Below are 1,153,433 nucleotides of genomic sequence, written 5' to 3' on the forward strand. Positions count from 1 at the left end.
ACCATCTGCAGTGATTTTGGGGCCCAAAAAATAAAGTCTGACGTTGCTTCCACTGTTTCCCCATTTATTTCCCATGAAGAGATGGGACCAGATGCCATGACCTTAGTTTTCTGAATGTTGAGCTTTAAGCCAACTTTTTCACTCTCCACTTTCACTTTCATCAAGAGGTTTTTTAGTTCCTCTTCACTTTCTTCAATAAGGATGGTGTCATCTGCATATCTGAGATTATTGATATTTCTCCCAGCAATCTTGATTCCAGCTGTGCTTCTTCCAGCCAAGAGTTTCTCATGATGTTTTCTGCATAAGTTAAATAAGCAGGGTGACAATATACAGCCTTAACGTACTCCTTTTCCTATTTGGAACCAGTCTATTTTTCCATGTCCAGTTCGAACTGTTGCTTCCTGACCTGCATATAGGTTTCTCAAGAGATAGGTCAGGTGGTCTGGTATTCCAATGTCTTTCAGAATTTTCCACAGTTTATTGTGACCCACACAGTCAAAGGCTTTGGCATATTACATATTCATTAATAATATGCATTTACATCTTTCCATCCTCATATAGTCAAAAACTCAATGAGATTCAAGGATGACTCCCTTATTTATTTGTAACTCTAAAACTTCAGGCTTCCTTCTTTTATTTGAGATGTTTCCATTCAGTCATTTCTGACTCTTTGCAACCCCATGGACTGCAACATGCCAGGCTATCCCGTCCTTCACCATCTCATGGGTGTTTGCTCAAACTCATGTCCATTGAGTCGGTGTTGCCATCTAAATATCTCACCCTCCATTGTCCCCTTCTCCCCCTGCCTTCAATCTGTCCCAGCATCAGGGTCTTTTCCAATGAGCCAGCTCTTCATAGCAAGTGGACCAAGTATTGGAGCTTCAGATTTAGCATCAGTTCCTCCAATGAATATTCAGGGTTGGTTTCCTTTATGATTGACTGGCTGATCTCCTTGCAGTCCAAGGAACTCTTAAGAGTCTTCTCCAGCACTGCAGTTCAGAAGCGCCAATTCTTCAGCTTTATGGTCCTGCTCTCACATCCATACATGGCTACTGAAAAAACCATAAATTTGATATGGACCTTTGTTGGCAAAGTAATGTCTCTGCTTTTTTATATGCTGTCTATGTTTGTCACAGCTTTTCTTCTAAAGAGTGAGTGTCTTAATTTCATGGCTGCAATTGCCATCTATAGAGAGCCCGAGAAAATGTCTGTCACTGTTTCCATTATTTCCCCATCTATTTGCCATGAAGTCATGAGATCTGATGCCATGATCTTAGTTTTTTGAGTGTGGAGTACATTACACAAAATTAATATATTTGTAATGAAGTATAGAGGTGATGTTTTGTCACTTAAAAATGATAAAATATTATCAAATATAAGTAAATGATATTTATAAAGTAAATCTTTGAAATGTAACTCCTGGACTGTTCAGCTGAAAGTGATACACAATTATAAATGAAATATTTGCATTTTATAATAATAGTTTTATAAGCATCGTTTTCCTTTCACTTTTAAAACCATTTGATCTAACCCATTACTTTTAATAATATCTTTTAATTTAACTTACAGCATTTATATTGTCCTAGAGAAGGAAATAGCAATCCACTCCATTATTCTTGCTTGGAGAATCCCATGGGCTGATGAGCCCGACGGGTTGAAAAGAGTTTGACATGACTGAGAGACTAACACACACATTTATATTGTACATTTTCCAGTAATTAAAATGATGTTTAATTAACCACATAAAAAAAAAATACATTTGCACTTAGCTTTGAAGAGTGAAGTATTAGTCCCTGATCTCTCTTTTTCTTTTTAACAGTATGATGTTAAAAATGGGACACTTTTGTAAGCAAGCTCTGCTTACTAGCCCATTTGGCAGTTTCATTAAAAAATATAAACAGAATAACCAGAAGTTTTTTTCTGTTGATTGTTTGCCCACCCATGAACTATGGGTATGTATTCTTTTGGATATTCACAAACACTCCATTTTTCTATGAAGTATTTATTTATTACATTGACTTTTCATGTGTTTTATTTTTCCTTGTGTGAGTAGAAAATTGAAACTAAGCTCTTCAATTCTGGAGGAAAAATAGTAGGTACTATGTCTGAGTGATTAACAACAATATCCTTGAACCCTGGATATGGGTCAAAAGTTTATGTATGAAAATGGATTATTCAAGTATTTCAAAGAAGAAATGAGAGATGAAACCTAAGAATTATTTCATATTAAAGTGAGATGCCTCAAAACCATGATTATATAAATATTAAACTAAAGTCTGAGGACCATCCTCTGATAAAGATTTGGTGAATATGGCAACTGAGCACAGACAAATGTGGGAAACTTGAGGATGAAGAAGGATAACAGTGCAGGAGAAAATTCTATATCCCTGTTATTTCTTTGTCTCTCTCAGTTTGTAACTCAGTTTAAGTTAGGCACTAATATTTTATTATGATTACTAAAATAAACCCCAACATATTGCCCAATGACTTCTTAAATTATTTAAACTCTTGTATGAAATAAAAATTCTATTTTGCTTAACTTTGAAACCTCATTAATACTATATTAACCATAGTAAAGTCATTTTAATAATATTACAAATGATAACAAATTTGCAGATATGCAATTTTTTTATATACTGAAATATAAATAGTTTGCTATCCCCATCATTAGTTTGGCTGTTTCTTGTGAAAACTGAAATGAAAGTAATCTACTGCATGAGTTTCTTATGATTACTTCTTTGTATTTTGACAGCCATTGTACATTGATTATAATATTCTCATTAAGTAGAGTTACTGAAACTATTTAAAAACTATCAATGATCTGTCAGGCCACTGGAGTCAGAGATTATGTAATTAAAATAAATATTGGTACTTCTCATCCAAAATAAAGGCAAATATATTTATAAACAATGCTCGACTTGCAGTCTGTCAGATAAACATGCTTCTTCACTATTTTCTATCATCATTCAAGCACAATTTATTTTCATTATTTACTCATTGTTTTTATAGCAAGCATTTTCGAAATGCTTACAAGGAGAGATTTCTAACAAATTCCTACCCTCACCTAATAGGGTTATTAATTCAAAGAAACCCTGTGTAATTTGTTTTCTATTAATATCTGCTGCATCTCCTTCAGTTCATACTAGTTTACATAGTAGACCTTCAAAGAGCACTTTGCTGCCGCTGCTGCTGCTAAGTCGTTTCAGTTATGTCCGACTCTGTGCAACCCCATAGACAGCAGTCCACCAGGCTCCCCTGTCCCTGGGATTCTCAAGGCAAGAACACTGGAGTGGGTATAAATGGACTACCAGTTTAATTTGGAGTGGGTATAAATGGACTACCAGTTTAATCTGCCTTTCATCACAGAGCTTCATAACTGGATTTTCTGTTTCTTGTCCTGGACTTTTCTGAGGAACCCCTTAATATTAAAAAAGTTAATTTTTATAAATGCAAACTAAACAATATTACTTACATGCTTAAATTATTCAAGCATAAACTCCAAAATAAATATTTAGAAGTCCCAAATTCTCACTGTCCTTTGGTTTTCTCACATATCTCCTCTGGCTATAACTCCTGCTAGTTTCATTCGCCTTTGAGCTTTACATATTAACTCTATGTTAATCATTCCCATAAGTAAGCCTGATAATGTAGCATTCTGTCTTCACATGATAAGATTCAGGACAGTATATTGTAATTGCCTACATATTTGTTTGTAACCCTCAGTATGGCAAACTTTGTGGAGCAGAAACTCTGCCATCATTGTTTCAATGAATCTTACTATTTTGATCTTATTCTCAATATAAACTAGGAGCAGTTTTCCTATGGCTTTTGTTCTTGACATATACCTTTCTTTGATACTGCTGAATAAAAGCATCTTTATTTTTCAGTTCAGTTCAGTTCAGTTCAGTTCAGTCACTCAGTCATGTCCGATTCTTTGTGACCCCATGGACTGCAGCACGCCAGGCTCCCCTGTCCATCACTAACTCCCAGAGCTTGCTCAAACTCACATTCATCTGCCATTCAACCATCTCATCCTGTGTCATCCCCTTCTCCTACCTTCAATCTTTACATTTAACAGCCATATATTCTTTAGAACAAAGAGCAACATCTGCTTTTTCCAAGTCCTAAGCCTGTAATGGCATAATTTGTGTTTGTACCATGATCTTCTAAATTCCAATGCTATGTTCTCTGCACTATATGATTTTACTCAGAGGTAAATAATTAAGTTCTTGATGTTGCAACATGCATCTATTTTCAAAAATACAACTATATTGATAAAGCAGGTACTAAAAATTATCAGAGAAATGTCCTTAAAATGACATAGTAATTAATCTGAAGCATCCCTGTAATATATTGATAATTTATTAAGTAAATAGATCTAATTATCTACATAATTAAATAGGTAATTTAAAGTTCATTTTAATCTGGATTAGTAGTCCAGCTCTACAGGTTACTATATACTTTCTTCAACTTTAAATTGAACAGCTGAAAATACATCAAATAATTATCCTTGTTTTATATGTCATGACAGGCAAAACTTTGTTTTATTAATTAATTAGTTTACTAACTAATGATATATTTATTGCACTTAATTATATTTTCATATCATACCATTTTTCCACTTAATGAATGCTTACCAGTAAATTAAGTATATAAATGTTAGTCACTCAGTTGTGTCTGAATTTTTGTGACTCTATGTGAAGCTCCTCTGTCCAAGGAATTCTCCAGGCAAGAATACTGGTGTGGGGTGCCATTCCCCTCTCCAGGGTATCTTCCTGACCCAGGGATCGAACCCAGGTCTCTTGCATTGCAGGCAGATTCTTTACCATCTTAGCCACTAGGGAAGCTCACCATTAAATTAAGTCAACAATATTAATATTTTTAATTGTTAAAATATTTCCAAATACCTGGTAAACTGAATCATACTGTACTGATCTGAACTTAAATGTATGTCTTTAAAGTTATATATTTGGATTCTATAGTTTTATTTCATAGAATGCTTTCTAATGAGTGAGAAAAAATATGAATCTATTTTTGAAAAGTAGTATAAGACTCAGGTGGATTGACATGGTAAGTGACATAGGAGAAGTTTGGGCTGGTAGATGAGAATGAAAATAATATTTTGGTTTGTCTTATTTTGTGTCAAGAGCTGCACTGACTAGAAAAGTCTTAAGAGATCAGTATAGCATGAGGACAATTATAAGGCACGATAGCCTATGGCTCTGACAAGAAAACAAGGACCAAATTGTTCTAATTGATAGAAAAGCTAATGAGAGACAAGGTCCTTAAGTAGATTTGGTCTTCACAGAATAGGTATTAACTATATGATAGCATGAACATGACCAAAACGGCAGCCTTCCCCACAGCTTGACAACTTTTGACTGGCTTCTTGCTCACTCTATGCTCTCAATCTTCCTTTTCTTAAAGGATTTATTTTTTTTTTAATCATGTAATTATAAAATCATTCCTTTGATATGTGTATAAATCATTTTCAAGTACTCTTGCCCATCTGAAAACCAACTAATGTCTTTCTCAAGGATGTGGGAGATACCTCTTTGAAATATCACATGTCAATAGAGATTACATCCCCATCTCAGTCTTTTGTGAAGGTAGGAGCCTAATATTGGTGACTGCCAATTCACAAGCACAGGTGACCTAATCACAAAGAAAAAACATTTGCTTTTGAAAATTCAAGAATAACTCAAAGCATCCAGCACATCTCACTGAAGATCCTCCCATTAACACTTTTCAGTCATTTCCACTAGCTCACTCTAGTACTTAAAAACTCTGTCACCTTCTCTTTCACCCATGTTGAGTTCAGGCTGAGTTCTAGTCTCTCTCTCCTATTGCAGTAGCTAAAATTCTTTCCTGTGTAAAATCATCCAGTGCAACTTTTGCTTTAACGAAACAAAGTTGGAAAAGATTAATATGCATTGTGAAAAATGGTTATGATGCCTGTTGGAGGGAAATTTTCCACTTTTACAGACTAAATATCTATGCTCAATATGAAGGATTTTACTGGTGCTAGAGGTCTCTAAAGATGATCTCAGGGACCAAGTTTGAATGTAGACACAGGGAGCACTACAGAGTAGAATTCTCAGTCACAGAGGGAAATAGCAGTTCTTTAAATACCAATGGTAAGGAATTTGAAAAACAATATATATGTATGTATGACTAAATCACTTTGCTATACACTTGAAACTAACACAGTATTGTAAATCAACTATAATAATATTTTTAAATAATTAAAGAAAAATTGTTTAACAAGAGATGATTTGAATCAAAGTTACATTTTGAGCAAAGTGGTCCCTGGAGCTGAGTTATAAAGAAGTAGACATATAATTATCTTGTGCCCTGACTTTCCCTCTAGGGTGGTGTAACTAATTATCTTTAACATAACACTAATGACAAACTAACTGGTGCCTATAAATAGTGCAGATATTAGTCATTTGTAGTTTTAATTTATGTCCAAAACAAACCTCTGTGCTGTCTGCAGGTTTAAAAAAAAAAAAAAATACATGGCTTTGAAGTAACTATTTGAGTTTCAAATATGTGATGTGGAATTCAGTGTCTTAATTTAAAAATTGAGATAAATTCATACGGATTTAAAGAAATAAATTACAACAATGTTTTCTATTTGATAATTCTCAAAATTTTAATATTATTCACTTAGAGAAGTGTCCACTTACCCAAAATTTACAATATTAATTTTCACAGTTGAGCTATCCCATGAAGCTATTGATGTTTTCCTTAATATTCAGAATGGCATTTCTTGATCAATTCTTAAAGTTTCAATCAAATCTTTCCATTTCCAAAAACAAAAGACTCTTTAAATACACACACACACATACACACACACCTACCTTACAAGAAATATTCAGGTTATACTGTATTGAAGAATATCTAAAAGCCTACTCTCCACTCATAACGCCTGAGAAGTTTTTTGCATAATTAAAATGGTTAGATGTCCTTTTTATCTCAGTCTAGTTTATGCTAGTTGCCCTAACACATGTGCATGCATACTTAGTTGCCTCAGTTTTGTCCAACACTTTGTGATCCTACGGACTGTAGACTGCCAGGATCCTCTTTCCATGAAAATTGTCCAGGCAAGAATACTGGAGTGGTTTGCCATGCTCTCGTCCAGGGGATCTTCCCAATTCAGGGATTGATCCCATGTCTCTTATGTTTCCTGCATTGGCAGGTAGATTCTTTACCATTGAGCCACATGGAAAGCCCTGCCCTAACACATTTAGTGGCAAAGCCCAATTTTGTTTTCCAAAGCATTACAATTTTAACAACAAATTACATCATCATCCCTAATATATTAAGCAGTTTGTTTTCCAGATTTCTATGCACTCTCAATAAGAAAGTATAAGAACACTTTTATTAACAGAACTGATAACAGCAAACATTGTTTCACGTGAAACCAATCTTTCATAAAACCATATTTTATTTAATCATTTAATTTGCCATTGAAGGCACAGAGAAATTTCTCCCATTGTCATTTTATCCTAAGTTTCTGATACAAGTCTGTTTCTTAAGCAATTTAACCAATTCTACCAACACTCTTTCTGTGGCTACACTTCTTTTGAGGGGGTCGTTTTCATCCATTCTAGATTCATGGTTGATCTTTTCAACAACCAGTTGCCCTTCACTCATCTCTGGATTAGCCTCTAAAATAGAAGACACTTTGAAAGGAGTTCCCTCCAAATCAACATAATTCCCCCTTCTTCCCCCTGTGTAGTTTAATCCTGAAAACTTTCAATCAATGCCTCTCTAGAGTCCTCAGTTACAAAGCGTGGCTCATGTTCCTACTGAAAACGTGTTGAGTAATTCATCCACAAGTACAGTGAGCCATCAGCTGTAAAGAATCCATCTGCCAGTGCCGGAGATGTGGAGAAAAATGACAGTTCACTCCAGTATTCTTGCCCAGGAAATCCCATGACAGAGGAGCCTGGTGGGAAACAGTCCATGGGATCCCAAAGAGTTGGACATCATTTAGCAACTAAACAATAACAAATACAGATAGCCAGAATGGACCTCTGTAGATGCTATCAATATCCTCATAAATATTAGGACTCAACTCTTCCTGCATTAAATATCAGACAGAATAGAAATTTCAATATTTCAGGTTTTAAAAACTTTTGGAGTGTTTTCAAATAACTTTAAAGCAAACAAAGAGTCCATTATTTTATAGAAATTTTATCACAATAATAAAAGGGTAAAATAATATATGGAATTTTTTAAAAAAGTTACAACTTATGCAGTTTTACCAAGGGATCCCAAAGAGTCAGGCATAACTGAATAGCTAAACATTTTCACTAGCGTTTGTCTGGTGACTCAGACGGTAAAAAATCTGCATCGAATATGGGTTTGCTCCCTGGGTCGGGAAGATCTGCTGGAAAAGTGAATGGCTACCTACTCTAGTATTCTTGTTTTGGAAATTCCATGGACACAGGAGCCTGGCTGGCTATAGTCCATGGGGTCCCAAAGAGTTGGACATGACTGAGTGACTAACACTTTCATTTCCATCCTTTTTAGAAAGACATAAATCCTTGATACAGGGGAAATTATTTAAGAGTGGGGATATTTGAACATATTGACAACTAAAACATTTGTTAATTCAAAGAGTATGTATTTATATCTTCTTTATTCAAGTCTTGAGATCTATACTCAGCATTAAGGAAATGTTTAAAATACATGAGTCATAAATATGCACTTGTATTCAGGCAAAATGAAAATAGCTTTAATAATAATTCATTTTTGAGAAACACTTTAAACACACCAAAATATAAGTAAGGGAAATATAAAATAAATCAAATAAAATCACAGAAGTGAGTAGAACATGTCAGTAATTATATATGAATTTTCTAAGCTTCTCTTTACAAAGTTAATTTAAACATTTAAAAAAATAAAAAATAAACTTAAAGTATATACTTATTATTACTATTTTTTTTGACTGCACCGCCTGGCATCCCAAACGCACACCCCCTGCAATGGAAGCATAGAATCTTAACCTCCGGACCAGGAGGAAAATCCCTAAAGTATATATTTAAGTAAACTGTAGCTTATTATACAGTTTTCTTTCCTTAGCTTCTTTTCTTTCTAACATTATAATTAGGAGATTATTTTTTCCCCCAGCAATATTGCCTAGATATCATCCTCCTCTAAATGTTGAATTACCTCCTGTTATCATAACTTGGCTCATTTTTATTCTCAATACTTTTTACCTAGGTAGACTCTCAATTTTGCTTTTTGAATACTCTATTTATGCAGTAATTTACCAATTTTCAGATCACACGTCTCCTCTGAAACATAGCCACCTTACCCTGTAAAACTTCCACTTATATATTTCAAATATATTTCAAACCATATGACTAAATTAAAACTTTTTTTAATTTCTCACAATATTTTCCCATCTCCAAGCCAGTTTTTCACATCTCTCTAAATAAGACTACCATCCTTGCCCTTGCTCAACCAATAAATTTAGGAAAGCCATGACCACTCCCCCTTTTATTCACTAACCAGCTTCCAATTCATTAGCATACCCTGCCAATCCTTTCTTCTAAGTAAGTAAGATTCATTTCTATTTTAGTCCTACCCATAGTCAAACTGAGCCTAACTTTATTAGCCATTAACAAACGTTCTCTGTTTTTCTATTTTACCCAAAATAAAATCCTACCTTTATACCACATCCTAGAATGCATGGCATTACCTCTGTTGTCTGCCTTTCTGACCTTGTTTCTACTTGCTATTTGACACATCTTCTTTCTCAAATCTATCAGGATGTTTAATATAGTAGGAACATTTGCATTTGCAACTTGCAATACTCTACATCTCTTCATTCTATTTGTTTGGCTATTTTTTCTTCATTGTGTTTATGAGCTTGAACATCATCTTTTAGAAAAGTCTCTCCTGATAATTCTATTTAAATGCAAGCTCCACTCACCACTCTAATTAAGCACTCAATTTTTTTGCAGGTATTTTGTTTAAAAAAAAATCGCAATTTTTATGTTTCTTTTTAAATCTTCTCGACAATCTTGTAAAAATTCTATGAAGTTAATGTGTATATATGAACTACTATAAAAACAATATTTTGGCCACCTTATGCACAGACCTGACTCATTTGAAAAGATCCTGATGTTGAGAAAGATTGAAGACAGGAGGAGAAGGGAACGACAGAGGATGAGATGGTTAGATGGCATCACCAACTCAATGAACATGAATTTGTATAAACTCATGACTGAGTGACTGAACTGGACTGAATTGAACACTAAAGTATCATCTCTATGGAAAAATGATAAATAATGCAATTTTTGTTTGGCAATATTCCAAGTTTTCTATGTGAATAGCTGTTTCTGATCACCATATATTTTCAAGCTATTTTTAAAATATTACCATTATTTTGTTGCTTCCCTTGTGGCTCACCTTGTAAAGAATCCACCCGCAAAGCAGGAGACCTGGGTTTGATCCCTGGGTTGAGAAGATCCCCTGGAGAAGGGAAAGGCTACCCACTCCAGTATTCTAGCCTAGAGAATTACATGGACTACAGTCCATGGGGTTGCAGAGAGTCAACACGACTGACCTACTTTCATAAGTTCTCTTTCACTTTCACATATCATGAGTTCAGTTCAGTTCAGTCACTCAGTCTTGTCCGACTCTTTGCAACCCCATGAATCACAGCACGCCAAGCCTGCATGTCCATCACCAACTCTCGAAGTTCACTCAAACTCACGTCCATCAAGTCAGTGATGCCTTCCAGCCATCTTATCCTCTGTCGTCCCCTTCTCCTCCTGCCCCCAATCCCTCCAAGCATCAGGGTCTTTTCCAGTGAGTCAACTCTTTGCATGAGATGGCCAAAGTTTTGGAGTTTCAGCTTCAGCATCAGTCCTTCCAAAGAACATCCAGGACTGATCTCATTTAGGATCGACTCCTTGGATCTCCTTGCAGTCCAAGACTCTCAAGAGTCTTCTCCAACACCACAGTTCAAAAGCATCAGTTCTTGGGCACTCAGCCTTCTTCACAGTCCAACTCTCACATCCATACATGACCACAGGAAAAACCATAGCCTTGACTAGACGAACCTTTGTTGGCAATGTAATGTCTCTGCTTTTGAATATGCTATCTAGGTTGGTCATAACTTTTCCTCCAAGGAGTAAGCGTCTTTTAATTTCATGGCTGCAGTCACCAACTGCAGTGATTTTGGAGCCCCCCCAAAACAATGTCTGACCCTGTTTCCACTGTTTCCCCATCTATTTCATATATAGCTTTAATAGTATATAATTCAGGGTGCTTTGGTGCATTTTCTTTCCTAACCATTAAATTATTATTATTATTTTACAAAACAAGTAAACAAAAACATAGGGCTGAAAACAAATAAATGCTTTGACTGACTAGGCACGTATATGGCTAATATGTGATGTTATAATTTATTCAAAATTAAAACTAGGCAACTTTTTAATTTATCATGATCATTAGACTTCAATTCACAATCATAAATATAGCTAGAAACCAATTTGTTTTTAATATTAATGTTTAACCTTAGATTTCATACTGTAGAGATATTTTCTTTGCACAAAATCTATAAATGATCATAATTGATATTTTTACTCCTAATGACATGTGCCATCTATTCTAAGTGCAGTGACATGCAGCCATACAATCAAATACACACCATAGTTTGAAACAGTATATACCACTTTCATCATATGACTATATCCACTGAAAAGAACTTTAAATTCAATAGGATAAATGAAACAAGAAAAAAAAAAAAAACTCACATCTGTGAAGTAATGTTTGAGTGTCATTTTTGGGGAAAACATATAAAAGAACACTCTTACTATATCAAGCCACTGTTACCAATTTTATCTGCAAGTTACATTTGAAAATGTTACATATGTTCTGCTATTATGTTGCACAATACATGTAGATTGGATATTCATTATCAAGATTTACTGTGTCTTTACTGAATTTACTGAAATGAAAATTAAAGCAAAAGTATCCATATCCTTTTTTTTTTCAGAATATGAATTGGCAATAGCAGCAACAGTAAATAAATAATATTTATTATTATATATATTAATATATGGATAAAACAAAGTAATGATTTTCTAACATATTTCAACTATGGTCTTATAATAATATTTAATGTCATTAATTATTCTAAATATACTTTGTTTCATGTGCCATAAATTTTACAATAAAACTACTGGAATATTAAAATAATTTTAAATGGTTTTTTCTAACAATGCCTTCTGAAGTTGTTAGATTTTCCTGACTTTTATTGCTTTAAATACCAGAGAGTTATGTGTTATTCTGTCCCAGATTCTCCATTTCAAATCTGTACTGGCAAGATCATTCAGCCAGAAGGTCAAGCAAAAGGTAGTGGTTAAGATGTGCTTGTATAATATTTGGGGGAGGAGGGGGTACTAAGAAAGTACATTATAGCCACATTGTGAAAGATGAATATGACAAGATACATGATATTTAAGAAGTCATCTGAACACTATTTATGAGCCTTTTTAAAATCTACATCATAATAGCAAATTAAATTTTGCATTCATCATCATTTTTTCACTATCTTTCCAGACGTCTGGATTTTTAGTTTTGGCTTTGACTATTGATGCCAAAATGGCTTTTCAAAAAGCATAATTCATTAAATATTTATTCAAATGGCCACTAATTACAATATACTCTGTGGAATTGCTGAAATAAAAATGCCTGTGACATGGTCACTCTCATCAAGGAACACACAAATGAATTTGGAACTCTAATAATCTCTGATTAACTATCAGATCCTCACAAATAAAAATATCCAAGCAGATGGATTGACCTCTTCAAACATCATCCATCACTTTGGTCTCATGTCCTGCAGAAACTGATGAATTTTATAATTTTATAACAGAATTTAGAGAATCAGAAGGCAATCTTTCTGCCAGATGTGTAGCCATCAACAGTATTCATATTTAAGTCAATATTCTTAAAACAGGTACCATAATCACATGTATATCCAAAGGAAGGGCTGAATGACTTTAGTGTGGAGTGGGAAAAATGAGCCACTGGAATCTGGGTATTTGATTTTACGGTGTTTTTCCATTTGTTTAAACTAATTTTCAGAAATGCCATGTCATGTGGTTTTGTTTTTCTTTCTGTTCTTTGTTGTTGTTTTTTTTTTTTTGAAGGAGTTCCTAAGAAGAAATTAAGAACATATATTTAGTAGAGAATTTTAACTTTGAAATGTGTATGTACTTCTATTCTAAATCATTGTTTAGTCCTCTGAAGTTTCCTTTTTTAAATTTCAGTTTAAGTCAATCTCTTTATGTCACATTCTTTTAGCCATTTGAATCATCTCCTAATTTTACTTTATTCCTATTCAAACAATTTTCCTTTATTTGTATTTCACTCTTTAAATTTCAACTTTAAACATTTTAGCATTTTCGTTAGGCGGCTTTGAAAGTGAAAGTGAAAGTCACTCAGTCGTATCCTACTCTCTGCAACCCCATGGACTATGCAGTTGATGGAATTCTCCAGGCCAGAATACTGGAGTGGGTAGCCTTTCCCTTCTCCAGATGATCCTCCCAACCCAGGGATTGAAGCCAGGTCTGCCATGTTGTGGGCAGATTCTCTACCAGCTGAGCCACAAGGGAAATCCAAGAATAAATTTCTCCAGCAGATCCTCCCTACCCAAGAAACGAACTAGGGTCTTCTGAACTGCAGATGGATTCTTTACCAACTGAGTTATCAGTTATTTCTTTACACAGTCTTTTCTTTTTACTTCTCTAGTGAAACATGCCCCAGATGTGTTTTAGAGAAACTTTATTCAAACTATGTGTTTGTGGAAAGGATTCTTTGTTGTAGGAATTCTTAGAGCCTTGCATAAATAGTATGACTCTCAAAGGGATAAATCCAGTATATAGTACTGCTGATAGTTATTTGACCATCAGAATTACTGTATTCACTAGAATGGTGATACACTCTACGAAATGCACATGATGTCATATGAAATGTCATGCTGAAGATAATTTGGCTATATATGTGAAACTTTATTTCTAGGATTCCTTATTCTCTTCCATTTGTCTATGTTAGTCAATGCCAATACCACATTGGTTTACTGCTTCAAATTTGTTAAAATATTTGGATATAAGGCAGTATGAGGACTCCAGCTATGTTTTTCTTTCACAAGATGGTTTTGGATATTGCAATTTCATATAAATTATAGGATGACTTTTTTTTTTTCTATTTTTGTTTAAAAAATGCCACTGAAAATTTGATAGATATTGTACTGAAACTATAGATCACTTTGGGTGGTATAGACATCTTAACTATATTAAGTCATTCAATCCTTGAAAACAAAATGCCTTCAATTTATTTGTGTTTCTGTTAATTTCTTTCAGCAAAGTTTTATGTTTTTCACTGCATAAGTCTTTCACCTCTTTGGTTAATTTCTAAATATATTTTTAAAAGCTATTTGGGAACTCATGTACACCCGTGACTGATTCATGTCAATGTATGGCAAAACCAATAGAGTCTTGTAAAGCAAAAGTGAAAGTGAGTGAAGTCGCTCAGTTGTGTCCAGCTCTGTGACCCCCGTGGGCTGTAGCCCACCAGGCTCCTCCATCCATGGGATTCTCCAAGCAAGAATACCGGAGTGGGTTGTCATTTCCTTCTCCAGGGGATCTTCCTGACCCAGGGATTGAACCCAGGTCTCCTGCATTGCAGGCAGATGCTTTAACCTCTGAGCCACAGGGAAGCCCCATAAAATAAAAATAAAATTTTGGGATTGCATGTACACCCGTGGTGGATTCATGTTAATGTATGGCAAAACCAATACAGTATTGTAAAGTAAAATAAAGTAAAAATAAAAATTAAAAAAAAATAAAAATAAATAAAATGAACACCCAACAAGAAAAAATAAAATAAAATAAAATAAATACTCAAAAAAATAAAAATAAAAATTTTTGAATTTCCCTCTTGGGAAATTGTTAATATATAGATCATCGCTAATATAAAGAAAACAACAGATTTTTATGTATTGATTTTATTTCCTATTACTTTTGTTGAATTTCTTTATTTGTTCTATATACTTTTTTGTTGAATTGCTATAGATTTATACATACAAGATCATATCATCTATGAAGAGAGATAATTTTTCCACTTCCTTCCCTATTTGAATGGATTTAGTTCTCTTTCATGTCTAATTGCTCTAGCTAAAATGTTCATTACTATGTTGAACAAAAGTTCTGAGATACAGCATTCTAGCTTCATTCCTAATCTGAGAAGGAAAGTTTTCAGGTATTCACTATTGAGTATGATATTAACTATGAGCCTGACATATATGACTTATATCATATTGAGGCAATTTTCTTCTATTCCTAGTTTGTTTAGCACTTTCATCATGGAAAAGTGTTAAATTTTCTTAAATTATTTTTCAAATCAAATGAATTGAGCATATGGTTTCTGTTCTTCATTATGTTAATGTGGTCTAATACGGTTAATGTGACATTTACCAATTTTGTTAATCTTTTCAAAGAACTAAATCCTAGCTCTCTTGATTTTCTTTCCTGTTGTTTCTCAATTTAATTAATTTATCCTCTAATCTTAAACATTTTCTTTCCTCTGTGAAATTTGATTTTAGTTTGCTCTTTTTCTGGTTCCTTGAGGTATAATGTTAGGTTCTTGATTTAAAATTTTTATTCTTTTTTAATGTATAAATTTTCACTATAACTATTAGTACTACTTTTGTTGTATCTCATAAGTTTTGGTGTATTGTGATTCCATTTTGATCTTTCTCAGTGGGGAGACAAAGTATTAGTGACTGTGAGATGCCCACTACGAGTATCCTTCAATTATTTTAATACTTATTGATCAATAAAAGTTTATCATGTCTTGCCTTCCAAAATTGCAGATTATTTTTATATAAATTAAGCTAATTCGTTCAGATTTTTAAATGCATTAACAGAGTCACTGCAGCTGCTGCTAAGTCACTTCAGTTGTGTCCAACTCTGTGACTCCATAGACAGCAGCCCATCAGACTCCCCCATCCCTGAGATTCTCCAGGCAATAACATTGGAGTGGGTTGCCATTTCCTTCTGCAATGCATGGAAGTGAAAAGTGAAAGTGAAGTCGCGCAGTCGTGTCTGACCCTCAGCGATCCCATGGACTGCAGCTTTCCAGGCTCCTCTGTCCATGGGATTTTCCAGGCAAGAGTACTGGAGTGGGGTGCCATCGCCTTCACTGAATGGAGTCACAATTCTCATCTATTAGTTTAGTCACTTTTTTTTTTTTTTTTAATGTTATGGTTTCAACATGACTGAAGATTCTTTGGCCCCCACTCCTTTAATACTGGCTGAATTTAGTAACTCCAAAGAAGATTATAGTGCAATTAAGACTGTGTTCTTAGTGATCCCCTTCATGGATCACTGCCTTGTCATGGCAAAGTGGTTTGTGCAACTCAATGAAGCTGTGAGGGCTAAGTAGGGCCACCCAGGATAGACAGGTCATAGTGGAGAGATCTATAAAATGTGAGCCACTGCAGGAAGGAATGACAAACCACCCTAGTATACTTGTGAGAACCTCATGAACTGTATAAAAGTACAAAAAGATATGACACCAAAAGAGTAGTCTCCCAGGTCTGAAGGTGTCCAATATGTTATTCAAGAAGAGTGGAGGAGAGCTACTAATAGCCCCAGAAAGTATGAAGCAGCTGGGCTAAAGTGAAAATGAACTCAGTTGTGGATGTGTCTGGAGGTGAAAGTAAAATCCAATGCTGCAAAGAACAATATTGCATAGAAATCTGGCATGTTAAGTTCATGAATCAAGGTAAATTGAACATGGTCAAGCAGAAGATGACAAGAAGAAACATTAACATTTTAAGAATGAGTAGTATCTACTACTGTGAGCAAGAATCCTATAGAACAAGTGGAGTAGCCCGTATAATCAACAAAAAAGTCTGAAATGCAGTACTTGGCTGCAGACTCAAAAATGACAGAATTATCTCAGTTCATTTACCAAGGCAAGCCATTCAACATCACAGTAATCCATATATATGCCTTGAGAAATCTGTATGCATGTCAGGAAGTAACACTTAGAATTGGACATGGAACAACAGACTGGTTCCAAATAGGAAAAGGAATCCATCAAGGCTGTATATTGACACCCTGCTTATTTAACTTCTATGCAGAGTACATCATGAGAAACACTGGACTGGAAGAAACACAAGCTGGAATCAAGATTGCTGGGAGAAATATCAATAGCCTCAGATATGCAGATGACACCACCCTTCTGGCAGAAAGTGAAGAGGAACTGAAAAGCCTTTGATGAAAGTGAAAGAGGATAGTGAAAAACTAGGCTTAAAGCTCAACATTCAGAAAATGAAGATCATGGCATCCGGTCCCATCACTTCATGGGAAATAGATGGGGAAATAGTGGAAACAGTGTCAGACTTTATGTTTTTGGGCTCCAAAATCACTGCAGATGGTGACCGCAGCTATGAAATTAAAAGACGCTTACTACCTGGAAGAAAAGTTATGACCAACCTAGAAAGAATATTCAAAAGCAGAGAAGTTACTTTGCTGACTAAGGTCCATCTAGTCAAGGCTATGGTTTTTCCAGTAGTCATGTATGGATGTGAGAATTGGACTGTGAAGAAGGCTGAGCACCAAAGAATTGATGCTTTTGAACTGTGGTGTTGGAGAAGACTCTTGAGAGTCCCTTGGACTGCAAGGAGATCCAACCAGTCCGTTCTGAAGGAGATCAGCCCTGGGATTTCTTTGGAAGGAATGATGCTAAAGCTGAAACTCCAGTACTTTGGCCACCTCCTGCAAAGAGTTGACACATTGGAAAAGACTTTGATGCTGGGAGGGATTGGGGGCAGGAGGAGAAGGGGACGACAGAGGATGAGATGGCTAGATGGCATCACTGACTTTATGGACGTGAATCTGAGTGAACTCTGGGAGCTGGTGATGAACAGGGAGGCCTGGCATGCTGCGATTCATGGGGTCACAAAGAGTTGAACACGACTGAGCGACTGAACCACCAGGCAGAAGAAGCTAAAGTTGATCAGTTTTATGAAGACTTAGAGGACTTCCTAGAACTAGCACCAAAAAAAAAAAAAAAAAAAAAAATGTTCCATTCATCATTTGGGATTAGAATTCAAAAGTAAGAAATCAAGAGCTACCTGGAGTAATAGGCAAGTTTGGCCTTGGAGAATAAAATGAAGCAGGGCAAAGGCTAACTGAATTATTTCAAGAGAATACATTAATAATACTAAATACACATTTTCAAGAGACACATCTACACATGGACACAACCAAATGGCCAATACCAAAATAAATTGACTGTATTCTTTGTAGCTGAAGACAGAGAAGCTGTATACAGTCAGCAAAAACAAGACTGGGAGCTGACTGTGACTCAGATTATCAGCTTCTTATAGCAAAATTCAGGCTTAAACTAAAGAAAGTGGGGAAAACCATTAGGCCGTCCAGGGACAACTTATCTATTATGAATGTGTGGTGAAGGCAATGAATATTTTCAAGAGATTAGAACTTGTAAAATGTATGCCTAAAGAACTATGGAGGGAGGTCCATAATATTGTACAGGAGACAGTGAACAAAATCATCCCAAAGAAAAACAAAAGCAAGAAGGCAACATGGTTATCTGAGGAGGTCTTACAAATAGCTAAAGAAAGACGAGAAGCCAAAAGCAAGGGAGAAAGTGAAAGGAATATCCAACTAATTGCATAATTCCAAAGAACTGCAAGGAGAGACAAGAAGGTCTTTGTCAATGAATGATGTATAAAAATAAATGAGACAGATGCATGAGACAGGGTGCTCAGGGCTGGTGCACTGGGATGACTCAGGAATGGGATGGGGAGGGAGGTGGGAGAGGGGTTCAGGATTGGGAACACATGTACATCCATGGCTGATTCATTTCAATATATGGCAAAAGCCACTACAATAATGTAAAGTAATTAGCCTCCAATTAAAATAAATAAATTAATTTTAAAAAATGAAAGCAAAGAAGGGATAAGACTAGAGACCCATTTGGGCAAATTGGAGGTATCAAGGGAACATTTTGCCCAAAGGTAGGCACAATAAAGGACATAAACAGTAGAGACCTAATAGATACTGAAGAGATCAAAAAGATATGGAAAGAATACATGCAAGAACTGTATAAAAAAGATTGAGATGATCCAGATGACAACAATGGTGTGGTCAGCCACCCAGAGCCAGACATTCTAGAGAGCAAAGTCAAGTGAGTATTAGGAAGCACTGCTCTTAATAAGGCTAGTGGATGTGATGGAATTCCAGTAGAACTATTCAAAAACCCTAAAGGATGATGCCATCAAGGTGTTGCATTCTATATGTCAGCAAATCTGGAAGACCCAGCAGTGGCCACAGGACTGGGAAAGATTGATCTTCATCCCAATTCCCAAGAAGGGTAGTACTAAAGAATGTGCTAACCATTGAACGATTACATTTATCTCCCATGCTAACAAGGTCATGCTTAAAATCTTGCATGCTAAACCTTCAGCATTATGTGAACCCAAAACTTCCAGATGTTCAATTTGTGTTTAGAAAGGGAAAAGGAACAAGAGATCAAATTGTCAATATTTTATGGATCATAGAGAAAGCTAGGGAATTAAAAACAAAAAATCTACCTCTGTTTCACCGACTATGCTGAAGCCTTTGACTGTGTGTATCATTATAAACTGTGGAAAGCTCTTAAAGAGTCAGGAATACCAGACGATCTTATCTGTCTCCTGAGAAGTCTGTGTGGAGGTCAAGAAGCAAGAGTTTGAACTCTAATCCAAGAAAGCAGAGTGCTGCGTTATTTTATCTATTTGGGAATATATACATATGTGACTCAAAATCTCCATGGTTTTCCACATGTTTATGTCAGTGAATGACCATGAAAGCACCACATATGTTGACTTTGGAGTTACAAAAATATTTTACCAAGTAGGTGAATTTGCAAGTTTGGAATCCACGAATAGAGAGGATTGATTATATATCCCAGTGTAATAATAGATTTAGCACTATCTGATTCATTGATATATTCATATATTAGGTACTCTTTTTTAAGTTTATTTGTATGTTTGTACAGTTACTAGTCTACTGCCAAAATTGCTATTACTTTCTAATTCCTTAAATATATCAGGCTTAATTAACTTAAACAAATTAGTGACATTGATATCACCTGATTTCTCTCCATTATCTTTCCTTACTATCTCTTATTTCTCTTGCTTTTATCACAAAATACTATCCCAAGATATATTTGATAACTTTTTACACCTACACTAGATATTGTGAAAATACTAGGGATAATTTGAGACTCTGCATGATATTATCTTTCTCCAAAAGGTATTTCACTGAATTCTGGGAGATTACTAGGCAATGGGCACTAGCAATGCCAGGTTAATTTAATCCACTGAGAGGTTAGGATGAGTTACAATTAGTCTTTATTCCCTGTGAATATTGATTTATATAAATTCACCATATCCAATGTTCCTAAGTACATAAATAACCATAGCTCCAATATATTTAGTTGCATTTAGTCCTTAATTTTTCAACTATGTTTTCATGAATAGACATATCTTCAATACTTCACCTATGTATCCCTCCTCTTCTCACAGATTTCCATTTGTAATTTCTTGATAAATCCTATCTCCTTGATTTCTTCAGACATACTTCAATATATTTTGTGTTGCTTTCATAGTTGTTTCCAGTAGGCATTTGTAGTAAAACGTATTAACTAGGTGCTTGACTATTTCCTTTCTTTTTGGGTAAGAGTTAGTTTGGGAAGCCAAATTTCTATTTTCCTATTTTCATTCCTGACAAGTACCAAGCAACATTACTAAGAGAATATTTCTATTTCTGTTATTTTAGAGAGAGGTTAGCAGGTATATCCAGCTCATAAATAAGGAACACATTATTCTTCAGAATAAAAAGAAATCACAACCTTGATTTTACTTTAGTGGGAACTATAACCTGATCTTTCAATATACAAGCTCTAACAATTTTTGCTATAATATTAAAATATAAGTTCAATATGAATATGCATAACTTAAAACATTAGTGTTTAAGCGTACTGCTAACCCATAGGCAATTCCCAAACAAGAGATTTTGGGTAAATAAATGTTAATTAGAAATTGGAACATCTCAACAAAGTTAACTTCAAAATATTATTCTCAGTACAATTTTTTTTCTTTCAGAATATATAGATTTTACATGTCTTGAGTAGACAATTTCTTAATCTTTTGAGCTTTTACAGGATGATTTTATAAATGAAACCTTATTAATTAAACAACTCAGTCTGTAGTTATTCTAACGCAACTGCTTAAAATTATAAACAGGTCATGCTCAGTCATGTCTGATTCTTTGTGACCCTATGGACTGTAGCTGCCAGGTCTCTCTGTCCATGGGACTTTCCAGGCAAGATTACTGGAGTGGGTTGCCATTTCCTCCTCCAGGGGATCTTCCTGACATAGGGATTGAACTGGAGTCTCTTTTATCCCCTGCATTGGCAGATGGATTCTTTACCACTGAGTCACCTGAGAAACCCTTAAAATTATAATAGACTTCATTAGAATATGCACCATTTCCTTATAATGATAAAGAGCATCAGTTTGGATTTTGAATATTGTGTGACAACAGATGTCATAACTTAATCTCAGTAAGAAAGTAAAGAAAGATCTAGACCCTACTGTCTTTAAAATGTATCCTTCTTTAAAGAAAAAAATAAAATACCCATGGCGGATTCATGTTGATGTATGGTAAAACCAATACAGTATTGTAAAGTAATTAACCTCCAATTAAAATAAATAAATTTATATTTTAAAAAATCAAAGGGTAAAAGAAAAAAATTGTTGTCAACTGGTAATTTTGACTTGGAATAAAAGTTGTAGAATGAACTGTACATATTATATCCAATCTAAGTCTGAAAGGAAAGACAGCCAGTGTGATCATTTTGGTAGCAAAATTCCTTAAAGCTTAGGCACAAGCAGGAAAACAAAAATAACACTTCCTGTTGGTTGCAATACTTGAGAATTACTCAATTTTTAACAAATGGACTTGTGGCTATAATAACATGGTTGTTTTCAGAAAATAACTTTTCCTCTCGAAGACAATTTACATAAAATGTTAATTCCAAGAGAAGTTAATAATATATGATATAAAATTTGAGAACAAGGAGCAAAACTTTGATGTATCATATAAACATCTTTTGTAAATTTTTTAAAGTATCTAGATGGTTCATTAGAGTTAATTCTTATTGCCAAGGATTATGCATATGACAAAAGTATAATTTAAATATGTCAGTGAGAGGAAAAAGGAAGAACATGAAAGCTATATATCATTAAGATTCACTTGAAACATATCATAATATAATATCATACTCATTTTGCTGTATGCTTGAAATGAAAACAATATAGAGCTGAGCTAAGCTGAGGTAGTATTTTGCATTTCCTAGAATCCTGAACAAAATCAGAACAATGAGATTGATTGAAGACTACAGTTTGAATATACAAAGTGCTGAATTTACAATCATCAAATATTTCATATTTTTTCTTATGATTTACAGCTGTGTTTAAATAAATCTATCTAATTATACTGAAGCCAGCCATGTAATCATGGACTAATCCCATTTGCATGCTTAGAAAATGATAACAATGAGCTCCAGTGGGCAATAAAGATTCAGATAAACAAATTGAGAAGTTTCTACAGTAATGCCAGATATAATTTTTATGATTTTTATTTGGCTCCTTGCTTCCAGCAGATCATGTTCTTGACCTTAAACCAAAAGTAAGAGAGACAGATAAGTCAATGCTTGACACTTCCTCACAAAGACTGGACCATCTGGACATATTATATTTGTAACAGGTGCTTCTGGGATTTAGAGCCTAATTCTGGCCCAGATTCTGTTCTGTATGGGTGACTCTGTTGCTATGTGCAATTGTGCATTGCATTAATTGAAGAGAATAGAAAAGGCCAAGTACAGCAATTAGTCAGTTGGTCATGCAGAAAAGAGTCTGGTGGCTTTGAGCCATGAAATGTTCAATGCACAGATGCACTGTACCATCAGTTTTGCTCTCCCTGGTATGCTTCTAGTCTGTGACAGGTAAAATGCCTTTGTGATTTGATCCCAGTTGTCTGTCCTCTGTAAAAACAAACTACATTTTTGTAGCCATAGGGGATAAAAAACGCTATACTGACAAAATGTATCTTGAGTATATAATAAAATAACACACAGTAGGCAGAAAACTAAAGATTTTTAAAATAAATTTACTTCAGTCACAAAATACTTAGATTCATTGTTTATTAGTTGAAGATACTATTTTAATAGTACTTTTTAAAATTGAAGATTTTAGACTCACCAGTGCAAACTTAATTTTGGTTAAACCTTTTAAAGCACACATAATAATTTTGTTACTCAAAACTCCAGTTTCCTCATTTATAAATTAGGAGTATTGTCATAAAGCAAATGATGTAACATGTAACAAGAATGATGCTCATTTAATTATTGTATTTGGGACCAAAAAATAAAGAACCAGACAAACAACTCAAAACACTAAAGCATTGAGACAATTTTAACATTGATGGTTTCTCTACTTATTTTTAGAAGTTGAATTATGATATTTTCACACTATATAATATCACCTTTGTGATGGTGAATTTTATGTGCCAATTTGACTGAGTTCAGGGAAAGTCAAATACCCAATAAAACATTATTTCTGGGTGTTTCTGTGAGGATATTTACAAGAGAGATTAGTATTTGGATCAGTAGAGTGAGTAAAGAAAACCCACCTCACTAATGCAATTGGGAATCATCCGATCCATTCAGTGAAGGCCTGAGTAAACAAAAAGGCAGAGGAAGGGATAATTTGATCTCTCTGTTTGACCTGGGATATGCATCTTCTGCAACCTTCAGACATTGGCTCCCCTGGTTCTCAGGACTTTGGACTCAGAGTGAATTACAAAATTCTGAGTGAACAAATCTGTTTAGGCCACATAAACAAAACTAAATCTTAGTTATTTCATGATCATAAGTGAAACAGATTATTTCCTATAAATGACTCTAATAATTATAAAAGAAAATTAAGTAATATTCCTAAAAATGATATAAGATAATCACTTTTAACCAATCCCTTGCTATCTGGGCTAATCACTCTAAAATTTAAACAATTTCCTCATTTTCACTTCATAAGCTATCCTGTAATGTCACACCCTGCAGCTTCATACTGGCTTTTAATTTGAAAGCCCTCAGTTCATGAATTACTCTTATATGCAAAATAAACTCTTACTAAATATCATTTTACTGATATAGTGGCTTTAATTTTACCATTTCTAGATTTTAGATAATGTGTACTATTATTTTGTAACATAAACAAATATTGTACATATGTTCTCTAAATCGGGAATAGGAACACTTCTAGGTATGGAAATATCCATAATTTATAGAGCTTACAGTGTGTAGTGAGACACATCATATATTTAATAATTACTTTTATGTTCTCATACAATAATAATAAATAATGGTTGGTATAATGTAAGCAAAGAAGTAAGAGGGTAGAAATAATAAAGATGCCATTTTAGTTAGTGAGATCAGGAAAGAACTCTGAAGAGGTGATATCATTACCAAGTCCAAGCCTTAATTCTGCTGGCCACATGACAGGACAATACATCAAGAGATGAGATGTCCAAACAAGGAATAGTGACTTTATTCTGAAAGCCCAGTAGAACAACAAAATGGTGGACTACTGTCACAAAGAAACTCTTACTAAAGTTAAAACTCAGGCTTTATTAATGCTAAAAAGAGAGAACTGTTTCAAATTTTTCAGTGCCCAGCCAGTTTCCAGAAGATGTGTGATAACCCTTTGTTCTTGCAGCTGTCCACCTAGGTCTGGTCACATTATTCCTATAAACCTCTGCTGCTGCTGCTGCTGCTAAGTCACTTCAGTCGTATCCAACTCTGTGCGACCCCATAGATGGCAACTCACCAGGCTCCGCCATCCCTGGGATTCTCCAGGCAAGAACACTGGAGTGGGTTGCCATTTCCTTCTCCAACGTGTGAACGTGAAAAGTGAAAGTGAAGTCACTCAGTTGTGTCCAACTGGTAGCGACCTCATGGACTGCAGCCTACCAGGCTCCTCTGTCCATGGGATTTTCTAGGCAAGAGTACTGGAGTGGCTTGCCATCGCCTTCTCTGAACCTCTGAGACAGGTGTTATTCTCTTCTAAAACATTTCTCTCTACATGAATGGACTCTTGAAGGTCAGAGCCCTGAGAATAGGGTATCATATATATTTCAGGCAATAGGCAAAATTCTTTCACAAAGATGAAGAGACAGCATTACTTAAAAAGTCAACAGAACACAGATATTAGAGATAACAAATGGAATAGTTCAATAAGGGAGTTGGGTTTGTTTTTCTCTGTTATAACATTAATATAGAAACTTAAACGAAATGAAGAAACAAATCTTGAAAACCAATGGGTAATAAGCATTACAGACCAAGGGATAAACAGAAAGATCAGCAAAAACAAGGGACACTATATGGAACAGGATTTTTTGTGATCCAGACCCTTCATTGGCTGCTTGACCTATTTTATTTCTGATATGTAGATAGGCTCCATAGCAGATCAAATAAATACTAAATACCTGGAGGCAGAGGAAGTTATATTCAAATCTAGCTTGTAGTATTTAGTAGATGTTTTCCCATTTATGAAATAGAGATAATATAAGTAGAAATAACATGACACTATAGAACAAAAGCAAGCAAATACTTTCCTTGTAATACTTAGCATATAGTATCTATTGTATAAATATCAGCAATCATCACCATCATTACCATCTTCTATAAAGTATAAATCACTATACTTTAGTCCATTATATAAATGGGAAAATTAAAACCCAGATTTCTTCAGTCTTAGCTGTTTTATTTGTTCTATGATACCTTCAAACAATGTTTGCATTTTAACTAATTTTATCTAAACTTTGCAGTAACTCTTAGATTAGTCTGCTACAAGATATTCCTTTATAACTAGAAGTCTCTTCCAGAAAATAATTTAATGCTTAAAAAGAGCACATTCGACATAAGTTTTAAAATACATTTGAACTAAAATCATCTCTGATATTTGTACTTTTACTACATGTAACACATGGAAACAAACAAACAAACACACACAATTTTTTAATCAGTGTTTCAAAGTTTGAAAAACCTTGTTTCCTTGGACAATGTGGTGCATCAAGATCTCAAACTTCAAGTTTTATGGTTCATGTTTTTAAGCATCAAATATCCTAAGAAAAGGAGCTTTCACTTTTCACAGAATGGTTTTTATTATGTGTGAATAGAATAAAACTAAATAATAATAATAATAAATTAAAAGTAATAATGAAGAACTTGAGTGCTATAGAATTAAAAGAAAACTGTGTGGGCCATCTATTCTAGGAGTTATTCTTTCCTTATTGCCTGAGGGGTAAAGCTTTCTGAGTGATGAAATCTTATTCAAATTGTGACATTTCTGATCTTAGGGGAACACTTATCAGCAGCATTTTCCCCCACTGTGGCTCCTAATAATGACTCCTGATGGTGGCTGCATGAGGAATCACTCAAATTTTATTCCCCACTTTATAACTCCTGGTACTCAGCTAATAGTGGCTGCTCCTTGTAGCCCTCAGACTTTCTTGGTGGAAGCATATTCTGAAAGCTAGTCTTATTTGCTGGATCAGTTTCAAATGATAATGGCTTTTGGTGGCTGTATTTTTTAGGGTCATGGTCTCCTCTAAGCCAATAGCTCCTTTGCAGCTATTGTGTCTTAAGAAATGCATGAAGTTTTACATGAAAGAACTCTGGGGATTCTCTGAGAAATAGAACATATTGTTTTACATTCCTATGCAATCCCTTAATTTTGTTTTGTGCTTAAATGTGGAAGGATAAAGATGATTGAGTTCATTTGGATCACTACAGATCACTTATTCTTACCCACTTTCCCTCACTGACGTTGCAGCTTACCTTGTTCCAGCTTGCACTATCCAAATTCAAAATTGAATGAAAGACTAAAAATCTCAAATACATTTAAACAGGCAATTAGTAGGATTGAAAGGCACTTAGAAAAATCAGATTACAGAAAAATAACACATCTTATAATTGTTTAAACAAAATATTCAAGTAATAAAACTGAGTCATATATTTCTAATTATACACACACACATGTTTACATACTAAGGATTCTTCCTTCAGCACAGTTTTTGTACTTTATGTGCGTGCTCAAGAATTTTTAATTTAAAACAAAAATTCCTTCATTCAATATTATCCTCCAGCACCTTTTTTCCTTCAATGTTTATCTCATCAAAATAATCCTGTAGAACTCTTGCTTCAACTTTCTCATATATAAGCTTGTAAAACTTTTACAATCAAATATAATTATTATTTTCAATACCATTTCATTGAGTATGTTAACAAAATCATGAAAAAAAATCACAATTTCTGAATTCTCACTTTACTTGACCATAATCTTTCCTGACCCTCTCATTCTTTCTTCTGCAGCCTTCCTGCTGCTGCTGCTGCGGCTGCTGCTAAGTCACTTCAGTCATGTTCAACTCTGTGCGGCCCCATAGACGGCAGCCCACCAGCCTCCCCCATTTCTGGGATTCTCCAGGCAAGAACACTGGAGTGGGTTGCTATTTCCTTCTCCAATGTATGAAAGTGAAAAGTGAAAGTGAAGTCGTTGAGTCCTGTTCGACTCTTTGCGACCCCATGGACTGCAGCCTATCAGGCTCCTTCATCTAAGGGATTCTCCAGGCAAGAGTACTGGAGTGGGGTGCCATTGCCTTCTCCAAGCTTTCCTCTTACTTTTCCAAATTCGCTTGTCAATCCTTCTTTGGGGAAAGACTTTTCTGTATTTACCCTTGATATGGTGATTTGCACTAAATTGATCTCCAGGGCCCTGGTTTGAAATCATTCTGGATTTTTATTTACCCCAGTTTATCCTTTTAACATTTTAATAGATACATCTTTTTCTCCAGAGCCTACTTTGTCCTCAGTGTCAACCCCATAGAGCCAAATTACTATAAAAATATTTGTTTCTATATGTTCCATAAGTTCATCAAACTCTAGAACTGAATTCATAGCATTGAATATTCATTGAAATCTGTAACTTTAAGAATTTCCAGTAATTCCTCTGATCAAGATTTATTTTAATTGGTAATTCAATATCTGTATTCTCCATTAGGTTTTAAGTGTCATAAGTGCAAATACTCTATTGGATTTACTTTTCAATATATGCCCAAATACCAGAATACAGTATGATCTCAAAAATATTAGCTGCTGAAATATTGTCTAAATTAAAAAGCTGATTTTGTCTTGCTCCAGGTTAAAAAAAAAAAAAATGATTTGCCGTTTAAAAAAAATGTGTCCACATACTTCAATAAGGCATGCTTGTCCCTGTGCAATTTCACTTTTCCCATATTTCAAGCCAGTCCTTTATACTCAGGTCAAACACTCATGATGACTCTCAATGTAAATTTCCTCATGGCTCCTTTAAATTTTAAACTTTTCTAGACTCACTTAAAATAAGGACTTTTTTTGGTAACAAATTAGTGAACAGAAACCTCAATTCATAAGAGTTGGGGGCCAGAAGAGAGAGCTTTCATACATTATGATGACAGAAGAGCCCAACAGGAAGAAAAAAGTCTCCTTCTTCTTGCTGGCAAGAACTTAGTCAACTAGAGATGGGCACGATTCAACCAATGAAAAGCCACAGACTGTTTATTTTAGCCCTCCCAATTTTCTTTTCCACTCAGTAAAGCAGTTCTCTTCTCCATTTTTACTGGGCTTGCCTGTGGCTCACTGTTGTTGCAGATACTGTATAACAGTTTTCTGCTGATGCAGAATCAGTTTAGTTCAGTTCAGTCGCTCAGTCGTGTCCGACTCTTTGCGACCCCATGAATCGCAGCACACCAGGCTTCCCAGTCTATCACCAACTCCTGGAGTTCACTCACACTCACGTCCATCGAGTCCGTGATGCCATCCAGCCATCTTATCCTCTGTCGTCCCCTTCTCCTCCTGCCCCCAATCCCTCCCAGCATCAGAGCCTTTTCCAATGAGTCAACTCTTCGCATGAGGTGGCCAAAGTACTGGAGTTTCAGCTTTAGCATCAATCCTTCCAAAGAACACCCAGGACTGATCGCCTTCAGAATGGACTGGTTGGATTTGTTTGCAGTCCAAGGGACACTCAAGAGTCTTCTCCAACACCACAGTTCAAAAGCATCAATTCTTTGGCTCTCAGCCTTCTTCACAGTCCAACTCTCACATCCATACATGACCACAGGGAAAACCATAGCCTTGCCTAGACGGACCTTTGTTAGCAAAGTAATGTCTCTGCTTTTGAATATGCTATCTAGGTTGGTCATAACTTTTCTTCCAAGGAGTAAGTGTCTTTTAATTTCATGGCTGCAGTCACCATCTGCAGTGATTTTGGAGCCCCAAAACATAAAATCTGGCAATGTTTCCACTGTTTCCCCATCTATTTCCCATGAAGTGATGGGACCGGATGCCATGATCTTCGTTTTCTGAATGTTGAGCTTTAAGCCAACTTTTTCATTCTCCTCTTTCACCTTCATCAAGAGGCTTTTTTTTTTTTTTTAAGCTCCTCTTCACTTTCTGCCATAAGGGTGGTGTCATCTGCATATCTGAGGTTATTGATATTTCTCCCAGCAATCTTAATTGCAGCTTGTGCTTCTTCCAGACCAGCGTTTCTCATGATGTACTCTGCATATAAGTTAAATAAGCAGGGTGACAATATACAGCCTTGACGTACTCTTTTTCCTATTTGCAACCAGTCTGTTGGTCCATGTCCAGTTCTAACTGTTGCTTCCTGACCTGCATACAGATTTCTGAAGGGGCAGGTCAGGTTGTCTGGTATTCCCATCTCTTTCAGAATTTTCCACCGTTTATTGTGATCTACACAGTCAAAGGCTTTGGCATAGTCAATAAAGCAGAAATAGATGTTTTTCTGGAACTCTCTTGCTTTTTCCATGATCCAGCAGATGTTGGTCATTTGATCTCTGGTTCCTCTGCCTTTTCTAAAACCAGCTTGAACATCAGGGAGTTCACAGTATAGCTGAAGCCTGGCTTGGAGAATTTTGAGCATTACTTTACTAGCCTGTGAGATGAGAGCAATTGTGTGGTAGTTTGAGCATTCTTTGGCATTTCCTTTCTTTGAAATTGGAATGAAAACTGACCTTTTCCAGTCTGACTTTTTCCAGTCCTGTGGCCACTGATGAGTTTTACAAATTTGCTAGCATATTGAGTGCAGCACTTTCACAGCATCATCTTTCAGGATTTGAAATAGCTCAACTGGAATTCTATCACCTCCACTAGCTCTGTTCGTAGTGATGCTTTCGAAGGCCCACTTGACTTCACTTTTCAAGATGTCTGGCTCTAGATTAGTGATCACATCATCGTGATTATCTGGGTCGTGAAGATCTTTTTTGTACCATTCTTCTGTGTATTCTTGCCACCTCTTCTTAATATCTTCTGCTTCTGTTAGGTCCATACCATTTCTGTCCTTTATCGAGCCCATCTTTGCATGAAATGTTCCCTTGGTATCTCTTGAAGAGATCTCTAGCCTTCCCCATCAAAGAGCAGACAGAATGAAAACCACAATCACAGAAAACTAACCAATAGGATCACCAGCACCACAGCCTTGTCTAACTCAATGAAACTCTGAGCCATGCCATGTAGGGCCACCCAAGATAGACAGGTCATGGTGATGAGTTCAGACCAAGCATGGTCAGCTGGAGAAGGGAATAGCAAACCACTTGAGTATTCTTGCCTTGAGAACCCCATGAACAGTATGAAAAGGCAAAAAAAAAAAAAAAAAAAATAGGACAGTATCTTTCATCTGGGGAAAAATTAACACCCTAGGTCGGTAGGTGCCTACTATGCTATTAGAGATCTTGGAGAAATAACTCTAGAAAGAATGAAGAGACGGAGCCAAAGCAAAAACAACACCCAGTTATGGATGTGACCAATGATGGAAGTAAAGCCTATTGCTGTAAACAGCAACAGTGCATAGGAACCTGGAATGTTAGGTCCATGAATCAAGGCAAATTGGATGTGGTCAAACAGGAGATGGCAAAAGTGAACATTAAAACTACTTCCCTTCAAAAAACCATTCAAAAGCATAAAGCCCATCATAGAAGATTATAAAGGTCAAGGACTCATTAGCCCCTCTACTATTCCCTTTAAGACTACCATTTTAGTGGTGAGAAAATCTATGGCTAAGGGTACAGGTTTGTTAGGACTTCAAAGAAATAGACAACATTGTTATCTCTTAATAACATGTTCTTCCTAACCCTTAAAAATTACCAACATCCATTCCTGCTTAAAACAAATTATTTTCTGCAACTTATGCTGCATAATAATTTGTATTTCAATTGATAAAGCTATCCAATACCTTTTTGCTTTCATGTGTGCAAGAAAAAAAATTAATTCACCTGCATAGTAATGTCTCAGGATTTTACTGAATGTCCTTGCTTCTCACAAATTCTGGAATCTGAATTGAATGGAATAATAATGCTTCCTTGAGGTTCTGCTTTGTTGCAATATGCAGATGATTTGCTTCCTTGATCTTTTTCTCAAACCTCACAGGAACACAGCATCTACATGCTGCTGAAGTTTTTAGCTTAAAAAGACATAAAGTCATTTTAAAAATTGCAATTTTCCTAAACCCAGTTTCAGTATTTTTGGCATCTGATATAGAACAAGGGCTTCATCTTGTTCCAGAAAGAATTCATAGTGACTTAAATTTCCTAAAATCCCAAATTAAGCACTAACTGTGAGATATTCTAAGCATAGTTGGTTATTGCAGAAATCAGATTCTAAATTTCCCCCTATGATCAAAGCTCTGTATGTTTTACTCACTAACAACAACAACAAAATACACCAACACAATTTAATGGGAAGAATTAGACAGCATAGCCTTTAAAGCTGGAAAACCACGTTTGAAGAATCCATGTGCCCTTGAGAATCCCAATGAGGAAATTACATTTTTCCTTTTCATACAATTTTCCTTTTCTTTTCTTCCTTATATGAAGAAAGAGAATACCCTTGGGGTGTTCACCCAAAACACAAGGACCACCATTGACCAATAAGGTATTATAACCAGCAACAGTACCATGTGGCTTGGGGATACTCCCTTACTTTACAGCTATTACAGCCTCTGTCCTTTAGGTTCGAGCCACTGAGAAAGAAAGTGATTTTGGGACCCTCTTTAGCCATTTTTGTATCTCATGCACTAGAAGGCCTCCCAGAATCTCATTAGCCTCAACATTTCTTAGCTGCCTCACTTCCTATGAAGTTTTTTTTTAACTGCCCCTTCCAAAGCTTTTTTTGGTGTGTTGTTGTTACCTTAACTCTGCTGCCCGTTTCCCCTTTGTCACTGATAAAGTCCCTCACTAGTACTTACCACTGATGGATCACTTGTGACTCCTTGAAATGATCCACAGGAAATTTCTTAAGGTAACACTGACTTTTCATGGTTCACTAAAGTTTCTTATTTAAAAGATAACAATAGCAAATATAGTGCTGGGTAAGGTGTCACAACTCCTTTTGATATTGTTGAGGCAGCACCTTAGCCTATTGCTATTTTGGTCCAACATGCTGAATTATGTGCTCTTACTCAGGTTTCACTTTAGCAAATGGGAAAAACTTCCAGTATTTATACTGATAATATTTATCCTTTCAGAGTAGGTCATGATTTTGAAATGTTGTGGAAGCAACATGGCTTCCTTACTTGTAGAGGAAATAAAATTTTAAATGAACTATATGTTCAGGAATTACTGGATGCAATACTTATACCTGCCACTTTAGCTATTATTAAGATTTCAGGACATTCTAAACTTAGCTCTCTGGAACCTAAAGGAAATCACCTTGCTGACATTTCTGTAAGAAATATTGTTCTTAAAGGAACCAACAGCAGCTAAACCTCTGTCATAGTCCAAAGTGGTAACTGGCTAGCAGAGCACAATACCTGGCTTTAGAAAAATAGAGAAAACACACAATTATTGATTTAATAAAAAGAGAAAGCTCTAGTTTGGAACAAATAACAACTCAGTTGTACAGCAAACTTTAAAATCTCCACTTTTAATCACTGTGAATGCATTAAACCATTTCTCTATTGCCAAAATGATAGCCTTCATGAATCAAGGCTTCTGAGGAAACCTTAACAAGGCTGAAAAGAAATACATAAACTCGTTTGTCCCATTTGTTCAAAATACAATGCAAGGAAAACTGTATGTAATGCTCCCATATATTTTAAACTGCTGACTGAGGATGAGATGGCTGGATGGCATCACTGACTCCATGGACGCGAGTCTGAGTGAACTTCGGGAGTTTGTGATGGACAGCGAGGCCTGGCGTGCTGCAATTCATGGGGTCGCAAAGAGTCGGACACGACTCAGCAACTGAACTGAATGGACCATTCAAGCTCTAGCAAATTAATTTCACATAACTTCCTCTGTCTAATGAATCTAAACATGTTTTAATCATAGTCTCTATTTTTTCACACAAACTAGACCATAGCCTTCTCTTTTAATCAGGCTACTGCCTATTTCATGGCTAATATCCTTTGGAAAAAAATCATCCATAGCTAAGGATCTCCTTTTGAACTTCATAGTGATCAAGCAGCCTATTTTATTGGTTAGATACTTTGACAAATCTGTGCTGTTTGACCAGTTTTTCAACACTTTCACTATGCTACTGCTGCTACTGCTACTGCTAAATCGCTTTAGTAGTGTCCTACTCTGTGTGACCACAGAGACGGCAGCCCACCAGGGTCCCTCGTCCCTGGGATTCTCCAGGCAAGAGTACTGGAGTGGGTTGCCATTGCCTTCACTACGCTAACCACTCTCAATTCTTTGGTTTAGTCTAATGCACTAATGACATTATTAAGACTCAGAGGCAAAATCTGTAGAGGCCCTCTGAATACTTTGTCCCCAAATAATGCTTTTGGTCCTTCTAAATCTCAGATCCACTCCTTTGGAAATCCTAAAACTTCATCCTTTGAGATAGTCATAGGGCATCTAATGTACTTGGCTTCTGCCTCTTTTGACCAACAATGGACTAAAGGAGAGATGTTCCAAGCAAAGACCTAATTGTTTCTATTAAAAGCAACCATATTTTGGTAATACAGTCTTTCCACAGTGCGATGAGATGAGTACCTTAAGCATCATATCTTGCAGTCTAAAGATCTCATCTACTATAAAAAATCCCTTCTGAAAGCCTTTGATGATGGCATAATATTTCAGATAGTCTTCAATGTTTATGTTCAATGATCTTGGTAACAGAGCCACTTTAGAAGTGTCTGAGAGTTCTCCTTCTTCCTTTCCTTGTTACACAGAGATAACCTCAATAGGATTCCCACTTGTGCAAATTCCTTCTGATGTTGAGGCACTCCACCCAGAAAGTTTCTCCCAGGCATTCAGTGACAAAAAGCCACTGAAACCAGAAAACCTGACTTTAAATAGCAACATTGCCTGGGAAAGATATTAATTAAAAAGAGAGAATGTAAAAAAATTAATAAGAAGAAACTTTAATTAAAAGAGAGTTGAGACGCCAGAAGAAGGTGCTCCTATGCCTTATGATAATAGCAGAGCATAACAGGAAGAAGAAAGACTCTCTCTACTTGCTTGGCAAGAGCTCAGTCAGTGAGAGGCTGTCAGGACTCAGCCAATGAAAAGCATGTTCTCTTTCTTTACTCTAGCCTTCCCAATTTCCTTCGTCCCTGTGTAAAAGAGTTTTCTTCTCCATTTTTGTGTGGGATTTGTACATGGCACACCATAGCTGCAGGCCTCAAATTGCAATTTTTTGCTCATCTGAAGTAACTGGTCTTTCTGAAGTTGGCAGTTTTAGGTCAACACTGTGGAATTTAACTGACCCACACTCAGTTGGATCTCCTGACTCTTGCCACATGGTCCCACTGCATTTTCAACATCACTTACATCATAGCACTGACCTTCCTCAGTATCTCAGTATATACCTGCATATATACCTATGTGTGTGTATTTTTATATATATGTTGTATATGTGTATATATATATATATATATATTTATATATTTATGTTTACATGTATAAACAAATATATGCATAAGGATGTTTTTCCATATAAACATATATAATCAATTTATATCAATCTATAACTTCATTTTGCCTATGTCTATATCTATGCAGAATATCAATGACTTCAGATATGCAGATGATACCACCTTAGTGGCAGAAAGTGAAGAGGAACAAAAGAGCATCTTGAAGATGGGGAAAGAGGAGAGTGAAAAAGCTGGCTTAAAACTCAACATTCAAAAAACAAAGATCATGGCATCTGGTCCCATCACTTCATGACAAATAGAAGGGGAACAAGTGGAAGCAGTGATGGATTTTATTTTCCTGGGCTCCAAAAACACCACTGATGGTGACTGCAGCCAGGAAATTAAACTATACTTGCTCCTTGGAAGAAAAGTTAGACAAACCTAGACAGTATATTTAAAAGCAGAGACATCAGTTTGCTGACAAAGGTCTATATAGTCAAAGCTATGGTTTTTCCAGTAGCTATGTACAAATAGGAGAACTGAACTATGAAGAAGGCTACTTGCTGAAGAACTGATACTTTTGTTTTTTTTTGAGGTCTTTTTATTTTTTATTTTTTTTTAATTTTAAAATCTTTAATTCTTACATGTGTTCCCAAACATGAACCCCCCTCCCATCTCCCTCCCCATAACATCTCTGTGGGTCATCCCCATGCACCAGCCCCAAGCATGCTGTATCCTGCGTCAGACATAGATTAGCGATTCAATTCTTACATGATAGTATACATGATAGAATGCCATTCTCCCATAACATCCCACCCTCTCCCTCTCCCTCTGAGTCCAAAAGTCCGTTATAGACAGCTGAGTCTTTTTTCCTGTCTTGCATACAGGGTCGTCATTGCCATCTTTCTAAATTCCATATATATGTGTTAGTATACTGTATTGGTGTTTTTCTTTCTGGCTTACTTCACTCTGTATAATCGGCTCCAGTTTCATCCATCTCATCAGAACTGATTCAAATGAATTCTTTTTAACGGCTGAGTAATACTCCATTGTGTATATGTACCACAGCTTTCTTGTCCATTCATTTGCTGATGGACATCTAGGTTGTTTCCATGTCCTGGCTATTATAAACAGTGCTGCGATGAATATTGGGGTACATGTGTCTCTTTCAATTCTGGTTTCCTCGGTGTGTATGCCCAGCAGTGGGATTGCTGGGTCATAAGGGAGTTCTATTTGCAATTTTTTAAGGAATCTCCACACTGTTCTCCTTAGTGGCTGTACTAGTTTGCATTCGCACCAACAGTGTAGGAGGGTTCCCTTTTCTCCACACCCTCTCCAGCATTTATTGCTTGCAGATTTTTGGATCGCAGCCATTCTGACTGGTGTGAAGTGGTACCTCATTGTGGTTTTGATTTGCATTTCTCTGATAATGAATGATGTTGAGCATCTTTTCATGTGTTTGTTAGCCATCCATATGTCTTCTTTGGAGAAATGTCTATTTAGTTCTTTGGCCCATTTTTTGATTGGGTCGTTTATTTTTTCTGGAATTGAGCTGCATAAGTTGCTTGTATATTTTTGAGATTAGTTGTTTGTCAGTTGCTTCATTTGCTATTATTTTCTCCCATTCAGAAGACTGTCTTTTCACCTTGCTGATATTTTCCTTTGTTGTGCAGAAGCTTTTAATTTTAATTAGATCCCATTTGTTTATTTTTGCTTTTATTTCCAGAATTCTGGGAGGTGGATCATAGAGGATCCTGCTGTGATTTATGTCTGAGAGTGTTTTGCCTATGTTCTCCTCTAGGAGTTTTATAGTTTCTGGTCTTACATTTAGATCTTTAATCCATTTTGAGTTTATTTTTGTGTGTGGTGTTAGAAAGTGATCTAGTTTCATTCTTTTACAAGTGGTTGACCAGTTTTCCCAGCACCACTTGTTAAAGAGATTGTCTTTACTCCATTGTATATTCTTGCCTCCTTTGTCAAAGATAAGGTGTCCATATGTGTGTGGATTTATCTCTGGGCTTTCTATTTTGTTCCATTGATCTATATGTCTGTCTTTGTGCCAGTACCATACTGTTTTGATGACTGTGGCTTTGTAGTAGAGCCTGAAGTCAGGCAAGTTGATTCCTCCAGTTCCATTCTTCTTTCTCAAGATTGCTTTGGCTATTCGAGGTTTTTTGTATTTCCATACAAATCTTGAAATTATTTGTTCTAGTTCTGTGAAAAATATGGCTGGTAGCTTGATAGGGATTGCATTGAATTTGTAAATTGCTTTGGGTAGTATACTCATTTTCACTATATTGATTCTTCTGATCCATGAACACAAGCACGGAAATTGAAACTGTAATCAGAAATCTTCCAGCAAACAAAAGCCCAGGTCCAGACGGCTTCACAGCTGAATTCTACCAAAAATTTCGAGAAGAGCTAACACCTATCCTACTCAAACTCTTCCAGAAAATTGCAGAGGAAGGTAAACTTCCAAACTCATTCTATGAGGCCACCATCACCCTAATACCAAAACCTGACAAAGATATCACAAAAAAAGAAAACTACAGGCCAATATCACTGATGAACATAGATGCAAAAATCCTCAACAAAATTCTAGCAATCAGAATCCAAAAACACATTAAAAAGATCATACACCATGACCAAGTGGGCTTTATCCCAGGGATGCAAGGATTCTACAATATCCGCTAATCAATCAATGTAATTCACCACATTAACAAATTGAAAAATAAAAACCATATGATTATCTCAATAGATGCAGAGAAGGCCTTTGACAAAATTCAACATCCATTTATGATAAAAACTCTCCAGAAAGCAGGAATAGAAGGAACATACCTCAACATAATAAAAGCTATATATGACAAACCCACAGCAAACATTATCCTCAATGGTGAAAAATTGAAAGCATTTCCCCTAAAGTCAGGAACAAGACAAGGGTGTCCACTTTCACCGCTACTATTCAACATAGTTCTGGAAGTTTTGGCCACAGCAATCAGAGCAGAAAAAGAAATAAAAGGAATCCAAATTGGAAAAGAAGAAGTTAAACTCTCACTGTTTGCAGATGACATGATCCTCTACATGGAAAACCCTAAAGACTCCACCAGAAAATTACTAGAGCTCATCAATGAATATAGTAAAGTTGCAGGATATAAAATCAACACACAGAAATCCCTTGCATTCCTATACACCAATAATGAGAAAGTAGAAAAAGAAATTAAGGAAACAATTCCATTCACCATTGCAATGAAAAGAATAAAATACTTAGGAATATATCTACCCAAAGAAACTAAAGACCTATATATAGAAAACTATAAAACACTGATGAAAGAAATCAAAGAGGACACTAATAGATGTAGAACTGATACTTTTGAATTGTGGGGCCAGAGAAGACTCTTGAAAGGCCCTTGGGCTGCTAGCATATCAAACCAGTCAACTGTAAAGGAAACCAACCCTGAATATTTCATTGGAAGAACTTATGCTGAAACTCCAATAAGTTGGCCACTTTATGTGAAAAGCCAACTCACTGGAAAAGACCCTGCTTGATGCTGGAAAAGATTGAAGGCAAAAGAAGAAGGTCGTGGCAGAGGATGAGATAGATATTATCACCGACTCAATGGCCATGAATTTGAGCAAACTCCAGGAGACAGCAAAGGACAGAGAAGTCTGACACGCTGCAGACCATGGAGTCACCAAGAATCAGATATGACTTAGCAGCTGACCAACAACAACATGCAGAATGGGTAATCTGTACCAGTTTATAAGGAACAGAAAGACAGAAAGGATTAAGTAATGCTTGTGAAGACTTTTTTTTTTTAATTGTGAAAATTCTACAGCTGTTGAGGTCCTTTAATGGACCAGAACCTGGTGGTCCAGAGTCAACGATAAGAAAGTAAAAGAGAGAAAGAGGCTGATATTCCTTGGTTTACACAGAAAGCCAATAAAGCACCCGGGACAAGACTTGCTCTGTTCACGGAGGCCTCAAGCACCCTGTCAATGTGGTGAGGCTCAAAGCGCCTTCTCAAGAGGGTCTTAGAAGCCCGGGCAGGAAAGTGTGAACACAGAGGGCCTCTGCACTCCATAGAAATAGTCTGAGAGAGAGAGAGAAAGAAAGAGAACGAAAGACATGGGGACCAGAGCTCTGATGGAGCAAAGGTGTTTTAATCAACATGGTATGGGCATATATACTGTCTTACAAGGTAGTTATTCTCAGCAAAGATAAAGCTTAAAATTCCAGACTTGCAAAACATAGGCGATCCGTATTAAAGAGAGAGAGAGAGTTGTAAACAATCACTTTTACCATATGGTTCACAAGAAAGAAGAGGGTACTTATCACCATATAGAAACACTAATAAAGGAAATGCCTGGATTCCTCAGTCTTGGGAGAGGCTTGCCTCTCTTAATCCCTGAGTATTCAGGAATCAATAAGGAACAGAGAATCCCTGACAGATCCAAAACAGCACACAGGAAGCCTCTTGTTAAATGCTTCCTGACATAGAAATGTCAAAAAACTCTCTTGTGTCTGCTCAAGAAAAACAATCACTACAAAATTCTGTCATTACTTTAACCAATTTTTTAAAAAAATATCCCTGTCAACAGTTTTAGTGTCAAATAATAAGGTCATATATAACTTTTGAACTCAAGATATTGCTTAAACTTATTAATGATTTAGATCAGTTTCAAAGAATTTAAATTGCACTGAGAGAGTATTAATATAAATTTTGGGGATGGGAGGCTCAAGAGAGAGGGGATATATGTATATTTATAACTGATATGCATTGTTGTATGGCAGAAACCAACACAAAATTGCAAAGCCAATTTACTCCAATTAAAAAGTAAGGTAAAAAAATATATAAACTTTAAAAATACAATTATGTTCTGTTGATGAACTTCACACTTTTTCAGAAATGAGGCTTAGAGACAGAGCAATGTTTGGCAGAAACAGTAACATCTGTTATTAGATTGGGAAGTTTACAGGTTTGTTTTTTGTTTTTTTTTTTTTTCAATTTTTCATAACTGTTCTTCTACTTAAGGCAATCTGCCTTTGATAAAAGAAAGTATTGATTTCTTTGCTTATAATAAGTCTACTATCATTCAGCAGGCTGTCACAAAATAAACATGGAAATTCACAGGTCAAGCTTAGTCTCTAAATTTAAAATAATGTAAGCGTTGGTGACATACATATGATAAGAATAGAAAATGCCAAAAAGGAAAGCAAGAACTATATATAAAGAAAAAACCTTTATTATGTAGTTAGTTCTACATTATCAAAATAAGCACAGTTTTGAAATGAAGGCAATTTACAGAGGAAAAAAAAAACAGATTATAGAATCAGGGCCTATTTATTGCTCATTTTAGGTAGGGGCTGTCACACCTACATTCTTTACATGACTCTTTATGACTAATACAAAAGAACAGATTGTTTCAGAATTATATTTATATTGCTTATTAAAGAGACTACTGCTTTTTTTTCTGCTTTCTTAATTTTCCTAACACTGCTTCCTTCATTCTGTCATTATTTATTCTGTAAAGTTTGATTAACAAAATCCTACCTATTTTTTCAAGCCTTATCAAGAATTCCTCTTTCCTTTGTGTTAGCCTAAAAGCATTATTAGAGTTTTTATCACATTTTAATTTTGTGTCTGTGAATGTCTATTCAGCGCAGATAATTATGTGTCATGTACTCCTTAAGTGTCTTTTCAGCATGCTCTCAGTTAAATATTTACTTCATGTTTTCCTTGATATTCTCAATTAATTGTTCATAACTTAAAGGCAAGGATGATCACATCTGATTCACTTAGGAATAGTCTATGTGCTCTTGATCTAAGTTTGATACATAAACTTGCTAAATAAATCCAAATTATTGAAAGAAATGTTTCATATACCACGAAGAAAAAGTAAACTGTCTCAATTACCCTATTCCCTCATCTAATCTCACTGTCCTTCTCAAGTGTAGGTCTGCTTGAAATTGCTACTTTTGTTTCTTCTCCACTTCCACCATAGAAATATGAGAGTGTGTAAGTCATAGTAAAGAGTCTTTATAGGAATCTTATATAAAAAAAGCAAGTACTTGTGACCCAAGGGCCACTACATCACTAGTGAAATGAATTCACAGATTGCCTAGGTAAATGATGGAAGAATTTTCTTTCTCAGGCTCATGTTAAACTAGAATCAGAAAATATCTCCTTAAATAAATAAATAAAAGCTCTTGAAGTCAAATCTGGTCTCTGGACCCTGACACGGAATTAAACATTAGAGACAGAGCTGTGGGAGAAGTGGAAAAGAATAGTTTTATTTTTCTTTGCTAAGTAAAGTGGGCCACAGCAGGCCAATTTTCTCAAAACTGGGTGTCCCAACCCAGAGGGCCTAAGTGAGGAGTTTATAGTCCAAGCATGGAACTGCTGGTAAGGATCAAGGTGTGTGAAGGGCCTGGAATTCTTCAACCCAGAGATCATCTGGAGTCAGATGATGATGGGCAAACTGTGACCCCTAGAATGCAAAGTACTTCACCAAGTCTTCCATTTGGTGGGAATTTGATTCTGCAGAAGAGCTTGGAGATAATGTTATGTACATCACTTGACAAGGAGCCAATATTCTGCCCTCAAAGCTATAGTATTGTTCCTTGGTGGCTCCTCCCTTTTCTCAGCATCCTCTCCCTTCCTTGGTTAGCAACTATTTGAACCTGGCCTTTGGAACTCAGAAAAGGAGACATAAAAAGGCTTTTGTGTCTAGGAGCTCCATAAGGTACTGCTTGGTTTCCCTCTTTGGATTTTCACTATATAAGGTGAAATAAAACAATTTTATCACTCAGCAGAAAGTCAGCTATGACATTGTGAAAAGTGATCTGGTCTCTGTGTCAAATACCTTGGCTCTGGTGAAGGTTCTGTTGCTAACCAGTTATATGCCCTTAGGCATGAAACTTAGCTTTGCTCCATATCAGCATCTCCATCTAAAGTGAAGATGTTAGATTCAATCATCTCTAAATTCCTTCCAGCAATGGTAGATGCTTCCCTGGTGGCTCAGACGGTAAAGCGTCTGTCTACAATGCGGGAGACCTGGGTTCGATCCCTGGGTAGGGAATATTTCCCTGGAGAAGGAAATGGTAACCCACTCCAGTACTCTTGTCTAGAAAATCCCATGGATGGAGGAACCTGGTGCAGGCTACTGTCCATGGGGTCACAAAGAGTCAGACACGACTGAGTGACTTCACTTACTATGGTAGATGCTATAAAAATGAACTTTCTTATTACTGAGTTATAAACCTTTTTTCTGTCACTGAAATTATATCTCCATTTCTTCAACTCTAAATATCTATGCTGTTTTTATAAATGTGTTAAACTTAGATACTCCCTTTTATACAATATACATTCCAGCATATTTATTGTCAGAAATATGTTAGTTTCTTTGAACTGGTTAACCTGAATGAGTAGTATTCTCAAAAGGTTCAGTTCAGCTCAGTTCAGTTGCTCAGTCGTGTCTGACTCTTTGCAACCCCATGAATCGCAGCATACCAGGCCTCCCTGTCCATCACTGTCTCCCAGAGTTCATTCAGTCTCACGTCCATCGAGTCCATGATGCCATCCAGCCATTTCATCCTTGGTCGTCCTCTTCTCCTCCTGCCCCCAGTCCCTCCCAGCATTAGAGTCTTTTCCAATGAGTCAACTCTTCCCATGAGGTGGCCAAAGTACTGGAGTCTCAGCTTTGGCATCATTTCTTCCAAAGAAATCCCAGGGTTGGTCTCCTTCAGAATGGACTGGTTGGATCACCTTGCAGTCCAAGGGACTCTCAAGAGTCTTCTCCAACACCACAGTTCAAAAGCATCAATTCTTCGGTGCTCAGCCTTCTTCACAGTCCAACTCTCACATCCATGCATGACCACAGGAAAAACCATAGCCTTGACTAGACAGACCTTAGTCGGCAAAGTAATGTCTCTGCTTTTGAATATGCTATCTAGGTTGATCATAACCTTTCTTCTAAGGAGCAAGCGTCTTTTAATTTCATGGCTGCAGTCACCATCTGCAGTGATTTGGAAGCCCAAAAAAAAATAAATTCTGACACTGTTCCCAATGTTTCCCCATCTATTTCCCATGAAGTGATGGGGCGGGATGCCATGATCTTCGTTTTCTGAATGTTGAGCTTTACATCAACTTTTTCACTCTCCTCTTGCACTTTAGTGAAGGAAAAAAAGAAAGATGGCCAACTTTTCTTGTTCTCTGCTGAAACTCATCAAGGCTGAATGGTCAGACTAGCAGGACATTTACATAATTAATTTCCTTTATTATTTAAATCACCCTAACAATTGCTTTAGAATAACAGTCATTTGGCACATCACACTTTTAAGCTACAGTTTCATTGAGATGTAAATATGGAAACTCAATTCTTTAAAAGCACAGTGCAGAATCAATTGGTGCAGTAGCCCATTATGATACAAGAGTGGAGACAGAGGACCCGGACAAGACAGCACAATGAACCTGTCTTTCTGCCTTTTTCATCATATGAATTTGCAGGATGGAAGTTATCTAGAAAAAAACATGTAAAAGTGTTTGAAATATTTTACCTCAAAATTCTTTGTCTTTTTTCTCTTTGATAGAAACTTTGGGATACCCCTTCTATAGTTTCAGATATTTAATTATGTGGGCCATAAAATCTGTGATTTGTGGCTAATAAAGTGATGTGGCTAATTAAATGTTACATTGACAATTTGATTTGCTAGAAATGACTTAGGATCTGTTCTTAATTACATATATTTAGAGAAACTAAATAAATAGTACAGGTTTCCCATAGAGATACTACCTCTGAATATTCAGAAAATTCCCTTAAAAAGTAAATGAGCCATGAATACTTTACTCATCAATATATGCAAAGAAAAAGGAAAACACACATTAACACCCATACTCACAGTTAAGGACCTAGGGGAATCCTGAATTGTAAAATTACCAAATCAACTCCCTCATTAACATCCCTTGGATATTAGTTCATAGCTTTATACTTCCAGATAAAAAACTTATTATCAATATTATTATTAACTAGTGTTTCTTTTCTTTTCTTTTTTTTTACTTTAGTGACTAAGCCACTTGGTTAATGTTGTTTTACTTCTGATTTTATTCCATCTCAAACTCTATATCAGCCCTCTTTTCTGGGACATATTATAAAATAATGTGTATACTCAAATATACAATAATGAACTATATTTGAAGAATCAACTAACTGTACTTAGCAGCCAATCAGAAAGAAAGCATGTTCTACTCAGTGTAGTCTGAAGGGATATGAAAAAATTGGCCGAATTCTAAGATTCTGGTATCCGTTTGATAACTTAGAACTCATAGAATAGAAGAGTTACAATTTGTAGGGAAAATTCTCAAGTTCTGCCTTTTTATAGTAATCAAGTATCTAAAAGCTTTCCTAGCGGTTCAGTGGTAAAGAATCCACCTGCCAATGCAGGAGATGTGGCATCTGCCAATGCCATTCCCTGGAGAAGGGAATGGCAACCTGCTCCAGGGTTCTTGCCTGTGAAATGCCATGGACAGAGGAGCCTGGTGGGTTACAGTCTATGGGATTGCAAAAGAGTCAGACACAGCTCAGCAAGTAAACATCTGAAAAGAAGAAGAATATGCCCCTCAAAAATATATCATTTTAGTGTATTGATTAGTTTGAATTAAATTTATTTATTAAAAAAAAACAGTACTTGCAGGACACTCCGACCTTCCTTTGTCCCTTTGAAAGCTGGGGATTAATCTCCCAGAAGAAAGATAGCTTACAAATATACCAGACTACATCCCCTGTTCCAGGATGGTAGACAGCATCAGTATCACTGGAAATAAGGAAGTAGAGCCAAAAAGCTGTAAACAAACCATGTTACTAATCTTCTCAGCTCTGTCTTGTCTTAACCAAAATTTAAAATGAGGGACATTAAAGCCCTCTGTGTGTCACAGCTCTTGAACAGATAGTGTAATAGCTCTTGGTTCTTGAACAGGCCGTGTTATAGCTCTTAAAACAGATCAATGTTATAGCCCCATTTTACAGCTCAGTTTTATTTACAAAATAGCAGGAAAATACATCTCCAAGGTGTGAGGGCATGCCAACCCAAAGACACAAAGAGGAGAGAGAGAGAGAACAAGCGTACGTGTATGCGTGGGAGAGAGGGAGCCTCAGCCCTTTGGCTCCTCTTTTTATATGTTTTTTTCCTCCCCCTGGGCCTGCCCCATGTAAATTGGGCTAGCCAGGAGTGCTGTTTGCTCTACCTGAGGTCCTCACTCCAGTCCTCAGACCTTCCTTTGACCTTTCTTTGTTCTATTTTCACGAGCTTTTCCCTTTCTGGTCTTTTAGCCACTGCCATTTTGAACTCCTGTTTCCTATTCTAACTACCTAATATTACTTTCTCACTAACTTACTATTCCAAGTTCAAATTTCTTTGTCTTGCCAATTCTTCACAGATTTATTGTTCGTTTGTCTGAAAAATATAAAAGCTGCCTGCTTTGGTTACTTCTTTGAATTGCACATATTAGTATGGGGTTCCGATACAAATGAAATTAAGTTGATTTTTTTTTCTACTTTTAATCTATTTTTGAGAGACTAAGCACACAGCACAATGTGTTTTATATCAATTTAGTTGAAAGAACAGTCAAAGAGCCCAGAAAGGATAAAAGGAAACATATTCTGCCCCTATTTGACTTGGAATAATTCATAAAAGTATTGCATTCTTAAATTTTATAAATAAATAGATATTTGCACTTCATTTTAGAATTTTTATATTATTATTGCTTGTGAAGTGGCTGCTGCTGCTGCTGCTGCTGCTAAGTCGCTTCAGTTGTGTCTGACCCCATAGATGGCAGCCCACTAGGCTCCCCCATCCCTGGAATTCTCCAGACAAGAACACTGGAGTGGGTTGCCATTTCCTTCTCCAATGCATGAAGGTGAAAAGAGAAAGTGAAGTCACTCAGTCATGTCTGACTCTTAGCGACCCCAAGGACTGCAGCCTACCAGGCTCCTCCACCCATTGGATTTTCCAGGCAAGAGTACTGGGGTGGGGTGCCATTGCCTTCTCCGGTGAAGTGGCTATAAGAGTCAAATAAACTGACATATGTGAAAACAGGTTTTCAAAGAAATTATTAATACTGTAACATTTAAAATATTTTTACTGTTGCAATTAACACTATCTACTTTTTACTTGAAATTCAAAATATGCATTAATATAATAATTGCAGCTATTTCATTAATCACTAACCAGATATTCTTTAAATTTTACATATATGAATTTGTTTAAACTTCAAAGTAAACCTATGAGGATATATTATTATTACTGTTACCATTTATTGATGAAAAATGATTAATCGAATTTCTCATTCAGTTATTGGCACTTGAGATTTCTTATAGTCTAAAAAATAATATTTCTTTATCATAAATATTTTAAAAAGCATTTATTAGAGGGACAATAATAAGAGTGAAGCACATGAATATCCAGAGTTTTTCCACACAGTAAGTGAATTATTAAAGATAGACATATCTAAAGAACACATGTATACCAATGTTCATAGTAGCACTGTTTATAATAGTCTGAACACGGAAGCCACCTACTTGTCATTGTCAGACTATTGGATAAAGATATTGTGGAGTGTGTATATATATATTCCACTATATATAGTGGAATATTCAGTTCAGTTCAGTTCAATTCAGTCGCTCAGTCATGTCCGACTCTTTGTGACCCCATGAATCGCAGCACGCCAGGCCTCCCTGTCCATCACCAACTATCGGAGTTCACTCAGACTCACGTCCATCAAGTCCATGATGCCATCCAGCCATTTCATTCTCTGTTGTTCCCTTCTCCTCCTGCCCCCAATCCCTCCCAGCATTAGAGTCTTTTCCAGTGAGTCAACTCTTCGCATGAGGTGGCCAAAGTACTGGAGTCTCAGCTTTGGCATCATTTCTTCCAAAGAAATCCCAGGGCTGATCTCCTTTAGAATGATTAGTTGGATCTCCTTGCAGTCCAAGGGAATCTCAAAAGTCTTCTCCAACACCACAGTTCGAAGCATCAATTCTTCGGCGCTCAGCCTTCTTCACAGTCCAACTCTCACATCCATACATGACCACAGGAAAAACCATAGCCTTGACTAGACGGACCTTAGTAGGCAAAGTAATGTCTTTGCTATTGAATATACTATCTAGGTTGGTCATAATTTTTCTTCCAAGGAATAAGCGTCTTTTAATTTCATGGCTGCAATCACCATCTGCAGTGATTTTGGAGCCCAGAAAAATAAAGTCTGACACTGTTTCCCCATCTATTTCCCATGAAGTGATGGGACCGGGTGCCATGATCTTCATTTTCTGAATGTTGAGCTTTAAGCCAACTTTTTCACTCTCCTCTTTCACTTTCATCAAGAGGCTTTTTAGTTCCTCTTCACTTTCTGCCATAAGGGTAGTGTCATCTGCATATCTGAGGTTATTGATATTTCTCCCAGGAATCTTGATTCCAGCCTGTGTTTCTTCCAGTCCAGCGTTTCTCATGATGTACTCTGCATAGAAGTTAAATAAGCAGGGTGACAATATACAGCCTTGACGGACTCCTTTTCCTATTTGGAATCAGTCTGTTGTTCCATGTCCAGTTCTAACTGTTGCTTCCTGATCTGCATAGAGGTTTCTCAAGAGGCAGGTCAGGTGGTCTGGTATCCCCATCTCTTTCAGAATTTTCCACAGTTTCTTGTGATCCACACAGTCAAAGGCTTTGACATAGTCAATAAAGCAGAAATATATGTTTTTCTGGAACTCTCTTGCTTTTTCCATGATCCAGCATATGTTGGCAATTTGATCTCTGGTTCCTCTGCCTTTTCTAAAACCAGTTTGAACATCAGGAAGTTCATGGTTCATGTATTGCTAAAGCTTAGCTTGGAGATTTTTGAGCATTACTTTACTACTCAGCCATAAAAGTGAATGAATTCAAGTCAGTTTTAGTGAGGTGCTTGAATCTGGAGCTTATTATACAGAGTGAAGTAAGTAAGAAAGAAAAATACAAATATCATCTATTAACACATATATATTAAATCTAGAATGTTACTGATGAATATATTTGTAGTGTAGAGATGAGGGCTTCTGTGGTGGCTCAGAGGTTAAAGCCTATGCCTCCAATGCGGGAGACCTGGGTTCGATCCCTGGGTTGGGAAGATCCCCTGGAGAAGGAAATGGTAACCCACTCCAGTATTCTTGCCTGGAGAATCCCATGGACAGAGAAGCCTGATAGCCTACAGTCCACGGGGTTGCAAAGAGTTGGACATGACTGAGCGACTTCACTTCACTTCACTTCAACAGAGATGAAGACATAGAGAACAGACAAGGATAGTGTGCGAGAAGAAGAGGGTGGGATGAATTGAGAGAGTTGCATTGAAGCATATGCATTACCATATACAAAACAGCCAGTGGGAATTTGCTGTATGATACAGGGCACTTAACCCGCTGCTCTTTGACAATCTAGAGGAGTAGGATAGGGTGGGAGGTGGGAGTAAGTAAGTAAGTGAAGTTGCTCAGTCGTGTCCAACTGTTTGCGACCCCATGGACTGTAGCCTACCAGGCTCCTCTGTTCACTGGATTCTCCAGGCAAGGGTACTGGAGTGGGTTGCCATTTCCTTCTCCAGGGGATTTTCCCAACCCAGGGATCAAACCTGGGTCTCCCACATTACAGGCAGATGCTTTACCATCTGAGCCACCAGGGAAGCCAAAGTGAAAATGAAGTCATTCAGTCGTGTCTGACTCTTTGTGACCGCATGGACTGTAGCCTACCATGCTCCTCCGTCCATGGGATTTTCCAGTCAAAGTACTGGAGTGGGTTGTCATTTCCTTTTCCAGAGAATCTTCCCAACTGAGGGATCGAACCCAGATCTCCCTCATTGTAGGCAGATGCTTTACCCTCTGGGCCACAAGGGAAGATCTGGGAGGTAAGAGGAAGGTTCAAGAAGGACGGGACATATGGTTGATTCCTGTTGATGTATGGCAGAAATCAATACAAAATTGCAATTATCCTCCAATTAAAAATAAATATATATATATATATTTTAAATGAAACCTTCTGGTAACAAGCATTTTGGTATTATAATTAAACATCTCTATCTGAAGTTATTGATATTTCTCCCAGCAATCTTGATTCCAGCTTTTGTTTCTTCCAGTCCAGCATTTCTCATGATGTACTCCTGCTTATTTAACTTACATGCGTGAGAAATGAGAAATGCTGGACTGGAAAAAACACAAGCTGGAATCAAGATTGCCAGGAGAAATATCAATAGCCTCAGATATGCAGATGACAGCACCCTTATGGCCGAAAGTGAAGAAGAACTAAAAAGCCTCTTGATGAAAGTGAAAGAGGAGAGTGAAAATATTGGCTTAAAGCTCAACATTCAGAAAACGAAAATCATGGCATCCGGTCCCATCACTTCATGGGAAATAGATGGGGAAACAGTCGAAACAGTGTCAGACTTTATTTTTTTGGGCTGCAAAATCACTGCAGATGGTGATTGCAGTCATGCAATTAAAAAACGCTTACTCCTTGGAAGAAAAGTTATGACCAACCTAGATAGTATATTCAATAGCAGAGACATTACTTTGCCTACTAAGGTCCGTCTAGTCAAGGCTATGGTTTTTCCTGTGGCCATGTATGGATGTGAGAATTGGACTCTGAAGAAGGCTGAGCGCTGAAGAATTGACGCTTTTGAACTGTGGTGTTGGAGAAGACTCTTGAGAGTCCCTTGGACTGCAAGGAGATCCAACCAATCATTCTAAAGGAGATCAGTCCTGGGATTTCTTTGGAAGAAATGATGCCAAAGCTGAGACTCCAGTACTTTGGCCACCTCATGCGAAGAGTTGACTCGTTGGAAAAGACTCAAATGCTGGGAGCGATTGGGGGCAGGAGGAGAAGGGGACGACAGAGGATGAGATGTCTGGATGGCATCACTGACTCAATGGACATGAGTCTATGTGAACTCCAGGAGTTGGTGATGGACAGGAAAGCCTGGTGTGCTGCGATTCATGGGGTCGCAAAAAGTCAGACATGACTGAGCGATGGAATTGAACTGATGCTCACAAATGTTTCACTTAAGTCTCCATTGTTAATTTAAACTAAATGCATACCCATGAAGTATGTCAAAGGGCAACTCTCAATATGCATCTGAAAAGGTGGGAGCCCTAGTGCTGTTTCAAGTGCTGATTGATTTTACCCCAGGATTGTCTTACTCCCAGCTTACCTTTCCACAGGTTTTTTTTTTTTTTTTTTTTAACGTGATATCTGCATTTCTCATAAGATGATCAGCGATAAGCCTCAAAGATCCATTTATATATTTGTTTGGAAAGTTTTAACAGAAGACTTACTTCTGTTTTACGTACTTTAGATGCCACAGATACTTCAGTGAACAGATAAAGGAGATCCCAGGTCCTGGAGAGCTTATATTATGGTGTGATTCTGAACGTGCCAAATGGACAATAGGGCACACCATTCTAAGGTTGGCTGCTCACCTTCAAACTGTTCTGGGTTTATCTGGACTGCATTGTACTTGGGGACCCCCTGGTTCAGATTTATCTCTATAACATGATGTACAAATGTCACTTACCATTATTGTATTTTTATCTTCAGACATAATGCATTCATAGTTAGGCAGAGCAGGCAGCAGAGTATCTGCCCATGCTGTGCTTAAAGCCTTCTGTCAAGAACCTGGTGTCATTCTGATACTCATTCCTTTGTTTTCAATGATTCTTTCTCTATATGCCATGACATACTTGGCATTCTGAAAGTTTGTAATGATGCTCCTGAGTTTGAATCTTTTATCACTCATTGGGCATTTCTAACAAGGAGATGTGTCTGAAGTCACAGAATTACTCTGATATAATTTAGTTAATAAATGCCTCGTTTGTGTGTACATATATATGTGCTGTATGTGTGTATGTTGACTTCTATTATTCCTGACAATCTAATGTTAGGTTTTTTGTTTTTCTGGTTTGATTGTCTAAATTTAAATTATCTTCTCTCATATTTTTTCAATGGTTTTGAATTTATCTTCTAGAAGATTGTCCAGACTTTATATTTCAAGTCTTTCACTAAATTTTTAATTCAATTTAATTTAAAAATAAAGATGGGCATAGAACCACAAAACCTTTTTAAAATGTAATATTTGAAATTATTCACATTCTACTCTCCATGTTGTACTGTGACAAATGTAGAAAAATGACTTTAAAAAATAACTAACATGATAACCAGACACAGTAAGAATAACAGTTGAAAAGGTTAGGTCACCGTAAAATGTTCAAATCATATCATAACTTCACATTTTCACTTTCAAATTATTTTTACCCAGCAGGGTGGAAATAGAGATTCAGGCTGCATAATCTTTTTCACAGCATCATTGATGTGCTAGAGAAAAGGCTTGAGTAACTTAATTTTTGTCACAAAACCTGATGTTGATATTTGGCAGCTTCTAATCTGGCTGGATGCCCTGATGTGAATTGTAGATTTTCTAACTCCTTTTGAGAGGAGTTCGAGGAGGATGAAAGCAGATGCAGACAAATGCAGATGGAGCCCAGAAGCCAAATAGCATGAGGCTCCTTGCTACAACAGGAGTAAATTTGGCAGCCTCATGCTGCTTTAAGGAAGAAAGGTAATTTTCTGTAAAGTAATTAGATAGTCACTTAACTCAAACAAACCATTGCAGTGATTGTATTTTGTTTTTATATTTCGAAACTATTCTTTGAATGCAAGTTAAAATTAAGTGGTTGGTGTTTGTTGTTATTACTTTGATTGCTATTATTGTTTTGTTTTTTAAGAAAACACTGGAAATTTACAGTTGAAAGCAATAGTTAAATTGGAACATATATCTTAACTGATCTGCACAGTTGAGGTCAACATTGACCTTTCCAAACAGATAAAACAAAACTAAAGTCTGTTACCTGGTTAAATCTTATTTCCAAGTTTCCTGATTTTCTGGTTATTGCTCTAAGCATCTTCAGTTCAGTTCAGTTCAGTCGCTTAGTCGTGTAGGACTCTTTGCGACCCCATGAATCGCAGCACGCCAGGCCTCCCTGTCCATCACAGACTCCCGGATTTCACTCAGACTCATGTCCATCGAGTCAGTGATGTCATCCAGCCATCTCATCCTCTTTCGTCCCCTTCTCCTCCTGCCCTCAATCCCTCCCAGCATCAGAGTATTTTCCAATGAGTCTTAGGTTTGCATTAATTATGCTTAACCCCCAACTAGTACAGAACTGGAAACTCATAGTCATCTTATCACACCATATTATTCCATCAACAATTTTCCCCAGTGACAGGCTTCTATTCACTCGTTATTTCTTGGAGGTGGAGAGGGACATTTCCTTTCCACATCAATTGGAAGTTTCTCAGTTCACACACTGTATGACTTCTTTACACCATTTTACTCATTCCTCTTAGGCAGATGAGGTGATCTATCTTAAATCTATACACATAATCACCATCTTATTACCTGCAGAATATACCTATTACTGGGCTTCCCAGTTGGCACTAGTGGTAAAGAACCCACCTGCCAATCGGAGACACAAGAGATGTGGGTTCAGTCCCTGGGTCAGGAAGATCCTCTGGAGAAAGAAATGGCAACCCACTCCAGTACTCTTACCTGCGAAATCCCATGGACAGAGGAGCCTAGCAGGCTATAGTCTATGGGGGTGCAGTGTTGGACATGACTAAAGTGACTTTGCACACATATACCTATTATTAATTGATTTCCTGAAAAGTTCATATTTTCCAAGAACCTGTCTCTTCCTGGGAAATTTGCAGCTTTGAGGCATTACATTTCAGAGACCTTAAAATTTGATACAGTTGTTATATATTCTAAACCATAAAACAGGGTACTTCCCTGGCAGCCCAGTGGTTAAGACTTCATCTTCAAACACAGGGGGCTCAGGTTAGATCCCTGATCAAGAATTAAGATCCCACATGACTCACAGACAAAAAACAAAAACCTAAAACAGAAGCAATATTGTAGTAAATTCAATGAAGACTTTACCAATGGTCCACATCAATAAATAAATAAATAAAACAAACAAAAAAAGTCATTTAAGGAAGTGATTAAGACTATCCATATGTATAGGATGTATGGCACTTTGCTTGGATTTCAGTTTGTGAACAAAGTATTTTAAACCTAAGAGATGCTTATGTCTATCCAGGTGATATTTTTACAGTGGAGCATTTGGTTTTTATTCATAAGGTCTGTGAAAGATGTTCAAGCCAGTTCTGTGGTGACTTCAGGGACTTAAGAAAAAACGCCACCTTAAGGAAAATATCTAGGCTTCAGAAGAAGTGCTGGATTCCCTAGCCTTGGCAAAGTCACTTGGATCTCAGAAAAAAAAAGCTCAAAATACCTCTCCAGATGGCTGCAGTACTCTGCAAGAGAGAACCCTTGGGGCTTAATAGTAGAACCCCATGACTGAGGTCTGATAAGCAATCTGGCTGCTGAGAAGTTAGCAAGTAAAAGGCATAGAGACCTCAAGGGTACCCTCTGTAAAGGCTTGACTACTTGTGATCCTTGCAAGCTAACAACTGCACTTTTAGCTGATGCAGGTGGCTTCATCATGCATGCTTTCAATGCTTATGCCACAAGTTCAGCATTTTCTAAGTAGGCATAAATGAAGCAAAAGTTCAGTTTTAGGCAAACATCACCTTATATATTTAAAATTCTTTTAACAGTTGACTTATAGAATATTTACTGTTTATATATGATTTGTCATCTGAATTTTGTGTATCCTTCACCACCCTAGAGAAGTTCTAGCTTTGGATTGTTAATATGAAGCTTGCATGAGTAAGAATAGATTAGCAGTCACCAATATTTTTTTACATTCTTGGTCAAGAAGAAAACAACAAGCAGGGTACCCTGAGTATTCAAGGTAGTGCAAAAACCATATAAAGCCATTCTGGATCTGAACTGGATAATTTCATATAAGATAGAAACTGAGACAGCAGAGGAGACTATGCAGAAGGAAGTTCTTGAACTCATGTATTTCCACAGATGTACCCAAACTACAACTACATATAAAACAGCTCTTTCTGAGAATAACCTGAAGACCAACAGAACAGATTTTCTACAATTATCGATATAAAGGGCAAACTACTTGAGATGGGTAGGTGTGGTTGAGATGCAATTTTGTTAGACTTCACAATTGTAATGTGGTGACCTAAAAATGGGAAAGAATATCATAAACTAAGAAGCGAGAAGTTCAAGCCTTACACTGGGCACTTCAGCCATGGGATACAGCACCAGAAAATGAGAATCGATAATTTGCTTTGAAAACCAGTGGGGCTTATGTCCAGGAGAGTCTGAGGATTGTTGGAAACCAAGACTCTGCTCATAAAAGATTCACATACAAACTCACTTACTCAAATTCTCAGCACAGAGGGAGCACAGTGCAAAGAACCTGGTACTCTAGCTGGACTCCCAAGACTGCCTCAGTAGCCTCCTGGCCCAAGCCTGTATACAGCCCCAGCTCTTGCAACAGTCACCACCAAAGCCACTGGGTGCAGACTGTCTTCATAGGGATGCTTCAACACAAGCCAAGACTTCAAGACCAGAAGAGCTAACTGTTTTGTCTAATGCACAGAAGCAAATACAGAAGGTCAAACAAAATAAGAAAAGACAAAGGAAATTGCTTCAAATAAAAGAACAAGATAATCTCAACCCCCACCCTAATGCCCAGTGAAATGGTTATAATGAATTTAACTGATAAAGACCTCAAGGAAAAAATTATGAAGGAGCTCACAGAATTTGGTAGAATAATGATGGAATATAGTGAGAATTTTGGCAAAGAGTTAGAAAATATATATTAAAAAAAAAAAGTGAGAAGCAAAGAATACAATAAATAAAATTTGAAAAATCCACTTTTGAGAGTCAAAAGTAGATTAGATGATACAGAATAATGTATACAAAATCTGGGAGATAGAATAGTGTAAATCACCCAATTAGAACAGGAGAAAAAAGAAGAAGAATTTTAAAAGTGAGGATCACTTAAAGGATATCTGGAGTAACATCTGACATATTAACATTTACATTATAGGTGATCCCACAAGGAGAAAAGAGAGAGCAAGTGTCAGAAAATATATTTCAATAAATAATGACTGAATACTTTCCTAACCTGGGGAAGGAAACAAATATTCATGTTCAGGAAGCACAGAAAGTTCCAAACAAGTTTTATTCAAAGAGATCCACTTCAATATATAGTATAATTAAAATGGAAAAATTTAAGATAAAGATACAATTTTAAAGGCAACAAGAAAAAAAGTCACATCCAAAGGAATACCCATAATGTCATCAGGTTATTTTTCAGCAGAAACTTTGCAGGCCAGAAGGAAGTGGCATGATACTTTCAAGTGCCAAAAGAAAACAAATAAATTAAAACAACAAAAAAAAAAAAAAAAAAAAAAAGGAAAAAGAAACCTACAACTAAGTATATTCTACCAGCAAAGCAATTATTCAGAATTGAAGAAAAGGGAAAAGATATCCCAGACAAGAGAAATCTCATAGCTCACTATGACTTAAACAAGCTTAGCATTACAAGAAATGTTAAATAATAATACAAGAAATGTTAAATTGCCTGCTCTAAGTGAAGAAGAAAATGCCAAAACTCATAATTAAAAAAAAAAAATATGAAAGAAAACATTTCACTGGTGAAGGCCATATATAGTAAACACAGTGGACAAACCATTTAAAAAGCCAGTATGAGGCTAAAAGACAAAATATATAAAATCAACTAAAGCAACAATAATTAGTTATGAACTTCAAAAAAGAGATGTAAAATATGACATCAAAAGCCTAAAACATAGGAGAGAGAGTAAAAAGAAAAGGTCCAAACACATAACACTAAAGAAAACCACCAAAGCACAAGGGAATAAACTCAGTGAAGAAGAAAGGAATAGTGAAGAATTACAAAACAACCAGAAAACAATTAACAAAATGACAATAAGTACATACTTCTTAATAATCACTTTAAATGTTAATGGAATGAACTTTCCAATCTAAAGACATACAGTGGCTGAATGTTCAAAAAAAAAAAAAAAAAAAGACCCATCTACAAGCCACCTACAAGGCATTTGCTTCAGAGCTAAAGACACACAAAGACTGAAAGTGAAATGAAATAAAGAAGTCTGGGGTAGGAATACTCATATCAGACAAAATAGATATTAAAACAAAGGTGACAAAAGATAAAGGTATTACATAAAGATAAAGAGGTCAATTGAAGAAAAGAATGTAACTTTTAAAAATAATGATGCACCTAAGAAATGAACACTTAAACATATATGGTGGTTTAGTCACTAAGTTGAGTCTGACTCTTGTCATGGACTGTATCCCTCCAGGCTCCTCTGTTCATGGGATTTTCCAGGCAAGAATATTGGAGTGGATTTCCATTTCCTTATAGAAAACATTAAAAGATACAGTGTTTGGTCTTCCCAAGTGGTGCTAGTTGTAAAGACTCCACCTGCCACTGCAGGAGACATAAGAGACACAGGTTCAATCTCTGGGTTGGGAAGATCCCCTGGAGAAGTGCATGGCAACCCACTCCACTATTCTTGCCTGGAGAATCCCTGTGGACAGAGGAGCCTGGTGGGCTACAGTCCATAGGGTAGCAAAGAGTCAGAGATGACTGAAGCAACTTAGCATGAACAGACATACAGGAAGAAATAGACATTAATTCAATAGCATTTGTTGTTGTTTAGCTGCTAAATTGTGTCCAACTCTTTTTGCAGTCCCAAAGAACTATAGCCAGCCAGGGCCCTCTGTCTATGAGATTTCCCAGGCAAGAATATTGGAGCGGGTTGCTATTTCCTTCTCCAGGAGATCTTCTCAATCCAGGGACTGAACTCATATCTCCTACATTGATAGGCAAATTCTTTACTACTGAGCTACCATAACAGCAGAGGAATTTAAAAGTCCACTTATAGGAAGAAAATCAATAAGGAAATTTTGGTCTTTAATGTTATATTAGAGTAGATATATCTAATAGATTTCTTCAGAAAGTTTCATTGAAAAATAGCAGAATACACATTTTTTTTAAGTATACTTATTACTTTCTGTAGAATTGGTCATATGCTCAACCGCAAATGAAATTTCAATAAATTTAAGAAAAAGGAAATATCAAGCATTTTTTACAACCACAATGCCATGAAACTAGAAAACAATTCCAGAAAGAAAAGTAAAACACACACACACACACACACACACATGCAAAACCTGGAAACTAAACAACATTCTACTAAAGTGAAATTAAAGAAAAAATAAAATACTGAGACAAGCAAAACTGAAAACACAATGTTCCAAAACTAATGGGATGTTGGAAAAACATTTCTAGGTTGTAAGTTTGCAGTGATATAGGCTTACCTCAAGAAACAAGAAAAGTATCAAATAAACAACCTAATTTTACATATAAGAAATTAGAAATGGAAGAACAGTCAAAGTCCAAATTTAACAAATGGAAATAATTAGTATGAGAGAAGAAATAAGTAAAATACAAACTAAAAATACAACAGAAAAAAATCAATGAAACTATGAGCTCATTCTTTGAAAAGATTTTTTTTAAAATTGACTAACTTTTATCTCTATTTATTAAAAAGAGAGGGACTAAATGAAGTTAGAATGAAAGAAGAGATATTACAATCAATAGCAAGCAAACATAAGAGACTGATATGACTAGCTCAGTTCAGTTCAGTTCGGTCGCTCAGTTGTGTCCGATTCTTTTCGACCCCACGAATCGCAGCATGCCAGGCCTCCCTGTCCATCACCAACTCCTGGAGTTCACTCAGACTCACGTCCATCGAGTCAGTGATGCCATCCAGCCATCTCATCCTCTGTTGTCCTGTTTTCCTCCTGCCCCCAATCCCTCCAAGCATCAGAGTCTTTTACAATGAGTCAGCTCTTCGCATGAGGTGGCCAAAGTACTGGACTAGCTATACATATATACACATATAACTAGTGTATATGACTAGCTATTTACCAACAAATTCTACAACCCAGAAAATATGAATAATGTCCTAGAAATATACAAGCTTTCAAGACTGAATTAGAAAAAAAAAAAAGAAAATTTGAACAGACAAGTTACTAGTAATGAAATTGAGTCAGTAATCAGGGGAAAAAAAAAAAAAAATCCCAACAAAGTCCAGGACCAGGGAATTCTGCCAGACATTAAAAAAAAAAGAGAGAGAGAGAGAGTTAATACATATAATTCTTGAGATATTCCCTCCCAAAACAAAACAAAACAAAACAAAAAAAACCTGAAGACATTTCATTCTAGGAGACAAACATTACGCTGATACCAAAACCAGACAAAAACACTACATAAAAAGAAAAATATAGGTTAATAATCCTAAAGAGCATAGAAGCAAACATCTTTAATGAAAATATTAGCAAACCAAATAAAAAAAACTAAGTGGAACTACCATATGACCTAGAAATTCCACTCTTGGGTTGTCCAAAGAAAATAAGATCAAAAACACATATGCACCCTAATGTTCGTAGCATCATTACTTACAATAGCCAAGGAAGTAACCTAAGTGCCCATAAATAGATTAATGGAGTAATAAAATGTGGTATAAATATACAATAAGATACTGCTCAGTCATAATAGAAAGAATAAAATCTTGTCACTTCAATAATGTGGATGGACCTAGAGAGTATTCTGTTAAACTTTATATGTCAGACCAAGAAAGACAAATACTAATTGTTGTCACATACATGTAGAAACTGAATGCAAAACAAACAAATATAACAAAACAGAAACGGATTCCTTAACCCAGAGAACAAATCAGTAGTTGTGAGAGTAGAGGAGAGTAGGGGGATTGGAAAAATATGTGTATGGGTTTTAGAAGTACAATCACAAGTTATGAAATAAATGAGAAACTGGGACATAATGTACCTCACAGGGAAAAATAGGCATAATATTTTGAAAATTTGGATAGTGTCTAATATATAAAAATATGGAATCAATATTTGTACACCTGAAATGAATATAGTCCTGTAAGTCAGCTGTACTTCAATCAAAAGAAAGAAACCTCCTTAAGAGGTAGATTTTTTAAACAGTTTAATTGAAAGGAAGAGAAGAAACAACCACTGTTGTGCATGATTGAAAACACCCACTCACATGGGGATGTAGGTTCTGGGTTCCTAGCTAAAGCCTAAAGTGAATCTAGAACTGGTTGTTAGAAACCAGGGACTCAAAACAAAAATAAAAATAAGGTTATGCAAAATGGTAATGGAGGAGGGTTAAAACCAATCTATTGATAGTCAATTTCTTCCTATGAATTAAACTTCACAAGTCAATTTTTCTTTCTTTCTTTCTTTCTTTTTTTTTTTCTTTTTTTTAGAAATTAAGCAGGGAGAAATGATTTCTTCATTGGTTTGCTATACCTTCCATAACAAATTATCATTAAGTGACTTAAGCAAAAATATATTTTCTCACTGTTCTGGAGACTAGAAGTTTGAGATTAAGATGTCAGCAGGACTAATTCCTTCTGGAACTTGGAGATGGTAGTCTTTTCCTTTTGTATTGTCCTCATATAGTCTTCCTCTGTGACTCTTTGTGACAAAATTTCCTCTTCTTACAAGGACACTAGTCATAGCATATTTAGACCACCATAATGACCTAATTTTATCTAAGTTACTGATGTATAGAATTTATCTCCAAATACACTGACATTCTGAATTACTAGGGTTAGGATAGCAACATGAGTGAGTTTGGGAAGCTACAATTCAGAGGATAATGAAGCTATTGGGAATGTTACCTCAAAAATCTCAGTAATACCACAGTCGTGTGTGTGTTAGTTGTGCAGTCGTGTCTGACTCTCTGTGATCCCATGAACTGTAACCCACCAGGCTCTTCTGTCCATGGGATTCTCCAGGCAAGAATACTAGAGTGTGTAGTAATTAGGTCGGTCCTCCATGGGATCTTCCCAATCCACGGATTGCACCCAGGCCTTCTGAATTGCTGGCAGATTCTTTATCATCCGAGCCACCAAGAAACCCCAATATTACATTCAGTTAAGTTCAGTTCAGTCACTCAGTCATGTCTGACTCTTTGAGATCCCAGGCCTCCCTGTCCATCACCAACTGATGGAGTTTACTCAAACGCATGTCCATCGAGTCAGTGATGCCATCCAGCCATCTCATCCTCTGTCATCCCCTTCTTCTCCTGCCCCCAATCCCTCCCAGCATCAAAGTCTTTTCCAATGAGTCAACTCCACATGAGGTGGCCCAAATATCAGAGTTTCAGCTTCAGCATCAGTCCTTCCAATGAAGACCCAGGACTGATCTCCTTTAGGATGGACTGGTTGGATCTCCTTGCAGTCCAAGGGACTCTCAGGAGTCTTCTCCAACACCACAGTTCAGAAGTGTCAATTCTTCAGTGCTCGACTTTCTTCATGTCGAACTCTCAAATCCTTACATGACCACTGGAAAAATCATAGCCTTGACTAGACGGAACTTTGTTGGAAAAGTAATGTCTCTGCTTTTTAATATGCCATCTAGTTTGGTCATAATTTTTCTTCCAAGGAGTAAGCATCTTTTAATTTCATGGCTGCAATCACCATCTGCAGTGATTTTGGAGCCCAAAAAAATAAAGTCTGACATTGTTTCCACTGTTTCCCCATCTATTTCCCATGAAGTGATGGGACCGGATGCCATGATCTTCGTTTTCTGAATGTTGAGCTTTAAGCCAACTTTTTCACTCTCCACTTTCACTTTCTTCAGGAGGCTTTTTAGTTCCTCTTCACCCTCTGCCATAAGGGTGGTGTCATCTGCATATCTGAGGTTATTGATATTTTCCCCAGCAATCTTGATTCCAGCTTGTGCTTCTTCCAGCCCAGCGTTTCTCATGATGTACTCTGCACAGAAGTTAAATAAGCAGGGTGACAATATACAGCCTTGACGTACTCCCTTTCCTATTTGGAACCAGTCTGTTGTTCCATGTCCAATTCTAACTGCTGCTTCCTGATCTGCATATAGGTTTCTCAAGAGGCAGGTCGAGTGGTCTGATAATCCCATCTCTTTCAGAATTTTCCACATTAGTCATGTTTGATTTCTGCTTGTCTTTTGTTTTCCATGTGTTATTTTGTGCTGTGATATTTAAATTTAAGAACAATTTAAGATTTTAAATTGCTCTCCATCCCCAAGTGTCTCTGGAAAAGGCATGGCAACCCATTCCGGTACTCTTGCCTGGAAAATCCCATGGATGGAGGATCCTGGTAGGCTGCAGTCCATGGTGTTGCTGAGAGTCAGACATGGTGAGCTACTTCACTTTCGCTTTTCACTTTCATGTATTGGAGAAGGAAATGGCACCCAACTCCAGTTTTCTTGCCTTGAGAATCCCAGGGATGGAGGAGCCTGGTGGGCTGCCATCTATGGGGTCGGACAGAGTCAAACATGACTGAGGTGACATAGCAGCAGCAGTAGCCCAGGTGTCTCCGGACTTGTGGTCCTGATATTCCTGTGGCTGTTTATCTTCAAAAGTCTTGATGTTACTTTAAATAAAAGTCATTTAGGCTGAGTTAAAGCAGACAGCTCACTCTCTAAAAGGACTATTAAGGTTATAAAACTGAAAAATGACAAAAGCCAGGGCCAAACAACTCTAGCTTAAATGTTAAGACATTTAGTTCTTGAATACTAATTTTGTTAACACCACAATTTTTCATGTGGAGTTTTATTTTTTATAAAATGTTTTATGCAATCAATATGTGCCAAGCTTTCAACAAAAAAAGGGCACAGAAAATTAAGTTAACTATAAAATGGTGTTAGATGATTCCTGACCTGCTGCAAGAAGTTTCCTGAGGACATGATTTTGAATCTTTACTATATTTGTTCTACCCAATAATCTACAATTATATGGGCACTGTTCTTACATTACTATACAGAATATGGCCCTAGTCAATGTTAATTAAAAATAAATCAGAAAATTCATCTACAAATCAATTAATGGATATTTAGAAAAAGCTTATAAAACTTGAAAACTTTTCTTTCTAAAATGGTTATTAAACATGACATTTGTTTTCCTTTAATGAAGTCTACATCTTCTAATATTAATAATAGTCAAACAGTCATTTTCCTTGTTTTATTTTCTTCAACTTAATATTTAATGATATTAAATTCAAGACCACCTTGAAATTTATGATTTATCTGAAGATATCAGAAATAATATATTTTCCAATGATGGAAACAATAATCTGACCAAGAATTTTTCAAGCAAAGTACTGGAGCAACCATGCCAGTGATTTTTGATACAAATGTAAAGGTATGCTAGAAAGTGCTTTTCAATATAAGTAAAACTTTGAAATAATTATAATAATGACAATGATGATGGTGGTAGTGGTGACTCACACTTGCCATGGGCCAGACAATCTTGCATGTTTCTTATGTGTACGTCTATTCATTGTATGCACATATGAAAATGATCAGGTATTCTTTGTTTTATAGTTGATGAAAAGGAGAGTGAAAAATGTAACTTGACCAAGATAACACTGCTATTAAATGGTAGACTTCTATAAAAATAACCAAACTCAAAGATATTTCCATTTTTGTGTGAATATTTTCTCCTATTGCCTTTTTACATTAATATTTTGAGTAAATCATATATACTATCATTAGCACATCCTTAACTCTAAGAAACTTGCTTTATTCTGACTTGTAATATTATATATTATCACATGATTTTGCACTTTATGTAAATAAAATCATGTGAGGTATATTGTTTGTTTCTCTTGCTTTTGTTGTTGGAGAGATTTCTCAGTTTTGTTCCAAGTAGCAAGTGTCCTTGAATATGTACATCTGCTCTGTTGCAGATATCTATCCATCTTATCTACCTTCAAATTAACACAACACTGTTTAATTTACTATAGCTTTTTAAAAAGCTGATATTTTTTAAGATTGTCATATCTTTTCCTGGCATTTCAATAGAAATACATATGCGTACCTATACAAACTGCAGTGATTATTTTCCAGAGAATTCATTGAATATGTAAATCAATTTGATGAAATTTAACATCTTTCCAATATTGTACCTTCCAATCATAAACATGGTCTATACTTCCTGCTATTTATAGCTCACTAATTTCTCTCTTGAAACCTACTCCACTATTCTTGCCTGGGAAATCCCATGGACAGAAACACCAGGCAAACTATGAGCCATGGTGTTGTTGTAGGAAGGCCTCCCCGCCAAAGAGTGGGCCCTTGTCCTACACTCAGAAAAGAATTGTCTGAGGAGACACGTACTGACAAAGCAAGAGACTTTATTGGAAGAAGGCAACGGGGTGGAAAGCAGCAGGGTAAATGAACCCAGGAGAACTGCTCTGCCATGCGGCTTGCAGTCTCGGGTTTTATGGTTATGGGATTAATTTCTGGGTTGTCTTTGACCAGTCATTCTGACTCAGAGTCCTTCCTGGTGGCATAGGCATCACTCAGCCAAAATGGACATTAGCAAGAGGGATTTTGGGAGGTGGACAGACATGCGGTGTTCCTTTCGACCTTTCCCGAACTCTTTTGGCTGGTGGTGGCTTATTAGTTCCGTATTCCTTACCAGGACCTCCCGTAGTAAAACAAATCATGCGAATGGTTACTAGAAAGCCTGGCCATGTTGGGTGGTGTCAGTCAGTGTGCTTTCCCTAACAGGGTCGCAATTTAGCAAACTAAAAATAAAACAGTTTCTCTCAGTAATGTTTATACTTTTCCATAGAGCAGTCTGGCAAAAATTCATTTCTGTGTGGTTTTACTGCCAATGTATATAATGTATTAATATAATTATAAAATTCATTTTCCAGTCATTAGCTAAATATATGTAAATAAAGATAATTTTAGATTGACCTTATATCAATAATCTTACTATACTCAATTTTAATAAGCTAGTTGTAGATTATTTTATTATAATAATGTAGCTTTTTTTATAAATATTTGAAATATTACATGCAAATCCTAAGAGCCTTATGTTTTTCTAATTCTTAAACACTTTCTTCCTTGCAATAATAAAAACTTCCAGGATAAGGAAGAATAAAAGTGGCTGCGATCCAAAAATCTGCAAGCAATAAATGCTGGAGAGGGTGTGGAGAAAAGGGAACCCTCCTACACTGTTGGTGGGAATGCAAACTAGTACAGCCACTAAGGAGAACAGTGTGGAGATTCCTTAAAAAATTCCAAATAGAACTACCTTATGACCCAGCAATCCCACTGCTGGGCATACACACCGAGGAAACCAGAATTGAAAGAGACACATGTACCCCAATGTTCATCGCAGCACTGTTTATAATAGCCAGGACATGGAAACAACCTAGATGTCCATCAGCAGATGAATGGATAAGAAAGCTGTGGTACATATACACAATGGAGTATTACTCAGCCGTTAAAAAGAATTCATTTGAATCAGTTCTGTTGAGATGGATGAAACTGGAGCCGATTATACAGAGTGAAGTAAGCCAGAAAGAAAAACACCAATACAGTATACTAACACATATAAATGGAATTTAGAAAGATGGCAATGACGACCCTGTATGCAAGACAGGAAAAAAGACACAGATGTGTATAGCGGACTTTTGGACTCAGAGGGAGAGGGAGAGGGTGGGATGATTTGGGAGAATGGCATTCTATCATGTATACTATCATGTAAGAATTGAATCGCCAGTCTATGTCTGACGCAGGATACAGCATGCTTGGGGCTGGTGCATGGGGATGACCCACAGAGATGTTATGGGGAGGGAGGTGGGAGGGGGGTTCATGTTTGGGAACACATGTAAGAATTAAAGATTTTAAAATTAAAAAAAAAATGAAAAAAAAAATAAATAAATAAAAGTGATGATTGTGGGCAGCCTTGTATATTTGTGATCTATTTGTATGTCATCATCTGCTATGTTTCTCTAGGTGTTTTTAGTACTCATAATTGAATTAAAGAAGTTTTTTTGTGCTCTTAGCATGTTAAAACATTGTCAGTGAAGGTTTCTTTAGTGTTGTTTTTGTTTTAATAATAAAACTGTTTTAAAGTATTTTATCGGATATGAGTATTCCCACTCCTGCTTTCTTTTGGTCTCTATTTGCGTGGAATATCTTTTTCCAGCCCTTCACTTTCAGTCTGTATGCGTCCCTTGTTTTGAGGTGGGTCTCTTGTAAGCAGCATATAGAGGGGTCTTGTTTTGGTATCCATTCGGCCAGTCTTTGTCTTTTAGTTGGGGCATTCAACCCATTTACGTTTAAGGTAATTATTGATAAGTATGATCCTGTTACCATTTACTTTATTGTTTTGGGTTCAGGTTTATACACCCTTTTTGTGTTTCCTGTCTAGAGAATATCTTTTAGAATTTGTTGGAGAGCTGGTTTGGTGGTGCTGAATTCTCTCAGCTTTTGCTTGTCTGTAAAGCTTTTGATTTCTCCTTCGTATTTGAATGAGATCCTTGCTGGGTACAGTAATCTGGGCTGTAGGTTATTTTCTTTCATCACTTTAAGTATGTCTTGCCATTCCCTCCTGGCCTGAAGAGTTTCTATTGAAAGATCAGCTGTTATCCTTATGGGAATCCCCTTGTGTGTTATTTGTTGTTTTTCCCTTGCTGCTTTTAATATTTGTTCTTTGTGTTTGATCTTTTTAAATTTGATTAATATGTGTCTTGGGGTGTTTCGCCTTGGGTTTATCCTATTTGGAACTCTCTGTGTTTCTTGGACTTGGGTGATTATTTCCTTCCCCATTTTAGGGAAGTTTTCAACTATTGTCTCCTCAAGGATTTTCTCATGGTCTTTCTTTTTGTCTTCTTCTTCTGGGACTCCTATAATTCGAATGTTGGAGCGTTTCATGGTGTCCTGGAGGTCTCTGAGATTGTCCTCATTTCTTTTAATTCATTTTTCTTTTTTGCTCTCTGATTCATTTATTTCTACCATTCTATCTTCTATTTCACTAATCCTATCTTCTGCCTCCGTTATTCTACTATTTGTTGCCTCCAGAGTGTTTCTGATCTCATTTATTGCATTATTCATTACATATTGACTCTTTTTTATTTCTTCTAGGTCCTCGTTAAACCTTTCTTGCATCTTCTCAATCCTTGTCTCTAGGCTATTTATCTGTGATTCCATTTTGATTTCAAGATTTTAGATCATTTTCACTATCCATATTTGGAATTCTTTCTCAGGTAGATTCCCTATCTCTTCCTCTTTTGTTTGGTTTGGTGGGCATTTCTCCTGTTCCTTAGCCTGCTGAGTATTCCTCTGTCTCTTCATCTTGGTTATATTGCTGTGTTTGGGGTGGCCTTTTAATATTCTGGTAATTTGTGGAGTTCTCTTTATTATGGAGCTTCCTCACTGTGGGTGGGGTTGTATCAGTGGCTTGTCAATGTTTCCTGGTTAGGGAGTCTTGTGTTGGAGTTCTGGTGGGTGGAGCTGGGTTTCTTCTCTCTGGAGTGCAGTGGAGTGACCAGTAATGGGTTATGAGACGTCAAATGTTTTGGAGTAGCTTTGAGCTGTCTGTATATTGAAGCTCAGGGGTGTCTTCCTGTGTTGCTAGAGAATTTGCGTGGTATGTCTTGCTCTGGAACTTGTTGGCCCTTGGGTGGAGCTTGGTTTCAGTGTAGGTATGGAGGCATTTGATGAGCTCCTAATGCTTAATGTTCCCTGAATTCAGGAGTTCTCTGATGTTCTCAGGCTTTGGACTTAAGCCTCCTGCTTCTGGTTTTCAGTTTTATTTTTACAGTAGCCTCTAGATTTCTGGAGACGGTGTGGAGAAAAGGGAACCCTCCTACACTGTTGGTGGGAATGCAAACTAGTGCAACCATTATGGAAAACAGTGTGGAGATTCCTTTAAAAATTGAAAATAGAACTGCCATATGACCCAGCAATCCCACTGCTGGGCATACACACCGAGGAAACCAGAATTGAAAGAGACACATGTACCCCAATGTTCATCGCAGCACTGTTTATAATATCCAGGACATAGAAACAACCTAGATGTCCATCAGCAGATGAATGGATAAGAAAGCTGTGGTACATATACACAATGGAGTATTACTCAGCCATTAAAAAGAATACATTTGAATCAGTTCTGTTGAGATGGATGAAACTGGAGCCGATTATACAGAGTGAAATAAGCCAGAAAGAAAAACATCAATACAGTATACTAACACATATATATGGAATTTAGAAAGATGGCAATGATGACCCTGTATGCAAGACAGCAAAAAAGACACAGATGTGTATAGCGGACTTTTGGACTCAGAGGGAGAGGGAGAGGGTGGGATGATTTGGGAGAATGGCATTGAAACATGTATACTATCATGTAAGAATTGAATCACCAGTCTATGTCTGATGCAGGATTCAGCATGCTTGGGGCTGGTGCATGGGGATGACCTAGAGGGATGTTGTGGGGAGGGAGGTGGGAGGTGGGTTCATGTTTGGGATCGCATGTACACCCATGGTGGATTCATGTCAATGTATGTCGAAACCAATACAGTATTGTAAAGTAAAATAAAGTAAAAATAAAAATTAAAAAAATAAATAAATAAAATACATTAAAATCACACACACACACACACAAAAACTGTGTTGATTTTTGTTTTATAAAATGTTTTCTTTCTGAATATACTGAAACTGTTTTTCTCATCTTGGCAGGAGATGAAAATTTTCTCCTTTGTTCTTAACAGAACAAATTAATGTAGTGAATTGCATTAATTGATTTCCCAATGTTAACTCAATCTTGCATTCATGAATTGAACCCAGTTTGGCAGTGGTGTATTTTAAGTATTGTTATGTATTGTTGGAGTTGGTTTGCTAATCTTTTGTTTAGCTTTTGCATCTATGTTTATGAGACAGTTCAGACTATAGTTTTTCTTTCTTGTAATAGCCTCACTAGGATTTTACGTAAAGTAATGTGGCTTCAAAACAACAAGTTGTTCTTTTTTTCTCTCATCTGAAAGAGTTCCTAGAAATAATATCTTTTATTTCTTAAATATTTAAAAGAATCTTTTTTGAAACTATCTAGGTATGTAGTTTATTTGAGTTAAAGTTTTAGATTATAAATTCAATTTTTTCAATAGATCGAGGACAACAGAGATTTTCTTAATTCCTAGTTTTTCCTTCAATTTCAAGAATACAACATCCCAATGCAGAGTGCCCAGGGTGTTTTATCTTTGAAAAATTTTTTGAATCATCAGCTACCATAGTAGCAGAAGCAAAACTGCTAGACTAAGAACACTGGCATAAAGAGAAACCAGTACATAGTTACACAAAATAGTTTCTCAGTCAATTACAAATGAAATGATCAAAAAGATATTTCACTTTCATAAAGTTAAAAATGAAGAAGTTGAAAATTTTCTCATAAATCTTAATTGTACTTTAACTCTCATTTCATGCTATTAGGTTTTTTACTATATTAACTTAGAGAGTCATGTATGTGTGAAAAAAATACTTTTCCAATTATGTTAGACAGATATAATGTAAATAGCTGGTAAGAAATCTCACATGATGAATAAATTAGCAAATCTTTATGAAGGTGAGTGGTTTTGGTTTGAACATGCTATTATATATCCTATTTTCATGTTTATACCTTAAACCAATTTTAAATTTATAAGTATAGATAACTAAAACATTGTGATATCTATGGAATATGCAAAGATTTCAATATTTAAATATCTCATAAAAGATTTAAATTTTAAAAATTATAAAAATACTCATTTTATATTTCAACAGTGGACATATCTTTTATAAAATAAAAAATTAACTTAGATAACATTACTGGAATTTAAGTGTTGCTAGTTAGTACTAGTTTTTTGGTGTAATTTACAAAGTTATTTAATACTGACATCCAGTGTATTATTGTTTCATCAATATTAAAATCATTTAAAGTATTTTCACCTTTAATTGTACAGTATTTACCAGTATTTGTTAATTCCTAGGTTATGAAGTCATTAGAAGTTGTTTCACTTATAACAAAAATCAATCTTATAAATTCATTTTAATAAATTAGATGAAAGATATTAGTGGTGAAAGATTAAATGAAATTAGATGAAATAAATTTATCTATGAAAGTATGAAAGTATGAAAAATATCAAATATAGCATTACTTTTAAGTTACATTTTTTCTTAAAAAATATATTCAAACAACAAAACAGTATATATAGCACCTGGTATATCACATATGACATCACTATAGATCACTTATGACGTCACTATACATGACACAAAATCTTGCCTAGATATTTTCCAGTACGAAGAGGAATTAGGCTTGCAGGGAATCCAGAGACCACAGAAATATAAGACTGTGAATATTTTTTAAAATATGTAATACTACTACTAAATACATAAGTAAACATATTAAAAATTATAGTGAATAACTTCTTAAAAAATACTTTCTAGTTCTTACAATGAAATAATTGTTTTTGAAGCGTATGGTATTTTTCACATTAATAGCTGGTGATTTAATTTCAAATATTGAATATATTGGGCTTCCTAGATGGCTCAGCAGTGCAGAATCCTCTCCTAAGCTGGAGACATGGGTTCAATCCCTAGTTAGGGAAGATTCCTTGGAAAAGGAAATGACAACCCATGCCAGTATTTTTGCCTGGGAAATCCCTTGGACAGAGGAGCCTTCTGGGTTACAGTCAATGGGGTCACAGAAGCGTCAGACACAAATTAAGGACTAAACAACAATGAATACATTAGTTAAAGGTTAATAGTTGACTTTACATAGTTTAGCTCAGAATTTAGCTTACATTAATACAGACAACTTCAATAGATTAACCTTGATCTAACATCTATTTATAGATTGGATATGTAATTTAGAATTATTAATTTATGATTTTTGTGTTGAAATTTAAATCTTTTCATTTTTTTTATATCAACCTAATAATTTATTGACTTTTGCTCATAATTTCACTGTTTGTTTATTTATCTAATTTTCCTGCAGTGGGCTTGACTGAGCCTTGTTAAATCCCAGCTGGGTTTACTGCTTTTGCAAGTCAACCAAGAGCCAACGCTATACAAACACATTCTCAACAAATCTAGGACACTTGTGCCAAATACCGTTAGTTCACCTTTGGCTAAGCCCAGCCAGTTGGGAATTTACATATTCTGCTCAGATAAAACAGTAAGAAACAATGTTTGTCTTTGAATCAAACAGATGTAAAATATTGCATTTGTTTTCCTCTCTTGCACCCAAGATCCAAACAAGCTCAAACATATCTCACGAGGTGGGAAAAAATCTTCAGACAATAAGGTGTCTAGGAATGAAAACAAGGCTCTCTTAAAAGACAACAAGTCCCTCTGGCAAGAAAATAAAGCCCCTTGGCAAGAAAAAAAAGCCTTCTGAATAGTCAACCATTTAATTTGTGAGGAAAACCAATCCCTGAGACAGCAAAATCAGGTGCTCTGTAAGTTTAACAGCACTATTTCAGAAAGCCAAAAATCACCTGGGGAAGAGATGAATGCCTTGAACACAAAAAAACAGTCTTATTGGCAACAGAATCGAGCTCTGGGGGCTCAGGTCAGGGCTCCCCGGGAAGAGGAGATAGCTTTCCAGAACGATGAAAGCACTTCAAGAAGAAATAAGGTCTCTCCATGAGGAGATTAAGGCCCTTACAGCATCAGAAGCGTGCGATCAAGATGCAGGAAGAGGCCCTGATGAAAGAAGGTCTGGCGCTGGAGCTGGAAAAACAGGCTCTGTGGAAGGAGGAACAGGCCCTCTGTGAGGAGAACAAGGCTCTGAGAGAGGAGAACAGTGCTCTTCAAGAGGAGGAAAAGGCACTTCTGGAAGAGGCAAAGGTCCTGGAGGAGTGGACTCAGATTCTTCAGGGGAAAGACAGCAAATATGCTAGCTGGAAAAATACATAATAATAATAATAAATAAAGCAGAAGTGTGACTTGAAGTTGTAACCAGCAAATCATGAATATCATTGACATTCCAGAAAGAAAGTTAAAACTTTTGAAGGCAAAATAATATTGGCGGGGTTTGAGTCAGAAGCCTAGAAATGAGCAGTGCTCAGTAGCTGGTCTTAGAAACCAAATCAAATCCTGAAAATTGAAAAAAAACAAACAAACAAAAAAAAAAACGGGCAGATTCTTTACGATGTGAGCCACCAGGGAAGCCCAGTGGTTCTTTAGGTTTACTTAAATTGTACAGATCTATTGGTGGTAAATATTATTTTAGAATGGAAAAAAAATGTATTGATGAAAACATGTGACACTGAATGGACTAGATGTTTGCCTCTTACTTTCAGAGTCATTTGGTGAACAGTGTAAGGAATCAACTTTCTCTTAGAATTATAAACAATATAGTGAAATATAAAGCTTTGTATCCATAAACATGAAAATATATGTCTTGTGAAAGAATATTCAGCTTTCTGTTTATTCCTATAATCTAGCTGAGGCCAATAAAATAATAAGAATTTTTCAAATATGTGATAATATAACAATTAATGAATGTTCACCAACTTCCCACTGTCTTTTTTTTTTTTTTTTCCTCTCAATTATTTTCTTCTTCCTTTTGCTTCCTGAGAGGGTGCCATGACCTCTAATAAATGTATTAATGGGAGAAAAGGAAATGAGAAAATAAAAGTCTTTAAACTCATAAAAGAGCTTATGGAGTTTGGAATGTGAATCTGTGCAACAGTCCCTGTTTAATGGAAACTAGGGAAGAAATGGAATTTTCAGGTGGTGTCTAAATGTTGACAAGTGATCTAAGGGAATCACATTTTAAGTGAATTAAAAAATCAATTCTACAGAAACGAAGTCGCTTGGATTTATGGATTTATTGCAGCCATGAAATTAAAAGACGCTTGCTCCTTGGAAGAAAAGCTATGACCAACCTAGATAGTATATTCAAAAGCAGAGACATTACTTTGCAGACTAAGGTCCGTCTAGTCAAGGCTATGGTTTTTCCTGTGGTCATGTATGGATGTGAGAGTTGGACTGTGAAGAAGGCTGAGCGCTGAAGAATTGATGTGTTTGAACTGTGGTGTTGGAGAAGACTCTTGAGAGTCTCTTGGACTGCAAGGAGATCCAACCAGTCCATTCTGAAGGAGATCAGCCCTGGGATTAATTTGGAAGGAATGATGCTGAAGCTGAAACTCCAGTACTTTGGCCACCTCATGTGAAGAGTTGACTCATTGGAAAAGACTCTGATGCTGGGAGGGACTGGGGGCAGGAGGGGAAGGGGACGACAGAGGATGAGATGGCTGGATGGCATCACTGACTCGATGGACGTGAGTCTGAGTGAACTCCAGGAGTTGGTGATGGACAGGGAGGCATTGCGTGCTGCAATTCATGGGGTTGCAAAGAGTCGGAACGACTGAGCAACTGAACTGAACTGAGCTGAATAGATACTTGCAGAACACTAGGTCACAAACTGCTAGGGGGCTGTTGCTATTCCTTAATTTTAATCATTATAGATTTTGAGCACTTAATGCAAGGTAAGCATTTAATAGATTCTTTTTTTGAAGTCATATTTCATTCTGATTCTTGTCCCATGTTGGGTAATAGGAATATAAGAAAAAAAAATATAGGAGGAAAAGACTTTCCTGTCCCTAGATGCTGCCACATCTGCAAAAGAGTCAAGATACATTTGTCAGTTCAGTTCAGTTCAGTCACTCAGTCCTTCCAACTCTTTGTGGCGACCCCACAGACTGCAGCACGCCATTTGTTAAACACCTCTAATTAGCATTCTACTAAGTAAGACAGATATATTTAAGTGTAAAAAGTGAAAAGAGACATGTTCCCTGATTTTAAGATTCCACACCCCCTAAAGTAAGAGAAAGACTATTACTTTATTCCTTAAGAGAGTGTATCTCCCTGATAAACGATTTGGCACTGTTCTTTGGAACTTACACTGCCCCCATTTAAACAAAATAATTCAGCCTTGGAGAACATTAAGAAGCAACATTTGTAGACAGTTTTCAAATGACTTATAGTCAATTGGGACAGGGAAGAAATGCAAAACTTTTATCATTGTTTTTACCTTAAAATATGTGGAAGACACCTGTAAGCAAGAGAATGTCCAGCATGGTGTTCTAGGGATTTATGGTTATGTGACTTTATTGTCTGTACATGAATTCTTATATATAATTGTTCACAGAAAACAGTCTTTATTCCAAAAACTCCCTGCTCTAGTGTTTAGTAAGAATAAACTACTCTTTGGTGGTGAGGTCAGGAAGGGCAGTGCCCATGGAGGGGACACAGTTATCAGTGATTCTTCTCAGTGAGGAAGCTGTCATTATTGCCTCACAGTAAAATCAGCAGGCATTCAGCTTAAATTGAAGACACAGGACACTCTGCTCAAAATTTCAGTCTCTCCCCTTTGAATTCATATGCTAAGCTGAAGATTGGCACTGCTACAAAGATGTTTTGGTTAATATTTATAGCACACTCTGCAAATGAGAAACTATATAAGTAAGAAATGAGTTAAAACAACTTATGTCAATATCCCTCTTCATACATCTATGATCTTTCATCTTCACAGATGAATAAAATATTAGATATATATAAGTGTACTTTTTTAAGTTTTCATATTATTCTTAGACATCAATTGAAATTGTATGTTAAACAGAGGAAATGAAAAAAAAACGGGTGCATTTTGACACTCAAACTTTAGTGTATATGAACTTCATTTCTTTGTTATTCATTTCTAGGTCTTTCCTTATAGTTGTTTCCAGAAAGGGTGGCCACTTAAAGGTCATCTGAAAGCCTAATGCTCCAACCATGATTGCCCTTAATCCAGGCCAGCAGATAGTCATTAACTACAGGATAGATAGTGGCATGGATGTTCCAAATATCTTCTTAGAGATGAGAACCTGTTTATCTTGAAGAGGCTATCAGACCTCAAACCATATGCTAGGCTATATTTAAGGCCACAAATCTCAGGCTTACAGGTCCATCCTTCCTCACTTCCTTACATTGTTATGCTCTACAGATCCTCTAATATATCCTGGCTCTATATCATTCCCTATTATCTTGAACATTTTATCAAACTTTCTGCATTTTTAACCTCTTTTCTGAGAGTTCCTTTTGTCTTAGATAGACCCCAGTGATACTGCCCTCTTTGGTAAATATCTCAGGTTTTTAGGCACCAGCCAAGATGGAGCTAGTGTAGGTTTCCTCATTCTCACTGCACTTCTAAAACTTTTATCTTGTTTCCTCCTATAAAAGATTTAGTTTCAGTGAAGCATATGATATGGAATACCACTTTCTATCCTATGTGGTATTTCATATTCAGACTTTTTATTTGTCCTGGTTCAGATTTTAAGTCTTTTAGAATTCAGATCATAGTTTTCTGCCTCCTTTTACTCTTCTGTATAACCTCAAACTGCACATAAAGGTTAGTCTAAAAATGGACCACACAGTCCCTTGGATCTTTTTATTTCCAAAACCATTTCCCCAAATCACATCAGTCTCCATTCCCATTATCATATCTTAAAATAGTTATGATTTGAAAATATATTGGTTCAGAAATCTTAGCTATCCAAGTCAACACACTCTGTCCACCTGCTACCTTATTTCCCTGTTTACCCACTCATGTAGAAATCTAACTTAGAACTCAGCCAGCATTATTTCACTACTGCTCAGTTCAGTTCAGTCACTCATTACACCTCACATTTTCACTTCTCTTGTTATTCAGCATAGATTCTAGCTCTTTACTCTTTACTCATAGATAATGCTCTTTACTCTTTTGACTCACACTGTGGCAACCCACTCCAGTAGTCTTGCCTGGAAAATCCCATGGACGGAGGAACCTGGGTGGCTGCAGTCCATGGGGTCGCACAGAGTCGGACATGACTGAAGTGATTTAGCAGCAGTTCACTGATCTGAAAATTTCCAACTCTGATTACATGTAACTATGTGTCATTTCCTCATCTATATCTTGTCTATTTCCTTGTGTTCCTGAGCAGTTGAACAAAGAGGTGTTGCTATTGTTAACATAAGAGTAACACTGTATACTTAGAGTATTAAATATTTACATATATTAACTCACTTCAGCTTTGCAAACAACTTATTTTCAGTATCCTAATTTTACAAATGAGGAAAGAGTAGCACAAATAAATCTTCCTGTTTCCAAGATCACATGTATGATTTTTCCAATATAGGATTTAACTATGGTCTGACTCCATACTCCATCCTCTCTGCCTCTACTGGTTATTACAATATAAAATCACCCAAATGCAGATGAAGAACACACTGCCCAGCAATTCCACTTTATTCCTGCTTTCTAATGTAAGCAAATTTTAAAGTCTCCTTTCTCCACTATCTTTGATAAGTCTCACTACCAAATGAAAAGCCTGTTTCTTAGATCCTTGAGAAAATACACATCAAAAACTCTAGCATTATTATTCTACCTCAAGTAGAATTGTACCTATTCTCTCCTATTAAAAGGAAAATAGCTTTACCACAGATTAATCCTTCTGTATCTGCTCAGGATTTCATCTTATGTTTTCCTCTCAGGGAACTTATTCTAATCTGTGTTCTCTAGCATTTAACATTCTTGAAAATGAAAGCCAGCCTTTTGTCTCTTAGTCATTCTAGTAGATACAAGGCTGTTTATCAGTGTAGCTAAATATAATACTGATTAGTATATCCTTTGTGATTAATGATTTTGAGCATATTTTCTTGTGCATACTTGTCATTAACACATTTTTTCTTGTGAAGTAAATTTTTAAACTACATTTATTTTCTCTTGGTGGTTAGTTTTCTTATTGAATTTTAAAAGTTACTTATTTGTTTAAGACACGGGTTCTTTCACAGTCATCATTATTCCAAATATTTTGTCCAATTTATGGCTTGCTTTCTGATTTTTCAACCATGAGACATGATGAGCAGAAAAGTTTGAATATAAAGTCCAGTTTATCTAATTTTCATTTACTGGTGCTTTATATTTATATCTGTTGTCTCATTAACATTTTGTGTTCTCATTTTGAACCATATATTTTTGTCTAGGAATATGGGCTAATGGTAACAAATTCACCCAGACTCTAATGCAAAGTGTTTGCATGTGTATGCATAAACTCTGGCACTATTAATCTCTGGCTCGTGTAGAGTACTAGGGAATACTAAAGTCTATATATGTATTATTTCATATAGGAGCCAGAGCACAAACAACACATTGTTATGGAAATGCCTAGTGGTGGATGTAAAGCCTGATGCTGTAAAGAACAAAATTGTATAGGAAGCTGGAATGTTAGGTCCATGAATCAAGGTAAATAAGAAGTGGTCAAACAGCAGATAACAAGAGTGAATTGACATTTTAGGAATCAGTAAACTAAAATGGATGGGAATGGGTGAATTTAATTAGATGACCAAATTAAATTCATATGACAAATTTAACTCAGACCTTCTACTGTGGGCAAGAATCCAGAGAAGAAATGGAGTAGCCCTCATAGTCAATGAAAGAGTCCAAAATGCAGTACTTGGGGGCAATCTCAAAAATGACAGAATGATCTTGGTTCATTTCCAAGGTAAATCATTCAATAACACAATAATAAAAGTCTATCACAACTACTAATGACAAAGAAGATGAAGTTGGATGGTTCTATGAAGACCTAGAAGACCTTCTAGACTAGCATTTAAAAAAAAATGCCTTTTTCATCATAGGAGACTGGAATGCAAAACTAGGAAGTCAAAAGATGCCTGGAGAATAGACAAGTTTGACCTTGGAGTAGAAGATAAAGCAGGGCAAAGGCTAATAGAGTATTGCCAAGAGAACCCACTGGTCATAGCAAACTCCCTCTTTTAACATCACAAGAGATGACTCTACACATGGACATCACCAAATGGAAAAATGGAAATCATATTGACTATATTCTTTGCAGCCAAAGATGAAGACGCTCTATACTACGACAAAAACAAGACCAAGAGCCAACTATAGCTCAGATCATGAACCCCTTATTGCAAAATTCAGACTTAAATTGAAGAAAGTAGGGAAAATCACTAGGCAATTCAGTTCAGTTAAATCACTCAGTTGTGCCTGACTCCTTGTGACCCCATGAATTGCAGAACGCCAGGCTTCCCTGTTAACCCACTCCAGTGTTCGTGCCTGGAGAACCACAGGGACAGGGGAGCCTGGCAGACTGCAATCTATGGGGTCGCACAGAGTCTGACACAACTGGAGTGACTTAGTAGCAGCAGCAGCAGCACTCCCTGTCCATCACCAACTCCCAGAATTCACTCAAACTCACGTCTATTGAGTCGGGGATGCCATCTAGCCATCTCATCCTCTGCTGTCCCCTTCTCCTCCTACCCCCAACCCCTCCCAACATCAGGGTCTTTTCCAATGAGTCAATGCTTCGCATGAGGTGGCCAAAGTACTGGAGTTTCAGATTTAGTATCAGTCCTTTCAATGAACACGCAAGACTGATCTTTAGAATGGACTGGTTGGATCACCTTGCAGTCCAAGGGACTCTCAAGAGTCTTCTCCAACACCACAGTTCAAAAGCACCAATTCTTTGGCACTCAGCTTTCTTCACAGTCTGGCTCTCGCATCCATACCTGACCACTGGAAAAACCATACCATTGACTAGAGGGAACTTTGTTGGGAAAGTAACGTCTCTGCTTTTCACTATGCTACTTAGATAGGTCATAACTTTCCTTCCAAGGAGTAAGTGTCTTTTAATTTCATGGCTGCAGTCACCATCTGCAGTGATTTTGGAGCCCCAAAAAATAAATTCTGACACTGTTTCCACTGTTTCCCCATCTATTTCCCATGAAGTGATGAAACCAGATGCCATGATCTTCATTTTCTGAGTGCTGAGCTCTAAGCCAACTTTTTCACTCTCCTCTTCCACTTTCATCAAGAGGCTTTTTAGTTCCTCTTCACTTTCTGCCATAAGGGTGGTGTCATCTTCATATCTGAGGTTCTTGATATTTCTCCCAGCAATCTTAATTCCAGCTTGTGCTTCTTCCAGTCCAGTGTTTCTCATGATGTACTCTGAATAGAAGTTAAGTAAGCAGGGTGACAATATACAGCCTTGACGTACTCCCTTTCCTATTTGGAACCAGTCTGTTGTTCCATGTCCAATTCTAACTGCTGCTTCCTTACCTGCATACAGGTTTCTCAAGAGGCAGGTCAGGTGGTCTGGTTCTCCTGTTTCTTTCAGAATTGTCCACAGTTTATTGTGATCCACACAGTCAAAAGCTTTGGCATAGTCAATAAAGCAGAAAGAGATGTTTCCCTGGAACTCTCTTGCTTTTTCCATGATCCAGCGGATGTTGGCAATTTGATCTCTGGTTCCTCTGTCTTTTCTAAAACCAGCTTGAACATCTGGAAGTTCACGGTTCACATATTGCTGAAGCCTGGCTTGGAGAATTTTGAGCCTTACTTTACTAGCATGTGAGATGAGTGCAATTGTGCGGTAGTTTCAGCATTCTTTGGCATCGCCTTTCTTTGGGATTGGAATGATAATTGATCTTTTCCAGTCCTGTGGTCACTGCTGAGTTTTCCAAATTTGCTGGCATATTGAATGCAGCATTTTCACAGCATCATCTTCCAGTATTTGAAATAGCTCAAGTGGAATTCTATTACCTCCACTAGCTTTTTTCATAGTGATGCTTTCTAAGGCCCACTTGACTTCCAATTCAAGGATGTCTGGCTCTAGATGAGTGATCACACCATTGTGATTATCTTGGTTGTGAAGATCTTTTTTGTACAGTTCTTCTGTGTATTCTTGCCACCTCTTCTTAATATCTTCTGCTTCTGCTAGGGCCATACCATTTCTGTCTTTTATCAAGCCCATCTTTGCATGAAATATTCCCTTGGTAGCTCTAATTTTCTTGAAGAAATCGCTAGTCTTTCCCATTCTGTTGTTTAACTCTATTTCTTTCCATTGATCACTGAGGAAGTCTTTCTCATCCTTCTTGCTATTCTTTGGAACTCTGCATTCAGATGCTTATAGTTTTCCTTTTCTCCTTTGCTTTTCACTTTTCTTCTTTCACAGCTATTTTTAAGGCCTCCCCAGACAGCCATTTTGCTTTTTTGCATTTCTTTTCCATAGAGATGGTCTGGATCCCTGTCTCCTGTACAATGTCATGAACCTCCATCCATAGTTCATCAAGCACTCTATCAGATCTAGTCTCTTAAATCTATTTCTCACTTCCACTGTATAATCATAAGGGATTTAATTTAGGTCATACCTGAATGGTCTAGTGGTTTTCCCTACTTTCTTCAATATAAGTCTGAATTTGGCAATAAGGAGTTCATGATCTTAGCCACAGTCAGTTCCAGGTCTTGTTTTTGCTGACTGTATAGAGCTTCTCCATCCTTGGTGCAAAGAATATAATCAATCTGATTTCAGTGTTGACCATCTGGTGATGTTCATGTTTAGAGTCTTATCTGTGTTGTTGGAAGAGGGTGTTTACTATGACCAGTGTATTCTCTTGGCAAGACTCTAATAGCCTTTTCCCTGCTTCATTCCATATTCCAAAGCCAAATTTGCCTTTTATCCCAGGTGTTTCTTGACTTCCTACTTTTGCATTCCAGTCCCCTATAATGAAAAGGACATCTTTTTTTGGGTTAGTTCTAAAAGGTCTTATAGGTTTTCATAGAACCATTCAACTTCAGCTTCTTCAGTCTTACTGGTTGGGGCATAGACTTGGATTACTGTGATATTGAGTGGTTTGCCTTGGAAATGAACAGAAACCATTCTCTTGTTTTTGAGATTGCATCCATGTATGACCAAGTATGACTAGACAATTCAAATATGACCTAAATCAAATCCCTTATGATTATATGGTAATGGTGACAAATAGATGTGAGTGATTAGACCTGACAGAATACCTGGAGAACTATGGACAAAGGTTATATTGTACAGGAGGGGCTGACCAAAATCATTCCCAAGAAACAGAAATGCCCCAAAGGCAAAATTATTGTCTGAGAAGACCTTAAAACAGGTGAGAAAAGAAGAAAAGGGAAAGGCAAAGGAGAAAATGAAAGACATATCATCTGAATGCAAAGTTCTTGAGAATAACAAGGAGAGATGAGGAAGGTTCCTTAAGTGAACACTGCAAAATAATAGAGGAAAACAATAAAATGGGAAAGACTAGATATCTCTTCAGTATTCTTGCCTGGAGAATCCCAGGGGAAGAGGAGACTGGTGGGCTGCCATCTATGGGGTCGCACAGAGTTGGACATGACTGAAGTGACTTAGCAGCAGGAGCAACAGCAGCAGGTAACATTTCATGCAATGATGGGCACAATCAGTTCAGTTCAGTTCAATTCAGTCACTCAGTCGTGTCCAACTCTTTGCGACCCCATGAATCACAGCACTCCAGGCTTCCCTGTCCATCACCAACTCCCAGAGTTCACTCAGACTAACGTCCATTGAGTCCATGATGCCATCCAACCATCTCATCCTCTGTTGTCCCCTTTTCCTCCTGCCCCCAATCCCTCCCAGCATCAGAGTCTTTTCCAATAAGTCAACTCTTCACATGAAGTGGCCAAAGTACTGGAGTTTCAGCTTTAGCATCATTCCTTCCAAAGAAATCCCAGGGCTGATCTCCTTCAGAATGGACTGGTTGGATCTCCTTGCAGGCCAAGGGACACTCAAGAGTCTTCTCCAACACCACAGTTAAAAGGCAGCAGTTCTTCGGCGCTCAGCCTTCTTCACAGTCCAACTAAAGGATAGAAACTGTCTGGTTCTAACAGAAACAGAAAATATTAAGAGGAGATAGCAAGAATACACAGAAGAACTTTGCAGAAAAGATCTTAATGGCTGGGATAATTACCATAATTGCATGTTCAGTCACCTAGAGTCCCACATCCTGGCATGTGAAGTCAAGTGGACCTTAGGAAGCATTGCTACAAATAAAGCTAGTGGACCTGATGGAATTTCTGCTGAGCTATTTCAAATCCTGAAAGATGATGCTGTCAATATGCCATCAAGTTTGGAGAGCTTAGCAATGCCCAAAGGACAGGAAAAGGTCAGTTTTCATTCCAATGCCAAAGGAGAGTAATGCCAAATAATTATCTAAGTACCACACAGTTGTGCTTATTTCACATGCTGGAAAGTTAATGCTCAAAATCCTTCAAACTAGGCTTCAACAATACATGAACCGAGAACTTCAAGATATACAAGTTAGAATTAGAAAAGGCAGAGGTCAAATTGCTGGCATCCATTGGATCATAGAAAAGCAAGGTTATTCCCGAAAGACATCTATTTATGCTTCTTTGACTACACCAAAGCCTTTGACTATGTGGATGACAACAAACTGTGGAGAATTCTTAAAAGGATGGGAATACCCTACCACCTTACTTGCCCCCTGAGAGATCTGTATGCAGGTCAAGAAGCAACAGATAGAACTGGACATAAAACAATGGGCTGGTTCAAAATTGAGAAAGGAGCACCTCAAGTCTATATATTGTCACCTTGCTTATTTGACTTATATGCAGAACACATCATATTATATTCCAGGCTAAATGAAGCTCAAGCTACAATAAAGATTGCATGGAGAAATATCAGTAACCTCAGATATGCAGAAGATGCCACCTTAATGTCAGAAAATGAAGAGGAAGTAAGAGGCTCTTGATGAAGGTGAAAGAAGAGAGTGAAAAACCTGGCTTAAAACTCGGTATTCAAAAAACTAAGATCACGGCATCTTATCCCATCACATCATGGCAAATAGATGGGAAAAACAATGGAAACAATGACATAATTTATTTTCACATCAAAATCTCAAGATACGATGATTGCACCCATTAAATTAAAAGACGCTTGCTCCTTAGAAGAAAACCTATGACAAACCTAGACATTATATTAAAAAGCAGAGACACCTCTTTGCTGACAAGGTTTATGTAGTCAAAGCTATGATTTTTCCAGCAGTCATGTATGGATGTGAAGCGTGGATCATAAAGAGCACCAAAGAAGTGATGCTTATGAATTGTAGTATTGGAGAAGACTCTTGAGAGTCTCTTGGACTGCAAAGAGATTAAACAAGTCAATCCTAAAGGAAATCAGTCCTGAATATTCCTTAGGACTGACGCTGAAGCTGCAGCTCAAATACTTTAATCACCTGATGTGAAGAGCTGACTCATTGGAAAAGACCCTGATGTTGGGAAAGACTGAGGGCAGGAGGAGAAAAAGGCAGCAGAGGATGATGTGGTTAGATGTCATCATCAACTCAATGGGCATGAATTTGAGCATGCTTCAGCAGATGGTGAAGAACAGGGAAGTTTTGTGCACTTTAGTCTGTGGGGGTGCACATAGTAGGACACTATTGAGTGACAACAATGAAAACATATCTTTTTAATGAGAAATACTCAAGAAAAATTATTTCACAGAAAGAGAATCTGGAAATATTTCAGAGATATTCCTCTAGAAACAGGCAATTACTGTGTCATTTAATGAGATGATGTACCCTTCAGTTCACTGAAGTTCCTGTAATATACCTAACTTAGTTCTGACTCATGTTCACATAACTAATCTTTATTATTAATTCCTGTAAGTCTTTTGATTGCCATAAGAACTAATATAATATCTATTTATTTATTGATATTATCATTTAAAGAATATTTAAAGGCTCAGAAGGTGCTGGAGATCTGCCGGGGTCCAGCCCCGGTGGATCCAGGGTGATTCGAAGGTGGGGACGGAGTCGGCATCCTGGAAAAACTTATTTAATTACAGATATAGAGGGAGATTAGAAATAGATAGTGTAGTAGGAAGATTAGTGGAGAAAAAGAGGCTGAATAACTTGGATTACGTGGAATAGCATCCATGCTCCAGATGGGAATTCAGCCAGAAAAACAGGAGCAAGAAAGAAGCGACACGGGGGAATCAGTCTTTCTGGAAACTTATCCGATTTCTTTATTTTTGGGTTTGCTTATATACCTTTTGTTACACATAGGGATGAATACAGAATCACGCGGGAGTCAGCAGTCCTGACCTTTATCAAAATCAGGTGCTTCACATAAATGTATAAAAAAGGTACATCATCTTCTGGCCATGAGTGAGACCTGCTGACATTTTATGACCCTTTCTTTCTGATAACCAAAAAAACTTATTTCTTCCAAGAGTGTTTTTTCTTAAACCAGGCACCACCCTCCAAATAAAGTTACATTCCTATAGGGTGAGGGTGTAGTGAGTTACAATCAAGAAAGGAATTTATTTAACCCAAGGATAACATGATTAGTCTTAAAGGTTAATACTTATTTCTCCAATATGCTTAAAGGTTAATACTTATTTTTTCCTATATGCTAGTTATATTCATCATAAGGGTAGGGAACATGGAGATTTAGCAGCAAACATCAGCCCAACAAATGAAAATCCTTTCACCAATGCTCCCCTTAAGATCTATTTAGTCTTAAGATATGATAAAGTTACATTTTTACATAGCAAGGACACAGTGATTTATAACAAAGTACAGTGATCTATTACAAAAGAGAAAATCCATTAACTCAAAGAGTCTAGTATTGCTAACATCAAAAACTACTATATTTCCTTTTCTATATTCCAAATACATTGATTAATATATTCCCAGATGCCTAAGGATATGGAGGCCTGGCGGTAATCATTGACTCAACAAGAAGAAAAAGCCCTATGCTAATTAAGACTCTCAAAATACTCCAAAACTCTCTGTGTTGTTTATAGTTAAGGGGTAGTAAACAATCATGTGGTAGTGGCAGCAGTATGGATAATCCTGTCACACAAGCTAGTCTGTAAGCAGAGGGGTTTGACCTGAGACATCCTTGTCCCACCCAGAGCAGGGAATTAGCAGCAATTATTGACACAACAAATGAAAAACCCTTCACCAGTATGATTCCTAACCAACCCACTATACTAATAATTTCTAACTCCCCCAAAGAATTTGCCTTTAGTAAGTCTAAAACATCTTCTGCCTCTTAGATTGGGAGGCTGTAAACAATCACATGTGGCCAGACGAACCTGTACAGGTGGGCTAGATAACCTTCAGAGCAGTCCGTAAGCTGAAACACTCTTGTCACGCCCAAGAATTTTTATTGCCTTGGAGCTGCACATTTACTCCTTCTCTGAGAGAAATGGTTATGGGGGAGAGCCCCCCATAAAGTCAGAGGTGTAGGTGAGAGCATAAAACAGACTCTGGTTTTGGGGTTAGATGCTTGGGAACAGGGGGTTTCCTGAGGCTTGATCATGCCATTGTGTATGCCAAGCCTCCTTCCTCATGATCTTTGCCATGGGTGGAGTTCCTCACGCTGGCTCTGGGCAGAGATCACTCAGAGGATGCTGATAATTGGCTCCAAGAACACTCAGTTGGATGATATTTTCTAATTAATTTAAAACTGATATATGATTATAAAACATCTTGATGGACTGTTTTAAATTTCAGGAACTTTGCCTGTGATAGCTAGGTAAATGTTTAACAACCAGTGCAACCAAAAGAAAAGTGGAAAAAAAGCCTTAATTTGGAAAATACAAAGTTCAAGATGTCAATGTGATGCTACGAATGCAGAGTTGGAAAGAGATGTATGCAGTCATGGCGGGACTTCCCTGGTAGTTCAGGTAGTAAAAAATCTGCCTGAAGTATGGGACACATTTCAGGGTTCAATCCCTGGATGGGAAGATCCCTTGAAGGAAATGATTACCCACTCCAGTATTCTTTCCTGAAGAATTCTCAGTGAATCTAGATGCTTGATAATAATTTATATGTATGTTGTAAATAAGTTAGAAAATATTAACTAAGTTCAGATGTTGATAGAATTAGTTATAAATCTTTAAAGAAAATTCATGAGATATTAATAATCTACAATTTGTTGGCTACAATTCACACTTTAAACAGAAATATCATATAATTGAAACAATAAAGGAAGACATTTCCCTCTAAAACAATTTCATTATTATTTTATCTTATTAATATGTACTTAATATACATAATTATTTTAAAATTATTATAGAATATATTAATGTTTCTTGTCGTTAATAGTAGAATTAACATATGATTTTGAAAAACATGAAAGTAACAGAAAAATTACAAATTCAGGAACAAATTTAGAGTAGATAAGCAGTTATTTTATGCTCAGGATACTATAACTTATGTTCAGGGACTGTAATAGACCAGACAGTAATCCCAAGAAAATGGCTCATTAAGGGTTTCCAAAGGGAAATAACAGCAGATTTAGGGATTTTAGGAAGATATTAGAGTTGTCTGAAATTATAGATTTTGTACTGAAGAAGTTGTAATAAACTAAATTGCATTCAGAGTGAAAAGTCAGAAACACATAAAATTGCATCAACAAAGGGAAAAGTATTTTATGGTTGTTTACTTTACTAAATAAAAACAACAGAAAACAATCATGATTCATATCATTTTTATCTTTTCTTTTAATTAGCTAAAGAGATAATAGTTTTGCTCAACAATATTAAAGTAAAATATATGGTGTTATTCTTGATTCTGCTCCAACCTTTAATTTTTAAACTCTACAATCCCCACATATATCTTTGTAGCAGAAGCATTACATCAGTATCTATGTATTTTTCACCTCCCCAGAATATCTAGAACAATTCAGCTTATAGAAAGCATCAATGTTATTATTGCATAATAAATGATATATCTGATGAATTTATTGAAACATTTCTGATTTAGGCTGATTAGAATACTAAGCTAGAGATGAAATTTGCATCTGCAATGTATGATGCCATAACAGTGATAAAGTGAGTGAAAGTCTGTCAGTCGTGTCCGACTCTTTGCAACCCTGTAGATATACAGTCCATGGAATTCTCCAGGCAAGAATACTGGAGTGAGTAGTCTTTCCCTTCTCCAGGGGATCTTCCAGACCAGGAATCGAATGAGGGTCCTGCATTGCAGGCAGATTCTTTACCAACTGAGCTATAATGGAAGCCCATAACAAATGACTCACAAAAAGATGCTGTTGCTGCTGCTGCTGCTGCTAAGTCGCTTCAGTTGTGTCCAACTCTGTGTGACCTCATAGATGGCAGCCCACCAGGCTCCCCCGCCCCTGGGATTCTCCAGGGACAAGGAATTAAATTTCCCAAGTATGGAAGTTTTCAAAAAGATTTACTTTGTCCCTGCTTCTGATGTTACAGCAATTGTTCTACACTGAATCTGGGCTAAACCAAGTGATTGGCATTGTCCAAGGAGATTTGATCAGCTGACTCAAGTGTAACCTCAGGAAAACACTTGCCTATTTCAACTTGTGTCCTACTATTTCTAGTATTCCCCACAAAGCAGTTCTGGGATTATTCACTTTAAAGTAAGAAACATGGTGACCAATTATTTACGAAAGGACAGAATAGGCAGGTGTATGAGTCCATCCTAGATCAAACGAACATTCCAGAACAGCCAAGTCTAATTATGAACCCACAATCTTACCAGCCAAATAAGTTTTATTAATTTAATCACTGACATTGGGCTTGCTATGTAATATGATTGAGGTAATGAAAAGAATAAGCACTGTTGTCGCGTTCAGTTGCTAAGTCATGTCTGACTCTAGGTGACCCCATGGGCTGCAGGTCTCCAGGTTTCCCTGTCCTCCACTATCTCCTGGAGTTTGCTCAAGTTCATGTCCATTGAGTCAGTGATGCTATCCAACCATATCATCCTTTACTTCTTGACCCACATTAAGGTTTCTCAGGAGACAGATAATGTGGTCTTAGATTCCCATCACTTTAAGAACTTTCTGCACTTTGTTGTGATCCACAGAGACAAAGGCTTTCTTATAGTCAATCAGTAGAAATAGATGTTTTTTCTGGAATTACCTTGTTTTCTCTATGATCCAACAAACATTGCACATTTAATTTCTGGTTCCTCTGTCTTTCTGAAATCCACTTGTACATCTGGAAGTTCTCAGTTCATGTACTGCTGAAGCTTAGCTTGAAGGATTTTGAGCATAACCTTCTTGTTATGGGAAATGAGTGCAATTTGTTGAACATTTTTTGGCACTGCCCTTCTTTGGGACAGGAATTAAAACTGACATTTTCCAACCCTGTGGCCACTGCTGAGATTTCCAAATTTGCTGACATACTAAGTGCAGCACTTTAAGAGCATCATCTTTTAGGATTTGAAATAGCTCAAATGGAATTTCATCATCTCCACAAGTTTTTTCATACTAATACTTCCTAAGACCCACTTGACTTCACACTCCAGGATGTCTCTCTCTAGGTGAGTGACCACACTATTGTGCTTATCCCAATCATTAAGATTTTTTTTTTTAAATAGTTCTTCTGTGTATTTTTGTCACCTCTTCTTAAGATCTTCAGCTTCTGTTAGGTTCTTACCATTTCTGTCCTTTATTGTACCTATCCTTATATGAAACACTCCCTTGATATCTCTAATTTTCATGAAGAGATCTCTAGTCTTACCCATTCTATACTTTTCCTCTATTTCTTTGCATTGTTCATTGAAGTAGGCTTTCTTATTTCTCTTTTCTATTCTCTGGAGCTCTGCATTCAGTTGGATATATTTTTCCTTTTCTCCCTTACTTTTCGTTTCTCTTCTTTCCCCAGCTATTTGTAAAGCCACCTCAGACCACCACTTTGCCTTAAATTTCTTTTCCTTTGGGATTATTTTGGTTACTGCCTCCAATACAATGCTACAAACCTCATTCCATAGTATTTAGGCACTATCAGTTCTGATCCCTTGAATCTATTCATGACCTCTACTGCATAATCATGAGGGATTTGATTTAGGTCATGCCTGAATGGTCTAGTGGTTTTCCCTACTTTCTTTAGTTTAAACCTGAATTTTGCAGTAAGGAAGTGATGATCTGAGTCATAGTCTGCTCCTGGTCTTGTTTTTGCTGACCAAAAAGAGGTTCTCTGTCTTCGACTGCTTATAATAGAATCAGTTTGACTTCAGTTTTGTCCATTTGGTGATATCCATTTGTAGAGTCATCTCTTGTGTTGTTGGAAAGGGTGTTTGCTATGATCAGTGTGTTCTCTTGGTAAAATTCTGTTAGCCTTTGCCTTATTTTATTTTGTACTCCAAAGTAAAACTTACTTGTTACTCCAGGTATCTCTTGACTTACTGTTTTTGCATCCCAGTCACCTATGATGAAAAGGACATCTTTTTATTTTTTTCTTTGGTGTTAGTTTTAGAAGGTCTCATTGGTCTTCATAGAACTTCATAGAACATAGTCAATTTCTACTTCTTTAACATCAGTGTTTCAGGTATAGGCTTAGATTACTCTATTGTTGAATGGTTTGCCTTGGAAGCCAACTGAGATCATTCTGTGGTGTTTGAGATTTCACACCAGTACTGCATTTTGGACTCATTTGTTATCTATGAAGGTTACTCCATTTCTTCTAAGGAATTCTTTCCCATGACAGCAGATTTATCTAATTAAATTCCCCCATTCCTGTCCATTTTAATTCAATGATTTCTAAGATGTCAAGGAAAAGGAGGAGAGGGGATAGAACATAAGATGGTTGGATGGCATCACCGACTTGATGAGCATGAGTCTGAACAAGTTCTGGGAGTTGGTGATGGACAGGGAAGCCTGGTGTTCTGCAGTCCATGGGGTCGCAAAGAGTCATACACCTGAGCAACTGAGCTGAACTGAGGATATCTATGCTCAGGCTTGCTCTCTCCATACCCAATTGTTCACTCTTGCTTGATCATGCCTGATTGTCCTTGATTTGTGGACTTAACATTCCACGTTCATATGCAATATTTTTTCTTTAGCATCAGACATTATTTTTACTACCAGACACATCCACAACTGAGCATGGTTTCCACTTTGTTTCAGCAGCTTAATTTTTTATGGAGTTATTAGTAATTGCCCACTGCTCTTTTCCAGTAGCCTTCCAACCTGGGGGACTTATTTCAGTGGCATATCTTTTTGCCTTTTTGGATGGTTCCTGTGGTTCTCAGCAGGAACACTGGAGTGCTTCACCATTCCCTCCTCCAGTAGACTACATTTTGTTAGGACTTTCCATTATGACACATCCATCTTGGGTGCCCCTGCATGGCATGGCTCATAGCTTCATTGAATTATACTAGCCTCTTAGTCACAACAAGGCTGTGACTCATGAAGGGGAAGAATCATCATATGATAAACCAAAGATTTTTTTTTTCTTCTCTGCTATTTTATTATTGTGCTTGAAAATGTAGCTTTAAAAAATATTTTCAGTTAAAAAATAACAATTTTATGTTGTGAACATTTGGACTAGTAATAAAATAAATTTTCTTATAGACAGGAATCACTTTAAATAAATATAATTTATTAAATCATTAGCAAAATATTGAGTTGAACTGATAACTGCAGTGTAACTGTGTGAGCATGTTGTCCAACTCTTTGTGATCTCATGGACTGTAGCCTGCCAGGCTCCTCTACCCATGGAATTTTCCAAGCAAGAACACTGGAGTGGATTGCCATTTCATACTCCAAGGGATCTTTCTGACCCAGGTATGGAAATTACATCTCTTGTGTCTCCTCCTGCATTGGCATGTGGAGTCTTTACCAGTGTTGTATAAAACATTATTGATGTATTGCTAAATTTATATGAATAAAGAATCAGGCTATTAGCAAATAATTAAACTTTTAAAATGTAAATTAATTACTTTAAACAGAAGACAAAATGATACATATTAATAATTATTTACATGCAAAAAGAAAAAATGACAAACATTTCAATGATAGCAAAAGTAAAGAAAAATACATATAAATTATTCTGCTCATCTCTATTCAACCTAAGAAAAATTCTTAGGTAATGTAAAAAATGATCGTCATGTTCATTTAAAAGAAATCATTAAAAGAAATGTGATAAAAAGTACAATTTTATAAAAGTGGATTATTCTAAACTAGCTATATATATATATAATTTTATTAGAAGTAGCCAGTTATTAGCAGATTGATCTATCTTCCTTAAAGTGGCTTCATGCTCTGCCACTTTCTCCAAAAAATATGACAGCATCAGGTCACTATTCCACAGTGACCAATCTTGATCTTGTAGGCAGTACACCACTGATGAGATTTTGGAACTAAGTTAAAAGCCACAGACGTCAGACAGTAGAGCCAATTACATTCACCTTTTCTGAATTCCCTTCATTGATAACGCTACCAGATAGGGAGAACCAAAGAAGACCCTTCGTCATGGGCCTAGGTTCTTTGTAAGGACACAAAGAAGAATCTGAGGTCTTACCCATGGCAAAAACAAGTGTTGAAGAAAGAACAGAAAGAAAACCACCAGGGAGAGGTGGGCCAAACCAAGAAGGTGCTGGAGCCAGAATGATGAGGTCTGGTGATTTTTAAGACAGGCTTTTATATAGTCCACCTAGATGGGCATGGACAGACAATTTTGATTGACAGTTGCAAGTTGCCTAACAAAAAACTCATATGTCTATCCCATAATTCATTCTGTTATAATCAGATGTATGTATGTACAGAATATTTATGAAACCTTAATATGCTCCTGGTTGCCTAAGGTCACTTGAGGATACAGTTGTGCATCAAGAGTGCATGTGCTGGAGTTGGAGAAACCCCTGTGGTTACTTTATATCCATTATGTGATTAGTGCATATTCCCCAGAGTTGGAAGTCTCTGTGGTTACTTTGTAACATATCTGTGAGCTCTTCTGGGAGGCATTGGTGCCTCTCTTGGGTGGAGTTTAGAGATCAGCTTGAATCTTTTCAGCTAGGTCACCCCTTGTTGCTAATGTCTAAACTCTACCTAACAGAAACATGTCAAAATACTTGGTTTTCCAAGAACAAACTTCCTACATAGTGTAGAACATGAGTCTAGGATCTGACTCTGGTGCAACAGGGATTTAATAAGTGGTTATGACCAACCTAGATAGCATATTCAAAAGCAGAGACATTGCTTTGCCAACAAAGGTCCGTCTAGGCAAGGCTATGGTTTTTCCTGTGGTCATGTATAGATGTGAGAGTTGGACTGTGAAGAGAGCTGAGCGCCAAAGAATTGATGCTTTTGAACTGTGGTGTTGGAGAAGACTCTTGAGAGTCCCTTGGACTGCAAGAAGATCCAACAAGTCCATTCTGAAGGAGATCAGCCCTGGTATTTCTTTGGAAGGAATGATGCTAAAGCGGAAACTCCAGTACTTTGGCCACCTCATGAGAAGAGTTGATTCATTGGAAAAGACTCTGATGCTGGGAGGGATTGGGGGCAGGAGGAGAAGGGGACGACAGAGGATGAGATGGCTGGATGGCATCACTGACTCGATGGACGTGAGTCTGAGTGAACTCTGGGAGATTGTTATGGACAGGGAGGCCTGGCGTGCTGCAATTCATGGGGTCGCAAAGAGTCGGACACGACTGAGCGACTGAACTGAACTGAACTGAACTGAAACGTCATTTAGTATATTGGCGAAAAGATGAATTAATCACTTGGTAATCTTTACAACAAGCTATCTGAGTTAGATATATCCTCTAGTTCTTACCGCCACTATCACCAAAACACAATATATTTGTGTATGTCTCTGCTTAATATCCATTTATATCTATAACCATATATGTTGGTTTCCTAGGGTTATCATAATTATCACTGATTGATTGATTGAAATAACTAAAATTTATTTATTTGCAGTTCTGGAGCCTGGAAGTCTAGCATCAAGGTGTTGGCAGGATTGGTTTCTTCTGTGGCCTCTCTCCTTGGCTTTTGGATAAGCACATTCTGTGTGTTTAATGGTCTTCCTCCTGTGTGTGTCTGTATTCTAATATTCTCTTCCTATACAGAGACCAGGCATATTGGATTATGACATTGGTTTACCTCAATTACCTCATTCAAGACCCTCCTTCCAAATACTGGAAGTTGAGACCTTTACCCACGAATTTTGGAGGATACACTTCAGCCCACAATACTATATGCAAGATATAAGTTTACTTCAAGATATATTACATCACAACATAATAAAACTTACATCCTCATAAAGAAGTAAAATGATATAGAATCTATGTAGAAAAAAGGATTATATATTAGAATTTTTTTTAAAAAGTACCAAAGAAAAGGAATAACACTCTATGGAAGTTTTTAGTATTAGCAAAATTTATAAACATACTAAGATTCAGATAAACAGTTATAATACATTTACAGTATAATAGATTATTAGTTATTCCCACAAAAGCTCCAAATATTCATGCAAAGATAATCATCCTTACAGAAGGGATACAATGAGGATGAAATAGAGGAAGAAAAGAAAAGGAAAATAAAAGTATCTAAATATTTCCTGACAAGTTTTGTCTTACTGAGCTTGGTGTATTCCTGAATATTTGTATAATACCATCAAGAGTCTCTAAATCAGGATCAGCTTCTGACCAATCTCTGGTCAGATTTCTCTCAGCCACCACATTCCATTCTGTAGAGAGAACTAGGATACTAACTTCTTCCCTTTTCCATCTGATCATGAAGATTTATTTTTTAGCCTCTCTCTTGACATCCTCAAGATGACAGATAGCCCCATCAGAGGAGGACAGCCCCAGCTGACAGGGAATGGGTTACTAAGGCTCAGTGGGAAATGGGAAACTTGTTACTTGTCACCATTATTTCCTGCTATCTCAGATGGTATCATAGTAGTATCAGTCAGTGTTCTGTAAGAACATATGAAGGGCACAGTGAAAAGGGGTTTCAAGCTCCCAACTTACTCCAGGATACTTGCACACATTCTATGAGAGATCAGCAATACTGTGAAGAGCTTTTCTTTACCAGCTGTGAGAATTGCAAATTTGTTGAGGCATACTTTTAAATATATACTGCAACCACATGGCTGAATTATGAGAATGAGTTACTCTTCTGCTGAGTGAGTCTTTGTATCCTTTACATTAATATCTCTCCATCACTTTTTCCTTCCCAATGAATGTAAATTTTGTTTAATTCTCACAAAGCCCCATGAGCGAGGACAATATTATATTTCAGTTTTGACATATGTAAAATCTCAGATCCTGCTACTTGACACTAGTAAGAACTGAGTTTCTATTCTGTAACATAGAAGTATTCTCCTGTGCAGAAGTTTTCCAAATAGTTCCTTGCCTTACCGTTACTAATAATAGATTATGTTATCCAAGGAGGATTGATAAGCCTTTAGGACTTGAATTTAGAGAAATTTTCACCCTACCCAGAGTGAGTGAATTTACATATTAATACTCAAAATTATCCCTAAAGCTTTGTGTTTTCTTTTATTTTTAAATTATATAATAGTTGGGGAATATCTTTTATAGTTCACCATGAATTGTAGACAGTTTTCTTCATTAAAACTGTTATATTTAATCTTTTCATAATGTTACTTCTGTGATTCTTCTGTATATAGTACAAATGAAACATTAGCAAAGGTAAAACTTTACAAAAATGGCATACATTGTATTTCATTTTCTATTATGAATTACATTTATTTTCCAGTAAGAGAAACAGAATAAAATTATGAAATAATTAAATGAATTTTGTGTAAAGAGCATTTTCTACCTCATTTCTGCATGAGATAGAAAATACACTTTTTGAATGTCATTGCAGGGTTACAACAAAAAAGCTGAAAGTTGAATTCTATTGATAGAATTCCAGTAAGCATGGTTTAATTCCAAATCAGTCACAGTTCTGACTCAGAGAAAGCTTTTTTTATTTCTTTTTTTTTTTAATCCACTCTGTGCAAGTTATTAGTGAACATATTAGTTAATGACCTGAAGGCAAATCCCTGACAATGTGATTTTGTGCTAATTGTGTGGAAAATTTTTTCTAGCTTTTAAAAATGTTACATTCTGAAATGCTATAGGGAATTCATCTTCCCTATTTGAGCTATTCTATTCAACCTTCCTCAAGGGCAGTGAATCATATTGAATGAGTCATCCAGCATTCACATCATATCTAAAATCAAGGAAAATTCCCAAGAGGCAATATTAGGGATTAAACACTCTCATTTCGTTTACATTCAGTTGGCATTAAAATGAAAAATAAGTGAAACAATTGACTATATTAAGACTATAGATATTTTAATATCTCATTTTCATAGTATGTTACAATAAAGTCCAAACTATTAGATACATTATAATAAAAGTATTTTTTAACTTTACTTTTAGAAAAGCTTCTTACCTTAAATTTCCCCTCTTTAAAACATATTTTATTTATTATTATTCAAATAATTTACACTACAAACATATTAAAATAAATGTATGCTTCATGAGTGTGTTTATTAAAGGAAGACCAGTGCTTTAGCAGCCTCAGGTTGAAAAATATTGTTAAGGTATGTTAAGAGGTGAATGTGAAAAATATATGTGTGTACATATATGTATATGTATATATAAATTTTGAGCTTGCTCAAAGGTAAAGAATCCACCTGGCCCACAAGAGATGCAGAAGATTCAAGTTCAGTTCCTGAGCTGTGAAGATCGCCAGTAGGAGGGCATGACAACCCACTCCAGTATCCTTGCTGGGCAAACCCGATGAACAGAGGAATCTGACAGACTAAGGTCCATTGGAGTTGCAAAGAGTTGGATATGACTGAAGCAATTGAGCATATACATAAATTTTAAATATTGCAAGAACATCTGCAATATAGTTGTAAAAGCTTAATTAAAAATATTGAATCTTTCAATTCACTATAGAAAACAGATGAGAATATTTAAATATTAAACAAGCATTATTTAATTTAATTTTATATTTCATTTATATTAACCAAATAAAAATATGAATGCTCTCAGCAAGAACTTCATCCCTTAAGATTTCTTGCATTTTTAACTGCTCTCTTATTTTAACTATATTTTTCATATAAGACTAATTCACATACTCTATCTATGCAACACACACAAACTGCCCTGGCACCTTCCTAGTGTGTGTAATGTATACATTTTCAGTCCATCTAAATTATGTTGAATTGTGTATAAATGTGTCTTCAAATTGTATAGGTTTGTTTGAAATGAGAGTTTTCATTTCCTTTAGCACTACTGTCCTATAAACTGTATTATGTTCTTATGTTTTCCTGTCAACATTAGGTTTTTGAGATATACTGAATTTTAATAATAAGTGTAGCCTATTTCCTTTATTTATTTATCACATGCATACATATATGTGTATCTACACATTATATATATATGTGATATATATCACATATCATATATATATATCACAGATAAAAATGCAACCAACCAGTAATGGAGGGTTTTCCCATTTGGCGCTAGTGGTAAAGAACTCACTTGCCAATGCAGGAGACCCAAGAGATGTGGATTCCATCCCTGGGTCAGGAAGATCTCCTGGAGGAGGACATGGCAACCCAATCCAGTATTGCCTAGAGAATCCCATAGACAGAGAAGCCTGGCTGGTCACAAGGAGTCAGACAAAACTGAAACGAATTAGCACTGGCACACCTGTAATGGATTTGTCATCTGCCTATAGCTCTGTTACCAAAATCTACAACACGATGATGAATGTCTTTATTATTGTCTCTTTACAGTCTATGGAAAGATTTTTGGAATTTATGTACTCTGCTGTGAGGCTAAGTAATGAATGTGCATATTTGCATATAACATTTCACTTTTTTCCATGGAATTTTCCAGGCAAGAATATTGGAGTGAGTTGCCATTTCTTTCTCCAGGGGATCTCCCCAACCTGGGGATCGAACCCGCATCTTCTACATTGCAGGCAGATTCTTTACCAACTGAGCAACATGGGAAGCCCAAGATTTTACCAGATATTACTAAATATCTCCAGAATGCATATGTAAGTTTCCAAACACGAAATATCAGCAATGCTTAAACGTTTCCAATTTTCCCATATTCTTATATTCCTTCTTTTTTTTTTTTTTTTTAACTTTTCAACATTGTATTGGTTTTGCCATACATTGACATGAATCCACCACTGGTGTACATGTGTTCCTCATCCTGAACCCCCCTCCCACCTCCATCCCCATCCCATCCCTCTGGGTCATCCCAGTGCACCAGCCCCGAGCACCCTGTGTCGTTCATTGGATTGACAATTTGTTTCACATATGATGATATACATGTTTCAATGCCATTCTCCCAAATCATCCCACCCTCACCCTCTCCCACAGAGTTCAAAAGACTGTTCTATACATCTGTGTCTCTTTTGCTGTCTCCCATGCAGGATTATCTTATTTCAAAGTGTAATATCATTACAATTTTGCCACTCTACTACCTGCAAAAAGGTATACAACTAAGCCCATGTGCTGTAACTACTGAGCCTGTGTGCCATAAGTAGAGAGGCTGTGTGTTGCAACAAAGATCTTACATGAAGCAAAAAAGATCCTGGGTTTTGCAATTAAGATTCCTCACAATCAAATAAATAAATAAATATTAACAAAAAAAAAAAAACATATTGCACCATTTAAGAGACTCCTGAGACTACATCAAGCACTCTAACATTTGCATTATAGAGATCCAAGGAAAATATAGAGAAAAAATGGTAAAGATGTAATACCTGAAAAATTCCCTTATCTGAGAAGGGAAGCAGATCCAGGAAGCACAGAACATCTCAAATGAGATCAATTCAAAGAGGGCCACATCAAGACCCTTTGTAATTAATATGGCAAAGATTTAACATGGAGAGAAAATACTAAACACAGAAAGAAAAACAATTAGTTGCCTGCAAAGGAACTCCAATAAGACTATCAGCTGAATTTTCAGCAGACACTCTGCAGGCCAGAAAAGAGTGACATGACATATTTAAAATGAGAAAAGGAAAAGGCTACAGTCAAAAACACTTTACCTGCAAGTCTATCATTCAGATCTAAAGGAGAGATGAGATTTACAGACAAGCAAAGCTAAAAGAAGTAAGCACCTCTAAACTAGCTTCTCAAGAAATGTGAAAGGGACTCTCTGAGTAGACAAAAGACAACTCAATATATGAAAATTTTAAAAGGAAAAACTCATTGGTAAAGGCAAATATTGTAATAAAGCCAGTAGATCAACCAAATACAAAGCTAGTAGGAAGGTTATAAGGCAAAGTAGTAAAACCACTTATATTCACAATGAGTTGTTAAGAGATACATACATACACAAAAAAAGAAATACATAAAATATGATGTTAAAAAAATCAAGCTTGGGAGGAAGATAAAAATGCAGCATTGTTAGAGTGTGTTTTAACTAGAGATTATCCAATTAAATATACTGCTTCACATCATATATATATATATATATGTATATATATGTAGGAATATGTTGTTATATATTATTATATAAAAACTTCATCATAACCACAAATCAAAAATATAAAATAGATACACAGACAACCAAAAAAGAGAAAGAAATGCAAACATAATGCTAAAATTTGTAATCAAATTATTAGGGAAGATACTAAAGAAAAGAACAAAAAAGAAGTAAAAAAGACACACAATTGACAAAGTGATAATAAATACAAACAAATTAACATTTACTTTAAATGTTAATGGATTAAATGTGCCAATGAAAAGACATAATGGGATTAAAAAAAAAAAAACGGACACCACAGAAATACAAAAGATCATAATTAGAATAGATGTGTATCCCAATGTTTGTAGCAGCACTATTCACAATAGCCAAAACATGGAAGCAATCTAAAAGTCTATAGATAGATGAATGGCTAAAGAAGATGTGGTATAGGTATATAATGGAATATTATATTTAAAAATTAATGAAATAAAAAATATAGTGAAATCTTCCCATTTGTGACAACACAAATGGAAACTGTATATCATGCTAATGAAATATCAGACAGAGAAAAACAAATATCATATGATTTCACTCCTATGTGGAGTCTAAAAGTCAATGCAAATGAACAAACATAAAATAGAGAGTCATATATACACAGAACAAAGAGGTGGTTGCCAGAGAGAAAGAATTTGAAGGAAGGAAGAAATAGTTTTGTGAATCTAAAAGCTATAAATTTATAAAATAAGTGCATCAGGGCACAAAATATGCAGGTTAATGAACATAGGGAATAATTGTGCAATAATTTTGCATTGCTACAGTGGTAACAGTACTTTTTGTGGTGATCAGTTTGTAATGTTTGGAAATATTGCATCACTATGTCATGCACCATGAACTAACAGAGTTGTAGGTCAATTACACTACAAAAACAAACACACAAATAAACTCGTAGAAAGGGCAATCAAATTTCTGGTTACCAGAGGCAAAGTGTTGAGGGGGAGGGGAAAGATAGTTAAAATGTGCAAACTTTTATTTACAAGATATATAAGTAACAGGAATATGACATACACTATGATATATTTCACTTACTGTTGTATGCTATATATAGGTTCCTAGGAGAGCAAATTTAAGAGTTCTCATCACAAAGAAAAATATATTTTTATTTTTTGTTTTATATCTATATGAGATGATGCATGTTCATTAAACTTACCGTGGTAATCATTTCAAGGCAAATGCAAGTCAATTATTATGCTATATACTTTAAGCTTACACAACACGGTATGTTAGCTATATCTTAATAAAACTAAAAAAAAAAAAAAAAAAGCTTATATGTAGTGGCAAAAAAACCCCCAGAATAACCCACCCAAAATTGCAGGAAAAGAACAATTTTAGAGAAGTAACACCATATAATGTCAAGACTTACTATAAAACTACAGTAGTCAAGAAAGGGTACCACTGACAAAATGACTAGTCAGAAAGATCAATAGGGCAAAACAGAGAGCTTAAAAATACATGACCCAAAATACAATCAAAAGAGGATCAAAGATAATAAAACAGAACAAAAATATTCTTTACAACAAAAGGTATGGGAACATTCAATATCCAAAAAGGAGGGGAAAAAAGAATCCAGATGCATATCCTACATGGGCTTCCCTGGTGGGACAGATGGTAAAGAATCAATCTGTAAGATGGGCGACCAGGGTTCAATCCCTGAGTTGGGAAGATCCTCTGGAGGAGAGTATGGTAACTCACTCCAGTATTCTTGCCTGGAGAATCCCCATGGGCAGAAGAGAGTGGTGGGCTACAGTCCATAGAGACACAAAAAGACAGACATAACTAAGTAACTAAGCAAACACACATAACTCAAAATGGATCACAAACTTCAATGTAAAACAAAAACATAAAACAACTAGGAATTAATATGGCAAAACACCTAAATGACCCTGGGTTTGGCAATAGCTTTTACATATAATACAAAAAACACAGCCCAGAATAAAATAATGAATAGCTAGATTTCAATAAAATTAAAAAAAAAATCTGCTCTTAAGACACTGTCAAGAGAATGAAAAGACAAGTCATAGACTGGGATAAAATCTTTGTCAAAAAAAAAGTACTACAGGACTCTTATCCAAAATAATCAAAGAACTCTTAAAATTCAACAGTAAGAAAACAGTCAATTAAAAGACCTGTGGGCCTCTAACGTCTGTATCTATATTCGTTTTTTTTCTCTTTCTGCATAACAACTTGCCAAATGTTGGCAAGAACTTGGAAGCACAGAACATATTCATTGCTGGTGGGAATGAAAAATGGTATAATCACTTTGAAAAATAGTTTATCAGTAAAGGAAATCAATCCTCAATATTCTTTGAAACAACTGATGCTGAAGCTGAAACTCCAATACTTTGGCCACCTGATGCAAAGGGCTGACTCATTGGAAAAAACCCTGATGCTGGGAAAGATTGAAGGCAGGAGAAGGGGATGACAAATGTTGAGATGGTTGGATGGCATCACCGACTTGATGAACACGAGTTTGAGCAAGCTTCAGGAATTGGTGATGGGCAGGGAAGCCTGCTGTACTGCAGTCCATGAGATCGCAAAGAGTTGGACATGGCTGAGCCACGGAACGGAGAAGGCAATGACACCCCACGCCAGTACTCTTGCCTGGAAAATCCCATGGACGGAGGGCCCTGGTGGGCTGCAGTCCTTGGGGTCGCTAGGAGTCGGACACGACTGAGCGACTTCACTTTCACTTTTTACTTTCATGCATTGGAGAAGGAAATGGCAACCCACTCCAGTGTTCTTGCCTGGAGAATCCCAGGGACAGGGGAGCCTGGTGAGCTGCCCTCTATGGGGTCGCACAGAGTCGGACACGACTGAAGCGACTTAGCAGCAGCAGCAGAGCGACGGAACTGAACTTAACTGAGCAAAGTTGAATATACCTTTCCATACAATCTAGCAATCATGCTCCTTAGAATTTAACCAGAGGAATTAGAAATTTACATTCACACAAAATTCTTCGCAAAGATGTTTTTAGTAGCCATTTCTTTATTACCAAAAACATGGATGCAACCTAAATGTCCTTTGTCAGTTAAATGGAAAAATGTGGGATATCCAGACAATGGAATATTATTTATTGCTAAAAAGAAATGAGTCACCGAATTGTGGAAAGAAATGGAAGAACCTGAAGAATATTCTTAAGTGAAAGAAGCCAAACTGAAAAAGATGCATACTATATAATTCCAACTATATAACATCTTATAAAAGGACCAAATTAAAGAGATGGATGGGTAAAACAGTAGAGCTCAGGGGATTTTTAAGGAAAATAATCACAGTCCAAAGCCTGAAACAATAAATTTTGGTCAATCCTATGGTTTTGACTCCTCCTTCTCAGTTGTGCATTTAAAATCATTATAACCCCAAAATTAAAGTTTTATCTTGAATGGGATATCCAGCCCAATTAGAAACTCTGTGTTCAACTCTAGAATATGGTAGACAAAGAGTGAACATGCAACTGTTCCTATTCTTATTTTAACAAGCTTTCAGTAGCTTTTTAAATAAAATATAAAGCAATAGAATTACTAAATTGTGTTTAAACATGTCCAGGTTCTGTATTATTTGGCTATTTACTTTTATTTGCATAATATTGATTTGTAAGATATACTACACTTTTTGTTGAAATATCTTGATAATAATTTTGCATTTCAAGGATAAATTTCACTTGATCAAAACTAAATAATCTTCATTTTCCATAACATCAAAAGATGTGTTACATATAGATTATTTTTTTTATCTGTGTCAACACATAAAATTAGTCTATAATTCTCTTCACTTGGCTTGCATTTATCTTACTTAGGTAAAGTTTAGTGCAAAGTTTTCTACTCTTTTTTTATGCTGGGCTGGATGAAGTGCAGCTGGAATCAAGATTGCCAGGAGAAATGTCAATAAACTCAGATATGCAGATGACACCACCCTTATGGCAGAAAGTGAAGAGGAACTAAAGAGCTTCTTGATGAAAGTGAAAGAGGAGATTGAAAAAAGTTGGCTTAAAGCTCAACATTCAGAAAACTAAGATTTTTGGGAGCTCCAAAATCACTTCAGATGGTGACTGCAGCCATAAACTTAAAAGATGCTTACTCCTTGGAAGGAAAGTTATGACCAACCTAGACAGCATATTAAAGTACAGAGACATTATGTTGAAAACAAAGGTTCATCTAGTCAAAGCTTTTGTCTTTCCAGTATCATGGTATGGATGTGGGAGTTGGATTGTGAAGAAAGCTGAGAATCAAAGAATTGATGCTTTTGAAATGTGGTGTTGGAGAAGACTCTTGAGAGTCCCTTGGACTGCAAGGAGATCCAGCCATCCATTTTAAAAGAGATCAGTCCTAAGTGTTCATTGGAAGGACTGATGTTACCTGAAACTCCAATACTTTGGCCATCTGATGCAGCGACTGAACTGAACAGAACTGAACAAAACTATGCATTTTAACATTTTCATTTATATAATGATTCAAAATTTCTATTTCTTATACTGTCAATTGGAGCATTTTACAAGTGAAGAAAATTAATCTATGTTAAAAATGCGTCCAAATTTATAGACATTGGTTAAATAGTGATAATGAATAGCTCTTCAAAATTCTCTGTAATTATATGTAGCATAAAATAGTCGAAATCTCCTAGTACTTTGCTATCACCCATCTTTCTTAGAAAGAAAAATTTCGGAGAGAAAAGTTTTTAGGAAAACTTTTTTCAACAGAAAACTCTTATACGGCTGAAAAGAGAGAAGACATTCACTTAATTTTCAAGAATTATAAAAGGAAAGCAAGATGAATTTTGCAGTTTAAGCAATATATGATAATATGTGTTTTGAGCATTGGGATGACTTTACATATAAACTGAAAGAGACTATAACATGTCAATATATATATATATTTGTAGTGGCATCACAGAGGCTGTTGAATTGCACTGACTGTTGAATTTAAAAGTATGTTAACATCTGATACATTTATGAAGTTCATTAAAATAATAGCAACTATACTAAAAGATAAGTAAAGGATATAATTTTCAAACTTAAAGGTAACAGTCTTATATTTTCACATTTGGTAGAAATTAATAGCAAAATAATTCATCATAAAATTCTGCAGCTGTTATAGTCTAGGGGATATTGGAGTGTCAGGATTACAGGAGGGGGTGGAATTCATTGAATGAAACATTTTGTCTCATGAGCCATTATTTCAGGGTATTAACATAAAGATGAAAAGGCAAAAAGATAGGACACTGAAAGAAGAACTCCCCAGATCAGTAGGTGCCCAATATGCTACTGGAGATCAATGGAGAAATAAATCCAGAAAGAATGAAGGGATTGAGCTAAAGCAAAAACAACACCCAGTTGTGAATGGGACTGGTGATGGAAGCAGGGTTTGAGGCTATAAAGACAATATTACATAGGAACCTGGAATGTCAGGTCCATGAATCAAGGCAAATTGGAAGTGGTCAAACAGGAGATGACAAGAGTGAACATCAACATTCTAGGAATCAGTGAACCAAGATGGATTGGAATGGGTGAATTTAACTCAGATGACCATTATATCTACTACTGTGAGCAGGAATCCCTTAGAAGAAATGGAGTAGCCATCAGAGTCAACAAAAGAGTCTGAAATGCAGTACTTGGATGCAATCTCAGAAACGACAGAATGATCTCTGTTTGTTTCCAAGGCAAACCATTCAATATCACAGTAATCAAAGTCTATGCCCCGACCAGTAACGCTGAAGAAGCTGAAGTTGAACAGCTCTATGAAGACCTATAAGACCTTCTAGAACTAACACCCTCAAAAGATGTTCTTTTCATTATAGGGGACTAGAATGCAAAAGTAGGAAGTCAAGAAACACCTGGAGTAACAGGCAAATTTGGCCTTGGAGTACAGAATGAAGCAGAGCAAAGGCTAATAGAGTTCTGCTAAGAGAACACAGTGGTCATAGCAAACACCCTCTTCCAACAATACAAGACAAGACTCTATACATGGACATCACCAGATGGTCAATACCAAAATCAGATTGATTATATTATTTGAAACCAAAGATGGAGAAGCTCTATATAGTCAGCAAAAACAAGACTGGGAGCTGAGTGTGGCTCACATCATTAACTCCTTATTGCCAAATTAAGACTGAAATTGAAGAAAGTGGAGAAAACCACTAAACCATTCTGGTATGACCTAAATTAAATCCCTTATGCCTATACAGTGCAAATGAGAAATATATTTAAGTGACTTGTTCTGATAGAGTGCCTGATGAACTATGGATGAAGGTTCGTGGCATTGTACAAGAGACAGGAATCAAGATTATCCCCAAGAAAAAGAAATGCAAAAAAAGCAAAATGGCTGTTTGAGGAGGCTTTATAAATAGCTATGAAAAGAAGGGAATCGAAAAGCAAAGGAGAAAAGGAAAGATATACCCATTTGAATGCAAAGCTCCAAAGAACAGCAAGGAGAGATAAGAAAGACTTCCTCAGCAATCAATGCAAAGAAATAGAGGAAAACAACAGAATGGGAAAGACTAGAAATCTCTTCAAGAAAATTAGAGATACCAAGGGAACATGTCATGCCAAGATGGGCACAATAAAGGACAGAAAGGGTATGGCCCTAACAGAAGCAGAAGATATTAAGAAGAGGTGGCAAAAATACACAGAGGAACTGTCCAAAAAAGATCTTCATGACACTGATAATCACGATGGTGTAATCACTCACGTAGAGCCAGACATCCTGGAATGTGAAGTCAAGTGGACCTTGGAAGCATCATTATGGATAAAGTTAGTGGAGGTGATGGAATACAGTTGAGCTATTTCAAGTCTGGAAAGATGATGATGTGGAAGTGCTGCATTCAACATGCCAGCAAATTTGGAAAACTCAGCAGTGGCCACAGGACTCTAAGAGTTCAGTTTTTATTCCAATCCCAAAGAAAGGCAATGCCAAAGATTTCTCAAACTACTGCACAATTGCACTCATCTCACATGCTAGTAAGGTAATGCTTAAAATTTTCCAAGTCAGGCTTCAGCAATATGTGAACCATGAACTTCCAGATGTTCAAGCTGGTTTTAGAAAAGGCAGAGGAACCAGAGATCAAATTGTCAACATCCGCTGGATCATGGAAAAAGCAAGAGAGTTCCAGAAAAACATCTATTTCTGAAAACATCTATTTCTTCTTTATTGACTATGCCAAAGCTTTTGACTGTGTGGATCACAATAAACTGGAAAATTCTGAAAGAGGTGGGAATACCAGACCACCTGACCTGCCTCTTGAGAAACCTGTATGCAGGTCAGGAAGCAACAGTTAGAACTGAACATGGAACAACAGACTGGTTCCAAATAGGAAAAGGTGTACATCAAGGCTGCATATTGTCACCCTGCTTTTTTAAGTAAAATGCAGAGTACTTAATGAGAAATGCTGGGCTGTAGGAAGAACAAGCTGGAATCAAATTTGCCGGAGAAATGTCAATAACCTCAGACATGCAGATGATACCACCCTTATGGCAGAAAGTGAAGAAGAACTAAAGAGCCTCTTGATGAAAGTGAAAGAGGAGAGTGAAAATGTTTGCTTGAAGCTCAACATTCAGAAAACTAAGATCATGGTATCCGGACCATCACTTCACGGAAAATAGATGGGGAAACAGTGGAAAGAGTGGCTGACTTTATTTTTCTGGCCTCCAAAATCACTGTAGATGGTGACTGCCATCATGAAATTAAAAGACGCTAACTCCTTGGAAGGGAAGTTATGACCAACCTATACAGCATATGAAAAAACAGAGACTTTTTTTGATAACAAAGGTTTGTCTAGTAAAGACTATCATTTTCCCGGTGGTCATGTATGGATGTTAGCATTGGACTATAAAGAAAGATGAACACTGAAGAATTGATGCTTTTGAACTGTGGTGTTGGAGAAGACTCTTGAGAGTCCCTTGGACTGCGAGGAGATTCTGTCAGTCCATCCTAAAGGAGATCAGTGATGGGTGTTCTTTGGAAGGACCGATGCCAAAGCTGAAACTCCAATACTTTGGCCACCTCATGCGAAGAGCTGACTCATTGGAAAAGACCCTAATGCTGGGAAAGATTGAGGGCAGGAGGAGAAGGGACGATATAGGATGAGATGGCTGAATGGCATCACTGACTCTATGGACATGGGTTTGGGTCATCTCCGGGAGTTGGTGATGAACAGGGAGGCCTGGCATACTGTGGTTCATGGGGTCAGAAAGAGTTGGACACAACTGAGTGACTGAACTGAACTGAACTGAACAGAACATAAAAAAATTTTTTTTGCATAAGGTCAGTAATTCTTCACATAAATTATATAGCTAGTAGTTTTCATATTTGATATAGTTTACCAGGATGAATATACATTGGAAGGACTGAGGCTGAAGCTGAGGCTCTCATACTTCAGCCATCTCATGCCAAGAACTGACTCATTGGAAAAGACCCTGATTTGGGGAAATATTGAAGGTGGGAGGAGAAGGGGAAGACAGAGGATGAGATGGTTGAATAGCATCATCTACTTGATGGAAATGAGTTTGAGCAACCTCCAGGAGTTGGTGACGGACAGGAAAGCCTGGCATGGTGCAGTCCATGGGGTCTCAAAGAGTTGGACACACTGAAGGACTGAACTGACTGAGTAGGCTCTTTGCGATGATGGGAAAGTATTTATTTGTAATCTCTGGAAATATATCATATGGATGTAATTTATGTATAGATAACTAGAAAATTAGAGTGCACACTTTAATAAAAATATCTGGCTTGTTACATGGAAAGAAGTCTATCGTTCCAGAATATGTAAAGATACAGAGTATAAATTGGGTATGTGTTATAACTAAAAGAACTAATGTAAAAAAAAACAACTGATGGACAGGAAAGCTGAAACAAATGAAATCTTGTCATAGATAATGAAAAGAACTGTAGAAAATTACAACAGATTAAAGAAGGTAGAACAATTGAATTGTAGAAATAAAAGTTATTTTGTGCATCAAATACAACAACTCTTTCATTAAAAAAAAAAAAAAAAAATGTTCAGTGTCTTTCCCTGGAAAAAAAATAGAGCTGGGACGGGAGTCTATACACTTGTTTCCTATCTTACACTGCTGCAATTCTAGGCCTCTGTTACAAGAGATTTTTTGTGTGTCTACTTCACATACTAGTTGTGTTATTGATGTTGTATGTTCCATTAACTCTCTTGGATAGAAAAAGTAGAGAAAAAGAAAGCATATCTCTAGGGAGAAACAGCAGACAGTGGGATAGATAAAAATAAGCTACCATAAGTCCAGCTGTAGTCTTTCATCTGGAATCATTGCCAAACCCACTAATCTTCTGTTTCCTTGAGTTATAGCTGCCTGAGGCCTGAAAGTCACTTTTCTGATGTACCATAGCCCACAGTCTAGTAGGAAAAAATAACTGGAATCTTACTCTCCCTGGAAGCTGTGTGGCCTCAAAGTGTCATATGCTAAGTCACTTGTCACAGCTGTCAAATCACTCCTTTGTTGTGCAATGCTACAACTCAACAAAAGTAAGTCTTCATTCCTGCACTTTGGCATGTTTTTGGAATTTGTACTCACATTACTAATTTAAAGTTTTTGAATCACCTGAAAATCCTTGAAGTTGACACATACATTGTAAAAATAGAAACTACATAATGTAACAAGGAGATGGTTAAGTAATACCTTAGTTATTTGGCTTTCTCTTGAGGATATGTTTCAATGACAAGATTAGCTCATGGAATACAGTGGGGTCATACTGAAGACCTCCAACAAATTAGCCTGGGTCCCTACTTCAAATTAATATACTTCTTCATATAAAATAATATTTGTTAGACTGTAACAGTATTTTGCTAATTTTTGAGTTGCTGCATTGAATTTTTCCCACTTAATGTCTAGTTTTTATAACATATTTCCCCCATTTTATATTATCAGTTTGGTTAAACTTTCTCATACTTGATTGTTAGCACAATTTATTAAGTATTTTAAAATTTAAGATGTAATGATAAATTTTCTATTTTGTTTTTTTTATTCAAAAATCAAGGAATTCATATGATAGCTATATAGCTACAAAGAGATTTTTTTTTTCTTTTAAATCACAGTCTCCTGATGATTATGAGGTTTCTTTACAGAAAATAATATAGTTTTAACCTATATCAAGGTGTAGTAGATCGTGTATGTCTATCAAGAAAATTATTCAATTATAATTCTTATATATTAAACTGGTGATTATTTACTGTGAAGAAAGCTGAGTGCTGAAGAATTGATGCTTTTGAACTGTGGTGTTGGAGAAGACTCTTGAGAGTCCCTTGGACTTCGAGGAGATCCAACCAGTCCATCCTAAAGGACGCCAGTCCTAGATGTTCATTGGAAGGACTGATACTGAAGCTGAAACTCCAATAATTTGGCCACCTCATGCGAAGAGTTGACTATCTGGAAAAGACCCTGATGCTGAGAGGGATTGGGGGCAGGAGGAGGAGACGACAGAGAATGAGATGGTTGGATAGTGTCACTGACTGGATGGACATGGGTGAACTCCAGGAGTTGGTGATGGACTGGGAGACCTGGCATGCTGCAATTCATGGGGTCGCAAAGAGTCGAATACAACTGAGCAACTGAACTGAACTGAATTTTGTTTTTGGTCATGAACAAAGATTGAAGAAAGTGAAAGTGAAAGTCGCTCAGTCCTGTCCGACTCTTTGTGACCTCATAGACTTTACAGTCCATGAAATCCTCCAGGCCAGAATACTGGAGTGGGTAGCCTTTCCCTTCTCCAGGGATCTTCCCAACCCAGGGATCGAATCCAGGTCTCCCTCATTGCAGAAGAATTCTTCACCAGCTGAGCCACAAGGGAAGCCAAACAATGATTAGTAATTGAAAATTAACTGTGAAATTCCCAATATATGTCAAATTGACTTATAATGGTGAACCTTTCAATTCACTTCTAAAATGAAACACTTCTAATGAAAAATCGTGTCCGACTCTTTGCAACCCCGTGGACTCCAGCCCACCAGGCTCCTCCATCCATGAGATTCTCCAGGCAATAATACTGGAGTGGGTTGGCATTTCGTTCTCCAGAGGATCTTCCTGACCCAGAGTTCGAACCCAGGTCTCCCACATTAGAGGTAGATGCTTTAACCTCTGAGCCACCAGGGAAGCCAAGTAATTGAAAATTAACTGTGAAATTTCCAATATACGTCAAATTGACTTATAATGGTGAACCTTTCAATTCACTTCTAAAATGAAACATTTCTAATGAAAATAATTAAAACATTTTAAATAAAAGAGTGCATTAATAAAAATTTTAAATATATTCTGGATAATCAGTGTAAATAACACTAGGACATTCTTTTAAACTTTAGGATATTTGAAATTAGAAAGATCATGTTAACACAGTTTAGTTGCCATTGTTTTATATGAATCAGTACTTTATTCTATCACTGAATGTATTTTTACTCTAAAGAAAGGAGGTAGAAAATGAATATGATGATCTCCCTTAAAATAGAAGAGCAGTATCATTGACAATATATATAGATTAGGTGATCATGTTCTTATGCTTTTGTATAATGTGATTAATACAATTATATTTCTCCCACATGTAGGCTTCATGTTGCTGGAGGCAGAAAGGCATCACTTGGGGAGGAAGGAGGATATTCTGTATAAGATGAAATGACCATAACATCCCTTTTCTTTATTTATGTACCTACTTTCAGCACTGGAGAGAGGGAGTGCTAGAAGACAAGGAGGTATAGGTGGCATACACACAGTTAATATGCATACACATCCTGATCATTCTCTCAAAGGTATAACTGAGGACTAAGCCAGAAATATTTACATAACTTAGTCTTATTCCATGTCACAGTATAAGGTTCTCTTCCCAAGAGAAGTTAAGGAACACAACAAAACAAAACTTTGAATAGTATTTCTGACTAAGTTGTAGAAGTTAAGACATGCAAACATATTGATCTTTTCTTCCTCCACTGCCCTATTTGTTTTCCTCCTTTTGGTTCATTCTCCATCATCCTTTTCATCTTTCCTTTCTTCCTTTCTCTAATTGTAACTCCTTGCTACAGTTTTTCTACTTTCTATCTGTCCCTTCATTATGTTTTCAGCTTTGTTTAGAACAATGTGTTCTATAGATGTTGAATAAGGAGGTTCTACAGACTCTGTTTTTAATCTTCCGCTCATCTAATGCAGACACACTTTTTCTCTTCCACCTATGCATAACATTTTTATGCTATCTATCATAGTAGAGGCATAACTTTTATAATGATGTGTAACACAGTATATATATATATATATATATCCCAAAGTTTCTGTTAACTATATCTAAAATAATATAGAATTAAATATCCAAATACTTTGAAATAGGGTAATTATTTGGAGTAGCAAATGGCAACCCACTCCAGTATTCTTGCCTGGAGAACTCTAAGGGCAGAGGAGCCTGGCGGGCTATATTCCATGGGGCTGCAAATAGTTGAACACAACAGAGTAACTAACACACACAGGGTAATTATTTACTCTACTTCTCTCTCAGAGTGGTAGAATTACCTTTAATATATTTTTTATTAAGAAGGAAAATTGCTTTTATGCCTACTTCCTTGCCTACCTGAAACAATGCACAAACAGTCCCATTTTCTTTTGCTTGTTCCTAAAATACTACATAAATATACATACATACCCACTCCTAACAAAGCAGCCAAATGAACTAGGCAACAGATGGGAAACTGAGAGTCCATGTGTTCACGTTTCTACTATGCCAATAACTTGCTGAGTGATCTTAGGCAAGCCACATATCTTCAGATAATTGCCTTCTCTGTAAAAGAACACAGCCATAGGGCCTGAATATTAGCTCTCAGAAGCCAATAATGAATTTGTCCTATCATCCTTCTAAATATGGAAAACATATTTAAATAATAAAGAGCTAGAATTGATCTTATTATTATTGCTTAATCTCACTAAGTCTTCCCTGCTGTTCTGAAGGCTGTAACCAAATGCTTTGAAAAATCCAATTTAAGAAAAATAACTTTCTTCAATACAACTACATTAAGAATTATGGAAAAAAAATGATACATTCTCTTATACTCACACAAGCAACAAAAGAAAAAGAATGCATTTATTTGGCCAGATAATTTATGCAAATGGGTGCATCCATGAAATAATCCTCAAAATTCCACGTGGTGCTAGTGATAAAGTACACACCTGCCAATGCAGGAGATTAAGAGATAAGAGTTTGATCCTTGAGTTGGGAAGATTCCCTGGAGGAGGCCATGATGAACCACTGAAGTATCCTTGTCAGGAGAATCTGATGGACAAAGGTGCCTGGCTGGCTACAGCTCATAGGGTCACAAAGAGTCGGACATGACTGATGTGACTTAGCACAGGACATTAGTCATTAAATAAATTGAAATAAAAACCTCACTGATATTTCATTCACACCCACTTGGATAAATAAAATTTTTAAATGCCAGAAAATAAGAATTGCAAGCATGCAGAAAAATTGGAACCTTGATACATTGATGATAAGATTATTATTCAGCCACTATGAAAAACAATTTCAGATTTCTTCAAAGTTTTAAATATTTAAATAGTTATTAAATATTTCAGTACTAATTGTTTGTCAAAGAGCATTGAAAACATATGTCCACATAAAAATATCTTCACAAATATTCACAGAAGCATTATTTATAATGATCACAAAATGAAAACAGTCCAATATATATTACTGACAAGCAGGTAAACAAAATGTGGTATATTTATTGTTGTTGTTGTTTTTCAGTCATTCAGTTGTGTTTGACTCTTTGTGACCCATGGACTGCACCACACCAGGCTTCCCTGTCCATCACCATCTCCCAGAGCTTGCTCAAACTCATGTGCATTGAGTTGGTGATGCCATCCAACCATCTCATCCTCTGTCATTCCCTTCTCCTTCTGCCTTCAATCTTTCCCATCATCAGGGGCTTTTCTAATGAGTCAGTCTTCCCATCAGGTGACCAAAGTATTGCAGCTGTAGTTTCAGACTCAGCATCAGTCTTGCCAATGAATATTCAGGTGTATTCATAAAATGAAATATTATTCACCCATGAAAAGGAATGAAGTAGTGAAACAGACCACAACATAGATAATCCTTGCAAACATCAAGCTAAGTGAAAGCAGCAATATCATTTTTTTATGTCACACACTACATTATAGCATTTATATGAAACATTCATAATAGGCAAATCCAGAGAGGCAGAAAGTAGATTAGAAGTTGCCAGGGACTGGCTCCAAGATGGTCAATGTTAATTTTAGTTGACCCATGTGGGTCTTAATAACTAAATTTCAGAAACATACTGGAGTGTATATATATATATATATATATATATATATGTATATATATACACACACACACATATACACACACAATTTATTCACCACAATTTATTCATCATTCCCCTGTCAATGAACATTTGTGTTGCTTCCATGTTTTCGCTATTATAAATAGTGCTGCAATGAACTTTGGGGTGCATGTATATTTTCAAATTATTATTTTTTCTTGGTATTTGCCTAGGAGTGGGATTGTTGGATCATATGGATGTTTTATAGGTAGTTTTTTAAGGAACTCCCATGCTGTTCTCCATAATGTTTGTAACAATTTACCTTCTCAATAACAGTACATCAAGGTTCTCTTTCCTTCACATCCTCTTCAGTATTTTATTGTTTGTAGATTTTTGACGATGGTCATCCTGACTGGTGTCATAAAGATAACAAAATAATGCCATTACAGCAAAATGAATGGAACTAGATATTATCATGCTAAGTAAAATTAATCAGACAGAGAAAAACCTATCTCACATGATATCACTTACATGTGGAATCTAACTTTAAAAAAATGATACAAATGAACTTATTTACAAGACAGAAACAGACCCACAGGTCTTGAAGTCAAATTTATGGTTACAAAAAAGGAAACATGGGAGAAGCTGATAAATTAGAAGATTGGGATTAGCATATTCACTCTATTATATATAAAATAGATAACTAATAAGGATCTACTCTACAGCATAGGTTGTGAGTGAATGTGTGGATGCTCAGTCACTCAGTAATGTCCTACTCTTTGTAACCCTATGAATTGTAGTCTACCAAGCTCCTCTGACCATAGGATTCTCCAGGCAAGAACACTGAAGAAGTTTGCCATTTCCACCGCCTGGGGATCTTCCAAACCTAGGGATAGATCTCATGTCTCCTGATTCTTCTTGCATTAGCAGGCAGATCCTTTACCACTGAGCAACTCAGGAAGCCATAGCACAGGGAATACTCAGTATTCTGTAACAATCTATACAGAAAAATAATCTGAAAATGAACGCATTCAGTTCAGTTCTATTCAGTCACTCAGCCATGTCCACCTCTTTGTGAAGCCATGGACTGCAGCATGCCAAGCCTCCCTGTCCATCACCAACTTCCAGAGTTTACCCAAACTCATGTCCATTGAGTCGGTGATGCCATCCAACCATCTCATCCTCTGTCATCCCCTTCTCTTACTGCCTTCAATCTTTCCCAGCAACAGGGTCTTTTCAAATGAGTCAACTCTTCACATCAGGTGGCCAAAGTATTGAAATTTTAGCTTCAACATCAGTACTTCCAATGAAACACCCAGGACTGATCTCCTTTAGGATGGAGTGATTGGATCTCCTTGAAGACCAAAGGGACTCTCAAGAGTCTTCTCCAACACCACAGTTCAAAAGCATCAATTCTTCGGCGCTCAGCTTTCTTTACAGTGCAACTCTCACATTCATACATGACTACTGGAAAACACATAGCCTTGACTAGACGGACTTTTGTTGGCAAAGTAATGTTGCTACTTTTTAATATGCTGTCTAGGTTGAGCATAACTTTCCTTCCAAGGAGCAAAAGTCTTTTAATTTCATGGCGCAGTCACCATCTGCAGTGATTTCGGAGCCCCAAATAATAAAGTCTGACACTGTTTCCACTATTTCCCCATCTATTTGCCATGGGACCAGATGCCATGATCTTAGTCTTCTGAATGCTAAGCTTTAAGCCAACTTTTTCACTCTCCTCTTTCACTTTCATAAAGAGGCTCTTTAGTTCTTCTTCACTTTCTGCCATAAGGGTGGTGCCATCTGCATATTTGAGGTTATTGTAATTTCTCCCAGCAATCTTGATTCCAGCTTGTGCTTCATCCAGCCAAGCATTTCTCATGATGTACTCTGCATATAAGTTAAATATACAGCTTTGACGTACTCCTTTTCTTATTTGGAACCAGTCTGTTGTTCCATGTCTAGTTCTAACTATTGCTTCCTGACCTGCATACAGATTTCTCAAGAGGCAGGTCAGGTGGTCTTGTATTCCCACCTCTTTCAAAATTTTCCACAGTTTATTGTGAACCACACAGTCAAACACTTTGGCATAGTCAATAAAGCAGACATAAATATTTTTCTGGAACTCCCTTGCTTTTTCAATGTTTCAGAGAGTGTTTGCAGTTTGATCTCTGTTTCTTCTGCCTTTTCTAAAATCAGCTTGAGCATCTGGTTTTATGGTTCACATACTGTTGAGGTCTGGCTCAGAGAATTTTGAGCCTTACGAGTGTGTGAGATGAGTGTAATTGTGCTGTAGTCTGAGTAATCATTGGCATTGCCTTTCTTTGGGATTGGAATGAAAACTGACCTTTTCCAGTCCTGTGGCCACTGCTGAGTTTTCCAAATTTTCTGGCCTAGTGAGTGCAGCACTTTCACAGTATTATCTTTTAGGATTTGAAATAGCTCAACTGGAATTCCATCACCTCCAATAGCTTTATTGGTAATGATGCTTCCTATGGCCCCCTTGACTTCATATTCCAGGATGTCTGGCTCTAGGTGAGTCATCACACCATTGTGATTATTTTGGTCGTGAAGATCTTTTTTTGTACAGTTCTTCTGTGTATTCTTGCCACTTCTTGTTAATAGCTTCTGCTTCTGTTAAGTCCATACAATTTCTGTCTTTTATTGAGCCCATCTTTGCATTAAATATACCTTTGGTATCTCAAATTTTCTTGAAGAGATCTCTAGTCTTTCCCATTGTATTATTTTCCTTTATTTATTTGCACTGATCACTGAGGAAGGCTTTCTTATCTCTCCTTGCTATTCTTTGGAACTTTATATTCAAATGGGTATATAGTTCCTTTTCTCCTTTGCTTTTCACTTCTCTTCTTTTGTAAGCTATTTGTAAGGCCTACTCAGACATTTTGCCTTTTTGCATTTCTTATTCTTGGGGATGGTCTTGATCACTGCTTCCTGTACAATGTCACAAACCTCCATCCATAGTTCATCAGGCACCCTGTCTATCAGATCTAGTCCCTCAAATCTATTTCTCACTTCCACTGTATAATCATAAGGGATTTGACTTAAGTCATACCTGAATGGTCAAGTGGTTTTCCCTACTTTCTTAAATATAAGTCTGAGTTTGCAATAGGGAGTTCATGATCTGAGCCACAGTTAGCTTCCAGTCTTGTTTTTGCTGACTATATAGAGCTTCTCCATCTTTGGCTGCAAACAATATAATCAATCTGATTTCGTTATTGAACATCTGGTGATGTCCATGTGTTGGGTCTTCTCTTTTTTTGTTGGAAGAGGGTGTTTGCTATGACCAGTGCGTTCTCTTGGCAAAACTCTATTAACCTTTGCCCTGCTTTATTCCTTATTCCAAGGCTAAATTTGCCTGTTATCCCAGATGTTTCTTGACTTCCTAATTTTGCATTCCATTCTCCTATAATGAAAAGGACATCTTTTTTGGATTTTAGTTCTAGAAGATCTTGTAGGTCTTCATAGAACTGTTCAACTTCAGCTTCTTCAGCATTACTGGTCAGGGCATAGGCTTGGGTTACCATGATACTGAATGGTTTGCCTTGGAAACAAATAGAGATTATTTTGTCATTTTTGAGATTGCATCCACTTCTGAATTTTGGACTCTTTTGTTGACCCTGATGACTACTCCATTTCTTCTAAGGTATTCTTGCCCACAGTAGTAGATATAATGGTCATCTGTTTTAAATTCACCTGTTCCAGTCCATTTTAGTTCACTGATTCCTAGAATGTTGAGGTTAACTCTTGCCATCTCCTGTTTGACCACTTCCAATTTGCCTTGATTCATGGACCTAACATTCCAGGTTCCTACGCAATATTGCTCTTTACAGCATTGGACCTTGCTTCTATCATCAGTCACATCCACAACTGGGTATTGTTTTTGCTTTGGCTCCATCCCTTCATTCTTCCTGGAATTATTTCTCCACTGATCCCCAGTGGCATATAGGGCACATACTGACCTGGAGAGTTCATCTTTCAGTTTCCTATGTTTTTGCCTTTTCATACTCTTCATGGGGTTCTCAAGGTAAGAATACTGAAGTGGTTTGCCATTCTCTTCTCCAATAAACCACATTTTGTCAGAACTCTCCACCATGACCCATCCATCTTGGGTGGCCCCACATGGCATGGCTTAGTTTCACTGAGTTAGACAAGGCTGTGGTCCATGTGATCAGATCGGCTAGCTGTCTGTGATTGTGTTTTCAGTCTGTCTGCCCTCTGATGCCCTCTCTCAGTGCCTACTGTCGTACTGGGGTTTCTCTTAACTTGGATGTGGGATATCTCTTCACGGGCTGCTCCAGCAAAACTCAGCTACTACTCCTTACCTTGTACATGGGGTATCTCCTCTCAGCCACTCACTACTCCAGCACCATGCACCTGCTATATATAAACATATATATGTATGTGTATAAGTACAAAACCGAGTCACTTTGCTATCCTGAAACTAACACAAATTTGTAAATCAAATATATTCCAATAAAATATTTTAAAAATCAAGGTAAAGTACACATGACATATAATTTACCATCTGAACCATCAAAAAAAAAAAAAAAAAAACAGAAAAATAGTGGGATACCTTAGACTGTTATCTTCAGAAAGCAGAGCTTGAGAAACTGTTTTTGTTAATTTGATAAGACTGAACCAGGGATGTAGTTACAACTGAGTTTGCGTTATGGTTTATGTAAACTCTGTTAAGAACTATCACTCAGGCCTAGTAGGACACATGTGTGCTACCCCCATACACATAATGATACATGTAAAATATAATTTTAAATTATTTGCTTGGGAGGAAAGCGGAACATTTGTCTCTTAGTATCTTGCCCATTTGTCACAATTCACCCCCTGTATATCACCACCCTCACAGTTCAGTTCTTGAATACACAAAACCTAGCAGTTTCCCCAGGTTGAGGCCTCAGAAAAGCTCCTGTCCAGAAAGCCAGAGAAAGCCAGCTACTGGCTGCAGCTGAGATCTGGTGCTATCAAGTTGCATTTCGTAGAAATATTGTGGAGCAACTGTTCAAAGTAGATATATCACAACTATCATGCTGAGAAGGAGCATTTGCATGCATGTTTCTTATCCATCATTTTTCCTAGTTTTGCTGACTAGACACTATCCTAGGGAAACCATATACTTCTGATGCCTAGAAATAAACTACCTCTGATTCCCTTCTTTGGTCTTTTTGAAACAAAAGGTCAAGGAATATGCATGGAAGAAGACAATGGAGGTATATATTAATAGCAGTGAATAACATGACACATCTAGAATGTTCTTTTATACATTATGGTTACATTTTCCAACATTGCTATCATGAATTTAAGACATACTGCATTATCTAAATGGCAGAAAGTGGGGAGGGAAAAAAGAGCCTTTTGATAATGGTGGAAAAGGAGAGTGAAAAAACTAGCTTAAAACTCAACATTATAAAACTAAGATAATGTCATCCTGTCCCATCACTTCATGGCAAATAAAAGAAGGAAAATGTGGAAGCTGTAAGAGACTTTATTTTGGGGGGCTCCCAGTGTGGATGATGACTGCAATCATGAAGTTAAAAGATGCTTGTTCCTTGGAAGAAAAGCTATGACAAACTGACAGCATATTAAAAGCAGAGACATCACTCTGTCTAAAGTAGGTTCATATAGTCAAAGTCATGGTTTTCCTAATAGTCATGTATGGATATGAGAGTTGGACCAAAAAGAAGGCTGAGTGCTGAACAATTGATGCTTTTGAATTGTGGTGCTGGAGAAGTCTCTTGAGAGTTCCTTGGAGAACAAGGAGATCAAACCAATCAATTCTAAAGGAAATCAACCCTGAGTATTCACTGGAAAGACTGATGCTGAAGTGAAACTCCAATGATTTAGTTACCTAATGTGAAGAGTCAAACATTGGAAAAGCCCCTGACGATGAGAAAGACTGAAGGCAAAAGGAGAAGGTGGGGCAAAAGGTGAGATGGTTAGATAGCATCATTGACTCAATGGACATGATTTTGAGCAAACTCCAGGAGTTAGTGAAGGACAGGGGAGCTTGGGTACTGCAGTCCCTGGGGTCACAAAGAGTCATACACGAATTAGGGACTGAAGATCAACAAACATTATTTAAAAGGTAATACTGTCCATAGAACACAAAAATACACAAAGCACTATGATAGCTTTCTTACACAAGCTATTTTCATGCTCTCCTCATGATGATCCTATGAGATAGGTAGTATCGTTATTCTTCTTTTGTCAAGAAACTACTAAGATTCAGAAAGATACAGATTTTTTTTTCAAGGTAACAGAGTTGGATGCTTTTTAACTTGAATTTAACTTCAGTTATCTTAGATTGTGAATGTCAGTGATTTTTCTGCTATACTTCAGAAATCACCTTTATAACACTATTATCAAGAATAAAGATAGAATGTTATTAAATGGATTGTTTTTGTGTCTTTTGATAATGATTACATTAGTATTTGCCTCCTTTTTCTTGGTTCCTGATGAATGCCATTGGACAGCTCAGTATTTGGTAATACGCATGAAATAATTTTTCTGTGCAAGAATAAATTTTTTAGGAGAGTAATGTGGTCACTTTTGGTCCCCCATTCTCATAAGGAAGAATAGACATCACTATCCATACTTCTTGCTCTTCTTATTGCCTCCTCATCCAAAAGCATCTATCTACATTGAAAAGATAAGACAGCAGACAGGATTATAGTGGCTTGCAGTCATTAAAACATTCTTCCCCTGTTCTTTAACTTCCTTATTTCTGAATATGCTGACCTAAATAATTGACCTTAGGTTTTTCTTTTCTTTTCTTTTTTTTTTTTTTTTTCCCTGCTATGTCCTACTAATTCCTTGCTATTATCATTTCCTCACATTAACCCTAAGTTTAGCTAGTCTCAAGTTCTGAACTGAGGACACTGGACTCAGGGGTTCAGGGGCTAGGCTACTTAAACTGATGCAATTTCTGAAGAGAAGTGTCTTAGTATGTACTTTATTCCTGGGGATGGATATAAGACTGGCCTTTTCTTTCACTGCAGTGGTATAAATTTAACTTTAGTTTGGGAAGTTACAAATGCAGGGATTCCAAGTGAAAATAAGACTCATCCTATTTGTCAATAGACAAGTGAATCCAGAAAAATGATTGAGGTAGTCACATGTAGTGGTAAAACAGACCAATGTCTTGCAAAGTGAAAGTGAAGTCGCTCAGTCATGTCCGACTCTTTGTGACCCCATGGACTGTAGCCTACCAGGCTCCTCCCTCCATGGGATTCTCCAGGCAAGAGCACTGGAGTGGGTTGCCATTTCCTTCTCCAGAGGATCTCTCCAACCCAGGGGTCGAACCCGGGTCTCCAGCATTCCAGGCAGATGCTTTAACCTCTGAGCCCTTGAAAAACTATAGTTTGTTTTCTTCTTGACATTAAAGAAAAAATTATAAAGATCAGACCATCATATTCTATCTGAACCATTTATACATAGGAGATTGATGTGGGATCATTTGAATATATTTAAAAAGAAATTTATTTTGGAGAAAATTTTTTTGAGAAAAGCCTGAAGACTCTGATGTGGCAAAAGTGATATTATAATAATTTATTGCTGCATTATTGACAAAGCATTTTTATTCTTATTTCAGAAGAGTCAAATACAGGCAGATTCTGTGATAGAGGTTGAGCAGTTTTTTGATAACTCTAGTTTTATTTTTTTTTTTAACCTGGGTATGCAAAACAAGACTTTAAAATGAAAGTAAGCAAAGAACAAAGATAGCAAAGCAGTGTATAAACATGTGAATTTAACAATATATAAAATTTAAAAAATTGATCATCAGCAGCATGGGGGCCTGGCTTGCTCAAGTTTGTTTTCCTTGGTATCTGTAAATAACATTCAAGTCCAAGGAAGACAATGTCATAACAGTAAACTGTGACTCCCTGTGACATCCCCTGAAGCTCCTATAGTCATTTCCACACCATGTTTTCAGATGGGCTCTGACATTCTACAAGATTTCAATTGAGGATTTCAGGAACCCACAGTCTGTGGATAAATCAGCATCACAGTGGGATGAATATGTTCAGTGAACAGATAACGTGGAACGGAAATTTGAAACCATGAGAAATCATACCAATAAGGTAAGATAGAAAAAAAAAAAAAAAAAACAGTGTAACTATTATGAACCCAAGGGCTAATTTAATAATACTGTACTCTTAATACTTTGTCAGTTGGACTTAAGATTGCACAGAGACATAGTGGAGAATAATATGAGTTTAAAAAGCAGTTTATTTTTTTAGTCAGAATTGAAACTGTATTGAAAATGAAAGAAAAGCAGTGGAAGGCATTTGATTCAGCAAAAAAAAGAAAAGAGATTTGCTTAGAAAAAATGTCAAGGTCTCAAACAGAAATTTATTACAAAATAGAGAAAAAAGGTAATCTCTCCATACTTGGCTGCTTTTGAAACAGAAACTAGCAAAGTTGAAGCTACTTTCTTTCTGTATCAGGACTCAATAAGATTTCATGTAAGAAGAAAAAGTCAAGATGTTGGTAACATTAAAAAAGTGGAAATCTTCCATGAGAAGAGTGGGAGGCAGAGAAGTACAAAATTATATCCTCTAACAGTGTTCTTTGTTTATTGGAACAATTGCGCTAGTTTATCAGGTAAGAATTGGACACATTTCAGAAAGAAAGTTTGAAAATACCAGAATGAAATTCAAACATTTGTTGAGTTTCTTGATTTTAAAAATAGAATCCTTAATGAAATTAGAATTCTAAGTTGCAAAGCAGGTTATTTTTGTGCCATAGGGAACACTAGACTACAAGGGGACTTCTTGGATTTGAGATTCTAAAGTTAAGCAAGACATGAAATTATAAACTAAATCTAGCTTTTTGGAATGCTGGACAAGTAGTTGATGGCCTTCCTATGGGAATTTGCCTATTTGGAGAAGTGAGATTTTTTTAAAGAAAGAAGTGTTGTTCTTTTTTTTTTTTTTTTTCACACTAAGAATTCAAAAATTGTATCTTTCACTCCAAGAGACTTAGGAAATAAAATTAAAAGGGCCACTTTAATAAAATAAACATCTGGACCCAAGTAAATAGAAAGCAAAGGAAATAAAGATCCCTCAATTGAAAATAGTATTTTTCCTGCATCAGGAAAAGTACCAGAACTAAAGTTCAGTTCAGTTCAGTTGAGTTTAGTCACTCAGTCGTGTCCTACTCTTTGTGACCCCATGAATCCCAATACGTGAGGCCTCCTTGTCCATCACCAACTCCCAGAGTTCACTCAAACTCACATCCATCTGGTCAGTGATGCCATCCAGCCATCTCATCTTCTGTCGTCCACTTCTCCTCCTGCCCCCAATCCCTCCCAGCATCAGAATCTTTTCCAATGAGTCAACTCTTCACATCAGGTGGCCAAAGTACTGGAGTTCAGTTTTAGCATCATTCCTTCCAAAGAACACCCAGGACTGATTTCCTTTAGAATGGATTGGTTGGATTTCCTTGCAGTCCAAGGGACTCTCAAGAGTCTTCTCCAACACCACAGTTCAAAAGCACCAATTCATGTTTCAATGCCATTTGCCCAAATCATCCCACCCTCTCCCTACTATCATGTAAGAAATGAAGCACCAGTCTATGTTCGATACAGGATACAGAATGCTTGGGGCTGGTGCACGGGGATGATCCAGAGAGATGATATGGGGTGGGAGGTGGGAGGGAGATTCAAGATTGGGAGCTTGTATACACCTGTGGCGGATTCATGTTAATGTATGACAAAACCAATACAGTATTGTAAAGTAAAATAAAGTAAAAATAAAATTAAAAAATAATAAAAATTAAAAATTAAAAAAATAAATAAAATGAAATGAAAAAAAAATCATGAGTGATTTCTCTCTCAAAAAGAAAAAACAAACAAACAAACAAATAAAAGCACCGATTCTTCGGCACTCAGCTTTCTTCACAGTCCAACTCTCACATCCATACATGACTACTGGAAAAACTATAGCCTTCACTAGATGAACCTTTGTTGGCAAAGTAATGTCTCTGCTTTTGAATATGCTATCCAGGTTGGTCACAACTTTCCTTCCAAGGAATAAGCGTCTTTTAAATTCATGGCTGCAGTCACCATCTGCAGTAATTTTGGAGCCCTCAAAAATAAATTCTGACACCATTTCCACTGTTACCCCATCTATTTCCCATGAAGTGATGGGACCAGATGCCATGGTCTTAGTTTTCTGAATGTTGAGCTTTAAGCCAACCTTTTCAGTCTCCTCTTTCACTTTCATCAAGAGGCTTTTTAGTTCCTCTTCACTTTCTGCCATAAGGGTGGAACTAAAGTTAAAAGTATATTAACTTAAAAAAAAAAAAAAAAAAATTACCAGGTCCTGTTGAGAAGTGTAGGAGACTAACAAAAGTAGATGAGACACATAAGACATTTATTCAGAGGTGTAATTTGTTTCCTGTGGCTGCTGAAACAAAAATACCACAAATTCAGTGACTCAAACAATACACATTTATTGTTTTGAGGTTCTGGTAACCACTAAAATTCTGAAATACAGATGTAAGAAGAGTTAGGTTCTTCAGAGAGCTATAGGGGAGAGTCTGCTCCAGGCCTCTCTCTTGCCTCCTGGTATATTAACACACTCCTTGATGTGTGGATGGCATAATCCTTGTATCTTCATATTGTCTTTTGCTATACATGTCCATTTTTGTGTCCAAGTTTCCCCTTAGGACACCAGTCGTATTGGACTAGAATCCATCATAATGATCTCATTTTAATTTCATTTGCAATGATTCTACTTCCAAATAATGCCACATTCACAGGTACTGGGAGTTAAGACTGCAATAGCTTTTGAGGAGATACAATTCAACCCTTAAAACCAGAAAATAGTGCAATAGACAGGGATGCTTCTGGTGTCTTTAAAATAAATAAAATTACCCCAGTCTTGTGAAATTAACAAATAAATTACAAAATAACATACAGAAAAGATTTTTTGTGCATAGTATGGGATAACCTATAGAGAGTCTCAGTAAACATTTGCTCCCTCAAGATCTGAAACCAAGCAATTTGACTGAGAATAGTGTGGTAAGTGATTCACAAACAGAGACATTATAAGATCAGGGAGAAAATATTTTAGGCAACAGGAATCATGGGCCTGGAATTATCCTTTAAAAATATGCAGCAAATTAGTTACTGTGGTGACAAAAGAAAACTAAGGCTGTTCCTAAACCAAACTTGGGTCTACTGGCCAAGCAAGGAATCCAGGCAGTTAATGCTTAAAAGACACAAATTCCCTGATGGCTTTCAGAGAAATATTTTTAAAGATGGTAAGGATGGGTTGGAAAGTCATGTGGTGTGTGATCAGCTCATAGATTTTCTTCTAATTGGTGGTGTGGTGACTGAGTAGCATTTAGGAGTCAGCATCATCCACCTTGTTCCAAGTGGTCTGGGGCATACATACCTTGACTTTGTTTGATGCCTGGACTATTATATTTGTGTCTTGCTTGAATGTTTTCCTTTATTTTCACTCAAAGAAGGTCCAGAAAACTAAAGTTTTTCTAGAAAAAAAAGTCAGGCAGAGAATATGTCAGGGGATGGAGGGAGAGATCTGTCCCAGGCAGGCCCCATAGTGTCCTGCTCTATTTCAATACGTGGTCTTTCTAGAGAAGGGAATACAGAGAAACCTCAACGTAAGAGGCCACTGGAACTTTAGAGTTTCATGTTTCATAGTAGGGCATCTTGGTAGTAGAATTAAGTATGTTTCCATACAGAATTATTATATGAATTTCAACTATACAGTGCCTTAAATTCTAGCTAAACAGGACTATGTAGGAACAGTGTTTTGTAACTATACAAGGGGAAACCAAAGGAATGCAGGAACTTCAGGGAAGCACAGGAGGAAGAATAGTCACCTTGAAAAAAATTTACATGTGGGCAAAACAGAACCATTTCAAATGCTGAGAGAGAAAGTGAATATGGATGCAGACTCCATTTTTTTAAAGCAAGATGCAAGACAAATATTTTGATCAGTGATTTTTTCCCAGATGTCATAAATGTAATAATTACATTTATTACATCCAAATGTAAATTCTAAACAGTTGGTACTAACTGGTATTTTGTGACAGGTGAAGCCTACATTTTTATTGTCTTTTTTTTTTTTTTCATGTTCTTTCATCTATACCCACTTCTGAGTAACACTGAATTGTCACTTTCTTTTATTTTCTTTTCTTTTTTTTTTTTTAATGAATTACAGAGATTGCATTAAGGTTAATTTTAGAGAAATGTATTTTTAGAGATTTTGGAGTGTGAGAGACATGAGGAAAATTGAAGCTGGTTTAATTTAAATTCTGAGATGTTAGTCTTAGATAGTGTATTGCTGATCCTCTTTCACACTGTTTGCATTATTCGCTGAACCCAGGGTAGGCAAGGCTCCAGCTCAGAGGCTGGAAGAAGACTTGAGGAGCCATAGAAACTGCAGACAAGTTTATTCTCTTCTGGTTGGCATGGCAGCCATAACACAGTCTCTTCTGGCTGACACAGCAGCCACAGTAGCAGCCATAACATAACTATAAAGGAACCATAATGTAGGCATAACATAACCTCATATAACATAACCATGATGCTGCGCTAATGTAGCCCTAATTCAACAGCAGCCAAGGCTTTCATGGTGAAGCTCATACAGGTGTACAGCACAAAGTAGCCCATGAGTAAGCAAGTACCTCGATATGCACATGAGACATGCTATAAGTGATGTCAGTTGTAACACAGCCATGCAAAGTTATTGTTTGTAGAACATGGGTGAAGAGGGCATGAGAACATGGGGTGAGAGAACCTGACTGATGCCGTCTTGTTCATTTTCCCACAGATAGCCAAAGAAAAAAAGTATCCAGGAATCTCACAAGCACCCAAATAAGACTTTTGTGGCTGTCCATGAAGCAAAAAGCAAAACAAAACAAGCAAAACCAGAAAGATTTTAAATTTTGAATTGGATTAAATTGAAATTTTGTATTGAATTTGAAAACTAAATTTCAATGGAAATTAGGTATTTAATTTTCTGATAACATAGAAAAAGGCAATTTATATACATTATTAATATTTCAGTCATTTTAATTGCTCTGTTATATTCACTGGATAATTTCAAATGAGCTGTATTGAGAAATCTGTCTAGACATGGGAAATAAAATTGGCTCACCCATGGCAAAAAATTAGCTTAGTGTCCAATATGGAACTATTTCAAAAATTTCTTATGAAAAAATAGATGAAATACTTGCTACCATGGCTTCCCAGGTGGCTAAATGGTAAAAAATCTGCCTGCCAATGCAGGAGATGGAGGTTCCATCCCTGGGCTGGAAATATCCCCTGGAGAAGAAAATGGCAATCCAGTCCAGTATTCTTGCCTGGGAAATGCCATGAACAGAGGAGCCTGAGAGGTACAGTCCACGCAGTTGAAAAGAGTAGGACAAGACTGAGCACTCATGCTCCCTCTCTACTTGTTAGATGGAAGATAGACTTAAAGTGCTGAGGAGAAAAATAGTAGAGCATTATTACAAGGGAGCATTGTTTTATTATACAAATATTGGCTTTTCAGTGTATTTACAAATATATGTGAATATATTACAGTCTACAATCCTGTTCTAACTTGATATTTTGATATCTTTTTTTAATTTTGTAGCTGTCTGATTTTGTGTCTATTAATAAATTATAAATGATAGATTATTATGGTAATTTATTAGAGAAATGCATAGAATTTTGGGGAAATCCCTTACTGTCTTTGTTCTAAATTAAATAAAGTTAGAGCTTGCAGACTGAACTTTAATTAAGCTATTCACCTTGATGGTTTAAGACACAGATCATAGTGTATTAGATGTATTAGTAGACTAGTACTACAACAATGCTTCATGGAAAATCAACTCAGAAATTAGTGGCCTACAATTCACATTTCTTTTTCTTGCTCAAGGGTATGTAAGTCAGCTGAACAGTTCTGTTTTTGACTATATATCAGGTGTCAATATTTGAGTTAGTTCATGTCTGCTCTACATGTCTCCACTTTCTTCTTGGTACAGTCATTATTCAGTATTTTCCTTATGGCAAACCTCATGAGTACTAGAGAACAATATAAACTAAATAAGCTCGCTTTAGCCTCAGCTGTTAGCATAGCTACCTATAATCACCAGCTGGAACAATTTACATCACCAAGTCTAAAGTCAGCAAGGCAGAGACTGATTTACATTATTTCTTTCAATGTCACCAACTGCACATTTTTGTTCGTTGTTCAGTCGCCCAGTCATGTCTGCCTCTTTATGACCCCATGGACAGCAGCACTCCAGGATGCCCTGTCCCTCACCATCTCCCAGAGTTTGCCCAAGTTAATATCTGTTGCACCAGTGATGCCATTCAGCCATCTCATCCTCTGCCACCCTCTTCTCTTCTTGTGTTTAATCTTTCTCAGCATCAGGGACTTTTCCAATGAGCTGGCTATTCACATCAGGTGACCAAAATATTGGAACTTGAGCTTCAGCATCAGTCCTTCCAATGACTATTCAAGGTTGATTTCTTTTAAGATTTACTGGTTTGATCTCAGGAATTTTCAGGAGTCTTCTCCAGCAACACAGTTCAAAGGCATCGATTCTTTGGTGCTCTGCCTTCTTTACGGTGCATCACTCACAACCATAAGTGACTACTGGAAAGACCATAGCATTCACTGTATGGACCTTTGTCGGCAAAGTGATGTCTTTACTTTTCAACATACTATCTAGGTTTGTTATAGCTTTTCTGCCAAGAAGCAACCGTTTCCAATTTCATGGCTGCAGTCACCAATCACAGTGACTTTAGAGCCCAGGAAAAGGAAATCTGTCACTATTTCCACCTTTTCCCCTTCTATTTGCCATAAAGAAATGGGACTAGTTGCCATGATCTTATTATTATTATTTTAATATACAGATTTAAGTTGACTTTTACACTCTCTTCCTTCACTCTCATTAAGAGATTCTTTAGTTCCTCTTCGCTTTCTTCCATTAGAGTGGTTTCATCCATGTACCTGAGGTTGTTGACGTTTCTCCTGCCACTCTTGATTCCAGCTTGTAAGTCATTCAGCCTGGCGTTTCTCAAGGTATGCTCAGCGGATAAGTTAAATAAACAGGATGACAACAAACAGCCTTGTTGTATTCCATTCTCAATCCTGAACCAGTCAGTTGTCTCATACAGGGTTCTAACTGTAGCTTCTTGACCTGCATACAAGTTTCTCAGGAGATGGAAATTCTTGGTTCATGTAGTGCTGAACCTACAACATGAAAGATTTTTAGCATGAAAATATTGCACATTATGAAGCTACAAAATAAAGTTTTATTTGTGCTCAATATAATCTTGTTTATGATTCCCAAAGCTGCAGTCTCAAACCTATTTTCTCAAACCTTAATTGTAATCTCAAACCTTAATTCCAGGTCTATATCTAGAGGTTGTTATTTTCAACCTATACGTGTGTGTGTGTGTGTGTGTGTGTGTGTGTGTGTGTGTGTATAATTTTATAATTAAAGTTTTATTATCCTGGAATCATTTGTCACTAATTTGATTCTGGACTTTTTTAGATACTGCCATTTAATGGTTCACATGGGCCTACATCTCATATCTCTGGTTTTCTACATTCTGTAATCAAAATGTTCTGATTGCAGTTCATTCCAAAAGTTCTCATATTGTTCTCTTTGCTCATCCTACTTCTTCTCATTTTAATATCCTTCCCATCATTCCAGAATTTTTGCTCTTCATAATCCTATTCACCTATCAAAAAGTGCCAGATCAAATTTCCTATTAAAAAAATGGTATATATCTCTTTTGAATTTTCACTTTATGTGTTTTTCTCTTTCTTTTTTTACTTATTAATCAAATTTTTCCCTGAAGTAAGATAGCAATGAATAAGAATTATATATGCAAAATACAAAACTTACCAATTAAAATATTGTTTACCAAATTCTTATTATAAGTTGTACAATATTGAATCAATATATGTACACTATTTCAACCATTATATAGAGATAAAAATTTTCATTCATTCATTTAACAGAGAATTTATATAAAGCATTCCAGATATTGAAGAACAGAAAAGCCAAAAAGGGAGCAATGAAATATAATAAATTACTAACTGCAAGAAACAGCTACCACCTCTGGGGACAGTGAACAGAAGGAAGTTAACATTTAGAGGCCTGAGAGGAGGGTTCTGTAGTGGAAAAATCCATACTTTTGAGAAACTGAAGTTGCTTGACAGTGCTCATAATTCTGAATGAGAAGAGGGCCCCATGGAACTGGATCAAACATTAGAGAAAAGGACACAAATCACATGGTACTGAAGTCTCTGAAGCAACACTATGAGACTAATTCTGAGAGGTGGGAAAACTGTCACGTGCTACAAAATACTGACGTGGGGGTTATGACATTGACAGGACTAGGAAGCACAAACAGGAAGACAATCTCAACAGAAAGGACTCTCTCCCTCTGTCTTCCAACCTTGCAGTCTTCTCAGAACACCGCATTGGAAAAGCCTTCTTGGAAGCAAAGAGACAAAAGAGAAATCAAACCCGAGTTTGATCAAACCTCAAATTACATGCTTTGCACCACAAAATCAATTTAGAAGGGAATATTTGGAATTGTAACATCACAGTTTCTCATTCATAGAAATATTCAAATAACAAGGAAAGTGCTTAAAATTTATATTGTCTGTTTATGGAAACATTTTTCCCAAAGCATATAATCTTCATCACTGCAGATCTTTGAACAAAATTATCAACACATTAATAGTAGCATTATTGACAGTAATCAGTTGTTAATATTGTTATTAAATGATATAATATTTTACTTAAATTCAATGCATAAATAAGCTGTTGAGATGAGTTATTCTTAGTATGGGCTTCTCTGGTGGCTCAGCTGATAAAGAATCCTGCCTGCAATGAGGGAGACCTGGGTTCAATACCTGTGTTGTGAAGATCCCCTGGAGAAGAGAATGGCTACCCACTCCAGTTTTCTGGCATAGAGAATTCCATAGACTGTATAGTCCATCGGGTTGCAAAGAGTTGGACACAACTAAGCAACTCTCATTTTCACTTTTATTCTTAGTATTCTAAGAAGATATAAAAATAAACATATCATACATAATTAAGACAATTAAAACCATATGGAGTATTTTATGTAGCCATAATAAAAAGGAATTTAATTTAAAAAGCAAGAAACATCAAAAGAATGCTATATGTGATCTATTTTGTTTGGTCTTAAAATTGAACAATCAAAGTTTTAGTTGTTCAGTTAGTCCAACTCTTTGCAACCCCATGGGCTGGGGTCCACCAGGCTCCTCTGTCAATGGAATTCTCCAGGCAAGAATACTGGAGTGGGTTACCATTCCCTTCTCCCGAGGATCTTCCTGACCCAGGGATCAAACCCGAGGTGTCCCACACTGTGGGAAAACTCTTTACCATTTGAGCCACCAGTGATTCTGCATTTTTTCTCAGACACCAGTAAATGCCAAATTCTATCAACATGCCTTGAACACAACAATGAGTTTAAACTCACTTTGGAATAAACAAAACTCAGTGAAATAAATAATAAAAAATTTTGGTCTTATTGATAATATATCTGAAGTGGAGAATCTTATAAGTTAACTAAATATAAAGTTTTCATAGATGAAGTTTCATTCAAAAGGATTACAAAGTAAATGATTTAAAAATACTGGGAAAGAATCCACTATGAATGAAAGTCACATGACTTTCACAAAATCAAAAGTAGCACTAGACCATCCAAGACATCATCTCATCTGATTACTGTATAGAAGTTCTAAAAATAATATATGTAAAATTAGGGACATAACAGAATAAACAAAAGCGCAAGAAAAAATTCATTATAAACAATAAAATAATAATTTGAAAAATAAAACAACTGGAATTGTGATGTTGAAAAATATGCTCATGAATTTAGAAACTAATGAAGAGATTAGAAATGTAAGAAAAAGCATATATAAGCAGTACTTTGTATTGCTTAGGTTTTCATTTGTTTTATAGGTTTCAAAGTGGGTGGCAAAATTCATTAAAAATTACTTTTATTTACCATCTTTTATAAGAAGCCTTCTTTTTTTTCACTATTTTTTAAATTTTTTTAATTTTTATTTTTACTTTATTTTACTTTACAGTACTGTATTGGTTTTGCCATACATTGACATGAATCCACCACGGGTGTACATGCGTTGATAGTAGTCCATTCTGACAGGTGTGACATGATACTTATTGCAGTTTGAGTTGCATTTCTAGGATAATTAGTGATGTTAAATATCTTTTCATGTGTCTTTTGACTGTCAGTATATGTATATCTTCTTTGGAATAAATTGTCTATTTAGGAATTCTACCTATGTTCAGTGTAGCTTCATGTTGTTTTTGATATTGAGTTGTAGGTGTTCATTATTTATTTTGAATATCAATCATTTATAAAGTATGAAAAGTGCTAACCACTCAGTTGTGCTTGACTCTTTGTGATCCCATGGACTGTAGCCCACCAGGCAAGTTTGTCCATGAGATTCTCCAGGCAAGAATACTAGAGTAGGTTGCTGTTTCCTTCTCCAGGGGGTGGTCCCAACCCAGGGACTGAAACTTCATCTCTCATGTCTCCTGCATCGCAGGAGGTTTCTTTACCACTGAGCCACCAGGGAAGCCCTGGTATACTATTATAAAGCATACTGTTTGCAAATATCTTCTCCTATTCATTAGATGCTCTTTTCATTTTGCTGATAGTTTCCTTCACTGTACAAAACTTCTTAGTTTGATGTAATCCCTTTTGTTATTTTTAATATTTTTTTCTCTTGTCGGGCAAGTCAAATCTAAGAGCATACTGCCTGTTTTCTTCTAGGAGTTAATTGTTTCAGGTCTGATATTTAAGCATTTGATTCATTTTGAGTTTATTTTTGTATATGTTGTAAGAAAATGATGAGGGTTCATACTTTTACATACAGTTGTCCAGTTTTACCAACATCATTGGGAAAAAGCATTGTATATTCTTTTTCCATTTTCCTGGCCTCCTTTGTTGTACATTATTTGTACATATAAGCATGGGTTTATTTTTTTAGACTCTCTATTCTGCTCATTGACCTGTTTTTGTGCAAGTATCATACTCTGTTGATTTATTCAAGTTATATGAAAAATTACATTGATATTTTGATTGTAATTGCATTGAATATATAGTTTTGGATAATATAGACATTTTAATAAAGTTGATCCTTTCAATCCATGAACACAGTGTATCTTTCCTTTAATTTGCATTGTTTTCAATTTCCTTTTTTAATGTCCTGCAGTTTTCCGAGTAACATGTCTTTCAGTTCCTTGATTAAATTTACTCCCAGGTATTTTATTCTTTTGAGGAATATGTAAAAAGCATTATCTTCTTAATTTCTGTTTCTGACTGCTATCAGTGCATATCAGAGGGAGAGGGAGAGGGTGGGATGATTTGGGAGAATGGCACTGTAACATGTATGCTATCATGTAAGAATCGAATCACCAGTCTATGTCCGACGCAGGATACAGCATGTTTGGGGCTGGTGCACGGTGATGACCCAGAGAGATGTTATGGGGAGGGAGGTGGGAGGGCGGTTCCTGTTTGGGAACGCATGTACACCCGTGGTGGATTCATGTCAATGTATGGCAAAACCAATACAGTATTGTAAAGTAAAATAAAGTTAAAAAAAAATTAAAAAAATAAAAATAAAAATAAAAAATAAATAAATAAAGCTTTCCTTTGAACCAAGGGAAAAAAAATAAATAAAAATAAAAATGCAACAAAGTTCTGTATAGTAATTTTGTATCATGAAAATTTTCTGAATTAAAATTTTAGCTATAAAAGTCTATTGAAAGAGTCTTTGGAGTTATATATATATCAAACCACAGTGAAAGATAGGGAAGCCTGATGTGCTGCAGTCCATGGGATCTCAAAGAATGAGACACAACTAAGTGACTAAAAAAACAATATCTAAAAAAAGTGACTTGTTTTCCAACTTGAATGCCTTTCATTTCTTTTTCTTGCTTACTTAATGTGATTTGATGAGAAAGAAAAGTATTGGTGAGGATGCAAAGGAAATGGAAGGGCCATACATTGTTGGTGGGTTTATAAACTGGTGCAGCTACTATGGAAAACCGTATGGAGATTCCTAAAAAACGAAACGTAGAATTGCCATATGATCCAGCAGTTCTACTTTTGGGTATTTATCTGAAGAAAACAAAAAATAATAATTCAAAAAATACATATACCTTTATGTTAATGGCAACACTGTTTATAATAGTCAAGACATGGAAGCAAACTAGATGTGCATCAGCTGTCAATGTATAAACAAGATGTGGTATATATGTTACATTTTGTGGCAACATGGATGAACCTAGAGGATATTATGCTACATTAAATAAGTCAGACAAAGAAAAATACTGTATGATTTCACTTGTATGTGAAAGTCTAAAACAAAACAAAATAAAACAGAAGCAGACTCATAGATTCAAAGATAAACTGGGTGATTGCCATAGGAAAGGGGTTTGAGGAGATGAGCAAAATATGTGAAGGGGATTAAGAGGAACAAATTTTCAGCTATAAAATAAATAAGCTATAGGGATGTAATTAAAGCACAGCAAATATAGTCTGTAAGCTGTAATAACTGTGCATGGTGATAGATGGTAGCCAGACTTGTGATTGTTTCATAGTTTATGAAAAACTCAATTGCTATATTATACAATTGAAACTAGTATTATACTTTATTACAATTATAATATAACTAATAAATTTCTATTTTAGATATATATATAATTTCACATTCATCCATACAACAGTTTTGCTAGGATTCTTTAAGCTTGTGAAAATAAACCTTAGATTTCAAAGAAAAATTCATTCAATTGCTTATCATTAGGTATCATTTACTAATTAGGGAAAATTAAGGAAAATCACTGCAGATGGTGACTGCAGTCATGAAATTAAAAGACGCTTACTCCTTGGAAGAAAAGTTATGACCAAAAGCAGAGACATTACTTTGCCAACAAAGGTCCGTCTAGTCAAGGCTATGGTTTTTCCAGCCGTCATGAATGGATGTGAAAGTTGGACTGTGAAGAAGGCTGAGTGCTGCAGAATTGATGCTTTTGAGCTGTGGTGTTGGAGAAGACTCTTGAGAGTCCCTTGGACTGCAAGGAGATCTAACCATTCCATTCTGAATGAGATCAGCACATTTCTTTGGAAGGAATGATGGTAAAGTTGAAACTTCAGTACTTTGGCCACCTCATGTGAAGAGTTGACTCATTGGAAAAGACTCTGATGCTGGGAGGGATTGGGGGCAGGAGGAGAAGGAGACAACAGAGGATGAGATGGCTGGATGGCATCACTGACTCGATGGACATGAGTCTGAGTGAACTCTGGGAATTGGTGATGGACAGGGAGTCCTGGCGTGCTGTGATTCACGGGGTTGCAAAGAGTTGGACACGACTGAGTGACTGAACTGAATTGAACTGAAGGAAAATTTAGATTAGAATTATTTTTTTAATTTTTATTTTTACTTTATTTTGCTTTACAATACTGTATTGGTTTTGCCATACATTGACATGAATCAGCCACGGGTGTACATGAGTTCCCAATCCTGAACCCCCCTCCCACCTCCCACCCCATATCATCTCTCTGGATCATCCTCATGCACCCGTCCCAAGCATCCTGTATCCTGTATCGAACATAGACTGGAGATTCATTTCTTACATGATAGTATACATGTTTCAATGCCATTCTCCCAAATAATCCCACCCTCTCCCTCTCCCTTTGAGTCCAAAAGTCCGTTCTATACATCTATGTCTCTTTTGCTTTCTCGTATATAGGGTTATCATTACCATCTTTCTAAATTCCATATATATGTGTTAGTATACTGTATTGGTGTTTTTCTTTCTGGCTTACTTCACTCTGTATAATCGGCTCCAGTTTCATCCACCTCATTAGAACTGATTCACATGTATTCTTTTTAATGGCTGAGTAATACTCCATTGTGTATATGTACCACAGCTTTCTTATCCATTCATCTGCTGATGGACATCTAGGTTGTTTCCATGTCCTGGCTATTATAAACAGTGCTGCGATGAACATTGGGGTACACATGTCTCTTTCAATTCTGGTTTCCTTGGTGTGTATGCCCAGCAGTGGGATTGCTGGGTCATAAGGTAGTTCTATTTGCAATTTTTTAAGGAATCTCCACACTGTTCTCCATAGTGGCTGTACTAGTTTGCATTCCCACCAACAGTGTAAGAGGGTTCCCTTGTCTCCACATCCTCTCCAGCATTTATCGCTTGTAGATTTTTAGATTGCAGCCATTCTGACTGGTGTGAAGTGGTACCTCATTGTGGTTTTGATTTGCATTTATCTAATAATGAGTGATGTTGAGCATCTTTTCATGTGTTTGTTAGCCTTCTTGGAGGCTTCTTTGGAGAAATGTCTATTTAGTTCTTTGGCCCATTTTTTGATTGGGTCGTTTATTTTTCTGGAATTGAGCTGCATAAGTTGCTTGTATATTTTTGAGATTAGTTGTTTAATAGATTATTTTTAGTAGCAAACAAATGTAGAGTTTTGCTGGGAGCCACCATGGGAGCCACCCATGACAAGGTCATGTGGAAGAGAACTGTTAAGCAAGGCTTCAGGACTCAATGAGCTCCCTAGGCTTTCTCAAGCATCTACCCCAAAACCAGAATTTGTCTGTTTTACTATTTCATGACTTTCACCAATTCCTCTGACACTAACAGGGGGCTAACCCTGACCACCTTTCTCTGAAGAAAATTAACTTAGGGCTATAGCTAATAAGTCTCCTGGACATGAGAGGAATATTTCCAATCAAAACCCCTCTGTTAGCATTATAGCTTGCTTGGCAGGTATAACCAGACTCTTGCAGCTACACATATGATTATTTACATCCTCCCAACTGTGAGAGGCATGGAAAGCCTAAAACATAGAGCCTTTTAAAGAGTTAAAAGTTATTAGAGTAGTGCTAGGCATAGGATTTCATTATTGGGCCAATGCTTGTTGCTAAGTTCCCATATCTCTTATCCACTGTGAACCTGGGAGTGTATTAGTTAACATAGTTGGAACGTAAGAAAAACAAGTGTAGCTTTGAAATTAACCACATCAGACTTTTGAGCTAATTGGTTCTTTCTTGTAACTCACTGCACCTTTGCTTTGTGAGAATGTAACTCTGTTTAATACTTTTTGAGGCTGACATAGATTAGCAATATAAGAAAAAACATTTCAAGGGAAAATAAGTTTCCTGGTTGAGAAGCCTTTATCAAAAGAGGGTCATAAAATGTTCACAGGCCTCCAAGGCCAGAAGATAATGTACACAATTATTGTTTATGGGAAAGGTTTGCAGAAAAATCCTGGTTTTGATAAAGACAAAACAGATGTAATGTTTGAGCTGACTGTATGACTTTGCATCTTTTATTTCCCTCTATGTATAAGACAAGATATAAAAGTACCTTTTAAAAATAAAGCTATTGGGCCTCGCTTGAAGAAGCTTGGTCACCCTGTGTTTTTCTTTTTCTCTTTTTTTCTCTCTTACTTTCTTTTTCAGGCTGACCTCTTGGAGCATAGAGGCTCTCTGCGTTCACTTATTTGCCCGGGTTTCTAAGACCTGAACGGGAAGACATTCTGCATCTTCACTCCCTCGGGAGACCGGGAAGGCACCTGTGGCCTCCGTGAACAGGGCGAACATCTTGTCTCAAAGTTTTATTGGCTTTCTATGTAAACCAAGGAATATCAGCCTCTTTCTCTCCTCTATTTTCTTATCTACAATATTCTTTCCTTATCTCTCTCTAAATCATCCGCCGACGCCGTTTTTCCTTCAGGTTCCCCTGGATCCTGTGGGGGCTGGACCCCGGCAGAGTTTCTTGGGTTTATTATTATTTTTCTTCAGAATGATATCACTTTAAGCTTCAAAGGACAATCAAGAATATATTCACAGATTATTTTTGAGCTCATAATTCCTAAATCAACTATAGTCATGTTTATCAATGTTGAGTTATAAGGACAATATGCAGCTACATATCACTGTTAAATGCTTGATGCTATGGAAACCACCATAGTATATTAAATTTCAAGTACTTAATTAAAAACTATAACTTATTTAAATCTGATGTCTAAATACAAAGTATATGAAGGCTAATAAAAGACATAATTTTAGAACACTTCAAGAAATGCAAAAACTATAAAACATATTAACTACTAATGTTGTTAAGAAAAGTTAGACAATGAACTGGTTGGCATCATAAGACATTCAGAGTTAAAAGAACAAATGTAATACTATTTCAAGCTATATACTAAATATTAAACTCTATTCTAATACAAGTATCAATAATGGTTCAAATTATTGAATAAGTTCTCATACTTTTCTCATTACTTCAGGGCTGAGAATTAACACCAGTTTTAAAACGAGAATTTACAAATCTAAAATAGTCTTGAATCCACTAAAACCTCATAAAGGCATTCAAACTCTAAGCCACAAAATATTCATAAGAACATGTACATTGCAACAAGAAGAAAATAAACTTCACATTCAACTGTAGTTCTCTATTACAGATTAAGTCACAATGCTAATTTTGGTCCCATGAAATCATTCTTTCACACTCATAAATTACTGTAATGTTTTTGGACAACTTTTTCAACTCCAGTCCACTTACCAAAATTATTTCTAAATAGTTCAAATAATAATGTAAAATTTTGTTTTCTTTTTAACTTTTCAATTGTGAAAAATTCAACCAAAACTTAAATAAAGTAAAAATCAACATATAAAATGATCTATTTTCTAAGTAATTTTGAGAGTTCTTCGTTTTCTCCCCCTACCCTTTTCTTGGGAGGGGAAAATATTGCCAGGACTTAAGGTGAATATGCACAATTAACAAGAGAAGGAGGTATTTGCAAACTTAGAAAACTTGGGAATGGGACAAAAAAACATAAAGAGCCAGCAAACGGAGTTCTCATTTTCTTACCATAAATTGGAGTATGTAGTTAGGCACTTGGAATTTTTCCTTCAATATCCATTTTCCCACATTGAACTTGGCACACTGTTGAGTTCAGTTCAGTTCAGTCACTCAGTCATGTCCGACGTTTTGCAGTCCCATGGACTGTACCACACCAGTCTTCCCTGCCCAACACCAACTCCTGGAGCTTGCTCAAACTCATGTCTGTCGAGTCAGTGATGCCATGCAACCATTTCATTCTGTCGTCCTCTTCTCCTCCTGTGTTCAATGTTTCCCAGCATCAGGGTCTTTTTAAATGAGTCAGTTTTTCGCATCAAGTGGTCAAAGTATTGGAGTTTTGGCTTCAGAATCAGTACTTCCAATGTATATGCAGGACTGATTTCCTTTAGGATGGACTAGTTGGATCTCCTTACAGTCCAAGGGACTCTAAAGAGTCTTCTCCAACATCACAGTTCAAAAGCATCAGTTTTTCAGGGCTCAGCTTTCTTTATAGTCCAACTTTCATATGCATATATGACTACTGGAAAAAACAAAGTTTTGACTAGATGAACCTTTGTTGACAAAGTAATGTCTCTGCTTTTTAACATGCCTTCTAGTTTTGTCATAGCTTTTCTTCCAAGGAGCAAATGTCTTTTCATTTCATGGCTGCAGTTACCATCTGCAGTGATTTTGGAGCCCCAGAAAATAAAGCCTCTCACTGTTTCCATTATTTCCCCATCTATTTGCCATGAAGTGATGGGACTGGATGCCATGATCTTGATTTTTGGAATGCTGAGTTTTAAGTCAACTTTTTCACTCTCCTCTTTCACTTTCATCAAGAAGCTCTTTAGTTCTTCAATTTCTGCCATAAACATGGTGTCATCTGCATATCTGAGGTTATTGATATTCCACCAAGCAATCTTGATTCCAGCTTGTGCTTCATCCAGCCCAGCATTTCACATGATGTACTCTGAATATAAGTTAAATCAGCAGGATGACAATATACAGCCTTGGCATACTCCTTTCCCAGTTTGGAACCAGCCTGTTATTCCATGTCCAGTTCTAACTGTTGTTTCTTGATCTGCATACAGATTTCTCAGGAGGCAGGTCAATGGCCTTGTATTCCCATCTCTTTTAGAATTTTCCACAGTTTGTTGTAATCTACACAGTCAAAGGCTTTGATGTAGTCAAAAAAGCAGAAGTAGATGTTTTTCTGGAACTCTCTTTTTAGAAGATCCAGCAGATGTTGGCATTTTGATCTCTGGTTCTTCTGCATTTTCTGAATCCAGCTTGAACATTTGAAATTTCACGGTTAATGTACTATTGGAGAATTTTGAGCATTACATTGCTAGCATGTGAGATGAGTGCAATTGTGAAACAGTTTGAACATTCTTTGGCATTGCCTTTCTTTGTATTAGAATGAAATCTGACATTTTCCAGTCCTGCGACCACTACTGTGTTTCCAAATTTGCTGGCATATTGAGTGCAGCACTTTCACAGCATCATCTTTTAGCATCTGAAATAGCTCAACTGGAATTCCATCACCTCCACTAGCTTTGTTCATAGTGATGCTTCCTAAGGCCCACTTGACATCACATTCCAGGATGCCTGGCTCTAGGTGAGTGATCACACCATTGTGGTTATGGGTCATTAAGATCTTTTTTTGTACAGTTCCTCTGTATATTCTTGTCACCTCTTCTTAACATCTGCTTCTGTTAGGTCCATACCATTTTTGCCCTTTATTGAGCCCTTCTTTGCATGAAATGTTCCCTTGGTATATCTAATTTTCTGGAAGAGATCTCTAGCCTTTCCCCTTCTATTGCTTTCCTCTATTTCTTTGCATTGATCACTGAGGAAAAAATATCTCCTTGCTATTCTTTGGAATTCTGCATTCACATGTTTATATCTTTCCTTTTCTCCTTTGCCTTTTGCTTCTCTCCTTTTTTAAGCTTTTTATAAAGCCTCCTCAGACAACCGTTTTGCCTTTTTGCATTTCTTTTTTTGGGGGAAGGTCTTGATCACTGCCTCCTGTATAATGTCATGAACTTCTGTCCATATTTCTTCAGGCACTGTCTATCAGATCTAATCCCTTGAATCTGTTTTTCACTTCCACTGTATAATTGTGAAGGATTTGATTTGGGTTATGGCACTCCAAAACCTGGCTAACTCCTGGCATCATACAATGCCTTTCAGCTAGGTACAGCCATGTACTCCAGTGATCAGCATGAGACACTTGTTTAATGGACAAGGATTCTGTGGGGATTTCCTACGACAGAATACCTCCCATCCCATGTTTTCCACTTGCTTTTTGTCTTTAAAAAAAAAAAAAAAAAACTTTAATCAAAAGACATAGTCAGAAAGACAAAATTGCAGAAGCAAATAAAAGCTGCTAAATAGGACAAAATAATAAAAGATTATTCAGTGAACAATGTCAAGGATCTTTAGCTTATCCCCAAATATAATATTCTAACCATATACTAGATAATATTCTAACCATATACTTTGAGCTGTTTTGTAACTACTAAAACACCTGCCAGTTAGAAGAAGTTAACTGCGTAATGATCAGACTGTAGTCATGACATAGGCAGCTCCATCTGACACAATTCTGAGAATTGGCCTCAAGGAAATAGGAATAAAGTGACTCTGAAAGTGAAGATGAAAATAAAGTATTCAAGGTGACACTGATCAGACCACCACATGATTGGTTTCAAAATGACTGTCCAAATTGATTGTGCTGCTCTGCATGTAACCTACTCTTCCCACCTATAGGCCCCTGAAACTCATCTTTGAAAGCACTTGCCCCGTGGTTGGTAGTGTGGACTTTTGAACAGAAGTCCAGCTTATTCCCGGGTTCCTGGCCTCTGATATAGTAACCTTTCCTTTTCTACTGACTCTTTTGAGTGATGTGCAGCCAAAATCAAATTCAGTAACATTGCTGACATTTGTACCTTTGGAATATCTAACAAAAAGAAAAATGAGAGTGACTTCTCCTCTCTCTCTCTCTCTTTTTTTTTTTTTTCCTTTTTATCCACACCGCCTAGAATATGGATGCAATATCTCACACATGAGGACCTTCTCTGAATATGGGACTTCTCAAGTGGCTCAGTGGTAGAGAATCTGTTTGTCAGTGAAGGAGATGCGGGTTCAATCCCTGAGTTGGGAAGATCTCTTGGAGTAGGAAATAACAATCCACTCCAGTATTCTTGCCTGGAAAATTCCATGAACAGAGGAGTCTGGTGGCTGTTATCCATGGGGTCTCAAAGAGTTGGACATGACAGCATGCATTTTGAACATATGTGATCTTGAGGAAAGAACTTATGCATGTCAGATGAAGAAGAAAGAAGGATCATGAGTCCCAGATATATTGGGGCAGCTTTAACAACCACAATTGCCTAACTACAAATTTCTCTGAGCATTTTTAGTTCATTTATGCTTCTATTTTTAGATCTGTGTTATTTTCAGTAGTTCTAATCCTAAAAGATACTGTATATTTTTGGACAAAACTAAATCAAGAGAGAGGGAGGAAAGAGAATTAGAAATGCAAACAACATGTTCAAAACTAGGGTAATAAAAAAAGAAATAGCATCAAGAAGACAGATGGAGGGGAAAAAAACTATTTTTTCAAAGAAATATTTTAAAATGGAACAAGAAGAAACAGAAATAAAGGCCATTGGTTTAGAATCATCACTACATTGAAAGCTCATTTGGGAAATTGACTGAAAAACTGGGAACCACTGGAATAGTTAATGAAGGGGAAGCAATACAGAGAGGTTGCAGAGGATGCATACATAGACAATGATGAAGCTATGTGGTCTAAATTATTCCTCTTTTGACTCTATTAACTTTGTGGCACTTCAGTTCAGTTCAGTTTCTCAGTCACGTCCGACTCTTTGTGACCCCATGAATCGCAGCATGCCAGGCCTCCCTGTCCATCACCAATTCCCGGACTTCACTCAGACTCACGTCCATCGAGTCAGTGATGCCATCCAGACATCTCATCCTCTGTCGTCCCCTTCTCCTCCTGCCCCCAATCCCTCCCAGCATCAGAGTCTTTTCAATGAGTCAACTCTTCTCATGAAGTGGCCAAAGTACTGGAGTTTCAGCTTTAGCATCATTCCTTCCAAAGAAATCCCAGGGCTGATCTGATTCAGAATGGACTGGTTTTGTTTTTCAAAGTGCTTAAATACTATTCCTATTCAAAATGTTTCTGGTTAAAGCAAAAGATGCGAGCATATTAGTTCCAATAACCAATTGTCCATTACTTTATTTATTACATGTTATTATACCAGACTGCCTTTGAATTTTCATGTCTATCAACTGATTTTTTTTTTTATTTCAATGCTGTGCTGTGCTCATTCAATCATGTCCAACTCTTTGCAATCCTACGGATTGTAGCCCACTAGGTTCTTCTGTCCATGGGATATTTCCAGGCAAGAACACTGGAGTAGGCTGCCATTGCCTCCTTCAAGGAATCTTCCTCACTCAGGGATTGAACCTGCATCTCCTGACTTGGCAAGCAGATTCTTTACCACTTGAGCCACCTGGGAATCTGTTTATGTCAATAGAATGTTTCATTTGTCTCATACAGAAAAAAAAAAATGTATGCATTGTATCATCTTAAAACGATCTAATCTGGAGTCAAATTGACTTTATTTGGAGTAATGGATCAGTCATTTCTAGATCTGTGACTGTAGGTAATTTCCTTAAATAATTGATCCTCAACTTGCTTATCTGTCAAAAGTAGTATACTAATATTCAAATTGAAGTGAATTTTTATGACTACTAAATGAGTCAATTTATGTGAGCCACACAGTCTGTATGTAACATAATAGCTCATAATGTACATTATGTTTTAAAAGTCTGGTGTCTGTGAAACACCTACATAAGAATGATCTGTAACACTCATTAAAAATGAAAGATCCATTATATCTTGGTTGAGTGTAGGAAATCTGGATCTGTAACAGACACTGCTGTAAGATTTTCACTGATTGCATGGCACTGAACATAACAGATCCTCAGTAAATTGTTATCATTTTTTTTAACTTCAAAAATGATGTAGCATGACACTGCTGCTGCTGCTGCTGCTGCTAAGTCACTTCAGTCGTGTCCAACTCTGTGCGACCCCATAGACGGCTGCTACATATTTTTAAAAGTATTTATATTCATATAAATATATATAGATAACTGTACCTATAGATTTCAACGTAAATGTATCAATACTTAGTCTATCAGCAGTAAGCAAAATTAGCATAGCAAGTTAATTTTACATTAAACTATCACCTTGACTATATATATTTTTAATGCTGATTTAAAACCTCTTCTTCTACAGTAGGTAGCAGTTAAATGACATTAATCATGTGCAATGCTGTAATTAAATAACCTTGGCTTACATAGCATTATTCAAAACTAGAAATTTGTCTATGGAGAAGAAAAATAAAAAGATAAATCTTATTGACAATTCTGATACATATTGCTTCTCTTTTAAATGCTTTCCATGGTATACCAGATTTAAAAGAAGACTAGATAGATACTTTTCACAGATAAACAAATAACTTCTGTTAATCTAATACACATATCAAAAAAATGAAAGTAGAAAATAAAACTGTTTCACTAGCAATAAACTTTTATAAACACACACAAAAAGGCAGATGGACGAATTTAAGTAATATTAGGCCAAATGTTTAGCTGCATTGCCATTATCACTGTTATTTGTAAATCTAAAATAAATTATAATGCCAAATATAAAAAAAATTTGAAATCATAATTGAGCAAGCTTTAAAAGTGAGCAAGTCTCTTCACTGAGGAAAAGGGTATAACTGAAGCAGTTCTAACAAAAATTAAGAGTAAGAAAATAAATCACTCAAATAACAACATACAAAAATAAGAGAAAACAGAAGGCAAGAAGTGTATAAAGCAGTAGTGAGCATGAAGAATTTTTACAAATACCATTCTGAGTCAAATGCACTGTGCCATTTTCTTTAACTTCACAAAGACAAAGAATTTTATTCAGTTAATTAGGGATTTAATTGGCTTTCATTTTGTCCTTTCACTCTCTCTTTTCTTCTTAGTTCTAAAAGTGATGATCAATGTACATATCCCTATCTATTCAGTTAGAATCTCCCACATTACAGCCCTAAATGTCATTTATAAAAAAATCATATATTGTTCTATATGATCCAGTGCCTATTTATATAATATTTTTGTTTTAATGTACTTGACTGCATACTTTAATGTTTATTATATAAAAAAAGAAAAAAATGGTCAAGTTAGTTCTAATGATGGACCAGACGTATAAAGATATAAATGGACTCCTTGAAAGTCTAAAGTTTTGTAGGTAGAAAATCAAAGAAAACTAAAGCATAAGTCTTTTCACTCAGGCAATTTTTTCCCTACTGCGAATTAGCAGGAATTTTTTTTTCTTTTTTTTTTAGTGGCACACATAAGGCTGGTGAGGCCACAAACTCTTGAGAAAAAAAAAAAAAATCAAATTGCTAATAGTACTGTTTCAAAAAAAGAATGGTTTTTGGAAATAAATCATTTATAAAGATGAGCTTAAATTGCTTTCTGAATCAATGTGCTATAAACAAAGAGTGAGCAACTAACTATTAAGATATCCCTGGTTCTAAAATTACTGAAGAGAATTTATAAGCAAAATATACTTCTCTATCACTTGATACACATTTGATCTCTTGCTATATCATCTTTGAAAGCTATCCAATTATTATAGATCAATGCCAGAGCTCATACACACACACACACACACACATACACACACACACAGAGTCTGCCAATGAAGTTTTCTCTGAGGAAAAATTCCTAACTTTTCCATTTAGGAAGTACGTCCTATGCTAATCTGAATCTAGCTTAAATTCAAAACTAACCGAGAGGGAAAAGGTAAGGGCCATGTAGAAAGCAGAATTTATTTCAACAAATTAGAAAACTAAGTTGCACACACACACACTCAAGCACACACAGAATGTTGCAAGTCACCAGACTCTGGAACTGACATATCAGAAGAAACTGTGTTAACCTTTGGAATCATAATTGATATGACTAGCAGACATAGAATCTAAAGAATATTTCTTAAGTAGATAGAAAAAATTGTTATCAGGGTTTCCAATGAATCCTGTGAAATTTCCACAATAATATATTTTTAAAACAATAAGATCACAACTTACTATGTTTTTAAGGACAATGGGGTGATTCATTTTATTCTAGTGATGCTATCAATAAACAGAAGCATTGATATAGATTGCTTAGTAAGAATGAGTAATCTTTTTTATTTTTATTTATTTTTTGAGTATTTTTGAATAAATATCTTTAAAGTGCCTACAAAAAGTTCATTTTAAAAAAGTAATTTTGCAACTTTTCTTCCTACATGATATGATAAAGATTCCACTACTCTTTCTTTGTTTTCTTATTTTGCAAAACAACCTGTGTAATTTCCAATATTAAGAAAGTGTGCATTACTTTCTACTACTACCTGTTTAAATGAATCTTCAAAATGTAAAAGGAAATTTTGTATGCAAATTTAGAACACCTACAAGAAACAGATACTGTTTCAAAATTATAGATAAAATCCTAATTATAGTTATTATGTAACATTTAAGACAAACTAGGTATAAAAAACTGAAGACATCTGTATCCACCTGTTAGCTCAAAAAATTAAATGCTACAAGTAAAAGTGAAATTCTCTACTTATGACTTCATGAGGTGACTTCTATGCTGACTGTACGGTTCATCAATCTCATTTATGTCTCTGTGTTTTTTTTTTTTTTTATTACATACGTATCTATGCTTAGTGTATAGTGTTCTTTGCATATGCAACATTGTATTAGTAGCGTCCTATGTCAGACTTTATGGGGGGGGGGGGGGCGCTCCAAAATCTCTGCAGATGATGACTGCAGCCATGAAATTAAGACACTTACTCCTTGGAAGAAAAGTTATGACCAATCTAGACAGCATATTCAAAAGCAGAGATATTACTTTGCTGACTAAAGTCCTTCTAGAGAAGGCTATGGTTTTTCCAGTAGTCATGTATGGATGTGAGAGTTGGACTGTGAAGAAAGCTGAGCGCCGAAGAATTGTTGAGTTTCAACTGTGGTGTTGGAGAAGACTCTTGAGAGTCCCTTGGACTGCAAACAAATCCAACCAATCCATTCTGAATCAGATCAGCCCTGGGATTTCTTTGGAAGGAATGATGCTAAAGCTGAAACTCCAGTACTCTGGCCACCTCATGCGAAGAGCTGACTCATTGGAAAAGATTCTGATGCTGGGAGGGATTGGGGGCAGGAGGAGAAGGGGACGACAGAGGATGAGATGTCTGGATGGCATCACTGACTCGATGGACGTGAGTCTGAGTGAACTCCGGGAGATGGTGATGGACAGGGAGGCCTGGCGTGCTGCGATTCATGGGGTCACAAAGAGTCGGACACAACTGAGCGACTGAACTGAACTGAATTGATTGCATGCTGCTGCAACTTCCCTCTCCTCCCACAAGAGAGAGGAATGGATTTTAGTTAGGTCACCCACTTTTGATAGTAAAAATATTCACTCATATTTTACATTTCTGTCTGTGTGCTGGAGAAGTTTTACTACGGAAATAAATACTTATTGCTTTACCTTGAAAGCTCAACATATGACATTGAAAATAAGGAGAGACCTTCACATTCAGTGATATAGAACGATAGAAAAAATATAAATCATTTTTAGAGGAAGTCTGCAAAATGTTTTTTGATGTCCAGATGTGTCTTTTAGAACTGTTCAATGAAGACTAAGTTGAACTTCATGAAAGAAAGTCTATTGTTACATAGTAGGAGGCCTATGGGGTAGAATTCAATACATTGCACTCTGTAGAGAAGGCAGAGATTTGGTAGGTAGAGAGGAAGGCCACAGAGATTCCAAAACTACAAAGACTCTAATCAGTAATTAATTTATAGATTTGAAAATGGGTTTCTACACTAGGAATTCAGTCCAGTATCTCAGGCAACCAAGTGTCAGTGGCCTTGTCTTATATAAAGCAGTGTAAAAAGTAAAAATGTTTGGTCATGGGCAAAAGTATTCCTGACCTTAATCTGGAGTCTGGGTACTAATTTGAGGTTAAAAAGGATGTAGCATGCTGGTTCTGAAATAAAAAGCCAGTAAGAGCTAATCTAATAATCCAAGTAAAGAAATGCATCATTCAGCTTTGTTAAATTTCTTCATAATCATAGGGCAAATACTGAACATATATGTGTCGATAATATCAATATTATTTTTCATCAGCACCTATAAAAAACAGACATACATTTTAGTAGCAGCTATGGAAATTTACAAGTGTTACCAGTGGTACTTGAAACGAAAGAAATGCCAGTTTCTAAGTTTTATGAATTAATTTTCGGAAAAGATTAATAATGATTAGTGGCAAACTTCTTCTCCTATCATGTTACAGATTTATCAAGTGCAACCCTCCAGGTGGTACAATCAGTGCTCCATCTGTGATTGTTTGCATATATTCTAATACTATCAGCTGGGGCAAAGATAAGTGGTTCAACATCGTAATACAAATATATATGCATATATTTATACACAGACATATGTATATGTGTATGTGCACATGTGTGTGATAGACAGAGACCAAAACAGAAGTAGTATGTGTATACTAGCCCAAACAGATGCCCAAATAACTGTATATATTTGGGCTATCTATCATGTATCAGGTTCTCAGTGATTAATACTAAACATTAAAATTGCTCTTTTTTATAAGCAATTCTGTCAGTTTTAGATATGTTCTTTAAGGAGAATTGATGATACAAAGGACTTAAATTCAAATAAATTGCACATCAAAAAATTTAAAAAAGCAAATTGCTTCAAATAAGACTAAGTATTTATTAATAATACTAAATGTCATATTTGATATTTCAAATTTCTGTTATTAACAACATTTACTATATGAAAGTTAGGATAAGTAGAGTAGGAAAAATTACATTACTCATTTTTCCAAGATACATTTTGCAAAAGGAAATATCTAATTATAGGAAGCATTAACTTTCTGAAAGTTAAATATCTGGAAGCTTAATATATTTTTTTTTTTAACAGACAAGTGCAAATTTCAAAAATTTTAAAAACTTTTCCTATGAATATTTTTACAAGATCTCCCTCTTCTGGACAAACTAGTTATTTCATTTATTTTTATCCAACAGTGGTCAAAATCTGCTGATAAATTTGGGAAAAGCTAATTTATACTAATCTGGCATCAAGGAGATAAATGGACACACTTCAAAAAATGAAAAACAGGAAGCTTTTTTCAGTATCTCTTATATGCATACTGTTCTATTAATGTCTGGTTATCTAATTTCATTTAAGTTTTCTGCCTCACTGATAGTCTGAGGATTCATATGCCAAGCCTGGTAATAAGTTAATAAATGAACTGAATGCTTGAGGTGTTCCAGATGGACTTAAATTACAAATGCTGTCATTCACAAAAGAGACTGAGCTTAGACAGCAGGACTGCAAGTTTCCAAATGCAGACTTACCTATGTCCCTTAAAATAGAGGTGAGATGTAAGCTCCATTAAATGCCCTTTCAGAACTTACTTTTCCTCTCAAGTTTACAAACTGGATTGAAAATAATGCGGGAAAAAAAAAAAAAAAAAAAAGATCTGAGGAATAGAGGTAAACAAAAGGCAATAAATGCTTACCATAAAATTTATATTATAATAATGTATAAAAATATTCTTACTGTATGTATCTGTTTCACTATCACAGATTTATTAGTATACCATAATCAGTTCATTTAATTTTATAAAATTTCAGAAAAAAAACATGTATGGAAGCTTTGGTAGGAGCTATTGTTCTTAAAAGCATATTGAATTAGGGTACCAAAAGTCTTAAAAGCTGCTATTTAATAATTTCTTCAAAATATATTTGCTGTGGAATGGCAATTCAAAACAAATAGAATGCACCCAGTAATTTCAAGAAAACATGGAATAGTGCTAAACTTGGAGTACATTAGCAAGTCTTGATAAATTTGAAATACTTTGAAATTATTCTCCACTTGATTTTGTACACATTGCAATTTTCAGGAAAAAAGTTTGATAGTTTTCATTAAATGTTAAAGGATAGCAATGACCCCTGAATTTTAAGAATAATCAAGTGATATAAGCAAATAATGACAAATTCCATAATATTTAGTATTTTAAAATTCTATTGTAAACACAACTACCTCTAAATAGAACAATCAAAGAAGGTTCTTAAGGAATAATAATATATGCACTGAAGCTTGAGCCTCAAGGAGAAGTGTGTCAGGAAGGGAAGAAAGAGTGTTATCTTCTGAACACTCTAAATATAAAAGCAATGCTTACTGCTAAAATTTTTATTGAAGAAAACTCTCTGGTGGGACTGACTAAACAATACATAGGGTGAGATTTTATTTATTGCATTCATTGTTGCATTTCTCACATTTAATAAAGTACTCGGTACATAGTACAGAGATCTTTAGATGTTTCCTAAAATAAAAATGAGAATAGGTTTAAATAATAGGATAGAAATATATAATGAAAATTCTTGAGAGCCTTACTTATGATTTTGGCCTCTATCCTTTTCCATTATGTAATTAGTAGAGGACCATTTGAGGTTAGTTGGTTTTTTGTTTGTTTCATTTTGTTTTGTTATTGTTGTGCTTTTAGTGAAAAACATTTATCAGATCTGACTATAATGTCAATTTCATACGAGAGAGAAGATATTAGATCCTAGGAAAATGATCATAGAACATCAACTAAAACATCAACAGGGATGGGAGTGCAGTTAAAAGAAAATTAATTTTTCAAGTATCTGGAAAAATAATTAACAATTTAGATAAGAGAATGGAGGAATGGAAAAAGGATAGATTGAGAAAAATAGCTCTTTAGCTTAGATGACTGTAGATGGTAGCTACTATTACTGAAGATTTTCTTAAATAGAAGCAAATTATAAAAATTAAAGTATGTTTGGGGTATTAATAAGGAAGATATAATCAATTTCTGATAGTATTGTTATGAAGCTTAATAAAGGGAAATAAACTGCAAAAATTCACAAACTCACAAAAAATTCTTAGTAAATAGTTGAAGTATGAAGAATATTTGGAAAACTCAGCAGTGGCCAGAGGACTGAAAAGGTCAGTTTTCATTCCAATCCCAAAGAAAGGCAATGCCAAAAAATGCTCAAACTATCACACAATTGCACTCATCCCACATGCTAGCAAAGTAATGCTCAAATTCTCCAAGCCAGGCTTCAGCAGTACATGAACCATGAACTTCCAGATGTTCAAGCTGGAACCAAACATCAAATTGCCAACATAAGTTGGCTCATCGAAAAAGCAAAAGCGTTCCAGAAAAACATCTACTTCTGCTTTATTGACTATACCAAAGCCTTTGACTGTGTGGATCACAACAAACTGTGGAAAATTTTAAAGAAGTGGGAATATCAGAACACCTGACTGGCCTCTTGAGAAATCTCTATGCAAGTCAGGTAGCAACAGTTAGAACTGGACATGTAATGACAGCCTGGTTCCAAATTGGGAAAGGAGTATGTCAAGGCTGTATATTGTCACCTTGTTTATTTAACTTATATACAGAGTACATTATGAGAATCTCTGGGCTGGATGAAGCACAAGCTGGAATTAAGATTGCCAGGAGAAATATCAATAACCGCAGATATGCAGATGACAGCACCCTTATGGCAGAAAGTGAACTAAAGAGCCTCTTATGAAAGTGAAAGAGGAGAGTGAAAAAGTTGGCTTAAAGCTCAACATTCAGAAAACCACCATCATGGCATCTGGTCCCATCAGTTCAATTCAGTTCAGTTTAGTTGCTCAGTCGTGTCCAACTCTTTGCGACCTTATGAAATGCAGCATGCCAGGCCTCCCTGTCCATCACCATCTCCCGGACTTCACTCAAACTCAGGTCACTTCATGACAAATAGATGGGGAAGCAATGGAAACAGTGACAGACTTTTTTTTTTTTTTTTTGGAATTGGGGGGAGCTCCAAAATCACTGCAGATGGTGACTGCTGCAGCCACGAAATTAAAAGACTCTTGCTCCTTGGAAGAAAAGTTATGACCAACCTAGACAGCTTATTAAAAAGCAGAGACATTACTTTGCCAACAAAGGTCCATCTATTCCAAGCTATGGTTTTTCCAGTAGTCATGTATGGATGTGAGAGTTGAACTATAAAGAAAGCTGAATGCTGAAGAATTGATGTTTTTGAACTGTGGTGTTGGAGAATACTCTTGAGAGTCTCTTGGACAGAAAGGAGATCCAACCAGTCCATCCTAAAGGAAATCAGTCCTGAATATTCATTGGAAGGACTGATGCTGAAGCTGAAGTACTAATACTTTAGCCACCTGATGTGAAGAACTGACTCATTTGGAAAAATCATGATGCTGGTAAAGATTGAAGGTGGGAGGAGAAGGGGATGACAGAGGACGAGATGGCTGCATGGCATCTCTGACTAATGGGCATGAGTTTGAGTAAACTGCAGGAGCTGGTGATGGAGAGCAAGGCCTGGCATGCTGTAGTCAATGGGGTTGCAAGGAGTTGGACACAACTGAGCGACTGAAATGACTGAACAATCCTAAAAGGCCAGATTATTAACATGGCACCACAATGATGTTGAATGTTGGTTTGTGAATATAACCAATATTTTCCAGTATTCAGTTCACTTCAGTCGCTCAGTCCTGTCTGACTCTTTGCAATCCCATGAATCCCAGTACGTGAGGCCTCCCCGTCCATCACCAACTCCTGGAGTTCACTCAAACTCACATCCATTGAGTCGGTGATGCCATTCAGCCATCTCATCCTCTGTCATCCCCTTCTTCTTCTTCCCTAAATCCCTCCCAGCATCAGAATCTTTTCCAATGAGTCAACTCTTCGCATGAGGTGGCCAAAGTACTGGAGTTTCAGCTTTAGCATCATTCCTTCCAAAGAAACCCCAGGGCTGATCACCTTCAGAATGGACTGGTTGGATCTCCTTGCAGTCCAAGGGACTCTCAAGAGTCTTATCCAACACCACAGTTCAAAAGCATCAATTCTTTGGCTCTCAGCTTTCTTCACAGTCCAACTCTCACATCCATACATGACTACTGGAAAAACCATAGCCTTGACTAGATGGACTTTTGTTGGGAAAGTAATATCTCTGCTTTTGAATATGCTGTCTAGATTGGTCATAACTTTCCTCCCAATGAGTAAGCATCTTTTAATTTCATGGCTGCAGTCACCATCTGCAGTGATTTTGGAGCCCAAAGAAATAAAGTCAGCCACTGTTTCCTCATCTATTTCTCATGAAGTGATGGGACCAGATGCCATGATCTTCATTTTCTGAATGTTGAGCTTTAAGCCAACTTTCTTGCTCTTCTCTTCACTTTCATCAAGAGGCTTTTTAGTTCCTCTTCACTTTCTGCCATAAGGGTTGTGTCATCTTCATATCTGAGGTTATTGATATTTCTCCCGGAAATCTTGATTTCAGTTTGTGCTTCTTCCAGCCCAGCGTTTCTCATGATGTACTCTGCATATCAGTTAAATAAGCAGGGTGACAATATACAGTCTTGACATACTTCTTTTCCATTTGGAACCAGTCTGTTGTTCCATGTCCAGTTCTAACTGTTGCTTCCTGACCTGCATATAGGTTTCTTAAGCACTAGACATTATTAAAGTAGTTGAACTGAGAGAGTCTTAACCTCATATTATGTACATGAGAAAAGTGACAGGGAAGATCACACAGAGTTCATTCTATTTTCTGTTTTCTGAAGATTTTTTTTCTTAAAATATCTAGAGCCAGTTATGAGATATCAAAAATGTAACCATTAAAGAAATGCTACATTTATTTTCAAATCCTTTGTAAATATGAAGATTGTACTGAGTTATTTCTAATGGGGAAGAATGACATCATTTCAGATGCTTTTTCTCATGTGAGAAATGAAATCATATTGGTGATTCTCAGCCACAAATTCTTCATCTATATCTTTGCCTCCTAATAGTGTTAATGAGAAGATTTAAAGAGAGAAAACAGAATTGCACCTTACCTTCTGGCATCTAATTTTAAGTACCATCTCCCTATATCTTTAATTATATGTTAAAGATAGCTCCCTGTAGCTTTAATTATATATTAACATTCATAATTCAATTTCATATATATAGGTACATTTATTTAGTGAGTTATAAAATATTTTCTCTTTACAAAAAAGCACTTTCAAATGGTTTTTTTTCCCTTGAACCATCTGAATAATTAGTTTGCTGAAAATCATTTTAAAACTTATGTTATACTATCCTCCCCTGACAAATAATAAAAATATTAGCTAAGAACTGAATCTATTGTTTTTTCATTGTAAATACAATTTTAAAATGTTCATTTTGCTTCCTGTACAGAAACTAATAGTTATACATCATGCTAACATAGCCAAATCAGCAAAAATTTGGATTATTAGAATTTGGAGTCATGTTAACAACTTATTTTTTGGCAATTTATCAAATTACACTACATTTCAAAGAGCCAAAAATAACTGAAATTTCGTTCTGTTGATTATGTAGCTTCCACACAAAACAGATCATTCTGCTGAAGCAGCTGGACATGGGAAGGATGACTGAACAGAGTCGAAATGCATTAATCCCTGTAATAACTATTTAGACTTCTCGTGCAAGGATTAATTAGGGGATTAGACAAAGAAAAATAATGTTTCTGAAAGATGTAAAATTTCAATCTACACCAAAATGCAGACACATGCAGAGTATGACATATTAAAACATGCTTAATTGCTATTCCTAGGTGATTCACTAAACCAGTTGGTCACTGACATCAAGCCTAATACATTCTCTAACCCATTTTTTAAGTATAAGAATCTTATTCACCTTGCCACCTTCCCTGAATTTATATCCCTAAAATTAGAGAAATCAAGTGAACATTTCATGCAAGTATGGGTACAATAAAGGACAGAAGCAAACAGTAAGAATCTAACAGAAGCAGAAGAGTAAGAAGATGTGTCAAGAATACAAAAAAGAACTATACAATAAAGATCTTAAAAACCTAGATAACCACCATGGTTTAGTCACTCACCTATAGCTGGACATCCTACAGTGTGAAATCAAGTGAGCCTAAGAAAGCATTATTACAAACAAAGCTGGCGGAGGTTATAGAATTTTAGCTGAGCTATTTCAAATCCTGGAAGATGATGCTGTAAAAAGTGCTGCACTCAATATGCCAGCAAATTTAGAAAACTCAGCAGTGGTCACAGGACTGGAAGAGGCCAGTTTTCATTCCAATCCCAAAGAAGGACAATGCCAAAAGATGTTCCAAGTACTGTACAATTATGCTCATTTCACATGCTAGCAAGGGTATACTCAAAATCCTTCAAGCCACGATTCAGTGTATGTGAAATGAGAACTTCCAGATGTACAAGCTGGATTTAGAAAAGGCAGGGGAGCCAGAGACCAAATTGCCAAATTCAGTGGATCATAGAAAAAGCAAGGGAATTCCAGTAAAACATCTATTTCTGCTTCATTGACTACGCAAAAGCCTTTGATTGTGTGGATCACAACAAACTGTGGAAAATTCTTAAATAAATGCAAATGCCAGACTACATTACCTGTCTTCTGAGAAACCTATATGTGGCTCAAGAAACAGTAGCTAGAACCTTACACAGAACAACGGAATGGTTCAACATTGGGAAAGGAGTACAGCAAGGTTATATAATGTCACTCTGTTTATTTAACTTATATGCAGAGCACACCATGTTAAATGCTAGGCTGTATGAATAACAAGCTGAAATTAAGACTGCTAGGAGAAATATCAACAGCCTCAGATATGCAGATTATACTGCTGTAATGGCAGAAAGTGAAGAGAAAGTAAAGAGCTTCTTGATAAGTATGAAAGAGGAGAGTGAAAAATCTGGCTTAAAATTCAGCATTCAAAAAACTAAGATCAAGGCATACAGTTCCATCAAGTCATGGCAAATAGAAGGGGAAAAATTGGAAGCAGTGACAGATTTTAATTTTCTTTATCTTCAAAATCACTGCATATGGTGACTGAAGCCATGAAATTAAAAGATTATTTCTTCTTGGAGGGAAAGCTATGGCAAATCTAGACAGGGTATTAAAAAACAGAAACATCATTTTACTGACAAAGGTCCTTATAGTCAGACCTATGGCTTTTTCAGTAGTCATGTAGAGATATGAGAGGTGTGCCATAAAGAAGGCTGAGCACTCAAGAATTGATACTTTTGAACTGGTGTTGGAGAAGACTCTTGAGAGTTCCTTGCACAACAAGGAGATCAAAACTGTTAATCCTAAAGGAAATTGATCCTTAATATTTATTGGAAGGACTGATGATAAAGCTGAAGCTCTGATACTTTGGCGATCTGATACAGAGAATCAGCTTATTAGAAAATACTCTGATGTTGGGAAAGACTGAAGGCAAAAGGATGAGATGGTGAGATATCATCACTAACACAATGGACATGAATTTGAGCAAACTCTGGAAAATAGTGGAGGATAGAAGAGCCTGGCATGGTGCAGTCCATGGGGTACAACAGGTTGGACATGACTTAGCAACTGAACAATAACTATTCCACCTTGTTTACAAAACCCTCCTTCTTCAGCATAGAAACAGATATTTTAGCCATTCATTTTGACATCTCTATTGCATTCATTCACTATGATTAATGTTTATACTTCATCTAAAATCTCTATTTACAACCTTATGCAATAACAAGTACAGTGTGATTCTTATCTAGCCTTAAGGGAGAACTCAGATAATCCCACGGCAATGAGGCATTATCAATATCGAAGTAGTCCTTTCCTGTTGTTAAAAACAAGACAGCAGGCCAAAAATGGAGTCAGTTATGCTGTCTCACATTATAAAACTAAGACTTACTTTCAATACAGCTTCAGTTCTCCCAGGAAAGGAATACCAAGCCTGTCAATCAATAATCCCTAATAAATACTAGTTAGATAATTTTTTCACATATCCATGAATCTTGTTTGATACTTAAAGTTAAATGAGTATAATATCACCTACATAGTAAGTATTATTTAATAAAACAATAATTATGAAAGTCTCAATTATGTACTGAATATTTATTAAGTATTAAATCTCTTCTATGCTTACTTGTAGATATACCCTGCATTTCTAGTCACCTTATAAATTTAACAACAGCGTGAATTATTTATTTCCTATTCCAAGCACAAAACTTTCAGGAGCTCTTGATTTTATTAACAGCTTCAGTCTTATACTTAAAGCTCCATGTAAAGTTGTTATTCTGGTAAGTAGAATAAAATCTTATCTACAAGTTTAGGATATCCTTAAGGTGTTTAGTTAATCAGTCATATCTGACTCTTTGTGATCCCATGGACTATAACCTGCCAGACTCCTTCATTTATAGAATTTCCTAGACTAAAATACTGGAGTGGGTAGCCATTTCCTTCTCCAGGACATCTTCCTGAATCAAGATCAAATCTATGCTCCTGTATTGCAGCCAGATTCTTTACTGGCTGAGTCACCAGGGAATGCCCATAGACAACAGGAATATTTTCCAGACTACCATATCAGACCACATGTTTCAAACAACTCTTTCCTCAATGTATATACCAAAGTTTTAAATCCTAACATCAAGATCAATTCATTGGGTTAAGATAGTTTCTATAAAATGTTTCTAAGAAATCATTTTTAAAAATCTGGCAGAGAAACTAACCAAAGAAGAATCTATTCTTTTATATATTTATCATAATAAATCCAAAGTACTCTGGTTGTTACGAATATAACAGTAGACAAAATAATAAAGTCACAGTTTTTATGAAATGTATAGTCTGATAAACTCAGGATGATGCACAAATAAAATGAACTATTTAACATGTATCAGGTATTACTAAAAGAAAGAAGGTGGAAAGAAGTAGAATGTGACCAAGATTGGTAAAGACATTTTTGATAAGGCAAAATTTGAATAAAGGTCAGAAGGAAGTAAAGGAATAAGTCATGCAAATCTAGGAGAATATTCTATGAATAGAAATAGTAAGTCTCTTAAAATTAGAGCAAGGAGATTCGTAAAGCACACAAATAAAGTATAGTTAGGAGCTGGTGGCAATGGCAACCCACTCCAGTACTCTTGCCTGGAAAACCCCACGGAAGGAGGAGCCTGGTAGGCTGCAGTCCATGGGGTCGCTAAGTGTCGGACACAACTGAGCGACTTCACTTTCACTTTTCACTTTCATGCATTGGAGAAGGAAATGGCAACCCACTCCAGTGTTCTTGCCTGGAGAATCTCAGGGACAGAGGAGCCTGCTGTCTATGGGGTCGCACAGAGTCGGACATGACTGACGCGACTTAGCAGCAGCAGCAGCAGCAGGAGCTGGTGGAGAATTTTACGCAGTTAAGTCATATCATCAAATTGACATTTTAAATATCTACATAGTTATAACTACCACCTGGAATGCAACATTGTAACATTGCAAAATTTATACTCATGGAATAGTTAATAATCTCTCTTGCATAGAGCACTATGCTTGTGCCCTGCACATTCCCTCCTCGCAGATTTTTCAGTCTATTAGCAATGGATATGGGTGAAGAAGGGCTGCTGCTGCTGCTCCTAAGCCACTACAATCGTGTCCGACTCTGTGCGACCCCATAGACAGCAGCCTACCAGGCTCCTCCGTCCCTGGGATTCTCCAGGCAAGAACACTGGAGTGGGTTGCCATTTCCTTCTCCAATGCATGAAAGTAAATAGTGAAAGTGAAGTCGTTCAGTCGTGCCCGACTCTCAGCGACCCCATGGACTGCAGCCCACCAGGGCCCTCCGTCCATGGGATTTTCCAGGCAAGAGTACTGGAGTGGGGTGCCATTGCAGACAATATAAATAAAAGCTGATCATAGTGCATGATGGAAAGTTAAAAACAGCAATGAAACACACTACAAGGAGACTGCAGAAAAGTAACTACAGCCAAATGAGGAATATTAATTTAAGCTTACTGGTGGATGTCTTAACTTATGAGCAGGATTGAGGTAAGTGATTTGAAGACACTTGATGACTTTTAAATATGGACATGTGATGCATACCATATGTATACCATATAAAAGCAATTTAACATTATTGGAGTGTAACGTATAATGCATTGGTTTATGAAGTAGTTTATATCCTAAATATATGATTAAGGAGATTGAGATTTATCCAATACAAAAGCAGGAGTCATTAGAGTATTTAGTTAATTACTTAAAATTGCATTTGATGTCACTGATGTGTAAGAAGGGTAAATGTGAGGAGAACAAAGAAAGGGGCAACAGCTATTGGGGTTTTATAATCATGAGAGAATTGGGGCCTGAAGAAGGACTTAGGTAATAAGAAAAGAGGAGATGCATTGGTTGAGAAAAATACATGGAGAGTAAAATCAGCAAAATTGATGGTTAGTCACAGGAGATAAAGGGGGGAAAAGTCAAGAATAACTTCTAGGTCCTTGGCTGTGTTAACAGATCAAACACAGTGCTGCCGGCAGAAAGATAAAATACAGAAGAAATAGGCCCTAGGAGGAAGAATATTTGCTCAGTTCTGACATTTTGAAGCTCCTCTGTGTTGCCTGTGTTTGTACAGCAAGCAAACAGTGTGATAATTAATCTGAGATTACTAAGGAAGGTCTAGGAAGACAAATAAATTTGGGCAAAAGAGGCATATAATGAGTAGTTGAAACACTGAGGGTCAAGGAAATTACCCAAAGGTAGTATATATAGAAAAAGAAAACCAATGTGTTCCAGAAACCAAATTTTAAGATGAATTGAGATCCTTGAGAGAGTTACAAAAAGATAGAAAAAGAAAGAGAGACATTATGTTCAGTTCAGTTCAGTCGCTCAGTCGTGTCCGACTCTTTGTGACCCCATGAACTGCAGTACACCAGGCCTCCCTGTCCATCAACAACTCCCAGAGTCCACCCAAACCCATGTCCATTGAGTCAGTGATGCCATCCAAAGATCTCATCCTCTGTCATCCCCTTCTCCTCCTGCCCTCAATCTTGCCCAGCATCAAAGTCTTTTCCAATGAGTCAGCTCTTCACATCAGGTGGCCAAATTATTGGAGTTTCAGCTTCAACATCAATCCTTCCAGTGAATATCCAGGACTGATTTCCATTAGGATGGACTGGTTAGATCTCCTTGAAGTCCAAGGGACTCTTAAGAGTCTTCTCTAACACCACAGTTCAAAAGGATCAATTCTTCAGCGCTCAGTTTTCTTTATAGTCCAACTCTCGCATCCATACATGATCACTGGAAAAACCATAGCTTTGATTAGACAGGCCTTTTTTGGCAAAGAAATGTCTCAGCTTTTTAATATGCTGTCTAGGTTGGTCATAACATTCCTTCCAAAGAGTAAGCGTCTTTAATTTCATGGCTGCAACCACCACCTGCAGTGATTTTGGAGCCCAGAAAAATAAAGTCAGCCACTGTTTCCACTATTTCCCCATCTATTTGCCATGAAGTGATCGTCCAGATGCCATGATCTTAGTTTTCTGAATGTCGAACTTTAAGCCAACTTTTTCACTCTCTTCTTTCACTTTCATCAAGAGGCTTTTTAGTTTTTTTTCACTTTCTGCCATAAGGGTGGTGTCATCTGCATATCTGAGGTTATTGATACATCTCTCAGTAATCTTGATTCCAGCTTGTGCTTCCTCCAGCCCAGCTCTTCTCATGATGTACTATGAATATAAGTTAAATAAATATAGTGACAATACACAACCTTGACATACTCCTTTTCCTATTTGGAACTAGTCTGTTGTTCCATGTCCAGTTCTAACTGTTGCTTCCTGACCTGTAGGAAGAGGCAGCTCAGGTGGTCTGGTATTCCCATCTCTTTCAGAATTTTCCACAGTTTCTTGTGATCCACACAGTCAAAGGCTTTGGCATAGTCAATAAAGCAGAGAGACATTAGAAACTTCAAAATGAAAAAAAAAAAAAAAAGGAAATAATGAAGAGTTTTCTCTGTCAGGAAAACTGAAGGATTAGAAAATTTCTAGAGAGAGATATTTTCCAAATTTGACTGTGAGGTTTTTAAGTTCAAGTGTTGTTGGTTTTACCCTCTCTTCCGCCAGGTCCGAGAATACAATTTAGCTAATAGTAAACTCAGTACAAAGCTGATATTGATAGAATGAATGAAAAGAAAAGAAGAGACCCCTGGATTCAATGATGAAACAAGATCGCCTAGTATTGCCTCCTAACAGGGAAGCTTAGAAAATTATGAGTTTATCTACGTAATCGTGACTCTGTATGCTTCCCTAACCCTATAAATATATTTTCAGATATGAAAACCAGAAAAAGGAAATATTTTGGGAATAATATCAAAAAGAAAAAGTTTAAAAAGATAAGATCTCATTCAAGTATGTAGTCATTCTCACAGTTATAAATACATTGATTCAGATAATTAAATTTAAAATCAAAGAAACTAAAGAGAGGAGTTCAAATTCATCATCCTTAAAATAGAAATACATCACAAGCCTCACTTTGAATTGTGAATGATGAAAATAATTTTCTGAGGGGCATAAAAAATATTACTTTACAAGTTGGACTACCTAGGAAGGTAAGGTGGAGAAGGGACATGCTGCTGGACAAATAGATTATAAATCTAGTTCTATGGCCAAATTTTCAAAAGACCTTGACATAATTGCTTGAGCATTTTCATATAATTTTTCATAAATTTTTAAAATAGTAGAATTATATAAATTTTATGGTGATTTTCAGTGCTAAAGAAGAGTGTTTTTAAAACTGCTACTATGGCCACTATGTCGGATATCATCTTCCTTAATCTTACTCCATACCATGTATACCAATACTAGAAAATGGAACGAGAAGAAAGAATGCAAAATCAGAGATAGATAGAGATAGGTATGAAAAGTAGAGACAAAGTAAAGAAACAAAACAAACAACAAAAAAATATGATTAAAAAAAGGATAATAAAAATCCTTTAAAAATCCTTAAAAAAAGTTTTAAAAATAAGAGATTGATTTGAACTGACAGTTGGAAAATAGATAATAAGAATATACAAGTTGCAATATTGACTCTACACCTCTTCCAACATAGAACGGAATTGAAGCATAATGTATAGTTCAGTTCAGTTCAGTTCAGTTGCTCAGTTGTGTCCGGCTCTTTGCGACCCCATGAGTCACAGCACGCCAGGCCTCCCTGTCCATCACTAACTCCCGGAGTTCACTCAGATTCACATCCATTGAGTCAGTGATGCCATCCAGCCATCTCATTCTCTGTTGTTCCCTTCTCCTCCTGCCCCCAATCCCTCCCAGCATCAGAGTCTTTTCCAATGAGTCAACTCTTCGCATGAGGTGGCCAAAGTACTGGAGTTTCAGCTTTAGCATCATTCCTTCCAAAGAAATCCCAGGGCTGATCTCCTTCAGAATGGACTGGTTGGATCTCCTTGCAGTCCAAGGGACTCTGAAGAGTCTTCTCCAACACCACAGTTCAGAAGCATCAATTTTTCGGTGCCCAGCCTTCTTCACAGTCCAACTCTCACATCCATATATGACTACTGGAAAAACCACAGCCTTAGTTAGGTCTACATAAATTTTTCTTGAAATCACCTATATTTTCCAGACTAGTAAATCTGGACCTAGTCAATTTAATAAATTTAACACTCAGAATCAGATGTAACAAATCAGGACTTACAATGTTGCAACATACAAGATCAATAAATAAGATAATGTGGATAAACTGGAAAGTGTATGGTCTCAGTATTCCTTGAGAATGGAAATCTTTAAAGTTGCAAAATCTAAAACTGTGTAATATAGAAGGAGTCATTCAACATTTAAGAGTGTGGGTTATTATCATTTAGAGATACAATTAAATTCTGACCTACGATATCAGTCTTGAACCTAATTAACTCTTGCTATGCCACAGGGTAGGAACTGAGTTGCATAACAGTTTTAAGTATATTAGTTTCAGCAGCTACTCTGGCTTTTACCCTACCTGAGGTCTTCAAGCAGCAGGAAAAGCCATCCACAACTGGAGTGCTTTGATTATATAGTCTACTTCTTCAATATTAAAAAAAAAAAAAATCCTTGCTTCTGGGATGTTGACTTGAATAACACTGTGTTGTCCATTTTCACCTCACGTCCCAAGATTTTCCTAACTTAACAAAGCACCACTAAACATGTAGCAGGATTCCCTGGTGTCTCAGCTGGTAAAGAATACAACTTCAATATGAGAGATCCCTGTTCAATTGCTGGGTCAGGAAGATCTCTTTCAAAAGGGACAGACTACCACTCCAGTATTCTTGGGTTTCTCTGGTGTCTAAGATAGTAAAGAATTCACCTGTAATGCAGGAGATCTGGGTTGGGAAGACCCTCTGGAGGAGGGCAAGGCAACACATGCCAGTATTCTTGCCTGGAGAATCCCCATGGACAGAGGAGCCTGACAGGCTATATAGTTCACAGGGTTGCAAAGAGCTGGACACTACTGAGCGACTAAGCACAGCACAAACATGTAGCATCTTCATTTCTTCAATAATTCTTCTACCTGAAGATGTTTTATCCCCAGCAACTATTTTAGCAGTCCTGCAGTATAGAGTACCAGTTATGTAAATAGCATGAATGCAAAGCAATAACAATAGGCAAAACGAGATATTGACAAGAAGATATGATAGGTTATAATTTCCTACACATTGAAAAAATCAATGGATTTACTATAGTACGAGTCTAACAAAAGTGCTTACATTTTTCTTATATTATTTTCCCATGAATATAAAAACAAAATTGATTTTTACTCCTTTTATAAATTTAGCTAGAACTTTTTTCTTATGGTACATTTTATTCACTTTCCATCATGCTGCATTAGAAGTATTAATACAACACTGATTAGCCACCAGATGTCAGTATATGCGCACAAATATTTTACTCTGAAACAAGTGCTAGCAAAAAAAATGTTGAGAAATCTTTTATAAAAGGCACTCATAAGACCCAGAAGGATAATGTGGGGAAGGAGGTGGGTTCAGAATGGGGGTGACACATATATACCTGTGGCTGATTCATGGCAAAATCATCACCATATTGCAAAGTAATTATTCTCCAATTGAAATAAATTAATTTCATAAGAAATACAAAGTGGATGCTTTTTCTTTGAACAATTAAAATAGTTTAAGCATCTACACTTTATTTACTCATATAAGGTTGAAAACCATCTCTGAAGCTTTCATTCTAGCCAAATATCATCTTTTATTTTCTCAATTAGAAATATATTTCTGACACTATGTGAAAGTATTTACTTATGAACATATTACTATTTAGTTGAAATTACTATCCAATTAAAATTCCTTTTCAGTTATTCAACTGAAATTATATAAGTGAATCTAAAACTTTTAGCTAATACAATTATACACATGGAAAACTACAGAGGATAGTTTGAAAATCTGGTTAAATAGTAAGATTATCTCTAAGATGACCAACTACAAAATTATGAGATAATAATGTATTTGTTTTCCCATATGTTACGGGAAAAAAGAAAATGCAAAGAAGACAATATTGCATTACACATTGAAAAAAAAATTTCTGCAAGAGGAAAGAGATTGTATACACCTATCTCATGAATTGGAGAAGGAAATGGCAACCCACTCCGGTATTCTTGCCTGGAGAGTCCCATGGACAGAGGAGCCTGGTGGGCTACAGTCCATGGGGTTGCAAGAGTCAGACGCGACTTAGTGACTAAACCACCACCACAACCATCTCATGAATAACTGAAAAGTTTACTAGAAAATATTAAATGGCACTAAAAAAATAATTCTAAGAAAAAAGTGTCAGAGGGAAAAAATGGAATTAATCTATGTCTTTATTAACATATTAATTAAGATACCAATCAGATATTAGATATGAGCCTTGTTCACAGTTTCACTAAAATTATGTAAAATTCTAATTTAAGAGAGGTTTAATCTTAAGCTTTAAGCTTTAATTTAAATCTTAAACTTTAATCTTTTAACTTCAATGGGGGCTTAGATGGTAAAGAATCTGCCTGCAATGCAGGAAGCCCGGGTTTGATCCCTGGGTCAGGAATATGCCCTGGAGAAGGGAATGGCTACCCACTCCAATATTCTTGCCTGGAGAATCCCATGGACAGAAGAACCTTGTAGGCTATAGTACATGGGGTTGCAAAGAGTCAGACATGGCTGAGTGACTAACACTTAATCTCATAGTTATAAGAATGCATTATAAGGCTACAATTATTTTTAACTAAGTACTGAGAAAGTTTTTAGGAAAGGCAAAAGCTCCTGAACAGAAATAAATAAGTAGAATCCATGAATTCACCCGAAATGAAAAGTTTAATTTAGTATATGATAAAAAGTGGTGTATCAAATAAGTGAAGGAAACATAAAGTGAAACATAAAGTGTATCAAACAAGTGAAGGAAGCCATAAACATAAGTAAATATATTTTCATATTTTATAGGAGTAAATATTTTATAGGAGCAAATATATATATATATGAAGTTATGTTCTAGAAGTATTTTCAGGATAATTACTGCAATATTGACTTTCTAGAGCACATTGCTTTTGCCATTTTCCATTTTTGTGCATATTGCTGTTTTATAAGCTTAGAATTGAATAACATATGCATGTAGTTCTATTAAAAACTGGATTTATCAAAACATGAAGAAGGGAAAAATGCAATCTTAAAATAATAAAATATATAAAAATTATATATTAATAATATATAAGATATATTATTAGTATCAATAATATATAACAGTATATAATGTTGTGAATAAAGACATTAACAAGATGAAATAATGTGAAGAGATCAAGAAATATTCATAACCATGGTGAAATGAGAATATATAATTAAATGAAGTGATAGCCTGTCATCATTAGAGGGAAGAAAAATCAAACAATCATTTCTGGATTTGAGTAGTCATCTTGTGGCTTCAGATGCCATTTCAAAAGCAGGAAGATTTTAAGACATTTTCTAACCAACTCAACCTGCAGTAACAGCTTGAATTCACCTTTTGTTATTCAGTCAGTTTTTCATGTAAATTGAGTTCCCACTTTTTGTCAAGAACTGCCAGAAACTCAGCAAGTATTTGTGCACAAAATAAGCATTTCTGCCTTGGGATTGATGGTATTTATAGAAGATGTATTCAGATGGAGGGAATGGAACAGAGACTCAAAAGCTAACGCTTTCCCATCAGAACTTCAAGTTTTTCAAACCTAAATATTTACCATGTTTAATGAAAATATTTTATTAATTTTTTCCGTAGTTTTCAATCTCTTGACTACTGCAACGTGATGTGTAATGTGTAATGCACATATGGCATACCCTAGATATTTCCTTTGTGTTTTTTAATACCACTTCCTTTCCACACACTCTCTATCTTTATCTATTAATCTCTTCTTTATCCTGCATGTCAGGAAGAATATGCTTTCTTTTTGTTAAAGCAGATATTTTTCACATGTATTACAGATTGTAAATTCTCTCAGCACTTCTAGAAAAGAGTGAAGTCTATTCAATCTCAGTTTTTTCATCTTCTGTATCTCTTGTCATAAGGTACATCTTCTCAGGGGAGAAAAATAAACTAGATTTTCTAATCTAAACACCCACAAACACACACACATACACATATGTGACAACACAAATACATTTTGAAATTATTGTTTTCTTTTTTAGTTTTACAATAACCAGATAGTTTTGGGTTTTTTTTTTTTTGTCACTCACTGTTAATTTCTTAGTTTCTCTTTTCCAGTGTTTATGTGATACACATTTTACATAAACATGAGCCTGTTGTATATCATGATTTTATATGTGTGCATATATTCTACTTTTGCTGATTCACAGATGTCTGCATAGTCATGCAGAAAATTTGTTACCTAAAATATTGAAGATAAAAATATCACTCAGATATTAATTATTAATTAAGCATAGAAAATTGGTTTTAAGAGATAACAAAAATTGAATTCATATTAATGTTCAATTATTATATAACAATCCTTATATTTACCATAGGTTTTTGCAGTAAATTTTCTCCACTATGAAATTACTATTTATTCATTTAAAATTAATAAAGATTTTTTGGAGGTAGGTATTTTGAGACTGAAAATATTCTGTTGCTCCGTATATTTGCCCACCCATTTTAACATCCATTAAGGGACCTCTCATGTGCTAATGGTGACTTTTTGTTTATGTATTCTTTTCATATTTACTGGGCTTCCCTTGTAGCTCAGCTGGTAAAGAATCTGCCTGCAGTGTGGGAGACCTGGGTTTGATCCCTGGTTTGGGAAGATCCTCTGGAGAAGGGAAACCTACCCACTCTAGTTTTCTGAACTGGAGAATTCCATTGGTTCACAACAAGTCAGACACAACTGAATGACTTTCACTTTCCATATTTATTAATCAGAATTATTTTGTATGAGGCTTCACATCTCCCTTATTTACTATTATAATGAGTTATTTATCGATATTGGTATGAAGTCTCAGTTATTTATTTTATTAGTTTATTCTAATTCAATACTATAATTATTCACTTTGTTGCTAAAATTGTTCCTGTTTTGGCCTTTGGGGATCCTTTTAATTTGTCTTCTGAGTCCTTTCGGCATGAACAAAATTTTAGAATTTTTCTTGGCACTACTTTCTATCATCACAAGGTGTTCTAGACTCATCTTGCATATTCTACACCTCTTCCAGGCATCATCTATTTCTCCAAGCAGCTCTGGTTCACTTTTTTGGGAGAATGATATTAGAAGTCAATATCCACATGCTGCTGCTGCTGCTGCTGCTGCTAAGTTTCTTCAGTCGTGTCCGACTCTGTGCGACTCCATAGACAGCAGCTCACAGTAAGTTGCCATTGCCTTCTCCATCCATATGCTACATGTACTCATTGTTAGTGAGGTGACACCGCATTTAGGCTCTTCCAGTGGTAATTCTGAGAAATTTATATGCATCTATACTAATCTCATGTATTCATAGCTATATTTCAGTTCAGTTCAGTCATTCAGTCATGTCTGACTATTTGAGACCCCATGAACTGCAGCATGCCAGGCCTCCCTATCCATCACCAACTCGAGGAATTTACCCAAACTCATGTCCATTGAGTCGGTGATGCCATCCAACCATCTCATCCAATTTTGTCTTCTACTCCTCCTGCCCTCAATCTTTCCCAGCATCAGGGTTTTTTCCCAGTGAGTCAGTGCTTCATATCAGGTGGCCAAAATATTGGAGTTTCAGCTTCAAAATCAGTCTTACCAATGAACACCCAGGACTGATCTCCTTTAGGATGGACTGGTTGGATCTCACTGCAGTCCAAGGGACTCTCAAGAGTCTTCTCCAACACCACAGTTCAAAAGCATCAATTCTTTGGTGCTCAGCTTTCTTTATAGTCCAACTCTCACATTCATACAAGACCACTGGAAAAAACATAGCCTTGACTAGATGGAACTTTGTTGACAAAATAATGTCTCTGCTTTTCAATATGCTGTCTAGCAGATCAGGAAGCAACAGTTCGAACTGGACATGGAACCACAGACTGGTTCCAAATAAGAAAAGGAGTACACCAAGGCTGTATATTGTCCCCTGCTTGTTTAACTTCTATGCAGAGTACATCATGAGAAAGGCTGGGTTGGAAGAAGCACAAGCTGGAATCAAGATTGCTGGGAGAAATATCAAGAACCACAGATATGCAGATGGCCCCACCCTTATGGCAGAAAGTGAAGAAGAACTAAAAAGCCTCTTCATGAATGTGAAAAAGGAGAGTGAAAAAGTTGGCTTAAAGCTCAACATTCAGAAAACGAAGATCATGGCATCTGGTCTCATCACTTCATGGGAAATAGATGTGGAAACAGTGTCAGACTTTATTTTTTGGGGCTCCAAAATCACTGCAGATGGTGATTGCAGCCATGAAATTAAAAGACACTTACTCCTTGGAAGGAAAGTTATAACCAACCTAGATAGCATATTAAAAAGCAGAGACATTACTTTGCCAACAAAGGTCCATCTAGTCAAGGCTATGGTTTTTCCAGTGGTCATGCATAGATGTGAGAGTTGGACTGTGAAGAAAGCTGAGGGCTGAAGAATTGATGCTTTTGAACTGTGGTGTTGGAGAAGACTCTTGAGAGTCCCTTGGACTGCAAGGAGATCCAACCAGTCCATTCTAAAGGAGATCAGTCGTGGGTGTTCTTTGGAAGGACCGAAGCTGAAGCTGAAACTCCAATACTTAGGCCACCTCTTACAAAGTGTTGACTTATTGGAAAACACTGTGATGCTGGGAGGGATTGAGGGCAGAGGTAGGGGGACGACAGAGGATGAGATGGCTGGATGGCATCACCCACTCGATGGACATGAGTTTGTTTGAAATCTGGGAGTTGGTGATGGATAGGGAGGCCTGGTGTGCTGCAATTCCTGGGGTCACAAAGAGTAAGACAAGACTGAGCGACTGAACTGAACTGAACTAGCTTGGTCATAACTTTCCTTCCAAGGAGAAAGTGTCTTTTAATTTCATGGCTGCAATCACCATCTGCAGTGATTTTGGAGTCCAGAAAAATAGAGTCAGCCACTGTTTCCACTGTTTTCCCATCTATTTGCCATGAAATAATGGGACTGGATACCATGATATTAGTTTTCTGAATGTTGAGCTTTAAGCCAACTTTTTCTCTCTCCTTTTTCACTTCATTTTTTTTGGGGAGAATGGTATTAGAAGTCAATATCCAGATGCTACAACTACTCATTGTTACTGAGGTGACACTGCATTTAGGCTCTTTCAGTGGTAATTCTGAGAAATTTGTATGCATCTATACTAATCTCATATATTCACATCTATATTTCAGTTCATATTGATACATCTAATATTATTTTTATTAAAACTGCAACAATATACAAAAGCATGAGTTCATAATCACACCTGTTGACTCCAATCCAGCACCAAAGACTCCAATTCTTTACCCACTCACCCACACCAGTCCCCTCATTCCTTGTTTGTAGCTTGTTTCTCCAACAATGCAAAACCTAATCCCATTTCCTAAATATATTTATTTGTTTGTTTAGCCTTCTACATTTACTGATTTTACAGAAGTAATAAGACAACAAAAAAAGACCTTTCATGGAGATTTACACTGTGTATGTCATTCTTTCCAGTGAGGGGGGTGCAGAATTTAAGCTATTCAAGATTATTTAGAAAACCTTTCAGGTGAGACAAATATTAATTGTATAGCTTTAAGTGAATCTACTTTTGGAGAGAACAATTTAGGTGCTTTCTTAGAAATTATTTTGGTAGTGTTTCAATGTCATCGATGGTTTAGTTTTTTATTAGAAACAGAAATAAAGAACCTTACATGACTGAGGTTCAAGAGTGATTATTTGTTTTCTCATTGCATTACTTGGTTAGATTTTTATGATGCTATAAGACAAAAAGGAGTCCATATATGTTATAGAGGGATTAAAAGCAAATTTTCTAGTACAGTTTAGGAAAACCAGAAAAGCTACAAATAGAGTGTGATTAAGCTTTGCCTCTGGGCTGTAGATTCTTCCAATCAAACATAACCTAATTAGGTCCAAATGAAGTAAACTCTCTAGTCTCTCTTATGTCTTTTCAGTTTTTCCTATAGCAAGTTTTCTTTTTTTGTTGTTGTTGTTTAATCTCAATAAAATTAAATTTAATAGGAAGTTTTGTAGATAGCTTACATTCTCTGTTAGGCTACCTTGGTGATGGACTGCCTCACTTGAAGAGTAAGGATTGATTGGAGCATAGATTTAATTTCATTCTATGTTTTGATTTTTGGTTTTCTTATCTTTAAATATATAACCTACCAGACTTCCCCGTCCATGGGACTTTCCAGGCAAGAGTACTGGCGTGGGTTGCCATTGCCTTCTCCAATAATTATGTATAGATATATTCAGATCAGTATCATTGTAAAAAATAGAATGAACAACATAGAGCACAGAACACAAATGTACCACAGAGTAACTAGTCAATAATTTTAAAAAAAAAATGTTATAATAGTATTTTATAATACAGAGTAATATTAATTTATTTATACATTAGGCAGTTTGTGAAACAACTGTTTACTTTTTTTTTTTAAATGCTTATCTATGAGAGCATATTCACATGTTTTCCATCAAGAAAGTTCTCTATTTAGATTTTCAGATACTTCTTTTCTATCGATTTTTTGTGTGTGTTCTCTCACCTGCAATACCTACTCAAACATCTGTACAAAACATATATGTTCTGGTATAAAAATTATTCATTAGTCTCAACTATATCTTATTTTCTCTAGGTTTATCAATATTTCCATCATAATTTTAATCTCTTTGATGTGTTTTCCTGAAACTGTAGAAGGATATTTTACATTGTTCTTTATCTCTCTGATACAACATTCCACATTGTTGAATTTATTCGTTACAATTCAAATGAGAATGCTCCCTTTATTTCTGCATTTTCATTCCTTTTATTCCGTTTGACTATTTTAACAGTTATTCTTATCCATACTCAATTTTTCTTATAATTTGCTGTTCACTTAACTTTTGCATAAAAATTTTTACCTTATTTTACCCTACAGTGAGTTCAAAGGAATGTTTTCCATGTATAAGTATATATATATATGACTATGTGTCAATGCTTGCATAATTGTATATATAGATACTCACACTATATGCTTATGTATATAGTGTTAAGAGAAAGTCTTTCAAGTATTAAGGAATAATATTATGGCCTTGGTATTAATAAATGCAGCTCTGCTAATCTGAAATGTGAAACTTGTAAATACAATTTTGCACTAATATTCTGAAATAATTTAGTACCTGATGTTAAGTCACTTCAGTCGTGTCCGACTCTGTGTGAACCCATAGACAGCAGCCCACCAGGTTCCCCCTTCCCTGGGATTCTCCAGGCAAGAACACTGCAGTGGAGTGCCATTTCCTTTTCCAGTGCATGAAAGTGAAAAGTGAAAGTGAGGTCACTCAGTCTCAGTTGTGTCCGACCCTCAGCGACCCCATGGACTGCAGCCTTTCAGGCTCCTCCGTCCACAGGATTTTCCAGGCAAGAGTACTGGAGTGGGGTGCCATTGCCTTCTCCGAATGTAGTACCTAAGTGACTACAATTCCTGGTATGCAGCCATGTCTTATCTGCAGTCTTGCCTATACTACTTTGATTAAAATCCTTGTGTACAGGGATGCAGAATGCCTTGTGTACTGTTTTCTATTTCCTACACAATTGCTTTCTGAGCGCAATATTTGCCACTTCAGCATAACGTGTATTTTCAAGTAAAGGCACTCAACTCAAACTCCCCTTTCTTTATAAGGAGGGGAGAAAAAATTCCATGAGAAAGGTGTCTTTTTTATATTAGAAAGAAAGTAACCACTTTATCAAGGATATGTTGAGAACAGAAAATTCTGTACATACATGACTTGTTAAGATAGTACTCACCTTCTTTTATTCTTCCCATTTTACTAGTTACTCTAGGTGTTCTCAATTCTTTGGGTCTTTATTTCCTTATGAGGGCTTCTAGGTCATTTAAAATTTCAATTTGTATTCTTTTCCTTATGTTAACTGTCTTTTGTTATGGAGACCTAAAAGAAGTAGAGGGAGAAATTTTACTCTTCTACATTACTCTTCAAATAGATGGAGAAAGATGCTTATTGTTTGAGAGACACACTCACTATTCCAGTGTTGCAGTGGGCTAAACTATGACTCAGAGATATTCATGTTTCAAGCCACAGAACCTTTTTCCATGTTAAGGAAATATGTTGCTTTAACATGGAAAAGGGGATTTTGCTGATATGATTGTATTAAGGGACTTAAAATGAGCTGATTATTCTGGATTATGTAAGTGGAGTGTAATTACCCGGTGTAATCACTGGTCCTTATAAGGAAAAGAGAGAGGCAAGAGAGTGAGTCAAAGAAGGAAATGTTACCATGAAAGCAGAGTTCTATGTCATGTGTGAACACAGGCCAAGGAATGCTGGCAGTGTCTATAAACTGGGGAAAGCAAATAAATGGACTCTTCCAATGAACTTCTAGAAGGAACACAGCTCTGCCTATCCATTTTTTACTTCTGAGGTCCAGAAGTATAAGATAATATTTTGATGTTACTTTAAGCCATTAAATTAGTTTTCAAAAAAGTTCCAGTAATAATAGGAAATGTAATACAGATGTTTTGAAATACACCCTTCATAAAGAAGTGGAGACTTCTTTCCTGTATAGCTTGGTCTTACACTTCTAAAATATTACATTTTCCAAAACAATGGGAAAATTATGTGATATCTGTGAGTAAATTTTTATGTTTGGAAGATCACCCTACTACTTCTGAGCATGATTAATGCACTTATTATGTTTTGAAAGAACTCCATTAGCCTAAGAGTTAATGAAAATTGTTCTGAATGCTTAGCAATAATTTAACTGTCAGTACTCCAGAGTAGTTTTATTTGTTTTCTTTAGCACAAGTTTCATCTTGGTCTTTATAATACTCATTAACTTTTCTTTGTGTGTTACTAAAGACATATCAAGATTTTCTAGTTTGAAAATATTTTAAATAGTAAATATAGAAATTATTTATCTAATCACATAAGTACCAATTCATCCATTAAACAGCGATTCAATTAAAACAATCATTGTATCTGACCTCAGGAAGGTAAATCTTAATAAGAGAGTCATTAAACAAGTATCTATAATTGATGAGTTTTTCAAAAGCAGGAAATAACTAGTCTAGAAGTATTCAGAGGAGATACTCTTGAAGAAGTCAGATTGCTATGATTTACTGCATGTAATTAGCAGCAAAATATTCCAGCAATAAAAAGAAAAGTATCTGAATGTAAGAGATTAACTTCTAAGAACAATGAGGAGTTACTGAAAATTTTGAACCAGTTAAGTAGTATGATTAATCTTCATCTTTGAAAAGATTATTGTGGTTGCAATTTGAAAAAACTGATGAATCAAGAGTACTCTCAATGCGTTGCTTAAACAACAGGAAATATTTAATGGAATTCAGCTAGTCTGTGCTTCAGGATTGTTATAATTGATGCAACATTTGTGGTTTTCTTTACTACCACTTTGATAGATTTTCAGAGTAAATGTACCTTCTCTGACCGTTCACTTAACACTACTGATGTAACTCACTGACCCAGGTCTTCTTTGCAATTGTTCACTTTCATGCAGAGATGGACCCTGTGATGCAAATGGGAACTAGAAAATCGAACTTATCCAATCATCTCTATAAATAAGGCAGAAGCTGCTAGAAAAAAGGAAACACTGCTTTGTGAAAAGGATATGGGCTTTGTGAGAACTTTTCACTTTCTTTACCATCTGAAACACCAAGTAAGCCTCTGAGCCCTTTTCCACTTTCTACTCTAAGATTATATTATGGTTCTCTGTATCCTGTTTATTTTGAACTTGAAGTTCTGAAATATTCCATTACATATGAAATATTCCAAGTCGAGTACTGTTTATATATACATGTAGGTATTCGAAATCATATGTTTCTCCCCACCTACTTCGAAGGTATAAATTGCTTGCTGATATATCCTGAAATTGTTAATGTGCAGATAAAAATGAAATAATCACATATTATACATTTAGTTGGGAAGACTAGAGATCTCTTCAAGAAAATTAGAGATACACAGGGAACATTTCATGCAAGAATGGGCTCGATAAAGGACAGAAATGGTATGGACCTAACAGAAGTAGAAGATATTAAGAAGAGGTGGCAAGAATACACAGAAGAACTGTACAAAAAAGATCTTCAAGACCCAGATAATCGTGATGGTGTGATCACTCATCTAGAGCCAGACATCCTGGAATGTGAAGTCAAGTGGGCCTTAGAAAGCATCACTATGAACAAAGCTAGTGGAGGTGGTGACATTCCTGTTGAGCTATTTCAAATCCTGAAAGACGATGCTGTGAAAATGCTGCACTCAACATGCCAGCAAATTTGGAAAACTCAGCAGTGGCCACAGGACTGGAAAAAGTCAGTTTTCTTTCCAATCCCAAAGAAAGGCATTGCCAAAGAATATTCAAACTACCTCACAATTGCAGTCATCTCACATTCTAGTAAAGTAATGCTCAAAATTCTCCAAGCCAGGCTTCAGCAATATGTTAACCGTGAACTTCCTGATGTTCAAGGTAGTTTTAGAAAAGGCAGAGGAACCAGAGATCAAATTGCCAACATCCGCTGGGTCATGGAAAAAGCAAGGGAGTTCCAGAAAAACATCTATTTCTGCTTTGTTGACTATGCCAAAGCCTTTGACTGTGTGGATCACAAGAAACTGTGGAAAATTCTGAAAGAGATGGGGATACCAGACCACCTGACCTGCCTCTTGAGAAACCTCTATGCAGGTAAGGAAGCAACAGTTAGAATTGGACATGGAACAACAGACTGGTTCCAAATAGGAAAAGGAGTCCGTCAAGGCTGTATATTGTAACCCTGCTTATTTAACTTCTATGCAGAGCACATCATGAAAAACACTGGACTGGAAGAAACACAAGCTAGAATCAAGGTTGCCCCGAGAAATATCAATCACCTCAGATATGCAGATGACACCACCCTTATGGCAGAAAGTGAAGAAGAACTAAAAAGCCTCTTCATGAAAGTAAAAAAGGACAGTGAAAAAGTTGCTTAAAGCTCAAAATTCAGAAAACTAGGATGATGGCATCTGGTCCCATCACTTCATGGGAAATAAATGGGGAAACAGTGGAAACAGTGTCAGACTTTATTTTTTGGGGCTCCAAAATCACTGCAGATGGTGACCACAGCCATGAAATTAAAAGATGCTTACTCCTTGGAAGAAAAGTTATGATCAACCTAGATAGCATATTCAAAAGCAGAGACATTACTTTGCTGACTAAGGTCCATCTAGTCAAGGCTATGGTTTTTCCTGTGGTCATGTATGGATGTGAGAGTTAGACTGTGAAGAAGGTTGAATGCCGAAGAGTTGATGCTTTTGAACTGTGGTGTTGGAGAAGACTCTTGAGAGTCCCTTGGACTGCAAGGAGATCCAACCAGTCCATTCTGTAGGAGACCAGCCCTGGGATTTCTTTGGAAGGAATGATGCTAAAGCTGAAATTCCAATACTTTGGCCACCTCATGCGAAGAGTTGACTCATTGGAAAAGACTCTGATGCTGGGAGGGATTGGGGGCAGGAGGAGAAGGGGACGACAGAGGGTGAGATGGCTCAGTGGCATCACTGACTCGATGGACTTGAGTCTAAGTGAACTCCGGGAGTTGGTGATGGACAGGGAGGCCTGACATGCTGCAATTCATGGGGTCGCAAAGAGTCGGACATGACTGAGCGACTGAACTGAACTGATAGATTTAGTTTATTGTCAGGAAAATTATATATTAGTTTTGGGAGCTAGCTAAATATGCCTAATATTTAAAATTTCATTATAGAGTGCCAGGTGCCCCCAAATTGTGATATTATAGACTAATGCTGAGAAAATGGGCAAAATGGTGCCCATAAATGGGCAGCAATTGTAGCTTGAATGCATGGAATCTAAAATGGTTCTGAAAATACAGAATATTTTATTTAAAAGTGTATACAATTACAAGATTTTTCTTTCATCCATAATGAAATTCAATACTCTATTTGAATTCCTAAGAAAAGTAAAGAGTTGGACATGACTGAGCGACTAAACTGAACTGAACTGAAGAAAAGTAAATGCAGGAGACCTGAGTTCAATAACTATATCAAGAAGATCCCCTGGAGAAAGGAATGGCAACCCACTCCAGTATACTTTCCTGTAAAATTCCATGGACAGACCATGGGATTGCAAAGAGTTGGACACAACTGGGCAACTAACACAAGAAGAAAAAAATAGATACATTTTCATTTTCTGTTACTATGGAAAATTTCAAATATCCTAAAATTGAAGTGCAAGTAAAGCCACTTTTCTATCTTATGCTGTTTTTCCTTCTGATATAAAGACATGAATTTCTATTCTTCCAGTTGTCCATTCCCTAAAAATATATTTGATGTAAAACATTTCTATATTTCAGAAATATTGTCTTCAGGTTTTTGATTATTTAAATTTTCTGAAGTCTTTGATTCCTACAATATACTTCCAAGAAAATAGTTTTCCATATCAGTCTGTCCAGAAAAATTGTCTTCTAGTTTGTGACTCTATTCAAGTAATCTTACCTTTATTTTAAAGGCCAATCCAGGCACAATATTCTCAAATAGAAATTATTCCTATAATCTTTTCTACTTCTAGTATATCCTATACAGATTGATACCATAGCAAGTATAAAACTGTGCCACATTTGTTTTCATGCCCTCCTCCCTCTATGTTACAATAAGCTTTCTTCAAAACTGTTTCTATATCTCTAATTGCTTTTGTAGTCCTCAAGTGTGTGGAGCATATTTAAGTTCTTAAATAATATTTAGAGCTTTCATCACAGCTCACACTGAAAGTAAATCATACTGATTCCAATCTGGATTGTGCAAATCTTCTATGCATATAAAATATTACAAGGATATTGTTGATGAGCATTAGAACAACATGTACCATATTTCATAGAATAAATAAGCATTGTTTTTATTTGTAGCTTTATAGTTTATCCAGTAACATAAAATATTTGATACATGTTAAAAAATAATTTTAGGTGTCAACCTTCCTAACACACAGGTCCATAATTATATGTGTTTATATGTGCATGTGTATAATTTTGCTATGCATATTCTCACATAATACAGGGAGTGTGATGCTTAAGTTTATGCAATAATGATGTTTTTTAAAATGATTCCAGCAAATTACACTATCATCACCTATAAGATATAAGATTTTTGCTCCATATCTTTAACTACCCAACCCAAAGAAGAGTGTAATCTTTTGTAGAACTGGCTATAAAACGTTTCATCCCATTCAATGGCTCCAAAGGTCTAGGGTAGTGATGAAGGAAGTATTAAAAAGGCTAGTTTGCTGTCAAACACAAGTTCAGTCCCTTATAATAACATAATACAGCATAACATATCATGTATATTTTTATCTCTATCTCATTATACAGTTCCTAATTGTTTTAAAACTTGGATTAAAGGAGTATATGCAAAATTGTCACCTCACACTCTGGCACATGTGGTCTTGGCAAGGAAACTTTCAAAAACTGGCAAAAGAAGTGACATTTAGGGGACCAAAATACCTGCTGGTGAGAACTATCCTCTTGGCAGCTGTTTACACAGGTGTGTGCAGACAAGTGAATGTTTGTAACAGGTGCATGTTTGAGCAATGCAAGCTGCACTGGTTGGGCGAATAGACTTGTTAAGACCTCTGTGTCCAGTGAACCTCAGCACTTGGCCACAGCTGGCTGTATAGGTATGGGGGACACGCAAGGTGGTATTTTGATAATTAGAAAAAGTGTCTCTAATGCAAGACAAGGCTCACTGCAAAAGTGACAATTTCTATGTATCAGAATTTCAGATGTTGGTGGATTGAACAATTTTTACTTATTTTATTTCCTCTCTCAGTCAAGGATGGCATTCTTGAGTTGAAATTACTAAGGTACTAAAGTTGGTACCAGTTACAGTATATTCTTATGTCACATTTTGACTTTTAAATTATTACTGTCAGACATGGGTAAGCAACACTAGACCACTTCCTTCGAATTGTATTTCTTCTCATTGTATTTTTAATGCTTTTCTATGGAACAGTTCATTATACAAATAAAGGATACATATATTATTACATATGATAATAAAATGACCAGCTTTGAAGTCAGCACAGTTAAGAACAAACATTTCCAAGTAAAAGTTTACATGTGTGCACTGCCCTAGCCTTATCTCTTTGCTTGAATTTTACATGTATCACGTTCTTTTCTTTTTTCAATATTTCAGAGTACCCATGTATATATGTATGCATATCTGATTACACATCAAGCATTTCCCTCATTTTAGAGTCATAAAATATAACACCATGCTGAAAGTACCATTTAGTGACTAGTTTTTAATTAAATTTCATTTTTAAAATTAATCCATATCATTCTTCCAAATTCAGTTAATTTATTTCCAATCTTTATAGTGTTCCAATTTGTGAGAATATCACAATTCATTTTTTTATTTTTCTGTTGATGGACAATATTTCCAGATATTTTTACTACTGTAAATAAATTTGATAATAAGCATTCTTGAAGGTTTCTCATGTATATGTATGAAACTGCTTGTAGGTGTTATACCTAAGAATGTAATTGCTTGATTGAAGGGTGAGTGTATTGAAATATATAAGATACACCAAATTATTTTTCAAAGTGTTCATAACAAATTATCCTCCAACAACTATAAGTTTTCTTATTCTGTAATCTCATTAATTTATATTTTTAAACTTCTCTTATTAGGTGTAAAATCTAACATCATTGCTGTCTTAATTTGTATTTTATTACTTCTTAAGGAAGCTGATAATCTTTTTTATATTTTAAATCCAAAACTGGGTTTCCATGGGTGTGAAATATTTATACTCTTTTTAAAAATTATTTATTTTCATATGGAGTCATTACATTCGGCTTATTTTGTTTGCCTAGTTGACTTTGATGTTATTATAGACCCCAGTGGTAAAGAATCCACCTGCTAAGGCAGGAGACATAAGAGACAGAGTACATCCTTGGGTTGGGAAAATCCCCTGGAGGAGGGCATGGCAATCCACTCCAATATTCTTGCCTGAAGAATCCCATGGACAGGGAAGCCTGCTGGGCTCTATGGGGTTACAAAGAGTCAGACACGACTAAAGCGACTCGGCATACATGAATTTTTTAAGTGTGGTGCCACTATGAATATTTTTATTTCTATTTTTTCTCATTTGCTAAACAAAGTTTTAATTTTAATACATTCTAACTTTCAATCTTATCCAACATAATAATATTTCCTTTATTTATGTTTTTAACCTTCTGTCATTCATACTTACTTCTTTAATCTGTTCAGAACTGATTTTTGTGATGATAAGGTAAGTATCCACATTCTTTTTTCCATATGTTTTCCCTTTTATTAATGTAAATTTTGTTTCTTTGGTGATTTTTGATATAATTTCTGCCATATGTGAAGTTTCACTACTTGAGTGTGGTTTTGAAGCTTCTTATTTCAAACTATTAAATTCAACATTTTTTATAAACTCTTTTATTAACCACCATAAAGTATTTATACTTTGTATTTATTTTCCATTCTCTTCTTGGCAAACCCTGTACCTTGCTGGTAATTACAAAGTTAGTTACTGAATGTTTGTGTCCCCTCAAAATTCATATGTTGAAGGTCCAGGCAAGTGTAACTATATTTGAATATAGAGCCTTTAAGAAAGCATTTAAGATTCAATGAAATCATAAAATTTGGGCTCTTACTCATTAGGATGTGTTTTATAAGAGACATCAAATAGAAGTCTATCTCTTTTCCACATACAAATGCCAAGAAAAACTCCTGTGAGGGCAAAGACAGAAGGAAATCATCAGAAAGCCAGGAAGAGATTCCCCACCAGAAACCAAATCTATTGGATCATAATATGGGGATTCTAGCTTTCAGAACTGTGAGAAAATACAATTTTGTTGTTTAAGTAGAAAATCTGTTGAATTCTGCTATGACAGTTCTAAAAGGCTAAATTAAGTAGATTTATTTCTATTATTTATTTAATCATTAATTATTCTAACTTGGGCCAGGACCAACAATTCAATAATGAATATATTCTCACAACTGAACATAATTTTCTTGTTAAAAGTACTCTCAGAATGTCCTCATGATTTTACAAAGCAGAAGCTGTGGGTTGGTATCTAATATACTAATGCTACAACTGATTTATCTGTATTTTCCTTTAAATCAACTTGAGATATTGTGTCAAAATCTCTATTTTAATTAATATCATTATCCTTATTTAATATTATCCTTATAATATCTATCAATATCAGTTATAGATGTAGTGGAATATTTTAATGCCATGGAAGAATTATTTTATCAAGGATTGCTATATATATATATATCTTAGGTCATTAATCTGTTGCTTAAAACTTCCTTTTCGGCAGGGTATTTCCTTGGTTAGTATTGTTGGGTGATGTACAAATTAAAACTAAGATGTTTAATTCACTTATTGAAAATAATGAAATATATGTCCCTCTTCTTTTTCTCAGAGAATTTACTGTAGAAACATTTAATTCTGAGTACTTTTTCCAAGTACTCACTACAGCTTTTAAATGTTTATAAAGCTATTTGAAGACCAGATAGACATTTTGTCACCTGTATGACCCAGGAATACCTTACTTAAAGACCTGGGATCTATCTCTATGAATCATACAGATCAAGGGAATTAGAACCCTCTTCTTTATATCTTCAGGCCATTTTTGGTTTATTTTTGTATATGGTGTGAGAAAATGTTCTAATATCATTATTTCAAAAGTAGCTGTCTATATTGTTTGCAAATATTTTCTCCTATTCAGTAGGTTGTCTTTTTTGTTTTATTAATGATTTCTTTTGCTATGCAAAAGCATTTAAGTTAAATTAGGTTCAATTTGTATATTTTTGCTTTCATTTCCTTTACTTTAGGAGATCTATGGCTCAGAGGTTAAAGCGTCTGCCTCCAATGCGGGAGACACAGATTCGATCCTTGGGTCAGCAAGATCCCCTGGAGAAGGAAATGGTAACCCACTCCAGTATTCTTGCCTGGAGAATCCCACGGATTGGAGAAGCCTGGCAAGCTACAGTCCATGGGGTCACAAAGAGTCAGACACGACTGAGTGACTTCACTCACTCACTCATCTATCTATCTATCTATCTATCTATCTATCTATCTATCCATCTATATATTTATTTTTTTTTTACTGCAGCACTTTATGTCAAGGAGTGTTCTGCTGATGTTTTCCTCTAGAAGTTTTATAGTATCTGATCTTACATTTAGGTTTTTAATATATTTTGAATTTCTTTTTCTACATGGTATTACAGACATATGTAAATAGCTCATGCAAATCAACATAAAAAATACCCAAACAACCCAATTAAAAATGCACAGAAGAACTGAATAGACATTTATCCAAACAGGGAATATAAATGACCAACAGGCACAAAAAATATACTCAGCATCACTAATCATCAAGGAAATGTAAATCAAAACACAATAAAATACCACCTCAGACAAGTCAGAATGACTATCATCAAAATGAACACAAATAAAAAATATGGCAATGATTTTGAGAAAGGGGAACCCCTGTACACTGTCAGCAGAAATGTACACTTGTGCCACCCTTGTGAAAAACAGCATGGAGTTTTTCAAAAATCTAAAAATAAAACTACCATAAAGTGAAGTGAAAGTCACTCAGTCGTGTCTGACTCTTTGCAACTGTATGAACCATATAGTCCATGGAATTCTCCAGGCCAGAATACTGAGTGGGTAGCCTTTCCTTTCTCCAGGGGATCTTCCCAGCTCAGGGATCAAACCCAGGTCTCCCACATTGCAAGCAGATTCTTTACCAATTGAGGCACCAGGGAAACCCAAGAATACTGGAGTGGGTAGCCTATCCCTTCTCCAGCAGATCTTCCTGATCCAGGAATTGAACCGGGTCTCCTGCACTGCAGGCAGATTCTTTACCATCTGAGTTACCATATGACTCAGCAATTGCACTTCTGGGTATAGATCTGGAAAAAAAAAAAAAAAACTAATTTGAATTGATATATGCACTTCAAAGTTCATAGCAACAATATTTACAGTTAGCAAGATATGGAAGTAATCTAATGTCCATCAACAGATGAATAAAGAATATGTGGTATATTCTTATAATGGAATACTATTCGGCCATGAAAAGTAAGAAATGCTGCCACTTGCTGCAACATGGAGGGACATGGAAAGAATTATGTTAATAGACATACATCAGACACAGAAAGAAAAATACTATGTGATACCACTTATGTTTGAAATCTAAATTTAAAAACAATAATAATAACTGACTATCACACAAAAGAAGCAGCACTATAAATATAGAATACAAACTAGTGGTTACCATCAGAGAATGGGAATTACAAAATATTGAGTGTAAGATAACCTACAATGATATATTGTATAACACAGCAAATCTAGCCAATTTTTTTTTAATTTTTATTTTTTACTTTATTTTACTTTACAATACTGTATTGGTTTTGCCATACATTGACATGAATCAGCCATGGGTGTACATGAGTTCCCAATCCTGAACCCCCCTCCCACCTCCCACCCCATATCATCTCTCTGGATCATCCCCGTGCACCAGCCCCAAGCATCCTATATCCTGCATCAAATATAGACTGGCGATTCATTTCTTACATGATAGTATACATGTTTCAATGCCATTCCCCCAAATAATCCCACCCTCTCCCTCTCCCTCAGAGTCCAAAAGTCTGCTCTACACATCTGTGTCTCTTGCTGTCTCGCATACAGGGTCATAATTGCCATCTTTCTAAATTCCACATATATGTGTTATTATACTGTATTGGTGTTTTTCTTTCTGGCTTACTTCACTCTGTATAATCGGCTCCAGTTTCATCCACCTCATTAGAACTGATTCACATGTATTCTTTTTAATGGCTGAGTAATACTCCATTGTGTATATGTACCACAGCTTTCTTATCCATTCATCTGCTGATGGACATCTAGGTTGTTTCCATGTCCTGGCTATTATAAACAGTGCTGCGATGAACATTGGGGTACACATGTCTCTTTCAATTCTGGTTTCCTTGGTGTGTATGCCCAGCAGTGGGATTGCTGGGTCATAAAGCAGTTCTATTTGCAATTTTTTAAGGAATCTCCACACTGTTCTCCATAGTGGCTGTACTAGTTTGCATTCCCACCAACAGTGCAAGAGGGTTCCCTTTTCTCCACACCCTCTCCAGCATTTATTGCTTGTAGTCTTTTGGATCGCAGCCATTCTGACTGGTGTGAAGTGATACCTCACTGTGGTCTCGATTTGCATTTCTCTAATAATGAATGATGTTGAGCATCTTTCCATGTGTTTGTTAGCCTTCTTGGAGGCTTCTTTGGAGAAATGTCTATTTAGTTCTTTGGCCCATTTTTTGATTGGGTCGTTTATTTTTCTGGAATTGAGCTGCATAAGTAGCTTGTATATTTTTGAGATTAGTTTGTCAGTTGCTTCATTTGCTATTATTTTCTCCCATTCAGAAGGCTGTCTTTTCACCTTGCTTATATTTTCCTTTGTTGTGCAGAAGCTTTTAACTTTAATTAGATCATATTTGTTTATTTTTGCTTTTATTTCCAGAATTCTGGGAGGTGGATCATAGAGGATCCTGCTGTGATTTATGTCGGAGAGTGTTTTGCCTATGTTCTCCTCTAGGAGTTTTATAGTTTCTGTTCTTACGTTTAGAACTTTAATCCATTTTGGATTTATTTTTCAATACTTCTAAATAAAATGGAACCTTTAAAAATTGTATTTTTTTTTAAAGTGTAGTTATATTGGCACAACTTATTGAAGACACTGTCTTTTCTCCATTTCACATTCTTATCTTTTTTGTCTTAGATTAATTAATCATAGTTGTGTTGGTTTATTTCCGGGCTCTCCATTCTGTTCCACTGATCCATGTGTCTGTGTTTGTCTCATTACCATTCGTTTTGATGACTTTAACTTTGTTGGATATGCCTGCAGTTAGAAAGCATGATACCTCCAGCTTTGGTTTTTTTCTTTCTTCTCGAAATTGCTGTGGTTATTTGGGATATTTTGTGCTTCCATGTAAATTTTAGAATAATTTATTCCAGTTTTCAGAAAATACTCCTGATATTTTGATAAGAATTGCATTAAATTCGTAGATTGCTCTAGGTAATATGGACATTTTAACAATATTAATTCTAATCCAATTTCTTGTATCATCTTTAATTTCCTTCATCAATGTTTTATAGTTTTCAGAGTATAGGTCAGATATTGTTTACTTCCTTGGTTAAGTTTATTCTTAGGCATATTTAAATAGGATTTTTTTCATTATTTGTCTTTCTCAAAGTTCATTATTAGCAAATATAAAAGCAATAGATATCTGTATATTAGTTCTGTATCCTGCAATTTTACTAAATTCATTCAGTTTAGTTCAGTCGCTCAGTAATGTCCTACTCTTTGTGACCCCATGAATCACAGAACGCCAGGCCTCCCTGTCCATCACAAACTCCCAGAGTTCACCCAAACTCATGTCCATCGAGTCAGTGATGCCATCCAGCCATCTCATCCTCTTTTATCCACTTCTCTTCCAGCCCCCAATTCCTCCCAGCATCAGAGTATTTTCCAATGAGTCAACTCTTCGCATGAGGTGGCCAAAGTATTGGAGTTTCAGCATTGGTATCAGACCTTCCAAAGAGCACACAGGACTGATCTCCTTTAGGAGGGACTGGTTGGATCTCCTGGCAGTCCAAGGGACTCTCAAGAGTCTTCTCCAACACCACAGTTCAAAAGCATCAATTCTTCAGTGCTCAGCCTTCTTCACAGTCCAACTCTCACATCCATACATGACCACTGGAGAAACCATAGCTTTGACTAGACAGACCTTTGTTGGCAAAGTAATGTCTCTGCTTTTCAATATGCTGTCTAGGTTGGTCATAGCTTTCCATCCAAGGAGTAAGCATCTTTTAATTTCATGGCTGCAATCACCATCTGCAGTGATTTTGGAGCCCCAAAACATAAAGTCTGACATTATTTTCAGTTTCCTCATCTATCTTCCAGAAAATGATGGGATCAGATGCCATAATCTTCATTTACTGAATGTTAAGCTTTAAGCCAATTTGTTCACTCTCTCCTTTCAATTTCATCAAGCGGCTTTTTAGTTCCTCTTCCCTATTTGCCATAAGAGTGGTGTCATCTGCATATCTGAGGTTCTTGATATTTCTCCCGGCAATCTTGATTCCAGCTTGTGCTTCTTCCAGCCCAGCATTTCTCATGATGTACTCTGCATATAAGTTACATAAGCAGGGTGACAATATACAGCTTTGATGTACTCCTTTTCCTATTTGGAACCAGTCTGTTGTTCCATGTCCAGTTCTAACTGTTGCTTCCTGATCTGCATATAGGTTTCTCAAGAGGCAGGTCAGGTTGTCTGATATTCCCAACTCTTTCAGAATTTTCACAGTTATTGTGATCCACAGAGTCCAAGGCTTTGGCATAGACAATAAAGCAGAAATGTATGTTTTTCTGGAACTCTCTTGCTTTTTCGATGCCAGTGGATGTTGGCAATTTGATCTTTGATTCCTCTGCCTTTTCAAAAACCAGCTTGAACATCTGGAAGTTCACAGTTCACATACTGCTGAAGTCTGACTTGGAGAATTTTGAGAATTTTACTAGTGTGTGAGATGAATGCAATTGTGCGGTAGTTTAAGCATTCTTTGGCATTGCCTTTCTTTGGGATTGGAATGAAAACTGACCTTTTCCAGTCCTGTGGACACTGCTGAGTTTTCCAATTTTGCTGGCATATTAAGTGTACCACTTTCACAGCATCATCTTTCAGGATTTTAAATAGCTCAAGTGGAATCCCATCACCTCCACTAGCTTTGTTCGTATTGATGCTTTCTAAGGCCCACTTGACTGCTCATTCCAGGATGTCTGACTCTAGGTGAATGATTGCTGGAGTCCAGCTCCAGCAGCCAGGAAATCAGCCTGAAGGAATGGGCGGTGTCAGCGAGTAATGATGCAGCTTCTCAGTTTTCTTGGCCTGCATGTCTATTTCAAGCTTTAGATTCTCATTTATACTTTTACAAAAGCATTAGGTCAGAGGTTTGACATTTTCAATTTCCCCTCACCTAGATTTATTTTCTCCATAAATCATTGTTGTCCTTCAAGCAGAGTTTCTGCTTCAGCTGTTCTTTCAGAATTGTATTTACTTTAACTCATGATTACATTGTAACTCATGCTTATATTTGGGCTGCATACCACAAACCTCAGTGTATTTCTTATCTTTCTAAATCCTGTTTACCTCTAGTATCCTGATCTTACTATCTCTGAAAAAGGCTTCTAGCTATTAATATCTCTAAAATCTCTATAAGATATAGTAAAATATGCTAACATTACAACATTTCTTAAATTTATAACTTCTAATTAGTTTTAATTATTTCTAAGCCCTAAATGGGAAATAGATGGGGAAACAGTGGAAAGGGTGTCAGACTTTATTTTAGAGGGCTCCAAAATCACTGCAGATAGTGACTGGAGCCATGAAATTAAAAGACGCTTACTCCTTGGAAGAAAAGTTATGACCAACCTAGATAGCATATTGAAAATCAGAGACATTACTTTACCGACTAAGGTCCGTCTAGTCAATGCTATGGTTTTTCTAGTGGTCATGTGTGGATGCAAGAGTTGGACTGTGAAGAAAGCTGTGTGTGGAAGAATTGATGCTTTTGAACTGTGGTGTTGGAGAAGACTCTTGAGAGTCCCTTGGACTGCAAGGAGATCCAACCAGTCCATTCTGAAGGAGATCAGTCCTGGGTGTTCTTTGGAAGGAATGATGCTAAAGCTGAAGCTCCAGTACTTTGGCCACCTCATGCAAAGAGTTGACTCATTGGAAAAGACTCTGATGCTGGGAGGGATTGGGGGCAGGAGGAGAAGGGGACGACAGAGGATGAGATGGCTGGATGGCATCACCAACCTGATGGACGTGACTTTGACTGAACTCTGGGAGATGGTGAGGGACAGTGAGGCCTGGCATGCTGTGATTCATGGGGTTGCAAAGAGTCGGACACAACTGAGCGACTGAACTGAACTGAAGGGATAAGTGAGTCATTCCATATGGATCTATAAGGTTCTTAAGAATCAAGTTCAATCTTTGATCCGAACGACAGGGCACCCCCATTCTGTCAGAAAATGTCTGGTGGCAACAATGGATATGGGTAACCTTATGGAATGCAAGCATTCTTTCCAACGAAGAAAGCCAGAAGTTCTGCTTATGCTTTCCCAGGCCTGAAGTCCTTGTTCGTCAGAATCTGGAGAGGGGAGTGCACAGCAGGGAAAGTCCTTTAAATGAGGGACTGCCTTTTTTATGGCATCAAATAGTCTTTCTTGTGCTCCCAGCATCAGCAGCTTTAAAGGCCAAAAGTCTCTTTTGCCATCACTTCTCAGAGAATCAGTAAGCATGCCTTTCATGGAGGTGCTAACACATCCGTTCAGAACCGGAGATGATCTTTGTAAAGATGAAGGTATGACAAAGCATATAGGCGGATAAACGGGCACTCCTGAAAAATTGAAGGGACCACTGACCAGTGTTTTAGCATTATTAGGATAGATGGAAGCCCCACCCAAAAGATGAATATCATTAACAAAAACATGAATGGGCTTATTCATCCAATCAACAGGCTGAAAAGAAGGTGGATTAAGCAAATACGCCCAATGAACCTTTTCTGCACAGGAGGGCCTCGGTTGACAAGCCAACACAGCAAGCATAGCACAGTTCAGTTGAGTTGCTCAGCCGTGTCCGACTCTTTGCGACCACATGAATCGTAGCACGCCAGGCCTCCCTGTCCATCACCATCTCCCAGAGTTCACTCAGACTCACGTTCATTGAATCCGTGATGCCATCCAGCCATCTCATCCTCTGTCATCCCCTTCTCCTCCTGCCCCCAAACCCTCCCAGCATCACAGTCTTTTCCAATGAGTCAACTCTTCACATGAGGTGGCCATGGAGCTTCAGCTTTAGCATCATCACTTCCAAAGAAATTCCAAGGTTGATCTCCTTCAGAATGGACTGGTTGGATCTCCTTGCAGTCCAAGGGACTCTCAAGAGTCTTCTCCAACACCACAGTTCAAAAGCATCAATTCTTCAGCACTCAGCCTTCTTCACAGTCCAACTCTCACATCTATACATGACCACTGGAAAAGCCATAGCCTTGACTAGACGGACCTTAGTTGACAAAGTAATGTCTCTGCTTTTGAATATACTATCTAGGTTGGTCATAACTTTTCTTCCAAGGAATAAACGTCTTTTAAATTCATGGCTGCAGTCACCATCTGCAGTGATTTTGGAGTCCAAAAAAATAAAGTCTGACACTGTTTCCACTGTTTCCCCATCTATTTCCCATGAAGTGATGGGACCGGATGCCATGATCTTCATTTTCTGAATGTTGAGCTTTAAGCCTACATTTTTGCTCTCCTCTTTCACTTTCATCAAGAGGCTTTTTAGCTCCTCTTCACTTTCTGACATAAGGGTGGTGTCATCTGCATATCTGAGGTGATTGGTATTTCTCCCGGCAATCTTGATTCCAGCTTGTGCTTCTTCCTGCCCAGTGTTTCTCATGATGTACTCTGCATATAAGTTACATAAGCAGGGTGACAATATACAGCTTTGATGTACTCCTTTTCCTATTTGGAAGCAGTCTGTTATTCCATGTCCAGTTCTAACTGTTGCTTCCTGACCTACATAGAGGTTTCTCAAGAGGCAGGTCAGGTGGTCTGGTATTCCCATCTCGTTCAGAATTTTCCGCAGTTTCTTGTGATCCACACAGTCAAAGGCTTTGGCATAGTCAATAAAGCAGAAATAGATGTTTATCTGAAACTGTTTTGCTTTTTTGATGATCCAGCGGATGTTTGCAATTTGATCTCAGGTTCCTCTGCCTTTTCTAAAACCAACTTGAACATCAGGGGGTTCACGGTCACCTATTGCTGAAGCCTGACTTGGAGAATTTTGAGTGTTACTTTATTAGCATGTGAGATGAGTGCAATTGTGCGGTAGTTTGAGCATTCTTTGGCATTGCTTTTCTTTGGAATTGGAATGAAAACTGACCTTTTCCAGTCCTGTGGCCACTGCTGAGTTTTCCAAATTTACTGGCATATTGAGTGCATCAGTTTCACAACATCATCTTTCAGGATTTGAAACAGCTCAACTGGAATTCCATCACCTCCTTAGCACAAACATTACCATGGGAGTGGCCTCATGTCTCCCCCTTTCTATTAATTCTTCAGCCTGCTGAGCGAGATGTTTTAGCTGGCCCCAAGTTGGTACCATGCTGGAGGTAGTTGTTTGAGTACAATGACAGTGATGAGATGGAGCACAATACAGTTGGACTTGATCAGCATGTCTCTTCTTGAAGCGCCAGGTGCCTGAAGCGATGTACTAGCAGTGAAGCCTCAGGTGAAGAGTCACTCGCCCTTTCGCTTGTCCTTGGCTCCCTCAGGTCTGGACTCGATTAACTTCTGGTCTCCCCATCTTTCCTTGGTCCCCGACTCCAGGACTCCAGAGATCTCAGTGACCTTGTGGGTCTTTGTGATCCTGGAGGTCTCATGGGACTGGACATGTCAAATCAGTCTGTCAGAAATCCAAACAGGAGAAGTGGAATCCTGTGGAAACACACAAGCATACCCTCTCCTGCAGTTTAACAGCATATATGGCCCTTTTCTCTCTCCGATAAGGATGTCTTTCCACTTAACCAGAGCCTGAGTCATATCCCCTTCAGGAATCCAGTGTCTCATCATTGCAGTCTGCCCCTGTGTGTCCATATTTAAATGATTAGTTACAAATAAAGCATGGTGTAGAACATGACGTGGAGAGGAATACTTAAATTCTCCCTGTGTTAATTTATTGATCTGATTTTTTAAAGTCTGGTGTGCCCTTTCCACTATGGCTTGGCCATGGGGATTATAAGGTATTCCTGCTGAATGTACTATGGAAAATTGTTGACAGAAATCTCTTAAAAACAGCAGAAGTATAAGCTGGGGCATTATCTGTTTTTATCTGTTTGGGGACTCCTATTTGGGAAAAGCTATTGAAACAAGTGCTGAATTACATCTCTTGCTGCTTCACCTGATCTAGCAGAGGCTATAATAACATGAGAAAAGGTATCCATGGTAACATGCAGAAAGGACAGTTTTCCAAAGGCTGGGATATGAGTTATGTCCATTTGCCAGAGAGCATTAGGCCTAAGGCCTTGGGGATTTACTCTTAATGGTAGAGATGGATTAAATATTGGGCAATTTGAACATAATTTAACTCTTTGTCTAGCTGCTTCCCTGGAGGTATGAAATTCATACCTTAAACCAGCTGCATTTTGATGATGAATTTTGAGAGAATTTTTGGCCTTGTCAATCTTTTTATGTAAGTTTAAAGCAATTACTTTAGTTAATGCATCTGCCAAAGCATTTCCTTCACGCAAAAGGCCGGGCAAGCCGAAATGGGCTCCACTATGTCCCACAAAATATTTCTTATCTCTATGTTTAATCTCCTTCTGTAAATCAGATAACAAGGAGAAGATGATAGCTTTATTTTCCAAAATATTAGCAGTCTCAATATGAGGAAATAACTCTACAATATATTGGGAGGCAGTCAAAAGACTGAAGGTACGGTCTCTTAAATGTTGAAAACCCCAAATAACTGCTCGTAACTCAGCCCTCTGGGCAGATGTCTCTTCAGTTACCTGAACATGGGATTTTCCAATAATAATTGTGACTGCTTTACCATTAGAGGAACCATCTGTGAACAGTAAAATTGCCCTTTCCAAAGGTTGAATAGAAAATTTCTTCAGAAAAATCACTGGATGTGTTTCCAAAAAAATGCAAAAGGGGGCTTGAGGGCAAATGAAACAAAATTTGACCCCTGAAATCTATCAGGGCAACTTGCCAATCATCACTATTTTGTAAAAGAAATTGCAGTTGTTCCTTATTGAATGGAATCACTATATTTGCTATTTTTTCCCCAAAAATTTCACACCTCTTTTGCTACCTTTTATAATTAATTGTGCCACCAAGCTGGGATCATACAAAACTATTTTCTTAGGGTCACTTGTACATGGAGCCATTCCAATGGCCCTTCTTGACTCAAGCATCCTGTAGGTGTAATTAATCCTAATTAACTGATCATTTAAAGCCTCATCCACTTTAACAAGAGCTGACTCTGCCTCACTAATCAATTCTCTCTTAGAACTGGGATTAGGATTGCCTTTTAAGCAATCAAACAGAGGCTTTAAATCTGCAGTAGTCAGTCTTAAATGTGGGCATATCTAATCAATATCTCCTAATAATTTCTGGAAATCATTTAAAGTTAGTAAAGGATTTCTCTGCAGCTGCAAAGGAGCATGACTCGCAGTATGGGTATTTAATACCCTCCCTAAATAAGAAAAAGGAGGATTTGCTGGTATCTTATCTGGAGCTATCTTTAAACCCCAGTTTTCCAAGGCCTCAATCAATTCAGATAAGATTTGTTGCAACAAGGCTCTGTCCTTATGAGCAGCCAAAATATCATCCATATAATGTATCAAATACAGATCTTTATACTTTCCTCTAACATTTTGCACAGTTTAGTTGACAAATTTCTGACACAAAGTGGGGCTATTTTTCATTCCCTGAGGCAAAACCTTCCATTGAAACCTTCTATAGGGCTGTTTAAAATTAGCTGAAGGGAGACTGAAAGCACCGTTTACAATCCTGATCAGCCAGGAGGATGGTAACGAAACAATCCTGTAGATCTATAACTATCACATTATATTGAAAGGGCACAGCCACTGGGGAAGGGCGGGCTGGCTGGAGGGCCCCCATATCTTCCGTAGTTGCATTTATAGCTCTCAAATCTTGTAATAATCTCCATTTTCCAGATTTCTTCTTAATAACAAAAATAGAGGTATTCCAGGGGCTATTAGAAGGCTCTATATGGCTGGCTGCCAGTTGTTCCATAACTAAATCCTCAGCTGCCTGCAGCTTTTCAGCTGTTAACAGCCATTGCTCCACGCATACCGAATCATCAGATTTCCAGGTAATAAGGTCGGCAGCAAGAGCAACAGCCTTTAGGATAAATTTGAATATCCCAGACCTTCTCTATTCTTGTTAGGAACTGCTTCTAATGGAGAAACAATTCCCTGCTGATCTTTACCAAGTCCTTTATCAGAATTATACCTCATTTACAGCATTTGATTAGTAACCTTTTCATCTGGGCTATATAAAAGCATTCCCATCTGAGATAATATATCTCTCCCCCATAAGGAAAAAGGTAGTGAAGTAATCACATATGGACAAAAGGTGCCTTGTGCCCCCTTCTCATCTGACCATGTCAAAATTTGTGAGCTCTTAGCAACCTAGGGCACTGACCCTATTCCTACCAAGTTGGCACTGGTCAAGCATGTTGGCCAGGATGAGGGCCAATCTTTTCCAGCAATGCAAGAGACATCTGTTCCAGTATCTAACAGCCCTGACATTTTATTTCCTTGAATTAAAAGATCTTTCAAAGGCCTTGAAGCTGTAATTTCCTGCACCCAAAAGGCTAGATAACTAGATCAAAATACTCTGGGGCCCCTAGCTTGAGAAGCCAAGGTTCTTCCTGTTTGATGATAAGGTAAAAGCAAAGGCTGTGCTATTATTTGACCTTTATTAATTTGCACAGTCTGGGTAGGTGGAGAGATCAAAACTTTAATTTCCCCAGTATAATCAGAATCTGCTACAGCAGGCATCACCAAAATTCCTTGAAGAGAGAGTAAGCTACACCCCAGAGCAAGTCCTACAGTGCCCTCAGGTAAGGGGCCAGACACTCCTGTGGGAATCGGAGTAACCGGTACATCAGGGGTTAATATTGTGGTGGTGGAACTGAGGTCCAGTCCTGCGTTACCTGGGGTTGCTCTTAGGATTTCTGAGACGGGACAAAGGGAATAAAGGGATTCAACGTGGCTGTCCCTATTGTTGTCCAGGATCAGGGCTGCCCCTGCTGCCCATTTCCTTGAAACTGGGAAAAATTACTCTCTGTACTTGGAGGGTGAGCATAGTCCCATCCTTATGGAATTTAGATCTACAGTCTTTTGCCCAATGATACCCTTTGTGGCATGGGGGGGCAATGTGCCTTTGGGGGATTGGTATTAGTCTGTGTTGGCACAGTTTGTTGTCCCTGCTTGGCAGAACATTGCAGGCAAAAATGCCCCATTTGGCCACAAGAGAAGAACCTTTTATTTGTAAAATTGTTTCCATTAGGATTAATCATTTTTCTCATTCCCTGAATAACTTGAGCAGCTGTTTCTTCCCTTAAGGCTGAGGCTAAGGCAACCCCCTGCATAAAGGACGTTCCTAATTCCTGGCAGGTCTGTATGTAAGTCCAAAGACTTTCTTTACTTCTAACAGGTCTAAGCAAAGCCTGACAGGTAGAATTAGCATTCTCATAAGCCAATTGTTTAAGAACTATCTCTGCTGGCTCAGTACTCTTAATAGTTCTTTCTACAGCAGTTTTCAATCTGGCCACAAAATCTTCATATTTCTCATCGGGTCCCTGTTTGATATTACTCAGAGTGGATAATTTTCCATCTGAAGGGGGCAGAGACTTCCATGCCAAGACATCTATGGCCATAATCTGATTAAGTACTTCTTTAGATAACCTTGCTTGGGCTATGTTAGATTGGTATTCTCCATCTCCTTTTAATGCTGCAGATCCCACTGTCCTGAGCTGTGCATCATTAGAGGTTTTGTTTTCTGGTGACTGTAGTCTAGCCAACTGATCATACTCTGTCAACCACAGGAGGTGCTCTCCTCCAGGAAGGCAAGCCTTTGAAACCATTCTCCAATCACATGGTGTCATCCATCTCCCAGCCAAGGCATTTAGCAGAGTAAGTGTGTAAGGGGAGGTAGACCCATAATCATGACAGGCTTGTTTAAGCTCTTTCAGTAGCTTATATGGGATTGATTCCCATTTTCCTTTTTCCTCCTCATCCCCTTCGGTTTTGGTAAAAGCTACTGGAAAGGGCATAGAAAATTCCAAGTTCCCCTGTTGTTCTGCCTCCCTTCTAGGCTGGGTGAGGCCCCCCCTTAGGGGGTTTACTCCAAGGATCACACTCTGCGTATTGTGCATGAGACTGCCTCAATAGCTCTTTTGTTTCAGAAAAGTCTTCATCCTCCTCAGCCTCAGGCAATGCTCTGAGAGGCTTTGGGGGCAAACTGGGGAACTCCTGGGCCCTGGGAGGCACAAACGGAGGTGGTGGCGATTGCCTTAAATCAGAAAGTGGTGGATAAACTTTTAAAGGTTTGCATAGAGGGGGAGGAGGCTCACTAGAGCCCCTGGCCGCAGCGTCCTGCAAGCCCTCTCCTTCCTCAGGATGTTGAGAACAGTTTCCCTCCTTTTCTTCGTCAGTGGCAGAAAACATGATCTGCACAGAAGGTGGAGACCCACCATTCACTGCTCCAGCTTCTCCCATAGGCTGTTTAACAGCCTCATGCCGAGGATCCAGGACATCCCTGATCATATTCCACAGAGCAAAAGCATCTACAGGGACATTTTCTGGGCCATATAAAGTATAAAACAAATGTAACTGATCTCCAACCTTAGTCCATTTCTAGATTTACGGTACCTTCCTCAGGAAACCATGGGCATTGCTCTTGGACAAAGATTAGAAACTTAGTCTTCCCTTGCTTACTTTAACACCTCTATGGGCTAACATGTGAACTAATATTTCAATAAACATTTGTCTATTCTTCGATGAAGAGAGACCTACTTTCCTAGAGATTATTCTTTATTCCTTTTGTACCCTCCTCACCCTGCCTAAACTGCAGAGGGGTGCCGGCCACCCACAGGTACAATCCTAACCACCCTGCACTACAGTCACGAAGTTACTTACCCTTCAAATGTTTGATATTCCTATTCAGGCACCACCTGCCAGAGTCCAGAAGCCAGGGAATCAGCCTGAAAGGATGGGAGGTGTTGGTGAGTAATGCTGCAGCCTCTCAGTTTTCTTGGACTGTATGCTTATTTCAAGCTTTAGTTTCTCTTTTATACTTTTACAAAAGCATTAGGTCAGAGGTTTGACATTTTCAATTTCCCCTCACCCAGATTTATTGTCTCCATAAATCACTGTTGTCCTTCAAGCAGAGTTTCTGCTTCAGCGGTTCTCTCAGAATTGTGTTTACTTTAACTTGTGATTACATTGTAACTCATGCTCATATCTGGGCTGCATAACACAAACCTCAGTGTATTTCTTATCTTTCTAAATCTGTTTGCCCCTAGTATCCTGATCTCACTACCTCTTAAAAAGGCTTCTAGCTATTAATATCTCTAAAATTCTTAATCTCTATAAGCTATAGCAAAATATGCTGACATTACAACATTACTTAAATCTTCAGCTTACAACTATTTTTAATTATTCCTAAACCTTAAATTCAGTAAACTCCTTTGCCATAAACATTTCCCTTACAAATAAGTTTCAGATAACAATCCTTCCCATGGCCTCAAGCTGAGGCCTATGTGCTCATCCTGGGACAATCTTTTGTAAAGATCCTTGAACAAATGTCAATGATTATGAATTATTCTCTGAGCACAACAGCAGAAGGAGGTGCTGTCTCATGCTCCTCTCAAGAACAATAAGCACCTTAATATTCTTTTCAGTCAACTAAGCCGAGGAAAGGAAAAAACAAGTCAGAATCACAAGGCCAAAATCCTTCATCCTGGGTCTTTGCCTGTGGGACAAAAAGAAGGAGTTGAGGTCATGCCTCCATTTTGTCAGTAATGCCTAATGCGGCTCCCCACAAGTGAAGACACTATCGTGATTATCTGGGTCTTGAAGCTCTTTTTTGTACAGATTTTCTGTGTATTCTTGCCACCTCTTCCTAATGTCTTCTGCTTCTGTTCAGTTCAGTTCAGTTGCTCAGTCGTGTCTGACTCTTTGTGACCCCATGAATTGAAGCATGCCAGGACTCCCTGTCCCTCACCAACTCTCAGAGTTCACTCAAACTCACGACCATTGAGTCGGTGATGCATTCAGCTATTTCAACCTCTGTTGTCCCCTTTTCATTTTGCCCCAATCACTCCCAGGATCAGAGTCTTTTCCAATATGTCAACTTCGCATGAGGTGGCCAAAGTATCGGAGTTTCAGCTTTAGCACCACTCCTTCCAAAGAACCCACAGGACTGATCTCTTTTAGAATGGACTGGTTGGATCTACTTGCAGCCCCAGAGACTTGCAAGAGTCTTCTCCAACACCACAGTTCAAAAGCATCAATTCTTCCACACTCAGCTTTCTTCACAGTCTAAATCTCACATCCATACATGACCACTGGAAAAACCATAGCCTTGACTAGACATATGTTTGCTGGCTAAGGAATGTCTCTGCTTTTCAATATGCTATTTAGGTTGGTCATAACATTCCTTCCAAGGAGTAAGTGTCTTTTAATTTCATGGCTGCAATCACCATCTCCAGTGATTTTGCAGCCCCAAAAAATAAAGTCTGACACTGTTTCCACTGTTTCCCCATCTACTTCCCATGAAGTGATGGGACCATATGCCATGATCTTCGTTTTCTGAATGTTGAGCTTTAGCCAGATTTTTCACTCTCCTCTTTCACTTTCATCAAGAGGCTTTTTAGTTCCTCTTCAGTTTCTGCCATAAGGGTGGTGTCATCTGCATATCTGAGGTTATTGATATTTCTCCCTGCAATCTTGATTCCAGCTTGTGCTTCTTCCAGCCCAGTGTTTCTCATGATGTGTTCTGCATATAAGTTAAATAAGCAGGGTGACAATACACAGCCATGAAATACTGCTTTTCCTATTTGGAACCAGTCTTTTGTTCCATGTTCAGTTCTAAGTGTTGCTTCCTGATGCTGCTTCTGTTTGGTCCATACAATTTCTGTCCTTTATTGATCACATTTTTGTGTGAAATATTTCCTTGGTAGCTCCAATTTTCTTGAAGAGATCTCTAGTCTTTCCCATTCTGTTCTTTTCCTCTATTTCTTTTCATTAATCACTGAGGAAGGCTTTCTTATCTCTCCTTGCTAGTCTTTGGAACTCTGCATTCAGATATTTATATCTTTCCTTTTCTCTTTTGGTTTTCACTTCTCTTCTTTTCAGAGCTATTTGTAAGGCCTCCTCAGACAGATATTTTGCTTTTTTTGCATTTCTTTTGCATGGAGATAATCTTGATCCCTGTCTCCTGTACAATGTCACAAACCTTTGCCCATAGTTCACCAGGCACTCCGTCTATCAGATCTAGTGCCTTAAATCTATTTCTCACTTCCACTGTATAATCATCAGGGATTTGATTTAGGTCATACCTGAATGGTCTAGTTTTTGTCCCCACTTTCTTCAATTTACATCTGAATTTGGCAGTAAGGAGCTCATGATCTGAATCACAGTCAGCTCCCGGTCTTGTTTTTGCTGACTCTATAGAGCTTCTCCATCTTTGGCTGTAAAGAATATAATCAATCTGATTTCAGTGTTGACCATCTGGTGATGTCCATGTGTAGAGTCTTGTCTTGTGTTGTTGGAAGAGGGTGATTGCTATGACCAGTGTATTTTCTTGTTAAAACTCTATTAGCCTTTACCCTGCTTTGTTCTGCACTCCAAGGCCAAATTTGCCTTTTATTCCAGGTGTTTCTTACCTTCCTCCTTTTGCATTCCAGTCCCTTATAATGAAAAAGGCATCTTTTTTGGCTGTTAGTTCTAAAAGGTCTTGTAGGTCTTCACAGAACCGTTCAACTTCAGCTTCTTCAGCGTTACTGGTTGGGGCATAGGCTTGGACCACCATGATACTGAATGGTTTGCCTTGAAAATGAACAGAGTTGACAGTGTTGTTTTTGAGATTGCATCCAAGTACTGCATTTTGGATTCTTTTGTTGATCATGATGGCTACTCCATTTCTTCTGAGGGATTCCTGCCCACAGTAGTAGATATAATGGTCATCTGAGTTAAATTCACTCATTCTAGCCCATTTTAGTTCTCTGATTCCTATGTCGACGTTCACTCTTGTCATCTCCTGTTGGACCACTTCCAATTTGCCTTGATTCATGGACCTGACATTCTAGGTTCCTATGCAATATTGCTCTTATAGCATCGGACCTTGCTTCTATCACCAGTCACATCCACAACTGGGTATTGTTTTTGCTTTGGCTCCATCCCTTCATTCTTTCTGGAGTTATTTATTGACTGATCTCCATAGCATCAGTACAGTTCAGTTCAGTTGCTCAGTCGTGCCTGACTCTTTGCAACCCCATGTCCATCACCAACTCCTGGAGTTCACTCAGACTCATGTCCATCGAGTCAGTGATGCCATCGAGCCATCTCATCCTCTGTCATCCCGTTCTCCTCCCACCCCCAACCCCTCCCAGCATCAGAGCCTTTTCCAATGAGTCAACTCTTCGCATGAGGTGGCCAAATTACTGGAGTTTCAGCTTTAGCATCATTCCTTCCAAAGAAATCCTAGGGCTGATCTCCTTCAGAATGGACTGATTGGATCTCCTTGCAGTCCAAGGGACTCTCAAGAGTCTTCTCCAACACCACAGTTCAAAAGCATCAATTCTTGGGTGCTGAGCCTTCTTCACAGTCCAATTCTCACATCCATACATGACCACAGGAAAAACCATAGCCTTGACTAGACGGATCTTAGTCGGCAAGATAATGTCTTTGCTTTTGAATATACTATCTATGTTGGTCATAACTTTTCTCCCAAGGAGTAAGTGTCTTTTAAATTCATGGCTGCAGTCACCATCTGCAGTGATTTTGAAGCCAAAAAAAATAAAGTCTAACACTGTTTCCACTGTTTCCCCATCTATTTTTCATGAAGTGATGGGACCAGATGCCATGATCTTCGTTTTCTGAATGTTGAGCTTTAGCCAAATTTTTCACTCTCCTCTTTCACTTTCATGAAGAGGCTTTTTAGTTCCTCTTCACTTTCTGCCATAAGGGTGGTGTCATCTACATATCTGAGGTTATTGATATTTCTCCCAGCAATCTTGATTCCAGCTTGTGTTTCTTCCAGTCCAGCATTTCTCATGATGTGTTCTGCATATAAGGTAAATAATCAGGGTGACAATATACAGCCTTGATGTACTCCTTTTCCTAGCATATTGGACACCTAACGACCCAGGGAGTTCCCCTTTCAGTATCCTATCATTTTGCCTTTTCATACTGTTCATGGGGTTCTCAAGGCAAGAAAACCGAAGTGGTTTGCCATTCCCTTCTCCAGTGGACCACATTCTGTCAGACCTCTTCACCATGACCCTCCCATCTTGGGTGGCCCCACATGGCATGGATTAGTTTCCTTTAGTTAGACAAGGCTGTGGTCTGTGTGATCAGAATGACTAGTTTTCTGTGATTATGGTTTCAGTGTGTCTGCCCTCTGATGCCCATTCACACCACCTACTGTCTTACTTGGGTTTCTCTTACCTTGTACGTGGGTTATCTCTTCATGGCTGGTCCAGCAAAGCACATCTGCTGCTCCTTCCCTTGGACTTGGGGTATCTCTTCACCCTACCCCTCCTGACTTTGAATGTGGGGCTGCCCCTCTCTTCTGCCTCCCCTGACCTCGGGCTTGTTGTAACTTCTCCTGGTCACCTACCTGACCTTGGGTATGCAGTAGCTTACCTCGGCCACTGCCCCTGACCTCAGATGTGGGGCAGCTCCTGTCGGTCACCACCCCTGACCTCGAGTACTGGGTAGCTCATCTAGGCCACCACCCCTGACATCAGATGTGGGGTAGCTCCTCTTGGTCGCTGCCCCTGACCTTGGACGTGGTGTAGCTCCTCTCGGCCGCTACTGAATTCATTATTTCTGTTTATTTTAATAGAGTTTTGGTGGGGACTTTGGAGTGTTCTCTATATATTACCATATATATGTATGTAGAAATGCAAATAGTGTCATTTTTTAAATCTTCCCTTTCAGTGTGATGCTTTTTATTTCTTTTTCTTGCTTGATTGCTGTGCTTAAGACTTTCAATACTATGTTAAAAAGAAGTGCTCAGCTTGAGCATCCTCATCTTCTTGATTTGAGAATGTTTAGCATAATGTTGGCTGTGTTAGCAGATTTGTCATAAATGGCACACTATTATGTTCAGGTATGTTCCCATGATACCCACTTTAATGAGTTTTGTCATAAATAGATGTTGAATTTTGTCAAATGCTTTTTATGCATCTATTGAAATGATCAACTTGTTTTTATCCTTGTTTTTGTTATTGTGGTATAATACATTGATTGGTTTGAAAATACAGAATCATCCTTGCATTCTTCCAATAAATTCCATTTATTCATGGTATATGATCACTTTTACATATTGTTGGATTTTTTGATAATATTATACTGAGGACTTTTGCATCTTTATCAGAATAAAGATCGGCAATATTTTTTGTAATATCTATCACTGAGAAGTTCTTTAGCTCTCCTTCAATTCTAATTGATAATCTTGTTGAATAGAGCACCCTAATTTGCAGATTTTTCCATTCACCTTTTTCCTTGTATCATGACACTCCTTTCTGGCCAGCAAGATTGCTCCAGAAAAAGTAACTGATAACATTTTGGGAATTCATTTTTATACAACTCTGTTTTCTCTTGCTGCCGTTAGAGTTATCTCTTTATCTTTAACATTTGCCATTTCAACTATATTTCTTAGTTTGAACTTGTTTAGGTTCATCTTTTTTGGGGACCCTCTGTGTTTTCTCTACCTGGATATCTGTTGCCTTTGGCATCTTTGGGAAGTTTTCAGTCATAATTTCATCAAATGCACTTTCAACTCCTTTCTCTCTTATCCTTCTTGGACCTCAAAAATGAAAACATTGCTTGATGTTATCATAGAGATACCTTAATCTATTTTCATTTTATTTGTTTTTCTTTTTACCCTTCTGTGGATGATTCCCATTATTCTATCTTCCAGATCACTTATGTATTCTTCTGCATCACCTAGTCTGTTAATTCTTCCTTTTTTTTTTTTTCTTTTTTCTTTTTATTTATTTATTTATTTTTTTTACTTTACAATGCTGTATTGGTTTTGCCATACATCAACATGAATCTGCCACGGGTGTACATAAGTTCCCACTCCTGAACACCCCCCCCCACCCCCCGCCACGACCCTCCCCATACCGTCCCTCTGGGTTATCCCAGTGCACCAGCCCCAAGAATCCTGTATACTGCATCGAACCTAGACTGGCGATTTGTTTCTTATATGATATTATAAATGTTTCAATGCCATTCTTTCTAAGTTTATTTTAACTTCAGATATCATATTCTTAAGTTTTCTTTTTCTTTTTTAATATTTTCTAGTTTCTTGTTAAAAGTTACTACTTCCTTGTATTCATCTATTATTTTCTCTAATTCAATTGACATGTTCATTACTAATGCTTGGAGCTTTCTTTCTGACAAATTATTTCCATTTTATTAGTTGTTTTTTTCAGGGGTTTTATGTTCTTTGAATTGAAAAAAAAAATTCCTTTGTCTTCTCTTTTTGCTTAACTTTCTCCATCTCTATGAAATCAGGAAAAACAGTTACCTAGTCTTGCCTTGAAAGAGTTTATCATGTCAGAATGAATCCAACAGTCTACAAAACCAGTGGTTTTGGTGGAAGAACTGGATCTGATCTGGTCATGAGTTACATCTTCCCACAGGGTATGCTGGCAGTTATCACCTTGGTAGGACATGGCCTGAAGACTGAGGGACTAGATCCAGAACCAGGGTTTCTCCTCTGCTCAGTGGCCAACACCAACCAGTTGGGGGCAAAAGCAGGTCACAAGCTGCTGAAGCAGAAGTCCTTAAGGTTGAGCTAAGTTGGCTTTGTTCCAGAGTTGGCTTTGTTCCAGAATATATGCTGTTTCCCTCTCCCAGCATGGGCCCCTTCCCCCCAGAAATAAGTGATGCTGTAACAAGAGGGGCTAGAGCAGGTGTTCAGTGTGGGTCAGGGCAAGAGCTGTGGTGGTCTTGGCCCCAGTCACAGTTCTAGACTGTTCTGAATAGACTGTCTCCATAAATGTCAGTAATATCTCCCCCCTCACTGTTCAGATGCCATTCCAGATATGGTCTGAGCTGCTGTATTCCTCACAACTGAGTTCCCCTCATTCCTGATCCCACTCTACTGTGGAGTCACATCACAGAGCAAGCAGGGCTGGAATGGGTGCCCAGCTCAGGCTGAGGCCTACACCTGGGTGATTGCAGGAAAATAACAGCCAGAGTTTCCTGCTGTTTCAATCTGCTTTTCTCCAGCTTTGTGTAGATAGTAAGCAAATGTATTCACACTCTTCATAAGTGAAGTTTAGGTTTTTAGAGTTGTCCTGTCAGTCCACTGGTTTTCAAACCAGTGAAGAGTGCTCCTCTTTCCAGTGTCCAACCCCAGAGCTAGGGTGCCCAATATGTGACTCAAGACACTCATTCCCCACGGAGATCTCTACCCATGTAATGCCCTTTTTCTTCTGTGCCTCCTTCTAGGGACACAGGTCCATACCTGGTCACTTCTCTTCCTAGCAGATTCCCTATAGATCTTTCTTACAACTTTGGTTGTTTAAGTCTTTCTGCAAATGTCTAGTTAGTTTTCAGTTAGAATTTTCCCACATATAAAGCTGTTTTTGATGTGTTCATGGGGAGAAGTGAGCTCCACATCCTTTTACTCAACAAGATTGATCTTCTTCTCTATAGCTGAATTTTTAATCAAAATGAAAAATCTTTAGTTGTATTGATAAGTTTAATCTAACCATATTTGTTTTTACTTCTGATTTAATTTTTATGATCACCTAAATTTATTTTTTCTACTTATCTCAGATATTACACTTCCTTTCAGCATTTTCCCTTTATTGATGAACACTATATTTTCTCTTCTTTTCTCATAACTCTCAAATTTTCTATTTTCTTCTTATAGGCTTTTTTTTTCTTATCAATAATTACCCTTGAAATTTTACTATGTTGACTCGAATCTAATGTTTATTAAATTTACTCCTTTCATTACAAATATAAATACCTTAGAGAACGTTAATATCAATTGACTTCAAGCTGATTTATATGCTGATATCATCCAGTATTTTCTATTCTTTCTAATTAAACATTATAATTATACACTCTTCATTGTGGTGTTCAAGCTTCTCATTGTAGTGGCTTCTTTTGTTGCAGAGCATAGGCCCTAGGTGCACAGGCTTTGGTGGTTGTGGCACATAGGCTCAGTAGTTGCGGTATGAGGAATCAGTAGTTGTGACTCATGGATTCAAGGGGGTGTGCTCAGTAGTTGTTCACAGGCTTTGTTGCTATGAACCATGTGTAATTTTCCTGGACCAGGGATTGAACGAGTGTCCCATGTACTGGCAGGTGGATTCTTATCCATTGTGCCCCCAGGAAATTCCAGGATAATTTTTATATTGCATTGTTTAGTAATGTTAATGCCTACCATCCCTTCTTATATTTATAATTTTTAAACTGTGATATTTCCTTTCTTCTTGTGAAAGTAAAATTCTGCTGCTGATATGCACCAACCATGGTTTTTATGAAGATGTACTCATATTTCCAATGTACTGAAAAGAGTCATATACGGTAGAAAAGCGAAAACTAAAAGGTTAAAATATTCAGTTAAACTAATCTGAATGAAGGAGAACTCAGTTAAGTCTATGAAAGTAAAGAACCTTATCCATTTTGGTCCCTAATGAATCCTAATGAACCCCAATCACATGAAGGATACTTGAATATCATAAAGCATACTTAAATATATCATATGCTCAATAATTTTTCAATGATGTAATGCACGATCATGTAGAATTAGAAACTTTAAATCACGATCATTTTTACAGCAGGAAAATGATGTTTAGAATAGGACACATGTGCTAATATTGTAATAGTAAAGTTGCACAATGACAAAAGAATTCGAAAGCTGGGAAAAGGAATATCTGAAAGAAATTAAACAAAGTTGTTGTCACTACCTAGAATTTGTGAGCCGTGTCTCTGTAAATATAAAAATTTGCTTCACTGTGGAAATCAGTAGTAGATGATTCTCTAATAGGAACAAATATGGGGATATGAAAGAATTTTTTATTTAAGCACATCTAATAGATGGTGATTGCAGCCATGAAATTAAAAGATGCTTACTCTTTGAAAGAAAAGTTATGACCAACCTAGATACCATATTCAAAAGCAGAGACATTACTTTGCCAACTAAGGTCCATCTAGTCAAGGCTATGGTTTTTCCTGTGGTCATGTATGGATGTGAGAGTTGGACTGTGAAGAAGGCTGAGTGCTGAGAATTGATGCTTTTGAGTTGTGGTGTTGGAGAAGACTCTTGAGCGTCCCTTGGACTGCAAGGCAAACAACCAATCCATTCTGAAGAGGATCAGCCCTTGGATAACTTTGGAAGGAATTATGCTAAAGCTGAAGCTCCAGTACTTTGGCCACCTCATGCGAAGAGCTGACTCATTGGAAAAGACTCTGATGCTGGGAGGGATTGGGGTCAGGCAGAGAACGGGACGACAGAGTATGAGATGGCTCCATGGCATCAGTGACTCGATGGATGTGAGTATGAGTGAACTCCGGGATTTGGTGATGGACAGGGAGGCCTGGCGTGCTGTGATTCATGGGGTCACAAAGAGTTGGACATGATTTAGCAACTGAACTGAACTGAACTGAACTGAATAAGTTGAAGTGGTTTGCCTTTTCCTTGTCCAGTGGGCCACATTCTGTCAGACCTCTCCACCATGACCCACCCATCTTGCATGCTTTGAGAGCCCAATGAACAGTATGAAAAGGCAAAATGATAGGATACTGAAAGAGGAACTCCCCAGGTCAGTAGGTGCCTAATATGCTACTAGAGATCAGTGGAGAAATAACTTCAGAAAGAATGAAAGGATGGAGCCAAAACAAAAACAATACCCAGTTGTGGAAGTGACTGGTGATAGAAGCAACATCTGATGCTGTAAGAGCAATATCGAATAGGAACCTGGAATGATAGGTCCATGAATCAAGGCAAATTGGAAGTGGTCAAACAGGAGACGGCAAGAGTGAGCGTCGACATTCTAGGAATCAGCGAACTAAAATGGACTGGAATGGGTGAATTTAACTCAGATGACCATTACATCTACTACTGCAGGCAGAAATCACTCAGAAGAAATGGAGTAGCCTTTATGGTTAACAAAAAATTCCAAAATGCAGTACTTGGATACAATCTCAAAAATGACAGAATGATCTCTTTCGTTTTCAAGGCAAATCATTCACTATCACAGTAATCCAAGTCTATGCCTCAACCAGTAAAACTGAAGAAGCTGAAGTTGAACAGTTCTATAAAGACCAACAAGAACTTTTAGAATTAACACACGAAAAAGATGTGCTTTGCATTACCAGTTCAGTTCAGTTCATTTCAGTCACTCAGTCGTGTCTGACTCTGCGACCCCATGAATCGCAGCATGTCAGGCCTCCCTGTCCATCACCATCTCCTGGAGTTCACTCAGCCTCATGTCCGTCGAGTCCGTGATGCCATCCAGCCATCTCATACTGGGTCGTCTCCTTTTCCTCCTGACCCCAATCTCTCCCAGCATCAGAGTCTTTTCCAATGAGTCAACTCTTCACATGAGGTGGCCAAAGTACTGGAGTTTCAGCTTTAGCATCATTCCTTCCAAAGATATCCCAAGGTTGATCTCCTTCAGAATGGACTGGTTGGATCTCCTTGCAGTCCAAGGGACCCTTAAGAGTCTTCTCCAACACCACAGTTAAAATGCATCAATTCTTCGGCGCTCAGCCTACTTCACAGTCTAACTCTCACATCCATACATTACCACAGGAAAAACCATAGCCTTGACTAGACAGACCTTAGTCAGCAAAGTAATCTCTCTGCTTTTGAATATACTATCTAGATTGATCATTACTTTTCTTCCAAGGAGTAAGCGTTTTTTTAATTTCATGGCTGCAGTCACCATCTGCAGTGATTTTGGAGCCCCAAAAAATAAAGTCTGACACTGTTTCTACTGTTTCCCCTTCTATTTCCCATGAAGTGATGGGACCGGATGGCATGATCTTCGTTGTCTGAATGTTGAGCTTTAAGCCAACTTTTTCGCTCTCCTCTTTCACTTTCAACAAGAGGCTTTTTAGTTTCTCTTCACTTTCTTCCATAAGGGTGGTGTCATCTGCATATCTGAGATTATTGATATTTTTCCCTGCAATTTTTATTCCAGCTTGTGTTCCTTCCACTCCAGCGTTTCTCATGATGTACTCTGCATAGAAATTAAATAAGCAGGGTGACAATATACAGCCTTGACATACTCCTTTTCCTATTTGGAACCAGTCTGTTGTTCCATGTCCAGTTCTAACTGTTGCTTCCTGACCTGCATACAGATTTCTCAAGAGGTAGATTAGGTGGTCTGGTATTCCCATCTCTTTCAGAATTTTCCACAGTTTCTTGTGATCCACACAGTCAAAGGCTTTGGCATAGTCAATAAAGCAGAAATAGATGTTTTTTTTTTTTTTCTGGAACTCTCTTGCTTTTTCCATGATCCAGCGGACGTTGACAATTTGATCTCTGCTTCCTCTGCCTTTTCTAATACAAGCTTGAACATCATGGAGTTCATGGTTCACGTATTGCTGAAGTCTGGCTTGGAGAATTTTGAGCATTACTTTACTAGCATGTGAGATGAGTGCAATTGTGCAATAGTTTGAGCATTCTTTGGCATTGCATTTCTTTGGGATTGGAATGAAAACTGACCTTTTCCAGTCCTGTGGCCACTGCTGAGTTTTCCAAACTTGCTGGCATATTGAGTGCAGCACTTTCACAGCATCATCTTTCAGGATTTGAAATAGCTCAACTGGAATGCCATCACCTCCACTAACTTTATCCATAATGATGCTTCCAAGGTCCACTTGACTTCACATTCCAGGATGTCTGGCTCTAGATTAGTGATCACATCATCATGATTATCTGGGACATGAAGATTTTTTTGTATAGTTCTTCCATGTATTCTTGCCACCTCTTCTTAATATCTTCTGCTTCTGTTAGGTCCATACCATTTCTGTACTTTATCAAGCCCATCTTTGCATGAAATGTTCCCTTGGTATCTCTAATTTTCTTGTAGAGATCTTTAGTCTTTCCCATTCTGTTGTTTTACTCTATTTCTTTGAATTGATTGCTGAAGAAGGCTTTCTTATCTCTTCTTGCTATTCTTTTGAACTCTGCATTCAGATGCTTATATCTTTCTTTTTCTCCTTTGCTTTTCACCTCTCTTTTTTTCATAGCTATTTTAAGGCCTCCCCAGACAGCCATTTTGCTTTTTTGCATTTCTTTTCCATGGGGATGGTCTTGATCCCTGTCTCCTGTACAATGTCACGAACCTCATTCCATAGTTAATCAGATACTCTATCTGTCAGATCTAGACCCTTAAATCTATTTCTCACTTAGATTGTATAATCATAAGGGATTTGATTTAGGTCCTACCTGAATGGTCTAGTGCTTTTCCCTACTTTCTTCAATTATAGGGGATTGGAATGCAAAAGGAGGAAGTCAAGAAACACCTGGAGCAACAGGCAAACTTGGCCTTGGAATATGGAATGAAGCAGAGCAAAGGCTAATAGAGTTTTGCTAAGAGAATGCACAGGTCATAGCAAACAGCAACTTCCAAAAACACAAGAGAAGACTCTACACATGGGCGTCACCAGATGGTCAACACTAAAATCAAATTGATTATATTCTTTACAGTCAAAGATGAAGAAGCTCTATACAGTCAGCAAAAACAAGACTGGGAGCTGACTGTGGTTCAGATCATGAGCTCTTTATTTCCAAATTAAGATTTAAGTTGAAGAAAGTAGGGAAAACCACCAGACTATTCAAGAATGACCTAAATCAAATCTTTTATGATCATTCAGTAGAAGTGAGAAATAAATTTAAGGGACTAGAACTGATAGATAGAGTGCTTGATGAATTATGGACTGAGGATCGTGACATTGTACAGGAGACAGGAATCAAGAATTTCCCCATGGAAAAGAAATGCAAAAAAGCAAAATGGTTGTCTGGGGAGGGCTTACAAATAGCTGTGAAAAGTATAGAAGTGAAAAGCAAAGGAGAAAAGGAAAGATATAAGCTCTGAATGCAGAGTTCCAAAGAATAGCAAGAAGAGATAAGAAAGACTTCCTCAGTGATGAATGCAAAGAAATAGAGGAAAACAATAGAATGTGGAAGACTAGAGATCTCTTCAAGACAATTAGAGATACCAAGGGAATATTTCATGCAAAGATGGGGTCGATAAAGGACAGAAATGGTATGGATCTAACAGAAGTAGACAATATTAAGAAGAGGTGGCAAGAATACACAGAAGAACTGTACAAAAGAGATCTTCATGATCAAGATATCACAATGGTATGATCACTCACCTAGAGCCAGACATCCTGGAATGTGAAGGCAAGTGGGCCTTAGGAAGCATCAACTATGAACAAAGCTAGTGGATGTGATGGAATTCCAGTAGAGCTATTTCAAATCCTGAAAGATGATGCTGTGAAAGTGCTGCACTCAACATACCAGTAAATTTGGAAAACTCAGCAGTGGCCACAGGACTGGAAAAGGTCAGTTTTCATTACAATCTCAAAGAAAGGCATTGCCAAAGAATACTCAAACTATCACACAATTGCAGTCATCTCACATGCTAGTAAAGTAATGCTCAAAATTCTCCAAGCCAGGCTTAGCAATACATGAACCGTGAATTTCCAGATGTTCAAGCTGGTTTTAGAAAAGGCAGAGGAGCCAGAGATCAAATTGCCAACATCCACTAGATCATCGAAAAAGCAAGAGAGTTCCAGAAATAGATCTATTTCTGCTTTATTGACTATGCCAAAGCCTTTAACTGTGTGGATCACAAGAAACTGTGGAAAATTCTGAAAAAGATGGGAGTACCAGACCATCGGACCTGCTTCTTAAGAAACCTATATGCAGCTAGAAAGCAACAGTTAGAACTGGACATGGGACAACAGACTGGTTCCAAATAGGAAAAGGAATACGTCAAGGCTGTATATTGGTACTTTGCTTATTTAAGTAATATGCAGAGTACATCATGAGAAACGCTGGGCTGGAAGAAGCACGAGCTGGGATCAAAATTGCAGGGAAAAATATCAATAACCTCAGATATGCAGATGACACCACCCTTATGGAAGAAAGTGAAGAGGAACTAAAAAGCCTCTTGATGAAAGTGAAAGAGGAGAGTGAAAAAGTTGGCTTAAAATTCAGCATTTAGAAAGTGACGATCATGGCATCCAGTCCCATCACTTCATGGGAAATAGATGGGGAAACAATGGAAACAGTGTCAGACTCTTTTTGGGGGGTGGTGGCGATGCTCCCAAATCACTGTAAATGGTGACTGCAGCCATGAAATTAAAAGCTGCTTACTCCTTAGAAGGAAATTTGTGACCAACATAGATAACATATTGAAAAGCAGCGACATTACTTTGCCAACAAAGGTCCATCTAGTCAAGGCTATGGTTTTTCCAGTGGTTATGTATGGATGTTAGAGTTGGACTGTGAGGAAAGCTGAGCATAGAAGCATTGATGCTTTTGAACTGTGATGTTGGAGAAGACTTCTGAAAGTCCCTTGGACTACAAGGAGATCCAACCAGTCCATTCTGAAGGATATTAGCCCTGGGTGTTCTTTGAAGGCAAAGATGCTAAAGCTGAAACTCTAGTACTTTGGCCACCTTATGCGGAGGGTTCACTCATTGGAAAAGACTTTGATGCTGGGAGGGTTTGGGGGCGGGAGGAGAAGGGGATGACAGAATGAGATTGCTGGATGGCATCACCAACTCAATGGACGTGAGTTTGAGTGAACTCCGGGAATTGGTGATGGACAGTGAGGCCTGGCATGCTGCGATTCATGGGGTCGCAAAGAGTCGGACACGACTGATCGACTGGACTGAACTTAACTGAACTGAACTGAATAAGTTGAAGCAGGGCTTCTCTGATAGCTTAAACAGTAAAGAATATGCCTGCAATGCAAGAGACCTGGGTTTGATCCCTGGGTTGGTAAGAACCCCTGAAGAAGGAAATGGTGGCCCACTCCAGCATTCTTGTCTGGAGAATCCCATGAACAGAGGGGCCTGGCCAGGTTACAGTCCACTGGATTGCAAAGAGTCAAACGTGACTAAGCGATTAACCCTTTCACCCTCTCAATAAGTTGATGCAATTTCAGAGCAATAAGCTCTAACAACAGCCAATGCCACAAGGAACTAAAATGCCTCAGGGACATGTTGAGTATGAGAGTAACACTGTGAAGAATGAATGTTTTGTTGGAGGATAGCTTGTTGCAGATATGTGGTGCTCTGTAAGAGAAAGAAAGTTTTCACCAGATAGAATTCGTAATGAGTTAAAAACATATTGTCAAGGTAGATAAAGCGATAGCGGTAAGTATATGATTTTAAATATGTTGGATGAGGAAGAAAATAGCTTCAAGACCTGATGATTTGGGCCTATCAGAATAAATTTCTAAATAAAGTAAGTAAGACATTCAGTACATGATATGGATAACACCCTTCCTCCTCTTCACAGCACTGTCCCTTAACTGATAGAAGAGAACTTTTAATCAATTTAAGGTCTGAAAGAATTATATCCACTGTGATGGTTAATTTTATGTGCCAACATGACTGAGCCAGAGAACACCAATAACATAGTCATATATTATTATGGATGTTTCTGTGAGGATGCTTTTTTGATGAGATTAATATTGAATCTGTGGTATGGGTGTTTTAAGACTCAGTTATAGTGCCAGTTAGGTGTCAATATCTTGCAGAACTGGGGCTGGGTTCTTGAAGAGGTTCTACGTGCTCTGAGTTAGTGTCCAATATACGGTGCTGTTTATCAGGCAGCCAACATTCACAGATACAGTAGTGAAACCGGACAATGGGAGTTGCACTCCTTACTATAATCTCCAGCCACCCACTAGCAAAATATTTGCTTCCTGTCCCTGTGATCTTATTCTCCACTGGTCTAGAGGTCATGGTTCCAATGGAAAAAGTTCTTCCACTAGCAAGCACAAAAATTATTCTACTGAATTATAGGTTAAGACTACCATCCAGCCATTCTTTACATCTCTGAATCAAAAGGTAACATGGGAGTTATGGTATTGGCTGGGGTAAATCATCCTGAGTATAAGTGAAAAATGGATTGCTGCTCCACAACAGAAATAAGGAAGATTATGCCTGGAATATAGATTTCTTGGTGGGTCTTTCAGTATTTTACCACGTCCTGTGATTAAAGTCATTGTAAAACTACAGTACTCCTGTCCAGACAGGTCTACTACTGTTAAGGAATGAAGGTTTAGGTGGTTACACCAGGTTAAAGACCATACCAGCTTAGGCACTTGCTGAAAGCAATGGAAACACAGGAAGAGTAGCAAAACATAGCTATAAACACCACTTATGATCATGGCACCAGTAACAGGAATAAGGATCATAATAATTATGAATATTTTTTTGTTTATTTCATTATGAACATGTGATGTATATATGCATATATATATACATTTATATACATGTTTGTGTATTTGTGTGATATGCATGTGATATGTATTTTATATATAGTTATACATACAAGTACTAATAGATGCAAATATTTCTGTTTTCTCCCTTTTTTAATCCCCTATGATTGGGGGAAGGAGGAGAAGGGGACGACAGGGGATGAGATGGCTGGATGGCATCACTGACTCTATGGGTGTGTGTCTGAGTGAACTCCAGGAGTTGGGGATGGACAGGGAGGGCTGGCGTGCTGCGATTCATGGGGTCGCAAGGAGTCGGACACGACTGAGCGACTGAACTGAACGGAACATGTAACATAAGATGTATTGATTTTATATCATAGTCTTAACTACTGATTTCCCAGGTGGCTCTAGTGGTAAAGAACGTGCCTGCCAATGCAAGAGACATAGGAGGTTCAGATTCAATCCCTGGGTCTGGAAGATTCCTTGGAGGAGGGCATGGCAACCTATTCCAGTATCCTTGCCTGGAAAAAGCCCATGGAAATAGGAGCCTGGTGAGCTATGGTCCATAGGGTCACAAAGAGTCAAACACAACTGAAGTGACTTACTATTCACACATGCAATTTTACATTATGGCATGTTCATTATGGGATATCAAAAATAATAAACATCATTCAAGGAGTTTTCATCTTCTGGGCAAAGAGTATGGTTTCTGTTATATGCAGAATAGATGTATCATATTAGCTGCAGGTATGACTTGTTATTTTCTTCATTTGGAGATTAAATATGGTTTAAGGAGGAGCATTTGGGTGCCATGTTGACAGGGGTTGCTGGGCCATGGTTTTCAAACAAGTAGTCAAACATTATTCTCGATCTTTCTGTGAAAATTTCATTTTTTTTAATGTGAATATATTTAAATTGGTGGACTTTGAGTGAAGCAGATTATCTCTATACTGTGAGTAGGCCTCATGAAATCTATTTGAAGGTCTCAGCAGAACAAAAGACTGACCTCTCTCAAGCAAGACAAAATTAGGCCAGCATATGGCCTTTGGACTTGAACTGTAACATTAGTTGTTACCTATGTCTTTGGCTTGACTGACTCTGACTCTTTAACTACAGTTGCCCTGCTGTCAAGCCGGCTAGTCTACCTTGCAAAATTTGGACCTGAAAGCCTTCACAGTAGCATCATTCATTGTCTTAAAATAACACTTCTCTCTCTCTCTACGTATATTTGTGCGTGTATATATATGTATGTATGTATACTCATGTAGCCATTGTGGCAGAACCACAGCCTAGCTTGCTTATACTGAATGAAAAACACAATTTTATAACTTTTAGCTTTTTTCTCACAAGTAAATCTTATTATTAATGATTTGAGGAACATTTACAAGCAAGCAACTCCTATGGATGAATAAAGAGGCTGAGTTTAAGGAGGCAAAAGGAACAGAGAGAAAAAGAAACAGAGACAGTGAGATTAAAAAAAGTACAAACATATGAGAATGTGACACTAATAGCTCAGCAATGAGATTAGAGTACAATTCAATAAATGTAACCTCTATTATCATAATCATTATCCACTGCAATTGTAATTGAATACAGAAAAGAAGCATACCAAAGGAGAAAATTAGACACCCTGTGGCTATGTTGACTAAGAAGTGCTCAATCATGAGAGAGCTGAATTGGAGTTGTATCTTTCTCTTTTGCTGTATAATTCATCATAAGAATGTGAAAAAAAAAAAAAAAACAAACACAAAAAAACAAAAGAAAATCTTCTTCTTTTAAAGACCAATTTGATAATATTTCTACTGATTGTTATCTCATATATATAAATAAATCAACACTGAAAATTCATTCTGCTTTGCAAAACAAACAACTCTATAAGTATGCAGCTCAATTTGCAATCAGAACCTTAATGCTATAACTTGACTTAAATTTCATTTTATTTCATGTGAGTTTAATCTTCAGTGACTCTAAGTGAGTCTACTCTTCAGTGCTTCTAATCTTCAGTGACTCTAAAAGATAACTTCAGTCATCTTCAGTAACTCTAAAAAATAATTGAGGAACTCTTATAACATGTTGCTTTTTCTTATAATTCTTATAATTGTTTTATCTATATTGTCTTAGTTGAAATTAAATTATGTAAGCAACAATAACTCCAATAGTATACCAGTTACTATGTAGAAGTCAAAACCAAGGAATCCTAGATAATGACTAGTTAGCCTCACCAAGTCTAAATTAGACACACAAAAAGGTATACTGTTGTTGTTGTTTAGTCCCTAATTTCTGACCAACTCTTTGCTACATCATGTACTGCTGCATGTCATGGTTCTCTGTCCTCCACTATCTCCTGGAGTTTAGTAAAATTCATGTCCACTGAGTCTGTGATGCTATCTAACCAGCTCATCTTCCACCATTTCCACTCATTTTCCCTTCAACATTGCCCAGCACCAAGGTCTTTTCTAATAACTCAGCTCTTCACATTAGGTGGTCAAAGTATTAGAACTGAAGCTCTAGTATCAGTCCTTCCAATGAATATTCAGGACTGATTTCCTTTAGGGTTAACTGGTTTGATCTCCTTGCAGTCCAAGGGACTCTCAAGAGTCTTCTCCTACACCACAATTCAAAAGTATATATACTTCAGCACTCAGTTTTCATTATGGTCCAGTTCTCATCCATACACAACTACTGGATAAAACATAGCTTTGACTATATGGACTTTTGTCAGCAAAGCGATGTCTCTGCTTTTAGTATGCTATTTAGGTTTGTCATAGTTTTCCTTCCAAGGAGGAAGCTTCTTTTAATTTCAAGTCTCAAGTCAGCATCCACAGTGATTTTGGAGCCCAAGAAAATAAAATCTGTCACTCCTTCCTTTTTTTCCCCTTTATTTCCCTGAAGTGATGAGACTGGATACCATTACCTTAGTTGTTTGAATGTTGAGCTTCAAGCCAGTTTTTTCACCCTCCTCTCTCATCCTCATCAAGAAGCTCTTAAGTTCCTCTTTACTTTCTGCCTTTAGAGTGTTATCTGAAGTTGTTGATATTTCTCTTGAGAATCTTGATTCCAGCTTGTGATTCATCCAGCCCAGCATTTCACATGATATCCTCTGCATATAAGTTAAATAAATAGAATGACAATATACAGCCATGTCATAGTCTTTTCCCAGTTTTGGACCAATCAGTTGTTCATGTCTGGATCTAACCATTGCATCTTGACCTGATACAGATTTCACATGAGGGAGGTAAGGTGGTCTGGTGCTCTCATCTCTTTAAGAAATTTCCAATTAGTTGTGCTCCACATAGTCTTTCCTGGTAGCTCAGTAGTAAAGATTCCGCCTGCCAATGCAGGAGATGCAGGAGACATGGGTTCAATCCCTGGGCTGAAAATATCCCCTGAGGAAGGAAATGGCAACCCACTCCAGTATTCTTGCCTGGGGAATCCCATGGACAGAAAAGCCTGGTGAACTATAGTCCATGGGGCTGCAAAACAGTCAGACACAACTTAGTGATAACAACAACACAGCCTTTGACTAAAGGCTTTAGCATGCTCAATGAGACAGAAGTAGATGCTTTTCCTGGAACTATGAAAAGGCAAAGCTTATATAAATATATAAAATGTTATATCTAAATTTCCAATGTTAATCCCACCTTACTAGGAATTACATTGAATATAAAAACACTCAACACAATATCAGAAGCTTATAAAAGAAATTTTATTTAAAAAAAAGGTCAAAACGAAATGTTGTCTACAAGAGATATACATTACTTTCAAAGATACAAATAGGTTAGAAGTGAAAAGGTGAAAAAAATATAACATGCAAAATATAAACCAAAAAGTAGAGTGGCTATACTGACAAAATAGGCTTAAAAACAAACAAATGTTTCGAGAGACAAAAGAGGAGCTTTTTAATGATAATAGGTTCAATAAATTAGGAATATCTAAATCTAGATGTATATATAAATAGAGTTCCAAAATACATGCAGTAAGAACTGAAAGGATTGAAGTGGGAAACAGGCAATATAAAAATGAGAGCTGAAGCTTCCATAACTCACTGTAGTAGTAGGTAGAACAACTAGGCAGAAGTCAGCATGAGAGTAGATGATTTGACAATACTATAAATCACTGGACCTACTGTCTGTTAGAACACTTTCCAAAAATGACAAAATAAAAATCCTTCTCAAGTACACATGGAGAATTAATCAAGATAGACCAGAAAATTCACTAAAAGGCAAGCCTCAATATATTCAAAATGATTAAAATAATATAAAACATATTCTTTCACCGTAATGGAATTAAAGTAGAAATCAAAAGCATACAATCTGGGAAATTCACTAATACGTGCAAATTTTTAAAAATACTTTAAGTAACTAATGTGTCAATGAATTATTCATGAGAGAGAAATAGAAATTACTTTGAGATAATTATTTAAAAAGTAAAATAAAATTTAACATTGTGGAAATTTGAACTTATAGTATGCAGCTCAAACAGTGTTCAGGTGGCAATTTACAAATATCAATTCAGTTCAGTCATTCAGTCATGTCTAACTCTTTGTGACCCCATAAACCACAGCACGCCAGGCCTCCCCATCCATCACCAACTCCTGGAGTCCACCCAAACCCATGCCCATTGAGTTGGAGATGCCATCCAACCATCTCATCCTCTATCATCCCCTCCTCCTCCTGCCCTCAATCTTTCCCAGCATCAGGGTCTTTTCAAATGAGTCAGCTCTTTGCATCAGGTGGCCAAAGTATTGGAATTTCAGCTTCAACATCAGTCCTTCCAATGAATACCCAGGACTAATCTCCTTTAGGATGGACTGGGTGGATCTCCTTGCAGTCCAAGGGACTCTCAAGAGTCTTCTCCAACACCACAGTTCAAAAGCATCAATACTTCAGTGCTCAGCTTTCTTTATAGTCCAACTCTCACATGCATGCATGACCACTGGAAAAACCATAGCCTTGGCTAGATGGACCTTAGTAGGCAAAGTAATGTCTCTGCTTTTTAATATGCTATCTGGTTTGGTCATAACTTTTCTTCCAAGGAATATGCATCTTTTAATTTCATAGCTGCAATCACCATCTGCAGTGATTTTGGAACCAAGAAAAATAAAGTCAGCCACTGTTTCCACTGTTTCCCCATCTATTTACCATGAAATGATCCGACTGGATGCCATGACCTTAGTTTTCTGAATGTTGAGGTTTAAGCCAACTTTTTCACTCTCCTCTTTCGCTTTCATTATTTATAAATATAAATATATACATATATGTTAATGGAAATCAAACACCTCAAATCAATAGCTTAACCTCTACCTTAATAAAGTAGAAAAATAACAGTAAACTAAACCCACAGCAAGTAGAAAAAAGGAAATAATGAATAATATGACTAAAATGAATGAATTAGAGAATAAAAAAAACAATGGATAAAATCAACAAAACCCAAAGTCAGTTCTTTGAAAAGATTAAAAAAGTGAAAAAAAAAATTAGTAGCCTGCAGCTGTTTAAAAAATCTGTATCGATAATTTGACTGTAGCTCAGATCATCAGCTTCTTACTGCAAAATTCAGGCTTGAATTGAAGAAAGTATGGAAAACCACTAGGCCATTCAGGTATGACCTAAATCAAATTCCTTATGATTATACAATAGAGATGAGATATAGATGCAAGAGTTTACATCTGGTAGAGAGAGTGTTTGAAGAAATATGGACAGAAGTCTGTAACATTGTACAAGAGGCAGTGACTAAAACCAACCCAAAGGAAAATAGATGCAAGAAAGCAAAGTTGTTATCTGAGGAGGCTTTACAAATAGCTGAGGAAAGAAGAGAAGCAAAAAGCAAGAGAGATAGGGAAAGTTATATCCAACTGAATGCAGAGTTCCTGAGAATAGCTAGGAAAAATAAGAAGCCCTTCTTAAATGAACAATGTGCAAAGGCAGAGGAAAATATTAGAATGGGAAGGACTAGAGATCTCTTCAGGAAAAACTGCAGAGATGCAGGGAACATTTTAAGACAGTCACAATAAAGGACAGAAAATGTCAAAGATCTAACAGATGCAGAAAAGATTAAGGTTTTTTCTTTTTAATTAATTTAGAACTTTTAAAAATTCTCTTAAGATGCTCTGACTTTCCAGTTATAAATATTCTAAAGTGGAGATGAAGAAATATGTACATAACATGATGTGTATAAATATGTTCAGACTTCCCTGATGGTGCAGTGGATAAGAATTCACCTGCCAATGCAGGGCACATAAGTTCATCCCTTGCTACTAGAAGATTCCATATGCCAAGGAACGTCTAAGCCCATGAATCACAATTACTGAACCTGCATTCTAGAACCCACAAGCTGCAACTCCTGAGCCTGTGTATCTACAGCCTGTCCTCCACAAGAAAAGTCTGCACATAGCAATGAAGACTAGCCCCCACTGACCACAACTAAAGCCCACCCACAGCAATGAAGACCCAGTAGAGGCAAAAATAAAGTTCACTAAAAAAAAAAAAAAATGTTCCTAATAGCTACTTTCATAGCAGGCAGAAACTAGAAGCAACCAAAATATTCACAGAGAACAGATGGGTACACTCTGATGTTTTTATACAGTGGAAAAATACTCAGTAATAATAAAAAAAAAGATCACTGTTAAAAGTGACAAATTGTATAAATAATTGCAGCAATATTTTGATAAATGAGAGATCTTTTAGGCACAAAAAGAGAATCTATTGCATGATTTCATTCACATTAAGTTCAAAAGCAAGATAAACTTTGTCAAGGTAATAGAAATCAGAAGAGGGTTTGAAAATTTTTTTATATATAAAATGCAGTTTTTAAAAATTAATTATTATTTTTTACAGTAAAATATTTTGTTGGTTTTGCCATATGTTGACATGAATCCACCATGGGTGTACATGTGTTCGCTGAATCCTGAATCCTCCTCCTACCTCCCTCCCCATCCCATCCCTCTGGATCATCCCAGTGCACCAGCCCCAAGCACCCTGTGTCATGCATCAAACCTGGACTGGTGATTCGTTTCACATGTGATAATTTACGTATCAATGCCATTCTCCCATATAATCCGGCCCATGCCTTCTCCTAGAGTCCAAAAGACTGTTCTATACATCTGTATCTCTTTTGCTGTTTTGCATACAGTGTTATCATTACCATCTTTCTAAATTCCATATATATGTGTTAGTATACTGTTTTTCTTTCTGGCTTACTTCACTCTGTATAATCGGCTCCAGTTTCATCCACCTCATTAGAACTGATTCAAATGTATTATTTTTAATGGCTGAGTAATACTCCATTGTGTATATGTACCACTGCTTTCTTATCCATTCATCTGCTGATGGACATCTAGGTTGCTTCCATGTCCTGGCTATTATAAACAGTGCTGCGATGAACTTTGGGGTACACGTGTCTCTTTCAATTTTGGTTTCCTTGGTGTGTATGCCCAGTGGTGGGATTGCTGGGTCATATGGAAGAAACTTTTGACTGAAATGTGGCAACAGAAAAGTTTCAGAGTTGATAAAACATTTTTCTAATTGAAGTGATCATTATGGCATACAGATACACACATATACACATATTTCTGCATTATATTTATTTCTGTATATATATAATTAGAAAAAAAATTAGATCAGATGACAAATGAGAAGCAGAGCAAAGAAGATACATACTGAAGCAGTCAAGATTATCCAGAGAAACAAAATGAATAGGATGTATGTGTATATACACATGAAAAGAGAGAGACAGAGACAGAGAGAAGTGAGTGCCAATTTTAAGGAATTGGTTCACACAGTTGTGAGAATTAAGTCTGAAATCTTCAGGACAGGCTGGCAGGCTAGAGACCCAGGGAAGGATTGGTACTGTAGTCTCAAGTCCATAGGCAGTATGGCTGCAGAATTTCTTCTTTACAGGAGCCCTCAAGCCTTTTTCTTAGGGCTGTCAGTCATTAGATTACATGAGGATGACATTTTGGTGGATACTATATTTTGTTCAATGTCTACCGATTAAACTGTTAATTGTATATAAATATACCTTTGTAGAAACATCTGGATTGATATCTGAAAGCTAGGCAAAATGGCCTAGCCCAGTTGAAATAAAATAAAATTAGCCATTGCATATGCCAATGTAATTATTTCTTATGGTAGAGAAGTGGTATTGTAGAGTAATAAAAATATAAAGGTTTCATACTGACATATATACAATATTCAAATTCAACTCAATGGTAGAATATCTATAAATACACATACACACAAAGAAAGAAAAAAAAATAAAACAAGATTTTAGGTTTTTGTATTTTGTATTCTTTTTTACATTCTGTTGGACAGAATTGTCTGTTCTGGCTGACTCATACCCTGATTTCATTAATAACATGTTCTTTATAATTCCAATCTATTGAACATTCTGAAATACGATCCAGGAAACCAAACTACCCCTTCTGTTTGTGCATATGTTATTTTTGCTTAATCATGTCTGACTCTTTGTGACCCCATGGACTACAGAGCCCACCAGGCTCCTTGGTCCATGGGATTTTCCAGGCAAGAATACTGAACTGGCTTATCATTTCTTCTTCCAAGGACATCTTCCATGTGTAAGTTTGGGATATCCCAAACTATTTATCTTTATTTTTAATTCCTAAATTTCATATTCAGGGATGCTTTTGCAGATGCCAAGCAAGTTATATAAAGGATAGAAATGACCTATGTAATAAAGTGTATGTCAGTTTGCAGGGATCTGGACTGCTAGCACCTAAATATTACTATGCAGAAACGTGGAATTAGCATAGCCAGAGCTACTGATTCTGAAAAAGAAAATCAGAAATGCATATTTTTACTTGATGCTTCCAAAAATCAATATGCTGGCTCAATTGTTTACACAGCATAAACCAAATAAAATAAGTGTACGGGCAATGAATGAGTTCTTGGCTGCCAAGGCATGACCAATATTTGACTTTCAAAAACCAAGAAATCTTCACAGTCTGAATGAATGGAATGAATGAAACATTTAAGACATCAAGCTCTCTTAATGTTGCTAGAGACTGAAGAAGGATGTGTATTTCCTCTAACTCCACTACATGAAACGTTCAGATGAAAAACAAGTAATTGAATTTCTCCCTCTAGATACTCTATCACAGGGTCTTAAAACTTAAAGTTTCTTTACTTATCACAACACATTTTTTAAGAAATAACTTTTCATTGCTGCCTTGATAAACTGAGGAATTACTCTCTAACCCTTAGCATTTTCAGGATTTTAGTTCTAGATCAGTACTATGACTGGAATAAGCCATACAGACCTTCTTTTATATGATTTTGTTTGGAAAGCCTTATTTCCAAGTCAGCATGCAACATAAAACTGGATGTATGAGTGCTTCTTATCCACACACATATTGCATATTTTAACGGCATTGCTCTAGAGCACCAAGCACACACTCCCTAAGAAATGTTCAGGCCTTCAAAGGCATTCATCTAATGCAAAGTCCTTTGAAACAAAGTATCGGGTCATCCTAATTCTAGGTTCCCAGAGGATGATAGTGCTTAAAGATGATGTTATAGTTATTTTTATTATTATGGTATCAACATAAAAATAATAAATCACCCCTATTTCTTGTTCACTGTGATCATATTGGCCTTGCTTCCTATGTAATGTAATAACTGCTACACGTGGCATTACAGAATTGGCACCGTTCATTCCTCTCTATGCTTGAACCTATTACATACTCACTTTATGGATAGATGCAGAAAACATAAGCTCATTGACAGAAGAAATAGTCTAGCTGCATTAGGTCATTAGCAAAAGACAGAAGCTGCATTTAGAAGGAGCCAATATTTTAGAGAAATAGCAATGAATGAAGTATTCTTTACATCTTCTTAACAATCATTTATGCTGCCTTTTTCTCTTGCATGGCAGAGAATGCATAGACTGTAAATTAGTTTATCAGCCATCACAAAACCTGCTATTGGTAACTTTTTTCTTAATATATTCTATACTATCTTATCATTTATCCTAATGCTCATTAAAAAAAAAAATTGATTGAACCCAGTGAATATTTAATTGAGAATTGTGATGATACACATTATTCTGGCAACTCTAAAGTGATAGCACTTAAATGTATTTTCATTCAGATAAACCAGTAAATATATAATAAGGAAACTCAGCCATAGGCTTGGAATGAAAAGAGTACAATGGCATTTCAGATGAAAATATGACAGATATGGTAGATTGGTTCACTCAACAGCAATAGGCTTTTTACCTTTGTCTAAAATGGACAGATTTTTTTTAAAATCCCCTACATTTTTAAGGACTTCCCTGGTGGTTTAGGGGTAAAGAATCTGCCTTCCAATGCAGGAGATGTGGGTTCAATGAAGAAAACGGCAACCCACTCCAGTATTCTTGCCTAGGAAATCCCACAGACAGAGAAGCCTAGATAGAGGGTTCATGTGGTCATAAAAGAGTTGGACACGATTGAGCAAGTAAACATTTTTTTTTTCTTTTTCTTCTTCCAGCTTTATAATAGTTCACATGAAGCAATGTATAAGTTTAAGGAGTACATTAGAAGAAGTTGATTTACGTACATCATGAAATGATTCCCACAATAAAGTTTGGTAAACATCAATTATCTCATTTAGATAAAACACTAAAGAAATAGAAAAAAAAATTTCCTTGTAATTGAAACTCTTAAAATTTACTGTTTTAACAATTTTTGTATATAGCTATTGCAGTGTTAGTTATCTTTATCATGCTTTATATCACATCCCTAGGAGTTATTTATCCTATAACTGGAAAGGTATAGGTTTAGGACAGTTTTAAGACACTTTCACCCTAAGAACATTCACACAACTCATTTCTGGCCACTGAAACAAGAGACATCAAATGGTGCTACCTTGCTGACTTTTTCTTCTTTTCTAGAACACTGGTTTTAGCTGGGTGTTAGGGAAATGAAATAAATTGTCTTGTTTAGACTTCAGAGACAAAGCAGAGCTGGCCTCTGACCTTGCTTCTAACCTGCCCTGACTAAGAGTGAGAGTGAATGACTGCCTCCTGTGAGTGCAAGACTTGCAACACCTTATATAAGATGGGGAAGGAATCTTGAGATTGTTGAGCCCCTGAAGGGGATCTAACCTACCAAGCCTTAGGCTTAGCAACATTCCAAGTTTTACAAGACAAAACAAACAGCATTGACATGAAAACAGACTTGCAATTTGGTCACAGATTGATGGTGATATCAGTTGTCCTGGGTTTTTAAGTGGAAATCCCAAACTGCAGTCTTCAAAATCCCACACACTGAGCAGACACACTGCCTGGGACATTTTCCCAAATGGAACTCCAGATGTGCTGTGACACAGGACTTCCTAGCACTGTTTAAGTCTGGATGTTGGTCAAAACTGAATTTGGTGATGTACTCTCTGCACTTTCTATTTCTCTTTTCTTTTAATGTTGGTATGTTGAAAGTAAACTAAAAAATCCCCTAATAATCATCTGTATTATTTATTTGTGTTAGGTAGCTAGAATAGGAAAAAGGAGTGCAAAATGGCAGTGGCTAAAAGACAAAGAAGGGGAAAGCCCTTGAAAATAGAACAAAGGAAGGTCCGAGGACCAGAGTGAGGACCTCAGGTAAAACAAACATCCCTCCTGGGTTGCCCAGTTTACATAGGGTAGGCTCAGGGGGAGGAGACAAAACATAAAAAGAAGAGCCAAAAATTCAGCCTGGGGCTTCTCTTCTCTTTTGGATCCACCCACCCTCACGCCTTGAGGAGGTATTTTCTTTTGCTTCCTAAATATAACTGAGCTGTAACACTCTCCGTCCTTCACTTCAAGTTTTTGCTGCAGCAAGACAGAACGGAGGAAATTACACAGTTTCCTAACATTTGTATATAAAGAGTGGCTTATTTTCTTAAAAAAAAAAAAAAAAATCCTTTGATTGAGATGAAAGTGAAAACTTCTGGCAAAGCACTTGGAGTGCAATAGCCATTGCTAACAAAAATGTAATGAAAGATAGAAGACCATTCCCTGTCACTATTGAGGCATAATTTCAGTCTTAAAGTACCACCTGTACATTTATTTTTACATGGGACAAATAAATCCTTATTATCTTGAGTTATTATATTTGTCTCTTTAGACTAAAAAGATGCACAGCTTGCGAGTTGTGAGTTGAGTTTTATTTGGGGCAAAATGAGGACTACAGCTCGAGAGACAGCACCTCAGATAGCTCTGAGAAACTGCTCCAAAGAGGTAGAAGGGGAAAATCAATACATAAATTTTGGTGAAGGGGGAGTTCAATACCATTAAGCATTCATTTACAAAAAGTTTTCTGCTAGTCAGGAGGATCTGATGTCACCATGACAGGATTTATTGCTTTTCTAGATATGAAGAGATGCAAAGGTTGAGATTATAAAATCTGTTCCTAAAACATCTATCTAAAGACCTGTCCTATCAGATTGCCTGGAGTACAGAGTCCCTTACTACACCCTGAACTCCCTTAGGGCATACTGAAGGTCAACAGCTGCAACAGTGCATGGTTCAGTCTCATCTACAGAGGCAGATGGCAAAAGCCCTTGTTCAGTCATTGGCAACAATCTTGGCAAGTGCCAAGTTGTAGTTAACATCTCCCTTGTGTTCAACAAGCTCTAATTGATATATAGTAAACAAGAGAGATTTAAGTACACTCTAGGCATGAACACCAAGGAAACAGGGTTTATTTTCTCTATTAAGTTATAAACCATGTTAACATTATTAGGAAAATAAATTCATCTGGTAGTTTAACAGGAAATACAGTTGGCAAAATAGGAAAACTGTTATAATATTTATTTTAAATTTTAACACTTTTAGTATTTTGTGATATATCCTATGAAAAATTTCAAATTTTTAAAAATGTCAGATTGAGCTATTTGCATCATTTAAAAATTCCCAGATTATTCTAAATACTCTTTTAGTACTTATTGCCTGTCATAGTGAGTTCTATTTACCCAAGTTGTTGATTAATAACCATTTATGATAATAAACAAACTTGTCAGTTATGACTCTCAGTGGATTCACTGATGTACATACAATTCTTGGAGAGCAAATAGTCTGCTCTGACAATTTTTCATATAGCACTGAAACTCATCACCTAGTACATCTCTGCATATTGTAAAAACGTAAAAGGTCTGAGTATGGCTGTGTTTGTAAACTAGGAATTAAAGAGATTTCACTTCTGTGTATTGAGAATATATCAGAACCTCTATACTGATTCTGAAAGATGAATCCCCTATTACAATATGGCATTTGGTATCCCTTGACCAACAATTTGTGAATCTCTTTGAAGACCTCTTATTCTGTGATAACACTCTTCTAGCAGCAGTACACAGAGAAACAAACATGGACAAAACTTTTCACTTTTTTGCTCCTGAAAGAACTGAAAGGAGGAAATTTTAGAAAAGTTTACTAAAGAAAAATAAAAATACCCATTACCAAGTCAATGATGTAAAACATTTTAAAAGTTTGTTTTTAAAGTGCAGCTTGTACATGACAGCCAAGATATGTTAATCTTACTTAAAAAAAAAAAAATCTTAGCCTGGGTTTATCACTTTTTGCTTCTCATTTTATTTCTGATATCCATCACTCATTGAGAGCTTAAACCTTTAAAGTCTAGCAAAACAATCAGCCTTTATTGTTATCTATGTAGGATACGCTTATTTTATGTAGTACCTAGTAATAACACACATTGTTTTCAATAGAAGAATTATATAATTTCAGCATTCTGGCAACTGGTTTTATGTAATACAAAATTCATATATATATATATATGTTTTCCACTATAGAATGAAATTATTATATCTTAGATTAATGAAACAACTATAGTTCAGTGCAACAAATGAAATATATACAGTAATATGTCTCATATTATTCATGCATACAAAGGGTTAGAAATTAGAAAATATTTACACTTCCAACATTTTATATGACATTCTCTCATTCATTAAGTTTCAATAAAATAATTGATTACTGTGTGAGCCAAGCTGTGTCTAATATGCCTCACATTTCAAAGAAATATAGGCAAATAGCAAATTTTAAGTTTAATGAATTCCCAACGCATCAAAGGGAGGTTACAATATAAATAGATGGATAGATAGATTCAGAAAGAAACAACAAATGCCATATAATATGTTAAATAGATTTTTAAGATGATATGATAAAGTTGTAGATCACTAGAGAAATAAGAAAAATCATTAACAAATTGCATTTTAGGAGTTTCCAACTTCTGAAAAAGGATACAATGTAAGTAAATAAACAAAATGATGAAATATAATATTAGATAGATTTTAAAATTGAAGTCGTTATTGCTGTTTTTCAGTCACTAAGTCCTTTCTGACTTTTTGTGATCCCATTGAAGAAGTATCCCAGGCTGCCCTGTCCTTCACTATTTCCTGGAGTTTGCTCAAACTCATGTTTGTTGAGTTGATGATGCTATTTAAGCATTTTATCCTCTGCTGCTCCCTTCTTCTCCTGCCCTTAATCTTTGCCAGTATCAGAGTTCTTTCCAGTGGGTCAGGTCTTTGTATCAGGTGGCCAAAGTATTGGAGCTTCAGCTTCAGCAACAATCCTTACAAAGGATATTCAGAATTGATTTCCTTTAGGACTGACTAGTTTGATGTCCTTGCTGTCTGAGAGACTCTCAAGAGTCTTCTCCAGCACCACAATTCAAAAGCATCAATTCTTTGGTGATCAGTCTTCTTTATGCCAACTTTCACATTGGTACATGACTACTGGAAAAACCATAGTTTTGACTATATGAATCTTTGTCAGCAAAGTGATACCTGTTTTTTTAATATGCTGTCTAGGTTTGGCATAATTTTCCTTCCAAGGAGGAAATATCATTTAATTTCATGGTGGCAGTCACCATCCAGTGATTTTGGAACCCAAGGAAAGAAAACTGGTCACCTCTTCCATTTTTTTAATATAAATTTATTTATTTTAATTGGAGGCTAACTACTTTACAATATTGTATCCCTTCTATTTGCAGTATAGTGATGGTATCAGATGTCATGATCTTAGGTTTTTGAATGTTGAGTTTTAAGCCAGTTTCTTCACTCCACTCTTTCACCCCCATCGGGAGGCTCTTTCATTCCTCTTTGCTATCTGCCATTGTGGTGGTGTCCTCTGCATATCTCAGGTTATTGATGTCTCTCCTGGCAATTTTGACTTCAGCTTGTGATTCATCCAGTCTGGCATTTTGAATGATGTACTCTGCAGATAAGTTAAATAGATATGATTCCATGTCCAATTCTAGCACTGTGATTTGACCTGTGTACAGGTTTCTCAGGAGACAGGTAAGGTGGTCTGGTATTCTCATCTCTTTAAGAATTTGTTAATTTGTTAATCACCACCAATCCAGTTTGCTGTGACACAGTCAAAGGCTTCTGTGTAGTCAATGAATGAGAGATAGATATTTTTCTGGAATTCTCTTGTCTTCTCCATGATCTTATGAATGTTGGCAATTTGACCTCTAGTTCCTCTGTTTCTTTGAAACCCAGCTTGTACATCAGAAAGTTCTTGGCTCACATATGCTGAAGCCTAGCTTGAAGGATTTTGAGTATAATCTTACTAACATGTGAAATAAGTGCAATTGTATGGTAGGTTGAACATTCTTTGCCATTGCGCTTCTTTGGGATTGGAATGGAAACTGACCTTTTCCAGCGTTGTAGACACTACTGAGCTTTTCAGTTTGCTGACATATTGAGTGCAGCACTTTAACAGCATTATCTTTTAGAATTTTGTTCGTAGTGATGCTTCCGCCCATTTGACTTCACACTCCAGTGTGTCAGCTCTAGGTGATACAGTTAATTTGAAATGTTATATTATTTTCAGGTGTACAGCATAATGATTGAATAGTTTTATAGATTATTCTCCATTTAAAATTATAAGATCATGGCTTTATATCCCTGTGTTCACAATATATCCTTATAGTTAATTTATTTTATATTTAGTAGTTTGTATGTTTTAATCCCGCATTCCTATTCTGTTCCTCCCTTCCTTTTGTTTCCCCATTGGTTAACCATTAGTTTGTTATCTGTTTCTCTGAATTTGTTGAATGAATTTTAAAGGTGATTGGATGGTTATCTTCCTCAAGATGGTCTGGAGATCAAAAGGATGAGAATAAAATTTAGTATTGGATTTCTTTCTTAAAAGTTGAATAAGAATACATTGTGTTATAAAGAAAAGGAAGAGTTGTTGGGAGCCACATTAGGCATTACTGACAAAATGGAGGCAAGGCCCCAATCCCCTCTCCTCATCTCGCAGGCATGGCCCCAGGATGAAGGAGTTAGGCCTTGTGATTCTGACTTGTTCTTTCCTTTCTTTGGTTGAAATAGTGGTTGTACCACTTTAAATTAATGTTTTGGTTGAGTTGGCTGGAAAGAATGTTATGGTGCTTGAGAGAAGCATGAGAAAGCACAAAGCCTTCTACAGTTGTGCCCAGAAAATGATCTATAAAGTAACCATTGACATTTGTTCAAGGATCTTTACAAAGAATGTCCCAGGATGAGCATGTAGGCCCCAGCTTGAGGCCATGGGAAGGATTGTTATGTGAGACCTGCTTGTGAGGGAAATATTTATGTCAAAAGAAGTTTGTTGAGTTTAGGGTTTAGGAATAATTAAGAATAGCTAGAAGCCTTTTTAGAAGATAGTGATCTTAAGATGCTAGGGGCAACCTGGATTTAGAAAGATTAGAAATAAACTGAGGAATGTAGCATGAGTTACAATGTAATCACAAGTTAAGTATAGGACTCATAAGAGAAAGTAGATAATAAATAGTAAAGTCGATTCTAAGAGAATCGCTAAAGCAGGAACTCTGTAGGGCAACAGTGATTTCTGGAGACAGTAAATCTGGGTGTGGGAAACTGAAAATGTCAAACCTCTGACCTAATGCTTTTGTCAAAGTGTAAAAGAGAACCTAAAGCTTAAAATAAACACGTAGTTCCGTACTATGAGTCAGAGACTACATCATCGTCCACCGACACTGCTCACCCCTTCAGGCTGATTCCCTGGCTGCTGGAGCTGGACTCTACCAGAGAGTATTCCAAAATGAAAAGCAACAATGCTTTGCTCTCATTTCCTGAGGTAAAAAAACCATCCATCAAAACTAGTTGAAATAGTGGTTGTACCACTTTAAATTAATGTTTTGGCATGAAGCAAAATATAATTTTTGGTCAAGAATTAATTTCCATGAGAATGATTTTGAATGTGTATTGCTATCCATTTGTCAAAGCAGGTCAGTTTGGGGCATTGTAGTGGATAAAGTCGGCCAAAGGAAGACAAAACTCCATAAATTTACTCTAAGGTGATCATTTCTTTTTGAACAGAAATATCACACTAGTGTTAGATGACAATTTTCTCCAATCATTTAGATCCAAAATATATTACAGTCTTTATGAGAACATCTCAATTTTTATTTCTATATGCTCACTGTTTAGGACAGCACACTGGTCACATGATAGTTGCCCAATAAATGCACTGAATGAAAAAATGAACAACATGATATGCAAGTTTTCAGTCTTCATCCTAGTAATTCACCTGGGGCTGTTATACCTTACTTATAATTGTATTTTTGAAACATATTTTCTGACAGCTATGGAACTGAAAAATTATTACATTTTAGTAAGCTTCCAGTTGATACAAAATTATGATCCAGAGTAAACAAGGAGCCAGTTAATAAGGAGAAATCAACACAAATGCTTCTAGAAGAACTTGGGTTCCAACTGAGGACTGGAACATATGCAAAACACAACTTAATAACTTTTAGTGAAAATTCAGTATGTTTCAAATTAATATGGTTAAGCAAGCTATGGAAATGTGAAGGGTATGGCATATGAAATATTAATATTATATTGAGGTAAAGCTTACAATTTTCCCCAAAATAGTATTTTATCTCCACTGAAAATTCAATGAAATCTAATCTAAAGGGGAATTTGTGACTCTGGTGTTGGTGTAGAAAAGACATTTCGCCTCTTTGAAATATTCCTCTTTTCCCTTGAACTAGAATGATTTCTAATCAAAGGATAAAAGTGTGAAGAGTACATATTATATTTCAATTGTTCTTTTTAATATCTCAATTCTTTCACTTCTGAGACTACCATCTTTTCATTATATTTCTTTAATAAATGAATACAAATCACAGACAGATAATAGATGAAGATTTTATTATTAAGTTGTTTGCACTAAATATACTCTGTAAGCAAATTTATATATGCTCATCTCTTTAATACCAGCCTGAGAAAAATGGAGTTACACAGTTATGCATAAATAATTGTTTTATTTAAAATAGGAGCCTTTCATATAAAGAAATATATAAAGATCAAGATGGAGAACTCAGAAAAAAGTAAAAAATTACTTTCTCTAAAACACTTATAAATGCTAAAGCAATATTTTGGTTATTTTTAAACAATAAATTGCCAAAATGACAGAATTAAACAAGCAAGTGAAAAACTGAGCCAAAAGGTGGTGTGAGAAGTGATCAACATGGCAGATTTAGCTTAGTTCTTACATGTCTCTACAATCACTTGGAACAAAGACTGACCAAGTCCTGGAAACATTATCTTGAGAATATTCCAATGTTACCAATTGGCTGTAGTTTTGTACGCCCAGAGCAATGGGACTTGATGTATTGGGTTTTCAGGATTAATGAGGATGACTTTTGTGGAATCTTCGATGTCAATGATGCACGTGTTTTCACTGTTGGGATCCCAAGCTGCTATTGTCATGACCCATAGTGTAGTAGAATGTGTTTGTGTGATTAATTATCCAATGAAGACTTGCACCCTGAGGTCCTAATGAGTTTCCTTGATCCAAGACAATTTTCATATAGCCTTATAGCTGGTACAAGAAAAAAAGATGTATCCTGTGAGACTTAGTAAGGGAGTGACATGAACACTTGTTCCTGACCCGTCTGCATTCCACTGATGCATTTTTTAAAAATATTGATATCACTTTATATCTTTTGATGTAATAAATCTTAGCTATACTATCACATTGTACTGAGTCTTATGAATCATTTTAGCTAATCAATTAACTTGAGAGTGGTTTTGAAACACCGGATACAAGTGATGCTGTGATAGCTAAGTGAGGAATATGGTGTGGCTGCTATGGGAGACATGTTTGGTACATAAAATTAGGGCTTGAATTGGAATGCCTGTACAGGAACGAAAGATGGATCCACATAAGTATTTCAGAAAGAGGGTTCCTCAAACCAGGTAGTAAAAATCACATAGACCTTCTAAAACACCAGGAAATAAAAATTACAAAATATATAAGTGATCAAGCATAATTTAGAATAAACAGATAAGGCAAAAATAATAAAAACTCTTAAGTCCTTGAGTTCTGCAATCTGAAAGAAAATATTTTAAAAATAGATATATTTAAAACTATTAAGGGTTTTTAAGATTCTAGATATAAAAGAATCAGATAATATGAGAAAGTACAAGCAGATGTGAAAAAGAACCAAAATTTTATTTCTATTAAAGAAAAATATTGACTCAGAAATGTAAAACTTAGGCAACTTTTATTAGAGAGAGACAGAGGGAGAGGGAATTAATAAGGTAGGAGAAAAAATTGAGGATATTACAGAATGCAAAATAAGAAACTGAAAAAAATGGGTGATAATTAACAGAATTCAAGGGATCTTGAATCTATCAGTACATATAAAAAAGGTATTCCAAAAATAATAATACAGAAGATGCAATAAATGCAATATTCAAATTAATATTTTGATAATACATTTCTAGAGTTTATTAAAAATATTAAATCAGAATGAAAATAAGGGAATATTACATATTTTTAAAATGTATGCATGCACGCTAAGTTGAATTGCTTCAGCTGTGTCTGACTCTTTGCTACTCTGTATACTGCAGCCTGCCAGGCTCTTCTGTCCATGAAATTCTCCAGGCAAGAATACTGGAGAGGCTTGCCATGTGCTCCTCCAGGGCATCTTACTGACCCAGGGATGGAACCCTCGCCTCATTGTTTCTTTCATTGTCAGGTGTGTTCTTTATCACTAGGGCCACCTGGGAACAAGACCACTGTCCCTGAGATCAATACTGGTCACACTGGGATTAAGATATATCCTATGCAAAGATAGATGAAAAGTCTGAGATTTTACTGTATTTGGAAGTTAACAAGTTAGCTTTCTAGTTTCCTGGGTAGGAGCAGAAGATACAAGAATTCTGGGTCAGCAACAAAAGACTGTATTACAATAATAGCAACAGCAGCAGCAACAGAGTGTCAGTGTTTATGTAAGTCCCTCCAGCCTCAATTCATGTAGGGTGACAAGAAGACCCCTGGAGTAGGAAATGGCAACCCACTCCCGTATTCTTGCCTGGGGAGTCCATGGACAGAGAAGTCATGTGCTGCAGTCCGTGGGGTGCTACAGTCCATGGGATTGCAAAGTTGGACATGACTGAGCACACACGCATGCACACACCCTTTCAACCAGCATGAACTGACCTCTCCTGCCCTGCCTGCTGCATGGTTCTACGCATAGGCTTGGAGAGCTCATCAAGATAAGACATTTTGACTGTTTCTCATGTGCCTTGAGCTCTGTGACGATGACCCCAGTGCTGTTTTGTTGTGGCCACTGCCCGGGCCTTAGCATATTGAAGCTGCCTGAGTGGCAGTGGTGCTAGGGTGCTTGGGCCACTGCCTGAGGGCAGCCGGTGTGCCTGTGCGTGCGTGTGTGTGTGTGTGTGTGTGTGTGTGTGTGTGTGAAAGAGAGAGAGAGATAAGAAGTCCTTGTAACACCTGCTTATGCAACATGCATGCCATTATGTAGTGAAATTAAAGAGATAAGAAACTCAAAATTAAGACTCCACAGTTACCAGAATTGATCAAATGCAAATGGCTGTTAATATCCAGAAAGCCTGGAAGGAACACTTGAATAATAATGATCTTGCCCATTAGTAGAAGAAATCCAAATTAACAGGTACATGACCTCTAGTTCACCTCTATCTTACAAATCTCCCACAATTGTATTGAATATTGAAAACTAAATTTAATTTAGAGGCTTTCCAAGATCTTTTCCTTCCACCTGCATGGAATGAGAGTGGGGGATTCTACAAAGGGTAAGCCAACCCATCATACCATTTTCAGCCAGCAAGTCAAAATTGATACTGACTGTAAAAGACTGAATTATCACACAAAATTCTGATCTAGATAAGCAAAAATGAAAGCAGTTTCTAGACATACAGTAATGAAACTGCATAATACCAAGATGAAGAGAAAATCTTATAACCTACTAGAAAGAAAGATCTATTTCATAAAAGCGATCACTAGATTAACTCAAAGTAGACATTTTATTAGAAACAGAGAAAAGATAAAAATGGACTAATATTTTCAATGTGATGATATCAAATAAAGTGTTCTAACACATGCTGAATAATTTTATGATTAATAACTAAATATTGATGATTCAATTCAAATATTTTAATCTTCTTTGGAAGAATTATTTTAAAATAAGCTTCCAAAATAAATTAAATCCAAAAGGAAAGATGAGGCTGCAAGGAAAAATTGTCACATTATTTTTCTTTTAAAATGTTTTTGTTAGTTTGAAAAATTTTATAATTAAAACTTAATCTAAAAATCATAGATTGGCCCAATATTAAAAGTAGTATATCTCTAATCCAGGTCAGTTAGTAATAGAGAAATGTGAACTAGTCACAACAATCATACAAGGAATCAAAGTTTAATATTATTTTATTTATACCCTGTATCTCTCTCACTTCATTTCAGTCACTCAGTCATATCTGACACTTTGTGAAAAAGTAGTATATTTCTAATCCAGGTCAGTTAGTAATAAAGAAATATGAACCAGTTACAACAATTATACAAGGAATCAAAATTTAATATTATTTTATTTATACCATGTATCTCTCTCACTTCAGTTCAGTTGCTCAGTCATTTCTGACACTTTGTGACCCCATGGACTGCAGCAGACCAGGCTTCCTGTCCATTGCTGACTCTGAAGTTTACTCAAACTCATGTCCATTGAGTCAGTGATGCCATCCTACCATCTCATTCTCTGTTGTCCCCTTCTCCTCCCACCTTCAATATTTCCAAGCATCAGGGTCTTTTCAAATGAGTCACTTCTTTGAATCAGGTGGCCAAAGTATTGGAGTTTCAGATTCAAAATTGTCCTTCCAATAAATGTTAAGGACTAACTTACTTTAGAATTGGTGGCTTGGATCTCCTTGCAGTCCAAGGGATGCTCAAGAGTCTTCTCCAACACCACAGTTCAAAAGCATCAATTTGTTGGAGCTCAGTTTTCTTTATACTCCAACTCTCACATCCATACATGGCTACTGGAAAAATCATAGGTTTACTAGACAGACGTTATTTGGCAAAGAAATGTCTCTGCTTTTTAATATGCTGTCTAGGATTGTCACAGCTTTTCTTCCAAGGAGCAAGCATCTTTTAATATCATGGCTGTAATCACCATCTGCAGTGATTTTGGAGCCCCCAAAAATAAAGTCTCTCACTGTTTCCATTGCTTCCCTATCTATTTGCCATGAAGTCATGGGACTGGATACCATGATCTTAGTTTTCTGAATGTTGAGTTTTAAGCCAACTCTTTACTCTCCTCTTTCACTTTAATCAAGAGGCTCTTTAGTTTGCATTTGTTTTCTGCCATAAAGGTGATATCATCTGCATATCTGAGATTATTGACGTTTCTCCCAGCAATCTTGATTCCAGCTTGTGATTCATCCAGCCCAGCATTTCGCATGATGTACTGTGCATGCATATTAAATATGCAGGGTAACAATATACAGCCTTGATGTGCACCTTTCCTGATTTGGAACCAGTCTATTTTTCCTGTTCAGTTCTAACTGTTGCTTCTTGACCTGCATACAGATTTCTCAGGGGCAGAGCAGGTGGTCTGGTTTTCCCATCTATTGAAGAATTTTCCACAGTTTGTTGTGACCCACAGAGTGAAAGGCTTTGGTATAGTCAATGAAGCAGAAGTAAATGTTTTTTCTGGAACTCTCTTTCTTTTTCTAAGATCCAACAGATGTTGACATTTTGATCTCTGGTTCCTTACCTTTTCTAAATCCAGTTTGAACATCTTGAAGTTCTCAGTTCACATACTGTTGAAGCCTTGCTTGGAGAATTTTGAGCATTACTTTGCTACTATGTGAGATGAGTGCAATTGTGTGGTAGTGTGAATATTCTTTGGCATTGCCTTTCTTTACAATTGGATTGAAAACTAACCTTTTCCAGCCCTGTGACCCCTGCTGAGTTTTCCAAATTTGCTGGCGTATTGAGTGCAGCACTTTTACCACATCATCTTTTAGGATTTGAAATAGCTTAACAGGAGTTTCATCACCTCCACTAGCTTTATTCATAGTCATGCTTCCTAAGGCCCACTTGACTTCACATTCCAGGATGTCTGGCTGTAGGTGAGTGATGACAACATCGTGGTTATTAGGGTCATGAAGGTCTTTTTTATACAGTTCTTCTGTGTGTTCTGGCCACCTCTTCTTAATATCTTCTGCTTCTGTTAGATCCATTCCATTTATGGCCTTTATTTTGACCATCTTTGCATGAAATGTTCCCTTGGTATCTCGAATTTTTTTGATGAGATTGCTAGTCTTTCCTGTTCTTCTGTTTTCCTCTATCTCTTCTCATTGATCGCTGAGGAAGACTGTCTAATTGCTCCTTGCTCTTCTTTGGAACTCTGCATTCAGATGGGTATATCTTTCCTTTTCTCCTTTGCCTTTTGCATCTCTTCTTTTCTCAGCTATTTGCAAAGCCTCCTCAGATAACCATTTTGCCTTTTTCCGTTTCTTTTACTTGGAGATGATCTTCATCCGTGCCTCCGGTACAATGTCAAGAACTTCCCTACATAGTTAAGGCACTCTGTCCATCATATCTAATCCTTTGAATATGTTTGTCATTTCCACTGTATAGTCATATGGGATTTGATCTAGATCATCCCTGAAAGGTCTAGTGGTTTTCCCTTCTTTCTTCAATTTGAGTGTAAATTTTGCAATAAGAAGTTCATAATCTGAGCCGCAGTCAGCTCCTGGTCTAGATTTTGCTGACTGTATAGAATTCTCCATCTTTCGCTCCAAAGAATATAATCAATCTGATTTTGGTATTGACTGTCTGGTGATGTCCATATGTAGAGTCGTCTCTCGTGGTGTTGGAAGAGAGTGTTTGCTATGACCAGTGTGTTCTCTTTGCAAAACTCTATTAGCTTTTGCCCTGCTTCACTTTGCATTCCAAGGCAAATTTTGCCTGTTACTGCAGGTATCTCTTGACTTCTTACTGTTGCATTCCAGTCCCCTATAATGAAAAGGACATCTTTTTTGGGTGTTAGTTCTAGAAGTTCTTGTAGGTCTTCATTGAACCATTCACCTTCATCTTGTTCAGCATTACCGGTTAGGGTGTAGACTGGGATTACTGTGATACTGAGTGAGTTGCCTTGGAAACGAACAGAGATCATTCTGTCATTTTTGAGATTGCATCCAAGTACTGCATTTCAGACTCTTTTGTGTACTATGATGGCTACTCCATTTCTTCCAAGGGATTCTTGCCCACAATAGTAGATGTAATGGTCATCTGAGTTAAATTCACCCATCCCAGTCCATTTTAGTTTGCTGATTCCTAAAATGTTGATGTTCACTCTTGCCATCTCCTGTTTGACCACTTCCATTTTGCCTTGATTCATAGACCTAACACTTAAGGTTCCTATGCAATATTGTTCTTTACATCATTGGACTTTACTTCCATCACCAGTAACATCCACAACTGGGTGTTGCTTTTGCTTTGACTCCATCTCTTCATTCTTTCTGGAGTTATTTCTCCACTGTTCTCAAATAGCATATTGGGAACCTACTGACCTGGGAAGTTCATCTTTAGTTTCCTATGTTTTTGCCTTTTCATACTGTTCATGGGGTTCTCAAGGCAAGAATAATGAAGTGGTTTGCCATTCCCTTCTCCAGTGGACCACATTTTTTCAGAACTCTCTACCATGACCACTCCCTCTTGAGTGGCTCTACATGGCATGGCTCACAGTTTCTTTGAGCTGGACAAGGCTGTGGTCCATGTGATCAGTTTGATTAGTTTTCTGTGATTGTGGTTTTCATTCTTTCTGAGCTCTGATGGATATGATAATAGGCTTATCTTCACATCAGGTGTCCTAAGTATTGGAGTTTCAGCTTCAAAATCAGTCTTACCAATGAACACCCAGGACTGATCTCCTTTAGGATGGACTGGTTGAATCTTCTAGCTGTCCAAGGGACTCTCAAGAGTCTTCTCCAACACCACTGGTCAAAGGCATCAATTCTTCAGCACTAAGCTTTCTTTATAGTCCATGACTATACATGACTACTAGTGAAACCATATCTTTGACTAGATGGATCTTTGTTGGCAAAGTAATGTCTCTGCTTTCTAATATGCTGTCTAGGCTGGTGATATCTTTTCTTCCAAGGAGCAATGGTCTTTTAATTTCATGGCTGCAGTCACCATCTGCAGTGACTTTGGAGCCCCTCAAAATAAAGCCTCTCACTCTATGTTGGCATTATTGGCGACCTCCTCCAAGAAAGCTTATTCCATACCCAGGTCTGCTGAACCCAGAGCCCCAGCCCCTGTGGCAGGCCACTGCTGACTTGTACCTCCACAGGAGTCACTCAAACACTCAAGGGCAGGTCTGGCTGAGTCTTTGTGGGTTCTCCTGGTGAGCACATTTTCTGTGAGCCCTCTGAGCATCTCTGGCAGGTATGGGGTTTGATTCTAAACACAATTTCGCCTCTCCTACTATCTTGTTTGGGCTTCTTCTTTGCCCTTGGAGGTGGGGCATCTTGTTTTGGTGGGACCCAACATTCTCCTGTTGATGGCTGTTCAGCAGTGAGTTGCAACTTTGGAGTTCTCTCAGCAGAAGATGAGTGTGTTTCCTTCGACTTTGCCATCTTGTTTTTTTTTTTTTTTAATCTCTCTATTTGCAAAGAAAAATATTAAAACAAAAAGATAATTATTGATTTCTGTCAACTCTAATATCAATCACATAACAATTTTTGCATTTTAATCTTCACTTTAAGGAAAAATATTGCTTTTCTTTGTGAAATGAATTTAAAAAATGGTTACAATTAAGTATTTTTAAAAATGCTATTTGACAGAATGTTAGAACAAAATAATAAAACCCATACTTTTTTTTTCATTGTACGTGAAAATACTTTCATGAATGTAAAGTTAAAGAATCAGAACAGCATTTGTACCTAAATAGTTAAACGGATAAAATAGAAAAACTTCAAGCAGGAAATCTTGAGAATAATAAATTGAATCTGTATATTAGAATTTTACTTGTTTTTTTTTTTTTAAATTATTAAGGTACTGGATTTTACACTATTTTGTTCTTGCTATTACATAGAAACATTCAATTTAGCTAAAATAATATAGGATTGCATTAGTATTTTCTAAAGCTTATGAAATTTAGTGACAAATCTACATTCTACAGATGTAGCCTCTTGGTTTTTGGTAAAGGATACTAAGAATGCTCTGTGGCAACTGGGCTGCATGTGAAATCAGTTCACACTAGATGGCATCATTTCCTTGTCAGGAGCCTTATTCCATGCTTCTGTACAGTAGTGCTGTTTATATTATCAGCTAAGTGCTTCTCCTTTCTTCTCCTCTTATCTCTCTCAATGCCCATTTTTACTGTTTGCTGAAATCCTATTGTTCAGTGATTTGGTGGCCAGGCTCTAAATCCATGAATTCCCTGCTGCATGCTTTATTCCTTCATGCTGAGACTCTTTTGTCCTTATCAGGATAAATTGTTAATCTATGGAAGGAGATAAGTCAGGGTATTAGAAAATCAGCTAGTATGATGAGGATAAAGAGTGGTCATGATAGAAATGAGATATGTGTTGGGACATTGACTCAGATATCAAGGATTCAGTAGGCCAGTGTACACAGTAAACTGAAATTTGATTCTTTTGCCTACTGAAGCATAAGTGAGCTGTCTACTCTAAAAAGTCATAGTAGCAGGAAAACAGGCAAAGAGATGTATATAGAGAATGCTGCTGTGATAGATGGTAGCCCATATGCTAAAAATAGGAGTAAACTGAGGATCTAGAGCATAAATATACTTTATTTTTTAATAACTTTCATTAACTGACTACTTACTATTGATCAGACACTGATGATAAATCAGTTTAGTTCAGTTCAGTTCATTCACACAGTCATGTCTGACCCTTTGTGACACCATGGATATTACCACGCCAGTTTTCCCTGTCTATCACCAACTCCAGAAGCTTGCTCAAACTCATGTCCGTGATGCCATCTAACAATTTCATCCTCTGTTGTCCCTTTCTCCTCCTGCCTTCAATCTTTCACACCATTAGGGCCTTATCTAAGGAGTCAGTTCTTTGCATCAGGTGGTCAAAGATTTGGAGCTTCAGCTTTGGTGTCAATCTTTCCAATGAATATTCAGGACTGATTACCTTTAGGATTGACGGGTTTGATCTCCTTGTAGTCCATGTGACTCTGAAGAGTCTTCTCCAGCACCACAGTTCAAAAGCATCACTTCTTTGGCACTCAGCTTTCTTTATAGGCCCACTTTGACATCCATACATGATTACTGGAAAAACCATAGGTTTGATTCAGTTCAGTTTCGTTCAGTCACTGAGTCATGTCTGACACATTGCGACCCCATGAACTGCAGCACTCCAGGCCTCCCTGTCTATCACCAATTGCCGGAGTTCACTCAAACTCATGACCATCGAGTCAGTGATGCCATCCAGCCATCTCATCCTCTATCCTCCTCTTCTCCTCCTGCTCCCAATCCCTCCCAGCATCACAGTCTTTTCCAATGAGTCAACTCTTCACATGAGGTGGCCAAAGTATTGGAGTTTCAGCTTTAGCATCAGTCCTTCCAAAGAATACCCAGGACTGATCTCCTTTAGAATGGACTGGTTGGATCTCCTTGCAGTCCAAGGGACTATCAAGAGTCTTCTCCAACACCACAGTTCAAAAGCATCAATTCTTCGGCGCTCAGCATTTTTCACAGTCCAAATCTCACATCCATACATGACCACAGGAAAAACCATAGCCTTGACTAGACGGACCTTTGTTGGCAAACTAATGTGTCTGCTTTTCAATACTCTATCTAGGTTCATCATAACTTTGCTTCCAAGGAGTAAGCATCTTTTAATTTCATAGCTGCAATCACCATCTGCAATGATTTTGGAGCCCCAAAAAATAAAGTCTGACACTGTTTCCATGGTTTCCCCATGGATCTTTTTCCCATGAAGTAATGGGACCAGATGCCTTGATCCTAGTTTTCTGAATGTTGAGCTTTAAGCCAACTTTTTCACTTCTTCTTTCACTTTCATCAAGAGGCTTTTTAGTTCCTCTTCACTTTCTGCCATAAGGGTGGTGTCATCTGCATATCTGAGGTTATTGATATTTCTCTCGGCAATATTGATTCCAACTTGTGCTTCTTCCAGCCCAGCATTTCTCATGATGTACTTCTGCATAGAAGTTAAATAAGCAGGGTGACAATATACAGCCTTGAAGTACACCTTTTCATATTTGGAACCAGTCTGTTGTTCCATGTCCAGTTCTAACTGTTGCTACCTGACCTGCATATAGGTTTCTCAAGAGGCAGGTCAGGTCGTCTGGTATTCTCATATCTTTCAGAATTTTCCAGTTTCTTGTGATCCACACAGTCAAAGGCTTTGGCATAGTCAATAAAGCAGGAATAGATGTTTTTCTGGAACTCTCTTGTTTTTTCTATGGTCCAGCAGATGTTGGAAATTTGATCTTTGGTTCCTCTGCCTTTTCTAAAACCATCTTGTACATCTGGAAGTTAAATGTTCGTAATTAAAACCAAAATATAGATAGTTTTTTAATGGTACAAAAGTGGGTTACCTTTTTAAGGTTGCACATGTAAACCAGAAAACTACCCTAACATGCAAAGTGAAAGTGTAGAGCTTGATTGTTTTTCTAATTCAAGTTTATGATACTTGATCACTTTTTCATATAACTTATAATAGTATATTGGATTTAACTGAGTATTTTGAATCCTAGGTAAGTATTAAAATGAAAATTACAACTACTCTGATTCTCTTTCTTCCTAAAAACATGTAATTTAACTCTAAAATTTGAGAGTGGTTCTACTACTAGTTTATGCAGATGAGTTTTCATCAATTGCCATCTGTAAATTTAACTCAGAAACTGATCACAATTAAGAAGGAGTTTATCAAAGAAAACCAAATTCAGACTTAGATAAGGGAGGGGAAAAAAAGAAGAAAAGCTAATTCCAGCTAAAAGAAGAAAGAGGGACTATGACAATAGGAATACTCTGAAATTCTGAGATCATTAAGCCTCTCAAATATCAGGCCAAAATGAATTTTACTTATAAGAAGGAATAAGCAATCTTAGAAAGAATCCATTGTGGAGGAATGGGATGAGCCAGTAGTGTGATCAGACAATAGATCAGGAATGTATTTCTTTGAGTTAGTTATTCTCAGGAAGATCCCCTGAAGGAGGGTATGGCAACCCACTCCAGTATTCTTGCCTGGAGAAGCCCATGGACAGAGGAGCCTAGTGGGCTACAGTCTGTAGGGTTGCAAAGAATCAGACACGACTGAAGCAACATAACACATTCTCAGATAGAGCTCAAAAAAGAGGCATCCAAGTTCTTACACTTGGAAAAAAACTGACAAAATTTGGGTGAAGTCAAGGTACAGAAGGTGGCACTAGTGGTAAAGAACTCACCTGCCAATGCTGGACACATAGTGAGACATGGGTTCAGTCCCTAGATCAGGAAGATCTCCTGGAGTAGGGAATGGCCACCCACTCTGATTTTCTTGTCTGGAAACCCCATGGACACAGGTGCTTGGTAAGCTACAGTCCAGCCAATCCAAAGAATTTGACACAACTGGAGCAACTTGCATATAGGCATACACAGGTTACTGAACATTCTGAACATGTAGATCAGTGGGAGAATTTCAGTTCAGTTCAGTCACTCAGTCGTGTCCGACTCTCTGCAACCCCATGAATCGCAGCACGCCAGGCCTCCCTGTCTATCACCAACTCCCTGAGTTCACTCAAACTCATGTCCATCGAGTCAGTGATGCCATCCAGCCATCTCAACCTCTGTCGTCCCCTTCTCCTCTTGTCCCCAAGCACTCCCAGCATCAAAGGCTTTTCCAATGAGTCAACTTTTCACATGAGGTGGCCAAAGTATTGGAGTTTCAGCTTTAGCATCAGTCCTTCCAAAGAACACCTAGGACTTATCTTCTTCAGAATGGACTGGTTGGAACTCCTTGCAGCCCAAGGGAGAAGCCTCAAGTGTCTTCTCCAACACACAGTTCAAAAGCATCAATTCTTCGGCACTCAACTTTCTTCACAGTCCAACTCTCACATCCATACACAACCACTGGAAAAAACCATAGCCTTGACTAGATGGACCGTTGTTGGAAAAGTAACGTCTCTGCTTTTCAATAAACTATCTAGGTTGATCATAACTTTGCTTCCAACGAGTAAGCATCTTTTAATTTCATAGCTGCAATGACCATCTGCAGTGATTTTGGAGCCCAAAAAAATAAAGTCTGACACTTTTTCCACTGTTTCCCCATCTATTTTCCCTGAAGTGATGGGACCAGATGCCATGATCTTAGTTTTCTGAATGTTGAGCTTTAAGCCAACTTTTTCACTCTCCTTTTTCACTTTCATCAAGAGGCTTTTTAGTTCCTCTTCACTTTCTACTATAAGGGTGGTGTCATCTGCATATCTGAGGTTATTGATATTTCTCTAGTCAATCTTGATTGCAGCTTGTGCTTCTTCCATCCCACTGTTTCTCATGATGTACTCTGCATATAAGTCACATAAGCAGGGTGACAATATACAGCCTTGATGTACTCCTTTTTTTTATTTGGAACCAGTCTGCTGTTCCATGTCCAGTTCTAACTGTTGCTTCCTGACGTGCATACAGATTTCTCAAGAGGCAGGTCAGGTGGTCTGGCATTCCCATCTCTTTCAGAATTTTCCACAGTTTATTGTGATCCACACAGTCAAAGGCTTTGGCATAGTCAATAAAGCAGAAATAGATGTTTTTCTGGAACTCTCTTGCTTTTTCGATGATCCAGTGGATGTTGGTCATTTGATCTCGGATTCCTCTGCCTTTTCTAAAACCAGGGTGAAAATCTGATAGTTTATGGTTCAGGTATTGCTGAAGCCTAGCTTGGAGAATTTTGAGCATTACTTTACTAGCGTGTGGGATGAGTGCATTTGTGCAGTACTTTGAACATTCTTTGGCATTGCCTTTCTTTGGGATTGGAATGAAAACTGACCTTTTCCAGTCCTATAGCCAATTCTTAGTTTTCCAAATTTTTTGGCATATTGAGTGCAGCATTTCACAACATCTTCTTCCAGGATTTGAAATAGCTCAACTGAAATTCCATCACATCCACTAGCTTTGTTCATAGTGATGCTTTCTAAGGCCCACTTTACTTCACATTCCAGGATGTCCAGCTCTAGGTGAGTGATCACACCATCATGATTATCTTGGTCATGAAGATCTTTTTTGTACTCATTTATGAACCAAATAATGGGAATTTAAAAAGCATCTGTCTAGTCTTGCCATATGTATATTAGAGAGCCATACATGAACTTTATTTAAGTTATATTGGGATAGTTCTTTGCAGTAGGCCATTTCCTGGAACACGAAATCGGCAGTGGCTGTGGAATAGTGTTTAATTGCTGTTATTTTCCAAGAATGTTTGGCTCAGATAAAATTCAATATTTTCCGGGGAAAGCTAAACCAACAGAAATTTGGGGAGTCAACCAATGCATAGAAAATAATCTGTCTTTGTTTTTGCTGTTCAGTCACTAGGTCATGAATGACTCATGTCCGATCCCATGGACTGTAGTATGTCAAACTCCACTATCTCCTGGAGTTTGTTGAAATTCATGTCCACTATCTAACCATCTCATCCTCTGGTGCCCTTTTTCCTTTTGTCACAGCATCAGATTCTTGCCTAGAGAACCCCATGGATGGGTAGTATGAAAAGTTAAACTCTTAATTGAACCCTTGGACTTTATATAATCAAACTCCATCATCCATTTCAGAAGGTCAACTGCATTGCATGCAATTAACATGCAAGCAATTATTATCTTGTTTTATATTCCATGTGATCAAAATGGACATTTTTTCACTTTAATTTGTTTTTCAGTTTTTGTTCTGCTGACAATTTGCAAAAATATACATCTTGTTACAAAAGTACCATATAAATCAGATGATTAGATATAATGCCTTCCTTAGGAAGAACCAGTGCTTCCCTGGTATTTCAGCTGGTGAAGAATTTGCCTGCAATGCAAGAGGCACTGGTTCAATTCCCGGGTGGGGAAGATCCTCCAGAGAAGGGATAAGCTACCCACTCCAGTATTCTTGGGTTTCCCTGGTATCTCAACTGGTAAAGAATCTGCCAGTAATGTGGGAGACCTGGGTATTCTCCATATTCTCGTCTGGAGAATTCCATGACTGTATAGTCCACAGGGTCACAGAGTTGGACACAACTGAGTGACTTTCACTTCATTCACTAGCAAGCACACCAATCTTAATGGCAAATTCATTAAGTAAAAATTATTTTTTCTGTCTTGAATTCTAGATTCTCTTTCTGTTGGTTAATATAATTTTATGTTCTCTGTGGTTCAACCTGCTTACAGAAAAGCACATAAAAGATAACACATAAATTACTGCAATTTAATAGTCTAATTTCATCTTTTAAATATCAAATTGCTTTTCCCACTATTATTTGCTGAAACTGAGTTATGTATTATGAAAAATTTATATTTAAATGCATTAAAACAAACATTTAATGTCAATTTCCATATTAGATTTAGGAAATGTTATTTTTTTCTAGTCTTATTGTGAGACACATAACAATTTCTTTCTATGCAGTTCATTAGAATTCATAGATCTTAATGCATTACTTAACCATTGAAAAAAGAGATGGTAATTAAGGCTGAAAAATGAAATCAAATTACACTAAAAGCTATGTGCACAGAAATAAGTGGTGGGGTCATGATACTTACTACTACACCTTAGCAAAATTCCTGAAGTTGATATTTCCAGAAACTTTTTTCTATATACTTATAGCTGCAAAAAGAATGTAAGAAACTGTATTTTAGACATAAGATTAATTAAAACAAACATACAGGAGATTATTTCATTAAAACCTTGTGTGTAGAAAAAATGCTCACTAAAGATTTAACAACTATGAGAGAAAGAGGTATTTTGACCCATAAGATTTGAGAAAGTTTATAGAAATAAACTTCCCTCTGGCATGGAATAAAAACCTCTTCACCCTTACACCCTTTGGGCATTGGCAATAACCAGTGTAGAATAGTTGCAGTCATAACTTTGCCAAAAGCACTCTATAAGGGGAAGAAAATATATTATAAGAATCAACAGTTAAACAAAACTCACAAACAAAACAGCTGGAGGGGAGAGTATAAAGAATAATTCAAACTACATTGTCCATCTGGAAAAAGACTTCAAGGCTCTCAGAAGTCTTCCTTAATTTTTCTAGGTACTTTTTGTTTCTTCCTTGCTTGTGAGTTCAATTTATAGAGTGCCTGCTATTTCCGTTTTATTCTCTGAGGGATGAAAAAGAATGAGATGTGATACAAAAAATAGTAACTAAAATCAAGATATGAGAATATATTTTTTGAACCTGGGAAATAAAACTAAATCTGGCCATATTGTTTTCATTTTATATTATTTGATAACACAAAGTTAATAATCAATCTACATTTCTGATATGAATTCTTATTTCTAGTTTAATGTAATTCTTGTCTAGTGTAACCATGACCACCTTCTAACTACATAGTTTACACACTAGCCTTCATGATATGCACTCCTGAAAATCAAGGTGATTTCTGACATTCTTTCTTGTTTTGTGGTGTAAAAAACTGGTTAAATATTGTGATTCTGAAAATGTATTCAAAGCTGAGCATTTTATGCTCAAAGGATAAAACATATGGAAGTATATATCCAGAGCTAAGAATAAATCACGCAAGGCTCTGCCATATCTCTGGGCCATATCTTAGCATATGATCATTCTGGCTACAATTATAAGAGAAGAAAACTTGATTTCAACCAGCTTACAAACAAAAAAAGTCACTTCATCAACTGCCTTTACTTTCTGTATTCTTATTCGGTATCATATAGTAGTCCTTGATCAAGTACTACCTATGTCAATAATTCAAGCTTTGGGAAAATCTGAAATGATTTCAGTTCAGTCAATCAGTTGTGTCTGACTCTTTACGACCCCATGGACTGCAGCACGCCAGGATTCCCTGTCCATCAACAACTCCCCGAGGTTACTCAAACTCATGTCCATTGAGTCAGTGATGACATACAACCATCTTATCCTCATTGACTACAAATAAAATCTTGAATCTGTTTAGATTTCTAAATACCGAAGATTAGAAATTTTCATTAAGTAACTGGAAAAGCAAAAAATTACAGGTAATGTGAAAAAGAAAGCAACTAATATTCTAAATTTTTGGATCAATAAAAAAGAAACCAAGAATCACACATTTCACTTGGGAGCCCTGTGACCTAACTTCAGGTATATCAGGCATTACAGATTCAGTTCATTTTGGGGGAACAAAAAAAAAAAGCAATCCTGATCTTGAAGTGATGCATCACTTGGTTGTTTTCAGAAATCAGGGGGAGAACAATAAAGCATCATCACCCATCAGTGTTTTAGTTATTCAAATATACTTTAAAATATAGTTGAACCATGCACAGTAGTTTTATATATATAGTTTATATATATATAATACATATGATAAAGAAGTAAAATAATATTTTACTTTTAAAGTTTTTTATTATGGGAAAGATATATATTTGAACAAAGCTTTTCTTAAGTTTGATTAAACTTGACTACCCTTAGTTTAGACTACCCTTTCAAAATGTGTGCTTTTTAAAATTTTTGCATCCTCTGGCCAGCAGATGAAAGTATAAACATGTGGTAAAGAGTAATGCCACTTCCAATTAAGAAGTCAAATATTTTGCTTGTGATACAAAAGTAAATATCACCTGGAAATTTGTGAGATGTTTCTGTGTTTAAAAGCTTTTGTCCACACAGAAACAAATCTTTTTGGTTGTTAAGGGGAAAAAAATAGCACTGTCAAGAAGATTTGTCTTTTATATTTTAGTATGAGTTTAAATACATCTGTAGCTACTCTATGTATTCTTCAAAATAGACATGAGTTTGCATTTGTAAAATCATAGCCTTAAAGCACTTTATAGATTTAAATTTCTGTAACTTTTAATTACATAATTAGCCTGTGAAGTTGAAAGAGTTTCCCACTCGACCAGATGTGTGTTTGAAGTTTTATTCATTGCAAAATTCAGACTTAAGAAGAAAAACCACTAGACTATTCAGGTATGACCTAAATTCAATCCCTTACTATACAGTGAAAGGGACAAATAGATTCAGGGGATTGGATTTGAAAGACTGGCTGAAGAACTATGGATGAAGCTTCATGACATTGTACAGGAGGCAGTGATCAAGACAATCCCAAAGAAAAAGAATTGCAAAAAGACAAAATGGTTGTGTGAGGAGCCCTAACAAATAGCTAAGAAAAGAAGAGAACTGAAAGGCAAAGAAGAAAAGGAAAGATTTACCCATCTTAATGCAGAGTTCTGTAGAAGAGCAAGGAGAGATAAGAATGTATTCCTCAGAGATAAATGCAAAGAAATAGAGGAAAACAATAGAATGGGAAAGGCTAGAGGTCTCTTCAAGAAAATTTGAGATACCAAAGGAATATTTCATGTAAAGATGGGCACAGTAAAGGGCAGAAATGGTATAGACCTAAGAAAGGCAGACAATATTAAGAAGAGGTGGCAAGAATACACAGAACAATATGAAAAAATATCTTCATAACCCAGATTACCATGATGGTGTGATCACTCACCTAGAGCCAGACATCCTGGAATGTGAAGTCAAGCAGGCCATTTGAAGCATCACTACAAACAAGCTAGTGGAGGTGATGGAATTCCTGTTGAGCTATTTCAAATCCTGAAAGATAACACTGTGAAAGTGCTGCACTCAATATGCCAGCAAATTTTGAAAACTCAGCAGTGGCCAAAGGACTGGAAAATGTCAGTTTTCATTACAATCCAAGAACTTCCAGATAGCCAAGCTGGATTTAGAAAAAACAGAGGCATAAGAGATCAAATTGCCAACATCTACTGGATCATTAATAAAGCAAGAGAGTTCCAGCAAAACATCATCTTCTGCTCCATTGACTATGCCAAAGCCTTTGACTATGTGGATCACAACAAACTGTGGAAAATTCTTCAAGAGATGGGAATACCAGACCACCTTACGTACCTCCTGAGAAATCTGTATGCCAGTCAAGAGGCAACAGTTAGAAGCGGACATGGAACAATGGACTGGCTTCAAAGTGGGAAAGGAGTATGTCAAGGCTGCGTATTGTCAGCCTGTATATTTAATTTCTATGCAGAGTACATCATGCAAAATACTGGACTGGATGAAGCACAAGCTGGAATCAAGATTGCCAGGGGAAATATCAATAACCTCAGATATGCAGATAACACCACTTTTATGGCAGAAAACAATGAGGAACTAAAGACCTCTTGATGAAAGTGAAAGAGGGGAGAGTGAGAAAACTGACTTAAAACTCAAAATTCAGAATAAGAATATCATGGCTTCCTGTCCCATAACTTCACAGCAAATAGATGGGTAAACAATAGAAACAGTGACACTTTATTTTCTTGGCTTCCAAAATCGCTGGAGATGGTGACTGCAACCATGAAATCAAAAGACACTTGCTTCTTGGAAGAAAAGCTATGACCAACCTAGAAGACATATTAAAAAGCAGAGACATTACTTTGCTAACAAAGGTCTATCTAGTCAAAGCTATGGTTTTGTCAGTAATCATGTATGAATATAAGAGTTAGACTATTAAGAAAGCTGAATGCCAAAGAATCGATGCTTTTGAACTGTGGTGCTGATGAAGATTGTTGAGAGTCCATTGGACTGCAAGGAGACCAACCAGTCAATCCTAAAGATCAGTCCTAAATATTCATTGGAAGGATTGATACTGAAGTTGAAACTCCAATACTTTGGCCACCTGATGGGAAGAACTGACTCATTGAAAAAGACCCTGATGCTGGCAAAGATTGAGGGCAGTAGGAGAAGGGAATGACAGAGGAGGAGATGGTTGGATGACATCACCAATTTGATGCACATGTGTTTGAGCAAGTTTTAGGAGTTGGTGATGGATAGGGAAGTCTGGTTTGTTGTAGTCTATGGATTGCAAAGAGTCAGATACTACTGAATTACTGCAATTAGCTGATTCATATAAAATGATTTGTATAAAATTTATTTAAAATATGGTATTTTTTCTCTCATTTTCTAAGGAAACAGTTCAAATATAAATTCCTCCACAAAAATGTAACCTATTAAAACACTGTGAAGATGCATTGTAATTTTAGAAGAAAACACACTTATTTAGCAACTGCTGGTAGAAAGTTGTTTTCACTTATTTTTTCAATTTATTGTATCTCATTCTTTTTATGAGAAGGTAAAATGCACAAAAAATAATTAGGATGGTTAAATATTTTCACCTCAGTCCCAGAGGTTTAGAGAAACTTATCATTGTTGAGTATATTTATTGAGGTCACAAAAGGGACTGAGTCACAAATAGTTACCATTTTTCACTCATTAGAATGCATAGATTTAAAAATTCTAATAGTGCTGTTGAAGTTGTGAAGGAACTGGAACTTCATACTGCTGGTGAGAGTGGTAAGTGGCACAAACATTTTGGAGAATTGCTTGACATTTTTAATGGTATAACAAATTAGTATATTATTATTACATAAAATATAATTTATGTCTGCATATGGCTCATAAAATACATATATACATATTCATATGTACATAAACATGTATCTTATGAGCCAGAGGTGTATATACATCTTTTAAGCCTAAAATTTCACTTTTACACATTTACCCGAAAAGCAGTGGAAATATATATTTTTAAAAACACTGATAAAAGGATATTTCAATCCAGTTCAGTTGCTCAGTCATGTCTGACTGTTTGCAGCCCCATGGATTGCAGCATGTTAGGCTTCCTTGTCGATGGAGCTTGTTCAAACTCATGGAGCTTGTTCAAACTCATGTTTATAGAGTCAATGATACCATTCAATCATCTCATGCTAGTAGTCCCCTACTCCTCCTACTTTCAGTCTTTCCCAATATCAGGGTCTTTTCCAATGAATCAGCTCTTCTCCTCAGATGGCCATGGTATTGGAGCTTCAGCCTCAGTTTCAGTCCTTCCAGTGAATACTCAGGACTGATTTCCTTTAGGACTGACTGGTTTGGTCTTCTTTCTGCCCAAGGGACTCTCAAGAGTCTTCTCCAACACCACAGTTCAAAAGCACCAATTCTTCAGTGCTCAGCTTTCTTTATGGTCCAACTCTCACATCCATACTAGTACTAAAAGGAATTTTAGACCATCCTTATTCATAATAGTCAAAAACATGAAAAAACATTAATGCTCATTAACAGAGAAATTGACAAATTGGATAATGGCTTGTGAAATTCTCAAAGAATGCTTTACTTTCTGCCCATAAAAAATGAATACACACAGTTCAGTTCAGTTCAGTTGCTCACTCGTGTCCGACTCTTTGCGACCCCATGAATTGCAGCACGCAGTGCCTCCCTGTCCATCACCAACTCTCGGAGTTCACTCAGACTCGCGTCCATCAAGTCAGTGATGCCATCCAGCCATCTCATCCTCTGTCATCCTCTTTTTCTCCTGCCACCAATCCCTCCCAGCATCAGAGTCTTTTCCAATGAGTCAACTCTTCGCATGAGGTGGACGAAGTACTGGAGTTTCAGCTTTAGCATCATTCCTTCCAAAGAAATCCCAGGGCTGATCTCCTTCAGAATGGACTGGTTGGATCTCCTTGCAGTCCAAGGGACTCTCAAGAGTCTTCTCCAACACCACAGTTCAAAAGCACCAATTCTCCAGTGCTCAGCTTTCTTCCCAGTCCAACTCTCACATCCACACATGACTACTGGAAAAACCATAGGCTTGACTAGACAGACCTTAATTGGCAAAGTAATGTCTCTGCTTTTGAATATGCTATCTAGGTTGGTCATAACTTTTCTTCCAAGGAATAAGTGTCTTTTAATTTCATGGCTGCAATCACCACTTGCAGTGATTTTGGAGCCCAAAAGAATGAAGTCTGACACTGTTTCCACTGTTTCCCCATCTATTTCCCATGAAGTGATGGGACCGGATGCCATGAACTTCGTTTTCTGAATGTTGAGCTTTAAGCCCTTTTTCACTCTCCTTTTTCACTTTCATCAAGAGGCTTTTTACTTCCTCTTCACTTTCTGCCATAAGGGTGGTATCATCTGCATATCTGAGGTTATTGATATTTCTCCCAGCAATCTTGATTCCAGCTTGTGTTTCTTCCAGTGCAGTGTTTCTCATGATGTACTCTACATATAAGTTAAGTAAGCAGGGTGACAATATACAGCCTTGACGTACTCCTTTTCCTATTTGGAACCAGTCTGTTGTTCCATGTCTACTGGTACTCAAAATAACATGGACAATTTTCTTTACTAAAAAATCAGTCTAAGATGTCAGACAAAAAAGAATAAATATTATATGCAATTGACCTTTGAACAACATGGGTTTAAACTGCATAGGTCCACTTGTACATGGATTTCTGTCCCCAACAAATATGCACTCCTGAACTACAGGATCCACAGCTGGTTGAACTCACAGATGCAGAAGAGAGGATGGTGGATATGCAGGGCTGACTCTAAAGTTATATGCAGATTTTCACCCCCTGGGATTTTGCCACCCCATCCTCCCCCAGTATGTTCAAGGGTCAAATGTGTGAGCTTTATGGAACTCAAGTAACATATAGTCTTTGGTAATAGGAATAAGATGAGTAGCTGCAAGCAGGGAGGTGTGAAAGGGTAGGATATGGGACACAAAAAGTAATTTTGGAGCATGATAAAAATTTTCTATACCTTGCTGAATATGATACCTACAGGGTTGAGCTACTATGCTCAATACATGTAAAACTGACTGCCTAAGTACAATGCAATTTATTAATATGTTAATTTTACCTCTATAGAAATATGAATCTAAAATATAGCAGCAGCAGTAATCATGATTCCTATTTCTCACAGCACAAGAAATAATAATATTAAATTATTTAAGAAATCAGATGAAAAGAGAGGATATTTAATAATATATGATGTCTTCATTGAATCTTTTAAAATATCTATTTGAAATTATAAAAGTAATATATAATCATAGTAAAAATGTGTTTTTATTTTTTTTTGTTTTTTGTTTTTAGAAGTATAGAGAAGTAAACAGTGAAATAACACCCCTCCTTCATCTTCATTGTTTACTACTAATGCTAAATATATAATGGTAAAGCTTTTTTTTTTTTCCTAGAAAAGGAAATTATGTCAAAATTAATTTGAGTACTTGCATGACTGCCAATTTTTATTGTATTCCCATATTGAAGTCTAAATTTAAAACTATTTTCCATGTGCATAAGAAGACACTAATTCATTTTTTCCTAGAATGTACATTAGTGCTGGATAGAAGGAAGATGACAGTCTGTTTCTCACTCATTTCAAAGCCACCAAACTACTCTCCTCTTTCCCATTTTTTTTGGATAATACTTACTCTTTTCATTCAAAAATAAAAGCACAGCAAGATTGATTAGGTTTGTTTTCTCATTTGTCATCTCTTGAATTGTTTTAAAGAATATTTGAAGTATTCAGGTCAGGGGAAATATACTTAGTTCTTAATTTTACCTGATCCACTCTCTCTGTCATTTTTATGACATGGAAATAGAAATTACTGAAATATTCTGTTTCCATTTTATGTGTATTTTTCTATAACAAAAATAGCTGTAAGATAATTTATTAAGCATTTATCAAAACTTAAATTATTTGGATGGATTATTTCATTTAAACCAACAAGCTATTTTATGAGGTAAATATTTCATTTAAACCAATTTTAGAATATTAGAAAGCAGAGTATTTATAAGCATACACAGTATTGTAAAGCAATTATTCTCCAATAAAAATAAATTTTAGAAAAAAATTATACAAGATGACACGTTCAAAAAATTATAGCACCTTGAAAAGATTAGATGAACTGTACAATCATTAGTCTTTTCCTTTTTTATATATGTAAATTCTCCTAAACTTTATTTTATAATTATCAAATTTGATCATCACTAATTTCTATTATTAATCAGCATTTCCACTGAAATATTTGCTTTATCTTTCTTTATTGAGATATAACTTACACAAACTAAGATGCACAAATGTTAAGTGTACATTTGGTAGCATATGATAAATGTGTATATCCATGAAGCCAAAACCCATTTTAAGATACAGAATATTTCTATCACTACAGACATTGCTATCACTCTCCTTCCAGTCAGTCACTGGAAGGAGTCACTACCACTGCTGCTGCCGCTGCTGCTGAGTCGCGTCAGTGGTGTCTGACTCTGTGCGATCCCATAGACGGAAGCCCACCAGGCTCCCCCGTCCCTGGGATTCTCCAGGCAAGAACACTGAAGTGGGTTGCCATTTCCTTCAGTGCATGAAAGTGAAAAGTGAAAGTGAAGTCGCTCAGTCGTGTCCGACCCTCAGCTACCCCATGGACTGCAGCCGTCCAGGCTCCTCCATCCATGGGATTTTCGAGGCAAGAGTACTGGAGTGGGGTGCCATTACCACTACCACTACAACCTACCAAACACAGCACTAGTTCTAATTTCTCTCATTATAGATTACTTTTTTCCTAGTCTTATTTTTTTTTTCAGTTTTAATCTTTATTTAAAAAAGGTGTGTAAGGCACATGACCTGGTTTCTTTCAATTAGCTTCATTCTGTGAGATTCTTTCTCCATGTTTTATTCATCAGTAACTCATTTCTTTTTAGTATTGTGTAGTATTTGTTGGTATGAGTATAAAACAATTTTTAATATACTCACCTGTTGAGAGAACTCTTTTTATGGCCATAATGAATAATGTTGCTAGGGGACTCTTGAACAATTCTTTTTGTGCACAGCTGCCTTCATTTCTATTTATAAATTTGAAGCAAAATTTCTGGGTCATGTTTTAGTTAAACAAACATTCTATAGTATATCAAATTGTTTCTATAAACTGCAGAAAACTGCCAAATTTTCAAATTCTTCCTTTTTAAATGAGTGGATCCTTTATGTTTGTCCAGCAGATCAATGCAAGAGAAAACTATTGACTGGGTTAACAAACTTAACCCCAGAATCATCCTAGCAAATGTTTAGCAATTGCCTTTTGGGACTGATTCATTAATTATTTCCATTGTAGCTAGTCTTAAGCTATCAACATAATATCAACCAACTCTCAAAATTCCTGGAAATTTCACTATCAGTTCTCCCAGTAGAAGTCACCTTCAGTACCTCATTGGTACTATAACATTATTTTTGGCAACAGGAAAAATAAAACCAAGCAATTTATGAACTACATGCCCTAACACCTCTCCAAATCTCTCTATGGGAAAGGAATAGATAAATAAAAATGCTTATTAAATGCAAACTATATGTCAAGTAATGTTTACTACTTCAATGTAATATCTCTTTAAATTATTTAATACCTACAACAAGATAATGATGAAAGTACATTTTTATGGATAAAGAAACTGAAGTACAAAGAAATGAAATGCTTTCCTGAAGTTCCCACATGTAGTAAGTCATGGGGAAAGTATTTCAACCCAAACAATCTAGTGCCAAATATCACATGATGAACTTTACAGTTTTATATAGCTTCCATTCTTCTAACAATAACACAAGACTTTGTTTTGCCATTAAAATGTTAATTTTTCACAATTTAAAACCTTGATTAACTGTAAAAATAGATACTTGACAGTGTAAATTGTTCAATTATGTATTATACAGGCTTTATAGAATCCACCTGCTATAATTACATATAAAGATAACTTTAAAATATAGAATCAAGCAGTCATTAGCAAAGAATGACTTTGTTTTGGTTTCAAAATCAATTTAAGTTAAATTACCATTATTTTAAGTCAGTTCTAAAAATGGTTTGGAAAACTGGTTAGTAGATATATTTGCTAATTCATAAGATGTCCACATATATTACTGAGGCTACTTTGAATTTTCCCTATATATACTTTATTGCATAACAAAAATTATGTTCCAAATTCTCCAAAGTTCAGCTCACGGACAAAACAGAAATGTCAACTTTGCAGTGAATGCTGATTACTAAATGGGAAAGCCCCAAGCAATTTTTGTGGGTTCCAGATAAAGGCAGGGGAGCAGATACACTTGTCAAAAGACCGTTGGACCCTAAGGTGCTCATAATGAGATACCCTTATGACCGTTCATGATTTTGAGTCTCGTTTCCAGGGCAGGCTGGGCTTCAAGTAAGAGGGAGAAATGAAGATAAGTAAAGTTTAATAAAAGAGGTGGAGATGGCACCTGTGGTCCAAAGAGTGATACACAGAGCTAGAAGCTGAAACAATGTGATTTAAGTTGATGTTCTGGCTTCCCAGTGGCATTAGTGGTAAAGAACTTGCCTGCCAATGAAGGAGATGTAAGAGATGTGGGTTCAGTCCCTGGGTCAGGAAGATCCTCTTGGATGGGCATGGCAACCCACTCCAGTATTCTTGCCTGGAGAATCTTACGGACAGGCCGAGGATAATGTGGCAGTGAAAAATGGTATCTGGCTACATCAGTCAAGCAGCAGAAGAAGATGGTTCAAGAGCTTAGGCAGGTCATTCTGGCTTGCAAGATTAGAATTTGCAGCTTCCAGAAGTGGAGAAACCTTAAGGTCATCTATAAGAAACACTCCAGTCCCTATTCTTTGTCAATGAGGGTCCAGATAATGAACTTGCCATGTGTTGCTGAAACTTGGCCTCAATACATGGACACCAAATTGAATCTAAGACACAGAGGTTTGATTAAGCAGGAAAGAATAGTTTAACTGATTGCAGGAAAAGGGGGTCACAGTGGGCTAATGCTCTTAAGGGTGTGTGTCCAATCCTGAACAATATAGTAAAAACTCATAAAATGGTTCAAGTAGCAGAGTATGACTAGCTCATGGACATTCTTCTAATTAGCTGAAGTGATGGAGAGTCAGTTGGAATCTACTAGTTCCAATCAGTCTAGGGTCTATGTTCTTGAGGTCAGCAGTTTTCATCTGTTGAGAGTCTCCTCCCTGTAAAAATAAATTAGGAACGTGTGTCAGGACTTTATCTATATCTCTCAGGGAAATTCTATGTGACAGATTTATAGTCTAAAGCTGATACTAGTTCCCTAGACCAAAATAAAGAACCTCTTGATGAACGTTGAAAGAGGAGAATTAAAAAGCTGGCTTAAAATTCAGCCTTCAAAAAACTAAAATCATGGCAACTTGTCCCATCACTTCACGGCAGACAGATGGTGAAACAATGGAAACAGTGACAGACTTTATTTTCCTGGGCTCCAAAATCACTGTGGATGGTGACTTCCAAGAACTTCCTCCTTGGAAGAAAAGCTATGACAACCTAGGCAACATATTAAAAAGCAGAGACATCACTTTGCCAACATGTTGGTCTAGTCAAAGCTATGGTTTTTCCAATAGTCATGTATGGATATGAGAGTTGGACCATAAAGAAGGCTGAGCACTGAAGAATTGATGCTTTCAAACTGTGGTGTTGAAGAAGACTCTTGAGAGTCCACTGGACAGAAAGGAGATAAAGCCAGTCAATCCTAGAGGAAATCAACCTTGAATCTTCATTGGAAAACTGATGCTGAAGCTCTAGTATTTTGGCTACCTGATGGGAAGAGCCGATCACTGGAAAAGGCTCTGATGCTTGGAAATATTGAGGACAGGAGGAGAAGGGGGCAACAGAGATGAGATGGTTGGATGGCATCATTGACTCAATGGACATAAGTTTCAGTAAACTCTAGGAGAAGTTTGCACAAACTTCAGAAGGTGGTGAAGGATAGGGAAGCCTGGTGTACTGAAGTTCATGGGGTCACAAATAGTTGGACACAGCTGAATGACTGAACAACAGCCCCAGTCCAACAGGTATTCTTTGTTTCTGCATCTTCACATATCACTGTTATTAACTCTGAAGTCAGCCTTTTACTTCAAAAGACAAGGACAAAGGACCTTGTACATGTCTTCAACTCTGGAACTGATTGACCAGAAAGTAGAGCTTTTGGACAAACACTTGAAGTTGGACATTATCTTCAACTTTGAGAAGGCCTACTTCATCATGGGTGGATTTTCTTTAAATGTATTTATTTTTGATTGTGCTGGGTCTTTGTTGTTGCATGGGCTTTTCTCTAGTTGTTGTGAGTGGAGGCTACTCTCTAGCTGTCATATACAGTCTTCTCATCGCAGTGGCTTCTCTTATTGTGGAACAAAGGCTCTAGGGCTCTCAGGCTTCATTAGTTGTGGCACATGTGCTCAGTAGTTGTGGCTTCCAGGCTCTAGAGCACAGGCTCAATGGTTTTTGTGCACAGGCTTAGTTGCTCCACTGCACGTGGAATCTACTCAGATCACAGATCAAATCCATGTCTCCTATATTGGCAGGAAGACTCTTCTTCAGTGAGCCACCAGGGAAGCCTTTGTATTCAATTTCACTGATGAGTGATGTCCAGGACAGCTCAAAGCTGAAGACTATGGGGGAGGCTGACCAGCTGGCTGGAGGAGGATGAGTGGTCCCAAAGTGCACTGGAGGAAATAGGTTTGAAAGAGCCCATGCCTAGCTAGGTGAAAATGTGGGGAGTGATGGAGAGGCAGAGTATGAGGGAGTGCTTTTCACAAGTCTTTTTCAAGGCCTTTTTCATGGTGGTATCCATCCACCTCATCTCTGCTGCTTCATCTTTTTTTAGAGTGAGCTGTGGGTTTTGGATCTTCAAACAATGCTTCCATCCCTTCACCATCAACTTCCTTTTTACCATTTTCTTGTTTTAAGATTTTAGAAGCTAAGAGTTAGAAAAATGTGACCGTAATAGAAATGTTATTTGACTTCCATCTCCTGCCTTTGAAGGACTAATATTTCCTCAAACTTTCTCTCTTTCCTTATAACTGTAAATGCATATCAGGTTTAAGGAAAAGATTTCAGGGTTCTTCTCCAATCACTGCCACATAACATATTTCCACCTCTCCCAACAGACTCCCAGGGCAGCTTCTGTCCCCGAGAGAAGAGCTTCTGCACCTAAGAAGTCCTTCTTCCTCATCTGCCCCTCCCCTTCCTTCTTGTTTTCAAAGGGGCCTTGATCTTGTGCCTTAAGAAAACAAATGTTCTTTTTTTTTTTTTTTTTAATTAACACTTGCCACTTTGAAAGAAAGAAGGTGTGGGGGAAGGGTGAATCTTATAGGGCACTGGGTCCAGTCTCTCCTTCATTCCATGTTTAAGAGGTGATGTGGGGAAATGTCTGACTTTATTTCCTTTTCTATGATGCAAAGGAAAAAGAATACTTTTCAAATAATGGGTATCAAGTGGGAAAGTCATTAGGATCTTTTTGATTTCTCTGTAGTACTCTAAATCTCAAAATATCATCTGCTATAGTGAAAGTGAAGTCTCTCAGTCGTGTCCGACTCTTAGTGACCCCATGGACTGCAGCCTACCAGGCTCCCCTGCCCATGGGATTTTCCAGGCAAGAGTACTGGAGTGGGTTGCCATTCCTTCTCAGACATCATCTGCTATAGTTCTGTGAAAAAAAAAAAAATATTATTTACATAGGACTTGTGTTGACTCTAAAGATTATTTAGGTTAATAAAGTCATTTAAACAATATTAATTCTTCCAATCAATTAATATGGTATGTCTTTCCATTTGTTTTTGTTGTCTCCAATTACTTTTATCAATGCCTTATAATTTTCTGAGTACAGATATTTTATATCCTTAGGTTTATTCTTGAGTGTTTTATTATTTTGAAGCAGTTGCAAATGGGATTTGTTTTTATTTGCTCTTTATCATTGTTTGTTTTTAGTATATAGAAATGCAATAGATTTCTTTATGTTAACTTTATATCCAGCAACTTTACTGAACTTATTTCTTAGTTCTAATGGTATTTTTGGTGATGTCTTTAGATTTTCTCTGTATAGTTTCATTTAATCTGAAACAGTGACAGTTTTACTTCTTTTACAATTTGGATTATTTTTACTTCTATTTCTTGACTGATTGTCTTGGTGAGGGTTTCTGGTACTATGTTAAGTAAACCTAGTGTAGGTGACATCCTTGTCTTGCTCCTAATCTCAGAGGAAATGCTTTCAGCTTTTCATCACTGAGTGTAATGTTAACTATATATGTTCTTTATTATGTTGAGGTATATTCTTTCTAAATCCACTTTGTTGAGATATTTTATCATAAATGGATGTTGAATTTTGCTAAAGGCATTTTTCTACACCTTTTGAGTTGATCATATGTTTTTTATCCTTAATTTATTATGTAGTATATTACATTGACTGACTTTTGGATACTGAAGTATCTTTGCATCCCTGAAATAATCCCACTTGATCATGCTGTATGAACTTTTTTAATGTATTGTGAAATACAGTTTGTTTAATATTTTTTTGAAAATTTTGTCATCTGTATTCATTAGTGATATTGGTCTGCAATTTGTTTCTTTGTGATATGATTGTCTGATTTAATATCAGGGTTATGCTGACCTTATAGGATGATTTTGGAAGCATAATACATTCTGCAAATTTTTGAAGCAGTTTGAGAAAGATAGGTGTTACGTTTTCAAATGTTTGGTAGAATTCACCTGTGAAGCTGTCTGATCCTGAGCCTCTGTTGGGAGTTCTTTTATTAACAGCTGAATTTCACTTTCAGTAATTGGCCTATACAATTTTACATTTCATCCTGATTAATTTTGGGGAGAATGTACACTTCAAGGAATTTCTTGAGTGATCTATGTTACTGGCATATAATTGTTTGTAATAATTTTTATTATCCTTTGTGGTCGTGGTATGTGTTGTAACTTGTCCTCTTTCATTTCTGATTTTATTTTGGTCCTCTCTCTCTCTCTCTCTTTTTTTTTTTCTTGATATGAGAATTGCTAAAGGCTTATCAGTTTTATTTGCTCTTTTAAAGGAGCAGCTCTTATTATATTGATCTTTTCTATTGACTTTAAGTATCATTTTTCATTATTTCTGCTCTGAACCTTATGGTTACTTTTCTTCTAATAGCTTTGGATTTTGTTTTTGTTTTCCTTCTCTCGTTAATTGAGAGGTAAATTTTGATTATTTTAAACTATTCTCATTTTTTAAAGAAGGCTTGTGTTGCTATTAACCACTCTTTTTTTTTTTTTTTTTTTGCTGTGCCTCACTTTTGATAATTTTATTTTCATTTTTACTTGTCCACAAGGTTTTGTTTTTTTTTTTTAATTTCCCATTTAATTTATTCAGATTTATTGGTTACTTAGTAGCACATAATTTAAGCTCCAAGTGTTTATTTTTTCAAGTTTATTTTTTTGTTGTTATCATTGGTTTGTAGTCTCATAGCATTATGATTAGAAATTGTAAAGTAATTAACCTCCAATTAAAATAAAAAAAATTTAAAAAAAGAAATGATGCTTGATATGATTTCAATTTTAAATTTACTTATACTACTTCTTTATTTTATTTTTGCTAGCTTTTAGTAGAACTCTATAACTTGTGCCAGATGGTTCATCTTCTCCAGTGCTTCTCTCATAATATTCCCTGTCTCCTATTACCTTCTGCGTGCATGTGCATGCCAAGTCACTTCAGTTGTGTTTGACTCTTTGCAACCCTATGGACTGTAGCTTGGCAGGCTCCTCTGTCTATGGGATACTTCGGGCAAGAATACTGAAGTGGGTTGCCATGCCATCCTCCAGGGAATCTTTCTGACCCAGGGATTGAACCTGCAGCTCCTGCAGCTCCTGCATTGCAGGCAGACTTTTTTACCACTGAGCCACCATGGAAATTGTGGCACAAAGCACATTGGTGTGCATCTGCTTGTGCTTTTGTCTCCTCTTATCCAGTAAATACTATGCCCAACACTGATCCCTTGTCTTCTCTTCTTACCATTATAATCACAAGTAATAGTATAAATAGGCAAAATATGCTAAGAAATTACCAAGTGTCAGAAATTATTCTAACCTTTTAATATATATTTATACCTCATTACAACTCTATGTCAGGTACTATAAATGTGGCAATTTAACAGCTCAGGAAATGAAAACACAAAATGTTGAAATTATTTGCTCATGGTCACAAAAACCAAGATAAGAACAGCAGCTTCAGAGCCTGGCCTCTTAATCACTATAAATCCTGGCTGCTCATAGCTGTTCCAAGTAAATGGTTTTCCAACATTGCAAATATAATTGAAAAAATAATCTATATCTTTGAAATCATACTTTAGTTTCATGAAGCATTATTTTGTTTCAAGTTAGTTTCATAATAAATTGTATATAAAAAAAAGTCAAATAGGAATTTGAAGAATTATACAATCAATGTAGTTAATGAAGACAACTAAATTGTATGGTTTTTATTTCCAAGTACTTTAGAATACTAAATAGTGTTAGGAAAATAAGAGAGTTAAATGTAGGCAGGTTGACAGGCAGTCCAAGGCCCCTTGTGGAGGTAACATTCCTTTATACATTTTTTTTTTTTTCCTTAGTCAGAGTAAGACAGGTTTCTTTTACACCCTATTCTGATATTGCAACAATGTATCTCACTTGAGACTTGGCCTTTCCTTAAGTTGGGAGCTGATGGTTACACACCATGTCTTACTTATGAATATCCTTTTCTTAGGCTCTATGTTAATGATTATAATTGTAACAAATCTTACCTGGGAACCTGTTTCTCAGCAACAGAATACCTCGCCCAGAGACTTGTTGCCTGAAACACTTTCCTTCTGGTTAATCTTGTAACAAAGTTATCTCAGCCTGTATGCCTTGGGAAAGGGTTTGGTGGAACTTTTACAACCTGAGGTATAATTTTCATCTTTTCTAGAAGCCAATTGAAAATTATATAATGCCCTATTTAAACTAGTGAGGTGGGTACTCTTTCTATCTCCTTCTGATGTCTATGTCAGAAGCTTTCTCTATCCTTTAATAAAATCTTTGTTGCACAAAGCTCTAAGAGACTGAAACTGTGTCTTTGGTACTGGAGTGGAGTGAAATCTTCTCCTTCAGAGGCCACAAACATGACACCAACCACCATAAGCTATCGAATATGTACTAGACTTTAACAGTAAAGTAGGAAATTATAGCATTTATTCAAGATGGGTTGAATAGGAAGACCTCACAAACATCATATTTAACCTTCATTTCACATGCTAGAAAGATAATGATCAAAATCCTTCAAGTTAGACTTCAGCAGTACATGAACAGAGCTTCCAGATGTACAAGCTTGATTTAGAAAAAGCATAGGACGCAGAGAACAAATTGCTAGCCTCCACTGGATCATAGAAAAAGCAAGATAATTCCAGAAAAAAAACTATTTCTGCTTCATTGACTACAATGAAGCCTTTTACTGTGTGGATCACAACAAGTTGTGGAAAATTCTTGGAGATAGGAATACTTGACCACCATACCTGCCTCCTGAGAAACCTGTATGCAGGTCAAAAAGCTACAGTTATAACCAGACATAGAACAACACACTGGTTCCAAAACTGGGAAAGGAGTACGTCAAGTCTGTATATTGTAACCCTGCTTGTATACATCATGCAAAATCGAGGCTGGAGGAATCACAAGCTAGAATCAAGATTTCCAGGAGAAATATCAACAATCTCAGATACACAAATGATTCCACCCTAATAGTAGAAAGCAAAGAGGAACTAAAAGACCTCTTGATGAACATGAAAGAGGAGAGTGGAAAAGCTGGCTTAAAACTCAACATTCAAAAGACTAAGATCATGGCAACTGGTCTCATCACTTCATAATAAATAGATGGGGGAAAATGGAAACAGCGATAGATTTTATTTTCTTGGGCTCCAAAATCACTGCAGATGATGACTGCAACCATGAAATTAAAAAAATATTTGCTCCTTGCAAGATAAGGTATGATAAATCTAAACAGCATATAAAAAACAGAGACAGCATTTTGCTGACAGAGGTCCATAGACTCAAAGCTATGGTTTTCTAGTAGTCATGTACAGATGTGAGAGTTGGACCATAAAAATGTCTGCGTGTTGAAGAACTGATCCTTTCAATTTGTGTTGCTGGAGAAGACTCTTGAGGTCTGCTATACAGCAAGGAGATCAAAGCAGTCAATCCTAAAGAAAATCAACCTTGAGTATTCATTGAAAGGACTGTTGCTGAAGCTCCAATACTTTGGCTACCTGATGCAAAGAGTCAACTCATTGGAAAAGACCCTGATGCTGAAAAAGATTGAGAGCAGAAGGAGAATAAAGTGGCAGATGTTGAGATGACTGGATGGCATCATCAACTCAATGGACAAGAGTTTGAGCAAACTCTGAGAGATAGTGAAGATAGAGAAGCCTGACATGCTTTAGCCCACGGTTTCACAAAGAGTCAGGCACAAGTTAGTGACTGAACAACAATATATAATAAACATACAAGAAAAGCAAAGCAAACAAAGTAATTCAAATTGACTAAAACACATGAATGGAGAAAAGGAAACTATGAAAACAAACTTCATACATAAGGAAAAGAATCTTGGCAAGTTGGAAACACTAAGGGTGTCAAGAGGAGTGATGGATATAGTTCTAGGGAAGTAGGGGATGTCAGGTTTGGAGATAAATTATGACAAGTATTTTAAGGACTTTTCTAAAGACTGAGTCCGTTATTTTTCAGAAAGAAAAACCAATGAGTTTTCAAGCAGTCTTTACTGACATAGTTTCAATGTCTAGGTCCCTGTAAAAGCTGTCTATACTTTAAAACAAAAAGCATTTAAATATGTATGCTTGGGGGCTGCAAAGGGTCTTTTCTCTTTTTAAAAAATTAAAGTATAGTAGATGTATTATGTTGTGTTAATTTTAGATGTACAGCAAAGTGATTCAGTTATGTATATACATACAGACACATGTATTATTTTTCAGATTATTTGCCCTTATAGGTTATTACAAGATACTCAATACATTTCCCTTTGCTATACATTAGGACATTGATGTTTATTTATTTTATATATAGTAGTGTATATCTGTTAATTCTGATCTTTTAATTTATTTTTTCTCCTTTGATAACCATAAATGTGTTTTCCATGTCCATGAATCTAATTCTTTTTTGTAAATAAATTCATCAGTGGATATTGACAAGGATAGATTTTGACTCTGCTTTGCTTATCTAGTGGTGGATACAAATGGTTACAGCATAATAGAACAACTAGAAGAGAAGATATTACACCAATTTGAATGACTAACTGTTATTTTTTCAAATAAAGGAACATATTTTACAGCCCCTAATTTCCAACAATGGAAAGAGTAATAATCTTCTTGCAGTAATAGTTTTAACAGAAAATTAGAATGAACAAATAAAAATTTGTTGTCTAAAATGGGTAGATAAGACCATGAAGGGCTGGTTATGTGCCTTCATGAATGTTCTTACATTCACCATGAACTTGGGTAGAATTAAGGGATGTCCACACTAGATAGATTTTTCTGTTTTCCTGGAAGATGTGAGGAAGAGGGAGAGGGGAGGATGACAGTGCTCTTCCACATGTCAACATTTTTTTCCCCCTACTCCACACAATGGTCATATGATCAGGGCTGCAATGGCCAAGGCTGGAAGCAGGGATTGCACTTAATCAAGGAACTGTTTTTAACTTTTATGTCACAATATCGAATGTCCTGATAGGGCAGGATATGCCTTCACTCCATCTGCAAAATGAGGCTGATACTGAAGAATGACTGCTAGTGAAACTGTGTATCCATAAAACTGAATTTCTCTGCTAAATTTATGATCAACCACACTATCCAAAGCTTTTCCACTTCTTGTCCCCTGTGCTAAATGAACACAATAATGCACCGGAGTCAGATGACTAAAATTGCTGTAGTTTGTAATATCATTACTGTACTAAAATTGCTGGTTTTGATGATATCATGGATGCACAGACTCAGGTTGTTTTTTCCAGGAAAAGTTGAGCTAACAGACCTCAAGGTAATGGGCCACCAGACAGGAGACTTGTAAAGTGTAGACATCCTGACTTCAAAATCTATAATTAAGAAATACCACAAGCAACTATGTTCTGAGATGGACTGCATTTGGCCCATGGAATGTGTCTCTCTCTAAATAATCCACTTCAACCTAAGAAAAATTCACCTAAGGAAAAATCACTTCACAATGATTAATTTAGCTTCTTTATTCTTCATCTTTAAAAATATCCCCAATTCAAAGACCAAGTTGGAGGAGATCTTAAGTTGTCTTTATTCCACTATTTTGCTTAGTGCCCTGAAACAAATCCTTATTTTACTCTGAATGCTCACTGTCAGAATTTGGCCTTTTGTGCCATAGGAATGCAATTCCTCTTCCAATAATTTAATCAATTGCCCTTTTGTAATGAAGCCTCCATAAAATCCCCAAAACAAAAGGTTAGGGCTTCTATGTTGGTGCATAAGTAGAGATTTGGGAGAGTGGCATTCTCAAGGAGCATGAAAGTTTCCCATGAATGATATTTTAAACATACTTGCCTTATTCATCTCTTCCATCTGGCTGTTGCTGAATTATCTCCCTTTACATTGGGCACATTTGATGCACAGCTATCCATCCATAGTGCAGATAATGACTTGGACTAGTGATTGGCATCTTGAGATGGAGAGGGTCTTAGGGACCTCCAATCTGTAGCTAGTAGGTTAGATGTGAAGATAACCTGGGCTTGTGATTGACATCTGAAGTGGAGGGCAGTCTTTCAGATTGAGCCTTCCACTTATCGAATGTGATCCTATCTCCAGATAGGTGTGAGGGAAATGTCCCACCCTCTCAAATAGGAATTAGAGTCAGAATGAATTAACTACACAGTATATCCCAATTTCCCAATTTTCAGTGGTTCACAATGTATATTATCATATTTAGAGATCTAAGAAATTCTGAATTAGGTCAACCTATTTATTTCTGTTTACCTCACAGTTTCCTAATATTTTTTGCTCCTGAAATACTACCCCCTTCACATTACCAGTAACATCTCACAGAATTCTTAACTATGGACTGTACTTTAGAAGATTGTAATCTTTTCTCCATATGATAGACATTCTTTAGGAATTGTATACCCCTCAAAGTTAATTATATCTTTCAAATGTTTGACTTTCCAATCCAGAATCTGTGTTTGGAGAAGAGCTGGATGACTCCAGTATCATTCTTCATTGCAATGTTTGTAAGCAGCCTTTGACACGAAAAAGTTCTTTGCAGGAAATAATTTTCTGAAAAGGCACTCCTATGTCTTGTCACTAACCTTCAACCAGGCACCTCCATGTTCTACTCATTTCTACTGTTGGCACACCTTTCAAAACTTTTGATCACACAACACTTTGCCTGGCATTTTCTCTCATAGATTGAAGATGTAGAAAGGAAGAATAAGTAATTACTGATGACCAAATCTCTTTCCTAGCTTCCCCTTAAGTAATCTCACAAAGAAACCATATGAACAAGATAGCATCTAAAGGCAAAGGTCCGTATAGTCAAAGCTACGGTTTTTCCACAGTCATGTACAATGTGAGGGTTGGACAATGAAGGCTGAGCACCAAAGAATTGAATCTTTCGAATTGCGGTGCTAAAGGAGACTCTTGAGAATCCCTTGGACAGCAAGGAGACAAAACCTGTCAATCTTAAGGAAATCAAACCTGAATATTCATTGGAAGGACTGATATGGAAGCTAAAGCTCAAATATTTTGATCACCTGATGTGAAGAGTCCACTCACTGGAAAAGACACTGATGCTGGGGAAGAATGAGGGCAGGAGGAGAAGGGGAGAACAGATTATGAGATGAATTAATGGCTTCATTGACTCAATGGACATGAATTTGAGCAAACTCCAGGAGAAAGTGAAGGATAGAGAAGCCTGGTGTACTGCAGTCCATGGTGCTATAAAGAGTTGGACATAATTTAATCACTTTACTTGAACAACAGCAAAGAAATACTACAAAGAGTTGACAAGTCTGCATACAAGTCTACAGACAAAGGGCAATGGTGATGACTCTGACACCATATCTCAATGATTAATTGAATTACTTCTCTGATTCCCTTAAAAAACTTTCATGGCCAGGCAGAATCTTTGGGGGTAGTTTTGTGAGAATTCTGAATATGCAATGTCTCCGCAGATTGCCAACAATCTGATAAAAGCACATTTCTTTTCTACCAACATTTTGAGTATTGATTTTATAAGGGGGAAGTAACGGAACCTGATTTAATAATATGTTTTTGATATGTGCCCCATGTCTGCTTTCACATGGTTGTGTTCAGTAGTTTAATGGGTACTAAGTCTATTCAATAACCTCGAATATGCAGATGGCACCACACTTATAGCAGAAAGTGAAGAAGAACTAAAGAGCCTCTCTATGAAAGTGAAAGAGGAGCATGAAAAAGTTGGCTGAACATTCAGAAAACTAAGATCATGGCATCTGGTCCCATCACTTCATGGTAAATAGATGATCATACAATGGAAACAGTGACAGACTTTATTTTGGGGGGCTCCAACATCACTGCAGATGGTGACTGCAGCCATGAAACTGAAAGATGCTCGCTCCTCAGAAGAAAAGTTATGACCAACCTAAAGAGCATATTAAAAAGCGGAGACATTACTTTGCCAACAAAACTGTCTAGTCAGTTATGGATTTTCCAGTAGTCATGTATGGATGTGAGAGTTGGACTGCAAAGAAACCTGAGCACTTAAGAATTGATGCTTTTTAACAGTGGTGCTGGGGAAAATTCTTGAGAGTCCCTTGGACAGCAAGGAGATCCAACCAGTCCATCCTAAGGGAAATCAGTCCTGAATATTCATTGGAAGGACTGATGCTGAAGCTGAAATTGCAATACTTTGGCCACCTGATATGAAGAACTGACTCACTGGAAAAGACTCTGATGCTGGGAAAGATTGAAGGCAGGAGGAGAAGGGGACAACAGAGAATGAGACGGTTGGATGGCATTGCCAACTCAATGGACATGAGTTTGGGTAAGCTCCGGGAGATGGTGTTGGACAGGGAAGCTTGGCATGCTGCAGTCCATGTGGTTGCAAAGAGTTAGACACGACTGAGGGACTGAACTGAATTAAATTTAAGTCTATTCAGGAGATTAGAGAAAGATATGGGTCATGGAGGTAATATCTTCTTCAAATTTAGTAAAACATTTACGTAACTACCTTCTCAACAAGAGGAAGAATAAGAATTAATTATTGTCTACTTTCATGCTTGCTTTGTAATCTCTGTCACATCAAAGGCAGAGTAAGCACATTTAAATAAGAGAGATCGGTACCATGGGTACTTTTTACTGCTCTAGTTTCTAAATGAAAAACAAGTAACACATTTTTAGGATATATGAAAATTAATGGATTAAGAGAATATCACTACAGAAAAAAATTTTTTATGTGAAATAAAATAATTATCAGTTTTCAAAACTACTTTTAAATTATGTAGGCCAACATATATCAGATACATGGAAAATGAAAAAAGAATATTCAAAGAGAAATGTATACACAAAACAGAAAGACTTGAATTATAAACAGTTTAATCAAATATTTTTCTCCAAATGGACTGTTGATTTGTGCATATTAGGCAAAGGATCCTTTTAAAATATGAGGGAGGTGTTTCACCTTTAAAAAAATTAAATTGCTGTTGATTTAATTTTAATCTATGTTTCTAGATGAATAGTTTCTCAGCTCTCTATACCAAAAACCTGTAAAATAAAAATCTTTAGTGTTCTGCAGCACTAAAACAGCAGATTGGTTCAAAATTGGGAAAGGAGTAAGTCAAGGCTGTATATTGTCACCCTGCTTATTTAACTTATATGCAGAGTACATTATGCAAAATGCTGGGCTGAATGAAACATAAGCTGGAATCAAGGTTTCAGGGAGAAATATCAGTAATCTCAGATATGAAGATGACACCACCCCTATGGAAGAAAGTGAAGAGAAACTAAAGAGCTTCTTGATGAAAGTAAAAGAGGACACTAACGAAGCTAGCTTAAAGCTCAACATTCAAAAAAAGAAGACCATGGCATCTGGTCCCATCACTTCATGGCAAATAGATGGGGAAACAATGGAAACAGTGACAGACTTTATTTTCATGGACTCTAGAAGCCTCTAGAAAAGAATCCTTCTTTGCTTCTTCCTTCTGATAATTGCTAGAAATCCCTGATATCCTTTGTCTCTTAGTTCCATCACTTGAATCTCTGTATGAATCATTCATGGCCTTTTTCCCTGTGTTCTCTTTGTATCTCTATACCCAAATCTCCCTTTCTTTTCTCTATGAAGATATGAGTTAATGAATTGAGGGTTCATTCTGAACCAGTAGGCCCTCATTTTGATTAAATATGGAAAGGCCCAATTTCCAAAGATGAAATTTCTGGTGGACGTGAATTTTGGGGTGGCATAATGGTAACAATGACAGAAAGGTTGATATGACACTCTTGACCTTCAGGATCCCTGGATGGCCAACTATGATTTTCTTAAGGACAAGGTAGTTGAGCAGGCATTGAGTGTATTTATTGGCTCCTATAATAAAGAAACTTAAAATATGGGGAAACAGAAGATTGATGACAATTATCACAGGGCAAATAACAATTCTTAATCCAGTTTCCAGAGCTGAAACATTCCTCATACCTAAGTGCTTTTTATTGAGGAGAGACAAGGGACTTTTTGAAAAATAGGAATTTAATGCTATAATATGTATGTCCTAAGTTGCTTCAGTCATGTCCAACTCTTTGCAGCGATATGGACTGTAGCCTGCCAGGCTTCTCTGTTCATGGGATTTTCCAGGCAATACTGAAGTGGGTAGCCATTTCCTACTCCAGGGGATCTTCCTGATACAGGGATAAAATACACATGTCTTACTTCTCCTGCATTGGCAGGAGAATTCTTTACCACTAGCACCACCATAGTAGTAATTATGCAAGTATATCTCAAAGATATATTTCAGTTCAGTTCAGTTCAGTCACTCAATCATGTCCGACTCTTTGTGACCCCATGGATTGGAGCACACCAGGCTTCCCTGTCCATCATCAACTCCCAGAGTTTACTCAAACTTGTGTCCATTGGGTTGGTGATGACATCCAATCATCTCATCCTCTGTCATCCCCTTCTCCTGTCACCTTCAATCTTTCCCAGCATCAGGGTCTTTTCAAATAAGTCAGCTCTTCACATCAGGTGGCCAAAGTATTGGAGTTTCAGCTTCAATATCAGTCCTTCCAATGCATATTCAGGACTGATTTCCTTTAGGATGGACTAGTTGGATCTCCTTAAAATCTAAGGGACTCTCAGGAGTTTCTCAAACACCACAGTTCAAAAGCATCAATTCTTAAGCGCTCAGCTTTCCTTACAGTCCAACTCTCACATCCATACATGATTACTAGAAACACCATAGCCTTGAGTAGATGGACTGTATCAAAGTTATTCATTGGAAACACTGATGCTAAAGCTGAAGCTCCGATGCTTTGGCCACCTGATGCAATGAGCAGACTCATTAGAAAGATCCTGATGCTGGGAAAGATTGAGGGCGGGAGGAGTAGGAGACAACAGAGGATGAGATGGTTGGATGGCATCACTGACTCAATAGACATGAGTTTGAGCAAATTCTGGGGATACTGAAGGGTAGGGAAGCCTGGCAGGCTTCAGTCCATGGGTTCACAAAGAGCTGGACATAACTTAGTGACTGAACAGCAGTCTCAAAGAAATTTATGTCCATTCAACCAGAGCAATTGTATACTGGAGAAAGAGAAATACATAAATAGTTCAAGGTTTGATCAGTATACTTTGGGCTGGTATTGACTAGGGACACTTATTTAAAGTGAAAGTCTTAAATTCCATATAATAAGTGAAGTACTACTCCAAGTCCATCTCACAGTGTGTAAAATGGCCCTTGATACTGTAGTCTACATAACCAAGAGAACAGCTAATCTTATGGAAATTTGGGATGGACACTTAAAGCCATATTTAAAGGCTCATATGATATCTTTGTCATTTGGGAAATGTTCTTTGAGATGAAAAGTGTACTAGGGCTCAACAAACAGTACAGGCTGATTCATCTCATTTCATAGAATAGACAGATTTGGGAATCCAAGGGGAAGTAGAAGGGACATTTTACAATCATTATCAGAGAATCATATATGGAACATCTATCTTTTCTTTCAATAAATGTATGCTTTGCTTGCTTAAATGTCCTGATCTCTGCAAGTCATTTTTCCTCAAGGGAAAAACGGTAGATTGAAGCTATGGCTACTGCCTGGTCACTTTGAGATTCTTATGCTAGGAAACCAAAGAGTTACTATCCTACCTGAAGGAACTGATTATTCTACTATATAAAGCATAGAGAAAAACAATGTCTAGAACTCATGAGACTGGTGTCCCCAGGCCTCATGATAACTGAAAATGAATGATTTTATTAGTTATGGCTTCACATGGACAGAAGCTTCAATCCTACAATGGTAGTAACTAAGACCAGCAAAACTACTGGGTGTGGATTAGTAGAGTCTAGGAAAGTTGTGGTAGATATTTCTGTATTTGATCCAAGTTAAGCAGTGAGTATTTTGGACATCTTATAAATGTTCTGCTTTGTTTTGTTTTAAGAAAATTGACAAGTCAAAAATTTGAATAATTGTCAGAGACAGTGGTCCTGCCACGACGGTTCAGGTGTAAAAAATCCATCAGCAATACAGGAGACAGAGGAAATATGGGTTTGACCCCAGGGTTGGGAAGATCCCCTGGAGGAGGAAATGGAAACCCCACCAGTATTCTTGCCTGAAAAATTCCATGGACATAGGAACCTAGTGGGCTAAAGTCCAAAGTGTTGCAAAGAGTTGAACACAGCTGAGCATCCAAGCATACACACACAGAAGGAGAGAGTAAAGTTAACTTGCTATACAAGTAGATATGTGTGATACAATTTGTGCATTTTATAAGATAGGAAAATGTGGCCTTGTTATATTACTTCTAAAGTGATATAAAGAGGAAAAACTCACTGTAATGTTGCTATTATCTAACTACCATTTGGCAACAGATGAGATAAATAAATTTATACCAAATATTTGAATATTTCTGAAAGTAGAAGACATGCTAGAAAAGCTCGGAAGCACACAATGAATAGAGGCTGCAGAATCGTATATTCTAGGAAAAGAAGGAACAGAAAAATACTCTCCCAAGTTCCTGTAACTCTCAGAGTCTTCAGAAAAAGATGAAATTCTCTAAGGATAACAGCAGCAATGGACCCTTTATGACGTTAACATTGACTTCCATCTCTTCAGAATACCATTTTGGGGGTAGTGACAAGCAACAAAGACAGCCAGACTAAATCCAACCTATACCCAGACCATTCCACCATTGATATGTGCCTAGTTTTTAAAATCTTTGCCATGCCCTTTTTTCCCTTTCCTGCCCATATCAGAGGAGATGAACCCAGAAGCAGAGGAGAGTAGAACAGAAATACCCACAAAAGACAGAGCTCCAATGCACTCATTTCCCACTGTAAAGATTGAAAGAACTGATCGTACCTCTTTTTTACTCCAAATTTCTGGGTCTCAAATAACCAATCAGTTGTTGGTTGCAAAAAGCTGATATATGACTTAGATTGATTTTTTTTTAATTTTTTATTTTTGCTTTATTTTACTTTACAATACTGTATTGGTTTTGCCATACATTGACATGAATCCACCACGGGTATACATGAGTTCCCAAACATGAACCCCCCTCCCACCTCCCACCCCATTTCATCTCTCTGGATCATCCCCGTGCACCAGCCCCAAGCATCCTGTATCATGCATCAAACATAGACTGGCGATTCGATTCTTACATGATAGTATATATGTGTCAAAAGAAAAATGAATTAAAAGAAATGAGGACAATCTCAGAGACCTCCAGGACAATATGAAACACTCCAATATTCAAATTATAGGAGTCCCAGAAGAAGAAGACAAAAAGAAATTCCATGAGAAAATCCTTGAGGAGATAATAGTTGAAAACGTCCCTAAAATGGAGAAAGAAATAATCACCCAAGTCCAAGAAACACAGAGAGTTCCAAATAGGATAAACCCAAGGTGAAACACCCCAAGACACATATTAATCAAATTAACAAAGATCAAACACAAAGAACAAATATTAAAAGTAGCAAGGGAAAAACAATAAATAACACACAAGGGGATTCCCATAAGGATAACAGCTGATCTTTCAATAGAAACTCTTCAGGCCAGGAGGGAATGGCAAGACATACTTAAAGTGATGAAAGAAAATAACCTGCATCCCAGATTACTGTACCCAGCAAGGATCTTATTCAAATATGAAGGAGAAATCAAAAGCTTTACAGACAAGCAAAAGCTGAGAGAATTCAGCACCACCAAACCAGCTCTCCAACAAATGCTAAAGGATATTCTCTAGACAGGAAACACAAAAAGGGTGTATAAACCTGAACCCAAAACAATGAAGTAAATGACAACAGGATCATACTTATCAATAATTACCTTAAACATAAATGGGTTGAATGCCCCAACCAAAAGGCAAAGACTGGCTGAATGGATACAAAAACAAGACCCCTATATATGCTGCCTACAAGAGACCCCCCTCAAAACTAGACTGAATTTTAACTGGAGATTTAAGTACAGGGCTATCCAGAGATGAATAACAGAAAGTGTATAGAAGATGTCATATGCTCTTATAATTAAGGAATTTATTAATCATTATAAAAGTGAGATTATATGTTATCCACTGGGAATTAAATGAAAAAAAAATTAAGAAACAAAAAATAAAACATGTTTGAACTTACTCATATTTATAAGGGCAATGCCAAAGCTTTTCCAAACTACCACAAAATTTCACTCATTTCACATGCCAGCAAGGCAATGCTCAAAATCCTTCAAGTTAGGCTCCAGTAGTACATGAACTGAGAACTTCCAAATGTACAAGTTGGATTTAGAAAACAGAGAGGAACCAAAGATCAAAATGCCAATATCCATTGGATCATAGAAAAGCAAGGGAATGCCAGAAAAACATCTACTTCTGTTTCATTGACGACGCTAAAGCCTTTGACTGTGTGAATTGCAACCAATTATGGCAAATGCTTAAAGAGTTGGGAATACCAGACTACCTTACCTGCCCCCTGAGAAACCTGTATGGAGATCCAGAAGCAACCATTAGAACAAGACATGGAAAAATGGACTGGTTCAAAACTGGGAAACGAGTACGTCAAGGTATGTATATTGTCACCCTGTTTATTTAACTTATAAGCAGAGTATATTATGTGAAATGCTGGGCTGGATGAAGCTCAAGCTGTAATCAAGATTGCCAAGAGAAATATCAATAACGTCATTTATGCAGATGGCATCACCCTAATGACAGAAAGTGAAAAAGAGTTAAAAAGGCAAAGAACACCTTGATTAAGGTGAAAGGGGAGAGTGAAAAAGTTGGCTTAAAACTCAACATTCAAAAAACTAAGGTCATGGCATTCAGTATCATCATTTCATGACAAACAGATGGGGAAAAAAAGTGGAAATAGTGACAGACTTTATTTTCTTGGGCTCCCAAAATCACTGTAGATGGTGACTGCAGCTATGAAATTAAAAGATGCTTTCTCCTTGGAAGGAAAGCCATGATAAACCAAGACAGCATATCAAAAAGCAGAGACATCATATTGCTGACAAAGGTCAGTTATAATCAAAGCTATGGTTTTTTCAGTATTCATTTATAGATGTGAGAGTTGGTCCATAAAGAAAGCTGAGCACTGAAGAAATGATACTTTCAAACTGTAGTGATGGCGAAGACTCTTGAGAGTCCCCTGGACAGCAAGGAGATCAAACCAGTCAATCCTGTAAGAAATCAATCCTGAATATTCATTGGAAAGACTGATGCTGAAGCTGAAGCTCCAATACTTTGGCCAACTGATGTGAAGAGCTGACTCATTGAAAAAGATCCTGATGCTGGTTAAGTTGAGGGCAGGAAGAGATGGGGGTAACAGAAGATGACATGGTTGGATGGCATAACTGACTCAATGGACATGAGTTTGAGCAAACTCTGGGAGGTAATGGAGGACAAGGAAGCCTGTCATGCTGCAGTCCATGTGGTCACAAAGAGTTGGACACTACTGAGTGACTGAACAACAACACAAACATGCTGAATCTGCATTGTTCAATCAGCCAGTCACACACCTAAAAACGAAAAGGCTGTAAAACAGATATCAGAAGACTCTACATCTATTATGAGTAAAAATAGTGATAAGTAAGGCATAATTACTTGACTAGTACAATGTAACCTACATCACTTGTTAAAGGTTGTCATTGTTAAGATTCTCTCAAGACACTACCCTTGGCCCTTCCCTATCCCAGATTACACATTTGCAGATTCAGGCAAGGACTGATGAAAAACATTTTAAAAAGAAAAATCTCAAAAAAAAAAAAAAAAAAAGAAAAATCTCCAGAAAGCTCCAAAAAGCAAAATTTGCCATAGTTTACATAGCATTTGAATTATACTTACAACTCTTTATTAGTATTGTATTAGGTATTATAAGTGACCTGTAGATGATTTGAAATATATGAGAGAATTTCGATACATTATATGCAAATACCTTTTTATTTGAAAACGTTTTTATTTAAAAACTTCAGCCTTTTCAGATTTTGGTGTTCCTTTAAAGCCTAGAACCTATCCGCTGCAGATACTAAGACAACTGTAGTTTAAATGCGAGTAACTTATTAAGAGTTAATGCTGTGTTACAGGATATGAGCAGTGAGACTTAAAAGGGAAAGAAACCTATTCTCCCACCTTATCCTCCACCCTTTATTTGACACCCAGAGAATTATGGTCAGTTATTTACAACTCTGAAAACTCACTCTGTTCTACATTTTCCCTAGTCCTTAAGAAAAAAAAAAAAAGCAAAGAGGAGTGCTAGATATATGGTAAGGGTAGCAGAGTTAGGCTGCCTCCTAACAAGTTGTTCTAGTTTTCTACTACTGGTATAATACATCCCCCAAATTACTGGTTTATAACAAGAAGAGTCATTTTTTTTGCTTACATATCTGCAATTTGATCAGGGCTTTGTGAGAATTCTATCTCTGTTATATTTCTAATCAACTAGAGTGCCTGGGCTGGGGCTGGAAGATGTACTTTCAAAGAGGCCAATCAACATGACTAGAATGTTGGTGCTGGTCACTAGCTGGGTGCTCAGCTGAAGGACTGGCATGAGTTCCCTGACACAGGAGGGTTTCCATGGAGTTGCCTGGGTTTCACACAGCATGGTAGCTTAGGTTAGCACAACATGACTTCCTTCATATTCCACTGGTCAAAATATTAACACAGTTCTTGGATATTCAGAACTGTAGAAGGAACATAGAACATCCTCTTTTTGTGGAAGGAGAGAGAGAGATTTTGCTACTGCAATAAGCCTAGAGGTAGATGCCCAGTTTTTTTGTGCTCTCTTTTAAATGAAGGATGAGACCTTTATCTACCTTAGTCCTCAGTGGAGTAACACTTCAGAAGCCCTAAGCAACAATAATTTTTCAACCATTTAAATGTATTTGCCCTAGTTTAAAAGGGACAGAGTCATTTCATGAGCTGTGTTAAAAATAATTTCAACTTTATTTGTATATTTTATCCCTTACAAATCCTTTTGGTCCACATTAGATTCATTGTTGTAAGAAACTTATAATCGTCAGAATTCAATAATCGATAGAAAAAAAAATAAAAGAGGTATAAAAGGAAATATCTTTAAGCTCTCAATATACTTCTTCAGCAAATCAAAATTTTGCTTTATGATGCAGCTATCAGCTAAATCAGACCTATCAGTTTGAATTTCTTCATGCCCTGTTCTTTTAACTTGATTGCCCTGTCTTACTGTATTTTCAAATCATGACTGATACGTTCCACCTTTTTGACAGCTTCCTTTGTCACTAGCAAGGCTCGAATCTGATATTGAACATAGATATGACCAAGGGGACATTCATTTGTCAAGAAAATACCCTAAATTGCAGTTTTCTTGTTTGTGTGCTTAAATATGTTTTATCAGATGGCTTTTCCTGTCTTCTTCCTAGGGAGAGAAATAGCCTTTTGTAGACAAGTCTCTGTGTCTGATTAAAAACAGGATTAGTTATAGGGGAAATCATTTGTGTGCTGAAATGAATTCCTCTCTGTAACTTTATTTTGAACTCTATTACCAATATTCCTCACAAATACAAAGTTGGACAGCTGAGTTTCATATCATTTTGATGAAATGGATGAATTCAGTGGGGACTACCACTGGTGCTGAGGATCTCTAAGATAGGAAAGCTTGTGGGTATTTTGAAGAGTTATCAGATAAGAACAAAAGACAAGTCCAAAAGGCAAGCTGATTTCATGTTGGCCTCAGGCATACCAAACATTCACTGTTGATTTACTGTTGAATTTTGAAAGTAAAGGCTATAAAAGAAAAAACAATCTTCGTTCTTTCCTCATTGCCCCCCTCCCTCCCCACATTGTAGTTCCTTGATATCCTAAAGTAAATATTATTTGCTATGGATGATGTGAAGAGCTGGTTAGGCTTACAGTTCTGGAAAATTTCAACCATTTTATTGTTGTGGACATGAGTGTTAAAAAAAAAAATAAACTATCTCTGTGACAAAAGTTGGAAATATTTTTATAAAGACAGGGGAATTGAGTTTCAGTAATCTCTTTCCACTTTAGTGTCATTGTAAAAGCTGTGAAGTTAAGGTAAAACAATAACCCCACAAAATGTTAGCACTGCTATCCTGGCATTTCTTTAGAAGGGCATAGCTTTATGAAACAATAATTGCAATGACCAAAGAGGTAAATAATATTTACATGTTATTTCCTTTCTTCCTGAGAATCAAGATTTTTTTTTCTTTTGAGTGTAATATCCCAATCAATTAACATAAATTGTGAGAAAGTCAAAATTTTAAAGTAGTTTCTCTCTCCAAATTGAGTAAAGATTATAATTGTCCTTTCTTAACTGAAAAAAATGAGAAAAATCATAATATTTTATACTTTATAGCAATCTTACTAAGCTGATATTGCAATTTGTTGTTCAATCAATCATGTCCGACTCTTTACGACTCCATGGACTGTAGAACACCAGGCTTCCCTGTCCTTCAGTATCTCCCAGTTTGCTCAAATTCATGTCCATGGAGTCAGTGATGCCATCCAACTGTCTCATCCTCTGTCACACCCTTCTCCTCCTGCCCTCAATCTTTCCCAGCATCAGGGTCTTATGCAATTGTCTCTTTGCATCAAGTGGCCAAAGTATTGGAACTTCAGCTTCAGCAGCCATCTTTCCAATGAATATTCAGTGTTGGTTTCCTTTAGGATTGACTGGTTTGGTCTCCTCACTGACCAAGGGAATCTCAAGAGTCTTCTCCAGTGCCATGTTGTGAAAATATCAGTTCTTTTGTCCTCAGCCTTCTTTAAGGTCCAATTCTTATATCTGTATATAAATATTAGCGAAACAAAGCTTTGACCTATGCTGCCAAGCTCCTCAGTTCATGGGTTCTCCAGGCAAGAATACTGGAGTGGGTTACTATGCCCTCCTCCAGGGATCTTCCTGACCCAGGGATCAAAACCATGTCCTCTATGTCTCCAGCATAAGCAGACAGGTTCCTTACCACTAGCGCCAAAAAGAACCAAGGTCATCCTTCAGAAGCTGCAGGGCATGGTTCCAAGATCCCCTCTGATATAAAAATCTGAGGCTGTTCCTCTGTTACATAAAACAGTATAGTATTTAAATGAAACCTATGCACATCCTTCTATATATTTTAAATCTCTACCTTTACAATCTAAATGCTATATACATTGTTATAAGTTCAATGTAAATATTTACCATCATGTGGCAAATTCAAGCTTAGCTTTTTGGAACTTTCTGGAATTTTTTAAAAGTATTTTCAATTTGCAATTGTTTAAAACTGTGGATTGAGAATCCTCAGGTATGGAGGCTGACTGTAGCCTAAAAGCAGTGCATGAATTGTGACAAGACATGTAAATTTGAAACCAGGATCATAAAAGCAAACACAAAAATATACATACTCACATAGACATCAATATTCCAACAAGTACCCCCAATATTTCAGCCTATATAGTCTTTCACTTCATTGTTTTTAGCTGATATCTGCTGCATGATTTCTATATTTTTAGGGTTTAATTGTGTCCGCTCAAAAGATATGTGGAAATTTTAATGCCTGATACTTCTGCATGTAACCTGATTTGGAGATCAGATCTCTGCAGACTTAATTAAGATGAGGTTATACTGAAATTGAGTGAGCCTTTAATGTAATACAAACAATATCCTCATAAGTATGGAGAAGAGACACACAAGGAAAGCTCCATGTGAATAATAAACCAGGTTTTGTAGTGATGCATTTGTAAGCAAAAGAATGGCGAGAATTGCCCTCTGTCACCAGATGCTAGAAATAAGTCAGGGGACAGACTTTCCATCAGAGCTCTTAGAGAGAAGCAACACTGCCAATCTCTTGATTTCAGATTTCTATCCTACAGAATAATATTTTTCTGTTGTTTTTAGCCACCAAATTTTTGGTAGCTCTTATAACCGCCCTGAAAACTTATAATATGTGACCCTGGATATATGAAAACTCCAGAGAACTTCATGGTTATAGCTATTTAATCTAATATAATAAAGGATCTGGTTTATTATATTATTTAATTCAAAATGTAGCTATTACATGTAAGATAATGTTAAAGTTATTTAGGATTTCTTCTCTTTACCAACTGGGAGAAATATTTTAAAACTTTTTTTCTTATGATGAGAACATCATGTAAATGACTGATAATTTTAGAAACAGCAGGAGCTATAATGTAGGAAAGAATCATCAGATTTTGAGGTCAGTAATATATGGATCTTAAGCTATCATTGGCCTTTTTCCTTCTCTTCTGCTAATTTAGGTTAATCTTTCTGGGTCTCCAGTTCCTCATGGGACTCATGATATTGTTGATAAGATATATCATTTTTACTGAGTCCAAGCCCTTTCTGCTGGAGGTTGAGCAGCTGGGGCAAGGAATAATGGAGCTGAATCTGGCTTCTGTACCCCAGTTCAGTTCAGTCTCTCAAGTCGTGTCTGACTCTTTCTATCTTTAGGATATGCTTTTGCATTATCAATATGCACGTGTGAAAGTCATTCAGTCATGTCACACTCTTTGTGACCCCGTGGACTGCAGCCTGCCAGGATCCTCTGTCCGTGGAATTCTCCAGGCAAGGATATTGGAGTGGGTTGTCATTTCCATCTCCACGATGACTTAATATTCATTTTTTTCCAATCGCTGACTCTGCTATAACCACACATATTTTCCCTTCCCTTTTGATGTTTTACAAATATTCTTTCTCCAGTTTATAGTTTTAGCACTGGCTATTTGTATCATCAAGGATGTTCTTCACCTATAAAAATGAAAAAAAATTGCTTTTCATATTTTAACTTCTTGATCATGTCTAACTTAACCTCATATCTTAAATTACAATCTACCACGTTCTCTCAAAATTTTTGTTCCTCTCAATCTTGTTTCATTCTCTTTTATTTGATATCATTTATGATGTAAACTATAATTTAGTTGCTTACTATAAGACAGTGAAATATTATTTATTGTCTATTATTAAAATGTAAGCCTCACTTATACAAGAAACTTTCCTCTCTTGTTCACTGAATGTATCCTAATGAAGAGATAAATGTTTGGCATATAATTAGTTGTCAATAAATATTAATTGAAGTAAATATGGCTAAATAAATGAATTCCCTCTACTAAAATTTTCATACATACTTAAAAATTAAAGATACTTTCCTTTTGTCTTTATAATGCAAACCTCATGGATCTAGCACAGTCTTTTTAAACAAGTTTCAGTGAAAAAACACATGCACCCGTATTAGCTTTATTTGCAGTAGAATTAATTTTTCCTCAATATAATATACTCAGAATAGCTTGCATTTCCATGTTATTTTGATAAGAGCTTATATAAATAATAGATATTTTAGTGGCCAGGATATTCTAAAGAAGACTTTATGATGCATATTCTATTTTGTGAAAGATGGTAATTTTGTTTTAAATTTTCTATAGCTGTGAAAATAAAATCAATTTTAATAAATAATTACCTAAGTAGTAATCCAGTTCACTTTGTTAATTTTTATCATAAGATTCTTCTGGGAGATCTTAAATCATCCCCAAATACTAATTATCCTAACCTAAATAGAAATATCTCTAAAGATATTAACAAAGAATTTCATTCAGTCATTCAAAAAATCTTCAACAAATATTTATTGAGCTACTGCAATACTATACTACTTACTAGTCTAACTCATGGAGATATATCATTTAAAAAATATGAGTCAACAGCAAATGTTGGCAAAGATGCATAAAATTAATGTATAATGCATATATTGCTAGTGGGAATATAAAATGATACAGCTGGTGGTTTCTTATAAAACTAAATATGCAGCTATCATGTGACATAGAAATTTCATTCTGGGACAATTATCCCACAGTAATGAAAAATGTAAGCTCACACAAAAACTTGTACATGAATCTTCACAGCAGCTTAATTTGCAATAGCCAAAAACTGAAAGAAAAAAAAAATTATCCCCTTCAAAGGAAAAATGGTTCTATCAACTGTCTTACAGTCAGGACAAGAAATACTAACCAGTAATGAAAAACAATGAACATCTATATACTTAACAACTTGATGAGTCTCCAGAGAGTTATGCTGATTGAAAAAAAAAAAAAAAACTCCAAAGATCTCACACTGTATGATATCATTTATATTACGTTTGTGAAGTGACAAAATTGTAGAAGTGGATAACAGACCAGTTGTTGTCAAGAATGGGGGTGTGGAAATCAGATGTGGCTTTTCAATGGCAACATAAGGGACCCTTGTTCTGATGGAACTATAGTATTTTTCCTATGTCAAAATCCTGGTTGTAATAGTACACTGTTGGTTTGCGAGATGTCTCCATTGGGGAACTCAGTAAAAAGGACATAGGATATTTCTGCTGTATTAACTACAATTGCATGTGAATATACAATTTTTTCAAAGAAAAAGTTGGGTTATTATTATTTTTGTTAATGGGTCCTTTTGGGCAAAGAATTGGATAATGGTGTTAGTGAAGAGTTATATTTTACAGAAGTTCAAAATGATTCGATAGAATGTTGCAGAAGGATGTGGTCCCTCTCTGCTGCTGTAAAACTGTGGAGCTATTCACCAAACAAAAATATGTCAAGGGGGGAAAGTGATTTCTGAGAAATGATAAACTTTGATTTTGGAGTGCTAAGATTGAATCTCCTGGGATACATTTAAGCAGCTGATTTAGAATACAGATGTAGGTTCAGAGCTCAGGCAAGAGATCAGAGACAGAAACATAACCTTAAAGTTATTATCATATCAGGACAATATTCAGGAAGAGATTATCTAGCAGATGTGACCTGAAATCTGGACCTAGGCAGATGGAGGCTCCCCACCTCCTCCCCTATCTTTGGAATGAGTATTCCACACTTGCTTCCCCATTGTCAGAAGCTTCCCCAAGGATATAGTCTTAAGATAGAAACATGGCATTGAGACTATCTAGATGTAATGAGTTCAGTTCAGTTCAGTTCAGTCACTCAGTCGTGTCCAACTCTTTGCAACCTCATGAATCACAGCACACCAGTCTTCCCTGTCCATCACCAACTCCCGGAGTTCACGCAAACTAATGTCTATCGAGTCGGTGGTGCCATCCAGCCATCTCATCCTCTGTGGGCCCCTTCTTCTCTTGCCCCCAATCCCTTCCAGGATCAGGGTCTTTTCCAATGAGTCAACTCTTTGCATGAGGTGGCCAGAGTATTAGAGTTTCAGCTTTACCATCAGTCCTTCCAGTGAACACCCAGGACTGATCTCCTTTAGGATGGAATGATTGAATCTCCTTGCAGTCCAAAGGACTCTTAAGAGTCTTCTCCAACACCACAGTTCAACAGCATCAACACTTTGGGGCTCAGCTTTCTTCACAGTCTAACTCTCACATCCATACATGACCACTGGAAAAACCATAGCCTTGAATATACGGACCTTAGTCGGCAAAGTAATGTCTCTGCTTTTCAATATGCTATCTAGGGTGGTCATAACTTTCCTTCCAAGGAATAAGCATCTTTTAATTTAATGGCTGCAATCACCACCTGCAGTGATTTTGGAGTCCCCAAAAATAAAATCTGACAGTGTTTCCACTGTTTCCCCATCTATCTTCCATGAAGTGATGGGACCAGATGCTATGATGTTCATTTTCTGAAAGTTGAGCTTTAAGCCAACTTTTTCAATCTCTACTTTCACTTTCATCATGAGGCTTTTCAGTTCCTCTTCACTTTCTGCCAGAAGGGTGGTGTCATCTGCATATCTGAGGTTATTGATATTTTTCCTGGCAATCTTGATTCCAGCTTGTGCTTCTTCCAGTCCAGCGTTTCTCATGATGTACTCTGCATAAAAGTTAAATAAGCAAGGTGACAATATATAGCCTTGATATACTCATTTTCCTATTTGGAACCGTCTGTTGTTCCATGTCCAGTACTAACTGTTGCTTCCTGACCTGCATACAGGTTTCTCAAGAGGCAGGTCAAATGGTCTGGTATTCTCATCTATTTCAAAATTTTCCACAGTTTATTGTGATCCACACAGTCAAAGGTTTTGGTATAGTCAATAAAGCAGAAATAGATATTTTTCTGGAACTCTCTTGCTTTTACCATGATACAGCAGGTGTTGGCAATTTGATGTCTTGTTCCCCTGCCTTTTCTAAAACCAGCTTGCACATCTGCAAGTTCATGGTTCACATATTGCTCTTGCCTGGCTTGGAGAATTTTGAGCATTACTTTACTAGCGTGTGAGATGAGTGCAATTGTGTGGTATTTTGAGCATTAAGTGCAATTGTGTGGTATTTTGAGCATTCTTTGGCATTGCCTTTATTTGCGATTGGAATGAAAATTGATCTTTTCCAGCCCTGAGGCCACTGCTGAGTTTTCCAAACTTGCTGGCATATTGAGTGCAGCATTTTCACAGCATTGTCTTTCAAAATTTGAAATAGCTCAACTAGAATGCCATCACCTCCACTAGCTTTGTTCATAGCGATGTTTTCTAAGGCCCACTTGACTTCACATTCCAGGATGTCTGGCTCTAGATGAGTGATCACACCATCGTGATTTTCTGGGCCATGAAGATCTTTTTCATACAGTTCTTCTGTGTATTCTTGCCACCTCTTCTAAATATCTTCTTCTTCTGTTAGGGCCATACAATTTCTGTCCTTTATTGAGCCCATTCTTGCATGAAATGTTCCCTGTGTATCTTTAATTTTCTTGAAGAGATCTCTAGTCTTTCCCATTCTCTTGTTTAGCTCTATTTCTTTCCATTGATCGCTGAAGTAGGCTTTCTTATCTCTCCTTGCTATTCTTTGGAACTCTGCATTCAGATGCTTATATCTTTCCTTTTCTCCTTTGTTTTTCACGTCTCTTCTTTTCATAGCTATTTGTAAGTCCTCCTCAGACAGCCATTTTGCTTTTTTGCATTTCTTTTCCATGGGGATGGTCTTGATCCCTGACTCCTGTACAATGTCACGAACCTCCATCCATCATTCATCAGGCACTCTGTCTATCAGATCTAGTCCCTAAAATCTATTTCTTACTTCCAGTGTATAATCATAATGGTTTTGATTTAGGTCATATCTGAATGGTCTAGTGGTTTCCCCCCCTTTCTTCAATTTAAGTCTGAATTTGGCAATAAGGTGTTCATGATCTGAGCCACAGTCAGCTCCTGGTCTTGTTTTTGCTGACTCTATAGAGCTTCTCCATCTTTGGCTGCAAAGAATATAATCAATCTGATTTCTCAGTTGACCATCTGGTGATGTCCATGTGTAGAGTCTTCTCTTGTGCTGTTGGATGAGAAGATTGCTATGACCAGTGCTTGCTCTTGGCAAAATTCTATTAGCCTTTGCCCTGCTTCATTCTGTACTCCAAGGCTAAATTTGCCTGTTACTCCAGGTGCTTCTTGACTTCCTGCTTTTGCATTCCAGTCCCCTATAATGAAAAGGACATCTTTTTGGATGTTAGTTCTAAAAGTTCTTGTAGGTCTTCTTAGAACTGTTCAACTTCAACTTCTTCAGCGTTACTGGTTGGGGCATAGGCTTGGATTACCATGATGTTGAATGGTTTGGCTTGTAAACAAATAGAAATCATTCTGTCATTTTTGAGATTGCATCCAAGTACTGCATTTTGGACTCTTGTTGATCATGATGGCTACTCCATTTCTTCTAAGGGCTTCCTGTTCACAGTAGTAGATATAATGGCTATCTGAGTTAAATTAACCCATTCCAGTCCAGTTTAGTTTCCTGATTCCTAGAATGTCAATGTTCAGTCTTGCCATCTCCTGTTTGACCACTTCCAATTTGCTTTGATTCATGGACATGATATTCTAGGTTCCTATGCAATATTGCTCTTTACAGCATTGGACCTTACTTCTATCACCAGTCACATCCACAACTGAGTATTGTTTTTGCTTTGACTCCATCCCTTCATTCTTCTTGGAGTTATTTCTCCACTGATCTCCAGTAGCATATTGGGCACTTACCAACCCGGGAACTTCCTCTTTCAGTATCCTATCATTTTGCCTTTTCATACTGTTCATGGGGTTCTCAGGGCAAGAATACTGAAGTAGTTTCCCATTTCCTTCTCTAGTGGACCACATTCTGTCAGACCCCTCCACCATGACCCATTCGTCTTGCGTCAGTGAATGATTCTAGTTAAAACCTCTAGATAACTTTTAAGATTTGAGTGATAAATGTGGAAAACTATTCATTTTGTGGCCACCCAAAACAAGCTTGTAAGTTTCCCTGCTTTTATGAAACCTGCCACCTACCAGTCTGTAGTCGTCTGCCTCTTCTGTCTCTTCCTGCCCTCGGCACAAGGGGGATGATTTCAGATCACACATTGGAAGCTTCTGAGTAGTTTTCCACTTACCAAAGTATGTGTGCAAGAAAGATTCTCTATATGTCACTTTTAGAAAGTAGGAGTAAATGAGGAGATACACACACACCCTTCAGTTCCCTATGATGTGTTTGTCCATCTTTGCAATATGGAGCAGAATAAAAATGAATACAATAAATATTTATTGAATTTGAATATCCCTACTTTATCTGGCATTGTGTTAAGTATTTTTAATAATACTGAACTTTATCAAAATGGATAAATATTGTCTAGTTTTGCGATTATCCCCATGATATACTCTAATAAATAAAATGCCATAGTCAATGGTATAAACACTTTCGAGACTGATATATATTTCCAAATAGATTCTCCCAAATATTTTACCAATTTATATCTCCACTATCCTTTAATATGCAAGAGCTCTACAAATTTCATTATATATATATATATATATATATATATATATATATATATATATATAGCTTTTAATTAAGCTAATTTGAGGGGCATGTCAATTCTTATGGCCTCTCTAGTTATAATTTAAATTACTGGATTTCTAAAGGTGGTGAAACTATTCTTTTTCATAGATGTTACTATCTAAGCATTTTAATTTTTAAAAGATTGTTCATGTCTTTTGATGCAGATTATACTTCTACTGTGAAGAAGATTAAGGAATGCAATATGACTTTCAAATTAAGAAAAAGTTCAGCTACCTATTTAGTTGAATAAATAATTATAGTTGTCTACAGTAAGCACTGACATGGAAATTCACAAAATGTCCTGTGTGAATACTATGAAATTTTAAGAGTAAATTAATAATTTATAACATAGGTGGTGAGAATATATATATGCATATGTTTAGAGTTATTCAATATATTTTTAGTGTGGTATGGTAATGCTATCTCCTTGTTTATCACCCTTTCCAAATGTTAATTACTAATGTATACAGTAAAATTTAAAATGCATCCATAAATTGAGTTGAAACTGTCAGGCGAGTTTGTGCTTCTCAGATCTGTCTCGTCACAACAAAGATTTGGAGTGAAGGACATTAAAGCCCCCTTTGGCATGTCATAGCTCTCGGGACTTGGACAGTCCGTGTTAGAGCTCTCAGGTCTTGAACAGACCACGTTATAGCTCTTAGACAAATCAGTGTTACAGCTCAGTGTTACAGCTCTATTTTTTTTTAGGTAATAGCAGGGAAATCCATCTTCGAGGTGTGAGGGCATGTAGACCCAAAGACGTGGAGAGAAGAGTGCCCCAGAGAATGGGAGAGAGAGAGAAAGAGCAAGAGAGCCCCAGCCTTTTGACTCCTCTTTTTATATGCCCCCCCACCCCTACCCGGGGCCTGCCCTATGTAAATTGAGTTAGCCAGGAGTGTTGTTTGTTCTGCCTGAGGTCCTTACTCAGATCCTTGGACTTTCCTTTGTTCTGTTTTCACGAGGTTTTCTCCTCCTTATCTTTTAGCCACCACCATTCTGGACTCCTTTTCCTTATTTTAACTAACAAAACTAAATCTACTTAATTCTGCCTGAAAGATGAAATAATGTGTGATGGCTTTACATTTTGCCTTAGACTTCTACCACACTGCATCACAGTCGTGTTTTCTGAAGATAGCATGTGTCGTGATTCTCTATGCCACTACCAATTTCACCATAGAATACTGAACCTAATTCACTCACAATTTGTATACAATTCCATTAATTACGGTGTTTTCATGAAGACTTATTCCCATGTCAGTATTATTTATGCAGCTTTTTTTCTTTGATGTGGAATATTCAACAAAGGATTGTCACAACTACTTTTATTTCTCATATTTTCTGATATATCATATAGGTACATTCATAAAATGTACCAAAAGTAAATCACATTTTATTGGTGTTATCGATTCTATTCTTAATACAATTTTTTTTCTCTTTTCTGTTTTTCTGATTTCTTGCCTTGCCAACTCAAATTGGTGTCTACAAGGGGTTTATTCAATGAATCTAAATTCAAGTAGTAGGAAATGCACTATCCAGTCACTTCTGTTTATTTGTTCTGCATTTTCATACATGATTACTGAGAAAAACTGAATTTAAACAAAGAAATTTATTTGTATAACTTGATAAAAGTTTGAGGAATCAGGTTGAAAGTTTCACTAGTACAATATGTATGTATAAATGCAGGTACATGTGTGTGTTTGTGCATGTGTGTGTATGGTGTTTGTGTGTGTGTGTGTGTATGGGTAGGTAGATCAATAGTTAGATTTTCCTTTTTACTGGAAATTTACTATTTGCAGTTACCCAACTCTCTTGATTCATGTTTACACTTTGACCATTTTCTCTGTTATATTTTACATAACTATAGCCAAAATAGTAAAAAAAAAAAAAAAAAGTATGATTTAATTTTCAAGCCTGTAATTACTAAGAACATCTTTGACAATTTACTAATATTTGTCTTTAGTCATTCAAAGGATGGGAAAGTAAAGAAAATAATAGCATATATAACTCATGAGTGATGAAGAATATCAGTTTATATTTTCTTCATCATAATTTTAATGTCCATTGCAATATTAAACACAGTAACCATTTATAAGCAAAATGAATGATTATTCTTTGAATTCATAAAATTTATAATCAAGAAACACTCAAAGACAAGTCTGGCTCAGTCTCTATGGGTCTTCTGGTGCACACAACGTTTCGTTTGAGCCCTCTGATCATCTCTGACAGGTATGGGATTTGATTCTAATTGTGATTTTTCACCTCTGACTGTCATTCTGTGGCTTCTCCTTTGCCCTTGAAGGTTGGTGTCCTTTTTTGGTGAGATCCAACATTCTCCTGTCGATGGTTGTTCAGCAGCGAGTTGTAATTTTGGAGTTCTCATATGAGAAGATCAGCACAAGTCCTTCTACTCTGCCATCTTGTAGTATATCAGTCCATCAGTGGCCTGCTACAGCACAGGGGCTCTGGGTGCAGCAGACTTTGGTATGACATAAGCCCTCTTTGAGTAGGTTGCCATTAACCCCACCATAGATCCAACAGAATTTACACAGAACTGGGGAAACAGACCTTTGGAGGGGACAAACAATACCTTGTATGCACCAGGACCAAGGAGAAGGGAGCAGTGGTTCAACAAGAGACTGATCCAGACTCACCCATGAGTGTCCAGGAGTTTCCAGCAGAGGCGTGGGTCAGTGGTGGCATGGTTCAGGGTCATGGGCACTGAGTACAGCACTGTGTGCATGGGACTGTTTGAAGGAGATCGCCATTATCTTAATTACCTCCACCATAGTTTGGCTTCAGGTCAAAAAACAGAAAGGGAACTCAGCCCCAATTGTCAACAGAAAATTGGATTAAAATGTTACTGAGCATCAGTCCAGTTCAGTTCAGTCGCTCAGTCATGTCTGACTCTTTGCAACCCCATGAATCACAGCACGCCAGGCCTCCCTGTTCATCACCATCTCCTGGAGTTCACTCAGATTCATGTCCATCGAGTCAGTGATGCCATCCAGCCATCTCATTTTCTGTTGTCCCCTTCTCCTGCCCCCAATCCCTCCTAGCATCAAAGTCTTTTCCAATGAGTCAATTCTTCGCATGAGGTGGCCAAAGTACTGGAGTTTCAGCTTTAGCATCATGCCTTGCAAAGAAATCCCAGAGCTGATCTTGTTCAGAATGGACTGGTTGGATCTTCTTGCAGTCCAAGGGACTCTCAAGAGTCTTTTCCAACACCACAGTTCAAAAGCATCAATTCTTCGGCATTCAGCCTTCTTCACAGTCCAACTCTCACATCCATACATGACCACAGGAAAAACCATAGCCTTGACTAGATGGAATTTAGTTGGCAAAGTAATGTCTCTGCTTTTGAATATGCTGTCTATGTTGGTCATAACTTTTCTTCCAAGGAGTAAGCTTCTTTTAATTTCATGGCTGCAGTCACCATCTGCAGTGATTTTGGGGCCCAAAAAATAAAGTCTGACACTGTTTCCACTGTTTCCCCATCTATTTCCCATGAAGTGATGGGACTGGATGCCATGATCTTCATTTTCTGAATGTTGAGCTTTAAGCCAACTTTTTTCTCTCCTCTTTCACTTTCATCAAGAGGCTTTTTAGTTCCTCTTCTCTTTCTGCCATAAGGGTGGTGCCATCTATATATCTGAGGTTATTGACATTTCTCCTGGCAATCTTGATTCCAGCTTGTGTTTCTTCCAGTCCAGCGTTTCTCATGATGTACCCTGCATATAAGTTAAATAAGCAGGTTGACAATATACAGCCTTGACGTACTCTTTTTCCTATTTGGAAGCAGTCTGTTGTTCCATGTCCAGTTCTAACTGTTGCTTCCTGACCTGCACACAGATTTTTCAAGAGGCAGGTCAGGTGGTCTGGTATTCCTATCTCTCTCAGAATTTTCCACAGTTAATTGTGATCCAGAGTCAAATGCTTTGGCATAGTCAATAAAGCAGAAATAGATGTTTTTCTGGAACTCTCTTGCTTTTTCGATCATCCGGTGGATGTTGGCATTTGATCTCTTGATCCTCTGCCTTTTCTAACACCAGCTTGAACACCAGAAAGTTCACAGTTCACGTATTGCTGAAGCCTGGATTGGAGAATTTTGAGCATTACTGAGCATGGCCCCACCCATAAAAAGACCCAATTTCCCCCACAGTCAGTCCCATCAGGAAGCTTCCATAAGCCTCTTATCCTTATCCATCAGAGAGACAGACTGAAAACCACAATCACAGAAAACTAATCAAACTGATCACATGAACCACAGCCTCGTATAACCAAAAGGAACTATGAATCATACCTTGTAGGGCCACCCAAGACAGACGGGTCATTTTGGAGAGTTCTGACAAATATGGTGCACTGGAGAATGGAATGGCAAACCACTTCAGTATTCTTGTCTTGAGAACCCATGAACAGTATGAAAAGACAAAAAAATAGGACACTGAAGAGATGGAAATACCAGACCACCTGACCTGCCTCTTGAGAAATCTGTATGCAGGTCAGGAAGCAATAGTTAGAACTGGACACGGAACAACAGAGTGGTTCCAAATAGGAAAATGAGTGACTCAAGGCTGCTTATTGTCACCCTGCTTATTTAACTTATATGCAGAGTACCTCAGATATGCAGATGACACCACCCTTATGGCAGAAAGTGAAGAGGAGCTAAAAAACCTCTTGATGAAAGTGAAAGAGGAGAGTGAAAAAGTTGGCTTAAAGCTCAACATTCAGAAAATGAAGATCATGGCATCCGGTCCCATCACTTCATGGGGGCTCCAAAATCACTGCAGATGGTGACTGCAGCCATGAAATTAAAAGACGCTTACTCCTTGGAAGAAAAGTTGTGACCAACCTAGATAGCATATTCAAAAGCAGAGACATTACTTTGCCGACTAAGGTCTGTCTAGTCAAGGCTATGGTTTCTCCTGTGGTCATGTATGGATGTGTGAGTGGACTGTGAAGAAGGCTGAGCATCGAAGAATTGATGCTTTTGAACTGGGGTGTTGGAGAAGACTCTTGAGCATCCCTTGGGGTGCAAGGAGATCCAACCAGTCCGTTCTGAAGGAGATCAGCCCTGGGATTTCTTTGGAAGGAAAGATGCTAAAGCTGAAACTCCAGTACTTTGGCCACTTCATGCTAAGAGTTGACTCATTGGAAAAGACTTTGATGCTAGGAGGGATTGGGGGCAGGAGGAGAAGGGGACGACAGAAGATGAGATGGCTGGATGGCCTCACTGACACGATGGACGTGAGTCTGAGTGAACTCCGGGAGTTGGTGATGGACAGGGAGGCCTGACATGGTGTGATTCATGGGGTCACAGAGAATCGGACACGACTGAGCGACTGAACTGAACTGAAAGATGAACTCCCCAGGTCCCAATACTACTGGATTACAGTGGAGAAATAACTCCAGAAAAATGAAGAGAAAGAGCCAAAGTAAACACAACACCCAGTTGTGGATGTGACTGGTGATGGAAGTAAATTCTGATGATGTAAAGAGCGATATTTCATAGGAACCTGGAATGTTAGGTCCATGAATCAAGACAAATTTGAAGTGGTTAAACAGGAAATAACAAGAGTGAATATCAACATTTTAGGAATCAGTGAACTAAGACGGACTAGAATGGGTGAATTTAACTCAGATGACCACTATATCTAATGCTGTGATTAAAAATCCCTTAAAATAAATGGAGTAGCCATCATAGTCAATAAAAGAGTCTGAAATGCAGTGCTTGGATGCAGTCTCAAAAATGGCAATATGATCTGTTTGTTTGCAAGGAAAATCATTCAATATCACAATAATCCAAGTCTATGCCCCAGCTAGTAATGCTGAAGAACCTGAAGTGGAATGGTTCTATGAAGACCTATAAGACCTTCCAGAACTAACACACAAAACAGATGTCCTTTTTATTATAGGGGACTGGAATGCAAAAGTAGGAAGTCAAGAAACACTTGGAGTAACAGGCAAAATTCGCCTTGGATTACAAGAAGAAGCAGGGCAAAGGCTAATAGAGTTTTGCCAAGAAAATGCACTGGAATAGCAAACACCCTCTTCCAACAACATAAGAGAAGACTTTACAGATGGACATCACCAGATGGTCAACACCAAAATCAGATTCATTACATTCTTTACTGTCAAAGATGGAGAAGTTCTATACAGTCAGAAATAAACAAGACTGGCAACTGACTATGGACAAGACCATGAGCCCGTTATTGCAAAATTCAGACAAAAACTGAAGAAAGTAGGGAAAACCACAAGACCATTCAGGTATGACCTAAATCAAGTCCCTTATAATTATACAGTGAAGGTGATAGAGGTGACAAACAAATTCAAGGGATTAGATGTGCTAGACAGAGTGCCTGAGAAAGTATGGACAGAGGTTCATGACTCTATATAGGAGGCAGTAATCAAGACTATCCCCAAGAAAAGGAAATGCAAAAAGGCAAAATGGTTGTCTGAGGAGGCCTGATAAATAGCTGAGAAAAGAAGGGAAGTGAAGGCAAAGGAGAAAAGGAATGAAATATCCATTTAAATGCAGAGTTCCAAAGAATAGCAAGGAAAGAATAGAAAGCCTTCCTCAGTGATTGATGCAAAGAAATAGAGGAAAACAATAGAATGGGGAAGATTAAAGACCTCTTCAAGAAAATTAGAGATATCAAGGGTACATTTCATGGAAAGAAGGGTACAATAAAGGACAGAAATGGTATGGCTCTAACAGAAGCAGAACACATTAAGAATTGGTGGCTAGAATACACAGAAGAACTATAAAATAAAGATCTTCATGTTCCAGATAACCACAATCATGTGATCACTCACCTAGAGCCAGACATCTTGGAATGCAGTCAAGTGGGCCTTAGGAAGCATCACTACGAACAAAGCTAGTGGAAGTGATGGAACTACAGTTGAGCTGTTTCAAACCCTAAAAGATGATGCTGTTAAAGTGCTGCACTCAACATGCCAGCAAATTTGGAAAACTCAGCAGTGGCCACAGGACTGGAAAAGGGAAGTTTTCATTTCAATTCTAAAGAAAGGCAATGCCAAGAAATGTTCAAACTACTGCATAGCTGCACTCATTTCACAATCTAGCAAAGTTATGCTCAAAATTTTCCAAGCCAGGCTTCAATAAGACATGAACTGTGAACTTTCAGATGTTCAAGCTGGATTTAGAAAAGGCAGAAGAACCAGAGATCAAACTGTCAACATCAGTTGGCTCATCAAAAGAGGAGAGTTCCAGAAAAATGTCTATTTCTGCTTTATTGACTATGCCAAAGCCTTTGACTGTATGGATAACAACAAACAGGAAAAAACTCCAAAAGATGGGAATACCAGATCACTATCCCTGCCTCATGAGAAATATCCAGATCAAGATCTCACAGTTAGAACTGGACATGGAACAACAGAGTGGTTGCAAATCAGGAAAGGAGTACATCAAGGGGGTATATTCTCACCCTGCTTATTTACCTTATATGCAGAGTACATAATGGGAAATGCCAGGCTGGATGAAGCACAGGCTGGAAATAAGATTGCTCGTAGAAATATCAGTAACCTCAAATATACAGATAGCACCACCCTATGGCAGAAAGTGAAGAAGAACTAAAGAACTTCTTAATGAAAGTGAAAGAGAGAGTGAAAAATTTGTCTTAAAACTCAACATTCAGAAAACTAAGATCATGGCATCCAGTCTTCACTTCATGGCAAACAGATGGGGATACAATGAAAACAGTGAGAGACTTTATATTCTTAGATTCCACAGTCACTGCTGATGGTGACTGCTGCCATGGAATTAAAAGATGCTTGCTCCTTGGAAGAAAAGCTATGACCAACATAGACAGCATATTAAAAGACAGAGACATTACTTTGCCAACAAAGGTCCATCTAGTCAAAGCTATGGTTTTTCCAGTAGTCATCTATTAATGTGAGAGTTGGACTGTGAAGAAGGCTGAGTGCAGAAAAACTGATGCTTTTGAAGTGTGGTGTTGGAGAAGACTCTTGAGAGTCCCTTGGACTGCACGAATATACAACCTGTCAACTCTACAGGAAATCAGTACTGAATATTCATTGGAAGAACTGATGCTGAAGCTGAAACTCCAATATTTTGGCCACCTGATGCAAAGAGCTGACTCATTTGAAAAGACCCTGATGCTTGGGAAGATTGAAGGCAGGAAGAGAAGGGGACAACAGAAGATGAGATGATTGGATGGCATCATTGACTCGATGTACATGAGTTCGTGTAAGCTCCAGGAATTGGTGATAGACAGGGAAGTCTGACCTGCTGTAGTCCATGAGGACACAAAAATTTGGACATGACTGAGTGACTGAAATCACTGAACTGAGCATCAAGAGAAAGAGAGCAGCTAAAAAAAAGAATGTCTAGTTCTCTAAAACATCACTAATCCCTGAGTCTCTCTATTCTTTCCTCTTTATCCTTTTAGCCTCACCTCTGACTGTTAGAAGATTTTCAAGATGAGAGTAGAAGTGTTATAAGCATTCTGTTCCACAGCCTTAAATTTATTTTGATAGAAGGAAATCACTGCACATAACATTTAATCTCTCTGTTTTCAAGATGATCTTCTTGAAAACCTCATGTTAATGCATGTACATATTACTCTTATTGTAGATCTACTTTATAACCCCTGGAGACTGTTTTCTGCTATCGTAGACATACATTATTTTTTTCTGCAAATTTCTGGTCTATTACACAATTCATTCACAAATCTCATAGGGAAAAATGCCTGACTCAAGCACAGGTAATTCAGGTGCAGAAAAAGAAAGAGAGTTAGATTTCCTTTCTCCAGCATATTTTTCTTCAAGCAGCAAGATTCCTGGTGGATATTTACTTATTTATGTCATTCTCATTGTTGCTTTAGAGCACTTATAAAAACAGAGCAGCTGTAGGATCTATATTATATCAATAATTGATAATGCCATATGGACACTATGAAAGATTTTTGTCTCCAAATGGATGCGCTTGGGGGGGGGGAGGAATCCAGATCTAAGTAGTCTTGTTCAGATCTCCAACCATGTTAACAAAGGAAAGGAACATAAGACACTGGAGAAAAGCTGATTTCAACAAAGCAAAGTTTGCAAAACAAGAGAAGTTCCAATCAAAGATTGTAAATTTCTAAATGATAACTTCAGAATTCCCTGAATACAGAATTACCTGAATATCTGATAAATATAGATAGAAAACTTTTCTAGATAAAAATATATTTTTGAATGTGAAAATGAAAGCCCGTCTTTGCGACCTCATGGACTATTCAGTTCATGGACTTATCCAGGCCAGAATACTAGAGTGGGTAGCTTTACCCTTCTCTAGGACATCTTCCTAAACCAGGGACCAAACCCAGGTTTCCCCCATTGCAGGCAGATCCTTTACCAGCTGAGCCTCAAGGGAAGCCCTAAAAAATATTTTTAGAACTATGTTTGCTTTTTACTGATTTGTCCAATGCTGCAATAAACAATTTAATGTCTACTCATGAATTATTAGGTCTGCTAGTGAAAATTAGCAAGCCCCCCCTCCATGGCATATATCTAAGAGTAAAATTACTGATCAAACCAGTCAATCAGTCCTAAAGGGAATCAACTCTGCTGCTGCTGCTAAGTTGCTTCAATCGTGTCCATATCTAAATATTTATTAGAAGGACTGATGCTGAAGTGCCAACACTTTGGCCACTTGATGTGAAGAGTTGACTCATTGGAAAGGGCCCTGGTGATGAGAAAGATTGAAAGCAAGAAGAGAAGAGGGTGGTAGAGGATGAGATGTTTAGATAGCATCACTGACTCAATGGATATGAATTTGAGCAAATTCTGGGAGAAAGGAACAGGGAAGCCTGCTACATTGAAGTCCATGGGGTCACAAAGAGTGAAACATGACTTTGCAGCTGAACACAAACACAAAAATTACTGGGACATAGATTATATATATATATATATATATATATATATATATATATATATACACACGTGTGTGTGTGTGTGTGTGTGTGTGTGTGTGTACATACATATCTATTCAATTTCACAAAATGTATATGAGAGCTATATGAAACAGCATGGATTACTGGCAGAAATATAATGTTTTGTGAAAAACAAACCTGATTGTAGAATAATACACACAAACTTTAATACAATGTTTTACAAAAACACAATAATGCTAAAACTTTCAATAGTAGTGACCTTTGGGGAGAAGAAAGAAGAAATGGGGAAGTTTGCACAGTAAAGTTATTTTCAGGGTTCTAGTTGTGAGATTAAGTGGTTGGATTAGGAGTATTATTTTATTATGTTTTATAGCAAGTGGATTGTGTGTAATACATTTACTTCTTAAAATTAAATTAATTATTATGGTTTATGAATGATTCCTCTGAAATAACATACAAAGAAAATTCCTTTAAATAGACGACCAGAGAAGTTGTATGAATGAATGTCTAAAATAATATTAATTTAGTAATGCATTTGGGATAGTAAATTAATAAAATCTGAAAAGTGATAAGGATCATAGGAGTAGTTGATAATGATAGAAAGTATCTTGCCATCCATATTTTTTAAGCAATGGATGCTCAGTTGGAAAGAAACAAAGCATAAAGCCCAGGTACAACTGTTTTTTCTGTGGATCCATAGAAAGTAGATGAGAGTGCTCAAAAAGGAAAGATCTATAAAGTTCATTTTCCCTTAAGGATCCACTGCTCCAAACACAGGGCCACCAACAATACTATAGGACCAATTCTATGACTGGCTAGACATCAGTTTACTAGATGAAAGTAGCCGAAAACTAGAAACAGTCAAGCTGAAGAGAGAATACATAGAAAATCTTTGAAGTAGAGTTCCAGCATGTTTGCTTTTTGTAATGGTGATTTCTAAATACTAAAATAATTTATCCAATGTAATCCTTGAATAATATTTTCTATTGAATTCAGATTTCACCATAAAAACCTGAGGCTTTGTCATCTTAATGTTTTGAATACTTCATGTACCAAATAAGTCTAAGAGAGTTAGAGTTTCTTCTATTTTTGAGCTATAAATACAATATTTAACTACATACTAATTCTGTTACCATAGGCTCTTTTATATATATTCAGCAAATCAACCAAGTTATTATTTTGTAGTTATTAATATAATAATTTTTTAATAAAAGAAAGCCAAAACTTTACTGAAAATCTTTGAGGTTTAAGAATTTCTCTTCCTTTTACACACACACACACACACACACACACACTATTTTACCTCTCAGAAGAATATGGTAATTGTAGGTTCAGCTTATCAGTTCAATTCAGTTCAGTCACTCAGTCATGTCCGACTCTTTGCGACCCCATGAACTGTAGCACGCCAGGCCTCCCTGTCCATAACCAACTGCTGGAGTTCACCCAAACTCATGTGCTTCGCGTCGGTGATGCCACTCAGCCATCTCATCCTCTGTCGTCCCCTTTTCCTCCTGCCCTCAATTCCTCCTAGCATCAGAGTCTTTTCCAGTGAGTCAACTCTTCACATGAGGTGGACAATGTATTGGAGTTTCAGTCTCAGCATCAGTCCTTCCAATGAACACCCAGGACTGGTGTCCTTTAGGATGGACTGGTTGGATGTCCTTGCAGTCCAAGGAACTCTCAAGAGTCTTCTCCAACACCACAGTTCTAAAGCATCAATTCTTGGGCACTCAGTTTTCTTCACAGTCCAACTCTAACATCCATACATGACCACAGGAAAAACCATAGCCTTGACTAGATGGACCTCTGTGGGCAAAGTAATGTCTCTGCTTTTGAATATGCTATCTAGGTTGGTCATAACTTTCCTTCCAAGGACTAAGCGTGTTTTAATTTAATGGCTGCAGTCACCACCTGCAGTGATTTTGGAGCCCCCCAAAATAAAATCTGATACTGCTCTTCCATGAAGAGATGGGACCAGATGCCATGATCTTCGTTTTCTGAATGTTGAGCTTCAAGCCAACTTTTTCACTCTCCTCTTTCACTTTCATCAAGAGGCTTTTTAGTTCCTCTTCATATTCTGCCATAAGGGTGGTGTCATCTGCATATCTGAGGTTATTGAGATTTCTCCCAGCAATCTTGATTCCAGCTTGTGCTTCTTCCAGCCCAGCATTTCTCATGATGAACTCTATATATAAGTTAAATAAACAGGGTGACAATATGCAGCTTTGATGTACTCCTTTTCCTATTTGGAACCAGTCTGTTGTTCCATGTTCAGTTCTAACTGTTGCTTCCTGACCTGCATATAGGTTTCTCAAGAGGCAGGTCAGGTGGTCTGGTATTCCCATCTCTTTCAGACATTTCCACAGTTTATTGTGATCCACACAGTCAAAGGCTTTGGCATAGTCAATAAAGCAGAAATAGATGCTTTTCTGGAACTCTCTTGCTTTTTCCATGATACAGGGGATGCTGGCAATTTGATCTCTGGTTCCTCTGCCTTTTCTAAAACCAACTTGAACATCAGGAAGTTCACAGTTCATGTATTGCTGAAGCCTGGGTTAGAGAATTTTAAGCATTACTTTACTACCATGTGAGATGACTACAATTGTGTGGTAGTTTGAGCATTCTTTGGCATTGCATTTCTTTGGGATTGGAATGAAAACTGACTTTGCCAGTCCTGTGGCCACAGCTGAGTTTTCCAAATTTGCTGGCATATTGAGTGCAGCACTTTCACAGTATCATCTTTCAGGATTTGAAATAGCTCCACTGGAAATCCATCACCTCCCCTAGCTTTGTTCATAGTTTTCTAAGGCCCACTTGACTTCACATTCCTGGATAGTTCAGCTTATAGAAAATATAAAAACTCTGTCTTCAGGGCTAGACATTGCATATATCCTATTAAGATTTTTGTGTGTGTGTGTTTATTGCTATTCTCTGATGGGAAAAAAAAAAAAAGGAAGAAGAAGAAGAGAGAGAGAGTTACTTTCAAAAAGCCAAACTTGCCAAGGTTTTATGGACCTCACTGTGTTGCCTGTTGTTTCAATATCCATAAAATTTTGGAATCTATCCACAAAATGTATAAATAGGAAAAAATAAAACAGAACTTCTAAAAGTTGTTCAGTTTCAAATAAACACTATATTAAGAGCTCTATTAAGATGTATCAATGTAAGAGAAAAGCAATTGCTTATAGACTTAGATATTTGACAAAACTATTGAGTGATCATTTTGTTTCCTTTGACTTGGGACTTAAATAATAATTATATCTACACAGGTCATATCTTTTCTCTTTATGACACTTTAAAACGTACTGAAATTAAAGAATGATTGTATCCTACTTTTTAGCATTTGAATTTTTTTCTTTTGCCAATGATTCGAACAACAATTCCAATAATTAACTTCCCAAAGCATATCTTAGTGTACAATTGAGTTTAAAGCAGTTGCTTCATTATCAAGGTATGTAAGACACCTACATGCCTCAGGAGAAAAAAAGGGGATGGAAAACAATCTTTTCAAAAAAATATTTATATATATATTTTTTTAATGTGCCGGACAAGCATTCTTCTAAATTATGTTTTCCAGGTTTATTGAGATAAAATTGATACACAGTATTGTATGAGTTGAGTCTTTCCCAAGTTTTAACTATAATTTTTGGCATAATAGGGCTTTCCTTGTGGCTCAGACAGTAAAGAATCTGCGTGCAATATGGGAGACTGGGTTCAGTCCCTGGACTGAGAAGATGTTCTGGAGAAGGGAATGACTACCTACTTCAGTATTCTTGCTGGAGAACTCCATGGAGAGAGGAGCCCGTTGGGCTATAGTCCATAGTGTTGCAAAGAGTTAAACACGAGTGATCAATTAACACTTTCACTTTCTTTTCACTTTTCATTCACATAATTACAGACTGAAAAGTATATTGTTACAGTGCTTATCTTTTTTTAAGATCCTCATAGATGAGACTAGCAAACTGAAAAATCAGACAAAATGTTCACATTGAAGAGAAGAACTGATGTAGAGAAGAACTGATTTTGTGGGGTTGCTCAAGTTAAAAATATAAGACTCTAACAGTCTCTATGTTACTTCAAAATAGTGGAATATGATAATGTTTTTTGTTACCATCACTTTTCATTTTAAAAGAGAACACAGATATCATAGAAATTATAGGAAAAATTTCCAACATCTACCCTAATTTTCTCCCAGAGCATACCCTAGAATACATCAAAGCAACTGTTATGTGCACTCCTAGTTAAAGCCAGCTGAGGCTTGACAAGAATAATCTACTTGAAGTGATTTTTCTCTTCTAACATTTTGTACTTATCACTGTCAAGTAGGTATTATCATTGACATCTTGTAAGATGTCAGAATTTATTATGTAGTTTAACACCTGCCATGGTTTAGGCATAAGACTCAGAAGTTTATTAGGAATTGCTCAAATTAATTACTGTTTAATGATTTTATAGTAGTCTTAAGAGCACAGACCACATAATCTATTTTAAGAGCCACATATCACCACAATTAAAATATTTTTCTATGAAATAATAATAATCTATACAATATTCACCATTGCCAAATACTAACATATTTGCTTTTCTTATTTCTCTGTAACTAGTTCAGATTTCTGATCTTATTACATTTATTTAATTTCTACTACCAAAAGAAGTAGAGGCACAGTCATTAGGAAAATTGCTCAGACAGAGCAAAAGTCATGTATGTTGTTATCTAGATTTTTTTTTCATTTATTACTCCTTATGTTATAAAATATATTAGCTGAATGAAGAGTGTGACTAAAATAACACATTTTGCAATATGTGTCAATTGTTCTTAATATTTTACCTACATTGTAGCCATTAGTTTTATGTTTGCAATTTTTTATTCTTCACTGAAACTGAGAATTCACAAGCTTCTGGAGTTCAGCTCCAGCAGCCAGGGAATCAGCCTGAAGGGGTGAGCAGTGTCGGTGGACGATGATGTAGCCTCTGACTCATAGTATGGAACTACATCTGCTGAGGATGATGTAGTCTCTGACTCATGGTAGGAAATTACATGTTTATTTCAAGCTTCAGGTTCTCTTTTATACTTTGACAAAAGCATTAGGTCAGAGGTGTTTTGATTTCCCCCACCCAGATTTACTGTACTTAACTTGTGATTACATTGTAACTCATGTTACATTCCTCAGTTTATTTCTTATCTTTCTAAATCCTGTTTGCCCCTAACATCTTAAGATCATTATCTTCTAAAAAGGCTTCTAGCTATTTTTAGTTATTCCTAAACCCTAAACTCAGCAATCTTCTTTTGCCATAAATATTTCCCTCACAAACAAGTCTCAGATAACAGTCCTTGCCATGGCCTCAAGCTGCAGCCTATATGCTCATCCTGGAACATTCTTTGTAAAGACCTTTGAACGAATGTCAACAGTAACTTTATAAATTATTTTCTGGGCACAACTGTAGAAGGCTTTGTGCTTTCTCATGCTTCTCTCAAGCACCATAACATTCTTTCCAACCAACTCAACAAAAGAAAGAAGTCAGAATCACAAGGCCTAACTCCTTCATCCTGGGGCTGTGCCTGCAAGATGAGGAGAGGGGGTTGGGGCCGTGCCTCTATTTTGTCAGTAATGCCTAACACGACTCCCGACAACAAGCTATTCCATTTTCTTCTCCAAATGTAAATTCAACATATATGGAGTAGATACTTGAGGATTAGTGAAAATATACATCTTCCTTAACTTCAGCAATACCAGGGATATTTAAAGATTCTGGCAATCATGACTTTTCTTATATTGAAAATCAAAGTACCCCTGTAGGATCCTGTTATCTATAGTAATCTTTCTATCTCTAGCATTCAGAATGTTTTTAGTTTATTTACTTTAAATTTCATGATTTAATAATTATTCCCTAATGTTTAACTTCATTTGTTAAAATTAAAAAAAATAATAATTAGGATAATGTTGCTTATTTGGAGTCTTTTGTAATTGCATAAAAAAATTAGGATATTTATTTTTTGTGAAAATATGCCATTGGAGGGACTTCCCTGGTGGTCCAGTGATTAAGAATCCACTTTGCAATGTAGGGGATAGGGGTTTCAATTCCTGTTTTGGGAACTAAGATCCCATATGCTATAGGGCAACTAAGCTCTTGCACCACAATTAAAGAAGCCCTTGTGGGCTTCAATAAAGACTCTTATGCTGCAAATAAGACCTGACACAGTCAAATCAGTAAATAAATAAATATTTTTTCAATGTCATTGAAATTTTTCAAAAATGTTACTGGAATTCTGAAAAGGATTGCATTGAACCTATAGATGTTTTATGTAATATGGACATTTTAACAACATTAATTCTTCCAATCTGTGAAAATGGATGTTTTCCCATTTGCTTGTTTTCTCTAACATTTTTCATCAAAAGTTTGTTCCCATTGTATAGATCTTTCACTTCTGTGATTAAAATCATGACTAATATAATGCATTTATATTATATTATCTTTGGTGGAATTTAATGGGATTGTTTTCTTTATTTTTTTTTTCAGATACTTTGTTGTTAACATTTAGAAATAAATTAATTCTATATATTTATATTATATCCTGAATTTTACTAAAATCTTTGATTAGATACAACAGTTGAATGATGGATTCTTTAAGGTTTTCTGTGTATAAGATTATATCAATTGCAAATAGTTACAATTCTACTCCTTCCTTTCCAATTCAGATACCTTTTATTCCTTGGTCTTATCTAATTCTTCTAAATATACTTCTAGTTCTGTGTTGAATAAGAACAGTGAGAGTAGACACCCTTTTCTTTGTTTTGTTCCTGATGTTAGAAGAAAACTTTCAACATTTTACTATTGAGTATGATATTCACTGTTGATTTGTTGTATTGAACCCTGAATAGCAAAGCAATACTGAGAAAGAAGGACAAATCAGAGGCATTACACTTCCTGATTTCAAGCTACATTTCACAGCTATGGTAACTAACAGTATGGTCAGGCATAAAAACACACAAAGAACAATGGAACAGAATAGAGAGTCCTAAAACAACCCACGTGTATATGGTCAACTAATATTGGACAAGGGAGTAAAGAGTACACATGGAGAAAGGATACTTCCTTCAATAAATGGTGTTGGAAAGCTGGATAACCACATGGAGAAAAATGAAATCAAACCATCTTGCACCCCACTCACAAAAGTTAACTTGACATGAAGTAAAAACTTAAACATTAGACATGGTACCTTAAATTTCTGGAGGAAATCATAGTAGAGGAACACTTTGACACTGGTCTTGGTAATGATTTTTTGGATATGACCCCAAAAGGTCAAGGGACAAAAGCAAAAGTCAACAAGTGGAAATACATCAAACTAAAAAGCTTCTGCACAATGAGAGAAACAATCAACTAAATGGAACCTATAGAATGGGAGAAAATATTTATAACCATATGTCAGGTAAAGGGTTAATATCCAAAATATGTAAAGAAGTCCAACAACTCAGTATCAGAAAAATAATCCAATTAAAACATGAGCAAAGAAACTGAATAGACATCTTTTCCAGAGAAGCTATCCAATGGTCAATAGGATCCTGAAAATGGGCTCAATATCAGGAATCATCAGGGTAATGCAAGTTAAAATCATGAGATCGTATCATCTCACAGATGTTAGAATGGCTGTCATGAAAAAGACACAAGATAACAAATGTTGGTGAGGATGCAGAGAAAAGGGAACACTTGTGCACTGTTGGGGGGCATGTATATTGGTTTAGGCACTATGGAAATTAAGATGGAGGTTTCTCAGAAAGTTAAAAATAAAACTACCTTGTGATCTAGCAATTCCATTTCTTGGTATATATCCAAAGGAAATAAAAGCAGGATATTTGTACTTCCATGTTCATTATAGTGTTATTCACCATACCCAAAATGCAATCTAAGGGTCTGTCATCAAATGAACTTAAAGGTGAGCATTATTCACCTATGAGAAGGGAATCCTGCCATTTGCAACCACATGGATGGACCTTAAGGGCATAATGCTAGGTGAAGTAAGTCAGAAAGAAAGCTACAAATATTGCATGATAACAGTTATATGTGGAATCTAAAAAAGGCACGTTTGTAGCAACAGAAAGTAGAATGGTTATTAGTAGAGCCTGCAGAATAGGGATATTATGGAGATATTTAAGGGTACAAACTTGTAACTAGAAAATGAAAATAATCCTGGTAATTTAATTAACAGTCAAGTGATTATAATCAAATACTATATTTTACACACCAAAATTACTGGGAGTAGATCTTAATTATTATCACCACATAAAAGAAAATAAAATTATGTGAGGCGATAAAGATGCCAGCTAAGGTTATTGTAATAACCATATTGCAAAATGTAAATGTATCAAATCAACTTATTTTATACCTTAAACTTACATAATATTATGCCAATTATATCCTTAAAAATTGAGGAAAGCCAAGGCAAGTTCAATGAACATTTTTGAACTCAGAAAATGGGTTGGATTCAGGTAATTGACTGTAATGAGTGAAAGAATCATAACAAGCAGAGACATAAGTGCCACTGATTATGGCACATTCTTTATAAACTCTCTTTGAGGCAACCTTTTGTAAAGTTTTTCACCCAATCGGTGTACAATTTGGCCTGATTGATGAAAATTTCATAAATCTGTGATTTAAGTAACCACAGTTAACAACAGAAAAGGTTTTTGACAGTGGTGCAAATATTTTAAAGCCTTCACGTAGTACTATAGCAATATTTTGATATCCCTGGATATATTTAATCCTGTTTATATTAAATTTAAATATCTTTGGTAAAATAAAACAAAAAGGAAATATAAACACAATACTTTTCATAGCTTTCTGAATTTTTTAAATGAGTTGTCTAAATGTATCCCCCAAACAATCTATGTAAACAATAGATTTGAATAATGCCAAGTTGCTTCAGTTGTGTCCGACTCTATTCGATCCAATAGATGGCAGCCCACTAGGCTCCTCTGTCCCTGGAATTCTCCAGGCAAGAATACTGGAGTGGGTTGCCATTTCCTTCTTCAATGCATAAAAGTGAAAAGTGAAAGTGAAATTACTCAGTCATGCCTGACTCTTAGTGACCCCATGGACTGCAGCCTACCAGGCTCCTCCATCCATTGGAATTTCCAGGCAATAGTACTGGAGTGGGTTGCTATTGTCTTCTCCTATTTGAATAATAGAGAAGTTTAATATGAATTCAGCTATATCATATAAATTAAACACCAAGAAAAAACCAATAAAGTAACATTGTTTTGCATTACAAGAAAAGAAAAATTCTCAAAGTTGTGCTTTTCAAGATAAAGATTCACAGTAGCTTTACTTTAGCACACATGGATCTCTGTATAAGGTCAAAACATATATGTGATATTTTTCAAGCTTTTCTTCTAGATTTCCAGCACTTTATCGTATGTCCACATTGAACCTGCTTCCTTCTTTCTCCCTTTCTCTTACCATTTCTTTCATAATTTAATGTTCTATCTAGTTTTCTATTCACACACAAATAAATAACCATTGTATTTCTATATAGATACATATGCATAACATAGTATTTTTCATATATAACACTATATGTTACATATGTATATGAGACATTTATTGTCTACTTCAGTTAAACTACTGAAAACTGAAAGAAAAATTAAACAGAATTAGACACTTCTACTAAATCCAATCTGTCTACCACAAACTAGGTAGCTTATTCTTTAAGAAAACTCCAATTTTGAATAGAAACATTTTTAAAGGAAAATTCTGTCTGTTGTGTATAAAAATACTGAAAGAATAAATAGCATTATGAAAGTGAAAAATCCAGAATATTAAATTAATAAAAGAATTTAGAAAAGGCAGAGGAACCAGAGATCAAATTGCCAACGAATGCTGGATCATGGAAAAAGGAAGAGAGTTCCAGAAAAACATCTATTTCTGCTTTATTGATTATAACAAAGTGTCTGACTACATGTATCACAATAAACTGTGGAAAATTCTGAAAGAAATGGGAATATCAGACCATCTGACCTGCCTCTTGAGAAACCTATATGCAGGTCAGGAAGCAACAGTTAGAACTGGACATGGAACAACAGACTGGTTCCAAATAGGAAAAGGAGTATGTCAAGGCTGTATATTGTCACCCTGCTAATTTAACTTATATGCAGAGTACATCATAAGAAACACTAGGCTGGAAGAAGCACAAGCTGGAATCAAGATTGCTGAGAGAAATCTCAATAACCTCAGATATGTAGATGACACCACCCTTATGGCAGAAAGTGAAGAGGAACTAAAAAGCCTCTTGATGAAAGTGAAAGAGGAGAGTGGAAAAATTGGCTTAAAACTCAACATTCAGAAAACTAAGATCATGGCATCTGGTCCCATCATTTCATGGGAAATAGATGGAGAAATAGTGGAAACAGTATCAGACTTTATTTTTTGGGGCTCCAAAGTCACTGCAGATGGTGACTGGAGCCATGAAGTTAAAAGACACTCCTTGGAAGGAACGTTATGACCATCCTAGGTAGCATATTGAAAAGCAGAGATATCACTTTGCCAACAAAGTTCCGTCTAGTCAAGGCTATGGTTTTTCCAGTGGTCATGTATGCATGCGAGAGTTGGACTGTGAAAAATCCTGAGCACTGAAAAATTGATGCTTTTGAACTGTGGTGTTGGAGAAGACTCTTGAGAGTTCCTTGGACTGCAAGGAGATCCAACCAGCCCATTCTGAAGGAGATCAGTCCTGGGATTTCTTTGGAAGGAATGAGGCTAAAGCTGAAGCTCCAGTTCTTTGGCTACCTCATGCGAAGAGTTGACTCATTGGAAAAGACTCTGATGCTGGGAGGGATTGGGGGCAGGAGGAGAAGGAGCCGACAGAGGATGAGATGGCTGGATGGCATCACTGACTCAATGGACATGAGTTTGAGTGAACTCCAGGAGTTGGTGATGGACAGGGAGGTCTGGCCTGCTGTGACTCATGGGGTTGCGGAGTCGGACACGACTGAACAACTGAACTGAACTGAATATACTTTAATTTCTGTTTGAAATACTATAGTATTTTAAGTAAGATTAATGTTTCTTTGATTCATGCTTAAAATACTGTGTAGAAAAGAGGATCACCTTTAGAAAAATACAAAATTATATTTGACATGCTCTTTATTAACTCATTAAAATGCTCCTGTACCTGCTAATATGAAGAGATAATTTATTCATATATTCAATTAAAAAGGTGATTATTAGGCATCTGAAATTAAGGTCAAAAGTATAAGTATTCTCATGTTATTTTATTTTCAAATAATCCAAAGAGCACAATAGGCTTTTGAACAAATAGAATATAATTACTAGAAAATAAAGACATATACTCATAGCAATGTGGCAGAATCAAAAGCTTCAACATGGTAATAATGAAAAAGGTTAGAAAAAATAAGTGGGCTCTAGATTGTATTCTGTCACAGCTTATGTATACTATCTGTGAAACAAGAAAGCTGATTTAATTTTCCTAGTGTTCTTCTCAACCATTAAAACATTATGGTGTTAAAAATTATTTTTGTGCATTTTTTTGTGTTCAACCATATAGTAATCACCTTAGAAGAATCAAGAATTATGTTTTATAATAATAATACAAGAACCATCAAAATAATAATAGTTCATTCTCAATGTTTATAAACAATATAAATATACATACATACATGGAAATCGTATTTACTATGGTGACAAAGTTAGGCATTTTCCTTGATCTCATAGAGTTTACAATATTGAGACAAAGTTAATAATAAATACAAAATTAGAATTTAATAAAATAGAAGTGAATGTATATAGTAGAATTCTGAGTCTCTAACTTTAATTTGCAAATGGTGCTATCATTTGTTAAAGTCAGTAAAATAGATTTTTAGCAGGAAAACAGTGATTGCCACATTCTGTTCATTTAGAAATAATGGTGAGTTAACCAATTCATCAAGTAGAAAGTTGGATACATGTGTCTGGTACAAAATATTTACGTTTTTGATGGAGAAACCTGCATTAATTTGTCACCATACATTTGACATTGAAACCCATGTATTCATGGGTTGTTGATGTTATTAACAAAAATAGCAAAAATAGTGCAGATATAGAAAATGAAAAAAAAAAAAAAGATTAGTTGTGAATGTCAAAATGGGAATAAGAGATGTAATCAGAAGAGTGATAGAGAGGCAACATATCAAGCCCACATGTTCCATGTGTCAGAAGCTAGAGAGGAAAAAAGGAGTAAGAAACTTTTTCTTCTATAAGAAAGGAATAGTTAATCCTGTCATGTGAAACTTAGACATTGAGTAGAAATTATTCATTTAGCCAATATTGATTGTGTCCCTTTGCATGCCAGACACAATCTTAGGTCCTAGGACACACCACTGAAGAAATCAGTCCAGATTCCTCCCTTGTGGAGTCCTCTTTCCCTTCCCTAGTTAGGGGAGAGGGGATAATATAAGTAATAAAAGGTAATTATATAAAATCATCAAGTATTTTGGAATTGTAATAAATGCTATAAAAATAAAGTTGACTAGATAAAGTATTTTGTGAGTGTAGCAACCTAGCAAAATATAGTGAAGGATGAGGTTAAAAAAATAATAAATAGTATTTACTATGAGTTTGAGCAGAGGAGTGACATGTTATGAGTTGTATTTAAGAGAATTATTCCTGTAACTCTGCTAAAAACAAGCTGAAAAGGGATGGTGTAGAAGCCACAGTTCTAGTTTAGAGATTGGATTACTACGAGAGAACTTTTGGTGATGCCTTTACCAGAGTGCATAAGGATGGTGAAAGGTGCTTGGCTTTAACAAAGATTTTAGAAGAAGTACCAATAATCTTTTCTCCCCTCCCCACTCTGCTCTCATTCAGTAATGAGAATTCAAGGACAGTACTAAGATTTTTGGCCTGAGTAATTAGAAGCATAAGCTGCCATCAACTGAGGTATGACAATCTGAGGCTACACAAGATTTTGAGCAGTTTCAGAAGTTCAGTTGTAGACTTTTCAAGTTTAAGATCTTGATTAGTCATCCAACTAGAAGCATTGTTGGAGAAAGTTGTCAATATGAGCTGGAGATATAATTATAGTGGACATTTTAAATACTTTGATAGCATTTAAAAATATAAGACTGAATGTAATTATCTAGAGAGTGAGTGTAGATAGAAAAGCTATCCGGGACAATGCAAAATCAATATGTGAGGGAGAAACAAAGGAGGTGTCAAAAGATGATGCTTGACTTGGCTACATGTGAAGGGATGATGATTTGTATGTCAGAGACATGTCCTCAGTCACAAAGTGAAAAGCAGGCATTAAGAATCATAAAGTGAAAACTCAATATATATCACCTCATTAAATTTTCTCAGCATTGCTATTAATGAACTGTATAATTATTTATACTCATTGATTAAGTAACTGTCAAATGTTATAGAGTTTCTAACTGCTGTTGTTGATTATCTGCTAAGTTGTGTCCAATTATTTTGCAACCCCATAGACTGTAGTCCACCAAGCTCCTCTGGCCATGGGATTTCCCAGGCAAGAATACCAGAATGGGTTGCCATTTCCTTCTCCAGGGGATCTTTCTAACCTCAGAATCAAACCTGAGCCTCTTACATTGGCAGGTGTGTTTTTTACCACTGAGCCACCAGGGAAGCTCTTTTAGCCCTGCTGCTGCTGCTAAGTCACTTCAGTCGTATCTGACTCTGTGCGACCCCATAGATGGCAGCCCACCAGGCTCCCCCATCCCTGGGATTCTCCAGGAAAGAACACTGGACTGGGTTGCCATTTCCTTCTCCAATGCATGAAAGTGAAAAGTGAAAGTGAAGTCGCTCGGTCATGTCCAACTCTTCGCGATCTCATGGACTGCAGCCTACCAGGCTCCTCCGCCCATGCTAGGCTATTATATTGCTCTTGGATTGATCTCGTTTTTAAAAAGAAAATGAAGGAAAAGAAAGAGAAAAAAAAATTTCTACTAAATTATACATTGATTGTGCATTTGCAACTTATTTTTTCAATGAATAAGTATATTATTTGTTGATTGAATATGACATGTGATACATTATGGTTGGGAATTTAAAAGGATGGCCTGTAACTCTTTGAATCAAATATTGAAACTTCTAATCAGCATTTAGATCCCATTACTGTAGTTTCTTTTACTCATCTTGCATTACTCTTCATTATGTTTTCATTTGATTATTCTTAACTAAATAGTAACTTCTGATTTCCACCTTAATTTTCTATACATACTCTTCTTCTCTAGATGTCCTCAGATGCTAAGTTGTCTGACTCTTTTGCTACCAGATGAATTGTAGCCCACCAGGCTCCTCTGTCCATGGAACTTTCCAGGCAAGGATACTGGTGTGGGCTGCCATTTTCTTCTTCAGGAGATCTTCCATAGCCAGGGATTGAACCCATGTCTCTTGCATTGGCAGGCAGGTTCTTTACCACTGGTGCAACCCAGGGGCTTCTCCTCTAGAAAAGCCTTTTCTTTATTTGAAGCAATTTCCAATACTCCTTCTGAATTCTCAACTATGTTGTTTATTTATATTCTTTCATCTGATTTGCTACTTTTTAAAAGCATTTTATAGAGTAACAAAATAAATGCTAAGACAGACTAGAGACAAACAAATGAACAAGCAAAACTAGGAAAGTAGCAGTATATGGGTGAGACCAACAGAGAAAGGTAATATAATATGCATTTAATCCTAAATGTGAAACTAATTAGATAAAAAGGAAATATTCAAAAATTCTGCTAGAAAATGAATAAACAGATGGCTACAGAATGTGATGCTTGAGAAAAGCTCTCCTGAATAAATGACAACTCAGAGTGTTTTTGATCATGTGTATCTATAAGTTTAATTCTTTAGAATTATAATTCTGTGGAAAACATGAAAGCAATATGCTATATATTTAATGCTTAATTTTAGTCATAATAATTTTGTTCATGTTTGAACATAGCAGTGTTTTGAACGTCATTTGTTTGTTATTCAAAATGAATGGGTGACCCATTTTTGCCACAAAAATTTACAATCTAATTAATTGAGATAACATTTCTAAATAATTTTTACACTGCAGGAATATAGCAGATGGAAAAATACAAATGGCTTTCCTCCTCATTCTATTCACATCTAATATGTTATGTGGTTTTAAGCAATATTAGTGGGACATAGTGGTATTTTCCATTCTCACTAATTCAATGAAATGAGTAGAGTTTAAATATAAACTTATTCTCTATTAGCTATGTGTTTAAAAGACTTATGGAAACACTGAATAACTCCTTACAGTAATTGAATAACTTCACCTGCTTACGAAGGCTCTTAGTGCAAAATGTGATGTATCAGATCTCCAAATGGACCAGACCACTTTTTTCTTTTTATCAGAAGACAGAGGAAACAGAGAATCCTTTCTTGCTACTGTCTAGTCTGGGGAGGTAAGTTCTTCTACATGCCTCTGGTGAGTGACGATTTCAGCACCTACCTTTCAGGATCCTGAGGATGACCCCAAAACATTCTTTTTAGAATGCTAAACAAAAGTGTAGCCTGCTGACAAGAACAAACTGACAAGCTGCAAAAATTACAACCTTTTAAAGGCTTTATCTTCTAAAATTTCCATCTATATATCCTTGAATCTTATTCCAGATAATCACAACTTGTTTTTATTTAAAGTAACATTAGTTTTACAACAAAAGAAAAAAATATGTTTCCTCTCTTCTAACGTGTTCTATCTAAACTGGACTTAAAATTATTTTTCAAATTTAAGCTCTATTATTGTACATGAATGACTTAACAAACTTACAAATGACCATGTCACAGCCAGTGTCTGAGATTTTGTTCTTGACAACTAAACACTCTTTATTTACACTTAAATTTGACTAACCATTGCAAGAACACCCAACACCTTGAAAAAATGAGAGTCAAAGTGTTAGTCTCTCAGTCATGTCCCTTTCTTTGTGTAGCCATGGACTATAGCCCACCAGACTCTTGTGTTCATGGAATTATCCAAGAAATAATACTGGAGTAGATAGCCATTCATTTCTCCAGGGGATCTTCCCAACCCTGGGATTGAACCCGGGTCTCCTTAATTGTTGGAGAAGGCATTGGCAACCCAGTCCAGTACTCTTGCCTGGAAAATCCCATGGACGGAAGTGCCTGAAGGCTGCAGTCCATGGGGTGGCTAAGAGTCAGACATGACTGACCAGCTTCCGTTTAACTTTTCACTTTCATGTATTGGAGAAGGAAATGACAAACCACTCCAGTGTTCTTGCCTGGAGAACCCCAGGGATGGGGGAGCCAGGTGGGCTTCTGTTTCTGAGTCACACAGAGTTGGACACAACTGAAATTTAACTCAGATGATCATTATATCTACTACTGTGAGCAGGAATCCCTCAGACAAAATGGAGTAGCCATCAGGGTCAACAAAAGAGTCCGAAATGCAGTACTTGGATGCAATCTCAAAAACGACAGACTGATCTCTGTTCATTTCCAAGGCAAACCATTCAATATCACAGTAATCCAAGTCTATGCCCCAACAAGTAACGCTGAAGAAGCTGAAGTTGATGGTTCTATGAAGACCTACAAGACCTTTTAGAACTAACATGCAAAAAAGATGTCCTTTTCATTATAGGGGACTGGAGTGCAAAAGTAGGAAGTCAAGAAACACCTGGAGTAACAGGCAAATTTGGCCCTGGAATGCAGAATGAAGCAGGGCAAGGACTAATAGAGTTTTGCCAAAAAAAAAAAAAAATCAACTGGTCATAGCAAACACCCTCTTCCAACAACGCAAGAGAAGACTCTACACATGGACATCACCAGATGGTCTGTATCGAAATCAGGTTGATTATATTCTTTGCAGCCAAGGATGGAGAAGCTCTATATAGTCAACAAAAACAAAACAAAAAGCAGACTGTGGCTCAGATCATGAACTCCTTATTACCAAATTCACACTTAAATTGAAGAAAGTAGGGAAAACCGGTAGACCATTCAGGTATGACCTAAATCAAATCCCTTATGATTGTACAGTGGAAGTGAGAAATAGATTTAAGGGCCTAGATCTGATAGACAGAGTGCCTGATGAACTATGGAATGAGGTTTATGACATTGTATAGGAATCAGGGATCAAGACCATCCCCATGGAAAAGAAATGCAAAAAAGCAAAATGGCTGTCTGGAGAGGCCCTACAAATAGCTGTGAAAAGAAGAGAAGTGAAAAGCAAAGGAGAAAAGCAAAGATATAAGCATCTGAATGCAGAGTTCCAAAGAATAGCAAGGAGAGATAAGAAAGCCTTCCTCAGCGATCAATGGAAAGAAATAGAGCTAAACAAGAGAATGGGAAAGACTAGAGATCTCTTCAAGAAAATTAGAGATACCAAGGGAACATTTCATGCAAAGATGGGCTCAATAAAGGACAGAAATGGTATGGCCCTAACAGAAGAAGAAGATATTTAGAAGAGGTGGCAAGAATACACAGAAGAACTGTACAAAAAAGATCTTCACGGCCCAGACAATCACGATGGTGTGATCACTCATCTAGAGCCAGACATCTTGGAATGTGAAGTCAAGTGGGCCTTAGAAAACATCGCTATGAACTAAGCTAGTGGAGGTGATGGCATTCCAGTTGAGCTATTTCAAATCCTGAAAGATGATGCTGTGAAAGTGCTGCACTCAATATGCCAGCAAGTTTGGAAAACTCAGCAGTGGCCACAGGACTGGAAAAGGTCAGTTTTCATTCCAATCCCAAAGAAAGGCAATGCCAAAGAATGCTCAAACTCCTGCACAATTGCACTCATCTCACATGCTAGTAAAGTAATGCTCAAAATTCTCAAAGCCAGGCTTCAGTAGTATGTGAACCGTGAAATTTCAGTTGTTCAGGCTGGTTTTAGAAAAGGCAGAGGAACCAGAGATCAAATTGCCAACATCCGCTGGATCATGGAAAAAACAAGAGGGTTCCAGAAAAACATCTATTTCTGCTTTATTGACTATGCCAAAGACTTTGACTGTGTGGATCACAATAAACTGTGGAAAATTCTGAAAGAGATGGGAATACCAGACCATCTGACCTGCCTCTTGAGACACCTATATGCAAGTAAGGAAGCAACAATTAGAAGTGGACATGGAACAACACACTGGCTCCAAATAGGAAAAGGAGTATGTCAAGGCTGTATATTGTCACCCTGCTTATTTAACTTATATGCAGAGTACACCATGAGAAACGCTGGACTGGAAGAAGCACAAGCTGGAATCAAGATTGCTGGGAGAAATATCAATAACCTCAGATATGCAGATGACAGCACCCTTATGGCAGAAAGTGAAGAGGAACTAAAAAGCCTCTTGATGAAAGTAAAAGAGGAGAGTGAAAAAGTTGGCTTAAAACTCAACATTCAGAAAACAAAGATCATGGCATCCGGTCCCATCTCTTCCTGGGAAATAGATGGGGAAACAGTGAAAACAGTGTCAGACTTCAATTTTTTGGCCTCCAAAATCACTGCAAATGGTGACTGCAGCCATAAAATTAAAAAGACGCTTACTCCTTGGAAGAAATTTATGACCAACTTAGACAGCAGATTCAAAAGCAGAGACATTACTTTGCCGACTAAGGTCCCTCTAGTCAAGGCTATGGTTTTTTTCAGTAGTCACATATGGATGTGAGAGCTGGACTGTGAAAAAGGCTGAGTGCCGAAGAATTGATGCTTTTGAACTGTGTTGTTGGAGAAGACTCTTGAGAGTCCCTTGGACTGCCAGGAGATCCAACCAGTCCATTCTGAAGATCAGCCCTGGGATTTCTTTGGAAGGAATGAGTCTAAAGCTGAAGCGTCAGTACTTTGGCCACCTCATGAGAAGAATTGACTCATTGGAAAAGACTCTGATGCTGGGAAGGATTGGGGGCAGGAGGAGAAGAGGAGGATAGAGGATGAGATGGTTGAATGGCATCACTGACTCAATGGACGTGAGTCTGAGTGAACTCACGGAGTTGGTGATGAACAGGGAGGCCTGGCATGCTGCGATTCATGGGGTCGCAAAGAGTTTGACACAACTGAGCGTTTGAACTGAAGCGACTTAGCAGCAGCAGCTCCTGAATTGTAGGCAGATTCTTCACCACCTGATTCACCAAGGAAACCCCAGTGCCTTCCCAGAAATGCATTGCTAAAATCTAAAATTCAAACTCTGAACTTTGCTAGTAGTTTCTCAACATTTATCTCTCTCATCTTCTTAATCGAAACAAACTGGCTTCTTGACAATATTGAGATCTATTTTACATCTGACAAATTTCTTCTTTCTATTCAGTTCTTTTCAGCTGCATCCAACTCTTTGCAATCCCATGGACAGCAGCACACCAGGCCTCCTTGTTCATCACCAACTTCTGTAGTTTACTCAAACTCATGCCCATTGAGTCAGTGATGCCTTCCACCATCTCATCCTCTGTCATCCCTTTCTCCTCCAGCCTTCAATCTTTCCCAGCATCAGGGTCTTTTCCAACCAGTCAGTTCTTTGGATCAGGTGGCCAAGTATTGGAGTTTCAGACTAAGCTTCAGTCCTTCCAATGAATATTCATGAATGATTTCCTTTAGGATGGACTGGTTACATCTCCTTGCAGTCCAAGGGACTCTCTAGTGTCTTCTCCAACACCACAGTTCAAAAGCATCAATTCTTTGGTGTTAAGCTTTCTTTATAGTCCAAGTCCTGCATCCATACATGACTATTGAAAAAAATCATAGTTTTGACTAGATGGACCTTTGTTGGCAAAGTAATGTCTCTGCTTTTTAATAACCTGTCTAGATTGGTCATAACTTTTCTTCCAAGGAGCAAGTGTCTTTTAATTTCATGGCTGCGGTCAACATCTGCAGTCATTTTGGAGCCCAGAAAAATAAAGTCTGTCACTCCTTCCATTTTCCCTACCTATTTGCCATGAAATAATGGAGCCATATGCCATTAACTTAGTTTTCTAAATGTTGAATTTTAAGCCAACTTTTACACTCTCCTCTTTCACTTTCATCAAGAGGCTCTTTAGTTCTTCACTTTCTGTCTTTACTTTCTGAAGACCCCTTGTGGTTCAGATGGTAAAGAGTTCTGCCTGCAATGCAGGAGACCCAGGTTCGATCCCTGGGTTGGGAAGATCACCCAGTGAAGGATATGCCAACCTAGTCCAGTAATCTTGCCTGGAAAATCCCACAAATGGAGGAGCCTGGCAGGTACAGTTGTTGGGGTCACAAAGAGTCAAACATGACTGAGCAACTTCACTTTCACTTTTCTGTCATAAGGGTGGTGTCATCTGCATATCTAAGGTTATTGATATTTCTCCCAGCAATCTTGATTCCAGTTTGTGCTTCATTCAGCCAAGCATTTCACATGATGTACTCTGCATATAAGTTAAATAAGCAGGGTGACAATATACAGCCTTGAAGTACTGCTTTTCTGATTTGGAGCCAGTCTGTTGTTCCATGTCCAGTTCTAAATATGCCAGCAAATTTGCAAAACTCAGCAGTGGCCACAGGACTGGAAAATGTCAGTTTTCATTTAAAGAAAGGCAACGCCAAAGAATGCTCCAACTACTGCACAATTGCACTCATCTCACATGCTAGTAAAGTAATGCTCAAAATTCTCCAAGCCAGGCTTCAGCAATACTTGAATCGTGAAATTCCTGATGTACAAGCTGGTTTTAGAAAATGCAGAGGAACCAGTGATCAAATTGCCACATCCTTTGGATCATTGAAAAAGCAAGAGAGTTCCAGAAAAACATCTACTCTGCTTTATTGACTATGCCAAAGGCTTTGACTGTGTGAATCACAAAAAACTGTGGAAAATTCTTCCATTAGAGCCTTTCTTTCCAATTTAGCTTATAATGCATAATTTTGAAAGTAAAAACGGTTGCCCCATAAATACAATTAATTTTGATGATATCCTTTGCTCTGTAAGTATATTTTAAGCATAAAATAAATGATAGAAGTGAAGAAATAACAAAATGATATTTAAGGGTTAAGTGAGTTGAGAAAGACACAGTTGGTGATCAGAAATGGGTATGATAAGAAATTAGAAGTTTTTAAAGTTACCAAAAATGTAATACCAAGACAAATGTGCTCTGTTTAGACTGTAATTTGTTTAGAAACATGTAAGAAAGCATTGCAGGAGAAGAAGTATGTTGTGGGATAAAAATTAAATTGTAAATCTCTACAGACATGTTAGGTAGAAAGAATCTCCAGATGGAGAGTCAGAATGATTGACAAACTCTAACTTTGCAAGTTCTTTTAGGCCTTGACTAATTAGCTTATATTTATTTTTTTTTAAACTATGATTATGTAGTTTAACAAGTTCATGTGCACTGTGTGCTATAATATTTAGTAAAGTTTATTCTGGCCTGGTGTCTTTGCTAAACCAAACATCTTTTCCAATTTAAAAAAAAAAAAAAAGTTTATCATGTTCAAAGGTGATTTTATTGGAGTTTGTCTTGAGAAAGCTATTTTTTTCATTACTCTTATTGATTATTTCTTCCATTTGAACCTGGTCTTTAATGTTTACTATTCTTTATTATTCTTTAATCCCGTGTGAGGTCAGGGGCGGCCGGGAGGAGCTACCCTGTGTCAGAGGCCAGCAGTGGCAGGGAGGAGACACCCCGCGTTCAATGTCAAGGGTGGCCAGGAGGAGACACCCCACGTCCGAGGTGGGGTCCGAGGGCAGCTGGGAGAAGCCACCTGGCGCCCGAGGCCAGGGGCGGTGACCCTGAGGAGCCATCCCGAGCCTGAGGCTTGGGCCTGCAGCCAGAAGGAGCAATCCAAGGAGAAGTGGCTGCACAGGCGCAGGAGGGCCTAGAGGAGCTATCCCACGTTGAAGGTCAGGAACAATGGTGCTAAGGAGATACCCCTCATCCAAGGTAAGGAGCAGTGGCGTGCTCTGCTGGAACAGCCTTGAAGAGATACCCCCATGTCTAAGGTAAGAGCAACCCAAGTAAGATGGTAGGTGTTGCAAGAGGCCATCAGAGGGCAGACACACTGAAACCATACTCACAGAAAACTAGTAAATCTAATCACACTAGGACCACTGCCTTGTCTAATTCAATGAAACCAAGCCATGCCTGCAGGGCAACCCAAGACAGGCGGGTCATGGTGGAGAGGTCTGACAGAACGTGGTCCACTGGAGACGGGTATGGCAAGCCACTTCAGTATTCTTGCCTTGAGAACCCCATGAACAGTATGAAAAGGCAAAATGATAGGATACTGAAAGAGGAAATCCCCAGGTCATTAGGTGCCCAATACGCTACTGGAGATCAGAGGAGAAATAACTACAAAGAGAACGAAGGGATGGAGCCAAAGCAAAAAGAATATCCAGCTGTGGATAGAAGCAAAGTCCGATGCTGTAAAGAGCAATATTGTATAGGAACCTGGAAAGTCAGGTCCATGAATCGAGGTAAATTGGATGTGGTCAAAAAAGAGATGGCAAGGGTGAACGTTGACATTCTAGGAATCAGCGAACTAAAATGGACTGGAATGGGTGAATTTAACTCAGATGACCATTATATCTACTACTGCGGGCAGGAATCCCTCAGAAGAAATGGAGTAGCCATCATGGTCAACAAAAGAGTTCAAAATGAAGTACTTGGATGAAGTCTCAAAAACGACAGAATGATCTCTGTTCATCTCCAAGGCAAACCATTTAATATCACAGTTATCCAAGTCTATGCCCCAACAAGTAATGCTGAAGAAGCTGAAGTTGATGGTTCTATGAAGACCTACAAGACCTTTTAGAACTAACATGCAAAAAAGATGTCCTTTTCATTATAGGGGACTGGAATGCAAAAGTAGGAAGTCAAGAAACACCTGGAGTAACAGGCAAATTTGGCCCTAAAATGCAGAATGAAGCAGGGCAAAGACTAATAGAGTTTTGCCAAGAAAATGCACTGGTCATAGCAAACACCCTCTTGGAAATCCAACCAGTCCATTCTGAAGGAGATCAATCCTGGGATTTCTTTGCAAGGACTGATGCTAAAGCTGAAGCGCCAGTACTTTGGCCACCTCATGCGAAGAGTTGACTCATTGGAAAAGACTCTGATGCTGGGAGGGATTGGGGTCAGGAGGAGAAGGGGACGACCGAGGATGAGATGGCTGGATGACATCACTGACTCGATGGACGTGAATCTGAGTGAGCTCCGGGAGATGGTGTTGAACAGGGAGGCCTGGTGTGCTGCGATTCATGGGGTCGCAAAGAGTCGGACACGACTGAGCGACTGAATTGAACTGAACTGAATGTTTAGTATTGTTTATTTTGTTCCTTTGATATATCTTTAGTTACTTACAGCTGAACTGTACTGCTATAATATTAATGTCTTAATAAACTGTTTTTTCCCAATCGTAAAGGAAATCAGTCCTGAATATTCATTGGAAGGACTGATGATGAAGCTGAAACTCCAATAGTTTGGCCACTTAATGTGAAGAACTGACTCACTGGAAAAGACCCTGATGCTGGGAAAAATTGAAGGCAGGAGGAAAAGGGGATGACAGAAGATGAGATGCTTGGATGGCATTACTGACTCTATGGACATGAGTTTGAGCAGGCTCTGGGAATTGGTGATGAACAGGGAAGCCTGGTGTGCTTCAGTCCATGGGTTTGTAAAAAGTTCGACATCACTGGGTGACAGAACTGTACTGAATGTGTGCTAAAGGCAGTTTCTGTGTTACCTCTTCATTTCAAATACAATAATGCTTATAAACCATTTTTAAGATTACTTTGAATGTTTTCCAAATTTATGCAACTAAATTGTGATCCTTTTGAGAGAAAAAACAATGTAATTTTTTAATCAATAAATGCCTAACCTTGAATATAATGTTAGTTTTATGTTACCATACTTTGGGCAAGTCTTTCAATGTGTGATGTTATTTTCAGAAACTTTTGCATTTTGTGTTTTCCTTTTTCTCTGGTTCACTTAATCTGATAGTCCAGGAGGGTTGAATGTAGGTTTTTTTTTTTTTTTTTTTTCCCCAACAGTATGCCTATTTTCCATTCTCTGTTTTACAAGACTTGCCATTTGAAGACTCATTCTTATAGCTCTTACGGATGCTCTTCTAATTCCCTGGTTTGTCCATCTTCATCTTCAATAATTCACTCAGTTATTCACTCAGTGAGAAAAACGTTCACAAGACCTTAATTTCAATTCCTGTGTATATTTAATTACAGTATCATTTGCATCTAGTTTTTCCCCATATGTACTTTGATCTGAAGTTGTTTATTTTACATCTTTTCAAGCCTTGTATATTTTTTACTGCTGCTGAGGTTCTATTATTCATAATTTCAGACTATATCACAGTGACTTCCACATAATATCTGCATAACAAAGCTTTATTATAAAATGATTAAATTATTAATTTACATGAAAAAATTCTCACTGAATGGAGACAACCATTAGTCACAGTACTTTAAGATTTTTTTTTTTTTTTTTTACCACATTTGAAGAATGAGCAAATAGACAAGAGAAGAAGGGAGACAAAAAATACAAGGCAGTCTGAAAATAGCATTGTATAGTCAAGGACTTGCCAAAATGACCAAACCCTAGTGTCTTTATTTTGGTACCTGAATGTTAGTAGGTAAATTGTTGCATAGTTACCTCCAAATGTTATCTTTTTGTTTTCTAAAAGTGAACCTTTTTACTCAACATATGATTGCTCAGAAAAAAAGACTATATTTCCCAGTGGTCTTGGAACAAAGTTCTGGTCAATCAGATGAGGTGCAAATTTCACATGGCTTCTGGTAAACTTCTTGTCTAAGACAAATTGTATCAAACAAAGTTCAATAAGCAAGATAGACTTTATTTAAGATTATTGGAATTGTAGAGAGATCTTGGCTGCTATTGTGTTGAAAACAAGGCAGGAAGATGTTTAAACTCTGTGGTGTGTAGTGGAAAATTTGTGGAAGACAGGACAACAGTGGGGGCAAGTTGATAGTGGGGATTTATTGAGCACAGTGAATTATCCCTGAGTTTCCAAATGTTTTTTCTCTGTAATTAGGATCTGTTTTTCCTAATTGACATAAATCAAAGTTAGGCTCCTACACTCCCACAGAAACTGAGAAATAGAAGAACTACCTTTCTCGATGTTTTCATTTGAAAGCGAGGGCTCAAGGTGCTTCAGAAAGACATTCTTGGGTTGTGAAACTGACTAGAGACTGGCAGGATATTTATAACTATTTCAGGGGTTTTGCTAGTGGTCATGTATGGATGTGAGAATTGGACTGTGAAGAAAGCTGAGTGCCAAGGAACTGATGCTTTTGAACTGCGGTGCTGGAGAAGACTCTTGAAAGTCTCCCTTGGACTGCAAGGAGATCCAACCAGTCCATTCTGAAGGAAATCAGCCCTGGTATTTCTTTGGAAGGAATGATGCTAAAGCTGAAACTCCAGTACTTTGACCACCTCATGTGAAGAGTTGACTCATTGGAAAAGACTCTGATGCTGGGAGGGATTGGGGGCAGGAGGATAAGGGGACGAACAGAGGATGAGATGGCTGGATGGCATCACTGACTCGATGGACGTGAGTCTGAGTGAGCTCCAGGAGTTGTTGGTGGACAGGGAGGCCTGGCGTGCTGCGATTCATGGGGTCACAAAGAGTCAGACACGACTGAGCAAGTGAACTGATTTAGGTTATGAAGAAAAGGGAACCATTGTGCACTGCTGGTGGGAATGTAAATCGGTGCAGTTATTATGTAAAACAGTGTTTAGTTTTCTCAAAGAAAGAAAATAGATCTAACATAATGCAGTTAATTCCCTTCTGAATTTTGTCTGAAGAAAATAAAAACACTAGCTTAAAAAGATATGTGCCTGCTCTCCATGTTCATTATGGCACTATTCATCATAATGCATTAAAATGATATAATTTCTAATAAATAATAGAATATTTTTCAGCCATGAAAAGGAATAAATCATTACCATTTTCAATAATATGGACCTCAATGACTGAAGTGAAATAAGTCAGACAAAGATGAATATTGTATGTGATATCTAAACAAAACAAAAATAATGAAAAACAAGATACAGAGAATGATTGCCATAAGTGGGATGGGGAATTAAAAGAAATGGGTGAACGGGGGTCAATGGTGGAAAAACATTACTTTGTTGGAGTTAGCAGATAATAATAATCATTTGTGGTCCTGGATCACACTGACACCATTTTGAGCCTGAGTCCTATCTCTTCCCTTTGCTGCATGACTGAACTCTAATCTAATCACAAGAAATGCATGCAAGTCAAATAAGTTTCCTATAGTCTTTAACCCTTGACTTTTTCTGATATTTAATCCTTTGCTGATGCAGATTGTTAATAGTCCATTAAGAATAATAGTCATGAGATCCCCAGGGAAGGAAAAACTCCTGGCTCTCACTGATGTGGATTTGCTTTTTCCTTTTTGGTCAGATTCTACATTTATCCTTGATTCCTTGATACCTTTAAATTCCCCTATCTCCCTTTCAGGGACAGAGTGTAGCTACAAATGCCTCTGAATCACCATCTAACTGTATACAAGTTACTATAATAAATTTCACAATTAACTTAATGGTGTTGCTTGCTTTGTTTTCTGGTCTCAAAACTCTCAGTTGGAGAGATATTATTCAATATCCCTGCCTCTTAAATAACATTGGCTACCCCCTTCAGTATTCTTGCCTAAAGAATCCCCATGGACACAGTAGCCTGGTGGGCTACAGTCCATGGGATCACAAAGAATAGACTGAGCGACTAAACAACAACTACTTTTGAAATCTAACTTTTTAATTGTTAGAGTAACAGCTGCTGCAACAATTAAGCCACAAAATTCCAGGGGTGGAACACAGCGGGTTTTCCTGGTAGCTGGGCAGATGACCTTCTTCAGTGTGGTAATCCGGGGACCCAGACTCCTCCAAAGTTTTGACTCAATCATCTTTTACGTTCTTAAAGCCCTTTGCATGAAGCCAATGGAAGAAGAGAGATTATACAGAGAAAAGACACTCACTTTTCATTTAAATCATCATAGACAACACTAAGATTTTATGTTATCTTATTAAAACACACACAATCACACAGACACACATCTACACAATAAGGAACATGGATGTGCATATAAGAATTTGAAAGAAGCAAAAACAAAAAGAACCTACAGCCAACATCATATCTCATGATGAAAGTCTAAATATTCTTCCCCTCATGAATGGGCATATGGTGAGGCTTTCTGCTCCTTCTATTCCTATTCTACAAATTACTGGAGATCCTAAGCTGTGCAATCAGGCAAGTAAAAGAAATTAAGGGTGTAAAAATTGGAAAACAAGACGTAAAACTGCTTTTATTTATTGTTGACATGATTGTATATTTGTAGAGAATCTTAAGGAATCTAGAGAAATATTGACGAAAACTAATAAGTGAATTGACAAGGTTGAAAACAACTACTACCTCACAGTAAAAAACGGTCAGAGGCAAAATTTTTAATTACAAGTTAAATGTTCTAACAAAAAAGAGATGAGGGACCTACAGTTAGGAGGAAATTTCTAAAATTTTGGTCAAGCCAAGAAGAACATGTCTTCTTGGTTATTCTTTAACAACAACAAAAAAGGTAAGTAACCTTCTCCCCTTATTCATTTCTTTCTCCATCCAGATATCTGAAGTTGCTTTTTTTTTTTTTTTTTTTTGGACTCTGTGAATATGGGTTATAGCCTAAGGATAGCTTAACCCTGAACTGAAGAGATTCAGAATCTGTGAGGATTTTGTGCAGCAGAGATGCTATATCAGCACACTTCCAGATATTTTGACTGTTGAAATCACTGTGGAAGCTGGATGTCTTTACTCTCAGTTGAACATAATCCTAATTTTATCACTTGGTTGTTGAATTTCAGTAAGTCCAAATGGGTTCCCAAATAGTTTCTCTGAACTCCACCAACACATATGAGTGATTTGAACCTTAAAATCCCTACATTTGTTTACTTTCTGTTTTAATTTATTGTATTTTATATACAAATATTTTACTTTCCCAACTTAATTCAAAGCTATGTCTCATTTTGCACACCCTTTAGAGAATAATATGGTAACTATGAATTTTCGGTCATGTAATATTTCCTGGAATGATTATTTCCTTGTTTTAATATATTTATTTTTAATTGGAGGATATTACTATATAATGTTGTGTTGGCTTCTGCCATATATCAACATGAATTAGCTATAGGTTTATATATGTTCCCTCCCTTTTAAAACTCCCTCCCACTTCCCACCTCATCCTACCCTTCTAGGTTGTCAGAGAGCACTGAGTTGACCTTCCTATGTTATATAGCAACTTCCTATTAGCTATTTCACAGGTGGTAATTCATATGTTTCAATGCTACCCTTTCAATTCATCACTCTCTCCTACCCCTTCTGTGTCCATGAGTCTGCTTTCTATGTCTGAGTCTCTATTCCTGCCCTGCAAATAGAGTCATCAGTACCATTTTTCTAGATTCCATATGTATATATTAATGTATGATATTTGTTTTTCTCTTACTTGTATAACAGGCTCTGGGTTCATCCACCTCACTAGAACTGACTCAAAATCTTTCATTTTCGTGGCTGAGTGATATCACATAGTACATATATATCACAACTTATTTCTCCATTCATTTGTGGGTGGGCATCTAGGTTTCCTCTATGTCCTGGTTATTGTGCTGCAATGAACAGTGGGGTACATGTGTCTCTTTCAATTATGGTTTTCTCACAGTATACACCAAATATTGGGATTGCTGGGTCATATGATAGTTTTGTTCCTAATATTTTAAAGAAATCTCCATACTGTTCTCCACAGTGGCTGTACCAATTTACATTCTGACCAACAGTGCAAGAGTGTTTCCTTTCCTCCACATCCTCTTCAGCATTTATTGTTTTCTTTGATAAAGGAGGCACAAACATACAATAGAGAAAAGATTGACTCTTCAATAAGTGGTGCTGGGAAACTGGACAGCTATATGTTAAAAAAATGTAATTAGAACACATCCTAAACCATACACAAAGATAAACTCAAAATGGATTAAAGACATAAATATAAAACCAGAAACTATAAAACTCTTAGAGAAAAACATAGGCAGAACACTCTTGGTGTGAATCACAGGAAGATCCTCTATGACTCACCTCCTAGAGCAATGGAAATAGAAACAAAATTAAAATGAGAACTAATTAAACTTAAAAGCTTTTTTCATAGAAAAGGAAACTATAAACTATATGAAAAGACAACTCTCAGAATGGGGAAAAAGAATTGCATATGAAACAATTGACAAAGGATTTATCTTCAAAATATACAAACAACTCATACAGCTCAATACAAGAAAAACAACAACCCAATCAAACAATAGGCAGGAGACCTAAACAGATATTTCTCCAAAGATGTTATTATTGTTCAGTCACTAAGTCATGCTCAGGCTTGCCTGTCCTTTACTATCTCCCAGAGTTTGCTGAGTTTCATGTCCATTGAGTCAGTGATGCTATCATCTAATCTTCTGCCACCCCCCTTCCCTTTCAGCCTTCAGTCTTTCCCAGCTGCAGGATATTTTCGTAAGTCAGTTCTTCACATCAAGTAGCCAAGTATTTGGCACTTCAGCTTCAGCATCAGTTATTCCAGTGAAAGTCAGGGTTGATTTCCTTTAGGGTTGATTGGTTTAATCTACTTCCTGTCCAAGGAACTCTCAAGTCTTCTCCAGGACCACAGCTCAAAAGCATCAATTCTTCAGTGCTCAGTCTTCTTTATGGTCCAACTCTCACATCCACACATGTGATGTGACATTTACATGACATGTGACAGCAAGATTTGTTTATAGAACTCCCTCAGAGCTGGAGGAAATAGAGGCTCCTGGAGGGCACAAACAAAATCTTGTGTGTACCAGGACCCAGGGGAACAGAGCAGTGGCCCCATAAAAGACTAAGCCAGACCGAGTGTTTGAGGGTCTCCTGCAGAGGTGTGGCTCAGAAGTGGCCTGCCACAGGGGACAGGGACACTTGTAGTAGCAGTCCTGGGAGGTGCATGCTGGCATAAGTAGCTTTTGGAGGTCACCAGTAGCCTTACCATAGAGCCTGTAGACTTTAGGACTGGGTGGCCTCAGGCCAAGCAACTAACAGGGAGGGAGCATAATCTCACTCATGAACAGACAATTGGATTAAAGATTTACAGTGTGGTCCTGCCCACCAAAGCAAGACCCAGGTTTCTCCACAGCTAGGGCCTACCATCAGGAAGCTTGCACAAGCCCCTTATCCTCATGCATCAGAGGGCAGACAAAAGAAGTAAGATCTATAATCTCAGCCTCCAGAATGAAAATCACAACCACAGAAAGCTAATGAAAGTAATCATGTGAATCACAGTCTTGTGTAACTCAGTGAAGCTATGAGCCAGGCTGTGCAGGGCCACCAAAGATTGACAGGTCATGGTGGAGAGTGCTGATAAAAAGTGGTCCACTGAAAAAGGGAATGGTAAAACACATGAACAGTGTGAAAAGGCAAAAAAAAAAAAAAAAAAAAAAGACATATGAATGGCTGATAAACACATGAAAAAGTGTTCAACATCACCTATTAGATAAATGCAAATCAAAACTATAATGAAGTATCACCTCACACCAGTCAGAATGGCCATTCATCAAAAAATCTACAAACAATAAATACTGGATAGGATATGGAGAAAAGGAAACCCTGTTGCATTGTTGGTGGGACTGTAAACTGATTATGTCCTTTAATAATATCTATATTTCAAAATTGAATGGAATTTCTAATACTTATTAAGCAAGGGAGAATGTGGATATGTTTGAATATGCAATTGTCTTTTCTTTGCAACATATCATCCTGAAAAATGAAACCAAATATGGAACTTTGCATGGGAAAATGGAAGACAATATCTATTGTTAATTCATTCAATTATTCAGTGATTTGGAATAATATCTATGCAAAATGTAAAAAGGATATAAAAGAATTTTTCATGCTTTAGAGATCTTTGAAGTTATTTGGCTCAAGTTTTCTTATTTCCTTTCTTCAAATACAATTTTAAATAATTCAATATACAGAGAACATCAAGTTTAAAAATAATAGCCTTTCAAATTTAATAAATAGAATTTTTTCTCATTTTTGTAAGTAATTTAATGAAACCATTAAAACTAATATAAATGATGTCTAAGCTCAATGAAGAAATGTGGTCTAAATAGATACTAAATAACAAGATAATAATGATAATGATTTTTTCATTGAGGACAGCCTTTGAGTTTTTGATTCACACTAACTGTTAGCTTGAAGCGCTAATAGAGTATTGATTTTATACAAGTGCTCTAAATAACAATAAAGAGCTTATCACAAATGAAAACCATCACATGAGAGACTTTCTAATTAAAGTTATAATTTATTATTATAAAAATAAATGTTATTGCTACAATTTATGATCACTATACCTGAATAACTCTGATTGTGATCAATGCATATTGACTAATTGAACTGAGTTTGGTTGCAATATTTTCCATGTATGCAGACCCAGACACATTTGTAAACATCAAAAATGCCTTTCTTTAATAAATACACCCTGTTAGCAAAAATAAAGTAAATATACAATAGAAAAAAACAATTTGACTACCAGCCTAATTATATATGAAACTTAATTCAGATTGTGATGTATATTTACATACCCGAAAGTCAATTTATATATATCAAATAAACTTAATGAAGTAGAGTGGGAAAATAGCCTTGAAAAATGTTATCTCAAAACAGATGCAACATTTTAAATGTATTTTTGGTTGGTAATGAGAAAAATACAGAAAAACCGGTCACTTCCTATTGCTAGATAATGATCAACTTTATTTTCTTTCTTTTTCTTTTTTTTTAAATTTTACTTTATTTTACTTTACAATACTGTATTGGTTTTGTCATATATCAACATGAATAAGCCACGGGTGTACATGAGTTCCCAATCCTAAACCCCCCTCCCACCTCCCTCCTCATACCATCTCTCCAGGTCATCCCAGTGCACCAGCCCCAAGCATCCTGTATCCTGCATTAAACCTAGACTGGCGGTCAATTCACTTGTAAATCAGAATAAAGACTTAATTACATTCATATTGCTAATTTTATCTACAAATATGTATGTGTATATATATATATATATCACTCTGTGCTGAGCACTGTTCTAACATGGGGAGGACCCTATGTTTATCATTATCTCAAAATATAACTCAAGACTGTGAAAAATAGAGAAAAATAGAACCAGTGCTGTCTTTCAGTTCTCATAGATCAGATGTCACATTTCAGGGCCACTATATGAACTTTGCTATTTAACCTTGGCATGTATCTGCTTCTATTCCTCCAACATTAAAATAATTATAAGAATTTGCTGAGGTGCAATGGCTAAGTGAGGTGACATGAAAAGTATGTTATAGAACCCAACAGACAGCTTAATATAACTAAATAATAATTTAACAATAATTGTAAACCTTTATGAGCACTAACAAAATTTTTTGTTGATCAAAATATGTGAAGATCAAACTTCAGTGTTTCTCATCTCATTTCAGTACTGAACCTGCACCACATACAACATTCCAAAACATGTGTATGTTGTAACTCATATGTTCATGAGATTCCCTATGATAGCATCTAGCCACAACCATTGATATTCCAACATAGACAACTTCATATGCAGGCAACTATCGCTTCCTAAGATAAGTTTAAAGGAGAAGAGATCCCTTTGTTGATACAGTGAGTATCGCTGCCTTAGGTTGATCCAACCACTATTCTTGATGATGCCACAGAGCAATCACTTCACTTTTGATAAATTATTATTTTTTAGCTAATAATACCAACTTCAGAAAAACTTAGGCTGTTGAAAGCTGTGTGGTGGTCTTTGGTGAAACTGAAAGAGAGTATCATGACATGTAGACTGCATTCTATCAGAGAAAAATCAAAATCCTGCCACTTGCATCTTAAATTTTAGAATTTTCAATGAATCAGTTCTTTTAATTTACAACACTTACTATGAAATTGTCACGTGGGCTTTGTATGTTTGCTAAGTGGCTTCAGTCATGTCTGACTCTTTGCGACCCCTTAGACTGTAGCCCACTGGGCTCTTCTGTCCATGGGATTCTCCAGGCAAGAATACTGGAGTGGGTTGCCATTTCCTCCCCCAGGGGTCTTTCCAACCCAGGGATCAAACCCAGGTCTCTTACATCTCTTGCCTTGGTAGTTGGGTTCCTTACCACTAGTGGCACCTAGGAAGCCCAGTAAAGCTAGTGGAGACGATGAGCAGCTGAGTTATTTAAAATACTGAAAGATGATGGTGTTAAAGTGCTTCACTCAATATGTCAGTAAACTTGGAAAACCCAGCAGTGGCCACAGGAATGGAAAAGGTCAGTTTTCACTCCAATTCCAAAGGGCAAGCTAAAGAATGTTCAAACAACTGGAAAACTGAGCTCCCTTCCCATACTAGTAAGGTTATGCTCAAAATCCTTCCAGCTGGGCTTCAGCAGTTCTTGAATTGAGAACTTCCCGATGCACAAACTGGGTTTGGAAAAAGCAGAGGCATCAAAGATTAAATTGCTAACATTCTTTGGCTCATAGAAAAAGCAAGGGAATTCTAGAAAAACATCTACTTCTGTTTCATTGACTACTCGAAAACCTTTGACTGTGTGGATCACAACAAACTGCAAAAAATTATTAAAGAAATAGGAATACCAGAACTTCTTACCTGTCTCCTGAGAAACCTGTATGTGGGTCAGGAAGCAACACTTAGAACCTTACATGGAACAACTGACTGGTCCAAAATTGGGAAAGGAGTAAGTCAAGGCTGTATACTGTCAGCCAGCTTATTTAAATTATGTGCAGAGTACATCATGCAAAATGCTGGGCTGGATGAATTACAAGCTGGAATAAAGATTGCTGGGAGAAATATGAACAACTTCAGATATGCAGACAATACCGCTCTAATGGCAGGAAATGAAGAGGAACTAAAGAATCTCTTGATGAGGATGAAGAACTAGAGTGAAAAAGCTGGCTTAAAACTCAACATTCAAAAAAAGTGATCACAGCATCTGGTATCATCAGTTCATGGCAAAAAAAAAGAGGGGAGAAGTAGGAGCGTTGATAGTTTTTTTTCTCTTCTTGGGCTCCAAAATCACTGTGGATGGTGATTGTAGCCCTGAAATTAGAAGATACTTGCTTCTTGGAAGGAAGGCTATAACAAACCTAGATAGTATATTAAAAAGCAAAGACATCACTTTGCAGACAAAGATCCATATTGTCAAAGCTATGGTCTTTTCAGTAATCATGTATGGATGTGAGATCTGGACCATAAAGAAGACTCAACACCAAGGAACTGATGCTTTTGAATTGTGGTGCTGGAGAAGACTCTTAAAATTCCCTTGGACTGCAAGGAGATCTTAATGGAAATCTTAAGAGAAATCAATCCTGAATACTCATTGGAAGGACTGATGCTGCAGCTGAAGCTCCAATACGTTGGCCACCTGATGTGAAGAGCTGACTCACGGAAAAAGATCTTGTTGCTGGGAAAGATTGAAGCAAAAGGAGAAGAAGGTGGCAGAAGATGAATCACCAATTCAGCGGACATGAACATGGGCAAACTTTGACGATGGTGAGTGACAGGGGAGCCTGGCATGCTGCATTCCATGGGTTATAGAATCAAACAAAATTTAGGGATTGAAAAACAGCAACTATGAAATTGTATGATTTTCTAATCTACTGTTTAATTTATGTGTCTGACTTCTTAAATGATATTTATGATTATTGTTTTTTTTAATCTTCTAATTTCATCAGCTGTGTATGTTGAATGGCATTATTATTGGAATATATATTTTTGAAGTGGTGTCAAATAAATAGTCTCAAGATTTCTGCTAATGAAATATCCAAGACCACAGTACTTTTCCACTTCAGCTAAATGTTGCCTGTTTCCCTATTTAAATTTTGAACAATCTGTGTATATTTTGTCAGTGTTTCTCAAAGACTGATACAGAAAACATTAGAGCCACAAGATTTTCAGCTAGAATGCAAAGTCTTGAAGATAGGCAGTTTTGTCTATTTTGTTCATTGCTATATTCCTAATGCCTAATAAACTGCCTTGTATTTGCAGATATTGAAAAAAAAAATTAAGACTGAGTAAATGAATGAGTAAATGGATGAAAAAATAGAAATTTCTGAGAAAGTACTGAAAACTCTATCCTAACCTTAGAGATTCATGGTACATATTCATGTATTAAAGACTATGAATGATCATTCATCATATAAAACTACCTAAATTTTTATATTCAATTTCCAACAGCAACTTTTCAACACATGTAAAAATCAATTGGAATATATGTTCTAATGTGTATATTTTTGGAAAACCAAATTGTTTACACAATTTCAACTTACATAAGCTCTTCAAATTGACTAAAACTGATTTTTAAAAACACTATTAATATTGTGGGTTTTGCCATTTAGAATGCCAAATTTCACTTTTAATTTAGATAAATTCATAATTTAATCATTATGAGAAAATATCACTATTTTAAATGGATAAAATTATTTGCTTCTCCCTGACTGCTTTCCTGTCGTCTTTACTTTAAACTGATGAGCTAGACTGAATGTCTTCATTTCTGATCCTAACTTACTTATCTAGAGTTAATTTCCTGGTTATTCCCTTTTAAGAAATGTTATTTCCATTTTCACAAAATTCCTTAATGTTCTTTTAATATACATTTGCTAAGGGTTTCTCGCTTAGTATCCCCAGAAGAGCTAGGAACAGGTACCTGACCCTTTTCATGTGAAACATCACCTAAAGAGCAGGACCTGGCTCCTAGTTTCTGCTCTTTTTTCTGATTCCTAGTAACCTAACTGGAAATGTTGCACACAAATTGGCATTGACTGACTACTCAGTTAGGCTTCATAATGAACTGCAAAAGGGAGGCACAGTGTCCAGTTCAACTGTTTTCATCTAGAAAAATTAGGGAATTCATTGATCCCACAGGGACAAAATATAAAGCACTCAGAAAATCCAATTCACTTAAAAAATTAAGGTTGCACTGTTTTTCAGTCAAATTTTCATTTTATTTCTAGAGACACCTTAATATTGGACAAATACTCAATACTTTGCAAGCACTTTACTGTAGTAAAAAGGTTTTTGCATTGACAAATTAAGCAATGCTTCCTTTCTTTATTCTATGCCTTTGTCTTCCTTTCACTTGTTCTCTTATTAAAAATGATAATGAAAAGAATAAGCACAGTTAGAGGTAAATGTTTTACTTCAACAATTCATGTAAAGATTTCAAAGGCAATCATAAATTACTTTTAAATAGAACAATTTCTCAATACATTTTTTATTTGTCAGAAAATTCAAGTGCATTGATTATGTGAACTGCTATATAAGAAGGAGGGTTACAGAGCTAGGTCTTGAATATGAGTAGATTTAGTTGCTTACAGGTTGTATGATCTTTCTCAAAATATCTGCTTTTCATCTACATGTCTGAAATGGGAACATTAAAATCTTTACTGGCTTAACAGATTATGCTAATTTAGCTCATGTATGTGTGTATGTTTAAAACAGGATTTTGTAACAAAATGTTTATAGTTAATGTTCTATATATCTGCAATAAAATAAGATTTTAAATTATAATAATAACACAATTATTTAAAATAATTGAAAAATTATAATAAAATACCAACCAATTTATTTTTCTATCATTAAATTATGTCTGTCAATGATTCTCTTAAACCTTATATTCACAATATGTAAGGTATGGGATACTAGAAGGAAGTTGCACCAACATTTTCTATCAAACAATACATAATTTACAATCTAATCAATTATTGTAAATCAATTTTTGCATTTTACTAAAGAAGCAAATTTATAGTAATGCCGTTAAGATGATGACATTCACTGAAAAATAGTTACAGTTTTAACTCCCTTAGTTCAGTTCAGTTCAGTTTAGTTGCTCAGTTGTGTCCAACTCTTTGCAACCGCATGGACTGCAGCACTTCAGGCCTCCCTGCCCATTATCAACTCCCAGAGTTTACCCAAACTCATGTGCCACTGAGTTTACCCAACTCATTGAGTTGATGATGCCATCCAACTATCTCATCCTCTGTCGGCCCCTGCTCCTCCTGCCCTCAATCACTCCTAGGATCAGGGTCTTTTCTAATGAGTCAACTCTTTGCATGAGGTGGCCAAAGTATTGGAGTTTCGGCTTTAGCATCAGTCCTTCCAGTGAACACTCAGGACTGATCTCCTTTAGAATGGTCTGGTTGGACTCCTAGCAGTCTGAGGGACTCTCAAGAGTCTTCTCAAACATCACAGTTCAAAAGCATCAATTCTTCAGTGCTCAGCTTTTTTTATAGTCCAACTTTCACATCCATACATGACTACTGGGAAAACAATTGCCTTGAAGAGACGGACCTTTGTTAATATGTAATGTCTCTGCTTTTTAATATGCTGTTTAGGTATGTCATGACTTTTCTTCAAAGGAGAAAGCATCTTTTAATTTTCCTGGCTGCAGTCACTGTCTGCAGTGATTTTGGAGCCCCCAGAAATAAAATCAGCCACTGTTTCCACTGTTTCCCCATCTATTTGACATGAAGTGATGGGATCAGAAGTCATAATCTTAGTTTTCTGAATGTTGAATTTTAAGTCAACTTTTTCACTTTCCTCTTTCACTTTCATCAAGAGGCTCTTTAGTTCTTCACCTTCTGCCAGAAGTGTGGTGGCATCTGCATATCTGAGGTTTCTGATTTCTCCCAGCAATCTTGATTCCAGCTTTAACTCCCTTAACTCTAATATCATTCTCATTAAACATTTGAGGTAACTAAACAACTTTTTTAGCAGTCTCTCAGAGCTATCTGAGATGCTGCCTCCTGTGCCGCAGTCCTCATTTAGCCCCCCAAAAAACTTAACTCACAATTCTCAAGTTGTACATCTTTTTTTAGTTGACAGTTATGGCGACTGATGAAGCGTCCCAGGATGGACTTCCTTCCTTCGACTGGACTCCATGAGAGCTTTGGTACCAGCAATGGCCTCTTGCACTTACCAGGCTCCTCAGGGAGTACAGGTGAATTTCAGGATACTGTTAAGGATGATTCACTCTTGGCAGTGACTTCTTCTCTTCTTTGTCCTTTGTGAGAGAGATTGGACAAGAATTATTATTTCCATGTTATGGATTTGGAATCAAAGGCATAGGAATCAGAAGCAGAGATGAGATCATCAGACTGGGTTGCTCCCCAGTCCAAGACCCTGTCTATCTAACATTTCATGCTCACACTGACCACTTCAAGAGGCAGTTATAATAAACTCTGAGTGTAGATACATTCACCCATCAACAGAAAATTGAATTCAAATTGACTGAGTGTGGCCTTGCCAGTCAGAATAAGACCCAGTTTCCCCCTCAGTCTCTCCCATCAGGAAACTTCCATAAGCCTCTTATCTTTCTTCATCAGAGGCAGGCAAAATGAAAACCATAATCACAGGAAACTAACCAATCTGATCACACAGACCACAGCCTTATCTAATTCAATGAAACTATAAGCCAGGCCATGTAGAGTCACCCAAAATAGAAGGGTCATGGTGGAGAGTTCTGATAAAATGTGGTCCACAGGAGAAGGGAATGGCAAACCACTTCAGTATACTTGAAAACCCCATGGATAGCATGAAAAGGCAAAAATATAGGACACTGAAAGATGAACTCCACAGGTCGGTAGGTGACCAATATGCTACTGGAGATCAGTGGAGAAATAACTCCAAAAAGACTGAAGAGACTGAACCAAAGCAAACTAAATATCCAGTTGTGGATTTGACTGGCCATAGAAGCAAAGTCTGATGCTATAAGGAGTAATATTGCATAGGAATCTGGAATGCTAGGTCCTTGAATCAAGGCAAATTGGAAGTGGTCAAAAAAGAGATGGCAAGAGTGAACGTTGACATTTTAGGAATCGGTAAAATAAAATGGACTGAAATGGGTAAATTTAACACAGATGACCATTATATCTACTAGTGTGGCTAAGAATCGATAGAAGAAATACAGTAGCCCTCAGAATCAACAAAAGAGTCCAAAATGCAGTAATGGATGCAATCTCAAAAACGACAGAATGATCTCTGTTTACAAACCAAAGCATTCAATATCATGGTAATTCAGGTCTATGACCCAAACAGTAATGCTGAAAAAGCTGAATTTGAATGGTTCTGTGAAGACCTACAAGACCTTTTAGAACTAACACCCAAAAAAGATGTCCTTTTCATTATAGGGGACTGAAATGCTAAAGAAAGAAGTCAAGAAACACCTGCAGTAACAGGCAAATTTGGCCTTGGAGTACAGAATAAAGCAGGGCAAAGACTAATAGAGTTTTGCCAAAAGAATTCACTGGTCATAGCAAACACCTTCCAGCAACACAAGAGAAGATTCTTCACATGGACATCACCAGATGGTCAACACTGTAATCAGATTGATTATATTCTTTGCAGCCAAAGATGGAGAAGCTCTATACAATCAGCAAAAATAAGACTGGGTGCTGACTGTTGCTCAGACCATGAACTTGTTATTGCCAAATACAGGCTTAAATTAAAGAAAGTAGGGAAAACCACTAGACCATTCTGGTATGACCTAAATCAAATCCCTAATGATTAAACAGTGGAAGTGAGAAATAGATTCAAGGGATTAGCTCTGATAAACAGAGTGCCTGATGAACTATGGAAAGAGGTTTGTGACACTGTACAGGAAACAGGAATCAACATAATCCTTAAGAAAAATAAATGTGATTAAAAAAATGGCTGCTTATCAGGCCATACAAAGAGCTAAGAAAGGATGAGAAGTGAAAAGCAAAGGAGAAAATGATATACCCATTTGAATGCAGAATTCCAAAGAATAGCAAGGAGAGATAAGAAAGCCTTCCTCAGTGATCAGTGCAAAGAAATTGAGGAAAACAATAGAACTACCACACAATTGCACTCATCTCACATGCTAGTAATGTAATGCTCAAAATTCTCCAAGCCAGGCTTCAGCAATACGTGAACCATGAACTGCCTGATGTTCAAGCTGGTTTTAAAAATGGCAGAGGAACCAGAGATCAAATTGCCAACATCTGCTGGATCATTGAAAAAGCAAGAGAGTTCCAGAAAAACATCTATTTCTGCTTTATTGCCTATGCCAAAGCCTTTGACTGTGTGGATCACAATCAACTGTGGAAAACTCTAAAAGAGATGGGAATACCAGACCACCTGACCTGCCTCTTGAGAAATCTGTATGCAGGTCAGGAAGCAACAGTTAGAACTGGACATGAAACAACAGACTGGTTCCAAATAGGAAACGGAGTATGTCAAGGTTGTACGTTGTCACCCTGCTTATTTAACTTATATGCAGAGTACATCATGAGAAACGGTGGGCTGGAAGACGCACAAGCTGGAATCAAGATTGCTGGGAGAAATATCAATAACCTCAGATATGCAGATGACAGCACCCTTATGGCAGAAAGTGAAGAGGAACTAAAAAGCCTCTTGATGAAAGTGAAAAAGGAGAGTGAAAAAGTTGGCTTAAAGCTCCACATTCAGAAAACGAAGATCATGGCATCCGGTCCCATCTCTTCATGGGAAATAGATGGGGAAACAGTGGAAACAGTTTCAGACTTTATTTTGGGGGGCTCCAAAATCACTGCAGATGGTGACTGCAGCCATGAAATTAAAAGATGCTTGCTCCTTGGAAGAAAAGTTTTGACCAACCTAGATAGCATGTTAGAGATAGCAAAAGCAGAGACATTACTTTGCCGACTAAGGTCCGCCTAGTCAAGGCTGTGGTCTTTCCAGTGGTCATGTATGGATGTGAGAGTTGGACTGTGAAGAAAGCTGAGCACCGAAGAATTGATGCTTTTGAACTGTGGTGTTGGAGAAGACTCTTGAGAGTCCCTTGGACTGCAAGGAGATCCAACCAGTCCATTCTGAAGGAGATCAATCCTGGGATTTCTTTGGAAGGAATGATGCTAAAGCTGAAACTCCAGTACTTTGGCCACCTCATGCGAAGAGTTGACTCACTGGAAAAGAGTCTGATGCTGGGAGGGATTGGGGGCAGGAGGAGAAGGGAACGACAGAGGATGAGATTGCTGGATGACATCACTGACTCGATAGACGTGAGTCTGAGTGAATTCCGAGAGTTGATGATGGACAGGGAGGCCTGGTATGCTGCAATTCATGGGGTCGCAAAGAGTCAGACACGACTGAGCTACTGAACTGAACTGAACTGAATAGAATGGGAAAGACTAGAGATCTCTTCAAGAAAATCAGAGATACCAAGGGAACATTTCATACAAAGATGGTCTCAATAAAGTACAGAAATTGCATGTACCTAACAGAAGCAAAAGATATTAAGAAGAGGTGGCAAGGGTACACAGAAGAAGTATACAAAAAAAAAAAAAAAAAAGAAGAAGAAGAAGAAGAATCTTCATGACCCAGAAAATCATGATGGTATGTTCACTCACCTAGAGCCAGACTTCCCTGAATGAGAAGTGAAGTGGGCCTTAGGAAGCATCACTATAAACAAAACTTGTGGAGGTGATGGAATTCCAGTTGAGCTATTTCAAATCCTAAAAGATGATGCTGTGAAAGTGCTGCACTCAATATGCCAGCAAATTTGGAACACTCAGCAGTGGCCACAGGACTGGAAAAGGTCAGTTTTCATTTCAATCCCAAAGAAAGGCAATGCCAATGAATGTTCAAACTACTGCACAAAGTAGCTCAGCTCCTTGGTAACATTCTCAGGTCTATATGTGCCCTCTCCAATGCTTTCTCACATTCAAACCTTCCTGACTTCAAGAGGAGACAGAACTTTTGAATGACATATTTTAGACTCCCATCTCAATGATATTCCTTTTAAATCAATGGACTATAACTAATCAGGGAGTCATATCCCATCACATTCACAAATTATTCCTTACTACAAGAGAAAACACAGTGATATGTGAGCATCATATTCATAAAGTATTCCTTACTACTACAGAGCACTGTAAGGCCATCTCTGAATTCTGTCTACCATAATATGTATGTGATGTTTTAAGTCATGAAATATTAGTTATATATGAAGTCTGCAAGCTGGTTTTTACTTTACTGTGGACTATACTTTGCTTGAATTTATACTGGGAGTCACATTCTTATTGGCAGTCAGGTCTTCTTTGTTTTGATTAACAGCAGGCAGAGTAATACTTTGAAAATATACATTAAATCACCAGCCATTTCCTCCACTAAAAATACCTCTATGGCACTATATTTATTAAAATAAGTAATGCCCATTGACCCTAAGGTTGACAAATCCCTATCACAGCAGAACCTCAGCACCTCAAGTCCCACTTGCTCTTACACTTTGGTTTGCTATAAGCTAGGAACAGGCTATGTGTGCTTCCACCACAGAGCATGGTGCATGCAAGTCTCTCTCCTTAGAGAGTTCTCCTAAGTAAATTACATCCATTCTTCATTAAAAAGCATTAGCGTCTCAGACAATTTTTCTCAGACCTCTGTATCTGTCAGATTCTATTGATAGACCTATACAAATTGCAATTTTCTGTCCATTTGTGCTAGTAAAGTAATGCTCAAAATTCTCCAAGCCAGGCTTCAGCAATAGGTGAACCGTGGATTTCCAGATGTTCAAGTTGGTTTTAGAAAAGGCAGAGGAATCAGAGATCAAATTGACAATATCCGCTGGATCACCAAAAAACCAAGAGAGTTCCAGAAAAATATCTACTTCTGCTTTGCTGACTATGCCAAAGCCTTTGTCTGTGTGGATCACAATAAACTGTGGAAAATTCTAAAAGAGATAATACCAGACCACACGACCTGCCTCTTGAGAAATCTATAGGCAGGTCAAGAATCAAAAGTTAGAACTGGACATGGAACAACAGACTGGTTCCAAATAGGAAAAGGAGTATGTCAAGGCTGTATATTGTCACCCTGCTTATTTAACTTATATGCAGAGAACATCATGAGAAACGCTGGTCTGGAAGAAGCACAAGCTGGAATCAAGATTGCTGGGAGAAATATCAATCACCTCAGATATGCAGATGACACCACCCTTATGGCAGAAAGTGAAGAACTAAAGTGACTCTTGATAAAAGTGAAAGAGGAGAGTGAAAAAGTTGGCTTAAAGTTCAACATTCAGAAAATTAAGGTCATGGCATCTGGTCCCATCGCTTCATGGCAAATAGTTAGGGAAACAGTGGCTGACTTTATTTGGGGGGGGGGCCTCCAAAATCACTGCAGATGGTGATTACAGCCATGAAATTAAAAGATGCTTACTTCTTGCAAGGAAAGTTGTGACCAACCTAGACAGCATATTAAAGCAAAGACTTGACATTGCCAACAAAGGTCCATCTAGTCAAGGCTATGGTTTTTCCAGTAGTCACGTATGGATGTGGGAGTTGGACTATGAAGAAAGCTGAGTGCAGAAGAATTGATGCTTTTGAACTGTGTTGTTGGAGAAGACTCCTGATAGTCGCTTGGACTGCAAGGAGATCCAACCAGTCCATTCTAAAGGTGATCAGTCCTGGGTGTTCATTGGACAGACTGATGTTAAGCTGACGCTCCAATACTTTGGCAACCTGATGAGAAGAGTTGACTCATTAGAAAAGACTCTGATGCTGGGAAAGATGGAGGGCAGGAGGAGAATGGGATGGCGGAGGATGAGATGGTTGGATGGCATCATCAAGTCAATGGGCATGAGTTTGGGTGATCTTGGGAGTTGGTGATGGACAGGTAGGCTTGACAAGCTGCAGTTCATGGGGTCACAAAAAGTCAGACATGACTGAGACTGAGCTGAACTGAACTGTGTTTTTACAGTATGTACTTTGTTTTCGGCACTAGATTGTGTGTTCCATGAGGGAAGTAGCCTTTATGACTATGGTTTTGTTTTATTTTTTACATTATTAAGAGGTAATAATAATTTATATAAATAAAATATTAAAGAAAGTTAAGAAATCAGAGTCTCAAAGATCAAAAATCTTCCCTGGAAAACTTTACATCTTTATTTTAAAATATTTCTTTATTAATTACAGTTTAAAGATAATACCAGGAGATAATTTTCACTGGATTTCTGTTTTCTGCACATTTCATGCCTTCTATAGGAAAAGAAATATAAGGTATATTAAATGTAGAGAACATATCATTCCCTAGACACATTTCAGAATAGTAAAAATTCCCCTCTTCTTGCTGAAGAATATTTGCTTGTGTTCTACAGTAATAATAAACTTACACAATCCATCTTCTGAGAGACAACAATTAAATTTCTGGATAATAATCATGAAGCCCTTCTAATTCTCATATGAGGAGATTCATTGATCTTTCTGATTAAGAACGAAGTCTCTTTCCTTTTCTGGCAGGGAAAATGGGTAGGTACACCAGCTGCCCTATGTAAGCACTGCTGCTGCTGCTGCTAAGTTGCTTCAGTTGTGTCCCACTCTGTGCGACCCTATGAATAGCAGCCCTCCAAGCTCCTCTGTCCACAGGATTCTCCAGGCAAGAATACTGGAGTGGTTTGCCATTTCCTTCTCCCACGTAAGCACTAGGTATTTCAATTTTGGGATACAACTACTGTGATGTAAACCCACTGCATGCCAAATTAATACCAAATACTGTGTGCAATAAACAAAATTTTTGTATTCCTCTTCAAATTCTTGTTAACATATTAACCACAATGTGAATATTAGAAAGTGGAGCCTTTGGAGGTGATTAAATCAAAAAGGTGGACCCTTTTATTAGTGTTCTTATAAAAGAAGGCTTGTAGATCTTCCTTTCTGCTTCCATTGTGTGAAGACATAGCAAAGAGACAGCTGTCTATGAACCAGGAAGTGGGCTCTTACGAGACACCTAGTCTCCTAGTAGCACCTTGATCTTGGATTTCTTGGCCTCCACAAGTGTGAGAAACAAATTTTTATTGTTTATAGGCCACCCAGTCTATAATATTCTGTTATAAGAGCCTGAACAGACTAAGCCATTGCATCACCCAATGAGGATTGGGTGTCAAGGAATGGGGATTAAGATGTTCCGCCAGTGTGTTGGGTCTAATACATGGTTTGTTTCTCAGATCCAGCAATCTACTATTTCTGTCAGAATATACATAAAATTGTATAGACTAACTTAACTTACAAGTAAAACCAAGTATTAGACTTAACGTATACTGCATAAAATATTTTCTTCCAAACTTTCTGATTTAACCTGCAATGTGGCATACCTGGGCTTGATCCCTGGTTGGAAAGATCCCCTGGGGAAGGGAGGGGTCACCCACTCCAGTATTATGGCTTAGAAAATTCCATGGACAGAGGAACCTGGTGGGGCTATAGTCCATGGGGTCACAAAGAGACACAACTGAGTTACTTTCACTTTCACTTTTCTGATTAAACATATATTATATAAAATATTCTACAAAAAAAAAAAAAAGGTATTTGTACTAAAACAGAATTTATAGCATTTGCAAGCTTCAGTGTCCAGAGTTTTTACTGGAGTTTAATTCAGCTCAGTTCGGTCGTTCAGTCGTGTCTGACTCTTTGTAACTCCATGAAACACAGCACTCCAGGCTTCCCTGTCCATCGCCAACTCCCAGAGTCCACCCAAACCCATGTCCATTGAGTCAGTTATGCCATCCAACCATCTCATCCTTTGTCGTCCCCTCCTCCTCTTGCCCTCAATCTTTCCCAACATCAGAGTCTTTTTCAATGAGTCAGCTCTTTGCATCAGGTGGCCAAAGTATTGGAGTTTCAGCTTCAACATCACTTCTACCAATAAACACCCAGGACTGATCTCCTTGAGGATGGACTGGCTGCAGTCCAAGGGACTCTCAAGAGTCTTCTCCAACAACACAGTCAAAAGCATCAATACTTCAGCACTCAGCTTTCTTCACAGTCCAACTCTCCCATCCATACATAACCAGTGGAAATGTCATTCATTTAATGTCAAATGTCAAATGTCATTCATTTAATGTCAAATGTCAAATGTCATTCATTTAATGTCAAATGTCAAATGTCTTTCATTTACCGGAAAAACCATAGCCTTTAGTAGATGGACCTTTGTTGGCAAAGTAATGTCTCTGCTTTTTAATATGCTGTCGTTTGGTCATAACTTTCCTTGCAAGGAGTAAGCATCTTTTAATTTTATGGCTGCAATCACCATCTGCAGTAATTTTGGAGCCCAGAAAAATAAACTCAGCCAATGTTTCCACTGTTTCCCCATATATTTGCCATGAAATGATGGGACCGGATGCCACTTTCTTAGTTTTCTGAATTGTTTCATTAAGTGGGAATAATTAATTGAATCATTGACCAAGAGATTAAATTCAATCTCCAGCCATCTCCCCTCCAAAAAGATCAAACAGACCCTCTAATTACTTGACTGGTCCTTTTGAAATGGCTTGTATCCTGAGTCATCTCAGGTTATCATTAACTGTGTAAGGGCTACCATTAGTCACACATCATTAGTAGGATTGTCTGAAAGGTGTACCATGAGCAGAGATAGGCATATCATGTGGAAATGTCAAGAATTTAGAGGTAAGCTCCCAGGAGCTGGGGGAAAAGGCCAGCTTACTTTATATAAAATAAAGCTTTACTTTATATAAAGTCCAAGTCTTTGTGACTCCATAGACTATACAACCATGGAATTCCCCAGGCCAGAATACTGGAATAGATAGTCTTTCCCTTCTCCAGAGGATCTTCCCAACCCAGGGATGGAACCCATGTCTCCTGTATTGCAAGCAGATTCTTTACCAGCTGAGCTACCAGGGAAGCCAATACCTTATGTACTATGTATATTATTAATAAAATAAACATGGAAATAAATATATTTGATAGTTTATGTTTAATATGTGTTTCATTAAGTAGTGCCAAGATCTTGAAAAGATGCGGCATGTCCTATAGGAATGTACTTACTTCCAAATCTATTATTATCTTCTATAAAGAGTCAGGTGTCATCCTATGTAACAAAATAATAATACCTATTTTAAAAGTATCATTCTGTGTCTATAAATCCAAGAAAATATCAACACTTGAAACATCCAGACAGAAAGAGTATAGCTATTATCAGTTAAGATGTTGGGTTAGATAACTTCTAAAATAGTTTTTTACTCTTAAGAACATATTATTTTGTAATTTAGGAACATAGTAATGCTGTGTATTGCATTCACTCCAAAAATGTGTACAATACTGATTTCAAAATATGACCCTCTTTCAGTTCTTTCTACCTTAAATGAATGACAACCATATGTAGTCAGTTTCACCAGCTTATATACCCAAAGAGAAAATTGAAAGTTAGTAGCTCAGTCACTCTTTAAGATCCCATGGGCTATAGCACACTAGGCTCCTCTGTCCATGGAATTGTCCAGGCAAGAATGCTGGAGTGGGTTGCTATTTCGTTCTCCAGGTGATCTTCCCAATCCAGGGATTGAACTCCAGTCTCTTCATTGCAGGCAGAATCTTTACTGTTAGAGCCATCAGGGAAGCACAAGCATCACTCTTTATTTCTCCCCTATGTATAGAATGTATCACTGAACCCTTTTAATACATGATCAAAAAACAAAACCGATTTGTCCAAACTAACCTTATGCAAGGTACAGTCTTCTCTAGACAACAGAATTACTTCTATCTGAACTCCAAATGTGACGTGACAGTAAGGTTACAACGTTAGAAAATACATATTTTGAGCACTAAAGCCAATCGTAGAAAAATAATCGGTGTATACCACTATGAGTTTTATACCCCAGTGGGGTATAAAATACTTCTTTTAGTATAGGAATTTTATAGCTCCAATGTCTAATCCTTAAAACGGTAATCTAAATCATGGCATCTAATATATCCTAAGCCAAGTTGTGATTCTTTCTTTCTTTTCTTTGTCCTTGATCTGGTTACTGGGGAAGAAAGAGCAGTTTTATGAGAGAAGCAGAAATGACTGTGTGTGACTTCTTAGCAAAAGTCCTTAAAAAGTTAAATCTCTCTTTTTTCAATACTTTAAATTTTCAGATATTTTCAAATTAATGTAATTATTTTCTTTCTCACCGTGGCCCATTTGGATTAGTGAATTCCACTGATAATGATTTTAGGCAACTGTGACCTCATAAATTTTATTAGGAAAAAATATCCTCCAGGCGCGTTTAAGCAATAGCCTTTTAATATTAGTTTTTTGAAAGGCATATATTATCAAAGTCCATCCTGAAATATAAAAAATGACCATGAAAATTGTCATTGGAGTACTTTATCCATCCCAGAAGTCATATGCTTTGTCAAGTTAAAATGATGAGTGTATCCTCTTTCAGTCTCTTCAGTAAATGGCACTATTGAGGAAATGATTGCCCAGTTATGTCATAGTTACTGAGGCAGTGAAGTGAGCTTTATCATTCATATATAATTGAAAGAGTCAGTGAACTGGGTTAAAATTAAATCTACATTTATTTTCTTGAATAGACAAAACAAGAGCAGAAAATCACCTCAGCTAATTCCAATTTTTGGAAAAAAATCATTACTTCTTTACTGTTTCAAAAATTTTCAAGGTCAAATAAAATTTAGATAAAATTTTTAAAGTGATAAATCAAATTCATAATTTCTGGGAACACTTTTAAATACCAAATGGAATCTATATAATAATGTAACAGATATGGCTTGCAATTTTCTTTTTCCTTTTTTTGAATTAATCAAACTTCACAGGATAAAAATTTCATTTTGAAACCTCTCATGCTAAGTGTGGTCATGTATCTAAATTTGGATAATAGGATAAAAACAGAAGTGCCATATTTCAGCTGCTTGGAATTTCTTCAATAGATAGCAAGAATGTTTTCCTACTTTAATTTGGTCTTTCCTGATTTGTTTGTTCTTTTTTTCTGCTTCCTTTATATAAATGTGACGACAAGTGCTGGATTCATTTCCCATACAGAAAACCAGTACAGTTTAAGTACATCAACAAGGAAGATGAAAAAGCCTAGGTATCTAGGGACTCCAAAAAGGAAAATTGCCACACCAGTCCTGACATGCATAGCTTCAGACTTTACATGAAAGAGAAAAAATACTTGTAAGAGCTCTTATTTATGACACTTTGATCTTGGAGCTCCCACAATATCTAATCCCAACAGGTACAGTGGCATATCAGTTCAGTTCAGTTCAGTCACTCAGTCATGTCTGACTCCTTGTGATCCCATGGACTGCAGCATGCACAGCTTCTCTGTCCTTCACCAACACTCAAAGCTTGCTCAAACTCATGTCCATCGAGTTGGTGATGCCATCCAACCATCTCATCCTATGTTGTCCACTTTTCCTCCAGTCTTCAATCTTTCCCAGCATCAGGGTTTTTTCTAATGAGTCAATTCTTCGCATCAAGTGGCCAAAGGGTTAGAGCTTCAGCGTCAGTCCTTTCAATGGATATTCAGGACTGATTTCCTTTAGGATTAACTGGTTTATTTATGAGTAAATGTTTGATAAATTACAGGCTTTATTTTCAGAGAGCTAACGGTGACCTATCCATGGTAAAAAATATATTCAGTTCAATGTAATAGGCTATACATTATTGGTCACAGGTCTTTAACAAAATAAGTACAGAAATGGAAATGAACATTTAGAAATTTTAAGAACAATTAACATTGACATAATGTCTTTATGTATTCATCTGCAATAGATTGAAAAAAATGTAATAAGGATCCTTATTACAGATAATTTGAGACTGCTTATTCAACATATATTATGTATGGGTGTGTGATCATTATTTCCATTTATGAGTGAATATCTGATAAAGTAAAGGTTTTATTTGTAGAGAGAATTAAAATTGTTAAACAGATATGAAATCATTCTGTGTCAGTTCTCAGTATCTAATAGCCTTGAAAGATAATCAGGAACTCACTTTATTTACATGTATTTATTTATTTATTTACATATTTATTTATACATTTATAATTATTGCTTCAAATATGTTCCAAAAACACAGACATGGAAGACTGCTAAGGATCAATGTGAATCTTGAGACTCTAAAAGAGATGCTAAGAATATCTCTAAGTGGAAAGCATGGTCTTAGGATCACCAAAGTTCAGGATATGAGCATATAGTGAGAGAACCAACTGTGGAGAACAATCTACAGTTCTACAATTTCTTGAACTGGCCAAGAAAAAGATGATGCAAATGATGGTTCTGGAATAACCCAAATGTTTGGAGTTAAAGGTAAAACATTTTCCTAAAATAAGTTGAATGGCATTACTGAAGAATAAAGATGAAGATGGGGGAAGAGAAGAATGGAAAGTGGAAGGAAGAAAAAGAAGAGAGTTCAGTTCAGTTCAGTCACTCACTTGTGTCCAAATCTTTACTACACCAAGGACTGCAGCACTCCAGGCTTCCCTGTCCATCACCAACTCCCAGAGTTTACACAAACTCATGTCCATTGAGTTTGTGATGCAATCCAACCGTCTCATCTTCTGTTGTCCCCTTCTCCTCCAGCCTTTAATCTTTCCCAGCATCAGGGTGTTTTCTAATGAGTCAGTTCTTCTCATCAAGTGGCCAAAATCTTGGAGTTTCAGACTCAGCATCAGTCTTTCCAATGAATATTCAGAACTGATTTCCTTTAGGATGGACTGATTGGATCTCCTTGCCATCCAAGGGACTCTCAAAAGTCTTCTCCATCACCACAGTTCAAAAGCATCAATTCTTCAGTGCTCAGCTTTCTTTATGGTTCAACTCTCACATCCATACATGGCCACCAGAAAAACCAATGTGTTGACTAGACGGACCTTTGTTGGCAAAGTAATGTCTCTGTTTTTTAATAGGCTGTTTAGGTTGGTCATAACTTTTCTTCCAAGGAGTAAGTGTCTTTTAATTTCATGGCTGCAGTCATCATTTGCAGTGATTTTGGAGCCAAAAAAAAAAAAAAAAAAGTCTGTCACTGTTTCCATTGTTGCCCTATCTACTTGCCATGAAGTGATGGGACCAGATGCCATGATCTTTGTTATCTGAAGGTTGAGCTTTAAGCCAACTTTTTCACTCTCCCCTTTCAATTTGATCAAGAGGCTCTTTGGTTCTTCACTTTCTGCCATAAGGGAGGTGTCATCTGCATATATGAGGCTATTGATATTTCTCCCAGCAATCTTGATTCCAGCTTCTGTTTCTTCCAGTCCAGTGTTTCTCATGATGTACTCTGCATATAGTTAAATAATCAGGGTGACAATATACAGCCTTGACATATTTCTTTCCCTATTTGGAACCAGTCTGTTGTTCCATGTCCAGTTCTAACTGTTGCTTCTGGACCTGCATACAGATTTCTCAAGAGGTAAGTCAGATGGTCTGGTATTCCCATCTCTTTCAGAATTTTCCACAGTTTATTGTGATCCACACAGTCAAAGGCTTTGGCGTAGTCAATAAAGCAGAAGTAGATGCTTTTTTCTGGAACTCTCTTACTTTTTTGATAATCCAATGGTTGTAGGAAATTTGATCTTTAGTTCCTCTGCCTTTTCAAAATCCAGGTTGAACATCTGGAAGTTCATGGTTCTTATACTGTTGAAGCCTGGCTTGGAAAATTTTGAGCATTACTTTGGTAGCATGTGAGATGAGTGCAATTGTGTGGTAGATTGAGCATTATTTGGTGTTGCCTTAAAAAGAGGGAAATTTGCTGTTTCAGAACTTTACTGTCCCTGGGATGTCACATATGAAGAGGTTTCAGTGGGGATATAGTAAATTTATTAATATTTTGTGTGACACTTTAGCAAAAAGGTGAATAAAACTTGATGATGGTCACTGTTTTTCTACAGAAAATATTTTCCACCAAATAGCCTTTACAATAGAAAAAATAAAAGCAAGTGTTGCATGCTCCAAAAGCAACAGAATTTTCTTCTTCCTTGTCTTCCTGATTTTTCAAGCAATGTGCAATTCATTTCAATTTTGTTACTTTATTTATTGCTCAGTTTTGCTTCTTTCTTATTTGCTATTGAGGGTTGCTTTATAAAGTCTCTCAAGTATACAACTTAATGAGGTCTGCAGCCTCTCTTTTTACTGCTGATCATGAACAACACAGGAAAAAACAGAGAGAGAGAAAGAAACAGCTTTATTATTACCTACGGCCACTTGAAGATGAAATTTGGCTCTGTTATTAGAGGGAACTAGATTTCTTTTCCAATAATATATGGAGAGAATGTAATTCTTGGGGGTAAATAACATTTAACTAAGAAAAAAGTATAAACATAATTAAATTTTGAATTCTCGAACAAAACAGTGATGCTTCTTCTATAAACAAAATAGACATTTAAACAGCAATGATGTGTAGCTGAGATATTTTTAGGATCAAAATTAAATAAAATTTAATTAAAAATTAAACAATATGTTTATTGTGCTGACTGGATTAATGTAATACAGTTAAAGACTATTCTTTATTATGCTCTCTGTTCCAGGTACTATATTAAATTATATGAATGTAGAAACAATATATTAATGAGTAGTAACCCCATTTCACAGATGGGGGTGCTTGAATCTATTTTACATGGCTTTCAAACAAGTAAGCATATGCTAGAAAAAAAAAAGAAAGAAAGAAAGGGAATAGAACAAATTATTTTTTAAAGCAACAACAACAAAAACAAATTTGAAGGATCCAGAAATGAAAATGTAAGGGAGTGAGATATCTTTCAGCTCTTAGGGTCCCTGGCTAGATCTGAAACTTAAACTGACAAAGACATTAACAGGGGAAAAACATACAAATTGATTTAAGTTTTATGTGACACAGGAGCTCTTAGAAAGAAATTAAGACCCAAAGAAACAGACATACATACTTTTAGGCTAGGTTTGATGATGAGCAGACAGTTGTGGAAGAATAAGGTAAGGTAAGGAGTGTAAGGTAATTGTAGTAAACTGGGGGAAACTTAAGAAGGCCTGTGTGTTAAGACTGTTCTGGGCCTTCATTTGTCTTCTGAGATAAGGATGCTCCTTTCTCCTGGGTATGGGAAAAGCACCTCTCACTTGAAGTTTTCCTAACTTGTTTCAAGAAAGATGGATGAGGGGCTGAAAGACAGTAACTTTCCTCTTTCAGCTCTTTTCTCAAACTTCTTCAGCTTAAAATATTAAATATGCCAAGGTTCCATCTCTTAGGAAAATGTAGCTTGAACCCCTTCAAAAACTAACTTTTTTTCCTAGTGTTAGGTAAATATTGAATACTGGGAGGTGTAACAGGGAGGTTTTTTTTTAAACTGAAATGCATCTCTAATGTTGGTAGGCATTGAAGCTTCAGTTTTCTCCCAGGCAACTGCTACTGCTGCTAAGTCACTTTAGTCGTGTCCGACTCTGTGTGACCCCATAGATGGCAGCCCACCAGGCTCCACTGTCCCTGGGATTCTCCAGGCAAGAACACTGGAGTGGGTTGCCATTTCCTTCTCCAATGCATGAAAGTGAAAAGTGAAAGGGAAGTCGTTCAGTTGTGTCCGACTCTTCGTGACCCCATGGACTGCAGCCCACCAGGCTCCTCCATCCATGGGACTTTCCAGGCTACTACTATACCTTAAAAAAAAAAAAAAAAAGTTCAGGGATCTGAAAGGATTACCAGAGTTCCAAGTAAACATTATACCACTAACTGGCTTCCCTGATGGCTTAGACAGTAATGAATCTCCCTGCAATGCAGGATACCCAGGTTTGACCCTTGGATCAGGAAGATCCCCTGGAGAAAGGCATGTCAATCCACTCTAGTAGTCTTGCCTGGAGAATTCTATGTACAGAGGAGACTGGCGGGCTACAGCCCATAAGGTTGAAAGGAGTCAAGCATGATTGAGCGATTATCACACACATTTTAACAAACTGAAAACGTTAAAATACCTTCTTCAATACCAGTAACTCAGTTGTAACAGGGATATCAAGCTTGTTACTCCTTTTAAAGATGATCATAAGAAACAACAAGATGACAAAATTGGAAATAAGAAAATAACTTGGAAAATCTACAGTATTTTAAAAAAAAGATACTTTGGAAAATACTGCTATATTCAGCCAGTAAATATAGCTATTTCCATAAGAATGCTATTTGAGTTTAAAATATAAGATTATGTTTAATGCCTTGATAATTTTGAACAATCAACTTGATATTGTCTTTTCTTTTATCTCTATTGTATTAAAAAAGAGATTTTAATAGAGGAAATCTTATTGAGGATTAATACTGGAAGGAAGACGGCAAAGGAATGAGTTTAATTTGTCTGTTAATTAGAAGCAATTAATAAGTGAATGTTGAAAATGGGCTTTCACTGGTCAAATTCAAGGTGTTTAAATTTTGTGGATATTGAAGGAGGCCAGGACATGACCTCCCATTGTCCTTTGAGCTGATAACCAGAGGCTCCTCCACTTTTCCTCGGTTTCTGGGGTGTATACTTTGCCTACCTTTCCCACAGTGGGAGGTGTTCCAAGGACGTAGTCTTAGGAGAGTAAGATGTTGAGACCATCTGGACTAACTACTTGACCAAACCCTGTTAAGGTCTCTACATAAACTTTTAAAATTTTGTGGGTGGGTATAGAGATCTACCGGGCTTCCCCAGTGACAGTCGTAAAGAGTCTGCCTGCAGTGCAGGAGTCACAGGATTCAGTCCCTTGGTCAGGAAGATCTCCTGCTGGAGAGCATGGCACCCCACTCCAGTATTCCTGCCTGGAGAATCCCATGGACAGAGTAGCTTGGTGGGGTACAGTCCATAAAGTTGCAAAGAATCAGACATGATTGAAGCAACATAGTACATACACATATTGTGTTTACCCAAGATAAGCCTCATAAGTAAATTCTCTTGCTTATTAAAATTGAAATTTACCAATTTGGAGCACTCTGTCTCTGTCTTTGGTATCCCTTCCCTATGTGTAATTTGCAAAATCATATTGGATAAGCTAAAATATTTCAGAAACAATGTGTACACTTGCAAAAGAAACAGTGAAGAATCTATTAAGACCTGCAGACTATATCTAAAAGGTAGTAAATGAGGTTTAATTTTTACAATCCTGTGTTCATTCATTGTTACAAAAATAGTTCTGGTGGTCCAATACTAACTATAAATGTATTGTATTTCTGGCTCCAGAAGCTTGTCTTTCATCTGTTCCAGTTTTCACTCAAGGAATTGGTCATACTTATTAAAAAGACAGGTCAGATCGCTGGACTTCGTTGCCTCTACTGTTAAAAAAACAAGACAACAGGCCCCAAATGGAGTTGCTTATGCTAAGCCCCACATCCTCAAACCAAGGTCTAATTGCAGATAAGTTTAATTGTAATACATTCCTGACTCTCCTAGGAATGGACTCTTAAACCAGTCAATCAGGAATCACTTGATCAGCACTAGTTAGGTAATCTGTCTGACAGACCCATATTATCCCCGAAAGGAAAGTTGCACTGCAATAAACAACCCACTTTCTTGCCTAGTATAACTTTCTTGTTTCCACTCCCTTCTGCCTATAAAAGTCTTTCATCTTGAACAGCTCCTGGGGACTCCTTTATATTTGCTAAGTTGGAAACTTCCTCATTCAATAGATTTTTACTCAAATAAATCCTTAACACTTTTAATATGGTTCAGTATACATTTTAACACTATGTAAAATGTTGGGTGAACTTTGTGTCTGTGTAGATGATATTTCCTTAAGAAACATGTAGTGTATGGAAAAATTCACTTTGAAACTTATTAAAAAAAAAAAAAGAAAATAGCAAGTGTACAAAATTATGGCTATCAATACTTATCTAACTCAAATTTTTATTTGGCTATCTATCATTATCTAGCCCCTTTCCCCACAGGAAAACCTCTATTAGTCATCATCAAATTAGTAAAGGATAGTTCCCAGGATTCCAATTTAAATAATTTACTTGCTTTTTGATTTTTATATTTTTTTTTTTTTATTTTACTTAATTATACTTTACAATACTGTATTGATTTTGCCATACATTGACATGAATCCGCCATGGGTATACATGAGTTCCCAATCCTGATTTTTATAATTTTTACTATAAAATTATGAAAACCTAGTTAAGTATATAAAAGTGCTGAAATGTATAAGGGAACTGGCCTTTTCATATTTTACTATTTTTACTCCTACCCCTTACAATTCAAGTATAATTAGAGAAAGCAAAATATGCTCCCCAAACATGAGATGCCTCTTTTTCAGTTAGCTCCCTTCCAGCTTTCCCTCTTCCTACAAATCCCAATCAAAGGATGCCTCAACCCTTGTTTTAACTATAAAGATTTCCCACTTCCCTGCTTATATTTGAGTTCTTCAAAACGCAAGTGATGGAACACCATTGTTTCAGCACTTTCTCACTCTTGTGTGGATAATCATCATTTATGACAGGTATAATAAGAATCTGTTCTCTGTTTTATCAGGATATGATAAGAAAGATTGATATGCAACCAATGACTTGCCTGAAAGGTCATCAAAGTTGAGTCCCCCTAAAACGGAGTATCCCTGCCAAGTTTGTGATTAACCTCTCTATTCAAAGTTTCATTCTCTTTCTTGTTCCCTGTAATCACAATCTTATGCCAACTGAACATTAATTAATCAGTCAGGTAATTAAGATTGCTATTATCTATAATATCATTATATTATTTATAATATCAAGGACTTCCCTGATGGTCAGACAATAAAGCATCTGCCTACAATGCGGGAGACCTGGGTTCATTCCCTGGGTTGGGAAGATCTCCTGGAGAAAGGAATGGCAATCCACTCCAGTATTCTTCCCTGGAAAATCCCATGGACAGAGGAGCCTGGTAGGCTACAGTCCACGGGGTTGCAAAGAGTTGAACATGACTGAGTGACTTCACTTTTACTTTCATAGTATCATTGGGCTTCCCCATTGTCTCAGTGGTAAAGAAACGGCCTGCAATGCAGGAGTCATGGGAAATGCAGCTTCAATCTCTGGGTGGGGAAGATCAACTTCAGGAGAGCATGACAACCCACTTCAGTATTCTTGCCTGGAGAATCCCATGGACAGAGGATACTGTCAGGCTACAGTCCATAGAGTGTCAGAGTCTTGTAGGACTGAAGAGACTTAGCATGGATGCAGACATGAATAGCATCATTACTGTATTAAAAATTCTGTTGTTGACAGCACCATTAATATACAAGCTCAGTTTTTTTCTTTAGAATAAGATGAGATAACTGATCCCTGGGTCATGGACCACAAGACCAGAGACTCATAAAATGCAGGCATCTTGACTTTCAAAACTATGATTAAGAAATGTCACAAGACAATGTTTAAATGGTTAATCCTAGCTTTTTTATTCTTTCTCTTTAAAAAATCAGTAATTCAAGGACCACGTTGGAGTGGACCTGAGACTTGTGCTCCCTACTCCTTTGCTAGGTGCCCAGCAATAAATCCTTACTTCACTGCTAACACCTGAACTCAAGAGTTTTGGCTTTCTGCACCTCAGGCACACAAGCCCATTGCTTGAGTTCATCATATTTGAATAAAATACTGACTTAGTCAGATATGATCAGATATCTTTAAGAAACTAAGACAATTTATGGAGCCAGTGCGTACAAAGTTATCTTGTAAAAACTGGTTTGGTACCTGTGTTACAGGATTCCCTCTCTTACATGTGATTAAATAAGTAGGTCTAGGAACATGAAGATATTTTGGCAGTCTTGAAAAGAGAGAATTCAACCAAATTAATAGGTACTTAAATTCTTGGTTTGACTTCCTTCTAGACTCACAAGAATTTTAAAAATCCTGTCTGAGAATCTCCAATGTGAGATTCTAGCAAACCAAATTTTAAAAGACCATGGTAAATTATTCATATTTACTATACCTATGAAAGTAACAGGGCATACCTAAGGATATCAGCCTTATTTTATAATCAATAATAACCTTTATTTAAAATTACTTTTTCTCAAAAGGAAGATGGGAGAGAGTAGAGAAAACTTTAATGTTTCAATGGAAAACAGTCCTCCCAGGTTGTCAGACTCTTTCAGCTCACTGTCTTAAGCTATTTTGCACCACTATATAAATTTCAGAAAACTAATGGATTTGCAAAGGTTTAATTTCACCCTATGGATTTAATTTCACCTCTTTGAAAACTTGAGTGGATCTTTTTAACTTGCTCAGACGTTTAGATCCTCATTTCCTTCAATATCTGGCTAAAACTAACCATGTTATTGTTTGTAGTTTTCTTCTTCCCACTTGATTCACTGTCACTGAAAACTAAAACTTGTTTTTATATCCCTATCAGAATATATCATATCCTGTGAGCTAAACCCTGAAACCTGATAAAACTCTTGTAAGACTTACCATTTAGAGCAGATCATGCCTCGGCCAAATTTACCCCTGGATAAGTCTCTGTGGGGTGACTAAGGAAGTCTAGCAAAATATTTGCAACCTTTACATGTGACCTTATTCAAGAGATATCAATGACTGTGCAACCTCACTAAAGGCATTGACATTCTATCTCTTAAGAGCATCAAGAAACTCTGAACAACTGTGTTAAACAGCCAGCTGATTCTGGCCTCCAGAGACAGTCAGAAACAACTAATGTATGTTTGTTTCTTGAAACTTATCTGTCATCTCCGTGGTCAGCAATCATATTTGAAATGCCAATGAAGATATTCACAGAATGTTTACAATTGTTCTGACTCTTCCAGTTGAAGACTTTCCTACAGCAACCTATTAGAATCCACTGGTTTGGTGATGCATAGGATTCAGTTGCTGAATGTTTGATACAAATTTAATTACACACACAAATGCAGATATTCTTTTTATGCATTCCTCTTTTAAGATGCCTGATATACAGGACTTTAAAACAACTGACCTATGATGTTATCACTGAACAGAGAAGACTGATGAGGTAGCAAAGAGTCAGACACAACTGAGTGACTGAGCATGCAATATAGAAAGTGAGGAAGCTCAGAAATAAAGAAGTTAAGCAATTTGCCCTGGAAAAAGGTAGAGTCCAGATACAAGACAGTGCGATCTAAATTCAAATTCAAATTTTAACACATAAGAATACTTTGTGAATGTTTAAGAACCTGATTTCCTTTTATTGGTATTCATGAATGGTTAAAGGACCAATTGAGGAGTGATCAATCCATTGGGAATCAGTAATATGTATTTTCAAATTTGCTACTACTTCATAATAGTAGTAGTGAGGAGCTGAACCCTGCCCAGATAAAAGATAGACACCACATATTTCTCATTCTCCAGGTTAAGGAAAGCTTCCTGACTACATATACACAGACTACACTTGACCTGACTACACACTTGACAGGTGATGCCAAACAACCCTTAGATTTCTTTGCTAGAATTCGTCTTGGATAAAACAAACAATTTACATACTCAGAGACAGACAAGGCAAGATGATTTGCCAGAGGAAACCGAGAAGAAATGCCTTGTATAGGTGAATCAAATTACCATAAGGACAGACTATCTTGGATCCCACCCCCATGTCTACCCACACATATCCTTTTCCCTTCAAATAATTACTTTACTTGTTTCACTACTTCCTGTCTCTTTGTGGAACATCATTTCTACAAAGCTGATGATCCAGAACCTTGTCACTGGCCCCTGGTACAGTGACTAAGATTCAGCACTCTCATTTCCATGACTTGACTTCAATCCCTGGTCAGGGAACTGAAACTCTGCTTCAAGTCACTGCAGGCCAAGGCTCCCTGAGATCAAGACGTCTGTTGTATTTGGCTTCAATTTGTTGCTACCTCAACCCACTCCAATATTCTTACCTGGAGAATCCCAGGGATGAGGGAGTCTGGTGGGCTGCCGTCTATGGGCTCACACAGAGTTGGACATGACTGAAGCGACTTAGCAGCAGCAACAGCATCAACTTCTTTTACATCTGGCTCTTAAATCTACCCCAACATTTATTCAGGGTACAGGAATTATTTGCTCGTAAGTGTGTTCTTTTCACTGTTATGAATATGGAGAACAAATTTTTTGTTTAAAATTATGTCCCCAACATCAACTTAGATTCCTAGAGTTATAAAATGGTATCATTGAATATTTGACAAATGAATATGTTGCATTATGAGTATATTGCATTTAATTTATCTCTATGCTATAAATTATAGATTAAAAAATATTTTATTATGGATCTGTAATGTGTATATTCTTACACACTGTGAAGCCAATTGAAGAACTGAGATTTTTCAGCAAGTTTCTGAATTGTAATGATAGGTGTTCAGTTCAAAATAATAGCATAGTATATGAATAATAGAATTAGTACACAAATAATGTCACTAAAATAATCTTTTATGACCATAGAGGTAATTTATTCTAGTTGAAATGCATATCAAAGAATGTGATGTTTTTATTAAAGAAATATTTTTATATATGTGCTAAACCACTTTATAAGCAATACATACATAGACAATTAGAGAGTAACTATTAAAACATAAGCATTTTGTTTATTGGTGTATCTACTTTCCTGTATCTACTCTTTCTGATAGTAAATAAATGTTGATTTCCTAGGATTTAGAAAACTCAGTGTACCGTATTTGAATGTAAAAATAAGACACCTCTTTGACTTTGAAATCACCTTAGCGTTCCTTTTACTATATTCATTGATACTACTTTGCTAGTTCAGTTCCCATAGTCAAGCTTTTAGTTTCCATGGTTACTTTTGCAAATGTAATTTGGTGAGAGGATCAGAGTAAAAATCAATCAAGGCAGTACTTGGGCATGCAATTCAGCTATTCTCCCTAATGTGTACACTTCATGATCTGTTTCCTAGAGTCTTTTAGGAATTCTCTTAATTCTTTGACTGATATCAAACTAGCTTCAATCTAATCTCTCTTTTCAATGATTTAAATTAAAAAGAAATTCTCTGTAAGTAGCTTTAGAACTAGTTAATATGTAAATGCTATTTGTGTTAGTTAATTATTGCACATCATTTATGTTTGGTAACAGAAGTGATGGAAAAGGAGATTTTGGACATTTAGAAAAATATAGGCATTCAAATACCTACTATTTTTTAAAGAATATCAACAGATTTGTGCATGAGATATAATTCTGAATTTCTAAATAGCCACATTTTATTTTTCTGAATTATTACTAAGCAAAATAGAAGTATTTGAATTTAGCTTAAATTATCTAACAGAAGTGACTTGTCCAAAGGTGGGGAAAAAATGAAATAGAATACAAATGCACTTATATTAGGTCACAATATCAAGATATAATAACTAAATCATTATCTAAATACAATATAAACACTTCAAATTTTTTACTGAAAATAATCTAATATCCATAAGTTAGTTTAATTTTTGAGTCAATATGAAGCATTTTCTCAAACACTTATATTTAACAGCATATTTAAGAAATGGATAGTCAGATTTATATCATTAAATTATATTTTTAGTTCTATAATGGATAGAGTATAACTCTGAAGGAACTGCTAATTTTAATATGGAGACATTGATGAATTAATAATAGATACGGAATACTGGAGATAAAAGCAAAAATAAACAAATGGGATCTAATTAAAATTAAAAGCTTCTGCACAACAAAGGAAACTATAAGCAAGGTGAAAAGACAGCCTTCTGAATGGGAGAAAATAATAGCAAATGAAACAACTGACAAACAACTAATCTCAAAAATATATAAGCAACTTATGCAACTCAATTCCAGAAAAATAAATGACCCAATTAAAAAATGGGCCAAAGAACTAAATAGACATTTCTCCAAAGGAGACATATGGATGGCTAACAAACACATGAAAAGGTGCTCAACATCACTCATTATCAGCAATATGCAAATCAAAACCACAATGAGGTACCACTTCACAGCAGTCAGAATGGCAGCGATCCAAAAGTCTACAAGCAATAAATGCTGGAGAGGGTGTGGAGAAAAGCGACCCTTTTACACTGTTGGTGGGAATGCAAACTAGTATAGCCACTATGGAGAACAGTGTGGAGATTCCTTAAAAAATTGCAAATAGAACTGCCTTATGACCTAGCAATCCCACTGCTGGGCATACACACCAAGGAAACCAGAGTTGAAAGAGACACGTGTACTCCGATGTTCATCACAGCACTGTTTATAATAGCCAGGACATGGAAACAATCTAGATGTCCATCAGCAGATGAATGGATAAGAAAGCTGTGGTACATATACACAATGGAGTATTACTCAGCCATTAAAATAATACATTTGAATCTGTTCTAATGAGGTGGATGAAACTAGAGTCTATTATACAGAGTGAAGTAAGCCAGAAAGAAAAACACCAATACAGTATACTAACACATATATATGGAATTTAGAAAGATGGCAATGATGACCCTGTATGCAAGACAGCAAAAGAGACACAGATGTATAGAATGGACTTTTAGACTCTGTGGGAGAGGGAGAGGGTGGGAGGAGTTGGGAGAATGGCATTGAAACACGTATACTATCAGGTAAGAAACGAATCGCCAGTCTATGTTTGATACAGGATACAGGTTGCTTGGGGCTGGTGCACAGGGATGATCCAGAGAGATGATATGGGGTGGAAGGTGGGACTGGGGTTCAGGATTGGGAACTCATGTACACCTGTGGCTGATTCATGTCAATGTATGGCAAAACCAATACAGTATTGTAAAGAAAAATAAAGTAAAAATAAAAATTAAAAAATAATAATAATAGATATGGAAATACTTTATAAATATTAAAATTTTTTTGTTTTTTAAGTTGAAGAAAGATTATTAGTAGCTATTATTTACAAACAAAAAATCAACTTAATACTAATTCTATAAACAAATCACATTTTCCTTAAGTTTCTAAATTGAACTTTCAGAGTCTTAGCATTTTTGTTATAAATCTATGAAAATATTAATAATTTTTTAAAGCCTCCTTGATTAATATGTGTGCATATAAATGTAATTACATTAAATTTCCTTTAACAGTCTCATCTATAGCTTATTTAAACTTCCTCTCACATTTTACTCTAAACTAATAAATAGAATATACTTGTATTTTAATTTTGTGAAGAATTTATCCTGATAGGAAACTTCAAAACATTAGTCAGCACTAACAAATATAGCATTAAAATTATAAATTCAATTTTTTTAATATTCAAATATTGTTTATAAACTTTATTTCACATAAATCTTTTGAAATCTAAAATTAATGTTGTTTACTACATTAAAATGTCAATTAAAATTGAGCTTCTGATGCATCAAAATCAATTAATATTGATAATTAAGCAAAGAGGCCATTAGACTGAGGGGGAACCAGTGCATGGGTATCCTATGAAAGCAAACACAAATGTAAGCCTCTAAATGCCTCAAAGTTATGAAATTAAATGGCTAAAAACAACGAATCACAACCAACTAACTTTAAGCTGTATCCAGTCAAATACTCTTTTTGCTTCTGCACCTCCTCTGTTTACATCTCTCTTCTAGCTCGTATAAACTGAGTACCCCTAACCGTTTCCAGTTCCAGGCTGTTTGATTAGAATTAATTTTTTCTTGAATAATCACTTAAATTTTTTAATGTGCTTTTGTTTATCTTTTAACTACACAAACTTTTTCTTTTTAATTGGATCATAATCACTTTAAGATGTTGTGTTAGTGTCTGCTGAACAATGAAGTGAATTTGCCATATGTATAAATATGTCCCTTTCTTCTTGAGCCTCCCTCCCTCCCAAATCACCATCTTACTCCTCTAGGTCATCACAGAACACCAAGCTGATCTCCCTGTACTATACAACATGTTCTTGCTAGCTATCTATTTCACGCATGGTACTGTATATATGTCAATAATACTCTTTCAGTTTATCCCAGCCTCTCCTTCCTGCCCTGTGTCCAGAAGATTATTCTCTACTTCTGTGTCTCTATTCCTTCTGTGCAGATAGGTTTATTAATGCCATTTTCTAGGTTCCATATCTATGTGTTAATATAAAATATTTGTTTTTCTCATTCTGATTTACTTTACTCTGTATAACAGACTCTAGGTTTATCTACATCACTGCAATGGACTCCAGAGAAAGCAATGGCACCCCACTCCAGTACTCCTGCCTGGAAAATCCCATGGAAGGAGGAGCCTCGTAGGCTGCAGTCCATGGGGTCGCTGACAGTCAGACACGACTAAGCGACTTCACATTCACTTTTCACTTTCATGCATTGGAGAAGAAAATGGCAACCCACTCCAGTGTTCTTGTCTGAGAATCCCAGGGATGGGGGAACCTGGTGGGCTGCCATCTATGGGGTCGCACAGAGGTGGACACAACTGAAGCGACTTAGCAGCAGCAGCAGCCACAACAATGGACTCAATTTCATTCCTTTTCATGGCTGAATAATACTCCATTGATATATGTACCATATTTTCTTTATCCATTCATCTGTTGATTAACAGCTATATTTCTTCCATGTCCTGGCTCTTTCAAATGTTCTACAATGAACATTGGAGCGCATGTGTCTTTTTAAGTTATGGTTTTCTCTGGGTATATGACAAGTAGTGGGATTGCTGGGTCATGTGCTGCTGCTGCTGCTATGTCACTTCAGTCCTGTCCTACTCTGTGTGACCCCATAGATGGCAGCCCACCAGGTTCCGCCGTCCCTGGGATTCTCCAGGCAAGAACACTGGAGTGGGTTGCCATTTCCTTTTCCAATGCATGAGAAGTAAAAAGGGAGAGGGAAGTTGCTCAGTCGTGTCCGACTCTTCATGACCCCATGGACTGCAGCCCACCAGCCTCCTCCTTCTATAGGATTTTCCAGACAAGAGTACTGGAGTGGGGTACCATCACGTTCTCTGAGGTCATATGGTAATTCTATGTTTATCATTTTAAGGAACTTCCATACTGCTCTTCACAATGGCTATATCAATTTACATTCCCAGAAACAGTGTAAGAGGGTTCCCTTTTCTCAACACCTTCTCCATTATTTATCATTTGTAGATTTTTGGATGATGGCCATTCTGACTGGTATGAGGTGATACCTCATTATAGTTTTGATTGATATTTCTATAATAATAAGTGATGATGAACATCTTTTCATGAGCATCTTGGCCATCTTTAGATCTTCTTTGGACAAATCTCTATTTAGATCTTCTGCCCATTTTTTGTTTGAGTTGTTGTTTCTTTAAATATATTAAGCTACATGAACTCTTTGTATACTATGAAGATTAACCCTCTGTTCATTGTTTCATTTGTAAATATTTTATCCCATTCTGAGGGTTGTCTTTTTGTTTTACTTATGACTTCCTTTGCTGTACAAAAGCTGCTGCTGCTGCTGCTGCTAAGTCGCTTCAGTCGTGTCCGACTCTGTGCGACACCATAGATGGCAGCCCACCAGGCTCCCCCGTCCCTAGGATTCTCCAGGCAAGAACACTGGAGTGGGTTGCCATTTCCTTCTCCAGTGCATGAAAGTGAAAAATGAAGTGAAGTCACTCAGTCGTGTCCAACTCTCAGCGACCCCATGGACTGCAGCCTTCCAGGCTCCTCAGTCCATGGGATTTTCCAGGCAACAGTACTGGAGTAGGGTGCCATTGCATTCTCCAGTACAAAAGCTACTATGTTTAATTAAGTTTCATTTTTTTATTCTTGTTTTTAATTTCATTGCCTGAGGAAGTGGGTTAAAAAAAATCTTGCTGTGATTTTTGTCACAGAGTGGTTTTCCTACTTTGTCTAATAAGAGTTTTACAGTGTCTTACATTTAAGTCTTTAATTCATTTTGAGTTTATTTTTGTGTATGGTGTTAGGCAGTATGCTAATCTCATTCTTTTACATGTAGCTGTCCAGATTTCTTAGGACCACTTATTAAAGAAGATGTATATTTTTTTCCATTATATATTCTTATCTCATTTCTCATAGATTAAGTGAACATAGGTGTGTGGGTTTATCTCTGAGATTTCTATCCTGTACCGTTGGTTCTTATTTCTGCTTTTCAGCTAAGACCATCTGTTTTATTTAATGTCATGCTGTAGTATAGTTTGAATTTAGGAGCCTGATTCCTCCAGCTCATTTTTGTTTCTCAAGAATATTTTGGCTCTTCAGGGTCTTTTGTATTTCCAAACAAACTGTAAACTTGTAAACTTTTTGCCCTAATTTTGTGAAGAATGCTATTGATAATGTGACAGGAATTGCATTGAATCTGAGATTGCTTTCAGTTCAGTCACTCAGTCGTGTCCAACTCTTTGTGACCCCATGAATCGCAGCATGCCAGGCCTCCCTGTCCATCAACAACTCCTGGAGTTCACTCAGACTCATGTCCATCGAGTCCGTGATGCCATCCAGCCATCTCACCCTCTGTCGTCCCCTTCTCCTCCTGCCCCCAATCCCTCCCAGCATCAGAGTCTTTTCCAATGAGTCAATTCTTCGCATGAGGTGTTCAAAGTACTGGAGTTTCAGCTTTAGCATTATTCCTTCCAAAGAAATCCCAGGGCTGGAAATTACTTTAAGTAGTATATTTGTTTTCACTATATCAATTCTTTCCCATCCAAGAGCATGGTGTATTTCTCCATCTGTTTGTGTCATCTTTGATGTCTTTCATCTGTGTCTTATAGTTTTGGGCATACAGGTCTTTTGTCTCATTAGATAAGTTTATTCCTAGGTATTTTTTTTCTTTTTGATGCAGTAGTGATTGAGATTGTTTCCTTAATTTCTCTTTCTGATTTAGTGTATAGAACAAGAGATTTCTGTGTATTAAATTTGTATTCTGCAACTTTAGCAAATTCATTGATTAGGTTCAATCGTTTTCTGGTGATATCTTTAGGATTTTCTATGTATAATAACATGTCATATGCAAAGAGAGATTGCTTTGCTTCTTATTTTCCAATTTGTATTCCTTTATTTCTTTTTCTTAATTGTCATCATATGGAATTCCAAAACTATGTTGAATAAGAGTGGTGAGAGTGGGCAACCTTGTCTTGTTCCTGATATTAGGAGACACGATTTCAGTTTTTTATCATTAAGAATGATAGTTTTCATGGGTCTGTCACACATGGCCTTTATTATGTTGAGGTAAGTTCCCTCTATGCCCAGTTTCTGGAGAGTTTTCATTGTAAATCAGTGTTCAATTTTGTCAAAAGCTGCTTTTTCTGCATCTACTGAGATGATCATATGTTTTTATTCTTCAGTTTGTTAACAAAGTGTATCACATCAAATGATTTGTATGTATTGAAGAGTCCTTGCATTACTGGGATAAAATCCACTTGATCATGGTGTATAATCCTTTTAATATGTTGCTGGATTATGTTTGCTAGCATTTTGCTGAGGATTTTTGCACTTATATACAGTCTATAATTTTCTTTCTTTGTGATATCTTTGTCTTGTTTTGGTATCAGGGTGATGGTGGCCTTGAGAATGAGTTTGCCTCTGCCAACTACCTCTACAATGTTTTGGAAGAGTCTGATAAAGATGGATGTTAGCTCTTCTCTAAATTTTTGATAGAACCTGTATGTGAGGCCATCTGGTCCTGGACTTTTCTTTGTTGGAAGGTTTTAAATTACAGTTTCAATTCCATTATTGGTGATTGCTTTGTTTAAATTTTCTATTTCTAGTTCCCTCTTGGGAGGCTGTGCCTTTCTAAAAATTCATTCATTTCTTCCAGATTGCCCATTTTGTTTACATAGAGTTGCTTGTACTAGTCTCTTATGATCCTTTATATTTTTCATTATTGGTTGTAACTTTTCCTTTTTTATTTCTAATTTTATTAATTTGACTCTTCTCTATTTTTCCTAGAGGAATCTGGCTAAAGGTTTATCACTTTTGCTTAGCTTCTCAAAGAACAAAGTTTTAGTTTTATTCATCTTTGTTATTATTTTCTGTTTTTATTTCATTTATTTCTGTTCTGATCTTTATGATTTTTTTTTTTTTTCCTTCCTCTGACTAGGTTTTCTTTGTTCTTTCTCTAGTTGCTTTAGGTGTAAGGTTAGATGTTTATTTGACATTATTCTAATTTCCTGAGATTGAATTGCTATAAACTTCCCTCTTAGAATTGCTTTTGCTGCATACCATAGGTTTTGGATCATCTATTTTCATTGTCATTTTTTCTATGTATTTTTAAATTTCCTCTTCATTTTTTCTGTGATCTCTTGGTTATTGAGCAGATAACTGTTTAACCTCCATTTATTTAGCTCCTTTTTTATTTTTTATTTTTAAATTGAAAGATATTTCCTTTACAGAATTTTGTTGTTTTCTGTTGTACATCAACAAGAATCTGCCATGGATATACCCATCTCCCCTCCCTCTTGAATCTCCCTCCTATCTTCTTTCCAACCCCATCGTTTCAGATTGTTACAGTGCCCCTGTTTGAATTCCTTGAGTCATACAGCAAATTCTCATTGTTTATCTATTTTACATATGTTATTATAAGTTTCCAGGTTACTCTATCCATACATCTCACCCTCACCCTCCTCCCATCCTCCTGTGTCCATCTGTTCTCTAAGTCTGTTTCTCCATTGCTGCTATGCAAATAAATTCATCAGTACCATCTTTCTAGATTCCACATATATACATTAGTATATGATATTTACATATATCTTTTTTATTTACTTAACTCTGTATAATAGGCTCTAGGATAGTGCACCTCATTAGAACTGACTCAATGTGTTCCTTTTTATGGCTGAGTAATATTCCATTGTATACATGTACCACAGCTTCTTAATCCATTCATCTGTCAATGGTCATCTAGGTTGCTTTCAAGTTCTAGCTATTTCAAATAGTGCAGCAATGAATGTTCAGGTACTTGTGTCTTTTTAAATTTTGGTTTCCTCAGGGTAAATGCCTAGGATTGGGATTGCTGGGTCATATGGTGGTTTTATTCCTAGTTTTAAAGGAATCTCCATACCATCTTCCATAGTGGCTGTATCAATTTACACTTCCACCAGGAGTGCAAGAGGGTTCCCTTTTCTCCACACCCTCTCTAGTGTTTATTGTTTTTAGACGTTTTGATGATAGTCATTCTGACCAGCATGAGGTGGTTTCTCATTGTACTTCTGATTTGCATTTTTCTAATAACGAGCAATGTTGAGCATCTTTTCATGTGTTTTTTTTAGAAGTATGTCTTTGGAGAAATATGTGCTTAGATCTTTTCCCTACTTTGTGATTGGGTTGTGAGTTGTTTGTTTTTAGGTATTGAGTTGCTTGTATATATATTTTGGAAATTAACTCTTTGTCAAATGTTTCCTATGTTTCCTTTACTATTATTTTGTCTGATTCTGAGGGTTGTCTTTTCACCTTGTTTGTAATTTTCTTTGCTGTGCAAAATATTTTATGTTTACTTAGGTACCACTTGTTTATTTATCTATTTATTTTATCTCCTTACTGTAAGAGTTGGAGCATATAGGATCTTGCTTGATTTATGTCACTGAGTGTTCTGCCTGAGTTTTCCTCTAAAAGTTTTACAGTTTCTGGTCTTACTTTTAGGTCTTTAATCCATTTTTAGTTTATCTTTGTGCAGTGAAGAGGAGCTAAAAAGCCTCCTGACGGAAGTGAAAGAGGAGAGCGAAAAAGTTGGCTTAAAGCTCAACATTCAGAAAACGAAGATCATGACATCCAGTCCCATCACTTCATGGGAAATAGACCAGGAAACAATGGAAACACTGTCAGACTTTATTTTTGGGGGCTTCAAAATCACTGCAGATGGTGACTGCAGTCATGAAATTAAAAGACGCTTACTCCTTGGAAGAAAACTTATGACCAACTTAGATAGCATATTCAAAAGCAGAGACATTACTTTGCTGACTAAGGTCCGTCTAGGCAAGGCTATGGTTTTTCTTGTGGTCATGTATGGATATGAGAGTTGGACTGTGAAGAAGGCTGAGCGCCGAAGAATTGATGCTTTTGAACTGTGGTATTGGAGAAGACTCTTGAGAGTCCCTTGGACTGCAAGGAGATCCAAACCATCCATTCTGAAGGAGATCAACCCTGGGATTTCTTTGGAAGGAATGATGCTAAAGCTGAAGCTTCAGTACTTTGGCAGCCTCATGCGAAGAGTTGATTCATTGGAAAAGACTCTGATGCTGGGAGGGATTGGGGGCAAGAGGAGAAGGGGACGACAGAGGATGAGATGGCTGGATGGCATCACTGACCTGATGGACGTGAGTCTGTGTGATCTCCGGGAGATGGTGATGGACAGGAGGGCCTGGCCTGCTGCGATTCATGGGGTCACAAAGAGTTGGACATGACTGAGCGACTGAACTGAACTGAACTGATGGTATTAGGAAGTGTTCTGATTTCATTCTTTTACATGTAGCTGTCCATTTTTCCCAGAACCACTTATTGAAGAGGCTATCTTTGCCCCATTGTATATTTTTACCTCCTTTATAAAAAATAAGGAACCCATAGGTGTGTGAGTTTATCTTTTGGATCCCTATCCTGTTCCATTGGTCTCTATTTCTCTTTTTGTGCCAGTACCACACTGTCTTGAAGACAGTATCTTTGTAATAGAGTTTGAAGTCAGGAAAGTTGATTCCTTCATCTTCATTCTTCTTTCCTCGGGCTGGTTTGACTATTTGGGGTCTTTTGTGTTTTCATATAAATTGTGAAATTTTTTGTTCTAGTTCTGTGAAAAATGCCATTGGTAATTTGATAGGGATCACATTAAATCTGTAAGATTGCATTTGGTAGTATAGTTATTTTCACAATATTGATTCTTCCCACCTAAGAACAAAGAATATCTCTCCATCTTTTATGCTGCCTTTGACTTCTTTCATCAGTATCTTATAATTTTCTCTATACAGTTCTCTTATCTCCTTAGGTAGGTGTATTTCTACATATATTATTCTTTTTATTGCAGTGGTGGATGGGATTGATTTCTTAATTTTTCTTTTTGATTTTTTTCATTGTTAGTACATAGGAATGCAAATGATTTATGTGTATTGACCTTGTATCCAACGACTTTTCTAAATTCACTGATAAGCTCTTGTAATTTTCTGATAGTTTCTTTTTGGTTTACTATGTATAGTATCATATCATCTGCAAATAGTGAGAGTTTTATTTCTTCTTTTCTGATCTGTATTACTTTTATTTCTTTTTCTTCTCTAAGTGCTGTAGTTAGGACTTTCAAAACTATGTTGAATAAAGTGGTGAGAGTGGATGCCCTTGTCTTGTTCCTGATCTTAGGGGAATGCTTTCAATTTTTCATCACTGAGAATAATGTTTGCTGTGGGCATATCAAATATTGCCTTTATTATGTCGAGCTGGGTTCCTTCTATACTCATTTTTGAAGATTTTTTTTTAATAAATGGGCACTAAAATTTGTCAAAGGTGTTTTCTACATCTATTGAGATGATCATATCATTCTTATCTTTCAATTTGTTAATATAATGTGTCACTTTGATTGATTTGCATATATTGAAGAATCCTTGCATCCTTGGAATAAACCTGACTTGATCATGGTACCTGAGGTTTCTAATGTGTGGTTGAATTCTGTTTGCTAGAATTTTGTTGAGGATTTTTGCCTCTATGCTCATCAGTGTTATTGGCCCGCAATTTTTTTTGTGTTGTCTTTGCCTGGCTTTGGTATCAGGGTGATTCTGGCCTCACAGGATAAGTTTGGAAGTGTTCCTTCCTCTGAATATTTTTGGGAAGAGTTCTAGAAAAATAAGCATTAGCTCTTCTCTGAATGTTTGATAGAATTCCCCTGTGAAGTCATCTGGCCCTGGGTTTTTGTTTTTGAGGAGATTTTTGATCCCAGTTTTGATTTCAGTGTTCGCAATTGACTTGTTCATAATTTCTATTTCTTCCTGGTTCAGTCTTTGTAGGTTGAACTTTTCTAAGAATCTGTCCATTTCCTCTAGGTTGTCCATTTTATTAGCATATAGTTGCTCATAATATTCTCTTAGGATCCTTTGTATTTCTGTGTTGTCTGTTTTATGTAACCTCCCCTTTCTCATTTCTAATTTTGCTGATTTGATTTTTCTCCCTTTTTTCTTGATGAGTCTGTCTCGTGGTCTGTAAATTTTGTTAATCTTCTCAAAGAACCAGTTTTTAGTTTTATTAATCTTGCTATTGCTTCCTTCATCTCTTTTCCAATTGTTTCTGCTCTGATCTTTATGATGTCTTTCCTTCTGTTGACTTTAGGGTATTTTGTTCATCTTTTTCCAGCTGCTTTAGATGTAGAATTAAGTTGTCTATTCAATGCTTTACTTATTTCTTGAAGTAGGATTATATTGCTATAAACTTCACTCTTAGAATCATTTTTGCTGAATTCCATAGGTTTTGGGTGATCATGTTTTCATTGCCTTTTGTTTTTGGATTTTTTTTTTTCCCATTTCCCTTCTTATTTCTTCAGTAACCTCTTCACTATTTAGTAGTGCATTGTTTAATCTTCATGAGTTTGTGTTTTTTTTTGCCTTTTTTTTTTTTTTTTTTCTGACTCTTTGTTACCCCATGCACTATAACCTGCAGGCTTCTCCATCCATGAGATTTTCCAGGCAAGAGTACTGGAGTGGGTTGCCATTTCCTTCTCGAATGAAAGTGAAGTCGCTCAGTCGTGTCTGACTCTTTGAGATCCCATGAACTGTAGTCTACCAGTCTTCTATGTCCATGAGATTTTTTCCTGTAGTTGATATCTATTCTCATAGCATTGTGATCAGATAAGATACTTGATATGATTTCAATTTTCTTAAATTTACTGAGCTTGGGCTTGACTTGCGGCCCAAGATGTGGTCTATCCTGGAGAATGCTCCATGTGCACTTGAGAAGAACTTTTATCTTCCATATTAAGATGGAAAGTCCTGAAGATATCAATTAGGTCCATTTGGTCTAATATTTCATTTAATGTTTGTGTTTCCTTATTGATTCTCTGTTTTGATAATCTGTCCTTTGGTTAAGTGGGGTGTTAAAGTCCCCTACTATTACTGTGTTACTGTTGATTTCCCTTCTTATGCTTGTTAATGTTTGGCTTATGTATTGAGGTACTCCTATGTTGGGTGCATAAATATTTATAATTTGTATGTCTTCTTCTTGCATTTGTCCCTTGATCTGTATGTAGTGTCCCTCTTTGTCTCTTATAATACTCTTTATTTTAAAGTTGACTTTGTCTGAAATAAGAATTGCCACTCTGGATTTTTGTTTGTTTGTTTTTATTTGTATGGAGTATCTTTTTTTCCATCCTTTTACTTTCAGTCTGTATGTTTCTCTAGGTCTGCAGTGCATCTCTTGTTGGCAGCATATATATCAGTCTTATTTTTGTATTCATTCAATCAGTCTGTTTCTTTCCATTGGTGCATTTAATCCTTTTACATTTACAATAATTTTGTGTGTGTGTGTGTGTGAGTGTGTGTTCCTATTGGCATTTCTAAATTTTTTTTGTTTCTTTTCATAGGTCTTTCCTTTCTCTTGTGTTTACTGACTATGTAGTCCCTTTACTATTTGTTGTAAGGCTGGTTTGGTGGAGATAAACTCTGTTAACTTTTCATATCTGTGAAGATTTTGATTTCTCCATCAATTTTGAATGAGATCTTTAATGTGTAAAGTAATCATGGGTGTAATTTTTTTTTTTTCTTTCAGTACTTTAAATGCTTTGTGCCATTCCCTTCTGACTTGCAGATTCACTATTAACTGTATGCATTTTCCCTTGTATGTTACTTGTAGCTTTTCTCTTGCTGCTTTTAACATTATTTTCTTGTGTTTAATCTCTGTTGGCTTTATTAATATGTGTCTCAATGTGTTTCTCTTTGAGTTTATCCTGTAAGGCACTCTCTGTGCTTCTTGGCATTGACTATTTCCTTTCCCATGTTGAGGAAGTTTTCAACTATAATTTCATCATAAATTTTCTCAGTGCTGTTCTTTTCTTCTTCCTCTGGGATCTCTATAACTCAAATGTTTGTGTGTTTAATATTGTCCCAAACATCTCTGAGGCTATCCTCAACGCTTTTCATTCTTTTTCTTTATTCTGCTCTTCTCTAGTTATTTCCACCATTCTATCTTCCAGCTCACTTATCCATTACTCTGCCTCAGCTATTCTGCTATTGATTCCCTCTAGAGTATTAATTTTAGTAATTGTTATTCATCTCTATTTGCTTCTTCTTTATTTTTGCTATTTCCTTGATGATTGTATTAACTGTGTTATTTGTTTCTTTCATCTTCTCCATTCTATTTTCAAGTCTTTGGAGCATCTTTACTAGCATTATTCTGAGTTCTTTTTCAGGTAATTGGCTTATTTCCTCTTTATTTATTTGGTTTTGTGAGTTTCTGTCTTTTTCTTTATTTTCCACTGTATTTCTCTGTCTTTTCATTTTTTGTTTTTTTTTCCTAACTTGCTCCAGTTGAGGTCTCCTTTCCCTGGGCTTTATGGTTGTATTCTTTTTTCTTTTTGGTTTTTGTCTTTGGAGGGAAAGGTTTTTTGAGTGGTTTGTGTTGACTTCTTGTTAGGAATGACTTGTGCCTGTGTTCTAGTGGGAGAAGATCGAGTAGGTAATTACAGAAATAATGGGACATATACACACACTTCAACACAGAGTTTTAACGAAAGTGTTTAAAAGAAAAGAATATAGGAGATTTACTTGGTGAACAAGGGAAACCAAAAGTGATATCAACCAATTAAAGCAGAGCTAATTAACACTCAATCTGGAAAACTGAGCCTGAGAAGGTTGCCAATTGAGGAATACAGCAAAGAGAGCACAACAATTCAACTTACATGGTGAAAAAGAGAAGGTAAGGAAAGAAAGGAGAAGAAAAATAGAAAGAAAAACAGGAGAGGGTCAATAAAAGAGAAAAGGAGGGGAGAAAGAGAGGTTAAAAAAAAGAGAGAAAAGAAAAAATAGAAAAGCAAAGATAAATAGATGCATGTGAAAGAGATTTTTATATATTCAGGAGTAGCTACAGGTGGTAAAGAACTAGAAGAAAAGCAGTCAAATATATAAAAAACAAAATCAGAAAAATCACAAACATGGAAAAAAAAATCTTATTTTTTTAACAAGAAAATCAAAGAGCAAAACACCACAAAAGGCTAATGTGAAGGTAGAAATATGTAGGAGAAATAAACAGTGTGGTTTTTAAGAAAAAAGAAAATGAGAAAAAGTTCTCAAAATCATATTTTTTCTTGGTTGTGGAATCTGCCCCTGTGGATGGGTTTGGATTAGTGTCCTGTGGGGTGTCTATGGATTGTGTATGTCTTTGAGCAGTCTTTTTAGCTTTGGCAATGTTAGGCATGTCCATTTCTGCAGCCACATGGAAGTGGCCCTCTCAGCATATCCTTACTGCCACCAGCCCCCTGCTTGTCCCTGTAATCTTTGCTGGTGCTTCTGTTCCCTGACCCTGCCCTGTACTGCAGGCTGAAGTTTGCTAAGTAAGGACTTGTGTGGATCTTTTCTCAGCTATCAGCCTTGCCCTCAGCATCACAGAGACTTCTGTGGGCTTCCCTTAGCTCCCTGAGCTTACCCTCTGTGTTGCAGGGCTTGTGTGCACTTGTTTCAGGTCACTAAGTATTCCTTCTATGTCCTGGAACTTGTGTGCATTTGGTTTGGCTCACTGGGCTCACCCTCTATGTTGCAAGGTTTGTGTGTTCTTCTTTCATCTCCCTGGACCTTCTCTCTGCACCACAAGGGTTATGTCTGCTGCAGCGATTTGTATGCCATGCCTCACTTGACACCCTGGCCCACCCTCTGCACCATGGGACTTCTGTGGGCTTCTGTTGGTTCCCTGAGCCTGCCATTTGGTCAGGGCCATCGTCTGTGCGCTGTTTATAGACTGAGGAGTGCAGCTTTCTCTGTTTTTTGCCCTCTAAGTCCCAGCTGTGCCTGGCTTTCCCAGATTCTGCAACTCCTCTTTGGGGCCCCCTGTGAGGGAGTTGCTCAGTGCACAGGAACTCTTCCTGTTTCACAACTCCCTCCTTCCCTTGGGGCACAACACCCATCCAAAAGTTCTCCATCTTTTCCCTTTTAATGTTTCCATCGTCTCTCCTACCTTATTCCAGGGAGCTTAGCCTAAGTCCCCTGGAGGCCTGCAGTCTTCTGCTATCACCTAGAGGTTGATTTGTAGGAATTGTTCTGAATCTTGATGAGTTTTTGGAGGTGGATTTTGGAGGTGGCTGGCCATCTCTCCATCTTACTCCTCTGCCATCTTTTTCTGTGCTCTATTTAGGTTTTATTTATTTATTTATTTTCCCCTGTACCTGATTTGTATTCTCATAGCACTGTGCTTTTAAAAGATGCTTCATCCGATTTCAATTTATTTACATTTTCTGTGCCTTGATTTGTGACCCAAGATGCGGTCTATACTTGAGACGATTCCATGTGCACTTTAGAAGAAAGTTTATTTGGATACTTAAGATTGACTTGTCCTATAACTATCTGTTAAATCTATTTGATCTATTGTGTTATTTAAAACTTGTTTTTCATTTTTTATTTTTTATTTGGATGATCTGTCTATTGGTGTAACTAGAGTGTTAAAGTCCCACACTATCATTGTCTTACTGCCAATTTCTCCTTTTATTGTTAGTGTTTGTCTTATGTATTTAGATGTTCCTATACTAAGTGCATAAATATGTATAATCACTATCTCAGCTTCTTGAATTGATCCTTTGATCAATATCCTGTCTTTATCTCTTGTAATAGTTTTTATTTTAATGTCTATTTTATGAGTATTGCTATTTCAGCTTTTTTTAAATTTCATTTTGCATGGAATATTTTTTCCATACTCTCACTTTCAGTTTGTATGTGTCCCAAATCTGAAATTGGTTTCTTCTAGGCAGTATATACACAGGTCTTGTTTTTGTATTCATTAAGTCAGTCTGTGTCTTTTGGTTTGGATATTTAATTTACTTACATTGCTTTAAACTTCTTATTTCACATGAGAGTATAGCCAAATAACAATGTTGGGATAGTTTCAGGTGGACAGCAAAGGACTTCAGCCATGCACATACATGTATCCATTCTCCTCTAGATTATCTTCCCATCCAGGCTGCCATGTAATATTGAGAAGAGTTCCCTGTGCTATACAATAAATGCCTGTTGGCTATACATTTTAACACAGCAGTGTGTACATGTCGGTCCCAGACTTCCTAACTATCCGTTTCCCACATCCTTCCCACCTGACAACCACAAATTTGTTCTCTAAGTCTGTGAGTCATTTATGTTTTTTAGTTAAATTCTTATGTATCTTTTTTTTTTTTTTTAGATTTTTGCATACCAGGGATGTCATATGGCAATTCTCCTTCTGTCTGACTTACAGTAAAACAATCTACAGGTCTACTCATGTTACTTCAAATGGCATTATTTCATTTTTAATTGCTGAGTATTAGTCCATTGTATATTTGTACCACATATTCTTTATCCATTCCTCTGTCAATGAACATTAAGGTTACTTACATATCTTGACCAGTTTCAGTGTTGCATTGAATGTTGGGCTGTTTGTATCCTTTTCAATCATATTTCTCTCCAACTATATGCCCAAGAGTGATATTGCAGGGTAATAAGGTAGCACTATTTTTAGTTCTTCTAAGGAATCTCTATAATGTTCTCCATAGTGGCTGTACCAATTTACTTTCATGCCAACGGTGTAAAAGGGTAATCCATTTACATTTAAGGCAATTATTGATATATATATTCCTGTTACCATTTTCTTAATTATTTCAGGTTTGTTTTTGTGTCTTTTTCTTCTCTTGCATTTCTTGCTTAGAGAAGTTCCTTTAGCATTTGTTGTAAGTCTGGTTTATTGGTGCTGAATTTTCTTAGTGTTGGCTTGTCTGTAAAGCTTCTGATTTATTCATTAAATCTGAATGAGACCCTTGTTACACAGTGTAATCTTGGTTGTAGGCTTTTGCTTTGTGTTTTTTGTTTTTGTTTTTGTTTTTATTTTTTACTTTTCATCACTTTAAATATATCCCAACTCTTCCTTCTGGCCTGAAGGGTTTCCTCTGAAAAATCAGCTGATAATTTTATGGGGATTCTCTTGCATGTTAGGGCTTTCCAAATGGCACTAGTGTTAAAGAACCCACCTGCCAATCCAGGAGACCTGAGAAACATGGGTTCACTTCCTGGGTCAAGAAGATTCACTGGAGGAGGGCATAGTAACCCACTCCAGTATATTGCATAGAGAATCCTATGGACCAAGGAGTCTGGTGGGCTACAGTCCATGGGTTGACAAAGAGTCAGACACAACTGAAGCAACTTAGGGAACGTGTGCACAAACGTGCACACACCCCTTGTATGTTACTTTTTGCTTTTCCTTCGTTGCTTTTAATATTTTTTCTTTGAGTTTAATATTTGGTACTATTATTAATATGTGTTTTGTTGTTGCTCTTCTAGGGCTTATTCTGTCTCTGCTTTCTGACTTGGCTAGTTATTTTATTTCCTCTCCCCATGTTATGGAAGTTTTTGACTATGATCTCTTCAAATTTTCTTAAACCCTTTCTATTTCTCTTACTCTTCTGGGAGCAGTATAATTTAAATGTTGATGCATTTAATATTGTACCAGAAGTCTTTGAGACTGTTCTCTATTCTTTACATCTTTCTTGTTTGTTCTGCTCTTCAGCAATTATTTCCACCATCCTATCTTTTAGCTCACTTATCTGTTCATCTGCCTCAGTTATCATGCAATTTATTTCTTCTAGAGTATTTTTAATTTCAGTCATTGTGTTGTTCATCTCTGTTTGTTTATTCTTTAGTTCTTTTAGTATGTGGTAGAGGTGGTAGTCACTCAGTCACGTCCAACTCTTTGTTACCCCATGGACTGTAGCCCACAAGTCTCTGTCCTTGGGAATCTCCAGGAAAGAATACTGGAGTGGGTTGCCATTTCCTTCTCCATAGGATCTAACCAACCCAGGGATCAAACCTATGTTTCTTGTGTCTCCTGCATTGCAGGAAGATTGCTTACCCACTGAGACATGAGAGAAGCCATGTGGCACTAGTGGTAAAGAACTTGCTGGCCAATGCACAGACATAATGAGATGCAGGTTAAATCTCTGGGCCTGGAAGATCCCCTGGAGGAGGGCATAGTAATCCACTTCAGTAGTCTTGCCTCGAGAATCCTATGGACAGAGGAGCCTCAGGTCCACAGGGTCGCAAAAAGGCAGACATGACTAGAGCAACTTAATTCTTCCAGGTGTTCATTAAGTGTTTCTTGCATTTTTTTTTTTTTCCATTTTATCTCTGCTATTCAGGATCATCTTTACTATCTTTACTATAAATTATTTTCCAATTGAGTTACCTATTTCTTCTTCATTGTTTTGGTTTTGGAGGTTTTACCTTGCTTCTCTATCTGTTACATTTTTTTTTTTTTTTTCTCGTTTCATTTATTTCTTTTTTGTTTGGATAGGTGGAATGGTGTTCTTGTATTACAGGTTTTTTGGCCTGAGGTTTTCAGCCCTGGTGTTTGAACGTAGTTGGTTAGAGCTGTCTCAGTGTTGAGATGTGGATCTCTGGGAGACCTCACTCCAATTAATATTCCCTGGGATCTGAGGTTAGTCCAGTGTTTCAAACTAAGTGCCCTCACCACAGGAGCTCAGCCCAGTCCCTGGCCCTTGAACTGAGATCCCACATGCCACACAGCATGACACAAAGAAAAATAGAGAATGAGAGAAAAGGAGAACAATAACAAAGAATAAAAAATAAAATAAATCTGGAAACTAACAGGTGTATTAGAAAAATAAGAAGATATATGAAAACACCATCAAAAGTAAAACAGAATCCCAATAGCAAAGAACAAAAGTAAAGGAAAAACAAACAAAAAACCCAAAAAACAAACCCCTTCCAAAATAATGTCAGGAGAAGTGTTGTTTGTGAGCAGCAGGGCTTGGTGGGGGTGTGGTCTAGGCTCAGGATCCATGATGCCAGAAAAGTGTCTGGGCAAAGGTCGTTCTGTGTGTGCAGGGACAAATCCGAGCCTCAGCCTGACTCAGAGGGGCTCTGGAGTACCTCTGACTTTGGATGATGAGGAATCAAGCACAGGCTTCAGCTGAGGAAAGTCAGATGGCAAACCCAACACCCCAAAGTTTGAAGGTCTCTACCAGTCCATCAGATTCCTCCTCTTCCCTGCTCCAATGGCACCAGGCTCCACACAGGCAAAGGGAGATCAGAGGGCACAGTTCCAGGCCTGGCACTCCAGCAGCCTCCCTTAGCCAAGTGGGTAGAGGAAACACCAGGGATGTTATTCCCAATCCTTCAAGCCTCAAGGGTCCCTCCTTCCCCACTGAGTCACCCTGAGGTAAATCTGCCACTCCAGGCATGTGAACACCCTCCTCTTCCCCAGCTGCCACTCAGATGTGCCAGCCCAAACCCATCGCCATTTCTCCCACTACTCTCTCCCCTGATATCCTACTGGTCACTCGGTGATCCTCCCATCAGCCTCGCTGTTGTGGTCCCTTCACCAGCATCTGGCAAATAGCCTAATTCTGGGGAGATGTGAACTCTGCGTCTTCTCTTCTGCCATCTTGATTCCCAACACAAACACTTTAGTAGTGCCCCTCAGTTTAATACAAAAGATGCTGATGCTGTGGGTTTTATTTTCTTCATTATTTATATGAAAGTGAAAGTTGTGCAGTCATGTCCAACTCTGCGACCCCATGGACTATACAGTCCACGAAATTATCCAAGCCAGAATACTGGAGTGCATAGCCGTTCCCTTCTCCAGTGGATCATCCCAACCCAGAGATCGAACTCAGGTCTTCCACATTGCAGACAGATTCCTTAGTAACTGAGACACCAGGAAATCCCAAGAATACTGGAGTGGGTAGCCTATCCCTTCTCCACTGCATCTTCCAGACTCAGGAATCAAACCAGAGTCTCTTGCACTGCAGGTGAATTCTTAATCAACTGAACTAGTATACTAATTCTAAATATAATTTATTTTGGAAATACAAGTTTCTCAGTAGGCAAGGGAAGTGGTTTGCCTTTCTAAGTGTTAAAATGATGACTGTAGGCCTAAAAAAGTATTACTTGTGCTAAAGTCCATGATACCAAACATAGATTTAATACTTAACCTAATGGCATTTTGACTTTCAGAAATGTAATTTTAATCAAGCAGTTCAGAATTTCCTGATCATCACCAATGAAGTAATCTGTCAGGTAAGAGGTTCATCATTCCCAAGAGAAAGAAGAGGCAATATGCCTAATAAAACCTATGATATTTCCTCCCCCTACCAAAGATGGCATTTTGGCCTAAACATAATTATTTCCTTTCTTTTGCCAATAGCTCCCTTGCCTTACATCCTTCCTATAAAGTGCTTCCATTTTGTATAACCCTCTCTGAGCTTTCCTTTAGTTCCTAAATGGGGTTCCACCCAGTTCACGAATCACTGAATGAAGTTAATTAGATCTTCAAAATTTATTTGGCTTACTTTTGTTTCTTAACACAAGCAAGCTGATAGTTAGTTTCCAAGCAAACTTGCACTTATCATCTTAGGAGAATGAAGGTGAATTAGAATCGTAAGCCAAATTTGGCTCCTTGAGACCAGGGATTACTTCTGTCCTATCCAGTCTCAGTAAGACTAAAACAGATTATAAATGGTTATAAAAGACTAAACAGATTATAATGGGCATAGAATGAACATACAATTTCTCTTGCATATATCTTCCTTTTTAAAAATTGTAAGGTTTTGTAATTGGAATTCTCTGCTTATCATATACACATTTCACCTAGTTAACTTTTGCTGCTTGGGCTTGGAGGGAATCCAATGTATAGCACAATCCTTATCATTTAGTTTTTGAACCCACTGAAAAATTAGACAAAATGAAAGTAGATGAGAAAAAAATTACTTTTATTCCTAATAAAGTTTATCCTGGAGTACATGGATTTCATATGAGAACTAGACAGGATTACTGACTCCTTAGTTGGTACCTTCATTGAGAAAACTGAGATGGAAATAGAGTTTACAGAGAAATAATAGCTGAAATTGGTGTTCAAATTTAACAAGTCACATTAGTTTTTTTTTTTTTTTAAGCAACTGCTGGGTAAAGTTAGGATGAACTATGTGACAAATCTTCAGTTCCTCTTACTTAAGAAGTAAATATTGTTTATTTTGAAAAAAAAAAAGTGTCTAATGAGTTGTGTCTGCTTGGCTACAGAAAAGGATGAGCTTTCTATCTTTGCCACCTCATAGCATGTTATGTGTGATATGTATTACATTCTGGTTTTATGCTTATTAAATAATAAAGTTTTTTTTTCTAGTATTTTTGTTGCAAGGTTTTCTGGATTGGAGAAGTTTTTTGTTTATTTATTTTCCCACCACTATCACCAATCTATTGCAATACTACTGGTTCACTATCATTTAGAGGAATAATGAACAGTGAAAAAGACAAAGAGTGTTTAAAAAAAATCATATAGCAAAGTCTTAAGGATTTAGAGATATCACATTCATAAAATAAAGTGAGATGATCATCACCTGTGTGAATGAAAAATTGTCACTCAACATCTTCTTTGACAAGGATGAAGTCCCTTGCCACTGCAGTCACTGAACTTAAAAATCACCCTGAAATATATTTAGGGCAGAGATCATGAATGAGGCAGCTGTGCTTTGGGAAAACCTGACAAAACAGGTCTTTACATAGTTAGATATGTTCAGAAGATTTTCTGAGCCTTTTTTTGTTAATCTTCTCATATCTAAAAGCAATAAAATCATTAACAAAGCTTATCATTTTAAGTTAAAGACAAAAGAAGATACTGGAGTTGGAGGAGCCACTAATGGGAGCAGTAAAATCACAATAATTAGGGTAAGGTGGCTAATCAGATTTGCTTTTTCCATTGTTAAAGTCTCTAGATATTTAGTCATCATCCTCTTCCTGTACAGAGAGTGAGATGCCCTTACAAATGGAATTTCTAATGCAAATACAAATGTCTCTAACAGTATGTCTACCTAGTTTTCAGAGATTTTCCTGTGTCTGCTGTTTCTTAAAAAATAGCCAGTTCAAGATAATCCTTATGTCCAAATACCCCAAAAAAGGTGTTTTGGGGATAGCGAATTGTTTCCCTTCTTGCCAAAAAGATGAAATTTGATTCTTATTTCTGTTATTACTTCTATTGCTACTTTCGTGTCTTTTAAAATACTAAAACCACTATGCATAGTTTTTTAAAGTGACATGGATATGTTAAGAGTTCCCAAAAGCCTCAAAATCTTAAAAATTTTATAGTAACATTTCAATCTAGAAATATGACTAGATATTTCAACATTATGTTTTAGCCTCTATTTAAATGTTAATATTTAAAGTTAATGTTTTATTATAGATTTTAGCAGATTACTTAAATATTTTATTTTCTAAATAGATTTTTTTTTGTTTTCTTCAAGCAATACATAAAATAATTAATAATTTAACCTCCTTAGACATTCTCAGCTGATTTCAATAATGCTTCTAGTCTTATTTGGTCTTTGTTGCAGTATCTACCCAGGAGAAACTTACAAATATTATTTTTTATTACATTCAAACTGTAAATTTGTGTTATATTGGGTTTTAATGTGTGACATTAAAAATTCCAGTACTACTATGTATGGACGCTTGGATGTGATTGCATATTTTATAAATAATTTTGAACTATAGTTAACCCTTGAACAACATGGATTCTAACTGCATGGGTAAACTTACATATGGATATTTTTTCAATAAATACAATACTACACAGTCTGAAGTTGATGGGACCTACAAATGCAAATCATGACTATGGGTCTTGAGCGTCTACAAACTATGATACACAGGGCAGGTCCTTGGCCAATGTCCCATGGATATGGTGGGACAATTGTATATTATATATTCCTAGTATCATTAATAGTAATCATTAACATTGAAAATATTTGCAGATTACACAGAGACTTCCTGGTGGTCCAGTGGTTAAGACTCTGCACTTCCACTGCAGGGTTTGCAATTTTAATCCCTCATCTGCAGAAATAAGATGCCACATGATATGTGGTGGGGCCAGGAAAATTAAAAAAGAAAAGAAAACTACTAAATTTGAAGATTAAATAGAGCTACTTATAGAAATAAGTTATGCTTCAGAGACATCAATATTATAAAAAGCCTGAACAGTATATTAGAAAAACTAGCAATGTTGATAGTATATTCTCTTAACATGCTTCTTTTCTTTAAGTATACCTTATTAGTTAAACAGCAAAATAGTAAGTCCTGTCTTTAGCAGAAATTTCACCCCAAAGTGGGGTCCTTAACATAGCTGAATTACCAGTTGACAAAGTTAAGTTTCAAGAATCCTGGATTGGAGTCATAGCAGGGTAGATGAGTACATCCTGAAACTCATTTAGCATGTAACTTTGGTGGACAATATATTTTTTAGTAAATGACACAATAATATCCATTCTTCTTATCTCATATAAGCTTTGAGTTTATTCTCCAAACTGCTCTTCAATGTCTTGACTGGTAAATTTGGTGTGCACACTCATAGTATGAAATGCAAACAGCAGCAAGCTAATATGTTTCACATATTGAAAATATTTAGTTGGATACGGCAAATTTGTTTGGTGGAATATATCTCTTTGGGGAAAAAAAAAATCATTTGTAAAAACATTGATAAATGTATTAACCAAGTGTTAAATATGACTGCCACAAACTTTTAATGGTTGAAAAATAGATATACACCATTTTACTTTCCTCTCTATTATTTAACATTTCAAGTATAAGCTGTCCACTCCAGTTAGCTGATATTATCCACATGTTCTATGTATTGAAGGGAAAGTGAATGTGAAGTCGCTCAGTCATATCCAACTCTTTGCGACCCTGTGGACTATAGCCCACCAGGCTCCTGATCCATGGGATTCTCCAGGCAAGAATACTGGAGTGGGTTGCCATTTCCTTCTCCAGGGGATCTTCCCAACCCAGGGATCAAACCCGGGTCTCCCGCATTGCAGGCAGACGCTTTAACCTCTGAACTACCAGGGAAACTGCACAGTTTGAAATGGCTTAAATATGCATTTCATGCTATATATCTTTTAACTACAATTAAAAAATCACTGATACTTCCTTAACATCTTGTATTTATAATTATGTTATTTTTTGAATGTCCGATAACATTTGATCACATATACATATTGGAAAACATTGGATTTCCTAATACTTCCTTTACAGAAACTATCAATATTTTCTTGGTTTCTACGTTTCTAGTATTTTTCCACTACCCAACAATAAAACTCAATTACATGTTTTACACTGACTCAAAATGAGGGACTTCCTATTGATAGTTCTTGCACGATTATCAGCACTTTCATTATGGGATATGAATTTTCTAAGCATTATTGCTAAATGTCTCAAGTGAGTGATCACACATACACACACAAAAAAATCCATAAAGATTGCACTTTGTGTCAGCATAGTATTTAGGAAGAAATAAGCTTATTTTGATGAAAACATATACTCCTTGTTTTATGAAATGTCAAGGAACAAAACTTGCCTATTTTTGCAGAATAACTTGTCAAGTTTTTACTCTGTTCTGAATTAAAATTTATTGAAGAAAGGTACACTGATAAAAGCAAATTTTCTATTATTTATTAATTATATTTAACATTTACTTGGATCTATTGAAGACATTGTATAACATTTCCACTATATGCTTTAAACAATTACAAACATTTGGCATAAAATAATGTGCTTATCAATGTAGCAAGTTTGAAAAGTTGGAAATGAGGGTCTGAAGTCTGCCCTCCTTCTGACAATGGCCATTAACACTGCAAATGAATGTATCATAGATTTCTCTCTCAAAATTCTAAGATGTTTTATGAACAAAATTCTAAAGGACTTCAACATGCAATGGATATATATATATATATGTGTGTGTGTATATATATATATATATATATATATATATATATATATATAACATTCAGAATAACTGGTTTCCATGCTTACACTGAACTCATCATAAGGCAAAAGCCTTTAATTTTATTGATTCTCAGTGTGATCAAAAAGCAAAGCAATATGGGAAGCTTAATGAAAACAATCCTTTGTGTTTGCCAACTTCAAATTGCTAATTCAGTTGCAATAAAATTCAACTATCCTCCTGGATGATATATGCAGCTTTAATTTGTTTTTTGAGTGCAAGAGGCAAGCATGAATCTGTTTCTTTAATTGTCTTCATAGTTTAGGAAAATTAGGAAAAAACATGTTTGTTTAATAAAGCATCATTCCGCCTCCTGGTATGACCACATCTGATTAAAAATTAGGGCAGAATCAATCAGATTCTGTCAGATGAAATATCATGTCTTCTACTCTTGGCAACCTCTGGAATATCATCACAGATTATAAAACATTGAATGAGCTTTAGTCATGAAATTATCCATGTCACAAATCTTTCTCTCTCCTTTTAACTGACCAAGAAAAACGAGCCTTTGGTAACTCTAGTTATTGAATGCCTCAATACAAAACAAATTACCAATAACCATTCCTGAACTAACATAGGACCAGATAGTGTTCCCACAGCAGTTTGATGTTCTCTTGTTTCCCATAATTCGGTTTCATCTTCTACCTCTTTTGATCTCAGTAGGTAAATCTACCAAAATCTTTTTTCTTGAAGAATTTTCATCTCCAGAAGTTCTCATTCCTGCCCTCTGATATAAAAATAACCACTCCAGCAAATAAAATCTCTCCAAAAATATAAGTCAAGGTTGCTTGATGACTACTACACAGGCACCGGCTCTCCCAATATTCAAGGAAGCCATCTGTTGAAAAAAATGAGATTCGATTTAAGAAATATTTTATTGTAATGGAAAATATACAGATTATCATGTACTTAAATCATTCATTCATATCCATGAAAATCATTAATAAATATGATTATCATTTCCCAATGTATCTGCAAGTAATACAATAAACATGGAAACAATGAAAATGGCATGTATATAAAATAATATGAATATTGAAGTATTTAAAATCTATACTTATTTGTGGAATTTTTGATAAAAGTAATAAATTCTTTAATGATATTTAGTGAAGTGAAGCTTCTATAGGAAAGTTTTCAGCAAAGATTTTTTCTGGAGCTTGCCTGGACACATTTTTGATGAAATTTCAAATTGATAGCTTGGAGTATGTTTTAGATGAAATAGCTGCTTTACTATTGAAGTCACTGGAAAGCCATTTCCAAAGATATTATACTGAATAAAATGTGCTATTAATTCATTCTAAAGAGAGATATTTAATGATGTGATTTCAATATGCTGTCATCATTAGAACATAATTACAATTGCTACAGGGCTTATTTTAAAATCCATATTATGAGTGTTATTGATGAGATTGAGATTTTTAAAAAATAATCCTGAATATGAAATTGGCTAGAAATATATTGAAAGCAATGATTTTAAAGAATTTGTAATGAAAATTTATTTCATGGAGGTAAGCTAAGAATTTAATAATTTGAACTTTTTAGATCAATGATTTTTAGATACAGTTTTCTAAGACTAATTCATTTACATAAAACTATCAGGTAGACTAGAAATTACAGAATATTATTTCAAACTGAAGATAAAATGAATCAAGTGTAGCAAATGAAGTAGCTGAGAGCAAAATAACTTCAGATCACACACACTATCTTATTGATTGAGAAAGGACACTATCTCACCCTCTACATATGAAAATTACCACCATTATCTAATTATACATTATTTCTTTTAATTGTGATTATTGTCACCTGCTATCTTTCTATAGATTAAAACAAGTAGAAAATTTTCTGATATCATTTTTATACTTTTCATTTAATACAATATCTTCTTTTAAAAGGTTAATGTTATGTCTCTTGTCTTTTTCGCATGTATTTGCTCAAAGTGAAAGGCAAAAAGGAGCATGTGATATATTGATAGCATATTGTGTATTAAGAATAATTTTTGTTGATCACCACAGTCACTTTTATAATCCCATCATATGTTGTCATCCCTATATTACAGTGAATGGAGTATGAAATGATATAAATCTGGTAACATTTAGGTCTACAATTTGCAATATTTCGAACTCCAAATTGCACACTTTCCATTGTCTCTCTTTTAGTTTCCAAAGATTTTCAAGTGTTGTTTCATGTCAGAGCTATCTAAAGAGCTTTTACAAAATATAAGTACTCAAGGCCTACCATTCAATAGGAATGACATGAGTTCTGAGTAGTATTTTTGAAGAGTTCCCAGATGCTCTCTATGTTCATCCAGCACAGAAAAGTACTATGCCTAGTTCCAGATGAGGTATACCTCTATCTACATTTGCATCTATGTCTCTATACATGCTTATATTTGCATATAAAAATGAATCGCTGCTTCCTCCATCCTCCCCTCCACTGCCCCAAGTTTACTCTTCTTTCTGTTATTTATTTTATCCTTCTACTCAGTTGCTCAAGACAGGAACCTAGAGCATATCTACAGCCCTTAGTTTCATTTCCCTCAACCTGACAGCTGAATAACATCAAGTCTTATAATTATCTCTCTTACCAACTGAATTATACCATTCCTACTATCTTCAACTAGTTCAGATTACAATTTCACCTTGAGTGTGAAAGGGGAGTAGAATAACCCACTCCAGGATATGCCACTTTGGCACGTTGATTATTTCTAATTAAAGATGCTTGAGTGATACTTCATGCAGAAGGGGCACTGTGACCTTCCTTTGACCCCTTAAAGCAGGAGATAAATGTTTCATGTGAAATGGTACCCTCTCTCTACTAGGAGTGTAAAAAGCATCCTTACCACCAGACATAAGGAATTTAGGGCCAAGAAGGCTGTGTCAGAAAACCTTGTAACTTCTTCAGTAATTTACTACCTAATCCCAAAACAGTTTGTCTTCTAAATTCTTTATGTATTTATTGTTTTTTTGTCTAAAACAGTATAAGAACTTCCTGCTTTTGGCCACTTTTTTGAGTCCATATGGGGTTTCTATATGCACAAAATTAAATTTTTGTTTTTCTGTTAATTTGTCTTATGTCAATTTAATTGTTAGAGTAGCAAAAAAAAAAAAAAAAAAAAAAAAAAACTAGAAGGAAAGAAGGAAAAAATTCCCACCCATGCAGTGAATTAGTGAAGTATATCCTAATAAATTTCTGATCTTGCTTTCCCCTAATCATATTTCCCATCCTATGAAGTGCAATCATTTTAAAATAATTCCTGCCTAAAGTCCTTCATTAACTATCCTTTTGGTTCATGGTAAAGTCAAGATTCTATAACATGGTTTCTTATCTTATGTCATAAAGACCCATTTTCTCTCTCCAAACTTATTCCTTATCACTTTATTTCTTGCTCAATGAAACATGCCATGTGTTCTCTTTCCCATGACTCTTTAAAAATTCTGTTTCTTAAACCAAACCACTCCCCATATTTTTATCTGTTTATTATTTATTTGCCATGCCACAGTCTATTTATATAATTTCCTGAAAGAAGATTTCTCTACCTAACACGCTTAAGTTCTAGCATAGTGTTAAGTATTTCTCTTACCTCAGAATTTATCATTCTATTTTAAGCATTTGATATATTGTACATAAGTACATTTTAAATATTTGAGAGGTTTCCCTCTCTTCCCCTTGGTTCAGTTTTATCTTATTTAATACATATTTTGACAATCTGCCCTTTTCTATCTCCAGCATTATACCTTTCAGTAAACTATGATAATCTAAAAAGGTTGGCATAGTATCAGTTATTAAACAGCAGTCCAAGATGCAAATATCTTACCAGACTTCCCTGAAACTCATTCTAAATATCTTATAGATTGATTGTATGCAAATAAACTAAACCCATGTACAACAGAGTGAACTGAGATGCAAAAATAATTCACAATTTATTCACTTAAGAAAGTTTCACACATCTCTTACCCATGCTAGCAACTATGCCAGTCGTTGGATATATGACTGCAAATGACATATTGTATTTGTTTTTTATAGCTGCAGGTAGATGCAGCATGACAGCACTATGACCATGTACCAAAGAAACACATGAAAGGATGATTTTACTCAGGCTAGAGGAAACAAAGTCAAATTTTTCTTTCTATGCTTTAAAGCACACATATTTTATTTCAAATCATATGCAAAAAAAAAAATTAAGTGGCAAAATCAAGTTTATTTAAAACACAAATACACACACTCATGCTAGCATGTATGTGTGTCTTCTGTATGTAACAATGTAAGACATGTATCTGGCAAATGTTCCCTCATCTGTTTTCATTATTTCCAATTATAGCTAGCTTGGGAAGTTTTTCAAATATACATTTTTATATATTTTAATATAATTTGCTTATTTATTCTAATGCTTGGCCAGTTGATGGTGTCAATAACAAATGAAACAACCAATTGATTTTGTCCATCTGTGGAGTAAGTGGAGGGCAAGTAACAGGCAATACACAGCATATATGAGAACTTTCTCTAGTAGCCTGGAATCCTGAAACTTTTCCAAACTGATTTTGTGTGGGTTTCCTGATGGCCCCTTGAAAGTCTTAAAAATACAAAGAATGAAAAGATATGGTTGTAAAATCTTAATTTAGAAATTTTAAAATTAATATCTATTATATTAAAATAAATTTGTTCTAAAACATTTTAAATACCACTTTGCTATTTGTAAAATAGTAAATGATCCAAAAGAGTATAATAAAGCATAGATGAGGGAGAATGGCTGTTGGAAGTTTCTACCCATTAGTACTACATGCATTATTCTGACTTCAATTTTAGAGGAATGATAAGCATAATGGCTCATTACTATAAATATGTAATGAAAATATTGTATCATTTATATGCTCATAAGCCTCCTTTATTTAATATTCATTTGTAAAAGTAGTTCATTTAAGATATGTAACATTGAATTTGTACTTTCTTAGCAAACCAAAAATAATTCATGCATTGCTCCCTTTATAAAACTAGGAAGTTGGAAATGTAAGGAGTTAAAATATATCTTCTAAACTCTCAGTGCAATAATTATAGCTTATTATATGTTTTCTTTTCCCTGAATAAGGAACACTACTTTTTCAGAATTTAAGTTAAACACAGAAAATCACAGAACGTAGTTCTCCAAATTTACACTGGTCTTTCCTCCATTCTACCTGTTTTCTTCCTCCTTTGTCAAATGCATCTATCTTCACTGAAATCAAAGAATTTCCCCTTAAGGAAGAGTAAGAGTCATAAAGCAGATACTTTAGCCTGACCATGATGAGTTTTATTTTGTACTTCCAACAAAGTCTATTTAATATTGTAGTTGAACACATATCAAGAAAGAAGTTATATATCTTTAAAAGTAAGAATTTCTTTCAAAGATTTACTTTAATCAATGTTCAAGTTCTTCATATAAATTTTAGTCAATCTCTTGTGATCAAAAATAAAGCCCTCTATGCATTAAGGAATACAAAGAGACAAGGTTATTATTCTTCTTCAACTAAGTAAGACATTGGAATTTAAATGTACCCATTGGTGCAAAAACTGTTTGTTTGTTTGAACTGTTTCTTGATTTTAAGTTTTGATAAAGCAGAGAGATAAGAAATATTGAGAGATTTGGAAAGAAAAAAAAAGTTGAGAGAAACAGTATTAAAACAAAAGTCTGAACACATACCCATTCCCTTCATTACAAGCAAGTCTATAGTAACTGTAAGCATAGGTATTTTCCACCTTACTTAAGGTGTCCTACCCTTATATTTCCCCAACCCAACACACATTCTCCAGATATTTGACTGGTTTGGGAGCTTCTCTGAACATGATCCTGAATCTCTAATAGCTTAACTGAAGGTTAACCTAGTTCAGTTCAGTTCAGTCTCTCACTCATGTCCGACTCTTTGTGACCCCATGAATTGTAGCACGCCAGGCCTTCCTGTCCATCACCAACTCCAGGAGTTCACTCAGATTCATGTTCATCAAGTCAGTGATGCCATCCATCCATCTCATTCTCTGTCGTCCCCTTCTCCTCCTGTCCCCAATCCCTCCCAGCATCAGTCTTTTCTAATGAGTCAACTCTTCGCATGAGGTGGCTAAAGTACTGGAGTTTCAGCTCTAGCATCATTCCTTCCAAAGAAATCCCAGGGCTGATCTCCGTCAGAATGGACTGGTTGGTTCTCCTTGCAGTCCAAGGGACTCTCAAGAGTCTTCTCCAATACCACAGTTCAAAAGCATCAATTCTTCGGTGCTCAGCCTTCTTCACAGTCCAACTCTCACATCCATACATGACCACAGGGAAAACAATAGCCTTGACTAGATGGACTTTGGTGGCAAAGTAATGCCTCTGCTTTTGAAAATGCTGCCTAAGTTGGTCATAACTTTCTTTCCCAGGAGTAACCATCTTTTAATTCCATGGCTGCAGTCACCATCTGCAGTGATTTTGGAACCCCCCAAAATAAATTCTGACACTGTTTCCACTGTTTCCCCATCTGTTTCCCATGAAGTGATGGGACCATATGCCATGATCTTACTTTTCTGAATGTTAAGCTTTAAGCCAACTTTTTCACTCTTCTCTTTCACTTTCATCAAGAGGCTCATTAGTTACTCTTCACTTTTTGCCATAAGGGTGTTGTCATCTGCATATCTGAGGTTATTGATATTTCTTCCAGCAATCTTGATTCCAGCTTGTGCTTCTTCGAGCCCAGCGTTTCTCACAATGTATTCTGCATATAAGTTAAATAAGCAGGGTGAGAATATACAGCTTTGACGAACTTCTTTTTCCTATTTGGAAACAGTCTGTTGTTCCATGTCCAGTTGTAACTGTTGCTTCCTGACCTGCACACAGATTTCTCAAGAGGCAGGTCAGGTGGTCTGGTATTCCTATCTCTTTCAGAATTTCCCATAGTTTCTTGTGTTCCACACAGTCAAAGGCTTTGGCATAGTCAGTAAAGTAGAAATAGATATTTTCCTGGCACTCTCTTGCTTTTTTGATGATCCAGCAGATGTTGGCAATTTGATCTCTGGTTCCTATGCCTTTTCTGAAACCAGCTTGAACATCTGGAAGTCCACGGTTCATGTATTGCTGAAGCCTGTCTTGGAGAATTTTGAGCATTACTTTACTAACATGTGAGATGAGTGCAATTGTGAGGTAGTTTGAGCATTCTTTGGAAATGCCTTTCTTTGGGTTTGGAATGAAAACTGACATTTTCCAGTCCTGTGGCCACTGCTGAGTTTTCCAAATTTGCTGGCATATTGAGTGCAGCACTTTCAGAGCATCATCTTCCAGGATTTGAAATAGCTCAACTAGAATTCCACCACCTCCACTAGCTTTGTTCATAGTGATGCTTTCTAGGATCCACTTCACATTCCAGGAAATCTGGCTCTAGCTGAGTGATCATACCATCATGATTATCTTGGTCATGAAGATCTTTTTTGTAAAGTTCTTCTGTGTATGCTTGCCACCCCTTTTTAATATCTTCCGCTTCTGTTAGAGCCATACCATTTATGTCCTTTGTCTAGCCCATATTTGCATGAAATTTTTCCTTGATATCTCTAATTTTCTTGAAGAGATCTCTAGTCTTTCCCATTCTGTTGTTTTCCTCTATTCCTTTGCATTGATTCCTATGAGTTTCTTATCTCTTCTTGCTATTCTTTGGAACTCTCCATTCAGGTGCTTATATCTTTCCTTTTCTCCTTTGCTTTTCACTTCTCTTCTTTTCACAGCTATTTGTAAGGCCTTCTGAGACAGCCATTTTGTCTGTTTTTATTTTTATTTTTTCCATGGGGATGGTCTTGATCCCTGTCTCCTGTACAATGTCACGAACCTCCATCCATAGTTCATCAGGCACTCTATCTATCAGATCTAGGCCCTTAAATCTATTTCTCACTTCCACTGTATAATCCTAAGGGGTTTGATTTAGGTCATGCTTGAATGGTCCAGTGGTTTTCCCTATTTTCTTCAATTTAAGTCTGAATTTGGCAATAAGGAGTTCATGATCTGAGCCCCAGTCAGCTCCTGGTCTTGTTTTTGTTGACTGTATAGAGTTTCTCCATCTTTGGCTACAAAGAATATAATTAATCTGATTTTGATCTTGACCATCTGGTGATGTCCATGTGTAGTCTTCTCTTGTGTTGTTGGAAGAGGGTGTTTGCTATGACCAGTGCATTTTCTTGGCAAAACTCTATTAGTCTTTGCCCTGGTTCATTCCATATTCCAAGGCCAAATTTACCTGTTACTCCAGGTGTTTCTTGACTTCCTACTTTTGCATTCCAGTCCCCAATAAGGTTAACCTAAGATCAGCCAATTATTTTTCTCCATCTTCTTGAACAAAGTGTTCATCTAGGAATGAATGAGTTATACAACAGACTATTCAGGCCTCTTTGCTATTTGTTCTGGGGGCCTTTTTGAACAAAGTTCTTTTGTTTAATGATTATGGTTGTGAAGAGTTTCATTTGGAGTTTCCAGCAGCACCATCCCATGGAATATTCTTTCTGCCATAGATAGCAAGGAACCTAACAAAGACAGTCAAGCAAAAAATGGGAAGCAGAAAGCTAATTTCTACAAGCTTCTATCCACTTGATTTTGTTATCTCTAAAACCAAGTATAGTTAAATTTTTGTGAACAAATATATTTCACTTTTATTTTTTGTTTCAGTTGATTAAAATTCAGTCCCTGTCCCTTGGTATGACTTAAAATGGAAATCCAACTGAGGCATAAATTTCACTTTCTAATATAAATTTTATTGAAGTATAGAATACACAATAGAAAAGTACACAAATGTATATGATTTAATAAACTTTTTATAAAATGAACATGAAAATGAACAAAAATCAGTCACTTTAAGTTCAGAGTTATTCAACTAAATACACTGTTGTATGTACACATCTCCTCCACAGGAAGTAAATGAAAAAAAAAATAATTCTTATATGTGAAGTAACTTATGCTTGCAACATTTTTACCTGGGTCCATTCATTAGTTTGTGGATCGTAGGATTCCATAGTGTTGAGGTACGTCTGGCCATCATAGCCACCAACAGCATATAATCTGTCACCAAGGAGACAGACTCCAACAGCATCTCTGGGCATACTCAAAGGAGCCACCATAGTCCATGTGTCTGTTTTGGGATCATACCTAAAATAAAAGGATGATAGGATATAACATTCTAATCATATTCAACTTTACTATTGGATATTAATGATGCACTTTCAAAACAAGCCATGGAAAAGAAAACTTAGCTTTTTCCCTAAAGCTCAATTATTTGAACAGATGTTGCAGAGCCAATATCCACAAAGTTGGGCTTTATATTGTTTAAGGTATTTTAAAAATATAGCTAAACTCTTAACTAGATGGATCCAGAGTCATTTCACAAAAATGAATATCATTATTTTTCCCAAGAAAGACAGATGAAAATAAATATTTTCTAGAGTGGAATGAGGTTCTTTCAAGAGAGTACAAAAAAGTGATGATTATGAAACAGAAGTAACGGTTAAAAATCTGGGAGAATTATATAATTATTGACTTTTGAAATCTTCTTTAAACAAGGTCTGAAAGTCTATCCTAAATTTGCTCGAAAAAAAGAAGATATTTGCACAAAAGATCACAAGTGCTAAAAAAAAAAAGAAAATTCATGGACAGCTTTGAGAAAATTAGGTGTGCAGTGTGTTTAGGATCACAGGTATAAGAAGAAGCATTGTTTAAAAGATGATATTTGATCAGCTAGTAGTTTGGTTGATTCCCAGAGTATGAAAGTATTTCATGTTTCTTCAATAGAAAAATAAGAAAACTTGAAACTTGAGGAAACACAACATGAATAGAACTATGTTTCAGTGACAGTTATTTGGCATCCACTTGAGGGGAGCAACTGGTAAATCAAGAGATTGAAGCAGAGGGTTCAAGTTGTTATTTTTAATTTTAACAAAATATTCAATTTTCAGATAGTCTGGTTCAGTTCAGTTCAGTCACTCGGTTGTGTCCAACTCTTTGTGACCCCCACGAATTGCAGCACGCTAGGCCTTCCTGTCCATCACCAACTCCTGGAGTTCACTCAGACTCACATCCATCGAGTCGGTGATGCCATCCAGCCATCTCATCCTCTGCCATCACTTTTTCCTCCTGGTCCCAATCCCTCACAGCATCAGAGTCTTTTCCAATGAGTCAACTCTTTGCCTGAGGTGGCCAAAGTACTGGAGTTTCAACTTTGGCATCATTCCTTCCAATGAACCTCCAGGACTGATCTCCTTTAGAATGGACTGGTTGGATCTCCTTGCAGTCCAAGGGACTCTCAAGAGTCTTCTCCAACACCACAGTTCAAAAGCATCAGTTCTTAGGCTCTCACTTTCTTCACAGTCCAACTCTCACATCCATACATGACTACTGGAAAAACCATAGCCTTGACTAGATGGACCTTTGTTGCCAAAGTAATGTCTCTGCTTTTGAATATGCTATCTAGGTTGATTATAACTTTCCTTCCAAGGAGTGTCGTTTAATTTCATGGCTGCAATCACCATCTGCAGTGATTTTGGAGCCCCCCAAAAAAACATCTGACACTTTTTCCACTGTTTCCCCATGAAGTGATAGGACTTGATGCCATGATCTTCGTTTTCTGAATGTGGAGGTTTAAGCCAACTTTTTCCACTCTCCTCTTTCACCTTCATCTAAAGGCTTTTTAGTTCCTCTTCACTTTCATCAAGAGGCTTGTAAGTTCCTCTTCACTTTCTGCCATAAGGGTGGTGTCATCTGCATATCTGAGGTTATTGATATTTCTCTCGGCAATCTTGCTTGCAGCTTGTGTTTCTTCCAGTCCAGTGTTTCTCATGGTGTACTCTGCATATAAGTTAAATAAGCAGGGTGACAATATATAGCCTTGACGAACTCCTTTTCCTATTTGGAACCAGTCTGTTGTTCCATGTCCAGTTCTAACTGTTGCTTCCTGACCTGCACACAGATTTCTCAAGAGGCAGGTTAGGTGGTCTGGTATTCCCATCTCTTACAGAATTTTCCAGAGTTTATTGTGATCCACACAGTCAAAGGCTTTGGCATAGTCAATAAAACAGAAATAGATGTTTTTCTGGAACTCTCTTGCTGTGTCCATGATCCAGTGGATGTTGGCAATTTGATCTCTGGTTCCTCTGCCTTTTGTAAAACCAGCTTGAACATCTGAAAGTTCGTGGTTCATATATTGCTGAAGCATGGCTTGGAGAATTTTGAACATTACTTTACTAGCATGTGAGATGAGTCCAATTGTGCAGTAGTTTGAGCATTCGTTGGCATTGCCTTTCTTTGGGATGGTCTATTACCATACATTAAATACAAATATTTTATAGGTTAGGTGGTAAAACCACAAAGAATTCCTTGTTTAGTGTGCTTTGCTTCAGTTTAGAAGGAATGGTTAATCCACTTTTTTGCTTTTAACCTACAATTACAAGTTCATATACAAAAACATCTAGTAAGAACCTAGTAGAGTAAGTAAATATAAAAGAAGAATGGATGGAAGTTTTTAATTTTTTTATTTTTATTTTTACAAAGCTATAATATATATACAAATATATTCCTAGTTTGTTTTTCTACTCCAGTCTTATTTTGAAATTTTCAACCTACAGATCCCCAAAACAGACAAAAGAAATAAACAGGCAAAACAAACAAACAAACAAAAAACACAAAAAGCAAAACCTATAATTTATTGAAAATTAAAAAGTCTGTTACAAAAGAAATGACTGGGAAGACCCCAAGAATCTGGACTTTGTATTTCACAGAGAATATTTCACCCAGGACATTACATATATTTACACACTATGGTTGGAGAAATTGTGACAGCCACGGTAATATATGGGAAAACCAGAACCATGTTAAAGCATAGGCTGTTAGGCAAATAACCGAAGTAATCTTACATGTTATACTTAATAAATGTAAAATGTCACAAATAGACACAGGCACACATAGACACAAACACAAATATGCAATCTATGCCAGCAAAATCTTTAAGATATTTACATTTCTACCATGAGCGTTTTGAAATATATAAACAAAAAAGTGGAGGAAAGAAAGGAGAAACACCAAGAGGAATCATATTGGACAATACACAAGTAAAACGTTTTACAGATAACTTGACAATTTTTCAAGAAAAAAAAGTAATAAAATGAATAACTAGAAAGAAGTAGCTGTTATAAATTAAATGTGGTTTTAAAATGTAATGAAATAAACTGAGTGAAACTTACTTGACTTCCAATTTACAGAACAACTATGAAAAGATGCTGAAGACATTTTGGAAATTTTAATTCTGGGTATCAGTTTTTAATAAGAGATTATTTAAATTTTTATTAATTGCAATTAAGCTGAAAAAGTAAATTTGTGATCATATTTCATTGTTTCTGGGATGAATTCAGAAATGCTTTGAGCTAAAATGACATGTTTAAGAAGTACTTTAAAACTCTTCAGGAAAAAATACTGTAAATGTGAAAGGATGAAGCAAAAATGGCAAATCAGTGATGGTGGTTGAAGCTGGATAAAGAATGAATTTTTATCTTATTTATTTTTTTGCCAGGAAGTTTTTGTAGTGAAGATAACCTTAAAAGGAAGAAGTATAATGCATCTTAATTTTAGTGAAATGTGAACATTTTTATTCTTTCTCCAATAGAAGCTAGTCTGCCTTTTGCCACAATCGCTTCACTTAAATAGCTTTCTCTGAAGTCCTATTTCAGTCCCCATATGATTGGTATTCAGCTCTATAGGATTTTTTTTTTTTTTCAACTACTATCTACACAACAGACTTTGTTGATCACGTTGCAGAAAAGGAGAAAAACTGAGGCAAAATCTAACACTAATTGCACTAAAGAATAATAAATGCATTTCTGAAGGCTTCTGAAATTTTAAGTAAAGCTCAAATAATGAAGACATTCTCATACACTAATACCACAGGAAAATTAAGAAAACACAAGTATATCTTACAGGGCTTCCCTTGTGGCTCAGCTGGTAAAGAATTCGCCTGCAACGAGGGAGACCTAGATTCAATCCCTGTGTTGGGAAAATTCATGGATTTGGACGAGAAGGGAAAGGCTACCAACTCCAGTGTTCTGGCCTAAAGAATTCCATGGCCTATAAAGAGGGCTCAGACAAACCTTGTGGGCACCAGGACCCAGAGACCCCACAGAGACTGAGACAGAACTGTGTTTGAGTATCTCCTGCAGAGGTACAAGTCAGCAGTGGACTGCTGCAGGGGTAGGGGCTCTGGGTGCAGTAGACCTGGATATGGCATAAACCCTTATGGAGGAGGTCGCCATTAACCCCACCATAGAGCCATCAGAACTTACAGAAGACTGGAGAAACAGACTCTTGGAGGGCACACACAAAACCCTGAGTGAACCAGGACCCAGAAAGGACCCCACAAGAGATTGACTCAGACATGCCCCGGAGTGTCCAGGAGTCTACAGTGGAGGCATGGGTTGGAGGTGTCCTGCTGCAAGGTTGGGGGCACTGAGTGCAGCAGTGCATGCATGGGACTTTTTGAAGGAGGTCACCATTATCTTCATTACCTCCACCATAGTTTGGCCTGAGGTCAAAAAAGAGGGAGGGAACACAGCACAGCCCATCAACAGAAAATTGGATTAAAGACTTACTGACCATGTCCCTGACCATGCTCAAGACCCAGTTTCCCTCTCAGTCAGTCTCTCCCTTCAGAAAGCTTCCATTGCCTCTTATCCTTCTCCATCAGAGAGCAGAGAGAATGAAAACCACAGCCACAGGATACTAACCAATGTGATCACATGGGCCATGGCCTTATTTAGCTCAATGAAGCTGTGAGCCAAGCCATATAGGACCACACAGGGCAGATGGGTTGTGGTGGAGGGTTCTGATAGGACTTAGTCGACTGGAGAAGGGAATGGCAAACCACTTCAGTATTCTTGCCTTGAGAACTCCATGAATGGTATGAAGAGGCAAAAAGAGGACACTGAAAGATGAACTCCCCATGTCAGTAGGTGCCCAGTATGCTACTGGAGATCATTTGAGAAATGACTCCAGAAAGAATGGACAGACAGACCCAAGGCAGAGACAACACCCAGTTGTGGATGTGCCTGGTGATGGAAGTAAAATCAAATGCTATAAAAAACAATATTGCATAGGAACCTTGAGTGTTAGGTCCATGAATCAAGGCAAAGTGGAAGTGGTCAAATAGGAGATAGGAAGAGTGAACATACACATTTTAGGAATCAGTGAACTAAAATGGCAGAGAATGGATGAATTTAATGCAGATGACCATTAAATCTACTACTCTGGATAAGAATCCCCTAGAAGAAATGGAGTAGCCCTCATAGTCAACAAAAGAGCCTGAAATACAGTACTTGGATGCAATCTCAAAAGCAAAAGATTGATCTCAATTGGTTTCCAACGCAAACTATTCAATATCACAGTAATCCAACTCTATGCCTGAACAGTAACGCTGAGGAAGCTGAAGTTGAATGGTTCTATGAAGACCTACAAGACCTTCTAGAATTAACATAGAAGAAAGATGTCCTTTTCATTGCAGGGGGCTGGAATGCAAAAGTGGGAAGTCAAGAAATACCTGGAGTAACAGGCAAATTTGGACTTGGAATATAGAAATGAAGCAGGACAAAAGCTAACAGATTTTTTTCAAGAAAACACACTGGTCATTGCAAACACCCTTTTCCATCAACATGAGAAAACTCTACACGTGGACATCACCAAATGGTCAATATCGAAGTCAGATTGATTATATTCTTCACATCCAAGGATGGAGAAGCTCTATAGAGCCAGCAAAAGCAAGACCAGGAGCTGACTGTGGCTCAGACCATGAATTCCTTATTGCCAAATTCAAATTTAAATTGAAGAAAATAGGGAAAACCACTAGACCATTCAGGTATGACCTAAATCAAAACCCTTATGATTATAGAGTGGAATGACAAATCCTAAAAGGTGATGCTGTGAAAGTGTTGCACTCAAATGCCAGCAAATTTGGAAAACTCAGCAGTGGCCACAGGACTGGAAAAGGTCAGTTTTCATTTCAATCCCAAAGAAAGGCAATGACAAAGAATGCTCAAACTACTACACAATTGCACTCATCTCACCCGCTAGTAAAGTAATGCTTAAAATTCTCCAAGCCAGGCTTCAACAGTATGTGAACTGTGAACTTCCGAACGTTCAAGCTGGTTTTAGAAAAGGCAGAGGAACCAGAGACCAAATTGTCAACATCCATTGGATCATCAAAAAAGTGAGAGAGGTTCAGAAACATCTACTTCTGCTTTATGGACTGTACAACAGCCTTTGACTGGGTGGATCATGACAAACTGTAGAAAATTCTTCATGAGATGGGAATATCAGACCACCTGACCTGCCTCCTGAGAAATCTGAATGTAGATTAAGAAGCAACAATTAGAACTGGACATAGAACTGCAGACCATTTCCAAATCAGGAAAGGAGTACAGCAAGACTGTATATTGTCATCATGTTTAGTTAACTTATATGCAGAGTACATCATGAGAAATGCTGGGCTGCATGAAGCACAGGTGGAATCAAGTTTGCCAGGGGAAATATCAATAACCTCAGATATGCAGATGACACCACACTTATTGCAAAAAACAAAGAAGAACTAATGAGCTTTTTGAGGAAAGTTAAAGAGGAGAGTGGAAAATTTGGCTTAAAACTCAACATTCAGAAAACTAAGATCATGGAATCTGGCCCCATCACTTCATGGTAAATAGATGGGAAAACAATGGAAACAGTGACAGACATTATTTTTTGGAAATCAAAAATCACTGCAGATAGAGACTGCAGCCATGAAATTAAAGGACATTTGCTCCTGGGAAGAAAAGTTATGACCAATCTAGATAGCATATTAATAAGCAGAAACATTAGTTTGCCAACAAAGATCTGTGTATTTAAAGATATTGTTTTTCCAGTAGTCATGGATAGCTGTGAGAGTTGGACTATAAAGAAAGCTGAATGCTGAAGAATTGATGGTTTTGAACTGTGGTGTTGGAGAAGACTCTTGAGAGTCCCTTGGACTGCATGGATATCCAATCAGTCCATCCTCAGGGAAATCATTCCTGAATATTCACTGGAAAGCCTGATGTTGAAGCTGAAACTGTAATACTTTGGCCACCTGTTGTAAAGTACTGACTCATTTGAAAAGATCCTGATGCTGGGAAAGATTGAAGGTGGGAGGAGAAGGGGCTGACAGACGATGAGGTGGTTTGATGGCATCATTCATCAATGGACATGAGTTTGAATACGCTCCAGAAATTGGTGATGGACAGGGAGGCCTGGCGTGCTGTAGTCCATGGGGTTGCAAGGAGTCAGACATGACTGAATGGCTGAACTGAACTGAACTCAAGTGAACTTAATTGAGTACATCTTATATTTAGGTAAAATTTAGAAAAATGTCCTATGCTTAGAAACAGAAATCATTCTTTTCTTATTTTACTAATTTCTAAGGAAAATTTTAAATATTTAGTGTATTCTCCCAGAAGATCCAGATCTTTGAATTAAGTATATCTATTTTCACGGATTGGTAAGTGCTTAATAGAAATCTTTTCAGTTGCATCAGTCAATTGTGATGATATTTAAACATATAGAGCTGGAAAATCAAACCAAATCAAGACAAAAATGTGTCTTAACCCTGCTCCCTCTGAAATACTTTTTCTTTCCAATAGATACTTTTGAAGTAATCACACAAATTTAAAATTAGTCAATAATGTTTATCATTGTTTTCACGTTAATGAATCAAAATTGATTTTTTTTGTTTATAGAAGTCCATGGATCCACCTCTAAGCCTGGTGATACACAAAATTGTTACCCTTCAAAAGAAAAAAACAAAACAAAACAAACAAAAAAAAAAACCCAGCTTTTGTTAGCTTAGGAGAAGACCACAGATGTATAAGCACTTTCTGACTATTATGAACAGTGAACTCTATCTTTATCAGTTCATGTTTTTGACAAAATTTTCTTCTAAGCATTTTTTTTTTTTTTTTTTTGCCTCAGGTTGCCTGTTTATAGAAAAGAAAAGAAAAAGCATGCAGGGGAACTGTGTTTATGTGTTTAGCTGTCTGCCTTTCCTACATCTCATCTTGGCCTTCATGGTCAGAATGTAAGCTTTGTATCAGGGACTCTGTTGAAGTTTATAGACCACAGGCAAGAGATTCATCAGGATATAGTGGCTAAAATTGTCTGTAAAATGAAAACTTGCTGAAGGAACATGATAACCACAGAACAAAAGATGTCTGCTCCTTATTTCAACATTTTTTGCTTCAGTTCAGTTCAGTTCAGTTGCTCAGTCGTGTCTGACTCTTTGCGACCCCATGAATTGCAGCACGCCAGGCCTCCCTGTCCATCACCAACTCCTGGAGTTCACTGATTCACGTCCATCGAGTCAGTGATGCCATCCAGCCATCTCATCCTCGGTCGACCCCTTCTCTTCCTGCCGCCAATCCCTCCCAGCATCAGAGTCTTTTCCAATGAGTCAACTCTTCACATGAGGTGGCCAAAGTACTGGAATTTCAGCTTTAGCATCATTCCTTCCAAAGAAATTCCAGGGCTGATCTTCTTCAGAATGGACTGGTTGGATCTCCTTGCAGTCCAAGGGACTCTCAAAAAAATATATTTTTTTAAGTTAATTTCAACTTTTCAGTGAAGTTGTAAGAAAAAATCTATTTTTATTTAGGTCATCTTCTCAAACAGAAAAGAACCTGCCTGCAGTTGAGGAGAGCTAGGTTTGATCTGTGGGTAAGGAAGATCCCCTCTAAAAAGGATTGGCTACCCATTACAGTATTCTTCCTTGGAGATTTCCATGGATAGAGGAGCCTGGTGAGCTATAGTCTATAGGGTTGCAAAGAGTCAGACACGACCAAGTGACTAACATTTTAACTTTCACCTTCATATTCCACTACATCTATTCTTCAAGGCTGTTGTGATTCAGTCACTCAGTCCTGTCTGACTCTTTGCCACCCCGTGGATGGTGGCATGGCAGGTTTCCTTGTCCTTTACTATCTCCTGGAATTTGCTCAAACTCACATCTAATGAGTCGATGATACCATCCAAACATCTCATCTTCTGCTGCCGAGTTCACCTTCTGCCCTCAATCTTTCTCAGCATCAGGGTCTTTTTCAGTGAGCCAGCTCTTCCTATCAGGTAGCCAAAGTATTGGAGCTTCAGCTTCAGCATCAGTCCGTCCAGTGTGTATTCATGGTTGATTTTCTTAAGATTGACTGATTTGATCTCCTTGCTGTCCAAGAGGTTCTCAAGAGAGAACCAGTTTGAAAACATCAATTCTTCTGTGCTCAACCTCCTTTTTTTAAAAAAAAAAAAAATTAACTTATTTATTTTAATTGGAGGCTAATTACTTTAAAATATTTTAGTGTTTTTTTGCCATACATTGACATGAATCAGCCATGGGTGTACATGTGTTACCCATTCTGAACCCCCATCCCACCTCTCATCCCACCCCTCAGGGTCATCTCAATGCACCAGCCCTGAGCACACTGTCTCATACATCGAACCTGGATTGGTGATCTATTTCACAGAAGATAATATACATGTTTTAATGCTATTCTCTCAAATCATCCCACCCTCTCCTTCTCCCACAGAGTCCAAAAGTCTTTTCTTTACATCTGTGTCTCTTTTGCTGTCTCACATATAAGGCTATCATTACCATCTTTCTAAATTGCATATATATGCATTAATATACTGTATTAGTGCTTTTCTTTCTGACTTCACTCTGTATAATATGTTCCAGTTTCATCCACCTCATTAGAACTGATTCAAATGCATTCTTTTTAATAGCTGAGTAATATCCCACTGTGTATATGTACCACAGCTTTCTATACGTTCGTCTGCTGATGGACATCTAGGTTGTTTCCCTGTCCTGCCTATTGTAAACAGTGCTGTGATGAACATTGGGGTACACGTGTCTCTTTCAATTCTGGTTTCCTCAGTGTGTATGGCCAGCAGTGGGATTTCTGGGTTGTATGGCAGTTCTCTGTACAGTTTTTTAAGGAATCTCCACACTGTTCCCCATAGTGGCTGTACTACTTTTCATTCCCACCAACAGTGTAAGAGGGTTCCTTTGTGCTCAGCCTTCTTTGTGGCCACCTGATGCAAGAAACTGACTCATTTGAAAAGATCCTGATGCTGGGAAAGATTGAAGGTGGGAGGAGAAGGGGATGACAGAGGATGAAGTGATTGGATGGCATCACCGACTCAATGGACATGAGTTTGAATAAGCTCCAGGAGTTGATTATGGACAGGGAGGCCTGGCGTGCTGCAGTCCATGGGGGTCGCAGAGTTGGACATGACTGAGAGATTGAACTAAACTGATCTGACACGTCTGGAAGTTCTCGACTCCCATACTGTTGAAATTTTGCTTGAAGGATTTTGAGCATTACCTGAGAGCATGTGAAATCAGTGCAATTGTTCAGTAGTTTCAGCACTGTTTGACATTGCCCTTCTTTGGGATTGGAATGAAACCTGATCTTTTCCAATCCTGTGGCCCCTGCCGACTTTTCCAAATCTGTTGGCGTAGTGAGTGAAACACTTTCACAGCATCATCTTTTATTTTGAAATTGCTCAACTTGAATTCTATCACCTACACTAGTTTTGTTTGTAGTAATGCTTCGTAAGGCCCACTTGACTTCATGCTCCAAGATGTCTGGCTCTAGGTGAGTGACCACACCATCATGGTTGTTCATAAGACCTTTCCTTCTATAGTTCTGTGTATTCTTGCCACCTTTTCTTAATATTTTCTGTTTATGTTAGCTCCATATCTTTTCTGTCCTTTAATCTGCTCATCTTTGCATGAAATTTTCCAATAATCTCTAATTTTCTTAAGAGGGAAATAAAGATTCTCTTATTTCTTAAAGAGATATCTAGTTTTTCCCATTCTGTTCCTTTCCTCCTTTTGTTAATATTACTTACTTAAGAAAGTTTTCTTATCTCTCCTTGCTGTTCTTTGGAACTCTGCATTCAGATGGGTATATCTTTCTTTTCTCCTTGCCTTTACTTCTTTTCATTTCTCAGCTTTTTGTAAGGCCTCCTCAGACAACCATTTTGCCTTTTTGCATTTCTTTTGCTTGAGGATGGTTTTGATCACTGCCTCCTGTACAGTGTTATGAACCTCTGTCCATAGTTCTTCACACAGTCTATTAGAGTTAATCCCTTGGATCTATTTGTCATTTTCACTACATAATCATAAGGGATTTGATTGAATGATCTATTGAAGATCTATAAGATCTTCTAGAATTATCACACACAAACACACACAAAAAAGATGTCCTTTTCATCATATGGGACTATAATGCAAAAGTAGGAAGTCAAGAGATACCTGGAGTAACAGGCACATTTGACCTTGGAATACAAAATGAAGCAGGGCAAAGGCTAACAGTCTATTGCCAAGAGAATGCACTGGTCATAGCCAACATCCTCTTTCAACAACACAAAAGATGACTCTGTGAATTGATGTCATCAGATGGTCAATACTGAAGTCAGATTGTTTTTATTCTTTGCAGGTGAAGAAGGAGAAGCTCTATAGAGTCAGTAAAAAACAAGACCAGGAACTAACTGTGGCTCAAATCATGAACTTCTTATTGTGTAATTCCTACTTAAATTTAAGAAAGTAGGGAAAACCACTAAGCCATTCAGGTATGAACTAAATCAATTCCCTTCAAATTGAGGGGAGGTTAACTGGACCAGAGAAAGTAAGGATCTGATAAGTAACTCTTTGACTCCTCTCTGGTGCAGTTTTATTATTAGAGTTTTAACAATTATTTAAGCTATTATCAATAAACAGAACATATATTATTCTTAGGCAATCTGAATGCTAGTAAAATATAACTTTTAAAATAAATACCTTTAACAGTTCAAAACTAAGAAGAAATAGATTCTTTTATGTATTGATAATTATTTTATTTGCTCATATAACAGAAAATTATTACTCGTGTTGTGAGCACGAATTATGTATTTTTAAATAGTTGTCTCAACATGAAAATAAATCTTACAGTTTGATTCCAAAGTTGATATCCTTCCATCTGTATAAGACATCATATTTTGTATTTTCATGTATGTATACCTTCAAAGCCAGCATTCTAGACTGGGACAGCAGATTAATCTGTCACTCCCTATGTCCATCTTTTCACTCCAAAGATAACACTGGCCTCACAAACCATTGAGAAAAATATCTAATCACAAACATAAAGTAGTATAGCTATGGCCTAGGTTAATAATTATTGCATCTACATATAAAGTAGGGCCCCTGATTTTATGTAGGAGGATCTCCATCTATTGTATATATTTCTATAAAAATTTGAACATAATTAGCTATCAAAGAAATAGAAAAGATTATACATGCACAATAATAGAAAAGCGATGGCAAAAAACCCAGTTAGTCTTTTCATGCTATACTCATTTGACTGGCTCCAACAATATTTTAAGGAGAATAAAAATTAATACTTATTAAAAAGTGTAAAAGTGTCTACCTAACATTTTAACCTTAAACAATTCAAGTAATTACATTTTTGTAAAAAAAAATCTCATGTATGTATATATACAAATATGAATTAATATATGAATACACCATATAAGCCTTAGTATAACTAAGCATCCTTAATTAAAATTAAAATAAGTCTCTCCTTTATCATCTATCTTCAGTGCTCAGAAATTCTTGGATCATATCAAAACCAGAAGGTTGCAATGAGAAATCAGGAGAAATGAAAGAATTCAAAATTCGATTCTTGCTTTACATGTTAATATTTATGGTACTTTTAAAATAATTACTACATGTAAAGACAGCAAATCTTGTTATTTTTTTTAACAAATATCTAAAGATGATACAATATTGTAAAGTAATTAACCTCCAATTAAAATAAATAAATTTATATTTTAAAAAATGTATATAAAGTTAAAAAAAATCAAGTCATAAGATGCCAGTTCCCAGCTCACCTGGGAAGATGAGCTTCCCGGGTGGTGCAAGTGGTAAAGAAACCACCTGTCAGTGCAGGTTAGATATAAGAGACGCCGGCTGGGTCAGGAAGATACCCTGAAAGAGGGCATGGCAACCCACTTCAGTATTCTTGCCTGGAGAATCCCATGGACAGAAGAACTGGGTGGGCTACAGTCCATGGGGTCACACAGAGTTGGACACAACTGAAGTGACTTAGCATTCACACATGCATGATGACAGTAATGAATTCCTATGGACAGAAGAACCAGGCAGGCTACAGTCCATGGGGCACAAAGAGTTGGGCCTGACTAAGCACATAGCACACTGTTATTTTTTATGACTTTTTCAGTTATTGCTGTAGTAGAGTTTGGTAGATTTTGAACAAAAGTTGTATATTCATTATAAGCAATATATCAAAAATTGTGAGCATTGTTAATAGTGTTTGATAAAGTACAATAAAATTTTCAACTAATACATGAATAATGCTTACTTAATATTTTTGTCTCATCAAAATTTTTCTATTAAAAGTATGCCCAAAATATACATATAAATCAAGAATCCCCAGCTTATGATGATGGAAATGGCTATTCACATGCAAATAGAGAAATAAAAAGTCAAAATTTATCTACATATATTTCCATCAGTCCATCTAAACAGCCATCCATCCATTTCTTTTAAAATCTATCTTTCTTTCTGACTACCTATTTACAGTATATCTCATGAGATTTTTCCTTGGATAAATTTGAGGTGTTTTTTTTTTTTTTTTACCTTATTGTCTAAAGACTCAATAAATGTTTGTTGACTGCTTAATCAGTGCCAGGAATTGAGCCAAGTGGAATAATATAGGCATAGACAAGATAATCTTGACCAGCACATAGAATCTATTTTAGTGGAAAAATTGTTGCAAAACAAATATTTTTTTATTATGTTGATACAATTGAAACAAAGGAAAACTCCATTGCACTTCCAGGCCAATTCTGCATCATGAAAATATTCCTCTGGCTACTCTGAGGAGAAAGATTGGAGGAAACAAAGTGTATACTACAAACGTGAGTTTAGGAAGTTCCTTTGATCTTGGCACCCCTTTCCTACTATGTTTCATTACTGATATGCAGATTTAAAGGACAAAGATGGTCCTGATCTCTTATTAGCCAGCAATGGTACTGATGTCTTTGAGCATATTTTCTGATCCTTTGCTTGATTTCTCAATTTGTTTGTGATCTTAAAGTTATAATTATTCATTTCCTTATCTCTTTATTCTAAAACATTTTAATATCTATCTAGTACAGTGAAAAGTACACACAAAACAATATTTATTGAATAAGTAAATAGATGGATGAATGTGCTCTTTCTAATGAATTGTACTTTCTGAATCTAAATTCTGCTAGAACTTAGTGCATTTTTGGACACTGATTTTGTTCACTAGGACGTTCTCACTAGAATGAGGCTTGTCTGCAACATTAGATTTTACTCTTCCATTAACTATTCTAGATTTCCTGTTCTTACTCAGTCCCTGCTGTCTTTTCTGTTCTGCTTTGAGATGCCAAGGTTCCTTGGATTTAAGAAAGCCCAGTTCTACAATTTTTGATAGAGGTTATATAACTGTACTTTACTAGTTTATAATGTATTTACATTTTTATAAGTAGAGAAGGAAATGGCAACTCACTCCAGTATTTTTACCTGAAAAATTCCGTGGACAGAGAAACCTGGTGAGCTACAGTCCATGGGGTCACAAAGAATTGGATACAAGTGAGCATGCACACATACACACTTCTATAAGAACTCACTGTAAAATAATTTTGGTCTGTGTATCTATTTATTTATCTATAAAACAGCATTTACACTACCTGCTATTCTTAATGATTTGTTTGCCTATGGTTATACACTAAGAAACATTCCTTACATTATATGTGCAAAGTAATTCTACCAGAGCAATATTATGTATCCTGATTTATTGGTGATTTACATGTGAAATCATCAATATAGAATATATCTCATAAAAAGTGCAAAAATGTTATCAACCTGACACATGGTATGAGCTTGGATAAGAATAATAATGGTTCTGTGTGCTTCTGCATTACTTAAGCTATTCATTCTTACTGTACTCCTATAATTTAAAATAACTATGCTTATTTAAATATAATTTTGCATGATAAATGTATTCCTAGACTGTATTATTTATGCCTTTGTTCTCAAACATCATTTTAATACATTGGAGAGTAAACTTGGGAAAGAATATGTGCATGAAATATCATTTAATTAATGGCATTTATATATAAGATATTTGCTGTGAAATTCAGAGCCTTGTCATATTCCTCTTCTTTGTCATTTTTTCCCAAGAATTTTACAGAGGAAAATGTGAATAACCTGCCTTTCTGTTGGCAGTATTTTAAAATAAATGATTATATGTTTGTGTGTATAAAAGTATACATCTATTAATTTGTATTCTGGTCACCATCCTCACTGTAGTACCTATAGTTCCTAATTTCACTGGATAAGATAATGGTGGAATGAAACTATGGTGAGCTTAATGCCATTCTTTATATACATATATATATATCTACAGTCCATTTCATAGAGTAACAATATTGTTAGACATGTTTTTGTATTTTATCCAAGAAGTACCTCAAGTCTGAACAGAACCTGTTTTCTAAAAACTATCTCTTTCCAATGACTTTATTCTCAGTAAAAATGCTCATGTATTTTTAGAAAAAAATCATAAAGGAGAGAGAGGCCCCTTCTCTCGCTGTCTATTCTACTAACAGACATAAATATAAAGGATTTGATCTCCTAATATTAAGATAAAAATTGCTATATTCATCAGTATGATATGCTAGACATCTCTTGCTCCTCTCCTAGGTTCGTCAGATAATGTCTTCCCACAATCTGAAAATTTCGGTGGCCATGAGATTGAGTAGTCAACAAAGCATAAGTAAAGGAGAATTATATTTTTAATACTTGAAGGTTGAATCTTTATTAATGGATGAACAATGTAGTACTACTCTCTGGCTTTTCCCTTCTGACATTGAAACCAATAGGTGCTCGTATTTTATCTTATACCTCATTCTGAGTACCAGAGTAATAAAATCATGGCTCTCATAGATATGTGGCATGAACAAGAAAAAGAGTTTACAGTGTGAAGTCACTGAGAATTTTGAATTTATTCATTAGAGTAGAATTACTTATCCTATTCCAGCTGATAAAAAATAATAATTTCAATATTCTCTAATCTCACTTCTTCATATATCATCATGTTTCCTTATGTAATCAGTTCAGTTGCTCAGTTGTATCTGACTCTTTGAGACCCCATGGACTGCAAGACAGGGTTCCCTTTCCATCTCCAACTCCTGGAGTTAACTCAAACTCATGCCCAATGAGTCGGTGATGCCATCCAACCATCTCATCCTCTGTCGTCCCTTTCTCCTCCGGCCTTCAATCTTTCCCAGCATCAAGGTCTTTTCAAATGAGTCAGATCTTCGCATCAGGTGGCCAAAATATTGGAGTTTCAGCTTCAGCATTAGCCCTTCCAGTGAGTATTAAGGACTGATTTCCTTTAGAATGGACTGGTTGGATCTCCATGCAGTCCAAGGGACTCTCAAGAGTCTTCTCCAACACCACAGTTCAAAGCATCAATTCTTTGGTGCTCAGTTTTCTTCATGGTTCAACTCTCACATCTATACATGACTACCGGAGAAAACCAAAGCTCTGACAAGATGGAATTTTGTTGGCAAGTCTGCTTTTTAATAAGCTGTCTAGGTTGATCATAACTTTTCTTCCAAACAGCAAGAGTCTTTTAATTTCATGTCTGCAGTCACCATCTGCACTGATTTTGGAGCCCAAGAAGATAAAGTCTGTCAATGTTTCCATTGTTTCCCCACCTATTTGCCATGAAGTGATGAGACCATATGCCATGATCTTAGTTTTCTGAATGTTGAGCTTTAAGCCAACTTTTTCACTCTCCCCTTTCACTTTCATCAGGAGACACTTTAGTTCTTCACTTTCTGCCATAAGGGTGGTCTCATCTGCATATCTGAGTTTATTGATATTTCTCCCAGTAATCTTGATTCCAGCTTGTGCTTCATCCAGCCTAGCATTTCTCATGATGTATTCTGCATATAAGTTAAATAAACAGGGTGACAATATACAGCCTTGATGTACCCTTTTTCCAATTTGGAACCAGTCTTTCATTCCATGTCCAGTTGAAAATATAAATATCATTAAAAGTCTCTCAAATTCTTACTGCACATGACATAATAGTGCTAAATGATGTGCAGCTATGAAAGAGAAATTTGTTATAAACATGCCAGAAGTGTGTCCACTGTTGGACTAAGACTGAAGAAAAGGTGACTTTTCACTCCAACCTTTGCACCTGGCATTTTTAGGAACAGTTGAAAGAGAATCTATATTTCTGTTATACTTCAAGATTATAGAGAATACAGTTTTAATAAATCTGTCTTACATTGCGAAAAGTATGGCATTAAACAAAGCTCATAATTCATCTTTGCAAATTTGAAGTGAGTAGTAGAACTAATAAGACAGGATGAATAAAACAAATAAATGAAATATTCAATTTTTAAAAAGAAAATTAACAAGCATTCATACATTTAAAAAGTACAGCTTTATTTTATTTTTTTAAAATATAAATTTATTTACTTTAATTGGAGGTTAATTACTTTACAATATTTTGTTGGTTTTAAATGAACTTTTAATATATATTCATGAGAAGTTTAAAGATTACTTTAGGATTATGTGAAAAAAATTGTAAGGTTTCAAAAAATATTAGTTGAAAAGGTAAGAAAGAAAGAAGGAGGGAAGGAGTGAGGATGACGAATGAAAAAATAAAACATAGTATAGTGTATGTGTGTGTTTGTGTGATACACAAGCAAGAGAAAGAGAGAGAAGGAGAAAGAAAGAGATTAATGAAACAGCTTTAGGAGTACTTTCTTAGCTTAGGCAGATTGAGCATATTTTGTTGATATGGTCACTTGCATTAAGTATCAATTTAATTCACATTCTGTCTTTCATTTTAACCGTGTATTGGGTTCTCACCTTTCTACATAGTCTAGTAGCCGAGAACAGTGATTTGAAGCAGGAGCATCATGACCTCCTACTGCATAAAGGAAACCATCGCATGTGGCCACTCCTACACCCCCTCTCCGCTTACACATTGGAGCACACATATTCCACTTATTTGTGTGAGGATCATAATATTCCATTGAACTCAAACAGGAGCTTCCGTCACGACCACCAACTGAATACAACCTAAAAACACAATTGAGAAAACATGATTTAGTATTTCTGTCTATATGACAAATAAAGGAAAGGAAATTCCTTGAAAAATAAAATTTCAATCACAACCTGAGCCTCCAATGTGTTAAAAAATGTTACTTCACATGGAAATTTTTGTTAAGGTCCTCTATAACTAATTTCCTATACCTGGACTTCCTATGATTCTAATATACTAGATGAAATTAAAACTACTATAGTTTTCTAACCTCTACTATTTCTAGAATATTAGATTAAAACTGTTTTTACATATGTCATTAAATAATCTTAATATATTATTTTAATAAATATCAAGGAATGTCTATTTTAAAACTAATAAGATATTTATCTTCAATTTTTCTTGAAATTGAGGATAATCAGAAAAAGCTCAATTATTTCACTTGTTGTTCAGCAATTGATTTTTCCAGTATGTAGATCATGCTTACTTCTTGTGATCTGTATTCATAGTTTAAAACGCTAAATAAATGAAGTAATTTATACACATATTGTTATACTATCTTAATTAGTGTCTATACTAATAGCTAATGTTTTATCTGGACAGACGAAATGTTATAGGAAAAAAGAGTACAACAATATTAGCCTGAGTAAATATTGCTGAAACTTACTTGATGCACTTATTTTGCTATTTCATTACTGAGAGTTATGATCAGAACCCAGGAAAATAAATATTACAGCATAAATTTTACATAAAATACATTCATAAATACAGAAGTAGAAATACATCATCTATTCCTAATAAAAATAATTTTTGCTTATTTGATCCTAGTCATGAAGATTGCATCACATTAAGATACAGAGTTGTATTTATTTATTTACCCATTTATTCAACACATAATTTTGAAGGCCTAGTATATGTCACATACCATGCAAAATTTTGTGAATGTATCCATGAACAAAACAAGAAGAAAATTTCCTGCACTCAATTCTACTAGAGGGTATACAGCTAAAATATACACTGTTGACAGAGCAGGAAAGTGGGATCAGGAGTGAAATTGGTGGGAATGGGAATTAGAACTGTAAATATCAATTACAACTGAAATGTGGTCACAATTTTAAACACCAGAAAAGGTCTCATTGGGAAGATGAAGTTTGTCCAAGAATTTCATGAGAATAATAGTGGTTGGAGGAGAGTTCAGGAACTTCTAAGAGGGAAAAATTTGAAGCCAGCTAAACAGAGGAGGCTGGCAGTTCATGTTGTCATAAAGAGTAGAACATGACTGAACGACTAACACTTTCACATTCAAACAGATGAGTACAAAGTTTCAAGGGCAGCAGAGGCCAGAGCACCAGGAGCAGAGATTATGGGCAGGGTGGCAGATGAGCTGATGGGTTTAGGTACAGGGACATCACATAGGTGTTTAGATTTTGTCTATTCTCTAAAACAAATGTAGTCATTGATCCTAAGTGAAAGAGGAAGCCATAAGACGATTTTGAGTGGAAAAGGGTTGTGGCTTGATTATGTTTAAATAAGATTAGATGTCATGAATTGTTTGCTTTACTAGTTAACATTATGAATAATATTGGCAAATAGACTCAATTCTATACTTTGCAGGTTCTAATAAAGCAACAGCATAAAAAGACATTACTTAGTCTATAAAATAGTTTTAGATCATAGATTTAAAAATTCATCCTTTAGTATCCTTTCTAAGTCTAAAATGTGATTTTTAAACTGATTTTAAATCCTGGAGAACTTTAAAAAGATGTTTATACTGCTCTAAATGCCAGCCATGATGCAATATTTTTGATTGTCCAAGTGTTCTCTTTATGGATGTAATATCTCTTTGCTTGATTACTCAAAAGTTGCCTGGCAGCTCTCAGTCTTACAATATGTTGAAAATTAACCAATAGGGGCAATTTAAAGGGCAAGTATTGGACAGTTTAGCTAGCAAAAGCATCCAGAAGGGAAATGAGCATTCACTAGAAAGTTTTTATCATCTTAAATGCTTTACAAAATCTGAATTGCATTTGTTTCATTTAAATTGAAGATCTAACTCAAAAGAAGTATGCTGTAATACTAAGGTATTATTATTAAAACGTAATTAAATATTGCATTTGCAGAGATTTTATTTATTGGTAAGTGTCTTCATGAAGGGCACCTAGTATAGTTCTTGGTCCATAGTTTATATGTAAGAAAAGTTTCCCACTTTTTCTTTTCCATTGTTTTAGTGGAATAATTGACTTCAAGCTACTCTATTTCTTTATACACATTAAAGTAACAAATTGTACTATTGATTTATCTGAATCTAGTGTTGCTCAACCAATTAATAAAATCACTCTATACAATAATTTGTCATAGTTTTGACATTATTAAAGAATGTGAACATATACAAATGTATAGCTAAATGTGTATGAAAATGTTGCTGCGCTTAGTCATTAATTTGTGTCCAACTCTTGTGACCACATGGTCTCTTGCTTGCTAGGTTCCTTTGACTTTAGGATTTCCCAGGCAAGAATACTGGAGTGGGTTGTCATTTCCTTCTGCAGGGAATCTTCCTGGCCAAGGGATCGAGCCTGCCTCTCCTGAATTGGAAGGCAGGCTCTTTACCACTGAGCCACCAGGGAAGCTCATATGAAAATAATGATAACTAATGATAATTAAGCATATTGATCACATTATAGAAAACAAATATAGAGCCTATTAGCATAACCTTGTATTTGGAAATAAAATGTAACTTAAAGTTCACAAGTTATAGCATCATTGACTTTTTAGTGTAATCATGTATGTTATAAACCACTATTCATTCAATCTCTCTGTCTTTTATATGAACCCTCTCCTAATAAAACTCAATAACACACAGTCTGTACAAATAAATTTATGAAACATTTCAATAAAAATGACATAATATTTGACAACTTCTCTTGTGAAATAAATATTTGATATACAGTAACTGTTATTTTCGGAGAAGGCAATGGCGCCCCACTCCAGTACTCTTGCCTGGAAAATCCCATGGATGGAGGAGCCTGGTAGGCTGCAGTCCACGGGGTCGCTGAGGGTCGGACATGGCTGAGCGACTTCACTTTCACTTTTCACTTTCATGCATTGGAGAAGGAAATGGCAACCCACTCCAGTGTTCTTGCATGGAGAATCCCAGGGACGGGGGAGCCTGGTGGGCTGCCATCTATGGGGTCGCACAGAGTCGGACACGACTGAAGCAACTTCGCAGCAGCAGCAGCAGCAGCTGTTATTTTATAATTTACTGAAGTCTAACCTAGGTCATCAGTATTTTATTTCACCTGGTAAAAGTCCATTTTAATGTTCTTTACAGTATTATGTAGTCCACAGATTAACAATGAAATTACTTTAGTTTTGATAAAGCAATAAAAATTATTAATACTAGGGCAAAACTGCTGGAAAATAATAAATATACTACATTTTTTCCTTAAAAAAATCTTCAAAAAAGTAATGAGAAAATTGTATAGAAAAGATAATAATGTCATTGTGGGCTGCTTTATTGGTGTCTTTATTAAAACCAACAGGTGTATTTCAATACTTGAAAAGATTTTGCAGTTAGAAAAAAGTGTAATGCACACATAAAAATTCGTCTGCAATTATCCAAGGTTATCTTCTCAGATCTCCTCTGACAATCTATTTAATCATAGGTTAGAATGGTTCCCTACTTTATTTCACTGCAATGACAAATTAGATGTTGAGAATATGAAGAACAGAGTAGAATCTGATACTAGAAGTAAAGGCACTGACAACATAAAAAGTGACAGCTGACAGTTTCATAGCAAGAAAGGAAACATGACATTTTTAACTTAGAGTTGAACGATGAGTAGAAATTTGTAAGATGAAGAAATAGGGAAAACTGTTACATACAAGGAAAGCATTATATGTAAAGACAAGGGACATGAAAGGTCATAGCACATGATAAATAAAGAGTGGCAAGTATGTCATATTGGTGGAATGGATTGTAGTAAACAAGGGGAAAGGAGAGATGGCTGCTAGGATGAAAAGGACTGACTGAAAATGAAGAGCATTTTATGCTGTGCAATGGAGTTGGAATTTCATTCAGAGACAATAAGGACAAAAAAAATACCATTCTCAGGAGACATTAGTGTCATAAATCAGTTTGCTGTGAATATTGATCAGCATGTCCCTCCTTGCATGCAAAAATTGGAAGGAGGTCAAAAATAGCCTTAAGTAAACTCTTCTAGAATTTTGCTGAGAATGAATGAAACTTTCATACCATTTTCCCAGAATTATGTGTTTATTCAGCTTAACAGAAAACTTTTACATAAACTTTAGTAAGCAGGTCTTCCTATTTTGAGATCTAGTTGCCAGGTGCTCATCTCAGTGTCATATATTTTAAATTCTAGTACAGGCATATGTCATTTTATGTATAATTTATGCATTTTTTGCTTTTGATTGTGCTCCACCTTATTGCATTTTTCAGATATTGCATTTTTTTTATAAAACAGAGTTCTTTGTCAATTCTGCATTGTCAAATAATACTTTTTAAAATTAAGATGTGTAGATTGTTTGTAAAGACATAATGCCATTTCACACTTAATAAACTATGGTTTAGTGTAAATTTGCTGACAAAGGCCTATGTAGTCAAAGCTATGATTTTTCCAGTGGTCAGGTTCTGATGTGAGAGTTGTACCATAAGAAGGGTGAGCGCTGAAGAATTGGTGCTTTTGAACCGTGGTTCTGGGGAAGATTTCAGAGTCCTTTGGACAGCAAGCTGATTCAACCAGTCAATCATAAGGTAAATGGACCCTGAATATTCTTTGGAAGGACTGATGCTGAAGCTGAAACTCCAATACTTTGGCTACCTGACGCGAAGAGTGTACTCATGGGAAAATAACCTAATGATGGAAAAGACTGAAGGCAAAAAGAAAAGAAGATGGCAGAGGATGAGACGGTTGGAAAGCATCACTGACTCAATGGTTATGTATTTGGTCGAACTCTGGGAGATGCTGTGGTATAGGGAAACCTGGTGTGCTACAGTCCATGGAGTTGCAAAGAGTCAGGCACGACTTAGCGACTGAACACTATTGTAAATATAACTTTCATATGCACTGGGAAACAACAAACAAACAAAAAATGTATGACTCCATTTATTGCAATATATGCTTTATTGCAGTGGTCTAGAATCAAATCTGCAATGTCTTTGGGGTATGATTGTCCATACAATATGGCAGTTGAAGGAAATAAATTCTGCATTATTTAAAGATATGGGTTTAAATGTAAAGAAGGTTTGCATATATGTTTAGATCCAGGCTGCTTCCAACTTTCAATCTATCATCTGTAGGATGACTTATGCACTAAGCTGTATGTGACTCTTACCACCCCAAGGACTGTAGTCCACCAGGCTCCTCTGTCCATGGAATTCTCCAAGCAGGAATATTGGAGTGGGTTGCAATTCCTTTCTCTAGGGGATCTTCCTGACCCAGGGATCAAACCTGGGTCGCCTGCATTGCAAGCAGTGTCTTTACTGACAGAGCCACTGGGGAAGCTAGGATAGACCCTTTATCAAGAATTGTGAAAAGTCTGAAGTTCTACCCTACCTGAAAGTTAACAGATTAACCTACTTCAGTGTCATAAATGTTGGTAAAAGGCACAAGATTATGGGACCAGAGAGAAGTGACATAATTTCTCACGCACAACAGGCAGAATGAGCTCCCTGTTAATGTGAATTCTCCCAATGCCCCCTAGTCCCACAAGGGTGATGCAGAGAGATTCAGGTAAATAATGTTTACTTGGAGGGCTTTTTTCACATCTGGAGTTTTTAATTATCATCTTTAAAGGGACTGCCAGCAAACTTGTTGCTCTGAAGGGAAATATTGCGTTTATTATTTCAGTCAAAGAAAAATCTGCTCTCTGTCCCTCAGAAAGACATTGCTATCTCGCAAAGCTATTCCATTTACAAATAACCTTGAAAATATTTTGAGAAAGAAGTTGTCTTTTTTTTTTTTTTTTTTTGCCTTGAAAATGTGTAACAATATTAAAACTTCGTGGAGAATTTTCTACAATTCCTCTTGTCCTGATGGTAAATTCTAACTATCACAATAGTTCAAACAGAAAGATAGAGAAGTGGAAGAAGGAACATAATTCTTTCCCTTTAAGAATTCATCTTTTAAGCTGCACAACTCACTTTTTATCTCCTGTTGGCCAGAAATTAGCTACATGATGATACCTGATTGATCAGGTACTGGGAAAAATTGTCTTTATTTTAGGTGGTCTCCTGCCTAGCTAACAGTGCTGTGCATACTATCATATAAAAAGGAGTGAATGAGTATTAAGAGGCAATTAGAAGCTGCTGTCATAGCACTAGATCTTTCCAGCCCTGTGTGCCATTGTGGATTCTGTCCTAGGTACCTTGTTATTATATAAAGTACGTTAGTGTTCATTTTTCTCTCATTAATCAGTTAAGGTACGTCTCCACTAGAAAGTCTTTTTTGATCCCATTTTGTTTTCCCCAGAAATCTGTTATTTATAATCTGTATCCTAGGGAAAGTTATTTAATATGTGGCATACTTTATCACTGGCTTCCCTGGCGGCTCAGATTATAAACAATCTCCCTGCAATCTGAGAGACCCAGGTTCAATCCCTGAGTTGGGAAGGTACCCTGGAGAAGGGAATGGCAAGCCAGTCCAGTATTCTTGTATGGATAATTTCATGGACACCGGAGCCTGGCGAAATACAGTTCATGGGGTGGCAAAGAGTCAGACCTGACTGAGAGACTAATACACACACATACTTTATCATAGCTCAATGATACATACATAACTTGAGGGCTGGTTATAGAAATTGTGGTATATATAACATCTTAGAAATAACCCTAAATCCAGAACTTTGTTTGGTCTTTTGTTTTTCAGTTGATGGAGAACTATTTCATCTGACCACAGGCTTGTCATACCTGCTACCAGAATACTCCTGCATGTGCCTTTTAGTGAGTAATTTCCATGAGAGGTTTTTGAGGAGTGTCTGACAATACAGTGAGAGGGATTTCAGTAAGCTTGCACAATAGGCTGCATGGCTGCTTTTATTCCCACTTGAGACAGGCCTAGAATCTGGGATGCTTTGCTGCAATGTGGGGGTGCTTGCACCTGGATATAGCTTGAGTAACAAAATGTAGAGAAACTCTATCAGACTAAAAATAACTGCACACACGTACAGTTAGGACAAATGCTGGACAGCAGATACAAAACAACCTAATTGCCACTTTTGAAGAGCCTGGAGAAAAGCAGGGTACTGTGCATGCCCCTGCTTAAAATTTGCCTCAGGGGTGGGCAAAATAGCTAAGCTGCCCATCTGGCCCATCCCCTGGACTTGGCCCTACCCTCACTCTGTGTAAGGAAAGAGCTTGCCCCCCCCCCTGGGACCAAGCCAGCAAGGGAATTTATTGTTTATTCTTGTTCCCCACTGCTGCAGCAGGAGCCTCAATAAAGCTTTGACTGAATTTATTGTCTGGCTGCTAATCAATTTCTAATAATTGTAGAAGGCCAAGAACCCTCTTTGGTAATGTTGCCAAATGTTGGTATGTGTGGCAAACTCAGTCTCAGACGTTGTTGTGTATTGGTTTACTATAATTTCAAATCCATTTGTTCATCCCCAAAAAGCAAAGTTGTTTCCAGAAGAAAAGTTACTTTGATATAAGAATGAAGTAAGTTGTGTCTGGATGTTATCATCTCATCTGTTCTAACTGTAAACAGTAGCTCAGCTGCTGAGGGAACCTAGCTGGGGGTTTTTCAATAAAAACTGGTGGACAAGCAACTACAGCAGAGGGAACATTTGGACTATAAATACAGAGTTTGTGAGACTTATCCCAGAGTTTCCTCCTGAACCAAGCCAATCTAGCTCTCCAAAGACCTTGAGCATTAATTTCTGTCACAATAAAGGTGACTATTTTATCAGCAGCAGTGAAAAATCAGGCAAGAACCCCAGGAATATCAGCCTGCCCTTCAGTACAAACACCATCAGGGTTCCCTGCAAGGTGCTCTAGCAACTGAGGAACATTCCATTTTTCACTGCCCACTGGGCATTAGCTCTTGGTTGGCAAAACTGCCCCAATGGGCATAGTTGTTGGTTGGCAAAACTACCTCTTCCAGAAACCTAAACTCAGAAAGAACATATTTCAACTAAATTTAAACTGTATTTTTACCTTCTCCCCTTGCCTGGAACAATGGTATATTTAATCTAACATGGGTTTGTTATTTATTTATAAGCTTATTAAGATATATCACCCTGTATGCTGTCCATTTGTGAATTTCCTACAGGGATCTTATGTTTAAAATATTGGTAAAGACAATCTCAGTTCCTGAGCATAATTCATTGCCCCAAACATAACAGACTTATTTTTATTATAGCAGATGACTAAGGTAAGCCAGAACACTTACCTTATTTTATTAGAAAGTGGCTATACTTTCAAAAAAAAATCTCTGAAGATTATAAACACAGAAATTAATTTAGGTTTATGAGCTACATCCCACAGCCTGATAGAGTTTACTAACTCTAAAGGGGCAGAAACAGTCACTTCAATTTTAATCCCTCAACATTTTCTTACCAAATCTCACTCTATGCCTATCACAATTCTAAATTTCTTTCCTCTTCTATTTGTTATTCCCCATATTAAAAATGTAAGTTCTCCGAGGGTGGGTTGGATTTATTTTCTTTGATATATCATCATAGCAAGTATGTATTTGTAATTTTTAATGAATAAAGCAAAGCACTCATTTCTAATTGAGAAAGAATGATTTACAAATGATGTTTGTCAAAGAAAAGGCACCTGTTTAAGTTCCACTGAAATAAGATATTGACAAACAAGAGAAAAGTATCAAGCATGTGTCTTAGGAATGCAAAAGATGGAAAGGTTATATATATATATATGTATATTTAGACATTTAATCTAGTTCCCTATGCTATATAGTAAATCCTCATTGTTTTTATACACACACACACACACACACACACACACACACACACACACATACATATATAACCTTTTTTGGCCACACTGTGAATGTGGGATCTTAGTTTCCTGACCAGGGATTGAACCTGTGCCCCTGCACTGGAAGTGCAGAGTCTTAACCACTGGGCAGCCAGGGAAGTCCCTAGAAAAAGATTCTTAAATGAGTGGATTTTAAAAGGGTTCATGGAAAAGGTGCCGATTAAATTAGGTTTTGAATGATGAAGCTATTATAAATGATCTCATTTAGGTTTTATTTAGTTAAGGGTACATTTTAATATATTTCAATGATTTCTTACACTATTGTTCTCAAGTAAAATAAACTGAATCCTTTTAGTACCAATCTTGCGACATGGAACTTAATGCATAGAGAGATGTAGAGCTGTGACAGGCTATCAATCGAGAAAATTTCCAAATGTATCCAATGACCAGATGAAAATCTGAGGAGAGAAACTAAGTGGACAGTGGACAGTCACAAATTACTAAGGAAAACATGGAAGGGAAGTTGAGGCAGATAAATGAGTATTTGAAAATGCAAAAGAGTGTGAACAATCAAGCAGTTCATTATGCCTTGATGTAGAGTGTTTCTAAGGCAGATGTTTAAGAGTGAAGACTGGAGAAGGAAGGAGAGGTCTATTTCATGAAACCACTGTATTTCAGATTGAGGAGTTTGGCAGTGGCTGTCAGACTTTATTTTTGGGGGCTCCAAAATCACTGCAGATGGTGATTGCAGCAATGAAACTAAAAGACACCTACTCCTTGGAAGAAAAGTTATGACCAACCTAGATAGTGTATTGAGAAGCAGAGACATTACTTTGCCAACAAAGTCCGTCTAGTCAAGGCTATGGTTTTTCCTGTGGTCATGTATGGATGTGAAAGTTGGACTGTGAAGAAGGCTGAGCACCAAAGAATTAATGCTTTTGAACTGTGGTGTTGGAGAAGACTCTTCAGAGTCCCTTGGACTGCAAGGAGATCCAACCAGTCCATTCTGAAGGAGATCAGCCCTGGGATTTCTTTGGAATGATGCTAAAGCTGAAACTCCAGTACTTTGGCCACCTCATGCGAATAGTTGACTCATTGAAAAGGACTATGATACTGGGAGGGATTGGGGGCAGGAGGAGAAGGGGACGACAGAGAATGAGATGGCTGGATGGCATCACTGACTCCATAGACATGAATCTGAGTGAACTCTGGGAGTTGGTGATGGAGACGGAGGCCTGGCGTGCTATGATTCATGGGGTCACAAAGAGTCGGACACGACTGAGTGACTGAACTGAACTGAACTGATGCTCAAACAGGGAACCAAGGACAAAAAAGGACTGGAAGCTGACTATTGCTCAGATCATGAACTCCTTATTGCCAAATTCAGATAAGTTGAAGAAAGTAGGGAAAACCACTAGATCATTCAGGTATGACCTAAATCAAATCCCTTATGATTATACAATGGAAGTGAGAAATAGATTTAAGGGGCTAGATTTCATAGAAAGAGTGCCTGATGTACTATGGACATAGGGTTGGGACACTGTACAGGATACAGGAATCAAGAACATCCCCAAGAAAAAGAAATGCAAAGAAAACAAAATGGCTCTCTGAGGAGGTCTTACAAATAGCTGTGAAAGAAGATAAGTGAAAGGCTAAGGAGGAAAGGAAAGATATATCCATTTGAATGCAGAGTTCCAAAGAATAGCAAGAAGAGATAAGAAAGTCTTCCTCAGTGTTCAGTGCAAAGAAATAGAGGAAAACAAAAGGATGGGAAAGACTAGATATCTCTTCAAGAACATAAGAGATAATATCAAGGGAACATTTCATGTAAAGATGGGCTTAATAAAGAACCGAAATGGTAGGGATTTAACAGAAGCAGAAGACACTAAGAAGAGGTGGCAAGAATACACAGAAGAATTGTACAAAAAAGATCTTCATGACCCAGATAATCACAATGGTGTGTTCACTCACCTAGAGCCAGACCTCTGGGAGTATGAAGTCAAGGGGGCCTTAGGAAGCATCATTATGAGGAAAGCTAGTGGAGGTGACGGAATTCCAGTTGAGCTATTTCAATTCCTAAAAGATGATGCTGTGAAAGTGCTGCACTCAATATGCCGACAAATTTGGAAAACCAGCACTGGCCACAGGACTGGAAAAGGTCAGTTTTCACTTCAATCCCAAAGAAAGGCAATGCCAAAGAATGCTCAAACTACCACACAATTGCACTCATCTCACACGCTAGTAAAGTAATGCTCAAAATTTTCCAAGCCAGGCTTCAACAGTACATGAACCGTGAACTTCCAGATGTTCAAGCTGGTTTTAGAGAAGGCAGAGGAACCAGAGATCAAATTGCTAACATCCACTGGAACATTGAAAAGCAAGACATTTTCAGAAAAACATCTATTTCTGCTTTATTGACTATGCCAAAACCTTTGAATATGTGGCTCACAATAATCTGTGGAAAATTCTTAAAAAGATGAGAATACCAGACAACCTGACCTGTCTCTTGAGAAATCTGTATGCAGGTCAGAAGCAACAGTTAGAACTGGATATGAAATGACAGACTTGTTGAAAATAGGAAAAGGAGTACATCAAGGCTGTGTATTGTCACCCTGCTTATTTAACTTATATACAGAGTACATCATGAGAAACACTGGGCTGGAAGAAGCACAAGCTGGAATCAATATTGCTGGGAGAAATATAAATAACCTTAGATATGCAGATGAAACCACCCTTATGGCAGAAAGTGAAGAGGAACTAAAAAGCCTCTTGATGAGAGTGAAAGAGGAGAGTCAAAAAGTTGGCTTAAAATTCAAAATTCAGAAAACTAAGGCATCTGGACTCATCATTTCATAGCAAAGAGATGGGAAAACATTGGAAACATTGGCAGATTTTATTTCGGGGGGGGGGGGCTCCAAAATCATTGCAGATGGTAATTACAGCCATGAAATTAAAAGATGCTTACTCCTTGGAAAGAAAGTTATGATCAACCTAGACAGCATATTAAAAAGCAGAGACATTAATTTGCCAACAAATATTTGTCTCATCGAGGATGTGGTTTTTCCAATGGTCATGTATGGATGTGAGAGTTGGACTATAAAGAAAGCTGAGCACTGAAGAATTGATGGTTTTGAACTAGAGTGCTGAAGAAGACTCTTGACAGTCACTTGGACTGCAAGGAGGTCCAACCAGTCCCTCCTAAAAGAGATCAGTCCTGAGTGTTCATTGGAAATTGCTGAAGTTGAAACTCCAATACTTTGGCCACCTGATACAAAGAGCTAACCCATTTGAAGACCCTGATGCTGGGAAAGATTAAAGGCAGGAGGAGAAGGGGAGGACAGAGGATGAGATTGTTGGATGGCATCACCGACTCAATGGAGATGAGTTTGAATAAACTCTGGGAGTTGGTGATGGACTGGGAGACCTGGTGTTCTGTGGTCCATTGGGTCACGAGCAGTCAGATATGACTGAGAGACTAAAGTGGACTGAGCTGAACTGAACTGTACTGAACATACATCTGATTATAGGAGACTGTATTATGGAAGACATGTGCAACAGAGCCTGCTTTTATGTAACTTGCAACTGTCAATCAGCCTTAAGTATATGCCAATTTTCATTTCTTTTCCTGATTGGTGGTGAGTAGAAGCCCTATTTTGAACAGAGCACAACCAAGAGAAGGAGACAGGAAGTAAAAAGGAAAGCCAAGTAGTCATCAGGACTCATTCAGGGTTGCCCCACTCCATGTCTTGGAAGATCTGCCTACTTGAGCTGTAACTGAGCTGTAACTTGCCTCTTGCTTTAAACTTCAGTCTTTTGTTCCAAATCTTTGCTGTGATGAGGCAAGAATAGAGGAAGATAAATAAACTGACTTGACATTTCCATTCATGTAGAGATAAAAAGTTGCAGACCGGATAATAACATTTGACTTGGAAGTTTACAGGAACATTGTGGCCTGACATCCATGGACAGCTGCAGGAAAAAATATGTCAACACTAAGAATTTTGAAACAACAAACCATACCCCTCCTTCACTTTGCTTTTAAAAATGTCTTGCTGAAATCCATCAGGGAATTCAAGGTTTTGGGCTTGGAATGAGCCGCCTATCTCCTTGTACAGCCCTGTATTAAACCTTTCTCTCTTCCATATCCAACGTTTTGATTTGGCTTCATTGTGCCTTCAGCACATGAACTTGTTTTGAAACATGTATATAGTACAAAATCACTTATAATTTGTGGTTTCATTTTTAAGAAAAATAATATCAAAATTTGGATGCAAAAACAGAAATTGTCTTAGCACCATGTAAGTGACAAGTGCAAGTATGGTGATAGATATTGGACTGTACTGGAAAAACAACAGACATGATTCATGTTCTCATACTATTTCAAGGTCAAAAAACTTAAGATTGCCCAGAAACAGTAGCTTCCTTATTAACATGAGGTTTTGAATGACTGAGTGAATCAGTTTTGCTGTGGTTTATCATAAAAAAATCCAGGTGTTTTCGTCTGTTTTCCAAATTCTTTAGGGACTGTAGCACACATTTGTTAAAATTTAAGCCTATTTATGGATGCAATTAGGGAGTATGAGTATCTGTTTTATGAGCTAACTCAAGAAGTAAAGAGAAAAAAACCAGAACGTCCTTTCAGCTACAAAACAAAACTTGAAAGAACAAAATTAAGGCAAAGAGTAAATAAGAAACAAAAAGAATTAGTAGTGTAGACATTATTTGGAGAGCTTGAGGTTTAATATGGTCAATACCCACACCAGAGTGTCTATTCACTGTTTTGTTGTATCTCCTTTATACATCAAGTAAGTCTGGGATGGTGCTGGCCTGAGATGTATATCTACCATTTAGCTCAATCCGTCTCATTGGAAGACTGACCAAAATGTTTTATACAATTGATGTAATTTTGCTCTTGAGTTAATCAAAATATACTAATTAATTTTAAGTGGTGAACCAATGTTATGTTTTTCCACAACAAAGGGTATTATGAAGACTCTAAACTCAAGAGGGCTACACACTGGCTTTTATTATCCTTATTTGGGAAAATTATTCAAAATAATGTTCAAAGAAGCAGCAGTCAGGTTAGAATGGCACATTTGTGAGATGTGAGACTAAAACAAGAGGGGAAAAAAAGCTATGTCATTAGAAGTGAGAGAAAAATAGACTACAGTCAGAGGGTGATATTGAAACAGTTTTCTGATATGGGTCTGAAGTAAAGGTCACTTTATAGTGATCATTTTTTTTTCCTCTGAGTAAAACAGGAAAAGCAACCAGACATTAAGAGACAGTCATTAAACAACAGAATTTTGAGACAATTAAATCATATTCAGGAGAATTAAACAAAATAACCCAAATGACATATATGTTAATCTGAGTTAAAAGAGAAAGATTATTTGAAGTAAAATCAAAATCATTTCAAATATTTTCTTAAAATGGGATTAAAATTTGGGAAAATAAACAATTGAAACATAAACAATTTTTAGAATAAAAATTTTAAATACTCTCAAACTATGATATTTGATATAAAGAATATTATTAGAGTAAAATAGGACCTTTTGGATATTACATATTGTAGCTGATTAAAAAAAAAAAAAATACAAGTGAGATAGGGGATAGATGGGCCCCTGAGCTGGACATCTGGTGTGTTTTAAGTGGAATAAAATTCAAGCTTTGTTCTCACCCAGACACTCCAAGGAGAAAGCTAGTGGCAAAAGCTGAACTCTGCTAAAGTATAGATAAGATGCCCACTCCTGAGGTCAAGGAAGACTTCCCTGTCTGCATATGGCACAGGAAAGCTTCTTTGGACTCAAAAAGGGAGTGGGACCCCACCCAATAAAAAATGTGGACATGCACCCATAGGTCTCTGTGGTGGAATCTATCTTAGAAAAAAGTTACAAATGCATCTTGAGGAAGATCCATGAACCTGTCAGACGTGAAGAGAGAAACAAAATAATTGACCAAAGGTAAATAAAGACCTGGAAGGACTGGCCTATATAAGTGATTTACCTTTAAGATTCATCACCTCTTTGCTGCACTCCTCCTTGCTCAGGATGCCAGTACTCCTCTCCAGGTGTGTGTCTTTGCCTATTTTCTGACTCATTGTGCTCCTCTTCATTAGCGACCAAGTTCATACGCTTTCTCTCTAATTGTGTATTTCTACCTAGCTTCTGACTTAAACAAATTGTTTTTCTGTACACTCTCCTATACACTGTGCTGTGTCTCTAACAAAAAACTTTGTACCTTTTTTTTTTTTTTTTTTTACAGTTTTTGCCTCTTTGAAACATTCTTGCTTTCAAAGGAGGGAAAGATCCAGGGCCACTTTGCTTCTAGCCTCTAGCCCCTGGTGGTCTAGTGGTTAATATTCCCGGTTTTCATCCAAATTACCTAGGTCCAATCTCTGGGCAGGGAAACAATATCTCTCTTCAGGAGCACTCACTGTTCTTCTTCCAAGATATCAAGGACCACACAAAAACACAAATAATGAATTCCTGTGTAGTCGATTTAAAAGGGAGGAAATTGGATAAACGAATTATTATAATGAAATGCAAAAATTTATGAAAAGGTTATTCATTAAATATTTTATTTATTAAAATTTTTATCCCATATATTCCTGATTAAGTTTGGATATATAATAAAATACACACATACGTAGATAGGTAGAGATAGGTAGATAGATGAGAAGACACATACACACACACAAAGCACACAGATGTCATTTTAAAGTTTAAAGCCCACTTCAGTTTTCTTGCTTGGAGAATCCCATGGACAGAGAGAGGTGCCTTGTGGGCTACACAGTCTATGGGGTTGCAAAGAGTCAGACACACTGAGTGACTAACACTAGATCCTGACCACTAGAACAAGATAAATAATGTTAAACTTTAAAATGACATCTGTGTGTTTTGTGTGTGCATATGTGTGTCTTCTGCTCAAAGATAAAAGTAACAAATGAATAATATAGTGAAGTGCAGATATTTCTCATCTCAAGCAAAGTTGCTGTGAGATACCTATTTTTTGAAGGATACAAGAAATGAATCTATTATCATCAATGTAAGTGATAAGAAAGTCACTAAATGTGCTCTCAAAAAATTTTTTATAATGTATAGATTTGAAAATATAAGATATTTTTAAGAAAAACACTAAGAGAGCAACCCCAATTAAAGTAAGATGAATATGAGTACAGAAATAGAGATATCAAAAAGTATCACATAAAATGTGAAAAAAAAATGTGTCTGCATTGGCAACAGTAAAATTCACAAACAAAATGGCAAAAATTAAATATGAAATATGAAATCAATTTCCCAAGTTAAGTGGAAAAGAAGTAAAATCACCGGGGAGGAAAGGTGCTTATAGAAAAGAAATCAGTGCTCAAGACTACACATAACCATTAACGTAAATACATACTAAAATACATATCCCCAAACCAAAGAACTAGATTAATGGAAAAAGAATCAAACAAACAACAAATAATCCTCAGTAGATAAAACCTTCCTCAGTCAAATAAAGACATGATTGAGATTGTTCAAATGAATTTCCAAATAATTTAAAAGAATGAAAGGCAGCTATCAGGTTATACTCTGGTAAACATTTTAAAATTGTAGAAGAATATGACAGCAGGTAAGTTACTATCTCTCAGCCCCACATTCTCTATTCTGTACTCTGCTTTTTGATGTAGGGGCTGAAACTCAGTGAACCACTTTTCTGTCTTGCCACCTGGTTCCTTCCCTTTTTAAGATGTGACAATGAACAGGTGCTAGAGAGAGATTGAAAGGTGCTAGAGGAGGAAGGGTCTCGCTCCTTTTTGCTTGTGTCCCATTCCTATGAGTGTCTCTCCATCTTTCTTTTTGCATCCAGTTGCATTCAGTTGCCATTTTTAAAAATTTAATATCAGCCTTATTGAGACTCAGAACTATCAGCAGGAGCAGACTGGCACCACCACCTCCTCAGAGCTCCAGATCACAGGCCAAGGAACCCCTCTTTCACATCAGAGATGCTAGTTCTAGCTGAGCAGGGATCTAATCACAAATGTCTGGATTTCAGCTGCACAAGGTTTCTCCTCTGATTTTCTAAATCTTAATAATTACAATCCCCTCTTAATTTTCCAATGCTAGGGACAATAGCTGTTTCCTTTAGTAGATACATTATGGTATAGTGTTCTCTGAAACAAAGTGAAGTCACTCAGTCGTGTTCGACATTTTGTGAGCCCATGGGCTGTAGCCTTCCAGGCTTCTCCTTCTGTGGGATTTTCCAGGTAAGAGTACCAGAGTGGGTTGCCATTTCCTTCTCCAGGATATCTTCCTGACCCAAGGATCAAACCTGGGTCTCCTGCATTACAGGCAGACGCTTTACCCTCTGAGCCAGCAGGAAAGTGCATAGTGTTCTTAAGTAAATTTTTATATCTACTTAACAAATATTTATATTAGATTATCTTTATTTAGAATAACTGATAGGTGACTGCTGTGGTTTCTGTCACTTGACTGTACCTTAACTGATAGGAAAAAATCTCTGTAAGAATGCAAGTCTGAAATTTAAAAACATATTAAAAGTGAAAAACTTTGGACTTATCACACATCTGGCTAATAAAAAAATGGCAGCAGATTAGTAATCATTGTTTAATTTTAATGGTACATGGCTTTGACATTAAACTAGTCAAACCAATTTACAACAAATGACTGAAGACAAAAAAAAGTTTAATATACATATAATGTCTAATAAATTATATAATCAACATATCCCCCCTGGAAAATAGTAGTAGTAGTAATATGCTACTAATAATAAAGTAAGATGCATTTACCCAGAAATAATTTCTAGAACACATGAAGAACTCTACGAAGCAAAATGAAAGAAAAATAAAGAAACTCCTCCCATGGAAACAGGAAAAATACTTAAGCTTATAGTTTAGTCAGAAAAACTAAACAGATAAGTACATTAAAAAGTGTTCAATCTTAGTCATTAGTTGAATATTATTGACTAGAACAGAACAAACCATAAAAGATAAAAACAAGCATTACCAAATCAGTAGGATATGGAGTATCTAGAATACTTACACACTGTTAATACATACATAAATTAGGAAAAGCACTTTCAAAATTTATTACAGTTAAACACATGTGTACTGGATAAACTAGCAATTGTTGTTCCATGTCCAAACCTAAATTGTATATGCATGCTCACAAAGGATATATATATTTGAAGATGCTCACAGCAGCACTATCATTAATAAGCAACAAGTGGAAACTATTAAAATGACAATTTTGTTATGCAAAGGCAAAATGAACTACAAGACAATTATTAATACTATTTTGTGAAATTCTGAATATCAAGACAAAATAAATAAAACTAAGCACATGTTAGCAAGTTAATGCTCAAAATCCTGTAAGCTAGGCTACAGCAGTATGTGAACTTAGAGATGCCAGATGAACAAGCTGGGTTTAAAAAAGGCAGAAGAACTAGAAATCAAGTTGCCAACATCCATTGGATCATAGAGAAAGCAAGGAAATTACAGAAAAAAAATAAAACCCATCTATTTCTGCTTCACAAAATTCTTTGTGTAGATCACAACAAACTAGAAAATTCTTAAAGAGATGGGAATACTAAGCCAACTTACCTGCCTCCTGAGAAACTTGTATGCAGAACAAGAAACAACAGTTAGAATTGGACATGGAACAACAGATTGGTCCAAAATTGAAAAAGGAGTACATCAAAGCTGTATATTGTCACCCTGCTTATTTACCTTATATGCAGAGCACATCATGTGAAATGCTGGGATGGATGAATCACGACCTGGAATCAAGATTGCTGAGATAAACATCAATAGCCTCAGTATGCAGATGATACCATTCTAATGACAGAAAGCAAAGAAGAACTAAAGAGCCTCTTGAAGAGGGTGTTAGAGGAGAGTTTAAGAGCTGCCTTAAAACTCAACATTCAAAAAACTAAGATCATGGCATCTAGTCCCTCTACTTCATGACAAACAGTTGGGGAAAAAGTGGAAATAGTGAGAGATTTTATTTTCTTGGGCTCCAAGAAAATCACTGTGGATAGTGGCTGCACCCATGAAATTAAAAGATGCTTGCTTTCTGGAAGAAAACTTATGACAAATATAGACAGCTTATGAAAGCAGAGACATTAATTTGCTGACAGAGGTCTGTAGAGTCAAAGCTATGGTTTTTCCATCAGTCATGTATGGATGTGAGAGTTGGACCATAAAGAAAGCTGAGACCATAGAGAAAAATTGTGGTGCTCAAGAAGACTCTTGAGAGTCCCTTGGACAGTAAAGAGATCAGACCAGTCAATTTAAAAGGAAATCAACCCTGAATATTCATTGGAAGGACTAACGCTGAAGCTGAAACTCCAATACTTTGGCCACCTGATGCAAACAGCTGACTCATTGGAAAAGACTATTTCTAGGAAAGATTGAGGGCAGTAGGAGAAGGGGAAGACTGAGGATGAGATATTTGGATGGCATCACAGACTCAGTGGACATGAATTTGAGCAAACTTCAGGAGCCAGTAAAGGAGAGAGAAGCCTGGTGTCTGAGTCCATGGGGTCTCAATGAGTGAGACAGAAACTGAACAACAAGCCAAGTTCAAATTAATGAATAAGAAAACAAGAGGGAAAACAAGTAGAGCTTCATTCTATGCACATATTTGTTTAAAAAGAGAAACAAAAACAGAATAATGACACTGAGAAAACCTAAGACAAAATGAATAATAATGTTAACACCTAAATATAAGAAATTAGGAGGATAATAGCAGTACAAAAGTAGATATAACAACACACAATCAATGATTTTATTAGTCATAGGATTGGAAGTAATGTAAAACTGCTTTCTTTTAAATATTAGAATCTCAGTAAAATATAATTTTTAAATGGAATATATGTGATTATATATATATATAATTTTTTTATAATTTCTCATGCTCAAATATTTATACTTCTCATGTTTGTAAAAACATAACAGATATGTTATAGAAAGCCTCTCAGTCTATAAGAAAAGCTTCATATCATCATGGAAAATGTTAGGAAATTGATTTTCAAAACCATTAGTTCATGTAGACCAAACAGATTAAAAATAGACTATAGAATGCAGCAAAATATTAAATGAATAATTTTAAAAGGATGAATTGGTTTTATTCTGTGCATATAATAATGATTTATAATCATGATATTTATTTAAATTACCATATAATAGAAAAAATAAGAAAACATCTTTTATACATTTTAAGAAAATTTAATAAAACATTATACTAAATATGATATTTTAAGCAAAATTTCCATTAATGAAATTATAGACAATGATAAGATCTGGCCCTTAAAATCACTTGGTATAAGTATCCCAAATAACAATTAACGCTACACAGACACCAAAGTTTTAAAGTTTTCCCAATTAAAAGACAGTTGAGGTCACCTGATATTGATATTTATGTTGTTATTCTAAAAATAAAAGGGATTCATTAAAAAGAAGATAAGCATACATATTAAGAAATAAGAAAAAAAATTCATTTGCATTTAGTTTACCATGTTTATCTTCCAAGAAAATCTATCATTATAAATGGAAAAAATATATATTTTGAAAATATTTATAAATTAAAAAATAATATAACTGACATGTTCATTTTAGTAAGGTGGTTTACTATAAACATAAATACTTAAACTTTCTTCTCTACTGCACTATTAAATGCATAATTAATACATACAAATATGTAAACCAAAATATAATATCTGCGATGTTCAAAAATACAAACAAATGTGAATAAAGCTCAGAAAGAATAATATTAAACCTATACTCAAAACCACTAAACTACATTGGGGCTTCCCAGGTGGGACACTGGTAAAGAATCCTCCTGTCAATGCAGGAGATGCAAAAGAGGTGAATTCTATCCCTGGGTTGGGAAGATCCCCTGAAGTAGGAAATGACAACACACTCCAGTATTCTTGTCTGGAAAATTCCATGGACAGAAGAGTCTGGCAGGCTACAGCCCATGGGGTCACAAAGAGTAGGACAAAAGTGAGTGACAGAGCATAAACACATGCACAAAATAGAGACTAATTTTTTAGAGATAAAAGTGAGGTTGTATTATCAAATGAAAAGATTTCAAATGTATAGATCTAACATTTTCTCTAATTACTCTGGAAATATTTATTTCTAGGCAAATTCCTAAATGGATTCTCAGGAAGCATATATGACAGCAAGAAAATAATTTTAAGATGTTAGTTGATCAGGCATGTGTGGCTCTGTGACCTCATGGACTCTAGCCCATCAGGCTGTTCTGTCCATGGAATTCTCCAGGCAAGAATATTGGAGTGGGCAGCCATTCCCTTCTCCAGAGAATCTTCCCACTCCAAGGATCAAACATGAGTCTCCTGCATTGTAGGCATTTTCTTTACCATTTTTACCAATGGATCTTTACAGTTGCAAGCAGATTCTATACCAGGAAGTCCTAATTTTAAGTGCACAATAAACCTAAATGAAAACTGACTCCTAAGACTAAGGAAATCACAGATTGATAAATATATAAATATGAAATTTGAAAGCCCAAATATATGCAATTAAAATCATAAATGGGCATAATATGTTAATATTGATGAAAGTAGAAAATATTGCTATAATTTACAATACATATACACACATTTGATGAAACAGAATGAGCAATTTACTCAAACTTAGCCTCACACTAAGAAAAACATTTTGCATTTAAAATGATTATTTTTCAAAGAAAATCATGATATTAAGTTATCGGTCAGGATGCAAGACATTTTTGCATGATACTATTGAAAAGGCATTTTGGTGAATCCTACGAAAGACAGGGCTCCCCAGGCAGTGCTAGTACTGAAGAACTGGTCTGCCAGTGCAAGAGACATAAGAGATATCAGTTCAATCCCTGGGTAGGGAAGATACCTTAGAGAAGGGAATGGTAGCCCACTCCAGTATTTTTGCCTGGAGAACCTCATGGACCCAGGAGTCTGGTGGGTTACTGTTCCTTGAGGGTCACGAAGAGTTGGACATTACTGAAGCGACAGCATGCATGCAGGCATCAAAGACAAAGTTTAAATTAAAATAATCCTTTGAAGCTAGAAAATATTTCAACCTCTATTGTCTTGCAGTTCATTTTGTAGAAATTCTTCCTAAGGGTACAGTTAGGAAAGTGCCCAAAAGTTTATATCTAATGGTATTCAATGTATCTTTTCATGTACAATATCTAAATTTGGGGATTGTTTTAGACACACATCACTGTAGATATGTGTTTTAGATATATTTGGATATTTTGGATCAGAGAAGGCAATGGCAACCCACTCCAGTACTCTCGCATGGCAAATACCATGGACAGAGGAGCCTGGTAGGCTGCAGTGCATGGGTTCACTAGGAGTCAGACATGACTGAGCGACTTCACTTTCACTTTTCACTTTCATGCATTGAAGAAGGCAATGGCAACCCACTCCATATTCTTGCCTAGAGGATCCCAGGGATGGGGGAGCTGTCTATAGGATCGCACAGAGTCAGACACAAATGGGGCAACTTAGCAGCAGCAGAAGCAGATATTTTGGATATTAAAAGTCAGAGACTAGTGTAAATAATTTATAAGCAGAAAACTCAATTAAAGACAAATGAGAGATCGAAATGAGGAGCTCTTACACCCTATGATAATAGCAGAGCCCAAAAGTAAGAAAGGCTTCCCACCTGCCAATGCAGGAGATGCAAGAGATAAGGGTTCCATCCCTGAGTTAGGAAGATGCCCTGAAGTAGGAAATTGGCAACCAGATCCATTATTCTTGCTTGGAGAATCCCATGAACAGAGAAGCCTGGCAAGCTACAGTCCATGGGGTCGCAAAGAGTTAGACATGACTCTATACACACACACACATACACAACAAAAAGACTTTTCTTTTTCATGAAAATGACTAAGCCAGGGAAAAAACACTTTGTTTACTCTAACCTTCTCAACTTACTTTTTCTCTATAAAAGCTTTCTCTTCCACTTACCCTTTGGGACATGCGTATGTTCACCATTACTGTAGATCCAAAATTGCAATTCTGTGCCAATTCTGAATAAACCTGCCTTTGCTGGAGTCATATCTGGCAGTCTGCTTATTTTCAGATCAGTACTAGTTACTTAAATGTATACTGTTCACTTACATTTATCATGTTTTGTGTGTTTTTGTGGGAATTTTTTGGCATAAAATAAATTACTGTATAGCCATTAAAATATGAATTTCCTAGAGTTTTTAAAGCCAAAGAGTGCATATATGTACAATTTAGCTGAGGGAAGCAGTTTATTTATATTTTAACAGTGGGATATAATAATAACTTTATAGATACATATATTTAGGAAAAATTTGTCAAAGGTAATTAAGTTCTCAAAAGTTATTACTTAATTGGATGTATAATTCTTTCAACACTTATTCAGTAAATAGATTGAATGTGCATTATGCCTAAGGATACAATAATGAATGTTGCAGACAGATATCAAGATTTATTGACCATGTATACCTAGTAAAAATAGAAAACAATAGTGTATGTAATTTTATGAACTGCAAACAATTTGGGATAGTGTGCAGGGTGGTCTATTTTAAATAAGAATAAGAGTAAATAACTGTGTATGTGGACATATTTTGAGATGAAATTTGAGCAGTGTTAAAAGGCCAAGCATGTGAAGATTGTAAGGAATAACATTTAGGCAAAAAAAAAAAAAAAAAGAGAGAGAGTACAGTCAAAGGGATTGAGTGGAATTAGATTTGCTGTATTTGAAGCAAAGATGAAAGGGCAATTGGGTTGATGTATTGAGGAAAAAAATGTAGAGTAGGAAGAAACAAGATCCAGTGGATGATTTTAGGTGGAAAAAGGCATTGTATTCTAATTTTAAAATGTTCTTGAAGAGAACTGATATGTTACCTGTATTTGTAAAGCACCTCTGGCTGCATTAGCAAATGGACTTTAGGGGGAAAAGAAGGAAGGAGACTGGAAACTTCTGCTGTAGTTCATGTCAGAGGTGCTATTATCTTTGTTTAGGGCAGAGTTTCTCAGGTAGTTAGAGGGAGTGTATTTTGCCACCCCAGAGGATATATTCGGCAATATTTGGAGACTTCTTTTGGTTATCACATTGGGCAGGTGGGTACAGCTGGTATCTAGTGGATAGAAGCCAGTCTGCTGCTAAACATTGTACATGCACAGGGCAGAGCCTCACAGCCAACAAAGAATTATCTGACTCAAAATATCAACAGTGTTGACTTTGAAAATCCCTGACTTAGTGTGATAGGAATAGAAATTGAGAAAAGTAGAGAGATTGATACAATCGGGCAAAAAAACATTAAGTACCAAACTTTTGGTAGTCTTTCAAAAGGCTCCTCAGACTATTTTACCAGAAATGGTAAACTATGCAGTTCACATAATTTTCATGAAATATGTTTATTGCTTTTAAACAAGCAATTAAGATAAAGAAATTTGAGGATTTTTGTTGTATTTTGTTTTCAATTTTTTTTGGCTATTCTTCTTAATTTTTATTTTATGTTGGAGTTCAATCCCTGGGTCAGGAAGATCCCATAGAGAAGGAAATGGCAATCCACTTCATTATTCTTTCCTGGGAAATCCCATGGACAGAGGAGCTTGGTGGGCTACAGTCCATGGTGTCTCAAAAGAGTCAGACACAATTTAGCGACTAAATAACAACAATAGTTAGCAATATTAGTTTCAGGTATGCAAGAAAGTGATTCACTTATGCACATACATGTATCTTCTTTTTCAAATTTTTTCCCATTTAGATTATTACAGAGTATTGAGTAGAATTTCTTATTCTATATATTTTTGGGGTTTGGGGGGTGTTTGGTCATTTTTGTTATTTTTGTTTGGTTTTTATTTTATGAGAAGTGATAATCGGAAAAATACATAGTCTAGAACTGTCAATAATCCACGAAGACTAAACTTAAAAGAAAAATTGAAACCTAAAATTTTAAAAAAGAGTTTTTTTAAAGCCGTTTGCTAAATGTTATTTTAAAAGAACATTCACTCAAAATCTTTTTTCAGATTAAAAAAAAAAAAAAAGAAAGTCTACTCACTTGCCATTCAATGCTGCCACCCCAACTGTGCTTCGGGCAATTGCCATGCTAGCTACAAATGTCCATTGCTGACTCTGAGGATCCCACCTCTCCACTGTGTTCAGATAACTCCAGCCATCATGTCCTCCCACAGCATAGATAGGGCCTTCCAGTACTGTCACACCTGCAGTAAAGGAAAGATAAAAAGTGAATGAATCATGACACAGTGAGGTTCTCAAATCAAATTAACAGTAAAAGCTATTATTTAGCTGTTATGTCATTCAGAATAGCCTCTTTCAGTTAACAAACGATTTCACTGAGGTCGAAACTAATCACTATTAATTGAACCATTTCATTCACATGAAAACATAAAGGAATCCATCTAAATATTATGACCTATATACTTTATGAAGGAAAATATATTTTCTTATTTATGATCATATAAAGATTCAAAATCTAAAAGTCAGAGATGATGCATCTTATGCCTCTACTTTTGAAGACTGTTTTTACACTGCAATTTAAAGTACTTTATTTTTTTTTTTTTCACATTCAGGAAAATTGCATTAAGCAGTGTAATATAATTAGTTTGAATTTCAGGCTAGGGTCCTCTAAGTTTTGGCTCCCCTGTCAAGACATAATAAATGTATCTAAAGCTTAGAGAATACAATATCTCTTTTCTTATAAGCTGAAATTATTGAACACAAGCGATTAAATTATTTATGAGTCATCAATAGATGATATATACAAATTTTACAGTTTTTTTCCTGTCAATTCACTTCTATATTAGATGAATTTTCTTAAATGTTAAATAATCACTAACTATTTAAATATTATATTTATATTTACTGAAGTGGTCTCATTATCTATTAGGGGAATTCTGGTTAATTTTCCACAAGTTTCAAAGCACAATGTCTGATTGTTAAGAACTCTGAACTATCTGTGATTCTTACCCTATTTCTTAGCTGACAAGTTAAACTGCCCCAAATGTATGTATATTGAGAGAAGACACAAGGCTCCTCGGTCATAGAAGAAAGATAGTTATTACCATAACAATGGCAATAGTCAGAGTATCAACTTTTTTTTTTAATCAGTTCTCCAAGCCCCAATTTCCCAGTCTTGGTTATGCCAAGAGGACTTTAACATCTCTTTCATGCTGACCAGACTTGAGACAGGATTCTCCTGCCTCTAGAATCGTGACCTCACTTTCCTTAAAGCACTTACTTTAAACAACTTATAATTGCAAATTGAAAGTTTTCGGTCCCTTTGAGAAGTTAATCTTTTAAAAAACCTATTGCCAGTGTTACAGCCTAATACTTTGTTTCTCAAGAACCTAGGAATATAATCAGCAAGAAAGTTAGTGTTTATATCTCCCAGTTTCTGTGCAAGAGTAACAGCTTAACTTCAACTCACAACTTGCTTCAAGTTGTAAGTCTACCTCTTGTTTGGAAGATAGTAAATTCAATTTACCTTTGTTTAAATAAGGCCAATTTACAAACATAGACTACCTATGATCCACCCATGCATTACAGCTCTCAGAAACTCCCTCCTCCCCCTTTGTTTTAGTGGAGGTGCATTCAGCCTCAATTCTGGTCTCTTTTCCTTATTGCAATAGTATTGAATAAAGTCTTCCTTGTCTGTTTATCTATTACACTTTTTTTTTTTTTTTGCTTTGACAATATTTAGATGATATCTGAACATTCAATAGGTTGTAAGTTAACTTGAAGTTGGAAGCAAATTAATATATAATGGACAACAAACTTATATACCCGTTGCTCCAGAAGGAGACATTCTCTTCATGCTTTTAAGTATGACTGTCTTTCACTATGGAGAAAACAACTATCTTTATCTTATTAGTATTTCTGTTATAAAAATTTAGAGGAGGGGAAGTTACTGTCTTATTTAAAAGTTGTACAAAAATGTGAAAGAATCATGGAGAATTGTATCTCAACAGAGATGTGAAAGTAAAATGATACTTTTAACCTATTCATGGATTGATTAACTTATTCAACTAATGTTTATCGAGTGTCTACTATTAGAATTTTTCTTATCGCCAAAGTTCCGAGAACATATATGTGAATAAGAAAAAGGCCCTGCCCTCATTAAACTTACTTAGTCATTAAATACTTAACATAAATGGAATAAGTGTTACAGAACCAGGGGTCTGTCTGCTTGCTGCTCAAAAGCCATCAAAAAGGCCAGGTTGGTGGAAAGTTTGGTTTATTTGAATGTCAGCAACCAAGGGACAGGGTGAGAAGGGCAGGTACCTGTCCAAGTAACCTACTACCCCCATCCTCACAAGAGCTTTTATAGTGGAAGGAGGGAGTTATTTGCTGAATCACCACAGTCAGTTTTGACTGCAGTCTTGAAGTTGGTTACCAGTGGTCTGACCAGCATCATCTTGATTGCTTTAAATATAGTTAGTCTTCAGTTCCAGGGTTGTTCTGTTGCATTTCTTGAGGCCAGTTCTCAGAATTGTGGCAGTTTATGTCATGACTACAGTCTGGTCATCATGTAGTTAAATTCTCCACCTGGTGGAGGTTTCAGTATTTCTAAGATAGCTCAAAGATATGGTTCAGAATATTACCTATAGCCCTGCAGAAGGAGGTAAATGTCTTTGATTATGTTTAATGACTACAATATTTTTATTGGTCTCCTTTGATTGTTTTCCCTTGTTTTGCATGTTTTCACTTATCTGATTAAACTTATTATTTGACAAAAGTCAGGTTGAGGACATGGGAGGGATCAAGGATCATACGGTCCTGCTTCATTTCATAAATACATTATTCACAGCAGCAAAGTCTTGAGTGGCTCCAGTATCAATAACAAGAAAAAAAGGAGAAAGGAGACAGAGAGGAAATGTTTAGATGGGTTGGAGAATTTTTCAGAAGTTTCTGGTATCTGAAAATTATGAACAAAGAGTGTTTCTAGGAGGATGGGTCAATTACTTGCCTGCCTATTTCTTACCAAGTCCAAGTTTATATTGGGTATGTAAAGAGAGAAGTTGCTGTTGACTTTGAAAGTGGGTTCCATACCAGTACTATAGTTCGTTTCGTTTATTCACTCAGTCATGTCCGACTCTTTATGACTCCATGAACAGTAGCACTCCAGGCTTCCCTGTTCATCACCAACTTCCAGAGTCCACTCAAATCCATGTTCATTGAGTCAGAAATGTCATCCAACCATCTCATCCTCTGACGTCCCCTTCTCCTCCTGCCCTCAATCTTTCCCAGCATGGAGGTCTTTTCCAATTAGTCAGTTCTTCACATCAGGTGTCCTAAGTATTGGAGTTTCAGCTTCAACATCAGTCCCTCCAATGAACACCCAGGATTGATCTCCTTTAGGATGGACTAGTTGGATCTCAACTAGTCCAAGAGTCTTCACCACAGTTAAAAGCACCAATTCTTTGGCTCTCAGCTTTCTTCACAGTCCAAATCTCACATCCATACATGACCACTGGAAAAACCATAGCCTTGACTACACGGACCTTTTTTGAGAAAGTAATGTCTCTGCTTTTTAATATGCTGTCTAGGTCGGTCATAACTTTCCTCCAAAGGGGTAAGCGTCTTTTAATTTCATGGCTGAAATCATCATCTACAGTGATTTTGAAGCCCAGAAAAATAAGGTCAGCCACTGTTTCCACTGTTTCCCCATCTATTTGTCATGAAATGATGGGACCAGATGCCATGATCTTAGTTTTCTGAATGTTGAGCTTTAAGCCAACCTTTTCACTCTCCTCTTTCACCTTCATCAAAAGGCTTTTTAGCCCTTCACTTTCCGCCATAAGGGTGGTGTCATCTGCATATCTGAGGTTATTGATATTTCTCCCAGCAATCTTGAGTCTAGCTTGTGCTTCTTCCAGCCCAATATTTCTCATGATGTACTCTACATATAGGTTAAATTAGCAGGGTGACAATATACAGCCTTGAAGTACTCCTTTTCCTATTTGGAATCAGTCTGTTGTTCCATGTCCAGTTCTAACTGTTGTTTCCTGACCTGCGTACAGATTTCTTAAGAGGCAGGTCTGGTGGCCTGATATTCCCATTACTTTCAGAATTTTCCACAGTTTATTGTGATCCACACAATCAAAAGCTTTGGTATAGTCAATAAAGCAGAAATAGATGCTTTTCTGGAACTCATTTGCTTGTTCGATGATCCAGCAGATGTTGGCAATTTCTTCTCTGGTTCCTCTTCCTTTTCTAAAACCAGCTTGAACATCAGGAAGTTCATGGTTCATGTATTGCTGAAGCCTGGTTTGGAGAATTTTAAGTTTTACTTTACTAGCGGGTGAGATGAGTGCAATTGCATGGTAGTTTGAGCATTGTTTGGCATTGCCTTTCTTTGGGACTGGAATGAAAACTAACCTTTTCCAGTTCTGTGGCCATTGCTTAGTTTTCCAAATTTGCTAGCATATTGGGTGCAGCACTTTCACAACATAATCTTTCAGGATTTGAAATAGCTCAACTAGAATTCCATCACTTCCACTAGCTTTGTTCATAGTGATGCTTCCTAAGGCCCACTTGACTTCCAATTCAAGGATGTCTGGCTCTAGGTGAGTGATCACACCATCGTGATTATCTGGGTCGTGAAGATCTTTTTTGTACAGTTCTTCTGTGTATTCTTGCCACCTCTTCTTAATATCTTCTGCTTCTGTTAGGTCCTTGCCATTTCTATCCTTTATTGAGCCCATCTTTGACTGAAATATTCCCTTGGTATCTCTAATTTTCTTGAAGAGATCTCTAGTCTTTCCCTTTCTATTGCTTTCCTCTATTTCTTTGCACTGATTGATGAGGAAGGCTTTCTTATCTCTCCTTTCTATTCTTTGGAACTCTGCATCCAAATGGGTATATCTTTCCTTTTCTCCTTTGCTTTTTGCTTCCCTTCTTTTCACAGCTATTTGTAAGGCCTCCTCAGACAGCCATTTTGCATTTTAGCATTTCACTATACAAATTTTAATTTGTCTGGTGACTATTTATTCAGTTATGTACTCTATAAAAATACTTAATCTGTGATGGTTTTAATTTTGATGTTACAGTAAGTTCCCTGCACACGAACCTTCAAGTTCATATGTATGAAATTGCCTGGGAAGTATTCTTGCCTGGGAAATCCCTGTAGCCTGCCAGGAATTTTGTATTTTATATTTATGTTTAGTTGCTCAGTCATGTTCAACTCTTTTGCAACCCTACGGACAATGGAGGAATTTTATAGAAGAGGATATATGAAGGTCCTATAAGCATATAAAATGTTTAATATAGCTGGTAATCAGAATAATCAGGATATAAAAACAAAACATCTTTGAGAGAAAGTTTTTTGACAACCATACTTTACTATTTTTAAAGTTGTAAAAGTGTTTTAATATCAAAAACTCTTATAAACATTGGATCATAAATTTTTATGATGAAATTGTCATTTAAGTATACCACTTTGGAAAGAAATTTAACAATATTTTGTGAAAGTATTATGATCTAGTTTTTATAAAATTTTAAATACTTTGTAATATTTTAATGGGGAATATACACAATAAGCATACAAACATAATTGAATGATTTTATATATTAAAATTCTTTAATCAAGTTATTTTGAGTGAGAATATCAAAGCTAGGTATAGGAAAAAAATATTGTCTTCTCACTTTCAAGTTATGTTTATAACATTCATTCAGGTTGTTAGGTGAGGCACTCATTTATTATTTTCCATTGCATATACTATTACATTGTATGAATAAGCAACTTTTGTAGGTCCATTTCTTTGTTACCATACATGTTGATAGAAACAGCAGAAGATATTTGTTGGCAACATTGAGAATAGAGGGTAATTGCCTGGGCTCAAATTTCATTCTGTTTCTACCAGCTGTGTGACAATGAAAAAAAAATCCCTTATTTCCTGCATCTCAGTACACTTATCCTTTAAGAGTGCCTCAGTTCAGTTCAGTCATTCAGTCGTGTCTGACTCTTTGCAGTCCCACGTACTGCAGCAATATCTGGCTTCCTCATCTATCACCATCTCTTGGAGCTTGCTCAGATTCATGTCCATTGAGTTGGTGATGTCATCTTCTGTCATCCCCTTCTCCTCCTGCCTACAATCTTTCCTAGCATCAGGGTCTTTTCCAATGAGTCAGTTCTTGGTGTCAGATGGCCAAAGTATTGGAGTTTCAGCTTCAGCATCAGTCCTGCCAGTGTCTATTGAGGACTGATCTTTAGGATTGATTAGTTTGATCTTTCAGTCCAAAGGACTCTCAAGAGTCTTCTTCAACACCACATTTCAAAACCATCCATTCTTTGATGCTCAGCTTTCTTTATAGTCCATCTCTTACATCTATTCATGACTACTGGAAAAACCATAGCTTTGACTAGATGGACCTTCATCAGGGAAGTAGTATCTCTCTTTTTAATATGCTGTCTAGATTGGTCATAGCTTTTCTTTCAAGGAGCAAGCAGCTTTTAATATCATAATTACAGTCACCATCTACAGTGATTTTGGAGTGCAACAAAATAAAGTCTGTCACTGTTTCCATTGTTTCCCCATCTATTTGCCATGAAGTGATGGGACCAGATGAAATTATCTTTGTTTTCTGAATACTGAGTGTTAAGCCAACTTTTTCATTCTCCTCTTTCACTTTCATCAAGACACTCTTTAGTTTTTCCTCACTTTCTGCCATAAGGGTGATGTCTTCTGTGAATTGTTGATATTTCTCCCAGCAATCTTAATTCCAGGTTGTGCTTCATCCAGGCCAGCATTTGACATGATGCACTTTGTATATAAGTAAAATAAGCAGGGTGTCAATATAGCTTTGACATATTATTCTTACCTCTGAAAATTCTGCAATATAATATTAGAAAATTTTGTGTAATTTTTCTTCAAGATAGTTCAATGAAGGCATCAATTCACTACTAATTGTCAGGTAAAACACCACAAGTAAAAGCTGAAAACTTTCTATATGGCCTTTAGAGCACAGATAAATGCAATGCATATTAAGATCTTTAAATATAAAGAGTGATCTTGGTGGCAGTCATTTTGACAGGTAATTCCTGCAAAAAGTTTAACTTAAAAGTAAAATCTACTGCTTACATAATTTACCTCAAAATATTTGTTTTACTGTTTTTATATTAATGCAACTGATATATTAATTTGTTCTCCTGAGAAAGAAATCATCTGTCCATGTTACTATTATCCATTCAAAATATTGCTAACTTTATTCTAAATTCTCAGTCCTTCCAATTTAAAGAGAATATATATTCTAATTATGAAAAATAATGAAAATCTTAAAGTACTTTTTAGTATTGTTAAATTTTTATATATTTACCATTATTTACATATTTAAAAATAATGAAATTGTGAAATATGAGATTTCCTTTTGCCTAGGTAGAGAAATTTATTTTTATATGAATAATACCAGTACTTTGGCCACCTCATGCGAAGAGTTGACTCATTGGAAAAGACTTTGATGCTGGGAGGGGTTGAGGGCAGGAGGAAAAGGGGACGACCGAGGATGAGATGGCTGGATGGCATCACCAACTCGATTTACATGTGCTTGAGGAAGTTCCGGGAGTTGGTGATGGACAGGGAGGCCTGGTGTGCTGCAATTCATGGGGTCACAAAGGGTCGGACACAACTGAGCGACTGAACTGAACTAGAACTGAATAGTGCATTTAAATGTATTTTAACTTAATCACTGAGTTGAATAAATATTCCTTAATGGAAGTCACAGAATATATCTAACTCATCAGTGGCTTCATAATATGCATATGACTTTCTGAGCACAACTTATTTTTTATTTTATTTTCTAAATTCTTTTTTTATAATCATCACCAAAGTTACAGTAGTATCTAGTAAATATTTATAACTAACCATTGAAAGTGAAAGTGAAGTCGCTCAGTCGTGTCTGGCTGTCTGTGACCCCGTGGACTGTAGCCTACCAAGCTCCTCTGTCCGTGGGATTCTCCAGGCAAGAGTACTGGAGTGGGTTGGCATTTCCTTCTCCAGGGGATCTTCCCAACCCAGGGATGGAATGCAGGTCTCCTCCATTGCAGACAGACGCTTTAACCTCTGAGCCACCAGGCAACTCTCTAACTAACCATTAGAGAGACTTAATTCTGCTATAATTATATACTTTAACTTCAAGAGCAACGAATCGCTAAGCAATAGCTCATAAGAATGAACATTTTACAATTGCTCTGTGAAAAGAATTAAAGAAACAAACAAAAAAGCCCTGTGCAGTGGGGAATATTGAAATAGATAAGCATATATTTTACTCACATTAGTCTGTAAAAATCTCTTAAAAATATTAAATACCTCTATTTATATATTCATAGAAAGAGAGAAAAAGAGGGAGAGAAAAGAAAAAGGTTGTGAAACTTTTCCCAATGTTATAAATGTATATAATTATGCAATTTTCACTGTTGTTCAGTTGAGAAGTTGTGTCTGACTCTCCTGTGACCCCATGGGCTGAAAAACCATGCCAGGCTTCTCTGCCCTTGGAACTTTCCAGGAAGGAATACTGGGGCGGGTTTCCATTTCCTTCTTCAAATATATATAATACCCTCTCTATAAATATCTTTATATAATTATGATGTAAAATACACATTGGTTAATGCACATATATTTTTAAAATGTTGGCCACAGGTAGAAAAAGATGGACTAAGTTACTAGGTATATTTTGCATGCCCTCTTACAAAATCACTTAGGGTTAAAATATTTTCTTGATCCACAAGCAAAGAGAAAAAGCACAATTTGTACTGATGTATTTCACTCTTTCCTTCACTGAGATAGTCTTGGCTGCCCATTGAAATAATTTAGAAACTTTCAAAACAAGATATTAGTGTCTGAATTAGAGAGATTCTGATTTCACTGTACTGGGCTTAGGTCTAAACTCAGGTATGTTTAAAAAATTTTTAAACATATGTGTGATTCTTATGGAGAAGGCAATGGCAACCCACTCCAGTACTCTTGCCTGGAAAATCCCATGGACAGAGGAGCCTAGTAGGCTGCAGTCCATGGGGTCGTTAAGAGTCGGACACGATGGAGCGACTTCACTTTCACTTTTCACTTTTATGCATTGGAGAAGGAAATGGCAACCCACTCCACTGTTCTTGCCTGGAGAATCCCAGGAACAGGGGAGCCGGGTGGGCTGCCATCTATGGGGTCGCACAGAGTTAGACATGACTGAAGCGACTACTGATAAGAGTTGGACTTACCAGTAGCAGCAGCAGTGCTTCTTATGTGCAGTCAACATAGACTGCCACATTAGAAAATGACTACTGTACTAGCACTATGGCAGAACGTCTCTCAATAATAATATGCCAAACTTGCAAGTTTCTTAAGATCTTTCATTCATGTCTTGTGTATGTGTGTACATGTGTATTTTATGTAGATATATGAAACTGAGGTTGTCATAGAAGTTTAGCAGTCAGCTAATCACAATTTCACTGTTATACAAGTCCATTTTCTGGATTTATTCACCACCCAAACAGTGACCACGACAGTGACAGTGAAAGTCACTCAGTTGTGTCTCACTCTTTGCAAATCCAAGGACTTGGAATTCTCTAGGACAGAATATTGGAGTGGATAGCCTTTCCCTTCTCCAGGGGATCTTCCCAACCCAGGAATTGATCCTAAGTCTCCCACAATGAAGGTGGATTCTTTACCAGCTGAGTCACAAAGGAAGCCCAAGAATACTGGAATGGGTAGCCTTTCCCTTCTCCAAGTATCTTCCTGACCCAGTAATTGAACTGGGGTCTTCTGTATTGCAGGCAGATTGTTTACCAACCCAACTATCAGGGAAGCCCACCATCCAAACAGCTTTCCAATAATTATGGTATAGCTTCTGTAAGACATATCTGCAGTGTACAGTGGGTGGGGAAAGGGGAGGAGTACGTCAAATGGGTACTAACTTAGTACCAGTCTACATGATGAAAGGAATGACTCTTGTCCAAAGTGAACAAGTCATGATTGGGGGAAGATTAGGATTCATCAGAGGTGAGAAATTCTTGGAAGAAAGAACATTGGTGTAAAGGCTTTACGGCAGGAAGAAGCAGACTATGTCCGAGGAGCTGCAAGGCTAATATGACAAGAAAACTGGAGAATTAAGAAATAGGCAGTAAACATTAATGTTGAAGAATAAAAGTACTACATATCATGGGGATCTGTGTACAAATAAGTATTTTTTTTAATCCCAAGAAAACTGTGAAGCTACCAAAATGTTTAAATCAGAGATGTAATAAAACCATACTTTTTTTATTGTACATCATACTAGATGTGGTATGGAGAAATTAGAATGTGTGAGTCCATGCCAGTGGTATGCAAGAGAAATTACAGAGTCCTGTAGTAATGTGGCAGAAATCGATATGAGTAAAACAGAAAGACTCAGGAAATATTTTCAAATACTGAGGATGTATTTATAAATCTCTTTTCTTATACCCCTCCTTCAATTATTTCATCAACACATTCTTTAAAATATATATTCCAGTTATGTGAAATATTTCTCTCTTGTGCTTCAATTAACTGATCTGTATACTTGAGCTAGTTATAGTACCTAACATATAGGGCTGTTTCAAGTTCATTATTTAATGAACTAATATATGCAAAGCACTTAGAGAAACATCTGAAACATTTTTAACATTACTTCAAAATCACTGCAGATGGTGACTGCAGCCATGAAATTAAAAGACACTCCTTGGAAGGAAAGTTATGACCAACCTAGATAGCATATTGAAAAGCAGAGACATTACTTTGCCGACTAAGGTCCATCTAGTCAAGGCTATGGTTTTTCCAGTGGTCATATATGGTGAGAGTTGGACTGTGAAGAAAGTTGAGCTTTGAAAAATTGATGCTTTGAAACCGTGGTGTTGTAGAAGATTCTTGAGAGTCCCTTGGACTGCAAGGAAATCCAACCAGTCCATTCTGAAGGAGATCAGCCCTGGAATTTCTTTGGAAGGAATGATGCTAAAGCTGAAACTCTAGTACTTTGGTCATCTCATGTGAAGAGTTGACTCATTGGAAAAGACTCTGATGCTGGTAGGGATTGGGGAAAGAAGGAAAAGGGGACAACAGAAGATGAGATAGCTGGATGGCATCACCAACTCGATGGATGTGAGTCTGAGTGAACACCAGGAGATGGTGATGGACAGGGAGGCCTGGCGTGCTGCAATACATGGCGTTGCAGAGAGTCAGACAAGATTGAGCGACTGAACTAAATTGAAGTATTCAATTTGATGAAGATAATGACAGCAATACAATCCGACCTTTGGTTTTCTAATCAAACTTCAACCTGCATTGTCATTTTAGGGGAAATGGAAGAAGTCTTGTGAAGGAGCAAGTTAAAAATTTAAGTATACTCCAGTGTGACACATTGCCTCTACTTCTGAGGACTCCATCTATATTTGATTCATTGAGGCAGTTTAAAGTTATGGTACAAAATCTTCCACACAAAAAATGTCCTCTCTTAGTATTTTGCTAAATAAATATATATTTTTTTTATCTTATGAAAAGCCAAGGAATGATTTATTGTAATCCTTAGTTATTAGTTTAAATGATATTGTTTAAAAATTGTTTCATTTTCCATTTTAGTTACCTGTTGTCAATTGTGGTCTAAAAATATTAAATAGAAAATTCTAAAATTAAACCATTCCTAAGTTGCAAATTGTGTGCATTTTGAGGAACATGATAAAATATCATGCCATTCCACCCTGTCCTTCCTGAGATCCCTAAAGATAACATAGCCTTCTTCTGACATCCAACCACCAACATCCTTGTGACTCAGTGGGCTACTTTTACATGTAAGAAATGCAATTGTAATAGATTTTGAAGTGCTACTTTTCTAAATGCCAGCTTTCCTGTAGCTATGCATTATTGACTTTTAAAGCAAATATTGTGATTAAGATAAAATAGAGAAGTAATGCAAAGACCATGGATTGCAATTGCATGATCAGAGAAGATATCACAAGAGATAAAGTAAGTGAATTAGGATGTAAAGGTTGACTAGAATATTGACAAACAGACACAAGACAATGTGCATGTGTGCTCACTTGCTTCAGTCATGTCTGACTCTTTGCAACCCTATGGACTGCAGCCCGCCAGGCTTCTCTGTCCATTGGATTCTTCCAGCAAGAATACTGGAGTGGGTTGCCATGCCCTCCTCCAGGGAATATTCCTGACCCAGCATCTCCTGCATCTCCTGCATTTTGGACAAATTTTTTATTGCTGAGCCACCAGGGAAGCCTGCCAGACAATCTAAGTGAAGGGAACGGTTTGAACAAAACAGAAACAAAAAACAGGTTAAGTATAAAAAAGAGTGAATACTTTTTTTTTTTTTTAAGTTGTTGTATCAACTATAAAAATATTCTACTCATAACTGACTACTTTCTGTTTGGATAAGACTCTCGAGAGTCCCTTGGACTGAAAGGAGATCCAACCAGTCCATTCTAAAGGAGATCAGTCATGGAGGTTCTTTGGACGGACTGATGGTAAAGCTGAAACTCCAATACTTTGGCCACATCATGCGAAGAGTTGACTCATTGGAAAAGACTCTGATGCTGGGAGGGATTGGGGGCGGGAAGAGAAGGGGATGAAAGAGCATGAGATGGCTGGATAGCATCACTGACTCGATGGACGTGAGTCTGAGTGAATTCTGGGAGTCAGTGATGGACAGGGAGGCCTGGCGTGCTGCAATTCATGGGGTCGCAAAGGGTTGGATACAACTGAGCAACTGAACTGAAATGAACTGAACTGTCCGTATCCACCATGGAACTTGCGCCAAGACCGCACTTGTTATTGACCACTCTCTGACACTGATTGCATGTGAATGTATTAGTTGCTCAGTTGTGTCCAACTCTTCGCAGCCCAGTGGAATGCAGCCTGGGATACTCCGTTGTCCATGGAATTTTTCAGGCAAGAATATTGGAATGAGTTGCTGTTTCCTCCTCTGGGGGTTCTTCCTGACCCAAGGTTCAAACTTGCATCTCCTGCATTTCAGGCAGATTCTTTACCATCTGAGCCACCAGGGAAGCCCTGATTGCACATGGGGCTCCTGGTATTGCAGATTTATCTTTAGGCTTCCGTATTGGCCTGGCCAAATTTTAAAACTGAATCTACTGATAATATAATCATAAATTATTCAAATCAGTATTTGCTTCATTGTTAATGAAGTTTTAAAGACTATACCAATCCTTTGATATGAAATAGGGAAAAGAATGAAAAGCAACAGAAAAGAAACATCCAATGAAAACCAAAGAAGCATATTAAAGCTAGCATTAGAATATTTTCTTAGTATCAGAAAGACAAGCTTATCAGTATTTTTTCATGCTGGCCTATACCAAGGTATACCAATGATGTTAAGTGCCATATTCTTTTTTTTTTTTTTTTTCATTTCTTAAATAAGTACTTCATTTCTATAATTATAATACTGAATGAAGTAATTATTTTAAAATAATCATTTCAAAAAAATGTCAGATGACATTTCTGACCTTCAGAAATTAATGTTAAATCAAGAAGAAAGATTCCATAAGTGAAGAATTATGGGCAGCTGATCAGCTTTACCTATGCTGCTTTGCTTTTAAACAGATTGGAGGCAGTACATCATTTCAGATATGTATGTAAGACTGTTTACAGTCTTTAATAAGATGCATGAAATGAGCAGAAAAATTTTTTTCTAATAATAATATCACTGTAATTATTGGTGTAATAATTAGTATTTCATCTACGTGACACGTATTTTACCTTTCATGACTCTCACGTTTCATACTGTAAAAGGCCTTCCTCTATGGTAGCATATCAAACTTTTACCCATCGTTAAAACTCCACCCAATTATCTAGATAAAATTTCCCTCTTACTTATAAAGTTTCTGGCTTAAATCTCAACATTCAAAAAAATGAAGATCATGGCATCTAGTCCCATCACTTCATGGCAAATAGATGGAATGGGAACAGTGACTTTATTTTGGGAGGTTTCAAAATCATTGTAGATGGTGACTGCAGCCATGAAATTAATAGATGCTTGCTCCTTGGAAGAAAAACTATCTCTAACTTAGTGTATTAAAAAGCAGAGACATTATTTTGGTGACAAAGGTCTGTATGTTTTTTCCAGTAATCATGTACAGAAGTGAGAGTTGGACAATAAAAAGTTTGAGTTCTAAAGAATTCATGCCTCAGTCTGTGGTGCTGGAGAAGACTCTTAAGAGTCTCATTGACTACAAGGAGATCAAACCATTCCATTCTAAAGGATATCAGTCCTGAATATTCATTGGAAGGACTGATGCTGAAGCTGAAGCTCCAATACATTGGGCATCTGATGAGAAAAACTGACTCATTGGAAAAGACCCTGAAGCTGGGAAAAATAGAAGGCAAAAGGAGAAGGGAACTACAGAAGATGAGATGGTTGGATGGCATCACTGACTCAGTAATTATGAGTTTGAGCAACCTCGAGGAGATGGTGATGGACAGGGAAGCTTGGTGTGCTGTAGTTTATGCAATCACAAAGAGTCAGATATGACTGAGTGATTGAACAACACACCAAGTTGCAAATAATGCAACCATGATTTACCAGCTTTTAAAAATGTTTGTATTTATTTCCAGATAGTATTAAAGCAATTTAGAACTTGTATCTTGGAATATACAATCTTTGTTAAAGTAACATTTTTTTCTGATTAATTATTACATCTCACAGAGCATCTTCAACTGTGATATGGCTTTTATGAACACTCAATAAAAGTGTTTTTGCTAGGAGTCTGAGTGTATAAAGCATGGGGAAATAAAGAAAGAAGGACATAACTGATTAATTATGCAAACTAAGGCCTAAATAACAAATTAATTATATTCACTGGTTTGAAATGCAGTATGATACTATGGATACCTAATGGCATAGAAAGTATTGTGTAGTAATCTGAAAGAAAATGAAGAAATAAAACTTTAGGAAAACACCTTCTCTGAGAAAATTATATTGATTCTTGACCACATTAAATTTTAAGGTACAAATACTAAAACATTAAATAAATGTTAATTATTTCAGTTCATTTTAGTTCAGTTGTTCAGTAGTGTCCAACTCTTTGTGACCCAATGAACTGAAGCACTACAGGCCTCCCTGTCAATCACCAACTCCCAGAGCCTATCCTAACACATATTCATTGAGTTGGTGATGCCATTTAATCATCTGATCCTCTGTCATCCCCTTCTCTCAGCCTCATTCTTTCCAAGCATCAGGGTCTTTTCAAAAAGTCCACTCTTCACATCAGGTGGCCATGGTATTGGAGTTTCAGCTTCAACATCAGTCCTTCCAATGAACATTCAGGACTGATCTTTTAGGATGGACTGGTTGGATCTCCTTGCAATTCAAGGCACTCTCAAGAGTATTCCCCAACACCACAGTTCCAAAGCATCAATTCTTCGGTGCTCAGCTCTCTTTATACTTCAACTCTCACATCCATACATGACTACTGGAAAAACCATAGCCTTGACTACACAGACCTTTGTTGACAAAGTAATGTTTATGCTTTTTAATATGCTATCTAAGTTGGTCATAACTTTCCTTCCAAGGAGTAAGCGTCTTTAATTTCATGGCTGGAGGCACCATCTGCAGTGTTTTGGAGTTCCCAAAAATAAAGTCAGCCACTGTTTCCACTGTATCCCCATCTATTTGCTATGAAGTGATGGGATTGGATACCATGATCTTAGTTTTCTGAATGTTGAATTTTAACCCAATAATTTCATTCTCCCTTTTCTCTTTCATCAAGAGGCTGTTTAGTTTTTCTTACCTTTCTGCCATAAGGATGATGTCATCTGCATATCTGAGGTTATTGATATTTCTCCCAGCAATCTTGATTCCAGCTTGTGCTTCCTCCAGCTCAGCCTTTCTCATAATATACTCTGCATCTAAGTTAAATAAGCAGGGTAACAATATACAGCCTTGACGTACTCTTTTTCTTATTTGGAACCAGTCTGTTGTTCCATGTCCAGTTCTAACTGTTGCTTCCTGACCTGCACACAGATTTCTCAAGAGGCAGGTCAGGTGGTCTAGTATTCCCATCTCTTTCAGGATTTTCCACAGTTTCTTGTGATCCACATAATCAAAGGCTTTGGCATAGTCAATAAAGCAGAAATAGATGTTTTTTTGGAACTCACTTGCTTTTTTGATGATCCAGCAGATGTTGGCAATTTGATTGCTGGTTCCTCTGCTTTTTCTAACACCAGCTAAAACGTCTGGAAGTTCACGGTTCACACATTGCTGAACCCTTGCTTGGAAAATTTTGAGCATTACTTTATAAGTGTGTGAGATGAGTGGAATCATTCAGTAGTTTGAGCATTCTTTGGCATTGCATTTCTTTGGGATTGGAATGAAAACTGACTTTTTCCATTCCTGTGGCCACTGCTGAGTTTTCCAAATTTGCCGGCATATTGAATGCAGCACTTTCACAGCATCATGTTTTAGGATTTGAAATAGCTCAATTGAAATTCCATCACCTCCACTAGCTTTGTCGTAGTGATACTTTCTAAGGCCCAGTTTACTTCACATTCCAGGTTATCTGGCTTTAGGTGAGTGATTACACCATCATGATTATCTGGTTCTTGAAGATCTTTTTTGTACAGTTCTTCTGTGTATTCTTGCCACCTCTTCTTAATATCTTCTGCTTCTGTTAGGTCTATACCATTTCTGTCCTTTATTGAGCCCATCTTTGCCCATCTTATTCCCTTGGTATCTCTAATTTTCTTGAAGAGATCTCTAGTCTTTCCTATTTTTTTTTTGTTTTCCTCTATATTTGCATCAGTTGCTGAGGAAGGCTTTCTTATCTCTCCTTGCTATTCTTTGGAACTCTACATTCAAATGGGTATATCTTTCCTTTTCTCCTTGCTTTTCACTTCTCTTCTTTTCACAGCTATTTGTAAGGCCTCCTCAGACAGCCATTTTGACTTTTTGCATTTCTTTTTCTTAGGGATGGTCTTGATCCCCGTCTCCTGTTCAGTGTCACAAACCTCCATCCATAGTTTATCAGGCACTCTGTCTATCAGATCTAGTCCCTTAAATCTATTTCTTACTTCCACTGTATAATTGTAAGGGATTTGATTTAGGTCATACCTGAATGGTCTAGTGGTTTTCCCTACTTTCTTCAATTTAAGTTTGAATTTGGCAATAAGGAGTTCATGGTCTGATCCACAGTCAGCTTCCTGTCCTTTTTTGCTGACTGTATAAATCTTCTCCATCTTTGGCTGTAAAGCATATAATCAATCTGATTTTGATGTTGACCGTCTGGTGATGTCCATGTGTAGCGTCTACTCTTGGGTTGCAGAAGAGTGTCTTTGCTATGACCAGTGCATTCTCTTGGCATAACATTATTAGCCTTTGCCCTGCTTCATTCTGTATTCCAAGGCCAAATTTCCCTGTTACTCCAGGTGTTTCTTGACTTCCTTCTTTTGTGTTCCAGTCCCCTATAATGAAAAGGGCATCTTCTTTTGTGTTAGTTCTAAAAGATCTTGTAGGTCTTCATAGAACTGTTCAACTTCAGCTTCTAAAGCATTACTGATCAGGGCACAGACTTGGATTACCATGATGTTGAATGGTTTGCCTTGGAAATGAACAGAGATCATTCTGTCGTTTTTGAGACTGGATCCAAGTACTGCATTTTGGACTCTTTTGTTGACTATGATGGCTACTCCATTTCTTCTAAAGGATTCCTCCCCACAGTACTAGATATAATGGTCATTTAAGTTAAATTCACTCATTCCAGTCCATCTTAGCTTGCTGATTCCTAAAATCTCGATGTTCACTTTTTCCATCTCCTATTTGACCAATTCCAATTTACCTTGATTCATGGACCTAACAGTCAGGGTTTCTATGCAGTATTGCTCTTTACAGCATTAGACCTTGTTTATATCACCACTCATATCCACAACTTGGTGTTGTTTTTGCTTTGGCTGCATCCCTTCATTCTTTTTGGAGTTATTTCTCCACTAATCTCCAGTAGCATGTTGGGCACCTACCGACGTGGGAAATTCATTTTACAGTGTCCTATCTTTTTGCCTTTTCATACTGTTCATGGGGTTCCCAAGGCAAGAGTAGTGAAGTGGCTTGCCATTCCCATCTCCAATGGACCACATTCTGTCAGACGGATGACCCATCCATCTTGGGTGGCCCCACATGGCATGGCTTAGTTTCATTGAGTTAGACAAGCTGTGGTCATTGAGTTAGACAAGGTCAGGGGCAGTGGTCAAGAGGAGTTACCCTGCTTCCAAGATAAGGAGCAGTGGCTGCGCTTTGCTGGAGCAGCTGTGAAGAGATACCCCACGTTCAAGGTGAGAGAAACTCAAGTAAGATGGTAGGCACTGAGATAGGGCATCAGAGAGCAGACAGAGTGAAACCACAAGTACAGTCAACTAACCAATCTGATCACACGGACAACACCTTGTTAATTATTTACTAAATGCTTACAGAATAAACTTCCAAAATATTGAGTAAAATCACTAAAAATTAGAACTAAATACGTAACTTGACATTATTTTGATTATGGATCTGTTCAGTTCAGTTCAGTCGCTCAGTCGTGTCTGACTCTTTGTGACCCCATGAATTGAAGCATGCCAGGCAATAAAATTTTCATATTTTTAAAACTGAGAAATGCTTATTTTTCCCATATCCCAGATACAGCAATCTGACTTATTATCAAAGAAAAGGGAAAAAAGAAAAGTAATTTCCATATTAAAAAAAAAAAAGTAGTTGGAAAATAAATATTTCAAGTCAATATATTTTGAATTACATGTGAATCATAGAATTTTTCACTGATCATTTTAGGCAATTACAAAGAATGCTCAAACTATCACATAATTGCACTCATCTCACATGCTAGTAAAGTAAGGCTCAAAATTCTCCAAGCCAGCCTTCAACAGTACATGAACTGTGATCTTCCAGATGTTCAACCTGGATTTAGAAAAGGCAGAGGAACCAGAGATCAAATTGCCAACATCCGTTGGATCACTGAAAAATCAAGAGAGTTCTAGAAAAAAATCTACTTCTGCTTTATACACTATGCCAAAACTCTGACTGTGTGGATCACAACAAAATGTGGAAAATTCTGAAAGAGATGGGAATAACAGACCACCTGACCTGCCTCTTGTGAAATCTGTATACAGATCAGGAAGCAACAGTTAGAACTGGAGATGGAACAACAGACTGGTTCCAAATTAGGAAAGGAGTACATCAAGGCTATATATTGTCACCCTACTTATTTAACTTATATGCAGAGTACATCATGAGAAACGCTGGGCTGGATGAAGCACAAGCTGAAATCAAGATTGCCGGGAGAAATATCAATAACGTCAGATATGCAGATGATCCCATCCTTATGGCAGAAAGCTAAGAAGAACTAAAGAGCCTCTTCATGAAAGTGAAAAAGGAGAGTGAAAATATTGGGTTAAAATTCAACATTCAGAAAACTAAGATCATGGCATCTGGTCCCATAAACTTCATGGCAAATAGATGTGGAAACAGTGAAAACAGTGACAGACTTTAATTTGGGGGGCTATAAAATCACTGTAGGTGGTAACTGCAGCCATGAAATTAAAAGACACTTGCTCCTTGAAAGAAAAGTTATGACAAACCTTCTGCTGCTGCTGCTAGGTCACTTCAGTCGTGTCTGACTCTGTGCGACCCCAGAGATGGCAGCCCACCAGGCTCCCCCGTCCCTGGGATTCTCCAGGCAAGAACACTGGAGTGGGTTGACATTTCCTGCTCCATATGACCAACCTAGATAGCATATTAAAAAGCAGAGACATTACTTTATCCACAAAGGTCCATCTAGAGAAGGCTATGGTTTTTCCAGTGGTCATGTATGGACGTGAGAGTTGGACTGTGAAGAAAGCTGAGCACTGAAGAATTAATGCTTTTAAACTGTGGTTTTCCACCAACAGTGTAGGAGGGTTCCCTTTTCTCCACATCCTCTCCAGCATTTATTGCTTGTAGATTTTTGGATCACAGACATTCTGACTGGTGTGAAGTGGTACCTCATTGTGGTTTTGATTTGCATTTCTCTAATAATGAGTGATGTTGAGCATCTTTCCCTGTGTTTGTTAGCCATCCGTATGTCTTCTTTGGAGAAATGTCTATTTAGTTCTTTGGCCCATTTTTTGATTGGGTTGTTTATTTTTCTGGAATTGAGTTGCATAAGTTGCTTGTATATTTTTGAGATTAGTTGTTTGTCAGTTGTTTCATTTGCTATTATTTTCTCCCATTCAGAAGGCTGTCTTTTCACCTTGCTTATATTTTCCTTTGTTGTACAGAAGCTTTTAATTTTAATGAGATCCCATTTGTTTATTTTTGCTTTTATTTCCAGAATTCTGGGAGGTGGATCATAGAGGATCCTGCTGTGATTTATGTCTGAGAATGTTTTGCCTATGTTATCCTCTAGGAGTTTTATAGTTTCTGGTCTTACAATTAGATCTTTAATCCATTTTGAGTTTATTTTTGTGTGCGGTGTTATAAAGTGATCTAGTTTCATTCTTTTACAAGTAATTGACCAGTTTTCCCAGCAACACTTGTTAAAGAGATTTTTACTCCATTGTATATTCTTGCCTCCTTTGTCAAAGATAAGGTGTCCATATGTGTGTGGATTTATCTCTGGGCTTTCTATTTTGTTCCATTGATCTATATTTCTGTCTTTGTGCCAGTACCATATGGTCTTGATGACTGTGGCTTAGTAGTAGAGTCTAAAGTCAGGCAAGCTGATTCCTCCAGTTCCATTCTTCTTTCTCAAGATTGCTTTGGCTATTCTAGGTTTTTTGTATTTCCATACAAATCTTGAAATTATTTGTTCTAGTTCTGTGAAAAATACTGCTGGTACCTTGATAGGGATTGCATTGAATTTGTAAATTGCTTTGGGTAGTACACTCATTTTCACTATATTGATTCTTTAGTACAACCACTATGGAAAACAGTGTGGAGATTCCTTAAAAAATTGCAAATAGAACTGCCATATGACCCAGCAATCCAACTGCTGGGCTTACACACTGAGGAAACCAGAATTGAAAGAGACACATGTACCCCAATGTTCATTGCAGCACTGTTTATAATAGCCAGGACATGGAAACAACCTAGATGTCCAGCAGCAGATGAATGGATAAGAAAGGTGTGGTACATATACACAATGGAGTATTACTCAGCCATGAAAAATAATACATTTGAATCAGTTCTGATGAGATGGATGAAACTGGAGCCGATTATACAGAGTGAAGTAAGCCAGAAAGAAAAAACACCAATACAGTATACTAACACATATATATGGAATTTAGAAAGATGGCAATGATGACCCTGTATGCAAGACAGCAAAAAAGACACAGATGTGTATAGCGGACTTTTGGACTCTGTGGGAGAGGGAAAGGGTGGGATGATTTGGGAGAATGGCATTGACATGTATACTATCATGTAAGAATCGAATCGCTAGTCTATGTCCGATGCAGGGTACAGCATGCTTGGGGCTGGTGCACGGGGATGACTCAGAGGGATGTTGTGAGGAGGGAGGTGGGAGGGGGGTTCATGTTTGGGAACGCATGTATACCTGTGGTGGATTCATGTCAATGTATGGCAAAAGCAATACAGTATTGTAAAGTAAAATAAAGTAAAAATAAAAATTAAAAAAATAATAAAAAAAAATAAACTGTGGTGTTGGAGAAGAGTCTTGAGAGTCCCTTGGACTGCAAGAAGATCCAACCAGTTCATTCTGAAGGAGATCAGTCCTGGGTGTTCTTTGGAAGGGCTGATGGTAAAGCTGAAACTCCAATACTTTGGCCACCTCATGCGAAGAGTTGACTTATTGGAAAAGACTTTGATGCTGGGAGGGATTGGGGGCAGGAGGAGAAGGGGATAACAGAGGATGAGATGGCTGGATGGCATCACTGACTCGATGGACATAAGTTTTAGTGAACTCCAGGAGTTGCTGATGGACCGGAAGGCCTGGCATGCTGCGATTCATGTGGTTGCAAAGAGTCAGACAAGACTGAGCGACTGAACTGAACTGAACTAAAGGTTAATTTTCAACACATTTGAACACAGTTTATGTTTTTGTTACACATTGAGCTTGAAGTGACATGATTAACAATCCACATAATAATTTTAATAGCTTCATCAATTAAGATCCTGTCTATACTTTTATGTTTGTTAATTTTTAATTATTTTTTGTTTGAGCTGCAAATAGTATATATATGTTCACTTGAGCTTCAGGTATATTGATTTATGGAAGTTAAGCCAGTGTGAGTTTTATCTTAAAAGGAAACTATTTTTTTTTAATGGGTCTTTAATGATTTTCTGTGTTCAATCAATAATCTTTTCAATCAATCAATTTTCTGTATTCAATCATAAACTGTTCAATCAATGATAGTATCTTCTACACACTTAACCAAGTTCTAATATGATCTGGCAATATTTTAGGAACTTGTAGGCAGTTAAATAAAAATGAACATGACATCGTTTCATTCTCGAAGCTAATTAGCTATGTATGATAATTAAATAATTGTGATCCATAGTTGTTGGTGACATAATAAAACCACTATGTACCAGAAATGCAGAAAAGAGAACAACAAGCATTGAGAAGGATGGTAAAGGAAGATTTTATGTAGAAAATGACATTAGACCCAAATATTATGATATGAATAAGAATTCGCTAGTCAGGAAATAGAGGAGGAGACTCAGATGGTAAAGAATCTGCCTGAGATGTAGGAGACATGGCTTCAGTTCCTGGGTTACAAAGATTCCCTGGAGAAGGAAATGGCAGACCACTCTAGTATTCTTGCCTGGAGAATTTCATGACCAGCGAAACCTGGTAAGCTAAAATCCATGGGGTCACAAAGAGTTGGACATGACTGAGCAACTAATACTCTCACCCTTTCAGTCTGGGTGGAGGCAACACCTTGTTCACCATAAGCTGCAAAATAGCTGTGTGTTTCCAGCTTGTTAAAATATTTAGTGTTATATATCTCAGAGTCTAATAGTAGAGGGAAGTAGCAGAGTTTATGATAACATTAGGTAAATATTGATGGGCTATGAATGTTATCTTAAAGAGTTTGTTCTTTCTAATTAGATAAATAGATGATCAGATTTGTGTTTTATAGGGTTAACTTTGGTAATAAGGGAGATTAATTGAAGGGTAGAGACTAAGGTAATTAATATCTCCTGTACAAGAGAAACAGAGAAGGCAATGGCACTCCACTCCAGTACTCTTGCCTGGAAAATCCCATGGACGGAGGAGCCTGGTAGGCTGCAGTCCATGCAGTTGCTACGAGTCAGACGTGACTGAGCGAATTCACTTTCACTTTTCACTTTCACTTTTCACTTTCATGCATTGGTGAAGGAAATGGAAACCCACTCCAGTGTTCTTGCCTGGAGAATCCCAGGGACGAGGAAGCCTGGTGGGCTGCCATCTATGGGGTCACACAGAGTCAGACACGACTAAAGTGACTTAGCAGTAGCAACAACAACAGTTCAAGAGAAAAACACATGAGACCTAATTATTTTATTTCTTTCTAGTGGATCCTCACATAAGTTTGTTGTTTATGTTTTACAAGCATGTAGGACATAAACACATAGAAAACTTATATTCTTCAGAATAGTTTTGGGGAAGCTGTGATCGGCTTATCTCACTGCTGTTAAGATTTGGCCCTCAAAACAATGTTGATCAGCTGCCACACATGCCTTCTGGCTTTACCAATCTGTTCCTCACCCCATAGGTCTCCACATCAAGATTCTTCCCCTAATCTACACTGGCTGCACATTCATCTCCTTTGTGTCCTCTTCTGTGTTTTGCAGACTCTTGTTCTGTGTTGCATGTTTTGTCATTCCAGCCTGTTCTCTTTAAGCTATCATCTAATTTTGTGTGCTGTTAGCAACTTTCAAAGATAAGAAAAAAGCAAAAACAAACAAACTAACTAACTAAAACAGTCAGGGTCTTTACCTTTTAGAATCTTATAACACTGGTAACATTTTATTTTTAATCATTGTCTTCAAAATTGTTGTTAAGCAATGGAAATCAGCTGCCTCAATTTATCTTTAATGAACCACTTGTCTTTACCCTTCCATCTTAAATCTTTTAAGAGGATGCACACAGGTTAATGGGCTTCCCAGGTGGCTCAGTAGAAATGAATATCCCTGCCAATGCAGGAAACATAAGAGGTGTGGGTTTGATCCCTGGGTCTTCCCAAGAAGATTGGGAAGATTCCCCTGGAGGAGAGCATGACAATCGACACTAGGATTATTGCCTGGAGAATCCCACGGACAGAAGTCTGGTGGGATACAATCCATGGGGTCACAAAGAGTCGGACATGACTGAAGTGACTTAGCATGCATGCAGATGGGTTAATATACCTCCATAAATTTCTACATGTAACAGCCAAGGTTAGAGATCCACTATAGACATTTCCTCTAAATACCATTTTCTGACATTTCATGCTAACATATACTAGAGTCAGACATGACTGAGCAAGTAACACTTTCATTGACTTTTATATACTGACAGCAATTGACCTTTGTTAGTTCAAATTCATACTAGCTTCTTATAGTCAAAAACAGGTACAAAAGTCTAAAAATGAAAACTAGATACACTTCTTTGCCAAAGTCTACCTGTAAAAGGATTTGGGTTCATAGCTTTAGATCTTAGGGCTTCCTGAATGCTGAGATAGAGGGTTTATATATTATAAAATAATTTTTCATGAATTCTATTTGACCACAATAATGCTGTAACATATTTCTTTTACTCTTTGATGAAATGGTCACAACTGCAAAACATGTGAATCTAATTATGGAGCTTGCTTGCCTGCTAAGTCACTTCAGGCATGCTCTACTCTTTGCAACCACATGTTCTGTAGTCCGCCAGGATCCTCTGTTCATGGGATTTCCAAGGCATGAATACTGGAGGGGAATGCCATTTCCTGCTCTAGGGGATCTTCCATACCCAAGGATCAAACCTATGTCTCCTGTGGCTCTGCATGCAGGCAGATTCTTTACTGCTGAGCCAAATGTGGAGATAAAACTTCAAAACAACAAATTGCACTAAGCCTATTGGTATGCTTTTCAACATTGTAAACTTATGAATGAATGTGTAAAGTATATAAAATAATTGCATTAAGATAGGAATCCATCACTTTATTGTGATGAATCTTTAGAGTTTTTTAGAGTTTTTAATACTAGAAATGCTATTTTAAGAGAAGAGAAAAGCATATTGATTTGCTTCTCTCAGTTCTGCTAGTCCTATGCAGCTATATTTAATTAAATGGAAACAAATGTATATAAAAATAATAAAAATAAGCAACTGTAGAAGTTGAAAATTACTGCTCACAAATTCCTAAAATGTCTTATCTTCTTGATCCTTGTTTTATTCAATCTGTTAGGGCAAATATCATTCCATTAAAATTTCTTAGGAATTGACTCATTGCATAGGAATGTAGTTCTCCTTGATATTTGCAAGGTGGCAGTTCCAGGCCCACCTCCTTTCAGATCAAAATCTGAGGATGATCATGTTCCTTATGCAAAATGGCATAATATTTGCATACACCCTAGGCACATCATTCCATATACTTTAAATCATTTTTAGACTGCTGCTAATACCTGGAAAAGGTCAGTTTTCATTCCAATCCCTAAGAAAGACAATGCAAAAGAATGTTCGAACTACCACACAATTGCACTCATCTCACATACTAGCAAAGTAATGTTTAAAATTCTCCAAACCAGGCTTCAACAGTACGTGAATGCTGAGCTTCTGGATGTTCAAGCTGGATTTAGAAAAAGCAGAGGAACCAGATCTCAAATTTCCAACATGTGTTGGATAATCAAAAAAGTAAGAGAGCTTCAGAAAAACAACTGCTACTGTTTTATTGACTATGCCAAAGCTTTGACAGTGTGGGTCACAACAAACTGTGGAATATTCTTAAACAGATGTGAATACCAGACCACCTGACCTTCCTCTTGAGAAATCTGTATGCAGATCAGGAAGCAACAGTTAGAACTGGACATGGAACAACAGACTGATTCTGAATTTGGAAAAGAGAGCATCAAGGTTTTACATTGTCACCCTGCTTATTTAACTTATATGCAGAGAACATCATGAGAAGTGCTGGGGGGAAGAAGCACAAGCTGGAATCAAGATTGCTGGGAAAAATATCAATAACCTCAGATACGCAGATGACACCACCCTTATGACTGAAAGTGAAGAAGAATTAAAGAGCTTCTTAATGAAAGTGAAGGAGGAGAGTGAAAAAGTTGGGTTAAAACTCAACATTCAGAAAGCTAAGATCATGGCATCTGATACCATCACTTCATGGCAAATAGATGGAGAAACAATGGAAACAGTGATAGATTTTATTTTTTTGGCTCCAAAGTCACTGCAAATGGAGATTGCAGCCATGACATTAAGAGATGCATACTCTTTGGGAGAAAAGTTATGACCAACCTAGATAGCTTATTCAAAAGCAGAGACATTACTTTGTCAACAAAGGTCCATCTAATCAAAGCTTTGATTTTTTTTCCAGTAGTCATGTATGGATATAAGAGTTGGACTATAAAGAAAGCTGAGTGCCAAAAAATTGATGGCTTTGAACTATGGTGTTGGAGAAGACTCTTGAGAGTACCTTGGACAGAAAGGATATCCAACCAGTCCACCCTAAAAGAAATCATTCCTGAATATTCATTGGAAGGACTGATGCTAAAGCTAAAACTCCAATGTTTTGGCCACCTGATGCGAGGAATTGACTCGTTTGAAAAGACCCTGATGTTGGGAATGATGGAAGGTGAGAAGAGAAGGGGACAACAAAGGATGAGATAGTTGCATGGGATCACTGACTCAGTGGACATGAATCTGAGTGAGCTCGGGGAGTTGGTGATGGACAGGGAGGCCTGACACATTGTCCATGGGGTCGAAAAGAGTTGGACAGGACTGAGTGACTGAATTGATCTGAATACTTAATACAATGTAAATGATATGTAAATCATTGTAAATACAATCTAAATGCTATGTAAATAGTTGACTGCTCATGCAAGTTCAAGGTTTGGTTTTGGGAAATTTCTGGAAGTTTATGTCAAACATTTTCAGTCCATGGTTGCCTGAATCTGCTGATACAGATCCTGTATTTATGGAAAGCACACTCTAGGTGATTGACATGAAGGTGTTTTCCAACCTATAACCAGAGCAGACAATTAATAAGAAGATCACTATTAAAGCATGGAATTGGATGCAAAAAGTGTTGAGTATCTTTACAACAGTAACTCAGTTATTTTATTTGTGTCCGTTTTCTAATCTGCAAAGATAATGTTAATAAAGCTACTTACCTCAAGTAGTTATTGTGAAAGTTAAATAAGAATTAACTTAAATTTATTTGGCCCATTTTAGCACTTAAAAAAAAAAAAAAAGTCTTTCCCTGGTGGCTCAGACGGTAAAGCGTCTATCCCTTGGTCGGGAAGATCCCCTGGAGAAGGAAATGGCAATCCACTCCAGTACTATTGCCTGGAAAATCCCATGGACAGAGGAGCCTGGTAGGCTACAGTCCATGGGGATGCAAAGAGTTGGACACGACTGAGCAAATTCACTTCACTTCACTTCAAAAATAAATGTAACTTTTAGTTTACTGTTATTTCATATACTGAGGGTCAAAAAACTGGGTCAAGGTTAAAACTTTGTCTCAGAAGAAAAAAGAACTGATCTGGATTCACATTTCAAAATTCAAAATTCAATTACCTTTTCACCATTTTTCTTTTGTTTCTCTCTTTATCTTAGTTATAAATTCAACATTCAGAAAATGAAGATCATGGAATCTGATCCTATTACTTCTTGGGAAATAGATGGGGAAACAGTGGAAACAACTGCGGATGGTGACTGCAGCCATGAAAAGTTATGACCAACCTAGATAGCATATTCAAAAGCACAGATATTACTTTGTGGACTAAGGTCCCTCTAGTCAAGGGTATGGTTTTTCCAGTAGTCATGTATGTATGCGAGAGTTGGACTGTAAAGAAGGCTGAGAGTCAAAGAATTGATGCTTTTGAAATGTGATGTTGGAGAAGACTCTTGAGAGTTCCTTGGACTGCAAGGAGATCCAACCAGTCCATTCTGAAGGAGATCAGCCCTGGGATTTCTTTGGAAGGAATGATGCTAAAGCTGAAACTCCAGTACTCTGGCCACCTCATGTGAAGTGTTGACTCATTGGAAAAGACTTTGATGTTGGGAGGGATTGGGGGCAGGAGGAGAAGGGGACGACAGAGGATGAGATGGCTGGATGGCATCACTTACTCGATGGACTTGAGTCTGAGTGAACTCCGGGAATTGGTGATGGACAGGGAGGCCTGGCATGCTGCGATTCATGGGGTCGCAAAGAGTCGGACACGACTGACTGACTGAAATGAACTGAACTGAACTGATAGTATGGATATTTTACACATTTCTAATGCTTAGCAGTTATTGAGATTCAGCACAAAGTTAGTGCTTAAATATGTTGAGTAGTCATATATTTTTATTCATACTGACTTATGGAATAGCCAACTGTTTTGTCATCATCAAAGTAGGAAAAATCAATCTCAATATTTATTTTGATTGCATTTATTATAATTAACATAATCTTAATGAAATATAAGTATTTTATGATATGGATAAAAATGATAGGCTGTATTTTAGGATAAAATTAATGGCCATTATTGTTTAAATGACAATAAAAGCACTAAAGAAAAAAAATTATATGCCAAAGCATTATTTTTTTTTGCTAAAAATATGAGAATCTATATATTTAACATAGATAATATGTTAAAAGAAGTTGTTTTATTCATAAAAGTCTAAAAGTTCTAATTATATTGTCCCTATTGTAGAAGATGGTGACATACTGAATATAATGTATTTTTAATTCTTCAATCTTTATGGAGAGACTCATTAATTAATAGCAGAATTATTTTTGTCTAAAATAAATATTGGAGAGTAGGCATCAAAGAGGCGTGGTTACTTTATTTAAACAACTCTAAATCATAAGTTCAGTTTCAGGTGTAGACTATTACAAGCTTATCATCTATTTTAATCCTTTACTATTTTTTCATATAATCGATAATAGAAATTTTCTGTCACTTAGTAAAATGGGTGGTCTTTAATATATGTGCCTAAGAATAAATATTATTTTTGCAAACACCTCTGTCCTTATGTCAATATTATCTGATTAAAGAAGAAGGTCATAAATTATACTCAGAAAACATTGTTCAGTAACCTGTTCAAAACAAAGGCTTTTTCTTTCAAGAATACGGGTTTTCAGTTATGCCCAAATATGAGAATTCAATAGCCTAGTTTAAACCATAGTTTTAGTTGTATTCCATAACAAGGAGCTGTGCTTGGTTTAGCTTATATATCAACTGATATGACTAGTTTTGTTTCTGCCTGATTTGCAGAAAAACACCTTATGTGTGCATCAGAATTTGATCCATCAACTTTTACCCCAATCACGTAGACAATAAGGTTGTGTTGGCAAAAATTATATTCTACAGCTACTATAGCCTACAGATAGATACTAAAGAAACTCTAATATTTTTATTCTAAAGTTAAAATACTTACAGAAACTATGTATATATATATATATATATATATATATATACATATAAATTTGTATTCTCCCAGGGACATTCATCATTTTGGATTATTGGAAAGCACACATATTATGTAACACAGTTTTCATAGTAAATTTGTTACTTCTTTTTAAATTTGACAGCACAAAAACCTCAACACTATAGAGTATTTAATACAGTAATGTACACATTTTATTTTTAAGTATAGTATTTCTTTACTTAAGTAAAGCCAAAGAAAAGTTTTCCTAAAATCAAAGGTCAACAGCTACTCCATATTTTTCTGTTACCTTGCTAAACCCAAAGCAATATAGGAACAGGATTATATTTGTTCACAGTTCTCTCTCTGGCACCCAGGCACGTTCTTGGCAATACATTTGTTGAATGAATAAAGTCTTGTCTTAAAATGTTAATCTTATATACTAAAGCACCAAGTTGAACTTCAGTTCAGTTCAGTCGCTCAGTCATGTCTGACTGTGACCCCATGAATTTGCAGCACGCCAGGCCTCCCTATCCATCACCAACTCCCGGGGTTCACACAAATTCATATGCATTGAGTTGGTGATGCCATCCAGCCATCTCATTCTCTGTTGTCCCCTTCTCCTCCTGCCCCCAATCCCTCCCAGCATCAGGGTCTTTTCCAATGAGTCAACTGTTCGCATGAGGTGGCCAAAGTATTGGAGTTTCAGCTTCAACATCAGCCCTTTCAATGAACACCCGGGACTGCTTTAGGATGAACTTGTTGGATCTGCTTGCAGTCCAAAGAACTCTCAAGAGTCTTCTCCAACACCACAGTTCAAAAGCATCAATTCTTTTTCACTCAACTTTCTTCACAGTCCAACTCTCACATCCATACATGACCACAGGAAAAACCATAGCCTTGATGAGATGGATCTTTGTTGGCAAAGTAATGTCTCTGCTTTTTAATATGCTGTCTAGGTTGGTCATAACTTTCCTTCCAAGGAGTAAGTGTCTTTTAATTTCATGGCTGCAATCACCAACTGCAGTGATTTTGGAGCCCCAAAATATAAAGTCTGATACTGTTTCCACTCTTTCCCTATCTATTTCCCATGAAGTGATGGGGCTGGATGCCACGATCTTCGTTTTCTGAATGTTGAGCTTTAAGGCAACTTTTTCACTCTCCTCTTTCACTTTCATTAAGAGGGTTTTTAGTTCCTCTTCACTTTCTGCCATAAGGGTGGGATAATCTGCATATCTGAGGTTATTGATATTTCTCCCAGCAATCCTGATTCCAGCTTGTGTTTCTTCCAGCCCAGCATTTCTCATGATGTACTCTGCATATAAGTTAAATAAGCAGGGTGACAATATACAGCCTTGATGTAGTCCTTTTCCTCTTTGGAGCCAGTCTGTTGTTCCATGTCCAGTTATAATTGTTGCTTCCTGACCTGCATATAGGTTTCTCAAGAGGCACATCAGGTGGTCTGATATTCCCATCTCTTTCAGAATTTTCCACAGTTTATTGTTATCCACACAGTCAAAGGCTTTGGCATAGTCAATAAAGCAGAAATAGATATTTTTCTAGAACTCTGTTGCTTTTTCAATGATCCAGCGATGTTGGCAATTTGATCTCAAGAACCAGCTTTAACATCTGGAAGTTCACGGTTCACTTATTGCTGAAGCCTGGCTTGGAGAATTTTGAGTATTACTTTACTAGCGTGTGACATGAGTGCAATTGTGTGGAAGACAAAATGACTGTCAGAGGAGGCCTTACATATAGCTGTGAAAAGAAGAGAAGTGAAAAGCACAGGAGAAAAGGAAAGATATAAGCATCGAATGCACAGTTCCAAAGAATAGCAAGGAGAGATAAGAAAGCCTTCCTCAGTTATTAATGCAAAGAATTAGAGGAAAACAATAGAATGGGAAGGACGAGATCTTTTCCAGAAAATTAGAGATACCAAGGGAACATGTCATACAAAGATGGGCACAATAAAGGACAGAAATGATATGGACCTAACAGAAGCAGAAGATATTAAGAAGAGGTGGCAAGTATACACAGAAGAACAGATAATCACGATGGTATGATCACTCACCTATAGCCAGACATCCTGAAAGTGAAGTCAAGTGGGCCTTAGAAAGCATCACTACAAACAAATCTAGTGGAGGTGATGGAATTCCAGTTGAGCTATTTCAAATCCTGAAAGATGATGCTATGAAAATGCTGCACTCAATATGCCAGCAAATTTGGAAATCTCTGCAGTGGCCACAGGACTGGAAAAGGTCAGTTTTCATTCCAATCCCAAAGTGACATGATAGTTTATTATAATAACAAAAATATTAACTATCAAAGATAACTTTTTCCTAAAGCTTTTTATTTTATTTCCCTGTATAATAAAGAAAATACTAATTAAGCACTGAAAAGAATAGCAATAATTCAGCATTATTCCTTTTAAGATACATGGAGTCCTAATGATTAGATCATTCTGATTAAAGATAAAAATAATCCTAATGTACTGTTCTTTGTAAAAATATACAGATTTATAGATATATATAATGTTACAAGATGCATCAAAATGTCTAATTAAGAAAATTTTATCCTAGTTTGACCTGAGAGTACAAGTATAGAGTTGCACATATATATAGTGATTCATTTTATTAAAATGTAATATATTGTGCTTTTTTGTGTAGTACCTTAAACTGCTAATTATTCTACATTTTTGTCATTATTTAAGAATGTTAAACAGTTCAGTCTGGCAAAATAATGAAAAAATTTTCCCTTATTTTCACCCTTCAACCAAGCATAAAATGTTGTATAAGTTAATTTTTGCATTACTTGCTTTAATCCTAAAGTTTAAAGTACAATGTGACTCTAACTGATTAAAAATATATATACATAGCCTATCTCATTCCATTCAATTGGAACATTAATGCTATAATATTTTCTCACATATTAACTTTTCAGAAACTGCTAATTCTGAAGAATCACATAACTGAGTACTGATGACTTATGTTTCATTTTTAAAGTCACCATTAAAGCCACTTCCAAATTCTATTTGAATTTCCACATTTAAAACTACTTTTTAAATGAAACAGCCAGAGAAGGAAACTTGCTACGATGTCATTTTTCATCTTTATTGTTTCTTGAACAGAGATTCATGTATTGTGAAAAGGTAAAATGCCTTTGAAATTAGCTTTTGTCTGTATTTAACCTGACAATCTAATCTCTAAAGGAAAAAGAATAAAATGCATTTTTGTTTAATATTTTCCTGGTAGTGCTGAATGATGAATTCATCTTATGGAGCTAATAAGTCACTATTAACAGCACAACTAGCTCCTTGAACTTAGCATTGCTAATGCACTCAAACCTCAGTATTTGGTGTCTTGAAATGTTTGAGGTGTTACAGAAACAACACTGAAAAAGGCAGAGTGAATCCACACTGCTGGTCAATTGCCATAACAAAAGATACTAGTAAATAAACATCTATTATGATAATATTAGTCACATAAATAATTAGTTTCAATGTCAATACCTTCAATTTTATATGGTATACTCTTTGAATTAAAAATAATAATTTATTCAAAAATATTTGGTTTTCTATATGTGTTGAGTGCTTAAGACATCAAACAACAGAAACAAAAATTATGTCCTCTAGGGGTTTACATTCTAGCAATGGTAATTAGAATAAAGAGACAAAGAAGACTGATTTGATCTCATCTAAAAATTTAAAAAAATATCATTTCACTTTCATTATAGATTTATTTGGAGTAATTTAAATGAAATATATTTTCTGAATTCCTAATTGATTACAGTAGAAAAATTTAAAATATCCCCTTAATAAAATAAAAAATAGGGGCATTTTCTTAGTGTGAGAACATTAGCTATGATAGTGTTTTTTAAAATAAATATTTGGTCTCATGCTAACTGTTAGTATTTCACAAATCTCTAGACTTGTATAAACAATGGTTTGACTGATTTAAAAAGTTTAACAATTTGGTCACTTTAATAAACATCATAAACATGCAAACATGCATATGTCTTAGTATTTTATTAATGAAGTGTATAGGCTACTATGCTTATAGTTTCTGTATATTACATGAAAAAAGAAAACAGTTTTTTATAAAATTATTAACTAATATAGTCGTTTTTTAGTTATAGTAAAGCATTATTTTATTTTATTTTTGGTTATCCATTTTATTTTTTTTAATTTAAATTTATTTATTTTAATTGGCTAATTACTTTACAATATTGTATTGGTTTTGCCATACATCAACATGAATCCGCCACGGGTATACACATGTTCCCCATCCTGAATCTCCCTCCCACTTCCCTCCCTATACCATCCCTCTGGGTCATCCCAGTGCAACAGCCCCAAGCATCCTGTATCCTGCATTGAACATGGACTGGCGATTCGTTTCTTATATGATATTATACATGTTTCAATGCCATTCTCCCAAATCATCCCACCCTCTCCGTCTCCCACAGAGTCCAAGAGTCTGTTCCATACATCTGTGTCTCTTTTGCTGTCTCTCATAGAGGGTTATCGTTACCATCTTTCTAAGTTCCATATATATGCATTAGTGTACTGTATTGGTGTTTTTCTTTCTGTCTTACTTCACTCTGTATAATAGGTTCCAGTTTCATACACCTCATTAGAGCTGATTCACATGTATTCTTTTTAATGGCTGAGTAATACTCCATTGTATATATGTACCACAGCTTCCTTATCCATTCATCTGCTGATGGACATATAGGTTGATTCCATGTCCTGGCTATCATAAACAGTGCTGCGATGAACATTGGGGTACATTTGTCTCTTTCAGTTCTGGTTTCCGTGGCCTAGCAGTGGGATTGCTGGGTCATAAGGCAGTTCTATTTCCAGTTTTTTAGGGAATCTCCACACTGTTCTCCATAGTGGCTGTACTAATTTGTATTCCTGAACAGTGTAAGAGAGTTCCCTTTTCTCCACACCCTCTCCAGAATTTATTGCTTGTAGACTTTTGAATCGCAGCCATTCTGACTGGCATGCAATGGTATTTCACTGTGGTTTTGATTTGCATTTCTCTGATAATGAGTGATGTTGAGCATCTTTTCATATGTTTGTTAGCCATCTGTATGTCTTCTTTGGAGAAATGTCTATATAGTTCTTTGGCCCATTTTTTAATTGGGTCATTTATTTTTCTGGAATTGAGCTACAGGAGTTGATTCATGAACATGGTATATTTCTCCATCTATTAGTGTCCTCTTTGATTTCTTTCACCAGTGTTTTATAGTTTTCTATATATAGGTCTTTAGTTTCTTTAGGTAGGTATATCCCTAAGTATTTTATTCTTTTTATTGCAATGGTGAATGAAATTGTTTCCTTAATTTCTCTTTCTATTTTCTCATTATTAGTGTACAGAAATGCAAAGGATTTCTGTGTGTTGGTTTTGTATCCTGCAACTTTACTATATTCATTGATCAGCTCTAGTAATTTTCTGGTGGAGTCTTTAGGGTTTTCTATGTAGAGGATCATGCCATCTGCAAACAGTGAGAGTTTTACTTCTTCTTTTCCAGTCTGGATTCCTTTTATTTCTTTTTCTGCTCTGATTGCTGTGGTCAAAACTTCCAAAACTATGTTGAATAGTAGCGGTGAGAGTGGGCACCCTTGTCTTTTTCCTGACTTTAGGGGAAATGCTTTCATTTTTTCACCATTGAGGATAATGTTTGCTGTGGGTTTGTCATATATAGCTTTTATTATGTTGATGTATGTTCCTTCTATTACTGCTTTCTGGAGAGTTTTTAAATGGATGTTGAATTTTGTCAAAGGCTTTCTCTGCATCTATTGAGGTAATCATATGGCTTTTAGTTTTCACTTTGTTAATGTGGTGAATTACATTGATTGATTTGTGGATATTGAAGAATCCTTGCATCCCTGGGATAAAGCCCACTTGGTCATGGTGTATGAGCTTTTTCATGTGTTGTTGGATTCTGATTGCTAGAATTTTGTAAAGGATTTTTGCATATATGTTAATCAGTGATATTGGCCTATAGTTTTCTTTTTTTGTGGCATCTTTGTCAGGTTTTGGTATTAGGGTGATGGTAGCATCATAGAATCAGTTTGGCAGTTTACCTTCCTCTGCAATTTTCTGGAAGAGTTTGAGTAGGATAGGTGTTAGCTCTTCTCTAAATTTTTGGTAGAATTGAGCTGTGAAGCTGTCTGAACCTGGGCTTTTGTTTGCTGGAAGATATCTGATTACAGTTTCAATTTCCGTGCTTGTGATGGGTTTGTTAAAAGATTTTCTATTTCTTCCTGGTTCAGTTTTGGAAAGTTGTACTTTTCTAAGAATTTGTCCATTTCTTCCAAGTTGTCCATTTTATTGGCATATAATTGCTGGCAGTAGTCTCTAATGATCCTTTGTATTTCTGTGCTGTCTGTTGTGATCTCTCCATTTTCATTTCTAATTTTATTGATTTGATTTTTCTCCCTTTGTTTCTTGATGAGTCTGCCTAGTGGTTTGTCAATTTTATTTATCCTTTCAAAGAACCAGCTTTTTGCTTTGTTTATTTTTGCTATGGTCTCTTTTGTTTCTTTTGCATTTATTTCTGCCTTAATTTTTTAAGATTTCTTTCCTTCTACTAACCCTGGGTTTCTTCATTTCTTCCTTTTCTAGTTGCTTTAGGTGTAGAGTTAGGTTATTTATTTGACTTTTTTCTTATTTCTTGAGGTATGCCTATATTGCTATGAACTTTCCCATTAGCACTCCTTTTACAGTGTCCCACAGGTTTTGGGTTGTTGCGTTTTCATTTTCATTTGTTTCTATGCATATTTTGATTTCTTCTGTGATTTGTTGGTTATTCAGCAACATGTTTTTCAGCCTCCATATGTTGGAATTTTTAATAGTTTTTCTCCTGTAATTGAGATCTAATCTTACTGCATTGTGGTCAGAAACCCACCTCAAAACAGGGTACACATACAGACTGAAAGTGAAAGGCTGGAAAAAGATATTCCATGCAAATAGAGATGAAAAGAAAGCAGGAGTAGCAATACTCATATCAGATAAAATAGACTTTAAAACAAAGGCTGTGAAAAGAGACAAAGAAGGACACTACATAATGATCAAAGGATCAATCCAAAAAGAAGATACAACAATTATAAATATATATGCACCCAACATAGGAGCACTGCAATATGTAAGACAAATGTTAACAAGTATGAAAGGGGAAATTAACAATGACATAATAATAGTGGTAGGTTTTAATACCCCACTCACACCTATGGATAGATCAACTAAACAGAAAATTAACAAGGAAACACAAACTTTAAATGATACAATAGACCAGTTAGAGCTAATTGATATCTATAGGACATTTTACCCCAAAACAATGAATTTCACCTTTTTCTCAAGCACACACGGAAACTTCTCCAGGATAGATCACATCCTGGACCATAATCTAGCCTTGGTAAATTCAAAAAAAATTGAAATCATTCCAAGCATCTTAACTAACATATTCTTGAATGGGCTTCCCTTGTGGCTCAGCAGTAAAGAATCTGTGTCCCAAAGTAGGAGACACAGGTTCGATCCCTGGGTTGGAAAGTTCGCTTGGAGAGGGAAATGGCAAGCCACTCCAGTATTCTTGCCTGGGAAAACTAATGGACAGGGAAGCCTGGAGGGCTACAGTTCGTGGAGTCACAAGAGTCACAAAGGACTTAGTGATTAAACAATAACAATATTCTTGAATACGATATGAATTCATATGTAAAATAATGCCATTAGTGATTTCCATAAAAAGAGAAACACATCGACTTATGTATTCACTAAAGCAAAATATGATCTTCGAGTAAATGTTGGTAATATTGCTCATTGAGAAAAGAATTCCTGTGAGGCTGATGAAGCTTAAGGCTTAGCAGTCCTCTCTCACCAGGCTCCTTTTGAGGCCCATGAAATGGCTCTAGCAATGTGTTCAGGCAGCTATTATATTTTTATTTCTTAAGAAAAGCCTCATCTTTAAGACTCACAAAACCTTGCTCACCCCTGGACTCATCATACTGCGAAAAATAAACTTGATTTACTCTAGAAATAGTAATGTGCGAATAATCAGAGTGAAGTAGAAAATCAATGCAAGTAGCAAAGCAGAACAAAACAAATCCCAAATTCCTGGAGAATTTGAAACCAAAGTATTAATAAACTGAATAAACTTCAGCAACCTACTTATTCTTTCTGAACTTGTTTTCTCAAGTGTCAAAATAGCATTTTGAAGTGTCTTAGCCACTCTTTAGATTTAGATATCTATTAATCTACACCTTTTTTTTTTCTTGGTTTTGCTTGCTCTAGTGTCCCATTACTACCAGCATATTGAGATGGAAATTATTAAAAATGAAGACATTTTCTATTAAATGTAATTTTAGCATGCATTTTAAATAGGAACATGGAAAATTCATGTGATCATTCAGGTTGAAGATATTTATGAAAAAAGATAAAATATAAAATATGAAAACTTTAAAATAAAATAATCTCCCCAGATAAAGCAAAAGTAAGCAATAAATTAGCTGTTATAATGAAAATAACAAAATCTGAAGTGGTATAGTTTCTGCAGTTGATTTAATACTTTTCCTTTTCTGTTAACAGCTATTTTTCTGTGATTCACCTGAGTGACCAAACTGCACTCATGTTTTCTAAAAATCCCATTTCATTTATTTCCTATTTAACCTGAGAAAAAGATATCAGGTGAATTTATGCCTTTTATTTTTTGATATCTGAGCTAAATTCAAATATACCAAGCCAATGATGCACAAAAAAATTACCTGAAAATAAATATTTTGCTATTAAATTTTAAATTCCAATTAAATATTATTATAAGTGAGATTATGGCGATCATATTATGTATGCTCCTACATCTCTTATACTGCAGATTAAACATGAAGAAAATTATATTTGCTATATTTTAAAATATATCCATGAGACAATCCAACACCAGAAAATTTGTGTTCAATAATCTTGTGGTTTGCTACTCAAATATTCTATGCTTCTTTTTCACATTGGTATTTTTACATATTTTGTTTTGTTGACCGAACTTTATTTTTCATCTTCAATTTGCCTGATTATTAATACTCTATAGTTAGTTTCATCATCACTTTTCTTTAGAATCCTTTCTAACCTACCCATTTTGACTTAAAAGAATATGATCATAATACTCTTACTTATTGTATTAATACTTACAGCAGTTCGTTTAAATTGTCTTTTAACATTTTTGGTCTCCTTACTCAGATGTAAGATCTTTAAGTATAATATTTCATTGATCTTTTTATTCTAACATAAGCGTGTAGTAGTACAATTTTAATGCTACTTGAATTATGGAATAACTTAACAAATGAACATTCTTACAAACAATTTCTTTTATTTAACTAGACCAGTTCTTCTAGCCTTATCTTTAACTTAATACTTCATCTTATTATTGAAAAATTAAAGTGATTCCAAAAACATGTGAAATAAGGATGGATATATTTTAGTAAAATTAGATGATAGGAAAACAGTCAAAGAAAGACAAAATAGAGCCCAACATGAGATTGCTACAAAGAAATGCATGCATGTTTGTTACATTTAGAATGCAAGTTTAATTCTAGACCTTGTAACATTTAATTCATAGAAGGAAACATAATTAGCCACATTATCCACAATGTTCTTGAAACAGAAAACTCACTAATTGCTCACACAGAGAAACTTAAAACTGTGACTCTTAGATCAAACAAGTACATTTATCAAAGTTTCTCATAATGAAGAAGCTTGGCATTTAAATCTTAGTTTCAAGGGTCAGTGTTCTCACAGCAGTCACCAACCTTAATGGCACCAGGGACAAGTTTCATGAAAGATAGTTTTTCTATGGATTGGTGAGGGGGATCATTTAGGGATGATGCAAGAAGGTTACAATTACTGTGCAATTTATTTCTAGTATTATTACATAAACGCCTTACTTCAGATTATCAGGAGTTAGATTTTGAGGTTGGGGATACCTGTTCTAGAAAATCTATTAGTCTTTAGCATTTTATCAGAGTACAGTGTAGTAAAAAGAATTCTTCATACTCAGTTCACAAATTTTTTACACTATTGAAAGTTGCTCAGTTGTGTCCAACTCTTTGTGACTATACAGTCCATGGAATTCTCCAGGCCAGAATACTGAAGTGGGTAGCCTTTCCCTTCTCGAGGGGATCTTTCTAACCAGGGATCAAACCCAGGTCTCCCACATTGCAGGAGGATTCTTTACCAGCTAGCCACCAGGGAAGCCCAAGAATACTGGAATGGGTAGTCTATCCCTTCTCCAGTGGCTCTTCCTGACTCAGGAATTGAACTGGGGTCTCCTGAATTGCAGGCAGATTTAAGAGATAGGATATATACAAATGGCAGGGGAATTATGTTAAGGACCAGTCAATTTGTGATATAAAATTTTACTGCAGAAATGAGTAATAGAATAAGATATTATATAACAAACCAAACACAGAATCTCTGTGCCTGGATTAATGATTTTTATTTGTAAGAGAGCATTCACAACTAGTATTTACAAATAGCGTGTACAATATTGAAGGTCATTTTCTCTCTTACATATATCTTTATCCTCAACACTAATTGAATTCTTAGCACTAAAACATCTTCAATAAAAGTTTATTTAAAAAAAAAAAACATAATTCAGTGGAAAGAGATCAGAGAATATCTAAGCTTGGAATTCAACAGCTGATAGGACCACAAAAGACTGAATATATAATGAGGATTTCACTAATATTTAGAGTTTATAAATCACAGTTTATAAGTGCACATTCTGTTGAAAAGGTGTTTGTTGTTATTTCTTATCTTTTCTTTATCCTTTCCTTCTTTTTTGCTGGCATTACTAATGTTCTAGGCATGATATTTCCAAGAGGAACTGCTAAACTAAAAGTTCAAAAGAAAAAAAATTAAAGTCTCTAAAATGTTATTTAAAGCTGTATACACATGTCTGTGTCTATATTACATCTGTTGAAGTAATAAGAAAACTGTTCTTATAAATTTCTGTTTACTCAAACATTAAAGTTTTAAATAAAAATGGTAGCTATTTGCTCTAAAAACTTCTTGTTATATACCATATCATGATTAGAACATTCCCTGTTTTATGAATCAGACATGCATATGTATTTAAAATTGTGGATCTGTGTACATATTTGTGTACATGTATTTGGGTATATAGTATCAAAAGAGAATTTTTTTTTTTTTTACATTGTCAACTTACTCCATTATATGTATATGTATTTTTTCTTTTCACAATGTCTTTTTAAAAATCTGATATATAAAAGTGAGCTGGCACTTTTGAATTGTATTTACTTGTGAAAATTGCCAAACTTTTAAAGAAATGTAGACCTCTTAGTTTTGTGACAAATGCTATTTTTTAAGTAAAAGAGACATGAAGACGACAGATACATACTGATATAATTAAAGTAGCAGAGGCTAAGCTGAAGCAAGTGCTCCTTCTAAGACAATGAAAACTGACAGATAAAAATGAAATTTTCTAGACTAATGGTTCATATCACAAACAAATGCAAGGTTTTATTAGGCTGCTATTTTCTTCAGTCCATTCATTACTTGTTGTTATAAGTATAGATTCTAAAAGTCAGTGTAAACACTGATAATAGATGTCACTTTGGGTTCTTTTTCTTCATACTTATATTCAAGAATTTTATTCAGTTATATTCATGACATTGTTTTGAAAATTGTTTCTTGATATTTTAATTTTAACTTTACATTTCCCCTGGCTAGTTTATGAAACTTCATTTGCTTTATTCTTTTGGCAGGTGAGCATTTCTGGATGCATATATGTAGATACCCCGTGCTTTCACCCCAGTTCACCCTCAGTTGTAAATGAAGCATCCTCAGATGGTTTCAGCAATTTTCCTTTAGTCAAGCATAACAGGCCAGAAGTGGAACCGTACTTCTTAGTAACAAATAGGAGTAAAATCCAGTGTTATATTAGGACTCACTAAGTGTCTGCAGGTGGGAAATAACCCTGTGTTTGCTCTTGGCAAAGAGAACATCTGATGAGCTACTTCTCCCATGAGATCAAGAACTCTGTGAAAGTACAAGTGTTTATCCTCTATCTTTCCTGATAATGAAGGAAATCTTTGAATCCTAAAATTAGATTATTTTTTCTTAAGATGCCTCTTTCTTTTTTCAGTATTGTTTTAAGAATAGATTTTGAGGTTCATTTCCTTGCTGAAATCAGCAGAATCAAAATGTCTGAAGATGTCTTTTTTTTTTTTTCCTCCTTCCATAGCATGAGGAGTAGTTTGGCGAGACATAAATGAGTTGAAAACCTTTATGCATCAGAAGTTTTAAGAATGCTTTCATTATCTGTGGACAATGCATTGCTATTAAGAAGCCTGACAGCAATCTGGTCATCCTTCCTTTTCTGTGGATTTTGGTATTTTATTGCAGTTATTTCATTGTTATTCATACATGGCTATTGTTCTCATTAGCTTAAGTGTGTTATTTCCCTTTTTGGGAGATATGTAATTATTTCTTTATCTTTGATATTCTGCAATTTGATACAGATAGAGTGAATTTGCTCTTTTTTCATTCATTTTTATGATTGCCCTCTGGACTACTCATTCTAGTGGTATGAAAAATTAAGTAAATAAAAACCTCAATAAAATAGAATTGAGAGAACAGCAGGGGAAGCTCTCACACCTGGTAACAATAAAGTGAAGAAAGTGAAGTTCCCCAGTGGTGTCCAACTCTTTGTGACCCCGTGGACTGTAGCCCATCAGGCTCCTCCGTCCATGGGATTCTCCAGGCAAGAATAATGGAGTAGGTTGCCATTTCCTTCTCCAAGGGATCTTCCCGACCCAGGGATCGAACACAGGTTTCCTGCATTGCAGGTAGATGCTTTAACCTCTGAGCCACCAGGGGAACATCAAATATTTCTTTGAGCCCCTTTTTGGGGGGCTGTGGGGTGGCAAGAATACTGGAATGGTTTGCCATTCCCTTCTCCAGGAGATCTTCCCGACCCAGGGACTGAACCCGGGTCTCCCGCATTGTAGGCAGACGCTTTACTGTCTGAACCACCAGGGAAGTCAATAGAGGAGCCCAACAGGAAGACAATCTCTTTCCTGGCAAGGATTCAGCCAATGAAAATTCAATTAGTAGTTTCATAAAAGAGAAAACTCTGGTTTGGACTAAATATCAACTCAGTCCTACTAGGAACTCTAAAATTTACAATCCTAATAACAGTACATGCATTAAACAACTGGTCCACTGACAAAATAAGAGTGCTCATGAATCAATATTGGTGGGAAAATTTTTAAAATGTTACAAACTGTGCCTACCTCACTTGTTTCCTCTGTGCAACATTCAACCTGGGGAAACCTGTATGTACTGCTCCCAAACTTTTAACTTTCCAATGGACCATTTGAGTTCTGGCAAATGAATTTCATACAACTTCCTCGGTCATATGGATATAAATATATTTTAGTTGTAGTTTGCATGTGTTCACACTAGACTGAAACCTTCCCTTGCTTACAGACCTTCTTCTACTGTTAAAAATCCTTTTTGAAAATATTATCCACACCTGGAGGAATGCCTCTCAAACTTCATAGAGAGGAAACCATTTTCCTGGCCAGGTACTTCTATAATTCTGCCCCATTTGGCTTGTTGTGCAACGATTTCCCTCTGCTTACCACCCTCAATCCTCTGATTAAGTCCAAAGCATTAACAAAATTATGAAGGCTCAACTGGCAAGATTTGTAGAGACCCTCCAAACACCTTGACCAAGAGCATTGCTGTTGGTCCTTCTAAACTTCAGATTCACTCCTTCGGGAATTTATAAACTCTCACCCTGTGAGATAATCACAGGAAGTTTCATATACTTGCTTTCTATTTCTTTTAATCCACAACTGATAAAAGATACTCCCGTATTGCAAAAGCATAAATACTTCTATTAAAAATAACCATGTTCTGGTAAAGAAATATTTTCACAGTGTGCTCAAGATGAAGACATTAAGCATTACATCTTGCAACCTGGAGATTTTATTAATTAGAAAATACCAAACTCTCTTCATACTCTCTGGGTACTGCTAACTAACCCTTGTGCCAACAAATTTCAAGGAAAAGGTTCTTTGATTCATATGATACACCTAAAGAAAGTATTGAACACTGACTGGAACTGCACATTATCTGGTACCCTGAAAGTAAACATTTTCTACAACTGAAGCAGAGAATATCTGAGGAGACAACTTCAAGCTATCAAGATGAGGCCTATCATAAATGTGTCTCCCAAACTTATGATGATGATGTAATGCTTCAGATGAGCTCCAATGATGATGATCTTGATAATATATGGACTTAAGACAGAAAGTGATTTCAACTCTTCTTTGTTACGTGAATGTGATCATAATAGTTTTCCAATCAGTGCACTTTCTTCTGACATAAGAGAGTACACCTTGGAAAGTCCTTCCTGATGTTAGGGACAAAAAGTATCTGAAACTAGATGTGAGTCTTGACCAACACTGAATTTAATTTTTTTTTTTTTTAATTAAAGGGGAAAATGTAAAAAAAAAAAAAAATGACAAATAGGAATTTCAATTAGCTAAAATTGGGACATCCTCCCAACTTCCTTTTCCTCTCCATAAAAAAGTTCTCCTTCATTTGTTATGTGGGAACTTGCACATAGCTCACCATAGCAATTCTTTGTTGGCCCCAGTAAACCCATCTTTGTTAGAGAAATATCTGGTTATTTACTTCAGGTCAGCAGAGGCCATGTGTTATACTTTGGAGAAATTCTCTCAGATTATTTATTATTTTCTCTCTCACTTTCTCAATATTTTTTATAAATTACCCTGAATAAAAATATCATACTGATTATTTATTTGTCTCATCTGTTTTGCCATAATTTTAATTTATTTCCTCTTAGTGATTTTTAGAGATTGCAATTTTATTTTTTTCAAAATTCTATTTACTATTTAATTTCAACAAACATCTTAAATTTAAAAAAAATTTATACTTTTTCCTGTTTTTATATAACTGATTATTTCAAGACTGAATATCTTTGGTGACTAGCAAAGAATACCAAATACATTTGTGTTCCTTTTGCTTTTGGTATTTTGTTATTTTTTTAATTTTTTTAAGTTAAAATTGAACCATGTCTGTGTTTTCAGAGAAGTTGCATTATATATATCTTTCTCTCTCTCTTTTAATCCCTGAATTATTCCAGGAATTCTTGATGGTTTGTGAATCCGTAGCATCACTGACTCGAGGGACGTGAGTCTGAGTGAACTCCGGGAGTTGGTGATGGACAGGGAGGCTTGGCGTGCTGCGATTCATGGGGTCACAAAGAGTTGGACACGACTGAGCTACTGAACTGAACTGAATATTAGGTAGTAAGTTCCTAGAGTCTATATACATAGATGGTTTTCATGCTAGGAAGGCTAAATGGGATACCAGCCTATAAAACAGATAATCCTTAAATGACAGAACATAGAGACTTTTGGTCCTGATTTATTAATTCAAATTGTATCATTTTAATATACCTAAATCATTGATATGAAAATAACAAACTTACCGCCATCAGCATTTTCCCTTTTCACTCAATGAAATTAAGAAATTCATATAAATTAACACGGAACTTTATCTACCTATCTAGTCAATTTCTTTACCTATTCATATACTTATTCATTTGCCTATATCTAAATCTATGTCTGTATTTCAAATCTGAAATACTTGGTTGAATCCTTCCTCAAATTCTTTCTATAGAAATTTTCACAATCAAACATGCTAACAGTTTCAGACACTCAGATACTAAACTGATACTTTTGTGTGCATGTCTTTTAATCTGTGTACATAAAATGAGAGAATGAGCCTTAATTAAAAAATAAAATAAAAAAAATATATAAATATAATATGAGTATCATATTAGGTGTTAGTTCTAGAAGATATCATAGGTATTCATAGAACTCTTCAACTTCATCTTCTTCAGCATTAGTGGTTGGGACATAGACTTGGATTACTGTGATGCTAAATGGTTTGCCTTGGAGTAAGATCATGCTGTCATTTCTGAGTTTGTGCCTAAATACTGCATCTTGGACGCTTCTGATTATGAGGGCTACTCCATTTCTTCTAAGAGATTCTTGCCCACCATAGTAGACATAATGGTCATCTGAATTAAAATTGCCCATTCTAGTCCATTTTAGGTCACTGATTCCTAAAATGTTGATGTTCATTCTTGCCATCTCCTGCTTGACTGTGCCCAATTTACCTTGATTCATAGACCTAACATTCCAGGTTCCTATGCAATATTGTTTTTGCATCATTGGACTTTACTTTCACCACCAGACACATCCACACTGAGCAATGTTTCCACTTTAGCCCAGCCACTTCATTCTTTCCTGAGCTGTTTCTGTGCCCTTCCTTAGTAGCATTTTGGACAGCTACTGACCTAGGGGGTTCACCTTCCAGTGTCATATCTTTTTGACTTTTCTTTGTGTTCATGGGGTTCTTGAGTCAAGAATACTGAAGTGGTTTGCCACTCTCTTCTCCAGTGGGCCATGTTTTGTCATGCCCTGACTACCAGGGACATGTCCTTCAGCCACTGTTTGTAACTGCACAGACATGTCCTGCACCCTGGTTGTCCAAATGCTGGTCCTTCTTTAGCTCTTGGGCATGTAAACCTTCACTCGCCACTGGGTGTCAGTCAGTGTGCCACATGGGGGCTGGCCAAAGGACCTGTGGATTTTCTGGGAAGGGGGTACAGGGAAGGCTGGAATTGAGGTTGGAGGATGATCGTGAACTGAGGGCTCCTTGGTCTCACTGTTGATGCTGGCTGTCCTGGGAACTTTCTGCCACCGACATGGCCCACCACTGGCCAATAACTGGCCACCATCTTTCCTCTTCTCTGTCTCTTCAGAGTTATTGTCCAGGTCTGGCAAGCCCAGCTGCCCCAAGGTGGTGAGAAGTGCTTCATAGCCTCCTGCCCCACCACATTAGAAACTCAGAGCTCTGGTCACTACCCTGCTCCCACCATGGAACTCCACCAAACACCAAAAAGATGTCTTTTTTTCAGAGGAGACTGGAATGTAGAAGTAAGAAGTCAAGAGATAACCTGGTAAATTTGGCCTTGGAGTACAAAATGAAGCAGGGCAAAGGCTAACATAGTTTTGTCAAGAGAACATACTGGCCATAGCAAATATCCTCTTCCACCAATGCAAGAAATGACTGTGGCTCAGATCATGAACCCCTTATTGCAAAATTCAGACTTAAATTGAAGAAAGTAGGGAAAACCACTAAGACATTGAGGTATGACTTAAATCACGTCCCTATGATTATATAGTGGAGGTGTGAACAGATTCAAGGGAGTAGATTGGAGTGACTGAGTGACTGAAGAACTATGGATGGAGGTTCATAATATTGCATGGTGACCAAAACCATATCCCAAGAAGAGTAAATGCAAAAAGGCAAAATGGTTGTCTAAGGAGCCCTTGCAAATAGCTGAGAAGAGAAGAGAAGTGAAAGGCAAAAAAGAAAGGGAAATATATTCCCATTTGAATGCAGAGTTCTAGAGAATAGGAAGGCGAGATAAGAATGCTTTCTTAAGTGAACAATGCAAAGAAATAGAAGAAAGCAATAGAATGATTAGACATCACTTCAAGAAAAGTGGCCATACCAAGAGAATATTTCATGTAAAGATGGGACAATAAAGGACAGAAACAATATGGACCTAACAGAAGCAAAAGATCTTAAGAAGAGGAAGCAAGAATGCATGGAAGAACTATTTAAAAAAAAAAAAAAAAAAACTTAGTGATTGAGATAACCAAGATACTGTGGTCACTCACTTAGAGCTAGACCCCTGAGTGTGAAGTCAAGTGGGCCTTAGGAAGCATTACTATGAGCAAAGATCGTAGAAATAATGAATAGTGAGCTGTTTCAAATCCTAAAAGCTGATACTGTGGAAGTGCTGCACTCAATATGCCAACAAATTTGGAAAACCCGGCAGTGGCCACAGGAATGGGAAAGGTCAGTTTTCATTCCAATCCCAAAGAAAAGCAATGCCAAAGAATTGTCAGACTACTTTACAATTGCACTCATTTCACATGCTAGCAATATTATCCTCAAAATCCTTCAAGTGAGGGATCAGTAGTACATGAGCCAAGAATTTCCAGATGTACAAACTGGATTTAAAAAAAAAAAAAAGGTAGAGAAACAAGATCTATTTTCCAACATCCTCTGGATGATAGAAAACAAGATAATTGGGGGAAAAAAATATACTTCTCTTTCATTGACTACACTAAAGCCTTTACTATGTGGATCACAACAAACAGTGGAAAATTCTTCAAGAAAATGTAATACCAGACCACCTCACCTGCCTCTTGAGAAACCTATATGCAGGTCAAGAAGCAACAGTTAGAACCAGACATGGAATAATGGACTGGTTCAAAATTTGGAATGGAGTAGGTCAAGGCTGCTTATTTAACTTATATTCAGAGTACATCATGCAATATGCTGGTCTGGATGACTCACAAGCTGTAATCAAGATTACCAGGAAAAATATCAACAGCCTCAGATATGTCACTTTAATGGCGGAAAATGAAGAGGAACTAAAGAGGCTCCTGATGAAGGTGAAGGAAGAGGCTGAAAAATCTGGCTTAAAACTTAACATTCAAAAAACAAAGATCATGGCATCCAGTCTCATCACTTCAAGGAAAATAAATGGGGAAAAGTGGAAATAGTGGCAGATTTTATTTTCTTGGGTACCAAAATCACTATGGATTGTGACTGTAGCCATGAAATTAAAAGACATTTGCTCCTTGAAAGAAAAGCTATGACAAACCTAGACAGTGTATTGAAAAGCAGAGACATTACTTTGCCTACAAAAGTGATACTTATAGTTAAAGCTATGTTTTTTCCAATACAAATGTAGATATGAGAGTTGGACCATAAAGAAAGTTGAGCACTGAAGTTAATACTTTGAAACTGATGTGGCAAAGACTCTTGAGAGTCCCCTGGACAAGAACAAAATCAAACCAGTCAATCTAAAAGGAAATCAACCCTGAATATTCATTGGAAGGACTGATGTTGAAGCTGAAACTCCAATACTTTGGCCACCTGATGTGAAGAACAAACTCATTGGAAACGACCCTGATGCTAGGAAAGATTGAAGGCAGGAGGAGAAGAGGGTAACAGAGGGCAAGATGATTGGATGGCATGACTGACCCAACAGACATGAGTTGAGCAAGCTCTGGGAGATAGTGAAAGGCAGGGAAGCTTGGCACACTGCAATACATAAGGTTGTTCAGAGTCAGACATGACTTAGCAATTGAAAAACAAAAATATTTGTAATTATTATTAACTTATTGGCAACAGCATGTTATATTAGAAAAAAATGACTTTGGACCCAAAAAAATAACGAGTATAAATCTTCCTTACAAGGTGGGTGACATAGGGAAAACTAATTGGCCACTTGGTCCATAATTTTTTAAACCTTAAAACTGCAAAAATGTCTAAATTATAAGGTAGTTGTGGTTTGCAAGGAGATCCAACAAGTCCATCCTAAAGGAAATCAGTCCTGAATAGTCATTGGAAGGACTGATGCTGAAATTGAAACTCCAATAATTTGGCCACCTCATGCGAAGAACTGACTCAGTGGAAAAGACCCTGATTCTGGGAAAGATTGAAGGCAGGAGGAGAAGGGGACAACAGAGGATGAGATGGTTGGATCGCATCAGTGACTCAATGGACATGAGTTTGAGTAAACTTTGGGAGTTGGCGATGGACAGGGAGGCCTGGCGTGCTGCAGCCCATGGGGTCACAAAGAGTCGGACACGACTGAGCGACTGAACTGAACTGAACTGTGAGTATTTAATCAGTTAGTAAATGTCAAGTACAGATTTAACTTTTTTTTTACACTAACTCTGAATGGGAATATCCTTATTTTAAGAATGTACACACATGTGATCAGCCATTTGAAGCAGCGTTGTCTACCATGATAGATGACAACAGTTTGAGTTACTTTTTATTCCTGATTAAAAAGCTAAAGTCAGTGACTCAGAGCTATCTCACAGATCTCTAGAGTGAGTAGAGGCGACGATGCCAGTTGGGGTACCCAGTACCTTTCCTGGAAGCATTTTTGTCCTTATCAGGCTTTCCAAGGGGTATCATTTTTCACTTGAATTAAAAAGCCTGTCTCAATTTCAGCCATGTTCCAGGATATCTAATCACTTTCATAAGCTAAACATTATATTTATTAGTTTTTCAGTTGTTTGTTTTCTTTGGTTTGTGTACAGCCTGAAGTTTCATACATTATGTTTGTCCATTATGCATGTGTCCTTTTAGCTCTCAAGGGAGGCTAACTTCACCATCTATGGGGAAGAGTCATTGTTCACCAACATAGCTGACAAAAGACCAACATCATTGTTATTCTCATTGCTTTTAAAATGTTTTCCTGTGCTGATGGCTAGACCATATAAGACATTTGTAAAGTTTTAGTAGCAATTATGTTTTCAAAAGACTCCTTTTCTTATGGATTAGCCAGTTCTTTTTTTATTGTACCCACATAAAAACCATCTCTATTGTTGACATCTGCAGCAATGACAAAATAAAAGTATAATGAGAACACTGACAAAATGTTTCAAAATCAGAACTCTGAAGGTGAAATAAAAATATTAAATATTTGAAGAGATTTATTCAAGAAAAAATAAAAACAGCATAATCTACATAAGAATAATGAGCTCTATGGTTTTATTCCAAAGACCTTTTCCCTAACTGTGCAGTAATCTTGAAAACCAACAACCTCATGATCAAGGTAGTGATGAAATCTAAAAGCATATCAGCTAATGGAGGGCTCTGGACAGATTTTGGAGATTCCTCAGAAGTCCCATTCTTAGGAAATTGCTATTATTCTGATGGGTAGTTCTCTGGAAACCTACACTTGCAAGAGTTTCTTGTTTTACCTGATTAAGGCTTCTTCTTACTGAGAATGCTCCAGAATGTGTGTCAAGAAAAAAAAAAAAAATCAATGGCAATTACTTAATGTCAATGCAGCCTGAGGTGGTGAAAACAGTTAAAGCAAACAAGAAGCTGAAAAACAACAACAACAAAAACAGAAGAACTGGGGAAAGGATATCCATGGAGAAATTTGAAAAGATTGACATATTCCTGGTACTCTTAAAGGTCATGTGCACATGCACAGGTAAAATCTGTGAAGGTAATAAGTTTTTATCTCTATCTGACTTTGAGGATTTGTGTAAGCAGGAATGAAAGATAAGTCATGAAGAATTTAGCTCTTTCTAAAAATCTACTTACGATGTTTTAAACCTGATCATAAGCTATTATAAAGGCTTTACCTGGCAGGTCTCATAGGGGAAAGCTATTATCCCAACACCAATCTTGATGTAAAACCAAAGTACTGCAAACTTTCAAGAAAGTTGCAGTGAAGGACTCAGATTATCTAGCTGATCATGATCTTCACATATTTGCATTTCTCTCCCAACCACCTTTTATCCTAAGATACCCATGTCTGAGTCTTGGCAAGAGGTCGTCTTCAGGCACTTCTGCCAAGACGTTTATGAGGAAAGGAGAAAGAAAATTTGATTTTGCTTAGGGGCTCAGTGTTCATGTTGGGGCAATCCTTCAACACTTCAGTGGTCAGTTTACAACTCTGCCTTATCAGGAGCTCAGCTGAGCTGGGAGATAGCTGGGTTCAAGAACCTGTAAGTAAGATGAACTCAAAATTAGGCACACATAGGCATATCACAAACTGTTAAAAGTCAAAGTGAGAATCTTATAAGTAGCAAAAGATTAGCAACTTATCAGGCACAAGGGATTCTCAAAAAGATTAACAGTTCATTTCTCATCAAGGAAACCAGAAGACATGGTATGGCATATTCGAAGTGTTAACATAAAAAGACTATTAAGAATTTTATGTCCTTTAAAAATAAAGGAGAAATGATCATATATCAAAATTTTAAAAAAATAAATAAACAGAACATAAAGGGAATTTGTTGCTAATAGATCTTCCATGAAACGGGTCCTTTGGGTCAGGTGTAGACATTTCTAGATAGCAACATAAATTCACAAGAAGAGTAAAGAACTCTATTAAGGTAATAACTGTATTTTAAATAATTTATAGCACTTTATTTTCTCCTGTCATTATAAAGACATGTGCATAAAGTAATAATTTTAAAACTGTATTGAAATGGATGTATAATGTATAAATATGCAATTTGTATGAAAATAACAGATATGTGGCTATTAAACAGTCCTGCATGGACATCTAGGTTGTTTCCATGTCCTGGAAGTAAGCCAGAAAGAAAAACACCAATACAGTATACTAACACATATATATGGAATTTAGACAGATGGTAATGATGACACTGTACACAAGATAGCAAAAGAGTCACAGATGTGTAGTGCGGACTTTTGGACTCTGAGGGAGAGGGAGAGGGTGGGATGATTTGGGAGAATGGCATTGAAACATGTATACTATCATGTAAGAAACGAATTGCCAGTCTATGTTCGATGCAGGATGCAGGATGCAGGATGCTTGGGGCTGGTGCACGGGGATGATCCGGAAGAATGATGTGGTGTGGGAGGTGGGAGGGGGGTTCATGTTTGGGAGCTCATGTACACCCGTGGCGGATTCATGTCAATGTATGCCAAAACCGATACAGTATTGTAAAGTAAAATAAAGTAAAAATAAAAATTAAAAAAAAAAATAAACAGTCCTGTATAAGTCAGAGGGCTGAAATTATCCAATTTCAAATCTTATTACAAAGCTACAGTAATCAAGGCAGTGTGGTATTGGTGTCAGTATAGGCAGAGATATTAATAGAGTAGAACTGAGTGTCTATAAATAAATCTTCATATTTATGGCCAATAAATTTTTGATGATGCACCAAGATAACTCAATGGAAAAGAAAGATTTTTTTTTCAACAAAGAACAGTGAAACAACATGCAAAAATGATTTTGAACTATTAGCTCACATCATATTAACAATAGATTATGTTTTTAAATTTAAGACCCAAAAGTATAAAATTTCTAAAGTATTAGCATAAATTTTATGATTATCAATTAGACAATATTTTTTCTTATACTCCACCAAAAGCAGAAGAAACAGAAGAAAAGAAAATAAATTTAACTTTAGTAAGTCAATAGTTTTTGTGCTTCAAAGGGTCCTATCAAAAAGTTAAATTAGAACCCATAGAATGGGATGAAATATTTGTAGTATTATACCTGATAGAAAACTCATATATAGAATATAAAGTGAACAATAAAAGAAGAAATAACCTGAACAAAAGTTATATATATTTATCCAGAGAAGGTACCAAATGGTCAATAAGCTTATGAAATATTTCTCAAAATTACTCAGAAGAGAAATTTTTATAAAATCATGAGATACATTGTGATCATTATAATAGAAAAAGAATAAACAGTAACAAATGTTGTCAAGGATATGGAAAAATTGGCACCCTCATATTTTGCTGAAGAGATGGAAAATGGGACAGCCATTCTGGAAAATAGCTTGGCAGTTCTTCCAAAATTTAAAGATGGAGCTACCGTGTAATTCAACAACTTTTCTCATATGTACATATCCCACAGAATTTAACATATATATTCATACAAAAATACATACATGGATGTTCATTTTAGTTTTATTCATAATAACCAAAAAGTGGAAACAAATCAGAAAACCACACATTATATGATTTTATTTAAATGAATTATCTTGAGTTGGCAATTTCACCAGGACAGAAAATAGTTTAATTTTTGCTAAGGGGGCCAGGCAGATGGGACAATGGTGAGTGACTGCTATTGATTACAGGGTTTCTTTTTAGGATGATAAAAATATTTTGGAGTTTAATAGTGGTGATGACTACACACTCTGTGAATAGACTCAAAAATACTCAATTCTACACTTTAACACTTAATTTTATCTCAGTTGAAAACTAAACAAACAAAAACAAATCCTATCATATATTTAACATACAACATAAAGCATGGCATATAGAAAATCCATAATCAACAAAGCTATATTACTATTTTATCAATTTTTCCCAAAACTACTTATTTGCAAATAGTGTACTGTGAGAGTGACTTATTCAATTTTATACAAAATAAATGTTGTGGGAAAGAAGATATGATTTATAGAACTATGTGTTTCACACATACAATGCTAAAATAAAAACTCAGCATGTTGAGGCAATTGTGGTCTTAATTAGCTTCATTCCCTAAAGAGATGCATTACTCCCTGATATTACAGACTTAACATGAATACAGTTTTTTTTGCTATTTTATCCAGCAGAAGAATCAGTCTTCATTTATTGATATCTATGAAATGCTTTTGATATCTATGAATGTTTTGACATCTTCAGCTTTAACAACCAAAGAACTCATGTGGCTTTCTAATATAATCATGTAAGGATTTTTTTCAAACAAATCTAGGTGGGGGAAAGCTATATAGGTCAACTAAATTATTTTGTGTTTTTATTTTATATTAAAATTTTACTTTAGCTTCTTGCCACTTGGAGTATAATATAAGATACATGGGCAATATTGTAATCTCACTGCATATCACAAAGCAAGATATTTACCAACAATGGCAAATAAAATAAAAATCAGAAAACTGATCGAAGTGGAGGTAAATCAGAAGAACAAAAAGGTAAGTTGTTTTAATTCAGAGCTATTTTTAAAGTTTGTCTTAGATGATGGCAGATATGAATTATATTGTAGTGCTGAAGACCTTAAACTACCATTAATTTTTGTTTTTCAAATGCACTATGATTTTGCTATCCTATAAAAGTCTGGATCAGTAAATTTGCAATTAGACCTCAATACCTTTCTAATGTATATTTCTAAATGTACTTAGCCAACTATCTGACATATTTCAGGTCTTCAAAAAGTTACTAGGACTTTTTACAATCCACAGGATGAGAAACACAAATTCAGGATCTATATTATATTACTCTTTTTCAAATATTTGTTGAGGACTTTATAATTTACAAGTGATTTCACATTCATTATCATCATCCAATTTTAATCTAATTCATAACCTTGAATTGGTGGCAGATGAAGAAATGAAGGTTCATAGTTTAACTGTTGGCCCCAAATCAAGCCAATATCCCATGATAGATTGAAAACTCACACGTAGAACTTCTGAATCCAAATACAGTTCACCCCATTTCCAGGTTATTCCCTACTGGAGATCAGTTAAATCCTGTTATATTGATTTCTAGTGCCTATTGATGAGTCACTCTTTTCCTAAATCTGTTCTGCCTCTCCCCATGGGCTTTTCAAGATGGCAACGATTAAATGCAAAGATTTGACTATTCACTAATGCTAGAGAAAACCACATTAATTGCTTTCTCAGTTCACATTAACTGTTATTTCTTCCACATTGTATTACTCTGGTCTTTCCATGAAAGTTGTGCATTTTCTCTTCATAGTAGATGAATGTTACATGCTGTATGAGTACCAAATTTTGAAAACTGAGAATAACTTGAGGTCTACTCATCTAGGTATATTTTTTACAAGTCCTTGCTTTTATTTTATTTAAGAAAATGAAGTAAAATTAATACAGCACATTACTTTCCTGTACAAATAATGATTCAATGTTTATATATTTTTCAGAATGATCACCACAGCAGTTCAGTTAACATCTACCTTGACATGGTTGTAGTTTTTCCCCATGTGATGAGAACTTTCAAGATCCATTCTCCTACTACTTTCAAATATGCAATACAATATTATTAATTATAGTCACCATGCTGTACAGTATATCGCCATGACTTACTCATTTTATAACTGGAAATTTCTAATGTTGAGTTCCTTCATCCTTTTCACCCACTCTCAAAACACTGCCTCAGGCAACAACCAATCTTTGCTCTAAATCCATGATTTATTTATTTTTTTTCAGATTCCACATGTAAGTGAGGCCATATGGTTATTTTTCTCCATCTAACTTATTTCACTAGGGATAATTCCCTCAAAGCCCATCCATGTTGTTGCAAATGGCAAGATTTCATTATTCTTCATGGCTGAACAATATTTCATCATGGATATGTATCACATTTTCTTTTTCCATTCATCCATTGATGGAAACCAAAGATATTTCATCTTGGTATATTTAACATCACTCTTTTAACAGTTTAATGAACATTGATCAACACAGAAAAATGTCAAGAATCTATCCATCTATATATATGTTCATATATATATATATATATATATATATAAATCAACACATATATACATCAATATATATACATATATATTTTCCATATTAGTTCACAGCTTACTTCAAGTTAATGATAATTGATCAAAATAATACTATATTTGAACACACATTCTTACTTTCCCTGGTGGCTCAGACAGTAAAACATCTGTCTATAATGCGGGAGACCTGAGTTCAATCCCTGGGTTGGGAAGATTCTCTGGAGAAGGAAATGGCAACCCACTCCAGTACTCTTGCCTAGAAAATCCCATGGATAGAGGAGCCTGGTGCAGGCTACTGTCCATGGGGTCATAAAGAGATGGACATGGCTGAGCAACTTCACTTTCTTACTTTCAATGATACTTTCCAAAAATGATATCAATAAAGGAGAATCTTACCTAGACCATGTCTATGTGTTGACATTGGTGGTAAAACAGTCCAAGTCTTGGTTTTGGGGTTGTAACATTCAACAGTGTTCAATGTCTTCAAGCCATCTCGACCTCCAATTACAAAGAGTTTGTCATCAATAACAGCCACACCAAACTGCAATCTCCTGCCATTCATCATCCCTGCCTGGATCCACAAATTTGTTCTGAGGTCATATTTCTCTATGGTTGTAGCTCCTGATAAAACATAAATCAAAGAGTCGCTGTTCACTATAAATCCAAAAAAGAATCTTCTCGAGACACTGCACAAATTGGGATATGAAAACATTCTTATCACATTCACTTTTCTAGATGAAAAAGATGGCAAGAAAACAAAGGGAGTGTCAATTTAAGTACCTTATTTTCTCTTCTTGGCAGAGAAGACATTAATGATTAAAGTAGACACAAATGTTCAGCTTATTTGAATTATATAATGATCTCATGTTACACTACTGACTCAATGGAATCATTATTTAGCATGACAGTTCTGTACATTTTATAGCTTCCCTTTATCATTATTTGCTATAAAAAATGCAATATAAGCCTAGCCTAAAAAGGAAATATATTAAAGTCCTTTTAAATAACTAAGTTACACATGCTATCTGTATAATTTCTGAGAGTGAAGAGAGGTTAATTTAGAAAATTCTTTGCCAAATTGCTTTAAAAATTTGTCTTATGTCTTAAATAATAAAGGTTTTAAAATTCAGCTTTAAGATAACGCAAACAAATGTTAGCTGCACTTTAAAAAAAAAATCAAAAACCTTATTTTTAATAAAATGCATCCAGGGAATAACAATAGAATTTAGAGACATGAAATGATCTCCTATCCTTATCAACTATGTTATAATCTAAATAAAATAGCTTATTTTTCCTAAACACTTTTTAATGTATAAGTTTGAGAAATGCAGTGAATCTGACTAGTAAGATTGAAATTGAAAGAGTAAGCTAAATCATTGGTGACATATATTTTAAGGGATCCAGTTAAACATTTCACATTAAAAATATCTACTTTGAGCTAATTTACAAATGTTTAAGTCAGTAAACACTGATCTTGCTTCAGTGTTTCATCATAATGTTTAGACTCATATTCATCAATGTTGCATCTTTAATGATTAAATATCCTTACATTAACAAGTCAATATTTTGTGTACTTTCACTTATGCACTAAAAATTATTTTACTTGTAATATATTACAAGTTTGCAAACTAGGGAAGACATTCTTCAGAGGTCTCATTTACTCATAGAACCTAATAAGGAATGAACTAAACAAATATAAACAACTTGGCAGGAAAAATTCTACTAATTGAAGTAAAAATGGTGTAATTTATGCTCAGTTTTTATTCAAAAGTGACAAAGCAGTAATAATATAAATACTGAGTTAGAATGAATTAAATTTGGCTTTCTGATGTTATTAAATACATGAGCTGATTTTCATACAGCTAAATATGAAGTATTATAGTACTATTAACATTGTTAGAGTAAAAATGAACTTTAATATTCATGAAAGTCGTTTGATACAGTTTGTTCACATAAAATATTATTGAAATAAATCTGCTTATTTTATGCTTAATGTAATTATTATGAAAGTGAAAGTCTCTCAGTTGTGTCTGACTCTTTGTGACCCCATGGACTATACAGTCCTTGGAATTCTCCAGGCCAGAATACTGGAGTGGGTAGCCTTTTCCCTTTTCCAGGGGATCTTCCTAGCCCAGGGATTGAACCTAGATCTCCTGCATTGTAGGTGGATTCTTTATGTTTTATAATAAAATTTTATTCAAATAAATAAAAATTGAAATCCCAAGGTGAACTAAAGTTTTAAACAATTTCAAGGTCATCTGAATTATCAAAGGTTAATAGCATGGGAATGCCATGAATGTCTCAAAACTGAGTGGTATGTTATATGCAAATGCCTCTCTCTTATGACTAACTCTTGACAAATCATGACAGAAGAAACAGTGTAACCTATTTGTAATTAATCCATTGCTAAGAAACTCATATTTTGCAGATCTAGGTACACAAGGAAATAAAGGTTTGAACAACAATTTTCTTAATCTCCAAAACCTTGATCAAATTTTCTGCAGGGAATCTAAAGTATAGTCATCTTTCTAAGAGAAAAATCATTGAAAATATGTGAAGCCAATGGCCTCTGAACAACCAAAGATGATGCTATTCAAAGGGAAAATTGAGAACTTGATTTGAGATTCAAAGTCTCATTCAAGCAAACTAGGTTTGTCTTAAACCTCAACACATGGCAGGATTTTTAATTCTTACAGTGTTTTTCCTCTAGCTACAGTTTTCAAAGGTGACCTATATATTTTTATTCTAAAGTAAGTATTCAAAAGCAGAGACATTACTTTGCCAACAAGAGTCTGTCTAGTCAAGGTTATGGGTTTTACACTAGTCATGCATGGATGTGAGAGTTGAACTGTGAAGAAAGCTGAGCACCGAAGAATTAATGCTTTTGAACTGTGGTGTTGGAGAATACTCTTGAAATTCCCTTGGACTGCAAGGAGATCCAACCAGTTCATTCTAAAGGAGATCAGCCCTGGGATTTCTTTGGAAGGAATGATGCTAAAGCTGAAACTCCAGTACTTTGACCACCTCATGTGAAGAGTTGACTCACTGGAAAAGACTCTGTTGCTGGGAGGGATTGGGGGCAGGAGGAGAAGGGGACGACAGAGGATGAGATGACTGGATGGCATCACCTACTCGATGGATGTGAGTTTGACTAAGCTTCGGGAGTTGGTGATGGACAGGGAGGACTCAGCTCAGCTCAGTTCAGTCACTCAGTCATGTCCGACAATTTGCGACCCCATGAATTGCAGCACACCAGGCCTCCCTGTCCATCACTAACTCCCGGAGTTCACTCAGACTCATGTGCATCAAGTCAGTGATGCCATCCAGGCCTCTCATCCTCTGTCATCCCCTTCTCCTCCTTCCCCCAATCCCTCCCAGCATCATAGTCTTTTCCAATGAGTCAACTCTTCGCATGAGGTGGCCAAAGTACTGGAGTTTCAGCTTTAGCATCAGTCCTTCAAAGGAATCCCAGGGTTGATCTCCTTCAGAATGGACTGGTTGGATCTCCTTGCAGACCAAGGGACTCTCAAGAGTCTTCTCCAACACCACAGTTCAAAAGCATCAATTCTTCGGCGCTCAGCCTTCTTCACAGTCCAACTCTCACATCCATACATGACCACAGGAAAAACCATAGCCTTGACTACACGGACCTTAGTTCGCAAAGTAATGTCTCTCCTTTTGAATATGCTATCTAGGTTGGTCACAACTTTTCTTCCAAGGAGTAAGCGTCTTTTAATTTCATGGCTGCAGTCACCATCTGCAGTGATTTTGGAGCCCAAAAAAATAAAGTCTGACACTGTTTCCACTGTTTCCCCATCTATTTCCCATGAAGTGATGGGACCGGATGCCATGATCTTCATTTTCTGAATGTTGAGCTTTAAGCCAACTTTTTCACTCTCCTCTTTAACTTTCATTAAGAGGCTTTTTAGCTCCTCTTCACTTTCTTCCATAAGGGTGGTGTCATCTGCATATCTGAGGTTATTGATATTTCTCCCGGCAATCTTAATTCCAGCTTGTGTTTCTTCCAGTCCAGCGTTTCTCATGATGTACTCTACTGTGTGGATCACAATAAACTGCGGAAAATTCTGAAAGGGATGGCAATACCAGACCACCTAACCTGACTCTTGAGAAATCTGTATGCAGGTCAGGAAGCAACAGTTAGAACTGGACATGGAACAACTGACTCGTTCCAAATAGGAAAAGGACTATGTCAAGGCTGTATATTGTTACTCTGCTTATTTTACTTATATGCAGACAACATCATGAGAAACGCTGGACTGGAAGAAACACAAGCTGGAATTAAGATTGCTGGGAGAAATATCAATAACCTCAGATATGCAGATGACACCATCCTTATGGCAGAAAGTGAAGAGGAACTAAAAAGCCTCTTGATGACAGTGAAAGAGGAGAGTTAAAAAGTTGGCTTAAAGCTCAACATTCAGAAAATGAAGATCATGGCATCTGGTCCCATCACTTCATGGGAAATAGATGGGGAAACAGTGGAAACAGTGTCAGACTTTTTTTTTTTTTTGGACTCCAAAATCACTGCAGATGGTGACTGCAGCCATGAAATTAAAAGATGCTTACTCCTTGGAAGAAAAGTTATGACCAACCTAGATAGCATATTCAAAAGGAGAGACATTACTTTGCGGACTAAGGTCCGTGTAGTCAAGGCTATGGTTTTTCCTGTGGTCATGTATGGATGTGAGAGTTGGACTGTGAAGAAGGCTGAGCGCTGAAGAATTGATGCTTTTGAACTGTGGTGTTGGAGAAGACTCTTGAGAGTCCCTTGGACTGCAAGGAGATCCAACCAGTCCATTCTGAAGGAGATCAACCCTGGGATTTCTTTGGAAGGATTGATGCTAAAGCTGAAACTTCAGTACTTTGGCCACCTCATGCGAAGAGTTGACTCATTGGAAAAGACTCTGATGCTGGGAGGGATTGGGGGCAGGAGGAGAAGGGGACGACGGAGGATGAGATGGCTGGATGGCATCACGGACTCAATGGACGTGAGTCTGAGTGAACTCCGGGTGATAGTGATGAACAGGGAGACCTGGCATGCTGCGATTCATGGGGTCGCAAAGAGTTGGACACGACTGAGCTACTGAATTGAACTGAACTGAACTCTGCATATAAGTTAAATAATCAAGGTGACAGTATATAGCCTTGACATACTCCCTTTCCTACTTGGAACCAGTCTGTTGCTACCTGTCCAGTTGTAACTTTTGCTTTCTGACCTGCATACAGATTTCTCAAGGGGCAGGTCAGGTGGTCTGGTATTCCCATCTCTTTCAGAATTTTCCACAGTTTATTGTGATCCACATAGTCAAAGGCTTTGGCTTAGTCAATAAAGAAGAAATAGATATTTTTCTGGAACTCTCTTGGTTTTTCTATGATCCAGCAGATGTTGGCAATTTGATCTCTGGTTCTTCTGCCTTTTCTAAAACCAGTTTGAACATCAGGAAATTCACTGTTCACTGGCATTCTGCAATTCATGGGGTTGCAAAGAGTCGGACATGACTCAGCAACTGAACTGAACTTCATCAGAAATAGGAATGCATCCCTGTATTCATTATGTAAAATTTTAAAGTTATTTAAATTTAGTATTGCTATTGTAAAAAATTATCTCAAATTAGCAGCCTAACAAACACACATTATCTCTTAGTTCTGAAGTTCAGGCATTCAAATTAGATCTTGTGTTAAAATCAAGGTGTTGTGAGTTCTTTCTTTCAGGAGGCTCTAGTGAAGTGGTGCTTAGGTCTCCCATCTTCTTTGTGACCTCTCCTTTGCTCTTCAGGTCCTGCAATATAGTGTTTCTCTGATAATAATTCTTGTGAATATAATAGGCTCACCCCAATTTAATTTGAGTTAATGTAGAAAAATCTAAGGTCAGCTAATTAGCAACCTTAATTCCCTTCACAACCAGCCCCTTTCCTGCACTTGCTATGTAAACTAACATACTCATATCCTGAGGATTAGGTTTTAGACATCTTTACATACATACATAAATGTTAGTCACTCAGTTGTGTCTGACTCTGAGATTTCACAGACTGGAGCCTGCCAGGCTCCTCTGTCCATGGGACCCTCTAGGGAAGAATACTGGAGTGGATTTTTATTCCCTTCTCCAGAGGATCTTCCTGACCCAAGGATCAAATCCAGGTCTCCTGAATTGCAGGCAGATTCTTTACCATCTGAGCTAGAAGGAAGTCCCATAGATATCTTTGGGAGGCATTATTTTCCTACCTCAGAAACCCAAGTCTATGTTCACTCTACTGTTCAGTTTTGATTAGTTAAAAAAAAAAAAAAAAGAAAGAAAGAAATTTTAGTAAAACAAGTATTTCTTGATTTGTAGAGTCTACTATAGGCTTTCTCGGTGGCTCAGATGGTAAAGCGTCTGCCTGCAATGCAGGAGACACAGGTTCAATTCCTGGGTCAGGAAGTTAGTCGTCAATAAATTATTTTCTCAGTTAGTCAGCATGTAATATAAATATTTTATCCAGTTTGTAATGGTCATGAAGTTAAAAATATGCCTTTTGTTTTTTAATGAAAGTTATTAACAATAATATTCTGTAAGGAATTTTCTCACCAACATATCTCATTAGTTGTCTGTATAAACTTCTTGTGTTATACTTGTAAAAATTTATCAACCTTTTTTTTTTTTTTTTTGAGTCCTGTTGTTTCCTTTTATGTTTCCCCTTAGTGGTTTCCTGAGTCAGAGGAAGGATGAAGCCATTCTGTCTAAGCAATATTACCTTGTGTCATTCCTTAAAGTAAAGACAATATTTGTCATTACATAAATTAAAAACAGAACATGTATAAGAGTGAACTGCTATGTTCGATCTCTGGATTGTGAAGATCCCCTGGAGAAGGGCAGGGCATAGCAACCCACACCATTATTCTTGCCTGGAGAATCCTCGTGAACAGAGGAGCCTTGTGGGGTTGCAAAGAGTCAGACACGACTGAGCAACTAAGCACAGGAAGTGTTGGTTAGTAATGCATTTGGAAGAAATTAAAAAGGAAATTTTATTTTAAGACATATTTACTCTGCGGTTTCTCTGATTATGAAACCATCGCTGGTTATTTCAAATGCCTGCAAAGTGGAGGCACAACTTTAAAATATGTGACTGCAGGCCAAATAGCAGCCTATTTTTGTAAACTCTCATTCAGTAATCTGTATGACATTGGAAGATGGCTTCCAGCTTCAGATGAGAACACAGCCTTGCCAGCACCTTGCTTTGTAGCCTTTTGAGATCTTGAGCAGAGAAACCAGATATGCCTTCCTGGACCTGTGACCCACTGTGAGCTAAAAGTTGGTACTTGTTTTAAAAAGTATTTATGTCAATGTGTTACAGCAGTAATAGAGTATAGTTTATTCTAATTTGAATTTTTAAATGTATATTTTTTCCAACTTCAATAACATAACTAGAAGATATAAGATACAATACAAACACAAAAGTGTTTTTCTCATGACAAAACAAACAGCAAACTCCTTTCTTAAAATATAAAACTGAGAAAAAGTGCTCAATAAAGTGTGGTTCTAGGTATCTTTGGAATTGTTCACACATACAGTCAAATGTGATTGTAAATTACAAATGGTTTATTTCATATCTATAATTCAAATATTTAGCAATGATACTTATCTTGAACACTGCACAGAATAAAATTATAGGCGTTTTCTAAAGATAAAATAGATGTCATAAAATATAAAGAAGCTAAAGATTTTCATTCAACTCAACAGAAAGGACTTCAGGTATAGCAGAGCATTTTTACTATAACTGTGTGCCTGCTAAGTTGATTCAGTCATGTATGACTCTTTGCGACCCTATGGACTCTAGCCCACCAGGCTCCTCTCTCCTTGGGATTTTGCAGGCAAGAATACTGGAGTGGGTTTACCATTTACTCCTCCAAGGGATCTTCACTACCCAGGGATCCAATCCAGGTCTCTTGCATCTCCTGCTTTAGGAGGTGGGTTCTTTACCACTAGAGCCACCTGGGAAGTCCACACTGTAATTTTAATATAATATTAATATGCTTAGTAACAGGGCTTCTGCAATGGCTCAGTGGTAAAGAATCCACCTGCCATGAGAAACTCAGAAGAAACAGTTTCCATCCCTGCGTCAGGGAAGATTCCCTGGAGGAGGAAATGGCAGACTTGCTCCAGTACCCTTGCTGAATAATGCCATGGATAGTGGAGCTTGGTGGGCTATAGTCAATAGGGTCATAAAGAGTTGGACATGGTTGAGCAGAGAGAGCACAAGCTTAGTTACCTGACTTTCAATACTTTTTACAAACCTGTAAATCAAAGTGGTCTAAGACAGTTGAAAATACCAATAGCTGATAGTGAAGGAATAACCAGGGGAAAAATGCATTGTTTTAACTCAGAACAAGCATTTATGGCTATTACAGCAAAATACATTATATAATGACCAAAGAACATCATGGCCCAATAATAAGTAATGTATCCTGATGCCATCAAACTTTTGGAAAGTTTAAATTAGTCAGATATATATATATATACATTTTTATAGAAAACTAAATATTAAGAAGCATTTTGGAAAAATTTTAAAGCATTGGATACTTTTAAAGATACTTAAGACCTTAAACTTTAAAGAAAATATCATTATTAAAAATGATATATTTTGAAGTTTTCATATAATAAAAATTTCATGTATATACATACTTATGAAAAATATAACTTCAAGAAAATATTCTTATACTTCCAAAAAAAGTATTATTGCAGAGAAAATATCTTTCAAGGACAAATGAGTCTTTACTTTTTAGGTAATCCCTTATAAATTTTTAGGATGGCATTGCAAGCATTTCATAATTGCCGTAACACTTTCATATGTACCAAGCAAACAACCAAGGGAATTCTAGGTCCCCCAATATAAATAGTTGTAAAAGGATAAGAAACTGATATATAGCTATATAAAGACAGTCCCCAACTGTGTTTCAATGGTTTGACTTAATGATTTTTCAGCTTATGATGGTGTGAAAGTGGTATGTATTCAATAGAAATCTTAGGCTGAATCTTAATCTTTTGCTGAGCCAGCAATATGAAGTACAATACTCTCTTGTGAAGCTGGGCAGGGCAGTGAGAAGTAGTTCATATGTGGCCACATCATCAAGAAGTTAAACAACTCTTACAACCATTCTACTTTTCACTTTCAGACAGTATTCAATAAATTACATATGATTTTCAACACTCTACTGTGAAATAGGCTTTGCATTAGATGGTTTTACCCATTTGTAGGTAGACTGAGAACACTTAAGGTGGGCTAGGCTAAGTTCTGATGTTCTATAGTTTAGTGTATTAAATGCACTTTCAACTTACTATACTTTGGACTTACAATGGATTCAAGAGGTAAATTATAAATGGAGGAAGTGTTGTATAGAGATATAAATACATAGGGGCTTCTCTGGTAGGTCAGATGGTAAAGAATCAGCCTGCAATGTGGAAGATTAGGTTTGATCCCTGTGTTGGAAACATGCCTTGGAGAAGGGAATGCAATTTCTCTTATAAAAATCACATAAATTGTATAAACAACAGAACTTATTTAAATAGCACCACTAAAAGTAAGTTATCTAAAAATGAAGTCAGCAAAATAGGTTCCAACTCCAGATGAAAAAACAATAAAAAAATCTTTATTGAATAATGTTAATTTAAATGAATGGAAAGAATCATATGACTTTTGAATGAGATAGTTTGCTATTATGGAAACCATAATTATCTTAAAATCACAATTTACATAATAATGATATTTGTACAAGGTATTTATAAAATTGTGCTTGTGTTTCTCTGAACATGCAAATGTCAAATATTAGGAAATACATTTTTGAAGGTAAGACAATCTCCAATACAAAGGAATCCTGAGGAAAAATTGGCCTATGAAATATTAAAAAGTATTGTATAACCTTAGATAATTAAAAAATGTGGCTATGAAATTTAGAAAGATGATAACAGTAACCCTGTATGTGTATGTGAGACAGCAAAAGAGACACAGATGCATAGAACAGTCTTTTGGACTTTGTGGGATGGGGCGAGGGCAGGATGATATGGGAGAATGGCAGTGAAACATGTAAAATATCATGTGAAACGAATTGCCAATCCAGGTTCGATGCATGATACAGGGTGCTCGGGGCTGATGCACTGGGATGACACAGAGGGATAGGATGGAGATGGAGGTGGGAGGGGGGTTCAGGATGGGGAACACATGTACACCCATGGTGGATTCATGTCAATGTATGGCAAAACCAACACAATATTGTAAAGTATAAAAATAAATAAGTAAATAAAACTGAAGAAAAATGTGGCTTTATGATGAAATAATATGGCTATGTTAATGAACATGAAAAGAAAGGCAGAAACAACTCTAAAATGTGTGAGTATAATATGATAAATGTGGCTGTTCAAATCATTAAAAAAACATTTTACTATTCAGATGAATAGTGTTGGGGTAATCAATTGTTTGGAGAAAAAGTCATTGAGATTCTTGTCTTACTCTTTTTACAAAAATGAGGTTTAGGTGTGACATGGGTTAAAGCACAGCAAAGAGCGATATAGAACTAGCATGTTTACTCTGTGCTTCTCAGAGACATGGTAATTTTTGGTAACCTGCCTTTGGTCACATTCTACTAAAACCTTAAACATCCTAGAAGATGAAAATATAGTTGTTGAATGTTCAATTCTAGGTGGGCCTAAGAACAATAATTCATGAGGAAAACCTCGAGACTTAGAATTTTTTGTCTATATAATCACTAACCACTCAAATAATATAGTTACATCAAAAATAAAGAAACAAATCAAAAACAAAAATAGACTGACAGCAAGACTTAATGAAACAAAATTTTTAAAAAATAGCAAAAACTTTTTGCATGAATGTCGATATATCAAAGTTTTTATAAAATAAGACATTAATTACAAACATTAAAACATCTTTAAATATGTAACTTATGTTTAGTATGTTAAGAAAAATATGCTAATGTCATTAGCAGACAATAGAAAAGCAGTATGAATACAACCTGCATATTTAAAATTTATGTAAGCATTTCTAAAATTAAATTATTTTATTAAACTTCCAAAACATTTAGAAAATGTTTAATTTTGATAATTCACATCAAAACACAGTTCAGTTCAATTCAGTCACTCAGTCGTGTCCGACTCTTTGCGACCCCATGAATCGCAGCACGCCAGGGCTCCCTGTCCATCACCAACTCCCGGAGTTCACTCAGACTCACATTCATTGAGTCAGTGATGCCATCCAGCCATCTCATCCTCTGTCGTCCCCTTCTCCTCCTGCCCCCAATCCCTCCCAGCATCAGAGTCCTTTCCAATGAGTCAACACTTCTCATGAGGTGGCCAAAGTACTGGAGTTTCAGCTTTAGCATCATTTCTTCCAAAGAAATCCCAGGGCTGATCTCCTTCAGAATGGACTGGTTGGATCTCCTTGCAATCCAAGGGACTCTCAAGAGTCTTCTCCAACACCACAGTTCAAAAGCATCAATTCTTCAGTGCTCAGCCTTCTTCACAGTCCAACTCTCGCATCCATACATGACCACAGGAAAAACCATAGCCTTGACTAGACAGACCTTAGTTGGCAAAATAATGTCTCTGCTTTTGAATATGCTATCTGGGTTGGTCATAACTTTCCTTCCAAGGAGTAAGCATCTTTTAATTTCATGGCTGCAGTCACCATCTGCAGTGATTTTGGAGCCCAAAAAAATAAAGTCTGACACTGTTTCCCCATCTATTTCCCATGCTGGCTGATATTAAATCGATTCAAATATGTTCTAATAGAAATTATTAAACATTATTTCTTTATTTTTTCATTTTCTTAATAAATGTTCACTGAGCATAAACATTGTACAGGAGGCAGTGATCAAAACCATCACCATGAAAAAGAAATGCAAAAGGCAAAATGGTTGTTTAAGGAGGCCTTACAAGTAGTGCGAAAAGAAAAGACATGGAAGACAAGAAGAAAAGGAAATGATACACCCATCTGAATGCAGAGTTCCAAAGGAAAAGCAAGGACAAATAAGAAAGCCTTCCTCAGTGATCAATGCAAAGAAATAGAGGAAAGCAATAGAATGGGAAAGACTAGAGATTTCTTCAAGAAAATCAGAGATACCAAGGGAACTTTTCATGCAAAGATGGACACAGTAAAGGAAAGAAATGGTATGGACCTAAGAAAAGCAGAAGATATTAAGAAGAGGTGGCAAGAATACACAGAAGAACTGTACAAAAAAGATCATGACCCAGATAACCACAATGGTGTGATCACCCACCAAGAGCCAGACATCCTGGAATGCAAAGTCAAGTGGGTCTTTAAAGAATTTTCACTATGCACAAAGCTAGTGGAGGTGATGGAACTCCAGTTGAGCTATTTCCAGTCCTGAATGATGATGCTGTGAAAGTGCTGCAATCAATATGCCAGCAAGTTTGGAAAACTCAGCAGAAGCCACAGGACTCGAAAGGGTCAGTTTTTATTCCATTCCCAAAGAAAGGCAATGCCAAAGAATGTTCAAACTATCACACTATTACATTCATCTCGCACACTAGCAAAGTAATGCTCAAAATTCTTCAAGCCAGGCTTCAACAGTACATGAACCGTGAACTTCCAGATATTCAAGCTGGATTTAGAAAAAGCAGAGGAATCAGAGATCAAATTGTCCACACTTGTTGGATCATCAAAAAAGCAAGAGTATTCCAGAAAAACATCTACTTATGCTTTATTGACTCTGCCAAAGCCTTTGACTGTGTGGATCACAACAAACTGTGGAAAATTCTTAAAGAGATGGGAATACCAGACCTTCTGAACTGTCTTCTGTAAAATCTGTATGCAGGTCAAGAAGCAACAGTTAGAATTGGACATGGAATGACAGAATGGTTCCAGATAAGGAAAGGAGTATGTCAAGGCTATATTGACGTACTTATATGTACGTCACTCTGCTAATTTAACTTATATGCAGAGTACATCATGAGAAATGCTGGGCTTGAGGAAGCACAAGCTGGAATCAAGATTGCCAGGAGAAATATCAGTAACCTCAGCTATGCAGATGACACAACCCTTAAGGCAGAAAGCGAAGAAAAGTTCAAGAGCCTCTTGATGAAAGTGAAAGAGGAGAGTAGAAAAGTTGGCTTAAAACTCAACATTCAGGAAATGAAGATTATGGCATCTGGTTCCATCAGTTAATGGCAAATAAATGGAGAAACAATGGAAACCATGACAGAATTTAATTTTTTTGGCTCCAAAATCACTGCAGATGGTGACTGCAGCCGTGAAATTAAAAGACACTTGCTCCTTGAAGAAAGGCTGTGACAAATGTAGACAGCATATTAAAACAGACATTACTTTGCCAACAAAAGTCCATATACTCAAAGCTATGGTTTTCCAGCAGTCATGTATGGATGTGAGAGTTGGACTATAAAGAAAGCTGAGTGCTAAGGAATTGATGGTTTTGAACTGTGGTGTTGGAAAAGACTGTTGAGAGTCCCTTGCGCTTCAAGGAGATCCAACCAGTCCATCCTAAAGGAAATCAGTCCTCAAAATTCATTGGAAGGACTGATTTTGAAATTGAAACTCCAATAATTTGGCCACCTGATTCACAGAACTGACTCATTTGAAAAAGACCCTGATTCTGGAAAAGACTGAAGGTGGGAGAAGGGGATGAAAGTTTATGAGATGGTTGGATGGCATCACCGACTCAAAGGACATGAATTTGAGTAGTTTCTGGGAGTTGGTGCTGAAAAGGGAAGCCTGGAGTGCTGCAATCCATGAGGTCACAAACAGTCAGACACAACTGCATGATTGAACTGAACTGAGCATAAAGTCATACTACTTGAAAATTTTCCATTAAATATTTCTTTTTATAGCTAATGTTTGTCTAATATTAGCCAAGTTTTTGTAATTTATATTGTTATTAAAATGCCCTCTTAGGTAACTTTTTAAAAAAGTTTTAAAGTTTCTTTTTAGAAATACTTTCCTTACAATCCTTATTAGAAAATTTCTAACCTTTGTTGAAAATGTCAGCACTGATGAATGAAAGGAAACATGGCTATTTGGACAATTGGGTTTTAGTTATAATATTACTGGCTATATGACACAAATAAAAGTCACTAAAATGCCTTTTCATAAGTGTAATTAGAAATTTAAAAAAAAAAAAAACACACATGAGATTTCACTGATCTCCACCTAAATTATAAACTCTTGGAAAGTACGTTTTTATCTTTTTCATTAATGAGCACCCTCCCTTATAAAGATATTTTAATTGAAGGCTCTTTGTGATCTATAATGTTTACTCATTTCAAACTGAGGGTTTACATTAGTACCGCATGAACAGGAAAGCACAATGTCTTCTACATATCTCTCAGTCTTTTACTTCTCTTTCTCCATGAGTCTCTACCATGGAAGTAAATTGAGTTAGCCCTGCGAGGTCTATTTCCCCTTGTTAGCGAAGAACCACACATTGGAGTATTAAGATCTGGTACATATGAAATGCACCCAAACACACACTGGCTTATTCCCACGTGGGTGTCTAAAAAGATACTTGATTTAGACAAAGGATGCACTCACGTACGGTATATTCACTGGGAGATTGACCAGGAAAATATACCCAGTACTCAAGAATCCATAATTATGATGGCATTTTTTTAATTGCAAAACACTAATTTATTATTCAATCCATATTCTTTGAAAGACCCACACTATGTACAGATAAGTGACCCAAATTCTCTGACTACTAAAAGATAAAATAAAGTTTTCAGTAGACTAAATTTTGAAGAATTTAACTTATAATTTTAACCCTGATACATCCTCAGAAGAGACTTTAGAAATGACTATAGCCAAGTAGCAGCAGCAGCATAACCAAGTTAGTCACTAAGCTTTGTCTCTTTCTACTGAAGAGGAGGCTATGAAAGAAAACTTCACCAACAGGTGATTCACTTTTGACCTGAGAGACCCTTCCTTCTCTTGTCATAATGCAACATAGATAGCTTCTGCGGTGTGTGTGTTCGGTTGTATCCAACCCTTTGTGACCCCATGGACTGTAGACTGCCAGGCTCCTCTGTCCATGGGATTCTCCATACAAGAATACTAGAGTGGATAGCCATTTCCTTTTCCAGGGCATCTTCCTGACCCAGGGATTGAACCCACATATCTTGCATCTCCTGCACTGACAAACAGGTACTTAACCACCAGAACCATTTGGGAAGCCCCAATATTGCTTCTAGAAGCTAAAATTCTTTGTAGACTCATTGGCAATTGCATAAAAAACCAGCATTTAATTTAACACATGAGCATCTTTCCTGACTGTAAAGATTGTTATGAAAGCAGATACCTTGACTTACATAGTTCTTCCCCTGAGAGTCTTGGAGAAGTATGATGCTCCCCTTAAAATATCTCTTGTGAAAGTGAAAGTCTCTTAGTCACATCCAACTTTTTGGAACCCCATGGACTGTACAATTCATGGAATTCACCAGGCCAGAATACTGGGGTGGGTAGCCTTTCCCTTCTCCAGGTGATCTTAGCAACCCAGAGATCAAACCCAGGTCTTCCACATTTCAGGCAGATTCTTTACCAGCTGAGCCACCAGAGAAGTAACAAGAATACTGGAGTGGGTAGCTAATCCCTTCTCCAGCGATGTTCCCAACCTAGGGAATGAACTGGGGTCTCCTGCATTGCAGGTGGATTCTTTACTAACTGAGCCTTATATATCAGGGAAGCCTGGTAATTCAACATCTATCCCCAAAATCAATTCTTTATTTAAGAAAAACAAAGACAAAACCGGGTTTAGGCTGACAGGATGTTATTAGTGATTTTGAGTTGTTTCTACACCTTGATTAAAAACTGATGACAGTGAACTGGTAATCTCCAAAGACATACTTCAAGTTCATAAAAGGTACTGAAGTGGAACCAAAGTGACCAAATGGAGTTATTGAGGCAGACATCAAGTAGAGTAGTCCTCAGAAGGGTAAAGATGAAATAATAAGCTGTCTTCTATTATATTACTTTTCTTCAGAAAAAGTCATACAGCATTTTAAAGTTATTTCCCCCACCTAACTGCAACTGCTCAGGTTTCTCTGACACAGAATCGCAAGTGAATCATTTTCTTAAAGCTGTATGATGATCACTATTGTGTTCAATGCTTTAGAAATTATACAGCTTCAGAATTTCAGTATGAAAAGCTGTTCTTTAAAAGTCCATGATAGTGCAGTCTGTCCAGTTCAAGCCAAGGAAGTAAAAATCAGGTCAAGATGGTTAATTCCACCTATCTATTCAATTTCCATTTTTGTCTTTCAACAATACTGACAATGATGAAAAGTATGATGAGACAAATTCAGAATAAAATGATCTACCTATGTATTTTGAATATAGAGAGAAAAATATCAGTTTATCCCTGCTGCTGCTGCTAAGTCGCTTCAGTCGTGTCCGACTCTGTGCAACCCCAGACAGCAGCCCACCAGGCTCCTCCATCCCTGGGATTCTCCAGGTAAGAATACTGGAGTGGGTTGCCATTTCCTTCTCCAATCCATGCATGCATGCTAAGTCACTTCAGTCGTGTCCGACTCTGTGCGACCCTATGGACAGCAGCCCACCAGGCTTCTCTATCCATGTGATTCTCTAGGCAAGAATACTAGAGTGGGTTGCCATTTCCTTCTCTACGTTTATCCCTACAGTTAGATAATTTTAAAATTTTACATATATGAAAATCTAAAGATATATCATAAAACATGCTCAATAATAAGATGATTCAATAAGGAAACTCAAGGAAATTAAGTTTATATTTCATAGTTAATAATTAATGTTTTCTCTCCACTTATGATATTATCTTTATTAGTTATATTAAGAAATTTGCTTTTCCTTCATATGAAAGATGTTGATCTATCTGATCATGCACCTGGCTGTAAGTGAAAATCAATAACTGACATGTGGCTGCAAGGAGGTTGTCAACAAGGAGGCAATGCAAACACTTAGAATAAAGGATGGTTTTAATTCTTTCCCCTGTTCACTCAGTCAGTCACAATCTAAGGGAAGAGTCACTGCTGCTGTGATTTTGACATGTCATCAGCATGCTTGCTATAGCTTTAATTATGCATCCTTTGATATTCATTGCTACCATGTATAAGATAAGCAAAACAATGTAATAATGTGGTTTTCTTATTGCTTCTATTTTACCTCCAAAATATATCAATTTGAAAGATTATTACCTTTTAATTCTTTGTTGATTCTTTCTTTAGAACGTATAGTCTCTCTTTTTAAAAATTTTCTTTATTTTTAATTGGAGGATAATTATTTTACAATATTATAATGGTTTCTGCCATATATCAACTTGAGTCAGCCATAGGTGTATATATACCCTCCTTCTTTAAATTTCCCTCCCATCTCCCTCCCCATCTCACCTCTCTTTGGGTTCCCTGTGTCCTACAGCAAATTTCCACTGGCTAGCTATTTTACACAAGATAACATATATGTTTCAATGCTTTTCTCTCAAATAAGCCCAACTTCTCTTTTCTCACTGTATGCAAAAGTCTGTTCTCTATGTCTGCATCTCCATTGCTTCCTTGTAGATCAGTTCATCAGTACTTCATTTCTAGGTTCCCTATATATGTGGATACAATATATATAATATATACAATATTTGTCTTTCACATTCTGACTTCATTTTGTATAAAAAGCCCTAGGTTTGTCCACCTCATTAGGAACTTGCTCAAATGCATTCCTTTTTAAAACTGAGTAATATTCCATTGTGTATATTTGCCACAACTATTCATCTGTCAATGGACGTCTAGGTTGCTTCCATGTCCTAGCTATTGTAAATAGTGCTGTAGTGAACACTGAGGTATGTGTGTTGTTTTCAGTTATGCTTTCCTCAGGGTATATGCCCAGTAGTAAGATTATTGGGTCTTGCAGTAGTTTTATTTCTAAGTTTTTAAGGAATCTTCATACTTTTCTCCATGGTAACTGTATCAATTTACATTCCTACCACCAGTGCAAGAGGATTCCCTTTTCTCCACATCCTTTCCAGCATTTATTGTTTGTAGACATTTTGATGATGGCCATTCTGACTGGTGTGAAGCAATATCTCGTGATTTTTATCTGCATTTCTTTAATAATAAGCAAGGTTGAGCATCTTTTCACCTGTTTATTACCCATCTGTATGTCTTCTTTGGAGAAACATCTGTTTAAGTCTTCTGCTCACTTTTTGATTAGGTTGTTTGTTTTTCTAGTATTAAATTTCATGAGTTACTTGTATATTTTGGAGGTTATTCTTTGTCAGTTGTTTCATTTGCTATAATTTTATCCCATGCTGAGGGCTGTCTTTTTACCTTGCTTATATTTTCCTATATTGTTCAAAAGCTTTTAAGTCTCTTAAAATGCCTTAGTCTAAGCCAGAGTGACCTCTGCTTGCCTACTGACAAAGTTGTACAATGGGACTGCTTTGTGTCAAGAAGAGAAGAGTGCCTCTAAGACTTTAACTGAAGCAAAAGAGGGCTTCTTATTTATAAGTTTGTGCCTTTCAGTCTCCTACCCTAACATTCTAGTCACTTTTCTCTGCAGTATGATTCTGCAATATCTCCTCAAATACAGATAATCCTAGGTTTGCATAATTCTAGCATGAATAAATTTCAGTTATCATGGTTTAGTTAAATAAAACATTTGGCCCCCATGTTTTAGTTACCATAACAAATTATGAATAACAAGTACAAACTTTGCTACTAGCTCTTCAGTTCCCAAATCACTACTTAATAACAGATATACTTTGTGATCAGTAACAAATCACCTCACCTCTTTCAAACTCTGCAGGTGATTGGTCACTACATTTTTGTTGCTGAATTCATGCACAGGCCCTTGGATGTTTTTATGCCTCCTATGATAAAACCCTGATGGCTCAGATGGTAAAAAATTTGCTTGCAATGCAAGAGATGTGGGTTCAATCCTTGGGTCAAGAAGATCCTTTGGAGAAAGGAATGATAATCCACTTCAGTATTCTAGCCTGGAGAATTCCATCGACAGAGGAGGCTAATGGGCTACAGTCCATGAGGTTGTAAAGAGTCAGACAGAACTGAGAGACTTACACTACTACTACTATGATAAAGCCACAGCCATTAAAAAAAATGATAATTGAAGAGAGAATTTACCAACAAAGATGTAAGTGAGCATATAAAGAAAAAACCAAGATCATTGGAATTGATATTACAGTAAAATCCCATACTTTCATACCCAGTTAGTTGTGGATGGTTCCTGCAGCTTTTTTTGCAGAGTTGGGCTTCCTATGAAAAGAGCAGGCAGTCTGACCTTGCTCTCAGAACCTCAAAGAATGTTCCTAGGCAGATAAGCAGGTTGACCAGGAAGCTGCTTATGGTGGGACATTGTAAACATATTATAAAAATTGCCCACTCCAGGTGCCAGTAAATTAGAGTTGGGTCAAGTAAATAATACAGTTGGCACCACAAGCATTCTAGAAATATGATCTATAGCTTTACTTTCCTCTATAACAGAGTTTGGAAACCTTTCTTCCATGAAAGTCCAGATAGTAAAAAGCAGATCTTTGTGGGTTTTTCTAAGGGTCTATTTGTTGCAACCATATGGGCATTATAGAGTGAAAGCAGCTGTAAACAATAGATAAACAAAATGAATGAGTCTCAATTAAACTTTATGGACACTGTGATTTGAATTTCACAAAATGAAAATGTTCACTAAATAAATCATAATATATTATTCCTTCTTTGATTACTTTAAAATATTATAATGTAAAAATTGAAACCATGTAAACAAATTGGTCAGTTAGTTTTGGCTTGTAGGCCATACTTTGCCAGCCCTTACTCTTAAAATACCAATAAAATATAAATATTTGGAGAAAAAGAAACATAAAATGTTTATTAATCATAATAAAACAAAGAAATGTTCTTTTTAGGAAAAAATGACTGAATTTCCAGATATAAGTTTGTATATCAAATTTAACTTATGAATGTGGCCTTCCTCAGCCAACATTAATGAAATAGCAGCACTATTCCCTCATCTTGTTCCTCTGATGTTCTTTTTTTGTTTTTACTTTATATTTCTTGATAACTAATCATCACACATACTAAACTAACTGTATATATTTTTTTGGTCTGTTGAATATAATTTAAATTACCACAGACGAGGGACTTTTGCTGTTTGGTTTACTAGCACCAAGAACAATGACTAGAGATTAAGAAGTACTCAACGAATATTTGCAGCAAATTAGATAATCCAAAAAGGATGAAATTATGATCTGGGAACCCAAAAAATATTGAGGAAATGGAAGTAGAATGGATACAATTGCAACCCAATTTCATAATTAACACTTTCCAATTTGGGAGGCAGAGATTATTTTTTTTTTTTTTCCTAATTTGGGGAATGAAACAATATTAACAGAACTATTGAACAGAAAGTCAAACTTTTCTATTCAACATGTGAGCATTTAATAGAATTGCAATTAGACTGCTAACCTTATGAAACCCTTGTTGTTCTTTCCCATGCTTCAAAGGTAGACCTTGAAAATGGTCACTTTCATAGATTTCTGTAAAGAAGCCACTTGGAGGAAACTGAAATTATGTACAACAATAATGCCTCTAACTAGAATGTTATTGCAACAGACTAAGATTAAGAATAGTATAATATGTGAACATAATTTATTTGTATAACTGGCATAAAATATAACTGTTTGATTAAAGAATAATAACAGTTTTAAAATTCTTATGTGATAAAGATTAAATTGAAATTTTGATAAATAAAAAATGTAGAAAACAATGACTCATATACAAGATTAAATTATATATGTGCAAATCAGATGTGCAAAAGCATAACTATGTATTTTTACACATGTACTCATTTTGTACATAAACTTCCTTTCCAAAGAAACTTTCTCTAAAAATCAAAAGCTTACTAATGACAACACTCTTGGATGGATTTGTTCTGAGAAACATACATGCCTCAATCCCAAAGACTAGATGTTTAAGTGTGAATAAAAATTTCCAGCAATAAATAGTATGTAACAAATCATAAGATTGCATTGCCATCATTTATTGATTTAGGATGCAGTTAAGTTTTACATATATCCTTGTCTAGATATTTCTGAGTATCTCAAAAGAGTATGTGTTATTATTTCCATAATATGTGTCAGGAACACCAACATTTGGAATATTTAATTATCTTGCTAAAGGATACAAGACACACAACTCTAATTGTTTTAATTTTACTAAAATAAGCAATTTTATCAAAATAAAATGTATCTGGGGTTTCCAATGAGAAATTAGGCCTTAAAACCCGTATGTCAGCCAAAAAACATCTTAAAATAATTAAAATTGTTTTATTAAAAATTCTTTATATTTCTATTAAATGCACATTAATATGGACTTAAATTTGCACAAGATATATATCTATATATTTTTTTTAATTTAGCGAGATATCTTTTTTGGGTGTTTCATTGTTATTGATACAAAATAAGGTACTAAGTTTTCTTTTTTTATAGCTTGCTGTCATATAAAATAAAAAGTAAATAATAAAATGCATTACTCTACTCCTTGTACAACACAGACACTGGAATTTTCTGAGGTATCAGCATTTTCATTTCTCCCATTTCTCACTTAAGCCATGGAAATTGAGGTTGACATCACCCTCATCATTGAAATCATTACCCTTATCTCTCTCAGAATATATGATTGGATTCCTTCGGTAATATGCATAGTTAATATGACTCAACTGTGATAGAGTAAATTAAATGTGCTTATTCCCTATGGTATTTATTCATGAATTTTGCTCTTGGTATTAAATCATCTCTTGACAGGTATATGATTACGTGTGTAGATCATTATCTTCAAGTCCACATTAGTATTTCTGAAATGTGTTAACGCTTCATGATCTTAAAAGGATTTTTTAAAAGTCAAGCTATCAAAACTACCTGAGTGTTAAACAGAACTAACATAAAATTCTTCAAAATTTTTGGCATTACATACAAATACTTCCAATAATTACAGTATATTTAATATGCAAAAAAAAATCTCCAAAAGCTCAGGTTGCTACCCAACATGTGACATGTCATTATTAGTAGAATAAAAATCACAAATAAGTAAATAGGTTTAGTAGTGATCAGCCATAGTGAAAACAGCACATTTTTGTGATTTATTTGCTCATATATTTGTATTTTCCTCAAGACACAAGGAGATATTTTTGTGATGCTTTCCACTCACATTTTTGGAAAATCATATGCTTTATAACATTGGTTTGTGTGTCTCTTATACATGAAAGTGCAGTGATCACAAAAAATACTTGTGCATGGCTGCTCACAGAGTTTTATTTATAATAGCTAAAACTGGACATATCCCAGATGTTCATCAAAAGGAAACTGGATAAACAGATTGCTATTAAGGAATTAAAAAAAAAAGAATGAACTATTGATATGTACAATGCCATGGGTATATCACTAAAATATGCTGATTGATAGAAAGTTTAGATAAAGAGATATAAAATGTATGTTTGCCTTCATATGAAGGTAAAGAACAGGCCAAACTAGTTCAAAAAATTCAGAAAAATAGTTGTCTTAGAGATGTTGAAGCTGGTGACTAACTAGGAAAGGATATGAGGGAACTTTCTTAGGTAATGACAACATTCTCAATCTTTGTTCTTCAAAGTTAAGACTTAGAATTACCTAGGTAATATATTTGTCAAACATCATTTAAAAGTACACTTAAGATTTCTAGATTTCACTGCATGCTAATATTGCCCCAAAGCTCTAAAAATGTTGAAACTTTGTTAATAATATTCATAAATGTGTCCAGAATTAAGCATATTTATGTCTACAAGTTTGAAATGCATTGAAAATATGAGCCATGAGTAGAAGAATAATAGCTAAATAAATATGTGACAAAGCAAATGAAGCATAATTTTAACTGTATAATATAGGTGAGTATGTGGAATTTAACTGTATGATTCTTTTAGCTTTGATCTATGTTTAAAAATCTGTATTATTTTCTGCAAACGAAAATTAATGAAAAAAATGTATTCAATATAATGACTGGTGTAATAAAAATGGCAAAAACACATGCTAAGATATTGTAGAACAAGGATCAAATAAGGTTAACTGAGATACCATAGGAGGGAGAATATTACAGTAGGTTTAGACAAGCAAAGAGAAGTATACAATGGAAAAAGATACTAAAGCGTTAAACAATGTATGTGTGTGCGTGGCAGTGCAACCAATATAATGCATCAAATCTGAGGGAGTGAATGATGAAATTTGATCACATTAAAAGTATCATTTGAAATACTTGTGAATCATTCAAGACATTTGTGATGGACACAAAATAGGAAAAATTTTCTGGTTAAATTTGGAATGACAGGTAATAAAGATATTGCACTTAAGATTCATGTTGATGTATGGCAAAACCAATACAATATTGTAAAGTAATTAACCTCCAATTAAAATAAATAAATTTATATTTTTAAAAAAAAGAAGAATATTAAGCTCTACCTGGGAGATAGGGGCCTAATGAAGGTTTTTATTGTTTTATTTATATCTTTGTATTTTAAAGATCATGCTAAAAAGTTATGATAAATTAATTCAAAAATAGTGAGCTGAATGAGTAGGATTGGAGAGAAACTGGAGGTAAGGAGATAATTATCGGGTTTATTAATGTTTTGTCAGAAAAAAATGATCCATTTGATAAACACATGCATTTACATGTGTTATATAAACAGAGACATAAGATAATAAAGCTTCAACCAAAGTACGAGAAATGATGATGTAAATCAGACAATCCCTATAGCTGATTAACTACAGAGGACAGAGTGATTCTAATGACTAAAGTTTGAAGCCAAATTAGAATGAAATATTGCTAATAAGATATATTTGAGATATTAATATTATTTTTATAGTGAGAAATATAATGACATTGTGTTGAGATATAGAACTTTTATTTAATAATTATACTATGTATTTTAGCTGAGAAATTATCTCATAAAAATAGGATTCATACGTTTTATGTCTAAAAGTTGATTTTTTCATATGGCTAAAATCACTGCAGATGGTGACTGCAGCCATGAAATTAGAAAACGTGCACTCCTTGGAAGAAGAGTTATGACCAACCTAGATAGCATATTCAAAAGCAGAGACATTACTTTGCGGACTAAGGTCCGTCTAGTCCAGGCTATGGTTTTTCCAGTAGTCATGTATGGATGTGAGAGTTGGACTGTGAAGAAGGCTGAGCGCTGAAGAATTGATGCTTTTGAACTGTGGTGTTGGAGAAGACTCTTGAGAGTCCCTTGGTCTGCAAGGAGATCCAACCAATCCATTCTGAAGGAGATCAACCCTGGGATTTCTTTGGAAGGAATAATGCTAAAGCTGAAACTCCAGTACTTTGGACACCTCATGCGAAGAGTTGACTCATTGGAAAAAAACTCTGATGCTGGGAGGGATTGGGGGCAGGAGAAGAAGGGGACGACGGAGGATGAGATGGCTGGATGGCATCACGGACTGGATGGACGCGAGCCTGAGTGAACTCCAGGAGTTGTTGATGGACAAGGAGGCCTGGCGTGCTGCGACTCATGGGGTCGCAAAGAGTTGGACACGACTGAGTGACTGAACTGAACTGAACTGAATTTCTTCTTTGAGGAAATAATATACACATGAAAACTGAACTTAAAAAAAGACTGTTTTAGGACATGTGATAAGATTTTAACTTTCAAAACTGTCCTGAATGTGGGTTTCAGTTCAGTTCAGTCGCTCAGTCGTGTCTGACTCTTTGCGACCCCATGAGTCACAGCACGCCAGGCCTCCCTGTCCATCACCAACTCCCGGAGTTCACTCAGACTCACGTCCATCAAGTCTGTAATGCCATCCAGCCATCTCATCCTCGGTCGTCCCCTCCTCCTCCTGTCCCCAATCCCTCCCAGCATCAGAGTCTTTTCCAATGAGTCAACTCTTCGCATGAGGTGTCCAAAGTACTGGCGCTTCAGCTTTAGCATCATTCCTTCCAAAGAAATCCCAGGGCTGATCTCCTTCAGAATGGACTGGTTGGATCTCCTTGCAGTCCAAGGGACTCTCAAGAGTCTTCTCTAACACCACAGTTCAAACGCATCAATTCTTTGGCGCTCAGCCTTCTTCACAGTCCAACTCTCATAATCTGTATTCAAATATATATATTTTCTTGAGATTTAAGTATATACATTTTATGAGCACATAAAAGTACTAATTTAATAGTTTTTCATGACTATCCTAAACATAAAATTTGAAAATATATTCTGAATTTTAATGCAATGCCTGTTATACTTCAAAGATATTCTATAAAGAGGTAAAGCTCATGAGAAATTGATCAAATAGAGAATTTAAACTAGGGAACATTTTAAAAATATTTATAATTGTACATGTGTAAATGTAATTTACAAAACATGAAAGAGAAATAAATATAGAGAGCATTTTCTAATTTTTTTCAATTATTGATCCTTTCTTTTATGTTTCTTAAAATAAAAAGTTTATTTACCTTTCCTGGGATTATCTGTTAATCCTGTACACTACAGAACTAGTTTCAAACTTCTATAAAATTATAACCAAAAATCACATATTAAGAATTAAATATATGTCAGAATTTTATGCTGATATTTTAAAAAGTCACTATGTTTACATCTCATCATGAATAGGTTTTAGGTCAGAGAGAAAAATTAGATGAATGTTAACCTCTGTCAAAACCAAAATGTTCTCAAATAAAATTTGTTATACAATGTAAATGAAATTTTTTATATAGTGGTGCTTGAAAGCTGGTATTTAAAGTAATGATTTTGGAGGGGGCAAGATGGCAGAATGAAAAGATCCTAGGTTCCCCTCCTCCCACGAAAACACTAAAATTGCAATTACATATACAGAAACTAACTCAGAATGGCAGGAAAACTCACAGACACTTTTTCTGTTGTTGTTGTTTTAACGACTAAGGATAAAAGAAGCCACGTTGAAATGGGAGGAAGGTAACACATACAGTCTGGCCGGGACTCCAGACACTGGAAACCAGAGGTGAAAGGGACATCACAGCTTTACTAGTTATCCTTTCAGAGCAAAGGTTTTAAACCTTTCATGAGTCTTCTGAGGCCTGGGAACCTGCACTGGGAAGACAAGCTGCCACAATGTCTGACTATGAAAATAAGTAAGATAGCTGGATGGAAATTAAGAATTTGCTCTTAAAGGAACATGAAAAACTCATTTACTCTGAAGCCCAATGCAGAAAAAAAGTACCTGCTTCATAATGAAGAAATCCATTGATTAATTTTAAGGTGATATAAGGTATGTATCTGAAAGACTGGGATTTTTGGAATTTACTCTGGATATGGAGGAGTGGCAAGTGCCAGTAGTTTTTTTTTTTTTTTTTTTTTTTCCTATCCTCCTCTACTTAATTGTTTAGTGCCATTTATGACTCTTGCCATGTAACTTACTAGCACAACAACCCACCAAGGTAAGTTCACCTGTGGGCATGATGAAGACTATGCCCCTCCAAAGTAGCTACCTACCTATTAACAGCCACCTTTAATTGGCTGTAGACACTATCCAAAGTAGCTCCTTGGACCACCAGTCCAGGCAGGTACACTTGACTGGCAGTAGAGCCAGACCTTGCAGATGCCCTTGACCAGCACTGGTGTTTCCTTGAAGGGGTGCTCACACCAGGACTCAGTCACATACAACAGAGTACATGCAACACTTGTGGCCAGGCCTTTCAGCTATATGAGTGGGGGTCAGTCCCACACATTAGCTGTACCCAGAGAAATCACAGCCCAGCCACAATAGGAGGGCACATACATCCCACATATGGGAAAATCCTGTAGCACTTAGCTCTGACACTGAGGCAGTACAGTGTTACTGGGTGCAGTAAGACATCTTTTACTCAAAGCCACTATTTCAGAAGATATAGCTGATCTACCTAATACATAGAAACAAATGCCAAGAGTTAGACAAAAAGAGACAAAGAAATATGTTGCAAATGAAAGAAAAACAGGGGGGTAAAAGCTAAATAAAATGGAAATAAGCAATATTCTAAAAAATATATATATTACTGTTTAAATTTATGGTCATAAAAATCCTCACAGAGCTTAGGAGAAGATGAATGAACACAGTGAAAACTTCACCAAATTGATAAAAACATAAAAAAGAACCAATTGGAATTGAAGAATATATTAACTGAATGAAAAATACACAGAGAAAATCAACAGCAGATTAACTGATACAGAACAATGGATCAATAATCTGGAAGTTAGGCTAGTGGAAAAGAAAAACAAACCAAAAGATGAGGCTAGCTTAAGAGACTTCTGACACAACACCAGGCATACTAACATTGGCATTATAGACTTCTTAGAAGGAAACAAAAAAAGGGACAAAAAATACTATCAGAATGAATAATGGTGAAAGCAACCCTGAACTGGTGAAGGAAACAGATATCCACATCCAGAAAGCACAGAGAGTCCCAGAGACGAACCTATACTAAAACAAAATTACACAGTCATCTCAATAGATGCAGACAAAGCTTTTGACCAAGTCAACATTCTTCTAAGATATAAAAACTCTCAATGGAATAGGTGTGGAGGGAATATAACTGAACATAATAAAAGTTATGTATGACAGTATCATAGAAACACCATACTAAATGATGAAAATCTGAAAGTATTTCCTCTAATAATAGGAAGAAGATAAGGATGCCCACTCTTGCCACTTCTATTAAACATATTATTGAAAGTCCTAGCCATGCTGGTCACACAAGAAAAAAGAAATAAAAAGTATTAAAATTGAAAGGAAGCAAAACTGTCACTGTTTACAGATGACATGATATTATAATTAGAAAACCCTAAAGATTCCACTGAAAATATTAGAACTTATGAATTCACTAAAGTAGCAGGATATAAAATTAATGTACAGAAATATGTAGTGTTTCTATGCACTAATAATTTTGTATCAGAAAGATAAATAAAGAAAACAACTACATTTACAACTGAATCAAGAAGAATAAAATACCTAGGAAAAAGTTTAACCAAAAAAGTAAAAGATCTGTACTCTGGACACTGTAAGACACTTATGAATTTAAAAACAATACAAAAATATAAAGATATACTAATTAATATTGTTAAAATGTCCTTACTACCCAAAGCAATCTATGGACACAATGACATCTCCACTAAAATATCAACAGCATTTTTCACAGAACTAGAATAAGTAAACCTAAAATTTCAAATAATCAAAATAATCCTTAGAAAGAAGAACAAGACTGGAGTATTATGGGCCCTGATTTCAAATTATACTACAAAGTTATAGCCATGAAAACAGCATGACATTGGCATAAAAACAGACACATAGATCAATGGAACAGAGTAGAAAGTCCAGAAATAAGCTTATACATATATGCTCAGTTAATCTATAGCAAAGTAAGCAAGAATATAACTTGTGGAAAAGACAACCTCTTCAATAAATGGGGAAACTGGACAGCTATATGCAAAATAATCAAAGTGGGTCACTTTCCCTTCACCATATACAAAAACAAACTCAAAATGGATTACAGACTTAACCTATATGTGAAACCTGAAACCATAAAATCCTAGAAGAAAACATGGGCAGTATTCTTTCAGACATCAATGTTAGCAAGATTATATCTATATCTATCTATATAGATATGTAGATATACATGTCTATATATATACGTGTGAAGTGAAGTGAAAGTCAGTCATATCAAACTCTTTATGACCTCATGGACTATAGAGTCCATGGAATTCTCCAGGCCAGAATACTGGGTTGGGTAGCCTTTTCCTTCTCCAGGGGATCTTCTCAACCCAGGGATTAAACCCAGGGCTCCTGAATTGCAGGCAGATTCTTTACCAGCTGAGCCACAAGGGAAGCCTATATATATATATATATTATATATATATATATATAGGATATATATATATATATATATCCTCAGACAAAGTAAACTGAAATGAAAATAAACAAAAAAGATTACATCAGAGTGAAAATATTTTGCAGCTTTTGCACAGAGATGAAAACTATTAAGAAAGCAAAAAAGGAATCTACTGAATGAGAGGTGATATTTGCAAATGATATATTCAATAAAGGGGCTTACCAGGTAGCTCAGTGGTAAAGAATCTGCCTGCAATTCAAGAGATGCAGGTTTGATCCCTGGTTTGGGAAGATCCCCTGGAGAAGGTAATGGCAACCCACTCCAGTATTCTTATCTGGGAAATCCCATGGACAGAAGAGCCTAGCAAGTTACAATCCATGGAGACAAAAAGAGTCAGACACAACTCAGAGACTAAACAGTAATATATTGAACAAGAAGTTAAAAATCCAAACTATAGAAAAAAACATAAAGCTCAATATTAAAAACATATATCTTATTAAATAATATGCAGAGAACCTAAATAAATGTGTTTCTAAGTAAAATATATTAATGCCCAGGAGACACATGAGACAATGTTCAACATCATCAGGGAAATGCAAATCAGATCAGTGTGCTATCATCTAACACCTGTCAGAATGGCTGTCATTTAAAAGACAACAAATAACACATATTGGTGAGGGTGGAGAGGAAAATGAATCTTTGCACGATATTCTGGGGAATGTAAACTGGTGCAGCTACAATGAAAAACACTATGAAGTTTCCTTAAAAAATTAAAAATAGAACTTCCTTATTATCTGACAGTTTCACTTCTTGGTATTTACCTGAAAAAAATAAAACTTGGTATTTACCTGATTCATGGGGTCGCAGAGTTGGACACGACTGAGCGACTGAACTGAACTGAATGTCTAATTATCCTTTAGATTTCAGCTAAGAACAACAACAACCAACACTTTCTCTGTACTTCTCCACTTTCCTAGACTAGACTAGGTTAGCACCCAAGCATTATAGATATTGTACTCACAAACTCATTCTTCTCAAGATCATTTTATTCACAAATATTTTGTTTACTGTTCACTTTCCCAGATTAACTTGGCAGCTCTGTGAGGTAGGGGTGCTTGTGTGCATGCTTAGTTGCTTCAGTTGTGTCTGAGTCTGTGAGACCCAATGGACTATAAACCCACAAAGTTCCTCTATCCATGGGATTCTCCAGGCAACAATATAGGACCGGGTTGCCATTTCCTCCTCCAAGGGACCTTCCCAACCCAAGGATGGAACATGCCTCTCTTGTGTCTCCTGCATTGGCATGTGGGTTCTTCACCAGTAACACCACATGAGAAGCCCATGAGGTAGGATTAGTAATTCATAATGTTCAACATGGTACACAAGTTCTTAACACAGAGCCTGGAACAAAATAGATGTGCAGGAAAATACATCACCGAAGGATCCATGTGCTTCCATGTGAATATAAGAAGAAAGGAAGGGAAAGGAGAGAAAAATGCTTGGAAGTTTTGCAGTGCTTACAGAAAATGTACAGGGGTTGTACTCACAGCTTATCAATACTATGGAATATCACCTGAATCCCAGTAATTATGAAACTGAAGAGGAACTCAACAAAATGTTTATATAGCCTTATAAGGTACAATATAAATATGTAAAAAATTCCAAAAAATATGCTAAGTATTCTATATCATTGTATTCTAACATATTGTGTCATTATCATTGTGTTGCTTTATTTTTCAAATTAGTCATGCAAAATAAATTCTAATTTTTGCTACTTTTTTTTTCTTTTGATTTCTCTGCCTCTTATTACATTTTAATTTCCTTTTCCTCATTATCTTCCAAGAAAAGAAATAACAATTTTAAGATAAAATCCTAATGGTCATTTAGAGATAACACAAGTTAATAAGGTGTAGAAAACACTTTTTAAGTAGTAAAAGCACGATGCAAATACAATGATTACCTTGAAAATGTCCTAGTTGTTTAAATCTCTTGAAACACTGGCTTCTCCTAAGTTTCTGCTACAGCAGGAAAACTAGGTTCTCTGAGGTTTGGTATTAAATGTTGGATTTTTTTTCTAAGTTTGGGATATATTTAACATCTAATTCCTAGAGGGTTGTGGGTATGGTAAGAATTCCTAAAGATTCCATCATTTTTTTTTTTTCCCTGTTTCATCTCTGACTTAATCAGGAATGCTTTTTTAAACCCTTTGTTTTATCACACTCTTTTAATCCTTTGCACCAGTGATCCCCAACCTTTTTGGCACCAGGGACTGGTTTTGTGAACCAGGATTGGGGGGATGCTTTGGGGATGATGGGAAACAGCTTAACTCAGCGTACTCCCTGTACTCATACTACTTTATGCTATGGCAATTGTATTTAAACTCACTAAATTTTTAAATTTAAATTAGCCATGTCTTTTGGCTAATTAACAGGATAATGATTTTTATATTAATGTTAATTTGTATATTGATGTTAATTGTTTACTGTTTAATCCTAGCCACAGGCTTGCCTGATTCAATCACTGTTCTTTTTGTCTTTATTTTTAAATGATATGTGCAGAGGTACAAATGGAATTTATCTTATATGGGCATTCTTTCTGTAGAATGCAGTGTTCTTTAAAAGCAAATATCATATATTTGAACTTAAATTTTTATATACATGTATAAAATCACTGCCCATTTATAAAATCTGAGACTTACTATAAAGTGTACCTGCTTCTGTTTTAAGAAATGGAAAAATATTCCATGTGGAAAAAAAAAAAGAAAATTAAACTTGAAAATGATATCTGCCAAGTCAGTATCCTCATTGATAATTGTCTATTTTTCCAGCTTCTGTGCATGGGTCTGTGCTGTCACTTCAGTCATGTCTGACTTTTTGCAACGCTATGAATGGTAGCCCACCAAGCTCCTCTGGCCTGGGATTCTTCAGGCAGAATATTGGAGTGAGTTACCATGCCCTCCTTCAGGGGATCGTCCTAACCCAGGAATGGAAACCAATTCTCTTATGTCTTCTGCATTGGCAGGCAGGTTCTATACCACTGTGCTACCTGGGAAGCCCTCTGGCTTCTGTAAGAGATTCTAAATTCTTCAAAAGCAGAGACTCTTTTTCATAAATGTTACTCTCAGCAAGCATAGGGCTGACACATTGCATTTAGAAATAGAAATACATTTTACTTTACTTAGACTAGAATAGAATATAAATATACTTACTTAGAATAGAAATTCATTTTTCGAGATACCCAACAAATCATTTGGTCTGTGCTTTGTAAGTAAGTGCTTTCAATCTTTTTTTTAAATTTCATATGAAATCTTGTACATAATGCAAAGAGATAAAAGATTTAAAGATGAAAAAAACAGAAGCAGTAACTACAGATTGAAAAAAAAGGAAAAATGAGGCATCATAATTTTTTCCTAAATCTAAAATTTTAATGAATAAGGCTAAGTTTCTGTGAAGTTTGTTGGTATTACACAAATTACAATAGTAAATTCATGTTATGGTATGATACCAGGTGAATATTATTAAAGATCTGGAACTAAATACCTTTGTTGTTATCCATTCCTCCCACAGCATACAGAGTTCCAACTGTAGATTTTCTAGGTTTAGTTCTTGGACTTTGCATTAAAGTTCTTCTTTCTGGCAACAGATGGTACTTCATTGCTTCTAGAATCAGCTTTTGACATTCCAGATCATTCTTAAATAATGCATGATTTTCTAGGTCTGCCAATATCTGTGAATAATACACATTCATGTTAATAATGCTTTTTATAGTATGAGCATATCTAATTAGAAAATTAGAAGCTTAGTAACTTTGATATTGCCCTTATACTGACAGGGACGAAAAATATAATAAGAATTGATTACATTGAGAAATAAATATGAGTTAAATGCATGGCTAAGAAAAATAGAAAATATATTATTTTTGATTCCATACTATGTATTATTATTTTACCATTCAGAGTATAAAGAAACTTCTAAATATCACTTTTCAGTTTCATTTCCTTTTTATAAAATCTGTTCATAAATCAAATATAGCTGCCTTTTTGGCCATAAAAATTTCTGGTAAAGCAGATTTAAAAAAAAATTCTTCAAGAAATTAAGCCCTAACACACCTATCATAAATATTCACATACTTTAATGTATCCAAGCATACTTTAAAGCTTTTACAGTTTTAAAAGACATCATAATTTAAGATGTTCAAGCATAGTTTAAATCCCTTTCAAATTAAAACAATTCAATAAAAATAGAAAATTATGCTCATAACACCATTTTAATTATGCAAACCATTGAAAAACTCTACTTCAAGTAAAGTAATAGTTTCCAATAGTGAAACTAAAATAAATAAGTAAAAATTACCAAAAATCCAGCACCTGAGGGAGACCAGAATTTTATGTTATATTATTTCTCTTTTTTTTAACTATAAAAAGTTATCATCTCTACAAATTCTTTTTCTGTACATTTCTTTGAATATATCCAAAATATCTTTTATTTTCCTCTTTCTCTGCCTTTCTTTGCATTTTCTTTTTCCTTGACTCCTTCAGTATCATATTCTTTTTCTGTTCATGAAACCTATTTTATTTCAAGATAGTTAAATATGTTGCATGGATTTAGGAAATTTATAAGTTGAAACATTAACGTTGACTCACTGACCTTTTCTTCCCATTGGTAAGACCCTGTATCACATTGGTACATAAATGTTTATTGAGTGAATAAGTTAATAAATGATGACAATATATAATTTAGAAATTTATTTGAACCATAATCAAATAAATTTATTTAACTATTGCAATATATAAATTACCGTTGGAAGTATAAGAGAGAACACAAAAACATATCAGTTACTTGATTATTCTCCAATTTAAAAAAAGGTGCTATGAAGTAAAAAAAAAAAAAGTATTAGAATTACTAGGTGCTTTGGAATATACAAATAAGATGTTTAATTAGAGTCTTGCTTGTACTTTTTGTCTTATATAGTAAAACTTTGTTGCCTTCCTACCCATTTCTTAAGGGACTACTATTTTACTTGTAAAATATTAATAAATAGAAACATTAATGAAATAGATTTGGGGAAATAGCAGAGCCCAAAAGGAAGAAAAAAAAAGTAAATAAGATTTATTTCAAAATTTTTATAAATTTAAAATTATAAAAGAAAATGAAAGGAATTCTGTAAAAATGGAGTTTCAGAAGACAGTCAACTCTGAGTGCCTAGGTTTAAAATACTTTCAAGTAATAATTTCAAATGGGAAATTAATTTCTTAATGTTGATAGATATATCCGTAAAAGCATATTATATACTATTTATTTCGAAGTGTGTCCTAGAACTTGAAAAAGAATACCTATATATTTATAACTGAATTGCTTTGCTGTGCACCCGAAACAAACACATTGTTAGTTGATTATACTCCAATATAAAACAAAAAAACTTAATGTCAAGAAAAAGAAAAATAAATGAACCCCTTATAGCTAGAACTTAGACCTCAGACTCTAGATCTCACTGCATATGTGGTTGCCCATTTAGTTTTGAGTAAGGCTTGTCTTAAGCTTCAAATTTTTATTTATGGACTGACTTCTCCAGATCTCTGCAATGCCCAAAGGCCTCACCTATCTGCACATATCACAATGGTTCGGAAATAGAGATGAAGCCAACAGATTTAAAACTTTACACAGAGGGCCTGGCAAAAAGATCAGCTGTTAGAAAGAGAGTAAAGTTGGTTTTGGTTTAATGCACCTCTGCTTCATTCTCTCTCCAACTATCCAGGCCACATGTCCTAGGGTTCCTAGGGCTGACACTTCCCTGGACATCCTTCATCCCACCATGAGTCTGGGAAGTTTGCTCTGGCACTAATCATATTCACCAACATCTCCCTGTTTTGTTTCTTGGTTCCACCTCCAAAAGTAAACTGTCTAATATGATGAATTAAAATGATCTAAATGATCTAAAAGTGAGAAAGCCTTTCTCAGGAAACACATGGTTTACTTAATTCTGGCCTTCTGAAGAAAATATCCCTGTTTTTCTTGTTTCTTTAAATAAATATCAGCTCATAGCAAGTCCAAAGGGGAAAGAAAAAAAAATTACCTGAAAGATATACAAAATAAACTTAAAATTTGTACTTTATTTCTAAAAAATGACCAAGATATTTTGTATTTAAATGATATTTTCCATTTTATTAACAAATAATTCTGTAAAATTTCTTAACTTTGGTGTATTCAACCATTTGACAACATTCTTTATTTGGAAAGAAGTTAAATTCTTCTTAATCACTGTACTGTTTTCAAACTGTTTCAAACTGTAACTTGTAAATATTTCTTGCTTATGGGTACTATATCACTTGGGTCTGTATTTCATATTCCATGACAAAAGTTTTTAGGATTATTCCATTCCAAACTCAGGTCCAAATTGAGAGTAATAGGTAGTTAAGCTGCTTCCTAAACTTGAGCAATTTTTAGATTTTTTGAAATGATCCAAGATTAACACAAATTTTACTCCTCCCTATGCAACAGAATTCCAGTTGAGCTATTTGAAATCCTGAAAGATGATTGTGTGAAAGTGCTGCACTCAATATGCCAGCAAGTTTGGAAAACTCAGCAGTGGCCACAGGACTGGAAAAGGTCAGTTTTCATTCCAATCCCAAAGAAAGGCAATGACAAAGAATGCCCAAACTACCGCACAGTTGCACTCATCTCACATGCTGGTAAAGTAATGCTCAAAATTCTCCAAGCCAGGCTTCAGCAATATGTGAACCGTGAACTCCCTGATGTTCAAGCTGGTTTTAGAAAAGGCAGAGGAACCAGAGATCAAATTGCCAACATCCACTGGATCATGGGAAAAGCAAGAGAGTTCCAGAAAACATCTATTTCTGCTTTATTGACTATGCCAAAGCTTTTGACTGTGTGGATCACAATAAACTGTGGATAATTCTGAAAGAGATGGGAATACCAGGCCACCTGACCTGCCTCTTGAGAAATCTGTATGCAGGTCAGGAAACAACAGTTAGAACTGGACATGGAACAACAGACTGGTTCCAAATAGGAAAAGGAGAACGTCAAGGCTGTATATTGCCACCCTGCTTATTTAACTTATATGCAGAGTACATCATGAGAAACGCTGGACTGGAAGAAACACAAGCTGCAAACAAGACTGCCGAGAGAAATATCAATAACCTCAGATATGCAGATGACACCACTGTTATGGCAGAAAGTGAAGAGGAACTAAAAAGCCTCTTGATGAAAGTAAAAGAGGAGAATGAAAAAAATTGGCTTAAAGGTCAACATTCAGAAAACGAAGATCATGGCATCTGGCCCCATCCCTTCATAGGAAATAGACGGGGAAACAGTGTCAGACTTTATTTTTTGGGGCTCCAAGATCACTGCAGATGGTGACTGTAGCCATGAAATTAAAAGACACTTATTCCTTGGAAGAAAAGTTATGACCAACCTAGATAGCATATTCAAAAGCAGAGACATTACTTTGCCGACTAAGGTCCATCTAGTCCAGGCTATGGTTTTTCCTGTGGTCATGTATGGATGTGAGAGTTGGACTGTGAAGAAGGCTAAGTGCCGATGAATTGATGCTTTTGAACTGTGGTGTTGGAGAAGACTCTTGAGAGTCCCTTGGATTGCAAGGAGATCCAACCCGTCCATTCTGAAGGAGATCAGCCCTGGGATTTCTTTGGAAGGAATGATGCTAAAGCTGAAACTCCAGTACTTTGGTCACCTCATGCGAAGAGTTGACTCATTGGAAAAGACTCTGATGCTGGGAGGGACTGGGGGCAGGAGGAGAAGGGGACGACAGAGGATGAGATGGCTGGATGGCATCACTGACTCGATGGGGTGAGTCTGTGTGAACTCCGGGAGTTGGTGATGGACAGGGAGGCCAGGCGTGCTGTGATTCACGGGATCTCAAAGAGTCGGACACGACTGAGTGAATGAACTGAACTGAACTGAACTGATGCAATGGAAGTTAGTTTTTTGCATTTTTAATTTTTTGAGAATCTTTAACTACTCTGACATTTCCTTTGCTCTGTCCTATTTAGAAAAATACATCAATATGTTTCAATAGTTGTCTACTACTTTGAAACACACTCATGTTTATATATCAGAATTTGTATAGTAATTATCTATAAATCAGAGTTTATTCTTAGGATATTATATAGAAATATTATTTCCAGTCAAAGATAATCATCATATAATTTTGTTTACAAAAAATATACTTGGAAGTTTATTAATATCTTTACACTTTACACTTTACAATGTTCTTACACTTAAGGTAACCAATAGCTATGTCCTTATAAATTACTTGGATATAAACCTCAAGAAAAAAAAGAAAATCCCACTATGTACAAAATAATGTTTTAGAATATGTTATTATGTAGAAGATATGCCAGAAATAAAAACATCCTGACAATATGAAGGATAGCATAGGGCATATTAACATTGTGTGAAATACTAAGAGGTTGTTCCATCCAAAGATCCACATCAGCTAGGCAGCTACTTTGTAAATATGATCTATCTCTCTATAATCTTGGTCATTTTCCTTTGTGAGTAAATAATAACCAGTAAGTTGTAATGTAACCCTATAGCTTCAGAATATAACTGGATTAAGAGACATCCAGGGAAACCTCATGCATGATATTCAGAATTAATTAATATTAAAAACTAGAATAATGTATTCATTAAAGCTAGAGTACTCAATTGTAACTCAGTTAGAAGTTTCCAGTTGCCAGATATGCTATAAACTTTTAAATAGAATAAAGATGCTCATTGCAGTTGTTATATTAAAACATTATTGTTTTATTTTTCTCAGCTCAAATTTTCACTTTATCACTGATTTTATTTTAATTATGAAAAACAAAAAAGAAATGGTTATTAAAACAATATTTCTTTCAAATGACCATTACATCTGTTATTAAAATACAATTTGTTAATGTTTCAGAAATTGAACCTCATATTTAGCAACATAAAAATATTTAATATGTTTTAATCTGCATTCTTATACATAGATACTAACTCAAACTGTATTTTCCAAAATTATTTATATGAATTAATTTCAAATGCTTGCCATAAATTAGAAATTATGATTCTGAAAATATTACTCCATTAAAATGAAATGTATTATTCAAGTATCTAGATTTGCACTGTTTTTCCAACCTCTAAATAAGAAAATATTCAAAAATATTGTCTCCTTTCTGTATAACTTATAACTTAATGTTTCAAAGAAAATACCCTCTTGGCTAGAATCTTTGTCTTGATTTTCTGCAGTAACTTGCAAGTATGAGTGCTACCTTGAATTGTAACATTGTAACATTTCATGATGGTGGTGGCTTAGTTGTTAAGTCCTGGCTGACTCTTGAGATTCCTTGGACTGTAGCCTGCCAGGCTCCTCTGTCCATGGGATTGCTCAGGCAAGAATACTGGAGTGGGTTGCCAATGCCTTCTCCAAGGGTGCTTCCCAACCCAGAAATTAAACCTGGGTTTTCTGAATTGCAGGCAGGTTTTTCTGAGCTATGAGGGAATACCCAACATTTCATCATAAGCAAACAAAATCAAACACACAAATTATTTGTGCTGTACAACCTATTTTTACTACACAGAGAGCATACAACTTTAATTTTTCAGTAAATCAGAAAATATCTACATTACAGAAATATGCATTATATCTAGACTTCTTAAAATATAAAATAAAGATATTAGAGAAATATAAATTATAGCAACACTTTTCTATAATGTTAGTGGCTGGAAGTAAAAACAACTGTATTAAAAGGTATTCTTTAAGTAAGAGTAACATTGTATTGAAAAGCACAGTAACCAACAGAATCTGTAGAAAGCATTGCAAATACACCTTTCTGTACCTTATATCTGACTAAAGATCCATTGGAAAATTGAATGCAATATTGAATAAACAAAGAAAGATAAATTTGCACTTACTGTGGACCAAAGAATGTATTAAATCTTCTAACCCTATATCCTTGGGCTGTCAAAGTTATGAACTTTCTTACTTTCATGAAAGTGAAAAAATTTCATATATCTCATATTATTTCACAGTACTTGAAACTCACTTTGCTATTAGGTGTTATGCTAAAATAATCAACTCACAAAATTTGAAACTATGAAACAAAGTTAATTCTTATTAGAAGTGACAGTCCCTACAGAACAAATGACAGCTTCATACATGGTCTTTCAATTTTCTGCTTGACAGAATAAATAAGAAAAGTGATAAAATAGCATATTCCATAAACTACAGGAAAATTATTTTTACTTCAATGTCTTATAAATAGGGGATGCAAATAAAATACTTTTTTTTATTTTTATGTGGTTTATTTATCTAAGATATTCTACAAGGAAACAATGATTTAGCAGTCACACTGAGAGTGACCTTGAACCTTGAGCCTCTTGTCAATGTATGGCAAAACCATTACAGTATTATAAAGTAAAATAAAGTAAAAATAAAAAGTTAAAAAAAAAAAAAACAATGAGTGGAAAGTGCTGGTCAAAGGAGAGACTTTATTTATCACAGAACTTTGTGACATCACAATAAATAAACAGGATTCATAGGAGAGCTCTTAGATAGGGCTGTCCCGCCCCTCAAGGGAAACCAGAAGTTGTTTCATGCCTGGAGAAGTTTTCTATGTATTTCCAACCTATTTGATAGATTTTCAAAAAGAGAGAGGAAAATGGACAACCAGGCTCAAACATTGTTTCACTGATTTTTGCCATCCATCATTAATTACTTCAATGTCTGCTTGTGACTGAAACAGCCTAAGCTTGTGCAAGAAAACTAGATCAACCGTGGCCAGCCTAAAAGAAACATCTGCCTGCAGCCTAAAAGAAACTCACCTATATAAGCAGCCAGACCCACATGTTTCACCTAAAATCCCATTAACATTAGATGAAAATAATTTTAACAAAGAATAGAATCATGAAATTTTAAGAAAATGAAATATCTTCTAGTTCTTTCCACTGGGACACCAATGATTCTGAATAAAATGTGAGGATGTTATTTTTATTTTTAATTAAGTGAAGAAAGTAGACATACTAGAGCTTTTTATGTTCTCTTTCAGTGCTATCATGTCAAAATGAAAACATAATTACTAACATGCTAAAATTACTAACATGCTAAAACTTATATCTGATGTATCCAAATGATACATTTGAATGATTCCTGCTCAAGTATTTGGAAGAAACCATTTACAAAATGAGAAGCAGTTTCATTAATGTTATTCTGAACACAGAAATATTTGATTGCTTTAAGATGAAAAGTAATTGGCTAAGCTGACAGTACAAATAGACAAGAATAATGACAGAATCAAAAGAAGCAAAGCTCATGAAAATTAACTCAAATGATAGTTCCTATTAGTGATAAGTGAAAATAGATTTCATGAGTTCATAATTTAGCATTAACTTGCATTTATTTAACATGGATTTGCATTTCTAAAGTGGTTTGAAAGGTCAGCATTTCTAAGGCTCAAAGAAGCAATCCTGTGTTCTGCATGCACTCCACTTTCATCCTGAAAATTTTTATTGCATCCTATGTAGGCTCCAGACCTTGTATTCATTCACGCATTCATTTAGTAAGTAGTTCGCACCTATTTACTTAGTGCATGTTTTGTGCCAGGTGCTATAATCCAGATCCTGGATACCTGCAGCTTCTTTTATCACTAATCTATTCTACTCAAGCCCACCCTTCTCTCCACCCCTTAGAACACCTTCATTAATTTACTCTTATCTAGGTTATATTCAAAACCTGCTTTAATTTCTTATTGTTTGCAAGACATTATTCAATATCCTCAGACTAGCAAGCCATAAATTTTATGCTATAACTTCTTTCTAGCTATTCAGCCACTTTCTCTAATAACTTAGGGCAGATTATTCTGTATTTAATAATTTAGTTCTTCTGATATCTTCCTCTTATCTGAATATATTAATGGCTTTAGAAAGCAATGATCTAATGCCTTTACCTCTGATGCTTTCATTAAAATATTACTCAATCTTCAGAATCTAGGTTAAGTCCTATTACTTCCATAAGGATTTACCTAATTACTCAGGCCACAGTTGACACAATTTGTTTTTAATTGGTCATATTAGACTTTAATCAATTGCCATCTGTGTAGTCGATTAAAGGCTTCATAGTCATACTGACTCATAAACTTATAGAAAATCGAGAAAAATGTGTGGCATCTCTTCTTAGGTGTGATTAACAGGGTTAAAGCTCCTATGAACTGTTCAATAACTATTTAAGTGATTGATAATTTACTATAAATAAGAGTATCTATTAATTTATTTTAAATAATATCTTCAGTACTGAAACTTGAAAACATACAGCACACAGGCAAAAATATATTCACTATCACATCTCAAATTACTTGCATGTTAATCATCTTCACAAATACTTATGGTCTTTCAGAAATATCTTTGCTTATCAACCAACCAAACATATATTTCTAAATGATTTATCCCAGATCCATGCTTATTTCCAGTCATAAAAATGGAAGTTGCTCAGTCATATCTGACTGTTTCAACCCCATGGATTATACAGTCCATGGAATTTTCCAGGCCAGAATACTGGAGTGGGTAGCCGTTCCCTTCTCCAGGGAATCTTCCCAACCCAGGTCTCCCTCATTGAAGGTGGATTCTTTACCAGCTGAACCACGAGGGATGCCCAAGAATGCTAGAGTGGGTAGCCTATCCTTTCTCAACCAGATCTTGTTCACCCAGGAATTGAACCAGGGTCTCCTGCATTGCAGGCAGATTCTTTTCCAAGTTATCTGTCAGGGAAGCCCTCTTTCCAATCATGGTTAATAGTAGAATTCTATTACACAAATAATTTGGGATCTTGGACATTATGTTAATGTCATTTTGACTCAATTAAGAAGCATAACTTGAATGTACCACTGATAATTCAAATCATACATTTATATCTCAACTTGTTTTTTCTTATTATCATTTTCCCATCTGTAATGGCTTATGTCTTCTACTTTTCATTGGTGGTAGAGGGTATGTATTTTTGTATCTGTACTTATGTTTTAAGCCACTTCTATTTAATCTGATTCCAACTACTTTGGAAAATATGGTATCAATTAATAAATACGCCTCAAATTTTTCTTCCTGTCTGTGATGGTAGATCTACTGGTAATTCTATTTAGCAAAGTTTCTTATTTTCTCAGTTAACTCCACATCCACAGCATCATCAGATAATGTACATTATTGTAATATTGCCTAAAACCCTTCTATTTAACCATTCTCTTGCCTTTCCAAAAGTCATTTTACTGGTTGACAGTCTTATTAGTTCTCTGAATATCTGAGAATGATTCATAATTTCAATTGTTGTATATTGTACAAGCAATCATATACAGAATTCATGGTACTCTCACATACTGTCCTAAAATATATATACTCAGAATGTATTGTCTTGCTATCTTGTTTTAATTTCTTACAACTGAAAGTATTTCCTAACGTAATTTAAGTACCTAGTTCAAGCTCATTATACCTCGACCAGCCTTCTACCTTGACAAGTTACTAAAGTCATAATCTGATTTCAAACAATTTTGTGTTAAGTAGAATGCTCCTGAAATAATAAAATTAATTGTGATCTTCAGTGTTATCCTGGAATTCTGTAAACTTTCTATAAGAAATTTCTCTGACTGAAGAGGTAACACAGACTAACCATAGCCAACAAGTGCAGTCCACTAAGTGTAAGGGTTATTCTCAAATAGCCTTCCTTGACAGGGCTATTGCAGCAGGTTGGCCTACACATTACCATAAGCAACTGAATAGACTGCATTCATTTATTGTCTGGAAAACTGGATTCCCAAATTTCAGTAACAGGAGCCTAGTATTACATTTTTGTTTTGTGCTAGCCCTAACTCAATTTTCTTTAAATAAGAACCTTTCTAACTTTCTCTCACACTAATTATAAGGTAGCAGTCAGTATTTTCCTTTCCTCATTTCAATAAGAGAAGATGGAGAAAGAATTTTAATCATAGCATATTTGCAGATTCCCAGCTTTCTTTAGATTTGCTCTGATCAAAGCCCAACATACCTCTTTTGATCATCATCAGTGAAATAAGTCCCTGTGAAAACATCAAGGTGGATGCATCTTGCAAGTCAATAAGGGATTTAAATAATTCTCCCAAGTAAAGCTAATTCCACTGTGTATACACTCTGTCTGTAGAGTTTTTAAAGTCTAGGTATAAAATGAGTGGTTCAAACATCCTGACTGAACAAACTTCAGGGATAGGGAAGACAGATGCTTATTAATCTTACTACTAAAGGCATTAAAATAATTGAAAAGTGTCAAATACTATGCCGGACATTTGGTATATAAAGTAATATATCACTGCCTAACTTAATTTATAATAGAATTTGTATTATAATGAAGTAATCTATACTATAATTTATAATATATTATATATTATAATGGAGCATATGGCAATTATTTTCCAGTGCTTACAGTTAAGCAAGTGTATTAAGCTGACAATTTTTTATCTAACAGTCCAATTTTCAGTTGGTTGACTTTTTCAAAACGGTAATCATTAGACTATTTACTCTTCTGATTTTTACAGAAAATCCACTGGGACTTGCATGACAGTGCCATGTCATTGCAAAAAATTACATTAATCATTTTAATGTGTAGATACATGCTGGAAGAGAATTGTTTAAAGTGATATTCACCAGATTTAGCAATTCCACTTCTGGGCATTTTTCCAAACGAAGTGAAAACACTAACTTGAAAAGATATCTACACCCACATTTTCATTGCAGCATTATCTACAATAGTCAAGAGATGGGAGAAACATAGCATTAATGATAGATGAATAGATAAGGAAAAGGTGAGATATATATATCTATATACATATTCTCTCTATATATATATGTGTGTATATATATATATATATATGTATGTATATTTGCTGTTGTCTTTTAATCATGTCTGATTCTTTTGAAATTCCACAGACTGTAGCCCGCCTCCTCTGTCTATAGGATTTCCCAAGCAAGAATATTGGAACGGGTAGCCATTTCCTCCTCCAGGGTATCTTTCAGACCCAGGGACCGAACCCGTGTCTGTGTCTCTTGCATTGGCAGGAAAATTCTTTACCCCTGAGCCACCTAAGAAAACCCATATATATACATCAACTTTTGCTCATCCTCTGAATTCTGCCAAGAGACTGTACCAGTCATAGCAAACACCCTTTTTAAAAACACAAGAGGCAATGTTACACATGGACATCACCAAATGGTCAATACAGAAATCAAATTGATTATAGTATTTGTAACCAAAGATGGAGAAGCTGTATACAGTCAACAAAAACAAGACCTGGTGCTGACTGTGGCTCAGATCATCATCTTTTCATAGCAAAATAATACAGGCCCAAATTAACAAAAGTGTGGAAAACCATTAGGCCAACCAGTTATGACTTAAATCCCCTATGAATATGCAGTAGATGTGGGGAATAGATTCAAGGAATTAGATCTAGTAAACAATGGACCTGAAGAACTATGGACAGAAGTCCATAACATTGTACAGGAGGCAGTGAACAAGCCCATCTCAAAGGAAAAGAAAAGGAAGACGGCAAAGTGGTGATCTGAAGAGGCTTTACAAATAGATGAATAAAGAAGAGAAGCAAAAAGCAAGGGAGAAAGGGAAAGATTTAGTTCATTTCAGTTCAGTTCAGTCACTCAGTCGTGTCTGACTCTTTGCGACTCCATGGCCTGCAGTACGTCAGGCTTCCCTGTCCATTATGAACTCCCAGAGCTTACTCAAAGTCAACTAAATGCAGAGTTCCAGAGAATATTGATAACATTTCTTAGGCAGGTTGATAGGGAGTTTCCATGGGCCCAGTTACATAGTCACTCATGTTTTGGAATTTATGGCTGTTTGGAATTTATGGACAATTACCCACAACAGAAGTGAGACTGGGAAATTGATTAATTGATAATAAAGGCACCATAGGAACAGGCCCCTTGATATTGTCAGGATGACCAAACTTCCTCACAAGATCTAAGGGAAACAAACTGACCTAATGTTAACTGTGCAATCCTATACAATAGTTATTTTTAGTAACAGATCAAAAGGTATATAATAAGATGTTTTAAAGACTGAAGATAGGCATCTCTCTACCCTCTTCTTGTGTCTATACCAGAGACATCTCTGTTACTTCTTAACTCTAAATAAGACTGTTACTTTGCTGCAAAGACATGAGCAACTGTGTTCCTTTGGTCCTGGAGTGAATTCTTTGCTTCAGAGACTATGAACCCATAGCACATCAAACATTGCTGAACAATAGCAAGAAGAGACAAGAAGTCCTTTTTCAATGAACAGTGCAAAGAAATAGAGAAAAATAACAGAAAAGGAAAGACTAGAGATCTCTTCAGGAAAATTGAAAATATCAAGGAAACATTTCACCCAAAGATGGGCACAATAAAGGACAGAAATGGTAGACCTAGTAGAAGCAAAAGAGATCAAGAAGAGATGGAAAGAATACATAGAAGAACTATACAAAAAGATCCAAATGAACCTGATAACCACAATGGTGTGGTCAGCTGTCCAGACCCAGACATTCTGGAGTGTGAAGTCGTGTGTAACAGCAGAAAGCACTGCTGTCAATAGAGCTAGTGGATGTGATGGAATTCCAGGAGAGCTATTTAAAATCCTAAGAGATGCTATTACCAAAGTGCTGCACTCAATATGTCAGCAAATCTGGAAAACCCAGCAGTGGACACAGGGACTGGAAAAGATCAAACCTAATCCCAGTGCCCAAGAAGGGGAGTACTAAAGAATGCTCAAACCAGTGGACAATTGCACTCATCTCCCATGCTAGTAAGCTCATGCTCAAAGTTTTGCATGCTAGGCTGCAACATGACATGAACCAAGAAATCCCAGATGCCCAAGCTGGGTTTAGAAAAGGTAAAGGAACAAGAGATCAAATTGCCAACATTCACTGGATCATAGAGAAAGCAAGGGAATTCCATAAAAGCATCTACCACTGTTTCATTGATACACTAAAGCTTTTGACTGTGTGGATCATAACAAACTGTAGACAACTCTTAAAGAGATGTGAATACCAGACCATCTAACCTGTCTCCTGAGAAACTTGTATGTGGGTCAAGAAGCAACAGTTACAACTCTGTATGGGAGAACTGATTGGTGCATGATTGAGAAAGGAGTACAAGGCTACTTGTTGTCACCCTGTTTATTTAACTTATACACTGAGCACATCATGAGGAATACCAGGCGGGATGAGTTAAAATCTGGAATCAAAATTGGTGGGAGAAATATCAACAACATCAGATATGTGGATAATACCAATCTTACAGCAGATAGCAAAGAGGAACTAAAGAATCTCTTGATGAAGATGAAGGAGAAGAGTGAAAAAGCTGGTGTAAAACTAATATAAAAAAAAAAAACTTAAATCATGACATCTGGCTCCATCATTTCATACCAAATAGAAGGGAAAAAGGTGGAAGTAGTGACATATTTCCTCTTATTGGGCTCTAAAATCACTGCAGATAGTAACGGCCACCATGAAATTAGAAGATGGTTGTTTCTGGCAGTAACCCTAGACAGTATGTTGAAAAGCAAATATATCACTTTACTGACTAAAGGTCCATATAGTCAAGGCTATGGTCTTTCCAGTTGTCACATATGGATGTGAGAGTTGGACCATAAAGAAGGCTGAGCACCAAAGAATTGATATATTTGAACTGTGATGCCAGAGAAGACTCTTGAGAGTCCCTTGGACAAAGAGATCAAACTAGTCAATCTTAAAGGAAATCAACTCTGAATACTCATTGGAAGGACTGATGCTGAATCTGAAACTTCAATATTTTGGTCACCTGATGGGAATGGAAAACATCCTGATGCTGGGAAGGGTTGAAGGCAGAAGGTGAAGAGGGCATCAGAGGATGAGATGGCTGGATGGCATCACCAATGCAATAGACATGAACTTGGACAAACTCCAGGAGATGGTGAGGGACAGGAAGGCCTTGTGTGCTGCAGTCCATGGGGCTGTGAAGAATCGAATAGGAATGGGTGACTGAACAACAACAAATGTATATGTTTATATACAAACAACCTTAAAAAAGAAGAAAACTCTGCTATTTATGACAAATGGATGGACCTTGAGAGCATTAGGTTAAGAGAAATAAGTCAGAAGGAAAATAAAGAGATATACTATGTGATCCCAATTATATGCGAGTCTAAATAACACACAAGCAAGAAATGAATGCATAGGTCCAAATTACTTATGGTAGTTTCCAAGGCACAGGGGAAAGTGGAGACATGGATGAAGGTGATCAAAAGGTACAAGCTTCCAGTTATGAAATATATAAGTCCTTGTAGCAGTAAGAGGAGAAGGCAATGGCAACCCAATCCAGTAATTTTGCCTGGAAAATCCCATGGATGGAGGAGCCCAGTAGGCTGCGGTCCATGGGGTCGCTAAGAGTCAAACACAATTGAACGTCTTCACTTTCACTTTTCACTTTCCACTTTCATGCATTGGAGAAGTAAATGGCAACCCACTCCAGTGTTCTTGCCTGGAGAATCCCAGGAACGGGGGAGCCTGGTGGGCTGCCGTCTATGGGGTCGCACAGAGTAGGACACGACTGAAGCGACTTAGCAGCACCAGCAGCAGCAGTAAGAATGCAGAAGGCAATGGCACCTCACTCTGGTACTCTTGCCTGGAAAACCCATGAACGGAGGAGCCTGGGAGGCTGCAGTCCATGGGGTCGCGAAGAGTCAGACAAGACTGAACGTCTTCACTTTCACTCTTCACTCTCATGCATTGGAGAAGGAAATGGCAATCCACTCCAGTGTTCTTGCCTGGAGAATCCCAGGGATGAGGGGGCCTGGTGGGCGGTGGTTTATGGGGTCTCACAGAGTCAGACATGACTGAAACGACTTAGTAGCAGCAGCATTGAGGATATAACTAAAACTCTTTTACAGTTAGTAGAAGGATGTAATGTAATGCACGGCGACTATAGTTAATAACACTCTATCATGTATTTGAAAGTTTAGAATCCATCAGGACCCAGACTACAGTGGGTGAAAAGAAGCATCTCTATCATTGTAAAGAAATGTAATCATCCTCCTTCAACAGGCACCATCAACAGAAGGAAGAAGATTGGTGTGAGACCCCGTGACAGGAAAAGACTGCCCCGAACAAGAACTTTAAACTTCCAACTGACTAAATAGTCACCTGAAAGTTGTAGTTATGAACCATATAATTTTTTAGCTTTTCTAAATACTAAGTATAAATTATTCTGCCATCAGGAGGAATAAAAACAAGTTGACATCAGTTATAAAAATTAAATGACTTCTCTCTTTGTAGAAATGTGAGTTAAAATGATTGCTTCTGACATCCAGGAGAGGCCATTTAATTAACTGATGCAATAAACACTCACCATGTTCATACTGTTTTAGAGACTCTGTCTTAGGAACATAATCATAAATAGAATTATTTTCTGAACTGAAAGATGTCATAATTTACAAAGAAAAATAAATGCAGCAGTAAGAATATAACTAAACTCTTTAAAACTCTTTAGTAAAAGGTTACTAACTGATATAGAAACAAGATACTCTAGGAAACAGGAAGATGCAATGAGTCAGTAGCTATGTGGTAAAGAAATATTTACAATGGTAAGTCTTCCTTAACTGAATCAATAAGGATAGATACCTCATTGTCAAGCATGAAAAATCATGAAAGATGTTTCACTAAGAAAACTCATAGACCAGAGGAATGAAAGAAAATCATGTATAACATCTTGTGTACTGAGATGTTATTCTTTACAAAACACACCTCCTCTACCTCTCCCCCATCTCTTTTCTCTCATCTTTATTTATATTTCACTCATCTAATCATTTATCCATCTACTCACCTTAATCCTTATATCTGAAGTTATATAAACACATAACCCGGACATAGTATTGCATTCTCTCATTCTTACTTTCAGATCCACAGGACAATACTTTTAATTTGAGCTTAAAAATAGATCCTGAATATATTCACTACTACCATCCAGGGACAGTCTCTCACCATCATCACCTGGAGTATTTTAATACATTCTAACTAGTAAATCTGCTTCCAGGTTTCTGTCTTAGTGTTGATTATTTCTCATTTGCTTTCCCATTATTCATTTTGCATTATTATGTCCTTTTCAGTTCTTTAAAATACTGAACCTTCTGAAAATATATCTCCTTGCTGCTTTCGGACTTGCTCTTGTTTGGGTTCAACCAATGGGATTTACAAGCAGAAAGGGGAAGCAAAGATGAGAACATGTCTTCTCTGCTTCCTGTGTGGTGTGACTATCTCTTTATGAGGAAAGTTAAAGTAGGGGAACCCCTCTGCCATAGCCCCAGTCACTCTGGACTTTGTAATAAAGTTTCCTCCATCATCCCCATAATTCAAGGCCTCTGAGTCCTCAATATTCCTCGGTCATTTCTTCAAAACTGGCCACATCTTTGTAAGTAGTTCCTTTATTAATATTTTTCATAAGAATCATCAGGGAATATTGACTATTTCTCTACTATATATTTATTTTTCAGACATTAACTAGAACAATCCTTTAAAGATCTAATTACTCTCTACTTTTGAATCCATTGGAATGTTTCCATAATAAAAATTAAGAAAAAATATAATGCATGTGTGTTCTTCACTTAAAATCCTACAGTATATTTCTTATTACTTAAATTAAGAGTTAAAGTATGTATGATTCACTACAAGCCCTATATTATCACTTTCTGGTCACTGCTGACCTCATCTTCTGTGCCCCTGGTACCTTGTCCAAAGAACTCTAATTAACTTGCCTCTTTGTTGTTGTTGTTCAGTCTCTGACTTTCTGGGACCTCATGGACTATAGCACACCAAGCTCTTCCATTCTATGCTATCTCATGGAGTTTGCTCAAATTCATGTCCATTGAGTCTGTGATGCCATCCAACCATCTCATCCTCTGTGGTCCCCTTCTCCTTCCACTTTCAATCTTTGCCAGCATCAGGGTCTCTTCAGATGAGTCAGTTCTTTGCATCAGCTGGCCAAAGTATTGGAGTTTCAGCTTCAGCACCAGTCCTTCCAATGAATATTCAAGACTGATTTCCTTTAGGATGGACTGGTTGGATCTCCTTGCTGTCCAAGGGACTCTCAAGAGTCTTTTGCAGCACCGCAATTTGGAAGTATCAATTCCTCAGTGTTCAGCCTTCTTTAAGGTCCAATTCTCACATTCAGACATAAATATTGCAAATATCAGGAAAAATATCAACAACCTGAGATATGCAGATGATACCACTCTAATGGCAGAAAGCAAAGAGTTACTAAAGTGCCTCTTGTTGAAGGTGATATAGAAGAGCAAAAAAGCTGCTTAAAAATCAACATTAAAAAATTAAGATCATGATATCTGGTCCCATCATTCACAAAAATAGTTGGGGAAAAAGTAGAAAACAGTAACAGATTTTCTTTTCTTGAGCTCCAAAATCACTGAAGATGATGACTGCAGCCATGAAATTAAAAGATTCTTGCTTCTTAGAAGAAAAGCTATGACAAATCTAGACAGTGTATTAAAAAGCAGAGACATCACTTTACTGGCAAAGGTCCATATAGTCAAAGCTATTGTTTTTCCAGTAGTCATATACAGATATGAGAGTTGGACATAAAGAAGGCTGAGTACTGAAAAATAGACGCTTTTGAATTGTGATGCTGGAGAAGACTCCTTGAGAGTCCTTTGAACAACAAGGAGATCAAGCCAATCAATCCTAAAGGAAATCAACCCTGAATATTCATTGGTAGGGCTGATGCTGAAATTGAAGCTCCAATACTTTGGCCACCTGATGCAAAGGGCTGAATCATTGGAAAAGATCTCAATGCTGGGAAACACTGAGGTCAGGAGGAGAAGGGAAAGCACGGGATCAGATCCTTGGATGGCATCACTGACCCAATGGACACAAGTTTGAGAAAACTCCAGAAGAGGGTGAAGGACAGGGAAGCCTGGTGTGCTGCAGTTCTTGGGACCACGAAGGGCCAGGCACGCAAATGAAAAAAAGAACTGGAACAACCATAGCTTTGACCATAAGGATACTTGTTGGCAAACTGATGTCTCTGCTTTTCAATGCACTGTCAAGGTTTGTCAAATTTCTTTCCAAAAAGCATGAGTCTTTTAATTTCAAGGCTGTAGTCTGTGTCTGCAGTGATTTTGGAAACCAGGAAAATGAAATCTGTCACTGCTTCCACTTTTTTCTCCATCTATTTGACATGAAGTATATTCCAGAAAATTTGGAAAATTTAGCAGTGGCCACAGGACTGGAAAAGGTCAGTTTTCATTCCAATCCCAAAGAAAGGTGATGACAAAGAATGCTCAAACTACCACACAATGGCACTCATCTAATACGCTAGTAAAATAATGCTCAAAATTCTCCAAGCCAGGCTTCAGCAATACGCTAACCGTGAAAGTCCAGATGTTCAATCTGGTTTTAGAAAAGGCAGAGGAACCAGAGATCAAGTTGCCAACATCCGCTGGATCATGGAACAAGCAAGAGAGTTCCAGAAAAATATCAATTTCTGCTTTATTGGCTATGCCAAAGCCTTTGACTGTGTGGATAACAATAAACTGTGGTAAATTCTGAGAGAGATGGGAATACCAGACCACCTGACCTGCCTCTTGAGAAATATGTATGCAGGTCAGGAAGCAACAGTTAGAACTGGACATGGAACAACAGACTGGTTCCAAATAGGAAAAGGAGTATGTCAAGGCTGTATATTGTCACCCTGCTTATTTCACTTATATGCAAAGTACATTATGAGAAATGCTGGGCTGGAAGAAACATAAGCTGGAATCAAGATTGCAGGGAGAAATATCAATAACCTCAGATATGCAGATGACACCACCCTTATGGCATAAAGTAAAGAGGAACTGAAAAGCCTCTTGATGAAAGTGAAAGAGGAGAGTGAAAAAGTTGGCTTAAAGGTCAACATTCAGAAAACTAAGGTCATGGCATCTGGTCCCATCACTCCATGGGAAATAGATGGGGAAACAGTGGAAACAGTGTCAGACTTTATTTTTTGGGCTTCAAAATCACTGCAGATGGTGATTACAGCCATGAAATTAAAAGACACTTGCTCCTTGGAAGGAAAGTTATGACCAACCTAGATAGCATATTGAAAAGCAGAGACATTACTTTGCCAACAAAGGTCCATTTAGTCAAGGCTATGATTTTTCCAGTGGTCGTGTATGGATGTGAAATTTGGACTGTGAAGAAAGCTGAGTGCAGAAGAATTGATGCTTTTGAACTGTGGTGTTGGAGAAGACTCTTGAGAGTCCTTTGGACTGCAAGGAGATCCATCCAGGATGGACATCCTAAAGAAGATAAGTCCTGGGTGTTCATTGAAAGGACTAATGCTGAAGCTGAAACTCCAATATTTTGGCCACTCATATGAAGAGTTGACTCTTTGGAAAAGACTTTGATGCTGGGAAGAATTGAGGGCAGTAGGAGAAGGGGACGACAGAGGATGAGATGGCTGGATGGCATCACCAACTCGATGGACATGAGTTTAGGTAAACTCCAGGAGTTGGTGATGGCCAGGGAGGCCTGGCGTGCTGCAATTCATGGGGTTGCAAAGAATTGGACACGACTGAATGACTGAACTGAACTGAACTGAACTGGATAGGATGGGATGCCATGATCTTTGTTTTTTGAATATTGAGTTTTAAGCCAGCTTTTTCACTCTCCTTTTTCACCTTGATCAAGGGGCTCTTTAGGTCCTCTTCACTTTCAGTTTCTGTAATTGACTGGTATCATCTGTATATCTGAGGCTGTTGATATTTCTCCTGGCAATGTTGGTTCCAGCTTGAGATGCATTCAGACTGGCATTTCACATGATATACTGTGCTTTAAAGTTAAATGAGCCAGATGACAAACAATATACAGTCTTGACTCACTCTTTTCTCAATTTTGAACTAGTCAGTTGTTCCATGTCCAGTTCTAACTGTTGCTTCTTGTTCTGTATACAGGTTTCTCAGGAGACAGGTACTTTCCTCAGTAATAATTTTCCATAGATTGTTTGAGGCACACAGTCAAAGGCTTTAGAGTAGTCAGTGAAGTAGAAGTCTTTTTTCTCCTGAAATTCTCTTGCTTTCTCCATTAATCCAATGAGTCTTGGCAATTTGATCTCTGGTTACTCTGCCTTTTCTAAACCCAGCCTGTACTTCTGGAATCTCTCAGTTTGCATACTGTTGAAGACGAGCCTGAAGGATTTTGAGCAAAAGCTTACTAGCATGTGACGTGAGCATAATTGTATCATAGATTGGATATATTGCCCTTGTTTGGAATTGGAATGAAAGCTGATCTTTTCTAGTACTCTGGAGTTTTCCACTACTGCATTTTCCAAACTTGCTAACATGTTGAGTGCAGCACTTTAGCAACAACTTTAAATTGCTATAAATAGCAGCAACTTTAAGGACTGTAAATATCTTGGTTGGAATTCTGTTACCTCCACTAGCTTCCTATGTAGTAATGCTTCTTAAGGCCTATTTGACTTCACACTCCAGGATGTCTGGCTCTAGGCGAGTGACCACACCATCATGATTATCCCAGTCAATAAGAACTTTTCTGTAAAGTTCTTGTGTGTACTCTTGCCACTTCTTGTTAATCTCTTCTGCTTCTGTTAAGTCCTAATAGTTTCTGTCCTTTACACGCAAAATTGCATGAAATATTTCATTTACCTGATAAAAATCTGTTTTTCTCATTTGATTGTTTTCCTCTATTTCTTTGCATTGATCACTGAGGAAGGGTTTCTTATCTCCGTGCTATTCTGTGGAATTCAGCATTCAGTTAGGTATATCTTTCCCTTTCCCTCTTGTCTTTTGCTTCTCTTCTTACCCAGCTATTTGTAAAGCCCTCTCAGACAACACTTTGCTCTCTTGCATTTCTTTTTCTTCAGGATGATTTTGGTCACTCCATCCTGAACAGCATAACAAACTTCCATCTATAGTTCTTCAAGCTCTTCCTACTCGTGCATTCCACTCATCTATCATGTAAAGGATAATTTTTTTTAATGTTAATTTTGGAAGATATGGTAGGTCTTCATAGACCCATTCAAATTCAGCGTCTTTGGCATCAGTTATTGGGGGCACAGACTTGGATTGCTGTGATGTTGAATGATTTGCCTTGGAAAAGAACCAAGATCATTCTTTCATTTTTGCAAATGCATCCAGGTGCTCTTAGTTTTCATTCCAATTCCAAAGAAAGACAATGACAAAGAATGCTCAAACTACCACACAATTGCACTCATCTAACACGCTAGTAAAGTAATGCTCAAAATTCTCCAAACCAAGCTTCAGCAATACAAGAACCGTGAACTTTCAGATGTTCAAGCTTGTTTTAGAAAAGGTAGAGGAACAAGAGATCAAATTGCCAACATCTGCTGGATCATGGAAAAAGCAAGAGAGTTTCAGAAAGCATCTATTTCTGCTTTATCGACTATGCCAAAACCTTTGACTGTGTGGATCACAATAAACTGAAGAAAATTCTGAAAGAGATGGGAATACCAGACGAGCTGACTTGCCTCTTGAAAAACCTGTATGCAGGTCAGGAAGCAACAGTTAGAACTGGACATGGAACAACAGACTGGTTCCAAATAGGAAAAGGAGTCTGTCAAGGCTGTATATTATCACCCTACTTATTTAACTTATATGCAGAGTACATCATGAGAAACGCTGGACTGGAAGAAGCACAAGCTGGAATCAAGATTGCAGGGAGAAATATCAATAACCTCAGATGACACCACCCTTATGGCAGAAAGTGAAGAGGAGCTAAAAAGCCTCTTGTTGAAAGTGAAAAAGGAGAGTGAAAATATTTGCTTAAAGCTCAACATTCAGAAAACTAAGAGCACGACATCTAGTCCAATTACTTCATGGCAATAGATGGGGAAACAGTGGAAACAGTGGCTAACCTTATTTTTGTGGGCTCCAAAATCACTGTTGATGGTGACTGCAGCCATGAAATTAAAAGACATTTACTCCTTGGAAGGAAAGTTATGACCAACCTAGACAGCATATTAAAAAAACAGAGACATTACTTTGCCAACAAAGGTCTGTCTTGTAAAGGCTATGGTTTTTCCAGTGGTCATATATCAGTGTGAGAGTTGGACTTTAAAGAAAGCTGAGTGCTGAAGAATTGATGCTTCTGAACTGTGGTGTTGGAGAATACTCTTGAAGAATGCCTTGGACTTCCAACCAGTCCATCCTAAAGTAGATCAGTCCTTGGTGTTCATTGGAAAGACTGATGTTGAAGCTGAAACTCCAATACTTCAGCCACCTGATGCGAAGAGCTAACTCATTAAAAAAATCCAGATGTTGGGAAAGATTGAAGGCAGGAGGAGAAGGGGACGACAGAGGATGAGATGGTTAGATGGCATTATCGACTCAATGGACATGAGTTTTGGTAAACTCCGGGAGTTGGTGATGGATAGGGAGGCCTGGTGTGTTGTGGTTCATGGTGTTGCAGAGAGCTGGACACGACTAAACAACCCAACTGAACTGAACTTAACTACTCCTTGGAGGGAAAATTATGACTAACCTAGACAGTATATTGAAAAGCACAGACATTACTTTGTCAGCAAATGTCCATCTAGTCAAGGCTATGGTTTTGTCAGTGGTCATGTATGGATGTGAGAGTTGGACTATAAAGAAAGCTGAGCACTGAAGAATTAATGCTTTTGAACTGTGGTGATGGAGAAGACTCTTGAGAGTCCCTTGGACTGGAAGGAGATCCAATCAGCCCATTCTAAAGGAGATCAGTCCTGGGATTTCTTTGGAAGGAATGATGCTAAAGCTGAAACTCCAGTACTTTGGTCACCTCATGTGAAGAGTTGACTCATTGGAAAAGACACTGATGATGGGAAAGATTGAGGGCAGGAGAAGAAGGGGACGAGAGAGGATAAGATGGTTGGATGGCATCACTGACTCGATGAATGTGAGTCTGAGTGAACTCCGGGAGTTGGTGATGGACAGGGAGGCCTGGTGTGCTGTGGTTCATGGGGTCACAAAGAGTCAGACACAACTGAGCAACTGAACTGAACTGAGGATATATAAAAAAATTATTGAAGATTCTTTTATTCAAAAGTATATTTTCAAAAACAAAACTTTTTTAACAGTAACATTTTTATGTGTCAAAGTCAATTTTATTGCCATTAAATATTCCTTATGACCATCAGATTATCACAACTCACTAAGCTAAGCATAAACATAAACTCAATATAAAGTGATTTTTTAACATGGTGTTATGGAATAAATTGTACCCTCCCCATATTTATATGTTGAAGCTCTAAACATAAAAATGACTTCAGTTGAAGACAGGGAATTTATGAAGATAATTAAAGTTAAATGAAGCTTTCCTTGTGCCTCACCTCGTAAAGGAATTGCCTACAACGTGGGCGACCTGGGTTAGATGACATCATAAAGATGTCATAAACGTTAAATGACATCATAAAGGTTAAATGACATCATAAAGATGGAGCCCTGACCAGAGAGATCTTTTGTCCTTATGTCTGTAAAAGAAGAGGAAGATACATCAGAGCATATGCAACCTCCTCCCACTCTCATCCCTCTGAGAGAAAAGGCCGTGGGGGAACACAACAGGAAGATGATTGACTGTCTGGAAGCCAGGAAGTGATCTCACCAGAATTCCATTTTCTGGTACCTTGATCTTGGACTTATAGCCTCTGGAATTATGAGAAAATAAATTCCTGCTATTTAAGTCACATAGACTGTAGGGTTTTCTTATGGCAGACCAAGCTAAAAGATAAATTTGGATAACAAAAAGCAAAGTGAATGAGTGCTGCATTTCACTCATTTTATGTGTATTGTCAGTTACCTCTAAAGATTATTTCCAGCTTTGCAATTTAATTGATAAATGTTTTATTTTATTATTATGAAATTTCTTAATGACTTGCTATCAGGCATATGAAAGTTCTTATTAATTGGTTTTATGCAATTGTGTTACAATTATTCATTTTCTTTGTGTTTTATTTTTCTCTGATGTGTTCCAATTGATACTCAGAAAAACTGAAAGAATGGGATACTTCATGATTGCATTTGAAAATAAAACTTTTGGAAATATCCTAAACAAAGTTTCAGGCCTAGGAAACAAAGAGAAGGGTAGAAAATTATAAATTTGAAAGAAGCTGGGTGCTGGATGCTTAAAAGATAAGATCATGAACTGTTTATTACCAAGTTTGGAGTTAAATTGAAAAAAAAAAGGGGAAAACCACTAGACCATTCAGGTATGAACTAAATGAAATCTCTTATGATTATACAGTGGAAGTGACAAATAGATTCAAGGGATTAGATATGATAGACAGAGTGGCCTGAAGAAATATGGATGGAGGTTTTGTGACACTTTACAGGTAGTGATAAAGACCATCTCCAAGAAAAAGAAATGCAAAAAGGCAAAATGGTTGCCTGAGGAGGCCTTACAAAATAGCTATGAAAAGAAGAGAAGTGAAAGGCAAAGGAGAAAAAGAAACATATATCCATTTGAATGTTGAGTTCCAAAGAATAACAAGGAGAGATAAGAAAGCTTTACTCAGTGATCAGTGCAAAGAAATAGAGGAAAACAATAGAATGGGAAAGACTAGAGATCTCTTCAAGAAAATTAGAGATACCAAGGGAACTTTTCATGAAAGATGGGCACAATAAAGGACAGAAATGGTATGGACTTAACAGACGCAGAAGATATTAAGAAGAGGTGACAAAAATACATAGAAGAACTACACGAAAAAGATTTTCACAGCCCAGATAATCATTATGGCGTGATCACTCACGTAGAGCCAGAGAGACTGGAATATGAAGTCAAGTGGGCCTTAGGAAGCATCATTATGAACAATGTTAGAGGAGGTGATGGAATTCCAGTTTAGCTATTTCAAATCCTAAAAGATGATGCTGTGAAAGTGCTGCACTCAAAATGCCAGCAAATTTTAAAAACTCAGCAATGGCCACAGAACTGGAAAATGTCAGTTTCCATTCCAACCTCAAAGAAAAACAATGACAAAAAATGCTCAAACTACCACACGATTGCACTCATCTCACATGCTAGCAAAGTAATGCTCAAAATTCTCCAAGCCAGGCTTCAAGAGTACATGAACTGTGAACTTCCAGATGTTCAAGCTGGATTTAGAAAATTTAGTGGAGCCAGAGATCAAATCACCAACATCTGCTGGATTATCGAAAAAGTAAGAGAGTTCCAGAAAAACATCCACTTCTGTTTTATTGACTATGCCTAAGTGTTTAACTATGTGGATCAGCATAAACTGGAAAATTCTGAGAGGTGGGAATGTCAGCCCACCTGACCTGCCTCCTGAGAAATCTGTATGCAAGTCAGGAAGCAACAGTTAGAACAGGACATGTAACAAAGACTGGTTACAAATCAGGAAAGGAGTAGGTCAAGGCTGTATATTGTCACCCTGCTTATTTAACGTATATGCAGAACACATCACAATAAATTTTGGACTGGATGAAGTATGCCTGGAATCAAGATTGCTGGGAGAAATATCAGTAACCACATATATACAGATGACACCAACATTATGCCAGAAAGCCAAGAAAAAGTAAACAGCCTCTTGATTAAATTTAAAGAGGAGAATGAAATGTTGATTTATAACTCAATGTTCAGTAAAGTAAGATCATGGCATCTGGTCCCATCACTTCATGGCAAATAAATGGAGAAACAGTGATAGACTTTATTTTTGTGGGCTCCAGAATCACTGCTGATGGTGATTGCAGCCATGAAATGAAAAGACACCTACTCTTCAGAAGGAAAGTTATAACCAACCAGGACAGCATATTAAAAAGCAGAGACATTACTTTATCAACAAAGGTCTGTCTAGTCAAGGCTATGGTTTTTCCAGTATTCATGTATGGATGTGAGTGTTGGACTATAAAGAAAGCTGAACGCTGAAAAATTGATGCTTTTGAACTGTGGTGTTGGAGAAGACTCTTGAGTTTCCCTTGGACAGAAAGGAGAACCAACCACTGCATCCTGAATATTATTGGAAGGACTGATGTTTAAGCTGAAACCTAATACTTTGGGCACCTGATATGAAGAACTAACTCATTTGAAAAGTCTCTGATGCTGGGAAGATTGAAGGTGGGGGGAGAAGGGGCCAACAGAGTATGAGATGATTGGTTGGCATCTTTGACTCAATGGACATGAGTTTGAGCAAGCTCTGGGTGTTGGTGATTGACAGGGAGGCCTGGCATGCTGCAGTTCATGGGGTTGCAAAGAGTCGGACACCACTGAGCAGCTGAACTGAACTGAATATTAAAAGAAAGATAGACAGATGTAAGCAAAATGCAAATTACTGATAGGATATTTCATTTACCTCTCGTTATTCTCTATGGGGAGAATTTGAAGTTGAATGGATACTGTAAACAAATTACATGGAAAGCTTAAGAAGTGACCAAAAGGAAGGACTCAGCTAAAAAAAAAAGGGGGGGGGGACTTCAATTTGCAACACTGTTTTGTATTTGAAGTTACAATATTTATCACATTTTATGATCCCTAAATAAGATAATCTTTATCATCACAGAAATACTAAGTGAGTGAATTATCTGATTTTGTTTCAGCTGTCATTTTGACAATGCAAATACTCACATTCCATTTCTTTTTTTTAAATAATTTTTATTTTTACTTTATTTTACTTTACAATACTGTATTGGTTTTGCCATACATTGACATGAATCCACCATGGGTGTACATGAGATCCCAAACATGAACCCCCCTCCCACCTCCCTCCCCACAACATCCCTCTGGCCATTTCTATTGAATGATGCAAACACCCACATTCATTTGTTTTTGCAACACTGGAATTGCCTTTTCCTGCTGATTCCTCTCAGAACATTTTTATTTGAATATTATGCATTCACCTCATCTTAATAATCAAAAAAGCTTAATGAACAATGCAGTTATGTGTATTAATATTTGTTTCAGTCAAAGGACAGTCATGAAACACTCAAGCAATATCTTGAGTCAATGTTATTATTATTATTATTTAAATTTTTTTATTGATTTTTTAAATTGAAATTTTATTTTTTTACAATACTGTATTGGTTTTGCCATGCATTGACATGAATCCACCACAGGTGTACATGAGTTCCCAACCCTGAACTCTCCTCCCACCACCCGCCCCATATCATCTCTCTGGGTCATCCCAGTGCACTAGCCCCAAGCATCCTGTATCCTGTATTGAACTTAGACTAGCGATTCATTTCTTACATGATAGTATACATGTTTCAATGCCATTAGCATTCTTTTTCTCAAAAAGTGTATTATTTTTCTGATATTTTCCTCTTAGTCTGTGGACTTTCTGCATGCAAAGAACATGGCCTTGTGTATATTAAAAACTGTGAAGATCACAGCAAGGAGAAAATGGATTCCTTCTATTCTTTGAAAAGGAATCATAGAGCTTGATATTCTGTGCTATTAATTATCTGACAGAATACTCTAAATTAAAATGCTAGATTAATAAGAAAAACATTAATTATATATGTTCTTTTCATATATAAATATGCTCCTGGACCCAAGGATCAAACCTGCATCTCCTGCAATGCAGCAGGCTCTACTGCTGAGTAACCTGGAAACCCATACATATGCATTAAAAAATGAAAATGAAAGTGCTAGTCACTCAGTTGTGTCTGACTCTTTGCAACCCTATGGACTGTAGCCCACCAGGTACCTCTGTTTGTGGAATTCTCCAAGGAAGATACTGGAATGGGCAGCCATTCCCTTCTCCAGGGAATGTTCCTAACCCAGGAATTGAATCCACTTCTCCAGTATTTCAAGTAAATTCTTTACCATTTGAGCCACCAGACTAGCCCATATATCTATTTGTCCATCAACATATGGGCTTCCTATGTAGTGTTAGTGGTAAAGAACCCACCTGCGAATGCAGGAGACATAAGAGATCTGGATTTGATCCCTGGGTCAGGAAGATCCTCTGGAGGAGGGCAAGGCAACTCACTCCATTATTCTCTCTTGGACAATCCCCATGGACAGAGGAGCCTGATGAGATGCAGTCCATAAGGCCTCAAAGAGATGGACATGCCTGAAGCGACTTAGCACACATGCACATCAATACATACATATGCATATATACACACAAGGACTCTCCTTGTTGTTCAGAGGTAAAGAATCTACCTGCAATGTAGGAGACACAAGTTTGATTCCTAGGTTGGCATGATTCCCAGGAGAAGGAAGTGGCAACGCTCTCCATTATTTCTACCTAGGAAATTCCATAGAGAGGATCCTGATGGGTCACAATCCATGGGGACACAATAGTCAGACATGACTTAGCAGCTAAATCACCATCACTATATATACATTAAACAACAACAACCAAAAAAAAAAACACTGAAATTCCTGCAAAATATGCTAAAATAAAGCCATTTCAAACTGACCAAGTTTTAATTGATTAGCATTCATCATGGTGAATTAAGATATATTAATATTTCACTTGTGGTTTCTATGTTTTTGAATATTTAAACCTAGCTTTTCATAAAATTTTGATTTTAATTTTTTCAGATACATTTATTGTTTTAAGAAAAGAGTCACACCCAGAAGATAAAGACTAGTTAGTAGTTCAGAGTAATCTGTTTAAAATTTGATTATAAAAGACATTAATAAGCAACTATTAAAAAAAAATCTTTTGCATTGCAAGAGACAGTGTTTAGGTATCCAATGTGTGTCAGAAACTGAAGATAAAATCTTAAGGAATTTACATGGATTAGGCCACATAAACACATACCTCTAAGTAACCTAAATAAAATGTTACCAGTGCTAGGAATGGAGTTAAAAATGGGTTCTATAAGAGCATCTTAAGGAGCACTCATTTCTAAAAATGAGTAGAAGTCATCAGGGAAGTGCCTCATAGTATATTCAACCCCAAATTGAGTTTTTAATGGTGAAGCAGGTAAGCTAGTCAAGCACATGAACATCTGAGTATGAGGTTCAGATTATGGATGTAAAGTTAAGAAGGCTTGTCATGTGTTAAACCAGAAAAAAATTTTTAAAAATATTCTGCTGCTCTGAACTAGTAGACCAGGAACTATAGGAAAGAAGATTGTAACAAAGAATGTAATGTTATGGATAATATATGCTATATATATATCTGACGTGTGTGCTCCAAAGCCAATGAACATTGTAATTAAGTTTGTGTTTTAAAACTTTCACTTTGAAAGCACTGTGAAGAATAAATATGAGGCGGGAAGTAGATGGCCCCTTCCTGGTAAAATGATTAGAGATTCATTCCCTGTGAGACAAAACTCCACGATGAGAATAGCAGGACAATAAGAGAGGAGGTTGGGTCATGCCCAGACCACATATTTCTCATTCTCAAAGTCAGGAGACCTCAGTGACCACACATGTGCAAAAATACTCTTTGGAGGTCAAAGGGGAATGATGCTAACTAATGTCAGGCTACCCATAGGCCTTTCCCATAGGATCCATTTTAGCTAAGAGATGCACGTAAACACATGAGAGGATCCTGAGATATACCAAACTCAGACTGGGAACTAGGCAAATTAAGTTGATTGGCCAAAGGAAAGCTGGAAGAAATGAGGCATATCAGTAATTCAAACTTTCATGAGGGTTCAACTCAGTGACTTTCTCTCTGAGTCCACCAATGTGTCTATCCACAGGTACTGTACTCTTTTTCTTCCTATAAGTACTTTACTTGTTTCACTGCTTTCCCTCTTTGTGGGAATTCTTTCCTGCAAAGCCATAGAGCTAAGACCTTTATCACTGACCATTGGTCTAGTGTCTAGGATCTGCTGCTCTCACTGCTACAATCCAGCCTCAATCTGTGGCTGGGAACCCAAGCTCCATTTCAAGACTGTGCAGGCTGAGCCCTCTTGAGATCAGGTACACATAGAGAAAGATATCATGGAGTTAAGCAATTAAGATGGAATCCTTTGCAAAAAAAAAAGGTAAAGCATAATCTAAAGACAGTGATAGTATACAGGGAAAGGAGACTGATGGTTTTGTAAAGAAAATGTATGAACTTCCCTGGTGGCTCAGATGGTAAAGAATTCACCTGCAATACAGGAGACCTGGGTTCGATCCCTGGGTTGGGAGAAGGGAATGTCTACCTACTCCAGTATTCTGGCCTGGAGAATGCCATGGACAGAGGAGCCTGGTGGGCTATAATCCATGCAGTTGCAAAGAGTTGTATATGACTGAGTGAGATACCTATATATAAATAAAAAAATCCACTCTCCCAAAAAATTGAGCAATAGTGGAAATGGACATGAATCTTAAATAGATCTTATTTATTAGCATGAGGTGGAAACCAATGGTCAGAATCAAGTTCATCTTTTCCTCTTGTAACACATGAATATTATGAGTGACTACTCCCTCAGACCAGATTTCAGGTGTTCATTGTGATTAAATATTCATCACTCTCTAAATCCTTACCATATATTTGCCATCTCTTGTTCTTAACCTCCTCTTGAAAAGAGTACAGCACTCATGATGAATTTGTAGCAAATTGGGAAGTTGTTTAATGGTTTGGAAAACTCTCACAGCTGACTGAATCAAGAACACACACATTATTATTTATGACTCTATTTCCAGGGTCTTTATAGGTCAGCTTATTGAATTCACTGAATATGCTGCTTTTACAGTTCAGCAAAGCCAATTTAGCAGACTACTTTGTTGTAGACAGACTCATAGAAGTGAAAGAAAGCCAATTTCTTTAAATATAAACACATCTTAGAACACCCTTGATTTAGGATACTTTACTCCAAATGAAAATCCATTGTTTATTGACCTTTGCCCCGTGGCGGATTCATGTTAATGTATGGCAAAACCAATACAATATTGTATTGTAAAGTAAAAAAAAAAAAAAAAAGAATACACAGAAGAACTGTAAAAAAAAAAAAGAGAGAGAGAGAGAGAGAGAGAATTCTTAACAATCATAAATAAAACCACTCAGAACAGTGCTTCCCTACATGTTCAGTAGATCATTCTTTCCATGACTTCAATAGGCTTTACTTGAAATAAGTATGCTTCAGAAAAGTCAGTGATTCCATGACAGAATTATGTGACTTTCTTTACTAATGTACTATTGTGACAATCTTCACTGTTAAATTTTAAAATAGGGATATAGAAAGATGGGTTTACAATTTTTTTTAGCATAAAACATTTTTGTGATATATACCTTTAAATACTATTACTCCAGGAACAACCACTGGGAAATGCTAGTCTAGAGCGATTCATTGAAAATATTTCAGAGACCCAATGCAGAGGTAATAAGAGGGTTTAATCATAAAAAATGCACCATGTTTTTGTTGCTGTTTTAGTAATTTTGTAATTTCATCCTCAACACCAGCAGTTTCCCCCACCCCCGTGGGAAATATGGGGTATTTTAGCTTCAAAGATCACATATTTAATTCTTATACTTATTTAATATGTATTTAATCTGGCCAAGTATTCAGTGAGGCTACCCTAGAGGCTCAGACAGTAAAGAATCTGCTGCAATGATGGAGACCTGGATTGGGAAGATGGCAACCCACACCTGTATTCTTGTCTGGAGAATTCCATGGACAGAAGATCCAGGTGGGCTACAGTCCATGGGGTCACAAAGAATTGAACATGACTGAGAGACTATTTACACCCACAAGTATTAAATAATATGTAACTCTAAGCTGTCTGAGGTACTTGAAACAAAATAAAAGTGTTAACCATGGAACTGTGAAGGATTTGAATTTTGGAGAAGTACCACATTTGGAATGTGTACTATGTTTTATTAAAATCCAGATGGAAACAAAAAAACAATTAAACAAACTTCTTAACACAGCCTATTAAAAAATTTTATGTGAAATAATATTTTAAATATTATTGAAAATAAATATGCTTTTAAGTATAGTAGTGCTGGTCAGGAATTCTATAATACATGATAATTTTAAAATAAATAATGAAAATATTGTTTTTTTTATCTACTTTCTCTTCTGTTTTCACATTTTGTTTGTCACTGATTAACTCTCACTGCCTTCTCACACAATCCTTATTTAAGTTAGTTATTTTAGCTCCTAATCATAGCAGGAAAATGAGACATATAAATGTAGCCCTGTCCTTTGAACCATAGCAGAAAAGACTTTACTGATAGATAATAACTTATATAGTATCTATTTTAAAAAGTTATTTTTTCACTTAGGTGATATGATGTTCATTTTTAAAAGTTACTTTGAAGAAAAAGAAATATTTTGCTTTAAAGATAATAATAAAATTTTATTCTTGAAACATCTATTTATTAAATCATTATACCATGCCATTTGTAGATTTTTAGTGAAAAAAAAAATATATATCCTCAGAAGCATACCTGAAATATTTAAATTATCACATTAACATTCTTAGATTATTGTTCTATAATTTTTCTATAATATTGTTCTAAGAATTTTAACATTCTATTAGATTATTGTTCTATAATATACAAATGCATTAAAAAAATTACTAAATATTTTCCAGACAGAATCCCTTTTCTACTATACTTGTCTTTGGATGATTTAATGAAGTTTTAGTTTCCTCAAGTATAAAGTTAATATCTGCAGTATAATAATAAGTATGTGGTGAAACATTTAAGGATATAATATGCATAAAGCATTTAGTATTATGCCAGATACACTGATGGGGAAACAGTAAGAGACTTTATTTTTGGTGGCTCCAAAATCACTGCAGATGGTGATTGCAGCCATGAAATTAAAAGACACTTACTCCTTGGAAGGAAAGTTATGACCAACCTCGACAGTATATTAAAAAGCAGAAACATTACTTTGCCAACAAAGGTTCATCTAGTCAAGGCTATGGTTTTGCCAGTGGTCATGTATGGATGTGAGAGTTGGACTATAAAGAAAGCTGAGCACCAAAGAACTGATGCTTTTGAACTGTGGTGTTGGAAAATACTCCTGAGAGTCCCTTGCACTGCAAGGAGATCCAACCAGTCCATCCTAAAGGTGATCAGTCCTGGGTGTTCATTCGAAGGACTGATGTTGAACCTGAAACTCCTATACTTTGGCCACCTGATGTGAAGAGTTGACTCATTGGAAAAGACCCGGATGCTGGAAAAGATTGAGGGCAGGAGGAGAAGGGGACGACAAAGGATGAGATGGTTGGATGGCATCACTGACTCAATGGACATGAGTTTGGGTAGGCTCTGAGTGTTGGTGTTGGACAAGGAGTCGCAAAGAGTTGGACACAACTGAGCAACTGAACTGAATGGATACACTATATTTTAACATTAAATAAATCATAAAATATACATCATGACTATGGAAAATCTCACTAAAAGTAGACATACACAGATTATATGTTTAAAACGAATGATTGGCAGTTTAAAAGTATAAATATGATAGTATTAATTTAATTAATTATGTGACATGATACATTTAAACATAGAATTTATAGAAATAAAGACAATATATGAAAATATTTAGATAGTTGTAAAGAACATTGAGAAACTGAATAATTATATGATCATAAATTTCAAAGAAAACATTTATAAATGACAAAATATTATTTAATTATTCATTTTTTTCTTTGAATTACAATAAAATTAGTCACCGTGTTTTAAATTATCTAGATTTATTCTTGACCTATAAACAGAAAGTTGAGATATTCAGTATCTGTAATGTCATTTCTGCACTAGTGTCATGATGATAGTTTATACTTCAATTTGAGTTAAATGCTCAAACATAAGAGTCAAAAGACAATTTTTTGTTTGAAACTTTGTTCTCATGGGTGGAAAAAGTATAATTTTAAAATTAGGATTTCTAAATTTCATTTTACACAAATCTATGAGTAATTAAACTAAAAATATTACCTAAACTGGTTGTCTTTAATCCTCATATCTTAGTTTCTATTGGCAAAATATTAGAAGACTGGTTTTCAAAGCCTTTAAGACAATAAAAATCAATAAAAGTAAGGAACGAACATAGTTTTATTATGGCATTTTGTAATCATTTACATATCTTCCTTGGAAATTGTAAGAAAATTAATTCAAGCTAATTTATATTGGCTTGATAAGGAAGCTAACAGTAGGTAGAATGTTGGAATAAACACAACCTCAAATTAACAAGTTAAAAAAAAATCACAAAATATTTCATAAGTGATCCTCTGGTTCAAAAAATAAATTCCATTGGATGCAGTTAAGTAACAGAGGAGTAACAAATGTTTCTAATAATAGCCATACATATGAGAAGTAAATAAAATGCTCAATTTTTAGAAGTTGAATTAGAAAATTTGATGTATATATGAGAAATATTAAATTAACGTGTGCTCCATTTTCTTAGTGGTTAAAATATTGAAATTGCATTACAGTCAACACCAATAAGATAATGTTCCTTTATATTTTGGAAAGGGAAACATTGGTTCAATAAATTTTGAATATTGGCCAAGATAATATACAAGTATTTATTATTTTTAACCTTAACAGTGTGTTATTATTTTAATATTATTAAAGTGATCGTTTTTATTTTGGGTGATGTCTAAGTACTTTTCACTTAATTCAAATGAAAAAGAGTGTATGTGCCTAATTCTTTAGATAGTCATCAATGTTAAGTTGCTCTTCTCTAGGGAGTTTTTTTTTTTTTTCCATTTTCAGAATCATTAAAATAATAAACTATTTCATTTATCTGATACTCTTGGAAATTATAATCATAATATACCTACCAGGCTGCTCCCTCCATGGGATTCTCCAGGCAGGAGTACCGGAGTGTTGCCATTTCCTTCCCCAGTTTCTGTTCTATGTGTTCTCTGTCACGTCTGACTCTTTGCAAGCCCCAAAATTATAGCCAACTAGGCTCCATTGTCCATGGGATTTTCCAGGCAAGAATAGTGGAGTGGGTTGCATTTCCTTCTCCAGGGAATTTTCCCAATCCACAGACTGAACCCATGTCTTCTGTATTGTCAAACAGATTCTTTACCACTGAGTCAGCACATGTGTGATAAATTCTAATTCATTTGTGGTTTCTTCACATAGTTTAAGTTTACTTCCTTCCCTATTAGGAACACTTTAAATTATTAAGGTTTGCATTGTAATACTAACAGTTTATTTTTTTAAGTTTGGTGTTGTTGTTGTTTTCTTTTGATTATTTATAAGCTGTAAATGATGACTTAGGGGAAAATGACTACAATGGTGGGCTTCCCAGGTGATGTTAGTGTTAAAGAACCTGTCTGCCAATACAGGAGACATAAGAGACATGGGTTCAATCCCTGGGTCAGGAAGATCCCCTAGAGGGAGAAATGGCAACCAAATTCAGTATCTTTGCCTGTAAAATCCCATGGACAGAGGAGCCTGGCAGGCTACAGACTACAATGGAAGGAATCTATATTTCATAAAAGATCATTTTTTTGCTGAACAAATGTCATTCTTCAAGTCGTGTTTTGCTTTGCATTAATATACTTTGTTTTTTTTTTTTTTTTTTTTTTAATTTTATTTTTCTAATTTTAAAATCTTTAATTCTTACATGTGTTCCCAAACATGAACCCCCTTTGAATAAATGAAAAGTTCATGAGAGTTTTGAAACTTTTTTTTTTTAACATGGGTAGGAATACATTTCTTAATTCTCTATAAAGTTATCTATGTTGCAGAATTTTGAGCAGGCTTTAATTCTTAGGAAATTAAAACCTATTCTCAAGAATACGGTGTGACTCTCAAAAGGGATATTTCCATCTCCTTGCCCTAAAGTGGAAACTGAAGTCTAATGAAATTAAATATACTTTCTATGATCAAACACTGAATTGATGCCAGAGTCAATTTAGGATCCACCATTGCTTGCTCACCTATGCACTTCTGCATGCCCATGTTTTAACTTTTCATAAATTTCCAATTTGTTTTTCAAAAGCCAATCTTCCCTCTTGTGCATGAAATCATACCTATGGTAGTACATTCAAAAAAATATTTGGCGAGGGAGGAGGTACCAAAATGACAGAGAAATAGGAAGGGGAGACCAATTTCTCTCCCACAAATTCATGAAAAGATCTTTGAATGTTGAGTAACTCTAAAAAACAACTTCTGAAAGCTGGCTGAGGATACCACCACCCAGAAAGGCAGCCCAATCTCTTCAAAAGGAGGTAGGACAAAAAATAAAAGACAAAAACAGAGAACAAAAGATTTAGGGATGGAGAACCATCCTGGAGAGGGAGTTGTGAAGAAGTTTCCACACAGTAGGAAACCTCTCACAGGTGTGTTTGTGGGGAGTTTTGGAATCACAAAGGGCAACATAATTGGGAGATAAAAACATAAAAACAAACCTCAGAATATGTGCCTAATCACAACTGCTAGCAGAGAAGTGGCACAGACGCTCACATCCACCACCAGCAAGTGGGGACTGGGCAGGGAGGTGTGAGTTGCATGATTGGTTCTTAGGGTAAGAACTGGGCTTGAAAGCCCTGAGGACAATCTGAAGGAGCTTATGTGATATAGCAACCCAAACAGTGGGATAGCCAGAGACAAAAAGAAAAAAAAAAAAAAAAAGGAAAAGACCTTTGCTGCAAAAGGCTCTAATGCATCATGGTGACCCTTGCTGCACTCTCCCCAGAGGCAGAGAGACAGGCCTGCAACAGCCAGAGACAGAAGGCAAGGGTCTACTGCAATCTTGGCTCCAGAGCCACCAAACTCTGAGCAGTTTCCCAGTTGCTAATCACATCTTCCTGGAATTCTGGACTGTTGACATCTGCCAGGAGTATCACAGCCTGAGATCAGCTCCCCAGGGGAGACATACGGAACACCTGGGTTTGTGATCTCATGGCACACCTGGGAAACCAAGCAGCCAGGACCAGGGAGGTGAATAAAATGAATGGCCAACCTAGAACAGCATGCTCGCCAAGCACCCTGAGGTGTTTGGACCTGGGAACAGCACAAAACTCACAGTCCACCTGAGTACGTGCTCCTGCATAGCATCCAAGAACCTGGGTGGCTTAATCCTGGGAACTGGATGAAATGCAGGGCCCACTTGAGACAGCGCCCCTGCAGAGCACCCTAGAGACTGAGCAGTGTAGACCAAGGAAGTACATGTTACCTTGGGCTGTGGCAAGCCAGTGTGGTTCATCCACTGCAAGTACTCCCTACACACACCAGCAGTATTTGTAATGTCCCTTCCTCCCCACAACATAACTGAATGAATGAACCTAAGTGGCCACCTTCACCCCCTCTATCAGGGTGGAAATTAGACACTGAAGAGACTGGCAAACAGAGGAAGCTAAAATAAACAAAGAAGGGTGAACTACTCTGGAAGTGACAGGTGCAACAGATTAAAACCCTGGATTTAATATTGATTACTGTGTATTTGAGGGGCATCTATAGCCATTGAGAATAAGTGCAAGTGGAAACAAGGGACTATCTGAAAATGAACTGGCCCCATACAGTCCACAACAGCTCCAGAGAAGTTCCTATATACATTTTTACTATTATCACTTCTTAATTTTTTATAAAATAATTTAGTTCTTTATTATCCCTTTATCTCTTGACTATTACTGTTTTAAAAAACAAATTCCATATATATATGTTTTTTTTTATTTTTGTGGTTTATTAGTTTTGTATTTTCTATACTGTATATTTGAGAGTCCAACCTCTATTCCAGGTTTTTAATCTTTGCTTTTTGATATTTGTTATCAATTTTGTACCTCTAAGGATCTAATCTTCACTATCCATTTTCATTTAAGGATTTGCTTAATGGCTTGATTGTTCTCTCTCCTTTTGACTCTCCCTTTTCTCCTTCAGGTCACTGCTATCTCCCTCTTCCCTCTTCTCCATATAACTCTGTGAATCTCTCTGGGTGTTCCTGGTTGTGGAGAATTGTTTCACCAATAACCTAGCGGTTTTATCTTCTATGCTGTATGGATGGAGAAATCTTGAGACTACTGTAAGAGAAGGACTGAAAGCGAGAGTCAGAGGCTTAACTCCAAAACTTTAGGATATTAGAGAATTTCTGACTCCAGGGAACATTAATAGAGAAGAACTCACTCAAATATCACCACATCTACACTGAAACCAAGCTCCACCCAAGAACCAACAAGTTCCAGTGTAAGACACAACAAACTAATTCTTCAAAAAACAAGAACACAACTCTGAACATAAAAAGATGGGATCCCCAAAGCCATGCCAAATGCAGAGACACCCCAAAACTAACTACTGAACACTTCAGTGCACTCCAGAGAGAAGAGATCCAGCCCCACCCACCAGAACACAGAAGCAAGCTCCCCTAAACAGGAAACCTTGACAAGCGATTAGTCCAACCCCACCCACAGGGAACAGACTTCACAATTAAGAACTTCCAGCCTGAAGAAAGGGCACCCCAAACACAGCAATCTAAGCAAAATTAAAAGGCAGAGAAATATTAAGCAGGTGAAGGAACATGGTAAAAACCCATCAAATCAAACAAAAGAGAAGACAGGGATAAATAATTCAGAAAAATGATAGTCAAGATGATCCAAAATCTTGAAAACAAAATGGAGATACAAATAAATAAATGAGAGACAAGTATTGAGAATATACAAGAAATGGTTAACAAAGAACTAGAAGAAGCAAAGAAGAATCAATTAACAATGAAGAAGGCAATAACTGAGATCAAAAGTGCTCTGGAGGGAAACAACAGTAGAATAAATGAGGCAGAAGATAGTATAAGTGAGGTGGAAGATAAAATGGTGGAAATAAATGAAGCAGAGAGGAGAAAAGAATTAAAAGAAATGAGAACAATCTAAGAGACCTCTGGGACAATGTTAAATGCTCTAAAATTTGAATCATAGGTGTTCCAAAAGAAGAAGACAAAAAGAAAGGGCATGAGAAAATACCTAAGGAGGTAATAATCAAAAATTTCCCTAATATGAGGAAAGAAATAGTCACCCAAGTCCAAGAAACCCAGGGATTTCCAAAACAGGATAAATCCAAGGAAAAACATCCCAAGACCCATATTAGTCAAACTAACAAAGGTCAAACACAAACAGAAAATATTAAAAGCATCAAGGGAAAAGCAACAAATAACACACAAGGAGATCCCCATAAAGATAACAGCTGATCTTTCAATAGAAACTCATCAGGTCAGAAGAGAATGGCAGGACATACCTAAAGTGATGAAAGAGAAAAACCTACAACCAATGTTACTATACTCAGTAAGGATCTCATTAAGATATGAAGGAGAAATGAAATGCTTTACAGATAAGCAAAAATTGAGAGAATTTAGCACCACCAAACCAACTCTTCAACGAATGCTATAGGGTTTTCTCTAGAGAGGAAACAAGTAAATGGCAATGTGACCATATTTAGCAATAATTACCTTAAATGTAAATGGGTTAAATGCTCCAGCCAAAAGACAAAGACTGGCTGAATGATACAAAAACAAGACCCTTATATATGCTGTCTAAAATAGACTCACTTAAAACCTAGGGACACATGGAGACTGCAAATGAAACACTGGAAAAAGATATTTCATGAAAACGTGAAGCAAAAAAAAAAAAAAAAAAAAAAAAAGCAGGAACAACAATATTCATATCAGATAAAATATACTTTGAAATAAAGACCTTGATAAGAGACAAAGAATCACACTACATAATGATAAAAGGATCAATCAAAGAAGAAGATATAAAAATTGTAAATATATATTCACCCAACATAGAAGCACCTCAATATGCAAGGCAAAGAGTAATAAGTATGAAAGGGGAAATTAACAGTAACACAATAATAGTGAAGGGCTTTAATACCCACTCACACCTATAGATAGATCAAACCAAACAGAAAACTAGTAAGGAAACACAAATTATAAATGACACAATGGATCAGTTCTACCTAATTGATATCTGTAGGGCACTTCACCAAAAAACAATGGAATTCACCTTTTTCTCAAGTGTATGTGGAACATTCTCCAGGATAGATCACATTCTGGGCCATAAATCTAGCCTTGATATATTTAAAAAAGAAATTGAAATAATTTCAAGCATCTTTTCTGATCACAACACAATAAGATTATTTGTCAAATATAAGGAAAAAAAAACTATTAAAAATACAAACATATGGAGGCTGAACAACACACTTCTGAGTAAACAAACAGATCAGGGAAGAAATCAAAAGGGAAATCAAAATATGCCTAGAAACAAAAGGAAATGAAAACAAGACAACAAAACATCTATGAGATTCAGTAAAAGCAGCGCTTCTGCTGCTAAGTCACTTCAGTTGAATCCAACTCTGTGTGACCCCATAGATGGCAGCCCACCAGGCTCCCCCACCACTGGGATTCTCCAGGCAAGAACACTGGAGTGGGTTGCCATTTCCTTCTCCAATGCATGAAAGTGAAAGTGAAGCAGCTCAGTCGTGTCCGATTCTTAGCGACCCCATGGATGGCAGCCTGCCAGGCTCCTCCGTCCATGGGATTTTCCAGGGAAGAGAACTGGAGTGGGGTGCCATTGCCTTCTCCAAAAAAGCAGTTCTAAGAGGGAGGTTCCTAGCAGTACAAGCCTACCTCAGAGAACAAAAAAAAACATCAAATAAACAACCTAACTTTACACCTAAAGCAACTAGAAAAAAGAAGAACCCCAAAAGTTAGCAGAAGAAAATAAATCATAAAAAACAGAGCAGAAATAAATGAAATATAAACTACGGAGACTATACCAAAAATCAGCAAAATTAAAGCTGATTCTTTGAGAAGATAAATAAAATAGAAAAACTGTTAGCCAGACTCATCAAGAAAAAAAGGGAGAAGAACAGAATCAATAAAATTAGAAATGAAAATGGGGAAATCACAACAGACAACACAGAAATAAAAAGGATCACAAGAGACTACTTATCAGCAACTATATGCCAATAAAATAGGCAGCTTGGAATAAATTGATAAATTCTGTTGTATAACCTTACAAAACTGAACCAGGAAAAAACAGAGAATCTTAACAGACCCATCACAACCACAGAAATGGAAGCTGAAATCAAAAACATTCAAACAAACTAAAGCCCAGGACCAGATGGCTTCACAGGTGAATTCTACCAAAACTTTAGAGAATAGCCAACATCTATCCTTCTCAAACTCTTCCAGAAAATTTCAGAGGAAGGTAAACCCCCAAACTCATTCTATGAGGCCACCATCACCTTAATATCACAAGCAGACAAAGATGTCAAAAACAAAGAAAACTATAGGCCAATAACACTGGTGAACATAGATGCAAAAATCCTCAACAAAATTCTAGCAAACAGAATCCAACAGCATATTAAACAGATCATACATCATGACCAAGTTGGCTTTATCCCATGGATGCAAGTACACTTCAATATTCACAAATCAATCAATGTGATACACCACATTAACAAATTGAAAGATAAAAACCATATGAATATCTTAATGGATGCAGAGAAAGCCTTTGAAAAATTCACACCCATTTATGATACAAACTGTCCAGAAAGCAGGCATAGAAGGAGCATACCTCAACATGATAAAAGCCCTATATGACAAACCCATAGCAAACACCCTCAATGGCAAAAAATCGAAACCATTTCCTCTAATATCAGAAACAAGACAAGGGTGCCCTTGGTCACCAGTACCTTTCAACACAGTTCTGGAATTCTAAGCCACAGCAATCAGAGAAGAAAAACAAAAGGAATCTAGATTGAAAAGAAGATGTAAAACTCTTGCTGTTTGCAGATGACATGATCCTCTACATAGGAAAACCCTAAAGAAACCATCAGAAAATTATTAGAGCTAATCAATGAATATAGTAAAGTTGCAGGATATAAAATTAATACACAGAAATCCCTTGCATTCCTGTACACTAGCAACGAGAAAACAAAAAGAGAAATTAAGGAAACGATCCCATTCATCATTGCAATGGAAAGAAAAAAATACTTAGGAATAAATTTACCTAAAGAAACATCAGACCTATATATAGAAAACTATAAGATACTGATGAAAGAAATCAAATATGACACAAATAGAGGGGGAAATATACCATGTTCGTGGATTAAAAGAATCAATATAGTAAAAATGAGTATACTGTCCAAAGCAATTCATAGATTCAAGGCAATCCCTATTAACCTATCAATGTTATTTTTCACAGAACTAGAACAAATAATTTCACAATTTTTATGGAAATACAAAAAAAAAATCCTCCAATAACCAAAGCAGTCATGAAAAAGAAGAATGGAACTGGAGGAATCAACCTGTTTGACTTAGGACTACAGTACAAAGCTACAGTCATCAAGATAGTATGATACTCGCACAAAGACAGAAATACAAAACAATGGAACAAAATAGAAAGCCCAGAGATAAATCCAAGTATCTGTGGACACCTTATCTTTTGCAAATGAAGAAAAAATATACAATGGAGAACAGAAATTTTATTTAACAAGTGGTGTTGGGAAAGCTGGTCAACCACCTGTGAAAGAAAGAATGAAACTACAACATTTTCTAACACCATACACAAAAATAAACTCAAAATGGATTAAAGACCTAAGTGTAAGATGAGAAACTGTAAAACTCTTAGAGGAAAACATAGGCAGAACACTCTCTGACGTAAATCACAGCAAGACCCTCTATGAACCACCTCCCAGATTAATGGAAATAAAAACAAAAAATAAACAAATGGGACCTGATTAAACTTAAAAACTTTTGTGCAACAAAAGAAACTATAAGCAAGGTGAAAAGGCAGTCTTTAGAATGGGACAAAGTAATAGCAAACAAAACAACTGACAAAGACTTAATCTCTAAAATATACAAGCAGCTCATGCAACTCAATACGAGAAAAATAAATGACTCAATTAAAAATGGGCCAAAGAACTAAACAGACATTTATATAAAGAAGACACATGCATGGCTAACAAACACATGAAAAGATGATCACCATCACTCATTATCTGAGAAATGCAAATCACAACCACAATGAGGTACTATCTCACACCAGTCAGAATGGCTGCCATTGCAAAGTCTATAAACAATTAATGCTGGAGACGGTGTGGAGAAAAGGGAACGCTCTTAGACTGTTGGTGGGAATGGAAACTAGTATAACCACTATGGAGAACAGTGTGGAGATTCCTTAAAAAACTGGAAATAGAAGTGCCATATGATTCGGCAATCCCAGTGCTGGGAATATACACTGAGGAGACCAGAATTAAGACACATACACCCCCAGTGTTCATTGCAGCACTGTTTACAATAGGTATGACATAGAAGTAACCTAGATGTCTATTGACAGACGAATGGATAAGGAAGTGGTGGTACATATACACAATGGAATATTACTCAGCTATAAAAAAGAACTCATTTGAGTCAATTCTAATGAGGTGGGTGAATCTTGAGCCTATTATACAGAGTGAAGTAAATCAGAAAGAGAAACACCAATACAGTATATTAGCACATATATATTGAATTTAGAAAGACAGTAATGATGACCATATATGCAAGACAGCCCAAGAGAGACAGATAAAAAGCACAGACTTTTGGACTATGTGGACAAGGTGAGGGTGGGATGATTTGAGAGAATAACATTGAAAATGTACATTACCATATGTAAAATAGATAACCAGTGCAAATTTGATGCATGAAGCAGGGCACTCAAAGCTGGTGCTCTGGGACAACCCTGAGGGATGAGGTGTGGAGGGAGACTGGAGGAGTTCAGGATGGGGAGATAAATGTACACCCATGGTTGGTTCATGTCAATGTATGGCAGAAACTACCACAATATTGTAAAGCAGTTAGCCTCCAATTAAAATAAATTTATTAAAAAAAATTTAGACAATCCTTCCCTCTCTCATACATCATCAAATTTCCCTCTCTTCTGGATCATACCTGTTAGTATATGAACATGCTTGACTCCACCCCCCCCCCCCCCCCCAGTTTTACAATTAATATCATTTTATTAACTCCTAGTTTCAAAATCATTCTTTTAGGTTATTTTTAAAAAAAAATATCTAGGTCCTTTAAGTAATTTTTCTTTGCCAACCAGCACTAAGTAAGCATTGATGTAGAGGGCTCAAAGGCGACATTGCAGATTTTGTTTCCTGGTATGAGCCCACTTAGCCACTAAATAACAATAATGTGATGATTTGCCTGCAAGTTCTCCAATAATTGCCTCTTGTAGTGCATGCTGGCCAGAAGAAGTTAGAAACTGACTCCAAAAGACTCCTCAGGTGATTTTTGCAGTAGGGTGTCTCTTTGGAGACATGTCAGGAAGATTTCTAATAAGTTCTAGAGAACAGGTTTCTCTCTAGTTCTGCCATTATTTTACTAACTTAGTGACTTCTCTACCATCTAGAAAGCCATGTTTATTTCCTCTACAAGGAGATCCAGATCTCAGTTCTGGGCATTGGTATTAGCCTTAAAGGTAGTAGTTACTCCTTATATCTGCTATTTCTATATTAGATTTATCTTGATTTCTTACTTTCCTTAGCTAAATATTTGTTATAATTAATGATTATTTATTTAAATTTTTATGTTGAACTTTCAATGTTTGTTTCTCATCAGCTGACCCATGCTGACAATTCCAGCCATTTTTTGGTTATTTTTTCAGTTCAGTTTTGCAGTTTTAAAGATTCTATGCATTTCAATTTTTTGATGTTTTCTTAGCTCTATTCCACAGAAAATAATCTTGTCAAAGTCATCAAAGGCCTTCATTTTGTTAAGTTCAAAAATCAATTATTAGGCATCAGTCTATCTGATCTCTGAGCAGTATCCACACTCCTTTCTGATGGTATATTCCCTCGAATCCCAAGACATTAAGCTCCTTTGGTTTTCATTGCATATGATTACTTTCTTCATTAAAGTCACTAGGCTCTTTCTTCTTTTTGTCTCCACTTTTGTAACACTTCAAGTCCTGGAACATCAGTCTTCTTTGCCTTTTTTGGGTACAGACTTCTTTTGTGAAACCATATCATACCATGTTTTTAAGTTATATTTGTGCCAGCAGTTTCTTAGTTTCTAGCTTCTCTGGTGGTTCAGACAGTAAAGAATCTGCGTGCAATACAGGAGACCCTGGTTTGGCCCTTGGGGTGGGAAGATCCCCTGGAGAAAGGAATGGCAACACACTCCAGTATATGTGTGTGTGTGTGTGTGTGTGTGTGTATGTAGATTTCCATGAACCAGAGAACCTGCTGGGTTACTTTCCATGGGGTCACAAAGAGTCAGACACAACTGAGTGACTAACATTTCCTGGTTTTTATCTCCTGGCCATTTCCCCACAACTCCTAAATGATGTATTCAATGCCTACTCAACATCTGCACTTATAGGCCCTATAGAAATCTTAATAGTACATCCTTCCTCAGTGCAGATTAAGCCAACAACAACAATAACAAAAACAAATGATAATCTCTCTGAGTCTTCTCTTTTTTCACTCTCCCAACTAACTCACTCTATTTTAAAATATATCCAGAATTAAAACGCTTCTATTTTCATTGCTACTAACTCATTACCCTCATCTGACTTCTTCAAAAATTCTCACCTCTAAAGTTATATTACCTGCTAACTGATTTCCTTTTTCTTCTCTTGTTTTCCACTAATGTGCTCTTATCACAGTAACAAGAGAGAGTCCATTGAACTATGTACATTAGATCAGCCTCTACCATTCTGAACTCTGAAACAATTTTCATTATGCTCCAAGGTAATTCCAAAGTTTATAGAACATGTGTCTATACATTTAATGATTTGCTTTAAATTTCCAGATTTGCAGAAAGAATGAAGGGATGGAGACAAAGCAAAAAAAAAATACCCAGTTCTGGATGTGACTGGTGATAGAAGCAAGGTCTGATGCTGTAAAGAGCAATCTTGCATAGGAATCTGGAATGTTAGGTCCATGAATCAAGGCAAATTGGAAGTAGTCAAACAGGATATGGCAAAAGTGAACATCAAAATTCTAGGAATCAACGAACTAAAATGTACTGGAATGGGTGAATTTAACTCAGATGATCATTATATCTTCTACTGCAGGCAGGAATCCCTTAGAAGAAATGAAATAGCCATCATGGTCAACAAAAGAGTCTGAAATGCAGTACTTGGATGCAATCTCAAAAATGACAGAATGATCTCTGTTCGTTTCCAAGGAAACTATTCAGTATCAAAGTAATCCCAGTCTATGCCCCAACCAGTAATGCTGAAGCAGCTGAAGTTGAATGGTTCTATGAAGACCTACAAGACCTTTTAGAACTAACACAGAAAAAAGATGTCCTTTTCATTATAGGGGACTGGAAGGCAAAAGTAGGAAGTCAAGAAACACCTGGAGTAACAGGCAAATTTGGCCTTGAAATACGGATGAAGCAGGGCAAAGGCTAATAGAGTTTTGCGAAGAAAATGCACTGGTCATAGCAAACACCCTCTTATAACAACAGAAGACTTCTCTACACATGGACATCACCAGATGGTCAACCCCAAAATCAGATTGATTATATTCTCTGCAGCCAAAGATGGAGAAACTCTATACAGTCAACAAAAACAAGACCAGGAGCTGTCTGTGGCTAAGATCATGAAATCCTTATTGTCAAATTCACCCTTACATTGAAGAAAGTAGGGAAAACCATTAGACCATTCAGGTATGACCTAAATCAAATCCCTTATGATTACACAGTGGAAGTGAGAAATAGATTTAAGGGACTAGATCTGATAGATAGAGTGCCTGATGAACTATGGAATGAGGTTTGTGACATTATACAGGAGACAGGGATCAAGACCTTCCCCGTGGGCGGGGGGGGGGGGGGGGGGGGAACTGCAAAAAAGCAAAATGGCTGTCTGGAGAAGCCTTATAAATAACTGTGAAAAGAAGAGAAGCAAGAAGCATAGGAGAAAAGGAAAGCCATAAGCATCTGAATGTAAAGTTCCAAAGAAGCAGGGACAGATAAGAAAACCTTCCTCAGTGATAAGTTCAAAGAAAGAGAAAAACAGCAGAATGGGAAAGACTAGAGATCTCTTCAAGAAAATTAGAGATACCAAGGGGACATTTCATGCAAATATGGGCTCAATAAAGGACAGAAATGGTATGGACCTAACAGGAGCAGAAAATATTAAGAAGAGATGGCAAAAATACACAAAGATCTTCATGACCAAGATAATCACGATGGTGTGATCACTCACCTAGAGATAGGCATCCTGGAATGTGAAGTCAAGTGGGCCATAGAAAGCATCACTACAGACAAAGCTAGTGGAGGTGATGGAATTCCAGTGGAGCGATTTCAAATCCTGAAAGATGATGCTGTGAAAGCGCTGCACTCAATATGCCAGCAAATTCGGAAAACTCAGCAGTGGCCACAGGACTGGAAAATGTCAGTTTTCATTCCAATCCCAAAGAAAGGCAATGCCAAAGAATGCTCAAACTACTGCACAATTGCACTCATCTAACATGCTAGTAAAGCAATGCTCAAAATTATCTAAGCCAGGCTTCAGCAGTATGTGAACCATGAACTTCCAGATGTTCAAGCTGGTTTTAGAAAAGGCAGAAGAAGCAGAGATCAAATTGTCAACATCCCCTGGATCACAGAGAAAGCAAAAGAGTTCCAGAAAAAGAAAACATCTAATTCTGCTTTATTGACTATGCCAAAGCCTTTGACTGTGTGGATCACAATCAACTGTGGAAAATTCTGAAAGAGATGGGAATACCAGACCACCTAACCTCCCTCTTGAGAAACCTATATAACGGTCAGGAAACAACAGTTAGAACAGGACATGGAACAACAGACTGGTTCCAAATAGGAAAAGGAGTCTGTCAAGGCTGTGCATTGTCACCTGCTTATTTAACTTATATGCAGAGTACATCATGAGAAATGCTGGGCTAGAAGATGCACAAGGTGGAATCAAGTTTGCCAGGAGAAATATGAATAATCTCAGATATGCAGATGACACCACCTTTATGGCAGAAAGTGAAGAGGAACTAGAAAGCCTCTTGATGAAAGTGAAAGAGGAGAGTGAAAAAGTTGGCTTAAAGCTCAACATTCAGAAAACGAAGATCATGGCATCTGGTCCCATCACTTCACAGGTAATAGATGGGGAATCAGTGGAAATAGTGTCAGACTTTAGTTTTGGGGCTCCAAAATTACTGCAGGTGGTGATTGCACCCTTGAAATTAAAAGACGCTTACTCCTTGGAAGGAAACTTATGCCCAACCTAAATAGCATATTAAAAAGCAGAGACATTATTTGCCAACAACGGTCCATCTAGTCAAGTCTATGGTTTTTCCTGTGGTCATGTAAGGATGTGAGAGTTGGACTGTGAAGAAAACTGAGCACCGAAGAATTGATGCTTTTGAACTGTGGTGTTGGAGAAGACTCTTGAATGTCCCTTGGACTACAAGGACATCCAACCAATCCATTCTAAAGGAGATCAGTCCTGGGTGTTCTTTAGAAAGACTGATGCTAAAGCTGAAACTCCAATACTTTGGCCACCTCATGTGATGAGTTGACTCATTGGAAAATATTCTGATGCTGGGAGAAATTTGGGTCAGGAGAAGAAGGGGACGACAGGGGATGAGATGGATAGATGGCATCACTAATCAATGCACATGAGTTTGAGTGAACTCCGGGATTTGGGGATGGACAGAGAGGCCTGGTGTGCTGTAATTCATGGGGTTGCAAAGAGTCGGACACGACTGAGTGACTGAACTGAACTGAATGATTTGCTTTTTCACCTTCTTTGAATTTTGGAAACTCATCAGTTGCATCACCCCTAGGCTGCCTTATTGTTCCTCAAATAGTAACAAGCAAAAAATTATGTTATAAAAACAGCAATGTGGACAAGAGTATGCAGGAATATATGTATTTTATGTATTGCTATTGTTGTTGTTAACTTGTTCAGTCATGTCCAACTCTTTGTGACCCCATGGACTGTAGCACACCAACCTTCCCTTTCCATCACCATTTCCTAGAGCTTACTCAAACTCATGACCATCCAGTTGGTAATGCCATCCAACCATTCCATCCTCTGTCTTCCCCTCCTCTTCCTGACTTCAGTTTTTCTGAGCATCAGGATATTTTCCAAAGAACTGGCTCTTTTCATCAAGTAAGTAAAGTATCGGAGCTTCAGCATCAGTCCTTACATTGAATGTTCAGGATCGATTTCTCCTGGGATTGACCGGTTTGATCTTGCAGACCAAGGAACTCTCAAGTCTTCTCCAACACCACAGTTCAAAGGCATCAGTTCTTCAGCACTTATTCTTCTTTATGGTACAACTCTCACATCCATACATGACTACTGGAAAAATCATAGCTTTGACTAGACAGCCCTTTATCAACAGAGTAATATCTCTGTTTTTTTTTTTTTTTTTAATATGCTGCCTAGTTTTGTCATAGCTTTTCTTCCAAGGTACAAGCATCTTTCAATTTTAATTTTAATTTCATGGCTTCAGTCACCATCTGCAGTAATTTTGGAGCCCAAGAAAATAAAATCTATTACTATTTCCATTGTCTCCCCAGCTATTTGACAAGAATTGATGGGGCCCGATGCCATGATCTTTGTTTTTTGAATGTTGAGTTTTATGTATATCTCAAACAAATCACTTATCAAAATTAAAGAATAATTCTATAATTGGACCAGTGTAACTTTTCTCTTCATAGGCTATAGCCTTGAAATTTGCTGAAATTTCATGTGTTTTTAAGTCTAAGGATCCTGCTTTAATCTCCAGATTTCATCTCTATAAACTCTATGTGCTGAAATATTAAGATAGCTTTAATAGTTCATTTAAATTCCTCCAAATCATAAATAAAAATTATTTGAAAAGTTTGAATGATTTAAATGGCTTATGCTTTATTAAAAATGTTCCACAATTTTTCTTAGTCCTCTTACAAATTAATATATTCAATTTTAATTTTATCATCCTTATATAATAGGCATGAACAAAAAGAGAAATTCTTTTTTTTAATGTTTAACTGAGAAAAGTAATTTTTCTTGCACTGTGTGGCCTCTTGATAAATACTATGTATATTATTTAATATGTGCAAAAATGCTTGTGAGGTAGTTTTACATTTAATTTGAGTTTTCCTTTCTTTGTGGAATGGACTTTTCTTGCTGGCTTATTATGTTATCCATGAAAATGAAACCAATTTTTCTTAAGACATTTTATTTTTAAATACACAACTAACATGTATTATTCATTTTTATAAATTCATTTTATTAATTTATCTAACAGAATAAAGAGAGAGGTCAGATCCTATTTAAGACTGGCCTCCCGTTGTCCAATCAATAACATATTTTTTTAGCAAAATCTGAATCAATATACTATGATTCCCCTTGATGACAGTTTTTCTAGTATCCACTGTTAGCTTGATCGTAAAAAACTGACACATGGGCTTCCCTGGTGGCTCAGATGGTAAAGAATATGGCTGCAAATCAGGCGACCTGTGTCTGGAATATTCCCTGGAGAATGGAATGGAAAACCACTCCAGTATCCTTGCCTGGTTAATTCCATGTAATTAGCCTGGCAGACTACAGTCCATGGGATTGCAGAGTTCTACATGACTGAGCAACTAGTACACAGCACACAACAATCAACCACAGTGCTTTCTCTCACATTCCAAACAAATCATACAGCAACAGACAGCTAGAATATAGTTCAATTCAGTCACTCGTGTCCGACTCTTTGTGACTCCATGGACTGCAGCAGGCTAGGCCTCCCTGTCTATCACCTACTCCCAGAGTTTACTCAAACTCACATCCACTGTGTCAGTGATGTCATCCAACCATCTTATTCTCTGTCATCCCCTTCTCCTCCCACTTCAATCTTTCCCAGCATCAGGGTCTTTTCAAATGAGTCAGTTCTTTGCATTAGGTGACCAAAGTATTGGAATTTCAGCTTCAACATCAGTCCTTCCAATGAATATTCTAGAATAAATGAAGCCAAAATTCCTAGGACCTAACATAAACTTTCCATTTGTTGATTCAGCAAATACTTATTGAGTATCAACTATGACAGGTACTTTGTGAACAAGAAACTCAAGTCTGATTTTCTGAAGGGTTATCAGGAAAGAGGTAAAAACAAATAAACTATTACTAACCAAGAAAGCAATATATGAAAGTGCTAAGAAGACACATTTAAGGTGAGATGTATTTAGTTAAAAAAAAATGAGTTAGTGATGCCATGATAGGGCGAACATCTTCCAGGCAAACAAGGGCCAGAAAAGGTGTGTGATGGGCAGTTGTGCCCAGGAGGTAGGAAGTTATTTCTAGCTTTGCTTAGAATTGTCAAAATATCACAATGATAAAAGTAGACCAATGTTAAATCGGTTTTATTGTTGCCTTTAATTATCTATAGACTATGCTTCCCCTTTCATTGCTTACCCCTGAGAAAACTGTATCACCACTCTCTTCTCTTGGGTACCACAGTTTCTAATCCCCAGAATCAGCTGGTACAAATGTACTAGAGACAAAAGAAACCTGACATGCTCAAGAAACAGAAGATATGTCAGTGTGTCTGTAGTGTCCTTAGAGCTGATAAGATATCAGTTCAGAGGAGTGATCATGAGACAGTTGTAGGGTCTTGTAGGGCAGGTATACTAAAATTGTGTTCTAACTATCTAAATCTCTTTTTAAAGTAATTGATTAATTAATTTTGGGCTCTACTGGGTTTTCACTGCTGTGTGTGGGTTTTCTCTACTTGCAGCAAGTGTGGGCTACTCTTCACTGTGATGCACTGGCTTCTCATTGCGGAGCACAGACTCTAGGTGCATAGGCTTCAGTAGTTGCTGTGTGTAGGCTCTGGAGTGTGGGCTCAGTAGTTGTGGTGCATGGGCTTAGTCGCTCCTCAGCATGTGGGATCTTCCAGGATCAGGAATTGAATCCGTGTCCCCGGCATTGGCAGGTGGACTCTTACCTTCTGCACCACCAGGGAAATTCTAAGTGTCTAAATCTGAAGTTCGATATTAATTGATTCATACTGCAAAATTCTGTTTGCTGAATGGAAGTTATGGCAGCAGTTAAGCATAAAAGTTAGAATAATAATGAGCAGGCTATTTCAAGTGTGGGAGAAAGTCTCTGGTGATGTATTTTAGGGTTTGATTATAGAGATGTGTTAAAACACACACACACAAATTCAGGATATGGTTTAGAATGAGTGAAAAGGACATCCTGAGGAAATGAATGTTAAATGCAATGCAAAGTAGAGAATTAAAAATGATTCTAGGAGTTAGGTCTGAACAACTAAGTGATTAGTAGTGATATTTACTAAAAATTGGAAGTACAGGGTGGGAGAGACTTGGGAATTTGAAATCTTTCATTTTGGAAATGTGAAATTTTAAATAACTATTGAATATCTAACTAGAAATGTCAAGTACTTAATAGGGTATTTGAATTTATCTTAAAGGAAAACTTTAAAGCTAGACATACATAATCAGAATTCATAATTGACTCCCAGATAGTATTTAAAAGTAAAGAAGTAAATGCTATTTTCATGTGATGCCCCAGGTCACTGCAACATCAGAAAGCAAAAAGAATGAGTAATTATTGAGTAAGAGAGGCCAGATTGTGTCAAAGGCTGCTGAAAAGCCAAGTAATATGAAAACACAAATGACAGCACTCTTTGGAGTGATCATGATTATTTCAAAGAACTTTTATAACAGAAAGATGATTCTGACTAAGTAGATTTAGCAACTATAAATGATGACTACATATTTTTGCTGGGGAAAAAAGAACAGGGAACTGGAGTAGTTGGTCAAAGGAGTATGAGATATTTTGTTTTGCTTTAGTATGCCTGAAGCAATGAAAATTTGTAGGTTGCTTGGAATTATCCAACATAGAGTAAAATTCATAGTAGAAAATGTAGAAGGTGTAATTGCAGTAGAGAAGGTTCAGTATAAGGAAAGATTGGAATAAAACCAGAAGCACTGTGATCAACCCTTTTTTAAGGCAGAAACTCTTGATATACCATAGCAAAAATAAAGGCTTTCAGAATAGGTTACAACATCACCTCCATGTATTTTACTTGACCAAAGGTAGTAACATGAATGTATGAGTTTGTGCATGTGCAAATACTTTTTTAAATTAACAATATTTTGACTTAAAAGTTGCTGAAATAAAAAGGTTTTGTATTTTCTTAACGTTGTAACTTAAACTGCGAATGCCATAGTAGATCAAATGACCATGAAGCTAAATAATATTTAAGATACATCTGTTAGATTTCAGATGTATATATTGTTTGTGCATTTCTGCTTTAAAGACACTGTTTGAAAACAGGTATCTTTTGAAGAAGAATACCTTTAATATACAGCTTTTAAAAATTCTTATACTCTAGTATTATGGAAAAAACTATTTCTTTGATAATGACCTTCTATAATCATTAATTAATCATATGGCAAGCCAATCAGAGAGAAAAAAATAGGAAAAAATGAAGAAGTAACAAATACTGGTAATCAGTCAGCTCAGTGATCTCTATTCAGTTGCTCAGTAATGTCCGACTTTTTGCAACCCCATGGAGTACAGAATGCCAGGCTTCCCTGACCAGCACCAACTTCCAGAGCTTGTTTACTCATGTCTATCGAGTCGGTGATGCTATCCAATCATCTCATCCTCTGTGGTCCCCTTCTCCTTCTACCTTCAATCTTGCCTAGCATCAGAGTCTTTTCCAATGAGTCGGTTTTTTACATTAGGTGGCCAAAATATTTGGAGCTTCAGCATCAGTCCTTCCAATGAATACTCAGGACTGATTTTCTTTAGGATTGACTTGTTTGATCTCCTTGCTGTCCAAGGGACTCTCAAGAGTCTTCTCCAACACCACAGTTCAAAAGCATCAGGTCTTTGGCATTCAGCTTTCTTTATGGTCCAACTCTCACATTCATACTGTAGATGACTGCTGGAAAAGCCATAGCTTTTTGATTTATTTATAACAACTCTTTTCCCATTGATTCATTCATTGTCATTTTCCTTGCTTTTGATTAGTGTTTTTGTTTTTTTAGTTGTGGCTATAATTTTTATAGAAAAACAGTTTTTGTGTTTCTTGTATCTCATCAGTTGTCACACATTCAGTGGGACAAATGGTTGAGGACCTCTCCCCTCTTGTATTGCTGTAACTAACATTAACAAAATATTTTGGAATAAATTTCTTATAGCTTTGCATAGGGATAATTAATTCTTCTAGGACAGAGGTACTTTATGTTTCCTTAAGTTAAACTCTTGTGTCTCCTTGTTATTTTTAAAATTTTAATTTTCTGATTATAAATGATACTCCTCTAAACCTAGGTCATATTTTGTTATCCACTGTAACCTGTTTGTTTTTTTTTTTTCTTTCACATTTTGCTACAGAAAATATTTATACACATAGACATTACTATTTATTTATGTTAAGAGTCAGTAGGTATGCTTGTTGGAAAGTTTTGAGAAATGATTCTCCTTGTTGCCTCAAAAGAAATAAACAATACCAGTTCTAAGACATGAAACAAAGTCTATCTGTATATCTCCAAACTTTTAAATAATTTCTGACTGTGGTAAAAGTGAATTTACCTGAAGACTTTTGGTGTGATCATACATACAACTGTATTTTTTGAGAGTACCATGCTTCTACTTACTAAAATATCTCATTAGAAAAGAACATACCAAAATGGATACCTACATATACTTTTAAAATGCATCTATAACAAATAAATATATATGTACCTATTAACAAAGATCCATTCTACTAAATTAGTTAAAACAAGTGGGAGCAATAGTTACAAAATGTTAAAACTTTTTTGTGTGTGTGTGTGTGTAGCAACATGTTCTTATATTGTGTCTTTAAAAAAGGAAATATAGAAAATAAATGAATCAAACTGAGTAGCCTTCTTGTGATATGTATATTGTACACATAATCATCCATTCTTTAAAATGAAATTTCCATATTTTTCCAATTCCTTTGAAATTATAACTCCCTTAAGTATCTAAGAAAACATGAAAAATATTATGCAAAATTCTGTTCCTTACTTATTTAAAAAGATAACAGAAATCATTCACCATTTCTTAAAGTATATCTCAATTATGTATTTCTTTGATTTGGCCTTTTTCTCCTGTTCTTTCTATAGCTAAGTTAATTGAATTTATTTCAGTATTAGTAATTCTACATCAATAGAGAGTAAAATAAGCATTATTGCTTCTGAATTTTTTAAATGTCTTTTCTTCCATTCTTTTCTGAAGCTCATTTTGTCTGCCACTGTTTTCAAATAAGATCCATAGCCTCTACCAAAATTTGCTTCTTCTGTTTGTTTTTCTAATCCAAATTAATATAATTTATACTTCATAATAGCATGTTAGTTTTGAATAATAAAGAATATCAGGACATAAGAAATGACTTCTATAACATTATAGAGTTAGTAACAAACGTAAGAATGCAGATTGTGAGACATGAGGAACTGAAATATGGTTAAGTGAAGTTGGTTAGTTGCTTCATGACTATAGTAATAAAAGCAAACTCTTACTGCAGTCTACATTTATGCTTTGGCTCTAATCAATCTTTTAACATGCTTTCTTTTCTGCTAAAACTTCCATCATTGTGTTTACTTTTCTTTTTACTTTAGAATTTCTGTGTGTGTGTGTGCACTCACTAAATAGAAAAAGAAACTGCTAACTATATAAAAACTTATAGGTTATTTAGTTTAACTTTACCCTAGAAGTACATATCCCCCCCCCCTTTTTTTTTATTTTAAAGATTGCTAAATCCCCTTTGACCTTGCATTCTTGTCTTGGTCAGTAGTTTATTATGTTTTGCTTAATAATACTATAAGCAGCTCATATCTGGCCTTCCGAATATTGGTCTGTCACTAACATGAAATGTATCATTTAAATCTATAGGAATTATAAAAAGATAAGTCAAATTCTTCTCTCAAATCTCCCTGAAGAATCAGTCCAAGGACTATTTCTTTTTAAAATAAACCCCTAACACACTAGGAAAATGTAGCTTCTTCTTCCTTTAAATATTGTTAGTATTTTAAAATATTACTTATTATGTAATTTTATGTAAATATATATGAGTCTAGTGATGAATCTGCCTGCAATTCAGGAGACCCTAGTTTAATTCCTGGTCAGGAAGATCCTCTGCAGAAGGGAATGGTACCCACTCTATCTAGCATTCTTGCCTGGAAAATTCCATGGACAGAGGAGCCTGGCAGACTACAGTCTATGGGGTCACAAAGAGTTGGACATGACTGATTGACTGACACTTTCACTTTCAAATATGTGTATAATATATATAATGTATAATATAAAATGCAGTATAATCACATATGTAATGTAATAAGATACATAGTATATACATACAAGTCAACTGAAGGTTAAAAAAAAAAATCCATACATTAATCACTGTCAGAATTAAGAACAAAATCTGTATTTACTGGCTCTAAAACCCATCAAGAAAAAAGTGTCTTCTGATCAACATATGGCTTTTCTGAAGAACCTTAAGATGTTTGGCAGCTTTGAAAATTCATATAAAGGCTGGAAAAATTTAGATTTAATTCAACTTTTTAAAACTCTGGTTGGACATTGAGGTAAATAGGAAACTAACAGCAGAAATAAACATTGCACTTATTTCCCACCAGAGAGAAAAGAAACAGTATCAAACGCAACTAGAGTAGTCTGAATTATACAACTTACTGGAAAGATGATTATCATGTTGATTCTCAATTTACTCATTTGTTAAAAGATAATAATGTTTACTACATAGGGATATTATAGACATTAAATGAGATAAGTTTGGTGACTAAAGAAAGAAAGAAATGTATGTTAGTTCCAATTCCCTCACTCTTCCTTTCCCAGCCTTTTCTATAAGAATCTTCAGAATTGCTATATTCAGAATATTTTAATGATCTTCCAGTTTAGACAGTAAATAAGGAAAGAACATATACTCACAGTAGAAATGTCTCTGTATATGTTCATATCTAGCCAGCCCAGATTTGGAGGAAAACTGGATTTTTCACTAGCTCTATGACTTTGAAAAATCACTTCACTTTTTTGAACCTGTTTATCTCTCTGCAGATTATCTTGCAATTGTGCTTTTTAGGATTGGAAATATTGTGTGGAAAGTGCTTATAAAGGCATGTAATTAATTAATATTATTTATGGAAGTGATAAAGTCTCCTATATCTAAAGACACATTTTTTATGAAAATAAAATATGTTTTACTCTTTCCTCCTGCACATCTGTTGCTTGAAAATATACATAAACTTATGCTTGTAATGCTCCCAGTTTGAGAGATGAGGAATGGAAAGTAGATAAATGATGTATTTATGTCTATCAGGCACTGTGATAAAAGATGAAATTCTTTACTAGTTAGTTTTAGGAAAACACAATAATAATTTATTTTCTGATGTTATTAAATATTGCTTCACTAATCAAAGTAAAGCAGTTGTACCAATCAGAATTAAAAACCTATGTGTAATGCATAGGCTTAGGAACAAGCCAACAGAATGTACATCTTTGTTCTGACATAACAGTGAAGAAGATATAAAAATATATAGAGATGTAAATGTAGGAGGAACTCCCACTCTTAATGACAAAGACTGGACGAGGAGTGTATGAACAAAAGGTATATTGTGAAAAGATGGGACTCTGGTCATGTTTTGTGCCTCCTCTGGTATGTGTCCTATTATATATGATGATTTTTGAGCACCAGTTTGACTCCAAGCTCTGTACATTTCAACAAAAAAGCTGAAATGGGTGGGCAGGATCAAAGTGAAGAATTACCACATTATCTCTCATAAGTTAATGGCTACCTACTTGTTTTGGCTACTCGTGATCATTGTCCATTTCTATTCAGAGAGGTGTCCACGCTCTGAGAATATCTGGTATCAGAACCTATCTGGGATTTAGACAAATCCAGTGCATGGCTTTACAATCCATTCTTTATCAAGTTACCAAAATGCCTGTTCAGTTCAGTTCATTTGCTCAGTCGTGTCCGACTCTTTGCAACCCTGTGGATGGCAGCATGTCAGGCCTCCCTGTCCATCACCAACTTCCAGAGTCTATTCAAACTCATGTCCATTGAATCAGTGATGCCATCCAACCATCTCATCCTCTGTCATCCCCTTTTCCTCCCACATTCAATCTTCCCCAGTATCAGGGTCTTTTCAAATGAGTCAGTTATTTGTGTCAGGTTGCCAAAGTATTGAAGTTTCAGCTTCAACATCAGTCCTTCCAATGACTATTCAGGACTGATTTTCTATAGGATGGAATGGTTGGATCTCCTTGCAGTCCAAGGGACTCTCAAGAGTCTTCTCCAACACTATAGTTCAAAACCATCAATTCTTCAGCATTCAGCTTTCTTTATAGTCCAAATCTCACATCCATACATGACTACTGGAAAAGACAAAGTTTTGGCTAGACGGACCTTTGTTGGCAAAATAATGTCTTTGCTTTTTAATATAATGTTTCTGCTTTTTAATATGCTGTCTAGGTTGGTCATGACTTTCCTTCTGAGGAGTAAGTGTCTTTTAATTTCATGGCTGCAATCACCATCTGCAGTGGTTTTGGAGCCCCCCAAAATAAAGTCTCTCACTGTTTCCACTCCTTCCCCATCTATATGCCTTGAAGTGATGGGATTGGATGCCATCATCTTTGTTTTCTGAATGTTGAGCTTTAAGCCAACTTTTTCATTTTCCTCTTTCACTTCATCAAGAGGCTCTTTAATTCTTCTTCACTTTCTGCCATAAAAGGTGGTGTCATCTGCATATCTGAGGTTACTGATATTTCTCCCAGCAATCTTGATTCCAGCTTTTGTTTCTTGCAGCCCAGCATTTCTCATGATGTATTCTGCATATAAGTTAAATAAGCAGGGTGACAATATACAGCCTTGACATACTCCTTTTCCTATCCGGAACCAGTCTGTTGTTCCATGTACAGTTCTAACTGTTGCTTCCTGACCTGCATGCAGATTTCTCAAGGGGCAGTTCAGGGGGTCTGGTATTCCCATCTCTTTCAGAATTTTCCACAGTTTATTGTGATCCACACAGTCAAAGGCTTTGGCATAGTCAATAAAGCAGACAAGATAAATTTGCATAATTCATTTAGGTGGTATTTCCAAAAATTTTCTCTTTCCTTTTACTTTATTTGAGCAATCAAATGAAATACAATTATTACTTTATTCATGAATGTTCATTTAAATCCCAGTTTTGGCACAATATTTTCTTTTTCTTAACTTTCCATTTTTAATCTGTGACCCTACTTCCCTCTCTCTTCACTTTTTACTAACAGGTTATGCTTGTGTATTGTTTCCTGATTTTCTAATTCCCTATCTTATGTTTTTAGTATTATGTGAATTGTTGAAAATGTCGATGATGATTTGGATTCAAATGGACAGGCTCCTAATAAACCTCATACAAAATGTACACCCCCCACATACACACAATTTTATCTATCATATCAGAGGGCAGAGCCACCTTCAAACTTATATTTGGATACCCTGAAATGCTAGACACTCTGAGTTAACAATGCTATTCATGGATGATTTTTCAACATTAGGAGTTAATTTACAGACACAAGACTCTGAATCAGGGAAAATTAATTATGCTTTTTCTTATAAGTTGAGTGAACTTGATATTTTATCATATTACCTGTGTCCTGCATAACTCATCAATAAAATGAGGTGGGTCGTACATTTGGCGTGCGGATTTTCTTTAGCTCCAATTCTAAAGATTTCATAGTCCCAATTGCCAAATGCTGTTTCTTCACAATTCTCTGCCATTCAGTAATATATCTTATCCTTCTATAAAAGTTTGAAATCCCATGATTTGAGCTTTTAAGAATATTCTAGGGAGATATATTTTTCAGAAAATGATCATGCTATTGTATCTTACATTAGTAAGCTAGATACTAGACAGACAGGTAGTTAGATCAATCATCAAAACAGGGAAGTGGAGAATTAATAATTGCAATATTCTAGAAATCTTTAAAATATTCTATTGATATTAAGTACTTTACATATATTATCTAATTTGAGCCTCATAAAATTTTTGTGTGGTAGTATAATTTGATTTGATAAAGAAATTAAACTTCAGAGAAATTAACATTCCTACAGTCATATAGGCATTATTCAGTAAGTGGCAGATTTGGGAATCCATCACCTATCAAATAATAGTAAAACATTGGCTGTAATATTTAATTTTAGCACAGAATTTTCCAGTCAGTCTTAACTATGAAAACAGCATCTAATTACCTGAGGTGGAAGCAGCGGCAGTCTTATGAAGGCCAGAAGCATACTCAAGTCATTGCATCTCCTCTGCATGTCATATTTGACCCACATCATTAATGCATGGAAGATGGTTTCTTCATCGGGAACATTGACATCATCACTGGCCAGGAGTTTATGGAGCTCCTCAGCTGGAAGCAGTAGAAACTCTTGATTTCTTATAACTTCCATTATGTTTTCCTAGAGGGAGAGACATAGTTTGGCATAAATTTGGCCTCAGTTTTATTTAGCTAGCAAAGCCTCCCAGAAAGAAATTAGAAAAGTAGTCAATAACCTTTGATTTCATTATAACATAATCCTTGAGACGTAATCCTTCAGAAGCTAGAAGCTGTTAAGATGAAAGCATTGTAATTGTAATTGAAGTGTAAATGTATCTGAGAGAGCACAGATCTTGTAATAACTGTAGGATTATAACATTGAGCTTTGTTATGCAGGCAGAATATACTAAGTGATTAAATGTTCAAATTTCAAGTGGACCGCTATGTAAGATTTTGTGAATATGAAAAAAATAGCATTTCAATTTATTAAAAGCTTGACTATATATCATCAATCAGAAAATGGGAATAAAATTACACAAATCTAACACTATAAGATGCATCACTGTTTACTCAAAAAGGAAAAAAGAGAACAGAGCATAGAAAGTCACAAAATCCCATATATTTCACCTTCCCGATAGCTCTCAAATCTCTCTCCTGACAGTTTCTCTGACTTAATTTAGATTTCCATTTATTTTATAGCAGATTGCTTCCACACTCACTAATGACTCTGCCTGATTCTATCCTTAGCTTCTCTAGTGGTCCCACTGTATTGTTGTGAGAAGGATATTTCTAAAACATAAATATGCTCTAGACACTATTCTAAACTTTCGTTGTTTTTTTTTTTTTTTGCTTCAAATCTTGTGGTTAAGCATATTGGTTCTTTATGACCTGACCTCTTCCTGATTACGTTTCCAAGCTTGTTGGCACTTCTGCCACAAAATTACTCATTAGATTTGCCTTATTCTCACTACATGGCTTAAAATGGCTATTAGCCATCTTTGTTGTCCTAATTGCTTTCATTTTTCAAGATTCAGTTCAAAAACTAAATATGGATGTGTATATAACCATATATATATATATAGATATGGATATGTATATCTCTCTCTACACACACACACACACACACACACACACATACACACACACACATATATATATATATATATATATATATATATATATATATCAAGAGCTCTCTGTTCACTCCCATTTGATCTGGCTGCCCTATCTTATATGCATGCACAGTGTATGGTACATGACATATCAGTTACCAAAGTGCTGTATAATTTTTGGTGTACTTAGGAATCTTATCACAAACTTTGAGTTCCTTGAGAAAAAGACTTTGAATTAACTTTTTATATCTAGATTCTGGAACATAGCCAGTGAACAGTACAGATTTATTGAATAGATATATTTATGATCTTAGAGAAAAATAAATTTTGAGATAGTGAGCTTCAGTGCAATGTTTTTCAAACACTTTAAAAACTGCTTGTTGAAAATCTTGCATTTCATCACAGTGTCTTATGTGTCTAATAAATGTAAGAGAAGACAAAGATTTGACTGTTGGCCTTTACTTTTGTTCCACATTCCTCCATGTCTCCTGAGACAACCCCAAGGAAGATAACTAAGACTTCTCAGATGATAGTTTTAAAGCTGCAAAGGTGGCAGAAATCTCGAAAGGATTTTTTTTAATGTAAAATCTGAATCAGTGCACTTCTCTTCCCCCAAAACCTTGGTGACTTAGTGTCCTGCTAAAACATAGCAGAAGAGGCAGCAAGTGCTGATTCATCTGTTTGTCAGAACAAATTCAAACCTGTTTGCTCAAGACCTGACCCATGTTGTGAATGTGTTCTTAGAATCAAATCCAAGGCTTGAAGGGCCTTCAGCTATCACAAAAGCAAATCAACTTTTACTTTCAGGTCTTTAGCTATTATTTCTTACATTTGACCTCACAGAATAGCTGATTTCATGAAGTAATTTTGCTCCCTGTGTTTCCTGTGTGCCTAATACAATACTGTGAAAATCCAAAAATCTTTATAGTAAAAGCTATGTTTTATCCAGTAGTAGTAGTAATGTTAGTGGCTTGATTGTGGCTGGCTCTTTGCAATCCTATGGACTGTAGCCCACCAGTCTCCTCAATCCTTGGGATTCTCCAGGCAAGAATACAGGAGTGGGTTGCATTAATGTTTGAGAACTGGACCATAAAGAAGGCTGAGAGCTGAAGAACTAATGTTTCTGAAATGTGGTGCTGGAGAAGACTCTTGAGAATCCCTTGGCCAGCAAGGGATCAAACCAGTCAATCCTAAAGGAAATCAATTCTGAATATTCATTGGAAGAAATGATGCTGAAGCAGAGCATACTTTGCCCATCTGATGTGAAGAGTTGACTTATTTGGAAAAGACTCTGAAGCTGGGAAAGATTGAGGACAAAAAGAAAAGAGGATGGCAGAGGATGAGATGATCCGATTCTATCACTGACTTGATGGAAATGAGTTTAAGCAAACTCTGGCAGATAGTGAAGGATAGGTAATCCTGGCATACTGCAGTCTGTGAGGTTGCAAAGAGTCAGACACAACTGAGCAAGTGAACAACAGCAACAAAATAGAACAGAACCCACCTGCCAATGCAGGAGACATAAGAGATAAGGGTTTGATTCTTGGGTCAAGAAGATTCCTGGAGGAGGGCAAAGAACCCACTCTGGAATTGTCACTTGGAGAATACCATGGATAGAAGAGTTAGGCAGGCTATAGTCACAAAGAGTCAGAAATGGCTGAAGCAACTTAGCACACACGTATGCACGATACCTATTTACTAAATGAGCCAACTGTGTGCTCTGAGATTTAATGCCACCAAATTTCTCTAAAGAGCTGCAATAAGACAAATAAATTTCCAAAGAATCTTTGAAAGATTTTTTGTTCATCTATTATTCCAGTTACTTAAAAATCTATGCCTCTTTTAAACTACACGTGGAATTGTAAAGTTAGACCATCAGTGTATAGTAAGGGGTACCATAAAAATCAGTTCTGTGAAACTTTTTGCATTGCCTATCATAAAGACATTGTTCAAGGATTTCATTGAACAATTTTATGGTGTACTCATGATAACCCTTGGGAGAAATTTCTTTCATATTTTAGTAGAAAGAATACTTGCGCTTCTCCTATGTAAATTGGTTTGCATTTATCATGGATGTTGTAAATTGTGAAATTGATCAGATTCATCTTTTTATTTGGCTTCTAAAAAACTTTGAGTCAAATTGAAATCTAGCAGAGAGTAAGGCTATAGCCTTTTATGGTTTGATTTATTTTTCAGACAGCTCTGGTAATAGCGTCATTTAATATTACTACAGCATATTTTTTTTTCTTACATCTAATCTAGATTGCATTCTTATAATTTTGTATCTGCATAAATTATACTATATCTTTAGGAAATAAGAAATATTGTTTTTAAATATTGCTATAAATAAACTATACATTGGAAGAAAATATTGGATATTACTGAATCCATCATACTGACACATAGATTATATTGTTTTATTGTTTTTTTATTTTTGTTATATATATATTGGCATTCTGAAGTTCTTTTAGATTTTTTTTTTCTTTTCTTATCCATCAGGTCTCCTTCCAATGATATCTTGCCTAATATTTCTTGTGTTGTTTGCAATTTAGCTTCTAGAATCGAATAAATTGTGTCATTATTTTTTATTCACTAAAGAAGAAAAAATATCTTTTCACACTAGTTTCCATACATCTTAGCTAACTCTCTGTTGCCTGAGAAGATCAAGTAATGAGAGACATAAGTACATTTTGAGCTGTTTATTTTTTGTATGTTATTTTTATTATAAGTTCATTCAATCATTCATTCTACACAGATTTATTGAACACCTAACATTTATTCCTGGATAACTGTAGTGAGAAGAATGAGATTAATTTTCATAAAATGTTTACCACACATGGGACAGCTAGACAATGTGCAAAGCATGGGAAATGACTGTCCTCATCTGTAAAAGCTTGTTTTTCAAAAAGACCTGAAATATTAGGTAGGAGCATAAATTAGAAAATGAGAAACAGGAAGAAATATTTTCTGACTAGGGGAGACCATATAAACAAAAGTATAGTAACACATAGATAAAGGGGCAGAGGTAAAAGTCAAGCTGCCAAAAGCCAAGGAATGGTAAGGATTGCCAGCAACCACCAGGAGCTGGAAAAGGCAAGGAAAGATTTTTCCTAAACTTCAGAGAGAGTCGGGCTTTGTCGGCATCTGTTTTTCAGAATTTTAGCCTCTAGAATTGCAAGAGAATATATTTTCATTGTTTGAAACTACCCAGTTTTTGGTACTTTGCTATGGGAGCCCTAGGAAAATAACATATAAGAGAAATTATAAAAATAATTGTGCTAAAATCTCTCACATAAACCTAAGAAAACATGGCAATTATTACCAATCTTTTGACTAAACTCTTTATTTTATGGAATAATATCTTTAAGAAATATCAGTTTTCTAGGGGGAAGATCTAACTAGCCATTTCTCCAAAGACATATGAATAGCCAAAAAACACATGAAAAGATGTTCAATATCACTCGTTATTAGATAGATGCAAATTAAAACTATAATGAGTTGTCACCTCACACTTGTCAGAATGGCCTTCATAAAACAAACAAACAAATAAAACTACACACACTGAATGTTGAGAGGATGTGGAGAAAAGGGAATCCTCCTAAACTGTAGGCAGGAATGTAGATTGGTACATCCACTATGAAGAACAGTATGGAGTTTCCTTTAAAAAACTAAAAATAGAACTACCATGTGATCCAGCAAACCCACTCCTGGGCATTTACCCAGAGAAAACCATAAGTCAAGAGTACACCACACTCTACATTGCAGCATTATTGATGATAGCCATGATGATAGACATGGAAGCACCCTAAATATCCATCAACAGAAAAATGGACAAAAAGACATGGTACATATATACAATGGGTAATATTAATATTAATTTGGCCCATAAAAAGGACCAGAATAGTGACATTTGGAGATATGTGGATGGCCCTATAGATTGTCATACAGAGTGAAGTAAGTTAGAGAAAAAAATCATAAAATATCACTTATATGTGGAATCTTGAAAAATGGCACATATTAACTTACTTGCAAAACAGACATAGAGAAATAGAGTCAAAGATGTAGAGAACTAATTTATGGTTACCAAGAGGGGAAGGAGGGGTGAGATGAATTGGGAGCCTGGGATTCACTTATATATAGAAAAATAATGAGAAGCTACTGTTTATTATAAGAAACCCTACTCAATGATCTGTGGTGACCTAAATGGGAGGGAAATTTATTATTTGTTTTATTCTATTTATTTTATTTATTTTTTTAATATAAATTTATATATTTTAATTGGAGGTTAATTACTTTACAATATTGTATTGGTTTTGCCATACATCAACATGAATCTGCCACAGGTATACACGTGTTCCCCATCCTGAACCCCCCTCCTTCCTCCCTCTCCATACCAACCCTCTGAGTCATCCAAGTGCACCAGCCCCAAGCATCCAGTATCATGCATCAAACCTGGACTGGCAATCCGTTTCATATATGATATTATACATGTTTCAATGCCATTCTCCCAAATCATCCCACCCTCTCCCTCTCCCACAGAGTCCATAAGCCTGTTGTATACACCTGTGTCTTTTTTGCTGTCTTGCATACAGGGTTATCATTATCATCTTTCTAAATTCCATATATATATACATTATTATAGTGTATTGGTGTTTTTCTTTCTGGCTTACTTCACTCTGTATAATAGGCTCAAATTTCATCCACCTCATTAGAACTGATTCAAATGTATTCTTTTTAATGGCTGAGTAATACTCCATTGTGTATATGTACTACAGCTTTCTTACCCTAACCCTAACCCTAAACCTAACCCTAACCCTTCATCTGCTGATTGACATCTAGGTTACTTCCATGTCCTGGCTATTATAAACAGTGCTGCAATGAACATTGGGGTACATGCGTGTCATTCAATTTTGGTTTCTTTGGTGTGTATGCCCACCAGTGGGATTGCTGGGTCAGGAAATTTTAAAAAATAAAATAAAAAGGATATATGTATATGTGTACCTGATTCACTTTGCTGTACAGCAGAAACTATCACTACATTATAAAGCAACTGCTGCTGCTGCTGCTAAGTCACTTCAGTCGTGTCTGACTCTGTGTGACCCCATAGACGGCAGCCCACCAGGCTCCCCTGTCCCTGGGATTCTCCAGGCAAGAACACTGGAGTGGGTTGCCATTTCCTTCTCCAATGCATGAAAGTGAAAAGTGAAAGTGAAGTTGCTCAGTTGTGTCCGACCCTCAGCGACCCCATGGACTGCAGCCTTCCAGGCTCCTCCATCCATGGGATTTTCCAGGCAGGAGTACTGGAGTGGTGTGCCATAAAGCAACCATATTCCAATAAAATTAATTTCAAATAAAAATGAATAAAACCAGTTAAAAAAAGAGAAATATTAGCTAGGTTTCCCATGACCCAAATGAGTGTCAGGGATAGGAAAAAGTGGTCTGATCTCTGGATCAACTTCTCTTTACATATGCTTCCCCCATCCCCTCTAAAATTTAAACTTTCTTAAAATGCAGAGCAGGGAGAGATAATTCTCTCCCAAGTTATCAGGGGCTAAGAAGTAACACCTTAAAGTTGCTACACTGGTTTTACTGTCAAGACTCTAACCTTTCAGGTTAAAACCAATTTTCCTGGGCTTTGATTGTTTGGCTTCTGTAAATGTTCAATGCTTGTGTCAAAGTTGCTGCCTAAGCTCTTGAGCACTACCTCAGAGCTCAAAGGGAAGGGATTCATTAGGAGATAGTCACACCTTGTTACTTCACAGATAAGAATCCTGGGGCTCAGAGGCACTCATACATAGTCATACCATTAGTCAAGATAGGGATGAGATTAGGAATTCAGTCTTTCATCTTGTTATATTACCTGGGCTATGCATCCTTCTCTTCTTCTTCTTCTTCTTCTTCTTCTTGTTCTTTCTGCCCATCTAGTTTAGACTTGCTTACTTATTTAGATCTATGCAACGTTATGCACCCCAATTCCTGAGTGCTTATTTGAATCATGTTTCCAACTCATTCTTGGTATAACTGGATCCCGTAATGTAGCCTGGCAATTAGGGAGACTCAATAGATTAGTATTGACTTAGTAAATTGGTCAGGATTTAGATCCTTAGCTGACTATCTGCTGGCTGCACATTAGGAATTTAGGTTTCTTAGCTGTTGTTGTTTATTTGCTAAGTCGTGTGTGATGCTTTTTCAACCCCATGGACTACAGCCTGCCAGGCTCCTCTGCCCATAGGATTTCCCAAGCAAGTTTGGGATATCCTTCTTCAGGGGATTTTCCAGGGGCTGAACCCATGTCTCCTTCTTGGCAGTGGATTATTTACCACTGAGCCACGTGGGAAGTCCCTTACCTATAAATTAGGATAAAAATAGTAGCACTACTGTGAGGATTAAGTGTGCTAAGTCATTTCAGTCGTGTCAGACTCTTGTCGACCCCATGGACTGTAGACCACCAGGCTCCTCTGTCCCTGGGATTCTCCAGGCAAGAATACTGGAGTGGGTTGCCATTTCTTTCTCCAGGGTATCTTCTCCAACCATGGATCAAACCGGTGTCTCTTGCAACTCCTGCATTGGCAGGTGGGTTCTTTACCACTAGCACCACCTGGGAAGTCCTGTGAGGATTAAGCTTGGAGATTAATATTTTTCTTAGAAAAATACCTGATACATAGCAAGTATTACATAAGCATTAGCCAGTAGCTGTTCTGCATCAGAGCTTACCCTTACTTTTAGGCTTTTACTGGTAGCTGCATTCAAGTTCATAGTTCTTTATCTTCCTTATTTTCTTTACTAATATTCAGTCAACAAACTTTTATCTTTTTTCTATGCTTAGTATGTGTTTAATACTAAGAATAGAAGGACAAGAAAAATAATAAAGAAAAGGATTCCGCCTCCTAATACACTTACTTTCCAATGAGGAAGACAATATGATGTTGAAAGAGAAGTATATACATTCTATGACAAGAGAACAAAATTGAGAGATTTCATGAAATCCAGTGGATGAAAATGCACATGAAATAAAGGAGGCCAAGGAGAAATTTGAGTTAGGAGATACACAATTTTTCTCTATGAAATAACAATTTCCAAAACAAGGAAATATTTCTCATAGAACCATAGATTTGGAGAATAATAAATAATGTTTATGTTATCCAGTCTAATACTCATATCATTACTTAGCAGGGTTAAGAAATAAAAATTTCTGTGACTTTACATCATCTCAAAATGGAAGCAATCTTTGAAGTCACTTAATGTGCACAGTACATAATGTTGTGCAATGCTTGCCTTATGATTATGTTCAACAGTAGGAAATCTACCACTGGAAGAAAGCTTATACTACTGTTGAATAACTGTCAGAAAACTGAACTCATTTTGAAGTAAAATTGTCTTTCTTGCAGTTTCTCACATTGTTTCTAGGGCAAATATATTATTATTGTATTGATTATCATTACACATACTTGAAGGTTAATATTTAATTCTGATTTACATGTTAAAAAGATGAAATAATTATTACTTTTTAATCTCTCTGAATGATTTTAATCCTCAAAATCAGAAAAGTAAGGCAGAGGAGAAGACATAATTTTCACTGAATTTTCTCTGAAATATCTGCTTTCGTTTCCTTTGTTGTGGTTGTTTAGTCCATAAGTCATGTCCAATTCTTTTCTGACCCCAACGATTGAAGCCTGCCAGGTTCTTCTGTCCATGGGATTTTCCAGGCAAGAATACTGGAGTGGGTTGCCATTTCCTTGTCTAGGGGATCTTTCCTACCCAGGGATCGAACCCATATCACCTATATTGCAGGCAGATTCTTTGCCACTAAGCCACCAGGAAAGACAACTAAAATGAAAATTTGCCAGTTTTCATAGTTAATTTTTACCACCCACTAAATATGTCTTGGAGAAGGAAATGGCAACCCACTCCAGTGTTCTTGCCTGGAGAATCCCAGGGACGGGGGAGCCTGGTAAGCTGCCATCTATGGGGTCACACAGAGTCGGACACAACTGAAGCGACTTAGCAGCAAATATGTTTACTTTGTTGATAGAATTTCTTCCCAAAATACTTGAGCAACAAATTTCAAAAGAAGCATTTTATAATAACCCCCAAAATTTATTCAGCATCAAAAATGGTTTCTGGTGGTCATCTTTCAAGTTTATAAGTGGGAAAAGATAATTTTGTTATAAGTTCCTTAAGAAATACATGTCTATGACTGGAAGTATTTTCTGAAAAAGTGCTGCTAAAGAGATAAGATGCATTAGAAATTTTGGTAGAAAGATAATTTTTTTTTTTTTTTTTTGGTAAAAAGAATTAGATAAACCCTCAATTATAATACTTCCTATTCATGATTTTCTAGGCAAAGATATTTAATTGCTTTGATATATAATCTCTTCACCTTGAAAATAGGTTCTATAACAAACACCTACCTAGGAACCTTTTGTAACTTGCTATCAAGCAAATTAGGGCAAAAAAATAGGAGGAAAAAAATTCCTAAGTCATGCAATACTATGTAAAGTATGTGCAAAATTATTTTGGGATGATTCTTGAAATTCTTGATTTGGTCCAGAGAGTTTCAATATGGAAATGGTCATTCTTTATTTCTAAAAATACTCTAAATATACATTTTTACATTTAATAAATCTATTGCTTGGGAAATCCTATGGGCAGAGGAGCCTGGCAGGCTGTAGTCCATGGGGTTGAAAAAGCATCACACACGACTTAGCAAATAAACAACAACAGCTAAGAAAACTAAATTAAATAACTATTTTCTGATTATTTAACATAAATTTTTTTTGTATGTTTATTTCCTATCACTGCTGTAACAAATTTTTTGGCTTCGCAAAAACATTCATTTATTATCTCATAAGGGCTTCCCAGGTGGCTCAGTAGTAAAGAATCCTGCCAATTCAGGAGATGTGGGTTCGATCCCTGGCTTGGAAATATTCCCCTGGAGAAGAAAATGGTTACCCACTCCAGTATTTTTGCCTGGAAAATCCCATGGACAGTGAAGCCTGGCGGGATCGCAAAAGAGTCAAACATGACTTAGCGACTGAAAAACATTACCTGACAGTTCTGGAAGTCAGAAGTCCAGGAAAAGTTCAGCTCTGCTCCAGGTTTCACAAGAGGAAAATTAAAATGTAGACAAGGATCTATATTTTTGAAGTGTTTGAGAATGAATCTATTTAGAAGTTCATTCAGGTTGTGGGAGAATTCAGTCCTATGTGGTTTGGGGATCCAGCTTCCCATTTCCTAGCTGCCTCTTTGCTGGTCATTCTCAGCTTCCTGCTTTGTTTACCTCATACTCCTTCCTCCATCTTTAAACACAGCAAAGGCAGGTTAAGTAAGTAAGTAAAGTCACTCAGTCATGTCCGACTCTTTGTGACCCCGTGGACTGCAGCCCACCAAGCTCCTCAGTCCATGGGATTCTCCAGGCAAGAATACTGGAGTGGGTTGCCATTTCCTTCTCCAGGGGATCTTCCCGACCCAGGGATCGGACCCAGGGATCGAATCCGGGTCTCCCGCATTGGAGGCAGACGCTTTAACCTCTGAGCCACCAGGGAAGCCCTAATCAGAGGCAGGTTGAGTCTTCACATTTCCAGTCTCTTCTACCTGCTCTCAGCCTCAACTTCATTACTCTGCCACTTCTCTCTGACTCTCCTGGCTTTGTTTGCATGTTTAGTCACTCATGTCATGATACAATGATCCCAGATAACTCTATCTTAAAGTTGGTTGATTAGTCAACTCAGTTCCATCTGCTAAGTGCCTTCAGAGCAATATCTAGATTAGTGTTTGATTGAATAACCAGGCGATTTTGGCAGAGAAAGGCATTTTTAGAATTCTTCCTACCAGTTTCCCTGTCAGGTTTATCAATTTTTCATGCTTGCTATCTATTTAAGCACTTAGTGGTTAAAGCTGGTGGATGAATCATGAGCCTCACCAAATCTGTCATTCAGCTAAATTTACTGCACATCTAAATATATTAAATTATGTATCAGGAAATTAAATATAAAGGTGAAAATATGTGGCCACACCCCCATTCAGTTCAAAATATTGTTGAGGTTTTTTATGATTAAAGAAATGAGAAGGAAAATTTGGTTATTTAATCAACAGAAAATTCACATTATCTAGTTGAGTTTAAAGTTCTCAAAGGTGATCATCTATTCATAATTAATTTAATTAGAATTGAATGATAAGACATTATTTAACAAATTGTTTACAGAAAACTTTCAGTTCTTAAGGGGACCACTGATCCCTCTCTTTAGTTAGCCCCTAACTCCCTGGTCAGGGCTTCCCTGGTGGCTCAGATGGTTAAGAATCTATTTGTAATGTAGAAGCTCCATGTTCAATCCTGGGTTGGGAAAATCCTTTGGAGAAGGGAATAACCCACTATAGTACTCTTTCCAGGAGAATTCCATAGACAGAGATGGTTGGAGGGCTATAGTCCATGGTGTTGCAAAATGTTGGACATGGCTAGGTGACTAACACACACACATGCACAGACACAGACACACACACACACACAAGTCCCTAGTCATACTTACCTGTGAGTCAAATTAGAAACCCAAAAATAGTATTAGAATGCTAGGAAAACAGCCCCTGACTATTCCTCATGGTCCTATGGTAATGAGGCCCCAAACATTGGATCCTTATACTGGGTTGCATCAAGTTATGCTGTAAGTTAGCTCTAAGCTGGCCCCTGACAAAGACAGACATTCTGTAATGCAGTGAGTAATTAAGGCTTATGACTTTAGTGAAAATGTATGTGGAGCCCTTCAAGATCAATTCATTTTAGAGCCTGAAGAGATCTTTGCTGTTCTTGTTTAGTCGCTTAGTTATGTCCAGCTTTTTGTGACTCCATGGAATACAGCACGACACACTTCCATGTCCTTCATTATCTCCCAGAGTTTGCTCAAACTTATGTCCATTGAGTCAATGATGTCATTGGACCATCTCATCCTCTGTTGCCCCTTTTCTTCTTGCCCTCAATTTTTCCAGCATCAGAATCTTTTTCAACGAATTGGCTCTTCCCATCAGGTGGCCAAAGTATTGGAGCTTCAGCTTCAGTATCAGGATTGTTTGCTTTAGGATTGAATGGTTTGATCTTGCTGTCCAAGGCACTCCCAGAGTCTTCTCCAGCACCACAGTTCAAAAGGATTAATTCTTCAGCTCTCAGCCTTCTTTATGGTCCAACTCTCACATTGGTACATGATTACTGGAAAAACCAGTCGCTTGAATATAGGGACCTGCTTTGACTATATGGACCAGTTTTAACTATACAAACCTTTGTCAGCAAAGTGATGTCTCTACTTTTCAATACACTGTCAAGGTTTGTCATAGCTTTTCTTCCAAAGAGCAAGAAACCTTATTATAATGGCTGCAGTAACTGTCCGCAATGATTCTAGAGCCCAGGAAAATGAAGTCTGTCACTGTTTCCATTTTTTCCAGATCTATTTGTCATGAAGTTATCTGACCAGCTGCCATGATCTTAGTTTTTTGAATGTTGAGTTTAAGTCAGTTTTTTTCAGTCTCTTCTTTCATCTTCATCAAGAGACTCTTTACTTCCTCTTAAATTTCTTCCATTAGCATGATGTCATCCACATATCTGAGGATAGTGATATTTTACCCAGCAATCTTGATTCCAGCTTGTGAGTCATCCAGTAGGGTATTATGCATGTTGTACTCTGATAAAATTAAATAAACACGGTGACAGTATACAGCCTTGATGTCCTCCTTTCTCAGTTTTGACCAATCCACTGCTTCATTTCCAGTTCTATTACTTCTTGACCTCCATACAGATTTCACAGAAGGCAGGTAAGGTGGTCTGGTATTCCCATTCTTTAAGAATTTTCCACAGTTTGTTGTGATCCACACAAAGGCTTTAGCATAGGCAATGAAGCAGAAGTAGTTTTTTTTTTTTTTTTTTTTTCCTGGAATTCTCTTGTTGTTCTTATGGACCAAAATATTGGCAATTTGATCTCTGGTTCAAGCTTGTATATCTGAAAGATCTCAGTTCATGTACTGTTGAAGCCTAGTTTGATGGATTTTGAGCATTACCATGCTAGCATGTGAAATGAGCAAAATTGTGCAGTAGTTTGAACATTCTTTGGCATTGCCTTTCTTTGAGATTGAAATGAAAACTGATCTTTTCCAGTCCTGTGGCCTCTGCTGAGTTTTTCACATTTGCTGGAATATTAAGTGCAACACTTTCACAGCATCATCTTTTAGGATTTCAAATAGCTCAACGGGAATTCCATCCTTTCCACTTGCTATGATCATAGTAATGCTTTCTCAGGCCCACTTCACTTCACACTCCAGGATATCTGGCTCTAGGTGAGTGACCACACCATCATTGTTATCCAGGTCATTAAGACATATTTTGTGCAATTTTTTCAGTGTGTTCTTGCCACCTCTTCTCAATCTCTTCTGCTTCTGTTATATTCTTTCTATTTTTGTTCTTTATTGTTTCCATCATTGAATGTAATATTCCCTTGGTATCTCTCATTTTCTTGAAGTGATCTCTAGAATTAAATATTTACTGAGCATGGCTCTGGCACAAGAGCAGGACCCAGGTTTATCCATAGCCTGGCCATTACATCAGGAAGCTTGCAGAAGACTCTTATCCTCATCCATCAGAGGGTAGACAGAATGAAAGCACAGTCACCAAAAACTAATCTGAATCATCATATGGATCATAGCTTTGTTTAACTCAATAAAACAATGAGCTATGTCACGCAGGGCCACCAAAGATGGATGAATCATGGTAGAGAGTTCTGACAAAATGTGATCCACTGGAGAAGGGAGTGGTGAACCACTTCAATATTCTTGCCTTGAGAAACTCATGAACAGTATGAAAAGGCAAAAAGAGATGACACTGAAAGATGAGCCCCCCAGGTTGGTAGGTGTCCAATATGCTACTGGGGAAGAGTGGAGAAATAGCTCTATAAAGAATGAAGAGGCTGAATTGAAGTGGAAACTTATTCTTGCCTGGAGAATCCCATGGACAGAGATGCCTGGTGAGCTACAGTCCATAGTGTCACAAAGAGTCAGACACGACTGAAGCAAATTACCATGCATGCATGGGCAAGAATCCCTTAGAAGAGACGGAGTAGCCTTCATAGTTAACAAGAGTCTGAAATGCCATACTTGGGTGCAATCTCAAAAATGACAGAATGATCTTGGTTCATTTCCAAGGCAAAACATTTAACATCACAGTAATCAAAGTCTATCCCCCAGCCACTAATGCCAAAGAAGCTGAAGTTGAATGGTTCTATGAAGACCTACAAAACCTTCTAGAACTAACAACAACAACAAAATGATGTCCTTTTCATCATAGGGGACTGGAATGAAAAATTAGGAATTGAAGAAATAGCTTCAGTAACAGGCAAGTCTAGCCTTGGAGTACAAAATGAAGCAGGGCAAAAGCTAACAGACTTTTGCAGAGAATGCACTGGTCATAGAAAACACTAAATTCCAACAACACAAGAGATGACTCTACACACGGACATCACCAGATGGTCAATACTGAAATCAAACAGATTATATTTTTTGCAACTGAAGATGGAGAAGCTGTATACAGTTAGCACAAACAAGACTTGAAGCTGACTGTGACTCAGATCATGAGCTGTAAAACAGATCATTACTGTAAAATTCAGACTTAAATTGAAGTACGGGAAAATCACTAGACCATTCAGGTATGAAAGTGAAAGTGAAAGTGAAGTTGCTCAGCCATGTCTGACTCTTTGTGACCCCATGGACAGTAGCCTGCACCAGGCTCATCCATCCATGGGATTTTCCAGGCAAGAATACTGGAGTGGGTTGTCATTTCCTTCTCCAGTAGATCTTCCTGATCCAGGCATTGAACCTGGGTCTCCCTCATTGTAGGCAGACACTTTACCATCTGAGCCACCAGGACCTAAATCAAATCCCTAATGTTTATTCAGTGGAAGTGACAAATAGACTCAAGGGATTAGATCTCATAGACAGAGTGCCTGAAGAACTATGGATGGAGGTTCATAACATTGTACATGAGGCTGTGACCAAAACCATCCCCAAGAAAAAGAAATGCAAAAAAGGCAAAGTGGTTGTCTGAGGAGGTCTTACAAATAGCTGAGAAGAGAGAACTGAAGGGCAAAGAAGAAAGAGAAAAATATACCTATGTTAATGAAGAGTTCCAAAGAATAGAAAGGAAAGATAGAATGCCTTCCTAAGTGAACATTGTAAAGAAATAGATGACAATAGTAGAATGAGAAGAGATATTTGAAACTTGGTTAATTTGCTGTCAAAACCACTAATTTAATTAAGGGCAGGGGTGCCTTGTGGAATTGCCACTGCAGACCCCTTCCTCCAAAATGCTCTGTCTTTTTCTACATAGGAGGGGAAGGCAGGCAATGAGAAGACTACACATTTGAGACACACCTCTTCCTTGCCTGATGGTTACTTGGGCTTTGACACATTAGACCCACTCTGGGGAGGATGCTGCACTGGAAACCATGTCTGGAACATGCTGACAGAGACAATTGCAGCCCTGCAAGCCACCCTGCTTGTTGTTTGTGCTTATAGAGATGGTTTCAGAACAGTAGGCAACAAGACTATTAACAAGACTTGGTTTCTTGGATTACCTGTAGCAGTCCGACTGGTTATCATGTCCAGTTAACCTCTCTTATGAGGTTGTCACCTCTTCTCTTCCCACTGTTTGGAGATGAATTAGAAAGCCCTGCCAGCTTTTTCAAAGACCTTCAGGTTTGCTTTTAAAAATAAACAAACCTGGGAATTAGGCCAAATTCTCCCCCTCCCCAGAGATGAGCCACATGTTAGGGTCAGGGTTTAATGGGATGATTGGAGGATACTGTACTTTATTGGTCTTTTGGATAGGAGGACACAGGTGACTTTGATGCCTGAGTCACCTGTCACAATGATGGGGAAACAGATAATGCTCTCTGGGTTTGAGTCTAAAGCCACAAACCCTGGGAAGACTCTTGTTTAGTTCTGGCTAAGAGTGGATCCTTTTGGAACTCTCTATCTTTTATTATTATGGATCCTATTAATGAATGCACTATTGGTATGAATGTGTTCTCTATGTGTACTCCTGTTCACCTTTGTTCTCAAGCCTTAATGGGGATTGCTCCAGTTAAGACTGTCTTAGTGGGATATAGGGATGACTACAAACCAATCCAGCTACCAATGTCTAATGACACTGTCTCCCTAAAGCAATAGCAGATGAGGAGGGTAGGAAAGAAATGCCAACTGTTATTTCTGAGCTTAAGGAAACCAAGTTCTTCGGTGAGACTATTTCTCCATTCAATAGTCCTATCTGGCCTGCATGAAAGCCTTTAAGATTCACCACTTGTTGAAGGCAATTCAATACTGTAATCAAGACAATAACTGGCATGGCGAGTGTCATAGAAGCTATTGTTCAAGCTGAAAGAATGCAGCAGTTGATGTAAGTGTCTTCATCAGCATCATTCTGCACCCTGATGATCAGGCTCAGTTTTCCTTTATGTGAAATGGAATTCAAGACAACTTTACCTCTACAAGGCAATTGAAATCCCCTGGCTACTGCCTGTCATCTATTGAGATGTCATGATCTAGAAAAACTATCTGCTCCAAGACAGAGGATTAGCCTTTCTCTTTATCGGTGACATCTTCCTGGTGAGTTGAGAACAAGGGCCATACCCAGCAGGGGCTGGGAAACCTACTGCCCACATATAGCAAAATAGTTGACATGCACAAGTTTTAAGAACTTTCAACTTAAGTAAAATTCCTGGGTAAAATTTGGGAAGAAGCATGATATTTAGAGGACTAAATAAGACTCTCATTTAGAGGAGAGGACTGCCAAGAATTTGATCCTCTGTCTTGGCAGATGGAAGGGGAATTTGGGGAGAATGGATAGATGTATATGTATGGCTATGTCCTTTTGTTGTTCACCTGAAACTATCACAACATGTTAACTGACTATACCCCAATACAAAATAAAACATTTTAAGAAAAGAAGGCCCAGTGATTGGTAGACCTATTTGGTTATTGAGGCTCTTACATTCCCAATGAAGAAGATCTGATGATACTTATCTCCTGGGTGACTAAAAAGGCCACAGGCTTTGAGTGGGGCCCTGAACAATAGTATACCCTGGAGGCTCTCCATCAAGCTACTTAGTATGTTCTTTTCTGGGACCGCCCCCCCCCCCCCCCCCCCCAAATCACATTTGCCATTAGAGTTACAGATCACAGCAACATCTCAGTTTATCAGTTAGAACCTATTACGAGTTGCAAACTACCCTTTAGTCTTCTGGACACATAGGATCCTAGAGGTGGCTAAAAGGTAAACATCATATGATAGGCAATTATTGGCCTGTTATTGGGCCTGGTGGCTAGTGACCACAAGATTCATAGTCTTAAAGTAGTATTGCTTTTGGAAATTCCAATCATGTCATGGGTCTGAAAATAGACTTCAATTTACCTGGTAGAGGAGGCTCAAGTCTTCTCTTAGTTAGTTAGTTAGTTCAGTCGCTCAGTTGTGTCCAACTCTTTGCAACCCCATGAATCACAGCACACCAGGCCTCCCTGTCCATCACCAACTCCCGGAGTTCCCCTAGACTCAAGTCCATTGAGTCAGTGATGCCATCCAGCCATCTCAACCTCTGTCATCCCCTTCTCCTCCTTCCTCCAATCCCTCCCAGCATCAGAGTCTTTTCCAATGAGTCAACTCTTTGCATGAGGTGACCAAAGTACTCGAGTTTCAGCTTCAGCATCATTCCCTCCAAAGAAATCCCAGGGCTGATCTCCTTCAGAATGAACTGGTTGGATCTCCTTGCAGTCCGAGGGACTCTCAAGAGTCTTATCCAACACCACAAGTCTTCTCTAGTGAAGTATAAATGGTAATTTCTGGCCCAGCTGCTGTCCCATAACTCCAAGGGTAGGTCCCAGGAATGCTCCCCTGCCTCCCAAGAGGAGATAATCTCCACTAGTCCAATGGGGATTCAGACACAGTGACTTGCTGAAACCTTGCATGGGACTGATTTACAGATGTCTCTTTCCAGTTAAGTTCTATTAGGATGTAAGAAAGTGTGGCTGTAATCCAATTGGAAAGAGTCCTGTCGGTTACTGAAGAGAAGTGAAGGAGATGTGGAAAATGGGCAGAGCTTCATGGTTTTCCAGGCCACCACAAAATGTACCATGTTACAGATTCAAAGAGTGTGGCTAATGATCTGCTTATTTAGTTGAGATTGGCATCAGACTGGCATATAAGTAAGCCTTGTAACCATTTCTTTGAGGACAAGAAATTTAGGTCAATTTAGATATTACTAATAAGCTTTTGTGTTAAATCTATAGATGCTTACCTCTCCACTAAAACAGGGACAAGGAAAGAATGAGTCGAGCAGGACTCTCAGCTAAACATGGAGAATGAGTTGTTCTCTTTCTCAGAGTAAATAGATTAATTGGGATCTATGGAGGACAACCAAGGAAATTCAGATTGCATCCAAACTGGGCCTGTAGACTGCCACTGCTGTCAGAAGGTGCCACAACAGCATGGAAAAGCTATCCCACCTAACAGATAAATCCCATGGGCCTTCTCATCCTATCTGGAGAGGTCCCACTCAACTTTGAGTGTAGTTGATATTTTTTTTTTTTAAATCTTTAATTCTTACATGTGTTCCCAAACATGAACCCCCCTCCCACCACCCTCCCCATAACATCTCTGTGAGTCATCCCCATGCACCAGCCCCAAGCATGTAAGAATTGAATCACCAGTCTATGTCTGATGTAGTTGATATTTTCTCACAGTTTGGCTTAACCATTCCTACCTGCACATTCCCCTAACTTAGGCCATAATATCCAAAACATACTTGCTGCTGTTTAGTCACTAAGTCAGGTTTGAATCTTTTGAGAACCCATGGATTATACCAATAAGGAGTCCATGATCTGAGCCACAGTTAGCTCCTGGTCTTGTTTTTGTTGACTGTATAGAGTTTCTCCATCTTTGCCTGCAAAGAATATAATCAATCTGTGCCGGGAGCCAGTGTGAGGAATCCCACCCATGACAAGGTCATGAGGAAGGAAGCTGACACACAGAAGGCATGCTCAGACTTCAGGGGCCCCTCTGGAAATTCCTAAGCATGTACCCCAACAAAAATCTGCCGGTTTTTGTGCTCTGCTTTTCCACTCTTCTGACATTCTCTGGGAAAAGTCAATTCAGGGCTTTAGTCTTCTGCATTTGAAAGAGTGTTCCAATCCAAAAACCCCTCTGATGGCTTTCTAGTGATTGCTTGAGGCCTCCTGACCTAGGAAGTTTAAAACATCCTAGGAATGTAAGGGCTTCCGAAGAGTCAAAATCTTTAGAATAGAATAGGACTGATTAAAAGTTTCATTTGTTGAGTCAATGCTTGCTGCTAAATTTTCATATCCTTTATTTGTAGATATAGTTGGTACATAGAAAAACAAGCAGTAGACCTGGTATTAGCAACATTAGATCTTTGAGTTAAGTACCTTCTTTGTTATAACCCACTGCACCTTTGTTCTATAGAGATGTAACTTTAGTGCTTTAAGGAGATGTAGATTAAAGAAAAACACTTCAGGGGAAACAAAATTAACATTCATTAAGGAAGAGAGCCTAGGGAAGAAGTTAACAAGCCTCTTGGCCAGAAGATAATGTAAATCACCTGAGACCTTTTGTATACAAAATGATATACAGAAAGAGTCTGGCTTGCAAATGCTACATAATTTTGTGTTACCCATTGATCTCCATGTTTTATCAAAAGTATAAAAGGCCTTCTGAACAGTAAAGGATTGGACCAGTTCCTCGGACTAGTCTCTCGGCCCGGTTTTTTGGGAATCTGGCTCCCCCCATGTCTCTCTCTCTTCTTCTCTCTCTTTCCCTCCCTCTGCTCTTTACTTTAACTTCAGGCTGAATTTCCACCTGGGGTGCAGAGGCCCGCCAAGTCTACTTACTTGCCCTGGCTGTTAAGACCCACGCGAAAGGGAGCCTAAGGCGAGGCACCCTTAGATATTCAAGCGAGTGCCGGTGGCCCAACGTAGATGGTACAAATTTCTTGTCTGGAATTTTATTGGTCTTCCGTGTAATCCAAGCTATTCAGCCCTCTTCCTCCACTTAATTCTCCTACTACACTATTTCTTCCTAATCTAATCTTATATCAATCAATAAATAAGTTTTTCTCACGCCAACGCTGTCCACCCTTCGAATTCCCTGGATCCACCGGGGCTGGACCCCGGCAAATCTGATTTTGGTGTTGACCATCTGGTGATGTCCATGTGAAGAGTCTTCTCTTGTGTTGTTGGAAGAGGGTGTTTGCTATGACCAGTGCATTTTCTTGGCAAAACTCTATTAGTCTTTGCCCTGCTTCATTCCGCATTCCAAGGCCAAATTTGTCTGTTACTCCAGGTGTTTCTTGGCTTCCTACTTTTGCATTCCAGTCCCCTATAATGAAAAGGACATCTTTTTTGGGTGTTAGTTCTAAAAGGTCTTGTAGGTCTTCATAAAACTGTTCAACTTCAGTTTCTTTAGCGTTACTGGTTGGGGCATAGACTTGGATTACTGTGAAGTTGAATGGTTTGCCTTGGAAACGAACAGAGATCATTCTGTCGTTTTTGAGATTGCATCCAAGTATTGCATTTTGGATTCTTTCGTTGACCATGATGGCTACTCCATTTCTTTTGAGGGATTCCTGCCCACAATAGTAGATATAATGGTCATCTGAGTTAAATTCACCCATTCCAGTCCATTTTAGTTTGCTGATTCCTAGAATGTTGACGTTCACCCTTTCCATCTCTTGTTTGACCACTTCCAATTTGCCTTGATTCATGGACCTGACTTTCCAGGTTCCTATGCAATATTGCTCCAAATTCAGACTTAAATTGAAGAAAGTAGGGAAAACCACTACACCATTCAGGTATGACCTAAATCAAATCCCTTATGATTATACAGTGGAAGTGAGAAATAGATTTAAGGGCCTAGATCTGATAGATAGAGTGCCTGATGAACTATGGAATGAGGTTTGTGACATTGTACAGGAGACAGGGATCAATACCATCCCCATGGAAAAGAAATGCAAAAAAGCAAATGGTCTGGGGAGGCCTTACAAATAGCTGTGTGCTGGGGTCCAGCCCCGGTGGATCCAGGGAATTTGAAGGGTGGACGGAGTTGGCGAGGAAAACTTATTTATTTATTAATATAAGATTAGATTAGGAAACAACAGTATAGTAGGAAAATTAAGTAGAGAAAGAGGGCTGAATAACTTGGATTATGTGGAAGACCAATAAAGTTCCAGACAAGGAACTTGCACTATCTACATTAGGCCACCAGCGTCCGTTTGAATATTGGAGAGTGCCCCGCCTTGGGCTCTCTCTCTTACAGATCTTGGAAGCTGGGACAAATAAGTAGACATGACGAGCCTCCCTGCTCCAGATGGGAGTTCAGCAGGAAAAAGTAAAGAACGACATGGGGAAGCCCAGCATCAGTGTAAGACTGCAAAAACTATTTTTCAAAATCAGCTTATATACCCCAAGTTGTACGTAAAGAAATAGAGTTATGCAGGGGCAGCAGTCCTGACTCTCATTGAGACAAGGCTTTCTTTTTTGCATATCCTCCCTTATACAAAAGGTCTCAGGTGGTTTACATTATCTTCTGGCCAAGAGGCTTGTTAACATTTTTATGGCTCTCTTCCTGGATAATTGTCCAGCAAACTCCTTTTCCCTAGAAGTGTTTTTTCTTCACTCTGCATCAGTCTTAAAGTACAAAAAAGTTACGTTCCTATAGAACAAAGTGCAGTGGGTTATAACAAAGAAAGTACTTAACTTAAAGGTCTAGTGTTGCTACTACCAGGTCTACTACCAGTTTTTCTATATACAAACTATACCTAAACATAAAAGATATGAAAATTTGGCAGCAAGTATTGGCTCAACAAATGAAACCTTTAATCAGTCCTATTCTAATGATTTTGACTCCTTGGAAGCCTCGACATTCCTAGGATGTTTTAAGCTTCCTATGCCTCCCGCAGTCGGGAGGCCACAAACAATCACATGTGCAGCTGTACGAGTCCTGCAGGCAGGCTAGAAAGCCATCGGAGGGGTTTTTGGATTGAAACATTCGTATTATGCCCAGGAGATTTATTATCTAAAAGCTCTAATTTTTTTCCAGAAAAAGGTGGTGGGGAGACAGCCCCCTGTTAATGACATAAGAGTAGGTGGAAAGCATAACATAGTAAAGCAGGCAGATTCTGGTCTTTGGGGGTGGATTCTCAGGAATTTCCAAGGGGAATCCCTGAAGCTGAACACGTCCTTGCCTTTTGTCAGGCTTCCTTCCGCATGACCTTGTCACGGGTGGGAACGCTCACGCTGGCTCCCGACAGCTGTGAAAATGAGAGAGGCAAAAAGCAAAGGAGAAAAGGAAAGATATAAGCATCTGAAGGCAGAGTTCCAAAGAATAGCAAGAAGAGATAAGAACGCCTTCCTCAGTGTTCAGTGCAAAGAAATAGAGGAAAACAACAGATTGGGAAAGACTAGAGATCTCTTCAAGAAAGTTAGAGATACCAAGGGAACATTTCATGCAAAGATGGGCTCGATAAAGGACAGAAATGGTATGGACCTAACAGAAGCAGAAGATATTAAGAAGAGGTGGCAAGAATACATGGAAGAACTGTACAAAAAAGATCTTCACGACCCAGATAATCATGATGATGAGATCACTAATCTAGAGCCAGACACCTTGAAATGTGAAGTCAAGTGGGCCTTAGAAAGCATCACTACGAACAAAGCTAGTGGAGGTGATGGAATTCCATTTGAGCTGTTTCAAATCCTGAAAGATGATGGTGTGAAAGTGCTGCACTCAATACGCCAACAAATTTGGAATATTCAGCAGTGGCCACAGGACTGGAAAAGGTCAGTTTTTCATTCCAATCCCAAAGAAAGGCAATGCCAGAGAATGCTCAAACTACCACACAATTGCACTCATCTCACATGCTAGTAAAGTAATGCTCAAAATTCCCCTCCAAGCCTGGCTTCAGTAATATACGAACTTCTAGATGTTAAAGCTGGTTTTAAAAAAGGCAGAGGAACCAGAGATCAAATTGCCAACATCTGCTGGATCATGGAAAAAGCAAGAGAGTTCCAGAAAAACATCTATTTCTGCTTTATTGACTATGCCAAAGCCTTTGACTCTGTGGATCACAATAAACTCTGGAAAATTCTGAAAGAGATGGGAATACCAGACCACCTAACCTGCCTCTTGAGAAATCTGTATGCAGGTCAGGAAGCAACAGTTAGAACTGGACATGGAACAACAGACTGGTTCCAAATAGGAAAAGGAGTACGTCAAGGCTGTATATTGTCACCCTGCTTATTTAACTTATATGCAGAGTACATCATGAGAAATGCTGGACTGGAAGAAACACAAGCTGGAATCAAGATTCCCAGGAGAAATATCAATCACCTCAGATATGCAGATGACACCACCCTTATGGCAGAAAGTGAAGAGGAACTAAAAAGCCTCTTGATGAAAGTGAAAGAGGAGAGCGAAAAAGTTGGCTTAAAGGTCAACATTCAGAAAATGAAGATCATGGCATCTTGTCCTATCACTTCATGGGAAATAGATGGGGAAACAGTGGAAACAGTGTCAGACTTTATTTTTTTTTTTGGCTCCATAATCACTGCAGATGGTGACTGCAGCCATGAAATTAAAAGACGCTTACTCCTTTAAAGAAAAGTTATGACCAACCTAGATAGCATATTCAAAAGCAGAGACATTACTTTGCCAACAAAGGTCCGTCTAGTCAAGGCTATGGTTTTTCCACTAGTCATGTATGGATGTGAGATTTGGACTGTGAAGAAGGCTGAGCGCTGATGAATTGATACTTTTGAACTATGGTGTTGGAGAAGACTCTTGAGAGTCCCTTGGACTGCAAGGACATCCAACCAGTCCATTCTGAAGGAGATCAACCCTGGGACTTCTTTGGAAGGAATGATGCTAAAGCTGAAACTCTAGTATTCTGGCCACCACATGCGAAGAGTTGATTCATTGGAACAGACTGATGCTGGGAGGGATTGGGGGCAGGAGGATAAGGGGACGGCCAAAGATGAGATGGCTGGATGGCATCACAGACTCGAGTGGACGTGAGTCTGAGTGAACTCCGGGAGATGGTGATGGACAGGGAGGCCTGGCGTGCTGCAATTCATGGGTTCGCAAAGAGTCAGACACGACTGAGCAACTGAACTGAACAGAACTGATGGATTATAGCTGCCAGGGTCCTCTGTCCATGGCGTTTCCCAAGCAAGAATACTGAAGTAGGTTACCCTTTCCTTCTCCCATTCTGGGATCGAACACCCATCTACAGCGTTGGCAAGTGGATTCTTTACCACTGAGCCTCTTGGGAAGACCCAAGCCCTAATAGACAATGTTTATATCCTGTTCAGCTTCCATTGTTGTTGTTCAGTTAGTTAGTCCTTTCTGGCTCTTTGCAACCCCATGGAATGCAATACACCATTTCCCTGTCCTTCAGCATCTCCTGGAGTTTGCTCAAGATGATGTCCAGTGAGTCAATAATGCCAATCAAACATCTTGTCCTCTGTCATTTCCTTCTCCTCCTACCTTCAATTGTTCTCAGCATCAGGGTCTTTTCCAATGAGTTGATTCTTCCCATTAGGTGGCCAAAGTATTGGAACTTCAGCTTCTGCATCAGTCTTTTCAATGAATATTCAGGATTGATTTCCTTTAGGATGGAGTGGTTGGATCTCCTTGCAGTCCAAGGGACTCTCAAGGGTCTTCTGCAAAACCACAGTTCAAAACCATCAATTCTTTAGCACTCAGCTTTCTTTATAATCCAACTCTCACATCAATACATGACTGCTGGAAAAACCATGGCTTTGACTAGACAGACTTTTGCGGCAAAGTAATATCTCTGCTTTTTAATACTGTCTAGATTTGTGATAGCATTTCTTCCAAGGAGCAAATATCTTTCAATTTCACAACTGCAATCACCATCTGCAGTGATTTTGGAGCCCAAGAAAACAAATTCTGTCACTATTTCCGTATCTATTTACCATGAAGTGATGGGACCAGATGCCATGATCTTTGCTTTTTAAATGTTGAGTTTAATCCAGCTTTTTCACTCTGCTTATTTACCTTTATCAAGAAGCTATTTAATTCCACTTCACTTCTGCCATTAGGGTGGTATCATCTGCATATCTGAGGTTATTGATATTTCTCTTGGCAATCTTGATTCCAGCTTATGCTTCATCCAGCCTGACATTTCACATGATGTACTCTACATATAAGTTAAAATAAGCAGGGTGACAATATACTGCCTTGATTTACTCCTTTCCCAATTTTGAGCCAGTCCATTGTTCCATGTTTGGTTCTAAATGTTGGTTCTTGACCTGCATACAGAAGGCAGGTAAGGTGATCTGGTATTCCCATTGCTTTAAGAATTTTCCACTGTTGTGATCCACAAAGTCAAAGGCTTTTGTGTAGTCAATAAAGCAAAAGTATATGTTTTTTTCTGAAATTGTATTTTTTTTTTTTTTTCTATGAGCCAATGGATATTCATAATTTGATCTCTGATTCCTCTGCTTTTGGAGAAGGAAATGGCAACGCACTCCAGTATTCTTGCCTGGAGAATCCCAGGGACAGAGGAGCCTGGTGGGCTGCCATCTATGGGATCGCACAGAGTCAGACATGACTCCTCTGCTTTTATAAATCCAGTTTGTACATCTGCAAGTTCTAGGTTCATGTACTGTTGAAACCTAACTTGATGAATTTTGAGCATTACTTTCCTAGCATATGAAATGAGTGCAACTGTGCAGTAGTTTCAAAGTTCTTTGTCTTTGCCCTTCTTTGGGATTGGAATGAAAACTGTCCTTTTCCAGTCTTGTGACCACTGTTAAGTTTTCCAAATTTGCTGGCATATTGAGTGCAGCACTTTCACAGCATCATCTTTTAGGATTTGAATATCTCAGTTGGAATTCCATCACCTCTACTAGCTTTTTTTGTAATGATGCTTCCTAAAGCCCCATTGAGTTTGCAATCCAGGATATCTGGCTCTAAAGAGTGACCATACCTTCGTGGTTATCTGGGTCATTGAAATATTTTTGTATAGTTCTTCTATGTATTCTTGCCGCCTCTTCTTAATATCTTCCAGTGGCGATTACATCTGATAAAAACCCTAGATCTGTAGCCTACATCAATGGGTCTAATTGGAGCATATGATACACTCAACATGCTGCCTATCATTTCCCAAGCCATGGGGTGAAGGTGGGGGATTCACTGTTTTAATGGAAAGTAAAGGATGGGTTCAAGTGGTTTATGGGCAGGGACAAGATAACTGCAGTCACCTTATTTCAAATCCCTGGAGAAGGAAATGACAACCCACTCCAGTACTCTTGCCTGGAAAATCCCATGGAAGGAGGAGCCTGGTAGGCTACAGTCCATGGGGCCGTGAAGAGTCGGACACGACTGAACAACTTCACTCACTTATTTCAAATAAATGCACTCTTTTTACAACTGCAGATACTTTAGTCTTTATGGAGTTTTCCTGTAAGACTTTTCCATCCACTTCATCCCTGTTCCAAAGATTCAAATAGATTGTCAGTGAGGATGGCTATTAAACTACATGACTTGAAAGTAAATGAAAGTTAAGTCATTCAGTTGTATCCGACTTTGGGACCCCATGGACTGTAACCTACCAGGCTCCTCTGTCCATAAAATTTTCCAGGCAAGAGTACTGAAATGGGTTGCCATTTCCTGCTACAGGAGATCTTTCTGACCCAGCGATTGAACCTGGGTATCCTGCATTGCAGGCAGACTCTTTATGTCTGAGCCATGAGGGAAGCCACAAGACTTGAGAGACAAAAATCCCCTCCTCCTGAGTTAATCACTCAGATGCAGAAGATGAGTTTTTGCCTATGGTTACCTCCAATTTGACTCACTACCTTGCCACTCTTAGCCCTTCCCGTTCTCCTGTTCTTTGACCCACCACTCAATAAAGTAGCAGGAGTCTTCTGCTGGAGGTTCCTTGGTAATGAGTGAGAGAAACTTCCCAATCTATGCTGATCCACAGCTGGATTGGTACCTCACCTGGTGCCATTCTGTGGGGGACAGCTGAGAGGAAGCACCACTTTTGGTCTCTTTCTTGCACTGGCAGAGTAAATGAATAAAGACCTTTAAAAATTATTATTGGATAATTGCTTTACAATATTGCATTAATTTCTGCCATACAGTGAAGTGAATCAGCTATATGTACACATAGGTCAGTGGAAACAGTGGCTGACTTTATTTTTGGGGGCTCCAAAATCACTTCAAATGGTGATAGCAGCCATCAAATTAAAAGACGCTTGCTCCTTGGAAGGAAATTCATGACCAATCTAGACAGGATATTAAAAAGCAGAGACATTACCTTGTCAACAAGGTCTGTCTAGTAAAGGCTATGCTTTTTCAGTAGTCATTTATGGAAGTGAGAGTTGGACTATAAAGAAAGGTGATCGCTGAAGAATTGATGCTTTTGAACTGTGGTGTTGGAGAAGACTCTTGAGAGTCCCTTGGATTGCAAGGAGATCCAACCAGTCCATCCTAAAGGAAATTGGTCCTGGGTGTTCATTGGAAGGAGTGATGTTGAAGCTGAAACTCCAATACTTTGGCCACCCGATGCAAAGAGCTGACTGAAAGATTGAAAGCAGGAGGAGAAGGGGACAACAGAGGATGAGATGGTTGGATGGCATCACCAACTCAATGGACATGAGTTTGGGTAAACTCTGGGAGTTGGTGATGGACAGGGAAGCCTGGTGTGCTGTGGTTCATGGGGTCACAAAGTGTCGGACACAACTGACTGAACTGACCTGAAATGAACACATACAACCCTCCTTCATGGACTCCTCTCCCACCCCTCTCCAAAACCTGCCACACAGAGCATCAAACTGAGCTTCTTGTGCATTGTAGCATGTTCCCACTAATTATGTATTTTACACATGATAGTTGTATATATTTTTATCCTAGTCTCCCACTTTGTCCCATCCTCCCTTTCCTTCACTGTGTCCAAGTGTCTTTTCTCTACTTCATCTTTATACCTGCCTTGAAAACACTTTGTTATTTTCAGTTTTTCTCTTTGTCCTAATTTAATGATCATCTTGAACAAGTCTTTTTTTTTTTCCTTATAATTTAGTGCATTTTTTAAAAAAATTCCTTCTAACTACTGTATCAGCTTCCCTGGTAGTTCACTGGTAGAGAATCTGCCTGGCAGTGTAGGAGATGTGGGTTAAATCCCTTTGTGGGGAATGTCCCCTAGAGAAAGAAATGGTAACCCACTCCAGTATTCTTGCCTGGAAAACCCCATGGACAGAGGAACCTGGCAGGCTAAAGTCCATGGGGTTCCAAAAGAGTTGAACACAACTTAGCTACTAATTAGCAAACAAGATACAGTTCTTAATCTTGTGAGTACTCTTATAATAGATTTGGATTATGCAATATACAAAGAAAGTTTTATATTTTCTATGAAGCATTTTTATATAAAGTACTGAAACCAAGCAGTGTCCTGTGGGCATCCCAGTCATGAAAACCTTTCTGTTCTCCAATTCTTATATGCAAAACTCCAGCCATTATAATCTTCAATGAGTAATAAAGGGTGGATTTGATGAACAGATGGGCATTCCCAAGTGATGCAGTGGTAAAGAATCTGCCTGTCAATCTTGATCCCTGCATCAGAAAAAAAAAAAAAAAAAACCTCGAGTAGAAAATGGCATCCCCCTCTAGTATTCTTGACTGGAAAATCCCATGGACAGAAGAATTTACTGGGCTATAATCCTTGGGATCTCAAAGAGTTGGACATGGCTGAGCACATATAGTCTTCCCCTCTCTGCTAAGCATAAAAGGAGCAGCCAAGAAGTCACCCAAGGAAGCATTAAAGGGACAGAGAAGCTCATCAAGGTTAGGAGAACAAGTTCTTTGGGGCTGATAATTTTTTGAGGCAGAAGTCCAGTGTCTATCCCTTTGCTGGCAAAGCATTAAAGCTATTATTTTCTATTTCACCAAAGTGTACAGCACACAGGTACAGAGAGACAAAGCTTTTGGGCATCAGATCACATTTTAAATACTTGGCATATCCTAATGCTCTTAATTCACAATTGCTATTTTTTATCTTTACTTAGTAACTACCTGTGCATTTGTGTTATTGTGGATTAAAAATAATTGCAAGATGGCTGGCCATATTAGGAACTTGCAGCAATAAGAAATGCTTTTGGTTGAATTACTACATCTAAGGGAACTAAAAAGCCTCTTGATGAAAGTGAAAGACGACAGTGAAAAGTTGGCTTAAAGCTCAACTTTCAGAAAACTAAGAACATGGCATCTGGTCCCATCACTTCATGGGAAATAGATGGGGAAACAGTGGAAACAGTGTCAGACTTAATTTTTGGGGGGTCCAAAATCACTGCAAATGGTGATCACAACCATGAAATTCAAAGAGGCTTACTCCTTGGAAGGAAAGTTATGACCAACCTAGGCTTCCCTGGTGGCTCAGAGGTTAAAGCGTCTGCCTGCAATGCGGGAGACCTGGGTTCGATCCTTGGGTTGGGAAGTTCCCCTGGAGAAGGTAATGGCAACCCACTCCAGTATTCTTGCCTGGAGAATACCAAGGACGGAGGAGCCTGGTGAGCCCCAGTTCACGGGGTCTCAAAGAGTCCGACACGACTGAGCGACTTCACTTCACTTCACTTAGACAGCATATTCAAAAGCAGAGACATTACTTTGCCAACAAAGGTCCATCTAGTCAAGGCTATGGCTTTTCCAGTGGTCATGTATGGATGTGAGAGTTGAACTGTGAAGAACACTGAGTGCAGAAGAATTGATACTTTTGAACTGTGGTGTTGGAGAAGACTCTTGAGAGTCCCTTGGACTGCAAGGAGATCCAACAAGTCCGTTCTAAAAGAGATTGGTCTTGGGCGTTCTTTGGAAGGAATGATGCTAAAGCTGAAGTTCCAGTACTTTGGCCACCTCATGCAAAGAGTTGATTCATTGGAAAATACTCTGATGTTGGGAGGGGTTAGGGGCAGGAGGAGAAGGGGACGACAGAGGATGAGACTGCTGGATGGCATCACTGACTTGATGGATGTGAGTTTAAGTGAACTCTGGGAGCTGGTGATGGACAAGGAGGCCTGGGGTGCTGCAGTTTATGGGGTCGCAAAGAGTCAGACACGACTGAGCGACTGAACTAAACTGAACTGAAGATTAGCCACTGCAATAGCAAATTCTATTAATAACTCTACTTACAATTTCTAGATCAATGTACATTCACATACCTGAATATGTTAATTTAATGGGGTAATAAGATTCTTTGAAAAGTATATACAATGAATATAGACACAAGTGTATGTAATAAATTTCCCTCTGATTTTACCCCAAAGGAATCTTCAGATTTTGCTAAGAGTAGATGTGCACAGAGAAGAGGTAACCTGACATCATTAAAGACTGTTTGATTTGGGGTGACATCGAAATGCTATGATGGTTATCTTGTTATAGTGGGACCTATAGAGGCTGCACAATAAATTAAGTTTCATAATGAAGTTTCATCTCAGTGCAGATACAATGGTTCCATAAACCATCTCTGTGATTATCTCCAGAGAAATAAAAAAATAGCAATAATTGAGATATACTAACAGCTGGCTGAGCTCTCTCTTTGATTCTCTGATGTGTTAGAACAGTGGTTCTCAAATTGTTGCATATCTCAGAATCTCCTGATTCTGGCAAGCTTGGCTACACTTTGTGAGGCATGAAGCAAAGTGAAGATGTACAATCTCTTGTTCAAAGAGAAGGAGAAAAGGCTCTATAAGGTACATACTAAGCTTTTTCTTTTCTTTCAGAGCATTTCTTTTAATTTGTCATGGTGCTTTTTCTTTTCTTTTTTTCTTTTTTATTATTTTTTAAAAATAAATTTATTTATTTTAATTGGAGGTTAATTACTTTACAATATTGTATTGGTTTTGCCATACATCCACCACATTTATACACGTATTCCCCATCCTGAACCCCTCTCCCTCCTACCTCCCCATACTATCCCTCTGGGTCGTCCCAGTGCACCAGCCCCAAGCATTGGGCTTCCTTCATAAAGAATCTGCCTGCAATGCAGCAGACCTGGGTTTGATTCCTGGGTCAGGAAGATCCCCTGGAGAAGGAAATGGCAATCCACTCCAGTATTCTTGCCTGGAAAATCCCATGGACAGAGGAACTTTGCAGGCTTCAGACCATGAGGTTGCAAGAGTTGGACATGACTTAGCAACTAAACCACCACCACCAATGTCATTCTAAATAAAGAAAACTTTCAACTACTAGCATGAATTTGACTCTTCATCTTTATTTTGTATAATGCTAGTTTTAACTGTCAATAGCAGAGAATTTAATTCACATGAAGAAGCACAAAAGTACCAATCTGTTTTCTGCGGTTGCCTTCTGAAGAGTGCCCAGAGCTGGCTAGAAGAAACAGAGGCTTGAAACTTGGAAAGAGAAAGACTGTATACCTTCAGGCATGGAGCCACCCTAAGGTGGTGCTTCCAGGTATGGGAAGACTCTCACAGTTGCCTGAAGCATTAGTATGTAGCCATGAACATGACAAATGCTTTTCTCTGAATATTCATTGTCAAAAAAGAACATAGGAGTTTGTCTTTATATAATAAATGTGGCAGTATGCTTTAATAATCTTGGAGCTCTTGTTGCAATGTGATTATATTCTTTGCCCTGATATAGTCTACAAAAACTGGCTTAAAACTCAACATTCAAAAAACAAAAATCATGTCATCTGGTCCTATCACTTCATGACAAACAGATGGGGAAACAATGGAAACAGTGACAGACTTTATTTTTTTTGGGCTCCAAAATAATTGCAGATGGTGACTGCAGCCATGAAATTAAAAGACACTTGCTCCTTCGAAGAAAAGCTATGACCAACCTACACAGCATATCAAAAACAAAGACATTACTGACAAAGGTTTGTCTAATCAAAACTATGTTTTTTTCTATAGCTTTGGAAAATTATGGAAAGTATCCATAGAGTCATGTATGAATGTGAGAGTTGGACCATAAAGAAAGCTGAGCACCAAAGAATTGATGCTTTTGAACTGTGGTGGTGGAGAAGACACCTGAGAGTCCCTTGGATAGAGGAGATCAAACCAGTCAATCTTAAAGGAAATCAGTCCTGAATATTCATTGGAAGGACTGATGCTGAAGCTGAATCTCCAATACTTTGGCCACCTGATAAGAACTGACTCATTGAAAAAGACGCTGTTGCTGGGAAAGATTGAAGGCAGGAGGAGAAGGGGATAACAGAGGATAATATGGTTGGATGGCATCACCAGCTCAATGGATATGAGTTAAAGCAAGCTCCAGGAGTTGTTGATGGAAAGGGAAGCCTGGCATGCTGCCGTCCTTGGGGTCACAAAGAGTTGGACATGACTGATTGACTTAAATGAACTGAACTGAGTCTACAAAAACTTTGCTTTCCTGACATTCCATGAGCCATCAAAGAAATCCACTCTATTGATAATATATACATGAAAATTTGCTTTGGTGAACAGGAAGTGGTGGTTATTCTAGATAACTTAGCAAAGCACATGTATGTCAGAAGTTGAGACCTGAATCCCTATGAAGTTTTGAGGATCTGCTGCATCTGTAGACTTTTCAATAACCTCATGGTCTAGATTGCAATGGGAGAACCAACCAGCCAGTGAAAATGAGGCACAGAATTTATTAGGTTCCTTTGGATTTTTAAGGCATATCAGAATATGATTCAAATTTATTTATTGTCCAAATCTATTCAGGCTATTGGTTTCTAATGGTGCTAGTGTATGCAAGTCCCAGTTGTTCGGTAAGTTTTCCCTACCATTTGTGATATAGGATTGAAAATTAGTTCTGGGAGTGGATAAGAATTGAGGGCAGAGAACTGATGGATAAGAATGTGTGGAAGAGAACTAACAAGTGTCAGTGGTTAATACCATGGCTCAAGCTTCTTAAGTTTAATAGCAAAACTACCCTCTGTTAAGGGGGCTTCCTAGGTGGAACTAGTGGAAAAGAACCAGTCTACCAAAGAAGGATATGTGGACGATGCAGGTTCAATCCCTGAGTCAGGAAGATCCTCTGGAGAAGGGCATGGCAACCCACTCCAGTATTCTTGCCTAGAGAATCCCATGGACAGAGAAGCCTGGTGGGCTAGAGTCCATAGGGTCACAAAGAGTCAGACATGTCTGAAACAACTTAGCATGTGTTTGTGTGCATGCGCACACACACACACACACACACACACACACTCACTCACTCTGTAAATAAGACTTGCTCTAGGTCTGAAAAAAAAAAAAAAAGCCAACTATCAGAGCATGGTTGGGCTCACGTGGTAACCAAAGTTCTTATCATGGAACATCCAGTGACTGAAAATTGTTTGATGTTATTAAATCCATTGGCTAATGATGTGAAGTAGGCATCGAGCCCAGCCATTGCAATCATTAAATGGAAGCATTGTCTTCCAATAGGTCTAAAAGGCACTAGTAAGTACATTCCTTTACTCAAATGGGGTTCCTTATAATAAATTTATGGGGAAAAAAAAAAAAAAAAAGGATTCAGTTCTAGTTTAGAAAAGGGTTGGCATGCTATGCTGGTACTAACCAAGACCACGATGAAAGAAAATCCTTGTCATGGTCAAAGCTGTGAATGGTACACTTAGATGTATACTTTGTATGAAGAGAGAGAAGTCTAAATTGTGCATGGCCTTCTGAGCACAGGAAAACAGCTTAGCTGGCTGATAAGAGGCCTGAAAGGAACAATAGGGAAAGATTGGTTGCAAAGAAATCTGGCGTAATCTAATGTCAATAGATCCATTGGAGTGACCATAAAATAAGGATCTTTCTTTAATGCTCAGCATATAACATCTGTTACAGAGGAGTCTCTCAATAACCAGGTAGACAGTTACTTGTGTCATGCACAACAGCTATCATCTTTCCTTAGCCATCATGTTCCTACAATGGGACTATAAAGAGATCACCAATATAGCAAGAATGGGAGCTATGCCCAGGCTTGAAACTATGAACTGTTTCTCAACAAATTTGATCTCGCTGTGACTTCCTAATACAGTACAATTCTTTGGGGAAGACCAGCTAATCAGCAGGTGAAAGTGAATTACATAGGTCCCATTCTATGTTGCAGGTGACAGAATTTAATCTTTCCTGAAACAACAACATATTCTATACTTAGATTTACCTTCTTTGCTTGTCAACATCATTTAATGGTCTAGGGAATTCCTAATACATTGATATAGTATGATTGACAACATCATGAATAGGCTTTTGAACACCAGATTCATTGGTCTTATTATATCACTGATAACTGTCTGGCCTGAAGAATAGTAAAACAACATATTATGGGTTTGGATGCACCAGCTTTGGACACAGACCATGCGTGGTTGGGGCATGCTTCTCTATTACAATATATGCATTGAATCAATGTTGGTATTTAATCCTGCATTCTCAAGTGCTAGAATTTATGAGCCAAGAAAATAAGAGATACATTTAGGATTAGTCTTTGTCAGTATTATTCTCAATAACTCAATCATGAAAGTATGCTTTAGTTTTCTACAGCTCAAGAACTGATTGAGCAAACGATCCTAGATTCTAGTGAAGGGGATGTTTTTGCCAGTAGACATTGGAAGAGTTCCACTAACTATAATCTGGGACTACTAACTGGATAAACAGAGCTGGTTAACACAATTTTGAAGAGACAGAAATAATGTACAGTGGTACAAACTCTGACTCATAAACAGAAGACAAGATGTGTTGACAGATAATCCTTTCTTTTTATCTTCTGGATGAATAGATCTGAGCCACAGTGGTTCTACATGGGCTGTTTTGAAGACATTCCTCATTGTTCAACTACTGATTGTGTTTTGTTGTTAGGTTGTTAAGAGCTCAGTAATGCACTACTTTGCATTTTCCTTTCCTGCTTTCTAGCATACTTTTTTCTTTTCCCCTCAATTTTGAAACCCTGATTGCATATCCCAGTAAAGCCTTGGCCCAAGATCACCACAAATACAAAAGAGAAATTCATGGAACATTTAAATCTGTAAGATACTGTGCATGCAAACAGTTGAGTAGAATGGATATAACATTTACAAATTATTAATTATATGTGGAGGCTTCTTTAGTTGTTTTATATTATGGTGTTTCATTTACATATTTAAATGCCTAACTGAAAACAGAAAAAAAAAATGAAAGCATGAATCATTAGGAAATTGTGTACAGCAATAAAAATAAGTGCTACTAGTATTTTTCTCACCATGTCAGGCACTTTACTCATATTTTCTTACTTGATCATATTTATGCACAGAAGTAATGAGACTCATAGAGAATAGGAAATGTATTCAAAGACACACACATAGATGTTAATTTAAATCTAGAATTATATATCTTTTAATGACATGAAGCTCCTTTATTTTCTATTGATGTATAGTTGATTAACAATCTTGTGATTGCTTCAAGTGGACAGCTAAGGACTCAACCATTCATACAGAATGGTATATCTTTAAGCCATTCCTCTTTGCATATAACTTTGTTTCTTGTGATGGTATTAACTTATCAAGGACTAAGAAGAGGTGGCAAGAATACACAGAAGAACTGTACAAAAAAGATATTCACGACCCAGATAATCATGATGGTGTGATCACTAATCTAGAGCCAGACATCTTGGAAAGTGAAGTCAAGTGGGCCTTGGAAAGCGTCACTATGAACAAAGCCAGTGGAGGTGATGGAATTCCAGTTGAGCTGCTTCAAATCCTGAAAGATGATGGTGTGAAAGTGATGCACTCAATACACCAGCAAATTTGGAAAACTCAGCAGTGGCCACAGGACTGGAAAAGGTCAGTTTTCATTCCAATTCCAAAGAAAGGCAATGCCAGAGAATGCTCAAACTACCACACAATTGCACTCATCTCACATGCTAGTAAAGTAATGCTCAAAATTCTCCAAGCCAGTCTTCAGCAATACGTGAACCGTGAACTCCTTGATGTTCAAGCTGGTTTTAGAAAAGGCAGAGGAACCAGAGATCAAATTCCCAACATCCGCTGGATCATGGAAAAAGCAAGAGAGTTCCAGAAAAGCATCTATTTCTGCTTGATTGACTATGCCAAAGCCTTTGACTCTGTGGATCACAATAAACTGTGGAAAACTCTGAAAGAGATGGGACTACCAGACCACTAACCTGCCCCTTGAGAAATCTGTATGCAGGTCAGGAAGCAACAGTTAGAACTGGAAATGGATTAACAGACTGGTTCCAAATAGGAAAAGGAGTACGTTAAGGCTGTATACTGTTACCCTGCTTTTTTAACTTCTATGCAGAGTACATCATGAGAAACGCTGGACTGGAAGAAACACAAGCTGGAATCAAGATTGCCAGGAGAAATATCAATCACCTCAGATATGCAGATGACACCACCCTTATGGCAGAAAGTGAAGAGGAGCTAAAAAACCTCTTGATGAAAGTGAAAGAGGAGAGCGAAAAAGTTGGCTTAAAGCTCAACATTCAGAAAACGAAGATCATGGCATCTGGTCCCATCACTTCATGGGAAATAGATGGGAAAACAGTGGAAACAGTGTCAGACTTTATTTTTTTGGGCTCCAGAATCACTGCAGATGGTGAATGCAACCATGAAATTAAAAGACCTCACTTTTTGGAAGAAAAGTTGTGACCAACCTAGATAGCATATTCAAAAGCAGAGACATTACTTTGCCGACTAAGGTCATTCTAGTCAAGGCTATGGTTTTTCCTGTGGTCATTTATGCATGTGAGAATTGGACTGTGAAGAAGGCTGAGCGCCGAAGAATTGATGCTTTTGAACTATGGTGTTGCAGAAGACTCGAGAGTCCCTTGGATTGCAAGGAGATCCAACCAGTCCATTCTGAAGGAGATTTCTTTGGAGGGAATGATGCTGAAGCTGAAACTCCAGTACTTTGGCCACCTCATGCGAAGAGTTGACTCATTGGAAAAGACTCTGATGCTGGGAGGGATTGGGGGCAGGAGGAGAAGGGGACGACTGAGGATGAGATGGCTGGATGGCATCACGGACTCGATGGACATGAGTCTGAGTGAACTCCGGGAGATGGTGATGAACAGGGAGGCTTGGCTTGCTGCAATTCATGGGGTCGTGAAGAGTCAGACACGACTGAGTGACTGAACTGAACTGAACTGAATGTAGGCAGGGACTTCCCTGCTGGCTCAGACGTCTGCCTACAGTTCAGGAGATCCAGGTTCAATCCCTGGTTCAGGAAGATCCCCTAGAGAAGAAAATGGAAACCCACTCCAATACTCTTACATGGAAAATCCCATGGACAGAGGAGCCTGGTAGGGTATAGTCCATGGAGTCTCAAAGAGTCGGACACAACTGAGCTACTTCACTTTTACTTTCAAAGTAGGCAGACACATTTCCATGAATGACTTAGCCAATGAATTAACCATAGTGAAAGAAGAACTGCAACAAATTCAAAGGTAGAATTGTGTATAGAATGCTTGGGATACAATGGTAATTCTGATCAAGGGTAAACAGATGACATATTTTGGAACACCAAAAGTAAATAAAGTAGACTAAACAGAATGAGATCAGGTGCAAGTGACTTAATGACAACTTAAATTTTGACACCAATTTGCAGTTTGATAGTCAAATAAATTGACAATACCATTGGCAGAAACGGAGAACATTTAGAAAGACTTAACATCTAACAACGTACAAGTTCTTACATGACTCACTATTGAAGTGATAAAGCACACTATATGGCAAATATTAATATGTGACAGGAAGCTAGAAATGTAAGTGCATGAAAAGGTAAGTCTTGGATAGACAGGATTCAAAGTCGTTTTAATTAGAGAATTGAATTTCTTTTGTGGTTTGGCCAATATGGCTGATCTAAGGAAAAGGAAGAAAAGATATATCTATGAGACAGCATATTAAAAAGCAGAAACATTACTTTGCTGACTAGTAGGTCAGTCAGCAAACGTCTGTCTAGTCAAAGCTTTGGTTTTTCCAGTAGTCATGTATGGATATGAGAGTTGGAGTAAAAAGAAAGCTGAGTACAAAGGAATTGATGCTTTTGAACTGTGATATTGGAGAAGACTCTTTAGAGTCCCTTAGACTCCAAGGATATCAAACTGGTCAATCCTAAAAGAAATCAGTCTTGAATATTCATTGGAAGGACTGATGCTGAAGCTAAAGTTCCAATACTTTGGCCAATTGTTATGAAGAGCTGACTCAGAAAAGACCCTGATGCTGGGAAAGATTGAAGGCAGAAGAAGGGGATGACAGAGGATGAGATGGTTCCATGGACATTAGTCCAAGAAAGCTCCAGGAGTTGGTGTTGGACAGAAATGCACGGAATGCTGCAGTCCATGGGGTTGCAAAGAGTCAGACATGACTAAGCAACTGAACTGAACTGAAGAGTCAGAGAGGCAAGTGAAAGAAAATTTTAAGGAGAGTTTAATTAATAAAACTAAAAATTACAGTAAGTTCAAAGGGAATGAAAACAGAAAACCCCATAGATTTGTTGTTAATTTCCTTAAAAAGCATTTCAAGTCAATTTGGTGGGTAAAAAACCTGACTGTAGAAATTGAAAGCATGAATAATATAATGCTAGCAGAAACAAATCATGTTTTGGAGAACTACAACAATGGAAAGAGAGAATTCAATACCATAATTTTATAATATTTATTGTTTGCAAAGTTAAGACTCATCTTTGACTCGTTGATAATTATTTTAAAGTCTGGAACAACCTAGGTACTCAAAATATTTCTTAGAATAAATGCATATAATGACCCTCTTCCTAAGCAGATGGAAGAGTCTTTGAGAAGAAACTGAATGCAATCATGAAAAGAAAACTCAAATGGGGGTAATGAAAGTGCAGAAGCAAATGAAAGACTGTAAAATAAAATGCTTCCTACACAAGAAAGATTAATAGTGATAACTGTAAGCAAAAGTTCAAAAAACTAATCAATATGTTAAAACAGTTCCCTGGACTTTAGTTTTGAGAATTTATTACTAGACATATATAGAACTATAAAGGATGGAGGGTGAAAAAATATGAACATACACAGACCAACACAGAAATAAAATTGAGAGAAGTAAGACACAGATAACACAATATAAAGAGGATATAGACCATATATGAAAATGTACAGCTGAAACATAATGTTTTGTTATCAATGATCATGATATTATGTTTTTAATGTTCTTATTCATTTAAAGGAATGCTTAACACATGTTCCATATGTTTGAAGAAAAATACTCAAAATTAGCAATACCATATTTAGTTTAGATTTAATAAAATAAATGTAACATCTACATAGTCTTAGATTTTGATGTACAGAACAGAGATTTTTCATTTTTTAAACTGAACACTAAAAAGGTCTTAGAAGAAATTCATGAAAAATTTAAGAAAATTTATGAAATTTATAAAAAATAAATTTTATTATCATTATTTCATGAGAAAAATGCATTAAGATTAGAGTTTTGAACTTTGCTGAAATCAAGAAATATGAAACTCAAGCAACTCTTGACAAAGTTACCTTGCTTAAATTTTATTTTATGAGTCTCAACTAGGGTATTTTTAGGTATAGCTAAAATTATCATTGTGAAGATTCTCTCCTTGAGAATAATACAATATGAATGTTAGAAGAAATGTACATACAAAAATGCGATGTGTATTTCAACTGTATTTCTATTGTGTGAACCTCTTTGCAACATACTTACAAATCTTCGATATAGTCATTTTCCCCATCAGTGGGAACTTTCTACCAATTGAAGAAGATGATATTATTAAAATAAAAAAAAATTCTTTATACTCAATTCAAAGCATTTTTCTTGCATCTTATTCGCATTGGTCCTGGTACCATATGAGGACAGAACTCCATATAATAATTAAAGAACCCATAATAGAAAAAAAATAGTAGAAAAGAAGAAAAACCAGAAACCTGTTTGAACATCTATATTTGCCATTTGAGGAAACTCGAGCAAAGATAATTTAAGTAAATAGTCCATGCTTATGCAACTTTATGTGATTGAGAAGAGCAACCAAGGATTTTAAATCTGGCTCTAGCATTCACTATATCTGGCTCCACGCTGAACTATATTGGGTTTGATATGATCATGATCAATTATCATGATATGATTTTTACATTTATTGGAAGATTTACAACCTATGATTTTTAGTTAATCTGTTCTCTATGATAGCTCCCATAACTATACTTCCTACAGTAATGGAATGCCTTACTAAAATAGCTACAGTAAATAAAACTGGCTATATCATGGTTATCCTGAAAAAAATAAATTGACAAGGCAGTTAAAATTGCTATCCTTACGTTTCTTGCGTTTTGAGTAAATTCACTTTGTTTGCAACCTCTAAATTGCATAGAGCACATACAAACACTTGTCTGGATTGGTTTAATTACAGCTTTGTACAGATTACTCTCAACGTAAGTCCCCAAGCAATGAGGTTGACTAACTCGACAGAATATAAACATAAACAAAAGTTGGGTCTCAAATGTGATGTAAAAATAATGTGCTTACATGCAATAACAACATTGATAATATGGCAAATCTATTTGACTTTGATGAATTTCAATCACTGCTTTTTAATTCTGAACTCAACTCTTAAAATTACATGACAAACAGAACAGCATATACTGTAGCTTGGACCTTTCCTCTTCATGCTCTAAATTAATCAAATTCTTGAACTAGTATCATTTATAGCTATTGATATTGAAAAGTAGATGATGATTTCTCCTTTGACCAATATTAAAACATTTATTTACAGTTCACTCTATGACAAGCCTTTATGTCTAATTCTGGGCATCAGAGAGGAGGTAAATGTTTTGACTTCAATCCCGTGGACAGAGGAGCCTGGTGGGCTTCAGTCAATGGGGTCGCTAAGAGTCGGACAAGACTGAGTGACTTCACTTTCACTTTTCACTTTCACGCATTGGAGAAGGAGATATCAACCCACTCCAGTGTTCTTGCCTGGAGAATCCCAGGGACAGGGGAGCCTGGTGGGCTGCCATCCATGGGGTCGCACAGAGTCGGACATGACTGAAACGGCTCAGCAGCAGCAGCAGCATACACAATCTTGAGCTTCCCTGGTGGTTTAGATAGTAAAGAATCTGCCTGCAATGTGGGAGGCCTGGGTTCGAACCCTGGGTTGGGAAGATTCCCTGGAGAAGGGCATGGCAACCCACTCCAGTGTTCTTGTCAGAATGCCTGGTGGGCTGCAGTCCATGTGGTCACAAAGAATCAGACACAACTGAATGACTAAGCACAGTACAGCACATACAAAATCTTAAATTCCAGCCAATTCAGTATCATTTGAAATAATTGCAACTATGTAAGTAATACAGTTGTGACTTCATCCTTTAAATTTCTAAGCTATTAAATATGCTATTTAATATTTACAACTCAATGAGGTAGATAGTATAATCACACCCCTTTTAAAGGTAAGTAAAGTGAGTCACAATGAAGTTGCTTGGCTTGACTGGCTTTCCAAAGTGGTCATATTAAAAATGCAAGCAGCTGGAGTGTCCCTGGTAGCTCAGCGGTGAAAAATTGACCTGCCAATGCGGGAGACATGGGTTGGATTCCTGGTCCTGGAAGATTCCCACATGCAGCTGAGCAACAGCCTGTGCTGCAACTACTGAAGCCCATGTACCCTAGAGCCTGTGCTCTGCAAAAGAAGTTACAGCAATGAGAAGCCCATGAGCCACAACTAGAGAGTAGCCCTGCTCTCCACACTAGAGGAAAAGCAACTGCAGCAAAAAGACAACACAGCCATTAATTAAATATATATTTAATATCAAGCAGTCTGCTTCCAAAGTCCTGTTATTAATCCCGTGCCACACTGTCTCCTTGCCAAAATAATCCCTGATAAGTGGCTGGGTGCAAAACACTGGACTAAGTAAGTCAAAGTTTTACAAATGTATACTGTCACAGCGCCCCCAGAAAATTATTTAACAAGATTGCCACACTAATCAATTAATGCCCCCAGATTAACCCAGTGTATCAAAATCTCCCAGGAAACTAAAGTAACTGGCATAAGAATCTTGATTAATAAAGTGGCTTCACATAGTGAATTTTTAGCAGGTAAATAAAGTATGTGTTTTCTTTCCTTGTTAACATCCTACGAGAGTCACCACTTATTAAACAGTCACTGAGGTTACACAGGATTCAGTTAATAAGTATTGTACAGGACTGGACATTTTAATTACAGAAATGAGGCTAATTCTATGACTCAAGATTCCTTGGAGAACTTTCATTAACTACAAACCATCAGAACAATTATGGAGCCCGGTCTTTGATTTTATTCAGCAATGCAATGAAAAGGGGATTCACAAAGTAGTTTTACAGGGGCACTTGTGAGAAAATGCTGTTTTTATTGTCACTTCAAGGCCCACTTGATCAAAATATGGTCTGTATTTTAATAATATTTAGACAAACAGGGCTGGAACAAAATATTTTAATATTAAAATTGTCTTATACTGGTGAAAATTTTAGTGTTTTTCTTTGATTTTTTTTTCTTGGTTTGAGGTTTTCCAAATTTACTGGAATTACTATTTTTTATATAAGAGAACTTATAATCTCAAAATTATATTTTTTTTATAATCTTAATTTTATCTTGAATACAAAGCCTTTGTGAATATTGTTTAGTTCTCATTCAATCATTCTCTTTGGTACTACAAAAGAATTTTTCTAAGGAAAGAGGCAATTTCTATCTTGATTTTCATACATGACACTTCTTCATTTGTAATGAAAATTTATTTGACTGTAATTATTACAAATGCTATTACCATTCTCTTCCATCTTGTGAAGACTACTTAAGTAGTCTCACTTTCAAGGGGCTAGAAAAATTATATTCATTTGGATTTCAGCTTATATTAGCAAACTTTCTCAATTGTTAAGAATATTACTGTATTACCATATTGTGGTAACATCTTGTTATTCTGCAAGAAATTAGCTTTTATTGTTCTGATTTAAATATTTATTTTCACATTCAAAATACCATCTGATTTTCAAACTTTCCCTTAAATCTCAAAAGGATAAAACATTTTTGCAATCTTTATCATCTATTTCTTCAGAGTTTTGCCATAATCTTTACCTCATTGAAAACAAACCAACAAACAACAAAAACAAGAAAAGAACAATTGATAGATTTTCAGTGTTGGTCCATTGGGGACCAAAATTTTGGGGTAGAGTTCTAAAACACAATTTTCAATATTTACCTGATAATATTTCAATTTAAAAAAATTGACCATTTGAACATGTAAATAAGTATACTTTACACATAGATTCATCATGGCTACTAAAGCTATATTGTGCTATGCCTGCATGCCTGCTAAGTTGCTTCAGCCATATCTAGTTCTTTGTGCGGGTTTGTAGCCCCTCAGGTTCTTCTGCTCATGGGAGAATAGGCTCATGCCTATTCTCTAGGCAAGAATATCGGAATGGGTTGCCATTTCCTCCTCCAGGGACTCTTCCCAACACAGGGATAAATCCTGCATTGCAGGCATTCCACTGAGCCACCCGGGAAGCCCAAATTGTGCTATATTGATGATTGAAATATAATACTATGAATGACATTGACACAGACACTGCAAGTTTCTGATATGGCAAATATCCATGATCATGTTCAATGCAGTAGGTATTTACAATCTTCCTTCTATTCATATGATAGTTGTCTTTGAAAAATTTCTAGAAAATTTAAATGTATATAAAATGTTAAATATATTTTGTGTTTGTATGTAAATTTTGCTTTTACTTTCAGATAATTCTGAATATCTGTTTACTTACTTGAATGCCTGACTAGATATTTGAAAATCATAGGTAGACATGAGTGATTCTTTATTGTGCAGGACTAGCAATGCAGCAAGAAAGTTAATTGCAATTTAGGTAGCATATTCTGTGGGAAAAATTGGAGAGGATAGAGGACATAGATATAACCAGAAGTATGAATTAAACAAAATAGAGCATTGCTAAAGAGTGCTTTGGGAGATTTGTAGGGATTTGGGGCTTTATGTTATAAAGAATTTAAATCAATTTGAGGTTTCTACATAAAAGAAGATTATATTAGTAGGATGCAGGGTAGATTAGAATGAAGTAACATGGAGACAGAAATTTTTAAGGCATTTGAAAATAAGAATTTTCATACATGGAAGTTAAACACTAGGAATGAAGAAGGAGGAATCTGTTTCTACCATGAGTTTACTAACCTATGTTACCCTGTAGATGGTGAACCATTATGCTCAAACTACCACACAATTGCACTCATATCATATGCTAGTAAAGTAATGCTCAAAATTCTCCAAGCCAGGCTTTAGCAATACGAGAACTGTGAACTTCCAGATGTTCAAGCTGGTTTTAGAAAAGGCAGAGGAACCAGAGATCAAGTTGCCAAAATCCACGGGATCATTGACAAAGCAAGAGAAGTTCAGACTAAATCTATTTCTGCTTTATTGACTGTGCCAAAGACTTTGACTGTGTAGATCACAATAAACTGTGGAAAATTGTCAAAGAAATGGGCATACAGGACCACCTGACCTACCTCTTGAAAAACTTGTATGCAAGTCAGGAAGCAACAGTTAGAACTGGACATGGAACAACAGACTGGTTCCAAGTAGGAAAAGGAGTATGTCAAAGCTGTATACTGTTACCCTGCTTATTTAACTTATACGCAGAGTACATCATATAAAATGCTGGGCTAGAAGAAGCACAAGCTAGAATCAAGTTTGCCGGGATAAATATCAATAACTTCAGATATGCAGATGATACACCCTTATGTCAGAAAGGGAAGAAGAACTAAAGGGCTTCTTGATGAAAGTGAAAGAGGAGAGTGAAAAAGTTGACCTAAAACTCAACATTCAGAAAACTAAGATCATGGCATCCGGTCCCATCACTTCATGTCAAATAGATGGGAAAACAGTGGAAACAGTGGCCGACTTTCTTTGGGGGGCTCCAAAATCACTGCAGATGGTGATTGTAGCCATGAAATTAAAAGACACATGATCCTTGGAAGGAAAGTTATAACCAACCTAGACAGCATATTAAAAAGCAGAGACATCACTTTATAAACAAAGGTCCATGTAGTCAAGGCTATGATTTTTCCAGTAGTCATGTGTGGATGTGAGTTTGACTATGAAGAAAGCTGAGTGCAGAAGAATTGGTGCTTTTGAACTGTGGTGCTGGAGAAGACTCTTGAGAGTCCCTTGGATTGCAAGGAGATCCAACCCGTCCATTCTAAAAAAGATCAGTCTTGGGTGTTCATAGGAAGGACTGATGTTGAAGCTGAAACTCCAATACTTTGGCCACCTCATGTGAACAGCTGACTCATTTGAAAAGACCCTGATTCTGGGAAAGATTGAAGGTGGGAGCGGAAGAGGATGGCAGAGGATGAGACGGTTGGATGGCATCACCGACTCAATGGACATGAGTTCTGGTAAGCTCCAGGAGTTGGTGATGGATAGGGAGGCCTGACATACTGTGGTTCACGGGGTCACAAAGAGTCGGACATGACTCAGTGACTGAACTAAACTGTGAAGTTCGAGAGTATATGTTAGAAAATATAATTAGTTTAATTCCAACACAGCAGCTATCAGTGGGCTTCCATAGTATCTCAGAGAGTAAAGGATCTGCCTGCACTGCAGGAGACCAGGTTGATCCCTGGGTCAGAAAGATCCCCTGGAGAAGGGAATGGCTACCCACTCCAGTATTCTTGACTGCAGAATTCCATGGACAGAGGAGTGTGGTGGGCTACAGGTCCATAGGGTCTCAAAAAGTTGGAGACCACTGAGCGACTAACACAAACAACTATCAACAGTTATACACAGAGACTGAGAACTGAGCTCTGGAACTGAGAAGTGAGGTCTCAGTTTAATAATAATTATTGAAGCCATAAGTGATGGATATATTGGGAGACAATATAGAAAAGTAAGAGAATAGGGCAAAGACAAGAACCCTGCTGTCAGGGGACATTCAACTTTAAGGGATCCAATATGTTCTTCTTTTGTATGCTGTTTCTCAAGGACTCTCTATTCCTTATCAGTTCCTAGAAAACAGAAGTGAGCAGAGCTGCACGCAGTTCTCAGGACTGAGATCCTGAGAAAGGACACCTGCTTGGATTCCTTTCAGTGACTCCCTTCAGTGACCTTACTTAAATGTAATCGATTCAGTTATGCCCCTCTTACTCATGATATGGAATGCTTTCTGGCCCTTTGAAGACTGTTATTTGCTCGGCTTTGTTTTTGCTCAATATCTTTTACTTCCTAAAGCTGCCTTGTATGAAGATAATAAATATGCATTTCTGCAAATAAAGCACCCTTGTTTCACTTGAGACTTGGGTCCTCTGCATCCATCTTCTCGTCAACTCCAGTCCCCAAGTCCCGATCTACAAAGAAAGTGACACCCTGCAATGGGGAAGGGAAGATAGAATAATCAAGGAAGCATATACAGAAAGATTTTCAGAGAGCCTGGAGAATTAGAAGTTTCCGGTAAAGTGTTATTAGTGTTATAATTTAAGCAGTGTTATAGTATAAGCTGTTATTCAGTTCAGTTCAGTCGCTCAGTCATGTCTGACTCTTTGTGATCCCATGAATCACAGCATGCCAGGCCTCCCTGTCCATCACCAACTCCCGGAGTTCACTCAGACTCACATCCATCAAGTCAGTGATGCCATCCAGCCATCTCATCCTCTGTAGTCTCCTTCTCCTCCTGCCCCCAATCCCTCCCAGCATCAGAGTCTTCTCCAATGAGTTAGCTTTTCACATGAGGTGGCCAAAGTACTGGAGTTTCAGCTTTAGCATCATTCTTTCCAAAGAAATCCCAGGGCTGATTTCCTTAAGAATGGATTGGTTGGATCTCCTTGCACTCCAAGGGACTCTCCAGAGTCTTCTCCAACACCACAGTTCAAAAGCATCAATTCTTCAGCGCTCAGCCTTCTTCACAGTCCAACTCTCACATCCATACATGACCACAGGAAAACCATAGCCTTGACTAAATGGACCTTAGTCAGCAAAGTAATGTCTCTGCTTTTAGTGTTATAATATAAGCAGTTATTAGTGTTATGATATAAGCAGTTATTAGTGTCATAATTTAAGTCTGAATATGGTAAAGAAAGGAGAAGGAAATGGAAACCCACTCCAATAATCTTGCCTGGAAAATCCCATGGACAAAGAAGCCTGGCAGGCTACAGTACACGGGGTTGCAAGAGCTGGGCATGACTTAGCAGCTAAAGAGAGAGAGAGATGGTAAGGAAATGGTATAAGAGAAGGGTTTACAGACTAATTTGTTCCTTGGGTAGCTATTCTTTCTTCCTATGATCTGATTCAACATTTCAATTGGTATATAAACTGGGAAGTTACACAGTTTCACAGTTCTTTTCTTCCTTAAATTTATAGTGTAAGAATTTGAGGAGGAAATTGTAAAAAAATACTTTCATTAAATAGACATTTTTTTGTTGATAAAATGGAATATGTCATACATGTAATTTATGAATTACTCATTTTCAAGTTGTATAACTTGTACAATTATACATGAATCAAAAGTGATAGGTATACATTATACTAACTGATTTAGACACTCGTTTATAAAGATATAGATGGTGTTAGTTTATTTTATTTATATTTGTTTCTTTGAGCATATTTAGACTTTTCAGTCACTATGATTATTTTTCTGATGGTGAGAATTAGAAAGAAAACCTTAATGTACAGATGCTTCTTCATTAAAGCCAAAATACTTTTCTAATAGTTTATCAAATAAAAATGATGTATATTGATAAAATTATATTAGCCATTGAATGGATGATTTGGGGGTCTTCCTAAAAATTATTTAAATAATTTTTAGGTTTTTTTAAAATGAAAGATAAATCTTCATAGTTTAGGACATAGCTATGTGATGAGGAAGACTCACAAAATTGTATTTTTTTCACTTTTACCAGTATAATAAAAGATAAAATATTTATCAATATTTTTTCTGAAATGATAAGCTAATATAAAGCTGATTACAGAATTTGCCTATCATTTTGCAGTATTAAAATAGAGTATTTGCTATTTTTATACTATGATATTATAAAGTAAATATTATTAATATTTAAATTAAATGTTAAAATATTTTGAAAAATAATCTTCAATATTAACATCTTAATGTACTATACATGATGTTGTTTAGTCACTAAAGTTATGTCTGACTCTGTGACCCCATGGACTGTAGCCTGCCAGGCTCCTCTGTACATTGGGCTTCCCAGGCAAAAATACCGGAGTAGGTTGCCATATCTTTCTCCAACTACACATGATACATATTGCTAATTTAAAATTATTTATTCCATTTAAATATTCATTCTAAATTAAGTTTCTAAATATAACATCATATAAATTATGACAATTTCTAATTACTACATTAAATAATAAAATTATATGCATATGATACACAAGCATACATACACACACTATATATATGTGTGCCAAAGAAATAGGGGAATAATTTACTGGATGTTCAAGATAGAAGGAGAAAGAAAAGGGAACAAAGTTGCAAGTTGATGCTTACTTGACACATTTTAGCCCAGAGCAAATTTTAACTGCCTCTGCTTTATGATAAAACTTGTGCAGAATAAGCATACTTTTACATGCAGAGAGAATTTATCCCAAATGTATCTCAGTCAGTTCAGTCAGTTCAGTCACTCAGTCGTGTCCCACTCTTTGCGACCCCATGAACTGCAGCACGCCAGGCCCCCCTGTCCATCACCAACTCCTGGAGTTCACTCAGACTCACATCCATTGAGTCAGTGATGCCATCCAGCCATCTCATCCTCCGTCGTCCCCTTCTGCTCCTGCCTCCAATCCCTCCCAGCATCAGAGTCTGTTCCAATGAGTCAACTCTTTGCATGAGGTGGCCAAACTACTGGAGTTTCAGCTTCAGCATCATTCCCTCCAAAGAAATCCCAGGGCTGATCTCCTTCAGAATGAACTGGTTGGATCTCCTTGCACTCCAAGGGACTCTCAAGAGTCTTCTCCAACACCACAGTTCAAAAGCATCAATTCTTCAGCACTCAGCTTTCTTCACAGTCCAACTCTCACATCCATACATGATCACTGGAAAAACCATAGCCTTGACTAGACAGACCTTTGCTGGCAAAGTAATGTCTCTGCTTTTCATATAAATAGTTTTTCTAGAGTGAAAATATCACCTTGTTGTAAAATAGGTTACATAATATTATTCTAAGGAATTTTCTTCAAAAATTGGAGTTTGAGGGAGGCTAAAACAGCAAATATCTAAGGTAAAGGAAACAAAGTACACAAAATATCAATAAACTACATCATTATTGAGCAATTCAGAGAAAAATATATTCAGATTTGGCAGTCATTATTGTTTTTCTGGTGGAGAGAATTAAAAAGAAAATCTTATCTTAATCTCCAGATGTATTCTCATTATCACCAAACTATTTTCCCTATAGTTCACCAAATAGCAATTTATCAGATATTTATCAAATATAAATAAAATTATATTGGTCACTGCATGAGTGACTTTTTGGGTTTTGGGAGTAATTTTTTTTTTAATTGAAGATAAATCTTAATAGTTTAGGATATAGCTAATAATGAGCATAACTCACAAACTGTATTTTTAAACACTGAGTTAATAAATAACATTATGAAGCTAGTAAAAGCAGTGTATTAACCTGATATTATCAGTAATTAATTCTTATTATAGTCTTCATTTGTTGCTAGTCTTCTTTTCTTCTTCCCTTTCCTTCCCTTCTGTTCTCTTTTCCTAGTCTCAGATCAAGCATTAAGTTATCTGTGGTTTTCCTAAAGTTCCTCAGAGTCAAGGGTCCTTTATTTTGTGAGTCCCAAATAGTCTGTCAAATTTCACAACACTGAAAACTTTATGCAGTAAATATTAATAAATATTGTCACATTCACTGTTATATCATCAGCTATAACAAGGTACCTGGATCAGCAAGGTCTTAAAGGATATTTATCACACTACCCTGGCCTCCAAAACTTAAGATATTTTCAGATATTTTTCATGCTTTTGTAAAACGTGTGATGTATGGTCAATAAACCACAGATAAAGAATTTTCTGCAAAGTTAAATACAATACATTAAAAGATTCATTGAATAATTTAGATTAAAATGAAATATAACATTTAAAGAAATAGGTGAAAAATAATAATTTGATATCAGTGAGGAACAGCAACATGAATCATGCAGAATTTGGGATCGAAGTCGACCTAAAGTACCCAATTACTTCATGCAGGTATGAAGTAATTTAATTTCATTTACTGCACACAACATTTGGCCAAGCCTAAAGCTTGCCCCACCCTTAGTCTTTTCAGTTATATGAACCAACTTTCAAATGGGTATTTCTTTCCTTTCACCAAAATATAGCCTGCTTCTTTTGGAACAGAAATTTTGCTAATATCTCTCTCTAATTTTTTCTTGAGATGTTGTTTTACTCTCAATAAGTTTCAGATTGGATATATAAATTCCTTGGCAAATAGTATCACTGGCGTCTACTTTTCTATGAGTGAAGAATGAAGCACTGTAAATTTAGTTTCAACTTATTTTAAGATATATATTTTTTCAATTTAAAAGTTTCCTGGGGCTTCCCCGGTAGTCTAGTGGTTTAGAATCTGCCTGCCAATGCAGGGTTCAAGAATTTGATCCCTCATCTGGGAAGTTCACACATGCCATGGAGGATCTAAGTCCCATGTGCCAGAACTACTGAGCCAGTGCTCTGGAGCCCATAAGCCACAACCACTGGGCCCCTGAGCTGCAACTGCTGAAGCCCATGCACCTGAAGCCTGTGTTCTGTAACAAGAAAAACCACTGAAATAAGAAGCCCATGCATCGTGATTAGCGCCCCCCCACCCATCCCCCGCCAATAGCCACAATTAAAGTCTGTGCATAGCAATGAACACCAAGCAGAACCAAAAATAAACAAATAAATCTTTTAAAGAATTAAAAGATCCCTGACTGATTTTACATAGCATTTCCATGCCAGTTATGCACCAGGTGCCACCATCTTGGGAAGTACTAAATGGCTGCGTCTAGGAAAGCAAGTGAAGTGAAGTAGCTCAGTCGGGTCCGACTCTTTGCCACCCCATGGACACCAGGCTCCTCCATTCATGAGATTTTCTAGGCAAGAGTACTGAAGTGGGTTGCCATTTCCTTCTCCAGGGAAATTCCCAACCCAGGGATCGAACCCAGGTCTCCCACATTGTAGACAGATGCTCTACCATCTGAGCCACCAGGGAAGTCCAGGAGTATCATATCTCTCCGGGCTTTCCAAGTGACTCAGCGGTAAAGAATATGCCTGGCAAGCAGAAAACATGGGCTTGATTTTTGGGTTGGGAAGATCCCCTGGAGAAGGGCATGACAACCACCTCCAACATTCTTGCCTGGAGAATTCCATTGGCAGAGGAACTTGGCAGGCTACAATCCATGGGATGACACAAGAGTTAGACATGACTTAGGGACTTAATGTCAGTCATGTCCAACTCTTTGTGACCCCACGAGCTATAGCCCACCAGGCTCCTCTGTCCATGGAGTTCTGCAGGCAAGAATACTGGAGTGGGTTGCCATTTCCTTCTCCAATAAAGGGCTCAGGAAAGAAATGAAAATGCTTTTCTTATGCAAGACACTTTATTATTAACGTAGTAATAATGTGTTAGTAAGAGGAGAAAGGGTATATTCAAAAGACTTAGGGACTAAACAACAACAAAAATTATATCTCCCTGATCCACAGCATCCAGTCTCTGATGCTGTAGGATTCCCTGCCTTCTTGCTTTTCTTTCCTTCAGCTGCTATTTACTGTGGCAGCCCCTTGGCTTATTCCTCAAGGAAATTCAAGCTCCTTTAGGACCTCTATGAGGCTACCAACTTGCTGTGTAATCTCCCTCCAAGGGAGTAGCCTTCTTCAACAGAACCAGGTGCTGACTGGTCTTTATTAATTTATTATTTAAATTAATTAAGACTGACAGTGGCTGATTGGGAAATTTGACTGTGGCTGTAGGTAAACAAGATGTGATACAAGCTCAGGATCTTTTCTTGGCCTCAATGTTCTTGTCATCAGTGAGCAGGTCCTCTAAGATTAGCAGCTAGTCCCTAGTGAGGATAATGCATTTAACAGACTGGGCCCTAGTATTTCTTCACCCCACTGCAATTTTGGACCTCACAGTGACCATATGACATCAGAGGTCTGATGCAGATGAAGATCTTGTCAAATTGCATGTTGTCCTTTATCTCCCTCATGGTCCAAGTCCCTGCCCCCACCCCATCCTGTTCCTAACCTGAGGTGGCATCCAAATCTAAGAAAAAGCTTGAAGTTTCATACATAGCCAGCCACTTTTTCAGCCAGCTTCCTATACAGGGCTCAGTACTGCTCAAGGTCAAGGAGGCCAATGTGCTTTTCCAGCCACAAATGTTACTTTGGCTGGAGACCAGTCTCCAAGCCAACCAGTGTTATCCAAGTCCATAAGAAACAGCATGAAGGGCAACTTGCTCACCCAGGGGGTGGGGAGAGGTCCATGTCTGGATAGTTCTGGGGACGTGGGAGCCCTATGAGCCAGATGGGAAGGAAGGCGGCCACTTAGGAAGAGAAGGTGAGCCAAAAATGCACTCCAGGTCTGTTGTTTAATTCAGTTTTGTTTTTCCATATGGTTTTACCATGTTTTTTTTTTTTTTTTAATTTATGGACTTGTCTATAAAAATACTTTGTAGATATGGCTTATATTATCGAGTAATGTTTTTGTTAAAACAGTTAAATATTTCCTCCCTAAATGTTGCTTTCATTTTATCTTATATAGCATGAACTTTTAGATACACACTGTTCATTTGTGTGTGATCATGAAATTGAATGTTGTATGAGAAAGAAAACAGTGGATGATTTCCCCCTTCTTGTTTATCTTTCTTTCTTTGCTGTGTGCTGTGCTTAGTTCCTCAGTCATGTCTGACTCTTTGTGACACCATGAACTGCAACCCACCAGGCTCCTCTGTCCTAGAACTTCATGAAAGGCTATCTCATGCTGCTGCTGCTAACTTGCATCAGTCGTGTCTGACTCTGTGTGACCCCATAGACGACAGCCCATCAGGCTCCCTGTCCCTGGGATTCTTTAGGCAAGAATACTGGACTGGGTTGACATTTCCTTCTCCAATGCAGGAAAGTGAAAAGTGAAAGTGAAGTCGCTCAGTCGTGTCTGACTCCTAGTAACCCCACTGACTGCAGCCTACCAGGCTCCTCCGTCCATGTCCATGGGATTTTCCAGGCAAGAGCATTGCAGTGAGTTGCCATTGCCTTCTCCATTATAATATCTAGTTACATTTTTTTTAATAATTGGATATGTTTCATCAAAGCACAAGCTTAATATAGCTTAGAGTCAACCACAACAGCACAACTCAAAGATCAGGCTCAGTGGGATTTAGTTTTCTATTTTCATCAACTGTTTTTTGCCTCTGCAACATTTGTTTCATACTCAGCCTATCCGTTAGAGTCTAGATGCAACTGTTTCATAAAGAACAGTATTGCAATGGCCTACAGCAGTTCTTCTGGTTTCTAGTGTGTGTCCTTCCTTTAATCAATTAACTATTACCTCCTCTCCATCATCTTTGTAAAGCACACTTGTGTCATTCTCCTACATAAAAGCTTTTCAATATTCCCATTTAATTATAGGAAAAACATGCAAAGTATTTATTATGATGTTAGAGTCCCTTCACATTGATTATATCCTAATTTTCCAGCTATTTATCCAGACACAACTTCTCACATGCCTTGTGATCAAACATATAAGCTATTCACAATTTTCAGCAGTATTTTGTGCCTCTAGGAATTTCTGAAATATAGTTTAAAAGTCTTGGTAACATATGCTTGAAATATGAATAAGTGTGTCTTTCACCATCATGAACTACTCTGGCATGAGCAACCAGTTGAGAGCTGGCTATTTTACCTTTTGGAGAAGGAAATGGCAATCCACTTCCATGAACAGAGGAGCCTGGCAGGCTACAAAGATCCGGGCACGACTGAGCGACTTCACTTTTACTTATTTAACCTTTAATTGTTTTACTCAATGAAAAGAGCTCTGGAAATTATATTTTCTTTTTTATACTAAATAGGATATTCTCTCAAAGAATCTGCATATTTTACACACATATGCATTTCCTCAATTTATCTGTGGAATATATGCTTGTTGTTAAAGATGATGATAATATCGATGAGTTTGATGGTTATTATTAAACGTAAACATTTTTATCTAGAACTCCTAGATACCCAGGATAGATGCTGCAGATATTCCTAAACTGGAACCTCTTTTTCACCTCACATAGCTTGAATTTTACCGAGTTTAAATTGGGTGAAAGTGAAGTCACTCAGTCTTGTCAACTCTTTGCGATCCCATGAACGGTAGCCTACCAGGCTCCCCGGTCCATGGGATTTTCCAGGCAATAGTACTGGAGTGGGCTACCATCTCCTTCTCCAGGGGATCTTCCCAACCCAGGGGTTGAACCCAGGTCTCCTGTGTTGCAGACAGATGCTTTACCGTCTGAACCACCTTAAACTGGGTACTTAGATGTTAATTTGTGCTGTTTTTTTCAGGTGTGAAGTTTCTTGAGTGGGAAAATAAAAATAAATAAAATAATGCAAGTTTTAGAAAAAGGCATGCTGAGTACGTTAATGCCACAGATTTTCTCTACAAAGAGATGGAATTCCCTATCACGAAGGCAGAGTCAGACCTGAAGGAAAGTCTAATAATATATATGTCAAATTGGTGCTTCCTTCTATTTTTTGGCTAAATTTACTTATTTGGCAAATTGTGTCCTTCACAATTTACATTATTGACTTAACAATTATTTAATTCCAATATGGGCACATTTCCTTCTTAATGTCTATTTTCATCCATTCTTTTCAAAGAATTTTATAAAAGGAGCTGTGAAAAGAGTGCTTACTGCTTATCATCTTTATCAGAATTCCCCTTCATTTAAACCATATGTGAGATTGTCAACTGCCCAACATCTGACTCCTAGTTAAACATCATTTTAAAAGAAACTTAGGATAGTTAAATAAATGTTAAAAGGTATAAAGCATTAGTCCATTTGTAGTTGACAATGTTATTTTAACAAATAATCAGGCAGTGCTCATGAAATGGTTATAATAAAAGTGACATTTCTAAGTCAATGTCACCATGTGGACTCCTACATTCAAAGTTACTTCACACCAATCAGAAAGAAAGAGAGGGCAAAAATTAAAGTAAAGTTATTGAACTAATAACAAATGAGATGGCTAAATTGATGAGTAATAAGTAAGACATAAGTGGGTTTTCTTGACTTTTTGTTTGACATGTCCTTAAGAATATTAGATTTTGCATACATTTATGACAGCCTTGAGCTCTTTATCTTATGGAAACATACCTTTTCATACTAAAAATAGTCACAGAACAAAGTCTAATGATGAATGTAAAGATTCTTTTTTCATTTGAATTTTTCATTTTAACATATTCTTAAGAGAGAAAGAGAGAGGTCAGCAAACATGTTTTTGTTCATATATTATCTCTGACACAAAAACCTCACAAACATTAATTTTCTTCTCTATGAAGTCATAAAGTAAAGGCTGCACAGGAAATGAACAGAAACATTAAAAATACAAATGCATAAACAGTCATAAATGTTAAATCCTATGTAATTTTAGCATATTCATAAAGTCCATTTATGCATAACAATTAACGACTCATGCTGTTTTAGCACCAACTTGGCAGATAACTAGGGGGCTTTTGTATTTTAAAATGTAAATGATCTTACTGATCAAAAAACTGGGAGCATATATTTTTCTGCCATAAGAAAATCTAGTCAATGAAGAACTAAAACAGAGCTGCAATTACAGTAACATTTCCTTTGGAAAAAGCTGAAGACATCTTCCTTCAGTGAAAAGAAACTTTATCAAATATCTGACTAGTAATCTGATAATGTAAGGTGCAGAGCAAAATAAATCACTTCCATTGTCTGCAAATTTAGAGGCAAACCTAGGTGTGGTGATAAAAATATTATAATGTTTTCCATTAGCCTTGAACTGTATACTTCTGACGCACTTTACATATTTGGCTCATGTTTGATATTTATCTGGCTTCCCTGGTGCCACAGTGGTAAAGAATCCACCTGCCAGTGCAGAAAATGCAAGAGACTTGAGTTCAATCCCTGAGTCGGGATGATCCCCTGGAGTAGGGATGGCTACTCACTCCAGGACCGTCCATGGGGTCACAAAAGAATTGGACAAGACCTAGTGAATAAACAACAATGACAACAACAATTGATATTTATGGCTTTTCTGATGGCTCAGATGGTAAAGAATCTGATCTGCAATGCAGGATACCCAGATTCAATCTCTGGGTTGGGAAGACCTGTAGGAGAAGGGAATGGCAACCCACTCCAGGATTCTTGCCTGGGAAATCCCATGGACAGAGGAGACTGGTGGGCTACAGTCCATGGAGTTGCAAAGAGTCAGACATGACTGGGCGACTAACATTTTCACTTTTCTTTCCCATATTATTTAACCTTAAACTAAGGCCCCTGTATCTGTTTTCTTTGTTGCTTTTTCAAAAAAAATCACTTTTGAAAAAAATTACCTTAAATTTTGGATGATATATTTTTTCCAGTAAAGTGATATTTATCAGTTTAATCTAAGGCAGTGGACAAAATATTTCATACTTGTGTTCAAAAATTCAAAATTCAAGATCTACAATTCATTCACTGGGTGACTTTGTGCAAGACATTTAATCTTATTGTGTCTTCAATTTCTCATCTGTAAAATAAGAACAATATTTTACCTATTTCATAGAGATGCTGTACTAATGTGGGTAAAAACACCTAAGTCAAACCCAGGGAAAGGCCTCAAGAAATGTTATTCTGTGTTAGGTCCTTGGCATTTCAGAAATTGTGCAAATACTTCCTTTATCTGTGATAGATTGATCGCTGAAGATATTGAATACTATAAACATAAATTAAGCATATAATTCTTAAAAAAAGTTTTATTAAATGAATCATGTAAAAATTTTGTATATATATGTGTGTATCAAAATAATATATATTTGACATATACTGCTATCAAGAGAATAATTATTATGCTAAATGGTTATTATGCTAAATTCTTATATGCTATATTATCATCATTTGGCTAAAATGATGATAAAATAATTTATTTTTCTGCCTAAAATCTTTATTTTTGTAGTTTTGCTATAGGAAACAATTCCTTCTTTTTCTTCACATGTTTTAATAATAAACAGTAGCTTCTAAATACAATTTGTGTTACTTTTACAATGAAGTATTTGAGTGCTTTAGTCTTTCTAAAGATTTACATTGAAAAAAAAGAAGCAAAAATATAAAACACACTGGTGCATTCTTTATGGTCCAACCCTCATATCCATATATAACTACTAGAAAACTATAGCTTTAACTATTTGGACCTTTAGTGGCAAAGTGATGTCTCTGCTTTTTAATACACTGTCTATGTTTGTCATAGCTTTTTTTTCCATAGGACATTTGTTCTCCTTTAAATCTATATAATATTTCATATATTATCAAAATATAGATATAATATTTCATATAGTGTACAGATTTAAGGAGAACAAAATTTTTCTGTAGATACCTACTTGAAAAGATGCTCCCCATCTTTTTAGAGAATGGATACATGTATTATTTAACTGTCTTTTCACACCAATTAATATTTTTTTGATTAGTTCTTGTTCATCAACTTCAGTGTGTTTTATATGTTTGCTTCTTTCTTTCAAATCAATATCTAATCAAAATCTATATATATCTATAATATCTGGAATATTATATTCATAGTTGTCTTATGGAAGAAAAGCTATGACAAACCTGGACTGTGTATTAAGAAGCAGAGACATCACTTTTCCAGAAAAATTCCATATAGTCAAAGCTATGTTTTTTTCAGTAGTCATGTATGGATGTGAGAGTTGGACCATAAAGAAGGCTGAGTGCTGAAGAATTGATGTTTTTGAACTGTGGTGCTGGAAAAGACTCTTGAGAATCCCTAGAACATCAAGGAAATCAACTCAAACTTAAAGGAAATCAACTCTATATTCATTGGAAGGACTGATGCTGAAGCTGAAGCTCCAGCATTTTGGCCAACTGATGTGAAGAGACAACTCATTGGAAAAGACTCAGATGCAGGGAAAGATTGAGTGCAAGAGGAGAAGGAGGTGACAGAGAATGAGACGGTTGGATGGCATCACTAGCTCAATGGGCAAACTCAAGGAGATAGTGAAGGAAAGAGAAGCCTGGCATGCTGCAATTCATGGGGTCACAAAGAATTGGACATGTCTTAGAGACCAAACAACAACAATATTCCATAAGTTGTAAATAAAAAATGAATATACATTTTAATTTAATTTTTTAGCAATTAAAGCAACTATTAATAATGGTAGATACTTAGTTTAATTTTGGGACATGCTTTTCACCATCTTAGACACATATTTCCCATGGTGTGATTGAACTCCAAATTCTAAGGGTGGCATGTTTCTCACACCTAACCAATGATAGTTTTGAGTTAAAACAGCTAAAAACTAATATTTGCAGGGAATTATGTATGTTTAAAATCTAATTCTAGTATACATTATATTGGCTTTTTCTAAGTAACCAAAGGATACTCCAGATTACTATATCAGTTTTTGGTTTTGTGATCAGTAAGAAACACTTATTTTCTCAGCCATGAAATTAAAAGATGCTTACTCCTTGGAAGGAAAGTTATGACCAATATAGATAGTATATTGAAAAGCAGAGATATTACTTTGCCAACAAAGATCCATGTAGTCAAAGCTATGGTTTTTCCAGTGATGATGTATGGATGTAAGTGTTGAACTGTGAAAGAACTGAGTAACAAAGAATTGATGCTTTTGAACTGTGGTGTTGGAGAAAATTATTGAGTCCCTTGGACTGCAAGAAGATCCAACCAGTCCATCCTAAAGGAGATTAGTCCTGGGTGTTCAGTGGAAGGACTGATGCTAAAGCTGAAACTCCAATACTTTGGCCACCTCATGCAAAGAGTTGACTCATTGGAAAAGACCCTGATGCTGAAAGGGATTGGGGGCAGGAGGAGAAGGGGACAACAGAGGATGAGATGGCTGGATGGCATCACTGACTCGATGGACACGAGTCTGAGTAAACTCTGGGTGTTGGTGATGGACAGGGAGGCCTAGCGTGATATGAGTCATGGGGTCACAAAGAGTAGGACACGACTGAGCAACTGAATTGAACTGAATGTTTGACATTGAGGAATATCATTGAATGAAGAGTTTATGGTTATACTCTATTATGCTGTTCACCCAAACTGAATCTTGGAGTCAGTAAGTTTTTCATCTGTTGATCTATTAGAATTTTTTTTTTTTTTTAATTTTGGCATGGAAACTGAAGATTCATAGATTTCCAGTTCCATGGCCTCAGCTATCAAAAGATGAATATACTATTAGTAGTTTGTAATTTTTTTCTTGTTTAGCTTAAGTTATGTTTATTACCAAGTTTTATTTCTACTAAGCTGGGATAGATCACTCATATTTATGCCATCTTGAAAAAAATATGGCAGTAGTTCTCAGAGCATTTCATGATTTTAAAAGAAGAAAAAGAGAGTGTCAATTTACTGTGATAGATTTCAAGTGAGTTCATCAGACTGTCCATTTTTCAGCCTAAATCCTCTAGTAAAATAATATTCTTTCCTATGCCAAGTGATGCTTAAATCTACTGACAACCAAACCATCACAAATCACTAAAGGCTTTGAAACAGTCTGTTAAATGTATACCAAGTGGTTGGATACCTACAAACCAAGGTTTAGAGTCTTGGACAATATTTAAGACATTCAATTTTTTAATATTTAATGAACAGTATGAAAAGGCAATATGATAGGATATCAAAAGAGGAACTCACCAGGTCATTAGGTGCCCAATAGGCTACTGGAGATCAGAGGAGAAATAACTACAGAAAGAACGAAGGGATGGAGCTAAAGCAAAAACAATACCCAGTTGTGGATGTGACTGGTGATAGAAGTAAGGTCCAATGCTGTAAAGAGCAATATTGCATAGGAACCTGGAATGTCAGGTCCATGAATCAAGGCAAATTGGAAGTGGTCAAACAAGAGATGGAAAGGGTGAACGTCAACATTCTAGGAATCAGCGAACTAAAATGGACTGGAATGGGTGAATTTAACTCAGATGACCATTATATCTACTACTGTGGGCAGGAATCTCTCAGAAGAAATGGAGTAGCCATCATGGTCAACAAAAGAGTCCGAAATGCAATACTTGGATGCAATCTCAAAAATGACAGAATGATCTCTGTTCATCTCCAAGGCAAACCATTCAATATCACAGTTATCCAAGTCTATGTCCCAACCGGTAATGCTGAAGAAGCTGAAGTTGAATGGTTCTATGAAGACCTACAAGACCTTTTAGAACTAACACCCAAAAAAGATGTCCTTTTCATTATAGGGGACTGGAATGCAAAAGTAGGAGGTCAAGAAACACCTGGAGTAAGAGGCAAATTTGGCCTTGGAATGCAGAATGAAGCAGGGCAAAGACTAATAGAGTTTTGCCAAGAAAATGCACTGATCATAGCAAACACCCTCTTCCAACACAGGAGAAGACTCTACACATGGACATCACCAGGTGGTCAACACTGAAATAAGATTGATTATATTCTTTGCAGGCAAAGATGAAGAAACTCTATACAGTCAACAAAAACAAGACCAGGAGCTGACTGTGGCTCATATCATGAACTCCTTATTACCAATATCAGACTTAAATTGAAGAAAGTAGGGAAAACTGCTAGACCATTCAGGTATGACCAAATTCGAATCCCTTATGATTATACAGTGGAAGTGAGAAATAGATTTAAGGGCCTAGATCTGATAGATAGAGTGCCTGATGAACTATGGAATGAGGTTTGTGACATTGTACAGGAGACAGGGATCAAGACCATCCCCATGGAAAAGAAATGCAAAAGAGCAAAATGGCTGTCTGGGGAGGCCTTACAAATAGCTGTGAAAAGAAGAGAGGTGAAAAGGAAAGGAGAAAAGGAAAGATATAGGCATCTAAATGCATAGTTCCAAAGAATAGCAAGAGATAAGAAAGCCTTCTTCAGTGATCAGTGCAAACAAATAGAGGAAAACAACAGAATGGGAAAGACTGGAGATCTCTTCAAGAAAATTAGAGATACCAAGGGAACATTTCATGCAAAGATGGGCTCGATAAAGGACAGAAATGGTATGGACCTAACAGAAGCAGAAGATATTAAGAAGAGGTGGCAAGAATACATGGAAGAACTGTACAAAAAAGATCTTCACGACCCGGATAGTCATGATGATGTGATCACTAATCTACAACCAGACATCTTGGAATGTGAAGTCAACTGGGCTGTAGAAAGCATCACTACGAACAAAGCTAGTGGGGGTGAGAGAATTTCAATTGAGCTGTTTCAAATCCTGAAAGATGATGCTGTGAAAGTGCTGCACTCAATATGCCAGAAAATTTGGAAAACTCAGCAGTGGCCACAGGGCTGGAAAAGGTCAGTTTTCTTTCCAATTCCAAAGAAAGGCAATGCCAAAGAATGCTCAAATTACTGCACAATTGCACTCATCTCACATGCTAGTAAAGTAATGCTCGAAATTCTCCAAGCCAGGCTTCAGCAATATGTGAACCGTGAACTCCCTGATGTTCAAGCTGGTTTTAGGAAAGGCAGAGGAACCAGAGATCAAATTGCCAACATCTGCTGGATCATGGAAAAAGCAAGAGAGTTCCAGAAAAGCATCTATTTCTGCTTTATTGACTATGCCAAAGCCTTTGACTGTGTGGATCACAATCAACTGTGGAAAATTTTGAAAGAGATGGGAATACCAGACAACCTGACCAGCCTCTTGAGAAATCTGTATGCAGGTCAGGAAGTAACAGTTAGAACTGGACATGGAACAACAAACTGGTTCCAAGTAGGAAAAGGAATATGTCAAGGCTGTATATTGTCACCCTGCATATTCACCTTATATGCAGAGTACATCATGAGAAACGCTGGACTGGAAGAAACACAAGCTGGAATCAAGATTGCTGGGAGAAATATCAATAACCTCAAATATGCAGATGACACCACCCTTATGGCAGAAAGTGAAGAGGAGCTAAAAAGCCTCTTGATGAAAGTGAAAAGGGAGAGTGAAAATGTTGGCCTAAAGCACAACATTCAGAAAACGAAGATTATGGCATCCAGTCCCATCACTTCATGGGAAATAGATGGGGAAACAGTGGAAATGGTGTCAAACTTTATTTTTTTGGGCTCCAGAATCACTGCAGATGGTGCATGTAACCATGAAATTAAAAGACACTTACTCCTTGGAAGGAATGTTATGACCAACCTAGATAGCATATTCAAAAGCAGAGACATTACTTTGCCGACTAAGGTCCGTCTAGTCAAGGGTATGGTTTTTCCTGTGGTCATGTATGGATGTGAGAGTTGGACTGTGAAGAAGGCTGAGCACCGAGGAATTGATGCTTTTGAACTATGTTGCTGGAGAAGACTCTTGAGAGTCCCTTGGACTGCAAGGAGTTCCAACCAGTCCATTCTGAAGGAGATCAACCCTGGGATTTCTTTGGAAGGAATGATGCTAAAGCTGAAACTCCAGTACTTTGGCCACCTCATGGGAAGAGTTGACTCATTGGAAAAGACTCTGATGCTGGGAGGGATTGGAGGCAGAAGGAGAAGGGGACGACTGAGGATGAGATACCTGGATGGCATCACAGACTCGATGGACGTGAGTCTGAGTGAACTCCGGGAGATGGTGATGAACAGGGAGGCCTGGCATGCTGTGATTCATGGGGTCACAAAGAGTCGGACACGACTGAGCGACTGAACTGAACTGAATGACAACTTTCCCCAGATCTTTCTGAATAATTAAGAAAATAGATTTTCAAGATTATTATTTCAAAGAAAAATAAGTTCATTACTACATCCTCAAATGATATCTGTGGCACATATGACAAGGCAAGCCTAACTAATGAAGATGATATCCTAATTATTTTTTTTATATTTTTATGCTTCTTTTAGTTATTTGTCAGAAATATAAATTTTTTAAATGTATAAAATAATATGAGAATGGTGATGATGATATGTGTTATATATGTGGTAAATGTCACTATCTGAAGCCATATAAACTAGAGTTATTACAGAGTTTACTACTTAAAATACAACCTTTCTTCTGATTAATATTTCCAATGGTATTAAAGATATGTATTTGTATATATAAATGGATTCATATATCTTAATCACTACATATAATAAATTTAATTTTAGCTTCATCAATTTTCTTCTAGTTCAACTACAATACATTTCTTTTGAAAAGTGTGTACTTTTTCTAAATTTCCTTTAATCCTGTCTTTTTGTCTCTTAGTTATCTTCATTTATTATTTTCCCTATGCCAGAAGTAAAAATAGAAACAGTGCTTCATACATTAATAATCAGGTCAGTTTCCTTTCAAATAGAACTGGAGAAGAAATGAATTCCATCTATATCCATATATTTACAATCTCTTCTTTTCCCTCTAACTCTAGAACCAATTAAAATGCAAATTGCATTTAACAAATGTTTAGAGTAGTATATCTGACTTTAGTAATCTGAGTCTTTAAATAAATCTACTTTGATTTAAGATAGAATAAATAGTCCATTTTGTTTAAAAATATTTAAACTTCATAATTTTTCAGAAAGCTTTTTACTCATTATAAATTATATAACTCTAACAAAACTAAAATAGGTTTTTTGTTGTTCAAGTAAAGATTGTAGGAGGGTTCAGGAGTGGGAACTTATATACACCTGTGGTAGATTCATGTTGATGTATGGCAAAACCAATACAGTATTGTAAAGTAAAATAAATAAATAAATAAAATAAAATAAAAATACAATAGGACACTTATTGGAATAAAACTCATCATCTAAAGTAAACTATTTATTTAATTTACTTAGGTCAGGATTTGAATCTCCTTTATTAAATCTTTGCTAATTTCAGCTTTCTGTCATCTCGAAACTTTCAATTATGTGTTATTTTATATAATTAGCTATCATAAGTGACAATTGGATACATTTGGCCTACTATTTTTAGTAGTACAAATTCTTTCTTTGTAGTACATATTTTTACTACATATTCTTCCTATTTTTTGTAGTACATATTATTTCTATTAAATCACAAGATTTTATATGTATTTATGGGTATCAAGAGGATCTTCAAAGAAAATTAAATTTAAATGAACTTTTTTATTATAAACAATAAAAAATATTGAATATAGACCTTGAATATGAAATAGGTCGACTGAAAACTCAATTTAAAAATATACACACATAGTAGGTGGAACAAAAAATGTTACTTATTAAAACGTTTAGAAATTATTGATTAAAAACACAGCTAATGAACTTTGAGATCATGATACATTCTATAAGCATTTACTATTTATTTATTTATACATATTTTTAATAAAGAGATATGAAAAGTAAATTTGCTGCTGCTGCTGCTAAGTCGCTTCAGTCATGTCGGCACCATATAAATATTTTTTATTATTGCTGAGTAGAGTGCTGTTGCTTAATACTGAGTCATGTCTTTGCAACCCCCATGGACCAGTCTCCTCTGTCCACAGGATTTCCCAGGCAGCAATACTGGAGTGGGTAGCCATTTTCTTCTCCAGGGGATCTTTTCCACAAGGGGATCTAGCACACATCTCCTGCTTGGCAGACGGTTTCTTTACCACTGAGTCACATGGAAAGCTCAGAGATAATATGTATCACTTTATATTATTAATATTCATATTTAATTTAAGTTGGCAAATTTTAATAGTATTTCAAATTATTAATATGTGAAAAAACTCATTTATTATTTCTTTCAAACATCATTTATTGTGTGTCTACAATGAGAAAGATGCTATCCTAAGAATTAAGAGTATAACAGTGAACAAGTCAGATGTAGTTTGTGCCTCATGGAATATTAAGTCCACCTCTGTGCAGAAAATTTAACATATTTAGAGTAACTTGGGGTCTGGGAGGAACATCCAATTCTCTATTAGAAGCTATTTTTTGTTGAATTGTGTCTAGTTGTACATTTCTGAAAGTATTGTTTTAAGGTAATGATCAACCCCAGCTCTATGCTGCCTTGTGTACAAAGGGCAGACTGGGCTTCCCCTCTGGCAAGGATTGATTTAGCATGTTTCCTGTGAACTATAATCGTTCCCTCTTCCTTTTATTACTCTTTTAAAAAGTACTATTAAAGATCTTTAAGCACATGTGTAGTCCTTAACAGAAGTGGCATTGAAAGAAAAATCTAAATGGAAGCATATAAAGAAATTAGTTCCCTTTTGAGTAATTCATTACCTCATCAGAAAACATAAATATTCTATAACATTAGTTCATAAGGTGCAAATTTTTGTAATAAAGTGAAACTTTCATATGCATAGAAAATCAGGTTTTCGTAGGCATGCAAAACTTCAAAGAAAAGCAAGTTATTTATTTCATTGTTGAAGAACTGACTTGCAAAATGAAAGGCACTATAGCCAAAAAGTTTCTGGCTTTTCCTTCTTCTGACATCACCTAGGAAGCCCTTTTAGAACTATTCTAACAAAGTAGAAATATTATTTTTCATAGAATGAAATTCTATGGATTAAAAAACTCAAATAATTAAATACTACTTACAAGTGACTCTGAAAATCCTTTAGATTTGGGTTTATAGGAAATTTTTTTGACATTAGTGTTCCTTCTTGGAATTTCATTCATTGTATTGTTCCACAGAATCAACTCATGATATAGCAACTCAACAAAGATTTAAATCTGGTAGATAACCCTATGGACCATAGGCCACCAAGCTTCTCTGTCCATAGGATTCTCCAGGCAAGAATACTGGAGTGAGTTGCCATGCCTACCTCCAGGGGATCTTCCCAACCTAGTGATCAAACCTGCCTCTCCCGTGTCTCCTTTGCAGGAGGATTCTTTTACCAGTATAGCCACCTGGGAAGCCCCAAATAACCTAATACATTTTAATAATTTTAATAGTAGATTTTGCTTGTGTGTGTGTGTACAAGTGGTGTGACTTTATACGGCTGTGTGCCAAATCATTGTATTTTAGAAATAGCCCAGTAAAATAAATGAAAAGAAAATCAGAGTATGCAAATGAAAGAATTCCTACAATGAATGGAGTGTTTTTCAAGTAGGTGAATATTATCATCTTCACCATTATCAACAACAAAGCAGAAGGACATATTTCTTAAAATAGAATATCTTCCATTTGAATATGAAAACCTAAAATAGAAACATACTCAAAGAGCATCTGAATAGAAGAAATGGACTTTGTCTGAAATGAATCCTTAAAAAGCTTACAATTTTCCTGGGATCCTCTTTGAGTATGCTTAATTAGTCTTTGAAATGGTCATAAATGGACATTTTATTGTGGTTATTTTCTAGAATCCTAACAATTAAAAAATTTATATAGTCAAAGCTGCAATTGCATAAGTGAATATTTATTTATTATATTATTACTATTTATTATACATTTCTGTCAGTTTATCTGGTATAATCTGAATATCCTGTTTGTGCACAACACTAAGCAATTTAAAGACAATTTTTAAAAATTCTTCCACTCAATCAACTTCCAGTTGTAGGCAATAGACTAGAATTTTACCAATGACTGTGAGTAATAACTCAAATTAAAACTGCCTGTGAAGAGTTGTCAGTCTAACTTAGGGACAAAGCAAGTAAAGGAAAGCATAAACAAAAACAAGATGAGAGGAGGTTCCTTTCTATAGAGGCCTCTGAATGCTTCTCACTGTTTGTGAGGATTAAATGTAGGTGGTGGTTGTCCTTCAAGCAATTTATTGCACTCACTCAACACCTTCACTTCAATTTACAAAGAAATTCTTAAAATCAAATTTGGCTAAGTTTCAGGTTGATATTTACATACTGATTTAAACTCATTATTCACACCATGTTTGTAAATGAGATATTCAAAGGGACTAACACAAAGCAATGAATGAAAAACAGACAAAAAAAAAAGTTCACAGCAAATTTTAGTACTAATACATCACATAGGAGTCCTGAGGAGAATATGGATGAAGTGAACTTTATTTTGACAATGTAGGGAAACAAAGACATTTAAATTCCATTTGCTCTCTAAGAGCAAATTCTAGTTTATGTTTATTTGTTGGACTTTTGGTAAAGATTAAAAAAAAAAAAAGATGCTGCTGACTAGAAATCAAGAGAAATGTCAGATATTTCAAAACCATAAACAGAAACCACATCAATAAAGTTTATATTCTCTGGCATTACTTTTACAGCTCTAAAGGATACATGAACTATGTACAGGAGCTTTTGGGTTCTGGCCTTTGAAAGGGCTGCTTTTCTAATACTGAGTTTGGAAGGCTTCATGCTCCATCTGTGAAACACCTGGTTTTTGAAGCTACTGACTGATCATAGCAGCCTCCAATTAGTCTTACTGAAACTGCTCCTGCTTCTAGAGTAAACATTGTGGAATCTTTCAAGGCATGCTGGTAGCACTGGGTAGAAAGTAAGGGTGAAGTGAACAGGGAAATGATAAAACTGAGGAGCAAAATCTTCAGGGAATTATTTGATCTCATCCATGCTGCAGGTTTATAGTGCCCATTTGTCTCAACTAATCTATGCCTTGTAATGTTCTGGATATCAGGAATCCAACTTGATATTCTGGTAATATGTAAATTAATTAGCACATTAAATAGAGCTTGAAGTTTGTAGTAAGACGCTGTCATATTTAAATCTCCATCCTAGCATGTTTCACTATTTGTGAGTAGGTTATCTAGCCTCCCTAAACCTTCAGTTTAGTTCAGTTAAGTTGCTCAGTCGTGTCCTACTCATTGCAACCCCATGAACCACAGCATGCCAGGTCTCTCTGTCCATCAACAACTCCTGGAGTTTACTCAAACTCATGTCCATCAAGTCGGTGATGCCATCCAATCATCTTATCCTCTGTCATCCCCTTCTCCTCCTGCCCTCAATCTTTTCTAGCATCAGGGTCTTTTCCAGTGAGTCAGCTCTTCACATCAGGGAGCCAAAGTATTGAAGTTTCAGCTTTAACATCAGTCCTTCCAATGAACACCCAGGACTGATCTCCTTTAGGATGGACTGGTTGGATCTCCTTGCAGTCCAAGGGACTCTCAAGAGTCTTCTCCAGCACCACAGTTCAAAACCATCAATTCTTCGGTGCTCAGCTTTCTTCATAATTCAACTCTCACATCCATACATGATCAATGGGAAAACTGTAGCCTTTAGTAGACGGACCTTTGTTGGCAAAGTAATGTCTCTGCTTTTTAATATGCTATCTAGGTTGTTCATAAATTTCTTTCCAAGGAGTAAGCATCTTTTAATTTCATTTTAGAATGAATATAACACGTACTTTGCAGGAGTTGTGAAAAGATTAAATTTTAAAAGTTTGTTTAACATGTAGAGCCATGCTTAATATATCGTTGTTGTTCAATTGCTTAGTAATGTCTGACTCTTTGTGATACCGTGGACTGCAGTACACCAGGCTTCCCCCTGGCCTTCACCATCTCCCAGAGCTTGCTCAAATTCATGTCCATTGAGGTGGTGATGCCATCCAACCAATTCATCCTCTGTCATCCCATTCTCTTCCTTCCTTCAATCTTTCCCAGCATTGGAGGTCTTTTCTGAGTCATCTCTTCACATCAGGTGACCAAAATATTGGAGTTTCAGCTTCATCATCAGTCGTTCCAATGAATATTCAGAATTGATTTCCTTTAGGACTGACTCGATCTCCTTGCAGTCAAAGGGACTCTCAAGAGTCTTCTCTAGAACCATAGTTCAAAAGCATCAATTCTTCAGCTCTCAGCCTTCTTTATGGTCCAATGCTCACATCCATACATGACTCCTGGAAAAATCATAACTTTGACTCTACAGACCTTTTTTGGCAAAGTAACATCTCTGCTTTTTAATATGCAGCCAAGCAAGTACAGGGAAACATAGGAAAAAAAAAAAAAGTCTGATATATACTATGTATTTAACTTGTGCACCACCAGCACCAGTAGAGATAAGCATTGCCATCAAGCAAAATGTCAGGAGCTACCTGAGTTTCTCTTTTTCTTTCTCACTCACCCAATATATGTAAATATACATATTTTTATATATAATATACTCTTATGAAGTACTAGCCTTATTCTTGGTCTTCTTCTTGCCTTCTCCTCAGGCCAATCTGAAGATTAGTCTTAAAATTAAATCTTGGCTCTTACTTGCTCAGAAATGTTCAATGTTATATCCGTGTTTTAATATAACATCACAAATCTTTAACAAAGTTTCCTTAACCGTGCAAAATTTTGCACTGCCAAAGCTTTTCCTGTTTTGATCGCCTATATCATCCTACAATTTCATTGGAAAAGACCCTGATGTTAGGAAATATTGAAGGCAAAAGGAAAAGGGGGCAGCAGAGGATGAGATAGTTAGCATCACTAACTCAATGGATATGAATTTGAGAAAACCCCAGAAGACAGTGAAGGACAGGGGAGCCTGGAGCACTACAGTCCATGGGGTTACAAAGAGTTGGATACAATCTAGTGACTGAATAACAAGGGCAACATATGTTTATTTTGGTCAACATTGTGTCTTTCTACAGCTCCTGGTACAAAGTAGTCAACAGTAACTTCCCCTTTCAACAAGGAATGCTATGAAGAGACATCTATCTAGGTTTCCAAGCTATAGGAAGTTAAACAGATGCTATCTAGGAGATATCATATTATGGTGGAAGTGAACAACAACAACCCTTAACAAAAAATTAATGATATGAAACTAGAATGCTGCTGCTGCTGCTGCTGATAAGTCACTTCAGTCATGTCCGATTCTGTGCGACTCCAAGGATGGCAGCCCACCTGGCTCCCCTGTTCCTGGGATTCTCCAGGCAAGAACACTGGAGTGGGTTGCAATTTCCTTCTCCAATGCATGAAAGTGAAAAGTGAAAGTGAAGTCGCTCAGTTGTGTCCTACTCTTAGCGACTTCATGGACTGCAGCCTACCAGGCTCCTCCGTCCTTGGGATTTTCCAGGCAAGAGTACTAGAGGCGGGTGCCAAAAGTACTCTAAAGGATAGAAAATGCTTTAAGGAAAGAGAGAGTTTTGAAAGTAATGTCACTTTTAATAGGATATTCAGAGAAGAGATTTCTGTCTAAGTGACATTTGAGCAGAATGCTGAATAAGGCAGAGAAAGGATATAAATATTTGGTAGAAGAGCATTTCCAGCAGAATAAAAAAGAACAACACAAAGTTCATCTGGTGATAGTTCGCTTGCTGTAGTCAAAAAATAGCAAGAAGAACAGTGTGGCTGGAATTGTGTGAACAAGAAAATAACAATAGGATATATCATTAGAAGTTAGAGGAAAAACATGGATAGTCTTGTTGAATAACTGAATTTGGGAGTTCTGAGAATAGTAACTCTAAATATCCATGGGAACTATCAGTTCAGTTCAGTTCAGTCACTCAGTTGTGTCCGACTCTTTGTGACCCCATGAATCGCAGCACACCAGGCATCCCTGTTCATCACTATCTCCCAGAGTTCACTCAGACTCATGTCCATCGAGTCCGTGATGCCATCCAGCCATCTCATCCTCAGTCGTCCCCTTCTCCTCCTGCCCCCAATCCCTCCCAGCATCAGAGTCTTTTCCAATGAGTCAACTCTTCTCATGAGGTGGCCAGAGTACTGGAGTTTCAGCTTTAGCATCATTCCTTCCAAAGAAATCCCAGGGTTAATCTCCTTCAGAATGGACTGGTTGGATCTCCTTGCAGTCCAAGGGACTCTCAAGAGTCTTCTCCAACACCACAGTTCAAAAGCATCAATTCTTCGGTGCTCAGCCTTCTTCACAGTCCAACTCTCACATCCATACATGGCCACAGTAAAAACCATAGCCTTGACTAGACGGACCTTAGTCGGCAAAGTAATGTCTCTGCTTTTGAATACACTATCTAGGTTGGTCATAACTTTTCTTCCATGAAGTAAACGTCTTTTAATTTCGTGGCTGCAGTCACCATCTGCAGTGATTTTGGAGCCCCCCCCCCCCCCCCCCAAATAATGTCTGACACTGTTTCCACTGTTTCTCCATCTATTTCCCATGGAGTGATGGGACCAGATGCCATGATCTTCGTTTTCTGAATGTTGAGATTTAAGCCAACATTCATGACTTAAATCAAATGGGAACTATAGGAATTAGTTAATATATTACACATGCAGGTACATACAAATCTCAGTGGAGATTTGTTGGGAAAAACAAATCTCAGTGGAAAGACCTTTTCTCTGTCACAAAGAAGTTGCAATGTAGTTGTGAAGTCAGTCATAAAGACATAAGGGATAATTAACTGCATAAGAAAATGTATGGTGACACCATATAGTGCTAACAAAAGGAATAGTAAGAATTTAAATAAGACAGAGAATGTCATGAAAAATTTTAAAATATTTCTTAGGCATGGGTGAACTTAAACTGTGAAGTGAGAGTGGTTATTTAGAATTAGATACCAGGGATTCCAGATAAAAGAACTATCACGAGTAAAGAACAAGTAAAAGGAAGTCATGGACATATGGAGAAGTGGTAAAATTAATTCAATTTATTTTTTAAGGAAAAATGCCCAGGCAGTTATTCAGAAGTTAGGTGGGGAGAATTACTTCCATAAAAATGTGGAGTTTAAATCTGCTATTTTGGGGTATGTGTTCAAGACACTGTTGAATTAAAAAAACAAACCATGTTTTCTATGTAAAATAGATTTAGGATAGGGAATTGGGGACCTAAATAGCTGTTGAAAGAGCTGTGGAAATGAAGGTCAGAGAACTTTCTGCTAATGATCTCTACCTCTGTTCAATATGAACTGTTCTGAGAAGTACTCCACAAATGCACTCAACTCAAGAACCTCCAGAAATCTCCAATCAACTGTCTCAGTCTACAGCAGTGAAGCCAATTGCTCTCAAGTGCTCACTTAGAAGTTACTTCAAGTTTCCATTCATTCACATACTTGCCTGCATCTACCTGTGGAGAAATAATGGATTCTCCTTCATTTCCACTTTCTATACCTTGCATGAATGTTTTTAATTGTCATAGTCTAAACCAGAACCATATGGAGAGAATTTCTTAAAAATGAAGATCCAGGAGTCTCCTCTAAAGGCAGAGCTGATCTTGGTAGGAAGTGATGTTGATGATTAGTAGAAATGGACAAGCAGCAGAGAAAGAAAAATAAGAAGACGGAAGGAGACTCCTAACCCTTCATCTATCATCACACAAAGCACTTCAACTCCAATATTATTCTTTCCTATGATATTTAAATTGAAAGAAGTTTACGTGTATACCACTAAAATTAAAAACAGGATTAGAAAACACAAACGGTGCTGTTTCAAACAAAAACTTTTTCTATCAAGTACACAAAGATATCTGTTTCCATGCCCTGATATTATTCAGCCAAAGGAACCAAATCTTTTCAATTTTTCTTCATATTTCATGGTTATAAAATATTTTCTATTCTTATAATTCTCATCTACTTCTGTTTGTTGCTCTCTAATGTTTTTAAAATGAGATGTCAGGAATTAACAACAGCTTCCATTTTGAACTCTAATAGAGTAAAAGGAACTATTTCCTTCAATTTTCTTGTTGGTATCTTTATATTCATGCACCCAAAATGTAAATTAATGTTTCAGAATTTATTTCACACTTCTGTCTAATATTGACCTCGTAATCAAAATTTTCCAATATTTCACACATGAACCACTGCCAAGCAAAGTCACTTTCCCTGAATAGATTTGGGAATCACACAAAATCAATAGCTGAATTAAAATAAGTGAAATTTCCAAAGGGAACAGCAAAACGTATAAAAAGCAAAGGCATACAGACAGCAAATTAAGATCTGAATGTTGGAAGATCAAGTTCATATCTAAAATATTTTGGTAAGAAAATTGAAAATTAAAACAAGAATGTCATGTGTAAAATAAGCTAAGAAGGTATATTTAGAACCAATAAATATATTAATTTAGTACCAGAGTTTACTCAGTAGAAACCCTGAGATGTTTTGCTACTGAATGAGTTAAGAAGAAGAAGAAGAAGAAGGAAAAAAAAAAGCATAATAAGTTTGTTCTTTAAGCATACATTAAATAGATTAAATGAGGAGATATGCAAAACTAAACATGGATCAGAGACTAATATATGGTAAAAAATAATAATATCAGATACATTCATTTTAAAGCATTAGAACTAAGACAAAATAATACTCTAGGAAGAGAACTGGTCAGAAAATGTTTTCCAGTAAAAGAGTAACGCATGAGCATCTGGCGTACACTGGACCTTCATGTTTCCAACAGAAATTGAAATCATTTTAATTTTGACAAGCATAACACAACACATGATCAATCCATAGTCTCAAAAATAAGTTAAGATAGAGTTGTTTAGAATGTTGAGTGTCTTAGCCAGGACATTCCTATTTCTGGTTACATGTATATTTTACTGTAAAGAATATTTTTAATGTGTTTAAAAACTATATTGATACTATTGTGTCATAAATTCTTCATCAGTTCAAGCAGCTGCAAGGTAAACACTTTGATTATTAAATTAATAATTTCAAACCAGACCAGAAGGGACCATTATCCCACTGGATATGGAGGCATATTGTTCTTTGGCTTAGCTAAGCCAGTAACTCCGAAGTGTAATGAAATGTGCATAATTAAATGACAGCAGTTGGGTTTTGATGTTTTGGTCGATGAAGTATTTGTTTACATTATATGGTTCATACAATTTGAATAGTAATACTGTGCCCTGTCATGGAATATTTCAGAAAAAGAATTTGACAATAGAAGTACAAAGCATGCATCTTCTTTCTTTATTTCTACATTTTATTTAATTTACTAATCTGCTTAAAGGATTAAAGAAGAGAATTAAAATAATATTGAGATTCTCTCTAAGAATAACAATAAGGAGATTTAAATGGCTGATTGTCATTAGTAATTTTAAAAGGTGCTAAATCTCAAAATAAGAGTTTCTAAATAGAAACTATAAAGCTGAATGAGATTTATTTCATATAAATTACTCCTTTGAGTTGCAAAGAGAAAGTTATATGCTTTAGAGTTGGTTGTTCCAGTAATAAAAATTAAATCATTAATAATATTAATAATAATAGCAAAAACAGTTAACATTTTATATAGTGCTTGCTATATTCTAGGCACTCTATTAAGCATTTTTAGAATGATTGCTTTTAGGATATAAAATGATCAGTATGAAAATGTTCTAAATGATTATTCAATTTTAAAATAAAGATAACTTTTGAAGAACATACTATAAAGTCCACCCATTTAAAGTGTACACTTTAAATGATTTTAATCCTTCTGTTAAAATATCTACGTATATAATATGTCTATAAATACAGCAAGAAATCAAAGAGAAAAATATAAAATAGGCTTATAGTATTACAGGATTGTTTACTGACTGATAATCAATTTACACCTTTTATAAAAATGATACAGAAAGACAAATTTAAAAAAAAAATCATTTGATTTACATACCTAAATATTTTCCCTTTTAGTATAAAAGTTCCCAGGAATTCTGAAATCCAATATTCACTATCCCAATAAACACTTTAAAATATACTATCACTATCTTTTTTTCTCCATAAATCATACAGACAAATGCATACCTAATATATCATGCTATGATAAAAAGTGTACTAGATATCTCAGGCTTCCATAACAAAATACTGAAGACTAGGTGGCTTAGACAACAGGAATTTATTTCTTATTGTTTGGAAGGATGAAAAGTTTAATATTAAAATATAGTGTTACTGGGTTCTCTAAGGACTCTCTTCTGAGCTGTCAGATGGCTATCTTCTCACTGTTTCCTCACATGAAAAAGAGAGAGGGGAAGCAAATTCTACAGTGTCTCTTCTCATAAGGGCATCCTGAGGGGCCTGCCATGATGACCTCGCCTCCAAAGCTTCCATCTCCAAACACCCATCACATTTGGGATAGGATTTCAACACTGAATTTTGGTTAATACACCTCAGTCCATGGGCTTTCCAAGTGGTGCTAGTGGTAAAGAACCTGCCTGCCAGTACAGAAGACTTAAGAGTCACAGGTTCTGTTCCTAGGTCGGGAAGATCTCCTGGAGGAGGGCATGGCAACACACTCCAGTATTGTCTGGAGAATCCCCATGGACAGAGAAGCCTGATGGGCTACTGTCCATAGCGTTGCAAAGAGTCAGACATGACTGAAGCAACTTAGCATGCACAAACCTGAGTCCATGGTAGAGAGGTTGAAAAATGCGAAAGAAAAATTTTTGTGACAGAAGCTGCTAGCTCTTAACTAGAAAGAAAAGGTGGGGAAAGGCAACTGTAGAAGATGTAAAAGATAGATATCCTGGGAGAAATTAAGAAAAAAATTATTTTAAGAACCATTTAAAATCCCAAGCAGTCAATATCTCTACCTATATTGTCTATAAAATGCAAATGGAGCCATAATAAAACCATTGTGTGATGTCTTTTTCTACTTTGAGGTTCTTAAATACTATACAGTACGTTGTGTCTCATGATAAAAATGTGCCAGTGATTCAAAACAAATTTTGAGTTTTAATTTTGAATGCAATGGCTGTAATTATTTTAACCTCTGACAATACAGTTATGTCGCTATTATTAAAAAAATTACATTTCCTTACCATCGTGTAGCTATGGGCCACCTTCATTAATTCAATGCATCCTTGAGCATCTGCAAATGCTCGGATCCCTAAACAGTTTGATGGATGCAAGAGCTTCATGAGGAAATGGCAGCACACTTCCACTACTTGAGGAAGCTGAAGAAGGCAAGCTGCTGCAAGAAGGTTTTCAATTGTTTCTTCTTTTAATTCCAAGCAACCTAAATGTTAAAAGAATTATGAAACTGTTTAAAGCATGAAATAATATGTACCAGTCTATTATTCAAAACATTAAGCCAACCTTCTAGAAATGATTGAACTTAAATTGATAATCCACATAAATATAACTCATGAAAGGTCAATAATTGCTTTCAGCATCTTGCATTTCTTAATTTGTATGATATTCAAAATAATCCAAACATGAACAGAGCTTCCTCTGAAATACATGTATCCTATTGAACAGGAATTATGGTTGTTCCTTCGGTTGTGAATTAAGTAATTAAAAAAAAAAAAGAAAAGATAGAGAGAGAGAGAAATATTTTACAACACATGTCTTTCCAGGTGGCTCTAATGGTAAAGAACCACCCTGCCAATGCAGGAGACACAAGAGAAGAGGTTTCAATCCCTGAGTCAGGAAGATACCCCAGGGGAGGAAATGGCAACCCACTCTAGCATTCTTTCCTGGAGAATCCTGTGGACAGAGAGGCCTGGTGGGTTATAGTCCATAGAGTGACAGTGTTGGACACAACTGAGGCATCTTAGCATGCATGTACACACACACTTTTATAAGCTTAGGAGAGCAAATATGCACTAAGTTTCTGACAATATATACACTGTTTATATGAATATGGAATATTTATGTGACTTTAATTAACATCTGTATATATATTTATAACCACACATGTTGTGTGTTTGCTAATATTGTATTTAACTCACTGTGTCTATAATTTCCTATAATATTTCTTTCTTTATGGTCGGTGTTGTGTGTTAATCACTCAGTCATGTCCAACTCTTTGTGACCCCATAAACTGTAGCCCGCCAGGCTTCTCTACCCATGGGATTCTCCAGGCAAGAATACTGAAGTGGGTAGCCATTCCCTTCTAAAGGGGATCTTCCCAACCCAGGGAACAAACCTGGGTCTTGTGCATTGCAGGCAGATTCTTTGCCATCTGAGCCACCAGGGGAGGAACTTTCCTTTCTTTCTGGTCAGTTAATCTCAAAATTGAGCTCTTCAGTGTTTCTTTTCTTTTCTTTTTTTTCCTAACTACTGGTATAACTTGTTAAATAGTGGAGCTATTTCTAGAATGTTTATAAATTTCATCTGTGTAAATATCTAGTCTCAACTACTTAGGTTTTCTTTCATGTAACAATTCAGCACATCTTTAGTAGTTTAGTTCCATTCAGATTTTCTATTGCTATTGGGTGAGGTTTTCTAGGTCATGTAGTCTCAGAAATGATGTATATCATCTTAACTTTTGTGATATACATGACTACCCTTCACTAGAAATATCTGCACTAATTTTTCCTGAACATGGAGTCAAGTCACATATTAACATCATGACACATGTCAGTGGATGTGTGTTGCTACCACATCAACATTTATGATATGACTGTGCCTCACCCCTACACTTTCTTTTCTACCAGCTAAGTGTGCTTTGTGCTCAGTCACTCAGTTGTGTCCAACTCTTTGTGACCCCATGAACTGAAGGCAGCCAGGCTCCTCTGTCCATGGAATTTTCCAGGCTAGAATGCTGAAGTGGGGTGCCATTTCCTGCTTCAAGGGATCTTCCCAATCTAGGAATCCAACTCACATTTCTTGTATCTCCTGCCTTGGCAAGTAGATTCCTTACTTCTGTGCCACCTGGGAAGCCCACAGGCTAACTAAGGCCTACATAAAAGCCCCAGTGGATGGAAGCTACATGGGAAGCAAGAAGCCTAAGCTCTGAATCCACACTCAGAATTATTAGCTTCAAACAACAATATGCAATATATAAACTAATAATACTCCAAAAATAAATTAAAACTTATACTTGAATTGAAAGCTGTCCCAAGTGTCTAAATTGAACCTCAAGTGTAAAACCATAGGGAATATAATTGATTAATATTTATATTATTATGTTGCTATCTAATTAAAATTTAGAAAGATAGTCTTGCCAGCTGGAATACATTTTTTAACTTGGTGATGATACTGTAACTTTTTTTCCCTTAGATGAATCTTTATTTCATAATCAATATTCATTTTTATTACATTCTAGAGAAATTGTTTACTTTCAAAAATTCAGCTTTTAAGGACAGGATACTTATTAAGGAAACTTTTCATAAACAGAATGCTTTTATTTTTTTCCCACATCAAAAAATTTATTCTGAATTTTTTAAATTTCAATACTTCACAATAATAGTACAATAAGCACTTAAGTACGTTTTCCTTAACTTCTCTAAGAAAAACACAATCACAAAGTGTTAACATTTTGCTATATTTATGTATATGTTTGCGTGTTTATGCTATAGTTGATGAATTATTTTATAGTACTTCTAATCAACATGTATTTCACTTCTGAATACTTCAGTGTGTCTCTCTTTAAAAACAACAGCATTCTTTAAATAGCCACTCATGAATTTAATTTTTTACACTCAAGAACAATAGTACTTGCCCTAATGTAAATGTTCACCTCTTGATAAACCTGTAAGGAGGTCAGGAAACAACAGTTAGAACTGGACATGGAACAACAGACTGGTTCCAAATAGGAAAAGGAGTACATCAGGCTGTATATTGTCACCCTGCTTATTTAACTTATATGCAGAGAACATCATGAGAAATGCTGGGCTGGAAGAAGCACAAGCTTGAATCAAGGTTGCCGGGAGAAATATCAATAACCTCAGATATGCAGATGACACCACCCTTATGGCAGAAAGTGAAGAGGAACTAAAAAGCCTCTTGATGAAAGTGAAAGAGGAGAGTGAAAAGTTGGCTTAAAGCTCAACATTCAGAAAATGAAGATCATGGCATCTGGTCCCATCACTTCATGGGAAATAGATGGGCAAACAGTGGAAACAGTGTCAGACTTTATTTTTTGGGGCTCCAAAATCACTGCAGATGGTGACTGCAGCCATGAAATTAAAAGATGCTTACTCTTTGAAAGAAAACTTATGACCAACCTAGATAGCATACTGAAAATCAGAGATATTACTTTGCCAACAAAGGTCATTCTAGTCAAGGCTATGGTTTTTCCAGTGGTCATGTATGGATGTGAGAGTTGGACTCTGAAGAAAGCTGAGCACCGAAGATTTGATGCTTTTGAACTGTGGTGTTGGAGAAGACTCTGGAGAGTCCCTTGGACTGCAAGGAGATCCAACCAGTCCATTCTGAAGGAGATCAGCCCTGGGATTTCTTTGGAAAGAATGATGCTAAAGCTGAAACTCCAGTACTTTGGCCACCTCATGAGAAGAGTTGACTCATTGGAAAAGACTCTGATGCTGGGAGGGATTGGGGACAGGAGGAGAAGGGGATGACAGAGGATGAGATTGGCTAGATGGCATCACTGACTCAAAGGACGTGAGTCTGAGTGAACTCCGGGATTTGGTGATGGACAGGGAGGCCTGGCGTGCTGCGACTCATGGGGTTGCAGAGTTGGACATGACTGAGCCACTGAAATGAACTGAACTGAACTGATTTTATTCAGCATCTAATCAAGGGCTTCCCAGTTGGTGCAGTGATAAAGAATCATCCTGCCAATGCAGGAAAGCAGGAGATGCAGGTTCAGTTCCTGGGTTGGGAAGATCACCTGGAATAGAAAATGTCAACCAACTCCAATATTCTTGCCTGAAAAATCCCATGGACAGAGGAACCTATGGGCTACAGTCCAGGGGGTTGCAAAGTGTCAGACACGACTAAGTGTGCACGTGCCCATGCACACATGAACACACACACAATGAAGTCTTATACATGATTTAGTTGCTACATCTCTTTAGTCTTCTTTAATCTGGAACAGTTTGCCAGCAATTTTGTCATTCATGACATTTATATTAGGGGAGTTCAGACAAGATGTTTTGTAGAATTCCTTGATGTGATTAGTCATATTTTTCCTCCATGATTAGATTTAGCCAATACCTTTTGGTAAGGAGACAATACAAGTGATGTTTTTCATTCCATGTATACAGAGTGAGTGATAATGGCAGTATATCCCACTCTTGCTGGTGTTAAATTTGTTATCTTGTTTAAAATAGTGTCTGCCAGATACTTTTATATTAAAGAAACTTAAATTCCTACAGAAATATTTCCCTTTATAATTAAAAAGTCATATGTTGTAGAGGGATAATTTCACTTTAAAACATGACATTTCACCCATAAGTTAACATGTTTAATAGATGAAAAGCATTATGTTTCATTTATGAGTTTCATTGAAAGGATGAAAGCAAAGAAATCTAAAGCCTGCTTCCCAGTATAGCAAGGGATTTGATGAAGAAAAGAGAGAGGTAAATTCTATTTACCTTTGGATATAAATTCAAAGGAAATTAAAATCATTTCATTGCATATTAATTGCTAATCAAATTAGCTACCTACATTTTTGCTTGGTATAAAAGAGGGACATTATCAATAATAAAAGTTATAAACAAATTTTCAACATTTTAATAAATGCACAAGGACCCGCTTCAGATATTATCAATTAGTAGGACATTAAATATCATGATCAATTTGATAAAGGACACATTTGTCAATAGCAATACAATTTTTGAGGTGTTTATACTTCACTTTATGAGTACCATTGTCATTCAATAATAATGTCAAACAACTAGTCTAAATGACTTTAAGTCTAATTATATTAGTGTAATTATACATATATATGTTTAAGCTTATGGAATATTCAGTTCAGTTCAGTCGCTCAGTCATGTCTGACTCTTTGCAACCCCATGAATAGTAGCACACCTGGCCTCCCTGTCCAAATATACTATGGAATATTAGTAAACTTCAAAAAAAATTCTAAAAATTGTAGAAACCTATATTTTATGTAGATTTCATATGCTTTATTAAATATGTACCCATACACTTATATCAATAAAAATATAAACTATAAGGAAGATAAAATGTGTACAATAAAATCTGTTATTATTTATAATTGATTATAATCCCAACAATTATATATACATATATATGTATGTGTATAAAATTTTGTCATGATTTTATATCTTTGGAGGAACTATATCTGAAATATTTCAATAAGATTATTAAAAATATCCTTGTTTTTTTAACATTGATCATGTGAAATCAGTTTAAAAAGGATACATTCAGATGGTATGATCTTTATAGATTCTATTTTTACTGTGACTTCAGAACATTAGGAGAGTGACTTTAATTTTAATTGATTATTGTTCTCAGTAGCATATGTTCAGGAAGAATTAACAAATTAACACAGCAAGTCTGAACTGCTCTTATTGAAAAGGCATGCCTGCAAGATTTGCCCTTGATTGGTATGTGAAAGCTTAGATTTCAAGAGGGTTCCCACTATTCAGTAGTATATATGGCTCACTGTGCTTAAACTATTTGTGTAAACATTATGGCTTGTGCTTAACAACTGCTTTCCTTCTTGGAGTCTTGAATTTTGGCATATACTAAGCAAAAGCTGCGTCAATAAAAACTCTCTCTTGTTGACAACAACTCACAGACTTCGTCACAACTCTTTGCAGAGGAAATTAAGTGTACCCTGTGCTATTCCATTTGAAATGCCGACCTTGGAAGCTTGCTCCTGATTTTCCCAATACTATGCTCTGTACAATATTTCCCTTTCCTCATTATGCTCTGAATCTTTTTGATAAATCAGTGCCATTGGTTTGTATGCTGAGTCCTGTGAGTCATCTTCTCATGAATCATGAAACCTGGAGTGTTAGTCTTGAGGATATCGCAATACAGCTTTCTAATTAGAATAGTTGAGGTGTTGGGTGAAGTTTGAGATATACTTTGTCCACAGGCTGGAAGATACAATATTATCAGGATTGCAACTGACCCCGAATTAATCTATAGTTTTATTATGATTATATTCAATACCCAAGCAGACATTTTGTAGAAATTGCAAAACTGATTCTAAAGTTCACATGTATATGCAACAACCAAGAATGTTCTTTGAAAAAGAACAAATGTAGAAATAATGACACTATAGATCTTAAGACATTTTACACAGCGGTAGTGATTAAAATGTATGGCTATTGGTCTAAATATAGACAAACAGATCAATAGAAGAGAATGGATTCTAAAAATACAACCAATCATATATGAAGTTTTGCAAAGGCACAAAAACAATTCAATTGAAAAAGCACAGTCTCTGAATAATCAGTATAAGCAGTTATCCATGTACTAAAACTTGTATTTCAGTCTACACAATACATAAAATTTACTCAAAATGGACCATAGTCCTAAATTTAAAACTTAAAATTACAAACCTTCTCTAAGAAAACATAGAAGTCTCTATAACTTTAAGTTAATTAATTATTTCTTAGATAAAATGTCAAAAGTCATAATCTACAGAAAAAAAAAATGTTAAAGATCACTAAGTGACAGCAGTAAAGGAACAAAAGATGAACCATGAACTAGGAAAAAATGTTTGCAAAATCATATATCTGATAAAGTACTTGTGTGTAGAATACATAAAGGACTCTCAAACTCAATAATAATAAAAATCTTATTATATAAAGCTTATATAAAAATGCTTATAAAAAATGCGTAAGTGATCTAAGCAGACAGTCCACAAAAGAAGATACATGACTCTAAAATGCTCAACATAATTAGTATTTAAGAGAATGCAAGGTGAAAAGCACAGTGAAATACCACTACACATGCATTAGGACTGCTGATGGGAATGTGAAATGGTATAGCCATTTTGGAAAGTACTTTTATACAATTTTGCTTTTAAATGACTTAGCCATCCCACTCTTAACTATTTACCTAGGAGAAATAAAAAAAATATGTTTATATAAATCATTTTGCATGAATGCTTATAGTAGATCTATCTTGTAATGACCAAACCCTGAAAACAACCTAGATGTTCAACAACAAGTGAATGGAAAAACAAATTATAATCTATTCATTTACAGGACTACTGTTCAGTAATAATTTAGAACTATTGCTATGTGCAATATCTTGGTTAATTATGCTGAGTGAAAAATTATGCTGAATGTGTAAAATCAGACAAAGAAAAATTTATGATCCAGTTTAATTAAAATTCTTAAACATATAAGCTTATCAATTATGAGTAACACAAATCAGATCATTAGTACCTGAGCATGGGGAGGGATAAGGAGATGCAACAGAATGGATCATGAAAAGAGGTGACAGATATATTCCTTATCCTGATTCTGGTGATGGTTTTACATGTTTGTGTGTTACCCAGTCAGTCATATCTGCCTCTTCGTGATCCCATGGACTGTGGCCCACCAGGCTGCTCTATCCATGAAGTTTCCCAGGCAAGAATACTGGAGTGGGTTGCTATTTCCTTGTCTAGGGGATCTTCCCGACCCAGGGATCGCATTTTAAAAATGCTTTACCATCTGAGCTACTAGGGAAGCCTTTCTACATGTATACACATGTCAAAGTACCACATTATACACCTTACGTATGTGTAGCTCATTGAATGTTAATTATTCATTAATAAAACTTTAAAAAAGAATACTCAAATGTTAACCAAGATAATTTTAGTTGACTACTAACTGTAAATATTTTCTGATGGTTTTAAGTCAAACTTTACTAACAAAATCACAAAGATAGGATATTACAATTTAGAGAAATTATGGTTATATGTTATTTCTTTCCTGTTTTCTTAAGGTTACAATATATAGTACATATTATTATGATCATGGAAACGTCATATAACCTATTGCCAATTTAAAATGCTTGACCAAAGTACTGTATAAAAAATCTTATAAATGTAAGCCTAACATATAAAATGGTGTATGTGTGTGTGTGTCCATGTTAGTATATTTACCTCCCCAAATCAAACTGTTTCATAGATATTATACAGTGAAATAAGTTATAGGGTATATAATAAAAATAATTATTCAATCCAAATTCAAATGCTGGCTCTAACATTGTACTTTATAATAATTTAGGTAAAATATTAGCAGGGCATATCACCATTCTTTCTTGTTAAAAAAAAAAAAGAAAGAAAGGGAGAAACTAAGTTTTCACAGGTTATCTGTAGACTAATTTTTAAAAGTTACTTAGTGATAAATTTGGATGTAAATTTGGAGGATGTAAGCATTGTTTATTTCAAAGATTCAAAAATATTATATTTTTTTCAACTTGGAATATATCCAATGAAAAGATACATTTGTAAAAGCCAGAAGGCATAAATGAAATTTGGTTAGTGTTGAGCTTGAATGCACATAAATTGAGTTATCTCATGGATGATCTACTTTGTATCTATAACCTGGCTATTTCACTGGCAGATTTAGATGGTAGAAAGGTATTTGACTTAAAAGTGAACCTAAAAGAGATACAACTGGCGTTAATGTGGTGGGGGGGGGGGGGGGGCGGAGAAAGCAATTCTATACATCCACTAAGTCAACTTTTAAGGCATTAATGTTCACAAAGGGCTTTAACATTTATTGAGAGGTAAAGTCTGTATGCCAACAAATTTGGAAAACTCAGCAGTGGCCACAGGACTGGAAAAGGTCAGTTTTCGTTCCAATCCCAAAGAAAGGCAATGACAAACAATGCTCAAACTACCGCACAATTGCACTCATCTCACATGCCAGTAAAGTAATGCTCAAAATTCTCCAAGCCAGGCTTCAGCAATACGTGAACTGTGAAATTCCTGATGTTCAAGCTGGTTTTAGAAAAGGCAGAGGAACCAGAGATCAAATTGCCAACATCCGCTGGATCATGGAAAAAGCAAGATAATTTCAGAAAAACATCTATTTCTGCTTTATTGACTATGCCAATGCCTTTGACGGTGTGGATCACAATAAACTGTGGAAAATTCTGAAAGACATGGGAATACCATACCACCTGACTGTCTCTTGAGAAATGTGTATGCAGGCCAGGAAGCAACAGCTAGAACTGGACATGGAACAACAAACTGGTTCCAAATAGGAAAAGGAGTACGTCAAGGCTATATATTGTCACCCTGCTTATTTAACTTATATGCAGAGTACATCATGAGAAACGCTGGACTGGAAGAAACACAAGCTGGACTCAAGATTGCTGGGAGAAATATCAATAACCTCAGATACGCAGATGATACCACCCTTATGGCAGAAAATGAAGAGGAACTAAAAAGCCTCTTGAGGAAAGTGAAAGAGGAGAGTGAAAAGTTGGCTTAAAGCTCAACATTCAGAAAATGAAGATCATGGCATCTGGTCCCATCACTTCATGGGAAATAGATGGGGAAACAGTGGAAACAGTGTCAGACTTTATTTTGGGGGGCTCCATAATCACTGCAGATGGTGACTGCAGCCATGAAATTAAAAGACGCTTACTCCTTGGAAGGAAAGTTATGACCAACCTAGATAGTGTATTCAAAAGCAGAGACATTACTTTGCCAACTAAGGTCTGTCTAGTCAAGGCTATGGTTTTTCCTGTGGTCATGTATGGATATGGGAGTTGGACTATGAAGAAAGCTGAGCACTGAAGAATTGATGCTTTTGAACTGTGGTGTTGGAGAAGACTCTGGAGAGTCCCTTGGACTGCAAGGACATCCAACCAGTCCATTCTGAAGGAGATCAACCCTGGGATTTCTTTGGAAAGAATGATGTTAAAGCTGAAACTCCAGTCCTTTGGCCACCTCATGTGAAGAGTTGACTCATTGGAAAAGACTCTGATGCTGGGAGGGATTGGGGGCAGGAGAAGAAGGGGAAGACAGAGGATGAGATGACTGAATGGCATTGCTGATCCAATGGACGCAAGTCTGAGTGAACTCTGGGAGTTGGTCATGGACAGGGAGGCCTGGCGTGCTGCAATTCATGGGGTCACAAAGAGTCAGACACGATTGAGTGACTGAACTGAACTGAACTGAAAGCCTGTATGATTTTTCTTCAGGCACCACTAAAGATTAGCTTAAAATATCTGATAGGCAGATTAAATTTTAGATAATTAAGCAGCTGATAAATATAGCAGTAGAAAACCATGAGAATTTTTACTTAAATAATAAGGAAACATTTTATAATCTTTCTTGACAAGTCCAAAGGATGAGAGCTGATTAATTGATAAGGCTCAACATGTCATCAGGAAACTGCCATCTTCTCAAGAGCCTTGCTATTTCTCTCATGGTTGCATAGTTTTAAGCTTCAAATTCAGACAAGAAAACACCCATCAGAAGAGAAAGTATCCTTTAATGGAGAGTTCTTTTGTGTCAGTGAAGATAACTTTACTAAAACTTCTCCAAAGCACTTCTTCATGTTACCTAAGAAAAAATTTTATGATATGATCATAAAATGATCAGCAATATTTAACCAATAATTACCAATGAGGTAAAACCCCAGTAACTGACTTTAACCCTACACAAATTGCATCAATAGAATCACTCTCTGTTGAATCGACTGGTAGAGTAAGAAGGTACTGAGTTTTGAATAGGATGCCTCCAATGTGTGCTACCTTTCAGTTCAGTTCAGTTGCTCAGTTGTGTTCGACTCTTTGCGACTCCATGAATTTTCAGCACGCCAGGCCTCCCTGTCCATCACCAACTCCTGGAGTTCACTCAAATTCACATGCATCAGGTCAGTGGTGCCATCTAGGCATCTCATCCTCTGTTGTCCACTTCTCTTCCTGCCCCCAAATCCCTCCCAGCATCAGTCTTTTCCAATGAGTCAACTCTTCTCATGAGGTGGCCAAAGGACTGGAGTTTCAGCTTTAGCATCATTCCTTCCAAAAAAATCCCAGGGCTGATCTTCAGAAAGGACTGGTTGGATCTCCTTGCATCCAAGGGACTCTCAAGAGTCTTCTCCAACACCACAGTTCAAAAGCATCAATTCTTTGGCACTCAGCCTTCTTTACAGTCCAACTCTCACATCCATACATGACCACTGGAAAAACCATAGCCTTGACTAGACAGACCTTAGTTGGCAAAGTAATGTCTCTGCTTTTGAATATGCTATCTAGGTTGGTCATAACTTTTCTTCCAAGGAGTAAGCGTCTTTTAATTTCATGGCTGCAGTCACCATCTGCAGTGATTTTGGAGCCCAGAAACAGAAAGTCTGACACTGTTTCCACTGTTTCCCCATCTGTTTCCCATGAAGTGATGGGACCAGATACCATGATCTTCGTTTTCTGAATGTTGAGCTTTAAGTCAACTTTTTCACTCTCCTCTTTCACTTTCATCAAGATGCTTTTTAGTTCCTCTTCACTTTCTGCCATATGGGCGGTGTCATTTGCACATCTGAGGTTATTGATATTTCTCCCAGCAATCTTGATTCCAGTTTGTGCTTCTTCCAGCCCAGCATTTCTCAAGATGTACTCTTCATATAGGGTGACAATATACAGCCTTGACATACTCCTTTTCCTATTTGGAACCAGTCTGTTGTTCCATGTCCAGTGCAACCTTTACCTCACATTAAATAAATGCTAAAGCTACTGACTAATCCAACACATACAAGTAGACTCAAACTCTGATATCCTGAAAGGGAATATAGTTAAATTTATGCTGTAGTCTAGTGAAAATATGTAAAATATAATGGGAAAAAAATTGACTGTTATAGAAGAATATTAATCTATGCTGTTTACATTTTTGATAGACAAGCTGTATTCTAACAACTATGCTGTACAACCATATTTCATCCATTAAGTCAGTTATTTTGAAAAAAAATGCATTTTACCTTGTAAGGGCAAGAATTGCCTATAAAATACATAAAGTAATTAAAATAATCTATCCACCTCTCATCTGTCTCCATGTTTCTTCATTGAAAAAAAATATAATGTCATTGCTATGTTAGAATTAAAACAAAGTATAAAAATGACAGTTTAGAAATTTATAGAGGATTAAAGAATAACTTTTTTTCTAAAATACTTTAGATTTACATAAAATTTGCAAAGGTAGCACAGATATTTTTCATATAGCATATGCTAGTTTTTCCTAGTTAATATTATATGATCCATATATAAATGAAGCAGCATTGTTATATTGTTATTAAATAAAGTTCATTCTTTACTCACATATGCTTTTTTTTTTTTTTTTTTTAACCTATTATCCTTTTTTTCTATTCCAGGATCCCATGTAGGATACCATATTTCATTTAGTCATTATATTTCTTTAGGAAACCCTTGGCTGTGACAGGTTTTGTTTTGTTTTGTTTTGTTTTTTGTATAGTGTCTTAAGTTTTGTCTGACCCTTTCTCGACCCTATATACTACAGCCTGCTAGACTTCTCTGTCGGTGGGATTTTCCAGGCAAGAACTCTGGAGGTGATGGTCTCTTAGACTTTCCTTATTTTTAATGACTTTGACAGTTTTGAAGTACTATTTAAGTATTTTGTAGACAGTCTTTCAATTGGGATTTTTTAAATTATGATTACACTGAGATTATGGGTTTTGGGGCTCATCACATCATATCACGTGTGCAAATTATCAACATGACATTTGGGAGAAGTAGTGTTGTCAGGTTTCTGAATGCTAAAGAACTCTTCCCCTCTCTGGAAGAAAGATATAATGCACAGCCACACTTAAGGAACAGGGAGTTATGCTCTATCTCTTTGAGAACAGATTAATTATGTAAATGATTTAGAATTTGCTTATTTATACCAATAAATTCCTAGGGTTGTTTCTTTTTTTTTAAGGCAAGAAAGCTAAGGTAATGTTGGTTTACATCATTTTATTACATTCAGTAGGTTTACATATATTTTAAACAATTACCAAAAGAAATTGATTTTTACTGAAGTTTAGACTTTTGCTGCCATTAGTTACTCCTTAATCTAATATCCACCATATTACTGGCACTCTAGCCTCCTCTCTGTTTCTCTCTCTTTCACTTTTTTCTGTCTTCCTCTCATCTGGAGGAAAATCTTGTCACCTGAAAATTGCAGCAAATACATTTTATAAAACAATGACAATACATACTTCAGAAATTTTATGACCTTAGAATTTATTAATTAATAAATAACATTTTTCATGCATTCTAGCCACAAGACAAGAGCTGATTATGTTTTTGAGTACTAAATATACTTCAGAATTCAAGGACTCACTGTTAGAAAAATTAGAGAAATATCTGCTCAAGGACCAGTGAAAAAGTTATGACAACAAAAAGCACCATTTTTCCATTTTTTCTCTAGGGAGTACACCAGGATTGAGGACAGAACCAAAAATGTCAATAGTTCTAATTTATTTGATGCTGCTACTGCTTTCACTTCAGCCATGTCTGACTATGTGTGATCCTATGGACTGTAGCCTGCCAGGGTCCTCTGTCTATGGAATTCTCTAGGCAAGAGTACCAGAGTGTGTTGCTATGCCCTTCTGCAGTGGATTTTTCAGATCAAAGGATGGAACCCAGGTCTCCTGCATTGCAGACAGATTCTTTACCACTGAGCCACCACGGAAGCCCCTCATTTACTTAAATTGCATTAAATCTACTATTCTTACATATCCATCATTTGGACGAACAAGAACTTGTTTGCTGAGTAAAAACCTTGACTTTGGATATTTCCAGATCCATGTACAGGTGTTTAAACTCCTTGAATGAAGGGTAAAGTGTCATCACTTATTTTTAATATTGTTGTTGTTCAGTATCTCAGTCCTCTCTGACTCTTTGTGACCCCCATGGCCTGCAGCACTCCAGGCTTCCCTGTCATTGACCATCTTCTGGAGCTTGTTCAAACTCATGTCCATTGAGTTCGTGATGCCATCCAAGCATCTTGTACTCTATCATGCCCTTCCTCTCCTACTTTCAACCTTTCCCTGCATCAGTCTTTCCCAATAAATTGGCTTGCATTGGGTGACCAAAGTATTGGAGCTTCAGCTTCAGCTTCAGGAACAGTTCTTCCAATGCATATTCAGGGTTTATTTCCTTTAGGATTGATTTGAATTCCATGCAGTTCAAGACTTTCAAGAGTCTTCTTCAACACCACAGTTCAAAAACATCAGTTCTTTGGTACTCAGCATTCTTTACAGTTCAACTCACATCCATGCATGACTCCTGGAAACACCATAGCTTTGACTATAAGAGCCTTGGTTGGCAAAGTTTTGTCTCTGCTTTTTAATATGCTTTATAGTTTGGTCATAGCTTTCCTTAAAAGGAGCAAGTGTTTTTAATTGCACGGCTGCAATCACCATCCACAGTGATTTTGGAGTCCAAGAAAATAAATTCTGTTACTGTTTCCATTGTTTCCCCATCTGTTTGTCATGAAGTGATGGGGCCAGATGCCAGAATCTTAGCTTTTTTAAAAAAAAATTATTTATTTTTTAATTGAAGTATAATTGCTTTACAGATTTTTGTTGGTTTCTGCCAAATATCAACATGAATCAGCCATAGCTATATATGTTTCTGAATGCTGAGTCTTAAGCTGTTTTTTTCTTTCTCCTCTTTCACCCTCAAAAGAGGCTCTTTAATTCCTCTTCACTTTCTGCCATAAGGGTGATAGTATCTGCATATCAGAGGTTATTGATATTTCTCCTGGCAATCTTGATTCCAGCTTGTGATTCATCCAGCCAGCATTTCACAAGATGCACTTTGCATAGAAGCTGTATAAGCAGGATGACATTATACAGGCTTGACATACTCCTTTCCCAATTTTGAACTAGTCCATAGCCCCATGTCCAGTTCTAACTGATGCTTCTTGACCTGCATACAGGTTTCTAAGGAGAAAAGTAAATTCAGTTTAGTTGCTCAATCATGTCAGACTCTTTGTGACCCTAGGGACTGCAGCACGCTAAGCTTTCCTGTCTATCACCAAATGCCAGAGCTTACTCAAACTCATGTCCATCGAGTCAGTGATGCCACCCAACTATCTCATCCTCTTTTGTCCCTTTCTCCTCCCACCTTCAGTCTTTCCTAGCATCAGAGTCCTTTAAAAGAGTCAGTTCTTCATATGAGGTGGCCAAAGTATTGAAGTTTCAGCTTCAGCATCAGTCCTTCCAATGAATATTCAGGACTGATTTCCATTAATATTGACTGGTTGGATTTCCTTGCAGTCCAAGGGACTCTCAAGAGTCTTCTCTGACACCACAGTTCAAAAGCATCATTTCTTCAGCACTCAGGTTTCTTTATAGTCCAACTCTGACATCCATACATGGCTACTGGAAAAACCATAGCTTTGACTAGATGGACCTTTGTTGGCAAAGTAATGTCTCTGCTTTTTAATATGCTGTATAGCTTGGTCATTACTTTTCTTCCAAGGAGTAAGCGTCTTTTGATTTCATGGCTGCAGTCACAATCTACAGTGATTTTGGAGCCCCCCAAAATAAAGTCTGTCACTGTTTCCATTGTTTCCCCACCTATTTGCAATGAAGTGATGGGATGGGTTGCCATGATTTTAGTTTCCTGAATGCTGAGTTTTAAGCCAACTTTTCCACTGTCTTCTTTCAGTTTCATCAAGAGGCTCTTTAGTTCTTGTTCACTTTCTTTCATAAGGGTGATGTCATCTGAATATCTGAGGTGATTTATATTTCTCGAGGCAATCTTGATTCCAGCTTGTGCTTCATCCAGCACAGCATTTCTCATGATGTACTCTGTATATAAGTTAAATAAGCAGGGTGACAATGTACAGCCTTGATGTACTCCTTTACTGATTTGGAACCAGGAAATACAACCAGAAAACAACCAGTCTGTTGTTCTGGTTCTAACAGTTCTAACTGTTGCTTCTTGACCTGCATACAGACTTCTCAGTAGGGATGTCAGGTGGTCTGGTATTCCCATCTCTTTAAGGATTTTCCAGAGTTTGTTGTGATCCACCCAGTCAAAGGCTTTGGCGTAATCAATAAAGCAGAAGTAGATATTTTTCTGGAACATTTTGTTTTTTTGATGATCCAACAGATATTGGCATTTGATCTCTGGTTCCTCTGCCTTTTCTAAATCCAGGTTGTACATCTGGAAATTCTCAGTTCATATACTGTTGAAACATAGCTTGTAGGATTTTGAGCATAACCTTGCTAACACGTGAAATGAGTCAATTGTGCGGCAGTTTGAACATTCTTTGGCATTGCCTTTCTTTGGGATTGAAATGAAAACTTGCCGTTTCCAGTCCTATGTCCACTGCTGAGTTTTCCAAAGTTGCTGGCATACTGAGTGCAGCATTTTAATAGCACAAATTTTTAGGATTTGAAATAACTCAGCTGGAATTCTATCACCTCCACTAGCTTTGTCCGTAGTGATGCTTCCCAAGGCCCACTGACTTAACACTCCAGAAAGTCTGGCTCTAGGTGAGTGATCACACCATCTTGGTTGTTTGAGACATTAAGATCTTTTCTTGTGTAATTCTTCTGTGTATTTTTGCCACCTCTGTCCCTAATAAACTACATAGAGTTATTTCCCACTACAAGGACTTGCTATAGAGCTTAACCTAAAGCAGTCTGCCACTCAATACTCAAGCAAATTTTGGCTATGATATATACACACACAGATATATATATATATACATACATATATATATATATATATATACATACATATATATATATATAAAAGATCAACTCATTGTTATACAAGTTATCCAATCATCTACTTTAGGCAACATAATTTGGCAACCTATATGTCAAACCTATCATATATATGTTCATTTGGCCATTGCAAAGTTTAATAATTTAGAACATCTTTACATGGAATGTGTACACTTAATTTCAGTATGGGTAACAGCAACCAACCTAGATAGCATATTAAAAAGCAGAGACATTACTTTGCCAATAAAGGTCCATCTATCAAGGCTATAGATTTTCCAGTAGTCATGTATGGATGTGACAGTTGGACTGTGAAGAAAACTGAGCACTGAAGAATTGATGTTTTTGAACTGTGGTGCTGGGGAAGACTCTTGAGAGTCCCTTGGACTGCAAGGAGATCCAACAAGTCCATCTTAAAGGAGACCAGTCCTGGGTGTTCATTGGAAGGACTGATGCTTAGGCTGAAACTCCAATACTTTGGCGACCTCATGCAAAGAGCTAACTCATTGTCAGAAACCCTGATGCTGGGAGGGATTGAGGGCAGGAGGAGAAGGGGGCGACAGAGGATGAGATGGCTGAATGGCATCACCGACTCGATGCACATGAGTTTGGGTGCACGCTGGGAGCTGCTGATGGACAGGGAGCCCTGGTGTGCTGCGATTCATGGGGTCACAAAGAGTCAGATATGACTGAGTGACTGAAATGAACTGAACAATCTCTTCAAATTAAATGTTTTTTGAGCCCAAGAGAGTTTGATCCAAGGATTTTAATAACTGTTTTATACTGAAATTAATAATCTGTGCTTCTGGACATTATATTTTTAATTCAAATCAGACAACAGAAAAAAAAAAAAAGTTATGTAATGCATTATAATATCTACTCCTGGCACATTAGTGAAGATGTCTGAAGTACACCATTCTGGTTTTCAAGTATTCAAATACACAAAAATATTTCTCTCAGATATTAATATCAGTAAGCTGTATTTATGTTGAATAAATATTAATTTTGATTTTACTAGCATAACTATTAGCCTTTTTTCTTTGTCTTAGTGACTGAGAAGTTAAAATATTGGTATGTAATTTCTATGAATGCAAACTGAATTTTTAGACACTTAGGATGCAAATCATTCCATGAAAAAGACCATGATGCTGGGAAAGACTGGAGGCAGGAGGGGAAGAGGGCAATAAAGGTTGGTATAGTTGGATGACATTATTGATATAATGTGCATGAACTTGAGCAAACTCCAGGAGACAGTGGAATGACAGAGAACCCGACATGCTGCAGTCCATGGGGCCACAAAAAGTCAAACACAGCTTAGTGACTGAACAACAAATGTCCTTTTTTGAAAGTGACTATACTACCCAAGGCAATCTACAGATTCAGTACAATATCTATCACATCACGAATGGCATTTTTCACAGAATTAGGGCAAAAAGTTGTGCAGTTTGTATGAAAATACAGAAGAGTCTAATTAGACAAGGCAATCTTGAGAAAGAAAAATGGAGCTGGAGGAATCAGCCTCCCTGACTTCAGACTACACTCCAGTGTCATAGTAATCAAAGCAGCATGGTACTGGAACAAAAACAGATCTATTGACCAGTGGAACAGGATAGAAAGTCCAAAGATTATCCCAGGCACCTATGGTCATCTAATCTATGACAAAGGAAACAAAAACATACAATGTAGATAAGACAAGGCTCTTTAATAAGTGGAGCTGGGAAATGTGGGCACTGATATGCTTACAAATGAAATTAGAACACTCCCTGGCACCATACACAAAAATAAACTCAAAATGAATTAAAGACATTAATATAAGGCCAACCACTATAAAATTCTTAGAGGAAAATAGGCAGAACATTCTTTGACATAAATCATAGAATATCTTTTTTTGATCATATATATATATAAACAAAAATAAACAAATGTGATCTAATGAAATGCATAAGTTTTCCCACAGCAAAGAAAATCATAAGCAAAACAGAACAACCCTCAAAGGGGGAAAAAAAAAAAAAAAGCAAAAAAAAAAAAAAAAGCAAACAAAACAATGAGTAAGGAGTTAAACTCTAAAATATTCATAGAGCTCATGCAGCTCAATATGAAAAAAGCAACCTAATCAAAAAATGCACAGAAGATTTAAGTAGACATTTCTCCAAAGAAGATATACAGATGGTCTTATTTAACTATTTTAGTTTGAAGTCATTTTGTGAAATAGAAAATTTAAATTAAATAAGTATAAGAAGCAATGTTTGTACTTCAGGTTTAAATATGCTTAATTTAATTTGATAAATAAAATAATCTGCCCCAAAATTCAAAAAATCATATTTTATAAAAAATGTCCATTTATCATAGACTACATTGCCCAGAAAAACTTGTAATAATTAATGACATATATTTCAAAGTATTGCTACTCTTCATGGACATGAATGCATAAAAAAATTAAAAAAATGTTACATATTAAGTAAATGTAAAGTGTTCTTTTGGAGTATCCCATGGACAGATGAGCCTGGTGGGCTACAGTTCATCAAGTTGCAGAGAGCTGGACACAACTGAAGTAACTTAACATACATGCACAAAGTGATTTTTTATAACTCTTCTCACAGGACTACATTTCCATTATTAGTCTAGATTTTCTTTAGTAATTTTTTTTTTTTTTTTTTTTTTTTACTATTCTGCTTTAACATTTCTCCAAAGAAGAAATAATGGAGTTGGAACATGCATCAGACATCAGATTCACATGAACACCATCTGGATAGTGTTTTCTCTGGCTGAGGAATGTAACGGGAGTTCATAGGTAGCAACAATGTGTCTGAGAAGAGAATTTAAGCACACAATCTAAAGGGTCAGAGATAAGATGCTCCTTTGGGATATTTTGAGCAGACAATCTACTTTATGGCTGAAATTTGTTTTTCTTAGGGGAAGTCCTTACCATCTGTTATCTGAACAACAAAAAGCATTTAAAATTAAAGTGCTTAGGATTCTCATTATAAATTTGTTTTCTCAAGCATGAAAAAGAAGTAAATCCTCATAAAGATGGTGAACCATACACAATGGTAATTTATAGAAATTGGAGAAGGGTGCAGTAATGTTGCAGTTTTTTTTTTTTTCTTGTTTTTGTTCCTTTATTGTTTTTAATTGTGTTTAGTTGTTTTTGGATACAGACTACAAAGAGTATCAGCTGTTTAAATTTTGAAATGCCAAGTATTGAGCCATAGTCAAAATTCAACAAAAAGAGTACTTTAAAGGATATGTATTATTTAGAAAGATACAAAGTTGGTGCTACAGCTTTCCCAGTATCAAAATAAACTTGAATATCATGAGACATAACTAAGATGTGTGTGAAACATCCTAAAATAGTAAATATTAAACATGTGCAGTATTTTTTAGTAATAATACTTATTTAGATACGATAATAAAACAAAGTTTTACCTAAAATTGCAAAATTCTGAAAGTGAAGCCTTAGCCTCTCCTGTCCAACCCTTAGGATATTTTCAGTTCAGTTCAGTCACTCAGTCGTGTTCGATTCTTTGCAACCCCATGAATCGCAGCATGCCAGGCCTCCCTATCCATCACCAACTCCCAGAGTTCACTCAGACTCACGTCCATCGAGTCAGTGATGCCATCCAGCCATCTCATCTTGTGTCTTCCCCTTCTCCTCCTGCCTCCAATCCCTGCCAGCATCAGAGTCTTTTCCAATGTGTCAACTCTTTGCATGAGGTGGCCAAAGGACAGGAGTTTCAGCTTTAGCATCATTCCTTCCAAAGAAATCCCAGGGCTGATCTCCTTCAGATTGGATTGGTTGGATCTCCTTGCAATCCAAGGGACTCTCAAGAGTCTTCTCCAACACCACAGTTCAAAAGCATCAAATCTTCAGCACTCAGCCTTCTTCAAAGTCCAACTCTCACATCCATACATGACTACTGGAAAAACCATAACCTTGACTAGAATGACCTTAGTGTGCAAAGTAATGTCTCTGCTTTTGAATAGGCTATCTAGGTTGGTCATAACTTTTCTTCCAAGGAGTAAGCATCTTTTAATTTCATGGCTGCAGTCACCATCTGCAGTGATCTTGGAGCCCAAAAAAATAAAGTCTGACACTGTTTCCACTGTTTCCCCATCTATTTCCGATGAAGTGATGGGACCAGATGTCATTATCTTCGTTTTCTGAATATTGAGCTTTAAGCCGACTTTTTCATTCTCGTCTTTCACTTTCATCAAGAGGCTTTTTAGTTCCTCTTCATTTTCTGCCATAAGGGTGGTGTCATCTGCGTATCTGAGGTTGTTGATATTTCTCCCGGCCATCTTGATTCCAGCTTGTGTTTCTTCCAGTCCAGCATTTCTCATGATGTACCCTGCATATAAGTTAAATAAGCAGGGTGACAATATACAGCCTTGATGTGCTTCTTTTGGTATTTGAAACCAGTCTGTTGTTCCATGTCCATAGTGCTAAATAAACAATCAGTTTTTCCCATTGGGGTGGCATCTACTTTCTTTCTAAAGTATGTAACCTACATGCTATAAAGCATATACATAATTATTAAAACATATATTAGTTTCAGGTATATAGCTAAGTGATTCAGTTATACATACAGATGTATCTATTCTTTTTCAAATTATTTCCCCATTTAGCTTGCTATATAATATTAAGTAGAGTTCCCTGTGCTATAAAGTAGGTCTTTGTTGTCTATCCATTTTAAATATTGCAGTGTGTACATGAAAATAACCTTCCACAGAAAGAAAAAAAATTGTATTTTATGCCAGTTGATGTTAAGACAATGGAAGTTCACATTATTCACACTATGTGGAAATTACATAAGTACATATAAACAACATTCCCTCTCATATTAATCAGCCATAGTGTTCAATAACTTTGCTGCTGCTGCTAAGTCACTTCAGTCATGTCCGACTCTGTGCGACCCCATAGATGGCAGCCCACCAGGCTCCCCTGTCCCTGGGATTCTCCTGGCAAGAACACTGGAGTGGGTTGCCATTTCCTTCTCCAAATCTTGAAAGTGAAAAGGGAAAGGGAACTAACTCAGTCGTGTCCGACTCTTAGCGACCCCAAGGACTGCGGCCGACCAGGCTCCCCTGTCCATGGGATTTTCCAGGCAAGAGTGCTGGAGTGCGATGCCATTGCCTTCTCAGTCAGTAACTTTTAGTTCAGTTCGGTATAGTTACTCAGTCGTGTCCAACTCTTTGCAACCCAGTGAATCGCAGCACGCCAGGCCTCCCAGTCCATCACCATCTCCCGGAGTTTACTCAAACTCAGGTCCATCGAGTTGGTGATGCCATGCAGCCATCTCATTCTGTGGTCCCCTTCTCCTCTGCCCTTAATCCTTCCCAGCATCAGGGTCTTTTCCAATGAGTCAACTCATCGCATGAGGATGCCAAAGTACTGGAGTTTCAGCTTTAGCATCAGTCCTTCCAATGAACACACAGGACTGATCTCCTTTAGGACGGACTGGTTGGATCTCCTTTCAGTCCAAGGGACTCTCAAGAGACTTCTCCAGCACCGCAGTTCAAAAGCATCAATTCTTTGGCACTCAGCTTTCTTCACAGTCCAACTCTCATGTTCATACATGACCATGGGAAAACCATAGCCTTAATTAGATGGACTGTTTTTGGCAAAGTAATATCTCTCCTTTTGAATACAGTATCGATGTTGGTCATAACTTTCCTTCATAGGAGTAACCGTCTTTTAATTTCATGGCGGCAATCACCATCTGCAGTGATTTTGGAGCCTCCCAAAATAAAGTCTGACACTGTTTCCACTGTTTTCACTGTTTCCCCATCTATTTCCCATGAAATGATGGGACCAGAGGTCATGATCTGTGTTTTCTGAGTGTATTGTCGCACCAACTTTTTCACTCTCCACTTTCACTGTCATCAAGAGGCTTTTTAGTTCCTCTTCACTTTCTGCCATAAGGGTGGTGTCATCTGCATATCTGAAGTTATTGATATTTCTCCCACCAATCATGATTCCAGCTTCTGCTTCTTCCAGCCCAGCATATCTCATGATATACTCTGCATATAAGTTAAATAAGCAGGGTGACAATATACAGCCTTGACATATTCCTTTTCCTATTTGGAAACAGTCTGTTGTTCCATGTCCAGTTCTAACTGTTGCATCCTGACCTGCATATAGGTTTCTCAAGAGGCAGGTTAGGTGGTCTGGTATTCCCATCTCTTTCCGAATTTTCCACAGTTTATTGTGATCCACAGAGTCAAAGGCTTTGGCATAGTCAATAAAGCAGAAATAGATGTTTTTCTGGAACTCTCTTGCTTTTTCCATGATCCACCGAATGCTGGCAATTTGATCTCTGGTTCCTCTGCCTTTTTTAAAACCAGCTTGAACATCTGGAAGTTCGTATATTACTGAAGCCTGGCTTGGAGGGGAACTTTGAGCATTACTTTACTAGCATGTGAGATGACTGCAATTATGTGGTAGTTTGAGCATTCTTTGGCATTGCCTTTCTTTGGGATTGGAATGAAAACTGACCTTTTCCAGTCCTATGGCCACTGCTGAGTTTTCCAAATTTGCTGGCATATTGAGTGCAGCACTTTCACAGCATCATCTTTCAGGATTTGAAACAGCTCAACTGGAATTCCATCACCTCCACTAGCTTTGTTCGTATGATGCTTTCTAAGGCCCACTTCACTTCACATTCCAGGATGTCTGGCTCTAGGTGAGTGATCACACCATCATGATTATCTGGACCGTGAAGCTCTTTTTTGTACAGTTCTTCTGTGTTTTCTTGCCACCTCTTCTTAATATCTTCTGCTTCTGTTAGGTCCATACCATTTCTGTCTTTTATCAAGCCCGTCTTTGCATGGAATGTTCCCTTGGTATTTCTAATTTTCTTGAAGAGATCTCTAGTCTTTCCCATTCTGTTGTTTTCCTCTATATCTTTGCATTGATCACTGAAGAAGGCTTTCTTATCTCTCCTTGCTCTTCTTGGAACTCTGCATTCAGATGCTGATATCTTTCCTTTTCTCTTTTGCTTTTCACTTCTCTTCTTTTCACAGCTATTTATAAGGCTTCCCCAGACAGCCATTTTGCTTTTTTGCTTTTCTGTCCCATGGGGATGGTCTTGATCCTTGTCTCCTGTACAGTGTCACAAACCTCCATCCATAGTTCATCAGGCACTCTATCTATCAGATGTTGTCCCTTAAATCTATTTCTCACTTTCACTGTAGAGTCATAAGGGATTTTATTTAGGTCATATCTGAATGGTCTAGCGATTTTCCCCACTTTTTTCAATTTAAGTCTGAATCTGGCAATAAGGAGTTCAAGATCTGAGCCACAGTAACTTTAGATCCGGTTTAAAAAAAAAAAAAAAAAAGCAAGTTTGGAAACTCAGCAGTGGCCATAGGACTGGAAAAGGTCAGTTTTCATTTCATATCCAAAGAAAGGCAATGCCAAAGAATGCTCAAGCTACCACACATTGCACTCATCTCACATGCTAGTAATGTAATGCTCAAAATTCTCCAAGCCAGGTTTCAGCAATACGTGAACGTGAACTCCCTGATGTTCAAGCTGGTTTTAGAAAAGGCAGAGGAACCAGAGATCAAATTGCCAACATCTGCTGGATCATGGAAAAAGCAAGAGAGTTTCAGAAAAACATCTATTTCTGCTTTATTGACTATGCCAAAGCCTTTGACTCTGTGGATCACAATAAACTGTGGAAAATTCTGAAAGAGATGGGAATACCGGACCACCTAACCTGCCTCTTGAGAAATCTGTATGCAGGTCAGGAAGCAACAGTAAGAACTGGACATGGAACAACAGACTGGTTCCAAATAGGAAAAGGAGTACGTCAAGGCTATATATTGTCACCCTGCTTATTTAACTTATATGCAGAGTACACCATGAGAAACGCTGGACTGGAAGAAACACAAGCTGGACTCAAGATTGCCGGGAGAAATATCAACAACCTCAGATATGCAAATGACACCACCCTTATGGCAGAAAGTGAAGAGGAGCTAAAAAGCGTCTTGATGAACGTGAAAGAGGAGAGCGAAAAAGTTGGCTTAAAGCTCAACATTCAGAAAACGAAGATCATGCCATCTGGTCCCATCACTTCATGGGAAATAGATGGGGAAACAGTAGAAATAGTGTCAGACTTTATTTTTTTGGGCTCCAAAATCACTGCAGATGTTGACTGCAGCCATGAAATTAAAAGATGCTTACTCCTTGGAAGAAAAGTTATGAGCAACCTAGATAGTGTATTCAAAAGCAGAGGCATTAGTTTGCCGACTAAGGTCATTCTAGTCAAGGCTACGGTTTTCCCTGTGGTCATGTATGGATGTGAGAGTTGGACTGTGAAGAAGGCTGAGCGCCAAAGATTTGATGCTTTTGAACTGTGGTGTTGGAGAAGACTCTTGAGAGTCCCTTGGATGCAAGGAGATCCAACCAGTCCATTCTGAAGGAGATCAGCCCTGGGATTTCTTTGGAAGGAATGATTTTAAAGCTGAAGGTCCAGAACTTTGGCCACCTCATGCGAAGAGTTGACTCATTGGAAAAGACTCTGATGCTTGGAGGGATTGGGGGCAGGAGGAGAAGGTGACGACAGAGGATGAGATGGCTGGATGGCATCATGGACTCAATGGACGTGGGTCTGAGTGAACTCCAGGAGATGGTGATGGACAGGGAGGCCTGGCGTGTTGTGATTCATGGGGTCAGGGAGCGTCAGACATGACTGAGTGACTGAACTGAACTGAACTAAAAAAAAAAAAAACAGCTATGAACTGTCATTGGAGACTAGATTGTGGCTTTACCTCTGTGCTGTTTTGATGACCTCTGGGTTATTGTGTTTATATTTCTGAATCTGACAGTAAAATTTGATTAATTATCCATCTCAGAATGTTACGGTGTGGATCAGATAAGATAAGATAATAAATGTAATACATAATATAAACACACCTCAAATATATAAGGTAGCAAAATTGCAAGTTAGTGGGTGTAATAAAACATGTAGCACTAAAAATGTACATAAAATCATACATATTAAATATAAATCATATTGTATACTGAAGCATATAGTAAATTGGATTCAAAAGTTGTGAATGTTTGTTAAAAAATGATTATTCTTTCCCCAGTTCTCAGCCTTTATATTCATTTTTTAATGGCAGATTATGCCAAAGATTTGAAAAAAAACATAAAACATTTGAAAAACATCATATACAGTCATCATTATTGATTGCTTGCAATATGCTAAGTGTTATGATAAACTTATTTTATTATATTAGTTTATTTATTTCTTAAAAGAATCCTCTCAGACATCATCATTTTCCCCTTTTTATAGTTGAGTTATTTTAAGAATCTATGAAGTTAAGAAATTTGACTAATATCTTTAACTGTACAATGGGGGAGACCAAAGGCTATAATCTAAATTTTTAAGGGGGAGTAAGCAATAGGCGGTGCTAATTAGAATAAATGCCCAACAATCTAATGAACATTGGATTGCCCACATCATGATGAATCTTGGTTGAAATGGTCCTAGGTAAAGACAAGCTCAGTTATTTCTGACATTAAATTCCACATATTACACTATATGGAGCCACTGCCCTTCAAATACAACAGAATCAAGGGAGCAAATATTTGCGGATTAGAGTGAAGGTAAAATAATTTTGAGAAAATTTAACCAAATATAATGTTAATGGTATAAAAATACATAGCATGGACACTGCCCAGTTGGTATAGTGGCTTATGATTCAGTTCATACCTTCCCAATATCCAAAGCAGAGGAAAATGTAGAGAATTATAAGACTGAAAACAACAGTAAAAATCAAAGCAGGTATTTTTTAAAGAAAATTAAAGCTGATTACAAAATGAAATGTGAGAGATTTCCCCTATTTGGAAACTCAGAAATTAAATGTGAGTTACAGTGCAGAAGAGACAAAACCTTTCCTGTCTAGCTGGTAAATATTGAATTTCATATTGCCTTTTCATTTTTAGTCTATTTATAGAATCCCATAGCATAAAGCAAAAGTGTATTTCAATAATAGCAACCAAAATTACACAATATATATAAACTATACATCATTTTAAATTATCTATTTGATACAATAGTGTTCCCCCAATTAATTTTATATTATTTAGTGTTGCATGAATGCACAGATGTGCACACATACACACACACAGACATACAAAATTTCCTGGTAACATAGTGGAAAGGTAGGAGTATGATGGCAATACACAACTGATCTATTTTGCTATTTTTACTTTTTTCTTACTGATTTCTATAGGTTATTTCAACATCCTAGGATAATTATTCTCAATATTTTTAATTTATTGGTAATAACAATATATAAAACCAGTCTTTTAAGGCTCAATTTCTTAAAATGAGAAGATAATTTTCTCATCTAGCAAAACCCATAAGTTTAAAAATAATATTGCATATTCATACCACTTGAATTAAACCCGTAATAAAAATAAGACAATAATTTTACCATAAAAATTCTGAAGGGAATTTAGAATATTTAGCCCAGGCTGTGTATATTGATGTATATCTTTTAATATTAAGGCAGAACATTAAACTTGTTAGCTTCTGATTATGTATATTTTCATACCATTCATGGTATTTTATTCAAATGTTTGGTACTAAGCAGAAACTATCTTACCATTCCTTAGCATGTACTAAGGCTTTAATTAACTTCAATGGCACACAAACCTTTTTTGTTGTCTTTTAAGGAAGTTAACTCTTCAATATGATTAAAATTTTGCCATTTGGCAGTTTAATTTTCTGCCCTTCTTTTTAATATCACTACTAGATGGACAGTTTCCTTTATTTAAACCTTGTCCTTATCAGTTCTCTACAGGACCTGATACTTTGTTAGTAACCCTACAATCCAATCACCTATATTTGTTAAAAATTTATTTTCTTATGCATCAATGAACACAGTATATGTTCAAGTATGTCAGGATAAACTGGAAGGATATTTCTATCAGTCTGATGGCAACTTTAAACTACAGTGAATCCCAAAACATCCTTTTCAAATATATTAAACTTCCTCTTTCATATTCACAATGTGATCATCTATTTCTGGCTAAAATTGATAATCACACAATCAGTATAGTAACCTTCAAAATTTGCTTTACACCGTTCTCTAATGAGGAAACACTAGGCTGTGTATATTGAAAAGTATGTTTATAGTGAAAATTAGCTATTTGAAACTCAAAATTGGAAAGACCCTTAAAAAGTAGAGAATGTGTATAAATCAGTATATTGTCTTCCAGAACTCATCATAGGGCATGGCACATAGTGGGCCTTATAGTAAAAATTCAGAGGCATTTAGTTCATTCACAAGGCAAGAACTGTCAGGCATTCATGTGCTGAAGCTGTCAGGAATCACAGGTTCCTGCAGGGAACCACCACTAGTTTGGGAGGAAGTATGACTCAAGCCTTAAGTGAGCCATTGTCTAGTTACCTGGGAGTGGATTTAAGCTACCTAAATTACTGTGAGGGCAAGATAGTCACTAATTAACTAGCACTCTACTAAAGGATATTGTTCAGTAGGGATAATACCACTCAATTTGTGCTTTGACATTTTACTCTAGCAGTAGACTCGACAGCTGACTATAGATTTTATCAAGTTACTTTAGCTCACTAACTTGGCTGCAGTAATAAATTCAGAGTCTATAAAGAATTGAAAAAAAATAAAAAAGCTATCCCTTAATATTGGGCTTCGCAGGTGATGCTAGTGGTGAAGAAATCTCCTGCTAATGCATGAGACATAAGAGACTTGTGTTCTGATCCCTGGATCAGGAAGAGCCCTTGGAGGAGGGCATGGCAACTCATTCCAATATTTTTACATGGAAAATATAAATGACTAAGATCACACTCATATTTCCTAATTTTAAGAAATAAATAAAATTCAATAGAAAGTTTTAAAAAGAAGAAATCAAAGTTAATCAAGAATTTAGAAAGGCAACAGGAAGTCTCTTGTTAGGTATACAATTATTTCTAACACTGATATTAATTTCATTTCCTTTTTATTCCTGAACTATTATAGATGTTAAAAAAAATAACCTTATTGTGAATTTTGTTTTAAGTAGCTAGTTTTGATACTGTAATAATTAGTTGTTATTTTTATAATTTATATCTTTACCTTTCATATTTTCAACAGCATTTTCTTTAGTGTCAACACAAAGACTTATTGGTTTTTTATTCTATCTTACATATTGCTAGTATTAACCTTTATATTATTATATATTTTCCCTTTAGAATAAAATTCAAATTTCATTTGAGCTATTATCCAGCATTCACTTATTTATTTATCCAGGTCACTCTTTCTAATCACTAGGGGAAAAAGAAAGATCTCTAAATATTTGCTTTGGTTCTTAATGAAACACTACCACACTCCCGATCCCATTCCTTCTCATTCTAATTTGATGGAGTAGGAAAAAAGAAAGGTAAATAGAGAGAACGTCTTCTACTTCTTACAAATTTTACCACAAGAATTCTTTAAAGAATGCTTCCTCTTTGTTCAAGTCAAAAATTATTGAACTCTATAATCGTTGAAGCTTATCTCAGTTAATTCTTCCAAGGAAGTTTACCTATTCACTCATAAATTTTTAATGAAATTATAAAAATAGCTATATACAGTTCTTTCAAACCTTAAAGACTCTCCAGACCTCAAGGAAATTTTATCTGTTTAAATCATTTTAAGGTACTCTTACCCATCTCTACTAGATGCAGAACTAGACAGCTAATAATTAACTGTCAATTCTTGAGACAGTTGAACCTCCTTAGTTTTTCTGAGGCTGCCCAAACTTTAGAATTCAAGAAAATATTACCAATTGGATGACCCTTTAAGGATCTCACTGCTCATTCATTATTTCTCCTTTTTTGAGATGTGTTCATTTTTAGCCTTCTACAAAGGAAAGCCTTAGAGATCAGCTAGTTGGCTAGCTAAATAGACACACACAGAGATACCTCTCAGTCTTTCTTTTCTGTATCATTATTTACTTGATCTCTACTGTTGTTATAATTTCTTACATTGTATATATATATATTTAAAAAAGGTACACACTTTCTATTATGACTAACTCCCAATATTGTGCAATATTATGATGCAAATTATTAGCTCATCTAGCACATTTCTATAACAACTTGAAATTTATCAACCATGAGGTAGGTATGAATATATTAATATGAGCAAAGGCCAGAGTGGCAGAGGTAACCAAAAGGCAGCTTTGTATCTGGTCTGCCCTCTACAAAGCAGTGCCAAATCTGGGTCATTCAGCAGGAAGCTTTGAAACACCTTCCAACTTTCTGTTGCACAATAAGTGTCTTTTGACCTAGTTTTTCACTCGAGGAATGCAAGGCTGCCAAGAGCCATGGAGGCTCTAAGTGTTGGATCTATGTCTTTGTGTTTGTAGAAGGATTCCTAAAATGCTAGCTTCATGATTCTTCTCTTTCTAGGAAACAGTAGTGTGATTATGTTATTTATCTCTTGTTTGGAAAGTCAGCAATATTTTATATCATTATATCAAACTGCTTGCAATTTGAAATCAAAAAAGATGGTCTTAAAGTCCCCTCAGCTTTACTAAAATTTAGACAGGCTACTTCTTGACTCAAGGCCTTTGATCTCCCTTTTCTTGGAGCATTTGCTTTAGAAAACTTGTAATTATAAATCTTCCTCTACCTCTTTGAGATGCAAATTATTAAAAAGAAAAAAATAAACTGGCTTCTTGCCAGTTATACAACAGGAAGATTTTTCTCAAGGACCTGAAAGCCATCTCTTTGAAAATCCAACATCAAGGGAAATAGCACTTGTATATCTCCATTTTTCGAAATGGAAAGAGCAGAATTTGAGTGGGCACCTTGCTTCAAGTTGTGAAACTACCTTCTGTTACAAAGAGGAGAAAGTTTACTTTTCCTCTAGGTAAAGTCAATAAGCAATGGCCTGTGTTCTCTTTTACCCCAGAACTTAAAAATACTCCCCTAACCCTTTGTTTCAGCAAAATTAAGTCTGAATTCTTATCTCACTCCCCTGTTGCAACAGCCTTGAAAACAGATGTGCTTACCTGATTAACTTTGTCCATTGCAATATTTCCTTTGACAAAATGTAATTTAAAAGTTACTGAGGCTGGAAAATGTTTAAGTCTTTCCATCACATTGCTGCCTTGAGATTCAAGTACCTGGAACATGTGTATTTTTCTTTCCAAACTGGTTTCTTTTACTGAGTAAGTATAACATTAATGTAGTAAACTTCTCTTTTTGAGAAGCTAAATTCTCCAAGAGAACAGATTCTTACTAGTTCCATAGCCTCTGGTTCTAGTGGCTAATCTTCATAATGTAGTGGTTTATTCACTAAATCGTGTGTGACTCTTTTGTAGCACCATGGACTGTAGCCCGCCAGGCTCTTCTGTCCATGGGATTTCCCGGGTAAGATTACTGGAATGGGTTGCCATTTTCTTCTCTGGGGATTTTCCTGACCCAGAGATCAAGTTTGTATTGCCGGTGAATTCTTTGCCAATGAGCCACCAGGAAAGTCTGATCTTCACAACACCATTTCTCATTTCCCTGTAACCAGAAGTACTGCAAAAACACAGCTCCTTAAATTAGGGTCTTGCTGCTTTGGTAATCAGGCTCGAACTTCTCTTTCTTTCTTCATTTCACACTATGATCAAGAGTTAGGGCAAAATGAACTACCTGTTACTTCTAAAAATATTACACTAATCCATACTATTTGCCTTTGCTTCTATCACAAGATTTTAGTATAATGTGTCTCCTTCTCTTACTAACCTTGAAAGTTATTAACATGTTTTAAACAAATGTGAGTCATAATAATGCTCTAAATAGCAGGTTTTATGCCCTCTATTTTCCTCTTAACATTTGAAATTCTATCATATTTATCCCTTGTCTAACTTTTTGACTCCACTTGGACTGTGAGCTTCTGGAGGGCAAAGACATGGTTTATTCATTAGTTTATTCCCCAGAGGCACAGCTAATACTTGTACATTGAGTAGCATGTAACAGTTATTTGCTAAATTATTTGTGCTAAATATAATATGGTGCAAAGGCCAACAAAAAAATATAATAGATCAGAAAAAAAGAGAAAAAATGCTTAAAAATTAGCCATTTTCACAATTCTAAGTGTCTTCATTTTCCTTTTTAAGCTAAGTTTGTCAAGTCCACATTAAATTGTCTGTGAAGGTTTTAATACTGAAATAAACATGTTACAAGGATAAAATAATTATTTGAACCCATCATTTCCTAAAAGAAAGAAATTATAGCTTTTCTTCCTAATGCTCTGTTTGAACATAAACAAACTCATATTTAATAATTAATAATCTCTCCTGTCTTCCAAACTCATTCCATTGACTATTATTATAAACCAGTTTAAATTATTTGTGGAAGGGAGTAGAGAATTTATATATAATTTACATTGGTGATTTTGTTGACAAAGAAAAATGAGGTCTGATTTTTCTCTGTTTGTGTCTCAACTGAAAAAACAAGACTGATACAAGCTAAGCAGTTTTTCTTTTTTAGTTTTAAAACATATATTAAAATTCTAAAATTCAAAAGATATTAACATAAAATTCTAATCCTTTTACTGTACCTGTATATGCAAACTGGACAAGGTCCCAGAGAGCATTGGGGTCTATGCCTTCCATCTTGATCTCCTCTTGCTTGGCTTCACAAACATCACTTGTAAACATGGCAGCAAAATAGTCAGAGACTGAGCTCAGAACAAGCCTGAAAGAGGCACAGGATCTTATTTAGGCCATGAATGTGTCAACAAGAATGCAATGAAGGACACTATCTGTCTATCCATCCATCCATCCATCTGCCTATCATCCATCCATTATGTATATATACATATGTATGCATCTGTCTATTTATTGCCTTATGAAGTGTACTTTAAAAAACTGATTTAGAAAATTCTGCTCCAACCTTTGGTCACAGAGTATTGTCTTACATTTTCTTCCATATTTTTTTCTTTCAAATTTAAGTCATTCATCCTTTCGGATAGGATTCCAATTTTATTTTTCTCTATATACTTGTCCATGTTCCATGAAATTACTAAAGAATTTCATTTGTCCCGGTGAATTAATGGTTCCAACTATATTTCAAATTCGAGTCCTGAATGTATTGTGATCTGTTGCTGACTTTTTTCCCCTTATTTTCCTGTCCTTGTGCTAATACAATACATTATAGAAAAAAAGCTATGATTCTAAATAGCATTTATAAGCAGTGAAACAAATCCTCCCCTTTTATTTTTCCTTTCATTTAACTATTAGTGGAGTTTTATTCTTCATATAAATTTAATGCAATCTCCTCAAATAAATTAAATGGAATTTTAATTAAAATGCATTGAATTTCTACTCTTTGCAACCCCATGAATTGCAGCACGGCAGGCCTCCCTGTCCGTCACCAACTCCTGGAGTTCACCCAAACTCATGTCCATCGAGTCGATGATGCCATCCAGCCATCTCATCCTCTGTTGTCCCCTTCTCCTCCTGCCCCTAAATCCTTCCCAGCATCAGAGTCTTTTCCAATGAGTCAACTCTTTGCATGAAGTGGCCAAAGTACTGGAGTTTCAGCTTTAGCGTCAGTCCTTCCAATGAACACCCAAGACTGATCTCCTTTTAGAATGGACTGTTTGGATCTCCTTGCAGTCCAAGGGACTCTCAATAGTCTTTTCCAACACCACAGTTCAAAAGCATCAATTCTTCGGCACTCAGCTTTCCTCACAGTCCAACTCTCTCATCCATATATGACCACTGGAAAAACCATAGCCTTGACTAGACTAGACATTATTTTGTTGGCAAAGTAATGTCTCTGTTTTTGAATATGCTATCTATGTTGGTCATAACTTTCCTTCATAGGAGTAAGCGTCTTTTAATTTCATGGCTGAAATTACCATCCGCAGTGATTTTGGAGCCCCAAAAAATAAAGTCTGACACTGTTTCCACTGATTCCCCATCTATTTCCCATAACACTTTTCCCTCAGCCCAATTGCTGAGCTGACTGTCATAATATAATTAACTTTTCAACTCACATCACCCTCTGAAGGTGCCTTATGAGTTGATCCCAAATTAAAAAAAAAAAAAAAAAAAAAAAAAATCTTTGTTTCAAAATGTTGTCTTCTCTTATTCTCTGCAATAAAAATGAATCATTTCTTGATTGGATTGTGACATGAGTTGAAAAGTTAATTATATTATGACAACCAGCTCAGCAATTGGACTGAGTGAAAGTGTTTGCTGTTCACTTAAGTCCTAATCTTTGCAATCCCATAGATTGAAGCTTGCCAAGCTTCTCTGTCTGTTGAATTCTCCAGGCAAGAACACTGGTGTGGGGAGTCATTCCCTTCTCAGGGAGTCTTCCCTACCCAGGGATTGAACTCAGTTCTCCTGCACTACAGGCAGACTCTTTACCATTTGAGCCACTTGGAATTCCCTGGTTAAACCAAAAAGAAGCTCCAAAGCATTTCCGAAAGTCAAACTTGTACCAAAAAAAAAAAAAAAAAAGTCATGGTCACTGTTTGCTGCTGGTCTGATCCACTACAGTTTTCTGAATCCTAGTGAAACTATTACATCTGACAAGTATGCTCAGAAAATTGATGAGATGCACTGAAAACTGTAATGCCTACAGTTGGCATTGGTTAACAGAAAGGGCCTGATTCAACTCCAAAACAATGCCTGACCGCATGTCACACAATCAAGCTTTAAAGTTGAAGAAATTGAGCTATGAAGTTTTGCCTCATCAGCCATATTCATCTGACCTCTCTCACCAATCAACTACCATTTCTGCAAGCATCTGGACAACTTTTTGCAGGTAAAATGCTTCCAAACCAGCAGGGGGCATAAAATACTTTTCAAGAGTTTGTGGAATCCTGAAGCATGGATTTTTACCCTACAGGAATAAACAAACATCTCTCATTGGCAAAAATGTGTTGATTGTAATGGTTCTTATTTTGATTAATAAAGATGTATTTAAGCCTAGTTATATTGATTTAGCATTCCTTGTATTTCCTTTTGTACCAACCTAATGTTTCATGAACATTGCAAGAACCTTGCAACAGCATTATTTTTCTTAGTCCAACTCCTTACTTTCTTCTTGCTCAGTCAAGAATCATTTTAAAGAATATATGAAAGTGAAAGTGAAAGTCACTCAGTTGTGTCCGACTCTTTGTGACCCCATGGACTGTACAATTAGTGGAATTCACCAGGCCAAAATACTGGGGTAGGTAGCCTTTCCCTGCTCCAGAGAATCTTCCCAACCCAGGGATCGAACCCAGGTCTCCTGCATTGCAGGTGGGTTCTTTATCAGCTGAGCCATGAGGGAAGCCCAAGAATACTGGGATGGGTAGCCTGTCCTTTCTCCAATTGATCTTCCCAATGCCAAAATCAAATTGGGGTCTCCTGCACTGTAGGTGGATTCTTTACTAACTGACCTATCAGGGAAGCCTAAAGAATATATGTGTGAAAGTAAAAATGACTCAATTTTGTTCTAAAGAAAGATAAAGATACTGAAGGATATCAATACCCTTCAAGTGAAAGAAACTTCTTTAGTATTTCTTGTAAAGAGTGTCTAATGATAATAAATTCTGTCAGTTTTCATTTATATAAAAATATCTTAATTTAGCTGCATTGAAAATATAAAGTTGTTTCACTTGATATAGAATTCTAGATTGAGAGAAAAAAAATGTTTGAGCTAGAAAACTAATATTCTATTATAATCAAGACTCTATTGTTTCTAATAGAAATTATTTTTCATTCTTATAATTGCTTCCCTGTTTTACTATGTCCTTTATCTCTAATTGTTTTAGTTTTCTTCAGTTTATTTTAAGATTTAGAGTTGGCCTATTATGGCTTAAGTTATATAGATGTGGTTACTTTGTTATTCTTATTACCATTTTCTGCGCTTCCTGGAGAGGTGGATGGATCTTTTTCATCAAATTTAGAAAATTATCTGTTAATTGTACCTCATTTTTTCACCCAATTAGTCTTCTAACTCTTTTTTGGACTTTAATTCTATGTATGTTCTGATAATTGAGAGTACCTTACATGTTGTTGAGTGAGCTCAGTTTACACTCAATTTTTCTTTTGCTTTGTGTTTTATTGCAGAAGACTTCTAGTGAGTCAATATTTTTTTCCAAATTTGTTAGTATCAAGTTACATTATTTATCATATTCATCTTTTTCTATAGATATTTTCAGAGAAGGCAAGGCAACCCACTCCAGTACTCTTGCTTGAAAAATCAAATGGGCGGAGGTGCTTGTTGGGCTACAATCCATGAGGTCACGAAGAGTTGGACATGACTGAGCAACTTCACTTCCACTTTTCACTTTCATGCATTGGAGAAGGAAATGGCAACCCACTCCAGTGTTCTTGCCTGGAGAATTCCAGGGACAGGGGAGCCTGGTGTGTTGCCATCTATGGGGTCACACAGAGTCGGAACGACTGAAGTGACCTAGCAGCAGCAGCAGTATAGATATTTTAAATTATCTTTCATACTTGCTTTAATGGCCTTGTTTCCAGGTTGAGTTGACTGATTTTGCTCTTGACTGTAGATTTACATTCTCCAGGCTTTCTCCCATGTATCATTAAGTCTTACTTGTAAAATGGACATTATGGTCAACTCACACCATTAAAATAAAAGTAGAAGCTAAGAAGAGAATATTCCTTTAGTTTTTAGTTATTTTTAATTTTTATTGTTTGCCACAACTTTTTGATAGCTTTAAAAACATGCAGCTATTTCAATTTTCTGATGATTTATTATTGTTTTAATGATTGTTAAGATTTTTGTATATTTTAAAATCCTAAGTAGGAATATATTTTAAGATGAATGAGTAAAATATTTGACAATATGTTATGAATAGAGAATTGTTAAAAAAAAATTTGATACCTGAATTGTAGTTAAGATGTGTGTTTTAATCAGTTGTCTGAATTATGTCTGAAGCTTTTCTGTTTAAATAGGATTGAAAGTAGTGGTATCAGTATAACTTTATGATCTATAGTGTTTATGATTCATAAGTTTATGACTTTTTCAACTGGATAAAAGCCTTAGTACATACTTCATGAATTTAGGCATGTGATTCATGATTTTAACTATTAATATTAATAGCCTAATTGGTAACATGTTAGATATAATTAAAGTTATCATTTTTCTTAATGGACAGTTAGTACTTAAACATGTCAATTCTTTATATTCCCATAGGTGACAAAATAATTGAGGTACAGATAGCTTTAAATATTTGTTATACACTGATTAGATAAATCAGTGTTAATCAGTTTTATCAAAAGAACTAAATATAACTGAAAATCAAAGTAAATTATCATAAGCCACAGATATATATATACGTACATTTCTTTTTCTGGAGCATAAGAAATATACTGACATAAAGTTAGCCAGTTAACCAGTTTGAGTATATAAGGGCTTTATTTGCAACCAGGCAACATCCATGTAGAGGAAAACATTACAAAACCTACAGAATTTATCTTAAATAATGATATGAAATCTTCTCCATCAGCTATAAAATACAAAATACTGCTAACTCAGTAAGAGAAGTACAGAAAAGTTTATACTGCATTTAGATTTAGTGGCACATAAAATTTGAATTAGATGTTAAAAGAGGAGTGCAATGCATAACAGAGAGTAATATCTTCATAGGTGAGTATATAGCTTCTATTAATGCAAGAGAAGCAGAAGCAAAAACTGCATAAACAAGTGAATGCTTGCAGTCACTCTGGAAAAGTCTCTTATTGAGATCACTACAAATTTATTTCCTTACAAAGCTATTAAACCTGTCTAAGTCCTATTCCAGGTTATTTTGGAGTTTGACACTGTGGACTTCCCACGCCTTCTCTAAATCCCATTTTAGCTAAGGCAGTGCAGACTTTCTTAGCCTGGTTTTCCTCAAATTCTTTGACTTTTCTTACTCTTACTTCTTGACCCTTTCACTGCCTCCAGGTTTGTGTGTGTGTGTGTGTGTGTGTGTGTATGTGTGTCTAAATTTTGGCCTTCACACTCACTGTTTCAGAACCATGTGTGAGCATGGCCTTAATTATAACATTTATTGTGGTTTTAATCTAGCGACTTATCTAGAATGCCTGTAGAAACTGCTCACTAGATATCCCAGTAGCATTCTGGTATGCTTTCAACTAAACTCAGAGTATTCATTGGGAGGGCTCTTTTATTTTTACTTCCCTAATTCTACTTGGTGTATCACCAATATATTGAATTTTCACAGTATTGTGAAGTCATCACTTATGTCTTCTGGTGTTGTTGTCTGTATAAATATGACACAATATCCACCTTTCCTCTTTAATTGGACTGTATGGTTCCTGTGCCCAGACCCCTTTTAGGAGGTACACCTATGTTTCCAGCACCAGTGATATTGACACCTAACTGCTTCCAGTTGCCCTTTCTGTGTAGACCAATTGCACTTGGTCTAACAGAGGCTCCCTCACTCCATGTGCCCTGGCTACTCTTACCTCATCTCCAAAATTCTGCAGCCTTCCCAACTCTCAGCTTGTGAGAGGGTCCAACAATGATGATAAATAGAACCAAGGTGTGAAGGCTGTCCCTTCTCCTCAGGGTATGACTAGGAGTTAAAGATGAAGCGACGAACCTGCTGAGACTACATCCTGGATTTTCTCCTTCTTCTACCCTATCCTGCTCTTCTTCTGAAAATATTTTATAAATAAACCTTGCATACCTGAATTCCAGTCTCTACACTGCATCCAAAGATCCTGACTAATGACACTGTTCAAAGTATTTCTAAATTCATCTCTCTTTCAGTGTTTACATGGTCCTCATTTCATGCCTGGATTAAGTATAACAGCTTCCTGGGGCAGTAGCTAGTTTTTGCTCTGCTCATCTTTTGTACCTTTTCTAAAAGAGCGTTGTGTCTGACTCTTTGCGACCCCATGGACTGTAGCCTACCAGGCTCCTCTGTCCATGGGCTTTTCCAGGCAAGAGTACAGAAGTGGGTTGCCATTTCCTTCTCCAGGGTATCTTCCCAACCCAGGGATCAAACCTGGGTCTCCTGCATTGCAAGCAGACACTTTACTGTCTGAGCCACGAGGGAAGACTCCTACATTTTCTAAACCTGTGCTATTTTTCAGACTGTCTTTGTAAATTATGCTAAGCAGACTATTGTAGTCATTAAAGCATTACTTCTATAGCCAGACAGCCTGGCTTTGAATTTATTTCCACCACCTATGAAGTGCATAATTTGGGTGAATTCTTAATTTCTCCATTTTCTATTCTATGAGAGAAAAAGTGGAAAAATAATTTTCTTCCTTTTCAGGGCAAAGTGGGTTAGTATATGAGATACACTTCAAATAGGATTTGGCAGGTAAGCAATAGAGTGAGTGTTAACTAGTGTTATTGAAAGCGAAAGTGTTAGTCTCTCAGTAGTGTCTGACTCTTTGCAACTCCATGTAGCCCACCAGGCTCCTCTGACTATGGGAATTTCCAGGCAAGAATACTGGATTGGATTGCCATTTCCTTTGCCAGGGTATCTTCCCTACGCAGGGATCAAATCTGGGTCTGCCACATTGCAGGCAGGTTTTTAACCATCAGAGCCTCCAGGGAAGCTATTATTATTATTGATTTGATTAGCTCAGCTGGTAAACAATTCACCTGCAATGCAGGAGACCCCAGTTCCATTCCTGAGTGGGGAAGATCCTCTGGTGAAGGGATAGTCTATCCATATCAGTATTCTTGGGCTTCCCTGGGGTTCAGTTTGTAAAGAATCCACCTGCAATGTGAGAGTCCTGGGTTTGATCCCTGGGTGGGAAGATCCTCTGGAGGAGGGCATGCCAACCCACTCCAGTCTTTTTGCCTGGAAAATCCCCAGGGACAGAGAAGCCTTGTGGGCTACAGCACATGGGGTATCAAAGAATCAGACATGATTGAATGACTAAACACAGCATTAATTTGACTATGTTACTCCCCTATTCAAGAACCTATGTGAACTTTTAATTGTACACATAATTCCAATGCAAACCTCTCTACCAGATATCAAGGTTTATCATAATCACATTTGCCTTAATGTTGTAGCTTACTTTCTATATTGCTCCACGTTAGCTAAGCAGGTACATCATAATTTTCAAAACTGCAAATTATTTACTTCTCTTTTTTCCATACTATTCTATCTAAAATAGCATATTTGTTCTCTTTCATTAGGCTGATCTCAATTTCTCCTAAAAAAAAAACTTTTGTAATACTCTCATATAGTACTCATTTCTTTCATCGTCTCTTGTATTTGGAATCAGAGCCATATATTTCAGTACATTGTCTTATGGGTTATACTTTCTTCTTCAAGATAGCTGGAAGCTTCACAAGGAAAATGAGCATGTTTTATAATTCTTTTGCATCACCAGCAGGGTAGACCAATGCTATAATATGTTTGATAAACATCTGTTTTAATTAATACAAGGAAAGATGCTTCACTGGTTGCTGTATATTCACAGTAATAATAAAGAGGATATTTAAATGATATCTAAACAATCGGGAGAAAAACAAAAGTTTACAGCTTCTCTTATCTTCCCTAGCTTAGTTTTGTTGAGATACTGTTGATATGTGCTGTTCTGTGCTTAGTCTCTCAGTCATGTTCGACTCTTTGTGACCACATGGACTGCAGCCCACCAGGCTCTTCTGTCCATGGGAATTCTCCAGGCAAGAATACTTGAGTGGGTTGCCGTGCCCTCTTCCAGGAGATCTTCCTACCCTGGATCAAATCCAGGTCTCTCACATTGGAGGCAGATTTTTTTACCATTTGAGCCACCAGGCAAGCTCAAGAATAATGGAGTGAGTAGCCTATCCCTTCTGCAGGGAATCTTCCCAACCGAGGAATCAAACAAGATTCTCCTGCATTGTAGGTGGTTTCTTTATCAGCTGAGCTACCTATGAAGCCCACTGTTGTTATACAATGTGTGAATGTGATACATATATATATGTATATATATATACTGTGAAAGCATTACAATAATACTTTTATAATTGTCATATTCTATTGATGAACTGACACTTCTATCAATATATAGTGACTATAATTGTTTCTTGTTATGATTTTTGGCTTAAAGTCTATTCTGTCTGAAATAAACATAGCTACGTTGATCTCTTTTTATTTTCATTTGCTTGGAATAACTTTTTCTATCCATTTACTTTGAGACTATGTGTTCTCTTAAAGCTGAGTCTCTTGTAGACAGAATATAGTTGAGTCAGTTTTTAAGTCATTCAGCCACTCTATGCCTTTGTATTAAAGAGTTGAATCCAATGATATTTAGAATAATTACTGATAACACCCAAAAAAGATGTCCTGTTCATTATAGGGGATAGGAATGCAAAAGTAGGAAGTAAAGTAACACGTGGAGTAACAGGCAAATTTGGCCTTGGAGTGCAAAATGAAGCAGGGCAAAGGCTAATAGAGTTTTGCCAAGAGAACACACTGGTCATAGCAAACACACTCTTTCAACAACACAAGAGAAATCTACACATGGACATCACCAGATGGTCAACACCGAAATCAGATTGATTATATTCTTTGCAGCCAAAGATGAACAGGCTCTATACAATCAGCAAAAATAAGACCAGGAGTTGACTGTGGCTCAGATTATTTACTCCTTATTGCCAAATTCAGACATAAATTGAAGAAAGTAAGTAAAACCACAAGACCATTCAGGTATGACCTAAATAAAATCCCTTATGACTGTACAGTGGAAGTGAGAAATAGATTTAAGGGCCTAGATCTGATAGAGTACCTGATGAACTATGGACTGAGGTTCATGACATTGTACAGGAGACAGGGATCAAGACCATCCCCATGGAAAAGAAATGCAAAAAAGCAACATGTCTGTCTGGGGAGGCCTTACAAATAGCTGTGAAAAGAAGAGAAGCAAAAAAGCAAAGGAGAAAAGGAAAGAGATAAGCATGTGAATGCAGAGTTCCAAAGAATAGCAAGAAGAGATAAGAAAGCCTTCCTCAGCAATCAATGCAAAGAAATAGAGGAAAACAACAGAATGGGAAGACTAGAGATCTCTTCAAGAAAATTAGAGATACCAAGAGAACACTTCATGCAAAGATGGGCTCGATAAAGGACAGAGCTTGTATGGACCTAACAGAAGCAGATGGAGAAGGCAATGGTAATCCACTTCAGTACTCTTGCCTGGAAAATCCCATGGACGGAGGAACCTGCTGCTAAGTCGCTTCAGTCGTGTCCAACTCTGTGCGACCCCATAGACGGCAGCCCACCAGGCTCCTCCATCCCTGGGATTCTCCAGGCAAGAACACTGGAGTGGGTTGCCAGTTCCTTCCAGCCTGGTAGGCTGCAATCCATGGGGTCGCTAAGAGTTGGGCACGACTGAGCAACTTCACTTTCACTTTTCACTTTCATGCATTGGAGAAGGATATGGCAACCCACTTCAGTGTTCTTGCCTGGAGAATCCCAGTGACAGCGGAGCCTGGTGGGCTGCAGTCTATGGAGTCACACAGAGTCGGACACGACTGAAGTGACTTAGCAGCAGCAAAAGAAGCAGAAGATATTAAGAAGAGGTGGCAATAATACACAGAAGAACTGTACAAAAAAGATCTTCACAACCAAGATAATCACGATGGTGTGATCACTCACCTAGAGCCAGATATCCTGGAATGTGAAGTCAAGTGGGCCTTAGAAAGCATCACTATGAATAAAGCTAGTGGAGGTGATGGAATTCCGGTTGAGCTGTTTAAAATCCTGAAAGATGATGCTGTGAAAGTGTTGCGCTCAATATACCAGCAAATTTGGAAAATTCAGCAGTGGCCACAGGACTGGAAAAGGTCAGTTTTCATTCCAATTCCAAAGAAAGGCAATGCCAAAGAATGCTCAGACAACCACACAATTGCACTCATCTCACATGCTAGTAAAGTAATGCTCACAATTCTCCAAGACAGTCTTCAGCAATACATGACCCATGAATTTCCAGATGTTCAAGCTGGTTTTAGAAAAGAAAGAGGAACCAAAGATCAAATTGCCAACATTCAGTGGATCATGGAAAAAGCAAGAGAGTTCCAGAAAAACATCTATTTCTGCTTTATTGACTATGCCAAAGCCTTTGACTGTGTGGATCACAATAAAGTGTGGAAAATTCTGAAAGAGATGGAAATATCAGAGCACCTGACCTGCCTCTTGAGAAACCTATATGCAGGTCAGGATGAAACAGTTAGAACTGGACATGGAACAACAGATTGGTTCCAAATAGGAAAAGGAGTATGTCAAGGCTGTATATTGTCACCCCGCTTATTTAACGTCTATGCAGAGTACATCATGAGAAACGCTGGGCTGGAAGAAGCATAAGCTTGAATCAAGATTGCTGGGAGAAATATCAATAACCTCAGATATGCACATGACACCACCCTTATGGCAGAAAGTGAAGAGGAGCTAAAAAAACTCTTGATGAAACTGAAAGTGGAGAGTGAAAACGTTGGCTTAAAGCTCAACATTCAGAAAATGAAGATAATGGCCTCTGGGCCCATCACTTCATGGGAAATAGATGGGGAAACAGTGGAAACAGTGTCAGAATTTATTTTTTTGGGCTCCAAAATCACTGCAGATGGTGACTTGCAGCCATTAAATTAAAAGATGCTTAGTCCTTGGAAGGAAGTTATGACCAACCTAGATAGCATATTCAAAAGCAGAGATATTACTTTGCCAACAAAGGTCCGTCTAGTCAAGGCTATGGTTTTTCCAGTGGTCATGTATGGATGTGATATTTGGACTGTAAAGAAGGCTGAGTGCCGAAGAATTGATGCTTTTGAACTGTGGTGTTGCAAAAGACTCTTGAGAGTCCCTTGGACTGCAAGGAGATCCAACCAGTCCATTCTAAAGGAGATTAGTCCTGGGTATTCATTGGAAGGAATGATGCTAAAGCTGAAACTCCAGTACTTTGGCCACCTCATGCAAAGAGTTGACTCATTAGAGAAGACTCTAATGCTGAGAGGGATTAGGGGCAGGAGGAGAAGTGGACAACAGAGGACGAGATGGCTGGATGGCATGACCAACACGATGGACAGGAGTCTGAGTGAACTCCAGGAGTTGGTGATGTACAGGGAGGCCTGGCATGCTGTGATTCATGGGTTTGCAAAGAGTCAGACACAACTGAGCAACTGAACTGAACTGAACTGAAGGATTTATAATGTCATTGTATTGTTTTCTGACTATTTTACTGATTCCTTGTTTCTTCCTTCCTTTTTTGCTATTGTTACCTGGCGATTGATGATTTTCTAGTGTTGCGCTTTAATTCCTTTCTTTTTTACTTTTGTGTATCTGTTGTAATTTTGCTTTAAGATTATCATTAAATTTTCATAAAATATTCTATAAAAATAAGTCTATTTTATGCTGATAATGTCATTCTCATAGGAGTACTCTGACCTTTTACTCCCAGTTTCCCATCCCCCCATATTTTGTTTTGATGTCACAATTCACCTGTTGTTACACTGTGTACACTGTGTATTTATTAACTAATTATTGTAGCTGTAGTTATTTTGAACTCTTTTGTCTTCTAACATATATATTAAAGTGATTAATTCTCCAGCATATTGCAGTATTGGATTATTCTTGTGGCTGGCGTGGCAATAGAGTAAGCCTTGAACTTGGAACCACCAGAGTTTGCTTGTAAGGTGAAAACTTTCAGGCCAGTCTGAGGGTTTGTTCTGCCAGAGCAAGTTTCTGTTGCAGAGACAGCAGACAGCCTGGATCCAAGGGCAAGTGAAAGTGAGAGCTGCTCAGTGGTATCCGACTCTTCACATCCCCATGAACTATAGAGTCCATGGAATTCTCCAGGCCAGAATACTGGAGTGCATGGCCTTTCACTTTTCCAGGGGATCTTCCTAACCCATGGATCAAACTCAGGTCTCCTGCATTGTGGGAGAATTATTTGGACCTGAGCCCAGGAAGCCCGTATTCATGGGAACCAACTTAAATTTTGGATCCACAGGGGCAAGCCTGGCACTGGAACTTGGCAGCACAAGTGGATGGCCCAACACTGGGAAGGATAAAAGCCTAGATCTCTGGTAGTTGGCCTGGTTGGGCCAACCAGAAGCCTGGGTTCAAGGAACCCACTCTGGATTGAGTGGGCCTCAGAGGGATACTGTGTCCACAGGAGCACTTCCGGAGTCTAGTGCAATGGGAGTTGCCTAGAGTTACTGATGCCAGCAGGCACTGGAATCTTTCTTTTTTTTCCTTCTGAAGTTTGTACAGAACTATTATAATTTATTCTGCTCTCATCAAAAAATATCTATAAACAAACTTTCCATTAGTAGAGATAAACATTACTGTTTGCCTACTCTTGAGTATTAATGTCTAAGTTACTTGTGAAATTAAATATGTTTCTAAATATAGCAATTCCCCCTTTTAGCCTCAACTATTTCCATAATACTAGCACTCAATAAAGAATATTAGAGTAATAAATATATTCTTGAAATAAATAAATACACTGTCAAAGTGTTAGTCACTCAGTTGTGTCCTACACAACTCTTTGCAACCCCATGGACTGTAGCTGTCAGGCTCCTCTGTCCATGGACTTCTACAGGCAAGAATACTGGAGTGGGTTGCCGCTCCCTTATCCAGGGTAACTTCCCAACCCAGAACCTGGGTCTTCCACATTTTGGCAGATTCTTTACCATCTGAGCCACCAGGGAAGCCCCTGCAGGAAAATGAAAATAGAATATGTTGCTTCCTGAGATACCCAATGTTTTGGTCTATAGAGCAAGATCCTTTCTTCTCTATCATATATCATTTTATTTTTCACTTAAGAATTTATTTGATCTTGAAATGTTAATACTAAGAAGTTTAAAACATATACATGTTTATACATTAAAAATAATTCCAGTGCCTTCTTTATCGTGTCTAGGAGCCTTGCTTCCTAAGAACAAAGATTGTTGACTGTGTTTTAGATTCTTCCACACTTTTTCTATGCACATAAAATTAAAAGCGCCATTATTTTCAACTCACAGGAAGTTAGCTATTTAAGATTTTGTCATTTACTTGTATCCAAGGCACTTATTCGTAATGATGGCTAAAGGGAGAAAAAAAACTTTCAAAATCTTAACTGTATTTCGTTATATACTTGTATATCATGAGAGAGTAAGCCATGAAAACTCCTTAATTCTTTTACTATTGAAAATTTGACTGTCTAAATTATTTTTTAATATAAATTTATTTATTTTAATTGGAGGTTAATTACTTTACAATATTGTATTGGTTTTGCCATACATCAACATGTATCTGCCACAGGTATACACGTGTTCCCCATCCTGAACCCCCCTCCCTCTTCCCTCCCCATATCATCCCTCTGGGTCATCCCAGTGCACCAGCCCCAAGCATCCAGTATCATGCATTGAACCTGGGCTGGCAACTCATTTCATATATGATATTATACATGTTTCAATGCCATTCTCCAAAATCATCCCACCCTCTCCCTCTCCCACAGAGTCCAAAAGACTGTTCTATACATCTGTGTCTCTTTTGCTGTCTCGCATACAGGGTTTGCCAGTCTAATTTTCAGTATCTGACATCCTTAATTATAGGCAGCCTACCTAAGAAAAATCCCTATATTTAGAATTTGGAGTTTTACCTTCAAATGTTTTGTTTTGGTAGTTGTTAACCAATTAATCTGGACCATTTAAAAGAAGTCTGTATTTTAAAATTTCTTTGAGAAACTAAAGCACAGATAAAATCAAGATTTTTATTATTTTTAATTCTGAAAATATATTAATGGTTATCTTAAATACTGTTAGCCTTTCAGAGCTAATCTACTTAAAAATATGCCTAACAATAATCTAAATATACCTATAAATACACAGTCTTTCATTAATAAATAGTTGTGACTTACATCAGGTTAAATATATATATGCAATATAGCCATCACATTAGCTAAAGATTTTATGGGAAGTCAATAATGGTCATAATCTGTTAACTTAAATGGGAATTGATTTGAAAGTTTCAAATGACAAGACAATTAATATGAAAGAAAACACACATGATCTTTGTAAATGACTATGACATTTAACTTGCAATGTCTTTTCAGGCAGAATAGATTTTAATGCAAATTGTTTGTTTTTCCATGATTTGAACTTATCTTATTAGTCCCATATTATTCACTGCTAATAACTGAGACATTATATATATTTTGTCCAAAGACAATATTCAATTATGCTAATCAAAATATAACAGTATAACTTAAAAATCCATTCATTTGTTACTACTACTAAGATTATTATTTTTTAAGCATAGATTTGATTTTGCATTGATAATAGTCATTTTCTTTTGCAAAAGTATAAACAAGGAGGTGCAATCTACTTGCAATTATTAAAAACACTGCTTGCCTTTTTCAAGCTTCCCATAAATATTTTCCCATATATTTGTTAATATATGTTTAACTTAGATATCTACTCACTGAAAGGATAGTACTAAAGTTTTAAACTATAGAGTGAGAAAATATAAATCCTAATTTAAATAAATTTAGTGAATAGGGTAAAGTTTTCTTATGTTAAGAAAAATGTAGATAACTGACAATAATATATCAAATTTCATATCTGCTAAATACATAAAATATTTAAATGTTTAGATTATTAATCATATAAATAATATATTGCTAAGATATATTTTAAAGAAATCTAAACCAATAAACAAACTTATGTTTTGGTCATATTTGTTATAAAATAAATGCATAATTTACCAAATTATTTAGAAAATAATATTAACAGTCTAGATAAAAAGAGTAATATGGAAAACAATAGAATATAATTAATATGGGGGATTGCCTGATATACTGGTTAAAATTGCTTCAAATGAGAAATACAAAAATTAGTACCAATAAAAGTCTATAAAATAAGATTATTAAAATTATATAAAACTCTGTTTCAAAAAAATTAATGAGAATTTATTCTGTTAACATACTTTTGCGGTGATTCCCGCTGTCTTCGTGAACATATATATATATATATATAACTAGTGGGTAATTAAAATAAACAGCTACATTATGAAATTAAAATCACTTGTTAACCGAATTTTTATCTAGATGCTATTTAGATGATAGGTTAGAATAATCTACATATTTGTCCCACATATTGCAACACTGTCTCAATAATAATGATAATACAATTGTTCTATTGGTAATGATAATGCAATTTCATAAAACTGTTTGTAAAATAAGTGTGAATATTGTATTATTGGAGAAGGAAATGGCAACCCACTCCAGTATTTTTGTCTGGAGAAATCCATGGACAGAGGAGCCTGGCGTGCGTTAGTCACTGGGGTCACAAAGAATTGGACACAGTTTAGTGACTAACACTATTATATTATTAGAATTGCTGTCATAGTAAGTTGTTGAATTAGGTCTAGATTAATTATTTAGTGTCAAATGTTCTTCCTATGCATTTTTAGTGTATTGGTTTAAATGCAATGTCCATGATTTAACATTCTTATCATAATAGAAATATAGCCTTATATTTTGGAATTATTTTAATAGTTTGCACTTAGGTGCATATATATTATCTAGATAATGCAATATAAGTTTAAAAATATGGGAAAGAGAGGTACATTGTAAATATTTATTTTATAGTTTGTTTTCTATTTATTCATCAGTATTAATGGTATTAAATGGCATACATCAAAGTAGCCTAAAGCGATTTGTCCATATATTCAACTATTTAAAATAATCAGTATCAAAAATTAAATTTAAATTGTTTTCTCATAAAAATTTCAAAAATAAATAGAAAAATTGAGGAAAAAAATCAACATCAAATGAATTTTCAAAAATAAACTAATAGTATATCAATAGGACACAAATAATCAGATATCTAGTTCATGTTACTTAGAATTGTTATTTATAAGTAATAAGGAATATTTAAAAATGCATTAATGTTTGAATATATTGGGCCTTAGAATAATATCAGTACATCACAAATTAAGGAGCCTTTAATATATTTAATATAAAGATATCGCTATGAATTTCCTGTGATATCACATTGAATTTCCTAGTTGAAATAAACAGTGTATACCAAAAATAACCTGACTTTCTTTCAATTTTGACAGAAAAGCATATCTCATTTCAGAGCTTAGGTACATACTCCTAAGTCAGAATTGATTCCCAATTAGTATGACTCAGTAATGAATCAATAAAATGGGATATTTTTCAACCTTATTGGAAGAGTTATTTCTGAACTATTTACATTTGCTTTACTTCTTAAAAAGGTGACTTAACATGGCATTATAACTCTCACCAAGAAAATTACCCAAACATCCTTAAAAACATGGATTCTTATCTCTCTACTTGTAGAGTATTTTGAACTCTATATACCAGACCATCATTATAAATATATGAATTTATATTTCTGATAAAGGCAGATTACTATACCTATGTGCAGGTATTTTTCGGTTCCCAACAATCAGGATAACATCACAGAGTTGCTGTTGCTTCAAATAACTTTCCATTTTTCTGAATGTTTGCTCAGCATGGTGCACAGCCTGATAGAATTCTTCAGAGCTACCAGAGTCCATATCACTTTGAGGTGTCAGCAAATGGCTAGTTTCTGACAGTCTGCAAACCACACACAAAAAGCACAAAAATATGGGGTTTATAAAGTGCCACCAATTGTTCAGAACTACATACAAAGTTTAGTTTTAAATTCAAGCTTCTCTCCTTATGTCCATTATTATTAATCTGTCAGAAAAATACATTTGGCGTTAAATGATTTGTTTTAGGAAGCAATAAATGAATTGTAAATTTTTCTCACTTTAAAGAAATTTAAAAGATAGGTTATCTGTATTTATTAGGAGATAATAAACTTGAAAACAGTGAGAAATGGTAAATTACAAACATAACCTCCCTAAAATGAATTACTATTTAAATGTTATTTAATCAATTTGACATTGAGTTTGACCATTTAATGATATGTTTCTAAATAACTATTCTTGTGAGATTTTAGTAAATGTTTTATATAAGTAGGTGATTTTACTGTGAGAAATTGTATAATGTCATTTTCAAAAAGACTGACAAAAATTTGAAAATAGATTGCTGACTCATATTCTGTACCCAACTGATTAAACAAAAACATACATATATAATTATGTAAAAAACTCAGTTCAGTCGCTCAGTCATGTCTGACTCTTTGCGACCCCATGGACCACAAGCACACCAAGCCTTCCTGTCCATCACTGACTCCAGGAGTTTACCCAAACTCATGTCCATTGAGTCCGTGATGCCATATAACCATCTTATCCTCTGTCATCCCGTTCTCCTGCCCTCAATCCTTCCCAGGATCAGGGTCTTTTCCAATGAGTCAACTCTTCACTTGAGGTGGCCAAAGTACTGGAGTTTCAACTTCAACATCAATCCTACAAATAAACACTCAGGACTGTTCTCCTTTAGGATGGACTGGTTGGATTTCCTTGAAGTCCAAGGGACTTTCAAGAGTCTTCTCCAACACCACAGTTCAAAAGCATCAATTCTTCGGTGCTCAGCTTTCTTTATAGTCCAACTCTCGCATCCATACATGACTACTGGAAAAACCATAGCCTTGACTAGATGGATGTTTGTTAGCAAAGTAATGTCTCTGCTTTTTAATATGCTGTATATGTTGTTCATAACTTTCTTTCCAAGGAGTAAGCGTCTTTTAATTTCATGGCTGTAGTCACCATCTGCAGTGATATTGGAGCCCCCAAAAATAAAGTCAGCTACTGTTTCCACTGTTTCCCCATTTATTTTCCATGAAGTGATGGGATCGGATGCCATGATCTTCATTTTCTGAATGTTGAGCTTTAAGCCAACTTTTTCACTCTCCTCTTTCACTTTCTTCAAGTAGCTCTTTAGTTCTTCTTCACTTTCTGCCATAAAAGTGGTGTCATTTGCATATCTGAGGTTATTGATATTTATCCCAGTTATCTTGATTCCAACTTGTTCTTCATCAGGTTTTAGGATTTCATAAAATCCATGATACTTAATTTTGGCTCTTATATCTAATATTATTATAGGCTATTTCATAATAAAGACATTAAGATATATATTTTATGTATAGAACACTCTCAATATGCATGCATGATAGGACCAGCAGACTCAATTATATGCTCTGATAATAAACTCTTAAAAAAACTTAAAAAATGACACTGTATTAGATGCATAACATTAATAAGGAAATAAATGATATATTTCAAGATAGAAAGTAACATGGAGTATTTTACTTCCATTTACAATGCAATAACTTGTTGCTAACTAAACCCCTCACCAAGAACACCAGAAAAAAAGTGGCATAAAATATCAAAATAACTACTGGAATATACTTATAGCTTCTAAGGCAGTTAGAATCTGAAAGAATAAGATTCTAGAATAAAGGTAAACTCATGAAAGTCAGCTCAAAATTAACACAACATTTTCCTTCCTCCTCGAGGTTTCTACCAACTATAAGCAACATCAAGTAGGAGTCTGAGAACCTAAAAAGCTAATAATGTGGGAACTAAGCAGAACTGCTGCTGGTACCATATGGCTTGTTGGAAGAATGGATATTGTTCCCAAAAGTAGTCAGAACTGGAGGGCAAATGTGGGACCATAAGGCAGGAAAGTTCAGGCATGGCTACTATTGTGTGCCACTTTTCCCTTAGTGGTTATTTGCTGATTCCTAAATGTGCTCGTCAAGGCTATGGTTTTTCTAGTGGTTATGTATGGACGTGAAAGTTGGACTATAAAGAAAGCTGAGCACCGAAGAATTGATGCTTTTGAACTGCGGTGTTGGAGAAGACTCTTGAGAGTCCCTTGGACTGCAAGGAGATCCAACCAGTCCACTCTAAAAGATATCGGTCCTGAGTGTTCATTGGAAGGACTGATGCTAAAGCCGAAACTCCAATACTTTGGCCGCCTCATTCGAAGAGTTGACTCATTGGAAAAATCTCTGATGCTAGGAGGGATTGGGGGCAGGAGGAGAAAGAGACCACAGAGAATGAGATGGCTGGATGGCATCACCGACTGGATGGACATTAGTTTAAGTGAACTCCGGGAGTTGGTGATGGACAGGGAGGCCTAGCGTGCTGCGATTCATGGGGTCGCAAAGAGTCAGACACGACTGAGCGACTGAACTGAACTGAACTGAACTGAAATGTGCTAGGTGAGTAAAAAATAGTTATAGCACGTTTAGAAGTTAAACAGAGATTGAAAGATAACAATTTGACTTTAAGGGTAAACAAAAACAGGGAACTTTGGCAAATTAATGGACTATCAACTGAACTTCTGAAGAACTATATCCTAGAAGTCAGAGAAACTGGAAATAGACAAGATGATACAAAGGCTGAAACCTAGATATGAATCAGTGAAATCTCCAATTGAATTAAGTTGATTTTCTAATGTAAATGCCAACAAACTGTCAAAATAAATTATCACTAGAAAGAGATAACCTTAGATTCTTTGATTTCTTGTGTATGTGCATACAGTACTTGACATTAAACAAAAGTAGCAAACTTATAAAGAAGTTATAGGGAGAAAAACAAACATTAGAAACAGGTCACCAAGCACTACAGATATTTTTAGAGGGATGGATCACAGCTAGGTATTTAGTAGATGTGAAAATAATCATTAATATTAATATTCTTTAATACAACAATGATTTGAAAACATAAGTAGAAAATATTTAAACTAAAATAAAAAGACTATCACCAAAGAATGGAAAAAGAGATCATGTCTTCCAAATATTTTAATGAGGTAAATATAACATTGATGCAAAACCTGGAAAGGATGATGCTGGGAAGGAAAATTAATGGTCATTGTCTCTCTTAAAGATATTTACATAAATTGTAAGAAAATATTAGCAACCAAATATAGAAAAGTATGTGAAAGAGAAATGAATTAAAAAAAAGTATCAAATATATGGTTGGTAATGCATCAAAACTAAGTTGGACTTAAAGGAAAACTTTTAATTATATAAACTTATATGAACTTCATTCATTCATACAGCAAATATCAAATTCTGTTGAATCCTTTTCACCTTGAAATTAACAACAAAATCTACTAGTACTACTTCTATTCAACATTTTTCTATAGGGCCTTGCCAGTGTAATGTAAGCAAATTAAAAAAAAAAAGCCATTAGAGTTAGATAAGAAAAAACACATTTGGTATTATTTCCAGAAGATGTTTTTGTATACATCAAACACCCAAAGAATATACAGACAAGCTTATGAATCTAAATCCATTAAAATTATGTGTATTCTCTGTTATCTATAGCATTTTCCTTTGTAACATGGTTATTTTCTTCAGAATTTGCATGTTTTCTTTTAAATATTTAAAATATTTAATAGCAATAATGAATATTCAAAATAGTTAATAGAAAAATTGCTATAGTATTTGTCTTCTTTTCACAAGTTTGCAAAGTACAACCCCATAATATGGTATTTTCCAGCATATATTTTAGAAATTCAGGCTTAGGTATATGTGAAAAGAATAACAGAATTATTTCAGACATCAACACACTGAACAGAAAAGTCTCAAAGTTCCCTGAATGATACATCTTTAAATCAAGAATGAGAATATTATTGACTCTCATTTAACTAAGGAGAATAGAGTCAGAACTGTAAGTTGCCAATTAGATCAAGAATGCCCCTTTAAGACCCTGATATTTCTGGTCTGGTATCAGACTGATACTGATAATGACATGAAAAATATCTAAAAGTCAAGATATTAGAGACAGCCCTGCAAAATGGCTCCAGATAGGTTTCCAGGAAGTTTGGGATAAATTCAGATCATTATGTTAACTTTCTACAAGTTAAATAATGTACTTAGGGCAGAAAGTTTTACACCTCATTAAGAATTTCATAGCTTGGGAAATGTTATTGGAAAAATGATCTAGTATATTTTATTTTCAAGTCACTCAGGTTGTGATGGATGCAATAGTAGAGGAGATAGGGAAAATATAATTTATTTTATTTTCAATTTTAGAGATTGGTGAGACCATAGAAATAAAATGAAACAGGGCATACATAGAATTTGACAAGATCTAGGCAAAATAAAACAGCTAATTACTGTCAAGGTAGTCTTTTTTTTTTTTTTGTAACATAACCTAGGTATATTAGCAAATGATTATGACAGGAACTTGAGCCTTTTCTGAAGAATTTGAAAATACTTTTAGAATAAGTCTTAAAAGAACAGAGTTAGAAACTAGCCTCAAAAATTATTTTTTCAGAGTTCATCACTGCAGATGGTGATTGTAGCCATTAAATTAAAAGACACTTACTCCTTGGAAGGAAAGTTATGACCAACCTAGATAGCATATTAAAAAGCAGAGGCATTACTTTGCCAACAAAGGCCCATCTAAACAAGGCTATGGTTCTTCCAGTGGTCATGTATGGATGTGAGAGTTGGACTGTGAAGAAAGCTGAGCGCTGAAGAATTGATGCTTTTGAACTGTGGTGTTGGAGAAGACTCTTGAGAGTCCCTTGGACTGCAAGGAGATCCAACCAGTCCATTCTGTAGATCAGCCCTGGGATTTCTTTGCAAGGAATGATGCTAAAACTGAAACTCCAGTACTTTGGCCACCTCATGTGAAGAGTTGACTCATTAGAAGAGACCCTGACGCTGGGGGGGATTGGGGGCAGGAGGAGAAGGGGATGATAGAGGATGAGATGGCTGGATGGCATCACTGACTCGATGGACATGAATTTAAGTAAACTCCAGGAGTTGGTGATGGACAGGGAGGCCTGGAGTGCTGCAATCATGGGGTCGCAAAGAGTCGGACACAGCTGAGCAACTCAACTGAACTGAACTGATATTCATCCCTAGATTTCTGTCCTAAAATTTCTAATGCTTTGTTTTTCATGTTATCTATGAAAACAAGTTACTTTTCCTGAAGAGAAGTTGAATTGTGAGAGAAACAGTTATGTTGGTTTGCTGCTATTTTCTCCTTATAAAGTAAGTCACTGTCACAGTTCTTACACATTTCCTCTTAAATCATTTCCTGATTTCAGACTTGAGTAAGGCTTGTGGTTCTTAAATTTTGGCTCAAGATATAAAAAGCAGTTTCAGGATGCTTATTAATTTTAAGCTAAAATTCACTGTATAATGAAGACTTGATATACACCTAGGCTTATTATTTTAATAAATGCAATCTTAAAATTTTAAGATATAAATGTCATATCTTTACAATGATTTCTATATCTAAAATGCCAGAAAAATCTGACATTGGATTATGGAATTTTATGTTTTCAAACTAAATAAACTTTATAGTCTCTTTCTAATCTGAGAGTCTAACATCTGTTGTGATATGACATAGTAATTTTTATTTTTATTGTTATTTATCCTTTTATTTTATTCTTATTTATCCAATAATATAAAGCCTTTAGCATATGGGATCTAGTTCCCTGACCAGGGATCAAATCTGGGCCCTCTACATTGGGAGAGCAGAGTCTTAGCCACAGAACCACAAGGGAAGTCCCTAAAGCCTCTAGTTTTAAGAAATACAATTTTAGAAGTCTAATATGACTTCTTCCCATTAAAATTTAAACATATTTAAGATTTCCTGAACCTAAAGTATTAAAACAGTAAAAAGAAAACAAATTATTTTTGACCTTCTGAAAAGAACTATGTTATTAAACAGTGGTGGCTACAGGACTGGAAAAGGTGTTTTCAATTCCAATCCAAAAGAAGGGCAATGCCAAAGAATATTCAAACTACCACACAATTACACTCATCTCACATGCTAAGAAAATAATACTCAAAATTCTCCAAGATAGGCTTCAACAGTATGTGAACTGAGAACTTCCAGATGTACAATCTGGATTTAGAAAAGCCAGAGAAACTAGAGATAAAATTGCCAACATCTGTTGTATCATAGAAAAAGCAAGGGAATTCCAGGGGGGTGGGGGGTGGGGGAAACTACCTCTGCTTCATAGACTACACTAAAGCTTCTGTGTGTGTGTGTGTGTGTGTGTGTGTGTGTTAGTTGCTCAGTCGTGTCCAAATCTTTGAGATCCCATGGACTGTAGCCCACCAGGTTCCTCTGTCCACGGTATTCTCCAGGTAAGGATATTGAAATGGGTTTTCATTTCCTCCTCCAGTTTGACTTTGTGGACCAAAACAAACTGGAAAATTCTTAAAGAGATGGGAATATCAGACCACCTTACCTGCCTCCTGAGAAACCTGTGTGTAGGTCAAGAAGCAAAAGTTAGAACCGGACATGGAAAAATAAACTGGCGCAAAATGCAAAAAGGATTACGTCAAGACTGTATATTGTCACCATGCTTATTTAACTTACATGCAGAGTACATCAGGCAAAATGGTGGCCTGGATGAATCACAAGATGGAATTAAGATTGCCAGGAGAAAGATCAATAATCTCAGATATACAGATGACACCACCCTTATGGCAGCAAGTGAAGAGGAACTAAAGAGCCTCTTGATGAAAGTGAAAGAGGAGAGTGAAAAAGCTGGCTTAAAACTCATCATGCAAAAGACTAAGATCATGGCATCTGGTCCCATCACTTCATGGCATAAAATTGACCGGGCCACAACAGTGAGTTTTTGAAATTCCAAAATTGTTCTTTTTGTGTGTATAATTAGAAGCTAAAAGGTCTGAAACTAAGCACATAGAGAGGGAAGCCTATTTCAATTGATTTACTGACGTCTCCCAATGAACTTATGATACCCAAAAGGTCTGTGAATCAAACATTACTTCATGTTCAGATACTGTTTCTAAGTTCCTTCCTACAAATCAAAATCTGTGCCTCATTCCCTGGATTTGATCCCTGGAATGGGAAGATCACCTGGAGAAGGAAATGGCAACCCACTTCAGTATTCTTGTTTGGGAAATCCCATGGACAGAGGATGCTGGCGGGCTACAGCCCATGGGGTAACAGAGGATGAAATGGTTGGATAGCACTGACTTAACAGACCTGAGTTTAAGCAAACTCCAGCAGACAGTGAAGGAAACAGATGCCTGGTGTGCTGTAGTTTACAGGGTTGCACAGTCAGACACGTCTTAGTGACTGAAGAACAACAGACCCTAGTAAATCTTTGCCTCCCTTGAGGCAAAACCTTCTCAGATCTGAAGCCCTAGAAAAAAATGTGTCCCCTTGCCAAGGCATACCCCTAAAGGGGCCTCATATTCTCATGACCAAGTCCCTGTAACACATCAGTCCTTCCCATATACAAACTTCATAATGCAGGCAGCCATTTCATTCAAGATCTTTGAGCCATAAACAATATAGTCATACCACATCTCCCTGTGGTCCCCATCCCTCATACTATTCTCAAGTTAATCCTTCCAAACATGCAATGTTTTTATGTGTGTGTTTGATCAATCATGTCTGACTCTTTGCAACCCCATGGACTGTAGCTCTCCAGGCTCCTCAGTCCATGAAATTCTCCAAGAATACTGAAGTGGGTTGCCATGCCCTCCTCCAGGGGATCTTCTCAACCCAGGGATTGAACCCCAATCTCCCACATTTCAGGCAGATTCTTTACCATTTGAGCCACCAGGGAAGTCCACAGCTTTTAACAGTTAGAGATTTATGTATTGCTTTCTTCAGCATTTCTATACATCCAGATAATCAGTACCTGTTTGCCTTTATGTGGGTAAGATGTCAATTTACTTTGTGTCTCAGAGCATCATGGAAAGCCCTACTTATTTTTCACAGATATTGAACTAAGATTTGGCCCATGTATATTTTGTTAATGACTCTGCTTCATGCCAATATGTTGACAAACATTTGCTATGTTCTCCCATTGAGGAAGCAAGCCTCAGGGACAACCTACACCTCCTCACTCACTAGCATACTAAGGACATGAGGTCTTAAGGGATAAACTCCAATTTGTCCAAACTCAAGTAAAATTCTGGGCTTTGTTAGGGGCCAAAGAGCTATCCTGCAGTCACTCAAGAAACCATAATGGGGCTACTGATAAAAAATATTTGGGGAAAACAATACTTTTGGAAACCTCCCACAACAGCAGCCAAAATGTGTTAGAGGTGTCAGATCTGACTTAGGTATAACTTAGGAAAGCTTATTCACACTCCTCAAGACCACTTTCTTTGATTCCAGATGCCTTTGCTATCTGCCAACTGTATTTTATCCAGCTGTCTTCCTCTCAAGGATACAAATATATTTGGGGGATGATTTGCACAAATTCCCAATGCATGGAAGCCTTTTCTTGCAGATTAGTCACTTGGCAGTGGGTTAGAAATATGGTTGGAAAAGATTATTCTTACTTAGGAAATTCCCTTAGAATTACATAGTGTCAAAGGTAGCCATTTCACTGGACAAATTTCAAATGTTGTTTGTGAAATCTGGCATATCATACGGCATTTCCATTGTGCCTATTAGCCTCAATTTTCTGGTCTAGTAGAAAGAATCAGCGTCATTATCAAAACTCAATTGATAAAACTCTCTGAGGCTTTTAATCTTTTATTTTTGGCCTCAATTCCTACCAATTGTTCTATTAAATGTAAGATCTACACATTTGGGAAAACAAATAGTCACCCTTAGAAATAAACACTAGAAATCCATCAGTTTTGGCTCAGGGTTAGAGGAGCTCCTTCTAGTCAACGGATATTTTTTATATTATTGTTAAATTCTCATTAAGCCTGTAAAGCAAAATGAGTACCTGACAAAAATCTTTACACAGTGAGTTCCCAGGAGACAATATAAAGTACCAAAATTAACAGCCAGGGGACTATGTTTATTGGAAAAGATAGCTTGCAAAGGATGCCTTACAGCCCAGATGGAAGAGATCCTATCAGGTACTTCCAAACAAACTTTATGATACTAAATATAAAATTATTACCTCTTAGAATCATATTTACCCTTTTAAAAAAAAGGCTTCCCTACCTGAGTGGGCCTCTGAAATACCTTGAGGCCTAGAACTGAAACTGACTCTGATGTGAAGCTGATGGTATGTGATGCAGACAACCCTTCCAAGACTCTGAACCAGGCCAGCAGTCAGCATGGTCCTTGATTAAATCTGATTAAATCTCTCTCATTACCTTTGTTCTAATTGCTGTCATCAGGGAATTGCTTTATCTTCTTCATTATGTAATATCTGATGATGCATCAGCTTGCCACTCTTTCTTCTTACTTTCCTTCTTATAGGCAAAATTTTCAATGAGTAAAAACTTTTATGATGAATTTATGCCTGGAATGAAAGTTTAGAAGACATGACTCTGGTCCTTTGGTCCTTTGATTTTAACTATGAAAGACCAGATTTTTAAAGTTTTGGGACTCTTCAGTGTAGCTATGGATTTATTAATGTTCTTTGCCCTACATAGAGTGAGCATCCTTCATTAGTGGTAAGTCTATGAAAACCATACATCTTGTCTTAACTCTGCTGAGAGTAAGTCTCTGGCTTCAGTTCTTGGTCACTTAATTAATCTGTTTGGCTTAAAATTCTTTCACTAACCAGGGCCAGGAGCCATTCTCAGTTCAGTTCAGACACTGAGTCGTGTCTGACTCTGTGAACCCATGGACTATAGCATGCCAGGTTCCTCTGTCCAGGGATTCTTCAGGCAAGATTACTGGAGTGGGTTGCCATTTCCTTCTCTAGTATTATCATTATCTCTCTCAAAATCTCTCCAGACCCCATATGCCTGGGAAAATAATGCCATCATCTACATTCCCAAAGTCTAGCCACTGGAGGAAATCTAACAGACATTTGGACCCCAATCAATGCTCCAGATTACTGATTGAATACTGGGAACCTTTTGCCTTGGCTATCTTTGATCTTTCTATCATCCCTCTACTATGTCTTATTCAGAATTCATCTACCGTCCCAGAATATCCTGTTAATTTACTGTGATACAGCTGCCTTTTCTTCTTTGTCAAAAGAACCAGATAATACCTAGCAGCCCCCAACAGTTTTCTAGAAATGTTTCTTCCAACAGTACCTGGCAATTACCTGGAAACACTGAATTCAACTTCCAAACACCTACCTTTACCTCACTATGTAACAATAAAACATATTGTTATGATAAGCTTTTTGTATTCAACAAACAAGGCTTCTAGGCTACTTAAGTATTAACAGACCATGATTTAATTTCACCTCTAACACCTCCTTTCCCTGTGTTCTACCTGGTGGCTCAGAGGTTAAAGCGTCTGCCTGCAATGTGGGAGACCTTGGTTTGATCCCTGGGTCAGGAAGATCCCCTGGAGAAGGAAATGGAAACCCACTCAAGTATTCTTGCCTGGAGAATCCCATGGACGGAGGAGCCTGGTGGGCTACAGTCCACGGGGTCGCAAAGAGTAGAACACGACTGAGTGACTTCACTTTCCCTGTGCTCCACCTAGCTGTGTCTTTATTTGTAATTGGAAGATTGCCCCCAGGGGATGTCCTCCAGTGGTATATTATTCTGGTTCCCTCCAGAATTTGTGATCTCACTTTGAAATTCTAAGACCCCAAGTAAGCTGTCTTTTTGCCTCTTCATGATTTGTGGTCCTGTCAGTAACTTCTTGAACTACTCCAGCCATAGCTGTTCCTTTCTACTTCCTTTCCCAACCATGTCTTGAAGGTATCGTCTGTACCCTTTATCTTAATCCCTGACTTCCTGAGTGCTCCTCAATCCACTGAAATCCTACTTCTCCAACCACCCAAATAATGAAACTGCTTTTCTCAAGGACATTACTGTCTTTTCTACTGGCATTATTATTGTTCATTTCTTTTTTTTTTTTAATTGTTCATTTCTTAATAGTGGAGAGCTGACCAACATGCAATTCTGTCCCAATGCTAAACAATTCAGGCCTAAACATCATTTACTTTCCCTCTTTCAAACAAACCTGATATAAAGCATTTATTTTGCCAAACAATATATGGATTAGGCAAAAATAACAGCTCATGGAATAGGACACAGTTACATTTGGAAGATTAAACTGCGGAAAAGAGTTTGCCTACTATGAAGATCTTGGTTCAATCCTGATAAGATGTCCTGGAGAGGGAAATGGCTATCCACTCCAGTATTCTGACCTGGAGAACTCCATGGACTGGAGAAAATCATGGTGGGCTACAATCCATGAGGTCACAAAGAGTCAGACAACATTGTTGAGTAACTAACATAACACTAACTTTAAAAAAGTTAACCCCTCCAAATTACCCATCTCTTTTCCCTTTAAGATGCCTACCTACAGGCCAACCCAAAACTATTACATCATAAATTCTACACACTGCCAAGCAGCTCTCATTGTTTATTCCCTCCTTGGTTCAAATAACAGATCACATGTTATAAGTACCTATCTGATCTGATACTTCAACTTTTAATACTCTTCAGCTCAATCTTTAATTCTAGGAATACTAATTCTACTTCCTGCTATGTACTAGATTTCTTTCCTCTAAAGCTTTCACACACAAATTTTTTATTTACCTGAAACTTGCATAAAACATTGAGATTCTCATGAATAACTTTACTCCTTCAGAGATCAGTTTAAATATAAATTCTTTCCAAAAGATATATTTTAATCTTCATTGCTTATGAGGTTGCAGTTTACCCTGATATGCTAACTACCTAGAATGATTTAAATACACCTCTGGCATATAGATATTTTAGGAGTTCATTAACTATTTGTGAAATAAATCAGTTACTTTATGTTTATTTGTTTCATAGAATGAAGGAATATATTTTTGGTAAAAGCATTTATATTTCAAAAGCCAACAGAAGTGCCTGGCACACAGAAATAGTTGTTAAATGTTTGAGTGAATTGCTATTGCTAAATTTTCAATAGCTCCAATTTCAGTAGAAAAAAAAAAATTGCAACTAGTAATTTACTCCCGTGTATTCTCGCATAGTGCATTTACATATGCTGTGAAAATACTAAAGAGTAAACTAAATATAATGTAGTAAGTACTTAAAAAATAATCTAAACAGGTATTTTGATATATTTATTTCAAACAAGAAACCCTGACAAAGACTAGATCTCAGCATTGTTGGACTTCCCAGGTGGCACTAGTGGTAAAGAACATGCCTGCCAATGTAGGAGACATAAGAGACACAGGTTTGATCCCTGAGACAGGAAGATTCCTTGGAAAAGGGCATAGCAACTTACCCCAGTATTCTTGCATGGAGAATTCCCATAGACAGAGGGGCTTGGTGGGCTACAGTCCACAGGGTTGTGCAGACTTGGACATGTCTGAACCAACTGAGAATGCATGTCTTACATTTTAATGTCAATGATTAAGAGTAGAACTAAAATGGCAAGATGAATTTGCAAGAAATGTTTTGTTTATCTTGAGAAATTAGTTAGCTGTGGTCTTGTGAGAATAATTTCAAAAACATTTCTAAAACAATATTAAAAAAATTACTTATGTATAGTTCTTGGGGAAAGCCTGTAATTAGTAAAAGATTATTTTACTTAAATAACAAAATAACCATTTTAGATCTGCAAATTTAGTATACACTGAAGAAAATGTACATTGCTTTATATTATGTTTTCATTAAGATAATTATTTTAACTTAAAAAATATTTCTTCATGAAAATTTAAAAGTTTGTTATATTCTTCCTTTGTTACATTTCTTAAATATTTTATATAAAGCACATTTATTTCAATTTTAAAACTATAAATATATTATTACAAATAATTTCAAAGTTCAAAAATTGATAAAATATTGACAGTAAAAGCAAATATTGCACATATATTTAACTCCAGAAGTCCTCCATTTAGAGTTATTGTTTTGTTATTTTGAAAAAGAAAAGGGAAAACATTTAAATAAATTCATCTTTAAAAATCAACTTTGTATTTTAATACTAGAGTATGAAACATCATCTTCATATATTGGTATAGAAGAGTAAATTAATGATAAAAATAAATGTCTGGTTATTTTAAACACACTAATTTTAAAATCTTTCAATTATCCCCAGGAGAGAGGCTCAGATGCAGGAAATATAATGGATAAAGTTCAAGCACCATCTGCTACTATTTAGAAACAAGAAAAAAAATTAATATAGTCATTATGTTTCTTCTGGATAAACTGTCTCTTATAAGATAATTATAATAGAATTTTAAGTAAGGATTCTTATCAGAAGTATTGAAACCCACACACACACAAGCACACCACAAACATTAGTAAGATGGAACAATAAAATAGAGTCAGGGAAAAGTGAATATATATATATGTGTGTGCATGTGTGTCTATGAATTCTGAATCTCTATTTGTCTATAAATTGAATTACCATTAATAAACTTTCTCATAGATGTTTGTGTAAATAAATGTCTATGTTTATTTTGCTTAGTCACTTAAGCTCTTATGCATATTTCCAAAAAAATCCAAATGTGGAAATGTGACCAGTAGTATTTGTGAAATTGAGAGTGTTTTTGTGAATTACATGCATATCAGTACAGTGCAGTATGTTGCTTGAAAAATCATACCTACTTTAAACAATAAATAGATATATAAAACAAATACAAAACAATAAATTTGTGGTTTACTGGTTTTAAATTTTTAAATGCCTAGTTCATACATATATATGTATATATATATGTATGTATAATATATTTTAAAAATATATTTTAGATGTGTGAAATCAGAAGATGTGAAATGATATATTTTAAAGAACATTAAATTCAGTATAAGGAAAATTGTGCTTCAGGCCATGATCAAATGGTTAATGAGTAAATCACATTTAGATTCTGAAAATTCTCAGCACTCAAGAAGGAAAAATTCAAGAAGGTAACTTAGAGAGAAAGATTCATGCAATATGAAGTGGTATAAACTCTGAAAGTGCTCTTAATATGAAACGCAGTTGGAAATTGACATGAATGATAAAATAATGCAAATTCTGCCTTGAGAAGATACATCACATACTAAAATAATTGCAATAAGATGCTAATTTGTATAGACAGGGATCTGAGAAACATTAATAGTAAAAGATTTAGAAAGTATCAGGTTAAAGTTGGCCTGTATAAAATGAATTTATGTAGCTTCAGAGAATTCAGGAGAGTGGTTGCAACATCAATTATGGGCTAAAGGAAGTCTGAATTAACAGAAATCCTAGAATCTGTAATGTCAACATTTCTCAGTCATACTAAAGAAGAAAGAAAAATACTTATGAACATATAATTCTGTATTATTTTATCTTATTTATATCATTCCACTGTGCTTATGAGTGCATGTATGCCACTTTATTTCAGTTGTGTTGGACTCTTTGCAACCTTATGGATCCCACCAGGCTCCTCTGTCCATGGGATTCTCCCATGGCAAGAATACTGGTGTTGGTTGCCATGCCCTCTTCTAGGGTATCTTCCTGACCCAGGGATTGAATCTGCATCTCTTATGCCTCCTACATTGGGAGTCAGGTTGTTTACCACTAGCACCACCTGGGAAGCCCAGGTAGCATACTTTGCATAGATTTATATATGGAATGATACAGGAGATCTATTATGGTCAACATATTTAACCATAACTATTGGATGTTCTAGTGAATATTCTTTCACCATCAAGAAATTAACTGGCACAGAGATCAATAACATGTTTTTAAAGTTCTCTGGAATGGAAACTATAGATTCTGATGATACAAATTGTAGTCAATGACAGTACCTATGAATACAAGAAAATATGGTTGTTTTGTCTTTATACAGTTTTCCAATCAAGCTTGCCACCTGTTTTGGTAAATACGGTTTTATTGGAACATAGCCACACCTGTTAGATTATGTGTTCTCTAAGGCTAATTTCTTGCCAGAACAGCATATCAATTAGTTGCTACCGAGACCTAATGCCTCACGAAGCCAAAAATTTTGACTGTTCAGTATAGTTCAGTTCAGTCGCTCAGTCGTGTCCGACTCTTTGTGACCCCATGAATCGCAGCACACCAGGCCTCCCTGTCCATCACCATCTCCCGGAGTTCACTCAGACTCACGTCCATAGAGTCCATGATGCCATCCAGCCATCTCATCCTCGGTCATCCCCTTCTCCTCTTGCCCCCAATCCTTCCCAGCATCAGAGTTTTTTCCAATGAGTCAACACTTTGCATGAGGTGGCCAAAGTACTGGAGCTTCAGCTTTAGCATCATTACGTCCAAAGAAATCCCAGGGCTGATCTCCTGCAGAATGGACTGGTTGGATCTCCTTGCAGTCCAAGGGACTCTAAAGAGTCTTCTCCAACACCACAGTTCAAACACATCAATTCTTCGGCACTCAGCCTTCTTCACAGTCCAACTCTCACATCCATACATGACCACAGGGAAAAGTATAGCCTTGACTAGACGGACCTTAGTCTGCAAAGTAATGTCTCTGCTTTTGAATATGCTATCTAGTTTGCTCATAACTTTTCTTCCAAGGAGTAAGCGTCTTTTCATTTCATGGCTGCAGTCATCATCTGCAGTGATTTTGGAGCCCCCCAAAATAAAGTCTGACACTGTTTCTACCCATGAAGTGATGGGACTGGATGCCATGATCTTCGTTTTCTGAATGTTGAGCTTTGGGCCAACTTTTTTGCTCTCCTCTTTCACTTTCATCAAGAGGCTTTGTAGCTCCTCTTCACTTTCTGCCATAAGGGTGGTGTCATCTGCATATCTGAGGTTATTGATATTTCTCCCGGCAATCTTGATTCCAGCTTGTGTTTCTTCCAGTCCAGCGTTTCTCATGATGTACTCTGCATAGAAGTTAAATAAGCAGGGTGACAATATACAGCCTTGACATATTCCTTTTCCTATTTGGAACCAGTCTGCTGTTCCATGTCCAGTTCTAACTGTTGCTTCCTGACGTGCATACAGATTTCTCAAGAGGCAGGTCAGGTGGTCTGGTAGTCCCATCTCTTTCAGAATTTTCCACAGTTTATTGTGATCCACACAGTCAAAAGCTTTGGCATAGTCGATAAAGCAGAAATAGATGTTTTCTGGAACTCTCTTGCTTTTCCCATGATCCAGCGGATATTGGCAATTTGATCTCTGGTTCCTCTGCCTTTTCTAAAACCAGCTTGAACATCAGGGAGTTCACGGTTCACGTATTGCTGAAGCCTGGCTTAGAGAATGTTGAGCATTACTTTACTAGCATGTGAGATGAGTGCAATTGTGCTGTAGTTTGAGCATTCTTTGGCATTGCCTTTCTTTGGGATTGGAATGAAAACTGACCTTTTCCAGTCCTGTGGCCACTGCTGAGTTTTCCAAATTTGCTTGCATATTGAGTGCAGCACTTTCACACCATCATCTTTCAGGATTTGAAACAGCTCAACTGAAATTCCATCACCTCCACTAGCTTTGTTCATAGTGATGCTTTCTAAGGCCCACTTGACTTCACATTCCAAAATGTCTGCTCTAGATTAGCGATCACATCATCATGATTATCTGGGTCATGAAGATCTTTTTTGTACAGTTCTTCCGTGCATTTTTACCAACACTTCTGAGATAGACATCAGAAAGGGGATGAAGAGTGCCCCCTCCCCACCCTGCTAGTCTTAGAAAAGGATTTATATGCTTTTTTAATTGATTATTGCAATAAGTCTAAAGAATGTCTCAAGGTTGTAAAGATCTTACTAGATCCACCCCCACAATGTACATTTTAAGATAAATTGAAAGTGAACTCACTCAGTTGTGTCCGACTCTTTGTGACCCCATGGATCATAGCCTACCTTGTTCCTCAGTTAGTGGGATTTTCCAGGCAAGGGTAAAAGTTGACTAGTGATCAAGGGAATGAAATTGTGATTAGTAGATTTTAGTTATCTAAAAAAGTCTCTGGGTGGGGGGCAGGGTGGTGGGGGGGTGGGGAGGTGGTTATATATATATATAAGAAGGTACTCGTGTGAAATAGATAGTTCATCCACCAAATTTTTACTTGGTCTATTTAATCAGGAAAAAAAAAAGTGTTTTATTTTGTGAAAAATCTGAGTTCAATTATCATGGGAGGATTTTTATGTCTTCTCCCTAAGTTATGAGAAAGTCTGTTCCTGGGCAGGTTGATAAGAAGTCCAGGGTCCCTGAGGAGAAGAAGGGGTCTGGGACTCTTGAAGATGCAAAAGGGGTCTGAATTCTCAAGGAGGAGGAAAGTACAAATGTTTTCTTGTCTACATTCCTTAGTCTTAAATCACATAAAATGTTTTTTTTTTTTTTTTTTTTTCTTTAAGCCCAGAGCTGATGATTATACAAGGAAACAGCTCAGTTTAAACTCTGTGATAAGGATTATATAACAACAAATTATCCTGCTTGAGAACAGTTTCTCCTTCTTGAAAACCTGACTAATCCTGTTATCTTAAAATGTATGTTATGGGAGTGGGTCTATTAAAATCTTTCTATTGTTAGTTAAAATACTGTTATCTTAAAAATGCTTCCCTGGTGGCTCAGAAGGTAAAGCCTCTGCCTACAATGCCAGAGACTTGGGTTTGATTCCCTGGGTCTGGAAGATCCTCTGGAGAAGGAAATGGCAACCCACTCTAGTACCCTTGCCTGGAAAATCCCATTGATGGAGGAACATGGTAGGCAATGCTCCATGGGGTCACAAAGAGTCGGACACGACTGAGTGAGTTCACTTTCAATTTATCTTAAAATGTACATTGTGGGGATGGATCTAGTAAGATCTTTACAACCTTGAGACATTCTTTAGATTTATTGTAATAATCAATTTAAAAAGCATATAACTCCTTTTCTAAGACTAGCAGGGTGGGGAGGGGGCACTTTTTGTCCCCTTTCTGATGTCTATCTCAGAAGCTTTCTCTGTCCTTTTTTATACTTTAATAAAACTCTGCTACACTAAAACTCTTGAGTGATCAAGCCAGGTCCCTGGTCCTGAAGCTAAATCTTCTTCAGAGATTACAAATCCAACATTGTTCACCATAAGCTATCATCTTGGGGGCTTGTCCGGGATATTCAGGACAAGATAAGAATACTCTATGTGTTCAGAGAGCAATAGCCTCTCTGTTTTCTCAGTATACACATTTTCTGCTTCACTTTACTAACTCTTCTGTGTGCCTGTGTGAATGAATGACACACTCTGCATGAAGCAAGTGATGATCCCTGCTTTGCAGTTCTGCAGTGCCTCATGGCAATGACTGAAGGTAGCCCCCAAAAGGGGAGCCTTGTCAGGGTTTAAACCAACCTGGCAATGCCAAGAGACACCCAAGTTCCCTGCAAGGGGAGCAACCAGAAATGGGCTAGCGGGTGGGCCAAACTTTCCTGTCTTGGTCAGCTTTTCCTGGTCTCTGACCATTTCATAATTATGTGGAGAATTAGAACTACTAACCTAATCTGTCAGATCATAGACTTTCAAGGGACTTGTGATTCATGCCATTAACTATGTACTTAGACCCCAAGCTTGGTACAAATTTTCTAAGATTATGTTTAAGAACTAAGTGGAACTAGTGAGTCCTTGTCATAGCTGTGCCTCCAAACAATATGAAAGTGCTGCTAGTGAGTGTGAGGACATAGGGCAGGAATCCCAGTTTGGGAGTGCAGTGGGCTTCTTCCTTGGGTAGTACTAGCTCTTAGTGGACTAGATAAAATTCTCTAGTGTTTTACTGATGTGGCAATGACTCATCACTTCTACTGCAGTCAGGACTGTACTCAGGAATGTCAATGGGCACATGGAAGACTGATGCTTTCCCTAGTAGTACTAGCTTGGGAAACTTTCTGGGAAACTACTCTGGCAAATTAAGCAAAGGTTGTGGTGATATGGAACTAGAAATAAATTTGTGATGCCATCAGGTGTACTCCTGGTGCATCTCCATCCCTCCTTGGTGATAGAACCAGGAGGGATGAGTAAGGCACCTGTGTCAGTAAGGAACAGACTTAGTCTGACCAGGGAAGGAAAGCTTCAGTGGAAAGTCTGTCTATATCCTCATCTAGAGCAATGAGGGATGCCTCTGATAGAAAGAAGCCATGGCTGTCGATGCCATGTTTTTCTCTCTTACAGATGTGAGCAAGCAGTTCCAGAACCACTCCTTTAAAGTGTGTTTCAAAACTGTGACAAGGCCCCCCAAATTTAAAAAAGACACATCTGATCTTCCATAGTATTCTTTGGAAGGTGGGGAATGCTGGCCTGTTGAAGGGTCTCTTAAGGATTTCTTAATCGTGATACTATTTTACAACTAGACCCATTCTGTAGAAGACAAGGGAAATGGGTAGAAGTGCCATGTGTTGCTCTTTGTCTCTCTGTGAGACATGCCAGACTTATGTCCTAAAGGTGCATACTTGGCTGTGAAACCTTCAGCTCCCTCCTATCCTCTTACTTTGTCCCTGTATCTGTGGCTCCCAACTGAACAGGCTGAGAATCAGGGCACCCTTCTGGGAGGGGTTGTTTCAATCTTTGTAAAAATTCAAACAGTACTAACTGTGGTCAAAACTATTTAGAGGATCCAAAAAGTGTATAGAAGCTTTTATGGAACTAACTTTACTTTATGAGCTTACTTGGAGAGATGTAACATGTCTTGAAACAGTTGCTGACCCCTGACTCAAAAAAACTTTGGTTTGGGGGGAAGCTACAACTTTTGGAGACAAATGGCTTGAATGTGAGACAAAGGGAAAGAGGGAACATGAAATAGCCCTCCTTCCTACTGGGAGTCAAGCAGCTCCCATTATGGTGCCAGATTGACATGACAACACAGCTAAAGGAAGGTGGAATCACAGCCACTTTGCGGGATGTATTCTTCAAAGACTCAAGTGAGCACATGCTAAGGTTTTAAGCTATGCTAAGTTGACTGACGGAACAGCAAGAGAAGGAAACCCCTGGTAAATTCCTAGATAGACTACGAGAGGCTCTCCACAAGTTTAGTGACATTGACCCCCAAAATATGGAGAGAAATGTTCTTAAGATTTCTCACTCAGTCACCTCCAGATATCTGTTGTAAGTTACAAAAACAGACATTTGGACCAAATGAGTCTTTAAAAAACTGTTACAGTTGACTCAGATGGTATATTATGGAAGAGAATACAAGGAGGAAAATAGGAGGAAAAAAGATCCAGGCAACCAATAATGGCTGTTAGATCTACTCTGAAACAGCCTGAGGAAAAATGCCCAGAGGAACCAAGGTGAAAAGGGATGGATTTCTTAATACTGTGTGAAGGCAAGGCATCTCAAGCAGGATTGCAGTCAAGCATCTATGCCAATCCTAGCTCAATATCCAGTCTGCAAAGGACCATACTAGAGAAGAGACTGCCCTCCAAGATGTAGGCCCCAGGGGTCAGACTTTCAAGACAATCCAGATGTAAGGTGCCCAGGGGTCCCGACACAAGCTCATATCCTAATTACACCTGAGGAATCCTGAGTAGTAATAACTGTGGCAGTGGGGCGGTGGGGGTGGGGGAGGCGGGGGCATGGGCAATCAGTTGGTTTTCTTTTGGATGGGCGCTGGGGAAACTTTCTCTATGATAACTGAAGCTCCTGGTCAACTTCCCTCCCAATCCACTACTGTAATGGGCTGTCTGGATGAGTCAAATGCTATTATTTCAGTCATCCTTTAAGTGGCAACTGGGACTCTGTGCTATTTTCTCACAATGTTTTAATCATGCCAGAGACTCCCTCACCCCTTCTAGGGAGGGATATAGTGAACAAGATCCAGGCCTCTGATTTCACGACTATGGAACCCACTATTTTTAATTGCACGAAATGTAAATCTTAGTGTGGGCTGATGAAAAACTGGGTTGAACACAAAGTGGTGCTCCTTATCAAGCTCAAAGACCCTCAACTATTTCCACATCAAAGCAGTATCCATTAAAGCCTGAGGTAAAGGAATGATTAAAACCCATCATTGAAAATTTAAAGGAACAAGGACTATTAATTCCCTGTAACAGTCCATACAACACTCCTATATTGGGTGTAAAGAAGTCAAATGATAAAAGGAGACTAATTCAAGATATATGAATAATAAGTGCCTAATCTCTATACAATATTATCTGAAATTCCTGAATGAGACATATATTTTTCATTCATTGACTTGAAGGATACTTTCTAGAGTTAAACCTATACTAAATCATCCTCTGCCTATGACATGAAGACAACTGAGAGGATTCTTGGGCATTACAGGCTATTTCTCCTTTGGGTTCCAGGTTATGGGGAATTGCATGTTTTTTTACATAAACTTACAACTGAGACTTAGCAAACTAAAAAGCTGGCATGGTCCCCAGAGACTCAAAAGGCTTTTAAGTCTCTTCAAACTGCTACCCTGAGGGTCCAACTCTGAGCTTGCCCACAGGATCAGAATTTAGTTACTTACTTAAAAAAGGCTATGACCACATGAAGTTTTGTCATTTAGTGGTGTCTGACTCTTTGCAGCCCCGTGAACTGCAGCACACCAGGACTCCCACCCATCACCAACACCTGGAGTATACACAAACTCATGTCCATTGAGTCCGTGATGCCATCCAATCATCTCATCCTCTGTCATCCCCTTCTCCTTCTGCCCTCAACCTTTTCCAGCATCAGGGTCTTTTCCAGTGAATCAACTCTTCGCATCAGGTGGCCAAAGTATTGAAGTTTCAGATTAAACATCAGTCCTTCCAATGAACACTCAGGGTTGATCTCCTTTAAGATGGACTGATTGGATCTCCTTGCAGTCCAAGGGACTCCCAAAAGTCTTTTCCAAAACCACAGTTCAAAAGCATCAATTCTTCTGCTCTCAGCTTTCTTTATAGTTCAACTCTCAAATTCATACAGGACCACTGGAAAAACCATAGCCTCGACTAGATGACATTTATTGATAAAGTAATGTCTCTGCTTTTCAATGTGCTGTCTAGGATGGTCACAACTTTTCTTTCAAATAGTAAGCACTTTTTAATTTCATGGCTGCAGTCACCATCTGCAGTGATTTTGGAGCCCCAAAAAATAAAGTCTGACACTGTTTCCACTGTTTCCCCATCTCTTTTCCATGAAGTGATGGGACCGGATGCCATGATCTTCATTTTCTGAATGTTGAGCGTTAAGCCAATATTTTCACTCTCTCCTTTCACTTTCATCAAGAGGCTCTTTAGTCTTCTTCCCTTTCTGCCTTAAGGGTGGTGTCATCTGCATCTGAGGTTATCAATATTTCTCCCGGCAATCGTGATTCTAGCTTGTGTTTCTTCCAACCCAGCGTTTCTCATGATAAACTGTGCATATGTTAAATAAGCAGGGTGACAATATACAACCTTGACATACTCCTTTTCCTATTTGAAACCAATCTGTTGTTCCATATGCAGTTCTAACTGTTGCTTCCTGACCTGCATATAAGTTTCTCAAGAGGCAGGTCAGGTGGTCTGGTATTCCCATCTCTCTCAGAATTTTCCACAGTTTATTGTGATCTACACAGACTGTGGCTCAGATCATGAACTTCTTATTACCAAATTCAGACTTAAATTGAAGAAAGTAGGGAAAACCACTAGACCATTCAGGTATGACCTAAATCAAATCCCTTATGATTATACAGTGGAAGTGAGAAATAGATTTAAGGGACTAGATCTGATAGATGGAGTGCCTGATGAACTATGTAATGAGGTTCTTGACATTGTACAGGAGACAGGGATTAAGACCATCCGCATGGAAAAGAAATGCAAAAAACCAAAATGGCTGTCTGGGAAGGCCTTACAAATAGCTGTGAAAAGAAGAGAGGTGAAAAGCAAAGGAGAAAAGGACAGATATAAGCATCTGAATGCAGAGTTTCAAAGAATAGCAAGAAGAGATAAGAAAGCCTTCTTCAGTGATCAATGCAAAGAAATAGAGGAAAACAACAGAATGGGAAAGACTAGAGATCTCTTCAAGAAAATTAGAGATACCAAGGAACATTTCATGCAAAGATGGGCTCGATAAAGGACAAAATGGTCTCGACCGAACAGAAGCAGAAGATATTAAGAAGAGGTGGCAAGAATACACAGAACAACTGTACAAAAAAGATCTTCATGATCCGGATAATCACGATGATGTGAACACTAATCTAGAGCCAGACATCCTGGAATGTGAAGTCAAGTGGGCCTTAGGAAGCATTACTAAAAACAAAGCTAGTGGAGGTGATGGAATTCCAGTGGAGCTATTTCAAATTCTGAACGATGATGCTGTGAAAGTGCTGCACTCAATATGCAAGCAAATTTGGAAAACTCAGCAGTGGCCACAGGACTGGAAAAGGTCAGTTTTCATTCCAAGCCCGAAGAAAGATAATTCCTAAGAATGCACAAACTACAGCACAATTTCACTCATCTCACATGCTAGTAAATTAATGCTCAAAATTCTCCAAGCCAGGCTTCAGCAATACGTGAACCGTGAACTCCCTGATGTTCAAGCTGGTTTTAGAAAAGGCAGAGGAACCAGAGATCAAATTGCCAACATCTGCTGGATCATGGAAAAAGTAAGAGAGTTCCAGAAAAACATCTTTTTCTACTTTATTGACTATGCCAAAGCCTTTGACTGTGTGGATCACAATAAACTGTGGAAGATTCTGAGGGAGGTGGGAATACCAGAGCACCTGACCTGCCTCTTGAGAAATCTGTATGCAGGTCAGGAAGCAACAGTTAGAACTGGACATGGAACAACAGACTGGTTCCAAATAGGAAAAGGAGTATGTCAAGGTTGTATATTGTCACCCTGCTTATTTAACTTCTATGCAGAGTACATCATGAGAAACGCTGGACTGGAAGAAACAGAAGCTGGAATCAAGATTGCTGGAAGAAATATCAACAACCCCAGATATGCAGATGACACCACCCTTATGGCAGAAATTGAAGAGGAGCTAAAAAGCGTCTTGATGAAAGTGAAAGAGGAGAGTGAAAAAGTTGGCTTAAAGCTCAACATTCAGAAAACGAAGATCATGGCATCCGGTCCCATCACTTCATGGGAAATAGATGGGGAAACAGTGGAAACAGTGTCAGACTTTATTTCTTGGGGCTCCAAAATCACTGCAGATAGTGACTGCAGCCATGAAATTAAAAGACCCTTACACCTTGGAAAAACAGTTATGACCAACCTAGATAAGATATTCAAAAGCAGAGACATTACTTGGCCAACTAAGGTCCGTCTAGTAAAGGCTATGGTTTTTTCCAATAGTCATGTATGGATGTGAGAGTTGGACTGTAAAGAAAGTTGAGCGTCAAAGAATTGATGCTTTTGAACTGTGGTGTTGGAGAAGACTCTTGAGAGTCCCTTGGACTGCAAGGAGATCCAACCAGTCCATTCTAAAGGAGATCAGCCCTGGGATTTCTTTGGAAGGAATGATGCTAAAGCATAAACTCCAGTACTTTGGCCACCTCATGTGAAGAGTTGACTCATTGGAAAAGTCTCTGATGCTGGGAGGGATTGAGTGCAGGAGGAGAAGGGGACAACAGAGGATGAGATGGCTGGATGGCATCACTAACTCGTTGAAGGTGAATGTGAGTCAACTCCGGGAGTTGGTGATGGACAGTGAGGCCCGGCGTGCTGCGATTCATGGGGTCTCAAAGAGTCGGACACGACTGAGCAACTGAACTGAACTGAACATAGTCAAAGGCTTTGGCATAGTCAATAAAGCAGAAATAGATGTTTTTCTGGAACTCTGTTGCTTTTTCAGAAATCCAGCAGATGTTAGCTATTTGATCTCTGGTTTCTCTGCCTTTTCTAAAACCAGCTTGTTCACTGGTTCACTTTTCACATACTGCTGAACCCTGGCTTGGAGAATTTTGAGCATTTCTTTACTACAATGTGAGATGAGTGCAATTTTGCATTGGTTTGAGCATTCTTTGCCATTGCCTTTCTTTCGGATTGTAATGAAAACTGATATTTTCCAGTCCTGTGGCCACTGCTGAGTTTTCCAAATTTGGTGGCATATTGAGTGCAGCACTTTCAAAGCATCATCTTTCAGGATTTGAAATAGCCCAACTGGAATTCCATCACCTCCACTAGCTTTGTTCGCAGTGATACTTTTTAAGGCCCACTTGACTTCACTTTCCAGGATGTCTAGCTCTAGGTGAGTGATCACAGCATCGTGATTATCTGGGTCTTGAAGATCTTTTTTGTACAATTCTTCTATGTATTCTTGCCACGTTTTGACCATGGCTCAGATCATGAGGTCCTTATTGCCCATTTCAGACTTAAATTGAAGAAAGTGGGGAAAACCACTAAACCATTCAGGTATGACCTACATCCAATCCCGTATGACTACGCAGTGGAAGTGAGAAATACATTTAAGGGACTAGATTTGATAGACAGAGTGCCTGATGTACTATGGACAGAGGTTTGTGACATTGTACAGGAGACAGGGATTAAGACCATCCTCAAGAAAAAGAAGTGCCCAAAAGCCAAATGGCTGTGTGAGGAGGCCTTACAAATAACTGTGAAAAGAAGAGAAGAGAAAAGCAAAGGAGAAAAGGAAAGATATACCCATTTGATGTACTCTGCATATATGTTAAATAAGCAGGGTGCCAATATACAGCCTTGTCATTGAATGACATATTAAAGGGATTATAAACTATCTTTTTTTGAGGCATTATTTAGTTTCTTGATTAGTTAATATATGAACCATGTGGCAACAGCAAGATAAACCAACATTATTTTTTTCCCTAATGAGACATAGCCTCGTAAACTTACTCAAAATTGTCAAAACTCAATATAAGCTGAAGAAAAGTTCTAATTACATTGAAAATCTGTTTAAACTTAATGTCAACTTCTTTACCCGCATCTTTTGTAGTGTCAAACTAGAATAATATTAACATTTTCATGCTAACATAACATGAGATCATTAGAGGGGAGAAATGTTTGTTAGGAATATTTGGAGTAGAGGTGGAATAAGCCAAGTTGAGTATTCACAGCCAAACAGTGAAATTCTGCTGAATTTGATTATATACTTCCCTAAAGTTCAGGTATAATTAAAATTTGGAGTAATTTTATTGGTTTGTGAAGGCATTTCTTAGGATCAATGTATAAACACTAAATTTTCAAATAAACAACTTTAAAAATTAAACATGCTTTTGGACCATGTATCCCTAATTTTAGTTTGGAATAAAATAGACTCCTTAACTGCGTTGAATTTTGTGAGCATATAGGGCTCTATAACTATGATGCAGAAAATATTTTTTTTTTCTTTTTTGATCAAGTCCTTTTGGTCCAAAATGTTTAGTCTTACAATAAAGGTGAGAAAATTTATAGTTGATATTTACAATATCTTCCTAAACATTTTGATGTTGAGAACAAATATCACCAGTCTATCACAATGCTCTTCCCTAAAGGCACAGATTTCTTCTACAGCAGTGCTGCTAAATAAAGGCTGATTATTAGAATCACTGGGAAGTTTTTAAGGTTCCCAGGACTCAGGCTGCACTTTGCAAATGTGCTCAGCTCCTAAGTCTTTGCAATCCCATGAACTGTAGTGTCTCCTCACTGTGCCCGGGGCTCCTCTGTGCACATGGTTCTCCAGGCAAGTGTACTGGAATGGGCTGCCATTTCTTCCTCCAGTATAAACAATCTTTTAAGCTGCATCGAAATTTTCTGAAATACTTTTACCATGAGATCAAAATAAAAATGATCAATTTGAAGATAATGCCCCATTTACTGCCTCCCTTTAGAGATTCTTATTACACTTAAAACCAACAAAGGATGTGAAAATAAATAAAATAACTTTAATTTGTTTAGCTCTGTTCACTCAAATACATTTATCTTTGAAACAATTTAATTTTTGTTATATGTGTTGTTTTTTAAAGAGAATTACACAAAGGATAACCCCTATTAATATTTTATGGAGCTTGAGCACCACTTTGGAAAGAGTGGTTTTAAGTAATCAGCCATTTAAAAGCCAGGGAGTGAGAAAATTGGATATATGGATCATAAAGAGGAGAGATTGCAGACAGGGAGACTATTGTATTAATAGTATTCAAGGGAGAAGACTATATAGATCTGGACCAGATAAGATTGAATACAGGGAGTTTTAAGAGAATAGATATATATTGAGGAGACATAATGCAAATAAAACCTACAAAACCACTTGAAGGTCAAGGCCTGTATTTGGGTAAACCCATTTCTAGGTATTAAAGCATATCCAAAAGCTTTCGTGCACTGGTACTAATTTACACATACTTATAAATTTAACTTGGGGTCTACTTTTAAGGCCACTTGGCAACCCACTCCAGTACTCTTGCCTAGAAAATTCCATGTATGGAGGAGCCTGGTGGGCTACAGTCCATGGGGTCACAAAGAGTCGGACATGACTGAGCGACTTCACAAATGGCCCATATGTGGTGTATGTGAGAAGTTTTAAACCGTTATTCTAAACTGGAATTTATTATCCAGTTTTTTGTTAATGGAAATAGAATTCCATAAGTGAGAGGCTGGGAATAGAAAAAGTTTAGAAATGGTGAAACTATTCCTTGTATAGATCTGACAGCTAGGAAAATGTCAGATCAGAAAATAAAGACTTCCATGACAAATGACAATATAAAAACATTTGACTAATCAATGAAATGACCTCTGATTCCTTGGTGGCTCAGATGGTAAAGAATCTTCCTGCCATGAAGGAGACCCAGGTTTGATCCTTGAGCCAGGAAGATCCCCTGGAGAAGGAAATGGCCACCAACTCCAATGCTCTTGCCTGGAGAATTCCATGGACAGAGGAGCATGGGAATGAGATGCTAAGCATCCAAAATTATGTTGCTTTAACTTTTGTCCTGGCCCTTTTTGCATCACAGAAAAGCACTTAGAAGGTTACATTTTAGCTGTATAGTAATTGTTTTCATTTGAGGATATTAAAATTGATAGATTTTTATCTTGTCAAGTTCATGTTTTCCTTGTTTTATTACTATCTTGTTGATGATCTAATGCAATTAATAACATTAATATTTATTTCAGCATCACATCATTGTGTGTACCAAGACCTTATAAGACATATTCAAAATTACCCAATTGCTGTTAAGGAAAAAATATCTCAGTGATAATAGCTCTGTTAAAATATTATAATTGTTTTCCGCTTTTCATTTCTCAGATAATTTTATTGTATGAAATAAAATAATGTGCTGGGGTAAGCAAAATAAAAGTTACTGTAGTAGCTAAAATACTGTTAATTAAAAAACACTAAATTTGATAATCATTTTGATAATTAAATTTATAATTAAAATCACTGCAAATAGCTTTTACTTTATTACTTTTGCATAGACATATATTCCAAATATATTCAAGTAAGAAAGAAAAGATAGTGAATGCAATGTCTTAGAATATAATTTCTTGCTGTGCAGGTTTTTAAAGAGTAATAATGTGATTGAAAAATTCTTTGAAGGTGAGAGGCTTATCCATGCTTTTGGAGAAGGAAATGACAACCCATCCCAGTACTTTTGGCTAGAGAATTCCATGGACAGAAGAGCCTGGTGGGCTGCTGTCCATGGGGTTGTATAGAGTCGCACATGACTGAAGCAACTTAGCCTGCACACATGCATGCATCTGTGCTTTAATGTATCTGCAATGTATCATCATGAAGTTACAAAATTCATTACTAAATCCACATATCATATAATGTTCTATGCATATTTTCAGTATTTTTGAGAAAATCAATCCAGAGAAATATTCTATATACAGATGTATCAAATAACTGAAGCTAGAAATCCAGTTGAGCACATTTTTTTCAAGCATGGGAAATAAAAGTGTTGATGTCTATGCTATGGAAAAATATGTGTCTATCCTGCAAATAATGCCAAATGCTAACACACGCACTAAACATAATTGTACAAAAGTGACTTTAAGAATACATATAAATTAAATTAGATTCTTACTAAACAGGCTTAGGACAATATAAATACTTATTTCTAAAATAAATAACCAAAATGATTTCAGTAATTCAGAATACAAATTCTAAAGAGAATTTGAGAATTAGAGACTTTGCCTGATCAATAGTAAAAAACACAGAATTATTTACTGAAGTTAAATTTATTGAAATAAATATCATTTTAAATATTCTAAAAAGCAATTCATTTTAGATAAAAACTGATTAATCTACTATTAGTCATATGCAACATTTAAACAAACTATGTTTTAGTGATTAAAAACAAATGTTTTATTATAATTTGACTAAAATATTTTACATTTTATATGAAAAAATACCTGGAAATAGCAAGAGGATTTATAGAAAAGAATAATAATTAATGGAGCATTGCTTTATTGGCATCAAAATAGTTTCCAAAGGTGTTTCAGTAATATCAACTTAGTATTGACATTTATTAGTAAGATACAGTAGAAATCCATAAATACATGCCAATATTTACTGACAGTGAAAGTGTTAGTCCCTCAGTCGTGTCTGACTCTTTGTGACCCCATGGACTGTAGCCCATCAGGCTCTTCTGCCCATTTAATTCTCCAGGTAAAAATACAGGAGTGGGTTGCCATTTCCTTCTCCAGGGGAATCTTCATGACCCAGGGATCAAATCTGGGACTCCTGCATTGCAGGCAGATTCTTTACTATTTGAGCCACTTGGGAAAATCATTTTTATGATTGGATTCTCTTATATACATGATTTCATCATTTTCTCTCTATTCTAGCTTCTCATCTGACTATGCCTCAGACTATTTTAATTGTTATAAATACATTTTATACTGTGTGCATAACACCCTATGAAGGGTTAATGCATCCATAATAGGGAAAGTGGAGATGTGCCAGCAGGTGGCGCTCTCTGCGTGGGCTGAACATGCTTGCAAGCGAGGCCTTCTGCCAAGGAGTCTGGACACCGCCTTGAGTTTAATGGTCCCTTGCAAATGAGGGAACATTCCCTTCTTGCGATAAGAAGAAAGAGGAAGGCTCTGGACAGACTCTGCAGTAAGCAGAAATTTCACTCCTTTTTGCTGCACGATAACATTTATGCACATGCGCTATACTGAAAAGGCTTGGTCATACTGTCTGGAATTCTGCCCAGGGGTCTATATAAATGTAAACCGCAAGCCTGCTAGCTTGTGCAGTTATTATTTTTCCTCTGGCCAGAGTGGTGTCTGTCTCTTGTGTGTGTCTTGTCTTTTATGTCATTTCACTCGTAATCTCCAACAACCCTATTCTTTTTCAAAACTTCCTTGGTTAACTATAGATGAACTGGAAACTCAGCTTAATTCTATAATAAAGTATGGTGGAATGTTAGAATTGTGGGGCCCTAAATAAGAAACCTTTAAAAAGATGGGAAACTAAGAGGGCGCCTGGCGGAAGAGATAGGGGCGTGGTCTATGTTACAGTTTTTGATTGGCTCTCTTGATTTCCGTGCACACGGACAGTGTGTGATCACCATAGACTCCTGTTACAATGAAGGCGCATGACGATTTGACCTTTAACGTGATTGGTGCAACTGTAGAACGTCCCTCACAAAACCCCCTTGCTTGCCTATATAAACCAAGAGTTTGTGGCAATAAAGGGGAACTGCTTAGACCGAAGCCCTGTCACGTCTGATTGTCTCTCACTCGCCAAGGGGCTGGGTTGGATGACAGCAGGCTCACCTCTCCTTGGGACCCCTCGGCTTTGCTGAGGGAAGTTCCATTGCCTCTCTCTTTCTGCAGAGCGCCCCCCACAAGAATTGCCATCAGTACACTATTAAACTTTCTTTAAAACACTCAAAGATATGCATAAATAAGGGCACATACAGAATAGAACAGAAATAATAATAGTATTTTGCAGTTTCTCTTTTCTACATCTATGGCTCACAAGCTATATGCAATGCAGAATGGTCAACAGATCTACTAATTGTCAACAGAATTCTCAGGTATTCATGATGGTTTTAAAATGAGAATTGAAAAAGTATTAAATTCTGGAATGGCTAAGGTTCATCCACAAAATAAATACAAAAGTAAACTAAAATTTTTCATAATTTGATCCCTGATTGTCACTTAGAATTTATCACATGCTGATGTTTCCCACATTAATAATTACAATTTATCTTGCAGAATTTCATGGTATTAATACTTCCTGGATCCTTCTTATGGGTATTCCTATCTGTGAAATAACTCATATTTCCATCTCTCTACCATATATACTTGCACATCTTTTGAGTCTTAGTTCAAAACTCATCATTTTTTTAAAGACTCTCCTGAATCTCTAAAAACACTGTGGACCACACCTTAGGCATTTCTACTTGATTACATACAAATACCTAGTATTGAACTTCAGTTATTTTGTGCACACTTTTAAAGAAATAAAACAAGTTTTTCAAACATTACTACTTATCTAATTCTGGTTTAAATTATGCAACATTAAGGCTGACTCTCAACTTTTGTTATTATATCAAAATATCATTTTAAACTTTTAATGTAAGCAATATGCTTGTCATAATATCTAGCAGTGGATAAGTTTTAGAGATATGTTATGGTGCACAATTAGAATTACTTTTGAAATCAGAAATTATCCACAATCATCTTTACTTTGCCACTGAATTTTAATATGAAAAATTCAGTGGAGACCAATAAGTCTTGATAATTCACAAGAGTGAGTGGAGGGAGCCATTAAAAAAGTTATTACATGTGGATACTATTGATTTAATTTGATTTAATGTTTAACCTTGGAGAATACTAATGGACAAATAAATCTTTACCCAGGTTAATATTGCATTTAAACTATTATGAAAAAATGAACATCTTGAAGATACATAAAGTTTGAAGGGATATTTATGCTTGTTAAGTAACTGAAAATAAAATTTATTATAGCCATAAAATCAAATATCCTTTAGAAATAGCTGATACAAATGGTTTTTTCTATTGTACTTGAATTTAATCCATATCTACATCAACAGTTTTCCATTTTCGTTCTCATAAATTGTCCACAAATAAGATAAATGTCCACAAAATATTACAAAAATGCTTATTTTACTGCATGTTAACTGATGCAGTGAATTCATCAATAGATTTAAAGTATTTCTTTTATGGCTAGTAATCATAGAAAATGTTTTATTAAGAAGTTAAAAATTGAGGAACTTTTCTGTGCTATAATTAAAGATGAATTCATTTTTAACGAAGGAAATTATATTTAATAATTTAGGGAATATATCAATAAAGTATATGAATGAATTAATTAATTTTACTGTACAATAAAAAAGATTTTTTTTAACGTACAAAAAAAATTTCACACTCTTGTCTTAAATGAGGTGATAAGAGGTGGAAAATATGATTGGTATTCCAGGTATTTTGATTGGTATACCAGGTATTTAGCCCAGTGTCATGAAATCTGTAAGAACTCTATTCCACAAATGTTGAGTTAATCTAACCTGAAGAATGTTACATGTTTGCTCTGCTGAATTACTACATTCAGTAGTTTCAATGAACTGCCTTATTGTATATGAAAAGACTCTTTTCTTTTACCATTTATATGTTTGTAATTCTCCTATGGAGACAGTGACCTTATCCTAAACTCTATTTATATTAGTTTATTGAGAGAGATGCTTTTTTACCCCTTGCATCAGTGCATGCTAAGTCATTTCAGTCAGGTCTGACTCTCTGCGACCTTATGTACCATAATCTGCCAGGCTTCTCTGTCCATAAGATTCTCTAGGTAAGAATACTGGAGTGGGTTGCCATGACCTTTTCCAGGAGATCTTCCTGACCTAGGGATCAAACCTGCATCTATTACATCTCCTGCACTGGCAGGCAGGTTCTTTACTACCAGCAGCCCCACCTGGGAAGCCCCTAGTGTCTGTCATTGATGGGGAAAAAGACTCCCTCCCTAGGTCAATTATTTTTCCAGAAGCTGAATTGAATGTGTGTGTGATCTTGAAAAAATGATTAACTGCATTCAAGGTCAGTAGTAATGAATCTAATCCTTATATATTGAATGAGTAGGTATAATAATCCTTAGACCTTAAGTTCTTTTTTTAAACTTATACTTTATGCCAAATAATCGGATTTTCAATTCATGCAAGTTTGAGAGATTGGATAACAGTGTCTAAAGTGAGTGCCCTCTCCACTTTTTCCCTTTTCTCACAACCATCCCACAAGGAACCTCTGTCTTTTAAAATACTTTTTTTTTTTTTCTTCTGAAGTCTCAATCTGTCTTGCCCCATAATCCTTCTTTCAAAATTTAGCAAGTACAAGTTTCTTCTTATATCTTATCATTATTGATGCCTTTATTGTTATGTATAAGTAAAGATATTCCCTCTCCTCATTTCTTTGCTTCTGGGAAGAGAAGAAAAGATATGTTTCTTTGACTGAATCATAGAGGGAATAGGGATCATACTTTTTTCTTGGTGGGGTAGGTTTATTACCATTGATTTTTGGCTTCCTTCTTCTGTCCCTAAGTCTTTTATTTTTTATACAACTGGAGACAAAAAAAAAAAAAATAGAGAGAGAATAACTATATTCTGAAGTTGACAGTCACCCTAATTTCTATGCTCCACTTCCAGTTTTGAACAAATGTCTTCTGCTAACTTTATCCAGCACAGATGCATTATTTATAATGGGAAAATCAGCACTCTATTATTTTAAAAGGAGCAAAGACTCTAGAAAAATTGCTGGAGTTTGATCTTGGAGATTGAAGTTAAAATAGTTAAGACAGTATGTATTGGAAGAAGTGAGGAGGCCTAGTATAATAGATGTTTTTAAAAATTCAAATGAGATACATTTTCAGATATCAAAGAATATTTATAAGCTAATGGATTAAAGCTTGTCTTAAAGGTTAGATTGTGAAGTTCTACCTTTAATGTATTTACTTTTTAATACAAGGCAACTTCTTAGCTTGCTTAAAGTCCAACTATAGTAAAGTATTTACAACTCCTTCCCTTTGTAAAATAAAGTTTGCACATATTAAACTAGTTCTTTGGAGAAGAGATTGGAGCCAACATAAGATTTGCAGTGGTTTTGCATATGAGTGTTTTGTTTGGGCTGCTCAAAGTAGTAGTGAGCATACACATAGGCTGTTGCTGCAGCTGCTGCTGTCGCTTCAGTCATGTCCAACTCTGTGCGACTCCATAGACGGCAGCCCACCAAGCTCCTCCATCCCTGGGCTTCTCCAGGCAAGAATACTGGAGTGGGTTAGTAGTGCCTTATTCACCAGTGACAGATAATATAGTCCAGTCATATGAGCATTACTTTAATGCTAACTAATAATGAACATATCCACCTGTAGATGACAACTGAGCTAAAGTAACAGGAAAATTGATAGGCTTGCCATGATTTCCCTTGTCCAACAAGAGGAGAAACACATTCTGTATATTTTAATGGTAGTTAGATTTGGTATCTACTTGGATGTGTGGAAAGCATGATAGCTACAAATTAAAATTAAGTCATTAGGGAGGAAGACATAACTTTAAAAAAAAAGGAAACATTTCCTCAGCCAGTTGGTCCTGCTTAATATCAAGAGTAATGTCATGTTTTGGAATGTAACTTAGATATTGTGTGACATTACCTCTTAGATCTTTCTCCCCCAAACTGATAATCCAAGTTTAGCTCTGAGAAAAGAATCAATTAAATTCTAATATCAGTTCAGTTCAGTCACTGAGTCATGTCCAACCCTTTGTGACCCCATGGACTGTAGCAGGCCAGGCTTCCTTGTCCTCCACTATCTCCTGGAGTTGGCTCAAATTCATGTCGGTGATGCCATCCAACCATTTCATACTCTGCTGCCCCCTCTCCTCCTAACTTCAATCTTTCCCAGCACCAGGGCCTTTTCCAATGAGTCAACTCTTCGAATCAGGCGGCCAAAGTACTGGAGCTTCAGCTTCAGCATCATCCTTCCAATGAGTATTCAGGATTGATTTCCTTTAGGATTGACTGGTTTTATTTCCTTGCTGTTTTATTTCCTTGAGTTTCAAGGAACTCTCAAGAGTCTTCTCCAGCAACACAGTTAGAAATCATCAATTCTCTGGTGCTTAGCCTTCTATATGGTTCAAATCTCACATCCATATATGATTACTGGAAGAGCCATAAATTTGACTATATGGACATTTGACGGCAAGGTAATTTCTCTGCTTTTTAATATGCTGTCTAGTTTGGTCATAGCTTTTCTTCTAAGGAGCATCTTTTAATTTCATGGCTGCAGTCACCATCTGCAGTGATTTTGGAGCCCAAGAGAATAAAGTCTATCACTTTTCCACTGTTTCCCAATCTATTTGACTTGAAGTGATGGGATGAGAAGCCATGATCTTCATTTTTTGAATGTTGAGTTTTAAATCAGCTTTAACACTCTCCTCTCTGACCTTCAGGTGGCTCTTTAGTTCCTCTCCACGTCCTGCCATTAGGATGGTGTCATATGTATATCTGAGGTTGTTGATATTTCTCCTTGCAGTCTGGATTCCAGCTTGTGATTCATCTAGCCTGGTATTTCACATGATGTACTCTGCATTTAAATTAAATAAGCAGGGTGACAATATGGAGCCAAACATCTTCCTTTCCCAGTTTTGAGCCAGTCAGTTGTTCCATCTCTGGGTCTAACTGCTGCTTCTTGAACTGCATACAGGTGTCAGAGGATGTGCATAAAGTGGAATGGTATTCACCTCTTCAAGAATTTTCCACAGTTTGTTGTGATCCACACAGTCAAAAGCTTAAGTGTAGTCAATGAAGCAGAGGTTGATTGTTTACTGGAATTCTCTTGCTTTTTCTATGATCTGGTGGATGTTGGCAATTTGACCTCTGCTTCCTCTGCCTTTTCTAAATCCAGCTTGTACATCTGGAAAATTGTCTGTTCACATATTCCTGAGGCATAGCTTGAAGGATTTTAAGCATGACATTTCTAGCATGTGAGATAGTGTAATTGTTCAGTAGTTTGAGCATTCTTTGGGACTGCCCTTTTTTAGATGAGTGAAAATTGATGTTTTCCAGTCCTGTGGCCAATGCCAGGTCACTAAGACCATTTTTGATTAGTTATTCTGCAAATTCTTGCCACCTCTTCTAATTTCTTCTGCTTCTATTAGGTACATACCATTTCTGTCCTTTATTGCATGCATCTTTTTATGAATTATAAAACTATATATAAATATACAGCAGTATATAGCTACTGATTTATATTTTGAATACATGAATATTTTTAGAAACATTTGAATTAAATAATATTAGAGAAGTAAAAAATTATCCAACTGAATTCAGAATTTTAGAGAAAATAAGGGAACTGTTAGAAGGACTTTTTGAATAAACAATGAAAAGAAATAGAAGAAAACAACAGAATGGGAATGACTAGAGATGTCTTAGAAGCAGCAGAGATTAAGAAGAGGTGGAAATAATACACAGAAAAACTATACCAAAAAGATCTTAATGACCCAGATAACCATGATAGTATGGTCACTCACTTAGTACCAGATATTGTAGAGTGTGAAGTCAGGTGAGCCTTAAGAAGCATTACTCGAACAAAGCTAGTGGAGGTCATGGAAATCAAGTGAGCTACTTAAATACTAAAATGTGATGATGTTAAAAAGCTGCACTCAAAATGCCAGGATATTTGGACAACTCAACAGTGGCCACAAGACTGGAAAATGTCAGTTTTCATTCCAATCTCAAAGAAGTGCAATGCTAAACAATGTTCAAACTATTGTACAACTGCACTCATTTCACGTGCTAGCAAGGTTATGATCAAAATCCTTCAAGCTTAGCTTCAACAGTACATGAACCGAGAACTTCCATATGCACAAGCTGAATTTAGAAAAGGCAGAGGAACCAGAGATCAAATTGCCCACATCCACTGGATCATACAAAAAGCAAGAGAGTTTCAGAAAAACATCTGCTTCACTGAATACTATAAAACCTTTGAGTATGTGGATCACACAAACTGTGGAAAATTCTTTAAAAGGTGCGAATACCAGATCTCTTTATCTGTCTTCTGAGAAAACTGTATGCAAGTCAAGAAGCAACACTTAGAACCGGAGATGGAACAACAGACTGGTAAAAAATTGGGAAAGAAGTGTGTCAAAGCTGTATATTGTCTCCCTGTTTATTTAACTTATATGCAGAGTACATCATGTGAAATGCTGAACTGGATGTATCACAAGCTAGAATTAAGATTGTTGGAAGACATATCAATAACTTCAAATATGCAGATGACACAGGAGGAGAAGGGGACGACAGAGGATGAGATGGTTGGATGGCATCACCGACTCAACGGACATGGGTTTCGGTGAACTCCGGGAGTTGGTGATGGACAGGGAGGCCTGGAATTCTGTTGTTCAAGGGGTCGCAAAGAATCAGACATGACTGAGTGACAGAACAGAACTGAATTGAACCACCCTTATACAGAAAGTGAGAAGCAATTAAAGAGCTTCTTGATGAAAGTGAAAGAAGAGAATGAAAGAGCTGGGTTAAACTCAATAGTCAAAAAACTAAGATTATGGTATCCAGTCCCATCACTTTATGGCATACAGATGGGGATCAACAGAAACAGTGAAAGACTTTATTCTTGTTGAGCTCCAAAATCACTGTGGATCGTGACTGCAGCCATGAAATTAAAAGACACTTGCTTCTTGGAAGTAAAGCTATGACCAATCTAGACAGCTTATTAAAGAGCAGAGACATTACTTTGCTGACAAAGTCCATATAGTCAAAGCTATGTTTTTTCCAGTAGTCATGTATGGATGTGAGAGTTGGACTGTAAAGAAATTTGAGCACCGAAGAATCGACGCTTCTGAACTGTGATGTTTGAGAAGACTCACAAGAGATCCTTGGACTGCAAGATCAAACCAGTCAATCCTAAAGGAAAGCTCCAATACTTCGGCCACATGATGCAAGGAGCCTACTCACAAGAAAAGATCCTGGTGCTGAAAAGTTTGAAGGCAAATGTAGAAGGGGTCAGCAAAGGATGAGATGGTTAGATCACATCACTGACTCCACGAACGTGAATTTAAACAAACTCTGGGAGATAGTGAATGACAGGGAAGCCTGGCATGCTGCGGTCATTGAGGTGGCAAACAGTTGGACCAGACTTAGCAAAGAACAACACAAATTATACACATAGGAAATTCTGCTTCAATGAAGAGAGTTAATTTATTTCATTCCACTCAATAATTATTTCATTATATTGAATTTTAAGTTTATAGTATTAGTTTTTATCAAGAGATACTCTAAATGGCAATATTTTAGAAATTGTGCTGTTTCTACAGCAATACTCTTGAGGATATTAATCATTTTTTCAATGTTTCTTACACAAAGCCTCCTTACTCTTATAGTAAGTACCAGAATAAACTTTGCTTCCTTTAGGTTTGTTAGAGTTGGGAGACTGACAAGCTCATATGCAGAATATAATTAGAGCAAAAAAATATTTTCAAATATTTTTTAAATAAATATATAAAAGAATCTGGGTTGCCTGTCTAGGAAATTTTTCTGACTGAATATATTTCCTTAAGTATTTATATTAATAATTAGGCTAATAAACAGTAATAAACTATGTGGTCAGTCACTCAGTCATGTCCACTGTTTGTGATCCCATGAACTGTTGCCTGCACAGCTTCATTGTCTATAGGATTTTCAAGGCAAGAATATTGGAGTGGGTTGCCATTTCCTTCTTCAGGGGATCATGCTAGGGATTGAATGTGTGTCTCCTTCATCTCCTACACTGGTAGACAGATTATCTTTGAGATAGCCCCAATAAACTATAACTACTGTTTACTAATTTGACACTCTTACAGCCTATTAGTATGAATGTATAAATATCTAGTTTCAAACAGTATATCACCTGTGCTTTAGAAGATCTTCTCTGTTCAGGTCTAGCAACTGGTTAGCTAAAATTTAGTGTATTTTTTTTTTATCAAATTGTAAATTTATTTTAAAGAAAATAGCTGTTCCATGAAAATGTTAATATGTTTAAATATTTTAAAGTATAATTTGCACTCTTTATTTTGATATGCATTTATATCTATAGCAAATGCACAGCAATTATTAAATATGGTGGCTTGTAACAACTTTTTCTACAAATATAATAAAGTTGACATGTAGTCAAATGGGAATATTTGTGATGTATTAATTGGAGAAGGAAATGACAACCCACTCCATTGTTCTTGCCTGGAGAATCCCAGGAATGGGGGAGCCTGGTGGGCTGCCGTCTCTGGGGTCACACAGAGTCGGACATGACTGAAGTGGCTTAGCAACAGTAGCAGCAGCAGCAAATTTCAGATAGTTTATCGTAGAAAAGACTCATATGACTCTGCAATAATCTGAATCATCACATTAATTAGATTGACCTGAGGAATCATTTATTTCCAAGTTAATTTCACATAGGGCTCCCTTGGTAACTAAGCTGATAAAGGATTTGCCTGCGATGAAGAAGACCCTGGTTCAGTTCCTGGATTGGGAAGATCCCCTGGAGAAAGGGTAGGTTACCCACTCCAGTATTCATGGGCTTTCCTGGTAGCTCGGATGGTAAAGAATTTGCCTGCAATGTGGAAGACATTGGTTTGATCCCTGGAATATAGCCTGTAGGAGGACATGGCAACCCACTCCAGTCTTCTGGACTCCCCATGGACAAAGAAGCCTGGCAGGTTACAATCCATAGGATATCAACCAACTCAGACAAGACTGAGCAACTAAAAAAGAAGCACAGTCTTACATACTGACAAATTCCTCTTCTTTTAGCTTTTTAAATAAAAATACATTAACATATTATATTTAGTTAATAAATATCATTAGCATTACAAATGATAACCATAAGAGTTATGACTCTATTGTTAAAATGTAGATTAAGAAAGTTATCTGATTGCAATTAGGAGTATAGTGTTTTCTCGGATATCATAGGTATTAAAGGAAATACTGCTAATAATTTAATGTATAAATAATATGCGAATCTATCTACAAGCCCTATGATACTAATTAGATTGGGAAAATATACTTGAAACATTATACTGCAGTGAATCAAATATGTGCACTTGATTCTAAAAAATATCTACTTCTAAGATTCATAATAAAATTATAGAAGTTAGACTTCATTATGTTTTTTCTGATATTATTCTGCTCAAAAATTAACTTTTCCCAGAAATCACTCATACACAAAGGCACACATACACATCTATGTAAGGACATATTGATGTACTCATTACTTAAGTGAATCTTACATTCCAAGTTGCTGATATATACATGGGAAATATCTATTTTAAAAACAGGATAGCTTAGAATAAATGATAATCGGATTAAAGTTGACATGTTTTTGAATAATACTAAGGGAAACACCAAATATAAGCACTTAAACATCTTTTTAAATTCATCTGGGAGTGTGGAGATGGAGTTGTCTTTCTTATTTAAACTTTGTTGAAATTCTTTGCTATGAAATATTTCACCTATAAATTATTTAAGCTTTGTTGGTGGACCATTAAATAGCAAAGAATCTCAACTTGTCTAGTACTTCCTAACTTTACACATTAAAATAATAAAAAAAATAATATATACTGGTCATAATCATTTATTAGAACACATAATAAAACAAGCACAGGCACAGATGTATCCATTAACTATGAGAATTCAAAGACTATGAAGAGTCCTGTGATTCCTTTAAAAATTTTGTTTCTATTACTGTAGAGAGTGCAACATGTTATTTGTTTCTTCAGCTGCTTATAAGAATGTATTTCTAACTATGAAAAAGAAAGTCTATACTCTGGACATATGACAATTCAAGTAATGAACAGAGTAAGAGAAAAGGCAGCACAAAAGATGGAAAAAAATAAATAAAATGTGACTTTTGTTCATTTGAATAAATTTGAATAAAACAAGCAGGTTTGACTTCCCACTAGGAGAATGCATGCTCAAATACAAGAGTTTGCCGGAATAAGCTCTCTGGTCCCTCTGATGGACTCAGTTCCTCAAGTTTTTCTCTGGGAGAGAATATGTTACATAAGCTGTGATACATACATCTTATACCACCTGACTCCTTACTATAGATTAGCTGAGAAGTCTGATGTTGAAAAAGCAGACACAAAAACTAAGCTTTCTGTTTTGAAGAAAAATCAGATAGTTTCAGACCCACTGAGAAAAGGCAAGCTAATCTCCATTGTAATGCTTTCTTAAGAGAGACTGATACGTATTTCTAATGGTACAGTTTTTTGACACATACATTACTAGTTAAGATTAAAACCTACCCTTATACAACTATTCTTTACTTACTACAATAATAAATATGATATAATAAAACAACTGGTTTATAGGTAGGAAATACTATCTGAAAATCAATAAGTGCTTTTTTTCAACCACATGCCAGATGATACATAAAATGTACAATGTTTAGGGTTCCATGTTGAAAATTAACATAGTGTGGCATTAATATGTATTGGTTTATTCTGATTTGGTGTCCCTTGCTATCTTGTTTCCCTGAGTATCATGCCATATTTCTCCTGTAAGAGTTCTACCTTTAAATTTTCCAACTTCATAATCTCCAGAAGTATTTATTTTAAAGTATCATTTTCTGAAGGGCCTATTACACAGCTCAATCATATTTGCAATTTACTGCACTGAAAATTAGGTTGTCATGATTGTTTTATAGGCTTCATTTTGAATATTTATTCAAAAATAAATATTCAGAGGCTTCTTTGACTCAGAGGGAATCCATCATCTCAGGAAAAAGGCTTATGAGAAATGTCAAGTTGTTTAATTCATTTGAGAACATGCACTTGTATCTCCTAGCTAGCTTTCACATCTAGGGCCCTATCTTTTCAAAGTTGTAAAGATTTTTGTCATTTTTGTTGACGTAGAAGAATGTGTATATTTTCTGTGTCTGGAGATATGGTCCCCATATTTGGATACACTTATGTGCATGACTGGCTATGCACTCAAATAAGCATGTATATAACTATATGCATTAAAAATCTATTGGGAACAGCAAAATTAGTCATTTATTTTAATATGTCCCCAATATTTTCTGTAATTATCTCACCAATAATTATATGGTTCTCATTTATATTAACGATTATTCTCCTTACAGTACTTTCCTCTTTTTTCATACACAGATGCTAATGATAATAATTGATTATCTTTTTTCTTTTTTTTTTTTAGTGACTTGAAGACAAAATTCTATTGAGTATTTGAACTGCAACAAATCTATGTGGCAAAAGTTTTCCCTGATTGCACAGCTCGTAGAGAATGTACCTGCCAATGCAGGCAAGAGACATGGATTCAATCCCTGAGTCAGGAAGATTCCCTAGAGAAGGAAATGGCAGCTCACTACCCTGAAGAATCTCATGGACAGAGGAGCCTGGTGGGTTATAGTCTATGGAGTTGCAGAGTTGGACACAACTGACCAAGCATGTACACTTGTGCACTAAAACTTTTGAACTGTGGTGCTGGAGAAGACTCTTGAGAGAATCCCTTGGATTGCAAGGAGCTCAAACCAGTCAATCTTAAAGGAAATCAGTCCTGAGTAGGGAAGGACTGATGTTGAAGCTGAATTTCCAATACTTTGGCCACCTAATGCGAAGAACTGACTCATTAGAAAAGACCCTGATGCTGGGAAAGATTGAAGGCAGGAGAAGAAGGGGCCAAGAGAGGATGAGATGGCTGGATGGCATCACTGACCCGATGGACATGAGTTTGAGCAAGCTCCAGCAGTTGGCGATGGGCAGGGAGGCCTGGCGTGCTGCAGTCCATGGGGTCATTAAGAGTCGGACACAATTGAGTGTCTCAACTGAACTCAACTGACCAAATATGCACACTTATGCATTTATGTGCCAAAAGATATATAAATTTAATTTTTCACTAGTATAAATCTCCCATTATGATGTAATCACATTATTCAGTTCTTATTGACTTAGGAGGGCTGAGAGGAGCTACTCCAGTTCAAGGTCAGGAGGGGCAGCTGTGAAGAGATACCCCTCATCCAAGTTAAGGAGCAGTGGCTGTGCTTTGCTGAAGCAGCGTGGAGAGATACCCCACGTCCAAGGTAAGAGAAACCCAAGCAAGATGGTAGGTGTTGCAAGAGGGCATCAGAGGACAGACACACTGAAACCATAATCAAAGAAAATTAGCCAATCTCATCACAAGGACTATAGCCTTGTCTAACTCAACGAAACTAAGCCATGTCATGTGGGGCCACCCAGGACGGGCAGGTCATGGTGGAGAGTTCTGACAGAATGTGGTGCGCTGGAGAAGGGAATGGCAAAGCACTTCAGTATTCTTGCCTTGAGAACCCCATGAACAGTATGAAAGGGCAAATTGATAGGATTCTGAAAGAGGAACTCCCTGGGTCAATAAGGTACCCAATATGTTACTGGAGATAAGTGGAGAAATGACTCCAGAAAGAAACAAGAGATGGAGCCAAAGCAAAGGCAATACCCAGTTGTGGATGTGACTGGCAATAGAATCAAGGTCCAGTGCTGTCAAGAGCAATATTGCATAGGAACCTGGAATATCAGGTCCATGAATCAAGGCAAACTGGAAGTGGTCAAACCGGAAATGGCAAGAGTGAACGTCGAAATTCTAGGAATTAGCGAACTAAAATGGACTGGAATGGGTGAATTTAACTCAGATGACCATTATATCTACTACTGTGGGCAGGAATCCCTTAGAAGAAATGGAGCAGCTATCATGGACAACAAAAGAGTCCAAAATGCAGTACTTGGATGCAATCTCAAAAATGACAGAATGATCTGTGTTCGTTTCCAAGGCAAACCATTCAATATCACAGTAATAGAAATCTATGCCTGAACCAGTAATGCTGAAGAAGCTGAAGCTGAACGATTCTATGAAGACCTACAAGACGTTTTAGAACTAACACCCCCCCAAAAAATGCCCTTTTCCTTACAGGGAACTGGAATGCAAAAGTTCAAATTCAAGAAACACCTGGAGTAACAGGCAAATTTGGCCTTGGAATATGGAATGAAGCAGGGAAAAGGCTAGTAGAGTTTTGCCAAGAGAACACACTGGTCATTGAAAACACTCTCTTCCAACAACACGAGAGAAGACTCTACACATGAACATCACCAGATGGTCAACATCAAAATCAGATTGATTATATTTTTTGCAGCCAAAGATGGAGAAGTTCTATACAGTCAACAAAAACAAGACCAAGAGCTGACTGTGGCTCAGATCATGAACTCCTTATTGCCAAATTCAGACTTAAATTGAAGAAAGTAGGGAAAACCACTAGATCATTCAGGTATGACCTAAATCCAATCGCCTATGACTATACAGTGGAAGTGAGAGATAGATTTAGGGACTAGATCTGAGAGACAGAATGCCTGATGAACTATTGATGGAGATTCATGACATTGTAGAGGAAACAAGGGTCAAGACAATCCCCATGGAAAAGAAATGCAAAAAAGCAACCTGGCTGTCTGGGGAGGCCTTACAAATAGCTGTGCAAAAAAGAAAAGTGAAAAGCAGAGGAGAAAAAGAAAGATAGAGGCATCTGAATTCAGAGTTTCAAAGAATTGCAAGGGGAGATAAGAAAGTCTTCCTCACTGATCAATGCAAACAAGTAGAGAAAAACAACAGAATGGGAAAGACTAGAGATATTTTCAGGAAAATTAGAGATACCAAGGGAACATTTCATGCAAAGATGGGCTCAATAAAGGACAGAAATGGTATGGACCTAACAGAAGCAGAAGATATTAAGAGGAGGTGGCAAGAATACACAGGAGAACTGTACAAAAAAGTATTTCATGACCCAGATAATCACGATGATGTGATCACTCACCTAGAGCCTGACATCCTGGAATGCAAAGTCAAGTGGGCCTTAGAAAGCATACTATGAACAAAGCTAGTGTAGGTGATGGAATTCCAGTCAAGCTATTTCAAATCCTGAAACATGCTGCTGTGGAAGTGCTGCACTCAATATGCCAGCAAATTTAGAAATAGCAGTGGCCACAGGACTGGAAAAGGTCAGTTTTCATTCCAATCCCAAAGAAAGGCAATGCCAGAGAATGCTCAAACTACCACAAAAAATTGCACTCATCTCACACGCTAATAAAGTAATGCTGAAAATTCTCCAGCCAGGCTTCAGTAATATGTGAACTTCCAGATGTTCAAGCTGGTTTCAGAAAAAGCAGAGGAAGCAGAGATCAAATTGCCAACATCTGCTGGATCATGGAAAAAGCACGAGAGTTCCAGAAAAATATCTATTTCTACTTTAATGACTATGCCAAAGCGTTGACTGTGTGGATCACAATATACTGTGGAAAATTCTGAAAGAGATGGGAATACCAGACCACCTGATCTGCCTCTTGAGAAACCTGTATGCAGGTCAGGAAGCAACAGTTAGAACTGGACATGGAACAACAGACTGATTCCAAATAGGAAAAGGAGTACTTCAAGGCTGTATATTGTCACCCTGCTTATTTAACTTATATTCAGAGTACCTCATGAGAAACGCTGGACTGGAAGAAGCAAAAGCTGGAATCACGTTTGGCAGGAGAAGTATTAATAACCTCAGATATGTAGATGACACCACCTTTATGGTAGAAAGTGAAGAGGAACTAAAAAGCCTCTTGATGAAAGTGAAAGAGGAGAGTGAAAACATTGGCTTAAAGCTCAACATTCAGGAAAATAAGATCATGGTATCTATTCCCATCACTTCATGGGAAATAGATGGGGAAAACAGCGTCAGACTTTACTTTTTGGGGGCTTCAAAATCACTGCAGATGGTGATTGCAGCCATGAAATTAAAAGATGCTTGCTCCTTTGAAGGAAAGTTATGACCAAAGTAGATAGCATATTCAAAAGCAGAGACATTGCTTCGCCAACAAAGGTCCATCTAATCAAGGCTATCGTTTTTCCAATAGTCATGTATAGACGTGAGAGTTGGACTGTGAAGAAAGCTGAGTACTGAAGAATTGATGCTTTTGAACTGTGGTGTTGGAGAAGACTCTTGAGAGTCCCTTGGACTGCAAGGAGATCCAACCAGTCCATCCTAAAGGAGATCAGCCCTGGGTGTTCTTTGGAAGGATTGATGCTAAAGCTGAAACTCCAGTACTTTGGCCACCTCATGCGAAGAGTTGACTCACTGAAAAATACCCTGATGCTGGGAGGTGTTGGGGGCAGGAGGAGATGGGGACAACAGAGGGTGAGATGGCTGGATGGCATCACTCACTCGATGGATGTGAGTTTGAGTGAACTCCTGGAGTTGGTGTTGGACAGGGAGGCCTGGCGTGCTGTGATTCATGGGGTCACAAAGAGTCAAACACGGTTGAGCAACTGAACTGAAATGAACTGAAAGAAGATAAGCATTTGCAATATTCTTCAAAGGTACTGCTGATAGATTGTATAGTTAGAATGGATGTCAAGTATGAAGGTAAAAAAGGTAGAAAAAGAAACACAGGATTATGTATAGGTTTTTTACCTTAACAGTTCGGGGGCTGATTTTGAACCATATATAATTGGGGGGGGGGGGAAGCCAAGAGAAATGAATATAAACAAGAATTCAGTGCCAGAGTAAATCAAAGTGGCAATGTCAAGTAGGGTATTGGATAAAATTCTTTAGTGCTAGTGAAGTTAGGAGTTTGAATAATGCCTTTGGCTGCCATATTTTTTATTGACAATATTTAAAATCATGCCACTGATGCAGATCATATACACAATGACCACATGTAGTAAAGGTAGAAAGTTTAAGAATGAAGTCCTCAGAATAACCAGCAAATAAAGCTGAGAAGAACTTGCAAAGAAAGTTAAAAATGAAAATCAAAGACAAACAACTGAAAGGTATTAGTATCTCAAAAGGCCAAGTAAAGAAAGTATGATAAGATGAAGTTTATCAGGGGACTTCCCTGGTGGTCCAGTGGTTGAAAATCTACCTTGCTGTGCAGAGGATGTGGACTTGATCCTTGGTTAGGGAACTGAAATCCCACACACAGCAGAGTAGCTAAACCAATGGACCACAACTACTGAAACCTGCAGACTCTATAGCCAGTGTGCCTCAACTAGAGAATACATAAATTGCAATGAAAGATCCCACATGATGTAATGAAGACCTTGCATGCTGCAGCAGAGATACAATGCAGCCAAATAAATAATAAACAAATATTTTTTAAAAATGAAATTCATTAAATACTTTTGATAGAACCATGAAGACAATAATGAGGATGGAAATTGCCAATATTTTTATTTCATTCATTAAATAAATAAATAAAATTGTATCCTTCTGACAAATGGTTCCTTTTACTCTCTCCATTATGTGCTTCACTGAATTCCCAGAGACATTTTATTGAGAAAAAAATAGGTAATTTACAATGTTAAAAGCTAGTTTCTCTAGCATTTCTAAAGTATTCTTTTTATGTTGCCTTTTAAAATGTTTCTCATAATCAAAATATATCATATTAATAATATTTTCAGCAACATGTCTGAAAATTAAGCAGTGTGTCTTAAATATTAATTAAATTGTAATATTTTTGGAAATGTGTCTACTAGTGTGTGTCAAAAGATATTGTCATAATCCCTTCACTAGCTAATATGGATTTCATAATGTGAAAACACAAATAGATTAAAGGATTAGATCTGATAGACAGAGTGCCTGGAAAACTATGGACAGAGGTTTGTAACACTGTACAGTTGGTGGTGATCAAAACCATCCCCAAGAAAAATAAATACAAAAAGGCAAAATGATTGTCTGAGGAGGTCTTACAAATAGCTGAGAAAAGAAGAAAAGTGAAAGGCAAAGGAGACAAGCAAAGATACACCCATTTGAATACAAAGTTCCAAAGAATAGTAGAGAGATAAGAAAGTATTTTAAGTGAATAATGCAAAGAATAGGGGAAAACAATAAAATTAGATCTCTTCAAGAAACTTGGAGATAGCAAGGGAAAATTTCATTCAAAGATAGGTACAATAAAGGACAGACATTATATGGACCTAATGGAGCAATATGAAAGAATATGGCAAGAATACAAAGAAGAACTATACAAAAAAAAGAAAATGACCCAGATAACCACAATGGTGTGATCACTCACCTAGAGCCAGACATCTTGGAACATGAAGTCAAGTGGGCCTTAAGAAGCATCACTACAAACAAAGCTAGTGGAAGCGATAGAATTCCACCTGAGCTATTTCAAATCCTAAAAGACAATGCTGTTAAAGTGCTGCACTCAATAGTCCAGCAAATTTGGAAAACTCAGCAGTGGCCACAGGACTGGAAAATATCAGTTTTCACACCTATCCTAAAGAAGGGTAATGCCAAAGAATGTTCAAACTACCACACAGTTGCACTCATTTTACATGCTAGCAAAAAAATCTCAAAATCCTTCAAGCTAGGCTTTAGCAGTATGTGTCCAAGAACTTCCAGATGTAAAAACTGTATTTAGGAAACGTAGAGGAACCAGAGATCAAATTGCCAACATTTGTTGGACCCAGGTGAGAATTCCAGAAAAATATCTACTACTGCTTCATTGACTGTGCAGAATTCGCTGACTGTGGGTATCACAATGAAGTGTGAAAAATTCTTAAAGAGATGAGAATATCAGACCACCTTACCTGCTTCCTGAGAAACCTGTTTGCAGTCAGGAAGTAACTGTTAGAACCTGACATGAAATAATGGACTGGTTCAAAATTGGAAAAGGAGTAGGGCAAGGCTTTATATTGTCACCTTGCTTTTTTAACTTATATGCAGAGTACATCATGAAAAAATGCTGGGCTGGATGAAGCCCTAGCTGGAATCAAGATTGTGGGCAGAAATATCAATAGCCTCAGACATGCTGATGACACCACCATTACGGCAGAAAGTGAAACACTCAAATCTTGTGTTTTACCTCTTGAAGAAGGTAAAAAAGGAGAGTGAAAAAGTTGGCTTAAAACTCATCTGGTCCCATCACTTCATGACAAATAGATGGTGAAACAAAAGAAACAGTTACAGATTTTATTTTCTTGGAATCACTGTGGATGGTGACTGCAGCCTTGAAACTAAAAGATGCTTGCTTCTTGGTTGAAAAAATATGACAAACCTAGACAGTGTATTAAAAAGCAGAGACATTACTTTGCCTAACAAAGGCCCATATAGTCAAGCTATGATTTTTCCAGTAGTCATGTATGGATGTGAGAGCAGGAAAATAAAAAAGAATGAACACTGAAAAACTGATGCTTTTGAACTGTGGTGCTGGAGAAGACTCTTGTGAGACCCTTGAACAGCAAGGAGATCAAACCAGTCAATCCTAAAGAAAATCAACCTTGAATATTCATTGGCAGGACTGATGTTCCAATACGTTGGGCACCTGCTCGACGACCCAGCTCACTGGAAAAGATTCTGATGCTGGGAAAGATTGACGGCAGAAGGAGAAGGGTATGACAGAGGATGAGTTCTTTCGACAGCATCTCTGACTCAGTGGACATGTGTTTGAGCAACGGTGAAGGACAGGGAGGCCTGGGGTGCTGCAGTTCATGAGGTTGCAAAGAGTCAGACAAGAATGAGTGACTGATCAACAAAATGTGAACCCCCCCCTCCCATCTCCCACCCCATACCATCCCTCTGAATCATCCCAGTGCACCAGCCCCAAGCATTCTGTATCATGCATTGAACCTGGACTGGTGATTCGTTTCATATATGATATAATGCATGTTTCAATGCCATTCTCCCAAATCATCCCACCTTCTCCCTCTTCCACAGAGTCCAAAAGAGTGTTCTATACATCTGTGTCCTTTTTGCTGTCTTGCATACAGGGTTATCATTACCATCTTTCTAAATTCTATATGTATGCATTAGTATACTGTATTTGTGTTTTTCTTTCTGGCTTATTTCACTCTGTATAATCAGCTCCAGTTTCATCCACCTCATTAGAACTGATTCAGATGTATTCTTTTTAATGGCTGATTAATACTCCATTGTGTATATGTACCACAGCTTTCTTATCCATTCGTTGGCTGATGGACATCTAGGTTGCTTCCTGTATAAGCAAACCAGCACATTTAATAATACAGTTTCATTTTTAAATTTTATTTATTCTTTAACACCAAAATTTGTTTTATTGGAGTATAGGTGATTAACAATATTGTGTTAATTTCAGGTGAATAGCAAAGGGATTTAGCCATACATATATATGCATCCATTCTCCCCCAAACCCCCCCTCCCATCCAGGCTGGCACATAACATTGAGCAGAATTTCATGTGCTATATAATAGACTTTTTCTGATTATTCATTTTAAGTATAGTAGTGTGTACATGACCTTCCCAATTTCCTTAATTATACCTTTGCCCTGGCAACAGTGAGTTCATTTTCTGAATCGGTGAGTCTCTAACTGTGGAAGTAAGTCCATTTGCATCACTTCTTTTTAGATTCAAGATATGAAATGTCATATGATAGTTCTCATCTGTCTGATTTATTTTACTCAGTATGACACTCTCTAGGCACATCCATGTTACAGCAAATGACCTTATTTGATTATTTTAAATGTCTGAGTAATATTCCATTGTACCTATGTACCACAACTTCTTTATCCATTCCTCTGTCAGTAGACACTTAGGTTGTTTCCATGTCTTGGCTGTTGTGAACATTGCTGCAATGAACACTTGAGTGCATGTTACTTTTCAGGCCGTTTTTTTTTTTTTTTTTTTTAATCCCTTTGGATATCTTGAAAAAGAGATACAGAACTGGAGGAATTATACACCCTGGCTTCAGACTATACTACAAAGCTACAGTCAATAAAACAGTGTGGTACTGGCACAGAAATAGAAATATAGATCAATGGAACTGGATAGATAAGCCAGAAATAAGCCCATACACCTGTAGTCAACTAATCTATGACAAAGGAGGCAAGTCTACACAATGTTGGAAAGACAGTCTCTTCAACAAATGGTGCTGGTAAAACTGGGCAGGCACATGTAAATAAATGAAATTAAATCATTCCTTGACTCCATACACAAAAATAAGCTCAAAATGGATTAAAGATCTAAATGGTAGATCAGACACTATAAGATGCTTGGAGGAAAATATAGGCAGAACACTCTCTGACATAAAATCACAACAACATCTTTTTCAATCTAACTCTTAGATTAATGGAAATAAAAGCAAAAATTAGTAAACAGGACTTACTTAAACTGAAAAGTTTTGCACAGCAAAGGAATCAATGGACAAAATGAAAAGATAATCCACAGATTGAGAGAAAACATTTGCAAATGATGTGACTAGTCAGGGATTAGTCTCCAAAATTTACAAACAGCTTATGATACTTAATAGCATCAAAAAAAAAAAAAAAAAAAAAAAAAAAAAAAAACCCTCACTCAAAAAACATGGGCAGAATAGCTGAATAGACATTTCTCTGAAGAGGACATATAGATGGCCAATAAGCACGTAAGATGTTCAACATCAGTAGTTATTCAGTTCAGTTCAGTTCAGTTGCTCAGTCGTGTCTGACTCTTTGTGACCCCATGAATTGCAGCACGCCAGGCCTCCCTGTCCATCACCAACTCCCAGAGTTCACTCAGACTCAGGTCCATCGAGTCAATGATGCCATCCAGCCAACCCATTCTCTGTTGTCCCCATCTCCTCCTGCCCCCAATCCCTCCCAGCATCAGAGTCCTTTCCAATGAGTCAATTCTTCTCATGAGGTGGCCAAAGTACTGGAGTTTCAGCTTTAGCATCATTTCTTCCAAAGAAATCCCAGGGCTGATCTCCTTTAGGATGGACTGGTTGGATCTCCTTGCAGTCCAAGGGACTCTCAAGAGTCTTCTCCAACACCACAGTTAAAAAGCATCAATTCTTCAGCGTTCAGCTTTCTTCACAGTCTAAATCTCACATCCATACATGACCACTGGAAAAACCATAACCTTGACTAGATGGACATTTTTTGGCAAAGTAATGTCTCTGCTTTTGAATATGCTATCTAGGTTGGTCATAACTTTTCTTCCAAGGAGTAAGAAGCGTCTTTTAATTTCATGGCTGCAGTCACCATCTGCAGTGATTTTAAATGCAAATCAAAACTGCCATAATATTTCACCTCACACTGGTCAGAATGGCTATCAACAAAAAATCCACAAGTAACAAAACCTGGAGAGAGTGTGGAGAGAAGGGAACCCTCCTGAACTGTTGGTGGGAATGTAAATTGGTATACCAACTATGGAGAACAGTATGAAGGTTCTAAACTAAACTAAAAGTAGAGCTCCCAAATGACCCTGTAAAATATCATTTTCTATATGCTTAGAAAGTACATATAAATTAAATTTAATCTATAATATAAGTTAATGTAAAATTTATTTTTTTATAAATCTCATGAGTCAAAATGTTATTGGAGTGCCAAATAATTTATCTTTTTAAAATTAAAGTTTCTAGAAAATGGTATCTTTGATGCAACTTACATGCAGTGAAAATACAGATGATTTGTGAAGATTTTTGTCATTCAAAAATCTTTTTTTTTCTTCTCTGGACCTCTATCTCAATGATATTATCACTTAACTAGACAATACACTTTGCCTAGTTTATGTTTTTTTTTTTTTGTTTGTTTGTTTGTTTTTCCATTCATAGATAAGTACTAATCGACATTTCTACCTCGGCTATACCAACTTAAATATAGCCCTCAGAGAATAAATTAATGTTTTTTTGTTTTTCATCCTTAAGTAGTAGGCTCACAACTAAACCTGGATAATGACAATCAAAACCAAACAAACAAAAAAAGTCACACAAACTGCTGGATCAACTTCACCCACCAGGGACAGAGAACAAAAGCAAGAAGAACTATGACACTATAGTCTGGGAAAGGAGATCTCAAACACAGTAGGTTAGACAAAGTTGAAAGAAATAAAACTGTGATGCAGATGAAGAAACAAGATAAAAATCTAAAAGGCCAAGTAAATGAAGAGGAAATAGGCAAACCACCTGAAAATAATTCAGAATAATGGTAGTAAAGTTAATATAAAATCTCAAAAATAGGGAAAAAAATACAAGAATCCTCTAACACATTTAATAATGATCTAGAAGAAATAAAGAGTAAGCAAATAGTGGCAAACATCACAATTATTGAAATTAAAAGTACTCTAAAAGGAATCAATAGCAGAGTAAATGAGGTAGACAAATAGATAAGTAAGCTGGAAGATAGAATGGTGGAAATAATAGCTGAAGGGCAGAATGAAAGATAAAAAATTAAAAGAATTGAGGATAGTCTCAAAGACCCCTGCAACAATGTTAAAGTTGTAAACATTTGAAATATAGGGTTCTCAGAAGAGGAAGAGAAAGACTTTGAGAAAATTTTTGAAGAGATTAGAGTAGAAAACTTCCCTAACATGGGAAAGGAGATAGTCAATTGATTTCAAGAAGCACAGAAAGTCCCATACAGCATAAACCCAAGGAGAAATATTAGCAGACACATATCAATCAAACTAACAAAGGTAGGTTAGTAGTAATAGTAGTTTAGTCGCTAAGTCATGTCTGACTCTTGAGACCCCATGGACAGTAGCCTGCCAGGCTCCTCTGTCCATGGGATTCTCCAGGCAAGAATACTGAGGTGGATTTCCATTTCCTTCTCCAACAAAGGTTAAACACACACACACACACACACACACACACACAACAATAAAGGAGTAAAGAAAAAGCAAAGAGTAACACAACAAAAATCCCATGAAACCAACAGCTAACATTCCATCAGAAACTCTGTAAGATGGAAGGGAGTGACAGGATGTATTTAAAATAATGAAAGGGGAAAAACCTACAACCAAGATTATTCTACCCAGAGGAAGTATCTCATTCAAAATTGATGGAGAAATCAAAAATTTTACAGACAAGCAGAAGTTAAGAGAATTCAGCACAACCAAACCAGCTTAACAACAAACTCTAGAGATTTCTCTAAGAAAGAAACACAAGGGAAGGAAAAGAGCTACAAAAACAAACACAGAACAATTAAGAAAATGAAAATGGTTATATATATATATATATATATATATATATATATATATATATATATATATAATCTCTTTAAATGTAAATAGACAAAACCTTCCAGCCAAAAGACACAGATGGGCTAAATGGATATGTGCTGTTTACAAGGGACCCACTTCAGACCTAGAAACACATACTCACTGAAACTGAGAGGATGAAAAAGATATCCCATACAAATGGAAATCAAAAGAAAGTAAGAATGACAAAACCCATGTGAGACAAAATAGACTTTAAAATAAAAAGTATTACAAGAGACAAGGAGGGATACTATATAATGATCAAGAGATCTATCAAAAAAGACACATGACTTGTAAATATTTATGCACTCAACATGCTGCTGCGGCTGCTAAGTCACTTCAGTCGTGTCTGACTCTGTTCGACCCCAGATGGCAGCCCATCAGGCTCCCCCATCCCTGGAATTCTCTAAGCAAGAACACTGAAGTGGGTTGCCATTTCCTTCTCCAATGCATGAAAGTGAAAAGTGAAAGTGAAGTTGCTCAATTGTGTCCGACTCCTAGCGACCCCATGGACTGCAGCCCACCAGGCCGTTCCGTCCATGGGATTTTCCAGGCAAGAGTACTGGAATGGGTTGCCATTGCCTTCTCCATATGCACTCAACATAGGAGTACTTCAATACATAAGGGAAACACAGACATAAAAGTGGAGCTCAACAGTAACACAGCAATAGTAGGGAATTTTAACACCACACCTGCACCCAATACACCTGCATGTAGAGAGAAAATTAATAAGGAAACAAGTTTTATATGTTACATTAAACCTGGTGGACCTAATTGATATCTAATGCCATTCCATCCAAAAAGAGCAGAATTCATGTTTTTCTCAAGTGCACACAGAACATTCACCAGGATAGATCATATCTTGGGGCATAAATCAAGCCTCAGTGACTTTAAGAAAATTGAAATCATATCAAACATCTTTTATAACTTCAATGCTATAAAATTACATACCAACTATAGTGGAAAATATATAAAAACCATGAACACATGGAGGTTAAACAATATGCTTCTGAATGACAAAGAGGTCGCTGAATAAATCAAGGAGGAAATAAAAAATATATGACACATAAAAAAAAACCTAGAAACAAATTACAATGAAAATATGACAACTTAAAACCTCTGGGGTACAGCAAAAGCAGTTCTCAAAGAGGGAATTTTATACAAGTAGCAATACAATCCTACTTCAAGAAACAAGGAAAACATCAAATAGAAGACCTAAATATACACTAAAACAATTATAAAAAGAAGAACAGAAACACCAGAAGTTAGTAGAAAGAAATGAACTGTGAAGATCAGAGCAGAAATAAATGAAAAAATAAATGAAGGAAACAATAGCAAAGATCAATAAAACTAAAAATTTGTTTCTTGAGAACAAACCAAAATTGACAAACCATTAGCCAGACTCATTAAGAAAAAAGGGAGAAAATCTCAAATCAACAAAATTAGAAATTAAAAAGGAGAGGTTACACGCAGACAATATAGAAATACAAAAGATCATAAAATACTATTTTATGCCACTAAAATGGACAACCTGGAAGAAATGGACAAATTCTTAGAAAAAGTATAACCTTTTTTAGTATGTATGTTTGTTTTAAGTCAGTTGAGCCATGTCTGACTCTTGGCAGCTTTATGCATTGTAGGCCACCAGGCTCCTCTCTCCATGGGAATCTCTACGCAAGAATACTGGAGTAGATTGCCATGCCCTCCTTCAGGGGATCTTCCAGACCCAGAGATTGAATTTACAAATTTTATGTCTCCTGCATTGGTGGGTGGGTTCTTTACCACTAGTGCCCTTGGGAAGCACTTTTTAGACTATACATTTATATAAAGTATAATCTTCTATAATAACTAAATCAGGAAGGAATAGAAATTATGAACAGAAATAGAAATTGTGATTAAAAGTCTTCCAGGAAGCAAAAACCCAGGGCCAGATGTATTTACAGGTGAATTCTACCAAATGTTTAAAGATGAGCTAATGCCTATCCTTCTCAAATTCTTTCAAAAAATTTCAGAGGGAAGAACACTTTCAAACTTATTCTATAAGGTCACCATCTCCTGATGCCAAAATCAGGCAACAAAAATACTGGAAACTATAAAACTCAAAGGAAAACACAGGTAGAACACCCTTTGATATAAGTAACAGCAAGATCCTCTTTGACACACCTTCTTAATGGAAATAAAAACAAATATAAACAAATTGGATCTAATTAAACTTAAAACCTTTTGCACAGCAAAGGAAACTAAAGAAAAAAGATAAAAAGGCAATCCTCAAAATGGAAGAAACTAACTGCAAATGAAGCAACTAACAAAGGATAAATCTCCAAAATATACAAATAGTTCATGCAACCCAATATCAGAAAAATAAACAACTGAATCAAAAAATGGGAAAAAAAATCTAAACAGACATTTCTCCAAAGAAGACAGACACATGGCTAATAAATACATGAAAAAATACTCAACAAATCAAAGCCATCATAATGTATCATCTGACATCAATCAGAATGGCTTTCATCAAAAAATCTAAGAACAAAAATGCTAGAGAGTATGTGGAGAAAAAGGAATCTTGTTGCACTGTTAGTGGAAATACAAATGATACATCCACTATGGAGAACAGTATGGAGAGTTTTTTTTTTTTTTTTTTCATATAAAACTACCATGTGTGTGTGTTAAGTCACGTCGATAGTGTTTGACTCTTTGTGAGCCCATAGACTTTAGCCTGCCAGGCTCCTCTGTTCTTGGGATTTCCCAGGCAAGAATATTGGAGTGATTGCCATTTCCTCCTCTAGGGTTTCTTTCTGACTCAGGGATCAAACCGCATCTCCCGTGTCTCCTGCATTGAAGGCAGATTCTTTACCACCGAGCCACCAGGGAAACTACCATATAACCCAGCTACTTCATTACTGGGCATATATCCTGAGAAAATAATAATTAAAAAAAAAATATGTACCTCAGTATTCATTGCTGCAGTATTTACAATAGACAGGACATGGACTCAACCTAGGTGTCCACTGATAGATGAATGGATAAAGAAGACGTGGTACATATATATGATAGAATATCACTCAGCCATATATAGGAACAAATTTGAGTCAGATTTAGTGAGGTGTATGAACCTAGAGCCTGTTATACAGAGTGAAGTAAATCTGAAAAAGAAAAGCATATACCATATATTAACATGTATATATGGAATCTAGAACAATAGTAATGATAAACATGTTTACAGGGCAGGAATAGATACACAAATACAGAAAACAGACTTGCAGATATAGCAGAGGAAGGAAAGGATGAGATGAATTGAGAGAATAGTATGGAAACATATACACTACCATATGTAAAACAGAGGAGTAGGAAATGGCAACCCACTCCAGGTATTTTTTATGCAAAATCCCATAGGCAGAGAAGCCTGGGGGCTACAGTCCATGGCACTGCAGAGTCGGAAAAGACTGAGTGCCTAAGTAGCAGCAGCATGTGAAATGCACAGTTGGTCTGAAGTTTCTGTATAAAATAGGGAGCTCAACGTGGTGCTCTGTGACAACCTAGAGTGGTGGGATGAGTGGAGGATTGGAGAGAGGTTCAACAGGACGGTGATACTTAGGGCCAATTCACATTATTATATTGCAGAAATAAACCCAACACTGTTAAGCAATTATCCTCTTATTATTAATAATAATAATAAGGAAACTAGGACTGCAACTACTAACTAAAACTCTGAATTTATGCTCTACATACAGCGTTACTAAGACAACACTTGTATATCCTATTCATATCTTTTATTTTTGGAACCAAGGCAGAGCTTTGTTGCTGTTCTTCAGCCACTAAGTTGTCTCAGATTCTTTTGTGAGGCCATGGACTGTAGCTCAGTAGGTTCCTTTGTCTGTGGGATTTTCCACCTAAGAATGCTGGAGTGGATTGGCATTTCCTTCTCCAGGGATCTTCACAATTCAGGGATCAGATTTGCATCCCATGCATTGGCAGGCAGAGTCTTTAAGAACTAACATGGGCAGACAGTGCAGAGCTCACATATTTCCTAAACATCCCTGGATCAAAATAAGCTGCAGCTTCTTTTTGGACTATGACACATAAAACATTGCAATATTTTACACTGCATTTGCACAAATTTGATACGTATGATCACTAACCTTTGGCAGACTAATAGATAAAACTATTGAATAATCATCTCAAGGAAAGAACAGTTTAAAACCTCTAGTCATTCTATTCTTCAAGGTTTTTTTTTTTTTTTAATAAAAATTTTCAACTAATAGCATTTCCTTCAAATGCACTTATTGTGTTAAATTGTGTGGAAAATAAAATATACTTATGAAGTAAAGATGTCCACCCTATCACATTTATTTAACTATCCAAATGAATCCAACAGATTGTGAATGACGATCACTGATTTCTGGAGTTTACAAATTCTTGAAATTCTTTGATCCATTTTTCCATCATTGATAACAAACATTGAAATATAAGCTGAAATCTATCTCCCCTTTTGCAAACAACATATTTGCTTTTCTCTATTCTTATTGATTCTTTTATGATTCTTAACATCCGCTGGATCATGGAAAAAGCAAGAGAGTTCCAGAAAAACATCTATTTCTGCTTTATTGACTATGCCAAAGCCTTTGACTGTGTGGATCACAATAAAATGTGGAAAATTCTGAAAGAGATGGGAATACCAGACCACCTAATCTGCCTCTTGAGAAATCTGTATGCAGGTCAGGAAGCAACAGTTAGAACTGGACATGGAACAACAGACTGGTTCCAAATAGGAAAAAGAGTACGTCAAGGCTGTATATTGTCACCCTGCTTATTTAACTTCTATGCAGAGTACATCATGAGAAACGCTGGACTGGAAAAAACACAAGCTGGAATCAAGATTGCTGGGAGAAATATCAAGAACCTCAGATATGCAGATGACACCACCCTTATGGCAGAAAGTGAAGAAGAGCTACAAAGCCTCTTGATGAAAGTGAAAGAAGAGAGTGAAAAAGTTGGCTTAAAGCTCAACATTCAGAAAACGAAGATCATGGCATCCGGTCCCATCACTTCATGGGAAATAGCTGGGGAAACAGTGGAAACAGTGTCAGACTTTATTTTTGGGGGCTCCAAAATCACTGCAGATGGTGACTGCAGCCATGAAATTGAAAGACGCTTACTCCTTGGAAGAAAAGTTATGACCATCCTAGATAGCATATTCAAAAGCAGAGACATTACTTTGCTGACTAAGGTCCATCTAGTCAAGGCTGTGGTTTTTCCACTAGTCATGCATGGATGTGAGAGTTGGACTGTGAAGAAGGCTGAGCGCTGAAGAATTGATGCTTTTTAACTGTGATGTTGGAGAAGACTCTTGAGAGTGCCTTGGAGTGCAAGGAGATCCAACCGGTCCATTCTGAAGGAAATCAACCCTGGGATTTCTTTGGAGGGAATGACGCTGAAGCTGAAACTCCAGTACTTTGGCCACCTCATGCGAAGAGTTGACTCATTGGAAAAGACTCTGATGCTGGGAGGGATTGGGGGCAGTAGGAGAAGGGGACGACCGAGGATGGGATTGCTGGATGGCATCACGGACTCAAAGGACATGAGTCTGAGTGAACTCCAGGAGATGGTGATGGACAGGGAAGCCTAGCGTGCTGTGATTCATGGGGTCACAAAGAGTCGGACACGACTGAGTGACTGAACTGAACTGAATATGTTCAAAAGAATGGGGGGGGGGGGGCAATCACAAGATAGCAGAAGAATAAGATGGGGAGACCGCTTTCTCCCCAAAGGTTTCATCAAAAGATCATTTGAATGTTGAGCACAAAACAAGTTTTTTTTTTAAATTTAATTTATTTTTTTTTAATTTTTATTTTTACTTTATTTTATGTTACAATACTGTATTGGTTTTGCCATACATTGACATGAATCCACCACTGGTGTACATGCGATCCCAAACATGAACCCCCCTCCCACCTCCCTCCTCACAACATCCCTCTGGGTCATCCCCATGCACCACCCCCAAGCATCCTGTATCCTGCATCAGACATAGACTGGTGATTCAATTCTTACATGATAGTATACATGTTTCAATGCCATTCTCCCAAATCATCCCACCCTCTCCCTCTCCCTCTGAGTCCAAAAGTCTGCTATACACATCTGTGCCTTTTTTGCTGTCTTGCATACAGGGTCATCATTGCCATCTTTCTAAATTCCATATATATGTGTTAGTATACAGTATTGGTGTTTTTCTTTCTGGCTTACTTCACTTTGTATAATCAGCTCCAGTTTCATCCATCTCATCAGAACTGATTCAAATGTATTCTTCTTAATGGCTGAGTAATACTCCATTGTGTATATGTACCACAGCTTTCTTATCCATTCATCTGCTGATGGACATCTAGGTTGTTTCCATGTCCTGGCTATTATAAACAGTGCTGTGATGAACATTGGGGTACATGTGTCTCTTTCCATTCTGGTTTCCTTGGTGTGTATGCCCAGCAAAATTCAACATCCATTTATGATAAAAACTCTCCAGAAAGCAGAAATAGAAGGAACATACCTCAACCTAATAAAAGCCATATATGACAAACCCACAGCAAACATTATCCTCAATGGTGAAAAATTGAAAGCATTTCCCCTAAAGTCAGGTGCCCACTTTCACCACTACTATTTAACATAATTCTAGAAGTTTTGGCCACAGCAATCAGGGCAGAAAAAGAAATAAAAGGAATCCAAATTGGAAAAGAAGAAGTAAAACTCTCACTGTTTGCAGATGACATGTTCCTCTACATAGAAAACCCTAAAGACTCCGCCAGAAAATTACTAGAGCTCATCAATGAATATAGTAAAGTTGCAGGATATAAAATCAACACACAGAAATCCCTTGCATTCCTATACACTAATAATGAAAAAGTAGAAAAAGAAATTAAGGAAACAATTCCATTCACTATTGCAATGAAAAGAATAAAATACTTAGGAATATATCTACCTAAAGAAATTAAAGACCTATATATAGAAAACTATAAAACACTGATGAAAGAAATCAAAGAGGACACTAATAGATGGAGAAATATACCATGTTCATGGATCAGAAGAATCTATATAGTGAAAATGAGTATACTACCCAAAGCAATTTACAAATTCAATGCAATCCCTGTCAAGCTACCAGCAATATTTTTCACAGAACTAGAACAAATAATTTCAAGATTTGTATGGAAATACAAAAAACCTCAAATAGCCAAAGCAATCTTGAGAAAGAAGAATGGAACTGGAGGAATCAATTTGCCTGACTTCAGGCTCTACTGCAAAGCCACAGTCATCAAGACAGTATGGTACTGGCACAAAGACAGAAATATAGATCAATGGAACAAAATAGAAAGCCCAGAGATAAATACACACACATATGGGCACCTTATCTTTGATAAAGGAGGCAAGAATATACATTGGAGTGAAGACAAAACAACTTTTGATCACTATCAGAGGACATTAGGATCCCAGAAAGGCATATCATTCTCTTCAAAGGAAGTAGGACAAAATATAGAAAACAATAAGAGACACAAAAGAGTTAGGGATGGAGACCCATCCTGCAGAGGGAGTTGTGAAGGAGAAGTTTCCAAATAACAAGAAACCCTCTCACTGGCAGGTCTGTGGGGAGTTTTGGAATCTCAGAGGGCAACATAACCAGGAAAACACACACACACACACACACACACACACACACACACACACACACACACACACAGAGATTATGTGCCTAACCACAACTCCCAGGGGAGAAGTAGCCCAGACGCTCAAGTCCGTCACTGGAGGGGCTGGACAGGGAAGCATGTGTTGCATCCTTAGGGTAAGGACTGAGCCTGAATGCCCTGAGAACAATCTGAGGAAGCTATTGTGAGATAGCAACCCAAACTATAGGATAGCCAGAGGCGGGGGGCGGGGAGGGGGGAGAGAGAGAGAGAGAGAGAGAGAGAGAGAGAAATATCCCACAAAATGCTCTAATGTGCAGCCTGACACAGTCACAAAACAAATGACTGAGCAAATACCAAAGGAGAGCTAGCTGGCTGTGGGCAGGACCCTCCCCACTGCCAGAGGCAGAGAGGCAGACGTGCAACAGCCAGAGCCAGAAGGCAAGGAGCAATCTCAGTCCCAGAGACTGGTATTCTCCACCAAACTGTGAACATGCTCCCAGTTGCTAACCACGTCTTCATGGGATCCTGGATGGTTGAGATCTGCTGGGAGGGTTGCAGCCTGAGATCAGCTCCTCAGAGGAGACATATGGCACACCTGAGACAGTGCTCTCACAGTGCACCCAGGAAATGGAGCGGCCATGACCAGGGAGGTGATTAAGACACCCAGTCCACCTGGGACAGTACACTTGCCAAGCACCTGGTCACCTGAGCTGCTCAGACCAGGGAAGGACAACAAACACACCCCCAACTGAGTCTATGCCTTTGCTGCGTACTTGAGAAATTGAACCTGAGCAGCTTAGACCTGGGAAGTGCAAGAAATGCAGGGCCTGCTTTGAACAGTACCCCTGCAGAGCAACCTGGAGCCTGAGCAGTGTAGAGCCAGAAAATACACAGTGCTGTGAGCTGGGGCAAACCCAGTGTGGTCCATACACTGTGAGCACACCCCACACATGCCAGCAATATTTGTTTGCAGTATTCCTCCCTCCCCAAACCCAGCTGAACAAATGAGCCTAAATAAGTGGCCACCTTCACCCCCTTGTGTCAGGGCAGAAATTAGACACTGAAGAGACTTGGAAACAGAGGAAACCAAAATAAACAAAGAAGAGGGAACTTCTTGCAATAAATCAAAAGCCTGTAGTTAACATTAACTAAGTACTGGAAGGGGCCTATAGACCTTGAGAACTACAAGCTGGAACAAGGAGCTATTTGAAACTGAACTGACCCCACAATGCCCACAACAGCTCCAGAGAAATTCCTAGATATATTTTTACTATTATCATTTTTATTTTTGTATTTTAAGTTCTTTATTACTCCTTTAATTTTCATTTTATAGCCTACCATTGCCTTGCAAAAAAAAAAAAAAGACTATTTTTAAAGCAAATTTCATATATATATGATTGATTTGGTTTTGTATTTTTAATATTGTATTTTGAGAGTCTAACTTCTATTCTAGATTTTTAATCTTTGATTTTTGGTATTTGTTATCAATTTCATACCTTTAAGAATCTAGTCTTCAGTCTTCATTTTCACTTAGGGCTGTGATTACTGGCTTAATTTCTCTCTCCCCTTTTGACTCTCCCTTTTCTCCCCCAAGTCACCTCTATCTCCTCCTTCCCCCTTCTCTTCTCTGCTTAACTCTGTGAATCTCTCTGGGTGTTCCAGGATGTGGAGAACTGTTAGGGAACCGATTACTGGCTAGACTGGTCTCTCCTCTTTTGACTTGCTCTCTTCTCTTCCTAGTCACCTCTATCTCCCTCCTCCCTCTTCTCTTCTCCATATAACTTTGTGAACCCTTCTGGGTTTCCTTCATTGTGGAGAGTTGTTTCACCATTAACATAGATGTTATATCATGTGTGCTGTATGGATGGAGAAGTCTTGAGGCTACTGTAAGAACAAGACTGAAAGCCAGAGGCATGAGGCTTAAATCCAAAACTTGAGAACACCAGAGAACTCCTGATTCCATGGAACATTAATAGATACGAGTTCATCCAAAAGTCTCCATACCCACACTGAAACCAAACCCCACCCAAGAGCTGACAAGTTCGGGTCAAGACATATCATGCTAATTCTCCAACAAAGAAGGAACACAGCCCTAAGCATTAAAATACAGGCTGGCCAAGCCATGACAAACTCATGCTGCTAAGTCACTTCAGTCTTGTCCGACTCTGTGCGACCCCATAGATGGCAGCCCACCAGGTTCTTCCGTCCCTGGGATTCTCCAGGCAAGAACACTAGAGTGGGTTGCCATTTCCGTCTCCAATGCATGAAAGTGAAAAGTGAAAGTGAAGTCGCTCAGTTGTGTCCAACCCTCAGTGACGCCATGGACTGCAGCCCACCAGGCTCCTCCGTCCATGGGATTTTCCAGGTAAAAGTACTGGAGTGGGGTGCCATTGCCTTCTCCATGCCAAGCTCATAGACACCACAAAGCTCATTACTGGGTACATCATTGCACTCCAGAGAGGAGATCTAGCTCTACCCACCAGAACACAGAAGTAAGCTCCCCTAACCAGGAAACCTTGATAAGCCACTCTTCGAACCCCACCCACAGGGAGCAAGCTCCACAATAAAGAGAAACTACAAACTTCCAGACTACAGAAAGGCCACCCCAAACATAGCAAACTAAATAAAAGGAGAAGGTAGAGAAATATTCAGCAGGTAGAAGAATATGATAAATTTTCAAAAAACAAAACAAAGTTGAGGAGATAGGGAGTCTGCCTGAAAAAGAATTCAGAATAATGATAGTAAAGATGATCCAAAATGAAAGCAAAATGGAGTTACAGATAAATACAAGGTTTGAGAAGATGCAAGAAATGCTTAACAAGAACCTAGAATAAAAAAGAAGAATCAATCAATAATGAATAATACAACATCTGAGATCAAAAGCCCTCTGGAGGGATCCAACAGTAGAGCAACTGAGGCAGAAGATAGGATAAGTGAGGTGGAAGATAGAATAGTGGAAATTAATGAAGGAGAGAGGAAAGAAGAAAAAAGAATTAAAGTAAATTAGGACAACCTCAGAAACCTCTGGTACAATGTTAGATAGCCTAACATTTGAATCATAGGAGTCCCAGAAGAAGAAGACAAAAAGAAAGGACATGAGAAAATACTTGAAGAGATAATATTTGAAAACTTCCCTAAAATGGGGAAGGAAATAGCCACCCAAATACAGGAAACCCAGAGATTTCCAAAAAGGATAAACCCAAGGTGAAACACCCCAAGACACATATGAATCAAATTAATGAAGATAAAATGCAAAGAGCAAACATTAAAAGCAGCAAGGGAAAAGCAACAAATAACATACAAGTGATCCCCATAAGGATAACAGTTGTTCTTTCAATAGGAACACTTCAGGCCAGAAGATAATGGCAGGACATTCTAAAAGTGATGAAAGAAAAACCTGCAACCCAGATTACTATACCCAGCAGGGATCTCATTCAAATATGAAAAAGACATCAAAAGTTTTACCAATAAGCAAAAACTGAGTGAATTCAGTGCCAGTAAAGCAGCTCTTAAAAAAAAACGCTAAAGGATCTTCTCTAGACAGGAAACACAGAAAAGGCTTATAAATTCAAACCCAAAACAACAAAGTAAATGGAAATGGGATCATACTTATCAATAATTACCTTAAGTGTAAATGGGTTTAATGACTCAACCAAAAGACAAAGAGTGGCTGAATGCATAGAAAAACAAGACCACAATATCATTGGAAGGACTGATGTTGAAGCTGAAACTCCAATACTCTGGCCACCTGATGCAAAGAGCTGACTAATTGGAAAAAGCCCCTGATGCTGGGAAAGATTGAGGGCAGGAGGAGAAGGGGACAGCAGAGGATGAGATGGTTGGATGGCATCACTGACTCAATAGACATCAGTTTGGGTAGACTCCAGTAGTTGGTGATGGACACAGAGGCCTGGTGTGCTGTGGTTCATGGGGTCACAAAGAGTCAGACATGACCGAGCTAATGAACTGAACTGAACTGAGAAGAGACCCACCTCAAACCAAGGGACACATATAGTTGAAAGAAAGTCTGGAAAATGATATTTTATGCAAATGGAGACCAAAAGAAAGCAAGAGTAGCAATATTAATATCAGATAAAATAGACTTTGAAATAAGAACCCTGAAAAGAGACAAAGAAGTATACTACATAATGATCAAAGATCAATCCAAGAAGATAACAATTATAAGTATATATGCACCCAACATAGGAGCACCTAAATATGTAAGGCAAACGCTAACAAGTATGAAAGGGGAAATTAACAGTAACACAATAATAGTGGGAGACCTTAATACCCCACTCACATCTATGGAGATCAACCAAACAGAAAATTAGCAAGGAAACACAAGCTTTAAATGATACAATGGACCAGTTAGACCTAATTGATAACTATAGGACATTTCACCCCAAAGCAATGAATTTCACCTTTTCCTCCAGTGCACATGGAACATTCTCCAGGATAGATCACATCTTAGGCCATAAATCTAGTAACCTCAAAAAACTGAAATCAATTCAAGCATTTTTTTCTGATCACAATGTGGCAAGATTAAATGTCAGCTACAGAGAAATAAAAATAAAAGCACAAACATATGAAGACTAAACAACACTCTTCTGAGTAAACAATAAATCACAGAAGAAATCAAAAGAGAAATCAAAATATGTATAGAAACAAATGAAAATGAATACACGACAACCCAACAACCCAAAACATATGGGATTCAGTAAAATCAGTGCTCATTAACTTTTGTTATTGTTGTTCACAGCAATACAAGCTTACCTCAAGAAACAAGAGTAAAATTAAATAAATTATCTAATTTTACATAAAGTAACTAGAAAAAGAAGAAAAGAAGACTCCCAGGGTTAGTAGAAGGAAAGAAATCATAAAAATTAGAGGAGAAATAAATGAAAAAGAAACAAAGGAGCCTATAACAAAAATCAACAAAACTAAAAGCTGGTTCTTTGAAAAGATAAATAAAATAGATAAACCATTAGGCAGACTCCTCAAGAAAAAAAGGGAGAAGAATAAAATCAATTAAATTAGAAATGAAAATGGAGAAATCACAACAGATGACACAGAAATACAAAGGCTCATAAGAGACTACTATCAGCAACTATATGCCAATAAAATGGACAACCTGGAAGAAATGGACAAATTCTTAGCAAAGTATAACCTTCCAAAAATGAAGCAGAAAGAAATAGAAAATCTTAGCAGACCCATCACAAGCACGGGAATTGAAACTGTAATCAAAATCTTCCAAAAAAACAAAAGCCCAGGACCAGATGGCTTCACAGGTGAATTCTACCCAAAAATTTAGAGAAGAGCTAACACCTATCCTACTCAAACTCTTCCAGAAAATTGCAGAGGAAGTTAAACTGCCAAACTCATATTATGAGGCAACCATTACCCTAATACCAAAACCAGGCAAAGATGCCACAAAAAAAGAAAACTACAGAGCAGTATCACTGATGAACATAGAGGCAAAATTCTCAACAAAACTCTAACAAACAAAATCCAACAACATATTAAAATGGTCTTACATCATGACCAATTGGGCTTTATCCTAGGGATGCAAGAATTCTTCAATATTTGCAAATCAATCAATGTGGTACATCACATTACCAAACTGAAATTTAAAAGACATTTGATTATGTCAATGGATGCAGATAAAGTTTTTGAAAAAATTCAACATCCATTTATGATTAAAAACCCTCAATAAAGTAGGCATAGAAGGAACATACCTCAACATAATTAAATGCATATATGTTAAACCCATAGTAAACATTATCCTCAATGGTGAAAAATTGAAAGCATTTCCTCTAAAGTCAGGAACAATACCAGGATGCCCACTCTCACCACTACTATTCAACATAGTTTTGGAAGTTTTAGCTACACCAATCAAAGAAGAAAAAAAAACAAAAGGAAGCTAGAATGGAAAAGAAGAAATAAAATTCTCATTATTTGTAGATGACATTATTCTCTACATAGAAAACACTAAAGACACCACCAGAAAATTACTGGAGCTAATCAATGAGTATAATAAAATTGCAGGATATAAAATTAATACACAGAAATCTCTTGCATTCCTATACACTAACAATGAGAAAACAGAGAAATTAAGGAAACAATTCCAATCACCATTGAGATGAAAATAATAAAATACTTAGGAATAAACCATTCTAAAGAAACAGAAGACCTATTTATAGAAATCTATAAAACGCTGATGAGAGAAATCAAAGATGAAACAAATAGATGGATAAATATGCCATGTTTATGGATTGGAAGAATCAATATAATGAAAATGAGTATACTAACCAAAACAATCCCTAGATTCAATGCAATATATAGATTCATTCAATAATAATTCAGTAATTCATTGCAATAATATAGATTCAATGGAAACCCTATCAAGCTACCGAGGATATTTTTCACAGAGCTAGAACAAATAATTTCACAATTCGTATGGAAATACAAAAAACCTCAAATAGCCAAAGCAATCTTGAGAAAGAAGAATGGAACTGGAGGAATCAACCTGCCTGACTTCAGGCTATACTGCAAAGCTACAGTCATCAAGATAGTGTGGTACTGGCACAAAGAAAGAAATATAGATCAATGGAAAAAAAATAGAAAGCCCAGAGATAAATCCACACACCTATGGAGACCTTATCTTTGACAAAGGAGGCAAGAATATACAATGGAGAAAAGACAATCTCTTTAACAAGTGGTGCTGGAAAAACTGGTCAACCACCTGTAAAAGAATGAAACTAGAACACTTTTTAACACCACACACAAAAAATAAACTCAAAGTGTATTAAAGATCTAAATGTAACACCAGAAACTATAAAACTGCCAGAGGAAAGCATAGGCAAAACACTTTCTGACATAAATCACAGTAAGATCCTCTATGATCCACCTCCCAGAGTAATGGAAATAAAAACAAAAATAAAGAAACAGGACCTAATGAAATTTACCAGCTTTTGTACAATGAAGGAAACTATAAGTAAGGTGAAAAGATAGCATTCAAATGGGAGAAAATAACAGCAAACAAAGAAACTGACAAAGAATTAATAACAAAAATATACAAGCAGCTCATGCAGCTCAATACCAGGAAAATAAACGACCCAATTAAAAAATGGGCCAAATTACTAAACAGACATTTCTCCAAAGACATACAGATGGATAACAAATAAATGAAACATTGCTCAATATCACTCATTATTGGAGAAATACAAATCAACATGACAATGAAGTACCATCTCATGCTGGTCAGAATGGCTGCTATGAAAAAGTCTACAAGTAACAAATGCTGGAGAGGGTGAGGTGAAAAAGGATCCTCTTACACTGCTGGTGGAAATGCCCTCTACTGCAGCTACTATGGAGAACAGTATGGAGATTCCTTAAAAAACTGAAATAGAACCGCCATACGACCCAGCAATCCTACTACTGGACATACACACCAAAGAAACCAGAATTGAAAAAGACATGTGTACCCCAATATTCATCACAGCACTGTTTATAATAGCCAGGACATGGAAGCAACCTAGAGGTCCATCAGCAGATGAATGGATAAGAAAGCTGTGGTACATATACACAATAAAATATTACTCAGATATTAAAAAGACACATTTGAATCAATTCTAATGAGGTGGATGAAACTGAAGCCTATTATACAGAGTGAAGTAAGTCAGAAAGAAAAACACCAATACTATATATTAACGCATATATATGGAATTTAGAAAGATGGTAGTGATGACCCTATATGTGAGACAGCAAAAGAGACACATATAAAAATAGACTTTTGGACTCTGTGGGAGAAGGCAAGGGTGGGATGATTTGAGAGAATAGCCTCGAAACATGTATATTACCATGACCAGTCCAAGTCCAATGTATGAAACAGGGCACTCAAAGCTGGTGCACTGGTACCACCCTGAGGGATGGGATGGGGAAAGAGGTGGGAGGGGCATTAAAGATGGGGGACACATGTACACGCATGGCTGATTCGTGTCAATGTATGGCAAAAACCACCACAATATTGTAAAGTAATTAGTTTCTAACTAATATAAATAAATTAATTTTTTAAATGTATGCAGAGAACCTCTTTTGAGTGCTTTGAATTTTAGTATAAAATATCTAGACCAGATATTAAACATAATTTAAATGTTTATTTATACACTTTCTTTCTTTGCTGTTATCTTATTTCCCTTAGTCAATGACTTTTCTGCCCTCTCCATTTTGGAGAGTAAGAAAAATTATTTTTCTATGGCCTTCCCAGGTGTCACTTTCCAGGTTCATCTTTCAGTGTCATATCTTTTTGCCTTTTCATACTATTCATGGGATTCTCAAGGAAAGAACACTGAGGTGGTTTGCCATTTCCTTCTCTAGTAGACCACATCTTGTCAGAACTCACCACCATGACCCATCCATCTTGGATGGCCCCACACAGCATGGCTCATAGTTTCACTGAGGTAGGCAAGGTTGTAGTCCATGTAATCTGCTTGTTTAGTTTATTGTGAATGTGCAATGTAACAATAGTGCAGTATTCTTATACTAATTTTATTAGACTGGAAGCTACCTCATAGATTTGAAGCATTACTGTCTGTATTGCATAATTATAACTTTTTTAAATCTCTAATAATATGGGTTTTCTTCCAAATAGGTGAAAAAACAGAATAATGTTACATAGTTTTATATAGGAATTCAGCATCATATTTGCATTGTAACTATTATAAAATATTTAAAAGTTGTTGGAATTTTGAAAGCTGTTAAAAAGTTGAATTTCTAGAATATTTTTGCACTGGTAGGGTAGAAAATTGTTTATCAGATGCCTATAATGCAGCTTGAACTATAATAAAGAACAGATTTCATATCCATAAAATATGTTTCTGCATGTGGTAAATTCCAGATTTAATAAAACAAGCCATTTTATTGCTATTTGTCATAGGCATCAAAAGCAGTGATTTGAAATGAGTTTATGGTATATAACCTAAGGTTTATAACTGCAACATAACATATACACAAAATATATACACATTTCTTTGATGGCTAATAATATAGACAGAAATGGAAAATAAATTTAAGGAGAGAAAATATATTCACTACTATGTTGGCTCTACAGATATATATATTGGCTCGCCTATATATATATATATATATATACATATGAGAGAGAGAGAAAGCCTATAGTCTCTCTCTATATATATTTATTTATTTATCACCCCAAAAAATGCTAATAAAATACATTGATAAACAATATCCAATAATAAAATATGCCTTCTTTCAGATGCTTATGTGAATCCATATATTTGAATGAGAAAGATAAATGATTTTATCCTGACAAACTGAGAGAAAAAAATTAGATGAAAAGGATTCTTATTTCTAATGTTAATATTAATTTTCTGTTTAATAATAGGATATAAATCAGTCTTACAATAATCAAAGTTAACAACAAATTATATTAGGAAAAATTAGAGTGGATACTGAAATTAAAATGAGTGCACAACTTTATAATAAAGCAATAATTTTATGTGGCTATAATATTCATTTTTTTGTTTGAAAAATATCAGAATACTCTGGTGCAGTTCTAATCAGAATTTTAATAACATTTATTAAATGGCAAATAGTTAAGAGGAAAAATGTATAAATGTTATATTTTGAGCATGACAGCGAAGAAAATCATCACTGAATCTGTCAAACTGAAAGCTAGTGAAAGAGATAAGGAAATGCAAAATAAAGTCAGGGAGTTTTCCATGCTGTTTATACCATCATTCATGCATTTATAATGAGAATCTCTAAGATTCAAAATGTTACTCCAATTGCTATGGAGCTTTTATAAATATCAATGTGCTTAAAGCATTGTGAAGTTGAACAAAAATGTAGTATGCATAACGATAATGTTAGTCATTTATGAATTTTCAGTTAGCTTGCAGAGCTAAATATATAGGAGGGCTAAAAAAAGAAAGATAGTCAAAACACATTTGCTTTCATGGCAAAAAGATTTACTGGTAAACATGGTATGTTACTTTATTTTTTTGTTTAGTTGGAATAGATTTCTAGAACTATTTATTTTTCTTTCACAGTATTTTAAACAGTTTTAAAGCAATACACATAGTACTACAATGAGTACTGAATTACTTCTGAAAAAGGCGCACTAAAAAGTATTTTTAAAACTTCAGTTTAAAGTAATATATACTAATAAGGGATTCACAAACATGATCAGAATTTATCGTGGAAGTGGAAGTTATAGGGTATATGCACACACACACACACACGTACATATTATAGAATTGAAATACAGTATTACCATTAACATTCTTGAATGTATTAGCATTCCTTCAAGAAGCACTTTCTCATATACATGGCATGTTTGTGTCATCTGTGTTCAATATATCCTTAAATATTAAATACTTTAATTTTAGAGATGAATAAAAATAAGCTACAGAAATGTTAAATGAATACTTACATGTTTTGATGAAGATATCAGTTTTAGAACTCAAAACTTTTCTAAGTTTTATATAAATTTTATATAAAAAAGAACATCCTCAAAAATTCAGGTCGGTACTGATTCTACTCTGACTTCTGAAAATGCAATACGACTTCACCCCAGAAAACTCTCTTATAGTATTCTGAAATTAACCTAGCTATCTATGACAGAACACACACACAGGCATATACACACACAAACACACCTATGACTATTAAATCCTAAGGTTGAAAAAAATAACATAAACAGAGTTGAAAGTATGGAAATAAAAAACAATATTATGGAAGGCTCAAGTATAATGTTGTGACTGAATCTAAAAGTGTTTTCTGGGGAGGAGCAAGAAATAACAGAAATAAATGTAGGGTAAATCATAAAATGATTTATGTGAAAATTTTTTTTAAAGTTTTATATTTGTCTTGAAAGCTATGAGTGAAAAATTTATTGATAGCTAAGGTAGCAACCAATCCTTACACAGAATTTACTTTATATCAGACAGGAGTTTTACATGTTAACACAGTTATTACAATAATCCCTAGATATAGATGTTATGACTATCCTCACTTTATAAATTCAGAGGTTGAGGAATGGTTATAAATGTCACACAGCTGTAAAGTGGAAGCAGCAAGAATTGAATTCAGACAGTGGGGATGCAGAGACTGCTCCTTTACCCATCATGCTGTCCTAATTCTCAAGGCTAATTAATTAGTCACTTCAGCAGTACCAGCCAAAAATAATGAAGACTTCACCTAAGAGGATGAAGTGGTAAATTCTGTGGGGATTAGTGTAATATTTTAGAAAGTGACAGAGAACTTTCAAGTGATTCTGAAGTTTGAGCTTAGATAATTTGTGAGACGTGGAGAAGGGAATGGCAACCAACTCCAGTATTCTTGCCTGGAGAATCTCAGGCACAGGGGAGCCTAGTGGGCTGCAGTCCATGGGGTCACACAGAGTTGGACATGACTGAAGCAACTTAGCAGCAGCAGCAGCAATTTGTGGGATGACTTCCATTTCATGAGATTGGAAGCAAGGAAAAGAAGTAGATTAGAAAAACACACTTAGTTCACTTGTTGAATTGTGGAGCTGAAGGTACATATAGGTAATCCAAACAGAATAAAAGTTTTGATAATTTAAAGGGAGGTTGGAAGAGAAAAATAGACACTTAAGACTTGGTAGTGTATAGGAGTTAGAATGAATGCTTAGAATGTGGTCAATTTCTAACAGGATATACTGCAAAGTGAAAAAAATGGAAGGCCTTTGGTGTCACCAATAATAAAAAAGATGAGAAAGCATTGAAGTCAGAAGGGTAGGAGAGAAACAGAAGAGACTGCTACCACTAAAGCAAACAAATGGGTGAGAGAATTTAAAATAAAAAAAAAAAACAACAACAGATAAAAGATAACTGCCAGTTAAATGCTGCAGTAGTTGATGAAACACTTGAAATATTCATTAGAAAATTTTTTGTCATTCATAAATTAAAGGCAATTTATCAATGGAATGCAATGACTCAAAGTTCAATTCCAAGAAATGATACTTGAGAATGGACCACTCCTGCTTAACTTAAGTCATAAAGAAATTCTCTGAAGGCTAGAAGGAAAGAAACAACAAATCTAAGAAGGTTATTTGTTTTAGTGTTTTGAGACCGAAGAAACATGAGGTGTTTAAATGTAGATAGAAGAGAACCAGTAAGAAAGGAACGTGTTGAAAAACCAAAAGGAAACAATGGAGTAAGGTTGGAGAAAGGAACGAAAGGAAGATATAGTATCCAGAATATTGGAGAAAGAGTTTTGAAGCATTGAGGAAGCCACTGAGATTTAAGGAAGGTCAAAACTCAGGCATTTAGTATACAGAACCTGAGAAGAGAGTTTCCTTACCAGCTGACTTCACTTTTCTCAGTGAAGTATGAGGTACTGGTATTTTTAAGGAGCAGGGGCTAGTAGAGATAGTGAAAAAAACAATAATGAATTGATACATTGAAAGCTTAGTTCATGTAAAATGGTACACTAAATATTTCACAAATATTATGCTTTTAAATTTCACAACTATTTATAGAAATAGGTGCTTTATTTTACAAATGATGGAATAGAGCCAAATAGTGATGAATAACTTGCCCAAATAGTTTGTGAATGATGCTGGTATGAATTTGAGAAATTTCATTTTCTGCCTTCAACTACTGTATTACACCCTCTACTGATAAGAACTAAAGAACCTCTTGATGGAAGTGAAAGAGGAGAGTGAAAATATTGACTTAAAGCTCAACATTCAGAAAACTAAAATCATGGCATCCGGTCCCATCAATTTAGTTCAGTTCAGTTCAGTTCAGTTGCTCAGTCGTGTCAGACTCTTTGCGACCCCATGAATTGCAGCACGCCAGGCCTTCACTGTCTATCACCAATTCCCAGAGCTCACTCAGACTCACGTCCATCACGTCAGCGATGCCATCCACCCATCTCATCCTCTGTTGTCCCCTTCTCCTCCTGCCCCTAATCCCTCCCAGCTCAGAGTCTTTTCCAGTGAGTCAACTCTTCGCATGAGGGACCAAAGTACTGGAGTTTCACCTTTAGCATCATTCCTTCCAAAGAAATCCCAGGGATGATCTCCTTCAGAATGGACTGGTTGGATCTCCTTGCAGTCCAAGGGATTCTCAAGAGTCTTCTCCAACACCACAGTTCAAAAGCATTAATTCTCCTGCACTCAGCTTTCTTCACAGTCCAACTTTCACATCCATACATGACAATGAAAATACCATAGCCTTGACTAGATGGAACTTTGTTGGCAAAGTAATGTCTCTGCTTTTGAATATGCTATCTAGGTTGGTCATAACTTTTCTTCCAAAGAGTAAGCGTCTTAATTTCATGGCTGCAATCACCATCTGCAGTGATTTTGGAGCCCCCAAAATAAAATCTGACACTGTTTCCACTGTTTCCCCATCTATTTCCCATGAAGTGATGAGACCAGATGCCATGATTTTCATTTTCTAAATGTTGAGCTTTTAGCCAACATTTTCAGTTTCCTCTTTCACTTTCATCATGGAGCTTTTTTGTTCCTCTTCACCTTCTGCCATAAGGGTGGTGTCATCTGCATATCTAAGGTTATTGATATTTCTCCTGGCAATCTTGATTCCAGCTTGTACTTCATGGTAAATAAATGTGGAAACAGCGGAAACAGTGACTGACTTTATTTTTCTGAGTTCCAAAATCACTGCAGATATTGATTGCAGCCATGAAATTAAAAGACACTCCTTGGAAAGAAAGTTATGACCAACCTAGATAGCATATTCAAAAGCACAGACATTACTTTGCCAAAAAAGTTCCGTCTAGTCATGACTATGATATTTCCAGTGATCATATATGGATGTGAGATTTGGACTATAAAGAAAGCTGAGTGCTGAAGAATTGATGCTTTTAAACTGTGGCGTTGGAGAAGACTCTTGAGAATCCCTTGGACTGCAAAGAGATACAACCAGTCCATCCTAAAGGAAATCAGTCCTGGGTATTCATTGGAAGGAGTGATGTTGAAGCTGAAACTCCAATACTTTGGCCACCCGATGCGAAGAGCTGACTCATTTGAAAATACCCTGATGCTGGGAGGGATTAGGGGAGGGAAGAGAAGGGCACGACAGAGAGTGAGATGGCTGGATGGCATCACCGACTCGATGGACATGAGTTTGGGTGAACTCCGGTAGTTGGTCATGGACAGGGAGGCCTGGCGTACTGCGGTTCATGGAGTCGCAAAGAGTCGAACACGACTGAGCACCTGAACTGAATTGAACTGAACTGAATATTAAAATTCTGTAAAGTTTAAATAAAGAAATATCTCTTTGAAGAAAACTTAAATTATTTTTCAGCAGCATCAGTAGTTAAACTGAAGGTTAAGACAAATGACTCTCTTGGTACCAGTATGCAAAATGTTATGACTTCTCCAGAGTGATTCACTAGGTGAGGTGGCTTAAAGAAATATCATATATATATATATTTTTAATCTTCTTCTTTCTTTACTTTAATGTTTTTACATTAGTCCTTCAAGACCGAAAGAATCAAACTCCCTTTTTTATGATCCTCCTAGTCTATTTGTTCTTAAAATCGGGTTTGAGCATTTTTCTCAGTGTGTAGAACCATGGATGAGATTTATCACACTTACCTATGTTCTCATTTTTAGTTAACTTGATTGTTTCACTCTATTCTGAGACTACCTTGGAGAAGCAGGAGCTGTATCTTTAATCTCTGGACTCTTGTTCAGTAGCTCAGTCATGTCCAACTCTTTGTGACCCCATGGACTGCAGCACACCAGGCTTCCATGTCCTTCACCATCTTCCAGAGCATGCTCAAACTCATGTTCATTGAGTCAGTGATGCCATCCAACCATCTCATCCTCTGTCATCCCATTCTCCTCGTTCCCTTAATCTTTCCCAGCATTAGAGTCTTTTCTAATGAGTCAGCTCTTCGCATCAGGTGGCCAAAGTATTGGAGCTTCAGCCTCAGCATCAGTCCTTCTAATGAATATTCAGAATTGATTTCCATTAGGATTTACTGGTTTGATTTCCTTTCAGTCCAAGGGACTCTCAAGAGTCTTCTCCAGCACCACACTTCAAAAGCATCAATTCTTCAGTGCTCAGCCTTCTTTATTGTCCAACTCTCACATCAATAAGTGAGTACTGTAAAAGCCATTGTTTTGATTATAGGGACATTTTTTGGCAAAGTAATTCTCTGATTTTAATACGCTGTCTAGGTTTGTCATAACTTTCTTCCAAGGAGCGAGTGTATTTTAATTTTGTGGCTGTAGTCACCATATGCAATGATTTTTCAGCCCAAGAAATGAAGTTTGTAATTATTTCCTCATGTATTTGCAATGAAGTGATGAGATGGGATGCCATGATCTTCATTTTTTTTAATAATTTTTTTTAATTTTAATTGGGGATTAATTACTTTACAATATTGTGTTGGTTTTGCCATACATCACCATGAATCTGCCACAGGTATACATGCATTCCCCATCCTGAACCCCCTTCCCTCCTCCCTCCCTGTAGCATCCCTCTGGGTGGTCCCAGTGCACCATCCCCAAGCATTGAGTATCATGCATCAAACCTGGAGTGGTGATTCATTTCATATATGATATTATACATGTTTCAATGTCATTCTCCCAAATCATCCCACCTTCTCCCTTTCCCACAGAGTCCAAAAGACTGTTTTATACATCTGTGTCTCTTTTGCTGTCTCACATACAGAGTTACTGTTACCATCTTTCTAAATTCCATATATATGTGTTAGTATACTGTATTGCTGTTTTTCTTTCTGGCTTACTTCACTCTGTATAATAGGCTCCAGTTTCATCCACCTAATTAGAATGGATTCAAATGTATTCTTTTCAATGGCTGAATAATACTCCATTGTGTATATGTACCACAGCTTTCTTATCTATTCATCTGCTGATGGACATCTAGGATGCTTCCATGTCCTGGCTACTATAAACAGTGCTGCAATGAACATTGGGATACAGGTGTCTCTTTCAATTCTGGTTTCCTCTGTGTGTATGCCCAGCAGTGGGATTGCTGGGTCATAAGGCTCTATTTCCAGTTTTTTAAGGAATCTCCACACTGTTCTCCACAGTGGCTGTACTAGTTTGCATTCCTGCCATCTTAGTTTTTTAATGTTGAGTTTTAAACCAGCTTTTTCATTCTCCTCTTTCACTGTCATCAAGAGACTCTTTTGTTCCTCTTCCTTTTCTACCATAAGCTTGGTGTCATCTGCATATCTGAGGTTATTTATACTTCTTTCGGCAATCTTGATTCCAGGTTGGGCTTCATCCAGCCCAGTATTTTACATGAAGTACTCTGCATATAATTTAAGTAAGCACGGTGACAATATACAGCCTTGAGGTACTCCTTTCCCAATTTTGAACCAGTCTGTTGTTCTATGTCCAATTCTAACAGTTGTTTCTTGACCTGAGTACAGATTTTGCAGGAGGCAGGTAAAATGGTCAGGTATTCCCATCTGTTTAAAAATTTTCCACAGTTTGTTGTGATCCACACAGTCAAAGGCTTTAGTGTAGTCAATGAAGCAGAAGTAGATGTTTTTCTGGAATTCTCTTGCTTTTTCAGTGACTCAATGGATGGGCAATTTGATCTCTGATTCCTCTGCATTTTTAAAATTCAGCTTGAACACCAGGAAGTTTTCTGTTCATGTACTGCTGAAGTCTAGCTTGGAGAATTTTGAGCATTATTTTGTTAGCATGTGAAATGGGTACAATTGTGTTTTAGTTTGACCTTTCTTTTGGCATTACCTTTCTTTGGTATTGGAATGATAACTGACCTTTTCCAGTCCTATAGCCACTGCTGTGTTTTCCAAGTTTGCTGACAGATTTAGTGTAGCACTTTAACAGAATCATCTTATATGATCTGAAATAACTCAGCTGGAATTTCATCACTTCCACTAGTTTTGTTTGTAGTCATACTTCTTAAGGCCCACATGACTTTGCACTCCAAGATGTCTGGCTCTAGATGGGTGATCACACCATCACGATTATCTGATATCCACGGTTATCTGATATCCATTATAGTAACATGCAGATTAGTTTCACTGAGCTAGAAAACCTCTGTGACCTTTCTATCCATCTCCTCCTCCTCACATTCTGGCAAGTACTGATCTTTTGGGATTACATGTATAAGAAAGATCATATTGTGTTTGTCTTTCTCTGACTTACTTGATTTAGTTTAATGCTCTCAAGATCCATATATGTTGCTGCAAATGGCACAATTTCATTCTTTTTGTGGGTAAATGTGTGTGTGTGTGTATGTGTGTGTGTGTTAGTTGCTCTGTCGTGTTCAAGTCTTTGTGACTCTGTGGACTATGGCCCACCAGTCTCCTCTGTACATGGAATTCTCCAAGCAAGGATACTGATGTGGGCTGCCATTCCTTCCTCCATCTCCATCTCATTTCCTTATTCATTCATTCATCCATGGACATTTACATCATTTCCATATATTGGCTACTGTAAACAAAGCAGCAACAAACATAAGGGAATATATATCTTGTCAAATTAGTGTTTTTATTTTCTTTAGTTGAATATCAAAAGTATAATTGATGGGTTGTGTGGTAGTTCTGTTTGTAATCCTATAAGAACCTCCATACTATTTTTTCATAGAGGGTGCAACCAATTTATGTTTCCATTGTTAACTAGTCATTCCCCTTCTCTACATCTTCACAAACACTTATCATTTCTTGTCTTTTTGATACTAGTTATTCTAAAAGGTGTGAAGTGATACCTCACTGTAGTTTTGCATTGTATTTATCTTCTAATTAATGATGTCAAGAATATTTTCATGTATCTACTGGCCATGTCCTCCTTGGGAAAATGTCTATTAATATCTCCTGCCCACCATTTAATAAATATTTTTTTTGCTATTGAGTTGTATCAGATCTTGATATATTTTGAATATGAACCCATATCAATAAATGATATGCACATGGTTTATTGCACTCAGTAGGTAGTCTTCCATTTCATTCATAATTTTCTTTGCTGTGTAGAATCTTTCTATTTTAATGTAGCTACACTTATTTATTTTTGCTCTAATTACTTATGCTTTGGTATCATAGCCAAAAAAATCATTCCCAAGACAAATGTCAAGGATATTCTTTCCTATATTTTCCTCCAGAATTTTTATGTTTTCAGAATTTGTATGATCAAATTTTTAGTCCATTTCGAGTTAATCTTTGTCTATGGTAAAAACAATAGTGGTCCAGTTTCATTCTTTGGCATTTGGTTGTCTAGTTTTCCCAATATATTTGCTGAAGACACTAGATTTTATCTATTGCACATTCTTGGCTTCTCTGTCATAAGTTAATTGACTATAAATATATTTTTAGGGGGAGAAGTGCTCTCTATTCTGTTCTGTTGATCAATGTATTTGCTTTTACATCAATACCACACTATTTTTATAAGTTTGAAATGTAGTTTAAAACCAACAAATATGCTTCCAGCTTTGTTCTTTTTAAGAATTGTTTTGGCTATTTTGTGATATCAAGCAATTTTTCAGTTTATTAACTCGATTTCTTTAAAACAAATAGAATTTTTATCAAAATTGTATTGAATCTGTAGATTGAGTAGTATGAACATTTTACATATTGATTCTTCCAATCCATGAGCACAGAATATCTTTCCATTTATTTTGTCTTCTTCAATTTCTTTTATTAATGTCTTGTAAGTTTTAATACATAGATCTTTCACTTCTTTCACATTTATTCCTAGATATTTTATTATTTTTGATGCAATTTAAAATATTCTATTAATTTCTCTTTAATCTGTCATTGCAACATATTTATGTCTATTGATTTTGTATTATGCAACTTCACTGAGTTATTAGGTGTAACAGTTCTTGTTGGAGTATTAAGGGTTTTCTATATATAACATTATCTTATCTACAAATGGTGACAGTTTATTTTTTTCCCCTTTTCGATTTAGATTCATTTTGTTTCTATTTATTGCCTAATTGCTCTGACTAGAAATTCTAACATACTATGTTGAACAGAAGTGGCAAGATTGACCATTCATTTCTTGCTATCAATCTTAGAGCAAAGTTTTCAGATTTTCATATTGAGAATAATGTTAGCAGTGGGTTTGTCATGCATTGTTTTATTTGAGAATACTTTCTCTATACCAACTTTGTTGAAAACTTTTTATCCCAAATGGATTTTAAATTTTATCAAATGCTTTTTCTATACCTATATTAAGATGATCACATGATTTTTATTTTTCAATTTGTTAAGATAGTGTATCACATTGACAAATTTATCGATGTTGAACCAGCCTGCTATCCCTGCAATAAATCCCACTTGATCATGATCTATTAATCTTTTGATGTACTTTTGCATTCTGTTTGGTAATATTTTATTGCATACATATTCATGAGAGATACTTGCCTGCAGTTTTCTTTCCCTTTGGCATTTTTGTCTGATTTTCATATCAAGATAATTCTGGCAGCATAAAATTAATTGTGAATATTTCCTTCTCCTCTTTTTTTTTTTTATTAATAGTGCATGAAAAGGATTGGTATTAATTCTTCCTTGAATATTTGGTAGAATTTACCAATAAATCTGTCTGGCCCTGGCCTTTGGTTTGGAAGATATTTAGCTACTGATTCAATATCCTTGCTAATATTCTTGCTGTTCATATTTTATATTTCATCATGATTCAGTCTTGGTACGTTGTATGTTTTTAAGATTTATCCATTTCTAGGTTTTCCAATTTATTGGTGTGTAATCATTCAGAGTCAGAGAAGGCAATGGTACCCCACTTCAGCACTCTTGCCTGGAAAATCCCATGGACGGAGGAGCCTGGTGGGCTGCAGTCCATGAGGTCGCTAAGAGTCGGACACGACTGAGCGACTTCACTTTCACTTTTCACTTTCATGCATTGGATAAGGAAATGGCAGCCCACTTCAGTGTTCTTGCCTGGAGAATCCCAGGGACAGGGGAGCCTTATGGGCTGCCGTCTATGTGGTCGCACAGAGTCGGACACGACTGAAGTGACTTAGCAGCAGTAGCAGCAGTGATCATCCAGAGTAATCTTTTAGGATCTTCTTTTTTTCTCTTTTTCAATCTCTGGGAATAAAGTTTTAGTATCTCTGTTTTTATTTCTAACTATTTATTTGAATCCTCCTTCTTTTTTCTTGGTGGATATAACTAAATGCCCATTAACTTTGTTTCTCTTTTCAAAAATCAGCACTTAGTTTCATTTAGATCTTCTCTAATGTCTTTTTAATCATTATTTCATCTCTAATCTTTATTTCCTTCCTTCTAAAATAATACTTGAGTCTTGTACATAGTTCTCTTTCAGTTTCTTGAGGTGTAAACTTATTTATTTGAGAACTTTCTTGTTTACTGAGGCAAATATTTTGCTATGAACTTTCCTTTTATAACAGACTTTGCAGCATCTCACATATTATGTTACATTTCTATTTTCATTTTTCTTTAATGTAAATTTTACTTTCTCTTTTGATTTACTATTTAACCCATTGGTTGTTTCATAGCATGCTGTCTAATCTCCTTCTGTTGGGAAGATCCCATAGAGGAGGGAATGGCTAACTCACTCCAGTATTCTTGCCTGAACAATTCCAGGGACAGAGGAGCCTGGCTCTGTCGATGGAGTCTCTCTGGACAGACTGGTTACATGGGGTCACGAAGAGTTGGACATGCCTAAATGACCTACACTTTAGCTTTCACTTGTTTTCTGACCTAACATGGTCTACCCTTGAAAATGTTCCATGTGCATTTGAGAAGAAAAATGCACATTCTTTTGATTTTGGGTGAATTATTTATATGTCTATTATGTTTATCTGATATAACTGACATTTAAAGCCAATGTGTCCTTTTTTATTTTCTGTCTGGTTGCTCTATACATTGATGTGTTTGGGAGTATTAAAATCCTCTACTAGTACTGTAGTACTGTCCATTTCTCCCTTTACATCTGCTAATGTTTACTTTATATATTTAGGTGATCCTCTGTCAGGTATATGAATATTTGCAATGCTATATCCTCTCCTTGGATTGGTCTATTAATATTTATGTTACATCCATCTTTACCTTCTATTAAAGTCTTACATAAAATCTATTTTGTCAGATATAGGCATAGCTACTCTAGGTTTCTTAGGTTTTCGTTTACATGGAATATCTTTTTTTTTTTTTTTCATTTTTCCCTTCTAGTCTATCTTTACATCTAAAGTAAATCTCTTGTAGGCCACAGATAGATGTCTTCTTAAAAAATATAGTCATCTACTCTATGCATTTGATTGAAGATTAGGTTCATTTACATTTAAATTATTAGTAGGTATGCACTTTTTTCAATGTTGTTAATTGTTTACTGGCTGTTTTTGTAATCTTTTCTTTTTCTTTTTGACTTTTGTGTATTTACTATAGACTTTTGCTTTGTGATTTTTACGAGGGCTCTATATAACAACTTATATCTCTTTGTTTTTGTTCAGTTGCTCATTTGTGTCTGATTCTTTGCAACCCCATGGACTGCAGTATGCCAGGCTTCCCTGTCCTTTACTATCTCCTGGAGTTTGCTGGAAACTCATGTCCGTTGAGTTGATAATGCTATCCAACCATCTCATAAGAATGCATTTTAAGTTTATAACAACTTATGTGATCCCATCTAAAGCCTAACCTTTTTACTCTTCCCTCTTCATAATTTGTTTCTGATGCCATATTTCACTTGAATATCCCTTAACTAAATATTGTAATCATAATTATTTTTACTGTTTTTTTTTTAACCTTCATACTCACTATGTTAGTGATTAATTCAATGCTTATACGATATATACTCCTTTCCAATGAGATTTCTTCTTTCATGTTTCCTTGGTACTAATTAGCACCCTTCCTTTTCAGCTTAAAGAAGTGCCTTTAACACTTCTTATAAGGCTAGTTTAGTAGTAATGAACCCTTTTAGCTTTTCTGTGTCTGGAAACCTCTTAAAACTCTCTTCCAATTCTGAAAAATAACTTTGCCAAGTATAATATTCTTTGTTTGATAATTTTTTTTTTTCTTTCAGAACTTAGAATATATTCTGCCACTATTTTCAGGCCTACAAATTTTCTGTTGAAAAATCTGCTGATAATCATATGTTTACAGCACCCTTGTACATAACAAGTTGTTTTTCTCTTTCTGCTTTTAGCATTGTCTCCTTGGATTTGAATTTTGACATTTTAATTATGATATATATTACTGTGATTCTCTTTGATTTTATTTTATTTGGCAATTGCTGGGCTTTCTGTATCTGTATGTCTGTTTCTTTCCCCAAATTAAAGACATTTTCAGCCATGCTTCAAACAGCATTTCTGCCCCTTTCTTTCTTTCTCTCCTTCTGAGGCCCCTGTAAGTGTTTGTTACTTCATTTATTTTGTCTTCAGTTCAGTTCTGTTCAGTCACTCAGTCGTGTCCGACTCTTTGCGACCCCATGAATCACAGCACACCAGGCTTCCCTGTCCATCACCAACTCCCAGAGCTTACCCACACTCATGTCCATCGAGTCAGTGAGGCCATCCAGCCATCTGATCCTCTGTCATCCCCTTCTCCTCCTACCCCCAATCCCTCCCAGCATCAGGGTCTTTTCCAATGAGTCAACGCTTCGCATGAGGTGGCCAAAGTACTAGAGTTTCAGCTTCAGCATCACTCTTTCCAATGAACACCCAGGACTTATCTCCTTTAGGATGGACTGGTTGGATCTTCTTGCAGTTCAAGGGACTCTCAAAAGTCTTCTCCAACATCACAGTTCAAAAGCATCAATTCTTTGGCCCTCAGCTTTCTTCACAGTCCAACTTTCACATCCATACATGGTCACTGGAAAAACTATACCCTTGACTAGATGGACCTTTTTTGGCAAAATAATGTCTCTGCTTTTCAATATGTGATCTAGGTTCGTCATATCTTTCCTTCCAAGGAGTAAGTGTCTTTTAATTTCATGGCTACAGTCACCATCTTCAGTGATTTTGGAGCCCCCAAAAATAAACTCTGACACTGTTTCCACTGTTTCCCCATCTATTCCCCATGAAGTGATGGTACCAGATGCCATGATCTTAGTTTTCTGAATGTAACCCTATTAAACTTTTTCTTCCCACTTTTTTTTTTCATTTATGTTTCTTTTTGCTTCTCTGATTGCATTAATTCAGCTGCCTTGTCTGGAGTTGATGGATCTTTTAATTGCCTCACCTAATACAATGTTGAACCCCTCTTATGTACTTATTCATTTCAGTTATTAAGTTTTTCAGCTGCTGCTGCTAAGTTCTTCAGTAGCATCCAACTCTGTGTGACCCCATAGATGGCAGCCCACCAGGCTCCCCTGTCCCTGGGATTCCCCAGTCAAGAACACTGGATGTGACATCTGTTTGGTACTTTCTTATATTTTCTCTCTTTTTGCATTCATCTCAGTTTGGTGAATATCATTATGATCATTACTTTGAACCCTTTATCAGGTAAATTACTTATTACCATGTCACTGAGTTCTTTTTTTTTCCCCTAAAGTTTTACCTTGTTCTTTTATATAGAACATATTTCACTGTTTTATTTTATTTTGTTTTGTTATTTTCATTTGCCTTGACTCTCTGTGTTTATTTCTATAATGTAGATAAAACAACCACCTCTCCCAGACTTGAAGTAATTGCCTTGTGTAAGAGAGAAACTTGGTAGTCCAACCTTGCTCCAACTCTTTTGTCATCTTTCAAATAGTTTTGCTTTCCAAGCAGCTTATTATACATTTACTAGTTAGTTCCCAATACTGAGGATATGCCAAGACCTGTCAGTGTCCCTAAGAGGTGTATCTCAGCACCTAGATTTAGTCTATTTGATAGCCAGACCCCAGGGTGCAACATCTTCTAAAAATATACAAATATATATTAATCTGTGGGATTGCAAGCACAACCCATCCACAACCTTAACCAGGTAATCTGGCAGTGTCTCCAGTGTGAGAGTCATAAAAATCAAATGTCCAAAAAAGTGTATAAGTTCTTTTATAGGAGGTACTGGAAAGCTGGAGCAAGACAGATGGACAGCACCAAAACTGGTGTCTATAGCCTTCCTTCTTGAGAGCAGCTTCATAGTTCTCTAAATGTAAGCCAAACCTGAAGGCTACCTTTAAGACTGAAGCACCATAATAAGACAAGACTTCTTTACAAGAATACGGGAAATATACCATATTTTTGCACAGTGACCTGTTGGCGGCAGACTCCCTGATGGCCACTGTCCTATGTGACCCAGAAATGTGAATCTTCCAGACCACAAGAATCAGGTAATTAAGGGCAGAATTTGCATGGCATCTTCAAAAACTGGGGCACCAGATATAAAAACCAGGGCAATGTTGCCTCCAGAAGGTACTTGTGCTCTGAAGGACTACAGAATAGTGCCCCACATATCTCCAGAAAGAATTAGTCAGCCTTCCTTAGATGCATGGTTAATTAGAAGCCTGCCTCTCGGGTTGCAGGCATGATGATTAGCTAATAGGTCTCCTTCACAGAAAGTCCTGTCTCCAGGGTCTGATGCATCTTGCTGTTCCCTGGGGAAATTTGCATTTCTTTGATGATATATGATGTAGAGTGTCTTTCTACAGGCTTATTTGCAACTGAGGCATCAGTTAAGGCTTTGGCTTATTTTTTTAACTTGGGTTGTTTGTTTCGTTTATTGTTGAGTTTTAAAAGTTCTTTATATATTTTAGATAATAGCCCTTTACTGCATATGTTATTTTCAAGTATATACTCCATTTTGTGGCTTGTCTTTTCATTCTCTTAACAGTGTAATTAACAGAACAGTAATGTTTAATTTTAATGAACTCCAGATTAACAATTATTTCCTTTACAAGTTGTGCCTATAGTGCTGTATCTAAAAAGTTATCTAAATACCAAAGATCACCTAGATTTTTTCCTATGTTTTTCTCTAGGAGTTTTATAATTTTGCATTTTACATTTAGATTTGTGATCCAATCTGAGTTAATATTAATGAAAGGTGAGGTTGTGTGTTGATTGATTTCTTTTTTTGCATGTGGCTGTCTAGTTGTTTCAACATCATCTGTTAAAAAGCTTATCTTTTCCCCATTGAATTGTCTTTGTTGCTTTCTCAATATATATATTTCTGTCACCACTATAATGACATTTACTTGCTTAGTGGGAGCAGGTTAAATGGAGGTATATACACATTATACATCAAAATATTCTGTGTCAATCTGGGTTTACAGACATATTATGAAAAATTAATATAAAGCACTGACAAAATATCAGTTATTATTCATGTTTATCCTAAAATTAGTATGCACATGATTTTAAGGTATATTATAGATAATTAATATAAGCAAAAATCCTTGATTTTTATGTATGCAAACTAGTAGACTAGACAATGAGGTTGGATGAATTTAGCAAAACACAGAACTACTTACATTATAGCATCTGAAATGGACAGATATGAAGGTATTCTCTCAGCATATATTGAAGCTTAAGCTTTCTTATGCTTTAATTTCATGCTTTCCTTGATGCATAGTTTATAAAGCAAGCAATCTGGCAAACTGTAACTGTATTAACAGTTCTCAAGTAAGATAAAATCTATACTGAATAACAGTACATCACAAAGCCCGTAACAACATGATGGTTTATTTATGTTGAATTTTGAATTATGTTTTCCATATGGATAATACATCTATGCCATCTTAACAGTCCCTTTGTTTAAAGAGTGCTCTTGAATGTTTTTGTTCACATATCTTTGTTCACTATACCTTTAGAATGTTAGAGTGGTTACATATATCATGTCCACCAGCTTTTAATTTAGAAGATGTCACACTTATCAGATTCATCAAATCTATAAAAAGTTGAAAAACTACTATATTCATATATCCTTCACTAGATTTATTATTAAAATTCTTTCATGTATACTATCACTCTTCAGTTCTCCTACATTCACTGGCTGTGTGTCCTATCCTCTGTGCAGATGCATGCACACACACACACACACACACACACATACAGATACACTTGTAATTCCTCAAAATACTTGAAAGTACATTGAGAATATCAAAACACTTCATATCAAAATACCTAAGTATGGATTTCATAAGAATAAACACATTGCATAACAAATTTAATACCATTTCATGACCTATAAATTAAAAATCATACCATAACATCAGTTCAGTTCAATTCAATCACTCAGTCGTGTCCGACTCTCTGGGACTCCATGGACTGCAGCATGCCAGGCTTCCCTGTGTATCACCAACACCTGGGGCTTACTCAAACTCATATCCATAGGGTTGATGATGCCATTCAACCATCTCATCTGTCATCCCCTTCTCCCCTTGCCTTCAATATTTCCCAGCATCAGGGTCTTTTCAAATGAGTCAGTTCTTCACATCAGGTGGCCAAAGTATTGGAGTTTCAGCTTCAGTATTGGTCCTTCCAATGAATATTCAGTACTGATTACCTTTAGGGTAAACTGAATGGGTCTCCTTGCATTCCAAGGGACTCTCAAAAGTTTTCCTCAACACCGCAGTTCAAAAGCATCCATTCTTTGGCACTGAGCTTTCTTTATATTCCAACTCTCACATCCATATGTGACTACTGGAAAAAACATAGCTTTGGACAGATGGACTTTTGTTGGCAAAGTAATGTCTCTGTTTTTTTATTATGCTGTCTAGATTGGTCATAGCTTTTCTTCCAAGGAGCAAGCATCTTCTAATTTCGTGACTGTAGTCAATATCTGCAGTGATTTTGGAGCCCCCCAAAAGAAATTCTCTCATTGTTTGCATTTTTTCCCCATCATTTTGCCATGAAGTGATGGGACTGGATGCCATGATCTTAGTTTTCTGAGTGTTGAGTTTTAAACCAACTTTTTCACTCACCTCTTTCACTTTCATCAAGAGATATTTTTGTTCTTCTTTGCTTTCTGCCATAAGGGTGGTGTCATCTGCATATCTGAGGTTATTGATATTTCTCCCAGCAATCCTGATTCCAGCCTGGGCTTCATCCAGCCCAGTGTTTTTCATGATGTTCTCTGCATATAAGTTAAATAATCAAGGTGACAATATACAGCCTTGATTTACTCCTTTTCCCAATTTGGAACCAGTCTGTGGTTGCATGTCCAGTTCTAACTGTTACTTCTTAACCTGCATGCAGATTTCTCAGGAGTCAGGTCAGGTGGTCTGATATTCCCATGTCTTTAAGAATTTTCCACAGTTTGCTGTGATCCACACGGTCAAAGTCTTTGATATAGTCAATAAAGGAGAAGTAGATGTTTTTCTGGAACTCTATTGCTTTTCTAATGATGCAACAAATGTAGGCAATTTGATCTCTGATTCCTCTGTCTTTTCTAAATCCAGCTTGAACATCTGGAAGTTCATGGTTCATGTACTGCTGAAGCCTGACTTGGAGAATTTTGACCATTACTTTGTTAGCATGTGAGATGACTGCAATTGTACAGAAGTTTGAGCATTCCTTGGCATTGCCTTTCTTTGAGATTGGAATGAAAATTTTCCAGTCATGTGGCCACTGGTGAGTTTTCCAAATTTGCTGGCATATTGAGTGCAGCACTTTAACAGATCATCTTTTAGGATTTGAAATAGCTCAACTGGAATTCCATCACCTCCATTGGCTTTGTTCATAGGGATGCTTCTTAAGGCCTACTTGACTTCACATTTTAGGATGTCTGGTTCCCGGATAGTGATCACACCATTGTGGTTATCTGGGTCATGAAGATTTTTTTGTATAGTTCTTCTGTGTTTTCTTGCCACCACTTCTTAACATCTTCTGCTTCTGTTACGTCCATACCATTTCTGTCCTTTATTGTGCCCGTCTTTGCATGAAAAGTTCCCTTGATAGCTCTAATTTCTTGAAGAGATCTCTAGTCTTTCCCATTCTATTGTTTTCCTCTATTTCTTTACACTGATCATTGAGGAAGGCTTTCTTGTCTCTCCTTGCTATTCTTTGGAACTCTGAATTCAAATGGGTATATCTTTCCTTTTTTCCTTCTCCTTTCACATCTTTTTTTTCCTCAGGTATTAAGGCCTCCTCAGACAACCATTTTGCCTTTTTGTATTTCTTTTTAATGGGGATGGTCTCAGTCACAGCCTCCTGTACAATGTCTCGAACCTCTGTCCATAGTTCTTCAGGCACTCTATCAGATCTAATCCTTTGAATCTATCTGTTACTTTCACTGTATAATCATAAGGGATTTGATTTAGGTCATACCTGAATGATCTAATGGTTTTCCCTACTTTTTCAATTTAAGTCTGAATTTGGCAATAAAGAGTTCATAATGGGAATCACAGTTAGCTCCCAGTCTTGTTTTTTCCTAACTGTATAGAGCTTCTCCATCTTTGGCAGCAAAGAATATAATCAATCTGATTTCAGTGTTGACCATCTGGTGATGTCCACATATCAAGTCTTCTCTTGTGTTGTTTGAAGAGAGTATTTGCTATGATCAGTGCATTCTCTTGGAAAAACTCTATTTGCATTTGACTTGCTTCATTTTGTATTCCAAGGTAAAATTTGTCTGTTACTCCAGGTATCTCTTGATTTCCTATTATTGCATTCAAGTCCCCTATAATGAAAATGACATCTTTATAGGTGTAAAACTGTGAACTTCTAGATGTTCAAGCTGGTTTTAGAAAAGGCAGAGGAACTAGAGATCAAATTGTCAACATCCGCTGGATCATTGAAAAAGCAAGAGAGTTCTAGAAAAACATTTATTTCTGCTTTATTGACAATGCCAAAGCCTTTGACTATGTGGATCACAAGAAACTGTGGAAAATTCTGAAAGAGATGGGAATATCAGAGCTCCTGACCTGCCTCTTGAGAAACCTATATGCAGGTCAGGAAGCAACAGTTAGAACTGGACATGGAACAACATACTGGTTCCAAATAGGAAAAGTAGTACGTCAAGGCTGTATATTGTCACCCTGCTTATTTAACTTCTATGCAGAGTATATCATGAGAATCTCTGGTCTGGAAGAAACACAAGCTGGAATCAAGATTGCTGGGAGAAATATCAATAACCTCAGATATGCAGATGACACCACCCTTATGACAGAAAGTGAAAAGGAACTAAAAAGCCTCTTGATGAAAGTGAAAGAAGAGAGTGAAAAAGTTGTCTTAAAGCTCAACATTCAGAAAACGAAGATCATGGCATCCGATCCCATCTCTTTATGGGAAATAGCTGGGGAAACAGTGGAAACAGTGTCAGACTTTATTTTTTGGGGCTCCAAAATCACTGCAGATGGTGACTGCAGCCATGAAATTAAAGGACGCCTACTCCTTGGAAGAAAAGTTATGACCAACTTAGATAGCATATTGAAAAGCAGAGACATTACTTTGCCAACTAAGGCCCGTCTAGTCAAGGCTATGGTTTTTCCTGTGGTCATGTATGGGTGTGAGAGTTGGACTGTGAAGAAGGCTGAGCACTGAAGAATTGATGCTTTTGAACTGTGGTGTTGGAGAAGACTCTTGAGAGTCCCTTGGACTGCAAGGAGATCCAACCAGTCCATTCTGAAGGAGATCAACCCTGGGATTTCTTTGGAAGGAATGATGCGGAAGCTGAAACTCCAATACTTTGGCCACCTCATGTGAAGAGTTGACTCATTGGAAAAGACTTTGATGCTGGGAGGGATTGGGGACAGAAGGAGAAGTGGATGACCGAGGATGAGATGGCTGGATGGCATCACTGACTCGATGGATGCAAGTCTGAGTGAACTCCGGGAGTTGGTGATGGACAGGGAGGCCTGGCGTGCTGTGATTCATGGGGTCGCAAAGAGTTGGACACGACTGAACGACTGAACTGAGCTGAAGTACTCATTTATTTTTCATCTGAAGAATTCTAGGACATGCTCTTTAAAGAAGTTTAGTCTTATTTTATTTATTTTCAAATATTCCTATTATTGATCAGACCATCTGGAAAATAATTTGCATATTTAAGTAGTAGCTCCTGGGGTAAATAATTATGTATCTTGAGAATGCTACCCATGCTACATCTGCACAATCAACTTCTGTATGTGTATAAGTTAAGAAAAAGTAAACTGGAAAGATGTCATTTGAATTCAGATCAAAAACTCCATTATAAATATATGAACTTCCCAAGCTAATTTTGAGTTTTCTTTTGACTTTCTTTAAGCCTGCTTAAATGTTCATATGCAAACTTTTTTTGATTGTCTTCATCCTAGCCATAGACTGTTTGGTATGTTAAAATAACAGAGACAGAGCACTCTCAGCAGCAGCTCCAAAGCTAATAAAGCATCAGTCCCAAAAGCACTGAGTCAGGTAAAACGTTTTGGAAGTTCAGAAAAGGCAGATAAATTCAGCCAAGTCTCATCACATTGACCTTCCTCTTGAAATCATCCAAAAAGGACCTGCTCACTGCAGAAACATCCTGGAGTTAGAGGCAAAAAGCATATCCTTTTTGGTATTATTTTCATGTTAAAAGAGCTCCTTTGTTAAAACACACACACACACACACACACACACACACACACACACACACACAGGATCAGCAATAAACAAATAATCTAATGAATGAATAAGTGACAGAACCAAAGTTACACATGGAAATTTAAGATAGTAACAAGTCATTATTGTTTCAACATGTTATAAGACTAAACTAAAACATGTATAACTAAAACAAAAACAGAAAAATGCAAAAATACCTCCCTGCCTGATTTAAAGTTCAGTAACTCATATAGATTGTTTCTAGACAGGACTATTTGATCAATAAAATAGTACTACATATAGTTAAGTTCAAAATGATGAGGCATTTTTTTTTTCCAGAAATTCAGTTTTAGGGATTCAGAAATAGTTTGCAATGTTCTTATTTGTATGATATGTATTATAGTTATCCATGTATATTACACATAAAGGAACACTAAATTGAGAGCTAGTATATTTGGATTCTTACCCAGTTATTGTTAATAGTTGACTATCATATTGAATATGTCACTTAGCCAATTTGAGCACACATTCCTTCATGGGTAAATATAACAACCCAAATTTATAAGACACCTAATGCAGTCTAAGAACTGTGCAGTTGTTAGAAATTTAATGATGACTTTAAAAGAGTTGTTAACATTTAAAAACTCAGAGGAATTTATGTATGTGTGTGTGTGTTGTGAAATTGTGCAGTGTGTGTATGAGAGAGAGAGGGCACAACTCATGACAATAAGACATTATGTGAGTTGTGCATTGAAATGTTAGTTATTGAAAAGAAAGCAAACTACAATTTTAAAAATGAGATATGGTAGAAATAAATGTAGAGTTGTTGGAAAATCATATAGTTGGACTAAATTTCTATGAATCATCCTTTTTACAAAATGTGTGATTCCCTTCAATTGCATGGTCAAAAGAGTTCTAAATAACAATAGTTACTGAGTTCATGCTGTTGATTGTGCATATATCAAGTACCTCATAATGTGAATAAAATTTGTAGCTTAGAGTGATTGTAATGAAAGAATATTCTCAAATACAATAGTGAATATGAAAGAATAAGTGATGAAAAAGAAACACATAGTGTGGGACGTTTGTTTTCATTTTAAAAGACTACCATAGTGTTTTGACTATTTTATAAAAAATATATACTTTTAAAATTTAAAAAATAAAATTCCTTCTCATTTGCAAACTTGATATTCCTGACTGCTAATCTAGAAAAACAAAGATAAAGTAAGAAGGCACAGAGATACAGTGACTGCTTTGGTGTCAAAAAATGCCTATGGAGACTTATGGAGCATAAATCACTTCTAGTTAAAAGTAAATGTTGCTCTTTTCTTTTCCTCCATGGCTCCCAACAAAGCCCACATTTATTGAGGACAGAACTTTGCAGTTACAAAACCAGACAAGATATGAATGCATATATTAGTTTTCTGTTGTAGCTGTCTGAAGTGACTGCATTTCCCAGAATAGGAAGTGGAAAACTATACCAAAAAGCAATATTGCAATCCTACCATGACAGTTACTACTCTCTCAAAGGCCTATTAATGTCACCTAAGACGGAACATTTTTCAAAGTGCACAATATAAAAAGTTTTTTATGTTGTTAAATAGCTTTATCACTGAAACAGATGACTAAAGATAGCAAATAATTTGGGATTCATTCAGGATTAATTTGGTAGACAGTGAGGAATCCATTTATAGAGATTAGAATAGTGCCATGTTATATAATGATGAAATACTTGGTAAACCTACTGACCAAGAATATTTGAGAGGCAGAAAGTAAACTTAATGAATGTATGGATCTCACCAAAGAAATTTCTAGAAAAAAGTTACTGGAAGGACTTGTGTTTTGTTTACTGAATTTATGAAGGCAGGGGTCTCCAATCCCCATACCAGCCCATGACCTGTTAAGAATCAGGCCATACAACAGGAGATAAGTGGGGGATACAATAAATGTAGTGTGCTTGAATCATCCGAATAAAACCAACCCTCTCCCCAGTACTTGGAAACCAGTCCTTGGTGCCAAAAAGGTTGGGGAACACTGGGATAGGATATTGCAAGGAGTAGGTGGGGTCAGGAAAACAAATTATCACATTTAAATTTGTGAAGAAAGAAGGAAATAATACAGAAACTTCAGAACTTGAATTGATATGAAAGGAAACAATTGCCTCTCTTTTACCAGTAAAATATAAAACTCAGATATAATTTGAGTCTTGAGACACCATAAGATATTTGTGAAGAATCCCGATTGGACAAATGGCCAGAGAAAATTCTTTTCAGTTCAGTTCAGTCACTCAGTCGTGTCCGACTCTGCGACCCCATGAATCGCAGCACCTCAGGCCTCCCTGTCCATCACCATCTCCCAGAGTTCACTCAAACTCACGTCCATCAAGTTGATAATGCCTTCCAGCCATTTCATCCTCTGCCGTCCCCTTTTCCTCCTGCCCCCAAACCCTCCAGCATCAGAGTCTTTTTCAGTGAGTCAACTCTTCAGATCAGGTGGCCAAAGTGCTGGAGTTTCAGCCTTAGCATCATTCCTTCCAAAGAAATCCCAGGCCTGATCTCCTTCAGAATGGACTGGTTGGATCTCCTTGCAGTCCAAGGAACTCTCAAGAGTCTTCTCTAACACCACAGTTCAAAAGTATCAATTTTTCAGTGCTTGGCTTTCTTCACAGTCCAACTCTCACATCCATACATGACCACTGGAAAAACCATAGCCTTGACTAGATAGACCTTGGTTGGAAAAGTAATGTCTCTACTTTTGAATAGGCTGTCTAGGTTGGTCATAACTTTTCTTCCAAGGAGTAAGTGTTCTTTAATTTCATGGCTGCAGTCACCATCTGCAGTGATTTTGGAGCCCCCCAAAGTAAAATCTGACACTATTTCCACTGTTTCCCCATCTATTTCCCATGAAGTGATGTGACCAGATGCCATGATCATTGTTTTCTGAATGTTGAATTTAAGCCAACTTTTTATCTCTCCTCTTTCACTTTCATCAAGAGGCTTTTTAGTTCCTCTTCACGTTGTGCCATAAGGGTGGTGTCATCTGCATATCTGAGGTTATTGATATTTCTCCCAGCAATCTTGATTGCAACCTGTGCTTCTTCCAGCCCAGCGTTTCTCATGATATACTCTGCATAGAAGTTAAATAAGCAGGGTGACAATATACAGCCTTGATGTACTCCTTTGCCTATTTGATGTCCAGTTTTAGCTGTTGCTTCCTGACCTGCATATAGCTTTCTTAAGAGGCTGGTCAGATGGTCTGTTATTCCGATGTCTTTCAGAATTTTTCACAGTTTCTTGTGATCCACACAGTCAAAGGCTTTGGCATAATCAACAAAGCAGAAATAGAAGTTTTTCTGGAACTCTCTTGCTTTTTCGGTGATCCAGTGGATGTTGGCAATTTGACCTCTGGTTCCTCTGCCTTTTCTAAAACCAGCTTGAACATCTGGGAATTCCGGTTTCACGTACTGCTGAAGTCTGGCTTGGAGAATTATCAGCATTACTTTACTAGCGTGTCGGATTAGTGCAATTGTGTGGTAGTTTGAGCATTCTTTGGCATTGCCTTTCTTTGGGATTGGAATGGAAACTGACCTTTCCCAGTCCTGTGGCCACTGCTGAGTTTTCCAGATTTGCTGGCATATTGGCTGCAGCACTTTCACAGCATCATCTTTCAGGATTTGAAATAGCTCAACTGGAATTCCATCACCTCGACTAGCTTTGTTCATAGTGATGCTTTCTAAAGCCCACTTGACTTCACATTCCAGGATGTCTGGCTCTAGGTGAGTGATCATACCATCATGATTATCTGGGTCATGAAGATTTTTTTGGATCGTTCTTCTGTGTATTCATGCCACCTCTTCTTAATATCTTTTGCTTCTGTTAGTTCCTTACCATATCTGTCCTTTATTGTGCCAATTTTTGCATGAAATATTCCCTTGGTATCTCTAATTTTCTTGAAGAGCTCTCTAGTCTTTCCCATTCTGTTGTTTTCCTCTATTTCTTTACACTGATTGCTGAGGAAGGCTTTCTTATCTCTCCTTGCTATTCTTTGAAACTCTGCATTCAGATGCTTATCTCTTTCATTTTCTCCTTTGCTTTTTGCTTTTCTTCTTTTCACAGCTATTTGTAAGGCCTCCCCAGACAGCCATTTTGCTTTTTTTGCATTTCTTTTCCATGGGGATGGTCTTGAACCTTGTCTCTTGTACAACTTCAGGAACCTCATTCCATAGTTCATCAAGCATTCTGTCTATAAGATCTAGTCCCTTAAATCTATTTCTCACTTCCACTGTATAATCATAAGGGATTTGATTTAAGTCATACCTGCATGGTCTAGTGATTTTCCCTACTTTCTTCAGTTTAAATCTGAATTTGGCAATGAGTTCATGATCTGAGCCACAGTCAGCTCCCAGCTTCTTTTTGCTGACTGTATGGAACTTCTCCATCTTTGGCTGCAAAGAATATAATCTATCTGGTTTCAGTTGTGACCATTTTGTGATGTCCATGTGTAGAGTCTTCTCTTGTGTTGTTGGAAGAGGGTGTTTGCTATGACCACTGCATTCTCTTGGCAAAATCCTAATAGCCTTTGCCCTGCTTCATTCTGTATTCCCAGGCCAAATTTGCCTGTTACTCCAGGTGTTCCTTGACTTCCACTTTTGCATTCCAGTCCCCTATAATGGAAAGGATATCGTTTTTGGGTGTTAGTTCTAAAAGGTCTTGTAGGTCTTCATAGAACAGTTCAACTTCAACTTCTTCAGCATTACTGGTTGGGACATAGACTTGGATTACTGTGACATTGAATGGTTTGAGTTGGGCCAAATAATTCCATGAAAAGAAATAAAGTTGAAGTCCATGGATGACTGATAATCTCAAAGTACTTGTCACTAAATTTATAAATAGCAATATAGTTGTTGAATAAAGTTGGTATGATTATATGGAACTGATTGGATTAGATTATTTACTTCTTCCCCCCTTTGGGGAGGGAATCTGAAATAAAAGAGACCATGATAATTCAACACATTAAATGTTTTGTTTTTTTTTTTTTAAGTTTTTATGGACAGGAAGCAGTCTAAGCACTCTAGTGAAAAGAAATGCATAATTCCCAGTTCTATCATAAAAGATGGTCAAGGTTGATAAAGGGATAGGAAGGTTGTCCCAAAGGTGGATCCATGAATTCTGCTGAAAACTCAGTCTCTGTGAAATGGTGCTGAATCAAACCACAGAGACAGAATTTGGGGTCAAGTAGAAGTAATAGCTTTATTACTTTGGCAGGCAAAGGGGGCTGCAGTGGGCTCATGCCTCAAAAACTGTGTCCCAACCGAAGGTGATTAGGTGAGGTGTTTTAAAGCAATGGCTCAAAGTCTGAGTTGCTGATAATAATCTGGGTATATACAGGGCCTGAATTTTTTTTTTTTTTTTCCTAATGTGACCAAGGTGGTCTCCTCCCTTGTCTCTGATCTTCTCCCTTTACTGATTAATAACTGTTTGCATCTGCTCTTTGGAACTCAGGGAAGATCATGGAAGCTCATGGAAGTAGGTGTCTATTTGTTATAAACAAGAAACAGGGGACATAGAAATGATTCTGTGCCCAAGAACACTAGAGAGTCCGATTGAGTTCCAAAAGTCATAGCTAAGACAGCAAATTCCTGGGAGCAATAGTGGAGCCTAATCAAAGAACACTGCCATCTTGGTTGGGAAGATTTTGCAATATCAGCCTAACAGTATTTTAGGATTGTCATAATAAGCATTGCTATTAGTTACCCATTTCCCCCCTGTTTGAATGTGAGTGTTTACTGCAGTTATTTTGTCTCTATGTCAGTCATATGTGTGCATGTGTGTAAGGAGGGGACGGCTAATAACTCACATCTGGACCGATCTATACGCCATCAGGAAATACTGTGCTTTGAGCCTTATACTCTGTTGGGATGAGAATTTCAGTGTGTCTTCCATGGGGAGAGATGAACTTGTGTTGTATGTGGAAAAAAAGGATAGGAATGTGACCGAAAAAGTGGACCATAGTGGAAATTACTATTAGTCACCAAATACCGACTTTCTATTTTATATCCCAACCTGATGGAGTGAAGCAGAGTGATTGAAATTTTAGGTGTTGACTTTTATCCAGTAGATTTCTTCTGCCAATAGAGTGAAAGAACAAGTGTTGCAGTTCTATTCAAAAGGCTTTAACATGCATTAAAAATACGATCCAGCTCTCCTGAGCTCTTGCCCTCCAACAGGAGTGCAGCACATTTCAGGTAGAATGTGCTCTTTAAGCTTGGAATCCAGGACCTGAAGACACATGAAGCTGACCGGAATATAACTCACATCCTGGCACAGAAGCACCTGTGTCACTGGGGAAAGTTAGTGATATTTGGAAGCTGTTTTTTACTCTAAATTAGCAACAACAGTTAATTCACATATAACCAAAGTGTCTAGAAAAAAAAATTATTTTTTCTCTTTGCTATCAGTCAGTTCAGTTCAGTTCAGCTGCTCAGTTGTGTCTGACTCTTTGCGAACCCATGAATCGCAGCACCCCAGGCCTCCCTGTCCATCACCAACTCCCGAAGTTCACTCAGACTCATGTCCATCGAGTTAGTGATGCCATCCAGCCATCTCATCCTCTGTCGTCCCCTTCTCCTCCTGCCCCCAATCTCTCCCAGCATCAGAGTCTATTCCAATGAGTCAACTCTTCACATGAGGTGGCCAACGTATTGGAGTTTCAGCTTCCGCATCATTCCTTCCAAAGAATATGTAGACCTGATCTCCTTCAGAATGGACTGGTTGGATCTCCTTGCAGCCCAAGGGACTCTCAAGAGTCTTCTCCAACACCACAGGTCAAACGCATCAATTCTTTGGTGCTCAGCCTTCTTCACAGTCCAACTCTCACATCCATACATGACTACTGGAAAAACCATAGCCTTGACTGGATGGACCTTAGTTGGCAAAGTAATATCTCTGCTTTTGAGTATGCTATCTAGTTTGGTCATAACTTTCCTTCCAAGGAGCAAGCATCTTTTAATTTCATGGCTGTGGTCACCATCTGCAGTAATTTTGGAGCCCCCAAAAATAAAGTCTGACACTGTTTCCACTGTTTCCTCATCTATTTCCCATGAAGTGATGGGACCAGATACCATGATCTTCGTTTTCTGAATGTTGAGCTTTAAGCCAACTTTTTCACTCTCTTCTTTCACTTTCATCAAGAGGCTTTTTAGTTCCTCTTCACTTTCTGCCATAAGGGTGGTGTCATCTGCATATCTGAGGTTATTGATATTTCTCCTGGAAATATTGATTCCAGCTTGTGTTTCTTCCAGTCCAGCGTTTCTCATGATATACTCTGCATAGAAGTTAAATAAGCAGGGTGACAATATACAGCTTTGACGTATTCCTTTTCCTACTTGGAACCAGTATGTTGTTCAATGTCCAGTTCTAACTGTTGCTTCCTGATCTGCACACAGATTTCTCAAGAGGCAGGTTAGGTGGTCTGGTATTCCCTTCTCTTTCAGAATTTTCCACAGTTTATTGTGATCCACAGAGTCAAAGGCTTTGGCATAGTCAATAAAGCAGAAATAGATGTTTTTCTGGAACTCTCTTGCTTTTTCGATGATCCAGTGGATGTTGGCAATTTGACCTCTGGTTCCCCTGCCTTTTCTAAAACCAGCTTGAACATCAGGATGTTCATGGTTCACGTATTGCTGAAGCTTGGCTTGGAGAATTTTGAGCATTACTTTACTAGCATATGAGATAAGTGCAATTGTGTGGTAGTTTGAGCATTCTTTGGCATTGCCTTTCTTTAAGATTGGAATGAAAACTGACCTTTTCCAGTCCTGTGGCCACTGCTGAGTTTTCCAAATTTGCTGGCATATTGAGTGTAGCATTTTCACAGCATCATCTTTCAGGATTTGAAATAGCTCAACTGGAATTCCATCATTTCCACTAGCTTTGTCTGTAGTGATGCTTTCTAAGGCCCACTTGACTTCACTTTCCAGGATGTCTGGCTCTGGAGGAGTGATCACACCATCGTGATTATCCAGGTCATGAAGGTCTTTTTTGTACAATTCTTCTGTTTATTCTTGCCACCTCTTCTTCAGGCAGGATCTAAGACATTGTTTAGAAAGCAGAAGCATCACTTGGCAGACAAAGGTCCATATTGTCAAAAGCACGGTTTTTCCAATAGTCATGGGACCATATAGAAGACTGAGCTACCAAAGAATTGAAGCTTTCAAATTGTGGGGCCGGCGAAGACTCTTGAAATTTCCTTGGATTGCAAGGATAGCAAATGAATCAATCCTATAGCAAATCAATCCTGAATATTCATTGAAAGTACTGATACTGAACATGAAGCTCCAATGCTTTGGCCACCTGATGCAATGAGCCAGCTCATTAGAAAAGATTGTGAATCTGGAAAGGTTAAAGGTGAAAGGATAAGGGGGCCACCGAGAATGAGATGAAAGATACAAGCAACTCAATGCACATGAATCTGAACAAACTCTGGGAGCTTATGTAGGACAGAAGAGCCTAGTGTATTTCAGTCCATGGGATTGCAAAGAGTCAGATATGACTAGCAACTGAACAACACAACAGCAAGACACTTTTAAAGAATAAATGCCATCAAATATACTGTTCCAGAATATCAGCTATGGACAGATTGCAGTCTTTTGCACTCTCTGCAAATTGATGATGGATGATCAATGAGGACCCTGAGCTAGATAGGAACTGGCTGCTCTAAGTAGTCAATTCCTGAGAGAGGAAGTCATACATTCCTTACAGATAGGAAGGTCATTTGATTAGAAGCTATATGTTCTTCAGTTGTTCTAGATGGTTGTAAACTATTTCATGTAAAAGGTATGACCCTAATCAATGAAAAAAAAAAAAAAAGTAAAAAATAAGAATATTTTCCTGAACCATCTAGAATGTGTTGTGTGCATGCTCAGTCCCTTCAGTTGTGTCCAACTCTTTGAGACTCTATGGACGGTAGACCTCCAGGCTTCTCAGTCCATGGGATTTCCCAGGCAATAATAATGGAGTTGGTTGCCATGCCCTCCTCCAGGGGCTCTTCCCAACCCAAGGATTAAACCCAAGTCTCCTGCATGTCTTGCATTGAAGGTGAATTCTTTACTGCTGAACCACCAGGGAAGCCCTAGAATGTGCTACTGAAAACATAAATATTACAGATAATGAAAAGGGAAAAGTTAAGTGAAAATAGAAGAGCCAAAAATATCATGAAATTTAAAAGGACAGAAAGATATTTTATAGAAAGAGAAAGAAGATAAGATTTAGACTATGAATGACCAGGGAATGAATCCTGATTATACCACTAACATATAGCATAGACTTGGGCAAATTAATTTAACTCATATGAACTTTAATATCACAGTCTAGAAAGTATAGCTTTGTTTGTTTCTCTAAAGGTTTATCATAAACATCTGTAAATATATTTTAAGTCTCATGCTAAGCATAGGATGGAGCACAATAATAGAGGCTATGATGATCAAGTGGTGGAATGGGGTAAGAAGGTGAAGAAGGAATGGATGGGAGAAAGTAATAATTGATATAATGACTTGCAAAATATACAAGATTTCCAAAGTTTGAAAGCACAAGTAGGATAAATGGTTTTTTCACTACCAAAGGAAAAAATATTTGAAACCAACGTGCTTAAATATTAACTAGTAGAATCTGATAACATTTTATTATACTTTATTTCAGGAAAATACAGGAGAAAATACAATGACAGGGGAACTTAAAGAAATGAATATAGTAGACTCTAGTTTCATAGAAATGAAACATGGAAAATACCATGCAAAATTGTATGGTTCTCTGGCAATAAGCTTAATAAAATTTCCCAGTGAGTTTTCAGTACTTTGTTCTTAGGTACTGTGTTATGCTTAGTCGCTCAGTCGTGTCTGACTCTTTTCAACCCCATGGACTGTAGCTAACCAGGCTCCTCTGTCCATGGGGATTTTCCAGGCAAGAAGACTGGAGTGATTTGCCAGGCCCTCCTCAACAGGATCTTTCCAACCCAGGGATCAAACCCGGGTCTCCCACATTGCAGGCAGATTCTTCACTGTCTGAGCCACCAGGGAATTAGGTATACTGTATATAGGTATACTGAATACTGAAGTAGGTAGCCTATCCCTTCTCCACAGAATCTTCCTGACCCAGGAATCAAACCAGAATCTCCAGCATTGCCGGCAGATTCTTTACTAGCTGAGCTACCAGGGAAGCCCAACCTTGTTCTTATGCATAGCTTCAATTAAAAAAAACAAAAATCTTAAGACTCCATGACCATTAAATAGCTTTGTTTTTCATTTTAAAAATAGAGTTTTCAAAAATTACTCAAAATATTGAAAGTGAAAGACTTTCTGCCGTGTCCAACTCTTTGCAACCCCATGGACTATACAGTCCATGAAATTCTCCAGGCCAGAATACTGGAGTGAGTAGCCTTTCCTTTCTCCAGAGGATCTTCCCAACCCAGGAATCAAACCCAAGTAAAATTCTTAGATACTGTTTATATGCATGTGGAATGTGTCACATATGTGTATGAAAAAAAATGTTGATTTGAATTCCACTCAAACACTGACTAAAATACATTTTTTCAAATATATCATCTAAACTTTAGATTTTTTTCAGTTAGTATTCTCTTTAAGATCATAAAATGCCATGAGCATATTTAATTTCCTTAATTATCATTTGGAGGTTTTATTTTTAAGCATAGATATTACCTCTGGAATTCATGAAACTGCTTGCTACTGGTACTTCTCAATCTGAATCTACAAATGTAATTTTGTAAGCTGATATGTATTAAAATGCACACCATTATATTTTAATTATTTTGTTTTATCCTTAAATATTCTCCTTCTGAGCTGACCTGTACTGGAAGAAAAAGTTTAACTCTCTTTATCTAAGCAGGTATTGAGGGGAAAATCTTGTTTGCAGCTTTCTCTCAACTACTCTTAAACTTCACATAGAGGTTGTTCCCAAACTACCAGTGAATGTTGTTTGAGTAAAACTCAGCCATTAAGCCCTAATACTGACAATGTCAAACCTTCAGGTATACTTTTTTACCCCCCAAACTTATTTATTTTCAATTGAAGGAAAATCACTTCACAATTTTGTGTTGGCCTCTGCCATATATCAACGTGGGTCAGCCATAGGTATACATGTCTTCTTTCCCTCTTTAACCTACCTCCCACTTCCCACCCCTCTAGGTTTTTACAGATCCCTGGTTTGAGTTCCCTAAGTCATACAGCAAAATACCATTGGTTATCTGTTTTACACATGGTAGTGTATATGCTTCCATGTTACTCTCTCCATTCATCCCAACTGCTCATTCCTCCCCCCAACTCATGTCCATAGTTTGTTCTCTATGTCTGCATTTCCACTGTTGCCCTGTAAATACGTTCATCAGTACCATCATTCTATATTCCATGTATATGTGTTAATACACAATATTTGGTTTTCTGTTTCTGACTTACTTTACTCTGTATAATAGGCTCTGTATAATAGGCTTCATCCACCTAGTTAGAATTGACTCAAATGCATTTCTTTTTATGGTTGAATAATATTCCATTGTATATATGTACTACAGCTGATGATGGGCATCTCAGTTGCTTCTAGTCATAGCTATTGTAAACAGTGCTGCAATGAATATTGGGTACTTATGCCTATTTTGATTTTGGTTTTTCAGGTATACTATTATAGGGGAGGAAAAATAAAATTTTCTCCACATTCTAGGCTTTTTGGCTGAAACCCCCTAAAATAAAAGACTGATTAACAGGAGAAAAATAGAAGTTTAATATAATATATATCTCCTGTACAATGACAGAAAACCAGAAAAGCTGAGTAACTCCCTAAAATGGCCCAATCTCTCACCTTAAATACCATTTCCAGCTAAAGATAAAAGATGATGTGGGAGAGGAAGGGAGGTTATAAAAAGAAAAAAAAAAAAAACACACACATCAAGTTTATTATGGTTGCTATATAGATTTAAGCCTGTGGACTTCTCCTTTGACAAGAGTTTCTAGACATTTAATCATCCTCAACTTCCTGGACTGCAGTCAGTCTTAAGCTAAATCGAACCTAAATATTCATTGGAAGGACTGATGCTGAAGCTCCAATATTTTGGCCACATAATGTGAAAAGCCAACTCATTGGGAAAGGCCTTGCTGCTGGGAAAGATTGACGGTAAAAGAAAAGGGCAGCAGAGGGTGAGATGGCTAGATAACATCACCAACTCAATGGACATGAATTTTAGCAAACTGCAGGAGATAGTGGAGGACAGAGGAGCCTGGTGTGCTGCAATCCATGGGGTCTCAAAGAGTTGGACACAACTTAGCGACTGAACAACAGCAACAAAAATGACATCTTCCTCAGACAGCAAGTGAGACACCCTTACAAATAAATATTTTCTTTGAAAATATAAATTTCTCTTATAAAAGAGTAACTTCTACTTGATTTTCAGAGCTTTTCTTTTGTTTGCTTTTATCATGTAAGAATTGAATCGCCAGTCTATGTCTGACGCAGGATACAGCATGCTTGGGGCTGGTGCATGGGGATGACCCACAGAGATGTTATGGGGAGGGCGGTGGGAGGGGGGTTCATGTTTGGTAACACATGTAAGAATTAAAGATTTTAAAATTAAAAAAAAAAATTAAAAAAAATTAAAAAAATAATAAAACTACAAAAAAAAAAAATTAGCCTAAAAGAATATACATGCCACAGAGACATTTTGGAAATTCATTCACTTTTGCCCTCATTTCCTGGAGAAGGAAATGGCAACCCACTCCAGTACTCTTGCCTGGAGAATCCCATGGAAGGAGGAGCCTATTAGGCTACTAGTCCATGGGGTCGCAAAGAGTCAGACACGACTGAGTGACTTCACTTTTCCCTTTGTCCTAATTCACTTCTTTTTATTCAGATACATTATAAGATATTTTTGAGAACCATAACATTTCCTTAAAATACAGACAGAAAATAATAGTATTTTAGTTTTAAATATTAATAATCACATAAAGTGCTCCAATAATATTTGCAGCTTGTTTTAGAAAACTTTCTAGAATTTTCACATCATTAATTTTCAAATCTTGCATAATTTTACTATCCTGTCTCATTCTAAGAATACACATGGATTCTAAATGAGTTGTCACTGCTATCTTATAGAACATTTGAATAATGCTTTACTACAAAATCTTTCACACATAAAAAGCTAAAGAATGTTGCATGTAGAAAGCAATGTACTCTTAACTTTGATTACAATAAATCTATTTTCTATTGTAAAATGGGTTCTTCGGATCAGAAGAATCTGAAAAAAAAAAAAAAAAAAGATATAAACCTGGGCTTTCCATCTGCCTGCTGAACAGGGACTCAGCAGATAGTATGATATGGGTTTGCTTTAAGTTTGTGAAAAAGTTGTCATGACAATTATATTTCTATGTATTGCTGATTCTATGGGATCAGGAGTAGGACTGTGAACAAATTTCCCTTGTCAGAAACAGGATCACAGATGAGTAAAATTTTGCAGTTGTATTTACTAAAAAAAGAAAGTATAGGTATATTTCCTTAAAATAGCATAGTAACTTAGTAAAATACTATTTACTGGTAATATTAATTTGAATTACAATTATACACCAAACAAACAGAAAATTACTTTTATCAATAAGTCTTTAAAGAAAATATCTTGGTAAATACTAAATGAAGTGTCTTTTGTTTATAAGAAAACTTTTTTATGAAGGTTTGAAGACAGGCCTAGAAACTGTTTGACTCTAAATCAAGTGAGAGATTTAGAAAATTAGGGATAGGAGGCTGGTACATTTTTGAGAATCTAGCAAAGACGAGCTCTTGAGAAACTTGAGTTCAGTGAAGGAAGGGCAAAAAATTTGATGTGAAACTTTCATTTTATGGTTATCAAGTGAGGTGATAACTTTATCAAATTTAGTATGGAATTAAATGATGGATAATACTAAAGGAATAAATGTTTCTAAACGTTTAGCTAAGACCATATCTAGTTTGTAGGTTAGAGTACACAGGAAAAAAAAAAAAAAAAAAAGGAACTCAATCAGAAATATTTGGAAAATATTCAATTGCTTTAGCAATTATGCAGTAATATTTCATTTAATCATGATCATGCTTCAAAGCGTCAGTGTTTCAATAATAAATATCAATGTATTAATAAACCCAGAGATTAAAAGTTTATTCTTTTAGAAATACAATTTATGTTTCTAAATTAGGAACGGAAAAAAAAAAAAAAGTTAAAATGAAAGACTTCAGTCATATCTGACTCTTTGTGACCCCATGAACTGTAGCCCACCAGGCTTCTCTGTCCACAGAATTCTCCAGGCAAGAATACTGGAGTGCGTATTCCCTTCTCCAGGAGATCTTGCCAACTCAGAGATCAAATCTGGGTTTCCTGTATTGTAGGCAAACTTTTTTACCATCTGGCCCAGTTATAGTGTCCATTTATTTTGTTTTATAATTTTACTTTATCTGGGAATAATGTACTGAACTGACTGCAAATACTGATAAATACCAGTTGTATCTAGATAGGGTATTTGTGAAAAGAGCTTTATTTATCACCTTTTTTTGAGTGATAGTATCACTGCATATAACCCTAGATGTACCTACCTATTTTTTAATTCAATAACTGCTTTGAATATATAATTCTCAAGTAGTTTGAATTTTACTGTTCCATTTGAGAATTTAGTATCACTGTTGGAGTTCTGTTGTGTGAATTTAGGTGAGCTTTTGATTTTCTTTCTGTATTTGGTTCAGTTCAGTTCAGTTCAGACGCTCAGTCGTGTCTGACTCTTTGCGACCCCATGAATTGCAGCATGCCAGGCCTCACTGTCCATCACCATCTCCCGGAGTTCACTCAGACTCAACGTCCATTGAGTCCGTGATGCCATCCAGCCATCTCGTCCTCTGTCGTCCCCTTCTCCTCCTGCCCCCAATCCCTCCCAGCATCAGAGTTTTTTCCAATGAGTCAACAATTCTCATGAGGTGGCCAAAGTACTGGAGTTTCAGTTTTAGTATCATTCCCTCCAAAGAAATCCCAGGGTTGATCTCCTTCAGAATGGACTGGTTGGATCTCCTTGCAGTCCAAGGGACTCTCAAGAGTCTTCTCCAACACCCCAGTTCAAAAGCATCAATTCTTTAGCACTCAGCCTTCTTCACAGTCCAACTCTCACATCCACACATGACCACAGGAAAAACCATAGCCTTGACTAGACGGACCTTAGCCGGCAAAGTAATGTCTCTGCTTTTGAATATGCTATCTATGTTGATCATAACTTTTCTTCCAAGGAGTAAGCGTCTTTCAATTTCATGGCTGCAGTCACCATCTGCAGTGATTTTGGAGCCCCCAAAAATAAAGTCTGACACTGTTTCCACTGTTTCCCCATCCATTTCCCATGAAGTGATGGGACCGGATGCCATGATCTTCATCTGAATGTTGAGCTTTAGGCCAACTTTTTATCTCTCCTCTTTCACTTTCATCAAGAGGTTTTTAAGCTCCTCTTCACTTTCTGCCATAAGGGTGGTTTCATCTGCATATCCGAGGTTATTGATTTTTCTCCCGGCAATCTTGATTCCAGCTTGTGTTTCTTCCAGTCCAGCGTTTCTCATGATGTACTCTGCATAGAAGTTAAATAAGCAGGGTGACAATATACAGCCTTGACATACTCCTTTTCCTATTTGGAACCAGTCTGTTGTTCCATGTCCAGTTCCATATAATTGTGCTTTGTTTCAACATGGGCTTCTTCATATTTATATTACTTATAACTTAGTGTCTAAAAGCTAGGAATATGTGTGTTTTATTATTTCCAACTCTTTACATGTAAATCTTTGTATTATCCTCTTATTCTGTATTTACTTTTTGATCTTTCAATCTGATTTAAAGTTAGAACTTCTCCTATTCTTAATAACTTTTCTTTATCATTTCTTTAAAATCTTTGTCTTCCCCTGTTGTGTAAATAGATTTGTAACTGCCTCCAATTATGAACTTTCTTTTCTTTTTTTACTTTTTAATTAATTTATTTATTTTCATTGGAGGGTAATTTACAATAGTGTGGTGGGTTTTGCCATACACTGACATGAATCAACCACAGGTATACATGTGTCTCCCCATTTCGAACCACCCTCCTACCTTCCTCCCTATCCCTCCCTCTGGGTTGTCCCAGTGCACCAGCTTTGAATGCCCTATTTCATTCATCGAACTTGGACTGTTCATCTAATTCACATAAGGTAATATAAACGTTTCAATGGTATTCTCTCAAATCATTCCACCCTCGCCTTCCCCCACAGAGTCCAAAAGTCTATTCTTTATATCTGTGTCTCTTTTGCTGTCTACATATAGGGTCATCATTACCATCTTTCTAAATTCCATATATACACATTAATATATTGTATTGGTGTTTTTCTTTCTGACTTACTTCACTCTGTATAATAGGCTCCAGTTTCATCCACCTCATTAGAACTGATTCAAATGTGTTCTTTTTAATAGCTGAGTAATACTCCATTGTTTACATGTACCACAACTTTCTTATTCATTTGTCTGCTGATGGGTATCTAGGTTGCTTCCATGTCCTAGCTAATGTAAATAGTGTTGTGATGAATTTTGGGTACACCTGTCTCTTTCAATTCTGCTTTCCTCAGTGTGAATGCCCAGCAGTGATATTGTTGGGTCATATGGCAGTTCTACTTCCAGTTTTTTAAGGAATGTCCAAACTGTTTTCCATAGAGGCTGTACTAGTTTGCATTCCAACCAACAGTGTAGGAGTGTTCCCTTTCTCCACACCCTCTCCAGCATTTATTGTTTGTAGACTTCTGGTTAGCAGCTATTCTGACCTGTATGATATGGTACCTCATTGTGGTTTTGATTTGCATTTCTCTGACAATGTGTGATATTGATCAACTTTTCACTTATTTGTTAGCCATCTGTATTTCTTCTTTAGAGAAATGTCTATTTAGTTTTTTGGCCTTTTTTGATTGGATCATTTATTTTTCTGGAATTGAGCTGCAGGAGTTGCTTGTATATTTTTAAGATTAATTTTCCATCAGCTGCTTCACTTGATATTATCTTCTCCCATTCTGAAGGCTGTCTTTTCACCTTGCTTATAGTTTCCTTCATTGTGCAAAAGCTTTTAAGTTTCATTAGGTCCTATTTGTTTATTTTGGTTTTATTTCCATTACCCTGGGAGGTGGATTATAGAGGATCTTGCTGTGATTTATGTCAGAGTGTGTTTTGTTTATGTTTTCCTCTAAGATTTTATAGTTTCTGGTCTAACATTCAGATCTTTAATCCATTTTGAGTTTATTTTTTGTATGGTTTTAGAAAGTGTTCTAGTTTCATTCTTTTACAGGTAGTTACAGCACCATTTGTTAAAAAGATTGCCTTTTAACCTTTGCATATTTTTGCCTCCTTTGTCAAAGATAAGGTGTCCATAGGTGCATGGATTGATCTCTGAGCTTTGCATTTTGTTCCACTGACATGTATGTCTGTCTTTGTGCAAGTACCGTACTGTCTAGGTGACTGTAGCTTTGTACTATAGTCTGAAGTCAAGCGGGTTGATTCCTTCAGTTCCATTCTTTCTCAAGATTGCTTTGGCTATTCAAGGTTTTTTGTATTTCCATACACATAAATATGAAAAGGAGTACGTCAAGGCTGTATATTGTCACCCTGCTTATTTAACTTATATGCAGAGTACATCATGAGAAACATTGGGCTGGAAGAAGAACAAGCTGGAATCAATATTGCCAGGAGAAATATCAATAACCTCAGATATGCAGATGACACCACCCTTATGGCAGAAAGTGAGGAGGAACTTAAAAGCCTCTTGATGAAAGTGAAAGAGGAGAGTGAAAAAGTTGGCTTAAACTCAACATTCAGAAAACAAAGATCATGGCATCTGGTCCCATCACTTCATGGGAAATAGATGGGGAAACGGTGGAAACAGTGTCAGACTTTATGTTTTTGGGCTCCAAAATCACTGCAGATGATGACTGCAGCCATGAAATTAAAAGATGCTTTCTCCTTGGAAGGAAAGTTATGACCAACCTAGATAGCATATTAAAAACCAGAGACATTACTTTGCCGACTAAGGTCCGTCTAGTCAAGGCTATGGTTTTCCCGTAGTCATATATGGATGTGACAGTTGGACTGTGAAGAAAGCTGAGTGCCGAAGAATTGTTGCTTTTGAACTGTGGTGTTGGAGAAGACTCTTGGAAGTCCCATGGACTGCAAGGGGATCCAACCAGTCTATTCTGAAGGAGACCTGTCCTGGTTATTCTTTGGAAGAAATGATGCTAATGCTGAAACTCCAGTACTTTGGCCACCTCATGAGAAGAGTTGACTCATTGGAAAAGCCTCTGATGCTGGGAGAGATTGGATGCAGGAGGAGAAGGGGACGACAGAGGATGAAATAATTGAATGGCATCACCGACTCGATGAATGTGAGTTTGAGTGAACTCTTGGAGTTGGTGATGGACAGGGTCGCCTGGAGTGCTGCGATTCTTGGGGTCGCTAAGAGTCAGATATGACTGAGCGACTGAACTGAACTGATACATATTGTGAATTTATATGTCTTCAGTTCAGTTCAGTTGACAAATATGAATCTGGTCCTGGGCTTTTATTTGTTGAAAGATATTTTATTACAGTTTTGATTTTCATGCTTTTGATAGGTCTGCTAAGATTTTTTATGTCTCTTGGTTCAGTTTTGGATGGTTATCCTTTTCTAAGAATTCATCCATCTCTTTTAAGCTGTCCATTTTGTTGGCATATAGTTGCTGATAGTAGTCTGTTATGATCCTTTGCATTTCTGTGTTGTCTGTTGTGATTTCTCTATTTTCATTTCTAATTTGGTTGATTTGATTCTTCTCTCTCTCTCTCTTTTTTTCTTTTTTTCATGAGTGTGGCTAATGGTTTTGCTATTTTATGTATCTTCCCAAAGAACTAGCATTTAGGTTTTTTTTTTTTAATATATATATATTTTATTTTTTTATATAAATTTATTTATTTTAATTGGAGGTTAATTACTTTACAATATTGTATTGATTTTGCCGTATATCAACATGAATCCACCACAGGTATACACGTGTTCCCCATCCTGAACCCCCCTCCCTCCTCCCTCCCCATACCGTCCCTCTGGGTCATCTCAGTGCACCAGCCCCAAGTATCCAGTATCATGCATTGAACCTGGACTGGCAAGTCGATTTACATATGATATTATACATGTTTCAATGCCAAATCATCCCACCCTCTCCCTCTCAAGTTTTTTTATTATCTTTGCTGTAGGCTCATTTATTTATTTTTCAATTATTTCTGCTCTAATTTGTAAGATTTTTTTCCTTCTACTAACCCTGGGATTCTTCATTTCTTCTTTTTCTAGTGGCTGTAGGTATAATGTTAGATTTTTTTAAAAAAATTTTTCTCTTGTTTCTTGAGGTAAGCGTGTATTGCTATGAACCTTCCCATTAGCACTGCTTTTACTTAATCCCATAGGATTTGCATTATCGTTCTTTTCATTTTCATTTGTTTCTATGCATATTTTTATTTCCATTTTGATTTATTCCATGATTTGTTGGTTATTCAGAAGCATGCTGTTTAGCCTCCATACGTTTTTGTTTTTAATATTTTTTCCCCCTGTAGTTGACATCTTATCTTACCATATTATGATCAGAAAAGATGTTTGAAATTATTTCAATTTCTTTGAATTTACCAACGTTACATTTGTTGCCCAGGATGTGTTCTATACTGGAGAATGTTCCATGTGCATTTTAGAAAAAAGGTGAAAGTCATTATTTTGGGTGAAATATCCTATATATATAAATTAGGTCTAACTGGTCCATTGTATCATTTAAAGTTTGTGTTTCCTTGCTAATTTTCTGTTTGGTTCATCTATCAAGAGGTGTGAGTCAGATATTTAAGTCTCCCACTATTATTGTGTTACTATTAATTTCCCCTTTCAAAGTTGTTAGTATGTGCCTTATGTATTGAAGTGCTCCTATGTTGGGTGCATATATATTAATAATTGTTATATCTTCTTCTTGGATTGATTATTTGATCATTATGTAGTGTCCTTCTTTGTCTCTTTTCATGGCCTTTATTTCAAAGTCTATATTTTCTGATGTGAGTATTGCTACTCTTGCTTTCTCTTGGTCTTTATTTCCATGAAATATCTTTTTCCAGCCTTTCACTTTCAGTCTGTATGTGTCCCTTGGTTTGAGGTGGGTCTCTTGTAGACAACATATATAGGGGTCTTGTTTTTGTATCCATTCAGCCACACTTTGTCTTTTGATTGGGGCATTCAACCCATTTACATTTAAGGTAATTATTGAAAAGTATTATTTCATTGTCATTTATTTTGTTAGTTTGGCTTGAGTTTATAAACCTTTCCTATGTTTCCTGCCTAGAGAAGATCCTTTAGCATTTGTTGAAGAGCTGCTTCGCTGGTGCTAAATTCACTCAGACTGCTTGTCAGGAAAGCTTTTGATGTCTCCTTCATAACTGAATAAGATCTTTGCTGTGTATTGTAATCTGGGTTGTAGGTTTTTCTCTTTCATCACTTTTAGGATGTCCTGCCATTCCCTTCTGGCCTGAAGACTGTCTATTGAAAGATCAGCTGTTATCCTTATGGGGAACCCCTTGTGTGTTATGTTTTGCTTTCCATTGCTGTCTTTAATATTTACTCTTTGCGCTTGATCTTTGTTAATTTGATTAATATGTGCCTTGGGGTGTTTCACCTTGAGTTTATCCTGTTTAGGACTCTGGGTTTCTTGGGCTTAGGTGGCTATTGTCTTCCCCATTTTAGGGACGTTTTCAACTATTATCTCTTCAAGTATTTTCTCATGCCCTTTCTTTTTGTCTTCTTTTTCTGGGACATCTATGATTCAAATGTTGGGATATTTAGCATTGTCCCAGAGGTCTCTGCTGCTGCTGCTGCTGCTGCTGCTAAGTCACTTCAGTCGTGTCTGACTCTGTGCGACCCCATAGACGGCAACCCACTAGGGCTCCTCCATCCCTGGGATTCTCCAGGCAAGAATACTGGAGTGGGTTGCCATTTTCTTCTCCAATGCATGAAAGTAAAAAGTAAAAATGAAGTCACTCAGTCGTGCCCAACTCTTCCCAACCCCATGGACTGCAGCCTACCAGGCTCCTCCATCCATGGGATTTTCCAGGCAAGAGTACTGGAGCGGGGTGCCATTGCCTTCTCTGAGAGGTCTCTGAGGTTGTCCTAATTTCTTTTAATTCTATTTTCTTTTTTCCTCTCTGCCTCATTTATTTCCACCATTCTATCTTGTATCTCACTTATCTTATCATGTGTCATTTATTCTATCTGTTGGTTTCCTCCAGAGGGCTTTTGATCTCAGTTATTGCATTATTCATTATTGATCGACTTTTTTATTTCTTCTAGATCCTTCTTAAACATTTCTTGCATCTTCTCAATCCTTATCTCCAGTCTATTTATCTGTAACTCCGTTTTGCTTTCATTTTGGATCATCTTTACTATCATTCTGAATTATTTTTCAGTCAGACTCCCTATCTCCCCCTCTTTTGTTTGGTTTGGTGGACATTTATCATGTTTATTTACCTGCTGTATATTTCTCTACCTTTTCCATTTGTTTAGATTGCTGTGTTTGGGGTGGCCTTTCTACAGGCTGGAAGTTTGTGGTGCCTCTTTGTGATGTTGGACTAGTAGTTTTCCAAAGTTTCCTAGTTACGGGTACTTGCATCTGTGTTCTGATGGGTAGAGACTGATCTCTACTCTCTAAAGTTCAGTGAAGTGTTCAGTAGTGAGTTTTGGGGTGTCTAAGGGTTTAACATGGCCTTGGCAGCCTGTATTTTAATGCTCAGGGCTGTGTTCCTGCTTTGCTTGAGAATTAGCATGGTATGTTTTGCTCTGGAACTTGCTGGCTTTTGAGTGGAGCTCTGTTTCCCTGTAGGAATGGAGGATTTTGGGTGAGCTCTTGTCTATTAATATTTCTTGGAATCACGAGTTCTCTGATGTTCTCAGGTTTTGGAGTTGAGTCCTGCTTCTGGCTTTCAGTCTTATTCTTACAGTAGCCTCAAGACTTCTCCATCCATACAGTACACATGATAAAACATCTAGGTTAATGGTGAAACAGTTCTCCTCAGTGAGGGGCACCCAGAGATGTTCACAGAGGTACATGGAGAAGAGAAGTGGGAGGTGGAAGAGAGAGGTGACCACAAGGAGAAGAGGGGGAGTCAGAAGGGGAGAGGCCAGTCTAGCCAGTAATCAGTTCCCTAAGTGTTCTCCACAGCCTGGAATAACCAGAGAGATTCACAGAATTAAGTAGAGAGGAGAAGGGGAAGGAGGAGATAGAGGTGCCCTCAGGGAGAGAAAGAAGAATCAAAAGGTGAGAGGGCAATCATGCCAGTATTCACACCCCTAAGTGAAAATGGATACTGAAGACTAGATTCTTAAAGGTACAAAATTGATAACAAATACCAAAAAGCAAAGATTAAAAATCTAGAGTAAAGGTTAGACTCTTAAAACTGTAATATTAAAAATAGAAAACAAAATAAATCACAAAATTATAACATGAATATGCTTTAAAACTAGGGTAATTTTTGGCAAGGTAATAGTAGGTTATAAAAGTAAAAATTAAAGGAGTAATAAAGAATTTAATTTAAAAAAATTTAAAAATTAAAAAGTGATAATGGTAAAAATACATCTAGGAATTTCTCTGGAGTTGTTGTGGGCAGTGTGGGGTCAGTTCAGTTTCAGATAGCTCCTTGTTCTAGATTGTACTTGTCCTCAATGTCTATAGGCTCCTCCAGTGTTTAGTCAAGGATAACTACAGAGTTTTAATCTATTTCACCTGTCACTTCCGAGGCAGTTCCCTCTTCTTTGTTTATTTTGACTTCCTCTGTTTGTAAGTTCCTTCAGTGTCTAACTTTTGCTCTGACACAGGGGCCAAAGGAGGTCACTTATTTAGGCTCACTTGTTCAGTTGTGTTATGGGGAGGGAGGGACACTGAAAACAAATATCGCTGGCTTGTGTGGGGAGTGCTCACAGTGTATGAACCACACTGAGTTTGTCCCAGCTCAAGACAGTGTATGCTTCCCGTGTCTACACTGCTCAGGCTCCAGGTTGCTCTGCAGGGGTACTGTCCAAAGCAGGCCCTGCGTTTTGTGTACTACCCAGGTCTAAGCCACTCAGTTTCTTGAGTACTCCACAAGGGCACATACTCAGTTGCTTTTGCATTTTGTGCCCTGCCCAGGTCCGAGCAGCTCAGGGGACTAGGCGCTTGGTGAGCACACTGTCCCCGGTGGGCCATGAATCTTAATCACCTCCCCAGCTGGGCTTCTCAGTTTCCCAGGTGCACCGTGAGAGCATGGTCTCAGGTTTGCCATGTGTCTGCTCTGGGGAGCTGATCTCAGGCTGCGACCCTCCTGGCCTATGTCAGCCATCCAGGATCCCAGGAAGATGTGGTTAGCAACTGGTAACCTGCTCAGTTTGGTGGAGGATGCTGGTCTCTGGGGCCGAGATTGTAGCATCCCATTGCCTTCTGGCTCTGACTATTGCACGTGTGACTCTGCCTCTGGTGTGGGAGAGGGGCCTGTACACAGCCTGCTAGCTCTCCTTTGTTATTCTCTCAATCCTTTGTTCTGTGAGTGGACCAGGCTGTGCATTAGAGCCTTTCACGGGAAAGTTCTCTCTTTTTTGTTCTTTTCTAGGGACCCCACAGTTTGGGTTGCTATCTTACGTTTGCTCCCTCAGATTGTCCTCTAGGCATTCAGGCCCAGTCTTTACCCTAAGCACTGATTATGCAGTCCACACCTCCCTGTTCAGCCCCCGCTTGCTGGTGGCAGAAGCGAGCGTCTGGGGCACTTCTCCACTGTTAGTTGCAGTTGGGCGTCTATTCTGCAATTTTTTTTTTGTTTTCCCCTCCTGGTTATGTTGCCGTCTGAGATTCCAAAACTCCCCAAAGACCTGCCTGTGGGCAGAGGGTTTCCTGCTGTGTGGAAACTTCTCCTTCAAGACATCCTCCTCAGGATGGATCTCAGCCTCTAACTCTTTTGTCCTTCTTTTTGTCTTTTACATTTTGTCCTACCTCCTTTCAAAGTGAATGGACTGGCTTTCTGGGTGCCTGGTGTCCTCTGCCAGTGTTCAGAAGTTATTTTGTGGGAGTTGCTCAGCATTCAAATGATTCTTTGATGAATTTGTGAGGGATAAAGTCGTCTCCCTGTCCTATTTCTCTGCCACCTTGGGAAATCTTCTGAATTTTTTTTTTTAAATACTAAATGTTATTTAATACAATAATTGGGTTTTCTAAATTTGCTTATTATTTTATTCAGTTCTTAAAATTTGTATAGCATTATGCATTCCTAACTGCAGTTTAAGATAGATTTAAATATCTTCTTTGCTAGTATTTAATGATGTCTTTTGTATTAATATGGATTGCTTATTGATTTCTAACATATTCCACAATGATAAGAAAACAGACTCAGGATTTCAATACCTTTAGACAATGAAATTTGTTGTGTTCCTGGATATGCTCCAGTGTCTCCTGGTTTATAGTCTATGGGAACTTGAATAGGTTTTGCATCCTGCTATTGTATGAAAACTGAATACATCTTAATTACGTTGAATTGGTTCATAGAGCTTTTCAGGTCTACTATATTCTATTTTTCTATTCATTCTATTAATTTTTAGAATTTAATATTGAAACTCCAACTAAAAATCTTGTTATCTATTTAAAAAGTAATTGTAATATACAGTAGAACTATAAGTTACTTTGTTCTGTATTTTCCAAATCTCCAGCAAATGTGTTAACATACTTTTATAATTAAAAAACTTAAAAACAGAAATATTAATTAAAACATTATGTAGCAGTATCTCATTATTGTCTTAATTTCTATTTCTTTAATGGAAAGTAAGGTTGAAATATTTTCATGTAATTGACATTTGTATATTCTCTTTGCTAAATATTGCTTCATTTCTTTGTATGGTTTTTAATTGGATCATTTGAGTATTTTCATAATTGAGCTTTGAAGTTATTTAAATATTCTAGATATGAACCTTTTGGCACATATAACCTTCAGTTCAGTTCAGTTCAGTCCCTCAGTCGTTTCCAACTCTTTGCGACCACGTGAATCGCAGCATACTAGGCCTCCCTGTCCATCACCATCCCCCAGAGTTCACTCAGACTCACGTCCATCAAGTCAGTGATGCCATCCAGCCATCTCAACCTCTGTTGTCCCCTTCTCCTCCTGCTCCCAATCCCTCCCAGTATCAAAGCCTTTTCCAATGAGTCAACAATTCTCATGAGGTAGCCAAAGTACTGGAGTTTCAGCTTTAGCATCATTCCTTCCAAAGAACACCCAGGACCGATCTCCTTTAGAATGGACTAGTTGGATCTCCTTGCAGTCCAAGGGACTCTCAAGAGTCTTCTCCAACACCACAGTTCAAAAGCATCAATTCTTCAGCACTCATCTTTCTTCACAGTCCAACTCTCGCATCCATACATGACCACTGGAAAAAACGCTACTTATAAACTTAGTAAAGATTTTATCCCACATTTAGGTTTGTTTTTTTTTTTTCCATCTTTTTAACAGTCAGTACCTGTCAAAAATCAATATAGAATTTTTGTTTGACAGTTCTTTTCTTTCAGTACTTAAAAAATATTTTACCACTTCCTTCTGACCTCCATGATTTTTGATGAGCAATTCGCTGTCATTCAAATTGTTTTTGTCTTATAGGCAACACTTAGTTTTCTCTGTTTCCAAAATTTAGTTTTCAAAATTTCATTATAATGTGATATGTATTTTGGGATCCCTGGGTTGGGAATATCTCCTGGAGAAGAAAATGGCAACCCACTCAAGTATTCTTGCCTGGAGAATCCCATGGATTCTCCAGGAGGAGGATGGTAGGCTACAGTCCATGGGGTTGCAAAGAGTCAGACACCACTGAGTGATTTCACTTCACTTCACTATGTATTTTGGGGTACTTTATTCTATTTTGGGTTTATTTATTTATTTTTTTAAGGACTTGGCTTTATTTATTTATTTTTTAAATATAAATTTATTTGTTTTAATTGGAGGCCAATTACTTTACAATATTTTATTGATTTTGTCATACATCAACATAAATTCATATATGAAATGAATCGCCAGTCCAGGTTCAATGCATGATACTGGATGCTTGGGGATGATGCACTGGAACGACCCAGATGGATGGTATGGGGAGGGAGGAGGGAGGGTGGTTCAGGATGGGGAACACGTGTATACCTGTGGGTTTATTCTTATTCAATCTGTGAGTCTATGTTTGGTATTGTCTTTTTCTGTTGTGTTTTGTCTGTCAAATTTAGGGAGTTTTTAGCCATTATTATGTGAATACATTTAAGTCTCACCCTATATTCTCCTTATCAACTTTAATTACACAAGAGATTGATATTTTGTTACAGTTCACAAGGCACTGAGGCTATCTTTATTTTTTCTTTCTTTTTCCAGTCTTCTTTTTCCTCATTGTTCAGTTTGTATAGAAGAACTTCTATAAATCTACTGAGCTAAAAAGTTATTTTCTCTGATCTTTTCATTCTGTTATTGAAATCATTATTTGAGTTTTATTTTAATTAATGTATTGTTTTAATTCTATAATTTCCATCTGACTCTTCATTATACTTTCTATGCATTTGTTGAAGCTTTCTATTTCTATTTCTATAGTGCTTGTGTACTCAGTTGCTTAGTAATGTCCAATTATTTGCAAAACCAGGGACTGCAGTAGCCCACCAGGCTCCTCTGTTCATGGGATTTTACAGGTAAGAATACTGGAATGAGTTGCTATTTTCCTCCTCCAAGTCATCTTCCTGACACAGGGATCAAACTAGGGCCTCCTGCATGGCAGATGGATTCCTTACCACTGAGCCACCTGCATGTTTATAATGCTCCTTTATATATATGTATATATATGTTGGCTGCTTTAAAATCTTTGGGAAATAATTCAACACTTGAGTCCTCTCAGTGTTGTCTTTTGTTGTCTTTTTTCATCATACTTTGATCCTCCTAATTTTCATGTAATGAGTGTAATTATTTTGTATTTTCTGTTATAACACTATAAGTCTTATTTAAATTTTGTGCTTTAGAGTCTTCTGACAGTGCTCTTATCATGAGGAAGGGCACAGTCTCATTATCTTTCAAGTTGATATGTAAGTCTAGGTTCTCTACTCAGTTTCAGTGGGTTGGGGCCGAAAGTTCTCTCTGCTACTACTGGGTATAGGAGAAATGGGAGGTCAGTCTCCCCTTTAAGTCCCTACTGATATCACTCTGACTAGGAGGGATAGAAAGACCTTATTACTGCTTCCTACTTGGCTTCCACTGACACTGTGGAGAAGTGGCCTTAGTGATAATGAGTGATGGTGAAATCCCTGGATGCATTAGTATTTCTCTCCTCCTCCAACACTAGCCTAGTGAGGAAAGGTGTTTTGTTACGCTTTGGTGGTTTCGTCGCTAAGTTGTGTCCCACTCTTGCGATCCCATAGACTGTAACCTGCAAGGCTCCTCTGTCCATGGTATTTCCCAGGCAAGAATACTGGAATGGGTTGGCACTTCCTTATCCAGGGGATTTCCCCTGGCCCAGGAATTGAATTCAGGTATCCTGAATTGCAGGCAGATTCTTTATTGACCTGAGCTATGAGAGAAAACCATATAGTATGCCTAGAAATTGAGACTCCCAACATGGTCTCCACTGATGCAATTGGAGAGAGGGTTTTAGGAGAGGCCCTTGTTGTTACCATTTGAGGGTGAAACACCACTCTCTGGATGTTATTTAAATCATGTGCCTCAGCACATCTTCTATGACATTGCTCTGATGAGTTCAGGGAGCACTGGCTCATTATTTCCCTGTTGAACTTCTCTGAGGCCACCACAGTAGAAAGAAAGAAAGTGAAGTCAGTCACTGAGGTCTGAATCTTTGTGACCCCGTGGACTGTAGCCTACTAGGCTCCTCTGTCCATGGGACTCTCCAGGCAAGAATTCTGGAATGGGTTGATATTTCCTTCCCCAGGGAATCTTCCCAACCCAGGGATCTAACTCAGGTGTCCCAAGTTGCAGGTAGACACTACCTTCTGAGCCACCAGGGAACTACCAGGAAGCCTCCACAGTGGACCCTTCTTATACATCACCAGGATGGGTATCTATGCTTCCTACTCAGGATTTGCTGGTAGAAGTGAGAATGAAGTTGCATTTTTGTTGTTGTTGTTTGTTTGTTTCCTTCTGTATCTGACTGAAGTATTCATAGGTGGTATATATCTAAAAGATTTCTGTGTAAACCTTTCTGTTGTTTTAGACCACCCCTTTGTAGTATTTAGCTAAAGAGCAGATTTCTGGTGGGCTGTAGTCCATGGGGTCGCAAAGAGTTGGGCATGGCTGAGCAACAAACACTTTTTCTCTTCAATTGGTATTTCCAGGTTGCTGATTTGATAATTCAAACTAGGCTATATATGGTGGAAATGAAACCTGGAAAAATCACCGCTGTGCTATTCCCAGTGGGTCCTAAAGTATAAAAACAGTATGACTTCATCTCTATACATTTTATCTTATTATATAATATAATTATAATATAATATAATAATATAATATATAATAAGATAAAATGTATAGAGATGAAGTCATACTGTTTATATATATATATATATATATATATATATATATATATATATATATATATAATCTACCCTATTTCTCTAAGTAAATGAAAACCCAAGGTATCTATGCTGGATTTATGTATCTTTTACTTATATCGATTGTAAGTATATATTCCCACGTGGCACTAATGGTAAAGAACCTTCCTGCCAATGGAGGAGAGCTAACGGACACAGGTTCAATCCCTGGGTGGGGAAGATACCCTGGAGGAGGGCATGAAAACCCATTACAGTATTCTTCCATGGAGAATCCCACGGACAGAGGAGTTTGGCGAGCTAAGTCCATAGGGTTTCACAGGGTCAGCCATGACTGAAGCGACACACACACACACACACACATACACATATAAATATAAATATATATATATATATATATATAATTATTTATTTAGCCAGAGGAATTGGAAAGAGTCCATCTACCCCATCTTCCTAAAAGCAAAAGTCTTAAAATACAATCAGTCTCTCAGTGCTTCTACCAATTCTATCCTGATACATCATCTCTCACCTTCACTTCTGCAATTTCTTCCTAATTGGTATATATCTGCAATTCTTGCTCATCTTTTTCATACACAAACTTGTCTTATGGCAGCAGCAATCTATATAAAAAGTCCCTCACATCATCTATACAACATTCTCCAGCAACTTCTCATTGTACTCAGAATTAAATTCTAACTCCACACTCCGACCTATAAGGCTCTATGTAGCCTACCCTCTCCTTCCCCACTTATTTATTCTCTTCAAATTTTTTCCCAGGGCTCTATCCTGATTGGTATTCTGAAGTCTGTTTATATTCCTAAAACATTCCACATTTGCTCCCTCCTAGAGGCACTTAACTTGCTCTGTCTTACAACACAACCACTACAGTTTTTGATATGGCTCACTCCTTCATTGTATTTAGATCTCTGCTCAAATGAAATCTTCTGGAGAGATTTCTTATCAATCTGTCTAGAATAATACCATCATTTTTGTAACTTACTGTCCCCTCATCTTGTTTTATTTATTAAAACAAAAAAAGTGTAATAATAGGACCCAAACGCATATTAGTTGAACTAAATTATTTATATTGAAAAGATAAATTAATAATAAATTATAAATCAAGATAATTATGTATTACATATAGTTTATTGTGAATTTGTCTATTTATTTAATATAAATAATTATATATGCATATATATATCTTTCCTTATTAGTTTTACAAACATTTTTAAATACCTGGTTTTGAGATACATCCCTGGGTGTAAGCTACATTATTATTAATTTTTAAACAAATAACACTTTAATTTCCAAATATATAAATACATGGTCTTTGGATTGGTTTGAATGAAAAAAATGGAATTCCTTTCTGTATATTCACTTAATGAGGTTTGTTGTTCAGTCACTCAATCATATCCAGCTCTTTGCAAACCAATGAACAACAGTACTTCAGAATTCCTTGTCCTTCATCATCTCCCAGATCTTGCTCAAACTCATCTCCATTGAGTTGGTGATGCCATCCAACCATCTCATCCTCTGTCATCCCCTTCTGCCCTTGTCTTCTCTCTTTTCTAGTATTAGAATCTTTTCTAATGAGTTGGCTGTTTGCATCAGATGGCAAAATTGTTGGGAGCTTCAGCTTCAGCATCAGTCCTTCCAATGAATATTCAGGTTGATTTTCTTCAGAATTAAATGGTTTTATCTCTTTGAGGTCCAAGGGACTCTCAAGAGTCTTCTCTAACACTATAGTTCAAAAGTGTCAATTCTGCATCACTCAGCCTTCTTTATGGTCCATCTATCACATCTATACATGACTACTGGTAAAACCATAGTTTTGACTAGACAGGTCTTTGTCAGCAAAGTAATGTCTCTGCTTTTTTATATGCTGTCTAAGTTTATCATTGCATTTCTTCCAAGGAGCAAGCATCTTTTAATTTCATGTAGCAGTCACCACGTACAGTGATTCTGGAGCCCAAGAAAAGAAAGTCTTTGGTTGTTTCCTCATGTATATGACATGAAGTGATGAGACTAGATGCCAGTATCTTATGTTTTTGAATGTTGAATTTTAAGCTAGCTTTTACACTTTCATCTTTCACTTTTATCAAGAGGTTCTTTAATTCCTCTTCACTTTCTGCCATAAAGGTGGTGTCTTCTGCATATTTGAGGTTATTCACATTTCTCCTGGAAATCTTGATCCCACACTGTGCTTCATCCAGCCTGGCATTTTGCATGATGTACTCTACACATTAGTTAAATAAGCCAGGTTATAATATACAACCTTGACACACTCCTTTTCCAATTTTGAACCAGTCAATTGAACCCATTCTAACTGCATACAGTTTTCTCAGGAGGCAGTTAATTTAGTCTGGTATCCCCACCTGTTTAAGAATTTTCCAGAGTTTGTTGTGATCCACTCAGTCAAAGGCTTTAGCATAATCAATGAAGCAGAAGTAGATGTTTCTTCTGGAATTCTCTTGCTTTTCCTATTATCCAGTGGATATTGCTAATTTGATCTCTGGTTCCTCTGTCTTTTCTAAATCCAGCTTGAACATCTGGCAGTTCTTGGTTCATGTACTGTTGAAGCCTAACTTGGAGGATTTTGAGAATGACCTTGCTAGTATGTGAAATGAGTGCAATTGTGTGGTAGTTTGAACATTTTTTGGCATTGCCCTTCTTTGGAATTGGAATGAAAACTGATTTTTCCCAGCCCTGTTGCCACTGGTGAGATGTCCAAATTGGCTGGCATTTTGAGTGAAGCACTTCAACAGCTTAATCGTTTAAGATTTGAAATAGCTCAGATGGTGCTGTTTCAAATCACCTCCACTAGTTTTGTTTGCAGTGATGCTTCCTAAGGCCCACTTGACTTCACACTCCAAGAAGTCTGGCTCTAGATGAATGATCACACCATCATGGTTCTCTGGGTCATTAAGATTTTTTTCTTTTTATTTGTATAGTTCTTCTGTGTATTCTTGTCACCTATGTTTAATATCCTCTGCTTCTATCAGGTCCATATCATTAATGAGATTATTGGTAATATTTTGAAAATTAATAAACTTCTCTTAATTCTCAATTTATAATCATATTTGAGGATTAAAAAAGATTAGATATTTTACTACAATTGTTAAAAAGAAATGTTACTATGTCTCTGAACCCCTAAACAACATAGTCAATCTGTCCATTTTTACATATTCAGCATACAAGATTAACTGAACTGAACAGGCCTCCAACACCTATTTCCAGTCTTGATTATCACTCATTGGGAAACCTTGGGAAAGTCACATTACCTTCTGAGACCAAGTTTTGTTGTAATAAAAAGGAAAAAGTCACACTTATCTCTTACGAGTGTTATGTACAGCAATTCTTATTTGAAATCATTTTGTCAACATTTGACCTGCAATCCCAAATTCAATGCACAGCTGAAAGAGTGAAGTCTTGATTCTACTAACCATCATCTAAAAGTCTGAGAGTTCTTTCTCTAAGGTGATCTTTCCAAAAGAAAACTTGAATTACTCTAAAATCATTAAACAAACATTATAATCAGGACCAAAATAATGTATGATTAAATCTACTAAGGCAAACAAACAAAAGCCCTTTTATGCTTGATCTTAATTTTTAAACCCTTATTTTGTTAGGGACGGATCCTCCATTGCAAGTAATTCTCTTTATCGTTAGCAAATATCCTATAAAGACAGTGTTTTTTTCTTATGGTATTCTCAAAACAAAACCATCTTATTCTGATGACATATTTATGAAATATTTACCATCTGTTAGGTAAATCACAAGTAGGGAGTGGTACATAGATATTTGGCAAGCAGCAGAGTGGTAAAAAGAGTTAATAAATAAATATAACAATTTGAACTTCATTGAAAAGTTAAAACTCAAATAACAGAAACAAGAAATCCCCTTCAGATTTCTAAAAGTTACCAGGTACAACATGTTTAAATGTTTGAAACATTTTTGGATTACTCTTAAAAATGAATATCTAGTTTAAAGAAAATATATTCTCCAAATGACAATTGGTCATGCCCATGAAACATCTCTTAATTTGGCAAAATAAAATATTTCATGATAGTTCTTTCAAGTTAGGTAATACTGCTCTCCTCTCAAACATAAGGACAAAAAAATTGATGTTTAGTTTTCAAATTCGCAGAGAAATTTTCTTGTACCAGTATAGTAATTTTTTTAAATTAAATTTTTTGCCTTAAAACTGCCTCATACCAGTAAATCTCTCTTTCATTCAATCAAACCTTCAACTGACTTCTTTAAGGGAATATTTTCTAGTTAAGTTGTTCTTTTCGTGCTTTCTCTGCTCTCTTTTGTCTAAGATAAAGAGGTGACTTACGTTGAATCTCTTTTTGGTAGCAGGGTAAGCTTAATTAAAAAAAAGATTTGATTTGTCTATCAAGCCAGCAAACTGGAAGATTATAGACAGAGAATACAACCAATGAAAAAGACATACAAAGTAATGAAAATACTTGCTTTTGGTGGTAGGGGCTTGAGTATGAGCAAAAGGGTCACATAGAATAATGTGGGAAACAATGTCAAGAAGACCACAGTGGCAGACTTTGAGAGATGTTTTACATTCATTATTACATTTAATCCTCACACAATCTCTGGAAAGTAAAGATGATTGTCCCCATTTTACAAATGAAGAACATACCTCTCAGAGAAAATAAATCACACACTAAGATCCCAAAGGTACATAGTGACAGATTCTAGACTTGGACCCAGGTTTATCTGCCTTCCTAGCCCATGTTTTTCTATCTTGCCATACTAAGCACTAAAGCTACAACTGTTGATTATCTTTGTCTTGTAATAAGGCATTTGTTTTTCTAGAAATTATTGACTTTAGTTTTTTTTTCCCTGTATAGTAACAAATTTAGGTTGCATTGACTGTCCTATTTTTTGTAACTCTAAATAGACATTTCTCCAAGGAAGACATACAGATGGCCAACAAACACATAAAAGATGCTCAACATCACTCATTATTAGAGAAATGCAAATCAAACTAAAATGAGGTATCACCTCACATTGGTCAGAATGGCCATTATTAAAGTATCTGCAAACAATGAATGCTGAAGAGGATATGGAGAAAAGGGAACCCTATTGCTTTGTGGGGGGAATGAAAAATGACACAGCTACTATGGTAAACTGTATGAAGATTCCTTTAAAAACTTGAAGTAAAGCTACCGTATGACATTGACTGTTTTTTAATAAATTCATTCAGTGAAAACTTATCCTGTGTTAGGGATTATAAATAGTGTAGTAATTAAATGCTTATCTTCTATGGAGCTTGCAACCAAACCATCTAAACATGTACACAAGACTATATAGACTGACCAATGGGGGGGTGGGGGGAACAAGAATAGATCAGAATTTGAGATGTTTGTGCAATAGTAAATCATTTCAAAAAAATACATTTATCATAGATATAAGACATAACAAAAAATAAGAAACTTAACTTGATCAGTATAATTTTAGAAGAAAAGCTCCTCTGCCCATGGAATTTTCCAGGCAAGAATACTTAAGGGGGTTGCCACTTCCTGTTCCAGGGGATCACTCTAACATGGGAATCAAACCTGAGTTTCATGCATCTCCTGCATTGCCAGGCAAATTCTTTCTACTGTGACACTTGGGAAGCCCATACATATCAACTTTAAAAAATGTACAATGTGAATTTTGTGAGTTAAGCTTTATTGGGGGAAAAATGAGGACTATAGCTTGGGAGACAGCATTTCAGATAGTTCTGATAAATTGCTCCAAAGAATTCAGGGAAAAGGTCAGTATATAAGTGATTTTGTTGAAGCAGAATTATATGCAATCATGCACATCTTTTTTTTTTTTTTTCAGAAGGTTTCTGCTAGTCTTTAGGAGCAGTCCCTTGTCACCATGAAAGATTTTATTGCTTTTCTAGATATGAGGTAATACAAAAATTGAGTTCTTAAAATTGGCTTCTGAAAATATCTATCTGAAAACGTGTTCTGCCAGTTTTTTTCTAGAGGACAGAGTACTTCATTTTTGCTTTCTACTTTGAATTATTTTCAAGGATTGTTAAATATCAGCAACTGTGGCAGTATCTAATTTAATCCTTGTAGAAGTAGATGGCCAGTGCCAGTGGCAAGTGTCAATTTGTAGTTGACATATATATAGTATCTATGCATACATATGGTATATGGGTTTCCCAGGTGGTGTGAGTGGAACCCACCTGCCAATGCAGGAGACATCAGGGACGTGGGTTTGACCCCTCGGTCAGGAAGAATCCATGGAGAAGGGCATGACAACTCATTCCAGTATTCTTGCATGGAGAATCCCATGGATAGAGGAGCCTGATAGGCTACAGTACCTAGGGCCACAAAGAGTTGGACACTACTGAAGTGACTTAGCACACACATAGTGTATGTGTGTGTGTGTGTGTGTGTGTGTGTGTGTGTGTATATATATATATATATATATATATATTCATATAGGAATGAATTTTGTTCCATGTAGTACAGTTTATAAAGGTTGTGCTCTTTAGAGACACATTATTTCACACATTCATTGCTTCTGAATAATAATATAAGGAATTCATTCATTAAGTACAAAAATTTGACCTATTAAAAGGGAAATTCTTCTAATCTCTAGACAATAGTCTGCATCTCATGTTTTATTGATTTCAATTTAGCAAAACAAATTCCCAACAAACTGCTTTAAAAACAGAGCTAAATATATGAATTGAAATACATTAGAAACTAAATTCTTAACTTCAAAATGTAAATTTTCATCTGATGTGGATTTTTTAACTATATTCTACTTTTTCTCTGGCTGCTTCTAGATTTCCAGGCATAAGCAGAACAATATTTAAAAGTAGAATGGGGGAAAAAAAAAAAAAAAGGTAGAATGGAAAAACTACCTCCTGTGAAGCTGGGGGCCAGTCTTGATATTTTCAGTGATCAGTTTTAAAACCCTACACTCCATCTCTGAACTTGAATTCATCCTCACATCTTAGTGGACATCCTCAAGTAAGTTATTGATGAGATCTCTTCAGAGTCTGAGACAAGTTTTCATTCCTTTTAAGGGAGACACTTCAGTTCTTTTATTACTGGCATATATCACTCCACAGTTTGGCACACTGTCTTTAAGAAAATCTTAGAAAAAGAAATGAGGGACTATTACACAATTACATTTTCCAGGAATTTAATAAAGTATATATTCTTTGGAGTTTCAATAAAGCTGATTGGTCTGACAAGACATAGGCACTTGGGAAACTCAGAACCTGATGATATGTAATTATCCTCCTACCACACGTTAGTGAATTACTACCTAAATTCGGTGTATATTTCAGAAAGCAATTTAAGGTTCAGTTTTAATTTTGTGATTATTTCTAGATTTATCTTTAAGCATTTTAAATGATAAAGACAGTTCAGTTCGTTCAGTCACTCAGTCATGTCCAACTCTTTGCCACCCTATGGACTGCAGTACGCCAGGCCTCTCCGTCCATCACCAACTCCTGGAGCTTGCTCAAACTCATGTCCATCAAGTCAGTGATGCCATCCAATCATCTCCTTGTCTGTCGTCCCCTTCTCCTCCTGCCTTCAATCTTTCCCAGCATCAGGATCTTTTCCAGTGAATCAGTTCTTCACATCAGGTGGCCAAAGTATTGGAGTTTCAGCATCAGTCCTTCCAATGAATATTCACGACTGATTTCCTTTAGGATTGACTGGTTGAATCTCATTGCTGTTCAAGGGACTCTCAAGAGTCTTCTCCAACACCACAGTTCAAAAGCGTCCATTGTTCAGCACTCAGCTTTCTTTGTGGTCCAACTCTCACATCCATACATTACTACTGGAAAAGCCATAGCTTTTACTAGACAGACCTCTGTTGGCAAAGTAATGTCTCTGCTTTTTAATATGCTGTCTAGGCTGGTCACAGGTATTCTTCCAAGGAGCAAATGTCTTTTAAATTCATGGTTGCAGGCACCATCTACAGTGATTTTTGGGTCCCAAGAAAATAAAGTCTGTCACTGTTTCCATTGTTTTCCCATCTATTTACCATGAAGTGATGGGACTGGATGCCATGATCTTCATTTTTTGAATGATGTGTTTTAAGCCAGCTTTTTCACTCTCCGTTTTCACTTTCATCAAGAGACTCTTTGGTTTAATTCACATTCTTTGATAAACAAGAAGCTTATTTAAAAAATAGGTAAATATTGTTGCATCAACTTTATCTGATAAGGCAGTGAACTAAAAGTATTTTGAAACCTAAGAATGGTATCTAAAAGGGAGAAAACATAGAGAAAATAAACCCAGTTACAAAATCATTTTATTTACTTTTGTTTTGAAATTGGCTTATGTTGTTGGGATAATTGGCTTCCCAGTTGGCTCAGATGGTAAAGAATCTGCCTTCAATGCAGGAAACCCAGATTCAATGCCAGTGTCAGGAAGATACACTGGAGAAAAATGCCTACCCTCTCCAGTATTCTTGCCTAGACAATTCCATGGACAGAGGAGACTGGTGGGCTACAGTTCATGGGTTTGCAAAGAGTTAGACATGATTAAGTGACTAACAGTGTACTTCTTCACTTTCAGTTCATTGGGATAAACCCATTTTCTCTTAAAGAGTAATTCATTTGTTACCACTTGAACCTGTCTTATTGAATGTGATATCTTTGGTACTAATAATAAAGATTCGATTAGCAGTATACTTTAGGAAGTATTTTCTTAATCATTTTGAAATTTTATATTTTCTTTAATATTTTCTTCCAGAAGGAGAATACTAAAACCCAGTTTATAAAAGCTATGGAAAATCAAGACCAAAATAGTGCAGATTAGGATCAACTGTAGAGATAAATGACAAAATCAATTGTCCTATCAATGACTGAACTCCATTCATTTATTTCTTTTTGTCACTAAGGTGAAGAAATATTAGTTCTTGATAAACTTACATTTTTCCTTTTGAAAGTGCCTTTACCTATATTTTCAAATACATAGGCCACAGTTTATCATATTTCAGAGTTATTTTAGCAATAACTACTTGACCTTGGTCTGAATTACTAGTGAAAAGAAAAAAAAAAAAAAATGAGCCCCTAAATCATTACACAAATGAACTGCAGTTTTTCTGCTGATTTTCTCACCATCTGCTGGAGTGTAATAATCATTGCCATCAACATAAGCATTTGTAAATTATTACATGCTAATAACACTAATTTAAGGTCTGTAAACTTTTAGTAGTTTATTTACACGTGATTTTATGATTTTCAGTGTATTTTTATATATAGGATCTTATCCCATGTTAACTTCATAAAAAACTTCAAAGTGAGAAAAGAAGGTATTTTTGTCCCCTCAGTTTGTCACAGGAAAAACCATAATCATTCTATCTATTGTCTTCTGATACAACATTTATACTGACCACAAATCAAAGTATCTAAAACTGTAAAATAATAAAATGGGATAGAAAACAAAGAGTGACACTTTAAAGCATATATTTTCAGAATGTTAAATAAAAAAAAAATTAGTACTGTAAGTGATCAATTTAGTGTCTTAAGTTTTTACTGAAAATATACTGCTACCTTTAATTGGGCATTTAAATGGATGAGGTAAAAATATTAAAAATTCTTTTAATTTTATCACTTTAATATTAGCAATAGAATCCATCTAAAGTTTTAAAGTAATTTTTTGATGTTCTATCTGTCATCAAAAGGAGGCCTTTTGATGAAAACTGACTTGTGTTACATGAAATATTCACACATGACTCTGGAGCCTTCTTCCTTCTTAAGGAACCTTTCCATAAAACCTTCTTCAGAAGCCAGCCTCTATCTCTGTATTAAACTTTTATCTAGAGAGTTAAAGTTTTATAAGGTTTAAGATTATAAAATATTAAAATGAAGTTTGAGGTTCTGATATCTTCAGTTAAAGGAAGTGAGCCAAGGTTTTCCTTTATTTCTTATCTTGTACTTATGAAGAGCATAGAAACTGAACTACAGTTTACTTCAGAAATTCCCTAAAGGATGATGGTGATTGATTAATTCCTCTTTCATGTGTTATAACTGATATTCTAAGGCTCAATTAAAATACATATTAGTCTCCCTGGTTACTAGACTGATTTGAATTACTTACGTTTTCTTAGTTTTATTATGGTGATACAAATGATCTTCTCTAGACTATGGCACATTATAAAAATAATTTTAACCATGATAGAAGAAAAATATTAATCTGGTAGTTGATAACCATCCAGCTCTAAATATTTTTTATAAGAAGAATTTCATAATAAAGCATATTAGTATAATCATCTTTGTGACATTTTTCCATTTTGAAAGTGTTTTTATATTCATTAGTTAGTTTTGTGGTAATATTATTATCCCTAGGAAAATGAATACTATATTTTCCATAACTGACTAGAGCAGATAAATAAATATTTCTCTAACATCATCCTTAGAATAGAATTGTAAATGGAAATCAATACTAGTTAGTATATGGAAGTTAGTCATACTCTCAAATTATTAGTTGGAATATAACATATGGCAGTAGGAAAGATATTAGACACGTCTAAGTCACAAATTTCTATAAAGATGGACTTGTGGAGTGGTATGTTAGAGTGTTCTACAAAATGATCATTAAGATATTTTCTCATGTAAAAATATAGGGCTTCATACATTTTCCTTAATGTTGCATAAATATGGCATGTAGTAGAAATTTTATAGCATTTATTTAATCAGTAATACCATGCTCCTGAAATCAAAATATCATACAGCAAATACTTGATATTCACTGGGGAGAACACATAGACAGATCCTTCTAAAAGGCAAGTATTTTATGCAGACACTCTTGAATCAAAGTTAACTCAATAAGAGGAAAACAACTTAACACTGACAACATTTAAATGCTCAGCAATGGGGCATCTGATAAAGGTATTGTTAAAGTTTCTTGAACTAGATGAGTGGAGATCTCCCTGATATTAGGGGTACATCCCACATGTGATTTATGATTCTCTCTGCCTTTGCTGACATTATTAACTATCTGCCAGTTTGTTCTACTGACATTTCAGAGATGCAGGTAAATTGCTAAGAAAATCTATGTCTGTTTTTCTTTTGTGTGCTTTTGTGTTTGGGGATTGGGGGTGCAAGAATAAAAATCCTAACTTAAAAAGATAGAAATAAAAGTATTTTTTTTCTTATTTTTAGTTTTGTAGAGAGGTTATTTTTGTTTGTTTTGATTTGTCAATTTCTAGTAAGCTATTATTTACAGACTAATTTTTATTCTTGTGTATAACAAATATTTCCAATATTTTAAACAAATTTTATATTATCATTGATCTCTACTTTCTTAAAGCTGCATAGTACACTGAATTTCAATTCAGTTGATACTGCAATCCAAGTTTCCAGTAAGTAGCAAAAATTCCAGTGCACAGAAAATGTGTATGCTCAATCAACAGTGGAATTCAAAGTTAATGAAACCATAATGAAATATAAGTTATGTTTCTTTTTAATGCAGTATATTTGGCATCACTATTTTAGGACTGCATATTACCCCTTAACCATGAAACACAAAAACAAAATCAACACACTTGTCCTATGGGAACTGGTTAGAAAGATAAGGTATAGTACTGAGGAATGTTTACATAATTTCTCACTTTCCTCTGGTGATTGTGAAAAATATTTTGGCATTATTGTTATTAATATTTAGCTGCTAAGTCATGTTTGATTCTTTTATGACCACATGGACTGTAACTCACCAGGCGCCTCCGTCCATATTCTATATTCTAAACAAAGATGGTAGCTAAACTGCAAAAAAAAAAACAAACAAACAAACAGAACAACTTAATATCTTTCAAAGGCATTATCTAATTGAGGGGTTTCCATGGTGGCTTAGCAGTAAAGCACCTGTCCACCATTGCAGGAGATGCATTCAATCCCTGGGTCAGAAAGATCCCCTGGAGAAGGAAATGGCAAATCACTTCAGTATTCTTGCTGGAAAATCCCATGGATAGAGGAGCCTGACAGGCTACTCTTTGAGAGTCCATGGGGGTCACAAAGAGTTGGACATGACTTAGTAACTAAATAGCAACAAAAATCTAACAGAGGCTTTACCATATTTGAAGTCATTACTTAAAATTTGAACTTAATAAAGTTGGTTAAAACTCAGCATTCAGAAAATTAAGATCATGACATCTGGTCCCATCACTTCATGGCAAATAAATGGGGAAACAATGGAAACAGTGAGAGACTTTATTGTTCTGGGCTTGCAAATCACTGCAGATGGTGATTGCAGCCATGAAATTAAAATACACTTGCTCTGCAGAGAAAAAGCTATGACCAACCTAGAGGAGAAGGAGACAACAGAGGATGCAGTGGTTGGATTGCATCATTGACTTGATGGACATGAGTTTGAGTAAACTCTGGGAGCTCGTGATGGACAGGGAAGCTTGACGTGCTGCAGTCCATGAGGTCACAAAGAGTTGGACACCACTGAGCGAATGAACTGGACTGAACTGAACTGAGCAATGTTTTCAAGCCATAACACATTTGAATATGTTACTCTTCGATATATTTTAATAACAAACTATTTTAGTAACAAACTATTAATAGAGTTATTAAAAGCAAGTTATTTTGTATTTCCTTTAAAAAAAGGAAAAAATCTAAGTTGGATTTTCTGTTTGTTTGTTTGTTTGTTTGTTTGTTTAGTAACACTGAAACAGGCTCTCCTCTCTCTCCCATGCACATGAATTAAATTCAGTTCGATCACCCAGGGTGGGGAAGAAACCAATTGGCTGCTAGGTCCTGCTATTGAATATTGAGAAATAAGATGATGAATTATACACACTTCTTGATCCACATGAGCATATGCTTGAGTGAGAAAAATAAAAGTACACAGTTACAGAAACTAATGCAAGGTAGAAAGAGATTATTGAAATAAATATACTAAGCAAACTGCTATGAGTACAGGAAAAAAAAAACAGTTAATTTAGATTGAGAAGACAGAGAAGCTACATGTAAATGGTAAAATTAGACTGTAGTCTTGAAGAAAAATACAGAATTTTAAAACGTACGACATAGAAGGATAAAGAGTATTGCACATTCTATGATTTAAACGCAGAAAGATATTTAACTACAAGACTTTTCCATGAGGTATCACATTTAGGATAGTGGCTACTTTAATATCTAAGGTCACTAGAAAATATAAATGGTAGCTGAGGGCTAGATTTTGGACAGCATTTTACTTAGCACTAAGTTTATTCTTTATGGTTAAGCAGCGGCAGGCACAAAGCTCTGTGAAAAAGTGAAAATAGCATACATTTTTGTAAGAAGTTTAATTTATAGAACTTTGTGAAGGGTGTGCATATCCATCAAGTCAGTGATGCCATCCAGCCATCTCATCCTCTGTCGTCCCCTTCTCCTCCTGCCCACAATCCCTCCCAGCATCAGAGTGTTTTCCAATGAGTCAACTCTTCGCGTGAGGTGGCCAAAGTACTGGAGTTTCAGCTTTAGCATCATTTCTTCCAAAGAAATCCCAGATCTCTTTCAGAATGGACTGATTGGATCTCTTTGCAGTCCAAGGGACTCTCAAGAGTCATCTCCAACACCACAGGTCAAATGCATCAATTCTTCGGTGCTCAGCTTTCTTTATAGTCCAACTCTCACATCCATACATGACCATTGGCAAAACCACAGCCTTGACTAGACGGACCTTTGTTGACAAAGTAATGTCTATGCTTTTTAACATGCTGTCTATGATGATCATAACTTTCCTTCCAAGAAGTAAGCGTCTTTTAATTTCATGGCTGTAATCATCGTCTGCAGTGATTTTAGAGCCCAGAAAATTAAAGTCAGCCACTGTTTCCATTGTTTCCCCATCTATGCCATGAAGTGATGGGACTGGATGCCATGATCTTAATTTTCTGAATGTTGAGCTTTAAGCCAACTTTTTCACTCTCCCCTTTCACTTTCATCAAGAGGCTCTTTTTTCTTCACTTTTCTTCCTTAAGGGTGGTGTCATCTGTGTATCTGAGGTTTTGACATTTCTCCCAGCAATCTTGATTTCAGCTTGTGCTTCCTCCAGCCCAGTGTTTCTCATGATCTAAATATGTTAAATTTGAGAATAAGCAGAAAATCCATATCTATATAGAACTATCTGTCTTAAACTGATGAGAAATTTTGGAGAAATTTTGAGATGCTCATGAACATTTATAATGTGAGGTATATTCCTCAAAATTTGTCAGCATATACCATTTAAATGATTTTGATGTGAAAGTAAACTGTGTGATATCTAAACAAAATTGTATTACATGAATCACTTAGGTTGTAGAAAAGTATTGAAACAGAAATTTAGATCAAAAGTCCTTAATGCAAGATAACGTTTTTCCTATTCTATTTGAACTGAATATGTTTACCTTTAACCAATGTAAAATAAAAATTCTCATTGAGTATAAATAAATTAATTGATTAGTAAGTGAATACAGCACTCATTCATGCCTGTCTTATAGTAACTTTTGCTTATTTTTTTTAATATATTTGTTTTATTTGGAGGGTAATGACTTTACAATATTGTAGTGGTTTTTGCCATACACTGATATGAATCAGCCATGGATTTACATGTGATCCCTATCCTGAACCTCCTTCCCACATCCCTCTGGGTCATCCCGGTGCACCAGCCCTGAGCACCTTGTCTCATGCATCGAACCTGGACTGGCTTTATTTTTTTTAATGTTTTGAAATTGCATTTGTTTTAGTAATTCCATCCCAATTCACATTTATGTAACAAAATTATAATCAATTATACAAACACAAAGTCTGTTAAAAAAATAACAAATTTAAAGAATTTTAAAAATATTAAATGAATTTGCCTTTTCAGTTATCAATTTTTCTCTTCTGTTCAAAAGTGTTTGATATTTTCCTTGATCTTCTTTTTACCTTAAATTAATAAAGAACTTTATTTTCTCCTTTATATGTACTTTTTCATTTTAGCTTTCCCAGTCACATCATGGTTGATTCCTGGAGATACTTAGTACTGTTCAATTTGATACTTAGTACATGGGAAATAGATGGGGAAACAGTGGAAACAGTGTCAGACTTTATTTTTGGGGACTCCAAAATCACTCCAGATGGGGAGTGCAGCCATGAAATTAAAAGACGCTCACTCCTTGGAAGGAAAGTTATGACCAACCTATACAGCATATTAAAAAGCAGAGGCACTACTTTGCCAAAAAGGTCCGTCTAGTCAAGGCTATGGTTTTTGCAGTGGTCATGTATGGATGTGAGAGTTGGACTGTGAAGAAAGCTGAGTGATGAAGAATTGATGCTTTTGAACTGTGGTGTTGGAGAAGACTCTTGAGAGTCCCTTGGAGTACAAGGAGATCCAACCAGTCCATTCTAAACGAAATCAGTCCTGGGTGTTCATTGGAAGGACTGATGCTGAAGCTGAAATTCCAATACTTTGCCCACCTCATGCAAAGCATTGACTCATTGGAAAAGACTCTGATGCTGGGAGAGATTGAGGGCAGGAGGAAAAGGGGACGACAGAGGATGAGATGACTGGATGGCATCACTGACTCGATGGACATGAGTTTGAGTAAACTCCAGGAGTTGGTGATGGACAGGGAGGTCTGGAGTGCTGTGATTCATGGGGTTGCAAATAGTCGAGCAAAACTGAGCAACTGAACTGACTGACTGTTAAATTTGGCCACAGATTCTTTCTCTATGGCAATGCAGCTAAGTTGCATTAAGTTAGCAATGCAGATAAGTTCTGAAAACAACTTAGTTTTAATTCATCAGTCATCCCAAGCTTTCGTCTAAAATTCAGGTTCATTTCTCTCTCTCTCCCTTTTTTTTTTTTTTTTCTTTCTGGAGGCTGCTATCTGTGGGATACATAAATCCCTTGAGAGATAGACCCAAGTGTCTTCTTTATACCAATACTACATTTTTCTAAGAAGTATGGTTTTATTTTTTGAATCAGCCACTCCAGGACAGCATAAATAATAACTGCACAGTTTTTAACAATAAGGATACATTATTTTTAAAAATGGCAGTCATAGCTTTTATGGATTTGAAAAGGTAATGCATTTAGTAACATTTCTCTGGGATTATTAAGTGATCTGATTTGACCATTATAACTAATGAACTGTTAATTACAATAATTTTTATATTGACACTTTCACTCATACTCTCATAACCCCTTTACCACTTTGTCATTAAAAAGTTATCATTGATAAATTTAAATGAAAAAAGGAAATATAAAGGAAATGAAAATTCAAATTCACAACCTAACAAGCATAGTGATATTCATCCACTTAATAGAATACTTAATCGGAAATATCAATGTAAATAAAATAGAAATTGGCTTTGCAAAATTCCTTATTTTACAAAATGTAACCTCATCATTCCACTTAAAAATACCAAAGAAGAAGATAACTACTGAGATAATTTTGAGTACACTTGAATTTGGAAAAGAAAGAATATGAAAATAATCAGTTTTCTGTTGCCAGTAGAACAGCCTGGCAAGTTATACCACAATTCAATATTTTGCATGAATGCTTGCTTTGCTGTATGTGAGACATGTTTCCTTGGAGAATAAATTTTGAAAAATATTGAGTTTCAACTTAGATTTTATTTATGGGTGGGTTTATACAACAGGATGATTTCCTTTTCTACCCAGGGTCTGAACGATTTTTAAACTTAGCAAGTTTAACTCAAAACAGACAGAACATCAATATTATGAAATGTTTTCTTTGAGAAAATATCCATCAAAATATTAAATGAATGATTTAGTTTATAAAAATACCTGTCCTGATAATTGATTGATTATGAAGCTCTAGGTAGAAGACTAATTAAAGGACACGGGTGCATTCTGAACAAAGCAGCAGGTATCTATGAGGATTACTCCATCAGTATGCAAAGAGAATTAACAAAGCAGCAAAATCTACTTTGGTCAGCTGCACCCAAAATGTGTTCAGTTCAGTTCAGTTCAGTCACTCATTCATGTCCGACTCTTTGTGACCCCATGAATCGCATCACGCCAGGCCTCCCTGTCCATCACTAACACCCGGAGTTCACTCAGGCTCACGTCCATCGAGTCAGTGATGCCATCCAGCCATCTCATCCTATGTCATCCCCTTCTCCTCCTGCCCCCAAACTCTCCCAGTATCAGAGTCTTTTCTAATGAGTCAACTATTCGCATGAGGTGGCCAAAGTGCTGGAGTTTCAGTTTTAGCATCATTCCTTTCAAAGAAATCCCAGAGCTGATCTCCTTCAGAATGAACTGGCTGGATCTCCTTGCAGTCCAAGGGACTCTCAAGAGTCTTCTCCAACACCACAGTTCAAAAGCATCAATTATTCAGCACTCAGCCTTCTTCACAGTCCAACTCTCACATCCATACATGATCACAGGAAAAACCATAGCCTTGACTAGATGGATCTTTATTGGCAAAGTAATGTCTCTGCTTTTCAATATGATGTCTAGGTTGGTCATAACTTTCCTTCCAAAAAGTAAGCGTCTTTTAATTTCATGGCTGCAGTCACCATCTGCAGTGATTTTGGAGCCCCAAAAAATAAAGTCTGACACTGTTTCCATTGTTTCTCCATCTATTTCCCATTAAGTGATGGGACCAGATGCCATGATCTTCGTTTTCTGAATGTTGAACTTTAAGCCCACTTTTTCACTCTCCTCTTTCACTTTCATCAAGAGGCTTTTTAGTTCCTCTTCACTTTCTGCCATAAGGGTGGTGTCATCTGTATATCTGAGGTTATTGACATTTCTTCCAGCAATCTTGATTCCAGCTTGTGCTTCTTTCAGCCCAGCATTTCTCATGATATACTCTGCATAGAAGTTAAATAAGCAGGGTGACAATATACAGCCTTGATGTACTCCTTTTCCTATTTGGAACCAGTCTGTTGTTCCATGTCCAGTTCTAACTGTTGCTTCCTGACCTGCATATAGGTTTCTCAAGAGGCTGCCCAGGTGGTGTGGTATTCCCATGTCATTCAGAGTTTTCCACACTTTATTGTAATCCACACTGTCAAAGGCTTTGGCATAGTCAATAAAGCAGAAATACATGTTTTTTCTGGAACTCTCTTGCTTTAACGATGATCCAGCAGATGTTGGCAATTTGATCTCTGGTTCCTCTGCCTTTTCTAAAACCAGCTTGAATATCTGGAAGTTCACGGTTCAAGTATCGCTGAAGCCTGGCTTGGAGAATTTTCAGCATTACTTTACTAGTGTGTGAGAGTGCAATTTTGTGTGGTAGTTTGAGCATTCTTTGGCATTGCCTTTCTTTGGGATTAGGTGAACGTTAAATAATATAGAAATGCCTTAGTGTTTTTCATGTTAATGTGCACAAGGGTGTTACAACTTGTCATGTTAAAACTTGAGATGTATTTTCAATACTACAAAATACACACAGAGGAAACAGTTTGTCCAATGTTGACCAACGTGTACATGTGTGAAAACATGATCTCATCTTAATTACATTTGGTTTCCCTCATCCAAGAAAGTTTCATTATAACGCTTTGCAGTCAAATTCCCATCAAACCTTTTGATCAGATCAAGACATCTAATTTTTATCACTGTGGATAACTTTGGCCTCTCATAGGACAGCATATGAATAGGATTAGAAAGCACATACTCTTTGTAACTAGATACTTGTGCTTAGCAATTTTTTTTTGAAATTAATCTTTCTTAAATAACTCACTAGTATTCTATTGCATAAATATAACATTTTATTTAGTTATTTATTGTTTCTCTTTTTTAAATTTTACTTTATTTTACTTTATAATACTGTGTTGGTTTTGCCATACATCAACATGAATCCACCATGGGTGTACATGAGTTCCCAATCCTGAACCCCCTCCCACCTCCCTCCCCATACCATCTCTCTGGATCATCCCAGTGCACCAGCCCCAAGCATCCTGTATCCTGCATCGAACCTAGACTGTGATTCGTTTCTTACATGATATTATACATTTTTCAATGCCATTCTCCCAAGTCATCCCACACTCTCCCTCTCCCACAGGGTCCAAAAGTCTGTTCTATACATCTGTGTCTCTTTTGCTGTCTCGCATACAGGGTTATCGTTACCATCTTTCTAAATTCCATATATATGCGTTAGTATACTGTATTAGTGAAGTAAGCCATATTTTTTTAAAATGTTTATTCCCTTGTTGGAATATTTCCAAATTTTAACCTTAAATAAATCTGCTGGTTTCCTGACTTTGGTTTATATCCCTTTGAATTTTAATCACCAAACAATCCAATCTATGGTGTCACTGATATCTGAAAATCTGAAAAAGTTTTCGTTTGTGCCTATAGCTACCCACTCCAGTATTCTTGCCTGGGGAATTCCATGGACAGAATAGCTTGGTGGGCTACAGTTAATGGGGTAGCAAAGAAACAGACACTACTGAACAACTAACACACAAATACAGGGAAAAATAGTTCATACTTTTCATTCTCAAAGACAATTGGCCCCAAATAAATGAAAATGTTTGACTCTGTTTGCTTCATTTGTTCTATTAATAAAACACACCACAAATCTTGGGACCCTGACTGCTCAAATGTGCAATGGTTAATTCCTGACCCAAAGTCAATTCTTTCCACATCAGTTCTTCTTTCTGAACCAGGGACATTCTTTTAATACCAACATGCTATGATGGGGAATGAGGCATCAAATTAGGGGAAGTAAGGAGAAAATAAACATTAATTGGTAAGCGTCGGGACTGAGTGACTTCACTTACGCTTTCACTTTCATGCATTGGAGAAGGAAATTGCAACCCACTCCAGTACTCTTGCCTGGAGAATCCCAGAGACAGAGGAGCCTAGTGGGCTGCCGTCTATGGGGTCGCACAGAGTTGGACACGACTGAAGCCACTTAGCAGCAGCAGCAGCAGCAGGAGCTATCTTCATTGTCACATTACTTCTGATATTACTTTAAAATTTCATTTAAAAAAATTTATTTGTTTTAATTGGAGATTAATCACTTTACAATATTGTATTGGTTTTGCCATACATCAACATGACCATTAGCTAAATATTACTCAGAAAGTACCCCAAATCTGAGACACACTTTGTTATGACCACAAGTTTCTTGTTGAAGAGACTTATATTCTTCCATAGATATATTATTAAATAACTAAAGCACAACTGTCATTTGATTAAAGTTAGGAAAAGTACAATTATAAAAATGAATCAGGGTTTAAAAGGATGGAGAGGATGATTTTGGCAAGCACATATGCTAGTCAATGGTCCCTATACCTTGAACCATATTAAGAAGAAGATAATAGATTGGGCAGAGGTGGGAGTTTCTAACAAGAATGAAAGGTTGAATATTGAGGTGTTTTCCTATTCCTACTATAATCAGTAAGAAGAAAGAATTCATCTTTTAATGCATTATTCATTAACACTGGGGAAAAAAAATGCACCTTGCGGCAATAAATACTGTGCAAATAAAATTCTAAGAAGAGTGGAAGGTTTTTACAGACCATATTTTCCCTTAGATTTTATTCTTTAAATCTTTGTGTTTAGGGGGAAATAAGCTTCTCAAAGGAAGTTATTTAAACTTATTATAACTAGAATTTTTTAGATTTATTTTTATCTTAGAAGCAATGCCTTTGTTCAATAGCACCTAAGCATCAGTTGAAGTAAAGCCTTAGCAGGTGGATCAGACAGATGGTAATCAGAATTCCCAGGTTTACCACTAACATTCATTGTTTCATCAAAACCGAGGTAAGGCAAAAAAAATAAATTAATTAATTAAAGAAAGAAAGAAAGAAAGAAAGAAAGAAAGAAAGAAAGAAAAGGCTAAGCATATATCAACTCCTATTATGGAGACCAGTGTTCTAAATTTCGCATTCCACAGTGATTATCAAGGGAAAATTAAAGCATTAGCTAAAGACATTGATAAATATTTCTATCAATTTGTTCAAACAAAAATGTTTTTTAAACTACAGACTATAGCATAATTATTCAAAATAAACAGTAATTAACGGAACCAAATCAAGCATTACAAGGGTTTGCAAATTTGCCCTGTGGTTTACCAGCTGTGCTTTTTACTGTCTGCACTGCGAATTTGCACTCAAGCTTTTCATTCTCAAGAGGTGGTAGAAAATTGAAGCACATTTTAAAAGCATGTTAAGTAAGGGTAAAATTACCAATTTAGTTAGACTAAATCATATGGCAATGAAAGATTTATTTTTTTTTTAATCTTTATGAAACAAAATTAACAAGCCTCTATTGGACACCTACTCTATAACAGTTGTGTGAAGCATAAGGATATAGACTTAAATAAGCCATTTAGGGTGTAAATTTTATATAGACATGATCAAAAATATTTTAATGAACAGTTTAACTCCAGGTTACAAAAAAGATCTTCACAATAAAGATAATCCCGATGGTGTGATCACTCACCTAGAGCCAGACATCCTGCAGTGTGAAGTCAAGTGGGCCTTAGAAAGCATCACTAAAAACAAAGCTAGTGGAGGTGATGGAATTCCAGTTGAGCTATCTCAAATCCTGAAAGATGATGCTATGAAAGCGCTATGCTCAATATGCCAGCAAATTTGGAAAACTCAGCAGTGGCCACAAGACTGGAAAAAGTCACTTTTCACTCCAATCCCAAAGAAAAGCAATACCAAAGAATGCTCAAACTATCACACAATTGCATTCATCTCACATGCTAGTAAAGTAATGCTCAAAGTTCTCCAAGCCAGGCTTCAGCAATACATGAACCATGAACTTCTAGACGTTCAAGCTGGTTTTAGAAAAGGCAGAGGAACCAAAGATCAAATTGCAAACATCTGCTGGATCATGGAAAAAGCAAGAGAGTTCCAGAAAAACATCTATTTCTGCTTTATTGACTATGCCAAAGCCTTTGACTGTATTGATCATAATAAAGTATGGAAAATTCTAAAAAAAAGATGGGAATACCAGACCACGTGACCTGCCTCTTGAGAAACCTATATACAGGTCAGGAAGCAACAGTTAGAACTGGACATGGAACAACAGACTAGTTCCAAATAGGAAAAGGAGTACATCAAGGCTGTATATTGTCACACTGCTTATTTAACTTATATGCAGAGTACATCAAGAGGAATGCTGGGCTGGAAGAAGCACAAGCTGGAATCAAGATTGCCAGGAGAAATGTCAATAACTTCAGATATACAGATGATACCACCCTTATGGCAGAAAGTGAAGAAGAATTAAAGAGCCTCTTGATGAAAGTGAAAGAGGAGAGTGAAAAAGTTGGCTTAAATCTCAACATTCAGAAAACTAAGATCATAGCATCTGGCCCTATCACTTCATGGCAAAAAAGATGGGAAACAATGGAAACAGTGAGAGACTTCATTTTGGCAGGCTCCAAAATCACTGCTGATGGTGACTGCAGCTGTGAAATTAAAAGACGCTTGCTCCTTGGAAGACAAGCTATGACCAAACTAGACAGCATATTGAAAAGCAGAGACATTACTTTACCAACAAAGGTCTATTTAGTTAAAGCTATGGTTTTTCCAGTAGTCATGTTTGGATGTGAGAGCTAGACTATAAAGAAAGCTGAGTGATGAAGAATTGATACTTTTGAACTGTGGTGTTGGAGAACATTCTTGAGAGTCCCTTGGACTGAAAGGTGATTCAACCAGCTCATCCTAAAGGAAATCAGCCCTGAATATTCATTGGAAGGGCTAATGCTGAAGCTGAAACTCCAATACTTTGGCCACATGATGCGAAGAATTGACTCAGTTGAAAAGACCCTGATGCTGAGAAAGACTCAGGGCAGGAGGAGAAGGGGACAACAGAGGATGGGATGGTTGGATGGCATCACTGACTCAATGGACATGAGTTTGAGTAAGCTCCAGGAGTTGTTGATGGACAGGGAAGCATGGCATGCTGCAGTACTTGGAGTCGCAGAGTCAGAAAAGACTGAGCAACTGAACTAAACTGAACTGAACTGATAGTTGCAGATAAGCGAAATAAATGATAGTCATATAAACAAATGGAGAGAACTGGAAATACTCTGTCATAAGGTACCTATTATAAGGTATTCTCATAAGGTAACTACAGAGCTGTAGGAGATTTCTATTACACATATTTAAAACTCAAAGACAGTCACTAAGAATTTTTAAAAGAAGTATATAACATATGCTGAGAGGAGAGGAGATTGAATAATATAATGTTTTCCAAACAAAAGAAGGTAGAAAATGTGAAAGTAAAATGAAACAAAAAACAAAAACAACATATAGAAAACAGTTAAAATAGATACAGTTGCAACAGTAAATATAATTTCTACTATTAATAATCACTTTAAATGTGAATGGTCAAAATAAAACAAGAGACAGAGAATCTCAGAGAACAAAAGAAGAAAAAAAGACCCATCTATATGTTGTCTAAGAGAAATTCACTTTAAATATAAAGACAGATAATTTGGAAGTAAAGGTTTGGAGAAAACTATGCCACGCTAAGACTATTCAAAGGAAAGCAGGAAAAGTTATATTATTTTTAGGAACAGCTATATTACTTTCAGGCAGAGCCAACTTCAGGGCAATAAGAGTTATAAAATGGAGCATGATATAATGATAAGAGGATCAATTATTCAAAAAAAACACAATAATCTTTAATATCTATGTGCCTAATAACAGTGTCAAAACATATGAGACAAAACTGATAGAACTGCAAAGAGAACTAGATGAATTTGCTATAATATTTGGAGAGTTCAACACTCTCCTATCAGTAGAAGACAGATACAGCAGGGAAAAATCAGTAAGAATGTAGCTGAACTAAATAGGACCATCAATCAACTGGATCTAATTGACATTTATAGAATACTTCATCAAGTACCAGCAGAATACACATTCTTCTCAAGCTCACATGGAACATTCACCAAGATAAATTATATTCTAGGCCATAAAAATCATCTTAATAAATTTAAAAGAACAAACATCATATAAAGTATGCTGCTACTGCTAAGTTACTTCAGTCATGTCTGACTCTGTGTGACCCCATAGATGGCAGCCCACTAGGATCCATCGTCCCTGGGATTCTCCAGGCAAAAACACTGGAGTGGGTTGCCATTTCCTTCTCCAATGCATGAAAGTGAAAAGTGAAATGAAGTTGCTCAGTCGTGCCCGACTCTTAGCGACCCCATGGACTGCAGCCTACCAGGCTCCTTCGTCCATGGGATTTTCCAGGCAAGAGTACTGGAGTGGGTTGGCATTGCCTCTCCAGTAAAGTATGCTAGTAGGTGAAAATGAAATTTAACTAGAAATCAATAACTGAAGGATACCTGGAAAATTCAAAAAAATATTTGCAGATTTTGAGACTTCTCAATATGAGGTTTCAAGGGAAAATTTAAGATAGTTTGAATTAAATGAAAATGAAACCACAACCTATCAATGTATGTGATATGCATCAAAAGCAGTAGAGTGAAATTAGCATTGAAACCATAAATTTTAAGTTATCTAAAATTAATAATCTATGTTTCTACCTTCGGAAACTAGGAAACAAGAGCAAATTCATTTCAAAGTAAAAAAAATAAATAAATAAAAATAAAATAAATAAAAAGTAAAATAATAAAAATCACAGCAGGAATCAATATAATTGAAACTAAGAAAAACAATAGAGAAAAGTAAAGCAAACAAACTCCGATTCTTTGGAAAGATTAATAAAATTGATAAACTCTACTCAGACTAGCCAAGAAAAAAAGAGAAAATGCACAAATTGCTAATATCAAAAATAAAAGAAGGACTGGTGGTAAGTCGCTTCAGTTCTGTTTGACTCTTCGCAACCCCATGGACTGTAGTCTGCCAGACTCTTCTATCCATGGGATTCCCCAAGGCTAGAATACTGGAGTAGGTTGTCATGCCCTTCTCCAGGGAAAAGAAAAGCTAGTGCTATTGAACTCATGAACATTTAGTCAAAAAATGTTATGAACAACTATATGCTTACAAATTTGGTAAGTTAGATGGAATGAATCAATTTGTTGAAAGACACAATCTATCAAAATTCATGCAAGAAGAAGTAGATAACCTTTAAAGATACTGAATCAAATAAATAACATTCCAAAAGAGAAGGCAAAATGCCCAGATGTTTTCACAGGTAAATTCTACCAATCATTTAAGGAAGAAACAATGTTAGTTCTTTACAATCTATTCCAGAATAAAGTCAGTACCAAACAAAGACATTACAAGAAAGATATTATTACAGATCAGTATCTCTCACAAGTATGTAAAAATCTTCAACTTAATATTAGCAAATTAAATACAACAATGTATAAAAATGATTATATATAGGATAACCAAGTAGAATTTATCTCAGGTATGCAAGACTGCATTAACATTCAAAAATAACTTAATAAATTCCATTATAAAAGCAAACTAAAGAAAAATCATAAGACCATATCAATAGATGCAAATACAAAGGCATTTGCTAATATAAAACACTCATTTATAATAAAAACTCTGAGTAAACAAGGAAAGTGAAAATTTCTCAGTCATGTTTGACTCTTTGCAACCCCATGGACTGAACCTGCAAGGTTTCTCTGTCCATGTAATTCTCCAAGCCAGAATACTGGAGTGGGTAACCGTTCCCTTCTCCAGGGGATCTTCCGAACCCAGGGATCCAACACAGGTCTCCTGCATTGTGGGCAGATTCTTTACGGTCTGAGCCACCAGAAAAGCCCATACAAGGAAAAGAGGAGACCAAAAAAATGTAGAGCTAACCTCATACTAATAATGATAAGAAACTAGATGTTTCCTCCTAAGATCAGGTACAAAGAAAGGATACCATCTTTCACTACTTAAAGTCAACATTGTACAGGACATTCTGCTTAATACAATAAGTCAAGAAACAAAATAGATGGTACAAATATTGGAAAGGAAGACATAAAATTGTCTCTTTTGTTTGCAAATGACATGGTTGTCTATGTGGAAAATCTCACCAAAATCCAACAAAAACAACTGGAATTAATAAACAGTACTATATATATTTGAAGTTTAAAATACAATGCTATTTACATAGCATAAAAATGTTTAGGTAAAAATTTGACAAAATGTATACAAGGCCTACACGAGGAATACTTTAAGACTTGATGAAAGAAATTCAAGTTCTAAATAAATGCAGCTGCTGCTGCTAATTTGCTTCAGTTGTGTCCGACTCTGTGCGATCCCATACATGGCAGCCTACCAGGCTCCCCTGTCCCTGGGATTTTCCAGGCAAGAACACTGGAGTGGGCTGCCATTTCCTTCTCCAATGTATGAAAGTGAAAAGTGAAAGTGAAATCGCTCAGTCGTGTCCGACTCTTAGCCACCCCATGGACTGCAGCGCACCAGGCTCCTCCGTCCATGGGATTTTTCAGGCAAGAGTACTGGAGTGGGGTGCCATTGCCTTCTCCAAAATAAATGCAGAGATAGTCAATATTCATAGATAGGAAGAACAATACTGTTAAAATGTTGTTTTTTCACAATTTGATCTGTAGAATCAATGCAATGCCAATCAGAATCTCAGCAAGTTACTTTTTGGAAGCTGGCAAACTAGTTCTAAAGCTAGTAAAATGTGAAACTATAAAGCTTCAAGAAGATAACAGGGATGAAAATCTATGTGACCTCAGGATTGACAATGATTTTTCAGACTAATACCAAAAGACCAATAAATGAAAGAAAAAAATTCATAAATTGGACTTTATTAAAATTAAACACTTCTGTTCTGCAAAATTTTCTCTTCAGGGAATGAAAAGGCAAGTCACAGAGTTGGAGAAATTTTTTACCAGTAGAACTGTATTCAAAACACAGAAAAACTCTCAAAATTTAAAAATAAGGGAAAAAATGCAGGTAAATCTTTGAAGAGAAACCTTGCCAAAATATATACAGAAATATATATATATATGTGTCAAAGTGAAAGTCACTCAGTCGTGTCAGACTCTTTGCGACCCCATGCCCTATACAGTCTATGGAATTCTCCAGGCCAGAATTCTGGAATGGGTAGCCTTTCCCTTCTACAGGGGATCTTCCCAACCCAGGGATCAAACTCAGGTTTCCCTCATTGTAGGCAGATTCTTTACCAGCTGAGCCACAAGGGAAGCCCATATATATTTGTATATATATGTATATATATATATATATATATATATATATATATATATATATATGTCTAATAAAGATAGAAAAATGTTCAATATCACATTATTAAGAAACTTCATATTAAAATAATAATTATGTACCACCATATACCTATTAGAAATGTCAAAATCCAAAATACTGAAGATACAGAATGCTGATGGAAATATAGAGAAACAAGTACCATCATTCATTGTTGGCTGAATTACAAAATGGTGCTGCCACTTTGGAAGACAGTTCAGCAGTTTCTTAAACATCTAACCATATTCTTATGATATAATACAGTAATTGTGCTCTTAAGCCTTTATCAAATATAGTGGAAGCTTATATGCACACAAAATCCTCCAAGTAAATATTTATAGAGGTTTTATTTATAATTTCAAAAAATGGAAGCAACCAAAATTTCATTTAATAGTTGAATTGGATAAACAATGGTATGTGTGGCCATAAAATGAAATATTGCTCATTAATTTTTTTTTAAAAAAATCAAGCCACCAGCAGTCACAAAGATCTTTAAATGTGTGTCACTAGGTGAATGAAACCAATCTGAAAAGACTATGCATTGTACGACATTGCGTATATGCCATGTCAGCTACATGACATTCTAAACAGTGGAAGGCTACACAGATGAAAAAAATAATTTCTGAAGGTTTGGTTGTACAAATAAATATGTCTAAGACAGGGAATTTTCAAGGTAGTGATAATATTTTGGGCTTCCTAGGTGGCACAGTAGTAAAGAATCCACTTGCAACGTAAGAAGTGCAAGAGATGTGGGTTCCATCCCTAGGTTGGGGAGATCCCTGGCCACAAAGAATGGGACACAACTGAGCACAATAATACTTTGTATGATACTTGTATGGTAGGTGTATAACTTTATACTAAAATTTGGCAAAATTCATAGAAATCAACAACAAAAAGAATTCATCTTAATGTATTCAATGGGCTTTTGTTAAAAATAATATATCAACGTAGGTTCATCAGTTGTACTAAATGTTCCACACTGATGCAAGCTGTTAATAGGGAAAATGGGGTCGCAGGTAGGCAGTGGGAAGTTTATGGGAACTATCTATATTATTTCACAATTTTCCTGTTACTTAAACTGCTCTAACATAAAATCTTAACTAAAAATGATTTTAAGCTAAAAATATTAGGAATTACATCATAAGCACTAAAGGTTAAGGAAAAAAGTAATATTTTATCCAATGAAATAGAAGCCATGTAAGCTCTGCACATGTTCTGTGCCCTTTCGGTGATATTTATCTTTTTACGTTTCATGTTTTCTTTTTGTCAAAGACTTTCCTCTCATTAAATAAAAGGTCAAGTATGATTCAGTCCATATTTATTATTCTTTTAAAAATTTTGTACTAGAGAAGTTTCTGTTATTAACCTGTTTTTTACAGGTGCCCTTATAGATGGCCATTCTTTATCTAGCAGAAGCTGCATCTGTTTGGCTTGGTCTAAACTGAAATGGGAATGATTTACAAAGCTGGCATAGTTCAGCTCTGTATGGTTTCCTAGCATGCTCTAATGAAGGGAATTAATTCAATCTGGGTAAAGGAGAAAAAAAAAAATATCAGAGAATATTCTTAGATCATGTAAGCACCAGCCAACAGTCTTCTTGCTACAACATTTACAGTAGAAGAAAGTAGATTCAATTTCATCTGTGTATATTTAAAAGGTCATATTAAATAGGATCCTCATTCACAGACAAAAACATATTTGGGATTAGCAAATTAATGATGTTCAAAGAGTTATTTAAATTCCCCCATTAAACTTTCAACAACACATTTAATCATAAAAATTTTATTTGTATAACTTCCAAACCTTCTCCCCAAATATTAATAAAAATACAACAAAAACAGCAAAAATGCAAATCAGTATTACATGAAGGGCAAAGAGCTTAGTGAAAGATATTGGCTTTGCAGTCAGACAAATAGTGTTCTAACACTTGGAAAGCCACTAATGAGATCTGGGACCTTGTAAAGGTCAATTAACATTTGAGAGCCTTAGCCTCCTCACCTTCTCATCTATGAAATGAGAATGTGAGTCCAGCTAATCAACATCACTGCCAACTTTACTGTTCCTTTAATGTCACCACTTTATTCAATGTACTGGCACAAATGTGCTTTTTGAAATTATAAGGGCTTTGCAACTGGAATTATTTCACAAAAAAAATAAACATATACATATACAAAATAAGAACCATTATATATTTATAAAAATCATGAAACATTTTATGTTGAAATGAATTGATTTAAATAATCAATTCTATAAAAGGACCTATCTAAAGATATGTTCATTGGGTTTTCTCATTATCATTCAGTTGTCAGGTCTTCCACTTGACAAGCTGCACAGTTTGATGGCCAGAAGAGAAATTAAACAATTTTATAACATTTAATACAAATAAAGACAGAATGCTCTTGAGAATATGATAGAAATACAGACTTGGCATTTATCAACCATGTCATACATGTTGCAGTTTTAATAGGCTCTCCAAGCCTTCTTAGAACTTAGGCCAGGGACAAGGCAGGGTCAATCACTTAACTAAATCTCTTCTATATCAGTGATATCCACACCAGGTTGATCCTAAGAACCACTTAGAAGCTTCTTAACTATCCCTTTTCCCTGAACCCATACCACATTCAGTTCAGTCAGTTCAGTTCAATCGTTCAGTCATGACTGACTCTTGCAACCCTAGCGACTGCAGCAGGCCAGGCTTCCCTGTCCATCACCAACTCCCGAAGTTTGCTCAAACTCATGTACATCGAGTCAGTGATGTCACCCAACTATCTCATCCTCTGCCGCCTCCTTATCCACCTGCCTTCAATCTTGTCCAGAATCAGAGTCTTTTCAAATAAGTCGGTTCTTCACATTAGGTGGCCAAAGTACTGGAGTTTCAGCTTCAGTATCAATCTTTCCAATGAATATTCAGGATTGATTTCCTTTAGAATTGACTCATTTGATCTCCCGCAGTCCAAGGAACCCTCAAGAGTCTCCAACACCGCAGTTCAAAAGCATCAATTCTTCCATGCTCAGCTTTCTTTATTGTCCAACTCTCACATCCATACATGACTACTGGAAAAACATTAGCCTTGACTAGATGGACCTTTGTTGGTAAAGTAATGTCTCTGCTTTTTAATATGCTGTCTAGGTAGGTTATAGCTTTTCTTCCAAGGAGCAACCATCTTTTAATTTCATGGCTGCAGTCACCTTCTGCAGTGATTTTGGAGTCCAAGAAAATAAAGTCTGTCACTGTTTCCATTGTTCACATCCATTTGCCAAGAAGTGATGGGACTAGATGCCATGATCTTTGATTTTTGAATACCAAGTTTTAAGTCAGCTTTTTCATGCTCCTCTTTCAATTTCATCAAGAGGCTCTTGGGTTCTTCTTTGCTTTCTGCCATTAGAGTGGTGTCATCTGCATGTCTAAGGTCATTGATATTTCTGGCAATCCCAGTTCCAGCTTGTGCTTCATCTGGCCCAGCATCTCACATGAAGTATTCTGCATATAAGTTAAATAATTAGGGTGACAATATACAGACTTGACATACTCCTTTCCAAATTTGGAATCAGTCTATTTTTCCATGTATAATTCTAACTGTTGCTTCTTAACCTACATACAGATTTATCAGAAGGCAGGTAAGGTAGTCTGGTATTCTCATCTCTTGAAGAATTTTCTACAGCTTACTGTGGTCCACATAGCCAAAGGCTTTGGCATAGTCAATAAAGTAGAAGAAGATATTCTGGAACTCTCTTTCTTTTTTGATGATCCAATGAATGTTGGAAATTTGATCTCTGGTTTCTCTGCCTTTTCTAAATCCAGCTTGAACATCTGGATTTCATGGTTCATGTACTGTTGAAGCCTGGTGGGTGAATTTTGAGCATTACTTTTTGATAGCTTATGAAATGAGTACAATTGTGTGGTAGTTTGAGCATTGTTTGGCATTGCCTTTCTTTTGGGATTGAAATGAAAACTGACATTTTCCAGTCCTGAGGCCACTGCTGAGGTTTCCAAATTTGCTGGCATATTGAATGCAGTATTTTCACAGCTTCACTTTTAGGATTTGAAATAGCTTAACTGGAATTCCATCACCTCCACTAGCTTTGTTTGTAGTGATGCTTCCTAAGGCCCACTTGACTTCACATTCCAGGATGTCTGGCTCTATGTGAGTGATCACACCATCCTGGTTATCTGGGTCATTAAGATCTTCTTTGTATAGTTTTTCTGTGTATTCTTGCCACCTTTTCTTAATATCTTCTGCTTCCATTAAGTCCATACCATTTCTGTCCTTTATTGTGCCCTTCTTTGTGTGAAATTTTCCCTTGGTATCTCTAATTTTCCTGGAGAGATCTTTAGTCTTTCCCATTCTATTGTTTTCCTCTATTATTCTGCATTGATCACTGAGGAAGGCTTTCTTATCTCTCCTTGCTATTCTTTGAAACTCTGCATTCAGATGGATATATCTTTTCTTTTTCTCCTTTGCCTTTAGCTTCTCTTTTTTCTCAGGTGTTTGTAAGGCCTCCTCCGACAACCATTTTGCCTTTTTGCATTTATTTTTCATGGAGATGGGTCTTGATCTCTGCCTCCTGTACAATGTCACAAACCTCGTCCATAGTTCTTCAGGCACTCTGTCTATCAGATCTAATCCCTTTAATCTGTCTGTTACTTCTATTGTATATCACATTCACTGAATCACAGTCTCTCAGGTTGAGTGGACTTAATGTGTGTTGTTCGAATACTTCTACGTATACTGACATTTATGGTCCATTTCATATATTCTATGATAGAAGCTCAGTAAAGTAACAAGACACATAACTTTCTAACTCTCTTCATGATGTCTGTGTAATCTGTACTATTTTACTTTTACTTCCTCATGTCTAAAAAATCATTTCATTTTCTTAATGTCCCACCTAATCAAGGATCCACACATCTTTTAGTTTCATCAGCACAAAAGAATAATAAAAGTAATATGTTTTATGAGAATTTATATTCCTATAGTCTCAATATTTTCAATAGCAGAATAATAGTATTAGTAATAGCAAACATTTATATAATGATTATATAAGTGCTAGTTTAAGTGGTTTAATAATATTAACTTTTTGTAACAAAACAACCAAGTGGGTAATATGATATATCATTTTGCAAATTGCTTACAAAAGAAAAGGCTTTGAGACACTAAGTAATTTGTCCATGGTTACACCTCTAGGTAAGTGTTAGAGCTGGGATTTGAACTCAGGATATTGAGGTCTTAATTCATATTCTATGTGATTAATTTATTTCACTCTCTTAGAATTTTTTTTAAATGGGTCCATAGCAGATCTCCAGGGCATGTGGACACCAGGACATGACAGTATATTCCATAATTCTTGCTAGTTTATTCCATCTTGGCTCACTAGGTGAAAAAAGGGATTTGTGGACAGGTACCAAGATACTGCCACTAATATGGCAGCCTGTTCATCACTCAACATGCAGTCTGGGGAAAAGTTGGCAGAATCTGAAAGAATACATGTTGGCATTGGCCTCAGACTGCCTTTGTGTGTCTGCTAGTCTGAGTGCTGCCTGATTGGACCAGGGAATGAATCTGAAGAGCATGCCAGCACAGCTTGGCTCTTATTTCAAACACCCTTCAACACTTGGCAAGGGTCTCGAGTGTATAAGTGTTAAGTGACCACAGAATCATTTTACTTCCCAAAAGGAAATCATAAATGCAGAAAGAAGTATGATAATTGGAGGAAAGAGTTTTAAAATTAAATCACTTCTAATATATTGCTAAAACAAAGTCATTTTGTGTCTTTCAGATATACCTAGAAATCAATACTGTTTCTTTACCTTGTTTTATCACCTCATTAGAACATCTGCTCATCTTGGTTTTATAAATAGGCTGACAGACTGATAGATTGGCCAGTCACAATCATGCCAAAATTGTTTTTTTTTTCAACCTTCATTTTATTTATTTATGTGCAGATTGATACAAGTTTAATTCAAACGCAGGAATAGAATCTGTTGAAAATCATAAGTACAAGGACAATTTTAGGACAATCTTTTTTTCTAGGCCATTTCCTTCTTTTCTTCCTATTCAGTAGTACTTTATGGAAGTTCCTCTAATCAACCAATATAATGCTGATTCATTATCTTGGTGGCCTCCTAAGATTCCACGGTGTCACTACACTATTGATGCTTTGGTTGCCTTTTTTTTTTTTTTTTTTTTTTTTTAGCTAATCTGCTTCTATAATAATGCAACAAAAACTTTTAAGAGGTTAACTTAAAACTATGGTTCTAACCATGGGCAATTTCGTCCTCCACAGAACATTGAATAACGTCCAAAGACAATTTAAGCTTACATACTGGGGAGTGTGAGTGCAAGCCAGAGATGCTCTAAATATCCTACAAATATCCTACAGCACAGATTCCACCACAAACAAAGACCTAGCCAGACTATCAACTGTGCCAAAATTAGAAGGTCTCATTTTTTAAATATCTATATTTGCAATATTCATAACTGTCTTCAGAATATTCCTCCATTGATACAACACTTCACAATTCTGCCAAAAATATTAAAGAGGAGTCCATTTGTTATTTTTTTTAAAAACTCCAACCTTAATCTGTGCAACAGGTCTTTAAGTGATTATCTTCTTTTTCTTTTTTGCTAAACTGATGAATGCAAATGAGATTTGTTTTTTTTTGTTTGTTTGTTTTTTCATAAACTGTTACTAAATTTGAGGAAATTTCTTTTATTTGAACATTATTTTAATTTGTTTATTATTATTGTATGACCATATACTTCGTGCCAATTTTTCACAATTATCATCATATCAAATGATTTTTACAGATCATTGTCTTCACTTGCCTTTGGATGGGATATTTTTGGCTACTAAAATGTTGTAAATTTCATGTAATTAAATGTGTCTGTCTTTTTACTTCTGAGTATCCTGTTTTAGTTATTACTACATTTCCAACTGATATTTTTTTCTTTTGACAATCATATATAGCATGACTCAACCCAATATAAATAGAGAACATTTCTACTAACCAGAAGTGTCCTTAAAGAAATAGTTTTTTCCCATTCTGTAGCTTACACATTTACTTCTTAATAATGTTTTTTGATTAGTAAATACTTTAAGTTTTGGGATCCAAATAGGAAAAGGAGTATGTTAAGGCTGTATATTGTCACTCTGCTTATATAACTTATATGCAGAGTACATCATGAGAAACGCTGGACTGGAAGAAACACAAGCGGGAATCAAGATTGCCAGGAAAAAATAACAATAACCTCAGATATCCAGATGACACTACCCTTATGGCAGAAAGTGAAGAGGAACTAAAAAGCCTCTTGATGAAAGTGAAAGAGGAGAGTAAAAAAGTTGCCTTAAAGCTCAACATTGAGAAAATGAAGATCATGGCATCTGATCCCATCACTTCATGGTAAATAGATGGGGAAATAGTGGAAACAGTGTCAGACTTTAGTTTTTGGGGCTCCAAAATCACTGCAGATGGTGACTGCAGCCATGAAATTAAAAGACGCTTACTCCTTGGAAGAAAAGTTATGACCAACCTAGATAGCCTATTCAAAAGCAGAGACATTACTTTGCCGACTAGGGTCTGTCTAGTCAAGGCTATAGTTTCTCCTGCGGTCATGTATGGATATGAGAGTGGGACTGTGAAGAAAGCTGAGTGCCAAAGAATTGATGCTTTTGAATTGTGGTGTTGGAGAAGACTCTTGAGAGTCCCTTGGACTGCAAGGAGATCCAACCAGTCCATTCTGAAGGAGATCAACCCTGGGATTTCTTTGGAAGGAATGATGCTAAAGCTGAAACTCCAATACTTTGGCCACCTCATGCGAAGAATTGACTCATTGGAAAAGGCTCTGATGCTGGGAGGGATTGGGAACAGGAGGAGAAGGGGATGACAGAGCATGAGATGGTGTAAATCTGAGTGACCTCCGGGAGTTGGTGATGGACAGGGAGGCCTGGCGTGCTGCGATTCATGGGGTCGCAAAGAGTCGGACATGACTGAGTGACTGAACTGAACTGAACTAAGTTTTGGGTAACTTCAATTTATCACTTTTATTCTTCCAAATTCACTGCTTCTTACTTCTTCTCTGAAAACATATTTGGCTGCATTAATGTTATTAGGGCTTTCCTGGTGGTTCAGTGATACAGAATCTGTCTGCCAATGCATGAGATACAGATCTGATGCTTGGGTCAGGAAGATCTCCTGGAGAAAAAATAGCAACTCACTCCAATCACTCCAAGATTCTTGCCTGTGAAATCCTTTGGGTAGAGGAGCCTGGTGGGCTATATATAGTCCATGGGGTTGCAAAAGAGTCAGACATGACTTAGCAACTAAACAACAACAAAAAATGTAATCAAAATATTTTACTATATTTTCTTCTAAAAAGTTTGTGATTGTAGCTTTTAAGTCTGTGATCTCTGTGAAATTAGCTTCTGTGTACAGAGTAGGATAGAATTTAAAGTTTGACTTGCCCTGTACCAAGTTTTGGTACCTCTAAGCACAATTTGTTAAAAATAACTTTTCTTTCCTCATTGACTTGGAATCTTAATTGGCTATTAGTCAATCATAAATGTGTCATAGTTTATTTCAGAATTTTCTATTATCTTGGTTTATTTGCTGCATTTTGTATACTAACACCACAATTTTATTCTGGTTACTACAGTGTTATGACAAGCCCTGAAATCAGAAAGTGTAGGTCCTAAAATATTCATCTTTTTCAAAAATTTTATGGTTGTTTTAGATCCTTTGCATTTCCACACAGATATTAAAATTAGCTTATCAGTTTTGTCAACAAAACTATCTGGGGTTTGGGTTCCAAAGTCATTAAATCTATAGATAAGTTTTAATAGAATGGACAAAATAATGACAGTGTCTTCCAATTTATGCATTCATTTTTTTAGACCTTACTGATCTTCATTCAATAACTTTTTGTATGTTTCATTGTGGAAAACTTGCACATTTTTCATTAGATTTATTCTTAAGTATATGATGATTTTTTATTTCATTGTAAATCATATAATTCACTTTCAGATTACTGCTACTAGTATGCAGAAATACAATTTCTTTTTAAATTGATTTTGTTCAGCTGCTGATTTTGTTAAATGTTCAAATGTTTGACTATTCTAAAAAATTACTGACTGGTTTTAACATTATTTTTAGGAGTATAGCACACTTATTTAAATTCAACCACTACATTCAGGGACTTTCTTTTTCCAGAAATACTACAAAGCACATGTCATGAAAAGTTTATTATTTATATAGTAATTTTGCAAAAATTATACCAAGTGTACTTTATTTTTTTAATTTGTTTATTTTAATTGGAGGCTAATACTTTACACTTTAAAATGCACATTGCTGCTGCTGCTACTAAGTTGCCTCAGTCGTGTCTGACTCAGTGCAACCCCAGAGACGGCAGCCAACCAGGCTCCTCTGTGCCTGGGATTCTCCAGGCAAGAACACTGGAGTGGGTTGCCATTTCCTTCTCCAATGCATTAAACCCAACCAAAAAGTAAGGGCATTTTAGGAAAACCAGTGTGCCCCAGCTTTCTCAAGGATGTCTCAGATTTAAAACATATCTTGGGAAGTATGTCAGTTCTGGGTAACTGCCACAGCGGCATATTAATTTTCTATTGCTGTATAATATTTCATCACAATTTTCACAGCTTAAAACTATACATATATTTACTATCTCTCAATTTTCTTGGGTCTATATGAAAAACTCACAAGCCTGCCATCAAAGTGTTATCCGGGCTACTTTTACATCTGGAAGAGCAAACTGGAGAAGAATGTGCTTCCAAACTTATTCTGGTGGTTGACCAAATTCATCTCCTAAGTGCCAAAGTCTTTCAGCAGATATAGGCCATGTGGATTTTTCTATAGGTCCTTTCACAATATGGTGTCTCACTTCCTCTAAGCCAACAAGGAAAGAATCTTAAGAGTTTTGTGTATACTGCAGGTGTAGTCATATATAAATTTAGATCTACAGCTATCATCTTATTTCCTTTGCGTTATAATCTAACTTAATCATAGGAAGTAAATACCATCATCTTTAATATTGTTACAAGGAAGTCACAAGCCCCATTCATACTTGAGCAAAGGATATTATACAAGGTGTGAATATCAAGGCCATGGTCTAAAGTCTGTCTTTGATAGTTCAGCCTTTAACTCCCATGATTCATGTCTCTCCAAACTGCAAAATACATTTACTCCTCTCCCGAAATTTCTAAGAGATTCATCCTGTTACACTGTTGCTTGAAAATCCCAAGATACCATTATTTAAATTAGGTTCATGTGTACATGAGACTCCTGCATGTGGTTTATTTAGTTATTATTTATTTAGTTAGTTAATTATATAATTTATTTAGTTATTTAGTACAGACTACTGTAGTGTTCCTTTTCATCTGAAGATCTGTAAAAGTAGAGACAAAATATCTATCATAAATGCTTCCTACATATCATGCTTTGACAAGCATAGGAGAACAATTATATACATTTCTCACTCAAAAAGGGAGGAAATGGAAAGAACAAAAGAATCAGTGGTCTGTGGCAGTACTGTAAACTATCTCCTGAATCCAGCCTTCCTGTAGCTATTCACATCTTGGCTTGTCGTGAATTTTTTCTTGAATTTTAGCTGTGCTCGTATTGTTATACTAATTCTATATGCTCTGTTTAAGCACTTAGGTGACACTGGTTTGGCTATTGCTCTTAGAAGATTTATTTTTGTTATTACCTTGCTGTTTTTAATGGATTAAGGAAGTACTCCACAGAATACATAGTATAATAAGAAAATATATCTGATAAAAGGTTAATAAGATCAATATAAACTTAAATATTGTGGGCCAACTGTTTGACCAGCCTACTCAATTTGACTTTTTTTAATATAAATTTATTTATTTTAATTGGAGGTTAATTACTTTACAATATTGTATTGGTTTTGTCATATATCAACATGAATCCGCCATGGGTATACACGTGTTCCCCATCCTGAATCCCCCTCCCTCCTCCCTCCCTGTACCAATGGAACAAAATAGAAAGCCCAGAGATAAATCCATGCACCAATGGATGCCTTATCTTTGACAAATGAGGCAAGAATATACAATGGAGAAAAGACAATCTCTTTAACAAGTGATGCTGGGAAAACTGGTCAACCACTTGTAAAAGAATGAAACTAGAACACTTTCTAACACCATACGCAAAAATAAACTCAAAATGGATTAAAGATCTAAATGTAAGACCAGAAACTATAAAACTCCTAGAGGAGAACATAGGCAAAGCACTCTCTGACATAAATCACAGCAGGATCCTCTATGACCCAATTTGACTTTGATCTTATTGGCAAAGAGAAAATAAACACCTCTGGGTCATTAAAATATCTTGATCTACTCAAGAAAACACTCAAATTTTATTGATTCATCATTAAAATATAGTGAATAACATATATAAAATAAAAGAAGACTCTTGAGAGTCCCTTGGACTGCAAGGAGATCCAACCAGTCCATTCTGAAGGAGATCAACCCTGGGATTTCTTTGGAAGGAATGATGCTAAAGCTGAAACTCCAGTACTTTGGCTACCTCATGCGAAGAGTTGACTCATTGGAAAAGACTCTGATGCTGGGAGGGATTGAGGGCAGGAGGAGAAGGGGATGAAAGAGGATGAGGTGGCTGGATGACATCACTGACTCGATGGGCATGAATCTGAGTGAACTTCAGGAGTTGGTGATGGACAGGGAGGCCTGGTGTGCTGTGATTCATGGGGTCGCAAAGAGTCAGACACGACTGAGTGACTGAACTGAACTGAACATACTATAGAAAATATAAAAAAAAAAATCTAGTGATATAGGTCTATCGATTATCCTAAAGTTTTCATATGAATCTAACTTTTATGGATTCAATGCATGATTTTCTAAAACATAAGCTTTTGTTTTTTTAATTGTTGACTTTGGTACATGAATTTTAGGTATACACCATAGTGATTGATATTTTTATAGATTATGCACCATATAAGTTATGATAATACTATTGACAATATTTTATGTGCTTTACATCCGTGGTTTACTTATTTTATAATTGATAATTTGTACCTTTAATTCCTTTCAACTAGTTCATTTCTCACTTCACTGCTTCTCTTCTGGCAAACACTAGTTTTTCTCTGTATCTGTGGTTCTACTTTTGTTTTGTTATATTTGTTTATCTAGTTTGTTTTTAGAGGCTCAGAGGTTAAAGCATCTGCCTGGAATGAGGGAGAACTGGGTCCAATCCCTGGGTTGGAACGATCCCCTGGAGAAGGAAATGGCAACCCACTCCAGTAATCTTGCCTGGAAAATTCCATGGACTGAGGAGCCTGGTAGGCTACAGTCCATGGGGTCACAAAGAGTCAGACACGACTGAGTGACTGGATAGATAGATGTGAAAATACATAGCATTTGTTTTTCTCTGCCTTATTTGACTTAGCATAATCCTCTCTAGGTCCACACGTTTTCATAAATGACAAAATTTAATTATTTGTTGTGGCTGAGTGATAGTATATACACCACATCTTCCTTATTCATTCACCTGTTGATAGACACTAAAGCTATTTCCATATTTTGGCTATTGCTCATAATTCTGCAATGAATATTGAGGTTCATATATCTTTTCAAATTTCTGTTTTCATTTTTTTCAGATTAATATTCAGGAGTGAAATTGCTGGATCATTGGAAAGTTTTTAATGTTTTGAACGTCAATACTGACTATATCAATCTACATCCTATGAAAGTTTACAAGAGTTCCCTTTTCTTCACATTTTTGCCAATATTTGTTATTCCTTGTCTTTTTGATGATAGTTATTCTGACAGATACGGGGTGATAGCTCATTGTTTTGACTTGCATTTCCCTGTTAGTGATGTTGAACTGTGTTTCATGTACCTGTTGGCATCTATTTCTTGTCTTTGGAAAAATTTATTTTCTCCTTTTCCTGCCCATTAAAAAAAATGGTTTTGTATTGGGGTATAGTTGATTAACAATGCTGTGATAATTTCAGGTGAAAAGTAAAAGGACTCAACTATACATATATATATGTATCCAGTGTCCTCCAAATTCCAGCAATCCTCCTGCCCATCTTAATGGAATTATTATTTATTTATCTTTTTGGTATTCATATTTAGTTGTATGTATTCTTTATATATTTTCCTTTAAAGAGACAATGGAGATATAGTTTGAAAATATCTTCTTAGTGGAGACCACCTAACCTGCCTCTTGAGAAATCTGTATGCAGGCCAGGAAGCAACAGTTAGAACTGGACATGGAACAACAGACTGGTTCCAAATAGGAAAAGGAGTATGTCAAGGCTGTATATTGTTACCCTGCTTATTTAACTTATATGCAGAGTACATCATGAGAAACATTGGGCTGGAAGAAGAACAAGCTGGAATCAAGACTGCCAGGAGAAATATCAATAACCTCAGATATGCAGATGACATCACCCTTATGGCAGAAAGTGAAAAGGAACTAAAAAGCCACTTGATGAAAGTAAAAGAGGAGAGTGAAAAAGTTGGCTTAAAGCTCAACATTCAGAAAACAAAGATCATGGCATCCAGTCCCATCACTTCATGGGAAATAGATGGGGAAACAGTGGAAACAGTGTCAAACTTCATTTTTTGGGCTCCAAAATCACTGCAGATGGTGACTGCAGCCATGAAATTAAAAGACACTTTCTCCTTGGAAGAAAAGTTATGATCAACGTAGATAGCATATTGAAAAGCAGAGACATTACTTTGCCGACTAAGGTCCGTCTAGTCAAGGCTATGGTTTTTCCTGTGGTCATGTATGGATGTGAGATTTGGACTGTGAAGAAGGCTGAGTGCTGAAGAATTGATGCTTTTGGACTGTGGTGTTGGAGAAGACTCTTGAGAGTCCCTTGGACTGCAAGGAGATCCAACCAGTCCATTCTGAAGGAGATCAACCCTGGGATTTCTTTGGAAGGAATGATGCTAGAGCTTAAGCTCCAGTACTTTGGCCACCTCATGTGAAGAGTTGACTCATTGGAAAAGACTTTGATGCTGGGAGGGATTGGGGGCAGGAGGAGAAGGGGACAACAGAGGATGAGATGGCTGGATGGCATCACTGACTCGATGAAAGCGAGCCTGAGTGAACTTCGGGTGTTGGTGATGGACAGGGAGGCCTGGAGTGCTGCGATTCATGGGGTCGCAAAGAGTCGGACACAACTGAGTGACTGAACTGAACTGAACTGAACTGAGAGGAGATATAATTTCAAAAATCTTCTTAATGCAGAATACTTTGAAAATATCGTCTTATGTTCATCAGTCTGATTTTTTTTGCTTTGTTCATATTCTACTTGACTGTGAAAAAGGTTTTTATTTTGATTTGGTTGCATTTGCTTGTTTTGCTTTTATTTCCACTGCCTGAAGAAACATTTAAAACAATATTGCTAAACCCAAAAAGTGTTCTCTATATATTATTTTTATTTTAAAACTTTAATCACTTCCGGTCTTACATTTAACTCTTTAATCCATTTTGAGTTTATTTTTGTATCTGGTGTGAGAAAGTGTATAGTTTTAATTTTTATGTGCAGCTGTGAAAATATCTGATAAAATGTGGTCCAGTGGAAATGGTAATGAGAAATCACACTTGTATTCTTGCTACAACAACTCCATAAACAGTACAAAAAACAAAAGGATATGACACCAGAAGATGAGTCCCCCAGGTCAGAAGGTGTCCTATATGCTACTGGGGAAGAGCAGAGGGCAATCACTAATAACTCTAGACGACTGATGCAGCTGGGCCAAAGCAGAAATGACAATCAGCTATGAATGTATCTGGTGGTGAAAGTAAAGTCCAGTGCCGTAAAGAGCAATATTGCATAAGAACCTGGACTATTAGGTCCTTAATCAAGGCAAATTGGACATGGTCAAGCAGGAGATGAAAACAGTAAAAATAGACATTTAGGATGTCTGTTTTGTCAAGAAAACACACTGGTCAGAGCAAAAACCCTTTTTCAACAACCCTGGAGATGACTCTACACATGGACCTCACCAAATGCTCAATACTGAAACCAGATTAAGTATGTTCTTTGCATCTGAAGATGGAGAAACAGAATATAGTCAGTAAAAACAAGATCTGGACCTGACTGTTGCTCATATCATTAGCTGCTTATTGCAAAATCCACACTTAAACAGAAGAAAGTAGGGAAAATCCTAGGCCATACAAATATGACCTAAATTAGATCACTCATTATTATACAGTAGGGGTGACAAATATATTCCAGGGATTAGATCAGATAGACAGAGTGTCTGAAGAACTATGGACAGAGGTTTGTAACATTGTAGAGGAGACAGTGAACAACAACATCCCAAAGAAAAAGAAATGCAAGAAGGCAAAGTACTTGTCTGAGGAGGACTTAAAAATAGTTGAGGAAGGAAGAGAAGCAAAAGGCAAGGGAGAAAAGAAAGTTTGTACCCAGATGAATGAAGAGTTCCAGAGAATAGCAAGGTGACATTTTAAAAAGCCTTCTTAAATGAACAATGCAAAGAAATGGAAAACAATAGAATGGGAATGAGTAGCGATCTCTTCAAGAAATTTAGCAATACCAAGGGATTATTTCATGCAGAATGGGTGTGATAAAGGACACAAATGGTAGAGATATAACAGAATCAGAAGAGGTAAAGAAGAGGTGGCAAGAATACACAGAAGAACTATGCAAAAAAAAAGAAAAAAGAAAAAAAAGACCTAATGATCTGGAAAACCACAATGATGTGGTCACTCACCTAGAGCCAGGCATCCTGTAGTGTGAAGTCGAATGGGCCTCAGGACACATTGCTACAAAAAACTAATGGAGGTGATGGAATTCTGGCTGAGCTATTTCAAATCCTAAAAGATGATGCTGTGAAAGTGCTTCACTCAATATGCCAGCACATTTGGAAAACACAGCAGAGGCCACAGGACTGGAAAATCTCAGTCTTCATTTCAATCCCAAAAAAAGGCAATGCCAAAGAATGATCAAACTACCATACAGTTGTGCTCATTTCACTTGCCCCGATGGTTATGCTCAAATTTCTTCAAGCTAGGCATCAGCAGTACATAAACCAAGAACTTCTAAATGTGCAAGCTGGGTTTAAAAAAGGCAGAGGTAATGGAAATCAAATTGTAAACACTCATTGGATCATGGAGGAAGCAAGGGAATTCCAGAAAAAGATCAAGTTTTGCTTCATTGATTGTGTGAAAGCCTTTGACCGTGTGGATCACAATAAACTGTGGAAAATTGTTAAAGTGGTGGGAATACCAGATCACCTTACTGTCTCCTAAGAAACCTGTATGCAGTTCAAGATGCAACAGAACCAGACGTGGAAAAACTGACTGGTCCAAAACTGGGAAATGAATATGACAAGGCTCACTATTGTCACCTGCTTATTTAATTTGTATGTGGAGTACATTATGCAAAATGTCATGCTGCAGGAACCACAAGCTGGAATCAAGATAGCCAGGAGAAAAAGCTGCAAACTCGGACTTGCAGATGATATTCTAAAGTAAGGAAATGAAGAGGGAAAAAATAGTCCCTTTGAGGTGAAAGAAGAGAGTGAAAAAGCTGGCTTGAAATGCAACATGGAAAAAAACTAATATCATGGCATCCCATAGGATCACTTCATGGCAAATAGAAACGGGAAAAGTGAAAGAAGTGAGAGATTTTATTTTCTTGGGCCCCAAAAACACTATAGATGGTGACTGCAACCATGAAATTAAAAGATGCTTGCTCCTTGGAAGGAAAGCTATGATAAACTTAGGCAGTACATTAAAAAGTAGAGACATCACTATGTTAACAAAGGTCCATATAATCAAAGCTATGGTTTTTTCAGTAGTCATCAGTCAGTCAGTTCAGTCACTCAATCGTGTCTGACTCTTTGTAACCCCATGAACTGCAGCATGCCAAGTTTCCCTGGCCATCACCAACCCCCAGAGCTTACTCAAACTCATGTCCAGTGAGTCAGTGATGCCATACAACCATCTCATTCTCTTCTCCTCCTGCCTTCAATCTTTCCCAGAATCAGGGACTTTTCCAATAAGTCAGTTATTTGTGTCAGGTAGCCAAAGTATTGGAGTTTTAGTTACAGCATGAGTCCTTCCAATGAACATTCAGGACTGATATCCTTCAGGATTGACTGGTTTGATCTCCTTGCAATTCAAGGAACTCTCAAGAGTCTTCTCTGGTAGTCATGGAAGTCCACATATTGTCAAGTTTGTACATGTCACCCTGCTTATTTAACTTATATGCAGAGTATATCACGTGAAATGCCAGGCTGGATGAAGTACAAACTGGAATCAAGATAGCCAGGAGAAATATCAATAGCCTCAGGTATGCAGATGATACCACACTTATGGCAGAAAGCAAAGAAGAACTAAAGAACCTCTTGATGAAGTGAAAGGGGAGAGTGAAAAAGATGATTTAAAATTCAACATTCAGAAATGAAGATCTTGGCATCCGGTCCCATCAATTCAAGGCAAATAGATGGGGAAATCTTGGGCTCCAAATCACTGCAGAGAGATGGTTTGATGACATTACTCACTCAGTGGACATGAGTTTGAGCAAGCTCTGGGAGATGTTCAAGGACAGAGAAGCCTAGGGTGCTGCAGTCCATGGGGCTACAAAGAGCAGGATATGACTGAGTGAGTGAACAGCAAACGTTAGTCTGATCACCAAAAAAATTGATGCTTTTGAATTGTGGTGCTACAGAAGACTCTTAAAAGTCCCTTGGAGTATGAAGTGATCAAAAGAGTCAATTCTAAAGGAAATCAAATGGCATTGAAACATGTATACTATCAGGTAAGAAATGAATTGCAGTCTATGTTCGATACAGGATACAGGATGCTTGGGGCTGGTGCACGGGGATGATCCAGAGAGATGATATGGGGTGGGAGGTGGGAGGGGGGTTCAGGATTGGGAACTCATGAGCACCTGTGGCTGATTCATGTCAAGGTACGGCAAAACCAATACAGTACTGTAAAGCAAAATAAAGTAAAAATAAGAATTAAAAAAAATAAAACCAAAAATAAAATAAAATAAAAAATAAAGGAAATCAACCCTAAATATGACTGATGCTGAAGCTGAAGCTCCAGTGGTTTGTCCTCCTGGTGTGAAGAGCTGATTCATTGGAAAACACCCTGATGCTGGGAAATATTAAAGGCAAAAGGATAGGGTGAGGCAGAGAATGAGCTAGTTAAATAGTATCATTGACTCAATGGGTATGAATTTGAGCAAACTCTGGGGACAGTGGATACAGAGAAGCCTGGCATGCTCTGGGTCACAAAGAGTTTGACATCACTTTTCAATGAACAACAGCAAGAATCATGTTTTCTAGTACCCCTTATGAAACAGTTTCCCCAATCCCATTTTATTGTCTTTTCTATTATTTCAGATTATTTGACTGTATGTGCATGGGTTTATCTCTATGCCTTCCCTATTCCATTGATCTGTGTGGTTTTTTTTGTGCAGGTACCATACCATTCTGATTACCATAGTTTTGTGATATAATTTTAATTCAGAGAGCATTATATCTCTAGCTTTCCTTTTATTTCCTAAGGTTGCTTTAGATATTCAGGGTCTTTTGTAGTTCTATACATGTTTTATGATTATTTGTTTTAGTTCTATGAAAAATGTCATGCATATTTTAATAGGAATTACTTTGAACTTGTAAATTGTTCTGGGTAGTATAGATTTTTTTACCAATATTATTCATCTTGTCTGTGAACTCAGTATATCTTTTTATTTATTGCCATGTATATTTTAATAGGAATTACATTGAATCTGTAAATTGCTTTGGGTAGTATAGATATTTTTAACAGTGCTATTCATCCTCTTCATAAACTCACTATATATTTTTATTTCATATATGTGTTGTCTTCAATCTCTCTTATGAATGTCTTATAGTCTTCAGGGTATACTCTTTTTTCTCTCTTTTACCTTATTGGTTAAATTTGTCGTGGGACACAACATTACTACAGAGAACTCCATTTGTTTCTAAACACTAATATTGAACTATCAGAACAATCAAGAAAAAAAAATAACATTTATAACTACATCCAAAAAAAAAAAAAAAAAAAACCTTCCAGCAACATATTTTTAAAGTTTCTAGATGGAGTTTTTAATGTTTTCTATTATAGACTCTGTCTTCTCTGGTGGCTCAGGGATCTGCCTGCCAAGAATCTGCCTGTCAATTTTGGAGATGCAATAGATGAGGGTTTGATTCATGGTTGGGAAGATTCCCTGGAGAAGGCAATGGCAACCCACACCAGGATTCTTGCCAGGAAAACTCACGGACAGAGGAACCTGGTAGTCCATGGGATCACAAAGAGTTGTATATAACTTAGTGACTGAACAACAATTCAAGTACCAGGTCATCTGTAAATAGAGACTGGTTTACTTCTTGTTTTCTAATTTGGATTCATTTATAAATGATTTTTTTTAAGATATCTTCCTTTCATATTCAATTGGTTGAGAGTTTCTGTTATGAATAAATGGTGAATTTTGTCAAATGTTTTTCTGCATCTATTGATATGATCATGTGGTTTTTATACTTTAATTAATGTGGTATATCATATTGATTTATTTGTGGTATAGAGCCATCCTTCCATTTTTGGAATATATTCCACTTCATCATAATATATGATCCCTTCAACGTTTAAAAATTCAGCTTGCTAGTAATTCATTGAATATTTTTGCATCTATGTTCATTTGCAATATTGGCCTATGATTATATTTTGTGTATGGTCCTCTCCTGGTTTTGGCATCACATTATTAACCTTGTAGAAAAAATGTGGAAACATTCCCTTCTCTTTAATATTTTGGAGTAATTTGAGAATAGATAATAACTATTTTAAAAAATATTTTGCAGAATTCCCTTGTGAAACCATATCATCTTGGACTTCTGTTTACTGGAAATTTTTTTGTTGCTGATTCAATTTCATTTTCAGTAATTATTATCTTCATATTTTCTATTTATTTCTGATTCAGTTTTGAAAGATTGTATGTTTCTGGGAATTTATTCATTTCTTCTAGGTTGTCCACTTTGTTGATGCATAGTTATTCTTACTATTCTCTTGTGAGAACTATCTTCATTTTTTTTTAAGTTGGAAATGCATAAAAAGCATGATTTATTAGCACCCAATATACAGAAGAACATTTTCATTTCTATTTAAAGCAAGGATTTTCAAGTAAAGAATATTTAAGTGACAACTTTATTCCTTCAGTTAAACTATTTTTTAAATTTAAATTTATTTATTTTAATTGGAGGCTAATTATTTTAAAATATTGTATTGGTTCTACCACACATCAACATGAATCTGCCACGGGCATACACGTGTTCCCCATCCTGAACCCCCCTCCCACCTCCCTCCCTGTACCATCCCTCTGGGCCATCCCAGTGTTCTTTTTGTTTTTGCTGTTCTGCTTGAGTGATATTCAATATTCTGTATTTCAGGTCACTTATGCATTCTTGTGTATCACCTACTCTGTTGTTAATTTCTTTTTTTTTTTTTATTTTTATTTTTACATTATTTTACTTTACAATACTGTATTGGTTTTGCCATACATTGACATGAATCCACCACGGGTGTACATGCGTTCCCAAACATGAATCCCCCTACTACCTCCCTCCCCATAACATCTCTCTGGGTCATCCCCATGCACCAGCCCCAAGCATCCTGTATCCTGCATCGGACATAGACTGGCAATTCGTTTCTTACATGATAGTATATATGTTTCAATGCCATACTCCCAAATCATCCCACCCTCTCCCTCTCCCTCTGAGTCCAAAATTCTAGTGCATTCTTCATTTGATATTGTATTCTTCAGCTCTATTTCATTTGTACATTTTTTCTAGTTTTTGGTTGACATTGTGTTCCTCTTTTTCCAGTTTTAATGATCATTTTTATTACTGTTGCTTTGAACTCTCTATAGGATAAATTACTTATTTCTGTTTGATTCTGTTTTCTTAGCATTTCATCTTGTTCTTTCATTTGGAATATATTTCTTTCATCTCATATTTCATTACTTTCTGTGTGTGTCTCTGAATTAGGCAAAACAGTTATTTCTTCTGGTCTTGAAGGCATGGCCTTTTGTAGAATGATCTAATCAGGCTACCTGTGCCTAGTGGCTGTGACAAGAGGAGCTGGAGCCAACGTTGGCCTTGGTTGGGGCTTTTGCCAGAATTGACTGGAGGCCACTGCCTTGGTAAGGTTGACTGATGTCAGAGCCTGGTGCAGGTCACAGCTCCTTCCAGGATTCACCAAGATCCACTGCCATGGTGAGAGGACCTGTAGTCAAACCCCATTCCTGGCCAAGGCTTCTGCTGAAGCTTTCCAAGGGCTACGACCTTGGTGGCACAGGGGTTTGGGACCAGAGCCTGGCATGGCTGGAGGTTGTGTTCTGGAGCAATCTTGGAAGCCTAGCTAAAGTGCTTGAAGTATTTTAATCAGCTGTCTCTGCTTTGGAACTCAAAAGGAGTAAGTTTTTGTGTGTGGCCTTTAACTGGAATTTAGGTTTCTTACAATCCTTCAATTCTCTGGTTATTTGTCCTGCTATTTTTTAAACCCATTAAGAGGATTCATGGGCTTCCCTTGTGGCTCAGCTGGTAAAGAATCCACCTGCAGTGTGGGAGACCTAGCTTTGATCCCTGGGTTGGGAAGATCCCCAGGAGAAGGGAAAGGCTACCCACTCCAGTATTCTGGCCTGGAGAATTTAATGGACTGTATCGTCCATGAGGTCGCAGGGTTGGACACAGGTGAGAGGTTTTCACTTTCACAAGAGGGTTCATATATCTGGTGCTGATAACCTGGGCTGGGGCATCCAATGTAGGACTCAATCTCTTGCCTCCTTAGCAAGGACTCTGACATTTGTGTTATACCCTTCCACTTTTGGTTTTCCCTCCAGAGGTATAGAACTTGAATAGATCATGTCTGTGTCTCATCTTTCCACATTGATATGTTTCTTTATATAATTAGTTGTAGAAGAGCTATTGTGATATTCTTGAGGTCTTTCTCAAAAAAGAGTTGCTCTATATGTGACGGTAATTTTGGCTTTGCTATGGGGGGCCTTTCTACTCTGTCAACCTGATCCTGATTACCTTAAATTACATAGCATGATAAAGACAAAACTGGAACCCAGGTCTTTTGATTTGGTATTCATATAGGTCCTGCAAGATTCAATACTTTCTATAACTCATAAAAAATTCAGAATCTGTAAGAGCTACTCATGTGGCTACATTGTATGTGGTCAACAAATATAGAAAGACCTACTTAAAAAGGGAAATTTAGAAATACAATACATTCAATAATTTTCACAGATGGTCTCTTTTCCTTTTTTCATAGAAATATATATTGCTCAGATAGTTGATACATTTCATGGAGACAGACTATCCATCCTCACTCATTAAATTGTGATTGGGGCCATTTTCTCAATGCTTGCTTTGTAAGACAAAATTCAAATTGTTATCATTGACTAGATATATAAATTTGCTTGTGTTAAATTTAAGTGGAAAGAAAATTTTTGTTACTAGAGTTACACACACACACACACACACACACACACACACATATTACAAGCCTTTCTGAATATCTGATTTATAATCTTATACACGTTAATATTGGGCTTTGTGGTATAGCTGTCTCTCTATTTTCTCATCTGAAAAATGAAAATAGTAATTTTATTTATTCCTATAGAGGCTAGTTGAGACTCAAACAAAAATAACTGATAGAAAAGGCTTAGTATAGTGTCTGGCACATAGTGAGCATTTAACAAATTATAGCTTTTTTTATTAAAAAAATATAATTTAGTTATAATTTTGGTTAATATCTAATTATAATAGGGTATGTTAGCAAGAATGCTGACTGGTATAAATATATCCTTCTTCCAATTCAAAATTCTCTTTTTTCTTTTTTTAATTTAAATTTATTTATTTTAATTGGAGGCTAATTACTTTAAAAATATAAAAATCAGAAAATATAGGTGATGTGGTTTCTTCTACCACTAATGAAACCAACTGAATTCAAAATAAAGTTACTTATTTTTTGGTAACAGAAAGTCAAAGGCTAGGAATAGAAGAGTTGTAAAAATGGAATTGCACTTTGTCTTATTCATCTGAATACTAATGTTTAATTCTCCTTTCAAATTTCAAGAAAGAAAACTGGCAGTTAAAAACTGAACAAGACATATTTAGGTAATACTCTTTAAAAAGCCTAAAGAAAACAACAAACATGGCATAGGGCCTAAGTTATCAGTGGCATATATAATATTAGCACATTTTTTGAAATCTGGTAGTCACAATCAGTCCTGAATTAACTTTTAATTAAAAAGAACTGCTTGATACTTTTTTCATTTTATTATAGCTTTCTTTCATTTCATTTGAACGTCACTATTTTGTGCCATATTGAATATTATTCTAAAAATATTCACACAATAGTCTTCTGTTTGGTCTGAGGTCTTACCACGTTAGTTTTCATTGAACTGAGCATCATCTTCAGGTTTAATGTCTTCACTGATTCCATTGACCTCATTCTGAGTGTTGCTTTCTTTCAACTCATTAAATCCTAACTTCACATTATTTATCTATTTTTCTTCTTATCTTTTAATCACTAGATTTCTTCTTGTCTTTATCCTTGGATATTATTTTTCTCTATTCCAACTTTTGTTTCTGGCTTGCATGGCGTTCCACATTAACTTGTTAATCTTATTCTATATCCATGTTTTTCTCATCTATTCTGGCATCTGCTTCTTCCTGTATCTGCTTCACCTTCATGCTCCACTTCATGTTCTTTTTTGTGATTCTGAGATCTGTTGCCTCTTCATCCAGAAGTTCAGCTTGTGTATATATTTCATGAGCAACTTTCTTATTTCTCCATCACAAACCCTTTCTTTTTCTCTTTCTCCCTCTCATCTTCTTTTCCATGTATGTGTGCATGATTAGTCACTTCAGTTGTGCCTGACTCTTTGCAACCCTATAGAGTGTAGCCTACCAGTCTCCTCTGTATATGGGATTTTCTGGGCAAGAATACTAGAGTGGGTTGCTATTCCCTTCTCCAGGGAATCTTCCCAACCCAGGAATCAAACCCACATTCGTGTCTTCTGTATTGCAAGCAGATTCTCTAATGCTGAACCACCGGGTGAGTTCACCTTCTTTTCCACAGTCTTTGTTTATATTTCTCACCAAATCATTTTCTCTTTCTCCTTGTTCTTGCTCCTCATTTTTAATCACTCTTTATGACTGGAATGTTAAATTTCTTTTCTTTCTTTCATAAAAAAATTCCACAGGAGTTCTAGTTTTTTCAAAGTCCAAATATTATTTTGGCAAAAATGGTTTTCTGTCCAGATTGAGACTATCCTTCGAGTCCACTAACTTCCCACTTCACAAACTTCTATTTGTTTGAACAGGGAAGCAATGCTTTCAATCATCAAGGTTGTAGATCTAAGAAATATCTATCTTTTTAAAACTATTTACCTAATTTCATCATTTTCTTAGGACTCCTTTACCTTCTTTTCAGATCCTGATTATTTGATCTGCTTATTATCTTAAATATTCAATCAACTATTCAATCTGCTCCTGTAGCACATTTATTTTATTTGTTAGAATCTGAATTTTTAACTATTATTATTATTTGCCCCTAAGACAAGCTGCTTCAGAGGATTGTTTAAATTTGGTCTTAATTCTTTGTGAAAATTTTACAAGCAAACTCTGGAAAAGTGTTGTAAAAAATCTCTTACAGTCAACTTTCATAAAACAAGGACTCATACTCTTTCTGTCTCATTTCATCACAATTTTTTTTTATGTGTACCTATAGATATTTCTCTGGAAATGTTTGTTTGCCTTAAATAACAATATTCTGTCTGGTAAGAAAAAAAACCTAGCTGTATACATTTTGTGCTTCCACATCCTGAGCCTGTACCTAATTTTGCTGATCAAGCACTCAATTCTGTTTAATATTCCATTCTGCAAGCTTGGTTCACTTATTTGTTGAGTTTATTGCTACTCTTCCATTTGATTAATATCTTTCAAAAATATTTTGACATCTGAAATTGTGTCTCCTCTTCCATTTACAGCAAGGTCAGAATAAGCATTTGTGCACAATTCCACAGGTCACAAACTACTGAGATGGTATTTTCAAATGCTCTTGTTGTCTCACTGCACATAATTGTGCTTTTTTTGTGGGGTAGGGTTTTTGTTCCAGTCTATTTATTCAAAGAATAATTATATGGCTGAACTCATGATGCTTTGTTTGGATGGTTGCTACCACCTGTCCTGATACATGCCAAAGAAAATGTTGGCAACACAGCTGTCAACACTTTTAGCCAGTTCTCAGGTGGAAAAGCCTTTTCTAAAGAGGAGTCCATAAGGCAAAATGGCTGTCATGGGAACAGCTTCCCACCATGCTGTGAATGTAGGATACACCCAGGCCTGGCCTACAGTCCTTTTTATTGTGGATTTTAATATGGTTTTTCAACTTTTCTTTGGCTTGTCCTATGTAGTTTTGAACAAATGTTCTCATAAATTGTTGTATATGATTAATACAATTTTATCTCATTCCATCTACAGCTATGATTTTTATATTATATATATGATGTATACATCATATATATATACTAGGCATCAAAACATTCTTTCGTTATGTCCAAAGATCCTTATACCTCAAACTTCAGGAATATGAAAAATATCTATACATGAGAAGATTTTATAAATACCAATTTTCTTTCAGTAAAATTATTTTTCTTTTTTAAAAATTTTTTAATTTAAATTTATTTATTTTAATTGGAGGCTAATTAATTTGCAATATTGTATTGGTTTTGCCATATATCAACATGAATGGTTTAAGCTATAAATCACACACCATACAATTTACCTATTTAGTGTATAAATCAATGTTTTTCCTATATTCACAGTTGTTCATGTATCATGACATTTAGGTTTTGAGATTTTAATTATCTTCCCCAAAGACACCTGAACCCATTAGAAAATCCTTCCCCAATCTTCTAAATGTAAGCAACCACTAATCTGTTTCTTATATTTAAGTACTTGGAACTATTGATAAAATACTTTTTAATATGTTTTAATGTTGAAAGAAATTGCACCATAGATATTTTAACATTTTACCTTAGGGAATATATGTCTTCTATTTTGTTTGTCATTCCTGTTTACTTTGTTAACCTGTTTTCCTCTCTCCAGTTACAGATGTATGGCTGACATGCTTGACACCTGTACCGCTGCTCATACTTCTATGAAAAACAGAATCAGTGTTCTCATTCTCTTTAGTTTCCTTAGTTAATGCACTGGCTTTCTCAAACTATAGAATTTGGCACTCAAATGTAGGGCTTCATTGCCTGATACCTGTCTGTAGTAAGGCAAGGTGTTTTTAAATAACTGATCCACTGGATTTAGTTCTATCAAAACAAAGTAAACAAACAACAACAACAACAACCCCTCTGATTTTATTCCCTCAATTTAGTGAGAACATGAGTCTTTTCATTGCATACCATAACTTCTGTCTGCAAAGTACCTCTTTTTAACTTAAAATATACGGTGTTTAACTCAAAAATATATGATGTCCAATTAAGTCTAATATACACCATACCTAAATCCTGGTTAGATTTTTGTGCTTGACACAACCTAAGGTGACCTCTAATGAGTTTTAGTTAGTTAGTTAGTTCAGTCGCTCAGTCGTGTCTGACTCTTTGCGACCCCATGAATCGCAGCACACCAGGCCTCCCTGTCGATCACCAACTCCCAGAGTTCACTCAGATTCACATCCATCTAGTCAGTGATGCCATCCAGCCATCTCATCCTCGGTCGTTCCCTTCTCCTCCTGCCCCCAATCCCTCCCAGCATCAGAGTCTTTTCCAATGAGTCAACTCTTTGCATAAGGTGGCCAAAGTACTGGAGCTTCAGCTTTAGCATCATTCCTTCCAAAGAAATCCCAGGGTTGATCTCCTTCAGAATGGACTGGTTGGATGTCCTTGCACTCCAAGGGACTCTCAAGAGTCTTCTCCAACAACACAGTTCAAAAGCATCAATTCTTCAGCACTCAGCCTTCTTCACAGTCCAACTCTCACATCCATACATGACCACAGGAAAAACCATAGCCTTGACTAGACTGACGTTAGTCGGCAAAGTATTGTCTCTGTTTTTGAATATGCTATCTAGGTTGATCATAGCTTTTCTTCCAAAGAGTAAGCGTCTTTTAATTTCATGGCTACAGTCACCATCTGCAGTGATTTTGGAGTCCAAAAAAAATAAAGTCTGACACTGTTTCCACTGTTTCCCCATCTATTTCCCATGAAGTGATGGGACCAGATGCCATGATCTTCGTTTTCTGAATGTTGAGCTTTAAGCCAACTTTTTCACTCTCCTCTTTCAGTTTCATCAAGAGGCTTTTTAGTTCCTCTTCACTTTCTGCCATAAGGGTGGTGTCATCTGCATATTTTACCGGTAATATAATCCCTTTTCCTTGAGTGCAGGTAGGATCTGTGACTTTCTTTTAACCAAAAGAATGTGACATAGGAGATAGGATGCAGATATCTTAAGTTACATTATATGAGACTCCATGGCAGGAGACTGTAGAGATAAATTTTGCCGTTGGCTTTGACTAAGCTAATAGACAATGTGTGAATTGCCTATGGAGAAGATAACGTTGTAGGGAACAGTGGGTGTCCTCCAGAACCTCACAGTGGCTTCCAACTGACAGTAGGAAGCTGGAGCCTTCAGTCGAATATCAACAAAAAGAATTGTGACAAAGACCTGATTGAATCTGGGAACAATCTTCCCCAGTCAAACCTGTGGATAGAAAGAATCTCAACTTTTACTTTGATTTCAGGCTTATGAGGCTCAACAGAGAACACAACTAAGAACACAACTAAGAAAAACAGAGAACATAACTAAGCCATGGCCTTACTCCTAACTCAGGGAAATTGCAAGAATAATTGTTTGTTGTTTCAAGCTACTAATTTTGTGGTAACTGGTACAAAGTATTAAAAAACTAATATAACTTTCTAATCTTTTCTTCAATCCAAATCTATTACTGTTATCTTCAACTATCACATATTATTTCTATATTTAATTTTACATATATATATATATATATGACTTTGTCCATATTGTTTCCTCTACTTAGAATCTTTGCTTACCTAGTATATCCTTGCCTAGAATCTCATTTATTCTTTAAAATGAAATAATAATTCTTATCTTCAGTTATGTGTAATAGACAAAATTATAAGCATATATATCATAAAATAATGAATGATTTTGCCTATTTTTGTAAGCACAGAGCTTGTATAATTTTAATTAATGAAAAATCATACTGGTGGTTAAAATAATGACTTTTGGAATGTAAAGCATTCAATAGATTATAAGTACAAAATTTTTCAATCACAGCTTTATCTTTATGAACTGAATTATCCCTTTCTTAGTTCCACCATTATTTTATAGTACCCTGAAAATATAGAAAAGTTACTCATATTTTTCATGATAAGACTGTGGTATTCCAATATGGTAGCAACTAGCTACATGCTATTGTTTACATGTATATTTAGAATAATTAAAATTAAACACATTTTAAGATTCGATTTTCCATTTAGACTAACCATATTTTAAGTGCTCAGTTGTCATGTGTAGATAATATATATAATATTAGACTGTGCTTCCCTGATAGCTCAGTTGGCAAAGAATCTCCCTGCAATGCAGGAGATTCTGCTTTGATTCCTAGGTTGAGAAGTCCCCTGGAGAAAGGAAGAGCTACCCACTCCAATATTCTGGCCTGGAGAATTTCATGGACTGTATAGTCCATGGGTCTGCAAAGAGTTGGACACGACTGAGTGACAGTCACTTTATCTTTCATTGGACTGTGCATACATAGAATGATAGAATGGTTTCTGCATCACATCTAAACTGTAGTATAATATTTATGATACTTTATACCCAAAATATGTTAATACATTTTAAATATAACCTTGAAATCTAATTTTATTTTTTTCAGTGTCACTGGATAAAAATAGGAAAACTCCCTTTTTTTGTCAGCACTACAAATGTTTCTCCTTCTAGGAACTTCTTAAGAAAGTTATATATCAAGTTGCATGTTTCTTCTTTTCCACAAGAAAGCTGCATGGTACAATAAAATGAAAATAAATGATAGGATACATCTTTTGAAGAACTCTATCATTATCTATACTTGAATACCTTGGATGCATTGAAAATAAGATTGGGGAAAGATAGAGACAGAAATACTGAGAGAGATAATAAAGAGAAAGCAGGCAGAGATGGAGAGATGAAGGAAGGGAATATCAGAGGACATTTCTGATCCCACAATTATATTAGAGAAAATAAATTCTGCCTGTCAGGCTCAGAGATGCTCATTCACAAGAGTGTACACAACCTCTACCATCATATGACCAAGACCACATGAAATAAACTGGATCTAAAACCATAAGTCAATTTGATAACCAAAAGCATTTACCTTTCAGAAAGATAATGAAATGGGGGTAGTGTAAAATCTAGGTATCCCTAAACACTGGAATTATATGTCCCTGCCCCCCAAATGGACCAGCAATTTCCTATTTTTCTGATTTTTTCCCTCCTGAAATATCTGCCTCATTGTAAGAAAAATGTTTTGACACAGAAAACACATGTGGGAAGGCATTACTTAATTTGGTAGATTTTAAAATATTTTTTAAAATTTCCAAATTGAAGTTTGTACTTGACATTAGTCTGATTTTAACAAAGTATTTGTTTTCTCATGGGATTTTGAACCAATTATATCATACACAAAGAACTTTGCTGCCAATGGATTGATCATTCTTGAAGGATCAAAGAGTGGTATATGAAGGATAAGTTATAAAACCTAAGTGACTATTAGACTTGCAGTCTATATTGTAAACTGGTATATATACTTTATCAAGTATATAAATATATATATGAAGTTATTCGATATGCTTGAATAATTAATAGACTTTCTCTTGTGACATTATTTGAGAATAACACTCATATCTGATTTTGGAGTTACATATTTTACTAAAACATGATAAAAGGCTATGTTTAATTTTACCAATCATGAGAACTAATTTTATTTTTTATTTTTTTCTTTTTTTTTAATTTTAAAATCTTTAATTCTTACATGTGTTCCCAAACATGTAAAAAATAATTTTATTTTTTAATTACCAGTGGTTCTTTTTAATATGAGAAAATTGGATTCTTTAAGTAAGATATTGAAGGTAGGAACAGAAGGGGACAACAAAGGATGAGATAGTTGGATGGCATTGCAGATTCGATGGGCATGAGTTTGAGCAAGCTCCGGGAGTTGGTGATGGACAAGGAAGCCTGGCGTGCTGCAGTCCATGGGGCTGCAAAGAGTCAGACATCACTGAGTGAATGTGACAACCTGACTGATAGACTAAAATAGAAAATTCTCATTAGTTCATTTCAGAAAGTTTTTGGATAGATTGTGTTTCATTTCAGTTCAGTTCAGTTCACTTCTCCTCCTGCCTTCAATCTTTCCCAGTATCAGGGTCTCTTCCAAGGAGTCTGTTCTTTGCATGAGGTGGCCAAAGAATTGGAGTTTCAGCTTCAACATCAGTCCTTCAGGACTGATTTCCTTTAGGATTGACAGATTTGATCTCCTTGCAGTCCAAGGGACTCTCAAGTCTTCTTTGACACCACAGTTCAAAAGCATCAATTCTTCGGTGCTCAGCTTTCTTTATAGTCCAAATCACACATCCATACATGACTACTGGAAAAGCCATAGCTTTGATTAGATGAAGCTTTGTTGGCAAAGTAATGTGTCTGCTTTTCAATATGCTGTCTAGATTTGCCATAGCTTTTCTTCCAAGGAGCAAGCATGTTTTAATTTCATGGCTGCAATCATCATCTGCAGTGATTTTGGAGCCCAATAAAATAAAGTCTGTCACTGTTTCCATTGTTTCCCCAGCTATATGCCATGAAGTGATGGGACCAGATGCCATGATCTTTGTTTTCTGAAAGCTGAGGTTTAAGCCAATTTTTTTTTTGTATTGATTTTGTTTAATTGGAGGCTAGTTACTTAACAATATTGTATTGGTTAAGCCAACTTTTTCACTCTCTTCTTTCACTTTCATCAAGAGGTTCTTTAGTTCTTCTTCCCTTTGTGCCATAAGGTTGGTGTCATCTGCATATCTGAGGTTATTGATATTTCTCCAATCTTGATTTCAGCTTGTGCTTCATTCAGCCTGGCATTTTGCATGATGCACTCTGCATACAAGTTAAATAAGCAGGATGACAATATACAGCCTTGATGTACTCCTTTTCCAATTTGGAACCAGTCAGTTGTTCCATGTCCAGTTCTAACTGTTGCTTCTTGACCTACATACAGATTTCTCAGGAGGCAGGTAAGGTGGTCTGGTATTCCCATCTCTTTAAGAGTTTTCCACAGATTGTTGTGATCCACACAGTCAAAGGCTTTGGTGTAGTCAACAAAGAAGAAATAGTTGTTTTTCTGGAACTCTCTTGCTTTTTTGATAATCTAATGGATGTTGGCAATTTGATCTCTGCTTCCTCTAGACTGTATTTAGAAAGGTTTAAGTTAAGTTGTGAGATGCTATAGTGCAGTTCTCTATCTAAAGTAGAAGGAATCATTTTACTCTGTATGCACTTTGACTTATCTGTGAAAACACTAGAGGATTGCCATATTTATGTGACAACTTGAGTGGCTTCTTTAGCTGACCAGGTGAGTTAAGATCACCCTTTGACCCCTATCATTACCTCTACTGCCTTTTTCATTGCAAACCCATAACTGCAGACTTCTTTTTTTTTCTTTTTCTATCTTCCAATCTAGTTTTCTTCTCATACTGTTCCAAATAAACAAAGTTAGAAGTTATATGTCTTTATCTCCAATTAATGCAGTTATCCAAGAGAATTAATCAGAAGAAATGTGGGAATGGAGTTAATTGAATACAGCTAAATGACCATGCCTTCTACCAAATCCCCATTTCTACTAAAAATAGTCTCTTCCTTTTGTCTATACCTGGATATGTTACTTTTCAAGCTTCTGTTATGCTGACTCTGATATAACATTGATAGTCAGATTGATACACACAGAGTGATTGTGTGCTAACTCACTTCAGTCATGTCTGACTCTTTGCGATCCTATGGACTGTAGCCTTCCAGGCTCCTCTGTCCATGGGATTCTTCAGGCAAGAACATTGGAATGGGTTGCCATGCCCTTCTCCAGGGGATCTTCCCAAACCAGGGATCAAATCCACATTTCTTCTGTCTCTGGCATTGGCTGATGAGTTATTTACTACTATGCCAAAAATTAAGTACCCTTCCAAATAATAAGTATTGTTTCTGTCATTAATCTACTCAATATAGTCAATGGAATCAGTTGTATTTAAGTGAAATTTGGGAAGGTCCTGGGATTTGGGTAGTCATTTTGAGAAAGGTGGAGGAGGCAATGGCAACCTACTCCAGGACTCTTGCTTGGAAAATCCCATGGACGGAGGAGCCTGGAAGGGCTCCATGGGGTCGCCGAGGGTCGGGTCGGACACAACTGAGTGACTTCACTTTCACTTTTCACTTTCATGCACTGGAGAAGGAAATGGCAACCAATTCCAGTGTTCTTGCCTGGAGAATCCTAGGGACAGGGGAGCCTGGTGGACTGCTGTCTATGGGGTCGCACAGAGTCAGACACGACTGAAGTGACTTAGCAGCAGTTTGAGAAAGGTTATTGCAATAATTTTTAAATAAAATCTTTTACATTGATTGTCAGATTTGTCAAGAGGAAAACTAAAGATACAGAAAGAAATCTGTATCTGTAGAAATCTTTTCTTTCTGTATCAAGAAAGAAAAGCACTTGTTCTAGTTGCATTCTCAGGACTATTACAAATGAATGACATAATTGTGAGACTCAATGGAAAATCAAGGTTCTTTATTCAATATCATTAGGAGTTTTAAGAGGGATATCATTTTTCTGGTGGCTCAGCAGTAAAGAATCTGCCTGCAATGCAGAAGACGCAGGACACACAGGTTTAATCCTTGGGTTGGGAATATACCCTGGAGGAGGAAATGGCAACCCACTCCAGTATTCTTGCAGGGAAAATCCAATGGACAGAGGAGAGTGGCAGGCTATAGTCTACAGGGTCACAAAAAAAATAGGGCATGACTAAACACACACACACAAGAGGGAAATATTAGAGCATTAAACCAAATGTGGGATACTTCCAAGCACAGATTTGTGAGACTGGGCAGATTACATGCCATGAAGTTGACTCTATGGAAATATGTTAAGTTGCTTATTTCCCTAATGCTGTATACAATGACTTCCAGATTCCAATGCCATTAATGTTATTGAGGAGAGGGAAAGTGATTCTCTTCTATAATTTCAAGCTGGAAACTTTAAAAGCATTCCCGATGAGGTGATTCAGTTCTAGTGTAATTAACATACATTATGGGAATTTTGATAACTTCCTACTGGTGTTCTTAGGAAAAAATTCAAAACAAACTCTCAAACAACTCCACTTTGGGAACTGGTAAGGGTTTCTACTTAACAAGTAGATACATGATTTCTACTTCTTAATATGACTCCTGAAAATCATTTGCTGTGAGAATAGACTTAGAAATAAAACTTCAAATCAGAGGAAAAGTTCCTTGCTTTGTGTACTATAACTTGATCTCACATTCCAAGTAAAAGAGAAACATGATTAGCAGAATAGATTTACCAGGAAAGAGTGCCTTCTCAAGGAAATGGAATAAAAAGGAGAATTAATTGCCACAGTATCTCATCTGAAGACAACTCCTGATTCAAATTATTAAAGTAACAATTAGCTAAATGAGAATACTCTATGTGTAATTATTAGCTTCAGGGCAAGCTGATATTTTGAAAGACAGAGCCAGAGTTAGACTTGCAAGCATATTGCTTCTCTGAAAGAAAAAGACTGAAAATATTGATATGGTACATCAAAAATTTGGAGAAACATTCGAAGAATCATTTAAAAGAACAACTGTTTGTTTGAGTTGTTTTTCTTTTCCTTTCCTTCCTTCCTTCCTTCTTTCTTAAAAACAAAAGCCAATGAATCATTGTGGAGAACACTGTCAGGTTATTATGTAATAGTGATTTCAAGGTTAGATGCTTTACTAATGAAGTTCTATATAAAAATTCTCTAGAAAATTACACAGGGTAATATTCAAGCGTAGATAAAGCTTTGTCCAAATGGAAAAAGTAACATGTTGCAAGTGTTTTCAATCTAGTTTCATTAAGCCTAGTATTATGGAGCCAAGTACTGATATTTCTGGCTTGATTATGATGTAATGTGTTAAAGTCTCCAAGTGTTTTCAGATGCTCAGTCATGATTTCCTCAATAAATATGCATGTGAGGTGAGTAAGGCAGACATGGAGGCCTCATGCAACTCAGGAAGGCACAGACTTATGAGTAGCCAGCTATTTTTTTTTTTTCCTTCTAATAATCTAGACTCCATAAATTTGGCTTGTATGATTTGGAAGTGTGATCATTTTAAAATATAAAATTTCATTTGAAATATACATCATACTCTTTTAACATTATACTTATATTTAATATTATTGTCATTATTGTTTAGTCACTAAGTCATATCTGACTCTTGCGACCCCATTGACCATAGCCACCAGGCTCCTCTGTCCATAGGATTTTCCAGGCAAGAATACTGGAGTGGATTGTCATTTTTTTCCTATGTATACTATTAAATAGTGGAAATGATTATACTTTATGAGGTACATGCATGCACAGTCACTCAGTTGTGCCCAACTCTTTGTGACCCTAAGAACTGTAGCCTGCCAGGCTCCTCTGTTTGGGATTCTCCAGGTAAGAATACTGGAAGTGGGTTGCCATTTCCTCCTCCAGGAGATCTACCCAACCCAGGGGTTTATTTGCATCTCCTGTGTCTCCTGCGTTGGCAGGAAGATTCTTTACCACTGCACCATCTAGGAAGCCATATTTTATGAGGTAGGCACTATGAATTCTCCTTCTATTATTTTGGAACAATATCTAAGTAAATTTTTATAATATTTGAAAAATTGGAGAGCAAAATCATCAAAATGGTGACACATGTTGTTCTCAACTTTAGTCCCTACCACAAGAAGACCAACTGTCAACTATCCATAGGTAAGTCAAAATTGTGGAAATCTCAGAAAGTTTGGATAAAGTTTAGGCCCCCTCCTGGATCACGAGGACTGAGAAGGACCTCATTAGAAGGATGAGAAGAGCAGTTTCACTTTGATAACATCACCTATCTTCCAGGTTGTCATAACAGGGCACCAGGAGGGCCCCCTTGGGACCATGGTTTCTCAGTGCAAAAAGAAAGCCAAAGTGGATACCCACACCTCATTTCCAAATGGTTACAAGGGGAAATCTGCAGATTTAACCACTGCAAATCCAAAGAGACAGAGAAGAGCCAAGGTTACCAGCAACCAGTGTTCAGATCTTAGCCAGCTGGGTTCCTGCTTAAAGCAGTTGTCAAGCAAGAATCCAGCCAGTAGCTCTGCTCATCTTCAGAGCTGAGCTGAGGCCCCATCTGGTCAGGAATCTCCATTAGCAGTTCTGCTTGATTGCAGTTCTCAGCCAACAGGCTGTACTATCTTTGAAGCCATTCTGCACAGGTAAGCAGGCTCAAAGTTCTACATAACTGCTAAACTGCTAAAACATTCTGTTGCTCATCAGGGTAGAAAAACAAATTCGCAGCCCCACTAATTGCTGATCATAGGCCCTAGTCTCACACACCAGGAAGCCTGGCCAGAGAATCCTGGCAGACCTGGAGACCACCCTACAGACCTGTGCTGGCAGGGAACCAAGCCAGAAGCCCTGCTTAACTGTTGAGCATAGCGAGTGATCCTGGGCATCCTGGTAGCCTGGCTAACTGGACCACCAAGCCTACAACTCCACCAAGCAGCACAGCCCAGCCTATGGCCCCCTCAACTGTTGGACACAGACTAGTAGGGAACCCAGCTAGTGGCCCTATGAGAATACAGACTGCAGCCCCACACAACCATGAGCCCACAACATAGACAGTGTCCTGCGACACAACAGAACACAGCCTGCAACCCCACCCAACTGTACTCAGTACAATATAGTTGGAGGCCTTGCCCAACCAGAGTGCAGATAGTGATCTCACACATGGAGAAGCATAACCATGGCCTAGCCAATCATCAAGCCCACTCTATGGACCTAATTAATTTTAGGGGCTATCTAACAGTGGATGTGATGAAATCGCAGCAGAAATATTCAAATCCCTAAGGGATGATGCCATCAAGGTTTTGTATTCATTTTGTCAGCAAATCTGGAAGACCCAGCAGTGACCACAAGACTGGAAAGGGTCAATCCTCATTCCAATTCCCAAGAATTGGTATCAAAGAATGTGTTAACCATCAGACAGTTGCACTCATTTCTCATGCTAGTAAGGACATGCTTAAAATCTTGTATGCTAGGCTTCAGCATTATGTGAACCAAGAACTTCCAAATGTCCAAGCTGGGTTTAGAAAAGGAAGAGGAGCTAGAGATCAAATTGCCAAGATTCACTGAATTATGGAGAAAGCAAGCGAATTTCAGAAAAAAAAATCATCTATCTCTGTTTCATCGACTACGCTAAAGCCTTTAACTGTGTGGATCATGACAAGCTGTGAAAAACTTTTAGAGACATGTGGATACCAGATCATCTCACCTGTCTTCTGAGAAACCTGTATGCAGGTTAAGAAGCAACAGATGGAACCCTGGATGGAACAACTGATTGGTTCAAGATTGAGAAAGGAGTATGACAGTGCTTTCTGCAGTCACCTGTTTGTTTAATCTGTGTGCTGAGCACATCATGAGAAATACCAGGCTGGATGAATTACAAGCTGGAATCAAGAGAAGCAGGAAAAACATCAACAACTTTGGCTATGTGGATGATACCACTCTAGTGGCAGAAAGTAAAGAGGAACTAAAGAGCCTCTTGATGAGAGTGAAGGAGGAGAGTGAAAGATCTGGCTTAAAACTAAACATTAAAAAAAAAAAAAAAAAAAAACCTGTGATCATGGTATCTGGCCCCATTACTGCATACCAAATAGAAGGGAAAAAGGTGAAAATAGTGACTGACTTCCTCTTCTTGAGCTCAAAAATCACTGTGAACAATAACTGCCACCATGAAATCAGAAGATGATTGATTACAGCAGGAAAGCGATGACAATCCTAGACAATGTGTTGAAAAGCAGGGACAGTACTCTGCTGAAAAAGGTCCATATAGTCAAGGCTATGTTCTTCCCAGTGGTCATGTACAGTTGTGAGAGCTGGACTGGAAAGAAGGCAGAACATCAAAGAATTGATGCCTTCGAACTGTCGTGCTGGGGAAGACTCCTGAATGTCCCTTGGACAGCAAGATCAAACCAGTCAATCTTAAGGGAATCAACCCTGAATATTCACTGAAAATAATGATGCTAAAGCTGAAGCTCCTGTATTTTGGTCATCTGATGCAAACAGAGAACTCATTGGGAAGGTCCCTGATGCTGGGAAAGATTGAGGGCAGAAGGAGAAGAGGGTGTCAGAGCATGAGATGGCTGGATGGCATCACCAATGCAATGAACATGAACTTGGGCAAACTCTGTGAGATGGTGAGGGACAGGGAGGCCTGATGAGCTGCAGTCCATGGGGTCACAAAGAGTTGGACATGACTGGGCAACTGAACAACAAGTGGTACCTCACTTGACCAGAAGCAATTGCAGAGCCCAGCCTGCAGACTTGTACAATTACAGAGTCTAAATAGTAGCTTCACTGCCAGGGAACATAACCTGAGACCTCATTCACCCAGAAGTGACCACAGGTCCCAGCTATTGATCCCTTGCCCACAGAGTGCATTCAACCAACCAGGAGGCCCATCCAGCAGCTCCACTTGAATGTAGAACCCAACCAGAAGGCCAACCCAATTGTGGAACTCAACTGATGATCCCTCACTCCCAGTCTCAGAGAACTGTCGTGGCCTTGCCCAACCAAAATCTTTGATAGAAAGCCCTGCTTGTCTGTCAATACCAGTTGATTGGTCCAGTGCCCATGCTGACTGGACTAGTGAAGGCCTTTCCCTGCCAAAGGGAATGTGTAAAGTCTGAAAGAGAGATCACTTACTCAAATGCAGATGCCAACACAAAGAAACAAGAGTAACAAAGAATCAGATAAACATGACACCACCAACAGAAGCCAATAAAGTTTCAATAACTGATCTTAAAGAAATAGAGATTTTTGAACTGAATTAGGAAATCAGAATAATTATTTTAAAATGAGTTCAGTAAATTACAACAGCACATAGACAGCTAAACTAAATTAATAAAGCAGTGCATGAAGAAAATGATAAATTTAATAATGATAAAGAAACTGTTAGAAAAAATTAAAGAACACTTTCAAATTCATTTTATAGGGCCAGCATCACCCTGGTAATGTGGTATACACTGAATACAATGAATAGAAAAAAAAAAATCATTCCATGGTGAATGTTGATATCTTAGAATATTTTAATGGCCTTGTTTGTCTACTATATTATATAGTTTTTGGACTTCCCAAGAGGCACTAGTAGTAAAAAAAAGCCAAGTTGCCAATGTAGGAGACATAGGAGATGTGGGTTCAACCCCTGAGTTGAAAAGATCCCCTGGAGAAGTAAACGATAACCCACTACAGTGTGTTGAATTTGGAGAATTTCATGGATTCTTGCCTGGAGAATTCCATGGACAGAGGATGATGGCAGGCTATAGTCCATAGGGTCACAAAGAGTCAGATACAACTAAAGCGACAGCAAGCAGGCATGCACACATGTCACTTTAATTTGAATAAATGACCAGTAGATAGCAATATTGCTTTTTAACACCTGTTAGGAATTTACCAAATTTTGACCACAATTATATGCAGTGTTTTTAAAGCAAATATTTGCTAAATTAAAAATTTTACAAGCTTTTCTTAGTTTAATCTTTTTAAAAAAATATAATTGTAATAAAGTTCAAAGTATCACATCAAGAACATAGAAAAAGCCAATATAATATTGTAAAGTAATTAACCTCCAATTAAAATACACACATTTATATTAAAAAATAATCTTGTAATTTTCTGGAAACAAAAGTAAAAATGTGGTATTTGACTTCCATGTTATTTTCTCTGACCTTACAAAGGCATTTAAACATATAAACATGAATGTGGAGATGTTTTATTCTTTGTTTTAATATATAATGTGATCATATACACTATTTTACGTTTCACACAAATTTTGACAAATTACTTTATGCACTGAATCAAAGTGTTATTCAACACATTTTACATTTATTCATTCTTTTTCAACTTCTGTATATTTTGTTGTTGTTGTTCAGTAGCCAAGTCATGTCTGTCTCTTTGAGACTCCATGGACTGCAATGTGCCAGGCTTCCCTGTCCCTCACCATCTCCCAAAGTTTGCCCAAGCTCATGTCTATTTGCATCGATGATGCCATACAACGATCTCATCCCCTGTTGCCCTCTTCCAACTGATCAGAAGAGACACTGATGCTGGGAAAGATTGAAGGCAGAAGGAGAAAAGGGAGACAGAGGAAATATTTTGCATTTTATAATGTATATTTTGCATGAAGGATATAAAATGATTTTTTGTCATACTTCTATCAATGAGGAAATGTGGGATATGGGTGTTCCTTAACTTACAGTGCTTTTATGTCTGAAGGATATAATCTCAAAATTTGTATTACTGATTAAAAGACTTTTATATTTTTTTTACCAAAAAATATTGCCCCATGCCCCTCCCTCCCAAATACAGCAAATTGCATTCCCACCAACAATAAAATATTTCTGATTATTTCTTACCTAGGTATCATAAACATATAAATTTAAGCTATTTACCTAATTTACAGTGATTTGAGAATTATGATGCAATTTCTGCTTCCAATATGTTTGCTATTTGAAAGAGGTTAACCTTTTCATCATAAAGTTTTTATAATTTCAAGGAGTTAGAAATGTACATTTGTAATTCTTCCTTTCTTCTGAATTGTGACTGCCAAAGTTTTTCTGTTTAAAGACAGCAAAGCCCCAAATAACTGTCAATTTACTTTAATGTACTAAATCAAATGTATTTGTACTTTTAAATAAAATATAATACTAAAAAGAGGTATTATATTTAACATAATACTATAAGATAATGGTAGTCAATAAGGACTAACAAGAAGGCTACTTCCTGAGATTGTGCCAATCACTGATTTTTCAGAAGTGATTATACTTTTTTGATATTCTTATGTATATAAGTTCATGATATTACATCAGCTTACTCTGGTACACTTCTCTTTGTGCTAATTCTTAAGCCAATGCAATTCTCCAGGTCAGTGAAACATTGGATAAAGCTGTGTAAAATATAAAATTACTCATAAATTGTTTTTTTTTTCTAAAGAATATAAGAATAATTTTATTTGCATAAACTCAACATAGAGATAGAAATTTTATTCATTGAATTCAACATAAAAAATTATAAGCATGTGTGTGAGTACTGAAAATTTATTTTGAAGTAGTTTTAAATTCCAAGGCCCAAGCATTTGATATTATCTCTTTGGTTCCAATAGCTTTTCTTTCCTTTGAAATAATGTGATGGCTATTTCAGAAGCACTGTATAATCTGTGGAAGTTGTTTACTACCTCAAGTTAATAAATTAAAAAGAAGCATATTTTAGTATTTTAAAACTGCTTTGTATCTAAATTTATATGTAATATATATACATTTGTGTGTACGTGTGTGTGTGTGTGTGTGTGTGTGTGTGCTCAGTCACATCCAACTCTTTGCGGCCTCATGGACTGTAGCCAGCCAGGTTCCTCTGCCCATGGAATTTTCCAGGCAAGAATACTGAATTGAGTTGTCATTTCCTACTCCATGGGGATTTTCCTGATCAAGGGTTCAAATCCAAGTCTCTTCTGTCTCTTGCACTGGCAGGCAGATTCTTTACCAGTACCTCCACCAGGAAGCCCAATGTATACATTCACAAACAGATTAAACTACATCTATGATGAGTTTCACCAAATAAAATTTATATATGAATTCAACTGAGTTGTTTCCATTGATATACCTCATATTGATTTTTTACGCCTCTCTTCGTTGAAGACATTCAGTTCAGTCACTCAGTCGTGTCCGACGCTTTGCAACCCCATGAATCGCAGCATGCCAGGCCTCCCTGTACATCACCAACTCCCGAAGTTCACTCAGACTCACATCCATCGAGTCAGTGATGCCATCCAACCGTCTCATCCTCTGTTGTCCCCTTCTCCTCCTACCCCCAATCCCTCCCAGCATCAGAGTCTTGTCCAATTAGTCAACTCTTTGCATGAGCTGGCCAAAGTACTGGTGTTTCAGCTTTAGTATCATTACTTCCAAAGAAATCCCAGGGCTGATCTCCTTCAGAATGGACTGGTTGGATTTCCTTGCAGTCCAAGACTCTCAAGAGTCTTCTCCAACATCACAGTTCAAAAGCATCAATTCTTCAGTGCCCAGCTTTCTTTATAGTCCGTCTCTCACACCCATACATGACCACTGGAAAAACCATAGCCTTGACTAGACAGACCTTTGTTGGCAAAGTAATGTCTCTGCTTTTCAATACGCTATCTAGGTTGGTCATAACTTTCCTTTCAAGGAGTAAATGTCTTTTAATTTCATGGCTGCAATCACCATCTGCAGTGATTTTGGAGCCCCAAAACATAAAGTCTGACACTGTTTCCACTGTTTTCCCATCTATTTCCCATGAAGTGATGGGACCAGATGCCATGATCTTCGTTTTCTGAATGTTGAGCTTTAAGCCAACTTTTTCACTCTCTTCTTTCACTTTCATCAAGAGGCTTATAAGTTCCTCTTCACTTTCTGCAATAAGGGTGGTGTTATCTGCATATCTGACGTTATTGATATTTCTCCCGGCAGTCTTGATTGCAGCTCGTGCTTCTTGCAACCCAGTGTATCTCTTGATGTACTCTGCATATAAGTTAAATAAGCAGGGTGACAATATATAGCCTTGATGTACTCCTTTTCCTATTTGGAACCAGTCGGTTGTTCCATGTACAGTTCTAACTGTTGCTTCCTAACCTGCATATAGGTTTCTCAAAAGGCAGGTCACGTGGTCTGGTATTCCCATCTCTTTCAGAATTTTCCATACTTTATTGTGATCAATACAGTCAAAGGCTTTGGCATAGACAATAAAGCAGAAATAGATTTTTTTCTGGAATGCTCTTGCTTTTTTGATGATCCAGCGGATGTTGGCAATTTGATCTCTGGTTCCTCTGCCTTTTCTAAAACCAGCTTGAACATCTGGAAGTTCATGGTTCATGTATTGCTGAAGCCAGACTTTGAGAATTTTGAGCATTACTTTACTAGCGTGTGAGATGAGTGCAATTGTGCTGTAGTTTGAGCATTCTTTGTCATTGCCTTTCTTTGGGATTGGAATGAAAACTGACCTTTTTCAGTCCTGTGGCCACTGCTGAGTTTTCCAAGTTTGCTGGCATATTGCGTACAGCACTTTCACAGCATCATCTTTCAGGATTTGAAATTGCTCAACGGGAATTCCATCACCTCCACTAGCTTTGTTTGTAGTGATGCTTTCTAAGGCCCACTTGACTTCACATTGCAGGATGTCTGGCTCTAGGTGAGTGATCACACCATCGTGATTATCTTGGTTGTGAAAATCTTTTTTGTACAGTTCTTCTGTGTATTCTTGCCACCTCTTCTTAATATCTTCTGCTTCTGTTAGGTCCATACCACATTGAGATCCCTCAAATTCAACTATATTTCTGGACATATTTAATCTTCTATAGATGATTCACCGAGCAATGTAAGTTCTGCTTCCAGTGCCTTGAATTCCACATCTTTATCCCAACTTCAGTTCAGTTCAGTTCAGTCGCTCAGTCGTGTCTGACTCTTTGTGACCCCATGAATCGCAGCACTCCAGGCCTCCCTGTCCATCATCAACTCGCGGAGTATCCCAACTTACTCATTCTCATAACCACATATTTCATGTTGTCACTATTCAGGTCTATTTTTCATGTGAAATCTGAAGTCCCAGCATATTCTAAAATTTAATTCTTGTAATCCCTTTACTCCATCACCCCAATACAGTTCTTCCAAATGGACTAAAAAAATTACAGTAGTTATGTCAGCTGCTTATTGGACTCATATTGTTCAAACAAAAAATATTTTCCTCCTTCTAGCCTCCTGCACTGTCCACTTTGTAGAACAAGAACAAATCCATTCATTTCCCCACCAAGATGTAGAAATCTTCTTATCTCTCTCTATCTTTCACAATTGAAGCGTAAATTAATGGGACAATTGAGGCATTTTTTCCATATTTTCTTTCTTCTGTTTCTTTTTATTAATAATAGTGTCTCAGTAGATTTTTGTTTTAGAATTTTCATATGTCTCTCTATTTTTAGTTTGGTCCATTTTTCTCTAGTCCATATCACATATTGCAACAGAAAAAATTTCTAAAGTTTGATTTTCATCAACTAAATTGATTGCTTCACAGTCACCATAAGTTAAATACAAAGTTTTTAATGTAATCCAGAAGATTTCAATAAGCATTTTCCAAAATAGAAATACAAAGGCTGAAAGGCACATGAAAAAATATTCAAGATTGCTAATTGTTAGAGTAATACAAATAAAAACTGTAATAATCAACCACCTCATGACAGTGAGAATGGCCAGCATTAAAAAGTCTCCAAATAACAAATGCTAGAGCAGGTATCCCTAGATCTAGGCCTGGGTCTAGGGCTTTCTAGGTGGCACTAGAACAATCTAGTGTCATAAAGAACAATCCTGCCAACGTAGGAGACATAAGAGATGCAAATTCGATCCCTGGGTCAAGTAGATCCCCTGGAAATGGAAATGGCAACCCATTCCAGTATTCTTGCCTGGAGAATCCCATGGACAGAGAGGCTTGATGGGCCACAGTCCATAGGGTTTAAAAGAGTCAGACATGACTGAAGTGACTAATCCTGGAGAGGGTATGGGGAAAATGGAACCCTTGTATACTGTTGGTGGGAATGTAAGCTGGTGCAGCCACTATGGAAAACAGCATGAAAAATAAAATTAAAAAGAAAATTACCATATCATCCAGCAATCCTACTCCTGGGCATATATCCAGTCAAAATTATAATTCAAAAAGATACATAAAACTCTGTGTTCATTGCCCCATAGTTCACAATAGCCAAGACATGGAAACAACCTAAATGTCTCAGATGTGGCACATGTATACAATATTACTCAGCTTAAACAATATAAATAAAATAATGCCACTTACAACAATTTGTATGTAGCTAGAGATTATCATACTAAGTGAGGTCAGAAAGAGAAAGACAAATACCATATATCAGTTATATGCAAAATCTAAAATATAACACAAATGGAACTACTATGAAATAGAAACAGACTCAGACACAAAGAACAGTCTTGTGGTTGCCAAGAGGGAGGAGTAGGACTGAGTCGGATTTTGAAGTTAGCAGATGCAAATTATTTTATATAGACTAGATAAACAATAAGGTCCTACTATATGGCACAGTGGGCAATATTCAACATCCTTATCCATTATGATAAATTATAATGGAAAATAATATAAAAAAGAATGCATATATACATATTTATAACTGAATTACTTTGTTGTAGAATATAAATTAACATATTGTAAATCAACTACACCTCAGTTTTTAAAAAGAAATAATTTTGTGTTCTTTGATAAGCTCTTTAATAATATAAATTTAGTTTTAAAATTGAAAACATTTTCTTCTAATAAGAAATCTATTTAAAGTCAAAGACCATTATTAAGGAGAATAATTGCAGGTAAATATTTTATAACTGTTAGGACAAGAGCTAGAGAGGAGCATGAACTTCTGTTTTTCCTCTGTGAGAAAATATGTTTAGTGATCCTTCCAAATCATCTGGTAAAATACAAAGAAGAATCAGAGATGAGGACAGCACAGCATTTCCTTTCTGTGTCCTTAAGGGAAAGCTCAGAATTGTACTGATGCTCCTCTAGTATTAGAAATGGGGATGGTTCCCATTGCCTCAAGATAAAAGTCCTTGTGGGCACACAGCAAGAATTTCTGAGCTTTCTTTGCAGAAATATCTGCTATAAAACTATTCAGCCTTCTCTTCTTTCTCATCTACTGCCAAGAAGAAGGAAACAAAAAACTTAATGTGAATAATTTCATAATGAAGTTCTGCAAGGCAAATATCAATAAATGATACCTGGAACCATGAATTCAAATTCAGTCAGTCTTTCACTCCAATATATGATTCAAGGAGAATTAGGATCAAATTATTTTTCAAAATATGAATAATCAGTGTATATATGACTTACAGTACATAAATATTAAAAGAAATATACCATACAATTGAATTTCTTTGGCTCATCATATTTTTTTTTCACTCAGTTATAAGTGTTTAATGACCAGTTGCTTATTCTTTTTTATGGTGTGAAGTATTACTCTATTTGGCTGTGTGTGTTTGTCAGTTGTGTCTGACTCTTCGACCCCATGGACTGTAGCCAGCCAGGCTCCTCTGTCCATGGTATTCTCCAGGCAAGAATACTGGAGTGGGTTACCATGCCCTTCTCCAGGGGATCTTCCCAACCCAGGTATAGAATCCAAATCTCCGGCATTTCAGGCAGATTGTTTACTATCTGAGCCACCAGGGAAGCCATGCTCAATATGGCTGTTATAAAAACATTTTAATTATTCTCCATTAATCTATATATTGTGAACTTGATACTATACTATTCAAAGTAGGTTAATTTCAAGTTTTGCTTTTCTATAGCTTCTTTGAATATTTCAATGGGTTTTAGAATAAACCTGTCAACTTGCTCAAAAAAATCAAGAAGAGATTTTCTTTGAGGATGTATACTATCTATAAATCAACTGGAGAAGAATTAACATCTCAGTAATAGTAAGTTTTCTGAACCATGAACATAATATGTTTTTCCATTTTTAGGACTTTAATTTCTATCTACCTAGTTTTATTGTTTTGAGCTTATGAGTCCTTCTCATCTTGTTGTATGCATTTACACGTATTCAAAATTTACTGATGTTACTATTTTTATAATTTCAATTTCTAGATATTCCTTGATGGTATATAGAAATGCAGTTGGATTTTGTATACTGATTCTGTATCCCAAACCATAAAAACTTCATCTTTTTGTAGATTCCATAATTTTTTCTAATAAACAAACATATCTGCAAACAAAGCCATAGTGTTTACTTATTACTCTATGTTGATCTATTTTGTACAAATGAAAACATTAATTTTTCCTTTCCAATATAGGTGCTTTTTATTTATTTTTGTTTCCTTATGGAACTGAATATCATCTCCAATACAATGTTGAGCAAAAGTTGTGAGAGAAGACATTCTCATTCTTTCCAGATCTTAGAGGAAACACATTTAATCTTTCAACATTTTGATGTTGCCCCAAGGGTATTTTTAATAGATTCTTTTTATCAGATTGATATTCTTTCTTCTGAGAGATGCTTTGTTTAATATTTTTATATATTAATTCAGCTTTCTTTTGATTAGTCTTAGCATGCTTTGTATTGTTTCTATCTTTTCCTTTTTATCCAGTGTTTGTGTTTATATTTAAAGTGTATTTCTTCTAGGGCTTTTTATACAATGACAATTTCTGTCTCTATATTATGGATGTATATACCGATTACTTTAATGTAATTCTTGATATAGTAAGATTTCAGATTATATGTGGTGTGCATTTACTATTTGTCCTATCTTTGCTCTCATTTTTTTCAATTAATAGAATAATTCTTAAAACAGCATTTTATCTTTGCTGGATGACTAGCTATTTTGTTTTGTTATTTTATTATTGTTTAGTTACTTTAATGGTTATTTTAGGATTTAAAATATACTTCTGAGATGGCTTTCAAATGATACACTTCTTTACATTTAGTATAAAGAACCTTGCAATATTATACTTTTATTTCTTCCCTTAATGCTATAGCAGTTATAAGTATAGGTTACACATATGGCAAAACCCTCATATTTTCATAGTTTTTGTTTGTTTAATGACTATTTATGTTCCAGATGTTCCAGATTTATATAATCAAAAATAATCTTTATCTTTTTACCTATGCAGTTAACATTTCTGGTGGTTTTTCATTCCTCTGTGCCAACTGGTTTATTTTTACTTTTCTTTAATGAATTTTAATATTTGTAGAGCATGTCTCCTTCTGATGAATTTTTGCAACTATTCTAAGCCTGAAAAAATATCATGTCACTCTCATTTTGAAAAATATTTTGGATATATATAGTATTTCAGATGGGTAGTTTTTTTTTTTTTTTTTTTCCCTTATACTCTCAAAAGATGATGTTCTACTTTTCACTAGCATCATTTTCAATGAGAGTAAAATGATCCATCATTCTTTATTTTATATCCCTCTACACAACACGTGTTTTCTCTGGAAGTTTTGATATTTTAATATTTATTCTTGGTTTTGAGAATTTGATTAAAATGTGACTTATGGCAGTTTTCATGTTTCTTGTGATTAAAATTCATTCAGTTCAGTTCAGTTCAGTCGCTCAGTTGTGTCTAACTGTTTGCTACCCCATGAATCGCAGCACGCCAGGCCTCCCTGTCCATCACCAACTCCTGGAGTTCACCCAGACTCACGTCCATCGAGTCAATGATGCCATCCAGCCATCTCATCCTCGGTCGTCCCCTTCTCCTCCTGCCCCCAATCCCTCTCAGCATCAGAGTCTTTTCCAATGAGTCAACTCTTCGCAAGAGGTGGCCAAAGTAGTGGAGTTTCAGCTTTAGCATCATTCCTTGCAAAGAAATCTCAGGGCTGATCTCCTTCAAAATGGACTGGTTGGGTCTCCTTGCAGTCTAAGGGACTCTCAAGAGTCTTCTCCAACACCACAGTTCAAAAGCATCAATTCTTTGGCACTCAGCCTTCTTCACAGTCTAACTCTCACATCCATACATGACCACAGGAAAAACCATAGCCTTGACTAGACGGACCTTAGTCGGCAAAGTATTGTCTCTGTTTTTGAATATGCTATCTAGGTTGGTCATAACTTTTCTTCCAAGGAGTAAGCGTCTTTTAATTTCATGGCTGCAGTCACCATCTGCAGTGATTTTGGAGCCCCAAAACATAAAGTCTGACACTGTTTCCACTGTTTTCTTAATGTTGAGCTTTAAGCCAACTTTTTCACTCTCCTCTTTCACTTTCATCAAGAGGCTTTTTTGTTCCTCTTCACTTTCTGCCATAAGGGTGGTGTCATCTGGATATCTGAGGTTATTGATATTTCTCCCAGCAATCTTGATTCCAGCTTGTGTTCATTAGGATTACTAAAAATATGAGTTTATACTTTTCATAAAGTTTGGAAAGTTCTGCCATTATTTCTTTAATTTTTTTTTTTTTTTTTTACTTTCTTCATTTTTCTCTTTCCTTTGGGAATTCTAAGTATATATTTATTAAGTTTTTTTAAAATTATCAAATCTTTCTTTCCTTGTTTCATTTTGGATAGTTTCATTGCTATGTGTTCAAAATCATCATGTTTTTCTGCTTCTTGCTCTGTCACTAATTTCATTCAATATTTTTTTTTTTTTTTCATCTCAGGCATTGTGTTGTCTTTTGGTCTAGAGGTTTGATATTGATTTTTTCATATCTACCATGGCTGAGTTAACTATTTGAGCATATGGAATATTGTTTTAACTGCTTTAAAGACTTTTCTAGAGTTTAGGGTCAGTTTGGTTGATTGATATGTCTCCTCATTATGGTTCATATGTTTCCACTTCTTTGTTGCCTAGGTATCTTCAATTCAATGTCAGACATTGAAATATTTGCCTTCTTTGGTACTAAACATTTATTAATATATGAATTATTTTTCAACTCTGTTCTAGAAGACAGTTACAAACTTGGAAGCACTTTGATGCTTTGGGGATTTCCTGTTAAGATTTGTTAAATGGAAAAATGGAAGTGTTTACTCCAAGGCTAGTTATTTCCTATTACTAAGTGATTAATACCCTTCCACATACTTTATCTAGTACCAGGATTCATTAGGTTTTCCATTCTAATTATTAAGAACAGGTAACAATCCTGTGAAGAAAAATATCAAAAACCTCAGATATGCAGATGATACTACCCTATGTCACAAAGTGAAGAGGAACAAAGAGCCTCTTGATGAGGGTGAAAGAGGAGAGTGAAAACCTGGCTTAAAACTCAATATTAAACAAACAAACAAAAAAAACAACTAAGATCATGGAATCTGGTCTCATCAGTTCAATTCAGTCGCTGAGTCATGTTTGACTCTTTGTAGCCCCATGGACTACATGCAGCACACCAGGCCTCCTTGTCTTTCACCAACTCCCAGATTTTACTCAGACTCATTTCCATTGAGTTGGTAATGCCACCCAGTCATCTCACCCTCTGCTGTCCCCTTCTCCTCCCACCTTCAATCTTTCCCAGCATCAGAGTCTTTTCAATTGAGTAAGTTCTTCACATCAGGTGGCCAAAGTATTTGAATTTCAGCTTCACTGTCAGGTCCTGAAATGAATATTCAGGACTGATTTCCTTTAGGATGGACTGGTTGGATCTCCTTGCTGTCCAAGGGGAATCTCAAGAGTCTTTTCTAACACCACAGTTCAAAAACATCAATTCTTTGGCACTCAGCTTTCTTTATAGTCCAACTATCAAGTCCATACATGACTACTGAAAAAACAATAATTTGACCAGATGGACCTTTGGTGGCAAATTAATGTCTTTGCTTTTTAATATACTGTCTAGGTTGGCCATAACTTTTCTTCCAAGGAGCAAGTGCCTTTTAATTTTAAAGCTGCAGTCAACATCGACATTGATTTTGGAGCCCCAAAAAATAAAGTCAGACACTGTTTCCACTGTTTCCCCATCTATTTGCCATGAAGTGATGGGATCAGATGCCATGATCTTCGTTTTCTGAATGTTGAGTTTTAAGCTGAATTTTTCACTCTCCTCTTTCATTTTCATCAAGAGGCTCTTTAGTTCTTGACTTTCTGCCATAAGTATGGTATCATCTGTGTATCTGAGGTTATTGATATTTCTCCCACCAATCTTGATTCCAGCTTGTGCTTCCTCCAGCCCAGCATTTCTCATGATGTACTCTGCATATAAGTTAAATAAACAAGGTGACAATATACAGCCTTGATGTACTCCTTTCCTGATTTGGAACCAGCCTGTGTTCCATGTACAGTTCTAACTGTTGCTTCTCGACCTGCATAAAATTTTCTCATGAGGCAGGTGAGGTGATCTGGTATTCCTATCTTTTTAAGAAATTTCTGCAGATTGTTGTGACCTGCACAGTCAAAGCCTTTTGTCCCATCACGGCAAATAGAAGAAAAAAAGTGGAAGCAGTGGCATATTTCCTCTGCTTGGGCTCTAAAATCACTGCAGATGGTGACTGCAGCCATGTAATTAAAAGATGATTGCTTCTTGGCAGGAAAGCTATGACAAACATAAACAGTGCATTAAAACGCAGATATATCACTTTGCAAACAAAGGTACATGTAGTCAAGGCTATGGTCTTTTTGGGCTTCCCTGATAGCTCAGCCAGTAAAGAATCAGCCTGCAATGCAGGAGACCCTAATTCAATTCCTGGGTCAGGAAGATCTGCTGGAGAATGGATAGGCTGCCCACTCCAGTATTCTTGAGCTCCCCTGGTGGCTTAGCTTGTAAAGAATCCCCCTGAAATGTGGGAGTCCTGGGTTCAATCCTTGTGTTGGGAAGATCACCTGGAGAAAGTAACAGCTATCCACTCCAGTGTTCTGGCTTGGAGAATTCCATAGATTGTATGGTCCGTGGGGTTGCAAAGAGTCAGGCAGGATTGAGTGACTTTCACTTCACTTTACTTCACAGTCCTTCTAGTAGCCATGTACAGATGTAAGAAGAGAGCCATAAAGAAGGCAGAGCACCAAATAATTGATGTTTTTGAACTGTAGTGCTGAAGAAGACTCTTAAGAGTCCCTAGAACTGCAAGGAGAGTGAACCAGCCAATCTTAAAGGAAACAAATCCTGAATACTTATTTGGAGGACTGACGCTGAAGCTGAAGCTCCAATACTTTGGCCAACTGATGTGAAGCACCAACTCATTGGAAAAGACCCTGATGCCGGGATAGATTGAAGGCAGAAGGAGAAGGGGACAACAGAGGATGAGATGATAAGGTGGCATCATTGATTCAATGGACATAAATTTGGGCAAACTCCAGAAGATGGTGAGGGACAGGGAAGCCTGTCATGCTATAGTCCATGGGGTTGCAAGGAGTCAGACATGATTTGGCAACTGAACAACAACCATCCCTGTAATTCTGACATGGCTCTTTCCCAGAACTTGGGTGGTTTCCTTAAACATGTGTAACTATCATCAGTCTACTGAATACTGACCTGCTGAATACTGAAGTGGCACCTCTGCAGACTTCTGGAGCTTTCTACTTATTACAGATTTCTTTTATGACACTGTCATTTGAGGTCTCACTACTTTGGTCTTCCTGGCCACTTAGCTCCATCTCTTCAATCCAGGGTGGTTTGCACAGTCTTCTTCCTTTTTCCTTCCCTGTAACAGTGCCTGGAATCTCTGAAGGCAGTGAGCTTGGACAATTAGTGTTCATTCCATTTGTTTTTCATATCTCAGGAATTATTCTCCTGCAGTGTCTTATGTCCAGTGACTTGAATATTTTGTTTCATATATTTCTTCTTTCTTATTTTTTTCTTTTTCTTTATTTTCTTACTTCCTTCTTTCCTTTCTTCCTTTCATTCATTTTTTCTCTGTATTCTTTTCTTCTTTCCTTCTTTGTTGTTATTTTAGATGCACACATAAGCCTAGTGCCTTTTATTCTAACTCAGCCAGAAACAGAGATATCAGTTCTTTTATCCTGACTTAAAGAAAATGATTTGATTATTTGATCTACGATTATTTTAACATTGACTGCTTTTCCAAATTTTCTTATTCTTAGGCAGATTAATATGGGCATATTCCTATTGCTAATAAGAATTTTCTAACCAAAGCCACTATAACTAACCACTAACAAAGCTAGTAATTGAGTGAGTGAAGTCGCTTAGTCGTGTCCAACTCTTTGCAACCCCATGGACTGTAGCCTACCAGGCTCTTCCGTCCATGGGATTTTCCAGGCAAGAATACTGGAGTGGGTTGACATTTCCTTCTCCAGGAGATCTTCCCAACCCAGGGATTGAACCCAGGTCTCCCACATTGTAGGCAGATATTTAAACCACCAGGGAAGTCCAAGCTAACTAAGCTAACCGCTAACCAAAACTGCTATAAGCCACAGTCATAAAGAAATTAAAATGCAAAATTCCATGCCTTTTAAGAAAAAATTGCACAAGTAAATGTTTAAATATCATCAATAGATTACCAAAGACCAAATACCTAGCTACTAATGTGTGTAAACCTCTCTACTGAAATTACATATTATTACATCTAAGGTAAGGTAACTGGAAAAGTAGAAATCATAGTTAAATTTTACTGTGAATGATAAACTACTCCAACTTATTTTCAGCGTTGTAGAGTTCAAAGATGAATCTCAGGATTAGAAAGTCAGGATATTTTTATATCCATAAAGTTTAAGATATAAATTCAAAACAGTTTTTCTTTCCAAGGGTATTTTTCTGTATACTCTGAAGCTGATACTTATGAATATTAGCCTAAAGAGACATCTCAGACATTTTAAAGTAATTGGAATCTATTAAAGAAGTAAATCAAACCAAACCATATGTTTATTGTAGATATAAAGAGATTTTTGTATTTACCTCTTTAAAACTATAAAATAGTTGAATTATTCCTACCTTTGTAATATAAAACCCCCTAATTTTATGTTTTAATTTTTAAAGTTATCCCATCACATTTCAGCCAAGATGAAAATGCTGATTTACATAAGTACCTATCAACATCATTAAGAATAAAGGGGCCCAAATGATCTACTGAGACAGTGTTACAAACAAGTATGAGAAGAAATTAAATTGAAAGATTTCCTATGAAAAATTATAAAAGTTTGATTTATGCTGCCTAAGGGATGGGGAAATCTGAATTTAGAATTAAATCAATTGATTCCACTCTTTACCTTTATCAAAGACTGTCAGATCATTTTCAAATACTAGTTCTGTGACATGATCTTCAGTCAAAATGACCTGCCTTGTTGGCTGATCATTCGCAGGATTTTAAAATCATACCATACATTCTATCAGTCAAGCTAAACTGTGTAATGCTTTCATAAGTTCTTATACCAATCTGTTTCTAAATCCTGGCCAGAAAGTGAGAAAAAGTAGTAGCACCAAACCTATTTATATATTGTGGACAAAATTGTTACCTATAGTTGATTTACAACACTTTCAAATATTTGATTCTGCTCACACTATCTGTTTCTATATCATGTTTTCCTCCAAGTTTTGAATAATCTTATCTTAAATGCAGAAAGATGAATTAAGTTTATCTGGTCTAAACTAATATGTACATTCCAGAGAATTTGTTTTTACAGCTACTACAAAAATACCTACAGTGATTTTGGATGTTAAAATAAAATCAATAGTCTCATTACTGTGAGACTCCATTTAAAATGTAGTACATTTTCATGTTCTTAAACTTGATATAATTCTAAAATATCCTGCAGATCTAAAATTTCTGTAAATTCTGTAAGAGCTCTTAGTCAAAAGCAATGAAATTTGACTTAACATGTACATGTTAGAAATATATCATCTTTTAGATATACAAATTATCTTTTGATACTTATAGAAGAAATCAACAAATTAAAATAACTTATCAATATTATATTCTATATTAATCAAGTGTTGAATAGGGAGATTTTCCTTATTTTTTAAACATTTAAACTGATGCCTTGAAGTGGTTAATGATATAGTTTACAAAGTATTCATTAGAAATTTCAAAGAAAGCCAGAATATTATTTTTCAACTAGTGTAGAGGTTTTATGGTTTGTTACAACTAAGAGTTCTATTTATTTCATCTTGCATTTGCTTTTACATCTTTCTCTTAGATAGCTCTGGAGTTTTGAGTACTTTTGAGTACTTTCAAACCAACCTAATGATCTTATTACTTTTTCCTTTATGATCGTCTTATTTGCCTGAAGCAAATGTACTCAGAGGAGATGGCATCTGGAAACTGTAGACTCATTTGCAAACAACACAATATATTGGTAAATGCATCCTAAAATAATTTTAAAAAAAGAAAAAAAAAACTTTCCCAGAGAAACTATTGTTTTTTGCTAATTCTAACTTAAATTTTAATAGTCTGTATAATAGCCAAGTGTAGAAATTTTAACAAGGAAGCCATAAAATTGAATAAAATAACGCCATACACTTTTTCACCACAAAATTGAGGTCATGGAGAAAATATAAATATTATTTATTTTAGAGTTCCATATAAGAATGTTTTGAGAGCTATATTCCTGAAGAAATAGCACTTCGTGTCATTTTCCTTTCCTTTGGACTGAAACAAGGCTGATTTCTTTCCATTCTAAATAAATTCCACAAACTTCTATGAGATTCTAATGGTATATGTTCTTTTCTGTGACACATCTCTGTATCAGTTGTTCTGTACTTCAGAAGGAGATTTTCCGTCCTAATGCTCTCTTTTGGATTCCAAAATTAATGATTTTTTTATGTCTAGGTTATTTCCTTATACTTTTATTTAACTAAAAAGTAAAATGCACTGAATGAGCAATACTTCAGAAAGCAATTTGATGTTTTTTAACTTGGGCTAAGTCCTCTCTGACTGAACCTTTTCAGGAGTTGTCCATCACTATCATTTAAAATAGTTTATTTAAACATTGAGACACAAGCATAATTTCCACCAAAAAGATAAGAATTCTTTCAGTATAATCTTGGCTGAGCCTCTTTTCTTCTGTTCTGTTTGTTTGTTTAAGCAGACTGAGTGAAGAGTTGGCAAAGTGGCATAGAATATGGTGTTAGGAGTCAGAGAATAAAGATTAAACATCCAGTTGTACTCCTTACGGTCCTGCGATTTGGGGGAAGTTAATCACCTGTCTATATTTCAGTCTTCTTATAATCATAAAATGATTATGTAATCATTTAACAAAGGGATCCATAATTATATCAGAATCAAAGAGGTGTTCTAAATATTAAATTCCACAATATAAATATTCAGATGCTATCTGTCAAATAGAAAGTTCTTAATCAATGTCACTTATTATGATTATGACAAATATGTATTCATTCAACAGTATTTATTAACTATATGCTCTATGATAAGTATAAAATAATGAGCAAACAGAAACATTCTGTCCATGAGGCAAACAGAGTTAGATAAATTTAAAAAAATGTAGCACATATATTATTATATAATTATAATAAGAAACTCAAGACAGAGACCAGTTACTCTAAAAACATAAAATAAGGGAATAAAATAAATTAAAAATTTTAAAGTGACTTTTGCTGGAAGATCAATGAATGTTTCTTCAAGAAAGCTACAAGGATTTTATTTAAGACATTTCAATAATGAATAGTAATGAATTCAGAAAAGGGTGAATTGAGAGAAGGAGAATCACTATGTAATCAGGAAAGGAATTAACTTTGTGAGGCCCAGAGGCAGGGAAAAGCAATACAGAAGAACATTGCCCCTGGAAGACAGGGGAGGAGCATGGGGATCTTGTGAGGGAAAGGCCTAGATGGCAGACAAGGTTCAGCTCTTTCAGGGCATCACTGTCCACAGAATGGATCATGGTCAGAGTGGTGGAAATGCTTTGAAAAATAAAAGGAGAATCAGGATCTGGCAAAATAGTTCAAATTTTTATTTCATAAATTTTCTTTGACTCTAATATGGAGGAAGATTACAGGTGGCAATGTTAATAAAGAAAGAGAATGTAGATGGGAGTTATAGAAGTTGACATAAAAGACAAAAGTATTTTTAAATGAAGTGCAGTTGGTGGAGATGGAGAGATGTGGGATAGATACAGGGGAAAGGACAGTTTTGAAAGAAAAGTGACAGAACTTGGTGGAATATTGAAAATCAAGAGAGAGAGGATTTTGACAAATATGATCCTGGATTTCTAGCTTGCACAACCTAACGCATGGAATGTTCTTCTCTGAGACAGAGAAAAAGGAAAGTAAGCAAGAGAGAAGGGAGCTTATGAGCTCAATTTTGTATGTGCTGTATTCTATTATATCTGTGATATCCACCAGAGAGATCAAATGGATGTGTGAGACCAGAGGTCAAGGTGGGGGTAAAGAAGAGGGTTGAGTGTGGGGAGGTGGAGTCTGAGTTTTCAAATGCAACTAAAATACAGTTTGGTGGCTCAGTGGTAAAGAATCCTCCTGCCAATGCAGGAGAGGCAAGAGATGCAGGTTCATTTTACTGGATTAAGACGATCTCCTGGAGAAGGAATGGCAACCTATTTCAGTATTCTTGCCTAGAAAATCCCATGGGCAGAGGAGCCTCATGGGCTACAGTCCATGGGGTCACAGAGTTCAACTAAACTGAGTACATATGCAACTGAAGCCATGAAAATAGAAGCCTCCACTCTGTGAGAACTGAAAAAACTAAAAAAGCAATCAGTTAAACATAACGTATTTTCTCCTATTCACATTACTATGAACTTCAAGAATAGGTCTTTGTTTTTTTAGTTTATTACATATAGAATCTGGTATAAAAAAATTAAACATATCAAAAATATGTAATGATCTGATGGTTAGGAAATGATATACTGGCCAACAACTAAGTTCAGACAGTAAAAAAGAGAAAATAAATGAGTAATAGCACAGGGCAAGAGCCTATTACTGTAAGAGTTAGGATTCTTAGTGGTGTCACGGGTAAGGTAGAATACTGAGATTTGTTTATGTATGTCTGATAAAGTGGGATAAGATAAAGACTGGCTTTCAGCAGTAAATCAATTTACTATGTCTTCTTGCTACCTTTATGTTTCAACTCCATGATAATTGAGCTTTCCAGAATTCTGAGATTATGAGCTGCTTTCTGCTGAGCAACTTCCAGCTGCTGTTTGAACAACAAATAAAACTGAGCCACTTATATAAAACAATGTTCTTAACTAGTATGAGAACAAATAAATAAAGAGAAATGAAGACAGAGAAAAAGGGCCAACTCTTTCTTTACACATGTAGATTAGCTTAATATAGTGCTCAAAATTGATGAAGCAAAATGCTAAATATCAAATGTGACAGCATAGAATAGCAGTAAAGTAATGACTCAAGTAATCAAAAAGATCATGCAGGTTTATATGGTTTATGTGTCCATTGGTCATTATGAACCCCATGTAGATTGCCTGCATGGGTTATGATAGAAAACAAAGTAAATCCATATTACAGAATGATCTTACATATTGTTTTTCATTTTGTATTTAACATATTGGAAATGTTGTCCTTCCTAGGAAATGGACATTATTCTTACCACATATTATAATAATATATATTGATAACAACTAATTGCTAAGTTTAGTAGCTTGCTGTCAATCAATCATGAACATAGAACCAGTAATCTATGAATGTTTAGGAACATATAAAATCCACAAGATACTATCAGTGCTGACTAATTTGTCCAGCAAGAAATTAAAATTTAACTAAAGGATTTAAGCATAAGAATTTTAAAATAAAATTAGACCTTAATTTCAACATTTTACACATACAAACTCTTATAAGAAGCCCTCATATCAAAAGTAAAGATGATTTGAAGTGGCACTTGACTTGTTTTCAGAATTGTTTTCATATACAACTCTTAATGAGTAAAAACACTGATGTATATTCAAAAGCGAGGGACTGGAAGTAAATCTGATGGGTGTTTTATCTTTAACCTAGACTATTAGTTATTAGTTTTATTTCTTTAATTTATTATAAATTCTTAAGCCAGTACTCCATAAGAATTTCCAAATTCTCCAACTTACATAAAATTTTTCTGAAATTACTTATCCCAAATATGCCTTATATACTTGATATATTTTTATAAAGCAAATTGGCTTTTACAACTATCAAACATAAATATTCCCAGAAGATCAGGTGTTGAGCTGATGAGAAGACTTTACAAAACTGAAAAAAAAAAAAAAATCTATTTTTTTTTTTCCTAAACTGTCTGAGACACATAAGTACCAGTTTCAATATAACAGTAATTGGTAAATATTTAACCTAACTGGTTTTCTTTTAAACATATAAGGTGAAATACTAGATCTTTAGAAATGATTACCCAAAAATTAAAACAAAAATAAAATTAAAATTTCTCAGTTAAAGGGGCTAAAGCCCAATGTATTTTATTTTTTAAAAAATCCATAACTGTAGGTCACCAATGAATATCTAAATCAAATAATGTCACAGTAGTAATGATACCCAAAGTCATGACTATTTTTGTAAAGTATCTTAATTAAACTGAATAATAGATAAATTTATATTTTAGGTCTCCTATACATAGAAAAAACTTTCTCATATTTGAAAATAGTAAATTAAACCTCTCTTTATAAAATGATAAACTTCCATTATATTATCTTTGCATATAAGATTATGTTCAAGATTCTTAAAATTTAAATTCAAATCCACATAATCCATATAATTGAAAAATTTTAAGGATTGTTTTTGTATCTTTAACTTCACATTTGTCCATATAAAGAACATCTATAGTATTTTGTTTTATGTGTTCTTTCATGACAACTTGATGAAATGTTGATTCAGTGAAGCAGAAGTTTAAACATTGCATCTGTTTCTAATTTACTTACTGAAAGGTAAATTTTAATATTAATCATTTCCCCATAATTTTCCTATGGCTCCTCTGTATTTCTTCTTCATAATATATTCTCATATATGAATTAAAATGCAAACCTTTTCAGATCCCTTCACTATATGCCTAAAGTAGTAATGATCTAGTGTAGAATGAGTTAATTCTCTGAAAATATCAAGCTCAGAATGAGGTCATATGTGAGAGAGTTTTTCTACATCTTGACAGTAGAAAAACTGTACTCAAAGATGTAATATTAGAAATAAATAGGAAAGTGGCATTGACCTGCTTACTAAGAATACACAGTCCATACTGAGCCAATGAATCAGGGTAGAATAATGCAAAGGGCATTAGTAAGAGTTTAATTCTGAGACATTGAGCAAAACAAAGGTGATCACGAAGTAGAATAAAAAGGCAAGCTGGGATAGAGTAGAGTAACAGAGAGTATAGTCTTTCATGGAGGAGAAAGAGAGAAGATAATGTTGTCCAGAACCTCCGTCTGTCCACCTCATTACTCCTGGAATATAGATTCAAGCCACAAGGATCCTAGATAATCTGCCAAGCCAATTACTAGGCCAGTATACGAGATGCATTTGAATATGAAGTTTCTCCTCACATTAGATAAATGGGAGATTCACACATGTCATTTAGTGACAGAAAAAGACAGAAAAATACTGAAACCTCAGAAATATGAGAACCACTCTACCTGGAGAGTTAGCAAAATGCATATATATTCAATTTGTGATTACAACTCCAAAAGAAAAGCAATATGTAGGAGCTAATAGAAATTAACGAGGAAACTTTTAATGAGATTACAACTTGAGTAATAAAAAGCAGGTTGGCATCTCTTAATCAAAATTTTCAACCTGAATCTTATACTTAGTAACTACCAGGGCACACCGGGTGGGACGGGAACAAGTGGAAATTGAGGGCTGCTTGGTTGTCCCATGGGGTCTTACTGTACCTGTGTCCACACCCTTCACCTGTTGCTTGGCTCGACTTGGCTGGCTCCACTTTGAACTCCTGTGGGACAAGCCCTGTGCCGTGTGGTTCAGAGAAGTCCATTCCGGGCACCTCCTCCTCCTCTAAGGACTCCACGTAGAAGAGAGTCCTGGCAGGCTGGTGGATTCCCTGCCTGGGCGCCCCTGGCTGCAGCCTCGTAGCCACTGGCAAGAGGGTGCCATTCAGAGTGCTGAAGGAAGAGGCAGAAGAGGACGGGGAGGCAGGCGAAGAAGAGGAGGCAGAAGAGGAAGGCTTCTTCCAGAAAGTGCTCACTCCGCCCTTCTCTTGGCTTTTGAGCAGGCGGTTCTGGCTGGGTCCCCAGTGCTCGAAGCTGCTGCTGCCGTCCTGTTGCAGACAGCTGCCCCCGGCCGGGCCGCCGGCCGACGGCGACGGGTGGCTGAAGAGTTTCCAGCGGAGTCGCAGGATGTGCTTCACATCGAAGTCTTTTCGCCCAGAGCCTGACATGCCTGACAAAAGGAAGGCGAAGGGACCTCAGCTGATGCAGGAGTAGATGGGTTGGGGAGGCCGGCCAACGGAGCCCCGGGTTAGAGGAGGGTACGGGAGGCTCCCTCTGGACCCCGGGAATAGACGGGACCGGGCGGCTGAGCTCCCTGCCAGGCGACGACCGGAGCGCGAACAGCAAAGCCGTGCGGCTCAGCTGCGGTCAGGACCTCAGGACCCGCGCGTGGGGAACTCAACGGCTGGTTGCACAGTCAGGAACTGGACGCAGAGGGCTGAGAATCGCCGATCTCCTTGCGGGGTCCCGCGGTGAGGGACGGCCCTGATGCCGGAGACGGGCGAGGGAGGGGGGTCTACGCGCTCAGAGCTCTGGAGGCGAAGGCAGCTGGATACACCTCCCTAGCATGCAGGGTGGCAGAGCCTCAGTCGAGAAGCTGTCGGCTCTCCTATCCTTGCGGCTTAGAGTTCAGTGCCTGGAGACTGCAGAGAGAAAGATCCCCAAGTAGCGGAAGAAGCACACACCCCCCAGCCTTCTCGATGCACCTGCGCCCCTGTCCCTGCTCTCTAGGAAGATGCTCTGAGAGCTGCGGGTATCTCTGAGAAAGTCAAAATGCCTTCTGCAAGGCGAGAAGGGGTGGTTTTATCTAGTCAGTTTGTAAGAGAGAGAGAGAGAGAGAGAAAAAAAATTCCAGCAAATACAGGAGGACAGAAGGAAAGCCCGCGCCGTGAAGCTGTCAAGGTCCTCACAGTACAATTTTCTCTCTGCCTCGGCGCCTCCTCCTCCCCCGTAAGTGACGCAGATGTGCACTGAGGCCTTAACGGAGAGATGGAGAGAGGGAGGGAAGGCTTCAATCTTCTTTATGCAAGTGAGTCTGCTGCTCTTATTGTCCCCTTGTGTGGGTCCTGTCACCTTTTTTTATTCTCCTTCCTTACTACGTTACTATGTAGCAATAAAAGTAAAGCAAACAGGCAATATGCTTTAGCATCAGTAAACACCAAATGTGAATCATGGCAGCATAAACTTAATAGGCTGCCATCGCTTTGCAGGTTGCAGGTTAATGGCTTGAATTATTTAATAAACCGCATCCTTTAACCTTTAGCCTTAGTTTCTCTGTAGTGAGAAGAAAGAAACAGGATGCTGGCGTCAAAGTGTGACGATTCCACCATTCTGACAATTACATTGTGATTCTGCCAATAACGCACTCAGGCAGTGCTTCACCCTGGGGGCCAGAGGCACACGGTACAAATTTGAAATGGGCATCTGAGCACAGGGGACGAGTTTTGCAAAATCAGTGCATTTAATGAGTTGCCATAGAATGAAAGCTGTTCTCAGTGTAAACCAAGAAATGGAATAAAATGATAAAACATAATTTCAAGGCATAACCTTCTAGTACAAAAATCATGATATAAAATGTATGGAAGAGGTTAGGGGGAAAAAACTGAGTATACCCAAAGGCTACTATTCTGCAGAAATCTCTTGTTTGAAGAAGAAAATATGTGTTTTTCCTTATATTTAGAATGAGAAGATTTATGATCCCTTTCTAGCTTTGACCACGTAGAGATTTTTCAGCTTTTCCTTTAATGAGCCTTTAAAATAGAACCAAAATCATTTTTGCCAACGTCAAACAGATCAGAGAAGTTGCAGTTTCCCTAACTCAACAAGGAATATGGTTATTTGATTAAATGAAATTCACAGAAATTTATGAAAGTCATAGCTTCATCAACCTCCAACAGAACACAGGAATCAAAGATTAAAGCACAGTTATATTATTATTATATTACCCCATTGTTGAGCAATAAAGTTAAACAGAAACTGAAGCTACATTTGAAGTCTTTCCTAGACAAAGTTAGATGTATTCATAAAACAAGAAATTAAGCACATAAAATCCCTACTTTCAGAAGGAGAAAAATCACTATTCCACATTTAAATATTGATTTATTCCACAACAGCTGGACTACAGTCCCCTGTGCCTTGATTTTTTTTTCTTTCAGTATTCAGAGTTAAAAAAGAAAAGAAAGAAAGAAAAAAAAGCCCTTTAAAGCAAACAATGGTGACAGATCATTTTTAGCCAAGAACTGAATCAAGTATTTCTCTTTGGGGAGAAAGCAGTGTATGAAATCACACATTACAAGCAAGACAAAAAAACTTTCCATCAGAGGTAATACAGAAATATGAGTGCATATAACTAACTGACTTTTTAAGAAATTGATTGCATTATGGATTTTCCAACTTGATTTAATTTAAACTTAATTTAAATATTATAAAATATATAATATAAAATAGTATAAATAAGGTTTGCTATAGTTTCCTTCTTCATATCTGAAACATTCAAAACTGTAATTCAGTACTCATTTCCACTGCTATTTTGAAATTCTATTACACTTTTACTTTGCAATATCAATATGATTATTATGCAGCTTAAAAGTTATCTGTTCAAATTTATATGACCCAAATTAATGTAATTTGTGTTTTAATATAAAGAAATATTAATTAAATTCTTAAGTAGGTATTGATTATATTTATTTAGTTTTAGTGTTATGTTTTATTATTGAAGTAGAAGGAAGGAGGGAAAAATGAAGTAATAAGAGAAGGAAGGAGGAGAGAAAGGAAAATGAATGAGAAAGAAAGTCAAAAAGAAAGAGAAAAAGAAGGAAAGAAAGAGAGGAAATGAAAGAATAAATTTAATAAGACATCATGACTTACATTTATATATTAGAAAACTCTGAAAAAATATGCCTTGTTAAGTATCCAGTATTCAAACTAAAAAAAAAATAATAATTTAGGACTTAGAACACATTAGGTCCAATGGCAAGAAACAGCAGACATGAAAGAATTAAGTTCCTAGAAACTGGCTGTAAGCACTAACAAAGGATGATTGCTTAGCCAGTTATAAATTATTAACTATCTTTACTTTATAATTATCTGTTGTAATCTACTTTTGAGTCAAATAAATTACGGATTAAGATAACCATACTCATAAGGAAGAGGACAAAAACATAATAGACACTTTTGAAGAATCCCCAAAATCACATTACACTTTCTTTTAAACAAGAATATCAACTCAATTTTTCTAATCCTATTGTTTAATTAAATTGATCTGTCATTTCAATCAGGGTCTTTCAAATGAATGTTCATAATATTGCCATAATTTCCTGACAAAACTTTAGCAAAAAATCCAGAGGATGCTCAAACATTTACTTCTATACACATGAATAAAACTCTCCAAATAATAATTAAATTCAATATGAACATTAAATACACCTAGCTGAAAGTTCCTACAACTCAAACATTTAACCAAAAAGAAAAATTGAATGTGAATCCAAGCATTTTCTTGGTGGAAAATTTTCTCTTTTAGCAATCATTTTCTAAACACATTGAAGTAAATGTGTATCTGCTCCAAGTGAATTCTGATCCTTCTGAATCTTTTAGACAGTACTTCTACAATGTCTAGTAATTTGCCTCTACATAATAATACTCAGCAAAAGCACTTGAACAGCTAATTATTATCCAATTTGAAAGTTCAGATGTTAAAAATTCCTGTATTTTAGTTTGTTTTTTTGTTCATATTTGTTTTATTTTAATGAAATATATCTATGGACATCACTAGAAAATATTTAAAATGAGTGGAAGGGGAAATTACAATAGTTCTGTAATGATATTTTCTTTCTTAATATGAAAGAAATAATGCCATATAGCACTAATATTAAGTGAGTTCATATATAGTATCAAGGGCTTATTCTTCTTAAATCAAATAAACATTACCTGTTCAAAGTCTATTAATCTTCATTACAGTATATGTATAGTTTAGTTAAGCAGCAGTTAAATGACTGCTTACTAAACACTTGTAGGTGTTAATTGATCCTGACGGACCATTTTAATCCACTCTACCTCTTTGGGTTATTTGACCTTTTTGATTTGAATCAGGCAATAAATGTATATGCTTGAGAAGTTCTCATACATATATGTCTGAGTTAACTGCATGAGTGTAGGAATTCAAAATGATACTAAAAGAGTGCATTCATATTAACGATGACTGAGGTTTCATTTAATTATCTTTTTATCCTCAAAATTGTGAAAATACACTATTTTGACATTTGAAGTAGGTGCTCTGGTTATAGTCACATTGCTCAGAACAATATGGTATGATTAAATAAACCCTTACTTTTTTAAAGGAAATATTTTTTAAAATATATAAATATATAGACAATATATTAATAGAGATAAAGAGAAAACTGTTTCACTAATACTTTATATTTCCAAAAGTGTTAAGATTTATATGGAATAAAGTAATTTCATTATTTTTCATGTCAAATTTAAATTTTTCATTATCTCTGTGAGGTAACATGTGCGTCCTCTGGAATTTTTACCATTAAGGACAAAATAGAATAGTAAGATTATAGTATATACGATACAGACTTAGAACTTAAAGAGTTTACGATGTCACTATAAACAGGAAAATAACAACACAAAATTTAAATTTTAGCTTCAACATAGTTGCAATTACCATTTCCTGCTTAGGATACCTGAAAATTGAAGCCAACCCAGAATGAACTTTGTGAATGATATTTTATTGTCTTGTGTCTCATATGGACATGGGCTCTTGAAAATTTTTATAAGATTTTCTCATGTCAGGTTTCTATATCTCCATCTTTCTATCTGGAAGAACATCTGCCAAGCTCTTACGTTTACTTTCATCTGCTTTGTTACCAGATCTGTTAAAAATCTATAATCAGAAAGCCTGTCTTAAGAAACTAAGATTCCATTTGCCTTATCACAATTTTGACTAGGTATATAACATAAATTATAGATGGTTTACAAATGCTCCTTTTCCCAGAAGTCCATGTGTTAAGTAACATGTGAACATATAAGAGTTGAGAGCAATATTTCATGCATAACCTGTTTTAGAAATAATACTATAACTTATTTCAAGTAAATTGTGTATTCAAAGAGCCTCAAGAAGATTATTCTGATAAATCAAATTCCTTTGAGCATTGTTAATACAAGTAAACAGGTTTCTAATTTTTAATTTGAATATCAAAGCTCAAGGTATTTAGTATATTTTCATGACTTTTACTACCAATCAAGATGTCTTTTGGTCCCCAGTCCAAAAGAAGATTACCTGTTAGCCTTGTAGGAGGCTAACTAATGAATCTCTAGACTGAATATATGTTTCCTTTATCTACAGGGACCTTTCTCTTCCTATGCTATACTAATTATTAGCCAAAATGAAAGATGGGAAGGTTCTATAGGGAAGGCTCTCCTCTATAGAACAGAGGAAATATGACATGTGTTGAATACAAGTGTACTATAAAGGATGAAAAATAGAGTGATAAATCTGAAAATCATAACACCACATAAATTTCATGAGATTTTAGCCTACTTAAGTTGTGTGTAGAGTTTGGGCTTCCCTGGTGCTCAGTAATAAAGAGTCTGCCTATAATGCAGGAGACATGAGAGACGCAGGTTCAATTTCTGGGTCAGGAAGATCCCCTAGAGAAGGAAATGGCAATCCACTCCAGTATTCTTGCTTGGAAAACTCCATGGACAGAGGAGCCTGGTGAGTTACCGTCTATGGAATCGCAAAGAGTTGGACATAACTGAGAGATTAACACTTTCACTTTTCTAAAACAACATTTTAAATAAAGATGACAGTGGGAAACAGATACAATTGTAGATTATAATACATTCTTTAAACCTATTCATACTAGATAGACTCTCAGATTAAATATGGAACCTTTTCTCCAAAGTTAAAGTTATAAAAATGTTAATGATATTATACTTTATTTTTATATAGTGATCTAGGCAACTAAAATGGAAAGTATAATTTTATAACACCTTTCTAAATTCCAGACAACTATTTCATTTAATCTTTATAAAAATCTTACTAGCTAGACATTATAAAAGACTTAGTGTAAGAAAAATAAATTTAAAACTCCACTTGCCACATCACAGGTATTTTCTTTTATTATCTAGCTCAGACAGTTTTCCACAGGTATATTTTTCCTCCTGCTAAGTACAAGAGTGCATTTTTTAAAAAAGACACACTTCTTATGACATTTCAATGTCCTTTCATAAACTGTGATTTAGAGTTTGGAGGTTCATAATTATCTATACATTTGCTCTGCTCTAATAAAAAAGATATTTTTAGCATTTTCAAATGTGAACTTTTCAATATTAGTGTGTATTTGCATGTGTATGTGTGTGTGTGTGTGTGGGTGTGGGTGTGTGTTTAGACAAGAACAAAAATAGTATCTCCTTTGAGACAATAATTTCTGGAAAACACAGAGATTATTTTACTATGCTATAATGGTTATAGAGGGCAGAGAACATACCTTATTTAATACTGAATTCACAGTGCCTAGCACAGCGTTCCTGGTGGATCAGAGGTAAAGAAGCTGCCTGCAAATGCAGGAGACTCAGGTTTGACCCCTAGGTTGGGAAGACCCCCTGGAGAAAGAAATGGCAACCCACTGCTATAGTCTTCCCTGTGAAATCCTATGGACAGAGGAGGTTGGCAGGCTATAGTTCATGGAGTCACAAAAGAGCCTGACATGACTTAGCAACTATACAACAACAATAACATAGTGCCTATCATGGCATGATAAAGTAATATATAATTTTTGAATTAATAATAGTGACCAGTTTGGGGGATGGGGTAGAATGGACTCCTATAGGAGAAAGCAGGAAAAAAAAAATTAAACAAAAGTATGATAAAACATTCTGTCTGGAATTATTTTGTGTTAGAGCAAATAGAATTATAAAAAAGTGTGTTCTGGAATACCTCAGTCATATTACTAAATGATTCTAAAACATTTTAAAAAATCAGCTTATATTCTGTGATCCTTTCTAGAAAGAGGCAATGCAATGTGTAATGTATTTAGACAATTTTTTCATTGTTAATATTAAAATTTTTAAAGTCTTTACATTTAAGTTTATAAACTTTAGTTACATTAGAAACACATATTTAATTCACTCATGCATTACTGCATGTATTCAAACACATTTCTTTTTTATTGAGCATCTACTATGTGCCAGGCCCTATTCAAAGTGATAGGAATGAGGCAATTAAGAAAAAAGGTAAACCAAAATCCATGCCCTCATTGAACTTACATCTTTGAAGTGAGTGATATAAATTAAAGGTCAATAAATAAATAAATACCAGATGATGAAGATGTCTATGGAGATAGTATCAAATAAAGAAAGTAAAAGTTTTGAAGGGAAATAGGTTGAAGTTTAAGTAGTCTGAAAGAGCAAATCTCACTGGGAGATGGATACTTCAGCTCTGTCCAGAAGGAAGTGAAAGCAGATTTTATTCATGTAAATGGAACAGTACCCCAAACAGATCGCATAGACAAGCAAGGACCTTGGGAAAGGATACATTTTGGAATATTTAAGGAGTCATATCAACTAGAGCTGAGTCACCAAAGGGAAACTAGAAGATGAACTTGCGGTGGGGTGGAGGGGAAGGGGGATGGTTCAGTCGCTAAGTCGTGTCTGATGCTTGCAACCCCATGGACTGTATCCTGCCAGGCTCCTCTGTCCATGGGATCCACCAGGCAAGAATACTGGAATGGGTTGCCATTCCCTTCTTCAGGGGATCTTCCCAACCCAGGAATTGAACCTGGGTTTCCTGCATTGCAGGCAGATTCTTTACCAACTGAGTTATAAGGTAACTCAGCGTGGGGTGAGGGTCAGTATGGTGGCTTAAAGGATCTTCCAGGTGAGTGGATAGGAAGGTTTGCTTCTATTCTGAATCAGATGAGAAGCCATTGGAGTGTGCCGAGCATTGGTGTGATAGCATCTGACTTTAATTTTCTAAGAACATCTTGGCTGCCAGGTTAAAAATAAAGAGAAGAAAGCAAGGTGTGGACAAGAAAACATTAGAATGCTATGGTAATAGAGGAGATAAAAGGTGATAGAAGTATGGGAAGTTTTGGGAAGGTGTAGCATTTCTAGGGAATTGATTTTTCAAGCTCACAGCCTTTTTCTTTCCCCTCTATACTATTAATGTTCAATAAAGTTTAATTCTGTTTTTGTTTCCCAAAGGTAATCTTTTTCCATTTTTTGGCGAGGGATCCTATTCATTGATGTCAGATGCTCACATAACTTAAGCCATGTTCAGGTAGTAATCTGTAATTTCAGCCAACAAAATAATTTATATTTCATTGAGATTTAGCAAATGAAACTTTAAACCAAGATATATTCAAAGTTCTTTATCATTCTTTAGGGATTGCCAAAAATGTTAAAGGCAGCACCTGCAATCACAGCCTAGGGTGGACTGCCCCGCTTGAATATATACAATCTTGTTTTTATCTGTTTTATAAACTGGGCTTCTGCATGAATCTAGGTATATGAATAGCTTCTACTGTTCAAAATTCTTTTGTGAAACAACTATCATAATCTGAATTTGAATGTAATTTAGGAAATTTCAGGCCTGTTAGAAAACAAAATATGAGTTATTTCTGAGTTGAATGGATCCTTTTATTGTTTTAATCTCTTTCACCATGCGACCTGATATTACTGAAAGTCAAAGTTGCTCAGTTGTGTCCACCACTTTGCAACTTTATGGACTGTAGTCTGATAGGCTCTTCTGTCCATGGAAATTTCCAGGCAAGAATACTGGAGTGGGTAGACATTCCCTTCTCCAAAAGATCTCCCTGACCCAGATATCAAACCCAGGTCTCCTGCATTACAGGAAGATTTTTTACTGTCTATGCCACTTGGGAAGCCCATTTGTAGTACAAATTTAGTTAAATGTAGAGTTGTTTGCTGGTCAACATTCTGGCTTTGCATATGAATATTAGCTCAGTTCAGTTCAGTTGCTCAGTCATTTCCGACTCTTTGCAAGCCCATGGACTGCAGCATGCCAGGCCTCCCTGTCCATCACCAACTCCCAGAGTTTACTCAAATTCATGTCCATTGAGTTGGTCAAGCCATGAAACCATCTCACCCTCTGTTATCCCCTTCTCCTCCTGCCTTCAATGTTTCCCAGCACCAGGGTCTCTTCAAATGAGTCAGTTCTTCGCATTAGGTGGCCAACGTATTAAAGTTTCAGCTTCAGCATCAGTACTTCCAATAAATATTCAGGACTGATTTCCTTTAGGATGGACTGGTTGGATCTCCTTGCAGTCTAAGGGACTCCCAAGAGTCTGCTCCACCACCACAGTTGAAAAGCATCAATTCTTCAGTGCTTGGCTTTCTTTATGGTCTAAATCTCACATCCATACATGACTATTGGAAAAACCATAGCTTTGACTAGACGGACCTTTGTTGGCAAAGTAATATTTCTGCTTTTTAATATGCTGTCTAGGTTGGTCATAGATTTTCTTCCAAGGAGCAAGCATCTTTTAATTTCATGGCTGCAGTCACCATCTGCAGTGATTTTGAAGCCCAAAAGAATAAAGTCTGTCACTGTTTCCCCATCTATTTGCTGTGAAGTGATGTGACCAGATGCCATGATCTTAGTTTTCTGAATGTTGAATTTTTTTATTAGCTATATTTTGTCAAAATATAAAAATTTTAATTTGCATTATAAAAACACATTTTCAGTAATTGAATATGTCTCCATTTATTAATGCTGATTTTTGTGAAAATAATAGACTGCTAGAACAAGTTACACTGCAGGATAGACTTCAAATTTTCTCTTTCCAGATTCCTGACTGGAGAATCTAAGATTGACACTTCCATCCATTAGAATGAGCTTTCTAGAAGGTTCATTCATTATTTCTGATCTTCTGCCATAAATCTGTACTTCTGTATCAGCACTGAAAACCCAGACTATGGATTTCTGACTTACAAAAATGTCAAGCCATGCAGAAATAATTGAAACCGCAGGAGATTTCAATCAATCAATTTAGTATTGAGAATTACCTGTGTCCTCAGTCTTGTGCTGTGAAGAAAATAGGGACCTATTCTGGTACATAACATATACAAACAAGAAGATTTTAAATTATGAGTTATCCACACCATACAATGGTCTGAATATTTTTCTAATTCTTATTGGAAAATAATTTTCTAATAATTATAATACTTATTAGATTGAGAATTTTTCTGATTCTTACATACAGATTTTGCAGGTGATTTTTCATAATTATTTCTCATGCCTGTTTCCCAAAGATGCAAATATGAAGTATGGAGAAGCTAAAGTACCAATCACAGAGTACTATACACCTAATCAGCCACTCCTAAGTCGATTTCTTTGGTTAGTTAATAAGAGAACTTTAAAGGTTATTGAAATGCAAAATTTTAATTTTCATATGGAACATAACTTCTAACATCATATACTTCTTTACAAATGATTGTGTTTCACTAACCTTTTGAAACCTCTTTTCCTTTGCTGTCGGTATCATTCCCCAGTTGAAGCCATAGAATGAAGCAGTTAGTGCAGTACGAATGTATTGCTTTCTATTCAGATACATTTTATGCATATACATATGTGGGTATATGTAAGTTTATATGCACATGCACATACATAAAGTTTGAAAGGAAATCAAATCATAGGGAACAATACAGTCAAAACAGTAAAGGAGAAACAAATAATTTGACATTTATTTATTTTTGAAAGAGATTAATTCAGTTTATATGGTAGATATCATTTCCTGGATATTAAAAAAAAAAAACATTTTCAAAACTTTAAATCGAGACAGTTCACAGAAGATATTGAATTCCACACAGCTGCAATATTTTAATTGTCTTTCTATTATAGCTACCTAGAGTCTGTCATTCTGGGCATGTCATTGAACATAAAACCTCTACTCTGTCTCCTTTCAGTAATGCATTCCAAGAGAAGACAACGGAGAAGGGAATTTTACGATGATACTGGTAATTGTTTTCAAAAATCAGAAAGATCTAGGAGAATTACAGTTTAAAAGTGAATTTATCAATAAGGAAAGAATTATTTATGGTCTTCAATAAAATAAGAATTTTAACTAATCTGCTATTTAGTTAAAAAAAATCCAGTCCAATATTGAAATATCTGATTTCCTAATAATGATTTAGACGGTTAGGCAGAAATGACTAACTGTTGGACTCAGTGTCATAAAATTGTTGAAATCTGTTAGATCATACAACAAATATCTATTTCTGAGTGACTGGATCCTTGTTATGTACTTATAACATGAAAAGTAAAGGGGGGCTTCTCATTATCCATACAAAACTGACATTTTCTATGGGGAGAAAAGCTAGAAAACATCTAAACAAACCAAAAATAAACCTAAACATTTTGGTGTTATGAAGTGCTAAGAGATGAGATAGCAGAAGGCACTTCACAATTCTCCATTTTATGTAGAATCCTTAGAAAATTGTATTCTTTAAAGTTGACCTTATAACCCATTTGAAAGATAGTAATATGTGTGTGTGTGTGTGTCTAAAACAGATGGATAAAGAGATGAGAAGAAGGAGATAAAATACAAAAATAAAAGAAAACAATCAGCACAACAACAGGAGAAAGACCACCAAAGAATGGCCACTGAAAGCCACTTAGCAAAGAGAATGGTATATTGGAGGAATACAAAGGCCACTCTTAGGGATTACATAAGGAGAAGGCTGAGATGACATTATTCCATAATTTGCAGGGTAGAGTTCTTTTTAAAAATTGTATCTAGAATGGAAAATTAAGCAGTTAATTTAAAGGGTTTTGAGCAGTGAAGTAAAGGTCCGTCTAGTCAAAGGTATGGTTTTTCCAGTAGTCATGTATGGATGTGAGAGTTGGACTATAAAGAAAGCTGAGCACCAGAGAATTGATGCTTTTGAACTGTGGTGTTGAAGAAGACTCTTGAGAGTCCCTTAGACTGCATGGAGATCAAACCAGTCAATCCTAAAGGAAATCAGTCCTGAATATTCATTGGAAGGACTGATGCTGAAGCTGAAACTCCAATACTTTGGCCACCTGATGCGAAGAACTGACTCATTAGAAAAGACCCTGATGCTGGGTAAGATTGAAGGCAAGAAGAGAAGGGGACGACAGAAGATGGGATGGTTGGATGGCATCACCAATGAGATGGGCATGAGTTTGAGTAGGCTCTGGAAGTTGGTGATATACAGAGAAGCCTGATGTGCTGCAGTCCATGGGGTCACACAGACTCAGACATGACTGTTTTTTAAGTTAGGTCAATTAGATTGGAAAAGTGCAAGGATCCAAAGAAAGAAATACATCATCAGGAATATTTTCTCTTCCATCAGGAAACTCAATCATTTAACCTAGGATCATTCCATAATAAGTTTCAAAAATAAGCTGGGTAGTATTAATGCTTGCTCTCATATAGAGGTGCTATCTTAATTTAATTGAAGGATTTAGTACCAGGATTAGTATTTAGTAAATGGATATAACTTACAGTGTTAGGTTTTTATTTTTAAAAGCACTTTGCCATATGTTATCTCACTTTATAAACTGTATTGGTTCTCAAGGGGAAATCAGGACTCTGGAGAAGGATTACAAAGCAGAGACTTGATGGATAAGGAGAACATAGAAAAGCAAGAAGGAAAAGAAATGTTGTATACAAAGATCCTGGGTCAGGAAAGAGCTTAGAGTAGTTAATATTGTAGGAAATTCTTTTGAAAACCAGAGAGGTAGTATTTATTTTTCTAGATTATTAACCTAAAGATCAAAACAATGATGTAACCTGTACAAATTTCTTATTATTCTTCAGCATTTTCAGTTGTGCCTGACTCTTTGCAGACCCCATGAACTGTAGTCCACCAGGCTCCTCTGTCCATGGAATTCTCTCTCCAAGAATATTGGAGTGGGTTACCATTTCTTCTTCTTCTAGGGGATCCTACCTTAAGGGGATCAAACCCATGCTTTTATGTCTCCTACACTGGCATGGGCTTTTTACCACTAGCATTACCTGGGAAGTGGAAGTGATAGTCACCTACTATCAATGTAGGTGGTCAGTTGACATATAGACCAGGAATTTCATCTTGATAATCTTTAAATATTAATCTTCCTCCAGTCTATCTACAGTTACTCTAAAGATAAACTCAATTTTCTTGTTTCCTGCTCATTTAGTATTCTGCATTTAACCTGCAACTTGAACTTCCTGAGTGCAAAGTTTCAACTTTTCTAACACTTTGGCCACCTCATGAGAAGAGTTAACTCATTGGAAAAGACTCTGATGCTGGGAGGGATTGGGGGCAGGAAGAAAAGGGGACGACAGAGGATGAGATGACTGGATGGCATCACCAACTCGATGGGCATGAGTTTGAGTAAACTCCAGGATTTGGTAATGGACAGGGAGGCCTGGTGTGCTGCAATTCATGGGGTTGCAAAGAGTTGGACAGAACTAAGTGACTGAACTGAACTGAACTGAACTGAACACTGAAATATTAGTAGTCCATTTTATCCTATGATTTAACTTCAGAGTTACACAGTTCCGAATAAAACATGATTGTAAATACCCATGGATTCTTTAAAATTAAGTGAATAAAACATTTACTATCATCTAGTCTATTTCTGAAACAGGGATATATAAAAGAAAAAATCATGAAGAAATAGGAACTCTCCATAAATCAAAAATGACATTTTAGTGTGCATAATGAAAAACAAGTTATATGCACATTTTAATAAAACTGTGATATCTATCCTTGCTCCTCCCAGATGACACAGTGGTAAAGAATCCATCTGCCAAAGCAGGAGACTTAGGAGAGGTGGGTTCAATTCCTGGATCAGGAAGATCACATGAAGCAGGAAATGGCAGCCCACTCCAGTATTCTTTCCTAGAAAACTCCATGGACAGAGAAGCCTAGTGGTCTATAGTCAATGAAGTTGCAAAGATTCAGATGCAACTGAGCACATACACAACAAATATATCTTATAAATAGTATATAGAAATAAATAATAGAATTGGAATAATTGAATAAAAAAAGTCCAGAAAGAAAAAAAACTGAAACAATAAGAAAGCAATGAGAGACATCAAGAAAAGAATTATATTGCTGAGTCTTCAATCTTGACTAAATGAGAGCGGCCTTGTCCAACATCTACCAATATCTACCAAAATTTTAAAATGATACAGATAGGGCTTACTATGGGTACAATGACTTGTATTTGAATTCCAGTTCTGATACTAATTAACTGTTTTACCTTGAAATATTTTCCAGACTGCTTAGAGACTTTGTTTCCTAATCTATAAAACAGAGGCTATAATGTTTCAAAAATTTTTGAAGGAGAAAAAAAAAAAATAAAACCTAACTAAATTGCCTCTTTCAACATAGGGGCCAGCATATAGAAGTTACTCAACAAATATCAATCTCTGTCTTTCTACATCCTGTCTCTAAATTGAAATGGTTAACAATAAATACATAGTTAGTATGCAAATTCAGAGAGGGCAATGGCAACCCACTCTGGTACTCTTGCCTGGAAAATCCCATGAACAGAGAAGCCTGGTGGGCTGCAGTCCAGGGGGTCGCTAAGAGTCAGACATGATTGAGCGACTTCCCTTTCACTTTTCACTTTCATGCATTGGAGAATGAAATGGCAACCCACTCCAGTGTTCTTGCCTGGAGAATCCTGTGGACAGAGGAGGCTGGTGGGCTGCTGTCTATGGGGTCGCACAGTGTCAAACCCTACTGAAGCAACTTAGCATGCATGCATGCGTTGGAGAAGGAAATGGCAACCCACTCCAGTATTCTTGCGTGGAGAATTCCAGGGAGGGAGGAGCCTGGAGGCTTCTGTCTATCGGGTCGCACAGAGTTGGACGACTGAAACGACTTAGCAGCAGCAAATTATGAAACTCAGTTAATAGGTTATGAAATTTAAATATTATAGATAGAAAGTATTACTGCTGTTTAAATGTTAAAATAATGCTTTGATGCCCATAAATTATAAAGAATAAATAGAACTTTTTGAAGTTTGCTTTAAAAAATAGTCATGTAGTTCAGTAATAAGGTCTTTGATAGCAATTTCAGGTTATTACACAGATTAACGGTGACAAAGTGTGATGAGATTTACATTATCAAAATTTTCATTCATTGATCACAGCTATCAGAGAGTGATTGTGAGGAATATTCAAAGTTCCATTTACTGTTAAAAATATTACCAGTTTTTTAGTGAAGCAGCCCTCTATTCACTTTATATGACCAGACCATAAGGAATCATCCTGGGAAGGCAGTGGCCTGAGTGAGACCAGCTACAAATGTCACTCTTCCATACTAGAGGAGGTTTAAAGATGTCACTCATTGGTACCATTTCCAAGGTCTGTCATCCAGAAGCAAATAGCAACCACTGGGTAATGTAAGCAATTTAAAGTATATTATGTCAAACCAGTAAGAATTTATTATTAAGTAATAATGAATATATATCAAAAAAGGAAGCCTACAGAGAAAAATGTCATTTGTACTTAGAAAATCCTTCTAACAATATTTTACTGTGCCTCAAGCTGTCACCAAAGATCTCACTTTATTGAATTCTTGTATTTATTTAAGATCATAATATATAAAACATATATAACTCAGGTCATCCATAATTTCAAATTGCTGAAATATCATCTGAGTATGTTAAAGACAAGATGTAGGCTTTTGAAAATGAGATTTTCTTTGATAAAATACAAACAGAATTTGATTTATTTTGTTAATTTGGTTTGTAAGAATTATATTCAGAGACAATGTTAAATCTAATGGAAAGCATTTGCTCTTGAATTTCATATGTCATTTTTGTTCATATTCTTCCCTTAACACTTAGAGAAAATATAAATAACATATTTCTCCTCTATGATTTTCTGCTTTTGCACATTAGCAAGTAACCATCATTTTCCAAAGAAACACTGGTGGGGTGTCTTAGCTCTTTCTTTTCCAAGTCATTAAATAATTAATGGTGTTTCTTGTTTCATACTAGTGTCAAACCCTGTTCTGGATGTTTCAGCAGAGGTTGCATCCTAGTGGGAAAAGACAAACAAGCAAATAAATAAGTAAATAATGTCATGGGGGGTTAATTATTATGTAGAAAAATTAAGCAAGGGGAGAACTAGAGAATTCTGAGGGAGTTGCAACAATTATTTTAGATAATATGGTTAGAGAAATTCTCTCTGATAAAATGACATTTGAGAAGAGATTTGAATAAAGCAGTGGGAGGGTGAAAGGGAGACTTGCAGTTACCAGGGCAATAGTCATTGGGGCAGGAAAAAAAAAAAGTGGAAAGGCTCAGAGGCATATGTTTGGCATATTAGAGCAATAATAAATGGGGTAGAAAGATAATTAAATTGATAACTCAATTAACTGTTACCCCAAGTAATAGAAAATTCCAGCAACACTCAGTATCCTTGCTTTTTCGTTTGTTTTTGTTGGTGGGAATGTTTTCCCCCTACAATTTGCCTCTCCCTAAGCCTCACTATCTCATTCAGCACTTATTACCATTGATGAGTTGAAACTATATGGTTGCCAAATGCCATCTGATGCTAATAATTGTCTAACTTTAAAAAAATGTTCACTTGATTTCTTGTTACTATGCTTTTAACATGTAGTGTGGTTGATGATAAAACAAGTTCATATAAATATATATATATATACATGAAACAAGTTCATATATGTATATATATACATATATACACACATATATTTTTACTTGTATAGCTAATAATTTATTTAATTTCCTTTAAGGCATTTTTGAATGTCTTATTTATTCTCTGTGATGAAATATTCTTCTGCAATAGAATAATTAGACTTTTCCAGATTTTTTAAAAAATTTATTCTACATATGCATTCAGTACTCTGGAATTTTGAGTTTTTCTTCAGCTCTATGATGTATTTGTTTCTACATATATTTTCTTCTCATCTCTTAGAATATCAGTTAGAGAAAGTTGTAAATTATGTTTCATTCAAGGCTAAACTATTAAGGTACAGCATGACAAATTACCCTAATTTTCTCAAACTGTCTTTCTAACTCATTAAATTGTTTGTTATATTATCCTCTGCTTTTCTGCTGATGTAAAAAATATACAAAAAATAAAGAGAAGAACAAGGTTTCACGTACTACCCATAATTGAATTTCATGGTCAATTCATGTATCTTTTTTCATCTCCACTTCTATCCACATCAATTATCTACTCTCCCGTGGACTATTCTGAAGCAAATCCTAGATATTTTATCATTTTCATGTACAAATATATTAACATAAACTCAAAGAATAAGACATTTTATTTAAAAAGTGAGCACAATACCATTAATAAGCAAAACTCCCAATAATTCCATAACAGCACCAAATTTTCAAATAATATTTTAATTTCCCCAATGAACTCATGTATCCCCAGATTTTTTTAAATTTAAATCAACACTCCATGAAGATTCATAGCATACTGAATATTAAGTATTGATGCTTTTGTTTTAAATTTCTAGGATCCTTATTTTATAAGAGTTGGACATTACTTTCATTTACTAATACAATTATTCTTTTTGTTTCCTTAAAAATTTGTTTTACAGTTGAATTTTTTCTTTTAGATGGTGACAATTTTTCTGAAATGTTTGTTTATACCTGGTTCTCTGCTTATTTTGGTGTGAGAATCTCTGTTTGTCTCTCTGTTAATCAGTTGCAGGTATTGAATCTAGAAGTATCTCCACTAATGTGGTGTCAGGTGGGTGTGCTGCTTTTCAGCATGTGCAGGATTTGATTTAGTCAGTCCCAGATAAGGGGAACAGTTTGGACTTAAAAATTCAGAAGAAACTACAGGCAGTACAGATTGAGAGAACCCACAATTCGTATGTAATGTGGTGTCTTCTCTTAAAGAAATCTGTACACAAGGGACTTCTGACCATTTTCCCCTCCTGTTTACAAAAAAGAGCTAACTGTAAAATGGTGTTTTAATTAAGCGTGCCCTCAAAGGGCCATCTTTCACCATCAAATAGATTATATTAAGGCCATGCCTTGGAGAAGAAAAAGACCAAGTATTTCTTCTGTAGGGTTTGAGGGTCAAATTGTTCCCAATTATTTAGGATACGTGCTAGAGGTGTCTGCTTTGAGCTGGTTTATGGACTCAAAGAGATTGCTCCCATCTGAATAAGAGATAAGATCGATGTCTAGTGCTTTTTGTCTTTTCTCTAGTTTTTCCTGTCAAGAGGGCATTGATACATAAATGATTTTGTATTGCTCTCTTATGGCACAATAGAAGGCTACACACATACATTCCTTCTGATTCATGGTAGGACCATTGGTAGAGTGCTCAATCTGATATGTTAATTCAATACAGTGTTCAATTATTTCCAGTCTTAAAATGCATTGTTGCACTAAATCATATAAATATGTAATCTATAACTTATACAGATGTACATTTATATAATTGGAGAAGGGCATAGCAACACACTCCAGTATTCTTGCTGGAGAATTCTATGGACAGAGGAGCCTGGTGGGCTTTGGAGTCACAAAGAGTCAGACATGACTGAAGTGACTTCACACAGGCATGCATATTTGTATAATTACTGAACAAATAATCCATATACTCTATTTATAGAGAGAGCAAGTTTAAGATCCAACACTGAAATTAGAAAGAAAAAGTAATCATAATTATATAATTATTTAATAATTCTTTATTTTTACTTAATTCTATCAATTAAGTATGTATTGACCCTTAACATAGTGATGATCTGATGAGACAAAAATTGTTAAAAGTAGGAGATATAGATCCTATTAACCTTGTCATTTAAGTGAGAATTTTGTTAGCTGCTCTTTAATAAGTGAAGTCTAAACACTTAGTGTGAAGGTTTCAAGTCACAGTAAAAAAATTGATATATTTTAATCCAGTCTCAATTATTAAATTATCATGGACAAAGGCACATATTACATTGTAAATGTAAATAGCTAAAATAAATTAGCTTTGTATTCTAGAAATAAACATACAGAATTATATGGCTATTGAGTTATGAGCATGATTTCTATGATCATTCATTACATGAAAGGAATGCTTTGAATCATTATAAATATTTACATTAGAAAACTGATGAAAAAGAGAAAGCTCTGACATCATCTCTCCCAAACATATGCTTGCACTAAATATCTAAAGCCAGTCATATAAAAAATCAATATGACAGTTGCCTTGTTTCAAAGAGTAAGTTGAATTTTTGTGGAAGTGTTTAAAGAGTGCACATTTCAAATAATTAATAACAGGAACTCATTAAAAGCAAGACTCTCTAATAAGGAACTCTTTTTATTAAGTGTGAATTTTGGTTTTCAGAATTATCCAAGCAGAGGCTAAATAGTCACCAGTTTGCATAACTGTAGATAGAGATTGTATTTAGGAAGATATTTAGTAATTGTCACTAATAACTCTACTTGTTTTGAGACACTTTGATTTTTATAAAGCAATGGGACCCCACTCCAGTACTCTTGCTTGAAGTATCAAATGGGCTGAGGTGCCTGGTGGGCTGCAGTCCATGGGGTCTTCAAGAGTTGGACACAACTGAGAGATTTCACTTTCACTTTTCACTTTCATGCACTGGAGAAGGAAATGGCAACCCACTCCAGTGTTCTTGCCTGGAGAATCCCAGGGACGGGTTATAGCCTGGTGGTCTACCATCTATGGGGTCGCACAGTTAGACACGACTGAAGCAACTTAGCAGCAGCAGCATAATTTATTAATTACATAAAAAAATTATCCTAGGGGCAAGTTCATATTAAAATCTTTACATGAGGTTTACATTGAGAAATTGCCTATTATCCTATTTTTATTTAAAAGTTATCTGACAGTTTTTTTTTTTTAACAGATACACCGTTAATTGCTTTGTTGCCTGTTCTAATGGTCATTAAGAGAAGGCAGGCATCTGGAGTAACACAGCTGGGATCCACTTTATCAAGATCCTTTTTAGCAGTTGAGAAGCTACATGATATTCTCACCCACTGTTCTCTCTGAACCATAGTGCTCCATAACTGTCTTTTACAGTGTAATTCATTTACTTCCTTCACTCAACTACTGAAGGAACATTGTGACTTAAGCTTTACGCTAAGTCTTTACACTGGGGGAGAGGGTAGCTGGTGATGTTAGGGAGGAGAAACAACTCACTTAACAAGATTTATGGGGCCATTGAATCTGTATTGACTTGAACACAAAAAAGCAAGAAGCTTAGTAATAAATTTCAAAGGTTCAGAACTATTGATTCAATAGTAATTCATGAATCAAATGGCTAACATTTATACAATACAACATGTTAACCATTGGCATGTCATTTTCCATGATGTAAAAGTTCACTGTTGTGAGTATTGTTTCTTCACTATACTATAAAGATTTTCTTTCTCAATACCCTGTAAGTCTGTATGTATATACATATACGGACATACAGTCCATATACATATGGACACACATGTATATACAGACATACATATGTATATATTATTTTTCCATGTATATAGTACATTTACAAGGGCTTCCCAGGTGCCTCACTGGTAAAGAATCTGCCTGCCTATGCAGGAGACACGTTTGATCCCTGGGTCTGGAAGACACTCTGAAGAAGGAAATGGCAACACACTCCAGTATTCTTACTTGGGAAATTGCATGGTCACAGAAGCCTAGCAGGTTACAGTCCATGGGTTGCAAAATAGTTGAATATGGCTTAAATACTGAACAACAATAAATGACATTTATGTTTGAAATACTGCTCTAAATGGCAAATTTGCCCCCCCCCCCAAAATACCTTAGACATATTTAGATTATTTTTTTCCCTGAATCAGGAAGTTATGTTTTAGGAAGCCAAATGCATTGGATATGCCAACATAATTGCCATATATTATTTATTTAAAATGTATTAGAGCTTTCCAAAATAAAGGTTTGCTTGAGGGATAAGTAGGTTGTTAGTACATTAAAATATCTATCACACTTGGATTACAAATTGTTATATTAAAAATAAAATTAATATTTGTGACTTACTCTGTGTGTATGAATGTGTATGTGCCTCTGTGTGTGTGTGTGTGTGTGTGTGTGTGTGTGTAATGCACTTTCACTAAACGGGAAGCTTGCCTGCATTTCTTTCTTAGGGACAAAAGGATGTTTTTTTCTGACACTATTTCCTGTATGCAAGACAATTTTTTCCTTTACTAAATGTGTTTGTAACATAAATTCAGTTCAGTTCAGTTCAGTTCAGGTCAGTCGCTCAGTCGTGTCTGACTCTATGTGACCCCATGAATCGCAGCATGCCAGGCCTCCCTCTCCATCACCATCTCCCGGAGTTCACTCAGACTCACTTCCATCGAGTCCGTGATGCCATACAGCCATCTCATCTTGGGTTGTCCCCTTCTCCTCCTGCCTCCAATCTCTCCCAGCATCAGAGTCTTTTCTAATGAGTCAACTCTTCGCATGGGGTGTCCAAAGTACTGGAGCTTCAGCTTTAGTATCATTCCTTGCAAAGAAATCCCAGGGTTGATATCCTTCAGAATGGACTGATTGGATCTCTTTGCAGTCCAAGGGACACTCAAGAGTCTTCTCCAACACCACAGTTCAAACGCATCAATTCTTCGGCACTTCAGCTTTCTTCACAGTCCAACTCTCACATCCACACATGACCACTGGAAAAACCATACCCTTGACTAGACGAACCTTAGCCGGCAAAATAAATGTCTCTGCTTTTGAATATCCTATCTAGGTTGGTCATGACTTTTCTTCCAAGGAGTAAGTGTCTTTTAATTTCATGGCTGCAGTCACCATCTGCAGAATTTTGGAGCCCAAAAAAAGAAAGTCTGACACTGTTTCTACTGTTTCCCCATCTATTTCCCATGAAGTGATGGGACCAGATGCCATGATCTTCGTTTTCTGAATGTTGAGCTTTAAGCCAACTCTTTCACTCTCCTCTTTCACTTTCATCAAGAGGCTTTTTAGCTCCTCTTCACTTTCTGCCATAAGGGTGGTGTCATCTGCATATCTGTACATAACTTAATGGAATATATTTTTAATTGCTAGGATTTAACTTTCTAAAATTCCTTTATCTGAGGAAACCTATAATCATATTACTATTTCACAAGTTAATAGTACATACAGGTATTTGACTTTTAAAGTATATTTAGAGTGTTCTTCTTATTAGAATCATCTTTAGTCATATAGTCAGACTGGCAAAATATTTTCTGTCTGTCTCTTTATGTCTTCCCAAAACTTTCTCTCCACTTTAATCACGGCAGCTTTGCAACCTCCCCATCAATGCCAAAATTCCTAGACAGATGTGTGTATAAATGGTTGAAGTGCTGAGAGTAGAGTGAATCAGAATCAAGCTGGGAACAAGGGATATTAAGATATTGAACTCAAATGTAATGGCAAGGTACAATATAATTAATGCCTGCTTGCTCAGTCGTGTCTGACTCTTTGTGACCCCATGGATTGCAGCCTAAGAGGCTCTTCTGTCCAAGGAATTTTCCAGGCAAGAATACTGGAGTGGGTTGCCATTTCCTTCCCCAGGTGATCTTCCCGACCCGGGGATCAAACCCAGGTCTCCCGCATTGTAGGCAGATGCTTTACCACTTGAGCCACCAGGGAAGTCACACAGAAAAGAAAGATACAGTGGATTAATCACATATCTTTGATTCATGAACAGTGATCAAATCTAGAATGTGCTGGAAAAATATATTTATAAGTTAGCACTTAAGTTCTGTGTATGGACCACAGATTTCTTCTCATTTTGCTTAAAAGTATCCGAGCTTCACTAAGTATCCATATATTATTTTGTGAAGAAAAAGGACATCTTAAAGGGAAAAAGGTATTAACAGATGTGAATGTCCACTAAACATGTTTTTCTTTTTTTATTACATGTAATTCTGAATATGGTTTAGACTCTCACTTTTCCCAGCTTTGAATCATTACTATGGTTTGGGGAGAACAGCCAAGAACAAACAGGTCTTTGTTTAACTTTGACTTTCAAATGATAATTTACTTTCTGTGTATGTGGAAATATTAAAGTTGAAATTCAGGTTTTAGACAAATAAGCAAAAAACTTCAAGTGCCAAAAGATTTGTTGTTGTTGTTTGTTTTGTTTACATACCAAGAACAAGGCTTGGGGAGAATAAAGTACTTTTGGAGGAACAAAGTATAAACTTTATTCTGACAGAGTCTTTTGCAGGATTGATATATATATAATAGAGAAATGCATGGTATGATGCAAGGGAAGTCCCTCCTCACAAAAAAGAGCAAACAGTATTGAGATACTGGGGATGGGTATGAGTTGGGGGAGAGATGGGTAAAAGATGTGGAGAAGCAAATTTTGGGCTTCTTATTTGCTATTCAAAGGATGTCATTAAAATATGTATCATTACCATGTATAAAATAGATAGTGGGACATTGCTGTATAATGCAGGGAGTTCAGCCTGATGCTCTGTGACAAACTCAAGGGGTGGAAAACAGGTGGGAGGGAGGCTCAAAAAGGAGGTGACATATGTATGTGAGTGTTAGTCACTCAGTCAAGTCCAGCTCTTTGTGACTCCATGGACTGTAGCCCACCAGACTCCTATGTCTATGGAATTCTCCAGGCAAAAGTACTGGAGTGGATTGCCAGTCCCTTCTCCAGAGGAATCTTGCCAACCCAGGGATTGAACTCAAGTCTCCTACACTGCAGACAGATTCTTTACAGCCTGAGATACCAGAGAATATGTATCCTTATGGCTGATTCATATGGTTGTACAACGGAAACCAGCAAATATTGTAAAACAAGTATCCTCCAATTAAAAAAAAAGGTTATTATTAACAGTGCTGAGATGAACATTGGGAGCAACCTAGATGTCCATATACACAATGGAGTATTACACAGCCATTAAAAAGAATACATTTGAATCAGTTCTAATGAGGTGGATGAAAGTGGAGCCTATTATACAGAATTAAGTAAGCCAGAAAGAAGAACACCAATACAGTATACTAACACATATATATGGAATTTAGAATGATGGTAATGATAACCCTGTATGCAAGACAGCAAAAGAGACACAGATGTATAGAACAGTCTTTTGGACTCTGTGGGAGAGGGAAAGGGAGGGATGATTTGGGAAAATGGCACTGAAACATGTATAATATCATATATGAAACGAATAGCCAGTCCAGGTTCAATGAGTGATACTGGATGCTTGGGGCTTGTGCACTGGGCCGACCCAGAGGGATGGTATGCGGAGGGAGGAGGGAGGGGTGTTCAGGATGGGGAACACATGTATACCTGTGGCAGATTCATGTTGATGTATGGCAAAACCAGTACAATATTGTAAAGTAATTAACCTCCAATTAAAATAAATAAATTTATATTTAAAAAATGGTTAGACAGATTTGGGATAACCAAGACTACTGACATCAAGTATTCTGTTTCCACAATACTAAAACAGGCTTCACCTCAGAGTACACTCTTGGTATTTCAGTGACCAGACAGAGTGAAGGACAACTTGTTGAAGACATAGGGAAAACAGCAAAGCACACAAATAATTCTTCCCTTGCCAGAGAGAGTGGATCTAGCCTTCACATTTCAACAATGGAGAGAAGGGAAGAAAATACATTATGACAGAGGGGAAATAGAGAGTTGCATGTGAATTGATTGAATTTCCCTCCAACTAATTAGGAGGTGAAACTAAGTTGTAATGGATATTCATTGACAAGTTTTCTCTTATCCCTAATCAATATCATTTCTTACCTTCCCCAGAAAGGCGTAGGCACAGATATGCCATAAGGTGGAATGGTGTTTTAAGTAAAGGCAATATATAGTAGAGGAAACAGTAAAATGTTTTTGCATGTCTATATTCTATGGTTTGCATGCAGCACATCCTAAATACTTCTCAAATTATTTACTTCTCTCATTTTCCCAAACTGCTAGTCTAAGATTGAAAACTGAAATACTACAGCTGTCTCCAAAATTATTTGCCTGGATCAATTTTTCTCTCTACAAATTGCAGGCAGAATTATATTTTCATTTTGCAAATATGACCATATATACATTCTTTTTAGTATGGAAAACAAAATCCCTAACACAGACTGCAGCTTCCTGCCACTTCTGCCCCCTACTTTTCTTCTCATTTCACACATTTTTCACAAGCTCTCTACACTCCTAGAATTTATCCTTTTTTTTTTTTTTTCCAGGATCTTTGGACCTCTTGTTGCCTCTGCATAAACCACTTTCCACCAGTCACTTTTTGTTTCAGTTAATTCTTACTGAACATCAAACACAGTGAAAGATGTCACTTTCTTATGGGAACATTCTCAGCTCAATACAGGCTAGATCACATTTCTTGCTCTGTGTTTTTATATCTGCCTCTGCATTTCATTCATAACACTCTGGCAGTATGTAATTATACACCTGTATCACCATTTATTATTTCCTCCCATATTCTGTAAACTCAGTGCAAGCTGAAACCTGCCTATTTGCTTTGCTATGCTACACCTAAATCCAAGCAGAGAGTATTAAACATAGGCACCAAAGCACTGTGTGAATGCATAATTGAATGAACACATTAATATAAATTTTCTCATCTAAACATGTTTCTACAGTGCATACATATGTAGGATTTCCCATCAAATAACCTGTAGAATGAAAATTAACCTTTACCAGACAATGTCTTGCAATTATTTTGCTTTTAAGATATTTGAATGTCAGTCATCTTAAGAAATCCATAAACTTGGTTATTTTTATTGTCGTTGTTCAGTCGCTCAGTCTTGTCCAACTGTTTGCGACCCCATGGACTGCAGCATGCCAGACTTCCCTGTCCTTCATTATCTCCCTGAGTTTGCTCAAACTCATGTCCATTGACTCAGTGATGCCATAAAAGTGATATCATTTTTATTGTGCATTGAAAACAGTTGGGACTTAATCATTAATTGCAAGTCTTTTCACCTTAAAAATATTGTTCAATGAAACTGATAGTATATACTAAGTCTTGAGAGAAAATGAGCTATATGTAGATAACAGCACTGCATCGTGGATTAAGACGTTTTTATACATATTATATATTTTTTTCCTTTATTGTTAGACATAATATTAGAGGATCCAGTAACAACACTGAGAGTAGAACCTTTTCTTACTGTACATGTGCATGTCTGTTAAGGTAGTCTCTCTGCAACTCATTGACTTAATAATGAAAATTTATTTTTCATGTGTGCAAATTCCTGTGTTGAGATTTGTGGAAGCTCTCCCCTGAATGTGACTCAGTGACCCAAGTGAATTCCCTATATGGAAGCCACATATTCAAATGTTGTCTCTAAAATCTCAGAAGACAGGGATGGGATTTGTATGTAGCTCTTTGGCTAACAGTCCACTGACCTAGCTGAGGCTCACTCAATCCCCTAGCTTAGGCTCATTCAAAAAGAGCTGGGATATGTAGTTTCCAGATGTTTTAGAAATGGAAGGTAGGAATAAGTTGCAACATAGTAAGTCTTGGCTTTTTAATTGCAGTTATTATAGTATAAATTGTGTCTCCCGAAAGAAACTTGAAGTCCTAACCCCCAGTACCTGGGAATGTGATATAACTTTGAAATAGGGTCTTTGCAGAGAATGAAGTTAAGAAGATATCTTACAGGATTAGGGTAGGTCCTAGTCTGATACAACTGGTGGCCTAAAAGAAGAGAAAACAGAAACACAAGAAGGAAAAGACCATGGAAAGTTAGACAAACATCAGGGAGCAAAGATGGCCCTATGAAGATGAGGCAGAGATTGAAGTGATGCTGTCATAAACCAAGGGATACCTGAACTATCAGAAGCTGGAAAAGACAAGGAAGTTTCCTCATTTAGAGCTTTAGAAAGAAGCATGGCCATGCTAACACTTTGATTCTGGGCAACTAACTTCCACAACTTAAAGACCATAAATTCACCTTGTTTTAAGTCACCCAGTTTATGGTCTTTGTTATCTCAGGACTAAGAGATTCTTGCTAAAGAGAAACAAAGAATAAAGTTGAAAGCTAATCATATTAAAAAAAAAATAAAACAAATTAGGAGGTGAGATCACATGAGGTGAGATCACATTTTACTTATTGGACTCAAGATAAATCTGGCTGAATTCTTTGCTGTTCTAGATATTTGCAGAACAATAACAGCAACATTTTTCTTTTGTCTGACATTTAAAAAGAGAATGAACTAAAGAGCAGAATTATGGCCATTTAGGGCATGAGTTTACTAACAAAAGCTTATATATTGGAATGGAGAAACAAATAATAACTTTTGGCTGTCAGCTATGTATTTTACCTAACTATGTGAATTCTGCGAAACGTAGATGATAGAGCTTTGGGTCAAATGAGACATTAAAGATTCAAAGCGCTCTTCACGGTAAGTATTTCTTTACATCTTTATAGTCACATACTTTGTTGTCCTTGCTATATTAAGCAACTCCACATTTTGCTTCAGAGATAATGCAGATTTGCTTCTAGTAATGTCCCTTCTCTTGTTTCAGTCTCTCCCACTCCAGCCTTTTCTTTCCCTCTGTTTATCATCTTAATACAGTATCCTCAATAATAAATTATATTCCTCAGTTTTACTCATTGTTTATGTGAATACACTAGTTTCTCCTTCTCTTGGTATCTAATGTCTTCCAAATTCCTCATGCTTTGAGTAACTTCAAAAACAAAATTTTATTCCCCAAAACATTGAAATATAGTTTATTTCCAAACCATGTCCTAAAATTTAGGAAACCAGTTAACTGCTAACCCCTTTACTACTTTTCAATTTTTTTTTTCTACTTGAAATTATTGGACAATCTCTAGTTAAGAAAATGTTATTGTTCTCATTTTGCATATGAGAAGAGCAATCCTAATATTTTCCCTATGTAGAGGAAAACTAGGTAACACATTAAAAAAAACAAAACAAAACAAAAAATGTGTTCAGGGGTGATAGATGACTGGTCAAAGAATGGAACACTGATGTCTCAGTCCCTTGGAGAAGGTGATCTTTGTAGGCTTGGGTGCTCACAGGCAGGTACAGAATGAGGCACATATATTTTGGTCTTTATAGAAAGGAATATAGACCAGGGAACCAAGCAGAGGTTACAGATTCACACAGTCCATTCATTCTCATTCTCCTTTCCATTGTCAGATCTCTCCTTTGTTGTAGTTCAAATACTCTGGAAATTCACCAGAGAGAATTTCTGTGCTTCTGTGCAAGTTGCAAAAGTCCAGAGGGAAGAAGTTGGCCCCTCCTTTTCCATAATCCATCAGGTCTTTGGCTGAGATTTGTCAACACTATTTCTCAAATTATTTTATAAACTCCAATTTTTGTTTCTATGACACCATATTTTTTTTCCCTATCTGACTGAAAACATGGTTAATGTTCTTCTCATTGATTATTGTGCCTTTTACTTAAATTGTTCTTTCCTTGTGATTTTAGCTTCCTATTCTACATCACCCTTTTTCATGAAACTATCTATTTTTTAGCTTAATTTGCCAAATGAACTGATTACATCTACAGTTCCATTCCTAATATCATTTCTTCCCTATGGATTATGCTTCAGTTTTCTACTAAGAACTTCTGGGGACACCTCTAATTTACCAATATTTTAATTGCAACATTGCTTATTTCCCCCCTTGTAATCCTAGTCTTCATAACATGATTTTGATATACACTATATAAAAATTACGTGATAGGTAATTCAGAACAAAATCATCTTTGTTACTTCCATGGGTGTCCTACTGTTAAGATCTTTCTGCTACTTATTTTTATAATAAATTTATACTTACTCAGTAGATACTATATATGTTGCTGCTACTGCTGCTAAGTCGCTTCAGTCGTGTCCATCTCTGTGCGACCCCATAGACAGCAGCCTACCAGGTTCCCCCATCCCTGGGATTCTCCAGGCAAGAACACTGGAGTGGGTTGCCATTTCCTTTTCCAATGCATGAAAGTGAAAAGTGAAAGTGAAGTTGCTTAGTCGTGTCCAACTCTTCACGACCCCATGGACTGCAGCCTACCAGGCACCTCTGCCCATGGGATTTTCCAGGCAAGAGTACTAGAGTGGGGTGCCATTGCCTTCTCCAGATACTATATATAATGTAAGACAAAATTGAATTAATCTTCTCAATAGCAAAACAAAGCAAGCAAAACTACAAAGGGTAAATAGATGACTCACAAATACTGCATTATGTTTAAAAACTGTCTTCCAAACTCCAGGTACAAATTTTAAATTTTATATCTATAGCTTCACTACATTATATGCAAATTGCAACCTATTATTTCTTATTCTTTCACTTCAAAGAGTTCACACAACTCATTTGCCTAGGATAAACCATATCATTCTAGTCCTTTCTTTTCCTTGTGCGTTCGTGTGTGTGTGTGTGTGTGTGTGCACGCACTTATTCAGTTGTATCTGACATTTTTCAAGCCCCTGTACTGTAGCCTGCCATGCTCCTCTGTCCAGAGAATTTTCCAGGCAGTAATACTGAATTGAATTGTCATTTCCTACTCCAAGGGATCTTCTCAATGCAGGTATCAAACCTGTGTCTTTTGTGTTTTCTGCATTAGCAGGCAGATTCTTTACCACTGCACTTCCTTGCTGGGAGCCAGCGTGAGGAACTCCACCAGTGGCAAAGGTCATGGGGAAGGAGGCGCGTCATACACAAAGGCAGGATCGAGCCTCAGGAAACCTCCTGTTCTCAAGCATCTACCCCCAAAACCAAAGTCTGCCTACTTTATTGCTTTATGCTCTCACCTATACCTCTGACTTTACAGGGGGCTATCTCCCACCACCTCTCTCGGAGAATGAGTTAACCTAGAGCTCCAGTTAATAAAAATTCCTGGGTGTGACAAGAGTGTTTCAACTTACAAACTCCTCTGAAGGTTATCTACCCTACCTGAACAGGTTCATCTGGCCACATGTGATTTTTTACAGCCTTCCCACCATGAGAGGCATGAGATGTTTTTCAACTTTCTAAAGACAGATTCTTTGGGGAAGTTAGAAATTATTAGTATAGTGGATTGACCAGGAATTATATTGGTAAAGGGTTTTTCATTTATTGGGCCAATGTTTGTTGCTAAATCTCCTGCCCTTATACATGTTAATGAATATATAACTAGCATATAAGAGGAATAAGTACTAACCTTTAAGATTAATCATGTTAAACCTTAGGCTAAGTAAATTCTTTTCTTAATTGTAACCCACTACACCCTCACACTATAGGAATGTAACTTTATCCGGTACCTTCGGAGGGTGGTGCCTGGTTTGAGAAAAAACCACCCCTGGAAAAAATAAGTTTTCTGGTTGACTGACCATTATCAGAAAGAAAGGGTCATAAAATGTTAGTAGGCCCCCTGGCCAGAAGATGATGCAAAACCCCTAAGACCTTTTATATGAAGCACCTGATTTTGATAAAGGTCAGGTCTGCTGACCCCGCATGACTCTGTATTCATCCCTATGTATAACAAAAAGTATATACGTGAACCTGAAAAATAAAGAAAATGGACCAGTTCCTGGAAAGACTGGTTTCCCCCGTGTGGTCTTTTCTCATTCTCTTCTTGTCTGGCTGAATTCCCATCTGGAGCATGGAGGCTTGCCATGTCTACTTACTTGCCCTGGCTTCTAAGACCCATGTGAGAGGGAGCCCAAGGTGGGGCACCCTCCGCTATTCAAGCGGGCGCCGGTGGCCTATGTAGATGGTGCAAATTCCTTGTCTTGGAGTTTTACTAGTATTCCGCATAAACCAAGTTATTCAGCCTCTTTTTCTCCACAAATTTTCCTACTACACTATTCTTTCCTAATCTCTCTTTATATTTCTAATTAAATAGTTCTTTCTTAGGACACCAACTCCGTCTCCCCTTAGAATTCCCTGGATCCACCGGGGCTGGACCCCGGTACTTCCTGGGAAATCCTTTTCCCTAATCACTTCATATTAAGAAAATCAATGAGACCACAGCAAGAGAATTACCTTACAACCCCAAACCTTCTATCTGTAGACTCCCATTGTCAGTAATAGAGAGAGCTTTATTTTTTTCAAACCAAAGTTATCTTGACAGTTTCTTCTGCTTGTAGTCTTAATTCTAATCAATGATTAAACCACACTTAATTACAACATATCATATTATTCAATTAAAGTTAACAAAATAGAATCATTTATGTTACAAAAATGTACAAAGATAAGTTTGTATAGTTAAGTTCCGTTCAGTCACTCAGTCGTGTCCGACTCTTTACAACCCCATGAACCACAGTACCCTAGGCCTCCCTGTCCATCACCAACTCCTGGAGTCTACCCAAAACCATGTCCAATGAGTCGGTGATGCCATCTAACCATCTCATCCTCTGTCGTCTCTGTTGTCCCCTTCTCTTCCTGCCCTCAATCTTTCCCAGTATCAGGGTCTTTTCAAATGAGTCAGCTGTTTGCAAAAGGTGGCCAAAATATTGGAGTTTCAGCTTCAAAATCAGTCCTACCAATGAACACCCAGGACTGATCTCCCTTAGGATGGACTGGGGGATCTCCTTGCAGTCCAAGGGATTCTCAAGAGTCTTCTCCAACACCACAGTTCAAAAACATGAATTCTTCGGTGCTCAGCTTTCTTTATAGTCCAACTCTCACATCCATCCATGACCATATGGAGAAAACATAGCCTTGACTAGATGGACCTTTGTTGGCAAAGTAATGTCTCTAGTTTGTAATATGCTGTCTAAGTTGGTCATAACTTTACTTCCAAGGAGTAAGCCTCTTTCAATTTCATGGCTGCAATCACCATCTGCAGTGATTTTGGAGTAGAACTATTTAAAAAATCAGAACCACAAGACTACTTGACTATATTTTGTTCTGATTAAGACAAACATGGATGTTCTAGTAGTGACGTCAGCTAGAAGCAGGAACCCATTGATAAACCTATACAGAGCATTAAAAATCAGAGATGTTACTTTGCTGATGAAGGTTCATATAGTCAGAGCTATGGCTTTTCCAGTAGTGGTGTATGGATGTGAGAGTTGGGCCATAAAGAAGGCTGAGAACTGAAGAATTGAGGCTTTCAAACTGTGGTATCAGAGAAAACTCTTGAGGGTCCCTTGAACTGCAAGGAGATCAAACCAGTCAATCCTAAGGAAATCAATCCTGAATATTTATTTGAAGGACTGATGCTGAAGCTGAAGCTCCAATACGTTGGTCACCTAATGTGAAGAGATGACTCATTGGAAAATTCTGGATGTTGGGAAAGACTGAAAGCAGGAGGAAAAGGGAATTACAGAGGAGGAGACAGTTAGATGGCATCACCAATTCAATGGACATGAGTTTGGGCAAATTCCAGGAGATGGTGAAGGAAAGGGAAGCCTGACATGAGGCAGTCGGTGGGGTTGCATAGAGTCGGATACGACTGAGTGACTGAACAGCAATTCATGAATCCACTGTCAGTCAGGCATTCTAGTTTGAAGAATTCATCAGGCCGAACTCGAAGCTCTTGTAATTTAGAATACCCAGAACATTTTCCACGTGATAACTAGCAAATGTCAGTCAGTACAAAACAGTAATATTTAGTATTCACTGGCAGCTTTTTTTTTTAAATCTGATTTTTAAAAAATGAAATTCAGTGGATCTCTGCTAGTGCAATTAAAATATTGAGCAGATTCATTTGTAGTATCTGTCTTAACACTTACGCATTTCCAGGATCAAGTGCCACAATCATGACTATATTTTGCATAAAAATCCTCAGTATGTCTATATGAAATATTGCATATTGGTTCAGTTTATTCTAATAAACTGGTTATATTTGATGCCATTATTTGTTATGAAGGCATGAGTTCATTTTTAAACCTTTTTATTTATTTTTCATTCATACAGGTCCTTCTAGTTTGGCAAAGTTAAATGAACTTTTAAATTTATCTTGTATTTGATAAATGACAAAATCAGGTGAACAGACATAATTAAAATTTGTCTACTTGTAGAAATTCTTTTTGAATTTGTGCTACTCTGGGTGATTTACATCTTTTGAATATATTGTTAATTCTAAAATGAAGAAGTGTGTCATCAATGACACTGCTTATTCAGTTCTAGGATTGAAACATTTATTATTTGTTTTGAAGCAGGCTTAATGAGGGCCCTGAGAATTAGTTCAATAGTTGTGATGTTTGCAATTAAATATTATAAAATATCTATCTTAAATTTTGCAAAGTCTTCCTATTATACTACATGGTCTTTAGGAGCACTGAAATTTTCCACTTTGCTCTAACATCCAAGTTGTTTGTTGTGCTTTAAACTGATATTTCAGATTGGATAGCTTTGATTCAGAGTATAAGATCAGATTCAAGTTTGTTTTTATCATCAAACCATTAAATCTAAATTTAATATTTTAAATTGTTCTCATGTTTGTGTGATGTTTTTCCATTTGAAGATGGAAATTTTGCAACTTTAAAAGACATTTTCTACTTTTTATTTCTTTTAATCTATATTCTATAAACTTACAGGATGACATTATTGATTCAGAAAACATTTACTGAGTTTCCAGGCATAGCTCTAGGTTTTAGTGATTCATCAAAAAACACAACAGACACAAATATTTGACAGATTTTTCCAGCAAACAGGAATACACATTAGTTAAATATTTAAAAATTGATTGTTAATATGTTATGAGTTCAAGAGTTAGAGGAAAGAATGGAAAGAAAATGGACATAAATCAGATTTTATTTCAATACCAATCCACACTTTGCCTACTTATATACATTTTGCACAACTGTTACTTATAGAAATAACATTTTGAATTTTTATTAGTAATTTATATAATTGATGCATGTGTGTTCAGTCGATAAGTTGAGCCTGACTCTTTGCAACCCCATGGACTGTAACCCCCAGGATCCTCTGTTCATGGAATTTTCCAGGCAAGAATACTCATATGGGTTGCCATTTTCTTCTCCAAGGTATATTCCCCACGCAGGGACTGAACCCATATTTCCTCCATTGGCAGGTGGATTCTTTCACACTGAATCACCTGGTAAGCCTGTGTATAATTGTTGCCTAACCATTATAGTGGAAGAGTCATTCATTGAAGTTTTGAAAGATTTATGGGGATCCATAACTGTAACTTAGTGGCTCTACCACTATTACATACCTTACTCTCTTCCCAAGTACTGATATTCATGAACTCAATGTTAATTTTGCTAGTTACATGTTCGAAATGTGAGCTGCTTACCCAGTATTCTTTTTCATACATAGTATTTTTAATACCTATATTAAATCATAGCATCTAATTATTACTTTAAACTGAAAGTAGTAGAAATGGAAAAATTAGTATATTGTTGTTTGGTCACTCAGTCATGTCCAATTCTTTGGGACCCCATGGAGTGCAGTATACCAGGCTTCCCTGTCCTTCACTATTTCCCAGAGCTTGCTCAAAATCCATGTCCATTGAATCAATGATGCCATCCAATCATCTTATACTCTATCATGCCCATCTCCTCCTGCCTTCAATCTTTCCAGCTATGGTCTTTTCTAATGAGTTAACTCTTTGCAACAGGTAGCCAAAGTATTGGAGCTTTAGCTTCAGCATCAGTCCTTCCAATAAATATTCACAATTAATTTCCTTTAGGAATGACTAGCTTCATCTCCTTGCAGTCCAAGGGACTCTCAAGAGTCTTCTCCAACAGCACAGTTCAAAAGCATCAGTTGTTTGTGCTTAGATTTCTTTATGGTCCAACACTCATATCCACACCTGACTACTGAAAAGTCCATAGCTTTGACTAGATGGATGTTTGTCAGCAAAGTTATGCCTCTGCTTTTGAAATATGCTGTCTAGGTTTGTCAAAGAATACTCAAACTACTGCACAATTGCACTCATCTCACATGCTAGTAAAGAAATGCTCAAAATTCTTCAAGCCAGACTTCAGCAATACGTGAACCATGAACTTCCTGATGTTCAAGCTGGTTTTAGAAAAGGCAAAGGAACGAGATCAAATTGCCAATATCCTCTGGATTATGGAAAAAGCAAGAGAGTTCCAGAAAAATATTTATTTCTGCTGTTTTGACTATGCCAAAGCCTTTGACTGTGTGGATCACAATCAACTGTGGGAAATTCTTCAGGAGATGGGAACACCAGACCACCTGACCTGCCTCTTGAGAAATCTGTATGCAGGTCAGGAAGCAACAGTTAGAACTGGACATGGAACAACAGACTGGTTCCAAATAGGAAAAGGAATATGTCAAGGCTGTATATTGTCACCCTGCTTATTTAACTTCTATGCAGAGTACATCATGAGAAACACTGGACTGGAAGAAGCACAAGCTGGAATCAAGATTGCCGGGAGAAATATCAATAACCTCAGATAAGCAGATGACACCACCCTTATGGCAGAAAGTGAAGAGGAACTAAAAAGCCTCTTGATGAAAGTGAAAGAGGAGAGTGAAAAAGTTGGCTTAAAGCTCAACATTCAGAAAACGAAGATCATGCCGTCTGGTCCCATCACTTCATGGGAAATAGATGGGGAAACAGTGGAAACAGTGTCAGACTTTCTGTTTTTCGGCTCCAAAATCACTGCAGATGTTGACTGCAGCCACGAAATTAAAAGATGCTTACTCCTTGGAAGAAAAGTTATGATCAACCTAGACAGCATATTCAAAAGCAGAGATATTACTTTGCCGACTAGGGTCCATCTAGTCAAGGCTATGGTTTTTCCTGTGGTCATGTGTGGATGTGAGGGTTGGACTGTGAAGAAGGCTGAGTGCCAAAGAATTGATGCTTTTGAACTGTGGTGTTGGAGAGGACTCTTGAGCGTCCCTTGGCCTGCAAGGAGATCCAACCAGTCCATTCTGAAGGAGATCAACCCTGGGATTTCTTTGGAAGGAATGATGCTAAAGCTGGAACTCCAGTTCTTTGGCCACCTCATGCGAAGAGTTGACTCATTGGGAAAGACACTGATGCTGGGAGAGATTGGGAGCAGGAGGAGGAGGGGACGGCATAGGATGAGATGGCTAGATGGCATCACTGACTGTATGGACATGAATCTGAGTGAACTCCGGGAGTTGGTAATGGACAGGGAGACCTGGCGTGCTGCGATTCATGGGGTCGCAAAGAGTCAGAAATGACTGAGTGACTGAACTGAACTGAACTGAGGTTTGTCATAACTTTTCTTACAAAGAGCAAGCGTCTTTCAATTTCATGGTTACAGTCACCATCTGCATTGATTTTGGAGCACAAGAAAATAAAGTCTGTCAGTTTCCATTGTTTCCTATCTATTTTCCTTGTAGTGATTGGACCACAAGCCATGATCTCAGTTTTTTTGAATGTTGAGTTTTAAGACAGCTTTTTAACTCTTCTCTTTCACATTGATCACCGGGCTGTTTAGCTCCTCTTCACTTTCTGCCATAATGGTGGACTTGTACTTCATCCAGCCCAGTATTCTGCATGATGTACTCTGCATATCACTTAAACAGACTGACAATATACAACCTTGACAAACCCCTTTCCCTATTTTTACAGTTCATTGTTCCATGTCCGGTTCTAACTGTTGCTTATTGACCTGCATACATGTTTTGCAGGAGGCAGGTAAGGTGGTCTGGTATTCCCAATACTTAAAGAAATTTCCACATTATGTTGTGATCCACACAGCAAAAGAATTTAGTATAGTCAGTGAAGCAGTCAGTTCAGTTCAGTTCAGTCACTCAGTCATGTACGACTCTTTGCGACCCCATGAATTGCAGCACGCCAGGCTTCCCTGTCCAACATCAATTTCCGGAGTTCACTCAAACTCAGGTGCATCAAGTCGGTGATGCCATACAGCCATCTCACCCTCTGTCATCCCCTTCTCCTCCTGCTCCCAGTCCCTCCCAGCATCAGAGTCTTTTCCAGTGAGTCAACTCTTCACATGAGGTGGCAAAAACAAAGTATTGGAGTTTCAGCTTTAGTATCGGTCCTTCCAAAGAACACCCAGGACTGATCTCCTTTAGAATGGACTGGTTGGATCTCCTTACTATCCAAGGGACTCTCAAGAGTCTTCCCCATAGCACAGTTCAAAAGCATCAATTCTTTGGTGTTCAGCCTTCTTCACAGTCCAACTTTCACATCCATACATGACCACTGGAAAAACTATAGCCTTGACTAGACAGACCTTTGTTGCAAAGTAATGTCTCTGCTTTTGAATATGCTATCTAGGTTGGTCATAACTTTCCTTCCAAGGAGTAAGCATCTTTTAATTTCATGGCTGCAATAAAGCTCAATATTCAGAAAACTAAGATCATGGCATCTGGCCCCATCACTTCATGGGAGATGGGGAAACAGTGTCAATGAAGCAGAGGTAGATGTTTTTTCTGAAATTCTCTTGCCTTTTCTGTGATGCAATGGATGTTGGAAATTTGTCTTTGTTTCTTCTGCTTTTTAAAATCCAGGTTGTACATCTGGGATTTATTGGTTCATATACTGTTGAAGCATGGCTTGAAAAATTTTGAGTATTACATTCCTAGCATGTGAAGTGAGTACAATCTTGTAGTTTGAACATACTTGGCCACATGACATGAAGAACTGACTCATTGGAAAAGATTCTGATGCTGGGAAATATAGAAGGCAGGTAGAGAAGGGGACGACAGAGAATAAGATGGTTGGATGGCATCACCAGCTCAATGGATATGAGTTTGAGTAAACTCCAGGAGTTGGTTATGGGCAGGGAAGCCTGGCATGCTCTGGTCCATGGGGTCGCAAACAGTTAGACAAGACTGAGTGACTGAACTGAACATTCTTTTGCGTTTCCTTTCTTTGGGGATGGAGTGAAACTGACCTTTTCCAGTCCTGTGGCCATTGATGAGTTTTCCAAGTTTGTTGTCATATTGAGTGCAACACTTTAACAGTATCATTTTTTAGGATTTGAAATAACTCAACTGAAATTCAATCATCTCCAGTAGCTTTGTTCATGGTGATGCTTCCTAAGCCCACTTGAGTTGGCATTCTAGGATGTCTGGTTCTATGTGAGTGATGGTGTGAAACACCATCGTGGTTATCTCGGTCATTAAGATATTTTTTGTATAGTTCTGAGTATTCTTGCCACCTCTTAATATCTTCTGCTTCTGTTAAGTCCTTACTGTTTCAGTCCTTTACTGTGCCCTCTTTGCATGAAATGTTGACTTCAGTTCAGTTCAGTCACTCAGTTGTTTCCAACTCTTTGCAAACCAATGGACTATAGCACTCCAAGCTTTCCTGTCCATAACCAACTTCAAGAATTTGCTCAAACTCTTTGTCGATCAAGTTGGTGATGCCATCCAGCCATCTCATTCTTTGTTGTCCCCTTCTCCTCCTGCCTTCCATCTTTCCCAGCATCAGGGTCTTTTCCAATGAGTCAGTTCTTTGCATCAGGTGGCCAAAGCTTTAGTCCTTCCAATGAACATTCAGGACTGACTTCCTTTAGGACTGACTCATCGGAACTTCTTATAGTCCAGGGGACTCTCAAGAGTCTTGTCCAATACCACAGTTCAAAAGCATCAGTTCTTTGGTGCTCAGCTTTCTTTATGGCCCAGCATTCATATCCATACATGACTATTGGAAAACCCACAGCATTGACTAGACAAACCTTTTTTGGTAAAGTAATATCTCTGCTTTTTAATATACTGTCTAGGTTTGTCATAGCTTTTCTTCCAAGGAGCACGCATCTTTTAATTTCATGGCTGCAGTGACCAGCTGCAATGATTTTGAAGCCCAAGAAAATAAAGTCTGACACTGTTTCTATTGTTTCCCCATTTATTTTACATGAAGTGATGGGATCACATGCCATGATTTTAATATTTTGAATGTTGAGTTTTAAACCAGCTTTTTCATTCCACTCTTTCACTTTTATCAAGAGACTCTTGTTCCTTTTGACTTTCTGCCATAAGCATGGTTTCATCCACATATCTGAGGTTTTTGATATTTTTCCCAGGAATCTTTCTTCCATCTTCTGCTTCATCTAAGCCAGTATTTTCTGCATAATATAACTACATATAAGTTAAATGAGCAAGATGACAACATTCAGCCTTGATATACTCCTTTCACAATTTGGAACCGGTCCATTGTGCCATGTCTGCTTCTAACTGATTCTTCTTGACCTGCCTACAGGTTTCATAGGAGGCAGGTAAGGTGGTCTGGTAGTCTAATCCCTTTAAGAATTTTCCGCAGTTTGTTGTGATCCATACAAAGAATTTAGCATAGGCAGTTAAGAGGAAGTAGGTGTTTTCTGGAATTCTCTTGCTTTTTCTATGATCCAAGGATATTCACAGTTTGATATCTGGTTTCTTTGCCCTTTCTAAATAAAGCTTGAATATCTTTAAGTTCTTGGTTCATTTACTGTTGAAACCTCACTTGGATAATTTTGAGCATTAGTTTGGTAGCTTGTGAGATGAGTGCAACTGTGTGGTAGTTTAAACATTCTTTGGCATTGCCTTTCTTTGGAAATGGAATGAATGCTGACCCTCTCCAGTCTGGTGGCCACTGCTGAGTTTTCCAAATTTGCTAGCAAATTGAGTGCAACACTTTAACAGCATCATCTTTCACAATCTGAAATAACTCAGATGGAATTCCATAATCTCCACTAGCTTTGTTCATGGTAATGCTTCCTAGGCCCACTTGTATTCTCATTCCAAGATGTTTGGCTCTAGCTAAGTGATCACACCATCATGATTATCGGCATCATTGAGATCTTTTCTGTATAGTTATTCTGCATGCCACAACTTAATATCTTCTACTTCTATTATGTCTTTGCTATTCCTGTTCCTAATTGTGCCCATCTTTGCATGAAATATTCCTTTGGTATCTCTAATTTTCTTGAAGAAACCTCTGAATTTCCCTTTCTTTTGTTTTCCTCAATTTATTTGCATTGATTGCTTAGGAAGACTTTCATATCTCTCCTTGCCATTCTTTAGAACTCTGCATTTAGATGGATATATGTATGGATGTGAAAGTTGGACTGTGAGGAAAGCTGAGCACAGAAGAACTGATGCTTTTGAACTGTGGTGTTGGTGAAGACTCTTGAGAGTCCCTTGGACTGCAAGGAGATCCAACCAGTCCATTCTAAAGGGGATCATCCCTGGGTGTTCTTTGGAAGGAATGACACTCAAGCTGAAACTCCAGTATTTTGGCCACCTCATGCGAAGAGCTGACTCATTGTAAAAGACACTGACGCTGGGAGGGATTGGGGGCAGGAGGAAAACGGGATGACAGAGGATGAGATGGATGGATGGCATCACCCCCTTGATGGATGTGAGTGTGAGTGAACTTTGGGGGTTGGTGATGGACAGGGAGGCCTGGCGTGCTGCTACTCTTGGGATTACAAAGAGTCAGACATGACTGAATGACTGAACTGAACTGATCTTTCCTTTTCTCTATTTTTCACTTGTCTTCTTTTCTCAGCTATTTGTAAGGCTTCCTTAGGCAATGATTTTTTTTTTTTTTTTGAATTATTTTTGCATTTCTTTTTCTTGGGGGTGGTTTTGATTACCCCCTCCTGTATAGTGTTATGAACTTCTGTCCATAGTTCATCAAGCACTCTATCAAATCTGATCCCTTGAATCTATTTATCACTCCCACTGTCAGGGATTTGACTTAAGTCATACCTGAATGGTCTAGTAGCTTTCCCTTCAGTTCAGTTCAGTCGCTCAGTCATGTCCGACTCTTTGCGACCACATGAATCGCAGCACGCCAGGCTTTCCCGTCCACCACCAACTCCCAGAGTTCCCGCAAACTCATGTCCATCGAGTCAGTGATGCCATCCAGCCATCTCATCCTCTGTCATCCCTTTCTCCTCCTGCCCCCAATCCCTCCCAGCATCAGAGTCTTTTCCAATGAGTCAACTGTTCGCATGAGGTGGTCAAAGTACTGGAGTTTCAGCTTCAGCATCATTCCTTTTAAAGAAATCCCTGGGTTGATCTCCTTCAGAATGGACTGGTTGGATCTCCTTGCAGTCTAAGGGACTCTCAAGAGTCTTCTCCATCACTACAGTTCAAAAGCATCAATTCTTCGGCGCTCAGCCTTCTTCACAGTCCAACTCTCACATCCATACATGACCACAGGAAAAACCATAGCCTTGACTAGACAGACCTTAGTTGGCAAGGTAATGTCTCTGCTTTCCAATATGCTATCTACGTTGATCATAACTTTTCTTCCAAGGAGTAAGTGTCTTTTAATATCATGGCTTCAGTCACCATCTGCAGTGATTTTGGATCCCCCAAAAATAAAGTCTGACACTGTTTCCACTGTTTCCCCATCTATTTCCCATGAAGTGATGGGACCAGACGGCATGATCTTCGTTTTCTGAATGTTGAGCTCTAAGCCAACTTTTTCACTCTCCTCTTCCACTTTCATCAAGAGGCTTTTTAGTTCCTCTTCACTTTCTGCCATAAGGGTGGTGTCATCTGCTTATCTGAGGTTATTGGTATTTCTCCCGGCAATCTTGATTCCAGCTTGTGCTTCTTCCAGTCCAGCGTTTCTCATGATGTACTCTGCATAAAAGTTAAATAAGCAGGGTGACAATATACAGCCTTGACATATTCCTTTTCCTATTTGGAACCAGTCTGTTGTTCCATGCTTCCTGACCTGCATACAGATTTCTCAAGGGGCAGGTCAGATAGTCTGGTATTCCCATCTCAATTTTGCAATAAAGAGTTCATGATCTGAGCCACATATAGTTCCTGGTCTTGTTTTTCCTGACTGTATAGAGTTTCTCCATATTTTGCTGCAAATAATATAATCAATCTAACTGTGGTATTGACCATCTGGTGATGTGCATGTGTAGAGTTGTCTCGTGTTGTTGGAAGAGGGTAGTTGCGTTCTCTTGCACAACTCTATTAGCTCCTGCCCTGCCTCATTTTGTACTTCAAGGCCAAACCTCCCTGTAACTCATGGCATCTCCTTACTTCCTACTTCATTCCATTTACCTATGGTGAAAAGGACATACTTTTTTTGGTGTTAGCTCTAGAAGTTCTAGTACGTCATCATAGAACCATTCAACCTCAGCTTCTTCTGCATTAGTGTTTGAGGCATAGACTTGGATTACTGTGATATTACTGTGATATTGAACTGTTTGCCTTGGAAACAAACAAGGCTCATTCTATTGTTTTTGAGATTGCACCCAAATTCTGCATTTTTGACTCTCTTCTTGACTATGAGGAAAACTTCATTTCTTCTATAAGATTCTTGCCCACAGTAGTAGATATAATGGTTGTCTGAATTCAATTCGCCCATTCAGGTCGATTTTAGTTCACTGATTCCAAAAATGTCAGTATTCACTTTTGCTATCTACTGTTTGGCCACTTTCAATTTGCCTTCATTCATGGACCTAACATTCCAGGTTCCTATGCAGAATTGTCCTTTACATTATTGCACTTTACATCCTCAGCTGGGTGTCATTTTCGCTTTGTCTCAGCCTCTTCATTTTCTCTGAAGCTATTTGTCTACTCTTCTCCAGTAACATATTGTGTACCTACCGACCTGGAGATTTCATCTTTCAGCATCATATCTTTTTGTCTTTTTATACTGTTCATTGGGTTCTCAAGGCTAGAATATGAAGTGTTTTTTCCATTCCCTTCTCCAGTAGACCATATTTTGTCAGAACTCTCCACCATGACCTGTTCTTCTTGGTTGGTTCTACAAGGTGCCTCATAGTTTCATGGAGTTAGTCAAGACCTTGATCCAAGTGATCAGTTTGGTTATTTTTCTGTAACTGTGGTTTCTATTCTCTCTGCCCTCTAATGGATAAGGATAAGAGGTTTGTGGAAGCTTCCTGATGGGAGGATCTGGCTGTTGGGGAATTTGGGTCTTGCTCTGATACACAGAGCCACGTTCAGTAAATCTTTAATCCAATTTTCTGTTGATGAGTGGGGCTATGTTTCCTCCGTGTAGTTTGGTCTGAGATCAAACTATGGTAGGGGTAATGGCTGTTATGTGTGACTTCGTTCAAAAAGACTTATGCCAGGAATGTTGTATTCAGTGTCCCTGACCCCACAGTAGGCCACTGTTGACCCATGCCTCTGCCAGAGACTTCAGGACACTCACAGGCAAGTCTGGTTCAATCTCTTGTTGGGGTCACTGCTTCTTTCTCCTGGATCTTGGTGCACACAAAGCCTTGTTTGTGCCCTACAAGAGTCTCTAAAATTACCCTCCAAAATTATCTAATTTTCGTGACGAGATTTCTAATCTTTATCATTCTATTGTTTTCCTCTATTTCTTTGGATTTTTCACTTAGGAAGTCTTTTCCTATCTCTCCTTGCTTATATTTGCAACTTTGTATTCAGATAGTTATATATTTCTGTTTCTCCCTTGCCATTCACTTCTCTTCTTTTCTCAGCTATTTGTAAGGCCCCCTCAGACAACCATTTGTATATGATAAGTGCATATTGATTCTGTACTACATACTACACACAAACATACATTGTGGTGACATAAAAAACTCTATATTAGTTGTTTTGAAATTATCATCTCCATTTGAAACTATATTGTTCACCAAGTTACAAGACTAAAATGTCCCTCTATCATACCTTAACCTCTTTATTTTGCATTCTGTGTCATCTTACCTGGTTCGTAGAATAAATGGTATGAATGGTACCTTTTTACATGTTGTGTAAATTGAAACTTGCTCAACTATATTAGGCAGCTTTAAAGATTTTTACCATATTTTGGTTTTACTTATATGATATTTGGTTATTATAAAATATTATAACTGAAAAATATTTTACTTTTTCAAATTTGTTCTTGAAGCACTATTATTTGTAACTGTATGGAAGTTATTTTTAGGAGAATACAAGAGGATGTAATGTTTATTAAACAAAGAAAACTGTAGTGTCTTAACCCATTTTGTTTGCTATGACCAGTGCATTTTCTTGGCAAAACTCTATTAGTATTTGCCCTGCTTCATTCCTCATTTCAAGGCCAAATTTGCCTGTTACTCCAGGTGTTTCTTGACTTTCTATTTTTGCATTCCACTCCCCTATAATGAAAAGGACATATTTTTTGGGTGTTAGTTCTAAAAGGTCTTGTAGGTCTTCATAGAACCGTTCAGCTGCAGCTTCTTCAGTGTTACTGGTTGGGGCATAGACTTGGATTATCGTGATATTGAATGGCTTGCTTTGGAAAGGAACAGAGATCATTCTGTCGTTTTTGAGATTGCATCCAAGTACTGTATTTTGGACTCTTTTGTTGACCATGATGGCTACTCCATTTCTTCTGAGGGATTCCTGCCCACAGTAGTAGATATAATGGTCATCTGTGTTAAATTCACCCATTCCAGTCCATTTTAGTTCCCTGATTCCTAGAATGTTGACGTACACTCTTGCCATCTCTTTTTTGACCACTTCCAATTTGCCTTGATTCATGGACCTGACATTCCAGGTTCCTATGCAATATTGCTCTTTACAGCATCAGACCTTGCTTCTATCACCAGTCACATCCACAGCTGGGTACTGTTTTTGCTTTGGCTCCATCCCTTCATTCTTCTGGAGTTATTTCTCCACTGATCTCCAGTAGCATATTGGGCACCTACTGACCTGGGGAGTTCCTCTTTCAGTATCCTATCATTTTGCCTTTTCATACTGTTCATGGGGTTCTCAAGGCAAGAATACTGAAGTGGTTTGTCATTCCCTTCACCACTGGACCACATTCTGTCAGACCTCTCCACCATGACCCGCCCATCATGGGTGGCCCCCCGGGCATGGCTTAGTTTCATTGAGTTAAAGAAATGAAAAAAAGCAAAATGGCTGTCTGGGGAGGCTTTACAAATAGCTGTGAAAAGAAGAGAGGCAAAAAACAAAGGAGAAAAGGAAAGATCTAAGCATCTGAATGCAGAGTTCCAAAGAATAGCAAGGAGAGATAAGAAAGCCTTCTTCAGCGATAAATGCAAAGAAATAGAGGAAAACAACAGAATGGGAAAGACTAGAGATCTCTTCAAGAAACTTAGAGATACCAAGGGAACATTTCATGCAAAAATGGGCTCGATAAGGGGCAGAAATGGGATGGACCTAACAGAAGCAGAAGATATTAAGAAGAGGCGGCAAGAATACACAGAAGAACTGTACAAAAAAGATCTTCACGACCTGGATAATCACGATGGTAAGATCACTCATCTAGAGCCAGATATCCTGGAATGTGAAGTCAAGTGGGCCTTAGAAAGCATCACTAATAACAAAACTAGTGGAACTGATGACATTTCAGTTGAGCTATTTTAAATCCTGAAAGATGATGCTGTGAAAGTGCTACACTCAATATGCCAGAAAACTTGGAAAACTCAGAATTGATCACAGGACTGGAGATGGTAAGTTTTCCTTCCAATCCCAAAGAAAGGCAATGCCAAAGAATGCTCAAACTACTGCACAATTGCACTCATCTCACATGCTAGTAAAGTAATGCTCAAAATTCTCCAAGCCAGACTTCAGCAATACGTGAACCGTGAACTTCCTGATGTTCAAGCTGGTTTTAGAAAAGGCAGAGGAACCAGAGATCAAATTGCCAACATCTGCTGGATCATGGAAAAAGCAAGAGAGTTCCAGAAAAAAACATCTATTTCTGCTTTATTGACTATGCCAAAGCTTTTGACTGTGTGTATCATAATAAATTGTGGAAAATTTTGAAAGAGATGGGAATACCAGACCACCTGACCTGCCTCTTGAAAAATCTGTATGCAGGTCAGGAAGCAACAGTTAGAACTGGACATGGAACAACAGACTGGTTTCAAATAGGAAAAGGAGTATATCAAGGCTGTATATTGTCACCCTGCTTATTTAACTTCTATGCAGAGTACATCATGAGAAACGCTGGACTGGAAGAAACACAAGCTGGAATCAAGATTGCCAGGACAAATATCAATAACCTCAGATAAGCAGATGACACCACCCTTATGGCAGAAAGTGAAGAGGAACTAAAAAGCCTCTTGATGAAAGTGAAAGAGGAGAGTGAAAAAGTTGGCTTAAAGCTCAACGTTCAGAAAACAAAGATAATGGCATCTGGTCCCATCACTTCATGGGAAATAGATGGGGAAACAGTGGAAACAGTGTCAGACTTTCTGTTTTTCGGCTCCAAAATCACTGCAGATGTTGACTGCAGCCATGAAATTAAAAGATGCTTACTCCTTGGAAGAAAAGTTATGACCAACCTAGATAGCCTATTCAAAAGCAGAGATATTACTTTGCCGACTAAGGTCCATCTAGTCAAGGCTATGGTTTTTCCGGTAGTCATGAATGGATGTGACAGTTGGACTATGAAGAAAGCTGAGCACTGAAGAATTGATGCTTTTGAACTGTGGTGTTGGAAAAGACTCTTGAGAGTCCCTTGGACTGCAAGGATATCCAATCAGTCCATTCTGAAGGAGATCAACCCTGTGATTTCTTTGGAAGGAATGATGCTTAAGCTGAAATTCCAGTACTTTGGCCACTTCAAGCAAAGAGTTGACTCATTGGAAAAGACTCTGATGCTGGGAGGGATTGGGGGCACGAGGAGAAGGGAACGGCATAGTATGAGATGGCTAGATGGCATCACTGACTCGATGGACGTGAGTGTGAGTGAACTTCGGGAGTTGGTGATGAACAGGGAGGCCTGGCGTGCTGCAATTCTTGGGGTCACAAAGAGTCAGACACGACTGAGTGATTGAACTGAACTGAACCCATTCTGGAAAAAAAAATATACACATGTTATATGCCTTGTATATACTATGAACATCACTAACATTATAGTATTATTTTACTCTACCTCAAAGAGAAAAGTGGTTATAATACTTTCATTCATTCACCAAAATAACTCCCATTATGTTCCAAGGATTGCTGTAGATTTTGGAAATACAGTAGTGAAAATATTAGTAACACTCTCTTCTCTCATGAAGGTTATCATCTAGTGGAAGAAAATAAAAGCAAATAAATTTGAAAATTTCTAAATAATTCCATTGCATAATAGCTGTAAAAACAAGTATAGAAAGTATCATATGCAGTATCAAAATTTTGGATTGGTCAGTTCAAGGAGTTTGATGTCAGGAAATGTTCTGTAAGCTGAGCCTAGAGGCCTTGGAGTTGAGAAGTCTTATGAAACAGTTATTCTTTATATAGGAAATGTTGGTTTTTAACTGTATACAAATGGGATATTTCAGAGGATCAGTTTATCTAAATCCTTAGCAGTGCTGAAGGTCTTTTATTTTTAAGTATTTAAAATTTAATTTAACATCTGCAGAATACAGATGTCTGTGTAGGAATAGTATGTATCTATGTGTACAGAAGAAATCAGAAGAAAATCTTATGGTATGTTAATTTGTTTATAACTTAGGGATATGTATTCACTGGGCTTGCAGCTAAAATCTTCCCTTCCATGGTTCTTATTTAATTCCCATTTATTGGTTTTGATTACTTATCTTTAAAGAGAAGTTACTGTCATACTCTTCTTATACTGTTGAATTTAGTTAATTCAAAATCTGTCCTTCAGGGAGTAGGATCTGGAAGATTTTCTTTGTGGCATCCTCATTAGACTCAAGCTTTGCCATTGCATACAAAGGTGCTTTAATACTTTATATGAGCTTCAAATCTTGTTTGTTCCTGCATGATTTTATCTCTGTATTCAGGGGTAACCACCACTAGACAGTGAGTGTTGTTAACTAATTAGATAGCATAGCTTTCAAGAGAAAAGGAGGTCTGTTAGCAATCTGGACCAGTCTTTCCAATTTATGATTTTTAAATGATCATGTTATCATGCTTTCATTTTTAAAGGGAATAAATATGAAGTGATACTATACTGTAATATAAATGAATACATTTATATAGTAATGTCCAATATGTAGAGTGTTTTTCATGTTACTCTAATTCAATCTCAAAAGATAATTTACCAATTTGAGAAGAAGTGATTAAAGCCATTAACATTTGAAAGATTAGACTTGGGTTGTCTATTTACATGCTTCTTTTTAACATTACTTGATAAATTTCAAAGGTGATCCCTGTGTCTCACTCCTTCTTTCTCCCTCTGTCCCTCCTTCTTCCTCTCTCTGGAATATTTGCAGCTCTTAAGCATAACCCAGAGGGCTTTGCCTAGTGCCCTTGAAGTTCTTTTTAAATTCAAAGTGTCAATAATAAATGTGAAACAGCAAAGGCAGTGTATTAGTTTCAATTAACTAATAATTATAAGCTTATTTTTCTTATCTTCGCTTCTGTCCTCTGTTTAAATCAAATAAAAAAAAAATTTTTTTTTCCAATGTTCATGCCTTAAGCTTCCTGAAAACTTAAGATGAGTTTGTGGATAAGTGTGGTGAATTTCCTCTTCTCGAGTCCAATGTATACATAGCTTAGTCATAAAGAATTCAATTTAAGCTTTTCAGTACCTCTTACCTGCCTTCTTTCCTCTAGGCACACATGGTTTGGGCTGCATATTGCAGAAAATACGTCATACAGACATGTTTGGGAATCTATAAAGATTTTTTCACAGCAGAAATTAATTTTAGTTATTGTGCTAGCATGAGTGTTAAGTAGCTTCAGTCTTGTCTGACTCTTTGTGACCCCATGGACTGTCACCTGCCAGACTCCTCTGTCCATGGAATTCTCCAGATAAGAATACTGGAGTGGGTTGTTGTGCCCTCCTCCAGGGGATTTTGCCAACCCGGGGATGTAACCTGCATCTCCTGCATTGGCAGGCAGGTTCTTTACCACTAACGCCACCTGGGAAGCCCTTTTAAGTGTAGTTGTTATTCAGTCATCCAGTCGTGTTCAACTCTGCAACCCCAAGGACTGCAACATGCCTGGCCTCCCTGTCCCTCATCATCCCCCAAAGTTTGTCCAAGGTCATGTCCATTGCATTGGTGATGCTATCCAACCATTTCATCCTCTGATGCACTCTTTTCTTTCTGCCTTCAATCTTTTTCAGCATCAGCGACTTTTTCAATGAGTCAGTTGTTCACATCAGATGATCAAAATACTGGAGTTTCAGCTTCAGCATCAGTCCTTCCTATGACTATTCAGAGTTGATTTCCCTTAGGATTGACTGGTTTGATCTCCTTGCTCTCCAAGGGACTTTCAGGAGTCTTCTCCAGCACCACAGTTCAGAGGTGTCAATTCTTCAGTGGTCTACCTTCTTTACCGTCCAACTCTCACAACTGTATGTGACCAGAGGAAAGACCATAGCCTTGACTATATGAACATTTGTCAGCAGAGTAATGTCTCTGGTTTGCAACACACTGTCTAGGTTTGTCATAACTTTCTTGCCAAGAAGCAAATGTCTTCAGATTTCAAGGCTGTAGTCACCATCTGCAGTGATTTTAGAGCCCAAGAAGAGGAAATCTGTCACTACTTCCACTTTCCCCCCTCTATATGCAACGAAGAAATGGGGCCAGATGCCATGATCTTAGTTTTTTTTTTTTTTTTTTTTTAATTTTTAGTTTTAAACAAGCTCTTTCACTCTCTCCCTTCACCCCCATCAAGAAGCTCTATAGTTCCTCCTTTGCTTTCTGCTAGTAGAGTAGTGTCATCTGCATATCTGAGGTTTTAAGTGCGAGATATCTCTAAAAGTAAGTTTATGTATATGAAGTTTTCTAATTGTTTAATAGTTCTTGAAATTAGTTACTTTACATAGTATGTTGACATGAATCTTTAATAGCTGTCTTTTAAATTTAATGACATATTGAAAGATTAAAATAATTCTTGCTCCTCAATTCCATCCTTATGTGCAGCAAGTTGGGATGTAAATTAAAAGTTTAGGTCACTTTATTCTATGTCTCCATTGGTTCTTGTAAGGAAATAAAATAGGCCCAGAATGGAATTATGGAGACAAATTGGGGCCTGGCAAAAAATAAGAATTTGATCAATGTCCATGTTTATTATTCATATTTTTATAACCCAGAAATATGTCTTTGTTTGGTTTATTTTGGAGCAGGAAATGGCATCCCTCTCCAGCACACTTGCCTGGAGAATTTCATGGACAGGGGAGCCTGGCCAAGTACAGTTATGAGGTTACAAAGAGTCAGACATGACTGAGTGATTAACACACAAATACACACACATAAACAAGCCAGAGCTGTTTATTTTCATTTTCACTTTTCCTCTTTCCATTGTCAAGTGGCTTATATTTGTACTACCCTTTACAAAGTATAATTTTCTCCACATGGTTATATTTCCAGTGGGTGAAATTCACCCAGTAATGTCCAGCTCTTTGTAACCCATGGACTACACAGTCCATCGAATTCTCCAGGCCATAATATTAGAGTGGGTAGCCTTGCCCGTCTCCAGAGGATCTTCCCAACCAAGGGATTGAACCCACGTCTCCCACATTGCTGGCAGATTCTTTACCAGCTGAGCAACAAAGGAAGCCCAAGAATACTGGAGTGGGTAGCCTATCCCTTTCCCAGTGGACCTTCTCGACCCAGCAATCCAACTGGGGTCTCCTGCACTATAGGTGGATTCTTTCCCAACTGAACTCTCAGTGGCTATCTTCTATTTTATGTCTGTGTAACCTAGGAATCTAGTTTCTTTGTGTGGTTCTTAACATCCCATCATTCTTCCTGTGAACTTCTATAGCATTTTATATAAGCTATTTTGTTTCATAACAACTTAAGTAATTAGTTCTCTAATTTTTCCTCCTAATAGAGGATGAATATATCCATTTATTTTCATAGCCAAAAACATGATGTAGATTTTGATATGCAAAGTTCTCATAGTGAGCAATTATTGAATGCAACCAATTATTGAATAAACCAGTGTACAGTTAAAAATCTTTCCACATATTGAAGTCAAAATAAGTGATGATATAATGCATGTGATCAGTTGCCCAGTTGTGTCAGACTCTTTGCAGCCCTTTGGACTGTAGCTGGTCAGACTGTTCTGTCCGTGGGATTTTTCAGCCAAAACTAGTGGAGTGCGTTGCCATTTCCTCCTCCAGGGGAACTTCCCAACACAGAGACTGAAACTATATCTCCTACATTGCAGGTGGATTAAAGGATAATTGAAATAGGAAAGTTACTGGAGTTCTACATTTTTTTTTCTCTGCTTCTACTTTCTAGTTTTAGCAAATAAAAAGGATAATCAACTATCTTTGTTTGCCTGAATGGGAGGATCCTGGCTCATGGGACTTTCAGGAGTGTCCAGGACTGTTTGGTAGGCTGTTGTTTACAGTTACATATTCTATATAAATGCAAAGATGTCTACTGCTACATTTACAGAAGATGGAAGTATAATTTATGTGACCTCAACATCTTTAACAAAGATTAGATAGGTATTATAATTTGATATGTTTCAAGATAGCCAAATTTTGGAAATATATTACCAGTACAGTTCAGTCGCTCAGTCGTGTCCCACTCTTTGCGACCCCACGAATCGCAGTATGCCAAGCCTCCCTGTCATTCACCAACTCCCGGAGTTCACTCAGACTCACGTCCATCAAGTCAGTGATGCCATCTAGTCATCTCATCCTCGGTCATCCCCTTCTCCTCCTGCCCCTAATCCCTCCCAGCATCAAAGTCTTTTCCAATGAGTCAACTCTTCACATGAGGCAGCCAAAGTACTAGAGTTTCAGCTTTAGCATCATTCCTTCCAAAGAAATCCCAGGGTTGATCTCCTTCAGAATGGACTGGATGGATATCCTTACAGTCCAAGGGACTCTCAAGAGTCTTCTCCAACACCACAGTTCAAATGCATCAATTCTTTGGCGCTCAGCCTTCTTCACAGTCCAACTCTCACATCCACACATGACCACTGGAAAAACCATAGCCTTGACTAGACAGACCTTAGTCGGCCAAGTAATGTCTCTGCTTTTGAGTATGCTATCTAGGTTGGTCATAACTTTTCTTCCAAGGAGTAAGTGTCTTTTAATTTCATGGCTGCAGTCACCATCTGCAGTGATTTTGGAGCTCCCCAAAATAAAGTCTGACACTGTTTCCACTGTTTCTCCATCTATTTCCCATGGAGTGATGGGACTGGATGCCATGATCTTTGTTTTCTGAATGTTGAGCTTTAAGCCAACTTTTTCACTCTCTTCTAATATCCAAATATATGTTCATACTTCATATGAGTTTTTTTCCTTAGTTCCTTGTTTATAATCACATTCTTGTTTCTGAATATTTTATCTAAAATATAATATATGATATAAATAATACATGAAGCATTTTCTATAGATTTGAAAATAAAGATTTTCAAGTTAAAAAAATTGACAGGAAGCTTTCCTCAGAAATGATGAAAGGCCTTGAAATAATTTTTGGTCTGCCTATGATATTTTATAACATATTCAAATATTAAATGTCAAACAGTCTTATTTTCAGTATTTGATTAGAATGGATTATTTCCTTTAAAAAATGTTTCAGTTAAAACTTGATTATTTGTCAGATTGTTCAATCATTTTCAGTGCAGCTTCACAGGCAATGTAACATAATGATCAAGGTCATAGACAATAGAATCAGTCTGGATTCATATCTCAGTCCTGGGATGTGCTGAGTGAGCTTCAAAAAATTACCCAGCAAACAGTCCATCTGTTTTCTCATTCATAAAGTACAGATGATAATGATGATGATGATGATAACTAACTATACCTTCATGTAAAAGATTGCTGTGAAAATGAAAGGGTTGGTTGACTGACTGAGAGAAAGTACTCTGTTTAGTATTTTACAGTTTATGCAAATAGATGAATCTTCTTGCCCCATCCATCCTACTTTCAATTATGTAATAAAGAAATTCTTCTTTTTCATGTCATATTTTCAAATATAAATACTGAGTTACAAAATGTACATTGGTGCTGAAGAATGTCTGGCCTTAAAAAATAACAATCTACTATAAGTTTTCTGAACTATATAGTCTCTGAAACCTTTTATTGCTGTGTCTTTGGAACCAAATCTACAGTAACTATTGACTTTTGAACATTTGACGTTATTATTTTTTTTAGGTTTGCTTTAAAAAGGTTCCAATATAACTATGAGTTTTAAAAATATAAATTGTTATAGATAGATAAACATATATATATGTAATTATATCCTTAATATTCAGTGAATGTTTTTTAGTAGACACAAAACAATTTTGGAGGAAATATGTCTATTAGTTGGAAACTGTATTAGTATTTTTTTTGGTCTACAAAGAAAACAGTGCATTATAAGTAACCCAAGTAACACAATCATCTGAAGGTGGTAGTTAGTCTGCAAAGTATATCTCAAACATATTTCTATTTATCCTGAATTAAAATTAATATTATTACCTTGAAGTAAATGTACTTAGTTTTTAATTTTGTAGTCTAGGATAACCATTTTATCATGTAGTTTAGAGTAACTGTATTTAAAAGGATTGTCTTGTAAATTTAGAATGAACTATAAATTTCCTTTTATTTTTCTTAAAATCGATGGAGACTTAAACCCCACAAAATCAATGTGCAAGTCTACTGCAGACTATATAATATTGTGTTTTATTTTCCTTATGTAGATTTGTAAAACAAAACAAAGCAAAATTAAACAATAAGCAAACCTTATTTTTTGTCTGATCTAATTCTTTCCATGTCAAATTGCCACACCTTGTTTAAAAAAATGATAAACATGATTTATCTTTAGATTAGTAAAACATATTTATTACATCTAAAACATAGATTTTCCAATGATTTACCAAATAGAATTGAACTGCTACCTACCTACAAAAGGAGTCCAAAAGAGTGAAAATGAACAGATGAAAATAATGTGGAGGCTATACTGACACCCAGTTTCCAAAAAATATTTTAGGTCTAGAACAAAAATATTATTCAATATTTTAAAACTAATATTAGTTTACTAATTAAACTCCAAGGAGAAGGCAATGGCACCCCACTCTAGTACTCTTGCCTGGAAAGTCCCATGGATGGAGGAGCCTGGTAGGCTGCAGTCCATGGGGTCACTAAGAGTCGGGCACGACTGAGCGACTTCAATTTCGCTTTTCACTTTCATGCATTGAAGAAGGCGATGGCACTCCACTCCAGTATTTTTGCCTGGAGAATCCCAGAGACAGAGGAGCCTGGTGGGCTGCCGTCTATGGGGTCGCACAAAGTTGGACATGACTGAAGTGACTTAGCAGCAGCAATTAAACTCCAAGTGACAAGAAATTAAGAAGAAATGTCAAAATCTTAGAGAAAAGATGACGGACTAATTGGATTTTTAAGGTTTTTTTTTTTTTTTTTCCCTTAGTTCTAAATCTGGATAAAGTGTGACGAATTTTGAACCTGTTGCAAAATATAATTCGACCCAATTATGTTGACTTAACCATGTTCATGATATAGACAGAATGTATGACACTTCCCCCAATGTTGTCTTCTTGCCATTCCTGATTTACATCTCATGAGTGACGAAAATTGGGTTGAATGAATTTCCAGTTAGGAGGAAAGAAGTTGTTGTGTAGACAGTGTTCACACATCTGAATAAAACAGAATCTCTTATTTATTCTTCCTTATGTTTCAAAAACAGAGTTATCACTGATCTTGATTATCAATATAGCAATATATCACATTTCAGTGAAATTAATTACTAATTATTTTCCCTCTTTTAAAATTATTTTCTTTTTATTTTATAATTTGAAATTTTATAGTCAAGATTTTGAAACCTAAATTGACATTTTAGGAGAATTTTCTAGATAAGTAGCTTGAATCTCCAGCAAGTATAGGTACATAATTTTATTATTAAAAATGTGAAATAAAATATATGATTTTCTAAATTGCCTATGTGGGCTTCCCAGGTGGCACAGTGGTAAAAAAAATCTGCCTGCCAATGCAGGAGAAGTAGGTTCCATCTCTGGGTCAGGAAGATTCCCTGAAATAAGAAATGGTAACCTACTCCAGTATTCTTGCCTGGAAAATTCCATGGACAGAGGAAGCTGGTGGGTTATAGTCCATATGGTCACAAAGTGTCAGATACATCTGAGTATACACACACATACATAGACAGAGTGCCTGTGTAATATTTAATTCTACGAATAGAGAAAATAGTTTCAAAAAGGCCTATAAAATATGCATAGCAAAAATGTATATTTAATGCTAACATAGAAATATCTTTAAGTGAATTGTATCATATACATATGTATTCTCTCTATGTGACTGTACATATGTAGAAAATTTATAAAAAGATAAAACTAAAGTGATTAATTTTTGTTACACCAAGTTGGATTGTTTATAAGACTAGAAATATTTATTATACTTGGTGCATAGTTTGAATTTTTAAGATGTTTTCTGTTCAGTTCAGTCGCTCAGTCATGTCCGACTTTTTGCGACCCCATGAATCGCAGCACGCCAGGTCTCCCTGTCCATCACCAACTCCTGGAGTTCACTCAGATTCACATCCATCGAGTCAGTGATGCCATCCAGCCATCTCATCCTCTGTCATCCCCTTTTCCTCCTGCCCCCAATCCGTCCCAGCATCAAAGTCTTTTCCAATGAGTCAACTCTTCGCATGAGGTGGCCAAAGTACTGGAGTTTCAGCTTCAGCATCATTCCTTCCAAAGAAATCCCAGGGCTGATCTCCTTCAGAATGGACTGGTTGGATCTCCTTGCAGTCCAAGGGACTCTCAAGAGTCTTCTCCAACACCACAGTTCAAAAGCATCAATTCTTTGGTGCTCAGCCTTCTTCACAGTCCAACTCTCACATCCATACATGAGTACTTGAAAAACCATAGCCTTGACTAAACGGACCTTAGTCGACAAAGTAATGTCTCTCTTTTTGAATATGCTATCTAGGTTGGTCATAACTTTTCTTCCAAGGAGTAAGCGTCTAGGCATTTATTTTTTAAATTTAACTTAAAAATGACTTTAAGCAGGACTGATTTTGTTGAAGACATTATAGGGTACAGTTCTAGAATTTCTGTCTCAGAATTACACAAGTTTGAATCTTGTTTTTGATAGAAACACTTAATGTATGGTATAAAATGTTCATCTCAACTAATAAACATATTTTCATCAGATACCTTCCTTCAAGAATATAAAAAGTCCTCACTGAAGTAGAGACATTTCACTTAATCCTTATGTCACTGAATGAATAATTCAGTGGAATTTAATATCAATGGCTTGTAATAATTAAAAAAATTTAAAAATCATTACATTTCATCTAAAAATATATTGGGACAGGCTTCCCAGTGGCTCGGTGGTAAAGAATCTGCCTGCCAAGCAAAGATATAGATTCAATCCCTGGGTCAGAAAGATTCCCTGGAGAAAGAAATGGCAAACCACTCCAGTATTCTTGCCTGGGAAATCTCATGGACAGAGAACTCCATGAAGTCTGCAAAGAGTCAGACAAGATTTAGTGACTCAACAACAGCAGCACAGGTATTGCGATAAAATTAAATTATATTCTTATTTTGAATCTTTGTATTAAATACAATTTTGGCGAAACTGCTCATCATTAAATTATGCTTAGTTAGACATTGATGCTAATTAATATTAAACATAGAAATTAAAATCAATAAAGCAAGATTAAAGAAGAATTTTTTCCTAGCATCTTTTTTTTTATACATAATAAAAAAAAATCTATAGAAATATTGATTTCACAAACTTGTGACAAATATAGCTGAACAGCCAGGAGACATTCACTTGAAACAGATATTTACTATGCCACTATTGTCATAACCCATAATAGATTATCCATAGGCATTCTAGGATCATATACAGGCCATTTGGGAAAAAACTAGAACTTTCTTCTAAAACTGGGAGATATTATCTCACCAAATTAGCACACAGGAAACAGTTATTTATTTCAATGAAAACAGTCACTGTGGGTATCAGTGAGGGTCTAAGGCACATAAAAACAAGACACTGGCGGGGGTGGGGTGCTTTGGGAGAATTTTACTTAATGTGAGTGGTAAAAACAGACAGGCAGAAAAGGAAGGGAAGAAGCATGGAAGGATGGAAGGAAAGAAGAAAATGAGAAAGAAAGAAACACACTTACTGATTTAGAATACCTGAATTAAATCAACTTTTTCACCCACTCATAGTCAGCTTTCCAGGGCTGCCTTGTCTTCCTTTGATGTAAAGGAACAGAGAAGAATGAATTTGAGCATTCTCAGATAAGTTCCCAAGAAAAAGAAGAGTTGAAAGGGCAGAGTCAACTGCCTGGCTTTTTTTTCCAGACTCAGCTATAGTAAAATCTCTCCTGCTATGCCTTGAGTGTTATATGAAAGGAGACAAGGTTAGCACTCCCCTTGACAAAGATGGACGAGGCTCTCAGGCCTGACAGCATGCATACAGTTAAGACATTGCCAACTACTTTGTGGCATCTAACCACTGTTTAGGCTTCCCTCATGGCTCAGATGGTTAAGAATCTGCCTACTATGCAGGAGACCCAGGTTTGATCCTTGGGTCAGGAAGAAGGAAATGGCTACCTCCTCTAGTATTTTTGCTAGGAGAATTCCATGATAGAGAAGACTGGAAGGCTATACTTCATGGGGTCACAAAGAGTCAGTGATGACAGAATGACTAACACTTTCACATGCCATGAGTAAAGGAGCTGACAGACAAGGGTCAGACTACAATATTAACGTGTGACTCTGCCCAAGGAGGAAAATATCAGGGGTGGAGGAAGTGTTTCCCTCAATATCTTCTCTGTTTTGGGAAAGTGTGTGCTGAGGGTTTTATGAGGACAATGATGAACCTTGTTTGGAACCACGATGGTGACAGTTACCTAAGGATATATGATAGGTTATGTCAGGGAAAGCTCTGTGAGCTGCCCAGTTTTCACTATCTGTAGTTGAAGTGGTTGGACAGGAAAGATATTCTTGCTTATTCTGTGTAGGATATGAAACTCGGAAACTGGAAATGTAAGGAGGTAGACTCAGCTTCCACTGTCAGGTATATGTACCCCACAGATGCTAAGGCATAAACAGACATCCTTTCTGTCTGAAATGCCTTTAACTCCATTTGGTCTAAAAACTCTTATCTTCATCAAAGCCTAGGCATACCTCCTTCATAAAGCCATCTCTGATCCCTCCTGGAGATACTTAGAGTTTGCCTTGTGGGGTCACATAGACAGTATATATACAATTTTGCTGTAAGGATTATCAAGTTATACCATTGCATGATACATCTTTCATTTGGATAAAGCATTATGCTTTTCAGTGCCACATGTGCCAAAACTTGTCTTATGCATCCTGCTTTAAAAATGAGAGAGAGAGATGCCTAGCAGAAGGCATTCCATTTGACAACTCTGTATACATGTTTGCCTGATTAACTGATTAAATTATAACACAAAGAGGGGGAAGGACACATAATCTGGCTTGAGTTGGTCAAAGAAGATTTTGTGGACACCAGAAGTGGTATTAGGATTACATCTTTTGTGGATAGAGAGAATTTGACCCCACAGAGAAGAAGAATAGTGTAAGAGCACAGGAAACTGCTTGAGGGAAATGATGGGAAGGAATAATTGCAAGAATATAGCAAATGTGGAAGAGTTCAAGTTGGTAGCTAAGTTGTGATATAAAACTAGGCAGGAACTCAAAATAGAGAGCTTTGAATGTCAAGTCAAAGAATAGGGTAACACATCCTTTAGCTAATGAAGAGTTACTGAATAGGAAATAGAGATGATCAAAGTTGTACTTTAACAAGAATATAAATTTGAGAGGTCTTTTAAAAGTCTCCTATAATAGTCCAGGTGAGAAGTAATAAGTTCTGGGATTAGTGAATTTATTAGAACTGTGGGAGTAGTGGCCACAGGAAAGGAGAATATAGAACCACTCTGAGAGATATTACTGAATTAAAATCAGTAAATGTGACATTGATTGATCATTTCACTCAGCAGTTTAAAACTCTTCAATGGCTGTCATCTTTTGCACTTAACATAAATTTAATCTTTAATGATTTCACTTTTTCTTACATTTTAATCTCCATCATCTTGTGTCACTTTTTTTCACCCTTTCTGCACTTGCTTCATCCATAAAAATTTTCCTGAAGCTTCTGGTTCTTTTCTCTAAGTGATTTCACACAGACAATAAATTCTCTTAAAATGTTCCTGCTTGTCTTTACCTAACTCTTACATGTACATATTTAAAGTCTATGTTCTAGACCTTTTTTTTTTTTTTTTTCCCTTTTGGGCCTTTCAATGAAATCCTGATCAGGTCTCATTTATTTTCTAGCCCATGTCAATCACAAGCAGAATTTTACTTTGGTAATTAAATAATACATTTTTAGTGTTAAAACTTTATTTTAAAATCAATTTAAAGTTTCTTCCCAGTGGCAATTCAGTTCTGCTTTTGGTTATAAAGCTTACATTTGGAAAAGGTTGTCTCTTTTCCTTTCTTCTCATCTTCTCCTAGCCAAATCTGTATCTGTTATTTAGGACCCCTCTGGATTGAAAACAGATGGAGTTTGGGAGAACAAGGAACAATATATGCTGGACAGTTATTATCTGACTGATGGATATGTCTTTTGGTGCTGGTACCCTCTTCATGGCAAATATATTAGTTGTGCTTTTCAATTTTGAATGGTAAATTGCCTGATATTATAGCACAATGATTCCTGTGGCTGACAACTTTCTGCTGTGCTCTCATTCCTCAGACCTCTAGAAATCTGTCCATCTTTAAAACTGAGAAGTCCTTTAGATGTCCTTTAGGCTAATCTTAGAAAGATATACTCGTTCAATTTTGTGTAGTCTATGAGAAATATACTTGTTATAGAACACAGACTTAGCATCCTTAGGGTCTTCTCTCCATTGCCAGAAAATGGCAGTCCCATCTCCAACTTTTATAGTAAGACTTCTCTTCACAGGAGTCAAATAGTATCTCAGTTTCCTTTGAACTTCAGAAAACACATAGTTATACTTCCTTACTTTTTTTTAAGCTTATTTTTGCTTAGTCACAAATTACTGTCTGATTCTTTTGTGACCCTATGGACTGTAGCATATCAGGTTCCTCTTCCATGGGATTTCCCAGGCAAGAATACTGGAATGGGTGTCATTTCCTTCTCCAGGGAGTCTTCCCAACCCAGGGATCAAACCCACACAGGTGGATTCCTTACCACTGAGCCACCTGGGAAAGAAGAAGTACCTTTCTCCATTCCAAGAAGAGTACTGAAGCCTGAAGTACTGAATCTGAAATCCTTCCTCCCAACTGGATTTTTCAACATCTGATTCTTATGCAGACCAGAAGTCCCAGAACCCACTTCATAACGAAATATGCCTTTAGTACACAGAAATTTCTTTAGTAGAGGGTCTGAGCGTACTTTGCATTTGTTAAATTTTCTTTGACTTTTGAGGCATTAACCAAAACTGAGACTGAAAAAAAAATCCAGTTTTAACTTTCTGTCTTATATTGGGCAACCAGGAAAGAAAAAAATCAAGTATCTTGTCAATTCTTGCAGTCCCTATTTTCCTGTTTCTCTCCCTTACATAAATACTCTCCTATGCTATTTTAAATTCTGTTTGAGTCTTGCTCTATATCTACTTGTCTTATGATTTTGATTTTCCCTGTCAATACAATATATAGGTTGCATATTTTCAAATATAGTAATATTTTAACTAACAATGTTGAATTGATTTCACTAATTATATACATAGAAAGTAGATCATTGATTTTTATATTTTCCTGATATATTGCCTGGTTTATGTAATATACAAGAATTATTTCTTACTACCTATAACTAAATTGAACTCTTCGCTTTTTTACTTTTCTTTCAAAAGCAAAGTGTGTGAAGACATATGTGTGCATATTTGATGAAATTGCTTTCTTTGTTGTTGTTAACTCAGGTGTGTCCGACTCTCTGTGACCCCATGAATTGCAGCACTACAGGCTCCCTTGTCCTTCATTATCTTCCAGAGTTTTCCCAAACTCAGGTCCATTGAGTCAGTGAAGCCATCCAACCATCTCATTGTCAGTCACACACTTCTCCTAACTTAGATAATTTTTGTGCCTGTAAGTGCTCCCCTGGACTAGAAATACAGTCTATCCAGTCTGCCAATCCCCAAATATGGAGTCAGATATGTCTAAACATTTTTCTTGTTCTTTTTTCCCTAAAAAGATTGACTTTGTAGCCTCAGACAATCAGATATTCTCTACTTTTATCTTTTTTTTTCTTTTTACTCTTTATTCTGTACAAGCATCTCTCTTTCTGCTCCATTTTTAAGTTATCTAGTTCCTTCACAACAGAAACTGTCTACTACATGAGCTGCTAAATAAAGTTTGTTGATACTACATAAATTGTCTTCTTTACTCATTTTTGACACAATTGATGATTGATGACAAATGAGATGAGATACAAAGCTGAGCATTGTGGCCTGGGGAACAAAAAGAAGCACAGGCAATGTACCTGGTATTTCTCTGAGTTTTTCATATTAACAGTGGCTATAGTCATTCTCATAACTGAGCTTCACCCCCCTTTCATCCACACCTTCATTTCAAGCAAAATTTATTTTAAAATGTTATATATTACATATATAGTGCTATATAATATATAAACAATGATAATATGCTTTATAACATTATAAATAGTATATATTATATAATGTTTGAAATAATATAACTGACATATGAGACTTAACTCTAAGTCTCCAAGGCCATAATAAGAATGGGTTCAATTAAAACTAGGTTACTTGACAATCTCAAGAAAGTTTTCATGTAATGAGATACACTCTAAAATACCACAAATCCACAACAAAGTCAACTAAGTGGCAGATCCTCTTAGGTATTAGTTTGGTCCTGAGAAACACAAAGCTAAAAAAAAAAAAAAATTGGAATCCTGAAGTTTTAAAGAATTAAATTCATCTTCTTTTGACATATGCTATTTATTTTATGTCTAAAAACTGTGGTCCTAAAAGCTATAAATACCTATTAAAATAGCAAAATCTTTGGTACTAGTTAGACAAGATCATCCATTAAATTGCACTAAGGATTAAATTGCATTAAGGATTCCCAGGCCTAATAAACAGAATAGGATACTTATTTTAATTGTTATGCAGAACACTCCAAAAGGCTTCAAGTTTCCAATATAGCTTTATTGAAATATACATTGGAAAATGCTAATGAAAAATTAAAAGCATAGTTCAGTTCACTTGCTCATTCATGTCTGACTCTTTGCAAACCCATGGACTGCAGCACACCAGGCTTCCCTGTCCACCATCAACACTCAGAAACAGCTCAAACTCACGTCTGTTGAGTTGGTGATGCCATCCAACCATCTCATCCTCTGTTGTCCCCTTTTCCTCTTGCCTTTAAACTTTCCCAGCACCAGGGTCTTTCCCAGTGAGTCAGTTCTTCCCATCAGGTGGTCAAAGTATTGGAGTTTCACTTTCACCATCATCCTTCCAAAGAATATTCAAGACTGATTTCCTTTGGAATGGACTGGTTGGATCTTCTTACAGTCCAAGGGTGTCTCAAGAGTCTTTACCAACACCACAGTTCAAAAGCAGCAAGTCTTCACTATTCAGCTTTCTTTATGGTCCAAATCTCACATCCATAGATGATTGCTAGAAAAATCATAGCTTTGATTAGACGGACATTTGTTGGCAAAGTAATGTCTCTACTTTTTAACATGCTGTCTAGTTTGGTCATACCTTTTCTTCCAAGGAGCAAGCAACTTTAATTACATGGCTGAAGTCACCATTTGCAGTGATGTTGAAGCCCAAAATAATTAAGTATGTCCCTGTTTCCATTATTTTCCCATCTATTTGCCATGAAGTGATAGGTCTTTATTTAATGATCTTTGCATTAAAAAAAAATTATTTATTATTATTATTATTATTTTACTTTACAATACTGTATTGGTTTTGCCATACATTGACATGAATCTGCCACAGGTGTACATGAGTTCCCAGTCCTGAACCTCCCTCCCACCTCCCTCCCTGTACTATCTCTATGGGTCATCCCAGTGCACCAGCCCCAAGCATCCTGTATCCTCTATCGAACCTATACTGGCGATTTGTTTCTTACATGATAGTATACATATTTCAATGACATTCTCCCAAATCATCCCACCCTCTCCCTGCCCCACAGAGTCCAAAAGTTTTTTCTATACGTCTATGTCTCTTTTGCTGTCTCGCATACAGGGTTATCATTACCATCTTTCTAAATTCCATATATATGTGTCAGTATACTGTATTGCTGTTTTTCTTTCTGGCTTACTTCACTCTGTATAATCGACTCCAGTTTGATCCACCTCATTAGAACTGATTCAAATGCATTCTTTTTAATGGCTGAGTAATACTCCATTGTGTATATGTACCACAGCTTTTTTATCCATTCGTCTGCTGATGGACATCTAGGATGCTTCCATGTCCTGGCTATTATAAACAGTGCTGCAATGAACATTGGGGTACACGTGTCTCTTTCAATTCTGGTTTCCTTGGTGTGTATGCCCAGCAGTGGGATTGCTGGGTTATAAGGCAGTTCTATTTCCAGTTTTTTAAGGAACGTCCACACTGTTCTCCATAGTGGCTGTACTAGTTTGCATTCCCACCAACAGTGTAAGAGGGTTCCATTTTCTCCACACCCTCTCCAGCATTTATTGCTTGTAGACTTTTGGATCCCAGTCATTCTGACTGGTGTGAAATGGTTCCTCATTGTGGTTTTGATTTGTATTTCTCTGATGATGAGTGATGTTGACCATCTTTTCATGTCTTTGTTAGCCATCTGTATGTCTTCTTCGGAGAAATGTCTATTTAGTTCTTTGCCCCATTTTTTGAAATTGAGCTACATAAGTTGCTTGTATATTTTTGAGATTAGTTGTTTGTCAGTTACTTCATTTGCTATTATTTTCTCCCATTCCAAAGGCTGTCTTTTCACTTTGCTTATAGTTTCCTTTGTTGTTCAGAAGCTTTTAATTTTAATTAGATCCCATTTGTTTAATTTTGCTTTTATTTCCAGTATTCTGGGAGGTGGATCATAGAGGATCCTGCTGTGATTTATGTTAGAGAGTGTTTTGCCTATGTTCTCCTCTAGGAGTTTTATAGTTTCTGGTCTTACATTTAGATCTTTAATCCATTTTGAGTTTATTTTTGTGTATGGTGTTAGAAAGTGTCCTGGTTTCATTCTTTTACAAGTGGTTGACCAGTTTTCCCAGCACCACTTGTTAAAGAGATTGTCTTTAGTCCATTGTATATTCTTGCCTCCTTTGTCGAAGATAAGGTGTCCATAGGTGTGTGGATTTATCTCTGGGCTTTCTATTTTGTTCCATTAATCTATATTTCTGTCTTTATGCCAGTGCCATACTGTGTTGATGACTGTGGCTTTGTAGTAGAGCCTGAAGTCAGGCAGGTTGATTCCTCCAGTTCCATTCTTCTTTCTCAAGATTGCTTTGGCTATTCGAGGTTTTTTGTATTTCCATACAAATTTTGAAATTATTTGTTCCAGTTCTGTGAAAAATACCGCTGGTAGCTTGATAGGGATTGCATTGAATTTATAGATTGCTTTGGGTAGTATACTCATTTTTTCTATATTGATTCTTCTGATCCATGAACCTGGTATATTTATCCATCTATTAGTGCCCTCTTTGATTTTTTTCACCAGTGTTTTATAGTTTTCTATATATAGGTCTTTGTATTTTTGAATGCTGAGTTTTAAGTTAACTTTTTCACTCACCTCTTTGACTTTCATCAAGAGGCTCCTTAGTTCTTCTTAGCTTTCTTCCATAAGGGTGATATCATCTGCATATCTAAGGTTATTGATATTTCTCCTGCCAATCTTGATTTCAGCTTGTGATTCATCCAGCCCCACATTTCACATGATGTACTATGCATATAAATTAAATAAGCTGGGTGACAATATACAGCCTTGACATTCTCCTTTCCCACTTTTGAACCAGTCCATTGTTCCATGTTCAGTTCTAACTGTTGCTTATTGATCTGCATAAATATTTCTCAGGAAGCAGGTAAGGTGGTCTGATTTTTCCATCTCTTGAAGAATTTTTCAGTTTATTGTGATATAAACACAAGTGTTTAGGTGGACTCCGGGAGTTGATGATGGACAGGGAGGCCTGGCGTGCTGCAGTTCATGGAGTTGCAAAGAGTTGAACATGACTGAGAAGCTGAACTGAACTGAACTGAAATGACACAGTCAAAACTTTGAGGCAGATGTTTTTCTGGAACTCTCTTGCTTTTTCGATGATCCAACGGATGTTGGTTCCTCTGCCTTTTCTAAATCCACCTTAAATAACTCGACATTCAGGGTTGATGTATTGTTGAAATTTCTTGCTTGGAGAATTTTGACCATTACTTTGCTAGAGTGTAAGATGAGTGTAAATGTGAGGTAGTTTGAACATTCATTGGCATTTCCTTCCTTTGAGATTGGAATGAAAACTGACCTTTTCCAGTCCTGTGACCTCTGCTGTGTTTTCCAAATGTGCTGGAATATTGAGTGCAGCACTTTAACGACCTCATCTTTTAGGATTTAAAATAGCTCAACTGGAATTCCAGAGAAGGAAATGGCAACCCACTCCGTTACTCTTGCTTGGAAAATCCCATGGATGGAGGAGCCTGGTAGGCTACAGTCCATGGGGTCACGAAGAGTCAGACGTGACTGAGAGACTTCGCTTTCACTTTTCACTTTCTTGCATTGGAGAAGAAAATGTCAACCCACTCCATTGTTTTTCCTGGAGAATCCCAGGGACATCGGAGCTTGGTGGGCTACCGTCTATGGGGTCGCATAGAGTCAGACATGACTGAAGTTACTTAGCATCAACAGCACCTGGAATTCCATCACACGCCTTAGATTTGTTTGTAGTGATGCTTCCTAAGATCCACTTGACTTTGTATTCCAGGATGTTTGGCTCCAGGTGAGTGATCCCACCATTGTGCTTATCTGTGTCATTAACATCTTTTTTGTATATTTCTTGTGTATTCTGCCACCTCTTAATATCTTCTGCTTCTATTAGGTCCATACCATTTCTGCTTTATGGTGCCTATTGCATGAAATGTTCCCTTGGTATCTCTAATTTTCTGAAGAGATCTCTAGTCTCTCCCACTCTATTGTTTTCTTCTTTTTCTCTCCATTGATCCCTGAATAAGGCTTTTGTATCTCTCCTTGCTACTCTTTGGAACTCTACATTCAAATGAGTATATCTTTCTTTTTCTACTTTGCTTTTTGCTTCTCTTCTTTTCAGCTATTTATGAGGCCTCCTCAGACAACCATTTTGCCTTTTTGCATTTCTTTTTCTTGGGGATGGTCTTGATCATTGCCTCCTGTATAATGCCACAAACCTCCATCCATGATTCTTCAGGCACTCTGTCTATCAGATCTAATCCCTTGAATCTATTTGTCACTTCTACTGTATAATCATAAAAGATTTGATTTAGATCATAGCTAAATGGTCTAGTGGTTTTCTGTACTTTCTTCACTTTAAGTCTGATTTTTGCAATATGGAGTTCATGACCTGACACAAAAGGTATCTAAAATAGACACAAGAGGTACCTAAAATAAAAGAATCTAAGACAGACTCTCAGTAGTCTCAGTCTAATTATCCTGTATCTTAATTGCCTTTCCACTCTGAAGAAACCATATACCATTACAAATCCATCAAATTATTGGATAACAACTGCAATACCTCTGAAGTTAGAGACCTAAGAAAACACCCAGACCTCCTTGGGTCCATCCTTCTCAAAGCTCCAAGATCAGAACAGTGGTCAAGAAATCAGTGACTGGTTTGCAATCAACCAGGACACTTGAAAAAACTGTTTTCAAAGAATTTGTCAAATATATCACAAAACCTGAAATGCCTCCACATTCACCCTCAAAGACCCTTACAAAGGTTGATGGGACACAAGGATTCTCTGTTAAATTGCTATGTGCTGTGCTCATACAACTCTAGAAAGAATAAGGAGATGAAGCCAAAGAGAAAACAATGCCCAGTTGTTGATGTAACTGGTGATTGAAGTAAAGGCAGATGTTGGAAAGAATATTGCATAGGAAACTGGAATGAATCAAGTTCATGAACCATTTGAAACTTGATCCATGTCCATGAATCAAAGGGAATTGGTAGTGGCCAAACAGGAGATGGCAAGATTGAACATCAACATTTTAGGAATCAGTGAATTAAAATGGACTGGAATGGGCACATTAAATTCAGATTACCTTTATATCTACTACTGAGAGCAAGAATCACTTAGAAGAAATGGAGTAGCCATCATAGTCAACAAAAGAATCCAAAATGCAGTACTTGGGTGTAACGACAGAATGATCTGTTTGTTTCCAAGGCAAACCATTCAATATCACAGTATTCCAAGTCTATGCTCTGACCAGTAATGCAGAAGAAGCTGAATTTGAACGGTTCTATGAAGACCTACAAGTTCTAGAGCTAACACCCAAAAAAGATGGCTGTTTCATTATGGAGCAATGGAAATTCAAAAGTAGGAAGGAAAGAAATGCCTGGATAACAGGCAAGTTTGGCCTTGGAGTACAGAATGAAGCAGGGTAAAGGTTAACAGTTTTTCCAAGATAACACACTGGTCATAGCAAACACCGTCTTCCAACAACACAAGAGAAGACTGTACACATGGACATCACCAGATGGTCAATACTGAAATCAGATTGCTTGTATTCTTTACAGACAAAGATTGGGAAGCTCTATACAATCAGTAAAAAACAAGACTGGGAGCTGACTGTGGTTCATATCATGAACTCTTTATTGCAAAATTCAGACTTAAATTAAAGAAAGTAGGAAAAACCACTAGGTCATATGACCTAAGTCAAATCCTTTATGTTTATACAGTGGATGTGACAAATGACTCAGGGATTAGTCTGATAGACAGAGTCCCTGAAGAACTATGGACAGAGGTTCTAACATTGTACAGGGGGTGATGATCAAAACCATTCCCAAGAAAAAATAAATGCCAAAAGGCAAAATTGTCTGAAGAAGCCTCACAAATACCTGGCAAAGAGCAGAAATGAAAGACAAAGAAGAAAAGGAAAGATATATCCATCTGAATGCAGAGTTGCAAAGAATAGTAAGAAGAAATAAGAAAGCCTTTCTCTCAATGCAAAGAATAGAGGAAAACAACAGAATGGGAAAGACAGAGATCTCTTCAAGAAATTATAGATACCAAGGAACATTTCATTCAAAGATAGGTACAATTATGGACAGAAGTGGTATGGACTTAACAGAGGCAAAATACATTAAGAAGAGGTACCAAGAATACATAAAACTATACCAAAAAAAATCTTAATGACCCAGATAAGCATGATGGTGTGATCATTCACCTAGTGTCAGACATTTTGGAGTACAAAGTCAAATAGTCCTTGGGAAGCATCACTATGAACAGAGCTGGTGGAGGTGATGGAATTCCAGCTAAGCTATTTCAAATTCTAAAAGATTTTCTCTTAAAGGGCTGCACTCAATATTACACCAAATTTGGAAAACTCAGCAATGGCCACAGGACTGGCAAAGGTCAGTTTTCCTTCCAGTCCCAAAGAAAGTTAATGCCAAAGAATGTTCAAACTTCCACATAGCTGCACTCATCTCACATGCTGGCAAAAGTATTGCTTAAAATTCTCCAAGATAGGCTTCAACAGTATGTGAACTTAGAAATTCCAGATGTACAAACTGGATTTAGAAAAGGGAGAGAAACCAGAGATCAAATTGCCAACCTCCGTTGGATCATAGAAAAAAACAAGAGAATTTCAGAAAAACTTCTGTTTCTGCTTCATTGTCTATGCTAAAGCTTTTGACTGTTTGGATCACAACAAAACAGAAAATTCTTAAAGAGATGGGGAATACCGGACCACCTTAACTGTCTTCTGATAAATCTGTATGCAGATCAAGAAGCAACAGTTAGAGCTGAACATGGAACAATGGACTGGATCATAATTCGTAAAGGAGAGCTTCAAGGCTGAGTATTGTTTTCCTGCTTATTTAACTTATGTGTAGACTACATTATGTGAAATGCCAGGCTGGATGAAGCACAAGCTGGAATCAAGATTGCTGGGAGAAATATCACTAACCTCAGATATGCAGATGGCATCCCTCCTTTAGCAGCAAGTGAAGAGGTACTAAAGGACCTCTTGATGATAGTGACAGATTAGAGTGAAAAAGTTGGCTTAAAACTGAACATTTGAAAAACAAAGATCATGGCATGCAATTCTATCACTTCATGGAAAATAGATGGGGAAAAAATGGAAACTGGGAAAGACTTTATTTTCTTGGATTCCAAAATCACTGCAAATAGTGACAGCAACCTTGAAATTTTATTCCTTGGAAGAAATGCTATGACCAACATAGACAGCATGTTAAAAAGCAGAGACATTACTTTACCAACAAATGTCCATCTAGTCAAAATTGTGGCTTTTCCAGTACTCACATATGGACGTGAGAGTTGGACTAAAAAGAAAGTTGAGTGCCAAAGAATTGATGCTTTTGAGCTGTGGTGTTGGAGAAGAGTCTTGAGAGTCCCTTGGACTGCAAGGAAATCCAACCAGCCAATCCTAAAGGAAATCAGTCCTGAATATTCATTGGAAGGACTGATGCTGAAGCCGAAGTTCCAATATACTTTGGCTACCTGATGTGAAGAATTGACTCATTGGAAAAGACCCTGATGCTGGGAAAGATTGAAGGCAAAAGAAGATGGGGATGACAGAGAATCATGTGGTTGGATTGCATCACTGACTTGATGAGCATGAGTTTGAGCAAGTTCCAGTAGTTGGCGTTGATCATGGTAGCCTGATGTGTCGCAGTCCATGGGGTCACAAAGAGTTGGACACTGCTGAGCAACTGAACTGAATTGAATTGTATTTAGCTACTCACTTGTGTCTGACTCTTTGTGGTCCATCAGACTCTAACCTGGCATGCTCCTCTGTCCATGGAATTTTCTAGGCAAGAATAATGCTGCAGGTTGCCAATTCCCTTTTCAGGTGATCTTCCTTAACCAAATTCTTCTGCCTTGCGTATGGATTTCTTACTGACTGAGCCACCAGGGAAAACTTTTTGATTAGATAAGACCAGACAAAAATACAGATTGCACTCCATTTGTAGATAAGGTCCTATGAATGATTTCAGCTCTCAGGAAATTATCCAAGTCTTTAATTCCTTTGACTTTCTTTGGAAGAAGTGCTGAAATTTGGGAGGGGAATATCCTTTGCACCCTGTATTGGGATGCCTTTTGTGTCTGTGGAGTTGCTGCCAGTAGCATCTATTTGTCCTGGCTAAAATCTGACGAGATATATATATTTTAAATATAAATTTATTTTAAAGGATTTTTTTTTAAGTAATTCTATGGCCAAAGGAATCAGATATTTAAAGCCAGTAGAAATTGTTTGTCTCTGTTTGATTGATTGATTGTCTTTTTAAAGATTGCTTCCATTAGCTTAATAAAATTGTGTATCCAGAGAAATATTCCAATAAAAAGGACTCTAAATTCAGAATATAGAAATCTTATGATATCTATGGCAAATGAAGTTTTTCTCTCTGATCTAAAGATAATGAGGTTAGATGGGTGAGTCTTTCCCTTGATTTCATTTAGATTGCAACCCAATTTGGGGGGAATTAACAATAATTGTCCTATGAATGAGGACAACATAGACAAATCATGTTACAATTTGAGTCTACACAAGAATAGAGAAAGATTACTCATCCATTTTGCCAATCCACAAACTTCTTTCATTGTCTCAAAAGACTCATAGTTACTGTAAAAATTCTGGACTTAGTACACAAAGGTATTTCTTGGGGGATCTTGCCTTCTTTTTCTGTGTCAACAAGATACAAGCGTTCCTCCAAGCCTTTTCCAGGAACTAGAGGTCATCTGTTTGAAATACAAACTTCAGAGAGGCAATTTTATCAAAAGCCAAAAAAAAAAAAAAAAAAGTGGAGGGGTAGATTATAGAGGTTGGAGCCTTAATTTATTCCACCTGCCACAGTACAATTTGGATCCACCTATTCTTTTGTAAGATAATGAGTTTAATATCACTCCCATCTCATAGCTAAAATTTTAAAAGGAAAACTAAGATCTCTGCATGTCTGTATGTTTATGTATACATGTGCATTTATGCCATTAATAATGTGTAATTTTTTTTCTACCTTTGCATTTACAAATAATTTATAGGGAAATTCCTGTTAGTCCAGTGGTTAGGACTTCTGTGCTTTCACTTCCCAGAACCTGGGTTCAACCCCTGAAGAAGTATGATTTCCACAAGCCAAGAAGAAAGAAAAGAAAAGAAAATTAAGTGTTCATATAAATCACATATTTTCCCCAAAATATAGAAAATAACCCAAGTGTTTTTCAAGTTCATATAATCTAAGGCAATTAGGGGGAGGAAAAGTTAGTTTCAGTTTGTGGCCTTAATTAAAGCAGGCATGATTTTACAGTTATCAGTATTAAATATAATGCAGATCTACCTGCATATGGTGACTGAAGCCATGAAATTAAAAGACGCTTACTCCTTGGAAGAAAAGTTATGACCAAACTAGATAGCATATTCAAAAGCAGAGACATTACTTTGCCAACAAAGGTCCGTCTAGTCAAGGCTATGGTTTTTCCAGTGGTCATGTATGGATGCGAAATTTGGACTGTGAAGAAGTCTGAGTGCCGAAAAATTGATGCTTTTGAACTGCGGTGTTGGAGAAGACTCTTGAGAGTCTCTTAGGCTGCAAGGAGGTCCAACCAGTCCATTCTGAAGGAGAACAGCCCTGGGATTTCTTTGGAAGGAATGATGCTAAAGCTGAAACTCCAGTCCTTTGGCCACCTCATGTGAAGAGTTGACTCATTGGAAAAGACTTTGATATTGGGAGGGATTGGGGACAGGAGGAGAAGGGGACGACAGAGGATGGGATGGCTGGATGGCATCACTGACTCGATGAACATGAGTCTGAGTGAACTCCAGGAGATGGTGATGGACAGGGAGGCCTGGCATGCTGCTATTCCTGGGGTCTCAAAGAGTCAGACACAACTGAGCAACTGAACTGAATTGAACTGATAGCAGTTATTCCACCAAAGTTTACTGAGTCAAATAAACTCATATGTTATCTCTGTTAAAGAATTTGTCAGCAAGAAAGGTAGGTTAAGATGGTGGTTAGCCATTTAATGACTCACAAAACTTTCATGTATAATCTAAGCATAATTTCTGAAACAAATAAATTAGAGTGATGTAAGTACCACAAGAGTATATACATTTTTAACAGTAATTATGGTTTTTTATATGTCTACTTAAAAGTAGTAGTGTTAAATTATTTAGAATTATCTGATAATTTAAATTACCAAGGAAGCCTTGTCCAATAAGAATATGTGTTTGGCTTTCTTAAGTTTTATTTGTATGGTATATATTTTTTTAATGTAAGTGTTCCAGAAATTGTATAAAATTCCTACAAATCTGATATATTCTGTGATAAGTTTATGAGTCATAATTTCAGCTATCATCTTAAAGTGTTGTATGTCATAGAAATAACCAAATTTCCTTGTCAATTCCATTGCAATTAACTCTCATCAGATTTTTACCAATGGACATTTTAAAATCTTTTACTGTTATGCATTTGCAGAACTGAGATATGTAGAAAAAACTATACTGAACTCTCTTGACCATTGACATCAATGCCAGATTACAAGGTATCAAATACTGGCTGCAGATTTCACAATTGAAGATAATTCTACATGACATTTAATCCTATATAAGCTCAGTAACCTCAAAATCGAATTGACTAGGAAAAAAAGTAGCTGATGTTGAAGTGGCTGCTTCTTCCCATCATGTCTGATCTAGAACATTTATTTCTATTCTTTCTTCCACTTCTGGCCATCTTTTATCTAAATCTAAAACTATGAAGGTCTGTATGATTAAAAAAAAATAATTTTGTATATTTTGGCTGTACTGAGTCTTCATTGCTTTGCACAGACTTTTTCTAGTTGTGGCAAATGAGACACTTTATTGTGGTGTGTGGACTTCTCATTGCAGTGGCTTCTCTTGTTGTGGAGCTCAGGCTCTAGGCCTGTGGGCTTTAGTAGTTGTAGCACAGAGTCTCAGTAGCTGTGTCCCTTGGGCTTAGTTTCTCTGAGAAGTGTAGAATCTTCCCAAAGGAGAGATCAAATCTGTTCCCCTGCATTGCAAGTGGATTCTTAGCCATGGCACCACCAGAGAAGTCCTCTTTATGATTCTTTCTTCCCCATATTTTTCTTGCCTTGGCTTGAGAAAAATAATACCAACGTTCACATACCTAAAGCCATTGCAAAGGAATCCAACTTGATTGATTGTTGATGTTTGCTATGGTGCTGGCGGTCCTTTAGTTCTTTCTGCTCATCACTCACTACTCCCTGAATTCCACTGCCTTCAAATGGTTGCATAAACACTTCTGGGAAGTAGAAATACAGTCATAGGAAATCTTAGCTGATTTGAGTCATGAGGACTTTGGCTCAGGGGTGCTCTCCAAAGCATGGGCTCTGTTATGTTGCTAATAATTATTAATATCTCCCTAATTCCATCAAGGTGTTGCATTCAATATGTCAGCATATCTGGATGATGCAGAAGTGGTCACTGGACTGGAAAAGGTCAGTCCTTATCCCAATTCCCCAAAATGGTAGTAACTAAAGAATTTGCTAACCATCAGGCAGTTACACTCATTTTCCATGATAGTAAGGTCATGCTTAAAATCTTGAATGCTAGGCTTCACCATTATGTGAACCAAGAACTTCCAGATGTCCAATCTGGGTTTAGACAAAAAGAGGAGCCAGAAAGCAAAATGTCAACATTCACTGGATCATAGAAAAAGCTAGAGAATTCCAGAAAAGCATTTACCTCTCTTAGCCTTAGACTCTGCGGAGAATCACAAGCTGTGAAAAGCTCTTAATCTTTAAGATAGGGATGCCAGACCATCTTATCTGTTTCCCAAGAAACCTGTATGTGGGTCAAGAAGCAACAGAACCCTGTATGGAAAAGCTGATTGATTAAAGATTGAGAAAAATGTATGACAGGGCTGTCTACTGTTACCCTGTTTGTTTAACATATACACTGAGCACATCATGAGAAATGCCAGTCTGGATGAGTTACAAGCTGGAATCAAGATAAGCAGGAGAAATACCAAAAACTTCAGATATGCAGGTGATACTGTTCTGATGACAGAAAGCAAAGAGGAACTAAAGAGCCTCTTGATGAAGGTGAAGGAAGAGAGTGAAAGAACCAGCTTAAAACTAAATATTAAAAAAAAAAAAAAAAAAAAAAGACTAAGCTCATGGGAACTGACCCCACTGCTTCATGGCAAATAAAAGGGGGAAATGTGGAAGTAGTGACAGATTTCCTCTTCTTGGCCTCCAAAATCACTGTGGATGGTAAGTGCATTCATGAAATCAGAAGATGACTGCTTCTTGGCAGGAAAACTATGACAAACCTAGACAGTGTGTTGAAAAGCAGAGACATTACTCTGACTACAAAGTCCATATAATCAAGGCTATTGTCTTCCCAGTGTTCACATACGGTTGTGAGAGCTGGACCATAAAGAAGGCAGAAAGCCAAAGAATTGATGCCTTTGAACTGTGGTGTTGGAGAAGACTCCTGAAAGTCCCTTGGATTGCAAGGAGATAAAACCAGTCAAACTTAAGGGAAATCAACCCTGAATACTCATTGGGAGAACTGATGCTGAAACTGAAACTCCAGTATTCTAGTCATCTGATGTGAACTGCTGACTCAGTGGAAAAGTGAGTCCCTGATGCTGGCAAAGACTGAGAGCATAAGAAAAAGAGTGCATCAGAGGATGAGATGGCTGGATGGCATCACTGATGCAATGGACATGAACTTGGGCAAACTCTGGGGATGGTGAGGGATGGGGAGTCCTGGCATGCTGCAGTTCATGGAGTTGCAAAGAGTTAGACACAACTGGGTGGCTGAACAACAACAACAAAAATAACAACAGTACACTTTGTTCGAAAAATTTTAAATGTACGTGGTAGCCATTGACCAGCTAGCCAACAGATGGTTTTTCTCTGACTGGAACAACAAAAGACTACAGAAGAACCTAATCTATTCTCAATAATGTGAGCCTGACATCCTCTATTGTGAACACGACACTGAGACTGAAAAAGCAATGATAACTGAGAATTACTCCAAACCTTATTTTTTATCAAGTCTCTTGAATGGTCAAGAGGATGATTCAAAGTGGAGACTTTTGAAACAATTTCCATGCACAAGATGGTGCTTCTCCTGCCCAAGGTACCACACTGGCAAACCAAAGCTTAGAAAACTTTCTTGTTTAGTCGCTAAGCCATGTCCGATGCTTTGCGACCTCATGGACTGTAGCCCACCAGGTTCCTCTGTCCATGGAATTTCCCAAGCAAGGATATTGGAGTAGGTTGACACTGTTACTTTCTGTACCTGTAGTTACTTTGCCTGACCAGAGATATCATTTATCCAAGTAAAACAATCTCAATACTGAGTCAGTTCTGGGATCTATATTTTTTCCCTTGTTCCTTCTCATTCCAAACAGGATGACTATGTAGCCTCAGCTAGTCAGATATTTTGTATTTCTTTCTTCCTTGTTCTTATTTTTCAATACTGTGAAAGCTTCCTGTCTTCTACCCCATTTTGCAGTTCTCTAGATTCTTGGGAACATACTCTTGCTTTACAAAGTGCTAACGTTTGTTTCTGTCACCTAGTTTGTCATCTTTTATTCATTTTTGTGTGTGTACAAGTGAATGTATTTTAGTTAAAAACTTTCTAAATAATTTATTCTATTTTATATTTCATATACCAGTTGGTTTAAGAAGTAATGTGGAAATTGATCACAGAATTTTATGGGGATTTAGTCACTAAACTACTTCATATATTCAAATTATTTTACTTTTATTCCATATAGTGTAAAATTAAAGATTTCTGAATATTTAAACTGTAAGAAATGTGTTTTTATCATTTTATGAAATTGATACATGCTAGTAATTTTGTTTATAATCATTTATCTTCTTAGGAGACAAATTTCTCAAGTATATGTGATAAATAAACCTTAATTAATCATTTGTGCTAAGTCTCTTCCATTTCCAGTTCCAATTCAGTCACTCAGTTATGTGCGACTCTTTGCAAGGCCATGAACCTGAGCACGCCAGGCCTCCCTGTCCATCACCAATTACCGGAGTCTACCCAAACTCATGTCCATCGAGTAGGTGATACCATCCAACCATCTCATCCTCTCATCCCCATCTCCTTCCTCCCTCAACCTTTCCCAGAATCAGGGTCTTTTCAAATGAGTCAGCTGTTTGCAAAAGGTGGCCTAAGTATTGGAATTTCAACTTCAACATCAGTCCTTCCAATGAACACCAGGACTGGTCTCCTTTAGGATGGACTGATTGCATCTCCTTGCAGTCCAAGGGACTCTCAAGAGTCTTCTCCAACACCACAGGTCAAAAGCATAAATTCTTTGGCACTCAACTTTCTTTGTAGTCCAATTCTCACATCCATACATGACTACTGGAAAAACTATAGCCTTGACTAGACGGACCTTTATTGGCAAAGTAATGTCTCTGCTTTTAAATATACTGTCTAGATTGGTCATAATTTTCCTTCCAAGAGTAAGCGTCTTTTAATTTCATGGCTGCAGTCACCATCTGCAGTGATTTTGGAGCCCAAGGAAATAAAGTCAGCAACTGTTTCTACTGTTTCCTCACCTATTTGCCATGAAGTGATGGGACCGGATGCCAGGATCTTAGTTTTCTGAATGATGAGCTTTAAATTAACTTTTTAACTTTCCTCTTTCACTTTCATCAAGAGGCTATTTAGTTCTTCTTCACTTTCTTCCATAAAGGTGGTGTCATCTGCATATCTGAGGATATTTATGCTTCTCCCGGCAATCTTGATTCCAGCTTGTGTTTCCTCCAGCCCAGCATTTCTCATAATGTACTCTGCATATAAGTTAAATAAGCAGGGTGACAATATACAGCGTTGCCCAATTATTTGCGACCCTGTGTACCATAGACTGCCAGGCTCTTCTGTCCATGGGGTTTTCCAGGCAAGAATACTAAAGTGGGTTGCCATGCCCTCCTCCAGTGGATCTCTCTGACCAAAAGATTGAAACCACATCTCTCTCTTATGTCTTTTATGTCTCCTGCATTGGCAGGTCTGTTCTTTACCACTAATGTTGTCTGGGAAGCCCAATTATTCATAGCATTGGTTATTTCTTGTTTAAAACAGGAGTCAGTTAAATAAATGTCATTACTGTACCAAAAATGTGACAAATTCTAGTCTCATTATTCTTTGTATAAGATCATGAGTTCTTATATACTATCTTAATAAGCAGATCATTAGTGAAAAAGGATTACCACACTGTCATATTAGCTCCAAGTTTTTATTTTCATGGTCTTTAACATTCTTAATTTGATTCACTAATAAGCTATTTCTTTTCACTTTCCAAAATCCAAATGAATTTCTATCACAAGTCATAGAGGTTTTAAAACCAGGTTATTGACAATGCATTATGATGCCCTTTATGTGCCACATCATCTCTAACGACTAATCAATGCAGCATGGTTTTTAGACACTCTTTCAAGTTAGAAAACAATACAGAATAGAAATAAATAGCAAAGTAGGAGCAAAAGAATTGACCCTTCTATGAGTCAATCAACTCCTTTGATTGGTTGATTTTTCTAAATGTATTCACATTGATTTTTGATTAGAGCCTCACAAAAACATTTTAAAATTTTTGGAACTAATTCAAATATATTTTTGCTATATTGTAAATAAAGATAACAGAAATAAAGGAAACATGTTATGTGAACTATATCCTTTATTAAAATCAATTTTTAATCTAAGGAAGCAGATTTTTTTCTTTCTATTTAGTCACAAGTTATTACATGAAAATACAGATTAAAGTCAACTAGAAGTAGAAGCACACAGGGAAGATATCGGGAAAAGTATCACATGAAGAGCTTCTGTCTTCTTCTCACTATAAAATGAAGACAGGATTGCTTTTGTAGAATTCATGTTGACAATACACATGGAGTACATACTGCTGACCAAGAAAGCATCTTAACATTTGGTTTTCCAAGATTTGGGAAAATCAATCACATCCTGCCTACCTGACTGATCTTTTATCTTCAGCCCTTCCCTGAGGTTGGGAATGATATCTTTTGTTTCCATTTCCTACTGGAGGTAAAGATGGTAGTGCATGGCTCAAATGAATTAAATCCATCATGAATTAAATTGTTAATCTAGTGGCCAAAGAATCCAGACAAGGATATCTGGAATGATAGTCCAAGAGCCTAGAGATCACCTCGTGGTAGTTTCAGCAAAGACCAGTCCTCTCTTTGGTTAAAGTTATTTCTTTACTATACAAGCCACATCCTGGTCTTTAGCCAAGGTTCTCTGACAGCAAAGTGATCATACTTATCTGAGCGTATACATTTAGCATAGCATCTATATGATAGACACAGCACTAGTATTAGTGTGAATATGTCTGTCATTTCAAGGAAACAAGTGTGAGTTAGGGACATATTTAAAGAAGCCACAAATCCATCTTGTAAGTTTGTTATATACACTTTGATATCTTTGTACTAATTTAATCATCCATTCCCATTTTGACGTACTGCTATTAGTGCCATGTGATAAACCTGTACAGAATTGTTTAGCATAGAAACTAGCTGATGGTTAACTAAATCTAGTTCTTCTAGCTGACCATTTTATTAGAGCCTGAGGAGTCTTTAAATATATTTTAAGGAAAAAATTTTGAGAAACAGATAGGAGGATTTCCTTTTATTTAAAAATATTTTAAAGAGTATATATTTTTTAAAGTCTAGAAAATCGCCAAAGTGTAAAATCCTAAAGAAGTAAATTCAAATTTAGACTAATTTTTAACAAGAGTATATCATATATATAAATAAAAAATCTAAATTGCAACTAGATTAATAAAAACAAAAGAATTGATTGGGTTCACACCACTTAAATGTCCAGATGTTTGCCTATTCCAAGCACATCTCATACCAGGCATTTAAGCAACTCTATTCATTTCCTCCCTTTATTTTCCTACTCTAAGCACTTTTCTCTGAGTGTCAGAATGATTCTCTCCTTCTTATATAACTGAGAATATACATGGGGAATAATGCACATGGACCATTTTCTACTGGTCTCAGACCCAACATCTTAGGGAAAAAGAAAAAAAAAAAAAATCTGGTGTATATTTCCAACACATTGGCTCCATTTGGCCTAACAATCAATGATTAACTGCATAGAATAAGGGAATCATGGATCCTTAAACAAAAGCTACTGGGAAGTCAAGAGAAATGTTTACATAAAATAAAATTTGTTGTGGCTGCAAAGTATGATTTAAATGTTTCAATTAAAATTGCCCTGAAATGAGCTTGCAAAAATTATTAGAGCCATGAGATTCCATTCAGTATTGAAAATGTGCATTAAACCCAACTGCATTTAAAATGCAGTAAAAGAGTTACATTGTCTGATATTGCCAGCTTTTCTAAATAAGAGACTGTGGTTAAAACCACTAGTAGTAATCTCATAAAGGCTTCAGTCAATTCAGTCAGTCGTGTCCGACTCTTTGTGACCCCATGGACTGCAGCATGCCAGGCTTCCCTGTCCATCACCAACTCCCGGAGCTTGCTCAAACTCATATCCATCGAGTCAGTGATGCCATCCAACCATCTCATCTTCTGTCGTCTCCTTCTGTCATTTACCATACTTTTATTTAAGGTAGAAGAGCAGAAAACACGTAATGCATACTAAGTCACTTCAGTTGTGCCCAACTCTTTGTGACAGTATGGACTGTAGACCACAAGACTTCTCTGTCCATGGGATCCTCCAGGCAAGAATACTGGAGTAGATTGCCATGCCCTTCTCCAGGAGATCTTTCCAACCCAGGGATTAAACCCTGTTTTCTTTTTTCCTGACTTAGCAGGCAGTTTCTTTACCACTATTGCCACATGGGACACTCAAATATCTGAGTCTCTGCTGTTTCAGCCCTTGTCAGAAGAATATGCTTAGACAAGCAATGAGACATCCTTTGCCATGTACTGTCAAAGCTAGGTCAGGAAATCTTTTTTCTGTAAAGGGCCAGATAGTAAATACTTTCAGAACTCTAGGCCAAATAGTCTCTCTTAACTATTAGCAGAATGGAAGAAGCCATAAGCAATACAGAAGCACATGAGCATAGTTTTGTTTTAATAAAACATTTTTATGGCCATTGGAATTTCAATTTTATACATTGTTCACACGTCTTGGAAAATATTCATCCTTTGATTTTTTTCCCCTGATTATTTAAAAATGTAAAGAAAACATCATACTTATCTTGTGGGCTCTGCAATCAGTAGAGGAACAAATTTGGACCATGGGCAGTAGTTCGAGGCCTCCTGTGTTAGTATATCAGAGAAGGCAATGGCAACCCACTCCAGTACTCTTGCCTGGAGAATCCCATGGACGGGTGAGCCTGGTGGGCTGCAGTCCATGGGGTCGGTACTAGTCGGACACGACTGAGTGACTTCTCTTATACTTTTCACTTTCATGCATTGGAGAAGGAAATGGCAACACACTCCAGTGTTCTTGCCTGGAGAATCCCAGGGATGGCAGAGCCTGGTGGGCTGCCATCTAAAGGGTTGCACAGGGTTGGACACGACTGAAGCAATTTAGCAGCAGCAGCAGCAGCAGCAGTGTTAGTATATGTGCTGTGTAAGCAAGCATTGCTGAGTATTAAAGGACTCAAGATCTCAAGTCTTCGATTAATGCATGAAACAAATGGGTTAAAGTGTAATTTAAAATATTTTACTTTGACTATATGTATTAATAAATGTATTTATTTAAATAAAGAATTATTATAAAATATTGTATGTTTGTGTGTTTCCTCACTATCCAACATTGTCAGGTTCATAGTAAATGGTCAAAAACCATTGTGAATAAAAGTAAGATTTTTTTTTCTCAATAATAACTGAGAATAAGTTGATATTCTTTCAGATTACCATGCCATAATTCAGATTAACATCATTTAGCTGCAAAAATGTGAAACAGAGTTAAATTTGAAAAATTAAAAAATCATAAATATAAATATATTTTACTAAGCTCTGGCATGTAATCATAGCTAAATTATTCATGCTATTCTTTACTTACCTTAAACTATTTTGTGTTATTTCTTACATTCTCTCCTTTAAGCTCTGAATTTTAAAGAGAAGTCTTTATAAAGGCAATCTTGACTTGAACAGTCATTACGTTCTGTCCAATATCAACAAGAATTTTCTCAGTTCTTATTGTCACATGGTAGCTTAATATTTCTAGAGATAATTGTTAAGTGAGAAATTTTTATCTAGGCCACTTCAAAGCTTTGTTCACTTCACATAGGATTTTAGTTTTAATAAATAGATTTGGAAATAAGCTGTAAGTATGATGAACTAAAATGCAATCCTTCATTATTGCATATTCCACCAAGGAGAAAATTCCTATTCCTTCTAGCTTCATGCTTTATTCTGTGTGGATATCCAGTAATTTATTTCATTTACTCAAGTTTAAAATCTGCTTGTTAGATGCTATTATACTTTCAGTTCAGATCAGTTCAGTCTCTCAGTCATGTCCGACTCTTTGTGATCCCATGAAACAGAGCACACCAGGCCTCACTGTCCATCACTAACTCCTGGAGTTCATTCAACCTCATGCCCATCGAGTTGGTGATGCCATCCAACCATCTCATCCTTTGTCATCCCCTTTTCCTCCTGCCCCCAATCCCTCCCAGCATCAGAGTCTTTTCCAATGAGTCAACTCTTCTCATGAGGTGGCCAAAGTACTGGAGTTTAGCATCAACTTTAGCATCAGTCCTTCCAATGAACACCCAGGACTGATCTCCTTTAGAATGGACTGGTTGGATTTCCTTGCAGTCCAAAGGATTCCCAAGAGTCTTCTCCAACACCACAGTTCAAAAGCATCAATTCTTCAGTGCCAAGCTTTCTCCACAGTCCAATTCTCGCATCCATACATGACCACTGGAAAAACCATAATCTTGACTAAATGGGCCTTTGTTGGCAAAATAATGTCTCTGCTTTTGAATATGCTATCTAGGGTGGTCATAACTTTTCTTCCAAGGATAAGCGTCTTTTAATTTCATGGCTGCAATCACCATTTGCAGTGATTTTGGAGCCCCCCAAAATAAAGTCTGACACTGTTTCCACTATTTCCCCATCTATTTCCCATGAAGTGATGAGATCAGATGCCATGATCTTCGTTTTTTGAAAGCTGAGCTTTAAGCCAACTTTTTCACTCTCCTCTTTTACTTTCATCAAGAGGCTTTTTAGTTCCTCTTCACTTTTTGCCATAAGAGTGATGTCATCTACATATCTGACGTTATGGATATTTCTCCTGGCAATCTTGAGTCCAGCTTGTGCTTCTTCTAGCCCAGTGTTTCTCATGATGTACTCTGCATATAAGTTAAATAAGCAGGGTGACAATATACAGACTTGACATAATCCTTTTCCTATTTGGAACCAATCTGTTGTTCCATGTCCAGTTCTAACTGTTGCTTCCTTACCTGAATATAGATTTCTCAAGAGGCAGGTCAGGTGGTCTGGTATTCCCATCTTTTTCAGAATTTTCCACAGTTTGTTGTGATCCACACAGTCAAAGGCTTTGGCATAGTCAATAAAGCAGAAATACATGTTTTTCTGAAACTCTCTTGCTTTTTCCATGATTCAGCGGATGTTGGCAATTTGATCTCTGGTTCCTCTGCCTTTTCTAAAACCAGCTTGAACATCTGAAAGTTCACGGTTCACGTATTGGTGAAGCCTGGCTTGGAGAATTTTGAGAATACTTTAGCTTGTGAGATGAGTGCAATTGTGTGGTAGTTTGATTCTACTTTAGCGTATTTCAGATTTCTGCAAGTTATTGCTTTAAGTTTGTTTCTTTTAACTCTCTCCATCTCTTTCTTTCAACTTTTTATTAAACATGCAAAATAAATTCATTTAAGAGGTAGGACTTTCTTGGTATCTCCTTTTAATTTTCTGCATGTATAGTCATGTGTTTTGCAAAAATAAAACTTTTATTTTATTTCCAATATTTATACTTGTTAGAACTCACTAGGACACTATTTTACAGAAGTACTACAGGCAGATCTTCTTGTCTCACTGGCAGGATGGATTTTCATGAATTCTCCTATTAATATCATGTTTGTTTTACCTTTTTCTCTTCTACCAGATTAAAGAAGATTCCTGACTTCTTTATTTATGAATGGTATTAGTTATTTTTTATGAATGGTATTAGTTTTATTAGGTATTACTTATGAATGGTATTAGTTTTCTTATACATACCATACACTTTATATATTTTTGTGTATGGTTCTGTGGGTTTAAGCTATTCTATACATTTATGTAACTACTACCATAATCAGGATACAGAAGTGTCATGTAACACCAGAAATCATTATGTTTTGTTTGTAGTCAACAATTTCCTCCCACCTCAAACCCTGGCAACAACTAATTTGTTCTTGGTTCCTATAATTTTGCTTTTCTAAAATGTCGTGTAAATGAAATCATACAGCATATAACTTTTTGAGAGTGGCTTCTTTCTTTCATTAAAATACATATGAAACATATGTATATTATGGGTATCAGTAGTTTATTCTTTATTCTTACATAGAAACATTAAATTATATGACTATGCAGAGCTAATTTATTGGTGAACAATGGGTTGTTTCCAATTTTGGTCAATTATGAATAGAGTCACTATAAATATACAAATACCAGAGAAGGTAATGGCAAGCCACTCCAGTACTCTTGCCTAGAAAATCTCATGGACGGAGGAGCTTGGCAGGCTGCAGTCCATGGGGTCGGTACTATTCGGACAGGACTGAGCGACTTCACTTTCACTTTTCACTTTCACGCATTGGAGAAGGAAATGGCAACCCTCTCCAGTGTTCTTGCCTGGAGAATCCCAGGGATGTCGGAGCCTGGTGGGCTGCTGTCTACGGGGTTGCACAGAGTCGGACATGACTGAAGGGACTTAGCAGCAGCAGCTTTTTATGTGAATACAATTGTCATTTCCTCAGGTTAAAAACCTAGCAGTGACTGTTGGGTTGTATAATAAGCATATATTTAATTTAATATGAAAGTAACAAACAGTGTGACTGTACCATTTTGCATTCCCTCCAGCAGTGAATGAAAGTTACAATCACCTTGCCTCCTTGCTAGCACTTGGTATTAATGATGAAGTCATCATTTTGTAATTTTATATATTTGATTTATAGTTTTCATTATATCTCATTGTGCTTCTAAGTTGTCATATTCAAGGGTTTTATAAGTTGAGCATCAAAAAGAATTTTATGATTTTGGTTTTATAATTTTTTGAATACAATCAAATGATTTTTTTGTATTTATGGAGAAAATATCATTTTTCCACTTATTTAACTTAATATCTTTAATTATATCATAATTTTTTAAATGCAAAAATAATCTTGTATCTCTGCTTACTTGATTGCTTTTTTACACATTTGCTACTATTTGTTTTAGAGTTTTGCATCTATGATTATATGAGAAATCAATCCATAACTTCCTCTTTTTTGTAATATCCCTGTCAAGTTTTTATATCAAAGTTATGCTGATCTTAGAAAATAGGTTTGAGAGTAGACACTTTTTTTATTGTCTGGAATAATTTGTGCAAGATTGGAATTATTTTTTTGTTAAAAGTTTAGGGAAAAGCTCCAATCTAAACTAGTGCTTGGGGCTGGTGCATGGGGATGATCCAGAGAGCTGATATGGAGTGGGAGGTGGGAGGGGGGTTCATGTTTGGGAACTCATGTACACCCGTGGTGGATTCATGTCAATGTATGGCAAAACCAATACAGTATTGTAAAGTAAAATAAAGTAAAAATAAAAATTAAAAAAAAGAAAAAAATAAATAAACTAGTGCTTTCTTTAAGGAAAAATAAAAGGAAAATATATCAGATTCAAAGTCCTTACTATGTATAGAGACCTTTCCTATTTTCCATTATCTTTTGAATCAAAAATGTTCCTACTTAGACTAAATTGATAAATCTATTGTAAAATTGATCATGATGATTTTAAAAAATGTTTTGCCCATATATATACAGTGTTTTACCATTTCATACTTTCTTGCTTTTGGTGGTGGTGGTGATGGTGGTGGTGGTGCTGGTGGTGTTTAGTTGCTAGGTCCTGTTAGACTATTTTGGGAACTCTTGAACTGTAGCCTGTCATGATCTTCTGTCCATAAGATTCCCCAGGCAAAAACACTGAACTGGGTAGCCATTTGCTTCTCCAGGGGATCTTTCCAACCCAGGGCTCAAACCTGCATCTCCTGAATTGGCACAGTTTATTTACTAAAATTGTGAGCTGGAATATTTTTGGTTCCAAATCTGGGAGAAGGGCAATATATGTATATATATGATAAAAATGGCAATATATATACGATAAAAATGATAAAAAATGATAAAAACATCATTCCCTTATTTACTCCTCCTCAATTCCTAGTATAATTTTGCCCCTTCTAACTGTAGTTGAATTTTTATTCTTCTCAAGATTAATATCTTCTCTAAAAGATATTCATTCTTTCATTGATGTTCTATTAAAGATCTAAATGTAAGACCAGAAACTATAAAACTCCTAGAGGAGAACATAGGCAAAACACTCTCCGACATAAATCACAGCAGGATCCTCTATGATCCACCTCCCAGAATTCTGGAAATAAAAGCAAAAATAAACAAATGGGATCTAATTAAAATTAAAAGCTTCTGCACAACAAAGGAAAATATCAGCAAGGTGAAAACACAGCCTTCTGAATGGGAGAAAATAATAGCAAATGAAGCAACTGACAAACAACTAATCTCAAAAATATACAAGCAACTTATGCAGCTCAATTCCAGAAAAATAAACGACCCAATCAAAAAATGGGCCAAAGAACTAAATAGACATTTCTCCAAAGAAGACATACGGATGGCTAACAAACACATGAAAAGATGCTCAACATCACTCATTATCAGAGAAATGCAAATCAAAACCACAATGAGGTACAAATTTCAAAAAACACTCTCTTTTTCTATTTCTCATCAATCAGATGGGATTCCAAGGAAGGAAAAATAATTAATGCTATGTTTGAAATAAATCGATATGGGTGGTCTGAGTATAAATTAAGTCTACCTCCAGGTCTTAATTTGATATCCCGGGGCAGAAAGAATGAAGAAATTAAAAAATTGATCTTTTTGAATTGTGGTGTTGGAGAAGAGGAGCTACCCCATGCCCGAGGTCAGGGGTTGTGGTCGAGAGGAGCGGCAGCTGCACTTTGCTAGAGCAGCTGTGAAGAGAGAGCCCATGCAAGGTAAGTGAAACACAAGTAAGACGGCAGGCACTGAGAGAAGGGAGCAGAGGGCAGACAGACTGAAACTACAATCACTGACAAGTAGCCAATCTGATCACATGGACCACAGTCCTGTCTAACTCAGTGAAACTAAGCCATGCCCTTTGGGGCCACCCAAGGACAGGTCATGGTGGAAAGGTCTGACAGAATGTGGTCCACTGGAGAAGGGGATGGCAAACCACTTCAGCAGTCTTGCTTTGAGAACACCATGAACAGTATGAAAAGGCAAAAAGATAGTACACTGAAAGATGAACTCCCCAGGTTGGTAGGTGCCCAATATGTTACTGGAGATCTGTGGAGAAATAACTCCAGAAAGAATGAAGGGATGGAGCCAAAGCAAACGCAACACCCAGTTGTGAATGGGACTGGTGATAGAAGCAAATTTCGATGCTGTAAAGAGCAATATTGCATAGGAACCTGGAATGTCAGGTCCATGAATCAAGGCAAATTGGAAGTAGTCAAACAGGAGATGGCAAGAGTGAATTTCAACATTCTAGGAATCAGCGAACTAAAATAGATGGAATGGGTGAATTTAACTCAGATGACCATTATATCTACTACTGCAGGCAGGAATTCCTTAGAAAAAATGGAGTAGCCATCATGGTCAACAAAAGAGTCTGAAATGCAGTACTTGGATGCAGTCTCAAAAACGACAGAATGATCTCTGTTCATTTCCAAGGCAAACCATTCAGTATCACAGTAATCCAAGTCCATGCCCTGATCAGTAATGCTGAAGAAGCTGAGGTTGAACAGTTCTATGAAGACCTACAAGACCTTCTAGAACTAACATCAAAAAGATGTCCGTTTCATTATAGGGGACGGGAATGCAAAAGTAAGAAGTCAAGAGACACATGGAATAACAGGCAAATTTGGCCTTGGAGTGCAGAATGAAGCAGGGCAAAGGCTAATAGAGTTCTGCCAAGAGAACTCACTGGTCATAGCAAACACCCTCTTTCAACAACACAAGAGAAGAATCTACACATGGACATCACCAGATGGTCAACACCGAAATCAGATTGATTATATTTTTTGCAGCCCCAGAAAGAGAAGCTATATACAGTCAGCAAAAACAAGACTGGGAGCTGACTATGGCTTTGATCATGAACTCCTTATTCCCAAATTCAGACTGAAATAGAAGTGGAGAAAACCACTAGACCATTTAGGTATGACTTAAACCAAATCTCTTATGACTATTAAGTGGAAGTGAGAAATAGATTTAAGGGACTAGATCTGATAGACAGAGTGCCTGATGAACTATGGACAGAGGTAAATGACATTGTACAGGAGACAGGAATCAAGAAAATCCCCAAGAAAAAGAAGTGCTAAAAAGCCAAATGGCTGTTTGAAGAGGCCTTACAAATAGCTGTGAAAAGAAGAGAAGCAAAAAGCAAAGGAGAAAAGGAAAGCATTACCTATTTGAATGCAGAGTTCCAAAGAATAGCAAGGAGAGATAAAAAAAAAGCCTTCCTCAGTGATCAATGCAAAGAAATAGAGGAAAACAGTAGAATAGGAAAGACTAGAGATCTCTTCAAGAAATTAGAGATACCAAGGGAACATGTCATGCAAGGATGGGCTCAATAAAGAAAAGAAATGATAGAGACCAAACAGAAACAGAAGATATTAAGAAGAGGTAGCAAGAATACACAGAACTGTACAAAAAAGATCTTTATGACCCAGATAATCACGAAGGTGTCATCACTCACCTAGAGCCAGACATCCTGGAATGTGAAGTCAAGTGGGCCTTAAGAAGCATCAGTATGAACAAAGCTAGTGGAGGTGATGGAATTCCAGTTGAGCTGTTTCAAATCCTGAAAGACAATGCTGTCAGTGTTCTGCACTCAAGTTGCCAGCAAATTTGGAAAACTCAGCAGTGGCCACAAGACTGGAAAAGGTCAGTTTTCATTCCAATCCAAAGAAAGGCAATGCCAAAGATTGCTCAAACTACTGCACAATTGCACACATCTCACACGCTAGTAAAGTAATGCTTAAAATTCTCCAAGCCAGGCTTCAGCAGTATGTGAACTGTGAACTTCCAAATGTTCAAGCTGGTTTTAGGAAAGGCAGAGGAACCAGAGATCAAATTGCCAACATCTGTTGAATCATGGAAAAAGCAAGAGAGTTCCAGAAAAACATGTATTTCTGCTTTATTGACTATGCCAAAGCCTTTGACTGTGTGGATCACAACAAACTGTGGAAAATTCTGAAAGAGATGGGAATACCAGACCACCTGACCTGCCTCTTGAGAAATCTATATTCAGGTCAGGAAGCAACCGTTAGAACTGGACATGGAACAACAGACTGGTTCCAAATAAGAAAAGGAGTATGTCAAGGTTGTATATTGTCACCCTGCTTATTTAACTTATATGCAGAGTACATTATGACAAACACTGAGCTGTAGGAAGCACAAGGTGGAATCAAGATGGCCAGGAAAAATATCAATAACCCCAGATATGCAGATGACAGCACCCTTATGGCAGAAAGGGGAGAAGAACTAAAGAGCTTCTTGATGAAAAAATTGGCTTAAAGGTCAACATTCAGAAAACGAAAATCATGGCATCTGATCCCATCACTTCATGGCAAATAGATGGGGAAACAGTGGAAACCTGGCTGACTTTATTTTTCTGGGTTCCAAAATCATTACAGATGGTGATTGCAGCCATGAAATTAAAAGATGCTTACTCCTTGGAAGAAAAGTTATATCCAACCTAGACAGCATATTAAAAAGCAGAGACATTAATTTGCCAACAAAGGTCCATCTAGTCAAAGCTATGGTTTTTCCAGTGGTCATGTATGGATGTGAGATTTGAACTATAATGAAAGCTGAATGTTTCAAGAATTGACGCTTTTGAACTGTTGGGTTGGAGGAGACTTTTGAGAGTCCCTTGGACTGCAAGGAGATGTAACCAGTCCATCCTAAAGGAGATCAGTCCTGGGTGTTCATTGGAACGACTGATGTTGAAGCTGAAACTCCAGTACTTAGGCCACCTGATGCGAAGAGCTGACTCATTTGAAAAGATCCTGATGCTGAGAAGAATTGAGGGCAGAAGGAGAAGGAGACGACCGAGGTTGAGATGTTGGGATGGCATTACCGACTCAATGGACATAGGTTTGGGTAGACTCCGGTAGTTGTTGATGGACAGGGAAGCCTGGTGTGCTGCAGTTCATGGAGTTGAAAAGAGTTGGACAGGGAGGCCTGGTGTGCTGCAGTTCATGGTGTTGCATAGAGTTGGACATGACTGAGTGACTGAACTGAACTTAATTGTTGGAGAATACTCTTGAGAGTCCCTTGGACTGCAAGAAGATCCAACCAGTCCATCCTAAAGGAAATCAGTCCTGAATATTCATTGGAGTGACTGATTCTGAAGCTGAAGCACCAATACTTTTGCCAGCTGATGTGAAGAACTGATTGATTAGAAAAGATCCTGATCCTGGGAAATATTGAAGGCGGGAGGAGAAGGGGATGACAGAGAATGAGATGGTTGCATGGTATCACTGACTCAATGGAGATGACTTTGAGTAAACTCCAGCAGTTGGTGATGGACAGGGAGGCCTGACAGTGCTTCAGTCTATTGGGTTTGCGACGAGTAGGACAGGACTGAATGACTGAAATGACTGACTGACATATATATATATATATATGTTGTCATATATATATATATATATATATATATGACAACAATAACCAGATATGCCAGCTTTGCACAAAACATTGTAGTGACAGAGAAAACATTAGTAAAAAAAACATCTGTAGGTGCCTCTCTCTGTCATCGTAGGAAAATGAAAGATAATAATGTACAAATACTCAGATTTTCCTATAAATGAGCTGTGGAATGCTTCCAGGATTTATTCTTGTTATCTTGCACAAAATAATACCTAAAAGCAAGATTGTCACAAGAAATGTATAATAGACAGTAGAATGGAACATCAATCTTCTCTACTCTAAGTGTCTGGAACCCTTTTCCTATCTTCTGACTCCATCACTATATTTCTTGTGAGATGATTGGTCCAAAAAGAGCTCTTCCCATTCAATTATGTTTAATAATAATGACAATTATTATGAATTTATTTATGAATATTATTGTGAAATTATTATGAAAATTACATATAAGTGGCATACGTCTAATGGAGAAAAGGAAGCACGATGATGATTTTTCATAAGAAAAAAAAATCCAATAAGATGACACTAAAAAAGAGGAAAACTTTGCTGAAAAATCATTGTCCACAAAAATCTAAGAACCTAAAGGCAGTGAAATATTTTAAGGCCTCAGAGAAGATCTTCAAAGGCTCAAGGAAGAACTGTTACAAAACCAGTAACAGATTAACTTTGAGCTTTCAGAGCTTAGTAAATCAATGCAAAAAAGAAAAGAAAAGAACAATATGGATCATATGGTTAATTAAAAAAATATATATATAAGAAAAGAACAGAACTCCACTGATAATCCAGTCAGGAATGTGATGCAATGACATAAAAAGAGTGGAAAAAAAAAAAAGAGTTGAAAAAGAAAAAGAAGTGAAAATTGGAGCAAAGACAATAAATATGAAATGATATCATGAGTTGAAATAATTGGTATTTTGAAAAAGATACAGCAAGAAATCAAACTAAAAATATACAGAAAAAGGAAAGTTTATCATTGAAGAAAGCAATTTGAATTAAAGAAAATTTGAAAAAGAGGCAACTTGACTCCTGGGAAATATTATTCAAATAGATTCACATAAACATAGATTTTTAAAAAACTTTACTATAAATCATCAGTAAAAAAAAATTCTCAGCATTAAGAAAAGAAAATATGCACACACAAGGAAAAGTCTTAACAGTTAAAGATTAAGTTAAATTTTAATTTCTCCAGTGACATTCAAATATGGAAACCTGAGTAAATTAGACCCATGAGAAAAATTACCAGAAAAAACAATCAGACAATAAAAATAAATGATACCATAATGATGTCTGTAGCAACTAACAAAGAAAAAATACATTCTAAACACATTAATTAGTTTGGAACATAATGAAAAACTAGATACTCTCAAAATAATTTACACACATATGCATATACAATTATCCATTTCTATTTTACATTTGTGTATAAATAAGCAATAAAGTGAGAGAAAAATTCTGTCATTTTAATTGTTGGTGAAACACATGAATCTTCATTAACATTAAGAACAAGACAAGATAATGACTATTATAAGGCATGTTGCGGTTTACGGGGTCTCAAAGAGTCAGACACGACTGAACTGAACTGAACTGAACCTTTTTTAAAAATGTCAATCAGTTCTCTGATTAAATGTTTAGGTTTATAAAAATTGAGAAGAATGAAAATATTATGGCAACAGTTAAAACCTAAAAAAAATGTCCATTTGACTTAAAATAAATTGGCATTTTAAGGAGTTACTTTTCATATCTTTTTACCTGCTGGGAGTCCTTTTTTGGTCTGATTGAGCTGATTTGTACTTCTCATGACTTGAGAAGAGCTGAACACAGAAATGAGAGCAGCCAGGCAGTTATCTTTTTTAAGTGAGTAGAGGCACCATAGTGTTAAGGTTTTCTTTCAGCCCACTTTAGCTTTGTCAGTGTAGAGTAGTTGCAATTTCATTCATCATTTGCTTTGTTAACACTGATTTCTTTGTCTGTACTGTTCTTTGTATTTTTTTTTTAATGCAAGTTTCAGTTACATTGACTTTCATCACATGGTTGCTTTGTTTGTTGACTACCAAAAAATAGTTCACCATAATGTCGTTTATACTTAATGTTTGTTTTAATTTAAATTTATTTATTTTAATCAGAGGCTAATTACTTTACAATATTTTACTGGTTCTGCCACACATCAACATGAATCCTCCACGGGCATCCACATGTTCCCCATCTTGAACCCCCCTCCCATCTCTCTCCCCATACCATCCCTCTAGGTCATCCCAGTGTACCCAAGGATCCTGTATAGAACCAGGACTGGTTATCCATTTTTTATATGATATTATACATCTATGATAATAATTGATCTAATTTTGTTTTTCCAGGAATAAATTTCTATTTTAAGTCAGAGTAGACTGGATAAATATATGGGTATAATTATATATCTGTGGAACCTAAGATAATAAAATTTAAAAGTAATTCAGTAGAATGATTAGTTATCTAATTATCAGACAAATATCAATAGTTCTCCTTCACTGAAAAATCTTGTAGGAAATATGATAGAAGAAATATTTTCTTTAGTAGTAGCGACAAAACTATAGCATGCATGTAAATAATTTTACTATTAATAGGAAATATTAAATCTTTTTTTTTTTCATGAAAAGGCATTTTTTTTTAATACAGTAGCTTGTACATATTAATCTCAGACTCCCAATCTATCCTCCTTGGGAAACTTCACCCCTGGTAACCATAAATTCATTTTCTAAGTCTGTGAGTCTGTTTCTGTTTTGTAAATAAGTTCATTTGTATCATTTTTTTTCTCTTTTTTTAGATTCTGGATGTAAGCAAGACTATAGCATGTTTGTCTTTTCTTTATGATTTGCTTCACATAACATGGTAATCTCCAGGTCTATTCATGTTGTTGCAAATAGCATTGCTTCATTCTTTTAAATGGCTGACTAATATTCCATTGTATATATGTACCTCATCTTCTTTACTCATTCACCTGTCAATGGACATTTAGTGCTATAATGAACATTGAGGTGCATGTATCCTTTCAAACTATGTTTTTCTCTGAATTACATGCCCAAGTGTGCGATTTCTAGATTTTATGGTAGCTCAATTTTTTTAATTTTCAAGAAACCTCCACACTGTTCTCTGGTACTTCCCAAGTTTCTCAGTGATTAAAAAAAAAAAAAAAAAATTAATGACTGAGTAATACTCCATTGTGTATATGTACCATAGCTTTCTTATCCATTCATCTACTGATGGACATCTAGGTTTCTTCCATGTCCTGGCTTTTATAAACAGTGCTTTGATGAACATTGACCCAGAGGGGTGGTACAGGGAGGAAGGTGGGAGGGATGTTCAGGATTCGGAACATGTGTACACCCATAGTGGATTCATGTTGATGTATGGCAAAACCAATACAATATTGTAAAGTAAAAAAAAATAATAAATAATAATAATAAATAAAATAAAATAATCACACACACACACAAAAATCTGCCTACCAATGCAAGGAAATGCAGGAGACACAAGTTTGATCCCTGAGCTGATAAGATTCCCTGAAGAAGGAAATGATAATCCACTTCAGTGTTCTTGCCTGGAGAATCCCATGGACAGAGGAGCCTGTCAGGCTACCATCCATGGAGTCTCACACCGTCAGATACAACTGAGCACACACATCCTATACTGTTCACTGCTGCTGCTGCTGCTGCTAAGTCGCGTCAGTCATGTCCGACTCTGTATGACCCCATAGACGGCAGCCCAAGAGGCTCCTCTGTCCCTGGGATTCTCCAGGCAAGAACACTGGAGTGGGTTGCTGTTTCCTTCTCCAATGCATGAAAGTGAAAAGTGAAAGAGAAGTCACTCAGTCGTGTCCGACTCTTAGCGACCCCATGGACTGTAGCCTACCAGGCTCCTTCATCCATGAGATTCTCCAGGCAAGAGTACTGGAGTGGGTTGCCATTGCCTTCTCCACTAGATTGTACCAATTTACATTCCCACCAACAGCGCAGTAGAATTCCCTTTTCTCCACACCGTTTCCCACATTTATTGTTTGATTTTTGATGATGGTTACTCTGTTTGGTATGAGGTGATATCTCATTGTAGTTTTGATTTGTATTTCTCCCACAGTTAGCAATGCTGAGCATCTTTTCATGTGACTCTAAAGAGACATTTCTCCAGATAAGACATACAGATGGGAAATATTCAGTCTTCAAGAGATTACTGTTATGAATAGTGGATCTGTCTGGATGCTCCCTTCAGAGCAAACACACCAATTTCACTTGTTGTTAAAAAATATCAGCAGTTGAATGTTTATAGGTGTCTCTCACTGAGACTTGACCCAGACCACAGGGAAATATCTCCCCAAACATGGAGGAGAGAAAGAAGTTTTAATTGGCCCTCTTTAGGCCCTGGCTAATTTTAAAAATTAGTTACAATGACAGATTAATAGAAGGAAAGCATACATATTATACTGAATTTTTACATGTACATGGGAACTTTCCCAAGAGAATGAAAACCTGAAGTGAATAGAGCAGGAAGTGTTGATACCTTTCAGACAAAAGAAAAAAAAAAAAATTACAGTTGACATCAACTGCCAAGACAAAGGGATTTGGGCAGAGAGTAGTAAATGGTGAAGAAGTAACTAGAAGGATGGGATAGTTTTAAAAGGTTTGTTTTTACAGATATCCTGGTCCTAAATTTCCTATCTGTGGTGAAAATAATATTTCCCTTCCTTTTGGTACCAGAAGGCTATGTTTTGCCTGGAAGACTATCTCCTGCATTCAGGAAAGATGGGTAAGAGTTGAGGAAGGTCAGAGTGAACTTCTTGCTTCTGCCTTTGCTCAAACTCCTTCAGCGAAAGGTTTTCAAGCCAGAGTTTAGGATAGCATGTCCTGAACCACATCAACTGGCTGATATAAGGATGTGCAAGCCCTGTCTTCATGCCACAATTTGGGACAATAATAAAAGGCCATCCCAGTGTCATAGCACCTTGTAGGATTAGCTGTGCCCTTACTTGCAAACTCATTTTGAGTAGTTTTCCATACCTTTCACTGCTCTTTTGTGTGTACTTGAGATTAACACTCCTTATACTCAGGTTGAAGCTGTGGAAACAGGGCCTTTACTTGTAGCTGTTCCTGCCTTAACATCATCCAAGGATACCAGAAGTTTCCTACATTCAGAGATTGTGACATGCTTGTCTGGATCAGTAAAGTTATTTGCTTTTCCTCTTTTGATGTTGGGGAGACCCACATCAGAAGACCCAGAATTCCAAATGCCATCCAGAATTTTGAACATATACAAGTGAGTTTGCATAGAAAAATGTAACTGAGGTGTCTTCAGGCTTCTAAACATTCCAGAGTCTCTATTCCTCTCAGGTCCAAATAAAATGACTTATGTCTGAGAATATCTGGAAAGTGTTTATGTAGTACACATTTTCTGAGGTACAATTAAGAATTACGCTGTTGGAACATAGACAAGAAAGCAATACTTTCTGTTTTGAGAATAGTGCATCACAAAAGAAAACACATAAATTAGATCCTGAAGGAATGTAGAAAAATAAACAATGTTTCATACTAGTGTTTATGCTTAGAAACTTCAGCCAGTTAAGTATCTCATGGGCAAATGGCAAACCATATTTTTATTTCAAACTCTATAAATATGTTGTAAGGGAAAATCATATAATTTAATTGTGTAAGAAAATATTTAAACTTAATATTTAAACTTAATTTAGCATAATTTAAATATAAGAATAATATTATTTATGAAATAACATTGATTTAATCTTTGTTATGTATAAAATATGCAAATTTTATACATCTTAGCATTAATTCATATATCAAAATAAGAAATCAGAGAGTATATCCAGAATCATTTTGAGAAATATATAGCCTTAATGAAAATTCCAAGTAGTATTATTGTTATTTCTTAAATATGTGTTATTATTGTCGACACCATCACTATTCCAGCATACTTGTGACCTACAGATAAGAGAAGTCAATTACTTAAAAAGAAATTAAAAGTCTGAAACTTCCTTGAGGATAAAGGTGGTCCTATTTTACTCTTTTTGTTCTCTATGAATATATTCCATGACTGGAATATATTAACTCTTGACTGGCTTCTCCAGAGAAATAAAATCAGTAATCTGCAGTATGGAAACTGGAGCCACAGGAAAGTCAGTGGTGTCATTCAGTTTGAGTCAAGAGACCTGAGAATCAGGGGAACTGTTGGAGAGGAAAGGAGAATAGGAGATGTTCGGCTTCCATCAGTGAGGCAGGAAAATAGGGATGAATCCCTCTTTCCTCTGCCTTTTGTTTGAGAATGCAGATATGCAGCTACAACTGGGAGGTCAATTTACTGGATCTACCTATGTGTGTGCTGACTCCTACCATGTCTGACTCCTTGACTTTATGGACTGTAGCTTGCCAGGCCCCTCTGCTCATGGGATTCTCCAGGGAAGAATACTGGAATGTGTTACCATGCACTTCTTACTTCTCCAGCAGATCTTCCTGACCCAGGGATTGAACCCACGTCTCTTAAGTCTCCTGCATTGGCAGAGGGGTTCTTTACCATTAGGGCCACCTGGGAAGACCATGGAGTCTACCTATGCAAATACTAATCTCATCAAGAAACGCTTTCACAGACATTTCCAGAAACAATGTTTAATTAAGCATCCATGGCTCAATCAAGTTGAGATATAAAATTAACTATCACAGCTACACTAACAAATCAGATAGAGATATATAATAATACATATTCGATATAAAATAAAAAACATAAAGAATATAAAAATATATACTGATAGTTATGAAACATAAAGCATTTATATAGACATATAATATAGTAAGTAATATATCTAGTGAAAATATGACAAAGAACTTAATTCTGAAGATTTTACAAATATGAACAATTATGAAATTATTTATTTTAATATATTGTTCTTAAAGCTAATTTGAATATATGTTGTTGCTGTTTAGAAGCTAAGTAGTGTCTAACTTTTTTGTGTTCCCATGGACTGTAGCCTACCATGCTCCTCTGTCCCTGGGATTTCCTAGGCAAGAATACTGGAATGGGTTGCCATTTCCTTCACCAGGGTATCTTCCTGATGCAGGGATTAAATCTGCATATCCTGCATTGCAGGTGGATTCTTCACTGCTGAGCCACTGGGGAAGCCTTAGCAAGTTAATAAAGGCCTTGTACTATGAAAAAGCTAATTTCATTTAAAAGGGGACACTGAATGGCATACAGTATCCATACACCTCTGCCAGTATTCCTTAGTATCAACCTATGTCTTCTTTGCTAATCAGCACTAGCTTGTTCCAAAAGAGTTCATGCTAATGAAAAATGCCAAACTCCCTTGACCTTAAAAGAAAATTGAGTCCAGGGTCCATCACCCTCATTACCCCAGTGGGGTATAAGATTAGTATAAAGCCCACAGTATAACAGTGTATTGCTTTATTGAGGTGGTATGGTTGTGAGGGGAGATGTCATGGTGAGGAAGGAATCAATTAAAATAACACAAACATAGGAAATAGTGTTAAAATATGAACGTGTATGCTAAGTCTCTTCAGTCGTGTCTGACACTTTGCAACCCCATGGACTGTCACACGCCAAGCTCCTCTGTCCTTGGGATTCTTCAGGCAAGAATACTGGAGTGGGTTGCCATACCCTTCTCCATAAAATATAAATACATGAATGGATAACTTCAAATATTTTCTTAGAGAATATATGAACGTGTCTTCAGTTGCTTCGCTTCAGTTGTGTCAAACTCTTAGCGACCCTATGGATTGTAGACCACCAGTGTCTCCTGTATCTCTTGTACTGTAGGTGGATTCTTTACTGCTGAGCCACTGGGGAAGCTCTGTATGTATATGTGTGTATATATATATATATATATATATATATATATATATATATATGTTTCTGTTTGCATTGATATATTTAACATGGCTTCCATGAGCATTTTAGACCTTTAATGCATTGTATTCTATTTGACTATAGTGACAATTGTGATTTATAACACATTTTTAAGTGTATTTTAATTAAAGAAACAATGAATGATTGAAAGATCCAGAGCAGCCAACATAATATTTTTTCATTTCTCTTAATGAAAATACAGGAAACTAAATACTAAGGCTTATAATCAACATTAAATCATACATATTGAATATACATTGTATAATTAGGCATTAAATAAAATTTGCCTTTATCTTGCAAAGGCAGATTCTCACAATGTATCTATCTTGGCATGAGAGATAGAAACTTTGGAAATCATTGTAATATTAATACTTACAAGTCACTGAATTTTGTATATTACCCTGGTATATTAGTGAAAATGTAAAATATCTCAAGGTATGATTTAAAGGAATAAATAATTTTTGGTTTTTATGCCAATCATATACAGAGAAACCACTTCATGTATGATATCATGCTGCATATGGGGGACATACTAATTACAAAAACTGAAGTTGTAGTGTTTTACTCAAGACACTTCATGTTAGTTCAATAGAGTAATCTCAAGACACTTCAGGCTAGTGCAACGATGTAATCATCTAAGTAATGCAATTCAAACTGATTAGACATTGGTCTACGTATAGAGGAATATGTTGATGAATATTAGTGTCAGGGGAGTGTGCAGTTTCCACTAGAGCACAGATTTGAAGCGGTGGACCAGTTTTACAGCTTGGTTACAGTTCAGTTTTATTTGGCAAGCAAAGGAAAATACAACCTAGAGGCATTAGGTGGGCCTACCTAAAAGAAGAGAGGGGCTTAATTTTGGCTCCTCTTTTTGTATGTTTTTTTCTCCTCTCCTTTAGCTTGTCCTATGTGAATTGGGATAGCCAGGAGGTTTTTTTGTTTCACCTGAGGTTCTCACTCTGGTCTTCGGATTTTCTTTTGTTCCATTTTTATGAGATTTTCCTTTCTTTGTCTTTTAGCCACCACCATTTTGGACTCCTTTTCCCTACTCTAACTACTTAACATTAGCATAAGAATAATTTAATTCACAATTTATTGTCTATTAAAGCATTCTGTGAAATTTAAGTTGAGTTTATCTCTTTGGCCACAGGGAAAAAAGCAGGCTATTATTGATTGCTTAGTAATGAAAATATTACAAAGAACTTGGTTTTCCATTTATAAATAGCCAATAATTAACCAGAAGCATGACTTAGTCTTGCTCATTACATTTAGGTTGACAGCAGTCAAGATATTGCTCATAATACAGCATGAAGCCTCTGTTCCTGGGACCCAACTCATGGATTCCTTTGTTCTGTGATGTGAAGTGTACATCAGACCTTCAAAGTAATGCAGTGGTTGCTGTACAGATTGAGTGTTGATTTTTCAGCTGTTGTTGCTCCCCTGTGTATCCACTTCCATCTTCTGTTCGAAATTGGAAGACAGATTTTACAAACGGCAGTTCTCCTTTGGCATATCGCTAGAGGGAGATGGGAAAGTAAGAAGAGACAGAAAGAACCTACTCCTTCTGTTCAGTTGTTTCTGTGTCAGTGTCATCTTAACAGCAATTCGTCATCTATGGTAGCTTTCAGAGACAAACTGAGCAGCATTTTTACTCATATGTCTGAGTTTCAGTTTGGAAGAGACCCTGCTTTGGGTTCCTGAGATGCCAGCTCTAGATGAGTTATGTCTCATTTTCTGAGGCTGAAGTTCCTTTGGGAGGTTCTCCTCCAATGTGCTAGGCTCTAGTAAACCCCAACCTTTGCCCTTTCTTCTCAAAACAGTAGAGACAGTGGCTGCTTCTGTTAAATAGTTCCTTTTTTTCCCCTTCCACCTTTCTGTCCTCTAATTACTCTCAATTTTTATATTAATTTTTCAAGTTAAAACAATGGTTTCTCTTTGCGTGTCTAGATCCCAACAAATATGGTTACCTATAGATTATTTAGGGGAGCTATCAGGCATTAGGAAAAAAAAAAAAAAAGAGAGAGAGAGATTAGGATATAGGGCATACATGCTAAATCACCTTGGTCGTGTCTGACTCTTTGTGACCATATAGACTGTACCCCACCAGCTCCTCTGTCTATGGAATTCTCCAGGCAAGAACACTGGAGTGGGTTTCCGTGCCCTCCTCCAGGGGAATTTACCGACCTATGGATTGACCCTGAGTCTCTACGTCTCCTGCATTGGCAGGTGGATACTTTACCACTAACACCACCAGGGGGCCCAGGATATAGTAAGGCAATTAATTATGCAGTCAAAAAAATGGCTGAGGATTTATTTACTTTTTGTATGAAGGAAAATATTTTACAGGTCTTTTCTGCCTAGAAACCAGTCTTCTCAGTTTACCTTAGCAGGGAAAGACATGCACAGCTGATTTTCTAAAGCATACATATTTATATGAGAATCATATATGAATTATTAAATTTATATTATATATGAGCAGTAGTGAATTAGAAAAACTAAAAGGCAAAACTAGAGAAATGTGGTTACTGACATTTCTGCAACTTAATGTTTGAGCCTTGAGCAATTGCAGATACTGAGGAGTCTCAGGGCCTGCACAAAGGGGTTATTCATCAAATTATATGAGAAAAAAAATCTGGCCTGAGGTTTTGAAGTCAATTTTTTACACAAAACCAAATGGCAAAAGCATATGTTCTAGACAAAGATCAAACAAGAGTGAGTGTAAGGGATTATTGACTATTTTAAGGACATATCATTATTAGCTATCTATTAATATATTGTTTAGTAGTAATTCCTCTACTGTAGTAATTGAGTTACAAAGAATATTGAAATATATTTGAATGCATGCAAGGCACCACATTTTCAAAAGCAAACAATTTATTATTCTTTACCTCAGAAAACTTCTAAAAAGAGATATGATCACCTTCGAGGAGTATGTACATATTTGCACATGGAAATAGTACTTAAAAATGTAATGTTCATAAACATTATAGAGAAGTTGGTGGTCAATTTTGTCTGGGTGGAGAAAGGGGTTTTTCACATAAGAGATGAAGTCCCAAACAGAATAAATGGATTTAGTTAAATTCAGTCTATTTATTATGAACCATGAGCTTCAGTGGCTGGAAAAGGAAGTTTGTTAAGTAGATGAAGGGAAAAGAACATACTGGGAGGAGAAAGTTTTAAACAATGTACCATAAATGCAAACCGCAAAGCTGTCTGGTATTAGTTTAGGATGCAATGCCTCAGGAAGGGGAGAGTTGAACCTATATAATCTGAAAAGTTTGAAAGTATTTTAAAGATGAATAGAAATCATCAAAGGATAAAAGTATAGCAATAAAACAATCAAGCTGGTTTTAGAAAAGGCAGAAGAACCAGAGATCAAATTGCCAACATTCATTGGATCATTGAAAAAGCAGGAGAGTTCCAGAAAAACAACTATTTCTGCTTTGTTGACTACACCAAAGCCTTTGACTGTGTGGATCAAAACCGTCTGTGGGAAATTCTTAAAGAGATGGGAATACCAGACCACTTGATCTGACTCTTGAGAAATCTCTATGCAGGTCAGGAAGCAATAGTTAAAACTGGACATGGAAAAACAGACTGGTTGCAAATAAGGAAAGGAGTACGTCAGGGCTGTATATTGTCACCCTGCTTATTTAACTATATGCAGAGTACATCATGAGAAATGCTGGGCTGGAGGAAGCACAAGCTGGAATCAAGATTGCCAGGAGAAATATCAATAACCTCAGATATGCAGATGACACCACCCTTCAGGGAGAAAGTGAAGAAGAACTAAAGAGCCTCTTGAAGAAGGTGAAAGAGGAGAGTGAAAAAGTTGGCTTAAAGGTCAACATTCAGAAAACGAAAATCTTGGCATCCGGTCCCATCACTTCATGGGAAATAGATGGGGAAACAGTGTCAGACTTTATTTTTTGGGGCTCCAAAATCACTTCAGATGGTGACTGCAGCCATGAAATTAAAAGACACTTACTCCTTGGAAGGAAAGTTATGTCCAACCCAGATATCATATTAAAAAACAAAGACATTACTTTGCAAACAAAGTTCCATTTAGTCAAGGCTATGGTTTTTCCAGTGGTCATGTATGGATGTGAGAGTTGAACTATAAAGAAAGCTGAGTGCAGAAAAATTGATGCTTTTGAACTGTGGTGGTGGAGAAGACTCTTGAAAATCCCCTGGACTGCAAAGAGTTCCAACCAGTCCATCCTAAAGGAAATCAGTCCTGGGTGTTCATTGGAAGGACTGATGTTGATGCTGAAACTCCAATGTTTTGGCCACCTGATGTGAAGAGCTGACTCATTTGAAAAGACCCTGATGTTGGGAAAGATTGAGGGCAGGAGGGGAAGGGGATGACAGAGGGTGAGATGGTTGGGTGGCATCACCAACTCAATGGACATCAGTTTAGGTGAACTCCTGGAGTTGGTGATGGACAGGGAGGCCTGGCATGCTGCGGTTCATGGGGTCACAAAGAATTGAACACAACTGAGCAGCTGAACTGAAAACAATCACAATAGCATCTTCATGAAGAAGTAAAGATGAGGGCAGAAAATTTTGCAATCAGATCAAGAGTTCAGTTGAGAGATGAAACTGTTGTAAGGAAGAATCATAGAGGTGAAGTATGGACATTTTGCAGAGGTATTAATGGTCACCAAAGGCAATAGCTGTTAAAATGAAGTGAAAGAGAAGTGTTTGGAAGACACTGCCGCTCTCTAGCTTGGATAAATGTGTGTTATCAGTCAAAGTAGGAAATTTAGCGGAAGGTTCTGTATTGGAGAAATGACAGGAGGCAGATAGTCTTGGTGTTCAATGTATTATCTTTTTTAGCTCCTGTATCTCAAATGCAGAAACACTCCAGGAAATCATGAGTTATTCATGTCTACAGAGAGCAGATGATGTAAAAAAGCATCTCTTCTAAAAATATATGCACAATTTTCACCACCCCCACTTCTATATGCCCAGTCTAAACCACCAACATATCTGGGTGGTTGTTTGCCATTATTTGCCAAAGTAGTTTTCCTCCCCCCATTACTGTTTATATTGAGAATTTATTCTCCATACAGCAGCCAGGGTGCTATTTTAAAATTATGATTCAGACTATGTTACTTCTTAAAACAAAATCTAAATGCTTATCTCACATTATTATGCCTTTCATAATTTGGCCTTTGACCCCATATTTGAATTTGACCCATTCCAACCTCCCCTTTGTTGAGTCTGTACCAGGGGTATCTATCACTTTGCAGATCTCTAAGTATTCCAAGCTTACTCCTTGCAAGTCCTTTTTGTTGATTTTTTTTTTCCTTCTTGAAATATTCTTCTCTATATCTTCTAGGAATTGATCCCCGGATTCCCAGAATAGTATTACTTCTTCAGAGATTACCTTCCTGACAATCTGATATTGTCTTAACTTCTACTCTGTGTCGTTTGCCTGTATAGACTTTAGCAACTGAGATATTATAATGAGTAAATTTATGTGTATTTGCATATGTTGTTTTATGCCTTATTATACCTTATTATAATGGAAGCTTTATGAGAGGGGGATCTTGTTTTGGTTCATCCCTGATAACTTAGATCCATCAAATCTGAGTTGGGTAGCTGTTGCCCCACCTCTGGCACCACATGGCTTGTAGGAATTTTCCAGACCAGGGATTGAATTTGTACTCTCAGCAGTGAAAGAATGGAATCTTAACTACTGGACTGCCAGGGAATTCCCTGGGTAGATGTTTGCCATGTGTTTTTATTTATTTTTTTAAAGTTTCACAGATGGAGTGGTGATTCCCCTCAGAAAATCTTCATCAGTTAATATTTTTGATAAAAAAGAACACATACTCAGGTTTTTAACTTAGCAATTAAGTTTAGCACTTTGGTCATGTTGTTGATATTTTGCCTCTCTTCATCAGTACCAAATAGAAACACAGAGACAGAGTTTTGGGTGAAGTAGAAAATAGTTCTTATTGCTTTGACGGGTAAGTGGGTCACAGTGAACTAATGCTCTCAAGACTGTGTGACCCATTCTGGAGAAGATGGTGAGAAGTTTTACAGTGTTTGAGGATCAGGGCATAATCAGCACATGGATAATTCTCAGATTGCTTGGTATCAAGATGAAGTTTCAGCAAACTGATTTCAACGAGTCTAGGGTCTACATTCCAGTTCTCACTGGAGGGTTCTGCTTCCTATAAAAACCACTTAGTAATGTGGTGTCAAGCATTTATCTCTGTCTTTCAGGGAATGGGAGTTTGGTGATTGTGCTATGTGGCAGAATTATAGCCTAAATAGCTACCAGTTCCTCAACTCAACAGCTATTCTTTGTTCCTACACCTTCACACTTCCCAATCACTAAATCTTGAGTCAGCATTTTACTTCAAAGACAAGGACAAAAGGATTTGTATATGGTTTCAGTCAGACAATTATTCTGCAAAGATATGAATAATTTTGAATTAAAACTATCAGTAAAATATGAAGCTTATAAAGTATTTATGATTATGAACTCTAGTATCATATTGGAGAAACAGTTCTGTAGATTTAACATCATGTATTTTGATTTTCATTTTATATTCATGGAAATTTATGCTATAGCATATTCATAGCATCTAACAATGTATTTTAATGACTAATTAGAAATACGATTCACAAATAGCATTAAAAATGCATGACTATTTTGGAGTATTACAAAAGACAGCAAATGTTCAGGCTTAGCTTCTCTTTAAAATTTTTTTTTGGTTTAGATTTTAAGTCTGAACTCTTCTAAAAGTATCTCATTAGTATAACAGAAAAAAAAAATTAAGGTTATGGTCAAGTTGCTTGCAAATAAATTTAAGCATTACTGTACTAAACCTAAATTCTCTTTTATGTGACAAACTAATAACATACACAAAATCTACTTCATAAGTAAACATTTTGAATAAGCCAGGAAACTATAAATACTAACTTTTTAAATCATTTCACGTAATGGAATGATCTATAACATTCAATAGAAACATGCAGAGAGCTGGTTCAGATATGGTACAACTCAAAATAGCCCCTGAAATTGTCTGTCTTACTTTTCCTTGTCCTATGAACGAATAGTGACACCAAGCACTCTTTAATGAAGGGAAGTCTCCACTTCTTAAACGATGAGGTAATACAGGTAAATCATGAAGAGTCAACCAAGGTGGAATTTTATAGCACTGAAGGGTTGAACTGGAAGACAATTAATGGCAAAATTTAATTGGTTTATAATTAGAAAGCAGATGGAACTGGATTGGAGGTTCAGTGCTTGCTACACAGCCTTTACCTCATGACAGTCTGAGAAGACAGACAAAACCGTGACTCTCCATTCCGTAGTATTGTATTTTCCACAACCAGGGAGAAATTGAAAAATCTAGAGAAAAAATAGGTGGGTTAAACCAGTTATAAAACAGGTGAAAGCATATTTGTAGCCTGCAAATATCTAATCGAGAGAAAAAAAAAGGCTGTTTGGTAGGAATTTAGTCTGTGTGGTTACTGTTTCTTTTCTTTTCTTTTTTTTTTTTAAAGAAAAGTAAAAAATTTTGGATATGAGACCAAGGGTGGATTAAATGTGTCTGCAATATCATTGTTCAACAGGACTACTATTTACCATCTTCAAGAGCCTAGACTCTGTTATCATCTCTTTACTTGTCTATTTTTACCAATAAAGCTAAAAATTATTCTGTTTGGTAGAGAAGATAACTTCAAAGATGTCTGTTTTGCATATAATCAGATAGTAAACGGTGTCATTCCTATCTTAGTGAGCTTCTGTAGCATGCAATCCTTAATTGATTATGTAAATTTCCCTTCTTCAAATCCTCTATCAGGCTTACTATTTTGCTGATTTCCTCATTACTATTAGCACATTCTATATTTGTAACTGTATCATGGTGGAGAAAGTAGGATACTATTTCAGTGGACTATGGACTCTCTAAGTTTCTGCTATAAATGAGGGTGTGGATAGAGAGCAGTGTGCTTATATTTATTTAATGGGAATTTAACTCCCGTTTAGATTTCCCTGCCTGCCTATATAATCTGGTTTGCAAGGATCAAAAGTTATCTTACAAACAATTCCCTTAAAATCTCTTATTCTTTTATTATCCATTCCAGCAAAACTGGAGTCCAAGATGAACTCAACTAACTGCCCTTTTCATACCTGTTACAGAAATAGCCCCATATCACTGTGTATCTTGAGAAGAGTGAGTAGATAGGCACCAATATACATTTATGGTTACCTCAACAAGTGGAGTAGAAATCCTACTATGCTTCTACAGTCAGTCTGTTTTCCATATCTTAATAATTCTCAGCAGGTGACCTTGTCTCCTACTGAAGGAAAGAAACAATGGGATAGAAATTTTCTCTACTTCTTTATATAAAAATATAAAACATACAAATATATAAATTTGCCTGCCTTTCCTGAAACTTCACCATCCTTTGACATTCAGTAATAGGTAAATGATTAATACAGTTTGCTTTCCATTTAGCATGCAGATTTAGGAATAAATATTGAGATATAGGTGTATTTGATAATCAAATCAGGATACAAAAGTATATGGTAGGAGTCAACTTTGTTTAAAGTTGTATATAGAAATATTGGGCTTCCCTGGTGGCTCAGCTGGTAAAGAATCTGCCTGCAATGCAGGAGATCCTGGTTCAGTTCCTGGGTTGAGATGATTCCCTGGAGGAGGGCATGGCAACCCACTCCAGTATTCTTGCCTGGAGAATCCCTATGGTCAGAGGAGCCTCGTGGGCTACAGTTCATGTGGCCCAAAGAGTTGGACATGACTGAGTGACTAAGCACAGCACATAGCACAGCATAGAAATAATGCAGAGGAAGTAAGAGTCAAAAGTAAACATACAAATATTCAAAATTATTTTCTGTCTCTTGTGAGGTTTTTTCATTGTTTCAGTTTTCTTGGTTATGTTTATGTGCTTCAAGTTCTAGCTTTCTCAGTTCAGTTCAGTCACTTAGTCATGTCCGACTCTTTGCAACCCCATGAATCACAGCACACCAGACCTCCCTGTCCATCACCAACTCCTGGAGTTCACTCAAACTCATGTCCCTTGATTTGGTGATGCCATCCAGCTATCTCATCTTCTGTTGTCCCCTTCTCCTCCTGCCCACAATCTCTCCCAGCATCAGGATCTTTTCCAATGGGTCAACTCTTGACATGAGGTGGCCAAAGTATTGGAGTTTCAGCTTTAGCATCAGTCCTTCCAATGAACACCCAGAATCCTTCCAAAAGTATATTGGATATACCTAGTCAGTGACTAGATTTAGTAGAAAGACTTTATCATGTTTCCTTAGTATCTATATGGAATATCTTCTCTTTAAATAAGTTCAAGGTGATTTTTTGTTTCTTTGTTGTTGTTGTTGTTTTCTTTGCTGTTTTGTTTTGTTGAAGAATGAAAATCTTTTGCTAAGCTTTCCACATAGCTATATCAAATTTAACAAAAAAAGTGATCACTGATAAAAGACAAATTTCTTTTCTAGGAATATTAAGCTCACTATATGTAAAATTTTTACCTGTTTTCAAGTATCTTAACTCAATGATCTATGACATACAGATTCTATACAATGTCACATGACAGATATGTGAAATGATCAACTAAGAGTTGTTTACTTTTATAACCAAGTTAATACTTCCCAAAGAGTTATACTGAGGTGGTGACTTCTTAATTTTACATGCAATGTGATACTGGGGACAGGTAATATATAAATGTCCTCATTTGTGAATATTATGCATTCTGTGCAAGGCAGCCAAAAAAAAAAAAAAAAAGTAAATAGGGTTTTAAATTATCTATATTCATGAGTTAATAGATTTTCATAGTAACTAATCTTTCCAATGTATCTATTCTAGCATTAGTTAAACAAAGAACACTTGGCAGGATTTTTATTTTAGGGTGTGATGTCTGAATGCTACCAATAAATATTTTAGTAGTTAATGAATGCTTCAATAATTAAAACATATATTTCAGCTTGAAATATAACTACTCTTTCTAACTTCTTCATATAAATAATTTTATATATAAATAAATGAGACTAAATAGGTTAACAATATTTTAAATCAACCAGAATTAATGGAACGGAAAAAAAATAAATAAAGAAGGAGAAAACAATTCAGAGAATCAGCAAAAAAAAAAAAAAAAAAATTCCAAGCTTATGGAGATTAAAGTGAATTGGCAAGCTACTGTGTTATCTTTGCTTCATTGACTTTAAATGATACATTTCTCCATATGTGTTGAATATAAAGATGTTACAAAGTTGAATTTTAAAATAATAAGTTTATAAAATGACATTCAAGAAATCCTACAATGTTTGACTTCTATGTGGTAATTTAATGTACTGTGTAATTCTCTACTTTTAGTGATTAGAGTAAATAAAAAGAAACAAATATTGAGTTTATTTTAATAACTGATTCAGCAGCATTCATTAAGCACATATTATGTCTAATGTGTTATATGTTCCAAAGGCTGATGGTATGATAGTATGTGAAATATATAATAATATATAATAATATATTGAAACTGCAAAAAGTACTTTTAAACAAAAATGAAAAATAATTTGATAAATAAAAATGAAAAATTTACTAGGACATTTAAAAAATTATGCAATTAGTAAAAACATTATTGCCTGATAGGTAAAATTGTGAGGTATTAATTTAGTAATTCATAAACTCATAGTTTGCCATTGTTGTTGCAATCACTCAGTCGTACCAACTCTTTGCAACCCCATGGACTACAGCACACCAGGCTTCCCTGTCCATAGTTAGCCATATGTGGATTAAAATGTTATAGTACAAACATAGTCTTGGCTGTGTGTGTGTGTATGTGTTTGTGTGCGCATGCACTCAGTAGCCCCTGACTCTCTCAGACCCCAAGGACTGTAGCCTAACAGCTTCCTCTATCTATGGAATCTTGCAGGCAAGACTATTTGAGTGGGTTGCTATTTCCTACTTCAGGAGATTCTCCTGAATGAGGGACCTAAGCCATGTCTCTTGTGTCTCCTGCATTGACAGGTGGGTTCTTTCCCATTGTGCCACCTGGGAAGTCCTAATCTTGGTGTGCATGCATGCTAAATTGCTTCAATTGTGTCCGAATCTTTGCATGAGAGTCATGTCTCTTATGTCTCCTGCATTGGCACTGATCTGCAACAAGTAAGTGTTCAGATCAGTTCTATTGCTCAGTCGTGTCTAACTCTTTGCCACCACTTGGACTGTAGCATGCCAGGTCTCCCTGCCCATCACTAACTCCCAGAGTTTACGCTGCACTCATTTCCATTAAGTCAGTGATGCTTTCCAATCATCTCATCCTCTGTCATCTCCTCCTCCTGCCTTCAGTCTTTCCCAGCATCAGGGTGTTTTCCAATGAGTCAATTCTCACATCAGGTGGCCAAAGTAGTGGAGCTTCAGCTTCGGCATCAGTCCTTCCAATGAATATTTAGGACTGACTTCCTTTAGAATGGACTCATTGGATCTCTTTGCAGTGCAAGGGACTCTCAAGAGTCTTCTTCAACACCACTGTTTTAAAAGCATCAATTCTTCAGTGCTCAGCTTTCTTTATAGTCCAACTCTCACGTCCATACATGACTATTGGAAAAATCATAGCCTTGACTAGGCGGACCTTTGTGGGCAAAATAATGTTTTTGCTTTTTAATAGGCTGTCTAGGTTGGTCATAACTTTCCTTCCAAGGAGTGTCTTTTAATTTCATGCAAATAATGTATCGTATGGATACTCAATACCTACTCTGCAAACATTGTTCAATCTATCTTTAGAAAACTTATCATGTTTTCTATATTTTCTACTATAACTTTTTTCATAGGCATTTTTTTAAAGCTTGGATTAAAGTTAGATTTGTAGAAAATTTGCAAAGATAACACGAAGAGTTTCCATATGGACTTCTCTGGTAATGTTACCATACCTTTGATATATTTGTCAAGCCAAGAAGTTTTCACTGACACATTACTAGTAAGTAAACTCCAGACTATGCTTAAATTTCATTTGTTTTTCTATCGAAGTCTATTTTGTGTTTGCAGGTTCTATTCTGGATACCATGTTGTGTCTTGATTATATTTATTTTCATATTATCCTCTTATGTGAATTTCTTAACATTTGAATTTCATGACTTTGACAGTTTTGATGAAGGCTGGTATAGTATTTTATAGCTTATGATGAATGGTGCAGGATTCATGATGTCCAAAGAAGATTTAAATTTGGGACCAGAGACTAGACTTGAACACTCAAGAGTTTTTGTATAGCAGAGTTTTATTAAATTAAAAAGGGACAGAGAAAGCTTCTGACATAGACATCAGAAGGGGGAGGAGAGTGCCTCACTCACTATTCTTTAGCAAGGGAATTATATATTTTTTTAATTAGTTATTACAATAAATCAAAAAAATGTCTCAAGGTTGTAAAAATTTTACCAAACCCACAATTTACATTTTAATATAACAAGATTAGAATTTAACAATAGAAAGATCCTTCCAGACCCACTCCCAAAATCTGCATTCTCTCAGAAGGTTTTCAGGAAGGAGAAACTGTTCTCAAGTAGGATACATTGTTGCTATATAATCCCTAGTACAGAGTTTAATAAAATAAAATAAAATCTGGGAAAAAAATGAGTTGTTTGTTGTGTAACCGTCAGTTATGGGCTTAAAGGAAAAACAAAACAAAACAAAACAAAAAACAAACCTTCAATGTGAGTAAGACTAAGGAATGGAGAGGGGAAAAAAAAAAAGTGTCCTTTCCTCCTCCTTGAGAACTCCAGACCCCGATTCCCTTGGGGACCTCTGGACTTATCAATCTGCCTAGGACTTGACTCTCATATTTTCTAAAAATGTGTCATATTTTGGATTTACCTGGTGTTTTTCTCATAATTGGACTGGAATTATGGTTTGGGGAAAAGAATGTCACAGAGGTTGAATACCCTTCTTACCATGTCATAGCACAGGTAAGTAATAGACACAACATTATCGATAATCTTAATTTTGATCACTTAATTAAGTTAGTGTGTTCTAGCTTTCTCCCTTGTAAAGCTACTATTTTATTTTTCCCTTTTCTACTTTATTTTTGAAATCAAGTCTCTAAATTCATCCCCACTTAGGGTAAGAGAAGATTAAGTTCCAACCCTGGAAGATGCAGTGTCTACTGAAATTATCTGGAAATCTGACATTAAGAAGCCAGCCTCTTATTGTCTATCATTTATGACATTTTTAAACTCTTAAATAAAGATATTAATAGCTTCAGAATTGCTAACCTATCCTTCTGTGGGAAAAAAGTCAAATAGACCATGTTGTTTATGCATAGTTCTTTTTGCTGTTAACCTTAACGTTTCCAGTCAAAATATTGTTTACCTATGTTAAAAAAGTCAGCACAGTTCAGCTCTTATTCACTTCATCCTCTTCAGTAAGGTTATGTGATATATCCGTAATATGGGTTAGATTGATTCTTCACAGTTTGGATTTCATCATGACATTCTGGTTGACTTTTTTTTTTTTTCTTTTTTGGTCTTCATACATTAAAGTTTACCACTTGTGATATATATATATATATATATATATAAGGTTTGGAAACCTATGTAGGATGAGGTACCCAGTACCTCAGTATCATAAAGCACATCACCCTAAAATATGCTTTGTATGTCTCTTTTTCATAAGATTGCATTTCATTCTTCCAAATCCTATCAGCCACTGATCTTTCACTGTTCTTATAGATTTGCCTTTCCAGCATGTTATATTAGAATGCAGTATTACAATCAATATTCTTTTGAGTTCTGCTTTCTTCCACATGGCAAAAGGCATTTAGATTCAGCCATGCCTTTGTATTAATTAATGCACCCTGCTTTTCATTGTTGAATAGATATTCCATTGTTAAAAGTATCAGTTTTTCCAGTCATTCACCTGTTGATACACCGCTTGATTTGCTTTCAATTTCTGAATAAAGCTGCTACAAACATCCATGTGCAGATGCTTGTATGAATATGAGTTTTCAATTTATTTGAATCAATATCCCAGTTTGGGAAGATCCCCTGGAGGAGGACATGGCAACCCACTCTAGTATTCTTGCCTTGGAGAACCCCCATGGACAGGGGAGCCTGGAGGGCTACAGCCCATGGGATCACAAAGAGTTGGACATGACTGAGCAACTAAGCACAGCACAGTATCCATGGACAGGATAACTGAGTTTATGAAAAAGTGTGTAAAAATTTCAAAACTGTCTTCAAAATGGGCTCTTCTATTCAGTATTTGCATCAGAAATGAATGAATGTTCTTTTCATTCTGCATTTATGTCTTTTTAAATTATTTTCAACATTGATTCTATCATATTCATCTTTCTATTAAAGAACTCTGTTTGGTGTTTGTCATTTGCTAATAATACTAGAACTTTTACTAATATCAATGGTGTTTGTTGACTGGTTACTAAGTAATAACCACTTTGTTCAACCCTGAAAATACATAAATTTTAAAAATAGCATGCAAATTACTTTACATAAATTGTGCATAATTAGTCTCAAAATAATTCTACAAGTGGGTGTTATTCTCAGTAGTATTGTTTTATTACTGTTATAATAAGTTTCCAGTTAGAGCATTAGAGTCAGGGACATACAAAGCAAACCACCCACAAAATTAAGAGTCCCTTGGACTGCAAGGAGATCCAATCAGTCCATTCTGAAGGAGGTCAGCCCTGGGATTTCTTTGGAGGGAATGATGCTGAAGCTGAAACTCCAGTACTTTGGCCACCTCATGCGAAGAGTTGACTCATTGGAAAAGACTCTGATGCTGGGAGGGATTGGGGGCCGGAGAAGAAGGGGATGACAGAGGATGAGATGGCTGAATGGCATCACTGACTTGATGTACATGAGTCTGAGTGAATTCCAGGAGTTGGTGATGGACAGGGAGGCCTGGCATGCTGTGATTCATGGGGTCGCAAAGAGTCAGACACGACTGAGTGACTGAACTGAACTGAAATGAACTGAACTGAGACTTAACTTTAACTAGATTAGACAGGTAACTGTAGATCTTCATATAAATAAAAATGCATTATCTTATCAGCTTAACTTAAAGAATATCTTAGAAATGTCACATACATACTATCTTTACAAATTATTAAAGAAGTCTGGAGCCCAAATAATTCAGAACAATAATTGAGGAGAGTAGTGAAGGTATCTGCAGAAGAATCTTTCCAGCTCTGCTGAGTCACTTCAGTCGTGTCCAACTCTGTGCAACCCCATAGACGGCAGCCCACGAGGCTCACCCGTCCCTGGGATTCTCCAGGCAAGAACATTGGAGTGGGTTGCCATTTCCTTCTCCAATGCATGAAAGTGAAAAGTGAAAGAGAATTCGCTCAGTCGTGTCCGACTCTTTGCGACCCCATGGACTGCAGCCTACCAGCCTCCCCTGTCCATGGGATTTTCCAGGCAAGGGTGCTGGAGTAGACTTAGAATTTTGCAATCATGAACATGTCATAGGATCTCTCTCTACCTCCCTTTCACCACTGAAAAACAGCACTGATAACATTTATGTTGTAAGGTCTATAGAACTATGCCTCAAATTTGGTAGTATATAATAAATTTCACCTCTTAACATTAGTATTTGCTAGCAATTACACTTAAGAAAATGACTTACCAGATGGAATGGTGGTAATGAATCCTCCTGCCAATAAAGGAGATGCAAGAGATAGGGGTTTGACCTCTGGGTCAGGATGATCTCCTGGGGTAGGAAATGTCAATCCACACCAGTAATCTAGCCTGGAAAAATCCATGGACAGAGGAGTTTGGTAGACTAAGGTCCATGGCATTGCAAAAAGTTGGACACTACTGAGCACACACACACACACACACTTATATGTACTTCATATCACAGAGGAAAGTGTGTTGTTGATTAGTCATTGTCTCCAACTCTTTGTGACCCCAGGACTGCAGCACACAAGGCTCCTCTGTCTTACACTATCTCCTACAGTTTGCTCAAATTCATGTCCATTGAGTCAATGATGCTATCTAATCAATTCATCTTCTGGCCACCACTTTCTCATTTTGCCTTCAATCTTTCCCAGCATCAGTGTCTCTTCCAATGAGTCAGTTCTTTGCATCAGATGGCCAAAGTTTTGGAGCTTCAGCTTTGGCATCAATCTTTCCAATGAATATTCAATACTGATTTCCTTTAGGACTGACTGGTTTGATCTCCTTGCAATCCAAGGGACTCTCAAGAGTCTTCTCCAGCACCACAGCTTGAAAGTATCAGTTCTTTGGCACTCAACCTTCTTAATGGTCTAACTCTCATATCCATACATGACTACTGGAAAAGCATAGTTTTGACTATATGGACCTTTGTTGGCAAAGTGATGTCTCTGCTTTTTCCTTCTAAGGAATGGTGTCTTAATTTCATGGCTGCAGTCACCATCTGCAGTGATTTTGGAGCCCAAAATTTATTTTCTTATAAATTCTGTCACTCCTTCTTCTTTTTTCCCTTCTATTTGTCATGAAGTGATGAGACTGGATGTCATGATCTTAATTTTTTTTCTTGTGGAGTTTTCAGCCAGATTTTTTCACTCTCCTTTTTCACCCTCATCAAGAGGCTCTTTAGGTCCTCTTCATTTTCTGCCATTAGACTGGTACCTGAGGTTGCTGACATTTCTCCCAGCAATCTTGATTCCCACTTGTAAGTCATCCAGCCCACCTTTTCACATGATGCAATCTGCATATAAGTTGTGTAATCAAGATAACAACATATAGATTTATCATGCCCCTTTTCCAATTTTGAAACAGTTCATTGTTCCATGTCCAGTTCTGTCACTTCTTGACCTGTATATAGGATTCTTAGGGGGCAGGTAAGGTGTCTCGTATTCCCATCTCTTTAAGAATTTTCCAGTTTGTTGTGACCCACACAATTAAAGGATTTATAGTAGTCAATAAGAAGAAATAGATATTTTCCTGGAATTCCCTTGCTTTCACTATGATCCAAGAAATGTTGGCAATTTGATCTCTAGTTCCTTTGCTTTTTCTATATACAGCTTGTAAATCTGGAAGTTTTCAGTTAATATACTGCTGAGGCCTAGCTTGAAGGATTTTTAGCATAACCTTAGTATTAATATCATATGAGATGAGTGCAATGGTACAGTAATTTGAACATTATTTGGCATTGTTCTTCTTAGGGATTGGAATAAAAACTGACCTTTTCCAATCCTGTTGCCACTGTTGAGTTTGCCAGATTTGCTGACATACTGAATGAAGCATAGTCCAAGATTTGAAATAGCTCAGAGGGAATTCCATCATTTCCACTAGCTTTGATTGCAGTAATACTTCCTAAGGTCCATTTGACCTCACACTCCAGGAGGTCTGGGTGTAGGTGAGTGACCAGACCACCATGGTTATCTGGGTCATTAAGACCTTTTTCGCATGATACTTCTGTATGTTCTTGCCACCTCTTCTTAATCTCTTATACTTCTGCTAGGTCCCTATTGTTTCTGTCCTTTATTATGCCCATCCTTATGTGAAGTGTTTCCTTCATTTCTCTGGTTTTCTTAAAGAGATCTCTAGTCTTTCATATTCTATTTTTTCCTCTATTTCTTTGCATTGTCACCTCTACTTCTTCCATTCTTATTTAAGATATTCTTGTCTTTCTTTGTTATTCTCTGTAACTCTACATTCAGTGGTAGAGTTATATCTTTCACTTTCTCCCTTGCTTTTTGTTTCTTCTTTCCTCAACTATATTTAAAGTCTTTTCAGACAGTCACTTTGCCTTCTTTCATTACTTTTTTTTTTTGAATGGTTTTTGTTAGTGCCTCTCATACAATGTTATGAACCACCATCTATATTTCTTCAGGAACTCTATCTACCATATCTAATCCCTTGAATCTATTCATCACCTCCACTGGTATAATCATAAGAGATGTGATTTAGGTCCTTTCCCTTTTCCAGGGGATCTCCCCAACCCAGGGATCAAGCACAAGTTTCGCACATTGCAGGCTGATTCTTTACCAGCTGACCCACAAGAGAAGCCCAGGAATACTGGAGTGGGTACCCTATCCCTTCTTCAGGGATCTTCCCAACCCAGGAATCAAACCAAGGTCTCCTTCATTGCAGGTGGATTCTTTACCAACTGAACTATCAGGGAAGCTCACGGTATAATTATAAAGGATGTGATTTAGGTCATAAATGGAAGGCCCAGTGGTTTTTCCAGATTTCTTCAAGTTAAGCCTGAATTTTGCAAAAAGGAGCTCATAATCTGAGCCACAGTTAGCTCCAGGTTTTGTTTTTGCTGACTGTACTCCATCTTCAGCTGCAAAGATCATAATCAATCTGATTTGGATATTGACCATACCTACTCTGAAGTAATGAAAGGTAGAAAATACACATAACTTAAATTTGATATGACTGTTGCTGCAATTTATTAATACATTTCAGTTATAAAGCCTGTGGAGAGAGTACTGTTTGCCTTATGGAACTGCTTTGTTCAATCTTCTTTTTGAGATTAACTTCACATCTGCATCTTTTTTTTTTTTTGACATGTAGAATTCAAATTAAACTCTTAAAAAGCTGTAAATTCAGGTTACTGACATTTACTGAAAGTGGAAAAATATACTAAAGAGTTTATGACATGAAGGCAGGTGATGCTTCAGTTAACATAGTTCAAATTCCACTAAATCTAGAAATCATACCTTAGAATAATATGAATGTCATATTATCTAATTTTATATTAAACATTTTAGTAACCATCACATAGATAGCAGAATATTTATAATAAAAATAAATTTTTCAAGTAATAGTACTGTTAAATAATCCACTTACCAATGCAGGAAATGTGGGCTTGATCCTTGGGTCAAGAGAATCCCCTGGAGTAGGAAATGGCAACCCACTCCAGTATTCTTGCCTGAAAAATTCCATAGACAGAGGAGCCTGGCAAGCTACAGTCCAGGGGATTTCAAAGAGTTGGACATGACTAAACACAACAGCAATAATTTTGAAATCTGTACTATGCCCTAAAGAATATGATATTCAACATAGTAGAAAATTATAAGTATGCTTTAAAATATCATATCTGAAAAAATTACCCTAAAAATGAACCTGAAATAAAAACTATTGTAATACTTGAGCTACCTTGATTTTTAGTTCCTTGGACATTTAGAAATGTGAAAGTGTGATCATTTTTCAGAATCTACAATATATTCATCCCTAGGCACACTGGAGCATCTGCCCTTTATTTGGGATTTGATTCATCCACTTTAAGTTAATCAAGCTGCTGAACATACATTTCTTTGGTACCTTATTAATTTCAACTACATTTTGTTGAGTTGCAGAAGACTGTCACAGTTCAGAAGTTCCAAATAATACCAGTGATCAGGTTATACTGCAGACATGCAACCTCCTTTACCTAGAATTTTGCCAGTTATTTTCTCTGCCAGTTGAAGTCAGTGACCTGTCAGTATAAAAAGCTAATTGGAAAGACTTCTGGGTTCCACTTGAATAAATATTCTTATGATAAATGTAGCAAAACAAACAAAAAATAATAATTCCAACATTTATTTTTTGCAGCTCTCTACTATTTTCCCTTTTGAGACCCTTTCCTAGAATACAGTGGAGTTAACTGAAAAAAGTTATGCTAAGATACATGATATCATATAAGTCTAGCTACACCTCTAGTTTATTTATTTATTTTAAACTTATAATTCTGGAGTGAAATGAGTTAGGAGTTGACCTAGTCATAAGTCCTTTGTGCCCTTCCTAGCCTATGCTATCTACCAGAAAGAGTCAATAGGCAATTTTATTCTAGATTATTCCTCTGCTTCCGGTGGTACCCTGATATATTTTCCAATATTTTGCATTAATTTAAATGTGTTTTTTCCAAGATAATAAATTTAAAAAAAATTGATAGTACTGTCATGCAACAATTAAAATAATTTCCAGTCAACCATGAATAAGCTTACAATGAAGTTATTATAGAACTTCTGACAGTTTCCAATATTAATTCTATGGGTACACATAAATCTTTTGCTTGGATATCTACCTGAATTTTAAGAAGCTGGTTTTAAAATGAAAGACCTATTTGCAATTTTTTAAGGAATCTCCACACTGTTCTCCATAGTGGCTGTACTAGTTTGCATTCCCACCAACAGTGTAGGAGGGTTCCCTTTTCTCCACACCCTCTCCAGCATTTATTGCTTGCAGATTTTTGGATCGCAGCCATTCTGACTGGTGTGAAGTGGTACCTCATTGTGGTTTTGATTTACATTTCTCTAATAATGAGTGATGTTGAGCATCTTTTCATGTGTTTGTTAGCCATCCGTATGTCTTCTTTGGAGAAATGTCTATTTAGTTCTTTGGCCCATGTTTTGATTGGGTCATTTATTTTTCTGGAATTGAACTGCATAAGTTGCTTGTATATTTTTGAGATTAGTTGTTTGTCAGTTGCTTCATTTGCTATTATTTTCTCCCATTCAGAAGGCTGTGTTTTCACCTTGCTGATATTTTCCTTTGTTGTGCAGAAGCTTTTAATTTTAATTAGATCCCATTTGTTTATTTTTGCTTTTATTTCCAGAGTTCTGGGAGGTGGATTATAGAAGATCCTGCTGTGATTTATGTCTGAGAGTGTTTTGCCTATGTTCTCCTCTAGGAGTTTTATAGTTTCTGGTCTTACATTTAGATCTTTAATTCATTTTGAGTTTATTTTTGTGTGTGGTGTTAGAAAGTGATCTAGTTTCATTCTTTTACAAGTGGTTGACCAGTTTTCCCAGCACCACTTGTTAAAGAGATTGTCTTTACTCCGTTGTATATTCTTGCCTCCTTTGTCAAAGATAAGGTGTCCATAGGTGTGTGGATTTATCTCTGGGCTTCACTGCTGGGCATACACACCGAGGAAACCAGAATTGAAAGAGACACATGTACCCCAATGTTCATCGCAGCGCTGTTTATAATAGCCAGGACATGGAAACAACCTAGATGTCCATCAGCAGATGAATGGATAAGAAAGCTGTGGTACATATATACAATGGAGTATTACTCAGCTGTTAAAAAGAATTCATTTGATTCAGTTCTGATGAGATGGATGAAACTGGAGCCGATTATACAGAGTGAAGTAAGCCAGAAAGCAAAACACCAATACAGTATACTAACACATATATATGGAATTTAGAAAGATGGCAATGACGACCCTGTATGCAAGACAGGAAAAAAGACACAGCTGTGTATAACGGACTTTTGGACTCAGAGGGAGAGGGAGAGGGTGGGATGATTTGGGAGAATGGCATTCTATCATGTACACTATCATGTAAGAATTGAATCGCCAGTCTATGTCTGACGCAGGATACAGCATGTTTGGGGCTGGTGCATGGGGATAACCCACAGAGATGTTATGGGGAGGGGTGTGGGAGGGGGGTTCATGTTTGGGAACACATGTAAGAATTAAAGATTAAAAAAAAATAAATTAATTAATTAAAAAAAAATGAAAGACCTTCTAAAATATTTAATTCCTGAACGTTTCTCTGTTAATACTACAGACTCATGGAAAAAATCTTAGGTTCTCTAAATTACAATATAGGGTTTAATTATGTTTTCTAGAAATGTTTCCAGGCTGGTTTGGTCTTTGCAAGTTCAGCTACAGTTTAACTTTGAGTTAGTGTTTTGTATGTTTTCCTCTTTTGTATTTGTTTGTGCTAACAGCAATGCAATGAACATAGAGCATATTGTATATTTAATAAAATTTGATAGGACAGAATCAAGAATGAATATGAGTAAATTATATAACTTTAGTTCCAAATGCACAAAAATTTAAGTAAAATATGCACAATTTTCAATTTGAGGTAAATGAATGTAGATTATCCTTACATAAATCCAAATTTATTCATGAATCCCCAGTTGACAAGCATACTGATTTCTTAAAGTTTTCTTGTAAAGTTGCTTTCTGGGGAGAGAAAATTAGTGTTTCCATAGAATTTCAGTAATAATTATACTGGTTGGTTTCCCAGGCTGCAGTTTAAGCTGTATCACATAAGTTAATAGGTTTTTGTGGCCAGGAATAACACTCTATTGTTTAATTATGAAGTTCTATTTGGGTATTGAGATTTTGAAAATTTTCAGCTTCTTGTATTTTCCTTTCTCCTTTGCCTAGTGTTCTGATCACCATTGTTTAGATCCCTAACCATCCATCTGAAAACACAAATACACACATACAGAAAAATAGACAAGGAGTGAGGAAAATATATTTATTTTGGGTAATTAGCTCACACATATACAGAAATTTTTCAAGTCCAAATCAACCAATCGGTCAGGTAGACCAGAAGTCTGGATGCTTAGGGAAGCATTGTAGTGCCAAGTCCAAAGTCATTCTGGTAGCAGAATTCTTTCCTCTTTGGAGGGGGTCAGTAATTTTCTATCAAGGCCTTCTGCTGATTGGGTGAATCCACCCACATTACCCTAAAGGATAATTATGCCTTCCAAAAATAATCTTCACAGAAATATCCAGAATAAAGTTTGGCCATGGTCCATATGAGTTAATTCATGAAATTAAACACCAACATTGACTACCATTTAAAATTGGAATTTAGTATTTCTTATGATATGGAAATATATATAGACACTAACCAAAGAATCTACTTCTTTTTTTTTTATTTAAGTAAAAGTGATTTGCATTGTGTTAATTTCTTATATATAGCAAAGTGATGTGCATGTGTTCTTTTTATAATCTTTTCCATTATAATTTTTCACAAGATATTGAAAACAGTTCCCTGTGCTATGCAGTAGGACCTTGTTGTTTACCCATTCTGTATAAATTAGTTGCATCTGATTATCCAAAATTCCTAATCCATTCATCCTTAACCCCTCTTCTCTGTGAGTCTCTCTGTTTGCAAATAAGTTCATTTGTGTCTTATTTTAGATTCCACAAATAAATGATATCATATAGTATTTGTCTTTGACATCACTTTACTACTAGAACTTGGTTTGTCATTTTGGATCTCAGAATTGAATGCATTTAAATCTTCCAATGCTCACATTGGGAGAATTTTAATTTTTCCTTTTGAAAATATTTACGCTTTTGGTTAATGAGAGCCTGCATAGTGAAATAAAGATTGAAAATGCATTCAAAGGAAAGGCAATAGTTATGTGTGAAATACTGCTCTAAAAATTGCAACAATATCTACCCCAAAAAGATATTATTATGTGCATGAATAAATAGGTATATAGTTATTGGTATAAGCATGTATACTAACTTATAGTGATAACATATTTTAAGGACCGTTTCTATATTAGAGTATTTTCAACTAGCTGGAGAGAGTTAATACTAACAAATCCTAGGAAGTTCATCAAATGTTAAATTTTACATATAGTGTCATTAAAGAACAAAATAATGGTGTTAATAGAAGATAAAGAGCACTAAATATGAAGTATTGGCACAGATGCTAAAATTCTGTGCTCTTTTTAGAGCTAATCTTCATTATAGTTTTGATTTTATTTTTAATGTGCTAATTAGACTATATATATCGATAGATACACAATTTCGTCTTGACAGTCACATTTTCAGGACAATATTAATAATTACTTTAAACATGAGTTTCTTTTGTAATTTGATCTCAAGAAATGCAGATCTGAACATTAACATCTATACAGAGAACACACCTAAATTATGTGGTTAAATATGAATTGAATATAATATATAATGCTAAAAATATAGATCAATCTAGGCAAAAATATGAACAAAACATTTTAATAATTATGTCAAATCCCTCTTTTCTCTTCCTTTTTCTTCTTCATATTTAGTTTAGGTCACTCATCAATGTGTTCACAGACTCTCTCTTCTACTGAAAATTATTTTCTAAAAGCTTCTTGGGTGTAGAATACCTAAGCAAACTCATGAACTGTGACTTGGCAGTTAGCCAAGTACAGATGGTAAGAAGGCATTAAAGCCTAGGGAGCAGTATGTGCAAAGGCACAGAGGTATAAGAAAGGATGACCTAATCAGGAAAATGCCATTAGTCAGGCTGTCACAACCTAAATTTTTTTTAAAAAGAACAGGCTTTATTTTCATGACAGAGTTAATGACTATATGCTGCTGCTGCTAAGTCGCTTCAGTCATGTCTCTGTGCGACCCCATAGACAGCAGCCCATGAGGCTCCTCCATCCCTGGGATTCCCCAGGCAAGAACACTGGAGTGGGTTGCCATTTCCTTCTCCAATGCATGAAAGTGAAAAGTGAAAGTGAAGTCGCTCTGCCGTGTCCGACTCTTAGCGACCCCATGGACTGTGGCCCACCAGGCTCTTCTGTCCATGGGATTTTCCAGGCAAGAGTACTGGAGTTGGGTGCCATTGCCTCCTCCGTAATGACTATATAACTTACAGCAAAGGATACAACCATAGTAAAATGCATTGAAAGTTGAAATTATACTAGTATCAGTGCTGCTACCATGATTATTGCTGTGTTTGGGAAGATACAATTTAAAATCAGGGAGGATTTTCATATGAACATCATTTTGTAGTGATTATTCTGGCGAGGTGAACACACACACACACACACACACACACACACACACACACATCTCTGGTGGATAGATTTCTAACCTTGATTCCAAGACAGCCATGAAATAATGAATTTTTGGGTGAGGTGTGTGTTTTATTGAACCAGATTCCTAGTAGGATAGGCATCCTGCCTGTCAACAAGTGTTCTCCCCTAATTCCAGTCAATCTGTACAAAAGTTCTGGAGATATAATCAATCATTCATTAATTTATTGACTAAAAAAATTGTTAGAAGCAGTGCTGAGAACTATTTTCCTTTTGAACATATAATCCTCAGTTCAGTTCAGTTCAGTTGAGTCACTCAGTCGTGTCTGACTCTTTGCGACCCCATGTATTATTGCAGCATGCCAGGCCTCCCTGTCATTCACCAACTTCCGGAGTTCACTCAGACTTGCATCCATCGAGTCAGTGATGCCATCCAGCCATCTCATCCTCTGTCGTCCCCTTCTTCTCCTGCCCCCAATCCCTCCCAGCATGGATCTCCTTGCAGTCCAAGGGACTCTCAAGAGTCTTCTCCAACACCACAGTTAAAAAGCATCATTTCTTCAGCGCTCAGCCTTCGTCACAGTCCAACTCTCACATCCATACATGACTACTGGAAAAACCATAGCATTGACTAGACGGATCTTAGTTGGCAAAGTAATGTCTCTGCTTTTGAGTATGCTATCTAGGTTGGTCATAACTTTTCTTCCAAGGAGTGTCTTTTAATTTCATGGCTGCAATCACCATCTGCAGCGATTTTGGAGCCCCAGAAAATAACGTCTGACACTGTTTCCACTGTTTCTCCATCTATTTCCCATTGAGTGATGGGACCAGATGCCATGATTTTCGTTTTCTGAATGTTGAGCTTTAAGCCAACATTTTCACTCTCCTCTTTCACTTCCATCAAGAGGCTTTTTAGTTCCTCTTCACTTTCTGCCATAAGGGTGGTGTCATCTGCATATCTGAGGTTATTGATATTTCTCCCAGCAATCTTGATTCCAGCTTGTGTTTCTTCCAGTCCAGCATTTCTCATGATGTACTCTGCATATAATCCTCACTGAACAAGAAATTAAAGGGCCTACCTTCATGGGGCTTCTGTTCTAATGACTTATATTCTAGGGTTTATGACTGTGATGCCCTTTGTCCCAGTTGTTTTAGGTTTAAAATTTCTACTTCTTTGGTGTAATGTGTGGGTTCAGTCTTTGTTATAGATGGTACATACCACCTCCTTGGGACACTCTCCTAGAATACTGTTGTGTGTTCCCATTGCTCAGAGAATTAACACATATTCCTCAGTCTCTCACTTCATGACACCATTCCTACACATAATGAACTTCGTCAGTGGTTCTTTTCCACCACATCAGCATGTGCATAATCAAATCAGTTGGTTTTTGCTTTAAGCAAAGTCAGGATGAGTTTTGACCAAATGTTGCAGCTGCTCCTCACCTTACTAATGCCACTAAAGTAGGAAATTGCAAAGTTTCTCTACCTAAAAAGGAAAACAGAAAAAATACATACGCTGTTGCAAAATGAAAATCTTTCAAAATTATCCTGCCATAAAGTTAAGACAAATATTACTTCTTACTTTTTATAGAGCAGTCCTAAACTGCTGTAACACCATAATGTAAAATTTTTATATAATGTATTAACATTCTAATCAGTAAAAGGAAAAGGTTAGTGATTGGACAGGAAAGATGGGACTCAAATATGATTGGTGGGAGTTTATGGTACTTGCCCTCAGTTGCAGAAACTTGTAAGCCACTTTGGGCCAAGGCAGTGACCACTGTTAAGGAGATGGTGAAGTTCAAAGAAGTGGTGAATCTGAGATGAAAGAGTCACCTGAAGGAGCCAGAACACAGGTATTTCTAGCGGGTTACTAGAGCTTAAACATATCTAAAATTGGGTGTATAAAGAGGTTATAAAGATAATAGTGATAGTGCAAAAGATTTAATCATGATATGAACATTTTTCGGGGGTGTTCCAGTACTTATCTGTGGAAAGGGAAGCTGATGAAATAATACTAGCTAACGTTTCTACAACAGGACTGTGTGATAAGCAGTGTTCTCACTATTTCACACGTATTAACCAATTTAACCCTCATAACACCATGACGGAGAGACTGCTATGTCCATTTTTCAGTAGAAGTAGATAAAGTACAGTTAAATGAAGTAGATATTCTGTAATATAGTTAGCAAATGACAAATGCAATAGTAAATCAAACCCAGCAGTGTGGTTCAAGAGTACATACTTTTAACCACTAGACAGCTTGGGACTCATAGCTTGGTAAAGATAAAGTAAAAAACATCCCTTGAAATCTAGGGCCTGGTTGGGGGGCGGGGGTGGCAGAGACTATGGTGCTATTCAGTAAAAAATAAGCAAATTCACAGAATATTAGCATCAGATAGTGTAAATCAGTGACCATGAGAGAGTCAAAGAAAATGAGACCACTCCGTAATCCTGATCAAATAGAATAATGTCTATAAATACGAATACACAAATAATGTTTAATCCACAAAAAGACCAGACATACTCCTATCCTGGCTAAGGAAAGTGGCAGATGCTTCTATACTAATTACCATTTTGCTTCTGTCCAGTCTTGCTTCCATCTAGGTAAGCCTAAGTAGGAATCAATTGCCCCTGCTTCCTGAAAATCAGTTTTACTTCCCAGAGTAAAACTGATTGGCTTTTGTTTGATTTCCTGCTTCCTTGAACTCACCTTAAATATACCTAATATAAGCCCAAAATTTTATGATGGATTTTTTCTAACACCCTCATACTGTGCCTCCTCATGGTATGTGTTCTTCCTTTTGCAATGATTATCAAACCCAACATTTGCAACTACAAGTGTATGCCTACTAGTCTTTGTCTGGGAAAATTATAATATTTTAAATTGCTACTTTGGCATTCAAAGTGATGGCATTTGATACTAACAAGTGAAGTGAGATAGAGTGGCTACACAGAAGCATAAAAAAATAGAAAGAAAGAAAGAAAAAGAAGAGAAGGGACATATAGAAGAGGGAATAGAGATCAAGACAGGTAGAGGTGAAAGGGAATGAAAGATAAACAACATAAGACTATTGGTTATAGACTTTAAAAAGCAAATCATTGCCTCCCCAGTTTTAATATGGATAAATGTGTATTAGAAAACTTGACTTTTAGGCAGGGTGCCATCTCTTCCAGTAACATACTTCAACATTTCTCCCCAATGGTAGCTGTGCTTAGTTGATCAGTCATGTCCAGCTCTTTGTGACACCATGGACTGTAGCCCACTGGACTCTTCTGTCCATGGGGATTCTCCATTCAAGAATACTGGAGTGGGTTGCCATTCCTTCCTCCAAGGGATCTTCCCAATCCAGGGATGCAACCCAGGTCTCCTTCATTTCAGGCAGACTCTTTACCATCCAAGCTACCAGGGAAGTTCTTCTAATGGTAGAGTGAAACACAGATAATGGTAGAGTGAACGATATTCAGCAAGCAGATAAAAGGGGCATATTTGGGTACAGGAGATTTATTATTGATCCATTCAAATGCCACACAAACACAGTCAATTCTAACAATGCATGACACAAACCTTAAGCAACAAAAACATCAAATACTAAATAAACATAAACTTAAAAATATATTTTTATCTGTGTTATAATTGGGTAAGAAAACACTATTTCAGAGGTAGCTTAAATGATGCCAGAGATTAAAGCCTCACTTTAAAATGGTGATATATATGCCTATTTCCCAGCAAAATTATGCTTGAAGTATCTTAGATATAGCTCAAGGTTAAAGAATAAAAAAGGCTGATCATAATTAACACATGCATAAATTATATCTATATGACTTCTTTCACATTAGTATCTTACTGTGGTATAAGGAAACGTATGCCCAAAAAGTTCACAGTTGCTCATTCTTCATTAAGAAACAGTGTTACCCATAGATCTTACTTGAAAGTGATGACCTTGACGTTTTCTCTTAGCCTAGCTCCCCAGCAATGAGCTCATAAGGTCAATTCATTGTCACCTTAGATAAAAGTCAAACTAAAACTTTAATGGAATTTGATCCACTGCATTTTTCATTAAACATAGTCTTTCTACATCCTTGTGCATTTTTAAACAGGTGAAAGGTGTACTGTATCGCCCTTTGGTTTTCAAGTTCAATACATCAGAGGAAGTAAACTAAACTTTTCTAAAAATGTGTTGATCACAGATAGTACCTGTCTCAATACAAAACACTATAATTATGTCTAAGTTTTGAATTTGAAGTCTGCTAAAAATAATCCACACGAACTGGGAAACTAAACAAAATCAAGTAAATATTAGAAACCAACTCCTCCTTCCTCTGTAACATTTGAGAAAAACGAATTCCAAGGAAATCGAATCATATGGTTCTCCATCTACTATGGCATGCAGAGATGTAGCAGTACAAAAAAACAGAACTTTGTTCTTCTAACTTTTAAGTCAGCGCTTCTTCTGCCACTTTTGTGTGTCTGTGTGCCAGTGCATATATGCACACAGTCAAATGTTTTGCTTGGATTTTTAAACAAAAGAATTTAATATGACTGAATTACATATGATTTCTCTGGCATATGATACACACTAAAAATACAAATTTCCCAATGATAATTATAAACTATATTCATTTACATGATAGGAAAACTCATATAGACAGGTTATACAGATTATAAAGCACTAATTTCAGTGAAGACAGAAAACGTGGGGTATTGTCCAGAAGAGTTTATAAAGAAAATGAATTGAACAAATGTAGGAGGTTAGAACTAACTCAAATTCCTTAAGATTATACAGTAAAGTGATAAATCGATTTAAGGGACTAGACCTGATACACAGAGTGCCTGATTAACTGTTGACAGAGGTTCATGACATTGTACAGGAAACAGGAATCAAGACCATCCCCAAGGGAAAAAAAAATGCAAAAAAGCAAAATGGCTGTCTGAGGAGGCCTTACAATTAGTTGCAAACAGAAGAGAAGCAAAACGCAAAGGAGAAAAGGAAAGATATACCCATTTGAATGTAGACTTCCAAAGAATAGCAAGAAGAGATAACAAACCCTTCCTCAGTGATCAAGGCAAAGAAAATGAGGAAAACAGTAGAATGGGAAAGACTAGAGATCTCTCCAAGAAAATTACAGATACCAAAGGAAGATTTCATGCAAAGATGGGCTCAATAAAGGACAGAAATGGTATGGACCTAAGAGAAGCAGAAGATATTAAGAAGAGGTGGCAAGAATACACAGAAGAACTGTACAAAACATATCTTCATGGTCCAGATAATCATGATGGTGTGATCACTCACACTCACCTAGAGCCAGACACCTGGGAATGTGAAGTCAAGTGAGCCTTAGGAAGCATCACTAAGCATCCCTACGAACAAAGCTAGTAGAGGTAATGGAATTTCAGTCGAGCTATTTCAAATCCTGAATGATGCCATGAAAATGCTACACTCAATATGTCAGCAAATTTGGAAAACTCAGTAGTGGCCACAGGACTGGAAAAGGTCAGTTTTCACTCCAATCCCAAAGAAAGGCAATGCTGAAGAATGTTCAAAATTTCACAGTTGCACTCATCTCACATGCAAGTAAAGTAATGCTCAAAATTCTCCAAACCAGGCTTCAGCAATACGTGACTGTGAACTTCCAGATGTTCAAGCTGGCTTTAGAAGAGGAAGAAGAACCTGAGATCAAGTTGCCAACATCCACTGAATCAACAAAAAAGCAAGAGATTTCCAGAAAAAAAAAAAAAAAAAAAACATCTATTTCTGCTTTATTGCCCATGCCAAAGCCTTTGACTGTGTGGATCACAATAAACTGTGGAAAATTCTTAAACAGACGGGAATACAAGACCACCTGACCTGTCTCTTGAGAAACCTGTATGCAGGTCAGGAAGCAGCAGTTAGAACTGGACATGGAAAAACAGACTGGTTCCAAATAGGAAAAGGAGTACATCAAGGCTGTATATTGTCACCCTGCTTATTTAAGTATATGCAGGGTACATCATGAGAAATTTTGGGCTGGAGGAAGCACAAGCTGGATCAAGATTGCCAGGAGAAATAACAATAATCTCAGATATGCAGATGACACCATCCCTATGGCAGAAAGTGAAGAGGAACTAAAAAGACTCTTGATGAAAGTGAAAGAGGAGAGTGAAAAAGTTGGTTTAAAGCTCAACATTCAGAAAACTAAGATCATGGCATCCAGTCTGATCACTTTATGGGAAATAGATGGGGAAACAGTGGAAACAGTGGCTGACTTTATTTTGAGGCTCCAAAACACTGCAGATTGTGATTGCAGCTATGAAATTAAAAGACGCTTACTCCTTGGAAGGAAAGTTATGACCAACCTTGATAGCATATTAAAAAGCTGAGACATTACTTTGTCAACAAAGGTCCGTCTAGTCAAGGCTACTCTTTTCCAATTAGTCATGTATGGATGTGAGAATTGGACTATAAAGAAAGCTGGGCACTGAAGGATTGATGCTTTTGAGCTGTGGGGCTGGAGAAGACTCTCAAGAATCCCTTGGACTGCAAGGAGATACAACCAGTCCATCCTAAAAGAGATCAGTCCTGGGTGTTCATTGGAAGGACTGATGTTGAAGCTGAAACTCCAATACTTTGGCCACCTCATGCAAAGAGTTGACTCACTGGAAAAGACCCTGATGCTGGGAGGGATTGGGGGCAGGAGGAGGAGAAAAGGATGACAGAGGATGAGATAGCTGGATGGCATCACTGACTCAATGGAAATGGGTTTGGGTGGCCTCTGGGAGTTGGTGATGGACACGGTGGCCTGGTGTGCTGCATTTTGTGGGGTCAGAAAGATTTGGACACGACTGAGCGACCGAACTGAACTGAACTGAATCTGGAAAAGCCCCTGATGCTGGGAAAGTTTGAGGGCAGGGGAAAAAGGGGATGACAGAGGATGAGCTGGTTGGATGTCATCATCAATGTGATGGACATGAACTTGGGCAAACTCTAGAAGATGGTGAGGGACAGGAAAACCTGATGTGCTGCATCATAGAGTCGCAAACAGTCAGACATGACTGAGCGACTGAACTGAGGACGTTAATCAGGAGAAGTAAACAGCAAAGATATAATACATTTTCATTTAACCTAAATTTAATCTTCCCTTGTTTTATAATCAGTTTAACACCAAAAACCTACACTGTTATCAATATTCACATGCATTTTGCATTTCAATATAGTTGGTACAAGTTTCAAATATAAGACAAAAGATGTATTTTACAGGACACGACTGAGTGACTGAACTGAACTGAACTGATGGAAAGATGTGTTAGCACTCTTTTTTCATTATTATTATTAGCAATTGAACTATTAATTGATATTTTTATATGCATTCTTGTGTTATCAGTGAGGCTGTCAATAATAAAGTTAACTAAATATAACTTTCATATAGGTTTTTTAAATTTATTTGTTTTAATTGGAGGCTAATTACTTTACATTATTGTATTGGTTTTGTCATACATCAACATGAATCCGCCACGGGTGTATACGTGTTCCCCATCCTGAAGGCTCCCCCCCCCACCCCGCCCCCGTACCATCCCTCTGGTTCATCCCAGTGCACCAGCCGCAAGCATCCTGTATCCTTCATTGAACCTGGACTAGCGATTTGTTTCTTATATGATATTATTGTAGCTCTTTTAAAGTGATAGCTTACTTTTCTTTGACTGCTCTAAAAGTTTCCCATTATCTCTGATTTTAGGAGGCTCTTGATATTATTATCATTCTCCAGTTAGGATCAGCAACTCCTCTGCAAATCAGAGAACATAGTGCCTACTCATCTTAATAAAACAGGAATTGATCTTGACTCAAGGGTGAGTAAGATTCAGTTTAAATCTAATAGTTGTGTGACCCTCTGCTTTGCAAATGAAAACTATGTTTTAGTAGAAATAAAAGTATAGGTTTGTGTTTATATGTACATATGTGTTGCAAATAGTAGTGAGGGTTAGAATATGAAAGTAAGGAAACAAAAGAGTGATGTGATAAGGACTATATATAAGAAAATAATATTTAAAATTTTAGTTTATTCTACAAGATGGCAATATTCTTTTTAGTCTTGACTGGCAGATGTTTCTTAGTCTTACACTAGGGCCAATAGACATACAGTCAAATTCTATTCTGGAGAAAACCTGATTAAGCATAATTTGTAAAAGTATAGGAAAGAATAATATTAAGAATTTTATAAGAAAAATTGGTATATTTTCCAAAGCATATAAGTTGATGTTGTTAATTTGTTTTTTAAGAATGTTGACTATGCTTAGATTTGCATGTGTGCAACCTCAGTCTTGTCAACTCTTTACAACCCCATGGACTGTAGCCCACCAAGCTCCTCTGTCCATGGGATTTTCCAGGCAAGAACACTGGAGTAGGTTGCCATTTCCTCTTCCAGGGGATCTTTCTGACCCAGAAATCAAACCTGTGCTTGTGCTTCTTGCAGCTTCTGCATTGGTAGGTGGATTCTTTACCATTGAGCCTTCTGAAAAGCTCAAGCAGTGAAAAACTGTTATGGGAAACACACTGATTGAAACCACTTATCTTGGCCAGGCACCATAGTAACCATCTGCCTGAGTTATTTTTACAACAGGAGGTCCTGGTAAGGAACACGGAACATATAAGACATCACTAACAAGAAGAGTTTGGGAAAGGTTAAAAGTGGCACCTTTTGTCCTACCACCTCCCAGAATACTTTTCACCGGCATCCATCTTGACTGAGCAATGCATACACCACTAGGAAGGACTCTGAATCAGAATGATTAGTGAAAGACAACCAGGAAACTAATCCTATCACCATAAAACCTGAGACTGGGACCCACGTGACAAAGCAGTTCTCCTGGGTTCCCTAACCCTACTGCTCTCCACATGTGTGACCTTTTCCAAAAATGCCTCTTGCTTTGTCAGTATATGTGTCTCCTTGGACAATTCATTTCTGAGTGTTAGACAAGAACACACTTTGGACCTTGGAAGGGATCCCCTTTCTGGCAACAAAACCAGAACTGACAACATTTACATTTGCAGGATTTTAATTTATAGAAGTGTTTTTTTTTTTTTTTTTTAATTTATTTTACTTTACAATACTGTATTGGTTTTGCCATACATTGACATGAATCCACCATGGGTGTACATGTGTTCCCAGTTCTGAACCCCCCTCCCACCTCCCTCCGCATACCATCTCTCTGGGTCATCCCCGTGCACCAGCCCCAAGCATCTTGTATCCTGCATCAAACCTAGACTGGCGATTCGTTTCTTATATGATATTATACATGTTTCAATGCCATTCTCCCAAATCATCCCACCCTCTCCCTCTCCCTCTGAGTCCAAAAGACTGTTTTTACACCTGTGTCTCTTTTGCTGTCTCGCATACAGGGTCATCACTACCATCTTTCTAAATTCCATATATATGTGTTAGTATACTGTATTGGTGTTTTTCTTTCTGGCTTACTTTACTCTGTATAATTGGCTCCAGTTTCATCCACCTCAATAAAACTGATTCAAATGCATTCTTTTTAATGGCTGAGTAATATTCCATTGTGTATATGTACCACACTTTCTTATCCATTCATCTGCTGATGGACATCTAGGTTGCTTCCATGTCCTGGCAATTAGACACAGTGCTGCGATGAACATTGGGGTACACGTGTCTCTTTCAATTCTGGTTTCCTTGGTGTGTATGCCCAGCAGTGGGATTTCTGGGTCATAAGGTAGTTCTATTTCCAGTGTTTTAAGGAATCTCCATACTGTTCTCCATAGCAGTTGTACTAGTTTGCATTCCCACCAACAGTGTAAGAGGGTTTCATTTTCTCCACACCCTCTCCAGCATTTATTGCTTATAGACTTTTGGATCGCAGCCATTCTGACTGGCGTGAAATGGTACCTCATTTTGGTTTTGATTTGCATTTCTCTGATGAGTGATGTTGAGCATCTTAATCTGTAACCTACTGACAATTTTTCCTAATTATTTATCTCTTTAGGTCCATTGTTATGAACAACTGTTTTGCTTACTCTAACATTATCAAAAAAAATTGATATCCTTTATACTCATACATTAATCCTGCAATAACTGCATTTCTTCAAGGTTTTGCCTAATCCTTAAGTATACTTTCTTCCTCCTATTTGCTTCTTGTCTTTTTTTATTTCTTTTTTCTGTAGTTTGCTGTAGTTGTTCTGTAGTTTTCTGTGTCTTTTTAAAATGTCAGTGTGTTCTAGAAAGTTCTTTTTTTTTTAATTAAAAGATTTCATGAAGCTTCCGTACTTCAAAAAAAGAAAGCATGTATCAGTGTTACTCTTTATTCTTTTCTACTTGTATTCTTATTTAATTAACAATCAGCATTCATTTGCAAAGACATCAATAAAAATATGTTAAATATTTATGACTCTGATGAAGAGAAGTTAGTTCTTATTTATGGTTCTAAAGTCTACAGTTCAATTTATGGTTCTATTACAAAATAAGTCATCAACTAGGAAGGCACATTTGCAAAAATTAGTGCTTACTATTTAAGAAAATACACATTAACTAAAGAGTGCATTACTCAGGCATGTTACTTATTTCAGTTTACATGTTTGAAAAAAATTTGTAAAGGAGTTTTATTTTTTTATTTAAATTTATTTATTTTAATTGGAGGCTAATTACTTTACAATATTGTACTGGTTTTGCCATACATCAGCATGAATCCGCCACGGGTGTACACATGTTCTCCATCCTGAAACCCCCTCCCAACTCCCTCCCCATAGCTTTTCTCTATGTGACATTCTGAATGTCTTTCATGCCCCCACCACTGTTAGAATGAAATATGATAAAAATAAAGGATGAGTTTTGCATTAGAGGGATCTTATTCAAGTGAGAATCAGAGCATTTTCAATACCTATAAAATATATTCAATGTTGATTTCAAAATCTTAAATAAATGAAAACTTTATTTGTATAGATGACTCAATAGTCATAACTGGATAGCTGTTTGTCAAAATATTATTAGTTAGAATGAGTTGTTGATAATAGAATAATAATCATTTTTAATTGAAAGTTTAAGATTTACCTCAGTTAAGAAAAGATGAAGAAGAGTAGATGCTTACATTTGGAAGCTAAACTCAATGTTCCTTTTTCTAAGCACAATTTCATGTATACAGTTATTTACTTTTTTATTACAGGTTGCATTCTCTAGATAGATTTTCAAAAGTTCATATTATTTCCCATTAAAACTCAGGCAAAAATGTGTTTAATTTTCTTAAGCCTAGATGGTTTGATAAACTCTGTAAATTATTAAGTTCTATTCAGGAGTGTATCATAATGCATAAAATAAACTTAATAAGGTGGATAATACAGGAAAAAGTGGTTTTTTAATAGTTTTTATGAACCCATGAAATAAAAGTTTTATATTAATGTAACAGGAAAAGTTTTATATTTCTGTAAGACAAACATAAAAACTAATTAGTGCATGCAATAAACGGAGCTGAAATCAATATTTATAAGCATTTTGTATTAAGTAAACATAGTAAACAGTTTTGTTTTATTCTTCCTTTACTACAGAAGGGACTTCCCTAGGATCTTTCTTTTTCATGTACAATATACTGAGGATAATATGACATAGAAATATTTGATTATTTTAACTGTTAGACTCTCTAAAATGTATTCATTTATGATAATCTGCCAACATCTGTTAGTAACAGTTAAAACTATCATCATTTGCTCACATATCTGTTATGCTTTAATATCATGAGAATAATTGTATGTATTAGCATCTTCATTACACTGTTTACATTTTACTTCCTTAGAATTGTTGTTGTTCAGTCACTCAGTCATGTCCAACTTCCTATGACCCCATGGACTGCAGCACACCAAGATTCCTTGTTTATCACATTCTCCCAGAGTTTGCTCAAATTCATGTCCATCGAATCAATGATGACATCCAACCATCTTAACCTCTGTCTCCCCCTTCTCCTCGGGCCCTCAGTCTTTCCCAGCAGCAGGGTCTTTTTCAATGAGTCAGCTATTCACATCAGGTGATCAAAATATTGGAGTTTCAGCTTCAGCATCTGTCATTCCAATGAGTATTCAAGGTTGATTTCCGTTAGGATTGACAGTGCCAAAAATGAGAAGAAGAATAAAATCTATTTATTTTAAGCTGATAAAAATGTATTATATTAAATCACAGTTTTATATTTTTTCAGATCAGTTCATTTCAGTTTAGTCGCTCAATCCTGTCTGACTCTTTGCGACCCCATGGATTGCAGCATGCCAGGCATCAGTGTCCATTAGCAACTCCTGGAGTTTACTCAAACTTATGTCCATTAAGTCCGTGTTGCCATCCAACCATCTCATCTTCTGTCATCCTCTTCTCCTCTTGCCTTCAATCTTCCCCAGCATCAGGGCCTTTTCCAATGAGTCAGCTCTTCACATCAGGTGGCCAAAGTATCAGAGTTTCAGCATCAGTCCTTCCAAGGAATATTCAGGACTGATTTCCTTTAGGATGGACTGGTTGGATCTCCTTTCAGTCCAAGGGACTCTCAAGCATCTTCTCCAACACCACAGTCCAAAAGCATCAATTCTTTGGCACTAAGCTTTCTTTATAGTCCAACTTTCACATCCATACATGACTAATGTAATAACAGTAGCTTTGACTATATGGACCTTTGTTGGGAAAGTAATGCCTCTGCTTTTTAATATGCTGTCTAGCTTGGTCATAATTTTTCTTCCAAGGAGTAAGCGTCTTAATTTCATGGCTACAATCACCATCTGTAGTAATTTTGGAGCCCCCCCCCCACCCACCCAAAATAAAATCTGCTACTGTTTTCACTGTTTCCCTGTCTATTTGCCTTGAAGTGATCAGACCAGATGCATGATCTTAGTTTTCTGAATGTTGAGTTTAAGCCAACTTTTCACTCTCCTCTTTCACTTTCAAGAGGCTCTTCAGTTCTTCATTTTCTGTCATAAGCATGGTGTCATCTGCATATCTGAGATTATTGATATTTCTCTCAGCAATCTTGATTCCAGTTTGTGCTTCATCCAGCCCAGTGTTTCTCATGATGTACTCTGCATATAAGTTAAATAAGCAGGGTGACAATATACAGCCTTGACTTACTCCTTTGCCTATTTGAAACCAGTCTGTTTTTCCATGTTCAATTCTAACTGTTGCTTCCTGACCTGCATACAGATTTCTCAAGATTCAGGTCAGGTGGTCTGATATTTCTATCTCTTTAAGAATTTTCAACAGTCTGTGGTTACCCAAGGCAAATTTGGCCTTGGAGTATGGAATGAACCAGGGCAAAGGTTAATAAAATTTTACCAAAATAACACCCTAGTTGTAGCAAACACCTTCTTCCAACAACACAAGAAAAGACTCTACACATTGAAATCACCAGATGGTCAATACTGAAATCAGATTGCTTGTCTTCTTTGCAGCCAAGGATGGAAAATCTCTATAGAGTCAACAAAACAAGACCAGGACCTGACTGTGCCTCAAATCATGAACTCTTTATTGCCAAATTCACACTTCAGTTGAAGAAAGTAGGGAAAACCACTAGACTTCAGATATGACCTTAATCAAATCCCTTATGATTATACAGTGGAAGTGAAAAATAGATTTAAGGGACTAGATCTGAAAGATAGAGTGCCTGATGAACTATGGACAAAGGTTCGTGACATTGTATAGGAGGCAGTGATCAACACCATCCCTATGAAAAAGAAAAGCAAAAAGGCAAAATGGTTGTCTGAGGTGGCCTCCAAACAGCTATGAAAAGCAGAGAGGTGAAAGGCAAAGGAGAAAAGGAAATATATACCCATTTGAATACAGAGTTCCAAAGAATAGCAAGGATAGATAAGAAAGACTTCCTCAGTGATCAAGGCAAAGAAGTAGAGGAAAACAATAGAATGGGAAAGACTAGGGATCTCTTCCAGAAAATAAGAGATACCAAGGGAATGTTTAATGCAAATGGGCTCAATAGAAGACAGAAATGGTATGGACCTAACAGAAGCAGAAAATATAAAGAGGTGGCAAGAATACACAGAAGAACTATACAGAAAAGATCTTCATGACCCAGATAATCATGATGGTATCATGCACCTAGAGCCAGACATCCTGGAATGTAAAGTCAAGTTGGCCTTAGGAAGCATCACTACAAACAAAGCTAGTAGAAGTGATGGAATTCCAGTTGAGCTATTCCAAATCCTAAAAGATAGTGTTGTGAAAGTGCTGCACTCAGTATGCCAGCAAATTTGGAAAACTCAGCAGTGGCCAGAGAATTGGAAAAAGTCAGTTTTAATTCTAATCCCAAAGAAAGGCAATGACAACAAATGCGCAAATTACCACACAATTTTACTCATCTCACATGCTAATAAAGTAATGTTCAAAATTCTCAACGCCAGGCTTCAACAGTACATGAACCATGAACTTCAAGATGTTCAAGCTCCTTTTTTTTTAAATCAGAAGTATATAAAATAATTTTACATTTGAAAAATAATTTGCAAGCTTAAATGTTTATTGATTATTCAGAGCTAAGTTTGTTGTCAGTTATTGACTCCTTAGTAGATGCCAGAAGCTATGCTTCAAGTGGTATTATATAATATAAGTGCCTGCTTTAAGTGGTACTATATAGTATAAATATCTGCTTTAAGTGGTATTATATAATATAAATACCACTTAAAGCATAGCTTCTGGCATATACTAAGAACTCAATAACTGACAGCAAACTTAGCCCTGAATCATCAATAAATATTTAAGCTTGCAAATTATTTTTTCAAATGTAAAATTATTTTATATACTTCTGATCTGAAAAGAAAAATGCCAGAAGCTATGCTTTAAGTGGTTTATATAATATAAATGTGTGATTTCCTGGTGGCTCAAATGGTAAAGCACCTGCCTGCAATGCGGAAAACTTGGGTTCAGTCCCTGGGTTGGGAATATCCCCTGGGGAGGGAAATGGCAACCCAATCCAGTACTCTTCTCTAGAAAATCCCATGGATGGAGGATCCTGGTGGGCTAGAGTCCATGGGGTCACAAAGAGTCTGACATGACTGAGTGATTCACGACTTCACGATAATATAAATAGTGTGCAGATTCTTTTATGTCTGAGCCACCAGACAAGCATCAACACACTAGGATTGAGAATGTTATTTTCTTGGATTATCAATATTACAGAGCCAATGATTTAAAGTCAAGGGCTTCAAAATTCATGCTTCATAGTAGCCTGTACTTGTTCAAACTTGTGTTAAGCTGAATTTTCCAAGCTATGTTGTAAATTACTCTAAGGAGTACATCAAGGCTGTATATTGTCACCCTGCTTATTTAACTTATATGCAGAGTACATCATGAGAAACGCTGGACTGGAAGAAACACAAGCTGGAATCAAGATTGCCAGGAGAAATAGCAATAACCTCAGATATGCAGATGACACCACCCTTATGGCAGAAAGTAAAGAGGAACTAAAAAGCCTCTTGATGAAAGTGAAAGTGGAGAGTGAAAAAGTTGGCTTAAAGCTCAACATTCAGAAAACAAAGATCATGGCATCTGGTCCCATCACTTCATGGGAAATAGATGGGGAAACAGTGGAAACAGTGTCAAACTTTATTTTGGGGGGCTCAAAAATCACTGCAGATGATGACTGCAGCCATGAAATTAAAAGATGCTTACTCTTTGGAAGAAAAGTTATGACCAACCTAGATAGCATATTGAAAAGCAGAGACATTACTTTGCCGACTAAGGTCCGTCTAGTCAAGGCTATGGTTTTTCCAGTAGTTGTATGGATGTGACAGTTGGACTGTGAAGAAGTCTGAGTGCCGAAGAATTGATGCTTTTGAACTGTGGTGTTGAAGAAGACTCTTGAGAGTCCCTTGGACTGCAAGGAGATCCAACCAATCCATTCTGAAGCAGATCAGCCCCGGGATTTCTTTGGAAAGAATGATGCTAAGGCTGAAACACCAATACTTTGGCCACCTCATGTGAAGAGTTGACTCATTGGAAAAGACTTTGATGCTGGGAGGGATTGGGGGCGGGAGGAGAAGGGGATGACAGAGGATGAGATGGCTAGATGGCATCACTGACTCAATGGACGTGAGTCTGAGTGAACTCTGGAGATGGTGATGGACAGGGAGGCCTGGTGTGCTGCGATTCATGGGTCACAAATAGACACAACTGAGCGACTGAACTGAACTGAACTGAACTGAACTATGTAGTTATTTTTTTTTCTTTTAATAAAATTCCAAGTTTTTATACTTTAGGTATTTGTTTGAGTCCTTATAACTTAGTTCTCACTCACATCAAACTATTAAGAATTATTTTTACCATGTTATTGTTCTACTCAGTTACTTTGAGAATTAGATGTTTCAACTGTCATGCACATCATAGTACCTCTTCTATGTGTTTTATAATAGTTGAGAAAGCAAAAAGTCAAATAATGACTTGTGTCACAATTTTTATCATTTGGAAAACAATTCTCACATGTCTAAAATATCACATTAAATGAAATCTTACTAAGATTTCTATGATAGTGGCAGTTTGATCCATTCAGTACCAGCAAGTTAACTAGTCATGATTTCTAGGGAAGAATAAGGCATGGACAGAAATAACTAAAATCGTGTTATCTCACTTTCTTTAACATACAATGAGAATCTGGTATCCTGCATGACTCATTCCTGGGGGAAGTACCGTAAGAGTATGACTGAGAAAGAGTCTGGCTTATAGGGATCCCTGATCCAAGAAAGATACATAGAAACATATATGCATGGACCAAGTCCTCTCAAATCTCAAAGACCAAAACAAACACCCAAATTTAAGATTGGTGAGTAAATATACTTTTTTCTTGTTACCTTCATAAAGGATTGAAAACCTTCCTGCTATTATATATGCTCATCTGGGCTTAGACCATGTCTGAAGTTCTTTCTATGTCACCTAGCCAGTTATCCTGAACTCCTATGAATTCATATCAACAAGTAATATACTCCTAATCCTGGTAATATAGATTTTTTAAAAAGAAAATAAATCCCAAATGAAATGTGTACAATTGATAATAAACATTATTTTCAGTAAGTAAGTGAAATTTAAAAATAAAGTAAGTGAAATTTAAAAATAAAGTAAGTATCATACTGGTGATAAACCTGGAAATTAAAAGGCAAATCATCTGAAATAGGACTGGTCCTAACACTATTTAGAGTACTTGAAGCTGTAAGTATGAATACCTAAGGATTGCTATAAAATTACTCATGAATAATATGTTAAAATATTGATGAACACAGCACAGCATTATAAAACATGTTAAAATATTGGTTGTGATAATGAATAAACAATTTTTATAAGGTACACATCTAAAATATAACAGAAAATATTGTAAATTGAATTGCATAAGGGATTTACAAAGGATAAAACTACCCAAATAGTTGTAAGTCACAGAAAGATTACTCAAGCTCACTGGTTATTAGAAAAATCCCAACTGAAATTCATATGAAATAGTATTTTACAAATATCAAACTTGCAAAAGTTAGAATGGAAACAAGAATTGCTGGCAGTGAGATGGAACAATAGGCATTCTCACATGCTGCCGGTCAGAATGTATTTGGTATAAGTACTTTATAGTGCAATTTGGCCAGCAATATCTAGTAAAGTTGAAATTGCCCATATTCTGTAACCAAGCAATTGCCCTTTAAGCAATTGCCTATAATCTCCTAGTGAATGTCTCATAGATGTACCTAAGGATACATTTAGAAAATATTCATTGCAAATATATTTATACTAGCAGAACCCTGGAAGCAATCTAAATTTGTATATTATTCTGGTATGGAGGCATTATGTTGCCAACAAAGTTCTGTCTAGTTAAAGCTATGGTTTTTCCAGAAGTCATGTATGGACATGGGAGTTGGACTATAAAGAAAGCTGAGTGCCAAAGACTGTGGTGTTGGAGAAAGACTCTTGAGAGTCCTTTGAACTTCAAGGAGATCCAACCAGTCCATCCTAAAGGAGATCAGTCCTGGGTGTTCATTGGAAGGACTGATGCTGAAGCTGAAACTCCAATACTTTGGCCACCTGATGAGAAGAGCTGACTCATTTGAAAAGACCCTGATGCTGGGAAAGATTAAAGGCAGAAGGAGAAGGGAACGACAGAGGATGAGATGGTTGGATGGCAACACTGGCAATGGACATGAGTTTGAGTAAACTCCAGGAGTTGGTGATGGACAGGGAGGCCTAGCATGCTGCAGTCCACGAGGTTGCAAAGAGTCGGACGCGACTGAGTGACTGAATTGAACTGAAACTCAAATGGTGAAAAGGTTGAAATTACTGAAAGTGGAATGATATGCATTGACATACATAAACCTCAGGCTCCAAAAAAATTTGGCAATGATGTTTACAATGTGGTAAATACACATACATACAATGAAAAAATAAACCAAAGAAGAATATATATTATTCGGGATCATTCGTTATTTAATAAAATTATTTCACAACATACACAAATGATAAACTTCAAATTTAGAAATGATTATCCTGTACTTTTAAACAAAAGAAGCTTAAGACAAAATATGAAAGTAGAATATTTATGTCTATTCTTTAAAAGAAAATCAAGATCTGGAATAAACATGACAAACACTTGAAAATGTGTAATGCTGATGCAGTTAGTCATTGTATTAGACTTTATAAAATTTGATGCTTTTTTAACATTTTCATAAAGTAAATCATACCAACACAATATAATCCTGTAGCTAGAAAGCTCAAGAAGAATAAGAATTAGAAGAGATCTTTATTAAAGATGGAGTCTCTTGTGCCTTTTCCAGGGGAGAACTTCAACAAATGAAGGAAAAAGCACTCAATATTGAAGTCTAATACACTAAGAAGTTTCTCTGGACCTCAAAAAAAAAAAAAAAAAAAATCCATCTTTCACAGAGAAGACAGTCAATAGCAATAGTTAAATTAGATGGCTGGAGGAAAAAAGCAGTAAAAGTAAAGTCAGGAAAAAAAAAGAAAACTGACATTTGAAAAAGTAAGTAATAAACCCAAATGCTTAGCTTTGTTGCTGCTGCTACGTCGCTTCAGTCGTGTCCGACTCTGTGTGACCCATAGACGGCAACCCACCAGGCTCACCCGTCCCTGGGATTCTCCAGGCAAGAACATGGAATGGGTTGCCATTTCCTTCTCCAATGCATGAAAATAAAAAGTGAAAGTGAAGTCGCTCAGTCGTGTCCGACTCTTTACGACCCCATGGACTGCAGCCTACCAGGCTCCCCCGTCCATGGGATTTTCCAGGCAAGAGTACTGCAGCGGGGTGCGATCGCCTTCTCCCATATAATAGCAATTCCATCAAGAGACAAGGAAATGGATGACAGAGAAACAAATAATCTGCAAATAGTAGAAGGTACCCTGGAGCTGAAGAAAGACTTGAGTCTTCAGGTTGAAAGGACTCATCTCATGCTAGAAGGAACTGATGAAAAAAAGACACAAATCTTGGCAGATCTTAGAAAAATTCCTGACCTGGAAGAATTTTAAAGAGTAAAATGTCCTGTTGTTGGAGAATCAGGATAAAGTGCTTTACACATTGTTGATTGATAGATCAAATTGTTGTAGCATCTGTAAAGCAGTCTGTCAAGGTCATTTAGAAATAAGATGCACATACTTATTCTTTCTGGCATCTTTCACCTGGGAATCTATCAGGAAGAATTTAAAAAAATATATACAAACAGCTAAGGATATAAATAAAATGTATTTATTGTGACAATATTTCTATTTTGTTGTTTTGTTGGTAAGTCATGTCCTACTCTTTGTGACCTCATGCACTGTAACATGCCAGGCTTTCCTGTCTCTCACTATTTCCTGGAGTTTACTCAAACTCACATTGATTCAATCAATGGTGCCATCCAACCATCTCATCCTCTGTTGCTCCCATCTCCTCTTGACTTCAATCTTTCCCAGCATCAGGGTTTTTTTCCACTGAGTTGGCTCTTCACATCCGGTAGCCAAAGTATTGGAGCTTCAGCTTTATCAACCAGTCTTTCCAGTGAATATTCAGGGTTGATTTTCTTCAGGATTCACTGATTTGATCTCCTTGCTGCCCAAGGGACTCTCAAGATTCTTCTCCAGAACCACAGTTTAAAACATCAGTCCTTTGGTGCTCAGCCTTCTCTCATATTCATACATGACTACTGGAAAAGCCATATCTTTGACTATACAGACCTTTATCAGGAAAGTTGTGTCTCTGCTTTTTAATATACTGTCTATGTTTGTCATGGTTTTTCTTCCAAAGAGCAAGTGTCTTTTAATTTCATGGCTGCAGACCCTGTCCAGGGTCATTTTGGAGCCCAAGATAATAAAATATGCCAATATGCCACTGTTTCCATATTTTCTCATCTATTTGCCATGAAGTGATGGGACCGGATGTGATCCTGTTGTGTGTTAAGACAGGTTTTTCACCCTTTCACCCTCATCAAGATGCTCTTTAGTTTCTCCTTATTTTCTGTCATTAAAGTGATATCATCTGCATATCTGAGATTTCTGATATTTCTCCCAGCATTCTTAATTCCTGCCGGGCGTTTCACATGATATACTTTGCAGATAAGTTAAATATGCAGTGTGAAAATATACAGCTTTGACACACTTCTTTCTAAATTTTGAACTGGTCTGTTGCTTCATATCCCATTAAATCCATCTACAGAGGAAAGACTGAAAATATATGGTACATCCACTCAATGGGATATTATGCAACCATTAAAAATAATTAGTAAAAAAAAAAAATTAGTCAAAATATACCAGCTAACTGAAAAAAATTGTCCAAGATATATTATTAAGCTGGAAAAAAGTAAGATGATAAATTTGTGTTATGTATATTTCATTTCAAGAAGGTAATTAATGACCAATAACCTTCTATATTAATACATATTTGCTTATGTTATCTCAATATATGTTTAAAATGTATATATGTTATTCATATAGGAAAATGACAAAAAGTGAAAGGAGGTACACTTAATGCTAATCTGAATTGTGAGTGACAATGGATTTAGAAAACTAAAATGATTGAATGAATGGTAGTTACAGAGGGGAAAAATGCCTTTGGAAAGAAAATATGCGTCATATACTTTCAATGTATAATTATATGTATCAAGAAATATAAAATAATGTAAATAATATTTAGCATTTATATGATTATGTTTCTAAGTGAAGAAATCTGAGAAAAAAAAAATTTGGATCTAAATCTATTGCCACTTAAGGGTATTGATATTCTGTCAACAAAAAGATGGCATAAAATAATGGTTTTATTTCAATAAAATGAGAAACAAATGAAAATAACCAATTGATGAACATCATGATTGTATATATTTGCATTAGCAAGGATAAACTCAGGACAAAAACATGAGTTACCACCAGGTAAGATAAGGTGGGGACTCCTCCGGTGGCTCAGTTATGCAGAATCTGCCTGCACTGTAGGAGCCACAGGAGATGTGGGTTCAATTGCTAGATTGGGAAGATCTCCTGAAGGAGGGAATAGCAACCCACTGCAGTATTCTTGCCTGGAGAATCCCATGGACGAGGGATCTTGGGTGGCTATAGTGCACAGAGTCACCAAGAGTGGGACATGACTGAAGCGACATAGCACACATGCAGGCAAGATAAGGTAGACCAGTAATGACTGGTTAGTTCTGTCATTATTCATCTTTTTATTAGATTCTCAAGCATTGAAACATGGTTTATCTCTTTTATAATTTGAAAAGCCTTATTAACATAATTAAAATTACTCAACAAATCATTTCAAGAGCTTTAACACAAATGTTTTCAAATTCCATTGCAAAATTAGTTTAATTCATTTAAAATGTGAGTATTGCAAGTGCAAAATCCTGGGAGGTCTTATGGCACAATGATTCTGTATTCAGGATTTAAGGTCCAAGAAGCTGGGGTCAGGTATGCTTTCTGTCTAATCTGGGAAAATTATCTAAAGTCTTCATGTACCAGTTCTCCTGTCTATAAAGTACAAATAGCAGTAGGAGAAATGAAGATAATGCAAGATAAATCTTAGTATTTCTGAAAATAACATACATAAGGCTCTCAAACAGCCTGACACACATTAAACACCAAATATAGGTTAATTATTTTAATTACAGCGAAAAAGAATTGTTATGCCCAGAGTCCGAGTCCCCAAAACTGAGAGAATAAGATGTCCACAGCAATGCAAAAGCATAAACGGGTTTATTACTAGCTCGAGCCAGGGCCCAGGTTTCATCCAGCACAGTGGAATCTGACAAGAGCCCCGAGTTCTGAATCACATATACTTTTATACAGATGGTTCTTTGTTTCTGTAACAGCATAGCTGATTGGTTAAACCGTAGCGTGCACAGGACTTTTAAACCTCGCATCCCTACCTGGATTGGCTCGGGTCTGGCGCGGACGTGGGGCTACGGGGATTTTTTCTGATTGGTCTAGCTACACTGCCTGCGGGCCTGCCCCTTAGAGCCTGTCCTGGCTTCAGTTTGGTCCTAACAGAATCTTCAGTGGGAATAAAAAAGATGGATAAGTAACACAAACTCAGTGATTAGTACTTGTGTACTACAAAGATTTATATATATCTTCTCTAGGATTTTCACAATTAGTTTGCCATCTCAAATATATGTGATATTAATATCATTTCATAAGAAAAAATACAGAAAGCCTGAGTGATTTAGCAAATTGTGATGCACCGTATCTATCTCAAAATTCAGATTTTTCAATTATTGGTCCAATGACCATGTGCCTGTGTGATCAGTTGCTCAGTAATGTCTGACTCTTTGCGACTCTATGGACTGTAGCTCTCCAGGCTCCTCTGTCCATGGGATTCCGCAGGTGAGAGTACTGGAGTGGGTTGCTTTTTCCTCCTCCAGGGGATTTTTCCCCAATAACCACACCTAGAATGTTTTGAAAACCCTTTAAAAAGTTAATTACTGATATATTTCTGAATGTGTATTGTAAAGTGCCTTCAACATATTTTTAATTGGAAGACAACTGCCTTACAGTGTTGTATTGGTTTCTGACCTACATCAACACAAATCAGTCATATCTCTCTGTCTGTTATATATATCCTCTCCCTCTTGAGCCTCCATCCCACTACTCCCCATCCAGCCCTTTGAGGTTGTCACAGAACACTAAGCTGGGCTTCCTGTGTTATATTAGCAGTTTCCTGCTACTGCTAAGTCACTTCAGGCATGTCCGACTCTGTGAGACCACATAGACGGCAGCCCACCAGGCTCCCCCATCGCTGGGATTCTCCAGGCCAGAATACTGGAGTGGGTTGCCATTTCCTTTTCCAATGCATGAAAGTGAAAAGTGAAAGTGAAGTCGCTCAGTCGTGTCCGAGACTCTAAGCGACCCCATGGACTGTAGCCTACCAGGCTCCTCCGTCCATGGGATTCTCCAGGCGAGAGTACTGGAGTTGGTTGCCATTGCCTTCTCCGAGCAGTTTCCTACTAGCTATCTATTTTACACATGGTAGTATATGTATATATATATATATATATATATATATATATATATGTGTGTGTATATATATATATATATATATCAGTGCTACTTTCTCTCTTCTGTACATCTAAATAAAGCAGTTTAAAAAATAAATTTGGGCTTAATTTCAAAAGTTCTTTGTATGGATAGCTAAAAAAAAATTTAAATAATTATTAAATAATAATTCTACAGTTTATCATTTGCTTATGGTAGCTGTCTGTTTTATAACTTTTTATATATTGTTTTATATACTTTTTATTGAATGATTTTATTGATTTTATACAGTATTATTTTCATAAATATAGACTATTTTCAAATATTGGCTATAATAATAACTTGTCAAAGCAGTTTTATAACAATTGGGAAAATAAATATATATTTGGCTTTGCTCATGTTTTTCATTTTATCTAGGTAAGGCAAATACAATCTGATTTAATGCTTAATCTTGTATAAATCTACTCTGGTCACACAGAAGAGATCCAGGTCCTTTTTTTCATGCCCTCAGCTAGCATTTCTGTGGTTGTGCTGGTTCTTTTGTGTCTTAATCCCTGTAGCACTTAAACCTCTGATACAAATTCTACCTATGTTAGAATCTAATTATAAACTGACCCATGAGTTTTTATAATTCTATGTAAAGCATTTAATCTTAATCAAGTAGTAGGAATTATTTCTTTTATTTCCTTCAGATCTCCTCAGTTTAGAACACATTACATGATAAAATAGTTTTTATATTGTAACTTAAAGGGGAAAAAATTGTCCTTTAGGTGCATACATTCTAGTTAAATTCAAAACTGATGCTGGTACTATAACCACATCTAGAAAATGTGCTTTTTTCTTTCTTTGCATTTAGGCAAAAACAAACAAACTACTAAATAATCAGGAAATTGTTTTAAGAGTCTTAATCAAGTGTAGTTAATATAAAGATACAGTAAAAGCAAGAGATTCACAGCATGTAGAATGTCCCAGTTTCAAAATACTAGAGGAAAAAATAAAAGACATTCTTAGACTTGCAATTAAATTGTAAGTCTTTGGGGATCTATTACAATTTCCTATTTAGCTCACAATGACTAGAAATTATGATTTTTTCTATATCTAAGAGAAAATGCTACACTTCAACCTTTCTCCACTCCTTTCTTAATGCCAGCAAACCTGGCATAATTACAGGAGAAAATTCAGCATGAACAGCTGAGCCATTTGAAACTGCGTTTATCATGAAGTGCTTTTGGTGACGTCACAATATCATAATTTACCAATCGCTTGAGGTCAACAGCTCTGAGATTACTTATAGATAGTTATAGATAGATTGTTTCTTTTTCTTTTCTTTCTTTCTTTCTTTTTTTTTTTTTTTTCAGAAAACCCCTGTCATATATGCATCTGGACATACATAGAGGTCAGGGGACTGAAGCATAGAGTCCTATTGACATTGATTACCACTGTGTGGTTTACCTTTTTCTTTTTCTCTGTCTTTCTCAAAATAGGGAGCTAGGCACCATCCAATTTTAATCATGAAGATAAATATAATATAGGAATAGTAGCTGATATGTTTTTAGTATTTACCATTTTAAAAATTCTTTGCAATGTATTAAGTTATTCATGTCTCTATCCTTCAACTTGTATGCTACATCATTTAGAATATCTCTCAATTAATATTCTATTCTATCTCTACATCAATCCTTCTTTGTCTAATATAACATCACATAAGAACATGTTGGTTCTCTCTTCAAAAGTATTGTTTTCTTGAGACCTTTAAACTCTATATCTATGGGCACATTTCTTTGTTACACTTGACAACAAAATGCCTTAACAAGATAGATAGATAGATAGATAGATAATCACATGTCTCCCTTTTTATCTCTTTGCTCAAATGATCTTCATTGTATATTTAAAAATAATGAACAGTTTGCTTTTTTTTTTTTTTTTTTAACTAGACTCTCATCAGCATTTATCCTTGATGCACATTTTTCATTTGGCTGCTAGGACACTACACTCTACTGGTTTGCCTCTGGCCCATCTGTTTGCTTCTTCTCAGTGTCTTTTGCAAGTTTTCCCTCCTCATCTTCCAGAACAATAAATATTACCAAACCTCCTTCGCTTTTTACACTCATTCTTTCATTGTATTGTGATCTCTTCCAGCCTCATGGGTTTAATAACATATATAAGCTCTTAATATTATTCCCAGATCAGGTCTTTCTTAAAATCTGGACTGATTCTATATGGATTTGATAATCATAAACAAATAGGTAGAAAGGAAGATGTGATAAGTGGAAGAGTGAACTGCATTTGCAGCATCATGCCTCTGTTTATCTCTCCCAACCCTGACTCATCAGTCTCACCTATCTCTCCAAACCCCATCTTATCACTCTCACCCTTGTTCACCACATTCTTGTTGCCTCTAAGAATACAATTCAGAACCTTTGCAAAGACTATGCCTCTCAGAGCAGGTTCTTTGTCCTCGACCACCACTAACACTTACCTGGATCTTTCAGGTCACTTTCACAAGGCCCTCTTTAAAAATTCTGTCTATGATTACCCTAAATATGTTCTATGTTATCCTGTCATCACAACAGTATTATTTTATCATTGTATCACAATATATTTCATATATCTATTTACTTATTTTATTTTATTTTTCTACCTCAGTAGGGTATAAGTTCAATGAGGACAGAAAACATGACTGCTTCATTCACAAAGTACACCCAGTTCTAGGAATGGAGCAATGGTAAAAATATATATTTTTACTGTCTGAATGACATAGAGACATGAACAAAATGTGTATTTAGTTGTTTTTAAAAAAAGAAGAAAAGCTAAATTAGGAAATAGAAAAAGCAAGAGATATGGTATTGTACTATGGAAAATAAAAGTTTTAAGAGAGACAAAGTTGTTAAAAATGGTATGTGCTGCATAGTTAAGGAAAAGTAAAAATTGATGTGTCCCATGGCTATGGTGACAAAGAATTCAAAGTGCCACTTTCAAGGCAATATTTTAATTTTTAATATTCCAGGGTTTTCAGAAGATAATGAAAGAAAATAAAGTGCAGAAAAAAAATAGAGTATAGAAAACTTTTTGAATTTTTTTATTTTTATTTCTCTTTGCTAGTTTGCACATGAAGTTGAGGACCAAATTAGAGCAGAGAGCAATAGCTGAAAAGGGATGTGGTGATCACAAAAGGTTTTGTTCTGTTTAATCATTTTAAGGTAATACGTACCTCAGTTCAGTCGCTCAGTCATGTCCGACTCTTTCCGACCCCATGAATCGCAGCACGTCAGGTCTCCCTGCCCATCATCAACTCCTGGAGTTCACTCAAATTCGTGTCCATCGAGTCAGTGATGCCATCCAGCTATCTCATCCTCTGTCATCCCCTTCTCCTCATGCCCCCAATCCCTCCCAGCATCTGGGTCTTTTCCAATGAGACAACTCTTTTCATGAGGTGGCCAAAGTATTGGAGTTTCAGCTTTAGCATCATTCCTTCCAATGTACACCCAGGACTGATCTCCTTTAGGATGGACTGGTTGGATCTCCTTGCAGTCCAAGGGACTCTCGAGAGTTTTTCCAACACCACAGTTCAAAAGCATCAATTCTTCGGTGCTCAGCTTTCTTCACAGTCCAACTCTGACATCCATACATGTCCACTGGAAAAACCATAGCCTTAACTAGACAGACCTTTGTTGGCAAAGTAATGTCTCTGCTTTTCAATATGCTATCTAGGTTGGTCATAACTTTTCTTCCAAGGAGTAAGCGTCTTTTAATTTCATGCCTGCAGTCACCATCTGCAGTGATTTTGGAGCCCCAAAAAATAAACTGTTTCCACTGTTTCCCCATCTATTTACCATGAAGTGATGGGACCAGATGCCATGATCTTTGTTTTCTGAATGTTGAGCTTTAAGGCAACTTTTTCATTCTCCTCTTTCACTTACATCAATTGGCTTTTTAGTTCCTCTTCACTTGCTGCCACAGAGGTGGTATCATCTGTATATCTGAGGTTAGTGATATTTCTCCCGGCAATTTTGATTCCAGCTTGTGTTTCTTCCAGTCCAGTGTTTCTCATGATGTACTCTGCATATAAGTTAAATAAGCAGGGTGACAATATACAGCCTTGTCGTATTCATTTTTCTATTTGGAACCAGTCTGTTGTTCCATGTCCAGTTCTAACTGTTGCTTCCTGACCTGCATGTAGGTTTCTCAAGAGGCAGGTCAGGTGGTCTTGTACTCCCATCTCTTTCAGAATTTTCCACAGTTTATTGTGATCCACACAGTCAAAGGCTTTGGCAACATCAATAAAGCAGAAATAGATGTTTTCTGGAACTCTCTTGCTTTTTCCATGATCCAGCAGGTGTGGGCAATTTGATCTCTGGTTCCTCTGCCTTTTTGAATACCAGCTTGAACATCTGAAAGTTCACGGTTCACGTATTGCTGAAGCCTGGCTTGAAGTTTTTTGAGCGTTACTTTACTAGCGTATGAGATGAGTGCAATTGTGCAGTAGTTTGAGCATTCTTTGACATTGCCTTTCTTTGGGATTGGAATGAAAACTGACCTTTTCCAGTCCTGTGGCCACTGCTGAGTTTTCCAAATTTGCTGGCAAATTAGGTACAGCACTTTCACAGCATCATCTTTCAGGATTTGAAATAGCTCAACTGAAATTCCATCACCTCCACTTTGTTTGTAGCGATGCTTTCTAAGGCCTACTTGACTTCACATTCTAGGATGTCTGACTCTAGGTGAATGATAGTACCATCGTGATTATCTTGGTTGTGAAGATCTTTTTAGTACAGTTCTTCTGTGTATTCTTGCCACCTCTTCTTAATATCTTCTGATTCAGTTAGGTCCATACCATTTCTGTCTTTTATTGAACCCATCTTTGCATGAAAATTTCCCTTGGTATCTGTAATTTTCTTGAAGAGATCTCTAGTCTTTCCCATTCTGTTGTTTTCCTCTGTTTCTTTGCATTGATCACTGAGGAAGGCTTTCTTATCTCTTCTTGCTATTCTTTTGAACTTTGCATTCAGATGTTTATATCTTTCCTTTTCTATTTTGCTTTTCACTTCTTTTCATAGCTGTTTGTAAGGCCTCCCCAGAAAGCCATTTTGCTTTTTGCATTTCTTTTCCATGGGAATGGTCTTGATCCCTGTATCCTGTATAATGTCACAAACTTCCATCCATAGTTCATCAGGCACTCTATCAGATCTAGTCCCTTAAATTTATTTCTCACTTTCACTGTATAATCATAAGGGATTTGATTTAGGTCATACCTGATTGGTCTACTGGCTTTCCCTATTTTCTTCAATTTAAGTTTGAATTTGGTAATAAGTTTATGATCTGAGCCACAGTCAGCTCCCAGTCTTGTTTTTGCTGACTGTATAGAGCTTCTCCATCTTTGGCTGCAAAGAATATAATCAATATGATTTCGGTGTTTATCATCTGGTAATGTCCATGTGTAGAGTCTTCTCTTGTGCTTTTGGAAGAGGGTGTTTTCTAAGACCAGTGTGTTCTCTTGACAAAACTCTATTAGCCTTTGCCCTGGTTTATTCCGTATTCCAAGGCCAAATTTGCCTGTTACTCCAGGTGTTTCTTACCTTGCTACTTTTGCATTCCAGTCCCCTATAATGAAAAAGACATCTTTTTTGGGTGTTAATTCTAAAAGGTCTTGTAGGTCTTCATAGAACCGTTCAACTTCAGCTTCTTCAGTGTTACTGGTTGGGGCATAGATTTGGATTACTGTGATATTGAATGGTTTGCCTTGGACCACTTGTACTTAGACCACTATTATTTTGAGCTTATTTATTATCATCTGGGTAGAATTGTAACAGTCAGTTGGAGGAAGAAAGCAAGTTCATAATACATGTTATTTAATTTTATGACACAGGAATATTTCTATTTTTTTGTTATATAATAAATTAAATTTTTATTTTTTAACTTTATATTGCTATATAGTTAAATAACAGTGCTGCATTACTTTCAAGTGTAAGGCAAAGTAATTCAGGTATATATATATATATATATATATATATATATATATAAATAACTTATTTTCAAATTCTTTTCCCATTGATGTTGTTACAGAATACTGGACACAGCTTTCCGTGCTATATAGTAGGTCTTGGTTGGTTATCCATTTTAAGTAATATAGGCATGTTTCAAATAATGTCATGATTATAAATTCTTTTAGGTAGAATATCATATTTCAAATACATAAATTTTGCCTGAGCTTTGTAAATAGAAAGTTTATGTAATCCTCTAGCTTATAACAGGGTTTAGAAAAGATTTTTCAGTTACATAAGTTAGTGGTAATGCTTGGTTTTAATATTAAATTCAAAAACTTAAAGAATCATCCTTTTCTTTCTTTAAATTTAACTACTTGTTGTGATAATTTAAGATGTATACATAGATTATTGCCTTTTCAACCTTTCTTTTCTGATGTTTTCTATGTAGGTTAGTCATTCAGTTGTGTCCAACTCTTTGAGAATTCATAAACTGTAGGAGACTCCTGCCAGACTTCTCTGTCCATAGAATTCTGCAGGCAAGAATATTGGAATAAGTAGCCATTCCTTTTTCCAGGGAATTTTCCTGACCCAGAGATTGAACTCAAATCTCCAGCATCTCAGGCAGATATTTTACCATTTGAGCTACCAGAGGAGCCCATAAAATAAATATCAAATATGGAGGATACTGTGCTATAGGGAAGAGATGACAAAAGTTCTGTTTGTTTAAAAGTCCATGCAAAACTTTTTGAATAGAGAGTAAAACTATGCTGAGTCAAAATAGTGGTAGCAGGAATATTAATTTGAAATCCCCAGAGAAATTAAATCTTGCTAGAAAACAAAAAGTGCTTTGAAACACAATTTCACTAAGACTTTCATTTGAAGTCATACAGAAACAGGCACAGTTTTATGAAAGTAAAATTTCCTTATTTTAAAAATTAAAGATTATTTTCATATGTTTAAAAAATTAGATTTAATTAACTATTTCTAAAATAAGCTGTATTGATCCCTAGAATCAATTTTTAGATGCAAGAATATTAATTGAGAAGTCTTAAAATTTGGAAATAAATTATATACCCAAATCTAATAAAGATAAGTATACTTACTTATTTTAGGCAATAAGTAAGGAAATATATATATATATATATATATATGATGTGTATTTTTCACTTGGTATATGCTAGGCAATGTTCTAAGCACGGTTAATTTTACTAGCACTTAATTTATGGTTGCCTTGACTTTATTCTCCTATACCTCAGAACAGTTATTGCATAAATTGAACATTTCCTGGGCACACCAAGTATAATTCCTGCTTTATTCTTGTAAAGAAAAGTATTAACAATAAAAGGGAGATACATGGTATCAGTTCATTATCTATTCTTCTTGTGTTTATTGCACATCTTTCCTTATATCTATGAAAGTCTTCTCTAGACAGGAAATACAAAAAGGGTGTATTAACTCAAACCCAAAACAATAAAGTAAATGGCAACAGGATCATACTTATCAATAATTACCTTAAATGTAAATGGGTTGAAAAATTATTTCAACTGAGCTAATAGCAAGGAAAAAAGTTTTAATAATATTCTGGGTACTATCTGTAAATTCAAACATGCACAATGCCTGCTGTGTGAAAATGAATACAGACATTGCTTACTGCAAAGACAGAAAAATTATCTGTACTCATCAGGAAAAAATTACTATTTGCCAGGTAAGATAGATTTTGAATAATTATATACACTGATAGCAACACAGTAGCATAAAACTAGAAATTAATTACAAAGGAAAAGTGAAAAATTCACAAATATATTGAGATTAAACAACATGCGACTGAATAATCAATAGATCAAAAAAGAAATCAAAAGAGAATCCCTTGGAAAAAATGAAAATGCAACACACTAAAGTTTATGGAATATATCAAAGGAAGTTCTAAAAGAGAGGTTCATACTGATAAATACCAACCTTAAGACCTTAACAGTCTTAAATAAACAACCTAATTTTACACCTCAAAGAACTAGAAAAAGTAAGTAGAACAAATGAAGCCCAAATTTAGTGGAAGAAAAGAAATAACAAAGATTAAAGCAGAAGTAAATATAATAGAGACTAAAAAGACAATAGAAAAGATCAACAAGTCTATACTCACTGAGCCAACGGGGATTCCTCTCAGTTCTCTATGTCTGTGTGTGTGTGTGTGTGTGTGTGTGTGTTAGTCACTCAGTCATGTCTGACTCTTTGCAGCCCCATAAACTGTAGCCTGCCAGGCTCCTCTGTCCATGGAATTCACCAAGCAAGAATACTGCAGTAGGTTTCCATCGTCTTCTCCACGGGATCTTCTCAACCCAGGAATCAAACCCTGGTCTCCTGCATTGCAGGTAGACTCTTTACCATCTGAGTTCCCAGGAAAGCCCCTCAGTTCCCTGATCAGGGATTAAACTATGGCCATGGTGGTCAAAGTGCCAAATCTTAACCATTAGAACACCAGGGGCTGTGGCTGGTAGCAGAGCCTTGGCTCTTGTTTGCTTTGAAGAAAGAATTTAGCAGAGATGAAAAGCAGTGAGGCAAGGAAAATATTTATCAGGAGAGGAGATATGTGTGGAGAAAGCACACGTGTGCTTGGAGAGAGAGTCACACACTATTGGTGTGGTTTACATAACTCATATAAGAGCAGTTCTTTCAGTTTCCTCTGGCCAATCATTTTTCTTTGTTGGTCTTTGAGTCCATATTTTACCTGGCTCAGGGCAATCACTGTGTGTGCATATGGACCTTTGAGCCAAGAGAGATTCCTCCCCCTCCCCTGAGGATCCTTTCTGCCCATGTGTATCTTGGAGAGATGAAGGGGTCTCCTTTACTTCAAAAAGAGAAGTATGTGGTCACCATATCTTTTACCTAAGCAGGGCTTAGTCCCTCCATATTCCTGCTGTTCCCATTATCTTGAGGTCCACAGGAGACAGAGTCCAGCTACTTATTCTGTTCCATTTATTATTTTTATTTTTGAAGCATAAATAAGGGGCTAGCTGTAAATATCTGACCTGGGGCCCATCTATTGCCTGCCTTAGGTTTTGTTGATACTTCAATACCAGAGACTTACAAATCTAAATTTCACTTCCACTCATATGTCTCAGTGTTAACTGAAATCCATGTCCAAAAAATACAGTTTTAATTCCCTCGCAATTTTTCTTAGCAGAGTGAATAGCACCAACATATATATGATCACTGAGTCCAAAATAAAAGGTTCCTAAGCTCTAACAAGCATTCTAATTACTAATTGTGTCTTCATCATATGTTGTATACATCCTACTCTGTATACATCATTGTATTATTAATATTAATAATTATTAATATTACAGTTATAGAAAATAGAATCACAGACTTCACAAAGAGGTATCAAAGTCCAATGTTTGACTCTAAAATATTATACAGTTTGATTTAATTTATAATCAGTTCCCTTCAGACAGGATGATGGATAACATTCTTGTGTTTACCTCCCTGCTTTTGCTAAAGTTAAGTGGGGAAAAGCAGACTTCTCTACTTATCCTGTATTTTGTAGGTTACATCAGTACCTCACAGAAATAACCAAGTTGTCCAACACCACACTGGTCATGGCTCCCATTAAATCTTTGCTTCTTCTATGCTTCACTTGAGAGCAGAAACTCTCTGTAGAACTGTCCACGGATCTATCTGCCCAGTTACGTTTATACATTCATTTTCTCTCCAGGTGCCTGACATTTCTCAGGTAGTACTGGAAAGTTGTCTAAAAAAGCCTCATCTCCTTCACTTTTCTCTTCTGCCTTCCTACTCAGGATAGTTACTTTCTGGTAATGAAGTGAGTGGTGTCACATCCACACACTGATTCTGCCAGAGATTTTTGTCATATACCTTGGGTCATCTTTCTTTAACCTATTCTGCAAGAACATTAAACTTCTCTAAAGGGTTTAGATGTTTAAAGTGAAAGCCAGAAACATATTATGGCTATCTCTGCTTTATGTCTTTTCACTGTTTCCTTTTAAAGGGAAACAGAGCTGCTGCTGATTAAATAGGAAAAATTGAAAAATTAAATAATAAGAAAAAAAACCTCAACAAGTATGTCAAATATTATCTCACCATGCCATATTTTTAAATTTCTGGCATATGGTCTGCATTTCAAATTAATTTAGCACTCAGTGAAAGCAAGAACCACATATTACTCTTTGCCTATATACCCCTATTGATGCCAATGTCAAAGATATTAAGGATGAAAATATATATTTATGAACAATATTAATGAATACTGATTATAGGAAATACCTACCTGTCTTCTTCTTCATATGCAGACACAATTCCCATGAGTGGCTGTGGCAAAATTGCTTATGCCTATAGGTAAATAAAGAATAGAATTCAGATCAAAAATAAAGAGGGGCATTGCTCTGATTCAAAACTCTTTGTAAAGATTATCAAATCTCTTGGAGTCACATTAAAAAAAAGAAACGTTATTCAGAGTTCAGATTTACATTCAAATGAGAAGTTTTAGGAAACTAACAATCAAAAGCAGAGTAGGCAGCTATCTTAATATCCTCCAGAGGCCTTTGACTTGTTTTATTGCAGATTTAATCTTTTGGTTGTGTTATTGGGCAGGAACCAAAGCCAAACATGTTTAACTAGCACAGCTTTGCAGTTATTTCAGAATTGCTCAATTGAATGTGTTATTACAGTTACAAAATGATGTTTTAACTCTGCTAATGTGAGTGCATTTTTTTTCTTAGAAACCATATATGTATTTATAATTATAAAGCACAATATTTATATTTGAATAAGAAAATTAGTTGCTAGATCTAGCTCTTCAGAACACAAATTTTTATATTTTAATATTTCATGGGTCACTTCATGGTTTTAATACCCTCGAAAGCTAAACTCTTTGATTTTTATTTATTTTTTGGTAGATAATATTTTGGACTGCTGCTGCTGCTGCTGCTGCTGCTGCTGCTGTGTCACTTCAGTCGTGTCCAACTCTGTGTGACCCTACAGATGGCAGCCCACCAAGCTCCCCTGTCCCTGGGATTCTCCAGGCAAGAACACTGGAATGGGTTGCCATTTCCTTCTCCAATGCATGAAAGTGAAAAGTGAAAGTGAAGTCGCTCAGTCATGTCCAACTCTTTGCGAATACTCTGGACTACTTACATTAAAACTTTGCTGATTTATTTTCAATATTAAATATTAAATATATATTCCAAACACTGCTATAATGTTTTCAGTGTTGTGTGACAGGCTGTTGCTTCATTTATTTAATAAATAGCTATTATATGCCTAGTCTATGGAACTCAGAATAAAAATAATTACTGTACCTCTTTGAAACATCCATATAGTTATTATCTAGCCATCTCTCATTTGTTTTCTTAAGTATTAAATGTTAAACTAATTAAGTGATACTGAGTGAAAAAATTTTTTCTTGGTTTGTTACCTCTTTGCAATAAATTACCTAGGAATAGTATAGGGGTAGACATAGTACAGCCTATAGGTCAGGTATAGCTGGCACTTGCTTTTTTCACATAAATTTTATTCTTTATCATGTAAAAATTGAGATATAATTAATATATACCATTGTGTAATTTGAGATGTACAGTGTTTTGGTTTGATACATTTATATATTGCAAGATAATTATTCCAGAAGGTTTAGCTAACTCCTTCATCATGTCACATAATTACTATTTCTTTCTTTGTTATCGAGAACAGTTGAGATCTAGTCTGTTAGAAATTTTGAAGCATATAATAGGGTATTTTGTTGACTATAATTATTATGTTTCTGCCTTATATCTCCAGAAGTTATATATCTATTAGTTGCAGATCTGTACTCTTATACAGTATATCCCCAATTCCCCTATCCCCAGCTTCTGGTAACCACCATTCTACCACCATTTTTCTTAACAATTTCAATCTTTTTTTTTTTTTTTTTTTCCTTTTGGATTCTACGTATTAGGACATCATCCAATATTTGTCTTTTTCTTTACTTATCTCACTTAGCATAGTGGCCTCAAGTTTCATCCTTGTCATTGAAAATGACACATGTCCTTTCTCACTGGTGAATAATATTAATATTCCATTGTTTGTGTGTATTGTTTATCTATCTTTCTACTATCTATCTGTAAGTCACAAGTCACAACTTCTCAATTCATTCACCCTTTGATGAACACTTCTTTTGTAAATAAACCTGCAATGAACTTGGGAATGCAGTCATCTCTTGGAGACACTGATTTCACATCCTTCAGATACATACCCAAGAGTGGGATTGCTAGATCATATGATAGTTCAATTTTAAATTTATCTTATAATTAAGCCATAAAAGCCTTCTTTATGTGTTGTTTATGGCTGCTTTTGAGTTACAATTATAGAGTTGAATAGATGCAACAGGAACACTCTGGCTAATGAGCCTAAGATATTCACTAATTGGTTCTTTAAAAATTTTTCCAACCCCTGCTCCAACAGCATAATCAATTTTAAAATATAAATTTGCATGTTCCTGTGTAATGTTTTCCTTGCTGTAAGTAGAACAATCAATGTATATTGTCACATGTTTTCTAAAACAGGGCATGGAAAGACCACAGATATGAAAAGAAAATGGAGGTGGGGGGAGGAGTTGCTGGCAAGAGGAGGAATCCTGAAGAGAAATGAACACTCCGTGTAAATATAGGTAAAGATTACAGAGGAAGAAAGCAGGAGAATTATTTTATTTGTAGAGATTCAGAAGGAAGATTTCTACAAAAGTAAATTGAAATTTAGGTCTATGTGTATTTTGTGGCCATATTGCAAAAGTGAGATATGCCCCTCTCACATAACCAAAATGCGGTTGAACATAAAGACTGATGATGCCCAAGAAGATGGGAACAGTTGTACTACTGACATAATGAGGCTCATGGGAGAAAGCAAACACTCTCTCAAGCTGATCCATGGGATTTCCCCGGTAGCTCAGCTGGTAAAGCTGATCCACAGGGATTGAGTAGAGAAGGTTAGGAGAATAGCTTGGGTTTTATTGTGATAAGGGGGTGGAGCTTGGAGAATCCATGACTAGAGTGACACTTTACCACACCAAAGGAAAGAACACCAGGAACTGCGTTATACTTTGTCTATATGTGGGACAGATGGGGAGGGAGTGGACCATTTGAAAGCCAACCTCTGGCAAACAACAAAAATGGAATTGTTTTCAGTGTTTTAAAGGAAATCATACTAGAATATAAATTGGGAGTTTTGATTCTCAGTTTTGTTTAAATAATTGGTATTTGTTCAAGTCGTTTAACCTGAGAAAAATGGAAATAATAAAACAAGGTCTCCTCATCTCATAAAACTATTGTGATATTCTGATGAAATATTTGTAGAAGAAAACTGACCACTTAAAAGTACAGGGAAAGAGAAGTGTGCTATTATACGTTAGAATTTTCTACTGTGTGTCTGGGGTTGCTTGTTTAAATATGCCATCTGAATGAAAAAATTGGAGTATGATTATTTGAGTGAAACTTTGTATTTTTGAAAGCAATTGCAAGCTTGCTTTTATTTCATTTTAGCAGCAATTTTTCTGTAAGAAAAGAAAATGCTATTTTGAAATTACCTAGGTCATCACCTCAGCAGGGAGAAAGAAAGGATGGTGTCATAACTTTCTGGTTTCATTTTGGCACAGTTATACCATAAAATTCTTAAACAACAATAAATTATTAAGATTGTATCTGTTGCTGAAGTCAAGCAGACACCGTTAAAAAAAAATCTTAACAGGAATGCCCTGCTATTTTCAGGTGGAAATATGATAAATATCTTCTTCTTTTTTAATATAAATTTATTTTAATTGGAGGTTAATTACTTTACAATATTGTATTGGTTATGCCATACATCAACATAAATCTGACACAGGTATATATAATTGAAACACTTTGAAGATATTCTTATACTTTAACTTATGACTGAAAATATGCATTTCAACAGCACCCCACTTGACACTTACAAGTTGAGAAAGGATCTACCTTTCTAGCTTCTTCTGGTTATAAAAATGACAATAATAAGAGTGACTAAGAATCCTCTGCAACCAAATGTTGACCTCCAGGCTTACAAAAGAGAGAAACCAAAGAGATTCTCAGTAGTAAATCATCACAATGGATTTTTTGCATATATTAAAAAGAAAAAACAGAAGGAAACCCTTCTTACCTGATTTTAAGAGCAGGATACACTAAAATCTTAAGCATTTTTAAAATTCTACAAGATTATTATTAAATTACCTAATTCATATATCCATTATAACTCATCTTCTTAAGTACTGATATAATTGAATAATAACAATGCCATTTCAGGGAACACATTTTATTCTTAATATCTCTTTTTAATTGCTACCATAGAGAAAGGAATGAACAAATGAAGTATGAATTTTTAATTCCCAATGAAATCTGTACTACTAGACATTATCATCCCAATAAGAAAAATAAATTTTAATTATTTCTGTGCCTGAAATTCTCTGATTGAACTCACATGTTGATTTCTTCTTTTTTTTTTTGACTGTTATAAATTATGATTGTCAATATTCTTCATAAATGTACTACTTTACAGATATCTACCTCTCTCGGCATTGAATTAATGCACTATCATAAAAATTGTAAAACACAAGAAAATCTTAAAATTTTTTTTAAATAAGATATATTGTATTTTTCTAAACTGTTTTTAGCTTATATTCCTACCACTGTGTATGTCTTAATATATTCTAAAACCAAAATTATTTTGTTCATTAAAAAACAATGGTAGGTGATTTTGTCCTTTAGCATTTTATCAGAGAAATTAAACATATTCATTACAATTTCTCCTGGTCATATTGCAGACAGAACAAAAAGCATTATGTTATCTCAGGTTTCTGGTAATAGAAATAAATTAATCCATTCAAATCTTAATGCTTTTGGCTAACATACAGAAATAATGAAAATGTCACTGGCTATAGTTTTGTGTGTAGATTTCATAACAGAAGTGCACTCTATTTTCTCTGCCACTTTTTACTCTCTATAGTAGATGGCTGCTTTTGAGTGTGATAGAAGTTGTTTCTGTTATCTCTTCTTAAAAGGAAGCATACTTTTAAAAACAAAGCAAGATTTCTCAGTAGATATGAAAGATTCTGTTCTAATACTTCATAACTGTATTTCATATATATTAAGTTTATAGCATTAATCTCGATGCTTGGGTGCATTTAAAAATAAACTAATAAAAAGGTGAAATACTTACTCCATAGAGAGATCAGTATGTGACCAGAATGTATTAGAAAGGAGGTGGAGTTCTAGAAGCATCCCCATTACTATCTGCATAACATGAATATTCATTACATCATATACTTTACAAGCCATTGACTTTACAACTGTTGCAGCAATAATGAGGTTATATCGGACTATTGCTACAGCTGATGTTAAAAAATTTGATATTGGAAATTTTCATCTGTCATTTTGCATCTCAAAATAAATAACTTTTAGGATGGTAGCAGTTCCCAGATGACCTTTGAGACCATGTTGTTAGTTCTCAGTTATTTAAACATGTCTATAACATATTATTCACCTACTAATGTTCTGTTTGTTCACACAAGGTTTCAAAATAAGATATACATTTAACCTTTGTTTTCACAATTTATAATTCATATAGATACTATGCACTATACCAGACACTCCAGATACAAAAATGAACAATATGGATATAAGTATTTTTTCATAATAACATTTATAATTTTGTTGGAAAAATAGATGAGTTTAAAAAATTAGTCGAGTGCACTAAATTCTATGTTGTAGGGAACTAAATGATTAATAGAAAGCAGGGAATACTGAAAATAGGCTGTTATAATAGAGTTACTAAATATAACATACTGCCACCTGTCCCTCAGGTATTCTTGGCAGGCATTGTTAATTGATCATAGCATTCTGCTAAAATTCCAATCATAACCTTGCAACTTTCAGCACAGTAATTCATACAGTATTTGTAAATCAAAAAGAGCTTAACAGCCAGTCATGCTTTTCACAGTCTGATAAAATATTTTCACCCAAAGTCTAGAAATAATATTACATTTTTTCTGAAAGAAAGAAAGGAAACAAAATAGGAAGGAAGGATGAAAATGAGTTCAGTTTTCCCCTTTCAGGCAATTATTTTTCCTTTCTGTAATTTTTCTCCAACATGTAGGATTTCTACATTTAACCAGCAAAGTTAGACTATTGTATCAGTGTAACAATCTTTATAACCTTAGTTTTATGTATCAGTTAAGTTCAGTTCAGTCGCTCGGTCATGTCTGACTCTTTGCGATCCCGTGAATCGCAGCACGACAGGCCTCCCTGTCCATCACCATATCCCGGAGTTCACTCAGACTCACGTCCATCGAGTCCATGATGCCATCCAGTCATTTCCTCCTCGGTCATCCCCTTCTCCTCCTGCCCCCAATCCCTCCCAGCATCAAAGTATTTCCCAATGAGTCAACCCTTCACATGAGGTGGCCAAAGTACTGGAGCTTCACCTTTAGCATCATTCCTTCCAAAGAAATCCCAGGGCTGATCTCCTTCAGAATGGACTGATTGGATCGCCTTGCAGTCCAAGGTACTCTCAAGAGTCTTCTCCAACACCACAGTTCAAAAGCATCAATGCTTCGGAGCTCTGCCTTCTTCACAGTCCAACTCTCACATCCATACATGACTACTGGAAAAACCATAGCCTTGACTAGAAGGACCTAAGTCGGCAAAGTAATGTCTCTGCTTTTGAATATACTATCTAGGTTGGTCATAACTTTTCTTCCAAGGAGTAAACGTATTTTAATTTCATGGCTGCAGTCAACATCTGCAGTCATTTTGGAGCCCACAAAAATAGTCTGACACTGTTTCCACTGTTCCCCATCTATTTCCCATGAAGTGATGGGACCAGATGCCATGATCTTCATTTTCTGAATGTTGAGCTTTAAGCCAAGTTTTTCACTCTCCTCTTTCACTTTCATCAAGAGACTTTTGAGTTCCTCTTCACTTGCTGCCATAAGGGTGGTGTCATCTGCATATCTGAGGTTATTGATATTTCTCCCAGCAATCTTAATTCCAGCTGTGCTTCTTCCAGCCCAGGGTTTCTCATGATGTACTCTGCATATAAGTTAAACAAGCAGGGTGACAATACACAACCTTGTCGTACTCCTTTTCCTATTTGGAATCAGTCTGTATTCCATGTCCAGTTCTAACTGTTGCTTCCTGACTTGCATACAAATTTCTCAAGAGGCAGGTTAAGTGGTCTGGTATTCCCATCTCTTTCAGAATTTTCAACAGTTCCTTGTGATCCACACAGTCAAGGGCTTTGGCATAATCAATAAAGCAGAAATAGATGTTTTTCTGGAACTCTCTTGCTTTTCCCATGATCCAGAGGATGTTGGCAATTTGATCTCTGGTTCCTCTTCCTTTTCTAAAACCAGCTTGAACATCTGGAAGTTCACAGTTCACATATTGCTGAAGCCTGGCCTGGAGAATTTTGAGCATTACTTTACTAGTATGTGAAATGAGTGCAATTGTGCGGTAGTTTGAGCATTCTTTTGCATTGCCTTTCTTTGGAATTGGAATGAAAACTGACCTTTACCAGTCCTGTGGCCACTGCTGAGTTTTCCAAATGTGCTGGCATATTGAGTGCAGCACTTTCACAGCATCATCTTTCAGGATTTGAAACAGCTCAACAGGAATTCCATCACCTCCACTAGTTTTGTTTTATGTATGAGGATAAGAATGGCAGCCATCTGACTGGGTTGTTTTGAGGCACAAATTAAAAAAAAAATGTATGTAAAACCTCAAAGTTTGCCTCATAGTAAGTACATTCTATCAGATACACTTTTTTGAAATATAAAATAATTTGAGTTTATATTAATTTACATATATTTCTATGGGCACAAGCTCGATAAAGGACAGAAGTAGTATAGACCTAACAGAAGCAGAAGATATTAAGAAGAGATGGCAAGAATACAGAGAAGAATTCTACAAAAAAGTTCTTCACAACCCGGATAATCATGATGGTGTGATCACTCATCTAGAACCAGACATCCTGGAATGTGAAGTCAAGTGAGGCTTAGAAAACATCACTAAGAACAAAGCTAGTGGAGGTGATGGAATTCAAGTTGAGCTATTTCAAATCCCAAAAGACGATGCTATGAAAGTGCTGCACTCAATATCCCAACAAATTTGGAAAACTCAGCAGTGGCCACAGGACTGGAAAAGGTCAGTTTCATTTCCAATCCCAAAGACAGGCAATGCCAAAGAATTCCCAAACTACCGTACAATTGTACTCATCTCACACGCTAGTAAAGTAATGCTCAACATTCTCCAAGCCAGGCTTCAGCAATATGGGAACCGTGAACTTCCAGATGTTCAAGCTGGTTTTAGAAAAAGCAGAGGAACCAGAGATCAAATTGCCAACATCTGCTGGATCATGGAAAAAGCAAGAGAGTTCCAGAAAAACATCTATTTCTGCTTTATTGACTATGCCAAAGCCTTTGACTGTGTGGATCACAATAAACTGTGGAAAATTCTGAAAGAGAGGGAATATCAGACCTGCCTCTTGAGAAATCTGCATGCAGATCAGGAAGCAACAGTTAGAACTGGACATGGAACACAGACTGATTCCAAATAGGAAAAGGAGTATGACAAGGCTGTGTATTGTCACCCTGCTTATTTAACTTATTTGCAGAGTACATCATGAGAAACGCTGGACTGGAAGAAACACAAGATGGAATCAAGATTGCTGAGAGAAATATCAATAACCTCAGATATGCAGATGACACCACCCTTATGGCAGCAAGTGAAGAGGAACTCAAAAGTCTCTTGATGAAAGTGAAAGAGGAGAGTGAAAAAGTTGGCTTAAAGCTCAACATTCAGAAAATGAAGATCATGGCATCTGGTCCCATCACTTCATGGGAAATAGATGGGGAATCAGTGGAAACGGTGTCAGACTTTATTTTTGTGGGCTCCAAAATGACTGCAGATGTTGACTGCAGCCATGAAATTAAAATACGTTTACTCCTTGGAAGAAAAGTTATGACCAACCTAGATAGTATATTCAAAAGCAGAGACATTACTTTGCCGACTTAGGTCCTTCTAGTCAAGGCTATGGTTTTTCCAGTAGTCATGTATGGATGTGAGAATTGGACCGTGAAGAAGACAGAGCGCTGTAGAGTTGATGCTTTTGAACTGTGGTGTTTGAGAAGACTCTTGAGAGTCACTTGGACTGCAAGGACATCCAACCAATCCATTCTGAAGGAGATCAGCCCTGAGATTTCTTTGGAAGGAATGATGCTAAAGCTGAAGCTCCAGTACTTTGACCACCTCATGCAAAGAATTGACTCTTTGGGAAAGACTTTGATGCTGGGAGGGATTTGGGGCAGGAGGTGAAGGGGACAACCAAGGATGAAATGGCTGGATGGGTCACAGAATCGACGGATGTGAGTCTGAGTGAACTCTGGGGTTTGTTGATCGACAGGGAGGCCTGGTGTGCTCCGATTCATGGGGTCGCAAAGAGTCGTACACGACTGAGCAACTGAATTGAACTGACACATATAAATATAAATGTTTTTATATTGATATATGTGAACAATATTATCTAGCTCTGTCCTCTGGGAGGTCGAGAAACACGGACACCCCAAGAACACTGAGCACATTCAGTGGCTATACTTGGTTTCTTTTTTTTTTAATATAAATTTATTTATTTTATTTGAAGGTTAATTACTTTACAATATTGTATTGGTTTTGCCATACATCAGCATGAATCTGCCACAGGTATATTCTTGATTCCTAAATGTAATTTCTAAATAAAAGGAACAAACGCTACTAGTGAAATGGCTGATTGTGAAGCATGAACAACAACAACAACAACAAAAAGGACAATAAAAGCCTGGGACAGGTTGTATTGGCAAAAAGTAAGTTCCAATCATTCATAGGAGAGATCATTTTGATCTCTTTGGGCATTTTAAAGTGAGAAGAATGGAGATGGGCCACTCCATGCAGGAGAAGGTTGAAAAATAATTGAGTGGGAAGGAGAGTTTGTGCAAAGTAACAGAATGTAGAAAAGGACTAAATACAACAAATAGATGTCTCTTGTAACATCATTTATGTAAGTTAAAAGTGGAAAACGATGCTGAAAAAAGTTATTTCTCCTTCTCTTCTATTACTATTATTTTTAATTAGATTTGCCTGTTAATGTTTTAGAGTATACAAGATTTTGTGAGTCTAATTATTTAAGACTTGCAAAACTGTATGAGAAAATGACTTTAAATATTTAGGAAATAATATTTTGGAAATATTCCTAAAATATTTAGGAAAGAAAAATTTTGAATAAATTTGGGCGATTATACACAATTTGCAAAAATTTTAAGTGAGATTCAGGCTCACGTCCTCAGTCCAGTGATTTCTGTCAATTGTAAATGATAACGTTCAGGTTAGATAGAGATTTGAACACCAGATTTTTGAATTTTTTTCTGTGGGAAATTAGAATCCATTGTTTTAGAGCTATTAGTCTGGATTGCATGCACTTATTTGGAGAGAAATCTGCAATATGGACTATAAGAGTTACTCAATAGAGAATTTCAGAAGCCAGATTTAGGTAGGAACAGTTGAGAACTCTTGCCTGGAGAATCCCATAGACGGAGGAGCCTGGTAGGCTACAGTCCATGGGGTCGCTAAGAGTCGGACATGACTGAGTGAATTCACTTTCACTTTTTACTTTCATGCATTGGAGAAAGAAATGTCAACCCACTCCAGTATTCTTGCCTGGAGAATCCCAGGGACAAAGGAGCCTGTTGGGCTACCGTCTATGGGGTTGCACAGAGTTGGACATGACTGATGCAACTTAGCAGCAGCAGCAGTTGAGAAGAAAAAAAACAAAAGTTGTTAGAATATTGGGCACAATTCATTACTGGGAAATAGTTTTGATTGAAACAAATGATCTAAGATGATAAAAACTTGGATGCCATGGAGAATTGCGACATTAACAGAAATATACCTATTATCAAAGCAAGTTCTTCTATGATTCACCTCCTAGAATAATGGAAATAAAAACAAAAATAAACAAGTGGGACCTAATTAAACTTAAAAGATTTTGCACAGCAAAGGAAACTACAAACAAGGTGAAAAGACAACTCTCAGAATAGGATAAAATAATAGCAAAGGTAGCAACTGGCAAAGAACTCATTTCCAAAATATACAAGCAGGTCATACAACTCAATACCAGAACAACAAACAACCCAGTCAAAGAGTGGGGAAAAGACTTAAACAGGCATTTCTTCAAAGAAGGCATACAGAGGGTTAGCAAACACATAAAAAGATGCTCAACATTGCTCATTATTAGAGAAATTCGAATCAAAACTACAATGAGATACCACCTCACACCAGTCATAATGGCCATCATCAAAAACTCTATAAACAATAAATGCTGGAGAGGCTGTAGAGAAAAGGGAACCCTCCTGCATTGCTGGTGGGAATGTAAATTAATACAGCCATATGGAAGATCGATACAGCGATATGAAGATAGTGTGGAGAATCCTTAAAAAACTAGAATTAAAACCACCATATGACCCAGCAACCCAACTACTAGGCATATACCCTGAGGAAACAAAAATTGAAAAAGACACATGTACCCCAATGTTCATTCCAGCACTATTTACAAGAGCTAGAACATAGAAGCAACCTAGATGTCCATCAACAGATGAATGGATAAATAAGCAGTGGTACATATATACAATTGAATACTATTCAGCCATGAAAAGGAGTGCATTTAACTCAGTTCTAATTAGGCGGATGAACCTAGAGCCTATTATACAGAGTGAAGTAAGTCAGAAAGAGAAATATAATATCATATACTGATGCATATATATGGAATCTATAAAGATGGTACTGATGGATTTACTTTAAGGGCAGCAGGGGAGAAACAGACATAGAGAACAGACTTTTGGGCATGGGGAAACAGAGAAGGGAGAGGGTGAGATGTATGGAGAGAGTAGCATGGAAACTTACAATACCATATGTAAAATAGAAAGCCAATGAGAATTTGCCAAATGACTCAGGGAACTCAAGCAGGGGCTCTGTAACAACCTAGAAGGGTGGGATGGGGTGGAAGATGGGAGAGAGGTTCAGGAGGGAAGGAACATTGGTGTACCTATGGCTGATTTTTGTTGACAATTGATAGAAAAACAAAATTCTATAAAGCAATTGTTATTCAATTAAAAAATTAAAATGGCAAAAAAAAATGTCTTACAGATATCTATTCATACTTTTGGAAATGTGCATGAGAGCAGCAGATGGTTGTTGGTGACCACAGATATTTTCTATGGGGCATATTAGCACATATTTGGGATGACTTCAGACATGAGACACCACTTTTTAAAATATTCTAACAGATCATAATTAATCTAATTCTGGAAAGTTAAATATACTTGGCAAAGCAGCAGCTGCATGATGAAGTTGTTGTTCAGTTGTTTAGATCTGTCCTACCCTTTACAACACATGAACTGCAGCACCCCAGGCTTCTCTACCCTTCACTATCTCCCAGAATTTGCTCAACTTATGTCCATTGAGTTAATGATACCACCCAACCATCTCATCCTCTTTTTCCCCCCCTTCTCCATTTGCCCTCATTCTCTTCTATCATCAGAGTCTTTTCTGTTGAGTCCACCTTTTGCATCAAGTGGTCAAAGTGTTGAAACTTTAGCATCAGTCCTTCCAATGAATATTCAGGGCTGATTTCCTTTAAGATTGGTTTCATATCCTTGCTATCCAAGGGATGCTCAAGAGTCTTTTTCAGTGCGACTGAAAGAAAACATCAGTTCTTCAGCACTCAGCCTTTTTTATGGTCCAAATCTCACATCCATACGTCATAAATGGAAAAACCACAACTTTGACTAGAAGGACCTTTGTCGGTAAAGTGATGTCTGTGCTTTTTAATATGCTGTCTAGGTTTGACTTTTATAGCTTTTCTTCCAAGGAGCAATGTCTTTTAATTACATGGCTGTAGTCACCATCCATAGTGATTTTGGAACCAAAGAAAATAAAATCTGTCATTCTTTCCATTCTTCCTCCAGCTATTTGCCATGAAATATGGGGCTGGGTGCCATGACTTTTATTTTTTGAATGGTGAGATACTATGTGAAAAAGGGAAAGGAGGCAGAATAGGCAGAATAGACAGAATAAAGCTCACTGAAGGCACTCCAAAGCAAATTTTCAGACATGAGGTGTCTTTGAGGAGACCGAGGCACTTGGTCTTCAAGAGATGATCCACCTTCTATAGCACAAAGGACAGTGCCATTACCAGAATCTTCACTCATCCTCAAATTGTAATTTCATCCATCTCTACAGTTTCATTTTCACAAAATAAGACTGAAGCCTCAGAGAACCAGAGAGCTTATCTAGAAATTTCTGCATTATTTTTAGTGTCTTATGATTAGCTATTATATATGTCAAGAATGGGAGAAGGCAATGGCACCTCACTCCAGTACTCTTGCCTGGGAAAGCCCATGGACAGAGGAGCCTGGTAGGCTACAGTTCATGGGATCACAAAGAGTCGGATACGACTGAGCAATTTCACTTTCACTTTTCACTTTCATGCATTGGAGATGGAAATGGCAACCCACTCTAGTGTTCTTGCCTGGAGAATCCCAGGGATGGGGGAGCCTGGTGGGCTGCCATCTATGGGGTCGCACAGAGTAGGACACGACTGATGCAACTTAGCAGCAGCAACAGCATATCAAGAATACTGAGATGTGAGTGGATATATATGGATGGGTTATTCAAATATTAATACTTTAAATTATATGAAAGTATTTTTCAATTAAAAAAAATAAACCTATATAAGGTAAAAATTATTCCCACAGCACATAATGGGTTTTTCTGCTATTTTTATGCAGAAAATAGTGAAATTTTTATTGGTGACTCAATGTAATCAAAATATTACTGTCCTGATAAACACAGAGAAATGCAGAAATGTAACTTTTACTTCTTTTATCTATGTCACTTGTCAACTAGAAACTCTTTCTTCCCCTGGTGTCAGTATTTATGGGCTCTGAAATCTCCACCACACTGTAATTTATTATTCATGTATTCAATAGCAATATAAGCAGACAATAGTGACAAAAACATATATTAAACTATTTTTAATATTTAGCAGCATGAGTGAATTAAGAGTAAGTTGTAAGAGTGTCTTGTAGTGTGCATTTTATTTTGCTTTTAAGTTCAAAAGAGTAAAACCCTATATATGTAATGAAAAGGTTTCTGCTAACAAGAGAGATTCAGTTTAAAACTGATACATTTCAGCACTATAGACAGAAAAGCTTAAACAGTAATAAACATTAAACAGGAAATAATGAAATTTGTTATCTGTTTGGATGTTCTTGCATTTAGTGGTCATTACATATTTGTAGATATAGAGATAGATATAGAAAAAGGAACCTACTTGGAATTACACTTAGAAGCTGAGAATTAATCTTTAATCTAATACACATCTTAGCTGTTTTATTAATAAAAAGGAGTGTGCTTCTTGTACATAATTATTAATCAAGTCATAAGACATACCCATCTTTGTTTTAATCAGCTACGCTATAACAAAGTGAGCCATTTTTGATACCAAAGTACAACACCACTATCCATTTGGTGGCTATTTATTAAAGATAGAAACATGAGAGCACATCAAACAGCCTCTAGAACCCTGACGTTGCAAACTTATAATTACTAATACATAACTTAATTGCAACAACAACAAATTGTTCCATTGTTATTAATGAATCTGAATTTATCTTTAAACATAATGAATGGGCATTGGAATTTGATTGTATTTAAGAAACAGTACACCCATAATGTCAAAAGTATTGTTTATACAACATTGTGTAACAAACATATTAAATGCAGTTCCTCACACAAAATAAGAGAGTTTACTAAGTGTTCAGCTAACTGAAATATGATGGAAATGTGATATATGCCAAGAGAAAAGCAAAAATAAGGTACCATAGGAATGTAAAGACTGAGAGATATACTCCTTTGCCAGGGAAATGGTTCTCAGCTAGGGACAATTTTGCACACCAACACTCCCATATAAAATAAATATTTGGCAATTTCTGGATATATTTTTATGTTTCAAAATTATAGAAGGGGTTATGCCATATAGAGAGTAGAAGATAAGGATGTTGCAAGTATTCTACAATGCACAAAACATTCCTTACAACAAATAATTACCTGCTTCAAAATATATATATTTCCGAGCTTGAGAAATTCTGTTGCAATGTGAAAAGCTCCCTCAAAGAGATCACATATGAGTTTACCTTTAAAAAAACATTAATAGGATTTCAAAAGGCAGAATTGGGTTAAAAATATACTGAAACTGAGTGGTCAGTGTGGGCAAAAGCCATTATTTGTAAATTAAAGGTATAAAGGAATAAACAATGAATACTTAGTCAACAACTGGAATGCAATGTACATACAGATATAGGAGAGGGAAATTTGGAAAACTGAGTTAAGAGACTCTGAAGGGCATGCCAAAACTTTGTATACATGCGCAACCTATGTGTATATGTGTATAACAGAAACAACGTTTCATTTGGTAGCAAAATGGCATCTGGTCCCATCAGTTCAGTTCAGATCAGTCCCTCAGTCTTGTCTGACTCCTTGCGACCCCATGAATCACAGCACGCCAGGCCTACCTGTCCATCAACAACTCCTGGAGTACACTCAAACTCACATCCATCGAGTCAGTGATATCATCCAGCCATCTCATCCTCTGTCGTCCCCTTCTCCTCCTGCCCCCAATCCCTCCCAGCATCAGAGTCTTTTCCAATGAGTCAACTCTTTGCATGAGGTGGCCAAAGGACTGGAGTTTCAGCTTTAGCATCATTCCTTCCAAAGAAATCCCAGGGCTGATCTCCTTCAGAATGGACTGGTTAGATCTCCTTGCAGTCCAAGGGACTCTCAAGAGTCTTCTCCAACACCACAGCTCAAGAGCATCAATTCTTCAGTGCTCTGCCTTCTTCACTGTCCAAGTCTCACATCCATACATGACCACAGGAAAAACCATAGCCTTGATTACACGGACCTTAGTCGGCAAAGTAATGTCTCTGCTTTTGAATATGCTGTCTATGTTGGTCATAACTTTTCTTCCAAGAAGTAAGCGTCTTTTAATTTCATGGCTGCAATCACCATCTGGTCCTATCACTTCATGACAAATAGATGGGGAAACAGTGGAAACAGTGTCAGACTATTTTTGGGGGCTCCAAAATCACTGCAGATGGTGACTGCAGCCATGAAATTAAAAGACGCTTACTCCTTGGAAGGAAAGTTATGACCAACCTAGATAGCATATTCAAAAGCAGAGACATTACTTTGCCAACAAAGGTCCGTCTAGTCAAGGCTATGGTTTTTCCAGTGGTCATGTATGGATGTGAAAGTTGGACTGAAAAGAAAGCTTAGTGCCGGAGAACTGATGCTTTTGAGCTGTGGTGTTGGAGGACTCTTGAGAGTCCCTTGGATTGCAAGGAGATCCAAACAGTCCATTCTAAAGGAGATCAGTCCTGGGTGTTCTTTGGAGGGAATGATGCTAAAGCTGAAGCTCCAGTACTTTGGCCACCTCATGCAAAGAGTTGACTCATTGGAAAAGACTCTAATCCTGTGAGGGATTGGGGGCAGGAGGAGAAGGGCATGAAAGAGGATGAGATGGCTGGATGTCATCATCGACTCAATGGATGTGAGTTTGAGTGAACTCCAGGAGTTGGTGAACGGACAGGGAGTCCTGGCGTGCTGCGATTCATGGGGTCTCAAAGAGTTGGACATGAGTGAGGGACTGAACTGAACTAAACTGAATTGAACCTTCAAAACAACTAGAAAGTGAATTAAAGGGTAATTGTCACTAAAAGGTTGATATCAAAATAATATTTAAAACATAAACATAAATTCATAAATATTCAGGGTTCCTTTGGCAAGTTAATATCAACAAATTAATCCTAAATCATAAGTAATATAGATTATTAGGCTTAGTAGAAAAAAGGGGACTACTCTCATTCATAAACAACACAAGTACTGTACTTACCAATCAAAAGTGAAATGAAATTTTATATATTATATTTATACCTTTAAATTGTATATATGAAAATTTATTATGTAATTTATAATTATAGTCCAAAATGTAATGTATATAGAGTTTAAATGTTTAAACTTAAAATACTCATAATTGTTATATATGTATATATATATATACATATATACATGAAATTGATATTTGTTGGGTAAAGCACAAAATACAAAACATATATCTCTGCAAAATACTTCGGAGTTAGAGTGTAATGTAAGTAGACATGGTAGCAGAGACAACAGACATCCAGAAGATAGATCTTTCAGTTAACTCACACATTTTAACACAGGCTCATCTGTAAGACATAATTTGTGAGGGTTGTTTGCTTTTCTTTACCTGTCTCAGTACCTGTTCTCTCTTAGAATTAGATAGAAAAGTATAACTATCCATCCAAGTTATTTTCATATGATTTCTTGGTTTTCTGAATCAGGGAGAAGAAAAAGTGAATCTACAGGGTGTTTTCTTTGAAGCCCTTTTATATTTATTGGTTCTTTCAATCCCCTTTCTTCTGAGTCCCAGAGATTCATAAATGACTCATTTAGCAGATAACTGCATGCTTTTTAATAACAAATTTAGTTTCTTGAGAACCTTCGCAGTTAGTTTCACTGACAAGCTCTGAGAACAATTTTTCAGATCTATTTCTATTAAAGTCACTTAATATAATGACACATTTATTAAAAATGAAAACAGTCTAGTTTTCTTCAAACAAAAAGTAAGCTATGGATAATTTCATTTTAAGACTCACTCCCATCATTAATCTCATTTACATATGTAGGAGATTTCTGGAGATTACGAGTGAAATGACATAAAACAACAAGACACACATACAAGAGCCAGACACACTCTGGCCAGAGGGAAAATAATAACTGCTGAGCCAGCAAGCAGGCCCGCAGTTTATTTTTATATAGCCCCCCTGGGCAGAATTCCAGACTGTATGACCAAACTTGTTCAGTACAGCGCATGTGCATAAATGTTATCGTACAGCAAAAGGGAGTGAAATTCTGGCCTACTGCAGAGTCTGTCCAGAGCCCTTATCACAAGAAGGGAATGTTCCCTTATTTGCAAGAGACCATTAATCTCAAGGCTGTGTCCGTCTTCTTGGCAGAACATCTTGTTTGCAAGCAGTATATCTCCACTTTCCCTATTGTGGCTGCATTAACCCTTCAACATGTGCCTCAGGGTTGTTGAGAAATTCTCTCTATGCCACATCACTTCTCTTTGCCAAGGGAACAACAGCAAGAATTGCTTCATTAGCTAAATAATATGCATTTACTGACGTTTATATTACACAGCACATAGCCATATATAGAGATGCATCTTCCTTGCACTGACAGTCTTCCTCAAATATCACTACATAACATTTTTAAAGGTACTTATAATACATTCATTCAATATTCATGAATGATAAGGGTTGTCTAGAAGTTCATGGCACCCCACTCCAGTACTCTTGCCTGGAAAATCCCATGGATGGAAGAGCCTGGTAGGCTGCAGTCCATGGGGTCGCTAAGTCGGACATGACTGAGCAACTTCACTTTCACTTTTCACTTTCATGCATTGGAGAAGGAAATGGCAACCCACTCCAGTATTCTTGCCTGGAGAATCCCAGGGACGGGGGAGCCTGGTGGGCTACTGTCTATGGGGTCGCACAGAGTCAGACATGACTGAAGCGAATTAGCACCAGCAGCAACAGAAGTTCATAAATTACCCTTCATGTATTTTTTTCTCCCTGTTTAGACATATGCACCCTCTAGAATTGACTTCTCATCATTTCTGTATATTCTGCATTTCTTTACCTGCAACCAAAAGATTGAAAAAAGATTAAAATGATAAAATTTAGAACATTAATTACTAGCCACCTTACCCCCAAAAAAGCACAGAGTATTAAGATTATAGTAATATAGTATAATTCTCAATGTATAAACTGATGTTAATTTCAATGATCAATATTTATTAGGAATTTATCTTTTTTTTTTTTTGGTTAGTTTGTTACTATGGTGAATTCTTAATAATCCCCTTACATGCCATTTTACTGAATAGACTAAAAGAAGAATGTTTTAGAAAAGTATTATTAAACCCTGTTGCACATTTAGGAAACTCTGTTGCACATTTAGAAATGACTCAAGGCTTTCCTTCTTAGAGCTCCACAGCCATCTTCATTGGATGTTTCATAGAGAATAGCAGATCATAATCTTAAGATTTTTGTTTTGTGTGTTTTGTCCCTTTTTTGTTTGTTTTTTTTTTTTTTTTTAGAATTTCCTCAACAGAAGAACATTTGATAACCAGAGTTAACACTGGTGGGCAATAAGAAAAAAGCCTTTGACTCAATTTAGTTACTGTGGTTCAGAAGCTCTTTCCCTCTTCAAGACTTATAATGTATTCCATTCAAAGAAGTAGCTAGAGGTTCATGCAGTGAAATAAAATTTTCAAAAACCTCTATCCTGGCATGCCAAGTGTGAGCCTTGAGATTGCTTAAAATAGTAAGTTGTAAAAAAAATAAAATAAAATAAGTAGAAAACAATAATAACAAAATATTTAATTGACTTACTAAATTTTACAGATTGGGAATGAGCAACAGAGTTTTAACTCCTGTTCTACCTACAGACAGAAGCCAATATGTAACATTTCAGCTTTATTTTCCCAATATGTTACATTGGAATAATATTCTTCCTTATACTAAGTGATATAATAAAGTCTCTGCAAACATGAGAAACAAAAAAGGAGAGAAAAGTGCTTTGCCTCAACTACCATTGTTGAAAGTGAAAGTATTAACAGTTCAGTCTTGTCCAACTCTTTGTGACCCTATGGAGTGTAACCCGCCAGGCTCCTCTGTCCGTGGAATTTTCCAGGCAAGAATGCTGGAATGAGTTGCCAAGCCTTTCCCCAGGGGATAGTCCCAATCCAGGGATTGAACCCCAGCCTCCTGCATTGCAGGCAGATTCTTTACAGTCTGAACGACCAGCTGCTGATTATTGTTGTAGTGAAAGTCACTCAGTCATGTCCAACTCTTTGCAACCCCATGGTCATGGAATACTGTCCATGGAATTCTCTAGGCCAGAATACTGGAGTGAGTAGCCTTTCCCTTCTCCAGGTGACTTTCCCAACACAGAGATAAAATCCTGCTCTCCCACATTGCTGGCAGATTCCTTACCTGATGAGCCACAGGGAAACCCAAGAATACTGGATTGGGTAGCCTATCCCTTCTCCAGTGAATCTTCCCAACCCAGGAATCAACCTGGGGTTTCCTGCACTGAAGGCGGATTCTTTACAAGTTGACCTATCAGGGAAGCCCAAGCTGGAAAATGCAGGCATCCATCCTTCTACCTCTCGCAGGCTAAGTGAGCACTCAACCATTTAAGCTAATTCTCCACCTCCATTGTAATGCAAGAGCTATTTATGGAGGAGGGAAGTGATGAAATATTCAAATTCAGACCTGGAAAAAGGTAGAAATTAATGGACAGAAAGAAAAAGTTCCCCAAAGAAGATCTGTATATTTATTTTTCAAAATAGAATTGTCTATTGAGGAAAGGTAATTGTTGCAAAGTTACCTGTTTTCCACTCCATTTCCTTTGGGTAACTCAAATATTGGGGAAGCACTGTGGAATGGCCCTAAAATGTCACTAGCATTGACACAAACAACAACATTTCCTGAAGCTTTTGTCCTGAACACACACAACTTTTTGTTATTGTCTTCATCCTCTGTTGAATAGTTGCTTACTGCGTATTATCAAAACGAATGTTAGGAATAGCCAACAATCCTATTCAAACCATTAAGCTAGAATTTTGATGACAAATAGAGGTCTAATGAAAATGACTTTCTGCCTTTTAAAACTGAGAGATGAGGACTGCTAGAAATAAGCAGCTAGTAATAATAAATATACATTTCATACAGTTCATGAGGTTCTCACAGCAAGTATATTGGACTGGTTTGCTATTCCCTCCTCCAGTGGTTCACATTTTGTCTGAACTCTCTGCTATGACCCGTCCATCTTGATGACCCTGCATGGCATGGCTCATAGCTTCTCATAACTCAATTTGAGTTACCCAAGCCCCTTCACCATGACACGGCAGTGATCCTTGAAGGGGGAACTGCATATTTATTATCACTCCTTTCTCATGCTAACAATGTCAAACTTGTATTCTTGCATGCTAAGTTTCAGCATTATGCTAAACAAGAAGTTCCAGATGTCCAAGCTGGGTTTAGAAAAGGAAAAGGAACTGGAGATCAAATTGCCAACATTTGAGAAAGCAAAGGAATTTCAGAAAAAGAAAAAAAAAAAAATATATATATATATATGGTTCATGAACTGGGGTAAAGCCTTTGACTTTAACCAAAGTCATGACAAAATGTGGGAAGTTTTTAGAAAGATAGGAACACCAGACCATCTTATCTGTCTCCTGTATGCAGATCAAGAATCAACAGTTAGAATCCTGTATGGAACAACTGATTGGTTCAAGATTAAGAATGGAGTATGACAGGGGTGTCTGCTCTCACTCTGTTTGTTTAACCTATATACTGAGCACATCATAAGAAATGTCAAGCTGGATGAGTTACAGGCTGGAATCAAGATAGGCGAGAGAAAGGGCAGCAACCTCAGACATGTGGATGATACCACTCTAATGGCAGAAAGCAAAGAGGAAGGAACTAAAGAGCCTCTTGATGAGGTTGAAGGAGGAGAATGAAACAATCTGCTTAAGTTAACTATTAAAAAAAAAAAAAAAACCAGATTATGGTATCTGCCCCCATTATTGCATGGCAGCTAAAGGGAAAAATGTGGAAGTAGTGGCAGATTTCCTCTTCTTGGGCTCCTAAGTCACTGTGGAGGGTGACTGCAGCCAAGAAACAAGAAGACAATTGCTTCTTGGCAGGAAAGAAATAACAAACCTGGACAGTGTGTTTAAAAGCAGAGACATTACTCTGTTGACAAAGGTCTTTATAGCGAAGGCTATTGTCTTCCCAGTGGTCATATACAGTTGTGAGATCTGGACTGTAAACAAAGCAGAATACCAAATAATTGATGCCTTCAAACTGTGCTGCTGGAGACTACTGAAAGTCCCTTGGACAGAAAGGAGATCAAATCAGTCAATCTTAAGGGAGATAAAACCTGAATATTCGCTGGAAGGACTGACGCTGAAACTGAAGCACAAAATGAAGCTGAAACTGATGCGAACAGATTACTCACTGGAAAATTCCCTGATCCTGGGCAAGATTGAAGGCAGAAGGAGAAGAGGGCATTAGAGTATGAGGTTGCTGGACAGCATCACCGAAACAATGAACGTGAACTTGGACAAATTCTGGAGATGGTGAGGGACAGGGAGGCCTGGAGTGCTGCAGTCCACGCGCTCACAGAGTTGGACACCATTGGGTGACTGAACAACAATGACAATAATAAATAATCTTGCTAGTTATAAGCAATCATTAAGATTCATAAGGAGCTAAACAATGCCTGAGATAAAGCATATAAGCTTTTCATATTAAATTCAATATTTTAAAATTTACTTCTAATTAAAAAAAAAGTGTGTAGTATTTCCAAGATACCTGAATTAGCCCTTATATACACACACACACTCACTCACACATACATGAGAGAGAGGGTATATATTTTTTTTAATTAGAGGCTAATTACTTTACAATATTGTAGTGGTTTTTGGCATACATTGACATGAATCAACTGTGGGTGTACATGTGTCCCCCATCCTGAACCCCTCTCCCACCTCCCTCCCCATCCACCTCTCAGGGTTGTCCCAGTACACCGGCTTTGAATGCCCTGTTTCATGCTTTTAATTTGGATTAGTGATCTATTTCACATATGGTAATATACATGTTTCAACGTTATTCTGTCAAATCATCCCACCCTCGCCTTCTCCCACAGAGTCCAAAATTCTGTTCTTTATAACTGTGTCTCTTTTGCTGTCTTGCATATAGGGTCATCATTGTCATCTTTCTAAATTATACATGTATGTGCATTGATATACTATATTGTTGTTTTTCTTTCTGACTTACTTCACTCTGCATAATAGGCTCCAGTTTCATCCACCTCATTAGAACTGATTTAAATGTGTTCCTTTTAATAGCTGAATAATATTCATTGTGTATATGTACCACAGCTTTCTTATCCCTTTGTCTGTCGATGGACATCTAGGCTGCTTCCACATCCTAGCTATTGTAAACATTGCTGTGATAAACATTGGGTTACACGTGTCTCTTTCAATTCTGGTTTCCTCAGTGTATATGTCCAGTACTGGAATTGCTGGGTGGTATTGCAGTTCTATTTCCAGTTTTTTAAGGAATCTCCACTCTTCTCCATATTCTGAATTATTTTCCTTTTCCTAACTTATCTACCTAGTACATGTTAACTTGTTGTAGATGGCAGAGTAGAAGGACATGTGTTTATCTTTTCCTGTGAGAACTCAAAAATTACAACTTGCTGCTGAACAACTATCAACAGAAGAATATTGGATCCCACCGAAAAAAAAGATACTTCGAGTCCAAGGGCAAAGGCAAAGCCCCAGCAAGATGGTAGGAGGGGCAAAATCGGTTTTAGAATCAAACCTCATACCCACCAGAGATGCTCAGAGGGCTCAAACAAAACTTTGTGCACACCATAACCCAGAGATCCCACAGAGACTGAGCCAAACCTGCCTTTGATTATCTGAGTATCTCCTGTGGAGGTACAGGTGAGCAGTGTCCTGCCACAGGGGCAGGGACTCTGGATGTGGCAGAACTGGGTCACACAATGTGTGGCATAAGCCCTCTTAGAGGGGCCCCTATTAACCCCACCACAGAGCCACTAATTAGATGAACCACAAACTGCAGAACAATAATACCAAATAAATTCTCACACTCTTAAGAAAGTTCTGGGGCCCACAACAGATTTCCCAACCTGAGGATCTGGCAAAAGGACTGAGAACACCCAGGGAATTTGGCTTTGGAGGCCAGTGAGATTTTATTACAGAATTTGCACAGGATTGGAGAAACAGATTCTTAGAGGGCACAAAGTAAACCCTGTGTGCACCAGGACCCAGGAAAAAGGAGCAGCGACCCTAAAGGAGATTGAACCAGACTTTCGTCTGAATGTCCAGAAGTCTCCAGCAGAGGCATGGTTTGGCTGTGGCCTGCTGAGAATTGGGGGCACTGAGTGAGGCAATGCAAGCATGGGACATTTTGAAGGATATTAACGTTATCTTCATTATCTCCATCATAATTTGGTCTCAGATCAAACAACAGTGAGAGAACACAGCCCCATCCATAAACAGAAAACTGGATTAAATATTTACTGAGTATGACCCCACCTATTAGAAAAGACCCAGTTTCCCCCAGAGTCAACCTCTCCCCTTTGGAAGCCTCCATAAGCCTCTTACCCTTATCTGTCAGTGGGCAGAAAGATGAAAACCACAATCACAGAAAACTAATTAAAATGATCACATGGACCACAGCCTTGTCTAACTCAAAGAAACTATGAGCCATGTCATGTAGGGTGAACCAAGATGGATAGGACATGGTGAAAATTTCTGACAAAATGTGGTCCACTAGAGAATAGAATGGCAAACCACTTCAGGATTCTTGCCTTGAGGACCCCATGAATAGTATGAAAAGGCAAAAGGATATAAAACTGAGATGAACTCCCCAGGTTGGTAGGTGCCCAATATGCTACCGGAGAAGAGTGGAGAAATAACTCCAGAAAGAATGAAGAGGCAGTGCCAAAGTGAGAACACTGCAAAGTTATATTTATTTTATTTTATTTTTAATTTTGAAAAATTTTATTTAAGTTTGGCTGAGTTACAATATTAGTTCAGGTTTACAATACAGTGTTAGATGTGACTGGTGATGGAAGTAAGGTCCGATGCTGTAAAGAACAATACTGCATAGGAACCTGGAATGTGAGGTCCATGAATCAAAGTAAATTAGAAATGGTCAAACAAGAGAGGGCAAAAGTGAACATCAACATTTTAGAAATCACTGAACTAAAATGGACTTGAATGGGCAAATTTAATTCAGATGTCAATTATATCTACTACTATGGACAAGAATCCCTTAGAAGAAATGGGGTAGCCATCATAGTCAACAAAAGAGTCCAAAATGCAAAACTCGAGTGGATACAATCTCAATAATGACAGAATGATCTCTGTTTGTTTCCAAGGCAAACCATTCAATATCCCAGTAATCCAAGTCTATGCCCTGACCAATAATGCTGAGGAAACTGAAGCTGAATAGTTATATGAAGACCTACAGGACTTTCCAGAGTTAACACCCTCAAAAATGTTGTTTTCATCATAGGGCCTGGAATGCAAAGTAGGAAGTCAAGAAATGCCTGGAATAACAGGCAAATTTTGCCCTGGAGTATAAAATGAAGCAGGGCCAAAGTCAACAGAGTTTTGCCAAGATAACAAACTGGTGATCATAGCAAACACCCACTTCCAACAACACAAGAGAAGACTCTACACATGGACATCACCAGATGGTCAATAGCGATATCAGATTATTTATTTTCTTTTGCAGTCGAAGCTCTATACAGTCAGCAAAAACAAGACTGGGAGCTGACTGTGGCTCAAATCATGAATGACTTATTGCAAAACTCAGAAATTCAGACTTCAGTTGAAGAAAGTAGGGAAAACCATTAGACCATTCAGATTGACCTAAATCAAATCCCTTACGATTATAGTGTGGAAGTGAGAAATGATTCAAAATATTAGATCTGATAGACAGAGTGCCTGAAAAACTATAGATGGAGGTTCAGACATTGTTCAGGAGGCAGTATTCATGATCATCCCTAAGAAAATGAAATGCAAAAAGGCAAAATATTTGTCTGAGGAGGCCTTACAAATACCTGAGAGAATAAGAGAAGCTAAAAGCAAAAGAGAAAAGGAAAGATATTCCCTTTTGAATGCAGAGCTCCAAGGAGAAATAAGAAAGCCTTCCTCAGTGATCAATGAAAAGAAATAGAGGAAAACAATAGAATGGGAAAGACTAGAGATCTCTTCAAGAAAATTACAGATACCAAGGGGAAATTTCACACGAAGATGAACACAATAAAGGACAGAAACAGTATGGACCAGCAGAAGCAGAAGGTATTAAGAAAATGTAGCAAGAATACTCAGATTTAACTACATAAAAAAGTTCTTAATTACCCAGATAACCACGATGGTGTGATCACTTACCTGGAGCCAATCATCCTGGAATATGAAGTCAAGTGTGCCTTAGGAAGCATCACTAAGAATAAAGATGGAGGGGAGGGGAGGGTCCTAAGATGGCTGATGAATAGGATGGGGAGAACACTTTCTCCCTCACAAATTCATTGAAAGAACATTTGAACACTGGGAAAATTCCACAAAACAACTTCTGAATGCTGGCAGAGGACTTCAGGCACCCATAAAGGCAGCCCATTGTCTTTGAAAGGAGGTAGGAGAAAATATAAAAGATCAAAAGAGAGACAAAAGAGGTAGGGATGGAGATCTGTCCCGGGAAGGGAGTCTTAAAAGAGGAGAGGTTTCGAAACGCCAGGAAACACTCTGACCAGTGGGTCTGTGGGGACTTTTGGAATCTCAGAGGGCAACATAACTGGGAGGAAAAATAAATAAATAAAACCCCCAGGTTATGTGTGTAGGCAACTCCCAGAACTCACAGCCACCACCAGCAAGTGGGGGCTGAACAGGGAGGTGCGGGCTGCATTGCTTAGGGTAAGGATCAGGACCAAAATCCCTGAGCACAATCTGAGGGAACTATCGTGAGATAGCAAGCCAAACTGTGGGATAGCCATAGAAAGAGAGGAAGAAAAAAAAAATAAAAAAGAGAGAGAGAGAACTATTCCACAAAAAGCCCTAACCTAAGGCAATGCCAGGCCTCCTCACAGAACAAAGGACTGAGTGAATAAAAGAAGAGAGCTAGCAGGCTGTAGACTGGCCCATCCTCCATTGGAGACAGGCAGGCGGGGGCTGCCAGAGCCCCAAAGGGGCAATCTCGGCCCCAGAGAGGCATCCTCTACTAAACTGCAACCAGGCTCCTTTGCTAACCAAGAATTCTTGGGATTCTGGACGGTTGATATCCGTCGGGAGGGTTGCAGCCAGAGATCAGTTTCCCAGAAGAGGCACACGGCACACCTGAGAGGGGCGCACCCGCAACCACCTAGAAAACCAAGCATCTGGGACAGGGGAGGTGATAAGATGCAACCCCCACCTGAGGGAAACTGCACTCACTAGCACCTGGTCGTCTGAGCTGCTTGGACATGGGAAGGGCACAAAACGCAGGCCCAAACGAGTCTGTACCTTTGTGGAGTACCCAAGAACCTGAACCTGAGCAGCTTAGACCTGGGAGGTGCACGCAACCCACAACCTGACTCAGACAGTTCCCTGGCAGAGCAACCTAGAACCTGAGAAGTGTAGACCATGAAAGCCCACACGCCCTGAGTGGGGGCAAACCCAGTGCAGCCGAGACACTGTGAGCACTCCCCACACATTCCAGTGATATTTGTTTGCAGTGTTCCTCCCTCCTCACAGTGGTACTTAACAAAGGAGCCTAAATAACCAACCACCTTCGCCCCCTTGTGTCAGGGCATAATTAGACACTGAAGAGGCCAGCAAACAGAAGAAGCTAAAATAAACAGTGGGAACTGCTTTGGGAGTGACCGGTGCAACAGATTGAAACCCTGTAGTTAGCACTGACTATATGGGAACGGGCCTATAGATCTTGAGAAGTATAAGCCAGATCAAGGAACTATCTGCAACTGAACTGACCCCACACTTTCTGCAAAAGCTCCAGAGAAATTCCTAGATATATTTTTGCTATTATCATTTTTTATTTTATATTTTTAAATTTTAAGTCCTCTATTCCTCCTTTAATTTTTATTTTTATAACCTACTATTACCTTGCAAAAACAAAAAGACCCTATTTTTAAAGGAAACTTCATATATATATTTTATAATTTTTGTGACTTTGTTTTGTTTTTTTTATGAACATCTCTGGGGTTCCAGACTGTGGAGAGCACATAGAGAATTGATTACTGGCTAGCTTTCTCTCTCCCTTTTTGATTCCCCCTCTTCTCCTTCTAGGCAACTCTATCTCCCTCCTCCCTCTTATCTTCTCCATGAAATTCTGTGAACCTCTCCGGGGGTCTCTCACTGGGGAGAAACTTTCCATCATTAACCTAGATGTTTTATCATCAGTGCTGTATAGATGGAGAAGTCTTGAGGTTACTGTAAGAATAAGACTGAAAATCAGAAGCAGGAGACTTAAATCCAAATTCTGAGAACACCAGAGAACTGATTCCAGGGAACATTAATCGATAAGAGCTCATCTAAAAGCCTCCATACCTACACTAAAACCAAGCACCACTCAAGAGCCAACAATTTCCAGAGCAAGACATATCACATAAATTCTCCAGCAATGCAGGAACATAGCCCTGAGCTTCAATATACAGGCTGTCCAAAGTCACACCATCCCATAGACATCTCAAAACTCACTGCTGGACACTGCATGACACTCCAGAGAGAAGAAATCCAGCTCCACCCACCAGAGCACCGACACAAGCTTCCCTAGCCAGGAAACCTTGACAAGCCACCCATACAACCCCACTCACTGTGAGGAACCACCACAATAAATAGGAACCACAAATGGCCAGAATATGGAAAGGCCACCCCATACACAGCAATCTAAACAAGATGAAAAGACAGAAAAATACTCAGCAGGTAAAGGAACAGGATAAATGCCCACCAAACCAAACAAAAGATGAAGAGATAGGGAGTCGACCTGAAAAATAATTCAGAATAATAGCAAAAATGGTTCAAAATCTTGAAAACAAAATGGAGTTACAGATAAATATCCAGGAGACAAGGATTGAGAAGATGCAAGAAATGTTTAACAAGGACCTAGAAGAAATAAAAAAAAAGTCAATATATAATGAATAATGCAATAAATGAGATAAAAAACACTCTGGAGGGAACCAACAGTAGAATAATGGAGGCAGAAGATAGGATGAGTAAGGTAGAAGATAGAATGATAGAAATAAATGAAGCAGAGAGGAAAAAAGAACAAATAATTAGAAGAAATGAGGACAACCTCAGAGACCTCTGGGACAATGTTAAATGCCCTAATATTCAAATCATAGGAGTTCCAGAAGAAGACAAAAAGAAAGACCATGAGAAAACACTTGAGGAGATAATAGTTGAAACTTCCCTAAAATGGGGAAGGAAATAGTCACCCAAATCCAAGAAACCCAGAGAGTCCCAAACAGGATAAACCCAAGGTGAAACACCCCAAGACACATGTTAATCAAATTAACAAAGGTAAAACACAAAGAGCAAATATTAAAAGCAGCAAGGGAAAAACAACAAATAACACACAAGGGGATTCCCATAAGGATAACAGCTGATCTTTCAATAGAAACTCTTCAGGCCAGAAGGGAATGGAAGGACATACTTAAAGTGATGAAAGAGAAAAACCTACAACCCAGATTACTGTACCCAGTAAGGATCTCATTCAAATATGAAGGATAAATCATAGCTTTACAGACAAGCAAAAGCTGAGGGAATTCAGCACCACCAAATCAGCTTTCCAACAAATACTAAAGGATCTCCTCTAGACAGGAAACACAGAAAGGGTATATAAATTCAAACCCCAAACAACAAAATAAATGGCAATGGGATCATACTTATCATAATTACCTTAAACGTAAATGGGTTGAATGTCCCAACCAAAAGACAAAGACTGGCTGAATGGATACAAAACCAGATTCCTATATATGTTGTCTACAAGAGACTCACCTCAAAATAAAGGACACATACAGACTGAAAGTAAAAGGCTGGAAAAAGATATTCTACACAAATAGAGACTAAAAGAAAGCAGGAGTAGCAATAATCATATCAGATAAAACAGACTTTAAAATAAAGGTTGTGAAAAGAGACAAAGAAGGAAACTACATAATGATCAAAGGGTCAATCCAAGAAGAAGATAAAACAATTATAAATATATATGCATCCAACATAGGAGCATTGCAATATGTAAGACAAATGGTAACGAGTATGAAAGGGGAAATTAACAATAACACAATAATAGTGACAGACTTTAATACCCCACTCACACCTATGGATAGATCAACTAAACAGAAAATTAACAAGGAAACACAAACTCTAAATGATACAATGGACCAATTAGATCTAATTGATACCTATAGGACATTTCACCTCAAAACAACGAATATCACCTTTTTCTCAAGTGCACATGGAACCTCCTCCAGGATAGATCATATCCTGGGCCAGAAATCTAGCCTTGCTAAATTCAAAAAAATTGAAATCATTCCAAGCATCTTTTCTAATCACAATGCAGTAAGATTAGATATCAATTACAGGAGAAAAATACTAAAAATTCCAACATATGGAGGCTGAATAACCAACAAATCACTGAGGAAATAAAAAAAGAAATCAAAATATGCATAGAAATGAATGAAAATGAAAACACAGCAGCCCCAAACCTATGGAACATGTAAAAGCAGTGCTAAGGGGAAGGTTCATAGCAACACAGGCTTACCTAAAGAAAAAAGTCAAATAAATAACCTAACTCTACACCTAAAGCAACTAGAACAGAAAGAAATTAAGAACCCCAGGGTTAGTAGAAGAGAGAAATCTTAAAAATTAAGACAGAAATAAATGTAAAAGAAACAAAAGAGACCATGGCAAAAATCAACCAAGCTAAAAGCTGGTTCTTTGTGAAGATAAATAAAGTTGACAAACCATTAGCCAGACTCATCAAGAAACAAAGGGAGAGGAATCAAATCAACAAAATTAGAAATGAAAATGGAGAAATCACAGCAGACAACACAGAAAAACAAAGGATCATAAGAGACTACTATCAGCAACTATATGCCAATAAAATGGACAACTTGGAAGAAATTGACAAATTCTTAGAAAAGTACAACTTTCCATAACTGAACCAGGAAGAAATAGAAAATCTTAACGGACCCATCACAAGCACAGAAATGGAAACCATAATCAGAACAAACAAAAGCCCAGGACCAAATGACTTCACAGCTGAATTCCACCAAAAATTTAGAGAAGAGCTAACACCTATCCTACTCAAACTCTTCCAGAAAATTGCAGAGGAAGATAAACTTCCAAACTCATTCTATGAGGCCACCATCACCCTAATACCAAAACCAGACAAAGATGCCACACAAAAAAGAAAACTATATGTCAATATCACTGAAGAACATAGATGCAAAAATCCTTAACAAAATTCTAGGAAGCAAGATCCAACAATATATTAAAAAGATCATACATCATGACCAAATGGGCTTTAACCCAGGGATGCAAGGATTCTTCAATATCTGCAAATCAATCAATGAGATACACCACATTAACAAATTGAAAAATAAAAACGATATGATTATCTCAATAGATGCAGAGAAAGCCTTTGAAAAATTTAACATTCATTTATGATAAAAACTCTCCAGAAAGCAGGCATAGAAGGAACATACCTCAACATAATAAAAGCTATATATGACAAACCCACAGCAAACATTATCCTCAATAGTGAAAAATTGAAAGCATTTCCCTTAAAATCAGGAACAAGACAAGGGTGCCCACTCTCACCACTACTATTCAACATAGTTCTGGAAGTTTTGGCCACAGCAATCAGAGCAGAAAAAGAAATAAAAGGAATCCAGATTGGAAAAGAAGAATTAAACTCTCACTGTTTGCAGATGGCATGATCCTCTACATTGAAAACCCTAAAGAAATCACCAGAAAATTACCAGGGCTAATCAATGAATATGGTAAAGTTGTAAGAAATAAAATTAACATACAGAAATCCCTTGCATTCCTATATAATAACAATGAAAAAACAGAAAGAGAAATTAAGGAAACAATTCCATTCACCATTGCAATGAAAAGAATAAAATACTTAGGAATATATCTACCTAAAGAAACAAAAGACCTATATATTGAAAACTATAAAACACTGATGAAGGAAATCAAAAAGGACACAAATAGATGGAAAAATATATGGTGTTCATGGATTGGAAAAATCAATATAATGAAAATGAGTATACTACCCAAAGGAATCCATAGATTCAATGCAATTCCTATCAAGCTACCAACGGTATATTTCACAGAACTAGAACAATAAATTTCACAATTTGTATAGAAATACAAAAAAACCTCGAATAGCCAAAGCAATCTTGAGAAAGAAGAATGGAATTGGAAGAATCAATCTGTCTGACTTCAGGCTCTACTACAAAGCCACAGTCATCAAGGCAGTATGGTACTAGTGCAAAGATAGAAATATATATTAAAAAAAAAAAAATAGAAAGCTCAGAGATAAATCCAGGCACCTATGGACACCTTATCTTTGACAAAGGAGGCAAAAATATATAATGGAGAAAAGACAATCTCGTTAACAAGTGGTGCTGGGAAAACTGGTCAACCACTTGTAAAAGAATGAAACTAGATCACGTTCTAACACCATACACAGAAATAAACTCAAAATGGATTAAAGATCTAAATGTAAGACCAGACACTATAAAACTCCTAGAGGAAAACTTAGGCAAAACACTCTCTGACATAAATCACGGAAAGATCCTCTACAACTCACCTCTCAGAGTAACGGAAATAAAAGCAAAAATAAACAAATGGGGCCTAATTAAACAAAAGTTTTTGCACAACGAAGGTAACTATAAGCAAGGTAAAAGACAGCCTTCAGAATGGGAGAAAATAACAACAAATGAAGCAACTAACAAATAATTAACTTCAAAAATATACAAGCAAATCCTGCAGCTCATTCCAGAAAAATAAAGGACCCAATCAAAAAATGGGCCAAAGAACTAAACAGACATTTCTCAAAAGAAGACATACAGATGGCTAACAAATACATGAAAAGATGCTGAATATCACTCATTATCAGAGAAATGCAAATCAAAACCACAATGAGGTACCATTTCATGCCGGTCAGAATGACAGCTATCCAGAAGTCTTCAAACAATAAATGCTGGAGAGAGTGTAGAGAAAAGGGAACTCTCTTACACTGTTGGTGGGAATGCAAACTAGTACAGCCACTATGGAGAACAGTGTGGAGATTCCTTTAAAAACTGGAAATAGAACTGCCATATGACCTAGCAATCCCACTGTTGGGCATACACACCGAGGAAACCAGAATTGAAAGAGATACGTGTACCCCAATGTTCATCACAGCACTGTTTATAATAGCCAGGACATGGAAGCAACCTAGATATCCATCAGCAGAAGAATGGATAATAAAGCTGTGATACCTATACACAATGAAATATTACTCAGCCATTAGAAAGAATACATTTGAATCAGTTCTAATGAAGTGGATAAAACTGGAGCCTATTATAGAGAGTGAAGTAAGCCAGAAAGAAAAACACCAATAAAATATACTAACGCCTATATATTGAATTTAGAAAAATGGGAACGATAACCCTGTATGCGAGACAGCAAAGAGACACAGATGTATAGAACAGTCTTTTGGACTCTGTGGGAAAAGGGGAAGGTGGGATGATTTGAGAGAATAGCAGAGAAACATGTATATTATCATATGTGAAACAGATCACCAGTCCAGGTTCGATGAATGAGACAGAGTGCTCAGGACTGGTGTACTGGGATGACCAGAGGGATGGGGTGGGGAGGGAAGTAGGAGAGGGACTCAGGATGGGGAACACATGTACACCCATGGCTGATTCATGTCAATGTGTGGCAAAACCACTACAATATTATAAAGTAAGTAGCGTCCATTTAAAATAAATAAATTTTTTAAAAAATGAATAGATAGAGGAGGTGATGGAATTCCAGTTGAGCCATCTGAAATCGTAAAACATGATGCTGTTAAACTGCTGCACTGAATATGCCAGCAAGTTTGGAAAACTCAGCAGTGGCCACAGGACTGGAAAAGGTCAAATTTCATTTCAATCACAAAGAAAAGCAAGCCAAATAATGCTCAAACTACCACAAAATTGCACTCATCTAACATGCTAGTAAAGTAATCCTCAAAATTCTCCAATCCAGGCTTCAACAGTATGTGAACCAAGAACTTTCAGATGTTCAAGACAGAGAAATCAGAAATCAAATTGCCAACATCATAGAAAAAAAAAAAAAAGAGAGAGAGAGAATTAAAAAAAAAAATCTACTTCCACTTTATTGACTATACCAAAGCCTTTGTGTGGATCACAACAAATTGGGGAAAATTCTTAGAAATGGAAGAGCAGACCACCTTATCTGTCTCCTGAGAAATCTGTATGCAGGTCAAGAAGCAATAGTTTGAACTGGAAATGGAACAACAGACTGGTTCCAAATAGGGAAAGGAGTACATCAAGGCTGTATATTGACACCCTGCTTATTTAATTTATATGCAGTGTACAACATCCAAAATGCCGAGCTGGATGAAGCACAAGCTGAAATCAAGATTTCCGGGAGAAACTTCAATAACCTCAGATATGCAGATAACATCACCCATATGACAGAAAGCAAAGAAGAATGAAAGAGCTTCTTGATGAAAGTGAAAGAGGGGAGTGAAAAAGTTAGCTTAATACTTAACATTAAAAAAAAAAAAAACTAAGATCATGGCATCTGACCCTATCACTTCATGGCAAATAGGTGGGAAAACAATGGAAACAGTGAGAGACTTTATTTTGGGGGGCTCCAAAATTGCTACAGACAGTGACTGCAGCCATGAAAGTAAAAGATACTTGCTCCTTGAAAGAAAAGCTGTGACCAAACTAAGCAGCATATTAAAAAGCAGTCATTACTTTGTCAACAAAGTTCCATCTCATCAAAAGCATGGGTTTCTCAGTAGTCATGTATGGATGAGAGCTGGACTGTAAAGAAAGCTGAGCACTGAAGAATCGTTGCTTTTGAACTGTGGCCTTAGAAAAGACTCCTGAAAGTCCCTTGGACTACAAGGAGATCAAACTAGTCAATACTAAAAGAAATCACTCCTGAATATTCTTTGGAAGGACTGATGCTGAACCTGAAACATCAATACTTCGGCCACCTGATGCAAATAACTGACTTATTGGAATAGACCCTGATTCTGGGAAGGATTGAAGGCAGGAGGAGAAGAGCAGGACAGAGGATAAGATGGTTGAATGGCATCACCATCTTGGACATAAGTTTCATCAAGCTCTGTGAGCTGGTAATGGACAGGGAAGCCTGGCACGCTGCTGTTGATGGAGTTGCAAAAAGTCGGATACAACTGAATGACTGTACTGAACGTGTTTACTTTGTTTATATTTTTATTCAAAGCACTGAATCTGTTTACTCATCTATGTAAAATATTTTCAAAGCTTGATGTCACCATTTTTGTTTATAGAAAGTTCTGTTTCTAAACCTAGAAATTTTATTAAAATATTTTAATTACAATCTTTTACTGTAAGGTTTCCATATGCATCTACATCTTATTTACCTCAATGGCTTTAATGCAGTCATAATATACATTGTGATTTTTATCAATGACAATAGTTGCACATATATTCTTTATATTGCAATTAATGTCAAGGCCTGCAGCATGTATTTATGTATACTTTGTTTTATAATTATTCATACATTATTACAATATCATATTTCAGTGTCACAGTACTAAATTAAAACATATGCACATATTCATTTTCAAGATATTACATATTTTCAAAATATATATTATTATACTACTGATTGTCTTGGTATATTTAAAGCTCAGTAGATTTTAAGGTAAGAAACCGTCAGTTAAGAGGACAATAGGAACAGTAAATGGACATATTCTCCAAGGACATAGAATTGATAAAAGAGTAAATTTATTAATCTGGAAGATCACAAACTGATAAAATCTCTGCTTGAAGAATAATCTGTTGTACATAGTAATGAAACTGATAACTGTCTTATGAGTCACCATTCAGCTAAAAAATTGCAGGTGGATTATTTACCAGCTGAGTCATAAAGGAAGCCCTCAGCTAAAATAATCTGAGTCAAAATTAATATTACTGTTCAGACAGTCATTGGCTTATAATGGTTCAATTTAAAATTTTGTACATTATAATGATGTAAAATTAATACACATTTAGTAGAAACCATACTTTGAATTTTGAATTTTATCAATGATCTTTTCCTGGGCTAATGATATGCAGCTGCAAGTTCTAGTAGAACTAAAAAAGTTAATTACTATTACAATTTATTGTATTGCTAAACAAGAAGTGCAAATTAAATACCAAGATAATATAAGCAGCCATGACAATCAGTTCAGTTCAGTCACTCAGTTGTGCCTGACTCTGCAACCCCATGGACTAGAACATGCCAGATCTCCCTGTCCATCACCAACTCCCAGAGCTTGCACAAACTCAGGTCCATCAAGTCAGTGATGCTATCCAGTCACCTCATTCTCTGTCATACCCTTCTCCTGCCTTCAATCTTTCCCAGCATCAGGGTCTTTTCCAATGAGTCAGTTCTTCACGTCAGGTGGCCAAAGTATAAGACAGCCCCATTCTCTCTCCTGATTTTGAATCGGCTATTATTTGAAAATTCTTACTTGTAAATTGCAAAATCTCCCCTTAAGATCCATAAATGTATATTTTTACATTCAGACAAGATATTGCATTCTTCTTTGCTTTCCACTGCCATGCACAGGGATTAGGATACGGTAGTATCTCATAAGAATGGTGATTTTAAATCAATTAATTGACTTCTCAAATTAGAAGTGACCATCAATTTTTAGGAATTAAGGATTCTACAGCAAGATAAATATGCAAATAATCTCTCATTCTATATTACATATTTCTGTTTGTCATTAATTTGAACAACAACAAAAACTTGGTGACTGAAAATCTAAAATATAATCTTAGGAGAGGTATTTAATATCATTATCCACAAGATACATGTGAGGTTATCCACAAGGTACATGTGAGGTTTTCACAGTAGATAAGAAAATTAGAGGATGGAGAGAAATAAAGGGTGTACCAGTGTGCCAGCATATAGCAAACAATAAATCACGATATAGTCTCAATACTACAAGAATTCTATCAAGGGGATATGTCTTAGAAAGACAATCAAGTACCCTTGAAAGATAACAGGAAAGCAATGTATCATACTTTAGGAAAAGCTTTTTGGCATGCTAACAGTATTTAATGAGAGCCCATAATAGAATAGCTATATGCCTATAAGCCTCTCATCAGTGACAAAGTGTATTTCTTTTTTTCATAAATTGGTTGTAATCCTTTAATTTGCAGTCAGTTTATTTGAACATCTTTCAGTTAAAACTATCTTAGAAAATCCCCATAAATTAAGAGTTAGCACTTTGCTACATTCTAAGGCTGTGATGCTTAAAATTTGATATTTAGAAGTTTATATTTTTAACAAGCTCCCAATTCACCTCAAAGTATACAAATAATTGCACTTGGAGAAACTCTGCTTACTATTTACTGACTATAAACATTCATTCTATAGGAGACAAATACATACTACCTCTTAAGTACAAAACAGACAATAAATTTTGTATAAAAATATTGTGAATTCCATATTTAGTAGTGAAATTTCCATGATTCATAAATCATATTAATTTCATCTCTTAAATATCTGTCAAAAATTGTCTTCCTATCCATCTTACTACTGCTTAGTATTCTATACTCATATCATTTCTTGTTTAGGTTATTGCTATATCCTCCTTATCAGTATTTCAATCTTTAGTCTTGTTTCTCTTTAATATTCTCGTTTCCTGTCACACTAATTATTCTAAAGGGCAAATTTGATAGTGTGCTATTCCTGCTCACAATCATTTTGTGGTCTCCCATTACTTTAAAATGAAATTCTGCATCTTAGGACATGATATTCTTGATACACCCTTACAAGTAGTTTCATTGATTCTCCTGCTTGTATCTCTGCAGCTGTGCTCCAGGAACTCTTAACTATATTTATTTCCCTGAAACTGGCATATTTTCTCTCATTTTCAATTTTTTTAAAAATTCAGATTTCTCTGCCTAAACTACTCTATACATTTGTTCAAATGGCTCTGAGGGGCTGTGAAAGTGAAATCGCTCAATCATGTCCAACTCTTTGCAACCCCATGAACAGTAGCCTACCAGGCTCCTCGGTCCATGGGATTTTCCAGGCAAGCTAACAGTGTTTCTAATATGCAGGGCCTTGAGTATGTCTTCTTCCTACATAAACAAATGCCAGGCAAAGGTTGTTTGTGTGATCTTTATGACATTTCTAGAAAGGATTTAATTGATTTTAGAGTATGGTAGGAAACAGTTTAACTTACTCATCTGTCAAGACCAGCTGGACAAGCAGGGTTTCCAAAAGTGCAATACAGTGAGAGAATGAGAAACAAGACACAAGAATTCAGAGAAAAGCGAGGATCAGGGGACCAACACCACTCCAAGTTTACGGTGCTGAAACTGAATCCAAGCCAGCTTTATTATTCTTTCAGCCATGAATGAAAGAATAAAAGGGGAGTTAAACTATAACTCATGTGGCCTTCAGAGCCAAAGAACAAAATGATCATTAACCATTGAGTAATTAGGAAACAGTAATCAGTAACAAATCAGTAACTAAGACTAATATTATCTATAGATTATCCACCAGATACGTAAAACATGTGACTCTGAGACGCCAGTTGAGAAACAGTCTGGTCTCGGTTTTCCAACCCCAGGATCATATCTTGTTTTCAAGATTATGAACTGTCCCCTCGGGACTTGTTTCAAGAGTCTCATGGCTTATAGAATCCAGTTTATCAATAATTATAAATTTCTTTTGTGGCCCCTGCTGGGGCCTGCTTTTCTTTTATTCCTCCTGTCTCCTACACTTAACTTTTAATTCTGAAACAGCGAAAAGAATGTGAAATAGCTCAATACAAGTAGAACCCAAATGTTAGTCTTTCAAGTATATTTCAGTAAATATTGTTTAGTCACCATGTGGTATCCAGCTATTCGTGACCTCAAGGACTGCAGCACACCAGGTATATTTATTCTTCCCCATCTCTGGTAGTTTGCTCAAGTTCATGTCCGTTGCGTCAGTGATACCATCCAATCATTTCATTCTCTGTCACTCCCTTCTCCTTTTGTCTTCAAACATTCCAAGCATCAGGATTATTTCCAGTGAATCAACTCTTCACATCAGGTGGCCAAGGTTTTCAAGCTCAGCTTCAGCATTATTCCTTCCAATGAATATCCAGGGTTGATTTCTTTTAAGATTGACTAATTTGAATTCCTTGCACTCCAAGGGACTCTCAAGAGTCTTCTCCAGCACTACAATTCAAAAGCATTAATTCTTTGGTACTTGGATGGTCCAACTCTCTTATCCATACGTGAATACTGGAAAAATCATATCTTTTACCATACAGAACTTTGTCTTCAAAGTGACATCTTTGCTCTTGAGTGTGCTGTTTAGGTTTGTTATAGCATTCTTTCCAAGGAGCAAGCATCTTAATTTCACGGCTGCAGTCACTGTCTGCAGTGATTTTGGAGCCTAAGAAAATTAAATCTGTCATCACCCTATTTATTTAACTTCTATGCTGAGTACATCATCTGGAATGCCAGGCTGGATGAATCACAGCTAGAATCAAGATTGCTGGGGAAAATATCAACAACCTCCTCAAATATTCAGATGATACCACTCTAAGGTAGAGGGTGAAGAGGAACTAAAGAGATTCATGATTAATTAGAGTGATAGATGAGAGTGAAAAAACTGGCTTTAAACTCAACATTAAAAAAGCTAAGATTATGGCATCCAGTCCCATCACTTTATGGTAAATAGAAGTAGAAAAAGTGGAAACAGTGATGGATTTTATTTTCTTGGGCTCCTGTGAGGTTATGTTGTTGTTGTTCAGTTGTAAGTCGTGTCTGACTCTGCAACCCCACGGACTACAGCACGCCAGTCTGCCCTGTCCCTCACCATCTTCTGGAGCTTGTTCAAACTCATGTCCTTTGAATCAATGATGCCATCCAACCATCTCATCCTCTGTCATCCCCTTCTCCTTCTGCCTTCAATCTTCCCCAGCATCAGGATATTTTCTAACGGGCTCTTCACATAAGGTAACCAAAGTATTAGAGCTTCAGTTTCATTATCAGTCTTTCCAACGGATATTCAGGATTGATTTAAGATTGACTAGTTTGATTTCCATGCAGTCCAAGGAACTCTCAAGCGTCTTCTCCAACACCACGATTCAAAAGCATCAATTCTTTAGCACTCAGCCTTCTTTATGGCCCAATTCTCACATCCATATATGATTACTGAAAAAAAAAAAAAAAAAAAAGGCAAACAAACAAACACATAGCTTTGTCTTTTTTTGGCAAAGTAATGTCAATGCTTTTTAATATGCTGTCTAAGTTGGTCATAGTTTTTCTTCCAAGATTATATCCTTTAAAAAAAATATCTGTCAGCAAAACTATGCCACAGAAAGTGGTCTAAGAGAATAGAGTAATTGTCAAGAAGCACTGTCTTCATTAATTACTCCCTGAAGGCAATGGAGAATACAAGGCTAGTGAAGTGAATTCGCTCAGTCATGTCCGACTCTTTGCGACCCCATGGACTGTAGCCTATCAGGCTCCTCTGTCCATGGGATTTTCCAGGCAAGAGTGCTGGAGTGGATTGCCATTTCCTTCTCCAGGGGATCTTCCTGACCAGGAATCGAACCTGGGTCTGCCGCATTGCAAGCAGACACTTTATTGTCTGAGCCACCAGGGAAGCCTAAGGCTAGTAAGTATGGTTGGCTATAATTCCCTAAAGCTGACTTTATTCTTGTTGGCAAAGTTTCCTAGGAGCAGGGTAATAGACATTTACTCCGTTTGTTATTTCTAAATCTATGCATATTGAAATATATGTGTATACCTGCAAAGAACAGTCAGTCTCTAATTTCAAAGATAACTTCAGTCAATAGAGTGCTCCAGGAAAGCAATAACATTCTAAACAAGGCAAAAAGCAATGTCTTACATAGCTGATGATACACTTTGGTGGGTTTCTCATATTGGATTAGATAGGGAAGATATTCAATACTAAATAAGTGCCCTCGTAAACATGAAACAATCACTATCTTGCAAAATATCTAGTAATCACAAGCAAGGTTATTTTCTATGTCAGTGATGTCATTGGTATATATATTCTCTCAGTAAATATAGACATGAAATAACTGATTTACCAAAATTGCTGTTAAACACCAAGTTCGCTATTTCATATGTTAATAACCATGTTCCTGGAGTTTTATATATACCCAAGGAATTATGGTAATTTTAAAATTTAACTACTATACTTCAACTCTGTGTTAGATGTTTTGGGTCTAAAATACCACAGGGACAAAATGCTAGATGGGTCGTACCAAGCCTAATCACAAGATGTTCTGATTTCATGAAACAGTTAATGCCTTTCTTGAAAGAAAAATTACCTGACTGCTTATAATGTCCATCATTGTTAAATGTTTTGTTTTTATTTTTTTCATAATAATGATAAGCATAGATAGTATTCTGAATCCATTTATTTTATTTCTTACAAGGTATGTTTTTTTTTTTAATTTTTATTTTTACTTTATTTTACTTTACAATACTGTATTGGTTTTGCCATACATTGACATGAGTCCACCACGGGTGTACATGCGATCCCAAACATGAACCCCCCCTCCCACCTCCCTCCCCACAACATCCCTCTGGGTCATCCCCATTTTAAAAATTATAATATGTGAGGGATGCATGCAAAATTAGATAGAGTGACTTCTTGATTTTCACTGTAACAACCAAAAGTGAAATATGCATTCATCACAGATCTGTACTAAAGAAGTCAGGATTGTAGGATGCAGAATAAACATATTAATATGTAACAAGATCTACACTAGGAAAAATAAGAAATATATCAATCAAATAGATTATGAAAATAAATTTTTAAAGTTGTATGTGATCACCTCTCAGTCATCTTGTGGAAATGGATAGTAAATATTGATTACAGTTACATTAATGTAAACCAATTAGATACATGTGGAATATTCATATAATTTTAAGTAGATTGGTTAGGTAGGAAGTTAGGCATGAGCAATGAAATCTTCAAACACCACTCCAGACTGGCCCCACTGAGGCCAAGGAGAACTCACAGCTATGCTAAAAAATTACCAATTTTTCACTGAAAGCATGTGCCCTAGGCACACCATGGATGCAAACTAATCACAAGGACTTCTCCAGATCCCATGTGTCCTTGATACATAGATATGTCTGCAAGTGACCTTGGCAGCTAGGAGCCCATTAACGGTTCATAAACACTTTAAACTTACACACATCTGATTATAATTGACTGAATTATGGGAAAGATACTCTTTACAAAGCCTGTTGTTATTCAACTTGCAACTGTCAACCAAAATTTTCAGTCCACACCCACCTTAATGAATATATAAAAGCCCTGTCTTGAAAACCCCTGTACCTCGTCATTCCTGGTGCGGTGCCTCTCTTGACTTGACTTACTTCTCCCTTGAGGCGTTCCTTCTGTTCTTTCTTCAATAAACTTATTTTTGCCATGAGTAAGACCTCAGATTCTTCTTTGTGTCCTTACTAAGAACTGAGGAAGAGTCCTTTTCAGTTCTCCCTATCTGTTATCAATTCTCCCTGTTTCCCTATCTCTGTATCGTTGGGCAAAAGGATTGGTTATAATTAGAATATAGAAATTTTTTCATTTTGCTCAAATTTATTGAAGGAAATCTATAGTGATCATTGTAATAATATGTATAATGGATATCTGTGTAATCATAAAATTGGAAATCTACAGAAGCCTTTAAGGGGAAAATAATATTATCTATGAGGTAAAGATCAAAGTACATTTACATGTTCATTTAAAAGTGAGCCTACTTCAAATGAACCAAGTTCATTCATCTGAAAGTTACTTCAAATTGTAAAAAAATTACTGAGTGACATTATTTAATGAATTTCCTCACTATTTATATTCTAAAATTATTTCAGGTGATACAATATAAATGAGATCTGTTTTTTCTTTCATAAGAGTTCACATCTCCCTGTTTTCTTTGCTTCAAGATGCTGAAATAGGCAAAAGACAATGAAATACTGAGTGTGGCAAAGAATCTAAAATAAAGTACTCGACTTTGAATAATAACAAGAGATACTGACAATATAAAGAACATGCACTCATGGCTTTTGTTTTATATTTCTTTTCTTTTTTTTTGTTCAGTTCAGTTCAGTTCAGTTCGGTTGCTCAGTCGTGTCCACCTCTTTGCAACCCCATGAATCGCAGCACGCCAGGCCTCCCTGTCCATCACCAACTCCCGGAGATCACTCAAACTCACATCCATCGAGTCAGTGATGCCATCCAGCTATCTCATCCTCTGTCGTCCCTTTCTCCTCCTGCCCCCAATTCCTCCCAGCATCAGAGTCTTTTCCAGTGAGTCAACTCTTCACATGAGGTGGCCAAAGTACTGGAGTTTCAGCTTTAACATCATTCCTTTCAAAGAAATCCCAGGGCTAATCTTCAGAACGGACTGGTTGGATCTCCTTGCAGTCCAAGGGACTCTCAAGAGTCTTCTCAAACATCACAGCTCAAAAGCATCAATTCTTCTGCGCTCAGACTTCTTCACAGTCCAACTCTCACATCCATGCATGACTACTGGAAAAACCATAGCCTTGACTAGACGGACCTTAATCGGCAAAGTAATGTCTCTGTTTTTGAATATACTATCTAGGTTGGTCATAACTTTTCTTCCAAGGAGTAAGCGTATCTTAATTTCATGGCTGCAATCACCATCTGCAGTGATTTTGGAGCCCCCAAAAATAGTCTGACACTGTTTCCACTGTTTCCCTATCTATTTCCCATGAAGTGATGGGACCAGATGCCATGATCTTCGTTTTCTGAATGTTGAGCTTTAAGCCAACTTTTTCACTCTCCTCTTTCACTTTCATCAAGAGGCTTTTCAGTTCCTCTTCACTTTCTGCCGTAAGGGTGTTGTCATCTACATATCTGAGGTTATTGATATTTCTCCCAGCAATCTTGATTCCAGCTTGTGTTTCTTCCAGTCCAGCATTTCTCTTCATGTACTCTGCATATAAGGTAAATAAGCAGGGTGACAATATACAGCCTTGATGTACTCCTTTTCCTATTTGGAACCAGTCTGTGTTCCATGTCCAGTTCTAACTGTTGCTTCCTGACCTGCATACAGATTTCTCAAGAGGCACGTCAGGTGGTCTGTTATTCCCATCTCTTTCAGAATTTTCCTCAGTTTACTGTGATCCACACAGTCAAAGGCTTTGGCATAGTCAATAAAGCAGAAATAGATGTTTTTCTGGAACTCTCTTGCTTTTTCCATGATCCAGCAGATGTTGGCAATTTGATCTCTGGTTCCTCTGCCTTTTCTAAAAGCAGCTTGAACATCGGGAAGTTCATGGTTCACATATTGCTGAAGCCTGGCTTGGAGAATTTTGAGCATTACTTTACTAGCATGTGAGATGAGTGCAATTGTGCAGTAGTTGGAAACAAAAAGAAAGTTGATGAATTTGCTTTCCCTTTGATGAAATTGATAGACATAATTCTAGATTGCATTTTTGGTTTCTAAGTAAAACCTATAAATCCAAAGTTGGTAATGTCAATCCTAAAAGAAACCAACCCTAAATATTCATTGGAAGGACTGAAACTGAAGCTCAAGCTCCAATACTTTGGCCACCTGATGGGAAGAGCTGATTCTTTGGAAAAGATACTGATGCTAGGAAAGATTGAAGGTAACACGAGAAGGGGCAGCAGATGAGATGGTTATATAGCATCACCAACTAAATGGACAAGAATTTGAGCAAACTCCAGAAGACAGTGAAGGACAGGGAAGCCTGGCATGCTGCAGTCCATGGGGTTGCAAAAAGTTGGACACAGTGACTGAACAATAACAACAATGTCACTCCACCATAGCAAGACATGGAGCATCAATATGAGACCTATAGTGTTTAAGTTCATAAGCTATAATCATATATTTTTGTTTTGTTCGGTCTCTATCATTTCATTAATTGTATGATTTCATGGTTAGTGTTTATAAGATATAATGTTTTGTACACCAAATTTGTTTGTAGGGTAATTTTAAATAAAATTTAAATTAAGTATTTAATCAATAATAAATTTATATTTATTCAATATTATTTAATCAATAATAAAATATCATAAACATTTCTTTGAAAATAATTGGCATTTTAAAATATTTCAGTAGATATTCACGATTCTATAGTAACTTAAAAAGTTTATCTGTGGGAACTTTTGAGTATACTTAACTCATTCAAGTGTGCAAAATCATTTGGTACATGCACATGAATAACAGTATTTGAGAAATACATGTATAGGCAAATCTACCATGTCTGTAAATATGTATGTATATATATTAATTATATAACTGTGTCTTATAAATATAAAGAAAAAATAATCAGCATATTTCAGAAAGTCATTCAAGTATGTAAAACTTTGTTTTTATGGTTTTGAAGAGTAAAGAAATAAACTGGTTTCTAAACTGATTACGTGAAGTTAATTTCGTTTTGCTCTGCTGAGAACTGATATTGAACCATCTTAAATAGCTTTTAAAAATATAAAATATATGTTAACATTTGTCTATTTATATATAATAAGTATGATATGGACACATGTAATTGCACAGAAATATTATGAAAAATGATTTATACATAGGAATAATGCTGATTCATTATGTTCCTTCTAAAAGTGAGAGACCCACTTTGCTTCTTTCTTTTTTTGTAATATTTTGGGTAATATTTTACACAAGTATCATATCTGCTTTATGTGAGTTACAGGCATAATGAACTCCTATGGATCCATAATCCAACTTAAGTACTAGAACACCAAGAATACTTTGCACCTACTCACATGCTCTCCTTTTCATGCCATTCCTCTGTCACCTCTACCCCAAGAAACTAGCATTATTATAAAATCCCATAGCATCCATCAGCTTTTCTTTAATAAGAAATCACAAAATTTGAGTGGAAAATAGTATTTATTTCTTACTCAATTCTGTGATGAAAATGGAGCAGCTTTGCTTTGAGCTAAGTTTCAGTTAGGTTCTTTCCACACTTGTGGTTTCCAAGGCTCATGGAGAAGGTCAGAGGGAAAAATGTTATGGCATCTTACCATTTCCACTCACAGTCCCACTGGGCAATCAAGTCACATGGCCAAATCCAACATCACAGGCATGTGTGTTGGAGATAGTATGTGTATGTGTTTGGGGGGGATGGAGGGTTTTGCATAGTTGGTGAACAATAATTTAATCTATTATATATGTATTGATCATTTATTTGATTCTTCCCTCAAATTATGAGCATTATCTTATGGTATTAAAATCCAAAGGGAGGGAAGAAAGACCCTCACAGATTACTGGTATTGTAAGACAGCAGGGCCAATAGAACCCTTCTCTTCATGTATTTTATGTTTATTTAGGAAGTATATAGTAGGGCTTCCATGGTGGCTCAGGTTGGGAAGATTCCCTGGAAAAAGAAATGGCAATCCACTCCAGTATCTTTTTCCGGAGAATTCCATGAACAGGAGGAGCCTGGCAGACTAGAATTTAAGGGATCTATCACTCAGTTTATGACTGAGTGACTAACACTGCTACAGTAATACTACCATTTAAGTATAATATTTCATTGTGTTGTATTCAAAATAAATATAAAAATTAAAAAAGAATAACTGTTATATAGCATAACTAGTTGATGTTATTATATTTATTTAGTAATAATAGATAACACCAAGTCAAAATATACAGTAATGATAAATGGTGTTCAATGAATTTTTGTACCTTTAAATTATTTTAATGGAGTAAAGATTATAATAATTAAATTATGCTTACCACTTAAATAAATAAACCAAACAATTGATTTTGTCTATTAGGTTGTGATATTTTATGGATAATGCTATGAAAAAAGGTCCCTTAATAAAATGACAGAATTAATTTAGCAATAGAAAGTTTGTTTATCCAAGAGGGCTAGAGATTAAACTGCTGATTAAACACATCAGCATTTCATTTTTGTTACCAAATTATTTAGTAAGATGAAATTTAAAGTTTATTCCTTATTACTTTGTTCTGTTTCAGGTGGAATAAGTTTCTTTTGTAAATGAGGGTAAGTAGTTTTGGCTTTTTTTGCACAAAACATAACTTTTCAGAAAATGTTTACAGAGGTAGATTTATCATGGTATTATTAGACTCCTTAAGAACAAATATTCAAATTTAGGCATTTTCACTAATTATACCAGACCATCTGACCTGCCTCTTGAGAAACCTTTATGCAGGTCAGGAAGCAACAGTTAGAACTGGACATGGAACAACAGACTGATTTCAAATATGAAAAGGAGTATGTCGAGGCTATATATTGTCATCCTGCTTATTTAACTTATATGCAGAGTACATCATGAGAAATGATGGACTGGAATAAATACAAGCTGGAACTAAGATTGCCAGGAGAAATATCAATAACCTCAGATATGCAGATGACACCACCCTTATGGTAGAAAGCAAAGAGGAACTAAAAAGCCTCTTGATGAAAGTGAAAGTGGTGAGTGAAAAAGTTGGCTTAAAGCTCAACATTCAGAAAGCAAAGATCATGGAGTCTGGTCCCATCACTTCATGGGAAATAGATGGGGAAACAGTGGAAACAGTGTCAGACTTTATTTTTGGGGGCTCCAAAATCACTGCAGATGGTGATTGCAGCCATGAAATTAAAAGACACTTACTCCTTGGAAGAAAAGTTATGACCAACCTAGATAGCATATTCAAAAGCTGAGACATTACTTTGCCGACTAAGGTCCATCTAGTCAAGGCTATGGTTTTTCCTGTGGTCATGCATAGATGTGAAAGTTGGACTGTGAAGAAAGCTGAGTGCCAAAGCATTGATGCTTTTGAACTGTGATGTTTGAGAAGACTCTTGAGAGTCCCTTGGACTGCAAGGAGATCAGCCCTGGGATTTCTTTGGAGGGAATGATGCTGAAGCTGAAACTCCAGTACCTTGGCCACCTCATGCGAAGAGTTGACTCATTGGAAAAGACTCTGATGCTTGGAGGGATTGGGGGCAGGAGGAGAAGGGAACGAATACAATAATACAAGAGGACTGTAAACAAGAAAATATTGGAGATACACTCAATAATAGAATGCATTGTATGTCTGAATCATGGAAGGTTTTAAAAAGATAGAGATGTTCAGACAGGTTATATATTTAATTTGTTACCCATAATAAACTACTACCAAGAACCTTCTCTTAGAGGTCTGGGTTTCTTGCTATTCTCTATATTTCGAACTTTGGAGGAAACAAATGATTCCCCCGTTTTAGGGCTGTTTCTGTTGCTATTACTGTCTTCTCAGAACTCTGATTCTTTTAGCTACGGAAGATCAGAGAGGAATTCCCCAGTAGCCCACCTCTTTCTCAAGCAACAACAAAACAATATAAATAGCAGGCAGAAGGAATTTCATATGATCAGGGGCAAACATTTAATGAGTAAATTTTACTGAGAATAAAGTGAAAGTGAAAGTCACTTAATCGTGGCGGGCTCTTTGCAACCCCCACGAACTGTACAGTCCATGGAATTCTCCAGGCTAAAATACGAGAGTGGGTTGCGTTTCCCTACTCCAGGGGATTTTTTCAACCCAAGGATCGAACCCAGGTCTCCTGCATTGCAGACAGATTCTTCAGCAGCTGAGCCTCAAGGGAAGCCCAAGAATGCTGAATTGGGTAGCCTGTGCCTTCTCCAGCCAGTCTTCCAACCCAGGAATCCAAAAGGGATCTCCAGCACTGCAGGCAGTTTCTTTACCAACTGAGCTATCAGGGAAGCTGAATTTTCCTGAAAAATTTACTAAATTTTACAGAAACAAGACACAAAAGAACCACAGTTTTCACACTTCTGTTCAGTCTAGTGACCACGTTCTCAGGCCTCAAAAAGCAGATTGCTAATTTGAAAAATGAATCTACCAGAATAATCTATGTGCACTCAAAAACTCTAGGTGTTCTGCCTGATTTCTCTTAGGCTCTCCCTCATTTCCTTTAGGCATTATACTCATAACCACATAGCTAGGACATGGTATATATTGAGTTGTAAGTTTCAGTATTTGGGATGGGAGGAGTTAGAGGTAACTCACTGAAGAATTTTAATACTGAGTAGTTGCCAGAGGCTTGCAGAACATTGCAGATGATCCAACTATGAATGATTTTAATAAATATTGTGAAGATGTCAATAAGTTTCCAGAACTCTGAACTGAAAAATGGGGGATATAAAGGAATATTTGATTGTTAAGTCCCCAGTAGCCAAAAAAAAAAAAAGAGAAAGAGAGAGAGAAAGAATGCTTTTGAAAGAATTAGATATTTTAAAAGACTACAGATGATGAATCTATCACATAAAAATCAAAGACTCTAAAAGAACTTGGTTAGGAAGTAATGAATGTTCTAGTCCCATTGTGGTTATAATTTTTTAATCTTTTTTTCAATATTTAAAGTACAGTAGACATTCTGGAACAATGACCAGAATGAAAACATAAGATAAAAGATTGCTTCTAAAGATGGGGACAGGGGCACACTCCCTAAAGAGAAATGGGATATATTTTTTCCAGTTTGAATAAACAATATATAAGCATAAATACAGGTAATCTAAACACTGTCCATGTTTTAAAGATAGGATTATATTTTAATGATAAAAATATTAAGATGCTGCTATTTATTTTTTGAAATATTGATGATCAACAATCATATTGATAACTGTAAAATTATTAAACCTTTAATTACAAATGATTTTTCATTTGAACTCTAGAACTTCTAGAACTTCTAAGCACAAATAGGAACACAATAAATGATGCTTAATTTTAAAAACGTTTTATCATTTTTGAAAAAAATATTACAGTCAGGTGATGTAATTGATTTGAAATGTGATTTATCATTCTAAAACCCAGGTTAGTCACATTGTATAAGTGAATGATATTTACATGTTATCTTACCTTTCATGAAAATCAAACTATTTTCCCAAATATTTTCCTTGTACCTTTCATTAATCTGAATTTTTAAATGTTTATGGATGATTTCCATGGTGTTTCTCTTGGAAAAATTGATGGGTTCTCTTTATAAAAGAAAAATGTCTATTCTTTAAATCAAACCCTAAATTAGAATTAAGTACTAATACACATTTCTCAAAAGGAACTTTTTATTGAATCATTGATTTGAGAAATTAACTGTTTGGTTTAAATAATAATAAACTCAATTTTTTTTTTTTGGTACCAAAGCATTTGTTCTTTATGCACACTCTAAATATAAAATCAGCACCAGTAGTAACTATGAAGAAAGACTTAAATTGGAGGGTGCCATATGCAGTGAGTGCTATAGTTGCATTCATATTGATTATATGTAATTTCTAGCATGCCTCTTAACTTCATAAAATAATATGATACCTAGATATTTTTACTTTTCTACATGATATATCATCTAATAGAAGTGCTATGGAAAAGTTATTCAAATTTAAATGAGTATTTCCACTACATTTAAAAATATCCTGTTCGATATTTTAAGAAACAATCAACAGATAGTCCAGCACTGCAATTAGTTTTTATGATCATCCCTTATTCTGCGAAAGCAAATCAACACAACTGAATTGTAAAATTTAATGTATATTTCTTAAAGATCTACTGATACTATGATTACTAACTTTTAAGCTTTTAAAAAATCTGTATTAATGAAGGTTATCATTATCAAATTTTTAATAAAATGTGACTTTTGAGCCTCTATAAATTATACCTATGTCTTTCTCTTGAATGTTTATCCACTTGTTGTTTTGTAATTTGAAGATTATGGATATTATATAATCTCTCAACTGAAAGACATTCCATTTTTAATTCAAAATTTATCTGTATAGGATCCTCACACTGCCACAGTAATATCCATGTACTTACTAGTTTGGTGCTGATAAATTTGGAGAAGGCGATGGCACCGCACTCCAGTACTCTTGCCTGGAAAGTCCCATGGATGGAGAAGCCTGGTAGGCTGCAGTCCATGGGGTCATGAAGAGTCAGAAAGGACCGAGCAACTTCCCTTTCACTTTTCACTTTCATGCATTGAAGAAGGAAATGGCAACCCACTCCAGTGTTCTTGCCTGGAGAGTCCCAGGGACAGGGGAGCCTGGTGGGCTGCTGTCTATGGGATTGCACAGAGTCAGACACGACTGAAGTGACTTAGCAGCAGCAGCTGATAAATTTGTTGGAATTTTATGAAAAAAAAAACAAATATATAAGGTTTTTTAAAAAACTATTTGAAGATTTCTAAGATATCTATAATTTATTCAGAATGTGCATTCCCATTATGAGGAAATTGATAGTCATTCATTCCCATATAACATTTAAAAAGAGTATTTTTAATATGCTTTTCATTTTCCCCAATGATTTTTTCTCTTAAATAACAAATTTACAGTTTTATTTCTTTCTGTGAAGTTTTCAGGCTCATTTATGTATAAAATCTTATTATATATAGATTGTGATTTCTTTTATTCTACATAAAAGCAAAACACATTGCCCTTTATGAATAACATTTTTAAAAAATTAATTAAAAATATTCTTATTTGAAAAATGTACATTTTATTGCCTCTATTAATGATGCTTTGGCCAGTACAAATTCCAGAGATATGATGGCACCAAATTAAAACACGAGAGAACCTCTCAAATCTACATATCTATCTTCACATATTATAATGGCTCAACATTCAAAATATTTTAATTCTCTTTCAGTTACTGCATGATGACATTTCCATGTATTCCTTTAAGATAAAAGCAATTAATGCTAAATACAATATGCTTCTGAAACAAAAGCTTACTATAAAAGAGAACTTTTTAAAAATGTCTATATAAAGATATCAGCCTGAAAAGAAATAAATCAACTACACTATCAGCAGTTGAAGAACAATATGCAGTTAATTGGACCACATGAGCATCAAGCTTCTGATATTGGCCACAGTAGCACATAGACAAACAACAAAGATTGTCTCAAATGCTTGAACTCAGGGCATGCCATTGATAAGCTGTACTTGCTGCCTTCCTCCAGAAAGGCAGTGTAAGTCTGTTATTTCACAGATTCAATAGAAAATGCTGTCATGTGATAGATTTGGATTATTTATTCTTAACAAACTAAAAATAGGAAATGTCATTACTGCTGCCACAGATGAACATAGAAACTTGTAACATATGACATGTTAGACAAGATTGTGATTGCAAAATACTGGAAAGAAAATTGTTGAGCTGTGTCTTATTCCCAATTCTGCTACAATCTAACTATACAATTGGTGGACCTTGATTGTTTCCTAAAATAGCAGTGTTGAACTACAAAATCATTAATATTCCTCTAAAATTTCTAGTATGTTTATCCTATTCCAAATTATGTATTAATTTCTTATCAACTTCCCCTGTATAAATATAATCCCTATGTGCAAGCAATCATCAAATATAAATATATTGTGGATAATTATTACAAATATACAATATTTATATGGAAAACAATAAATAGTAAATAATACATCATAGGTTTTTGGTAATACAACTAAATATTCAGAGACCTGAATACTGCTTATTTAATCAAGGGGATAATAATATCTATATAAGAAGATTGACATGGGATAAATTATTACAAAGTGAAGGTCGTAGGCTTTTACTGATCACTAATTTTAGAACTTTAGGACAAAAAACTGGTTCCTAATTTTAAAAAAATAGTATAAATATATTTTATGGTTGACAGTAATCATAGCAGCAACATAAGATCATGTATATTAGTTGACTGGAGTGGTGAGTTATGTGGCTAGATGTGTTAGTTGTCCCCTTCATGGATCACAACCTTGTCATGGCAAAGGGGCTTGCAAAACTCACTGAAACTATGAGCCATGACATACAGGGCCACCTAAAATAAGCAAGTCATAGTGAAGAGATCTGACAAAATATAGTCCACTGGAGGAGGAAAGGGTAATATACTCCAGTATTCTTGCCTTGAGAATCACATGAACAGTATGAAAAGGCAAAAAGTTACAATACTGGAAGATTCCACAACCCCCCTCCCTTCCCACAGGTCAGAAGGTGTGCAATATGCTACTGGGGAAGAAACGAGGGTAATTACTGATAGCAAAAGAATGAAGCGACAGGGCCAAAGTGGAAATGATGCTCAGTTGTGGATATGTCTGGCAGAGAAAGTAAAGTCTGATGATGTAAGGAAAAACACTGCATAGGGAAGGAGAATGTTAGATCTATGAATCAAGGTAAATTGGACATGGTCAAGCAGAAGATGTCAAGATTAAACACAAACATCTTAGGAATCAGTGAACTAAAATGGATGGGGATGGCAAATAATCCATGACCATTATATCTACTATGGGTAAGAATCTCTTAGAAGAAATGGAGCAGCCCTCAGAGTCAGCAAAAGAGTTAAAAATGTCATTGCTAAGTCGCTTCAGTCGTGTCCGACTGTGTGACCCCATGGACGGCAGCCCACCAGGCTTCCTCGTCCCTGGGATCCTCCAGGCAAGAACACTGGAGTGGGTTACCATTTCCTCCTCCAATGCATAAAAGTGAAAAGTGAAAGTGAAGTCGCTCAGTCATGTCCGACTTAGCGACCCCATGGACTGCAGCCTTCCCGGCTCCTCCATCCATGGGATTTTCCAGGCAAGAGTACTGAAGTGGGTAGCCATTGCCTTCTCCTAAAGGTGTAATCTCGATAATGACAGAATGATCTCAATTTGTTTCCAAGGCAAGCCATTCAACATCACAGTTATTTAAGTCTATGCTCCAAACACTGATGCCAAAAAAGCTAAAGTTGACAAATTCTATGAAGATCTACAACACCTTCGAGAACAAACACCAATCATAAGGGATTGGAATGCAAAAGTAGGAAGTCAGGAGATACTCAGAACAACAGTCAAGTTTTTCCTTGGAGTACAAAATGAAGCAAGGTAAAAACTAACAAAATTTTGTCAAAAGAACATGCTGGTCATAGCAAACACACATTTCCTACAACCCAAGATATACGTGAATATCACCAGATGATCAATACTGAAATCATATTGATTATGTTTTTTTGCAGCCAGAGATAGAGAAGTTCTATATAATCAGCAAAAAACAAGACCTGGAGCTGACTGTGACTCAGAACATGAGTTCCTTATTGCAAAATCCAGGTTTAAGTTGAAGAAAGTAGGGGAAACCACTAGTCCATTCAGGTATGACCTAAATGAAATACCTTATGTGGAAATGATACAGTGGAAATGGTGAATAGATTCAAGGGATTAGATTTGGTAGTCCCTGAACAAGTATAGGTGGAGGTTTGTAATACTGGACAGGAGGTGTTGACCGAAACCATCTCAAAGAAAAAGAAATGCAAGAAAGCAAAGTGGTTCTCTGAGTAGGCTTCATAAACAGCTGAGGAAAGAAAAGAAGTGAAAGACATGGGGAAAAGATACAGATATACACAACTGAATGCAGAGTCCCAGCGAATAGCTAGGAAAGATAATAAAGCCTTTTTAAGTGAATAAAGTGAAGAAATAGAGTAAAATAGTAGAATGGTAAAGATTAGAGATCTCTTCAAGATAACCTGAGATAGAAGCAGAAAAGATTAAGAAGAGGTGGCAAGAAAACACAGAAGAACTATACAAGAAAGGTTTTAATGGCCTGGAGATCCACAATGGTGCGGTCATTCACCTAGGGCCAGACATTCTGGAGTGTGAAGTCAAGTGGGCCTTAAGAAGTATTACTATGGACAAAGCTATGGAGGTGATGGAATTCCAGCTAAGATACTTAAAAATGTATAAGATGATGCTGTTATAGTGCTGCACTCTATATGCTACCAAATTTAGGAAACTCAGCAGTGGTCACAGGGCTGGAAAAAGGTCAGTTTTCATTCCAATTCCAAAAAAGAGCAATGACAAAGGATATTCAAACTACTACATAATTGTACTCATTTTGCAGGCTAGCAAGGTAATCTTCAAAATCCTTCAAGCTAGACTTCAATAGTTCATGAATGGCAAACTTTCAGATATACAAGCTGGGTTTGTAAATGACAGAGGAATCAGAAATTATGTTGCTAACATTTGTTGAATCACAGAGGAAGCAAAGGAATTCCAGAAAAAATCTACTTCTGTTTAATTGACTACACTAAATTTTTTGACTGTGTGAATTACAATAAACTGGCAACAATTCTTAAAGAGATGGGATATCAGACAACCTTACCTGTCTCTCAAGAAACGTGTATGCAGGTCTAGAAGCAACAATTAGAATTGGACATGGAACAACAAACTGGTAGAAAAAGGGAAAGGATTATGACAAGCCTCTATATTGTTACTCTGCTTACTTTACTTAATGCAGAGTATGTCATACAAAATGCTGGGCTAGATAAATCACAAGCTGGAATTGCCAGGAGAAAAACCAACAGCCTCAGAGATACAGATGATATGACTCTAATGGCAGAAAGTGAACAGGAAGGAAAGAGCCTCCTGATGAGAGTGAAAGAAGAGAGTGAAAAAAAACTGGCTTAAAACTCAACATTCAAAAAGCTAAGATTGTGGATCCTATGAAGTAATGGGTCCCATTACTTTATGGCAAATAGATGGATAAAAAGTGGAAGCAACGACAGATTTGATCTCCTTGGGCTCCAAAATTACTGCAGACAGTGACTGCAGCCACGAAATTTAAAAAATGCTGCTCTTTGGAAAGAAAGCCAGGAAAAATTTAGACAGCATATTAAAAATCAAAGACGACACTTTGCCAACAAATGTCCATATAGTCAAAGCTATGGTTTTTCCAGTGATCAAATATAGAAAGTTGAATGCTGAAGAATCGATGCTTTGGAATTGTGCTGGAGAAGACTCTTGAGAGTACCTTGAATGTCAAGGAGACCAAACCAGTCAACCATAAAGGAAATCAACCATAATATTCGTTGAAAGGACTGATGCTGAAGCTCCAATAGTTTGGCTACCTGATGTGAAGAGATGACTCATTGGAAAAGATCCTGATGCTGGGAAATATTAAAGGTAAAAGGAAAAAGAGGTGCAGAGGATGAGATGGTTAGATATCACTGACTCAATGGACATGCATCTGAGCAAACTCCAGGTGATAGTGGAGGATAGAAGAGCCTGGTGGGCTGAAGTCCATAGAATAACAAAGAGTTGGACCCAATTTAGTGACTGAACAACAACAAATATTTGTTGTATTAGTTGTGAATCTGTGTGGAAACTCACAGATCAGAACAGGTGACTGTTTCCATGGGTGATAAAATTTAGAATGACTAAATGAGTAATTGCAGGACAAATTCTGGTGTGTTGTTCCACATATTCAAAGAAGTTTCAAAGCAGAATTGTTTTGGAAGAAACCCAGATCAATTTATTTAAAATATCATAGGCATATCTGTCTAATGGTATTCAAAGATGTTAAATAGTACAATATATACATTACTTAAAAATCATGGGATCATTCTTATGTCTAGTCAAGTAGCTGAGAAATTTCAATCATGTGGAAAGATCATACCTGGGTCTTGACTTGGAGCTCCATTGGTGATTTCTCTAACCTCAACAGAAAAAAAAAAAAAAAAAAAAAAAATGCCAGGTAGATGGAAGGTGGAATTATCTTCTTTATTGCCTTACTACCTTTATGTAATGCAAATGTATTTTAGGTCAAGGTAGAGAATTGAACTGTTATTGAAATAATGTTATATTTAAACCATAACTCTAAAGAGGTTGTTAACCATTTGACATGCACTGATGATTTAGAATTAAAAAGAATAGAAGTATAGATATATCATGATATATTCCCTTATGTAACAAGTGACAATAATTAGAAAAATACCAATTAAATTATTTTTGTCCAAGGTCACACAGCAACCTCATTGGTCAAGGACAAACATTTGAACTCAATTCAGGGATATTATTTCATGATACTAAGTCTTATTAATAGTCTTATTAATCTGGACCTACTTGCCAGGATTAAGTTTAGAAAATGCATTTATGAAGCACATGTGGAAAATTTTTTTCAACAAGGAAAATTAGGAAAAAATATGAAATCATTAAGATATTTTAATTTGTCTAAGCATGTAAATTTTAAACAAGAGGAAATTTCTTGTGACTCTAAATTTAATAATTAAATGACATTTAAAACAGCAGTGGTGTCTTAACACAGTTTTATCCAGTAAAATACCTACAATCAAACATCTAAAGATACATTTCTGATGATAAAGATATGCAAATATGTATATCTATAGAATAGAAAAATCATATTTTTCTCCACTATAAAACCTGTTTCACAATGCAAAAGACACATTATTCATGTAAAAATATTCAAAGTATTTTTGCACTTTTATAAACATATTCCCTGAATCTTTTTAGTGGTTCTCTGAATATACTAGCAGTCCATGTACAAGAGCTGTGCATAAGAGCTTGAAAGGTGATTTACATGTTTACATACGGCTTGCTATTTAATGACTGCCAGAGCCAGAGTAGCAGAAACTAACTTCTATTATTATTATCTTTTATTCTAGGTCTGATTATAAATATCTGAATACTTTATTGATTTTATATGTGATCCCAGTATTCTTATTGTGCTACTTATTAAAATGCATTTTTTTCAAAACAAGTGACAATTAAATATGTTGTTCACATACTACCACATTGATTATTATTTTAATACAAATTTGCAAAAGATTTAAGACTTTCTAAAGATCTATGACTCTTTCCCATCTTTACACATTGTAAATTCTTTTCATGTCCATTTGCCTAAATTGAAAATACAATTTTACTTTTGAGTATTTTTTTTCCACCTAATGACTTTTTATTATGCAAATATTACAGCAGTATGAAAGCTTTGAGTAGAATGCATCCAATATTTTGCTGTAAGTTCAAACATATACAAACATATACACACTATTTTCAATGAGACAGCCCTTTGCAAATAAGAAAGAATCTAAGATAAAGTAAAATCAGCCTAGAAAGAAATCATGCTCTGGGTCATATTAGATCACTAGTAAGAATGAAAATATCACCTGAAGGGTTATTTCCCTGTATCATCAAGCTCCTAAATTTCAGTGCCATCAAGTAAATCATACTAATGACATTTTGCCATGAATATTTCTAGGATGCTAAAAATAGTTTCCATCAGATTGATTTTTAAGTTTCATCAGTGAAGCAAATCATCACTACAAATTACCAGATAATTGTGTCTACATAAATGAGTATTTTCTGGCTATCTTGAATACATATGAGATAATGCTCACCAGTGCAGCTGACTTGTTTTTCATAGTTGGTATCAATTGTGAGTGATCAGCGTGTCCCTTTTATTGGTCTCTGCTTTGCAGTGCTGGTTGTGAAATATATTTAATGTAAGCCCAAAATATATGATATTAAATGGCTAAATGTAAAGATTTAAATATTTGCCTTCTTGACCAATAGAATATTGTAAAGCCAATAAAGTTTTGAATATTTATTTGAATCTAACTTGCAACCAAGTGAAAGTAAAAGTCACTCAGTCCTGCCAACTCCTTATGACCCATGGACTGTCACCCTCCAGGCTTCTCTGTCTGTGGGATTCTCCAGGCAAGAATACTGGAGTGGGTTGCCATGTCTTTCTCCAAGGAATCTTCCCCTCCCAGGATCGAAGTCACATCTCCTGCATTGTAGGCAGGTAACTAAGTATCTTTTATATGATCAATCACAAAATATTTCAAAGGAAATATTTTGATCAATTATTTCTCTTTTGCATAAAGAATTTACAGGCACATATCTATCTCAGCTGTCAACACATACTTTTTTTTTCATTTCCATTTTATCATTGGAATATATGTGTGTGTGTGTGTATATATATAAGAGATGAAAAAAGAACATGGAGATAAAAGATTAATTTAAAAGTAATACATCTCATAAAGTAGTATTGTACTGTATTACTCATAGATTGAGAATGCTTTCATTCTACTCAGCTGACTCTTGCACATCATTTCAACTCTATCTAGTAATATGCAAAATATTTTCAGATCTCCTAAACATTTTCATGTAACAGAGTGCCTTTTATCATGAAGCATTCAACAACAGGATGATAATCAAGATATCTGACTTTTCTCATTCCCTAGACACATTCCAACATACTGGTTCCAAATAGGAAAAGGGGTACATCAAGGCTGTATATTGTCACCCTGCTTATTTAACTTATATGCAGAGTACATCATGAGAAATGCTGGGCTGGAAGAAACACAAGCTGGAATCAAGATTGCCAGGAGAAATATCAGTAACCTCAGATATGCAGATGACACCACTCTTATGTCAGAAAGTGAAGAAGAACTAAAGAGCCTCTTGATGAAAGTGAAAGAGGAGAGTGGAAAAGTTGGCTTAAAGCTCAACATTCAGAAAACGAACATCATGGTATCCGATCCCATCACTTCATGGGAAATAGATGGGGAAACAGTGGAAACAGTGTCAGACTTTATTTTTCTGGGGACCAAAATCACTGAAGATGGTGATTGCTGCCATGAAATTAAAAGACACTTACCCCTTGGAAGGAAAGTTATGACCAACCTAGATAGCGTATTGAAAAGCAGAGACATTACTTTGCCAACAAAGGTCCATCTAGTCAAGGTTATGATTTTTCCAGTAGTCATGTATGGCTGTGAGAGTTGGACTGTGAAGAAGGCTGAATGCCAAAGAATTGATGCTTTCGAACTGTGGTGTTGGAGAGGACTCTTGACAGTCCCTTACAAAGGAGATCAGTCCTAGGTGTTCATTGGAAGGACTGATATTGAGGCTAAATTCCAATACTTTGGCCACCTAATGTGAAGAGCTGACTCATTAGAAAAGACCCTGAGGCTGGGAAAGATTGAGGGCAGGAGGAGAACGGGATGACAGAGGATGAGATGGTTGGAGGGCATCTCGAACTCGATGGACATGGGTTTGGGTGGACTCCGGGAGTTGGTGTTGGACAGGGAGGCCTGGCATGCTGCGATTGATTCATGGGGTCGCAAAGAGTCGGACATGACTGAGGGACTGAACTGAACTGAATTGAAAACACATTTCATGAGCACCTCAGCATTTTGAAAACTCTCCTACAAATGGACTCAAAAGCATTTCTGATTCTCTTTCCCTTTCCATCATCTCCTCTTGGCACATACATTTTAGAAAGTCAGATTGGTAATTATATGTGACTGTCCCAATAAGAGATCTCCTTTTGGCCAATATGTGGTTAGCAATGAGGACAAAATGGATACAGGCTATAGAGAATTTTAGAGAATGTAGAATTCTGCCCTGAGCATTTCTGGATTACACTTCTTCCTTTAAGACCCACCCCAGTCCAGCCTGATTGCTACAATCTCCAGGTGTCACCAAGGTAAAATACGACCCTAGAGGATTCAACTTAATTCTGGATCAGCTGTATAGATTACATTCTTGAGTTGACAGGACCCCAATCATAAGGATATTGACCACTGAGTTGACTACATTGTCAACTAGGCCTGTTCTAGTATCCAATGTAGGTAAACTTGTGGGCCATAAAGGCTTTCTGTATGTATAACATACACTTTCATCCCTCTTGCATCTGACCATTCCAAATTAAAGAGGTGGGTCTGAGGTGAATTTTTGAAGATAATATTAGTTTTCCTATAATGAAAAAAATTTTGTGATATTAATAGTATAGGACAATAAAAACTTTGGCACCTGGAAAAGTAATATCACACAAATTTAAAGAAATGGGAGGATTTGTTCTTAGTAATAATCTATCTTTTCATAACAGCCCCCTGGAACCTTCTTAATGAACAAAAAAGCCCTGTTGATTCCACCACCTAACCCAGTGATGTGTGTGGTCAGGGGCCTATCTAGATTCTAACTCCAGTCCCTGGAGAAGAGTAGTGGGGACAGAGGTGTGGGCTGATGTTATGGAGAGGGAAACACAGCAATCACCAGGAAATAGCCGCCTTGTCTTCATCCTCTTTTTCCATAACCCTCAGCATGACCTTAAAGCCTTACCCTGCCCTCCCCCACTCCCAATTTCACTGTCTTAGCCAACATTCTGGGCTTCCCTGGTGGCTCAGATGGTAAAAAAAAAAAAAAAAAATCTTCCTTCAATATGGGATATCTAGGTTTGAAAGATCCCCTGGAGGAGGACGCGGCAACCCACTCTGGTATCCTTGCCTGGAGAATCCCCATGGACAGAGGAGCCTGACAGTCTACAGTTCATGGGTCGCAAAGAATCAGACACAACTGATCAACTAAGCACAGCACACAGCATATAATACAAATGAACTTTTTTACAAAACAGAAGTAAAGTCACAGATGTAGAAAGCAAACTTATGATTACTAGAGTATAAGAAGAGAAACAACATGGGAGATTGGGATTGACATATGTATACTTTTATATATAAAAAGTTGCCACTGCTAAATTGCTTCAGTCATGTCTGACTCTTTGCAACCCCATGGACTATAGCCCACCATGCTCCTCTGTCCATGGAATTCTCCAGGCAAAAAAATACTGGAATGAGTTTCCATTTCCTCTCAGGGTATCTTCCCAACCCAGGGATTGAACCCAGGTCCTTCAGCTACTGCATTGCGGGTGGCTTCTTTACTGCTCAGTCACCAGGGAAGCCCTTATACAAAATAGGTTAATGATAAGAACCTACTGTATAGCATGAAGAACTCTACTCAACACTCTGTAATGGTCTATAAAAGGAAATAATTTTGGTTATACATATATGTATATGTATAACTGAGTAATTTTGCTGCACACATGAAACTTATACATTGTAAATCAACTATACTCCAGTAATATTTTTAATACTCTATTGCAGATGTCCTCAAATATTATAGAAACCTTGAATTCAGTACTTCTGTGTTGGCCATCACTGACCAGACAGGTCTCATTATGATTTGATTGTCATTCTCCTCATTCCTAAGTAGAAATCTAAAAAAAAGAGCTACTGAAGAGCCCAGACACTGCAGTTCCAACACAAAAAACATGTAAGTACCTTTTCATATTCCTAAGTCTCCATTTCTGAAAGCATTAGTCAGATTTTCTTTGAGGCAGAAGAATTGTTCCCAGTTGGTAGTATACACTAACTCTACAGATTATGCTGTCTCCCTTAACTAAGTCTCCTCAAAAACAAAGACTAGAATCAATTATTCAAACTTAATATGAAACCCTAAAGTTTATGTCAAGGTCACCTTGATTAATATAAGTCACATTTGGAAATTCCCAACAATTTTAACAGCATTTTTTTTCCCCTAAAACTGACAGATGTACCATTGGAAGTTATACTTTCTGTGAAGAAGCCAGATATTAATCTAGTCTTGAAAACACAATAACTTATACATTAGAGTTTATAAGTGATTTTCAAGTATATAAGTTACCACCACCAGTAAATCATGTAAATGTCAGATGAATACAGACATTACTTTAAAATGAAGCTACCCTTTGTTACTCAGAGGAACTTCTGGAGGTATACCTGACTCATTATTTCTGTGCACATTTTAGGCAGATATTTCAAGAATGGAAGCCATGCTTAAAGAAAGGCAATTACAAAATTTGTCCAGACCCAATCTGAAAAAAGGTTTTGCTACTATCTCAGATCATTCATGTCAGCTTTAACTCAATGACCAGGTCTGTTATAGAGGATGGAATTGTTCTAGTCTTTCTCCTTGTGAGTCAAGATGTAGTAGGTAAAATTGTTAATAATTCCTACTATAAGTAGGCTAATTCCTGGGAACAGCTACAATACAGAACAACTACAACTACAATACAAGTGCAATACAGAAACTTAAGGGGAAAGTCACCTAAACCTTGACAGTCTATTGGATTTAAACAGAAGGCTGATTCCAAGAGCACGGTTGATATCAATATTTGAACCTACCTAATAACATTGTTTGGTGTCTTATTGCTAGTGGTTTTAATTAGCATTGTATGAGAGAAATTTAATGGTTTTGTACATTGTTTCCAGTCAGTTAACCAGAGTGAACAAGATAAGAAAGCCTTCCTCAGAGATCAATGCAAATAAATAGAGGAAAACAATAGAATGGGAAAGACTAGAGATCTCTTCAAGAAAATTAGAGATGCCAAGGGAACATTTCATGCAAAGAAGGGCTTGAGAAAGGACAGAAATGGTATGGACCTAACAGAAGCAGAAAATATTAAGAAGAGGTGGCAAGAATACTCAAAGAACTACGCAAATAGGATCTTCATGACCCAGATAACCACGAAGTTGTGATCACTCACCTAGAGTCAGACATCCTAGAATGTGAAGAAAAGTGGGCCTTAGGAAGCATCACTATGAAAAAAAGCTAGTGGAGGCAATGAAATTCCAGTTGAGCTATTTCAAATCCTAAAAGATGCTGTGAAAGTGCTACACTCCATATGCCAGCAAATTTGGAAAACTCAGCAGTGGCCACAGGACTGGAAAAGGTCAGTTTTCATTCCAATCCCAAAGAAAGGCAATGCCAAAGAATGTTCAAACTACTGCACAATTTCACTCATCTCACACACTAGCAAATGCTAGTGTAATGCTCAAAATTCTCCAAGTCAGTCTTCAACAGTATATCAACTGTGAACTTCCAGATGTTCAAGCTGGTTTTAGAAAAGGCAGAAGAACCAGAGATCAAATTACCAATATCTGCTGGATCATCAAAAAAGCAGGAGAGTTCCAGAGAAACATGTACTTTTATTTAATTAACTACACCAAAGCCTTTGACTGTGTGGGTCACAACAAACAGTGGAAAATTCTTAAAGAGATGGGAATACCAGACCACCTTACCTGCCTCCTGAGAAATCAGGATGCAGATGAAGAAGCAACAGTTAGAACTGGATATGGAACAATAGACTGGTTACAAATCAGGTAAGGAGTACCTCAAAGCTGTATATTGTCATCCTGCTTATTTAACTTACATGCAGAGTACATGATGGGAAATGCCAGGATGGATGAAACACAAGCTGGAATCAAGATTACCAAGGAAAATATCAATAATCTCAGATACACAGATGACAGCATCCTTGCAGCAGAAAACAAAGAACTAAAGAGCCTCTTGATGTAAGTGAAAGAGGTGAGTGAAAAAGTTGGGTTAAAACTCAGCATTCAGAAAACCAAGATCATGGCTTCTGGTCCCATCATTTCATGTCAAATAGATGGGGAAACAATGGAAACAGTGAGTGACATTATTTTGGGGGACTCCAAAATCACTGCAAATGGTGACTGCAGCCATGACATTAAAAGACACTTGCAGCTTGAAAGAAAAGCCATAACAAACCCAGACACCCAGACAGTGTATTAAAAAGAAGACACACTATATTACTTGCCAAAAAATGTCCATCTAGTCAAAGCTATGGTTTTTCCAGTAGTCATGTAGGAATGTGAGAGTTGAATCATATAGAATGCTGAGTGCTGAAGAACTGATGCTTTCATATTCTGTTGCTGGAGAAGGCTGAATATTCATTGGAAGGACTTATGCTGAAGGTGATGCTCTGACGCTTTGGCTACCTGATGCCAAGTGCCCACTCATTGGAAAAGACCCTTCTGCTGGGAAAGACTGAAGGCAAGACAAGTAGGGGGCAACAGAGGATGCAATGATTGGATGGCATCAGTGATTGAAAGGACAAGAGTTCAAGAAAACTCTGGGACACAGTCAAGGACAGGGAAGCCTGGAGTGCTGCAGTTCATGGGGTCACAAAGAGTTGGACATGACTTAGTGACTGAACAACAACTTAAGAAAAATCTCTTATTTTTTCCCTCTAAATGAATATTTCATAAATTAAGATAAACAGTTGATTATATTAATATATAATTCTATATCTTCAATGGAATTGGAAAAGGTATGTGACTGCAAGGAGATTCAACCAGTCCATTCTGAAGGAGATCAGCCCTGGGATTTCTTTGGAAGAAATGATACTAAAGCTGAAACTCCAGTACTATGGCCAACTCATGCGAGGAGTTGACGCACTGGAAAAGACTCTGATGCTGGGAGGGACTGGGGGCAGGAGGAGAAGGGGACGACAGAGGATGAGATGGCTGGATGGCATCACTGACTCGATGGACGTGAGTCTGAGTGAACTCCAGGAGTTAGTGATGGACAGGGAGGCCTGGCATGCTGTGATTCATGGGGTCGCAAGGAGTCAGACATGACTGAGTGATTGAACTGAACTGTACCAAAACATGATTATATGTGTGCATATATTTACTTCATATATTAATTTTTGTAAAAAAAACAAATATAGCTAAATATCAGTGTGCAAGCTGTTTTTAATGTTACATTCTAAAAGTTGCCACTTATTTTATGGTATATTTTTATTTTTATTTTATTTTTATTTTTTTTACTTTATTTTACGTTACAATGCTGTATTGGTTTTGCCATACATTGACATGAATCCACCACAGGTGTACATGCGTTCCCAAACATGAACCCCCCTCCCACCTCCCTCCCCATAACATCTCTCTGGGTCATCACCGTGCACCAACCCCAAGCATGCTGTATCCTGCGTCAGACATAGACTGGCAATTCGATACTTACATGATAGTATACATGTTACAATGCCATTCTCCCAAATCATCCCACCCTCTCCCTCTCCCTCTGAGTCCAAAAGTCCGTTATACACAGCTGTGTCTTTTTTCCTGTCTTGCATACAGGGTCGTCATTGCCATCTTTCTAAATTCCATATATATGTGTTAGTATACTCTATTGGTGTTTTTCTTTCTGGCTTACTTCACTCTGTATAATCGGCTCCAGTTTCACCCATCTCATCAGAACTGATTCAAATGCATTCTTTTTAACAGCTGAGTAATACTCCATTGTGTATATGTACCACAGCTTTCTTACCCATTCATCTGCTGATGGACATCTAGGTTGTTTCCATGTCCTGGCTATTATAAACAGTGCTGTGATGAACATTGGGGTACATGTGTCTCTTTCAATTCTGGTTTCCTTGGTGTGTATGCCCAGCAGTGGGATTGCTGGGTCATAAGGTAGTTCTATTTGCAATTTTTTAAGGAATCTCCACACTGTTCTCCAAAGTGGCTGTACTAGTTTGCATCCCCACCAACAGTGTAGGAGGGTTCCCTTTTCTCCACTAACCCTAACCCTAATCCCTTGCATTCCTATACACTAATAATGAGAAAGTAGAAAAAGAAATTAAGGAAACAATTCCATTCACCATTGCAACGAAAAGAATAAAATACTTAGGAATATATCTACCTAAAGAAACTAAAGACCTATACATAGAAAACTATAAAACACTGATGAAAGAAATCAAAGAGGACACTAATGATGGAGAAATATACCATGTTCATGGATCGGAAGAATCAATATAGTGAAAATGAGTATACTACCCAAAGCAATTTACAAATTCAATGCAATCCCTATTAAGCTACCAGCCACATTTTTCACAGAACTAGAACAAATAATTTCAAGATTTGTATGGAAATACAAAAAACCTCGAATAGCCAAAGCAATCTTGAGAAAGAAGAATGGAACTGGAGGAATCAACTTGTCTGACTTCAGGCTCTACTACAAAGCCACAGTCATCAAGACAGTATGCTACTGGCACAAAGACAGAAATATAGATCAATGGAACAAAATAGAAAGCCCAGAGATAAATCCACACACGTATGGACACCTTATCTTTGACAAAGGAGGCAAGAGTATACACTGGAGTAAAGACAATCTCTTTAACAAGTGGTGCTGGGAAAACTGGTCAACCACTTGTAAAAGAATGAAATTAGATCACTTTCGAACACCGCACACAAAAATAAACTCAAAATGGATTAAAGATCTAAATGTAAGACCAGAAACTATAAAACTCCTAGAGGAGAATATAGGCAAAACACTCTCCGACATAAATCACAGCAGAATCCTCTATGATCCACCTCCCAGAATACTGGAAATAAAAGCAAAAATAAACAAATGGGATCTAATTAAAATTAAAAGCTTCTGCACAACAAAGGAAAATATAAGCAAAGTGAAAAGACAGCCTTCTGAATGGGAGAAAATAATAGCAAATGAAGCAACTGACAAACAACTAATCTCAAAAATATACAAGCAACTTATGCAGCTCAATTCCAGAAAAATAAACGACCCAATCAAAAAATGGGCCAAAGAACTAAATAGACATTTCTCCAAAGAAGACATACGGATGGCTAACAAACACATGAAAAGATGCTCAACATCACTCATTATTATGGTATATTTTTAAAAACAGGTGTACCCCAATGTTCATCACAGCACTGTTTATAATAGCCAGGACATGGAAGCAACCCAGATGTCCATCAGCAGATGAATGGATAAGAAAGCTATGGTACATATACACAATGGAGTATTACTCAGCCATCAGAAAGAATACATTTGAATCAGTTCTAATAAGGTGGATGAAACTGGAGCCAATTATACTGAGTGAAGTAAGCCAGAAAGAAAAACACCAATACAGTATACTAACACATATATATGGAATTTGGAAAGACAGTAATGATAACCTGTATGAGAGACAGCAAAAGAGACGCAGATGTACAGAACAGACTTTTTGGCTCTGTGGGATAGGGAGAGGGTGGGATGATTTGGGAGAATGGCATTGAAACATGTATAATGTCATTTAAGAAATGAATTGCCAGTCTAGGTTCGATGCAGGATACAGGATACTTGGGGTTGGTGCACTGGGATAATCCAGAGGGGTGGTATGGGGAGGGAGGTGGGAGGGGGGTTCAGGAGTGGGAACTTATGTACACCCGTGGTGGATTCATGTTGATGTATGGCAAAACCAATACAGTATTGTCAAGTAAAAACATAAATAAATAAATAAAACCCCAAAACTTAGAAACTTAAATCAGCAATTGAATAATGTCTCACAGTTATCACATTTATAATAATATACAAATTTTCTTGCCTCAACTAGATGCTGGGAGTCGGGTCTCTCACATGAGTACAATTAGATATTGAGTGGGAAGTAAACCTTCAGAAAACATTCTTAGATAAGAAAGTCACTCGTTTCTAGGCAAGAAAACTGGGGAAGAAAATCAAGTAGGGTGGAGAAGAAGTCATCTGTGGTTTATCTTTTTATTTCCTGAACAGTGTTTTTTGAAGTAAAAACTAATATGATGAGGCATTGTTTGTCAAATTTTTTTCTATAGATCATGATTTTGGTGTCTTATCAAAACCTTTTTGCACAATCCAAGGTCACAAAGATTTTCTGCTATCATTTCTTCTAAAATATAGCTACTTTAAGCTCCGATTGAGGTGTATGACTTACTTGAAGTTAATTTTTTGTATGGTATGAGGTAAGGGTGCAAATTTATCTTTTGCAGCTGGATATATTTCTTGAAAAGACTATCTGTTGTTTTTTTTTTTTTTTTTTCCCAATTAAGTTGCCTTACCAATGGCTAATTTTCATACAAATTTTGCTTTTATATATTTTTTGCATTTTGACTTCCAAATATGAATTATCTTCCTGTTTCTGTATGCTTTGCTTAGTCTCCAGGATATCCAGATTGCTGTTTTTCTAAAATACTTTCTTTTAGAAAAAAGTTGGTTCTGTTCAACTCTCACCTCTTTATTTGAAGCAGATCCTCATATTCATACTTCTGATGGATAGTGCCATTATTCCCAGTGGCATCATCTCAACCAATCATGGGCCTGAAGTGCTTCTGCTTACATGCTTTCACTACACATCATATTACTGATTGGAAAAATCTTACCATCGTTGCTAACATATTTAAGCATTGTAAATTACAAAATTTTGCTGTGGCATATTACATAACTGATTAGAATCTTTTTTCCCCAATTGTATTCACATCAATTAGGATAAGGTCAAAAATGTTTTCACATATTTGACTTTTTTTGTCTATTAATAATTTCTATGTTGTGTTCATTAGGAGGATGAAATCACGCAGGATAAGAGAAGGGAAAAATCAGAGTAAAAGGAAATACACTGAATTCAGAATGACCATTTCTTCCAAAATTTCGTGTTTTCTTTTTTTGTATTCAGCAGAGCTTACTTACAATCTTCCTTCCATTAGAAAAAATTGCTTCCTAGCTACCTATTCTATAAAAAGACTCCCAGAGGACCTAGATATTTCCTATTATCACCTGTTGAGAAAGATATTGTTAAATCCAGGGCTATATAACAATACAGAATTGTATGTGAGTAAAGATGACAATAAAATTTAAAAAAAAGATAAATTATATAAATATATATACAAATAAATTAATATTGATTTCATCTTGTGATAATATTGAAATATTATATTCTTTAAATTTTCATTATGCTTTCTAATTTTTCTATGATAGTTATTGCTACAAAAAAATCATGAAAAATGTTTAAAAATCACAGCGATACATTTGATGCTGTTTGTGTTTTTCAGTCCTTAAGTCTTTTCTAACTTTGCAACCCAATGGACTGCAGCATGCCAGGCTCCTCTGTCCTCCACTATCTCCTGGAATTTGTAAAAGCATGTCTACTGAGTCAATGATGTTCTCTAATCATCTCAAACTCTACCTCTTCTTCTCCTTTTGCCTTCAATCTTTTCCAGCATCACGGTCTTTTCCAACAAGACAGTTCTTGAGAAGGAAATGATAACTGACTTCAGTATTCTTCCCCAGAGAACAGCATGGACAGTAAGAAAAAGCAGTAATACATGGATGAACATATAAGATAGAGGAAATATTCACTCATCAGTTCAGTCTATCAATCATGTCCGACTCTTTGTGACCCCATAGACTGAGGCACATCAGGCTTCCCTGTCCATCACCAACACCCAGAGCTTGACCAAACTCATGCCCATCAAGTCAGTGATGCCATTCAACCATCTCATCCTCTGTTATCCCCATCTCCTCCTGCCTTCAGTCTTTTCCAATGAGTCAGTTCTTCACATCAGGTGGCCAAAATATGGAGCTTCAGCTTCAGCATCAATCCTTCCAATGAATATTCAGGACTGATTTCCGTTAGGATGAACTGGTTTGATCATCTTGCACTTCAAGGGACTTTCAAGAGTCTTCTCGAACATCACAGTTCAAACGCTGCAATTCTTAAGGGCTCGGTTTTCTTTATGGTCCAACTATCACATCCATACATGACTACTGAAAAAAACATCAGTTCATTCCAGTTCAGATCAATCACTCAGTTGTGTCCAACTCTTTGCAGCCCCATGAATCACAAGATGCCAGGCCTCCCTGTCCATCACCAACACCCAGAGTTTACCCAAACTCATGTCCATTGAGTTGGTCATGCCATCCAGCCATCTCACCCTCTGTTGTCCCCTTCTCCTCCTGCCCCCAATCCTTCCCAGCATCAGGGTCTTTTCCAATGAGTCAACTCTTTGCATGAGGTGGAAAAGTATTGGAGTTTCAGCTTCAATATCAATCCTTCCAATGTACACTCAGGACTGATCTTTTTTAGGATGGACTGGTTGGATCTCCTTGCAGTCCAAGGGACTCTTGAGAGTCTTCTCCAGCATCACAGCTCAAAAGCAGCAATTCTTTGGTGCTCAGCTTTCTTCACAGTCCAACTCACATATCCATACATGACCCGTGGAAAAACCATAGCCTTCACTAGATGGACCTTTGTTGGCAAAGTAATGTATCTGCTTTTTAATATGCTGCCTAGGTTGGTAATAACTTTCCTTCTAAGGAGTAAGCACCTTTTAATTTGATGGCCGCATTCACCATCTGCAGTGATTTGGGGCCCAAGAAAATAAAGTCTGACACTTTTCCCACTGTTTCCCCATCTATTTCCAATGAAGTGATGGGACCAGATGCCATGATCTTCATTTTCTGAATGTTGAGCTTTAAGCCAACTTTTTCACTCTCATCTTTCACTTCATCAAGAGGCTTTTTAGCTCCTCTTCACTTTCTGCCCTAAGGGTGGTGTCATCTGCATATCTGAGGTTATTGATATTTCTCCCAGCAATCCTGATTCCAGCTTGTGCTTCTTCCAGTCCAGCGTTTCTCATGATGTACTCTGCATATAAGTTAAATAAGCAGGGTGACAATATACAGCCTTGATGTACTCCTTTTCCTATTTGGAACCAGTCTGTTGTTCCATGTCCAGTTCTAACTGTTGCTTTCTGACTTGCATATAGATTTCTCAAGAGGCAGGTTGGGTGGTCTGCTATGCTTATCTCTTTCAGAATTTTCCACATTTTATTGTGATCCACACAGTCAAAGGCTTTGACATAGTCAATAAAGCAGAAGTAGATGTTTTTCTGAAACTCTCTTGCTTTTTTGATGATCCAGTGTATGTTGGCATTTTGACCTTTGATTCCTCTGCCTTTTCTAAAACCAGCGTGAATATCTGGAAGTTCGTAGTTCACGTATTGCCGAAGCCTGGCTTTGAGAATTTTGAGCAATATTGTAGTAGCATGTGAGATGAATGCAATTGTGTGATAGTTTGAGCATTCTTTGACATTGCTTTTCTTTGGAATTGGAATGAAAACTGACCTTTTCCAGTCCTGTGGCCACTGCTGAGTTTTCCAAATGTGCTGGCCTATTGAGTGCAGCACTTTCACATCTTTCATGATTATCTGGGTCGTGAAGATCTTTTTTGTACAGTTCTTCCGTGTATTCTTGCCACCTCTTCTTAATATCTTCTGCTTCTTTTAGGTCCATACCATTTCTGTCCTTTATTGAACTCATCTTTGTATGAAATTTTCCCTTGGTATCTCTAATTTTCCTAATGAGTTCTCTTGTCTTTCCCATTCTATTGTTTTCCTCCCTGCATTGATCACTGAGGAAGGCTTTCTTATCTTGCCTTGTTATTGTTTGGAACTTTGCTTTCAATTGGGTATATCTTTTCTTTTCTCCTTTGCCTTTTACTTCTTTTCTTTTCTCAGATATTTGTAAGCCCTCCTCTGATAAGCATTTTGCCTTTTTGCATTTCTTTTTCTTGTGAATGGACTTGATCACTGCCTCCTATAAATTGTTATGAACTTCCATCCGAAGTTCTTCCAGCATTCTGTCTATCAAATCTCATCCCTTGAATCTCTTTGTCACTTCCACTATATAATCATAAGGGATTTGATTTAGATCATACCTGAATGGCCTAGTGGTTTTCTTTACTTTCTTCAATTTAAGTCTGAATTTGGCAATAAAGAGTTCATGATCTGAGCCACAGTCAGCTTCCATTCTTGTGTTTTCTGACTGTATAGAGCTTCTCATCTTCAGCTGCAAAGAGTATAATCAATCATATTTTTACTATTGACCATCAGATGATGTCCATTTGTATCATTGTCTCGTGTTTTTGGAAGAGAGTGCTTGCTATGACAAGTGTGTTATATCTTGGCAAAACTTTGTTAGCCTTTGTTTTGCTTCATTTTGTACTCAAAGTTTAAGCTTGCTTGTTATTCCAGGTATCTCTTGATTCCTACTTTCATTTCTATCCCCTATGATGAAACTAACATATTTTTTTTTGGTGTTAGTTCTAGAAGTTCTTGTAGCACATCATAGAACCATTCAGCTTCAGCTTCTTCAGCATTAGTTCTTGGAGCATAGACTTGGATTACTGTGATATTGAATGATTTTCCTTGGAAACAAAGAGATCAGTCTGTCGTTTTTGAGAATGCACTGAGTACTGCTTTTCAGACTCTTCTGTTGACTATGAGGCCTACTCCATTTCTTCTACCGGGTTCTTGCCCACACTAGTAGACATAACGGTCAACTGAATTAAATTAACCCGTTCTGGTCCATTTTATTTGAATGATTCTTAAAATGTTGATATTCACTCTTGCCATCTCCTGTTTGACCGCTTCCAATTTACCTTGATTAGTGGGCCTACCATTCCAGGTTCCTATGCAATATTGTTCTTTACAACATCAGACTTTACTTCCATCACCAGTTATAACCACCTCTGTGCATTGTTTTAGCTTTGGCTCCATCTCTACTTTTTTTCTGGAGTTATTTCTCTACTCTTTTCCAGTAGCATTTTGGTCACCTACCAATCTGGGGAGTTCATATTTCAGTGTCATATTTCTTTGCCTTTTCAGGCTGTTCATGGGGGGTGGGGAGGGGGTTGGGGGTTTCTCAAGGCAAGAACACTGTATTGGTTTGCCATTCTCTTTTTCAATGGACCACATTTTGTCACAACTCTCCACCATGACCCACCCATCTTGAGTGGCCCTACATGGCATGGATCATAGTTTCATTGAGTTAGAGAAGGCTGTGATCCATGTGATCATTTTGGTTAGCTTTCTGTATTGTTGTTTTCATCCTATCTGCCCTCTGATGGATACAGATAAGAGGCTTGTGGAAACTTCCTGAATGAGAGACAACATTCAGACTTGGTTAAACAGCAAGTAGTCAGTTAGAAAAAACCCAAATGTCTGAAATAAAGAACAAAAAGTTATACTGGCCTCATTTCAAAATGTCACAAGAAAAAGAAAAAAATAATAATGATAATAGATTAAGTGAGGCCATATTTTCTAAATCTTTTACCATAAATGTTCAACAAAAGTACATTTAGTAGGTCTGACCTAATCTAATTCCTCAACAATTTTCTACTTTCTATGAAGAACAATTAAAGGCCAGAAAATTTACCCTATTGTTAATCTAACAAGTTAGTCAATATCCACCATGGGTACTGCAGATAACAGGACAAACTTTGGTCACAGCACCGCAGGCAACATGAACTCCATCTTGTTGTTAGTTTCCTTTTCAGTTCAGTTCAGTTGCTCAGTCATGTCCGACTCTTTGCAACCCCATGAATCACAGCATGCCAGGCCTCCCTGTCCAACACCAACTCCCAGAGTTGACTCAGACTCACGTCCATCGAGTCAGTGATGCCATCCAGCCATCTCATCCTCTGTCGTACCCTTCTCTTCCTGCCCCCAAAACCTCCCAGCATCAGAGTATTTTCCAATGAGTCAACTCTTCGCATAAGGTGGCCAAAATACTGGAGTTTCAGCTTTAGTATCATTCCTTCCAAAGAAATCCCAGGACTGATCTCCTTCAGAATGGACTGGTTGGATCTCCTTGCAGTCCAAGGGACTCTCAAGAGTCTTCTCAAACACCACAGTTCAAAAGTATCAATTCTTCGGCTCTCAGCCTTCTTCACAATCCAACTCTCACATCCATACATGACCACAGGAAAAACCATAGGCTTGACTAGATGGACCTTAGTCAGAAAAGTAATGTCTCTGCTTTTCAATATGGTATCTAGGTTGGTCATATCTTTTCCTCCAAGGAGTAAGCATCTTTTAATTTCACGGCTGCAATCACCATTTGCAGTGATTTTGGTCCCCAGAAAAATAAAGTCTGACACTGTTTCCACTGTTTCCCCATCTATTTCCCATGAAGTGATGGGACCAGATGCCATGATCTTCGTTTTCTGAATGTTGAGCTTTAAGCCAACTTTTTCACTCTCCTCTTTCACTTTCATCAAGATGCTTTTTAGTTCCTCTTCACTTTCTGCCATTAGGATGGTATCATCTGCATATCTGAGGTTATTGATATTTCTCCTGGCAATTTTGATTCCACCTTGTGTTTCTTCCATTCCAACATTTCTCATGATGTACTCTGCATATAAGTGAGGTAAACAAGGTGACAATATACAGCCTTGATGTACTCCTTTTCCTATTTGAAACCTACATGAAACCTGTTGTTCCATGTCCAGTTCTAACTGTTGTTTCCTTACCTGCATACAGATACCTCAAGAGGAAGGTCAAGTGGTCTAGTATTCCCATCTCTTTCAGAATTTTCCACAGTTATTGTGATCCACACAGTCAAAGGCTTGACATAGTCAATAAAGCAGAAATAGATGTTTTTTCTGGAAATGTCTTGATTTTTCCATGATCCAGCAGATGTTTGCAACTTGATCTCTGGTTCTGCTGCCTTATCTAAAACCAGCTCAAACATCAGGAAGTTCACGGTACACGTATTGCTGAAACCTGGCTTAGAGAATTTCAAGCATTACTTTACTACCATGTGAGATGAATGCAATTGTGTGGTAGTTTGAGAATTCTTTGACATTGCCTTTCTTTGAGATTGAAATGAAAACTGACCTTTTCCAGTCCTGTGGCCACTGCTGAGTTTTCCAAATGTGCTGGCATATTGAGTTCAGCACTTTCACAGCATCATCTTTCAGGATTTGAAATATCTCAACTGGGATTCCATCACCTCCACTAGCTTTGTTCGTAGTGATGCTTTCTAAGCCTCACTTGACTTCACATTCCAGGATGTCTGACTTCAGGTGAGTGATCACACCATCGTGATTATCTGGGTCATGAAGATCTTTTTTGTACAGTTCTGTGTAATCTTCCCACCTCTTCTTAATATCTTATGCTTCTGTTAGGTCCATACCATTTCTGTCCTTTATCTAGTCTATCTTTGCATGAAATATTCCCTTGGTATCTCTAATTTTCTTGAATATATATCTAGTCTTATCCATTCTGTTCCTTTCCTCTGTTTCTTTGCATTGATCGCTGAAGAAGGCTTTCTTATCTCTTCTTGATATTCTTTGGATCTCTGGATTCAGATGCTTATATCTTTCTTTTTCTCCTTTGTTTCCCCCCCTCTCTTCTTTTCACAGCTATTTGTAAGGCCTCCCCAGACAGCCCTTTTGCTTTTTGCATTTCTTTTTTGGGGGGATGGTCTTGATCCCTGTCTCCTGTACAATGTGTCAAACCTCATTCCATAGTTCATCAGGCACTCTATCTATCAGATCTAGGCCCTTAAATCTATTTCTCACTTCCACTGTATAATCATAAGTGATTTGATTTAGATCATACCTGAATGGTCTAGTGGTTTTCCCGGCTTTCTTTAATTTAAATCTGAATTTGGTAATAAGGTGTTCATGTTCTGAGCCACAGCCAGCTTCTGGTCATGTTTTTGTTGACTGTATAGAGCTTCTCCATCTTTGGCTGCAAAGAATATAATCAATCTGATTTCGGTGTTGACCATCTGGTGATGTTCATGTGTAGAATCTTCTCTTGTGTTGTTGAAGAGGGTGTTTACTATGACCAGTGCATTTTCTTGGCAAAACTCTGTTAGTCTTTTCCCTGCTTCATTCCATATTCCAAGGCCAAATTTGCATTTTACATCAAGTCAAATAAAGGTAATGCATAGAAATCTGGATACAGACTGTGCACAGGATCAGTTCAGTTCAGTTCACTTGCTCAGTCATGTCCCACTCTTTGCGACCCCATGAATCGCAACACGCCAGGCCTCCCTCTCCATCACCAACTCCCAGAGTTCACTCAGACTCACGTCCATCTAGTCAGTGATGCCATCTAGCCATCTCATCCTCTGTCGTCCCCTTCTTCTCCTGCCCCTAATCCTTCTGAGGAATGGAGTCTTTTCCAATGAGTCAACTGTTCGCATGAGATGGCCAAAGTACTGGAGTTTCAGCTTCAGTATCATTCCCTCCAAAGAAATCCCAGGGCTGATCTCCTTCAGAATGGATCTCCTTGCAGTCTAAAGGTCTCTCAAGAGTCTTCTCCAACACCATAGTTCAAAAGCACCAATTTTTCAGCGCTCATCTTTCTTTACAGTCCAACTCTCACATCCATACATGACCACAGGAAAAACCATAGCCTTGACTAGACGGACCTTTGTTGGCAAAGTAATGTCTTTTGATTATACAGTGGAAGTGAAAAATAGATTTAAGGGACTAGATCTGATAGATAGAGTGCCTGATGAAGTATGGAATGAGGTTCGTGGTATTGTACAGGAGACAAGGATCAAGACCATCCCCATGGAAAAGAAATGCCAAAAAGCCAAATGGCTGTCTGAAGAGGCCTTACAAATACCTGTGAAAAGAAGAGAGGCGAAAAGCAAAGGAGAAAAGGAAAGATACAAGCTTCTGAATGCGGCGTTCCAAAGAATAGTAAGAAGAGATAAGAAAGCCTTCCTCAATGATCAATGCACAGAAATAGAGGAAAACAACAGAATGGAAAAGACTATAGACCTATTCAAGAAAATTAGAGATACCAGGGGAATATTTCATGCAAAGATGGGTTTGATAAAGGACAGAAATGGTATGGATTTAACAGAAGCAGAAGATATTAAGAAGAGGTGGCAAGAATACACAAAAGAACTGTACAAAAAAGTTCTTCACGATCTGGATAATCACGATGGTGTGATCACTTATCCAGAACCAGACATCCTAGAATGTGAAGTAGAGTGGGCCTTAGAAAGCATCACTACGAACAAAGCTAATGGAGGTGATGGAATTCCAGTTGAGCTATTTCAAATCCTGAAAAATGATGCTGTGAAAGTGCTGAACTCAATATGCCAACAAATTTGAAAAACTCAGCAGTGGCCACAGGACTGGAAAAGGTCAGTTTTCATTCCAATCCCAAAGAAAGGCAATACCAAAGAATGCTCAAACTACCACACAATTGCACTCATCTCACATGCTAGTAAAGTAATGCTCAAAATTCTCCAAGCCAGGCTTCAGCAATACATGAATCACGAACTTCCAGATGTTCAAGCTGGTTTTAGAAAAGGCAGAGGAACCAGAGATCAAATTGCCAACATCCGCTGCATCATAGAAAAAGCAAGAGAGTGCACAGAGTAGGACTGCATAAAATGAAACAATCATAAATTTAGGAAACCCCAGTATTTTATGATAGGATGCAAATTAAGCCTGCCCAAACTTTGTCCAAGAGGAAGAGTTTATTTATTTATTTATTTTTGTTAATATGAACAGCTAATGAAGTCTGCCACCTATGCAACAGAGCAAAACAATTCTAAAAGGGAAGTTTATAATACAGTCTTACTTCAAGAAAAAAGAAAAACCTCAAATCAACAACCTATCCTTATAACTAAAGCAACTAGAGAAAAATAAGCAAAACCCAAATTTAGAAGAAGAAAATAAATTATAAAGGTCAGAAATAGATAAAATAGACAAAAGAAAACAAAAGCAAAGATTAATGAAGCTAAAAGCTGGTTCTAGGAGATAAATACAATTTATGACTCTTTAACCAGACCAATCAAGAAAAAAAGTGAAAGGACTCAATAAAATTAGAAATGAAAAAGGAAAAGTTACAATGGATACCATGAAAGATCATAAGAGACTACTACAAACAACTGTATGCCAATGAAATGTACAACCTATAAGAAAAGGACAGCTTCTTAAAAAGTTACAACCTTTCAAGGTTAAACTAGGAAGAAATAGAAAATATGAACAGACCAATCATAAGCACTAAAACTAAAAACTGTGTTTAAAAATTTTCTTACAAACAAAAGTCCAGGACAAGATTGTTTCACAGGTAAATCTATTGAACATTTAGAAGATAGTTAATATCTACCGTTCTGAAAATCTAACCAAAATTTGTAGAGGTAGAAATACTCCCACAGTCACCCTATGAAGCCCCGCTCACTGTGAAACCAAAACCAGAGGAAGATATCACACACACACAAAAGAATATTACAGGTGAATATCACTAGTGAACATAAATGCAAAAATCCTCAACACATTAAATCTAATAACACCTTAAAAGGATCATACACCACAATCAAGTTGGATTTATCCCAGGAATGCAGGGGTTTTTCAATATTTGCAAATCAGTCGATGTGATATGTTATACACTACTTGAAAAATATTATAGAAGAAAAACCACACAATCATCTCAGTAGATACAGAAAGAGCTTTTAACAAAATTCAACACTGCTTTAATATAAGATAAAAATCAAATAAACAAAAAAACTGCTGAACACAGAGAACAAACTTGTGGAAACAGCAGGAAAAGGAGAGGTTGGGAATAATTGAGAGACTAGCATAGAAATACATACATTAGCATGTAAAATAGCTAATGGAAAGTTGCTATATAACATAACACAGTGAATCAGCCTGGTGATCTGTAGTGACTTAGAAAGGTGAAATAGAGGGTGGGAGGGAGGCTCAAAAAAGAGCTGATATATGTATACTTATGTTTGATCCATGTTGTCTTATGGCAGAAGCCAACATATCATAGTAAAACAATTATCCTACAATTAAAAAAAAAAAAACTGCAGAAAGTGTGCATAACGGGAGACAATCTCAACATATAAAGGGAGTATATGACAAAACCACAGCAAACATCATTATCAATAGTGAAAAGCTGAAAGTATTTCCTCTAAGATCAGGGATAAGTTAAGTACATCCACTCTTACTCTTATTCAACATAGTTTTGGAAGTCCAAGCCACAGAAATCAGAGAAAAAACACAGTGAAAGAAGCCCATGTTGTAGATGAAGAAATTAAACTGTCACTGTTTGCAGATAACATGATATTATACACAGAAAATCCTGAAGACACTACCAGAAAGCTACTAGAGCTCATCAATGAATTTCATAAAGTTGCAGGACTCAAAATTAATACACAGAAATCTCTTGAATTACTATAAACTGACAAAAAAAAATCAGAAGGAGAAATTAAGGAAACAATTCCATTTACTGTCACATCAAAAAGAATAAAACACTTAGGAATAAACCTACCTAAGGAGGCAAAAGATTTGTACTCAGAAAATTATAAGATACTGAAGAAAGAAATCAAACATGATCCAAAAGGATGGAAAAATACAATGTTCTTGGATTGGAAGAATCGGTATTGTGAAAATGGTTATACTATCCAAAGTAATCTACAGAGTCAGTGGAGTTCCTATTAAATTACCAAGAGCATTTTTTCACAGAATTAGAACAACAACAACACATCCTATAATTTTTATGGAAACACAAAAGACTCTGAATAGCTCACATAATCTTGGAAAAGATAAATGGAATTGGAGAAATCAGGCTTCCTGGCTTCACCTTCAGACACTACTACACAGGTGCAGTAATCAAAGCAGCATGGTCCTTGCACAAAAACAGAAATATAGATCAACAGAACAGGATAGAAGGTCTGGAGATAAACCCATGCACCTATGGTGACCTAATCTATGACAAGGAGGTAAGAATATACAGTAGAGAAAAGGCAGTCTTTTCAATAAGTGGTGCTGGAAAAATTGGAGAGCTACATATAAAAGAATGAAATTAGAACATTCCTCAACATTGCATACAAAAATAAACCCCCAATGAATTAAAGATCTAAATGTAAGGCTGGATAAAATAAACAGTTAAAGGAAAACACAAGCAAAACACTCTTTGACATAAATTTTTGAAAGATCTTTTACTGTCCACCTTCTAGAATAATAAAAATAAAAATAAATAAACAAGTAAGACCTAGTTAACCCTAAAAACTTTTGCACACCAATAAATAAATAAGATGAAAAATACAGTTATCAGAATGAGATAAAATATTTGCAAATGAAGCAACTGACAAGGGATAATCTCCAAATATATAAACAGTGCATGTAGCTCAGAATTTTTTAAAAACTGCAATAAAAAAAATGGGTAGATGGAAGATCCAGATAGACATTTCTCAAGAGAAGACATATAGAAAGGCACATGAAAAAAATGCACAGCAGCACTAATGGCTGGAGAAATGCAAATCAAAAGTATAATTGAGTATCACCTCACACCGGTCAGAATAAGCACTCTCAAAATCTACAAAAAAAATAAATGTGGAGAGGGCATGGAGAAAATGAAGCCCTCTTGTACTGTTGGTGGGAATGTAAACTAGTACAGCCTCTATGTAAAATAGAATAGAGGTTTCTTAAAAACACTAAAAATAGAGATACTATATATCCAGCAATGCCAGGATATATTTCCAAAGAGAACCATAATTTGAAAGGATACAAGCACCCCAATGTTCATTTAAGCACTATTTAAAATGGCTAGGACATGGAAGCAACCTAAATTTCCATCAACAGAGAAGTGAATACAGAAAATGTGGTGCATATACAATGGAATACTACTCAGCCATATAAAAGAACAAAATAATGCCATTTGTAGCAACTTAGAGATTGTAATATTGAGTTGTAAGTCAGATAGAGAAAAACAAACATCATATGATATCATTTATATGCAAAATCTAAATATAAGTACAGATGAACTCATCTACAAGGCAGAAATAGAATTACGGATGTAGAAAATAAAACTTATGGTTGCCAACACATAAGATGGGGGGATAAATTGGAAGATAAACTGACATATACACACTACTATAAAATAGGTAACTGATAAAGACCTACTCAGTAGCACAGGGAAACTCTGTCCAATACTATGTAATGGCTTATCTGAGAAAATAATCTACAAAAGAGAAAAACAAATAACCAAAAAAGTTACTCTCTGGAACAATGAATATTTTATTAAACTAAAGAGTCATAAAGTTAAGATAAACATTTAAAAGAAGTAAATATAAAGAAACTGGAAAGTCAAAATAGTAATTAGTAAACAAATGAGTATTGAGCTCATAAGAAAACGGGTGATCAGATTGGTATAATTATTATTTTTTCATGAAGTATAAGATAGAATCAAATGTATACTTTTATAAATATTTATCATAATAAATGACATAAATATATATATATTTGAAATAATAATCAAAATATTCTAATTTTGGTGTTTTATTGCCTTAAAAATGTTCTATCATTTATTCATTCAAAATAATTCATTAAAGACTAATTGAAATTTTAAATCCCAAAGTAATAAATGAAAATGCAGTTATATGAAAGAAGAAAGGAAACAGGTTTAAACTAACAAAAGTAATTAGATTGACTTCAGTTCTCAAAAAGTCTCATGGCACCTGGTTTTACACAAACTTACTGCTACCTTCCATCTCCAACCACATGCCTAACAATACAGATTTCCTAGAGATTTCTATATTCATTCCACGTGTTCACTGGAGTAATATAACTCTAAGAAGAATATACCTAGCACCATGGTGCATTTTCTTTTGAACAGTAACCAAACTGGCTTTAGTCTGTTTTTCCCTCTTAAAAATTTGTAGACACAAAGAAAAGTAACCATATGCTTGTCATTCAGCTGGTTCAGTGAAAAGAAAAATGCTCTCCATGAAACATTTATTTTCAATTGGAAGCCATAAAGTATCCATTCATTTTATTGTGCTATAGAACTAACACAACATGAAGTTTCATAGCAGATAAAGATAGATGTGTGAAGTTGCAAGCCCACTAAGAAAGTTATGGTGACAGATTCATACAAAAGAATCATATATTGTGGTTGACAAATGGGTCCTATAACAGTATTTTTTATAGAGTAAGCTTGATTTCTCATCTACCCATTTTCCAAATGTAAAAGGACATACTCAATCTTCATGGATAAATGATATGTATGATAAAGTGTAATAGTATGGCTATCAAATGAGAAGTGCTATGTTTATTCTACACAGTGCTTCATGTGAATGACATTGATTGTTAGTTAAATTCAAGCTACTTTACAATTTTCCCATCCATCTGTTCCCTTAAAGGGAATTAGGACATATGCAAATGTATTTATATCTCCTTCAACAGTGAGAATTTTAATTTCAGTAAATATGAACTGTCAGTCAACTTTTGAAGTAGGAACCAGGTTATACATAGAAATAGAAATTAAGGCATAAGACTAAGAAAGAGAAGAAAATTTTATTTGCTTAAGTGCAGGTAAACAATGGATGGATTAAAAATTAAGGTCCATATAGAAAATAATATTCAGAATATCAATGCAAAAACATATATACAATGTAGAAACAATTTATTGAAAGAGAGAGAGATAGTCATCCAGTTTTAAAAGTAAGATACAATAAATAGGAGGGTTAGTTAGAAAATAAATAATTTACCAGATAGGATAATGAGAACAATAACAGAGAATACTAGCGGAATTGAGGAAACATGGAATATAATAGTTTGAACTACATCAATTATTTTGAATTTTTTTTAGCAGATATCATATTGCAAATGCAGATTGTATTTCAGCAAAACAGCAGTATTCACTCTATTTAATTAACAATGTAAATGCACATGCTATAAGGTCAAAGTTATGCTTATAGTTAAGATATACATTTCTGTGTAATTTTAAGTAACACTGTGATAAAAATATTAATGATAGCTGGATATCCATCAATTGACTTTTTTTAAGAAATACTGACTTGGTCATTGTACTGGAATATAACAATGAAGCAGCGTTTCTGGTTTAAAATCTTGCCTGAAAAACTTCACACAATTGAGTAGAATCATATACTGCTTAATGAAACAGTTTAAACTTATTGCCAAATAATATTAGCTATAGTATATAAGTACAAATTGTTCTTCCCCTGTGACTCAGTGGTAAAGGATCCATCTGTAATGCAGGAAGTTAGGGTTTGATCTTTGGATTGGGAAGATCCCCTGGAGGAAGGCACGGCAATCCACTCCAGTCTTCTTGCCTGGAGAATCCCATGGACAGAGGAGCTTGTTAGGCTACAGTCCATAGGGTTGCCAAGAGTTGCACATAACTGAAGTGAAAGAGCTCGCACACAAGTATAAATTAGCCTTTAAATCCTACAATTGCATTAATTTCTACTGTAGATTAGAAGGATATCTATGCTGTCTATTTTTTTTACTGTTTTTACAATTCAATTTTGCAACAAAGATGGAATTTCTCAAAAAAAAAAAAGAAAACTACAGATAATTACTAATTTTTCCAGCTGAATACTGCAAGGCTTGCTGCTGAAGCTGAAGCTCCAATACTTTGGCCACCTGATGCGAAGGGATGACTCATTGGAAAAGACTCTGATGCTAACTAAGAAAGATTGAAGACAGAAGGAGAAGGGGGAGGCAGAGGCTGAGATAGTATCACTGACTCAATGGATATGAATTTGAGCAAACTCCAAGAGGTAATGGAAGACGGAAGAGCCTGGTATGCTACAATCCATTGGGTCACAAAGAGTTGCACATGACTTAATGACTGAAAAACAACAGCAGCAACATACTATCAGGTCAAGCAATGTGCTGACATCAGTGTCTTCTATGCCAGATATATTCCATCAGAAAAATAAAAAGCTATCTAGGAAGATGCGTTTGGAAACCACCAAATGGAGAGCTTTTACAGACTTTGAAATGAAAGGGAGCTTGTAGTTTTTCAAATATCATGAGAGCTATTGCAGTTTTGTCGTTGTTGTTTAGTCTCTAAGTAGTGTTTGACTCTTGTGATCCCATGAACTGTAGCCAGCCAAGCTTCTCTGTCCATAGGATCTCTGTCCAAGAATATTGGAGTGGGCTGGCATTTCCTTCCCCACGCAAGGGTGGAATCCATGTTGCCTTCCCTGGCAGGTGGGTTCTTTACCGCTGAGCCATCAGGGAAGTCCAAATTGCACTTTTAAGGGTAATGTAACTTTGAAACTGAGACCAAAGTTTAGGAGTTACAAGGAAGCAGAGAATGAAGAACTTATTAAGGAAATAAGTTTTTGGTAAAGTGACATGTTCCCCTGATTGGTATAAGCACAGTTATAATGCTCCCACTCAAGTAACATCAGAAAAGAACTTTCTCTCCAAAGAAATAACTTGAACTAAAGTTTCATAAGAATGCCTAGAATTGTACATATTAAATTTCTCTATGGGGAACTGTAACTGGAGGAGACTTAAAGTTCTGAGACAGAGACATTAAATTCTTGGCAAGAGTTACAAGCTAATAAGTGAAATCCTTGTCTTTTTGTAGGTTGTCTCTGTAGTTTAAGCCTGAAAACATTCCTAGTGATTTCATTTACTATCAAACATTAATGATGTTGCAATAGTATTGGCACTTAAAATTTAGGAAACCATTAACTCTATAGCCCATCTGAATTAATATTTTTAAAAGTCCTCATTAAGTCATGTCACTGTTTGCCATGAATTCTTCATAGTTTTTCTAACATTCTTTCCCAACTCCACTAAGTCCTTTATATACATTATTTGCCTGTCCTTTTTAAGTTTTATCTGGTGGCTCAGATGGTAAAGAATCTTTCTTCAATTCAGGAGACTGGGGTTTGATTCCTGAGTCAGGAAGATTCCCTGAAGAAGGAAATGGCAACCCACTCCAGTATTCTTGCCTGGAGAATTCTATGGACAGAACAGTGTGGCAAGCTACAGCCCATGGGGTCACAAATTGTCTGACATGACTGAGAGACTAACACAACACTGTAAGATTTATCATCGTTTCATTATTTTAAACTCCAATTTTTCATGTGTGTGCTTGTGCCTAGTCGCTCAGTCATGTCCAACTCGTGACCCCATGTACTGCAGCCCTCCAGGCTCCTCTGTCCATAGGGATTCTCCAGGTAAGCATACTGGAGTGCATTGTCAGGCCCTCTTCCAGGAGTTCTTCCCAACCCAGGTATCAAACCCAGGTCTCCCACACTGCAGGCAGATTCTTTACCATCTCAGCCACCAGGGAAGCCCCAAAAAAGTCTTTTTTGCACTTTTATCGTTTTATTAATATTTCTTATGACTA

The 1,153,433-nt window shown here is 36.6% G+C and overlaps 1 protein-coding gene, 1 non-coding gene and 1 pseudogene across 2 annotated transcripts; 2 read left to right on the forward strand and 1 right to left on the reverse strand.

The window, feature by feature from the left end:
* Positions 1 to 68,529: 68,529 nt before the first annotated feature.
* Positions 68,530 to 70,893, forward strand: LOC128057578 (coiled-coil domain-containing protein 70-like; annotated as a pseudogene).
* Positions 70,894 to 380,000: 309,107 nt separating this feature from the next.
* Positions 380,001 to 912,887, reverse strand: KLHL1 (kelch like family member 1). Its single transcript, XM_052650221.1, has 11 exons — positions 912,385 to 912,887; positions 704,814 to 704,996; positions 688,025 to 688,161; positions 655,922 to 656,118; positions 580,013 to 580,225; positions 519,479 to 519,665; positions 487,451 to 487,675; positions 431,387 to 431,549; positions 406,204 to 406,416; positions 388,175 to 388,346; positions 380,001 to 380,060 (listed from the first exon to the last, which is right to left on the reverse strand). Exons 1-11 carry the CDS (start codon positions 912,885 to 912,887, stop codon positions 380,001 to 380,003), a joined length of 2,253 nt encoding a protein of 750 aa, XP_052506181.1.
* Positions 912,888 to 969,714: 56,827 nt separating this feature from the next.
* LOC128057921 (U6atac minor spliceosomal RNA) lies at positions 969,715 to 969,840 on the forward strand. Its single transcript, XR_008200375.1, has one exon. It is a non-coding gene; the product is annotated as a U6atac minor spliceosomal RNA (small nuclear RNA).
* Positions 969,841 to 1,153,433: the final 183,593 nt, after the last annotated feature.

Source organism: Budorcas taxicolor, chromosome 12 (genome assembly GCF_023091745.1).
Source record: "Budorcas taxicolor isolate Tak-1 chromosome 12, Takin1.1, whole genome shotgun sequence".
Classification (NCBI taxonomy): domain Eukaryota; kingdom Metazoa; phylum Chordata; class Mammalia; order Artiodactyla; family Bovidae; genus Budorcas; species Budorcas taxicolor.

What these genes read in the sequence shown, in the direction of transcription:
- KLHL1 (XM_052650221.1), bottom strand. Translation starts at nt 912,887, where the DNA reads ATGTCAGGCTCTGGGCGAAAAGACTTCGATGTGAAGCACATCCTGCGA. An exon ending in TGCCGCTGCTTCCACCTCAG is followed by an intron (nt 519,666 to 580,012) that starts GTAATTAGATGC and finishes TATTATTCACAG; the next exon opens with ATATTGGCAGACCTAGAAAA. An exon ending in AACACATAGACATGGTCTAG is followed by an intron (nt 431,550 to 487,450) that starts GTAAGATTCTCC and finishes CCTTTACTGCAG; the next exon opens with GTGTGACAGTACTGGAAGGC.